The following is a 1,153,433-nucleotide window of genomic DNA, read 5'->3' on the forward strand; positions in this document are numbered from 1 at the left end:
GTTACCTTTGTGCCACGCCCTGGTCATCACACATCAATTGCCAGTCCTGAGCACAGTCCTGGGAGGCACATAATGTCCTATAATTTTTAAAATTCCATTTAAGACATTCAAGTTTACTATTCCTCTGTTGTTACTAGCAGCAAATATCATGATCTATTAATTACCTGGCTAGCTGTGTGTCATGGCCCCATCGGAGCCTGAGTCCGAGGAGGAGGAGGAAATGGAGCTAGGGCCAATGGAGGAACAACCGGAGGAGCAGGACAAGGCAGTCCCGGGTCCCTCAGGCCTGGGAAGGGTCACCAGAGAGGAAGTGGAGGACCAGGAGCGGGGGGAGGACAGGACAGGCAGCGGGGCAGTGGAGCAATTACCTTCCCCCGATCTCTGAGCACTCCGTTACTATGGCAGCCGAAAGATGCAAAGCAAAGGAAAGAAATCTTGAAGGCTGACAGAGTGAGTTATACTCTGGGTGGTGCTGCAGTACCAGTGAAATCTTTCTGTGACAAGGATTCCTTGGAACCAAATTCCCTGAACTGTGGCTGCTCTCAGAACTGAGCTGCTCCTCTGGACATTGGAGGGGCGTGTTTAGAGCCGGTAGATTTGCAGTGAATGGTGGGACTTGTGGGGGAAAGTTTGTTTATTATTAGGTCTTCTGTGTTTTCTTTTCTGTCCTCAAAATCAAACAAACATAAGCCTCCAACAATCTTATGTAATTTTGATGTTTCAGTTATTTGCTTTTGTTATTTACCTTTCTGACAATACTCTATCAGATGTATGATTATGTACACCATTTCATTGGACTATTTTGAGCAGCAAGAGTACACAATTTTATTTGATCTATATTCAGAAATTCTTGTTACAACTATCTTAGTACTAGAATGATGCAATGTTTACTTTCTACAGGAAACTACAAATGAATTACTATATAATTTAATCTCTGATGATATTTTGCTTGACAAGAATATAATTCTCACAGAGCTATGAATTCTCATAAATCTCCAATGAACTTTTTTGGCTTGAAATAATAGTTCCCAGGGAACTTTTGCAATGGATATAATTTTAATGCAAATCTCTTTAGAGAGATATGTAAAGAGCCACTTTCGTAGTAACTCAATTCACAGGCTGCAAAACAAATTATGGACTTTTACCTAATGTTTTTGAAGGAACGCTAGCATGTCACCCAATAGAAGTCAGTCAGCCTTAAAACACTTACAAGAGAACCATAAAGCTAGAGCCAAAGTTAAATAGCCTAATCTCAAAGGTATCTCTTACAATGATTTACCTAGATATAAAGCTTCCCATAATAAAAAAGTAGCCAAATAAACATCTTCCAGAATTGCTATAAATGGGAGCTCCCTATCTTAAAAAGTATTATTGCACATTTAAAAACTATAAGAGTGAAAAATCATCTTCTCAAACATATTACGTAGGGATATTAGCAAAGGCACAGGATCAAAAATTGCTAGGTGATTCGTAAAAGCTGTTATCTTGGGCTACAAGGACCGCAAATGATTCAGACCGCCACCAGATAGCAGTAAAGAACTTGGGTTTCATACCTCTGCTTCTACTCAGGGGGTGGTCTAAATATTCTCGTCAAAGCTAATAATGCTGATTAATTGCATTTGTTGGTGACGAAGGTTGTGCATGCTTATAGTTTGCGTTGGTGTTGCAGTTTTTCCAATGTCGATATATTGTGTCCCTTGCCAGCAACACCTGCTTTGAAGGACAGAAATGCCTTCCATAAATTAGCTGGGCTCGTAGAATAACCGACTGGCAACGCAGTCCGACTTAGAAACTGAAATGGGCGATTCCTTCTGACTCACTACCGTCTCCGCCGGCACCTTCTGTGGGCAGAAGAGCGGGAGGGGGGTAGGGGGGCTCTTCTTCCGCAATGCCCTTCAAGAAACCACAAGCTCCCTCCGCGGCTCCGCAGGAGGCCCTCCGGCCGACTCCAGCCGCCTGGGTGGAGCTTGCGGGCCGAGCCAGGGCTGTGGAGCCCGCGTGACCAGCTCTGGGGATTGCAGGAAGCGCCAAGCCAACCACCGCGCGCTGCGCAGGTTGTTCCAGCCGAGGCCCCGCCTCGCCCCTTCGGAACCTGGCGCGCCCGCCCTCCGCAGGCGAGGGAGAGCCGCAGCGGAGCGGAGAGTTCCTGGGTGCTGGCGGTCCGTGCCATCCCGCCCGGGCAGGGATGGGCGATCTAAGCGGTCGTGAGGTTAGCAACCCAGCGGAGGAGGATGCTCCCCTCAGCCGGCTTGGCCGGTGCTTGAACGAGGGTAGCCGGCCGTCTCCTTAAGCCGCCTTGACGGCGTCCTTTGTCGGACGGAGACGAGCTTTTCCCGGTTTATAGGTTGGTCGCGCGCCTCCGACTTCGAAAGGCGGTGGGGTTTTGACCAGTTCGCTGCGGGGGCGATCGGAGGACGCGATCGTCCGAACCCCCCGGGCTGTTTTTGCGTAACCCGTGCCGGGGACGCTGCGGGGTTTGGCAGCTGCGGAAGGCGCTGGCGCACGGAGAGGTGGAGGAGGAAGGGCGGCCGATGCGAGCCGAGCAGCTCTCTAGCCTCCGTCCGTATACCTGACCTTGCCTCCTCCACATAAACGGCGGGGAATAAGCGGTCTTAAGGCGGTTTTTCTTCCCGGAGTTTCTCGGCGCAGGAGGTAATTCCGAACCGTTTCCCCTTTCGGGGCTTTTGCTCGGATACGGTCCTGCCACCGCATCCTTCCCGGGGCTCTCTGGCCGTGAGCTGGCTGGGCGATGGCGTTACCTCCCGGCAGGAGTGAGGCTGGGCGGGCTCAGCCGCCGCGTCGCCCGTTCTGAGGTCACCGCTCGGCTCGTCCCCGCGTCCCCACCGACCTGACTCCCGAGTTGCTCCTACCTCGGGTCGAGGACGCGGGGAAGCGCTACGGGCATGCCGCGGCTCTTTCGTGCTTTCCTCCTTCCCAATGAGCCGTGCTTCCGTCGAGCTGTTGGCGGCGCCCCTCCGGGCTGGGCAGAGCGCTGAGGGAAAACGGAGGCTGCGTTCTTGAGAAGCGTCCGCCGAAAAGAAGCCCCCCCCCCCTCTTCCCCGGGGGGCTGCCTTGGTCTTAGCCGGGAGGATGTGGGTGAACCCGGAGGAGGTGTTGCTGGCCAATGCCTTGTGGATCACGGAGCGGGCCAACCCTTACTTCATCCTGCAGAAGAGGAAGGGGCACGGAGGAGATGGAGGCAGCGGAGGGATCACTGGTAAGAGCAGCCGGCTTCTCTCTGGGAAAAGGGGCGCTCAGCCCTTCTTCTTTTTTAAAATAATGCTTTATTGAATCTTTTTCCATTTATACATAATACCAATAGTTATTAAACAGCACTGTGGCATTATGTATACAGTTATGTGTCCTATCAAAACTTACAATGCATAATACTTTCATACCCTCTTATTTATTAAAAAAGTTATTTACATTTTCTATTTTTATATCTATTATCTATCCAAATAAACCATGTTCCCCATACTGCGTTGTATTCTGTCTCTGTTTTCCCTTTTAATTCCATAGTTAATATATCCATTTCCACACACACTAAAAATTTTTTGATTATTAAGCCTTAAGGTGGTATAGAGTTTTCCTTCCAGTACTGAGCATATGAGATTCTTGCTGCTGTTAATATATGTAATATAAGATATTTTATCTTTCTATTATAGTTTTTTTATTATTCCTCCTGAATTCAGGGGGACTACACATGAGTAGACCCTTGTGGACTAGTATCCTGTTGATCTAGCCCTTTTGGGGGGGGGGTTCTTATTGCTATTAATGGCGGAGGGGAGGTGGCTATGTATGAGGAATTCTTGGTTCTCCTCGAGCTCCTTTTTTTTTGCTTGCAACCTTACATTTCCCAACAAGGTAACAATAAGGTAACAAAGAGGTTGTTTGCTGGAGAGCAAACCCCACACTCACTCACAATGATATTACCCAGTCAAGGAATACAATACAATACACCTTTATTGTCACCTTGAATGTACACTTATCAGCATACATGAAAATGAATTTTCGTTGCCTACAGCACTCAAAGGGTGACCACCTCCAATATACACTAACCATGACAGAATAAATAAATAAATAATGGAATGTCTACAATCTAACAACCAAGCCTAGACAGTATCAAAGATTTCATAATTCAACCCTGAGCTACTGAGCTGTATATTTTCTCTAGGCTATATAAGATTTCGGCATTTCAGCTTGAAAAGGTACACATCTCTTAAACCAGAGGTGGGGAACTATGGCCTCTTTATGACTTGTGGACTTCAACTCTCAGAATTTAAGTCCACAGGTCATAAAAGGGCCATAGTTTCCACCCTGTCTTAAACTAAAAATGACTGCTATATTTTCTTCCATTATGTCTTTGGGATATATTTATACACTTTGCTTGAGCTTCTACAGTATAATGCCCTTGATATGTTGGCCATGAAACTCTCAGCATTCCAAGCCAAAAGCCAGTTGGTAGGGACTCTGGGAATTGTCATCCCAGTATTTTTGGAAGGCATTAGGCTATGGAAGTTTGTAATTATGTACAGTAATTACTTGCAGTATTATTTTGGGCTGACAATGTTATTGCTAATTATTATTTCCTTTGTCATTGCACAGAAAAACATTGGGAGGGAATTTTATGACAATTCCATAAAACTGCTAGGATTATTATTGACCTTGTGTAGGAAATCTTTAAAGCCCTAGGAGGTACTTCCAAGTACTTATACAAAGAGTTTGGTGTACTTATTCTACTTTGAAATTCTTTTGTAGTTACATCTTCCAATGTTCTCTGTGAAAATTCCTTAATCCTTTATCTTGCTATAAATGTGGTGCATTGGGTATAAAATTGCCTAAGGTCACAAAATTCAAACTGCCTTGTAGAATAGACAAAAATCAGTTCTGAACAGGGTTTAAAATGGTTTAGAATATTTTCTGTTTCTGTTTCTGTTGTCCACACAAATAAATAAGGGACAAGCTCCCTTTTTATTTCTATAGTTGCGGTGGTTCAGATTCACATCTACACTTGGTTGGTGTTATAAGCACTAATCCATAACTAGAGAACTCTTTGATTTAATAGTTTAGTTTAATAGTTTATGACAGTGGTCATCATGGCTACCATGTTTAGAATTACTATTGAATAATTTTACTTCCAGCATTGGGCAGTCAGAAAGATAAATACATTTCAGTCTCCTTGTATTTATGTTCAGTCTTACATAGATATCCATGATATTGCTAGCTGTACAATACAGGAAAAAGGAAATACAGTTGTTTAATTTTAGCTCAGATAAATTATGTAAGAGTAGTGGAAGCCTAAAGGAATGTTAATACTGTTATTCTACTGTTTCAGGTAAGGTAGAGAACATTTTTTACGTGTATGAGTGCTATTTCTTTTTAAGGAATTTTAATTTGGGTGGCTTGGAAACCTTTTATAAGAACATTCTTAATTTGTCCTTTACATTTTGAAATTACATTTTCTTCAAATGGCCATATGCACCATCCCTTTCACTTAGTGTATTATTGTTATTATGGGCAGGTCCCAGAATGGAAATCATCAGTAGGCTTTAAACTGTTTCTTATTTCTTGATCTGATCTAGTTTGTATAAAAACCTGAATGGTAGCAATAACATCACATAATACTGCTGTTTTTTCTTTAAAGCTCTTACGTCTTCCAATCATATCCTAAAAATGTGGGATCATCATAAATAATTCTAGGAGCGCTTCAAGGTGACTTCAGATTCTTACTAGAAAAAGAAATGTCCAGTTGTCCCTATCTTAGATACCTAGCCAAACTGAATAGGGATTCAAACAGTGCCATACCTGTAAATTAAAGACTAGCACCTCTGTTGACAGCAGTATCTGCAGGCATTGTGTTTAGTGTTTTATTAATGAATTGAAAATAATATAGTGTTCTATAGCAGTGGTGGGTTGCAAAGTAGGTTGCCACTGGTTTGGTGGGCGTGGCTTGGTGGGGGTGCTTTGCGCGCTTGCAGAGGCTTTCCTACTCACCTCCTGCAATCCTGCACTCTCCCTGTAACTTCAGCAGCTAACGCATGGCAATCTGCTGTCCCGCGCAAAGCAACTGTGCTTCAAAAGCAGGGAATAAAGGTCAGTATGGGAGCCCGGGCGGGTGGGCCCAACAGCAGCTCCTCAGAGACAACCGGTTCAGTTTCCACTAATCTTCAGCGCTACCAGTACGCCAGAACCAGGCCGAACCAGTGGAATAGCCCCGCTATTCCACAGGTGAATAATTCAGTCTGACCATTATTGCATAATATAAAAAGGCTTGGGAGACTCTGACTTGGCTTCCTTTTGAAAAAAAAAAAAGCCATCAGTGATATTCTAGTAGACCGCATGGTAATCGTTAAAATAAGGGCTTACTCCTAGATAAATGTGTTTCTATGTTATATGAAAATACTGAAGTATTTGAATGAACGAATGAATGAAAGAATCACTGAATCTGAGAGATTTAATGTTTTGATGGAATTTTTCAGAATTTCAAGTGAAATAGATCCTATAAGTATAAAGTGCTTAGCGGTAGCATTTTTCATATAATTTTCAGTTAAAATGCAAAAACCATTTGCTTTCCATATAAATGATTCCAGACTTAGCCTCTGATAGTTTCTAATTAAAGAAGATCTTGATAGTAAAAGAGGGGAAGGTGTTTACTTATTAGAGCTGCTATCAAGAGACACAGAATTCAAATATTTTGCATAATTTTTAATAGTACATTCAAAGTAAAAAATCAAACAAAAGTTTTAAATTATGTAAGTTTATGTTTCATAGAATAAGATTGAATTTTCAACATTTGGATTTTTAAAGGGTCTGTTTTTATCTTGTACATAGAGAATAATAAGTGCATGTTCTGGTTTTACTGTAGTGGATGAAATAAAGGAAGAATAATTGTACATATTAAATCTGAGGTAAATTGGAAATTAAAATAAGAGTTTGACATAGATATCTCATTGCTTCTATTTTAGGGATTCTTGCCTGCTTTCAAATATTGCGTACAGGCAGTCCTTGACTTATAACCACAATTGACCCCCAAATTTCTGTTGCTAAGTGAGATGGTTGTTAAGTGAGTTTTGCTTCATTTTATGACCTTTCTTGCCACAGTTGTTGAACAAATCACTGCAGTTATTAAATTAGTAACAGTTTGTTAAGTGAATCCAGCTTCCCCAGTGACTTTGCTTTTCAGAAGGTCACAAACAATGATCACATGGCCCAGGGATACTGCAAGCATCATAAATATGAGTCAGTTGACAAGCATTTGAATTTTGATGGTGTAACTGTGGAGAGTCTACAATGGTCATAAACAGGAAAAAGTCACAAGTCACTTTTTTCAGTGCCATTATAATTTTGAACATTTACTAAGTGACTTGTTGTAAGTCAAGGCCTACCTGTGGTTTATCTGCCCAAATCTATGTTCAGTTTAGACTTGGACAAAGGCCTCTATTTACAGGAGCCATTTCTTTGGAATGAATGATCATATATATGTCTATATATTTATGATAGCAGCTGTTTATCATTAACTGGTCAATGAAATGGTTTATTACAACCTGGGTATGTTCCAGCAGTTGACACCCTGTGAAATCATGCCAGAAATCTTTCAAATGCATTATGTAGGTATGAAGCAGTAATTAGGACCAAACTGCTTCCTTCTCTCTGTCTATAGCAGGCATTATATTTTCATATTTTCATTGCATGATGGTCCCATTCCAAATTATTTTGATTTTTCCAAATTCAGCAACATTTGAAGGCAAAAAGTAGATATATATGCAAATTGCTAATCAATCAAATTATGTACACAATATTTCTGTGATTTGTAAGGCAAATTATTTTATATAAACCTGCATATATACACCTGAAATCATCAGAGTGGAATAAATTACTGAAGACCAAATAGCTATATAGTCTAGCTGAAAGCCCTAAAGTTTTACACTTTAAAAGAACAGTAAAAAGCTCAGAAGAAATATTTTATGTGTTTATTTCTTGTTATAAAATGCTGCTTCTGCTAAATAGCACATTTTGCAAACAGTTGTTTCTGCTTCAGATAAAACCCAAACTAGCAGATTTATCAGTCCTAGACATCGTTCTATTTTCATTCTGGCTTCCCCATTGACTTCACTTGTCAGTTCCCTAGAACACTGCATCCATCTTACATACATGCCAGTTGCCAAGTAACCAAATTTTGGTCATGTGACCTTGGGGATGCTGCAACAGTCATGTAAAAAATGGTCATGTCACTTTTTCAGTATTGTTGTAACTTCAAATAGTTACTAAACAAATGGCTGTAAGTTGAGGAATACCTGTAATAACTTCCATATTATTTATTCATAAATAAATAATATTCACATGGAATACTATATTCCATGTTATTACTTATGAATGCTTAGTACATTAGGAAGTTTCATGTATGATCCCGTGATAAGATGTCTTAAAGTTGCCAAGATTGAAAAACATTGGATAAATTTTTCCCCATCTCTTATTTGTAGCTGGAGATTTCTCATGACATGACATCATAATGTTTTGTGTTCATCATTCCATACATTAGTAGTCAATAGGACTTTGGAATGCACTTGTGATTTAAGACAGTTTTAAGTTTACTGATTATTAACACTAGAGTAGATATTATGGGGAGAGATTAGATTATGTTTCCCCGAAAATAAAACCCAACTGGAGAATAAGCACTATCATGATTTTTCAGGATGCTCGTAATATAAGCCCTATCCCCAAAATAAGTCCCAGTTAAGATTGTCAGCTAGACGGATGCATTTAGTACTGTATTTCCCCCAAAATAAGACCTAACCCTAAAACAAGTAATGCGTCTTTGGAACAAAATATAAGACCCGGATTTATTTTCAGGGAAACATGGTACTGTGTACTTTAGACTTTCAGATTTCTTTGTAAAGAAATGTGTATGAAAACACTTTTACCTTTTTTTATATAGTCTTCGACAGACATCCTTTTATCTACAGAATTGTCTAATGATGCGTAAACTGATAGCTTGGCATGAAATTATATGTAATAATTAAGTGTATGAATGTACAGCTTAGTAATTTTTTCTTTGAATACTTGTGTCTATGTGTCATTTGTTAGTTTCTAAAAATAAAATGTTGCACACTAAAAAAAAAAAGATGCTTCTGAGCAAGAAAAACATGTTTATCAGTCACCACCTTGATTTTGTGTATACTAATTATGTGTGCAAAATAAACATTATGTACAGCCCTCTTTTTGTAAATAAGTTTGAGAAATTAAAAATAAGTCCAAATGCCTGCTAAATCTGTGCTTCTGCTGCAAAGTTCAGCCTTGGACACCCATTTTTTATCTAAATTGGGGGTAGTTACTAGGTCAGAAAGAATGCAACAAATGTTATATTTTCTTATTTCTCCCATATCTAGGAAAAGAACTTAAACTGTCCATTTGTTCAAACAATGAAGATAATGTTTCCCTCCAGTTAAGCTTAATTCTTACTGACTTCAAGTATTAAGTAGGTGCAAACCTGTTCAGTGACATTAGATAGCATTCCATATTTTCAGTGGAAATACGGAATAAGCCCTTGCTTATTAATGGAGACCAAGTGGAGCAAGTGGCCAGTTTTAAGTTTCTGGGTGTTACCTTAAAAGAGGACCTGATCTGGGGTGCTCACATTGCAGCACTGGTCAAAAGGGCCCAGCAAATATTATACTACCTGAGACTTCTCAGGAAACAACAACTGAATGAAAAACTGCTGGTGACCTACTGCTGCACCATAGAGAGCATCTTAACTTATTGCATCTCAGTATGGTTTGCCAACTGCGCAGTGGCAGATAGGAAAGCACTCCAGAGGATTAACATCATTGCCCAGAAGATCATTGGTTGCCCTCTCCGCTCTTTGGAAGAGCTTTATAGCTCCCGCTGCCTTAAGAAAATTTAAAACATTATCAAAGATCCATCTCATCCTGGGCACCCTTTGAACTATTACCATCTGGCAGACAGTACAGGACAATAAAAACAAGGACAAATAGGTTGAAAAACAGCTTCTGTCCCAGGGCAGCAACTCTATTGAATTCTACTGTATAGTGCAATATTAATGCAATATCAGGAGTTTTCAATTCAATTGTATAGAATGTGAAGGATGTGTGTTTGTGTTTTATTTTTATAGTCATAATGCATGCTCAAGACGGTATTTAATTTTGTTGTATGAGATGCAATGACAATAAAGTAAACTAAACTAAACTAAACTAAAATGTGCTCACTTTGTTTACCCTCTGAGCAGCCTAGCTTTTACTTTGTATTAAGTTGCTGTCATCTCCCCTCCAAAAACCTGCATAGAAATGGTAACAGAGAATAAGCCTGCAAAGAGGCAAGTTGAAAGAATTTGCTCATCTCTGTTACACCTACTCTAGACAGCAGTAAATACTTGGATGGCTCCATCCTTCTTAGCCTTTCAGAAAGACAGGTCTCATCTCTCAGGAATTTGGCCAGGATGTTAGATTACTGAAGATACGTGTTATGTAGATCAAGGGTCTCCAACCTTGGCAACTTTAAGCCCAGAGGACTTTAACTCCCAGAATTCCCCACTCAGCAAAGCTGGCTGGGGAATTCTGGGAGTTGAAGTCCTCTGGCCTTGAAGTTGCCAAGGTTGGAGACCCCTGATGTAGATAGCCTCAGTTATAGTGTATTTTGTTGCTGTTAGTTTTAATAGAGTGTGTGTTTCCAGTTTTAATTAAATGTGAACTGCCTAGAGCAGGAGTGTCAAACTTGCAGCCCGCAGGCCAGATGTGTCATGTTCTAGCCACCCCCACCCCCATTTTAGCAAAGGGAAAAAAGTTGCTATATGTCACATGACAACAACATAATGCTGCGAGTTTGACACCCCTGGCCTAGAGTCACATGAGAAGGATGAGGAGCCATCCTTGTTTAAATAGATTAAAAACAATAAATGAATTATTTAGCAATAAATAAATGGGTGGGAATGGCTACCATTTCCACTGTTATTTTTTTTAAAATAAAAAATAATGCATACCAATTTTGAACCACCATGCAATTAAATCTGGCAATAAGGTCTTGGCCAGGCTACAAAAGAGGGCCTCAAGGAACCTTCCTGATCTGGACTATATATTCTTTTCAGCCAAATAGTTTGTTGGAATCTAGCATTGTTGATGCTGAAAAGGTGTTGGCGGTTTTTATGCCAGTAAGTGCCCATTGAAGTATTTCAAAAGAGTTATGACCTTATGATACTTAACATTGTATTTGACCTTCAAAATGATTTTGCCATAGTGTAGGATTTTTTGTTATTATTTTGTAATGTGTAGAACAGTTTCCTAACATCTAAAATAATTTCTTCAATCATTTCCAAGAAGCACCTGAGCCAAACTAAATATTACGTTAGTTACATGTATACATTTAAACAGCATGCATAAATGGGAATACTGCGGAAAAAGCAGGCATGGGGTTTGCTCATAATATCCTCTAGGACAAGGATCCCTGCATCAGTTTTTCATTGTAAATAATTGCCTCTTGTTGCGATTTTTGCTGTGAAAATGCTGATCCTTGGGCACAAATAACTATCATATAAACAACTCCAAATCAAGAACTTGTAGGTTTTATGATATTCTTCATTTCTATACTAAAAGTTATCAGTGCTCGAAAATTGCTGCAAGATGAATGTACAGTGTTATCAATGATCAGCAAACATAGGAAAACAAGAGGATTGTCCTCTGCTCTTGATTCAGAAACTTGAGGAAAATCTCTCTGCACGAAGAATTGAGAATATTGGGCAGAAATCCGAGTTCTGTCTTGTCCTCCCGTGGAGCCTAATTTTCCTTTTAGCCACCGAGATCAGATTGCAGCCATAAAGTTTGAGAATCACTTTTTTGAGTGAAAGCTGATATTTTCATAATATTGCATAAGTGAATTAAATGCTTGGGTTCACTCACCAACATGTAATCTAGCTCAGGATTCTAAATAAATGGATTGTCTTGCTTCTATTTCTGGAACAGATAGACTTACTTTATTGATTTTCAGTGGGTCTACTGAAGCTTCTTCTACAGTTGTGATACATAGTAGGCTACACTGCAGTGTGTAATAAAGAGTGGAGGGTAATATAGATTTTTTTTCCACACTGTAGCTGTAAGCAGTGGGTTTAAATGCCACAAGGCCCTCCCCTTACTTCCTCAGACACCATCAAGCATCTTTTTCTGGTTGGTGAAGAAATGTTGGTGGGCAGCAGGATTAGCTGACTTGGAATATGGAGGTGATGGTGTAGAAGCAGCAGCAATGATTTCTCTTTTAGGCTCCAGCTACACTTGCTCATGATAGCCAAATATCAAAGAGAATGGCCCGTGGAGCCCCATTAACCTGTGCTGCCTGATAGCACCTGGTCTGTCCAGTAGCTTCAAACTAGAGTTCTCATCAGCTCAAATTAGCATGGTGAATATGGTTAGGGAATTATACTTTAAAATATGTGGATAAAATATCAGGCTGGGGGAAAGTGCAATAAAGAATCACAGACCTAAGGCTACCCATTTGAAAAACAACTTTCAATAGAGAAGAGATATGAAAAGCCCATTTCTACTCGTTGTATATAAGAAATGTTTGTGTGTGCGTAGGGGTATCTGTTGCAAAGGTCATCTTGCTGGTGAATCTTAATTTGCAATTTGATTTGAATTTGCAATTTGGTTTGACGCACAGTGTGATTCCTTTGTAATTAGATAAAAAGATAAAGACACTCTTGAATAGAGTTTGAATGTTAATGACTTCATGGAGCCGTTTACATTGTTTTCTAGCAACAATTATGAAAAAAGGTTGTCATTGCTTTCATCCAGTTTGTTAATTTCATAGCCTAGCCTACTCTGTAGCCCTGGAATTCCTGGTGGATTTTCATCCATATTTTTCCAAATCCAGCTGTGCTTAAGTATTTCAGGATAGTTTAGTTTGGTTGTATGTTACCATCTATCATGATCTTTTAAAAAATTATATTGGGGGGGGCATTCATTTTTCCAGATAAGCTTATGTAAAATTATTAAAAGATAAATATATTTACTTCTTTTCCTTGAAAGATTTTTAAATAGGAGCTTTGGCTCTCATCTGGTGGTCCCACTTCACTATCTGTTGGTTATGGTGTCCCTCCAAAATTGCCGACAGGAAAACGTGGTCTCAGAAAACCACTGAGGGAACAGTGGGTTGTTCTGCTTTGCCATAGATGTGACTAGTTCTCAATTGATATCATAACTTCTCAATGGTGGCACCAAGTGAGCAAAGAAATCTAGCCAGCCTTTTGCCTATGATATATCTTGTACATTTGCTGGCTCCTAAAAGTGCAGTAAATCTCTGATAAATCTTCCCTCTAGAAAATTGCTGCCAGGAAAAAAAATAATCAGTAACAAAAGCTACAGATATGCTGCTTAAAAACAGCAGGAGCAAAATACGAGAAATGTTGTCTTTGCCAACAAGCTTTTATTACTATAACTGACTCTGAACTTGACACCATAATAGATTGGAGGTATGTGGTAGTATTAAGTCCTTTGGTGGGATGTAAACTTGGGAGATTTTGTATCATATGAAACTATAATGTCCGCATTCAGCTATTGCATTGCCAGAATTCAGAAGTACAGTCTGAGGAACTTAACAGGCAGGCACAAAAACGCATTTTAAAAAGAATTCTGTTAATTGCAGATTCTCTGACAATGATAAAAAAATGCTACAAAATTAATTCTTTGGACATTTAGGTGGTAAACAATAGAGGTTTATGATGGTTACAGTGCCTTGCAGTTCTTTCTTTGATTGTGATTTGCAACCTTCACAGCTGGCTTCCAACGAACAAAGTCAATTGTGGAAACCGGATTTGCTTAATAACAGTGTTGCTCACTTAATAACCATGTGACTTACTTAAAAATCATGGTGACTCACTTAAGGACTGTAGTAAAAATGGTTGTAAAATTGGGTCCAGTCAAATGGTGACTGACTTAATGACTGCATCACTTAGCCAAAATTTGGATCCAGGGGTGGGATTCTACTGGTTCAGACTGTTTCGGGCAAACCCCTTGCGCGTGATCACTGAACCGGTTGTTATACCAGTGGAATCCCACCCCTGTTAGGATCCCAGTTATCAAGGACTGTCTGTAAAAATAACATGCTTGGTTTTGCAGTTCAAACAATTAATGTATATTAGATGTTCTAATCACATTTGATGTTTTTAAAATCCCTGTGAATTGAAGAATCTATCAGAACACATCATTTGTTAACCCAAATGATAAGCTTAAATAATGTCAGTTTAATATTTGGTCATGTAATTACTGTTCTTCATAAAACAAACAGATGGCAGATGTCCTAAATTAGATTTAAACAAAAAGATATGCCTGTAAAAGAAGAAGCAACAATGACAGAAAAAAACAGAAGAAAATTTCAGTAAGAACATGGATTAAGAACTGGAAAATTAGGAAGAAGTAGACCTATAAGCCCCTTATACTTATCAAATCACTACAACAGCTGACAGTGCATAGGATAATTTCTTTTCTTTATGCCTCAATATAAAATGGCTTCAAATCTTGTTGAAATAAGAATCTTACATGTTAGGTATTTTAAGACTACAAATATTTAGGGAAATGAAATTTGGAGAAGTAGCAAATTCTAAAACAGAAATCATGTGAGGCTGAATGATTCATTCATTTACATACATACTTCTCTATACATGTAATTCTTGGCTTGGGATTGGATTTTGGTTGTTAAACGATGTCTATGAGGATGGGTCATAAGTTACTATTTCCAAGGTTGTCGTAATGTAAATGAACCTTGCTTAAATGAATGGTTTTCAGTCAAGGACTACTCCAGTACTGCTTCATCTAGTGACGTAGGATAAGGCTCTTCCTGTATTGCTCATAGTCTGAATAGTCTAAAAAGAGAGAACAAATGATAGGAGTCAGTGATGAGTTGTTAATGAAGCCACTTTTGGACTAAACTAAAAGAAATATAATTTTGATTTTGGGATTTGATTATTAGAATTATATGGGATTATAGAAGTAATCTATATAATTTTAGAATAAGAATTGTTTGTATTTTTTTTATATCTTTAACAAACAAAGTCAAAGCCATTTGTTTTTTTTTTCTTTACCTTTTCCTGTTTTTTGTACTTTTATCTTGTTTTTTGTCTGATTCTCTTTTTTCTATTTTCTTTTTGTCTTGCTCATTGATTTTTTATTCATGTTTTTGAAAGTTAATAAAATCATATTAAGAAAAAAATTATGTCTTACCTTCTCATTTAAGTGTACTAAGTATAATAGTGGAGAAAATATACAGAGCTATTCCATAGGTTATTCCTATGGCCCAGTACTGTTCATTCTAACTCACTCATTCCAGTATTCAGTCTTTGAAAAGCAGTTCAAGATAATTGGTGATTCTCTTGGCTGTCAGTCTTGAAATGTTGATAAGAACTATTGCTAAGGCATCATGCTACTATTCCTCCTGAGCATTGAAATCATCCCCATCTTTTAACGACCCCATAATCCCTTGCGGGGTAGGGTCTGGCAACTGAATAGAGCTAGCTGAATAGAGCTAGCCGGAATAGAGTAATGGCCGGTTGCCCTTCCCGTTGCCAATGCAGAGTTCTGTTCAGTAGATGTACCCAGAGAGAGAAATATCTGCCTCTAACTAGGATTGAACTCACAGCCTCCTGATTGTCAGGTGAGAGCTCCATCTCAAGGCTACCACACTACTCCCTTCCTGTGCATTGAAATAATTGTGTAAATTGGGTTCCAAAAAAGAGGAGACTCCAAAAGAAAGGAGACAGGAGACTCTGCCAATGGCAAATTAACTAATGTTGAGAAATCAGACAGGTCTGGAACTGATTCTGAACTAGTGTGAAGGTCTCATATAGAATTGCTCTGTGTATCTGAAACCTTACAGGATCAATAGGTGAAGATTTTCACTTGCCATCCATTTGAAAACTTCAGAAATTTATGGTTGACGTACCCATTATCATACGGACTTCATTAAACTTATTTGTTAATTGATCCAGATTTTCCAATAAAATAAGGCCAGCCTAATTTATGTCCTTTATTCTTCAAGCAGCTCAAAGTATTGGCATAATTTTACAACATACAAGGCCAATAATCTAAGCAGTGGACTCCAATGCTCACATATTAAATATATCTTTATATCTGCTATATAACTCTTTCCATAGCTAAAGTATGCTTTAATGTGGCACACACTTTTTAGTATAGAGTCTTGATGGCACAGTGATTAGAGTGCAGTGCTGCAAACTACTTCTGTTGACAGCCAGCTGCCTGCAATTTGGCAGATTGAATCCCACCAGGCTCAAGGTTGACTCAGCCTTCCATCCTTCTGAAGTGGGTAAAATGAGGATCCAGATTGTTGAGGGCAATAGGCTGACTCTGTAAACTGTTTAGAGAGAGAGCTGTAAAGCACTATAGAGTGGTATATAAGTCTAAGTGCTATTGCTATTAGTATACAACAAGTAATATTTGCATAATTCTTTTTTCCCCAGGACTTCTTGTGGGAACTCTTGATGTTATGTTAGATTCAAGTGCAAGGGTAGCACCATATCGTATTCTGTATCAAGCACCAGATTCTATGATATACTGGACTATTGCTTGTGGTAAGTATGGGGACTGTTTTCAAGGTATTAGTTTTTTTTGACCAAAGACTCTTGGATACAGCTACAGTGTACCAGTTTTCCTTTATAATGGTTATTTTGCACTGAACACTGGGCCCTATCTAACAAAATGAAATTCAATGGTGAGGAAAGTAAAGTTTTACATTTAGCAAGAAAACCCAAATCCACAGTTATAGTATAGGTGGTACCTGGCTCAATAGTAGTAATTGGGAGAGGAATATTGGAGTCCCAGTGGACAATCACTTAAATATGAGCCAGCAGTGTGCTGCAGCTGCCAAAAAAGCCAACACAGCCCTAGGCTGCATTAATTGAAGTATGGAATCAAGATCATATTAAGGGTTAGTACCATTCTATAATGCCTTGCTAAGTCCACAGCTGGAACATTGCATCCAGTTTTGGTTGCCATTATATAAAAAAAACTCTAGAAATAGTACAGAGAAGAGCAGTAAAGATAATTGGGGGACTGGAGGCTAAAACATGTGAAGAACAGTTGCAGGAATTTGGTATGTAGGGTGACATGGTGGCAGTGTTACAATATTAAGGGACTGCTACAAGGAAGAGGGGACCGACCCATTCTCCAAAGCACCTGCAGGCAGGACAAGAAGCAATGGATGGAAATTAGTCAAGGAGAGAACCAACTTAGAACTAAGGAGAAATTTGTGGACAGTGAGAACAGTTAATCAGTGGAACGGCTTGCCTCCAGAACTTGTGGGTGCTCCAACAATGGAGATTTTAAGGAGAGATTGAACAAGTATTTGTCTGAAATGGCATAGGGCTTCCTGATTGAACTGGAAGTTGAACTAGAAGGCCTCCAAGTTCCTTTCCAACTTTGTCATGATGTTATGTGGTTCCTTGTAGATGTATTATGCCTTGGTTTCCATAAGAATTAGCCAACTTGTACATTAAATGTGGATCATTTTTAACTTTTCTGTTTACTTTGGTTTTTTAAAAATCCAGTTTTCTACCTAGTTCTTTAAGCAGATGAAAATATGAAGTGCTGACTTACAATTCTGTTTGTGGTGCTGCTGTAGTTGAAGGGTTTCTCTGTGTCCTCTGCAGCCCTAGTAATTCTAGATTCTTTATTTTCAATAGGGTTGAGATTTCTTAAATATATAATTTCATTTATATTATATAATATTTATGCTTTGTAAAATAGGGTCCACCAGATCAGCAGGATTTCTCATGCTTATTTTGCTGAATGAGAAACCCTGTATGATTGACTTGACTTGTCCTTGGATAGCAAATTGTGGACATAGTTATGAGGTATTGGACTAGGACCACAAAGACCAGAATTCAGCTGTATTCTCAGCTGTGGAAATTAAATAAGTCTTGTAGGGATAAACGCTTCTGTGAAAAGTGCCAAGCTAGAACTGAAATAAGTGGGTTGTGTGTACATTGAACATGATAAAGGAGAATATTAAGTATTGAATGGAGACAGGGAATGGGTTTGAGGAGCATTGTCTGTATATCATTAAAAATCTCAAGTTTCCTTCATAAATATGAGAGGTAAATCCTAGTTTTCTGTATTGGAAACTAAAGTTCTAAACTGTCAGATTCATCTTGATGGACTGGATATCAAATTTTTGAATGCTTTCACTGAGGCTTTTGAAAAGTTCTTTTTTAAATGTTTCTGATATGCTATAGGTTATAAGCAGAAGATTCCATACTTAAGGGCCCATTCATATACAATTTGGGATAAATTTATTGCATGCAGGTGGGGTATTCAGTGGTTCTGTCCTTTATCCAGATTTCAATTTTTATATATATTCTTCAAATAATTTATGTTGTGACAAGAAATTAATAACTTACTAAGCTATAAGACTTTTCCATTAAAATATTACAGGTGCGAGGGTAGAATTATTTTGAATCTTTGAGCATGCAAGCATGTAGAAATTAGAGAAAGACTAACTCAGATTTCAGAACAATACCCAGTGTTTAACAATATATTTTCATGCATTAATTTCAAGCATAGTTCAGTGCACTTATCAGATAAGAGGTTCTGCTGCCCTGGTTCAATTATGCAGGCTTTTCAGAGTGATGCATGTTCCAAGAAATCCGAGGCCTCCCTGGAAGGGAGACAGGATGATGTCATTCCTCATCAGCAGACCAAGATCAGATATAAGCTTATGCTTGCAGTTCTTCTGAAACAATATCATCCTCTGAGCTCTGTGGGTGGTTAGGAAAGAGTTTATTTCCACATTACATACACCAGTGACTTTCTGACAGAATTCTAATAGGCTTTCCAATGCTTTATAGAATACGTACTGCAGCATTCATATTCATTTCAAAAGACTGTTATTGATTGTGAGCACCATTAAGCAATGAACACACAGGCTCTCCACACTATTCTCTTTCTGGGTAAGTATCATTAGGAAGAATGGAGAAAAGGAGTAAGCCAAAAAATGGACGCCATGAAGTAAGAAAAATAGAATAGAATAACAGAGTTAGAAGGGACCTTGGAGGTCTTCTAATCCAACCCCCTGCTGAAGCAGGAGACCCTATAATGGGTGTCAAACTCACATTGTCACAGCGGTATCACATGACATATCGCGACTTTTCCCCTTCGCTGAACTGGGTGGGGACAAGGCCAGCATGTGACGCATCCAGCTGACGAGCCATGAGTTTGACAGCCCTGCCCTAGACCATGTCAAACAAATGGATGTCCAATCTCTTTTTAAAAACCTCCAGTGATGGAGCACCCATAACTTCTGAAGGCAAAAGCTTTTCCTCTGGTTAATTATTCTCACCGTTAGAAAATTACTCCCTAATTCTAGATTGGCTGTCTCCTTGATTAGTTTCTATCCATTGTTTCTTGTCCTGCCTACTCTTGCTTTGGAGAACAGGTTGGCCTCCTCTTCTTTGTGGCAGCGCCTCAAATATTGGAACACTTCTATTATGTCACCCCAGTCCTTCTTTTCACTAGACTAGACAAACCCAATTCCTGCAACCGTTCTTCATATGTTTTAGCCTCCAGTCCCCTAATCAACTTTGTTGTTTTGTATCTTTTCAGTGTCTCAACATCTTGTTTATAATATGGTGACCAGAATCTATTGTTTATGCCACCATCAGTCTCTATATCTGTATACGTCTTTCTGTCCTTACAAACAATGCTTTCTCCAATTAGCATATCACTGTCAACACCACAAGAAAGCATTTTATATTTATAAATAAATACCTGAAGTATAGGTGGGGATATCACACACCTTTGCTTACATCATGTTCAATGCTGAGCCACGCAATGAGTATTCCATTGATTCTTGTGTATGATTTCCTTTCATCATTATAGTTCTTGTCTATTTATCCAACCAACCTTCAGTTTCATATTTTTGTAAGATCTTCCTTTATACACACTTTATTGTATCCTTTCTTTAAGTCTATAAACATAAAATAAACTTTATCATATTTATGAATTCCTCAGTGATCTGGGAAGACCAAAACTCTGTGAATTAGTTAACTCAGGGGGACTCAAAAGTAACAAAGCAGGTTTGTTACTTTTGAGTCCCCCTGAGTTAACCTGCTTCTTTAGGGTGTAAGTGGAAACAGAGCCAGATGTTTCTGGAGAAAGATCAGCTCTGTCTTCTTGTGATTCATCTTCAGCTTCTTTGATCCCATTCAGGCCTCCACAGCCTTCCGACATGGGTTACAATTTCTATGGCATCTCCAGTCCTGCCTACGGTGGGCATTCTACAGCTAGATATCATCCTCAGGTTGTTGATACCTCATCCTGAATTAGTGTATGACTTCTCCAGATGTCATGTAGATGCTAAAATGTAGGAGTGACAAAAATGAATCCTTCAGTGCCCTACAACAACATCCACTGAACTGATTACCATCATTCATACCTATAACATCATTTCCCTTACTGTTAGTTTCACTTACACACAATGTACCTATTTTTCATTTATTAATCTCATTTGTAAATTCATGCTCTTTACCACTTGCATTCCAAGTCACAATTTTCATATGCCCTAGTCATCACTATGTGGTTGATAGAAGCTAATGATAAAAAAGCTAAAATTACTTTTATTGAGATTGCCAGTAATAATAGAATCTTGCAAGTCTGTTTTTGATGTTGTTCTTCCTCCTTGTTCAGTGAATTATGGAGGCACCTGCCTGAGCCATGTCATATATAGCATTCCTTGCAAACATTGAGCATAGTATCAGTCAGTTTTTATTCCTATTGCCTGTATGTCACAAATGCAGTTAAAAGCCAGTTTTACTGCTGATAGGCTCATGTTGTTCTGAACAAACTAAGATCTCTTATCTGCAGACTGCCTTGTAATCTATCGTACTGTTTCCCTGCCCTCCATCAGCCAGTACGTGTCTGCAATCTACACAGAGAATACCTCCAAGGAAACGAAAACTGATTTTTAAATCCTAATAATACATTTTTGATATTACATGAAGTTTGGTAAGAGTATTGCTTAATAATTTGTAAGGGATAGAACCATACTTTTCTACATATCCATGTTTAATTCCATTTCCTATCTCACTAGGTCAGAAAAAGAATAGGGGACACTCTCTCGTTCACCTCTTTCTGTTTATATTGTGAAAATATTGTGCTGTTTGCCAGGCAGTTATTTCTTGTGAGAAGTGAACCTTAGTGAGATGAGAAGAAAAAAAGAGGAAGATGACCTTTCCAGGCAGGAGCTACATCAGAAGGCATCCTTTAAAACTGTTCGATACTCACTAATACTACTTATATTAAATCTTTTTGTGCACGTGTTCATCATAATGGAATAATTTTACAAATACCTCCTGTTCCTGCCTTAGGTTGCTCAAGAAAAGAAATAACTGAGCATTGGGAATGGCTTGAACAGAATTTACTACAAACTCTTTCTATCTTTGAAAATGAAAATGATATAAACACTTTCGTCAGAGGAAAAATACAGGTATTGTTTTTTGGTCTGTTCAATATATATGTGACTAGGAGAAGCTAATATATAATGGTATTTTACATCTGATTTTCTTGTGTGTGTACATTTTTTAAAGGATGATTTTCCCAACAGTGTAATATTTTTTGCACAGTCAATCAGCAATGCTAGTATTAAATGATATTCATAGGAAGAGGTTCAGATTGGTATTTTAAACACATGCCAGTTCCAACACAATTTCTAATATGTTGATGGAGTAATACTGTCACTTTCTCTTACACACACATCCACACATACCTTATAGAGTTTGACTGTCATTTTTGAAAAGCAGATTTGCCTTGCAATTTGGCTGCTTTTACGTAGAAGAATGAACCCAGTCTGGTTTAGCAGAGACTAACAAGTTATGAGTAACACGTGGATTTTTACTTTCTCATCCAAAAGTTTATTATGTGAAGGATTAATAATGTGAGCCTCTTGAACTGGTTGGCACTCAAATGTCTTTGGATAGCATTAGCTTACCTCCAGAATCTTTTGAATAGTGACCCTAGCAAGTGTCTTGCAACGTTGTTAAATCTTATGAGATCGATATTCTATTTTCATAGGTGATCTGCAGCTGTGGCATTTGTTTGTTTATTTATTAAACATTTGTTTTCTGAAACATAGCATGAAATTGTGCGGTGGTTTTCCATATGAATAGGTTGCTTATGTTTGGAATATGTACTAAAAGGGAAAATTATAATTATTTAAGATTTGTCTTTAATTCTTTTATTTCTAAATTAATGGATCAGTATGTGTACATTTTGATAGGGATTGTAATTTAAATACTAGAAGTGAAATGCAATGGTTGCTTTGAGAATTCCAAGTGGTCCTATATGATCTACTTCAGGGTATCATCGCAGAGTACAACAAAATCAATGGTATTCGGGAAGATGATGACACGGCCAAATTTAAGGAAGCAACAGTGAAGTTCCATAAATTGTTTGGGATGCCAGAGGAGGAGAAACTTGTGAATTATTACTCCTGCAGTTATTGGAAAGGGAAAGTCCCACGTCAGGGCTGGATGTATCTCAGCATTAACCATCTGTGTTTCTATTCTTTTCTCATGGGTCGAGAAGGTAGGAATGAATGATTTCTTACTCAATTATTAACAGGTGCATTTATTACAAATACTCAGTATGTATGATTTAATGTTGTCCTTATTCTCCTGTGGTAGGAATTGGAGGTAAGAAAATAAGTATTGGAATAACAAGCATAAGAAAAGGTGGTTTAATCAACTGAACAAACTACACTGTGCTATTTCACTGAACATATTTTTTAATGATTAATATTACCATGTATAGTAAGTCATACAGAAGGAACAGCATACAGTATATATAAAATGCTGAAGCAAAAGTTAATTTATACTTAGTTAATTTAAAAGTTAATTTATACTTAGCTGACAACATTATTTAAAAAAAAAAGGTTTTGCACCAAATAACTGCAGATAATTCATGGACATATATGTATGAACCCTTATTTATTCATGTTAATATTTTAAGAGGTTTATAGATTTGAATTTTAATAAAGGTCACTGATATTCTGTCACCAGGATGATTACCTGTATTTTTAGCACATGAATTGATTTAGCTCTATTTAGAGTGGTGGATCCTTATTCAAAATTTATGCTGTGTGAACTAATAAGTGCTTAAGTAATTTAAGGTTTGTATCATGGTTGCTTTTTTTGTTAAGCTTTTTTTGGTTTAGTGTACAATTATAAAATGATTTGATCCTTTATCAGATGTGTGTAGGGGTAGGTTTTTATTAACTAACTACATTTGCCAGTCAGATAGTGTAGTAAATATATAGATTTATCAGATACTCATGCAGATGGTAGACAAATCCTTTCAACCGATTACTACATAGTACTAGTGACTCAATCAGTTGAAAGCACTGAAACTAACATTTGAGAAAACTTTCAAAGGACCGGACCATAAATCGGTATTTACAGCAGTTGTATATATGTGAGTGGTTTATCATTATTGTAACACTTTTTAGATTTTGTCATCTGTTTTTTGAATTTGAAACTATTAAATCTTATTGTTTCTGCTGAAGCAATATTTTTCTTTTAACAGCTAAACTTGTCATCCGATGGGTAGATATCACCCAGCTTGAGAAGAATGCAACTCTGCTGTTACCTGATGTGATTAAAGTTAGCACAAGATCCAGTCAGCATTTCTTTTCTGTGTTTCTCAACATCACTGAAACATTTAAACTAATGGAACAACTTGCTAACATAGCTATGAGGCAACTTTTGGACAATGAAGGCTTTGAGCAGGACAAGTCACTCCCCAGACTTAAGAAGAAGTCTCCTAAAAAAGTATCTGCCCTAAAACGGTAGGATTTGGAATCAGTTGCTATAGTGCAGCGCAAAGTAAGCAACAGCCCAGATATACATTTTTACATAGTTTTCTCTTACTTTAAAGCCCGTGAAGGGGTTGGAGGAAGTGTTTTCTGGGGAACATCTATGAAATTGAAGGATTTGATTAAAAGAACCAGTGGTACAACAGCATTCCATATTCTCCTTTTTATTCACACTGCCAATAAAACACAGCAAAAGCACTTTTCATTTCTTCAGCCTCCAGGTTCACAAAAATGGTTTACAGCCATCACATTGCCTGCTGTTCCATTGGAAGAGCAAGGTCTTCCACATATATACTGTTTCAAAAATATGAGATCGCTTTCCTCTGAACACTAACTTCCTGCTCTAACCAATTTTAACATGTATAAGGATACAGATTATAATACTTGTTTAACATAACCTAGCTCTTACTTAACGTTGATAATTGGAAGGGCCCACTCCTTAGTTGATGCAATCATAAAGTGTGACATCACATAATCTCTGTTGATTTACAGTCCGGGTGTCAAACTCGATCGCGTCACGTGACATATCGTGACTGCCTTTTCAGAGCTGGGGTGGGTGTCGCCTACATGTGAGGCATCCGGCCCATGGGCCACCAGTTTGACAGGCCTGACTTACAGCAACAATTGCAGCAGTTCCAGTTGTCATCATTAGGGGAATCCCTGGTCACTGTAGTGTTCGGCGGTCATATGATTGCCATTTGCAACCTCCTGCTGGTTTTCCCATTGACTTGTTGGAAGCTGGCAGGGTTGGTTGCAAATGTTGAATACGGGTAATCCTTGACTTATGACCATAATTGAGCCCAACATTTCTGTTGTTAAGTGAGACACTTGTTAAGTGAATTTTGCTCCAATTTATGACCTTGTCACAGTTGTTAAGTGAATCAGTGCAGTTGTTAAATTAGTGACACTGCTGTTAAGTGAATCTGGCTTCCCCGTTAACTTTGCTTTTCAGACGGTCACAGAAGGTGATCACATGACCCTGGGATACTGCAACCATCATAAATATGAGTCAGTTGCCAAGAGTCTGAATTTTGATCACAGACTGCTTTTTCTTAAGTCTTCCATGATCATCTAAAATAAGGGTCAGCAACATTCTGGCCAGAGGACATGGTGCTGCTGCCACCATTTCTGGGGGACAATTCTCTGTATGGAGCAAGGTGGCTGTTGAAGCAGAGGTGGTATTCAGTAGGTTCTGACCAGTTCTGGAGAACCGGTAGCAGAAATTGTGAGTAGTTCAGAGAACCAGCAAATACCACCTCTGACTGGCCCCGCCCCCATCTATTCTCTGCCTCCCGAGTCCCAGCTGATTGGCTGGGTCTTCTTTTGTTGCCCTGCACAGGAGAATGGAGCTGGACAGTTTTGTAGTAACCTTCCCCCTGAAGTGGGTGGGAATGGAGATTTTGCAGTATCCTTCCCCTGCCACACCCACCAAGCCACGCCCACAGAACTGGTAGTAAATTTTTTTGAATCCCACCACTGTGTTGAAGCCATCTCTAAAATGGCTCTGAGACAGTAGAATGTATTTTTGTTCTGTTTCCTGGGTTGAGTAAATATATTTTTGGGATCACAAGCCAGATGATTTTGAGTGGCAGGCCATATCTGGTCCACAAGCAAAAGATTGCTAAACCCAGATTTAAAGACTTCCTCCTTTGTCAAACCATATGTGATCCTTAATTTCTTCAGTAAGAAGCACAGGACTCTAAATCAACACCTCTTGGCTTTCAGGAAAGCGACTAAAATTGTTTCTTTTGGATGTCCAAGAAAAGGCTCCTCAACTCAGGCTCATCACTGCTCAGTACTCTGCTCAGTTAAAGATATTATATATTTTTCTGGTGTCTTATTTTTTCAGTAGTTGCCAGTAGAATAGTTCTTACTATTGCTAGGACAATTAAAGTCTTTCTTATAAATGCCAGGAGGTAGAGTCAAAGCGGAATGCTATGACTACTAGACCAGCTTATTACAATCTCTGCCCTCCATACATGTCAGGACAATAGCTTGTAGTTCTATGGCTTATAACTTAACTCATTTGTAGGGATGTAGGTAAAAAAAATGTTACAAATTTGCTTATGGGTACAGATAGTCCTCACTCATTGACAGTAATTGGGGTAGGCTTAGGGTATAGTACTACAACTACCACTACCACTAGTTAAACTACTAATAAACATGTTAAGGCAATTTATGTTTGTTTTAAGCCCTGTTAATATAAATGTCATAATAAATTTTTATATGAAAAATAGTTTTATAAAGAATATACTTTGTTATTTATTTTTAGTGCAGAAGCAAGAACTGTACGAGATGTGTGCATGTAATTGGAATATTGCCATTGAAATCTGAAATGCTATTTTTCAGGGATCTTGATGCCAGGGCAAAAAGTGAAAGGTACCGTGCTTTGTTCCGGCTTCCAAAGGATGAAAAACTAGATGGACATACAGATTGTACTCTGTGGACCCCATTTAATAAAATGCACATTTTGGGTCAAATGTTTGTCTCTACAAATTACATTTGTTTCACTAGCAAAGAAGAAAATCTCTGCAGTCTCATCATCCCACTTTGGGAGGTCAGTACAAAACATGTTGGTTTTATTATATTGGGATTACTATGAACATTCAAGATACCTGATCAAGGCAGGGGCCCAATCCACAAACATGGCTTCATCAGTGATACCTGAAGGCTTGTTTGGAATCTTCTCTGGCATTATAATATGGTACTAGGCCCTAATCCAGCTGGACTCCCCTGCTGGTCTGTTTTTGGCTTTGTAAAGCTTTTTGCTGCTTGTGTGCCTCTTTTATGGTGGACATAAGGGCCTACTGCATCCACGAGGTAGCCCATGCTCGATTAAAGACTCACATGTTTTTTTAACAGTGTCATCAGAGAGACAGAGCGTATGGGTCATTAAGCAACTCACTTAACAATTGTCACCACTTGCAAACATAATGAGCAGACTTTATTATGGTTGTAGGTAAAAGATTACTTGTACACATGGGTGCTCACTATTCAATCAATAATCCATGCGTTGTTACCCCACTTATTGTACCACCCATGGCATCACCCAATTGTCACAAATTTTAATTTTCTCTTTGATCGAGAAATTATAATTTACCATCGGCAAGGTCTAACTTGGACCAGCAAGTTGTCATGTTTCTTGCAATAATGTGAGTCTTTTTCAAGAAGAATTTGAACACTGAATTCATGTTTATGGATTCATTTACAGACATATTATGTAACAGAAGATCTCTATATTTTAGACATACTATTTTATCAATAAATAATTATCATGAATTAACTATTATTAATATTTACATCTAAAGTATATATAAAAACTACTAAATAATGCAAAGAGTAGAATATGATGACTATGGAGACAATGAAATATTACATATTTGGATTATTTAATCTTTCCTTATGCAATACTAAAACAAGCGTGCTGAAAGTTTATAATGCTGCCCAGGTTTCTAGAATTAGCTTCTATAATCACCCAAAGCAACTGTATAGCTTTTTTCTATATTTAAAAACTGCAATTATGCTGGTCTGACCAAATTAAAGATTGATGTAGAACTGCATCTTCCAGTGTATCAATTCATTTAGACTTTATTTTGGTCCTTCTATTTCCATGTGTACCATTAGGTGACGATTGTTGAAAAGGCAGATAGCTCAAGTGTTTTGCCTAGTCCATTGTCTATCAGCACTAAAAACCGAATGACATTCCTCTTTGCCAATTTGAAAGACAGAGACTTTCTAGTGCAGAGAATTTCTGATTTCCTCCAGAAAACTACTTCCAAAATTTATTCTGAAAGAGAGATTTCTGGAAGTTACAACAGTTCAGATGATGAGGTGAGTAGATAGTCACTTGAAGTTTAAATTGATTATATAATTATTAACCCAGGTAAGGTAATTACACTAAATCTTAATTTGTACTTTTCCATTGTTTTTGTTTTGTTCTAGGCCTTTGGGTTGGTCTTGTTTCTGGTGATTGCCTGTTTCCTATTTCTAGTGGTTACTTCTAGGACTAGTCCCTATTGTTTTCTTGGAAACATTTTTTGGAAGTGTTTTGTCATTGCCTTCTTCCTAGTGCTGAGAGAGAGAGAGAGAGAGAGGAGAGAGAGAGAGAGAGGTAGAGTCATTCAACTAGATGTTTTGTGACAAAGACAGGAATTGAATTCATGTTCTCCATGAGTTTTCTACCTTGGTGTTTTTAATAACTATATCAAATTAGCTCTGTGTACTACAAACCATGATTTATCGTTTTTTATAAGTTAGGTTGGGTTTTGTCTTAACGCGTGCTAGTTGAATGATAAGGTACATAACTATAAATACCAAATCATAGTATTTGGTTTTTCTTGAAGGATTTTCAACCAGTCTGTACACCCAACCCAACATAGTAGAGAACAGAGAATCTTTCATATTTAATCTCAGCCTTAGAACCATTATTCTATAATATGTATTGCCTCTATTTTTGAACAGTTTAAAAAGACTGTTTTAAGATTGAATCTGAAGAAAAATATTCAGATTCACAACCTATCATCTTGTCTGAGTCCATAAAATGCCAACCGTTGATTTTTGAATATTTTATCAGCTTGCAAATAAAATGCAAGGCAGTAAAATTCAACTAAGTATATTAGTTGAACATTTATGTAACATATTTCTAAAAGCTATTTTGTGTGCATTAAAAATAATTTGAAACACAGAATTAATCTTTAACCATTTAAAATGTTTGATTTTCTTAATTACCTGAATGATTTGTTTGCAGATGTGTCTCTTTCTGTCTGTAACTGATTTATCAGTAGCTGAAAGTTATAAATACTTTCTCAGTCAGGAAGCCATCAATAGCCCTCTGTTTCTGCTGTTGTCTCAATAGAACCATAACCATCTGCCTAGCTTGTGATGCAGTAATTTTAATACAGTTCACAAAGCATGGTAGCAGATTAGAAGCTTATGAAAGTCTATTTTGAAGTGGAAAATGATTGGAGCATAAAGGTACTTAAAGCAGAATTCTTACAATATGTAACAGGAGAACGGCAGTCTTAAGATGTTCAAGCTTGTCATGGAAATGGCATACTAATAGTGCTTTCAATTTGGTGGTCTAAGTTGAATCATGATCCCTGTTACTCCAGTTGTCACTGATAATGGAATGGAATGATATAAAATAGAATAGAACAGAACAGAATAGAATAGAATTATTTATTGGCCAAGTGTGATTGGACATAAGGAATTTGTCTTGGTGCATATGCTCTCAGTGAAAAGATACATTCGTCAGGAGTCAAGAATAATAAGGTACAACACTTAATAATAGTCATAGGGTACAATAAGCAATCAAATCATACTAGGAAATAGTAAATATGAATCGTAAAGATACAAGCAGTTACAATCATACAGTCACAAGTGGGAGAGGAGGGGTGATAAGGAGTGATGAGAAGATTATAGTAATAGTAATGCAGACTTTATAAATAGTTGGACAGTGTTGAAGGAATTATTTGTTTAGCAGAGTGATGGCATTTGGGAAAAAAACTGTCCTTGTGTCTAGTTGTTCTGGTGTGCAGTGCTCTATAGTGTCGTTTTGAGGGTAGGAGTTGAAACAGTTTATGTCTGAGATGTGAGGGGTCTGTAAATATTTTCACAGCCCTCTTTTTGACTCATGTAGTATACAGGCTCTCGATTGAAGGCAGGTTGGTAGTAATTTTTTTTCCAGTCCTAATTACTCTCCGGAGTCTGCGTCTGTCTTGTTGGGTTGCAGAACTAAACCAGACAGTTATAGAGGCACAGATGACAGATTCAGTAATTCCTCTGCAGAACTGTATCAGCAATTCTGTAGTTCACGTATTTTGTTAGAGAACTGTGAGCTAACTTGTTTGGTTAAAATCAGTTCAGCACTGAATTCAAAGAAACCTGTGCCAGATCTCACTTCTAATAGTTTTGTAAGTAATGAGTCATTCATAGCAATTAGTGGCACACAGCACCTGCAACATCACAAAATGGTATCCGTTGACTTCCAAAATAATTTAAAAATATTTTAATGCTATCTAATTGATATGAGATGGAAAACTTGCAACATTTCCAGCTTTCATTAAATTTTATCTACACTGCTCAAAAAAATAAAGGGAACACTTAAACAACACAATTTAACTCCAAGTCAATCACACTTCTGTGAAATCAAACTGTCCACTTAGGTAGCAACACTGATTGACAATCAATTTCACATGTTGTTGTGCAAATGGAATAGACAACAGGTGGAAAGCATAGGCAGTTAGCAAGACATTCCCAATAAAGGAGTGGTTCTGCAGGTGGTGACCACAGACCATTTCTCAGTTCCTATGCTTTCTACCTGATGGTTTGATCACTTTTGAATGCTGGCAGTGCTTTCACTCTAGTGGTAGCATGAGACGGAGTCTACAACCCACACAAGTGGCTCAGGTAGTGCAGATCACCCAGGATGGCACATCAATGCGAGCTGTGGCAAGAAGGTTTGCTGTGTCTGTCAGCATAGTGCCCAGAGCATGGAGGCTCTACCAGGAGACAGGCCAGTACATCAGGAGACATGGAGGAGGCCATAGAAGGGCAACAACCCAGCATCAGGATCGCTACCTCCACCTTTGTGCAAGGAGGGACAGGAGGAGCACTGCCAGAGCCCTGCAAAATGACCTCCAGCGGGCCACAAATGTGCATGTGGCTGCTCAAACGGTCAGAAACAGACTCCCTGAGGGTGGTATGAGGGCCCGACATCCACAGGTGGGGGTTGTGCTTACAGCCCAACACCGTGCAGGACGTTTGGTATTTGCCAGAGAACACCAAGATTGGCACATTCGCCACTGGCGCCCTGTGCTCTTCACACATGAAAGCAGGTTCACACTGAGCACATGTGACAGACGTAACAGGGTCTGGAGAAACCGTGGAGAATGTTCTGCTTCCTGCAACATCCTCAAGCATGACCAGTTTGGCAGTGGGTCAGTAATGGTGTGGGGTGGCATTTCTTTAGGGGGCTGCACAGCCCTCCATGTGCTCGCCAGAGGTAGCCTGACTGCCATTAGGTACCGAGATAGAATCCTCAGACCCATACGTGAGACCATATGCTGGTGCAGTTGGCCCTGGGTTTCTCTGAATGCAAGACAATGCTAGACCTCATGTGGCTGCAGTGTGTCAGCTGTTCCTGCAAGACGAAGGCATTGATGCTATCGACTGGCCCTCCCGTTCCCCAGACCTGAATCCAATTGAGCACATCTGGGACTTCATGTCTCGCTCCATCCACCAATGCCACATTGTACCACAGACTGTCCAGGAGTTGGGGGATGCTTTAGTCCAGGTATGGGAGGAGATCCCTCAGGAGACCATCCGCCACCTCATCAGGACCATGCCCAGGCATTGTAGGGAGGTCATACAGGCATGTGGAGGCCACACACACTACTGAGCCTCATTTTGACTTGTTTTAAGGACATTACATCAAAGTTGGATCAGCCTGTAGTATTTTTTTCTACTTTAATTTTGAGTGTAACTCCAAATCCAGACCTCCATGGGTTGCTAAATTTGATTTCCATTGATAATTTTTGTGTTATTTTGTTGTCAGCACATTCAACTATGTAATGAACAAAGTATTTAATAAGAATATTTCATTCATTCAGATCTAGGATGTCTTATTTTTGTGTTCCCTTTATTTTTTTGAGCAATGTATTTTGAAATTTTGTCCAATCATTTTGTTTGTAATGTTAATTTTATTTTTATGGCATCCACAATGCAATGCAGTGAGTGATACCTTTCACCTGAAAGGTGTCTGAACCTTTTGATTTACAAGTCTTTTTTTTCCTCCGGACCTATTGTTTTTGCATTTCATTTTTAAAAACATAAGTTGTTGGAAAACTGTAAGGTGAAATTTTTTTTTTCTTAAACATTCTTCTATCTTCTTTGTCTTCTTGATGATCTTGGTTGCTCCCACGATTTTTCTTCCCCAGTTGTTTTCAGGATCATAAGTGGATAAGTAATTTTAATACTACAGGGTTCCAAAGAAGAAACAAATAGAAGAAAGTATGGCATTATTTCCCTAGCAAGATAAGAAACCGTAAGGTTGTGAGAATTTGTTGGGCCAGTCCTCTGTATCAGGGTTCCCCAATCCCCGGTCCATGGACTGGCACCGGTCCGCACCATGCCAGAAACTGAGCCACGCAAACAAGCAAAGCCCATTTGCTGGATGCAGACAGTACATGAAACCATGCCCCCTCCGGTCCATGAAAAAACCTCTGTCCACAGAACCGGTCCCTGGTGCCGCTCTATATCAATTACAGTATGTTTCATAAATATGATGGCACTCAGAAAGGAAGGGGAAAAAAATGTTTGCTGCAAATTGTTTCACCGCAGAACAAAAGATTTGCAACACTACCATAACTTCATTGCTTTTATAAGCTGTTATTTTGAGAATGTTTCTGGATATGTAACTTTAAAGAACAGCTTAACATAGAGTTATTATGGTATAGCTATACTGTGTATTAGAAAATGTTCAAAAAATATTTCACGAGAGCATTAAATATTTTGCTTAAAGGGAGAATGTGTGTTTCTTCAAGCTTTGTTTTAAGGCCAGAATTTCAGTGCTAAAATCCTCTGCAGTTTATCTGATTCTCAGTGATTTTATATGGATCCATATTTTTAAGCAATTACTGTGCAGATCTCTTAATTTGGATTAAAGGCTGCAGGCAGCTGATACAAAGGTTGGGTGGGGATAGTCTTCCTGCTTTTGGACTACAAACACATTTGGCAAAAGTGTACTTTTTCTGCCGCAGTGCCTTTCATCCTCAGCTGCTTGAATTACTCAGGCTCAGCACTAAAAGTGGGAGGAAGGAGGGACGGGCAATATGACAAAAGTATTTATTTATTTATTTATTTGGTTTGTCAATTGCTTACAAGATAATAGGTATAAGTAAAAACATAGTTATGAATACATTGATACATATAAGAAAAAATGGATCCATATAAGAAAAAGTATGAGCTAAACTGTTTCCTACCTTAAAGCTTTTAAAACGTGGGCACTATTATCCTAACATAGGCCCAATATTGGTTCTCATTTTTTGGTTCTGTCCATTACTGAGCTCTCTATGAAGTATGTGGACTCCCCATAGCCAGCCCTCTTCCCCAGTTTCTAATTACATGAAGAGGCTGGGGAACTGGTAGTGTTTATCTTTGAGATGAGAAGAGCAATAAAGGATATGACCTCACTCTTAAAATATCTGACAGGCTTTCACAGAGGAAAGCTCAAGATCTGTTTTTTTTCATGCCAGAATGCAAGACATGGAATCATGGATGTAAGTTACAGGAATGCAAATTTAAATTGTGTTCCTGCATTCAGACAAATATTAGCTGTTTGTCAGAGATGCTTTAATATGGAATCCTGTGCCAAGCAGGGGTTAAAAGTGATGCTGTGTGATTCCCTTCAGGTTTATTCAAGGGCAAGTAGCGTCCTTTCATCAAGCCCTCAGAGAAGCCTGAACTCTGAGGTGGATGGAGACCAGCACTTCAACTTGAATGGAAACAGTGTCCCAACTGTAACACAGGCCCTAATGACGATGTATCGTCGGCGTTCTCCAGAGGAATTCAACCCTAAATTAGTAGGCTGATTATTATTTTTTGTTCTTAGTCATATAGCAAAAATGCTGTCCTTGTTCATTTTAAAATATGTGAATGTAAATTATATCCGCACGAGTTTCTTGATTAGGATGTTGGATGAAGTCAGTTTTGAAAAATATTTAAGATCTTAATTAATTTAAACTTCATAGTATAATATCTGCCTATTTAATAGCAATATATCATAGTGCTTTACAGCCCTCTCTAAGCAGTTTTACAGAGTCAGCCTCTTGCCCTCAACAATCTGGGTCCTCAATTTTACCCACTTTGGAAGGATGATTCAACCTTGAGCCTGGTGGGATTTGAACTGCCAAATTGCAGGCAGTTGATAGCCAGCAGAAATGGCATGCAGTACAGCACTCTAACCACTGCACCACCAAGGCTCTATACTAAAAAGTGTGTGCCACAAAGCATAATCTATCTGTTGAAAGAGTTAAGTAGCAGATAAGACTAGTCAGATATACCATTCCCAAATAAAATTAAGGAACATAATTAAATGTCCGGATGAGAAGAGTTATTTCATCATATTTGGACACAAGATTAATGGATTTTATTACATAGGATGGTTTCCCTGTGTATTATATGCTGTCATATCTATTACTTTTAAGGCAAAAGAATTTTTGAAAGAAGAAGCTTGGAAAATGCATTTTGCTGAGTATGGCCAAGGTATCTGTATGTATCGTACAGAGAAAACAAGAGACCTTGCATTAAAAGGTATTCCTGAAAACATGAGAGGGGAACTCTGGTTGCTCTTGTCAGGTAGGTGTCAGTAGGTAACATACCTCTAGAAGGCCTTATCAGCAGTTGGTTTACTTGTCCTTGGGGATCACATACAAAGTAGGAGATCCAAGTGTTGGCTGCAAGCAAATGGGAAGCAATAGTTGCATTGCTAAGCATTTTTATTCAGGAGAACATTTCTCTGATTTAATCAGAACTAATTTGGTGATACCAAAGGTGCATTTTTTCAAGAGGCAGCTGGACTTTCTTGTTTTTCTTTGAAGATGACTTCGCTTCACATCCAAGAAGCTTCTTTAGCTCTGACTGGATGGTGGGGAATGGAAGGATTTATACTCCTTGCAGACATTTGCATTCTTTTAGTGAGATGTTAAGTCTATCTGTGTCTTTAAGGTCACCTGAGTGATGCAAATGGGTGTGGAGCCTTCTTGGAACTGTTGAAAGGGCTGTGTTGTAGACTGAAGATACATGATGTCATATCCCTTCCCCTCTGTTGAGAGAGGGCTATTTAATTTTGATATAGATGCTTCTTTGACCCCTCTTTCACACCAGTGGTCCTTTCTGTACAAAATGTGGACTTCGCTGTCTTCAAAAGCTTATTGGATAAGAAGCAAAACATCTTCAAAGAAAAACAAAAAAGTCCAGTTGCCTCTTGAAAAAAGCACCTTTGGGACAAGGATGACCTGGGTGACTGAGCATCTCCATAGAAAGATAATTTGGTGATAGATTTGTTTAGAATTGCCATAAATAAATAGAGATAGAAATACAGAATCTAAATAATTACTTTAAAATGTTAAGATTCTCCCCTTCCCAAATTATGGAATGAGTACTGTAATTTAAGACTGGATAAACTTTGTAGATTATCAAGAGAAAAGCACACATCTTAGTATGTATTTACATTGGCTGTTGAAGAAGAGCTCCACTGTCATCTTTAAATGAATGTGTTCATAATATGCTCTTCCATATTAGTGTGTTTGTGTGATATTTTGGTTCATTTAGAATAAACATTGTCACCCAACAAACTATCTTAGGAAAAGAAACAGATTAGCAAACACTGGCAAACCAAATATCTGGCAATAGTTAATCAAAATGTAGGATTTTAATTAAAATATTATATTTTCATAAAGTTGGGCCCCAAAAAAACACTTTAGATGCACCCAGAATTTTGGACATATAACATTTTTAAAAACTTTATATGATTAGCATCCTCTCATAAGATACAGTGTGTTTCTGTTACAGCTTTAAAATGAGGGTGTGTGTCAAATAATGAATTATATATTCTTAAAAGTCAGCCGATCTCTTGAGCATGAGAATGATCTGAGCAGTTAATTATTTTTTTTACATTTTTTATTATAAAGTATTATAAAATGCAAAATACAAAAGTAAATAAAAGAGCAGTGAGAGGGAAGGGAAAAGGGAAAGAAGTGAAGAAAGGTAAGCAAAAAGAAAAGAAAAAGAAGCATTGACTTCAAACTTTCTCTGTTACAGTAGAATAGGGCATTAACATCAAATCACAGCTTTTCGTTTTTCCATAATAATATGAACAAGTCATTTCTATAAAGATCTATCAATCTAATTTATAAAACCCAAAGTCAAAGTTCCATTCTTTTCCACATCAAGCACAAAATTCAGAAGCGGTTTCCATGTGGAAACAAAAGTACTTGATCTGTGCAGTTAATTTGATTCTTGGCCTACATCTGTAATCTCTATATTTGTCAATATACTCATTTGCATTTCTAGGAGCAATTAATGAAATGGTTACCCACGCTGGCTATTATGAAGACTTGGTGGAGAAATCTATGGGGAAATACAATCTTGCAACAGAAGAGATTGAGCGGGATTTGCATCGCTCTCTTCCAGAGCACCCAGCCTTCCAGAATGAGATGGGTATTGCAGCTCTGCGGCGAGTCCTAACTGCATATGCATTTAGAAATCCAAACATAGGATACTGCCAGGTATCATAAAATAGATTATTTCACTCATTCTAATGCTTTTATTGTTTAGTTCAGTGCTGGCTGGGGAATTCTGGGAAGTCTACCCATCTCAAAGTTGCCAAGGTTGAGAAACACTGGTTTAGTTGAATTTTCAGCTGAGGACAGACCTTGAAAATTCAGATTGTCTGTATAACATTGATGCATGCTACCTAATTTAGGTACAAATTTATAATCCATACATCTGCAGCTTTGCCAAGAAGTGTACCACTGATAGTAGACTTTGATTCAGGAGGATGGGCTTCACAAAGGGAACACAGTATATATAGCATCCAAAATACTTTTTATTCCCAGCATACTGTGTTGTGAGACTTTGAGAAAACTGATAAAAGAAAAAAAAGTGCGTTCAGTTTTTGCATATTGCTTCATTGTTGTCTCTGCATAATGATCTTTTTTGTAGTATGTTACTTTGCAAGTTTTCAAGGACCCCAGTTGATAACAAAATACATGATAGTAAAGTGTTTAACAATAATTTAATTGTCCAATGAAAAGGACTGAATTGAGTTTTGCTGAAAGAGATTACAGAAAATTTAAACTTGGCCTGCCTTGGGACATTATCTAGAACCAGTGTCTCAAACTCAAAGTCTTGCATTAGCTTTATTAGTACTTTAGCTCAAGGGCCATAACACTAAAGCTTTTTAATAGAGTAATATAAAATTCTGTAGGAAATTTAAAAGATGCAGGTTTTTTTTGTTCAATTCCACAAACTGAAAAGTTGCTCAGTTGCAATTTCTGTCTTCTATTTTTCCCCCAATTAGTACTGTGATTTCTGCTAAAAATGACTGGCCCAAAGTAAGTTTTTTTGTCTGAGAGTGAATTAGAACCTGAGTTTCCACAAATCTCATCTAATACCTAAATCTTTCATTACACCATCTTGCTACCATGGTGGTCCATTAAACTTAGATGTAGTAAATTTATTAGTTTTACAAACAGATCTATCTGTGAAAGCTGCAAAGAGGCCATGTTACTTTGGCTATTGAAATTGTATTATTTTTCATTAACCAGAATAATATAATCTAGAAAATCATCCCTGCTGATAGCTGCCCAAAGGCTCTTTTCCTTTTCCTTTCTATTCTTGCTAAGTAGAGTGATCTTCCTTCTTTTTCTTCTTCTCTTCTCTCTTTGCCTAGCTGAATTTTTTCTCTTTCTTTCCTTTGCCTATTAAAGAGCTTCTGCTTGGTTGTGGTTGTCTATCCCTTTACTTGCCTAGCAAAGAGGATCACATGGAAAGGTGCTCATGCGCCTCATGCCAAACCCCGCCTCTTTCCCTTCCTCAGGGAACTCCAACTTCCTAGTCAGTCATCCCTGAGCAAGCCTCACTTTCTACTGCCTTTGCCTGAGAGTCCAGCCCCACTACAGAGGGAAAGAGTTGACAAGAGTTCCCAGGCAATGCCATGGTTCATTGTGAGAGGTCTTATACACCAAGGAGATGGTTCAGGCCCAGGGGTTGGCCAGAGGTAAACTGGTAAGCTACCACTGCCAGGCTACTTGACTTCTTGGATAATTTTCTGTGCCTTGATCTGTTGTCCCTGGTCATGTTGGGCAGGCCTCTAGCTCTCACAAACTATGATTTAAGGCTACAGAAAAAATGACTTAGAGGGCTCCATGTTTCAGTCCCCTGAGCTATAGGTTTGATTAGACAGTACATGTCAGTTATATAATGAAAATTCTGGGTACTCTTGTGACCCAGCTAATAGATGTTTTAAAATAGAAATTATATCTATTGGAAGAATGTGGGGAGCAACCAGTGGGTCACCTTATTCACAACAGCAGATCTGAAATATTTTTGTCATAGAACATTTTAAAATGTTAAGATTACCTTAACTCTAACATATATTTTCTTGGACATATAAGGGAATTGTTTGAGCCCCCCAAAATGTTCTTTAAAGGGCAGCTGGCAGATGGGAAGAGCTGTTCACGCTGAATTGAAAGTGCTTTTCCCTGTTTTGGATCTCAACATTGCATAACATTTGTATCTTCCTGTCTAGTGGAGGAAGCTCTTGTTCAGGATTCCAGTCAGCCATATATTCCGAGAAGGCTCTTGTGATCTTTATTATCTGCTGTCCTTTCTTGTTTTCTTTTCTGACCCCCAATACCTAACATTCTGTTACTACTGAAGATGCTTTGTCTCCACAAGGCAGTTTCCGGGAGTTACCACCTTTATTTATCTTTGATTCCCTTGAGTCAAACCTGCTGATACAATCATCCCATTTCTCCACTGCCTGTTTTGATGAATGGCCTTCAATATTTGAAAGTTGTCCTGTTAGAAAGATTAACATTGGAATAATTGAGTACTTTATAACTGACACTAAGAAAATAAAAACTGTGGAGTCCATGGTGCTCTCTGAGCTTGATTGTTTGCTTGCAGACACTAGGTAACATCAGCAAATCAATAAGATATTTTTCCTATTCATGTTTTATCATCCCCCTGTAGCTTTTTAAAACTATAGTTAATTCCTCCATGATTTTCCTGTGAGAATGAATGTTGGAGACTTTTGTTTTAAGTCTCATGAGAAATGTTTTTGCAATCTTAAATCATAACAAGTTGCTCATCATATGTCTATTGCTTGACAGAATCTGTTATGAAAAATGTATCAAATTAGATAACTGTGTCTTAATTATTTTCTAGGCCATGAATATTGTTACATCAGTCCTGCTTTTGTATGCAAAGGAAGAGGAAGCATTTTGGTTGTTGGTAGCTTTATGTGAGCGTATGCTGCCAGATTACTACAACACAAGAGTTGTTGGTATGTTAATAGAACTAATAATTGGGAAATTATTTAAAACTATCAAAAAGTTCAATTTGAGCTGCAGGTTTGGATGTTTGAAATCATTGATATGGAATAATAGTAGAGCTAGTTAAGTAAGTAGTGAACTATGTTACATTTTTATGCTTTCCTATTTCATATCACAGCCAAATATAAGGTATTTTGTTCTTAGTGTGTAAAATAAATCCATGTTATTTTTTTTAATAAACTGTAGATATTGCTAAAGTTGCGGTAATTGCCTGGTTACTTAAATTGGAAAATAATTATTGAAATAGGCTATTATTAATAACAGTATTTTTATTTACAGTTATGCAAATCAGACAAGTTAATGCATGTTTTAAAAGACCTCTTTTCTGAATGAGAACATAATGTAGTTTATAGGTAGACAACCTCTTGTCACAAGATGATTCGGGCTGTAGTTTCCACAGTTCTTCCCATTGGTCATGTTGACTGAGACAGATGGCAGACAAAATTCCAAACACCTGAGTGAACCAACTCAACCCAATTCAGTATGCATTAACTGGAAAATGCTTCTACTTCGTTTTCTTGGATGGGCGTGAATACATATTCTGTTGACTCCCGTTTTGCTTATCAAATACTTGATTATGCCTTACAGGTGCTCTGGTGGATCAAGGTGTGTTTGAAGAATTAGCTCGGGATTATATCCCACAACTCTATGACTGCATGCAGGATTTGGGAGTCATTTCAACCATCTCTCTTTCATGGTTCCTCACACTCTTCCTCAGTGTAATGCCCTTTGAAAGTGCTGTTGTGGTGGTAGATTGTTTCTTCTATGAGGGTATAAAGGTGATATTCCAGTTAGCACTAGCTGTGCTAGATGCAAATGTAGAGAAGTTGCTGAACTGTAAAGATGATGGTGAAGCTATGACTGTGTTGGGAAGGTAAGTACTCTAATAGCAGATTTTCATTCCATTCAATTACATTCAGAGTAAGTCACTCCTTGAAATTAGTAATTTTTGCATTGCCAGAAGTTTTTCATATAACACAGCTTAGCTCTTAAGTGGAGCCTTTTGGCTTTTGATGTCCTTTCTTACTAATTTGTCTCTGCTAGCCACTTTACTTGAGTGTTTATTTTCTTTTATTCTTTTGTAACTCATTTAATTATAAGGGGCAGTTTTCTACAGAGTTAAGTAATTCCTTTAGCGTGGCATTGTCATTCCTGGCTACAAGTAATGCCCAAAGAGAGATCTTGCCCAGCCTTTTTGCTAGAGGTTTTAGAATAAAAATTTCCTGGGATTTCATACATAAAAAACCCATAGTTTTCTCATTTGAAGGAGGTATATTTGAGTACCTCCTTCAAATGAGAAAACTATGGGGTTTTTAAAAATATTTTTGAACAATTGTGGCTTCTGTTACACTTAGTAGACAATTTAATAACACATAGGCACATATCCCTGTCTCAAGTTCTAACTACCCTGTTTCTTCAACAATACGGCCTCCCTCAATAGGAAGTCCCAGCATGTTTTATAGGCATGAAATGAAATTAAGCCCCTCCCCCCAAATTAAGGCCTATATTAAAACATGCAAAATGGGGGGAATGGTGGTGGGGCTTGCTGTTAGGAAGTACTTTTGTTGCACACCCAGATATGGTGCTAGCAGCCTGCATTGACCCCGATATGAAGTGCCCCACCAATGCCAAGGTCACCATTCAAGCCATCACCGCCTGCCCGAAGATGCAAGGCGGGGAATTAAGTCACCCCCGAAGAGACGGCCTAGCCATTTTTTCAGGGCTCAAAAAAAATAAGACCCGGCCTTATTATATGAGAAACACGGTATCTGTGCATCACTCTGGAATGGTTTAAACCAGAAAGCTATTTAAACGTGTGTTGTAAAGACTAAGCTTCAGCACTGTTATGACTTTTCATGTGACTGTCTAAAAATAAAACATTTGTTGATGTTTTGTTTCTTGAACCACAAGTACGTGTCAATACACTGCATATATTTCCAAAATGATAGAATGCTGGTAATAATATTTAGCTTGCAGGGAAATCCCTTAGTGTAGATTAGACATACTTAGAATAACGTTGGCCTGTTATTGCCAACCTGGCCCAAATCAGCTCAAACTAACTGCTACTGTTCTTATTGTTAGCAAGGAATGCTGTGGTTAGGTATGACAAAGGCACTTTCTCTGTCTCTTTACAAAGTGTTGGAGAAAGCTTTGGTTGAACAAATCCATGATAGGTGATGGAAGCCTGTATTTGTGGCCCATTTTGACCATAGCCCATGGAAGACTGTGATTTGAAATACAAGAGGATTAAATGAGCATGAAGTGACAAAGAAAATAAATATGCATTTTCTTTACAAACAAAGAGGAAGGAAAATATAATAGATCTGAACGAAATTGGTGAACGCTGCTTGATGACATAATATATGGGAAGAAGATAAGAGACTGCTTGTTCTATTTCTCCACTGTGTGTAATGTTTACCACGAAAGAAAACAGCATGATGGGCATACATGTACCTTCCTTACTTTGCCCATTCTCCTTGCTTTACATTCCCCTCCCCCACTTCACTACCTCTTTCCCTCATAGCATTCAAGTATCACTTAGGTGCAACCATAATGTGTATTATAAAGGTAATACTGTAGTAATAATGGTCATTTTATAGCACTGGTGCAAGAATAAATATAGTGATTTTTGTGAAACAATTAGAGCTACTTAGAAGAAACATTTAAAAATATTCTAATGTAATTTCAACCTTTTGCAGTATGCTTGTGTGAATAAATGTACGATAAATTGAAAGTGGAATATCATGTACTTTTACACTTGAATTAAAATGTGTTATATTATTATTTTTTCTTGACACCTGTAGGTATTTAGATAGTGTGACCAATAAAGACAGCACCTTGCCGCCAATTCCTCACCTTCATTCACTCTTGAGTGATGACATAGGCCCTTATCCTGAAGTAGATATATTTAGGCTCATCAGAACTTCCTATGAGGTAATTTCATAAACATACTGGTAATTAAACATGAGTAGGAAAAAATACACCTACCAAGCAAATGACTTGTCAGATTCTAGCTCTCTCCTCCCTTTGTCCTCCAAGATGTGTTAGAATGTCATGGCAGTTATCTAATCTAGCGAGAAATTCTGAGAAAAGGGACACGGTGGCTCAGTGGCTAAAACGCTGAGCTTGTCGATCAGAAAGATCAGCAGTTCAGCGGTTCAAATCCCTAGTGCCGCGTAACGGAGTGAGCTCCTGTTACTTGTCGCAGCTTCTGTCAACCTAGCAGTTCGAAAACATGTAAAAATGCAAGTAGAAAAATAGGGACCACTTTGGTGGGAAGATAACAGCATTTCATGTGCCTTGGGCGTTTAGTCATGCCGGCCACATCACCATGGAGTCATCTTTGGACAGTGTTGGCTTTGTAACAGAGATGAGCATCGCCACCTACAGACAGAAATGACTAGCACGTATGTGTGAGGGGAACCTTTAATTTTTAACACATGGAAATGAAATTGGGAAAGCTGTTCAGCACAGAAAGAACAGGAATTACTTTTGAATTATATGTAGACAATCCATAACCTTTAAGAGGTATTTTCTTACCTGAAGATATAAACAAAAATGACCATGGGGTGGGGAAGCAGAGGTAATGGAAATGGCTTCCAGGATCCTGTTGGCTTTCCCATTGCTTTTTTGTAGGCAGCTGGCCGAGAGTGTTGAAAATCACAATTACTTAGCTGTACAACATTGCAGTAGCCACAACTTTGAAAATACAACTGGTGTAAAGATCTTTAAGATTTCAATTATGTTGGAATAATGTACCCAGATTTTGAATGCATTCTTTAAGTTGGCAAATTTGAGGTACTTTAATTCAAAAATTTGTGTGCTATGATACGTTTCAAACAGACAAACAAAAAGGAGTTTTTAGTACTATATAGTTGCTAAATTCTCTTATCTGGATGAAAGCTGTTGAAATTAATAGCATGCATTCTTGAATATAGGATTGCGTTGCTAGTGATTGCAGGATTATTTATTTGCTTATTTATTTCTCCCACTGTTATTATTTTTACAAATAACTCAACGCGGTGAACATATCCAACACATTTTCCGTCTCCTATTTTGTCCACAACAATGACCCCATTAGTGGATTGGGCTGAGAGTGACTGTCCAAATTCACCCAGTTGGCTTTCATGATAAAACAGGACTTTCCTTGCTTTCTAGCCTGTACCTTAACCAATACACCAAATTGGCTCTCTGGCAACTGGCTTGTCTCATTTGATACATAAATAGAAGGGCAACACCAATGAGGATTATCCATGTATGATAATTTGAATGGAAGTCCAGTTTCCATGACATTAAAAAGGCATAATAGCACTGACAAGCATATATAAGACTCTAATTATTTTCAGATTACATTTAGTATGTAATCTATGCATTAGTGGATTTAAAGATGTTATAAATTTACATCAAAAAGAACTGTGAACCTCTTCTGCACATCTTCCTTCTTTCATATCTTATCCTTATGGAAGTCATAACCAGAACAATAATAGTAGTAGTAGTAGTAGTAATAATAATAATGCAGTGTATATTTTGTGGCTGTTTGTGGTCTTTTATTCACATCTAGAAGAAATAGTAGAGGGTCCAAGAGATCTACTGCATTTGCAACAGAATGACCTTGAAATACTGACCTCTTGTATCCTTGCTCCACTCCTTTTCTAGCTGAAGGAAAGGAGTAGTCCAAGATCTATCTATTTATCTATCTACCTATCTATCTATCTATCCTCCCCACTCTGTCCCTCCTACAAATATACGAAGTTGTGATTTCTGTGATATGTATCTAGAATCTAAATGCTTTTAATTGAAATGTTTAAAATATATTGAAATTCTTCCTAATTAATTTTGTCTTAGATATATGACCTTAGTATTGCAACTAAAATCTCCTATCCTTTTGGGCATGTCAGAATATATATTTTAATCTGCTATTTAAAAAAGGAAGATGTAACTCCTGATTTTACATTTAGTCATACCTTAAGTCACATCTTAAGTACTTTATTTAGGTAATGTCTAAGTGAAATTGTCTTTTAGTGTATTTTGTATCTTAATTTTTGCAGGAAGAATTAATGTTATTTTTTTTTCTATTAGAAATTTGGCACCATTAGAGCAGATTTGATTGAACAAATGAGATTCAAACAAAGGTTGAAGGTCATTCAAACCCTAGAAGATACTACCAAACGAAATGTAGTAAGTTCTTGGGAGTTTTGCTCTTTGAATTTTAATATTAAAGATAAATACATGTGTTTAAAGTTTCTCCTTTTTATATTTTGAAGGTACGAACCATAGTAACTGAAACTTCATTTACAATAGATGAGCTGGAAGAACTTTATGCCCTTTTCAAGGTAACCTTCAAATAGCTGTCTTGTATCTATCTTATTTATAGCAGATACCACATTTCCTTTTTCTTACGAAGTTCAACTTAATAGTTTCTAAAATAATTTAAAGAGACCAAAATGTGCTACTGAGAAAATGTTTAATTTATAAAGCAGAACATTTTCACTTCCCCTAATTGTACAAGGATATGGTATTTAAATTACACTTTAAAATACTTATCAGGATAATAAACGTGACTGTTTATCGTTATGTAGATAATATTTTTGTGATCGTAATTAACAAAACAAAGGGACACCGATTAATTGTTTTCACCCTGAAAAACTATCATAGCTGCACGCTTGCTGTAAAACCAGATTTGAAGTTACAGATTAAATTGTACTCAGAATACTCACTGGACTTGAAGATTCAGCTTTGTTTTAAATCAACTACTGTAGTAAATCTCAAACAATAATATAAATATTTCTGGGACATATGGCAATTTTCTCTGTCTATTTACAAGGCAGGTATAAATAGAATCTATAATCAGAAGCACACATTATAGTATTCCTCTAGGCCAGGGGTCCCCAAACTTAGCAACTTTAAGAGTTGTGGACTTCAACTCCCAGAATTCTGGGAGTTGAAGTCCACAAGTCTTAAAGTTGCCCCATATGGAGACCTCTGCTCTAGGTTTTCTAGGCAACATCTTTGTAAGCCACCCGGAGTCATTGAGAGAGAGTTGAGCGGCCATATAAATTTTCTTAAATAAAATAAAATAAACATATAATGGGCTTTCCTTCAGGGTATATTCATTGTGAGATCAACTAGGCTAAGTGATATTAACAGGTGCAAAGTGATCTTGTGAGTTCCATACTCAGATGGGGATTTGAACTTGGATCTTTCCATTCCAGACCAACATTTTAATGCTGGGTAACTTGGGTTTCTAGATTAGGTCTTGTCCCATATGTATGAAATGACACCAGTCAGTGAATAGGAGGACAACAGTTTTGGAACTTAATAACAGAAAGGCCTGTGATGGTAGAAATATGTAGGAGAAACCTTTCTAGATGGAATTTGTCTTGTTTCTATGTCTATATTTACTTCCAAGTGCAGTAGAACCTCCGGTCACAACCATAATTCATTCCGTAACTTTGGTCGAAACCCGATTTGGTTGTGACCCGAACCTAATTTTGGAAGTTTGGCGCTTACAAAAAAAAATGGAATGGAAGGGGAAATTGGCCACGGGGGGGAAAAAACTGTGGATTTTTTTTGTCATAACCCGATTTGGTTGTGGTCAGAATTTGCTTCTAACAATACCAGCACCAGGCAATATGAAAACATTTTTATATTAAGATGTTTTTAAGCTGCATAAACTGTGATGGGAGAAAGTATTGCTGAAATAACTGTAGAGATGATAATAATTTCACGTGCCTTATTTTTCTATCAGGCAGAACATCTCACTAGCTGCTACTGGGGAGGCACCAGCAATGCTACTGACCGTCATGATCCAAGCTTGCCTTATTTGGAACAGTACCGCATAGACTTTGAGCAGTTCAAAGGGATGTTTACTCTTCTCTTTCCTTGGGCATGTGGAACTCATTCTGATGTTCTAGCTGCACGCTTGTTCAGATTGCTGGATGAAAATGGCGATTCCTTAATTAACTTCCGAGAATTTGTCTCTGGACTTAGTAAGAACAAAGTTGCTTATCTAACGGCATTTGGCTCTCTTATTATTGTCTGGCATGCAATCATTCATGAAATAGATTTGCATTATAAAAGGTTATGTGTTTGTTATTTTTTTGTAATCTCTTAGTAGAAATACATCCAGAAGTGGTATTCAGCAGATTCTGACCAGTTCTAGAGAACTGGTAGCGGAAATTTTGAGTAGTTCAAAGAACCAGCAAATACCACCTCTGACTGGTCCCGCCCCCATCTATTCTTCTGTCTCCCAAGGAGAATGGAGTTGGAAAGCAGGTTAGTGGGGTAGGGAGGGAATGGGGATTTTGCAGTATCGTTCCCCTGCCACGCCCACCAAGCCACGCCCACAGAACCGGTAGTAAAAAAAAATAAATCCCACCACTGAACATATTCCCCTTTCTGAGATAGGTAATATAGAGTATGTGAGTCAATAACTTTAACTGTACAATTCATTTAAAGTCAGCACTTAATATATGTGTACAGACAGTCTCAAAATTTATTCTTTATGAAGACAGGATTCAATGAAAGAATGGAAAATATTGAAATGGATCTCAAATATCAGAATTAATATATGTTTTAATTGGTATAAATAGCAATGCTTCTTTAACTATTTTAAAGGGGCATGTAATCAGGGAACTTGCTTACAGTACAGTATATATTGCCCAGTTGGTCCAATATATCTTATTTTTCCATAAAATCAAAGGTTTACAGATAGGCCTTTGTTATTGTGAAATAAAATAATGTTATTAGTTATGCTAGATAAATAAGATACTACATCTTTCTTCAGAATGCAATTGTAGATTTTGGCACTGAGCAAAATCCATCTCTTTGCATATTGCCAGGCAAGGAGAGAAAAAACTAGGATTTTGCTGGTCACTCTATTCTACCCAGATATGTTGGCAAAATACCTCCATCCAAAACTTACAGAAGGGGAGATAACTGCTGGTTAGTGTACAAAAGGGTGAACAAAGTAAAATTGCCTAAAGCTGTACTTTTAAGTCTAGGTTTTGGTTGGGAATGGTGGTGTGTAAGGCCACGTCATTTGAATGAGTAAAGCTGTGATTTGCTGGGCTTTAAAGGTTTTTAAAACCTGTACTAGGAATTTTGCACAGGCTATTAAGTCTAACAGATTCAACTATCTAGAAGCAAGTATCAGTAATATTAACTGTTTCAGAAGAGCATATGTTAATGTTAAATTGATGACACTTAGTTGATGACTTTAATTAGGATTACTACAATGACTCTATTTCTTCTAGGTGCAGCATGTCATGGAGACCTTACTGAGAAACTGAAACTACTTTATAAAATGCATGTTTTGCCAGGTATGTAAACATGGAATAATTCTAGATAGCTTAACATGATACCTTCCATATGAAACCCTATACCATTTTAGGTGATGGTAAGAGGAACTGCAGGAATTGCCATTGCTAAGCAATGTAGTCAAATGATATCATGCTTCACAATCACATCATTTGGTGATGAAAATTCTGGTTCCAGTTGCCATCATAACATACTACCTGTGTAGTATTCCAGCTATAAATGATAGATATGGGGATGCATATGTAAAATATGAAATTTGTTGATGATTTCTCATACCTTTTTGTACAGATCCATCTTCTGATCCTGAAGAGCCAGATTCAGCATTTGAAGCAACTCACTACTTCTTTGAAGACATTACACCAGAGTGTACACAGGGTAGAAAGATGTGTTAGTTTTCTTGTTCCTGACTAAACATATTGATAATTTTGTAAAGTCTCCCTTATCTTCAAAAGAAAAAACAGCTAGCTTGTCTGGAGAGAGGAGAACAACAGTTTTAACAAGATGTCTTTTAAATGATTCTTACAATGACAGATTCAGTAAGCAAATTTGGGAATTCCACATACAAACAGATGGCTTCCCAACAAAATTTATAATATCTGTTTCTAAACCTGTAGCTCATGATAGATCTAAAGATTTGTATCACAAATTAGATCAATATAATTGTATTTAGTTATTTGAATCCTGCCTTATTTTTTTTTACAAATAACTCAAGGCAGCAAACATACCCAGCACATCTTCCTCCCCCTATTTTCTGCACAACAATCCTGTGAAGTGGGCTGGGCTGAGAAAGAATGGCCCAAGGTCACCCAGCTGGTTTTCATGGCTAAGGCAAAACTTGAACTTACACCCTCCTGCTTTCTAGCCAGTTGCTTTAACTATTTAGACAAAGCTGGTTTTTTCATTGAGAGTTTTTGTTGAGAAGATAATGGTAGATTAAAATAATGTTCATGTCAAGATCAATATTCCATGTAATCGCATTGATAGAAGTCTAAATATCAAGCATGTTTAATAAAAGTGTATATAAACATAGATAAATATGAATATAATTGTACAAAAATAAACACACTTCCTTACTAATGTAGAGTATTTCCCCAAATTTCTGAAAATACAGTTTATACAGAACTAGTTATTAATTGAGGTAGAGGAAGAGGAACTGGAAATATTAATTATAACTATTCAATAGTAGGAGATGCTAAGTGCAGCTCCATCTTCTGCGATTGATACAGTAAAATGCTTACTGTTTGTTATAGATTAACGATGGCTTTGGGGCAGAAATCAGTAGAGATAGGTTCTTTCCTTTTAGTATCTAATTCTGGTATAGTGTTGTATTTGATGCTTTTTCCCAGAGATTTTTCATTTCTCAGATTTTTTTATTAGAATTCTTCCATAAAACAGGGATTTAGTATTTAGTCTTGGAAAACCTGCCAGATACAAGCTTTCCTAGTTTGTAGCACTTGGCACAGATCAACCTTGGTTGATCTTGAGAAAGCAAACCAGGCTCAGACCTGATTAGTATTTGGACCACCAAAAATCCCCAGGCATTAGAATACTTTAGGAAATTGAAAAGCATTGAAAAGGATGCAGTGATCAATTACATTGCTGTAAACAACAATAGCAAACAAGGAACCCTAGAAGGTCAAGTTCATGTAGTCATCAGGAATTGACTTTTACTTAAGAGAATCTTGACTGTAAATTAGGCTATTGTACTGCTGTATTTTGAAAAAAGAGTGCTTATATATTCATTCTTTTATTAGTTGTTGCTGTAGAAGGAAGAAACAAACATGGAGCTGAGGAGGGATTTGTTAATGTGAGTTTGAAAACAGAAAAAGGTATGCTTTTCATTATCTTTACCAACATTAAGGCTATTAGGGGAATTGTATTTGGACCATAATCAGATAAACATTACTGTGTTTTGGATAATTGATTGTAATAGGAAAGAAGAATTCTCAAGAAAATAAAAATTGCCTTAAAATTTGGAGTCAAGAGAATAAACCCAAAGCCAAAAATGCAAAGGACTTACCTAAACTAAATCAGGTAAGTGTTCTTTTGAAAAATGCAAAATTAGCATACCCATGATGCTAAAAGTGCATGATGGGATTTCATATCAGTAAAGCATATATTAGCTTAACCTTGGGATGGGATTAAAGTTGGAAAGATTTAATTCCAATTACAGAATATCCAAATTAAAAGGGGGAAGTGGGATAGTAGATATTATTCTTATGCTCTATATTATAGGTGAGCAGCCTCTAATGGATGGAGCTTCACTTTTTCATTTTGCCCTGCCTGGAAATCTTATATAAGAATGGATGGGGCTAATAATTTAGGACATTTCGGGGCTACATATTTCATTTTTAATTATGATAGGTAAGCAAATTGGCACAACATTTGCTTTCAGGGGACTTTTAATGGGAGGGATGTGACAAAGCAAACTATCTGGAAAGGTAAAAGATTCTATCACTGGGAGAACTGGACTTATTATTCCTTTTTCTTCTACTTTTTTATATCTTTATAAAAGTCAAAAGGTTCTACTAGAACTTGGAAGTGTAGTATACCTATCATATGCTCAAGAATAGTGTGCTTGAATTGGATTGCATGCTAGATACTGTTAAAACCTTTTTAAGCAACTTTGCAAGATTGCACTGGTTATTGTTAATTAAGTATTATCTAGAAATTAGTTCTCATCAAAAGCATGTGTGTGTATGTGTAAAAAAATAATCTCATAGAGACAAAATACATTTTCACTATGGAGATATTTCTCTTGGGTCCTAGCAAATAATCTGAGGACACTTGATAATGTCATTATTGAAACTAGACAGATGTTGTCTAGTCCAGTGGTCGCCAACCAGTGGGCTGGGGACCACTAGTGATCCATGAGAAAATTTTGGTAGTCCGCAGAGAAATGTTACCCCCCACAAAGCAATTAATCCAGGCTGCGTGGGAACACAAGGCTACGCCACCCACATGGCCCACAGGAACACAAGGCTTGCTTTGCTTGCATAGCGAACAACACGAGGTAGTGAGGGGAGGGGGGAAAGGGCAGAGTGGGGGAACTTGCTTCACTCACCCCACATGCCTGGCCTGGCCACCGGCTGCTTCTTTCCACTTCTTTCTTCTGCTTTTGGCTACACCCAAGGAAAGCAGCAAAAGTCTTTCTTTCTCTCCCCCAAACACTGCCGGAAATGAGTCTTTGGGATCCCGCAGTTTCTGGTCTGCGGGATTTAAAATTATGAGTTTGGTAGTCCCTGAGGTCCAAAAGGTTGGCGACCCCTGATCCAGTCAGTCTGCTGGAAGAAAAACAGCTGCAAGCCCCATCTAACAGTTGGATTTGAATAGGATGAACAGCTGCTTACCAACAAAGCATTATATTTCTCTTTTATATCTAGGAGCAGTTTATTGAACTGTGTAAGACCATGTATAACATGTTCAGTGAGGACCCCAATGAGCAGGATCTTTATCATGCAACTGCAGCTGTGACAAGTTTGCTTCTAGAGATTGGTGAAGTTGGTAAGCTGTTTAGTGTCCAGTCTATTAAAGAGGCTGAGAATACCAGCAAAACCATTCAGAACGTGCTGATTCAGAAGAAAGGGAGCCAGCAGTACCATCTTGATCGACACGATCATTTTCAAAATGGTTTTCTTGATGAAGAGGAGAATATTTGTGGTGACAGTTCACAGATGGAGGATGTTAAACTGGAAGACTCTTCTCCTAGGGATAATGGAGCTGGTTCTTCCATGTTGATTTCTGATGATGATACTAAAGATGACAGCTCCATGTCTTCGTATTCTGTCCTGAGTGCAGGTTCTCACGAGGAGGAAAAGCTGCACTGCGAAGACATCAGCGAAGACACTGTTTTGGTACGAAGCAGCAACCCAACGTCTCTGCCAAGAAGTAGTAGTATTGACAGAGACTGGGCTATCACCTTTGAGCAATTTTTGGCTTCCCTGTTGACTGAACCAGCACTTGTGCGGTACTTTGATAAGCCAGTGTGTATGATGGCAAGGATTACTAATGCTAAGAACGTGCGGATGATGGGAAAACCCATAATATCAGCAAGTGATTATGAAATCTCTGCTTTGTCAGGCTAAATGGACTGGATAAGTAGAGCTTTTAAAATTCTTTTAGGTTTTTGAAATATTTATTATAGCCTTCACAGGTCCTGATGTTCACAAAATTTATTAGTTATTGTTTATGTAAACATGTTGGGATGTACAGTACATCTATTTTATTTTGAATTATAATTATTTTTTCTCTAATGGGAAATATTAAAATGCTTGTATGAATCAGTCGAAGAGAAATCATAGTCATTGGTATATGTATTGTTAGTCTTGCTATCCCTGGATAAATAGTGAAAATTTGTTCAGTTCTAATTTACGAACATTATGTGTGTATGTTTTTCAGACAGATCTGAAATCTCTGAATAAGAAAGGAACCCGAATAACTTAGAATAGTGTAAGCACAGGGTATGCTGCAGTGTGCCTGCAGAACTAGTTCCTTTATAATATTTTCCTTTAAACTTGGCAGACTAACACTGTGTTAGTATAGCTTTTGTGCATACAGAGTTGCTTCCCTTCAAACTAAATTAAGGGGAAAATAGACAGGAACTTCCATGTCTGCACTGCAGTTGTTGTGCTTGTACAAAAATAGATTAAGAAAGAAATAGAAAGGGATGCTGTCAACTTGTTTAGGATTGAAAAGTAAACTGTGCAGCTTACCTGGTAGGTTTCTCTTCATGTAATTTTTTTAAGAAGTCTTGTTATTTTTTAATACTTTTTAAAACATTCTTCAGGGATACTGCCAGGAACTTTTCTTGATACCTGTCAACATCCTGACCTAAACAATGGTACCCCTTTTTAAAAAAATTAGACTTTTTAAAAATTCTGTAGATAATTCTGTCTTATTGATACTTTAATCCTAAGCATCATAAACTTCGTATACTCTAGATGACAAATTCATAACTGAATTGCATAGTCCTTCATTAAAACAGTTATTAGCAAGAATGTAACCTGTAAAATATCTGCAAGAAAATGTAATCAAATGTTTGAAAATCTTAATGAATGAAATTGTCTATTTATAATTAACAGAATGTGCTGAATGACAAATGGAGCACCTGCACTTTGAATTCTTGTTTATTTTTCAGAACCATTAGTTGGGCACAACGAAGTAGTAGAGAACATGCGGTACAAGAAACACATACCCAAGTAATGACTGAATGCCAATAGAGATGTGTTCTGCTCTTTGCAATCTGTCTATTCAAAGAGGAGAAATGATGCTTTAAGTAACCCTACACAAATACTCTCAATATAGGCCTAATATCCATGTTAGGACAGGATTGTGTCTAGTCTTTTTACATATTCATAGGTGATTGAATATGAGTAGTTTTTATCTACTTTAACTTGGTTCACTGTCTTCAAAAAACCTCATTTTTTTCTTTTTATGTATTGTATATTATTGTAATTATCCTTTTTAAAATTAAAACATTGATTTGATTCTTAGAGTACTTAACTGTCTGCAATGTTTTTTCAGAAGGGAAAGCTGAATGTTAGATTGCAATTCTGCTAATCTATTTTCAATGTAATTTTAAGATATAAATTTAAATTTAGCACTGTAGAATGACAGCCTCCACAGCAGATAATTTGAGGAAAAATCGGGGGGAGCCCAAGATACATCACTGAATGACACTGCACATACACTAAGTTTGCATATCTCTTTGTAAGATCCACTAGAAAAGGGTGCAATTATCTTCCAATAATATTGTATTGAGAATGTTTAAAAAGCAGTTTCTATTACATACACAGCTATGTTTACATGCTTTTTAGTATGCGTATAGCTTAAGCAGAAAGGATAGAACAAGAAAAGACCAATAGACAAAAACCCAGAAATTTTAGTAGTTTATTGAATTACTGGTTATTTGTTAACTGATTTCAACTACTGATCTGAAAGAGTTTTAAGGAATGATAGGCAAATTTGTACATTTATAGATACTCACTATTGCATATTATTTATAGCCTGGGATTAGTAAACTTAGTGTTTGAATCAAAAATTGTGGAAAAGGAAGTGACTCAAGGATCATTTACTCCAACCCTCGATATGCGGGAAAACCAAGGAAATTATCATTAAAATAAAGCTAACCAGCTTTTAAACACCTCCGTAGGTAGACTGTTCCATTGTTATATATATCTTACTATCAAGAAATATTTCCTTATATATTTATAAATTACACATTTTATCCGTTATTACTGGTCCTAGTTTCTGTGGCATTGGCAAATAGTTCCTGACTGTTTTCCTCAGGGTACTCTTTAATATACCTGAACACAGATATTATACCTCTCATGAGTCATCTTTTCCCCAGAATGATAACTCAAGTTCCTCCAGCCTTCATAGGATTTATTTTTAAGTCTTTGTATCATTCCTTTGTAAGGGACACAGTGACTCAGTAGCTAAGATGCTGGGCTTGTCGATCAGAAAGATTGGCAGTTTGACGGTTCAAATCCCTAGCGCCACGTAACGGAGTGACCTCTCATTACTTGTCCCAGCTTCTTCCAATCTAGCAGTTCAAAAGCATGTAAAAATGCAAGTAGAAAAATAGAGATCACTTTGGTGGGAAGGTAACTGCGTTCCGTGCACCTTCAGCATTTAGTCATGCAGGCCACATGACCATGGAAATGTCTTCGGACAGCGCTCGCTCTTCGGCTTTGCAACAGAAATGAGTACCGCCCCCTAGACCCAGAAACAACTAGCATGTATGTGCGAGGGGAACCTTTACCTTATCATTCCTTTCTGCAACTCAGTTCTAACTTGTCAGATCAGATCATGAAAATGTGGTATATTCTCATACAGTACTGAAGCTGTTATTCTACAGTATATTGTACATCAGGATAAAATAGAGAAGAATAAGGACTTCATCAGTTTTAGTATTGTGCTTCTTCTACAGTAACCCGAACAACCTTGAAACTAGTAGCTATTTCATTCTGCTAGTTCAGTGATGTCAAACTAGAATTGAGGGCGCATCAGGTTGTGCTTGACTGCCGGGGTGGGTGTGGCCTGTTCAACGTCACTCATGTTGGGGGTGCCTGTGGTGGCCCAAATACTCTGCCAGAGAAAACGGGCTCTGGAGTCCTTTGCTGTTTCCAGGGCGGCCTCGCGGGCCAGAGTTAAGCACCTCATGGGCCAGATCTGGCACATGGGCCTTGAGTTGGACACCCCTGTGCCAACTCATGCTCAGTTTCTTATCAGTGAATACAAGTCTTTCTCCAATTTAGTACTTCTATGTCATTTTTCTTTGTATATGTACACCTTGCTTTTTTCCTCTAAATGCAATAACTTACATTTCTTCCCATTGAACAGCATCATGCTCCATTCAACCTAATCTTCCAATCTATACAGATTAGATTGCAATCTGGTTGTTATGCCGTGTGTTAACCAATTTTCTTTATTAGTTCTAATATTGAATTCAAATGCATAGGAAAATAATATAAATAGGTCTATTCCAAGCAAGAAAGTATACATATTATAATTATTTTGAAGATATTATTGTGATCCAGATTCATTTTTGATCTGATAAACAAATATTAAAGTAATGCTGTGTTGGTGTGCCACATTAACCATGTAAGCCAAACAATCATATTTTGCTTTACATGTTATGTGAACCCAGATGGTATGGTCGTTTGCTATTTCAGTGTGCTGCGTGAACTAGAAACTGAAATAATAAACTATAATTCAATTAAGCATAGTTAAATATATTATGCAATCATAACTGGTATCATGATTTAATTAATACTGTACTTATATATCAGGTTTTTAAAAAACTATTCAGCTTGGTTCTATTTGACTGCAATCCTTTTATTGACATATTGTATTTGTATAGGTAAGGAAACTAACTGTTACACCACAAATCAGTCACGACAAGGACATATTAAAAACCATACCAAAAAAAGAGGTAGCAATCGGAAATAATAGTAAACTTGCATTAAAAAATTTGAAATTGCTTTAATTCTACCAAATATGTATCAGTTACTATCTATTTCTTTCAAAAATGTTAATATGTATATAAAACATTAAATGGTTAGTAATTAGCTATAATTTTCTTAGATGTAGAAAACGCCTTGAATAACTTTGAGTAACCCTTCATATTTACAATTCTAAAAAATAATGGTATTTTTTTTTACATGAGTCCAAACAAACAACCCAGTTTTTATCAGTGACAATGAAAGGAATGATACAAAGTTGCTTTTCTCCTTTGTTTCTATTGACTTTAGAATCACTTTAAAGAAGATACAAAATAACAGAATTAGAGGCTATCAAATCAAGAACATAAAACCAAAATCATAAGCAGATGTGCTTATAGTTACTCACTCAAAGATTTTTTAGAATTGAAAACAGAATATATATAACAGTATGGTTTATTAAATGTAAACATTAAACAATTTCTATATTACATGTAGCTCCTTTTGCTGAGGGTTTTTGGTGTAAAATTTATACATATTTACATGTATATTTACATTATGCACACACACACACACACACACACACACATTCAATGAAAGGAAACCATTTTGTGGGTGCTGTATCAAATGCTGAATATAAGGGGGAGAAAGCCTGCTTGGCATGCCACTTCCTTGAATATTTTTCAGCAGGAAGCTTATTAAACATCCATGCTGTGATCGAGTTAAGTACCAGGTAAAGACATTCTTCTCCCTCTCATTTTAATTTTTTAAAGCATCAGCATAGCTGTTTTTATATTGTACAATGCACTAGCTGCAGTTTGAGCAAAATGGCTATTCCCTTGTCTCCGAGATCAATAATCCCATTGGAGATCTCTGACTTGCAGTCTCATGGGAAGTAATTGTCTGAAGTATTTATTTAAATTTATATACATCAGAGAATGTACATATCAAGTTAGAACACATGTAGTAAAAATTATAACTACAGCATACTGTATCAAAACGGTAGTTTTGAATTATTTAATCTTAACATTCTCACTCCAACATAGAGCCATAATTTTTATTGCTTTTATAACCATACACAGGAGTGGGAACAATTTGCCTTAAATTGGTCTCTGTTCACCCAGTTTTTCAGAGTAAAAGAAGACCTTTAGAACATAGAAAAAGCACATATATGTATATATCCCATTTTTCATTCAGGAGCTCAAAGGGCTACACTTAGAGCTCCCTGCGGTAAATTGGGCTGATGGAAACTAAGTAGCCCTATGAGGCTGGTTTAAAATGGATGAGAATTTGGGTTTCCCTATTCCCAATCCTATGCCTTAAATCAACACCACATTGGTTCCAATAATTCCAAAGAAGTGAGCTAGGACAAATGCAAACAGAACAATATAGGAGGAAAAATGAGCAGGGCATAGCATTGAATACTGACATGCATTTGTAATCATGAGAGGTCAAGCAGCAGCAGCAGCCCTCAAAGTTGCAATTAAATATTTATAGCCTTGTGAGCCAGCCATTGATTTTTATAATGTTCTTCCCTTACTTGAGGAATCAATTTCATGTTTTCTTCTAATTTTCTAGGGCAAATTTACTATATTCTTATGTTATTGGTCATCTTCAGAGATTCAAGCTATTCAGCAGTAACACAAATTTCACAATATAAATTAATTTTATATCAAATTCTCTTTTAGGAATACCCACTTCAAAACATAATTGAAAAGGAATTTACAAGAATTTTCCCATCATGTGATTATAAATCCATTGATAAATATAAACAAAAGAGATCCTGAAACACAGTAATAGATACCCATCCTTTTGGGGAATAGAGAACACTTGGGCATTGAAAGAGATTTAGTTTTATCAGTGCTTCAATGCATTGCCTCTTAGTCCTACCCTGAATGCAACAATGAAAAATGCATTAGTTGACCTTGCCTGGTTTATTTATAGCCAAAGGCAATAAATTAATCTCTTAAACCCATGCTGGCGAACCTATGGCACGCGTGCCACTGGTGGAACGCAGAGCCATTTGTGCCGGCATGCGAGCCACAGGCAAACTTACCTCACTGCACATGTGCATGCCTCCCAGCTGATTTTCAGCCCATTTGGGGCCTTTACGGCCTCCCAGAGGCTTGAGGAAAGCTTCTGCACCCTTCTGCAGGAAATACTGGAAGTGATGAAATGGGCCTATTTTTCAGCCTGCAAAGGCTGCAGAAGCTTTCGTTAAGCTTCTGGGAGGCCAAAAAAGGCCTCAAACAGGCCGAAAATCAGCTGGGAGGCACAGTGCAGGTAAGGGGATGTCGTGGGGGGATTGTGCGTGGATGCACAGGAGGTGTAGGGGGTGCGTATATTGCCTTTTGGGTGCTGACACGCAAGTGCGAGCGCAAGCACGCAAGCGTGCACACCATTTTTGGCACAGGAGCTGAAAAAGTTTAGCTACCACTGTCTTAAACTATAGTTCAACTCTGACAATCATTCCAAATGGATTTAGATAATAGTTTTTTAAGAAATATGTAATGAGAATGCTTTGTGCAAAATGAAGGAAAAATTGTCTGAAATTTAACAAGAACATACCCCATACTGCAATCATTACTATCCCAATTTCATCACATTCTCTTAAATCAAAATGACATGTTCCAATTTTTATAAAAGCTTAAAATCACCATATTGACCCCATATAAATCATTCTCCATATATACTTCAACCCCTCATATCTTTGCTTGTAATTTACTCATCTTGTTCAAACCAAAATGTTATAGCTGTTTAGCTTCTTCCCATGCTGAGACACTGAAAGAGACCAATGCTTCTTACTCTATATCAAGTAATAATTGATATCTTGCTACATCAAAAATCATCTCTGAAAGCCTCAATCAGATGGACTTGCATACCACTGATACAAATCCACTTACTGAAAGTTTGCACTTATATTAGCAGCTGTAAAAAAATCACGCTAAATGAAACCAGGTATAAGTTTGTACCTTTTTAAAAATTTTACTTAATATTACATTTTTTCCATTTAATATAAGCACTTTTTTGTATCATGAACCCAATGATAGATTAAACACTGGATTCTGCTTCAACTATTTTAATGTTCTCTTTATATTTTATTAAACATTATTCATTAATACGAGGATCTTAAGAAGCGAATATGAAAGTTTCCAAGCACTCACAAGGAAAGTCCCAATGTTGAGGTTTTTCCTTCAAACATTCATAAAGTATATTCACCTATTTTCTGAAAACGGCCACCACATGCTTTCAAAATTCTATATATAACCCATGCTTACAAAGGAAGAAAAATATGGTTCTAGTCTCCATTTTTAAGGATGGTGTTCCAACATATAGGTAGTCCTCAACTTATAATTATTTAAGGACTATTCAAAGTTACCACTGCACTATAAAAAGTGATTTGCAATCAATCCTTGCACTTATAACCCCACGGTCATGTGATGATAATTTGGGCACTTGGCAGTCAGCATGTAAATCGGCATGTATTTATGATAGTTGCAGTGTCCACAGATGCATAATTGCTGTGGCTTCCAACAAGCATGGTCAGTGAGAAGCTGGATTTGCTTAATGACCGTATGATTTGCTTAATGACTGCAGTAAAAAAAGTAATAAAATTAGGCCCATTTAACAATTGCATCATTAGCAATGAAAATTACAGTCCCAATTGTGGTTGTAAGACAAGCAATACCTGTAACAGGTTGCAGCCTTCACACAAAAATAGGAACTAATTCATATAGTTAAACTATAGCAATGCTTCTGCAGTTGTCCAAACATTGCAAAAGATCAAGGACAAACTTTTCTTTTTTCCCTGAATTGATAGTGACTATGAGACAGCCAAATTCTGAATGCCTGTATGTAAAAATAAACTATCTGGGAGACCACAGTGGCTATTTCAGCATTTGGTATTTTATAAAATCTAGCCTAAAAATGTGATACTTTCCCCTAAATATTAAAGATATAATATTGAATCCCCATCACTATTACTAGCCTAAGGAAGTTAATGGCTTTTAACCACTGGAGAAAGATAAGCCCATAAAACTGTTAAATAACCAGTAAATAAGCTTGTGAAGGCTCTTATAGAGACAGCATGTGTAACCCACAACTATACTATAATTCCAATCAAAAACAGGCTAATAAAATAATTAGGATAGCATTAGTGCTAATTTATTGCAAATTACCAGCAAGATATACTGTAATCTGAAATTTCAGGTAAATTGACTTAGAACTTTTGGATTCCAATGTTTTGATGCATTTTACAACAAACCTAATGTTTATATTGTGAAAAATTATCATTTAAAAAACATTTCAATCAATAATGCATTCCCTCCCATCATATGCTATGAACAATAAGTATCCTCATACAACCATGAGTTTTTAAATTCTGTTTCACAACAGGAACCCCTGATTTATAATAAAGCAGAACTAGGTATATAAAATGAGAGCTCAGTAAGACAGTGCAGAGTATTTTTTTTAATGTCCAGCATGCATATTACATAGTATCTAATGTTTTCTTTCAGCAATTTTTGAGATAAAATGAGTATTTGCAAGATAACTGTAAACACTAAAATAAATCCTCTATTTCTTTGTCAGAGCCCAATCTATAATAAAATTTTCCCAAGTTTTCATACACAATTGTATTTTCTTAAAATATTCTTCAAATACTTTTATTCATTTTTTTCTGGATTGGTGATATAATTTGCACATACTTTTTTATCCTAGTCAGCAAGATTAAATATGCCCAATTCCAGTATTAAATGTTACAATAGGCACATCCTAGAAGCTATCTAGAAATCAGAAAATCCCAGCTCCAGGGATGATACTCAAATGCTGTAACTAAAAGGCACTTTAACAATCTTGATCATTCTGTCCATCTCTCAAATGTCAACAAGGCTAAATACAAAGTTTAGGGGAAAATTTAAAAGGTCTTTATAGATTTTCAACAGGAGTACAATTCTATTATCTAGATTGTCTGATAATTATATCCAATATGTAGTCCTCAATAAGTGATACAGGAGTATTGAAAAAAGAATGTATTAATTATTATCTTCTATTAAATACTTTAATTTTTAATAATTTTTAATTTATATGCCTCCTAAGTGTTGTTAACCGAAAAAACTGAGGGAGGGAGGACAGAGATTGATATTTGATAGCAACTGTAGTACAATACAGGCAAAATTTCATTTTATTTTTTATGGCAGTGTATAAAATTTATTTTAAAATGAAAGGTTAACCTGCTAGTTTCTACCTATATACATCCAAAGGGAGATAAAACAGATAATACGACTAAGGACAATAAAGACAGCTTTCATTCATTCAAGTAACATACTACTCATTGATGTATATTCTTTTTTAAATCATAATAGAGCACTACAGCTTCCATATTTGAAAAGAACAAGATATACAGTATAAAAAAGCTAGAACAAATTTTCCATTAATGAACTATCATTACATCTTTTTCTGTAAATCAAACATCAAATTTGAATATGAAGCTATTACTGAGCAACATGATAAAGTTCAGCAATTATTTTACACCTTCTACTAAGTGTAGAAAAAATGTGAGGTCCTATGATCCAGTGAGGATCTTTATATTAAAAAAAATATCTTTAGAGTGTAATAGTCAGTCTTAAATAAGAATTGATTGTCCAAGCATATTTTCTATAAAAATAATAATGGATGTATAAACCTTTGAGCAATAAATGGAGTTTTTGGTTGAATACCAGAGTTTCGATCAAGTGCATAATATTTATGTACAGAACTCAACGAATCACACATTTCTAGTTTTCAGTTTTTAAGGCAAGGACCACATCATAATCCAGGAGTTGTCTTTTGATTTTGTCATGAAACTTTTCTCTATACTGGTTGAAGTACATAATAGTCTCCGGTTTCTCTTCAAACCAAAAATTGTCAAATTCGTAAGACAAATAACCTGCGAAAACAAAACAAAAAAAAAATAAAATACTTGTGAGAATATAATATTAGAAATAAGTAACATATTTTGTCCATTATTAAAACTAGTTACTTAAGTACATAAGAATAGTTCTGCTGAATCAAATTGAGGCCTGTCACAAACCTGGAAAGAATTGAGGCTCGGGATCAACTGTCCTTGATAGAACTGTCTTGTATTCATTTATCTAATTTTTTTTAAAGCTATCCATATTACCAACACAGCCTGTGATCATTAATTCCACAAATTACTTCTGTGTGGGGTGAAGAAATGCTGTACTTTGCCTGTTCAAAATCAGAAAATCATTGGATTATACCCATCCAATTATTGGAGATAAAGTTGTTCACTTTCACCATGTCATACACTCGTGATCGTTTTCTCCCTGGTTACTCCTCCTCCTCCAAGCTAAAGAGTCCTAAATATTCCTGCCTTTTTTAATGGAAGATATTTGATCTCCTAAATATTTTGATTAGTTGCTTCTGCACTCTTTCCAGTTTTATAATACCACTTTTCAGATGTAGTAAATAGTACTGTACACAATGCTATAGATGTGGCATACTATAGTTTTGCATAAATGAATTGTTTATAGTTCCATTGCCTTCTCCAAATGCAATGCTTAGAACTGAAAAATTATTTTTGATACAGTCAAAATTTAGTTACCATGAATTTTAAAGAACATTTTCTTCTTCTTGTGAAGCGCCTATAGGAAGTCCTCAACTTATACCCATTTGTTTAGTGACCATTTAAAGTTATAATGGTATTGAAAAGTGACTTACAACTGGTCCTCACACTTATGTCCATCGTAGCATCCACGTGGTCATGAGATCAAAATTTGGATGCTTGGCAACCAGCATGCATTTATGGTGGTTGCAGTATCCCAAGGTCATGTGATCACTATTTGTGACCTTCCCAGCCAGTTTTCAACAATCAAAGACAAGGGGGGAGTGGATTTACTTCATGACCTCATGATTCACTTAACAACTGCAGTAATTCGCTTAATAACTATGGCAAAAAAGGTTATAAACTTGGGAAGGATTTATTTAGCAACTGCCTTCCTTAGCAGTGGAGGTTCTGTCCCCAGCTGCAGTAGGAAGTTGAGGATTACCTATCTGTATTTTCACTTCAACCTTCAGTGCAAAGGGGGCTGACACTTATGCTACAGGGTACTGAGCTACATCAGTGGTTTGAAAGAGTTTCCCGACAAAGATCAATCTTGCTGGTTTTTAATAAAATGTTGAAGACTGAACTACTTTTGAAGGTATTCGCTTAGCTTGTATATGATACCAAGTTTTGTTCATTATTTTTTAATGTTGTTCCTTGTCTTTATTATTATTTCTTGTTTGGGGTTTTAAACCAGGTGGATAGATGAGAATCATCCTGTTGTATCAAGGTACAAATCTGACTTACTTTGCAATAAATGTTGCAACAAAAGTGTTACACTTTTTCCAAATATTTCTATAACAATTTAAACTGAATGGTACTTAATATGACAATAAAAACTACTAATTTCTAAGTAGATTGTAGAACAGCATCCCCCCAAAATATAAAAGCCAGTCATCTCTGAAAAGAATACTTGCAAATACTCACAGTAAAACTGATGGAAATCATTTAGCTGAGGAGCACCAGGAACCAAGTTGTAAAAGTGGCTTTTTAAAAGTCCTTTTGTTAACAAACTGTAAGCCATCTCTGTCAAATTGATTCCAACGATTGCGTAAGAGTATCTAAAATAAATACACAAACAAATAACTAAATAAATGTCTTCTTAATAGAATGAAACCATCTCAATCACCTTTGTAAATTATCTGGGGATGTTCCTAGAGTCATCCTTGTCATCAACAATCTAACGGATCTCCATGCTAGGGCTTCCTATTGCTAACTTTGCTCAATCTATCAATTAGAGATAGTCCTTGCTTAATGACTGGTTGCTTAGTGACCATTCGAAGTTAGGTCAGCCCTTCCCCCAGTAATTACAACTGGTTTTTGAAGTTCTGACATTTCCCCATAGTCACATGACTGCATTTTGAGTACTTGGCAACCAGCATTGACTTCTCGCTGTTTGCAGAGTCCCGTGGTCATGTGACCACAAATTTCATTGGATTTTTTTTTAAACAGTTTCAGTTGTTTACTTCCAGTTTTCAGCAAAAAATAACCATGGGAGAAAACAGGTTTGCTTAATGACCCCAGGGCTTTCCCTTAACAACTATGGCATTCACTTAACAATCACCCTGTCCACTGCAAAAATATCATAAAATTGGGAAATTTCCTACTCTATTATAAAAACTTGAGGATTACCTGTTTCTCCTTTCCTGGCAGAAACAGTCTCTCTATAGTGGTTGAAGCACTTTACATTTAGAATACTGCAATGCAGCCTAAGTGGGGCCCATCCTTTATCTAGTTTGAAAGTTCAAGATGGAGCAGAATGCAGTGGACAGGGTGCTGAGTGGGGCACATGGCCATGTACTACACACCTTTGTTAAAGCATATCAAAAGAAAACCATTTTTACTGTACAAATTACTGACTTGCTTTTACAAATACACACAAACACACACATCTTTTAATACAGATGATAACTGTGTCTTGAAATTAATGCTTGACAAATAAATAATTATTACATGCAGGGGTGGTTTTCCTTCATCTTTAAAAAAATAAGTAACTAAGATGCCACTGACCCAAGTTTTGGATGATTTGAACGAATAAGGATTCGACGAGCTTCATGAGGATAATGTTTACTAAAATATCTGAAAGAGACACAAAAATATTGTTCATAGTCATTGCACTGCAATTAATTGCTCTACCGTGTATTAAACTGAGTTAAAATGTTAACATTTGCATTACCTTGAAGACAAATTAGTATATCTGATTTGAACAACAAATAGTCAATAACATATCTTCCATTAGCAGCAGTAAATACATAGCCAATGTAATCTAGCAGATTTAACAGATAATCAGAGTTGGAAGGGATCTTGTAGGTCATCTAGTCCAACCCCACCCCGCCCAAGCTGGAGACCCTATACCATTTCTGACAAATGGCAGTCCAATTTCTTCTTGAAAGTCTCAAGTGATGACGCTCCCACAACTTCCGAGGGCAAGCTGTTCATAATCTATAAAACATTAACTTTAAATCATGGAAAAGTATATTTATATGCTTTATACTTACAGAAGATTAGTTAATCCTAGCATTCCCATTCCTCTGAAGTCTGTTTTAGGGTCATCACCTTGGAAACCAATATCACACCACTGCTTTGTTATTCTGGCCTTCAGTTTTTCATGGGGCATTAGCAAATTCCAGAGCTGCACAAATATGCTTCTATTAATTATACTTCTAAGATCATTTTAAGTAAACTCGTATGAAATAAATTGATGCAATATCTACTTTAAAAATCAAAATCATATCACTTAAGTACACACACACACACACACACACACACACACACACGTACACAAAACAATCACAGAAACATTATTACAAGATCTACTTATGGTACTGGTAGTAGCCTGCCATACCTACAAATCAAGAGTTCCTGATGTACCATTTACTCTTTCATCAGAAAACGTGGCTCACATATTTATTTATTTACTTAACTAATTTATACGTTATCTGTCTTGTGACAACACTGGCAACTGATGGACACACACCAGGGGCTTTGTGGTACCAACCAGGACTTTAAAATATTCTTGTACTTGCTAAGTAGCATCAGTTTTCTTGTATTTTAATTTGACTTATTTTTCTTTTTGAATTGTAAATTCATCAGAACTGGCTGGAATATAAAAAGCTTTTTACCTCAGTAATTGGATCCTGTTAGTGCTGCTTGTACTGTACAATTATTCATTGTAACATATTCCTCCCACTGGACAAGGCACACCCAGCCTGCCGTTCTTGCAAAACAGAAAGTTGTTTCACCCAATGGGAAAGAGCGGAGGATGAGGTGAGCTCATGGAGGTACATGAAGGGGAAGCTGAGAAAATTGCGGGGGGTTTCACACTGGGCAAAACCGCTTCTTACATCACCCAAGGTCTGGGACAAAGGATATTTGTAATGGTATGATCCCTTTGAGCACAAAACCAGCCCCTTATTTCCTAGGAATGTGATGCAAAGGGGCCATTTGGTGTCAGTCTGGTCTCTTTACACGGTTTGTGTGCACGTAAGTGTGCCTGCCCTTTTTCACTATGCAGTCAGGCCCATATAGCCAGCCAGCCAGGAGAGGCACACCTTGTCAGCAGTGGGAATAAGAAAACAGTCACAAGTGTCAGCTGCTGTGTGAAACATGGGGTGGCAGAGGTCTCAGAGTGTAGGTGGCGAGGGCAATTGCAACTGGCCTAGGCTGGGGCAGCTGCAGATTTCTGGGACGTGGTAAGCAGCCCAGGTCTGGGACTGCTTGCTGTCCCGCGACCAAGATGGGGAAGAGGGAATAGATGAGTTGAGACAGTCCCTTATCTTACTGAGGCTCAGGATTAGAAGGGACTAAGCCCAGAACTGCTTTAACTGGGGTGGGTCCTCGGTTAACAATTGGCAAAATGTATTTAATAATGCAATGGAGTTTGCTGGGATTATGGATACTAAGTGATGTGGTCACATGATATCTTCCTTTATGAGATATTGCTTAGTTCCAACTGTGGTAGATCAAGGACTATCTGTAGTAAAGATAATGTTTTATCAAACATATATTTTCTTCCTGCTATGAAAAACTTCCACTCATGTATTTTTTTGTTCACAAATGTTCACAAACATGTTATAATACCACCTGGGACTTGCAACTTCCTGCCAGCTTTCCGTTGTTATCCATACCAAGTAAGTCAGATAGGAAACAGGCAAGATGAACTAATTCTACATGACTGTAAAGTTACATTAACAGAATTTTGCAAATCTGAAGAAACAAGCTTCACTTTTATCTGTTTAATCCATTAGAGCGGATCCTTCTTAAGTTTCATTCTCTGCAGGCTTCTCCCTTTCCTGTTTAATCATTCCCTAGGCACCTTCTCATCAGTTTCCCCAAAGTCATTCATACATTCCGTTACACTCACTGACTTCATTGTGAGAAGTTGGCTTCTCTTGAATTAGTTGATATTTAAAAATGTCCTTACACTAGAATTAATATATATATATTTATTCTTAAGTTTTGTGGGTATAGTATTCAGCTTTTTTATATGCGTGGTATTTTCTTACGTCATTATAGTTGTGGTTTTAAAGTTGTAGCAACACTCCGGCAGAATCTCATCTGCCATCATCAGGCTTGTGTTACGTACTCCAATATCTAATTAAGTTTACTCTTGATTTGTTTTATACAAGTTGGTAAATCAATTTTATTAAATGATACTGTATGTTAATAACCCTAGAATATACTATACCCATATATCTTCCCCCTCTTTATTAATTCCTTCTATGCTGTCATTACTGACAAGAAATGTTCAGATTTACAGTAAACCTTATGTATAATTTATTCTATGATATGTATGTTACAAATTTAAATTGCTGAATTATATAATGCAGAAGTACTAAAATGTTCACCTCCATTAATTGCTCTTCATGTTCTTTATTGTCTGAATTATATACTTGTTTTTTGAGATCTTCCACTGCCAAACAGAGCTTTTTGTAGCCTGATATTTGGAGCAAAGATGACTGCAGCTTTGAAGCAAATCTACAATAAATTGAAAATTCAGAGAAGTCTAAGTAACACGTGATGCAATGTGAAACAACGTTCAACTGCAAAACAAATAGAACTAACAAAACCAAATATTCTATGTCAGAAGTGAAATATATAACTTCGATTTTATAAATACTGTGTTTCCCTGAAAATAAGACCTATAAGATTTTGGGTCTCCAAAATAAGCATTAGGGCTTATCTTCAGGGAAAAATGGTATCAGAGTGATCAGCCTAGCTAGGCGCCCCACCCCCCAGCGCACATACAACAGGGTGCAAGCGGATGGGAACTGAAAATATCCGGCAGCAGCTGCAGCCCACCAGTCCCTTAGTTCATGCACTCTAGGGCTATGCTGCACTGCTCACACACCGCAGCTGAGTTGATTTCCTGTCCAAGCAGCAGATGGAAGCACAGGTGTGGGGGGGAGGCAGGTGATCTTGATGCGCCACACAGGAAAGCTGAGAGTTGGTGGGCCAGAGACACGGCGGCCATGGGAGGCTTGTCTTCGTATGGTGGCACCAGCAGCAGATGGAGGCAGAGGGGCAGGGCAGAAGACAGGCAATCCCCCTGGTGTGGGCCACCAGCAAGTCAAGAAATGTGAAGACAATCCTCCCACAGCAGCTCAACCACTCCAGCCCAACTCTTGGTTTTCCCATGGTCCGCACAGCACATCCAGATCGCATGCATACCCCGCCTCCATCTCTGCCTGCTGCTTGGACTGGTGAACAATTCACCTGTGCTGCGTGGGCTGAGATTGCTGCAAGACACTGTTGGCCTGCACACATTTGCCACCTCCTATTCTGGCCACAACCATTAGGGCTCATCTTTGGGGTAGGTCTTATATTAGGAGTACCCTAAAATCAGGCTAGAGCTAATTTTTTGGGTAGGGCTTATTTTCAGGAAAACACGGTGCCCAATTTGCCAATATGAGAGCTATGCCAGGCATTAGCATAGCTAATGGGTATTCCAGTTCTGACCTACCATATTACTGAGTCAAAGTTTCACATAATTACAGTGTGGTATTAAAAAAATGTAACTTTCCCCCAATTGTTTTGTTCTCTCTTTATGCACATATGTCTAGTTTGATTTGGACCACAGCTCCTACATGTAGTGCACCTATCCACTGGGGGGGTAGTAAGAGAAAAAGTAACATACTAAAACACAACACCAACATGTTATATGTCAAATATAGTTTCACACTACATCTGCTAATTTGGTAAAAAGTAAAAGCACAGTTATCAAGCAACCACTGGATAGAAAAATATATTATACCACTAAACTATACCACGTCCATTACTTAATCTTGTATTCTCTGCTTTTCCAATATCTTGGATGATCAAAATTTGGAATAATTTGAAGTCTTTTTTAACAGTCACAAACAAGTGGCTGTACAGAAACATGATATAGCAAGATATCCTATCTAGTTTTGACATAGTATAAAAATAAATAATATATAATACATACTCACTTCTTCAGTTATACCACAATGTTTCATAATAATTACCATTAATAAGGATATTATATTCCACTTAGAATATCTAATCTATTAGTTTCAGTGAAATCACTTTCAGTTAATTCTCTATATTTATGCCAATATTAATATATTTCTAACAGCTTAATCATTTGTCTTATCCATTACAGTATTATGCATCATACAGTAAATTTAAATATGAACTTACTTCTTTGCTTTACCAAATATCTATCAAAACAGACAAGATTTTCTTGAGATGGTAGCAGAGGTTGTAATAGACATACCCTGTATCTTTCTGTACTTTAATCTTCTTTTCTTCTATTATGCACGCAACACATTTTTCCACTTCATCTTCAGTAGCATTCAAAGCATTTTGCAAGGACTAAAAAAAGTAGAAAATTAAACTTAAATTAAAATTAAACAACAATATATAATATTGATAAGTAATATTTAACGTCTCAGAAAATATCTGAATATCATCAGTTAGGGTTTCTGTAGATTATGATGATCATGAATTTTAAGTACTGGTTCAATTATAATATATAATTTATAAATGTGTGTTTGTGTATAAAACAAACACTCCAAATAAAAGCAGATTTCAAATAGTACTGCCATCTTTTAGTTTGAAGCAAGTGTTCAACTTTTATTAAAATCTACCTAAGGGCGGACTCCTTTTCAAGGTGGCTGCTCAACAGTAGGAACTTTTCTTTTTCCTGATGACAATCTGCCGATTTTACTGCCAAAGCTAATTCTTTGGCAGGGCTGCTTCCTGGATTTGAATGGGAGCACTTAAGAATGACCTAAGGTGGCTTTTGGATGGATGTGGACCCTCCTGATAAGGGGAGTCTTGAAGATTCCAGTTCTCCTTGGGAGCAGTTGGAAAACCACTGGGCATATATCTTCCTCTTGGCAGTTCATTTTCTTAAGCATGCTTGGGTTTTAACTTTACCTTTTGAATCCTCTGTTATTTTGCTTTTTATTTTTAAAACTTGACTGGTTAGCTAAATGCCTATTTATTTTAAACCCCTGCTGGACTGTTTTTCTTTTTCTTTTGACAAAACAAAATGCAGTGCACAATTCTACTAACAAGAAAAATATTCAAGAAAAAAATTACTGAGAATCTTGAAATAACCACACTGAAGAAGAAACTGAACTTGGCAAGCATGTTTTTTAATTTCAGCTGCAGAACTCCTTGAAAGTTTTATAACTAAGATATTCATAATCACTGCAGCTGAATTTGACAATGTTCTTTTTCTAAACTAATAGTCAAGGTTAGCCAACACTTTGGTGGAAAATCAAATCTGGTCACGTTGCCAACTTCAAAAGCCGATACAAAATTGTATGCCGCCAGATAAAAACTGAATGCACCAATTATCACATTAAACAAGAAAAAAACCTTCTACGCGCCAATTCCACCCGCATTTTCTACAATTTTGTAAACAACAAACTAAAAGACTCAAGGTCCATCCCACCCCTGTAAGGACCTAATGGTAAAGACTGCAATGACGACACTATTAAAGCCAACCTCTTTAACACATTCTTTGGTTCAGTATTTGTAAACAGCAATGGATCATGCCCAGTATTTCCTAGTCGAACCACAGACAACTACAATGATTTAATACATATCGATTTTACAGAAGACAATGTTGAAAAAGCACTACGCAATCTAAAACCATCTCTATCTATTGGACCGGACGGAATATGTGCCTACTTCTTAAAAACCTCTAAGCATAATCTTTGAAAAATCTCTCAGGACCAGCTCCTTGCCAAAACTATGGTCACAAACCGCAGTCATCCCCATCTTCAAAAAGGGAAACCCCAGCCTAGTTGAAAATTACAGACCAATCTCTTTATGCTGCGTCACCTGTAAAGTCATGGAATCAATTATTAACCAATCCATCATCCTCCACTTAGAAACAAACAACCTACTCTCTAATAAACAATTTGGATAGAGGAAAAAACTATCATGTAATTTGCAACTCTTACACTGCAAAAATATATGGACTACACAACTTGATCAGGGCAAAGCAATAGATGTAATCTACACAGACTTCTGTAAAGCCTTTGATTCAGTGGTACACGACAAACTACTCCTAAAACTAAAATCTTATGGTATCTCTGGACACCTGCATAACTGGATAGAAGCATTCCTGTCAAACAGTCAACAAATGGTCAAAATTGGGAGCGTCCTATCAAATTCTGTACCTGTCAACAGTGGTCTCCCCCAAGGCAGTGTTCTAGGACCAACTCTCTTCATACTCTATATAAATGACCTCTGTGATCATATCAAGAGCAACTGCGTTCTCTTCGCTGATGATGTAAAGCTATTCAACACCACAAACAATACTGCTACCCTTCAAAAAGACCTTGACTATGTATTAGAATGGTCAAACAAATGGCAACTTCAAATCTCAACAAATAAATGCTCTGTCCTACATATTGGCAAAAAAAAATCAAAAAATAAAATACAGGCTGAATAGTCAAGACCTTGTTGATGATCCAAACTCTGCCAAGGATCTTGGAGTACTCATCTCTAATGACCTAAGTGCTAGAGCCCACTGTAACTACATAGCCAAAAAGGCGTTAAGAGTTGTTAACCTAATCTTACGTAGCTTTTTCTCTAGTAATATCACAGTAATAACTAGAGCATACAAAACATTTGCTAGACCAATACTCAAGTACAGCTCATCAGTCTGGAACCCACATTACGTATCTGATATTAACACAGCTGAGAAAGTCCAGAAATATTTCACAAGAAGAATTCTCCACTCCTCTACTCGTTGCAGAATACCTTATGCCACCAGACTCGAAATTCTAGACCTAGAAAACCTAGAATTACGCCGCCTTTGGTCCAATCTAAGTATAGTATATAAAATCATACATTGCAATGTCCTACCTGTCAATGAATACTTCAGCTTCAACCATAACAACACAAGAGCAAACAATAGATACAAACTTAAGGTTAATCGCACCAAACTTGATTGCAGGAAATATGACTTCAGCAACAGAGTGGTCAGTGTCTGGAATACTCTACCTGACTCTGTGGTTTCTTCCCCAAACCCCAAAAACTTTAACCTTAGACTACTATTGACCTCACCCCTTTCCTAAGAAGTCTGTAGGGGGCACGCATAAGCGCACCAATGTGCCTACCGTACCTGTCCTATTGTTTCTTTTATTTTTTCTTATATGTATCCATGTATTCATAACTATGTTTTTACTTATACCTATTATCTTGTAAGCAATTGACAAAAATAAATAAATCTATTGAGTGTTTTGCTACTTACAAGTATAGAAAGTAGTGATTTGAGATTAGAAAGGGACACTTTATTATATTGCAGAAAAACCTTTGGTCAGGAGCCGTAGTTTGGGATCCTGTCAAGCATGTTTTTTTTTTTGCAACAACATGGCAAAACCTCTGACTCTATTTCTCAATTGAATAAATATTACAAAATGCAATGTTTTGAAGGAAGAGGATGTATTCCATTGCTAAAGCAGTATTTTAGACATTACATATGTTGGAATCTGATTTTGAATTGAAGTTAAAAACTAATTTTGATAGCTCTTTTCTCATAAGAAAAAGAGGGCAAAAAAGCACTTTGTAACACAGTATATATCCTACCTTATGCTTCGATGATTCCAATGAATACTCTGCAATGATAAGAGTTATATTTATTAAAACTATTCACAAAATCCCAAATATCATTTCTTATGTTTACAAACAATAAATTAGTGAACATTATTCTGGCACTAGTCTTGTAAATATTTTTATAACTCAGCAAAAATCATGTTATGAATACTCAGGAAGCATGATAAGCAAACTACAGGTTTGCTTATTGTTTATTATGTCTTTTGAACATAAAACGTGGTTTGTTCTGAAAGCAACTAGCAGTGATCAGTTTGCATAACATATCAAAATAAATTGTAACAACAATTTATTGTAGAGTGAGTCACCTTTACTCATTACATGAGTACTTTGTACATGCCCATGTTACCAGTCTAGACTGTTTTAGCATGATATGATAATAGGTTAGGTTATCATCAATAGAGCTGATATAAAAGATGAGAAGGAAGTGGAGGCCTTAGGAAAACAATGAAAGCACTAATATAGGCCTATGAAAAGCAGAAGAAGGTAGGACTTAAACAGAAGTAGCTCAAAATTAAACAAAATGAGAAATGGGGATAATAGTTCTAAATTTAGAAAACTAAGAAGAGATAAAAGCTAGGAGAAAAGAGTCTAAGGAAAAAAAGCATAGAGGATAAACCTTGCTCAAAATAGCCTTAGTTGAGTGTGTGTAGCCCCTCTGAGGGAAATGGGCAGTTTAGAAATGTAAATAAATATATATAAAAGACCCAATAGTTCTGTACCATGTATAACCAAATACTGCTTGCTATTACAAATATTACCAAAATGCTATTTAAATGCTACTGAAGGAATTTCAAAGTTATAAAAATTACATTGGTTTTCAGATCATCTTTTGGCCTGTCATTGGCTAATATAAAAGATTGTCATAATAATGTATATTATTATACTTATTACCGATTTGTAGCGTTCTTTTTGCATTTTTCCTTGTGCCATTGCAAATACGCTGCAGTTCACATTTTCCAGTTACCAGTCTTACAATCCACTTTAGCCAAAATCGAAAGATATTTGTATAGAAATATCTCCATAGGTCTATAATCATTTTCTATAAAAACATAGAAAAGAGGAAAAAGTATAACAAGTATTATGAAACTTGGTTACATTCTACAGCATTTGTGCAGCCTAATTGCTTCATTGTTAAAATAAAAACTGAACTGGTAGCTTTTGTTAATCGGCTGATTTTACAGTAAATCTATTTATCAAGCAATAGCATATGTATGAAAAATAAAGAATTTCAGATACTATCCCTTGCTGCCTGTAAGCTCAGATTTGATTTCATAATTTTGATTTGTGACCTAGTTTTTGCCACAAAGCATCCACCTACCTAAGCATTTATTTAGGATACTAATCCTCTCTACAAGCCATAAAGAAAACTTTAACAAAACAGCAGAATAGTACTTTAAAAAGACAAGGTTTTTTTGTTTTTTGTTTGCATTGCCAAGATTTCAATAATCTGTCTTCTGGTAGATTATTGGGTTGTTGTTTTTTTTAAGGAGCCAGATGCCGATTTTTTTTTCTAATCTGGTTTGAGCTACCACCTGAGTATACAAAGCCAAATACTGTAGAAATGGCCCGATCAACAATACCTGAGTACTGAAAAAAACATGCGTATGTATTCTCCCCCCGCCTTCCTAATGTGCCTGATCCCAGATGCTGATAATAGATCCCTTTCATTAGGGAGCTAGCGGAACAGAACCGAGTCCCCCTGAGGATTTTCTCCACCGTCCCGCTCCCCGGGGCGGATTCCCTTATTCCCCACCCCACCAGAGCTCGGGTATCCGCCCTCCTTTAACCGTTACCAGGCTGATTACATCATTCCAGCGAAACCCAGCAAAACTGGCCGCAGCCCCGCTTCACCTTCCCCAGCAGTTCCTTCTTATGCTAAAAGGAAGTTGCCTTGCCACAGACCCGGAAGTGAGACGGGGCCCGGTAGGAGGTAACGGCATTTATCCACTCCTGTCATTTGGAAGCAAGGCATCCAATTCCCCTCCCTTTTTGTTTTTTTCTTTTCTTTCATTCCCACCTCCCTTGAAAGGACTTGAACTGGCGCGTCGGCTTCCATGGGGACCACGGAAAGCCCGCCAAGCCCAAAGAGGCGGGTGCGAATCTCCCCTTTCGCGCTGGGCGGGGCTTTCAAGTTATGGGATCAGGACCAGCAGCGAGAAGAGGCTGGGAACCGCCGCCCCCGCCGCCGCCGCCATTACGAGGCAACCGTTGCCACAACAGCTGAGGGGCCGCGGTTTCTGGGCGTATTTAAGCTCCTGCGGGCAACTGGAAGAGATCGGCCCCGTCAGCTGAAAGGGCGGGAGGGGGAAAGTGTCGCCCAGCGGCGGGAGGCACCAAGAAGCGACAGCGGGGATCTCTCGGTCGTCATAAAGTGCCTTGTTTTTTGTAGCGCGGCATCTCCACTCCCGCCGATGAGGTGGTGTAGTTGCGGGATTTCGTGAGGAGGAGGAAGCAGCGCTCAGTCTTTAATGAAAAGAAAAACTCGGGGTGACGTGATAGCAGTGTTTCAATATTTGAGGGGCTGCCACAAAGAAGAGGGAGTCAAGCTATTCTCCAAAGCACCTGAGGGCGGGACAACAAGCAATGGGTGGAAACTAATCAAGGAGAGAAGCAACCTAGAACTAAAGAGAAATTTCCTGACAGTGAGAACAATGAATCAATGGAGCAACTTGCCACCAGAAGCTGTGAATGCTTCAACGCTGGAAGTTTTTAAGAAGAGATTGGATAACCATTTGTCTGAAATGGTGTAAGGTTTCCTGCCTGAGCAGGCGGTTGGACTAGAAGACCTCTGAGGTCCCTTCCAACTCTGTCATTCTGTTATTCAGTCCAGAACTGGAGGAGAAGTATTGCATGTATGTAAAAGTATCCGTCATGGTTCAGCTGTTCTCCTATCTCATGGTTCCCCAAGTGTAGACTAGAGTTGGTGGTCTGCAAAACCCTTTCAAGGATCCACAAATAAATATTTTAAAATTTCTAATACAATATACAGGGATAGATGTCACCCTCAAACCAGAGCTTTGTGGATCCTCTGTCATGTTTAGGATTGTAAAAAGGTCCAGACCAAAATGTTTGAGAACAGCTGTCATAGCTTATTGACATAAATGAAACAAATGAACAACAGACTAGTTAGGATTAATATAATAGTACTTTCTTTATCAAATTGAAGATTCCTATAGTCAAGTAAAACTTGAAACAGGAGAAGAGCCAACAGGGCAGAATGAATGGAAGTTGTTTCAGGAAACCAAGGCTGTCCCTTGAGATGAAACTACAGCTACCTAAAATCAAAGGCACTTACCTTCCCCAACTACCGTTTACACACCTCAGTGATGTAGATTGCAGTGCTGAAGCCCTCACTATAATGTCTGGTAGTTTTAGGGCAAGAATTAGTGATTTTTCAAGTGACAGCAAAGGTCATTGCATTTGTGCAGTTTATTCACCTCAACCCCCACCCTGAAAGCCAGCCCAAATTAGGAAACTCTGTTTGCTAAGAATGTCATTTCTGTTTGATGATGGAAATCATGGAGGCTTAAAAAAAAAGTTCAAAAAATCATTAATTTCCAGCATCAAGAAGAAGTGGTGATTAAATGTAGTACATTCCAGCTGTATATTCATCTTCCAGCTGTCTACATTAGTTTCTGAGTCTAGTTAGTGGTCAAAATCACAGAAATTAGCCAGGTTTATTTATGCTTACATGAACTTCCCAAAATACCTGCATTCAGTTTATGTAAGGTTGATTTTGCCATTTCCTGTCCCTGTCTGTCTCAGACATAGATATATACTTAAGCAAAGTATCCTGAGTCTTCTGCAGTCATGGAACAAATGACCATGGAGGCACAGAGCCAGCTGGGAGACCATGAATTACCATAGCCAATCTATCTGGTAGAAGGGGTACTTACCAAATTTGCAGATGATACTAAGCTGGCAGGAATAGCTAACACCCAAGAAGATAGGCTCAAGTCTCTGTCTTCAGTTGAATCCATCTAACAAAATTAATTCCAATTAGAAGATCCCTACGCAAAAAAACCCATACCATAGACGGTGAAAGGGATACCTTGGGGGAGTCTTAGTGGACAACCAGCTAAATATGAGCCAGCAGTGTGCAGCAGCCACCAAAAAAGCTAATGCAATCCTAAGTTGTATTAACAGAGAGATACAGTCAAGATCAAGGGAAGTACTAATACCATTCTATAAAGCCTCAGTAAGACCACACCTAGAGTACTGCATCCAGTTTTGGTCATCACACTATAAAAAAGATGTTGAGACTCTAGAAAAAATACGGAGAAGAGCAACCAGGATGATTAGGGGACTGGAGGCTAAAACATACAATGAACGATTGCAGGAACTGGGCTTGGCTAACCTAATGAAAAGAAGGACCAGGGGAGACATGATAGTGGTCTTCCAATATTTGAGGGCCTGCCACAGGGAGGAAGGGGTCAAGCTATTTTCTAAAGCATCTGTAGGCCAGACAAGGAATAATGGATGGAAACTGAACAAGGAGAGATTTAACCTGGAAATGAGGAGAAACTTTCTGACAGTGAGAACAATCAACCAATGGAACAGCTTGCCCTCGGAAGTTGTGGGAGAGCCATCACTTGAGACTTTCAAGAAGAGATTGGTCTGCCATTTGTCAGAAATGGTGTAGGGTCTCCCGCTTGGGCGGGGGAGGGGTTGGACTAGATGACCTACAAAGTCCCTTCCAACTCTGATTATCTGTTATCCTTATTGAGGAATAACCGTAGCTATTGAAACAGCCAAATCTGATAAGACATAATGCCAGATGAAATGCCAGGAGAGTTTTTTTTTAAAAAAACTTCTTTCATAGATTACTCCCCCCAATACATAGATAACTGATAATTCGATAAAAAATGCCTCACGGCAAAGTCTTACATTATTGACATCTCTTTCAGATAAAGAGGAAAAATAACTGGATATCATCAGTATTTTGATAATGCCATCTTTGACAGATAATTGACTTTACTCACTGGCTTCATATAAATGTTTAAATGGTTGAGGAATCCCACAGTACTGCGGGATTGAGTAGAACTACCACTACCCTTGCTATTCTATTCCCAATATGCAGAAATAATCCTATGTGAAAAGAGTGATTTTTATTTTCTCCAAATGTCAGTACAATAAGAGTACTTTCTTTTCCCTGTGCTCGTCTTTCTAGCTTTGTGAGAAAAATTGTGAAAGAAAAAAGTCTAATGGCTTTGGCAAAATTTAATTAAAGGCTTGCTGTGAGCTAGGACAATGTTTATGTCCAGGTTATTTGCTAAATTAGCAAAGCCTATTTTCTATATGTTACACATATATATTTTAAAATTGTTTAGATCAAAAGTTAGAAATGCTTTTTTTCTCATTTGACCTGTCTCCAGTTCTCAAAGCACATGTTCAGAGTTGTTTGATGCCTTCAGCTTCATCAAATTTCTACTTGATCATAGGATATTATTTAAAACATCACTTTTCTATTTTTAATATGATTGAAAATATTTTGTAGTAGAATTCTGATATTTTTATACCCATTGTTCAACTTTAAACAATTGTCATTCTCAGGCACTCTTTGTAACAATAAGTTTTGATACAAGTAATTCATTATATTATTAAGATTATTATGTTTGTTTTAATGAATTAGTAAAGATTAAAAAGGCACTATGTGAACTTTTAATGTATTTTTTATTTTATTTCCATGACATTGTTTTCATGCAATTAAAAAAAACACTTGTTACAGATTATAAAGTAACAAGCATGGTTACACTCATGTTATGTACTTGATAGTTCAATCATTTACAATCCAAGGTACATTTGGTTGAACTATATATATCTATTTCTATCTATCTACACACACATACACACACACACAAATACCATTCCACAATATAAGTGCCTTACAACTTAAATATTAGTTTGATTATTGCATACTAATAAGTTTGTGTTTAATTATGAAATATATGTCATGAACACCATAGTAGATAGATATCGAATAATATGATTCATTTAATATGATTCTTATTCTCTACTTACAGATTTCTTATTCTAGAAATTGCAGCACAAGTTCTATAGGAAAGACAATTTATGTTGCCACAAAAGTACACTCATTACATACTCTAGTACACTCATGGGTACCATAAACAAATAATCATGTATGATTCATAATGACTATTAAGAGAGGTAGTAAAACTGTCATTATAAATTCTTAATACAGGATGATAGTTCCAAAACAAGTTAAGGATATTAATGTATAGCATAAAATGCCAATGCTAAAATTCAAAATTTACATAAAATATTTTAGCTTGAATCCAAATTACCTAATGTTCACATAGTTTCTGTTGGAAACTATAATGCCAACATTACATGGGAAGAACATATATGTATCTTGGTATTGCTCTATACCTGTTTATAGTTGAACTTAAAGAAACATAAAATACGAAATTAATATTAGAAATTAATTAGAAATTGTAAATACAAATATCACAACATAACATTCTGTGAAAATCTAATGTACTTGAATTTAAGAACAAATCATGATGCTCTGTATTAGTATTCTTGAACAGTGGTCTGTCAGATACATCTGGCTTAACAGGAGGATAGTCATCACATTCCATTATAGTAATGATTAGAAGTTCAAAATGCATGTTGCAACAATAAGTCTTGGGAAACTATAAGCTTCAAGCAAGAAATATAGGTCTTTCATTCTTCTGATACGTTGCGTGGCAAGTTCCACTGGAAATTGATACATTTCACATGAAGTTTTTAAAATTTATGGATCATTTGTGTGCATAAACTGAACAGAATATTACTGCCTACAATTGTTATAAAATGTTATGCTAAAATGGTAAAAATCTCCAATTAGGTTCAGATTGTAGAGTTATTATGAAATTATTTAATTTGATTAAGTAAACATAGAATAACTTAAACCTTCCATGAACATTCATTCAATTGTAAGAGTTGCTTTTTATTCTCACCCAACAAAATGAGGGGAAAACATTAGGGCCTCGAAACCCTATTCATCTGTCCATTAATAGTATGTATGTATTTATATTTATTTGATTTCCATAGCTGCCCATCTCAGTCAATGACTCTGGGTGGCTTAAAATTCAAACACCTATCCAAAAACTGAACAAGAGGGCATTTCATGTTCAGGGAAGCAAAAATAAGTATCACATTTAAAAATGAGCCGGATCAAGCCTGCAGAGAAAAGCCTTCCAGCAAGAAATCCACCCTGCCCCCTGCATTCCTATGAAAGAGGTAGCTGGGCAGCGGTTTCAGATGCTGCAACTTCACCATTCCATGCCTCCCATTCCTTGGTCGCCTGATCCCTAACATAACGCATTCAATCTGCCCTGTTCTCTTTAGTGGCCACCTATGCACACAGATACAGCACAATGGATAACACACACTGAAATGCATTGCTTTGTTATACAGAAGAAAGTACAGGGGCCTCTTAGGTGGGATTGTCGGAAGACAACTTGGAAAGAATTCTAGAAGCCATGCTGTGCATCCTTTCCCTGCCTTGTTTCTACAGAGCATATACTCTTTTTTATTTTAATACAGATTTTATCTGTTATGTGTTACTCTATTCTAGAATTTTTATTTTATTTTTTATTTTTAATAAACTTTATTAAACTTTGAAAACTGAATTCAGAGCATACACTCTATATGTGTTGGCATGTAAGGAATTTGCAATCCTGATGACTGCATAGAAGTTATATCATGTATTTTTCTCAGTAATACAGCATTTCTGATCTTGCCACTGTCTTATTCTGGGATGTTCTTTTCTCTTTCTTAGTCTAGCCTGGACATTTGTCTCCTTACCAAGTAATAATCAGTTTGATCCTTACCAATGCTGAGTGGGCATATATTTGCCTATCCAGATTTAATAAACACAGCAGCTACAATGCCAGCAGGTTGGCTGACAGTTTAGTTTCCGTTGAATCAATTGCAAAATGTTACAGGTACATACATGTCCACAAATCATAGGATTTTTTTAAAATTTAGAATTAATATCCTCTGCAAATTTGCTCACTAAGATTACTAGTTAAATATTTTTTTTCTAAAGGAAGATAGCAAGAGGGGTAGCAACTTGGTACATTATGGGAACTCCTTTTCGATTCGACTTCCACAGGCTTTCTTTGGAATTACTCCAGAATCCTATCTAGATAACACTTGGCAGCAGTCGACCCAGGCGCCTGCGATCCAATTCCCAAAAGAACGGAAGAGCTGCAAGGGCGTAACTGATCGCTCGCGCAGCAACTTGGACTTCGGAGTCCCGCGGTTGCAAAACCCGGGACACGAGCTGTGCGCAGTGTGATCCCCGGCAGCACACACCTGCGCGACCTGCGAGGAGGAACATCCAATAAGAAGCCCGCCCGGGCGGTGGGGGAATCTCGTGGAGAAAAGGTGCCCCGGCTGCGCCGAGCATCTGGGAGCATCTGGGATCCGCCGGGAAGACGCGCGTTCGCTCGCCCCGCCGCTGCCCAGAGGCAACAAAGAAGGCGCGACGTGCCATTGTTGCGCGTGACGGCTGCGGAATTCCCACGGTGGCTGGGCGATGAGGCTCCGGCTGAGAGGCGCCCTGAAGTGTGCCTGCCTGGGCGCAGCCTTCTCCTTGGTGTGGTACATAAGCTTCCACAGGACTGAAGGTGAGAGCAACCAAAACTGGGGGGGGGGGGGGGCGGGATTATTGGAAGGTTCCCAACTGCGCTCGCGTGGAGACGGGCTTTGAGCCTCATTTTGTTCCCGCTGGAGGGGAGAACTCCAAGAGGAACCCAACTTTCAGCTCTCCAGCAGTAGTTGCTGCCGCACGAACAGAGCGGGCTCCCCAAGTTTGCACTCCCACCGACCATGCCATTCTCTCTCGGCAAGCAGCTCCTGAAGTTGCGCTCCACTGCCGACCGCGCGCTCTCTTGAGGGAGAAGAAACCGAAGTGCTGCCCGGTTAGCTTTCGGGATCTGGGCTCCTTCGAGGCGGTGGGAGCTCTGCCTTTATTGTTTGTTGGCTTTGGTCTCTGTGCGAAGAAGCTCTTTGCTTCTTGAAGTTATAGCAAAGCAGTTGTATCCCTGGGACACGCCGCGAACTTGAAGGTACCAATTCGGGTGTTACAAGGAAGGACGGAGCAATACTTTGGTTCAGATGCAAATACAATACTTTTACACCCAATCTACGGTAACTTTCCCATTAAAATCTAAATGACATCCAAGTAGAATGGCAATGGCCATGTTTCAATACATGTGCCCAGTTTGATCTACAGCAGCCATAAATATTACCACAAAGGTAAAAACCTTCAAGAGTATTGCAATGTATGTTCATGAAACATGGAAGTGTACAATCAAGATGATTAAATTGTTAAATACTTTTCAACAATGCTGCTTGAAAAGAATCCTTCGGGTATCATATCTTGGCCACATCACTGATTAAGAGGTACTACAAAGATCAGATTTAGAATGTAACTACAGTATATTAATGTATTATTAGTTCAGCTGCAGGATATCTGAAAGTGCAGCAAATCCATGTATTTTTATCTCAGTGCAGAATACTGTTTTCTCAGCTGCACCCTTTCTTTCTTCATCCTGCTTCCAAAACTCTTCAGCTGGAAATTTAGCTTTACAATGCATTATTGCTCCTTTCCCTCACCTTGGGGTTCATTTGTTTTTGAAGTTGATGGCAATGAAAATTATTATTGTTTGCCTTCAGACAATTTTTTTTGAAGAATTGGGTAGTGGAAATAGCAAAGTTTTTCTAATAAAATGTTTTAAAAACCTGAATTTCATAGTTGCAAGAGAAAAGATTCCAACATTTCTGTGCCATAGAAGCCGAACAGATTGCGGTCAGCTACATATTTTTACAGGAAAACTCAACTCTGCAATTCAGGCATTCTTTCCAATCAAGTACATTTCTGAAAGAGAATGGTCTATACCATTCTAAAATAGTCTAAAATAAGTATTCTTATTTTGAAGTAAGTTTCACTGTAATCAATAGACACTTTGCTACAACACAGTTACAGAAAGCAATACCATTTCTGTGTTGTGCCAGCTATTTGGTTCGAAGAGAATATATGAATAATACAGACACAAATTTTGGAGCTACAGCCTTTTGCAGCTCACATTATATCTTTATCATATATCGGCAGACATATGTGTCTCTTTCAAGCAGTAGAGTACACATGTGATCAATGTTCAGGATATGATCAAGTGTGAAACATTATCCTATCTCATTTTATGGGGATATAATTGGGCATGAAGCTCCATATTCCTTTTTTCTCCTGGGATGATGAGGATAAGGAAAATATGGGTTGATCCTTTCCTGCAATGCATGAGTAATATTTAAGGCTAATTAAGATTATAAGATTTTGCATATAGCTGGCTCCTCCCATCCCCTTCAGCAGGTAAGCTGTCTGACATTTTTCCCCCCAGAAGTAAAGGTCCAAGGGGATGTTTCCTTTGAAGTGTACTCAGATACTGTAACTCCATATAAACAAACAATTGTCTAATTCAGAGGTTCAAATAAGATTCATTTAAATCATTTCCCCAACAAAATAGATACGGTGGGTGTGATTGATCCTTTCTTGTTAGCACTGAAAGCACCAGAAGACATGCATGGATCTCGCTTTTCAGGGTTGATGCAAATCATGCCTATCAGCCAAAACCCTTGTGGTACTTCAGCTTCAAAGTTAAATCTGCTGACAACTAATAATTAAGACATATTGTTTGTTTGAACTGATTCTTCTTTGTACAAATGATATCATATTCAGGCACACTAGCAATTTAATGGCATGAATCATCTATTCCAATTATGTCTAACTGTTGGGGGAGGCTGTTGGGGGAGGGCATAAAACAACCCCTTTCATCATTTATTTGGCATTCTAATTTTTGTTTGGTTTTTTAATTTGTTTTAATGGATACCCTTTGCTCTTTTAATCTGTTAAATCAAGGCTTTAGGATGGTTTTGGTCCTATTTTGTACTGTTTAACTACACATTTTAAATCTTTTAATTGAATGTATTATTCAAAATACAATAAAAATTGGTGCTTACAGTCCGTTTGGGTCTGGATGGGACAAAAGAGGCTAAACTGAACCCAGGCAAGGCAGAATTGTAGAAAGGATCACTGTAAACTGACGATAGCCTCTGAAGGGACTTTCCTTGAAAGAGCAACTCTGTGATTTGTAGAGATGTAATATTGGTTTTATAGATGCTGCACTGGATACTAAAAGTATCTGGATGCAATGCAAAGTACTGGTTTGATCTGTAAAATCTATATGGCTTGATACTAAAGTACTCACAGAATTTCTTTTTCAGCACAGAGGTGGTGGCCTTCCCAGCTTTTCTAGAGCAAGCCTCTTGCCAATATCGGTAAGAGAGGTAAAAGAGTTAGAGTTTAGAGGGAGTGTTGTTCTGCTATAGCTCCTGTATTGAGGCACCCTCCTTTTGAAATTAGATTGGCACCATCAGTTGTGGCTATGTAGAAACAGAGTTGATCTGGAGCAGGGGTCTCCAACCTTGGCAACTTTAAGCCTGGTGGACTTCAACTCCCAGAATTCCCCGGCAGGCATTTGTGAGAAGAATGGCTACTAATATTTACAGATTTATAATTGTTTGTTTCATTGGCTTTATATTTTTATTCTGTAAAATACTAGGAAACATTTTGGTTGAAACTAGTGGTATGTGAAATAAATAAATGCTTTGTGAAAGGCTTTCGTTAATCAGTTTATTTCTATAATTAATATTTGCTTTGGATTGAATTGATGTGTGAATTGATGTGCGTTTTGGCATATAAAATGAAGTCTTGTTTTTCTTCCTTCTTTGTACTGTATAACAGTGGCCCCCAACCTTTTTTGTGCCACGGCCCGGTACCGGCATCACAAAATGATCCGTGGCCCGGTACCAGCATCAGCATGCATGACAAGGCAAGGCGAGGCGAGCCGAGCGACCGGCCAGCCAGCCATCCCCCGCTTCTCCCTGCCACCTTCAACTCCTCCTTTGTACCTTTGTCGATGGGCTTCGCTTCGGGACGGCTTCGGGACGGTCACTCGGCTCACCTTGCCTTGGGTGCTGAAAGAATCCTCGCGCCTTAGTTTCGTTTGAAGCCCCCCCCTTCGATGAAACTTAAGGTGCGAGGATTCCTTCAGGACCCAAACACCGCTTTCCAACCGGAAAAGCTCACCTGGAAGCACTTTCTCGTCAAACAAGATGGCGGTGCCCAGCAAACCGGCGGCCCAGTAGGAAATGTTCGATGGACCAGTACCGGTCCGTGGCCTGGTGGTTGGGGACCCCTGCTGTATAAGATCCTCAATCAACTAGTATCTTTAGTTCCAAATGGATACATGGTGCTAGCATGGGAAATATGCATAGCACACCTTCAGTTTTACACGTATTATTGCTAAGGGTCAGTTCCACCAAAGAAAGGGTTAAAAAGTACATTATGAGGTCAGTTTTAAAGATGTGCCATTTATGAATCAGGAGTCGTGGGTGGATAAGTTTTAAATTTATTAATGTACCGAGAAAAGCTTGCATAAAAATAGCGGCTTTATAATTTGACATCAGTTTGATGTTGTCTGTCACATTAGTACTATAAATTTGTAGAATTTAGCCATGCTGCCTATAAATTGTGGGATTTATAGTACTCAAATTTTTGGAAGATAGTAATCTGGAGATAACTCTTAAATTATCATATACACTTTACTGTTTATAGAATGCACCCTTGATATTCTGTCACATTATCATACTACAGGGTTTTATCAGCACTTTGAGAATGGCATCTTGATATTGTAGACCATTAATTGTTTGTGTTTGGATTATCAGTATCTCCTGTTTCTTTTTTTCTTTTAAAGATTGCCTGGGGTGGAAAGTCCTGAACTTTAACAGCAAATTCTCAATACATCCTGCAACTATTTGCTACTATCTGCCTCATCTCCGGAAAAATGAATATGCTATTTACCCGAAAGTCATAACTGGACAGAGCAGAACCGGGGGTGAGAATAAAATTCAATATAGAAGAGAAATTGTGTAATCATGCAAACATCAGCATTTCTGGGCAGTTTTCTTTAAGGAAAGGAGTATTGTTTTTACATTATTCATTTGAGTGTGTATATCTGATTAAAAACAAATCTGTGAACATAAGAGATGATACAATATGTCCACATTTGAAAGTATGTTGCACTTAGTTGCTTATATGAAGAAACCCTATTAGGGAATTGCTTAAAATCCTAAATTAAAGATGAAAACAAAATACAGAAGCTTGGACTGTTACCTTTACCTTTCGTTCAGTGCACTGCTTAGATAACTGATATTATTCTATTGTTTTTTTTCACTAACTTCAAGTGAAAGTTCAACCTGAAAAGTGGCAAATTGCCCAAATTTCTTGGTAATCTATTTGACTCAGCAGCATACTAGTCCTGCTTCTTCTAGGTCAGGTCACTGCATTTGACCATATTAATTTACTAGTGATTAATTTCCATAAAAGTGTACGTTATCAACAGCTTTGCACAAAGCTGCTGCAGTATTCTGTTGGGATGGTGGAAATATAGTACTATTAAGATGCACATATTTCCTGCTGACATCTATAAGAAATTACAAAACTTCCAGGACTAACAACAGGTAGTTCAAAATACAGATATTCCTCTACTTACAAAGAGGTTAGGCTCTAAGAGGCTATTTATAAGTATATTTTGTTGGTAAATCAAAACAAGCATAAAAAACTTGTACACTATATAGCTCTTACCTTAAGTACCAACGATCAGTATGAGTGCAGATCAGGAAGTGGAAATTGTGAGTGGAAGTTGGAAGAAGGTGGGAAGTTTATGGTGAATCATAGACATATGTGGTGTGCTGTAAACTAACACTTTCCTGCCTTCTTCTAACTTTGGGGACTTCTAAATTGAATTGTGCCCAGGTTTGTTTGTACTGGTGAAAGTTTACTTGAAAGTTTGTAAGTAGAGTAACGTCTGTAAAGCACCTAAATAATACAAGATAGATTTCTTGGGTATATGTAGCTTATAAATTGAAAAAAAAATCAAGGAACGATCTATGAAAAATGATATTATTTGTGAATTATTGAAATAATAATCAAGATGCTATACACACCTTTTACAGTCACTTCTTTTTACAGATAGTCCTCCACTTATGATCACAGCTGAGCTCAAAATTTCTGTTGCTAAGCGAGATAGTTGTTAAGTGAGTTTTGTACCATTTTAAAGACCTCTCTTGTCACAGTTGAGTGAATCACAGTTGTTATGTAATAACATGGTTGTTAAGTGAATCTGGCTTCCTCATTGACTTTGCTTGTCAGAAGGTCACAAAAGATGAGGTGATCATATGACACCAGGACACTGTAACCATCATAAATATGAGTTGGTTGACAAGAATCTGAATTTTGATCCTCTGTTCATGGAAATGCATCATCAGTCATAAATGTGAAAAATAGTCATAAGTCTTTTTTTTTCAGGGCCATGTGTAACTTTGAGCAGTCACTAAATGAACTTTGTAAGTTGAGGACTACCTGTATGCATTTTTCTAAAAAATATTGTACAGACTTCTATGGAAGTTCCCAAATAATAAGTTTTGTTATTTTTGATGGTTGCTTATTTTAGATATTGTTATTATATAAAATAAAATAATTTCTGTATGTTAGTATTCCTAGTAATTGGTATATCATCAGTGCGAAGAAAAAAAGCAAGTTATCTGATGAGTACATTGGATTCCCTTTTCAATGGAATGTCTAAATATCAGAAGAAAAATTGTGTGATAATTGTCCTTATAGCAGAGGTAAGATAAAATGAAATGATTCATTTTAGCTAACAAAAAAGGAAATATTGTAATTTATATCCATTATTATATTAGTACTCTGCAATTGAATATTAATCAGAATTTATGGAAGGATTTTTAAATTTCATTTTCTCCATCAACATGTTCAAGGTCTTTTTGTAAATGCTATGTTCTCTCCCTTTATGTTTTGTGTGCAGTTGTGTGTGTACCTTTTAGTCACCATTAATTCCTCATAACTACCTGGACAGATCCTTGCATCCATCTTTCTTGGAAAGATTTTACTTGTTTGGCATTGCCTCTTCCCTACTTCTTTCCCTGAAAGAAGTGACTGATCCCAAAGTCACCCAGATGGCTTTGAGCCTAAAGTGGAACTGGAATTCACAGCCTTCCAGTTTCTAGCCAGGTGCCTTAACCACTATAGCAAACTGGGTCTTTTTTATATTTTATTATAGATATTATGATATTCAAAATCATTACAAATAATTCTTGAATTTGAAAAATGCATAGCTGAGTTATCAGTTTTGAATTATTCCTCAGTTGTAGATGCAAGATTTCTATTAAAAATGTTGAATGGGTGGATTATAATGTGATGTTATATATTGGATTTATGTAGCAGATAATGAGTATTTCAGAAGATATGCCATTGCAACTGCGATAGTAACAAGACATTATTCATATATTATTATATATATATCTTTTAATGTTTAAAATGACATGAAAATTATACTAATACAATTCCATTACAGTCATCTGCCTTTAGTAATTATATCAAAGTAAACATTAAACACATTAAGTAATATTAAATTTACACCAGTTGTTTAATAAATCAAATCGTTATAAAAGTATCAACAGCAGTAATATTCTTTATGAATTGCAATTAATATAATAAGAAACCTTCCTTATTTAATAACTTTTCTCTGACTTAAATGTTCAGATCAAGTAATTTTATGGGGGTGTGGGAAGAAAGAGGGGAAAGAGAATGAAAAGTTTAAGATTTGAAAAAACAACCTAAAAAAAGTTTGAAAAATAAGTATAATATTAGAAAGCAACAGAAGAGGGGATTACAGAAGAGAGAATTAGAAGTAGAGAGACAAGGGGGGGAAAGGGGGAGGGAGAAGAAGAAAGGGAAGAGGGAAAGGAAAAGAAGTTATAAAGGACAGAAACAAGATATAGAGAAACAGGGCAAAGGTATAAGAATTGAAAGTATTAGCCTGTTTAGAGATAATGGGTGAAAACTTAATTATAAAAGGGATTCTGCAAAGGGACATAAGATAGTATTGTTATATTAGAAATAATCTTTGAAAATATGCTTAAAATGATGGATCAAATATTTATTGTAATCTAGTGGAATGCTTGTTAATAAACAAATGAAATAAAGTGAATGAGAGAATTAAATTAGGAAAGGATGGGAACATTTTAATTATTATTAATGATTTATAAAATATAAGTGAAGAGAAATATGGAAAAAAATTAATTACGGAAAGTCTGTAAGTGTTCCCAAGGAAGTATGATATTTAATTGAAAAGAAATGTTAAAGATGTTAATGAATATTAATGATAGAATTGAATTGGAATGGAATGTTTTATTTACATATATATATAATCTTTTTTTAAGAATATAGTGTGTATTTTAAGAATGTACCAAGCAGAATTAGATTGGAAGTTATGTATTATATTGAATGTTATAATCTTAAAGGTATACATTGAAGTTTAAATAAGAGTTGAATGGATAAAATTAAAAGATATAAAGGCGTCATACTCCAATTAGTAACTACAGGAGAAAATTTGTTTAATGAGAAAAAATAATATGAAATTAAAATAGGACAGATAAAAGTATAAATATAATGATTTGAATTGAGATGAGACAATCAAAATAAAGTTGAGAAAATTAAAAAAAGGAGGAAAACTATGTAGAAAATGTAAAACAGTAATAAGATACAGAATAGAACACAAGAATGAGCATGAAATTTAATTTGTGTCTGTATGAAGAAGTGTAACCCGGGACCATGCTATTTTTTTTAAAAAAAGATGTTTTATTTGTGTTATGTTTTTTGTGTGAAAACCCAAATAAAAATTTCACACACACACACACACCCAAAAAGGAAAACATGACATGACAGCATTGCTTAACGATGACAGTTCCGGCAGTCTCAGTTGCAGTTGTTTGGCAAAGACTGTGCAGTAGTTAGGTGAGGACTTGATGCTTCTCCTGCCTTGCTACCCTTGCCTCCACTTCAGCCCCCCTCCCACTGATCTCCCTCCATCTCTGTCCTTTCTACCACCTTGAACTCTACCACCTCCACCTGCTCCGGTCCCCAGTTGAGTTTTGCCATCTTCTTCTTTCTGCTGCTAACAAAATGTGCTGAGGCAGCTGCTGGCCCTTCACAAGGCCTTAATGGCAGCAGGAGTACATGATAGTGCTAGATTGCAGGGCGGCCGAAGGGGCAGAGATTGGAGGGGTTGGGGGGGTTGTGTGGAGAGGAAAGTGATTTGAAGTACACACTCTGATTGCACATGGGGACAGGCTGTAAAGCATGAAAAAATTTGATCATGTGGCTACAGGATCACTACAATGGCCACGACGTTGAGCAGGGCTGTCAAACATGTGGGCTGTGGCCTGGGTGTGTCACACGCTGGTCACACCCATGCCCAGTTTAACACAGGGGGGAAAATCATGATACGTCACGTGACGCCACCGTAATGATGCAAATTTGACACCCTGACATTGAGGATCCAGTTGTCACTACTATTATTTCAGCACCATTGTAACTTTGCATGGTCACTGAATTAATGGTTGTTAAACAAGTAAGATATATTTCTTCCTACTATGCCTCGATTTAGGCATCAAGCATCTTAAAATGCAGTTTATTGAACTTGGCTTTTTAGCAAGCTTTTAGCAAATTTACCAGTTTGTTTTCTGCACGTTTTGCAGTCTAACTATACTCTATGATCCTATGCATCTACTTCATTATTTTACTTTGGTTTTGAACCAAATACAACGCATTCAGAAAGTATTCAGACCTCCTTCACTTTTGTCAATTCCGTTATGCTGCAGCCTGATTCTGCAGTTGTTGAAAATCATTTTTTTCTCATTAATTACACTAAGTACCCCATAATGACAAAGTAAACACAGAAGTTTAGAAATGTCTGTAAATTTATTAAAAAGAAAAAAACTGAAATATCACATAGGCAGAAGTATTCAGAGTCTTTGCAACAACACTTGAAATTTAGCTCTAGTGCCTCTCACTTCTCTTCATCATTGTTGACATGTTTCTATCCCTTGATTGGAATCCACCTGTGGCAAATTAAATTAATTGGACATGATTTGGAAAGGCACACACTTCTCTATAGAAGGCCTCACAGCTGACTATGTATACTGTAGCAGAGCAAAAGCCATGAGGTCAAAGGAATTGCCGGGAGAGCTCAGACAGGACTATTGCAAGGCACAGATCTGGGGAAGGCTACAATAAAATTTCTATTGCACTGAAAGTTCCTAAGAGCACAGTGGCCTCCATAATTCTTAAATACAAGAAGTTTGGTATATCCAGGACTCTTCCAAGAGCAGGTCACCTGGCCAAACTGAGCAATTGGGGAAGAAGGGCCTTAGTAAGAGAGATGACCAAGATCACCCAATGGTCATTCTGACTGAATTCCAGATATTCTGTGTAGAGATGGGACAGAATTCCAGAAGGACAACCTTCACCGCAGCCTTCCACTTATCTGGGCTTTATGACAGAGTGACTAGACAGAAGCCTCCTCAGTGCAAAACACATGAAAACCCACTTGGAGTTTGCAAAAAAGCACCCGGAGGACTTTCAGACTGTGGGGAACAAGAGTCTCTGGTTTGATGAAACCAAGATTGAACTGTTTGGCCTCAATTTTAAACATTATGTCTAGAGAAAACCAGCACTGCTCATCACCCAACACTGAAGCACAGTGATGGCAGCGTTCTTCAGCATCAGGGACCAGGAGACTGGTCAGAGATGCAGGAAAAAAAACGGCATGGAGCAAAGTAGAAGGATATCCTCAATGAAAACCTGTTCCACTGACTGAGCTTGAGAAGATTTGCAAAGAAAAATGACACAGAAAATCTCCCAATCCAGGTTTGCAAAGCTTGTCGTATCATACTCAAAAAGACTCGAGGCTGTAATTGCTGGCAAAGATGCTTCAACAAAGTGCTAAGTGAAGGGTTTGAATGCTTATGCCAATATGTTATTTCATTTTTTTCTTTTTAATAAATTTACAGACATTTCTAATATTCTGATTTCACTTTGTCATTATGGGATACTGAGTGTAGATTAATGAGAAAAAAATGAATTTCAACAACTGTATATTGTCTCTCTTCGGTATGTGTCAATTTTGGTCAAATATTTCAATCTAAGAAGATAATTTAAAGGTATAATATTATCTACTTTACATTTTACAATAATCTTAATCATAATATAATGGAAAATTAGACGCATTGTCTAGAGAGACGTTCCCTGTGGATGAGTCCAAAAGTTTGGAAGACTAAACCTCTAGTCCCAGTGACAGACCCAGATTGGATCTTTTACATATATTCTTAATGAAAAAGAAGGAATTGTGAAGAATAAATAAATCTGGTTTCAGAAAATAACATTTCTGAAATTTTCTTTAATTTTTCTAGGTGAACTCAACATACATTAATAGCATTGCAGAAAGTATTGAAGGAAGGTAAATCTTCAAAAATCTGAAAATATGTAATAGGTATTGCTTAAAAATCAACTAATACTAAATTTGATGTAATATGAAATTAATTGCATGTTACCTTTACTTTTTAAAAAAAATTCTGTAAGTTGTACTGCTACCTTTACTTTAAAAATTACAGATGCTAGACACAGTATATATGTAGTGTGTGTTTTTGTATATAGACATGCTCACACACAAACTCATACATTTTACACAGTTCAATTAGTTTTAAGGTAACAGAGAAGACCTGATTCATTCACAGAATCATAGAGACCCAAGAGGTCATCAATCCGCTCCCATGCATACTGCAGGATTAACTACATCCCTGATAGATGACTATCTATCCTCTGATTGAAGGGGAATAAACACTCCTTGAGATAACTGATTCCACTATCATAATGTTCTTCCTAATGTTTAATCTGTATCTATATATTTGAAGTTTCACTCATTCTAAGAAGCAAATTGCTTTTATGTAACATGTCAGAGACTGCATGCCCTTAGTTCCATAATCTAAATTGAATTAAGGCAGCTATTAGGCTTCTAGAGGAGGTGTGGCAAATTGAGAACCACAGCAAAGACAAACGAACCAGTGAGGAGTCTGGTTCCTTGGAAGCTCTCTTGATAAGGAGTGGATGGCAGGGCCCCCACACCAATAGTCTCCAGACAGCTATTCCTCACATTGTGACTGCAGGACTGCATGGCATTTTGCCATTTACTTGAGTGTTGGGAAATGATATTTCAACCATCCATCCATCCATTACATTTATAGTCCACCTGTCTTACCTCATGGTGAGACTAGTGTCTCACCTCATGGTGAGACTATGAGGTTTAAAGGTTCACAAGTCTCACTTTCTAACCACTTTTCTCATTAATTTCTTAGCTATTGGAGACCTTTGTATGACAAATTTGAAAATGAGTTTGTTCTCAATCCTGAATGAAAAACATTTTAATCATAAGGTTAAGGAATTTAAAGAATCTGAAATGAATAGGAAAACGTTAAACAAGATTTTGATCTTATAAAATTATAAATGAACTAAGGGTCCAGACAAAATTGGAATATTGAAACTTTTACAATAAATTTTTGGAATTAATTATAAAGTACAAATAGTTTCTCATGAGAAATAGATCCTATTTTGGTTTTTGTAAAACATAACGTAGATGAACAATTTCTTGATTTCAAAAACTGGATACTAGAAGAGACTAAAAATTTTAGGTAGGGGAAATATAATACAGGCTTAAAAGCTGATAAAACATTTTGACAATAAAAATACTGAAAAAATACTTTTGAATAATTAAATCAGAAAACAGTACCCACATATCAACAATGTCAGTAATGAGGTCTGTTTCTATGAATACACTATGTGCAAAAGATACCATGGAAGTTATGACAGTTGTTGAAAAAAAATTACCTGACAACATTGAGAAGGTATTGAAAGTGGACTTATAAGTGACAGGCCAAGAGAATGACTTAGTAAAGATGCATTAGATTTTATTATTATAATCAAAATTCTTAATCAAAATTTTAGTTATTTGTATCCTGACTTTATTAGTTTTACAAATAACTCAAGTTGGCAAACATATTCAACACACCTTCCTTCCTCCTATTTTCCCAGCAACAATAACCCTGTGAGGTAGGTTTGGCTGAATGAGAGTAACTGATCCACAGTCACCCAACTGTCACTCCCTCTCTCCCTCCCCTCTCTTTTTCTGTCATATATACATACACTGTATAAGTCTCTCTCTCTGTGTATATGTATATATGTGTATATATGTGTACACCCACACACACAAAGTGAATTAAGGTAGATATGTAGCTTTAAGTCATTTTCTCTGTCATACATTATTTATCCATGCACATTCCTTTCATTTACTTGATCAGGTGCTCAATGGCATCCATTGACAAAACTGAGAAATGCATATCTCTTAATGACTATCGTGTCATATAAGGTTTGATAGTCATTAGGTATAAATATTGTAATATAATATAATATTGGCATTATCTTCTGTTGAAGTCTTGTTAGTTGAAATCCTTCTAATTATCCTGATTGAACATATTTTGGTATGTTATGATTTTTGCAAATGTGGCAAATCACATCATTCTATCACATCAAATTATCATTCTCTCTCCCCCCCTCCCCCTCCTTCCCTCCTTCCCTCCCCCACTTCCTTGTGGGACATTGACAGTTTATATAGACTCCCTGGAAGAAAATATTGTTCTTTTCTTTCTTCAGCTTTCCAAATGAAGTTCTTTCTGGTGTTCTGGAAGTTATTTCTCCCCATGGATCTTTTTACCCTGACTTCTCCAATCTTAAGGAAACATTTGGGGATTCAAAAGAAAGAGTGAGGTATGAAAATGGGATGATAAAATGCTTGGATTGCATTTTCCTAGGTATTTTAAAATTAGGATCAATTTATTGATCCACAGTGGCATGGTGCTTAGAGTGCAGGCTACTTCTGCTGACTTTTGGCTGCCTGCAATTTGGCAACTCAAATCTCAGTGGCTCAAGGTTGACTCAGCCTTCCATCCTTCCAAGGTGGGTAAAATGAGGACGCAAATTGTTGGGGGCAATATGCTAACTTTGTAAACCGCTTTAGAGAGGGCTGTAAAGCACTGTAAAGCAGTATATAAGTCTAAGTACTATTGCTATTTCTTAAAATAGCATGTCCATTTTTGCATATACTATACCATAACCTTTTAATAAAACATAACAGTGAAACATGTGTTTATTGTCTCTGATTAACAAATACAGCAGCTACGAATAGAAGGCAGATATAAATAGAAGGACATTAATGAAAAGAAACTCACTCCAGTCAGCTTTAGAATAACATCAGTTTTGAAAATTTATTTTTTTTTAAAAAATAATCCCAGTTCTTGTCCCGCTTTAATTGGTTCACAAGAGCTTTTGGCAGCAGAATGCTCTGGATAGGCACCTCAGGTTTGCATTACTTGAATGGAATCTGTTTTGGATAGCCTCTTAAACGTATATGAAAGTGCAATTGGTACAACATATAAACAGCTTTTATGCTAACAGGGGAAGCCACTGGAATAATACTTCATCTAGGAGGTGTTTCAACAGAATTACACCTGCTTTGCTGGTGTTGCATGACTTCTAGTAAGATTATAAGTGTGGCTAGTGATGCATATGATTCAAGTCCTTGTTATTTTTCGTACGTCTCAGTAGATTAGGAAGGCATTCTTTCAACCCCGCCTCCTTGGAAAATTAAGGAGATAAAAATATTTTTTCTCTGTGGTTGCCCTAGTCCTTTGTTGTTGTTTTTCTCTCCATCTCAGCTGCTGGTTAGGATGGGGCCCTTTCTGTAACCCTTTTGGAAAAAAGTTAAGTCAGTAGTCTTCTGGGTCTTTTGAAGGTAGAATGCTAGTTCCATGATTGCTGTGTTTTTATTTGACTTTCATTTTATATATATATATATATTATGATTTTAGTTGGCTATTTTATTTTATGATTTATGTTTGTCAGTTTCATGTGTGTGAACTGCCCAGAGTATAATTGGCACAGCATATACATTGGTGGAAATAAATAAAATATAATAGAAATCAGGCATTTTAAAATTAGCCTTGTTACTCAAATATAGCAAGCGCTACTACAGCATAATGTAATGCAGCAGTCCCCAACCTTTGCAGCTTGGCAGCCCGGCCTTGGGGGGTGGGGTAAGAGAACTGGGTTGTGTGAGAGACAGGCCAGTGCACATAAACATGCAGCTCAATTTGTGTGAGTTGAGCTGCATGCGCTTGTGCACATGCACCGGCCCACTTGCACAAGTTGAGCTGTGTAAGCATGCTAGTCTGCTGTTCATGCAGCCAGTTTCAAATAGGCTGCACCCCAATAATGGGCCACCCCTGATGTAATACATTCATATAACTGGTGGAATTCAAAATCATGCCCCTTCATATTGATAAGCTAATGGGTCGCTATTTTCAATGAAGGAATACAGATGTCAAAGCTATAAGAAGCATTATTAACCACAACTGACAAATGCAGTCTGGATCACGTTGAGGCAGTTTTTTAAGGGGAAGTTAGCCTTGTCCAGGAAAACTAACACATATACCAGACTATTGCCTGCATTTCCAAGCAGATACAATAAGCTATACATATGAAGATCTTTGTAGAACAACATAGTGAAATTCTGCCCATTATATATGTTAGTCCCTAGATTTAAATGTTGGGCATCCTCATAATTTTTTTAATGATAAAGCTGATTATTTCTAGGTTTGAAGATTTCTGCTATAGTTCCTTGTTTTCAATATGAGAAAATTTGTTTGGCACAAAAACCAGAGATTCCCACTTCACCACTTCAGTTCTTCTATCTATTTTCTAGACCATAAATAAGATACAAAGCTGGTTTATTTGTTATCATAAAATGAGGGTTCTCCTAGTATTTTTTATGTGGAGATTCCAACTGTATAAAAACCATTTATCACAGAAGATTAATGGAGAAATTAAATTTTAGAAAAATATGGTAAAAGGATCTTGAAAGATGATATTAGGTGAATAAAGGATCTGTTTTCTGAAATGTCCAAGTCAGGTAGGAACTGACCCAATCTATCAGACTTCTAAAATATCAGATGGAGGAAATATTCTTGATAGTACTCAAAGCTGCTGAAATCCAAAATAATCAATAGGATTATTTTCTACATCACTATCTTCCAATTAGAAATAATCAAAACAATTTCCATTCTGAATTCTACCTAACAAAATAATTTGAATGGGTTTCAGCAAAAATATATTTGTCTTTATCTACACAGAAGGAAAATATAAGTATAGATTTGTAATTAACATCTTTCATGATTTTTTTTGTTTAGGTGGAGAACAAAACAGAATTTGGATTACAGTTTCTTAATGATGTATGCCCAACAAAAAGGAACATATTATTTACAGGTATGTTTCCATGACTTTATATAAATTGTTTAAATTGTGCAAGATTATGTATGTGTCTGTCTTCTACAATCTTTAGGTGTCAGATTTAGTTTTATTATTAAATAACTTGGAAGTACCTATTATGAAGTTAGCAAATCATATTCATGTTCAATATTCACAAGAGTGTTTAATAAAAGAATTGAATATATTGATCTAGTTTGCTGAGAATGGTAGACAATAGATGTACTAATGAACTGTCAGGTTGCAAGTTTTGCCAATGTGAACAAACCTGTCCACACCCAAAGCTTGGAAGAGAATGAGAAATATGTATGCAGTGCACTGGAAACTTTCCTATCTTTCTCTGACATCCAGGACCTTTTAGGTTGTAGTTGTGAATTGTTGCAGTATAGTTCTTACCTTACACAGGCAACAGCATTGTGGTAAAACCTGATGATATTCACAATTCCAGCATGGCACACTGGAAACTGATTCTTTCTTGCCTTTCCAATTTCTAGGTTGGAGTTGTGAATGCTATCAGGTTTTACCCTGATGCTATTCCTTATGTATGGTAAGAACTGTACTGTGCTTGTTGGACTTAAGAATAAAATGGATTTACAAAAGGCCTTTTGAAATATAAGCCATTCATAAGTAGAACATGATCTACTGCTTGGCTTGATTCTTCCATAGGGGCAACATGCAGGATTTTATTTTTTACATTGAAATTTGTTTGTTAAAATCACACAAGTGGTACAACCTATGCTGCTGGCTTGTGAATTTTTTCACAACACATTATTTTGGTTTCACTATGGTTGCTGTGGGCACTATTGAATGTATTATGGGAACTCTTCATTTAACAATCACTAGGACTAGAATGGTCACAGATGACCATAGGATGCTGCAATATCATACCTGTGAATCATCAAAAGTTCAGATCATAATCACGTGATTGAAGGAATGCTGTGACTATTGTTAAGTATGAAGACCAGTCGTGAATATTACTAGTTCAGCACCACTGTAAATTCAAATGGTTGCTGAACCATTAAATAAGGACTGCTTGCATTAAAAAGATTGAGAAGCTTACATTAAACATGTGGCTTTCATGTGGGTCTTAATTAGTACACCTACCCTAACCATGATATCTGCCACTTCAGAAAGGACCTGGAAAATAGACCCCAAGAAAATAAAAAAAGTGATAGAAAAATCAAAACATTTTAGTAATAGAGAATACTGTGCTCTATAAAGCAAAAATAAGGAAGGTATAAATCATATTAAATGAAGTTAGTAGGTGAAACCGGTAAATTCATTTTACTATTACATATATTACAAATATAGTAGAAGTAAAAATATGACCAGAATGGACTGGGAAATGAAGAGCTGAGTTCTTGTTGAATAAATTTTATGCACTGTATATAGTTTGTCACTGTATTTCCTTTACATGGAAGAGAGATTAAAGGGTACTTATTCTCATGTTATGTTTTCTTTAAATCTGGAATGTATGTGTCAATGAGAATCCTTTACTAATAGACAGGGAAGAAGAGGAGCAGATCTGGTTGCTTCTTCCTTTCCTTCTAGTTGTGCTGGAAAGCAATTTAAGACAATTAACCTGCCTATTTGCTTCTTCCTTCCCCCCCACCAACCACCCCATACAAGCTATTTTTTCCTTTTCTAAAAAAAAAACTAGCAATTGCATTATGAATCAATAAAAGATTGAGAGTGGTTTAGAGAAATTTGTGTCAATATTTTCAGTCCATGCAGTCATTCATGTTTTCTTGAGTCGATAGGGGCCTTTGAAAGACTTTTAACTCTTCCAAGGAATAGATAATGAGGGTGTGGGAGCCATAAGTGCAAGCAACCAAATCCCTCATCACCTAGGGTGAAATGTAATTATTCTTGGTCTCCTTTCAAACCTCCCTCATTCTGAGATAATTGTGCATTTCAAAGCTGAAAGCATTTTTGAGCCGCTCTGAATCAGTAGGGCCTAGAAAGTGTTTTTTTTATCAATGCTCAAGGGACATAAAATGAAAACATTAAAAACTTCATTAGCTTTTAGTATCTTGAGCCAACAGTCAGAAACATTTGAGTCGTATTTCATTTCAAGAGCTGACTTGACATACTATTTCATGAGAAGTTTATATTTGTGCAGTTAATGCTCAATTTAAAATGTTAAGGTATTACAAAGGAAAACATATTATTTTGTTTTCATGTTACTGTTGAAGCACCAGCCTTAGGGTCGACATTATGGGATAAAAGGATATCAGAGGGCCTCCGGGGCCAGAAACAGGCCCATTTCCAGACTTTAGGAACTTCTGGGAGAGACATTTTTTTGCATTCTCCAGAGTCCAGAGGCTTTCCTCGGGCCTCTGGGAGGGTGAAAACAGCCTTCCCAGGCTCCAGAGGTCCTCCGGAAGCCGGAAACAAGCTTGGAACTTCCGTGAGGGCTGTTTTTCACTTTCCTAGAGCCTCTGCATGGACCCTGCATTTATCTGCATCCAAAATGAGCCACATGGAGGCTCCTGGGAGCGGGGAGGGGTGGGTGGGGCCATCCGGTCAGTTCAACTACTGGTTTGGCAAACCAGACGTAAATTTAACATCTGGTTTGCCTGAACCGTCTGAATCCCACCCCTGCATACGCATATATATATAAAAAGCATGCAAGGGAAGAAAGCCACACCTAGGAAACCTAGCCACACCCACTCTCCTCATACACCACATTTCGGAAGCTGCTGCTTTGCCCCATGCTTGTTGCTGCTACACAGAACTAAATGAAACCACTGATAGCCCTGTACTGTGTTTAGGGAAAAATACAGAAGTAAAGCAGTTTAACATGCTTACTTTTTAATCAATACAGTACAATTTAATAAGGGAATGGTCCATTTAATTTTATATATTTTTACAAGACCTACCATACTTTTACAAAAATGTACTTTGTGATTTCTTATGCCTGACTCAAAGCTTATCTTTGATGGCCAGTTGCCCCATTGCCAGAAAAGACAGCCAGTTGCTAAATTTACTTTTGAAGAACGCACAGGGAGAATTAATAAAATCAGAGACATAACAATAATTTAAATATAATGCTGTTGCTGGATTTTGAACCAGTAACCTTACATTTACAAGATAGATGCCTTAACTACAATGCTATTACAGCATTTATTACAAATTTTAAAAGAAAGTAACATAATCATAAGAAAGGAGGTTTTCAAAGTTTTTTCTGCATGTATATACATTAGCATATTCTAACTTTGTATATATGTAGTCAATTTTATATACTGATTTTGTACACCTATACTCATATCAAAGTATATATGTCCAAAAGGATCTCTCAACACAGCAGGCGATTGGTAATTGTTTTCCTAGTGCAGACAGGAGGGAAGGCACAGCAGTAAGAGAACTTTCCAGTGTAGGTATATGATAATCTGTAGTCTGGACTTAATACCTTGCCAACTGTTGTCAAAAGTATTCCAGTCTGGACAATCAGGGGTGGAATACCTGGTCAGACCGGTTCTATAGAACCGGTTGTTATGATTCTGCCCAGTTCGGAGAACCGGCAAATCACACCACTGGCTGGCCCTGCCTCTCCCCTCCCTGCCCACTCAATCCTTACCTGGCAAACTTGCCTGCTAAGTTGCTATTTTCCTTTTGTTCCCTCCGATCCTGCTTTCTAGCTAATCTAAATCTCCTGGTACAGCAGAACAGCTGCTGTGCCAGGAGATTTAGATTAGCTAGAAAGCAGGATCGTTGGATTTCTTGCTTTCTAGCTAATCTAAAAGCAGAGCTGAACCTCCTTTAGGACTGAAGCTTCTATTTTTCAGTGCAGACTCAGGCAGTAGATTGCAGAAAGTTAGATCTCTGGGTGACTCTGTGATTCTGTGAGCAACTCAATCTACCTGCCTGCTTTGCCCCATTTTGGGTCAAAGTTGCTCTTTTTTTTAAATAAAAAATTCAATATTTACATACATGGTGTGTTGTGAGTTAATTTTGTGAGTTTACTTGCAAGCAAATTTTATGTGACAGATTCAGGCAATAGATTGCAAAAAGGTAGATCTCTAAGTGAATCTGTGATTCAATCTGCCTGCCTGCTTTGCCTGATTTTGGTTTTTTTAATTAAAAATTTAACATTTACATATTTACAATATTTACATACAAGCCACACCCAGCCAGTCAAATGACCACCAAGCCATACCCACAAATTAGGCCATACCCATAGAACCAGTTGTTAAACAGTTGAATCCCACCCCTGTGGACAAGGTTTTCTTAAAGCAGCTTAGAGTCAAGACAGCCTGAGTTCCCAGTGAGAATAGCTTAAATAGCAAATATTGACATGTTTCAGAGTAAGAATATTCTATTTTAGTCTTAAGGGACCTGGTACATTGCCAATAGAAATGCGTTTGGGTAAGCTTTCATATACATGACTGTAGCCCTGCCAATCTGTGGTGGATCCTCTCTGTTAAAAGTAATTTTCCCACCTGCTGTTTGTCAGGGAAGGATTCAAGGATTGCACTCCCAGATTGCCTTCCTGACTATAATGTCATTTCCATACTTTTACCTTGTCATTGGCAATTAATTTCATCCACTAGAATTTATTTAGATTTTATATTCATACATACATTGATTGTTTATTCTTTTCAGTATTTTATCAGAGTATTAGTTGAGTCTTGACATAATAATCATTTTAGTGGTTCCTGGAAATCAGCTTTATTGATAATGTACATTCTGGATCTATTTCCCAATATACAATAATGTTCCTTCTATTTTTAGATTTCTAATGATAAGTTGATGGCACATGGAACTCTCATCTTTTCATAAATCTTTCTTACTCAAATCCTTTTCTTGCTGGAGTTTTAAGTTTCTTCTGGAAGAAAAATTCTATTAAGAGTCTTAGGATCTATGATTTTGCCAGTAACAATAATATATTTTTCAGCTAGAAGATGACATTGTGGCCAACCATGGCTATTTATATACAATACATGAATTTATTGAACAAAAGTTATCACAGGAATGGATAGTTCTTGAGTTTTCTCAGCTTGGATTTATTGGTAAGTACAGCAACAGTATATAAATTTAATAAATAAAAATAAATAAATATTGTCAAGAGTTCACAAAGATCAGCCTCAATAAGAATATAAGTGGATACGTTTTCTATCTTTCAGCAGCAAATTTGTATTATTAAATATTTGATGGTGGCCATTTTCCACAATATTCTTTTATTTATTAATAGAATTTGTATGGCCACCCATTTCACTAAAAGCACTAGGGACAACAAACAACAACCCAATAAAATATTATTCCAAATCAGGTGTGTCTGTACTTAAATTGCTTTTTCAGTCTATGTTATGTATGCATTACAGTAATAGATAAGTCTCATGGAATTTAATAAGGCTTATTTGGAATTTAAAAATATAGTCTTTTCAGATAAAAATCAACGTGCTTCAAAAAAAAAACAACACCCAAAACTTTTTACATGGATTATGGAATTTCCAGAGGATCATGAAAGAAAATAACTGGTGGAGTTGTGTAATGAGTTGCCTTGATCTCATCCAAGCACTATATGCATAGTATAATACATTATTTTTAAAAAGTCTCCATCATTTAGGATATATCCTTGTTGGTAATAGAGATAGAAATAGCCAATCTCATTGTACACATGTTGTACTCTGACAATAAAGGTAACAATGATACACTTAATTATTATAGTTGATAAAATGAATATAAAGTTAAGTTGAATGCTATATTTGTCTTTTTTAACCATTCTCATTCTAAAAAACCCAATGGTTTTAAATTTTATGTGTTAGGAGAGAATTTAAAGTTCATTTAAAATTTAAATGTTAATGAGCTGGTTTCAATATTCATGCATTTGTCTAAGTGCTAAACAGCTCACTTTTATTTGAGTAGCTTTTCTTTCCCTGCTGAATAATCTCTCCAGCTTTCTGTAACCTCTCATATTACAATCATATACCAAGTGAAAACATTAGGGTACTGCTTTTACTTTTTTCACTTAGGAATCAAAGATAGCCAGAAATGTTAAAAACAATGGAGATGTAATTAAAAATAGAATTATCATCATCCTATGCCATCTCACAATAAAATAAAATAAACAACCTAAAAGCATCTTGGTTGGATCTGGGAGGCAAGAGCTGCTATAGTAGCTGCTATTTTAGCAGATAATAATGTGGAACATTTTATCTTTTTTGTTTAATTTTTTTATTAAACATAACAATTAAAAAACATTGAATGTAGTGGAGTCGTTTTGACATAACGTTTGGTTATCATTCTAGTGAAATATAACAGAATGTAGATCTTATATACATTTATACATACCGTATATATACTCATGTACCTTATACCTTATGTACATCTTCTAACACTTTTAGTGTTAAGTCTCATGATCACAGATGTGCTCTTAACAATTATTTTCAATTTTGAACCCTTCCTTTCTGTCCGCACCAATAGTAAAATCTATTCCAATTACATAATATTCCAATTCATCTTTATTTTTCATCTCTAGTGTTAGACTATCCATTTCACCGCAAGTCAAAATTTTATTTATTGCTTCATCTTCACAAGGAATTTCTCTTTCCACTTCTGGACAAATAACACTCTTGCCGCAATGATGACGTGTATTATCAAATATAGCTCTTCCTTATCGATTTTTTTTGGGTATATAATTTCCAATAAAAAACATTCTGGTCTATGGTCTATTTTAAACCCCTTCATTTCTTCCAACCATTTCCCAATCCTGTGCCAAAATTCTTTTTTACAGCTCTACCATGTATGATAATATGTGCCTTGTTCTGTTAAACATTTCCAACATTTTGGGGATTGATTTTTATACATCTTAGTCAGCCTAGCCAGTGGGAGATGCCATCAGTAAAACATTTTAAATAAATTCTCCTAGTATGCTGTGGCAAGTGTAATCTTTTTGTTCCTTTCCCAGGATGTTTGCCATTGATTCAATTTTATGCTATATCCAAAATCTCTCGCCCCTGTCACCATCGTCTCTTTTACCAGTTCCAATTTATATGCCAGTAAAATTTTATAGATTTTGCTAATTAATTTGCATCTGGCCCCAAGAGAATTTTGTCCAATACCATTTCTTGCCCATTAATTCCCATTCTTTTTTATTCTTTCCATACCTTGATTGGATCTGTAAGTATTCCCACCATTCTAAAAACATCCCTTGTTAGTTTTAATCATGTCAAGATTTTAGTTCTCCAACTTCATTTATAATATCTTTATAGGTAACAATTTTCCCTTGTTTTAACAAATTTGGATGTATTATTGCCCCTAGAACTGATACCCAATTTGGCATTTCTATATAATTTTGATTTTTCATTTTATTCCAAATCTTAAATAATGCTTGCCTAATTCTATGTTGTTGGAAGTGATCGTGTGTGCCTGGCCTATCAGACCATAGGAAAGCGTGCCATCCTTGCTGCAGATCATGGCCTTCTAACTGTAATATTCTTCTATTTTTTAATATTATCCAAACTCTAATCCAGGTCAGTGATGCTGCTTGATAGTAGATCTCTCTTTCTGGCAAGCCGCATCCTCCCTTTCTTTGTCTTCCTGTAGTAGTTGTAATTGGATCCTCAACTTTTTCCCTGGCCACATGAAATTGGATGTTATTTGGTTCAGTTCTCTAAAAAAAATTGGTTTAGTTTTATGGGTATATTTTGGAACAAAAATAACAATTTTGGTAGGACATTCATTTTCATTGTAGATATTCTACCTGTTAATAAAAGTCTTAGGCTGCCCCATCTTTCTAAATCTTCTTTAATTTGTTGGCTTAATTTACCTTAGTTATCTTGTTTGAGTGTGGTACATCTTGATGAAATAGTAATTCCTAGGTATTTAATTTTGTTAGTTATCTGTACATCCATTCTTTTAACCAGATTTTATTTTTGTTTCTCTGTCATATGAGTCATATGAGGTCAGAATCAATACATATGAAGGGCCACAAACACATGAAATTATTAATTTTGTTAATATTTCAATGCTTGCCCAAATTAGTAATTTGGTTCATTATTATTTTCTATTCTTTAGACAAAATGTACTGGTATTTTCTATGGACAATAGATTGAGAACAGATTTTGCCATACTATTAAAATCAATATAACTTGAATTATGTATGATTGAAGTGTAATTAATAGGATAAATGTTACTAAATCTTGATCCAAATTGTTAGTAATGGATAGATTTAGACAATAAGTTAATATATTACTGTGTTGTAAATAAAATTATGATTCTCTTTTTTCTTTTCTAAAAAAATTGCATTTTCAGGAAAATTATTCCGATGCAAAGACTTACCACTGATAGTGGAATTTTTTTTAATGTTCTACAAAGATAAACCAATTGACTGGCTACTAGACCACTTGCTTTCGGTTAAAGTTTGTAATCCAGAGAAAAATGGAGTAAGTACTCTTTTTTTTAAACACTAGCTATATGTATGTATACAGACACATTGACACACCCAAAACAAAAACAAAAGAGACAAAATTTTAAGATTTTTTTTTGAATTATACCATTTTCTATTAAAACTGATTTATAAATTAACCAGTTTCCTACAATTTTAGTGTCAATAATTAAGTCTTTGTATAATGAAAAATGCCTGCCTCATTATACTGAATATATAAATCTATCCTGGGCTATTATCATTTCTCCTTCAAGTTGTTTAATAAATAAATTCAATTTTAATTTACAGTATCGGTTATTTGCTGTTATATAACTTCATGTTATTTATCATTCCATTTGTATAGATAGTCCTCGACTTACAACAGTTCATTTGGTGACTGTTGAAAGTTATAATGACACTGAAAAGCCACTTATGACTGGTTTCACACTTATGACTGTTGTAGCATCCCATGGTTATGTGACCAAAATTCAGATGCTTAGCAATTGACTCATATTTATGACTGTTGCAGTGTCCTAGGGTCACATGATCCCCTTTTGCGACCTACTGACAAGCAAAGTCAATCGGGAAGCCAGATTCATTAACAATTTGCTTATTTAACAGTTACAGTGATTCATTTAAGAACTGTGGCAAGAAAGGCCGTAAAATGGGGCAAACTCATTTAACAAATGTTTTACTTAGCAACATAAATTTTGGGCTCAGTTGTGGTCATAGGTTGACCACAATTGCTTTTAATTGTTGTTAACTTGTATTCTTTAGAAAAAGAATGGATATAAATATTTTTATTTTAAAAGCGTTTAAATCTGTTTTGCCTAAATATGTGCATTCAATACAGTATTCCATTTAGATTCAAATACTTTCCTGTTGCTTTTCAAAATTGGGTTTTGTATTAACATCTGGATTAGAATGTATATTTATAAAAAATAGAACAGTTTTCATCTGTCATGGGTTTTTCAATTTTTTACTTTTAATATTATAACTTAATGTATTGCTTGAGCAGCATTAACCAAGAAAATGTGTTTTGTTTTTCCAGAAAGATTAGTTAAAATCAGGCATAAACCTTTAATACATTTCTCACATCTTTATCCTCCCTCTATTTGGCTAATACTTTCTAAATGCTAAAACAACTGTAGATCTAGTATCCACTTCCTCCAAAGCTTAAGCCTTATGACATTTCTCTAGCACTTTTCTCATTACCTTCTCTTCATCTCAATTCCCCACTTCTTATCAATTTTTCCTTCTTCTCCAGCATACTGATTGGAGAATCCACATATGAGTTGACACATGCCTTTCTGCCCAGAGACTGAGTCCTCAATCTTTGCCACGCCTCTCCGTCAATGGTCGGTACCCCAGTTCTGATTCAGTCTTGGCCCTATAGAGACATGGTAAAGATTGGCTCAGGAAACTTGGACAGAAAGACATCTCAAGGATCCAAGACAGCTTTGAAAGAGACCTGGGCGATAGGCTTCCCAGCTAGGCGTTGTTAGCACGCTATCACCAAAATTGATTAATTGCTTAGCTGGATCCATGGCTTTTATTCCAAACTCCCCACTGCCATTACCATCGGTCTTATTGTGGATCAACAGTCGCAGGGCATAATTAGAGTTCGGGCTCTCTCTGCCCTCCGGGAGATCTCCCAAGTGCTTCACAGCTGCCACTATTAACAGTGCTCAGAATGTGTGAAACTGCTCACCTGGATAACTTTGGCAACGCCACCTGCAGCCACAGCACTTTACAGCTGATTGAGGAATTCAACTTAACCAGCCACCCTAAAACTCATTGGAGCGCAATTTAATGCCATCCTTTGCCACGACTGTGTGTGTGTGTGAGTGCACAGGCTCCCCCAGTTATCTGGTCTTGCCGCCACCAGGAGCAGCCCTAGATTGATCCGTGATTGTGACCTGAGCTGCAAACTGCCACCATAGTACCTCCGTTGGTCAGAGGAGTGTGGATTCAGCGCAGGGGTGGGATTCAACCAACGTTACTACCAGTTCGGTAATTACGTTTACAGCTCCAGAAAAGCTAGATGTGCTAGCAAGGATGCAGCAGACAAAATTAGAGCAAAGGCCATCTATTCGAGGAAGTCAACCAGAGTGGAGGAGAAAGACGCCAACGGGAGACTGAAAGCCTTGGACAAACAAATCTCTAGGGCAGAAAGAAAGGCTGAGCAGCAGAGACATTCTGCCTCACCTCAAACAGAGCCTGCCATTTTCCGCCCTCAGCAGCTGCAGCCGTTAATTCAAACAAACCCTGCAGTTCCAATAGCATGGTCACCAGGAGGCGATAGAGAACAATTACTGTTCCCCCTAGCAGCCGAGGAGTTTGAAAGGGAAAATTTTCCCTTTTCTTGTATGGCACCTGACATTGCTGAGCATCAGCTCAGGGATAGACCCCAGGTTCTAGAGGCCACTTTTACTCCTACTGCATTGGGGCTACACCCAGTAGATAGCCAGGGACCTGAGCTGTCTGAGGAAATGAAGATCCTCATCTCCCAAGCCATTTCGCATGGCGTGGCCACCAACCTACAGATGAGAGGCCATCCGCCTTCCTTAGCCTCTGAACCTCCACTGCAGGCCATCCATCATTACCAGTTCTCTACAGAGGCACTTAGGCCCCAGGGATTGGCATCACCTGCCCATTCCTCCAGGAGCAGGGCATCAGTGTTAGAGGATGAGGATCAGAGGGAGCAGAGATTCTCAGAGGACGAAGACCTTTCTCCTGACCTCTCCCCCATTCACTATTCAGTCCAGCACTCTTTAAGTCCCTACTTTACAAAGCCAGAACTATGTCCCAGATAGGTTCAGAGCCTTGCACTCCAGCAGAACCATTGGATAACCACGGTCCCAACAACATGGTGTTTTCAGAACCCACCATAACGCAGCAGGACGTTCATTGTCCTAGCCTGTTCCTCAATGTAGTTCAAAGACAATGAGTACCTTTCCCACCCAGGGGGAAATGACAAAAATTCTTTAATATGGCTCCCATCCTCTCAGAGCCATTTAAGTTGCCTACAATAGATGGGCCATTGGCCTCCTTGGTCTCTTCCACCACTGTGTCAGGGGACATAGCGGAGACCTTGAAAGCTGAAGATATGAAAGCAGAATTAAATTTCCATAGGACCATCAGGCCAATCCTGGGCAGTTAAGCCTGCTATGGCAACTTCCTTCTTTGCCAGAATCTCTTTACTCTGGCTTTGCCAGTTGCAGGCAAGAGTCCCTCCTGAGGAAATTCGAATGCACCAGGATATTAGCAAACTGGTGGCAGCCACTGAATTCGTGGCTGATTCATCCTTACACGCAGCCCATTTTTCCTCCAGGGCTCTTGCCTCCAATGTTTCCTCTCGCTGCTTGCTATGGCTTCACCAATGGCAGGCGGACGCTAGAACCAAGTGGAGGCTCGCCTCCATTCCCTATAAGGGAGCCTCACCTTTTGGGGAGGCTTTGAACCCCTTCCTTGTTGAGAACAAAGAGAAACACAAGGTCTTGTTATCCTTGGCCAGGCGTGCGGATAGTAATGTCCATTACTCATTGGAATGCCATGACATGATGATTTTACTGTTCTCCTCTGTTAACACTACAATTGCATGATGCTGATGGCAAATCACTGCTGATTTGGTGCAAAATTCTATAATTTCTTGCCACCCTGGCTCAGCTAGAATTTGAATATTGCTTCACTAGCAACCAGTTCTTCAGAAAATCAGAAAATCATTGATGGCCTCACTATCAGAGGACATGTTTGGCATATTATTCCCTGCTGAGTGATTAAAGCAACTTCAGTCACTCTTTGCTTTGAAAGCACATAGGGTGTATAGTGAAGTTATTTTCATGATTTGCTCCCTATGATGTTATTGTCAGTGTAAACCATGTAGTAATCAAAAGATAAAAACATTCTATCTTTCTACATAAGTTGTAAAAAAATAGTTCTAGAAGTTGATGGCATTTATTCTATTTACATATTCTACATTTATCCTTAGACAAACCCTGCTTCTAAGTTCGTTTCCATGTGGTTTTAATATTTCTGGTAAGGCTTTAATCCCTGCCAGATTTTTTTTTCCTCACAAAGGCTGAAAATCTTCAAATCCACTTGAACATTAGGAATACTTGTAATTATAGTCTGATATTACATCAGCTCTGCTTATTAATATCATGCTAATACATTTGGTAGTTTCTTCTTACAAGATTGCATGTAAGAGAATAATAAATGTTCAGATAAAAATTATGTTAAATATAATTGTCTGGTTTTTATGAAACAAAAATGATTTCCTTTCCAGAAAGACTGTCAAAGCCGGAAGTCTAATTTACGCATCCGTTATAAACCATCACTTTTTCAACATGTGGGATTTTATTCTTCTTTAACTGGGAAAACACAGCAGTTGAGAGTAAGATGTCTTTTTTGTTTATTTGCTTCCGATTTAAATTTGTTTTCTTTCTGAATATAATGAAATACTTCTTTTAGTTAAGCTTTCACAGAAAAATAAAATTAACTGTGGCTCCAGTCTTTAAGTATTTAAGTTGGCCTTTTAAAATTCCTATGGTTTGTAGGAAGGAACTATTAGGATTTTGTATTTTCAAATAAAGCAACCTTATTAATTTGGAGTTTACTAAACAAATGGCCATAAACATAACTACACTGGACACTAGATTCCCTTGTATCTAGTTTGCTTTTATTCTCATGTTTCATTTCCCTTTAACTAATTTATATAGAAAAGTTATACTGGATCAGACTAAAGGCATGAGGACTCCAATAATTTGTTCTCACACTGTCAACTAGATATCTCTAGGGAACTCAGAAATGTGACACAAATGCAAAAATAATCTTCCATTTAGTTTCCCTTTAGTTCCTTGTGGTGTAAATTCCCAGGACCCTGAATGCAGTTATAATTTATTTGTTCGCTTATTTGTTTGAACTGGTTTTATTTGCATAAACAATTTTTCCTCTGACAAGCAGAAACACAAAAAGGAAAGTAAAGCTGGACATGGGGTAAAAAAAAAAAAAAAGGTGTAGCACGTGGAAAGAAAATGACCCAAGAGCAAAATTAAGCATCCACATTCTTCAGCAGAAGTCTTTGCAGTCTATTGTACTCTGCCTATTTCTTTGTTTCCAACAGCAGCTTCTCCTTATCAGCAGGACAAGCTGTAATTTGATAAATTGACAACTAATTATTTGGGAGACTATCATTACTCAGTAAATATGGTACTATCACAGGCAACTATAATTGTGTGGTGATGGGGAGTGGTGACAAATTGGGATGTTGCAACAAGAATACCATGATTTACTTAGCCTGATGTAAGGATATGAGTTTAAACATGGTGATTCGGGTTGTGACATCACAATTTGGTGATGCAGGTTTGATTGTTTTTTCATTATTCTGTTTAGTAATGAACACATTTTTGTATCAGTTCTGAATCTTCCCCATATTGACTTTAGTAGGTGATTCCCAATTCTCATTATATTCCAAAATTATAATTTGTGCATTATTGTTTTTGACAAAACTTTGTACAATAGTGTTTTTACATGTGAATGTACATCTATATTTTACAGGATAAAGATTTTGTTGAAACATCATTATTTAAGAAACATGTTAACCCTCCTGCAAAAATGAAAACAAGCTTAAAAGTATACCAGCAGTTTACTCTAGAAAAGGCTTACAATGGAATAGAAATATTTTGGGCTTTTGCTCCTAAAGCTGGAGATTATATTTTGTTCAGTTTTGTGGAACCATTGAAAATAATAAGGTAATTTATCACCTGATGCAAAATTGTCTCTAATGTAATGATTTTTCCTCATCAAAATTGGTCAATTAACTTGTATTATTTTTTCTCAAAGTAAAAAAAAGTTCCAATAAGTCATTTGAATGGGGAGACAAGTGAGATAAAATTACGATTCCATTGTTCTTCTCGTGTGATCTGAAATGTTTTTATAAAATTGCGAATGTCGATAATTTTACCTGACATTGCTGGATAATGCCTAATAATAGTTCTAATCTTTGTTAATGCTTTATTCCTAACTATGCATGTGGAATAAATACCTCCAAGACTTCTCATAACTATCTATAAGTCACCTATTTTTTCGTTTGTAAATTGTTGTAGAAGCTTTTTCTCTAAGCAATAAGGTGAACGTGTTTCACAATAAAATTCCACAATTTCATATTAATGGTAACTTTTCCTCATGTTTTTATGCAATTTGCTCTGCAGGTATTTATTTAGAAGTGGAAATTCTGATCATCGTAGAGATATATTGTATAACACTACTGTAGACATTTTACCTAGTAATGTAAGTATCTCTTCCCATATCAATGTGAAGCTTTTCTATAAAAGTCATAAGATAAATTTATTTCTGCTTTATATTTCTATCCACTATCCCTAATCTATTAGGTTGCTATCCTCTAGGACAGTGGTGGCTAACCTTTTTGGGCTCCTGTGTCAAAAATTGTGCGCGCGCTTGCACAGCACTCGTGTGCCAGAATCCCCACGCCCCCTACGCATGCGTGCATAATCCCACCCCCCCCTATTCCCGCCGCCCCCTTACCTGCACTGCACCTCACAGCTGATTTTCAGCAGGTTCGAGGCCTTTTTCGGCCTCCCAAAGGCTTGAGGAAGGCTTCTGCAGGCTTTTCAGGCTGAAAACTAGCCCCGTTTCGTCACTTCCAGTATTTTCTGTGAGGCACGTGCATGCCCAGTGAGGTAAGTTTGCCTGCAGCTCGTGTGCCAGCACAAACGGCTCTGCATGCCATCTGTGGCACATGTGCCATAGGTTTGCCATCACGGCTCTAGGATACAGTTTCTTCAACATTCTGACAAATGATAACCTTTTAAGAAGAAATTGGACAACCATTTGTCTGAAATAGTACAGGGTTCCTGCCTGAGGAGTGGGTTGGACCAGAAGACCTCCAAGATCACTTCTAGCTATTCTATATTCTGTTCCATTCTGTTCTGTTCCATCCATTCCATTCCATTCTAATTCTATTCTAGTAATAACCATTCGCCTTTTAAAATTTCTTCAGAATTTTCCCTCCCCATTGTAGTAGTTGGATATCATAGCGAATATAATACAAGCAATCATACTTTCCCCTTCATTAATACTCCCTGCCCCTATTTTTGTTTCTGCTTAAACAGCAATTTGACAACATTTCTCATTTGGAATAACCTGTTGGAAATTACAGCATCTAGCAGAGCAAAATAAATTTTCTAGAGAGATTTGGTGGTGGTGTTTTTAAAAACACCAATAAACATCGACCCTCACTGACGAGCCTGGGGAATTTCCAGCTCTAGATGGATGTTGCATAACAGAAATGTGATCAAGATGTTGCTTTCCTTTCCAGAGACTGATTGGAATTTTACTCCTTTTATTTGTTTCAGGATATTAATTTGCAGACTGTAAGAAACAATGCAAACAACATTACCATCATAAAAACTTGGGATGGATTTTTTCAGATAGGTAACCAATATATCTAAAATGCTTCTAGTTTGATATTTTTCAATGTTGTTGTAGTGAACAAGGGCAGGGGGCTTGTGGCATCCAAAAGTTATTTTCCACTGGATAAAGTGTCATTTTTCTCCTCTTGGGATTTATTTAAGAAAAATGAAATGAAAACTAAAGATAGCATGAAGACATGCAAATCAAAGCAAGATTGTTGTAGAATTTATCTATTTAAAATAATTCATACATTCAAATTAAAGGATTTCTAGAACATTGTTAGCCTTCCTTCCTTTCAGTTTGGGTTTCTGGCTCCATCTGGAGGGACTGATCATTATAAAAGAAATGCTTTACGTGCAGAAGATTCAGGTTCTGTCCCAGGCAATATAATAAATGCTAACACATTTAGTCTGAATATTTTTGTTGGCAGTTTTGATGAAATTAGCCTTTTCTGTTGATGTGTACAATATCTACTCATATGGATGTTGCCTTGTTGCCTCATTTCTTTAAAATGATATTTTTAAAATTTAGCTAGCTTCAGCTCTCACTTTTGAACAGAAAGGGACATAAAGAACTATATATTGAAGAGGAATGTATGTCTTTCTATTTATTTATTTTTTTCATCCAACTTTGGTACTGTTTATAGTTTTTAACATTTTGGGGATGATACAATATGGTTTCCTTTTATTTTTATTTTATTTGTCTAGCACTTGTTATTGCAGCATGAACTATTTATGGAATACAAGCTGATTTGCTTCCAGCTTTCTTCTATTATTTATGTACTTATGCATTCATTTATTTAGCAAATGGCTATATTTTTTCTTACTGAATGTGATTCTGGGCACAACCAAAATCATTTAAAACTATATAACAATAATTAAAATAATTAAATATCAATTAAAAATCAAGATTTCAGAAGAAGAACAATCATTTAAACACAATAGAGCCACCCCTCAGACTTCCAATGGGATCCCCAAACATGTTAGAAACACCGCCCCCACCCGAAAAGTAGTCGAGATGGAACCAACTTCACCTGGGGCAGGATGATGTTTCAGAAGGTTAGGAGCACCAGCTAAAAAGGCAGCTTTCTGGGTCCCATCAGCTGCAGCTGTTGACTAGATGGATTCTACCAGTTTCCCTACCGGTTCAGTGATCGTGCACCTAATGCAGGCACAGCTTTCCAAACACCAGCTGAGGCTCTGCCGCGCCAATCACCCGAGAGGATAAAGAACAGAAAAGAGCAGGGGTGGGTGGGAGGGCCAATCCTGCGCTTTTTTCTTCTTTCTCCTTTCATTGGAGCCGAACTGGTAGCATTTCACGACTTGATGGGATAGGGAGATGTAATCAGGAAGAAGTGGACCCTCAGATAATCTGGTGTCATGCCATGTAGGAATTTAAACGTCAAAACTATTGCACTTGGAAGCAGATCAGCAGCCAATGCAGCTTACAGAACAAAGATATAATATGCAACATAATAGAGACACACATAATTGTCCACACAGCTACTCTCTGCACCAGTTAAAGGGGAACCTCATGTAGAGTGTATAGTTCCAGTTTAACATCATTCAAATACATATATTGCCTGTGTAGTGATATAAATTAACATTACAAATTAAATACAAAATATAAATTATTCACAGTTAAAGACAGATGTAGTATGTTTATGTCTTCCATTCTAATAGAAGCCATAAATACTCAGAAAGTAAAGTTGCATTTTGTATTTATTATTGGGTTCATTTGGATTTACTTTGGAGTAGAACTTCCGGAATTATATTATCTGTTGAACAAAAGATTAAATACATTTACAGCTGTATAAAGCAGCACTGGCGAGGCCTTATTGCAAGCTGCGGGTGGAGAAAGAAAATACAGCATTTTATATTGGTGTCCATTATGCACATTCACTACTGTGTTGTTAGAGATGTGCACCAAATTTTCATTTGGTGGCAATATGTCAGTTTAATTTCATCTGCAGTTTTACATATTTTTTCAAGGCATATACATTTATGGTGTTTCAAGGCATTGAATTTCTGTAACAGTTTCTGTGAATCCTTATTTTCTTTTTAATTTCTTTTTAATTTATTTATTTGTATCCCTTTATTATTATTACAAATAACTCAAGGTGATAAGCATATCCAACACATCTCCTATTTTTACCACAACAATCCTGTGAAGCGAGTTAGGCTGCAAGATATTGACTGGCTCAAGGTCATCCAGCCAGCTTTCATGGATAATGTGGGACTTGAACTCATGATCTCCTGCTTTCTAGCTTGGTACCTTAACCACTAAACACTGGCTGTCTTTAATCTTGGCTTGTAATTCTTTTTACTGAAAATGAATGTCAGTTATCTTCACAAATATTTGTACTCTGATTTAAAGCACATAATTGTTGGTTCTTTCTGGCAGGAAATTATGCTAAAAATAATTTTGACACATGCCAGAAGTAATATTTTCTTATTTATAAATAGGTAACTTTGAAGAAGGAGTAGCAGAAGGTGCCATTGCCCCATTTTTAGGAAACATAAAAGCTTTACGTTTGTTTATCCATTCTAGTTCTTCCAAATGGATACTACTGAGCGAGGTAGGTACAGATTGTTAGACTATTGAGATAATTAACCTGCCATCACCCTAAGTACTGTTGCAGTAATTTTAATACTTTTTGCTTTAATATATTTAAGAATAAGTTTCTGTATTTAATTTGGAAGAAATAGAGCCTTTTCAGGCTTTTTATGTTTCTCACATTCACAATTCTTTTGAACTTCTTTTTTAGAGAGAGGTTATAAGCTGTTCTCCATTTATTTAATTTTCAATAGAAATAAACATAATAATGTGAAGTAGCATTTTCAAAAATTTACCTATTAATAATTTTTGATTCTTTCCCTGTTATTGATGCATTCTCAGTCAGAATTTTTGATACAATTACTGCATGAAATTTTACATTTTTAAATGGGTATTATTATATTTCAAAGATTTCCAAAATATAATGCTGACATATTTGGAGGAAAATGTGTAAAGATATTGAGAGAATGTGAATTGTAAATGTACTTTGTACTTGCCATATTGAGAAATAGCCTCTCTTTTTTTCTAATGCAGATATTTATACAGACGGGAAATAAAGAATTATAGACTTCTTTGAGATTTTGAAAGTCTAAAAGCAGTATGGAAACAAGTCCATCTAGTGGTAGCAAGAAAATTATCAACAACAGAATGCTATTTTCTTCCTAATACTGTACTGTGTGATGGGACTAGGAGAGAGGTTAATTACGTTATGCACAGGGACTATTCACTTATATTACTTTTGCAAAAGATGAAATTAATGTAATAATTATAATTTATTGCCAATAAGCTCTTTATTAAAGTATTTAAATTGTCTGACAAAATAGGCTATACTTCTGTACTGTGGTGGGATTCAAAAATTTTCACTACCGGTTCTGTGAGTGTGGCTTGGTGGACATGGCTTGGTAGACTTGGCAGGGGAAGGATACTGCAAAATCCCCATTCCCTCCCCACCTCACTAACCTGCTTTCCAGCTCCATTCTCCTGTTCAGGGCAACAAAAGAAGACCCAGCTGGGAATCAGTAGGAAGAGAATAGATGGGGTCAGGGCCAGTCATAGGTGGTATTTGCCAGTTCTCCAAACTACTCAAAAGTTCCCCTATGGTTTCTCCAGAACTGGTCAGAACCTGACGAATACCACCTCTGCTGCTAGACAACATAATTTATGACTAAATACACATATACCAACTGTAAAAACTACAGGTGAACAAAAGCATAGTAGATTAGCAATACATAAAAATAAATAAAAATAGTAAAACATGATTTTGCCAAAAATGACATACTTTTATATATTTTTTCAGATCACAAATTTTATTAAGTTACTGTATTTTTCACACTATAAGATGCACTCCCGCCACCCCAAAAAGTGAGTGGAAATGTCTGTGCATCTTATAGAGTGAACGTTGCAAAACCACTGCCACCCACCAGTCCCCACCCTTCAGCCGCTGCCTCCCAGCAATTTGCCTTTTTGCAGCAAACAGCCTGATCAGCTTCAGCACAGCTTTGGCGGTTTCCGTGTGCCCCATTTTCAGTCTCTGTGGTCATATTTTTGGCCTCCGCATGACCCAAAAAGGATAAAAGACAAAAAGGATAAGTAGAAAAAAATAGAAAGAGGAACACATAACCAAGGCAGAATATCAGCCAATAGCCCAAATCTGCAAAGATGAAGTCAGGAAATCAAAGGCTTAGAATGAAGACTTGCAACAAAAGTTGCAAGAAAATATCAAAAAAAAAAGTCCACTAAACAGAGAAGATAGCAAGGAAGTAACAGGCAGTAGAGAGAAAGTAGAGTTGCTAACTCATTCTTCGCACCGGTCTTCACACAAAAAGAAACGGTACCCCAACCTATTAAAAACATAATTGTAAAAGACAGACTAGAAATAAAAATTAAAATAAGCAAAAAAATGGTAAGAGAAAACCTGTCTGATCTTGATGAATATACGTAAATCACCAGGACCTGATGGATTACATTCCAGAGTTCTGAAGGAGCTGGCAGATCTCAGAACCATTGTACCATATGTTTAAAAAATCATTGAATACCAAGAAACTGCCAGAGGATCAGAAAAGTTGTAGTTCCCATCCTCACAAAAAGGGGAAAAAAAAACAGACTCAGAAAACTACAGACCAATCAGCCTAACATAAATTACCTGGGAAGATACTGGAAAAATAATTTAAAAACCCAGATCTGTGATCATCTAGAAGCAAAGTTATAATTAGTAGCCAGCATGGGTTTGTTAAAAACAGATCATGGTTTCACTAAACCAATCTTATTTCATTCTTTGACAAAGTGACTAAATTAGTGGAGTAGCAAAATGCTGTGGCTATAGTATACTTAGATTTCATCAAGGCATTCAACAAAGTAGACCACAATCTACTTCTTGGTAAACTAGAAAAATGTGCAATAAGCAGCATCACCACTAGATGGATTTGTAACTGGCTGGCAAACTGTACTCAATGAGTAGTCCTTAATGGATCTATGTCTACATGGAGGGAAGTAAGCAGTGAGGTACCACAAGGTTCCGTCTTAGGCCCAGTACTCTTCAATATCTTCATAAATTACTTAGATGAGGGAATAGAAGAGTGAATTACCAAATTTGCAGATGATACTAAGCTGGCAGGAATAGTTAACACCCTTGAAGACAAGCTCAGAATCTAAAAAAATCTTGACAGACTTGAACAACGGACTCTATTAAATAACATGAAATTTAATGTGGAGAAAAGCAAGGTTTTACACCTAGGCAGGAAAAAACAAAGGTACAAGTACAGATTAAGTGAAACCTGGCTCAAGAACAGTAACTGTGAGAGGGACCTACAAGTCCTAGTGGACAGTCACTTAAACATGAATCAGCAGGATGCGGTAGCAGCCAAAAAAGCTAATACAATCGTTGGTTGTATAAACAGAGACATAGAATCAAAATCACGTGAAGTATTAGTACTGCTTTATAAATCCTTAGTAAGACCACACCTGGAATACCGTATCCAGTTTTGATCATCACATTACAAAAAATATGTTGAAACATTGGGAAAAGTGCAAAAAAAAAGCAACTAAGATGATTAAGAGCCTGGGGACAAAAACATATGAAGAATGGTTGCAGGAATTGGGTACGGCCAGTCTAGAAAAAAGAAGGGGTAGGGATGACATGGTAGCAGTATTCCAGTATTTGAGGGGCTGCCACAAAGAAGAGGGGATCAACTTATTTTCCAAAGCACCAGAAGGCAAGACAATAAACAATGGATGGAAACTACTCATAGAGAGAAGCAACTTGGAATTCCTTACTCCTAACAGTGAGGACGATTAACCAGTGGAACAGCTTCCCTTCAGAGCTTGTAAGTGCTTCATCACTGGAGGTTTTTAAGAAAATATTGGACAGTCACCTGTCTGAAATGGTATAGGCTCTCCTGCTTAAGCAGGGGATTGGACCAGAAGACCTCCAAGGTCCCTTCCAGCTCTATTTTGATTGATTGATTGATGTAATAGTGATATAAAACTCACATCACTTCTCAGTTCCTATGCTTTCTGGCTGATGGTGTGATCACTTTTGAATGCTGGCGGTGCTTTCACTCTAGTGGTAGCATGAGACGGAGTCTACAACCCACACAAGTGGCTCAGGTAGTGCAGCTCATCCAGGATGGCACATCAGTGTGAGCTGTGGCAAGAAGGTGTGCTGTGTCTGTCAGCGTATTGTCCAGAGCATGGAGGTGCTACCAGGAGACAGGCCAGTACATCAGGAGACGTGGAGGAGGCAATAGGAGGGCAACAACCCAGCATCAGGACCGCTACCTCCACCTTTGTGCAAGGAGGGACAGGAGGAGCACTGCCAGAGCCCTGCAAAATGATCTCCAGCGGGCCACAAATGTGCATGTGGCTGCTCAAACGGTCAGAAACAGACTCCATGAGGGTGGTATGAGGGCCCGACGTCCACAGGTGGAGGTTGTGCTTACAGCCCAACACCGTGCAGGACGTTTGGTATTTGCCAGAGAACACCAAGATTGGCAAATTCGCCACTGATGCCCTTTGCTCTTCACAGATGAAAGCAGGTTCACACTGAGCACATGTGACCCAGATGTGACAGGGTCTGGAGACACCGTGGAGAACGTTCTGCTGCCTGCAACATCCTCCAGCATGACCAGTTTGGCAGAGTAATGGTGTGGGGTGGCATTTCTTTAGGGGGCCGTACAGCCCTCCATGTCCTTATCAGAGGTAGCCTGACTGCCATTAACTACCGAGATGAGATCCTCAGACCCCTTGTGAGACCATATGCTGGTGCGGTTGGCCCTGGGTTCCTCCAATGCAAGACAATGCTAGACCTCATGTGGCTGCAGTATGTCAGCAGTTCCTGCCAGATGAAGGCATTGATGCTATGGACTGGCCTGCCTGTTCCCCAGACCTGAATCAAATTGAGCACATCTGGGACATCATGTCTCACTCCATCCACCAATGCCACATTGCACCACAGACTGTCCAGGAGTTGTGGGATGCTTTAGTCCAGGTGTGGGAGGAGATCCCTCAGGAGACCATCCGCCACCTCATCAGGACCATGCCCAGGCATTGTAGGGAGGTCATACAGGCACGTGGAGGCCACACACACTACTGAGCCTCATTTTGCCTTGTTTTAAGGACATTACACCAAAGTTGGATCAGCCTGTAGTGTTTTTTTCCACTTTAATTTTGAGTGTAACTTCAAATCCAGACCTCCATGGGTTGCTAAATTTGATTTCCATTGATAATTTTTGTGTGATTTTATTGTCAGCACATTCAACTATGTAATGGACAAAGTATTTAATGAGAATATTTCATTCATTCAGATCTAGGATGTCTTATTTTTGTGTTCCCTTTATTTTTTTGAGCAGTGTATTTGAAGGCCACCAGATTAAGGAAGAGCATTCATTCAGTTTCTGTTAGGTGATAGTGATAGAAATAAATAAAACAAATATTGGGTTATTTGAAAAGATTTTAAAAATTGAGAAGGGGTAAACTTTCCAGTTCTAAAGATTGGGAAGTGGGTGGGGAAGGGAAACCTGTATAAAATAAGTATTTTACTTTGAAAAAGGTGGAAAAAAATAACAAAAGAATATCTAACCAGCCATTTATTGTTCAATAAGTCATTTTCTTATAATAGATAATTGTATATAATTAAAAATACAATAAATACAACAATATAATCAAAACTTGATTCATTTAAAGCAGCTATTTTTAAAGTACGATCAAACATTTTATTTTTGGCTTGATTATTCATTAACACTAGTAAATTAAATTTATAATCCACCTATCTTCTGGAATTCCAGTTCCATAAATTAATAATAGACGTCTCACCAACGAGATCAGCTGGACTGAGCGAAATCAAACAGATTCCATGATAATGTGCGGATCTGAAAGTCCCAATCTCACATATTAATCGCTGCATTGCATTCACTTTTGCAGGAAGACGTGTATGCCTTTGATAAGAGAAATTTTTTAAAAAGCCCGCATTTAAAAACATTCTAAATCGAAATCGGACAATCGAGTTTTCAACGGTCTGTAGTGGACCTAAACCGGCAACCGTGGTGCAATCGGCTGCGAAAATAATTTAGGGTTTTCCATCAGCAGCAATAAAAATTGCAACCTGATTGGCCAGGCCGCCCATATTAAGTTCTGCAAGAACAGCGGACCGATTCGGGGTTGGGTTAGTTTGCTGATGGGAATGGAATCCCTTCGCCGTGATTGGCTTTAAAAATCTCTAAGCGTCCCGCTGTGATTGGCCGAGGCCGCCAGGCGAAGCACCTGCTCCTTGACGCCCGCCGGTTCGGACGCGTGGCGCATGCGCACTGAGAAGCTAAGGTGATGCTCTGTGGCCGGCGTCCGTGTTCCAGCTGGGGAGACGCCGACTGGATTCGCGGGAGGTAAAACGGCGGCAGTTTCTTAGGAACTCCGGGAGGGGCGTCCCGCGGACGGTTCGGGGTTTTGTCGGCGGGTGAGGTTGGCTGAGCCAGCAACTGGCAAGGCGGCGAGAGGGCGCTGCCCTCCCGTAAGCTCCTCTATGCGCGCGGAAGGGGTCGCCCCCGCCGCCTCTCCTACTCTTGCCGCGTTCGGGCGCAGCCGTTACTCTGCCGTTACTTGGCACGACCTGGATCCGTTCTCCTCGGCCTCCGCTTCCCCGGCGTGACGGAGAGAGGTTGAACGTAGCGCGGGCGTTAGCCCGAAGCCCGTCTCTCTCCTAGTCCGCCCCGTGGCTCCGAAAGGATGCGGCGCCAGGCGCTTTTCCCTGGAGACCGAGCGGCCTCCGCGGAGAGCCGTTCCCCCCTGGGGGCAGATGCGGAGATCAACACCAATTAGCTCTCGTATCCGAGGGGAAGGAGCCCGGGTAGCAGCGGTTTGTTGCTGGCCCTGCTGCGGCTTTGGAACCGCGACGATCAGAGGTCTCCATAATTACCTAGCTTAGGCGGGAGAAGTTGTGGCTAATTGTACTTAATCGGCTCATTTCTTCTTGTTTGTTTATCATCATCGAGCAAACATGGAATCGCTGCGATTCTAAACAAAGGAGAGAAGCAAGCTCTCCTTGCTTCTCTCCTTGCAAAATAAATACATCCGAAACCTGTTAAGAGTAAGGATCTATTGCTCTTTAATTGTGCAGTAAGTCTGGTTCAGAAAAACCTAACATCCATTCATAACTATTCTGTATTCCTGCCCCCCACTTTCAGTTTCTTGCCATAGAAATTAGTATTTTACAATGTTTACAAAATTCTTTTGGTGCGTGGAGGTGTATGTATTACTGAATTAGTAAAAATAAAATAGAAGTTGTATACCATCCATGTCAATGGGATCATGATTACTGGGGTTTTTTTTAGATAACATTTCTATCCAGTCTCCCTTTGTCTTTATTATTTGCTGAACCCAGAACAATGTGTACAGGTAGTTGGGAATTTGTTACTCTATGCTCAAATTATTTTAAACAATTTTGTTTAATACGAATTTCAAAGTATTCCAGATATGTGACTTTCTTGATATTGTCTGTGTTTCTTTGCAAAGAAGCAGTTGCAGTTGTGTTCAATTAAAACCTCAATAATAGAATAAGGCAAGTTAGTATATAAAGCAAGTATCCCTAAAAGATAAGCACATCATCTGCTAGCAGATTAACAGTTGCTTTATTACTTTACTCTTGTCAAATAAGGAAGTTGTTAGACATGCATAGAAAACGTGTATTTGCCAATTAATGTACTTTTTGATTTGAACAAAACAAAGACAAGGTGTACAGGTAGCCCTAGCTTAATGACCGCCGTTGGAATCAGAGTCTTGGTCTCTGAGCAAAGCAGTCATTAAGCACTCATTAAGCATGACTATTTCACTCAGTATACTTCCTGTTGCTATCATTAAATGATTCCACAGATAATTAAACAAACAGAGGCCCTTTAGAAGGATTTGGGGCTCCATGTTTGCTTGCATTTGGCTGCTGAAGTTTAGGCAAAGACAGAGCTGGGAGTCTTTTCCTGGAAGCAGAGAGAGGTTTTGGGCTTTGGGCATGCTTGAATTTCAGCTGCTGAGATCCAAGCAGGCATGGAAGTAGATGTCCTTTGCTCCTGCCTCTGTGTAGCTCCTGGCAGGGTGGAGAGAGGGATTTTGGGCTCCATGCATGCTTGAATTTGAACTGCTAAGGTTCAGGCAGGCACAAACAGCAGGAACCTCTTTCATCCAGTCCCCAGCAGTAGTTTGCAACATCCGACCAGTTTCCCCATTGACTTTCTGGGGAGGCCAGCAGGGAACATTATAAATGGCAATCACATGATCACAGGGTGCTTGGCAACCATTTGTAATGCTTTCAAGCATGCAGATAGTGATGACATGCTCATGGGGGGGGGGGTCACCTGACATTTTGTGACGGTAGTGATTTATAGATAGTAAACTCTTTTTGAGGCTTTCATAATTTGAACTAGTCGTTAAGTGATGGGTCATTAAGTGAGGACTACCTGTATGTGCTGTTTCCAGAATTGCAAAGTAGTATAAAGATTATGAATAGAACTACAGTATAAAAGATACAGAAGTTTGGAGATGTGTGATCTTCTAATCCAAGTATTTCTTTTTGGGCCAATTTGGTTTAGAAATTTGCAGTTAGCAGAGCAAAATTCAGTAAAAGAATGGAGTTGATAATCTTAAGAAAGCATTTCTTTGATTAATGAATTAATTAGATCACTAGTTATGATTATAGTAATTTTAAAATGATTTGGCTCCATGAAAAATTGAAGGCACTAGGAACATCAGGATATTCTAAAACAGGGCTTTTCAAACTTGACAGATTTAAGACTTGTGGACTTCAACTCCCAGAATTCCTCCTCCAGTCATGTTAGCTCAGGAATTCTGGAAGTTGAAGTCCACAAGTCTTAAACTTGCCAGGTTTGAAGACCCTTGGTCTAAAAGTTTGTACTATAGTCTAGACTATAATGATCTACTTTTGGACTATTTTTACAGTGGATGAGAAAATAATGTTTACCCCTTCTTGGATTACCTTGATTCTCAAAATATGAACCAGCAATAAGTAGGGAAGGTTTATCTCTATTTTTTATTTTAGTCTGAGTCACCTACTTTCATCAAATCATCAAAATTGAGCGTTATTAAAAATTGTTTGTTCTAGTTAATCATTTATTTACCACTGAACTAATGCTGAGGGTAGGCTAGAGATTGTCTTTTTCTACTGAGTTACATTTCTTGCTAGTTTCTTGTACTTTTGCTTGAATGTGCCTAATTAATTAATTAATTTGCATTTAATTATTTAAGGTACTATAAGTCTTGCTTCTTTCTGATTTGTTTTCCCATTTCCCATTCTAGAGTGCACATCTGATTGTTTTAAAAATTGGTGGAAAAAAATCTGAACATTTACAGTATATACTGGCAAAAAATATTTGATTTTCCAGATATCAGTTTTCTGATCAGCATTCAGATCCTAGGTATACAGATTGATTCAAGTGTCTACCAGTGCTGTGACTTGGTATTTTACATTATTAAAAAAAAAACCTGATTATCTCAGTAGTTCTACCAAAAAAAAAAAGTCTCATCCAAGTTTAAATTTGAGTTGGTCACCAGGACCAGAGATTTACTCTTCCGAGTTTTCGGACTCATGTGGAGCCCATCTTCAGGGAATTTCTCTCTACTGAAAGATGTGCTTTGAGCTGTTTTGTGAGTCGTGTTTACGTGGTGCCTTCCTACTGGCTGATTGGTGTGTTGATGGCTGGCAATTGGCTGTTGTTTTCCTGTGCTGCCAAGTCCTCAGCTCCTAAGTTTTGATAAGCTGGTGGTAATTCAGCACTCCTGTTAACTGACAAGGGGCCCGTAAGCCAGGCTTCAATCATTTCCCTGACTATCTTTGTACCTGCATGGCCAAATTTGATTGAAATTCAGTCTTGCATCATTATCCTGGGACACATATATTTGCCTTCATTCATGAAAAAAATCTTATTTCAAATACTAAGTATTGCTGTCAAATAAACAGTGTTTTCCTCCATTATATAGTATGTCTGCAATCACTGATTGAGACACGTACCTGTTGCTGGCCCACAAAGATCCACTGTTAAGTTCTCAGTGACCAGCTGTTGGCAAGGAAGAGCAAGTGCTCATCAATTGTAGGTCTCTAACAAATGCTGTAGATACTGTAGATTCACAAGCATGCTCCCTCCCATTAATTCTTGGTATATTTACCTATTTGGAAATCAGAGCAGTCTGGGCAATCCACCCTCATTTTAATTGTAGAAGGCAAGGGCAGTGGAAGGCCGACCATCTGAAATTGCCTTAAACTTGATTTAACTTGGTAAATGTTACAAAAAAAGGAGGGGGGGTGTTAGTTTTTGGTATGTGGCTAAGTCTGTTTTTATTTTTACGTACATTTTATTTCCATTCCATCCCTCCTATTATTAGTATCGTTTCCAGTTTTCTATCACATTTACCTGGAAATAATAGTACCGGTACCAGAGAATTTATTTCTGAATATATTGAACAATACAATTAGTTCTAATGCTATTTTTAAAAAATTATATTTTTCATCCTTTTTAGTTTTGTAGAGCTAGCTTGTATTCACTTGGGATATTTTTGCTTTCTACAATTAAAATGAGGATGGATTGACCAGACTGCTCTTAAAATCTGACATGACTCCCTTAAGAGCTGCCTTGCTTAACAACAGAAATTCAGATCCCAATTGTGCTATCCTACCTGTATAACCAAGGAAGCATGAACTGCTTCTTTTGGGTTTTCTAAATTATCCAGTTGCATGAGCAGTGAAGTATCATGTTCTCTGGACTCATCTAAAGTCATATTGAACATCTGGCATCTCCCATATACAGCTATAATCTGCATTGAATTATCCTAAATATTGTTTTCTTTCATGTGAAATTAAGGATATTGTTTAATGATTTACATATTTTTTAACATCTCTTTCTCCAATATTTCTTTGACTACTTCTAGTTTGTTGGCAATTCTTTAGATTTGTTGGCATAGTTTGATTAGAATCTTCTCAGATTCTTCTGTAATTGCTTGCCATATTACATCAATTCCTCTAGCCTTCTGATTTGATAATGACCACATTGTTGACCTAATTTCATATTTTACTAGTAGAGGGTATTTTAAGTAGGAAGAATCTTCCGAGGTATATTTGATCTTGATATCTTTATTGTACAAAATTTCAGTATATAGTACCCTTTCCATTATACCATTTCTGAATTTATCATAGTTCATAGAGCTTGGAAGAGTTTCCTTATTTTTCCAGTCTGTTTTCATCCTCCACATAATAAAATATATATACTCGTGTGTGTGTGTGTATGCATACATACATATATACATACATACATATGTAGACAAATCTAAATATCTCATTGCCAGGGTAATAGTGAATTAGATTCACATACAAATATTCTGTGATCAATGGCAGGGACTCTAGCATGTGATATATATGGATGACAGTTATACTTGGATACAATTAAAATTATTTGGAGAATAAGAATGTTGTGGGGGAGGTTGTATACAGTAAGAATGGGTATATTTTTAAGAACCGTGATGCAGTACTGCATGCTTATTCTGCTGATTGCCAGCTGTCTGCAGTTTGGCAGTTTGATCCTGACTAGCTCAAGGTTGACTCAGCCTTCCATCCTTCCAAGGTCAGTAAAATGAGGACCCAGATTGTTGGGGGCAATATGCTGACTCTGTAAACTGCTAGAGAGGGCTGTAAAGCCACTGTGAAGCGGTATGTATGTTATATCTTATTGCTATATAAGAAACTACAATTTTTCTAATAAGAAAATAAAGCAATTGGAGTTTGGATTATGAAATACTTCTTTCCTTATGTCTAGGTTCATATTGCAGCTTCAGCATCTAGATTAATCCAGTAAATTTAATTGTCCAGAAAGATAAAAGCCAAAACTTTGTAGCTTTGTTTGGTTTATCTTAATCATTAAACACCTGACTTTTAAATAATACATTTGTCATAATTCCATTTTACAGGTGGTCAGAATGCAACGTCAGTGGGATTTGTTATGTCTGAGTCTCTTACTATTAAGTTCAGTAAGTGCAGAATCTGAAGATCCAGAAGTTGAAGTAGAAAATTTTGACCAAAGTTCAGAAGACACTAATGCTGAGACAGGCAGATCTTCTATGGAGGTAACATTTTCATGTATAAATTAAAAATTAAAATTATAGCTACTTGACTGAAAATTTTAGTGTTCAGTTTATTATGACTTTTAGAAATAATAACAAGAATATTATAAATTCCTGGAAGTTTATTCAAACATAACACATTACTTCTTTTTAAATTTATTTTGGTGCTATAGAATGTCATAAACTTTGCCTTATAATAGGAGGTTTTCTTGATTCTTTTGTTTTTATATGCATTCTCTTGTGACAGGCCTATAATATCCTGTTTTTAACCCAGTGGACCTATTACTAATGATGCTTTAGCTTCACAGAGTCCTGAGATGAAAAATTATGCTGTATATAAATCAATGAATCAATTTATGAATCTAAATCATATGATGTATATTTTATTGTTTTATCTACAATAAGCTACACATCTGATTTAGATTCATAAATTGAATCTAAAGCCAGATCCATCTTGTGGGTTTTTTTAAATTAAGCATGATTGGTTAAGAAACAGTAGGTGGCTGCTTATATTTTCCACATTCCACATTTGGAAAGCATCCATCGATACATATTCCTAGATTTTGGTAAATTTAACTTACACTTAACAATACTTATTATGAAACGAGAAACAGTATCAATTAGTATTTGTATTTTTCAGAAGAATGTAAAATCTCACTGAACTGGTAAAAAGGGTGTGCAGTAAATGTATTTGGTACCTATTGAATATTTTTATCTCAAAATAATTCAAACTTGATATAGTGCTATTTCACATCTGCTGCTTTTGCCTTGTGTAGTTTTAATGATTAAAGTTCCTGTGAAAGCTCATACATAATAAATTAGCTTCTGAAATATCAAAGAACTAATTTGCTCCGTAAATTTAGGATACTTTAGTCATTAAACTTTTGATTTGCTCTGGAATATAAAGGTCAATTAGAAATAAATTAGAAATGTAGAACTTAGATTGTAATTGTTTGAGTCCATAGTGGTAAATGCAACCAACTCTGCGTATATAAAAAACCAAACTATTCTCTAAAAACAACCTATCACTGTTGAACATCTTACATGAATTTCTCCCCGATGGAAAAAAAGCCAGAGAGGAAATGCTTTGTTTTCAACTTGGAATGAAGTTCTTGATTGATAATGCACTGATATTTAATTTTCTTTTAGCACTTTTAATGTATTCATTTGTAGGTGCTAATTCTCATTCTTGTTATAATTTTTATAAATTTTTGGTAGGTTGTATACAAAACACCACAGCCTATAGGAGAAGTGTACTTTACTGAAACCTTTGATGATGCAGTATTGTCCAGGTAAGTGCTTCTCAACAAAAGCCCTAAAGTCATCAATATTTGCAGTTTAGATGGATAGTTTACAGTTTGCTGCTTATAACTAATTACATCTTGCTCATGTGTTTTGGAGTGAGTTTTTTAGTAAATAAAAATATGAAGATAAATGAAAGTAGGATGCTTCTTAAGCCTATTCCCTACAGCACAATTAAATCTTTCCCCTTGGCTTCTTTCCCCTTTCACCAGTTTTTTTCCCTTGGCATCGTTACATTGTCCTCATCTCTGACAAGTTGTCGTAAGCTATGTTAATATAAAAATATTAAAAAATTAAAATTAAATTAAAATTTAAAAATGTCATTTTTTTAACATTGCCCAAGGACAGCCTCCAGACCTGTAAAAAAAGCCATCTATTACTTTGGTAATGAGTTTTATCAAAGATACGTTTGGGGTGATTTGAGGGGCACAGACACATTCCCTTTCTGATGCTAGCCAGCCTCCATGGCAGTCATTTCCCTTCCAGTGTTTGCCCTTTTCCATTATTTCTTAGTTCCACAAGTTTCTCATATCCATCATCTTCATTTTTAATGCGAGTTGCTAAGGCAGAGAGGAAGGAGAGCTCTGTTCATTTGAGGAAGAAGAAAAGAGAAGAGTGGTAGTCATTCATTGTATTCTAAAATTTTTATCATAAAATTGAACAGCTCTTTTCATCATTGCATTATCCCAAAGATGATGATAATAATTTATACTTTTATCACTGTTTCCTTATATTAGTTAACACAATAACTAGTCAGTTTCATTTCTAATGCCCTAAAGTACTTAACTAGCAATCATGGTAGGCACTGCTTCCTTTTCTTTGTGACAGATCTCTCTAAGTGTTTCTTATATGTTTCTTTATTTTACAGTATTTAATTATTTCAAATTGGGATTACACTTAAGGGAAACAAAATTGTTAAAAAAGATGATCTTGGCAATATTCCCTATAATTAATTATGCAACACAAGGAGAGAATATATTTGATTTGATAATCTCTAAGCTGAAATTAATTACATCATTCATTACATCATTAGTTTTCTAGTAGAATAAACACAGAAGGATGAAAAGCAAAATAGAGAGGATACTTGTCCAAAGAAGTGCAAGAAGAAACAGGAGATAAATATAAATAATTGCAAAAAAAAATCAAGATAATAATAAAACGGGAAGGATAAAAGGTTTCTTTTTTAAAATTTTAAAAATTAAGAAAAACGTCCATTCAAAGATAAGCATAAGGAAGGGAAAGGAGAAAAGTATGTAAAGAAATGTTGAGAATATATGAAAAACCAATAGGCTCATAAAAAATTCCCAAATTAATGATACATATGAAGAATTGATCGTTGAATTAGTGCAGACATTCTAGAAAGTAAAGTTAAATAGGTACTAGAAAATATTGCTAATCCCAAAGCTGTAGGAATTGATGAAGTTACCACCAAACTGTTTAGAAACCTATAAGATAATGAAGTTCAAGCACTACATGTATTTCAGAAATATGTATGACAACAGCAGTGGTCAAGGATCCAGAAAATATCAGTTTATCAGATACCAAATTCAATCAAACCTAAATTCAGGAGATGCAAAGGCACCTGAAATCAGATTGTTAATATCTGGTGATAATGGAAATTACAAGTATATTTTTAAAACACATTTTTGCTTTATTGGTTATGCAAAGTTTTTGACTTCAGACTGCAGTATATTGTACTGGATTGACCCATCTGCCTATTGAAGAATTTATAAACTGATCAGAAGCAATATGTAAAACAGAATACAGAACAAATATATGATTCAGATTTGGAAAAATAAACACCAATGTCTGCTAGGATGGACAGAATAATGAACATAGCAAGCTCCTGAAAACGCCCATGGTATCAACTTTGTATAGTATTTAATGCTGTGTTAGAAGAAATTGGAATTAAAATTGCTAGGAGTAATCTCTACAACCTGCAGATACAGTAAGATTATGTTACAATTTCAATAAGTAAAAGTGAAGAAAGCTTAAGGAATGCCTTGTTAAAGGTGGAAGAAGAGAGTGAAAAAGCCAGTCTGCTGTTTGATATTAAAATATAAATATTTCATTCTCAGCCCAATACAAATAGGTGGAAAAATTAAAGTAGTGCCAGATTTTGTCTTTTTAGGAATAGCTATTGCAGCCATGAAGAAAAGGGGCTATGACAAGATAAAATATTAAAAGTGCAAAGACACTGACAAAGGTATGTATCATCAGGATTTTGGTTTTTCCAGCTGAATATATGGCTGGAAAAGCTGGACCACCAGAAAGGCAGAACAAGGAGAAATCCAGGGCTCTGAATTGTGGAGCTGGAGAAAATAGCAATTACATTGGAAACCCCCAAAAAAAAAAAAAAAAGGCAAATCAGCCAATGTTGGTTCACTGCTCATTGGAATCACTAATAAGCTTAACTCTAACCACTAATAAGCTGAAGCTTCACTATTTGGGGCAATTTAAAATAATCTCACTGGATTGGACTCTGATTCTAGAAAAAAAAATCACAGGCAATCAAAAAAGAAGCTAACTGAAGATATTGTAGCTAGATACTGCCACTAGTGATGCAGGCATAAGTTTACAAGAACTCAAGTAGTTACTGATAAACAATTCTGACAAAATTACAATTGGGTTATGAAAAATTGAAATTTATTTATTTATTTAATAATTTATTATTAACAATAATAGAACAAGTATCAGGAGCATAAGCTCCTAAGGATTATTGTATCACATTTGATTTAAACTGTTTTTGTTTGTTTATTATTATTTTTATTTATAACATTTATCAACTATGATAAAACTATGCGGACTGGTAATATACACTGAAATATTTGTATTAGGTTCATTTTTTTACTTTGTAGATATCTGATATATAAAAAGCATTTTAAAATGGATTGCATATAAACTACCTACTTTCAGTTATAATAAACATTTTTTCTTCCACTATTATTTAAGAATCAAATAATAATGGAATAATAATAACACCAATCATTCTCTAAATCTACACCTTTTTATAGAGTTATGACATGAAACTTGGAGCTATATAAACATAACTTTCTTCAAAGCTATTCTTGTTCAAATTTAAACATGTAGTTTTACCATTTATAATAACCGTCATGAAAAACCGCTATTTAGAAGAATACATTAGGAAAGTCCTTGTGTTTTAAAAAAGTCAGAAAGCTGTAGAAATATTTTTGTATTTCCTTCCTCTCAAGGAAAAACATTAGAATCCAAAAAGAAGAAAAGCTCCTATTTATGGGAGCTATACTATTCTCAGAATCCATAAGACAGTTTATATACACTGATAAATAATATAATATTGATTTAAGGAAAAACAGGCAAAGAAATCTAAAATTTAGCTTTTTGAGTGAGCCCAGAAGTTTCCATTTTAAAAATCATCTGTAAAACTAGAAGAATATAATTTAGAACAGGGCTGTCAACGACCATGCCAGGTTTGGTGAAGGGGAAGAAAGTCCTTATATGTCACGTGACGCTGCTGTGACTACATGAGTTTGACACGCGTGATTTAGAAGAATGTATATTTTATTCTAGTGCTATGCCAGGATCTACATCTCTGAATGATCCTATGATTTTATGTTGATTATTTATAATTCTATCTGAAAATTAGATTTGGGGACATTTAAAAATCAGTCACGTCATGTTTTACAGTATAAGATACCCAATGCTGAACAAATTGAAATTTGGAAAAATGAAAAGAAATAAGTCACTGACTAGCTCTTAAGATTTCTATTTTTTTTATAATTGCAGTTTGAATAGAAGTAGTTCAGGAACAGAAGGAATTAAAAAGCACTTGGTCTTTTGCCAATCTAGGAAAGTGAAACCTGTAACCTATATCTCCCTCTACTGTAGCTAGTTGGAATGGTTGCTTGTGGATAATTTCTATTTTTTATTATTTTATCCTTAATACATATTGCAGTTTTATTGTTTTATATGTTGAAATAATTTTAATCATCTCTGAAAACTAGTTATTGTGTGATCAGAGTACAATTTCAATTTAATTCTCATTAATAGTTTTTACTTTTTACAGGTTACCTTTTGTGTTAAGGAGAAACATTTACTCTCCCTGCCCTCAATGTTATAATCTAAATTGATATAAACTTTCCTAGCCCCTCAGAATTAGGTCATTTCAAATTTTCCCATATATAGTCAGACCAAACTTCAAATGAGTGGCAAGTGACAGTCTGAACCTCCAGGAATTTGTATGATATGGTTGTGTTGTTGTTATTTTAAACAGTTGGATTTTATCTCAGACCAAAAAGGAGGACACAGATGAAAACATTGCAAAGTATGATGGTAAGACATAAACTTAGTATTATTGATGAATTATTGCTTTGTGCAAGTTAAATTGGATATTTTGTTTCAACTTCTAGTACTTCTCATGTATATTCTTTCTTATATTGTTAATTAAAATTCCATACAAATTGCACTATGGCAGGTTGTACTTGTAGTACTTCTCCTAGGTTTTCTCAATCATTTTATCATAATAGTATACTTTTGGGCTCACAAGAAGATAGCTTAAGATTAAAAGCAAAAACAGTTCCTTCTGATAATGCATTATGTCTCCACTCAGAAATTCCTTCACTGTGGTTTAGCATGCCTCTTTTGTAATTCCAAAATAAGAAAGCTATCCAAGTTACTCTTCTAATTTATTATTATTATTCCTATGTACTGTATGTTCCCTTTAATTATTGTAAGATATTGCGCAATTTCTTTTGCAAATTGGGTGTGACATCTTTTTCTGTATCATTCTTGTAGTCTGGCATTTTAAAATCTCTTTTCAAATCCCTATTGAAATCAGCCCCGGTCTGCATTTTGTCCAATAAAATCTGCACCTCTTCTGTAGCCTCTTTTAAATCTATTTTTGTAGTAGCAAACGAGTAATTTCTTAGTGCATTTTCTCCAAATATCCTTGAATTCTTCCACAGTCAAATAATATTGCTGCATTGTATTAATAGGTTGCCTTTCTTTTAATTGTAATCTTTAGCCCTGTCTGATTTCCTCTAGTCCATCTTCAATGTTCCCTCTTATCATGGTGGTTTTTTTTTTTTGAATCAACACTTTCCCATGGGTGGATTTTTTATAGTTAGTTTCAAAATTTTCATATATTTTTGTAAAAAGTCGAACAACCCATAGGATTGTTGCAGTCTTTAATCTATCTGTCCCATTAATCTATTTATAACTTTCCAAAATCAACATTCTAATCCATTCTTTTTATGTTAATTCATTTTTTTCTTTTTAAACTCCTTAAATGAGCATGAAACTTTTTTCATCAAGGATAGAAGGAAATTCACCTGGTTGTAATGAAACCTGCCTTTTTTAAAGTTTCTTAACTTTGAAAAAGCCATTAATAAGCAATTTCCTAAGGTGGTTAAGAGAGGAAGTATGTGAACTCAGTGGGTTTTTTTTAAAGATGCTGATCTGTGACTTAGATTAGATTTCCCCCCCAACTCCTAGAGCAGTAAAACCCATTGAAGATTGCTGTCTTACAGTTTCCTCATGGACAGCCTCTGTACTTGTTGTGGATAATCCCAGCCCATTCTTGCCCTGAAGAAGAATTCTGAGGAACCAATCCTTTCTCTAACTCCTTTTTCTACTGCAGCTATTGGCTTTGCTCTGCAGTCACCTTAAGTCTAACATTGCTTCTCCAGAAGTAGAAAATGGTGCTTGGTTGTGATGAGCTAAGTTAAATATTTTAGAACAGAGTGAATGGGCTGCATTTAGGGTAAGTTGGTTTGACATCTTTGTATGTTTTCCTCCTTTCCAGTTCTCATTCTTCGTACTGGGGAACGGGGTTCTAGGTAATTTAGAATCCAAGAATTGCTATTTAATACTGGGTCTGTCTGTAGTAAAACCTTACTCATCCTTGATTTGATTATGGATGAGAGGGCTGATCTGGCCTATACTTTCAAACCTGGATGGAGGAAGAGGACAAAGGATCTTTGTCATAAATGTGCCCATCCAGATTTCAAATGAAGATCAGGAAATTCTGAGATATTCTTTTTGTCATACATGAGATTATGTTGGCATCAAGAGGCATTACTGAATGCACGTCCTTATTTGTAAATTGGGACTAGAAAGACTAGTTGGGTTGACTGTTTGTATACTGTTGCCCCTAGTGCATTGTGGCATTTCTGCCAAGGCCGCTCAGTCTGATTGCTAAGGTGGCAGTATTGGGAGTCTTAATCTTTCCTCCCCTTGGTTGGATGTCTGAAATAGCCCTAGGTTTATGGCTGCCATGACAATAGACTTGGCTCACAAGATCTGGCTTTTATCTTGGAACAAATGTAACTTAATTTGAATATAAGAGACATGGAATTTTGGCCCTAATCATGGGCAGATCTGTAATCAACTTATACTGTTTTGGATTCTGGAAGGCTTTGATGACTTATCTCTTCCATTTTTCAGAGAAGAAAGGTGCTCTTTGTCTAGTTGGTGGGTTGATGGCACATTTTTGTATTTGTATTCATTGCAGTTTATTTTTTATTTTTATGATAGATGACAGACAGATTTCTTCTCATAGTTGTATTTGTAAAATTTTACTATTTTGCTTTTCTCTTGTGTATTATCTCACTTAGGAAGATGGGAAATAGAACCATTAAAAGAAAACATGGTGCCTGGTGACAGAGGATTGGTACTAAAATCAGTAGCAAAACATCATGCAATATCAACGATGTTAACAAAGCCATTTATTTTTGATAGCACACCACTAATTGTTCAGTAAGTATATGTTTACATGTGAAATAATGATAATAATCACAACACTCGATAGGTGGATAAATATGCCAAATCCAGTCTAATTATCTGACTTGATTATGCAACCAACCATAATAATAATATATCCTGCAACAATACCTGCCTTCCAAACAACATCTGCCTATCTCAGATCCGTGAGAAGGATTCTATAGGTGGATAAAATTGCCAAATCCAGTTTAAACATCTAATGTGCAATGAAACATAATAATATTAATAATAAAAATAATAATAATGCCCTTCTACTTCTAGCATTTGATTTTCAAAATGTACTATAATTATTTTTGGTATAAAAAGAATACAAGATTAATATGTAACTTTAAATGTTCAAAAGAAATTAAAAATGTTTTAGGTCAATCACAGGGAGAAAAACAGGTACTAACTGATGCTAAAAACTGCATGACACAGTGCCTAAAGTAACTGGGAACTGGTAGCTAAAGAAACTTAATTAATATTTATCTGCAAAAGAGTATTAATGTGTTTCTGTTATGCAGATATGAAGTGAACTTTCAGGATGGCATTGATTGTGGTGGTGCATATGTTAAACTTCTATCCAAAAGTGACGATTTGGATCTGGTACGTAATAACTGCAAAAGATTATTTGATCAGTCATGTTGCAGTATTTGGAAGGAGACGTTCCAAACTTTCAGTACTTATAATCCATTTTTATTACTGAGGTTCACATACAAATACGCACCACTTCCTATGATAGATAATTTACATACTTCAGTTTTTTTTTTTTTTTAGTAAACCAGCATACACTAGCCTGATATATATATATATTTATTTATTTATTTATTTATTTATTTATTTCATTAATTGGAAAGTTTGTTGCTTATGGCTATTTTTTTTCTCATTCTTCAGTCAAAATCTTAGTAGTTTGTAAAGAAAAATAAAACTGGAATACAAATACAGAAAATTAAACTAAATTCAATCTGAAAAGATAAAATGATACCAATCAGCAGGTTTGAAATTGTATGTAAAAAGATTCAGAGCCTTTTCATCTGGTATATTAAAAAATCACAATAAAATGAAAAATAGTAATCTAACATATCCCGCCTGTGTCTCAAGAAGTTAAGTGTAGGTAGTTGTTCTTGCCTATCCCAATTTCATTATTGTAATAGTTCTACAAGGATAATTAAGGTGAAATATTTTCATTGGCTGAAGATTAGTGATCTTCAAAGATAGGTTCAAATAATCTGTTAACAAAAACTTATTTTTAGTTAATTTATTCCAGAATTTGAGTTAGGATTTGAAAATACAGGAACTCTAATTTTAATCCATTAATATATAAATATTTAAATTAATTGCCATATATTATTGATATGTTATATAATTATAACAAGAAAAGGAAAGCATGTTAAGCGTGGCTTCTGAAATTCTTTCCAGTATTTTATCAGAAGTGGACGTAAAGGAGAGGCATGTGTTTTTTTCTGGGTAATGTAACCCATGGCTTCTCTATGTTTAGGTACAGTACTTGTATTGCATCCTTGAATGTATATGTGCATTAGAACAGTGGTCCCCAAGCCCTGGTTGCGGCCCGTTCAGAATTGGACTATGAAAATGATGGGCGAGCACACGTGTGTAGCTCCACTTGCACGCAGTGGGCAAGCATGTGCGCTTGCCTGCCATTTGCGTGAAACCAACCCCTCTCCTCCCTCGTCGATTTATAAAGTCGGGAAGGTTGGGAACTGCTGCATTAGGAAGCACAAAATGAGTTCTATTTGTTCTCCTCTGGGTCATGGAACTGGGAAGAAGGGGACTTAGAATGAAGCATTCACCACCATTCCAAGATGTTGGTCAACTTCCCCTTTTGAATGGAGGCACTGGGGGAATCTAATTTTTGGTAGCCTATGTTCTCTGCCCCAATCCATTTTCAGACTCAGTTTTAGTTTTACCAGAGTCTTCTCCCACTAGAACCTTGATCTTGTTTTATTCATTTTTGAGTGAGTTGTTATGCTCACACAATGAGCCTTGGAAGCCTTCATTGGAAGGTTAGTTTTAAAGCTCTAGAACCAGATCAAATTATTATTTTCTGCTTGCTGCTATATACATTTGGCTGTTTTTCAGCCACATTTTTTCTTCTTCCAAGAATCCTGTTAATAGAAGAGGAAGGTTATCAGGAGAAAATTCCTGTGTAACTGCAAGCACAGAAGGTCAAATAATTATCTTTTTAGGTCTCATCCTGAACATGGATTATCAATTATAGTTTTTTCTATTTTGTTGTTATGAATCACAACTAAATAAATGCTACTAATTTCTAAAAATATTCTTTTAAATATCATTTAAAATAAGGAGCTATCAAGCTCTAATTAGTGCCAGTGTTTTTTGTTGCAGAATATTTTTCTTACAAACAAAATATTGTGTTCATTTTTATCCTACAGGAATATTTCTATGATAAAACATCATATACAATTATGTTTGGGCCAGATAAATGTGGAGAAGACTATAAACTACACTTTATCTTCAGACATAAACATCCTAAGACTGGAGATTATGAGGAAAAGCACGCCAAGCGACCTGATGTAGATCTGAAAAAAATTTATACTGACAGGAAGACCCATCTATATACCCTTGGTATTTTTTGCATTTTTAAATTTAGAAAAATAAGATATAATTTAAATACTTGTGTTATAATGTATATTTATAACTTACTATACTTACAAGACTATATTTAAAACACATGAATATGTTCTGCATTTAAAAAAAATATTAATTTTCTTTTGGTCATTCTGGGAAATCCAGTTTCTGTGGCAACAGTTTAATATTGCTATCCTATAAATGTTTGAAGAATAGGACAAAAACTTTAGAGAAAACCTGTTTTTTACACTTAATGCTATATAGAAGCAGGTATGTATAAAGGAAAGCAACTGAAAATTGGGAACTTTTAGATACTTCCTTACCTCAGTTTTATAATGAGAATTAGAGGAATTCTTATACTTGAAGATATGTTTTCTTATAGTTACTAATGAAAGCAGTGGGGCTCATGTTCCCTCAACAGAACTCACAGGTATTGGAATTTTGCAAATAAAAGGTTGTTCCAGTTCAGAGTGCCAGAAGCCTACAATTTCTACTTAAATTTGTTTTGTAGATTAGGGCTTTTATATGGATTAAAATCTAAACCATTGATTTATTCAATCTGATGCCCTACAGATTTCTCGGATTACAATTCCTTTAATTCTCAATTATGCTTCAAGTTGGTATTTTTCCCCTCAAATTAATTGATGTTTCTGCATAGAATAATTATTACTTTTTAAACTGAAGCTTATCCCAAGTGCATTTGGATATTAACCATAAATCATTTTATTTTCAGATAATTGACCATATATGGGTCTTTACATTTTATTATACAAGATGACAATTTAATAGGAAGTGAGAAGTTTTGAGGATTATATCTATTAAGTATATGAATTTGTTTGCTTTTTTTAAATAAAATGGATTCCTAAGAATTTTTCATATAGAATAAGGTGCATTGACATAATATGTTATAACTTCTGAAAAAATAGGGATAAAATGTACTGCATGGGGTTTGGTGTTGTGCTTTTAAAGTATAATAAAATTGGAAGCAATATGTTTGAAAACAACAAAGATGGCAGTTTTGAAATGAAAATTTATTATTTAATACAAATATGAAATATATTTTAATAATACTTTTGTATAATCACATATAATTAAAGCAGAAATTTCAGATTAAATTTGTTTTAAGCAAATTCATTTGGAAATATATTCTTATTACAATGAATCTGTCTAAATAAATATTCAGGCAATATGCTCAATTAAAAAAAAATCAATATTCAGAACTTGCATAATTTTCAGGTTGATTATATGGTACAAACATTGAAAACCATAAACTGAAACAATTTCTAGTAAATATTTACGAATTATGAAAAATATGTTTATAATTTCTCCTTTATTTAATATATTAACTTATTACATTTTAGTGCTGAAACCTGATAATACTTTTGAAGTATTAATTGACCAAGCAGTTGTCAGCAAGGGAAATCTCCTAGAAGACATGATTCCACCTGTAAATCCACCAAAAGAGATAGAAGATCCTAATGATAAGAAGCCTGAAGACTGGGATGAGAGAGCTAAAATACGTGATCCTGATGCTGTAAAGCCAGATGACTGGTAAAGAGAATATATAACTCCTTCTTCCCCCTTTTTGATCCTTTTCTACTGTCTCTCATTTACATATAAGTAGATTTTTAGCCCTCCTTCCTACCTACCTACCGCAATATTATAAACACCATAGTCATCAGCAGTTATACTCACAAATACTATTCTCTAGTTATCATAATTGTTGGTCAGCCAACCACTTAGTACTTTTTAGCAAAAGAAAGCAAGCCTAGATTAACATTCTTCAATAAGACTGATAATCTTTGAAGTGTTCGTCCACATGCAGATTTGCAGTTGTAATATTTGTGTAGCAGTATTATTTTGATTCACTTCTATAATAAAAGATCTTAAAACATATAAATATTATGCAAATATCAAAAATATGTTTCATATACATACCTTTTTTCTGGAAGAATAAATGTATTCATAATAGTAATATATCTTGCTGCTCTTCTATGTATTTTGGATAAAATTGGTTTGTAATTTTAAGGAATGAAGATGAGCCTCCAAAAATAGAAGATCCTGATGCAGTTAAACCTGAAGGATGGCTTGATAATGAACCTGAATACATTCCAGATCCAAATGCAGAAAAACCAGAAGATTGGTAAGTGTGTCTGTCATTCTGGAAATTATTACTACACTCTGATTCCTGTAATGAATTATATTGAAGACACTCTTTTATTTATGACTCTGTAAGCTTTTTAAATTGTGTTTATCTTTTGCTTTATTGGCTGGCTTTTGTTGCTTCATATTGTATTTATATAAAAAATGATTAGTAAGTTTAGTTCAGAAACTGAAAATTGAATCTTTTAAGCTGTGAAAATTAATACATCAAATAAACAGCATTAGTTCTCAGCATTGTGCATTAGATAATGTTAAGAGTTTGTTTATTTACTTGAAATGTTCTTTACCTAATTTTATGGGCGTAAAGCAGTATTATAGAAAGCTAGCATATTTCTCCAAAATTCAGTGTCAACCATAATTCCACTTAAAATATCAAGCAGGATTCTAAAATCAACTTAGAAAATTTTGGATTAAAAATGGGGATTTCAAGCTTTCTTAAAACTGATAATGTGAGTATATGGTAATTAGAAATTTGATTTGTTGATTCATTGATCACATGTAATTGAAACATTTAATAATTGCACTGTACATTTTTCTGAAGTAAAATTTTTAAAGAGATATGTGAAAAACATCTGCATTCTCTCTTTCAATATATTGCTGTAATGAGTAAGTGAAAGCATTAAAACCACTAGCAGGATGCAAGAGTCTGATTGCAAGATGTCAACCCAAAGGAAACTGACATATTTTATGTATCATTATATTTTGAATTGCCCATCTAGCAGTTCAAAAGCATGCAAATGCAAGTAGATAAATAGGCATCACTTTGGTGGGAAGGTAACAGTTTTCCATGCCCCTTGACATACAGTCATGCTGGCCACATGACCACAGAAATATATTTGGATAATGCTGGCTCCCTAGGCTAAGAAATGGAGATGAGCACCACCCAAATTAGAGTTGAACACAACTAGACAGGGGAAACCTTCATCTTTACCTTTTTTATCTTTTGAGTTTTGTCTTTAGCTATTTAAACAAATGGGAAGAAGGCATGTTTTATTTATAGTTCCATCCTTAAAATTTTTTTTGATGGATATATTTATCTTTTTTACAGGGATGAAGAAATGGATGGGGTGTGGGAAGCTCCACAGATTCCTAATCCAAAATGTGAAGCTGCACCTGGTTGTGGGGTATGGGTACGCCCCATGATGAACAATCCAAACTATAAAGGAAAATGGAGGCCACCAATGATAGAAAATCCTAACTATCAGGTAAAAGCAATAATTGTTATATATTGTGTTGATTACTATATAATTTGTTGGGGATTATGATGGACTGCTTTAATTGCTTCATTACTAATATGGGGACAGGTTGATATTATTTAAATTGATGTACTAAGCCCTCTTTTCCGATCCATAAAATACTAGAGACTGAATCCATGAATAGGAACCAGAGGCTGGATTATGTAAAAATACTTTGTTTTATCTGTATCTGTAGTATTTGCTCTAAAATAATGGGAAGCCTCATATTCTGAACAGTTGCCAACCTTCTGTCATATTAGGTTATTAAATGTTTATCTTCTTTCATATGCATTCTATTATTTTTCTCTTACAGGGTATATGGAGTCCTCAGAAAATTCCTAATCCTGATTATTTTGAAGACGCTCATCCTTTTCAGATGACTACTGTTGATGCTATGGGTTTAGAACTCTGGTCTATGACATCAAATATTTACTTTGATAACTTCATAATCTGTTCAGACAAGGAAGTTGCTGATCGATGGGCAGCAGATGGCTGGGGCTTTAAAAAATTGATTGCAAGTGCCAACGAAGTAAGAATTTATTATATTTTTGTCTCAATTAATACAATTCTGCCAAAAAAGCACCCTGAAATGCATAACATTTCAAAATTCCAATGATATTTAATTTGTAACATGATGTTTATTATGATCGAATAGGACAGAACAGAATAGAATAACAAGAGTTGGAAGGGACCGTGGAAGGGTTCTAGTCCAATCCTCTGCTCAGGCAGGAAACCCTGTAGCATTTCAGACAAATGGTTATAGAATCCCTTCTTTAAAAAATTCAGTGTTGGAGCATTTACAACTTCTGGAGTCAAGTTGCTCCACTGATTAATTGTTCTGTCAGGGAATTTCTCCTTAGTTCTAGGTTGCTTCTCTCCTTGATTAGTTTTCACTGCTTCTGGTTCTGCCCTCAGATGCTTTGGAGAATAGCTTGACTTACTCTTCTTTGTGGCAGCCCCAGGGATATTGAAACACTGCTATCATATCACCTCTAGTCCTTCTTTTCATCAAATTAGACATACCCAATTCCAGCAACCATTCTTTATATGTGTATGTTATTTATTATATTGATTATACTCAATGTTTTATATGCATTTACTAATAATGGTTTCCTAATTAATCACTCTGATTGCCCATGGATGAGAAATATTTAGAAATATTGAGTTTGAGTTTCATTATATTAGCCTTACAACCTTGCTTTTATGCTTTGTTTACTTTTATAAAATTAAGGCACTTAAAATGCCATTAGATTTCTTTAACCTAGTAAACAAATTTACTGAGACTTGGGCAACTTCTTGTTCCCATGGCCATATCTTTTGTCTAGTTTGATTTATACATATACTCACAATATCAATAATCATCACTTGAATATAATAAGACTCATTTGAACAATCCAGTTACACCATGCCATTTAATCAGTACAGACCTAGTTGATCAACTAACTTCAGAGATTGAGTGTTGTATACTTTTGAAGGAAAAAGAAACCCTGATATCGTAGTTAAATAATTTCAGGACAAACATTTCTTGAATAGGTTTCTAATACTAAAAGCTTAGATTTCAATGTGGTGAAAGGCTTTGTTTCCCTTGCCCTCCTATCTCTTATTTATGTACTCTATTTCTTTGATGCTATGCTTAAAGACCCATGAGTGAAGAGGTAGATCTTTGTAGGGATAGAGCTCCAAAGCATTTGAGCAGTGATTGAAAATTCCCATTTCCTAAGTCCCCTCAGATGGCATTCACAAATACTGTATATAGGACTTGGAGGGAACTATAACATGAATAATTGTGAGCATGACTTCTCAATCAAGGAATGGCTGCAATTGATGCATAAGCTATTACTGTGCAAAAGCTCTTTAGATATAGCTGCCACATGTGAGAGAGAGAGAGAGAGAGAGAGAGAGAGAGTGTGTGTGTGTGTGTGTGTTTTTAAATATATAACTGACTTCATGCCAATGGATGACTTTGGGAGAAATTTCATACGTTTGTATATTAAACAGTCCCATTCAAGTCAAAAATTGATTTCCTCCACAACTGAAAAACCAGTAGGCCAGGGATGGGGAACCTTTTATGGCTCACTCAGAAATTCTGGGAGTTGAAGTCCATAAGTGATAGAAGAGCCAAGTTTCCCTACCCAAGATATGTGATCTACCAATTTTTGTTATTGATTTGAGATATAGCATAATTAAGATAGTGGCTTCTTTATGTTCAGAGGTTTCTTTCATATTAACACTTATAATTGATATAGCGCAAGGCTTGATCAACATTTTTGAATAACATATTAAAGAAAATTCCGTGAAGCTTGATCTCTAAAATAAGTGCACACCCTTTGGTTTTTCAGCCTGGTATGTTTAGCCAGTTGGTAACTGCTGCAGAAGAACGCCCATGGCTTTGGATTATTTATATCTTAACACTGGCACTACCAATAGGAATGGGCATATTGTTCTGCTGGCCATCCAAGGTATGCTATCTTATTTTGTATTATAAAAATCAATAATTTGCTTCATCTGTTCTTGGCTCAAAATATGTTTAGAAATACATTATAGTGGGAGAAAGAAGGAAAGGAAATTGGCAAGCATGAGACATTCAATTGTTTTGTAATGTTTTGAAAACATTAAGTCTGAAAATCAGACATAATTTTAATCCTTCTATTTTAGAAAATGGATGACGATATAGACTACAAAAAAACTGATTTAGCTAAGCCAATTACAAAAGGAGAACTAGAACAAGAGATATCAGAAAAGGATGAAATTAAAAAAACAAATGAAAATATTGATGAGGGAGGTAAGAGATTTTGACAATATTTATTTGAAACTGTGATAAACCAGCAAAATCATAGTTTACATTAGTTGCTGACCACTTGAAATGTATTCCAAGCTGGCAAACCATTGTTAAATACTCTGTACTTATATATACTCTATATTACCCTTTTATTTGGAAAGTTCAGCCTTCCATCTTTCTGAGGTTGGTAAAATGAGAGATTGTTGGTGGCAATATGCTGGCTCTGTAAATTGCTTAGAGGGGGCTGTAAAGCACTGCAAAGTGGTATATAAGTCTAAGTGCTATTGTTATTTATACACATCCAGAGTTCCCCAATAAAATCCATAATCCCTTTATAGCTGGAAGGCACTACTTCATTTCAAATGTGGTGGTTTGAAGGTATTCAAATGTTCTGTATATGAACTACTCCATGCATTCCATCTGGAATAGTTGTTCTGCCCTGTATATGAAATAATGTGGAGCTACTCTAAATATGGATCAAACTATGCTTTTACTAGGTGAAAGTAAAAAAAACAGGAGAAAAAAGTAAAACAAATCTCTTAAGTGTTCCTTGGCAGGAGGAAGCATAACAAGAGAGAGAGGGAAGGACTGCTCCTATCCACAGCCATCATAATGTCATCAGCATTATAAAAGGAGGGGTGAAAATGCACTCAGTTTGCCCTATTCATCTTATAAATACCCATTTCAGTTTACTTCCAGGTTTCATTATAACCCAAATACAAAATGAAAAAAGGTTGATTAAGACTAGTTACAAAATTTGTTTAATGTGAGTGTCTGATCGAATAATGTGATTTGCTAGTTGACTGACAGACTTTATTATGATATACATTAAAAGACTCATCTTTTTTTTATGCGTGCCCTTGACTCAGAGTTGACTGTGGAAACTGCCCGTACAAGTCCTTGCAGTTTTCTTGGCAAGATTTTGGAAGTAGTTTGCCATTGCCTCTTTTCTGGGGCTTATAAAGAGTAACTGACCTAAGGCATTGGATGGTTTTGTGTCTAAGGAGGAACTAGAACTCACGTTTCTTGGTTTCTAGCCTAGTGGTTTAATCACTGTATCAAACTGGCCTGAGAACTCATTCTGGAATCATTCATGAGACAATCTATGTGTCCTTGCTATCTTTTTTTTCCTTACTGTACTACGTTTAATAATTATTCACTGTCTCTTGGAATATGAAGGTGGTGAAGATGATGAAGAAGAAAATGATACTGCTGAAAGAAGTCAAGAGGAGGAGGATAAATCTCACTCAGAAGAGGATGAGGTGAGGCTTTCTAGAATTACAGAAATGTAAAAAGTTTTAGTTCTGTAAATTCTCTTTAAGGTATAAATAGAATAAGATGAAAGCAGAAATATGCTAAATCTAGAAAAACACCCCAGACTTTCATGTTTCATTATAGTTGTCCATATGAAATTTAGGCCTGTAGGCAATCTGCTCATAAGTAGTAAGCACAGTCAGTTCTTCCATGCGTTGAGTGAATGGAACCATACATTTATTTTTCATATATTGCAACATCAGTTTTTCATCCATAGTAATTTACGGACACAGAGAATCCATTTATGTTGTCAAAATTTACAAAATTAGCTAAAATTTAGCTTTTGACATATAGTCATATAGTCCATTCATTCTCCAAAAACTTGCTAAGTATAGGACATTGTATAAAAACAGAGTAAAGAAGCATTATTTTATTATCTTACACTGTCTTAGACAGTCTTTTTTTAGTTCAAACATAATGGAGTCCAGTAAGTTCTAAATATTTTTGTTGTATAAGTCATAATTAGAGACACTGTTGTCATTGTTGCTGTAGAAGTTAAGACATTCTCCCAATATATAATTGCATAAATCTAATTTTTTATTCCACTCATTGCTTAGCATATACATAGCAATTTGATTTATTGATGTGTGTGTGAGAGAGAGAGGGGAGGGGATGCTGAAGGATTTAACCACTTGTTCTAATATCTCACATGGAAATGCTAGCAATGTTATTAACAAATATTATAACTGTAAGTAACTGTAAATATGTAAATATTGCCATTGGGTTACATCTGATATATATTACTTGTAATACAGTGTATGTTAAAAAATCATTATCATCTATCAATTGGTTCATTTACCTGTTTCCATCCATTTTTTCCATATCACCATCTTTTCCCAAATTTTTAAAGTTGGGTTTCTCATAAAGTCAATTTAGCATGGGAAAAAGGATCAAATCCTTTATTTGACATTCCATTCCATAACTTTCTAACTGACATAATTGTTTCCTGAGATACTAGAGTTCCAGTGAATTTAGATTGTATATTAGGAACTAAATACACTAGAAAGCAGATACTTTAAGTCAACATGGAAAGAGTTATTGACTTAATTATGTTAGATTCAGTAAGTGTTCTACACTCCAGTTTCCCCCTTCTTTCTATAAGTAGTACAAGTTACAATGCTAAAAAAGAATTATAAGCAAGCCACATTCGTAAATACAAAGTAATTATTGATTTTCTTAATGCTCTTAGGAAATAAAAACATTAATATTAAAAATAAATATTTTCAAAAGTAAACAATATTTAGTTGCAACCTAGATGGATAATAGTGAACAATAACTTATATTGACAACTCTCATGCATATTTTCCTCCCCTCCCCCAGATGAGAGAAGCAGATGAAAGCACTGGGTCTGTCGATGGACCTGCAAAATCAGTACGTAAACGGAGAGTTCGAAAAGACTAACACACTTCCATCTAGTATTATTTGTTTCTAGTTACAGAATCCAGTCATACTGTTTTAACACTGGCACAGGCATGGAGATTATTAACTCTTAAACAAAGACTGAACTCAGTTTTGATTTTAAATCCTATTTTCCAGACCCTCTTCATCTTGTCAGGTTTTTCATTTTTCTTTTTGAAGAAACATTCCTACTTGTTGAGTTATTGGGTTCTTTACTTCACAGAAGATTTTTTTTTAAATGGTGATAGGGCCTGATTTACTATAAATATTCTTTGAAGTTATTTAATATTGTTTGGAAACTCTTACATCAATTTTTGTTCCTAGCTCTAGAGAGGATACATTATTTTTAAGATTTAGAAGTTAAATATTTCAAAGATGATAAAATCACTTTGATATTTTGAGCTGAATGCAATAACTGTGTTTGGCTGTTAATTACATTTTTGAAAACTAATATTTACTTACATTTTGTTGTAATGTGTATTTAATGCTTGTTACAGTTGCTACTGCTTTCTGTTCTCCAAGGCACTTCATTGTTATTAATTTTAAACTATAACATGTTTTACATTTAAATGGAAAAACATTAACTGTATTTATGTAACTGGTGTATATGAAATTTTTCATGCTTTTATAGTTTTATGTTTCAAGCCAGATTGGCAAAATCCATGTACAATTTACTTCCTAAATTATATTGATTCCTAAATAAAAATCTTTAATATAACCTATTATTTAACTTGAAGCTTATTAATGTATATATTATTGGAATAATATTTTAAAAAGGAAACTATTTCTAATAATATTAACATTTAATTTTTTGCTATATATTCAGAATTGTCAACATTCAGTATGTACTGTACTGCAAAATGGAAAATCACTAGAATAGCATTAGAGCTTCTAGAAATTGATTGCGCATTTTCTGCAGGAGTTTCACTTCTGGGTTACCATGAGCAAATGAGTACAATAAGGATCTCTTATCTTTGGGTGCCCACTAACACATTTTTATTTTAAAAAGCTATTTTATCTGAAGGCTCCTTATTGTAGAACAGGATTATTTTATATCTGGACATTTAAATGAAGGTGTGAGCCATGGTCATGAGATCACAATTTCCAACGTTCACTGACAGCAAGGTCAACAAGGAAGCTAAAGATAGTCGGAAGTCATGTTCACCGGAGGTCCTTGACCAGTGACTCACGTGGTCCTTATTGTCATTGCTAGGTGTTGTCACATGTCATACTTTTAAGAAAGCATCACTTTGCCACAGAAATACCACCCCCAATTGTCATCATAACTTGAGAACTATCTGTAAAACTATTGTAGAATGAAATGGGAATTCATCTTGCAAAATTTCCTTCAAACTAGCATGAATCATTTTTCAGAATAGTTGAATTTTATAACATTGCCACCAAATATGACAAAAAATAATCCCATCGTCTTATTACCTTTCCAACAATTATTTAAAAATAAATTAACCATTTTAGCAACCAAAATGGAGATCGTATACCAACAATAAAACATACTTTTAATGTTTGGAATAAATGTAATGTTCTTCCATTGAAATTTCTATTGTTCCATCTCTTATCACTGCATTCGAATTCTGCATATTTTGCAGTACCATTAAATTCTGCATATTTAATCATACTGTCCAAAAATTTTTTAGATTTTAAATCTTATTTCAGTAGCAATCTATATATACAGCCTACTAAGGACTGTTGGGTTTGGATGTTAACACACATATATTATTGTATGCTGTGTGTTGCTTCAAAGTCCAAATATTTGAAGCAAATACAGTATGACACACAGTGTATAGTCCTCCATTTACAACCACAATTGAGTTCAATATCACGGTTGTTGAGCAAAGCACTTGTTAAATCTGGTGAAAATGCTAGCAAACACTGTTCTGGGAGGCTCAGAATGCTGGTGTTTGCCAGTGTTTTTCCTTTTCAAGAAGTGGAGATAGTGTTCACTTAAATACTATTGATGAATACTGACATTCATTCCAAAAAGGTTTGGAATGCCGGTGTTTGCTAGCATTTTTGCCAAATTTGAGGGCTATTCCTTGAGCCCGTGAAATTTTCTCTTCCTGCATGAGGGGGAGGGGAAATCTCTCGACATAACACTCTACATAAATAATACTCTACATAAATAATTCTCCACATAAATGACCTCTGTGATCATATTAAGAGCAACTGCGTTCTCTTCGCTGTTGATGTAAAGCTGTTCAATACCACAGACAATATTGCTACCCTTCAAAAAGATCTTGACAATGTATCAGAATGGTCAAACAAATGGCAACTTCAAATCTCAACAAATAAATGCTCTGTCTTACATATTGGCAAAAAAAAAATCAGAAAATAAAATACAAGCTGAATAGTCAAGACCTTGTTGATGATCCAAGCTCTGTAAAGGACCTTGGAATACTCATCTCTAATGATCTAAGTGCTAGAGCCCACTGGAACTACATAGCCAAAAAGGCATTAAGAGTTGTTAACCTAATCCTACATAGCTTTTTCTCTGGTAATATCACACTACTAACTAGAGCATACAAAACATTTGCTAGACCAATATTCGAATACAGCTCATCAATCTGGAACCCACATTACGTATCTGATATTAGCACAGTTGAGAAAGTCCAGAAATATTTCACAAGAAGAGTTCTCCACTCCTCTACTGGTTGTAGAATACCTTATGCCACCAGACTTGAAATTCTAGACCTAGAAAACCTTGAATTACACCGTCTTCAGTCTGATCTAAGTATGGTATATAAAATAATACATTGCAATGACTTATCTGTCAATGAATACTTCAGCTTCAACCATAACACCACAAGAGCACATAATAGATACAAACTCAAGGTTAACTGCACCAAACTTGATTGCAGGAAATACGACTTCAGCAACAGAGTGGTCAATACTCTACCTGACTCTGTGGTTTCTTCCCCAAACCCCAAAAACTTTAACCTTAGACTGTCTACTGTTGATTTCACCCCTTTCCTAAGAGGTCTGTAGGGGGCATGCATAAGCGCACCAACATGCCTACCGTCCCTGTCCAATTGTTTCTTTTATTTTTCTTATATGTACCCATTTCATGTATTCATAACTATGTATATTTATACCTGTTATCTTGTAAGCGATTGACAAATCAAAAATAAATAAATAAATAAAATAAAAATAAAACATGCTGGGGGAACTGACCTCAAATCCAACGTTCCCTCCCTTTATAATCTTCATTGCTGATTTCCCCTTTGACTGGGGAAGCCAGGAGAGAAAATTAGAAATGGCAATCACATGATCACAGGGGGCTTGGCAACAGGTCATAAATGTGAACAGGTTGCCAAGTGACCAAAATGCACCCATGTGACTGAGGAATCAACACATTTTATGACAGCCAGAAGTGCTTTACAGGCCATAAAGCATCAGTTCCAAGGCTGTCGTGACTGCATATGGTCAAGAGATGACTGGTTGCAAGCCAAGACTACCTATATTGAAGTTCTAAAGCAGTTGCGGTTAATAGGAAAACGGAGTTACTTATTGCAGCATAAAGCTTGAGCAAATAGGTTAATGTATATTCTGAGATAAAATATTTATAAAAGAAAGGAAAATGGTTGGAGAAATTTTAATGCATTCAAATTCAAATGCTAGGAGAAAGATCGTATTTGGCCTATTGCAAGACATAAATGTTAAAAAAATGGGAAATTAGCCATTTTCTCTGCTTTTGATTTAACTTCGTTACAGGGATCCAAGAGTTGTGTGAAGAGAATCAAAAATAAATTGTACGCAGTGGGGATAGGTTCCCCTATAAAGTGTGCAGGTGGGTAAAAAGAGAGGGGGTTAAATGTGAATTAGATGAATGAATACGCCTGCATGGTTGAGAGAAAAAGAGGCTAAGAAAGTTGTGCTTGGAGTGAGATTCTTAAAAAGAAAGAAGTTTAAAGAACAAAAGAAAGTAAATGAAGTGTATGATGCAGGGATGTGGCAGAACCATAGATAGAAAGGCACAGAGAGGTATGAATAGTGCTAGATCTAGCTCTATTCCTTTTCCATTCTTCATATTTCTTTCATAGTTTTGGCTTATTCTTAATCTGTATTTGCAATTTGCATAACACTGCTTAGATGACAGAATCACCATTATGCGTATATGCAGAATAATGGAAGTCTTATCTCTAATAAAGCTTCACTAACAGAATGCTTGTATATCAGTGTATGGCCTTTATCTGAGTAAGGGATATTCTTTGGGGATCTCGATCGCCACAAAAATTAGTTTGTAACTGTGTGAGGCACATTTAATTCACTCTTTAAATGTTTGAAATGAAAATGTTGCAGCTGAATTCTGCGCAAAGTTGCATTTATATGAAAGATTTTTCATAACTGCTATATAGTATTTTTGACAAGATGCTCAAAACACAGTTAACTCTACCACCTTTCATAGAAAATATTTGCAATATTTATTAAGGTTTATTTTCCAAGTAACATTTTCAAAGATGCAGCAGAATGAAACAAAATAAACTCAAAAAATATTTATTTAATATAAATTCTGAGATAGCACATTTTTAGAACATAAGCCCCAGTGGTGGATTTGTTCACTCTAACAACCACATCTATGACATTTAAACTCAGTATCACATTAACAATCCTCTTTAGACAGCACTTTCTCACATTGCTAGCTGTCAGAATTAGTCTGAAACTGGATACAAACAATTCCTATGAGCAAATGGGTACTTGTCAAATAGTCCTTTACTTTAGCTGCCACTGAAGTTGCAAAAACCAGTGAATCCGAATTCTAGACTTCTCGTGATCAATTCTAAGCAATCAGTGTCTGCTAATCTATTGAAGGTCTCTAAGTTCAGGTTTCTTGATCATGACCCTAAGACTAGATGATTCCTGGCATGTTCTACATTAACTCTCAACTATTCACAAGCAGTTCGCCTTCTCATTCCTACTTTTCTCAAATATATTAAAAGTGATGTAAAAGGAGAACATTTGAAGGAATCCCCATGCATTTTACCAAGGTAAGATGGCACTTAATCACTGATCAGTTCTGAACCTACACAATCTAAATGTTTGCTTTTGAATCTGAAATATTGTACTTGCATTCCACCCATGGAGGAAAGGGGAATATCACTAGTTAAGCAGGTTATTTGACTTACTACAAGGTTAATGGAAATGAGGAAAGTGAAATTAGTTTCAAACACGTGTTCCTCATAGAATAGCATGAAAAAAATTCTAGAATCTTTCCCTAAGAGCCATGATGGCGCAGTGGTTAGAATGCAGTACTGCAGGCTATTTCTGCTGACTGCCAGCTGCCAGCAGTTTGATTAATTCCGGATCAAGGTTGACTTAGCCTTTCATCCTTCCAAGATCAGTAAAATGAGAACCCAGATTGCTGACTCTGTAAAACCACTTAGAGACGGCTGTAAAGCACTGTGATATAAGACCCAGTGCTATTGCTAGTGGGCTTCATTGAGAGAAAAAAAGCATTAAACACAGATATAGTTCATTGAAAGATACTGCCTACCTATTTCAGGCCTCCTCCTAAATGAGCACTGATTATAACACTGTTCTGAACCATTTATGTCCTCCCAAAAACAGAAATACCCATCTATCTACAAAACAGTAGACTGTTGCTTAGGATAGAAATTACATCATTCTTAAACTACTATTAAAAAATGGCAAAAAAGACCCATTTAGAACCCAATCAAATCCAAAGCCATTCCATTCCACAACTTGTTCTAAAAATCTTGCTTCTTCCAAGTCCATTGAGACTGCAATTTTCATTCTTAATGATAACAAAGTGTCATCAGACTAACGAAAACATGTTCAGTCTGCAAAAATAAAATGATTCCCTATAGCTCACCTTTAGTGAAAATTAGATAATTTCTTATCAGCCTTATTGCATATATTCACAGAAATGTCATTGTGCATATACCTGCATCTAAGTAAATTGCTTGCTTATCCTGGAAAAGTAGTATAATATATGAGCCTTATTATTTTTAACTGCTTGAAGTGTATCAGAGAGACAGACATTTGGTGTACCTTTGTAGTAGCTAGTATTTACGTAGAGATGTGTATCATGCTCGAAAAACCCTAATTTCATTCTAGTATTGAAAGGCAAAACAGCTGTGGGGCTAAAATGTGATTATAAGTTAGTAGGAATTATGCAGTAAAAGTATATTTGTAACTAGTGAAAATCATACATGTATCTATTAACTGTTTACAAGATTACTTTTCCCAAGCTTGTATCATCACAATTGATATTACCATGCAACTAAGTGTTTTGTAAACAGGACACACTTAAATCAATTGCAACACTATACTGGCCCAATAAGTGAAAGGAACTTTAAGACATTTTTAAAATTATAATTTATTAATTTCAGAGTGGTATATCAAGCTATAGAGTGTTCTTTTTCCACTTTACAATTTTGCAAGCAATACATTATACACCATCATTTAAAAGAATTACCTTCCACCACTCAACAAGCTAAACTATATCTTCATCTGGAAGAATTAGAATAGATTTTCCTGGAGGATGCAGAAGAGATGGAGAATGTACAACTTTTTTGAAAACTAACAGAAGTCATGCAAATAATTCATTCCAAATAAGTATTTTCATACCACTCCGCACAACACTGTATTATGTTGCTAGCAAATAGTAATACTATAAAACCATGATAATTACAGTACTTGGCCATGTATGACATTAACCATAAAAGCAGAACTGATTTTCAAAAGCACTTATAGTCAGACTGTGGTAGTAATAAATATATCTTCTCTATGCTATGTTGCTGAAAACTGACATTACTGACTTGTACTGTCCAATTCGTTAAAAAAATTAAAATGTCTAGAACTAACATTAAAATTTCATAACCTCAATGATGTTACAAACTAGAGTATTATGTAGCCTTATGTAATTTAAAATTAAACAAAAGCAGCAGCAATACAATAGTATTGTTTGGTTACCAGTGCCTTACTTTCTTTTGCTTTTTGTGTCAGTAGTCTGAAAAACACTAGAGGCAGACATGAGGTTTTCTATATATTGTCCAAGAACCTGATTTTCTGATTTCAATTTCAAATTTTCTTCTTTAACAGCATCTACTCTTGCAGATAGATCTGTAAAGACATGTAGAGGTCTTTAATAGCCAACGTTTAGGCAAAACATTTTTTAAAAAAATTGAAGTTTTTGAAAGTCATTAAAAATACAAAGGCAATTGTATAATGAAATCCACGCAATAAATGTATGTGCGTAGTTACAAAAAATCTCAAAACTAATCTATTATCAGGTGGAGCACACCAAAGACAGGATGACAAAATAAAAAATATCCTATGACCTCTGTCACTTCTAAATGATTTCTCAACAGGGCAGGTCTGTCTAGAAAAAGGTAATCTTTACAATATTCTGGTTCACAACTAATTAATAAAGAAATCTTGGAAAGAAATCTTGAACTGAACCCATAAATGGAGCAGAAATTATTGCAATTATTTCATAGATTTATAAGGTTGGAGACCTTCTAGTCCAACATCCTTGTTCAGTACTGGAATCCCAAAACCATCAAGGACGACAATATCCCAACTCCTTAATCTGTCTGCCTTTGTAGTAATCTAAGTTACTTACCAGGAGTCAAAAGACACTGACAGACACATTTAAATATACCACAATGCTCTAGTTTCCTTAAAAAGCACAGCTTTTATACTGTAGTCATGATATAAGAATATTAGTCTTAATATTATGTTATTAATCTATCCCACTAAATTAAAAGAAATATTCAAATATATTTACACAGTTTACTTTCTCTATTAATAACATTCTATCTTTAAAATAATTTGATATGAAGTTATACATCTAAATTAAGAAACTAACCTTCAAGTGTATGCTGTAGTTCCAAAACCTGATTGATAAGTCGTGTTTTTTCTTCTAATTCTATTTGATTTTCAGTCTCAACAGCTGATAAAAAATACATAATCTTTAGAACAGTTAAATATTATAACACACATAAAAGTAAAATAATGGTAAAATGCATTCTACCATCCATATCCGCATTCATCATTGTTAAATAGATCCTTTCGGTCCTCAACTTCTTGTGAGAATGTTCTGTTTGAAGGGCAGAAAATAATATCAATAGTATGCACATACACAGAATCACCATTTTCTGGCTTAATATTTCAGATGAACTAACACTTGTTACCAAAACTTCAAAATGCAAGACTCAGCAGCCATTAAGAATGTCAAAACAAATAAATGATTCGCTAGCTATAAATGCTGGCTCTAAGAGACAAATAATAGGTATACTTTTTATTCTAGAAAAGTGATAGAATTCTGCACATATTAAAACTATCCACTTCCCAACTTTTTATAACATCTTTGGAATATACACATTCTTAAAACTTTAAACAATTCTTCAAGCAAATATTATTGCAGCCAAAAGGAGCACATCCTAAAATTAAAATGAGTAATTATCTAGGGGTTCAACTCATTTTAAATATATTTTAGGGGAATTTTAGTTAATACTCTGTACAGTATATATATTACGTACCGTATAATGTGAACAGAATATATTCACATTATACTGTACACAAACTGTTATGTCAGTGTAAATTTGTCAAATTTGTCATGAATGCAATTGTGTTCTAAAGACTGGATTGGATCTCCTGTTACCAGAGAGGAAGGGAAGGAGGTGGAGGGAGATGCTTTCTTCAACACATAAAGGGCTCTGAAACCAGATCCTACGAGAGGGTGCTTCCCATTTCTACCGCAAAGCTCTATTTGGAGGAAAATACGCCCTCTCCTTAAAGAAGGAAATACGGTTTTGCATCCTGGTACGAAGAAATCTTCGCCTACAACCCATCAACCCATCATCCACACACTCCGGCCAATTCCCTTCCCATCACCACGCCGCGTCCCAGCACCCGCAAGACTCCCCAGGGCAGAAGCGCGCGCTCGACCCGGCTTTCTTCCGATTTCGTCACCTGCCGAAGAGGCGCTCACCTACTTACCCACCTGCCACAGGATACCCTGGCACTCCGACCCCAGCCGAGTTCAAAAGCCGCCACTACGCCTGCGCGATCTTTTCCTCGGCCAGCCAGTAGCGCACGCGCCTTGCCCCATGAAAACAACGAGGAGGAGCGAAATCGGAGAAAAGGCGGGCGTTAAGAGAGAGGAGATTTTCGCCCTCACCAATCACGGCCGAAGAAAAAGCCCTGGCTTTTCTCGGTAGAACCAATAAGCGGCGGGAGACATCATCAGACGCTTCCTTGTCATTCCACTTGTCGGCTTGCTGTTGCGGAGGGAGACAGCTCCGCGAAGGGAATTAGAAAGGGAAGCGCCAAGTGGTTGTTCAAATCCGGACCCCCGTTTTTTTCAGGGGTGTGGTCCTAATTGTTGCTCTTTAAAAGCCGCGCCAGAAAACAGGTCTCAGTTGCTCCGTGTTTTGGGGAGGGGAGTGGGGGACAAGACCAAAAGGGCGGATTTAAAGCGTACAGTTTTTGCAGTGGGAAGATAGAGAGGTGAAAGAAGGCAAACCTCCGGGACCGTTACTTTTCTTTTAATTCTCCTTCCTAATTAGGCCGCACACCTGTAGTCAGAGTTCCCGAACAATTGAGTTACTCCGAACTGGCGGAAGCGGCTGCATTTTGAATTTCTGAGCGTGCTTTAGAAATAGTATTCCCAAATGTAAATAATGGCTAGTTCAGAGATGTCAGTTGGGAGGTGGAAGGAAGATTTGTGTAAGTTTGCAAGGACACCTGAAAGGTAATGGAGTTTGTAGAAGAAAGTGGTTATTTAGTGTATGGCACAGCATACATGGACCAGCAATATACATTAATGTTTCACCTAGATTAATAAAACACAATAAAATATAAATGTTAAAAAGATCTATGTTCAGATACCAATGTCTAGCCATCTAATCATTGAAGCTCAGCATCATTTATATGGGGGGAAAAGCAGATACTGGACCAGTATATGCCCTCAGTTTATAGCTGGTTGTGATGTGATCTTCAATTTGATGTGGGACCCATAGTCAGACTGTGGGGAGGATACTATGCCTCATTTATATAGAGAGTCATGAGGATTCAGGATTGTCTATTGCTAATGTTCGATGCTAAGGTGGTTGTGCAGATGCTGTGCCAGTGCCAGTGGGGGCTTCCTGGATGTCAGTCTTCCTGCTGATAAGTGAGGAAAATCGGTGTGCACAGGTAGGAGTGAGTTCATAATTTTTCTGTATTCTCTCACTAGTGCATCTTGCCTTCGTAAAGGTGGCAGTGCTATATGGCTCTGAAGAGGAAGCCAGCAAGTCAGAATGCTTTTAATACATCTGCTTATAATCCTTATGGTGTGGTTGAGTCTGGGTCTAACTTAGTATGGCAGCTGTTAAGCCATAGAGGGCACAGTATTCTGCTGTGGCGTAGACCAACCCTGGTGCTGATGACCTGAAGGTGGCAGCTGAAGTTGCCCATTTAGTTCCACATAATTTCTGGAGTATGTTGTTCCTAGTATTTATTTTTGCCACCGTATTCTCTCTAGATGTACTTATAGGAGAAAGTCTGCTCCAAGGTACCTTGGATGGGGATACAGTAGAGTAAATTGTTGTTTCAGTAGACCTTCTGGTCTATATGTTGATATTTATATTTTATAAAGGGAACAGCACTTTCTCCTGTGAGCCTCTGTCTGAACTGATATAGCTTGATGGGTTTGTGACCTCTCCCAAAATTAACTCACAACTTAACATAGCTCAATTAGGACAATACGACTTAGCATTATATATCTTATTTCTTTATTAAATGTATATGCTGCCCATTTTACTAACAAGCGACATTACCTACCAGTCTTTTCAGTTTGCAAATATTGTACATACAGGTAGTCCTCAACTTACTATAGTTCATTTAATAACTGTTCAAAGTCACAACTGCACTGAAAAAGTGACTTATGACTGTTTTTTCAACTTATGACCATTGCAGCATCCCCATGTTCACGTGATCAAAATTCAAACACTTAGCAACTGACTCATATTTATGACGGTTGCAGTGTCCCTGAGTCTTGTGATCCCCTTTTGCAACCTTTTGATAAGCAAAGTCAATGGAGAAACCAGATTTACTTAACTATGTTTATAATTTAACAACTGCAGTGATTCACTTAACGGTGGCAAGAAAGGTTGTAAAATGAGGCAAAACTCAGTTAACAAATGTCTCACTTAGCAACCAAAATTTTGGAATCAATTGTCCTAAGTCGAGGACTACTTATACTATAATTTGACAAGGCTGGCTATTCTGTTTTATAGAGCAAAATTGAGACTGAGGAAAGGTTGCCTTTCCAGAATGATTTTTCCTGTAATCTTTTTATATTTTTCAGAAGAAACCCCACAATGTTTACTAGCAGTAGTTCAATTGGTACCACAATTGGGAATAACAATTCAAGTCATTAAATATACCAGTCACTAAGTGAAACTGCAAGTATGATCCTACTTCAGCTTTCCTTTTTGTACAGAGTTGCAAAATTAATGGTTGTAAAGTTACTTTTTCATCTCTGTCATGACTGTGAACAGTTATTAAATCAGGCAGCTGCTCCAAACAAGTCACCCTGTAACACTCTGATGAGTTCATCAGTTCTGATTCTTTGCTTCTTTCCACTAAGACAAGTGCATTTATTTTCCCAATCTGCATGAGGTCCTTTGCAGCTTGTGAATGCCCATGCTCATGCTGCTATCTCTTGAACTGTCCTCTCCATATTGCCTTGCCAGGTGTTGGTGGGGAAGAGAACACCTTCTTCCACAGAACAATTAGTGCTTGGTTGCCAGGCAGCAACATATTGTCTTAGCTCTTCTCCCTCAGCTTCATGCCAAAATCCTGCTCCATACCCACTTGTACAAAAAAGGGGTGTACATTTTTGTTATTTGGGCCTCACCATGGCAGTGTAGAATCATGTGAGGAGATGTCATCTTGCTCCATTGAAGAGCACATGGTTTCTGTCACATAAATGATATAGACAGAACTGTTGCAAGCAGTTTGTTTCAGATTAAAAAAAATTATACACAGTTAAAATGTTTTTAATTCCTGAAAGTGAATTTTTAGAACATAAGCATTGATTTTGGAATTGCAAATGGTTTTTTATTAACTAATAAAATGTTGCTAGAATAAACAAAGATTACATATCTTCTCCTGAGCTGTATGTTCTGCTTTGAAAGCCAGACTAGCAGCCAAAATAGATATTTGGACATACAAGTTCAGTTCCTTCCAGTTGATTTAATTCAATTCTTTAGGAAACTAAGCAATTATTGTATTTTTCGCACTATAGGATGCATCTGTCCATAAGACACACCTAGGTTTAGAGGAGGAAAACAAAGGGAAACCCCCCCCCAGACGGAGCCTTAGAGGACCATAGATAGGTTTCTTCTCATGTGCCAGCTCTGCTTATTGACTCGTGCACTGTGGAAAAGAGACAGAAGAGGGGGGTAATAACAAAGACAAAAGAAGCGGGGTTCAGTGCTGTAAAAACGATCCCGCCATGGCAGCCCAGCTGCTATTCACCAAAGGACCAGCACTGACACACAGTCATTTCATCCACTTTTTTTGGGGGGAGTGCGTCTTATGGAGAGAGAAATACGGTATATATGCATTACTGCTTGTAGTTCTCCAAAATATAAGGAAAATGTTAGTTTCCTTATTTTCTTCATTGAAATGGATTCATATGAATTCTTCACTTTTCATATGTGTAATATCTGTTGTTTGTAAAAAGGATGCTTGAAGTTTGAAGTTCTTAACAGGTATATCTTAATAATTAGGCTTTATTTACCAAACAAGATGTAATAAGTTTACCCTCTGAAGAATTAGCAAACAGAAATAAGAGGAATACTGCTGTTTTAACTTCACAAATAAAGAAATATGAAATCAGCAGTCTCCACAGATAGAATGTATTATTTTTGATAACATTTCTGTGTATAGAAATGGAATTTCTAGAACCCATATCATTTAATTCCATAGATATCCTGCATTTCAAATGTAGAGCCATAGTAAAAGTGTTCCATATAACTTCAGGTTTCTATTTCTTTTCCTTTCCTTTTGATTCTTATTTTTCTAAAATCTAATTTAATGAAAGAATATCAAAATATTCCTCAATGAAATATCATACTTTCATTTATACTTATGTTTATTGTTAATTAACTTTGATAGTACTAAAAGTAACTATCTAAATTATATAAAAGCAGGGGTTTTGCGTTCAATTAAAGGTGTTAACAATATTCAGCCATGCATAATTAAAGTTTATTCACATACACGAAGATTGAAGCATTACTCTATGTATTTCGGGAAGTAAAAGCCCTACCTACAACTAACTGCTCTTTAATCCTCTGCACAAACAAATGCATGAATACAAGTCTAGTTTATTAAATAGGATGGGAGATAATTTGATAACATTTTTTTTATAAATGAGTTTACCTTTAATTTATGTATTCACAGTTGTGTATTGTTACATTTGTGGATATCTGCTTTCCTAGCAGTGGGAACCAAAACTTGTAGCTCACTTGTCACCTGATGCACAGTTGCTATAGTATGAGTTATGACCCTTATTGTCCCAGACAACAGCCAATCCAGTATGGAAATTTGTTTTCTAGCGTTGACTATTTGGAATGGATGTTTGGGATAGTCTTAGTTCAGTTCTTTGGTTAAAGCCTGCCCAGTTTGGGAAACATAATGACTCCTAAAAAAGGAAAGAAAACTGGTTGTGAATAGCTTCTGAATCTAAAAGACTCTGCCCATTATTGATAATTACAGGTAGTCCTTGACATCACAATTGGGACCAGAATTTCCATTGGTCAGCGATGTGGTTGTAAGGTACAATGTCACATTACTGGATCATTTAACAACGGCAATCTCCACATTCCCCATTCCTGTCATTAACCTAATTCCATTAGCTGGGTACCCACCCTAGTCCAAGCCATTCCAGGTTTGGTCCCTCCTAGCCCTGAGTCTCAATAAGGTAAGGGACTTCCTCTTCAGGTGCCCCCACCCACTTATCTCTCCTATCTCCGTCCCTTTGAGCACTCTGCATCCTACCTTTTAGGGTGACAAGCAGCCCCAAGAACTGCAGGACTCTGATAAGAGGGCATTAGATTTGTCATTAGTTGTGCTAATAGTATTAGTACTATTAAATCTTTATTCCACCTTAGAGAGAATATTCTTATAAAACATCTCAGAAATATATTCAAATTAAAACATAACTATATAAAACATAATTAACTATACTAAATTTACATTAAACAGTAACAGATGGTGGTAACAATAAAATAGCATTCAGCTCTTTACTGTAGATTGCAAAAGCAGCTACAGTTCAAGTGCATGATAAAATTATATTTTGAAAGTGCAGCAAACACGAGTTCCTAATGGGGTTGAGCCAATGGAATCCCACTTAAAAGAGAATGCCACCAGGGTGGGGGAAGGCCTGTCTTTTGTGCTTACGGCTATAACCAAGGGTTAAAAGTGGATCTCATGATGTAGGCAGACTGGTTTGCCTAAGAATAATCCTTCAAGTTCTCAAACTGTTCAGGGTTTTAGAAATTAGAACCAAGGAGTACAGTACTTACATTTAGATTGGATAATCCCCCTGGCAATATATAACTGATATAATGTAAACATTCCAAGTTCTGCCATTAATACAAACAAACGATATGAAACCTATTTGTCTTAGTTCTCCATTCTATTTATCCGATACCTATATTGTCAGCCTGGCGAAGTAGTCCAGAGAAGCAGCACACCCAGAAGTTCTAGCTCTAACTATTGGGAGTTTACTTTAACAGAATCTTGCACGTCTCCCATCTTGCCTTTACTAGGGAGGGTCCCTTCTGAGACATTTGCCATATTCCCATTCCTTTTGCAGACTCAGCCTTTCTTACCTGACTCTGATCTAGTCTGCGGCACTTCCACGGTCTCCCAAAATCATTCCCACTTTTGATTACAACCCACCCTGTGCTTTCTAAATTATTTAAAAATCCAGACCATTTCATGTTTACACGAGAGGGTCCACTTTTAAAAAAGAATATAAAAATAATCTTTTTTGCTTTAAATAGTCCCAGATAAAACATACAGTCCCATAGATAAAACATGCCCACAGAAGGAAAGTAATTGGAATTCACATTCCTGACATGGCCGGGAATGGGAAAGCAGGAGGAGAATCCACACGTTGGGCTCTGAGGTCCCTGAGGTCAGGACAGAATACCAGCCATTACTAGAACCAAAGTGGAGATGAAGGAGTTGAAATCCAAGAAGGGATTTCTTAATCCACCCTCATTCCCAGCTGGGAGACAAGCGGTTGAAGGCTGCAGTGTGGAAAAGTCCTAAAATGCATGGATGCCGACTGAGATATTCTGCCCGTCAATGAATATGGTTGGGGGAGGAGAGCTTTCCTGCACTACAGTGACCTTTATGCTGGTCAGAAAGTGCCTGTATGCCTACAGAATGGAACAATAAGGAACAACGATGACATTAATTGGCCTATACTAAAATATGGAATGAATGCTTAACCACTTTTTGCTCTTGCCTTTTTCTTGAGTCTTGTGTGTTTAAGTTGTTTGAACAGCCAAACTAGAATTTTTCTCCCCAGTACATTAACTATTTGGAGATAGAATGATTGCTGGTGACATCCATAGGCATTCATGTTCATAGCTGCTTTACAGTTTTTCAAAATGGCTGGAAAAGTTAACAGATACAGTTGCTATTGATAAAATGCAGAGCAGAGGAAAAATCATGACTGAGCAAGAGTTTTTAATTTTGGTTTTCAAAATTATTATCAAGGATAATAAAACAAGAGGAACATAAAATACAATAATTAGGATTATATTTATGGCACCAGCACAGCCATTGTATATCAGCACCTATTTCCTTCATTTAAATTTCTCCTGCTTCTTCATCCAGGTGTTCAGTTTTCTGTTCCTAATTACAAAATTGCATACAATATTATAAATTCAGCACTGATTAGGGTGACAGAGGCATTAAAAACTTCATAGTGGCACCTTTAACCTAATCCTTAAACGGTTTTTGGATTGTCCTGTTTGTTAAAAGCTTCACAAGAAAACCACTACCATCAAAGAAAACTGATAATGAATGAAAAGTAAAAGGACGATGACTTTGTAATTATTGACTCTCACTGTTAGTAATGGCAACAATAGAATTGTAGCCACTGTTGCCATTGTCAATGGTAGCTAGGCAAAGCTTGGCCTAGGTTGTTCCAGGCCAAATTAACTTTTGCTGGTAACAGATTCGAAAGATTGTTTTAAATGCCACTTTCTTTGCCTATAGATTGCAGTCACAAATTCTGAAGAATTACATTTTTGATTGAGTGTGCGGTGTGTTAAGTATTTGATGGACAGCTGAAATTCACTCATGACTAATGGAAAAAAAAAACAGTGGGAAGAATTATATTATGCACGTTGACATGCCCGGGAATTCCCATCACTTATCTTTTATGAGGCATTGGGTGTGGTCATTTTAATTGTCTTAAGCCTATTTTAGATATAGGACATCTTTTTTTGACAACCATGCTGCCCAATTAAAGGAAAGTACAGTAAAACATACACAGTCAAAAAAGCAGATTAGAGTTTATAGACTTCAGAAATATTTCATGCATTGAAACTGTGGGAAAGAATGAGTTATTATGATTTGAAAAAGTTTTCCTTATTACATGCTGTTAGAAAGGAAATCCAAAAAAATCTTCAAAGGATGAAAAAACATAAAGGCCCAAGTATGTTTTGGTAGATTCAGCTTCTGAACGGATGTTCTTATTTATAAAATAGAAGAGGTGTCCTTACTCCAATATAAGATTTCATATGTGAAACAGCTATTTCATGTGGAAGCTTTCTCCTAATTGCAACAGACCAGTTTGTGGAATGTTTCTTTATCTTTTTTGAGGAAGTATGCACAGACCAGACTTGTCTGTGTATTGATTGTCTTCCACTGTATGCACACATCATGTGTGATGTTTGATGGAAAGAGGAATGAAATAAATAGCAGCCTAGTAAATGAATTAACCTTTTTGAAGGTAGAGAAATGCACAAGCAGTTTGCGCATTCTATCATGTTGTTCCAGCTATCAATATTAGCACTGGTTTAACACACCCACCTACACAATCTATTCAATTCTTATTCTAACACTTTTATTAAAATAGTTTTATGTTGACGCTTGACAAATTTTATTGTTCTCTGTCACTTAAATTTATTGTTCTCCCTTACTTAAAAACATTTTGTCCATTCTTGCAATTAATAACTATTCTCTTCATGAAGGAGAAAGTCGTGGCAGAGTTTAACTTTCTTGCTGTTCGTTATTATGAGGAAGTTGGAAGGAAAAAAAGGACAAAGTATATCCTAAATGTTTGTGTTAAAATATTTAATAAGGCCTGGTTATCTAAGAGTCTACCTATCTCCTGTGATGTCTTCCTGGCTGATACAAACTGACAAAATGAACACATTCCAAGTTCCTTCAATTAATGCCTTCTATCAGGAACCAGACAGCACTTCTTTATCGCAGTGTCTGCCTTCTGCAATGATGTTCTTGCTGAAATCTGGGTGGGAAAGAATTCTGGGGGTCCTTGAAAACCTCTGAGGAGCCTTGCCTACGTGGCTGGAATATTTTACTCAATGTTGGTTATATAATGTTTTTGTGTTGTTGGGTGAGATTTGCCATCTTGTTCTTTCCTTAGTTCTTCCTGCCTGGTGTCAGGCAGGGCCAAATAAACAAACAAACATCTTAAATGTACCTGAAACTAATCTTACAAAGGCATGTGTAATATCACTTCAACTAGCAATACTGTTTTCTTTCTTTAATTTGGTTGTGCAAAAGACAGGGCCACATCAAGGCATTTTAATGACTTATGACAGTGAAAGTCAAAAAAACAAATTCTAGAGTTCCATTGTAAAGAGGAAATTAAACATTTTTATTTTGGAGAATAAAAAACGTTGAAGTTCATAGTAGAATGTAGCTGGAGGATTGAGAGGAACAACTAAAGTCTAAGCCCGAGTTGGGTCCTACAGCAATGCCTCTTCAGATCTGGTGGCAATGTATCATTTTAAACTATTTCAAACTACACTAGTTTTCAATGACCTAAGAAACTAAACCTTAGTATAGCTCCTTTCAAGAGCGTTCATGTGCATATTATTATATTTCAAGTGTACATTTTTTTTCTTTTAGAATGTTTTAGTTCTTATATATATACTTTGAATCTTACGCGGGAGAAAACCCGAACAACCAAAGATCCATATATATATATATATATATATACTTACCTTAGAATAAGTCCTATTTGACTAGTTCTGAGTGTACCAGTGTACACTGTCAATCACATCTGTATCCTATGCATTCTCTAATACAGTATGCTTTACAAAATATCTACTAACAATAGTCTACAAAATAGGTTAGGATGACTGGATTAACTAGAGTTACATTGTGAGTTTCATGAATGACTCAGTATTTGAAGCAAGAGATTTTTAGTTCAGATCTAGCATTCAAACTATTACATTAAAGTAGTTCTCCTCTGGTTTCCATTTTAACCTAAATGGTCATTTCAATTCTTTGCTACATTTTTGTCCTTTTTTTTAACATGAAAAATATTTTCTTTAGCCTATCTGCAGATGTCACTTTAAATATTATTTTCCAGTGTTTTATTTTCCAGAAAAACAGATGTCTGTAATTATCTCTACTTTGACCTCTGAGACTTATCAAAGTCAAATAGGCAATCATCCAATCATATGATCTATCATTACTAGAGGAAAAGTAATTATAATCTGAATATGTTTGAACATGATTATTATAAGTCTAAACTGTTGTACTTCTGATTGGAATTGAACTGAAAAAAAATCATTTATAATTCAAATCATTTGTTTTTGTAATTTTGAAAAGTAGATAGCAACATGGTTTAATAATATAATTCTTTAACTGGGAGCAAAGCAGAAAGTGATATCTCAAAAACCATAAAACTGTCTTAATTAAAGTAATGAAGGAAAAATCAGAGAAGCCTCAAAATGAGTGAATAAGGTCTCTGAAATAAAGGATATTACAAAATCTTTAATTCAATTTTTTCAGGGAAAACAGAAGTAGCAACATAGATCATGTTTTTGATAAACGTGAATACTATTTCATTGGTTTCCACAAATATAAAGATAATCCTTGAAGAATTAGCCTATTCAGTTAAGTTTTTATATTAAAATTGACTTACTGAATATATTGACATAAGGGGATAATCATATTCTATTCATGTACTATTTAGAATTATTTAAGAAAGTATGTGTTTACTAGCATAAGAATATTATCATCCTCAAGTGTGCCTTTAGTAGCAGCTTTTTCATTATTTCTCTAATCCTGTAACTTTAATATGTTTCTAGAATCTCATTCAATAAATTAATATGTATGTACTGTATGCTGCAGGCACTTGTACATATGGTCAGTTCTGCTACACTGTGTTCTACAGGCTCTTGTATATGAAATACAATGTCATCAAATTAAAATTACTTTGTCTCAGTGGTTTCAGTGGAAGAGTTAAAGTACAGAATCTTTCAGTTAAATTGGACCGCTGGTAGACAAATTTAGTATGTTTTTTTGGTAGACATATTCAGCTGAAGTTTGCTATACTTTTCTTCTGGGGAATCTGTTCTTAAATGGTTTTCCCTGCATTCAATATAGCTGAAATGTTTTTTTTTATGGCTTTGTTCTTAATAGTTTTTGCAAAGTTGTATGCTTCAATGATTCCATGTCAAACCCCCAGTATTGGATGGTTTGTTATTTTGCAACAGAATTGTAATAAATCGGCAGGCAAGCTCCTTTTGACACATCAAGTTTTAATCCATATTAAGATATGGAATCTGCATGTGCACTGGGGTGAGGATCATATCTCAACTCAGATTAGCCCATCCAATTCTTTCCAGTCTTCTGTTACAGGAAAAAATGCAGAGCATTTGACGGCAGAGTTGCGTTTATATTAGTAGCCAAATCAATAGCATATTTAATCCATTCAAAGCCTTATATAATCTATATCATATATGATATGATATGAGTTTCTTGGAGAAGAAGTTTAAGATCATCTGCTTTTCACCCTGTGGCCATTGCACTCCTTTAGGATCATGCTTTATGTTAACTTACATTTTCAAAGTTTACATCCAGGTGAATTCTCACTTGTTTAGCCTAAACTTTATGAAGCATTGAACTTGATTGTTTTTATATTTTTTATGCTGATTTTATTATTTTCATAAATAACTCAAGGTAGTGACCATATGAACACACCTATATTACTTTCTCCTCCTATTTTATCCACAACAACCCTGTGAGGTGAGTTGGGCTGAGAGACAGTGATTGGCTCAAAATCACCCACTTAGCTTTCATGCCTAAGGTGGGACTAGAACTCATAGTTTCTAGTCTGGTGCTTTAATTAGACTAAATTGGTTCTTTGGAGGAGTTTTGTTTTGGGAAGGCTTGTGGGATTCTAGACATTATTCTTAATTTAGATTTCCCAGAAACAAATAAATTGAAACTGATAAGTCTTTGCTATAAAATTTATTCATGGTTTATATATAGGATAACTTTATATAATAATATATAATATAATATATGGTGCCTAGTTGTTATAGCAGATTCCTATCTCTAATATCCTCCTACCCTGAGTTGAAATTAGTACAATGGGATGTAGAAACATAGTGCTTAGTATAGAAAGAAAGTAACTGCACTTGATCAAATGATTTCTGTGGAAATTGGATAGATTCCGTATTCAAACACTTCCATATTCAATCCATCACGACTAAATTTTTATAGAAGGGCTGAGAAATCTGTTGGAACCAAGCTAGAGATATTATTCATAAATCAAAGATCTCATGCTTAAAATGCAGAATCTACACAATCCCTATCTCCTTTCGATATACAGTGTTATACTAGGAGATTATTAATCCCTTCTATTTACTTTCCCCATCATGACATATTATTGGTTGTCACTGCCTTGTCCCCACCCCACTGAACAGCAGCAAATACAATTTATGTGTTATTAATCTAAAAAATCAGTTATAAGGGATATTAAGCCATTAGTGATTAAATCACATTTCTGCCTTCCCTCCACTTCCTGTGGAAACTTTGCTAGCATAAGAATCCCACCAGAAGCAGATTTCAGTAAGTGAGCTAATTGTCTCCACAACCCAAATTAAATGAAATAGTATGCTCTTAGTTACTTGTGTGATTTAGTACCATCTTTACTCACAATATACATACAGGCAACATACATATGGTAGTACAAAAGGAGTAGGATTTGCCACGTGGGTGTGCTCGTCTCTCAAAGGAAATTATTGAAGAAAATAGTGCTCTTAGCTCATTGTTGTAATTGTAGCTTTGCTGAGTTGTATGTATTGTTCTGAAAACAATACAATCACATTCCTTATGTTGACAACAAATGTCATAGTTATGAAAGAAATCTGCATAACAAATTTGGACACTGGCTAGAAACGATTTTCAGTTTATTGGGAAATGCCAATGCATCTAAGACAGAAAATATTTGGACATACTTCGCCCATTTAATTAATCTTTATTCAGAATTGTAAGGCTGACATTTCTAAGCCAATAAGATGCCTAGGGGAAAAAGGAGGCTAATTCTTTTGTCCTCTGGAGACCATGATCCATTTAAAATTCACTTAGTACCAACCTCACTCTCTTGTGGGCTTGTATGAATTGCATTTGGCCAGTAGATGGCAGAGCTGCTGTAGGTAGCAGCAACTCTGTAGGGACAAGGCAGAAGTATTCTAAACAACCAACCAGTCCAACTCCCTTGACTCCCCCTTTGCTTGTGAGCAGCTGGATGCCTGACAGACTAGGGAAAAGAGCAGCTTGGGCAGAAGGAAGGGGAATGGTGCTGAGCCAGCATTCCACACAAAGAACCAGCAGCAGGTTGAGGCTTTTCCAGCACGGTATGTTTCCTGCTGATGACAGCTTTGGCCCCCAAAAAGAGAGCGGTGACATAGGTTCAGAATCCCAAAACCTACACCAGTCAGAAGCCTTTCTACTTAAGAGAATGAAGAAAGGCAGAAATTTGAGAAGAGCTAAACGTGGATTTGATTTTAAGATCACAATTCCCCAAATAATGCAGTCTAAGAACGATGTTTTTAAGCATGTGCAGATTGCCATTATTTACCCCCATTTAGCAACCACAGAGCCTTTTCACACATTTTTTCTTGGGAGCTGTAACTCTAGGCAACATTTTTTTTCTATGTCCCCATAATGTTGCTTTAATTTCACCCCAATCCTCCGTAACATTTGCTTAAGTCATAACTGGCTGGTCTGGTGTGTATGTGTGTGTATTTTCTTACTTCAAAGGCAACCTCAACATAAGTAAAATTTGTTAGGCTTTGTCACCCTTTGCTTTGGAGAGAGATCAAATGATTGGGCAGTAGAAGCAGGATAGGGATTAGCAACATGGACATCATATTTCATGCTGCTATAGTTTTCTTTCGACTCGGTGATGGGTAATGAAGAATTAGGGGTTGCTTGAGCCAATACTGGTCCTCTTGGCAATTAAAAGGCCTAAATACAATTATTGAGTTGATTTGTATAATACTACTTCTCACAATATGATCTTATTTTTGACCACCTGCTTCCATCTGTATGTTTGTATATACACCTTTGATTAATACCATTCAGCATGTTTTACAGAGCTAATGAGTAAAATTATTTTCCTACTTTAGCATAACACTTCCTTTATTTCAGTAATTCTTCGAAATTACTGAAATTCTCTGAGGTTTGTTCACCCATCATAGCATGCTAAGCTGTAACCTATTTGGTTTGATTGTCACACAAACTAAATCCAGGGACTGCAATTTTTTTAATCACGGTTTAGTATTAATTCGTTCCAGACCAAAATAAAATAAGACAAAACAAGATAGGACTCTTAAAATCCCTAGTTTAGTACAGAATCGATAACTAAAGATTCATGAACCGCTGAATCTTTTCCTTGTAGTCCTGGAACTTCTTCCACATAGCTGTTACTGATTTGATACATGAGGCATTATTACTTCCTCCCTCCAAATCACAGCAGGAAAGATACCAATACCTGCCTAGGTGAATGAATTCAAATCTCCTATTAGTAATTTCTGGCTTGTGAAGAGTTGGCTTAAATGCCTGTTACACCTAGAACAATCACCAGCTAAGCAAAAGCAAATCTTTTTATAAACTGATGGTAATCCATGAGCAACAGTGCAAACCTTCTCTTCTTTCATTTGAGAGTACTCTGCATGACAACGACTTCTAAGACAATCCTTTTCTACAGGTGTATATGTGAACTGAACAAAAAAGGTCCACACATTCATCGAACTGGGTCCTAAAAAGATAGAATCAGAATCAAAAAGTCGCATAAAAAATAACTGTGACAAAAGAAAATATAAAACTGCCATGAAACATTTTGGCTTCCAAATACAAGGACCCTTTCCGAGGTTACTGTGTTAATATATGAGCTACTTTTCTCTTTTTATATGCTTGAAACAATAAGACGGTTGTGTCGGACTTTCTCATGACGTCTAGGAGAACCACAAATTGCCCACATGATCTTAACTTCATGTGGAAGTAAACTGAGCTGGGTTCACACATCATACTTTGCTATAATCTGATTTCTTTGATTTATTTGTTGCAACTTATACTGTATAATGCCAGCTCCTCAAAGACTCCCACTGGGAGAGAGGGAAGAAGGAAGGACCATTAAAAACTAAATTTGTTCCTATGTTATTCAGGTATAATTACCAGAATCTCCAAAGGTAAGGGGTGCTGGGAGTTGTAGCTCAACAAATTTGAAAGGTTACAAATTCCTCCTTCCTGGCATCAGGAAATTTTACATAGTCCCTGCTGGATATAAAATGAAGCTGTTACAGTTTTGCAGCTAGAAACCTTTCACCCCGGAAGAGAATGGTTTGGTGGAAAGATAGAAATAATGAAATATAGGATATTCCTGCTGCTTTTCCATGTAAAGTTCCTGATTTTAGAAAAAAAAAAAAAAGGACATTCTGGATTCATTACCTAGCTTCCATATAATGCCACAAGTGGTAAAGTTCCTTCTGGTTTAATTGGACTCCTTATAATTTTACCTGTGTTATCTGTCCTTATCAACATTGTTGCTGTGTTTCCATGACATAGTTCACACGATTTGTTCAGTTAATCCAATGTTTAGAATTAATGAGAAATCATGCTGTAGCCCCTGCCTTATAGAATATTCTCCCCTCGGAAATTCGAATGGCCTCAACCCTCTTGGCTTTTCACAAAGCTTTAAAAACCTGGCTGTGTTCCTGGGCCTATGGTTGGGAATGTGTTAAGGTCCTGTTACTCTTAGTTGATTAATCATCACGGCTGCTGCTTATATATATTTATTTTGTGGCTGTGCTTATTGTTTTAATGTTTTAATTTCCAGAGACACTTGGTTGAGTTGGGGGGGGTATAGAAATTGAATAGATAGAGATAGAGAGAGAGAGAGAGAGAGAGAGAGAGAGAGAGAGAGAGATGAATATAAAATAATCACACTGACTGTCTTCAGACAATGCATTGGCTAAAAGGTGGTTGACTAGTTTGTGGTGCAGTGTCTTGTCAGGACATAGTTTCTACCTGAATGCATTTTTTTTTAAAAATCGGCTGTCATAAGAACACCCAAAATGCTGACTCAGGCCTACCATCCATCTAGCTCAGCATTCTTCCTTCATATAATTGATGGGGCGGAGATAGCACAGGCAAGCTGACAAGTGGGAAGGACGTTATGTTGGGCTCCACCATCAGTGTCTGATCATCTGGAATGTAATGCTTCTACAAAGGAAACTTGCAGATACCATGAAAACAGCGTGCCAGGTTTATGGTGTAAAGCAGTGTCAATCTAACTTGGCAGCCAGTGCCATAGAGAAGGCATATGTGCACATGCCATTCGTGTAAATGATACTGGTCTAAAGCAAAGGTAGCTCCTGGCTAACACCTCTCTTGGTGCAGTACAGCAAACCCAGGGACTCCTGGCTTTTGTTTCCTGAAAGTTTTGGAGAGGTTTTTCCACTGCAGCCAAGCTCAGAGTAGAGGGGGGGAGAGATGGAGCTGCTCTCTGGGCACGAAGATGTTGCTTGGACTGCTCTCAGACAACTCTGAACAGCTGGTGATAATTATGGGCTGCAGTTTCAGAGGAAGTTGCTGGCTGTGGGGAGTGTGCAGAACTTGGCTGCAGCTCAGCTGCTCTTAAGGGTACAGCCAAGAGATGTGGGAGGCAGAGCAACAGGGAGAGTAAAAAGTCTAATTATCCCTCTACCACCAGAACCCGCTCCCTCCTCCAATCATTACGTCTTTGTGAGAGACCCTCAATATACATAGAAAGGGCCACGTTGAGCTGCCAGGAATTCATAGCACCAGGCAAGGAAAGTTAACAAGGAAAAGAAAACAAAAAACACACACACACACACACACAAGAATCCGTCTCCATTTGACAGTCTTTTGTTGTTGCTGCTGCTGCTGCTGCTTTCTTTCTGGGAAAAAAAATAGTTCAGCAATTATTAAGAGAAATAAATTTTATATTTAGGATGATATTGGAATGGGAGCTTTTGGCTGTAATATTTTTACTTCATGGTAAAAAAAAAAGCTGGTTTATTTATTTATTTGCTATTTTAATTCACAGCAGGGATCCTACAAACTTGTTTTTCTGAGCCTAGAATGTTCCTTAGGTTTACCTATCTTCCAAACCACTCTTTCCCCACAATTTCCCTGCTCATTCATTTGGAATTTTGCTAATCTGACGTCTCAAAATATAACTGCATATAGTGTGTTTTTTTTCAATTTGGTGTTGTTTAATGAAACTCAAATGAGGCCATGTTTTTGATTGGATTTGGATGGACCAAGCCTCCAAGTCTCTCAAATCAGTACTTCCAAAGGAAGGGCTTGTGAGCGTTGCTTATTTCGGATAATTCAAGTACTGTTTTGAGTTGTTTTTGAATTATTAAACTTGTCAATACTGTTAATAACTGAAATAAGGATTAATAATTGATTAAAAAATAAAAAATATGGAATGTAATTGGGAGTGCCACTATTACATTTATTTCTTTTTAATGTATGTGTTATGCATATGCTTTTTAATACTTGTATTTAAGAACAACGAAATAGACTTTTTACTATAAAATAGATTATTCTTCATTCACAAAAGTTTATCATTAGTAAATGTGGTGTTTTAAGTTTGATGTTTATTGAGATGCTTTTAGAATCATATAGCTGGAAGGGATTGTGGAGGTCATTTAGTCCAGCCTCCTGCCCAAGGTAGGAGTTCTTATACCATCCTGGACAAATGGTTGGACAAATCTTTTCTTGAAGACTTCCAGCGATGGATTATCCAGACTCTGGGAGGCAAGGTGTTCCACTGATTGTTCTTTCTGTTTTAGCTTTTCTTAATCTGACAATTTTTTCACCTTTAAAGTTTGGGATTATTTTCTGATTGAAGTACATTGTTCCTTTTAACACTCTGGTGTCATATAAACACTGTCATTGCTCATTAGTATAAATGTTTCATTTCACTGATTTTATTTTACATTGTATTTTTCTTTTATTTGTTTTCATCACGGTTTTTTGAAAAGAGAATTCTAAATTTACCAAAATAATATGGGCCCCAGAGTAGAGAAACCAACCAACAACCCTACCTTTTATAAAGATTTTGGCTTTTCTTTTTCTGTTTTATTGCATTGTTGCTCATTCATATAAATTCTATTGTAATGTTAGACATATTAAGTAATTTATTCAGTAATCTGGAAAATGCAGAGTGTTCAAACAGAAATTACCAGAGGATATAAGAATAACATATTTAGTTTAAAAAAAACCCACTCATTATTTCTCCTTAAAAGCTCATGCTCACCCATATTATAACATTTTGTCTGTTTTGGATGGTTAGACCCTGTGGGAAAAGATTGACACAGCTCAAACCTTAGCTAGGTGAATGACCAACAGAAAACATCACACATGCTGGCTGAGTATACAAGTTTGCAAGGAAAGCAGGCTTTTGTCTGCCATTCTTGTTGTCCTTCAACACATTTCTTTTCAGTGATTCCTAAAGCCTCACTGCTAGAATATGTGTAGCATTCAATAAATGCATTGTAGCCATCTCTAAAGGTTTGCCCAGCAAACAGTAACAGAACTCTTATATTGCACCAACAATTCACAAAGAGTTGCTTTGAAGGTTCTAGGTGAAACAGCTGGAAGTATCTTCTAATCTTTCACACAAAAGATTAAAGCAGCTACTAGATCATAAAAACAACTGGGTCAGGGCCTGTGTTATCATCCTGTTGAATGTGTGAAATAAATAAGAATAAAAAGCTAAAATCAAATGTGACTGAAGCTTATGAACTGGCCTGCACATTTTTCGCTTGTACAAGCATGCAAACACACACACACACATATACACACACACAACATTTTGTAGATTCATTCATAGTAAAAATTGATGGCAGGAAAAAAATGAGCCTTGTTTTTGCAGCTAAATAAAATTCTGAATTATAGGAGCTATATGGTAAACCATTGCCTGGCAAGCCAGAAACAAACCAGACTGTTTTAAGCAGAGTAACCATAACTAGTTTGGTCAATGTTTATTTTCCTTTGATTGTTAAATGTTAGTGAACTAGAGGTTCAGGCAGGGAATAGAAAAAAATAATAAGCCAAGAAACCACAAATAATTTATTCCCATTTCACACCTTGCTAATATATGGTTTCAAGCTATCTAAAGCATGGCTTTATTCATTAACTCTGCATACCCATGATTACATTATTGTGACATTGCACTTAACAAATGCAATTCTAACCCACCCCAATCCTGATGGAGTCTGAGCTAACATACATGAGTTACATAAAATACAATAACATTAATGTAATTATATTCCAATCAAATTCTCTGCTGGGGTTTACAAGCAGCTTGTGTCAAAGGCAAACAGATTAGCACTGCCTACATTTGTTTCCAAAATGTAAGGGTATATGTCTTAAGCGTACTCATTCCTCTGGGGGCATAAATTCTATAAATTGAGATTTAGTTCAGGGAAGAGCTATCTTCTTATCTACACCTTGCGTATTTTGCAAGAACCAGGGATTACTGACAGGCCCTCCCTTGATCAAACCAGTTAGGCAGATTCAATTCTGGCAAGGTGTTTCCCAGTCTATCCTTATGTTGCTTTCAAATTAATGGCCAACACTTTGAATTGGGCTGAGAAGTCCAGTGGTAACCAGTGCAACAGTACCAATGTATGATTTTATAGTATACAGGCAAGCTTGTCCTGCCAACAGTCTAGCAACTGCATTTTATATCATCTTTAGTTTCAGATCATCTCTAAAGACAGCATTGTGCGAAGTAGCCCAACTTTGTGTCAAGATATGAATTACTTCCACTAGGGCATTCTCTAGCGCAGGTAGGGCCACGAATGAGGTATTAAGTACTTCTATTTGTTTAAGCAAAAGGATCCACAAATCAGTGCTACCTTGTTCAGGGAGAGTATCACCCTGGCCATGGTAACCACTGTACTTATTGTAACCAGCTTTTCCATTTGTTTGATGAACAACAGTTCCATCTTGGATTATTTTTTATATTGATTGCATTAGCCCTAAATAATTTCTAATTGCTTTGGTTGCGGGGCATTAGATTGGTATGGGTAATTTTATGGTAGACTTGAGTTTCTAATTTGCCATCACTACCTCTGCTGATGAGGATATCTAGGAAGAGGAATTGTTTTCTTCTTTCTGTGTGAATTTTATTCCTTTGAAGATGTTGTTCATGGTTTAGTTGGTCCTGGTTTATTGAATAAGTCATACTTGGTTGTATTAATCTCATTTGCTAAACCCTAAACAAGCAAAACTTATTTTACATAGTATGTTGTAAAAGCCTAATCATGAAGAGTCAAATATTTGTTTTATTCCATGTGAATTCATTGGTACAGTGCAACCTCCAGATGATTTGAGTCAGAGGTCTTTCAAACCTGTTCTTCCCAATCATTATGAGATTTGGGGTACAACCTATCTCTCAGCAGAAAGCCTTCATGTTAGGTAGTGTAGGCCATGGTCCAATTATCATATCTTAAACCAGCCATTCAACTTCAGAATTCTTCATTTTTCTCCAGCAATGACCTTCAGTTGAAAGTATGGACAAAAGTATCGCCTGAACTCTGAACTCATTCCTTTTTTGTCAACTCCCTATAGTCTCTGGATACAGTCGCCTTCCAATCACATCTATCAGCCCATCAGGTTTGGCAGGAAGGGCATGTTATGGATCTTACCCATAAAGAAACATCACCTGATGGAACCCAAGAGGGTTTCTGCCCCTTCTGCCACAGTACCTGCCCTTTGGAAAATCATTTCCCCTGAAGTCAGATTGCCCTAATCTTGCTGATATTCTGGAAAACAGCTTTGCCCTCTGCTCTAGGGATCTAGTAACAGGTATGGAGCCCGAAATGGCTATGTTGTTAGGAAACCTGAGCATGTTGTTATACATATTGTGATTTTTAAAGATTTTTTTTAAAAAATGTTTAATTATTTTAATATTTTAATGATTTTTATTGTGTTGTTTTTATGTTTTTAATTCTTACGCTGCTCAGAATCACAAAGGGGAGATGCAGCTATATAAATTTATTAAACGAACAAACAGACTTTTAAGGCATTCCCTAGCATTGTCACTTGTTGCAACATGAAACAAAAGGTGTAACAGTCAGTAGGTTTGAACAGTTGTATAAACCTTTCCATCACATCCTGGATCTTTACACCTGGGAGACAGCAGACTTCCCTTTGCCGAACAGACAGTTCTTCAATGGATATTGGATGGAATGGAAGACCAGACTAACTAGATTACAGAAGAGAAGAGATGAGATTTGGAAGGGAACTTGGAAGTCTTCTACTCCAACTCCCTACTCAGTCAGGGAACCCTATACTATTTCAGACAAATGAAATATTATAGGGTCCTATTCCTCATTTCCAAGTTTTTGGAATATTGCGGGGTGGGTGGGATCTTAAGATACCTTCCAAGAAGACCTGAAATTGATTGTCTAACTCCAGTGACAGGAACCATCTCTTGGTCACCTCTGAGTTATATTCTGCCAGTTCTTCTCATACAGAGCTTCTGTTTCTTTTTACTAGTGTCCTGTTTTAGAAACATCTTTCTATGTCCAGAAATTCTTAATCTTCCCTGATGAGTTTCAGTGGGCCAGATATGTCTCCAGACTTCCCTTTGTTCAGCAACACAATTAATTTTCACTCAGTCCAGATGTTACTGGAGTTCTTCTCATGTAGCAGCAGAATACTTGGCACATACCTGGACGTTAACACAGTACTTGCTTCTTTAGCCGTGTCTATGTGCCTTTTGAAGATTATTCAGCTCCAAACAGATCCTTTCTTTGTACATTCACTTGTTTTTCCTAGAAGAGCAAACTAATCAATCAAACAAACAAAAACCTCAAACACACAAAACCGAAATAAACAAAAGTGACTTGTATGCTAAAGACAAAGAAGAAGGAGGAGAAAAGTTAATAAGTTTATTAAGTTTGGGACTGAAAGATTGAGCTGACGAGATAAAGTCCAACTTCTTGCTCTTCCAGGCTTATTTTCTGCTTATTTCCTGGAATACTTCAGGAATATGCAAATCATCTCAATAAGTCAGATCAAGACTGCTGGCTGTGGTTGATGAGACAATTCTGCTCACTTCCCAAAATAGAGAATGCAAATTGTCCAAGGTGTTAGATAAGTTACAGTATAATAGAATAGAGAAGGGGAATTCTCAGCTGGAGCGATGGAATGAATTTTGCTCTGATATTATCTATCCATTATTATAGGTACTAGATTGAAGATGTGAAAGATTCATGATGGAAGATGTGAATAATATAATTTAATGACTCCATGTCTATCAAAGATAGCTACTGAAACAGCAAATGCTGCTTTGTCATTATCGGTTACTTCTGACTCTTCGTGACTTGTGATTTCAACTAGTAAGAGATGATTTGTTCATCTTGTGTACAAGATATTCTTAGACATGTTCTTTAGTATTACAATTCAAAAGCATCCTTTTTTTCTTTTGTCTGCCTTTTCTGATAGACTAGCTTTTATGTTAATGGCAAGATTCTTGTACTTTAATACTGGCTTTTTGGTGGGGGGGGAGAAAATAATCATTTGAAATCTTCCTCCACTTTATTGTCTTATTAACTTTGCTGTTTTTCTATGCTCATATATTTAAAGAATATAAATTATCCTTTTTAAAAAATATGTAAAAATTCAGCAAAACAACAAACTTTTTTCAGCTGATGTCTGCTTCAAGACTTGGAGTCTCATGAAAAACATTTTAATCATTTTTTCACTTATCAACAAGTTTAGTTAATTCATGTTTGTTTATACACTTATGTATGTGTAGATAATGCTTATTATAAATTTTTCAGAGATGATGCCATTTCCCAAAATAGAGTCTTGGGTAATCTTAAAATTAATATATTTATTGTGGCATAATCCATTTTTTTTGCCTTTGGTTTTGCACATCAGGTTAAATTGATATTAGGACTCCACAAGCCTTAAATATTATTCAAAAGAAGCATGTTCAAATACTCAAAAGTTATAACAACTTTTTGAAGCAGCTGTGTCATTTTCAGACTTCTCTGGGAACCTGGAAAAATATTTTTAATGGGTCAGCTCATTAAAATAATTGCATTTTGTTAAAGTGGTGAAATATTTTTGCAAGCATGTGAAAGCATGTGAAACTCCAAAATTCTGTTGTACACACACACACACACACACACACACACACGTTACCAAGCATTCCTCCAAATCATTTTCAACTAGTTTTTTTTGTTTCTCTGTTAAATTTTTTATCATTTTGGCTTTATCTTTATTAATTGTTAAACCTGCCACTTCTCCATATCTTTCTATCTCTTTAATTAAATTTGGTCCTGGTTTAATTGGTTCTTCTACAAAGAATACAAGGTCATTGATGGATAACTTCTGGAAATTGCTTCCAGAGATTTCCCTTAGCAAAATTAACAAATTAATTGACTTCAGTTGTTCAGTCTGGCTTGGGTTAATTTACAAAACTTGATATCTTATCTATGTTGATATCATACTGAGATATGAGCCTGATAATTTATAAAGAACAGAATCCATATTTGCTATTTTGCCTAGATGCATATTAAATCTATGACTGAATTTACACAGCACACAAAATCGTTATATCATTTATTTGATTCTCATTTACTGTGTTCTTCATTATTGTTTATAAGCCATGGTTTATAGCTTAGTATTTTGTGTGTTAACCCAGGCAACTATGATTTATGCAATAAATCATTGTTTAAAAAACTACAGGGTAACACTACATTTGTATAGTCTCCACCAGGGCCCCTCAAATTTGGCAACTTTAAGACTTGTGGACTTCAACTCCCAGAATTCTGGGAATTGAAGTCTACAAGTCTTAAAGTTACCAAGTTTGGAGACGACTGATCTAGACCAATGTCAATCTTATATAAATTAGTTGGAAGGCCTCCCCAAAATTTAGTTATATGCTTGTTTTCTCCTAAGATATTAAAATTATTAATGCTAAAACTTACGTATTTACATTTTAAAATTTTATATTGTTTTTTATCTGACTATAAGTTACCCCAAGTTACTTGATAACAGTATGGATGGCATATGAATAATAAAATAAAATAAAATAATTGATGCTTCTGAGTTCCAAGCCTAACCCCCATATCATATTTTGGAATCATATATGAACTCAGTTACTTATCTTCTATCATCTACCTTTGGCAATATCATGTATTTTTAATAACAGGACCAAACTTCCAGGATTCTAAATAGGATTTCAGATTTGTATCGTACCTGGTATTTCTTTTAATAAAATAAAGGTTCATTTAATAAAAGAAAGGTGCAGAAGAAACCTCAAGGACAATAATTAATTCTGACACTTCAGTTTTTGTTGTTGCTGTTGTTGTTCAGAAATGACATACTATCTTTCTCAGCAATTGCCTGCCTTTGTCTTACACATCTAAGGCTTAAATATATTTATAAACCTATGCCAACACAAGACTAACCACTTGCATGTGAATATTTAATAAGATTATGCTTTTGCACACAAATGCTTCTGTGGCAAAACTATTTATGGAGGGTTGAGACTCAGCAAGTCCCTAGCAGAATCTGTGGCAGGAATAGTGACACGTGGAAATGGTAAAGGGGGATTATATTTCTGTATGCTTTATAACAGGGGTGTCCAACATTGGCTACTTTAAGACCTGTGGACTTCAACTCCCAGAATTCCTCTTTACATGCCATTGTTTGAGAGACGGAGAGCATGGATGCATTTCTTAAATCCAGCTTCAGGTGGCTTTCTGGCCACAGTGCAGATCTTTATTGGGAATTGAGACTTCAATTGTTTCTTGTCTCAATTAAGTGGAAATTAAGTGGAAACTTTTCAGGCCATTGAAGACAGGTGGGTGCTGTAGGACCGTTGCCACTTAATGGGGAGAGGGACTCATCCAAAATATTGTTTGGAATTATAAGACAGGCCAACATATTATTTATTAAAAGGATTAAAGCAGACAAAATTTGTGATCCCCCCCCGCCACATATTCTTGCTAGTTTAGTGAGCTAGTGATATTAATGACAAAAAACAATTACATTGGCAAGTGTATAGTGAGAAGAAAAAGCTTAAACAAATATCTTGACTTTCAGAGATTTTTAAAAAATCTCAGAGTGTAAATTTCGATGAATCTTCTCCAACCTGGAAAAGCCCAAAATATGTTGGACTTCTGTTGTTGTACAGTAGTACAAAATTTTGTTTTTTCCCCCTTGCAATTTTCAAATGGGAAAAATGGCTAGTACTACATTATAGCAAAGAATGAAAAATAGTTCTGTTAGGAATTTTTGGATTATCAACATACTTGATAACATGCAATTCATATCAATATGCATATACTTTACCCAATTTGTATTGTATTTATTATTTTTGCCTAATCATTCTGTAATTTTCACCTATTTATATAGTACCTCATCTTTCAGGATAATAATCTTTCTAAAGTGGCTTGTAATCCATGTAAATAGTTGTAAAGTAAAATAGTACCATATAAGTATAATTCCAGGAAAAGGCAATACAAAACCAAGAAAAAATAAAAATAAAAAGAGCTGTTTGATTACTATTTTTTCCTTTTGTTTAATATTCAAGTTTTTATTTTTATCTTTTATTTTTTTGTGCTTCTACCCTTTTGCAGTGTTTATAAGCATTTAGACCCTGTTAGAAGCCATACTGTATAAATAATAGTGTTTGCCATATTCCATACTCTATATATACATACTATCTATATACAGTACTATATTGTACAAACAAGTAACAGCACAATGTAAGCTAAGTATTAAACTTAAGAAAGAACCCTTTATTATATAACAAAGACCTTGATGTATTTTACTATTGTTTATGAATGCCATATTTAGTTTTGATATAAAATTTAAAACATTGACATTTTAAAAATCATTTTGCACAAAGCTGATGTTTCTACAAACTCTTGTTATTTCTAGGCACTTAACTATTCAGTCATGTGGCAAGGGATGCTTTTTGTAATCAGTCCAAGCTATATTCAAGTTGGTCTTCTTTCTCTTATAGTTTTCCAAAATCATCTTGCTAATTAGCTAATCTTTCATCCTTCTGCTGTTTGGGGTTGGTTTCCTTCCTGCTCAAATGGAAAAAGCTTGTTTTCAAATAGATGCTGTTGGATGGAATCAACTACTATACCAGTTAGCAATTTGAAAGTTGCTGGTAAGCAGGTAATTGGTCTCTAGTTGTCTACTACTGCCCCTTTTGTTGGATTTTTCATTATTGGATAGTTTTGCCAGATATTAACTAAACTTTATTTTCACCTCCTTGTAATATATTGTTAAAATGCTTAAGGATAAACTAGTGGAATCTAGTCTGATATTTAACTAAAAAGCAAAGCATTGCAATTATTATCTATAAAAGTTTATCTAAATATTAGAGCAATAATTTAGTCAATACTATATAAATACTATTTTATCCAAATAATATAATGCATTAGTTATGTTTGTAGTAGTACAGTAATACAATTTTAAACAGGAAAAATAATAATTAAAGTTGACAAGAATTTTTAAAGTTCTCTCCCACAGTGGCATGGTCAGCTCAAGTGTATATAATGCCTCAGGAAGCAACGATTGATGGTGTCACCATTTGCACTTGTGAAGATTTGCATTTTTAAAGTAATTTGGAAAGAGAGGCAGCATTAGTTGGCTAGCCTTTGCTTAAAGCTAGCCCTGTGCAGTGCATAATGTATAGGGTATATGTTGGTTAATGGTGATTGCTATTTGGATGGTCACTATTGAATTCAACTGTATAGTGCAATATTAATGCAATATCAGGGGTTTTCAATTCAATGTATAGAAGGTGAAGGATGTGTGTTTATTTTCATAGTCATAATATAAACTGAGGGTGATATTTAATTTCATTGTATGAGGTGCAATGACAAACAAAACAAAAGAGAACAACTAAACTAGGCTTTCCACTCTCTGTACTGCTTTGTTTCCATCTAGTGATTTTCCTGACTTGCAGCCCAGATGTAGTATGCTAATTGTTGGTAATAAATACTGTAGTTCTGTGTGTGAAAGGCAGGAGATAGGGCAGATTTCTCGAATGGGTGTTCCTTGCCTTCCTATCCTTCCCATAGTATAGTTGTTGGCAAAAGTTCTATGGGGATAAAGGATCACTAGGTCAGATATCTTGGGAGAAAATGGCAATGATTGATGAACTACCTTGCTTTTAAAATCTAAGGCTATGAATTAAGAGTTTACATTTTTGTTCAACCTCAGCATAATTTCCCACACATAATCCTTGCTGGTAGATAGGATATTTGAGCATTCAAACATATAACACCATTTCTTTTTCTATTGCTTATGATGGTAAGGGTAAATGTAAAGAAGTCCTTGCAGATTTTATTCTGCTAGCCATTGTCGACTATAAAGGGCAATGCTCAAGGGCCGTTGAGCAAGCTCTGTTTGAAAACATTTCAATGGTCATGTGGCCAAAATGACATCACAGGGCGCTGTTACCTTTACCACCAAAGTAGTACCTATTTATCTATTCACAATTTGCATGTTTTTGAACTGCTAGATAGGCAGGAGGTAGGGGAAGAACAGGAGCTAATCCCATCACACAATGCCCAGGTCTTGAACCTGATCCGTCAGCCTTCAAGCTGACAAGCCCAGCATCTTAACTGTTGAGCCACCATGCCACAGAGATTTCTTATGATGACTATCTAAATTAGATAAATATTATTATTGTTGGGGTTCTCATCTCTTATCTTTTAATTGCAACTCCATAGCACTAGAATTAGGAGCATTAGGCAGTACTTTGCTGATCATGGCTGTTGGGAAAAAAATCATGTCTGTTTTATTACATAGATGGCAGATTATCTGGAAGTCCAGGATTGTATGCTAAATTGGAGAACTAAAGAAAATTACAGGAAGAAAGTGTAACATTATTTATGTATGCCTGCAGATAAATATATATGGAATTGCTAAATAAATCATAAGGTCAACTAATGGAACACTTCCCCTTTTTCAACAAACTTTATTCATGACATTCTGCTGAAACTTTGATTTATTCAGTAGGCGATTGTCAGATAATGTATTGGACAATTATAAACTAAATTGCTTTATTCTGAGGAGGAAAGTTATTTTAGTGTCTTACTGGTCCCTGGAATAAAAAAAAATGCTAGACTATATCTTTCTCTCTTTTCTATTTAAGGGTTGTTTCAATTAGTGATATGATTTTGTACTTCTCTCTCAGAAAACAGTTTGAGGAGGTCTGTACACACAAAGTAAATCTAATATATTAATTAGTTTGACTGAAAGGTAGGTACTCAGCTTCTCTGGATAATAAAATCAGTCTGCAAAGCTGTGGGGAGCTCAAAATACTTTGAGAGCCCATATAAGTATTACTTCTGGTGATAGTGATAAATGCCATGTGTCAGGTTTTTAGCCCTATAGTTCCCGATTGAAAGGAATGCATAAAATAGATGTCAGTGCTCACAGAAATAATCTTTATCAGTTCAGTTATATTGGCCAAAAACTTCCACAAAGTATTTTCTCAGGAGACAACCTTCTCATTTTTTTCTCTATGTGAGTACTTTTTCTTTTTCCTTGTCTCCACCTGGTACTGCTAGACAGTGAATTTCAGGTGTTGTGTCCAGCAGATATGTCACCCAATTCTAGAGTCATAAACCTGTTAATGATAGCAGCTTTTCAGCAAAGCAAGTACTTAGGACTATTCTGTTTTGTACAATGTGGACTGAAACTGGCTAGTCCACAGCTATTGGCAGCACTGAATCCCAGAGCACGCAATTAATAATATAGCCTATTCACATAGTGACACACACTGGATATGCACCTAAATTGTCTGGTAGCCATGAGAGAAAGGTCTAGAAATAGAATAATATGAAATAGAGTAATACAAACTTGACAAAATATATATGGATATTACTTACTGACAAAGACCTCAATTCATTGCATGCACTAGGTCAATGTTGGCGAACCTTTTCAGCACCAAAATGCCAAAACAGGAGCGTGCATGCATGGGGGAGCGCCGGAAACTGGAAGATCTGAGCCTCCGGTTTCTGGCACGTGCATGTACGCCAGCTACCCGGTCTTCCGGTTTCTGGCACACAGGCACATGTGAAGACCAGCTGGCCAGCACACATGCATGCGCCAGAACCTGGAAGAGCAATGGGTGATGGCTGGCGTGCCCAGAGAGATGGCTCTGCATGCCACTTCCAGCATGGGTGTGCCATAGGTTTGCCATCAGAGCACTAGGTGCTTCCACATGTTTGACTACAGTTCCCTTCAATTCCTCTCTCCAGTTGATTTTCCTACTAAATATCTTGTATTAGCTGTACCAATTTCACAGTGGCACTTGGGCTAGACCACTCAGAATTATTTTTATACTATGTTACAAAAAGAAAGGTATAAAGCCTAACTATATATTATGTTAAATACCAGGATGACTCATAAACTGGGACAGGAAGGGAATCAATCAAGAAAGGAGGATATAACTCAGGTAAGAGTTGTGAATAATTTCCATAATTTTGTATTCTATTCGGTAACACTACCATAAAAGCATGAGGGGCAGACTTAGTAACATTTATCCTCCCCCAGTTCTTCCCTTTCTACCTCCCCCAGTGCTACCCTAGAACAAATCTCTGATTGCATCAGTTTCTTAGTTTCTCTAGAAGGAGAGAAGACTGCAAAAACTCCTTTTGTTATATTAAGGACTGAGTGCATCTTGCCATCATAAAGCTGGCAATGCTATATGGCTCAGAAGAGAAAGCCAGCAAGTTGGAATGCTTTTAATACATCTGCTTATAATCCTCATGGTGCGGTAGAGTCTGGGTTTAACTTATTAATATGGCAGCTGTTAAGCCATACAGGGCACAGTATTCTGCTGTGTAGTAGACCAGCCCTGGTGTTGATGACCTGAAAGTGGCAACTGAAGTTACCCATTTAGTTCTACATAATTTCTGGAGTATGTTGTTCATAATATTGATTTTTGCCACCATGTTCTCCAAATGCATCTTATAGGAGAAAGTCCAGTCCAATGTTACTCCAAAGTACTTTGGATGGGGATTATAGAGGAGTAAGTTGTTATTTAAGTAACAACTTATTCTGGTCTATGGTGTTCATATGTATATTTTATAAAGAGAACAGCACTTTCTCATATAAGCCTTCTCTGAATTGATATAGCTTGAGAGGTTTGTCATCTCTCACAAGATTAACTCATAGCTAAACATAGCTGGATTAGGACAATATGACTTAGCATGTACATATCTTATTTATTTATTAAATTTATATGCTGCCCATCTCACTAACAAGTGACATATTACTTACCAGTTTTTTCAGTTTGCAAATACTGTACATACTGTAATTTGGCTAGGGTGGCTGTTATGCTATTTTATAGATCAAGATTGAGACTGAGAGAATGTTGCCTTTCTCAGAACTATTTGCCCTGTAATCTTTTTATATTTTTCAGAAGAAACCCCACAATGTTCAATGGTAATAGTTCGATTGAGACTGCAATTGGGAATAACTCAAGTTATTAAATGAACCAGTCACTAAGTGAAACTGTAAGTAGGCTTATGATCTTACTTCAGTTTCCTTTGTTTACAGACCTGCAAAGGTATTGGTTGTAAAGTTACTTTTTTATCACTGTCATAACTGTGAACATTTATTAAATGAAGCAGCTGTTAACTCTCTGATAAGAGTTACGTTTGAGGTAAAAGTTCATCAGTACTGATTCTTTGCTTCCGGGTTACACCAGCTTTCCACTAAGACAAGTACATTTATTTTCCCAGTCTGCCTGAGATCCTTAGCAGCCTCCGGATGCCCTTGTTAATGCTGCTGTTTCTTGAATTCTCCTCCCCATATTGCCTTGCCAGGTATTTGGTGGGGAAGAGAACACCTTCTTCCACAGAAGAAGAATGCTGACCAAATCTTCCACAGAAGAAGAATGTTGACTAAATTTTAAAAAAACATTTGGAGGGACTGCTGAGAGCACCACTGCGGACACATCAATAGAATCGATCCTGGTAATCTCCTCCTTGTACAGGGGATTGCACAAGATTAACCACTCTACCACCTCCCTTGCAATCCCCCTGAAGTAATTGCCTCCCTCAACAATCTTTACTCCACTTCTGTTGCTCCCTAGGAAAAGGCAGCTTATAGCCTCTTTCCACTCAACAGCCTCTTTCGTAGCAATCTATGCCAGAGAAATTGTTTTCTCTGTATGAAACAGAACGTGTGAATTGATGGGTGTATCCTGCTTGACATATGAAACCAAATCAAATGCTGTATGTAGCACCTTATAGTTCAGCAGTGGCCACTATGAACCTCCTGAAAGAAAATTCTCCTTAATTAAGGGCTCATTGTTGTGCTTCCAGGTTTTGAATGCAGTATAATATTCTGAAAAGGATTTTGTATTGGTTAATGAATGGCAGCTAATGCTATTCAGCACTAGCTGTACATTGATTTATTTTAGATTTGGATCATTCTACCTTTTTTGACAGTGAAAAGCTAAAAAATTAACTTGCATAAAAGCGATTAAATGCTGATTAGGGTTTTTTACTCCACCCTTCAGAAACTGTCATTGAAAGACATTTAAGCTGCATGTGCTGTCAGCATATTGATGTTTTTTGGAGGTCTTATTCTGAATAACTTTTTTTCACTGGCTTTCCTGCATATTTCAGCATTAAATATCTTCTTAATCAGGCAGACTTCTGTCATGACAATCACACTGAGAATGTGTGTGGCTATTTTTACATCATATATATTTCTCCTATGTAGACATAGTGTTCTCTGATGAACAAAGTGATCACTAGAATTAAACCAAATGTTTTTTAACAAATTTGTTAAAACAAATCATGCCAGACAGACATTATTGTCTTTTTTGATAAAGTGACTAAACTAGTGGATCAGAGAAATGCTGTGGATATACACTGCTCAAAAAAATTAAGGGAACACACAAAATAAGACATCCTAGATCTGAATGAATGAAATATTCTCATTAAATACTTTGTTCATTACATAGTTGAATGGGCTGACAACAAAATCACACAAAATTATCAATGGAAATCAAATTTAGCAACCCATGGAGGTCTGGATTTGGAGTTACACTCAAAATTAAAGTGGAAAAAAACACTACAGGCTGATCCAACTTTGATGTAATGTCCTTAAAACAAGTCAAAATGAGGCTCAGTAGTGTGTGTGGCCTCCACGTGCCTGTATGACCTCCCTACAATGCCTGGGCATTCTCCTGATGAGGTGGCGGATGGTCTCCTGAGGGATCTGCTCCCACACCTGGACTAAAGCATCCCCCAACTCCTGGACAGTCTGTGGTGCAACGTGGCGTTGGTGGATGGAGTGAGACATGATGTCCCAGATGTGCTCAATTGGATTCAGGTCTGGGGAACAGGCAGGCCAGTCTATAGCATCAATGCCTTCATCTTGCAGGAACTGCTGACACACTGCAGCCACATGAGGTCTAGCATTGTCTTGCATTAGGAGGAACCCAGGGCCAACTGTACCAGCATATGGTCTCACAAGGGGTCTGAGGATCTCATCTCGGTACCTAATGGCAGTCAGGCGATCTCTGGTGAGCACATGGAGGGCTGTGCAGCTCCCTAAAGAAATGCCACCCCACACCATTACTGACCCACTGCCAAAATGGTCATGCTGGAGGATGTTGCAGGCAGCAGAACGTTCTCCACGGCATCTCCAGACTCTGTCATGTCTGTCACATGTGCTCAGTGTGAACCTGCTTTCATCTGTGAAGAGCACAGGGCGCTAGTGACAAATTTGCCAATCTTGGTGTTCTCTGGCAAATGCCAAACATCCTGCACGGTGTTGGGCTTTAAGCACAACCCCCACCTGTGGACTTCGGGCACTCATACCACCCTCATGGAGTCTGTTTCTGACCATTTGAGCAGCCACATGCACATTTGTGGCCCGCTGGAGGTCATTTTGCAGGGCTCTGGCAGTGCTCCTCCTGTCCCTCCTTGCACAAAGGATGAGGTAGCGGTCCTGATGCTGGATTGTTGCCCTCCTACGGCCTCCTCCACGTCTCCTGATGTACTGGCCTGTCTCCTGGTAGCGCCTCCATGCTCTGGACACTACGCTGACAGACACAGCATACCTTCTTGCAACAGCTCGCATTGATATGCCATCCTGGATGAGCTGCACTACCTGAGCCACTTGTGTGGGTTGTAGACTCCGTCTCATGCTACCACTAAAGTGAAAGCACCGCCAGTATTCAAAAGTGACCAAACCATCAGCTAGAAAGCATAGGAACTGAGAAGTGGTCTGTGGTCACCACCTGCAGAACCACTCCTTTATTGGGGATGTCTTGCTAACTGCCTAGGCTTTCCACCTGTGGTCTATTCCATTTGCACAACAGCATGTGAAATTGATTGTCAATCAGTATTGCTACCTAAGTGGACAGTTTGATTTCACAGAAGTGTGATTGACTTGGAGTTACATTGTGTTGTTTAAATGTTCCCTTTATTTTTTTGAGCAGTGTAGTTCTCTTGGACTTCAATAAGGCATCTGACAAAGAAGCTCATACCCTGCTTCTTGTAGAACAATGTGGGATAGACAGTACCATCACCTAATGCAACAGTCGCCAGTGGGCCGCGAGAAATTTTGGTGGGCCGCAGAGAAAACTCAACCCCAGAGCACCCCCACAAAGCAATTAATCCAGGCTGCACAGAAACAAAAGGCTGTGCCGCCCACATGGCCTGTAGAAACCCTCCCCACCCACTCACTCCTTTCCTGGCAAACTTGTCTGCTAAATTGATATTTTTCCTTTTTCCGACGATCATCTGTTCTGCTGTACCAGGAGATTTAGATTAGCTAGGAAGCAGGAAATGGTTGGACTTCTTGCTTTCTAGCTAGTCTTTAGATCTTCGGCTCAGCACAGCCAAACCTCTCTTAGGACTGAAGGTTTGCTTGCAAGCAAATTCAGTGCAGACTCAACGTCAAGCAAATTTGAGAGACTGAGTTAGCCGATGGGAGATAGATAGATCTCTGAATGAATCTGTGAGTAACTCAATCTGCCTGCTTTGCCTGATTTTGGGTAAAATTTGCTTTTTTTATAAAAAAAATCAATATTTACATGCATGGTGTGTTGTGAGTTAATTTTGTGAGTTTGCTTGCAAGCAAATTTTATGTGACAGACTGAGCTAGCCAATGGCAGATAGATAGATCTCTGAATGAATCTGTGATTCTGTGAGCAACTCAATCTGCCTGCCTGCTTTGCCTGATTTTCAGTAAAACTTGTTCTTTTTAATAAAAAATTCAATATTTATATAAATATTTATAATATTTCCATACAAGCCATGCCCAGCCAGTCACATGACCACCAAGCCACACCCACAAATTAGGCCATGCCCACAGAACCGGTTAGTGGTCCCTGGGATCTAAAATTATGAGTTTGGTGGTCCCTGAGGTCCAAAAGTTTGGCGACCCCTGACCTAATGGATTCGCAGTTGGCTGACCAACAGCACTTAGTTTGTAGTTCTCAATGGAACTACTTCTAAATGGAGGAAATCCTACAGTGGGATACCTCAAGATTCTGTTTTAGATCCAGTGTTCTTCAACATCTTCATAAATGATTTAGATCAGGAGATAGAAGGGGAACTCATCAGAGTTGCAGATGACACAAAGCTGTGGGGAGGGAGGGTGGAATAACCAACACTTTAAAAGATAGATTGATGATTCAGAAGCCTCTTTGCAGACTGGAGCATTGGGCCCTAGCTAGTAAGAAGCAGTTCAATGAAGAGAAAAGCAGGGAAACATAAGCAGAAAAACCCAAATGCACAGCTATGGAATAGTCAGTGCCAGGCTCAATAGTAGTAACTGTGAGAAGGATCTTGATGCCCCTGTGGACCATCACTTACATATGCAGTGTGCTGCAGCTGCAAAAAAAAATAATCCAATGCAGTTCTGGGCTGCATCAAGAGAGGGATAGCATCAAGATCACAAGAAGCATAGAGTACAGTTCTATACTGCACTAGTGAGGCCACATTTGGTACACTGCATCCAATTCTGGTCACCATGATACAAAGAAGATGCTGAGACCCTAGAAAAGAGTGCAGAGGAGAGCAACAAAGATGATAAGGCATCTCAAGGTTAAATCATATGAGGAATTGTTGAAGGAACTAGGCATGTCTAGCCTGACAAAGAGAAGCATTAGGGTGACATGATAATTGTCTTCCAGGACTAGAAGAGCAATCACAGGGAGGAGGGGGTCAAATTTTTCTCCAAAGCACTTGCATGCAGGACAAGAAGCAATGAGTAGACGCTTGTTAAAGAGAGATCCAATCTGGAATTTCTGGAAGAGAAATGTCCTGACAGTAAGAACAGCTTACCTCCTGGAGTTGTGGTTGCTCCATCACTGGAGGTCTTCAAGATTGGACAGTCATTTGTCTGGGATGCAATAAATACCACTCTATAAAGCCTTAGTAAGACCACACCTGGAGTACTGCATCCAGTTTTGATCACCACATTATAAAAAAGATGTTGAGACTCTAGAAAAAGTACAGAGAAGAGCAACCAGGTTAATTAGGGGACTGGAGACTAAGGCATATGAAGAACGGTTACAGGAACTGGGCTTGGCTAGTCTAGTGAAGAGAAGGACCAGGGGAAACATGATAGTGGTCTTCCAATATTTGAGGGGCTGTCACAGAGAGGAAGGGGTCAAACTATTTTCTAAAGCACCCGAAGGCCAGACAAGGAATAATGGATGGAAACAGAACAAGGAGAGATTTAACCTGGAGGACTTCCAGAATATCAAAAGAGATAGAGCTAATCTAGTTTCAAGGGAAGGAATGTTCCATAAAGCAGTCATCATGGCAGACAAAGGCCATCTCCTGGAATCCCTCAAATTTATATTCCTGGCTAATGTAACTGGAGAGAGGTGGTCCCTCAGATAACCTAGTCCCTCCCATACCATGAAGAATTTTAAGTTAGAATTAGTACCTTCAATTGAACTTGGAAGCAAACTGGCAATCAATATACCCCACCAAGCAGACATGTGAGATGTACTGTTCTACAAGCACACATAATTGGCCATGCTGTTGCATTTGGAAGATTCTGGATGTGTCAGGGGCAGCCCCATATGGAATTCATTATAGTAGTCCAATATGGAGGTGATAGGTTGTGATGTATCTAACAACCTGGCTGCAAGATGAAGCTGTGCTAAGGTCCTCCTAGCCATGACTGCCATTTGCTATTCAAGTAGGAATCATGCATCCAGGAGGAATCCCCAGATTGTGCACTGGGGCTACTGGAGCAGTGCAAGTCATGAACTCCCAAATTATGTCAGATCCCAGTTTCAAGACTAACTACAGTCCCCTAGAATCATATGTTGGGAAACTCCCCTGCTAATGCAGAAATAGCAATAGCACGTAGACTTATATACCACTTAACAATGCTTTACAGCACTCTCTAAGTGGTTTACAAAGTCAGCATATTGCCCTCAACAACCTGGGTTCTCATTTTCCCAACCTCAGAAAGATGGAAGGCTGAGTCAACCTTGAGCCAGTCAAGATCAAAGGAATCTAATTCCTGGCAATGTGAGCAGAGTTGGCCCGCAATGCTGCATTCTAACCACAGCACCACCACAGCTCTATGGAGTCAAGAAGCTAAGGCAGGTAGGTTGCTGTTCTGACCTTCGTCATGCAAATGGCATCTGGTGAGAGTACAGTATGTTTTATTGCACAACTATACCCCAGTAAAGCACTCCTCAAACCCGAGTCCAGTTCCCTACCATCGTAGAAGCATCTGTGCCTGTTCACACAGGAATTAGGAATTCAACAAGCAACAGTGAAACAACCAGTTTGACACTTAGGAGCAAGGCTTGGATGAATGGCCTAATTTGTGGGTGTGGCTTGGTGGTCATGTGACTGGCTGGGCATGGCTTGTATGGAAATATTATAAATATTTATATAAATATTGAATTTTTTATTAAAAAGAGCAAGTTTTACCGAAAATCAGGCAAGAGTTCCAAAACCACACAACTTGTAAGTAAATTTCACTAAGGAAATGCAAGTCCAGACATGAGTCCCAAAAAGCAGCAGTTAGGACAAGGAAATTCACAATGCATAGCACAAGACCATGAAAAAAAGTAAATCACAGAGCCGAAAGCTCTGGGAAAGCGAACGGTTGCTTCTGACAACCAACTGATCTCCAGTGCCTGGTTAAATAAATCTAAGCCTGGTGTTTCTCATTAGGAGGGGTAAAGCTGCTTCCTTATGAGTAACCTCGCCGATCCCCTCAGTGCTTCCCTTTGTTCCACTCTTTGCATCCACAGAGCAGGTGGGGACAGCAGCTGTTCCTCATTGGAGGCAACCTGCTCATCAAAGGTGATCTCCAGCAGCCGTGCATTCCCCTTTTCTGCCTGTACAGCCAGCGGCTCATCCAGTTGATCACTCCCCCTGATGCTCAATGGTCCTGGGACTTCATCCCCATCAGCTACAGTCTTTCTGAGTGCTCCTGGAAACCCATGGTATCCCATCTGATGGCCCTGGTTCTGGCTCATCCTCCTTGTTGGATCCAGTGACTGCTGGGGGATCACTTAGAACCCAACTTAAGGAATAAGGTCTCGTGTCCAGTGTCCTGTGGAGCAGCACCATTGAAAGCTGTAGAAGATTCCCTAGTGACAATTGCCTCACTCTGATCGGAATCCTGGTTGATGCCACTAAGTAAAAACCAAGCTGAGCAAATTTGGGAAAGGGCAAATCTGTCACATGCCCCTTCAAAACCCAGCTAGATGTTTGTAATACATGCCAGGTCCGTCCTCTCATTAGTGATCAAATTACCAATAAGAGAGGCCTTATTGGCATTTAGTAGCAGCAGCCAGAGATCAGGGCTACTGAGAGAGCATCAGGTCAGGACACAGATTTATTATAAGACACTGGTTCTGCAGTCCCCAAGGGTGGTATGCTCCCTGTCCCCTACCATATCTCCACATGCCAAAGATCACCATAATGCTATGATCTGCCTCCAGCCCCCAATAACAGCCTGATTTCCCAATCGAGCCTGATACTGAAGACCAATGGTCCCAATCAGGAAATGAGCTCAAACAGGGAATTAGTCTAGGTTTGTTACATAAACACAAGAGGGCAAGGTCTGATCCTCCCAGCCCCAATCACTGAATGCCTTTGAGCCTTATCTGGTTTTTCCCAAAAGAAAGCTGCCAGTCTTGGGAGATTCCTGTGGAATAGACATAGAACAATAAAGTGGCTAGCTTGAACTCTACACATGTGGGTCTCGTGAATTGTCCCTGACACCCCCGCAGGACTTGAACTTTACCTTCCCACATACCAACACACACACACACACACACACACACATTCAAAACTCCAAACACACACAGAATCCCTCCCCTGATGAGATTATCCTCATTCATCCCCCACCAATTCCTGCCCTGTTTCTCACCTAGAGAGAAGAATCAAGACCATTTGGCAGGGCATTCAATACAGGTGGAGTCACTTTGTTCTTTTCTTTCCTTCTTATTTTTTTCTTCTCTCGGGGCTATCTGGAGGACAGGCAAAAATTACATCTGTGGGTGAAATGACTCCACAGTAGCCTGCCACTTTACTGTTGCTCCCTCCTAAACCCTCATGCTTCCAACCCCAGTTAGAGATGTCTGGTTGCAGTAACAACTATCCAGCCAAAACTTTCCTTAAAGTCAGCTTCCACCCAGACAAAGAACCTAGTCACAGCATCTTAACAGGTCAGCCCAGAACATTCTGCAGTCACCTGCAATCCAAGGCATCTGGCAGACATCCATAGTCACTGGCCTGATTTTTTCACTTTGCGCGTCTCAATCTTCTTGAATAGCAGGATGGCCTGGATGTTGGGTAGGATTCCCCACTGGGCAATGGTCATTTTGCCTAGTAACTTGTTCAGCTCTTATCAGCCCTTTCAGTGCCCAGCTGCAGACCATTTAATAATCTTTCAGTTCAGCAACTTCATGAGAGCCAAACAAATTGGCACAAAATAAGCTTGTCTCATGAAACAATTCTGGAAAATACTACCGGTATGCACTTCCGATCAGTGCTAAAAAACACAATTATGCATTTTTGGGATTTTTTGTTCTCAAGAACCAACACAGCTATCTTTTTGGTTTTTTGTGGTTGTATCAAATTATGGTATTAAAATATTCTGAGGGCCCCATTTTGTTTGATTTGTTTTGTTTATGAGATCATTTTAATCTCTGCTGCCTGTGTGGTTTAATGTTTTATCATTTCTATGGATTTTTGGGGTTTTTTTTGTAATCTAGAGTCCATTGTATTTGGGTGGCTAATAAATTTGAATAAAATAAATATTTTCTTACACTTAAACCCCTCAGATTCTAGAATTCCCAAAGTAGTACCTTGATTCTCTGCCTATATGATCTTACTGCACTTGTTGAGAAATCATTGTATTTTTCTGATATTCCAGAACTGGGATGAATTTTCAGAGTTCATATTAAATGGAAATGGCATCAATCCTTCTTTCTTTCATTGCAGCAGTCTAAGAAAGAAGCCTCATTGTATCCTGAAATCATAAGAACATCATGCAGAACTTAAATTTATTTTCTAAAGGCTAAGCATCAGCCACTTTTGTGGATTATTTTGCCAAGTGCATAATTTTCACAATATGAGGACTTTAGTTGGTAGGAGCTAGTTGATTTGGGCTAATTTTGAAAAGCTAAATATGGTCATACCTGATCTGGACATGGACAGGTAATCAACAGAAATTAGCAGGGCAAAAATCTAGACTAACATTAAAATAATGTGGTATATATTGTAGGAAGCAACAGCAAGCCATTTCCATATAATCGTTGAAGAAAATCCACATCAACATGAAGGATTTATTACATTAAAACAAAAATATTGCCTAAGCATTGTTTTTTTTAAAATGCTAAACAAAATTTGATGTGGTAGATCTAATATTGGCTGACCTTTATAATTTATTTTGTGGATTAAGTTGTGAGGATTGGAAGGGAACATGTTGCCCTCTGAATACTTTCAACTACAGTTCTGTCCCTGCCACTTCCTACACATGAGATTGTTTGGGAGTAAAGAGACTCCTTGTAGTTAGCTGTGCCATGCAGATAAGGTGTTAATAGAGAATTAATCCTCTCTACCTCATGCTGGCCTCAAGACAAATTGGTCTGTTCAAAGGATCTTCATTTCTCTGTTAATTTTACTTTTTATCCACAAAGACACACAAGATGGGGAAAGGACCAAAATCATTTCATCTGCAGTTGTATTAATTTTGATCAGGCTTTCACACAAGTCATTTTTTAAAGGAAAGACAGTGAAAGCATCACCTGGCAGGTTCTAACAAAGACCATGTTCCATGAATGGAAGATCTGAAGTTTTGTGTTGCTCCTCCATGGGGGATGAGAGCTTTCCTCCTGAGTAGCAGCTGATTAGGTCAGCCACAAATAGTCCCAATACCATGGATGAAATTCCCTCTAAGGTTTGTCACTAAAATATAACTTTGACTATGGTAGAACAATACTCATTAACTATACACTCATTAACTGTGTTATATATAATTGAATATATTTTTGCTTTGCTTCAAATACCTGATTATCATTGTCTTAATGGGTTTGAGATGTGCTCTTCGATCTGAGAAAAGTTTGATGCTCTTTGCACAAAACTCTTCCATCCCTGAGTTCTGAAGCTCATGTTGTCACGGATAGTTCTGTTGATTGGTTCCAGTCTCCACTGACAGACCTAGCTGGATAGTCAAGGCCCAGTTTTGTTATTAGTGCCTGATGGATGAAACTGGTTGTTCAATGAATTAGCTCCATTCCCTATTAACCTCCTTCCTCCATTGCTACTGGGAATGTCATCTGTTTATCCAAATAAACTATAATTGCTGCTGATTTGGACTTTCCCCTAATTGCAAAGCAGCCCAGTGACATAAATTTGAAGACAGATGATACTGCTCGATGATGTTGGTATTCAGCCCAGAAACACAACAGATTTTTCTGTTTGTCTCCCCCCCCCCCCAAGATTTCAATTTGAGGGGTTTGGAAAGATGTTGAGTAATAGGGGGAATGCTTTTAGATATAAAAGGTCCAAAGTTTAGCTTTCCTCATATCCACCTAAAGCAGGGTGGCTCACCCGTGCTTGCCTGCAGCTCATTTATATTTGGGGCTCTGAAGCCTCCAAATGCAACCTGCACTGCAAGGATCATTGATGCCTACTCTGTGATGCTTTGGTAAAGTTTTTTGTTGTTGTCCTTGATATTGTAGTGAATCAACCTGCGGTGCTAGTGCAATACCAACTGTTGTTGTTTGTTGCTGTTTAGTTTTATTCTGTGTATTCCACTTTTTAATTGAGACAGTCAACATGAAATTTCAGAGTCAAATATTTCAGAATCATTTTGAATACAGTTGCTGAAAATCAGTACTCAATCCTTTCCCATTTGGAAGTGGATTTTCATGAAAAGTATAAAATTTGTCAGAGTAACTAGAGAATTAGAAAAATGAAGTCTTCTATGTATTTAACCTCAGCTCCTAGAAACAACTAGCTGAATCCATGACAGAGCCCTGCCCATTTTGCCTGATTGCTGTGTCCTTGTGACCTTTGGCCACTGAAAGCTTTTCCCCAAGTCTTAGATTTTAATTTATGTTCAGCTTTCACATTTGTGTGCATTGTGATTGTGATTTCTCTTTCTGTGAACTTTGGCAACTGGGCAATAGAGAATTTAATGCAGCAAGTGCGATCAAATAAACTGTCTCCTAATCTATAGTATAAGGCAGTTCTGTACATGTGTTTTAATGCTCATTAGGCTCTCTTGAATAATTTTTTAATGCAGGAATCCTCCACCCATGTCAGAAAAACAGCCGTTTGATTTTAAACAGTTTAGTGATACCTGTTTCTCTATTTCCCTTTAAACGGAATATGAAAATATAGAGCTAATGAATCATATTTTGATCAGACATTGTAAGTGAAATCAAACATTAAGTGCACACAATATTACTGAAAGGCTAAGTGAAACTCATTTGCACCAGCTCTCTGGCCTACTTACCGTAGCTGTAATTTTTTTCAAAAATATTAAAGTCATTCAATTAAAGGTGCAATAAAAATCTTCATGCTAGACTTTGATGTAATTTCTGAATATTTTTGAATTACAGAGGGGGATATAGAGGAGTAACTACATATAGTAGGTTTTCTCAGGGAAACAAAACAAAATGCTAGGAACTTGGATTACTTCTATGGCTGACTTTTAAAAGACTGTATGAGCAGGAAACCACAAAGGACTAAATTATTGAATGGAATATGATTCCAAACTTATCAATCATTGCATAGAGACCATATTCGAGTGTATCTGATTTTACAATTTGTACTGGTCAATTACTTTCGTTTTGTTGTTATACACCATCAATTCAGTGGAGAGATGCTGCTGGTTTGGACCAGTTCTAACGAACCGGTAGTTCCGACCATCAGCTAGCCCCGCCCTATCCTGTCCTTTATTTCCTTCTTTCTGGCTCAGTTGATTTGCGCAACATAGCTGATTTCTGCACCTCACCATATCTACTTACCGGGGCTGCCCTAGAAGGTAAGCATTTCAGCTTCAAATTGCTGTATTTTGAACGAGCATGCACTCACAGAACCAGTTGTTAAACCAGTTGCAGCCCACTACTGCATCAATTCTCCCTGCTAGCATATTCACATATTCACTACTAGTCTTGTAGAAGAAATCTAAAGCTATGATGTATTTTAAATATTCTTTTATGCCTTCTAATAGTCATTTAGGAAAATTGATTGTAAAAAAGAAAAATAAATGTAGCTAATTTATTTTATTTTTATTTATTTATTTTGTCAAGCGATTATAACAGGTATAAGTATAAACATAATTATGAATACATGAAATGGATACATATAAGAAAAATAAAAAGAAACAATAGGATAGGGATGGTAGGCACATTGGTGCGCTTATGCATGCCCCCTACAGACCTCTTAGGAAAGGGGTGAGGTCAATAGTAGACAGTCTAAGGTTGAAGTTTTTGGGGTTTGGGGAAGAAACCATAGAGTCAGATAGAGTATTCAAGACGTTGACCACTCTGTTGCTGAAGTCGTATTTCCTGCAATCAAGTTTGGTGCAGTTTACCTTGAGTTTGTATCTACTGTGTGCTCTTGCATTGTTATGGTTGAAACTGAAGTATTCATTGACAGGTAGGACATTGCAATATATAATTTTATGTACTATACTTAGATCGGACTGAAGACAGTGTAGTTCTAGGTTTTCTAGGTCTAGAATTTCAAGTCTGGTGGCATAAGGTATTCTGCAACAAGTAGAGGAGTGGAGAAATCGTCTTGTGAAATATTTCTGGACTTTCTCAACTGTATTAATATCAGATATGCAATGCGGGTTCCAGACTGGTGAGCTGTATTCAAGTATTGGTCTAGCAAATGTTTTGTATGCTCTAGTTAGTAGTGTGATATATTGCTGCATCCTTAATTTTAGAACCATATATACAGAATTTTCTCAAGTCTGCTGGGAATTCTGCATTTGCAGTTTTAAGTAATCTGGAATATGGCATATAGCGGAAGACTATTATAAACTAATAATAATTCATATTTGCCCAAAATCAATCTTTATAATGCCAACATAGAATTAACTATACACAAAATGCCCTTAACTGATCTTAAAAGACTAAAAGGGAGGGTATAAGACCTCATTAATACTTAATGTACATTTGTTTTATTTATCATATTTGTTGAGCTGCCCATCTCATATAGTAATTCCAAGTATTTGGGAGACTACTGAAACATGCTAGGACTGTACACTTGAATGAGAAGCTGAAAACACATTCTGGAAGTCAAATGACTTCTGCATTGCTGCCATGAAAATTACATGGATGTGTCCATGATATCACTAAGCTTCATGAAGGTTTTAACTTTTACATACAGGACAGAAATATCAGCAATTTCTCTACCGTTGAGTAAATGTGCCATCAATCCTTCCTTGTCTCAGCACAAAAATGATATAATAAAATTGCTAGTTGTATATTAAAATTGGTTACCTACAATGCCAATCCCAGATTTGATTGTATCCCTGTCAAATTGTATTGTTTTGATTTATGGGTGCTGGATGCTCTAGCCAACTTGACTTTTTTCGCTTTTGACACTGTTGCAGCCTTCCAAATGTCTCCAGCCCAGAGGAAAACATCCACCAAGTCAGGGCACATTAGCATTAAATGAGTAGGCTGATATTATTATATAATTTCAAGATTCCACTTGGGTTTCCACATCCCATGTCAATATCTCACAAGTTCAAACTAATGTTAAATAAAACATATTGTAAAAAGGCCTTCTCATCTCAAGCATTTTATGTACTGCTAAATGAACTGAGCCACTCCAACTAGATTTTAATTTGCCAATATAATCTGAAGCAAGGAAACATCAGGGGAGAAAGAGGAAGGAAATGTATGGCTGTTGGGCAACCAACTCTCCTAGAATAGCGGGGCAAAAGTTTGAGACTGACAACTAATAATGTGGTTAATTACAATAGTTATGCTGCTACGCATCTAAATTACTGCAACCTACTCTACATGGAACCCAGAAGTTTCTATTGTTCCAAAGCACAGCAGCCTAATTATTATCTGGCACTCACCTATGGTAACACATTACTCTTGTTCTACAGCAGGGGTGTCAAACTCAAGGCCCGTGGGCCAGATCCTGCCAGCCGGGTGCTTAAATCTGGCCCATGGGGTTAACCTGGAAATAGCAAAGGACCAACCCATGGTGCCTCTAGCAAAAACAGGACATGGGTGGCACCCTCATGACCCAATTTCAACCTGGATGGCCGCCTGCAGCATCCTGCCAGCCAAAATGGTGTGTGGGGGCGCACGTGACCCCATGCCCCATTTTGACCAGGTCATCCAGACCAAAAACGCCCCCCCCCATAGCCTGTTTTGGCTGGCAGGGTAGTGCAGGAAGCGTCCCCTCCCCACCCCCGGCTTAAGAGAGAACTACACTGCTGATCCGGTCCTCAAAGAAATCCAGTTTGACACCCCTTTTCTACAGGGTTTACATTGACTTCCCACTGGCTCTCAGCTACAATTTACAGTGCTGGTGTTAACCTGCAAAGCCCTTTACGGCCTGGAATCAAGTTACTTTCTTGCTGGGACAAACAGAAGAGGTGGTTGTCCATTTAGGAAGATGTGGGGAATTGAAAAACAGAAGCACTGCTTTTCTGTACCAGTGCTAGCCTCTGGAAGGCCTTCCACTAGAAGCGAATTTAGCCCAGACTTTGGCTGTCTTATGGAAATAAGATGGAGCTCTTCCACAATGCATTTGAGACTTTGTTTTGGGGATGTTATGATTTGCATGTTTGTATGATTTTAACTGGACCATGGATGTCTTAATATTCTTTATATTCCTGCAGAGCTGGCAAGACTCCTGTGGCATTGTAACAGCATATATAAATGTAATAAATATTAACGTTCAGAACACTAACCAAAGCACCTCTCAAAAGCAGTTACTATGAGTCTGCATGTGTTGTACTAAGTCGAACTGTGATCTTCCACAAGCAAGACATTCCCCAATATACAAATAAGAAATACATTAAAGAATATACAGTATAAAAGCATGATTTTGTTCCGCTGAAAATCCCAACTTGCTCCCAGTTGCCATTAGATTTCTGTCAAAGACATTCTTGATTAGCAAGTTATGAGACAGATACATTCAAGTGGCAAATATTTAATTCTGAATTAATTTTTATATTAAACTTAATTTTAAAGTCTTTCAGGGTGGAGATAATCCACAAATGATACCATAATCCTTACCTCATTCATAAAAGAATATGAATTCCCATGTTCTTTAGCATGAAAACAAGTGTACAGCATGTATTTGAGTGGTCCCAGCATTTTCTAAATATTCTCAACTGCAAAAAGTTTGAGAAACAATGACTTAAATGAACATATAACTGAAATGTAAGTCCCATAAAAATGGAAAAGAAATACTTTCAAGTACAGTATAGAATTACAGCCTGTTGAAATCTATTTAGGCTGAAACTTTTATTTAAAGGCAATGTTAGTATTAACTATGCCTATATACAAAATAAGATAAAGATTACACAATTCTCACTTGTTAGCAATCCTATATTGGAGAAATGCAATTTTCATCCAATAAACATTTACCTTTCTTTTTAAAAATAGAAAGTTCAGAAATACTTCTGGTTGTTACTCACAGGTTCTCATTTGAATTCTTATTTTGTAGTAATTTGAGTAAACAATAAATACGGCTACAAAGGGTAAATGTGACTTTTTAAATTGTAATACACTACTATACCTTAATTCATAGTAAATGTTTACTCTTGTTTTTAATTATATATATGGGGAAGGGCAAGTAGTATAATTTTATTTTTACCCTGATTTCTTTGTAAGTTCCTTTGATCATTAATCTGCCTTTTCTTGTTACATATATTACAAGGCAGTAAACAACACAGAAATTGTTATTTTAATTTTTTTCTGTTGAACCTCTTCAGAGTTCTATAGAAAAAAAAGTTTCTATTAGCGTGCCTTTGGCACGCTAATCTTTTTAAAAAAATTAAGTTGAGCCCATTGAATTGACAACATAAGAGAATGTCAACAGAAAATCCATACAATGCACATAATATTGGAGTTAAGCTACAGGGATTATCTTTAAACCAACTTGAAAATAAGTTTGTCTGAAAACATGTTTGTATTTACTCTCAAGTGAGGGAGTAAGACTACAAGCACAAATCACTTCACAACGAATATTTTCAAATGGGGTGGGGGAGAAGGGAGGCTTATCAGGGTTTATGTTAAAGCCAGCCTCTTTTTTTTTTCCTCCTCTCCGTCTTTACTTTTCCATGTGGAAAAGGTTATCAGACAAGGCAGGCGAAGAGGCTGCTCCCTTTTGGCGGAGCTATGCACAGATTCTGACAATGTAATACGCAAGAATTTTAGGCTAACGTGATACATAGCCTCGGCTTGCACTGAAGCTCAATAAGGAAACCGGACACAAACAAGCACGCATATTACACACACACACACACATAACACGCGACCAGGTCAAAAGTTGACTGCCTCGCCAGCTTCCCTCCGGATCCTTTTTTGTTGCGTCCTGGCAGAGCTGATTTTCCGCCCAAGGTAACAAACAGCGTGAGTAGGCGCCGGAGGGGGAATTAGGTGGGGATCGTCGTGTCCGTTCCTGCTGGCTAAAGGTCCGGGCCGGATTTTGCACCTTGTCCCCGGGACTGCCTCACGGCCTGGACGAGCTGGAGCTGCTGCGGCTGTGTTTATTGAGCGCTCTTGTCCTGGTATCACTCCGCTGGCATGGACGAGGAGGAGGCGGACGAGGTGGAAGAGTAACGCACTTGATCCCTGTGGTGGTGATGGCAGAGGAGAAGCAGCGGGCAGAGCGGAGCCCGAGCGGGTCCCTCTGCGTGTAGCAGCGCCGCGGACGCTCTGCCAGCCCTTCAGCCGGCTACCTTTACAGATCGCCCCGGATTGTTCACGTGTTGATTTCCCCCAGCCGGAGGATTTGCTTTTTTAGGTTCCTGTTGAAAAATACAACTGAGCAGCCAAAGTACTTTGAGAACACGGTGCGGCATAAACACCCAAACTTTTTTTCCCTCCCTTTTCTTCCCCCCTCCCCCCGGAAAGAAAACACAATTAAGCAAGCGGCGTTGCCTGTCTTCGGCTGATGTGAGGTGTGAATGCGTTGTGGGTCGTACATGTGTGTTCCTTGACCAGTGGGTGCCCGTCCTAGGCATTTTGTGAACGTGTGGAGTGCGAGTGCGGAAAGACTCTCTACACAAGGCTTTGGGGGACATCTTCCCCCCCCTCCCGCTTTTATGTTTTAATACATGGGGGAGACCTAGAAGGTTTTCGGTCCGGAATTTCTTTCGGAAGGATGGATTCTTCCAAAGGGAAGCAGCTCTGAGCTCTCCTCCTTGGAGTTTGTAAGCGAGCGGCGGCGGCTGCCTTGTTTGTTGATTGTGGCTGGCGATAACCTTACAGCACCACCTCCGGGTTTGGGCTTTCTGCTTTTGGCGTGTTTTTTTTTTTTACTCCTCCTTCCCTCCCATCCGAGGGGATCGGCAAGAAACAGCTTTTGCTTCGTTGTTTACAAGCCCCCAACATTTTTGCTCGGGTCTGTTAGCGTTTGCATGGCCCACTAAAGAGTATCCCAAAAGGAGGATTCCCCCTCCTTCGGCCTTTCTGCCTGCTGTGTGGCGGCCGCGTGTAAAAGGAGAGGAGGGAAAAGTTCTTCCAAAATAGTGTGCGCAGGGAAGGGGATGGGGGATTTTCCAACCCCCGCTGCCGCCACCAACGGCAGCAGCATTTGCCTCAACAATAACCTGAGCAGCAGCCTCGGCGGGGCCGGGATCGGCGTGAACAGCGCTCCCCACGGGCCTCCTCCCGGTCACAATGCTACTCATAGCGGCGGCGGCATTCCCAAACACAGCACCGTGGTGGAAAGGCTCAGGCAGCGCATCGAAGGCTGCCGGAGACATCATGTCAGCTGCGAGAACAGGTACCAGCAAGCCCAGGCCGAGCAGCTGGAGCTGGAGCGAAGGGACACGGTGAGCCTTTACCAGAGGACCCTGGAGCAAAGGGCCAAGAAATCGAGCGCCGGCGGTGGCAGCAAGCAAGCACATTCGAGCAAACAGCCACAAGATGCCGAGCCTGCTACAGCCGAGCAGAGGAATCACACACTGATCATGGTAAGGGGGCGGGCGAGGGGGGCTGGGGGCGGCTGCGGAGCCCTTGTGGGCAGGCGCTCGCTCACTTAGCGCTCGCTTCTCGCCTGAACGGATGTAGGAGTTTGGGAGGGGAGCAAGCGAGGGATGCTTGGCTGAAACCGGGGAATGGGCGGGGAGAGGAAACTTTGGTCCTATAACTAATAAGGGAATCCAGGAAGCAACACGGACCGTTTGAAGAAGAGTTGAAAGCTCCGCATGGCGGAGGCGGCCGGCTCAGCCAACCGCGCTCCCTTTCTGCCCACTCCTGACCGGTTTCTGAAACACTGCGTGGAAGGCATGGGCTCTCGCACACCCCGAGTCGCCTGCCCGCCCAACTCCTCGTTCCTTAAGGCTACCGGACAATATAGAGAGGGGCACTTGCTTGGTGATTCGCATTTGGGAAGAGCCGCCTCCAGGGTCCGAGCTTGGGAGGGTTCGGGGCGTCTTCGGACGGTCTAAAGCGGTTGAGGGAAGCCGGAGAAAGGCAAGGCAAGGGACACAGGCGCCCGTGGGGACGCGTTTAGAAGAATGAAGGCGGGGGCGGAGGAAGTGAGGAGGGGAAAGACTCGTTGCCTCTTTAAATCCCGCGGAGGGCGATCTTGTGGGCTGGCTCTGCCGAGAGGGAGTGTCAGCTCTCGGAAGAAAAGTTGGGCAGGCTCTTCCTCGACCGGCAGCGCGTGAGAGTGTGGGTGGGGAAGCAGCCAGCAGCCACCTCGGCTGGATTACAAAACAAAAACAAAAGGCGAAAGTTTTCTTGGTTTTTTAAAACAGCGCTCTCCAACCTTCGCAACTTTAAGCCTGAAGGACTTCAACCCCCAGAGTTCCCCAGCCAGTAAAACTTCTGGGGAATTCTGGGAGTTGAAGTCCGCCAGGCTTAAAGTTGCCAAGGTTGGAGAGCGCTGTTTTAAAAGCCTCGGAAGGGAAGAGCAAAGGGGCGGCAGTTCGTCTGTTGGTGGCGTAATGACTCCGACCCGCCAGTGGCGCTTCCCAAGACTCGCCGCTAAAACGCGCTCATTATAGAGGGCGGGCTGCGGGTAACGTCAGGAGCTAATGAGCTTGTGGGAAAACAGAAGTGCACCCTGGTTAAGCTTTTATTGAATTACCTTTCAAGAAGAATCGTTTCGTGCTAGCTGCTCTGGCTAAATCGGTTAGCCTCCTTTCCCCACCCGCCCTTCAAATCTAGGAGTTTGCTCGTGTACATGTTTCTTGGGAATAAATCTGTCAGAGTACTTGTGCAGGGTTAGCGGTATTAACCTACTACGAGGCCATATCGGGCAGGAAGGTTAATACCGTTACCCCTGCGCAAGTCCGCTGCACTCGGAGTTAAGCCCTACGATGTTCACTGAGATGTACTCCCAAGAAACATGTACAAGAGTAAAATCTTAGGTTGTAGAGGCCGGGCGGAGGGCGAATTTGAGGCTAGTTTGTGTTAATGGATCTGTTCTTGTTAATGCTATTTTCCAGTTGTAGAGTCGAATAAGGATAGCACAGTTGGGAAGAAAAGATTTTGAAATCTTGCGCTTGCAATGCACAGAGATTGTGTACGCTGGAGGCGTATTACCGGGCCGCAAGCACCAGTTTGGTGGAGGGAGGCGTTGTTTCTTTAGTTGGCAGCCGCACTTTCAGGCTTATTTACTCAAGTCCTTTAAATGTGCATAACTGGACGAGGAGGGATTGCGGCGTGAAAGACTTCTGCGTCTTACCAAAATTATTAAAACCTGTATCCGACCCTCATCTTCAAGCATGCAAGCAGAAACACAATCACTCGAGAGTAACTAACGGGACTTGCCTACTCCTCGGATCATGTCGCTATAGGGTTGCAAACGCTCGGCCGAATTGATCGGAGGTTCGGACCTCCTCTTGCGCAAGGCCACATAAAGCACGTGCTCATTTGTAAAAGAGAAGAGCAGCAGCAGGTTCACGGTTCATTGGCTTTCTTCTTCTTCTTCCTACGGCTGCTACGAGAATCGGGAGCTGCCGGGAGACAGTTGAAGCATCCCCCGCCCTTGTGCAGTCCTCCCCTCCGAAGGCCACCCCACCAGCTGGCGTCTGCCTGACAAAGCCGCCACGCCTCCCCTCCCCCTCCTTCCTTTTAAGGCGGGGGTGGAAGACCCCGAAGGCGCGGATTGGCGAGGGGCTTAGCCGCAGAGCGGCAGCCCGAAAACTTGATGGGTGTTGCGGCGACGAGAGAATGTGGGCGGGTGGCGAGAGAAAGGAACTGAGGTCCTCGCCTTGCTCGAGGCAGCGGCGGCAGCGGCTCCTCCCACGACGGGAAAGGAACAATTTGTTGACTTGAACGGTCTTGTTGGTTCGCGCTGCGCGCGCGCGCCTTTCTTGTGCTTGGGGCCCGCCTCTTTCCCTCCCGCCGCCGTGAGAAAGGTCGGCTCCAGGCGGGGGTCGCCGTCCTCTCTACGCCACCCGCCGCTTTGTCTTCCCGGCGCTGATCCTTAAGCCTTCTCTAAGCCTTCGCCGGGGGCTCCTTTAACTGGGTTGCAACCTTTATTCCCTTCGGCCATGTCTTAAATAAGGAGAGTCCTAACGAATTTGGGAAACCTCGGCTTGGAGAAAGAATTTAACGCTCCGGAAATAGCGCTCCTCCCACCCTCTCTCTCTCTCCAGGCCTGTGTCGAGACAATAAACTCCACTAAACTCTGTGGGCGGGCGCGTGAAATAGGAGAGAGGGGGAGGCCACCCTTGACGGAGGCAGCGCCGGGGAGTTTTCCAGCCCTGCAAAGAAAGGGCGAGACAGGCAGGGGATGCGCCCTTAGCCCCACGCGCGTGTTGCGCACGCTCCGCTGTTGCCCTCGATCAGGCGAGCGAATAGCCTTGCGAAGAAAGGCGGGAAGGGAAGGAAAAGGCGCGCAGATGGGGGGAAGGGGAAAAGACTACGCAGGAGCGAAGCGATGGGGGGGGGTCGGAGAAAGGCGAAGTCGAAAGGGAGGCCCTTGTTTCGCTGACAGGAAACTGGAGGCTTGGCATGCATGCCGTTGGCTTAGGCCGGTCAGAAGCAGAGGTGTTTGAGCAGCCTTTTGTTCGGTAATCAGGTTGGCGTTGAGTCCTCGAGCTGTTTTCCCCCACCTTGCTCCCCAATGGGGTTTGCATTTGCAGCACTTAAGTAGTGGTCCCATGCAAACGATCTTCACATTCCCCCATTTCCTTTCCCTTTTAAAATCGCTGCCCCACCAGTTTAACGGCTGGGTGTTTCCCATCAGGGGAAGTGGGACGGTACAGCTCTGCTGAATCTCATTACCATCATAAAGAGATCAGTTGCTTGAATGTGCCCTCTGGAGTAGCTTTCTCCAACAAATCTTAAAGCTGCTGGTGTAATATCCGTTTTGATTAAAATATGGATATTACTTTAGTTTCGATATTTTCCACTAGAAATTCATTCACTATTGATCGCATTTGCTTTTTTCCCAAATAGGAGCAACAAAATTTCGATAACTTTTTCCACACAAAACAATGATATTCTTGTTAAAGATGCAATTTTGCAGTTATGGTTGCTTCACCTGTGTTGAGTTAGAATTCAAGGCTTAGAAGAGGACTCTTTATGTCGAGGCCATTGTTTTTCAGTAGCCATATTTATTTCATGTATCTATTTGTATCCCACCTTTATTATTTTATAAAGAAGTCAAGGTCAGCATACCCAACATATCCTCCTATTTTCCCCATAACAAGGTGGGCTGGGCTGACATACTGACCCAAAGTCACACAGCTGGGCTTTTATATTAAGGCAGGACTTGAACTCAAGGTCTCCTGCTTTCTAGCCTTGTGCATTAATCACTAGATCAAACTGGGTCTCAAACCATGCTGGAATATGATTTCTAAAAAATAATGTTATTACATATTTAAGATTTCCCCTTTATGAAATTAAAATTATAATCTGATGGCAGCATTGAAGTGGTTCTGAGGACTCTTTCCAAGGCATTCATATAAGGGACCATTGACTTAGGTTAGTAATGTGAATCCAATCCAGTCTGCTTTGCTGCTTATGGTGCATACTTGGGCATATTTGTATTAAGATATTTCCCTTCATTATAATTCATTATTATGAATGCTGTTTTCAGTAGTGGTAAAAGAGAGCTTCCGGTAGTCAGGAGAGGAGTGCTATAGTTCTTATTGATAATCTAGTCAAGATTTATATTTCTTTTTGAGATTTTTTTTTTTTGCAGCAGATAGAAAATTTGTTTTTTTAAAAAATAATAGGAAGATGCCAGAGATTGTATGACGTCTTCTGCACTACTTTTAAATCCAGTTTGCATGGGATTTTCAGAAAAAAGAAATGTTGTTTGGCCTCCTTTTGCTTATCAGTGACAGATAAATAGTCCAGATACATCTTCCTACTTGATACATTGGTTTGGATTAACTTTTTGAATTAGCAGAATTAATAGAATACATACTTTGTGAAAATATAAAGAATAAAATAAACACACACACACACACACACACACATATCTTATTGCCATTCCTTAATAGCAGAAATTGCATATTTACTTTGAAAGACTTCAGAGAGACTTGCGCTCATAGTCATTATTAGATTTATATCCTGTCTTTTCTTGGGTGATTCAATGCAGCATCCATGACATGCCAGACTGTCAACGCAACAGAAAAGTAGGTGGACCTGAGACAGTGAGTTTCTGTGGCTGAGGGTGGACAAGTATACATCCACAGTCATAGTACAAGAAATAAACCAGTGTACCATCAGTGAGGACAGTGGCATGTTTTTTTTTCCTTTTTGTGTTACTGATAGAGAAACATTGGAAACTCACGGGGGAAAAAAGTAAATACGAAGAACTTCAGAAATACTTTGCAATTCTGAGTGGGGTAACAGGTTGCTATAAGGATAAGATTTCTCATATGTGGCAGTTTTGATCTAGAGTACAGCCTAGTTCACCCTTGGAAACAAATAGTTCCAATCCATTTAGGTGTTAATTTTATCTAATCAAAATGCTCGCTCTCATGGTAGAAGAATAGGATTTTCTGGAGCAGAAATAGTAAAGGAGGTAACAGAAGAGGAGATGTACTTCATTGCTAGTTCTGGTTCTCCCAATGTTTGATTTTAACTTTAGCGACTTAACTTTAATGTAGAGGCTCTTGAGAATCTAGCTGTCTACTTAAAAATTAAAACTCCTCATCCTTGTGTAAGATACTGCACATGTGAAGTGCATATTTTAATATTCATAAATTTGGATTGTTTTCTTGAAAATAACATTCTTGTATAGGTTGGAAACATGAGGAAAGAGGCCTTCATCCTACAGTGCGTAGACATTGTCTAAAATGATGATGAAGAAGATAATAGTGGGAAAAAAATATGAGAACAGTAAATTGTGCACAGGGTTATTAAGGAATTATTTGAGCTTTTTCTTTAGTGGCCTAGTCTTTAATATAATCCAGTTTCCTATTACTCTTACAGAGTTGGATATTTCTCAGTGCTAGTTACTTTTTAAAAATAGTGGGAAAACATTTGGAAACTATTAAAGTGCAGTGTTTCCCCCCAAATAAGCCTTAGCCTGATTTTTAAACATGCACCTAATATAAGCCCTACCCCAAAAATAAGCCCTAATGAAGAGCGTCATCAGACCAGGGCTGGTAGGCATGGCCGACACTGGAAGCAGTGAGGATGTGGGGTCTGATGGTGTCCGGCAGCAGCTGCAGCCTGCATAGCACAGTTGAGTTGATTACCTATCCAAGCAACAGGTGGATTCAGGCAATTGGGACGTGGCAAGCTCAGAGATGTGAAGACAAGCCTCTTGTGGCTGCCTGCCCACTGTGTCTCTCGGCCTGCATGGTGCATCCGTATTGTGTGCCTCTGCTGCTTGAACAGGTAATCAACTCATGCTGCGCAGGCTGTGCAGCCCCAGAGTGTGCCAACCAAGGGGTCAGAGGGCTGCAGCAGCTGCTGCTGGACAACATCGGCCCCTGCGTGCTTGCCACCTTGTGTGTTGCGCGCCAGGGGGCGCCTGGCCAGGCTGATCACCCTGAAATTGTGTTTCCTCCAAAATAAGCCCAGTGCTTATTTTGGAGCTCCCAAAAATGTAAGACCGGATCTTATTTTCAGGGAAAATATCACCATTATACCAGGTCAGAAACCAGACAACAACTGAGTTCTAGTTCTACTTTAACTATGAAAGCCAGCTGGTGATTTGGGGCAGGTTACTCTCTCTCAACCACCTCACTTCACAGGGTTTTTTTGGGGAAAATAGGAAGGGCTATTATGAATGTTTGCTGCCTGGAGTTATATAAATAATAAAAGTGGGATCAAAAGAATAATATTCCATTCTTAGCAAGCTAATATGCTTTCTTGTTTCCCACTTTGTAGAGATATAACTCTTCCTTAATGTACTCCATTTTTGCTCTTTTTTTATTGATTTTCTGTTTTAGGCAACCATGCTTCAGTAACACAAGCTATTGAGACTTCTTTTGTTAGTGTTATAATCTATCACGCTTTTGGTTTTCAATTTTGGAATTATAATTTGTTGGTGATAGAATTTTTTTAGCCATCTCTCATCTCTTGTACTGACAATCTTCTTGCACACATGCTTTCTTGGAAGTAACTTCCAGTAAGCAAGACCTAGTGTTGGATCATTTATTTAAACCCATACCTGGTGGAGTCACGTAGAAATATGAGATGTATTGAAATTCCAGGTTTAAGAGCAGAAAAGATGAATGAGAATCCTCTCCCCCTGGCCTGTGTGGCTTAACTCCTTCCCCCAAACCAATTTTCTTTTAGCCAAAAATTAGCTTCTGAACAAATCCAACTGGGAGAAAATAGTATCTGAAAAAAAGAGTCTGTTGTAGGCAGATATGTGATAGCTCTTATCATTTCCCTTTTTAATGTTAGCCCTAACTAACCTTTAGTTTTTATATGACCATAGTGATTATGAATTGAAATATGCAGAAGTATCTTAAGTCTTACATTTCATAGATTTAGAATAGCTTTCTAAGCAGAAAATATGAAAGCATTGCAATTTTGTACCCTGATTGCGATACGTTTATGAAGAGTCTCACTGTCTCCAATATGGTTTACAGTTATCCCCATTGAAAGGCATATTGATACTAAAATATGGTTTGTTTTTGCTAGACTAGTTATAGTATCTTCAATCCACTTTGTTATGACCGCTGTTTGTATCTTCTGAACTATCTTGGATCAAGCAGAAAGGTATAAATAAACATGACGGGCTAGTAGTGTTATTCCTATTCACATAGAAAATGTCTTATTCCATAATCTGAGAATAACCATAGGTTGCCTAAAAGTGCCCCGTACCTGCAAGCACCTTTTCATTTCCTGTGAAGAGTCCTGTTTGTGTTCCCCGTGACTTTTAAAGGTGACTTTCTTCTTAGGAAAAATATTTGGAGGGCTAGAGGCCAGTGCTTTGGCTTGAAACATGACTTCCCCAATTTGTAAGAGAAAGGAACAGACTTTATGATCACTGCCTGATGTGATAGAACTATATCAGAGCAGAGTATGAGAACTGACATGATTAAAATGAATTCAGGGCAGCCCAGTGCATTGAAAAGAATGGAAGCCTCATCCAAGTGAACTTCAGGAAGAGATGGTGAGAGCTGAGAATTGGGATGAGGAAGAGGAAATAGGGGCTACGCTGGACAAGCTGTGGAAAATTATGACAGGGATTGGGAGTGCTTATGGCTACATGATGGAGGAAGCAATCTCGTGATTCCGTGTGTGTGTAAAAAGTGAATGTGGAGTGATCTAAGAATAGAAATATGCAAGTAATCTGGGTGAATGGGTTTTGGTTGAGATACTGTCTTTGAACTCACTAGTGCTTTAGTATAGTACTTACGGTCATGGTCTGAGACCATTTTTTCTTCCTTGGGCTCATAGTAAATGAAACAGACTTAAGTCATCTTTAAGTGTGTTGCTTCCAAATAACATTTTCTTCTTAAATTGTCAATATTTCATCACAAAATCAAGTTGTATAAAGTCTGTAATATTTGGTCATTCTTTTGTAGTTTTGAGTTTGTGTTCAGATCCCACAAACTTCTGGAAAACTGGAAAATGGAGGAACATCCCTTTCCCTTTGATTATTAGTTAAGCCCTAATCATCCATTTATTTTTGTCAGTAGGACACTCATCTCTTCCCCTCCTCCTTCACCAGCTTCTTTCCTAGCTTAAAACAAATCAGAGGAGAGCGAAGCTCGGTTTCCTTATTTTTGTAACAAAAAAAGAGGATGATATCAATATCTTTCCACAGTCAAAATATCAGCATATGGCATCTGCATGTGCCATCTTTAGAGGTCGAGCAATCACTGATTTACAACACGAATAAACCACATTATATGAACAAACATAAATATGTTTAAATAAAGTGCCAGCAAATACTTGTATGTAAAGTGTGTGGACAATATAATAGATGAGATAAGATAATAAATTAGGGTAAAACATGATAAAATCGCCATAATATGGTGCCACAGAAACACAATAGAATAGATTATGTAGTTCAGTATCTAGGGAAGCTAACCGTCTAGTTGCTTCTGGTGGGGCTGCAATGAGATTATCCCAAATGCCTTGAAATTTCCTGAGGAGACATTCTTGAAGTACTGTAGGTGGGTTATTGTTTGTTCAGGTGGACCACAGTGGGCTTTTGGCCATTCCCCACTTAGAGCTTTGCCCTAGTTGTGGCATGGCCTGCCCTGATTATATTCATGTGACACCATCTTTTTCAGGACAGCTGCATTCCTGGAAGTGGTTTTGTATTTATGTGATTTATTTAGTTATGGTCATTAAGGGTCATTAATATTTTGAGTTGACTGCTCATTCCAGGTGGGGAAGGAAAAGATAGTGATATTTGCACTACTGTATTTGGCAGTTTTATGAAATTCTTATTTTCACTTAGATGCAGGAAGCCTCCCTTTTTTATGGCAGTGTCCAGAAAACTATAAAAGATGTGAATTTATCTTTGTTGTCTATTTCCCAGTTTTTCTGTTTGTCAATATGTTACTTCCTCCCTGCTTCCTCCTGAAGTAAGAGAGATGATTGCCCGTCAGCTTGTTAATGCCAGTTCTCTAAGACTTTAATAGTTGTGCTGTCAGGACAAGATAGCCTTTCATTTCTGCCTTGATGTTTTTCCACATATTTTTCCACATTATTTTAACTAAGGAGATGCTTGAATAGGGTGATAAGAGAGAAGCTCACGAAGAGTTTTGGAATCAAATCCTCCCCTTTTCTGCTGTAAAGTCATGACAGTGATGTGCTGAAAGGAGACAGCATTAAGAGTTGAGGAATAATAGTTTTACTTATATTCTTACAGTGTATATTCACAAATCAGAATAACGCTATTCTGTGAGTACAGATACAATAAGTGCAATATAGGAAGTCATACAAATTTAAGGATGAGTGAATAACGTTTTAACCCAGTAGTGGGAAAAGCCAAGTGTATAATTTTGTATCATATGTTCAATGGGCTACATTTGTATATTAAGTCTTTATTCCCTAGCTGTGCCAGATGTTTTTGTTCTCAAGAAAATTACTTACATTTTAATCTCAGTAATAGGAACCTGGTAGCACTAATCTCGGGTTTTTTTGTTGAAAATTTAAAGTTATGAAGAGCTATAATAACTCTTCTACATATCAAAAACTTTAAAGGTGAAAGAGACCAATTTTAGTTCTTAACATCTGTAGTTAGGACTTAGAAATAGAGCTTTTGCTGGTAGTGTTGCGGCAGTCAGTATATTTTCTTATGTGATTCTTTTTAAAAAAAATGCATAATTCTTAAGATTATGTCCTTGAAATGGCCTATTTTGAGTTTCACTAAAATGAGTGAAAAAATTAAAATTAACAAACTTTCTAACAATAATTAATTTAATGTAATTCTACCTATATTTTAGGATTTAGAAAGCAAGTTGCTCCTCTTCTTTGCTCCTCTTCTACCCCTTTATAACTTCTTATTCCAGGTTACTCATGATATTGCCTGCCCTGTTACTTTAGGATTTTGGCTAGGATACTGATCCTGAGATTGACACTGAAAAGAATAGCAGTGGGCATTAAAAAAAGTTGTATGCTCCTTTTATTGATAGGAACAATTGATAGTGAGACCAGCCACAGGAGGGACAATCTGAACTTTTTCCTAAGAAATATCAAGAATTCTGATAAATGTGAGTCTTATTGTACTGATTAGAAAACTGTTGAAGGAATATTAAACATTACCAAACTCTGATCATAGACATTCAACTAAAATGTATACTGCATATAAGTAGAGGTAATTGAAATTCTGTCCTTTGCATGTTAATGGATAATATCAAGGATGATATTAGAAAAAATCCTTCATAAAATTAAAGTTCTTGACATAATACAAAAATAACCTTGCATAAAATAAATGCAAATTAGGCAATTGCGTAAGAAAAAATTTGTGAGGACCAAATGATTGATATTAGCATTACTGAAATAAAATTTAACTATATCAGCGATAAATCATATGTGTTGAAAAATTGGAAAGCAAGCTGATTAAAAGGAGAGTGTAGAGAAGCTGAATGGGTTCTCTGCATCTCCTGAAAATGTGGAGAAAATACTTTAGGAAAAAACATGAGCTGAAGCAAAGAACCAAATTTGTAGATTTTGTTGGTCTGAATGATACATATTCAAAAGTTCCAATGGAATACAAATACGAGATTGCTCACTCGAGAAAAATGTGCAGCATTCTTAAAATTAGTTGCTGTATCGAGGGTAAGGCAAAATAAAATAAAACTTTACATATTCAAAAAATGTCGAGCCAGTTAAAGTAATATTAATAAGGGTTACATTATAAAGTAAACAGGATAAATTTTGCTGAAGAAAGGATAATAAACATGGTTTAAATACATTATGTAGATAAGTATTGTCTTATTTGCAACACCCACACCCACACAAGCATACACAAAGCTATTTATTTGGAATTTCTTTCTAGATTAAATATGACAATGTTTTATGAGTAATAACTGGTTAAAAATGTAGGGACTAGGAAGTAATAGTTACTTCATACAGTGAAACTGTATAAACAATGGAATCTGAAGTAATTAGGTTTGTCGATCAGTCTTTATTTACAGTGGTTCAAATACAAAAGAACAATAATAGCCTTTTCCTCTTGAAACTCATTTTTGGAGACTGAATGAGAGTTATTAGCAGCTTCCATGAGATTGTCAAAACAGGCAAGTGGGTGGAAGTCCCATTGTTATATAAGTCCTCCCCCTATTGTATATTTTACATTGGCATTTGCCATCTCCTCTGCAGGCATTGCTGGGTATTACTGTGCTCTGTTCTACTTGTGGATTTCCCATTGATGGTTGACCACTGTGGAAAAAGAATTTGGAACAGGGGGCCTAGTGTCTTATCTAACATGGTATTAATATATTCCAACTGTTGCTTCGCTAACAAAAACAATTCCACAAGTAGCTTCTAAGAATGGATTGTCTCTGTCTAAGAATTATATGGTGAACACAGTATTCAAGGTTTTTATACTGGATTACTCTTTATTTCATTATATGGCGGTGTTGCAAATATAGATAAAGCAACTAATTCAGAAGCTGAGATTAGAATCATTGGGACTCCTTTGAACTGAACATAACATACTATTCTGAGCACCAAATTGATCAGCTTTTGAGTGAAAATACCAGTGAAAGTGAACAATGGGAAAAAAACCAAACACAGCCTGTCCTGTAGTTGGTAACAATTTGGATTTCTGTTGAGATCTGTAGCAACACTACATGAGCTTATTTGTTTTGAATGAGGAATAATTATTTCCAGCAAAGTGCAAACTAGTGAATAGATTTCAAATCAAGGTGATAATGACAACTTTGAAGTACTAGGATGAGAAATAATCTGGTCATTTTAGATAATATATATAATAGAGTTGCTCTGTAAGATGGGCAGTCAATAAATTTTATGAATAAATAAAAGTTTGCTTTGTGCTGATGATTTAAATAAGGTATGTTAGTCTCAGGCATGACTAACATTTTTCTTCTGTTCTTTGTTTGAAATACTCCATAAAGTTTATTAGAATGGGAGGGTCTTTGCAGAGGGTCTTGTTAATATTCAACTACTCTAAATTTTAATGTTGGTTCAAGCATGTTTTCTTTGCATGAAAAAAATGATTCCTAAATGCGCAATAGACCATAAAATAATGTGGAGAAAAATAGGAAACAAAGGAGCACATTTATAACTGAAGCAACTTTGAGATTTTCTATCTGAAGTGAAATGTGTTGAGAAACACTTTGAGGAAAAAAACATTGAAAAGGTAAGGACATGTACAGGACATGAAAGATTTACAGGAAATGTATATACTATTTTATTCATATTTAAGGCAGGGGATCTGAGCACAGTACCTTCATCAAATTATTGAGTCAGTCTTGGAATCACTTGTGGGAGTCCAATGCAAAAGTGAAGACAAAGGCTCTTTATCAAACTTGAAGCCCAATGAACAATTGGCAAAGTGGGGGAATTACATAAACTGGGTTTCTTTCTTCATAGTACAGCCCCTCTAGGCTGTGAACTGCTGAAAAAGGGTTGACTGCTTTTTCAGAAGAACAGTATGCCTGTGTTCAAAAGCATCCAAACAACTGATAGGCACGAGTGTGTGCACGCAAATTGGCCTCCCTTTGCTTTACTGCATAACATGCTTTTCATTGCTGGTTAGCTGCTGTTTGGATTCATCCAGGCTTCTCATCTAAGGATTAGCTCCCATACTTGGCAGATATAGAAGGAAAGGCTGAATTCTTCTCCTATCCAAAGCAAGAGCTGTTCCCGAGAACAGTACCCAGATACTGGGGGAGGGAGTGTGTGCCTGTAAAGTCCAGTAGGTGCTGGTCTGAACCCATCTTTTATGAGTAAACTGATAATCCACACAATGGTTGATAGAGTGTCAGATTGCAAAGATAGTAAAACTGCTTTGATTCATTGGGAAAAAAAATAGACTAGTTAAGAACGACTTTGTTTTAGGGATGAGATGGAGAAAATATTAAATAGTTTATTTTATTTTATTTATATCCATAACCCAAGGCAGTAGACACACAGATAGTCCTCCCCACTCATATTTTCTCCACTCAGCAACCTGTGAGATGAGTTGGGCTGAAAAAATGTCTGGCCCAAGTTTACTTAGCGGGCTTAAGGCAGAATTAGAATTTAGTCTTTTGGCTTCTAGCCTGGTGCCCTAACCACTGGACCACACCGGCTCTCAAATGAAGACAATGTTATAGGGAGGTGGTGGGAAAACGAAGTTGCCAAGTCATGTCCGTACCATTATTAAAGTGCAGATAAGGTAAGGTCATAGGACTGCTTAAAGTGATAATTTAATAGCATTTGAATGGCAGTAAGATCCCTGTCTTTGGTGTAAATAATGTGAATCTCTTCATTTGATAACCTGAAGCTGGCCTTTTTCTGAAATTTGTTTGCTATGTCTTTGGGTAAATAATTTGTGACAGATTACTATGAAAATAAATGTTGGGCTTCTTGACAGGCCAGATAGGAATTAATTGACAGGTATACAAAAACCGAGGAACTTCTAAGGAGATAATTATAGGAAAGATCATAAATACATGAAATAATTCCAATGATATCTTCTATATATAAAACGTAAGTTTTATCATATCAGTATTTAAATTTATTGCGTTTTTCTTCCTGCTTATGGAAAGGATTATAAACAATTCTCTTTTGTGCAGGAGATCCAGTTTCCATCTGTTCCTTGTTTTCGTAACATGAATTTTATATCAAATTGTGTATTTTGTTCACTTTCACATAGGTCTATGAAACTTAAATGACTACATGAATTTTGCAAGCAATGTTTTCCAACATGAAATTAAAGCCTTGCATATTTGAGTCCCTTCTCATAACATTTATATAGATTTTGAACTATAATCTTTATGTCTAATGTATAGATGAAATATTTCTGTTAAAATAGTTTCATAAGATACTTTAGGTGGAATAAATTTGGATATAAAATGTGCAGTGTAAAAAAGCATTGCCTCCATGTAGCTTCTAGACAAATTACCCCAGCTGATTGAACATAGGTAAACTCACACATTGTTCTTTGAAGTAAGGGATGCTATGTAAAACTTACTATTAGACATCCCATTAGTATAGCATAGCATAGCATAGCATAGCATAGCATAGCATGTACTAAATGTGCTTTTAGATTGTGGCAGACTTATTCATTAATTAAACAGCCTGGTTGTATGTGTTCCAAATATATTGGTTTGGAGACTGAATGTTTGCAAAAATGAATGCATGTGATGAACTCTTAGCACATCTGAACTTCGGCTATTGTAACAGTACAACATTGAGAAATACAATTTTGTAAATGGAAGATGCAAATTATGATGACAAGAAAAGATTCTGTAATCATGAAATAACATCTATAGTGAGCCCTTTTCCAATTCCTCCAGCTCAACAACACTATATTGGAGAATATTTTGTTTTACCAATGGAGATAAACTGAACTGTAGGTTGAAATGGTAACAATGAATTCTTGTTCCCAAACCATTCCATAATAGTATCCCTATTACAGTTTTTTTTTAAAGCATCAACTTTAAAAGAGGCTATTATTTTTCATTTATGTCATGCTCCATCATACATTTTTGGATATCAAACAGTTGAATGATAAAAGTCTTGACCGGATTCACCCGGAATGGGCAGATGGGCTCTTAATTTCTAGAAACTGCAAAGGAAGAATTTTAATTGGGTGATGTCTTCTCAGCCCTGATTTTGATGAGTAAGACTGTACATGTTTTATTAATATTTGGGGAATTCATATCTACAAGTAGTATGAAAAGCCCCCATTGTGTATATTTTAGCTTGCCTACATAGGTCATGTGGCATGTGTGTGTATGTGTTTTTAAGGTAAGAGTTTTAAATAATTTTTTTATTCTAAAGAATGTGACTTACTGTACACTGAGAAAGAAATGCTTTAAATACGGGGCAATCAAGTAAGTAAAAATGTTCAAGGATCTAAAGAAAAGAGGCCTAATCGTAATGCTGGTGGCAGTATGAGTTCACTTAATATTTCTCTCCTTTTTTTTGAGCCATTTAGAAGCAAATTGATACCCGCTGATAGGAGATCCCCATGTAGCACTTAAGAAACAATGAATTGGTTTGCCTTTTTATGTATGTATGTATGTATGTATGTATGTATGTATGTATGTATGTATGTATATGTGGTATTCAGCTTTGTTCTGGTATTTTCCCACATCATTATAGTTGTGCTTTTAAAGTTGTAGCAACGTTTCAGCAGAATCTCATCTGCCATGATCAGGCTGGTGTATTGGGTTCGTCTGTGCGTCAGGCTTTCACAGCCATTTGCTGCTAGTTTCGGCACCTGATTTTAAATGAGGAATTCTGGTACCTTAGATAATAGCAGCTGAAGAACACAGACTGCTCTTTGTAATTATCCAAAACTTTACTTAATTGAAAAGAAAAAGAAAATCACAATGCCCATCGTTTGATCTCTTTTTCTGAAAGTTTCTGAAAAATAAATTTCCTGAAATCAGGTTCTCTACAATTATTTTTAAGCAACTGCTGCTAAATCATCATATTCCAGATTAACAGATTTAAAATATCATTTCAGTAAAGCAGTTAAGACAATTTTTTTCATGCTGTCATTTTCCCCCCCTCAAAGCTATTTAAAATTGGAAAGAAAGAAATAGCCAGTTTGGTGTAGTGGTTAAGGGATCAGGCTAGAAGCCAGGAGACAGTGAGTTCTAGTCTCCCCTTAAGCACGAAATCAGCTTGGTGATCTTGGGCTAGTCGCTGCTCTCAGCTCTAGGAAGGAGCCAATGGCAAACCATTTCAGAAAAATCTTCAGAAAACTGCAGGGATTTGGACATGATTGAACAGGAGAAAGAAAATACACAATTCAGATAAAATAAACTGGAAATAGTGTATTGCTTTACAATGTAACTAGAAATTAAAAAAACAATTTTGGAACTATTTTTATTTAAACTATTTTCAGTTTTCCCTGTGAACTTTCTCTAAGCATGCAGGAAATACAAATTGCTTGCTACATTTTCAAAAATTGTTGTTGAGTTAATTCAATATATGGTAAAACATGTTTGCTGTTTTCTTGATCAGTTTATTTCACAAAGCAATATAATACTAAGCAATATAACGAATGAAATAAATATGAGAGTTCTTGACTGTTTAAAGGAGAGGGAGGAAAAAGAAAGCATGTTTAATAATACTTTTCCCCCCTCCCCTATACAGTTATAAATCATACTTTTATGTAGTTGCGGACATTTAAAGCTATATTTCATCAATATTTGGAATAAGATATATTCAAATCTTAAGCCATTTGCATCTAAACTATGGCACAAGTTGGCCTGGTAACATCTTTTTTCTTCTGTTTCCCTGTAATATTCCCTTCATGTTTTTTCTAGCTAGAAAGTGATCCAGGCTTAAATTATCCTTAGACAGATGAACACTGTTTGTGTAGTGTTTCCTTACTCCAACATAGTCTGAGGGCAGCTTTAAGGTGTACAGAATCCGTTAGTTTTATTACAATTTTGGTGGAAAGTCAGATGAGTGCAGATTTAAAATGGAGAATAGAGATGGAATAGGGAGTAGCAGTCAGACAGAAAATTCTCATGTTCATGCTATTTTCTGCCGATTCAAGAATGAGTGGATAGCACTCCAACCCAGCAGTAGGTAAAAGCTCAAAGAGCTAGTATAGTATTTAGCTTATTTCAATATTTGGTATGGGTTGTAATAAAAGCTTAAAAGATACTTTTACAAAAAAATTGAAGGAATAGTCAGTGTCTTGTCACTTAAAAATTCCCATTCTCTTCTATTTTTTAACCAAGTTTTTGTGGTGTGTCCCCCCCACCCCCGAAATTCAACAATGTGACCTCTGAGAAACTGATCTGCCAACATATTTTCTTCATGCAAGCGGTACTCACTTGGCTAAACTAATCCAAAAGCCACAAAAAGCCTTTTCTTGGAACTGAGGACAAATTTGTAAAATAAGTTCCTTGGGGATGTGGTTTAAGAAGCACTTTGTTACAGTATGCTAAACTTTTTTTAAATCTTTGTAACATTTTAGATACCATTTTTCACCAAGTTTGCGCGGCTGTTTACAGTGTGTGGGTTTTTCATATAAAAATTAATAAAATGGGTTTAGCAACTGTTGCACCCTTTATATAGTAAGAAATGTAATGAAATGAACATTGTTTTTTTATTTACTCTTTTCATGTATCCCATGTCAAAACTCTTGAGTTCCTATGTCAGAAGTTGGCATTACTGCTGGCAATATTTCCTTCTCAGTTGCTCATTTCCATTTGACCTTCAGACAGTACACAGTAATACTGAATAATATAATACTGAATCTTAAATAGGAATCCGCTGATTGGTGGCTTGTTTGCCATAATTGTACAATACTTGCAGAGAAAAGTTTTATTAACTGTTTTAAATGAGTAGCTGTAGAACAAAAGAAAGGAAGAATTAAGTGTAAGACATTTCACTTTTTAATGCAGGAATGCTCACAATTTTCTTAGCCTGCAGAAGAATACTTATTAAATATTAGGAGAATAAAGTTTTAATTAATCACTTTATAGCGCCAAAATTATTTACATGTAAGGATGGTCTTGTGTGGATGTATTGTAGCATTGAATTTGCAACGTGTGGTGTCTTGATCTGTTTACTCATATATATATATATCATAATCAGTGCTCCTGCAAATTTGTAGAATTACACCAGACAGTATGCTGAAAAGATGGTGGAGAATTATTTTAATCGAACATATTTAGTGGGTGTCAGGTTGGGAAAAGTTGCCTTGAAAAAAACATGGATCTAGTTTCTGAATTGATCATATAGAGCAGGGGTGTCAAACTCAAGACCTGCAGGCCAAATCTGTACTATGGGGTGCTTAGATCTGGCCTGTGGGGCCGCCCTGGAAACAATGAAGGACAGCCCGCAGTGCCTCTGCCAGTGAAAATGGAGCTTGGGATCTCCGTTTTTGCTGGCAGAGAGCTGCAGGAGGCCATCGTGGCTGAAAACGGAGCCTGGATGGGCCATGTGCAGCTTTCCCAAGCTCAGTTTTTGCTGGCAGAGGCCATCGTGGCTGAAAACAAAACCTTAATGAGTGACGGCGAGCTGGCCATGCCCTTCCCAGCTACGCCCGCACCCCTGTGGTCAAACATACGGCTGATGTGGCCCTCAATTAAATTGAGTTTGACATCCCTGATATAGAGCATCCTTCTTGGTGATACGAAAGTAAAGTAATGCATTAAGGTATGCATCATGAACATAAGAATGATAAGGAATTGTTCTCATGCCTCACCATGGTGGGAAGATGTCTTCCTAACTTGTTAAGGGGCATGTTCTAATGAGGTCATGTAAGTCTCATTCTAGCCCCAGTTGTTAAAATTGTGTTTCTCCTTTTTAACACAAGTTTTGACATGAATGATCAACATGGCTAATGATGAGGCAGTTGAGGGGATCTGCTCAGCTCCTGTTGGCTTCATTAATATGCTATGGATTGTTAAAATTTATTCATTAAATTTATATATCTTCCCATCTCAGTTCTATAACTCTGGGTGGCTTACAGAATTAAAAAAAAGCAATACAAAGATAACCACAAAAACAGAAAATATTAAGAATATATAAAACAAAACTCTTAACCATAAAAACATAATGTTTGAGAGCTCAATTCATTTCCTAGAACTATAATCATTTAACAGGCTATTCACCAACTTTCCTCATTGAATTATTAGCCACTGCTCTATAGCTATTTTGACTTGGTGATGTGAGAAAGATTGGCACTTGATTTGTGTGGTCATTTGTTTTTTGTTTTTGACATGGAAATATTGATTCCCTGGAAGACAGTTGCTTTCCAAATAAATGCTGACTTTCCAGTAGACCAATACACTCTGTCAAAACAAACAAAATCTTGGCTGATACATAGACTCAGTTTAGGAGGGACAGGTGAAGTAGAAAGGAAATCTATCAACCTACCTGCAAGCTCCATCCAATTGCTTTGAAGATCTATAAGATGTCCCGGAAGAACCATCTTTTTATTGAGCCTTGCCTCCAATGACTTAAGATGCCAGAGAAGCTTGACATCTAGCTTGCACCAGGTGGGTATTTCAAATGTTTGTTTCTTTTTGACATAGGTTATTAATATTTTAGAGCATCAATAGTTCTATATAATCCTATGAAAATAAACTATGAAAAAATGCAGATGACTGTCCAAGGGCAATGAAGGAATATAACATGAAGTGTAATGTGCCTAAGTCTTCCAGCTATGCTCTTCTCCACATTATGAGGAACAATTGGTGGTGTTTTTCCTCCATGTTTGATCACTTGGTGGGAAAGGAGCCAGGGAGGTAACCCACCAGTTGTTATTCTAAAACTGCCTTGCATGATATTTCTAAGATCAGCATCTTTCCTCAGCCTCATTTTTGAAGCAGAGTGAAGCTTAGCTTTGTGAACAGTGTAAATTATATCAATATACTATTCTGTGGATTTGAGGACAGGAGGAATACAGCTCTGAAGAAATGCCCTAATGCAGCGTTGTCAAACTTGTGGCAACACGTCATCATATGACATATCAACTTTTTCTCCCTTCACTAAACCGGGGTGGGCATGGCCAATGTGTGATGCATCTGGCCCGCAGGCCACGAATTTGACATTCCTGCCCTAAAGCATGTTTTTCCATGTATGATTTGTATTACTTTATTAATATCGTACTGGAGAAATTCTTCTGAGGTAAAATTTAGTAAAATTTAAAAAGGAGGTCAGCAAAACCAAATTGTTTAACCAGTAGATTCACTTAAGATGCTCTACACACCCAAAATAGAAGTTATACTGGCAGGACAGGTATTAACAGTTTTCTGCGGGTTCCAATTAGATGAGCAACATATTTACTCCATTTTCATGGGGAAATGCCCCAAATCTCCTTTATTGATTTCCTTTTTAAATGGTTTGTTGCCATGATTTAGTCACCATATTTTTCTTTACACCTTTCTTCATACCTTTTTTCAGCTCATCAAACATCACAGAAAATGATTTTTTTTAAAAAAATTGTTGCAGTGGTTTAGTCATCAGTTTTGTTTTAAAGTTCATCAAACATAAGAGCAACTGATTTACTAGGCATTGGGTACACAAGAGTGGGTTGAACTGCATGCCTCTTAGAACTAATGTGATTATTCTCACATGGTCGGGCTTTTTTTTCTGTAAAAAAAAAACCTCTCAGGGATTTTGAATTAATATCTTAATCAAATGAGCCATATTGGATGACCAGAATCTGGTTGTCAATGGAAGACCAGATTCCTCCCCAGAATAACTCTGGATGGCAATATTTATTCACAACAATACATTAAAACTAGGAATATGATATTGCCCACTTGATAAAAAATGTGAGGTAGTTTTGAGGTGACTAAAAATATCTGGCAGGTTTGCAAGGAAATTTTATAAGAATAGGGTCAGGGAATAGACTGGGTTACCATTACCAGAATAATTCATGCACAAATCCCCCCCAATACATGGGCATTTTAAAAGACTGTGACTTAAAATAGATAATCATGAAATATACACGGGTAGGCTAACTTGAATTTCACTCTACAGTGACCATGAATGGGTATAAAATGTTAGTATTATGAAACCTAACTTACAGGGAAAAGTGCGCATAATATGCAGTGTGCGTTCTGTGGTTCTCCTCTTGAAAACCAACCAGAATCTGCAATTGGTTCAAATGTAGCAGCATGTGCAGTTCTGCCACCCTGTAGTTTCTCCAAGTTATACTATTGTATCAGCTGTTCTAGCTTCCAGTTGCTTTCTGGTAAAATTCCAGGTGCCAATTATCACGTTTAAACCCTTGCATGGCAGAGGGCTAGATTATATGTGGCACACAGCTAGGGTTGTATGCCTCTTTCCTGAGGTTATCTGCAGACGCTTCCCTCTTAAATCCAGATTAATACTAAGAAGACTGTGAGATAGCCATCATAACACCAATTTTTTAAAATGGAAAATACAGATTTATTTAGTCAGCTGCATATGAAGAGATAAAAATATTCATAAGTGATCTGGATTTGGAATAAGCAGTGTGCTAGAAAGTTTATGGAAAAACCACATTCAATGTAATGACTGAGAAGAATTCTAGAAGAATCATCTTTAATTGGCTGCATGGTTAATTAGATGGCAAATGTAGTTCACTTTGTGGGTGTAAGGTTGACATATGTATACACAAACTACTTCATATATATACTGTTCAGATCTGAACTGTTGGCAACTAATCAAGAAAAAGATATTGGGTCATAGGGGATAACTTAACTTAATTAAATGTCTATAGCATACAGCATATGTGAAAAAGACAAATCCTATAGTGCTGTGAGACTTTACTTAGTCTCTGTTTCTCTAATCCTACATTCTGGGTTATAGCAGAAAGAGAGAGATCTACTATATATATATATATATAGCCCCAGACTCTGAGGCTTTGATCTTCTGTTTTTGCAGCAAGTGAATTTTGGCTGCTCTACCTCCACCCTTGAAAGTTGGAGACATCTCTTCCATGATCACAAAACAGGTCTGTCTGCTCAGAGCAATAATGGTTCCTGCCTTGTCACTTTCAGTCCTTACAGCAAGAAATTACTAGAAAATGGATTGAAAATAGAACTGTCAACATTCTAGCATTCCCACTTAAACTGATGGGAGGTTTACATCTGGATTACTGAATACACTTCTATTTGTCACATTTGAAAAAGGTTGTAGTAGAACTATAAACAAATAGATGAAAGTCAATTAAAATGATTGGAGCTTGAATTTTTTTCTTTATAAAGAAATGTTTGGAATTATTTTATTTTGGAAAAAAGACAATGGGTAACATGATGTATAAAATCACAGGTGGCATGGAGAAAGTAGAGAGACATTTTCTCCTGTTTTCAAAATATTAGGACAAGGAATCATCCAATGAAACTGAAGCTGGCTAGAAGGCGATTTAGGAGAGAGAAAAAAAACCCACCTTCAAACAGTACACAAGATTTGGTGATAACCACTAACATGGATGCTTTAAATGAAGATTGGTTAAATTCAGGGGATGAGTCTATTGAGGTCTATTAATTTTAAAAATACAAATTCATTGTATGCCATATTACTCTTCTTCAAGGCTTATTTATAAGATTCCAAATTAAGTTCATTGTCACCCTCTCTTCTTCCACCTTTAATTAGCTGTATTGTCTCTTATTCTTTTGTGAATACTTAAGAGTTGCAATGATTCAATAGGACAAAACTCCAGTGAAGATTTCTGCTATTATGTCACAAATATTTCCCAGTGTCACACTTCTAGTACTATGATGATTATTTTGTAATCTTTAGCAGGAAGGTGACTTTAACAAGATGACAGTAAATAATAATTAATAGGTGTCCTGGGTGCAATCTATAGCACCACTTGAACACCATTGGCATTGACAAAATTGCCATCAGTCAGTTGCAAATGACAGCTTTACTTGGAAGAGCTTACAACCTGCAATGATACCTTTAATAGCATCAAACAATATCTGTCTATCCCAGGCTCTTGGGAAGGAATCTGTAAGTGGCTAACATGCCAAATCCTGTCTAAATATCTGGCTGGCTGTGCAATGAACCATAATAATAAAAGTTCAGTTATCTGTCCATTATAAATATCACACTACAGTAAAGAAATTCAACAATTCTGAATAATTGTGTGTATGCGTGCATATACACTAATCATGTTATAGTGCTTCCTGTGCCTTTATTGTTTTTAAAAGTTTCAAGAAACATTAGATCTGTTTTGTATTGGCGCGCACCTCTGATGGTAATTAAAAATAATTTTTAGGCTAAAAACTGACATCCTGAGATTTTCTTTTTCAGTGCATTTTTTCACTAAGTTTGTTTTATTTCTATATTGCTTCTGCGTTCTTTGCACAGGAGCAGATTTTGGATTCTAGTCACATATCTGACTATGGTTGAAGGAATTTGGGCTTGGGAATTTTGACAGATATTGATGTTGTGCTATTTGGATGAGGGAAGAGAAAGTAATCCTATTTAAAACGGAGCAATTGCTTCTCACTTATGCTTGCTGAAAACCCAGCTGGACTTTTGTTTCTTCAGCATTTTAGGACTTGGCCTGAGTTGGACATCTGTACCATATTTTCACTGGCCGATTAGTTAGATTAAGGAGAGACATTATTGTATTTGGATTCTGCTGAAATATATGCTTAAATACATAGTTAAGTTCATTAAGACATGGCTGATTACAGTATAATTATAAAAATGTCTTAATTATTATATCTGGAAACTGATTCAAGATATTTCTTACCTCATGAAATATCAGGAAACTGACCCCATGTCCCACTTGTCCTGTTCTCTTTTTTTTTAATATTGCATAGTATGAATTGAGCTTTGTAAAAAGCTGTCGGCCATGGCACATAAATGCACCAACCTCTAGTATCCATGGAGCTTTTGTTTGCCTTAACCTGGGTTCATAGATTGTCTCCAACTCATTTGTGACATTGTGGAGAAGACCAGCATTATAGTTAAGATTCTATTAGTCCTAAGGTTTGAGAGGTTCTTCTCCATTCTGATATCTGATACTGCAGAGTATTTACTATTTTTCAATTAATAGAAATTAAATTCAGACACAACTGTTCATCAATACTATAAATTCAACTATACTATACTAATACTATATTAATACTATAAATTCAATAATATTAGATAAAACCATTATTTACAGTTAAAAATATGCTATTATACTAGTACGGTTTCAATGCTAGGGCATATTTAGAAGGCAGGAGTCAAGATCTGGTCCTGTGTGTAGATCTGATTCTATCTACACTATAAATAGCTTCAAATGCTAGCCAAGTTATAATTATTCATCTTTTTCTAATCTTTTCTTTCTAGCAGACCTGTATGGTTCCTTACGCTGAGAGACAATAGCTGATGTGGAAACCATGCCAGAATATTGTTTGGTGACATGTTAACACCCATTATAGAATTTTTCATTTTCCTTGCTCACTTCTATTTTCCCTGTAAGCTTCATAATCATAACTCCACCCTGCCTTTCTCTTTCTGTGTCTTTTATCTTGATTTTTATGACAACCATAAATTATGCTTGTAGATTCAAAGTAGCCAATCTTCCTATCTTAAATTTTGAAAGAAAAGAAAAGGTAGAAAGTGTGATGAAGGAATTCCTTTCAGGACTGTTCACACAGTTACCTCCAGTGACTGTTTCAAAGTTGCTGAAAGGGGGTTGGCGGAACATTTTTCTAGAATAGTATGAATATAATCATGAGCAAAGTAAAAGAATTGATTCAGTCAAGACACTAAGCCAGAAGTGAATAAACAGTAGTGAAAACCAATCAATTGTAACATAGTGTATGGGGAAAAAACACTAGATTTTTGTGGTTAAGTTGTATAAATTTAAGTGTATAAACCAATCACCAAGTATTTATGGCTAACTGGAGAATTGAACCTGAAACTTTACATTCAAATAATATACAAAATTGAGTTATTAAATGAGGTATTATTGTTTGCAGCAGAATCAGAATTCAGATATTTAGATTCCTTGCTAATGAGGATACAGGATTTTGACCCCGTATTCTCATTGTGTCATGGAGAAGAAGTCCTTCTGAAGTTGAAAAAAACAGCCTGATATGATGTATGAATGTGGATGGGTGAGAAGGCAAAGGCATGATTTATCCTTTTTAGTGGCTGCTTGTATCCTTCCACTCCCGAAATTTCCTTCAGGCTTCCCCCCCTTTTTGGGGTGTGTGTAAAGCAGCCATGTGAGAGGAATAAAATAATTTTGAACAGAATTATACAGCAAGAATTTTGACAATGAATGGAAGATTGTAATTACTCTCTTCCATTAGACTCAGTGGCTTTGGACAGATAAGCTGTATTGAAACGTGTGACCAGGGCATGGGATCATGGATTGTCTTTCAGTGTTGTCATGGCAACAGTGATGCAGGTGGCCTATAACTGCCTCGCTGTCAGATCTTATACATCAAACTGGTGCTAAGTGAAAATATGTTAGAGGCATTGGGGGGAAAAATTGCCAACAGTATTTGTAGGATCAGGTGGGAAAAAAACTAGTCTCTTTTAAGCAGAATTGGTTTGAAAACAAAAGAACAATTTATAAATGGCTTTTTAGGCCATGTATTTTCATATATTTTCTTGAAACTGGAGAGGGAATCTGCTAAGAAGTACATTGTGAATTTGTGTTATTATTCAAGACTTCAGAGAAGTTCAAATGACATTGTTACATAGAGAATAGCAGAGGAAAAATATGTTCCAGATGCCAAACTCTATCAACTCACAGAACCTCAAAGGTTTATAACAGCTCTTTTCTATAATTGTGACCAACATTATCTGATTGATGGTAAAATTCACAAACATTCCATTAAAATGATGGAGGAAAAGGACTAAGAGAGATAAAGAGAAAAAAAATTCTGAAAGATCTATGTAGAACTTACCCTAGTTAAAATTTAAAAAGAAAACCTAGGTTAAAGCAACAATGGCTATTCTTTAGTGTTAATCCTTTTCAACCATAAAGTGCTTTGTAATAATTACACATTCTACCTTGCAACCTAAAGGTGATGATTCTCATTTTATTCTTCATGCTTAATCTGACTGAGACAAAAGCCTAACATAAACTGCCCTTTTATTTCCAATATATGAACTGTCTCCAACCTTTTCCAGCATTTTCTGCTTAAAGGTATGAGTTTCTTCTCGGTCGGGAAGGTCAAGGTTAGGAAGACTAAGCAAAGAAGACCAGAGGTGGTTATTCAGCAGGTTCTGACCAGTTCTGGAGAACTGGTAATGGAAATTTTGAGTAGTTTGGAAAACCGGCAAATACCACCTCTGACTGGCCCCGCCCCCATCTTTTCTCTGCCTCCCAAGTCCCAGCTGATTGGCTGGGCCTTCTTTTGTTGCCCTGCACAGGAGAACGGAGCTAGGGAGCAGGTTAGTGGGGTATGGAGGGAATGGGGATTTTGCAGTATCCTTCCCCTGCCATGCCCACCAAGCCATGCCACGCCCACAGAACTAGTAGTAAAAAAATTTGAATCCCACCAATGAAGAAGGCAAGTTTTGTTATTGCACAATTACTTCAAGATTCAGTTTTGTTGTAACTATTCCCTGCACCATGTTGATGGAGATCCTCAGCTGTTATGCCAGTTGTAAAGAATCAGCTGACTGGTACCAGTCAATGTTCATGGTTGATTTTTTTAAATCAAGAAATGCAATGATAATAAAAGTGAGAATCTTAAAATTTCAAATATTGAGTTGTTTTATGCATGTAGACAAATGGCAGAAATCTGATGTTTCCCTTGACTATCACATTATTGATTAATAATGACTATTACTTACTTTTCTATTAACACTTCCATCCCAAACTGTACTTTCCCTATGGGGACCTTTAAAAAAGCTGTTAGTGTAAGAGAAGGAGGAAATTATTAAATACATTATTTAAAAATAATAAGCCATGTTTAATTTTAAGTTATATTTAATGCAAATAACAAATTTTAGTGTTTGTTCTGAGCCCTATTACTTTTTGCTGTGTGGTCCCTGGCAGACCCATCCTGAGGAGAGTAAAAAAAAAAAGTCATGATTGCAGTTGTGACCATGCGATTCAAGCCCTGAACCCTTTTCACTTGTGCAATCAAAAGCTTATTGATGCAGAGATCCTGAAAAGGTTGGGCATATTTGTCTAGGGCTAGGCCAAGGATGTGAGCAATATTATTTAACTCTACCGTGCAATGCTTTTTCAATTTTATTATCCTGTTTTGAATAAATGCCTCTCCCAAATTCTCACAATGAAATATACTAATCAGAAGTTATTACCTGAGAAAAGGTTTGACAAGATAATCTATTATAACATGCAAAGTATGGTAAGGGACTTGCAAAAAATGTATCTTCTTGAGCCTACTGATTAAAAAAGAATGATAATCAAATAATTGCTTTAAGAAAGCCAATAAAAATGAATAAAGTGCATGTGCTATAATATTGAGCCCCATATCTTTTTCTCACTCTTTCTAGCTAATAGTGGTGAGTGTCCTTTCAAGCTTCTGCCAGTAATAATAGTATTGCTAATGTAGAAAGAGCATACCCAAATGTCTCTATTTCAGTTTTCTTCCTTGGTATGTCTGATCATTTCCCAGGGAGCAATAGGGGCTTAACCTATTCAGATTTTAGCCTTCCTTCCAGAATCTGCTTTTCTCAAGCATGCTTTTTATATTGTCACCCCTCTGATTTTTGTCTGTTTACCAGGTTTTTTTAATGTAATTATTTTCTTGTTTAGAAGCATATTTTTTGTTGTTTAAAGATCCCTTTGTAATATGAATTTAGTGGGAATTAGTCAACTGCCTAGAGTCTTTCTGGAAGCTAGCAATCTATAAATAGATGTATAAATAAATAAACAGTGACTTATTTCCTGGGCCTGTGTATCTAGGTATACGTACATTGATACATGAAAATTAGAAGAGTTCAATGATTTGACATACACCAACTTAGACACACTATCTTTATTGATTAAAAGTAGCACAATTGTCTACCTCTTAATGCAATTTGCTTTCCAATTCGATTCTCTAATTGATAGAGGCAAATTTTGTTTCTGATATCTGGCAGATCAATGGTCCCAGGAAACAGAAGGGCTGAGCCTGAGCAGAGTTATTACTTCATTATCCATGCCACAGGGTTAGTTTGACCATCTGTGCTCTTGCAGAGAAGGGGAAGAGGAGGATATGGACACTACTTAATAACATCTTTCCGAGTGACATAACTTCCCAGCTGAGTTTGTGGTTCACAGAATAACCACAGACCTACCTAATATTGTGGGAGGAGGGTTTTCTTAGAAGGAATGGCTCAAACTATTGAACTACCCTCTGCAGATCAAACGTGCAGAACAGAATTTCATAATTTTCTTGCTGCTTTGTCAAGTAGTAGCTATTTGCCATTGTATGTTGCTAAAAAGTTTAAGGTGATTAGTTCATAAACATTTTATTCACAAAAATAAAACATTGATGGAGAATGAAAGAGAAAAAAAGGTAAATTTGCACTATACTGATTTTTACAAAAGGAAAACATTAGCTTGGAAGTACTAATTAATTAGTAAGGATTCAGTTAAATACTGACATTGTTAAAAGGCTATTATAGTAACTACAAGCGTGGTCCAATTGTTACAAGCTTTTAAGAAGAAAATATTACAAAAAAGCCAGTATTAAAATAATCTTGTTTTAAAGCTGTTTTTTTTAGCACTTACAAATATTAACATGCTTTTGTTATGTCATGTAAGACACTGGATCTTTTCAAGTATTTAAATGAAAATATTTGTATGATTATTAGTGATGATATAGCCTTCCATTTTTTCATTTCATCATTAGAGATGATATAGCCTCCCATTTTTTCATTTCATCATGGGCATAGAATATCTTTTGGTAATTGACAGTCTCCTTGCAGGAGAACAAAAGTTATGGCAATATCTGGTTCTCAGAAGGTTTAGTACTATAGGCAGACATAGCATAGTGGGCATTCATACCTGCGTGTGTGTGGATCATTTCCTTTCTACCTGCTACATTATCTGCCTAACTTATTTTCCTGAGATTTAGATAAACAAACAAACACACACCAATCTGCAGTAACGCTCAGATTTCTGAGAATACCTGGGGCTCACCTGTCATTGTTCATTTGTTTTTTTGACAATAGGAACTGGTTCCTTATTGTCGTCCATTGTTTTGTTTGGCAATATGCCCTGCAGCCCAGAAAAGTACAAAAGTCTGTTGGGGCTAGTAGTGAGCATTTTGTTTGGTTAGAAGGGATTGAATGCATTCTTACCACTTGCCTTATTGGGGATCTGTAACTGATCATCCATCTTGATATTTATTTTGTGAAGAGATGGTCTTCCTAGTGACAGCTAGTTGAGAGTGTCTGGAACAAGATCCTAGAAATCCAGTTGTGTTCCAATCGTCTACTTTTCATAATGGAAAGGAAATATTTTCATGTTCTTACAATATAGCTAGCTTGCATCAATCTGTATTTTTGACATGAAATAGTTGTTTATTTTGCATGTAACTGTTTGTGCCCCACTGAAAAGGCAGGTTCAGATGCAAAATTTGGGTCTTCTTTTAATTTCTCCTTATTTCTCTCTTTTCAGCTTCTACAATGTGCATATAATTAATGGGTATAAAAACACACAGAGAGAGAGAGTCAGTGTGGTATAGTGGTTAAATTATTTTTAACTTCTAAGCTCTAGTCTACCCTGAACTATAGATGTTTTTTGGGTGATTTTGGATCGTATTGAATACAGGGTATTCTTCATTTTTTAAAAACTGTGATATACTGGTTGTAGAATTTATACCTCCAATATTCACGGGTTGCCCCATTAGTAGATTATATAGTATTAATAATGATCAACTCACCTTTAAATTATTAAGATTTACTCTAAGTGGCTCTTCTCTTAAATGTCACTTGAAAACCACTACAGGTAGCCCTTGACATATGACCGTTTGTTTAACAACTGCTTGAAGTTATGATAGTGCTGCAAAAAAAAAATGACTTGCAATTGGTCCTTGCATTCATGACCACTGTAGCATCCCCAGGCTCATGTGCTAAAATTTCAGATATTTGGCAACTGGCATGTATATATGACAATTGTAGAGTCCCAGAGGCATGCGATTGCCATTTGCAATTGGAGACTTCTGACAAACAAAGTCAATGGGAGCTGGATTCACCTGACAATATGTGATTCGCTGTATCATTTAGCCCCAGACTTTCCAATTCCAATTGTGGTCATAAGTTGCATACTACTTGTATTGCCATATTATGCCATTGTTATAGGAGCTGTACTGGCTGCTGTTGTTTCCAGGAGTGCTTATTATAAACTTTATATAGCTTTGGGATGGGAACCTTCACGACTGTCTCTACCAGGTAGAATCTGACCACCCAATAAGATTCAGCAGAGTTGGGATATTTTGACAGAACAAATGAAACTGGGAAACAATCATGCTCTGTTCTGTTTTTGGAAGGTTGTTAAAATGGTGCATTTCCACAACACCTTTGGAAATAAATATTTTGGTGTTGAGTTGTGCTGTTTTCCTGATAATTAAGATGAAGATGCTGGTGTTTTGAGAGTAAGTTAATTCTGAGATTTTGATTGATTTTGATTGATAATTTTTTTTGGTTCTGATTATATTGGACAACAATGCAAACTGCCAATATTTGAAAATTGAGGCAGCTGAAAGTTGCAATGAATAAATCTCAAAATGGCAACCACGCTTGTTAACAGTATTCAGGATCATAGTAAGAGGGAGATTTGAAGGCTGCAGAAAAATGGTAATGTGAGGCTGGATATTGCTCTGGAATCACTGGTTGTGTGTTCTTGTACAGTCAAAACAATGCATTCCTTGTTTTAAGGAAGTGAATCACCTATTTTAAGGAAGTGGATGTCACTGGGATCTAATTGCAATGTTATATTAACTGTTATGTTATCTGGGGGAAATGCTATCTTGTTTACTGGGGGTTGCCTGATAAAAGTAAACTTAAAAATGGCTGTTGGCTATATATAGCTTTTGAATGACAGAAGATGTGGTAGTGTGAATTCTGCTATGTTTATGATACCAAGCATATCTTTAAACTGAAAGTACCTTGGTACCTCTGTGCAGTCTCTAAATTACTTAATACCACCTGGGGGAAAATAGTAGCAGTGTGACCAACTCAGGCTGCTGCATACTTACAAAAAAAGCTTGAATACTTGGAATATTCTCAAGGCTGCCTGCTCTATTTTAGGCTATTGCCTTTTATGGTACTTTGTTACTGTCATAACCTCTGAAAGTCAGCAAATCCACCTAGTATGAATTCTGCATTTTTTTCCTCCTTACTTTTGATACTCTCATTCAACTGGCTTAAGGTTTTTGCATTTATTTATTTCAGAGTTTTTCATGTACTTAGAAATTTAAAAACTTCTACCTAAAGTAGCTCTGTATTTTAGTGTGGATAAGGGGTTCAATGTTTAGATTTTTAGGGTACATGTGTGTGTAGTTTAAGGAATTAGCAGATCTGATGCATAAATGTTGTGCTCTATCTGTATTATTAATTTGCAGTTTTGAAGATACAAAACAATGGCTATTCTTATGTTCCTTAGTCTTGAAATAAGATGAAACCTGAAAGTTGAATTATCAGAGTAACATAGGAAAGATTAGTTGAGGGAACTGAAGCTTTGAGAGCCATTTTAAAATGCTCTAATAATATTTGGCTTACAAACTATGAATTCTTGGTAGTTGTATATATTTAAACCAGATGATCTACTGATTTGTATCTCACTATAATAATATTTTCTAAATGGAAGGAAAAGCAGACTTTTCCATAGAGCTGTCTCGAGTGTCCAGGTTGGGAGGAGCTCCAGTCTCGGCTCTCACAGGCTGAGCTTGAGATTGAGGCACGCCTCTCACCATCACGTGGTCCTCCGGGCGCGCCCCAGTTTTTTGCTCAGCCTCGTGGCAGTCAGGCTGGTTTTCCTTTTGCTCCTGGTCGTTCTAGCACCTCGTGTTTTCTTTTTTTTTGATCAACTTGGACTCTCAGACAGCGCAGGAAACTGAGGTTTGAGCTCCCTAGGGAGCCTTTTTCTTCTAAGGGGAATTGTTTCACTATCCTTTTAAGGGAGAATCCAGCGCTTCGAGCGCTGCCCCCTCCGATTGCCGCCTTTTCGCTCCGTGCGAAGCTGCATCGCTTTCTTTCCTGCCTGGTTTTGTTCTTTCGCCGTTTCCCCCGCGAACGCCATCTAACCCAGGGAGATGCTTCCCTGCCTCTCCCAGGTACTTCTTTGTGGCCTCCGGGCCTTTTTAACTTCTCCTGGGTGATAGCCGCCGCTGGGGATTGCCTCGTCATTGCGCCCTCCATTTTGGGCTCCCTGTGGCATCAGCCATCTTGGGAGTGGCAGGAGTCGCCGCCATCTTGTGTGTGGCCGCATGGCCGGGCGCCATTTTTCAGAGGCCTATAACAGGGTTTTTCTTAATGTTTTATAGGCAGACTCCGGACTGCCTATATCCTTGCCTGTTTGCGCTTAGTTTCTATCAGGCTAACCAGGGTTAGTTGGCTCTGTAGCCCTTCCCCAGCAGGCGAGTTAGCAGCTCTGCCATCCCCCTTCCCCGGTCCGTCCGGCAGGGGTAGCTGCCTGGCGTTCAACTTTTGGCTAATTGGCTTCTGGGCTAGGCCCTGCTGTGCAACAGCCTCCTATTTTAAATACAAAAAAATTTTTTTGATCAAAAGGGGGGTGCGAAACGTGCGCTAGGATCCCCGGCCTCTACGTAGGCCGCATCCAAACGTGCAACTGTCCAAGGACCCATGATGGCACTTTACTTTAAAATTTTTGGTTGGTAGCCCCAGGGACGCCTGCCACTGCTCGAGGCCTACCTGCAGGCCGCATTGTGTTTGATTCCTGAGCAGATCCTTGGAATGTCCAAATCCCTGCTGGTACCTTGCAATCCTGCCTTGGTACTCCTCTAGATATAGGAGTCTACTGGCTACACAGTCTCTCCCCAGCAAGGGAGGTAGCAGCTCCGCCATCCCCCTTCCCCGGTCCGCCCGGCAGGGACGGTTTTTTGGCGTCCATCTTTGGCAATTGGCTTCTGGGCTAGGCCCCAATTCTCAACAACGTGCAAAGCACCTCTGTTGCCCTTGACCTAGGGGAGTGCGAAACGAGTACTGGGTTTCCCGGCCCCTGCTTAGGCTGTGTCCAGACTTGTTAATCACCTCACGTTAATCAAGAACTTTTCCTCCTTTCTCCTCTCCAGATGGCAGACGACAATGCATCTCGTGGCACTTCCCTGAAGGCCAAGGCTAAGTCTCACCACCTGCGCAAACAAGCACAGGAAACATCCAAAGCCTCTCAAAGGGATGCCCTTAGGCGACACAGGGCCCTTGAAAAGGAGATTGACAGACGCTCTAAGGAGTCAAGCTCTGTGCCTCTGGACCCTTCCAATCCCACTCACTCTACCTCCACCCATCCTCCCTCCTCCCCTGCTTCTGCCTCTTCATCGCAGCCTGGACAGGCCCCTGAGGCCACCTCCCCCCCACTGCTGCAGGTCTGCGCCCGGAGGAGCCTCACTCCCCCCACGGTGGAAATCCCCGAAAATCTCAAACAAGCGATGGAGCTGGCCATCCGGCACGGGATAGCACAACAGTTTCAGCAGCTGACCGGTCTGGCCCCTAGGCCTGAGGCCCCCGAGGCTCGAGGATCAGCAACTTGGCATGGTCAGGTAGCTCTCCACGGGACTTGACCCTGCCCTTGGAGATGGAGGAGATGGAGGCCCAGGAACTCGGGGACCCTACCCTCTTTGGCGGATGAGGAGGATCTCGAATTGGGGTCTGTCGTAGACAGTGAACTCCTCTCGGGAGCAGGCCCCCAGAAGGGGACATGTCGGAGGACGAGGGCCTCTCTCCAGGCCAGCCCACGTTTCTGGGGCTGTTTAAACCACATCTATTTAGGTCCCTCCTGTTCAAGGCCAGGAATACCTCGGGCCTGAACCCTCCCCCCACCCAACCCAGCGGCATCGGGGTTCCTCCCGACTCCATTTTCTCCCAGCCTGTGGTGGAAACCGAAGTGATTCCTGTCCCACCCATATTCTCTGACATGGTCTCAAGGCAGCTAGCCTCCTCGGGGCCTCCTCCCTCCCAACGCCCAGGACAAGCGGTTTTTCAATCTTGAACCGCAGTTCTCTACCTTGCTCGATCCCCCTGTGGACGAGCCCGTAGTAGGTCTGGCCTCCCGCTCAACTCCCAGCGAGTCCTCGAAGCTCTCCAGCCCGAGGACAAACGAGCTGAACTGGCCCTGCGCCGCGCTCATCTCTCTGATGCCTGGGCGGTCAGGGCCTCCACGTCCATGTCTTTTTTCACCAGAACCTCCATCAAGTGGCTCCAGCAGCTCAAGCAGCACGTCCCCGCAGCTAATCTCAGAGCGCACCAGGATATTGCCAAGATCCTGGCCGCGGCCGAGTTCTCTGCAGACGCCACCTTCCAGGCTGCAAAATTCTCCACCAGGGCCATCTCGTCCCAGGTCACTGCCCGTCGCCTTCTCTGGCTCCGCCACTGGCAGGCGGACGTAAAAACAAGGCTAAGCTAGCATCAACCCCCATCTCTGGGGGAAGCTATTTGGACCGGTTCTCGACCCATTCCTGGCCGAGACCCGCAACAAGCGCAAATATCTCCCTTCTCTTGCTAGGAGGTCTGATTTCAGAGGTTCCTCTCCCTCTTCTCGCCAAGGTTCTTCCCGCTCTTCCTCCTTCCCCAGGTACTACCAATCATCTCCCTACAGGCCTCCCGACCGATCGGAACCAGACAGGTCCGGAGGCACCTCGTCCAGGAAGCCCTCCCGGGGATCCAGGAGAGGTTCGTTCCGTCGTTCCCGATAATGCAGTTGCCCCCAGGTGGCTGCCCCCCAAAAAAAAAAAGAAAGAAAGAAAGAAAGAAAGAAAGAAAGAAACAAGTATAAAAACGAGGAGAAGGAGAGCGAGAAAGCCAATCCTCTTCAGGCTTCTCGCCTAGTCTGGCTCCACTCTGACACCTGCAAAATCTCTTTCTCTTCAGCCTTGCCCAAACCGTTGGGGAAGCCTAATCCTCATATCTGCCTTACCTCTCCATACCAAGACTCCCGGTAGACCATACGGCTCCCGGACGCAGGCTCATAGTCTGGAGCACCCTTGTCCTCCTCACCTTGCCCCAGGGCATCTGGCCGGCAACACATTTATCCCCACCCCATGTTAGCTGGGGTTCCTTCTCTGGGCCCCCGGCCCACAGCCTCATAATCCAGATACACGGACCCCTTGCCCTGGTCCTCACTACTACCCTTAGTTCCCTCTGGGGCGGTCCTCGGTCAGTTGGCTCTTGAGCAGGGCCGACCGCCTCGCTCTGGGCGGAACCAAACCAGCCACCTCCCCATAGACCTCTATCTTTTCCAACAGTTTCGAGGCTGTTTCTATAGGGTCTTCCAAGATAAAGACTAGGTCATCTGCAAAGGCTTGTAGTTTAAATTCTTCCTTTTTAATTTTCATTCCTTTTATAGTTTTATCTTCTCTGATATTTCTATTCAACACTTCCAAAGTCAATACAAATATCAAGGGAGAAAGAGGACAACCTTGTCTTGTGCCTTTTCTTATATTAATAGGATCTGTAAATTCTCCCTCCATCATTACCTTAGCTGTTTGTTCATTATAAATTGCTTCTATTGCCTGAATAAATCTTCTAGCAAAGCCCATCTGTTCCATTAAAAGTAACATAAATCTCCAATTCACATTATCAAATGCCTTTTGAGCATCTAAAAATATCAAAGCCATTTGCTTTTCAGGATGCGCCTCATAATATTCCAGGGTGTCCAGAATTACTCTCATATTGTCTCTGATTTGTCGCTTTGGCAAAAACCCATTTTGGTCTGGGTGGATAAAGTTATTCAAGTACTTTTTAAGTCTTTCTGCTAATATTGAAGCAAAAATTTTATAATCTGCATTTAGTAAAGAAATCGGTCTATAATTCTTGATTTGCAGTAGGTCCGCCTCCTCTTTTGGAATAAGTGAAATATAAGCCTCTGACCATGTTTTAGGTATCATCTTTTTTAACATAACTTCATTCATAACTTCTAACAGTGGAATACACAGTGATTCTTGAAAGATTTTATAAAATTCTACAGGAAACCCGTCTGGACCTGGTGCCTTTCCATTATTTTGTTTCTTAAGTGCTTGTCTTAACTCCATCATTGTTATGTTACTTTCTAGCATTTCTTCAATCTCTTTAGGTATCTTAGGTAGATTTGCATTCTGCAGGTATTGTTTAACTTTCTCCTCATCAATGTCTTCTTTCTTATACAAATGCTTATAAAAATCATAAATAATCTCTTTTTTTCTTTGCTGCCATAACAAATTTTACCTTGGTCGTCTATTAACTGCGGTATTTTCCTCGACTCTTTCTCCTTTCTCAATTTGTATGCTAGCCATCTACCTGGCTTATTTGCATCCTCAAAATAATTCTGTTTAGCATTCCTAATTTTCTGTGCCAGTTCTTCTTTCTCTATTAAGTCCATTTTATGTTTAGTTATATCCAGTTTCATTTTAACATCTTTTCTGTGTGGCATTTTCTGTAATTCTTTTTCAAGTCCCTTATATTCATCATCCAAGGCTTTAAGAGTTCGCCTTTTCCTGTTATTCTTTTTTCTTGTATAGTCTATTATCAAGCCTCTAACATAGGCCTTCATTGTGTCCCAAACATTCTGTATTGAGGTGTCTTCTTTTCTATTCTCTTTAAAGAAGAAGGCCAATTCTTTCTCCATCCATTGTATAAATTCCTTATCCTTTAAAATAGAATTATTTAATGACCATCTCGATCTTTTCCTTTGTCCCTTCCATTCAATTGTCAATGGGTTATGGTCAGCCCAAGTACTTGTTTCAATATTTACTTCTTGAATACTAGACATTAAATCTGTTGAGATCCAAATCATATCCAGTCTGGACCATGATAGATGCCTATTTGAATAGAACGTAAATTGCTTAGATTTATCATTTCTTTCTCTCCATATGTCTTTTAAAGTTAATTCATCTATCATTTTAAAAAAGGATTTAGGAAGAGTTTTCCTGTTATGCTTTACTGCTGTTGCAATATAGTCAAGTCTATTATCCACAATTCCATTAAAGTCTCCCATCATAATTACATTAGCATAGTCAAGTTCGGCAGTCTTAGTATGTAATTTTCTATAGAATTCTTCCTGTTTATCATTCGGTGCATAAATTGCAATCAAAAGTATCTTTCTATTATTGTCCATTATTTCTACCATTAATATTCTCCCATCATCATCTGTATAAATCATTTTTGCTGGAATGGCCTCTTTAATATATAAAACCACCCCTCTTTTCTTGGATTGTGTCAAAGAGGTAAACAATTTCCTAATTTTGGTTGTAATAACAATTGTTCATGTTGCTTTTTAATATGAACTTCTTGTAAACAAATTATGTCGAACCTTAATTTCATTAATTTATGGAAAGTCTTCCTTCTCTTAGCAGCTGAATTCAGTCCATTTATATTCATTGTAATCAATTTTTCTCTTCCATAATTATGTTTTATATTTAGATTTAACCACTCTCGTGGGTCTTGCCTCACGTTGATCTTTAATATCCACTTGTCCACCTACTGCACCTTCTTCTTTTCCAACCTCCATTTGTTCCTCTTGGGATTCAATTGATGGGACCTCCTTTCCTGCTCCTCCTTCTCTGCCTCCAAAACCTCTGCACAAAACAGTTCTGCTTTCTCGATTGAATCAATTCTATGTCTCTGTTCCTGCCACGTAAACATCAATCCTTCTGGAATCAACCACCTGTAAGACACCTCTTTTTCCAATAACCTTTTAGTCAGGAATCGGTATTCTCTTCTCATCTCTCTCACTCTTCTGGGTATTTGTTTTAAAACCAAAATTTCTTTACCTTTGTATTTCAGTGGCTTCTCTCTTGCTGCTTGCAATATTTGTGTCTTCAAAGATTTTTTAATAAATCTAATATGAACTTCTCTGGGTAGGTTATTTCTCATCGCATATCTTGTAAAAACTCGATATATCTCATCAATTCCATCCATCATCTTCTCTTCTGTTATCTCGAGCGCCTCCGCCAGAATTCCTACCATTATCGCAACCAAATCTTGTCCTTTTTCTTCTTCTATATTTTGGAATCTAAGATAAAATTCTGATCTATCCAACTCCCACTTCAACATCTCACTTTTTTCTTGTTCAATCGCTGTTAATCTATTGTCGATATTTCCAATTTTCTCCTCTCTTTGTTTGCCTCCCTCTTCAACATTTTGGAGTCTCTCTTCATATTTTTCCATCATCTGTTCCATCCTACCTGTTCTTTGTTCAATAGTATCCATTTTTACCTTAAGATCTTGAATTCCTTGCATAATCATCTGGAAGGATACTCTTTCTTGTTCTTTTTCTTTCTCTTTATCTTGCTTTAACAATGTCTGAATTGAGCGCTGTCCAGATGGTGTGGAGGCAGAAGCAGACATAGAGGCACCCGAAGATATAAATTTCTTACTCATTTTAAGTGGTTCCAACTCTTCAAGTTTTTTCAAATTTTAATCCACAAAAAAAAAGAAAAAAAATATGAAATTATAATCCAAGGTAAAAAGGCCAACAATAAAAAAGCCAAAAGTGAGAGAAAAAAAAAAAAAGAAAAAAAATTTCTCAAATTCTTCCTGACCTTAGTCCAATAAAAAGAGAAAAAAACCATAAAAAAAGTAACAGTAAAAATAAAAACCCAATAATAATAATAAACAAGACAAAGCCAAAAAAGAAGAAGGGAAGAAGAAAAAGAGAAAAACAAAAAACAAAACAAAAACCAAGAAAAATAAGTTTCTTCAGATTCCACACCTTAGTCCAGCCAGAAAAAAAAAAAAAGAAAAAAAAACCTCAATTGAAAAAAGGAAAAAGAAATAGTCCGCTGATGTACATTAAAAAAAAAAGGAAAAAAGAAAAACAGGATCCAAATAGGCAAAAAAAAAAAAAAATCAGTTAAATCAAAATAAAATATAAGTAGAAAAAAGAAATTCAGAGGCTTCCCTTTGCAAATAAATCAAGCTTAAAAGTAAGGACCTTGATGTTAGTGAAGGGGTTGGCAGAACTCAAGAAAAAAACAACAACAACAACACTGCACTCTATTTAATTATCCAAGGCTCTAATTATAACTCCCTTCTCTTTCCCACAAGCTTCAAAGCTGAGCCATGTATATCCAGAAAGACACCTGTAATAATATTCCACAAAGTGCTTTCCTCTATCTTATCAGGGGATGTCCTTGAGAAGAAGAATCTGTTTTTTATTTTTTTTTTAAATATTTCCGAGCCTCTAGGTGGCAGTGTTACAAAGTATCATAGTTCTCACTTTCCCCCCTCCTCTCTTAAGGGAAAGCCGGCTTGCAATACACAAAACAGAAACCGAAAAATCAAACAAAGTCAAGAGAAGCCTCTAGCCCAGAAAAAAAAAATAAAAAGTCCAGAAGAAGAATAAAACATATGAATATATAGAAAAAAGAAAACAGTCCAGTTATCCAATAAATAACAATAGAGTCCGGAAGCAAAGAAAAGAAAAAAAAATGGATTCTCTCTTTGACGTTTCCCTAAAAAAACGCCGCTAAGTCAATTTTGTCAAAAAACAAAACAAAAATCACACAGGTTTCTTCAGATAATTAGAGTAAACTTTCAAAGTTCAAAAAATTAAATAAAAAAAAAGAAGTTCTCACCCAACCGACAAACTCTTTCTCAAACTCTTTCCGTCTGGAGCCGCCCCGGCCTCAGCAGCATGGGGGCTGCCTCTCCGCCGCTGGCAAGAAGAGCTTCACCCGGGCTCTCCAGGGATTTTGCGGTATCCCCGGAATCCTCAGGGTATGCTCTTCACGATGGCTGTCCCTACGGGACAGCGTAGGTCCGTTGGACCGGCCGGTGGCGGAGATATCGGCTGCAATCGAGGAGCTCGATTGCAGACCGTATCGCCACGGCGCAAGCTCCTCCCATCTCCCATCTTTTTTCACCAGAACCTCCATCAAGTGGCTCCAGCAGCTCAAGCAGCACGTCCCCGCAGCTAATCTCAGAGCGCACCAGGATATTGCCAAGATCCTGGCCGCGGCCGAGTTCTCTGCAGACGCCACCTTCCAGGCTGCAAAATTCTCCACCAGGGCCATCTCGTCCCAGGTCACTGCCCGTCGCCTTCTCTGGCTCCGCCACTGGCAGGCGGACGTAAAAACAAGGCTAAGCTAGCATCAGCCCCCATCTCTGGGGGAAGCTATTTGGACCGGTTCTCGACCCATTCCTGGCGAGACCCGCAACAAGCGCAAATATCTCCCTTCTCTTGCTAGGAGGTCTGATTTCAGAGGTTCCTCTCCCTCTTCTCGCCAAGGTTCTTCCCGCTCTTACTCCTTCCCCAGGTACTACCAATCATCTCCCTACAGGCCTCCCGACCGATCGGAACCAGACAGGTCCGGAGGCACCTCGTCCAGGAAGCCCTCCCGGGATCCAGGAGAGGTTCGTTCCGTCGTTCCCGATAATGCAGTTGCCCCCAGGTGGCTGCCCCCAAAAAAAAAAAAAGAAAGAAAGAAAGAAAGAAAGAAAGAAACAAGTATAAAAACGAGGAGAAGGAGAGCGAGAAAGCCAATCCTCTTCAGGCTTCTCGCCTAGTCTGGCTCCACTCTGACACTTAACTCCTGCAAAATCTCTTTCTCTTCAGCCTTGCCCAAACCGTTGGGGAAACCTAATCCTCATATCTGCCTTACCTCTCCATACCAAGACTCCCGGTAGACCATACGGCTCCCGGACGCAGGCTCATAGTCTGGAGCACCCTTGTCCTCCTCACCTTGCCCCAGGGCATCTGGCCGGCAACACATTTATCCCCACCCCATGTTAGCTGGGGTTCCTTCTCTGGGCCCCGGCCCACAGCCTCATAATCCAGATACACGGACCCCTTGCCCTGGTCCTCACTACTACCCTTAGTTCCCTCTGGGGCGGTCCTCGGTCAGTTGGCTCTTGAGCAGGGCCGACCGCCTCGCTCTGGGCGGAACCAAACTTGGTCCCCACTAGCACAGGTCATAGTTTGGGAACTCCTCACGTCTCCCCTCCATCACTCTGACCTGGAGTTCTCTCAGGGAGGTTCCCAACAGGGTCTATCCCATAACACCCTAGGGCGTCCCATCGCCACCCTCGCAACGGTGACCCTCCGGTTATTGAGGGCGCCTCCCCTCACTCTGGCTAGGTCTTCTCAGGGGAACTTCCATCCTCGCTTCTGCCCGGACTCCTCGTACCGGGTCCCTAACAAGGTTTTGGCCGCTCTACCTAGTCTCCTTGCCCCACGGTCTCAGTAAGCATCCGTGGCATCCCCGGCAGGGCTACCTTTAGACAGCCCCGTCTCCTTCATCAGGCCCTCTCGTTGAGGCATTCCAACTTCCGAGGGGTTTTCCTATTGGGCGTGCCCTCCAGCGGGTCATCAGGGTTCCAGGAGAGGTCCCATTCCAGATGGGAGCCCGCCCGCAGGACTAGCCAAGCTTTGGTATGTCCCAACCTGGACACTCGAGACAGCTCTATGGAAAAGGGGCGTTGGTTCTTACCTGATACGCTTCTTTTCGTAGAGCTGTTGAGAGTGTCCAGCCCCACCCGTAGGCCGTCTGGTGGGAAACCCTGCTGTTCGACCAAGCAAACTAATATTTTTTTCCTGAGTAAGATGAGAACAGGACCTTCCTTCTCGTCTTCGCAAAACTGGGGCGCGCCCGGAGGACCACGTGATGGTGAGAGGCGTGCCTCAATCTCAAGCTCAGCCTGTGAGAGCCGAGACTGGAGCTCCTCCCAACCTGGACACTCTCAACAGCTCTACGAAAAGAAGCGTATCAGGTAAGAACCAACGCCCCATTTATAGTGTACTATAACCGAAGCACAAATCCTTTTCTTCCTTTCTGTTTTATGTATAGTTGTGATAATTTGCATTTGATGTTCAGGACCAATAATAACCAAGTATGTGGTGTTAAATTCCAGATATATGAAACAGCAGCTTCCTGAATCTGGACGTTGGTAAAGGTGGATCTGAAGCAGTAACAGGAACAAGTAGCTGGGAATGTTTTCAATCTAGAATTCTACGCCAATTACGGTTGTTGTAGAGAATTATGTTCGTTGGTATGATCTTAAGTTGCATCAAGACCAAGTAATTGCAGTATATTTAGCATTTGAAAAGTGGGCAGAAACTGTACTTAATTCTTACTTATTTGGATGTCCTTCAGATATATAGATTCCACATCCTAGAATTCTTACCTATGGTTCTATTAAGATTTTTAGATGATAGAGAAGGTTACTTTAAATGTTCTGAAATTTCTGACTAAGCCATTTTTAAAAGAATGTCACTTGTCTTTTGAACAAACTGTACAGATTGCTGACCTTTTTCTGAGTCCAGTTTGACAATATGATTATCTCTATCAAAGCCTTACAGAATTTAGGAACTGTGTAGGTAAGAACTTCTTCCCTCTGTGCAGTCTTATTTTCTGTATCAACTCCATTTTTGCCTGTATTTCTACATTGTGCTAATTGTAAATCATAGTTTACAACCCAGTGGTTTAAAACAAAACTATACTTGCCTTAGCATGATATGTGAAGATAGTCTGAATTAAAAAATACTTCCTGGAAGGTTGGCATTCAGACAAATGAGCCATGAATAGAAACATTGAGTTAAATCTTATTTATGTATCTTTTAAAAGATTCAATCAGAAATCTAGGAAGGAAGCAAACAACTTAGAATGTATGTTCCCCAGCAGCCAACACACAGGTAAGCAGGAAACAGCGCTACATAAAACAATCAAGGGAAAGAAATAACCTAATCAAGGAACCATCAAACAGGAAGTCACATCATCACCAATAGTAGTAGTACACGTAAACAGTCAGCAAATCCCTCACTGATGGTATTACCTAACCTGTATAATGAAACATCTGCCAGAAAACAAGGTAGCTTGGAAATAACTAAACATTTCAACCCTTAGCTGCATGTGTTCTCTTTTATTTGCAATCTCCCAAGTGTATTCTGTGTAATAGAGATGCTCCTGTTAGGATTTTTTAAATTGATTTGAGTGGGATTCTAGGGTACTGTCCAAGAGTCCCATGCATTTCTTTGCACAATAATAATGGTTTGTGCAAAAAATATGCCTGTGGTGGGATTGGAATGGTGGTGGCACACTCATTCTGGTTCTTGGCAGATTTTAATTGATATCCTTCTGGACCAGCTTAGGGGCTGGAAGTGGGAAGCATGGTGTTGAAATGATCTTTGGTGTTCAGTGTTGAGTAAACAACTACATGAGTCCTCTAGGTATGGTCATCCATCAGCATGAAGTATATTGATACTCAGTTACAAATGTTAATCCCCGTTTGTCTAAGTGATGTTATTAAAATTGTGACTCAGTGGGAAGAGGTTGAGTGGCCCCAGATGGAAGGAATAGACTCTGGTAACCCTAGTAAGACTGAATGGTTGTGAATTTGGATCTATAGATTTTTTATCTAATTTTGAATGGGATTCCACTCTCTAGACATGCCTAGTGCATGATGTGAGGATCTCCTAATATGAAGAGCCATTGGCAACCATGGCTCAGAGAGACTCTACAGATTTTTCTTGTGTGTCAGTGGTGCCCTTTCCTGGATCAGAAGGTCAGCTTACAGTTATTTATGCCTTGGTTACCTCATCTGGGTTTCTGCCATGCACTGTGGATGGGATTGGCCTTGAAGACAAATAAGAAGTTAACAACTGATCCAAAATGTAGAGTACTTATGGCCACAGCTTAATACACCTATGTAACACATTTACTTCGTTACACTGACTACTAGTATGTTTAGGGGTACAATTCAAGGTGTTAGATATTACTTTTAAAGCCTTTCATTTCTGAGGCTTCATTATTTGCAGGACCTTCTGTCTCCAGTCATCATTGTCTGTCCCATAAGATAGATTCAGCAGGTTCCAGGACCTGTCTTTAAGCAGTGTCATCTTACCACAATCAAAGAATGTATCTTCTCTGTTGGTGGGCCTGCCCTATAGAATACTATTTCCCAGAGATCTGCATGGATCTGACTTTCCTTTCTTTTTATAAGGAATCCTTAAAGACTCAGCTTTTCCCCCAGCCATTTAATCAGGAAGATCTGTGTTCTTTTCTGATGTGATTATATTTCTTCGTGAATTGCCTGGGTGAAATTTATAGAACTGTTCATGTTTTATTATATTTTCTAATGATTTACTTTTAGTGTTTTGTTTAATCTTATGCTGCCCTGAGTTGTTTTGTGCTGGTTGCATACATCTGAAAAGCACACACATATACACATATGCATATATATATATATATACGCATGAAAATTCACATTTTTCCTTTAGAAATCTTATTAAAAGTTGACAGTAGGCTACAAAAGGCCAATTCTTGGAAATTGTATCAGCTGCCATGGACAGACATTGTAGCCTGTGTGTCAGGTAAAATATCAGCAGCAAAGATACATTTCCTGGTGTAGTTTGAAGCTAGCTGCATTCAAAATATGTGGAACTGGGAGAGTCAAATCTGCCAAGTGAAGAACTGCACAATATGTGAAAAACAGAAATGGAGGTTTCAATACTCCAAAAGGATTTTTCCAAAATGAATCAAAGGGCAAAATAAATAGCACCTATAATTTGATATAAGTGAGTATAAAATGAAGTATATGGGAGCAAAATCTGTTTTTATATACATAGTGGCTTCAGTCTTCACATTAAATCATAAGGTGGTGCTATGTGAATGTAGCTATTTGTGGTTTATTCAATAAACAGCTGTTTAGTGCAATATATGAACCTAGAACAGGAATGGGTCCAAACTGTTTTCAAAATACATCTCTATATTACTAAACTCTCTTGTCTGTAACCTCTAATTGAACAAAATGGTGCATCATACAGTGAAACTTTCTCAAGCAAGATACTTCAAAAGGGATAACTTACAAAATGCACCCAAAATCTGGTACCAATACTCCTGTGGAATTGGAAAAATTTATTTTAAGACATTAAAATTATCTTAAAGCATTTTCTGTCATAATACAAAATGCCATAAGGCCTTTCTCTGGTCAATCATTCCCCAATGTCCAACTGTGCTATGCAGTTCAACATGGGCTACTTTCAAAGCAGATACTTTTCTGAAAATTTCCCCGAATTTTAAACACTTTTCAAGTATATTAAAATGTTGCCATTGTTGAAGGCAATGATTTATATAACTCCTGTTACAAACATTTCTATACAGAATTATTTTATCTTTCTAATCATTTTAGTTGCTATTCCCTTCATTTTTCTTAAACATCTTTAAGTGTAACAGTCAAAACTCATCTCATGTGGAGCTTTAGCTTTCTTTGTAGGATCACTTGCAGCACTACCTGTGTGCATTCTTTGTCTGTAATCTTTGCTTTTAGGTCTTTCCTCAAGCATTTTGTGTAGCCACAATGGCTGCTTCTGCTGTTCCCTCCTCCACCCGCACTCAAATACTCTGTAATTGTGCTTTTTATTGCAGCATCTAGCTGACCTTAGCTAATCTCAAGAAGCTAAGCAGTGTCAGACTTGGTTAGGCCTGCATGTGAGAGTACAGAGATTCCAAGGCTGCAGGCTATAAACATCCCAAAGAAATATGCCAGAGGAAGAGAATACCAAACCATGCAAAGAAAACTTCATGGACATATCCATTAGTTAGCCAGCAATTCAGCTTGACTTGAAATAGCTTTAATTAGTTTTTATTAAAAAAACAACACATATTTTTTAATGAATTCCTACTCATATATATTGGCTTTTCCTGAAACACCCAGGATTATGGATCTCATAAACCTCTGCCTGATGGACAGAGTTTGATTGGTAAGTTTCATGGACAAACTTACCAATAAATTCAAGTCATACCTATGGGATCAGAATTGTCATGACTTGTAGCAGAGATCATAATGCAACATCTAGAAGCCATAGCACTTCCACAAATACAATCCTGAAATATGGATCAGAACTTTATTCAGATGAGTGTAAACTCACTGCAGCAATCTTGAAGAGAAAAATGAAACACAGCATCTATACAACATATTTTAACAAAATGGATATCCATGTAACTTTATCAAAAAACGCCTGACCACTCAACCCAATACAGCACAAGTAACACAGTGCCATACATCAGGAACATTCACCAACAGACTGCTACAACCACATGGAATCAGCATAGTACACAAGCCAGCTAAAGCCCTTCAAAACATACCAAAGAAACCAAAAGACCTAGCAGCCCCAGAAGAAACAGCTTCTTCAACATACAGTATAATGATGGCAACAACTGCTACATAGGACACATCTTAGGACAGAGAAGCAAAACACTGGGAGGATGCATCCATGAACACCAGCTAGCAGTCAGAAAGTCAGAAGACATGATAAAAACATTTTAATTTCACAACATGTGGACAGACTTAACCATAGTTTCAATTCAATTGGGAAACTCTGGTAATCTTAGACCAAGCCAAGTCCAAAAATGCTAGGGAATTTCTAGAAACCTCCCTCTGACAATTTAGCCATCAATAGACACATAGACATAAACAATATTTACATACTGTGCAAAAGAGACAATCAACAAGCCAAAAGGGGAACAAAATTTGAATTTTGAAGAACTTTATCATTCTTTATCATTCATTGTACAAGTACAACGAAACTGTGGATGCAACCCAGCAACTGTTTGCAATACAATAAAACCAAAGCACTTAAAAATGAAGATAAGAAAAATAGAGTACCCACGTCTCCATTTGCAATTTGAGAGTACAATATCTACGAATATACACAAAATATACATCCAACTCTGACTGTAACCGTTAGCCGAGTATAATACACAAGAGATGGATTGTACTGTAATATGTTGTTATACATCTGAATGGGGTATTGAGATTTCACATCTTAAGGTAGTGACTTTGTGTTTATTTGCGGTTCGGATGGCCCAGGGAAAGAAACTATTTGTTAGTCTAGTGATGTGGGATTTTATTGACCTAAAATGCTGTCCAGGCGGCAGCAGGTCAAAAAGATAATTGCCGGGGTGTGAAGGGTCTTTTGTAATGGCCTTGATTCTGCTTTGGCAGCGGGACCTGCTAAGTCTTCCAGGGAGGGCAGAGGGCAACCAATGATCTTTTGAGCTGTGTTTTTCACCCTCTACAATTTTCCTGTCCTCAACTGTGGAGCCTGCATACCACACACCCAGACAACACGTCAGAGTGCTCTCCACAGAGGCTTTATAGAAAGCCAGCAACAGCTTCTTATCCAGATTGTTCTTCCTGAGAACCCGCAGGAAGTACAGCCGCTGCTGAGCCTTCTTCACTATGGCCTTGGTATTAGGGGACTAGGAGATATCAGCTGAAATATGGATGCCAAGGAATCTCATTGTAGGGACAGTTTCCACTCGTTCTCCCTTGATGATGAGTGGGGCGTGGTCCTGTCCATGTTTCCTGAAGCCAATCAGTTCTTTGGTTTTATGGACATTCAGTGACAGATTGCAAAACCCCTCTCCATCAGCAATCAGCACCCAAATGGCATAGATTAACTCCAGTCACCAAGTAAACAATACCCCAATCAAGGAACTTCAGGCAAGCCAACCGTAAACAACCCAGCCAAAGAACCTCTAAGACCACCTGCACCAACACATGACAGGGCAAGTCACTAGAATCTAAACCATGTCTGTCAAACTTGTGGCCATCTTGTGATATTTCGTGATATTTTTTACATTCATGGAGCTGGAGTGGATGTGGTCTACACATGACACATCTGGCCCACGGGCCGCAAGTTTGACACCCCCCTGATCTAAACTGAGAGCAAACTGTACTCCTTGCTAGCTTTCATGTTAGTTTGGGTAATGAAATGTCTGCAAGAAAACAACCAAGCTCAGGGAAACATAACTTCTTCAGATGTACTTTATAAATTGTAGAATAATGTTAAGAAAAAATATTGCTAAATATGTGTCTTGTGTAACACTTGTGACATTGGCATCAAATGAGAAGCATCCATCAAGGCCTCAAGAAGTACAATAGTTATATTAACAGAATTCAGGTTCCACTCTATCGCCGAATTGAGAAGTATTGAAAAGAATAATGAAAAAAACTATTTAACTTTGTCTATGGAGATTCTCAGTCATTCAAATCACGGTTGTTCCAAAGATGCTTTTTTCAAAAGGCAACTGGACTTCCATTGTTTTTCCTTGAAGACATTTCACTTCTCATCCAAGGAGCTTCTTCAGGTGAATCTACACTATCCTTCTCAAACAAATGAGTGGTTGAGCATAACATGTACCATTTCATGTTGCAGAAATTTGATCTATTTTTGTCTTCATGTGGTTTACTTGTATCTGTTCTCTATCTGCTGCTTTGGGCTACTTTGTGGTGGAATGTCATTCTGAGTTTGGTAATAGATAAAGGCTGAGATTAATATTCCTTCCATCAACTGTGGGAAAGAAAATCCAGGTTATTAAATACTAAATATTGTGAATCATTCAGGTTGCTTATAAAAGTGCCTGGATTTTGGCAATACATTTTAACTATACGTCTTTTTGAAGATATGTTTTCATGAGACTGGCATAAACCTCAGCCTGAGGACCTAAAAGAACAAAATATCATACTTAAATCGTTGATATAAACGGAAGACCACTCTATATATATTTTTAAAAAGCACATCTTATTGACACCATGCCTATATTGAGAAGTTGGAAGTTGAATATAGATTTTACAGTGATACTTTATTATAAATTATTTAGCCAAGTGTTTGGGTTAAATATAGCCTTCCTTGATAATTTACTTGGGACTGTAGTTTAACATACCTGGAGTATATTTGACTACAGCTGGAGTGGATTGCTTGTGAACTAATGTAAGAATAGAAAACCAGATTCCTTTTAGAGATGTTTTGGATTCCAATTCCCATCAACCCACAGTAACACATGGCACGAGACTTTGTGACAAGGTTTATGTTTTTAAGTAGGGTAGAAGAGATATCCAGGTTAGGTCCCCACTTAGCAATGAGGTTCACCAGGTAATCAGAGGCAAGTTACTTTCTCTCTATCCAGCCTCATTTGCAATAACTTAGGCATGAATACCAGCTGGATGACTTTGGATTGTTGGGTGCAAATCATAAATAGTCATCCAGCTGGCATTCATGCCTAAGTTATTGCAAATGAAGCTGGATAGAGAGAAAGTAACTTGCCTCTGATCACCTGGTGAACCTCATTGCTAAGTGGGGACCTAAGCTAGATATCTCTTCTACCCTACTTAAAACAACATTAAACAGTAAATAAATGAAAGGTAATTTAACATACTGCAACCTGATTAGAATAAGGGTGTGATTTATTGATGTATATTATATTTTAATTACACCCTTATTTTTTAAAATAAATTTATTCATCAATAAGGAGTTAAGTGAATTCATTTTATTTGAAAATAGTTCCTATTTTGTCTGTGTGCCAGTATTCCAACACACAATTTATCTGCATGTGATTCCCGAATAAATGCATGTAGAATTGGCAGCCTAAGATGACCTTCCACTGATTTGAATGTGGTTTCATTTAACAATCAGCAAGATTGGTTTAGTAAGTCACATATATCTCTGCTAAAAAAAAAAAGCTAGAAGCCAAGCTAATCTTAGTTCCTTTCCAATGAATAAGTTTCTGTCCTCCAACATAAAATCTTGTTTGATTCAAATCCAGATCATCAGTTGCCATGTTTTCATTTCCTGTTAGGTTGTTTCTCTGCTTTCCTGCCTGATGGTACACATTGAAATGCAAATGATGACAGTAATTGTTTGAGACCTTAGAGAGTGACTGGGAGATATGCAGCAGGGAATTAAGTGGCTAAGTGACAAATCATTGTGCTGTAGGATCATAAGCTGCAACTTTACTTACAACCACTATCATTTATCTAAAATTTAAATGAATTGTACCATATTAATTAGAACACTTTTGTGGTGTTTTATCTTAAAATTGGGAGGACAAGGGGGTTGGAAACTGTTTGGCTTTTTTAAAAAATTCCAAATTCTTATTGTCATTCCCCAGATTTATTTCTTATTTGTTCAAATGCTAATGTATCTGTAAGATTATGAGGGATGGAGATATGAAAACATAATGCTTATTTGCTTATTTGATAAGTAAATGTTTCTTCTAGTAAGTCCTTACTCCATGTACTTACCCATGTTGAAACAATAACAGGAGAATCGTTTGCTTTTGCCAAATTTGGCACAATATTCATGTGAAATGATGTTGTGTATGTGTTTGTTCGTTATTTTAGTTGTATATTCAATAAGGTTTGAAAAAAAAATCTTGCTTTGGAGGTTATAATCTGTACATATATACATGCTGATATTTTCAATTTGGAGAAAATGCTCTTAAAAGTAAAATCAAAAGACTGATATTTGAAGGCAAATTGGATCAATAGTGTTCTTAGCAATTGTATTCTGAAATTTTTAAATAACAAAGATCTATGAAACTTCTATTAGCGTATTTATTATGGGGCAATTATGGTGGAATTGAATTGAATCCATTAAATTGGACTGGATGAAGTGTTATCCTAGAATATGAATACTCATGGGAAAAAGAATTGCTCATATTGTGATCCAAACAAAATGAAATTTAGCAAATAAGTAATTGTCATAAATGTTGACTTAAAAAACACTGGCCTTTCTGTATTCAAAAAGTATTGATTACAAGTAGTGTGATTTAAAAAATGTTTTTATTTAAATCAAGATTTAAATCAGTCAACTATAAGGATTTTTCTTATGGTTGAGTTCATGTTCACTGATCCTTGGTAAGCAGAAAAGTATACTAGCATTTTTGAGAAACATCTTTAAACATATTTAATTTCAACCAGGAAAGCAGATATTTCCAGAATGATTTATGTATTTTTATATAGAAATTTTATCTGCAATAGACACCCTGTATCCAAAAGTGAAGCTATGACTGGCATTAAATTTATTAAATATATTTCAAAGCTACTAGGAAATGCCATTTGCTTGAGTATGACACTGAAACAATCCATCCATTTTTGTGATTGTTGTATAAATATTTGGTTCATCTTCTGCCTTGGTTTTCTCTAATTTATCATGTCCAATCTATGTTCAGAATTCCACTTAATAAAAAAATTACTTCTTCTGTTTACCAATAATGTGATATTTCATTTAAATATGTTCATAGGTTGCCTACGCGCTATATGTGCAGTTTAATCATGAGAACAAGAATGGGCAATAGTATTTTCCAGTTAGTTTTGATGATTATCATGATTAGACTAGGAGTATAAAGAAGTGTTGATATTGATGTATATATTAAGTAAATATGTATTTATTTATCATCCGAAATAGCTATGTAAGACAATTAGGTGTGTCAGGATGATTTCACCTCATTCACTGTTTTTAAATATTTTCTTTTTGTTCAATAAAACTGTAAAAAAGAAAAAAATGGGCAATAGTATTTTCCAGTTAGTTTTGATGATTATTATGATTCCTGAGCATCTCAGTCTCCCTAAGGTTATGGTAGTTAGAGCTTACAGAAATTGCAATCATTTACTTGTACACATTTTGAATACATTGGTTAGTGAATGCTAATGTCAACATGATGAACTCAATCAAAGCAAGCCGAGATGATCCAATCTTTTAATGCAAAACTTTATTGAGTACATCATTTCAGCAAAGATGAGGGCAAAACCAGATCTAACTATTGGATGGACGGATTATAAAACAGGAATACATGGCCAAAAAAAATGTTGCCCTCTTGATTCTTATTATATTCCTGCCCTTGCCCTGTTATCTATCTTTGATTTATAATATGATTTTCCCAACTGTCTTTTGCTTCTTCCTATATACAGAATTCTCTTTTAACTCTAAAGAGCCGTGGTGGCGCAGTGGTTAGAATACAGTATTGCAGGCTAACTCACTGCTCACTGCCAGGAGTTCAATTCTAATGAGCTCAGGGTTGACTCAGCTTTCCAGATTTCTGAGGTCAGTAAAATGTTGGGGACGATATGCTGACTCTGTAAACTTCCTAAGAGGGTTGTAAAGCACTATTAAGCGGTATATAAGTGTAAGTGCTAATTGTTACTCTGCAACAGTATTTGTGCTACTTTCTTCTTTCAAATCGTTCTTTTAAAAAAGTAAATACCTTTTTTGAAACATCTTTGATTGGGCTGGGAAATTTGGAAATTACAGCTCTGAATTGATTTAGAAAGCACCAAGTTGAAGAATACTGGTTTAGACCGAGTGATCTTGGACCAGTCGTTCTCTCCCAACCCTAGGAAAAAGGCAATAGCAAGCTGCGCGTGTGCATGCATGCGTATACAAACAAAAGCAAATGGGATTCATAAATGGTTATTTATGAACGTGAGAAGGACTTGCATTCAGAGGATTCAATGCATATAAGGTATATAAGGAAAGGGTGTTTGTGTTTATGTGCTTGTGTATGGTTTGGCTGAAGGGCATCTAATTGTTTGTGCTGCCTAAGGGTTTAACTTATTTGGAATGACGGTTATTATACTATGATTAAAAATATGAATTTGGTGTAAGGCAGAGATATGATTTAATTCCAGGATTGTAGAGGCTGAATAGCAGCAGCTGTCTGCGATTTTGGGCATAAACTTCTTAACTTGGAGATGTCCAAGATGGAAGTGATTTTAATATGCTGTAATGGAAACTTACTCAGTTTGTATTACATGTCAGATGCTCAGAGATTCTCAGATGGAGCTTTCAGACATTCAAAAGATAGCAATCTGGGTGGAAACACAGTGTTGTTTAAATTAATCTGTTAAAATTCCTTATATTCTTTGCATTCCTTTTGTTTTCCTTATTGAGTAAAAAGCCTCACTTGTATCTTTGTAAACACAGCCACAGTAGCTATCTTTGCATGCTTTCCACTGATCCCACTCTTAAATGTGCAACAGTATTCTTGATTTCAGCAGACATTCAGACAGCCTATTTGCTTTGCAAGTGGAGCTGTGGCTTGGAGTTGGCAATGGAAGTAACTCTTTTGGCTCTAATTACAAAAGAACATTCACCAAGGATGCAACCCAGCTGCTAAGTTGAAGGGCGACAGTTCTGAGATTTCTCCTCTGTGTCCTCATTAGATGTCATTCCTTCTGTACTGTAGTGTTCTGCCCTTATGAGGCAATGGCTTGACTTGCTGTTTGAAAAAAGAAGTCAGAAAGAACTGAGATAAGCCAGTTAGCTGTTTACTTTTCCTGTTACCAGACAAAATAATTATTGACTGATTCTGCATTCCTCATCTCTCTCTTCTTCCTGGGTGTTTATCAAGCTGCTTTTAAAAATGCATCAGAGAATTCTTCACAGATGGGGGTAGCAAGAAAACATTGTCTTGTGTCTTGTATTTTCAAGGCCTCCTGAAAATGAACTACTTCTCTGAATCACAATATTGTGAGGTCAATGTTTTGCTCCGTGAGTTTATTTTATTATGTATGCTCAGTTGTTTTTCCACCCTGAAGAATCTGAGTCTTGCTATTTCTTAGAATTCCTGTTTATAGTATACAGAGGCACACTTATTTTCATGTATTCGTGAAAACTATTAATATTTCAGACAGAGATTAATTACAACTGTATAGCTAAGGCTATTTCCAAAAGAGAGGAGGGAATCAATTGGACTAATATTTTTCCGCAACATATTCTTTATTTATTCATTGTATATGCTGCCCACCTCATGGTTGAACCAATGTTAAGACTTATAGCATTAGGCAAAATGGTAAATCAACACTGACGGACATCTGAGCTAAGAAAACAAAATCAAAACAGATTATTATTTTTTGAGTTGGAGATTGTTGGAAAAAAAAAATCCAGCTCTAAGCTGGGAATAAAATGGAGGCTGATAGGAACCACCAACAACATGTGATTCTGGGACAGTTGACAAAACGGAGTTTAGACAGGGTGGATTTTACAAGTTCTGGTTCTGGTCATGTAGGGGTCATGGCTGGCTCTGTAGACAAAAGGGAAAATGCAAAAATCCTAGGTGTTTGTGTGGACTAATTTTGTCAACCTTTGATTTGATTGTGTTGCTTATTGTGTTGCTTATCTGAAGTTTCTGCCTGACTTGATTACCAAATGAATGGATCACCAAATCTGCATTTCTATAAGCTCGCCTCCTCAGTTTTTGCTTGGGGCAGGAAAACTGGGGCTGGTTTCTGCCATCCTTAAGGTTTTTTTTCCCCATTTCTCCTTTAGGGGAAATATTCTATCCTACCTTTTTATTATTCCCCAACATATTTCATTCTCCCGGATGGGAGAGGGCTTCCCACAAGATACAACAAGGGGAATAACTGTATATTCAACAACTGAACGGCTCAGGGCTAGCAAATTAGCATCTTAGAAAAAGAAAGGGAGTCACCATATTAAAACTTAGCACAAGGTTTCTCTTATATTCTGAAATGCAGTCTTTAAAAAAAGAAGTGGATTTTCTGATAAGATTTTTTACCTGATATAAAGGTAAAGTTTTCTACAAATCAAATTCAACTTCTGGTGGCTTCAGATATATGTGTTGGTGGGATTCAAAATGTTTTTACTACCAGTTCTGTGGGCGTAGCTTGGTGGGTGTAGCAGGGGAAAGGATACTGTAAAATCTCCAGTCAGAGGTGGTATTTACTGGTTCTCCTAACTACTCAAAATTTCTGCTACTGGTTCTCCAGAACTGGTCAGAACCTGCTGAATACCACCTCTGATGCGCATGTAATGTTTTGGCAGTAATATGGAATAGGCTGGCCATTGCTTTTTTTAAGGATATTTTCTCAGTCTTAGTGTAGCCTGATGATGGCGAACCTATGGCACGCAGACCCATTTGTGCCAGCACGCAAGCTGCAGGCAAACTTACCTCACTGCACATGCACGTGCCTTCCAGCTGAATTTCAGCCTGTTTGAGGCCTTGTTTGGCCTCCCAGTGGCTTGAGGAAAGCTGCAGCCTTTGCAGTCTGAAAAATAGGCCCGTTTCATCATTTCCTGTATTTCCAGAAATACTGGAAGTGATGAAACGGGCCTATTTTTCGGCCTGCGAAGGCTGCAGAAGCTTTCGTTAAGCCTCTGGGAGGCTGAAAAAGGCCTGAAACGGGCTAAAAAATCAGCTGGGAGGTGCAGTGCAGGTAAGGGGGCAGCGTGGAGAGATTGCGTGTGCATGTGCAGGGGCTGTAGGGGCACGAGCACTGCTTTCTGGGTGCTGGCATGTGCGTACAATTTTTGGCACAGGAGCCCAAAAAGGTTACCCACCACTGGTCTAGCCCAATGTTTCTCAACCTTGCCAACCTGAAGGTGTGTGGACTTCAATTTCTACCATTCCTCTGCCAGCAAGAAGTTCATACATCCTCAAATTGTCAAGGTTGAGAAACATTGGATTAGCCTATAACCCTAGCATTTCCTCGTGGTCTCCAATTCAAAGACTAACCTTTTCCAGCCCTGCTCAGTTTCTATGCCCAGACAAGGTTGGTTAGATGCTGCCACCTGCTGATACCTTGTCTAAGATATCTATTTTTCATGTCTCTTTTTTGACAGTACAAATGTAAATTGATCTCTCTGCATTTCCAGGTGTTAGTTTAGAATTATGTCAACGTAATTGAAAACAATTACTTTTCAGGCTTCATTGGAGTTTACTTGCAATCGTGTTGCCTCCTGCTGCCTGAGTTGGAAGACATCAATAAATGAATGTCATGTTAGCAAAACCAGTAACGATCACCTTGGTTCAGATGGACATATGAAATGTGGATGTTTTTAACTGGAAACATCTAATGTGCTAAAAAGAGTGCTTAGATCTTATGTCTAACAGATAATTACAATTCATTTATAAAAATAGCAGATATTCAAAAATAAAACTTTTTTAAAAGGACATTGTCACGAGAAAAGTATGTACTACAAGACTGGTTCATTTAACCCTTAAAGATCATTAATAGGGTACAAACACTATATGGAGTTGTAGCTAAATAATATCTTTGATATATATATTATAATATATTTGAGTAGTAACTTTCTTAGACACTTGATTTTTTGGTATTCAGAGTACAGTATGTGAATAATGTTATAATATTCAATTGCCTTATGAATATATAAGATGTGTGTACAGTTCATATGTACAAGACTTCTGAAAACTAGGAATTCTTTTCTAGTCTGGAAGAAGAGATTTGCACTGGAGAAGTAGGGGTTTCTGGTGTGTTTTCTACAATTTATTGTACTTTTAACAACTGCATTCATAGCAGAGATTTTAATAGACATTTCGTTATTGATGCCCTGGAAAAAAAGGAAAGAAAAGGCTTCACCTGTTGGATTTCTGCATGTTGAGCTGCTGCCAAAGGCCCTGGCATATACAAGTGGGTGGAAGGAAAAAGAGCAACTTCATTTGGATTAAAAAAACTTATATGTATCACAGACTTTAACTGCCCAACAATGTTTTAAATAGTATTGAATTTCTTTTTTTAAAAAATTAGTGGAGCGTTCTGTATTGTTCACAGTCTGTTCTGGAATATCCCGAACTGTTCAATTCTATGTTGTGTCGCTGTGTTCCAGGGCTGCCAACCTACAATGCGCAGTAAAACTTTAGATTTCATCTCTCCAGGAGGCAGTGATAATGTTTAATTTTTAATGTAACAGAGGAACATTACTCTCTGTAGCTTTAATAATCATATTGTTTACTTTAATTTTTCTTAAAATAAAACTAATGTTCAGCCTGTTTCTAACAACTTTTGGAAATGGAATGGTTATTCCATTCAAAGATCAAAAGAGGTCCTGGACTTATTGTCAAAAAAGATAAGGTTGCATTTAAAGCTTCTACAGGTGTTCTTTTTCTCCTTCAAGGGAGGAGAATATCCATCTAGTCTCTAAAGGATGGACAGAAAAAGAAATAAGAGCTATTCCTAGTTTAAGACATATCTGCCTTGTTGTAAGTGGGGATATTATGTCTATCACACAGGAAGGGGCAATTTCACTCCTCTACGGGAGCAAATGGCCTATGTTTGCCTGCCTATGTTTTTTTGCTCTGCATTTAGTGCTCCTATTTGGTCACTCAGGTGTTGCTGTTTGTATGCCTATTTTGTTTGAGGCAAGCCCTTGCACTTTAATGAGTAAACTACTCCTTTAAAAACAACAATCCACCTCTGAAATGCTGGAGTGTTTAATTTCTGGTAGTCTTTTCCTGCCCCAGGTAAATGCTGTGACAGTCCTTTGCAATACTTATTCATTTGGGCTACATTAGGAGCTGGAGTAAAACCTCTTCTACCTGAAATGACAGCAAAAAAAAATAAAAGGTGCAGCACCAGGTTGTTAAAAACAATGCAAAGAGATTGAGAAATCCAGTTTAATACATCCACTGTTATGGGAGGGAGAGGAGAAAAAGAGGTGGTATATTTGTGCAAAATGACACTGGTGGGGATTTTTACTTTGAGAAACAGCCGCTCCCCTTTTCCTTTTGGAATGTGCACAAAAGAATGAAGGATGCTGAACTGGCTTTTTGTTGCTCGTTTGCCAATTTCCTCTTATTTGTCCATATCAGTCACTTCCTTTCTTGTTCCTCCTGATTTCCCAGCTGCTTATCATTTTCAGTTTTTCTGCTGTCCAGGATCTCACCTCTGCACAGTCTCAATAGGATCTGCCTCTCTTTTTTTCTGGAGTTGTTTCTTCCTTTATGTCTTTTCATATATGTTTTTTATTTTTACCTTATTTTATACTTGGGAGAGTCTAAACGGGGGTGGTGTGGGAAGTAGGATAGATAAATCAGTGGAAAGAAACCAGAAAACATGCTCCTTAGTGTTGAATAACATTTCCATTTCTGCTTCATCGGGTGAGAGAATGTGAGTTTGTCAGAGATCCAAAGGCAGAATGTTTCTTTGCAATGTCCACTTTTTTCACATTGCGTCTTACGTTAATAGATTCCCTCCCCATTGTTTTTGTTCATTTGGGACAGTGGCTGAGAAGACAGGATTATGTGGAGGAATTTAAAATATATTTATTTAAGTGATTGATTTGATTGCTTTGCATAAACTCTTGTAACAGTGGATTGGAACATGGTCTATGATCTTTCTCTCTCTCTCTCTCTCTCTCTCTCTGTGTGTGTGTGTGTGTGTGTGTGTGTGTGTATGTGTGTCTTTTGCTGCTTCTGTGCAGTTTGATTTTGGGTCTGTGCTAGGTGTGTATGGATTTCAATTATTTTCCAAAATCATTTTGGAATTTTTTTACACCTTTTGAATTACTTCCACAGGATGGAATAATTATGTCTTTGCTTACGGTTTTCATGAAAAAATTCTACCAGCTACAGTTGTAATATCTAACCCCGTTGAATGTTAGTTTTACCCTCTGCATTAGCTTCTTTGGGACATCCAAATGTTTGGCAAGTGATACTGCTCTGTGTAAACAGGAATGCAGAACCCTTTGATGCATCTGCTAAGAAACTATAAATATTGGTTGCTGTTGTGGTTTCCTCTGTTCCGTCTTCCCTCCTCCCCATAGTCAGCTACTCCACACTTCACAAGATAAAAACAAATGACTGTCTGCTTGAATTCATGCCTGCAACATTCACAAGCTGCAACACTGACCAAAACTTGTTCTAGCCAGTTTCCTAATTCAGCACTTACCTTATGAGAGACGTTTTCTTTCGGTTTTTCAGCTAAAAGTGGAAGAGAAATCAGATAGTTACAGATTTCAGCTTCGCTTACAGCTCTTAGCAGGAAAAGATTATATAATTTTCATTCAATGTCTGCTTTGCCCATGTCAAATGTTTTTGCCCTTGTGATTATCCCCAAGAAATCTGATTTAAGACCTACCATTTAATGTAGACAAAACTGTTCAATTTTACAACATTCTTTCAAGGTAACAAATTCCTGCACTAAACACAGAATTGCCTGGGGCAGACTTGTTCTTCTTGTGCTAACTGGATATGTGACCTCAATCTTAAAATACATGTGATTGTTTACAGGGTTGTGCATACTGGAATTTGACTCCATGGTTGAGAAAACCTGATCCTCTTTAACTAGGCTTGTTTTGTCTTTTTCTGCAATAACTTCAAAACAATAACTGTATCTAAAAGCTAGGTTAGGTTTGTTGGCATGTGGCAGCTGTAGCGACATCTTTGCAGATAATCCCCAAATCTAAACTACAATTAAGAGCATAATTTCTGTTGCTAAGCAGCATGACTGTTGAGTCACACCCAATTTGACAATCCCTTTGCCACAGTTGTCAAATGAATCACTGCAGTTGTTAAGTGAATCGCACAATTGTTAAGGGAATTCAGCCTCACCTGTTGACTTTGCTTGTCAGAAGTTGGCTAGGAAGGTCCCAAATGGTGATCATGTGACTCTAGCATGCTGCAATATAAATACAGGCTGGTTGCCAACTGCTCTAATTTTGATCACGTAACCCTGAGGATGCTGTGATGGTCATAAGTGCAAGGACTAGTTTTAAGTCAATGTTTTCAGTGCCTTTGTAACTTTGAATGGTTGCTAAATGAATAATTATAAATCAAAGACTATATGCATGAACACAACATGCAACAGTTTTGGTAGTGGCTACAACACATTGAGCATGAATCCAGAGGCATTTTGTACCTGCTTAAAGAGAAAGATGCAGTTTCAGGTTTGAGTTACAGATGCTGTGTTCATAATCCTGATTTCAGTTTTTCTGCTATAGCATATTGGGAAACACATAACAGTGTAGTCCAGAGTTCATTATACACATTAAGTTGCTTGCGATAAAATAAAGCCAAACTTCTTATCATTGCTTATGTTACTTCAGTCAGGATGGAGGGCAGATGTGTTTAATATTTTCCAACAAGGTACTCTTAAAATCTAATTGCACTAAAATGGCAAAGATAGGTTGCTCAATGGTGAACAGATTAATTCAAAGATAAGAATTTCATATTTCACTCAGAATGAGACTTCAATGGGGCTTTTTAGGAAAAAAAATGCCCAACTTTTTTTTCCCCAATGGTAGGGTGGAATATTTTATTTTAATTAGTTTTTAGCTTTCAGAAACCTCTGTAATGGACCAAATCATCATCAACAACAACAACAACAAAGAAAATTTGACCAGTACCTATGATATACTGTAGGCAGCTTTCTGTGGCCTGTTGCCCTCTGGATATATTGGAGTACAAACAAATACTATCTTGATTAAAGGTGAAGGGAAGTACAAGGTGTAATGCAACGTAGGTTAATGCTGGGGAGTCAGAAAAGAAATGCAGAATGCAGTCTTCTTTACCTTTATTATACAGGTATAGCTCCTCTTAAAAGCTCATTTGAATCAAAGACCAGACTAATATGCTGTATTATCACAGAGCCACACACAAGGGATGTAGAATGTGACCTAGCTTTTCATACCCTTATCATTTCATGCCCTTATCAGCTTATCATTTCAGTCCCCTTCCCACGTGCAGGTGTGGGTGGCCTGATCAGAACCTGCGTGTGCCCCTTGTTCTGGAACCCAGGCTACTCATTTGAGGAGAAGGAAATGAAGACTTCCACACTTTTTGCTTTTAACTTTCACCAAATTTAATTAAAAGACTGCATAAAATGGAGAGTAGCATACAGTTTGTGGCATCAATAAATGAAATCTTCAGTTGTCTGCATCTTATCACTTAGCTAAAGATAAAGTCTAAGAATCCCAAAAAGATTTCATGTAAGTATGACAACAGAAGCAAAGGTCATTCTTTGCTGAAAGGGGCTCTTTGGCTATTTCGGTTTGTATTTTATATTTCAACTATTTGTTCAACGAAGAGAGTTCTACCTGGACTCAGGTCTGATATGAAGTTCAGTGTTGAGAATCCCCAACATTTTATTGGAAAAGCAGCTTTGAATACCTGAGTTGTGCAGCTTCTCTCCTGAAATGAATGGAAAAGATGGGAAGCACCCTACTTTTACATGGTGTAAGAAAAAGCAATTGTTTGGATGTTGTAGGGGAACAGCAAGCTGAGCTGGAAAGCAGGGTTAAATGTGTCATTGGTTTGGAATCTTTGTGTTGCCATTCTATTGACCCTTATCTAGTGCCAATTTAGCTTGGACCACTAGCTGACAAGATTCTTGTATAGAGGTAACAATAATAAACTCTTCTGTGATTTGAACTGAATGAATGCTCCTGGTTATTTGAACCTCATGGATGTAGAGTTTTTTTGTGGTTTAGAATTATTTCACCAAACTGGTAATGATTTTTGTGTATTGTTCAGCAACTTTTGTTAAGGCCTAAGGGAGTTAGAATATGTCACTTCTGATGGGCATCAAATTGTGGAATGCTGACTTTGAAATTGGATGCTGCAAGGTAAGAGGATGATTGTATAATTAGATATGGAAATGTAGGAATGGATATTTCCTCATAACAAACAGTTCTAAGTACATAGCTTCTTAAAACTGTAGATAGCTTTAAATAATTAGAATGAAATGTTATCTATCTTGGGAAAGCTGCTGTTTGTTTATTATTAGTATATCTATGAAATATTTTCTGTCAGATTATACTGTAGCTATGCTACTATTAAATATTTGTAACGATTTGCCTTAAAGATTTACATGACACTTTTTGTGATAAGGTTCCAATAAACAGCAGCAATTCCAAAACAACTGTTTAAAAATGAGTTCATTTGTTAGATTTCCATCACGCTTCTATTTTTGTAATATTTTAATTCTCAGTTTTTATCATGGCATTTACATCCAGTAATAAAAAAATAATAAAAGTAGTTATAAAAAAGGAGTAGTTTGTAAGTTTCAAAAATACAGATCACAAATATACCTTTTCCATTTCCATCTACTCTCTGTATGTTATGGGCATGATAAATGCTGCCCTTGGCTGGGTGATGGCAATAAGGTTGAATACTTGATCGAACCCTGTGTGATCCAGCTGTCATTGGCTGTAATCTGATGGCAAGTTTGCATTGCGGTGGGTATTCAGCTGGTAAATAAAAGGAGCTTCCAGATGATCAGAATTTATTGCTACCACTTGAAAAGGCCTGCCTAATTTTCTATTCCTAGGAGATTAATTTTATAGGAGAAAATGTTGGAAGATGTAGTGAAATAAGCAAAGGTTATTTCTTGACACCTCACTTTCCCCATTACAGCCTATGTTTTATAGCAATGTGATTACAAAATAAAAAAAGCTTTGTCTGGAAGTATCTATTGCAATCTATTCCCAGATAGGAGCTCAAATGGGACTTGTGACATGATAAAACCTGCAGAATTTTTTTTTTTTTAGTTTCCACGAATCTCGTTATGTAATATAAATAAGTAACATAACTTCATTCTTCTCCAAATATTAATATAAATCTAATATATTCTGTCAGCTTCTGATAAATGAAAAATGAAAGTTTAAACTCCACGTCATAGATCAGCTTACAGTGTTGAATGTATGTATTTGTTGGTAAGAGAAGTGTCAAGAAGTTGTACGTAGACTCATGGGTGTGCTAGCATTCCTTCACTTAGCTCTATGTTCAGCATAGAAGCCAAGCAAGGAAATCCCCCTTGCACCATGTCTTGCATAAAAAAAGGCTAAGGGCTCCTGGAGGGCTGCCAGGCATCTCTGTGCCAACTCTTGACAGATTAGGAAAAGCTGCAGTGGCTGTGAGGCATTGTTGTTGTGTTGATTGTGGGATGAATGAAGTGAGGACATTATAAGCAATTAACACTCTAAAAAGTGCCATACAAGCAATGAGTTTTTAAAAAAAACCCAACTCTTTAAATCAGAAGAATTAAGAATGATTTTGTCAAGTTGATATACATAACAGTGCTCAAGTTCTTAGCAAAAGCCCTGATGAAAAGTCCTTCATCATGTGTTTACTTTTGCCCATCTTTCAGTTTGACTTGTTCTACACTGAGCAAAATCACTTTATCTTTCAAAATTGCAATCTTTCCGTTCTTGTTGCCACTCTATGATGTATACATACAGTAGTATACAGAGTACAACTTGTTCCACGCTAGGTTCATGCAGGACAGAAATGTTTTTTGATTGTAGAGAAGAAAGCTGCACGGTCATAGTTGCTTCATTCTTCACAAATTTATTTGGGGAGATTAACAAATTAAAATGGTTCATTTTTTAAAAAACTATCATTTTGAGCAACGAATTTGCTCAGTTCTGTAGTATTTTCCTATGTTAATAAGCACCTAGTTACAGCAAGCAGCAGCTTGAACATGTAGTCTCATCATAGTACGGTAAATGGTAGGTGTAGATGGACAAAGGCTAGTGCTAAGTGTTCTGATGACAGACCACTTGTGAATGTCAGAAGTTTACAAATACAAAGAACTGGCTCAAGAACTAGCTCTTTGCTTACTGTGCTGTAATTAAAGAACATTTGAAAAGTTGGTAATGGTACTCTGTTTTCTGAATTGCATAAAATTAGCATTTATTTAGCGTATGGCAAATACATGGACTAATAGTGGCTCAAATGTTAATGTCCAGTCCACCCAGCCATTGAAGGACAGGGGTTCTATGTTGAAAAAAAATCAGACATTGGGCTGGTGTAAGCTCTTGATGGACATTTGGACTCAATGTGATGGATATTTTGTCAAAGAGCAGCCCAGTTACACTGAGTGGTAGAGACAAGATTCCACTTAAACAATGAGTCCTGGCAGACACCATGTTGTTCAGAGTTGACCAATGCTGGAGAGGAAGGTCAAAATGTGGCACCTTTTGTGTAAGGTCATCTATGTAACTGCCTGTATCTGGGCAGTTCAGTAGCCCAATTGGCTTTCCACTGTGTTGATGTCAAAGTTGTTAGACAGCTGTTGAGCGAGTGCCAGAGAGGGCTTCCTGGACTTAAGCCTGCTAATTGATGGATGAGAAAGATCATAAAATTAATAAATAAAATAAGCAAATAACAATGTAATACAGTCCATACATATGCATGCATATACGCAAGTATTAATTCCCAAACAGAACCGTTGACTAGACCAAAATAGTTTTCTCACAGTGTGAATATTAAAAGATGCTTATGGTATATGAAACATTTATGAGAAGTTGACAGAGTATATTAAATTTATATTAATATTTGGAGAAGAATAAAGTAATTGTGTTGTAATGATGTAAGTATATAGCATGATTGCATATTTTATAACAGAATTGTGATGCTGGGGATATTACTACTGCTGCTCGGCCATCAATGGATGGATACACTTTTGGTGAAAGCTGCTCTTTCAGTTGTTTTTGAGTTATGTACTCTCCATCACTTGGAAGCTTCCATGATTGCCCATAGATTTCATTGGATTTTTATTTTCTTTAAAAAAAAATTGCACATTCCCCCCTATTTACCATTCAGAGTTCAGAACATTTTATTCTGACTGTTAAAAAAGGAAGGCAGTATCAAGTCCAAACCCAGATCATGTTTCCCAAAGTTTAAGCAAATTGGCATAGACATTATCCAACATTTGAATGTTCTGAGGCAAAGGTTCAAAAAAAGGAAGCTTGTGTCTTTAACCCAAATCCAGACCATACAGATCATGTTAGGTTCCAGAAAGGGTAAATGATAATCTGTTTTGAATAAATCATTATTCCTATGTAACTGTTGTGTGTGATTATCTAGCACTCTTCCCCTTCTCTGTTCTTTGGGTCTTTGTATGGAGACACATTTGTGTCTGGATGTCTGAAGTTCGGTATTGCGGTCAGTATCCTAGAGTACAGAATCAGAAGCTATGTGCTGGAAAGTGCTACTGGCTTACAGTGATATATATGGTTCCTAATTATTTCCTCTTTCTTGAATGAAGAATCACTCCCAAAAATCTGTTGGAGCCTCTCAAGCAACTCTGTTCCCACCTTAAATATTGGGGTACTGATCCTAATTAGGCCTCAGCATATTGTCTTTTTCTATTTACTGTGACAATCACTAGCAATTTTTTTCAGCAACAGACGGACTTAAAAATAGCTCTTACAAAACAAATCAGGTCAGCCACATTTCTGAATTTCCAGTGCACAAGGATAAGTTAACGGCTCCTGGAAGTAGTTGGTTAGTAAAATTGGCAAAACAGAACCCTATAATTAGAATTTAACTATTGTAAAATAAAATGTATCCCATTCTCCTCCATGCTGCATCGAGAGCGATCTTCAGTACCCTTTTTCCTCATTTCAGCAGCTTCCAGGATCTGGACAACTGCTCTTCCAGGAAAGCAGGGCTCTCTCTCTCTCTCCTGCAATGTTGGGAGCAGCATTGCCAGAGCGCTGTTCAGGCAAGTTGGGCAGTGTCTGTAGACCTCCCCTACGCCTGCGGTTTGAGCGGTCTAAAAAGCGATCAGCAAACCAATAACAGCCAGCTGATCGTGTGGCCAGAGGCTGCCCTTTCCTTTGCTCACTTTGCTCGGGACTCTTTATAGCCTAAGTAGTGATTCTTTGATCTCGGATCCTGTTTCCCATAGTCAGTGGCCATCTTGGATTGAAGCCTTCCACCACGAGGTGAGCGGCCATATTGTAAGCTTGGGGGCCATTTATACCCTAAGGGGCTTAATAGAAAAATTTACAAACAGTTTCTTTCTATCGCAAGAGCCTTTTATTCTACAATGGTGCCACGGATTTTTCCACTCCCGTCCACTCCAATGGTTCCTGCTTCCCTACCAACGAACAGGAACCAGCCTCTCATCCATCAAGGTCCCGCTCCCATCACAAATCTGGAGATCTCTCAATTGGTGGTGTTCCCCGTTAATCTAGAAGGGACTCCCTTTCAGGGTCCCAGACAGGCTAGTGATAACCACGATGCCAGCCTCCTGGGTTGGGGGTCCCATATGCAGGGCCAAATAGCTCAGGACCTTGGTCCAGGTCAGAGCTGGCCCTTCTCATAAATTGGCTAAAGCTCAGAGCCATTTTTCTAGCTCTCAAGCATTTCAGGCACTCAGTGACCGGCTCTCATGTTCTAGTCCTTATGGACAACATGGCCACCATAGCTCATGTCAACTGGTAAGGGGGGACGAGGTCCAGAGCTCTCATGGGAGAGGCGCTACGGTTGGTGTTATAGGCAGAGAAACACCTGTTGTCAATCTTGGTGGACCACATCTCTGGGTTTGACAACTCACAGGCTGACTGGCTCAGCAGGAGCTTAGTCGACCAGGCAGAATGGTCCATTCCTCTGTCTCTATTCAGGGACCTTTCCCTCAGATTCTGAACACCGGAGGTGGATCTCTTCTCCACTCCTCAAATTGCCCAGGTCACCAGATTCTTCACCAGGTTTCCTTGCCAGGGAGCTAAGGGGACCAATGCTCTTTGGTGCACATGGCCCAAAAGTTTCCTCTATGCCTTTCCCCCGCTTCCCATCATTCCGGCAGTAATTCGGAAGATGTTGGAGGAATGAGTGGAGCTCCTCCTCCTGACACCCTATTGGCCAAGGATGCCCTGGTTTGCGGGCCTGGTGGTTTCTCCTTGGAGGATCCCAGCCCATCTAACCTCCCTTCATCATGGGATTCTGATCCACCCAGAGCCCCTGTGGCTCAAGCTGACCATGTGGCACTTGGGCAGCAGCGGATAGGGGTGGCTAATCTTCCTGAAAGGGTCATCCTCACTATCCTGGCATCTCGCAAACCTTCTACAAGGCGCATCTATGATGCTGCCTAGAAGGCCCTTCCCGAGGGTTCCTTAGGGAGGGTCTCGCTCCTGCTTCAGCCCAGTTGGCAGAAGTTCTTAGATTCCTTCAGCATGATCTGTGGAAAAGTTTGGCCCCCAACTCCTTACGCTGGCAGGTTGGGGCCCTCTCCTCAGTTCTTTCATGGGGTTCGCTTCCTTCCTTATCCCATCACCCTTCAGTCAGGAAGTTTTTTTGAAAGGGGACTTCCAACCTGCACCCCTGGTGGTTTACAGATATCCTTCCTGGGATCTTCATGAGGTCCTTAATGCCCTTACGAAGCCCCCCTTTGAACCCCTTAGAACATTGTTTCTCGGTTTCCTGACTCTGAAGGTAGTGTTCCCCATTTCCATCACTTCAGCCAGGCGGGTATCCGAGCTTGCTGCTCTTTCCATCAGACAAGACCTTTGTTCCTTTCACGATGATAGGGTTGTCCTCAGTCTGGACCACTCATTTCTTCCAAAGGTTGACACCTGTTCCACAGGTCCCAGGACATTATGTTGCCTGGCTTCTGCCCTCTCCCGCACCATGACTTAGAGCAGCAGTGGCACACGCTAGACATAGGAAGGGCTCTTAGAATATACATGAAGCACACTTCCTCCTTCAGGAAGTTGGAAGTCATGTTTGTTTCCTTTTCCCTTCTCACTTGGGGCACAAGGCCTCTTCTACTATTTGCAGGTGGGTCAGATCTTGCATTGAGCAGGCCTACAAAGTTGCGGCCCTTCCGGTTCCTTGAGGTCTGATGGTGCCCTCTACCAGAAACGCGGCCACTTCGGCTGCCTGGATGACCCAAGCACCCTTGGATGAGATCTGTCTTATGGCCACCTGGACATCTCCATCTCCTTTCATCAGATACTACCATCTGGATGCTTTTGCCTCGGCAACTTCAGCCTCCGGCAGATGGGTGCTTCAACGAGTGGTTCAACAGTCAGTGTGATGAGCTGGACGAGGACCCACCCGTGGACATGCAAGCTTTGGTATGTCCCATCCTGGGCTCTCGATGCAGCATGGAGGAGAATGGGCGTTGGTAGAAGTTACCCTGAACGCCCTTTCTGTCTATGCTGCGAGAGAGCCCAGCCCCTCTCTTGATTCGTCTGGAGAGGGTAAGACATATTTCTGTATTTATTTTGGGCTTTCAGAGACACCTTTCAGTCTGTCAAGTATCTTCGCCAAAGCTGGGGTCTCTCCCGGGGGCTGGCTTTTATATCTTGGTGCAGACTCAGCTAAATGACGTCATAGGAAGGAGTCAACCCATCCTGGGCTCTCGATGCAGCATAGATAGAAAGGGCATTCACGGTAACTTCTACCAATGCCCATTTTTATCAGTCTTTTTCCTGCTACTCTATTTCTGATTAAAAGCTCCTGAAGATTGAGAAACCATGATGAGTTCTCCCACATTCTCAAAGTTACCCCGCAGGCCAGGAAGATCTTTATTCACATGGTTTTCTCGGCATACCTAAAAATTGGTTTTCTTCTTAGCATTTAAGGATGCTTGCTTTATTTTAACAGTATTCTATTTAAATATAATATCTATGAGTGAATTATATCTGTGCCTTGAAGAAGCAGCGCACTACTCTATTCTGCAAAATAAAATACTCTTGTAGAAAATCACCTTAGTGATTCTTGGATCATGAATTCTCCTGTTTAACTTCTCTAATTCTGGAATAATAAGATCACAGTTTGCTTCTTGAAATTAATTTCCTGCTTAGCCCTTTTCTATAACTTTCCAAGTTTTCTGTCACAGGATAGGAGCAACTTGTAAGTTTTAACTGTTTATTGAAATAAATGCTCCTGAAATTTCTTATCAGCTTCACTTCAAATGCCTATAGTTATCCTCTGATTCTGAAAAAAAAAACAAAAGAAAAATCCAAGCCCAGACATTATGGAATAACATGAGACAGTTTACATTACTTTAGTTCAAAGCAGGACTCGGTGTTGTTCCAAAATATATAAACATGTTGTGAATCGGAGAAAGAATAAGACAACAATGCAAACATAGGTTATTCTAAGTTTTGGGACAAAGCGTGCAATGAATGGTTAGAGTACTAAAAAGTTTGCTCTTATGTGTAGTTTTCCTTGCTTTAACTTTCACTTGCTAAAACTTTTCAGGTAGGAGATGCACTTGTTGCTATGATTAATTATAAAGGTTGTCTCAGTTAACAGTGATAAAGGAGATTTATGGGTCAGTAAGCAAGGACTTCCTTGCAACTTCTTGCCAGCTTCCAACAATCAACATCAGTGGGAAAGTCAGCAGGAAGTTGCAACTTTCAGGTTGTTAGCAAGCAGGCCATATTTGAGGGGCCAGGGCAGACTGAGTACAGCAAGGCTTGGGGTGGTTGCTGCTTGCATGCAAGAGACTTATCAAAGTAATTTAGAATCTCCCCTACTAGTTTCCCTATTGACTTTGTTTGTAGGAAGCAAGCAAGGAAGGTTGCAAATAGTGATCACATGACCGTGGAATGCTACAACCATGATAGGTGTGATCCATGTGCAGCCCGATCACAATCTTATGCCCCCAGGAATGCTGGGATGACTAAAGTACCATTTGGTTAGTGCTGACATGACTTCAAATGGCCTCTGACTGAGTGGTCATTAACTGAGAATTACCTGCAAGTTATATTAAATATCTTGGTACTGTAATTCTATACATGTCCCATAAGTTTCCATCAACATGTTCAGCATGGTAATTGTAGCCAAAAATTTCTAGAGTCCGCTAAACCAGTGTTTGTCCACCAGTGGACCATGGACCACTGGTGGTCCACAAGTAAATTTCAGTTGGTCCGCAGAGAAATGTCTCCCTCAAAGCACTCCCCTCAAAGCAATTAATCCAGGCTGCACAGGAACACAACGCTGTGCCACCCACATGGCCCATCCATGTACTGTCCCCTACCGTTTGGCCGAGCGCAAACCTTACCTTGAGTAGAGTCACGTAAGCTGGAACTGGATGGTAAGACCAACGGTGGGGGAGGGAAATCCGCCCCAGAGTAGCTTGCTGACGTTGGTGGGAAAGTCGATCCCATATTCCAGAGCTACAGTAATCATAGGACTGGTCATCCTAGAGCAGCTCCTCCAGTCCACGACAGGCCGGTGTACCCAGTGGAGGAGCAGCTGAGGTCCAAAAGGTTGGCAACCCCTGTACTAAACTGTTGCTTGGTTCTACACTTTAGTAGCACAATTTAGCTTTTAGGACATGTCTCTTGGGATAATGGCATACTGTATTATAGGTCATGATGGAAACAGACTTTCTTTTTTGCTTAACCATGTAATCATCATAGAGGAAATATGCTGTATATCACAGAAGTGAGTATACCCCCTCACATTTTGTAAATATTTAAGTATTTTTTTCATGTGACAACACTGAAGAATGACACTAGGCTACAATGTAAAGTAGTGGGTATACAGCTTGTGTAACAGTGTAACTGTGCTGTCCCCTCAAAATGAATGCAACACACCATTAATGTCTAAACCACTGGCAACAAAAGTGAGTACACACCTAAGTGATAATGTACAAATGTCCAAAAGATACACTTAATTATTTACAAAGTGTGAGGCGGTGTACTTCTGTGATATACTGTGTATCTCTACACTGCAAGAATTGTCTGTGATAAAGGAGTGAAAGCATTTTGAAGAAGTAGATTTGTGAACTTTAGGTGTGCAGTGTAGATGGGAATGAGCGTTAGTAATTTAACGTTTTTGCCCCATACACCTTCAGTCACGTAAACTATGGTTAGCAAAGCATTAGTCCATGCAACAGTTAGATACTGACAAAAAAAATTAATTGTACAAGCAAATTTTCTTTTTGTATTTTCTATTTATATTAACTAAAATTCATATTTAACTTAGGTTTAAAGATAAGCCCCGAGGATTATAACCATACTGACTGATTTCAATATGGGGAGTCCTTTCTGAAATTTCCATTGCTAAGGTGTGATGTTATTTAGCAATGGCCATTATGGCACTCCCTAGTTACTGTTGTTAAGGAAATCACTATGAGTCATAAAGCAAGGACATCACGTGACCATGACTCCCTGCTGATTTTTAATTGATTTTTCTTATGGGAAGCTGATACAGAAGTTCACAAATTGTGTTCATGTGACGGCAGGATGTTGAGCATCCAGAGTCACAAGACTACGGAGACACTTTGACAGCTAGGACTTTGAGGCTGAAAGTATCACTTGTTCAGCACTGCTGTAAGTTGACAGTTTCTGACCATGTGGTCATTAACTGAGGACCACCTGTATGATTTTGAGACACCACAGACATGACTCCTATAGAAACAAAGTAGCAGCAGTGCCTTTAGCAAGTTGGAGTGCACCTTTGATTAGTTAATTGTGAAGTATTCTTTGTAGGCTTGGGATTTTTGATTGTGTTGAAAGAGCTGTGGAAAAAAGTTCTTGGTTGGCCTCTCTGTTCGTAGATTTTTTTTGAAACTAAATTTAAAAATACGTTTTAAAATAGCACAATTATCACAGTTTAATATTTTTATTGTGCAATGCAGGTGCAGTTATTGGCTTTCTAGCTATTTGAGGAATTGAGATATATTGTATTCTCCTCTTTAAATGCCATTTCCTTATTTTAAAGGAAACAGAAACATGCTTGTAACTGAAATCCAAAGATGGCATTTTTCCAGCTAGGAAATACAAAAAAAAAGAAAACCCAGAAGAGCACATTTTCAAAATATAATTGCAATTAATGAATTGATTACTCTTGCATCTAAACATCCTAGATACAGCATTCTATGTTGTATCATTTGAACTTGGTGTTGAATAGTTCTATGGGGTTGGGGTTTTTTTGATAGCAGAAATTTTTGAGAACTAGAAGCTCTAGTTTCTGGGTACTTAGGAAAATGGCTAGAATGGAGAGTGACTCACAAGAAGGTGTGTTTGCTAACTGTCATGTCGTTTAAAATTTGATTTTTTGGTCTAGGCCTAGTCTGTTATTCACTGTAAGATATTCCCTCTAATGGGAAATTAGTAAACACGGTATTTTATGAGCATGTTTCTCTGAGCTATTGGAAATCCCATATTGCTGATGTCACAGGCACAAAAAGGAATCTAAGTTTGTTTACTTTGCAGGATCCAATTTGGGTTGGTCACCGGACCAGAAGTTTTGTCTTCTGAGCTTTCGGAATCGTGCTGGAGCCCATCTTCAGGGAATTCTCTCTAGCTGTTTACTTTACTGTATCAAGGTTCATATATTTAGTTGTAGAACAGTGCTTTCTTGTTGTGGAAGCAGAGGATAACTATCTTCCCCAGCCATTCAAATGCCCAGCCAAATAACACTTTGTTTCATAACCACCGCACAACCTTCAACAACAACAAAAATGGGTGATAATGGATGGGTTTACACTGAACTATTAGGGGCAGGATACTCCTTGGCTCCTGCCAAAAATGCTATGCAAATTATTTTCTAAAGTATGTTGGGTTACTAATGCAGCAGAAATGGAAACTATCTCAATGTATTGATGAACAATAACTCTCACCAGTTATTGGCTAGTTTGGCCAATAATGACAGATGTTGGAGATATTAGCTTGGTGATATTTGAAGGTCACAAGTTGTTAGTTCTCTATGAATATTTTACTACTTTTATTACTACTACTACTACTGATACAAACAGCATTTTTATAAATTTGGTTGTTAGTAGACTCCAGCTAACATTCCTCAAGATCATATTCCACATTATCCTAGTATTTAAGTAGCAGTATTTTTGCTGCAGGAACAATATGGCTCTATGCCAGCCTTTCAGGGCTGACACTGTTTTGACTTTATTTCACATTCCCAGCCTGTCTCAAAAGACACATTTTTTGCTCAAGTGGAAGAGAGGGAAAATAGAGATTGTAACTCTTTCCAATCTTTTCTCAAGTGCCCTGACTATTATGTAGGCTGTTTTAAGAATCACTGACCATTTTAATGAGTGAACCTACTTACTAGGAATTGTAAATATTATGTTGTTAAATATGCAGCTAGAACCATGTGAATGGCTAGAGCACTGGGTTAGAAACTGGGAGTGTGTGGGTTCTAATCCTGCCATGCAGATAAAGCCATCTGAGTGACTTTGGGCTAGTCACGTCCCTCAGCCATATGAAGCAGGAATTGGCACACAACTTCCAAAATCTTGCCAAGGAAACTACAGGGACCAGGAATCGACAATGACCAGAAGGCATGCTTTTGCATATGCGTATATGCACACCCACCCACCAGGCATAACTCTCAAATTCTTTATTAAAATCCTATTATTAACTGTTATATAAAAAAATATCTATTGCACATGACTTTTGCTGGTTATTTTAATCCATGACTTTTGTTTAAACACCTTATGTCATCAGTTCCTGAACATTGCTGTGTTTCCTTTCAGTGGTCAGGTAGAGGAAGGGTTTAATTTCCTGAGATTATAAAATATTTATGGTTGCCCATATTTTTCTCTTGTTACCGTTCACTTATTACTGTAGTATGTCACATATAAATATTTAGGCTATACTGTGCTTCTGAAGAAAGGCATGGATAAATAAATAAATATAATGAATGAGTGAATAAATAAATAAATATAATGAATGAATGAATGAATAAATGAATAAATAAATAAATTCTGTTGGACCTTTTGTTTATGCATCACCATTGCCATGGCAAGCAATGTTTATATTTCTTATCCACTCTTCCATGATCCATGGCCAGTGGCAAAAACTGTGGCAATTATATTTCAAAAGAATTTGAGAGCATAAAGTTACTTAACCATATACAGTATCACATAATATAGAAAATAAATTGAAGAAAAACCTGATTCCCTGAAATTTATATGGATCTGACAAAACACAAACTATAATTGAGATTGCAAAGTGGTATAGATAAGACCAGGCCATGCTGGTAATTGAAACAAAAAGCATCTGGCATGCCAGAAACTTGAAGTTCATAGACTTCCCAGCAAGAGGAATTCACAGTTTCTGTGTGTTCTTTATGTCTGGCTTGATGGAGACTTCTCTCATTGCATCCCCAGAGCAGTGGTCGTATAAACAGATAAATCTTCTTTATAAACGCATGCATACAGTATGGAGGCAGGTTTGTATATAATTGTCAGCTGGCAAGGCACTTATAAATGCTTAACTATAAATCTGTCTAGGGAGACACATATCCAAGGTTTGGCTCCTGGCTGGGTATTTCTTCCAGTTTTATGTTTCTAATGGCAACTTTGTGAAGTTACTTCAAACCAAATGTTAATGCAGTGTAAAAAATCATTATGTTTGTTTTGTATTTATGAATAGACATTTTTATGGACAAATTTTATCCATTTGTAATTTGAATGTAAGGTCTTTAGACTCAACTCATCTTTTAGATATTATTATAATCCTCTCTTTGTGCCATTTTTCCATGTATATTACCACAAAGGCTAGGTTTTGTTCTATTCTCAGCATTAATAATAATAATCCCTTTAATGAATCATCCCATTCTTCCTCTTTCTCGTGAGTGGAATGTCGTTTCTTACTTTATTTTTTTCTTTTAACTACTGTCCATTTTTTCTTGAAGTCCTTGATTTAACACCTAGTCCTGATCCACAAATTAAAGGAAAACTGATATGCACCACTGTATTTATTATACTTAGTGTTTTCTGTCCTTTTCCCCAATTCTGCATTTGTTTTTTCCTTCCACTGATGAGATTTTGATTAAATTGTCTTTGGATCCAGTGTTCTGACTTTCCCCCACTTCTTTTTTCTCTGGGAATATGGTGTTGCTGGCATGGAAATCCTTCAATTCATAGGCCTAACTTGGTCTGGAAAACCTTCTGATCTAGCCCTAGATTTCAAAAAGGGCCTATTCTGTCTATAAAGTCCCACAGTTATATGAAATATTTTGAACTAATGAGTGTGTAATGGTATCAGTTACTTTAATGAAACTAGTAACCGATTGTGTGCATGTAATTGTCTATAGTTCTCGCAGAGTTAGTGTGGAGAATCCATTTGACATGACATGTTTCTTATTGATAAATGAACATAGGATTCAAGAAAAATATAATTTAAAAAAATATCTGTGCTTATGGAAGTGATCAATGATGAGCATTGCCTTATAGCAAAGAGAACATTATTATAAAACATGTTTATTTATAAATGCAATTTACAATGGTTGTATCTCTTTTTCTTAATTGGATCAACTCTTCTGGAAAGGTAAATTGAATGGAAAGGGGATTAGTGTTATTCAGAAACTTTTAAACTAGGCTGATTTAGCAGCGGAAGCTTTTTAGATTCTCTCTCTCATTTTCTTTAGGATCTGCATACCATCAGCAATACCTTTGGGTAATTTTTAGTCTGCCCTGCTTCCAAGGTTCTGAGAGTAATAGCTCTTTTCAAACCATTACACAATATATCCAGCTGGACTTTCAGAAAGTTGAACACTAGCTCTGAAACAATACTAGAAAAAAAAACTGTAGAAATATCCAGACTAACCTCCCATAACTTAGTACCTCTAAACTACGTTGCAGTTTGGGGGCTGCAACTGGCTAAGTTTCCAGGAAAACAGATGTGAATTTTTATTGATCAAATCACTAATAATCAACATCCAGGTTAGCCTGGAATATAGCCTTGTATTATAAATATTAAAATGCAGACATTATGTGTATAAACATGCCAGTAAGTCATTATGCTTGTTAAATCCTTCATGTTTGTATTTTACTAGGTTTAATTTATTCATTTGGATTACCCTTGTTCTGTTTCAATACACATTATTACATGCTTGTGACTTCCTTGAAGGATATAGAGACATTTATGTTTTCTATGTAATGCAAGATATCACAGCTTGGTTATAAAGCAAAACTTCATCAGCGGACTCCACTGATGACTTCTTGTTCAGAGTGCAACCCTAAGCATGTCTGTGTTTACTGTGAAATTTATAATTCTTTGTTGGCATAGAGGCAATGATTTATAATAACCAGCACATGCTTTCCCTGATGTCAGGCTGCCCATAAATTTCAGCCTTCTTGGCATGACAATACACTTCACTTATTTCTCTATGTTCCTCAAATAGTTCCATTTGGCACACAGTTTGCCATAATTCTCCAGAACACATTACTATTTCTTGTGACATTTCTTGTCTTCTTTTAGTTTTGGTCATTTATTGCCCTGTTACTCTTTGTTCAAAATTTCTTTTGAATTCCTTTTTTTTTTCTCACTGTCTCTATTTTGTCTGATCATCCCAGGTTAGTAGTTGAGCTGTCTCGATTTCTGGGCCTTCTGTGATTGGTGCGATGAGATAGGTATCACTGCTAATTTGTGTGCTATCGAAAGGTCTCTTAGGGGGCTACTAATACATCACTGTTTAAACTTTAGCAGGCCTTGTTTTTGCTCATTATTTTGCAATTGTTTTCCAAACTCTGCTGCCTGCCTTTCTTACTGACTTTCTTCTGTGTGGGTAATTATAAAGACCAAGTCCTTATGTCAGCAAAGGTTTGGCAGCCAAACATTTTCTCAGGTGGATTCAGACTGCCTAAATCTTGCATTATCATTAACATGGCGTTTCCTATTTATCATCATTAGATAAATAGCATGCTGCAAAAATTAACTGGCAGTTATGGCTGAAAAGGATATTTTCCCCTTCCCTGAGAGTGGGAACTGTTTAATGGCTGCAACTTTAGCAGTTAGTTATTTAAGATCCATACTTTATTCAGCTGCCGGCTCCATAATGTTTCTGAGTGCCTAAGCGTTTCAGTTCTTTAGCCACTTATGATAGTCATCCAGTCCTTGGCCTTATCAATTGGAATACCAGTTCAGATGTTCTCTTCCTGTTAACAAATGCTACATGATGCTTGACTTTCATTGCAAAACATAACCACAACACTGAAGGGATTGAAGCAATCTCAGTAGGATAGCTGCAGGGTTATAAGTGTACTTAAAAGCATTATGCCTTTAACAAACACATGGCAGACAAAAATTCAACAGATGATGCCTTTCCCTATCACCGAATCTACATGCTGGGAAATCTGTACTATCGGTAGTTGAATATTTGCTGTTCTCTTCAGTTATCAAAAATCTTTTACCAAGGAAAAACATGCCTACATATCTAAGTATACAATGAAATCTGAAAAAAGTTAATTATGTTCTTACATATTCTCATGTAAGGAGAATATCAGATATCTAAAATACAATATTTAGTGGCTGTGTTCACACATTGCACTATTGACATATTTTGGAGGGCGGATTTGGACTTAATGTGGAGCCCAAGCCACTAATCTGTTGTTATTGTGGTTTTCAAACTATGGCTTATGAATTAGTATGTTTTATGAACCTGCCTAGTTTGTGATTTATTCTAATTAAGACTTAGCAGCTAGCAATCCAACTTTTTGTCCTAAACTCAGTATCTCGATTTCAGAAAGAAAAAAACAACACCATTTCAGATTATTTATTTGTTGATGAAATGTTGTCCAGTGAATTGGAGATTTTGGAGACTTCAAATGTTCCAGTGTATTCATCTTTTCCAGTTGCTCATTGCTCTGTCAGTGTTATTTTTTAATCACACCATGTTGCAGTCATAAACAACTAGCAAAAGAGACTGATGTTACAGAAATGATAATAAATTAAGCCAGGTCAGAATGAGAGTAATGTGACAATTTTAAGTGGAAGTGGAGAATAGTTTGGTAACTGAATGTATGCTGGACGGCATGAGAAAAAGCAATAGCTCTTGTAATTGTTCAGTGAATTTAGGCTATTCCTAAACTGAAGCTCTGCTTCCTGTGCCCTGTTTTTGGTAATATTGGCAGCATTTTTGCTTCTCTGTATCAATAGATTTATAAAGAGGGTTGTGAATTCTGGGCTGGTGAAAAATGTGTTTTGTCTCATTTATAACCCATTTTTGTGTGCTAAGTATACATATACACACACTTGGCTATTGTTTGTTATATTTTATTCCATATTTTTACAAAAAGTTCCATAGTTTTACATCTTCAGTAAATTAAACTGGAAATAATGATTTAGTTCAGGGTTCTTCCCCTTTTTGTTCACTGGACCTTTTAGAGTGTGACGAAATCTGTAAAGCTCTTCTCAGAAAGGAAACCAGCTATGCTCATGTGCAATTATCCATAAATTACAAAATAACAAATGTATAATATAGTAGCGTATGGCTTCTTTCTAATCATTAATCCAATGATTAAAGTTAAATTTCCATTGCAAGTTAGTGAACATAAAATTATTTTCTCATGTAAGTTTTGTGGTCTAAGTTATGAGTTCCTGACTTAGATGAGTAACTATAGTTATTCTCTCAGCAACCAAACCCAATGTTTGAGCCACCATATTACATTGACTGTGTGCATATGTATGTATGTATGTACAGTAGATAATTATACACATATTCATGAATACATATGCACGGATTATGAACTATGTACTAATTTTTCAGGTGTAGAGGAAGAAAATAACATGTGCTAATTAAAGTTGTTCACAATTTCTGTCATCATGATTTGTGTGAAAAAGCTGTTTTAAATTTCTAAGATGCATCTTAACAAAGGAAAACATATGGCCGTACTTCTAGTTTCAGGGCCATGCAGGTAAAAGTAAATTTGAGAAAGCTGAGCCATATGTGTCTTTATCTTCCACATCCTATAAAGGTAAGATATTCTGTAGAGGCAAGCAAAATCCTAGTTCTAAACCTGTGAAAAGATAGCTGTTTGATTGGCTTATGTCACTTTTTCTGTAATTAGTAAACAAAACAATTTAGTTCCCTCTGTTCAAACACTGGAGATTATCTTAATGCTTTGTTATTTTTATTTTTAGTACTCCAGCTATAGATAAATTAATTGAAAAGGAGCCTGAAAAAGATGAAGTACCAGGGTGTTCTTGTGTTCTCTCTCTCTTTCTCTTCTTCCCTCTGTTTCCCTCCCTCCCCCTATCTATAGAGAGATAGAGAGCCCTGACACTTCATCTCATACGCATGCGCACACACACACACACACACACACACAGGATGCATCATGCTTCAGCCAAATTTGGCTTCATCATGATTTGTCAAATATACCACAAATGGCTTCCCCACAAGGTCACCTATGAATCATGGTTTATAGCCACATGGCTGCATTCTGAAAAAAATGCTTAAAATGTTAATGCAAATGTTTTATGTTGACTTTGAAAGTTTTGTGTGATTGAGTTTACCTGATCTGATCCCTTCAGTAGTTTTTTGTTAGTTTTCACTCTTAATTTGGAGAAATTCCCATTCTTCTATTGTCTTGCAAAATGTAATTTCCAGATGATCATGCTGTTGAACTATTAAAAAAGAAACTGAGGCATTTGGATTCTCTATGATTTTTCCTCCTTGTTTGACATTAGCAGTCATGTTTTCTCAGCTTCTGTTCTGTTACCACTGGTGTGACATGAAACAGCTATTATACCAAATGCTTCCTAACAGCTTTTAATAGATTGCAATAGTGATGCTGATGGTACAAGCCTACACATGTTTACTTTGCAGTAAGCTTCATTACAACTAGAAGGGTTTACTTTCAGGTAAGTTATGCATAGTATGGTTGCTTTGCAATCTTCCAGCCATGACTCAGTTTGTAATACCATGTTTCTCATAAAATAAGGCCAGGTCTTATATTTTTTTGAGCCCCGAAAAAACGGCTAGGCCGTCTTTTCGGGGGTGACTTAATTCCCCCCCTTGCATCCTCATCTAGAGCGCCCCATGGGCAGCCTCACCACCAGCTGCTCCTAATGGGTGATCATGGCGAACCGTAGAGAGCTCCCTACTCCCACCAAACACCTTTGCTACTGACCCAAGACCTTTGGCACCCACCGCTGTTGCTTTCCCTTCTGCCCATCCCGCCGCCACATTTGGAGCTGCTGCTTCCGTGTTTGGAGTGCCGCTGCCATTTGGAGCACCGCTGTCATGTTTGGAGCTGCCACTTCCGCATTTGGAGCTGCTGCTGTGTTTGGAGTGGCAGTGGCACGCCAAATGGTGGTGGTGCTCCAAACAGCAGCAGTGCTCTAAACGCGGAAGCGGCAGCTCCAAACACGGCGGCAGCTCCAAATGCGGAAACTCCAAACAGCGGCAATGCTCCAAACAGCTGTGGGGTTCCAAACGCGGAAGCGGCAGCTCCAAATGCGGAAGCGGCAGCTCCAAATGCGGAAGCGGCAGCTCCAAATGACAGCGGTGCTCCAAACAGCAATAGTGCTCCAAACGTGGAAGTGGCAGCTCCAAACGCGGTGGTGGCATGGGCAGAAGGGAAATCAACAGTGGCAGGTGCTGAAGGTCTTGGGTCTGCTGCAAAGGTGCTTGGCAGGAGTGGGGAGCTCTCCGTGCTCTGCCATGATCGCCCATTAGGAGCAGCTGGTGGCGAGGAATTGCTGTCCGCGGGGCGCTCCTAACAGCAAGTCGCCATGCCCTTCCCCCCATTTTGCATGTTTTAAAATAGGCCTAAATTTGGGGGGAGGGGCACAACCCACAGCTTTATAGTTTTTAGTCTTGGAGAACTTAGTTTATTCTTCTTTCCAAATGAGGATAGCTTTTTCTTTTTTAATTTTAAGTTGATAAATCACATGGTCTGTTTTTGTTAAATTTTGTATCAGAAAATTCCATTCTCACAAAAATTCAAATAAAGCAAGCAAAACATTTGACTAAAGTCAATGAAATATATTTAGGAAGCTGTGGGGATTTGCTTAGGCAGGATCTATTTGACTCTTATTTGGATTATATGAGCAAGGGTGTCAAAGAAGATGTCTCCTGGGCCTGCTTAGCTTGTTGTGCTCCTGCTTTTGAGAGTGTCATATTACAAAGATTGCAGAGGCATGTACTGAGCTGTCATTTGTAAAGAAGGGTGCAAAATGGGAGACTTATTTTTAGTGTAGCATCCTGTTGCTAGACAAGTTGCCCAGTTGTTGTTGAGCAAACTAAAGATACATAGCTTGAGGGATGGGAGAGAACCCAAGTGAAATGGCAATGTCGTTTTCTTGCTTTCATTTTTTTTTAAAAAGCTGGCAGCATTTTACCTGCTCCTATGTAAAACCCAGTGCAGCTTAATCTGTATCCTCCCATGAAAATAACATTTTTTGAAGCAGAGGATCATTTCTGATGAATGCAAATTGTTTCTAATTATCATAAGATGAGAAATGATCACCATTTTTTGTGTCCAAGAAACTGCTATTGGTGGGAAGATCCAAAATAATATATTCCAAAATTGTTATGTCATCTCCTGATTTGATTGCCCCTATTTATTATGACTTGGGAGCAGGCATGCATATTGTGGCCTAAAAACCTTGGGAAACTATCCCTTTTCATTTTTTTTACCCCAACCAGTAAGAAGTAAAGCTAGCAAGATTGGAAAAAGAATTCACCTAATTGTTTCCTATCAATCCCACTTAAGAATATTTCTAAGTTAATTATTTGGATTTAGACATTACAATAGTAGTATGTATGCATTTATTACATTTATATACCGTCTAACATCTAGAAACTCTGAGTGAATTATAGATTATTTTAAAAAGTTTTAAAGAGGACAACACAAAACAAAAACAGTGATGGCAGAGATAATAAATCCAGATAGGAACAAAGGGAAAAAAAGCAGCGGGCTGTCAATCATGCTTGTTAAGGGCTTGGACAAAGGACATGAAATACCAGGAGGTTGGAAGTAATTTTAATTTTAGCGGGAATCTCACACCAGAGTGCAGGTGTTGCTGTTGAGAAGGTGTGTTTTGGGAGTCCTGTTGATGACAACGTTTAATTGAAGGAACCTGGAAAATGCCAACCCTGCCTGACTGGATCAGTTGGGCAGATATTTTGGGTGGCAGGCAGTCCTTCAGATAACAGACTGTATACCATATAGATCTTTATAGGTAGCACCAACACCTGAATCCTACTCAAAAGCTAATTGGCAACCCTAGAAGTTCACAAAGTAGAGATTTTATTTATTATTACATGAATTTACTTTCTTGATGCTATCTTCAAAAATATTGGGAGAGGATCACCAATCTTAATGGGCATTCCATATTATAATACTGCTTTACATCTATTACAGTGTTCAGTACATTCATTCTCAGCAATACCATGTACAAGGACTTAAATTAGCATAGCTCTGATTTCTGGTTGCCATCAATTCCCAGCCTGGCTTGAGCTTTCTTTATTCTCGGAACGTTTGAGAGAAACCCTTTACTGGGCATTTCTCTGCAGTTTGGAAGAGATTCCTATAGCTTTCTCCAACTACATGCAAACCCAGTGGATATGAGTCTTGTGGATTAGAACATACAGGTAGTTCTTGATTTACAGCAGTTCATTTAGTAACCGTTCAAACTTAAAATGGCACTGAAAAAATGACCTGACTGTTTTTCATACGACCAATGCATCACCCTCATGGTCACATGATCAAAATCCAGCTACTTGAAAACTGATTCATATTTATGACAGTTCCAATGTCCTAGGGTCCTGTGATCTCCTTTTGCAACCTTCTTATAAGCAGAGTCAGTCGGGAAGCCAGATGTTACTAACTTAACAACTGCAGTGATTCACTTAACAACTGTGGCAGGAAACACCATAAAGTGGGGTGAAATTCACTTAACTGTCTCACTTAGCAACAGAAATTTTGGGCTTGTTTGTGGTCGTAATTTGAGGTGTCAGGCATCTTGTTTGTCAGAAATCAGAACATCTACCCCTTGTGAACTGGCAAATAGATAAACAGCTACCTGCTGCTTTAATCAGGTGATTCTCTAAGAGCCCATTTGGTTTAGAAGAAAGAACGAGAAAACCTTTTTTTTTTTTTTTGGAAAAGGGCCATGGTCACCAGAAATAAATGTCATGTAATGAAGGCTTTTGATTTATACTGAAGTTGCAGATCAGGAATTTTCTGATTTTTCTGATTACATCACTTCATCAGCTTGCTCTCGGGACAGGAAGATCGGTTTAAGTGTGTTTTAAAATGAAGATTTGAATCCAAAAGACCCAGTGGTGACAAAAACTACACCTGTCTATGTACTTAACAGGTGACATTATGATCAAGGTACATTGCCCTCTGTTATTAGAGTTACAAAGCCAGTGTGTTCATTCATGCCCCTATCTTGTCATAGTTGTTGTTTCTGCAGGGAAGATGCCCTGGGAAAAGATTCTCAGTGTGCAAACTAAATGGAGGACCTTAACGTGAGGATCTTTTGCAAGCAATTTTTTTTATTTGCAGTATTGTCTTTCCCTTCCAGTTTTTTCAAACCTTGTTATTTAATGAGCTGCCCCAAAGCATCAACCGTACGACTGTGCCTCTGCTGCGATGCTGCCTCTTATAGGGCTAGCCTGTAAGGAGACAGCCATCATCCTTTTCATCTCATTGGAACGGCATTAGAAACGGAATCCAAAGAAAAGAGCTGCTGCAGCCAACATCTCATCTCCATGTCTTTAGACAATTACAGGGTCTGCTTTCCCCCCTGAATGTATTATTATATATGATTTGTCTCAGGAAGTAATGCTTCCGCTTTTTCATAGCATTGCTATTGTATTTTTGAATGTGAAGAAAATACTTTTTTGGAGAACGTTACAAGGATAAAATAGCAAGCTGCTGGCAAGACTTTTACAGGCTGGTGAAGGTGGAAAGATTTCCATGTTGCTCATAACAAAGTAGCAAAGCAAATTCCTTTCTCAGATTAACTAGTACCAATATAATGAAATATATTGATGATGTCATTTTGATTATGAGCAAATAAAACTGTATGAATGCACAGTCTGTATGTAAGCTGAACCAGATAAAATGATGCAATGATACCATGGTAGTTGTAAGCTTAAACTTTAAAGCACACCCCACCATGTTTGAAGGACAAGGGGTCCCTCTTTCCATAAGACATTCTTAGTATTTTCTATATGAAAATTGGAGCATCGCTTTATATTTATTCTACTTTAAATTTTGCAATAAGGATCACTGTCTTGAGCCTTCAAGTCTCCTCCTCTTAATACACAGCCTTCCTTTCTCTTTGCCACAACTTTTCTTGCTCAGCTTCTGAAAAAGAAACTGTTAGTGATTTATCATAGAGGAATGCTGTTATATAAGGAATTGATTAATGGCGATAGTCTTAGAGCTCTCTGAAAATCTAGAAACATTTCACTAGCTGTATGATTCTGCTCAGTTTTAAAGCTGCAGGGTGAGAAAAACAAAGAATAATGAAAAATACCTCCAGAACAGCCTGCTGGGGACCTAGTGACACAGGGATAGTTGGACACTTTGAGCCCAGGAAAAGGAGACAGTAGAAGAGAGATATTGAGGGAAAGGAGGGATGTAGAATATGGAGAAGACAGAAGGGAAAGGACAAGGAGAAAGGTAACAGGTGCCTAAATGCTTAAATATTTTACAGGTCATTTGGAGAAAAAAGTTTAGTAGACATGTTCTCCAACGGTAGTGATTGGATAGTTGGCAATGGGATAAGTAGTTGGTTCTTCCATCATTGCCGTTATTAAGAACAGGGTGGCTTCACTGAAAATGAAGAACTGGTTTTCTCCATTTAGGTGGGCTAGCAATTCCAGGCATTGTGCCATGTTCAGCAACTGCCACTGCTACAATTGCTCAAAACATTGTGGACCAATGGCCATGTTCTTTCCATGTTCTTAGCCCTGAAGTTGCTTTGAAGATGATGGCCAAGTTGTAAGACTGAGACTATTGGGGGAAGATCTTTCTCACCATCTAAAGTGAGAGTGGTAAATTAATAAAACAGAATGAAAGAAAATGGGTTGTACTATGATTATTTTATTTGCTTTATTTTACATTTTTTATGCATTGTTAGCCACTAGGTTGAAATAGGCAGCCTTATAAATTGTTTAAATAAAGTAAATGGAATAGAAGTGTTGTTACTTAATGCGGCCATAAAAAGTAGGGCCTTCAAGAGGGTATTAATCAGTACTGGAGGTTTTGTGGCTTTATGTTGGTGTAAGTACTAAATACATTTGGGAATTAGAAGACTTTTCATTGGCTGGCCAAATATACATGTGCTGGATGGATAAATAAACTTTTATCTGATGGTTAGTGGTGTGAAAAGTAGATAGCTCCCAAGAGGTGATGGGATAGTATTGGGGGATTATAAGCATCTAAGGCAGATGGTTGTGGTGGTAGTAGATGATGGTAGGCAATGGGCTGGCCACTGTAGGAAAAAAAAGATTGGCAATTGATATTGCTTTCCTCTTTTCACCAAATTGTCTCATTCTTTGGTTGTGGATGTCTTATGTCTGGGCACCTTGACCCTAGGCTGCTGTAATCAAATGTCAGGTCTGGTTGTAATGAGACTTTGGTTCTATACAATATTTTTTTTGGGGGGGGGGTAAGCACACCTGATGTGCGTTAATGAGATCTGGTTGGGAAAGGATGGAAGAGTAGTCTTAAAGAGAAATGGATTCAACTCTGATAAGTCCAATAATTGAAAGTCCAACATCACACGAGGAAACACATTGTAGAAGACAGAGGGAATGGCCTTGATGGAAAGGAGGAAGAGCTGCTATTAAGACAATAGGTCAGATAAAAGAGAGCTGAGTCCTGGACAATAATGTAATCTGACTAATTGTCTCAAACAAGATCCAAGCTAGTTCTCATGAAGATAAAGACTACTTATTATATTTATTTATGAAGATAAAGGGTATTCAGAAGTACATTCAGATTTGCAAGATTCTGTTCCTGTAGCCTTACAATAAAGCAGTACCAATCTACATAACATTGGATTCTTAGTCTGATCCACCTTGAAGGTCTGATATCAATGTTGTGAATCTCCTACTCTCTAGAGAGGCACAAGGTCTCTCTCTGGCTATTGAGTGTTCTCAGGACACACCACCACCTGCCAAATATCCCACTGCACGGCGTTGCAATACCAACAGTAAGTGGATGTACAAATAACCAATTATTGCAGCAGTATTTAAGATGCTCCCTTTCCTATCAACACGACAGCTGAACTGAAATTATACCTCTTGCAGAATTTGCCTACAATAATTCAGTACCTTCCTCCATTGGCATGTCTTCATTTCAAGCAACTTATAGCTTCTAGCCCTATGCATTGCTCTCTTTAACTCCCGAACTGTCAATTCACCATGCATCAAATTTAGTGTAACCTTCACTTTGTATTCTTTCCATTCTACCAATATGGGGGTGGGGGTGGGTGGGAGTTGTCCTTCTATGCAGGGTTCAGAGGTGTGCCTTTCTAATAAGCAGGGAATGAAAAATATCGATTCATAGTCTGATCTACCTTGAAGGGCTGACACAAAGTGATCTTAAGTGAAATTCCAGCTGTTATTAGATACTCTGCAGGTGGTGGGGTGTGTATACCTAGACTTGGAAGTTAGGCTCTCAAGCTCTTGGCAGATGGCTCAACATCAATCAATTCTTCCAAGCAAGATTATCATAGACATATTAGGCTGAAAGATATAGATTACAAGAATAAAAGAACTATTTCGGTTTGAAACCAAATTATTTGCCCATATCTGAAGGTGGAGCCTTTCTCAGTTTTTTCTAACAGCTTTTTTTTTGTGAATCACCCAGCAGGACATTTATTGATAATGGTGTTTTGTTTAGTAGTAGATCATATTTATTCTCCTCACCATCTCCAATCCAGAAAAAAGGACAAAAATAAATTGGAAGTTTGATAAGGAGCATCCTGAGGAAGCAGGAGGTTCCAGGGAACATACTCATCCCACAAGGCACTAATTTGTAAGCATGCCTCATGATATCAACATTTCAAATTTACTCACCACCCACAGAAATTGGAGAATGCTAAACTACAGAGACTCCTACATGAATATAAGTTGGTACTGATAAAGAAGAATATTTGTAGCTCAGGGTTGTTATGATGAAGGGATCCTTGGCACTCTCTGAGCTTGGTTGCTTTTTTGCAGATGTTTCATTACCTAAACTAGGTAACATTATCAGTGATAGCCAGCTTCTACAGCAACAGTTAAAATATATAGATACGAGGCTTATGCTCTGATAGTAACTGATGATGTTACCTAGTTTGGTTGATGAAATGTCTACAAGAAAACAACCCAGCTCAGAAAGCACCAAGGACCCCTCAATATAAGTTGGCAGTTGCCTTTTTAAATGTTCTACCTTTTAAAATACCTATCACACCTACCTTTTAAAATACATATCACACCTAACTGCATGCATGTTACAGTAGCAGATGAGCATGCATCTGCCCAAACTTACTGTATATAGTTCTACTCGGAAACTAGTCCTGCCAAATTCCTTGGGATAAGAGTTGTGCTGGTGCAGTGGTTAGAATGCAGTACTGCAGCTAATTCTACTAACTGCAGGCTGCCAGCAAAGTTTGAGTCTCACCAGGCTCAAGGTTGACTCAGACTTCCATTCTTCTGAGGTCGATGAAATGAGGAGCCAGATTCTTGGAGGCAATATGCTAATTCTGCAAAAATCCAGCAACCGCTAGAAGGCAACAAAGGGAAGCTTAGTTTCCTGTATTTGTTTATTGTCATTGAGTGACCATTCAAATTTGTTCAGCTCAAATCTGAGGACCCTAGAGGTAGTCTTCAACTTATGACCAAAATTGGAACCAAAATTTCTGTTGCTAAGTGATGCAGTCATTAAATGGATTGTGCCTGATTTTATGACCTTTTTTGCCACCATCATTACATGAATTACCGTTGTTAAGTGAATCATGTCATTGTGAATTCAGCTTCCCTCATGGACTGCTTGTCAGAAGCTGGCTGAGAATTTGGTAAAAAGCAATCACATAACCCTGAGATGCTGAAATCCTTATGCATACATACCAGTTGTCAAGCGCCTGAAATGTGATAACGGGACTGCGGGGAAGCAGCAATAGTCATAAGGGTGAGGATTGGTCATAAATAACTTTTTTCAGTACCATTGTATGCTTTGTAGGAACCTCCTTTGGAGTCCCTGCTCTCAAAATTTAGGCAAGTAGAAATGAAGAGGTTTTCAAGGAGGGGTATCTTTGTGTATGGATACCTTTTCTCCCCCACCCATCCAAAGAATAATATCAGTCTTTTAGATCAGGAGTCTCCAAACTTGGCATCTTTAAGATTTGTGGACTTTAACTCCCAGAATTCCTAGCCAGCTCTGGAATTTTGAGAGTTGAAATCCACAAGTCTTAAAGTTGCCAAGTTTGGGGACCCCTTTTTTAGATTAAAAAGTATTTATTATTCACCAAACTTTTTAATGGATGACCTGGTTATACTCCATACTTGGAATTTTTTATACTTCTTTGTTGATAGGTTGCTATATTTTATTGATACTATTGATATACTTTTACTATATTGATTTCTGTCAACACAAGACACCTATAGGAAAATAAGATAGAAAAAATATAGTTCTTTTGACAAGATAATTGGCCTAAATCAAATGGCTCAATTCCAGAAGACAACAATTGTAATCAATGAAATACAGAGTTTCGCAGAAGTAACTTGTTTTAAGTGCATTGGAATTTATCATTCTAGAATATATACAGAGGAATACGGTCTTACCTCACATTTCCATTTTGAAAATAATCCAGGATTTCTGAATAAAAGGGTGTTATATTTAGTTGCTATAACAATTGGAAGAGTTTACTTTGCAAAGCATATGCTATATCTAAAACTTCCATAATAACTAACAAGCATAATCCCAAATCACTAATACAGCTCTTTTGTATTTTACTACACATAATTATGTACACTTGGAGTGAGGTTTGGGGAATTGAGAAATGTATTTCTACTTGCTTTTCTATATTCACATGTGAATATAGCAAGTACAGTTGCTTACTTGAAAATATTGCCTAACTTGTAGGTAAACTATCCAGTAATACCTGCAGTAAGTAAGATATGTAGTAAGTGTTGCTGCATTATTACTTCATTTCAGAAAAATCGTGTATTAAAAATATATATGTGGTAAAGCTGCTGCAATGCTAGAATGCAACATGCTTCAATTAGTTTATTGTTATTAAGATTACTTTTTAAAAGTAACAAGTGAAATCAGTTTTTAAAATGCATTTATTTTAAATACCAGTTGATTATCCTCTACTATTTTTTATTTCATTTCTTTTCCCACAGCTTAATAATTTGGTTAATAAGAAACAACTAAATTTAAGTATGAAAAATATTCTCAAGAAACCCTATTCTTTCTGTGGGACAACCTAAAGCTTTACCCCTCTAACTAAAATGCCTTTCATATACATAGGACCAATGACAAGAGATTGTAGGAGGTGTAAGGACACTTACGATAACATTAGGAAGCTTGACCAATGGTAAGGGATGTTGGGAAGTGTAGTTCAGTATTTGAAGGACCATTGGTTACTTACTCATGCTGTAGCCATATCTGAAATGAAGAAGGAAATCATAACTCGGTCACCTATTGGGAATTAATATAAACATGGTGTGGACAAGTCTTTATTAGCATGTTCACTACACTTCTTTGTATTTAGTTGTGATTATTTCATTGTTCTTTGTGATTATTTCATTGCTCTTCATTTCCTGACCATATATATAAACCAACTTCCATAACCTAGCATTCCTCAAGATGCATTGATCACAAATCCCTGACATCATGTCTATTAATAGTTTCTTTTCTTGATAATTACTCTTTACAAATACATTTTCTTTAAAAATGATTTTAAATATGTGGTGTTCCTATAATAATCTGGAAAAAGTAGTATACTTTAACTAAAGTAGCTGGTAATAATCTTACTTTAATTTGCTCTGGTATTACAAGTACATAGAAAGAACTTATAAATTAAAGCCAGAGATTCCCTTTTTTAAAATCTCACAGTCAGGTAATTAGTTAGAAGCTTGTCTAGTTAGTGTAATGGCTGAGATAGGGATGACAGTGTTGTTTAGAAATTTGAAACCCATTCATTGAGTCTGTGCCTCTTGTATTTTGGACGTTACCTTTTTCTGATACAACCCAAGAGTTTAATCTGTACATATGTAATGACAGATGCTGCAAATTGCAAGAAGATGATGATAATCATAATTAAAAGGATTAAAATCTGTGGAATTCCCATATTTTTGCTTGGAGAAAAAGTGCTTTGGAAAAGGCACGTGGAAATAATCTGTGAAGGAACAGAAATCTTATCTTTCACCATAATCTATCTGATATGCCTTCCCTACCCCCTCTCTTTTTTTTATGGTAAAATCTGATGTTTTGCAACTTGTGTTAAAAATGTGCCGTGCCAATTTACTTTCTTTTGTCATTAGGGCTTGATTAAGTATTACTATTAATAATGTGGAATTGAAGTAACTTTCTCTGGCAGTGGTAATGGAAGCTGGTGATCACCACATTCTTCACGGATGCCCCAGGAGATGGGTTAAGCATTTCTTAGAGAGAGCTGTTTCTGTGCAGTAAGAGAGCAAATCTTTTAAGCACTCACTGAGCCAGGTGGTGTGGCTGTCTGCTTCTTCTGCTTGCTGTTGCTAAGTGAACAGCTCCGTACCGCACACAAAGCTGAACCAATCGCATCCTGACCTCCCAAAGCTGTTAAAAGCTGAAGAAAGAGGAGCTGTCTATTTCATTCGCTCTCCCCTCCCATCATTTCCAAAGGGAATTGGTTAGGCAGAAGGGAAAAATGTGAGCTGTAATTCCTAATAGCCATGGGTTCTTGGGGAATAAATGCCTTTTTTCTGTATGAAGAGGGTATTGGAGTACCTATTTACATACACAGAAAAGACAATATATTATTTCCCCCTCATTTTCGGTATTCCAAGTTCTAATTAGTGAAATGATGTAAGAATTTTATTTTTCTGGCTTTGCTTTTGCAGCAGTTGTTGTTTTTGTTGTTGTTGTTGTTGTTACGGACTTGGCTTAGGGACATGGTTTTCATGTATTCCAGACATTCTGAGGCAGAGTAATTGGCAGAGGCTATATACAGACTTCTTCCTCCACCTCCCAAGTCGTATCCGATAGATGTAGGTCAAGTAAATTCTATGGATTTACAGTGCCTTTGACTAGAGCTATCCTTTGTGTAGGACAGTGAGAGCACAAATTTACAGATGGAACAAGAATTAGTACAAAACATTCGTTATTCAATATGTAGGAAAGAGATAACTTACTGCCAGATGCTTTGAAGCAAGCTGGTCACAATTAGAAACAGGTTTTAGTGGTAACCTTTTCATTCCAATAACTAATGTGGAAAAAATATGATATTATTATGTGTGCTTGTGATATTCAGAAAAAAATCTGCTCCTGTGTGCTTTATCAGATCTATGGAGGGTGACACAAACTTTATATACAGTATGCCAAGAGATCTTCATATTTCTGTAAACTGTGAGTAGAAATATGGAGCAAACATAAGCCAGTGAAAGCCTTTAAGTCAAGTCTTTTTATCTTCCAATCTAACACCTTATTATTCTTTTCCTCCCTTGACTGTTTCCACGCTGGCAATATAAAGTGGACAGTTCCATTCATTTCTGACAGTCATTCCACCTTCTCTGTGATATATCAGCAGTGAATTGTGAAATCCCTTCTGTCTGTATGTTCACTGTATAAATTCATTTAACTATCTCATATCTTAATGTTTCAGTTTATGATTCTAGAACTATTCTTACCGTTAAATACATTGAACACATAATGGAGGCTGAAGAAAAGGAATGTAAAAACGTATACTTTCAAAACCAAAACCCAATTCTATACTCTTTGCTATCCAATTAGTGGAAATTCTTTGCGATTTTCTGTACAATAGGAAAAAAAAATAAAGTCTTGGTGTTTTTAAAAAAAAGAGATTAATTGCCTGATTGTTAAAGAAGAAACTATTAACTCTACAGCTTTGTTGATATTTTGGAGGACTAGAGGGCAAAGCTGAAAAGATTACATAAAGGTTTTTGCTTTTTTACCACAGTAACCTATTTAATTAATGACAGGTATATGTGTCAAATTTCATTGTACACATTTTCTACTTTTTGAAAACTTTCAATTTGTGCTTTTTCATTTTATATATTTCCCAAAAAAACCCACAATTAATGTTAATTACTTATGAAAAGTTTTTGTGACCCTACATTTTAGAAACAAAAACATTTGCTTTGTCTCTATAAAAACTTAAGGTATAAGTATATCATGTACAATCTATTTCAGCAGATAAATAGGATAGACTGGCAAGAAAAAATCTCTATTGTATTTTTTATACTGTGGTCTCCATCTCTTAAGAATCCATAAGATTGTGATCTGGAATAAGCAGAAATTAGAGGAGGGTCAGCATGTATTTTCTCAGAGGATGAAGAAGGTTGTTTTATTTCTGTGTAGAGTCATAGAGTTGGAGAGACCTACATAGATGATTAAGTCCAACTGTGCCTGCTCAGTCAGGAATACAATTTAAGCATCTCTGACAGATAATCATCTAGCTTCTGCTTGAAGAATAAATATTGCTTCTTTTTTATTTTTTTTTAAATTATTATTATTATTTTTTTATAATTTTTTATTGGTTTTTAAAACAAACATAAACAAACAAAACATAAAACATCAAATCATCTTCCATATATGTACATATAGTGTGCCGGTTGGTTTACAAATTGTTTTGTGCTTCCATTTCATAGTCTTCAATTATAATTACATTGTATATAATCTCGCATTTTCAATCCAATATTAAATACATTGGTATCATTATTAATCAATCATTTGACTATACTTTTATTCATTCATGTTTTCCAAAATGATCATATTTTACTTAATTTGTTTTATGAAAATTCAGATTATCATCCCAGATCCATCCTAGAATCATTTTGTAGATATAATAAGAAAAGAATACATCTTTATATATTTATTATTTTCTAAAAGTCTACATATTTCTTTACTATATTTTATTGTCTAACCATTGATAGAATAGATCCCAAATTTTATAAAATTGTTTATCATCTTGTTCTCTAATTTCAAATGTCAATCAGCACATTCCAATATTTTCTTAATGATTTCCTCCTGTGATGGTATTTTCTCATTTTTCCAGTTTTTAGCAAATACAATCCTAGCCGCTGTTAATACATTTACAATCAGGTATTTCAAGTCTTTACTATATATTTCAGGTAAAATTCCCAATAAAAATATTTATGGTTTCAAATCTATATGCTTTATTGTCATTTTTTCCAACCACGTGTGGATTTTAGTCCAGTATTTTTTAGCATCCGCACAAGTCCACCACATATGGTAATATGAGCCAGGTATCTGATGACATTTCCAACATTTTTTGGATTTATTCTTGAACATTCTGGCTATTCTTGTCGCGGGAAAGTACCACCTGTGAAACATCTTATACAAATTTTCTTTATATGCTGTTGACATTGTCATTTTATAATTTTGAGACCACAATTTTTGCCATTTCTCTAGATCAATCCCATATCCAAAATTCTTCCCCCAAGCAATCATAGTTTCTTTAACTTGTTCTTCTTCTAGTTTAATTTCTAATAAATATCCATACAATTTTTTAATCACCTTTTCATCAGTACCTTTCAAAATCTTATCTAAGTCAGTCAATTTATCATAGAAACCTTCTGTTTTAGAATCTTTATCATACCTTGAATGTATTTGCGCACATGAAAACCAATTCATCTTTATACCTTGTTCCTCTAGTTTTTGTATGGATTTAAGTTCACCCTTTTCATTCAATATTTCACCATATCTAACTGTTCCTTTTTGTATAATTATAGGATAAGAAAATGCTTCAATAGTCGATAACCTGACTGGAATTAAGAGTAAATATTGCTTCCTGATCTGCTAGTTATCATATTGCACAATTTTATCCGCTATAAAATTGTTCCATCAAAATGGCAGATAGGTTATTCTTTCCATGTTTTATTCACCTTCATTCCTGACATGTCCACCAGCAGTCCTTGCCCTTTCATTGTTGACTGAACTTGCTGAATAGATAGCTGCAGAGAATGTCTACTGTTAATGTCCCAGGCTACTATTATTGTTTTGTGCATTAGATTCTAATATTACACCTTATATTAATATTTGTGCATTGGATTCTAATATTACATCTTATATTAAATGACCAGCCGGTGTCCCCAAATAGCTGAGGAGCTACTAGTCCATTTTTCCCACCAATACCCTTCCACTACTGAAGATTTGCAGGTCAGGAAATGGATTCTCAAAATAACAAAATATTCTTTCAAGGCATGGCAAACAACATTTTTGCCAAATGGTGGTGTGCACTGCTTTGATTTGTTTTTAGCAATCAAGGACTGCAGGGGCATGACAATGACCTGATGATAATGAAAGACTTTCACTTTTTTGTCCATTTGATTCAGTTATTTTTTTAATGCTAGCAAGATATAGTTCCTTTGACCAAATAGTCCTCGTCTTACAACACTTCATTTAGTGACCGTTCAAAGTTACAATGGCATTGAAAAAAGTGGTTTATGACAATTTTTCATATGACCTTTGAAGCCTCCCCACGATCATGATCAAAACTCAGTTGCTTGAGAACTGGTTCATACTTATGACTGTTGCTGTGTCCCCTTTGCAACTTTCTCACAAGCAAAGTTACTGGGGAAGCCGGAGTCACTTAATAACTAGAGTGATTCACTTTACAACTGTGGCAAGAAAGGTCATAAAATGGAGGAAACTCACTTAAAACATCTTAACAACACTGGTCAATTGTGGTTGTAAGTTGAGGACCTTTTTATTTTTTTTCTTTGGTAGAGAGAAAAACAAGGTTGGGAAACATAATTTGGAGATTCAATCAATCCCTCTCTCCCCAAAAACAGATCTATCCATCCCAGATCTAAAGTCTATCAAGCCTCTTTCCATTAACTCATTAGCAGCCTGATATTCAGACTTATTTTATTTAAAAGACTTGCATAGCTCTTCCCATTAAAAAAAAAAAAAATAAATCCTAAAGACTGTCACAACCAAGTCCACAGCTGTACATGAGTCAGGAAATACCAGATATAATTTTTGTCTGGAGAGGTTGTCCAGCCTCCTGCAGTTATTAAATAACTTTTATTTTGCTTTAAAAGATGCCATTTAGTATTTTTAGGCTTTATTGCTGCACTCGCATATCTAAGAGTAAGATCCATTGGATTTAGTAGAATGAATAGCTACAGGATTTTGCTGCTAAAGAGTCAGGTGAAGGATTCAGGTTTTTTTAACATGTTAACATTTTAAAAGTTTATAAAATTAATTTATTCAGTGATTAATGTTTCAATGTTTCTGTAGGAATTATATTCTCGTTTTGATCATACTCGCTGCCATTTTGTGAATGGCTGGCCTCAATCATTTCCATTTCTTTCAGGCTAGGATTAAAACATTTGAGTCATTTAAATCAGTGGTTCCCAAACTTTTTCAGTCCACCACCCCCTTGGTGCTACAAACTCATCCTCAGTGCCCCCCACCCAGGGTTGGGATTCAAATTTCTTAACAACTGGTTCTGTGGACATGGCCTAATTTCTGGGTGGTCATGTGACTGGGCGTGGTTTAGTGGCCATGTGACTGGCAAACCAAATATAAGTGGTCCTCGCTTAATGGCCGATTGCTTAGTAAATGTTCTAATTTATGACTGACCTCCCCAGAGCTACTTGACCTGTTTTTGGAGTTTTTACAGCCATGAACACACGCGTGCGCACACACACACATACACTCCCTTCTAACCCTGCTGGAGCAGGTGGTTGGACTAGATATCTCATTCACTTTCCCCTCCCTCCCTCCCTTTTCTTTCTTTCTTTCTTTCTTTCTTTCTTTCTTTCTTTCTTTCTTTCTTTCTTTCTTTCTTTCTTTCTTTCTTTTTCTTCCTTCCATCTCCCCTCTTTCTTTTTCTATTCTTTTTCTTCCTTTCTCTCTCCCTTATTCTTTCCCTTTTCTCTTTCTTTCCTTCTCTCTTTCTCTTTCCCTCTCTTTCTCTCTCTCCTCCCTCTCTTTTCTCTCTCTCTCTTTCCCTCTCTCTATCCCTTCCTTAACATATCTACATATTTTCTGCCTAGGCAGGCATGGCCTAATCTGTCAAAGGCCTGGGCTAATCCTGCATCACCCTGTTTCCCCTTTCAGAGGCCCAAGCCCTTAATCTCATTTCCTTCTCCACGACCGCCTCTTTCATCATCCCACGGCCCTGACTACCTTACTCTTGCGGCTGGCTGGCTGCCAGGGATGGCAAGCCAGGGCTGAGCCATTATTGTCGCTGGGCTCCCCACCTGACCACGTTGCCCTTGTCATGAATGCCTGCAGCTGCCACATGTTTTTTTCAGTGTGGATGGACTGCAGCCATGCTGAAAAAACACATGGTGGCTGGAGGTTTTTTGCAATGAAAATTACCGACCTCCGACTTTGCTCTGCTTCTCCAACATGCTGCTGTGGCTGCATTCCAGGCGCCGGCCCTGCAGGTCCACCCCATTGAGCCTGCTGCACTGGAGGCACTTGTGCAAGCAAGTTCGAGCGGAGTGGTGCAGCAGTCAATGGGATGAGCCTGCATGGCCGGTGCCTAGAACGTGGTGGTGGTGGTGCATTGGAGAAGCAGAGCAAATCCAGAGGTCGGTAATTTTTGCTGCAAAAAGCTTCCAGATGCTGTGTGGTTTTTTTTTGGTGCGGTTGGAGTCCAGCCACACTGAAAAAAACACATGGTGTCGAGGCTTTTTGCAGCAAAAATTACTGACCTCTGGGTTTGCTTGCTCCACTTCTCCAATGCGTCACTGTGGCCATCAGTGATTGTTGCGCATGTGCACGATGTCACTCATGCGCAATAAGGACTGACTGGGCAGGGAATGGAGGAGTGGGCAGAGAGGAGCAGGGCCAGCCAGGGACCCATTTTACCGGTTCTCCGAACTACCGGAGTTGAATCTGTTGAATCCCACCCCTGAATTGCACCCTGCGAGGGGCCCACCTCCAGCACCCCCTGCCACCTCTTAGCAGCCCCCTGCTGGCCCCCTTGTCTCTTAGCGCCCCTCTAAGGCATCCCACCGCCTCCTAGGGTGCGATACCACCTAATTTGGGAACCACTGGTTAAATGTTGAAAACTTTTGGTGCTTTGCAAAATCTTTGATTTTTATTAAAGATATAAGTTTATCAAACAAAAGCAGTCCTAAAATGTGGTTCAAACTAACGGCCAAAATTACAGGATAAGCTGTTTCTGAATGTTTCTTCAGTCAAAAAATAATAATAATAGCAGATTCAAAAAATTTTCACAGAAAAATCTACATTTCCCCAAGTGGTATAGAGGAAAATGTGTTTTTAAAAAAGTTGTTCATATTACATAATTGGAAGTCACTTACTCTTCTAGACCTGACATTGAAAGCTACAAATGGATCCCAACTTCTTTTTTGATGGATTCATCCTTTCCTTGTATCCTACATTTTTCTACATTTAGATTGAAACTACATGGACCTTATGTTATGCATTAGTATTACAACAGTAGTAACAAGACTGCCCTCCTCCAATTAGTATCATCATTTAAGAGATTGAAAGGAGTAAACTTCCAGAAAGGCAAACCTAGCAATTTGCCTTGAATTCAATAACTTGAATAAGTTATGTGAATTTCCCCCAAAGTGAAAAATCTTTGCATTCGAATTTTTGGTCTATAATGCTTCTTTTTTGTAGGGCTACAAACGTTTCTCTGTAGAAATGTTGCACAGAGTGACTGATGAAGCCATCCCCGAGTTGTTAAAATGAGATTACTTGCGACTGGATGCATTGTTCTTCTGGAACTAAAGTTTGTTTTTGTTTTTGTTTTGCTTAAAGCTTTGCTATATTGCAAAGCACTCATATAATTGTTTTTAGCTTTATTTTAATATCTTTATATGGAATCCACTGTGTGCTAAACTCTATCTCATCTCCTTTTCTCTATTTCATGGAATTTATAATGCGCCTGTCACCATGGTATCTAAGCACTTTTGAAGACGTTCCATCTGAAATTCATTGCATGTTTCAAATATAATGGCTGAATGAGAGGGGAAATGGAGAAATGGAATAATATTTTTAAACAACAGTTAGAAAAATAGATTTTTATCATCTGATTAGTGCATTCTTTCATTCCTATTTTATTGAGTTCATACCTACGAATGGTTAGTATTCACATTAAGGTGCTTTTTATCAGATCACTTCACCCTTGGAACTGGACTTATGGATTCCCTGCCACTTTTCATTATCAGCCCACTTGTTAATCCCTTCTGCTTCATTCAATCTTTCTCAGCCTATTTTTTTTTAAGGACTTGATATAATTCAGTTAAGATTGCAAAATTATAATACAGTGAAATCACATGGTTCAAAAGAGGGCTTCCAAACAATCTCCTTTTGCTCTGTGATAGCCTTGTCATTTTTCCAGCATAGCTTGGATGTAGAATAATTCAAACAAAGCAAAACTCAAATTAATATTGGAGATGACACCCCCTGTTTGCTTGTTTATTGCCCTATTGCCCTTTAGCATAGTGGGAGCCTGGTCATACATTGAAGAGGAAGTATGGTAGAAGGAAGCTGAGCCCTTAGCTGTTCTTTGCGATGATTATTTCTGTCCCTGAATTAGTATCATTCCGTATACGATAGCTATATATCTGCTCTGTTCACTTAAGTTAGGTTCATTAGCCAATTATTTTTGTGTGATCACAATCTCACTCTGCAATCTTCACTGTAAATTTGCTAGGGCCAGGCATCCCACTGATCCAGAACTTGAAACTTCCCATTGAAATGTAAGAAACTGTTTCTTTTCTCACTATTTGGAAATGTTGGTCCATTTCTGCAGGGTAAATTGCTTTAAATATTAATGTAGGTAACAATTGGGTAGTTTTTGTAACAGTTTGTTTCAGATATTTACACACTCTTTCTGTGAGGTTTAGATCTAGATATATTTTTGGCCATGCTAAATCACTGAAGTATCGTCAACTATTCTGTTCTGCACTTGCAAGTAAGGATTATTGTATAAACTATTTGTGCTTCAGCTGCAACTGATGGATTGATTATATTAAATAATGAACATTCATGGAACTTAATATTTGTTTTCAGGATTTTGTATAATCAGAGCTGCCTGCTTACCATGATCATTTGTTGAGAATATGAGATGTGTGAATGCATATCCATCTTCCTGTAAGTGGAGTTCTTTCCAAACTGCCTGATTTATAAGATCTCCTGGGACCAACATATATAAGAATCATTTTTGCACTAGAGTCTGATTTGACCATTTACAAATATTTAAATTTTATTGGAAAACATTAGCTCTGCATGAAACCTCTCACTATAACATTAGAGCTGGATTTTGTTAGCCATGCTAGCAACCAAATAAATGTATACATCTATCATTGTAATTTTGGAAAAAGAAACAGCTCTGTCCAGTCACAAGTTGACAAAAGGTCTGACCTCATTCATAAATTAGTTGCTTTTCAGATATGAAAACACATATCCAGGACATTTACTATGTCTATCTCAGAGAAGAGACACTTTGATCTCAATGGGGGAAAAAATCATTCACAAGCCAGTCTGCTTAATCTTCAATCAAAACTTCATTAGGTTTAATTGCAGAATCTGTGCGTTTAGCCAGTGTTGGGGTTGAGCCTTAAAACATGCAGAGTGTCTGTGTGAAGAGAATCTTTAGCTGTAGGCCAGGGGTACACAGTCTGAGAACAAGATCTGCTTGTAGCCCCCAAACCATTGAATGAGGCACCAAGAAAGTTCCAAAATTATTAGCACATCAGTATGAGATATTATTGTATAAGTTGACATATACAATAATACATATACTTTATTAATAATTAAGAAAATAAATGATAGTAAATATAATTTATTTTTTATCCTTGTTGAGGTGGTAGATCATTCAAATATCCATAAATGGAAAAAAGGCCACCTGCTCATTGATTTTGTTGTAATCTAATAGCAACAAAAATTAACTTCAGGAAGGATATCTCTATATCTTATACATTCTCACCTGTGTTCTTGTTCCAGTTTGTTCATTCCTAAAATTGTTCAAATTGGTCTCTATTATTACAACTCATCTCCTATCTAAAGTTCAAGAATCTAGTTTTTCTGAAATAAACCAAAACTATAGGAAACTAATACTGTTATTTCCTATCAGATGATTAATTTAAATTTTATTTCAAATGATTGGTCCTGTAAGCTGGTGAAATCTAACAATAGATCGAAGAGGGTATTCAGTTTGTCACTTCGCCGATTTTCACGAGCGGAAAAGACATTTGTTTCCTTTTGAACTCCAACAGATAAATTGAGAAATAGAATTTAAATATAGCACCAGGCTGAAGTAGCAATTGGATTTTGTTTGAATTACTTTTTTCATGGTTTTGGTGATTTCTTTCATATTACCATTTCATTGCTTACACATCCATGTTTTATCCAACCTAAATGTATTTCTGGAAGGGGCTTAGCATAAGAAGGAATTTCCACTAATTGCATTTAACTAGTAACAGAATTAAAATTTCCACTTCCAGATGAAATTTATTGTGATTTTTTTTGTAGCGGGGAAAAAGGAAAAACGATAGTATTGACCTCAGAAGAAGAAATTATTTGATATTTTACAGCACTTTGCATCTGGGAAAATGTTGAAGTGCTTTGTGCAAGAATGGTGCAAGAGTGCTAATCTGTAGATAGAGAAATAAGCTGAGGCAAATATAAGATCATCCATAGCTTTTAAAATATGAAATGGATCATTTGGCTTAGATTTTTATATAACTGCATAGAATTCTTATGGTATCATATGATCACTATTACTCATAAAGATAGAACTGTCATCCTTGTGGGCTCTCCTAGAATTGCTAAGGTGCCCTCTGGAGAAGATATGTGGCTAATATTCTCATTACCAGTTAATTGGCTAAAGAGACTTAGCCTGATTGATAGTTTTCTATCATCTGTTGGGTGGAATGGACAGCCAGACCAATTATTGCGGCAAAGTGCACTCTATATCTGAAATCTGTGGCAGGCACAAAGCATCTATCAACATTGCCAGATGAGATTTTTGTTAAGCTGCTGAATAGTCTAAAAAACATCATTTGGCATTTCCCAAATTTCACTAAATGGTATAATCCTTAAATATACACGCCTCCCTAAAAATACTGCTGCTCCCTGGTGCTAATGTTTGTACTAGCTGTCATTTTGTTTTCTTGAACTATAGTCAGAGCTTTAATTTATACAGTCTGCAGGATTTATTTTGTATCAGCAAGTACATAAGAAGTACAGACTGGATTGAGAACAACAAATGAAATATTCTGCTGAAGCACAGCTATTTCAGGAATGTTAGGAAAAGCTGAATTTCAAATGGTCTATTTCTTCAGAATATACTTGTGTCCTAGTTGTTCTTTGTCAATGAATAAGCAGTAATAATATATATAGTAAAATTAACCTATTTTACTCTCTTTCTCCCATATCTAACTTTTTGTCTTCTTCCATTAAGATAGTTTCAATGTCTTATTGATGAGGGCAATAGGCCTGAAAATCTACAAGCCCAGAAATGCTTAAGGGTAGTTAAGTCAGGAAAAAGTCAAGACTGTTAGTTGTGAGCATGAATGCTAGGAGAAGCCTGAGAAGAAGCATAAAACTGGTTGGGTACACCACATTTGAATTCAGATTCCAAACATATTCTCCTCCACGCTGCACCGAGAGCCCGGGACAGGTTGATTCCTTCCTATGATGTCATAGCTGAGTCTGTACTAAGATATAAAAGCCAGCCCCCGGAAGAGACCCCAGCTTTTGACTTGGCTCCTTTCAGTCAGTAGCTGTGTCTCTGAAAGCGTTCTGTTAGATAGCAATCACCAGCGATCTTCAGTACTTTTTTCCTCACTTCAAGCAGCTCCCAGGGATCTGGGCAGCTGCTCTTCCAGAGAGCAGGGCTCTCTCTCTCTCCTGCAAGTTGGGAGCAGCTTTACAGAGCTCTGTGCAGGCAAGCTTGACCTCCCCCACGCCTGCAGTTTGGAGGGATCGTAAACACGATCGGCAAACTGATAAGAGCTCAAGCCAGCTGATCGTGTAGCTGGTTGCTGTGTTTTTCCCTTGCTGACTTTGCTCGGGGCTCTGTATAGCCTAAGGAGCAATTCTTCAATCTTGGAACCTCTTTTTCTGTAGTCAGTGGCCATCTTGGATTCAAGCCTTTCACCATGAGGTGAATGACCATTTTGTAAGCCCAGGGGCCATTTATACCCTAACGGGCTTAACAGAAAAATTTCTAAACAGCTTCTTTCCAACACAAGAGCCTCTATTTTACAAATGGAGCAAGATACGGCTCTGGCAGAGCTTCCCCCCCAGTGGAACAGTCTCTTAAGCCCAATAGGAGAAAAAGACGTAGGCAACGCACCCAATCAGTCCAGAGGGAGGTGGCTACTAAAATCAAAGCTAAGGCTCTAGCCCCTAAGAAGGCAACTCAGGCTGAATTGAGGGCAGAGAAGTGCAGACATGCAGCTCTAGAGAGGCAGTTCAACAGAACTATTCAACAGAAGGGAGTGCAACTACAGCATGTTTCAGGTGATACTTGTGGGCCCCAACCAAGCCCTCCCAGGGGAGGAGAAGTTATCCATGAGCCTTTCCATCCTCCATCCTGGTCTCCTGAGGCTCTTGCTGTACAGTCAGATCCTCAGGATTTAAGCAGATCTGAGCCTTATTTCCAACAGGCTTCTGTGCCCTATGCTCCTCCCCCTCCCTCCAGGCCTCGAACCTCTCCTCAATCTAGGCCTGAAGCCACCTTCACTCCCACAGCAGCGGGCCTTCTGCCCTCTGCCTCTACCTTTGAGCATAGACCAGGGGATATCCAAGATGTTGTCTCATTGGCTATTAGACAGGGATTGGCTGAAGGCTTCAAGCAAATTCTTCGACCTCTGGAAAGGGTTCAGGCCTTTCTCCCTTCTCAATCTATAAGTTCCTTGCCTCATCACTCTCATTTACACAGGCCCCAGGACCTCAGGGTCCATTCTTCTCTACCAGAATGGGAGGAGGTTGATGAGGAAGGAAGGGCTTCACCATCTGAACACAGTTACTCCTCTCGTTCAGAGTGTGAAGAGGGTGAGATTTTTGACCAAAATCTTTCAGAGGAAGAGGATTCTTGCCCAGAGCAGACATCCTCTGCATTGGTCTTCAAACCTTCTCTCTTCAGACCATTACTCAGCAAGGCCTTGGTCACTGCCAAGCTGTTGCCAGAGGAAGTGGCTCCCGAGCCACAAGGAAATCCCTCTAGCCAAGGGGATTCTCTCTTCTCCAAGCCTGTAGTGCATGCAGAGGTTTTGCCTTCTCCCATTTTGTTCCTGGACATGGTCAAGGAACAGTGCGCTTCTCCTTCAGCAGGTCCTCGCCCATCTTCTCTAGATAAGTGTTTCTACAATGTCAGCGCAGCTCTGGACAATGCCCTGGCCGTGCCTTCTGTTGACATTCCGGTTCTGGCCTCGTTCTCATCTTCTGGCACTCCCATGGAGCCAGAAAATATCCTGAAACCGGATGATAAACGTTCCGAACGAACCCTCAAGCTCAATCACCAGGCTGCTGCTTGGGCTGTTCGGGCTTCAAGAGCAGCATCCTTCTTCACCAGGGCATCCATACGGTGGCTGCGCCAACTCCAGAATAGATTGCCTGCTTCTGACCTTCGGTCTCACCAAGACCTTAATAAGATTACTGCAATGGCGGAATTCACTGTGGATGCCACTCTCAATTCCGCCAAATTTGCACCAAGGCCATGGCATCTTCTGTAGCAGCAAGAAGACTTTTATGGCACCGAAATTGGCAGGTGGAGTCATGCTGAAAATGGAAGCTGGCTTCAGTTCATTTCGCAGGCGATAAGCTTTTTGACGATGCTCTGGAACCTTATCTCATCGAAACCAGAGATAAACGTAAAATTCTCTGTTCCTCTGGGAAGAAAGCTGACAATCGCCCTGCTCCTTATCGCCCTCCTTCCTTCCGAGTGGAGACCTCATCTCGCTTCACCCGCTCTCACAGGCCATACTCCCAATGCCAAGATAGGTGGAAACATTTGGCAGGCAACAACCTTCTGCTGGTAAATGGCCCTTTTGTGGGGGAGGGGGTCATTCCTTCCGTCGCTCTAAGTAATCCCTCATTCTCCCCACCCATCGGAGGTCGCCTAGCCTTCTTTGCCTCCAAATGGGAGGAGTCAACGATGGACGCCTGGGTGCTCAGCATTATTAGGTCAGGGTTACAATTGGACTTCCTAACCCCACCCCACCCAAAATTTTTGATCTGTCCTGTGTCTCGGGACATTTCCAGGCAAGCCCTCATGAATCAGGCCATTCAGCACCTTCTTGAAATCAGGGCTATTCATCCTGTTCCCCTGTCTCAACAGGAACGTGGGCTTTACTCTCGCCTTTTCCTCATTCCCAAAGCCTCAGGGGGGTGGCGAGCCATCCTTGATCTAAAATTTCTCAACTAATTTGTAAAATACAGGCGATTTAAAATGCAGACTCTGCATTCTATTTTAGAGAGCATTCGGGAGGACGACTTCCTCTCTTCCATTGATCTCACTGAGGCTTTCCTCCACATCCCAATTTGGCCTCATCATTGCTAGTTTCTCCGTTTCTATTATCAGAATACCCATTACCAGTATCGAGCACTTCCCTTCGGCCTCTCATCGGCTCCAAGGGTCTTCACAAAGGTTCTGGCAGCATTGGTGGCATCTCTGCGTTCTATTCCAGTGAGGATCCTATGCTACTTGGACGACATTTTGATTCTTTCCTCTTCCATCCTTGCGGCCCATCAGGATCTGCAAATTACCCTGTCATGTCTCCAGAGCCACAGATTTTCCATCAACACCAAAAAGAGCCAGTCCTCTCCTGCAACCAAATTGCAACACTTGGGAGCAGTCATCGATGCCATGTCATGCCAGGTTTTCGTGTCCCCAGCTCGTGGAAAGAACCTTGCAGAGATCATCAGCCAGATCCAGCAACATCAAATTGTCCCCCTGTCGCTGCTGTCCAAACTTCTGGGGAAGATGGTTTCCTGTATTGGCATCATCCCATGGGCTCGGCTCCACTCCACTCCCGAGCCCTCCAATGGTTCCTGCTTCCCTACCAACGAGCAGGAACCAGCCACTCATCCATCAAGGTCCCACTCCCGCCACAAATCCGGAGATCTCTCAATTGGTGGCATTCCCCATCTATCTGGAGGGGACTCCTGTTCAGGGACCCAGACAGGCTAGTGATAACCACCGATGCCAGCCTCCTGGGTTGGGGTTCCCATATGCAGGGCCAGATAGCTCAGAGCGTTTGGTCCAGATGGGAACAGACCCTTCCCATAAATTGGCTAGAGCTCAGAGCCATTTTCCTGTCTCTCAAGCATTTCAGGCACTCAGTGACCAGCTCTCATGTTCTAGTCCTTATGGAAAATATGGCCGCAAAGGCTCATGTCAACTGGCAAGAGGGGACGAGGTCCAAAGCCATCATGAGAGAGGCTCTACGGTTGGGGTTATGGGCAGAGAAACACCTGTTATCAATCTTGGCGGACCACATCTCCGGGGTCAACAACTCCCAGGCCGACTGGCTCAGCAGGAGCCTAGTCAACCAGGCAGAATGGTCCATTCCTCAGTCTCTATTCAGGGATCTTTCCCTCAGATTCGGAACATCGGAGGTGGATCTTTTCTCCACTCCTCAAAACGCCCAAGTTTCCTTGCCAGGGAGCGGAGGGGACTAATACTCTTCGGTGCAGATGGCCCAAGGGTCTCCTCTACGCCTTTCCATCACTTGCCATCATTCCGGCAGTAATTCGGAAGATGTTGGAGGAACGTGCGGAGCTCCTCCTCCTGGCACCCTATTGGCCAAGGAAGCCCTGGTTTGTGGACCTGGTCAACCTATTGGTGGCTTCTCCTTGGAGGATCCCTGCCCATCTAATCTCCCTTCACCAGGGGGCCCTGCTCCACCCAGAGCCCCAGTGGTTCAAGCTGACCCTGTGGCACTTGAGTGGCAACGGCTAGAGGAAGCTGATCTTCCAGAACGGGTCATCCTCACTATCCTGGCTTCTTGCAAACCTTCTACAAGGCGCATCTATGATGCCACCTGGAAGGCTTTTTCCCAATGGTGCCTCAGGGGAGGGTCTTGCTTCAGCCCAGTTGGCAGAAGTTCTTAGCTTCCTTCAGCATGGGCTGGAGAAAAGTTTGGCCCCCAACACCTTACGCAGGCAGGTTGTGGCACTCTCCTCAGTCCTTTCATGAGGTTTGCTTCCTTCCTTATCCCATCACCCTTCAGTCAGGAGGTTTTTTAAAGGGGCTTCCAACCTTCACCCTCCGGTGGTTCACAGGTATCCTTCCTGGGACCTTCATTTGGTCCTTAATGCCGTTACAAAGCCCCCTTTGAACCCCTTAGAACAGTGTCTCTCCATTTCCTGACTCTGAAGGTAGTGTTCCTTGTTGCCATCACTTCTGCCAGGAGGGTTTCCGAGCTTGCTGCTCTTTCCATCAGCCAGGACCTTTGTTCTTTTCACGATGATAGGGTTGTTCTTCGTATGGACCCCTCATTTATTCCAAAGGTTAACACCTGGTTACACAGGTCCCAGGACATTGTTTTGCCTGACTTCTGTGGCAGTGGCACATGCTAGACGTAAGAAGGGCTCTTAGAATATACATTAAGCGTACTTCCTCCTTCAGGAAGTTGGAAGCCATGTTTGTTTCCTTTTTCCCTTCTCACTTGGGGCACAAGGCCTCTTCTCCTACTATTAACAGGTAGGTCAGGTCTTGCATGGAGCAAGCCTACAAAGCTGCGGCCCTTCTGGTTCCCCGAGATCTGACGGCGCACTCTACCAGAAGCGCGGCCACTTCTGCTGCCTGGGCGACCCAAGCATCCTTGGAGGAGATTTGTCGTGCGGCCACGTGGACATTCCCGTGTCCTTTCATGAGTCACTACCGTCTGGATGCTTTTGCCTCGGCGACTGCAGCCTTCGGCAGACGGGTGCTTCAACGAGTGGTTCCACAGTCGGTGTGATGAGCCAGACGAGGACCCGCCCATGGACATGCAAGCTTTGGTATGTCCCCTCCTGGGCTCTCGATGCAGCATGGAGGAGAATGGACGTTGGTAGAAGTTACCGTGAACGCCCTTTCTATCTATGCTGCGAGAGAGCCCAGCCCCTCCCTTGATTCGTCCAGAGAGGGTAAGACATATTTCTGTATTTATTTTGGGCTTTCAGAGATACTTTTCAGTCTGTCAAGTATCTTCGCCAAAGCTGGGGTCTCTCCCAGGAGCTGGCTTTTATATCTTAGTCCAGACTCAGCTAAATGACGTCATAGGAAGGAGTCAACCCATCCTGGGCTCTCTCACAGCATAGATAGAAAGGGCGTTCACGGTAACTTCTACCAACGCCCATTTCCCGTGTTGTATGCTGTTATATTTTTTAGTCTCTGCTTGAACACACCTGACAAACTTATATATGCCACCTCTCTAGCTAAGTAGCTGTAGCGTTAAACTGTTTGCTGTTTAAAATGTTTTTTTTTCTCTTAACATCCAAGCAGAATCTGACTTCTTGTAATAAATTCATCGTAACATTTCCTGTTGTCTGGGGTGATAGGGAACTGGATTGGTCTTTTGTGTGAAATCCTTTCGGGTATTAGAATGGTTCATCATAGAACCACTCAGTTTTCTCAAAGTTCTCCTGCTCTTCCAATTGACTTTTCTGAATCTTTTTTCATTTTCAGTTCCACCAGGGACAAGTGGCATGTCTTGCAAGAATCTACTGTTTTGATGATAGACATCAGAACTCCCTTTTCCCTGTTCAGTAATAATACCTGTAAGATTAATTTTTATGTTTCATTAACTCCAAGTAAAATCATTATGAAAGAAACATTGGTCAGATTTTTCTCCAGGTGCTTACGTAACAATCCATTCTTGATGTACTTTTTACTATCACAAAAACCATGTTAAATACGCTGAGCTAAAATAAAATAACTGAGTTTCTTCAATAAATGATGAACTTGACCCCCTCAGGCTCTCAGGAATACTGCATTTAATTCCAGCACATTTGGATGGCATCTAGTTGGGAAACATCCTAGGCCATACAGTGTAGCAGCACTCAGCGTGCAGAGTTCAGGTTCTAGGATTTTTTTTTTGTCAAGGTAGTAAATAAATATAGTCATATAAATAACATCAAATTATTGTAGTATTACACTGGCAATCACTCAGCGAAAACTGTCTCCTCCCTTAATTTCTTATGTCATTTCTCCCAATGCACAGTCAAGCTTTGTTTCATGTTTCAAAGTTCAGTTCAGCTTCAACTACGATTTCTTAGAAGTTGCTGTTAAATGAATCAGACTCAAGTTCTGCCCAGTGTGGGAAGAATAAAACTTTTCCATTCCATTATCATTTTAATGAAAACTCATTCATTATACTCTGTATCATGATGTGTCTTTTATAAAGGGCACTTTATTAAATGATAGTAACTGCTTTGCCACAGTTTTGCAGGGAAGGAAAAGTGTGCATGCAAAGAATTTTTTCATCCTATAAATGGTTTCCCAATATTTTTCTTCATAAGAATGACCCAAGATCCTCAACAGGTTAGGCTCAATAGGGAGCAAGGAACATGGATCTCTGTGTTCTATGATACAAGTATCAGAGTATTTTGATTTTATTTAATCAACCCATCTAAAGAGTGATAGAAAATGATGTAAATTAAGAAACGATTATAGAAATAACTTGGACTAAGCATAGTAATAACTGAACATCGTGTATTGGTTATGCTTAGAAAACAACAGATAAAATTTAGTTAATGAGTAATCTCATTTATGATGAGAACAAGTTTAGCTTCCTTAAGTTTTCCTTAAGTTTTCTGTCTTTGTGGGATATACCAAAGTTTCTTTTCCAGCGTTTGACATGCTTTGAAAGCTTGTTTCATAGGTCTTTGTGTTTTGATGTTTATTCTTTATCTCTTAAACATTGCTACTGTATGTGTGGGTTTTAAGCAGTATTAGTTTTCCTCATGTTTTGATTGGGAACTGTACTTTTTTTTAAAAAAGGATGAGCACGCTATGAAGATTTTTTTTAAATCTATGAGGAATGTTTAAAATCAATATGAATAACATTAATTGAAAAAGGCTATTAGTATATTCAGCGGCATCTGCAGGATCCAAGGCCTTTTGTTAAAAATCACAAAAGCAGTTTCATACTGTTGGAAGACAAGCTCTTTTCTTTGCCTATGTGCATGCAACATCCTGACGCACCTACAAAAGGAACGGAAATTGCTTTGTGGCAGCCTGATATGCTTTCATCATTTGCCCACTCTTGACCCCCCATGGGCACCTCTGATATATCAAAATAAACAAATCAAAGAGGCAGACTTCCCTTCTCCTGAGCTGTCTGGCTGAGAAAACGATAGTCAGTATGGATAGTTAATGTTATTAGACAGGATCTAATTTTTGTAGCGGTCTCTGCTACTGAAAGAAACAGCTTCTGTGGTGCAATCTGATAAGTGACAAAGGGAGTAGATAGATTGATTAAAATTTACTGGAAACTGTTAGTTTGCTTCTTATGTTTTCCAACTAGAAAGTGAATCAATAGCTAATGTTAAAAAGACACATTTTAGTTGTAATGGGTACCTCGTTTACAAACAGAATTGATAGTGTTTATGAATGGTTTTGGTCAACTAATCCACTAATGTTGTACTTCTCTTTGTACAGTTCCTTTTTATACATATTTTAATGTTAGAGATCTATAAATGTAATGCACAGCGTTAGCATCTTCCAGTGTATTTCTGTCGTTTTGACCTGAACATTGTAGCCTTGCTGCAAGTGCACTTGTAAACAAAAAGTGGAATATTATTTAGGTTTAAATGGCTTGCTACATTCTGAGAAAGGACTATAAAGCTGCAGCCATCTACTTTGCCTCTGAGAAACCATTATCCCAAATATTTGAATCCTTCTCTCTCAACCTGTTTCTGATTATTCTCAAAATGGTTCTTAGCTGAGTTTCTTCAGTGTTCAAAACTCACATTCAGAACACTAGTATGGCGGCATGCTGTTGGTTTTGCTTTTGATAGCCCTCAGATTACTGAACTCTAATTTCCATAGTATCTTCAAATCCATTCTATGTAATATGAAAACTAGAAATAGTTTTTTCTAAGATCCTAACACAGAAATAGGAAGGCAACCATTCTTCTTGCTAGTGATTCAGGGATGGGTGGACTTTCCTTTCAGAGCCTTTCCCAACAAATGCCTACCAAGACAGTAGGAGGTGATGAACTAAGCCATGGGTGTATATTAGGCAGGGGGACTAGTATGCCTATGGGAGCTTAACACTACATTCTGAAATTTTGAAGGTGATGTTGAGCAGGCTTTCAGGTGGGCTGGGACAATAGTTGTACATTTTATTAAATGTTGGTCATTTTTTCTAAGATAACAGAATGAGAGAGCTGGAAGGGACCTTGGAGGTCTTCTAGTCCAACCCCCTGCTCAAGCAGGAGATCCTATATCATTACAGACAAAAGGCTGTTCAGTCTCTTCTTAAAGCCTCCAGTGTTGGAGCACCCACGACTTCTAAGCCTTTCCATGGGTTAATTGTTTTAGCTGTTGGGAAATTTCTCCTTAGTTCCAGGTTGCTTCTATGCTTGATTAGTTTCCATCCACTATTTCTTATGTTGCAACTTGTTTCTTTCTTTTTCAGTCTTTCCCCCCCAAAATAGATTAATGCATGTCTGGTACAAACTTTTGACAGTTCCCCAAATTCACCTTTGATAAAAAACAGGACCTATTTCTGGAAGAATATGATGTAATAATTCTGCACTATATTAAGATGATGAAAATGTCAATACTGATAAAGATAGATAAAATATTAATCTCTTGTGTAGGCTAATGAGAAATATATTCCATCTGCTGCAAAAAAAGTTCCAATCTAATAAAAAATTAATAATTGTGGTAAATACTGAACTTCCTATCTATTCTGCTTTGCCTTGAATATGAAAATAGTATACTGTATTCCATAGTTTGTGACAATTTCCTAATGTATTTGTTGTTCTTATTCCTATTATTTGTAATGTAGGTCAATTCAGCCTTCAGTTTTAGTATTGTTAAGAAAACAGAAACATCTTTAAAATTTTAACTGTGATAGTTGAACATCATGACAACTTAGTTAAGAATTAGATTGGTATGCGTTGGTTTGAAGGATTAGAACATACTATTTCTTAAATGGTAAACATTGGATTTTGGCACTTTTACACAGAACCTTCTTATACTACTAAATGGAAGCCAGCTAAAAGTTGCCGGCTATCCAAATGAGACTACTGATTTGCCATATGGCGTAGTCTGTTGCCTAGCAACAGTAGTACTCTTAGCAAAGGGATATATTGGATTACTCAATAAGGCCTTTCCTAAATTGAGAAGGTGGCTCCTATTGGCTGAGTTAAATAGAACTTAGGAACAAGTTCACTTTCATTCAGTTAATAGCATCAATTAGTTGGGCATGCCTAGATGGGGTTCCAGCACTACTCAGGTTGCACCTAGAAGATTTTAGAGGAAAGTATAAGTATTCTGAGCCATGGCCACAAAAGCTCTGTAAACTGCTTATTTTATATCCCTCTGAAGCATCCATTGAGCCTGATTTTGCGCTGGCTATAATACCATTTAAAGTCTCTTTTATAATTTTATATTGTTAAACATGGATGTATTCAAGATCCTACAATTAAGAACATTAAAAAGACTGTATTTGTAGTTGCAGCAGACTTGGGGAAAATGTCATTATCTTTGGGACTTCTATATGTGAAATTTCAATAACAACAATGTAAGGCATTTTTTCCTTGCTTGCTTTTTATCTTATTTGCTCTAAAGTGAACTCTCACCAGAGCTGCAATTTGACTCATTATTTAAACTTTTAATTAAGAGGGGAAAAGATTCACAGCTCAATTAGCAATTCCATTGCTGTTTGTTGCATTGATTAGATTTGTTGAAAATTATTGAACAGAGCAGCAGACATCAGACCTTGAAAAATAAAGTTCTAGTTGCATTTCCATAGCATTTTGAGGGTACATGTAAGAACGTTAAATCTCAGCCTACTGAAGGAAAGGTCTGATGTTTATTATATATTACAATTATCACTCTGCTGTGTGTCTGCAGGAAATGGTGTCTCAGTCACTATTCAGTTACTATTTCAGATACTAAGAGCCATTGTGAATTTACGTAAACCAATAAGGATTTAGCACATGTTGTCTTTCATGCTGTCTATTCCTGAATAACTGAGAAGAATGGCAGTTTCCTATGCTTCTTTAGTTAATTAGATGGCTATCTATTTCTGAATGAAATTAGACATCCCTGACCATATTGGCATTCTAAGAAACTTTAAACATGTGGTTATTCTTTCATATCTTATGTCGGGATGTTAGGTGAACCTCGCTGTACGATTGTAGGTCAGATATTTTGAGGAGCTTGGTGGAAGTACGTTGTATTAAACTATTGTGTTTTGGGGGGAAACTTGATTGCTATAATCAATAACTCAGAGTCACCCAGATGGGCAGTTACATAAAACATTTAAATAAATGAACAAGATGTTGAGGATCCTTGTTCCAAAGAAAGTGAGAGAAAGTGAGCTTGATGACACTTTTTCAGTGGTTGCCTCCATCAGATTGGCTTTCAAGAAAGTTATGAGAACATTCCTGTTCTGTCAAGCTTTGGACTTCCTAGGTAATTAGTTTAAGATAGATAGTTCTTTTGTTTTACTGATGATGATGATGACTAAAATTTATCATCTTGTAAATTACATGTCTATAAATGATTGTAATAGGTAAATTGTAATAGGTAAATAAATAATAACATACCCAAAATTTGCTTTCTCAGATATTATAAGGTAAGAATTCTGCAGACATTGCGTGCTAATTCCAAATGAATGGTGTTTTAATTTTCACTGTCAGCAAAGTTCTACCTGATAAGTATCTCAAACAATCAATATTTAACTTTATTTTTTGGTTCATTGTATAGTTTGTGAGTAACCCAAGCTCGCCATAGATATGGTATGAAAGAATGCTATATTGTTGGCAGTTTAGTGAACTGACATTTTCTAAAAATTCATATTATCCACAAACTATTTGAATATATCTTTCTCTATCATTATTCCTGCTAAGTCTTCTTGCTCTTAATTTGTAGTTTTAATTTTTGTTGGATCTGTGATTTGTTCATTAATCATACTCAGTAAAAGAGCACCTGGGAACAATATATATTTTGGATAGATATCCAAGAAAATCATTACAAATAATAAAAAAAACCAGAAATGTACACGAAAGCTGGTTGCTTCCCATCAGCTTACATACTGCATAGCAGAAAAATAATTGAAGAGAACAAATTCTTTTGTCTGGTGGCCAGCTCTTACTTTGTTTATTCAACAGCTATGCTGTTGTGAATAGCACAAGGAGATTTTAGCTAGGAGTGTGCCAGAAGTTGGTTGGTTGGTTGAATATTTATGTCATGATGCCAGAAAAATGCACATTTTTGCCTGCTGTAAGTCTTGGGGTGGTGTGGGTGAGCAAAATAGCCTTGAAGTCATCTAGCAATGTAAGAAAAGTAACTGATGGATGTGCTCTTACTTTGTTTATATCTGGAAGCAGAAAGGTTTTACTTTGCTTTCATACTGAATTGGGGTAAGGAACATGATAACTATGGACTGGTAAGGACATGATTATATTAATGCGAAGGGCAGAGAAAGCTGCTTTGTATTATTTGTGATTATTTTACCTCCTAGATTAGTACTTCCTGGTTTGACTGGCAGAAGCTCCTAGAGTTTCAGGCAGAAGCCCATCTGCTTGGTCTTTTCAACTGAAAATGCTGGGAATTTAAACTGGAACCTTCTACATTTAAAACTTGCAAACCTAACGAGAGAAGCTATGTATGAATGTCTCCCCCCCACACACACTTTTCCTCACATGGCACAAGCACGCAGGATCTTGTCCGAGATTAATCTCATATCTAAACAAGAATAACTAGAATAAGTCCCAACAGTCCATAGCTACAGAACCCAGGACGGCCTTCACTGTCAAGCAAGGTTTTATAATTTCTTTTAGGTTTTTATGTGCTGTCTTGTAAAACAGGTTAAAAAAGCAGAGTTGAAATGCAAGAGACTAATTTAGGAGGCACTTAAAACCATTTCAGGGGGCAAATCTTTATGAAGCGTATTTCTCATGTAGGAACTACAGGAGAGGAATTTAAGAGGCACTTCAAGTTTGGGGGAATAAATATTTGTGGGAGGGGGGAATTATTTTATTTAGGAATTGCAAATTTGACAAGTCATTTTTCCCCTTTGCAGATCTGTGACAAGCCTCAGTTTTTGACCAGAATTGCTGATATGTTGCATATGACACTGTATGGAGCTGCTTTGAAATGTTCAGGGTTTTACATTGTATAATGTGAAATGTGAATGGTAGGCCCTTTTCCAAATAAGTGGCAAAACAGGTAGACATTCTAAATGTCATCTTGAACACTCATGCTTAACTTCCCAAGTCCAAATACATTTTTGGGAAAGGAAGTTGATTAGTCAGTGAGTAACCAAGCAATTAAAATAGCCTGTTTCAAGGCAGATGAAGCAAGTTGGGCATTTTACATGGGGGAAAAAAATCAAGACTTGTCCTGTTTTCTGGGTGATTCAATGGAATGGGAAAGAGAAAGAAAGTGACGAAAATAATGGTCATATTGCATTTAATTTCAGATTTTCATAACAATAGCTTAAAAAGATAAACCACAGTGCCTGTTTTAAATAAACCAGAAACAAAGAATGGAGCATCTTTTTAAAAAGTGTTATTTACTAGCAATGGTGAGTTACTTTGTAAATTAATGATATTTTTTGGAGCTTGTCTTCTGGGTACCTGGCAAACGTGGGGAAAAGTTCTCTTGGAAAACATCATGACATTCTGTGCAGATATGAAGCCACTTATTTTTGTAAGAAAGTAGCTTCCAGTGTCCCATGTAAACAAAGCAAAACATTTGTGTTGGTTTCTTTGTAATAAAGAAAACTCTGTAGGTATTTTGTTTTGTTTTATTTCTTTGAAATTAAGGAGCTTCAGTCTGTTACTTGAATATTTTGATCATTCTTTAATTCTCTTGTGATTACTATGTAAAGATCTTAAAACCTCTTGGTGTTTTCCGTAAGAAAACAAAAGAAAACAGGACTGAAGTTCAAGACTGCAATGCAAACATTTTCTGCAGCAGGATCATCTTAAGCAAGAATGTTTTAGTTGTGAGAATTCAAATGTAAGGATTGCTTATTTAATATGATGTCTTTCTAGTTGCTTTGGATCATTTGTATTTATTATTCCCATGTACAATATCATTGGGAGAAGTGAGGCTATATAACTGATACAACTTTACCTCTCAGTATGTTGTGACAAAAATTTCCAGAATGTCTAGTTCTCATGGTGGCTGGGAATTCTGGAACCTGTAATCTTAGCATATGTGGAAGTCACAAAGGTGCTAAAAGTTGAGTGTATTTGAATTATTGCACTGGGAATTAAACTAATGTATGCTTATTTATTTGAATTAATCTCTCAACAGTTGGGTAGGTATGTGAAATGACGTGGAAGACAGAAGGAAAATCAGTACCCTAGATTGTGCTTCTTCCTCCTGTTTCCCAAGGTCATTCCCCTATACTAGTAAGTCACTTCATTCAATAAAATTTGATTTTGATTGTCAATATATTGACAAAATACATTTTGTTCGATGTTTATGTAAAGACTCTAAAACCAAGGAGCCAGTCTTCGTCTCCCCCACCTCCAGATTTATGCTGCCTATCTCCATAAAACTATAAGTAGGCTACAAAATTTATCAGGTAACAAATCAGAAAAAAAACCTTCTGTTAAGATTAATACAAGATACAAAAGGATCTTGACAGCTTGAACACTGTACCCTATCTAACAAAATAAAATTCAGCGAAGAGAAAAGTAAGATTTTACTTTTACGGAAGAAAAACCAAATGCACAACTATAGCATAGGTCAATAGCGGCAAATCTATGGCACACATGCCAGAGGTGGCATTCAGAGCCCTCTCTGTGGCCATGCATGCCATTGCCCCAGCCCAGCTCCATTGCGTTTCTCTGTTGTGTTTCTTGCCTTAGTGCGGGAGTGAAGTGCCCCTGCGCTTGCCTTTGCATGAAACTGCATTCCACCTTCATCACGGCACATTTGCTGTTGCTGCCTCCACGGCCAGCCTGCTGTTCTTGCAGTGCCTTGCGCACCACAGTGAAATTTAGCATGCTTCACAATGGGGGAGACGGGGCCCATTACAACACAGAGCCAGAATGCAACCCTGCGTTGTCGTTGGCTCACGCTCACCTCCGAGATGTCAGTTGCTTTTCCTGCAGAGCTGCCGGTGTTGTGATTCCCCGCTGGCCAGCTAGTCTTCAGCTCTCCACCGACCACCTGATTGTCGGCGTACTGCACCTGGGCTCATTGGCTTCCAAACATCAGATTCCTACCACCCAGCACCAGTTTGGGGGTTTCTTCCCCCTCGGGGTGGGGAGAGGAAGGGAAAGAAAGAAATAGAGAAACAGAGAGAGGCAGAGAGATAGGGAGGGAAAGAGAGAGGGAGTAGGGAAAGAGGGAGGGAGGGAAAGAGAGAGAAGAGACATAGAGGGAGGAAGGGAAAGGAGAGAGACAGCGAGAGAGAGGGAGGAAAAGGGGAAAGAGAGAGGGAAAGAGAGAACTGGAAAGAGATAGAAACAGGCAGAAAGAGATAGAGAGAGGGGCAGAGCGGGAAAGGAGGGAAATAGATCATTTTGTAATATTTCTCTTTCATTTATTGTTGCTAAACATAATATTTCAAAAGCAGAAAAAAATGAAGGGGCATAAAAGTGCACTTATCACGTTTTTCTTAGAGCAATAGCTGAACTCTACCTTGTTTATCATTATTTCAGGTAGTAAAACCTCAATATTGTGTTGGCACTTTGTGATAAATAAGTGGGTTTTGGGTTGCAGTTTGGGCACTTGGTCTCTCAAAGGTTCACTATCACTGGAATAGGTGGTACTTGGCTTAATAGTAGTACCTGTGAGATGGATCTTGGAGTGCCAGTGAACAGTCACTTAAATATAATCCAGCAGTGTGCTGCAGTTGACAAAAATAGCCAACACAGTCCTAGGCTGCATTAACAGAGGGATATAGTCAAGATCAAATGAAGTGTTAATACCACTTTATAATGCTTATCTAGGCTGGGCTTAATTTGCGGAACACTCCTCCACCACCCCGGGACTCCTCCCCAACGTTCCCCAGTTTGGGCTCAGCCTTTTGAGAGATAGGCAGTGCTTCTTGTTAATCCTTGGCCGAAACAGGAGAATTCTCTTTAAGGTTTGCAAATAGTCAATTGTTCTTTTCTTACCAACGCTGCCCTTGCCATCTGGCTGTTGGGGATCGCATTACCAGGAAGTGCTCCTAAGCGCAGGGAGGCTTCGATTTCATTTCGTCCTCCCAACCGCTAGCCCTACCCTTGCCATTATGATCACCAAGCCGCTTTATCATTTAAACAGCGAGGCTTTTTTTCTCTCGCTCTCTTCTGAGTCATATCGCAGTTTCTCCTTTCCCCCAAGAACACCGTTTAGGGGTGAAGGTGTAATTGGCTCATTATTTCACCGCTCCCTGCTGGTTTAGCCCTAAGGGAAAGCTGTTGGAGCTTTTCTCTTTTTCTTGGCGGGAGATTGCTGCTGGCGCACGCGCCACAAATAACGTCTGGCTGCCTTTTTTTTTTTTTACTGTCAAGGACCGCATGGCCGCGTTGAGTGCTAATTTAGTAGACTCTGTGAGGTAATCCTTATTACAGATTGAAGGTTTTTTTCACACAAAATACCCTGAGGAATCATTACAACCTCGTTTTCAACATATTCAAGGCTTTTGTTAATTCGTGTTGTTGGCTCAACCCTCACAGTTCTCCCTATCCAGCGGCAGAACAGCGAGTACCTAGGCCAGCGTCCGCCTGTGCAGGGAAGCTGTTGAAGGCCTGTGAGTGATTATTTGGCCTGCTACGCGTTCTCAATTTGGCTGATTGGGACATCCAAATTTGATATATATTTGCACACCCATATTCTCTGATAATATTAATCACACCAATATTATAATACTGTCAATTTCATAACAATAATAAATTAATTGTTGAGATACGACTCAATTTTGAAGCAGATATCCATATTTTTTAAAAAATAAAATAAAATAAAAACATCAAAAAAAAGCCACGGGGGATTTGATTTCAGGGCACCCTGTCCATTCTTGGCCAGGTCCCTGGGCGCGCCAACCGCCTACACAATATAACATTAAATAACGAGCGTACTGGTCCTTCCATAATCACAATGGCAGGGGGTAGTGGTTCACACTCCTCAAGTTCAAGGGACAAGTCCAAATCTCAACACAATCCTAAGCAAAAAAAAAGGGACTTCTAAGGCATCAGAAAAGGATGCCAATAGGCGCCACATGGCTCTGGAAAAACAAATAGATAAGTACATATGGGAGGCACGTAGATCCTAGAGTTCTTACAAGAGGGGCTTGACAAGGGATTATCACCTAATAAGTTGAAAAGACAAGTGGCAGCCTTGGCATCAGTCATCACTTATGAAGGTCTCCTACCTCTTTCCCATCATCCACGCATACAGTGTTTCCTTCAAGAAGCCACAAACTTACGCCCGCCAACGTTTCACCGTTATCCCACTTGGGACCTTAACAAGGTCCTTCTTGTACTCACTAAGTGCCCTTTCGAGCCTTTGCAATCGTCAAGTCTCCAATTTCTCACGTATAAAGTAGTTTTTCTTGAAGCGATCACTTCCGCTCATCGTATTTCAGAACTGGCAGCCTTGTCGATCAGACAAGATCTTTGCGTCTTCCATTCTGACAGGCTCGTCTTTCATCCCGATCCTACGTTCATACCCAAAGTTAATTCAGCCTTTCACAGGGCACAAGAACTGATACTTCCTAATTTTTGTCCCAGGCCATCCCAAGGGCTGGAACGACAATGGCATCGGCTGGACGTGAGGCGAGCGTTACGAATATATATTCACCGCACAGCCTCTTTTAGAAAAACGGAAGCTTTATTTGTGTCTTTTCAGCCCAACAATCAGGGATGCAAGGTCTCATCCTCCACAATAGGCCGTTGGCTACGGGCCGCAATAGCGAAAACGTATCAGACTCAAGCACTTCAGGTGCCCGGGGCATAACAGCTCATTCAACAAGGAGCACCGCAACATCAGCAGCATGGGCCACGCAGGCAGAAATCACTGACATCTGCAACCTGGGCCTCTCCATCGCCTTTCATTAGGCATTATAAAATAGATGTGTTTGTATCAGCCGAGGCCTCCTTTGGCAGAAGGGTTCTGCAATGGGTCCACAGGGACCAGGAGGGGATCCCAAGACAGACGGAGTCCCTCCCGTAGGACAGGCCAAGCTTTGGTATGTCCCACTACTGGATGCTCTGAGCAGCTCGTGGGAGAAAGGTCGTTGGTACTTACCTGACACGCCCATTCTCTTTGAGCTGCGAAGAGCATCCAGCCCCACCCTCTTCCATCTGGTGGGATCCTGTTTTGGTCAACAAATTTTTAGTGTATTAAGGGCGAGGGTGTTTGCTTCTCTCATCTTCGCCAAAACTGGGGAACGCTGGGGAGGAGTCCCGTGGAGGAGGAGGAGCGTTCCGCAAATTAAGCCCAGCCTAGATAAGCAGAGGCTGAAGCACCTCCTCTGCAACTGGATGCTCTTCGCAGCTCAAGGAGAACGGGCGTGTCAGGTAAGCACCAATGCCCTTTCTCCAAAGCACCTGAAGCAGTGGTGGGATTCAAAAATTTTTTACTGCTGGTTCTTTGTGTGTGGTGTAGCTTGGTGGGCGTGGCTTGGTAGGCATGGCAGGGGAAGGTTCCTGCAAAATCCCATTCCTTCCCCACCCCACTAACCTGCTTTCCAGCTCTGTTCTCCTGTGCAGGGCAACAAAAAAAGACCCAGCTGATCAGCTGGGACTCGGGAAGCAGAGAATAGATGGGGTGGGGCCAGTCAGAGGTGGTATTTGCCAGTTCTCTGAACTACTCAAAATTTCTGCTACCAGTTCTCCAGAACTGGTCAGAACCTGCTGAATACCACCTCTGACCTGAAGGCAAGACAAGAAGTAATGGATGGAAACTAATCAAGGAGAGTACCAAACCAGAACTAAGGTGAAATTTTCTAACAGTGAGAACAATTAATCAGTGGAACGACTTGCCTACAGAAGTTGTAGGCAACACTGGAAGTTTGAAAGAAGAGATTAGACAACTTTTATTTAAAATGGCAGAGGGCTTCCTGCTTGAGGGGGGGGGTGTTACTTTCAAGGTCCCTTCCAACTCTGTTTTTCTGTAATGAAACAGTAAATCAGTAACAAAATGTTACATTTATATAGAAATAAATCAAGAAGAGTTGTAATTGAGCAACCCATAGAACAATAACATTCTGACTAGCATGGAAGCTTTAAAAATATCTGAGAGACGCTTTGCTGGCATTTTTCAGAAGCATTTTTTCCCCAAATCATTTTTGAAGAGTATATAGCCCTGCTGTATATACTTGTTATCTTTACCTGTAAGCTGATTGGTTTTGTGAAAAAAAAAAAAGGTTATAAAGACAAACTTTTAGTTTAGGAACAATAGTTCGATCATTATATGAACAATTACTTTCAAACGAAAGAGAAGGAATAGTTCATTGGGGACAATTTTAGGTCATTTTGAGAGTTCAGTCATTTATTTTTTCAAGGAGACTCGGGGGTGTATGGTTCTTGCCTTTAAAGTAATGTTTTGATCATGTTGATATTAATTACAGTATTCAAGGTGTGTTGATTAGAAAAGAGCACAAGTGTTTATAATTCAGAGTTTTTGCGGTGCAGCTAATGAATAACTCCCATAACTAATCAGCTTTCAAAAAAATAATGGTGATTAAAAGAAAGAAGAAAACAACTGTAAGATGAATGCTGTTCATTTTCTAAACATCTTGATAAATGATGTAAGTAAATATATGAGTTTACAAAATCATTCGTAAAGAAAGCATCACACTGACCAGATGTTACTTATTTTTCTTTCTTCTGTTGGTTGTTGTGTGCATGTGTGTGTATACACATTTGGTTTTGTTTTGTTTTTTTGCACTTTGGAAGATCCTTTTATTACTGCTGAGGCCTCAGGGATCACACATCCTGGAAACTGTTTGGCAGTAGGCATCTTTCCATGTCCGGACTTGTGAAAAGCCATTTTTCATTGAACAGAGTGAAATGCTTTAATAAACGAGCATTTCTCCTCTTTTCTTTTGAATCTTAAATATGATTCCTCTGCACCTCTTTTCTACTGTATATAGTAGTCTACACCCCATTAAGAGAAGCAGTTCTGTTTTGTCTTTGAATATTTTTGAATCCAGTTCAATAAAACAAGTAAACCATATATTTTAAAATGAAAAAAAAAAATGGTTACCTTCTTTCATAAGATTCCTCCCCACTTTGACACACTTATGCAAGGCTTAGTTTTGCCAACGAGCTGGGGATCCCAGAGTGGGATATCTGGTGGCTTATTTGATTGGTTCTTATGATTAGGATGGGGTGGAGTGTCCCAAAGTGCTTTTTCAAGAGGCAACTGGACCTCTTTGTTTTTCTTGGAAGATGTTTCGCTTCTCATCCAAGAAGCTACTTTAGCTCTGACTGGATGGTGGGGAATGGAAAGATTTATATTCCTTACGGACAGCTGGTCATTTGCATTCTTTTAGAGAGTTGTTGAGGCTCCTTGGAGGTTTATCTGTGTCCTCAGGGCAGTGGTGGGATTCTATTTTTTTTTACTACTGGTTCTGTGGGCGTGGCTTGGTGGGTGTGGCAAGGGAAGGATACTGCAAATTCTCCATTCCCTCCCCACTCCTGGGGGAAGGTTACCACTGGTTCTCCGAACTACCCAAAATTTCCGCTGCTGGTTCTCCAGAACTGGTCAGAACCTGCTGAATACCACCTCTGCCTCAGGGTCACCTGAATAATGCAAATGTGGAGCCTTTTCGGCTGCAGGATGTTTTCTGTCCTGTATCCATTTACTGTTGAAAACAGACATAGACTGTTGGGGATGAGTTTGTGTTTTGGAGGGAGAGGGTGATTTGTTCTTTTTTTTAATTGCTTTTTTATTGGGCTTTTATCTTTGCAAGCCTCCCACAGTCACTGAGAGTGAGTTGGGCAGCTATATAAATTTTCTTAAATAAAATAAAAAGGAAGGAAGGAAGGAAGGAATAAGCAAGACCTTGGAAAGTAGTTTTTATTTCATGAAATAAATAAATGGGCATGGAGTCTCATACCACCTTCTTGATCTGAAATATAATACTATATTTTAACCATGAAACTTAAAATGTTAATAGCTATAGTCTTTTCTCAATAGAATTAGAAGCTTTGTTTCCTTGTTAATTTTATACTTTGGGATTATTAAAATAGAATCTTGGACTTTTTAGTTCTCACTTTGTAGCTTTCCCACTTCAAGAAGGATGATACCACAAATATCATCATTGTGTGATATATTTCAGGACATCTGGTGTACTCTTTGTCACTGAATGCATCAATGGTCCACATAAATTTTGGATTTAAAACCATAGCATTGAAAAAAAAAACCTGGTGCAGATGTGTCATCTTATTGGATATATCTTTTTGTGGAGAACAATATAGAGTCTAAAAATAGTCACAAGGAAAGTGAAATATATGAATGCTAACTTATAAAGATCTAGATACAAGGCTGTTTAACTAGATTAAATGGAAAAATGGTCAAAAATGTAATAGAAAACTATGATCTTTCTAAAACAAAATTTAGTCAGAGGCATCTCTTATTTCCTGACAGTGAGCACAATTAATTAGTGGAACAACTTGCTTTTAGAAATTGCGGGTGCAGGTTTTTAAGAAGACAGCCATTTGTTTGACATGATACAGAGTCTTGAGCAAGGATTTGGACTAAAGAACCTCAAAAGGCCCTTCCAGCTCTATTTCTTCTGTCATTCCGCTGGATCTACTCTTTTCATTAAAATGACAAAAGAAGTATCACACCATTACAAATGCAAGTTCAATGTCCTTTTATATGTGTGTATGATGATGTCACACCATATATACAAAAAGGCCAGAACTTCCATTGCATTAATACAGGGGTCTCCAAACTTGACAACCTTAAGACTTGTGGACTTCAACTCCCAGAATTCTCCAGCCAGATATGTACTATTTTTTTCAAATTACTATGAAACTTAGAACTGAAGTTCCTCTTTTAATTATTAAACTATTGAGTAACCAGTTATCAGCCCCCAGTTTTGAAGGACAAATAGCATGAGCAACTCAAAAAGTAGAGAAAAATTTAAGTAATGTCTCAAAGAACAATAATTTTTATGATGGTTGGTCACAGAATAAGTCTCCTGTTTAAATTTGGGGTTTTTGTTCACCTATCAACTCCTTCCCAATGATCTGAGATAGGCAGGGGTTGTTTAATAATGTTAAAGGTATTGTTGCAGGATGTAAGCTATACCAAGTAAAGCTGCCTCCTGCAAATGCCTGATGGTGATTTTGTCATCGCCAATGATCCAGTTATTCTGGAATTACACCTGGGTTGTTTATTACAGTTGGCACTATCTTTGTTTTTTCTTTGCCACTGTCATTCTAGTTCCGTTTGCAGATCTTTATATTGTGTGATTTTTTTCCTCCAGTTCTTTCTCTTTAATTCTGCTGTTGCCAGGTAGTGCAATATTCACTATCCAAACTTTTTTGTTCTTCTTATCAACAATTGTTAAGTCTAAGGTACTGTGTGGCAGATGCCTATCTGTTTGGATTCTAAAGTCTTAGTGCACTTTAGCTTTTTCATTTTCTTTCTCTATTTTGTGGTCCTACTAAAGTTGTTCTTTGCAGGCAAGTGATATTTCTTGCGCATATTTCAATTCGCCATTGTTACAAAGTATTAATACTTTGCCTTTCCATGTCTCTTATCTGTTTTTCATTTGATCTTCTTACAGACCAGTGTAGTCTCTTTGGTTATTCAGTAAGCCTTCATGGTGTACTTGCTTCAGGACATCACTATTCCTCAGCTACTCTTACAATGCCCCTTTTTGTTCTTCAGTGATCTGGTGTTCTTGCAATGTTGTCCACCTATGCTCCTTAGTAAATAGTGTGTGTCAACATTGCTGCATAGATAAACAACATGATTCATTGTCATTATTTTTCTTATCCAAGGTTTCTATTTCAACTTGAGTCCAAGCCACTATTCCAACTGTATATCTAATGATTGGAATTGCCCAGGTCACCTTGATGGTATTTCTGCCACTGAGATTGGACTTTAAGATCTTCTTCACTTTTCTGAATATTCATTACTAACCTTCTTGATTTCAATGTACTTGTTGTTGTCAATTTGAAGGGTGCTTAAGTATTTGTTGTGATCTTCTTCACACAGAACTCTTAACATTATTTTCATATGACATTTTGAAATAGTTTTCACTATTTTGTTGCCTGTTGATGGTAAGGATGGCATATTTATCCAGTTCAAACTCCATGCTAATAGCTCCATTGCAGCCCAAACTCTATTATAGTCACTGTCTATTTGTACAGTGTTGAGCAGTGATTTCATTTCAGATGATATTTTTTCATACAGCTTCAGATTATTCATGCAAGGGAGGTGGGGATAGATTGGGAGATGTTTGAAAGCCATAGGCTTATTTGTTCAGAGGAATCAGTGCAATTGCAATTAGTAGTTGTGATAGTGAATCTCCTTGAAAGATTCCTCTCTTGATATTATCCTCTCCTCGTTAGTCATGATTGACTGGCAAATTTGTTTTCCATTGTGCCATTGTTCTTTGCACAAAGCTTCTGATGTTTCTACTGATTCCTGTTATTTTTAACCATTTTAATTATCCAGTCATGTGGCGGGAAGTCAAATTCCTCCTTGCAATTAATGCATTCAAGTTGGTATTCCTTCTCTCACAATTTTCCAAAATCATCTTGTCAATTAGGAGCTGATTTTTTGGACCTTTCCTGTTTTGGTGAGTGGAGGGGATTCTACTTGGATTGGAAAAAACTTTTCAACTAGATGGTGTTATATTACATCAGCTACTAAGCAATTTCAAAGTGATTGGTAAGCAGGTCATCAGATATCCTCTTCTCATTGCACTTGATTTGTAATAGCAAATCATAATTTGTTTATGTTCAGTCTTATTATATTTATATAATAATTATATTTGTGGCTGATAAGCACATTTTCTTCCAGTAGTCCTGCAGTAGCTGTCCCTGTTTGTTCAGCCAACAGTCCTGAGTCATGAAGTCCACTTGTAACCAGATTATCAAAAACTCCAACATCTAATACAGTCTTGTTGATCTGGGCAATATAGGTTTCTGTAAGTCTCACCTTCTTGTTTATAGGAGACAGACATTCTTTGACTGGCTTCTCTGATGAAACCTGTCCAATGATGCTGAACTTCCGTTATAAAGTTCTTTTTTAGAGCATGCAAGCCCTACAACCACATCAAGGTAGTGCCACATTGGGGGATTATTATTCCCAGAAATTGTATACCATCTTTTCCAAAGAATCATACATTCACATTGACTAAAAGTACTAATGCTAACTAGCTAAAACCCAGCTAAACACAACCCAAAAGGCAACCTGATATTTTTTATGAATAACTAAATGATGCATGCAGGATAATTTTCACTGGTTTACAGAAATCCATTATACATAGACAAAGGTATAATAACTTAACTCATCATAATACTGAAACATTCCATTGAATTCCTATTTGATTATGAAGCTAAATGTAATTATATGAAAAGTAAAATTATACATGGGAACTTTCTAAAAGTTGAAAAAATATTTTTGTACCCAGTATAAGTTCAATAAGTTCCTTAATTTGCAAAACTGTTTTACATGGGATCTTTTTTTAGTAAACTGTCTAAAAAGAATAAAATTTTAATACTTGGGAAAGTCTTAAATTATCTATTGGCTTTATTTTGGCAAATATGGAAAAGGTGTATGTGCACACGGAATTTTGAACCTTCCTCCTGCTTTTTCTCTAGAATTTTATTCAATTAAAATAGTGGGAGTAAAAATAGATTATATTTATAATTTACTACTTCATAGCTTAATCTTAGTTTGTCTCACAGTCTCCACAGGTTATTAGGCAAGGTGGGGCAATTCTAACCTTGGTGTACAGTTTTAGCTGTGGAACCTTTGACAATTTATTTACCTTAGAAATAATTATTATTTTATATTAATAGCACTGAGCATACTTATGCATAAATACCTAGGATGTATCTTGTGCACACCAATTCTTTGTTTGTTGTGTACTTTTAGAGTTGGTGAATGAGTCTCAAGGTTTAGAATCGATATCTAGTTATAAGGCCAATTAGTTCAAATTCCACATAATGAACATCAGTTTACTAGCCTGTATGTAACAGGTTTTGCAGTTCCTGTCCTAATATCTTGGGTAAATAAACATTACAGGTATTTGGGAAGATATATTGAATTGAATTTGCGTAACATCAGAAAACTTAATTACTGCTATTTTCTACTGAAAAAAAAAAAAGACACACAGAGTTGGCCTAAGAAGTGTTTTTTATGACTGACTGGACAGCTGTTACACAAGTAGCTCTATCTGCCGTGATGTCTTTTTCTGTTGTAATTCTCTATACAGGTAATCCTTGATTTATGACCACAGGTGAGCCCAACCTTTCTGTTGTAAGTGAAGCAGTTAAATCAGTTTTGCTCCATTTTACAACCTTTTGCTATAGTTAAGTGAATCATACAGTTGTTAAGGAATCATGCAGTCATTAAATGAATCTGGTTTCTCCTGTTGACCGATTGTTGGAAGCCAACTCGAAAGGTTACAAGCTGTGTTCACATGACCCTAGGGCAGTGCATTTGTCATATGTACGTGCCAGTTGCCAAGGGCCTGAATTTTGATAATATGACTGTGAGAATGCTGCAATGGTCATAAGTGTGAAAACTGGTCATAAGTCATTTTCTTCAGTGCTACTGTAACTTTGAACAGTCACTAAACAAATGGTTGTAAGTCAAGGACAATCCAAATGTTCTTAAACAGGAAGATATGCCAATATTTAGTCAAGAAAGCATTTGAAAATCAGGGGTACCAATATGGGTGCTTGACCATTCCTAATATGGATTACACTATATTTATAAGTAATAATTTTATTTTTGGTATTGTTTTCTAGTTCTTTCTATGTGAAAGAGATTAAACAGGAAACCCTTATTTTAATTTATATTTCCTATATAAAGTTGTCATGAACAGTTGGTAATAAGATAATTTGTTCTGAAAGACTTAGAACACATAAACATTTACTATACTATATATTGTCAGGCAGAAAAGACCAGATCGACATGTGATAGGGACCTATATTTATACTCTAAATAGGAATTCAGCATTAAAAGTTTCTTTTTTCTGATTTTTCAAAATCTGTTCTACCTTATGAAAAGTAACCTTCAGCATGTTAAAATGTATATAAGCTCAAACTGGACCTTGAAGATCTCAGCAGATGTAAAGTCTGCATGTTGCTTTTCTACCTGTGTCGAGATCTAATCGCACATATATCCCATAATAAATCAGTTTTATTACTCTCATGAAAACTGAGAAAAGAAATTATTAAATCAGATCAGAGTAATTCTGTGAAAGCACTGTGTTTGAGTATAACTAAATTTGCCAAATCATTTTCTTCTTCAACCACATTTCTGATTCATAAAGCACAAAAACTAACAGCTGCTCTTGGCACGTCCTTGTAAGGCATATTGAAGCCTAACTTAATTAGCCAAATTTGGTTGCCACTAAACAGTCGTGACCCATGGTGGGGCTGATGCATTGAGAAGGCATCACAACTCTTCCTTAGCACTGATCCAGTGCATGCAATTTTAGCATTTACCATGAGGCTAGATGCAGATACATTGTAGATACATTGCAATGTCCTACCTGTCAATGAATACTTCAGCTTCAACCATAGCAATACAAGAGCGCACAATAGATACAAACTCAAGGTAAACTGCACCAAACTTGATTGCAGGAAATACGACTTCAGCAACAGAGTGGTCAATGTCTGGAATACTCTACCTGACTCTGTGGTTTCTTCCCCCAAAACTTTAACCTTAGACTGTCTACTATTGACCTCACCCCTTTCCTAAGAGGTCTGTAGGGAGCGTGCATAAGCGCACCAAAGTGCCTACCGTCCCTGTCCTATTGTTTCTTTATTTTTCTTATATGTAACCATTTCATGTATTCATAACTATGTTTATACTTATACCTGTTATCTTATAATCGCTCGACAAAATAAACACTAAATAAATAAATAAATAAATGATACTGTAAAATTATATTTTTTTTAATTTATTTTTTTTTAAAGGAAAAACAGAGAAAAAGAATATCGCAAAGGTGAAAATCCACTATTTATACTTGATTGTGCCATTCAGTATAGGCTGGATGGGACAACCACTGTGTGTTCCTGTACCCAATGCCAGCTACTTGGTAGTGCCATGCAGTTTATTCTGTTCCTGACTGCGTCTTACACTCTGCCATTATCTGTTGGACTGTCTCTGAAGACTTTCTTCACGGTCTGCAGCTTGGGTTCTCTCTAGTGTAATAGATCCCTGCTTCTGTGGATTTGGTACTCAGTGCTTGTTCTTACGCTGCTATGATAAGTGCCTCAGTGCTATTTTGTAGCCCAGGTTTTTCCAGCCACTGATAGGATTTCCCAATATCAGCCACTTCTGTTATCTATTGATAGTACATGCAAAATTTTCAAAAGGAAACGAGGGGAAAAAAGCATAGTGCAAAGGTGAAAATCCACTATATATACTTCATTGTGCCATTTAATGTATGCTGTTCCTGCCTGCATCTTATATCCTGGCACTATTTGTTAGACAGTCTTTGAGGCTGTTCTTCATAGTCTATATCTTGGGTTAGGGGTGTGGGTGGGTAGGTGTGTGGGTCGGTGTGCATGTATGCGCACACACACATATTTACACACACACATACACACAACATTCACCTCACCACATCTGTTAGTGACAAATGCATACTAAGGTGGCAGTCAGATATGTTTCTGCTGAAAGCCTGCCTGAGGCAGCTGCAGACATGGGAGGAGGATTAAGCAGAGGAAGTGACATGGCAAGACATGCATGGGATGTGCCATCAACAGAAGGCTGAAGTGGCTGACATTAGGAACTCCTATCAGTGTCTGGAAAAAGCTGAACTAAACAGCATTGAGACACTAATCATAGCAGCATAAGAACAAACACTAAGCACCAAATCCATAGAAGCAGGAGTCTATCAAATACTGCCCAAGGTGCAGACTGTGCAGAGAAGCCTCTGAGACAGTCCAATATGTAGTGTGTGGAGGTTGTAGAATGTAGGCAGGAAAAGAAAACACTGAAGGGCACAATCGAGTAGCTTGGCATGGTGTTCAGGATCATCTGCACAGTGTACGGCATAGAGTCTGTCAAGTCCAGATGAGAGTTTCCACAGAAAGTAGTGCAGACTAACAGGGCTAAGATCCTGTGGGATTTTCAGATCCAGATGGGCAGCCAGGTACTGATCAATCAATAGACATTTCAATAATGACAAGGACCGGTGGCAATATATGCAGTAGTGCCAAGTGACAGCAATATCGAGAAGAAAGAGTAAGAGAAGCTGGAAAAGTACCAGAGCCTGAAGGAGGAACTAGAGAGAATGTGGAAAGTAACGGCCAAAGTGGTCCCACTGATGGTACAAACACTTGGGATTTAGAATCCTATACTGGGGGGAAACCAGAATGACATCAGAGCTGTCATGCAGAGTGCAGTGATGGAAGCAGCTAAGATATTGTGCAGAACCTTCAAATATCCAAAGGTCTGGTTGAGGACCTTAAATTGAGAAAAACACATACCATCATCCATAGGAGTGAGAAGGAACTTTTTAAATGTATTTCAAGTTTTTAAAAGAAAACGTGTCTTACATATATTATCATGTATTGTTCAATTAAATTATTCATCTTTAAGTCAGTTTCTTAAGAGCAGGAAACTTTGTAATCTGACTTCATAAACTTGTGTATGCCTTGCAGGGCAAATAGGTAGTCCCTAATAATCTCTCACTGCCTCCCTAGATATAGAAATAGAGGCTCATGCTTTAAAATACTGCTTAACTGATGAAAAATGAATATTGTTCCAACTTTGTAACATCAGTTTTTGCTTTGTTTCTTTTGCAGTAGTAAAAGTACACAACATCCACTTCCATTTTTTGTTAGTGTCCAAACCATTGGTACTATTGGTTCCAAAAAATGTGAGCATCAAAACCCAGTAAGTCTTCCAAAGGACAATGATATATGATATCTGTCTAACTTAACCAATGATAACAAATTCTTAATAAGCCCTACACTTTTGGTACCTGAGTCTGTCACTAATTTACAATTGGTAAGACATTTAGAGGATGTGAGCAGGGTTTCATATTTCATGAATGAATATATTGGATGCTTTAACACAGGAAAACGTTGTGATATAGACTGATACACAGAAGATTCACATGTGTAAAAAGAAATGCAGATACATGGGGCCTTTGGTTCGTTAAACTCCTACTATGAATATAATGGCTATTACTTGTCCTTAAAAGAGCCAGTCATAGACTGCCTGTGCTCTTCTTGGACCACGTGAAGGAAGGAAAGATGCTTTCCACCCAAGGAGGAAAGGATGCTTTTAAACACATGGCTCTTTCACTCATCCCAATGGCACGGATGTGTAAAACAGCCCTAAGCCAAGGGAGAGCAAAGCTTGCATTGTCTTGAGTCCAGCCAAGGTGGGGGAGGGCTTTGCAGGTCATTACTCATTTATTCGCACAGCAAGCTCCTTCCTCGACCCATTCAGGTAGCTATTACTAGCTAGTGAAAAGTCACAAAGCCCCATCATTAGTGGAATCAATCATGCCAGGGCCCAGGGAAAACCCTCCTGCAGCCTCTCATTTACTCAGCTAAAGAGCTCAGAGCTTGTTGTCTGCAGCTGACTCAGCTCCCAGATCTAGCTCGGCCTCTTTTCCCTCTTTATACTGTTTATTGGGAGATGCATTTTGTGGGTTTTGTGCCTCCTCCTCCCCCCTCCCCTCCCCCTACCCAGATTTTGCCTGCTGAGCATTCTTTAGGTCTTTAACATATTGCCATAGAGACATCACTATTTTGAATGATTGCTTCCCTTCCTCCATTTCTTTCAATTTTTCTCAACAAAGTTCTTGTGCTGACTTTTGCTTTAGTTGCTTTCTCTTTTTTTTCTGTCCCCTTTTCACCCAGTGGATATTTTATTATCCAGCTGTTGGTGAATTAATCCTAATTGTACCTAATTAAAAAAAGTTCTGGGAATGACAACGAGAATTAATGAAAAACATATCAAGACGCAAGCTTGACAAAGAAGAGCTGTTTTGCGGGGGGAGGGGAGTGAAACCTGAGAAATTATTTGGAATCACTCTTTTTCTAAGAATAACTATGAATTGATTAAAGACTTCTTTACCTTGTACCCTTTAAAGTAAAAGACCCACAATCACAAAATGTAGATGTTTGAATCCTTGAAAGATTGGGTTTCTGTAGTAAGAAATGTAGGATAATAAAATCAGATAAAAAGGCCTGATATCACAAACTATGTACTGTGTTTCCCCAAAAATAAGACCCTGTCTTATATTTTTTTTGCCACCAAAAAAGACACCAGGTCTTATTTTCGGGGGTGTCATCCACTGACTAACCTCACTTGCATGCATTGCCCCCAGCCTCCTTTTCACTGTCAGAGGCCTTCAGGAGCCTCTTCTGTGGCTGGCAAGGCTTTCCTGAAGGCCTCTGCAGCCAATAACAGAGCTCCGGATCGATCCAGAGCTTTGTTATCAGCTACAGAGGCCTTAAGGAAAGCCTTACCAGCTGCAGAAAAAAATGGGCCGGCAAAGCAGGTGTCGGGGTAAGCGAGGCCTGGCTACAACTGTCCAAATGTAAGTAGTAGGGAAGCTCCACCACCCCCATCTAGAGTGGGTGGGATCTTAATTAGGGCTTATTTTGGGAGGGAGGGCTTATATTGGGTGCATGTGTAAAAATCAAGCTAGGACTTACTTTCAGGGTAGGTCGTATTTTGGGGGAAACGGTATTTGTGGACTCAAAGGGCAGGCATCTAAATGCTTGTTTCAAAGGCAACTTGAAAAATCAATTAAACTAAGTATGAAATGCTTAGTTCTATAAGGGGGACATCCTTTCTTCTGCCACAGTCAGGAAATGGACCTGAATAGTCTCTGAAATGCTTGCCAGCAGCATTAACAGAAGTGGTAAAATCTGTATGGAGAAACAGCTACTGGAGGCAAATGTGTCAAAACAGTTTCATCTGAGTAGCACAAGTTTTTATCAACAAAGCTGGATACGTAATCAGAATTTCAGTGTTCCTATATGTTTATTGCTAGGTAATATAATATATGGAGCAAGCAGACTTTTGCTTAAAGAGGGACATTTTAAGTAATATATGTTCTAAAAAATAAGATTTTCAGGCCCTCTTTCATTTTTGTGGCTTTTTTACTCAAAAGTAGTCATAAGGTTACTTGTAGAACTGTATTACTTATGGAACAGGAACAAATGTTTCTGCCTGTCCCACTAAATTCAACAGATCCAACTAATTAGGCAGTGCCATCTGGCTGAACCCAGCAAGTATTTTCTGGAAAATCATTTTTTCTAAGATTATCAGGGCTTTGACCCTTCTAGTATTTTGTGAATCCCTGAAGATTCCTGAAGAATCCTTGAATGTTCCCTTGGGCGGGTGATTTGTAAGTTAGGTAAGTCTGTTCTGATTTTTGTGCTTGTTAAAGTTTGAGCTGGATTTGCCTTGGATACCATTATTCCATTCTGAACTTTAGAGTTTTAATTCTGTGAGCTCTACCCAGAGGCATGATTATGAGAAGCCATATGCATTGATTAAACGATGAAAATATTTTTGCATTCCTCCATATTCCACAAAGGGGCAGAATAAAATCTTTATTTTGCAGTGTTGGAAATTGATTTTTTTAAAAAATATTTGATACTTTACAATTGTATATGAAGTTTACTAGGAAGCATTACTGAGACACTTAATGATTAGCCCAGTGGTAAGCTTCCAGCAATATGTTACAGGTTAATAGTGGAATATTGCTTCCTTTAGTTCTATCATAGGTAATTTAATTAACTTTATTTCAGAAAAATAATAGAACAGTGGATTCTAAATAAAAAAAGAAGTAGAGGAATATTCACACACAAGACAGATAGACAAGACTGTTTCAAAAAACAAATCAAAGGGAGGAATCACCATTGTACTCTTTCTCTTTTTCCTTAAAATCTTCTCTTTTATTATCACTATCCTTACTAGGTTCTGTTTCCTAACAGACTCCTTATTTGCAGATACTAGAAGCTTGGCTTGGATGAGGAAATCAGATTGATGAAATTCAATATTTCAGTATTCACTTCTGCCAACAAAGAGCCATCTGTGAAACCTGTTCAAATTCCTGAGAAAAAAAACTTAGAGGCCTCTTAGCTATATTGGAATCAGCTGAGGACACAGAATTATTAAAATCTTAGAAGCCACTGAGTTGAGCTCTCTGCTCAATGTGAAAATCCAGTTTAAATATACCTAACAAATGGCTGTCTACTATCCTTGAACATATCCAGTATAGATGTTGGCAATCACCCAGCTTGGCGAGAAGGAAGAATCAAACACATAAATAGTCTGGAGTCACTGCAACTGCAAAAAGAGCCAGGAACAACCATTTTAAGTTCCTTGTAATAGGCCCGTGATGGCGCATCTATGCCACACGGACCAGAAGTGGCACACAGAGCCATCTCTGGGCACTCCAGCCATTACCTGTTGTTCTCCTGGGTTTCGTTGTGCACAGGCACACCAGCCAGCTGGTCTTCGCATGCCCAGGAGCACTGGAAACCGAAAGAGCAGCTCCCCGGAGTGCATGTGCACACTGGCCAGCTGGTCTTTGCACACGCCTGCATGTTAGAAACCAGAAGACCAAGTGGCCAGCGCACATGCGTGCACTGAGAAGCTAAGCTTCCAGTTTCCAGTGCTCCCATGCACATGCGTTGGGGAGTTGCTCTTTCAGTTTTCGGCGTGCATGTTCCCATTTCAGCACTCAGTATTCAATTCTCATATGCGGGTTACTTTAAAATTTCATTTGAGGTTCAATATTTAAATAGGAAATTCATATTAAAGTAGAATGCACTGGTCATACCAGGTATTTCAGGTTCCCAGGCTCAATATTTAACAAATGCAGGCAAGTAACAACTGCTTAAAAAAACTTCCAGAGAAGTTGAAAATTCAACTCTCAGAATAACACAACCATGGTCTTTTAACTGCAACATACTTTCAGAGTGCCTTGTTAGGGAACATTATTCTGATGTTCAGGCTTGATATAAGACAATTGACTAAGGATCTAATTCCTTTACCCATTAACAAGAACAGGAATATAACTGTTTAAGGGCATAGAGGTGTAGAATAATGCAGCTTTGCATATAGTTGGATGTTGAATAGCTAGTAGTTGAAAATACTAGTTGCGAGGATGCATACGATAGTATCAAACTCTATTAAAAGTATTTCAATCCTATACCTCTGTTGATTTTGATAATTACTATAATTTGTGGAAAGGGCATGGAGGAGACATTTTGTTTGTTCTTGGCTTTATTGTTTTAGCTGATGTTAATGGCAAAAATCTGCTGTCATGAAGCAGACTGGCTTTGTTTGAGTTTATCATTAGATTAGTTTGCTAGATATTTTTCACACATAGATCCACCTCTTACCCTTTAGCTATAACTTTTCTAGCAACAAATCACTTGCTCTACATTATAATAAACATTTGGCAGTTGCTAAAGATCTGCTAACTTACTTTCATGGCAGTGTCTAGCCTAAATTCAGTTTTTAAAAAGGATTCTAGGAACACAATTTTCCAGGATATTTTTTTCTTCTTTACCCTCCTTCCTATTTCCCAACCCTGAAAATTATAGTGGTTTTAATTTCAGTTATTGTTAAATAATAAATTAGGTGTCACAAATTGGAGTCAAGTGTCATGTTATTTAGTTAATGGAAATCCTGGTGTACAATTCAACGGAGGTTGTATTGTTTTTTCCTAGTGGAATCCATCTCAATTATCTTTAATACAATGTTTGAGTTGCTGTACACTTCCGTCTTGTTTTCAATAATACAGAGTTTTATGTAAATACATTGTGGAATTAGTTACCGTCAGATGTGGAAATATAGGTGGTTTTAAAATGAATTCATGGAAGATAAAGCTATCTATGGTTTCTAGTTTTGATAGTTCTTTACTACTTACTGAATCAAAGGTGACATATAACTTAAATACTAGTAGCTGGAGAGCAAGTAGTAAAAGAGGCTATTATCCTTTTTTTTTCCTTTTAGTTCAATCAAGGCTGATTCTCAGAGACTGCCTGAACCAAGCCTCTATGGTTTCTTGGCAAGTTTTTTGAGAAGTTGTTTGTTTATAAAATGTTTTGGCTGCCTATCTTACTATAGGGTGACTCTGGGTGGCCTACAGTTACATAAAAACTAAAACATAAAAAGTTAAAAACAAACATTAAAACCAAAGACACGTGGGGAGGGAGGAGGCAGGGGTGGGAGGGGGGATCTATTATTACTCAATCAACCACCTCCATTGCTCTGTTCCCCCACTGGGGCCCCAAGCCGGCTGGCAAAGCCACCATGTCTTTAGTCCCTTATGAAAAGATAGGAGGGTTGGGGCAAACCTCACATGGTTGTGGGGGGGGGGGAAGTAAGATGTTCCAGAGGGCAGGAGCAACAGCAGAAAAAGCCCTCCTCCAGGACCCCGCCAGCCAGAATAATCAGGTTTGCCATTACCTCCTTTCAAGGGCTGAGAAAAACTGGCCCAGCAGGCTTTTTTCTAAGGTGGGACTAGAACTCACAATCTCCTGGTTTCTAGCATGATGGCTTAATTATGACACCAAACTGGGTGTCACCACTCTTATCCTGATTGTAAACTACCTATGTATATCTAGTTCTATGTGATAAAGAGTTCTGGTTCAGGTGGGCTCTTCCTTTTCTAAGGTGGGACTAGAACTCACAATCTCCTGGTTTCTAGCATGATGGCTTAATTATGACACCAAACTGGGTGTCACCACTCTTATCCTGATTGTAAACTACCTATGTATATCTAGTTCTATGTGATAAAGAGTTCTGGTTCAGGTGGGCTCTTCCAATGTGAATGCATAATACTGATCAATACTAAACACAGCACAAAGTCTTGGAATGATCTTGGGAAACATTTGTGGAACGTTCTGTTTCAGCACAAAGGGAATATGGAAACATGAGCTTATATGAAAACATTAGTGCATAGTGCTTTTTCAGGAAATAAAGCCAGTTTAAACTGTGGCAGCCCTTCCATTCCATTTTGAGACCATAGATGTTCCAAACATTAAAGAAATAGCTGTTCTAATCTAAACTATCCTTCTGCCAAAATTGAAATGTTTAAGGATAAATTAGTATCCCTAATAGAAAATAAGGTAAAGGTTAAGGTTCTCCTCACACATACATGCTAGTCGTTTCCAACTCTAGGATGATAGAAAATAATAATTTTATTATTATAATAATATTATAATAATAGAATAATAGAAAATTGAATATGGCTAAAACTACTACTTCTTTGCAATTTTTTGTAGACTTTTTTTTCCAATTAACTGTACCCCTCCCTCATTTTAATATACAGTATTAGATCAGTTAAATTGCTATTAGTGTCTCTAGAGGTTTTTTGGCCTGCAGATTTGGTGTCTATGATTGTTTTGTTGTGATGGAACATTTATATAAAATACATTGGGCAAGTGCCAAGTTGAAAGTAACATAGCTTTCTTTCATTCTGTGTTTATTTCATTACCTTTTTAAAAAATAGATAAGTATGTTCTTCATAGTGTAGTCTCAAATTGCACTCAATATTTACTTAGCTTTCTATATTCTGATAACTATTCAAATAGTGCAAAAGAAGTAATGCTCGATATAGCAGGAGTGGAAAATACGTATGTTCTTGAGGGCTATATCAGGTACCTGGCGACTAAATCCATAAATGCTGCCATACATCGTCCTTCCTTCACCCAAATATGACCATTTGTGTATCCATGTGCACCAAAATAAAAATGTGGAAAATGTAACAGCTATCAATTCCTTATCAAAATACATTACTGTACTTTTTTTGCCAGTCAATAGCTATTAGAGACTCCTCATTATCACTGATTATTTACTTATTTTTTCACATTTTTGAACCGCCCATCTCCCTCAGAGAAGGACTCTGAGCAGATTGAATAGTATTTTATCATCTTCACCACCATATGTGTAAACACATTGTCTGAATTTACTGAATTGACCCCAGTTCAGGTATTTGCTGTAGTGAATAAAGTTTAGACTTCTCAAACATCATAAATGGTGACATGTTCCTTACTAGGTAGCTGCTTAGCTAATCAGCAGATTTGGATAGGTGAAATATTGAAACTGTTACTTTCCACATCTGAGATCTGAAAATTTTTAGAATCTGTTGCTTGCTTTTAGAATCATTGTCTTTTCTAGAGCTATACTAGGAAGCAATGGAACTGTTAAGAATATAAAGATTATACTTTATCAACATTTAAACCTGTGATAGCGAACCTCTGGCACGCAGAGCCCTCTCTCTGGGCATGCGAGCCGTCACCGCAGCTCAGCTATGCCGAACATGTGTGCATGCCACTGGCCAGCTGGTCTTCAGGTCTCTGCTGCGCATGTGCAGGGGGCAGGGCGCATGTGGAGGAGTGCATGTGCTGGGGTGGGACACATGCACGGGGGACGTGCATGCATATACAGGAGGGTGGGGCGCATGCACAGGGGATGGGATACATGTGTGGGGACCCATGCACATTGCATTTTGGCAATGTGCACGGGCTTTGGGCACTCTGCCAAAAAGGTAAGCCATCACTGATAGAAATAGAATACTTTATTGGCCAAGTGTGATTGGACACATAAAGAATTTGTCTTGGTGTAAATACTCTCAGTATACATAAAAGAAAAGATACATTTGTCAAGAGTCAGGAATCATCAGGTAAGACACTTAATGATAGTCATAGGGTACAGTAAGCGATCAAATCATACTAGGAAACAGGCAATATAGATTGTAAGGATACAAGCGACAAAGTTACAGTCATACAGTCACAAGTGGGAGGGGATGGGTGATAAGGAGTGACGAGAAGATTAACAGTAATAGTAGTGCAAACTTTGTAATAGTTGAACAGTGTTGAGGGAATTATTTGTTTAGCAGAGTAATGGCTTTCAGGAAAAAAATGCTCTTGTGTTTAGTTCTGGTGTGTAGTGCTCTATAGCTCTAAACTGTCCAGACAGTACATGCTTCGTAAGTTCTAAATTGATGACATCACTTATGGCTTCACATACTAAGAAGGAGTTGGATAAAGGAGTCTGTGATGATTTCAGCAGGGGTAATAGGAAAGGAAATACTTTAGTTCCCAAGAAAAAGTTGATGAAGTGGGCAGTTTCAGAGTTGACAGGTTAGGAGGCATTCCACAGATCACCATAAAGGTTAATTTTTCAATGTAGAATGAATTATCTAGATGATTACCAAAAAGGAAATTAAGACACAAGTTAATGAGTTATATTTCTAAAGAGAACAGAATATTGTCTATTTTTTTTAATGAAGGGACAGTTAGCTTGAGTACACTTTTGCATGAGCAATTTTTAGACAGATCCAGAAATTATCTATTCTATACTAATACATATGGTATCTTGAACTGAAGTAAATTGTAAATATTTTGGACAAATATCATAACTATCATCTAATAATTTCCATAAAAGTCATGCTTAGACATTCTTCTTCGGTGAATGTTAAAATAGGTTTTTATTGACACAAGTAAAAATGGCAAGAGCAATTGAATTTACACATTTTTAAATTAATTGATTGAAAAGGACTAGATTAAGGAGAAAATATTCTGTTTATTTGGTAGATTTATATGTCAGCCTAATCAATAATAGGGGGGAGATTTAAATTTTTCAGATGGTGATGATGATAATCATCATCATCATCATCATCCTGAACAAGTGGTCAAAAATGAGCATGCAAAACTACCGTGGGACTTTTGAAAACAGACAAAGTTTTGGAACACAATACCCCGGATATCACAATTGTGGAGAAGAAAAAAGTGTAGATCGTCGACATTGCCATACCTGGTGACAGCAGAATCGACAAGAAACAACTTGAAAAAGTCACCAGATATCAGGACTTGAGAATCGAACTGCAGAGACTCTGGCATAAACCAGTGCAGGTGGTTCCAGTGATACTCGGCACACTGGGTGCTCTGCCTAAAGTCAAACAATTGGTGCTGACAAGATCACCATTGGTCAGCTGTGCAGAAGGCCACCTTACTGGGATCGGCTCGCGTAATCCGCCAATACATCATGCAGTCCTAAACACTTGGGAAGTGTTCGACTAGTGATTTGTGATACGAAACTCAGCATGGTTATCTCGTTTGCTGTGTATACTGTCATGTTTGTATATAACAACAACAACAGTAATAATATAATTTATTTTTAATAATAATAATTAATAAGAATATAGTCAAAATTACTATTGTGGATCAAACATGTAACAGCAATACCCATTGTCATCGGGGCACTTGATACCATGTCTAAGAATCTTACAAAATACATCAAGAAATTGCAGCTTCCTGCAATAACACCAGCAGAACTACAAAAAACTGCGCTACTCAGAACATCGTGCATTTTAAGAATGCTTGGTTAAGAATATTTGGTTGATGCTGGCAACAACCAGTGTCAACATTGCACCTTGTACAATGAAATCAAATACCATCTTCAGTGCACACCATGACCATGAAAATAAACACAAACACACATCCTTCACACCACACATTGAACCGAAAACCCCCAACACTGCACTATACAGTAGAATTCAAAAGAGTTACTGCCCTGGGATAGAAGCTATTTTTCAGCCTATTTGTGCTTGCTTTTATTATTCTGTACCATCTGCCAGATGGTAATAGTTCAAAAAAAGGGTGCCCAGGATGAGATGGATCTTTGAGAATATTTTGAACTTTCTTAAGGCAGCAGGACCTATAAAGCTCTTCCAAAGAGGGGAGAGGGCAACCAATGATCTTCTGGGCAATGATGTTAACCCTCTGGAGTGCTTTCCTATCTGCCACTGTGCAATTGGCAAACCATACAGAGGTGTAGTAAGTTAAGATACGCTCTATGGTGCAGCAATAGAAGGTTGCCAGCAGTTTTTCATTCAGTTGTTGTTTTCTGAGAAATCTCAGGTAGTATAATCTCTGCTGGGCCCTTTTGACCAGGGCTGCAATGTGGGCATCCTAGGTCAGGTCCTCTTTATTTTGGTAATACCCAGAAACTTAAAACTGGCTACTTGCTCCACTCGGTCTCCATTGATAAGCAAGGGCTGGATGTCTGATCTGTTCCTTCTATAATCCACTATAAGCTCCTTGATCCTTTTGGTATTGAGGACCAAGTTATTCTCTCCACACCACAAAAGCAACCAGTTTACCTCATCTCAGTAGGCAGACTCATTTACCCTGGAGATGAGTCCCACCACTGTTGTATCTTCTGCAAATTTAGTAATAGTATTACTAATGTGAGTGGGAATGTAGTCATGCACATAAAGAGTATAGAGTAAGGAACTCAACAGTCAATGATATTTGTGATACATTTTTAAATGTTCAGTTGACTGAATTTCATGTTTAATGACTAAAAGAGATAATAATAATAAATGTATTGTACATGACTTTCCATAGTAGGAAATCTGCAACAAAAATGATGTAGTTAAAAGATGATAAAAACAAATGCGCCTAAACTAACAAGAGCAGGTAACATAGGAACATGTAATCAAAGTCTTGTCTGAACAAAGTGTTGTCTGCTGTCAGAAAATCATGCAGAATGGGGAAAGGCAGCTTTCCCTGGAAATAAAGTTCTTTGGCAGCTCTTCTGACAGTACTAAAATGCCAAAATTCAGGAGGAGTCTGATAGCACCTTTTTGGAATAAATGTTAACATTAAAAGGCATAAGCATTTGTGAGCTGCAGTCATTTCATAGAGACTGATATAGCACAAAAGGCGCTATCAAGCTCATTTTTTGACATTGTAGACTACAATGCTTAAGAATCCCAAGAAAAGCTTCACCTACAAATCATAATAACACATGTAATCTATCATATAACCTTGCTCAAAATTATTCAGCATTTTAAAGAAGACATTCTGCAAAAACAGGCAGAAAGCTTTTATTTTTTTCTCTTTGATTGCAAAAGTTTATGAACTACATTTTGTGAAATAAGTTTATTCTGCTGACATATCATTTTTCATTTAAGTTATTTGATTTCTGTTTCAAATACTAAATCCTGAAATCATTTAAACAGGGAATGAGTGGTTTTTGTTCAGGAAAAAAAAGAAAATACCGTCCGCTTCTTCCATGCAGTGTGGGTTCACAAAGCACAAAACCCAACCTAATCTTTTAAGACTTGATCCTCACACTCAGGCTGATCAAAACAAATGGGGAAAACCATCCCAATAGCAACAGTAATATTATTTTCCTTCAGTTGGCCTTCCAATTTGACCTGTAAAATGCATCTCACTCTAGATGCTAGAGCAATTCTTTAACTGGTTCTTGTCACATTGCAGATTTCAGTGCTCCCTGATAGTGAGACTTTTTAGATGTACATTTTAATACATCCCTATTAACCCACCATGCAGCATGGTTATGAGAACTAATTAGTTCATGTTTATACAGCACTCGAAAACTGTAATGCCCTATTCGGTTCCAGTCTGTGCCTGATGCATGAGGGCAGCTCACATTAATGTTAATGGAGGTTATAGATGCTTCTGAAGCAGTGAATATGTATGCTAAGAATAATTATGATTATTAGTACATTTCATAATGTTACTTGATCAGCCTTTTGTAATTTAACTTAATTGTTTTCATTTAACTCTAACTTACTAAATTAAACTTCTGGTTTATTCTGAATCCTCTAATGTACAAGATACAACCTGTCTGATAAACACACTGTGAAGAAATAATATCTTCCCCACTACCCATTTCTTGGTGGTTTCCTTGTGTAACTTTTCCACGATCTTCTTTGTCCATGTTCTGCAAGTGACAGGATACCTTTCTGGCTATGAATGCAGGCAGGCAACACCTAGTCCAAATCATATTTGATTACCGTTAATTACAGTGCTGTCATATAGAAGGAGAGAGCAAGACAGCTGGCTTTGTCAAATCACAATGAAATAGCCTACTGTCTGTCTGCTGACTTAATAGCTTTAATTGCCAGTGAATAATCTAGATTTGGTGGATGTGTTTGAACATATCAGCAGGCACCAAATATTTCAATTAAGAACAGGCTGTGTAACTCCTTTTTTTGTGGTAGGAATAACTGAGAAGTAATTTTGAAGCTCATAAAAGAAAGCCCATGAACCAGGCAGAGCCTTGTTACTTTACTTTGTTAAGCTATATAGAATGGGTGAAGAGTCTGTTCATATTAACCAAATATGCCTTCTTTCAGATCTCTTGGCATGTCCTATCTCTAGCATAATGATGTTGCAATAACAGTGTAAAGTAGACACTGGAGAACAAGAAAACAGCAAATGTAGAAAAATGAGTTTGGAAGGGATGCACTTCAGAATTCACTGAGATATAGTTCCCATTATATTTGTCCTAGAGCATAAACATTTGTCTAAAAGTATTCATAAAAGATGCCTATTAATATCCACAACTTCTTCAGGAAGCTTTTTCTATCCTGTAGAATTGCATAACTGGGGGGTGGGCGTGGGGAAGGGCAGGGCTGAGGGCTATGTTTTGTCTTTGAATGAAATGCTAGAGGCTGCATTCCAAAATGTAGGCAGGCAAGGAACATGAAATAGGTGGGGACTGAACCAAAACTTGATTGAACTTTGATTAAACTTTAATTAAGTAATTACATTTAATAGGATTATGCATGCTTCGAAAATGATTCAGAAGAATGGCTTCAGACTATTTGTGAACATAGCACTTCATTATTATTCATTAAAGCAACCCCTCCTTTTTCAGGCTACTCATTCCAGTTAATGTGTCCCTTAAAGCAGTCACACCTTTTCTGAGGCTCATGGAGATGCCTGAAAAAGGAAGGGCTGCTTTAATGAAAACAGGATGGTGCTTTTCTTGCATAAGTTCCAAAGCTTTTCATCTGAAAATTTTTTGAAGTGTGCAGTACTGTGATATTCTTATATGTTTAATACCTGTACTTTGTGTTACATTAACATTCCTAATTCAATTTGTATAAATTCATTAATCTGATATAAGATTAAGTCTAAATGTTATTCATGTGTAAACTCTAAGTATCAAAAAAATAAAAGCAGGAATTCCAATCTCTGGAAATTATTTGTTACTTATTTATATTTTCTTTATTATGCTTATCTATATGCATTGTGATTCTCAGTCGAGCTGCTTCGAGCATCCAGAGAGTGGGAGGTGCTCTAGTCTTCACCAATTGCAGGCTGAGCTATAATTGAGGAATGCTCCTCCTCCACCACGTGACTCCTCCATGCGTTCCCCAGTTTTTAGCTCAGCCTTGCAAGAGGCAGGCAGTTATAGATCATTCTCCTTGGCCGTTTCAGGAATTCTATACATTTTCAGGTTTGATCATTGCGTTTTGCTTCTTTCCTTGGTCCCTGCGCTTTTGGGTGTTAGTTGTGAGTAAAGAAGCGAAGTTTTCGCCCCTCAGAGGGGAGATAGAGGGGTTTTAGAGCCTTTGCTCCCCCCCTTCCCTCTTTCCTGCCGTTTCTAGCCGTTCCTGCTTTTAAGCAGCGACTTGCGATCGCGCTCTCCTTAGCGCGTGTTGTGTCTTCCCCCCACGAACGCCACTCCTAGCCCTCGTTTTCAGTTCAATCCTTTGGCTGATTGCTTTTTCTTAAGGGCTATTCCGTCTCTGAGCCTTGCGTCCAGCCCGGTGGCCATTTTTAGGCGCGCCTCGTGGCGGACGCCATTTTGCCCAAGGCATCAAGGTGAATTAAATTGCTGCGACGTTGGTAGAGCCCCATAGCAGGTCCTACAGGCCTGTGGGAGCTTTTATTTCAGAAAGGGTATTGTGGCTCTGTGCCCTGTTGCCCCATTTTAATTGTTGGCATTCCGCAGCCTGCTCAGAGGCAAACACAGGCACCTACTTCCCAGGTTGTTGGGAGGCAGCCTCAGAGGTCTTTACAGATTTTTTTCCTGGAATATTTTTTCGTGTTTAAAGTTTGGCCTCAGCGTTCATTTTGTTAAATTGGTTATTTAGAGATAGTTTTTTCATCTTAATTTTTCTCTATTTTTTTTTAAAAAAAGCATTTATATTTTATTAATAATTTAGTTCCTCTTTTTTGGGGTCATTTGGTGCAGTTTTATTGTATACCCTTAGGGGTGTTTTTTTTCCCTTTTCCAAAATAATAATAATAATAATAAAAATAAAATAAATAAATAAATAAATAAATCGGTATCTAAAATTTTTTCCAAAAGGGGGACGTGGCTCAGCTATAGGATACCCAGCTCCCATTGTGGACCGCATTCCTAGGCGTGCCAACCGCCTTCATATTTAATATACCTTGTTTCTACCTTTTGTTTGTAATGGCAGAGGAAAATTCCAGAGGGCCTTCCCTAAAGGCTAAGTCTAAAACTCACCATCTGCGCAAAAGGGCCAAGGAACCTTCTGCAGCCTCTGAAAGGGACACCCTAAGGCGCCACAGAGCTCTGGAAAAGGAGTTTGATAGGCGCTTCAGGGACTCTCATTCTGTAATTCCAGCTTCTATTCCCTCTACCTCTAACCAACCTCCCCCTTTGCCAGAACAGCCTTCTCTCTCCAGGCACAACACACCTGTCCAGAGCCCCCGAGCCACTCGAACTCCTGAGGCGACCTTCACCCCAACCGCTGCTGGCCTACACCCAGAAGACCCTTCAACTAGCGTCATTCCTGACAGCATTAAGGAATGGATGCAGCTTGCCATCCGCCAGGGGATCGCGGAAGGTATGCAACAGTTGTCCAAGACAGCCTCTCAAGCAATGGCACCCGAGATCGATTCTGCCTCCGGAGGACCTCTACCCAGACCAGTGACTCTCCACGGACAGGTACCTTCCCAAGGGGACCTTCCCTTCCCAGAAGGGGAGGAAGAGGAGGACGAAGAAGAGGAAATGGCCTTTGCACCCTGTGGGGTAGAGGAAGGATCAGAGAGGGGGTCCCTCCATTATTCTGAGCCCTTCTCCGAAGTAGAACAGTTGGAAGGGGACATGTCGGAGGATGAGGGCATCTCCCCTGACCAGCCCTCCCTTGTAGGCCTGTTCAAGCCTCATTTATTTAAGTCCTTGCTGTTCAAAGCAAAGAATATCTCAGGCCTAACTCCCCAGCCATCTTCTGATTCCTCACCAGCAGCCTCTGGGGCCCCAGAGGATGCCATTTTCAGACAGACAGTGGTGGAGGCCGAAGTTGTGCCAGTCCCTCCAATCTTCACTGATCTAGTGGAGAAATGGTTGGCCTCTTCCGGTCTCCCCTCCGCCCCCTCCGGGGAGGACAAGAGATTTTTTAATCGAGACACAGACTTCTCCACCATGCTAGACACCCCCGAGGTGGACGACCCCATTATCAGACTGGCATCCTCATCAAACCCCACAGAGCCTTAAGGCCGGAGGACAAGAAGGCGGAGATGGTGCTGCGGCGGACACACCAGTTTGATGCTTGGGCCATTCGGTCTGCCACCGCCTCATCCTTTTTTACTAGGTCGTCTATTAGGTGGCTTCGACAGTTGAAGCAGCATGTTTCGCCATCTAATACTAGGGCCCATCAAGATATTGCAAAACTAACAGCAGCAGCTGAGTTTGCGGCCGATGCAAATTTTCACTCGGTGAAGTTCTCCTCTCGGGCCATATCCTCTCATGTTACGGCCCAACGGCTGCTTTGGCTTAGGCATTGGCAGGCCGACATTAAAAACAAGTCGAAGCTGGCCTCAGCTCCCATCTCGGGAAATAAATTATTTTGTCCGGCCCTGGAACCATTGTTGATGGAAAGCCGGAACAAAAAGAAATTTCTTCCGGCTCTTTTTCGTAGGCAAGAGTCCAGATCCTCTCAGCCCTTTCGAAGGGGCTCCTTCCGTACCCCCTTTCAAACTCCCTTCTCCCCCCGTTATCAGAGGTCTCCAACCTTTCGCCCGGCCTTTCGAGACCGGGGCGATTCGGGAGACAGGTCCGGGGGGGGGGGTAGCTACAGGAGACCCTTCCGGGGTTCGGCAGGTAAGACATCCTGCCGTCCAAGATAGGTTTTCAGCCTCCTTGCCCATTGGCGGTCGCCTTAAGTTCTTTGCGAGCCAGTGGGAAGCATCTACATCTGATGCTTGGGTTAAAGACACGGTCCAATTTGGTTTCTCCCTTCAGTTCCGAGTCCTTCCACCTGAACACTTCATGGTTTCTCCCATTTCCAGGGATCATACCAAGCGCGCTCTCCTAGAGACCGCCATTAAACATCTGTTGGATATTAAGGCTATACAGCTCGTGCCACCTTCACAACGAGGAGAGGGATTCTATTCCCTCCTCTTTCTAGTCCCTAAGCACTCTGGAGGTTGGAGGCCCATTTTGGATTTTAAAAGGCTCAATCGTTATATTGTTCGTCATAAATTCAAAATGCATACCCTTCAGTCCATCCTACAGGGCACCAGGGAAGGAGACTGGCTCACTTCCATTGACCTCTCAGAGGCATATCTTCATATACCCATTCACCCTTCCTTTTCTAGATATCTGAGATTTTATTACAATGGTTGTCATTATCAATATGTAGCCCTTCCCTTTGGGTTAGCTTCAGCCCCCAGGACCTTCACCAAGGTTTTGGCAGCCTTAGCAGCTCACCTCAGACAACTCTCTGTCCGTATTTACTGCTATCTTGACGACATTCTCATTCTTTCTCCAACCCAAGGCCAAGCTGAGAGGGACACCAGAACCACTCTTTCAGTGCTTCAGGATCATGGTTTCCTTGTAAATTGGGAGAAGAGCCAGCTTACCCCTTCCACTCGAATAGTTCATTTAGGGGCGGTGATTGATTCAGTTGAGAGGAAGGTTTTCCTCTCCCCGGAAAGGTTTGCTAGCATTCAAAAATCGATTAAGGCCATCAGGCGGGCCAAGAAAACTTCATTGCTGGACCTATCTAAATTGCTTGGGAAAATGATCTCATGTATATCCATTGTTCCCTGGGCCCGATTTCATTCCAGGTTCCTTCAATGGTTCCTGCTACCTTATCAACGCTCAAGAAGGAGCAATTCAAGATTCGTGGTAAGGATCCCTCCAAAGGTTCTCACCTCGCTACTCTGGTGGACCAGACCCACTACCAACAAAGGACATCCGTTCAAGGAACCCCAGAGGGTCACCCTCACAACAGACGCCAGCCTAACAGGTTGGGGGGCCCACCTTCATTCACTGTCAGCTCAAGGAACCTGGTCAGTAACCGAGCACTCTTGCAGCATAAATTGGTTAGAGCTCCACGCAGTATACCTGGCATTACACACCTTTCTTCCTCAAGTTCGAGGGCGTCACGTCTTGGTCTTGACGGACAACACTACGACCAAGGCCCACATCAACCGGCAGGGGGGCACTCACTCCATCAGGCTCATGAAAGAGACCGAACGGATCTGTCGATGGGCAGAGGCCAATCTACTATCTATAAAGGCAGAGCACATCTCGGGGGCCTCCAATGTTCAGACAGACTGGTTGAGCAGAACCGTCGTCGACCAGTCCGAATGGCGCCCACATCCCTCCCTTTTCCGGGAAGCCTCAGGGAGGTTCGGGTTGCCGCTAGTGGACCTGTTTGCATCCCCATCCAATGCCCAGACACCGAGGTTTTTCTCCCGGTACCCCACCCAGGGGACCGAGAACCACGATGCCCTGCGTTGTCCTTGGCCTACGGGGCTCCTATACGCTTCCCCCCCCACCGCTGCTGCCCAAGGTGATCCAAAGGGTAATCCTCGAGAAAGCGGAACTTCTTCTGGTGGCCCCATATTGGCCCAGGAGGCCCTGGTTTGCGGATCTTCGTGACCTGTCAGTGGCCCCTTCTTGGACCACTGGACAAGATTTCGCTGTCCCAGGGACCTCTTCAGCATCTGAATCCACAATGGCTTCAGCTGACCGTTTGGAGGTTGAGCGGGACCGTTTAAGGAAGGAGGGCATGTCCAATCTGGTCATCAACACTATTCTGGCAGCCAGACGGCCTTTGACCACTCGCATATACAATGCCACCTGGAACATATTTTGTAAGTGGTGTCACAAGTTCCACATTAATCCGATCTCTCCATCAATCGCACAAATTCTGGCCTTTTTGCAAGAAGGATTGGGCAAAGGTCTTTCCCCCAATACCTTAAGGAGGCAGATGGTGGCCCTATCTACGGTTATCTCTGGCAACCTGTCTGGCCCGCTTTCACACCATCCTCGCATTAGAGCCTTTCTTAGAGGTGCCACTAATTTGCACCCTCCAGTAGTTCACAGATGCCCGACCTGGGACCTCAACAAGGTTCTCTCGGCGCTGACTAAGCCTCCCTTTGAGCCTCTAAGAGAGACGTCACTCCAACTCCTCACGTTCAAGGTGGTTTTTCTCGTGGCAATTACATCGGCTCGTCGGATATCTGAAATAGCAGCTCTATCCGTTAGAAAGGAGTTATGCGTTTTCCACGCTGATCGGGTGGTCCTGCGACCAGATCCCTCCTTCATGCCCAAGATAAACTCAGCCTTTCACAGATCACAGGAGCTTGTCCTTTCTAACTTTTGTCCAAGACCTTTTTAAGAAAGAGAAAGGCAGTAGCATACTCTCAATGTTAGACGGGCGCTCCGTATTTACATCAGTCGCACTCAGCCTAACAGGAGGTCGGAGTCATTGTTTTTATCTTTTCAACCAAAGACGCTGGGCTGCAAAGTTTCCCCGTCTACTGTTGGACGTTGGATTAGAGCTACAATATCCAAGGCCTATTTGTCACAGGCGCTTCCTGTTCCCAGTGGAGTAACCGCTCACTCTACAAGGAGTGCTGCTACTTCTGCAGCCTGGGCTACTCAGGCTCCTATTCATGATATTTGCAGAGCGGCTACCTGGTCGTCTCCATCTCCATTTATTCGCCATTATAAAATCAATGTTTTTGCCTCGGCAGAAGCCTCCTTTGGCAGATGAGTCCTTCAGCAAGTGGTGAGAGATCCAGAACATGCTCCGAGCCAGACGGAGTCCCCCCCCTGTAGGACAGGCCATGCTTTGGTATGTCCCACTCTCTGGATGCTCGAAGCAGCTCGATTGAGAATGGGCGTTGGTACTTATCTGACACGCCATTTCTAGTCGAGCTGCGTAGAGCATCCAGCCCCACCCTATTTGGTCCATCTGGTGGGGAATCCTGTTTCGGCCAACGATTCATATTGTTTTTGTAGTTAGGTGTTGTTTATAGTTAAGATGAGGGGATAGTTGTTTGTCTTCTCGTCTTGGTAAAAACTGGGGAACGCATGGAGGAGTCACGTGGTGGAGGAGGAGCGTTCCTCAATTATAGCTCAGCCTGCAATTGGTGAAGACTAGAGCATCTCCCACTCTCTGGATGCTCTACGCAGCTTGACTAGAAATGGCGTGTCAGGTAAGTACCAACGCCCATTCTATTTATGAGAAATTATACCTGCAAGATGATTTTATGTATAGTATAATCTTTTAGTGATACATGGCTGCATTTTTAAAAAAACCAAATCATTAATGGTCTAAATTATACCTTTCCAGATCAAAGATTAACTAAGGAATAAATGGGCAGCTTTCATATTGGAGACCTCTCTGGCCTTTACCCAGTGTTGAAAAATACTGTTTTTCTTTTAATTGTCTGTATTTGATTTCAAAATGCTAAAACATTAAATAAATATGAACTAGCCAATCTAAGCAGTGAATTAAAATGAAAACAGTGTGGTTTCCCTAGGGAATGGCTGTTTCCAAGCAAACGCACTTAATTCAGAAATGATGGGGCTTGATTCAAAGATGCCATGTGCAACTGAGATGCCTTTAAGAATTCCCCCTTCTGCATCCAGTTTTCAGAATAGTGTTGCTTAGACAACAAATCTTATCAATTATTATTTTTATAACATTAAATATGACTTATTTTGCTTCTTATTGACCAGGCATGGGTGCATAAATTTGTAGCCATACCAGAAAATATAAGAAAGAGAAAAGCAAAGGTTTAACAAAAAGTACTCGTGACAACCCCTGTGTTAGTATTTCAATTTTTAAATTTTTCTCTTACTTTTTCTGCTGCACTTTTTATTCTTTTATCTAGGAACTTTCTTTACAAAGTTAATATTCAGTTATGGAAAAAACTATTGTAGTTTCAGCGATGAATATATGCTAATTTATACATATATACATACAAACTGAATTGATGATTTTCTTTGCCACTCACAAACATAAAAAAATCTTTTTTTGATTCTATTGTTATTGCATTGGGCCTTCCTAAGCGTCAGAAAAATTTAAACTGTGATTTAATTTCTTTTTGACAATGCATCATTAACTCTGAAACCTATGAAAAATGATTTTATTCTTTTACTAATAAATTGGGAAATGAACGTCATGGAATCCTCTGCCTTCTTAAGTTACAGCACATATAGTTAGGATTTCTAAGGACGACAGGGTGAATTGAAAACATCTCGATAAATGTGGAGCCAACTATTGTGGCAAAGACCCAAGAACTGATGAAAAGACTTGTTCTTTGGAACCTTTCTTTTTAAGGAGAGGATGAGAGATTACCTACCTGTGCTCCAGGTAGTCGCTCCTGGAGACTGCAGGACAATTGTTAGAAGTGAAAGAACGGAATATAGAGTTGGTTTTTTGATCAAGGTTAAAATAAGACATTTATTTGCAGAGTTCTGGCCGCCTATCAGCTTTTTCATGTAGACCAGATAGGAAACTCAATGAGATGAGCTTATTCTGTATCATAATGTTCATTTAGAACATTTATATGTAAGAGTTTCTACACATCTTCCTTCCATTTTTTAATGTAAATTGTAATAAATTACTTAGGGTTCCTTGGTTCCATTTGTTTAGAACAGGAGCTTCCAACCTTGGCAACTTTAAGCCTGGCAGACTCAACTCCCAGAATTCCCCAGCCAGCTTTCTGGGAGTTGAAGTCTGTCAGGCTTAAAGTTGCCAAGGTTGGAGACCCCTGGTTTAGACTATTGAGCATCATTAAGAGCAAAGTATTTATTTCATGTTTTCCTTCTCAGAATTTTTGCAGAAAATGTCAGTATCCTTTTATTTATGAAATTTCTAACCATTTCAACATTGAAGGATTCATGAGTGATTGTAACTATTAGTTACATTTTTTTAAAAGGCTGGAAGAGAGAGTTTAAAAGACATCTGGCATTCAGTGTAATTTAAAAAAATGATTTTAATATTTCAGTGAACTAAACAAAATAACTAAATTTCATTTAACTAAAAAGAAATCCTGAACATTCTGGGCTTGCAACTGTATTTTATGTCATTTTAAGGTAGAGCATTATACTAATTGAATTAATCAAACAAGAAAATAATGTCAGGTGACAACTATAAAATATACAAAATACGGCAAGGTAGATAATAGGGAACCAGCACAAAATCTTCTGTGAGCCAACAGCACAGGGAGAAAGATAACATTTATAGTGGGAATGGCTCCTTCCCCCGCAGCTTTGCTTACGTCTGCCATTAAAATAGCAACATCAGGAACAAAGCTCTATTGGTTAACAAAAGAAAAGTTGAAGAGAGAGGGTATCTACTCCCAAGTTGCACAGATCAAATCGTCTTCCATGATAACCAGGCCACCTGGTTAATTTCTGTTGGAGAAGTGCAAAGTTTAAGCTGAAAAATCATAGTGCTTCCTCTTATGTTTCTCCTAGTTTGCTTGCATCGGCTCTGTGGTCACTTTTAGCCATGTCAGCATGTTGAAAATTGCTGATGGTAAACACTAGAGGTATGCATGTACAATACTGAGGAAACCACAAAGAATATAGCATTTGGGGGAAATAGTCGATTTGTTCATATGCTTGCTATCTTGATTTCTTTTTCTGTTTGTAAAGACTGCTGAAAAATATTTCAAGTTCAGATTTGGAGATGTGTAGTGTATTTTCTTTACTAGAAGAACAAACCAAAATATAAGAAAGTAATAGAACAGGAGAGCAATTCAGATTTCAGGAGTTTGAGCCGTTTGGACTACAGTAATAGATATATGCACATATAATACTTGGAGAGCCCTGTTGCAAAATGTGCTATAAACAAGAAGGTAATAGATAGCTAGTTATTAACAATACACAACTAATAATCACGTTCCAGTTAATGATCCTACAAATCAACAGTCATATCGTGTTAATTTTCTGTGACTAAATTGCCTGTTTATTTCCAGAACTAATATGAGATGTGTTGACTTTGGCCTCTAAAGCTCTAAACAATTCAGGATTATCTTACTTCAAGTAATAATCTGACCTTCCATTTGATCACTGAGACTGACATCCTTGTCCTTTAGTAACAAGCTTTTGCAAAAGTGGCCCCATCACCTTGGAATTTTCTTCTCATGCTGTGTTACCGTGTGATTCCTTCTGTTTACTATAGAAGAACTCCAAATTAGTGAGGGTTATTCATGTGCTGATTGGGCAGGATGGCTCAGTGGTTAAAGACACTGAGCTTGTTAGCTGGACAGCTAATAGCCCAGGTTCGAGACCCAGCACAATGTGACAGGGTGAGCTCTTGTTCCTTTCCCTAGCTCCTCCTTGCTGTTTTACACGTAATATGTATTATATTTTGCATTATAATCCCATAGTTTGAATATTTTATATACTCTGAGAGTGTTGCTTTTAAGGGCACAGTAAAATAGGTGAAGATTTCAGAAATACAATCTTAAAATATGAAGAACTGATTTGGGTTATGGATAGATTCAATAAAAATAACATTAATAGCAGCAGCAGCAGCAAGAACTTGAATCAGTATGTGAATTATTGAAATGTAACTTGTTAAAAAAAACTTTGTTAGCTGCTTTCAATATCTAATGGAAACTGGAATTCTTAGGAAATCTACCATATCCCCAAATCAGAAGGAATCAAGTAGCATTTTTTCAAATTAAAAGGTTTTAATAAACTTAGTGTGAAATGGTCCTATCAGACCCTGAATTTTTTACTCCCATAGATTAATATAGCTTTTCTCTTATGCCTCACCCAGATAAAAGCTACAGAAATAAAATGGATAGTTTAGAAATATACAGTATTTCAAAATTTGCTTATTGAATGGTATACTTCCTTTATTTTTCTTCCGTTCAGTTATCAGAAAGTAATCCCTGCACTTTTCTTGGCAGATTTTTCAGAAATAATTTGCCTTTCTAAGGCTGAGGGAAAATGGCCAGCCAAGGTCCTCCAGTGGCTTTGTGCTTAAAGCAGGATTAGAACTCGTGGACTTCTGGTTTCTAGCCTGATGCCTTAACCACTACGCCAGATTGGCTGTCATTTATTTTATAGAATAAAATAAAATCTAAAAAATTCTTATATCTTAACATTTCCAACATGTATGTTTTGAGGGCAGCAGTCAAATATGTGTGTTTAGCAAACTTTCTATCATCTATCTATCTATCTATCTATCTATCTATCTATCTATCTATCTATCTATCTATCTATCTACATACACTAGCTGGATACCCATGCTTTGATATGAAAATATGTGATCAGGGGAAGATTTTTTATTTTGGGGGAGGAAAAAGTGTGAGGGGGGGATTCTATTCTGTAAACAACAAACTAAAAGACTCAAGGTCCATCCCACCCCTGATAGGACCTAAAGGTAAAGACTGCAACAACAACACCATTAAAGCCAATCTCTTTAACACATTCTTTGGCTAAGTATTTGTAAACAGCAATGGATCACGCCCAGTATTTTCTAGCCGAACCCCAAAAAGTACAATGATCTAATACATATCGATTTTACAGAAGACAATGTTGAAAAAGCACTATGCAATCTAAAACCATCTCTGTCTATTGGACTGGACAGAATATGTGCCTACTTCTTAAAAAGGCTATCCACTGCCATACCCGAACCTCTAAGCATAATCTTTGAAAAATCTTTCAGGATCAGCTCCTTGCCTAACCTATGGTTACAAGCCATGGTCATCCCCATTTTCTAAAAGGGAGACCCCAGCCGAGTTGAAAATTACAGGCCTATCTCTTTATGCTGTGTCACCTGTAAAGTCATGGAATCAATTATTAACCAATCCATTATCCTCCACTTAGAGACAAACAACCTACTCTCTAATAAACAATTTGGTTTCAGAAAAGAACTATCCTGTAATCTGCAACTCTTACACTGCAAAAATATATGGACTACATAACTCGATCAGGGCAGAACAGTAGACGCAATCTACATAGACTTCTGTAAAGTCTTTGATTCAGTGGTACATGACAAACTACTCCTAAAACTTATGGTATCTCTGGACAACTGCATAACTGGATAGAAGCATTCCTATCAAACAGACAACAAATCGTCAAAATTGGGAATGTCCTTTCAAATTCTGTACCTGTCAATAGTAGTGTCCCCCAAGGCAGTATTCTAAGACAAAGTCTCTTCATACTCTACATAAATTACCTCTGTGATCACATTAAGAGCAACTATGTTCTCTTCGCAGATGATATAAAGCTGTTCAATACCACAGACAATAGTGCTACCCTTCAAAAAGATCCTGACTATGTATCAGAATGGTCAAACAAATGGCAACTTCAAATCTCAACAAATAAATGATCTGTCTTACATATTGGCAAAAAAAATCAGAAAATAAAATACAAGCTGAATAGTCCAGACCTTGTTGATGATCCAAGCTCTGTAAAGGACCTTGGAATACTCATCTCTAATGATCTAAGTGCTAGAGCCCACTGTAACTACATAGCCAAAAAGGCATTAAGAGTTGTTAATCTAATCCTATGTAGCTTTTTCTCTGGTAATATCACACTACTAACTAGAGCATGCAAAACATTTGCTAGACCAATACTCGAATACAGCTCATCAGTCTGGAACCCACATTACGTATCTGATATTAGCACAGTTGAGAAAGTCCAGAAATATTTCACAAGAAGAATTCTCCACTCCTCTACTTGTTGTAGAATACCTTATGCCACCAGATTTGAAATTCTAGACCTAGAAAACTTTGAATTACGCCATCTTCGGTCTCATCTAAGTATGGTATATAAAATAATACATTGCAATGACTTACCTGTCAATGAATACTTCAGCTTCAACCATAACAACAGAAGAGCACACAATAGATACAAACTTAAGGTTCACCGCACCAAACTTGATTGCAGGAAATATGACTTCAGCAACAGAGTGGTCAATGTCTGGAATACTCTACCTGACTCTGTGGTTTCTTCCCCCAAAACTTTAACCTTAGACTGTCTACTATTGATTTCACCCCTTTCCTAAGAGGTCTGTAGGGGGTGTGCATAAGCACACCAATGTGCCTACCGTCCCTGTCCTATTGCTTCTTTTATTTTTCTTATATGTACCCATTTCATGTATTCATAACTATGTATGTATTATCTTATAAGCGATTGACAAATCAAATCAAATAAATCAAATAAAAAATAAATATAGCAAATGCATATAGCAGAAGAAGAAAAAGCAGACTGCCCCCAGGCTTCAATTTCCTCAAATTTGCTACAAAAAAATCTAGTCCTCCTCTGCCTTCAGAAAACTCAACACAATAATAAACTTTTTTTAAAAAGAGAGGGTTCTTTTCATTTACTGCCTAAACCTTAATGGTAAAGAGGTCAACCAACAATATTGGTGATTCATTATTTTATTTTTCACTTTTAAAAGGGGAGGAGGGGAAAATTGCATAATAAAAAGGGCTTCTGCTATATTTAGAATAAAGCATGCATCCTCTTTCACAATGTGAGCTTAATTATAGCATGCTATAAACCTCACATTTGTAAAGATTTCTTCCCCCACCCCAAGCCTATTTTTATGATCTGCTTATAACAGCAATAGGGGGTTAATATGTTGGATTTTGTACAATTCCGAACAGGTTGACTCTACAACTGAAAATTTCAGTATTGAGATTTTAAAATCTCCATACTTTCTAGAAGTACAGGTTGTGTGTGATATCTTGGCACTCTGGGTTTTAATATTAGATTAATATTTAGTTTTGGAGCAATAACAACATGGTTCACTTTGTCAGACCTCTTCATAAGGAGCCTCTTTCAATTTAAGGAATATTAGTCAGAGAACTTGCTCTTTTTTTTTGCTAAACCATTTTTTCAAGTCAGATGTCCTGGGATACCTAATACATTCATATCAGTGGTGGGATTCAAAAAACTTTACTACCAGTTCTGTGGGCATGGCTTGTTGGGCATGGCAGGGGAAGGATACTGCAAAATCTTCATTCCCACCCCACTCCAGGGAAAGGATACTATAAAATCTCCATTTTCTTCCCACTTCTGGGGTAAGGTTATTGCAAAATTCCATTATCTCCCTACCCCACTAACGTGCTTCCCAGCTCTGTTCTCCTGTGCAGGGCAACAGGAAGACCCAGCCAACCAGCTGGAACTTGGGAGGCAGAAAATAGAAGTCAGAGATGGTATTTGCCTGTTCTCCGAACTACTCAAAATTTTTGATATTGGTTCTCCAGAACTGGTCAAAACCTGCTGAATACCACCTCTGATTCACATATTTTTATTAAATAATAAGAAACCAATATAATGGAATTCTTTGCTGTTAAAGAAGTAGGAATTGTCGTCAGAAAAACCAAACTAGGAATCTTAATGTTGTGTGCATGCACATATATTTGTTTATTAACAATGCTTAGGTGCTGTTACAAAGAGAATATTTTATAAAGCAACTTGCAGTAATTATAAGAAGCATGTGCATTTCATTGGGGGACATGTTTATGCACACACAAACAAACATATACACAATTTTAAGGCTTTGCCTTTTTAAATATCTGCACTGTTTGAAACTATGCATAATGGTGTAATTATCTCAAAAGCTGTCTTTTTCCAGCTATCTAGATTTAATCATTGTTTGAGGTAAAGAACACATACATGCATACATGCGTACATACATGGGTTTTACATAATTTAACAACCAGTTTGCCTAGTGCAGAACCCAAAATGTGAGCACATGTGTAGCTTCAAACATGCAAATTTCATGTACGCGGATTCCAGCACACCTTCTCAGGCAGCCATGGTGAATAGAGCAGGCGAGGCGCAGAAATCAGCTGGGGTGTGTGGGCAGGGCGAGCAAGCCAAAGACTGACATATATGGGATGGGATAGCACCGGCGTGGGTGGGCGGGCCCAGCCGGTGGTCAGAACTAGCAGTATGGGCGAACCGGTCAGAACAGGCAGCAGCCCACCTCTGCATACATACGTACATGAATAGTCTGGGAGAAACAACAGCAGCAATCCTAAAGGAAGCTAGACTAAAAGAAGAACCTAGATGAGTCACACAATGAACTTCCCTGCGTGAACATGCATTTCCCCAGGCAGATTCAACAACTGAGATGTTACCACATGCTAACTCTCAACAGTGATTTCTTGCTATAAACTGAGAGAAGTAACAGTTTTAGAACTGGTCAGGCTTGCCACTTCCAATGCTTAGAAGAAAGCTAGGTATCCCTTCTTCAGTTGACAAAATAACAAAATTAAAACATGCCACACCTCTTATTTCTGTATAGTCTTTCCAGATTGTTGTGAAAGGATGATTGCATTTAAGCTATTCAACTATCGTGATGTAGTGCAAATCTATGAATTTGGCATGCATATGTAATTCAAACTATAGCATTGCTATAGCTGAATAGTTGTTTTATATATTGTTCCTTTTATAGATTTAAGACACAAAATGCTGTTTTATGTATTTAGAACTCAGGTATTTTGGGTAGGTTTCTTCCTGAGTTCTTCACATTTTGACCTCAATGACTGATTTTATTTGAATTTAATAAGGTTTTCAAACTGCAGATGATGTTGTGTTTAATAGATTTATGAAATATTTTATCTGTTACTTTATTGCAATGCATTTTGCTCTGGTATTAGTTTTGTATAACGTTTCTATTAATGAAGGATTATTATAACGAGGATCAGAATTCTTTATGAAAAGCTTCTATAGAGCAAGTATTTATTCAGATATTAATTGTAACATAATTTATTTTGGAAGTGGTTCTTAGGTTTTTAGGTTTTGTTTTCAGGAATTCTAGCTAGTTGCACCTTGTTCTCCACTTGAGTTTTGCACTGCAGCGCTATTTGAATGATAAGATGTCCTGAAGCATCCACTGTTTCTCAAGGGAACTGTAGCTCTCTAAAGGTGAAGCTGAGAGCAAGAATATCGGCAAAAGATATACCCACTGTTTGCTGTGAGAAGGAGCTGTGAGACTCTGATGTTTATTTTCTTGCAAACTGGTGATAGAAATTGTAAGCCTTGTTGAAGAGAGAGAATGCAGCAATCCATGTATCTTTATGTCTGTGCTTGCTTCTACAATCTGTGTCAAAACTGTTTATTTGCAAACAAAATCTCATGCTGACCTTAGGAAGCAAAACAGTATACTGAATGTCAAGAGCAGCCTATTATAATATGATTATAACACCTGAAGTTTGAATGTCTGAATTGGATTATGTAAATATTTACAGAGATGGGCTCTTGAGGTGGAACCACTGAACAGTGAATGACAGCATAGCTACTCCAATTTTTTAAAAAACTCTGTCTAGAACATACTTGATCTATTTTGTACTTGTAGAGTCTGAGTCACATTTCAGACTTTGTGTGGGTGTTTGTGTGTTTGCATGTATGTGAGAGAAAATTTGTAATATGTGTGCTCATGTTCAAAGAAAAATGCCTACATAAAGAGAAGGAAGAGTATTGATTCTAAAATAGAATCAGATAGAAACTGCCAGAATCCAATACTTGTGCTAGAGATTTGGAAGTTCCATGAATCTGAACAGATACCAGATGGTAGATGCCAAAGGAAGCTGTGAAACTTACAACCTAAAAGATTTGGTTTAGGAAAAAAAGATAAAAATAATAGACAATAAGATTATAAAATATAGTTTCTTATAGGGCTGTGTTTTATCATTACTCTGATAATGCTTTTTTTTGTAATCAATATAAGGGAAATTTAAAAATTCCACAAAAAAGCCTAATATCCCTAAGATCTGTGGTGTTTATTCACAAGTTCTCTTCTGGAAAGTTCCTTTTTAATGTTAAATAAAAGTTTGCTGCTCAGTATTTAAGCTATTTTTTTTTCTTTTTGATGATTTCATCTGGGACAATTTCTTATGAATAGCTTTTTGGTTGACCATGAATAATATAGTTTAATTATTCCATTTCTTTAGTAACATCTTACTGCTTCTTCTAGAATTAGCCAACCATTGTTGTGCTAAAATAGAATTGCTGAGAGGCTTTATATCATTTCAGCAGTTGCTGATTAATGATGTAAAGATGTTATAAGTCACTAGTAGTAAAATGGCTCCCTCCCTTCTTTGTTTTGTTAGAGGAGGAGACTTAATTTTTACTCACTTATGTTTAAATTAAGAGGAGAGATAAGTAATCAAAGGCTTCCCTTGAAATTAAAAGTAACACAGAAACTGACAACAGGAATTAAAAAGCTATTGATAATTAAAGCCAGAAAATAAGCAGTCTTTATAAATTAATGGAACCATGGTAGGAATCTTGTAAAGCCACCTTAGAGTTCTCTTCTTCAAAATAACGATCACTTCCGTAGTACAAAAATATCTGAAGCTCTCACCAAGCTACTATTTCAGGAACTGCTGCACTAAAAAACTGATAGCCTCTACAGTATGTTGGATTTCATTTACAAATATTCAAAATATATATTTTGATTTGTCGCAAAACAGAAAGAAGAAAAATGTTGAGAAACCCCATTCATTTGCGTTGCACTTGTTGCATCATTGAAGACCAGGTGTTTGTTCTGAGGACTCATACTTGCTTGGAAGCCTGCACATGTGCAGTTTCACAGGGAATGGAGCAAAATTAAAATAAAGTTTAAAAAAAACAAACCCTTTATGTAAGCATCAGTCTTTCTGATTCTTTTGGAATGAATTTGCATACACAACCCTGACAGTTAAATATGCATGCTCATACCTGCAGTGAATGCAGATCAGAAAGCTACTACCTGTCAGAAAGATATAATATTTTCTTACATATACATTTTTTTTTTCATAGTGAGAAGATTTTTCTCCAAGGAAAGGAGCTAATTGAACTAAGTCAGTTTTGCACAAAAATTTCCTACATACAAAATTAGGTGAAAAAACATTCTGTGCCATATAAAATTTCAAATGACTGTGATTCTTCAAACCCATTCGACTTATACTTATCTAGTGCATATATCATAGCTCTACCTTATAAGATAGGAAATTGAATTTATCACATGGAGCCATATTCCTGTGTGGTACAGTCCCAGCCCAATTAAGCATCTGGGGTTTCTTCTATAGCCTTTATTTGGCTTTATTTAATTATTGCTGTTAGTTTAGGCTTACATGTGCAACCTATATGTTCCTGAAAGACTGAACTATCAAAAGCTATTTGCACCAGTGGTTAAATGTGACTGAATTCCAAGAGCTGGAAGCAAACAATGAGGCAACTAGTTGCCATGAATCCATTTTGTGAATTTTCCTCAGTTATTTGGATAGTAAGAGCAGGAAATTGTGATATACTTTCTTTAAATCCAGGAGAATTTTTCTTTTGGAACTCAGGCAACAAAACTTCCAAGTAAAGCCTGTGATTGCAGAACCTTAGAGAAAATTAGCAAGCATAAAACCAGGGATTTTTGGTTTCTATTCCAAAATAATAATGTTTTTTAGTATAGATCAGCTATAAAAATGCATCTAAAAATACAGTTCTAGCAGTTTCCCAAGCTTTTGATCTAATAGTTTAATAGTAACAAGACCTCGGAAATAACCCTGAAAAAAAAGGGGGGGGCTTTTCCCCTTCTGATTTTGTTGCACCTACAGCAAGGGGTGTCAAACTCGCGGCTTGTGGGCCGGATGCATCATGTGCTGGCCCCACCCCCACCTGGTTTAGCAAAGGGGGAACAAGTCCCAATACATCACATGACCACGCTGTGAAGCCTCAAGTTTGACACCCCTGACCCACAGTATCATCGTTTGGATTAAGAGTGCACTTCACTGACCTTTTAACCCAGTTGCTCACTGATGGATATGCATTCATTTGAATATAATCTACCATGCCATCATTCATAGAGATAACCAAGAAAAATATGTAGTAGATGACTCTGTAATGACTTGGTCATCTGCATTAGGCATCTGGGTGTTTTGTTCCATGTTGATCTTCTCATATTTCCCCTTCCTTGTTTTTCATGAAGTAAAAGTCTGAAGTGTACCCCAGATAGGCAAGTAACTATTGGCTTTCCCCTTTCATTATTGACAAGTTTTGCCAAAGGCTGAAAGCCAAGTTATTACTATTAGTTTGGTCTTGTGCAACAAAGCTTATTAGTTAATGTAGTTGTGGCATGTATTCAGAGAAATGGTCTGCTTAATTAGAAAAGCTGCATTTTCTACAAGATTTACCTTTTAAAATACTAGAAGCAGTATTTTTTGTCTTCTGTTATTTTTTATCTTCTGTTTTAAGCTAGGGGAAGTAGGGTTTCTTTTCAACAACATTTTAGTTTTTTTAAAAATAATATGAATTGATGTGGAATTTCTAATGCCTTCAGATTGACTGTCGATGGGGTGAAAGATGGGTTCCCAGCTCTTGCTTTGAAAGATGGTCCTCTGGTGGTGTTCTCGAAAATAAAATAAAAATCATAGCAACTTTGCTCTTCTGCTGCTCAGATGTTTACTGTATTCCCTTGATATGAAACTGCTTTTTTATGGGAGAAAAGGACATTTTGTCAGTGGAGAAGCATTTCAGAAATTGGTAAAAGATGGGGATTGAACGAGTAGCGGGCTCCTTTTTATAAAAAAAAATAAAAGCCTCCAGGACAGGGAGAAGGAGGAAAGGGGGAGCCTTTGTTGGTCTTTGCAACACACAGCTTTGCTAACAGGCAATGCTTAAAGCTCCTCTTAACAATGTACATTTGCCCTCACTAGCTCTTCCATTGATTTCTTCCTGCCCTCCACAGACCTGGCTGCAGTTAAGCCTTGTGTCTTCCACGTGATGCTGAGCTGAATCAGATTTTCCTTTTAGTTGTTCGATCAAATTTTCCTTCCTACAGCTTAGAAGGCTCACTTGGGACCTTATAGTAATTGCCTCCCCATGCTGTACTGTTGATACCTTTATTGTATTGGTGTAGGGTTTCAGAGGATTGTGTTTAACATGCAGTGAGCTGCAGCAATGCAAACAGCCTCATTGTTTAAACAAGCATCCATTAGGCCAGGAAACAAGACAGTGCCAGTCCATTTGGTGCTGTTTAGTGCTGGCTTCTTACCGGGAGGAGATAAAATTAGGGGAGGGTAAATGGAGAAAGAAGGAGGGTGCATGGCAATTCTGCAATGTCAGAAAAATAGGGAGGGTATCTTAGTAGTTTTGTGGGAATGCAACATGGGGGGAAGGGTCACAAACTGTTGTGGATAGAGATATGTGAACAATTCATTAATATCTCACTATTGCTAAAATATCAACCCTCCCACTCAAATGTCATTAACATGTCCTGTATGAAGAGCTCAAAAGAACAGCATGCATTTTTTAAAGTGAGCTTTTTTATACCTCCCTTTTCTACCAAGTGAAGAAAGAGGAGGTGTTTTCCCTTGCAGCTGAAAGAATTATTTGTTCAGGCAAGAAACCAAAAGGCCATGATGCTTTGTGTAACAGCCTGCACTACTTTAAAACAACAGTTATAATTGTAAAACCCTAAAGACTTAGCTTGCTTAGATTAACAGGGCAGCACCAGCTATCCTTTTCAGTATTTCTAATATAATGCCCCTTTGTTTAACTGATTATGAAATGGTTCTAATCCAATTTTTCTATTATTTTGCACAATAGGAACACCATTCAATACACAAAAACAGTTGAAAGTTTATATAAACTCAATATACTTTAAAACAAAGTTGTATATGTCTTGCTATCTTATTTTTTATCATGGATGCTCTTAGTTTTCAGTTTTTCCAGGGACTTCGAAATGTTTCTTAAAAGTTCAACTCCTTTCCTAAATAGGAGAGTTTACTTTTATTGTGTGACTGCCAGAGGCATCTGTTCAGTGCTGCATGGGACATTCCTGGTGATGAGTAATGCACTCCACACTGCTACACAACTTGTAAGTGCAGTTTGGGAGCTCCTCAATAACTGTACACAGTTTTATTGTAAATATAGTAGCCCTTAAACGCATAAGAACACACACAAGACTCAAAGCCGATAGTTTTCTTTTAAACTCTTCATTCCCCTATCTGCCATTAGAGCATAGGTCACAGTTCCCTGTTTGCCTACTTCTTGGCATGGGGAGGAATAAATAAGGTTCACAAAACAGGGATTCCTTTTGTTGGAAAATTACTGTGGGTAATAATATCCAGCTTAGTTTGCACCCGGCACAGTCCCAATCCCTAGGTCCACATCAGAGAAAGAACATACAGTAAGACTTTCAGTTCAGTTAGAAAAGTACAGCTTATTTATTAAAATCAGCAAACAAAAAAAACACAATGTGACCAAAACAGGCAAATGAGAAAGACATGAATAACATCTAAGAATTAATATTAACTATAAAATATAGCAAAAAGCACAAAATTTTCCAGAGCCACTGGAAACAATAATGGGATAAACAAGGTGGACAATCCCAAAGTACACAGCCGCAGAATAGAGATGGAAAATACATCACCATATGATCCCTCCTCTATTCTGCACTGTTAAAATAACAGTTTAGTGAGCAAAGAGGATGTATCCGACATTTTCTTCACCACTTAATCTGCGGAGTTCTTAAGGCACTAATCCAGGATGCTGAACTCAGAGTTACATAGTACAGAATGGGAAAGAGATGGTTTTGAAGACATTAATTTTTATAAGTTTGATCTTTAAGGCAGAGAAAACATTTGAAAAATCATGTCTTTCTACATACAGATAGTGTTCACTTCCCCATTGCAGCTTGGACTGGCAACTCTGTCATGAGTAACATGATCATTAAATGAAACATCACATTGATTTACATCCGTTCCAGTTGTTAAGCAAATCACCATGAGTGTGATTTGATGTGACCATGACTTGTAACTTCCTACCAGCTTCCCCATTTACTTCGCATGTGAGAAGCCAGCAGAGAAGGTTGTAAATGGTGATCACATGACCATGGGAAATTGCAACCATGGTTACACCAAGGTTACAACCCTGGCTACAAAGTGCCAAATCATGATCCTGTGCAATGGCCATAACCTTGAGCACTGATCGTAAATCTCCTTTTTCAGCAAGCATTCTAGCAACTTGAAATAGTCACCGAATAAGTAATTAGGAAGGAAGGATTACTTGTACCATATGTTTCTTAGAATAAAAGCAGTGTCTGGTGGGACAACTGACTGCTGTAACCTTAAACTAATTGGCCCAACAAGAAAAAGAAATGGAAGAGTAGCACCAGAATATCCTGGCAGCTAAGAGAGAAGAAAACATTGAGATGCTTACTTCTGGATAAAGGTACTAGACTGGGATTGAAAGTGCCCAAGCAATTATTTTAAATTCGATTATGCAAGGCTGAGTATGTTTTGTATGCCATGCAAAAAATTTAACGACGACTTAGATGTTTATTAGAATTGGAAGAAACATGGTATCACCATTCCTTATTGCTGAAAATTCAGTGTACGGTTTTTGACCTTTATAAAGTATATATACATCAGTGGAGCTTTGTAAATTGCATGTTTGATTGCTCTGTGCACATACATTGAAATAATTTTTGTTTCAACATTTTGATATTTTTTGGGCAGTTGAAACAATATTAGAGCCCTCCAGTGATCAAACTCATTTTTCTAGGTTATGGAAATTCTGCTTCGGTCGTGTTTTTATTAGCATTTCTTTTGCATTTCCCTTTGTCAGCAAAATGTGGTTTTGGCTTTTGTTCAAAAAGCAAGTAAGAAAATTGGACTTTTCAATTGTTGATAACAGGTGTACATTTTTGGTGGCAGTTGAAAAAGTTTAAATGGTTAAATAAGTAAAATTAAATTTTATAACAATGCTAACTTGTTTCAGTATTCATGGTCACTTTACTGACTGTCCAAAAATATCAGCCATGAATCTGACTTTCTTAAGATAGCTAAATGAAGATTTACACAAGGATGCCAGAATCTCTTATGAATATACGGGGAGATTTGTTGAGGGGCTTAATAAGACTAACTCCTGTGTTATGACCACTGTCTTAGGATACTCACATGTTTGTTTTGGCCCCGGTCTAGAGGAAACACCACCATTCTAGCAGGATCCACCATCTTATGAATTACAAAAATATCAAAATATCTTACTGTGTCCTACATGAACAAATAAATGCAGAGCAATCTGGGATAGCATAGAACATTTTAAATGGTTAATAACCCCCTTGCTTAATAAAGGTCATATTTTGTATTACAAGTGTTATATATTTATCTGATGGTGTTGTGACAAAAATGCAGTGACTTTGTCGCACCATTGATCTTGGAGTGCATGTCAGAGGTTACTCTCCAAACAACAACTGGAAGCCAAATATTTAATTTAAATACAAATGTAGTTAAAATTCATTTAATTAAGTATAAATACTCCCCATGTACTGCATATAACAATGTTCCCTTGTTACAATAAAATATATATAGTTTTATGGGTCTCTGAAAATGCATCTAAGGCTTGGTGTGGGCGTACATTCACTATTGTGGCCCAGATTATATTCTCCACATTATAAACTAAGTATTCTCTATTTTTCTCTCTAATTTTTGATATATACAATGGCAGTATTCTGGAGGTAATGAACCATATGCCCAGCTTCTCATTCCTGTGCTTTTTCTGTAGTATAATTTGACCTTCTGCTCTATGCTCTTAGTGCACACAGTTTCCCTTGTACCCTCAGGGACAAAATGTCAAACATAAACCCTTCCTCTTGGCATCCCCATTTCTTTCAAAGCCTGTCGAGTGTGAGCCTCTTTGTCAGCTTATTTGCTTCACTAGAGCTTGTTCCAAAACTGTGCGGGGAAGACCAAGCCATTTGCGCCCTTCATTGCACAAAATAAGTCGTTCGTGTTCCTTTTCATAGTAGCTTAGTCTATGACAACTGCAGATTACATGTTCATTGTCCCACTCTGGATAGCACTATGAATGAATTTAACACTCTTTCCATGAAAATGGTCTAATGCTAAAATAAATTAGCAGTCTGGAATGGCTTTCAGCACTTAAAATAGGATAGAAAATAATACACGCTTTAATATACAGTACATATGCCTGAAAATCTTTATGAAATTGAGTTTGGAACCAATCAAAGAGGTTTCCTTGGAAATTGTTTAAACAAAAGGTTATTGGCGGTTTGCTGCTACCTGAACTTAAAGTAATTTTGCCCAAGCACAAACTCAATGTCCTCTAGATTAAGAAATAGATTATTAATGAAAGAGTAGTGGTGCAATTGTAGCACATGAACTAATATTTAATAGAGATCCAAGATATCTAATGTACATTAGGATGGAGATGTTTTGAATTTTTTTCCTACAGCTTTATGGTGCACAAGAGGGAGACACTAAAGCAAAGTCATCTGAGGTTTTGTCAAAATGAGAAACAGCTCTTTTAAGAGTGATGTCTCTAGTAGCAGGGCCTTTCCATTTGGCAGTCATGAAAATAAACACATTCCAGCCATTTTCAACATGAATGAGTAACTTATGGACCATGGTGCACTTTTGCTTTTGAATAGCTGTTTTAGATTCCCAGGAATCCCTTTACCAGCATCACCAACATGTTTTGGTATTATTTTTTATTGTGAACCTTAGGCAAACAACCAAAAAAAATTATTGTTAATTTTTACACTATATGCTATTTGCAGACTGTTAAAATTTTGGGAAGATGCTTCCTCCATTTTGCATCCTATTGCCTCCCTTTTCTATTGCTTCCCTTGGCCAGTGAAAACATCTGATTATGGCTTTATGGGATATACCGATTCTTTGAATTGGGCACAGAAAGGAAATCACTCTCTTAACAATTATTTGAAAATAACATCATTAGTAAGTCTGTTAATTTTCCTTTTGGAAATGGCCTTTGAATCCATAGATTCAATCTGAATAAAATAACCATCAGGATAACACAACTATCAGGGCCTCGTCCCTCATGACTGGCTGTTTTAGAGCAGTAAGAGAGTAAGAAATGCTCTTAACAAGCATTTCTGCCTTAGTGCTATGTACAGATTGATCCTATAATCATCACTGATAAAGGAGAATATTTGTTGCTCAGTATTGAAATGAAGGGTCCTTGGTGCCCACCAGAGCCCTGATGATGTTACTTAATTTGGGAAATGAAACATCTGCAAGAAAACAACTAAGCTCAGAAAGCACCAAAGACCCCTCGTAATCATCACTAGACAAGATTATTTCTGTAAGTCTTGTCAAATCTCAGTAAGTAAGTAGAGAAGAGAATAATTCTACTAACTTATAAACAGTATCATTCTAACCTTTTTAAAACTTCCTACCTACTAATATTTAATTTGAAAACATATGTTCTCTATGTATAGAATGTATTCTACTGTATATCATATATAGAACGAATACCTACACAAAATCTTGTGCCAGCCTAAAACATGGGTTCTTTCTTCATAATATCAAACTTTGTGTAACTCATTAAATATAAATTGGGGAATATTGTATTGCAAGCCAAATACTATAACTGCAGAACTGCAAGGACAAGAACCACACAGTTAAAACAGGCCATAAGAGACTTTAAAGCAGTACATCCTATATCTGAAAATCATTATGGAGTCTGCATGCAGAATAGCATCCATAATTGAAACTGAAAACCTTACCTTATGCTACAAAATTGTCTTGGAATTGAAAATTGGGAACAACATGAGTAGTATGGAGTCTCAAAAGCCTGAAGGAATAAAATCTGGTGGTTGAAAGGAATAGGTTCAATAAAAATCTTTACCCTGCTACATGCCAGCAAAAAAAAATCATTACTACAGATTATATTCTGTTTTATTTATGCAGGTGGTAAAATTTTCTTTGGTTAAAACCAAAGGGTATTTCACTGGCTATGTCATAGAATTGTTTAATACAGTGTAAAATCCAGAATCAACATGGAATCTACCCTGTTATTTCCAATACTGCAGCAATACAATCTAACTGTCAGTTGCTGGGATAAGATTTTAGACTGGAGGCTCTCTGATCTCCCTTCACATCTCAGCCTGCCTGTTATATGATCCTAATTCTTAATTATTACTATAAGAATGTAAGTTCATTTGAGCACAAATGATTTAGCAGCTCATTTGAAATGACATAAAAGCCACCCATGTTTTAACAGAATTAAATCATAGGATGTATTCTTTGTTCTTTTTTAAACCTTTGCCTTAACCAGAGCTCTTAGGAATATTTATTTGTTAAGATTCCTCATGAAAGAAAAATATAATAAATTTGCACTCCTTTCCACTCTCATGCCAGTCTGAAAGCTTTCAAAATATTTCTATCCTTGAATGGATTATCAAACCAAAAATCTCAAAGCATCAGGACACTTAGGAGCTTAGGTTTAGCAGAATTCATTGACTTTTTGCCCCACAAATATCATGTAGACTCTTCTTTTATTACGGGCCTCTGGTCAGTCTTTGCTGAGCTATCTTCCTAACAGAAATGAATTTAGTTTTAAGGGCAGCAAAATCAGTGGAGCAGCCTTGTCCACACAGGCAGATTGAAAGCTTTGTATAGAGTACCCCTGTCAATGAACAGTCTGACCAACAGGTTTTAGAGCAAGCGGGGGCTCTATGCTAAAGTCTATTTGAATTTTATGGTCAGATAAAACACTGAAAAGAGATTCAGCCTCTGAGCTTGTTTTGAAGAAGCAATAAAATCACTAAACAGCCCGTTGTGGTCACTCCCTATACATAATTGAAATAGCTGCCCACTAAAGTCAAATAGGAGGTGGGAGGGGCAGTGTAAGTAGCTCTGACTGTTGCTATAACAACTGGCATCTTGGTCTAATTTCTTCTGAAAAATGACTTGCTGCTAGTGGGATAAAGTGCAGCAGCTTTTTTTCTAGCAGATGAAAATGTTGTAGACATGGTCCCTTGTTTAGGTAGCAGTTACTCTACGGTGTGCCCACTGCAGTCCTTTCAGGAATTTTAAGATGAGTTATTCCTGGATATGTAGGGTATGGTAGTCATAAGGTTGTCTGTATGTAGGGGGTGCGTGTGTGAAGGAAAGCATTACATACTGTAGATTATTTAGACTCTTTAAAATATCCCCATACATTTTAATTTTTATCTATTCCACATCAGTGTGGCACTGATAATAGGAGTTACAATCCAGAGGCAGGAGGGCTGCAGCATGCAGACAGGAAAAAAAAAGAGCCCTTGGGGACTTCCAAAAATAATAACTTAATTTTTCCACCAGTCAATGGCGGAAGGGGCAGAGCGTTAAATGCCTAATTCAGGAACCTGTACAGGTAGTCCTTGACTTACAACCATTCATTTAACAACTATTTGAGGTTACAACAGCATTGAAAGAAGTGATTTACTACCGTCGGAGCATTCCCATGTTCCCATGATCAAAATTCAGGCACTTGGTAACTAGTATATATAACGATTGCAGCACTCCGGGGTCATGTGATTGCCATTTGCAACCTTTCCAGACTGCTTATGACAAGCAAAGTCAATGGGAGAAGCTGGATTAATTTTAACAACCACAAGATTTACTTAACTACTGCAGGGATTTGTTTAACAACCATGGCATAAAACATAGTAAAATGTTGACTTACTTAGCAACCATTTTGCTTAGTATTGAAAATCTTGGTCCCAATTGTGTGCAAGTCGAGGACTCACCATATCACATTGAATCATATTTAAGTTTAAATATACATGAAATTAAATTTAGATGTTTGTGATGTTACATTTTGGAATAAAATTCCTAATAAACTAGTGGTCCTCCATAATCTAACTTTCTCGGCCAGGAAAAGGTGGTCTTACCATATTTCTAAGTGTCTATGCCATTTAGTTCAGGATATTGTGTAAGTTTAAGAAAGTACGTGTATTATATTATTCTAAACTTTTACCTATCTTTGGGGAGCAATAAATGTCCTCTAAATGTAACTTAAGAAGTCACTGAATCATGCTAATTGCTGTGCATTAATTTTAGACACTACGATTCCAATGAATTTCAGCATATTTTCATTCCAGTTAATTTCAATATATTGTTTGGAATGTAGTAGTTCTGGCAATATTGTTCATGATGACCAAAGCTTAGAATAGAGTAGAATGGAATAGAGTAGAGTACAGTATAGTACTTTATTCTTTACATCAGGGGTATCCAACCTTGGCAACTTTAAGACTTGTGGACTTCAACTCCCAGAATTCCTCAGCCAGCAAAGCTGGCTGAGGAATTCTGTGAGTTGAAGTCCACAAGTCTTAAAGTTGAAGTCCACAAGTCTTAAAGTTGCCAAGGTTGGACACCCCTGCTTTACATCATCAGATGAATTTTGTGTCTTTGTAATTGACATAAACTAACTTAATCATATCAAAAAATGAAATATTGGCTTCATACAACAATAATTTTTAAAATCCTGAACTTTTTTCCCTGTCTCTGAAATAGCATTACCAGATGTCCAGCAAAAGGAAGACATATCCCTGTTTTTGTCCCCGTGTCCTCAATCCAGCCTTAAAATCAAATATTGTGTGGATTTTTGAGTATCTTAACAAGTTATCTCTTCCTAAGCAGTTTTCTCCAGGGCCCATCGCTTCTCTACTAAGTGCTAACCGCAAATTAACAAGCTCAGCTCTGTGACCTTAATTAGTTGATTAGTGCCCCGGGCAGCTTACCTGTTGCCTGAAATTGGCAAGACCTTAATCAGTTACATGCTAAAGGTCTCCTAACAGCTTTAGCACATTCCTGTGATGAAAAAAAAAATCTTCCTAAATGCTGGAAAAGTAAATTTATATACTTGTAGGCAGGAGTGGACTTGAAAAAATTTAGCAACCAGTTCTCTGATCGGTTGCTGGGTGGGTGTGGCCATGGTGGGAGTGGCCTAGTTGACCTCCTGCACCATAGCGGGAGGGAGCATTTTCACCCTCCCTGGCTCTGGGAGGCTTTCCTCCAGGAGGTGAAAATGGCCTCCCCGGGCTCCAGAGGTCCTTTGGAGGCTGGAAATGAGCCCATTTTTGACCTTCCTGAACTTCTTTTCTCCCTCTCCAGGCTCTGGAGGCTTTCCTCGAGCCTCCTGGAAATGGAGTCCCTCTGGAGCCCGGAAACAGGTCCGTTTCTGGGCTTCTGGAGCCTCTGGGAGGCCCATTTTTCATCCTTCCCAAAACTCTGCGTGGGCCCTGTCCTTTACCTGGCATCCAAAATGGGCCACGTGGGACTCCTGGGAGGGGAGGGGCAGGGTGGGCGGGCCCAGCCAGGGACGGGATTTACCAGTTTGCCAAACCGACTATTAAAAATGATAAAATTAGCTACCAGTTCGCCCGAACTGGGGAGAACTGGTAGCAGCCCATCCCTGCATGTAGGCCTAAAGACTGTTTGTTTGCAATTTTTCACTCTATTTTTGTTGTGGATGCCAAGAAAGTTAAACAAAATATCTCCCTCCAACCCCATGTGTCCTCCTTTCCAGTTGTCTGTATCCTGAATGTGATGAGAGTGTAAACTGCTTGCCCACATATGAGTAAAACAATTTCTCAGCATTCACATTATGGAATAATGAAAACATTCATATACAAGAGACTTTCTTATCAAATTATATCTTAAGAAATGGAACGTGTGTGTGTGTGTGTGTGTGTGTGTGTGTGTATTATTATTAAGAGCTGTAAAATTCTTAATGTTGTTTTGTATGACTACTGAAGTTTATTTCTTATAATGTGTCTTTTTATAGTGTCTTTACCTACTCTAGCAAAAAGTGCATTCATTAAATCTAAGTTTATGGTCTATCACATTACTTATAACAGTGTTTTCCATTTTTGTAGATTAATTTCAGACATTATATACAACAAATGGTGATTTTTACCTGGTATTATGTAATATAAAACAGTTTTTGTAGTTTATTAAAGGACCTGGTGTTACCTAATATATTTTCTTCTATGTTATGTTGGAGAAGGATTATGGAAGTTTTTACGGTAATTTACTAATAACCTGAAGAGTCCCAGATTAAAGAAAGCTGAAGAAAAAATAAGATGTAGGTAATCTAAAACTAAGAATTCTGGGAATGTTTGAAATTAACAGGTGCAGTTTTCTTGTCTTGTTTCTTTGTTTAAAGCAGTTGTAGTTATTTACAGACCCTGTGCTTCTTGCAGGTCCCAGCAACCTAGGAGTCTTCCATTAAAATTAGCAGCAAAATACCATTTTTTAAAGCTGCCGGTTTGCGCTCAGTGGCTCCTACCCAGGTCATCTCTTATTTGGATTGTTATAATGTACTCTACATAGGGCTATAGTATTCAGAAACTACAATTGGTCCCGAGTGCAACAGTGCGAATACTTCTGAAAGCACTTAGGGTGGCATGGCACATGTAACACCATTATTATGCAAACTGCACTGGCTGCTGATCTGCTTCCAGGTCCAATTCAAGGTGTTAGCCATCACCTTTAAAGCAGGGGTGTGTTTCTACTGGTTCTGTCCACCTCTGTAGAACCAGTAGGTCTGAGGAGCAGTAGATATAGAACCGGTTCTATGTCAGCTGCTCTTTTGGACCACCCACCTGCCCAGGCTGTTACTTGACCTTTATTTCCTGCTTTTTCAACCACAGCAGCTTTGCGCGACACGGCTGTGGTTGAAAAAGCAGGAAAAAGGGGCTTTTCCAACCACTGCGCACCCATACGTAGCACTGCTCAGCTGTCCGGGCAGCTCAGCAGGTCGTAAATAGCACTCGCGCAACTCGTGCGTGCACACACAAAGCGCATGTGTGCGCACGACGCAGAGCAACAGAACTGTTAGTTCTATCAGTCGGATCCCATCCCTGCTTTAAAGCCTTTATGGCATGGGTCCAGAATATCAGAGGAACTGTCTTTCCCCAGTGGGGTTTGCCCATCCCACCGTTTCTGACAGAAAGGGCTTATTGTGGTCCCATCAACCCAGGAGTTTGGCTGGAGAAAAGTCATGCTGCACCATGAAACATCTTGCCACCAGAGGTGAGATCTGTCCCCATCCTCTTGGTCTTAGGAAGAGCCTTAAAATCTGGATCTGCTGGTTGGCATGGGGCCCTGATAGCTGTAAGCTCTAGGTGGTTGGTGCAGTGACAGAATGCACCACTGCCACTCTGCTCTAACATTGTGGTATTTATTTTGTATTTAATCTTTTAAAATTTTAATCTGTTTCTATATTTTTAACGGTTGTTAGATTTCTATTTTTTATTATATTGCAAACTTCCCAGAGTCACCTCAAACAGCCATGGGTGGTGTATAAATTCAATAAAAAATAATAAATAATATTTTTTTTTTCATCAAGCCTGTAGCACTAGCATTTTCTTGAGGTATGCCATCCAAATGCTGATGAGTCCTCATTTCAAAGGGGATCAAAAAGGGGCTCTGAGTTTTGTCACTGTTATTAAATTTTATATTTTTAAATAAAAAATTAATTGTGTGATCTCTTGGGCATTACCTGGTCACTTACCACATTGCTCAGAGTCACTACAGTATTGATTGACAATTTACTGAATGTTCAGATGATAGTATGGTAGGGTTACATAAAATAAAGGGATGGGAACTGCATGTTTCAGTGAACTTGTTACACAAAACTCGCACTCTTGAACTGAAGGTCCCATGAAGTACTTTTCTGTCTGACATGCATTTGAAAGGGGAAGAAACAATCAATATAAACCTGGAGGGCAGGTTGCGTTGGGGAGAAATGGCAACACGGCCTACCTTATCCTAGCTGTTTTTTCTCATCCAGATTAATTTGGCTGAGGTGGTCTGCACATTTTTACTAGTAAACGATTGGCTGTGCAGTTTATTCAATATAATAAGTACTTGCCTTGATTATTCAATGCATTATATTGGGAAATGTTCCATTGTGGTGTATATATTGTAACTGATGTAAACTGTGTATATAATGAAAAAGAAAGTCTGTTGGCAGAAACCACTAGATTTTCTTGCAAGCTGAAGTAGGAAAAGTGCTTCTCAAATAACAACTGTTGTGCTGAGGACTATTTGTTTAATTTTGTTTATTGGTTTCACCTAGCAACATGTGGCAAAACAGATAATTGTGGTGTTATAATAGTGTATTTTTAAAACCCTTGATATAAAAACTCCTGAAATTAAAGTGCAATGGGAAATTTTCAACAGTGCCTCTTTACATAGCATGTGGGAGAGTCACGTAAGGCTGCTTTCTGGAAGTTTCCTACTTAAATAGCAAATGGATATATTATGGAGATGGCTAGAATGTATGCTGGTACTAGATATAGTCATTTTTAGTGTTTGAAATAGACCACTCATTGAAATAGTAGCTTCATTCCAGTCTACCACTTCATTCTGGTTAATGTGTTAGAATAGCTTATAGCTAATTATAATAGTGCAATAATCCTCACACATCCATTTGTGAGAATAAGTTGTGTCTCTAAAGTTTTGTATTATTCCAATAAGTTTAACTAAAGTCCAGAAATTAAACTCAGAATGTTTTGAGACAACATAGTCTTTATGAATCATAATAAATTAGTATAACTTTCTGTATACAGTTATGATGATTTATGATACATAGAAATGGACAAATGTTGAAACAATTACTTTTTCTTTTCTGTTCAAGCTTCAAGAGACAGTGAAGAGAAAATTAGAAGGAGCACGCTCACCCCTCAATGGAGAACAGCAGAATGGTGTCTGTGACAGAAGCTTCTCCCCAACTAATAAGCGGATACGGAAAGATGTACCTGGGATTGAGAGACTCAATAGTTTGCCAAACAGTTTGCCTTTGTCTTCTATTTCTCCTCTTCACCAGCTTGACCTAAAGCCATCTTTGCCCCTGAAAAACAGTGGAATTAATGAGGGTACCCTGGAAGACTTAGGTAAAAATGGTGGACTTTCTGACCTAAAACTCTCAATCAATGGATGTACCGAGCTTGAAGATAGTTTTAACATTCTGCACAACAATAGTAGCAGCAACAAAGAACTGAAACAGGAGCCCTTGGATGATCCCAACTGCACTGACAATTCTGACACATCCCTTTCCAATCAGAATAAACTCTTTTCAGACATTAACCTGAACGATCAGGAGTGGCAGGAATTAATAGATGAGCTAGCTAACACTGTTCCAGAAGATGATATACAAGATTTATTCAATGAAGACTTTGAAGAGAAAAAGGAACCTGAATTTCCGAGACCAGCCACTGAGATTCAGGAGACTGCCAGTGTTAAAAGTGATCCATGTCATTCTCCATTTGCTCACTTACCAACAGGCTCTCCCCAAGTAAGACCATCATCATCAGGGCCTCCATTTTCAAATATCCCTACAGGTTCCAGCCTCCCTTCAGTCTCTAATGGTCCTCCGCCTCCAAGCCTGGATAGTTCACTAGCAAACTGTGTGGTTCAGTCCCCTCAGACTCCCAACCAAGCACATCCCTCAAACCAAACTCAGTCACGACCAGGCAGTAGTTTCCACATGAATCCAACAACAGTGACAACAGCAGGCCCAGGGCCTAGCCAAGTAACTGTGACTAGCACTGACTTGTCTCCAGCTGAGCAGTTGAAGCAGATGGCAGCCCAGCAGCAGCAGCGGGCTAAGCTGATGCAGCAGAAACAGCAGCAGCAGCAGCAGCAGCCACCCCCACCACAGCATCCAAACCAAGTATCTAGCTGGTCACCAGTGGGGCCTCCATCTAGTCCTTATGGAGGACCTTTCAGTACAGATAAACCAAATAGCCCGATGATGTACCCCCAAGCCTTTAACAACCAAAATCCTGCAGTGCCTCCCACGGCAAACAACTCACAAAAGACTATAATAAATAACTACCTCCCTCAAAACCATATCAATATGATTAGTCAGCAGCCCAATAATCTGGGTACAAACTCTTTGAGCAAACAAGGCAATATGCTTTCTTATGGCAACACCAAACCTCTGTCTCATTTCAATGCTGATCTTAGTCAAAGGATGACTCCACCAATGTCCAATTCCAACAAGAGTCCTATGATGCCATATATCCAGCAACAACAGCAACAGATTCCCCAACAGCCACCAATTCAGGCTCAAATGACACCTTTGAGTGAGGAGCAGAAGCGCATACTTATTTTGAAGCAGAAAGGAATGATGAACCAGCCAGTAGCTTATGGAACTCTTCCATCTCTAGGTCAGGTAAGTGTGGACAGAGAATGTTCTCTGTGAATGGGTCATATGAATTAACAGAATAATTCAATAGAAATGTGTACTGCTATCTGCAACTTCCTCTTTGTATTTGCCATACCTTTTTTAAAACAGCAGTTGTTTCTGTGCACATATAATTTGCTACAAGCCTCATACTCAACTTTCTCCTCAGTTAGTCTGACTTATATCAGTAGATAGCTACGGAACCTTTGGCAATAGCTTTGAATGCTCATCTCCAGATATTTAGTTCATTCTCAAAAATTACCAAGATTTCTAATATAGTTTTAATGTGACCCATTAACTACCATATACAATTTATATAATAAATGAAATAATTACCTAATTCATGACAAAGAATTAGCTATGGAGGTTAACATATGTATAAATGAACTTCAGCTTTTGGTTACAAATGACCATGAATTATCCTGCAATAATAACAGTACAAGAAAAATTGATAAAATGTAATGTGTTTTGATAATGTGTTTTTGATGTAATATTTGATGTGTTTATTGTTCAGAATATATGGTTGTTATAGTTTGGTAAAGCCATATATTACTGGTGCCATTTTGAATGTGAAATCAATGGGTTTGAACAGACGTCATCCAACCAACTCCAGATCAGCCAGAACATTTTCATTTAAAAAGAGACGAAGAGGATTCAATATGTTCCTCAATGGAGGAAGATAAGGGATGAATTTGATTGATTATAAGTTAGAGCAACTATTAAGAATTACCTCATAGCCTTAAGAGTGAAGAAATGTCAGTTTTTGTATGCTATTCCTGCATCTGCAAAGTGCCATCCAGTGGCCCTGTTTAGGGTAGTCTATTACCTTTTGAGTAAAGAGGATTCTGAGGTTCATCTTCAGAGTTGAGCTGAAGAATTTTCAGTGCACCTAGTGGATAGAATCACTCAAATCCATTCTCAATTACAGACCAAACATGAAGCAAGTCCATTGGAGATACCTTGGGAATTTCTTGCCCAATTACCTGGGAAAGTTTAATTCTGTTGTACCTGAGAAAAGTGGATATGGTTCTTAGGATTATACGTGTAGCCGCCTTGGATTTGGTTCCATCCTTCTGGCAGGTAGAGGTTGCTAAGGAGATGACATGCAGGTGGATCTAGTGATTGTTAATGTGGCCTTAGTGAGAGGATATTTCAGGACAGCTGGTGTGTCCTCTTCTCAAGAAGTCATCACTGGACCCTACCACTCTTCATTTTTGTTCGGTCTCCCTCTTCCCCTCTTAAGGAAAGTTGTTACCTGATAAACCATCTCATCCCAGTTACATTGTCCCATCCCATTTATTCAGGCGGAGTCGGTATATTGCAGATCCCATTGATTTAAAAATTTTGACTGGTGGGATTTAAGAAGAGAACCTTCTCTGCTGTTGCCCATCGGAACACCTTACCTCCAGAATTGAGGTGAATGCCTTCTCTTCTGGCCTTCAAAAAGATTGTTAAGACCTGGCTTTGCCAATTAGCATGGGAATCAAAGAGTGATATGCAACCTTGGAAATGGTATCACGAGAATGTTCTCTCCACCTTTAACTTTTAATATAGTAACCCTAACTTTTTAATTCTGTTTTTAATTCTGTTTTATTTATGCTTTGATCTTATGATTTTTTGTTATTGTAAACTGCCCTGAGTCACTTAGGTGAGATAGGTGGTGTAGAAATATGATAAAGGAATGAACAAATAACCATTTTAATATTTGCTTGTTTATTTAACAGCAACAATGGGATTATAGTTTCATTTTGCCACAGAATATAGTAAATTGTGCATTGAAATATCATTGTATAAATGTTTTTCACATAGTTTTTTAGGCTTTTTAATATTTGCTTTTTAATATTTTAGGCCATTTTAATATTTGCTTGTTTATTTAACAGCAACAATGGGATTATAGTTCCATTTTGCCACAGAATATAGCAAATTGTGCATTGAAATATCATTGTATAAATGTTTTTCACATAGTTTTTTAGGCTGTTATCAGACTGTTATTCAGCTTGATTCTGTCACCTTTAAAAATATTGAAATATTGAAAGTTTTAAAAACAGTTTAGATATTCACTAATGGAATAAAACTGTGGTCTTTCAAATAGGAGTTGATGCAAAGAACAATAGTCTTTGTTTATCTGTAGAAAAATCGAATACATGAAATGCTTACTTTAAATCTGGATTGAAATACATGGTGATATCATTATCTAGCTCTTTCTTTTTATTACATAAAGTATAAGCTTTATGTCCCTGATTAACCCAATTACCCAATCCCTTCTTCCTGAGTTTAATAATGGTCTCAGTTCATGTAGAACAGTGTTACTCTATCTCAGTCACTTTAATATGTATGGACTTCAACCCCAGCCAGGAGACTACAGAATTCTGGGAGTTGAAGTCCACGCATTACCAAGGTTGAGAAACAGAGTGCATGTACTATAAAACAGTACAGAGTTGCAGAGTATATGTAATATAGAACATCATAAACTATTACCTCTTTTAGACTCTCGCTAATTCCCCAACAATTAGTTCCTCTACTCATCTTCCAAACCAACTTTCTCCAATCACCATCCTTTTAGATTTATTGGGGTCTTAGAATTCTCAGCAAGTACAATAAAATATATTATCAGGTCACCATTGCAAATCTTGTCATGTTCTTTCTTAACATATTTGGAGAACAGGAAATTCGGAAACACTGTTCTTAGAGGTTCCATCATTGTAGACTATACAATAGCTTTATCATTGCACTGACAAATTGTGTGTGTGTGTGTGTGTGTGTGTGTGTGTGTGTAATGGCATACACACACCCACACCCCATGGTATCAAAATGCAAAAAATTGTCCCAGTTGCAGAAAAATACCCATATCTGTACCTAATAAAACCCTATATCTTTTAACCTTCAAATGACCTAACCTAATAGAAATCTAATCTTTCTACTCTGTATAGAAAGTTCTTTGCAGTCCCAGTAGGCCAATTTAGAGGCATACCGATTAAAAAATGAATTAGGTGGGAAAGGTAAAACAGTAGCCATCCATATGGAATGTATTTCCCCTTCTTTTTCTTGCTGCTTTCCTGAAAAATGTTTGTTAATTGACCTCCAGAGCAGTCAAGAATAATTGTTCTTCACAATGATGGGAAAAGATCGTCTGATAACATAGAATTACAGAGATTCTGACCTTCTCTGTCTGACTTTTTTTTTTCAGCCTCAAGAAAAGGGAATCAAGGATAGCCAGAGTATTTTTCCTTGGTTTTATTCTTTGGATGATGATGGTAGTGGTGGTGGTGGTGGTGGTAGTAGTAGTAGTAGTAGTAGTAGTAGTAGTAGTAGTAGTAGTAGTAGTAGTAAAGAATGGGCTTCTTTTTGGAATTGTTTCTAGCACAGCACATACTTGCCCATCTCTCCCACAGCCTGGTTTCGAACAGCCCATGGCCTGGTAGTGCATTATGGCCCACGGTTTGTGGACTGCTGCCTTAGCATTAACTTAATCTAGCTTCAATGGTATGACAGCTGTGCAGATGTATAGAAGGAAGGATAAGGAGCCTTATTTATGGAGGAAAGTATGTACAATACTTCATTTGTCAAATTTTATTAACTTGTATCTATTCCCACAAACATGATGGGCTTTGCCAATTCTGTAGCACTCCATGTAGTATTCTGAGAAAAACATTTCACCATCAATAACAGGAAAGCCTGGACAACATGATTGTTCTTAAATTTATATTTCTGCTTCTGTTTTTTTCTTTCTAAGGTTGAAGTGTTAGTGTGAAAAGAAAGGAGCAGAAAGAATCTTGTATGGATTTGGTTTTAGGGACAAAGTCATGAGATTCTGGAAAGAACATTAATGCAGAGAGAACAAAACAAACCATTGTTTATGTGGAAGTAAAAAAAGTAAATTCTGAAGATGGGATGTGTCTGCTTTCACGCTTTCCTCTTATGGGTAATGAAATATTTTTCTCTGAGTACCACATAGGAACTCTCATATAAAACTATTAATTCAGAGATTAATCAGACCATAGAAAATTGTATAAACACTTTTCCCTATTTATTTCTAATCTAACTGTTGCAATGTGGCACTTAAATCACTGTGTAAATATGTTGGCTACATGAACATCCTGCAAGGAGATTAGTAGCTCATAACCTTCATGTTATATCTCAGAATGTAGTTGATGTTCCAGCTTGTTTTCCAGACTTTGATGAGCTTCATTAATTATACTAAAAAAAGAAAGGTGTGTGTAGCTGGAGAGAAATCCATACATACAGCTCAACATGAATAGGAGTAATTAGACAACTGGCAGAGTGTTAAATTGGAGGTCTAGGGAGAAAAACTAAGAAATCTGCAGAATTTCTCCATGCCCAGCAACCAGTGGAATTTGTATAATCTTCGACTGAATACAATTTCTCTGGAGTGCAGTGGTCATGACTCATTTCCTAGCTTAAAAGCCTAAAGTAAGTACTATTTGCTTTGCCAAATATCTGCTACCAATTCTGTTAGAAATGTAACCCATATAAGATATACACTTGAATGTTTTGAGTGTTACTTACTCCCTCTTCTATTCTAATGATATCAGACAAATTTTATAATTGTAATTTGTTTTTTAAAATAAATACTAGAAAACAAGGAATCATGTTCCTTACAACTGCTTAACCAATGCTTTGATAGAAAGCATGCTGAAAAATATTGGTGTATAGAATATCTTGAACACTCTAAAGACCCATATATATTGGCACATGGATGTTGAAACAACGGGGCTGCTATTGAACTTGAGTTGTCTATTATTGTTGTTTCTTGCCAGAACAAATTATGGGTGGTAGGTCTGCTTGAAATGGTGAACATAAACATGAAGGTAGAAGGTTCAAAGATTTATTGAGCAGAGCAGAGCAAAACAGTAACACTTTATAACAAGGAATAATACAAACGAATACAGAAATATCCAGAGACGAGGAAACAAAAAAGGCAGCATTGAATAAAAGATTGTGAATGTCAAATAAACAATCATATTTTTCCAACTGTTGAGAACCCTGCCTCATGAGAGACAACGGCAATGTTTCTCAACCTCAGCAACTTTAAGATATGTGAACTTCAATTCCCAGAATTCCTGAGCCAACATACAGACTAGGATTCAACATATTTACCAGGCATCAGAGAACTACATTGAAGTTCATCCCTAAGATGGGTTTCAAAATGTTTGTAACATTCTGTTGCAATACTTCTAAATAAGGATACTTACTGTTTTCATTTTTGCTTATCTAGCAAAAGTTTACATGAGACAGCTACAGCAATATCCTCCCTGCCACAGGTGGCTGTCCTTGGAATTAGCAAGTACTTCTACAAGAAAGAGATAACACTCTTGAGCTAGTCTATATTTGAAGAAAACAAGTAAGTAAGAGCAGAAGTGGGGGAGGGAGGAAGTTCAGAGATTTGATTTAAAAATCTAAAGCTCTGCTAAGCTATGCTATGTACAAGAATACAAAACAGATGTTTTACATGGGAAAGTACAAGGGAAAATGGAGCACATTTTCTGTTTCTCTGCCCTGTTATAATAGTCTACACATTGTCACTAATAGAATAGTGCTGTACTGTAATCACCCTGTAGGTCAGAGCTACCATAAGTATATACCCGTGATTGCAAACCTATAGCATGCGTGCCCAAAGTGGCCCACAGAGCCATGTCGGCTAGCACATGCGGTGTCTCCCGTTCCTCTTCCGGGTTTCTGGCGCGCAAGCGTGTGTGACAATTGACTGTCCTTTGTGCATGCGGCAGTGCCGGAAACTAGAATAGCTGGTCTTCCAGTTTCTGTTGTGCCCATGCGCACGGGACAGCTGATCATTGTGCGTGTATGCATGCCAGTAACTGGAAGACCAGCTGGCTGGTGTGCATGTGGTTGCTGCAAACCAGAAGTTAATTTTCTAGTGTGTATATGCCCAATGAGCAGCTTCTCTTCCAGGTCATGTCCCCAACATATGTGTGCGTGCAAACCGTGCACTCACTTTTCAGCACTCAGTGCCGAAAAGGTTCGCCATCACTGGTGTATACCATTGATGTAATTAATATTTTTGATTGCAGACACGTTTCTTCTTCAGAGAATACAACTTCTAAACTGCATACCCTATGAATACAGCTATCAAATCTTCTTTTGCTTGTAACTTAGTTTATCTTCTGTGATATCTCACATTGAAGATATGTTTATACAAAACAGATTAAGAATTATCTTGGTTTATTATGGAAGTTTATAAATAAAATAGTCCAGATATAATGTATATCCTTCCTATCAGTTTCTGTCAAATCTATTACAACTAAAATGTGGAACAGCTACAAGCATGTTTCTTTTTCATTGTAAGAGCTAGGAATCTCCTGTCTGAAGGCACCTGGAACACAGTTTGTCTCCCACATTTTACCAATGAACATAGAATTATATTCTAACATTTCCTGTATGTAATATACAGATGTTCTCTAGAATAGTAAAAGCCCTGAATAGTACAATAGCAATTGTGTGATTTCCAAGTGTTATAAAAGGATTTGTATGGAAACACAATTAAAAAGGAACTAGAGTAGTCAAGTGAAATTATAAGCATATTTGAGAGATAATTTAGTAAAGTTTCTTTGGTTTAGGTTCACTGGAAAGAAGAAAACATAATGAGCTGCAAAATCCAGAGCAAGGAAAGGTTCAGTATTATAATAGGAGAGACAAATGAACGTCTAGTAGCAGAGGCAATGTAGCTGACAAAGTAACATTTGATTTTGTTAGTGAATTATGCCATTTTTTAAGCTTACAAAATATATTAATTCCTAAATCAACAAATACAGTAGATTCTCATAAATACTAAAGTTCACATATTCACACAATAAAAACTAACCCAGTTAGCATGTTATGTGAGTGCCACAATTACATTTTTAATTGACCTGATTCAACATGTGAAATAGAGTATGTAGTGCAATAGAATATGCAGTGCTGATATTTTTATTTCAAACTTGAAAATATCTGGTCCAAGTACAATTCTAGAATTTCAATTGTGAGTGAATTGTATTATTCCCTATCTGTGAAGGAAACTTTAAAAGTGATACTGCATCTAAAGTTAGATAGTGGCATGATCTAATTTTACCTTTGCAGGGATAAGTAATGGTAATATGTTTGATTTCTTCAGTATAAATATACTGTGATGACCCAGAGTGTAACACAAACATAACAAAATCCAAAACTTAAATAAATGTCCTTTAATGCCTCCAATTTGGCCCCATTGTTCAATAATAGTTGGAGATAAAACGTACTCAAAAATAGTCTTCAAAAGAAAGCAATACAGTCCAAATTTAATGAGCAGATATAGGTGAAATTAAAAAAACCAAACAAACTACAATGACAAAATGTCCACAATGGAACAAGAGAAGTATTTACCAAATTCAAGGAGATAACAAGGCACAGTCTGTTGGAAGGACACCAACCAATATAACTTCAGACCAAAATAAAACACGCTTTGTTTCCAGCGTTTGTCAGTAAGCAGGTCCAAACTCTTATTCAGTTCTCACACTTGCAACCCATGAAGAGGATCAAGGCCCTCTCCTCCCGAGGAGATTTTTCCTGTGTACCCTTGGATGGATAGGGGATCAGCCTGGGTCCTCCTCTAACTGCTCAGCCAGCCTCCGCCCTCCCCAGCCTCCTCCACAACCTCCGGAGCCACAATTCCATTCCCTGTCGGGTGTTCCTCTTCTCCCTCAGAGTCAGTCTCCACCAGGGGCATGACATGTACAAGAAAAATGGATGCAACAGAATAAAACTTGTGTGAAAAAACTGAAAGTGAGAATAGAAAATGTTGTCAAGGGTCCATGAGTGTAGAAAGAAGGGAAACAGAGAAGAGAAAGAGAGAGAAAAGCAAAATAAAATTCCCTGTAGTTGAAAAAAAATACACTGCTCAAAAAATAAAGGGAACACTTAAACAACACAATATAACTCCAAGTCAATCACACTTCTGTGAAATCAAACTGTCCACTTAGGTAGCAACACTGATTGACAATCAATTTCACATGCTGTTGTGCAAATGGAATAAACAGGTGGAAAGCACAGGCAGTTAGCGAGACATCCCCAATAAAGGAGTGGTTCTGCAGGTGGTGACCACAGACCACTTCTCAGTTCCTATGCTTTCTGGCTGATGGTTTGGTCACTTTTGAATGCTGGCGGTGCTTTCACTCTAGTGGTAGCATGAGACGGAGTCTACAACCCACACAAGTGGCTCAGGTAGTGCAGCTCATCCAGGATGGCACATCAATGCAAGCTGTGGCAAGAAGGTGTGCTGTGTCTGTCAGTGTAGTGTCCAGAGCATGGAGGCGCTACCAGGAGACAGGCCAGTACATCAGGAGACGTGGAGGAGGCCGTAGGAGGGCAACAACCCAGCATCAGGACCACTACCTCCGCCTTTGTGCAAGGAGGGACAGGAGGAGCACTGCCAGAGCCCTTCAAAATGACCTCCAGCGGGCCACAAATGTGCATTTGTGGCTGCTCAAACAGACAGAAACAGACTCCATGAGGGTGGTATGAGGGTCTGACGTCCACAGGTAGGGGTTGTGCTTACAGCCCAACACCATGCAGGACGTTTGGCATTTGCCAGAGAACACCAAGATTGGCAAATTCACCACTGGCACCCTGTGCTCCTCACAAATGAAAGCAGGTTCACACTGAGCACATGTGACAGACGTGACAGGGTCTGGAGACGCCATGGAGAACGTTCTGCTACCTGCAACATCCTCCAGCATGACCGGTTTGGCAGTGGGTCAGTAATGGTGTGGGGTGGCATTTCTTTAGGGGGCTGCACAGCCCTCCATGTGCTCGCCAGAGGTCGCCTGACTGCCATTAGGTACCGAGATGAGATCCTCAGACACCTTGTGAGACCACATGCTGGTGCAGTTGGCCCTGGGTTCCTCCTAATGCACAACAGTGCTAGACCTCATGTGGCTGGAGTGTGTCAGCAGTTCCTGTAAGACGAAGGCATTGATGCTATGGACTGGCCCGCCCGTTCCCCAAACCTGAATCCAATTGAGCACATCTGGGATATCATGTCTCGCTCCATCCAGCAACACCACGTTTCACCACAGACTGTCCAGGAGTTGGGGGATGCTTTAGTCCAGGTGTGGGAGGAGGTCCCTCAGGAGACCTCATCAGGAGCATGCCCAGGCATTGTAGGGAGGTCATACAGGCACGTGGAGGCCACACACACTACTGAGCCTCATTTTGAGTTGTTTTAAGGACATTACATCAAAGTTGGATCAGCCTGTAGTGTTTTTTCCACTTTAATTTTGAGTGTAACTCCAAATCCAGACCTCCATAGATTGCTAAATTTGATTTCCATTGATAATTTTTGTGTGATCTTGTTGTTAGCACATTCAACTATGTAATGAACAAAGTATTTAATAAGAATATTTCATTCATTCAGATCTAGGATGTCTTATTTTTGTGTTCCCTTTATTTTTTTGAGCAGTGTATAATAAAACAAAGACTTTAACCTCATGGTTATGAGTATGCTGCTATTCTAAAGGTTATAGAAAATATAGTTGCATTATTTGAAATTAGAAATATGTGGGAGAGAAGGATAAATAACAAGAATACAATGAGAAACTATTTTGTAGCATTTTTATTTTACATCACAAATATGTATAACTCATTTTCAGTGTATGTTCTGCATATTTTCATAAAAAGTGGATACATGTATATGTGTATGTAAGTATGTGTGTGTGTGTATGTATGTATGTATATGCATAGTTTCTAAAATGTGATTGAGGGCTTTTTTCACACCTGACAGAAATTCTCCCCAGATCTAAGACAGATCTTTTGCTGTGGTTACAAAAATATAGGTTTTTCTATCCACCATAGAATCAAACCATGAATTTACCATAACTCTGGTAAATAAATATTCTAACTTGCTTTAGATATTTAGATGGACATAGTTAAATCAAAGAAGTTTGGATTAAAAAATTCAGGATAAGATAAGTAGGGTAGGGTAGAATAGGATAGGTTTTGGAAGCCATCAGTGGTGGAGCACTGACAGCTTCTGAAGGCAAGCTGTTACATTGATTAATTGTTCTCACTGTTAGGAAAGTTCTCCTTGGTTCTAGGTTGTTCTCTCCTTAGTCAGTTTCCAAAAATTGTTTTATTTAATTCATTTAACTGTTCATGTTTTCATTCTGGCTGAACTACAGTCAAGGTATCAATCTTTTTCCTATTCTTTGTTTGCAAATCTCCTAATCATATGCATATTCCTCCAACAATGAAAGTTTTATTTTAATTATGATGGTTAATAGCTATTGATAATTATCTTCCATTAATTTATTTGAACCTGTTTCTAAGCCACTTAAATTGGCTGATCCATCATCACACTCTGTAATGAAACATGTAAGTTAATTATACGTTGTAAGAAAGTATTTCAGCCTGTTGCCAGGTATTCCATTGGGTGACTTTGGGATGTAGAACTTTAGTTTCAGACAGTTGTCTTGTTTTTCCTGCGCTGTGAACTGAAACCTCGTAAGGTTACTGTAGTGATTTTGGCTATGAATCAACTGAAGTCAGTGTTTTGAAAAGCCCCCCCCCTTTCAAAAAATGTGTGCTCTGATTAAATTGTTAAATCCAATTAAATATAATATTTACAGCCATGATGTTCAGTAATAAGAGTAAAATAAGGCCTAGGAAATTATACTTGTGTATGAATAAGGAAAGAATAACTCTGGCTTTTATATCTATGCATGAAAACCCAGATGTGTCTCAGATTTTTCATTTCAGTTTGTTGTCAATATTTTTACTAAAAAAAAAAAGATTGTTACACAATCATAGGAATCTAATCTAGATCCTTCAAAAAATTTTCAAATGATGATATGATTCAACTTCTGCAATTCAATAGATGATTCTCATAGATGGGCTAGAACTGGTTAAAGGGCTGTGTTAAAAACACAACTGGGGGGAAATGGCATATGAAGTTTTCTTCAGAACACATGCAGTAGGTTTTGTGTCCACATTTTTGTGCTTCTTGTGCTTCCACATTCTTGTAAGATGTGCATTCAAACACATAACAAAATTTACTGATTCTGTAGTAACAGTATAGTTTCAGTATGTAGTACATTTTTAGAACATTTGAACTCATCTAGGCCCTTTGAGCAAAAAGGAGCTCCATTTGATCTTTATCTCTGCCTCATCTAGGATAAATGATAGGACTGCTGAGCAATTCATAGCTTGTACAACTACTGACCCTTTCTTCTTAAGGGACAGTAGTTGTCAGTGATATTCAGGGGCAGGACTTACAGAATTTGCAAAGGTTGAATAGAAGAGTCTTTAGCTTTTCATTTAAAAAGGGGGTTATGATTGCTCTTTTAGTAAGACTCTACTTCAGTCCAACACAACAGGCCAGGAGGCACAAAGAAAAGAGAGAGGGCACTGATCCCCCAAATCTTCATCTGAATATAGATCTTATGTGATAAATATAATCCCAAACTGGAAATTGGGAAATACATGGATAGAGTAGATAGTACGGTTGAATATGAGGTATAACTGATTAGAAAACTACCAATTGGCTCTGAATTTGAGATAAAAATCAATGGACAAACAAGATGCCAAATCGAACGCAATTCTAGGTAAAGAACTATTAAAAATATAATTGTTATGTTATATCAGCTGGAGAAAATGGTTTTGTCCTATTTTTGGAAGTGTTTTGTATGGAATGGCGGTAATTTTTCTGCTGTTCCTTGCTGAAACATGACTCTCTCAGAAAAAAAGATAAGAAGAATGAAGAGGCAGTACACTAGTTTATAGCTTGAGTTTCTCCCCACACCCTATTGAAGGAATTTTCTTTTGATGGATCATTTGTAGGAATCTATTAATTCATTTATTTGCATGATAATGGGAACTGTGACTTGCCTACTGGAAATAAAGCACTAATAGATGTACTTGACAAATTCTGGTAGTTGATTACAAAGAGGAAACTTCTAAAGGTTTTCACTGTTTTTTAAAGGCTAAAAATGAGTATGCCACTTTTTTTTTTTTACAAACTCTAATAAAATAACAAAAGCAAGTTCTATCCTAGAACTGTTATGGAAACTATGGAGGAGAGTGCAGTGATACAGCATATTCTTTCCATGCAAAAATACCAGCTCCAAACTCTTGGACAAAAATATATATGGTGAAAAGAAGTAATTCCTATCACAACTAATGGATCAACACCCGGTTAGCTGAAAAAGCAAAACCTGCACTTGTGGGGAAAATGTCAGGAAAGGAAAAATAATTATGCTGACAAACATTGTCAATATTTGATTTTATGTACCAACAGTTTAACTCAGCTAGTTTTTTCTGTTTTTAGCATTTGTTGGAAAATTGTCAAACAAAGTAAGAATATGATCTGTGTGCAACCTGCAAGTTGGACTGCTTTTTTCCAGCCACATGATATATGGCAGGGCATGATGATTTTTCATAATAGACTGTGATAAAAGTAAACAAAAATCATATATTACCATATATACAAGGGATGTTAGGTGCTTAGTTAAGTTTATATTATATTTTTGAACAATAACAATAAACATAACATAATTACAACTGACAAAAGCCTAGTGACATCTCAAGATCAGCAATTGTAAAGTAGATATAGCAGTAACAATGCTCTCAAAGTTCTATTGAAAAAGTAGAAGTTATTTGAATGCATAAAACACCACAGGAAGGAATGAAGCCGTATTAGTTCTGCATGTGGTAGGAGAGATGTATGCAGACTTGTGTGTCTCACTGAGAAGAGCCCCCAACTGGGTTAGTTTGCAAACTAAGCCTGAAAAAGCCCAGGAAAACAAGCCAACTTTGAAAGAACTCAGCACTGCCTTCTGCTGGAAAAAAATAAAGTGTTAATTTTAAAATGAGGGGTGTGCTTGATTACGGCTCCAGACTAGATGTTATTTAAATTTCCCTTGCCACTCTTTCTTCCTATAGTAATTCTTTCACCCTTCCCCATGGTCCTCTGAAATTCTATAGCTTTACTAGTATGGATTTAACAGGTGGAATAAAAGTAGTGTGCGATTTTAGAGAGGAAGGTTAAGCATTGGGTTAATGATACACAACATTGCACAGATTTATATTGGGTAAATAACCATAGTTAAAAATGCCTTAGGTGCATAATGTATCAAAGTAAAAAAAAAGTACTTATAGAAGTATGTGTGCTATATACAATGTTTATTTTCTTTTATTCATGCATACTTGTTACCTACAAGCAGCTAAAGAGAACATTTAACTCTCTGAAATCCTAGTCTTTGAGACAGCCACTTAATCTTGACTCTGCAATATCTGATATGTCAAATGTCCTTTTGAAGAGACTGTGAAAACTTGATATCTTGCATTAATGAATATTCAACTATGTGCCATCCTATCGCTTTTGTTGTCTCTAACAATAATGTAAGGATGGTTCCTTTATAATTATAGGTGAATTATCCAGATTTTGGAATTGGATATACACTTTATGGCATAATTTAATGTATCTTACAGTTTTGCTGATTTCCTTTCACAGTGTAGTTGCTTGGTGTACTAACTAGTGTCTGAATCATAATGCATTATTTTTGAGAAGTGGTTTCTTTAAAGGACAGTGCTTTCATTTAATTGAAATTAACATTTGGCCTTGTTTCTTCTGACAGCTAACTGCACCCTTAGCCCTAGTGTAATGTTCACTAGAGATGTACTGTCCTTCAATATTAAGCAAACAGAACACCTTATCAGTGCATTAGTGAGCAATGCTGTCCAGCAAGAAACACTGTGATGACATGCATAAAATCCCACAGTGCTTGAGAATCTTGTGTGTCCAGGTCATATACTGAAAACAGTCCTACATCGTAGGAAATTCAGTAGTGGGCTGGAAATCATATTCTGTTATATTTAAGTATGTATATATTTCACTGTTAGCTAGTAAGCTATTCACTATTAGCCCCAGTGAACTGATAAATCTCATTGTTTGCTTGCTGCAATCTTTTTAGGCTTAGTTCATATAACTTTCTGACTGATGGATTTTTGATATACAGATAGAATCTATAGATAATGTGCAATGTCATCGTCTATTGGGTTATCAATAGAAGTCAGTCTTAGGCAGTTTAGTTAAGGTTTTGAGCTTTCCCATCTAGATGTAATCACTTTAATATGTTGATGGAGTATTATAGGATGCCAAATACTACTCTAGTAAGTGCATTTATTTTTATTGTAGCCTGAATGCTGCTCCTGAACATTGCAGCCCAAAACCTTAACCTAAAAGGATATTTTTGAAATATTTTCATCAATATCATATTACTCTAATATGTTGCATTTTGTGAGATGTGTAGTCCTGGGATTTCATTATAGACATTGGAACAGGACAGCTTACAGCAGCGTCCCTAATCCTTTTGGGGACCAGGGACCAGTTCTGTCCCTGGGAGAGGTTTTTCCACAGACCAGAGGGGTGTGTGGTTTTGCATGCTGCCTGCATACTGTGGATAGGGCTTTGCTTGTTTGTGCAGCCCAGTTTCTGGCATGCTACAGCCTGGTGCTGGTTCATGGAACGGGGATTGGGGATCCCTGCCTTAGAGCAGTAAAAAAATCAGGAATCTGGGAGCACCTGCACCTCACCAAAAATTGTGTATTTTAATAAAATATGTTTTTTGGAACAGGTGCTCCCAGATTTCTGATATTTATTAGTATGCCAGAAAAGTCATATAAAAAATTTCATTTGTAACAATTGGCAAAACTAAGTTGTTCAGAAATAATAGGCTTTGTTTTAAGGCACAGGGTTTACCATAATGACTAATAGTTAAGCATTTCTGTTGCCATAATTTTCTTATCTCTCTTAATCTGCATTTATACATTTAGGATCCTTGCAATGAAAATCTGAACTGTTTATCATTGTACTTAATCATGAACTTTGATTGGTCACTTTCATCCTGCAGCATTCATTCATTTGCTTGTTGACTTGGTAGGATTTGCATTCAACCTCAGTCCAGACTTGGAACAACTTATATTCCCTTGTTACAAATCAAAACAAACAACAAAACAGTTGTGTTAGTTCTGTTGGCAATTATCTTAATCCCTAATACCCTCTAGCTGTATTAGGAACTTTTCTAACCCCAAATAAATCTTTCTCCATATTTCTCTTTCACTTTCTGCTGAAATAAATGTGTATACATTCTTCAATGCAAAGCAGGAATGATGTTAATTCAGGCTCTCAGATGAACACTTTCTGAAATATTTGCATAAAGTATTTTTCTCTTCTGCGCATTGATATAAAAATAATATATAAACAAAAATCCTCACCCTGGTTTTCTGATACTCTAAGTAGGCTGTATGTTTGGGGAGCGGGAAGGAAGAGGCACTATCTCATGTGCCAGATCTTCCTGCATAAACTAGAATATGCTTAACATTCATTTACAGTTAGGAATATTTCCGGTTCTAAATATATTTCAGAAAAAGGAAATTCCATGCCCTTGCCCCATTAATATATGTTCAACATACTTTCTTGTTGATATCCATTCTAATTTATTCTTTTAACCAGTCTTACTGGGTTGGTACAAGTCTTCTGAATCTTCCAAAGAAGTATATAAAAGTTGTTACAGTTCCTAAGTAAGAGATTAGACCTCCTTGATCATGCTTATTGAATGACTTTTTCCATTGCTATTTGATAAAATACCTGAGAAGTTTGTCATACCAAAAGGAGGAGTTAGAGGAAGTGCTCAACTTACAGCCATTCATTTAGTGACCATTTGAAGTTACAATGGACCTGAAAAAGTGACTTATGACTGTTTTTCACACTTGCAACCAATGCAGCATCCCCCCGGTAACAGATAAGAAATAATCAGAGTTGGAAGGGACCTTATAGATCATCTAGGCCAACACCCCCACCCAAGCAGGAGACTCGACACCATTTCTGACAAATGGCAGTCCAATCTCTTATTGAAAGTCTCAAGTGATGGCGCTCCCACAACTTCCGAGGGCAAGCTGTTCCTTTGGTTGATTGTTCTCACTGTCAGAAAGTTTCTCCTTATTTCCAGATTAAATCTCTCCTTGTTCTGTTGCCATCCATTATTCCTTGTCTGACCTACAGGCACTTTAGAAAATAACTTGACCCCTTCTTCCCTGTGGCAGCCCCTCAAATATTGGAAGACTTTTATCATGTCTCCCCTGGCCCTTCTCTTTGCTAGACTAGCCAAGCCCAGTTCCTGCAACCATTTGTTGTATGTTTTAGCCTCCAGTCCCCTAATCATCCTGGTTGCTCTTCTCTATATTTTTTCTAGAGTCTCAACATCTTTTTTTATAATGTCGTGACCAAAACTGATTGTAGTACTCTAGGTGTGGTCTTACTAAGGCTTTATAGAGTGGGATTAGTACCTCCCTTAATTTTGATTGTATTCCTCTGTTAATACAATTTAGGATTGCATTATCTTTTTTGGCTGCTGCTGCACACTGCTGGCTCATATTTAGCTGGTTGTCCACTAAGATTCCAAGATTCCTCTCACAGTTACTGCTGTTGAGCCTGGTTTCACCCAGTCTATATGTGTACTTTTGGTTTTTCTTGCCTAAGTGTAGGACTTTACTTTTCTCTACATTGAATTTCATTTTGTTAGATATGGCTCAGTGTTCTAGTCTGTCAAGACACATGATGATCACATGATCAAAATTTGGATGATTGGCAGTTGGCATATATTTTCAGTGTCCTGGGGTCATGTGACCACCCTTTGCGATCTTCTGAAAGCAAAGTCAATGGGGAGGTCTGAGTCACTTAGCAACCATGTTACTAATTTAACAACTCCAATGATTTACTTAACATCTGTGCCAAGAAAAGTCATAAAATGGGGCAAAATTCAACACCTGTCTTGCTTAGCATTGGAAATTTTGAGTTCAGTTATGATCATAAGTTGAGGATTATCTGTAGTTATAAAAGTCTGAGAAAATGGAATTGATTCCTCTTAGACTTCTTAGTACAGAAGCAATCTTCAAGCTGTTCAAGTCAACAGAACATCTGTTTAGAATATGATACATGAAAATTTTGCTAGCCTTGACTCAGTGCATCCTTGTGTGAGTAAGCTATATTGCTTCCAGAACTACCTTCGGCCAGAAATTGCTGGACATCGGCAACTCTTGCATCTACTCACCAATAACAATATTGGCTGCAACAGCGCTTGGCAGTATGTGGCATGTTCTGTGTTTCCCATCCCAAACCTTACCATTGGCAAAAGTCTGTGGAACAAAATTGGGGGGAGGGAGTGGGAATCAAACTATTTTGTACCTTATCTAGCTTTACATGGAGTAACTACATTTTTGTCTCTTTTTTATGTCTTGTGATTCAGTATTAATTCATCAAATATTTCATGATATGGTAAGCCAGTTGTTATTGTTCCAAATATGCCAACATTTGGTAGAACATTTTTCCAGATTATTCTAGAAATTTCCATTTAAAATATATTTTTGTATTCTGGTTTTAGGAGAAGCTTCCCATTTTAAGACTGTTGAAAGTCCCCCCCCCACTTTTTTTTTCTTTTAAGATGTTCTTATTTCAATTCTGGCTGAGCTGGGCCTATTATGATGATATCTGCAGTCCTAGGTGAAGCAAATTCCACTGCAGACACTATAAAATTTCTGTTGCTGCAGTGATATAAATCTCATTGGCCTTCATCTTTGCCAGTATATTCTGATTGTTGCAAGCCTAGAAATGCTTGATAGAAGAATATGATCTAAATGAAACAAATAAGTGTATCAGTGAAATTATCAGTGAAATTACTAGAACATATGGTGTCACATACACAAACAAGAAAGATTCATATATCATTTGACAATTTTCTTATACTTTGCTTCAGTAAGACTCAGTGGTACCCCTACACTTTTGAAATTGCTCTGTGCTCTGTTTTTTCCTATGGCTATGACTGGAGTGGTTTTTTTAAAAAAATTCATTTCCATTGGTGTACAGGTGACAGGAACCTGTAAGGAGACTCATTAGAGGAGAGCTAACTGAGGAGCAACAGACTTTTTGGTGAAGGTTAAGTGTCTTCTCACCTCAAAGGATGTTTCGCAGAGTAGTTTCTTCCTGTCTCTTATAGAGGAATGGAAAAAAAAACCCTTCTCTTTTATTTCTTGTTCATCCTACATTTTCAATGTTTTCTTTTTTGTACATGTGTTTCACCTTTGTGTGCGTGGAGATGTTTGAATATGACACACAAACACATGCAGAGAGGCATAAGCAACGTTTTATACCCAGTAGTTTGGAAATTGGCCTTACCGTATTTACCAGATTATAGAGCACAACGGAATATAAGCTGCACCTACTAAATTTTAAAAGAAAAAAAATATTTTTACATATATTAGCCACACCAGACTATAAGCCGCAGATATATACGTTGTGAAATGAGATATTTACACAGAAAGAGAAGAATGCTCTTCGCATGTGGCCAGACGTCTCCAACGTCTCACCATTGATTCATTAACGCCAAGCTTACGTGCAGCAGCTCTATTTCCTTCCTGGATAGACAGATCGATTGCTTTCAACTTAAAAGCTTCATCATATGCTTTTCTTCGTGTACTTTCCATGATGCGGGTGTGAAAAATATTTTGTGTTCATGTGTGTCGTGCTGCTTGCGTCGAGTGCGCCAAAAACTACTGGTAGCATCTTCTTTGCATTGACCTCTTGTGTCTGTCCTGCTTTTCCGCCCCCTGATGGCAGTTAACGAAGAAACTGTAGATAAGCCGCATTGTTGTACAAGCCGCAGGGTTCAAAGTGTGGGAAAAAAGTAGCAGCTTATAGTCTGGTAAATACAGTATATCCCCCACAGTCTGCCAAAAGAAGCTCACACTGTACAGGGGTTCAGTCCAGTGGTGGGATTCAAATACTTTTACTACCGGTTCTTGGTGGGCATGGCAGTGGAAGGATACTGCAAAATCCCCATTTCCGCCCCACTCCAGAGGAAGGATACTGTAAAATCCTCATTCCCTCCCCACTCCTGGGGGAAAGTTATTGCAAAATACCATTCCCTCTCTACTCCACTACTCTGCTGTCCAGCTTCGTTCTCCTCTGCAGGGCAACAAAAGAAGACCCAGCCAATCAGCTGGGACTCAGGAGGCAGAGAATAGATGGGGCAGAGCCAGTCAGAGGTGGTATTTGCCGGTTCTCCAAACTACTCAAAATTTCCACTACTGGTTCTCCAGAACTGGTCAGAACCTGCTGAATACCACCTCTGGTTCAGTCCTTTCCCCACTCAATAGCCATATTCTCTTTATTATTTTCAGTGTGCTCCCTTATGCCTAAAGTTCTGGGCTGAAAGATTAAAAATCTAATAATTATCCCATTAGACTTTTACATTTTCTGTTACACTGATTTTCAGAAGAACTTCATAAGGAAGATCGCCTATTTTCACATTTGACATTTCTCTATTTTGGTTTTTATCCTGCCATTCCTCAAAGCTGCTTGAGGCAACGTACATGGACTCACGAACATCCTGTGAGGTAATGAAGGCATTCTGTGACCAGCTCTGAGTCACCATCCTTGAAAGAAATTTGAATTCAGGACTTCTGGTAACATTTTCTAATCAAAGTTCCTGATTTGTATTTGTTTTTTTTCTGAAGGATTCGCTTTGGGTAGAACCGGACAGACAATACTTCAATAGTATCCATTGTGTCTGTTTAGTTACTAACTAGATCTACAGAAAATACAGGGATTACATTTCCTGTAATTGGATAAATACTAAATCTTTCACCTTAAAAGGGGTTTTGTCATTACATAAAAGGGTTGGATTTATTCTCCCCAAGGTTGCCTTCAAAAGGAACACAGGTGTCACCTGCAGATGCAGTCACAGCTTGAGAGAGGCTGTTTTGCTTAGAAAGGATCTGCAAGGCAGATGTATTGTAAGAGTATGATTTTAATGCTAATGAAGCAGTGAAAAGGCTGAAGAGGAGAGAAAGGAAGAACTCAATCACCCAGGGCTAGCTTGTCAAGATCTGCAACTAAGAGAAATTGGCCTGTGGAAGAAGGAGGCCTCCTTTTGCTCTTTTCCTATAGAAACAAAAGCTTCCTTTAAAAAAAATTATCTACCCTTTCCATGATGTTTCAATGAGAATATTTCTTCATTTGCATGAGGAAAATCAGATAAAATTTCACTGGCTTAGAGACATTTCTCCGAGCAATCATACTAGCTTTTGTACTAAGGTTCCAACTATAGAGGTTTTCTCTCTCTTTCTCTCTCTCTCTCTCTCTCTCACTGTCTCTCACTCTCCCTGCCCATTTAATATTCATAGTCACATCCTGTGCACACTTATACATCCCCTGTTAATGCACCCCTGTTAGACATCTCTCCAAAAATTAAACATTGGCACAATTTCCTTACTATTCATAAATGCATAGCCAGCATATAGTTCAATTGCTGCTTTTTCCAACAGTTGTTCCTGGTGTTTAATATCACCAGTATTATCACTATTTGCATTACCTGTTTGCTTTCCCTTTTTTACCTCATTCAGTTGCAGCAGCGTTCACAGATCAGGCTGACAGGCTGTATCTTTTTTTTTTTTAATTAGAAACCAACGTCTGCCTCTGAGAACCAGAAAGTTTAGGAATAAGGTTCATGGACCACACCCTGATTCTGTTCTCAGAATACTCTTAACTGATTAAAGAAGAGGGAGTTATCTTATTAGTGAATGAAATCTCTTTGCAATGGATTTAATTTAGCTTTAAGCATTCCAGTTTTTATTGGGATCAAAATAATACAGCCAATTAGCCTGTCATCCAAATCAGTGACCATGAGGATAATTGTTCTCCAAAAGGGAGACAAAATTGACAGAATCCTGCAAAATGAGGCCTTTCTGTGTACCACCTATTTGTGACCATTTCAGTGTTATCCTTCCCAATGTTCACACAGATATTGGGAAAGAGCAGAAATGGATGAAGTGGGGTATGACCTTCCTAGCCTATCAAGATTTGCAATGATCCCAATCATGCTTTTGCAGGGGTTTTTTAAAAATCCACAATAAATGCTGGTCTTTATTTTACATTCTGTTGAGTAATAAACTTCTGTTTTTTGACGGCTTGGAAACTGGCTACTCATTTTTAACTTTAGTCAATTTACCTCTTTTTAATTGTGTTTTTTATTTGGTTTTTGTGTTTTTATTTTGTTTTTAATGTCTAACAACAACTCAAACAAAATGAGCATATTTTATGGCTAGTTTTTCTCATGAAATCAGGGATGGGATCCTACTGGTATAACTACTGGTTCTGTCGCTCTGCGTCACGCGAGTCGAATTTACGACCTGCTGAGCTGCCCGGACAGCTGAGCAGTGCTGCATGCAAGTGCGCAGCGGTTGGCAAAGCCCTTTTTTGCTGCTTTTTCAACCACAGCTGTGTCGTGCAAAGCAGCTGCAGTTGAAAAAGCAGGAAATAAAGGTCAGGTAAGAGCCCAGGCGGACGGGTGGGCCAAAACAGCAACAGACATAGAACCGGTTCTATGCCTGCTGCTCTTCAGAACTACTGGTTCTATAGAGGTAGACAGAACCGGTAGAATCCCACCCCTGCATGAAATGCAGGTACAGACATATTTTTGACATAAATTGAAACATAATAGTGCATACAAAACAAATTATAACAATCTCAAAATGAGTATATTGATCATGTAATCACACAAAAGCATGTAGTTGTATCACATTGGTTGGTGCTTGTATGGTGAGATAATCATGTACGTGTTTCCATTTGTCCCTCTCTGCCTTGCCTTCGGACATTATCTTCTCAGTAAGAAAATGTGGGTATAAACAATGTTAAAGAATGAGTTTTTTAAAGTGCAGTGATGTATATGAAGTTATATTGGAAATGTACAGTATGATGTTTTTCAATGAGTGTGTGCTATTTACTATAACTGTGTAGCAACATAGTGTTCCTTTAAGATTTAAGAAAATATCTTAAATCTTATAAATTTGTATATATTGCAAAATAGACTGTAAAGACAAGTGTCATCTATTTCTCATCCCGTACCTTTTTCCTATCCTTAAAAACTGCATCCTTACTATTAATAATTAAAAATTACTAAAATGGTTTATTCAAGGAAGAATTAAGGATCCAATAATTGGATGCCCTAGGAAGTATATGGCATTATTATTTATTATGATGTTATGAATTAATTGGGTTGATTGTTTATGACTTTATAGGTTGTATTATTTATATTGTCATATGTTGTATATTTTATTGTAATTGTAAGCTAATAGATTCATCCAATTGAAGCAGCATAAAAATACCCTTAATAAAGAAATAAGAAAGACTTTCAATCATTTATTTCCTCCTCTAAGAGACACTGGATAATAATTTTGCATAATTGCATTGAATTCAGGCTTTATAGTTATATCTCCAGCACATCACCTTATTGAACTATTGTGTATCCAGTGCATTTAGGAAATTACTCAGTTTGTACCATAACATTGTTGTGTTTGTTTGTTTGTTTCCAATGCCATATGTGTTGATAAGCTTTCTAAGTCGTTCTCAGTTGACATCTGATGGATATTTGATGATCTGGCAACTCAAAAACTTAATGGTGTTTTGAGCCCTATATGAGGACTTTTTCATTTACATTGTACTGATATTCTCTTTATATATTGCTTACTTTTTAATCATATCTTTAAGGCAATTTTACATCTAAGAATCAGTCATGCTAGTATCCAGGGGTGGGTTTCTACCAGTTCTGTCCACCTCTGTAGAACCGGTAGCTCTGAAGAGCAGCAGACCTAGAACCAGTTCTATGTCTGCTGATGTTTTTGCCCATCCGCCCACCTGGGCTCTTACCTGAACTTTATTTCCTGATTTTTCAACTTCAGCTGCCGAACGAGGCACAGCTGCAGTTAAAAAAGCAGGAAAAGAGGGCTGTTTCAAAGGCTTCTTCTCTGCACACAGCATGCTGGTGACGATTTACAGGCGCGCGGCTCACAGCGTGCAGGGAAGCTCGTAAATCCCAAACCGGTAGTTAATCCTGTCGTATTCCACCCCTGCCAATAGCCATTGAATATCAAACACAGAAAATCTAACACTCCCTTCCATAAAGAGGCTTTTTTATTGTTAAGAATAGAATAGAATAGAATAGAATAGAATAGAATAGAATAGAATAGAATAGAATAGAATAGAATAGAATTCTGTATTGGCTAGAATAGAATAGAATTCTTTATTGGCTAGAATAGAATAGAATAGAATCAAATGTGATTGGACACACAAGAAATTTGTCTTAGTGCATATGCTCTCAGGGTACTTAAAAGAAAAGATCCATTCGTCAAGAGTCAAGGAAGTGACAGTGTCATGTTAACTCTTAAATTGGCTAGATCTTTATATTCACTTCTAAATATTGCTATCAATAATTACCTTGGAACACACTGCAGCATAATTGTTAATAATTTTAAACTCTTTTTAGCATATATAATACTTTATAATCTTCTACCTGGACCTAATTACCTAGGTCATAGTTTTGCTTATCTGTTTGGAGTTAATTTTATTTCCAAAAAGAGCATATAGGAAAACAAATAATCTTTTACAAAACAACTACTTTTCACTGGTACAATATATGACAGAATTTAACTGAATGGTAGACAAAAAATCCTAATAAGAGCAGTTATCAAAATAATTACTCAGAGAAGTAATGTTCCCCCTCCTTGGTTGTATTCAAGCAGAGCCTAGACTGGGGGGTGTCAAACTGGATTTCTCCGAGGGCTAGATCCGCATTGTAATTCTCTGCAGGTCGGTCAGGTGGGGGCAGGGAGATGGGATGGATACCTCCTGCAGCACCCTGCCGGCCAAAACGAGGCACGGGAGGGGCCGCATGTGGTCCACACACTCCATTTTCTACTTGGACAGTTCCTGCAGCACCCTGCTGGCCAAAACGGGGTATGGGGGCACTCACTTAGTTCCCCATGCCCCTTTTTCTGCCTGTAAGGCCTCCTGCAGCACCCTACCAGCCAAAATGGGGCATGGGGGTGCACAAGGCTTTCCTATGCCCCGTTTTGGCTGCCAGAAGCACTGAGGGCTGGTCCTTCGCTATTTCCAGATCAACCCCATGGGCCTTGAATTTTACACCCCTGATCTACATAATCATCTGTTGGGGATGCTTTAACTTGGATCCATGTACTGAGTTGGAGTCAATGGCCTAAAACAGTGGTGGCTAACCTTTTAGGGCTCCTGTACCAAAAATTGTGCATGCGCTTGCACGGGCACTCTCACGTGCCAGCACCCGGAAAGCAATGCATGCATTGCCCCCTCATGCCTCCTGTGCATGTGCATGTGACCCCTTCACATGCCGCGCGTCAGCATGCACGTGTCCCGGCATGTGTTGCATGTTTATGCATACATGCACATCTCCTGCAGGCCCCCACGCATGCGCACCAGATACCCAACAATCAGGCAGGCAGCATGTGCACATGCGCAGTAGACTTCCACTTCTGGCACACGTGCCATAGGTTTGCCATCACGGGCCTAAAAGGAACCTTGTCTACATTATATGCATTACAGGGCAATATTGTTCTGTAATTGGAAATTGTTTCATACTTTTCTTGCAGCACAGGGGACACTTCAGATGACCTGTTGTGCCACCTCCTAATATTTCTGAACACAGTTTAGAACATCACTACGATCAAATTCAGACTATTTTCACTAAGATCAAATTCAGACTATTTTCAGCTATCGATGATCAAGGACTATCCTGCAATCTATGGTTGAGAGTAAAACTCAAAAAACCACTAGCCAATAACATTTACCATTTCTGCCTAATAACTGAGAACAGAGAACTGACCATCAGTTAGTACTTATTTGCTAGCCAAAATGAGTGCCTTGCCTTGCCCCCTCAGGTTCATCCTGAAAAGCACATCCGTTCCTGAGCTTCACAAAAATTAAAGGAAATAATTTGCCAACATTATGTCATTTTTCACAGTTCCTTCACTGGCAAGCTTCCAGTGCCTTCCAAGTCTTTACTGCTAGCCTATTGACAATTCTGAATTTGGGCTTCTTTGTTAGTATGGTACTATGCTTATAGCAGCTGGGAGGCAGATCAAGCCAAAAATCCTTTCTCTGAGCAGTAGAGACTGATTCTTCATGCAAAATGAAGAGAAGTGTTGCTTCTGAAACAGCATTTCCTACTTCAAAGTGGGCTTTTTCCATCCATGGATATAACTCTGGCATTGGCTGGGTTTGGCTGAAGAACAGATACCAAAATGTTTTAAAGAAATAATGGGGAGTCAATAAGAAATGGGGGGCAAATGCTAGAGGAGGTTAGGCATTCTGTATCTGAACATACGTGTGTGTGTGTGTGTGTGTGTATACACACACAGACACATACATACAACTTTAAAAGCACAACTACAATGACGTGGGAAAATACCCGAACAAAGCTGAATGCCATACATACATACATATATATATACATATATGCATATACCTGTCAATTTTTCCAGAATTTGGAATAGGGAGCACAGAGGGGAAACATGTTTTGCATGAAATCTATTTTAGGACTTTGATGAAGCAAAAACATGCCACAATTTTTGGCAATATTTGGTTACAGGGAGCTTAGAAAAGTACAAGAAAGGGTTTGAGGTATCATATTGGCCAGTCCTGCTTTTTAAAAAATAAAACAAACTTTTTAAAAATGTGTATGGTATAAAATAATTGCTTTGTGCTTTTGTGCAGATTCCAGCTGCACTCTCTTGCCTTTTTATGTATTCTTGGATGGTTTACAGTATTCTAGATTCATGTTGGGTAATAGCTGTTTAAAAGTTGATTAACATGCTTTAAACCAGTAAGTAGCTCTTGCACAATTCCTCTTGCATTTTTAGTAGGACTTTAGTGAGAAGCAGCGGTTGATATTGTCATCTCTATACACAAAGCTATCCATCCATCATTAATATTTAAAATTAAATCATTAAGCAGGACAGAAGTGGCATATCTGCTGAAAATCAGCAGCAACTAATGGCTTAAAAACTTAGCAACTGAGGGCTACTTTTGGATTATTCCATGCTGTTGTGCTCCCCATCAAAATGCAAGAAAATGAATTAACTAGGATGGGACTATGCCCCCTGAGGTTGCTCACAATATGTAATTTACTAAGCACACATGCTTGGAGAAAATAGATCAAACAACTAAGATCTGAATTGGCAGCAGCTTCTTTCAGAGTAAGCAAATGAGCAAAATATTTATAGAAGACTATTTCTACTGGAGCTTTTTTCTATTCTGAAATATATTCTAGTTAAGTATACAAGTGGATGTTCAACAGCACTAAATAGCAGCTTACAGTTGTATGTGGCTGAAAGCTTATCATTTTCCTTTTTTTAGTTGTAGTCTTTTATCAAGATTTGTTTTTGAGTCTACCCAGAAATTTGTCTCCACTATATCATAGGCAAAGGCTCTAGGTATTTCAGACCTGTACTGGTTCAAGCTAAGCCATTTATTGATGTACACATCTGTATACATTTTCTAGATTGTTTATGAAAGGAATGGACAAAGGACCCTGAATTTCCATTCTAGTTATATGGGAATAGAGCATCTAATGATTGATTGATGTGCCTATTTGTCTTGCTTTGTGTTTGTATTTTGTGACGTTCAGAAAAGCTAACAATATATTTGCATCATTCACAGAAGTGTTTTAATCATGAAAAATAATGATAAATATAATGCTATTGTGTTTTTAATTAGGAACCAAACATACAGTCATGTTCATTGCTACATAGACATTGTAGAATAATGGATGTTTTCTTGGTATATAATCCTGGTAAAATAATCTGGGTTGATATTACTGTACTAATTAATTTCCATTTGATGTTTTTTCAGAGTAATTTTCAGTCTCTGGCTAGACTGGAAAGATATACCATTGCAGTCATCATTATTATATTATAAAATATGTTATGCAGAAGGCTATACTCAGTAGCCTAAATAGCATTTTCTGACTGTATAATCCTAAATAATTTGTGGGTTGATTAATAAACAAGACAAAATTGTTCCATTTGTGGGATTGGGTAATAAATATATCATGAATATTTTTGTCTTGTTGGTATGAATATGAATGAATAGTTTTATTATGACCATTGACCAGAATAGAAAACAAAAGCACATTAAAAATAAAAATATAGTAAAAATGAAATGAGATAAAACAATACACTTGGTGATATAGTAAAAAAATGAATATAGTAAAATATAGTAAAAATGAAATGAGATAAAATAATACACTTGGTGATAAGTTCATCATTAGAAAACCAAAGTCTTTTACAGGAATTTTACAGGAAGTGTAACAAAATTTAGCTATGTTTAAGGAGATTGAATCCTACAAAACTAATAACAACTGTACACAAACCAATATTTATTTCCTGGGTAATTTACCAGTTAAGGAGTTATAAATTAGATCCTTGAGTCATAGAGGGTACAGTATAGAGGTGAGTATTGTAGGTAAATGAATCCAGTGTAAGGCATTCATCTGTTTCTAGTCTTAAATTAGTTTTATAAACATTTTCTGACTACATGTAGACCAGATATTAAGAGTTATCTTTTCAAATGCTATTAGCTACTAATGACAGGGTAAAGAAGAAAAATCTATCCCTTTAAAAATATAACCGCAAATAACCCTTTCTACTGAAAGTGTGTTTAGGTTTTATAAGGGCATCACATTCATGTATGGAATTGTGGCAAAAAAAAAATAAAAAAATTAGTCTTCCACAATTTTGTGCTTTCCAGATATGTTGAAGTATAGTTCCCATCCTGTAAGTAGACCCAAGTTATCTGAAAATAGTGGTGAAGGATGGGGTCTAAAAATAATCCAATATGTCAATGTCAGCAGGTTTACTTTGGAAAGACCGCTTGAAATTTTTGATCTTGCATATGGTTTGGACAAATAGAATCTATAATGCATTATACATTATTTTTTGATAAATCTCTATATATATTTATACATTTGCATACAAATTTTACAATGAAGGGAATTCAGTTATTCATAACTATTTATAACAAACTGCATCCAGCATCATTTTATATGTACCTGATGAATGTAAAGAAAGTCTCTCTTGCAGCTATAGCTAGAAAGTCCTTGTTTTCCTTCCATTTTAAAGATACAAGCAGAAAGAGGAAGATGTAGAGCAGAGTTTTAAAATAATAATAGATCCCTTATTGTAAATTTTCTAACTTAAAAGGACATTCTCCAATTGCTGAAGATAAGTCAAATGCTTGTTATGCTTTAAGTCATATAGAGAATTCCTGCTCAAAATTAGCACATTCAATACATCAGTGGTTCTCAACCTTTGGTCCATGGACCCCTGAGCACAACGTCATCACAGGGGATCCAGAAAGGCTTGAAGAAATGTTATTTAAATCTTGAATTAAGTCTTGGGGGACTGTGGCCATGGTCTATGGCCACAAAAGGTATTTAAAGGGAAGGCATGCTGAAGAAAAGTTTGAGAACAACTGCAGTACATTATATTAACTGGCTGTTACAGATCAATCCTTCTAGTTATTCATAGTTTCTCACTAATAATTCTCAAAACTTAGGCAGGCTTATTCCATGATTTCACGATTCTTAAATTGTACAGTAATTAAAATGCCAGAAAATTATAAACCAATATAAACAAAAGTTTCACAGATAAAAATATGCCCCAGTTTATCAAACCTAGAAATAGCTTTAACCAACTCCCTGAAACCTGTTTTATGATGAGAGACTGAACAGATCAATCCATACTTAATAAAACATGTCAAAAAGGTACTGTTTTTATGCAGTTCAGTTCTAAGAAACTGAAATGCAGTTGCAGCAGCTGGTTGAACACCTGCATAAATTAATATCTCTCAATTTTCCTTCTCTGTCAGCCCATTAATATACATCAGCAAGCTTTCAAAAAGTGAATTTTTAAATAACAAGTTAACTATTCAGAACTTGGCATCAACAGAGTTGGCTTTGCTCATTTTGAAGGCAAAATGTTTCCTCTGTGTAAAAATTAAGAGTCTGTCTTTAAACAAGAAAGTATGAGGGAATAAGGCACCTATGCTATGGCATTTTCTCAAACAGTGCTGCTTGAAACTTTTTAAGGGAAAATATTGAGGTCAAGGTTGCTAGTTTCCTCCCAATTAATGATAAACTACTGCTATTGTTATTACTACATTGTTGTAATAGCTAGTTGCTGCTGCTTTTTCTCCTCTGTTGTCAGTTTTCTCTCATGTTCTTTCATTTCTTTCTCTTGACAACAATATGGCAATGATGAAAAGATTCCCTTGATGACAAATTTGCCAAGCCACCCATTTCCTCAGATAGTACTGATGAAGTTAATCTTTGGGAAAAACATCAGGAGTTGTTCCTTTTGCTGCTCCATGGGGTCCAAAGATACAACTCAGATGACTAAGAAAGCAAGCATATATTGCATTCTTTCTTTCTGCAAGATTATATGGTGATGGGGAAAAAAGAGGTGAACATGTAACTATTGAGGGCAAGAGAGATTTGGAGAGCAAGTTACTGTATTGATGTGGCTTGCAAATGTTAGTTTGCATGTAATAGATTTCAACTGTTGCCCCCCAAAATGCTTGTTATAGGGCAAGGGTCTTCAAACTTAGCAAGGTTAAGACTTGTGGACTTCAACTCCCAGAATTCCTGAGCTAACATGACTGGAGGAGGAATTCTGGGAGTTGAAGTCCACAAATATTAAAGTCTGTCAAGTTTGAAGACCCCTGTTATAGAGCAATCAATCTTGTTGAGAACAAAGAGGGAGGGAGGGAGGGAGAGAAATAAAAGACAGAGAAGGAACAGAAGGGAAAAGTATATTCTAGTCTGGAAAAGTTATATGCATAGGAAATCCTTTCAAAAGAATTAATGCTGTATCTGCCTGTTACTTCTCATTAATATTCAATAAAAGCAGCTATCATTTGTTCTATGGAGCTGTAAACTCCAATGAAGCAATAAGCAACCACCCAACCAACATCGCTGGATGTCTTTTCTGGCTTTTTAAAAATATATTTTGATAACTTGAAGAGAGATACTTAGAACATGGAATGTATTAGAATGTAAGGGATATTCTGTCATTTTAAGTTCAAAGAGTATCTTGACACATTTGCAAAAGTTGTTTGTTAAAGGAAAAGATCTGCCAAGAATGAACAGTATACATTTTGTAACATGACCCTTAGATCTGAAATACACAGAGATGGAATATTCTTACTCTAAGGCAGGCTGTTTGCTTATCTTGATTATTTACTAACATTGCCCAATTTTGCTATTCAGTAGTCTTTGATAGTAGTCATTGGAGACTGGATCTTTCTGCATGCTAACTAATAATTGCAGATTGGACCCTTTTTACAGTACAATTGCAGAACACCCACTTTGAGTGGAAAAAACAAAGAAAAAGCAGACAAATTTGTCTTTCTGACCTTTTCAAGAATATGACAGCTTTTTGAAAGGAATGAGGATGAGGGATATGTCTGGCTGAAGAGAAAGTATCCCTTATCTTAATGGAAACTTAACACATCAACAGTCAAGAGTTCTGTGGCGTGGTTCTGTAAAGGAATTGAACCTAAAGTCATATCAATTGTTGCAGGAGTCCCATTCAGGTCTTATAAATCCAGAGCATTCACCATATGAATATCACAAGCACCCTTGCCAACATTGCTCTAGCAATATAAGCTGCCCTACAGACATTTATGTCTGGATTGTTATGTGCAAATAATTGCTAGAGCAAAGCTGGCTAAACCAGGACATTGATAATATGTGGGTCTGAGTGAAAGCCTAACTCATATTAGCTTTCCTATTTCTAGATAGATGTGTTGAACATGCAATTGTTTGTGAGAAGTTAATACTATTTGAGTGGTGTTGGTAAGAGATGGAGTTCCTGGGTGCTCAATTGATGTCTTCTATCAGTTCACTATACCTGAACAAAAATAAGAGGGAGGGGTACTAATCAAATATTGAACTCGGTTCAAGATTAGCAGAAATTGTTCTGCAGTAAACATCAGTACCTATTTTGTATAATTTTTGTCTCTGAATGAATTCAGTGTAGATTGCAAATAGAATGGATTCAGTCATCTCTACTGATAAACAATTATAAAATACAGAAAGCCTAAAGTTGTTCCCAGCAGAGAAAGCTTATCCTACTCTCATAGGAGGCAGTATAATCCCAAACTGTTTTATTAAGGCACCCATATTTCTTGCTCTTACAGAATCTTTCCTTTAACCCAATAAATGAGCACAAAACAGAGTGATGCCCACGTATTTGTCAGCCTGCAATATACTTTCACTTCAAATGCCTAGAAAAAAACATGGATATTTGAACAATGGGAGTTACCTAAATGTTCTGATAATTTATAATATTTTAAGACTTCTCTGCTATTTCATACATTGTTTTATATGGGGGTTTTGTGTGTGTTTTTTTTCACAATGGGTAATCAAATCAAATCTTTATTATGGTGATAGACCAGCATAAGAAATGGGTAATTTTATTTACATGTTTTAAGTGTTGTATTTTCTTATTAGTGGCTTCTTTTAAGAACTACTTGAACTGTATATTTTGTTAAGTGTGTAGTAAAAGATGAGACAAAACTTCATTATTTAATAAATTATAAGGAAGGAAGACCATTAGTCAAAATTACTTCTCCTGGAAAAAATAAAATGGAACTTTTTAGTTCTTTTTTTGTTTGTAACCTATCCTTTGTTCCATTAAGTTTAAGAGTGACTTATATTAAAATAATAAAAGCAGAATATTTCCCTCTCTTAGCTTGCAATCCAAATAAAGGCATGATACAAATGACAAAAAGAGATGAGAAAGGAAAAGAAAATATATCAGGCATCATTTCTTAATATTTTACTTTTCTTTAGCTGTACTGGGAATTATCTTCCTAAAGGTATTGAGAAGATGCCATCATCTGCAGAACTGATGCAGTCCTCTTTCTTTAGGGCAGTTGCTCCTGGCAGCTTCTGTGAGGAGATGGAATGATGTACAGTCAGATAAAATTCCTATGTTTCTATATCATCCTCCAATGATTGATGAGGTCCCCATATAGTAGAACTGATGTGTATTGGAAATCTTTTTTGTGGTCAAAATAATCTATTTTTACCACAAGTCTCACCACATCAGAACAAAGACATGGTGTTTTCTTTATATTGCTATAAACTCTTGAGTTAACTTATTTTTCCTTAAGAAAATGATGGCTTGACATGCCTTGCATCACAAAGGCCATCCCTCCCGAATGTCTGGGACAGGACATCTTTGGGAATCCTCATCCAAGCCTTATTCATGCCCTTCCTTTAAAATGTTTTGCAAGTTCCTTGTGCTAATGTGGAGATGTGTGTGTGTGTGTGTGTGTGTGTGTGTTCAGCTTTGTTCGGGTATTTTCCCACGTCATTGTAGTTGTGCTTTTAAAGTTGTAGCAACGTTTCGGCAGAATCTCATCTGCCATCATCAGGCTTCTGTATACCCGAACAAAGCAGAATGCCATACATGTAAGTACCCGCGAAAACTTAAGAAAACACATACACACATGCACTGCTCAAAAAAAATAAAGGGAACACAAAAATAAGACATCCTAGATCTGAATGAATGAAATATTCTTATTAAATACTTTGTTCATTACATAGTTGAATGTGCTGACAACAAAACCACACAAAAATTATCAATGGAGATCAAATTTAGCAACCCATGGAGGTCTGGATTTGGAGTTATACTCAAAATTAAAGTGGAAAAAACACTACAGGCTGATCCAACTTTGATGTAATGTCCTTAAAACAAGTCAAAATGAGGCTCAGTAGTGTGTGTGGCCTCCACGTGCCTGTATGACCTCCCTACAATGGCTGGGCATGCTCCTGATGAGATGGCGGATGGTCTCCTGAGGGATCTCCTCCCACACCTGGAGAGATCACTCAATGCATCCCCCAACTCCTGGACAGTCTGTGGTGCAACGTGGCGTTGCTGGATGGAGGAAGACATGATGTCCCAGTTATGCTCAATTGGATTCAGGTCTGGGGAACGGGCGAGTCAGTCCATAGCATCAATGCCTTCGTCTTGCAGGAACTGCTGACACACTCCAGCCACATGAGGTCTAGCACTGTCATGCATTAGGAGGAACCCAGGGCCAACTGCACCAGCATATGGTCTCACAAGGTGTCTGAGGATCTCATCTCGGTACCTAATGGCAGTCAGGTGACCTCTGGCGAGCACATGGAGGGCTGTGCAGCCCCCTAAAGAAATGCCACCCCACACCATTACCGACCCACTGCCAAACCGGTTGTGCTGGAGGATGTTGCAGGCAGCAGAACGTTCTCCACGGTGTCTCCAGACCCTGTCACGTCTGTCACAGGTGCTCAGTGTGAACCTGCTTTCATCTGTGAAGAGCACAGGGCGTCAGTGGCGAATTTGCCGATCTTGGTGTTCTCTGGCAAATGCCAAATGTCCTGCACGTTTTTGGGCTGTAAGCACAACCCCTACCTGTGGACGTCGGGCCCTCATACTACCCTCATGGAGTCTGTTTCTGACCGTTTGAGCAGCCACATGCACATTTGTGGTCCGCTGGAGGTCATTTTGCAGGGCTCTGGCAGTGCTCCTCCTGTCCCTCCTTGCACAAAGGTGGAGGTAGTGGTCCTGATGCTGGGTTGTTGCCCTCCTACGGCCTCCTCCACGTCTCCTGATGTACTGGCCTGTCTCCTGGTAGCGCCTCCATGCTCTGGACACTATGCTGACAGACACAGCAAACCTTCTTGCCACATCTCGCATTGATGTGCCATCCTGGATGAGCTGCACTACCTGAGCCACTTGTGTGGGTTGTAGACTCCGTCTCATGCTACCACTAGAGTGAAAGCACCGCCAGCATTCAAAAGTGACCAAACCATCAGCGAGAAAGCATAGGAACTGAGAAGTGGTCTATGGTCACCACCTGCAGAACCACTCCTTTATTGGGGATGTCTTGCTAACTGCCTATGCTTTCCACCTGTTGTCTATTCCATTTGCACAACAGCATGTCAATGAAATTGATTGTCAATCAGTGTTGCTACCTAAGTGGACAGTTTTATTTCACAGAAGTGTGATTGACTTGTAGTTACATTGTGTTGCTTAAGTGTTCCCTTTATTTTTTTGAGCAGTGTGTGTGTGTGTGTGTGTGTGTGTGTGTGTGTATTTCTTAAGTTTTCGCTGGTACTTACATGTATGGTATTCAGCTTTGTTTGGGTATTTTCCCACATCATTATAGTTGTGCTTTTAAAGTTGTAGCAACGTTTCGGCAGAATCTCATCTGCCATCATCAGGCTTCTGTATTGTGTTCCTCTGTGAGTCAGACTCTGTAAAAGTCAACTGTAAAAGTCTGACTCACAGAGGAACACAATACAGAAGCCTGGTGATGGCAAATGAGATTCTGCTGAAACGTTGCTACAACTTTAAAAGCACAACTATAATGACGTGGGAAAATACCCGAACAAAGCTGAATACTATATGTATGTATGTATGTATGTACGTACGTACGTATATATATAGAGGGAACAGCATTTAAAACATAATGACAGAATAGCTATTTAAGAATTTTTAAAAATTGACCTGGACTTTGGGAATTTAATATTTCCAGGCTTTTCTGCAAATAACAAAGAAAAAAAATGCCTGTAATCCAGAAGTCACTTCTAAATTTTACCTTCCAAAAGGGCTGTTTTAAATGTCATGATTAATGGGTGTACAGAAAATAAGACTAGAAGTCCTATTTTTAAAAAATATAATATTCATCTTCCTAGCTATATTTCACTAAAGGAAGGCTTGTGCTGAACTTTCAAATCTTTCCAATTGCAGTGAAATTGATCAAGTTTGTTTTTTAAAAGCAAAATCGAAATTATTTATAATAGGACAGATCTGGATGCATTGGTACATCACTGGTTGATTTTCAGTAAATCAGCAAAATGTCAGTTGATGTAATAAAAGACACTGACTAAATTATACTGCTGAAATTAAGTATCATGTGACAATGCATGGATTTTTGCATAAAAATTAATAGATTAGTCTATTCCACAAAATAAATTTGTTGGTATAGAATTCTCTAATTTTTACTATTTTTTTACACTGGATTGGTACCTTGTTTTGGTTTGTGGATCGCATGAGTTTTAATTTCAATCACATAATATTCGATTAGCCTGATGTGTGCCCACTTCTGATATAAAGAATTAAAATCTTAGATCCCAGTATGCCACTTAATTGCAGATATCTGTTTCTGTTGTATGTAATCATATTTTCAAAGGTAGTAACCACTAAATACCAATTGCAATTGCTTTCCTGTCCTCATTTTAAACTTCTAAAGAAATTGGCAAGAACCAGAATGCTTGACTAGATGAAATTTCAATATCATTCAATAGAGAGGTAAAAAAAGAAACCACTAATGGCTCTTCTTAGTAAATATTACAATGTAGATAGCAAGATTTGAAAGTAGCATGTTAAAGTTTATAACTCAAGGATCAATAGCTGATAGATAAGACCAACCAAACAGCCTAAATATCTTTCTTGATCAATGCATAGACAAGTGATGGAAAGAGTTGGTGTTTCAGTGGTATTTGCCAACACGTCAGTTTTATAAAGGCAGAATTTCATTCTATTCACTATAGAGGGGCTTGACTGGAAAATGAACATATGAGGCTTAAGATTAGTTTTTCTCAATTGCTGTGTTGATTGGGTGTGATGGGAATTATTGACTAAAATAATTGGAAGTCAACAGATCAGAAAACACTGCTAAATATCATGAGAGGAGCACGCAACATATAGTGTTATAAAAAACAAAGAAATGTTCCCATACAGAATCTGTAGCCCCTACATCACATTTACTCTTTTAAATGGTGAATTGTCAAATTAATAATGCATTTATAATCATGTAGGAATTTGTCTGGGTAGCTACTCTGATGGTAATGAAAGTAATAAAAGAGGAGTTGTCTTCTCTGTGTCTATATGGGTACACTTTTCTCACATAAATTTTAACTGAATAAGCTAATAATGACAGGATGTTGGCCATCTTGTTCTTTTACATCAGTAGAACTGTCATTCAAGGATGCTTCTCAAATACAGTAAGTCCCATTTGTATTAATAATAATTAATATATGCAAACACACACACACACCTTGTATGGCCTTGTGAACATATGCTGGGATATCTGTGCTAAGGAGACAGGTGGGATAATTTGATCTGCTAGTGCTGAGGTCCCCAATCTCTGGGTCATGGTCCACTACTGGGCTGTGACCTGTTCAACACTGGGCCATGTGAGCAATGGGCAAGCGTGAGTTGTGGACCCTTGTGCTTGCACACAAAGCTCCACTTGTGTAACCGGAGGATGTTCACATGTGAAGCTCCATTCTTGCACATGAGCTCAAGTGCTGTCCACTGAAGCACCCTCCTCTCGTACGTGAAGCCCCATTCACATGAGTGATGTGCCCACCACTTGCACCAATGGAGCTGTGTGCACGCACATGCATCTGCCACTCACATGCCTATCCTCCCTGACCAGACTGCCAAGCCTGGAAATGTTGGGGACTGCAGTACTAATGTGAACCTGCTTTACAAAAATATTTAAACTAGTGAGTCTTTAATAAGCCAAAAGACTGTTGTTTTAATTGGACATCTGTCTAATATTATGTACTGAAAATTTATAACTGTGAAACTGCATTTATAAATGCTTTTAATAAATATCTATGGGTAATAGACAGAAGGAGGAATAGGAAGCATGAATGAATTATCACTTAATGTTTGCACATTTTGTAGAACACCCAGAATTCAGGCTTATCTTGTCCATGAAAAAATGAATAAAATCCAGATGCTGTGAAAGAATATTCACCTCCCCACAAGGGAGATTTGCAAGTCCCCTACTTTGGGTATATAACACAGAAGCACTAAATCGGAAAGTATGAGATTATTAGCAGTACTTTTCCCATTGATTATTAGATATCCACTATTGCTCCAGACAACTGGGATCAAAGTATAAATTAATTGAAACCTAACAGGGTCCAGAAAATATTTCCTCCTATATACTTCCAATGTTTATTGCAATTTCGTACCATTTCAGACTATGAAATATATTCTGAGTTTAACTTTACAAGTTAAAAATTTATAGCCCTATACTTTCATAGCAACTTCTGTTTATGGGTCTCATTTTTGCTATGATGATTTATATCCAAGACATTAGGATGTTTAAATTTCAGGTTTTGTAATTTAAGGCAACACACTTGAGGCACAGATCTACTATCCACTGATCCACAATTTCATAATGGAAACAATGTGCTATTTCAAGTGTTGGGTGCCAAATACTTAATTTACATTTGTAATGTTTTGTGTATGCAACAGTGATATTATAAAATTGCTCTGGATCAATATTTTGCTGGTTTCCTATTTAGAGATAGGAGAAAATTACCACCATTCAAACTTATTACATGCCATAAAGTCATTGTAGACACTTGGTAACCATATAGATCAGGGGTCCCCAAACTTGGCAACTTTAAGACTGTGGACTTCAACTCCCAGAATTCTGGGAATTCCACACGTCTTAAGGTTACCAAGTTTGGAGACCTCTAATATAGATAGATTTCTCCATGATGAGTGGTTCTTCATTCACCAGCTAAAAGTGTAGTGAGCTGTGTGGAAGTAGTAGCTGCTTGAAAATTCTTCTGTTTGCCTACTATTACCTTTATTGCAAATTGGACTAAACTCTAATTTTATGATGAATTTTCTGAAGGACTATCTAAAGTCACTTATTTCCAAATCTGAACTCTTTTCCTCTTATGGATGCCTCAGTCTTTCCTGTTCATACTTTCCATTGCTTTCCAACTTTCTTTTCTGTATTTGTTTGGTATCTTTTTCTTTCTCTCTACTTCAGCTCATAAGACATCCAGAATAATGTCATCTAGATTGATGTTCCTATTAATTGGCTTCTCTAGTGAATCACTTAGGACTAAAAGAAAATGGTAGAAACCTGGATTTTATTTATTTGCTATGGCTAGAAGATGCTCCAGCTTTTTAATGTATTGTGTGGAGAGAAGAAACAATTTTTAATATTTTTTAAAATCCTCCCTTTATTGTTTTGATACATTGAAGGTGTCAGAATGAGAAAATCCAGCCTAGGAGTACAGTAGCATTCAGGAACTGTTCAGTATGAACAGAAATGGTTCTTGTCCAGTTCTGGAGTTTACTAAAAGTTCCATGTTAATTGCCGGAGCTTAAAACTTGCTTTTTCAAAAATATTTCCATGAAATAGCCCAAAGTAATAGTTTTTGCCATTTTATCTTCATAATAACGCCATAAAATAAATGTAGTGGTTCCATTGGTATGCTGTGTCCTTGATCTACTCCGTCTTGTTTCAGAAACATTCTCTGCCCTTTAAATTGCTATCCCTTAAGGCAAGCGTCTTCATACTTGCCAAGTTTAAGACTTGTGAACTTCAACTCCCAGAATTCCTGAGCCACCATGACTGGAGGAGGAATTCTGGGAGTTTGAAGTCCACAAGTCGTAATGCTGTCAAGTTTGAAGACCCCTGCCTTAAGGCAAATGCCAATTTACTCAGTATATATAAGTTAGCAGAAACTCCTAGGTAATAAACCAGCATGTTTCTGATTATCTAGAATCCACATTGACACCATTGGGTCTATGGTCCTCTCAATTCCTGGGTCAATGTTGCATCAACAAACATCTTGATTTTTAAAAATACAGTGCAATGTCCCTCTTTAATTGATTTCAAATAATATAATAATCATAATTATAAGATGCTATTTTAAGAAAAGTAAATAATATAGTGGGTTTTCAAACTCCTGAAATACAGTCTTCCTTAATATAGTATGATAAGAATCTGCAGTCTGCTTTGTTTTTTCCCCTGCTGTTTTGTTTATATTGCTATCCTGATGTCTGAGGGGGAAAAGATCAGCGTCTGTTTAGCATTTGACTTAGCACCCATCAAATAAACCAATTTCTCTCCCTCACTTCGCTTGCTTTCAGTTTTCAGCTCTGTGCAGAAGATGATTATTTTTTATGCTTTAAAAACACAGCAGAATCTTTTAGCTAGCAGTTACTAGAGAGTGGTTGTTAAACTGAAAGAAATATGACTTTCTACTTCTAGACGAAACTGCAGGGTTCACACAACACATTTATTTGTGCTGACAAATGGGCCCTTTGTGAAGAGCAGTGTTGGGTGGCTTGTTTTTATCTGCAAAGTAATTTTTACTAATGCTAGTAAAAATGGCAGGGGCCTTGTTACCAATTGACATGACAGTAGTTTAGCTGTCTGTATTGACCATATTTTTTTCAGCTGCAGCCTCAGATCACAATCCTTCAAATACTTCAGGAAGAAACAGTAATAGAATCATTTTCCCAACCTTTGATTATCCAGATATGTTGGACAATGACTGGTTGGGGTGATGCTACCTGTAACCCACCATCTCCAGTTTGGGAAAGATTAAAATGAAATATCTGGGTTTCATTTTCACTGCTTTAAGAAAAAGGGTTTAACTTGTGTCAGTTACCAATTTCAACCTTTTTTCTCTCCAACATTATTTTGTCCCTGGTTGGAATGAACAATTTAGATATAGTGTTGTTGATTTTAAAATTGCCCTATGATGATTGACAATAAGTTATTCCCTAAATATGGATGAGTTGCTAATGCCATTCATTTATCTTGGTAGTTTTGTCCAGGAAGGAAGTTATTTTGTTCGGTAACTGATTCTTAATCAAAAACTTGATGTTATTAGGTATGGTGAAGAAATTTGTTTAGTAGTTGTTTAATATAAAAAAACAATTAGCAATTCTCAGACATGTAGACAAAATAATACAGGATTTGTGCCAAAATAAATAATATCTTTGTAATATATTTTTGCAGTTCAAAAATGCATATAAAGTGAAAATATTAATGAAAATACCAAAAAAGAGAATATCTTAGATGAAGGTGATCACAAAAATGCAAAACATTTGTGCAATTTATTTTGCTTAATTTGCAGGCTCGTGAAGAAGTTAAGGCTGGAACCAATTTTTGCCAGGAAAATGAAAAACTGAGTGACCCTGAAAGATTGAGTGATAGTGGATATCATCCAAAACCATAATTCAGATTACAATAACCATTTTGTTTTGCAATTGAAATTGAACCTGTTAAAAAGAGAATTTGAGTCTTAGGGATTTTTCCTATATAATGTCCTGTTAGTATAAATCTGATAGCAAGAAGAATGACTTTGACAGCCAGGAACTGACCTCTTTGGAGTCCCTTGAGGTTGTTTGGAGGTCATGCCCTAGATGCAGCAGGGCAGAGAAAGGAATCATACATGAGTGGCTGCCACAAGACAATTACAGATACATATTTAATTATTCCCCCTAGATATAGTATCCAAGACCAATTTATGTGTGTCATAATATCACTAATATTTCCTCTACCCTCAGTGACCAAGAAAACAATTGACCCTAGCAGCACAATAAAATATCATGATGTAATAAATGTTTCTAAAAGGTACGGAGGGATTATATGAACAGTTGTCATTTTAGGCAGCAGTGCATTATTAATACCTGACCTTAATTATTTGTGGTATGGAACCTAGTCCAGTTTAAAATGACAAATCAGTTACTGTAAATCAGTTTACATTGATGTTAGACAACCTATTACACACTGAATATTTGACACAACTTACATGGGAAAAAATAAATATTTGTGAAAATGCTGCCTTTTTAGCCAGTCAAGTTGCTTTGTGTTACAACTGCTTGCTCTAAGTGTCTCACATGATAACCAAAATACTTGAATGGTCCTCTTAAAATATAGTTAAAACCCTTTTCTTCAGATTTGTTTTGGCTTCACTAGAAAACTTAATTGGGCAGCTTAGAATAAATTGTCCTGGGGGAATCATTGAATAGACGATCCTGTAGATTATTTCTATCCTTGTAGGGTCTTCTTCATAAAAGTGAAGCTTTTCTTATTTGAGTCCTGACCCTGTTTTCTGCCAGTTTGAGTACGTTTGCATTTTTAAAATTGAAATCCATACTACTGCTTGGAAACGGAATTAAATTTGTTTTTGGGAGAAAAATGTTTTCAATGTGAGCTTGGCGTGGTCTGCTTTCTTAGTTTTCAAAGCAGTACTTGAACTTAATCTTTTGGTTTTGCCCATAATCAGCAGGGAAACCACAACTGCCCTCCCACTGCTGTGGAATCAAGCAGGGTTTTTGCAGATCATAGCCAAGCAATTGGTTCTTCTCCCTGCTTTTCCTCCCCTTGTTATCCAGACAAGACATCCCTCCTGTCTCCACCCCACCTCCTCTTCTTTTTAGGTCATTTATAATCAGCAGTCATGGAGCACTGGCCTCATTAGTGATACTGCCATTCCTTCAGTGCTTCAGAAATAATCATGGAGGTGGGGTGGGGGGAGCAAGCATGGTTTTTCTCCCCTGAGAGCCTGTGAATGATGAATTTATTTCAGTCTGGCTGACTTGCTCTGCCTGATTTCCATATTTATTTCAACAGATAATGTATTGTGGGAACAGCTAAATGTGCTCCTGAGTAGAGCAAGGTTACTGTTTGGCTTGAGAAAGGTTAATAGGAGCAATGGCGAAGAGCAGTTTATTTCAAATCTGATATTTGGAAGCAAAAAGCTTTCACGCTTATGCATATGTGCCCACAAACATTAAGTAGTAACTTTGTCTTACTATCTATAAAACTAAGGGTTAATGATGGATTTATTCATAGGCAGCCCTCGGAGCATAGAGTTAGTCCCTAGAGTGAGATATGCCACCACTGACCCTTCCTCCTGAAGGCATCATTGCTTTTGTAAGGGTGGACCCACCATTAACTCTTTGTGGCAGCTAATGATTTCAGCTTCCTCAGAACAATATCTGCTAATTGTAGCCAGTTGAAAGGACTAATGTTAAGGGACTCCTCTGCTTACTGAAGGCCTCGGCAAATACTGGCTTGTGATTTCTGGAAAACAAACAACTTTACCTGCTAATGATTTGGGCATCGAAGGAATGACTACTTAGGAAACCTGTAGGCATTAACTTCCTTCATAGAAGAGAATCAATAAGACCCATTTTGAATATATTTTTAAAAAGGTAATATTTATAGTCAAACAAGCAGATCATACCAGATGTGATATCAACATCATTTCCATCATTAGTACACAAAAATATGTGTTGAAAAAATACCACGACAAATGCACTAATGTTGTGTTACCAACTTTATGTATGATCATAAATTACTACCGAACAAATTGGAAATAACTTCTTTTAGAACAGGATTGTAGCAAAAATCTGTCTATTCCAGAATCCTGTTTTCTACAGATGCTCACCAGATTTCTGTGGCAAACCCCTTTCACTGAATCTGCATGGGAGAAAGGATGGCAAGTGATGCTCATGATCTCCATCTTGATGGCATGACTTGAAAATTACAACTTTAGTTGCATCTGATAACAAGACACAAGTATGTAAGGATTGGATTTGTGTCCTGACATCTCTGTCATAATTTTAACACAAACTTTGTTTGCTGCAGTCATTACTATTGATGCATGCCATTTCTATAACCAGCATGACTAGAGCTCATTGATATCTTTATCATCTGTGAACTTTATCTAAACCACTTTTCAGAGCCATCTTGGTGGCCATCAAGTAAATTCATTATATGGTCTATAAAAAGCTCTTTCCATGTATCCATCATATATTTTTTGCCATTCAGCACTTATCAAGTATGGAAAGGATTGTGGTGGAAAATCTGTATTTAATTAATGTGTATTATGTATATCTTGTCATAAATGTCTCTTTTTCTCCTTTAATCAACCTTTTTTCTTAATTAACAGTCCAAATACAGTAGCTATCTTTCCTGTTCTAGCCTTCTATGCCCCTTTATAGGTAAATAGGGCAGGCAGGCGGGGAGCCAGTCATTCATTTTATATTATTATTTGAAGGTGCTATAATCAAAACTGTGCATGATAGTCCAAATGTGATCATACTTGCCAACATAGTAATATCTTTATAAAGATCAATAGTATTATTGATCTTTATAAAGATATTACTATGTTGGCAATTCTGTTAGAATCCTTTTCTAATTAACTCTAATTCAGAATTTACCCTTTTAACAGCTGCCACAATATTTTCATCAAGCTTTCTGTCTAGAAGTCAAATTCCTTAGTAATCAATATTGTTGATAATCAGAACCCATCAACACATGGGCTATTTTACTTCTTTTTGCTTCATTTTACACTTAGTTACCTTGAACCTTATTTACATTTGTTAACAATATTTTTAAGAATGGATATCTTTTGAAATTCTTTACAATTTCTGTTGTTTTTATCACCTTGAATAATGTAGGACATTTCTATACCATGACTATGAGCCAATTTAAGTCTTGACTCTTGAACATATCTGGTTGTAATGGTATTCTTACCTGAAGAATTAAGCTATCTTTCAAAATTTATTTATTTTTGCTAGTTTCTATTATTTAATGTAGCCCATTTTTGAATGATATCAGAACCTATCTTCTCCATATCTGTTAGACTAGCCGAGTAGTCTTACAGGAATATACTTAATATATGTTTCAAGTCTCAGGCTTTTCTTACATTTACTTAGTATCATTCACCAAATGTCATGAGAGTAGTGAGGAAAATGTTCAACTAATATTATGTTCCATTTATAATCCTGCTATGTTTCTCTCTTCTCCCATCTTGTCTTTTAAACAACAAATTGCCTTTTGATTGACAAGTTTAAGAGCAATCTCTTTTAAGAGTACCCTTTTTGAAAGGCCACTGGATCATCCAATGTGCATTCTTGCTGAGATTTTCAAATAACTGGTCAGACTTGACTTCAGTTGTAGCAATAATTCTTTACACTCAAGACATTGAACCCTGTATTCAGGATTTGCTCACAACAGAAGCTTCACAGGCATGGTAAGGCTAGTTACCGGCTTTATTGCAGATAAGAGTCATATATGTGCAGAAATTCTGTCTACTGCAGAATACAACAATAAAACAAAAATGCATATGTTTGTGTATGCATCCCTGTTTGCCTCAGGTTTTAATCCTAGACCTCTTACTCCTACTTTTTCAAGTCAGTGGGCTTGGACTGTTCTTTTCTTAGTTTGGATAAACAGAGACATCTGTTCACTGTTTACATAACAGGTGTTTCTGGCTTGAGTATCGCTAGGTTTTTTTCATGATAGTTTCAGCTCTTCCATTAATTATTTCTCCTTTCCTCCCCCCTTTGAATCTAGAGGTAATACGTGCATCTCTTCCTATTTACATTCAGTGTAGGAGACTGTAGATGTTGAACCCCTCTTGGATTTCCATTTTTTAATCTAGATTAACTGCCAGAATCTGCCAAGTCTTCCAGACCTTATTACCTTCTGTCTGAGGTTCTATATTCATATATTGGAGAATTTCATTTGACCTTTGATTGAAGTCAAGGGGATTTCTCCTTTTCAAACTTTCCTAACTGTCAATTCTCCGGACGCAAAATAGCAGGAATGAGTTTGTAGGATGGAACTCACTTTTATCTTCTCCATCAGAAACTCTCCATCCCTACAACATTCTCATTCTTTTTCTTTCTCCCTCCCTCCCTCCCTCTCTCTTGCTCTCTCTCGTTTCAGCAAGATACTATTTCTCTGTCCCATTAATCCTACAAATATCTCCTGTGCTCTCCTTTTCTTTTAATTACCCTCCCACATCAATCACAGGCAGGTTCCAAAAATGGAATCTATGGCCAGTCAGACATATGTAGGTATTGCAGATGGAACCACTAAAGGACACATATTCCGTATATATCTGTTGGTTTGTGAGGTAATTGCATATGAGACAAGTCTTTCCAAATATTCCAGGCTGCACTTCCTGCACAGAAGCCCAAACATATATTCCTCAAATTATTATTCCTATCTCCAGTCCAAATGACATAAGAGATTCACCAGAGAAGCACTTAGGACTAAAAGAAAATGGTGGAAACCTGGATTTTATTTATTTGCTATGGCTAGAAGATGCTCATAGAAGACTAGCAGGTTCATTTTTACAATTTTAGGGAGTTCACATTATCTCCAGCTTTTTAATGTATTGTGCGGAGAGAAGAAATCTGATAGAAAGATATGCATGATTTCCAGCACTGTTGGCAGGGATTTTCCAGCAATGACAGTTAGCAGAGTGAGAAGCCTTGGTGTAATCCAGTTGATCTTTGGAGTGGTGCTGAGCAATATGAATTTCTTGGAGAAAATGTGAGTCCTCTGCAACAGGGAAGGATTGCAAACACTTGGTAATAGGCACTGGTGGTAATCATAAATGCCTTGAGATTATGATATTTCAACTAGTAGTATACATAACAAAGCAGATATTGCTATTATGTGGCATTGAACACTTCAGTTTCTACAACTAGTTTTGGCAAAAGACAGGTGCAACTATACATGCAATGACTAAAATACGTTTTTTAAAAAAAATATTATAAAATGTGAACAGGTAATCCTCGACTTATGACCACAACTAGGCCACAAATTTCTGGTGCTAAGTGAAATGTTTGTTATGTGAATTTAGCCCCATTTGCCCCATTTTACAATCTTTCTTGTCACAGTTGTTAAGTGAATCACTGTAATGGTTAAGTTAGTAACACAGTTGTTAAATGAATCTGCCTTCCTCATTGACTTTGCTCATAAGAAGGTTGCGAAAGGTAATCACATGAGCCCAGGAGCAACCATTATAAATATGAATCAATTGCCAAGCATCCAAATTTTAATTACATGACCATGGGGTTGCTGCAAGGGTTGTAAGTGAAAAATAGTCATAAGTCACTTTTTTCAGTGTCATTATAACATTGAAAGGTGACTAAATGGACTACCTGCACATCTATGAGATGTTAAATGATTGGATAAACCATGCCTTCAAACTCTAAATTTCTAGATTTCTAGTTCAGACACTGAAGTACAAACATGTTGTAAAAGACAATGTACTTTGTCTAGTTGGTACTCAGAGTTCCACTTTGAGGCAGATGGGTGGTTTAGAAGTACAATCAATCAATCAATAAATCAACACTGTATACATTTTTATCATGACATTGTGTGGTTGGATTTCCATATCCGTTTGTCCAAAATTGAGTATGCCTGTTTTATAATTTAAAAGGTATGAAGCAGGGGTGGGATGCTACCAGTTCTGCCCGGTTCTCAAGAACTGGTAGCTCTGAAGAGCAGCAGACACCAAACCAGATCTGTGTTTGCTGCTGTTTGACCCACCTGCCCACCCAGGCTCTTACCTGACCTACTGCTTTTTCAACCTCAGCTGCTTTGCGCAGCACAGCTGATGTTGAAAAAGCAGGAAAAAAAGTGTCTTTTCAAACGTTGTGCACCTGCGCGACGCACTTTTCAGCTGTCCAGGTGGCACAGCTTAAGGGGTTTTTTACATGCATGTGCGTATGAGCGAAGCGCGCATTCACGCACAAAACACAGTCACCGAACCAGTAGTAACACTGATTGAATCCCACTCCTGGTATGAAGTCATTTCTGAGTTGACTTGGACTCCTAGGAATTCATAATGATAACCATATAGTTTTCTTAGGGACAACATGGCAGCATTTTCACCATTGCCTTCTAGGATTTATTTTCTATTTTTTGCTATAGCTTACAATTCTGGAGTTTCCTGGTGGTCCCCTATTTGAGCATTTATCAAATGTGAAGCTGATTGGCTTTTTGTTTTTTTAAAGATGATCCAAGTTTTTCCATATGGCCACTTAGCTTTTCTATCTTTCAGAATTTTGGCGGTTTAAAGGGGGAGCATCTTAGCTTGCTAAGGCCATTTGGATTCCACACCACTCCCTTTGGTTGGATGATCTTCCATTGTTCATTCTCTTTTAAAGGTTATCTTTAATTTCTGTGCACCACTTAGTACATTTCGGTGGTTCAGAAATAAATAATATTTAACAGTTATGTGGCTTCTGGTTTTACATCCTGTATTGAAAAAAGAGGAAGTGATAACAATTTTAAAAAATCTCTACCAGTTGCTGAATGTTTTGGAAAATAACCCTTTAAGTGGATTACTGTGGAATTATTAGCCTCACTCAGTGCACACACACTATATGGAGTGTTCCTTAGTGTTTCATATGGAGTGTTTATTATCAGATAAGAAATTAACAAATAACCTCAGTGTTTACCTGGATCTGATATGGCAAATCTTGCCAAAATCATCCTGTACAGACAGGTTTAGTCCATATGGATCTCTGAGAATTTCATCGTATAAAATCTGGAAATGTTTTTTTTTTTAAAGATCAACAGAAGTGGCTATTTTAAAAGTTTTCCTTATTTTCTGAGAGGTACATAAGAGAGGCTTTTAAAAAAACCAGTATGGCTTCCAAGTTATGGAATATAGTTTCTCAGAAATTATTCTTGTATTCTACTTTTTCCATTTTCAGGAAAAGAGTCAAGATTTTCCTTGTCACTCTTTTCAGTCTAAGTTTGTTTAGCTATGATATCATTTTATAGGATTTTAAATACATTAGTTCCTATTTCGTTAAAGAAATCTATACAACAAAGCTAGTTTAAAAATTGAAAAGGAGGTTTATGTCAAATTACAGTAGAAGACATATTCTTATCAGTGCACATTTAGGTTAATTAGTTACATAATTTAAACTAAGTTAAATTAGCTTAATTATATTTGTTATAATATTACTAATGTAACATATAACATGATGAATATATTAATTATATTGCTTATATTATAATATATAATATATTACTTATTACTAATATATAGTTACAATATAAGTAATATAACTAAGATACATTAGATATAATATAACTAAGATATACTAGATATATACTTGTGAATGCAAGGAACAAAAAGTCTCAAGCTATTACTGACACAAGGAATTTGTTTCTTGCTCCAGAATGGCAGTCCTTTGTTAGGACTTCTCTATATGGTTCTCTTTTTTTCACCAGCTGCTGGATCTTTGGCAAGCTGAACTGGTAAGAGAAGCATCAGATGTTTTCCTGAAGCCCTTTCCTTCTTTTCTTCCCTCTCCCCACTCTTCTTCCTACCCTAGGCTCTTCTATCTTCCCTCTCTCCAAACTGAACATGTACAGATTTTACGGTTCACTGGAGAATAAGTGGCTGTCATTTCACAGACGGGCCAGGATGTAATTAGCCACAATGCATTGAAGTAATGGAACAGATGTCTCTTTGTAAACTGAGTTTGCCGTTGCACATTCTATGTGTGTGACCTGCTGACTACTCAATGCTCTTCTTCTTAGCCCCCCTCCTCCCTTCATTTCACTTCTGCTCAGTGTTTCTCAGCTAAGGCCTTAAGCTTCCTCTGAAGTAGTTGCTTTTTCTCTTAACTCATACCCCCTTGTGTTGCAAGGCCACAAATATGAGAATGTTCACCAGCACAAACCAATCTGTAATTCAGTAGCACAAAAAGTTGACATCTATCCTTTGCAGTTTCAAGGAATACTTGGTGCTTGGTAATGTGAGAGTAAATCATAAACGGTTGTTGCACTATCCAAATTAATATTTTGAAACTAAAAATATAATTGCATTACTGTCTTCCTCTTCTTCTTTCCAACAAGCTGAACTAGATGAACTCTGACTGGAAAATAATAGTACACAAATATACAGACGCAATTAGAGATTTCTTTCTAGTATATGTGTTTAGTGCTGTATCCTTGAGCTTTCTTTGTTACCTTCTTGAGAGAACAGAAGTAGATTTAAGATACCACACTCTTTGTTTTTGTTCTTGAAAAATTAGCAAGAATTTCACAGATCTAGAAATGGACTTTAGTTGAGCAAGCACAATTCTCCCACGAGCTGCTCAGAGCATCCAGTAGCGGGAGGTGCTTCAGTCTCTGCTTGTTTAGGCTGGGCTTAATTGCAGAACGCTCCTCCTCCTCCACGGGACTCATCCCCAGTGTTCCCCAGTTATGGCTCAGCCTCATGCGATAGATAGATAGGCAGTGCTTTTCGTTAATCCTTGGCTGAAACAGGAGAATTCTCGTTAAGGTTTGCAGATAGTCAATTTCCTCTCCTTCTAACAATTGTTCTTTGACTTACCGATGCTGCCATCACCAACTGGCCATCGGGGATCGCATTATCAGGAAGCACTCCTAAGCGCAGGGAAGCTTCAATTTTGTTCCGCCACCCACAACCGCTAGCCCTACCCTTGCCATTGCAATCGCTGAGCCGTTTTAACATTTAAATGGCGTGGCTTTTTCCATCTCGCTCTCTCCCGAGTCGTATCGCAGTTTTTCCCCCCCAAGAACACCGTTTAGGGGTGGAGGTGTAATCGCCTGGTTATTTTCACCCTTTCCAGCCAGTTTAGCCCTAAGGGAAAGCTGTTGGAGCTTATCCCTTTTCTCGGTGGGAGATTGCTGCTGGCGCATGTGCCACAAATAATGGCCGGTCGCCATTTTTTTGCTGTAAAGGGACCGCGTGGCCTCATTGAGTGCTAATTCAATAGACTGTGTGTAGTAATCCTTATTCCAGATTGAAGGGGTTTTTTTTTACACAAAATACCCCGAGGAATCATTACAACCTAGTTTCCAACCTATTCAAGGCCTTTGTTAATTCGTGTTGTTGGCTCAACCCTCACAGTTCTCCCTATCCAACAGCACAATAGCGAGCACCTAGGCCAGCATCCGCCTGTGCAGGGAAGCTGTTGAAGGCCTGTGAGTGATAATTTGGCCTGCTAGGCATTCTCAATTTGGCTGATTGGGACATCCAAATTTGATATATATTTGCATACACCCTGATAATATTAATAATGCTAAGATAATCATATTAATCATACCAATATAATAATACTAGCAATATCATAACTATAATAAATTATTATTGTTGAGATACAACTCAATTTTGAAGCAGATATCCATATTTTTTAAAAGGGGGGGGATTTGATTTCAGGGCACTCTGTCCATTCTTGGCCAGATCCCTGGGTGCGCCAACCGCCTACACAATATAGCATTAAATAACGAGCATACTGTTCATTCCACAATCAAAATGGCAGGGGGTAGTGGTTCACACACCTCAGCTTCAAGGGGCAAGTCCAAATCTCAACACAATCCTAAGCAAAAAAAAGGGACTTCTAAGGCGTCAGAAAAGGATGCCAACAGGTGCCACAAGGCACTGGAAAAACAAATAGATAAGTGCACACAGGAGGCACACAGGACCTCTCAAGCTTCCTCACCCCACAGTCCAGAGCCGTCCTCCTCTTTCCTCCCTCCTACCCCCCTAGATCTCTCCCTCTCATCCAGGCGCAGCGTGGCTCCCCAGAGTCAACAGGCCCAGTCAGCTCAATCACCAACCATGTGAAGGATACCTGAAGCAACGTTCACACCAACAGCTGCCGGTCTTCAACAGGAACAATCTCTTACAGACGATGTGCCAGAGCGAATGAAGACCTGGATGGAGATGGCTATGCGTCAGGGAATCACAGAAGGCAGTTCTGACCAGGGATCATCCCGCATCTGCTGAGTATGATTCTCAATCAGTTTGGTCATTGGCCAGGTCGGAGCTACACTATACCCAGGTACAGTGTCAAGGGGGTATGCTCCTACAGAAGCTACAGGAGGAGGAGCAGGAGGAGGAGGCGGAAGAGGTGGAACACATTGAACACATGGACCAGAGTGAATCAGAATCAATGCATGATACTGACCTGGCCATGTTGGAAACAGACCCCTTAGAAAGGGGAATGTCTGAGGATGAGGGCCTCGTTCCCGACCAACCTGTATTTACAAGCTTGTTCCGGCCACAACTTTTCAAATCTCTATTGTTCAAGGCCAAAAACACTGCGCTCCTGGACAAGCCAGCCCCTTCTACCATTCCAACTCCGTCAGACGAGGGACCAGAGGATCTCATCTTCACCCAACCTGTAGTCGAAGCAGTCATGATTCCAGTCCCTCACATGTTTGTAGACCTGGTACAGAAACAGTGGGCTTCTGCAGCAGTGTACCCGGCCCCCACTGGTTACGACAGGAAATTCTTTAATTTGGCTCCAGATTTCTTAAAATTGTTGAATACTCTTGAGGTAGACGAACCTATTGTGGGATTAGCGTCCTTGTCCTCCATTCCCAGTGAGGCTCTGGAGCCATTAAAGCCAGAGGACAAATTAGATTGGCTAAGCAGGGCCACGATAGATCAATAGGAGTGGCGCCTCCATCTGATCCTCTTTCAAGAGGCAGTCAGGACCTTTGGGCAGCCAGTGGTAGACCTGTTCGCTTCCCCCCTCAACACTCAGCTCCTGAGATTTCTTTCCAGATACCCCTCGCAAGGAGTGGAAAATTTCAATGCACTCCATTGCCGTTGGCCTCTAGGGCTTCTGTAAGCATTCCCACCACTTCCACTGATCCCCAAGGTCATCCAGAAGCTGCTTGACGAGAGGACGGAGCTGCTTCTAGTAGCTCCCTAATGGTTCAGACGGTCGTGGTTTGCAGACCTCTGCAGTCTATCTGTATCACCACCATGGAGAATTCCGCCAGACAACATCCAGACCCTCAGTGGTTGCACCTGACCCTCTGGAGGTTGAGCAGAGTTGTCTGAAGAGCGAATTTTTTTCCAGCAGAGTTATCGCCACCATCCAAGCTGCCAGACACCCCTCAACAACTCGCATCTACAATGCCACGTGGTCCAGTTTCTGCAAATGGTGTACCAAGTCTCAAATTGATCCCATTTCTCTATCTGTGGCTCAAATCCTAGAGTTCTTACAAGAGAGGCTTGACGGGATTATCACCTAATAAGTTAAAAAGACAAGTGGCGGCCTTGGCATCAGTCGTCACTTATGAAGGTCTCCTATCTCTTTTCCATCATCCACGCATACAGTGTTTCCTTTGAGGAGCCACAAACTTACACCCGCCAACGGTTCTCCGTTATTCCACTTGGGACCTTAACAAGGTCCTTCTTGCACTCACTAAGTGCCCTTTCGAGCCTTTGCAATCGTCGAGTCTCCAATTTCTGATGTATAAAGTAGTTTTTCTTGTAGCGATCACTTCTGCTCATCTTATTTCGGAACTGGCAGCCTTGTTGATCAGACAAGATCTTTGCGTCTTCCATTCCGACAGGGTGATCCTTCGTCCTGATCCTACTTTCATACCCAAAGTTAATTCAGCCTTTCACAGGGCATAAGAACTGATACTTCCTAATTTTTGTCCCAGACCTTTTGTCCCAAGGGCTAGAGCGACAATGGCATCAGCTGGATGTGAGGCAAGCGTTGTGAATATATATTCACCGCACAGCCTCTTTCAGAAAAAAGGAAGCTTTATTTGTGTCTTTTCAGCCCAACAATCAGGGATGCAAAGTCTCATCCTCCACAATAGGCCGTTGGCTATGGGCCGCAATAGTGAAAACGTATCAGACTCAATCACTACAGGTGCCCAGGGGCATAACAGCTCATTCAACAAGGAGCACTGCAACATTGGCAGCTTGGGCCACGCAGGCACCAATCACTGATATCTGTCATGCCGCAACCTGGGCCTCTCCATCGCCTTTCATTAGGCATTATAAAATAGATATGTTTGCATCAGCCGAGGCCTCCTTTGGCAGAAGGGTTCTGCAACGGGTCAACAGGGACCAGGAGGGGATCCCAAGACAGACGGAGTCCCTCCCGTAGGACAGGCCAAGCTTTGGTATGTCCCACTACTGGATGCTCTACACAGCTCATGGGACAAAGGGCATTTGTACTTACCTGACACGCCCATTCTCTTTGAGCTGCGAAGAGCATCCAGCTCCACCCTCTTCCGTCTGGTGGGATCCTGTTTCGGCCAACAAATTTTTAGTGTATTAAGGGCAAGGGTGTTTGTTTCTCTTGTCTTTGCCAAACTGAGGAACGCTGGGGAGGAGTCCCGTGGGGAGACTGAAGCACCTCCCACTACTGGATGCTCTTCGCAGCTCAGAGAGAACGGGCATGTCAGGTAAGTACCAACGCCCTTTCTCACAGCTAAACCCAGCCTGGGCTAATTTCAGTATGTCAAACAACAGGTAAGTTCAGCCCTTCGCTGACACCTCATTCCTGTTAGCTCCTGCTGCTTGATCAATGTTTAAAACTATTGAGGACATAGTTGGGCAGCTACTCAGAATGTTGTAAGCTGCTTCAGTCTAAGCCCCTCCCTCTTAGTCACATGATCCTCTATAAGGTTGTGTTTATGTATTATGTTAATATTAAAAAAAATTGCTCTAAGCTAGATTCATATAACATGCTAAGTTAAAGCAGAACAAACCACAGTATGATTTAGTTTGTAAACTTAACTGTAGTGGCTGTCTAATGCACCTCTCATATTCCTACACTTTTTGTCTACTTCTTCAGGGTTAATATTTCTCTTTAAAAAAGTGGGGGGGGGATAAAAACTACAAGAAAAAAAGAACAAAAATGAGCATTGTATTGCATTCAATTCTTTTAAATTTGCTATCCTAATTTTTAAAATGTTTGCTATGGGCAAAGTTATTATGCAGTATATATTCTGTGAGGAGAAACCAATTCTATTCTATTTACTTGGTGACATATTTATAATATTATAATATACATATTATTTAGATTTGTTTTTGTTTTGATCTAGAAATATTCCCAGGGTCATCTTTAACTGCTTGGAAACCCTAACTCACACGTCAGACCATTATTACAACTTTATTATTTATTAATATCTAGACATACCTGGATTTCAAACATCTCTGCAAGTTCTGAGGAGTTCTTAGATCCGTTGAAACACAAACAGTTGTAGATCATTTCACATTGTATCAAGCATAAATGGTATGGAAGTATCCTAGGATTGTTATAGAAAAAAGAATTGAGCAATGCACTTCATCCACAGTTTATCCCAACTTTACCATTGTACACCAACTGTAGTTTTTTTTAGCAGTTTCCTTGAGCTCCCTTGTTTATCTGTGTCCAATAATTTGTGTTTCATAAATTTCATCAATTTCAGGTACCAAATCTTATTGGGAAAAAAAAATCCAGCACTTTGCTTCAGGAAGAATCCTTTAAAGATGGTTCTAAAACATACAGCTGTGGCTAGTGGCATCTGCCCATGAGTTCAGGGTCTGCATTCTCAGGCTGTTACCAATGTTTGACAACGAAGCTAATGTACAGTATATAAAGTTCATCATTGTATCTTGCATAGCAAAAGATATGATATCTTTTTTGCAGTGCTGAAGGATTTGTGGGAATGTCACTTTCCTGTTGCTGGGATCTCTTGCTTCACTCCCTTTGTCTTGTAAATCATTACTCTCTTTCCACCTTCCATAAAGTTTTAACATTTTACATCCTTCACCCATCTGAAACATTCTAATCTAAACCATATCTCCCCCTCTCCTAAACCATGTCCGTGGAAGACCACAAAGACAATGAAAAAGTCCTGCACGCTTTGTCAGGTTTAACGTTTTACCTAGAGAAGGAGCTCCTCAGAAATATTAAAAAATTGGAACAGAATAATTGGCATGTAAAAATAATTGTTCTAGAACATAAATTTATTTTTATACATTCAAATGACTACATTGCTCTTTGCCGTTATCCTTTTGTAGTTTCACTACTTTTAGATAGAACATTTTCCCCAGTCTGTCTTTGACTTGAAGTATTGTCTATATTTAGGTCAGTGATATGATGAGAGATATTCACAAGCTGAAGAGTGGAAATTGCTTCTCCAGATATCACTGAATGAAAAAAAAATCCTTAATGCAGCCCCCATCATCCTTTTTATATTTGTTCAAAGCAACTCTGTACAAGAGACAGCTGTCCTTTTTAGCACAAGTTGCAAAACACACTCACACAACCCACACATACAGAAATGATTATTGATGATGTTGTGACATGTTGGATTTCTTCATGCATATGTGTGCTTTATTTTTGTTTTTTTTTCATGCTCCATTGACCTCAAGAAAGTCAAAGTAAGAAGGCAAAAACTCTAGTTGATACTCTGGGCATAAGTAGCCAGTATTGGCATTGGCAAATCCTTGGCCAAAAATCAATCAAGTATTTTTCATATGTGACACTAAAGTAGACAGATATTTCCTTTTACCAGGAATTAATAGGCTTCTTTTTATTGCCCTTCCCCCTTTTCATTTAAAAGAGGAAGCTGTGCTTTCTTTATTATACAGTATTATAATAAAGAGGAGGAAGAGAGACAGAGAGGGGAAGATTGTGTCAAATAGTTGAGAAGCTGCTCTCTTCTACTATAAGACTTTTCATTCTCAATGTGCTTCATTAATTTGATGAGCAGACACAAAAATGTGGGGTGGGTTAAATTGCTTTGTATGAGGAAATCAGCCTTAGGGTCTGCCGGAAGGTTTAAGAAAGTGAACTGCTAATGATGTTGAAGAAATACCTGTTGGGGATAAGAGCTTCTCTGGGCAGCCTTTGGGGCACATTTTATTAATTGTGGTTTTCTTAATTAGATGAGCCAGCAGGCTGATTGAGATTGGTACTCCATACAAGCCTTAAACTATCTTTCTGTTTCCCTGCTTGGTTGTTGTTATGAAATGAGCAAGAGATTGTACATATGATATATAGGCAAGCCATTCAGTCCAGATAGATAGATAGATAGATAGATAGATAGATAGATAGATAGATAGACAGATAGATAGACAGACAGACAGATAGTGTATGTGTGTGTGTGAAATCAACAAATCGTTTGCATTGTTCCTCAGAAAGCATGCTCTCAGAAAGCATGCCCTCATGAATATACACAATTATATATGGTTAATTTATCATCTTTAAATGCTATAATTTTTAATGTCAGGTAGCTTCAAATCAAACTGGTGAGCCTCATAAACAGTAGCCTACAACTGATTTGTGATTTGCATTGAATTAATATTCAAGTCATTTTGACCTTATTCCCATGAATTCATTCAATTCTCCCTTTTTAAATTTAATCATTTTTAAATGGTAATGTCATAATTTCATTTCCTAAAAAAAATGAGTATTGAGTATAGTCTTCAAGAGGTCAGAACCTGTAACAGAGTTTGAGGAAATAGCCATTTAAGTGAAATTAAACATTGCTGATATATGTTGATAGCTATGTCTGATAGGCTTTAGTAGACTAGAATATATGTACCTCAGGGTTCAGCTGCAGTGCCTTTGGTGCTCATTGAGCCTGGTTGTTGGTTGAATCATGTTCAGAGTACACTAAGACTCCATTGATAGGTTGTAGTTTGTAGGGTTTATTTTTAATTTTACATTAAATTGCAACTCATCATTTTTGACTGGATTCTTTAACAAAATATGAAATTGAAATTGGTTTAGTTTTTTCCACTTAGCCTGGGAAATTATCCATATACCAGGTTGCTAACGTACATATTATCCTGTTTTCTAAAGAAAGACAAATTTTGGAACTCTTTTCTTCTTTAAAAGCTCAGTCTTTATGCTTGAAAAGTATTCAAGATGACCTTTATTGACTTTAGTAAATCAGTGATGCCAGTATATCTACCTTGGAATATATATAAGAAAGGAGAGTTGGCAATTTTCCTACCATACATGGATATAGTCATACTGTACATGCCTTTTAGTATGTTGCAAACAAGACCTTTATTACAGGACTTAGCCATTGTTTTGTAATATAGTTTCAGATTATTTGTTTAGATGTACAGCTCATGAAATGGAACAAAAATATGATGTCATCGTTCTATTTCATATTATATCAAAATTAACATAAGAACAGTCAGAACCATGATCTTGGATCTACATGAGTAGGACCTACTAATTATTTCTGAAGCACAATAGGAATATTGTTCTTCTTTCTGGTTGCTTCATGTTCTGGGCACATGAGCAATCAAATAAATAAGAAGGACCAGCTATAGCTTATTGATTTCATTCAATTTTGACCAGGTATAGTTTGCTGGAAATATGTTGCAGGACTCATGTCTTGGTCCTTTAATGCTTTCATAAACTGGACAAACTCGAACAAAGGAGAAGTTACTACCCTTTACTGGAGTCCTTGTATGTCTGCCTCTACATTAGATTTTCTTTTTCCATACTACAGCTGTCGTGCTGAGTGGAAGCACTTTATCCTGAGAGTTTGAAAATCTTAAAGCCATACCAACATAGCAGCTCACAGTTCATTGCTAAAATACATATAAATGCATTTTTGTTTTCTGAACTCATTCCTGGAGACTAGATCTGCATACCTGCATTAACATATCTTTCTTTCACTATTCAGTTATGAACAACTGCAAATCAAGGGCTTGTTGTATATGAAGATACTTTATACCAGATCATACAATCAGTCCACCCATCACAGAACTGGCCAATGAGAATTATTTTCTATCAATTGCTACATCATCCTTTTTCATGTTGAGATTCAGCCTAAGACTTTCTTGCATGCAAGACATATTTATCACTGAGTTACACTTCTCTCCCACATAATTTGTTTCACTATACTCAGTACATGTTCAATAGGTCCAGGACGTTATCCAGGAAATAGCTCTCAAAATTATTCCCATAACCCAGCAGTTAAGATTATCTTGCTACAACTGAAGAGGTTAGGACATTGCTTACTTATGCATAAATAAAAGATTTGTGATATATAGTTTACAGACTTAGTTCTTAGGCTGGCACAAATTGGACACTGCAACATTTTTGACTGAGTGAGCTGGCCTCTTACTTTGTCAGACAATTTTCTCCAGAGTTTTTTACCAGTCAAGTTTGTTGTTGTTTGTGAGTACTATATCCAATAACTTATATTATTGATTTTTTCTGCTGGTTTGAAACCTGAGCATCCTTTAGTTTGTGCAGTTTGTTTTGTGGGTTTGATAGAAGGCTGTGAGCCTTGAGAAGCAATTCTGTACAAAATATATTTTTATTTATGTTAAATCTTGCTATAAATCTGCTATCATATATCAGGAGAACTAATCTTCTGAGTTGCAGTGCAATTTCAATTTATTATTCTGGTTGAGTTTACTCTCCAATGACTCTGGAGGTCTGGACAATTTGCCATAAGTGAAACTTGCCTAAACCTCCTTTTTTCATTATATGGTTGAAAATATGTGCTTGGATAGAGTATCTTTGCTATAAAAATAAAATATATATTTTTAAAAAACACAATCTTGTCTTTTTATTGTCTTAAAACAATAAAGACCTCTTAGGTCTTTCTATTAGCTATTGTTGTTGGAGTTCATATCGTTTTAAACATTTTTTGAAACTACAACAAATAAAAGTTATATATCATAGTCCTGTGATGGTGAACCTATGGCACGAGTGCAACAGGTGGCACAGAGAGCCATTTGTGCGGGCACGTGAGCCACAGCCAAACTTACTTGCACTGTGCATGTTCATGCCTCCCAGCTGATTTTTGGCCCATTCGAGGCCATTTTCGCCCTCCCGGAGGCTTGAGGAAAGCCTCTACAGCCATGGGAGGCCAAAAGAACGGGTCTTCCGGAAATACCAGAAGTGCTGGAACAGGCCCGTTTTCAGCCTCCCAAGGCTCCAGAGGCTTCCCTCAAGCTTCCAGGAGGGTGAAAATGGCCTTAAACGGCCTGAAAATCAGCTGGGAGGCATGCGCATGTGCAGTGCAGGTAAGGGGGCGGGGCGTTGCACGCACGTGCGCAGGGGGCATTGCATTATGGGTGCAAAAAAGTTTGCCATTACTGTCATAGTCCTATTATTTAAAAATATTTACTGTGCGTTTTTGTTGTTGTTCAATTGCTCAGCATGAAAAGTGTGTATATGAATGTGTAAAGCAATATCATTAAGTAACACTACACAAACTCCTCCAATTATTTCACCTCTGTAACAGATTTTGATTTTAGTTATATTTATTTATTTAATATATTAAATGTGTTTTCTGCCTATCTCATTGCAAGGCAACTTTAGGTGGCTTACAATGCTATTTACTTGAATTTTGTTTAGAATGTCAAGGATTTGTTTGTATGTTATTATTAGTTATTGATGCATTTGTTGATTTTAAAAAGAAACAATATTTCAGTGACATTCTTGTATGCTTTTTCTTCTTGTTTCTTCTCCTATTTTAAACTTGGAAGTTTACAGTTAGTTTCCTATTCTGTCTCTAGGTGTTTGTTACTGATTGTATATTTAGTTCAGTTTCAGTATTCTCTTGTCATTGCTGTTGACTCATCCAGCTGGTCTTGGTAACAATACAATCAACATGTCTTTCTATTTTTATCTAGAACTCTTCCCCCAACTGACTTTCCTGATCTATGAGTCATTCCTTCTGATCTTACATCTCAGCTCTTTTTAAAGGATTAAGAAAAAGCAAGAAGAAACCAATCACATATATTACAGAAACTCTTTCTAAGGATAGGATTGTTTAGTACCAGGAATAATTCTACCATGTTGTAGATCTTACATCTGAACAAGTTGTGGTACAAGTCCTAAACAGGATTGTACAATTTATGGCACTAGGACAAAATTTGAATTTCAGTTTTAAATTCTATCAATAGTTTCTGTCTTTTGCATATTCAAAATTATGATTTGGCCAGATTGTTTTGAAGGGATTCTGTGGAGTCACATCTTTTGGAGCTGAATACACTCCTTTTTTTTTGCTTTCACCTCTTCCTAAAGCCTGTATTTCAGTTATTATATTCAATCTAATTCTTTCATCCAAATGGAAATGTTTATATTCTCAGAAATTGATTCAATAAAAATATCTCATTTTCAATGAGCCTAAATTTGACTGCTAAATAGGAGGGCTAGAACTTGAAATAAGCAGTACTTTTCAGGCTTTCAAAGTCTATTTGATTTTTTGGGGGATGGGCCTATGCTTGCTCTTTGGTAATCCTTTATCAGTCTTAACAATGAAATCAACTGACCCATGATTTTACTGTCTGTAGTTTTGACAGGGTCTTGACCTGTTTACCTTAATTCATTAGTATTATGATACAAACTGTAACTGGTTTTCTCTTTAATAGAAGTGTTCCAGATTGAGTGCTAGATATGAACTTTGTTAGTATGAAACAAAGATTAAATTGTAGGTATAATTCTCTAGCTCTAATATTAAGTGTATGAATAGTTTGTGGCATTTTCACAAAGTAATTTCAGTAATAAATTTTGAATTACATCATGTATTAAAATAAAAAAAATAAATAGAAAAACAAGATGATTGTTGCAATTCAGAATGAACAGATTAACTGATGACACTATAAACAAGAACTCTTCTTCCTCCTTGGCTACCTGACCGTCCCCCCCTTTTTTTTATTTACAATTAACCAATCAATTAGTTTCACAGAACTAGCTTACCAGAAAAGAGATGCTTCCCTTCTTTCTTGTTCCCTTGTTCTCAGTAGCGTTGTTACATAAATATTAAAGAAATAAATTGCATTTTTATTAGAAAAAGCAGCTGTTTAAAAGCACAAAGGGGGCTAGCTAGATAAATAACCAACATTTGCTGCAGTAGTTTGGTATATATTTCCAATGGAGAAAATTAGGAACAGTTTGTAAAAAACACCTCATCTGTTACCAGAAAGAATCAAAACCCCACCCTAGTGGTGTTATGTCTACAATACTTTGAGTTCCAGCCAGCACGGCTAAATTAATGAAGCCTGATGTTAACACAAAGGCTTAGCACAGAGAATAGGTATTAGGATGATATGTCACTGGCAGAGCTGTTGTACAAAAGGCCCTTTGATTTCTTATTCTTCTGGTGGTTGTAAGGATTGCTGAAGTATATATAAGAGACTTATGCAAAAAGCATTTCCAATTTTAATTCCCTTGGATGGGTTGTAGCCTGGTGTATCTGGATGGCACTACTGTAAGTGGAAGAAGATTGGCAACTGTATTCAGTAAGCTTACCAGATCTAGAGCTAGAGCGAGATGATTACAGGATGACAGCAAAGATAGTCATCAAGTGCTGCCATCAAGTGATTGTCTGGATTTCTGCCGCTCAATCCTGGTAGTGCTAATCTCATAGCTTTCAACTGAGCTCTTTTCTTTCTGAATAAATTTGTGAAAAAAGCCTCTTTCTGCCACCGAGGCCTTGAAAAGAGGGCTGTGTACACTTAGCCTATCGGTTTCTCTCACCTTTCCTTTCTGACTGCTTCCCTGAAGGAGACTGTCAGTGCTCTTTAAGTGAGGAGGTGGTCTCGATTTTCTTCTAGCTCAGTTCAGAGATTGTTCTCTTGTCCAGGCATAGCCTTCATCAGTTTTCTCTGTCAGTCTAAATATACCAGAGAGCAAACATGTAAATGTTTCAAATAGACAGAGAATCCAGAATCATTCTCTGAGGTTAAAACTACTCTGCTTAAAGTGCCAGGGAGAATTTTTCCCCCTTGCAGGAGGCCTGCAGAAGAGGGGGCCAGAGGGGGGAGAAGAACTCAGCTACGTATTCTTTCCAATTTTTGAATGTACTGCATGATTCTAGAAAGAAGTCTTCCAAGAACAAAACAAAAGGTACCTGTCAGTTTACTCTGAACTTCCTGATAAAATTCCAGCAGAGTACTTTTTTTTAATAGATGAAATAAGAACCCTGGCAGACCCTCTTGACTGGTCACATAAATCATTTGTGGTAATTGCTCTGAGAGGAAAAACTGCTTCATAGGCAGAGAAAAATAAAACATCCTTTTCTGACTGTGCACCACTTCAGGTAGCTCAGCTGCAGAAGTCGTTAGCCCCTTTCTACCTGTGAGGAAGAAAGGGAAAGACCAATAAAATACTATAAAACAAAAGCAGCATTGCACCAAGCATAAGCAATATTATTTTATGCTACCGCTGATTTTTTTGACTGATTTGGTTTGAATGGTCATCAAATTGTACTTTCCAAAAAGGAGAAAATGCATGATTTGGGAGGAGCCTGCAGAGAAAAGCTGAGATAGGTGAAAATTTTGGAAAGTTAATTAAAATGACTACCATTTTATTGCTCAGGTAACACCATCTCTATGTTTGTTTGTATCCCACCTTTATTAGTTTTGCAAATAACTCAAGGTGGTGAACATATCCAATATAGCTTCCTCTTCATATTTTCACTGTAATAATTCTTTAAGGTGGTTTGGGCTGATTGTACCTATTTAGCTCATAGCATTATTCAAAATCTTTCACAATAGATGCGGAATTACTCTTTAAGAGCCAAGCACTTAAGGTTTTTGATGTTTGCTTTGCTATGAGGATCCAGTAAGACTGTTGCATTTAAAAGCTACATGTGGACTTAACCCTCTCACAAAACAGAATGTGATAATAAAATGGGCGTTGGTCTTACCTGACACGCCATTTCTAGTCAAGCTGCGAGGATCATCCAGAGAGTGGGAAGTGCTCCAGTCTGCGTCTGTGTAGGCTGGACTTAATCATTAGGGAACGCTCCGCCCTCTGTCACATGGTCCCTTGTAGCCTCCCAGTTTATGCGAAGTCGAGAGAGGAGGAAAGTCGTCTAACTCTCATCTAACTAGACCTAAAGTATCATTGGCTGAAACAAGGTTCCCCCAGACGGAAAAAAGTTAAAAAGGGTGGGGCTGGATGATCCTCGCAGCTCGACTAGAAATGGCGTGTCAGGTAAGACCAACGCCCATTCTCCCTTGAGCTGCTCGGATCATCCAGAGAGTGGGACATACCAAAGCTTGGCTGTCCTACGGGAGGGAATCCGTCTGGGGTGGAAGCTCCCTGGGTCCTCGATGACCCGCTGGAGGACTCGTCTACCAAACGAGGCCTCAGCCGACGCAAAGATGTCAATCTTATAGTGCCTAATGAAAGGGGAGGGGGAAGCCCAAGTGGCGGCCCGACAGATGTCTGAGATTGGAGCCTGGGTGGCCCAGGCGCAGAGGTGGCCGCACTCCTGGTGGAATGCGCCGTAATCCCACTGGGAACTGGCAAGGCCTGAGACGAATAAGCCTTGGCGATGGTGGCTTTGATCCATCGCCCGATGGTGGAAGGGGACACCTTGTGGCCTAAGGACTTGGGCTGGAAGGAGAGAAATAAAGACTTTGACCTTCTAAAGGGTTGCGTGCGGTTAATGTATATGCGGAGGGCCCGCCTGACATCTAGGGTATGCCATCGTTTCTCCCTTTCCCGCGAAAAATGGGGACAAAAGTTCGGGAGTGTAAGCTCCTGAGCCCTGTGGAAGGCTGAATTGACCTTGGGCAAGAAGGTCAGGTCGGGGCGTAAAACCACCCGATTGGAATGGAAGATACAGAGGTCCTTTCTCACCGAAAGGGCAGCAATCTCAAAATTCGGCGAGCCGAGGTAATTGCCACCAGGAATACTACCTTAAAGGTCAAAATTTGGAGAGAGGATTCTCTAATGGGTTCGAAAGGCGGTTTGGTGAGGGGCCACCAGGACCTTGTTAAGGTCCCAAGTGGGGTACCGGTGCACAACAGGGGGACGGAGGTTAGTAGCCCCGTTAGGAAGGCCCTGATACGGGGATGGTGCGAGAGGGACCCAGATTGTCGCCGGAGACGACAGTTGAGAGGGCCGCTACCTGGCGTCTCAGGGTATTAGGTGAGAAACCTTTTTGAGCCCATCCTGGAGAAAATTCAGAACCTGGGCCACCGAAGGCAAGAGCGGGTTGACCATGGATGAATGGCACCACCTGCAGAAGCTGACCCAGGTGGCATCGTATATCCGATTGGTTGAAGGCCGTCTGGCGGCCAGGATCATGTTAATGACCTGGTCAGATAAATTCTCCTTCCTCAACTTTTCCCGCTCAACCTCCACACGGTTAGTTGGAGCCATTGGGGCTCCGGATGTCGAATGGGCCCTGAGACAGGGAGATCCTGTCCAGAGGGATTCTCCACGGGGAGACACCGAGAGGTTGCGGAGGTCTGCAAACCATGGTCGCCTGGGCCAATAGGGGGCCACCAAAATCAGATCTGCCTTCTCCTGGATCAGTTTCTGAATGACCCTGGGAAGCAAAGCTAACGGGGAAGGCGTACAGGAGTCCGGGGGCCATGGACAGCGAAGTGCGCCGTGATTCTCGGCCCGGGGGAAGGGAATCTGGAGAAGAACCGAGGGAGCTGGGAGTTGCAGGGGATGCAAAGAGGTCCACTAACGGGAGACCGAAGATCATGGTCGCCTCCCTGAAAAGGGATGGATGAATGCGCCACTGGACTGGTCCACGGTAGCCCTGCTTAACCAGTCCGCTCGGGTGTTTGAGGCCCCGAAATGTGTTCTGCTTTGATCGAGAGGAGGTGATGCTCTGCCCAACGGCAGAGTCTCTCGCCTCTCTCATCAACCGAATAGACTGGGTCCCGCCTTGCCTGTTGACATGGGCCTTGGCGGTAACGTTGTCCGTGAGAATAAGGACGTGCCGCCCGCGTACCTGAGGCAGGAAGTGGCGGAGGGCCAGGTGGATGGCGTGGAACTCCAGCCAGTTTATGCTGCAGGCCCGCTCTGCATGGGACCATTTGCCCTGTGTTGTAAGGGACTGGAAGTGAGCGCCCCAGCCGCTCAGGCTGGCGTCTGTGGTGATGACGAGACGCTGGGGATCTTTGAAGAGATGACCCTGTTGATGGCAGGGTTGGTCCACCAGAGGAGAGACGAGAGGACCTTGGAGGTACCTTGATGGAGGATTTTGAGTTGCTTCTGCCGGACCTTTGAAACGGAAGCAGGAGCCACTGCAGGGACCTGGTATGAAGACGGGCCCAAGGAATAATAGAGATGCATGAAACCATTTTTCCCAGTAATTTAGATAAATCTAACAGAGAAGCCCTCTTTGATCGGCGAATAACCTGAATTGAATTTCGAATACTCTGAAGCCTTTCTCCGGGAAAGGAACACTTTTTCCTGCAGCGTGTCAATGATGGCCCCCAAGTGGGCAATTCGGGTAGAAGGGACCAGTTGGCTCTTTTTTTGGTTGACCAGGAAACCATGGGCGTGGAGGGCGGAGAGAGTAGTCTTGGTGTCCCGCTCTGCTTGGGATTGTGAATGGGACAGGATGAGGATATCATCCAGATAGCAGTGGAGACGGACCGGGCAGTCCCTTGCTTAGCTGCTAGGGCCGCGAGGATCTTAGTGAAAACTCTGGGAGCGGAGGCTAACCCAAAGGGAAGGGCCACATACTGAAAATGGTGGTGATTGTAACAGAATCTAAGGAATTTAGAGTGTGAAGGCCGAATTGGGATGTGGAGGTATGCCTCAGAGAGGTCTATAGAAGATAGCCAATCTCCTTGCCTGGTACCCTGCAAAATGGATTGGAGGGTGTGCATTTTGAATTTGCGGGGTTTAGGAAGCGGTTGAGCCGTTTGAGGTCCAGGATAGCCCTCCATCCTCCCGAGGACTTGGGAACCACGAAGAGGTGGGAATAGAAACCCTGCCTCGCTGAGAGGGGGAACTGGCTGGATGGCCTGGATGGAGAGTAAGTGATGGATGGCCGCATCCATTAATTTGCGTTTGGAGGGTCGCTAGAGGAGGGAGATGACATGAAGAACTCGGGAGGTTGAGAGTTGAACTCCAGAGCGAGTCCAAACCTGATGGAGTCCCTGACCCATCTGTCGGAAGTGGTAGAGTCCCACAGGTCGGCGAAATGCCTCAGCCGACCACCAATGGGGGAAAAAGAGAGGATTCATTTGGAGCGCTGGAAGGGTCTCCCCCGGAACCCCTGAAGGGACGCTTAATCCTCCGCCCCTCCTATTTCGATCGCTCGGGTCGGAACGATCCTGGGAATATGATGCTCTATACGAGGAGGTCTCGGGTACCTGGGGGAAGGGGGACTGGTAGAAGGACCAGGAGGATCCTCTTCGAAAGGTCTGAGGGCTCGGGAGTCAGGCCTCCGAAAAGAGGAGGAAGGAATTTCTTCTTTCCCCTAGTTTCGGCCAAGAGAGGGTCCAGGGCCGCCCAAAGAGCTTCTCCCCTAATGGGGGCGGAGGCCAGCTTGACCTTGTTCTTCACGTCCGCCTGCCATGGTTTGAGCCAGAGCAGGCGGCGGGCAGTGACCTGGGACGCTAATGCCCGGGAGGCGAATTTAACCGAATGGTACGTGGCGTCCGCTGAGAACTCTGCCGCCGCTGTGATTTTGGCAATGTCCTGCAGCGCCCGTGTATTGGATGGAGGGATGTGGGCCTTCAGTTGACGGAGCCACCGGATAGAGGACCTGGTAAAGAAGGAGGCTGCAGTGGCCGATCTAATTGCCCAGGCGTCGGCTAGATGAGCCCGCCGCAAGGCCAATTCAGACCTCCTATCCTCGGGTTTGAGGGCCTCCAGTGGGTCACTCGGGGAGGAGAAAGAGGCGAGACCAACAATGGGCTCGTCCACCTCCGGGTATTGAGGAGGGGCAGAAACCCGGTTCGAGGTTAAAGAACCTCTTAACCTGTGTGGATGGGGCCGGAGGAGCCCCCGTAAACCCAGTTGGTTGGAAACCAGATCGTGGAAAATGGGAGGAGCGGGAATCACATCCTCGGCCACCACGGGCTGTTTGAACATTGCGTCCTCCGGTTCCTCCCAGAGGAGTGGGGGACAGGGGAAGTTGAGTGGCCAGGCCCGAGGTGTTCTTGGCCTTAAACAAGATGGACTTAAACATGTGGGGCTTGAATAACCCCACAAAGGAAGGCTGGACGGGTAAGGCCCTCGTCCTCCGACAACTCTGCTTCCATTGGGTCTAAATCTGAAAAGGGTTCCCCATGGAAGGTGGATCCCCATTCAAGGTGCTCCTCCTCCTCCCTGTATTGGTCTAAAATTTCCATTCCCTCCTCCGGTTCCCTTTCTGGAAGAGGGCTGGCCCCCGGAGGGTACCTGACCAGGAGCAGGGTCCAGGGCGGCATGGACCTAGTTGGCACCGGTTCTTGCGCGGGAACCGTCTGAGGAAGGCTTGATCCGCCATCTGCTGCATGCCTTGAGCTATCCCCTGTTGAATAGCCTGCTCCATCCAAGTTCTCATGTACTCAGGCATCTCGATCGTGGGTGGGTCCTCCTGTCTCAGGCCAGCGGCCGTGGGAGTGAAGGTTGCTTCAGGCATCCGGCTGGTAGCTGGTCCAGGTTGTGAGACTCCTGGGATGAGCTGTGCCTGGAGACAGGGGAACAAACTGGAGGGGGTTGCCTGGAAGTAGAAGGGGCGGCTGGGGGTGATGGTTGAGTCACCCTAGAGCGCCTATCGAACTCCCTCTCTAGTGCCTTATGACGCCTTAAAGGCGTCCCTTTGAGAGGCCTTAGAAGTCTCCTGGGAGGTTTCCTTAGCCTGTCTGCGCACATGATGAGACTTAGATTTCGCCTTCAAAGAATGGCGGAGTTAGGGTTATCATCTGCCATGGTAAAACAACAGAAGTATCAAAATGAATATATAGAAATATATATATGTGTGTGTGTGTGTGTGTGTGTGTGTGTGTGTGTGTGTGTGTGTGTGTACAGGCGGTTGGCACGCCTAGGATACGACCTGGGTAAGGCCGGGTATCCAGAAACTGGCCCGCACCCCTTTTGGAATTTGCAATGAATAATCTGAAAATATGACCAAAAAAAAAAATATTATTTTTTTTTTTTAAAAAAAAAACTGCCACAGATATAGACTTTTAATGTACAATTATATCCCACCAGGGTAAGGATCCAGGAAAACACACTGCAGCGACAGTGATGGAAGCTAGGTCTCTCTAAGCAAATCTGAGAGAGAAAAATGCCAATTGAATGAGATTGGATTACCAATGTAAGGAAATATGAAGATATTCTGTATTAGACTGAATAACAACCTGGCAGTTGGTAAAAGGAAGAGAAGCCAATCAGCCAAATCAACGCCAGCAATACAAGGCCTCAGGCAGCTTCCCCCTCAGGGAGGGAGTGGCTGCTTTCTCAATTCCCCACCCTGAGATCTGCTGCGGAAGCCAACACTTACACCAACCATTAACAGAGTAAAGAGTAAAGAACAGCTTTCTTTTTCCCTCTGGGAGAGGGAGATAGAGAGATCAGCCCTACTAGGCCTGGGAGCCTAAGCCTAGGGCCAGCAGAACGTCGCAGCAATAGGAGGCCTGCAAAATGTCGCCCGGCCACGAGGCGGCGCCCAAAATGGTGGCCGCCTGGAAATCGAAAGTGAAAGGCAAAGCGGGCGGCTCAGGGTGGGTGCATCCTGCAAGCCATGAGGGCGAGGACGCTGAAATTGGCGTTAGTGGGGGAAAACCAGTATAAAAAGGCTCCAGACCTTAGAAAGGCACCAGGACAGCAAGGCAGGAAAAAAGAGAAATAAACGGCAGAGAGGAGGGGGTGGGTGGGTGGGTGGGGGTGTTAGCACTAAGTGTTGCTAAGCTGCCCGCCCAGCCCCTGGGGGCGAAAAACGCACACCCCTAAGTCTCAAGACACCCCCAGATGCGCAGAGGCTAAGGAAATAATAAGCTTAAATCAAACCTGAACTGAAATATTATCCTGCTTGAATCAGCCAAAGAGTAGGAAGCACAATCAAAACACACAGCCTAACTCTGCAAAGGCTGGACATAAACTGGGAGGCTACAAGGGACCATGTGACAGAGGGCGGAGCGTTCCCTAATGATTAAGTCCAGCCTACACAGACGCAGACTGGAGCACTTCCCACTCTCTGGATGATCCGAGCAGCTCGAGGGAGAATAACAGTTTTCCAAGCAAGGCATAATTATGCTGCCAGCTACAAGCCACCAAGAGCAAAACCTTTCATTCTTTTCTTCTGCAATGGCCAATGAAGGATTATCTTTGAAATGTCAGTTCATGATATCTTTTCTTAAGACTGTGCAGTGCATTGGATTTCATTCCAAGATGTTTTATGTGACAGCCACAGAGAGCACCCATGCAATCTGAGAAAAAAATATGAAGTTGCATACAACTGTTAGGCAAAAATTGTGCTGGATTAAAATTGTAGAAGCTTAGAATGGGATTTCATCTTTTGTTAACTCACAATAAATCAAATACTTCAAATGGCTTATAGAATTATATTATTTTTTTTTTCTTTTTATGACCCTGTAGTCTCTTTTACTGGGGTCGAGCCGGGGTGTCTGAATGATGCTGAGCATTTACTGGTCAGGTGCCCTTCCTGACGCCTATGTGGAATTTGCAGCAAATACTTTCTCTTTGCTAGAGAAACATATATTGCTGCCTGGAATTGAACTCTCAATCTCCCAAGTGTGATGCAAGCATTTTTGCCTCTAGGCCACCATGCCAGTATTCTAGAATTCTATTCTTGAATGCTATAACAATTCTCAAACTATGCCAAATCTTCTGCCAAGTTTGAACAGGCTAAATGAACAAGTCTAGCAGTCTACAAGATTCAAGGCTAGTTAAAAGTTGTCATTTTCATATGGAACAAATGGAGAATAATTGCTTTTTACACCATGACTCAGGGATGTAGTAGAAGAGAACATTTTTTTAGGTCCAACTGACTGTCTATAGATTATACCCTTTTTTCAGTGTCAATGAAATAATGAATACAACATAGTTATTAAAATTGGGCACTTAGAAAGAAGCAAATAGAAGGAAAATTTCAACTGCATTTGTGTTTTCTTCAGTCAGTTGGTATTTTCCTAATATATAGACTGAGAATGACATGCATTCAGCAAATCGTTACAGTGTCTTTACATCAAGGTAAGAAATGTGATGAATCCAAAGAGTCGCAAATTGGGGGGGCTCACGTGGTAAGACAGTGGGCTTGTGCACCACTGAGGTCAGCTCGATTACCGTGAGCAAATAAACTGCGTAGGGACAAGGAAGAAGCCTCCCCTGAATGCCTACTGGCATTCAGGTGTCTCGTGGATAAAGATAATAAAGATTTTTTTCCCCGCCTGGGGGAAAAAATTCCTTTCACAGAGGCAGCCACCATCTTGGTGGTCCTTGGCTAACATGTGCCATACTCTAAATAAATAAGTAAATAAATTTTTTAAAAAGCAAATACAAAAACTATAGCAGGATTAATTTGTTGAATGTGCCTGGGATGATGTTTGATTCAATTCTGATTGAAAGAGTACAAGACATGACAATGAGTACAAGACACTTGAGAAGTGTTGTATGGTTTTATGCCAGGCAGATGGTGTCTAGTCTGAATTCTTGTTCTTCAGCAGATTTGAAGGAATAATATAAAGTAAATGTATTATACATTTGTTGATTGATAGTGAGTATACAATACAGTAAATGAATTTGAATTGTGCAGCTTTTTAGTTTAATATCAAGAATGAAATAAGGCTAGAATATGTGATGTAATCTTGGTTGTTTAATGTCTTTATTGATAAATTGAAAAGAATCCTTTATAGAGCTATGCTTCGGGATATGAACCACAAATTGAAGTAGTTGGGTCTTGACCATGCCATATTGCTAGTTGTGAACCTAAACGATTTTCAATAAATTTAAACACATTGTAGAATGCATTGATCCAGTATAGATCTGAAAATCAATGTATCAAGGAGTAAAAGTAACTGTGTTAGACATTGAAAATAAAATTGGAACAATTACAGGTTACACTGTAGAACTAGAGCAAATACTGTAGATATGTGTATATTGATAGAATGTTCATCAAGGATGGAACATGGATGGAGAAATTTTAAGATGTAAATGCTGGTAGAAAGGTAAATGATAGGATGTGGTCTGCAGCAAGAAATTAATATTTGCCCAGCCAAATATTATATACTGGCTGTATATAAGAAGTCTGTGTGGTAAAACAAGGATAAATATGATCATAAATGAGTGAGTTATTAATTAATGTAGATGGGATACGGGCATTTGTGAACAGTAGGAAATAAGTAGATGAGATGTTTTGGTCATATAGAGAAAATGAATGAAGATCAAATAATAAAACAAGTGCAGAAAAGAAGGATAAATTGGTTGGAAAAGAAAGACAGAATGATTAAATACATTTCATAAGTTCCTTGAAAAAAGAAGACATGAAATGTAAAGAACAAAAAGGAATCAATATAGGAATCAAAGAATGGTGCAGTTAAAAGAAGGGTGGTTTGTAGTGAAAAAATGTATGCAGTTGGCATAAAATACTTTTAGCTTTCCTTTTCTTTTTTTAATCTCATACCTGCTTTTTTCTTCTATGCATAGTGTTGTTTATAATGGTAATTAATTGCATAGTGGCTATGTGTAAGAAGACAGACAGACAGACAGATAGATTCATAATACTTTTTCAGAGCATACACAGTCCTAAACAGTATTGTATGAGCCCCGAAGATTGTTTTATGAGTTTTCCTAAATAAAGCAAACAAAAGATGCAACAAAATAAAAAAAATATGATAAGTATTAGATAATCCTGGAAGGAAGGATCTTTAATGGTTGTCTCATTTCAACAGGGTTTATTTCCACAGTGTTTCATGTTAGACACTTATTTCTAGAGCGCAAAAAGCTGAACATACTGTAGTCCACTATCATGGTACATTTATTCCAATATCATGATTGACTAAAATATTGTCCTAAGTGGTAACATTTGCAGATGTGAGCAAATAGTACTCAGATAAATTTATATTAATTCTAATAAAACAGATAAATGTTAAGAAAAAGAAACGTCTTGTTTTGATACAATTTAGGGAGAAATGCTTGATCAGTTTGTAGCAGCAGCACGATCATTCTTAGGGACTTCTTTGGAAACCTATAATAGCATTAATTCTACTTTTGAGCCTAGTGTAACCCTAACCTAATTTAAATCTCATTTACCCTTTACTTAGCTGTAAGCAGTTGCGATGTCCTTTGTAATGCTTCTGGTATTGACAGATATGTAAGTTGCTAATTGACACTTGGAGACTACAGTTGATTGAATCAGGCAGAAATCTACAGATTTATTTGAAGACTTATGAAGGTTCTTCAGAACATCTTCTCACTTAAAGCCATTATTTCTTCCTTGCTGAAAAGGTGGATGTAATTTATATATTTATAAAAGCTGTAGTGGTATAAGTATAGCAATTATAATTCATTTTCTGGTTCAGTGTTTAAAATTCTCTTGATGAAAATAATAAAGCTCAGAAATATTACAAGCAAGATTTGGCCCATTTCTGTAAACAGGTATCTTAAATCTGAGAATATTTAGTCAATTACAAGCAGCATAGAAGTTTCCTAATTTTGTGTGGGGGGGTCACTTAGTGTCTTATAATTCCATTTAGCATTTAATTTGCCCTTGTTCCCCAAACTTCTTCTATCTCACAGTGTCCTCTTCCTTTTCTGCTACATCTGTTACAGAATGAAAAATATAAGCAATATACAGTATGTGTAGTGAGTTATGAAAATAACTTTGATTGAGATATGTAGAAGTTGATCGCAGGCTGAAGCATTTTTTAAAGTCCAGAATGGCCAAAAAACATTCAACAATGGTTCACTAAGATGCCTGCCTAATTCACCAAAGGTGCAATCAAACTTGCAAGATTCTGTTATTATAACCAATCTTAATAAAAGTAATTTTAGCCTTCCTGTGAAGTTAATTTCCTGGTCTATCTAGAGCAGAGCTGTCAAACTCACAGCCATCAGGCTGGATGTGTCACGCGCTGCCCACTCCCATCCCGTTTAGTGAAGGGAGGGAGTCCCAATACATCATGTGATGACGTCGTGATAATGTGAGTTTGACACCCCTGATCAAGAATAAGGATAGATATTTTGAAGATCAGATCCCATCAGCCATAATGAACTGTAATTAGATATTCTGGGAGTTATTGTTCATAGTATTTGGAAGGCACTGCTTTTCTCTGAGATGTCAGATTTGATCATTTTATTGTCTATTTCCAAAATAAAACAATACAACAGGAATGCCATCTCCCCCAAATTTAAATTTGTTGTAAGCTACACAGAACTGTTTTGAATCAGCAATCATATAAACAGAATGAATCAATGAATTTTCTTCTTCTCGAGGTTGGGTATGATGGTTCATAAATTAGTATGGGGCATAAATTATTATGATTATATTAAAGGTGGTGTTCCCTATGATTAAGCAAAGGTGACACAGAAAATATAGTCCAGTTTGTGTGTTGAGGAAGGCATATTGCATCGCTTCTATCCACAAAGGGCAGATTTCACATTATTATACCTTAATTGTACTTGATAGGTGGGGGAAATAGATAGTTGAATCCCATAATATGTTCATTCCATTCAATCTTATAAATTACTGCAGAGGTAATGACATCATCAGTCAGGCAGTGAGATTGTTTGACTGACTAACTGTCATTACTTTTACTAATAGAATGGCTGGACTTCATTGTGTCGTTGTTATTTGTTTAACAGGTTGCAAACATTCTATATGTTTATCTCAAGAAGAAAATTATTAAGACCCCCAAATATCCTGCTATGTATCTTTCCATGAGATTGTAAGCAAGAAAAGAAAGTAGGAGGAAAATAAATGAAACTCTCCAAGATAATTTGGTCTGGTATCTATCAAAGATGGTTATGATTCAATCAATTATTTCTTAACTCAATGGAATACCCAGATGACCTTGTCAGGGCAATTTGTGGGGGAACTCTTCAAAACTATTATTTTGCTGCATTTAACCTGAACATTCAGTACTAAATATTGCCATTTTTGCTGAATTCTGTATATCTGATAACCTACAGAAATTTAGCAAAGTTAAATACTTGATTGAAGATGGAAGTTACTTTCATTGGGTTTTTGTTTATGTTGAGGAAGAATATTAGCCTGAAAATATGTTGCTATGTAATGCAAACTTACAAGTCAATGTAGTTGAAAATTTTGAAGCTGGATTTAATAGTTGAGTAATTTGTAGCTGGATTCTCTATTAATCTTCTAATAATAATGTCATATTATTCTGCATTTGCTGTTCATACTCATGCTCTGATTCAACTCAATGCAGAGCCATGTTGTTTTCTCTTGCAAGTGGAAATTGTTCAATAGAAAAGAACAACACTGGAGTGTTTTAATCTGTAAAAAGTGAGAAATTTAGGCACACATGGATGAAATGTTAGTAAAAATTATGTATACATGTGAAAGAATCAGTTTAAGAGGCTTTCTAGCTATAATTAGTTAACTAAAAAGACATAAACCTTGGGCATCCATCCATTCATGCGCTTGCCAAATTAATATCTTATCGTAATCTAAGACCTGTCCCCAGCTATTATGAAAAATTAAATCTATGTCATAACTTCATAAATCAATAAAAAAATTTCAACAATTATAAAAGCAAAATACAGATAAATAACAAAAAATAAAAATAATAAAAGATGGCATTAGACAGAAGCTTAGCTGGAATGCTCTATTAAATATTTCTGTATTTAATATCTTCTATGCTAAGTTTGGGACTTTTTCTAGTCGTCTTCATATGTTCTTTGGGATGCCTGGGAGGCTAAAATGATGAAGAAAATATGTCCACTCAAACTATTCTGTATTATTCTTTTGATATAGACAATTAGGAGATCAGAAGACCTTGACTTAAGTGAAGGCATTGATTATAAACACAATCAATTTCTAAAATTTACAATAAAAAGAATCTCATATTTTCATGGAAGAATTTTTGAAGCTAAGCTTGTAGCAGTATCTGAAAATTTGGGGAAATAATCCATTCACATTTTTGTGTACCAGGAAATATTCTTAAAAGCATTCCTAGATAGTGTCTAACAATTATATCCAAAGCGTATGTCTGATGAATCTGCAGATCCCATCTGTAGTTGGAACATCTATTGCCAATGATATTAGATTATGCTAACGCTTTTAAGTGTTAGAGCTTGGAGTTGCTCTGATTTATATATTTTCATTTTTAAATAATATCTGAGTATAAGTGAAGAGGAAGCAATATGCCATTTTAGGTCCGTGATTGAGTTTGCTCAACTAATGAATATAGAAAGATACAATTGCCAGTGTGGAACAATTATCTTCCTCCCTACTAATCAGAGAGAACAGGAACAACACGAGTCAATTATCACTCAGATTGAGCCAATCTATCAGAAAAACACTATGTAGCATCACCCTTCTATAAGCTATAGGTTTGGGTTTTTATTCTACTAACAAATCCTCTGTTTTGCTTCTTTCCTAGTTCTTTAGTTAATGTTCTGTATTCCTTTCACATTGCTGATGGTAGCCACCGGCACTCTTATTTTATGTAATAGCCCTGCTATCTATGTCTATACTGTCCTGCAGTTAGCCTGCAGTTTTCAGTTCTAGGAACAGTTCTCCAGAGCAGCGGCCACCAATTGGTGGTCCATGGGAAAATGTTGTGACTGGGAGGTTTGAGCCTGCTGTGCGCTTTGAGTCTGATGTGTCAGAAGACACAGGTTCAAGTGATGAGGAGGGTTTGGCATTGGGATTTGAGCCTGCTTCAATGGGAGATGCAGACGTGAGCCAGGAGGATGAGGAAGTGTCAGAATCACCATCCTCTCCAGAACCTTCCTCTTTAATTATGCCTCAGGTGTCAGCAGATGATCAACAGAACGTGCCGGAGTCTTTGGGTGATGATCAAGCCGATGAGTGTTGGGTTGATGTAAGGACTAGACGTAGGCTGAGACGTCAAGCACAAATTGAAAGGAAACATCAAATCAAGGACTGAGTAGAGAGACTGACATGCCCTTTTAAAGAATATAAGGAGGTGTGATAGCTTGGAATCCCTGTTCAGGTCAAACATTGTTAGTTACGTTCGCAGTTTGGAAAAAGTTTTCTGTTTGCCATTCGGCTCTGATTTATAGCGCTGCTCGTTATCTGGACTTGCAGACAGTTTCTGGGAAAGCTGCCAACGACAACTTCAGCCAGAGGAAAGTTAACTCTTTGGTTCCTAATATTGTCTGTTCGTGTTTTTTCCTTTGGACATTTGGACTCTCACCTTGTGGCCACAGGTGAGACAGAACAGGAAAATATTGGTGGTCCGCAGAAAAATTATTAGCATTTTTATTTTGCACTAAATCAGGGGTCTTCAAACTATGGCCCCTGGGCTGGATACGTGGAATGAACATTTGTGTTGCTGCAGAGAGTCTCCCTCTTCAGGGTTTTTTATGTGGGGCAGAGGGGGGCTTCCTTCAGCCTCCTGATGCAGGGCTTTGGGTGAAGGCTGGAGGGAAGTGCTGCTGGTGGTGAAGAGCCAGAGGGTCTTGTTCAGTGGGACTGCATCATGGCCTGGAAGTGGATGACCATCTCAGCCCGCTGAGTGTCCAGGTGCTGGTACCTGGCCTTCCACTCCTGCAGGTCTTCCCTCTGCTTGGAAAGCCTATGCTCCTAGTCTTCAGCGAGGTGCTTCTGCTGAGCCTCCTTCTCAGTCAGATCCAATTTGGACTGAGCCAACTGTTTTGCCCGCTCTTTCTCGTGATGGCTGCTTAGTTCCAACAAATGCTTCCTGTTGGAGTCCTAAGGAGCCCAGGCGGGCAGGAGAGGAGGGGCTGGGAGGGGAGGGGCAAGTAGAGGCTGGCGAGGCACCCCTTGACATGAGTGACATTGAGTTGGCCACACCCACCCAGTCACATTCCCACCTAGCCATGCCCACCCAGCCAGTCACTAGGCAGATCATATTAGTGGTCTGCAGGATTTAAAATTATGAATTTAGTGGTCCCAGAGGTCTGAAAGGTTGGGGCCCCCTTCTCCAGAGGCTTGAGCTGCTGATTTACCCTCCAAATCTATATTAGGTATGGCTGTAACAAGCTGCCGCCTAAAAGTAGCTCATTCCTATAAGATATTGGCACGTCTGCTTTCCTAAATAAGCATTACATCTGAGGGCACAGTTTCTGCTTCTCTGGTGCTTAAAAATGACATGGATCAACTGAGAAGTCTTTCTGTCCATGACGTTGGAGTTGTTTTCACTGAAAATTATGTTTATGTAAAAAATACATAGGCTGGAAATACAGAGAATAAAGCTAATTACTTGTTTCTTTAAAAAAAAAACTTCATTTGAAATGAGTTAACATTTTCCCTTTAGTCAGAGTCAGCTTGTAGCAGCCATTTAAAACATTTTACATCCTAGTGCTCTCCCTGCTATCTCTATCCAGCTATATTCACTCTGAGAATTTTAAAGCTTACTTAGATTTGAAACGTGCGTGCATATCCACTTGGACATTTTGATAAACTCTTGTAGAATTTTTGCTTGAGATTCAATCAAAACATGTAGTCCTAGTCATGATCAACACTGTTCTCAATTATTTCTGTTACAAATTTTTCACTCAAATCTGTCTTTTTGAAATTTATTTAAAAAGTCAGTTTTGGGAATGCTGTAAAGACTGAATTATTTTTCAATGACTCAGTAAACTCGAAGCCAAAGAAAGTTGTTTTCTCATGCCTTGTTTTTCTGTATATCATCTCTCTGTATTTTTTATTTCTTATATATCATTTGATTCCAAAGTACCCAACTTCTTTTATGAATGTATGTATGTATGTATGTATGTATATGTATATATTTTTTTTTTCTTAAGTTTTCACGGGTATTTATATATATGGTATTCAGCTTTGTTTGGGTATTTTCTCACGTCATTATAATTGTGCTTTTAAAGTTGTAGCAACGTTTCGGCAGAATCTCATCAGTCATCATCAGGCTTAGATAGAAAAGTTACAAAACAAAATTGACAGACCTTCTCCAAGACTCCACATACAAACCCATAAACATGGACCCAACCACATATCTGGAAAAAATAACCAAGAAGAAAATCATAACCAACAACATGAGCAAAGAGATCCAACAGAAGATCATCCCAAGAGAAAAATCTTCCAGATGCCCCAAACTATACGGCCTCCCAAAAATACACAAAGAAGGCATACCTCTCAGACCCATAGTCAGCTCCAGAGGAGCACCACTACAAAACCTAGCCAAATACCCAGCAAAGCAGGTACAGCCCCATGCTGAAGCAGCAGCTTCACATGTACAAAACTCATACCACCTCTTGGAAATGATCAAAGATCTACACATGGAACAAGAAGATCTGCTTGTAAGTTTCGACGTGGTTTCACTATTCACTCAAGTCCCGATAAAAGAAGCTCTCGAAATCATCAAAAATAAATGCCAACCACCCAAACACTTCATGGAACTAGCAGAACACTGCTTAACCAACACATATTTTCATATACGAAGGACAAAGATACAAGCAAATTGAAGGAGCCCCTATGGGATCACCACTGTCACCCGTCATTGCAAACCCGTTCATGGAAGAATTCAAATCCAGAGCCCTAGCCAATGCCACCCACAAATCCAAACTATTCTTAAGATACATTTGTTATTTGGCCCCATAGAAAAGAAAACCTAAACAATTTCCTAACACACCTAAACAGCACACACCCCAAAATCAAATTCACCATGGAAACGGAAACTAACAAATACCATTCCTAGATATACTAATCTACAAAAAAACAGATGGCACACTACATATGCCAGAAGAAAACACACACCAACCGCTCCTCAACGCCCAATCCCACCACCACCCAGCACAGATAAACTCCGTGGCCAAAACACTAATTGCCAGAACCAAACACCTGGCAGACAAGACACACATAAAGACTGAACTATGCACCCTGACTAAAGTACTGACAGCTAACGGCTTCCACAAAAGCAAAATCACTGTCCTGATCCACAAAAACACACTGAGACATAATGGAGACCTAGAAGATGGACAGACCTATGGAACAGCTGTCCTGCCCTACATAAGAGGTACTACAGACAAAATCAGTAAGATACTACACAGGCATCACATCAAGACTGCCTTCAAAACAGACAGAAAAATAGCAGCCATCTGAAGAAACCCCAAAGATAAAATTGACCTGGAAAACCAAGGCATATATGAAGTTTCCTGTGCATCATGCCCTGCCACATACATTGGACAGACCAATAGAAGAATAAGTACCTGCCTGGATGAACACAAAAATGCAGTAAAAAAGCTGGAGCACACTTCCTCACTAGTCCAACACATGAAAGCAACAGGTCATAGCATCAACTTCAATGGCACCAAAACCCTAGCCACTATAGAAAACCCCAGCTACAGAATTATCAGAGAAGCCATTGAAATTGAAAAAAGACCTGTAGGCATGAATAAAAGAGATGACTCCCCCAGACTGTCAATTATCTGGAAGCCTGCACTCACAAACAAAAAAATCTCCACACCACAAGCCAGGCAAACACCTGGGCACAAACAGACTCCCTCTGATAGATAGATAGAGAGAGAGAGAGAGAGAGAGAGGTATGTATGTATGTATGTATGTATGGTATGGTATTCAGCTTTGTTCGGGTATTTTCCCACGTCATTATAGCGGTGCTTTTAAAGTTGTAGCGATGTTTCGGCAGAATCTCATCTACCATCATCAGGCTTGTATATTGTGTTCGTCTGTGTGTCAGGCTTGATGAGTCAGGCCTGATGATGGCAGATGAGATTCTGCTGAAACGTTGCTACAACTTTAAAAGCACCACTATAATGATGTGGGAAAATACCCGAACAAAGCTGAATACCATACATATAAATACCCAAAACTTAAGAATATATATATATATATATATATATATATATATATATATATATATATATATATATATATATATATATATATATATGAATTAGTTTTAAGAACCTTTCTTTGATCTTTCTTATGTTCCATAATTTTAATTTAATATATGAATGGCTTTGTCAGAATTTGAAGGTAACCTTTCAAGCTTATTGAAAAGTACTTCAAGAAAATTCACTTGTCAGCAAATGATCTGTTCTGGAACAGAGATCTGATGCTTAGTAAAGTGGGGATGGAGGATTCCAGTTGAGACATAGAAGGCTTGCTATTTGATCAATTTTTTATGTAGGGAGAGAAATGTATAAAGAAGAAACACGATGCAGCTGATAAAGATCAGGGAATGGATCAGGAGAGGTCAGAAGATAGAATAAAAACAGAATGGCCACTCACTGCTTTTCCAATCCCAATGATAAGCATTTGAATGTTGCAACGTACACTATAGAGAGACATTAATAACAACTGATGTCCAAAGCAGATGGTAGAGCTTCATGCCCTGCTACCCTAAATAATCAGCTCCCACTATTGCGCTTGTAGTACCAGCTATACTAATGAGCAAGGGGAGAAAGGGTCAAAATTAATGCTAGATAATAAATGGAGGGGGAAAACACACTGGATTTTTTTTAAAAAATCTATATGGATTAATTTTAATCATAATCTCAATCATAAATCTCAATTCAGTTCAGATGATAAAATTATTGGTGGTTGCTTGCTACTAATTAATGCCATTAAAAGCAGAGGTGGTATTCAGCAAGTTCTGACTGGTTCTGAGTAGTTCAGAGAACTGGGAAATGCCGCCTCTGACTGGAGATTTTACAGTATCCTTCCCCTGCCATGCCCACAGAACCAGTAGTAAAAAAATAATAATCCCGCCCCTGCATTAAAGGAACCAATATTCCAATTCACTTTGAATCTGACTCTTAAAATAATATATCATATGCTCTTTCAAGGGAAAGGAGCCCATTGCAAAAGCAGACATGTAATTAAAACAGCTTAAATCTGCCTTTGTAAATAAATGCTGACAATCTGTATTTGGCTGCTGAACTTTGACTTGACAGCACTGTAGAATTTGCCATCTGACAATCACATTTATTTAAAGACCTTAGAACATTATAACCAGTGATTTAGGATAAGGACAAACATGTCTAATGAAATGAGTGGTCCTTTCATTTCATAATGTCCAGGGCAGAGATGGCTTTGTAAATAACACATTCATTTGTATCTTTTTGAAAAAAAATGACTGTCAAATGTTCAACTGTTTCAGAGTATTAGTCAAACTTAACTTTCCTATTTAAGAGGATGAGGATGATAGATTCTTTTTATCCAAGACTTAAAGTTCCTAGAATTAAGCATTATCATCATCATCATCATCATCATCATCATTATTAGAGGAAAAGTTAAACTAAATTATAGATCATGGATGGAGGCATATTACAAAAAATACCTGCTATTTGTAATACTGATCTTGTGAATCAGAAACATTGTCAGGCAAAACAAGCAAATTCCAAGTCCTGGAATAATGGCACCAGGAAGCTTTATAGTATCAAAATGCACATAACTATACCTTGGGGGTGTGGGTGTGCATAGTCACCGTGTTTTTGATCAGGACTGTGATATGTTTGTATATGAGAAAATGCTTCTTTTGTAAATTTCTACTGGGTTTTCCAAATTATGTATAGACTCTGTGTTCAGTACTAGAAACTTAAACTTTTTTGAAAAGATCAGGCTAAGTGATGAGCAATTGGAAATAACCATGTCCTATATTACAAGGAAACACTATGCAAAGATCTAGTTTTCTAGAATTTGTCTCTGTCAGCTGCAAATTTCATTGCCTATATATAGTATGAGAAGTATAAAACACAGTGACAATATCATGTATTGAATAATCTTCCACTGAAGAAAAATGGTGTTAGTCCTTTTCTGTTCCAAGATAGAAACAGTTAAAAAATTTATATTATTCAGTGGGAAGCTTTTTAAGTAAAGTTAAGTAGCACAAGCAAAAAGTTGGATACCTGAACCAGAACAGTAGCTTTACATTGTATCTAAGTGGCATGCATTTTGGAGACTGTGGTTTGGTTGTCAGAAACTGTGAATCAGATCATAACTTTGCAAATTGAATTATAAAGCACTAAATACAATTAGTTCCATATGAGACACTGAGTTTACTGAGCAGATCTGAGGAACTGGAACAAAACAAGGTATTCCTAACATGCAGATTTCACAATTTATTCAAATTATTGTTGCAGCATGTTCTATACTTTCTAAGTATTTGAGTATTTAATTATGCAGCCCAGACTTTCTTAAAACAGTTACAAAAGAAAACTTGAATGCTATCTCAAAGGACAGGATTTTCAGTGATTAATAGAGGGAGCACTGCATCAAGTAACAACAATAACAACAATAATAACAGTAACAGTAATAATAAGTCAATATCAGAAGAAGAATCTTTTCAACATCACATTAATTCCACTGACAATAATCCTACGAAACACAAAACTGGATACCAAATCTCAAGCCAGCATGGCAAAATAAGCCATCTACTGTACATGGATGATTTTAAAATGTATGCAAAAAGCCCCACTGAACTTGAATCAATACGCAACACAGTTCAATTGTTCAGCAGCGACCTCAGAATGAACTTCAGACTTGAAAAATGTGCAACGAAGAAAAATGGAAAAAAAACCCAGAAGGAATAGAACTGGGAAATAGAAGTATCATGAAAGCATTAGCAAAGGATGAAGGTTACAAATATCTAGGCATATTGGAAGCAGACAACATCTTGAATGGAAAAGTCAGAGTCAACATAAAAGGAATACATCAGGAGGGTTCGCAAAATATTAAAATCAAAAGTGAATGCTGGAAGCATAATTAAAGCCATTAATACATGGGTACTTCCAGTGATACACTACCCAGCTGGAATAATTCATTTACTTTACTTTATTGTCATTGCACCTTGTACAACAAAATCAAACACCAACTTCAGTGCAAATCATGACCATGAAAATAAACACAAACACACATCCTCTACACACCACACATTGAACCGAAAACCCACAACACCGCACCAATAGTGCACTATACAGTAGAATTCAAAAGAGCTACTGCCCTGGGATAGAAGCTGTTTTTCAGCCTATTTGTGCTTGTTTTTAATATTCTGTACTATCTGCCAGATGGTAATCATTCAAAAGAAGGGTGCCCAGGATGAGATGGGTCTTTGAGAATATTTTGAACTTTCTTAAGGCAGCAGGAGCTATAAAACTCTTCCAAAAGAGGGGAAGAAGGCAACCAATAACCTTCTGGGCAATGATGCTAACCCTCTGGAGTGCTTTCCTATCTGCCACTGTACAATTGGCAAACCTTACCGAGGTGCAATAAGTTAAGATGCTCTCTATGGTGTGGCAGTGGAAGGTCACCAGCAGTTTTTCATTCAGTTGTTATTTTCTGAGAAGTCTCAGGTAATATAATCTCTGCTGGGCCCTCTTGACCAGTGCTGTAATGTGAGCACCCCAAGTGAGGTCGTCTTTTATGGTAATACCCAGAAACTTTTGAATAAGAAAGTCCAAGGTCCATAAGTTTAGACACTAGTCTATGTGGAAGAATTGTGTTAAATGCAGAACTAAAATCTACAAAAAGCATCCTCACATAGCCCCCCCCCCCCCAGCTGTTCTCGATGAGTCAAAGGGGATTCTAGATAATCAAGTGGATTGTGGCTGAACTGGAAAACTTGGACCAGAAAACACATGAACTATTGAATATGTCCCATGCTTTACACCCACGAAGTGACATAGACAGGGTGTACCTGCCAAGAAGAATAGGGAGCAGAAGTCTGTTGCAAATCCATCAAACTAAAAGAAGAAAAATGAAATTTGAATGACTATGTGAAACAAAGTACAGAAAAACTTCTGCAGGCTGTAAAAACAGAGGCCATTATAAAAACAACAGAAACAATGGCACAATATAAGGAAAAACAACTAGATGACAGATTAAATAGATGGAAAACCAAAGCTTTGCTTGCACAGCACTTTAAAAACTTTGAAGGAAGATGCAATAAGAACTTGACATGGGCATGACTTAAGATGGGAACCATCAAGAAAGAAACGGAAGGTTTAATACTTGCTGCTTGCTGCTCAAGAACAAGTACTACAAACTAATGCCATGAAAACGAAGATACAAAAATTCACTGACAATCCAAACTGCCGATTTTGTAATGACAAAGTTGAAACTGTTTCACATTTGATATGTGAGTGCAGCAGAATCACACAAACTGATTACAAAGCTAGACATGACCAAGTTGCTAAATTAATCCACTTATGACTTACCTGTATCCGAAAAGTCATCCCATCTTTATTCTAAAACCAATGTCCAGGTGGAGAAGAATAAATTCATTGAGAAAATTCCTATTGTTTGTACTATTAAGCTATATCTTTTCATTAACAAGTGATAAGAGTGAATGTGTAATTAAGAAGAAAATTACCCTTCTATTTTTTTCCTCTACATATTACCAATGTGGCCTTCAAATAGTTTAGAAGGAAATGCTGTCCAAAATTTTAAGAAAGAATTTTATTGCAGTCACATTAGAAATCTGCAGCAGTATTCAGAGTTCATAATCATTTTGAAAACACATCTGTATTTGAATGTTGGCAATGGTGGGCCATGCTCCTTCAATCTTATAACAGTGAATGCCATATATAGCAAGAAGAACCTAGATATGTATCTCTTCAGTGAGTAACACTCAAATTACACCTGATAAAAAGAATGTCAGAGTGTCAGAGCACAAACATACACAGCAGTCAACTCCCACCAGCCATACCAAATTCGCAGCTAAGTAGCTTTTTTATGCATGATTGAGAAAAGTAAACAAAAGACACCCCATGAAAAAAAAGGCAAATTGGTCATTATAAAGCAAAACCATATATTTCCCAGTTTGCTAACAAAAGTGCTATTTTCAATTACAATGGTTTTTTTCTTGCTAACAAACAGGTTCAATTGAGTTCGGAGAACTTTATCTATTTTTCTCTGTTTCATAGTTTATTTTAATTTGAAAGAAATACGGCTTTGTCAGCTTCCAAAATAATCAGACACAAAACTATTTAAAATGAAAAAGAATGCATATTTGTCATTGCATACTGATGCAATATGTATTTTACAGGACTTCTACATACATTGCCTAATTTGCTACAACATAGAGAAAAGCCATGTGGGATTAAACTGAAAGCGTCTAGAATCTACGTTCTCACAGTAGCAAGCAGATGCCTTGGGGAAGTCTTAAGCAGAACACTGCTACCGTGTTTTCCTGAAAATAAGACTCAACCAGAAAATAAACTCTAGCATGATTTTTCAGGATGTTTGTAATATAAATCCTACCCCCAAAATAAATCCCAGTTAAGATAATCAGCCAGACGGATGCATTTAGCAATAGCACTTAGACTTATATATCTCTTTATAGTGCTTTACAGCCCTCTCTAAGCAGTTCACAGAGTCAGCATATTGCCCCCAACAATCTGGGTCCTCATTTTACCCACCTCAGAAGGGATGGAAGGCTGAGGTACCGTTTTACAGAAAATAAGATCTAACCAGAAAATAAGCTCAAATCCGTCTTTTGGAGCAAAATTAATATAAGACCGGTCTTATTTTCGGGGAAACAGTAATACCAGGTATTTTAAGGCATAGAGCTTCTGGTACTGGAGGTAATATATAGTTGTCATTACTTGTAACCATTACCACCAAGGCCTCAATTATTGTATTTAGTCCCTTTTGACATCATTGATGTAGTAGGTTGCCTTCAACTTACCCATGATAGCAAATTCATTAGTTCATATGAGCATCAGTTGTAAATATGACCTAAACAAGTTAGAAATGACTATATTTTGTTCTTCATTTTGTTGTTGCTGCTGTGGCTATTCCTTCCTTTCATTTGTTTTCTGCTGCATTCTTCTGATATTCCCAGTGCCAAAAAAAGAGGAAAGATAAGAATGTAAGGTTCAATTTTAAACATGCATTCCATCTATTTCAGTGTTCATGCATTTCATTAATTCAGCAACGGAAAAATTGAACTGCATTTCTGCAGACAGAATTGTATTTTAGGTTTCAGGTTCAGCCAGAAAATTCTCACAAGACTTATATTGCTGATAACTGAACATCCTGTATCTTTTTGAAAAGAGAATGAATTTTTGAATTTTATTTTATTAGGAAACAAAACAAAAAATAAATATCCCTAAATAGATCTGTTGCCCCTTCATAAATCACAAAATTAAGGATATTCTGTTAGGCCATCTATACAAATTCTCTGCTCCATGCAGCAATCCAAATTAAAGTCCCCACAATAAGTGGCTATTTATTAGTGAAGTTATCCATCAGCTAAGAGGAGCTCATCACCCCTCTGAGTAATTGATTTTCATCTTAAAATTGTTCTTAAGAGGATTTTCATTTCATTCTGTTGCAATCTGCCTTTTTGTAAGTTAAATCTATTACTTTATACCCTCCACTCAGGAACAATAAAGATTGCTCTGTAACTCCTCCTGTCCGACATCCTTTCAAGAATTTTAAGGAGTGTTATTATATCGCCCTCAATTTTCTCAAGGCTAAACATTCTTTACTCTTTCTTGATATGACTTTCCAGTCCGCTGATTATCTTCATTGCTGTTTTCTCAAACTGCTCAAGTTTTAATGAGTCCTTGCTGGGGCTGTTCCTTGTGGCTATTTTAACATGCATTTCTCCTTTCCTTCACTAGATAGAAAAGTATGCTGGCATAATTTGCACTGCCCTCAGGCTGAGCTCTAATCTTCATCACTGATAAAGCTTGTAATGGGTGCCATCCTTAAAAATTTTAGATGAAACAATTTAAAACATTAGTGGATTCCTATAGTTACGTTTTCCCTTCCAGGAAGCATCACCTGCTGACAGGAAAAGTAATTTCTGACCTTAACATATGGTGGAGTGGACTCAGACATTTCTGAGCATATATCTGACAGATAGGCTTATATTTCAAGTTGCACAAGTAACAAATCACTAACACAAAAGTTATTCATGGCAGTTATCTTCCACTTAGGCTATTTCTGATTTTAGACCTAGGGATCTTCTGAAAGACTACTAGATTTGATTGTTTAAGTCTAAAACTAGTAATTTTTTGAAGGAGCACTAACTACCCAAATGTCAATCACAGACACAACCAAAGCATGAAAGGATCCTTATGAGTCTTCTCTCCCAAGTCATCTTCCACTTGTATGAGATTGGTGTAAAATTGAGGAGTTTCATGGATCAGAATCCATTGAAGTGCATTGTGATCCACAGAAGCTTATATACGTTTTACATGCCCCAAAATGCCATAATCAGAGATCATCTTATCCAGAATGCAACTCCGTCCTGTGCAGTTATACAGATGCTGCCTTTTGAGGCAAAAGGGGCAGAAAACAAGGATTTCTCCCATTTTATGGAACACCCTGTCCCAGATCCTGAATTTGGATGCTCGTTTAAATTTTTTTCACATCAATATTTACCATACATTACCCAAAAATGCCATCTGTGTTTACTCCCTTTAAGTCAGGGGTGTCAAACTGGTGGGCCGGATGTGTCATACGCGGGCCATGCCCATCTCAGCTCCACGAAGGGAAAAAAATTGTGATACGTCACGTGAAGGCAACGTGATGATGCGAATTTGACACCAGTGCTTTAAGTCAGTGGAACTTAATTATACACATGTCTCCATTTAAGCCATATTAAAAGTAATTTAAGATGTCTTTTAATTACATCATTTAATTTGTCTTATTAAAACCAGTGTACGTGGGATTGAACTGTTTGTGCTTGCATTCTCTTTTTTGATCTCTCTCTTCTTTCCCTTTTGTATTTTTTAAAAATTAAATAGCTACCAAACTTCAGGCAAAACAACCACAGTAATAGTACTTAGATGGCAAAAGGAGAACATGGATAGAGACTTTGAAAACCATATTCTGCAGCCAGAAATACATTATCATTTGTATATACATTTTACTTTAGCTTATTGAGAAAGACTGAAATACATTTGACATATTCCGGTGCTCCATAAAATTCATTATTGATGGCATTTATTATTAATAAATAAATGCTATCAATCAATTTTATGTAATATATCTAATGTTATTGTATATTTTTGTTAATAAAGTTGGGAGAGGTTTTTTGGGTTATTGACATCTCCATTGTTTCTCTCATGTTATAGGAACTACTTCACATATTTCTCACTGCAACACCCTCAATCAGCTGCTAGAGTTGATACTGCCTTCTTGTTGATACATGATACATATTTCCTGTTCGCACATGTTACAGACTTGATATAAATGTTTTACATCTATCGGTCAGTTGTAAAACAGAGCTTACTAGGATTTAGACATAAATTTAGATTTTGAGGCAGAGAATTTAAAAAAAACTAAATAAAAACTAAAAATGAAAATGTGACTTTTCTTTTTCAGAATAGCAAGCCAGATTAAGTTTCAGCTTCATTGTATTAGCAGTACAGCATAACTCCACTTGTAACAGTAAAATACAATATTACTTGTCATAACAACAGACAAGTTGTGTGGGATAAACCAGTGTCAGTGTGCTACATGGCTTTGGGACTGAATGAATACAGAGCTTTTTATATATAGTAAGAAATTCCTCATCCTTTGTTGATCAAAATATTTTTAGCCTTGATAGTATAGTACTTCCATTCTTTCAAGAACAGGAAATGGAGTTCCAAGCACACTTGAACAGGAGGAAAACTTGAAACAAAACAAGTTCATACTTTCCTTCTCTGAGCAGCTGCAGCTGCTGATGGAAGAAATGAGAAAGGAATGAGTGAAAGATTGTCTTGGCCTGCTCACAGCAGAGTTTTCTCTCAGAAAATGCATTTTCTGTTTCCTCCCTTATAAGTAGAGACCATTCAATACTTCCACATTCTGCATAGCAATGAGCTCAAGTATTTTCCTTCTGCTTGCCAGTTAAGTCAGTTTTTGATTCACAAAATGATTGGAACCCATTGCATCCTCAAAAAGTCTTTGAAGAGCAGGAATATCAAGACTGTAGCAATCTTCTATTATTTGGTGTAATAGAGGGTACTGAAGAAAACTCCAGATTGCTAGAATTATGGGAAGAAGCAACTTTCCCATATTAAAAAGTAATAGTTGAGCTAGTTTGTTCAGATCCTATTCTTGTGTCTCTTGATAAATATGACACCATCCCCAGAGTAGCCAGAAGTTCTATAAAACAGAGACTTTATTTACTCTATTCCCCGATGTATCCTTTCCTTCTCAAACTTTGATGTTCATACTTTATGTTTTTAAGTTTGTTAGTGTCTGTGTATCACTTCAAACAACAGAAGAGCTTCTTCAATTGCTATTTTAAGCCTAGTCAAGTGTCCCTTGCCTGCCACAAATTCAAAATATTGGAGAGTTGAATTCAGTCTCCTCTCTCATTTGAAAAACCAGACTGCTCCAGTATTCTGACCACCACAGCAGCCCTTTTTACAGCTGGTCATAAATTTCCAAGCATGTCACACAGTATCTTTAGCTTGACTCCAGAGATTTCCTGTTGAGCTACAAGATGTAGGCCTGCAAAATACAGAGAAGCTAAATATACCCTTTTGTGCAGCACATGGCCAAATAAACAAGGGCAGCATCAACAGAAAGGCATTTTTTTAAAACAAAAAAAAACATGCAAGGGTGCCTTTTAAAAAAAAAATGATAATAAGATAATTAGTTTATCTTGGCAGAGAAACTAATCTGTCTGATTACAGCTGAACTTTCAATCCAGCACAATTTTGATTCTTAATGTCAATTCGCGTGTTACTATAACTAGTAGCAGTTTGTATGCTGGGGGTGGGGTGGTGGGGTGGGCAGTTAAAAAAAAAATTCCCATGTGCTGGGAGAGGATGAGGTGACTGCATGTTCCGAGCTTCACTTGGTTCCAGGCTTTTGTTTTCAATGTTGATGGTGTTCACAGTTTGAATACAGTTTTTAGATTGTTTTATTATGAATATTGTTTTAATTCTTGACTGGGAACTGCCCAGAGTTTGATATAAGATGGGTGGCTATAGAAATGTTTTCAATAAAGCAAGCAACCAAATATTTGGCAAATTGCATGTACGGTGAGTTTACAAGTGCCCCCCCTCCCCCATTTCAAACATGATTTGGTTTTTAGCATGAGAAGCTAATTGTTCTCTCCTTTTGGATACCAGTTTACATTACATCTAGTACAGCACTAATATGAATATAGCTTAATGTTTGATTAGCTATGGTTGCCAATCTTCCCAAATATATCTCATTTCAACTTAGCAGTATGCCATTAATAAGTTACTTATATAAGTTGATATTAGAATTTAGCTCAAAATTTAGCTCAAAATGTTCTTAATTTGAGACTGGCAAGATGTAAGGGTTTGGAGATTTCCTAGTCCCATGCCCTGCCTGCTGCAAAAATGTATTATATAATCTGTTGTCCTCTCTTGTGTGTTTATTTCCAATGAAGGAGAACCCACCAGCAATGTGTTTCATTACTTGCCACCAGCAGTGTTCACATTGCTCTCACCATCAGGAAAAATTTCTTGTCCAGTTAAAACCTGCTACTTCCATATATTCTGCCACAACTCTGAACAGTTCTGCCTCATCTCCTCCAGAGGCTGTCATGTCTCCCAGCAGTGTTTTCTTCTTTAGACTAAACATTTCCCAATTTCAACCATTCCTAATAAGTTTTTTCTAAATTTCAGATTATTTATCATCTTGTTTATTCTCCTTTGGCCACACATCAGTTGGTTAATATCCTTCCTAAAATGTGATGCCTGGCACTCGATGTAAGGTGCTGGATGTGGTCTGACCACACAATATAAAGACATGATCATTCTTCTTGATATTGTTATTAAAATTATGCTGATGCAGGCTAGTATTTTTTTTTTTGGAAAGGTATATTATACTACTGGCTCATATTCAGGATATGATCCATCAAATCATTGAGTTCCTTTATATACCGCTGCCCAGTAGCTCTGCCTTTATTTTTCCTACCAAAGGAAGGAATTTGTAATTGTTTTTGTTGAAATTAATCTTGGTGGTGGCTGCCCTTTCTACCAACTTGTTCAGAGTCTCCTAAATCTTGAGACTATCTTCTAATATTTGCATCCTCCCCATTTTTGTGTGGTCTATAGATTTCATAATCATATTTCAAAATCTCTCATCTGATTGTATAAATACAGTGAACAGCAGAACAACATATCTAGAATAAAGCCCTGTGTAAGGCATTCAATACTTCTTTGTGGCTTCATGGTGAGCCAATGAGATGCATTAAGTGACAATGACTGTTCAGCTGTTGTATCATTCAGGACGTGCTGCCATTGTCTCTGATAGAATTTCACAGGAAACTGTTGAATGTTTGTCCAACTCAAAGTAAACTGTGCTCATTGCGTGTCAACTAAATTAGTCATTATGTCAAAAAGGGGGTTGGCATAATTTATTCTTGGTAAACCCATTCTGGATTTTCGCAAGCAATCCATCCTTTTCTTTATGCTCATAAACAGACTACTTAAAATTTCTTACATAATTTTGCTTAGTATTTGCATCAATCTGATTGATCTGAATTGACTACTTTCTTTTTGTTTTGTTTTTTTTAAAGATAGGAATAATATTCGCTTTTCTCCATTTCTCTGCCACTACACTCATCCTTCGTGATTTATCAGAGATTACAGAAAGAGTCTTTGAGGTAATATCTGTAACCACTTTCAGGACTCTTAAATGTGATTGTTTTAGTCCTATAGAAATCATTATAGTGCTTAATATCAGAGTTCGAGTGTTTTCAAGCACACTTTTATTATTTTTCTCTTTGCCTTTCACAGAATTTTATGAGAGATTCAGACAGCAAAATTCTGGTACAAAATCTCTGGATTATGCTTATTCGATCATCTGTTATTCTAATTTTGTAATAAACTCCATTGAAATTAGTTATTGCACAATGTCTCTTGACTATAATAGCACCAGTTTTACAGTTTTCAACGCTCTTTTCTCATCTGAGCTGTAGAAAATCATGCCATCTCAAATATTGCTGGCCCCACAGTAAATGTGATGTGGAATAGGTTATGATGCCTTGCAGTCTATACACTCAAATAGACAACATTCCAAGAGCCCTGATTGAAAAGAGGAGCTATAGTGACCACTGGAGGGAATTTTTCATCATGCAGTCTTTTGGAGCTGGGTCCTTTCAACTGCACTTTAAATTGTTAGGCCAAGGATGAGCTCCTCAATTTCAGGCCTTGCATTCAGTGACAATTGATTGGCCAGTTGAGCAACCTACTTAATCTTTACCAATGTACAAATTGGATTTTGAGCCTCATAGACAAGCCATCACTGTAAACCACACAGTGCAGGGATCAGATGGAATGAAGGGTCCCACAGAAAATGTCAGAGAAATTAGGGCTGAACAGATTGCTACCTAGACCATGTCATCGTAAGCCTCCTTCTCCATATGGATTGTCCAAATGAAAGATCTTGAGCCAATGTAGAAGGGAAAATTGCTTCCAGAATGGAGCTTCTAACGCTGTTTGGAGATTACAAACTGACAATAAGACAGAGCTGCTGGCATGAGGTAGTGGAAATGATTACGACAGAGCAGGAAGATTGTATGGATGTGAATTATGAGTTTTCTATGCAGAAGCATGATAGATTTTATTTTCTACACAGCTCTTCTCATTGGCTCATTCTCATTCTTTGCAGCATGTTTGGTAAGAATATTCTCTAGGTAAGAATTGAGTTTGCCTTTCTAAATTTCTTGGTGGAAGAGTAAGTTAAAATGGAATAATGGATAGTAATAGCTAAGGGCAAAGTGGGATGATTTCTGGGGCATGAAGATAGAGTAAACAACATCCTATCAAATGTTTACATTCCTAGAGAATGGCCTGACTCGCATGATGAAAACCCATAACCTTTACAAAAAAGTATAGTCAAATAGTTCTGTGAAGAACAATGCAAACACTGTTGCCACCTGAATCTTTGAAGCAATATAATGTGGAAAATATGTAATTTTCTCTGTGGGCAAAGAATGATGGATAAGAAATATCTCCTATGTTAAGTTAAAGGGCTGCTAATGCATTACAGCAATGAGACAGCAAGAGTCGATCAAATCTGTCAGCAACTGAGAAACATGTAAAGGCCAACTTTATATTGGTGACTGGGGTTGTAAAAGAGCTATTGTCAGCCTGTCATTTATTGTTATTTTATCAAAGGGGGCCTGAGCATCCAGTGGCACTACAGAGCATGGTCAATGTAGCTGGCTGTCACAGTGCAGTCATCTATTTTTCTATATTTACAAAAGAATTGTTGGTTTCTATTCTAATTGCTTCAACCAAACTTTTGTGAAGTTCAATAGAAGAGAATACATGTAGCTCGGGTTTGAACTGTGGAGTTCTTGGTGCTCTCTGAGCTTGGTTATTTGCTTCCAGACATTTCATTATCAAACCACATTCCCAACAACACCTGGAGGGCCAGCTACTAGATATAAAACAGGCAGCAACCCGCATTCACTAGCACTGATGATGATTCCTAGTTGAGTAATGAAACTTCTGTGAGCAACCAACCTAAGAGCATTAAGAAATGCATTATGATGTTTTCCTTTGTTTCTGAAGGCCTTTTTAATGTGTAAAGATAGTGAAATTATAGAATTAGAAGAAAATTATCATCCTAATTCCTGTAAAATAACATCCATATGCTTAAAAAAAATGAGGTATTAATCACTGATGTTAGTCAGAATTCAGACCAGTTGTCACAATTTAGGGGCAACTGTGCCAATTGGCACTGCTGCTGGTTATTTTGTAAAATGCAGAATTTTATCCAGAAGAGCTTATGCAACAAAAGTCTGAACTCTTTTGTCAAGTTTGTTTCCCTTTCATTGATACAGTGAACCTCGGATCAATCTCTACTTGATAGAAACTTTGAAGTCTTCTTTGTATTATTAGCAGGTTGTCTAAAGAGCTGTGCAGGGAGAACTTGTTAGTTTTCCAGCAACCTAATACAGGTAGACTTACAACCACGATTGAGCCCAATATTAATGTTGCTAAATGAAACATTTGTTCAGTGAGTTTTGCCCCATTTTACAATATTTCTGGCCACAGTTGTTAAGTGAATCATTTTAGTTAAGTTAGTAACATGTTGTTAAGTGAATCTGCTTTCCCCCTTGACTTTGCTTGACAGAAGATTGCAAAAAGATGATCATATGACCCCAGGACAGTGCAACCCTCATAAATAAGAACTAGTTGCCAAGCATCTGTATTTTGATCATGTGGCCATGGGGATACTGCAGCAATTGTAAGTGTGAAAAACAGTCACGAATCACTTTTTTCAATGCTGTTGTAAACTTTGAATGGTCATTAAATGAACTGTTGCAAGTCGAGGATTACCCCTACATAATTGACTGTGATGCATGGAGATAATACCTATAAAGAACTCTAAAGATAGCAAGGATTTGTTCCTTTCCATGCAAAACCTGTATTCTCTTTTATTCCCTCGCTCTGTATTGTCTGTTATGCTGATGATGTTTTCAGCAAAGAGCTTAGATTCAGTTACATTTGGAGTCATAATGAGATGATTTTAATGTAAAAAGTATTTCAAGGAGTAAAAATACAAATCGTTTGCTGAAAACTCATCTATGAATAGATGAAACATATTAGATGCAGAGAGCATAAATATATCCTGTGTCCTCTCTAAAGTAGCCTCAAAAGTTTGGAGATTCCTACTCTAGGCCGTATTCTGTATGCTACAGGTTGCAAAATGTTTAATCCATCCCATCACAATTCACTTTGAGATGTCTTCTTTCACTCCTTACACACAGCTAAAAATGGGCAAGTGGCTAACTGATCCAATTTTTCTCCGGTGTTGTCCACATTCATATTTGCTCTTTGCCTTATCCACTACCACATGTATAACAATAAAATGAATACAACAGTACTCATTGAAAAGATAGTTAAAATAAATTCTATATTCCCTGTAACATCCTTTACTTTTACACCTGAATAATTTCCAATTAGCACACGCGTGCCCCAGAATTAATGACATAATCTGCACAAAATGGATAGTTTGCTTTTGGTTTAATATGAAATGGAAACACCCATCTGCCAAAAACAAAATCATTTTTCAAACCATAATCAATGATGTATCATAGATGTATCATGCTAAGCTAAAGAAACCTGTGTATATTCCTGGTCTTTTGAGGGGGAGAAATTCATTTTGGGAAACAGATTGAAGAAAGCAGTATGGGAGAAAGACTTATTTACAAATAAGGCTTTGCTTATCAACAGTAAACAACAAGGCAGCAAAAGAGAATTTGATTTTAAAAATAACCAGGATATTTTTTATAAAAATCAGGTGGATTGTAGCCAATTTGGAAATATTTCATCCTCACATTGATGCAAATATATAAAAGCTTATTGATGCAAAATGCTGAATGCCATCAAATAGCCATTAATTTTGTGTGATGGTAGATTATGACCAATTCCCAGGTCAGATCCCACAGATAGGAAAAATCTTGCAAGCTGAAACAGTAGCACTGACAACCAAAAACTCCATCCTGAGAACATTGACAAATCTTCCTTCAACCTTGCATTGTTTCAAGGGTTTATGCTATTTGAGAATGTTGCAAAAATTGTCTTGAATTCTTTCTATCACATCTCCTTATATTATTTGTTTACTGATTACTGATAGGTTGAAAGGCATCTGTTCCTTTTCCTGTTTTGTTTTGTTAGTTATTGTTAGTGAAGTCTTGAGGATTGGTTATTTTTTGTAACTAGAACAAACTCTTTCATCGGAAGCTTTCTTGGATTTAACTCTCCTTCTACAAGAATCGAGGGCATTTCAATGCTGTGTGGTAAAAGTTCTTGTGATACATATGGGCCCCACACTGCCCTGCAAGGTTGATTATGACCAAGTTATAATATTTTATAATTATGTATCATTAACAATCCCTATATTACTATGGATTAAATACTATTATTTTCTATAAAAGAGATCTGAGACCCTGGGAATGTCAACCACAAGATGATAAATTGATACTGTCACATCCACCATCTGGTTTGATATTTTTTCTTTTAGGCCATAGAGAAATAAAAATGGAAAAAGAGACTCTGATTGCGGGAGCATTTCTTTATAATGTTCATATATTGCATCCATGTATTCTTTTATAAGAAATCAGCTTTATCATTATGGCAATGTTTTTTCTGCTAGTGGCACAGTCTGTTAATTTTAATCAGAATTCATGTATGGCTGTACTCACACTGTTTATATTTAATACTAAACAACCATGATCCATCGAGTCATCATTTCATAGATACTTCCTTACCAGATCCCTCCAAATCTCCAATTAATTCCTGTCAGCTTCCCATAGGACTGAATAGAACCAGACACATATGAAAAACAAAGGCAGAGCTTCTAATGTTACTGCCTTCCCTGGAAAAGGTCTTTAAAGTTTCAAGGAAATATTCAGAGATGTATCTGCCTTGAAAGTAGGCCAAGTTAAAATGTATAGCACATACCAAGAAGGAAATATTTTAGGACATTTTATATTATGTCATAAAATATTTTATACAATTTGCCAAATTTCAATTCACAGGGGTCATGGGTTCTGGATTTTAAACACCTTGGTTCAAAAACTGTTGCCCCATAATGCATTCCTTCACCCAGTTAAAGCAAATGGAAGACTTTTAGAAATATGTAAATGATTTTTAGGTTCTGTATTATATGCTGTTTTTATTTCATAAGACACCGTGGGGAAAATGTTACATTTTTAAAGAAATGCTTTTAAAGTAGATTATTTGAATACATGTTTTCTTCAGTATTTTTCTGGCTCCACCTCATCACAAACTTGAGAATCCTTGACTGCAAATTTTAATTTTTCAAAGAGGTTCAAAATAGAGGCAGTTAGAGAGGAAGGAAGCAGGAAAAGGCCATTAAATGGATGCGATTTCTTTACATTTCTATGAAACAAATCTGTGGTGGGATTCAAATTTTTTTACTACCAGTTCTGTGGGCCTCGCTTGGTGGGCGTAACAGGGGAAGGATGCTGTAAAATCTCCAGTCAGAGGTGATATTTGCTGGTTCTCCGAACTACTCAAAATTCTACCAGTTCTCCAGAACTGGTCAGAACCTGCTTTAATACCACCTCTGAAACAAACCCTGTTTTCAATGAAGTGTTTTTAAATAGTAAAATAGGAACATTAATTTCCCAGTGATATTCTGAGGAGAAACACTTTCTGTAGATGAATTTAAAATACAAGTAGGCATGTTCCTCCATGATTTAGTTATACAAGCAGTGATATTTTATTAATTTTTGTACCATTGAAAATGAAATCGATAGTTTGACATAAGATCTAAAATGTTCTTGATAAGAGTTTAAATCAGTCCATCTTGAATAATAAGCAAGTTCCTTAAACATGTTAAAAGTATTCCTAAAGGTAGAGCCAGCAAAAGTTACTGGTCCCACTTTTTTTGAAACTAAGTTTGACTTTAATTGTCTTTGTCTTATTAATGTTGCTAATGATACATTACACAGGGGACTCCTACTGTTTGCATTCTCCAAACTATAAAAAGCAGCTTGGAGGCAAATTTTCTTGTTCTTAATGTTTGCTTTTGGAAATGCTGAGAACATGAATTTAAAAAATCATTACCATATTCCAACCTGCTACAAATCCTGAAACAGCAAAAGTCTCACCTCCACTACATTTGAAGAAAAGAAAGTTTTATATTTTTGCTATAGAACTAAAAGAGAAGAGAGAAACTGACAGAACTATTGTCAATTTCTTCCCTAGTCATGAAATAGACATAGAAGGATACAAAGCTGTCATGCTAGCATTTCTCCTGCAGGGGCTTGAAGCTCCAGAGCAAGAAGAGGATTGAAACAAGAGCTTCATCCAATGGAGAAAATGAGCCATATAATCTCTCGAAATATCAAGATCGGCAAGTGGGTAAAATTAAATAAAGCATTTTTCCTGGCAATAATAAGAGAGTAAAATGATGCTTGTCCAGAGGAGAGCTCTCCTGTGTGCTATTGACTATCATTTTCAACACTAATAAACGTACAGTACTTTCTTCTGCTATACACAAAGCCATTAAATAATGTTAATTATAAACAATGGTTTCCTGAGTATATTCAGATGAGTTTTCTGTATTTGTGGCTGCAACCAAATTTTAATTTGATGTGTAGAATTCTTCACTGCTTTATATATTTGTTGTAGTTCAATTTTTCAGTCACTTTGTAACTAAAGTTCATTTCCCCAGGATTTTTTACTAATAGCTGTAATGTTGCCTTCATGTAAGCTTCTGTTTGGATTACCAATATCTCTGTTTTCTTTCAGGCTCTTTTTCTACTGCCTTTGATTTTACAAGAGTCTTTTTCAGTGACTCTTACCCTAATTTATATGACAAAATATTTAAACTTGAGCTTCATTTCATGTTTCCAGTGACTAGTCTGGTTTTATTTCAACTAGTGTTGAATTATCTATTCTCCCTAAAGTATTTTCAGGATTTTTTTTCAGTATGACAGTTTAAAAGTACCAATTTTGCTAAACTGGAGCAACAGTGACCTTGATAGTATAAACCTGGAGCAACAATGGCCTTAACAATATAAACCTGTATTTTATTCTTTGGTCATAATCTTTATCTCAAGGAGCGGATATCTCTTTACACTATGGCCATTATAATAATATGAAAATGTAATAATGTACTTTATTAACAAAAACAAAATAATTGAATCCTATTTTATATTTAGTAATTTTATTATTTATTAATTAAATGTATTTGCCACCTATCTCTCTGTGGGGCTACTCTAGGTAGAATGTCTTCACTTTGCAATGTTATATCCATAATTCCAAATGTTTCTGTTGGGAAGTGATGCTAACAACATGCCACAATAATGTTGAATTAATTATGTGTGTCTTTATGTATATACATGGGAGGGGTGGGGAGAGTTGAGACCATGTGCATGTGTATTATGGGAAGGAAGATATTCAAGCAAAACAAATTGGCTGCATACTGAAAACTTCTGTCAAATATTCAAGACCATAGCAACTCCAGGAAAAGTAAGCATTATGTAGAAGAACAGAACAAATAGTTAACACTTGACACAAAAGAGTGTTTGTTATACTCCTGCAATTTGTTTTAATAGAAACACTAAGTGAGGTTAGGTTCACAGAGCAATATTCACAAAAACAGAGAAGACATTTATTTATTTGTTTATATTTTTATGCCACCCATCTCCCCTATAAGGTGACTCTAGGTGGCTTACAGATAAATATGCAGAAGAACAGAGGAAAATTAGAGGAGTTCTAGCTGAAAGATATGGATGCACTGAGAACAATAGTAAGAATGTTTTTATGAAAAAAATGAAAAAGTTGGATTTCCGTTAATGTGGAATATTAGGATGATAATATTTTGTTTAAATATGCATTGGGTATTTTAAGCAGAGAAGCTGGAATCTATAGCATGTTTTATTAGCTCAATGCTTAAGATGGTTTATATTTAAGGTTATTATAACTTGAAGGATTATGTATAACATACAGGGCTATATTTGGTTGTTTCTGGATTTGTTTGTTTAATGATCAAATGTTTAAGCAGTTAATATGTTGTACCACTGTTCCAAGTATGATTGCTGGTCCTTCTGCATCTTGCTTCCATCCTTTGATCTGTGATTTAGCAATGGTTAAATATGTTGTGTGAACATGAAACTTTGGGTAGAATATTTTAATTTTTAATGTTCTTGTAGATAAATTAATTAATTTAATTAAAAATCTGTTGCAAACCTTATTTCAGTGCTGTGGTTTGTAGCCACTAGAAATAGATACATCCTGTGTTTGGAAAACATAATTAACTTATGGAGAGTCATTTGGGAACTATACATCTTATACACTCATTTGCATGATGTGCAAATACAGTTCATATTTTGTGGCTTTTAAATAGGGCTGGATGTAGCATAAGATGGTGTTTAATAAAGCTATGAAGCACATACTCGAGTAAGCATGGATAAGGTAAAGGCAAATACTGCTATGCTTTTTGAGTAAGTCATAATTAATTAGGTATTTAATTAGCACTGGTAGACTGGACATTTTTTTTCTACAGATCCCTGTACCCTGCACATTGTCACTCATGCCTTGTGACCTCCAGATTGGTTTACTGCAGTGCACCCATGACTACATGGGTTTGGCATTGGAGACTATTTGGAAGTTTCAAGTTACAACATAGGGCAGTTACTGTGATACCACTTCTCCATGGCTTCTGGTGTGTTTCAGTGCAATTCAAGATGCTAGTTGTCACCTTTAAAGCCCTTCCTGGTTTAGAACCAGATTATTTATGGAATTGTCTCTCCCCAATTGTTTTTACCCATCTTACCAATTTGGCAGGAAAGGTACTGTCAGTTGGGGAGTATCAGCTGAAAGAAAGACAGAAAGAAAAACACTTATGGAAAAAGAAATCTATTGTTGTACCAATTGTGAATGGAGCCCTTGAAACAATACCTAAGGATTTCCTCAGAATCTAGAAATATTTAATTTATCAGACTTGAACACTTTAATTTTACATAAAACCACCCTTTTTGGAACTGCCTAAATTCTCTTTTTTTAAACAAATTTTATTCAGTTTTTCACATTAAAAACAAAAATCTCTTTTTAGTGGACAACATATTTCCGGGGTCATCACCTTTACATACAAATATGACAGCAATTATACATTCATATATGCATACTTAATTCTATTATTACCTTTTCCATTCCAAATTTTCAGTAAGGAGAGAAACAAACACATTAATTCTAGCCTCTTTCATTAATCTCAATTGAAACATCTTTTTGTTTCATTTCAATTATTTCAAATATAATCCTTTAATATTTATTTTAAAAATAAAGATAAACAATATGTATTTGCCTAATAATAATAGTAGTAGTAGTAATAATAATAATAATAATAATAAAGTTACCAATGTCTCTCCTTGCTTTTAATAGTCTATATTAACTTATTAATTTAGTTGGTTCTTTAGTCTGTCATATTCCCTTTCCATTACACATTTTTTTTATAAATTCTAGATTAATACAAATTTTAACACTTTAAAAAAAAACAAGTATAGGTTTCCCCTCTTTTACTTTTGAGTATGACACCTCAATGATTAAAATATACCTTTATTCCCTCATCTTGATTCCCAATAAACCATTATTTTTAAGAAGTTACAATAATAATCATTACATCTTTTCATTTGGATTCCGCAGCATATTTTCCCCACTTGATTTTTAATAAGAGTTATCAGTATCTGTTACCCTATTTTCTAAATATTTTTAATTGCAGAAATATTCTTATTACCCCTTGTCACCCTGCAGAATCCCCTTTTTAATTCATCAACCATTATCTCTCTGAAAAAACAATTTCTTTTCAACATTTTACTATTTCCGTATTTCTTTATTTCATGCACCTGTTTCTTACTGCTTCTCCTCCCCCTCTTTTCCCGATATCTTTTCTCATTCCAGTTTATATCCCTCTCTTTCTTAATATCTTCCGTTCCCCTTTTCTGCTGGGTCTTTCTGCCTTTCCTGACTTCACAGGTATTCCCCCTTTTGATTGCCTTCTTAAATTTAAACTTTTTAACCTTCCTTCTTTCCCCACTTCTTTGTAGTGTTCTTTGTGCTAATTGTCTATTTAAAATGTCTTCTCCTTGAATCAACTCCTCCTCCTCTGAAGCTCTTTCTTCTTGTTCTTCAATCGCCATTTCCATTTTTTCTAACACAGAGCAAAGTGATTCGCCTCTTTCCTGTAGTAATTTTCTCATATTTTTAAGTTCCATTTTTAATTCCTGAAGAGATATAATCATTACACACTCCTATATTTTATGATCGTTAAAGTCCACAAAAAAACCACTTTTACTTTCCTTCTGTCTTCTTTCAATTTTCTAAAGTTCTCAGTTATTCCAGCCGAGGGTCTATACCAAAAACATCAATCAATCCCACAGTCAGTCTTTCCTTGCTTTTTTCTTTATTCTGGTTCTGCTTTCACTTTCTAAGATTCTTACTTTGTTTCAATATTTCTTTAATGTTATATCCACACAAATTCATTCAGAAACAGGATGCTTTCCCTTTTGCTTGAGCTCAAGTTTTTGTCAAAAGGTAGCACTCTCCATTATACAAAGTCTTCACCTTATCCCCCTATTTTTTTATTTAGGGTTTTTCGAACCTCAATATTCCAGCACAGTCCAGTCTCCAATTTGTAAACTTTATTATTATTGTTATTTGACAATCTTAAGTCCAGCTTTATTTTATGCCTGTTTATTCCCAAAATATTTTAGTCCAATTTAGTTAAATCTTTAGTTCCAGCTTCTTCTTTTCCCGGTTCGAAGCCCCACTTAGCTGTCAAAAATATTTTCTTTTTTTTCCCCTGTCCCTTTGTAATTTCGCCACTCACTTCTTAAAAATTCCATGTTACCTTAATCCTGGGGTACTTTTGTTTAGTTGTATTGCCCAGTTGTCCCGGTTCAAATGTTATCCACCTCTTTCTTCCCTCCTGCACAAATCTTAATCCAGCTGAGTCCTCCTCTTCAGGGTGGCCATTTTAAACGACCGCTGTAGTCATCTTCGGGGGAAAAAAGACCAAGCCCAGGGAGGGAGATGCGGCTCCGCTCAACCTGGCTTGCGGTTTCCCCTTACTCTGCCACCCCTCCAAGGCAGCTTCAGCCCCTAATCGTAATAATCAGGGCTCTCCAACAAAAGAGCATGGACCATAGCCGCAGAAAGTCATGATCTACGGTCCGTCAGTGAGGAGGCTCCGCCTTCTTCTGGAAGTGCCCAAATTCTTAGATGTTACCTTAATAATTCTTGGGCCCTAGATTAGAATTTGAATTACTAAATTTCCTCAAGTCCTGGACTACGAATCTAACTGTAGATTACCCACACATAATAAAGTCCAAATAGAATATGCAAGTAGACCAAAGGAGCTCAGCATTCATTACCATCATACTATTTTAGGTAAAATCATTGCTACATACCACCACACACAGAAAAAGAATAATGTTATTATTTTGTTTACTATATTTCCTTAATATTTTTTTTAAAGTATGTAATTTATGGGTAGTGCATAGCTTATCCTTTAGCCTAATTATGGGTTACTTGAATTGATGCAAATTAAGTTTCTTAGCTGAATTTTACAGATGCCTGCCAAATACAGTCCTGCAGCTGGAAGGAACTGCAAAATGTAGAAGAGCTTAGTCTGTAATTGCCAATGACTGATGGAAGAATAAATTCTTCCCAATGAGTTAAACCCATTCTTCATAGCTTTCAGTTTTATTTCCACAAAATCCATGCTTTCGCATTCTTTTTTTTTAATATACAATAAGTTGTATATGTTATGAAGAAAAATAGCTTGATTAATATGCACTACTTGGCCTTAATATATAAGCTAGTCTACTGTTTCTAATAATGTAGACAACTGGAATTATGGAAATTGGAAAAGATAAAAGCTCCAAATAAAGAGTGGAAGGAAATTCTATGAAAATTGTAGGATGGTTTGTAATTGAAAATGTGTGCCAGATAATGAAAAAGAAAGTATACAGAACAAGTAGTTATTACCTTTCAAAATTGTAGGAGACAACAAAAGATGTATTTCTAGAATAAATATGGGTAATTAAACTGTGGTCTTAGTGCATTTCTTTTCCAGCATTTGGCTATGAATATGAAAGAAGCACCCATTCTCAAATATATAAAGACTTCGTAGCCAAGGAAGCTTCCTGGAAAATATACCTGGTTCAGGATTTTTATTTTTTTTTAAATATTATTATTAAGATTTTTTAAAGTAAAAAAACAAAACAAAAAACAAAAAACTAATAATAAAGAGACAATAGAAAAGAAGTCAGAATGTACACAGAAATCGCAGATAGAGGTACAAAATTTTTTTTTAAATGTAAAAAGAAACAAAAACATAAAAAAGAATGACCTCTTTTGCAGCAAATATAAAATAAAACATGAATTCAACTTTCGTTCTACAATTGCATTGTGGCCTCTATTTTTTAATCATCTACAAATACTAGTAATAATCTAAAGCATATGTTATGATTTCATTTTTTATTTCATACAAAAAATTTCAAAAGGGACCTCCAATTAGTATTAAATTTAGCCAATATCTTTCTTCTAATAAGAGCAGTCACTTTCTACATTATAGCCAATTCCATCAGCTTTGTCAATCACTCCTCTATTTGTCAAATTCTTCCAATATTGGGCATGTAAGTCCTGCTGCTGTTGTCATATATAAGAACAAAATACCATGCAATTTTTCCAGACTTTTGTTCATCAGCCCTAACAAAAATGTCTCTCGTCTGAATTGTATATGGACTGTTTGAATTAATGTACAGTGTATGGTATATATTTCAGTTCAATAATTTTTAGCTTTTTTACAACTCCCCAAATGTGGTAAAATGCCCCATGTTGGTGTTTATATTTCCAGCATATTATCAGTTCCATTATGCATTTTTGATAATCTCTTGTGGTGATAAATACCATCTATGTGTCATTTTATAGAAATTATCTTTCAGATAGTAGCACTATAAATTTCAACTCCCTTTGTCCACATATTTTTCCACTGCTGTATTTGTATATCATTTGTACATTTTTAGCCCACCTTATCATGCAATCTTTAACTTTTTTGTGAAAATATATTTGTGTACAGTTTTGAAACTATATGTGTGATTATGTGGAAGAAACTGAAGCTTTAACTGCCTGTACATGATAACTGTGTGTACAAAATAGAATTCAACAAGTTAAATTATTTAGTTTGGTTCAAAACACTTTTCTTAGCAGTTCCTGAAATGTTCTACATTTCTACTTTGGGGTCATACTTAATAGATGACTACAACATATCACATGTGCAAGTAGGGAATTTCTGCTCAGTCCACCCCCTTCCACTAAACATGGGATTCCCCCATTCCCATCCTAGGCAAAATACCTTTTGCTATCCTAGGTTGAAATGGAAAAGGCAGTAAAATAGCTACAATTTCATCAGTGATGACAGTAAACACTGAACAAAGTTAATGATCTTCTGTGACAAAAAAGGAAACTCTTAGCTGCTCTTCATTCCAAGCAAAACCAGGAAACAACTTAATTTTCACTAGCAATGGCAGGGGAAAAGAACTGTTTTATGCTTTTTCATGAGTCTAATAAAATCTTTTTCTTTGAAACAACTGTTTATGTGTGTGGGTTTGGAAAGAAAGCACCAGGGCAAAAAACTGGGAAACTACTAGAATCAAGAATGGTGTCTGGAATAAAAGATTAGATTGCAGATTTTATACTTTTCCTCCATTAATTAGACTAGGTGTAGGTAATTTTTGAACCCTAGAGCAGATCAGCCTTCGGGTCAGATAGGAACACCTTCCTGCAAACTCGTTTTCAAAGAGCAGTGTTTATATTATTTATTATTAAATTTGTCACCCATCTCCACCACAAGGTGACTGGGCAGCTTATAAGGTTAATTATGTTACGTATGTGTGTATCAGGAGGTGGGGAAAATTAGGTTTAAACTTTGTACACTCTCATGCATAAACAAACTAAATTTATAAAATCAAGGTATACCTTTTTGAAAACACAGCTGGGACATTACCAAAATTTGCAAATCCAGTTTCACTAGTAAATACTAAGAAATCAAAAGACTGTGCTGTATAGGTATCTCAGTATATATTGCCTCTGTCTTTCACAATATCCTAGAATACCTAGAGAGTTGCCATTGCTGCAAGAAGTATTGGTTTTGACTTTTAATACAGCCAGTAAGGCCAGGCAGGAATGCCAATAGTTGCTTAGACGAGAAGCAGGAACGAATGTCAACCTAAACTGAAGCAATAGTTATTTCTCCAGACGAGCTGTTCAGAGCATTCATTGTTTGGGATGATGCTTCTGTCGCTCGTCTGATAGGCTGTGCTTTAATTGAGAGGACGCTCCTCCTCCTCCATGAGACTCCTCCCTAGCGTCCCCAGTTTTTGCTCAGCCTTCGTGGACATAGGCAGCTTAATTTCCTTTCCCTTGGCTGGAATAGCAAAGGCTTCAAAAGGAGACAGCAAAAAAAGGTTTGCTTTTAAACTCTAAACAACTCCTTTAAGGCCTTTAGTTTCAATGAGTCAAGCAGCTCCTTACAGCATATAACTCGAGCCAAGGGAGCTCACCTCAAATAATGATCTCTCGCCCCCCAGGACGATTGGAGGTGATAACGCCTGAGCTGCATGGCTAACAAGTCACATTTCTTAGCCCGTACCCTTACGATCTTTTCAAGCCGAGGCACTACGATCGCCGCCGCCCATGCCCGACGGGAGGCTCCATTTTAAAAGGGTCCGAGGCTTCTTTCTCTCCCTTGGGAACACCGTCTGGGGTGGGGGCATCAGTGCCCATCTGCCCACTGCGCCTTTTTATTCAAGGGGAAACTCTGCAGTATCGACTCCAAACAAGGCGTGGAAGTGCTGCTGAGCCGATTTAACTCATTATGCGCCTAAAGAGATAACGGCTAGCGCCATTGCAGACTCACTAACTATGTGGTAGTGATCTGCATTTTATTTCTGGAACTGTGAGAGGCTTTTCTTTCCCCAAGCAGGGGTCTCCTTCCTGGAACCCAGGGGAAATCACCCTAATACGTGTGTGTGTGTGTGTGTGTGTGTGTGTGTGTGTACATACATACATACATACACATACATACACACACACACACACACACATATATATGTATATATAGATATAGATATAGATATAGACATATATAGATATTCAGATATAATTATTCTATTTTGGACCCTTATTCATTAAGGAGGAAACTGCTTATGCCCTCACAGAATTAAACAGCAGCACCACAGTGAGCACCAAGGCCCATGTGTGCCTGTGCAGGAAGCTGTCGCAGGCCTACATCTTATTTCAACAATTCCTCCTTTCTAAGCCTATGAGGTATTCCAAATTTGGCTAATTCAGAAATAATAATATTAATAACAAAATAATAATAACTATAATAATAATAGGAACAAGAACAAGAATTCAGTATTCTTACATAAGATTATACAAAACTGGGGAGCATTGTTTTAGGGTTCCCTGGCCATTGCTGGTTCAGGCCCCTGGGCATGCCAACCGCCCAACATTTCAGCCTCATTAACAGTAAAATTTAATAAGCGGTCACAATGGCAAGCGGCAGTAGTTCAAGAGCCATGTCAAATTCTCAAAACAATTTGAAGCATTCTAAGGGTACCTCCTAAGCAGCAGATAAAGATGCTAACAAGTGCCATAAAGTACTAGAAAAGCACATGAAGAAGTTCATGTGGGAGGATGAAGAAAATTATCAAACCTCATCTCCTCCAGGCCTACCTCGGCTCCAATCCCCCTCTGCAACCACCCCTGGATCTGTGTGTGTAATCCAGATGCAGCGCAGCTGCACAAGATCAGGTAGCCTATCTAGATCAGTACAAGTGACCAGAAGTGCCTCTGTGGCCACATTGCTCCAAAAGCGGCCAGATTCTGTCAAGATGATGATCTACCGGAAAAGATCCCCGCAAAGGTGAGACTGTGGATGGAATTTGCAATACGCCAATGTATCTCTATGGGGGTGCAGCATACTGCTCTGGCCAACAACAGAGCACTCCTTCTGATTGGAATTTCCTATCACTCAGGTCACTAAGCAGGACAGAGCATCCTTACCCTCAGGTATCTCTCCACAGGAGATTCTGTGGTTTCAGATATACTCCCGCAAGGTATATAGAAGAAGCAAGGGCTATTGATTGGGTGGAGCCAGAGCACTCAGAGTTCTCCTGCTCAAATTCTCAAATTCTAGTTAGATTCGCATCGGCTCCTGACAAATTGAAGGCCTGGAGGGACATGGCGACTTGAAGAGGCATCGCAGCCGGGATACAGTAGAAGTTGATGGCTAGCCAGCCTCCACAATTTGACCTCGATTCTCACTCGATTTAGTTACTATGCAGAACAGACCTTCATTATCAGCAGGTACCTCCTTCAGGGGAGTATTATATAATCCAGTTACACATTCACATGATGCACAGGATGAGGAAGAACTAGGGACCAGATGTAACTGGTTGAGGAAGGGTCTACTCACGATAGTGACCAAAATCTGTCAGAGGCGGATCCCCTAAAAAGGGGGGGGGCATATCAGACATTGAAGGCATTAAGCCAGACCACCAGGTCTGTTTTGCCCTTTTTTCAAGTCTCTGTTGTTTCAAAAAAAAAAAAAAAAAACCTAGTGCCTGCCTTGATATTCCATTACCCTCAGCCCAACGATCGTTACTGTAAGGGGGGAGTCAGACAATTTAATCTTCTCCCAACTAATAATGTAAGAGGAATTCATAACTGTCCCACAGAGGTTCTTGGACCTTGTCCAGAAACAAGGGGTCTCTTCAGTAGTGTATACCCCTCTTACAGGATATGATAGAAAATGTTTAATTTGGTTTTATGATTCTGCTAAATTTCTCATCACCACGATAGTAGATAACACAATAATGGCAATTATCATCTTCCTCTGCAATTCCAATGGAAGCAGAAGAAGCTCTCAAAGGATATACAGGGTAGAGTTGTCTCCATGTAGAGCATGTCAATCTGATGTGGGGGCCATAAGACCAGAGTCAGCCGCATCCCTTTTTTTTTTTTACTAGATCGTCTCTCAGGTAGCTCTGCCATCTGAGGGAGATTATCTCAAATTCCAATATCAGGGCGCACAAGGATGCTGCAAAACTCTATTAAATTATCTGCTCGAGCCAGGGCATCTCAGGTTACTCCTCGTCTACTGCTATGGCTCGGACATTGGCAAGCAGATATCACACAACTAATGGAAGCTTGCTTCCTCCCCAGTATATGGAGATAATTTGGTTGGTAGTGCCCCTGACCTATCTCTGATAGAGACTAGAAGCAGAAAATAAGTTCCTCTCTTTTCATAGACCCCAAAATAGTCCTTCCTAGCTTTTGGGAGGGTTCCTTCGTTCCCTCTACCAGGGACTTTTTCTCTCCAGACTCCAAGGACTGTCTGGACGCATGAATCACCACAGTCGGATAGTTTCCTATCTGGAGATAGATACTGAAGGGGAGGGCAGACCAAAAGAATCTCTTGAGGAACATGAAATAGAGGTCTCCGAGGCACAACATAGGCCTCACGACTGTGCCCCTATTGGTGGAAAGCTCAAGCCTTTCACGGACAGACGGGATGCCTTTACCTCTGTTTCCTGAGTTAGAGATATCAGAAGATTAGGCCTGGCTAATCTTCCTCCTCGGAACCTTTGCATTACTTGCCCTCTCCCCGGGAATCCTGTTAAAGGGAGCATGATGGAGATAGCTATTGTTCATTTATTGGAGATCCAGGCAATCAACCTCTGGCACCGGATCAGCAGGGGCAATTTTAGTTTTAAAAAGGCTTAATCGGTCCATAGTTCATAGGAGGCTTAAGATGAGTATACTGAACTCCATACTTCTGAGCTTCAGAAGGGGCGATTTTCTACCCTCCATTGACTTAATGGAGGCCCATCCCCACATTCCAATTAGATCCTCACATAGCAAACCTCTTAGTTTTTGTTATAATACTCAACGTTTTGAATACATTGCACTGTCCTTTGGGTTGTCATCTGCCCAAGGTTCTTACAAAGGTTCTGATGGCTCTGGCTATCCATCTCAGGGGAACACCTGCTAGACGGCACTCTTATTTATATGACATTTCATTATTATCTTGTTCATATAAACAGGCAAAAGGGAGGCCTTAGCATCGGTCATCACTAGGAGAGACTGGCAGTCCATCTCTCATCACCCATGCATATGCAAGTTTCTTCCGCGGGGCTACAATCTTACAGCCTCCTGTAGTGCATTGATATCAAACCTGGGACTTCAACAAGGTCCTTACCGCACTCAAGAAAACTCCCTTTGAGCCCATGTAGACCATGAGTCTCCATTCCTAATGTACAAGGTGGATCTCTTGGTTGCCATTACATTGGGCAGTTACATCTTGGATATAGTAGCCTTGTCAGTTAGACAGGAGCTCTGTATTTTTCACAGAGTGATCCTTAGTCCAGATCCATCTTTCACCCATAGATAAATTTGGGCTTCCACAGACCATAGGAACTGATACTCCCGTACGTTTGTCTGAAACCAACATAAACTCTGGCACAACAATGCCACAGTCTAGATGTAAGGCGAGCTTTCGGCATATATTTCAACTGCACGATGTGTGTTAGGAAATGAAGGTTCTCTTCGTTTCTTTTCAACCACCCACCATTGGGTGCAAGACCCCTTCCTCAATGACCAATATGTGGCTGAGAGCACAATTCCCAAGTCCTATGAGACACAGTCTCTTCCTGTACCCAGGGGCATCACTGCTCATTCGACCTGGAGCGCTGCAATGTTAACAACATGGGGCACAAGTTGCAATAGAGAAAATTTACAAGTCGACAACATGGGCCTCACCATCGCCTTTTATTTAGAAACTATTAGAATGATGCCTTTGCCTCTACGGAGGGTGCCTATGACAGGAGAGTGTTACAAAGGGTCCATAGGGACCAAGAAAAAGGGGAATCCGAACCAGACAGAAGCCCTCGCATAGGACACGCCAAGCTTTGGTATGTCTCAAACAATCCATGCTCTGAACAGCTCATCTGGAGAAAGGGTGTTGGTACTTACCTGACACGCCCTTTCTCTGTGAGCTGTGAAGAGCATCCATCCCCACCCTTATTCGTCTTGGCTATTCTGGCCAAGTATTAGAAAGGGTGAAGGAGAAGAAATATTTCATTACTTCAACTTCGCCAAAACTGGGGATGCTAAGGAGGAGTCCTGTGGAAGAGGAGGAGTGTCCTCTCAATTAAAGCCCAGCCTATCAGACGAGTGACAGAAGCATCATCCCAAACAATGGATGCTCTTCACAGCTCACAGAGAAAGGGCGTGTCCAGTAAGTACCAACGCCCCTTCTGCTAGCTGGATAGTTACGATGTAGTTGTGTTGAGCTCTCTGAAGGTGTATAGTGGACATTCCCCCCCCCCAAAAAGGATTTCAGTTTGTTTTTCAATTGAATTGTATTGTATAGGTTATATTAAAGGTGGAAGAAATTCTGAAGTGGTTTATCATGGTCTGATTTTTTTACATCTCAAAAACCTGGCATTTAAACAGGGGTATATAAATTTTCTGTATCCACTATAACTATTTAGTTGTGTTCTTTTGAATTTTTTCATGAATTCCAGCAACTACACATAGCCCTAATCACTAAGGTCATAAGAAAATCCTGCCTTTCCACAAGATAAGGTAAAGGTTTGCCCTGTCACACACGTGCTTGTTGTTGCTGGATCTAGGGGGCAGTGCTCATCTCCATTACAAAGCTGAAGAGCCAGCGCTGTCTGAAGACATCTTCGTGGTCATGTGGCCAGGATGACTAAACGCCAAAGGCACACGGAACGCTGTTACCTTCCCACCAAAGTGGTCCCTATTTTTCTACTTGCATTTTTACATGCTTTTGAATTGCTAGGTTGGCAGAAGCTAGGACAAGTAATGGGAGCTCATTCTGTTACACAGTGCTAGAGGTTCAAACCACCGAACTGCTGACCTTTCTGATCAACAAGCTCAGAGTCTTAGCCACTGAGCCACTGCATCCCCTATTCCACAAGATAGGCTTCCACAAAACAAAGGTCCTTGACCTAATTGCTCAAAAACATTCTAAATATGACATGCATACGATTCAGGAGCTACATTGCTGAATGTGAATGTTGTCATCACTTTGGACGCAATCATTTTAAGTGGAGGGAAGACTGTACATGAACTATTGACTGTTGTGAAACAGTATATATTTACTTATATGGATCAGCCAGACGTGGAGCCTATATTAAACTAAACACCTCTGCAATGTGCTGACATTTAAGTTTACTGGTTTTCTTAAGGCATTACTTTGCAGGATTCAATCTGGTTTGATTTATTTTAAATCTTTAGAATTCTAAAAGCAGACTATGGAAAGCCTTGGAGAGACTATATTCCTATTGATCTGATTAGCATTAACTTGATTGATTATATGATAGATTGTACAGCAGCATACAGCTGTTCAAGGCAAAAGAGAGAGAGAAAAATAAAAAGTGAGGGTGGGCAGAATAGCTGCTTTATATGAGTGCCTATGTGAGCTATATTTAGTTTGTCTTCAGGCTTCTGCCACAGAAGGTATTTGCTACATGGGATTGGACAGAAATGGGAAAGCTTTTGGTGATGTCACAATGCAGCATATCTTCGGATCCTCTCTCTTTTGCCTCCCATTGCTTTTGTTCCTTATAATGGCTGCCAAAAAAAATTATCTGGCTGACTGATGGCACTTTGGTCTACAAATGGAGGCATTATAAAAGACAGTAGAGGGAATCAATTCATAAAGCAATTAAAAGATCATTAGAAGGTAGCATCTGACCAGAACAAGATGTCTGGAATTTGAAGCAGCTATTTGGGGCTACTGTGCAGTTGACATATCCTTTCTGTCCTTGCTGATTACAAGGAAAAACAGAGCCTTTCCCCCATTTGCACCTAACTATGATTTAAATATGCCCTGGCCCTAGATTCTGTCTGCTATGTTCCCCCTAGTATTGCTGTCATATCATCCTCAGACCATGAATGATGCAGGCATAAGTATCCTTAGCTGTGCTTGTGTTAAAATAGTGTTTTATTCATATTCCAACACCACCCAAGGACAACCTCATAGGTGTATTAAACCTGTTACGTTTTCTCACTCCTCCTTTGGAAGCAAGTCAAAAATAATGTAGAGGCAACAGAGACAGAACAAGAATTAGCAATAGTGACTGTTTAAAAGCGAATCAAGCATCTAAGACATGTATTCAAATCCAGAAGCTCCAAGGTGCATGCAGACCATTCCCACAAGATATGTTTTCAGGTATGTCTACCTAAAGAGACCCAATTTGGTGTAGCAATTAAGACACCAGGCTAGAATAAGGAGACTCTGAATTCAAGCCCCACCAAAGGCACAAAACCAGGTGGATAACCTTGGGCCAGATACTCTCTGGCAGTAGTAACTTCTCAAACCTTGCCAAGGAAACCGCAGGCATTAGTCCAGGCAGTCAACAGGAGTCAGCCTTGACTCAAAGGCACATCCTCCAAATAGTATACCAAAATGCAATATAAGGAGACAACTGTAACATTAGAATAATAAAAAGTGTTTATTTGTGTCAATTTAATAATTTTAATCAATTAATCAATTCAATCAATTTAACATTCATGATTCAATCTCAGCATGACTGCATTTTAAAATGATACTTGATACTGCAATCAAAATACATAGTTCTTGTATTTTCATTAATAATGTAAAAAAAAAAGGTTTAGGACCCGTTTAAACTTAGGAAGATCAAACTCCAAATGTAATTTTAGGGGAAATCTATTCCAAAGAGAAGGGGCTTAATAGAAAAAAGACTCAAAAACATGTAATAGCCATTCAACAGTGTCAGGAAGGCCTGCTAAGAAACTGCTGCAATAATCCATAAAATATACCACAATGGTACAAATTACTTTAATAGTAAGAAATGGTCAGATTCTTTGCATGTTTAGAAGATAAAAGCTGGAGGTTCTTGTTGTTTTATCAATGAGAGGTTTTAAAGAATGTTTCTCCTTGATAAGAACCATTAATTCTTGTAATTAATTCTTGGTGAAATCAGCAGCTGAAAAGGAAAAGAAATGGGGGAGGAAAGAAAGGACAAATGGGATAAAGATCAATAAATTTAATCTTGTCTGAATTTAATTTAAATTTGTGGAAATATATTCAACTTTGAAACAGGAGATCACAACACATATATCCATGACCACCGCAGAGGAAAACAATGTGAATTGAAATATGATGGTTAAACTTAAAAGAGGAAATCAAATTCAAAGACTAATTATACAAGGCAAACAAAAGTGGACATAAAATCAAATGTTGTAGCACATCTATAGTTTACCTATAGAAGTGCAAAGACCCTTCCATGTAAGGAGGGGTGGGCAATTATAAGACTGAAAATTTATAAAATATGTCAACATATAGTGAGCATTAAAAATATACTAAATGTTGTAGTGAAGAATACCAAAACAGCACAGAGAAACCCAGCAGCATTAACACTTATGATTGATGGCTTTCTTTAGTCACCAGGACATTAATGACAACCTGAGCCATACAAAATCCTGATAAAAATGGGTTGTTGAGAAAATTTTCCAAATAAGAAATTGAGAGAGAACTATTCACTCAATAATCTTAAGCAAAAAGAGAAAATACTAGATGAAATTTAGAATAAAGAAAACATGGCTTATAAAAATTGTTTTCTTTTTATAAAAGATAATTAAGAATGAGACAAAAAAGTATCTGTGTGTAAAAGAAAAGAATTCAAAGAGCACAGCAGATAAAGAACTTCTGAAGCTATTTTAGTTACTGCTACTTTATGTCTGAAGAAAACAAAACATTACAACAGGAGCAACATGGAACAATAGAAACAGTGCATGAGTCTTCACAGAAACAGAAGGATAAAGTTACTACAGCACATCATTTTTTACGTGACCAAGAGGAAAATGATAAAAAAATAATTAATTTTGTGCTGTTTTTAACATTGCTGACTCCCAAAACAGACAATGTGATGGGAATGCATGTATGTATGCATGTCACCCTGTTTAATTATATTTGTTATATTTAAAACAAATTTAGTGATTGCCCTAGCCCATTACTCACTTATTGTGCTAGTCTCGTTCACTTTTTAGGAAGTACAGAATCACCTAATGTTCCATTTCAAGACCAAGTATAATCCTCAGCTGACAAAAGGCCACATAGATCTAAGATTTATGTGGCAATAATCAAGGCTGCAAGGGTTATCTGTATAAACTGCAGTGTTATATATGATAGCACATTGATCAAATATGTTGGAAAGGTCAGAGAACAACACATACATTATTTCATTATTAATTGGTGCATAGGACACTGTTGTACTGAAGAAGACTTTTGATTCATTTAGTTCAGTAATGTTTAGTAGCTGTTTTCCAATATTTTTTATATGGGAATCTCTCAGTTCTGTGGAGGAGGATTATTATGCATAGGAATTATCTACTAAATTCAGTAAAGAATTTTCAATACATATCTAGTTTTAATGTTTATACGCAAGCTAACAGAAAAATGAGATTTGAATCAGGACTTGCCTGATTTAAGCTTTTATCTCATTGGTTGTTGTTGTTGTTTTGGCTGAGAATGTTGTTTTTATTCCCAAGGGAAATAAGTTTTGAGTTTTCCTTTTTGCCACTCTTAATTGAAGGACATATTTGCATGCTTGTTTTCCCCATGTAGATAGTCCCTTGCTCTATTAATACCGCTTTACTCCTGGCAAGCAAACAAAGGCCCGGAATAAAAGGAAATTGGATTTCAAACTGGTTTCTAGCTTGGACTAATAGTTGGTGCTAATATTTAAGGCGCACAGATAACCCAATGACCTTCTTTTTTGTTGTTGCTGATTATTTTTCTAAAAGCTAGGTTTTTCGAGGGGGGGGAGGGGTTCAACTTTATTGTATCTTTACTTTCTTGAAAAACAATATACCTATATCGTTCTTATATAGCATTTTATGTAGCATGACATTTATTATAGGGGTAAGGCTTGCTTTCCTCTCCATCCACATTAAAAAAAGGAAACTTAATTTTAACTTTAGTTTAAAGCTAGCAAAATGTATTTTTAAAATTGTGATTAATCATTTTTAAAAAAAATACATTTATTGTTGTTTCCTTGTTTTATTTGTAATGTGTTTGCTTTCTTATTTTTATACTCACCTAGAATTTTAAACAATACAACTGAACTGAAAGAAAGTCAATATGTGAGATTCCGTGTATATGTTTGCTAGTTGATCGCCCATCCACTGCATAGAAAGAATATCATTATCTTGTGTCTGGAATAGTTATGCTTAACTAAGTCTAAAGCTGAGTTGAAGCATGCTTTATCTCAGCAACTCCCAACCTTTTGAGGACCAGGGACTGGTTCCATTGTGAGAGATTGTTCCACGGTCCAGAAGAGGTGTGGTTTCACATGCTGCCTGCATTGTGCAAATGTGGCTTTGCTCGTTTGCATGGCCCAGGTTCTGGCATACCATGGCCCTGTGCCAGTCCATGGGGACCCCTGTTTTATCTGACAGTGTAGAAAAACCATGAGTCCTCTGTTTAAGTTTCTTCTCAGCTTTACTGCCATGTTCTCTTTTACTTTCCTATCTTGTTCTATAGTATGGACAAGTCTGTCTCTCAAGTGTTGAGATGTGCAAGGACTAAGATGTATTCTAGAGTGCAGAGTTCATCAGACTTTATATTGAAAAGGATTAAATTCTTTCGCCCTTGGAATTAAAAAAAAGCGCTATGTTGGAAATGCCACAGCTAAGAGCAGAAATTAATTTTCAAGACAAGGCAGAACAACTTGTCATGAGACACCTCCATCCCTGACACCTGAGCTAACTTCAAAGGGAGACTCAGTGTCTTTCCTCTAATGTTTAAATGGTCTCATTTTATAACCTTCTGCAAAGATGCCAGTGTCAGTGATGCAAGCTGTTTTTGACAGCAAAGTGCTTACAAAGCAGCTTTTTTCAAGACTTTACTTTGATCTGTGGTGGGTTTTCTGTCTTAATATTATTTGCATGTTCTGACAATTCAAGTGTTTTCATCAGTTGTATCCTTCTAGGAATTCATGTTATTATTATTATTTCTGGACAGCCTTTTGAATTATCTTATCTACAATCTGCAAACATTTAATATGCAGTTTATTTTTGTGGCATTTTCCCTACATTTCTTCATGCAATGATAAAAAGCGTACTTTCCTATGAAATTCCTTTCTTCAAGGTGTTGTCACTGATTGCTTTATTGCTCAGGTAAAGTTATAGTCCCAGGGCAGAAAAGATATTAAATACTGAAATTTTGAAAAAGCCCAACTTCCCACGAAAATAATAAATACTGCGAAGTCACAGAATAAAATAGCAACAATCCTTTCAAGCAGATAGCACAACCAAAATTTATTTGCTAAAAAGAAGTTAGCAAAAGTCCAGGAAAACAAAGACACTTTATTGCAAACTAGTCATTGAAAGGGATGCAGTGGCTAAGATTGTCAATCAGAAAAGTCGGCAGTTTGGCTGTTCAAATCCCTAGCACCACATAACAGAGTGAGCTCCAGTTACTTGTCCCAGCTTCTGCCAACCTAGCAATTCGAAAGCATGTAAGTAAAAATGCAAGTAGAAAAATGGGGACCACTTTGGGGAGAAGGTAACAGCGTTCCATGTGCCTTCAGTGTTTAGTCATGCTGGCCACATGACCACGGAGACGTCTTCGGACAGTGCTGGCTCTTTGGCTTTGAAACAGAGATGAGCACCGCACCTTAGAGCCAGAAACAACTAGCACGTATGTGCGAGGAGAACCTTGACCTTTACCTTAGTCATTGAAAGGCAAAGGGTCATTTTTGAAAAGGTTCTGTCCCTGATCACCACTCATTTCAAAAGACAGACCCGCCATGAGAAAGTTCTCAGATTGCTATTTCTCTAGATAGGCATACTGCAGATAAAATTAACAGGTGCTTTGATGGTTACCTCAGATAATCCATGTAATTGTGCTGCTAGGACCTGAAACAGGTCAACCTACCATACTTAATGAATGATAAAAACAAGTATGCAGTATCTCTGTTTTGGGGTCTGTTATATTTATTTATTTTTTAGATAGTTGATCTATCTAATTTAGTTTTAAAGTTTAAATGCAGCCTAACTTCACCATGATTTTGGTATGAGGTACCTTCTATTTTAAAGTTCCAAAGGCAGCATGTGCTGTCCTTGTACTAGTTTCTGTAAAAAAAATATGTGAAAAGGGTGTTCATAAAGGGATTTTTTTTATAATTAATGCTGAATTGAATTTGATTTAACTCATGATGCACCTCAAAAACACTGCACTAAAAATATTTTTCTAAGTATCATTTGAGACTGCATTTGTACAGTTCAGTCTGTACTGTTCTGAAGAAGAATAAATGTTCCCTCTAAAGTGGGTTAGAATAAAAATTATGGTGTGAACGTGGACATGTGTTTTTATGGCTGCTGCTTTTTGAAGACCATACTGATCTATCCTAATGACCTCCTTCTCTCCTTTCTCCACCTCTCTGTCATTCAGCCAGGCATAAAAGGTACCTGCAAAAGCATGAAAATCATTTTCTACCAGGTTGTTGTATGATGAATGACAGTTCTTTTTGCAGTTACACACATCCAGAACGTGAGCATTTGTTCAGGTACAGCTTGGACATTTACCAAGTGAACCTGTGACTAAAAAGAGATCTGAACTCAAACTTATAAAACCCAGTGCTACGTATTGGATCACAGAGACAATAGAGAGATACATCAGAAGGGTTTCTAATGATTCCGGATTTAAAAGTTATAGGATAGGGATGCTGTTCCTGAACTATCACAGACACATGCAGAATATTGGATACAGATGGAAGCTTTTTTAAAAAAAGATGAGCAATGACTGACTGTGTTGCTATGTGTCTTTTTTTTTCTTCTGTTCTCCCCCCCACCCCCCCCGAACTTTTGCCTGGGGTTTTTCTTGCATAAGGGCAAGGTAATGTCTGACAGCCTTCTCTTTACCTTAGCATTGAAAACCCCATTTCCTCACCCATAAATCATCGCTCAAGGGGGAAGAGGTGGGTCCGGTAGCCCTGGGGAATAAAACTGGAGGAAAGGGAAGGTGTGAGTGGGCAGAAAGGTTAAATAATTCAACTGTTTATTCTTCTCGTCATTCTGGAGTAGAGATTTGCATGTCTGAGAACATGAACGCTTTTGCTTTTGTAAGAAACCTCTTCCATTAGCCTTTGTAAGCCCCTTCTTTTTCCTTACCTCCACCTCTTTCCTCCAGAAAAATATCCCTTCTTGCGCTTCTCTGCTCCTCCTTCCCAGTCCCACCACAGTCACAGATTATGCATTGTTCAGGGTTAGAAATGTGACAGCCTGGATAGTCTTAGCTTCCAGAGCTCATTAGTAAAGAGCAGCATGCTCTCTGGAAGAAGTGTCAGGAGTCTCCTTAGCAAGCACTGTGTTGAATTGGGAAGCTGAGCCAATGTAACGTTGCTTCAGTGGCGTGCCTGCAGCTCTCAACAGTAGCAGAAGAGTTGATTCTTTGTTTGGGCGGAAAAAAAGCGGGGGGAGAGAGATGTGGAAGCATTCAGAGTTAGCCCTTCCGTCACCAAAACATTCCGTGATTTTATGCTGTGAGCACTTCTGCTATAATCATGAGGGAATGAATGACCAGAGTGCTGTTCAGGAAGGAGTCGATGCATTGTACAATTTTTCCCCCCGCTGCCACCAGAAGAACATCCTCACACAAACGTTCCCAAGTATGTTGTTCTGAACAACCTTTCTCTGCCTATGCCTAACATAAGGTTTTATTAATTCACAATACCCTGAGTTTCGCCCTCCATCTGTCATGTCACCTGCCACCAGACTGCTGTCCCTTCCATGCAGTTAGCAAAACAGAAATAATAAGAAATCATTTCAGTGGTTCAGTGTCAGATTGGAGGGAGAGGGTGGAAATTATCCCCAAAGCTGCTGGCAAGCACGTTTTTTGTGTAAAGAGGCCTCAAACCACCGGAGAATTCCTGGATTGTCTCAGGCGGCTGTGTGTGATGTCCATCATGCTGTATGAACACCATCTGTTCAGTATTATACTCTCAGTTGCCAGGCTACCTGCTCTGTGCTGTAACACTTGACTGGCTGGCTGAATGTTAGCAGTATTATCCCAGAAGTACTAAGGGGGAGGAGGAGGGGGAGGGAACAGTAGTCATGATTAAGCCATCTGCAAGCACAGGGGAGGGTGGAAACGGGGTTGGGGGGGAGGCAGAGCGCCCAGGGCAGCAATCAGTCACCAATAGGCTAACACAAGCCATCAAGAATTGGGCGCATGATGCCACCTGCTGGTGCATTAGAGAAACATTAGCCAAGTAGATGTTCTCGTACTCCTCCTCTTAATCCAGAGCTACCTGCAGTTTTGATAGATTTAGAAGGAAAAGTCAAATACACTGGCATCCTTTGTAGCACATATCCACTACTAGGTGCTTAAGAAGCTTTTAAAAATACTCAGAGCCTTATGAGCTGCAATAGATGCCTCTCAAGTTCCACTTGAACCTTTCAGGACAAAAGAGAAGATGCCGTGTTGAATATGTTTTCTAAAAGGCACATCTCTTCCTCTGACTTTCTCTTTCTAGGCTAATTAAATTCTAGCTTCCTATTATGCATCTTTGCTGTATGATCATTGCTATTGGTCAAAGTGCTTTGCTACAAAGGTTTATTTCAGCCCCCTCTTAGGAGTTTTCTGGCCAAAGTCTGCAGATATATATATATATATGTTGGTTTGAGATTGGCAAGACAAGAGCACTCACAAGAATATTTTTTAAACTCAAAAGGATTACTTTCTTGAATCCTGCATTCAGTCATAATGAGCTTGCACTATTTAAATATCATTGTAAGTTTAAAAACAGTCCATTTTTAGTTAGTTTCCTCTAATCATCATGAAACACAGTGGAAAAAAATGTTCTGAAAGGTAACGACCTAGTAGGACAAGGTTTTTACAGCTATACCCTTAACTGGAAAAGTATCATAATAATAACCTTTCCCTCAGTGAGTTTCCATGCTGAAGCCCTTTTCATAACCTCATCTTATCTAGAGATTATGATGATGAAACTACGGAGACTGATTATATAGATAGGGGAAAAAAAACATCTGATATCGTTTTGCTACATGATCAGCTCACTCTTTCACAATGATTGTACAAATTAATATGAAACCTACTGGATTGACATCCTAGAAGTTAAAAGAAGACTGAGCTGTGCTTGAAAGAGATTATCATTGTTTTTAATCCAACCTCTGTGCCACTTCTCATACATATCAATCCTGCATTTATTCTATTTTGATTTATTTAAAAAAAAGGTATATGGCCACACAGCTCAATCAAATATATGTGAGAGAGGGAGAATAATGATTAGAGTCATGATTAATCTATTTACATATCATAAATCCAACAAATCAAAATTTAGGTAGACTTCGAAATTCCTGTATCTGAATCTCAAAGTTGTTGATATCTAATTTCAGATTTACCTCTTAATCCTTTTCTCCTGCCCTTTTCTAATTCAGGCCATGTTTCTATATTTTTGGCCTTTACTCTTTGCCTGGGCTAAACACTTCATCTGTTATTGTGCTCATCACCATTGACAATTTAAGATTGATTTTCCAATGTTATGTGTAAGAGATTTTCTTTCCTGTTGGTAGACACTTATTGGTGTAGTTAAAAAGAGAGAAATTCTGGATATAATGTGCTTTGCTTTGTAATGAATTATTCTGTATTCTACCAACACAGAAAGTAAGTTTGACATACATTCTGTATTTTGCAAAACTGTTATCAGAGTGGTTAATACAAGTGTTCACAAATGTTTAAAATCCAAAACATCGCAGCAACTGGTTTTGTTATAGTTGTTTTTCCATAGCATGCAACTTTCTTAATTACAGAAGTTTTACCAGCTCCTAACACTTCTAAGTTTAATTCAAACAAAACGTTGCAGTAAACGTTATACTGTCTCTAATCTGGTCGAATCATTTGGAAAGACCCTATTTTGTGGGTTTACATCATTAGAGATTCTACTGGCATTTGTGCCAGGAAACATTTTCTATAACAATGTCCAGATTTTATAATTCTTTGGAAACTCTCTCAGGTCTTTTTTCATATCAAACATGGAACTTAATGCAATGGGATACTGAGTGGGATTTAGGTAAATAATTATTCCAAGTCACAGGAAGAGCATTAAGTTGATGACTGACTTCTGGCATTGCTCTTTCCGTTTTCTGTTCCCTTCCTCATTATTCTAATTTTTGCAAAAGAGAATAATTAATATATTTATTTTTAATGTACAGTATACCTGTATACTATCTAACTTATACCTTTATATATTTCATTGTTTAGGACCAGCACACTGTGGCATTGTCTCGATCCACAGGTCCCATGCAGTCCGCTGTACCCTCAGGACCCAGTAATGTGGGCACAAATCCTGGCAATGCCAATTTCTTGAGCAACCAACCTCAAGCAGCCATTATGAAGCAGATGCTGATTGAGCAAAGGGCCCAACTTCATATGATGGAGCAGCAGAAGCAACAATTTCTTCTAAGGGAGCAACGGCAGCAGCAGCACATCTTGGCGGAACAAGTACTGTGTATCATTTTGCTACATATCTTAAATATAAAGAAAAGAAGAATTAGGGGTGACATGATAGCAGTATTCCAGTATTTGAGGGGCTCCCACAAAGAAGAAGGGGTGAAATTATTCTCCAAAGCACCAGAGGGCAGTACAAGAAATGGCTGGGAACTAATCAAAGAGAGAATCAACCTAGAATTAAGGAGAAATCTCCTCCCAGTGAGGACAATTAACCAGTGGAACAGAAATCGTGGGCGCTCCATCTCTGGAGGCTTTTAAGAAGAGACTGGACAGTCAATTGACTGAGATTGTATAGATTCTCCTGCTTGAGCAGGAGGGGACTGACTAGAAGACCTTCCACCTCTGTTCTGTTCTGTGCTGTGCTGTGCTGTTCCCAACATTGATAGCCGTGGGGTTCTGCAGCACTTTGAATTGTATCTCAAAAGTTCCTTTGAGGCAGGCAGAATTAAAGTACAGGTAATCCTTGACTTGCAACAGTTCGTTTAGTGACTGTTCAAAGTTACAACAGCAGTGAAAAAAATTTTCAACTTAGAATCGTTGCAGCATCTCTATGGCCACATGATCAAAATTCGGACATTTGACAACTGGCTCATCTTTAGGACAGTTGCAGTGTCCCGGGATCATGTGATCATCTTTTGTGACCTTCTGAGGAAAAAAAACCTCCTAACGCTTAACAATCGGGTTACTAACTTAAACAACTGCAGTGATTCACTTAACCACTGTGGCAAGAAAGTTTGTAAAATGGGGCAAAATTCATTTGACAACTCTTGCACTTAGCAACATAAATTTTGGGCTCAGCTGTGGTCATAAGTAGAGGACTTCCATGACTGCAGTAAATTAGGAATAAGAAAGAAAAGTAATAAGGGGGAAAAGAGCCACAATAAAAAAAAGTTTACATCCTTCCAACTTCTCTTTAAAGCTGAAAGACCAGTACTACTGGATGTAGGATATTTGTCTTGGGTCAATATTATTTTGGTGTCTTAAAAAGCGACAGCTTTTATAATTATTATATTTTTACCTTTAGGAAACAATTCCTTTGCAATTTTCTCACTTAGATGCCAAAATAGCCATGTTTAATATAATACATTTTGGCAAAATTTCCTTACTTTTCTCACATAGTTTATCTTTTCTTTGTCCTTTGAAATGTTATGGCTAGCATTTACATTTTGTTTAAAGCAGGAGTAGGAAGCTATGGCCCTTTTATGACTTGTGGACTTCAGGTTGCCAGGTTTCAGTCAGTGATCCCATGTCCAGGCATTTGGTTCTTTTGGATCCAATGATAATAAGCACACCAGTAAATCAAGGAATTTTAAACTTAATTATTAGTTAAAATAAACAGATTGAAAAGTATGTGTCAGGCACAAAGGATCAGGACCATGTATTAAATTGCAGCACATAAAATGTATTCAAGACTGTGCACAAGAATCTAGCCAACTAATGGTCAGCACTTAATTGGCACTAGATAGAGGTTTAAAGGAGGTGTGGACTTGTATCACTTGTAGCAACTTAAGGATTCTAAGTTGATGACATGTTTAACTCTGCCCCCAGCCGTGCCTGTTCTTCTCCTATAGCATAACATAAAATGGATACATACCAAGCAAGATAACAGCCAAATCTCTTATAAGCTGCCAGGGGCTGCTAAATAATGAAAGCAGAGATACCACCATGGGTGGCCGGTTTGCAGCCAGCATACAAAATAGAATATTGGAATCGAGTCAGATCCCTTGATCTATGCAAGGCAATCTTCTGTTCACTTCACTAGCCACTTCCACATATCAGTGCTCTGCTATTGGCTGTCATAGCAACCCAATGGGCAACTTTCCCTTCTTAACCCCTTTTCTTTTGCTTTTCTAGCATTTACAGCAGCAGTCACATTTGCCTCGGCAGCACTTTCAGCAACAGCAGCGAAATGCTTATCCAGTCCAACCAGTCACTCAGTTTCCAGGTGAGAGATAAATACTAGGTTCAGAAGCTAACTCTTCGATGTTTACATGCTATTTCTGTATATAAAGATTATCTATGTAAAACAGCCACGACTTTGTTATTTTAGAAAGGCATCTTCAGAAGGAACAATCTTGTCTAACACAAGTAGGCAGCAGCACTCAGACTTTGCAGCAATCTGGATATAATGAAGAAAAAGGTGATATGCACACATAGGCTCACCTATTTGTGATTTCACATCTATTTGTGATTTCTTTACTTCTTTCTAGGCTCACATGGCTATTATTATCCAGGAAAAGATATCTTTGACTTAAGGAGTTGCTGACAGGTATAACAAGCATATCTGGATGTGTTCTGACACCACCACCCCCATTACCCTTTGAATCCAGGTCACCATACAGCCCTAGATGCTGCTTCTTTTCACTGTCAACAGGCACAAAAAATACTTTAAAAAAAAACCTAAATTACAAGATTGGTTACAAAAATTCTTTGCTGAAAAAATACAAACAATTCTGATTAGTGGAGTGATCCTCTTAGATATTCTGCATATTGCATTAGAAATTTAACCATCTTGTAATGCCAGATGGCAGGAAGAGACAGAAACAAGCAAGCATATTCATTACATACAGTCTGCCCTACCGCAATCTGCAAGCCATTAATGAGAGTGGAGGTAGCCTCAGTTCATTGTAGCAGTTAAGGCACCGAGCTAGAAAATGGAAAGTTCTAGTCTTGCCTTAGGCCAGGGGTCTTCAAACTTGACAGCTTTAAGACTCGTGGACTTCAACTCCCAGAATTCCTCTTCCAGTCATGTTAGCTGACAAGTCCACAAGTCTTAAACTTGCCAAGTTTGAAGGCCCTTGCCTTAGGCAATGAAATCAACTGGATGACCTTGGGCCAGTCACTCTCTCTGCTCCAGGAAGAAGGCAATGGCAAACTGCTTTGGAAAATCTTGCCAAAAAACCTGTAAGGACTAGTCCAGACATTTTCTAAGTCAAAAGGATGGCCGATTTCAAATGTAAATCCATCCCATTCCCATTCCAAGCAGAAGGTAGAGATATAATTGAGAGAGTTTCTGGGTTTATGGTAATGTATTTGTTTGTTTACAGTATCATAAACTCCCCCTTCCCAAAGATTGGATGGTGTGCATCAGAGGTGGTATTCAGCAGGTTCTGACCAGTTCTGGAGAACCGGTAGCAGAAATTCGGAGTAGTTCGGAGAACCGGCAAATACCACCTCTGACTGTCTCTGCCCCCATCTATTCTCTGCCTCCCGAGTCCCAGCTGATCGGCTGGGTCTTCTTTTGTTGCCCTGCACAGGAGAAAGGAAAGCAGATTAGTGGGGTGGGGAGGAAATGGAGATTTTACAGTATCCTTTCCCTGCCATGCCCACCAAGCCACTGCCCACAAACTGGTAGTACATTTTTTTGAATCCCACTACTGGTGTGCATCAACATAAGGAATAAAATGTGATGTCAAACAGAAAATATAGAACAAACCTGAATAAAAATAATTAAAGTAACAAGATGGCTAAAAAGACTAAGATAGATGTCCATAGATCAGATCAGATCGACTGAGGCTAAAGATTCCTTGGAATAATGATTTCAATTGTTTATGAAATGCTAGGAATATAAAGGAGAATATACAGTACTTCTGGTTGAAGGGTATCACAGACAGTGGGGGAAATTGATACTTTGGATGCTGGATAAAGCCTGATTAAAAAATATTTCCAAGGGAAATTTAACAGCAGAAAAGTTCTCCCCACACCTCTTTTAAAATATTTAAATATAGCGAATGTGCTTTAATCAAGCAGACTATTGACTCAGGATGGTTAGTTCTGAAGCCATAAACACCCTGAAAGATGACTAGCGTTTAAGAGCTTTGTAAGTCAGTTGTACAAACTCCAGCCTCACCCTACATAACCCTGATTAGCAGAACACTGTCAGTGGAATATCAGTGCAGTCAGAAAAATGGGGAAAATGCTGACAATGCCCAATATCTTCACACAAGTGCTGCAGTTTACTTACTTGCATCAGATGACCAGACTCAAGTACAAAATGGCAATAGCCACCTGATGATGCCATTTTGAAAGTATCACAATTGTGGAAACCACTCTTCCTATATGCAAGCCACATGTTCTTGTCCAGCTTTTTCTTTAAATAATTCTTTGGAAGGAAGCCTATGTGGAAATAATATTTAGGAGTTATAGAATGCTATTAAAACAGTCGATTTTATGTACATTTAATATAATACTTATTATTTTTTGCTTAATCACTGGCCCCCTGTAACTCAAAACAAGTATTTTTATTGCATGGAATATTTTTACAACCTCCAGTTTATTTACAAGATAAAAATGTTGTAATCCTCTATTAATTTCACAAGAAACATTGAATCTAATGGCATAACAACATGCATAATTTGTTGTAATCTTCTAACCCTGTTTTACATCAGGGATTGCAGTTGATATCATTTTGATCAGTATGTATAATGATGCATATGGATTGGGTAATAATATGCTAAGGAGGATGTTTTTTGAAGATTATTAAATCAGACCTTGCCTAGTCTCTCTCTCCCTCTCTTCCTCCCTCTCCTTCTCCCCCCACCCTTCTTACAGTATTGATTTGTTAATACACCATCTCTGTGTAAAATATCTAGGGAGGGAAAGCATTTCTTCTCTTTTCTGTAGACATAACTTGAAACAACGCTATAGAATATCCATTCACATGTGGATTAAGCAATAACAAATTGATTAACATCTCAGCAATTGACACAGTTTTCATTTAAAAAGATAACGGGAATAGTTAAAGAGTTTCTTGGGTAGTTAATGGTCAGATCATTGTTTACGTATCCAATTCTTCATTTTCAAATAGATCTCTAATGAATGCTTGCATAATTATAGTCCCTTGTAATCATGACCTTCAGCATTTGGCTGGCCGCTAAATAATGTAAAATCTGAATCAGGCTCTCAGCCTCTGCTTCTTTGAAAACAGGAAAACATTTATCCTCAAACTTTAAACAAGATTGTAACATGATAATATAGAACAACAGCTGTGCAGTTCTTCAGATTTGAAGGTCAAATGGTGCTTCAGAGTATGCAGGGGTACAAGTATTGAATAACCTGCTATTGGTACATACTGTATTTGTGCCCTGAAGCCTTTTTTGCTTTCTAATCCACAGCCCTAAATATTTAGATACTGTAAAATTACCACATATTATTCTGTTCTCAATCTGTGGCAACCATATTTTTATTTTAGTTCTACTTAGAAGAAAACCAGAGGAGATCATTGTTATCACAGGGATGATATGCAGAAGATGAAGCCAGGATAGAATTGTAGCATTTTAGGGGATTTAGAGGTTCCTAATTGTTAGCCACTCAGAATTGCTTAAAATGGGTGGGCCAGATACATATTTTGAATACATCAATAAATATATTTGGAGACAATTTATTCATGTTTAATTTTTAGATTTCCAAGTAGGACTGGAAAAGACCCCACCAGGAGATACTTTAAAAAAAAAATCCACCTCTTTAGCTTGGTTTTATTTGTACTAGATAAAGAAATTATTTGCTATGTAAAAGTCATATTACTACCTTCTAACATGGCTGTAAAGTTATTTTCTTGGTAGCATTTTCTAGAGATATGTAACCTTGCTTGTAAGTTGAGCAAAATACTGTTCTAACATCATGTTCTGTTCAATCAGAATGTTGCAAGTCAGAGCTTACAATACAGTTTAGGAGGTATTCACATAGGTCTGAATATTAATATTACAAATGTCTAGATTATTTCTTGCATATATTTTGCAAAAATATTTTGCCAATTTCTTCCAGCTGCCTGAATAATTTCTGCAGCTTCTTTCAGTACACTAAAATTCACTATAACTCTTTACCTTCTGCTGCTGTAGGTTCTCCACAAGATATAGCTGCCGTAAGAAATCAGACTGCTCTTCAGAGCATGAGGACTTCCCGAATGATACCTCAGAATGCTAGTATGATGTCTTTGGGGGCTTCTCAGAACACTGCAGCAATCTCTGCAACAGGTAGCCAGACTGAGATGGGGATGACTCCTTACAGCAGCCCAGTGACTGGCCAGCCAGGAATGTACAGTATGAACTCAGGAATGAGCCAAATGTTGCAGCACCCAAACCAAAATAGTATAAATATAACACACAATCCAAGTCAGGGGCCAAGGCAGCCCAGCTCAACCCAAGGAGTTGGCATAGTCAGCAGCTTTGGTCCAAATGTTTTAGTAAACTCTGCGGTAGCTCAACAACATCAGCAAATGAAAGGACCTGTGGGACAAGTTATGACCAGAACACAAGCCCCCAGGCTTCAAAATATGATGGGCCCCGTCCCACAAGGAACAGCAAACTGGCAGGCAAGAGGACTGCAAGGTATCCCGGGAAGGACTAGCAATGAAATCGGATCTTTCAACAATGGATCTGCTTACTCAATGCAATCAAGTCAGCCAAGGCTGCCTAAGCAACATTTTCCTCAAAGTATTGGTCAATCTATAATGGACACAAATGGAACCGTACGGACACTGAACTCAGGTGTAGGGAGACAGATGTTGCAACAACTCCCTGGACAACAAGGAACCAATAATCAATCCAGATCAATGGTTATGCCTACAATAAGTCAGGCAGTTTCTTCTCTAACTGTTTTTAATCAGTCATCTGCACAACAAATACCAGGAAGTAGCTTCACTCAGAGCAGCCAAGGTCAGATCTATGAGAGGAATCCCACTCAAGACATATCTTATAGCTATAGCAGTGAAGGAACTGGAGGATCTTTTCCAAATATAACTGAAAACTCTGATCTTGTAGACTCCATCATTAAAAGTGGTCCAGGAGATGAATGGATACAAGAACTTGATGAACTGTTTGGAAATCCATAGCACATGGAGATGTTCAGTTCCAAAATTTGTGAGGTCAAAAAAGGAAAGCAGGATGATGTCCATCCTTGTTTCTTTGTTTTGTTTTTAAAGCTGTGCAATGCTAGCTGATCTGTGAAGGCATAAATGGAATTTGAAGCAATGACAAAAAGTCCTTGCCAACTTCCCACGGCAGTCTCCATGCCATAGCGTATCTGCTGCAGGTCAGAATGAGAGAGAGAGAGAGAGAGACTGAAAGAGAGAGAGAGAGAGAGAAAAGCTCAAAAAGTGCTGCTTTCCGCCTATGGGCCACAGAAAGTGTCAGGCAGTTTCCATGTGCCACAGCACTGGCAGTCCTATAACAATGCACTTTCTATGCAGTTCTCTAAGAGCTGTTGTAGTTTTCAGGATACAGAACAGGCGGCTTCTGAGATAATGCAGGAGAGTCAAAGGTAGGCAACTGTACAAGTGACAAATACAAAGATCTTAACTCTGAATTTAATAAATACCAAGCTTTTCCATGCAATGTGTGTAATCTGATAGAGAATTACATAAAGGTTGTTTGAATGTGGTGATGACAATGATACCAGAGCTGCAGGAGTTCAGTCAGTGCCCTATCAATGCTTCTTAAGGTGCATGATGGATTCTAGTAAAAGAGTTTATCTTTTCTCTATTGTCCATTTCCTGCATAATCAAATGATTCCTGACTCATTATCTTTACGTGTGAGGAAAAACACAGTGTAGGACAAGCAGTATTGTATAATAATTGTATTACTCACTGGCTGCCTCCAAAGATAGTGATGCTATACAAAAGTAATTGGGAAAAGGGAGATAGGTCTAAGGAGATGACATAATTGATATGGAGTGTGTTCTTTTTCTGAACATACAGGATAAAGTGAGGTTGCGCTATACAAACTGTTGGCTTGATCTTCCAAAGACATCAGGAGAATCAAGGAGCAACTGCTCTTAAGATCACACAGATAGGGGCCAATAACTGTGTTGGCTGTCATATACAGTACACTGAGCACCCCTATCAAAACACCCTTGACAGATTGAGAGTGAGTTTATGGTCTATGTTCTTCAAACACATGCCCTCTTTTTTACACTTCCTACTTTCTACAAGCCCTAAGCTCTTTAAAATGATGACTAAGCTGATCAACGAAAAACAATTTTTTTAAAAAAATTAAAATCCATTGATGTAATTTTAGTAGCAGTTGTATATAAGCATTTGACATTGCAAATATTTTTCATAGACTTGTGCAATTTGAAGTACTAGAATTTAACTGCAATTCTTTTAGGTCCTTTTAAGAGTTTAGATTGGCATTATTTGTAACATTGGAAATTGAATGTGTGACCACCTATCTGTAAGTTGAACGTGGGGTTCATGTTAAATACATCCACATCCAGAGCATTCTCAGGGTCTGATTTATATGTTTCTCTTACATACAATTTTCCATCTAAGCTGTTTTGTTTTTAGAGATAACATTTTTTGGTAGAGCAGTAGCAGATAGTGAGGGGACTTTACTATTTTTGCAGCCATTCATTCTCTGGTTCCTGACATTCTCTGATTGTATCTCTTACACATTTGCAGGATAAGATTACCGTGCATTTGGGAAGAAATGTTTCAAAAGGCTCAAAAAGCATGTAGAGAAACACTGAACACCTCATTTATCCATAATTTCCCTCCTCTAGAAACAGCTTTTCCTGAAAAATGAAGGAGGGAGGCAGGGTTTTAGTTATGTGTTATACTTAAAGTGTATTTAGCCCATTTGTGTTGGGATATAAGATTTAAATGGAATGGGTCTAAAATTCCTGTACGCAGTTAGGCATATATCCTACTTAAATTATTGGCAGATTTTTTTGGCTGATTCTTATCAGTACTAAAATATAGATTGACCAATGCATTTTCACATTGGTAGATTTGACATTTGGCCAAAAAAATTGTGTGCTTATAACAAATAAATTTTATCATGCACTCAGTGCACAGTGTGCCAAATTGAGTTCTGATCATAGCACACACATCGGAGTGCATGCAAAGATCCAAAGAAGTTTTAATTCATACATTTACTAAATTTATTTAATACAGCTATACCACATTCAGATGAAAGGGAGAAAAGAATGAACATTTTGTGCACTGCAGCAGTCAGGTGAAGCTGAAAAATGTGACCAGTTACATATACAAAAATTAGAAAAGAAGTCAAGTGAAAGTTTTATCATCTCCCTCAAATATATATATATATATTCTTAAGTTCTCGCGGGTATTTTTATGTATGGTATTCAGCTTTGTTCAGCGATTTTCCCACATCATTATAGTTGTGCTTTTAAAGTTGTAGCAACGTTTCGGCAGAATCTCATCTGCCATCATCATAGTGTTCGTCTATAACACTATACAGAAGCCTGATGATGGCAGATGAGATTCTGCCGAAACGTTGCTACAACTTTAAAAGCACAACTATAATGATGTGGGAAAATACCTGAACAAAGCTGAATACCATATATATGTATATGTGTATGTGTATATGTGCGTGTATATGTATACATACATACATACACACACACACGCGCGTGCGCACATGTATATTCTTTCCTGGAAAGATTGATAAGAGAGGACTTATGGTGCAATCCTATGTATGTTTATTCAGAAATAGGTTCCATTTTCTTTGAGCTAAACCCAGGTAAGGGGCTATAGAATTTCAACATTAAAACATGAGTTTCATTAACACAAATTCCAGTAAGTTCCATTTTATTAGAATAATAGAGAAATTAACTTTGTGTTTGATAATGCACTCATAAAAAGTTTATTATATTTGTAAATTTTCCTCCAAATCCTTTAAAACTGGGACCAAGTAATAAAAAATACTGTTTAATATTGGGGGATTGCTCTTTTTAACTATGGTGCTGGTATACATGAAATGGTTTTTTTAAAAAAATATTTGTAAATATGTTTTTACAATCTGCAGCTATCACTGGGTCTAGTCTGTAAAATAGAAACATATAAATAAATATTGTATTATATTATGCTATATATATGTATATAAATATATATATACATGCACACACAACATGCAAACACAGACATATATATGTAATATGTTTGTTTAAAATAAGAATTTTATTTCATTTTCATCTATCTATACTGCAGTGATAACTGCCCTTCAGATGTCCTGTTATCAGTTTGTACTAGCCAGCAAATTGTTCAATTTTATTCAAACTTTTCCTAATTTACTTTTTTTCACTTTTCACATTAAACATTGTTTATTTCATTTTGATAATTGTACAGAACTCTTAAAATGTAGAAATGAATTAATAACATACCAATTTTAAGGAAAAAAAATAAAAGATTGTTATCTGGATTAGCTCAGTTCTGTAACACAGCTCTTTATTCTTGCAGTACAATATATGGCAGAAACGAGCTGGAGTTCACTAACCCACAGAAAAACTAAACGCAGAATGAACGTGGATAGAAGGCAGGTAGGCAGTCACCCCAAAAAATTCAAGGCTCTGTCTAGCCTGGAGAATTAGAAAATCGGGGAAAAAAGCAATCATCACAAACTATTTTTTCGTATTACCAGGAAAACTTCACAAAAGGGTAGAAATAGTGGAGTCATGCTCAAAATGAGGAAGTTGTTAACTATTAAGTTTTATAATATGTACAGTATATCTGCTACCATCTGGATCTGTTGATACAGTTAGCCCTTGACTTACATTTCATTTAGTGACGTTCGAAGTTACAAAGGCATAGATATAGTGATTTATGACTATTTTTCACACTTAAGACTGTTGGAGCATCCCCATGGTCACATGATCAAAATTTAGATGCTTGGCAACTGACTCATATTTATGACGTTTGCTGTGTCCCTGGGCCATATGATCACTGTTATGTTGTGGGCTTCTGACAAACAAAGTTAGAGGGGAAGCCAGATTCACTTAAGAACTGTGTTACTTAACATCTGCAGTGATTCACTTAACAACTATGGCAAGACAGTTTGTAAAATAGGGCAAAACTCAACAAATGTTTCACTGAGCAGCAGAAATGTTAATAATAATAGCCATAATAATAGCCTTTATTGTCATTGTACATCATGTATACAACAAAATTGGTTTAGCATCTACTGGTGCAATCCATAACAAATACAAAACAGCATGAATAGTATAGAGAATTTTGGGCTCAATTGTGGTTGTAAGTCAAGGAGTACCTGTATTGGTACGAAGACTGAATTCCTTTGATCCTATAGAATATTAAACTTAATGGGAAATAGCTTTATAAAGAGATACTGGCTGTACCCCAGCGTTTCAGGCAAATCTTTATCCATGATTGGTTGCATGTAAAGAATGTCATGCATAAAAATTCAGACAACCTTGGTCAAGTATGTTTCAAGGAATCTCTAAATGATTCATTCATTCTATGTTTCAAGGAATCTCTTAAGTGCCACTCCAGGATGGGAGCAGGCGGCTAGACAGACCATTGAATCAGCTTGATAGGTGCTAAGTGGTATCAAAAGCATCACTGGCCAGAGTAGGAGTTGTTCACCTATTGTTTATGTTGGGCAGGATGGGTCCTTTTATCTTACCGATAGGAGATGTGGAATTTGGTGGTATAAGGAAGAAAAGAACAGAGAAAGGCTTTGCATTGGTGTCAGGCATGTGGCAGTATGGTTGGTTCTGTGGGCGTGGCTTGGTGGGTGTGGCTTGGTGGTCATGTGACTGGGTGGATATGGCTTGGTGGTCATGTTATTGGCTGAGCATGGCCAACTTAATATCACTCACATCGAGCATGCATCTCCTCGCCTAGCCTCTCATGACTGTGGGGATGTTGCAATAGTCTTAAGTGTGAAAAATGATCATGTCATTTTTTTTCAGTGCCATTGTAACTTTGAATGGTCACTCCACACAAGTACCAGCAAAGGAGGAGAAAAATACTCCAGAGAAGTTCCTGAGACAGGAAGTCTAGTCCTGCCAAGAATGTAATAAGGGTTAACAGAGAGGCAGTTTCTGTAAACAACACCAGAATGTTTCCTTCCTGCCTTCCTTACAGGATTAGGCCAGTAATTTCTTCTAACAACTGGTTCTCCGAACTGCTTAGAATGTTAACAACCAGTTCTAGCGAATAGGTGTGAACTGGTAGAATCCCACCCCTGCTTATATCCCCCAAATCTAGTTGAACATAGGGGTTCTCTCTCTGAATGTGCTCAGCTGGGTTTCAAGTGCAGCTCCAGCTGTGGCTCAGGAACAGGGTTGGGGGCATGGATTGAAAATCAAGAATCTGAAACCCAATTGAATATTGCTCTCCATTGTTGGTTGTTTCAAATCAACCAAATAAGCATCCATGCGATTCGAGCCATCATATGAATGGCCTTCTTACGGTGTGTCATATGGTCACTGGCTCTTTGCTTTCAATTCTTCTGAACTTTTCCACACTATGTACAGCATATCCTTTCTTCAGCTGAGCTCAGCTGTGGAAACCGCTTCAAACCTTTATGAATCAATTTTTTCCTCCATCTGAATTTTCTACTTGACATTATCTCTTCTTAAAATGCTTCTTGCATTTGGTGTTTCTTTTACCACCATGAGGTAGGCATTAATAGCAGCTCTACGACATAACCAATCAGATTCACCCCTCCCAAATTTCCTCCCAACAGCGCTCTAGGCATCCCTTAGCCCTTTTAAAAACCTGTAGATTGTTAACCACAGGGAATGTTGGGAACAATGGATCAAGAGAGGCTGCACAGGCATGATCTTGGCCTCAGGACAGTCTCAACTGTCCCTTGGTTCCAGGACATAACCAGAGCTTTGGCAGCATCATGCACCAAAGCCCCTGGAATAGCCCCCATTCTCTCTCGAACCCATTTGAGTTGATCAGTCATTGAGGATGGATCACTTGAATAGGTCTGGCCTCCCTGTGAAGGGGGGGGGGGCAAAAGAGAATCTCAGGGATACCTAACATGAGCTGACAGATCCCTGTCCCAGATCATGTTGCCGTTGCTCCAAGAAGTTCCTATCTGGCAAGTGATCACTGTCCCAAGTTAAATCTGAGATGATCTGGGATAGACCATAGCCACCATGGTGGCCATAAACTCCTGGGCTACTTCCAAGATCAAACCCAGGTATGGCTGGTTGAAGTCTCCCTGGACCATGAGCCTTGGGCACTCCACTGCCAACTGTGAGATGGCTTCCAGTAGTTCAGGCAGGGAGTTGACACATAACAGAGAGGCTGATACAGCAGCACCAATTGATCCAGTGAGTGCAGCTTCAGAAACAGGATCTCACAAGCAGAAACGTGGGGAGTTAGGTCCATGAAGGCCAGAAGGGGTTCTTGGATTACCACTGCCACCCCCGGCCCTAGGGTCTCCGTGCCAAACCCTAATTTGGCTGTGCACATCTCCAAGAGAGGAACAATCCTTTCCAGAAGCAGCCAGGTCTCAGAACATGCCATCGGTACTACACATTCAGAGTATCTTTCCCTGTAATGGCTTGCCCTCTGGTTCCTGTAGCAACCCATGACTATCACCAGTTTAATGTGTTGTCCTGCCCTAGATCCTCAAGGGGATCTTTCCCCTCCCAAACTGATCTCCCTCCTCTTGGGACAGAGGGCTCCACCATCCCACTTCAATGTTTCTCATTCACTCCTTTAAATATCCTGGAGAGATGTCTCCCGCTTCTCTGTTCCCCCTCCCCACACAGAACTTACTCCCTCCTAAGCTGGTCCCTCTCACCAGCCAGCCAGACTCACCCCCTCATATCCGACTCTCATTCTGGATGAAGAACACCAAACATCCAACACCACACACTAGCTACTCCCAGGTCTTTACATTTAGAACAGACTTCAAATGATTCTGGATCCTTAGTCCTCCTCTAGCATAAGCACCACTGTCCCCTCCATTTCACTTCAGGTGGTCACACTGCTTTCAATTTCTTTCCGAGTCTCTCATGAAAGCCACTGGGCATTTGCCATGGCTTCAAGCCAACCACTACGGCTTTGGTTTTAGGTCTTACCAAATCTTTCCCAAGGACCACTGAGCTCTGGCCATAGTCTTGCGCTGTCTGCTGACTTATAGTCCCCTTGCAAGGGTCACTGGCCCTATTGCAGAGGCTTCGATCACCAGCCACCAATTCCAACATTCTCCACTTGCCAGCCATGGTCTCCAGACCCTGTTGTCAGAGTTGCAGCATGGCCACTTGGCCTCCGCAGCCCTTGCAGGTCTCTTCTCTTAGCCTTTCATTGCGACCATATTACCCTCAGCCTCACTTGCAGGCTGTACTCTGAATCCCAGAAGCAAATACCACTGCCATTGCCCTCGGTATTCATTACCCTCAGTCTCAATTGTGGGACTTCATTCTACACTTCCACCCTATGGAAAGCTCTAGCCTTCATTCAAAAATATCAAAAAGTTATTAGATGAAATAGTTTCCCTCATCAAAACATAGAGAAGAACAATTGCCCCTTTCCATCAATGTATTTTGAGGGTGACAAAAGGGAGAAAGAGTACAAGCAGATTTTATTAGCAATGCAACCTGGAAGAATAACTTATAGTGACATTTCAGTTTATGGAAATGGAGGCAAATTGGCTAGATGTACTTGTTACAACAAGGTACAAATCTCTTGTATTAAAAACTAATGTTTTGCAAAGACTATTACACTATGTTGATTAATACCTTTGCAGGATAATACGGCATATTTTTAAAGCAATGTGAGTTCTTTCTTTTCACTGATTGTGCTACAAGTCATGCAAATTGTCTAATTCAGATAAATGATTCTTGTACTGCTCCCCAGTACTCATTAATCAATAATTTTGCATCTCAATAATTTGTATTCCACTTTGTTATATTTAGAATCAATTGGCATTACCAGGCATGCTTTCAAATCTGCTTTCCCCCTCCTTATTGTCATTCCTACATGATTCTCAAAAGCATTTAGCCTATTGCTCAAGCCCAGAACTTGAGAATGTCTTCAACAAATCACAGCTCAGCCTATATCAGATAGAACTTAAGCAAATGGAACATCATCAGATCAACATCAAAAGAAAACCAGTCAAAAATACCACTCACAGCGGATAACAGCCTTCCAGCACTCCCAAGAATCCATAAACAGAAAAAAATGAAAAGAAATATTAACAGGCAGGACACAAACACACATTCATAGTTCATGAATTTCCCCGTATGTATTTATATGCATTTGTCTGCAGTTTTTGAAATCTTCACTGAGATTAATATACTTAATGTAGATGGAATGGGAGGATTACTTTGGGGATCTATAGTAAATGATAAAAAGCCAAGAACTTTATGTCAGCAGACTTCATTGTTGGTGAAATGCTTTCTCTACAAATGTTGTGAGAGATCCATCACTCCGTTTAAGTATAGCACCATCTAAGAGCCCATCTCCAGCCTTAGATGAATGAAATAAAAGGTAAAAGGTGCGGGGGGGGGACAGGATAAATTGACCAAAGAGAAAATTGGGGCTCATAGACAGAAAGAATGCACATTAACAAAAATAAGAGTTCAAAAGATTTAATTTTTAAGTATATTACTATATAATAAAGCATAGTATAATAAAACCTGATTTTAGAGGATTCCCCTTTTAGCAGACCATAAATAGAGTAAAATTCCCCAGTAAAATCACATCTTAACATTAATACTAGGAGAGACAAGATTTGACTTCAACATGAAATACTTCAGTCAACACTGAATATTGAACAATACCTTAACTTGGCTGAGCAGTTGAAAAACATTGTTCAATCATTTATTTATTCATGAGGCTCAATGTGGGTTTTTAGCTAAAAGAGTTAAAGGATAATAAAAGAAATGTGCTGAACATTTTGGAATACATAGTAACAAAAGTCATGTTTATTTTTATAGCTGTACTGTATGTACATCTTGAATGGATGAGCTATAGAATAATTGGAAACTTCAACTACCCTGATATCTGCTGAATAACTAACCAGCTAAGAATGGAAAGCTGAACAGTTTTTTTAAAAAAATGGCTGACAATTTGATTTTTCAGATTGAAGAAAAAACAAGGACATCAGTTACACTGGATCTAATTGCTCAATTGATTGTTTCAATTGAGGCATCTCAGGAGAAAACACCCACTTTATTATGAAATTCAGTGTAACTGGAGGTCAAAAACCTAAGAGAAATCAGAAATTTTGGACTTCAGGGAGGTAGATTTTAATGAATTCGAGTGAAAGGTGGACAGTACAACATGTTTGAAGTTCCTATAGGATAAACTTGTCAAAGACAGAAGGGAGACCTTGAAAAATGAGATAATGAAAATATAGGAGTATGCAATCCCTACAAGAAGAAAAATATGAGTAAAGCTTCAAGAGGCCTGTATGAGTTAATAACAAGCTTACTGACAGGCAGAGAAACACAAAGAAGCTATACAGGAAATGGAAGCAGAGGATGATGACTAAAGAGCAACACATAAACTGGTAGCTTGAGTCTATAGGGATGGTGATAGGAACCCTAATACACAGCATGAGATCAGTCTGGTGATGAATACAAAGTTAAACCTCAATTTATTGGAGCTTGATGCAACAAACTCTACAATGATTTATATAATTTGTGTAATGATGTCAGTGTTGAAATGATGTTAATCCTCATAATCCTGCTTTTCAATTTGGTAAGCAATCCTGAAAGTCAGATCTCCCTCTACCACAGGGGTGTCAAACTCGATTTCATTGAGGGCTGCATCAGGGTTGTGTTTGACGTCAGGGGATTGGCCACGGGGTGTGGTCAGGGGCATGGTCAACTCAGCGTCATTTGTTGAGGCTCCATTTTCAGCCATGGCAGCCTCCTGCAGCCCTCTGCCAGCAATAACAGCTCCCTGAGCTTTGTTTTCGCTGGCAGAGGCACCACAAGCCAGTTCTGTTCCCAGGGAAGCCACGCGGACCAGATCTCATCACCCTGCAGGCCAGATCCAGCCCATAGTCCTTGAGTTTGACACCCCTGCTCTACCAATTAATGTTTTAAAAAGATGTTTTAGTATAATAAGAAGGGTTTGGGTGGATGTTATCCGAAATAAAAGAAGAATCAAGGTGGCTGTTCAGCTGTTGAACAGGAATTTAGGAAAACAAGAAAAGTGAACGTACTTCTCACCTTTTTTGCATCTGTCTTCTCTTAGAGGAAAACACTTATTCCCCTGTTTGAGGGTCTGTTAATATAGTATGTTTCTCCATAAAGCAACTTGCTCCCATTGAATCACTCATTACACAGTTCAGTGAAGCAGCCACCTAGGATGGGATCCTTTTGTGCATCACTTCCATTAGTTCTGCCTCAGATGACATCTATAATTATCTAAATGGTAATTTCAGCTGTTTAAATTTAAAGCATCTTAAGAATCTTTTTTATCTTTTTTTTTTAAAGATTTCTTCTAACCACACATTCTAATTGCACAGCAAAACAACAGAATAGCATTGTCTCCAGCAAGGACAGGCCATTTTTTTATGATTAGTGGGAACACACATACTGTATTTATGTTGTTTTATAAAAACTTCATCAGACAAGTGACGTAATGACACTAACAAGGGAAAGACAAGGCAGGACTTTCAGCCTGATTATTTTGTGAGTGGATTTTAATGTCTGTGGTACTTATTTCTAAGAAAAGACTCATAGCACTGATTTGTGAAATGATTATTGGTTTTCATAGCCTTTTTTATTTCATCTATATTTTCTTTTCTCTAGCTTTGTGTCTCATCTCTTCTTTCTCATTTTTGTCAGTTATCTAGACACTCTACACTCTCTACAAAATTTTATCTTGTACGGTATCATTGCCTACCAACGTTTCCTTCACTGTGAATAATACTCACTCTCCAGTCTCTGCTGCCTTATAAAATTATTGCATGTTTAAAATCTAGAGACCTGTCAAGCATGTCAGCTTTATGACATGGAGCAAGCCTCTCATCCAGGCTGCTGAGTTGCCTGGCAACCATTTCTCACTTCTCTGATGAGTCATTTGCCTGTTGCCAAGCCTTGCTGAGGTAAGCAGAACCCATCAGGAAACAACTGCAGAGCAGTGACTCTGGCTCAGCTTGGTTTATTAATTATTAACAAGAAGTTGGGAAGTAAAGGATACCTGGGAGGGCAGGACTCTGAAAAGGTAGAGGAATACAAAAAAAAAAATAATCCATCAAAGTGAGTGTTTCAAGGAATTTTGCTTTTTTGTACAACAATAGTCTTTCTGCTAGACTGAGAAAAATCTCTGAAATGGCCTAGAGAATAAGTTTCCACTGAAATAATTTGTAGCTCAGGGTTGAAATGAGGGGTCCTTAGTGCTCTCTGAGTCTGGTTATTTTCTTGCAGATGTTTTATAACCCATCACCAATGGATTTGGATCCCATCGTTATGATTAGAAGAGTGCATACCTTTTGTAATACATGGGAAAAACCCATTTGAGAAAAATCCACTTAGGGTTAGGGTTAGCTCTACATGAATTCACAGAGTAAAATGGACGCCATTGGACTACCCCACCCTTGCCGTGGGTGACATTGAGTTTGCCATGCTCACCCAGTCACATGGCCACTTAGCCACGCCCACATAACCAATAGTGGTAAATTTTGAATCCCACCACTGGTACAGTGTGTTGAATGAGAGGAGCCCTGTGGGTCAGGGAAGGTGCATGGGTACAGGAAGTGGATGGTGCAGTGTGACCACAGAAGAGCTGAAGGAGGAAACTTACCCGATCAACTGCCTTTCCCTGCCAGCTTTTGACTTTCTGGGGAAGACAACCAGTAACCACCAAAATCGTGATCATGTAATGGCAGGACTATCGGGACAGCCAGAACTCTCAGGACTGCTCAAAACCACCATTAATTCAGTAATGTCATGATTTGGAATGGTCTCTGACTGAATGATCTTAAGTTAAAGGCTGCCTATTTATCCCCTGGACTTATTGGAATATACAGAAATATTTCACTCTGTGCAGTGAAAAGTCTGATCTTATGCACATTTATTTTTAACATTTTAGAACATTGTATTTTAAAATTAAATTCTACTGATCTCAGCAAAATTTATCTCCTTGTATGATGGTCTGAATTTCAGCTTTAGCTTGCACTAAAGAGTTGGAGTATTTTCCCAATGAGTTACTCAACATTGGCAATACTTTATTCACTCTTTTTTCATGATGTATCTACATGACATCCTTAACATATTATCTTCCTTTATTCTATGCTTTGACAATTTTTTTAGATTACACAAAACATACTCCTTGGAAGGGAAAAAAACACAAATGAGTATTTTTAAAAAGTCTAGGGTATATTTGTGAAGTTAGATATCAATAAGTGATACTGACTTATTGTCAATTTTTTTTCTCTAAATTTCAACTATCTTTTTTGTCAACATCTTGTTTCTTTTGCAGTTTATGTTAAAACATTATTATGACAAATGTTATTTTGTATAAATTAAAAACATTTTACACCTAGAATTTTTCAGTAAATCTCATATTTATTTCTGTATTTTGCTCAGAACATTTAAAACATTTTAACATTATTGAAGCAAAACTAGCTGACAAACTGCACTCAATGTGTGGCCCCTAATGGAACTACATCTACATGGAGGAAAGTAACAGCAAGATACCCCAAGGGTACAAGTGGGGTACTAGTAAATATCTTCATAAATGATTCAGATGATGGGATGGAAGGAGGACTCATCAAATTTGCTGATGACACTAAACTGGCAGCAATAGCCAACACCCCAGAAGGTAAGTTTAAGATCCAGATCAATTTTGACAGACTCGAACACTGAATTAACCCTACAAAATAAAATTAACTGTAGAGAAAAATAAAGTCGTACACTAGGAAAGAAAAACCAAAAGTACAGGTACAGATTAGGTGAAACCTGGCTCAATAGTAATTGTGAGAGTGATCTTTAAATTTGGATTTAAATATGAGCTAGCAGTGTGCAGCAGCAGCCACGACAATGCAATCCTATGATGCATCAACAGAGGGATAGAATCAAGATCATGTGAAGCACTAATACCACTTTACAATGTCTTAGTAAGATCACACCTGGAATAATGCATCCAGTTTTGGTCACCACATCATAAAAAGAATGTTGAGACTTCCAAAAAAAAGTGCAAAGAAAAGCAGCAAAGATGATTAGGGATCTGGAAACTAAAACATGAATGGTTGCAGGAATTGGAATGGGTAGTTTAGTAAAAAGAAGGACCCATAGAGATGATTGCAGTTCCAAAGCACTGGAAACAAGACAAGAAACAACAGATAGAAACTAATCAAAGAGAGATCCAAACCTAGAACTAAGGAGAAATTTCCTGACAGTGAGAACCATCAACCAGTGGAACAGCTTGCCTTCAGTTGGTGGTGCTCCTTCACTGGAGGCTTTTAAAAAGAGACCCTAACCTGATTGTAATGATATATATGGCCTTCTGCTTGAGCAGAAGTTGGACTAGAAGTGATCCAAGGTCCCGTCTAATTCTGATATTTTATGTTTTATGTTCTAATTATATAATGATGTCCAAAGAACTGGAATCCATCAAGCTTGGCACTAGCCTAGCAATATTCCTCTTTTCATTTTATCTAGCATATTATCTTTGGGCAGTTGAAGTGGTGACCTACACGCTCTTCTGTCTAGATTCTCAACACACAAAACATGTTTTAAAAAACAAAATACTTCAAGGCTAGGATAACTCGCTCTTGAGGGAGTTTGCCTTCCAGTCTTCCCTTTTCCCCCACAGTAGCACAGACTCCATAGCACCCAACCCTCACTTCCTTGAATTTTTTAAGTGTAGAACTGTTTCCCTATACATCTGCCCGTTATAAAAATGTATGGCTAGCTTTTTAATAAATAATTTAATAGCAGCAGAGATAAAATTATTTTCCAATCTCTGATAAAACATTTGAATTGCTGTTGTACTCTTAGGGATACAGAAGAGGCCTAATTAACTTGAACTGTTTTCCTTCTGGCAAACGGAAGAAACAGCATTTATGCATTTCAACTAATTATCTTGTTCGGTGGTCTGATTGTCTATTCGCTGCTTATAAGACTTGGTGACGTTGGAAAATATATAAGACTTTGCTTCCTTGATGGCTGATAACAAACTGCTGTTTGTTAAATCTTTAAGGCCCTCATAAAACTAAGCTGTGTTAGTATCCAAAAGCATCATAATCTGCATAAAATAGAACAAGTTAGTTCCCCATTAATTGTGTAGATCTAGATTTTATAAATGCTTAATTTATAATGCTTAATTTTATAAATGCTTAATTTTTGTACAAATAATAAGCAAGAGAGGGAGGGACTAAGATGAACTCTTGTTTCAGCCCCTTGGCACTTATGATTGAAGAATTGTCCAGCAGATTTGTAAGTAAGTTACAGTTTTGTATTAGTATAGAGTTTATATATGTAACAACAAGCATTTATCAGTGATACAGTTCTTAAGTTTCTCCCATAAATAACATCTTACATGAAGTAAGTTATATTCGATGTACTTCTTAGGTAAGATCTTTTTAAGGAATCATGATAAAAGCTCAGTACAATTGTTTTTAAATTGGAGATGCCAGCAGGTGGAGATGTTGCACACAATTTTCCAGGTTTTAGCAGGCAAGTCTTCTGTCTCTGAAAGTATGACAGTTGGTAGATGTGTCTGGCAAATAAAGTAACATTAGCAACTTCGGAGAATTCCTCTTTTCTATAGTAAATTATTACAGAAAATTATACCTAACGCTTTGTGGATTTGATATGCAGAGTAAGTTTGATGTTACCTATAACTGAGCCAACATAAAATATTGAATCATGGTCTCCTGAACAAACTGTAAATTCACATACAATACAAGAATTGAACTTAGTGTAAAATCTACCAGATCCAGACCGCAAATAAGAATCAGAATCAGAACAGAAGGGACCTTTGAAGTCTTCTAACCCCAAGTGGATATTAATTAATTATTTCCTTCATTCCTTTTATATGATCATTCATCTTACAACAGTGTCTCTGGGCAGCTAACAATATTAAAAATTCAATAAGAATCAAGAACAGTAAAATTACATATACAAATAGTGGTAGCCAAGTGTCATGCCCCTGGTGGAGACTGACTCTAAGGGATAGGAGAAACAGCCAACAGGGAGTGGAAGTGTGGCTCTGGAGATTGTGGAGGAGGCTGGGGAAGGGCAGAGGCTGGCTGAGCAGTCAGAGGAGGACCCAGGCCCATCCCCTATCCATTCTAGGGCATGCAGAGAGGAGAGGATAAGGGAGAAACGTAGTCTCCTCAGGAGGAGAGGGCCTTGATCCTCTTCATGGGATGCAGGTGTGAGAACTGCATAAGTCTGGACCTGCGTACTGGCAAATGCTGGAAACAAAGTGTGTTTTATTTTGGTCTGAAGTTATCTTGGTTGGCGTCCTTCCAACAGCATGTGCCTTGATATCTCCTTGAATTTGGTAAATGCTTCTCTTGTTCCGTTGTGGAAATTTCATCACTGAAGTTGGTTTGGTTTTTTATTTCACCTCTATCTGCTCATTAAATTTGGACTGTATTGCTTTCTTTTGAAGACTATTTTTGAGTACGTTTTATCTCCAACTGAGTATTATTGAACAGGGGGACCAAACTGGAGGCATTAAAGGACATTTATTTACGTTTTGGATTTTGTTACATTTGTGTTGCACTCTGGGTCATCACACCAACACCACTCCCATCTCAGGCTCATTGACTGCCTGACTTTTACATCCAGAACAAGTCCTTTTTTAAAGGAACACACTAGGGCCAGCCAGGCTTTATGGGATATGGTGCTCTAGAAGGCAGGTATGCCATTAATGAAAGCATGGAATGTTCTGTTTCTCTTTTCTGTTATCTATGGGTTGTCTTGATCTGTGCAGCTGAAATTTGATAGCTCTATTTGGTGTACCATTAAAATACAAATCACAGATAAGGTTAGGTTAAGACAAAGAGCTGTAGCTACATCTAAACCCATTGTTTATACTGTCTTATTTGATTTGGCCATAGTTCCCCTTCTATTCCTCTAAGTCGTTAATTAAGATATTGAAGAGTACTGCGCCTAAGGCAGAACATTATGGCACCCCACTGCTTCCTTCCTTCCACGTAGACTTAGACCCATTAAGGACTACTCGTTGAGTATGGTTTGTCAGCCAGTTGCGAGTCTATCTCGGGGTGGTGCTATCTATTCCACTTTTTTCTAGCTTATTAAGAAGAAGGTTGTGGTCTACATTGTTGAATGCCTTACTGAAATCTAAATATATTACGTCCACGGTATTTTGCTGGTCTACTAATTTAGTCACTGGGTTGAAGAATGAAATAAGATTGGTTTGGCATGATCTGTTCTTAACAAACCCATGCTGACTGCTAGTTATTACTTTACTTGTTTCTAGATGTTGGCAGATCTGTTTTTTTATTATCTTTTCCAGTATCTTCCCGGGTATTGATATTAGGCTGATTGGTCTGTAGTTTCCTGGGTCTGTTTATTTTCCTTTTTTGAAGATGGGAACCACATCAGCTCTTTTCCAGTCCTCTGGTAGTTCACTGGTACTTCAGGATTTTTGAAAGATATGGGTACAGTGGTTCTGAGATGACCTCTGCTAGCTCCTTTAAAACTCTGGGGTGTAATCTATCAAGCCCTGGTGATTTGTGTTCATCAAGATCAGACAGATGTTCTCTTACTATTTTTTGTGCTTATTTTAATTTTTATTTCTGGCCTGTTATGTTTTTGGTGGGTTGAGCTATAGTTTCTTTTTGCATGAAGACAGATGCAAAGAATGAGTTAAGCAGTTCTGCTTTCTCTCTGTTGCCTGTTACTTCCTTGCCATCTTCTCTCTTTAGTGGACCGACTGTTTCCTTGATTTTTTTCTTGTTATTTATATGTTGGAAGGAACTTTTTTTATTATCTTTGACTTTTGTTGCAAGTCTTTGTTCGTTCTGAGCCTTTGATATCCTGACTTTGTCTTTCCAGATTCTGGCTATCTGCTGATATTCTGCCTTAGTTGTATGTCCTTCTTTCCATTTTTTGGACTTGTCCTTTTTTTCTTTCAATTTGCCAGAGATCTTTGTGCAGCCATGCTGGTTTCTTCTTGTGCTAGTGAATATAGGTAGTCCTTGACTTACGATCACAATTGGGCCCAGAAGTTATGTTGCTAAGCGAGACATTTTAAAGTGAGTTTTGCCCCATTTTATGACATTTCTTGCCACAGTTGTTAAATAAATCACTGTAGTTGTTAAGTTAATAACACAGTTGTTAACTGAATTTGGCTTCCTTATTGACTTCACTTGTCAGAAGGTCACAAAAGGTGATTACAAGATCTTGGGACACTGCAACCATCATAAATATGAGCGTTACCAAGCGTTTGAATTTTGCTCATGTGGCCCTAGGGAATGCTGCAATGCAGAGGTGGTATTCAGCATGTTCTGACTGTTTCTGGAGAACCAGTAGTGGAAATTTTGAGTAGTTCAGAGAACCGGCAAATACCACCTCTGACTGACCTGCCCCCATCTATTCTCTGCCTCCTAAGTCCCAGCTGATCGGCTGTGTCTTCTTTTGTTGGCCTGCACAGGAGAACAGAGCTGGAAAGCTGGTTAGTGGGGTGGAGAGGGAATGCGGATTTTACAGTATCCTTCCCCTGGAGTGGGGTGGAAATGGGGATTTTACAGTATCCTTCCCATGCTACAGCCAACAAGCCATGCCATGCCTAACAAGCCATGCCCACAGAACCGGTAGTAAAAACATTTGAATCCAAGTACTGCTGCAATGGTCATAAGGGTAAAAACGTTTGTAAGTCACCTTTTCAGTGCCATTGCTAACTTTGAATGGTCACTAAATGAACTATTGTATGTCAAAGACTACTTGTATGTGGCATTTGAAAGGAACTTTATAGTGTATGATTATATAACTATTATTATAACTAAACAATGAGGTAGTATGTCAGCAGATCAACCACTACTTCACCATATCTCCTTTTCTTTGAAAAGGATTTTTAGTGTTTCCAGAACATGGTCAACTCTCTGCTTTAGAAATAAATATTTTGGTTTACAAATTGCAGAATGGCAACTTTAATATTCACTGAAGTTCCAGTGGTAGTGGGGCATGTCTACAAAGAGAAGAAAGCAATTAGATGTGAGGAAATGGAGTTTCACACAAATATGACTTTATATCCGGCAATAAGAAAGGCCTGGAAAACTGCTGATTGACTAGGTTACGGAACAAAAGTAAGGTTTTTTTAATGAATTAGCATGTCTTTTAATCATATTTATAGTAACCTGTTTCACATTTTTATGTGGGTTTTGTTCACAAGAATAAGCTCTGGATAATCTTGGCTTCAATAGTCTATCCTTAAAGAAAAAGCAGATCAAAACATGTGCCAGGGTAATATTGTAAGTTTATTTGTTCTTCAACCAAAGGTTAATCTTCTAGAAATGACATAATTTTCATAAACACCCATTAATCTTTCCAGGAACATTTGATAAATGAGTCAGTAAGTGGATGAGTCATACTTATCAACTACCAGATGCCCTTGTTAGTGTTAAGTAAAATATGAATTTCGCAACCTCCTCAATAAGTTTGAAAACCCCTGGAAATGGAGGGCCTTTGAATCCACCACTCTTGCCCATCTGAGCCTTAACAAGTTTCAATCACCAGAAAAGGATCATTTGATCAGTCAGGCTGGGGATATACTGTATAACTGGCATGTTGATGATGCCATGATGACTGTGAAGAAATGTTCCCTTGGCCTTGGGAATGGTGAAGGATTGACTGAACCATTGTGTGTGTGTGTGCGTGTGCGTGTGTGTGCGCATTTGTGTGTGCGCACACGTGTGTGTACTTTTAGAAAAAATTACTAGGTTTCAGAAAGAGGAAAGTGTGAGAAAAAAGCTCAAATAACATCACCTTGATTGTTTGACAGACAACAGAGCATACAGAAATGACAGGTTTTCAAGATTCTGTTATTCCACCCTGCAACCATAAATAGCATCTCTGCTGTTCCTTACCTACTTTAAAGGGCTGGTGCTGGCAGAAGACTCCCCTAATGTATTTAGCAACCTTATGTAGATAATAAACTGAAACTAGAAAAGCATCAAGCTTTGCAAAAATCTTTAGAACAAAACTGACTGATCTGTCTCCTCAAAAACCAGATCCAATCTTGACTTCTGTCATCTATCTGCTATTTCTAGGGATCTTTTCCTCTTATTTTTGCCTTTACATTATGTATTAAAAATTAGTGCTTCCAATGAGCAGTCTGGTTTGTCTAGAATTAAATTGTTTGCTGTTCATGTATTTCTATGTGTCTTTAAATACCGTATATATTTTCCAGCATAATTATTCAAAAGCATCATTTTAATTTATTTAGTCTTTCTGATAGTGCACTTATCATATGTTTCAACTGAGAAAACCATAGTCTTAACAAGACGTACCTTTGTTGTCAAGTTGATGTTTCTGTATTTTAATATCAATTGTTGCATAAAAGCATTTAGAGCTGTCTGTAGAACTCAAGAGAAAGAGAATAAACATTATCAAATTACTAGGTTTTATCAAATATCTCTTTTGAGTAAGTTCAAATTTAAGGCTTCCAGAAAGGTTTCCATAACACTAAAATGATGTCACTATACACTATATAAATTAACATAACTATCTTAACTTTTACATGTAACTTCTTTTGGAGTACTTCTTTCCAGAGGAAATGTGGACAGTCACTGCTAAATCAGAGTCACAGGGCTGACTCACAGAGTCACATTGAGGTTTTATTGTACTTGCAGTTCTTATTTGGTCAATTAATTGATTTAACTGGTTATAGAGATCAATTGGGATCTTTCTCCATTTTGTTCCTGTGGAGCAGATTCAATATATGATTTCTAGCACTTTTTTTCAGTTAGTGTGTTAGTGGATATCAAACTTTATGGTAACAAGTCATGGCTTGCTTGATCACAGCATATTAAACCATAGTACACTGGATTTACACATCTTAGAAAAAAAATCAATGAAGCCATATTGGCTTCCCCAAAATTCTGTACTGTATATTAGCCAAAAGAAATTAGGCTACTATTGTATGTAAATCTGCCCAGTGTACTTCATAGTACGCTTGTTATGTGAGTCAAGACCAAGGGACAATTAAATGAATTATGGGCAAACAGTTTGAATGAATGGACCTTCTATTCTACAAAATAAATGTGGCAGGACTGTTCAGATTTCATTCTGTTTGTAGGCATACAATGATTTTACAAATTAGTAAAGACATGAAATACATTTGTTGGCACTCTTGCAGTTCTATTTCCTGACACATTTTATAGTACAAAGACTATACAACAGTTTATTTTTCTATCTCTCTGCTAAAATTGACTATTAAAGGCTTACCATAAGAGTTCTTAGAATGCATATTTATATATAAATAAATAGCCAGGATATCTGATACGGTATTTTAAAAAAGTATTTAAAAAAACCCTACCTACTAACTTGCATTTAAACTTCACCAGCATTGCTACATGTCTTTACAAAAGGGGAGGCAACACCGATGTGTGGCCCAGATTTATCGGTATTTATTTCTCGCATTGGGAGCGAGCTATCCGTCGTTATCCGCGCGGCTCATGGAAGGCCACAAGGCGCACAAGGGTTTGATCGGGGAACAGAGTCGTCCTCGCGCCGAAACAGATCCCGAAAAGCGCGGCGGCGTTGGGAAAGCAACACTGCCCGGCGGCGCTGGGACTCAGGAGCAGCCACGACTTCTGTTAGGGAAGCGTCCGCTTTCGGCGCTGCGCGAGGAGCTGTCACTCAAGGAAGAGCCCCATCCCAGGGTGATGTCAGCGGATCAGCTGCTCTATAACAAAGCCGGGAGAAGCCAAACGCGCGAGTGGCTCTCGGGCAAAGCGAGCTCCGAGGGGAGAGCGCGTGGAGCGGACGGCTGCTCTCGGGTTGGACGAAGCGGGAGCGTCACCAGGCACACCTACCTAAGGCAAGGCGCTGCGACCGAGCAAGAGGAGTGCTTGGCGCTCGGCGGGCTGAGCTATGGACAGTGACGAGGAGACGCTGGAAGAGACCGTCGAGGGTAATTGCGTGGCTTTGGGCCTAAGCCAGGGAGGGAGGAGTTCAGGCGAGTCGCTCGCGGGTGCCGGGCTTGGGGGAAGTTCGCAGCCCGAGGCGGGGACAAGCCTGAGGTGTTTTTCTGCCCCCGAGCTCTGCGCATCTCCACATGGCGAAAATGGAAGAAGAAGCTCCTCCTCCGCTGGGAGTAAATGTGGAGTGTTTCTTTACGCCTGGCAGCTTTCCGGGAGGGAGTAGGGTGTCTCCCTCTATTGGGGTGCGCTTTAACGGGCAAAAAAACCCCAAACCCCACTGAAAGTTTCCTTTCCCCTGTGGAGTCGGTGCTTGAAAGTTGATTTGGGGCGCGTGGCACAGCCTGGACTACACTTTGGGGAAAATTCACTTGGGGTGAAGAATGACTTTCTCTTCTTCAAGTAAACCCAAAAGGGAGCGCCGCTTCCGTCCGCAGGGACGACCGCCCTCCAGAGTTACTGCCAGCCATTTGTCGGAAATGGTGTAGGTGGGCTCTCCTTGCTTGGGCGGGGGTGGTGGTGGTTGGGTTGGGTTGGACTAGAAGACCTACAAGGTCCCTTCAAAGGGTTAAGCTGTTAAACTAAACCCTTTTGTCTTTCTTTTCCCGGGCAGAAGCGTGGCGTGGAGGGGAGGGTAGAAATGTTTCTATGCGCTGAAAAGCGTGCTATGCAGTTAGCCTAAATCTACTCGCTGAAGTTTCGCTACCATCTGGTCCTTTCGGCTCCAGATTAATACGGTCGTCGGTTGAGAGACCAACGGGGTCTTAGACTCTCCGACCGGTTTTAAAAACACTGTTTGCACGTTTGTGCCTTAATTTCACTCTGCACTGACCTTTAGGGGGCTCAGAATAATCGTACTGGCAAAAATGTTTTCAGGGACCATGAGATCTGGGAGAAGTTTAACATAGTTTGAGACTTATTATTATTATTATTATTATTATTATTATTATTATTATTATTATTATTATTATTATTAGTAGTAGTAGTAGTGTAGTAGTAGTAGTAGTAATAGTAGTAGTAGTAGTAGTAGTAGTAGTAGTAGTAGTAGTAGTAGTATATGGTTGAATAATTTGAAAAATTCATGTGGCTAAAATGGCAAATCTGTTGAGCTGCTTAAATTTCCTGCACTGTAATGGATGCAACACAGAAGTCCACACCCCACAAACTTTTGTATATTTCTGATGAAAAATATTAAAATGTGTCCTATTTGGAGATATTAAAGTGAAGATTTGGTTTTAAAAAGTTCCTGAACAGAGACATAAGGGTGTTTAACCCGAATCTAAATATTCATTTTTTATTTTTATTTTTACTATTCCTCCTGAAAGTTTCTAGCAAGATTTTTAGAATAGGCACATGTTAAATTGGTTCATTCTGATCTGCAGAATAATAACTACATTGCAATCCTGGCACCATATAATTTGGAAACAACTGTATTGTCAATGGAAGATTCTGCCTTTTGAACTAATATAAATTATGTTTAATTGCTGACAAAGTTTATAGTGATTGCATTTAAAATCTGAAATGTATTTTAAGTAAATTCATTAAATGTGGAATTCTGTTCCTACTTGTATACAAAGTTAGGGTCTGTGAGCATTTTGTTGACTTGAATTTTTTATGTGTTAACTTAGATCCATAGCAGTACTAAACATTTCAAGACAAGGGAATGTCAAAACTAATTAAGTACAGTATTCTAATGTAGGGCTATACTTTAAAATCAGTTGGGCTCATCTGGGTGTACTGTAATCTGTAACAGAATGACACATAAATTGAAGAGAAAGAGAGACAAGATAGAGGAAATATTTTACTAATACTGGGAAATTGAAAACTTGATCTGAGTGTTGATTCTCACTATTATTAGGATACATCACTGCTTACTGTATTCATTTATGGACACACCTTGGCTTATATAGGGCAAGTGATTATAAGTGCTATAAGTATAACTATAATTAGTAAAGTTAATAGCAGTTTTAAAGAATAATGTCACCAGTCAAATCCATATAGTACAAATGTCACTAAGTCATAAAACTATTAGTATTGATGCATCATTTAATCCCATCAGGAATGGCTACTTGCCAACCTTAAAGTTAATGACTTAACATAAACATGGCCCAAACGTTTTTTTAAAGTTTGTAGAATTGTTTAAATCAACACCTTAAATGGAAGAAATAATAACTGTTAAGGCCATAGCATGTTTTTTGAAAATTCGTACACATATTTTTGCAATCCTACAGCAAGAAATGAAGGAATAAACATAGTGAGCAAACCCTATTTCCAGCCTTTTTGGATAAAATAAGAGGTAATAAAAAATGAACACACCTGTGTGCAGAATATTTATCTACACTCTGCAAGTGAGCAGAGCTACACCATTCTAATGACTGCAGACATGCACTTCCTGCAAGACAAGGTATGTCATGTGTCTGGGCATGTTCAGCACAACTACTTGATGTGCAAATGTATGTTTACAGGAGAAGGTTGTCTGTCCTGAGGCTCTTTGGATAATCATAAATATTTTCAGAAAACCAGATATATTTCATGTAGGATATTTTTGTTGATATGGCAACTTTCATTGATCTTCTTTCAGACTGATCTTTTTTTAATAATACCAGGTACTGGGAGCTGAATTGACTGTCTGAAAAGGACAGTATGTCAGATTTGCTCCTGATAACAAGATATTGGCATTCCTCCATTGAATTTTATGATAAAATAGATTTACATACAAAGCAAAACCTGTTTTATTTCTTTTGCTAATCTCCTTAATCATGTCACACTGTTAAACAGAGACATACAATTTAATCAATGTAAAGTATCCAAATCAGACCTCTTAGTCAAGAGTAGTTTTGCAAAGGTTTTAAGAATTTAGGTCTGATGCAATTTGTTTATCATGTTAACATGAGGTGTATAAAGGCAGTGGTATATGTGACTATGAGGGTTTCTTTCATTTTTGTACCATTTCATAGCTAAGAAGACATTTTTTGAGAATGGATGCAACTAAGCACATATTATGATTTCTTTGAGAAGTCTTCTTAGAGGCAAAAATTTGGTAACTTTCTGTTTTTTCCTTTAAAATGAAATATCAGACTCATAATGTCAGATTATATGAATAATTCCATTTTCACATACATTGATAGAATTTCAGGTTCTTTCAATAATTCCTGTAGCAATTGTGACTTGTTTTTTCTTTAGGTTGGTTGGATGATCAAATCTTCGTAGTAGAATATGATCTTAGTCATCAGTGTGACTTGGCTTCTTTGAGTGGCCAGGAGTGTACACTTGGTTACCTGCATTTGTTAGGCATGTTCCTGACTTTGAAAGAGGTGGTAATGACCCTTCTTGAAGAGGCCATCTCTTGGTCCAGCAATTCTGGACAGGTTTCACCCATCCCTTTTAGAGAAGGTTGTTGGTAAGAATCACACCTGAATGTCCAGTCAGTGCTAATAGGGGAAGAATGTTAACCCATAGTAGTTCCAGTGCTGATTACCAAAATGCTAGTCTTCTCCCAAATTTTTTTAACATCTATATAAAACTCTTAAGGTTTTAGTATCATTACTAAAATGTTAAGAGGTTAAGTATCATTGGTATGCTAATGATATTGAGCTATACATCGCCACTTTGGACAAGCTAAAAATGCTTTAAAGGTATTAAGATATTAGGAACTGGTTGTGAAGAAAGAGTTCTGATTAAACACTAGTGCAGTGTTGGTGAAGTGCCGAAACGGGAATTGCGCATGTGCGTGCAGGAACACCAAAAACCAGAAGAGCAGCTTCCCGGTGCATATGTGCATGTCAGAAACCTGAGCTTTCTGTTTCTGGCATGTGCTGGCCACCTGGTCTTCTGGTTTCTGGTATTCATGCATGCACGAAGACCAGCTGGCCTGCATGCACTGGAAACCAGAAGCTCAGCTTCCTGCCATGCACATGTGCGCCAGGGAGCTGCTGTTCTGGTTTCCTCCGCTCTCACATGTGTGAAGACCAGCTGCGCACTGGAAGCCAGAAGAGCAATGGCCGATGGAGAGATGGCTCACTTCCGGCACACGGGCCATAAGTTTGCCGTCACGGCCCTAGTAAGTCAGAGCTATTCTTCATCCATAAAAATCTTCCGCCTTCCTGAAACGTTAGTTCCAGCTGTGGCTCTGATTCCAGCTGGACTAGAATGGTCTTTTCCCATCAGCTAATACACCAACTATAAGGCACGATAATGATTCATGATGTTATTACAGTGAGATTATTACAGTGCATTATATTCTACTTTAAGGATAATGTAGAAGTACTGCTGATACAGAGAACAGGAACCCAGGCTGCTGTGAATAGATCCCAACATTGCAAAAGAAAAGTTATTTTATGGTTGATATCCTGATAGGCAGAAGTCATTTGGGCCCAGTTCAAAATGCTGACTATTTACCTATGAAACCCTGTAGGACAAAGTGCTGGGCTATTTTAGCAACTACATTGTCCAACATTATTTTGCCCATGCTGGCTGATAATTAAGAGTAGCCTGTTTAAGATCCTACACCCAGGTGAGGTGAGGCAGGCAGGCAGGCATGGGCCTGAAAATAGGCTTAAGTAGTGGCTCTAATTTTGTGGGATATGGTGAGCCTGAAAGCACACTTAGCCATCTTATTCCTGGCATTTGGGAGGCTTCTTAAAATCTTCCCTTTTAAATAGGCCTTTGGAGATGCTGATAAGTGGAAGAAGGGTAGTCATCTTATTTTTTATTAGTTGGTGTTTACATGGAATTCTTGTACTTAAAACAATAAAAGCAAATTATAGAAACACATCTGTGGATTTTAACACATTTCCCAGAAATTGGAGATCTTGGATGATGGGGATTTCTTGCTCGTCTCAGGGTCACTTTGTCCCAGATAAAACTGTTACACAATTTGAAAACCCCATTCAACAATTTTCATAGTGCTACAAACATAGTAATCTGTTACTCAAGTATAAAATATGCTGTAATGGGACTGCCTTCATTTTGACTTTTAGTATTGTTATTAGAAGAGGTGGAATAATAAAGATCCCTGATTATTTTGTTCACCTTTGTGCTATTTATTTCATTTGTACAATCTCTATATTTGCACTTTCCAATGTCTGTAGCCTCTAATCAATCTAAATATTGCCAGTTTCTACATCTCTCTCATATCCAATAATATTATGAACTTTGAAAGTATAGCCAAATGTGATCATCCTTGGAAAATGTTTCTCAGTTAACATGTGTTGATTCTAAAGGAAGTAAAACTATAAGATCAATAGTTCATTTTCAACCTCTATGGAGATGCTGTGGAACAAATGTCAACTATAGTTAGCAATGCCGTCTGATACAATTACAAGTCAGCTTTGTCTGAAAACTGACAGTAATAAAATTTGTTTTCTTGGGCAGCTGATGCAGTTTTCATTCTTGCAGATAACCAGGTAAGTGACAGTATCTGCAATACACATTTTTTAAAAACCAGTTTGTTTGATCTGAGTCAGAACTGTGAGAACAGATATTTCCATAGGCTAAATATTATAATATCAAGAAATAAAATGTTAGAAACAATATAACCTAAAAATTGTTGCAAGTGCATAACAAGATACAGTAAAAGATACATTTTAATCAAAACACATTTCTTGTGTATCTAAAAATGTCCTGCTGTTTGAACTGAGTCCATATTTCTGTCTTTGTATGTCTAGATCTGTAGAGAATGGAGTAAAATAAAACCTATGACTCCATGCAAATTTGGTACAATATGCATTAAATTTGCTGCAACATTCCTGCTGTCAAAATGATGTCCTATATAAATTTGGGATATAATGGAACAAACTATGAGTGGTGTTGACTCATCTGATTTGATCATATTTATCTCAATGAGTCATGCTTCAAAATGTTTTCACTTGTCTACTTCATATATCAGAAATGTGCAGGTTTGTCCATGGAATACAGACTTTTTGGGAACATGCAGATTATAAAATAATAAAGTTTGAAAATATATCACCCATGACGTATTGGGGATGTGTCTGAGTTATTTTATTTGCTTGGCATAAAGGTCATTTTACATCAATGAACTGGGTCAGTAGCACTTGTCTGACAGCTACAGTGTGTTTCCACAGTTGATTCATTCTTACATCTCTACATGCATAGATTTCCTTAATAGAATGTAACATCTCCCATAATACCAGTTTTGCAGAATGCTGGTCATTTGGCCCTTATGCTGTTATTTCATTCTCCACTCAGAACATATATTAGGCTCTGAAAGAAGAAGAAAAATGTATTTATCAGTGTCTTAATAATTGAAGTGGATAAATACTACATTTGTACTAAATTTATAAATACTCAAGCAGTATAAGGGCAACATGCTAGAGGAATTTGAGTTAGTTTGTATGGCTGGATAAAATCAGCATCCAATGTTGTTTCTTGTAAGAACAGATTGCTTGTATGAGTCCCACTGGTTTTCAAAATAGTTTTTTATTGTTATTTTTTAGGAACACTTGATGATGATGGTATGCCCCATGGGTTTTGTATAGTTACATATTCTTCCACAGACAGATTTGAAGGAAACTTTGTGCATGGAGAAAAGAATGGTCATGGAAAATTCTTCTTCTTTGATGGAAGGTAGACATCACTCCGAATTCATATTTAGCCATGCTGTTTTAGACACGAATATATTATATGTTGTACCAGAATTAGTGTGAAGGCATAACATACTAAACTAGTAGCCATGATTTATAAATCACAATGTTTGGAAACATAATGCATGAAATAAATAAGAGTATGACTTATTATGTTATTAGTATGTAATTGAGATAAAATAACAGTGGTTTCTACACTATTCTTTTTTGTTTGCTAGCACACTAGAAGGCTTTTATGTTGACGATGGTTTGCAAGGCCAAGGAATATACACCTATGAGGATGGAGGCACACTTCATGGCACTTACATTGATGGTGAACTGAATGGTCCAGCTTATGAAAATGATGCTGATGGACGATTGGTCTTCAAAGGGCAATACAAAGATAATATTCGGCATGGATTTTGTTGGATTTACTATTCAGTAAGTTGGATTGTCTTCTCACATGTTTCACCATGTAACACTAACAATTATTCCAAGGAATCTGCAGGGGTCAGGGGAGAGTTTCACATCAATACAGTGCAGGCTTCATCTCGTGTGTGTGTATGATGTAAAAAGCATTACAAAAGTAGCAGATATTGTTACCCAGAGATACAATGCTTTTTTCGTTATTTTGTTCACTTCAAAGCTAAATGGAGATAGGTTGTTACAGTTTGGATGCAAATTAGTATCTTATTTTATCACAGTTGTGTATTGCCAAATCTGCAGTGACTAATGGAAGTTTACAGCAAGAATACTATGTATAATATAAATTATACAAATATACATGTATACTACAAGTACATAAAACAAAAAAATAAAAGAATAAGAAAAATAAATGAACATAGTTGAATATAATTGTTCATAACCATACCAAATTTAAAAGCAGAAAAGTTCCACCTTAGCAGATTTATAGAGTGACTCCAGGGTTATGTTGCAAGTAACACAACATAAACAGTGTTTGGTGTTGTGTGAATTTTATGCATGTGAGCAAATGCATGAACTATCTTGTATGGCATGGATAAAGGTTGTAATAAATAGAAAAAGTCCAGAAAGTCCTCTTAGAAAAAAAAGCACTTTTGGGACAACCATGACCTGGATAACTGAAAATCTACATACAGTTGTAATAAATACTTCTGAGATAATCTTAACCAATTTTGATATAGAATAACTACAGCAGAATTGCAGTTGTTTTCATAAATGAATGAATGGCTCTATTCAGGATGCTCAAGCTAGTGATATTTTGCCTTGCCTGAACTAGTTCTTTGGAGACTCTGTCCTTCCTATATACATCCTTCCATTGGTAACAAAATGTTCTCAATTATGTAACTTGAAGAGCAAACCATGCTATTGAATTCCTATACATTTTCCCTGTCTTCCCCAAAACAAGTTTGAAGGAAGTGTTAAGCTGTGGAAGAAGACTAAATAATAGCCCTTTGCACTCAGTTCTGAATTGTCCCTAGGAAAGTAAGACAGAAAATATCTTGCTTTGCAGTCATAACTAGCAAAGAACCATATTACTAAAGTATTTTATATGCAGTATTCTTCACAATGACACCCTTTACAGCTACTGGGACTTTCTAGATTTACTTGTCAACATACGAAGATTGCCATCTTGGAAAAAGCTGAATGAAAGATTGGCAAAATTAGTGAAATCAAACACAGTATAGTCCTTTCTCCAAGTTATGCTAGCTGAGAAGCACAGGATGAAGCACATAACATTTCTGCCTGTGAAAAGAACTCTCTGTCATCTGAAAGTTGACAGAACTATTTTTTAATGTTTTATTTAAATATTTTAACATTATATGCTATCAAAACTCTTTTTTGAAAACCATATAAACCCACCAGCAGAATTGCTCTATTCGTTAAGATACACTAAGCTGAAAATAGAGAAACTTAGAGAAAAACAAAGAAGAGCTGAATTAGATTGCATTCAAATGAGAAACAAAGGACAGTAAAGGCTAATCATGGAGTTAGATCTATTCTAATTGACAACGTATGAAATCCACGAGAGCAAAAATATAGTCCTTTGTATCCTAACCCACACTTTCAGCCATAATCACCCCGAAGTTCGGATGCAGCATATTTTCCAAACTCAGTGGTGACTTAGTTTAGGAAACTGTTTAGGGATTGGAAGCAGAATACAGTAAAATTGATCCTTTTTATCTTATATGCATGTACTTTATTTTATAAACGGAACCTGTACACGCTACCTTCATCTTTAGAGACCCAGCATTTTACATTAATAGGACTGAAATGGTGAGTAGAGAGGTACAAAAGACAGAGTAAATGAAAGAATAGAAAATGAAAGAATAAAGTTCTAACTGGCACTTTTATTATCCTGATCAGAGTTTTTCACATTTTGTTCCCTGAAACTATAAAGCTCTGAGAGATTAAGGACACTTTTTTAAATAAAAAAATCACTCAAACAAAGCCAGTTGTCTAACCCCAGAGTTTTGCCTTTTGATCAGAGTACTGAAAATTTAATTTAACTTTTTAATTTTGGGTTCAAAAAGCTTGAGAACCTCACATCTGAATATTGAGAATATTGAGATTTTGGTTAACAGTAATCTTCATCAAATTAAAAAACAGCACACAATATTTCCTCTTTTATTGCTTTTTTTCAGGATGGTGGGTATCTGGTTGGACAAGTTAATGAAGAAGGAGAGATGACTGGAGAAAAGTTAGCCTATGTATACCCTGATGGGAAGATGGCATATTATGGACACTTCATAGATGGTGAAATGATAGAAGCAAGATTGGCAAATGTTATACTGACAGAGGAAGAAAAAATACAATTTGATGTTATACCAGGCAGTAAGTTGTCACTCATTTATTATATCTCATAATATGTAAATGTCTAGATCCTCTTAAAGATTTGATCACTTTATTAAAGTATTATACTTGCAGTATATATTGCCTTTAAGGCCAAATTTTAGCTAATTCTATGTCTTTTACCAAGTAATGTAGCGATGTGAACCTCTATCTGACATTAATAATTAGGTTGGCTTTTTATATTTTGAATGTAGATCCCCATTTACAACAACTGAATATACAAAGAAAAGAAGAGATTCTCAGAACCATATATAATTACTGTTCCTCGGTGTTTCTTTTTCAGTCAAGCTGAGGAATTTTACATGGACAGCAGACAATATAAATATAAATATTGTAATCTATACTGTCATTTCAGATCAAGACATACAGCAGTATTTGTCAGCAAATACTTTTTGACTGCCGATTACTCTTCTAAACATTGTCTATTTTCTGGGATCTCCCAAGCACTGTGTCAGCTTCCTATCTAGTGGCCATTTCTTGAGTCCTTTCTGAGAGTACTGCTGTTGAATTCCAGATTATAAACTCCTTTGCTCCAGTTCTGTGTATCTAGGGCATAGTAGCTGGAAGGAAGAGAAAATGATGAAAAAAAAAAAAACAACTTGTGCTTATCGGGGCAGGTGAATATTGCTACTATCATGGGGATACTTTGTCAGTTTATGCCTTATCTAAAGCTATTTGATGTTCTTTCAAGGAACAGTTATATAAGGCTAAAGTAGTGATATGGTAGCATATACATTTAATAAAAACATGAAGAAATGTAATTTAAAAAAGACTTAAATGTGATATGGTGGCTGCTGTTAACTCCTTTGGAATAAAATTTAAATTATAATTTATACTTTGACATAGGATATATTGCAACTCTATAGATTGATGGCATTCAGGAACAAATCCATTTTTAGAATTTGGCTACCAAGGAAAATATTTCCCAATAGATTTCAGATACCTAATATTTGTAGCCATTTGATATGTAATTCTTAAGTTTTTAAGAGGCATGCAAAAATACTGTTTAAGACTAAACCACACTTAAGAAGTTGTCTATTTGCATAATTAGTCAAGAAACATTATTTTGGGGTAAAGCCAAACTCCTATACAATTGCTTACAGTTGGAAAGAACATCAAAAATGTATGTGCAAAATTCTTATAAATTGATCCTAAAATAGTGGTCTTTTAAAAAAAATATTAAATTGTGTAACATAAATGGTACATTTTTATCCTATATATTATTTTCTGTACTGATTTATTATAGGCCCAGTTTACAGTTTTGATAAATCTACTTCATCCTGCATTTCTACGAGTCCACTTCTTCCTGACCCTTATGAATCAGAGAGGTAGAATGCTTTATTTTAGTGTTGTCTTTCTGTGCAAATACTTGCAAATAATATTTCACTGGATTACACACATGAGTATACTATCCATTTACTTCCTTTCCACTTCCAAATATTAATCATTTATGAGAACATAGAGATTGTCACATTTGACACTAGTCTAGTTATGTTTTTTTCAACTGTTCATTGACTGAGCCACACAAGGCTACCCAAATGAATTCACAATGGTGCTGTGGGATCATAAACTCATAGCTTGAAGTAGTTCAGGGTTTTGCATAGGTCAGGAGCACCATGAAAAAATTACCAAGATACTCAGGATGTTGTGAACTGAGAACCTCTGGGAATCTCTGGTCTAGTCTGTTTTTCCATGAGCTGGTTTCGTCTCCAGTCTGTCTATTGCTTTGAATATATTTTCTCTTTGTGTGTAGGCAACATGTGTGCACATGTGTGCAGTGTCAGGTGAGATAAAGTCATGAACACACAATCAAAGCCCTGTCACTTTATATGTATGCAACACATATTAAAATTGGTGTAACTTTGATCATGCACTCATAACTGTCATCGGTTATTTTGATTAGCCCCACAGAATTCCCTTACACCATAATTTCATAGGATACTCAGAAATATGTGTTGTGTATTAAAGAGGACTAATTCCAAGGCTGATTTTAAGGGATTGCAAAAGCCTTTTTTTAATAAATTGTATATTGGGATTCATTTTTAGTTATCCACAGATACCCAGAACTAAGGATAATATGGAATGTGTAATTCTAATATTTTTAAACATGTAAATGATATGAATGACTAGCTTATTCTGTTTAAAGTTCTTTAAACTATTTGTTTCTTTTGACATATTTCAAAATTAACATATAGCAATATGAGCTTCACTTCTAGATTCTCATGTGCACTCTAATAAGATCTGTCCTTGAAGCCTTAATGCACATGCATGAAGTTGTAGATCAGATACTATTTTTATTCATTGCTTTAATTTAGGGTCTATGTAGACGCATCTCTTATTTCCAATGCTGGAGAAGGTTTATTTACTAAAATAGCTGCTGAAGCTGGCACAGTTTTATCTTTTTACAATGGCATACGAATTACACATCAAGAGGTAAAGTACAAAGAAACCTTTTCATTGCTTCTGTAACAACTTCCACGTTGCTTATTAATATTTCAATAGTTTTTGCATGGTAACAACATTTCATTAAATAGAAAGAATATCTTTATGCCATTTGTACTAATAACCTTTGTGCTAATTCACATCTGTTACTTCAAATGATAAAGCAGCAGCCCCCAACCTTTTGGGCACCAGGGACTGGTTCCATGGACCAGAAGGGGCATGGTTTGGCATGCTGCCTGCATCCCACAGATGTGGCTTCACTTATTTGTGTGGCCTAGTTTCTGACATGACCGGGAGCTGAGGAGCCCTGATTTAAAGATCTCCTAGGAGCTATATAGGTAGTCCTCGACTTCTGACCACAATTGACCCCAAAATTTAAGTTGCTAAGTAAGAAATTTGTAAAGTGAGTTTTCCCCCATTTTACAAGTTTTACAAGTTTTCTTGTCACATTTGTTAAGTGAATTATTGCAGTTGTTAAATTAGTAGCATAGTTAAGGGACATTGATTTTGCTTGTCAGAAGGTTGCAAAAGATGATGTGATGACATTACTCCACGACACTGCAACCGTCATAAGTGCGAGTCAGTTGTCAAGCAGCCGAATGTAAATCATGTGACCATGGGGATGATGCAATGTTCATATGTGTGAAAAATGCTCATAGGACACTTTTTTCAGTGCTGCTGTAACTTTGAATGAGCGCTAAATGAACTGTTGTAAGTCGAGGACTACCTGTACAGCATTTAGGCTTGGCAATAATAAATACCATCTTCTTTTCATGATATAATTTTGTTAAATACTAAAAATAATTCTGAATGATCTCTAGTGACAAAAAATTTATACTAGTCTGCTTTTTGAGAGAGAAAGATTGAATCAGCACTGAGTTGAGGGGACACACACAAACACACACACACGCGCAAAAGGTCTGATTTTGTGACTTGTAATGAAAAGGAGAAATGTGTACCCAAGATTGCAGGTATAAAAATTTTAATGAATAGTTATATTGGAGTGGAATACCCTTTCTCACCCCCCCTTCCTCCGAGCTGTGATGTTATGTGGCACATTTGCCAAACAATGTATATATCTGGTTCTTTCAAACTCAAAAATGTGTGTGAGTTTTGATTTGATAAAAGTAAATATTTGTCATAGCAGTATTGTTTTCAATGCCAGGTGGACAGCAGGGACTGGTCTTTGAATGGAAATACAATATCCCTTGATGATGAAACTGTCATAGATGTACCAGAACCTTACAGCCATGTAACCAAATACTGTGCCTCTTTGGGGCATAAGGCAAACCACTCATTCACCCCAAATGCTGTTTATGACTCGTAAGTATTTAATGTCTCCTCGTGTCTTGAACTGTCATGATTATACACAGTGATACACTGATTTAGTGATTTAGTGTATGTGTGTTTGTAAGGACAAACACTAAATCATATACATGACAAATTGCCTTAGTTAAAAATGGAACCAAGGAAAACATTTCTAGAAAAAAGTGCCAGCTTGATAGAACAGACACCTTTAAATGAAGCACAAGCATTAATCCTGGCCTACTATGTGTAACTTCATTAATTTTACATATTAGTTTTTGTGTGATTGAGATTTGAAACATTATTATGGGTAGACATTGCAAATGTATTCTATAGCACAACATACCAAGAAATTTATGGTAGACTCAAATAAGTTAATTGTACTTGTCCAAATATGAACATATAAGAACAGAGTTACTTATATCTACGGGAGTTTGCTACTTTTACAGCTCTTGAATAAAAGTTTCCATTGGAATGGGGTAGACTTTTAAAACCAAGTTGTAATTAGCCATGGAAATCTTCTTTTAAATAAAACTCAAAAATCTATGCTAAAGTAAGTCCTTATTTTTACTGTATTTGTTTATTTGTATCACACCTTTATTATTTTTTTCAAATAACTCAAAGTGGCGAACATATCCAACACGCCTTCCTCCTATTTTCCCCACAATAAAATTTAGTACTATTTCTTGTGGATAAGAATAAAAAATCTTAAAGTAAATGTAATATTACAATGATTATTGTTTCACGTGAAGTAATTAATAGCTTGCATTTTTCATCTTGTTTTCCTGAATCCATATGCCTATTTATTTTCTAGGTTTGTTCACCCTCGCTTTGGACTGATTAAATGTATTCGGACAATTCAAGCAGTGGAGAAGGATGAAGAACTAACAGTGGCTTATGGCTATGATCACAGTTCCACTGGACAAAATGGCCCAGAAGCACCAGAGTGGTATCTGGCAGAACTAAGAGCCTTCCAAGCTTCCTTGAAAAAATGAAGTGCAGTTTCCCTATTCAGCACATTGAATCTATGCACTATCTTTGATGCTGGAATTGGAGCAGCCAGTGGTTGATCATGCTGTGATTCTTCAATACTTTTTCCTACATTAGAAAGAGTGGGAGCCTTTTTGTTTTGTTCCTTGCAGCCTAATATGCTTCAGCCACTCCCTTAAAATAATATTTACATTTGTAGTTAATAGTGCAGAATAAATTATTGAATATGCTACACAAGGAAGAGTGGCCTTTTATTTATTTTTTGGCAATTAGTCTGCATCAGCAGCTGTCAAAATATAGAAAGAGAGCGTTTTTAAAACCAAGGTTTTATCCATACTGTGGTTTCTCTGATTCTGCGCAACTACATTTTGTATTTGCCATATTGTGGTGCTAATAGAATTGTGCTAAGTTTGGTATCTAGAAAAGCAGCATAATTTCAGAATATTGCTTTAGGGCGTTTTCTGTTTTGGTGCACAAGAGACCTCTCTTTACATTATCGTCTTCTTAAAGTCAGCACAAATGTTTAAACTACAGTGTCAAGGTTGGTAAAAAGAGGAGCCAGATTGTTGGGGACAATATGCTGACTCCATAAACCATCTAGAGAGAGCTGTATAGCACTGTGAAGTGGTATATAAGTCTAAGTGCTACATGTCGGTTTTTTTAAGGCTCTGAGGATATGTGCCTGGAAGACCAGAGCTGCTATAACTTTAATCATGATAATCACATTTGAGTGACTTCTGTTTGCACATATGAGCATTTTCTACTACTTGTTTTTGGTTTCTTACACTGGAGAGCATAATGTCAATTTGTATAGAACAAATGAAAAGGATATATACCAAGAAATTCCTTGTTTGCTAAATTTGTCTTTTTCCTGCCTTTAATTGATAACTTACAGAATCCTGGAAGCTGCCACTACTTGTCAAAGGCAGATTTCTGTAGAGCTAGGAAAGTAGTTGAGGAATCCTACGTTGCAAACCTTTTAAAAAAACTGCAGAGTAATTCAGAGGGTTACGTGGAAAACTCAACCTTTTTACTATGAAGCAAATTATACTTGAGATTGTCAGTTTTATGGGAATCATGAAAGCACTATTAATCCTAGCTAACATTTAATAATATCATGAGAAAAAAAGTAAACTTTCAGGGATCTGATAGCCAGTTACTGGCATTTCTTAAACAGATTTTCAAATATGTGCAATATATGTTTGCAGAATATTTGCTCTGTATTATACAAGTAGAAATGTCTATTTGCAGTGTGTTTATTTATATAAAAATAAATACCACTGAACTCAGTGGGACCTTCTTTGAATGTAGAGGATCACATTGCTTGTTTTTTAATGCAGAAAAAGGACTCTGAATATTATTCTTATCTATAGGCTGGAGATTCTGTTGATGAAACTTTGATTTGATTATTTCACTATTTTAAATATGTAATATTGGAGTCCCTAATTACAGCCTTTATACTATGTATATTTTAATTTTCAGGTTAAAAAGAACCATTTTACTGCCAAAATAGTTTATGTAATTTATGTAACAATTTTGAACTATTCTTCAGATTATAAATTAGCATTACAGAAATAAACTACTATTTTATTGTAAGTAACAAAGCTAGAAACTACATATTGTAGTCTCATAAGGAATTAAATCTAGGATACTGCATAGAGTAGAAGCCATATAGAAACTGGTCATGTAAAATGTCAAGGAAAAGTCTACTAAACGTTACCAATGGGAAACCTGCAATGCACAGAGAAAAATATGGGCCATAAGACCTGGGATGGTGGTGGAAATAGATTTGTTATTAGATTTAGGCAACATCTCTTCTTTTGTCCCACATGACAGTATATGGATGAGGTGGCATCTCCCCAAAGAGACGCAGTGTATACTCTAGGGCAGTGGCCCCCAACCTTTTTTGTGCCACGGCCCGGTACCGGCATCACAAAATGATCCGCGGCCCGGTACCGGCATCAGCACGCATGACAAGTCAAGGCGAGCCGAGCGACCAGCCAGCCATCCATCCCCCGCTTCTTCCCGCCACCTTCAACTCCTCCTTTGTACCTTTGTCGATGGGCTTGGCTTCGGGACGGTCGCTCAGCTCGCCTTGCCTTGGGTGCTGAAAGAATCCTCGTGCCTTAGTTTCGTTCGAAGCCCCCCCCTTCTATGAAACTAAGGTGCGAGGATTCCTTCAGGACCCAAATGCCGCTTTCCAACTGGAAAAGCTCACCCGGAAGCACTTTCTCGTCAAACAAGATGGCGCCCAGCAAACCGGCGGCCCGGTAGGAAATGTTCCACGGACCGGTACCGGTCCGCGGCCCGGTGGTTGGGGACCCCTGCTCTAGGGGGTCTTTTTGGACCCTTGGCTCCTACTTACAGCAGCTGTGCCTAGTAGGGCCTTTGCACACTTTGGGTGCTGACAGTCACTAATGCCCTTGTGACCTCTTATCCGGATTGTTGCAAGGGACCCTACATGGGACTGTCCTTGAGGAAGCTTTAACTAGTGGAGAATGCAGGTGCAGGAGTAGTAAATGGTATCGGAAATTCGACACCTACGACACCATTGCTTCATGAACTAGGCTAGTTGCCAGTGGGTTTCCAGATTCAATTCAAGAGAGCTAAATTTTTATCATTATTATTATTAAGAATTTATATTATTAAGAGTTTATTATTAAGAATGCAGTCCTTTATATGTTTATCTAAGGGAAATTTTACTAACATTTCTTTTTACAAAGCTGCATTTGATTTCTACGTCAAGAGAATAATGGACATTTTAAATGGATATTGATAACATCACCTTGAGAACCAGAGTTTGGCCTGCAGCAAAGTCGTCTTTATTGTTCCATAACTGTTTCATATCCTAAAAACGATCTTATAGTACTGGTCAAGCCAAGCAATTAGCCCAGACAGTGCATGCCCATCACTTGCCACCAGTAGACTATTTAAAATCAGGACAAGGCCGCTGTTAGTGGGGATTGTTGAAAAGATACAGTTACTGTCCATGAATTGAGAAATATTTGGAAACTTATTCATGGGAACTAATATGATCACTATCTTCATGATATGTAGATATCCATTTGTCATGCTTATGCTGTGTGCTTGCAGGATTTTGCAGGTGCAAAATTATATCAAATCCTGACAAGCGATCATAATTACTGTATGCTGTGAACCTCTGAAACTACAAAGGATGGTAGTGAAATGGATTTGTTTTTTTTAAAACACTTGTGGTCAACACTTTTTAAATACATTAAAATGGTTTCATCTTCTTAATGTAGATATTTGCCATTGTATGTTATATTCTAATTTAGATTTCAACATGTTCATTACATTCTAATTCACATAGCCTTTGCAGTGATTTATAGTGCTCAAAATCATTTAGTGAATAATCCTCTTTCTACAGTCCCCACTGAGTTCAACAGAAGTTATTTGCAGTTGAATTTTCCCAAACTTGTAGCCATTTTCATTTGTTTAAAATGCTCGGTGAGTGATGATAACTAGAAATCTTATGTACTAAGTATCAAAAATATGGAAGCCATCGGATAATGAATCTGATGCATTGTGTGCTTATTTGTGTAAAATTTGCATCCATTGAAATACAGGTACTGTATCTTCATTCAGTTTTAATAGGCATGCTGTGCCATTTTTTGGTAGTTTCAAACTACACAATTATATCTAAATACTTGCATATTCAATATTGAAATATTTAGCTGTTTAGAAACAAACTGCTGTTTTACATAATTGTCCTAGGGAAATCTATGCAGTTCAGAGGGACTCCGTATTTTAACTGAATATTTAATAAAATGGGCATATGATATTTCAATTTAAAACCTGATTGATTGTAGCTTGGGTTTGGAATGCGGGGTCCTTGGGGCTCTCTGAGCTTGGTTGGTTTTTTGCAGATGTTTCATTACCCAAAGTAGGTAACATCCTCAGTAGTCATCTACTCATCAATGATAATGTCACCTAATTTGGGTAATGAAATGTCTGCAACAAAACAAGCAAGTTCAGAGAGCACCAAGGACCCCTCATTTTTTTTTAAAAAAATTGCATTCTCACTACTGTTTTTCTCTCTTTTTGAACTTTCTGTGAAACTTCCATATGTAACTTTACGTAAGCTTCTTGCAGGAAGCTATTTCCTTGAGTTAGAAAAAAATCCCCTTAGCCGAGTGGAATGATTCTTTTGCTCCTCAGATGAGATTTATTTTGTGTTGGGTTAGGTCTGTGTATTTACAAAACATTCAATAATATATTAAATATTACTCTGTGACCTAAAACAACTACTAAGATGATGAGCCTTATCGACATCCATAGGTATTACTTATGATTTCTAAAACTTTGGGTAAAAGAAAAAAAATAATTGTACTTTATTTATAGACATTGTTTACTAAAAACTGAACACATTGTGAAATAAATAGAAAAATGTCTCTGAGGGGAAATTGCTTTATCCTGCATTGTGAAAATAAAGCTTTACATGAATTGTCTTCACACAATTTTTGTCCAATTTCCTATATTGTCTATGATAGTAAGTATTAAATTTATAACTTGGTTTACGTCTGGCCAAACCTGGACATTGATAAAAAGCAAAAAAGGGCAGATTTTTCATGCTGTTCCAATCTCCATTTCAATATGCATCTTATTGTATTGTTTTGTGCTAGCTTTATAGCTTTTTGCCCTTTATCAGTATTTTAAAATTTAGTTCTGTGTTATTAAACATCATTGATTCTGAGAAAAATAATTCTTGAAGACATATACAGAACCTTCAATTTCTGAATCAACTGAAGAAAAATTATTTAGTGCAGTTACAATGTAAAATAATTATTTCTATGAAAATATTTACCTTGACCTACATAGTGGGGAAATAGGTGATAAGTTAACTACAATGCTGAAAAAGTAGACTAAAAAAATTCATGCTATGGTGAATGTGTAGTGCAATATAATTCTAAGGTCATTTATCATGACCCTTCTTTGTCTAATCCTTTAGGTTCCTTTCAACATTAAAGCATGTCTTTAGTTATTTAGTTTAGTTTATTGTCATTGCACCTCATACAACAAAATCGAACACCATCTTCAGTGCACATCATGACCATGAACATGAAAATAAACACAAACACATCCTCCACCCTTCACACATTGAACCAGAAACCCCTGACACCACACCAACACTGCACTATACAGCAGAATGCAAAGGAGCTACTGCCCTGGGATAGAAGCTGTTTTTCAGCCTATTTGTCCTTGTTTTATTATTCTGTATCATCTGCCAGATGGTAATAGTTCAAAAAGAAGGGTTTCCAGGATGAGATGGATCTTTGAGAATGTTTTGAACTTTCTTAAGGCAGGGGGAGCTATATACCTCTTCCCAAGAGGGGAGAGGGCAACCAGTGATCTTCTGGGCAATGACATTAACCCTCTGGAGTGCTTTCCTATCTGCCACTGTGCAATTGGCAAACCATACAGAGGTGCAGTATGTTAAAATGCTCTCTGGTGTAGCAGTAGAAGGTCACCAGCAGTTTTTCATTCAGTTGATGTTTTCTGAGAAGTCTCAGGTAGACTTCTCAGAAAAAGACTCCAGCCAACTAATCAGCACAGTCTCTAAGCATTCGGCCAGAGATACCGTCAGGACCAGCAGCCTTTCTAGGGTCCACAGCCCTCAGAATGTTCCTCAGCTCCTGTTCCTCCACAATGAGGTGGGGAGTTGACTGGTAGTTGTGTTTTATCTGTATCTTATGGTATTTAATTTATGATATTTATTATGATAGACAACCAGATTCTTCTCTTTCTACCTTCAGACAAACTCTTTAAGCCTTGCTATGCAAGGTTAGGGTCAAATTTTGGTTACTTCTACAGTGATAATTGGATAGATACTAAATATTGCAGAGTTTATAAATTAAAATATATTTGTCACCCAAATCTGGCTGATATAAAAAACATGTCAATTTGTCTTTTGTGCTGCCAGTTATGATCAACTGACCATTTAAGTTCTGTTTTCTCCAAACAATGGGAACTTCAATCTTCTACCAGCACTATATTTTTGCCGCTTCAGTTTCATTTCTTTAGGAGGAAAATCATGGAGTGTTTATTGGTGATGGATAATATTATCATTTGTCTGCAAACATACAGTCTAAGCAACAGAAGTAGGGATACATCATAAACAACTGATGGCTTAAATGTCATTGCTCTCATAATTTAGTGAGATGAATAGGGTTTATATAATCCAAATCCAACCCTTTTTGCTCTGTTTCTCAGATATTGATTTGCTATTTTTACTTAATTATCTAATCTTTGTCTGCATAGAGTTCTATTCCTGGAATCTTAAAACATTCAACAAAACTTTTCTTAAAAATGAATCTTAATAATAAACTCTCAAATTATATTAGAGACTGAACAAGCTCAGCAAAATCCTTCCAATGCCTACATATAGTGAATCTTAGCATAGCTGACACTTACACAGAATTAGAAATGTATCATGAATTCTTCAAATCATATGGTTGGAAAAGTTATCACCCTGTCCAGAGCAGGAATCATCAGAGTATTCCAAATAATGTTGTAGATTCCCAGATGGTGTGTGACGTGTGTGACTCAGGGAGCAGTTTTCTGCTCTTTATCTTTTGTGATGGAAAGGATCTTCAGGTGCAGGTGAACCTAATATGATTGGAACCACTATATGAAGCAAGTGGTAGGGAGGCCAATACCTCTCCCAACTCCCCAATGTTTGAAAGGAATATCTTGCATACATTCAGGAGGTAATAGAAAGCAAACTGCAGAAGCAAAAGTGATACTTCCCCCTGGTCCCCCCAAAATAGTACCTACATCCGTTTCTTACTTCTGTTTGCAGTTTATATGCTATGGGAAACTAACGCTATTAAGCCAACAACAGGTTGTGGCCACAGACCATAGTTAAGACATTACTTTCAACTTCATCATAGTTCTGTACCCATATTTGGACATTCTCAAAGAATAACCTCATTGCATCCTGCATGTTGACGATAGACTTTCTTCCATTTATAGCCATTTCCAGAAAAATGACTCCTGCTGCTACCAGTCTCCAAGTTTCTTTTTCAGAATCCAGATATACACATAGTCCTTGACTTAACAACAGCTAGTTTAGTGACTGTTCAAAGTTACAACGGCACTGAAAGAAGTGGCTTGTGACCATTTTTTATACTTACAACCATTGCAGGAGCCTCATGGTCACTTGATCAAAATTCAGACCTCTGGCAACTGGTTCATATCTATGATGGTTGCAGCATCCCAGGGTCATGTGATTCCCTTTTGCAACCTCCTCACCAGCAAACTCAATGAGGAAGTTGGATTCATTTAACAACTGAGTTACTAACTGAACAACTGCAGTAATTCATTCAACAACTTGGGCAAGAAAGGTCATAAAATGGGGCAAAAATGGGATCAATTGTGGCTATAACTTGAGAACTACCTATATTTTCTCTACTCTTGATTCAAAGGAGAGTTCACATTGCCAGTTTCTACCTTCATGAATACCCTCTAAGGGCTTCAGAACTTGCAAAATAACTTTCTAAATAATTATTCCCACCGTATTGTGGGAGAACATATACATGTATTCATCTTTACAAAATAGAGGATGATGTGCAAATTACCTCTCATTTGTATTTCCACACCTTTTTCTCCCTGCTTGTTATGTTTACATGGAACAGTACATTTCCAAAGGCCAACCTCCTGCACAGATGTTGCATCGGGGCAAGATTCTACATTTGAACTCTGATGGGAAACATTGCAATACAAGCAGTTTGCACCAAATGAGAAAAAAAGCATTTCTTGCTGAGTCATTTAAAATTTCAAGCTGAAATATTAAGATGTGATAAACACGGTTGTCCTGCATGTTACTTTACATCAGAATTTGGAAGTCCTGTGTCATAAAATAAGTTTCAGAGCACAGATTCTGTTAACCTTTATTGCTAAAATAGTTAAACTGCCTAGGATATTGGGCGTTGTACATCAACTTAACCAGAGGCATAAGAATCAGGAAGACAGATCTCTCTCCACATGCAAAATGTGAGAATTCTTTATGGGAAGCCCTGGTAGCTGTTTACTCAGCAATGTCTTTGTCCAGTTAAATAGCTGTATGCTGGGAGGATGGAGAATTACTAAATACTTCTTAATAGATTAAACTCCAAACTTCTACAGAAAATTCATTTTTTTATTGTATGCAATGGGTTAAATTCAGAGATAGAAGGAAAGGCAACAAGAAAAAGTACTACCTGCAAAAGGGAAGGGCAGGTGGGTGGAGCAAGATTTTATTCTGATTGCAGGAAGAAAAGAGTGGGGCTTGGGAGCCAGACCAGTCCCTCGATGACCAAGTCATTCCCACTGGACTGTAACTGCTGGCCCAGGCTGGTGGACTTCTCAAGCCTTTTTTGAGTAAGAATCTTAAACCTGTCTGAGGTAAGGCAATGCTGAGCACACACACCTTGTCCCCACCCCATGAGGTTTAGCTGAGTTTCTCTTTTGCTTTGGCAGGAGGTGTAAAGGCTTTGTGGTGTCTATTTTTCCCCAACTTCCTGTAATTGTGCCTTTTCTTTGTTGGCACAGTGGAAGAAAGGAGAACATTCAGAGGTAAGTTCAATTTTGAATATTGCCTATGACAAATCAAATATGTGCTTGAGAGATGGGAAGTGTCCTTCTCTGCTTTTCCAGCATTAAAATCTTTTGCCGTTTTGTCTCACACACTTTTGTTTGATCTTCTATACGGAGCTTCTGATTACTGGTTATTTTAACCTTCCCAAATTCTTTCAGAAAATACTTCATGGCTGGCAGGAGAAGAATTACTTGACTACTTTGAGATATTTCATTCTTGTTGACATACAGCATTAGCAGCACAACCTAAATATTTGAATTTAAGTCCTTGTTTCCATGATACTGGCTTTGTCCAACGCATTGCTTTTATACAGCCCTATGCCCTCAGTTTATAATGCAGGTATTCATTAATTTACAACCATTTGTTTAGCAACTGGTTTAGCTAGCATAATCATACTCCACTCAGTATCAAGGATGCAGCTGTAGAAGCGATCAACAGTATTAAGTATCTGGGGGTGCAGATAACTAACAATCTGAATTGATCTCTCCACATGTCAACCTTAGTGAAGCATGCAAACCAGATCTGCATTTCCTGCATCAGATGTGGAGAACGTATCTTTCTCCTTCTGCCCCAACCACTTTTTACAGAGGCACAATTGAGAGTGTTTTAACAAACAGCACTGTTTGGCTTGGTGATAGCAGTGTCTCAGATAGAAAGTACATACAGAGAGTGGCAAGGACAGCTGAGAAGATTATAGGAAGCTCACTTCCCATTATTCAGGACACTGTGCTTAGAGCTCAAAGCATTGTTAGAGACCCCACATACTCACTTTACGGTGAGTTTCTTTTGAGGTTTTGAAGTATTTCTAGCAGGACTACCAGATTCTGTAACAGTTTTGTTCCCTATGCCATCCATCTGGCAAACTCTCGAGTCATTTTTCTCACCATGTATTGTTTCTCTGAGTCATATAATATATGTTGGTATATGCATATTTGTTTGTTTATATTTATGCCATGTTTATGTAGTATATATTGGAAGACAGGACCCTCTGAGAGTTGTATGCAACAAAATTTTATTTTAATGTATGCCGATTAGTGTACATTTAAAGTGACAAAAATGTTATTCTAAGTCTAAGGATAAGTCTAACTGTTTGAAGTTACAATAGCACTGAAAGAAATGACTTATAACTAGTCTTTGCACTTACAACCGATGCAGCAACCCCACAGTCATATGACCAAAATTTGGGTGCTTGGCAACCAGTATGTATTTACAACAGATTTAGCACCCTGGAGTTACATGATAGCCATTTGTGACCTTCCTTAATAAAGTCAGTGGGGAAAGCTGGATTCACTTAAGAACCATGATAAAAAGGTCATAAAATTGGGCACAACACACTTAATAATTGCCTTACTTGGCAATGGAAATTCTGGTTCCAGTTATGGGTTTAAGTCGAGGACTGCCTGCAGTCCAAGACATCTATCAGTGTCATAACATTAATAAAAGAGTGACATGAACTGAAATAGCATGCAATAGCTCTTTCAATTCTTTTAGCAGGGCTGGATTTCACAGAGGTTCTCTGTTATGGAAGGAAGCTGAACATGACACATAAAAGAATTCAAGTTACATTTGACTCTTAGACCAGAAAAGCTGTTTTCATTACTGTATTTGGATCTATAATCTCCCATTACTAATGCCTTTACAGAACCTGTAGTTCCTTGTATTTTGGGCCACAGCCACTTTTCTTTCCTGTATATGGAAAAAAAAATTGGTTTCAATCATGGTTTTAGGTCACCACTTGCACAAATAATGAGAAATTGTCGAATGCTCTAGGAGCAGAAATTTATGATAATTATAATATTCCAATGATGATACAACACAATTTAGTGCAATCCTATACATAATTAATTAATTAAATTTATATGCTGCCCATCTCATTGATGAAGAATCTCTGGGCTATATGGAATTGAACCTTGGTTTCCCATAAGTGGGAGAGTCTAGAACAAGGCTCTCAAAGTGCTGATGAGATGTGGACAGTGAGAATGTAGATCCAGGATCCTCAGTCTGGAAAAGTGCTGTACCTCTTCATTGCTCAACTGCATTCAAGCTGTACCACATTGCAACATCTGCTCCCTGTCTGCCTGTCTTCTGTAGATTCACCCACCTGCTTGCAAGCCGCCTATGGAAAGGTTTGTGGTAACCAGAGCTTGCAACTTCCTGCTGGCTTCCCCACTGATTTTGCTCTTTGGAAACTGGATGAAAGTCACAAATTATGGTCACATGAGATCCTTGTTTAATGACCCATGATTCTCATTTAACAATGACAATGGGAACTGCCAGAATTGCCATTACTAAGGAATGCCATCACACAACATTGCACTTTGTGAAAAATATATGAAGAATAGAATCATGCACAATAAAATTCAAAGAAATTTGACAAAATTGCTTAATTTTTTCTTGTTTTGCTTTAGTATAAAGCAATCCAGTTTGTTCATTTTAGAAATAGTATGTCACCTAAAGTTTGCAGAAATGCTAATGGACATTTTGCAAGCATCTTCTGTTCAGGACATGCTATAGGGCTGTCTTATTTTCAATAATCTCTGTACTTCTTTCTGACTTGAATACATGTGTTTATTTGTATACAGTAGAATGGATCGCTACAGATATTTCATCTTCAACCAGAGAAGCATGTTGATATTAGGGCTACTTCAGATAGCTTGTGCTACAGTTTGTGTCATCAGTGGATTAATAGATGGTGTTTTCAGAAAGGAATCAGAATTGAGTAAATCTAAGATACCCATTTGGGCTGGAGTGGTAAGCTACGTTTTCTATCCTTCTTTCCAGAATGTATTAAGAATGTATTGTAAGTTCCAGGGAACCTGCTGTTTCTTACTTCACATTCAGGCAAATAAGGCATATATTTCATAGTAAGAAGTATAACTAGGTTCATAGCGTTTCATGGTGACAACTATAAAGAAGATAGATTCAGTCAAAAAATGTCCATGTGCTTTAGAGTGGCAGGTTGTTACTTTCTGGGCTCCAAAATTGGATTTGTAGAGTTTCTTATGTAATACAGATCTTGCCAAGTGGGATTCTGGGATTTCTGATGTTTCTCAATACTGGATTCTTATACCAACATCTGTCTCCAATAATCTTGTTGCCTACATTACTGAATTCATTCATCTAAAGATGCCTTTTTAAGTAATTGATTAAAAAAGAGAGAGAGATCATATGTGTAAAAAGCTCTATTGAATCCAGTTCTAGGGCCATCTGGTCTTGAATGTTGTGCCACAGAATGGCCCTTTGAATACATTTGGGGATCTTAGACAGGACTGTGAAGGATCCCTCCCACTACTGCTTTCCAACAATTACGGCATTTTGCTTATGGTACAGAGGGAGTAAACAGCAATAAAAATGACAGTCTGATCCTCCACGAACCTATTCAAAATCCTTTTCAAACTATCCCATTGTTTCCTATTAGCAACACCCTGGCAGCTAATGTGGAGTGTGGTGTCTGCCACATTTCAGCTGTTGGAATTGCCCATTAAAATAACTTCCTATTTTTGATTTCCACACCCTATATGAAAAGTGAGCTCTGAATGGGCATCAGAAAATAGTATTATTTCTCAGTGTCAGCAAAGATGATTTGATTCATCAGCACATATCTTTAAGGTCGGTATTTGTGTCTTAGTTCCCTGCCTACCTCTAGTCCTAGTCTGCAATCTTAAGGTATTTTCCTGACTCCATTTAGCTTATCATTTTCCCCAGCTCCTTAAATGTAAAACAGCTGCTTAAAATTAGGACAGGAGACTAATAAGGTTTGCTGCAATTCATCACAGTATCTGATTTTTAACAATAGTATGTTACATAAAAAGGTAAAGCTTCTTTTGAATCAGGCTTTGACTCCTAGAGAATTCATTTACATGGCTATGAAATTTTCTTGGCAACAATATGGAAATCTCTCTTTTTTTTGGTTAGCTTCTTCCATATTTTCTTTTCCAATTTCCAATCTATCTTGAAGCAGTCCCATCCAACCAGGCATGACCCTTCTTAACTTCTGGCCCAGAGAAGGGCCTCAAGGGACCTCTATCCACGGAGTTTCCTATTCCAACCAGCCAAGAGGGATAGACATAATTCTAAATATGGAAATTGTCTGTAGTTGCCTTTGCGGATAAAATAGGCTCTATGGGTGAAAGAGAACTTTGAAGGGCTAAGTAAAAAAAAAAATTAGAACTTTTCATCATTGTATATAATAGCTTATAAAAAATGTCTCTGGCTCATTATATTTTTGGGGAACTAAAGATTGACTTTTTTGATATTAAATGTAACCATAATACTACTTTACATTTATGTTTTTTGTTTTTGCTAAGCCCCTTACCCCCTTATCCTTGGGCTTTCTGTGTTTTAGTTTATGAGCATTCCTGGAATTTTGGCTTTAAATTCATCTCAGAGGAAGAATCCAATTCTGGTGAGTTCCGAGAGGTTTTTTAAAAATATTGTTTAAGAGCAGATTTCAAAACACAATGAATGTGTTATAATTTTAATAACTTTAATAACAATAACAACAACAATAATAATAACAATGACAACAATAACAATAACAGTAATTTATTAAACTTCTATGCCAGCCAATTCTTAATGATTCTGGGTAACTCACAACAATCAAAGAAATTACAATCAAATCACTAAGATTTAAAAGATAAAGATAAAAAATGGCATATACAATGAAGCAGGAAGTCTCCCTTCCCCGCCCCCTGGGACTGGGTGAAAAGCTATTTAGCATTTATTTTTGGTATGTGGTTTATCTTTTATTTTTTTTATTTTATTATATAAAATATAAAAAACAAAATAAAATAATTTTCTTTTCATTTTTTAAATATGCGGTTTAGTGGTTAACATTTCTTAAACAACTTTAGATTTAATTCCTTTGTATATTTTCACATAGAATCAAATGCATTGATTCATATGGAGATATTCAGTTATAGTGTGAAGATACATTTTGTCTTCCTTGAAGAAAATAAATAAATCAAATCAAATATTAAGTTTTCTGTATTCCTTATACAGGTGAATGCCACGATAATTGCTTCAGTATTTTCCTGTTTCACCACTTTAACTGTAATAATTTATGCCTCTATGACATTAGAGTATGGTGAAAAACATGCGGAGTCTAATTATGTATCCTCTAACCACCCATCTATTGTAAGTAGTATATTTTGTGTCCAGTATTGTCCATTAAATTCCCGTTCTTTCGTATTTTAATTCATGCTCCTAGCGCCAATCTGAATGCAAAGATTAATATCTAGTCTTACTCTAGTTCCTTTAAATCAGGGGTATCAAATCCAATTGCGTCACGGGCTGTATCGTGAGGTATCAGGCCATATTGCAAAATATCGGGATGTTTTTTGCCTTTGTAAAGCCAAGGTGGGTGTGGCCTGACATGCCGGCTTTAGATTATCTGAACTAGTGATCCTGTAATGCACAGCTAGTGCATGATAAACAATGAAATCTATTTGGAAGGCATTAGTTTGGAAGGTCTCCTTTAAAATCTGCAGTTTACAATGCAAATCCATACATTAGCATTATGTTATGCTACCAAATGGTAGAAAGGACAGGTACTCTTCAACTTATGACCATCACTTAGTAACTGTTCAAAATTACAGTGGACTTCCCCAGGGTTACTTATAACCCAGATATTAAGTTCTGACAAATGCTGCCTCAGTCATGTGATTGCATTTATGATTGTTTGCAGCAGCTTGTGGTCCAATGACTACGTTTTAGAACATTTTCCAATGACTACGTTTTAGAACATTTTTGGCTGGAAAATGATGTATATTTTTAGTTTCTAGCAAAAAAGCGACCATTACAAACAATGGATTTGCTTAATGATCACCACAAAAAGGTCATAAAATCAGATGTGATCACATGATGACCTGCTTAACGACCAGCATAACTTATGACTGTAATTCTGGGCTTAATTAAAGTCATAGGTTGAGGACTACCTGTAGTTATAACGTGTCTTTCTCCACTCTCCTCTATTAATTGCATAATAAATAAGAAGCTGTATCTAATTGTCTCTATCCATCAAGAGTGGTCTAGACAGAATTAAATATAAAGCTTGCAGGATAGGTGTGAATTCTGAGAATTCAGGCACATAGAGCACAACTAAAAGCAATGCTAAAAACCCATAATGACCTTGAGTTATGCCCTGTCATTAAGCAACAATTCATTAAGCAACAAAGTTATGATGGACTTTCTCAGGACTACTTATGATCTGAATTTGAAGTTCTGATGGCCAGTCATTTCTCCCACCACACACACACTCATGTGATCATATTTTGAGCACTCGACAGCTGGCCCACATTTGCAACAGTTTGAAGCATACTGAGGTTACATAATGCAATGTGTATTTTTTGCTGAAACCAGCATTTAGTTCCAGTTTCCAGCAAAAAAAAATACCCATTGTGGACAATTGGTTCACTTAATGATTTCAGTGTTCACTACTGCAAAACAGATTATAAAATTGGGCATGGTCATTTGATGTTCCGCTTAGCAACTGGCATGACTTATGACCAGAATGAAATTCAAATAGTCCATCTGCAATAGATGGGGATTCAGCCTGCTTGAAAACTTTTAATTCCTTGACTAAAGGCATTTTTTTTAAGTTTAACAAAAAGAAAAACCTGTAATACCTTTACTAAAGGTATTTTTTTATTTAAAGAAAAAGCATCAAAGAATTTCAGATATATCCATTTCATGCATTCTGTAGTTTTCCCAGCATTAGTAGAAAAGATTCCCACTCTGCCACACATTCCCAAATCTTAGTGAGAGTGGTGAGAAACCTTGAAAAGTCTGAGGAAGGAATGTGAGAAAGATGTCCCAGACCGAGAGCTTAAAAAAATATCTAGAATACTTTTATTTTGATAAAACATGCATGTGAATTTTCTTTATTTTGAACTGTAGGTATTGGTGCTTGGTAAACTGGTTCAAGGAGCTAACATCACAATGATGATTTCATCATTTTTTAGTATATTTATTGTGCTGGTGATTGTGTATGTCAGCTGCCGAAGTCTTCCATGCTGTTCTTGCTATGACAGTATCACTGGACTTGTAAGTAGCAACATCATTAAGGAGGGTGTGTTCAGTCATGAATGCATCACATTGTAGCACCATTCAAATTAAACAACCATAGATTTCAATCTGTCCTTAGCTGGAGAAAGCTTCTATCCCCTATAAATTATTGTGACCTTTCCAAACAATGGATAATACATATATAAAAAGAAGTTTATTTTTCCTCTGTGTGTGCAAGATACATTTTTTTTCATTAGCTATTTATGTTTAGAAAAAAATAACTACAATTTTGATTTTAAGGTTTGTTGTTTAAAAAGGCCTAATTCAATTCCAAGGATGCCATTTTATGGGATATCTTGCAGTTTCCTGTAAATAGAAGCTTGTGTACATGATTCAAACAATATTCCTTATTGTTTCATTGTGCATTTCTTTTCTGGAATGAATTCTTTTGCATAGCTTGTTATCAGATTTTTCGTAAGAATGGTTTACAAAAATACTCTTTTGATTAATTGTATCGATAGGCTATCTGTAAAGTAATTAAATATGATGTGAAATGTGATATATATTTATTTGCTCACATATCACAGTCACAGAGCAACCATGTGTGGTGTCCAATTAAACATAAAACCCACCCAAGAGGCAGTTAAAACTGGAATAAATAAGTTCAAAAGTTGGGGGAGATCCTTCAAGATGCTAACCGACCTCAAGGTTGCATGTTTTTCTGCAATCCCCAAGTGAGTTGGTAAAGCTGTCTATTCCAATAGATAAATAGTGTTTTTTTTTAAATATGTGCAATATCGTCTAATTTTACGATTGTGTGCAATTGCACAATGGCATAGCCAAATACATATATTTAAAATACCTGAGCAAATAACATTTTGCCCTGAAAACCTTCTAAATAGATTCTATCTTACATTCCAAAACTGATAGGCTAACCCAAACATTTCTTCTTTGTATAATGTTATTAGGCTTCATGTTTAAGATCTTTAAAGGTTAGCAATAGCTTGTATATGATTCCTGTTTTATTTTGAATCTGTTTTATTACAGCATATTGTTCAGCTACTTTTTTATTGAGTGAAGTGTATAATATAATAATTTATGGCTAAATTCTGATATCAGTTTGATCCATATGCAAGCCTATTTTAATGTTTTCACATTCTCATTCTTAGGAGCATCTAAAAAATGATGAAGACCAGTTACAAACTACAGAATTAGTCTGCCTTTCACGTGGTATGTAGGGTCTTCTTCTTTTTAGAACTTCAGTGTTAAATTATATAAAAAAATGTAAGAAATGTTTGATTTTGCTATATGTGATTCTTTCACTACAGATCAAGAGGACAGAATTTTTAATTGTCCAGTAAAAGTTCCTCAACCATATATAGAAACAGATTATGAAATAAATGACCCTCCTCCATACATCAGGCTGACTTAGAAACAAATTCTACAAGGATTTAATGAACAGATCCTTTATAATTAAAAAAAAGTATTAAATGTGTACAATTATTAAAGCAATTGAAAAATACTCTCTTCACAGATCCTAAAAATAGGGGTGTTAACATTATTGTTTATTTATCCATCCAGTTGTCTACATGTATACCTTCAAATACATGAATTTACTTATGTGTAAACATGTTTTATTAAATGTTTTATTAAATGTGAATAAAAATTGTATTTAACTTTCTTGAGTTAGAAACACTGATCCTTTGAAGATGCCTTCCCAGATAATTTCTTTTCTGTACTGAAAATTGGCTGCAAAATCAGACAGCAGATTCTACGGCAAGCTTCTTTTCTTTTTCAGCAGAGAGCTTACAAAAAGCTCTCCAACTTGGCAACTCTGGTATGGAAAACCTAGATTGATGTTTCCTAATTTTATTATTGCTAACATTTTGGGTGCTAAAATCTGCAAATTTCAGATGCCTAGATTGGGAAACACTGAGCTAGATGAAGCTGAAAAGTGTCCCCTTCCCATTGGAGGCCCTAAGTGTCAGTAAGCAAAGAATCTCTGTTCTGGAGGTCGTTGTCTGGCAATGTTCCTAGGAATGGGGCTTTTGTGGGAATTTCAGATGGAAGAGGGCTTGTTGGAGGCAAATTCTGCAAGAGGCAGCCATTTGGTTTACTGATGGTCCTTGGGTTATGATGGTAATCGGGAACAAATTATATTAAATGAAACAACACATGACCACATTGCTTAGCGATAGCAATACAGTCCCCATTGCCATTGTTAATCCAATTTCATGCAAGGACCAACCCCGAACCAAGCCATTCTTGGCTTCATTGTTTCCAATCCCGAGTCTTGATAAGGGACTGCCCTCCTTTTGAACCTCCTACCATACACCTATCTCCCCCGCCCCTCAATTTTTGCCCTTTTGCCTATCCTGAGCACATTGGCACTCCTTGGTGGCAGTGGTAGCACTGACTAGTTTGTATAAAAACAGGGGGTCTAGAACAAGCTGTGCAATCTCCTGAGTGTCGCAGCGTCTTGCAAGAAACAAATGAATCTTCTTGGTAAATAGATCCATGATACCCAAACAGACCTGACAGATGAAAAGTACTTGACATTTGTCTTGGCCACCAAAACTCTTTGAGCACATGTGTATTGAATAGTCTCCCATGCCCAGCAGTTTTCAAAGCAAAGTAGCAGCATTTCTTCTCTGAGAAGAACATGTAAACAGCTGTTGTGAGAGAAGTGTTCTTGAGAGAGGAAGTATAAGACTCAGTCTTTGGGTCTCCTTGGAGGTACTCCATCCAAGACCTGACATATGGCAAGCTAGTCTTAAATACTGACTGCCTCTCCTAGCTTTTCTGGAACATCCCTTCACAGGAGACTGGAGATATTTAAGATTGTTGTGTTTTAAGACCATTGTAGGGGAAGAGGGCTAAGCTCTAAAGACATTACATATGACAGAGGAACTGGATATTAGGCCCTTACTTGTCACTCTGGAAGCACAAGAGCAGGTGAAATCAATGCTGACAGCTACCAGCCAGCCAGTGTGTATAAAAACAAACCATCCAAATATTTTAAAAACAGTTTGGAGTCTTTTTAAAAAAAAAAAAAACCTCATGGGATATAACTTTCTTTCTCTGGTTCGCAGCAGTAAGATGTTTTTAATTGCTTGAGGCACTTAGCTGAGACACAGAAATCAGTGACTACTCCAATTCTTTTTGTTAGCGCCTCCTTAGAAGTTCAAAGAGGCCCTGACCTCCATCCCAGAAGCAGGAAATCAAGTCCTCAGAAAAAACAAAACCCACTCAGCTAATACAAATTATGCTCTTCACTATGAAGATCTTTCTGTTGTTAATTTATAAAGCATTATTAACCTTATTGCACAGAGTAAAAAATTAGGGGAAAAATAAAATATCTTGCTTGACAATCAGTCTAGCAAATGTACTCTAAAAAGCTTACAGCAGGCAAAGAGATGTTATGTAAACATATGTATGCATACTTGTACACACACAGCAAAACTGTCTCAGCTGCAAGAGGATGGGCAGCTCACTAATATACAAAGCATGTTTTCAATTGTTATTTTAACCTGTATGTTTGCAAATTCAACAAAACTTAAATGAGGAGCTACCAAGTACCTACAAACCTTAACCATGCCAACTTCAGTGCTGCCACTCCACATGTGCTGTGCAAGTTGCCACATAGTTGATTGGACAGTTATTTGGTGTGCCAGGTATTTCTTTGTAGCCTATGGGGTTTTTGCAATTTATCATGTGGCCATTCTCAATCTACAAGTTGCACAGGCCTGGTCCAAATATGAGTAGCAGAGATGTAATTGCTGCTTTATAACGATTAGGCTGGAAAATCTGATTTAAAAAAGAAAAAGCAACCCAGTTGCAAGCTTTTTGAAACAGCTAAATTTTGTTCCAAGCTCAAAACAAAGTCCTAAAAAACCCCCAAACCATTTATCATTCATAGAAAGATCTAAGACAGTCATTTCAAGGATGGAAAGTTCAAGATAATCTCTAACACAGGTGGTCCTCGATTTACAACATTTAATAACCATCTGAAGTTACATCACTGAAAAAAGTGACTTATGACGCAAAACGTAAAATCACTGAACCGGTAGTTACACCGGTCGGATCCCACCCCTGGGTGGCAGTGTCTCAGGGTCATGTGATTCCCTTTTGTGACCTGTTGACAAGCAAAGTCAATGGGAAAGCCAGATTCACTTAACAACTGTGTTACTTATTTAACAGCTGCAGGGATTCACTTAACAAATGTGTCAAGGAGACTCATAAAATGGGACAAAATTCACTTGACAAATTTCCCACTTAGCAACATAACTCTTGGGCTCAATTGTGATCGTAAGTCAAGGACTATCTGTGTTCACTAGTAATGAAACAAACTCTGTTTATTTGCAATCAAACACTGTAAAAACAGACTACAGAAAAGGAACTTTATTTGGTAGCATTTATTCATTTAAAATGCTGTACTAGTTTGACAGATGATGATCCTTCATTTGAAAAGGTAAAACAAATTATATTAGAGAAAAACTAAAAAGCACTTTGCATTAAAAATAGTTATCTGTACGGTAATCCTATAAAAATAAATTGTGCTGAAACAATGCTATAAAGCAGAACTGTATCAATATTATGATACTGTTATTTATATTAATTCAAAGTAACAATTTCAGAGTCTTTTTTACTAATAAGAGGTAATGAAGCTCTTACATCATTAGTGAATCTTCTAAAGTTTTTAAAAAACATGGATTATTCATATGAAGTAAGCAAGTAAATTCTCAAAAGTGTAATCTTACTCGACAAATATTTTAAGAACATTTCATTAAATAAAGCTCTTAAGATTATTCATGGACAGTATGTAAATCAAAACTATAATTAAGACTTAAAGTGATTACAAAAATCCCTTATTCAAGCATAAAAAGCCTTCCATATTTGCTATGCAAATAAACAACACACAAATGACGGGGGGAAAATGTAAAAATTCTGAACACAATCCATTTATACATTTGGCCAACCATGCAAGTGTACTGCATTCTCTGTATTTTATTCTGTTTTAAGGTGCAATCAACATATTTTTAATCGAAAATGTTATAATCTTATACAACAGTATATTAACTTGCAATAGAATACATACAATTTGACATTTACATAATAGTATAATAACTATATTTAACTTTTGCAGTTACCGTAATGAATACAAAAGATAAATACTTTTAAGAATTTTCATTTTTGAGGAAAACACATTACAAGTTAGTGATAATTAGGCTGTTCTTCTGAGCATTAATAAATAACACTGATACCATTTTTTTAATTAAAATCCCTTAGTCTCATGGCTTTTGCTCCCAAAACATTAATCTAACCCAAAATTGAACACACAGGACAAACGAAACATCAGTTCTATTAAGTTTAAATATAATACCCATTAAACATATTGAATGGACAGGAATAAATCCCTACACAATTCACTTACAGGTAGACCAATTAATAAAACATTATTAGCTGTTTTGGTTTTCCTTCTGAATTAAAAGTACAAATGAAAATCACGTATAAGTGGTTTTTTGTTTTCCTAAGAGGCAAGCACAGTGTGTGCTTAATGAGGTATCATAAACAACAATGAAATCCAATTGTCTATTCCTACAAAGAGCTGTAGTCTCTAGTACAGTGGTTGAGATGAGTTGGACCTTTCATTTGCGCAACATGTCCTGTACAAGCCTACTGAATTTTAGGAACAGCTATAGCCAGGCAAGAATTGTCTGGCCATTGTTGGATTTCATCCAAAAGAGAATGTCTTTTTCCTAGAACCATTTTATGACTGTACCAAAATATACATCAATAAATCTAGCTAACCAATAAACACTTATACAAATGACTACTTTAACAGAAAGTAGTCATATTTACTTATGACCTATATAAAAAAATCTAAAGCTTTGCTTAAGCAATGAGCTGAAAGTATGCACCATGATCTCTGCCTGCCAAAATAAAGACTTTAAAGTTGTGCAACTTATGCAATGATCATCAGATGGCCTGCTCATGTCTTCAATATTTGCTAGGCTAGAAGGAGCGTTTATGTGCAAAATCATTGAAACCCCTTAAAACAATAACATAAAGATTTTAAAGAGCCCTTTCAGCAATTTCTGAGCACCCATTTTACCTAACTTTATTTTTTCCCCATTTTATGTTGTTCCGTCCATATTTTAATTGTTAAATGATATAAGCAGGAGTATCTTTGTATTATGTTGATATTTCAACTATTTTAAAATAAATGGAAGGAAACCAGACAATATTGGCTAGCACTTGTTTATGATTCATTAAACGTGCTATGAATTTTGCAGTGTTAAATCCTTTAATTTCAAAGTCTAGTTTTTCATCTTCAAATCAAGGCTCATATTTTGGCTTGTTGCGAGGATGTACATAATATGTCTATCACTAGGCTAATACTGCAAAAACCTTGTAATACCCAGTATATTAAATAGAGAAAAGATAGTGATTTAAGGCTTTTTCAAAGTTTGGATTGTGTTGATTGCTTACTTTTTCCTTCATTCTTCTAGCTTCCAGTTTTGTGAGAAGGTATGGAAAAAGAAAAGGCAAACGGCCAGTCAAGCAAAGTTGAATGATCTAATTAAAACCTTTGTTGTATCTAATGGAATCCCTACTACTAGCTGTGTCTCTAGATTAATGTAACCATTTTATAAGAAAAATAAGCTGCAATTTTCAGTATTATTTCCAATAATATGCAGGAGATTCATATTCTTTTCCTCTTACCTTGAAAAATGTAACTATTATATAGAACACTATGAGAATAAACATCATTTATTCACACACACAGAGAGAGTTTTCAGAATATTCAATAAAAGCAATACAATCAGAAATTAAAATAGAAAAAAGTCACTGTGTACATAATTTATTTCTAAAATTAATGAACTTAAAAATGTAAATGGAAAGAAATTAAGGGCAAAGATTTCTAATATTTTATTCATATTGTGCCTTTCTTCCATTGTATTTTCATAAAACTGTACTAAATAACTAGGATTATAGTTTTAAACTGATTTTTGGGCCTCCATAGAAAAATAGTATTCTTACACTGAACAATAAAGGAAGAGATCTGACTTAATACATTTTTAAAATATCCACACTGTGTTGGAGAAAAGCTCTCAAAACTAAGAGGCCAATTTTTCTGTAAAACAATCTATTTGTACAGATTAAAAAATTCCCTAAAAACAAAAATAATTCCCTAAACATTATCATTACTTAGATGCTACAGTTTACCAAGTGCACATACTAAACGTCTACATATAAAATGACTGAATAAAGTGCACAGCAGAAGGTAATTCTTATTAAATCAAAACATTGCACATTCTTAAAGCACTGGCAAAGAGAATAATACAATGTTGAATGCAAATATACTGTAAGTTAACACCAACATGTCATAATAGGTTTTGATGCTGGTTTCAAGTGAACTGTATTATCTGGTAACTGACTAAGCATGAGTGGTTTGTGGCTTTTTAGCTTATGAGCCAATGTCATAAATATGGCTTCCACATGATCATTGTCATTTGGATTTTTAGCAGAAGTTTCAAACAGTGGCATACCATGAGTGTCAGCAAATTTCTGAGCCACGTCTGTAGGCACCTGAATTGCATTCCTTAGATCGCATTTGTTTCCAACCAAAATCCGGGGTATTTCATTGGTGAGCAAGTGTTGCTTGCACTCTTCAATCCACAGTGGCAAACTGTGAAAGCTAGCAATATTTGTCATATCATATACAAACACAACTGCATGTACGTTCCTGTAATAATGCTGCACCATGCTCTTCCTAAAACGTTCCTGTCCTGCTGTATCCCAGAGCTGGATCTAGAGGTGGGAAATGAAGAAAGGTGAATAAGAGTAAGACCATACGTACATATATACTAATCAATCAATGCAAACTTCAGATGGACAAGTGATGATAGCATATTTATAGTACCTGTCTAAATAAAAACATATTTTCAATATAATTTCTATTAATATTTTACATTTTTAATATTTTTCTAAAAATCTCAAATGATGGAATTGTCTGGAATTCTGGTAAGAGGCTATCCAGAACATCTGTGGCAGAGGAAACTTCAGCATCCCAACTTAATGGGTAGGATTTAATTAAAGTAGGTGTTCCTGCACCTACCAGGATACAAAGACAGATTAAATTAGCATTCTGAATGGTACCCAAAAGTTTAACTGTAGCCAATGCAGAGCCTGCAGTGTTGGGTTTACATTAGAATCTCAAGTTCTTCCTGCCAACAAATAACCTGCTGTATTTTGAACCAGCAGGAGATTTGAATAGTTTCAAGGCAACACCATTAGAGCACAATGCAGTGATCTTATCAGGAATTGACAAGGCCACTGTGGTTAGAATATGTAAATTTTATGAGCCACTTAGAGTCATGTATGTGAGATGGGCAACTATATAAATTAAATAAAAACACATAGTACATAATAGTACATTTTAAACATTGTAAATTGCTGATCTATTAATACCTTTGACTGAATTTGTAATTGTAAAATGTTGTCTTTTGACAAGAAACAATTTTCTTAGGTTGTTGAGTCCTTATAAATCCCCTTTTTATCCAGTCATTCAACCCACTGCTGCTGTGCATTCTTGGGGAAAATACATTGACAGGTAATGGAACGGCCCCCCCACGTTTAAGGCACTATCGGTGGGAAAAAGGCCGAGAACCACTGCATGAGGTAATTTTGCCTATTATGTCATCGTGTCAGTCTTCATTTGCCCAAGTCATACTGAATTTCTCGTTTTGTCTCCGTTGGAAACAAAATCACACAAGGAAGGTGAAGGAAAAAGATGAGACACAATTGCCTTTCCTCTTCTGACAACCCTAACGTGCCATCCTCGCACAGCAGAATAAGGCTTAGCAGCGGAATCGTTGCCTCCCTTTTCAAGCTTCTCGGTCTTCCTCCCGCGAGCCAAACCGGGGGACGGTCTCCCGGCCCAACGTCAACTCTTCCCGCCCCGAGTTTCATCCGCCCGAGCGAACCCAGATGACGGCGAGGCAGAGAAGGGAGCGGAGACCATCTGGAGAGCACCAGAAAGCGGCCCCGCAGCTTTTCCTCTCCTCCTACCTTGATTCTCTCGTCGTCGATGTCGACGGCTCGCTCGCGGAAGTCTACCCCGATAGTCGCTTCGGTGCGCTCGGGAAAGCGCCCCGCGCAGAAGCGGTAGGTGAGGCACGTTTTCCCCACGTTGGAGTCCCCGATCACGATGATCTTGAAAATGCGGGAGCGCGCGGGCGGCAAAGACCCGGGCCCCGCGTAGCTGTTCGACAGACTCAGCTCCAGAGACGACTCCACGTCGGCCGCCATCGGATGCTGCCTCCTCCTCCTCCCTCTGCGACGCCCTCAGGCCCGCCCAACAGAGTGGGGGGGGAAGCGGGCGGCGAGAGAAACTCGGCCCGTGCCTCAAAGCTTTCCTCAGTGCGAACCGCCTGACGCGATTGCCGCCGCCGCCGGCATCCACGGAGCCACTCAAGGGCGGGACAAGGCAGTGACGGTCCAGGCACGACAGGCCGCACTTTCCTCCTCCTGATAGGAAAAGCGGCCGCGACTTGGCTTCAGATACCGCGAGAGGGGAAGGACGAGGCGAGGGGGGAGAGGGAGGGGAAACATCCTTCGCCAGGAAGGTGGGGCTGCTTCGGAGGCGAAATCCTTCGGGGTGAGATACGGGCTGTAGGGAGATTTGGCTCCCGTTTCCCATCTGGTGCTGCAGAACAGAGGTCCCCAACCTTTCCGCGTTTTGGAAGGGCGGGGGGGACGAAAGAAAAAATAGTTCTGTGAGCGGGCCTGGCGCTTAGTATGGGGTGGCCCCCACCCCGCCCGCCGTAGAGCAACACCAGTAAGCACCTGCCGTTGAATTCGCTGCCTAAATTTGGGAAAGCAATAAACGAGTGCAAGGAAATAAATCTGTTGGGAGACTAGTATTATTTGGGGGCTGAGGTTTAGGTGATCTTGGGAGAAGGACTGTCTTTTTAGTAGGGAGTGCTCCATAGTAGTTACGCCTAGCCTCGAATATCAGTTGTCGGCCAGCAGCAGCGGCTTGTACTGCTTTAATAGGGTTTTTTTGGACAAATATCACAATCACAATATTAATCCCTAGTTAACTGCGAAAAGTATTGTACAGATTTAGCATGTGATATAAAGCCTACTGCACACCGACACTAAAACCGTGATGGACCATAGAGCAGTTCTAGCAATTCGTCACCAAGGACCTCAGTCAGCCCCTATAATGATAAATTAGTCCTTACATTTCTTCCTCATTCCATGTTTCATTGCAGAAAGAGCAAAAACAAGATGCTTCCTTTCAATTATAATATGTAACTTTAATATAAAATAATAAATCTAAGTAAAAATTGATTTACTTTAAGCTTAATTCCTGGTGACTTAATGTTTCTTGGCAATAACAGTCCTTTTGGGTACTCTGAACACCGATTTTACGGAGATTTCCTGATGGTCTTTATTGGTGTAGTGACCAACTGTGACCCAGCTTAACTGAGACCTGCCAAGATTGGATAGGTACTACCACCTGGATGGACAGGAAGCTTTTTCATTATTCAGATTTTTTCATTATTATTTAAAGTGTAATAATCCAAAGACTTAATCTTTTCATTATGATTTTCACATGACAATACAGGGATTTGTATTTAACAGAGCTGTAGTGCAAGAATCTAAAACTTAGAAAAGGATTTATATTTCAGCACCAGAAACTTCCACTATACACTTACCAGTTGCATGTGAATTTTTTTTTTTACTTTAAACTAGGCTTTATTTTCCCTATGGAGGTGACTAAATATACAAGCATTAAGAACAGAATTTCCCTGTATATACCATATTTATCTGATGAGATAACCTTGAATTTTATTCTATCCCTGCTTCCCAGGAATATTAAATAGTTATATGAGACAATAATCTCATTTTAAATTACTTTGGGAAATCTAATCATTTCAAAAATGATATTGCAAATATTCAGTATTTGTTTCTGCAAAATGGGAGGATACACAGCACAATATTTTTCTGTCTCTTTTTGTAGTTTTATAAAAATGTTATGAAGCTATAAGGACCTTTAAAATTTTAAGATATTATAGAGGACACTTCTTACTGGCAAATTTGTCTGTCTTAATGAAATAGTAGGCTATAAAAAGCCTAGGCTATAATATATACCCTTTATTGTAAGTATAAAGAAAATGACAGCTTGGAAGAGTTGCTACAGAATTTTTGATATCTGATCATTTTAAATTATCAACTATCATCACTGGAGGAAGAAAAAGGGTTCAAATTAACTCTCAAGTAAAACTTCATCCTTTTGTCAGTATGGTTTTTAGCTAAAAATGCAGAATGATTGCAGTGTAGTTTCATGGCTACCAGCAGTATTTGTTATTGTGCATTAACAGTAAAAAATTCAAATTTGTATCACCAACCAATCATAAGTTACCAAGATTTTTGAATTGAGAGGCTTTACCCTTGGATTCTCATTTTGTATTAATATAATTAATACAATGTCTTTTGATTAATCACAGAAAAGTTTTTCTCAGATATACTGGACCCATGCAAATGAGTGGGGCGATTAACCACAGGGGTCCGCACAAATTTTGTTAGATGCATATTTCAAAAGATGAAGGTTCTAGACGAATGATCAGTCAATACTTAGCTTTTAAATTGTTCTTATCACAGAAAGAGTAATGATATCTCTAAAGAGATGTACAACAATGAAAATCACAAAGTGTTAGCTGTTTGATTTTTTTCATACTGACATTTGTTTTTAGCATTTCCTACACTGTACTTTAGATTTCTGATTGCAAATTTGCTAATTCATATAAATTCGCATTATCTTTGTGGGGATAAAATTCACAGAGGTATTTACTACTAATCTGAGCACCCATGATTGCCAAGTTGCAAATCATTGTTCACAATGGCAGTCATTATGGTTAGCTTTATTGAAATAAGGCGGGGGGGGGCAGGGGAGTAGTGTCTCCAAACACTGTCGCATTATGCATTGTGGGATTTCACCAACACTAATATAAATCTTTTATGATAATATGTTACACTGAACTTGCATTACATCTCCTGACAGCAGTTTTCAAATTCTATAATCACACAACTCTTTTTCAAAACATTTTATTGCATTATATTTGGTACCTTATGTTTGACAAAGGAAATTACATCTGTAACTGCAGGGATAAGAAGCTGGTCTGTTATTGAAAAAAAATCTTGGGCCCCTTAAAAGTTACAAAGTCATGGGCTTGCCTGAAATAACTGAGCAAGAAATATATTCTTAGAAATGTAGGGCTTCAAGTATTACAAACCTGTGACACTGTGGAAAAGTTTCAGAGGTATCTAAACTGCAGCACTTTTTTTCCTGCATAACGTGAACAAGGCCTGCTGAGGTTTTAAACAATTAGTCTCTCAATCAGTCAAATTCATAGTCAGGAGTTTGTCTCTTAAAAATTTCAATCCATAGTTGAATGAATATCATTTATATTTTCACTGTACGTGAAAACTACATGCTGTCTTTCTAATGAGTTGGTGCCACATCACAGTGCATAATTCATTTGTTCTTGCATTACAGTTTTTTTAAAAAAATTAGCCAACAATGTTGTCATTCTCATCTCCTAAACATCGATTATTTTTTTTCAAAACTGAATTAAAAAAAATATATTCTAACCAGTTCCTTCATTTAAAAACTGTGGTGCAAGAACACCCAACTGATCACGTGCAGTGAATTTCGGAGACACAACAAGCTTACTGAACACCTTATGTTTCGTTATTTTGCTTCATATTTAAGTCCCAGTCTCTACAACAGCATTAAATATGCGTTGCAGGTTTGTTTGCAAGTAGTGATTCACATTGCATACTTCCAAAGGATAGAATCATCTCTGTATGAAAATCAGTCAGATGCTAAAGCCCCAACAACTTTTTGTGCTCAGTGAAAAGGATCCAGTGCTAAAACAGCATTTTTGCTGTCTGAGATACTTATCTCAACAAGACAAATTTAAAGTAATATTTCTGCCACACACCTGCTCCAATGGGGTGTTAAGCCTTCAGATTCCATATAAATTAGTTTAAAAAACGGGTATGTAGATAAGGGATACTTTTCAATTTTAGCAGTGCTTAGCTTTTCTTTAATTTTCTTTAATTGAGCCATCTATTTCCAGCAATACGTTACTTTATATTATATACTTCGTCAGCAGGATAAAAAAAAGTAAAACTTTGAAGGCAACTTTTTTTCTCCTTCCATTCTCTGTAAGTTAGAACAATTCAGCAGGTGCGTGACAAAAATATTATACACCAGATACAGTCCAAAATCATTCCACTCCTTTTAAAGTTCATATTTCATTGGCCAATTCTTCAGTTTCTGCAGATAGGTCTCCATTAACTGTGATCTTCATATCTTCTTCATATCCAGGGGGCATAAAAGCCAAAGCATATGGAAAAAGCTTATGACAATTTGCTCTGTACATTTCAGCTGCCTCTTTACAGTCTCCAAGGCTACCATCATTCAATGCTTCCAATACTTCTATGCATGTCTAAAAGAAAAAAAAAAGTGTTTTAAAAGTTGTGTATTTCAACAATTGATACAATTGCTAATTCTGTTAAGATATTTGTGCATATTGCCATATGTAAGGCTTAAACATTCCGCTCCTTAGAAAATTACTAAATGTTTGTATAGTTTGCTGGGCTATTTCATTTGAAATTTGAAGACAATATATAAATTTTTATATCAAATTTACCTGAAGATTTCTGTTTGCTAGAGATTCATCAAGTGAAGTTGCCAGTTCCACAGCTCTTTTCTGACTTGTAGAATCCAAATAGTATACCATTTTGGCAGCTAAAAGTAGAAACAAAAATACTCGTCCACAGACACATTTAGATATTAAAACATTTACTTTTATATTTGGGCCTCCTCTATCCCTTCTTATCAACTATAGGCTCCAAGCACATAGATCAATCCACAGAATCAATCTGTTTAAATTAACAGAGGAATTACAAAACTTGATAATGCACAAGAAAAGTGACTAATTTTCCTCTTCACCTATATTTATAAAGGCCTAGATGTAGATAACATCCTTTTCTTGGAATAGAAAAGCTTTAATTCATTGCAGCTCCCATTGTTAGAGCTGAGGCAGACAGTGTTTGTTCAATTACCGCCTCCGTGTTTTTCCAGGAGATCCTGCAACCTTCTAGAGCAGATTTGGAGTGCAGGTGTTATGACATCGAGGAAAAATGGATGAGGAATGACACTCCCTTTTGCCAGCAGAAATATCCAATGTGTTCAGAGTAATGGGGTAAAACCCAATACTCACCTTTTCATAAAATGCATGTATTGTTGTGATAGACTACAAATTGGAATATACCTATTATATTCTTGGGTACCAAAATTCTGTCAAGAGTTTGCAATAAATAAATTAAATACTATTTTTTCTTGGCTGTCATACATATTTTGCACTGTACTGTTACTATTTTTAATTGTTTTATGAGTGTTTGCTGCCTAGATTTGCTTGTTTGAGTTGAACGTCTATACAAATTGAATGAATCAATAAAAAAAATAAAACAAAATTATAATATTTAATTACACGCCTAATCAAAAATGCATTTATGGCCTCTTATAGCCAAAGAAGAGGGCAATACAGGTAGTCTTTCTTTTATGACCACAATAGTGACCAGAGCCTTGGTCGTTCAGTGGTCATAATAGAAAACACTAGCTGACCACTTCATTTAACAATTGCAATCCCAGCACTCCCTGTTGTGGCTGCTGAAATCCAAGTGGATATAAAGTTGGAAGTCCTCCTCCCCCTGCTTCTGTGAGGCTCTCTGGATTCATGCATGTTTGGATTTCAGTTACTGAGGGCCAGGCATGCACACAGTCCCAAATCCTTCTTTCCCCGCCTCTGTAGAGAACTTCGCACAGATGGAGAAAGAAAATTTTTTAAAAGCTCCATGCTGCAGGCAGTCTTTACAACAGTTTGTTTAGTGACTTTTCAAAGTTGCACCACTGAAAAAAGTGACTTATGACTGTTTTCCATACTGGCAACCATTATAGCATCCCCATGCTCAAAATTCAGATGCTTAAGATGGTTGCAGTGACTCGGGGTCATGTAATCCCCTTTTGTAAACTGACAAGCAAAGTCAGTGGGGAAGCCAGATTCACTTAATTTAACAAGTACAGTGGTTCACTTAACAACTGTGGCAAGAAAGGTTGTAAAATGGGGCAAAACTTGTAACTAAGTCGAGGACTACCTGTATTTGGATTTGAGCAGCTAGGATCCAGGTATGCACAGAATCCTTCTAATCTAATAAAGGGAGTTAGAGCTTGAATTTTGGCAGCCAAGATCCAGACATATATGCAGCTTAAGCTCTGTTTTTCCCTCCCCATTTCCCCTACCACCACCAATGGAGAGCTCTGGAGAGGCAGGGAGTGAAGGATTTTAAGCTCTGTTTCTGCTTAGATTTTCGCTACAGAGACCCAAGCAGTTGTAGATTAGCAGGGAGTTCTTTTCAGAAGTAAGAGGAAATCCTCTTGCAACAGCAGCTTATAACCCCTGCTATTTTCCCTGGCATTTTGGGCAGGTTGGCAGAGAAGATTGCAAATGGTGATTGTGTAATCATGGGGCAACTTGCCATGAATTTGAATAGGTTGCCAAGCACTCATATTGCAACCACAAGACTGTGACGGTGGGGTTGTGTAGTTGCATATGCAACACATTGGACAGTTGGAAGTGCTTTACAGGATGGCAGGTATAGCAGCATATCAATGTCCCATTCCTTTGTATATGCGTGACTTTCTACATTGACTATTACTAATATCTTATCTCAAAATCTGGAAAAGGGTTTAATGCACATAAAAAATCTATTTTTTGCAAGGATACAAAAATATTTCTTTGCTTTGATGGGAATAATAGTCATCCTTGCAGTAAGAATATCTCTCTTTTGGTAAAGTTAAATCACCTTAGAAGCCAATGTAAGCCTCTACTTAAAAGATAGTCACTTTGTACTTTATCAGAAAGGTAAATAGATACAGAAATCAGTATGTTTATAACGTGACTGTGAAACAATTCCCAAATTATAATCAGCACTATATAGCTGGGAAAATATCCCATAGCTGCTGACTATTTTTGGGGGAATGGTTATTTAATTACAAGCACGTCACAAAGTTTGCTACTCTAAACTTCATTTTGAAGTTTATTACAGCCTCTTTAGAAAGTTGTACTTTCTCTTACAGCCTCTTTGGAAAGTTAGCTATATGGAAAGTTGATTGCAAGTGATTTAACAGAAATATTGTTTTAATACTTCCACTGAAATTTTACATTTCTAGCTTCAAAATACTCTCTGCTAAACTTATGATGCTATAGTATTTGACAAGCTATTTCTAAAAACAGTTCTTTAATTTTGCTGTTTTGTTTATGAAGCTATGTCTTTTAGGATTTCAAAGAATCAATACATTTCAATTCTAATATTAAGAATTTGAGACAACACTCTAACATTTGATTCTTCATTTGCACCCAAAAGAATATTTATCAAAGTATGCAAAATTAATAATCATATATGTTTTGTTATAATAATAAAATATTATTAGAATATGGTCATGATACTGTTTAAAAGCACCCAAAGCTGTTGGACCCACTCTTTTCAGTTCTCCTTTAGGTATGGAAGCCAGCTGACCCTGGGCCAAACTCTTTTTCAGGCCCAAATTAGTGTCAGGCTCTGCAGCAAACCTTCTGATAAGCAAAATCCCTCATCAGTTATGCAGTGATAGCATTGCTATCAGAACTAGATGAGCATCGTACAAAAATAAGCAAACCCTGCCACCAATAATAGGAAGAACAATCCTTAAAGGTACCAACCCAACAGATGAGAGCAAATCATTCTAAAAATCCTAAGTCAATTTAAACAGAGTAAGCTACATACCAGACAATCTATGTGGTAGAGAATTATAGTGCTGTTTAAGGAAAGTTTCGTTGAAGTTCTTTGGATTAGTTGCACCAAAAAGTCGATTCATTTCTTGATTCAACACTGTCCTGACCGTTTCTTGAAGATCTTTACTTTCAGAAACTATAGTATTAAGAACATAGAATTAATTTCAGAAGAATCTATTAGGCTTTAAAATATTTAATATTTTAATATTTATTATGTTATACCATTTTTCCTGTAATCCAGATTGTTCTGTTGTGCCAAATAATTCTACATGTTTGCAACGGAATACAAGACTGCTTTAAGTAGGCTGGCTTTATGTTGGTAATTATGATGATAGCATAAAACTAGACTACAATGAGTCATGTCATTCATTTAGCTAGCCCAATATTGTTTATTCTGAAAAGAACTGGATCGCCTGAATGTTATATTTGCTTGCAACTCAGGACATAGTATATTAAATAGGAGACAACATTTGTTACTGAAAATAAATTTCAAACGGATTGTGATAGATTTTCAGATATGGAGAGTGCTGGGGAGAACTGCATCTTTAGTGAGGATAAAATATTGATAAATAATTGAGCAAGGAAATGCAATGTATAAGTAGGAATTTTGACAAACATTTGGGAGTAGTTAAAACCTTTTAAATTGAGAACTCAAAAAGCATAGTTAAAAAGTGCTTCCCAGAAATTTACCTTTACAACTACCTAAGATCAGTCCAATTGTTCTTTCCGTTAATATTCCTGTATTTAATCAAATATTTTAGTTTAGTAAACTGTTAATTACTGCTTACCTGAATTTATAAACAAATGGATTTGCGGATATAATTTTTTTTAAAAAAATTACCACATAATTCTTCATTTCAAAGGATAAATTGAGAAGCAGAGGCAGTGGAAATATACATAGCAATAGCAAATTTTTAAATGAGCTTGTTACATTAAGTTATATATACATTTTTAATAACCTAAATATATTTTATCATACTCTTCCTACTGTCATTTTAAATAATTCAATAATTAGTAAAAAGAAATCATATGTATCTGAATAAATCATTAATTTCATTAATTAGCAAGCTAATTACGTCTCTTCTGGAAGTTTGACTATTAGATCACACAAGATAGCTTCATACCACTGCTGAAGAGATGTATCATACACTCATGAAGCCATGGATGATTAGGATCAATAGCAAATGCTCTCTTCACAGATTGTAGCATAAGAAGAAATTTTTCTGTATAAGACAAAATTATAAAATAATTTCCATAATCAGGAATGTAAACAGAATATCCAATTATGTTTTACAAGTATAAATACAATTTGAAATTATAATTAGAATAAACATATACATCCTGACTGTTGTCAGTACAGTACAGATGATATATTCATAGCTGGTGAGATGTGGGCAACTTACAAGATTGTCTCTGCAGAGCTCTTGGCTTGCATATGGTAAAACTGGACTTTATAGTTATGGTATATTGGCCAAAATGTACTTAACTGACAGGTAGGCTCTTTATTGTGTTTTTCCTAAAATAAGCAGCATGTACTTCCCAACTAGAAAGTAAGCCCTAGCATGCTTTGTAATATAAGTCCTCCCCCCAAAATAAGCCCCAGTTAAGATCATCAGCCAGAAAGATGCATTTAGTGCTGTATTTTCACAAAAATAAGACCTAACTGGAAAATAAGCCATACTGCGTCTTTTGGAGCAAAAACTAATATAACATCCGGTCTTATGTTTGGGGAAACATGGTACTATTAAGATTGAATTGCATGTGGCATAGCTTTAACTGAAGCAAAGTTAAGCGAATCTTTAGTAAAACAGCTCAGCAGGCACCAATATCTCTGGCTGAATCAATAAAATACATCTTTAAATTAAAAATATTAACATTAAATGTTTTTAATATTACCCAAATCTTAAAGAGTCCATAAAATATTATGGGATTTTAGATGTTTTTATTTGGCTAGTCAGACTTTGATTAATTTTCCTATTTGATTTTCCTATTTTGATTTTTTTTAACTTATGAAAATTGCTGACTGTTGCTTAAACTGTGGTGACTAATGTACATAAAGTAATGCTTAAACAATAATATAAAATACATATTTTAATTACCATATTTTCAAATTGAATGTAATTATTAAATATTTCAGAAATATTTCAGACTACTGTACAAGTATACATTTATATATCACTCATTCAAGGCAAAAGGTACAGAATAAAGAAAATGGACAGATTCATGTACTTTGCAGATTCTGTATATATCTCTTTAGAAATATGACCTTACACCTGAAAAGATACCACTGCTCATTCCCATGCTATAGTATTTTTCATTTACCTTTCCTGAAGTAAATTTCAAAGGCAAAAAGATGGGTTTCTATTTTGTTCTTCACCAAATTCTTCAATGGAGTTAAAAACTTAATAGCTTCTTCCAAAGGTGCTTCAACCTAAAGTTGAGGTAGGGGGGAAATCTTGCAAAATTAAAAAATATTCAAAGATATCAAACTACTTACTGGAGATGAATGATTATTCTATTAAATATACGTCAAAGAAAAGAAAAAGTCTAGAGCCTCAATGCCTAATATCACCAAGGTGAAGACATAGACTTTGTCACAGCTCAAATCTACCCCTTTTTCCTTTTAAGTGATAACTGTCTTTCATTATTATTGGGGAAAAGTAGCATGATTAGGGTGAATTTGTAAATCCTTTAGCACTATCTTTGGTCCTACAATGTGACTAGAATTTAATATCCTACTGCTAAATACATCAGGTAAAACAATGCATAAAACACAATGTACTGTATCATGGTTTTACTGAGCATCTTGCACCAATATCCCTTATCTACTGGAAAAAAAATGATAAAGCCCCAAGATAACTGACTCTTTTAGGAGCGACAAGTTATGTCAAATACACAAACCATTGAGCTGACATCAGGTGTGAATTTAAGAGGTCCTCCCTTTTTTTTTAAAAAAAAAAAGTTGGTTATCATCATCAGTCTGCTTTTCAGAACACATGACAATGGAAATAAACGATGTCCTAATCAAAATCTATCTGTAGACCTCAATAAAGAATTTTGCTTCTTATAAGGATTACAAAACCAGCATCAAAGACATAAACCTGCCATCAGGCAGATAATTGAGAAAATGTAAATCCATTATTCAAATAATTTGGCCACCTAACGAGAAGGAAGGATTCACTGGAGAAGAGCCTAATGCTGGGAATGATTGAGGGCAAAAAAAACCACTGAAGCAGTCAGTGTGAACTTAAATGGACTCTGGGGAATGGTAGAGGACAGGAAGGCCTAGAGGAAGGTTGTCCATTGGGTCGCGATGGGTCGGACATGACTTCGTGACTAACAACAACAACAAAATCCATTATTTGCTAAAAATCAACTTAATCTAGCGGAATAGAGGAATAATTTTCTGTGGACAGATGAGAGTTGACCTTTAGACTTACTGTATTTTTTGGTGTATAAGATGCATTCCCCCCCAAAAGTGGTGGAAATGTCTGTGTGTCTTATACAGTGAATGTTGCTGAAGCCCTGCCTACCTGCTGTCCCCTACCCTTCAGCCTCTGCCTCCCAGCAATTTGCCTCTTTGCAGCAAACAGCCTAGTCAGCTTCAGCACAGCCTGATTAGCACAAGCAGCTGATTGTTGGTTGGACCTGCCCCTTGACGATCAGCTGTTTCAGGCTGCAGGGATTGCCATTGCCTACTGCACCCCATTTTCTGCCTCCACATCTTGTTTTTTGGCCTCTGTGTGCCCCATTTTTGCCCCATTCCAATCCCCCGCCTCCTGGAACTGGCCAAAAATGGGGCATGCAGAGGCCGAAAACAGGATGCAGAGGCGGCAACAGGCAATCCCTGCAGCCTAAAACAGCTGATCATCGGGAGGCAGATCCAACTGATAATCAGCTGCTTGTGCTAATCAGGCTGTGCTGAAGCTGACCAGGCTGTTTGCTGCAAGGAGGCAAATTGCTGGGAGGAAGAGGCATATTTTTCCCCCTTGTTTTCCTCCTCAAAAGCTAGGTACATTTAATACTTCAGAGTGTCTTATAGTCTGAAAAATACGGTAAATTAGAAACATTATGTTTACAGAAAATGAAAAAAGGCATTTTAACAAAGGAATGTCATCCCAAGAGTGAAGCACAGAAGTGGGAATCTCACAAGCTGGGTAGTTCAAATTCTGTACTGTATCTACGAGCCAAAATTTAACAAAGGTGATGTGTTTCTGACAACCATACATGCATCTCCAGCATAATGGTTGGAGACAGAAAATTGACATTTCAGAATAGCCAAATAACAGCCTTGACCTTCATCCAGCTAAAATTGGGCAATAGTTCCTGCAAAGTCTGAAAGGAGCAGGCTTGAAGCAGTTCATTATTCAAGGAAGCTCAGTAGCTTTTATTAAATATAGCAAGCTATTAGAAGGTAAGTATCTTTTTGTTTTGAGGTCCCATAGTCCCTATTTCAACCTCAATATAAAAATACAAAAATTCGTGAAAGACGAAGTTTGGCCTATCCTTGTATTAGCCAAACATTTTTATATAAATATTCAGAACTGCTACTTTTCATTTAATGACTTAATTTGTTAAGTATCTTAGTAATACTAGAAAACTATATAAAATTTTACAAGATCTGTGATATGCCTTGTTGCAAAACCCTGTGTCAAGATATACACTGAAATTATTAATTCTAGCTGTATGGCCATTCAGGTTTATTGAATAGACACTCTTAAAATGATATATATTACGAACTAATGTTTTTAATATAGTGAAACTTTAATTTAGCAGATACGGGTACATCAAAAATTTCTATTGTGATGTACAGCATTTGCCTCATGTCATTTGCAGTGTCAAGCCCCTGTCAGAATCTGAATTGGAGGGGGAGGTTGACAGGGAGTGGGAGTGTGGCTCTGTTGGCTGTGGAAGAAACCGGGGAAGGGCAAAGTCTGGTTGGGCAGAGCAGGAGAGAGAAAGAAAGGGAGAGGGAATTCAGAGGAAGACCCAGGCTCACTCCCTCTTCATCCTAGGGCATGGAGAGAGGAACAGAGAAGGGAACAGTGTAAGTTGCGTGGCTTACGAGGGAGGAAAGGGCCATGATTCCCTTCATTAGCTGAAGCTGGGAACAGTGTTTAAAAAGTGAAGCTGTGCACAGCAAATTGTTGGGAATAAATCGTGAATTTATCTGGTCTTGTGGCTTATCTGTGTTCCTAGCATCTTCCCAACTTTGTGAGTTTTGCTGTGCTTTCAAGTTTGAAAATCCTTCTCCTTCTCCTGCCCTGTCAAGTTAATTACTGCAATTTGGTTTGTTTGGATTTTTAATTAGTGTATGTATATTGTTTTGGACTGAACTTTCTCGAGTTAAAGGCTGTTCCTGTGAGACTTTTTCTCCAACCAAAGATAAACTGGACAATGGGGGCAAAGTTGGAGATAATAAAGGGACTCTTCTTGCTTGTTTGATTGTGTTGCCTTGTGCCACACCCTGGGTCATCAATGAAGCATGTGATATGCTGGAGATTATGCTGGAGATGCATGTATGGTTCTCAGAAACACATCACCTTTGTTAAATATATGATGTAAATCAGCGATTCCCAATCTTTCCGACTCAGCAAACTGGCGGCCGGCAGTTCCCAACTGGCTGAAGACGGTACTGGTCTGTGGTTGGGGACTACTACTGCAATGACTCACTTTCTTTTTTAACTGACATCTGTAAATAACCCATAATTAGTTTTTAACATGAGATTTAAATAGAGCTGTATACAAACACATGTGAAGCCATTTTATATACTATAATTTGGTACCTTTGCCAATTTCTCAGGAATAAGCTCTTCCTTTGGCCCTCCAATTTCTTCATCATCATCATCTTTTTTCTTTTTCTGGTTTCGTTGCTGCTTCTCTTTTTCAGCATTCTTTTTTTCTTCTTCCAGTTGAGCTTTTTTCTGAGCTCTCCTCTGTTTATTGCGTAGCTTCTTTAACTCTTTATCAGACATATTTGCTGTATAGAAAAACATACATGCTTGTATATCAAGAAAATCCACTTTTTATTTCATTTTCAAATTAAGCATTTATTTAAGTTTTCTAGTTCAAATCTTTCAAGTACAAAATTAAGTGACTTTTAAATCCATATCACAAACTCCCTAATTTGATCTTCTCCAAAGCACATGTATTGTTGCCCTCTAGTGTCGGCTTCTTGCAAAGAGTGGTTCTGCCTATGATGAAGGAAGCAAAAATACACCCCTTTTTCTAGAAGTTATTATAGAACTCAACACTGTATTATAGTGGTTCTCCTCTTATCTCTTGATTAATTCAAGTCAGTTTTTATTGAGGGAGGGAGGGTTGGCAGATTGAGCCCAGGGCCTGTGCTGTGTGTAATTCTGTGGAACGCTTGTTTTGTTTAATATTTACATGACATCCGTGCGCAAGGTTACTAGTCAAGTAAAGTATCATGAGCAGGTAGATGATATTCAGTTGTATAACTTGACCCCACTCCAGCCAGCTGATAACTTTTTGTCGCAGTGTGTAGAAGTTGTGGAATAAGAGGGAAGACTCAGCTTAACTATTCTTAAAATAAAGTGGTTGTGAATATTTGGAGCAATTCCAGAAATTTTCCATCATTAGTCCTGAATGGGACTTACTTCCTTATTAGAGACTGGTGCACAATTTGGGTTTTCTTTTGGACTTGCAGGTCCTACTCAAGGAGCAAATGGCAGCTGTAGCTAGCTGGGATAGCACTTTCACAGATTCATCTTGTACACCATCTAGGCCTGTTCCTAGCTTATGAGGCTTTTTAGACCATCATCCCTTGATCACTTCACATGTGAACTACTGCAATATATTCTACATGGGGCTGCTCTTGAAAACCACAGGAAGGTGCAACTGGCTTTCAAGAGTAGTTATGCAAAAGCATAAGCAGTTGAGGGGATGCTATAATATGCTTACATAACACATCTATTTCATAAGCTGTATTGATTATCCTTTGGCTTCCAAGTGTAATTCAAAGTGTAGTTATTACCTATAAAGCCTTTTGTTGCATAGGTCTGTCCATTCTATACAATTGGGTGAACTTGCCATGCTTTGGGTGTATTGAATGCTTTGCTCTACTCAATCAATAATAATCTGATAGGAAATAGGAAGACACTCTGTTGCAGAGAATAAACAGAGCTCCTTCCCACCCACCCCACCCCAAATGATTTCTATAGCTGCCTACCCTTTAAAAGGTCCCTAATAACCTGTCCCTTGCTCCAGGATTTAGGATAGGATAGTAGCATGCTTCTTATAGGAATGTTTTATGTCCAGTTTGTTTTATTGCTGTTTTTGACATCTTAAAACATTTTGTTATGTTGTTCTGAATCTGTTTTATTACTGTATATCACCCAGGGTCATTATGAAGTTAGAAATGTTAGACCTTAGAAATTTTATAAATTTACAAATCCCCACTTTTAAGCTTTGTGCTGTCACATCAACTAAAGTGCTATTTTATGAATGTTTGCTCTGAGCTAGTACAGTACTGTAATTCTTGAAAATGTTATATGTATGCTGCTTTTGATAGTTTGTAGCCGATTTGAAAAACAATTATATGGTTTTTAAGAGTACAGGTTATCCTCAATTTACAACAATTGATTTAGTGACAGTTCAAAGTTATAATGGCACTGAAAAAAGTGACTTAGGACCGTTTTTCATACTTGTGACTGTTGAAGCATCACCATGGTCACATGATCAAAATTAAAATGCTTGGCAACTGATTCATATTTATGACGATTGCAGTGTCCCGGGGCCACATGATTCCCTTTTGCTGCCTTTGTGACAAACAGCATGCAGTGATTCACTTAACAACTGTGGGAAGAAAGGTCATAAAATGGGACAACACTCACTTAACAAATGTCTCGTTTAGCAATATAAATTTTGGGCTCAATTGTGGTTGTAAGTAGAGGACTACCTGTATTGTATTCAACAATTTCAATTAAAACAGCAGGAATAGCAATCTGAAAAAGTTATATAGCATACATGCAGAAGACGCTTAATGTTTTATACCTGGATCAGTTTCACGTTCTTTATTTTCATCTGTCAGAGGGTTATCATGGAGCTTCAAGTATATTTCTATGGCAATTCTTGCAGCTTTAAAATAAAATGGGTGCTGTCGAAGTACATCTTCTAGTTTTAACAAGTCTACATATGACCGAAGTGTAATTTTCCTCATACAGTATGTGTGGAAGTCAAACTGGTCATCTGTGATTTCTACAAAATGCTAACATAATATGTAATTATCTAGCAAGCATCCAATATTACAATAGTACACACTTAAGTTAGAAATGATTACTGAGGTTTTAAAACTGCATTTAGCACCATAAAGATGGATGCTGCTAATACAAGCACACATAAGCAACAGTATCCATTCTTTAGCATTCAACACAGAAACAATTAAGCATCAGATCCAGTCTTTGAAATTTGTAGTTTAGAAGGATATCAGATAACATAGCAGGGCAGAAGTCTGTGCCTAAAAGTCAAACCTAACAGTCAAGTCATGAGGGCTGAGACCAGGTTTTTAAAATTGGCATGGCATTATGAGGGGGTACATATACAGTAGTTACTGATCATTCAAAGTTACAATGGTGCTGAAAAAATAACTTTATGGCCCATTTATGACAATTTATAATCTTTTCAATGCCCCTCACTGATATGATAGTCGTTACAGTGAATATATGTTGTATGTGCCTGACCTGTGCACACACCCCTCCCTCCCCGAGCAGATTGATTGGAGAGAAAAGTTTTGCAAGAAAATGTTTGTTTTTCTAAACATTGAAAACGAAACCGCACTAGAAGCCTAGGTCTGGGAGCCATAAATACACTACCCAGTTCACAGTACTGTCCTGAAATTCCTTTCACTTCAATCTGTTTGCTCTGAGAAGAAGGAGAAAAGCAAATCTGTCTGTCCTTAGTCTGACCCTTTCCCTCTCCTGAAGAATCACTGCTCTCAATCCATATAAAAGCAAACAGTTTATACTCTCCTGAAATCTTTCTCTCCAATCTCTCTGCTTTACAGGGGTGTTGTGGAAGAAAAACAGTAAGCAAATTTGGTAGACAATTGCTCTTTTGTCTGAATCTTCCTATTCCTGCAGAGCAGAAAAACTGGGGAGGGATTTCAAGAGAGTAAGCTGTTTGTTTTTCTAAATCCATGTGATTTGTGTTAGCAGTCTAGGGCTGGAAGGTGTGGCATGCTGCCAAACAACTCACAGTAACCACTTGAAATCTCTGTCTCTCCAACCTCTACTCTGTAGGCAGAGGAGGAGGAATGGGTGAGACAAAAGAGAGATTGCCTACAGAATTTTTCTCTCCACACCTCTTCAGGGGTTGATAGAATTTAGATAGAAAACACAGAAATATGTGATCTTACAAAGAAGTAAAAAGGACTTCACATTATTAAATAATACGACTGAAAACAAAAATATACCATGCAACACAAATAAGCCCTTATACCTAAAATATTGTCTCAAACTTTATCCCTGAAAAATATAAGACAAAAAGTATTAATGTGAAGTCATTAAATACATACTCTCTCAATTTCATGACATTTTTTAAGTGCTTCTCCAAATTTATTCATTGTTTTATAAGCTTGGGCATATTCTGTCTGGAACCACATACACTGCATTTCATTCAGGTTTTCCACAGCTGATGTTCCTTCCTAGAAAGAAAAAAATAGAAATGTCAGACATGACCCATTGTTATAATAATTTGCTTATACTAAAACAGGAAACTCTGGAGATCATTTATTTTTTATTTTGAAGTTTGTTTTTTATAATGAGCAGCTCTTAGCACAAGAAAAATATGCTGTTATGAAATTGAGCCATATACAGTACATCCATAAAACCAAATGCAAAAGATTCAGAATGCTATATGTCCCATTCCAATTAGCAGCTGGGAGTAAAGGTATTTCATCAAAAAAGCATCAGACATACATTGATCAGGCAAGAAGTGGCTGCAACTAACTAAGAATGTTGCTTTATGAAAATGCAATGTTAACAGCTTTTTTAAAAAAAACTTTAATTCCATACTGGAATAGAAAATAGAATGCCAAATAATGTCACAAGCAATTGAAACTTGGCAATGACTGCAGCAACCTTTTAAGTGAAAAGAGTACATCTGGAGTTATTTAGCTTAGAAAAATATAAAGGAATATCATAGACATAATATGATCCAAGAACCCCCACAATTGATCTCTCCCAGATACTGTACTATATGGAAAAGTCACAAGAGATATTAAAATTACTTTTTTAAAATAAAGCATGGAACATATGATACGCACTACTGCAAGATGTACTGATATGTAACTAGTTGAATGACTTTAAAAGTGGATTAAAAACTCATGGAGATAAAATGCTACATATGGAGCATTTTAATCGCCCATCTCCCTCATAGAGGGGTTGATACATTTCTCAAAACTTATTGCTGGACAATAAGAGCAGAAGGGTTTAATGGATTCATGTTTTGCATGGGTACTTCCGTGGGCGTTTGTTTGACTGCTATAGAAATAGACATTGAAACTAAATAGCTCTAATTTAAAAATAAAATAACACACTAGAACAGTCCTTTTCATGTTTATATCAGGTTTTAGCATCCAAAAAATATTTTAAAAGACAACAATGCACAGTATTGCACATTGTAATGGTTGACACTCTAATTGCCACGTATAAAAGTAAAAAAAAAAATGAGCTGAACAAACCCTTGTAAATTTAGAACACATTTCTTCAGCTTCTTTTATCAAGCTAGCTTTTAACATGTACTTTGCACATTTGGAGTTGATAAATCTATCTGCGGTGTCCAGTGCCTGAGCCTCATCCATCCACCTTGCAGCTTCTTTTATATTTCCAGCATGCTTAAATGACAGGAGAAAAACAAGTTAGATATATAACATTAACTGCAGTTTGGCATATCATTTTTTGATATGTTATAAAAATGTCAGGATAAAAAAGATAGTGGCAATATTATGTTGCCCCATAAATTATTCTTTCAAAAATTAACCATGGAAGCATAAAATATATTCACTAAGAAGCAAGGCCTATAGTTTAACATGGTTTACTCCCTAGCAAATATACTTAAATTATAACCTATATAATTTTAGAAATATTTTCTTTATAATTTTGTAATTCTTCACAAATATTGTTTGAGTTCTCTAAAATGTAAAGTTTAAAACAAAAGAAAAATATAGTATACATCTGGTTAATATGTCCACAAAGGTAGCTGATTTCCAACACAATGAACATTTACCTTATAGATTTTAGCTTTCACAAGGAACAGTTCTATCAAGGTAGGTGTGCTTTCTATTGCAGCATTTATATAGTCTAGAGCTATGGATGGCTGCCCAATTTTGTCATAATGCTGTGCCAAGTAGTATTGGACCCAGAGTAAAGTAGTTGGAGGTTCTTCTTTACCATCATCTATTTGGACAAAATATTGCAGTTTTTTTTTAAACTTAGCTGTATAACTAATATTGCTTGTGATCACTAATAAAATCATGAGGTGATTACATAAAGTTAACTAAACAAGACATATTCTATTTTCTCTTTTAAGAATGTTTCATGGAAAATGTGCTGTATATTTCTATTGATTTTATATTTCATGAAAAGTATATATTAAAACTTATTTTAATATAATTTGGGAAAGCGTTTCAAGGCTGCAGCTATTACACTAAAATGAAAACGGAGACCAGATAGGACCATCTGAGTGATTAGTTCATCTACTGCTAAAATAATATTGATAATCCCAACTTGTCCCAACCATCTTATACAAGGATACCAGATGGAACATACCCTACATTTAATCCTGACCCTGAATATATCTGCAGCTTATAGGAATAAGTAATGGAAATAGGGAAATTAAACATTACACATTATAACTGCAAAAACTGCTTGATGATCCAAATCAGCATGAGTGTTTTCTTCATGAATACTGTCAATAAGAATATTGAAATGCCATAGTACTTACCATTTGGGTTAAACAGCCTGTAACTTTTCAGAGAAGTTTCATAACCTACCACCAGTTCCTCTATGATTGCCACCTTATGTGTAAAAAAACATATACATTTTAGTTCAATGGACTGTAGAACAAATGCATTCTTTCTTCATTACAAATCTAAAAACAATTATGATTGTTAATGATGTATCTGTGACAGAATGTGATGGGGTTCATTTTTGGACCAGCAGTTTATTAAGTAAAGCTGGCAATCGACACATTAGCACACACGACTGAGAACTTTTCATTCTTTCTTTACTATATACAGAAGATATTTACAACAGGATGAATAATGTTACTTCCTATGCTCCCTACCAGCAAATTTCCCCACTCTACTTCTCCTGCTTCCTTTTCTTTATGTTCCCTCCTCCCTTTTTAGGTTTGATAAGAGATAGAAAGGAAACAAAAGGGCTGGGATTGCTGGAATGTGCTCATCATTGCTTGATTCTCTTTCAAGCTCAACTGAATCACCATCTGCTTCTGCGTTACAGGAAGAACAGTCTTCTACCCAGTGTTCGCCCAATATCAGGGTAACTATTCTGACCGCCAATTTCCCTTTCTCTCCTCTCCAGCCTTTCATGATCTGAAATCTTGGGTGGAGTTTGTCCCTCTTAGTCTTCTTGCATCAAACTGGAACTGACATTTGTCCTGTTCACCTCACTCCATCCTCCATTTCTTCTCCAGCATCTCTTTCCACTCCAGCAACAAACTTTTACTCTTCATTCCTCACCTTCTCTCTGTTCAGTTTTGGGTTATTCTGGAGCACATTCACCAGCAACTGAGAAGATAGGTGTTCTCCCAAGCTCTAGTTCCCCATACCTATATACCCCAGTCTGCCAACATCACTTGTCATTCAGAATTCACCCACAAAATCCTGGCTAGTAGCCAGGTCAATCCCACAGGCATCCTGGCAGCTGCCTTTCAAGACCACAACTGAGCTGGGGGGTTTTCTCCTTTTTCCTCACTACCTTGTTTGGCTCACACCAGTGAAACTGCAGCCACGCAGGTCTCAAAATCTATATTCTACAATCTGTTTATATCTTGTCTCTCTGTCTATCCAGTCATTCATCTATTTATCTCAGGTCTGTCAAACACTGCAGGCTAATTCTTGTTTAGTGACTTGCAAAGTGTTCCAACATTTCAGTCATTAAGCAAAAGTGTGACTGACAGATACAGAGATAGTGTGAAGATGACTAAATTGCTGTAGTCTCATTCAGATAGCAATAGCAATAGCACTTAGACTTATGTACCACTTTACAGTGCTTTAAAGCCCTAAGTGGTTTACAGAGACAGCATATTGCCCCCCAACAATGTTGGGTCTTCATTTTATCCACCTTGGAAGAATGGAAGGCTGAGTCAACCTTGAGCCTGGTGAGTTGTTTCTTGCAATGTCCTGTGCCTGAGTATTTTCTGCCTCTTTTTCTGCCCTCTAGCAAGGCAGAAATAAACTACCTCTTTTGAGCATCCTTAATGTGCTAACCCCAAGTTAAGAAGTTCAGCTCTGGTCCTTAATTAGTTTATTAAAACCAACAGGCAGCTGCTGAAACTGACCAGACCTTAATCATACTGAAAAGCTTTTGTTGTCCTATATGCATGCATCTGTTAGAAAATAGATTGCCATTTCTTATACTGGATTTGAAAAAAGTCACGATCTGGCCCATTTGCTAAATGAAGACTATGGTATTATTTACTGGAGGGTCACATTTTATCATACTTAAGTTAGCAGATTTGAATTAGCCTTGTTTTCATCTTCTCTTGTCTAAACTCACGTTTTTAAAAAAACTGCTTTTATGATAATATTGACATATGCAACTTTGAGTGTTGATCATTTTTTTCTACAAATACGTAACAGAAAATTATTTTGTACTTTATTAATTATCTTTTAAGGTAACTTAGTTCTATCAGAAAAGTTTTGACATGGTATCGGTCATGTTTATAGCTCTGGAAAAGCACCCTCCTGCCTCTCAATTTTGAAAAATATTTTTTTTTCATAGAGAATCAACTGTTTGTTCCACAAAAATATACAGGTCTCATTTCGTACTTCCCCATAAATGCTAAGTTAGGGTTAAATTAGAACACAGTTATCTCTCAGGCTTTTCATAATGCAAATACATAAAATATGTTTCTTAATTCAAACTTGGAATCTGTAGACAGCTACTTTAACATCCTCTGGTGAAGCTCAAATAACAAAGAGATTCCTGCTTAGGACAAATTCCAGAACTCCAAAGATCTATTCATGCCTATGCATAGCCATCTTCATCTGAATGAAATGTATTCCCATATTTGGATCTCTGAAAACATTTATAAAGGGCAAAACTATAAACTGATATGCAGAAATACTCACTGGCCCATTACATGATTTTTTTATAACAAAAATAATTACAGTGGTCATACTGTTGGGTTGAAAATTGTATTAGGAAACAGTCCAAATCATTAAAATACACGCACAAACCTTTTCTTTATCCTTGTATAGTGACCGTAATGTATTGAAAACTGGCGGGCAGCCTTTGCTGAAATTCATCCTCAGAAATTTGTCCAAACACTCCCTGAACTTGTCACCTAAAGAAAAATACATGTGAATTCTGCTACAAGCATGTTGTTTCAAGCCAAACAAATGCTATGCTCTTCTCCAATGATAAACAGTAATAATTAGATGTATTGAATTAGAATTCTATTCTATACCTGGTCTGATACCTTATAATGTCTATGTCAGGCTAAATAGAACATTTCTGACATTTTACAAATGAAGATAATGATAAAATATAATAATACCAAAATAATCCTCTCAGTCTCTTTTACAGATAGATTGAAGTATCCAAACGAAACTTACCCAATAAAAAGTTTAATGGCAGTCGTCTTGGAACTAGTCCCCTTGGGTATTTAGTCCAGGCTTCTTCATAGATTTTGAACCTCTCTAACATATTAGCTAGGATAACAAAATCATGTTGTTATACTCACATCCAACCTAAGCTGCCAATCAAATCTTACATTAACTGCCACAGATTTTAAAATATAACAGAAGCTATAGAATCAAAACATAATTAATTTTGCTAAATATCAAACTGACAATTCTAGAGTACCCTTCAGTATGACTAGGACTTTGGCAAAAGGATCATTATGTTTTCTTAAACAGCAGCTTCTCGGGCCAAATTATCAGTAAAATTTTAAAAGCTGGAGCCTATGAATTTGAATTGTCACAGCAAAATCATAATAAGCAAAACATTGTATTGATCACAGACATGCCACCTGTCTACCTTTCACTGGCTTGTCACTCTAGTTTTCCTATATCCCCTACTCTTTTACACAAGTCAAGCTAGCTTTCTTTCTTTTTCAAAATCATGTTTATACAGATATACATCTAACAACCAAAAGATATGATAAAGTTCAACCAAAAGTATATTGACATTTGCAGAGATGAATGACATTTGTAAAAACTAAAAATATCTCCATAAAATGTTAATAGAGAACTATCTCAATCTTTTATCCGAGAGACATGAAAGGAGCCCCCTTGAAGACTACATTACTTTTGCCCAGGCTTGTCAAACTGGTGGCCCGTGGGCTGGATGCATCATGCCTAGGCAACGCCCATCCCAGCTGAGCAAAGGCAAAAAAGACTGCAATACATCACGAGACGCGATCAAGTTTGACACCCATGCTTTTGGCAAACAGGCGTCCCAGGCAAAGGTGTTGTCATCAGCAAATCCTTTCAATCCAGAAGCACCTTTTGGATAGCTTTGTAAGTGCTTCTGAATGCATACAGATTATTAAATCTAACCATATAAACCATATATTATTCCATCTTCTCATTTTTAATACAATATGTTATTCTGATTCAATATTTTTACAATATGCTTAGGTTCTTAATATTCTATTCTGTGCCTTGGAGTAATAAATGTAGATAAAAGAAACAAAAAAGTGGATATTCTATTAGTATTCATTACAGTTTCAAATTTTTAATGTTAAAGGCATTATAATTATTTGCCTTTTCTTAAGAATTAAATGCAATGTATATAAAGTAAAACATATAACATAAAGGAAGAGCATACATCAAGGAATTTGCTTTACAATAATAGATTTGGTCTAAAGGTAAATTACTTATTAGTTTTTTTATCCACAATCAAAACAAGTCATGATTGGTCTGTTTTATTTTGGATTCTGCTGTTATTATAGCAGAAAAAGAACAGTTTCATTGATGGAGCTAACCACTGTCCAAGGCCTGAGAGATGGCATAGCTGCTGGAAGGGGAAATATTCCTAAATATTTTTTATCTCATTTGTTTTGACCAAATGTATTTCCCGGTATCACTGTCACAGTTGATTGTTTCCAAAAATGAACGATGTAACATGTCATTTAAAAACTTTTAAAAAGATATGTTTACATGGAATGTTTCAGTCCAGCATCAAAGCAGAGAAAACTGTCAGGAATTCTTGGTATCTTACTACTTGCAAGGAATGAAGCTGGGTGAGGTAAGAACCCAGGGTTTCTGAGCTAGAGAGAACTGTTCCGAAAACAAAGATCATCTGCATCCCAAGGCATTCTGCTTTGGAAAGGCACAGAAAATCCCTCTAATTTAATTTTGAGGACACAAAACAAATCGGGAGCAAATCTTCTATAGCTATATAGTTTCATCTTTGTCTAAATAAACAGTAATCCAGCAGAATTATCCTTGAGATATGGTTTACCTTATGTCAGTAAACTAAATCTTGAACAAGTTAAACATCTGTAGAACTAACATACTCAGCTGAGACCAGTATGAAACTTAATACCATCCTTGAATCATTCTGGGTATATTTGCTAGGATGGAAACCAACATTCACTTTGGCTATGATTTCCCATCACTCCACCTTTAATTAGCAGATGAGATGACATGAGGCTTAAAAACCTCTGCCTCTTCAACATCTTACCCTGACTCTTATGCAGGACTAACTATAAACTGCTTTATAGAAACACCTCCATGTACAATACTTCTAGAGGATGTGGTCCTCATGGCACCCTGAAGTGGCTCTAAGGTGCAGCCTTTAACAGTATTCTCAGGTTTTCTGCCATATCCCTAATAGTGATATTTTTAATGAAGTATTTTCCAACTAGAATAACCTTTGATTCAAACTCAACTCTTGATAAGTAAAAAAGTAACACGTAAGTTTGAAGCTTGTTTTCATTGCTGTTTATCAGGATTAGCCAATCCATCCTTAAAATAAATAGCTGACATTAATTTTATGTCAAGCTTTGCACTTTGGAATGCAGAAGAGCACATACAACTGCACTTCTTTTTAAAATTTATTTGCCATCTATCTTCCTATGGAACTACTTTAGACATCTTACAACAATAAAAAGGAAGAAATGAAAAATGTGTAAACAAAAGTAAAATAACAGAATAAAATAAACAATAAAAACAACAAGAATACATCAATATGATAACAAACTTTTCATCATAAAAAGAGCAATATCTTTTTCCAGATCACACTCTGTAAGAATCTGCACTATCATACTCCCAGGAAACAGGTAAATACGTATTCCAATTCATATGAACCTCATCCATTATAGTCAATATTTTTTTAAACTATATAATTTTTCAAATTGTGAAAAGATAACACATTTCCCTTATTTTTATTTATTCTTAATTTTTTAGATATAAAAATGTGGATCTACTCACACCTATATAAACTAAAGCTTATCATTACCTGGTTTAAGTGCTTTTTCTAAACCTTTATAATAAGCCCAATTTTCAGGATTTCTTTCTTGCAATCCTCTATAAATCTCAGCTGCCTCTTCCAGCCTGCAGAGTTGTAACAGAAGTTCTCCTGTTAAAAATGCAGAGTTATCAATCAACCACGATAGGGTATTGTTTACATTTACCAATGAAATCAATGTTCTAATTTCCATTTCTACCAAGTAATTATTTATGAAAGAAAAAGGCTAACTTTACATACAAAGCTTACTTGCTTTAGACACAAGTAGGAATCCAAGAAGACATTTAGACAAAACAGTAAAAAGAGTAGGTTAATGCACTTGCTGAAACACTGTTTTATATATTAATAGAATATATAAGATACATTAATTCATTAATGGATAATATTTTTTCTTATAATTCTTACAATTCACAGCATTTAAGCCAGTATGAAAGCCTGTGCAGTCTAATGATTTAAATGAGCCAAGATCAAGTCTACCCTCAGCCATGAATCTCATTCTGTCACTGGGCTGGTCATTCTCTTTCCATATAACCTATATCACAGGATTGTTGCTGTATGATAAAATAGGGAAAGAAAGCATTATGTATGCTACCTTGAGCTCTTGAATGAAACAGAAAAAAAAAAATCTAACGAATAAGCATCAGTGTTTTTCTTTTTAAAAATTCAAAACCAGTTTAATGGTTAATGTTTCACTGAACTTTCCCAAAGTTATCATATAGTAGCTGGGATGTTTTCCAGTTTTACATTCACCATGGTATCTAGTTTAATAAAGGTAAGTTTAATTTGTATAATTTGGCTGATCAGACCTCTGCTCGGAGGATATTCGCCATATAAAATAGGAACAAGAGAATTTTCATCGATTTCTTTTTCTTATGTAACTGTATACAATAGACTAAACGTGCCCCAAATTTAACTCTTTTGATAAAATAATGTGCTAAAGAATTCCAGAATGTTTCATTTTTCCTCCAGGCCATTCTGAACTCTGTTCTGGAGGTTGTTTCAATATGCTGCCAAAAACCTAGACCACCCTTCTTAAATCAAAACAGCCAGAAATGTGTGGTCCAGAGACAAAACAGAATGTTCTGAAATTCTCTGGAACACTTCATTCACTGAAAGTTTGGCACTTCTACCTGGTATCTTCATGAAATACTATCAGAAGAGCAAAAACTACCAATGGTCTAGTAAACCTTGATCTAGTCAATAATAAAAAAGCACAATTTATTGGTCTGAGAAGCACACTTAAGTTTAGTTTGTCATCCAAATCAAATGACTTGCTGTGGCGTGACCAGAGCTAAGACAAAACTGAACTTAATTATTGATTATAATTTCCTATTTCTGTCACTTTACAAATTACAACTTGGTAGCAATTTTTGAGGAACTCTGAGTGTACCCTGATAAAAAGGAAACACTATACATTTTGAAGAACACTAGTTCTATATAAATTTATATTAAATAAATATAAGAGTTTTATTCAATTCTTCCACAGCTATAGCAACTATTAAGGGGGGAAAATCAATTTTGGACAAATTAGCGAAAGTCATGTTAAAAGCATGTAACCAAACATGCTTGTTCCTTTTAATATGTACCAGGAATACAAGGAGAATACTGGCGGTATGGAGGTTAGGAAATAAGAAAATTAATTGATTGGTAAATCAAATTGAAGGATAATGTCCTGTTCAATTTTCAGAATACATACAGATGAAATATTACTTAGGAAAATATTACTCAGATATGAACTACTTTATATTATATTTAAATTTGAGAAAGGTGCTTGCCAGCCTCATTCTTTCTAGTTATCAAACTATTAATAATTTGCCAGAACAATTATTTCAAATATGGACCAACATATAATCATATCAGTAGCACTGATTATACGGAGAATTGGCAGTGATTTTATTCCTCAGACATTTAAATCAATCATACCACAAAAACATTTTTATTTGTAAAGAGATTTAGATGCAAGAGAATTTGAATAGCAGTTACCTTTAGTTTCTTCAACAGCTAACTTGTCACAGATTTGCTTTTCATAGGTTCCAAGATGATCCAAAGCTTCTTTATAAAGTCCTGCTTCTCGGAGAACTTGATTTTGATACAATAGCAACTCGCTATACTCATAGTCTACTTTATCAGGAGAGGTCTACAAAGGGAAGAAAAAATCGTACTACTCATATTCCAAAGGTGCTTTTTTTCAAAAAGCAACTGGACTTTGTTTTTCCTTGAACATGTTTTGCTTCTCATCCAAGAAGCATCTTCAGTTCTTCAGTACTGCTCACATTTTTAATTTCAGTAACACAAATAACAAATTAATTCACAAATTAAGTTCAATCCAATGGGGGATATCTATATTATGTTTAACATGTATGTGAGCTGTGCCAGATCTGATCCCCATCCACACAACAGTCCTGCTTCTTTCTAAATGGGAACTGATAAAGTAAAAGCATCTGACACCATCCTTCACTTTCTGCAGATATGCAGATGTGTTAATAAAGCCCAAGTTACATTCAACATTCCTAGATAAGAACTGTTTATTTGATTTCAGGTGCCTACAGTACTTGGAAATATACAAATTTCTGTAAAAGTAAAACAACAAATTTACAGTTTTGGTCAAAACTCATTGACTTACATATAAATCTATGTAATACCTGCTGGGTCTTCCTAAATTCCTCCAAAATCTTTGCTGCCATTTCATAGTCTTCCAGCAGATGATAAGCTATAGCATAGCCAATCCACGATGCTCTTTGTGCAGGTCTAAGCTGAAGTAACTGATACCTAGTTTCCTGTATAACAATAATAAGAATCAAATTCATGTTCTAGCCTTCTGTACTGAATTCCACTGTATCTAGCAGAAATCCCATCCTGCTGTTGTTTAACAAGTTGTATTTATTAAAAAACAACCTTCTAATTTCACTACAGGTAGTCTCCAACTTACGTTCGTTTAGTGACCATTCAAAGTTATAATGGTCCTAAAGCATGTGACTTATGATCGTTTTTCACAATTACAACCTTTGCAGCATCCCCATGACCAAGTTTCAGATGCTTGGTAACTGGTTCATATTTATGATAGTTGCAGTGTCCCAAGGTCCCATGATCCTCTTTAGTGACCTTCTGACGAGCAAAGTCAATGGGGAAGCCAGATTCATTTAACAATTGGGTTACTAATTTAATAACTGCAGTGATTCACTTAACCACTGTGGCAAGAAAAGTTGTAGAATGGGTCTCATTTAACAACGGAAATCTCAAGCTCAATTGTGGTAATAAGTTGAGGACCACCTGTAATTATGTTTCAATATTTTAATGTCAGAAAATGGATAAAATGTTTTGATTTACTTTTTTGACAAGGCAGAGAGCCATTTTGCATCCAGATTTTGTGATGTGGAAAACAGCAGATTATGACAGATAAACCAAAAGTTAAGTCAACTGAATTCAGGACCTGAGTCACAAACAAGAATCAGCATTCAAAAATTTGGAATTACAAAAAGACAAGAGAATAAGGGAATAAAGCTTTCTTTTAAAATGGTATATATTGTATGTTAACTTTTGTGAAGTAACATACTAGATATTTAGAAGTACTAGATATTTGAAAGTGAAGTTACATTTCTATTGCTGTAGTATCTATCCTCCAATGAACACGTATTTATGATTTTGTATATGGAAATCTTTGTAGATTTGGGAAGAGGATCTTGTTAGAGCTACTTATTTTTTGATAAAATAAGATCCCCATTTGCATATAAAAGATAACTAATGCATACAGTCTCTACAATGATTAAAGGTGGTCTTTGACTTACAAGAGCAATTGGGACTGGGATTTCCTATGCTAAACAATGAGGCCCTGAAGGTGACTGCATCACTTAGTGATGACAATCCCTTCAGTCTCGGTTATCATCATTAATCAAATCCCATGGTTGTAAAGTGAAGTAACTTCCTGTTGGCCTCCCACAATGTCAGTGGGAAAGCTGGCAGGAAATGCAATTTCCAGGTGGATAACAAGCATATAGGTAGGTAGGTGGCTACTACTACAAGGGGGGGGAGTGTCGGTGCAAGGATAGGTTGAAGAGAGTTAATAGTGTGCGAAAATGCAAGGGAGAGTTGGGGGGAGAGTGCAAGGGGATATGTAAGAAGCATGGGTCAGGAAGAGATGTGAGAGAGGCATGGGGTGCAGGAGTGGCTGGCCTGAGTTCAGAGGAGCTTGGGCAAGGTATGTGGTGGAAGAGATTTACTCCAATGCATTGCAACTTTTCCTGCTGGCTTCCCACTGATTTTCTGGAGAAGCCAACAGGGAAGGTTGCAAGTGCCAATCAACTGATTACAGGGTGCTGCAACTGTTGTTAGTGTAAACCAGTTGTCAAATATCCAGATCACAATCATGTAATTGCTGGGTGCTAGCATAGCCAAAACTCCAAAAATCAATAATAGCCACAATTCTTTCAGCACCATCATAATTTTGAACAACTTTTGAAATAATGGTTCAGGCTGAGGACTACCTGTGCAAGGATTGCTTGATTTACGATCATAATTGAGCCCAGGACTTTGGTCTTAAGTCATTGCATTTGTTAAGTGGGTGGTATTTTAAAAAACACCCTTTTCTGCCGGAAAATGTCACAAATTGCAGGATGCTGAAACCATTCAAGAATGTGAGCCGGTTGCCAACACAAAAATTGATTACATGACATGTGTGTGCAGCAACTGTAACTTTGAGTATGAACTGTAAATAGCTTTTTTGAAGTCCATTGTAATTTTGAAGGTCATTAAGCAACCAGTTGTTATGTTACATGTATAACAATCAGAGCCCTTGTCAAATTATTCTCTGGAATCAGAACATATCCTCCTTTAGTGGAGCAGCAGAAAATAAAGAAGCATTTTTGTCAAAGTTGTTTTGTTTTGTTTTTACAGGTTCTAAATTATGCATACATTTATATAATCAAATCTTATTCTGGATGCCGTAACAGGGTCCCCCTTTGTCCTACTGAATCAATAATTCTTTTAAAATTTCCTTGCATCTTATTTAAATAACAGTCACAATCCTGTGAGATAAATATGATTGCTGGATGAGTGGATGAGTAAGTAAACAAATTAGAAAAGCCATTTATTATGAAACCTATAAAACGTTCTCGAAGCTTACTCTTCACTCACCCTGTAACCTTCTAGATCCCTCATTTGAATTTGTAGCAGTGAAAGGTCCCTCAAGATTTGGAGGTTGTCCTTATCCCATTTCAGTGCATTTCTGTAACATTTGATGGCTTCATCATATTTCTTGTCTGATCTTTGAAGAAGACCATAGACATGCCAGCCTGGAAGCTCAGTTAAGGACTTACATTCTGAAGAAATTACAAGATGTGATTGAACTCATTTCCAGCAAAAACAAAAAACAATATAACAAATCATCTCTCCATGGAAAAGCCATCTGCTTAGCAAAATAGCAAGACACGGTACTATCTTCTTCCCCTCCCATTTGATACTCCACTCTAGCATCAGTAGAGCAATACTGCCAATAAAGCTGTAAACTTGATTAAAATACGGGGAGAGGGAGAACAGGAACACAATGGAGGAGGTGAGTATTTTGGAGCTCTGCACCTACCAGCAAACAGAAGTAATCGAACTGAATCGGAGCTGGAAGCGGCCTTGGAGGTCTTTTAGTTCACCTCCCTGCTCAAGCAGGAGACCCTATACCATTTCAGACAAGGGGCTGTCGAGTCTCTTCTTAAAAACCTCCAGTGATGAAATGCCCACAATTTCTGAAGGCAGGCTGTTCCATTGGTTAATTGTTCTCACCGTTAGGAAGTTTCTTCCTAATTCCAGGTTGCTTCTCTCTTTGATTAGTTTCCAACCATATTTCTTGCTCTGCCCTCTGGTGCTTTGGAAAATAGTTTGAGCCCCACTTCTTTGTGGCAGCCCCTCAAATATTGGAATGCTGCTATCATGTCACCTCTAGTTCTTCTTTTCTCTAGACTAGCCAAACCCAAATCCTGCAACTGTTCTTCATGTTTTAGTTTCCAGGCCTTTGGTCACCTTAGTTGCTCTTCTCCGAACTTTTTCCAAAGCAAAATACAGCAGATTTATTTATTTTGATTTGTCAATCGCTTACAAGATAATAGGTATAAGTAAAAACATAGTTATGAATACATGAAATGGGTACATATAAGAAAAATAAAGAAACAATAGGACAGGGATGGTAGGCACGTTTGTGCGCCTATGCACGCCCCCTACAGACCTCTTAAGAAAGGGGTGAGGTCAATAGTAGACAGTCTAAGGTTCAAGTTTTTGGGGTTTGGAGAAGAAACTACAGAGTCAGGTAGAGTATTCCAGACATTGATCACTCTGTTGCTGAAGTCGTATTTCCTGCAATCAAGTTTGGTGCAGTTAACCTTGAGTTTGTATCTATTGTGTGCTCTTGTGTTGTTATGGCTGAAGCTGAAGTATTCATTGACGGGTAAGTCATTGCAATATATGATTTTATATACCATACTTAGATCAGACCGAAGACGGCGTAATTTAAGGCTTTCTAGGTCTAGAATTTCAAGTCTAGTGGCATAAGGTATTCTACGAGTAGAGGAGTGGAAAACTCTTCTTGTGAAATATTTCTGGACTTTCTCAACTGTGCTAATATCAGATACGTAATGTGGGTTCCAGACTGATGAGCTGTATTCGAGTATTGGTCTAGCAAATGTTTTGTATGCTCTAGTTAGTAGTGTCATATTACCAGAGAAAAAGCTACGTAGGATTAGGTTAACAACTCTTAATGCCTTTTTGGCTATGTAGTTACAGTGGGCTCCAGCACTTAGATCATTATGTTATTATATGTTGATGCATAACAAGAGGAGCATAGAGCATAGCATATAGGGTAATTGTAATAGAGTAATAGGTTATAGTAATAATGAAATAGCAATAGCATGCAAACATTTTGATAATAGCAATTAAAAAGTAATTGTGTATTGTAATAATTATCATAGTAATAGTATAGAAATAGCAATAGAACATAGGAAACACTGACATATTTTTACATATATATATATATATATATATATATATATATATATATATATATATATATATATATATATTCCTTTTTATAAAATAAAATCTTTCCCAATCCTTAGAGAGATAATTATTAATATAGAGATATAAAGAAACCACCTATCCAGGTTGCAGAACTTTTGTGTTTGTCTTGAGTCTAGGCCAGGGGTGTCAACTCAAGGCCCATGGGCCAGATCTGGCCTGTGGGGTACTTAAATCTGGTCTGTGGGGCCAGCCTGGAAATATCAAAGAACTGGCCCGTGGTGTATCTCGCAGCCAAAACGGGCCATTGGGGGGAAGGGCATGTGCACCCCCCCCAGCCCATTTTCAGCTTCCAGCAGCAGTCTGCCAGACAAAAATGAACCCCACTGAGGCCCCGCACAGTCTGTTTCTGGCTTCCCCATACTCCAGCAGCACTGCCAGCCAAGAACATTTTCAGCCGGCAGAATCCTACAGGACTGGATTACAATTATGTGGTCTCAAGTAAGTGCCTGATTTGCACAGAAAACAACAACATCCTATGTTAATACTACAGTTTAATGCCAGATTTTACATACTGTTGGTCCATTTAATCTACAACCAACTATCTAAAATTGACAGCCATTTCTATTTACTATCCTGGAAATTTACCTCTGCTGTTAGCTCTTGTATTATCATGTTATCTATGCTAACTGTATTTTTATATTATTGCATTTTATTAGTTGTATAATAAAAATACAATAGTATAGCTTTTCTGCCTATAAAAGCAGTTTACTATTAAACAATGGGGTATAAATTTAGGAATAAAAAGTTGTGGAGTATGAAGAATAAGTAATAAATGTTTGCCAGTAATATTTGGTAGGAGAGATAGGAAAATGGTTGTAGTAGAGAACTGTGGAAAGAAAGGGGGAAAAATTCATCTTGAGCCTGTGTCAAATGCCCACCATGACCACGCCCAACCACCCCCCCATGGTCCCCTGGGGTCAAATACAACTCTGATGCGGCCCTCAATGAAATTGAGTTTGACACCCTGGTCTAGGCAGTCTACACCATCAGGTGGCAAATGAGAAACAGTAAGATTTGGAATAGGTAAAATCCTACTCCATGGAACTGTCTTAGGATCCTGAAGAGACAGGAATTGTAAAGCAAGAAGGAAATGTTTGTCATCAACAATAATTTGGGATGCAAAGAAAATTATTCAAAAGGATTCAAGATTTTATGCATGAGTAAAAGAGGGTACTAGAAAAGATCAGAAGAAAAAACATTACATGAAAAATTCAAGAAAAATGACTTCTATTTTAAACAAAAATTACCAGATATTTCTTCAACACCATTTAGAACATATCTATTTGTAGAACATTTATAGCCACCAAGAATCATGTCTGATAATCAAATTTACCAGCACATGAATTTGCTTTTTAACAGAACTTTTCTGTATCTTTTAAACTATGTCTGCATGTACTAACTGAGGTTTTTTTTTTCCTTTGAAGGAAAAAGTACAGGTAGTCCTTAAATTACAACCACTTAAAGATTGTTCAAAATTATGGCAATGCTGAAAAAAGTGATTTACAACTGGAACTTGTACATATAACCATTGCAGCATCCCAGTAGTCCTGCAATCAACATTTGGGAACTTGGCAACTGGTATGTATTTACAATGGTAGCAGTGTTCCCAGGGTCACATAATTGCCATTTACAACCTTTCTAATGTGTGTGTGTGTGCGCGCGCGCGCGCACGCAACAAACAAGTCATTGGGGGAAGCCACATTCATTTAATAAGTGCGGCCAAAAGGTTGAAAAATGGGACATAACTCATTTAATAACTGTGTTACTTAGCAATGATAGTTCTGGTCCCAATATGGTTGAAAATTGAGAACTACCTGTAATGGCAAATTAAAGGAAGTAATTGTCCAGAACTAGGATTATGAGCACTAGGATTATGATCTCTCCATTTGCTTGTTTTCCCATTTACAATAATGTTATGGTCGCCGTCAGTGTGATCTAGCAGCACCCAACAATCACTTTTGCTATTCTAGAAGAATACAAGTATTTTAATTCTTCAATGTAAGAAGAATAGTTAAGTAGCAGTTGTATTTGCATATTTTCTTTTGCAAATTTAATCTGTAATTTGAAAAGGATACAGACATGACTCTTCAAATCATTTCTTAGACCCCTTCGAACCAGTTCATATGCCTCCTCTTTTTTACCTAAGCAGTTTAACGTCAGTCCTTTCATAGCCAAGGTTTCTAAAACAAAAGCATAAAGATAAATGATAAATATACTTTCTATTTAGAAATCACTATCAGCAGATTCTAACGTTTAAGCTGTCTGTTAAATATCTATTTGATGTGTAAGTAGGAAATAAAAGACTTCATTTCCTTTGCTCAAAACAAAATCTTCTTTAGAAAATGTTTTCAACTTGTATAAATTATTTTTAAACAGACCTACTTAAACCTTATGCATCACCAATTAAATTGATGATATCACAGTAAGAATACATATCAAATCACTAAACACAAATACCATATTTTATTAAAGTATATTACAAATCTAAATTACATTTCTTCTTTTACACCTGACCTGCAATTATGAATTGAACTTAACATATTTGTATGTGCAGGACCTGCAGGTCAAATCTCTTCTTATAGAAGCTATTTTTGATTTGTTCTTCAAGTTATTTTCTTTTTTCTAAAAGGAAAGCTGAACTAGGGAAGAAAAACATTATTATTAAATGATTTATCCTTTGTAAATAATGATATGTTGAACTCAATTGGCTTTAGGAAATCAATGCATGAATAAGCAAATCGATTCTCCACCTGCCCTACAGGATTATTTAAAATCAATAATCAAATACTTTTATTTGTAACACTATCTTCTATAGCACAGTTGCGTGTTTGGAATTTATACACTTAAAAGTAACCAACTGCTTTTTGTCCTTCCTCAAAATCAGATAAGCTTTTAAAATTAATCTAACATTTATATTTATGATTATGCCACACATCAACCCCTACATTTATATTTAGGTGGGTGTTGATGGGTGATATACAATGGTGGTTGTGCATATGGCTACACTCTATTTATTTAATTTTATTTCTTTTTATTCAGTGACAGTATAGATATATTAAAATATTGTTTATGATTGCTGAACTTTCAGGATAAAATGTAATAGTAGTGTTATATCAGTTTCAGAATCTAATTTAGCAACAGTTCTAAGCATTATGCAGAAATATGAAAACTTACCTCCATGTTCTGCAAACTTTGGATTAGAAAGTATTTGTTTGCAAAATTTCAGACCATTCCTGTACTGTTTGTGTTCATAGCACCTCTGTAAGGAGACAGAAAACCAAACACTATAAATTCATCAAATTATAAACATAAAAAACTTGTAAAGTCAATTAATGCATCTTCATAATCATATTTACCTATTATTTCTAATACAAATTGCCTCATGTGCAGAAGTATAAGAAATGTCAGAAAAGATGAAAGTTAATTTTAGTATACTAGTGATCAAGAACACAGTAATGATAAGAGCAAACGTGTCATTTCCTAGAAATCATAAAATTCTTTGAGTTAATTCTTTATGTTAACAAAATTAATCAGAATGATAGTTTATTAAAAAAAATTACCTTTAATTTCCTTGAAAATCTAGAATAACCTATTTGCTAAATTAAATGTATACAACTGCCTGTATACATTTTAGTTTACAACTTTGGAGAGAGATGGGAAGAGGAGGTTAATCATTGCCAAGATCATAAATCATTTCTTTCTACCCTATGAGATTTTTGTGATTACTTTATATAAAAAAGGTACAACTGAGTGAAATTATTAGATAAGAATGCACTTTATTAAAATTAAATCAGATCTTTCTAATAATTATTTAAATAATTAACACACTTCTGTGGACATGTAAATGAAGACTCAATCATCCAGGCCAAAAGTATCTCAAAGGGTTAAATAAATAATGGTAACTGGACCAATGTTTATTAATAAACTTTATTCCAGTTGCCATGATTTAACCTTTTGAGAAAGTTTTCTGGGAAATAATCAGATTCACAATATAAATCAATTTGGGTACTATAAGTATGCCAAATGAGGGAAAAATAATGTATTCTGATTTTTCCTTATCTTTCTTCCATGTTTATATCTATAGACTATGTATAGTTTATATCTACAGCCTATGACTGAAATGCCAGAACAGCAATAACCTGAATGAGGTTAAGAAATTTCAAAATTCTTTTGACTCTACCACTATGTCATGATTCTATCAATGACTCTTGAAGGGTGCGTTCTAAAGTATCCTGCTAAGCTGGAATAGCAATAGCATGTTTTAAAATATACAGGACACTCAAGGTGGAAAAAAACAAAACACAGACGTAAACAACTGACAAGCCATATAAGAAGTAAAGTACCACAAAGAGATTAACTTTATGAAGTTTATAAACTTGCTGTACTATATATAAGTAATCAAAAGGTACAAGAATACAGATAAATTTGCCTCAAATATCAAATATAATTTCAATTTCAATAATTTCAATTTCATTTTATTCATGTATTAAATTTTATTCTGCTCACAACAGGTCCTCTTAGTTTCAAAAGTCATTTAAGGGCCAACTTAAAAAAACAGGTAGCTGTTCATAAAATATTTGCTAAGCATCTGGAGGTGTGTGTGTGTGGGAGAAGTCTATGCTCTAAGTGCTTATTAACTAACTCTTCTCTCAACATGTTATACCATCAATTTTATAAGTTTTTAAAAGTGTAACAAAAATATCCTGCACATGCACAGAGCTAGCAGAAGACAAGAACAATTGAGATAGCAGTGTCGACTCAAGAGTAAGGCCATACCTCGGAGATGATTGGCCCTTCCAATAGGACATAAAAGAGGAGGGACGTAAGCTTTTGCAGGAAGCAATTAGTACATTTGGTTGGTTCAAGCTTTGAAAAGTACTGTTTGACTCATGTCAAGTTTGGCCTTGCCCTATGTCTGGCAATTAGTTCTCTGGCCGCATTCCAAGTGTGATAAGGTGGGTGTTTATAAACATACCCCTGACAGACTGTGTGTGAAGCCTGGCCAGCTGTGAATGAATGTAATTCACAGCTGTGGAAATAAGGTTTTTGTCAGGATTAAGATTGTTTTTTATGCCTTTTAAGGAAGCCTTGGTCAGAACAATATCTTCCAGCAGCATCTTCTGAATTTTCCAAATGTAAAGCTTATACAATCTTATTTATGATCCTCTACTACTGCACTAAAGTAAGGATACAGTGGTTCTTGGGTTACAGTGGCAATTGGGACTAGAATTTCTATCACTAAGCAATGCGGTTGTAAAGTGGTATCCAACCCATATGGAATACATATACTGTACAGTATATGTATAATTTATCATGTTATAAATTATATAATGTACCCTGGTGCCAATATGTACATTATAAAACATATTCCCAAAATACTTGTTCTGTATATTAAATATTGTATACCATTTAATTTTTAATGATAAATATAAATGGACATAAAAATAAATATAAATGGACATTCTAATATTGTCTTCTCAGAACCGAATCCATCACGTTGCATAGCTTTGTCATGTGTTCATTCCACTTTGGAGAAAATTGCTCTAGAGCACTTACATGTTGAACATTCCAGGTATATGCCTTTATTTTTTAATTCTCAGTATCAAGACCAAAATAAATAAAAACCATAAAGTTTCAGTCTGAAAGAAAAGGAAATTGAACTCTTCATACAAACTGTAGCATCACACTTCTCTTTGTATCAAAAGCAATTTATGTTCAAAACAAGGAAAAAAATCCCAACATTCATTGCAGCAATTCTGATAAACAAAGAATACTTATTTACATGTAGAATATTAACATACATATTAATTTTTTGAGTTTATGGAAAATGTAACTTGGGACTACAAAATAATAGAAAATGAAGAAATTAAAGTATGGAACTTCAGAACTCAAAATGATGAGTACCTGCCACCTTCCCTAGACTTAACAGTGGTTATTAGAAAGACAAAACGTCTGGATAGTGGATAGGGCAGTATTTGGAGACAGAAGAATAGAAGGGAGTGGAGAAAAATCACAAAGACCTGCAAACAGAAAAGGAATAAGCATGGCAAAAGAAAACCAAGATAGTACCAATGATAGGCACTTGGGGTACATTCCAAAACATCTAGAGTACCACTTGAACACCATCTGCCACACTTTTGGGATGATGCACTATGCCCTATTCCGGGTCCTTGGGAAGGACTGCACTACTTACTATGCATTACATCCATGTAATGATATTGCTAGATTATTCCTGCCTTATAGAAATGGAGATAGTCAAACAGTCAAAGAAACACGTACATTGGCTGATTTTGTAAAAAAAACAAACAGTCAAGAACAAGCATTGATGCAAGTTAAAAATTGGAATATACTGAATGTGCAGGAAACAAACATTAATATCCAAATAATGTAATAAAAATATGAACAGAATGTCAGCAAAGGAAAACATTATATGGTCAATTTTTACAAAATATTGAAAGGAAAATGGATAAAGATAAAACATGGCAAAGGCTAACAAATGGAACATTAAAAAAAAAGAAACTGGATACTTGATTTGGGCAGCTCAGGAGCAAGCCATCTGAACGAACGCAATAAAGGCCAGAGTTGAAAAAAAATCATCAAATAATTAAAAATGCAGACTGTGCAAAGAGGCAGAAGAAAATGTAGATCATACACTCAACTTGTATAAGAAAATTGCGTAAACTTACAATAAATGACATAATAAAACTGTTGACAACATGATTCACATCTGTGCCAGTAATGAAATATTGGTGAGAATATAGTGTTGAAAAAAAAATCGAAAATGAACAGGTTAAAGTATTGTGGTACATCTGAATACATACTAATAAAGTCTTGTCTCATAACACACTACATATAACTGTGGTTGAAAAGAAGGGTGGATAATTGATGTGGCAATACCAGGGGATAGACAGAAAATCAGAGAAGATGACGAAGTATCAAGATGCCACTGACAGGGCAAGCCACTATATATAAACAAAGAATAAACCCCACTAACTAGCACTGAAGATGTTACCTAGCTGGATGATGAATGTCTGAAAACAACTAAGCCCAGAGAGCACACCAAGGACTCCTCAAGGGATTTCATTCATACAGGTAGTCCTTGTTTAGGGTTAGGGTTCATCCTACTGATGAACTTTACTTAATGGCAGAATTTCTACTGTTTACAAAACTTTTGTTTTTATCCTAGTTGGAGAAAATCGTGCATCAGAAATCAAACCAGATTCTATTCTATGCTATAAAGCATTTATTATCTATTATACCAAAAAGATATGCCGGTAGTCCTCAACTTATGACTCCAACTTATGACCCCAAAATTTATGCTGTTAAATGAGAAATTTGTTGTGAATTTTGCCCCATTTTATGGCTTTTTTGACACATTTGTTAAGTGAATCACAGCAGCTGTTAAATCAGTAACACGGTTGTTAAGTGAATCTAGTTTCCCCATCGACTTTGCTTGTCAGAAGATTGAAAAAGGGGATTGCATGACTCCAGGATACTGCAACCATCATAAATGCAAGTCAGTTGGTCAAGCATCTAACCTTCTCCACCCTGCAGTTAAAACTCGTCTGTGACTGAAAATTCTGACCGGAATTCATCAGTGTTTTCAGCCAGCTCCCTCTTAGGGGAAGGGCTCCCTCTTATCTCTGGGGGTCAGCTAAAAAGGCTCCACAATGAAATCTAAGCGGAAAGTCATGAAACAATCTAAGCTGCCACTCCTTCCTCTCTTCTTTGGGGATGTTCAGTGTCAAAGGAGAGTCTTATCAACTTTGAGGAGCTGAAAATACTCTATATCAAAGCTTGAATTTCAGCATGGAGCTTTTCCAGCCAATTCCCAAAGGGAGTCTTCTAGGCAGTTAGCAATGGCTTCCCCATTGACCTTCTGGGAAAGCTGGCAGGGAAGCTTTGCAAATGTTGCCTATATTATCATGGGTGCTTGGCAACCAGTTGTCAATCATTCAGAAAGTTGCCAAGTGTTGCCAAGATCATAACCACCTGACTACATTAATGGTTGTAATTTTGAGGGAGGCTCATAAAGTCCCTTAGTTCAGCATTACTGTAACTTTGAAGAGTCACTGACTGAATGGCTGTAAGTCAGGTATTACTTGTACACACGCAAATAGGTGGAGAAAAAACATGAATCTTATTCCTACATATCTACAATATGCTATTTCACATGTCTAACACTTAAAGCATTTTGTACTGTAAAGATACACTCCTTTCATTCATTTTGTATTGATACAGATTTCAGAGAAAGCACTGTTTAGTTGTCAGGACGTGCAAAACTTAGTTCTGTATTTTAAAAAGTAGTTTTAAAAGTTCTAGAAAGTTCAGATAAGTCATTAGACATGTTTAGCATTTTCCACAGGAAAATGAGAATCTATTACATGTGCTTAATAAACAGATTAAATACCTGTTTATTTGCATAACAGCATTAAAACATAGAAAATCAAGTTGGGACAAGTAAGGAACACTAAAACAAGTTCCTTATCTTAATTCTAACTGCCTGCTGCAAAACTGTTTTCTGAACTTCTATATTATGATAATTACTCTGTATGGTATTTTTACTATGAATCTATGTATTTCTTAGGATAATATATTCAAATATGTCAGGAATTCCAATAGCTCAGAATATCAAACTTTTACTCCAATGTGAATACAATCCACTTGGCCCCACTTAATTTCTCTAGATATTCTCTGGTCAACAATAAGACTTAAAGTTATTTTAGTGTTATATTCAAACAAACTGGCATTCATAATTGAACAATGATTCATGATCTAAAGCTGATGATCCTGGCTTATTTGGGCAACTATATCTACTGGAATATAATACTAAGTGATTGCTGACTTCCGAGTGGTTGTGCAGTGGTTAGAATGCAGTGCTGCAGGCTCCTTCTACTGACTGGTAGCAGTTTGATTCTCACTGGCTCAAAGTTGCCTCAGGTTTCCATCCTTCCGAGATTGGTAAAATGAGGACTCAGACTGTTGGGGCAATATGCTGATGCTGTAAACGGTTTAGAGAGGGCTGTAAAGCACTATGAAGTGGTACATAAGTCTAAGTGCTATTGCTATTCTGTCTATTCATTTATACAGATTATACATTATGCATGACAGAATTCTGTTTACCAAAACTAAGTAAATAAGCCCAATGTAAAAAGCCTGAATAGCACTACAAACATTCCAAAGTAATCTACTCTAAACAAACTTGGCAAAACAGAATACAAGGATACATAAAAATCCTACATTACTTCATGTACACATATTGAATTCTATATTCTACTATTTCACTTTTGTAAAATATGAAGATGAAGCTAAAATATTTTAGCCATAATGTATCACATAAAGATCATCTCGGAGACTACTATGCAGCACTCATGCAAATAAACTGTTGATCCCACAAATATAAAACTTAAACTTTAAGGAAATATAGCCACTATGCATATTTAGGTATCTTCTAGTGAAGACAATTCGACTTAAATATCTGCTCCATAGCTGAATTATTTTGTTGGTAATTATATCCACTTTTAACCTATTTGAGAATGATACAGCTTCTTGTTCTGAATATTCCTTTATACAGATTGTTCCAGACAAGTATTAGGACATTAGCTGCCTTCACCATTTCTGTGCAATCCCAATTACTCATTCTGTAATTTACAGTTGTCATATGCTAAAGGACTGCAATATTCTGGGTATAATATCCTCCTAAGAACAAATTTATGTTCTTAAAAATAAGACTTAGATATCTAACATTGAGTAACATGGTATAATGTGATATCTCTGTTTTGTTTCAACCTGATACAATCACTGTCCATAAGCCACAACTTGAAAATTCTAGAAAAATACATTATACAAATGTTCAGGACTGAAACCCATCTAAGTTTAAGTAGATAAAATAGCAAACATTAACAATTTATCCATTTCAGCAATTGCTAGATTTAAAAAAGTGTTGGTTTCAAATAATTTAACTTTATCTATTTTTAAAAAATAAAATTGGACTGATGAGATTTATAGACCGCTTTAAGTCACGAATATTAGGCAAACTTATTTTAGATCAGCACAATATAACAGTGCTACAAGATAACACATACAAAACAATTGCTTTATGTTTGAAATAACCTTTGATAACTGAAAGGATGTTTTCAAAGCTATCAGGCTCAGGCCACGGAAAAGACAAGATAACAGTGGCCTGACTTTTAATTCTGCCTTTTAAATAAAAGAATCACAAATAAAAGAATCTTACTCTTGGATATTTTTGTTGCAATTTGCCTCTCATTGAACGAACGTTTTTTGCTTGGTTTTTTGCTCTGTTCTCCCTATTGTTTCGCCCACCAAAGGCTTGCCTAGGACTTGTTTCTAAAGCCAGAGAATAGCCCTTCTCAGCAACCAAATCCCTTCTAAGCTGGCCCCGGGGCGTGATAAAGTAAAGCATGGCCAACACATTCTACGGGCAGTTCTGGAACAAGAAACGCTGACATGGCCGAGAAATCCTTTAAAAGTCCAAGTTGCATTTGTCAGCAGAACTCAAACCAAACGAAAGCGGGGGACATTGTTTCTGACCCGGGAGTTGTTGATAAGCATCCCCTGGGACCCCAGTTTCATGGAAAAACTCCGTCTGGAGGGTAAGGTAGGCTTAGGCGAGGGCTTCTTTTACTCACCAGGATGCGCTTGAAGAGCGCGTTTTCCTTCGGCGGGAGGCTCACTGACGGCATTGTCTCCGCTATTGCTGTCACCGCCGCCGCCTCCGCCCTTCTTGCTACGACCGGGCCGGTGAACCCGCTCCCTCGATCACCACCCCTACCGCCGCCTCTCAGGAGGGACTCCACGCCAGGGCGTCGCTACCACCAGCACCGCCGTCGTTTGCTACTGCAACTCCCCCTTTCCTAACTCTGTGCGGCTTCCCTTGCCGCCGGGATGCCTGTGCTCGGTTACCCCCGCTCCACAGCAAGCCCCAGGCGGAGGCCGGTTCACGTGGTAACTGAGCAGGCCACAGAGAGGAGGCGCCGCCAAAATGGCCGCCAGTGTGGGCTTCCCCAGCCGGGTCATTAAGACTTGCGCGCATGCGTCATGACCCCCTTTCCCACCCTTCTTCCTGTTTTTTTTTCTCCATAAGACTTAAATGGCAGCAACAGGGGAAGTCGGGAAATGAGATTAATCTTAATCTCTCGCAGCGTTTTGGGGAAATGTTGCGCCTGCGCGTTTACTGAGTTCAGAGGCTGCGAAAACGTTTGGGCGTGCGAGTAACCCTGTTGAATTTCTTCAAGATTTCAGAGCTGGGCACGTGTATGAGGCTTGATTCATTCTTCAAAAGAAAACCGAAGGACTAAAATCATAGGAGCTATGGAGATTGCTGGAATTGTCCTGGAGAAACAGTGTTACAGCTTAAAACTATAATATTCAAACCGTATTATAAGTGCATGATCAGAGCAAACAGGCATTCGTCGCTATTGCCCACGTGATGCCTGTATGAAGCCCAAAAAGCATTAGGAAAACAGCCTCCTGTCATGTCTTTAATATCTGGCATGTAATGTCGTTCTTCTCTTAAAGTTACAGTTCTCTACTACCACAGTAGCTATGAATCTGGATGTTAGTTATTTAAAAAGACCATACTTGTCACTTTGGAACCTGTAGCACTAAATTCCAATTAAAAATTGGGTAGGAAAGCAAGTTTGACATTCTAAGATTTTCTGTTTCTTTCCATCTCCAGTATAAATCATACATATCAACTTCATACCTATAGTCTTTTTACCACTTCCTACAACAGTCTTGTATTAACCAAACAAAAAACAAAACACCTGGAAAAACCAGCTGTAAGGCAGCATTCCTGAAACCTGAGGTTTGCAATTGGAGTCCGGCATTACTACAGTTGTGAAATAGTGTATGGGTCCCAAAATTATCAGCACTTTTCAAACTGAGGAATCACTTGATGTTGACAAGGATTATAATCTTGTAACTGACCATTTCTATTTCATTAGAAATCATGTAAGCCCAATTTTATATCTGTTCTGTACTGAATAATACTTTTAGAAATTTATGATTTGAAAACATTTAGAAGTCAATTTTTTAAAAAGATTACCTGAAATGCGTGCACACACTATAGGATACAGGTAACACTGATTGACTATAGTCCTTTATGCTATGGTCCATGGGGTAGCAACTGACTGAACACAATACTTCAAGTGTTATAATATTCTGAATAGATTGTTATTTGCTATCCAAATTTCATTTTCAGCTATCTCAACTTTCATGCTTTTAATTATTTTTTAAAAATGTAGTGCAACCTTTTAATTTTGGAAAACAATGTGATTAGAATAATATTTATTATATTTTCTGATTATGACAATCTACTTGTAATAATTCCGATTACAACAGCCACTTTAACATATGAATTTAGGAGCACTTAGGAGATTGCAATCACAACAGTGATTTCAAGAAAAGCTTGAACAACATATTTTAGATCCCGAAACAAAAAACACAGCAGAACATAGCATCAAACAAACCAAACACCCAAGCCCTACATTAATTAAAAACGCATGTCAATGTCCGGATGAGTGAGTCGTTTGCCGAGTTGCCGATAGATGACGCCCCAAACCCTTTCCTTAGATCTTTTTTAGCAGCCGCCCCTCTTACTCTTGGATTGGTGCGTTTGTCTCATCGCTTCTCTCGAGAGGAAAAGTAACATGGCGGCGACCTTGCGGGCTGCGAAGCGGTTTTTGCAGGTTCCGAGCAAGGTGACTCCATGTGAGTTGTATTGTTCTCGGGTGGGACTTTTTTCTTTCCGGATTTGGCTATTCAGAGGCAAACATTCAATCTGCATGAGTGTTCTGTTGCCCTACCAACATTGACTGAATGTGTGAGTGTTGCGCCCTAGACTGATTGTATATTATAAACCTTCAGCTGCAGTTGCCTTTCTTCTTTGACCATTTTGCTGAGCCCTGTGCACGTACAACGATTTGCGGTGCCCCGTGTGGTCAATTTAGGGTAGCCAGTTGGGTGTGTTTATCCATCAGTGGCATCTCTCTATATCAGAGTGTTGAACATATGAGCTTTATCCCTTTACTGTTCGGTGGTTACGTTCCCCTTTTTCTTCTATCGAAAGATACCTGTTTTTAGTGCTCTGCAGTGATTGGTTTGGAAGGGAAAAAGGTCTTATCATTGGAACCTCCTTAAGCATTTCCCCCCCTGGCTGGGATCATACGGGGGGGGGGGGTCATTTTCTTTAAGGAATAAAAAAGATGGGGTATAGATTTGTGTAAAAACATTTCAAATTTAAAAAGCCATTTCTTTCTGTTTAAATATTGTATTTTACAATAAACTGTATTATTCTTGTGATGTAACTAAGTGTATATGAAAAGAATCTCTACGAAATTCTAATTTAATCCAGTAACTATGACACTTCAGCTAAAATTGTTTCCTATTTCTGTCTTGTCTGTCTTATGAAAATATAACCTGGGACACAAATAATATAATTTGTGGCTCAAATAATAAATCATAATGTGACAATTGTTTTTGGTTTAATTGGAAAACATGTACCTAATCTATAACTTAAGAATTATTCTCCAATAATATTTTACATTCATTACGAAACTAATGTATTTTGAACCTTTTGATTTTAGCATTGTCTCGTTCAGTATTCCAAGTAGGAAGGGAAGATTTAAAAAATCCTAACTGGATGAAAGTTGGCCTGAGTCTTTCTTCAACTGTCCTCTTATGGGTTATGGTAAGAATAATATGTGTGAAATTAATATTTGTAAATTAACTTTTAGTTATTTTTACATCTTCCTGAGTTTTAATCAATTGACCACTTATATGGATCATTTTCCATAGTTGCCCTTATATATTAACATGAATGCACCTCAAGGGGCTATGAGATTTATTTCCTAATTGGTGGAATGTCACCAACAGGAAACAGTATATTGGCTCTAAATTAGACATCTAGCTTGCATAGTATTATGAAGAAACTTATTTAAAATTGGACTTTAATTGTGCTTGTGGCACACTAGCCATTATGTACCAAACTGAGTGATGTCAGGGAACATGCATACATCTTAGATAAGACTGAAGCTGATAAGCTTCTCTACATTTTCTCTCTGTTAAATACCTTATACATATAGGTTGGAAACATGTTATCTAGTTCTCTTTTAAAATATAGAAATGAATGAATTATCTTGATGCAGCTTTCCAAACAGGACGCTACTGTTAGAATTGTTTCCAAAGATTATTTTGATCACAACTTTGGTGAATTAGCTGGGGACACTATTGGTTTATGCGTAATATTTTTTGTTTTGACTTAGTGCAAACTTGTTACGGGTTAACATGGTATATAAATGTAGCCCCAGACTGGAAATTGGCAAGACTGAATAATTTGCAACTAATGTAGGCTTTGAAAGGATATTGAAATTATCATTTGAATTCTATCATTTTCTCAATAGTACTTATAGAAACTCTAATATTCTAAGTAAAATAAATGTATTTTAAATGTATAAGTTGTTGTCATGCCATTATAATGGAGCAAGTAGCCCATAAGAACATGCTAGCCTTGTATGTTCCATGTATTTATAATTATCTTTTAGCTTATCAAGCACCATAATTATGAAATGGCAGAATATGAAAGGAGGAAAAAAGAGCAAGATTCTTAATGCCAATCTGATCGTTATAGTAAGTATTTAATAAACCTCTATAATATTCTTACTCATTTTATGGTTTGGTTTTTTTCCATTTTGTAAATTTTTAAAATACTTTTGAACACTTGTGTTGCTTTATGTAGCTTTTTCCATCACCATAATATAGGCCCCTAAGAAATTCAGTGTTCTATAATCCATATTGGAGTGATAGACTTCACTCCATTCTTCTTTACTCCACTTGGTTTTCAAATTCTGAGTCTTGCAAACTGAAAATACAATTGTTTTACTCTGTCATTGCTCAAGGAGAAACATAAGAGGGTGAATATGGCAATGCATGCATTAAACTACTATGGAAGCTTAGTACATTATTGAAATACAGCCATGGTATTTTCACTTCCATTTTAGCATTACCATGATTAGCACTATGTTCGAATTTAAACTCCCCTATTTCCTTCTTTCCTTCCCCTCCTTCTTTTAAACATAGACACTGTTTCATTTTTTTATTTTTTTGTTATATAATTATATAAAATTATGTTATATAATGCTTTTAATTCCAACAAACCCTAGAAGGCTTCAGCAACTATTAGACTTAAGATATGTTAGCATAGACTTACATTCCTGTAGTGTTTTATACATTCTAGTATTCATCTCCTTTGTCTTAGTTTATAGCATTTATTTGTATCTTGCCTTTGTTTTTACAAATAACTCAAGGTGGCAAAAATATCCAACACACCTTTCTCCTCTTATTTTGACCACAATAACCCTGTGAAAGGGGTTGGAATGAGAGTGATTGGTCCAAGGTCACCCAGCTGATTTTCATGGCTAAGTCAGGACTAGAACTCACATTCTTCCATTTTCTAATCTTGTGCTAGATTATTCTTCAAAAATTTAATAGTGATTTTATAGGATTCATTTGTGTTTTAATATCTGTACTTTGTAATTTTACGTTAATTCTATCTTCACTTTTTATTCTGTCAATATGAATCTATATTTTAGCATATTTATGTTATTAGTAACATGCTAGTCTAAGATTAAAATCAATTTGATTGATTGAATAGTAATACTAAGCTCTCTGAGCTTGGAATGCCCTGACTTCAAGCTCAGTGAATAGTAATAGTGTAAGACAAAGTAGTTATCTTAGTAAGTCATAATGGTCATAGTAATAGCATAGAGATAGCAATAGAACACAATATAGGAAGCATTCACATATCAATTCTGTGTTGTTGTTTTTTACAAAATCAAACGCATCAATCATTAGAGGGAGATGTAAAGAAACTATCTGTTCAGAATCCAGTGCTTTTGTCTCTCTTGAGTCTGAGTCAATCTAAATTGGCATAATTAAAAAAACAACCCATGACTACCTCTCATTACTGTGCTAAAGGCCTTCTTATTCCAAGGCTCTGTGCTTCTGAAGTATTGCTGTTGTGTGAGATAAAAGATGTAGAGATGTATAGAGAAGGATTCTTTAGCAACCAAAGCAGGGTTCTAAAAGAATGGAATACATAAATGAACACATTATGAGACCCTATAATTTCCTTCTGGTCACACTAGAGACATTCCAGAAATTTTGTAGATTTTTTTATGTTTATGGAAACACACTATACTTCAGGGCTTGAAACTGCAGTTTTGGAACTGAAACAATGCCTGATGAGTTTAGTGGGACTTCTCAGTATGTAGCTGAATATAGCAGTGTAGCATCCATTCAACTTGCTGGTTTGTCATGTCATGTTGTCTTCTTTATTCCTACATTAGAGAAGTGGTTTGAAATTTTTCTCTCTACTTTTGCATTTTCAGAATTAAAGAAAAAGTAAAAGTCCTTCCAAACTCCAGCCATTAGTGAGATTTCTTCAACCAGATTATTCCAATGCTAAGAAATAATCTTTTTAAATGCATCCTGTAAAGGCAAACATAACACCTTAAAGGCACTTGTTTGTTATTGTACTTTGTAACCACCCATCTAATTAATAATACTGATTGTTAATTTTGCTTGCCAATCTGTCCTTTATCTGAACAAAATTATTTTGCTGAACATTAGTTTTGAGATACACTACTTAAGTTCAGTGGTGTACGATTATAAATATGGTGATATACAATAAAACTGAAGTTATTTACTTTTGCCTGTATATTGGAGAGGGATTTAAAACTAGTAAAATACCTATTTCTCAATGCAGACTTGAATCTGCTGGAAACCTCATCTGTACTGCTATATGAAATAAAATAAAAATAAGTAATAAAGGATTAAGAATGGAGTCATACTTCAGCCTGATAGTTGTAAGCAGCTTTCAGTTTCTTGTCTGAAACCATCTGAAACTGGTTGAAAAGGAAACTTGCTTGTAAAGTTCCTGTTCAAATGTCAATCTTTTCTTCCATTCTGGTAATGTTGCTAGTTGTGTTGTGTGCATAGATTATCACAGACCCTCACTGGTGGATTATCCTTAGAGATTACATGCAGTCACAAAAGAAAACACTATTTTATCATTCTATGCATCACTTGGGCTAGAAGAGAAAACTAAAGAATTCGTATCAGTTTCACCTGGCTTTCTTTTCTAAGGGCCCATCATCAGAATCCATTGGTGGGTTTGTTTAAAAGCATCCATTGTTACATAAGCCACTAAGACAGGTCTTCAAACTTGACAGCTTTAAGACTTGTGGACTTCAACTCCCAGAATTCCTCCTCTGGTCATGTTAGCTCAGGAATTATGGGAGTTGAAGTCCACAAGTCTTAAACTTTCCAAGTTTGAAGACCCTTGCACTAGGAGGGAGGGTCCTTTATTCAGGTGGCTGGAAGGTTGACAGAAGGTAGCACAGCATTCTGTGGCTGCAAGATAGGTACTTTCTTACCACAGTGCACAGTAGTCAGCTGGAGTGAAGAATTTATCTACAGTACAACAAAATTAAGCATTGTTTGTAGCAGCTGAAGTTGGAAAACGTTTAGCTTGACAAAAAAAGGGGGGGGGAATATAGGCTGGAGGCCTAGAAAAGCCCAGTGCGCTTGTTCATTTACTGTAGCAATGTATAATAGCAACCAGCACCTTGAATAATTAATCCTGGAAGCAAACTGTTAACCAGCGTAGCTTGCAAAGCAGAGGTGTTTTGTGAAATGGCTTATCGCTGTCTTTTGGAAAGCATTTTATGTTAGAATGTAATTCTAATTAACAGCTTTAGAATTCTCAAGTGAATCTCCTTCAAGTATTAATCAAGGTGGGTTATTCATAGCTTTTAAAACCATCCAGGGTCAGTTTCATTTTGCCATTTGCTGAGGCCTCTTGGCATTGTTAGTGAATTACTATAAATTTTGGAGGAGGTTTTTTCAAACTGGTTCAGGATATATATATATTTTACTAACATGAAAAGGTTTTAAAATGCCTGTTTTAGATTGTTACACTTCTGCTTTCGTCAAATTCATAGTGCATGGCAAAACATAGCTGGGTACTGAAAATTGGGAGATCTTAAAAGTCTTAAGTACAGTAATGTGTAAATTATACTGAAATACAGATTTGATATTTCGTTAGAATTAACAAATTTTAAACAGGATTATATTATGTTATACGTTATATTACATTAATCATTTGTGGGAGGATTAAGGCTATTCAAGATTTACTATAGGTCCATAGATCCACATTTCTAGTACTGCTAAAGTACTTCAGTTCCTCTCAATCTGGGACAGGAAAAAAGACAAACTACATGGTTTGGGGGTCACCCTGACTACCAATTTATTGATAGCTAATCACAGATATTCTTTCTGATCCCTGTGCTGAAATTATATTTTATGGCACTTTTGGTTTCTGCTGATCCAAATGGTAAAGTGCCTAAATTCTGCATTCTGTTTGTTTGCAATTGACACTGTATTTTCCCTATTTTTATTTCATGATTCATCCCTTTGCTTTTGTAAACCTATATGGGCAATCTCTTATCAATCAGCATAAACAAGAGTGGGCTGGTGATCAGGGATGGATGGGATTTATAGTCCGAGAATATTTGGAGAATCAGTTTTCTCATCGGTGGCTTAAGAATCTTATTTAGTTTATGAATATTTATGAATCTGAAAATTTGGATATTGCCTCTACATCAACCACTTTTCAGCCTTGAACAGCCTAAGTGAAGTCACTTTCAATTTTACTTAATTCAGTTCTCTTAAAAATACAGACAATTCAACAGTCATATCTAGAGATAAATGTTTTATTATGTTTTAGTAAAACATACATGTGTAGAAGCTTTATAGTGAACAGAAAACAGTTGAAAACTATTTCAATTTCAGTATCAAATTGAACTGTCAGTCAACACACACAGATATGAAATAAATTGTACTTGTTCATCTCGGTCGAAGATCTCCAGGAAAATTCCAGCTGTATTATGCTGGCTATATGCTATTATTTTAGCTTTACTGTTTTTATACATATTTTCAGAAATAATGGAGTAGAATATTCTATATTAGAAATAATGTCTTGATGGTTGGTGTTGCTTAGTTAGGCAATGTAAACTTTGTTCCCACATGCATTGTTTTGGGAGATTTGTTGTGAGCTTATGAGATGACAGCTTTGACTTGGAAAAGTGGAAAACTTGCAACTATCACTACTAGGAAGAATAGCTACCATTAAAATGAACACTCTACTGAGATTATTATACCTGTTCCAAGCAATTCCAATAAAGCTGGAAAAGAAATTAAACAGATTAGTAAAAATTTATTTGGCAAGGTAAAAAAGCAAGAATAAGTCTGAAACTGTTACAAGACTCTAAGAATAGAGGAGGCTTTGGGTTGCCAGATTGGGAGTTATGTTACCAGGCATCTGCACAATGTGGCTAAAAGAATGGATGACCTTGAGACAGACAATTATTAACTTTGGAGGGTCAAGATTTGCAACTGGGGTGGCACACCTTTCTATAGTATGGGAAAAATAAAATACAGTTATTTCCAACATTATATTAGAAATGCTCTGTTTTCAGTATGGGAAAAAAATTAAGGAAACACACTATTTGAATTCCAGTCTGCATGGAGGCATTGATACATTCGAATGTGGTTCATACGGAAAAAATCATAAGGTATAAAGATATTTTGAATGAGAAGGGAATTGAAAAGTAAACAGGAATTGAATAGTCAAGGGATAAATTTTGCATGGTGGCCGCAGGTAAAATTACAATCAAGATATGAAAAAGATGTTAAATTATATAGTTTTTATAAAGAACCAACAGAATTGGACCAGATTCCAATAGGAACTGATGAGAAATGAATTAAAAATTTTTACACTTACCTATTGAGTATTAGAATGAAGAGCAAGTAAAAGAAACAATGATAGTGTGGGCTAAAAACTCTGGTTATTCTATAGAATTGGATAAATGGCAAAAGTTGTGGGATTGAAATTATAAATTAGCTGTCTAATGCATATAAAGAAAATTTATATAAAATGTTCTACAGGTGGCACTTTCCACCAGCAAGATTAGCCAAGATGTATAAAGATATGTCAGTTAAATGTTGGAAGTGTAATCAGACTCCGGGCCTGTACTACCATGTGGTGGATGTGCCCAAAAGCAAAAACTTATTGGACAAAAATACATACTTAGATAGAAAAAATGATAAAGGAACATGTAGATTTAAAACCAGAAATATTTCTGTTGAGTATCATATCAGAAAAATATAATAAAGGGACTATGTATTACATGTATTAACAGCAGCCAGAATTGTATTTGCACAACATTGGAAAGGTGTGGAGATCCCCACAGATGAGAAGATAGTAACAAATGGATAGATTAATACTTGAAATTAAAGAAAAGGAAGGTATGGAATATTTTGAAACACTCATTTTATCTATGAGTTAATAACGGAAGTAGAAGTTAGAATATTTATAAATAAAGGATTAATTTTACCATGAGGGTTTATTATGTTTATTATCAATATGATTAAATATTAACAATTATTAATATGTTGAAAAAATACTGTGTTATGATCACTACTAATGAAATTATGATTATTGCTGAAACTAACTGTAACCAGACAACATACTGTTTATATAGACATTGAATAAATTCACATGACTCTGGGACATTGCAACTGTCATAAATATGAATACTTTGCAAGCATCCAAATTTTTATCACATGACCAAAAGGATGCTGCAATGGTGGTGTTAAAAATCAGTCATGTCACTTTTTAAGTGCCATTGTTACTTTGAATGGTCACTGAATGAACTGTTATAAATTGAGGACTAGTTGTATATTAAAAGCAGGATGAAAATCCAATATTTATAACATTGCCAGGAAAATTGTTGATGTGTGTATGTAGTCATCAGAAATTAAACCTCTTTACATTTTATTGTTGAATAAATCAGTTAGTCTGCGGTTGAATTAAGGTCAACTGATGCTCTAAATCAGAGCCCAACTATGGTGCTTTTTGATGGAAGTCAAAACTCTCACCCCATGAGATGCAAGCAAATATGATACCTTGCCAACATTTCCAAATGGAACTTAAATGTTAATCATTCACCAGGCCAAAGAAAATATTTTTTAAAACAATGCAGATTGTTTAACATGGAAAATAAAGATTAAAGTTAAGTATGACAGTGAAAGTTAAGGGCATGATAGCCAGGGGGAAAACTCTCTTCCCTTTATTTTGCTACTGGTTAATCCAAGATTGAGTTGGTATATATTTACATAACATGCTAAGGCACATCAAGCAAACTGCTCTTTCCCTTGACATGGTGCATAAAATGTGGGAGATCTGATGTGGCTATATTTTAATATGGTAATTATTGTGATTTTTCCGCAGCATTTCCCAAACATTTATTAGGAGTATTCATCCCTACTAAATAGCATATTAATTGTTCACATCAGATTCCAAAGAGGAAAAAAAAGAAAACTAGATGAAAAGTGTCTTTGAAATTTATGAGAGATTGGTTGCATTTTTCTCATTCACTTTCATTCTGACCTTAGCAGTTCCAGTTTTAAAATAGTGTAAGACACAAATATAATCTATAATGCCTCAGTCATATCATCTTGGTGATGATGCAGCCATGGACAAACACACATGAATTCCTATTGACTGGCTGAAACTGCTGTATATAGGTTGTCTCCCCTCATCATTACCTTCTATAATTATTTTGGCTTATGTTGCAGGAGAAACTGGACATTTGGTTTCTGTTAAGATCCTTTTATGTAAGGAGAATGTAATTCCTATGCAAGTGCCATTCAAATGTTATGGGATTTCTTATGTACTGGAATATCACTCATCTGGAAGATAATGCTAATAGTATTGACACATGCTGAGCATTCTTTCAAAAAACCTGCAGATCTGTATTTTAAAGTGTTTCTAGTTCAGTTTAACTGACAATGTGGTATGTTGATGATCCTATCACACAGATAAATTCATTAAAGATTTCCTGCTGCTCCTGCCAAGAGACTTTTCCATGATATGGTTTCTACTGTTATTACTTGTATGGGAGACATTGCCACTTTGCTTACTATATAACAGTATTGCACATATTCCATAGGATGCTTCCAAGTATTGCTGATGGTGACCACTTACTACCTGCCCCGTCTTGACTTGCAGTTCTTAGCAATTTTAAATATTTAAAAGTTGGAGGAGAAATTGAGGGTGTTGTCAATTTCCTATTCTAGCATAAGTGACAGAAAGCTGAATAAACTGTCAGTTTACTGGGTGGAAGATAGGCTAGGATGAAGTAGGAGAATATTCCCTCAATTCATTGCACAAGATAAAGCTCCGTCTGCTGTATCTTGATCCATTCCCTTAACATTGGGAGTGGGGAAAGCAACACATTGCCAAATCTGTCCTTAATTTGTCCAAGAACAAAATCCCTTGCAAGACTCCTATTAAGGCAGATTAAAGACATGTGTCAGGGCAGTGCAAATTATGCCACTACATTATTTGACAATTGAAAAGGTTAAGGAACATTACTCTCTGTGGGGAGCAGCCCACAGTGAGTCCGTAATATGCACATAGCCAGTTAACCCAATACAGGTAGTCCTTAATTTATAACAGTTCATTTAGTGACTGGTCAAAGTTACAATGGAACTGAAAAAAGTGGCTAGATCATTTTTCAGTTACAATCTTTGCAGCATCCCCATGATCATGTGATCACCTTTTGCAACCTTGACAAGCAAAGTCAATGGGGAAGCCAGATTCAATTAACAACTGGGTTACTAATTTAATAACTGCCAGGGATTCACTTAACAACTGTAGCTAGAAACATTGTAAAATGGAGCAAAAAACAACAGAAATCCTGGGCTCAATTGAGGTCATAAGCCGAGAACTATCCATATACCTCACTGAAATGAGAGAATGCAGTACATGAAAGATGAACTTAGGCACATCTCTAGGCTGCTAAAATCCCGATGTAGCAAAGATGCAGGGGGAAAAAATCCTCTGCAGTCCTCCAGTGGTGGTCCAGATTTTGGCACAACCTTAGAGAAAGAGAGCATAGAAACCTAAGAAAAGCCCTGCCAAAAGAGACGAAAAAGAAAAGTACCGATTCTCTACCATTAGTAAACTGAACCGACCTCCTCTTCCTCCTCACGTCTTTCTTCTATAGCAATCGGCGAAGAGAAATTGACGGTTCTTTCACGTTCAATCCCTCAACCCGCAGCACAATAATATTAATATTAGGGGCCCTACTCCAGCAACCCCGGCGGCGCTTCTTTATGCAACGGAGAGCATCCGTGCCCGCTCAGCGAAAGCGCTTCAGGTGCGTGAGCATGTGCAGAACCAGGGACCGAGGCCCGGAGTCGCCTAATTCTCTCGGCAGCGCGGCGGGTGAATGAGGCAAGCAAAAAGGCCAGCCCGCCCGCCTGCTGTGTCGCACGGGCCCAGCTCCCTCCCCAAGTGTCTCCACCCCCGCGTTGGGCGGCTGCTACTCTCGCCGCTGCTGTTCGCGAGGAGCCCTCCCTCGTCTTTCTCATCCCCGCCCGAAGCTGCTTCTCTCCCGGCGGTTGCTACCGGCTGTTTGCCTCCCGCCGCCGCTCGGCCTGCTGCGAGAGGACGACGTTTCCCTTTGACACATAAACAAGGTAAGGGGGAGGGCAGGCGGAGCAGGGGAGGGGCTCCCTCGCAGCGCCCCGGTCCGCGCCGTCGGAGGCGACACCCGGAGCCTTTCGGCCCAGAGAGAAATGGCAGCGGCTCTCGGGGGCTGAAGCCGGCCTTGGCAGCGGCGGCAAAGAAAGGCGAGCCCCCCTCGCTTAGTTTGGTCCCCCTTTCCTCCGGCCCGTGAATGAGAATCGGGGGGAAGATTCCGTTAAGGGGAATCGCCGCGGGGAAGAAGAGCCGATCTCTGTCTGAACCCCCACCCCGATTCCCTCTCTGTCCGTTGGCGAGCCTGTGATCTGGACAACCGGAGCGGCCGGGAGAGGTTGGTCTCAGACTAGGCGGTCCCACAGGGCTTGGGGGGGGGGTTTTAATCTTAGACAGCGGGGTGGGGGTGGGGGGGTCCAGCTTTCCTTGTGTTAATCGGTTTACACGAGTGCTGGTGTGTATGTTCGTTATGGGAGCGATTAAGGGAGAGTGACATCAACCGCCCTGGAAAAAAGTCCTCCCCCCCCTCCCGGTCCGCCGAACTGTAATTTTCCTTCTCAGTTAAACGATTGTGCAACTTGTACACAACAATGTGGTGTGTGTCGTGAAGGAAGGACGGGGACGGGCAGGGAAATCGGATTGAGCTGGCTGTGGGTTTTTCCCCCAGCGAAGCTTTTGCCTGTCAGGTTTTTTGTTTGGGGGTGGAAGGGAAGCCTCTGCGCTCTCCGGCCCCCGGCCTCTTCATCGGAATATTGACCACATTTGCAAAGAATGAAGAGGGAACAGAAGAGCTTGAAGGGATTGTCCTCCAGTCGCAAAGGGGAATCTTTGAAAATATCATCGGTTCCCCTTCCCCCCCGCCCCTGCACCCCACCCCGGTGCAGCCTTGGCTTTGTTGATCATCTTGGAAGGGGAAGTGTACGTGGGTAAGCGAGGCCCTCGTTGCCGGGAAATGAAGCCGCCTCGGCCGGTCTCCTTGTCAATAGGGAAGACATTACTTGCCTCCTAGCTCTCCTCCCCCCCCCTCCAAACCTTTACTTTCGGTTTCTCGTATTATTTCCCGGATGAGCATTGCATACGCACTTACTTGGGAAAGCCTTGCTTAGACGGTCTTGGTGGTTGTGACAGGGCTCCCCCTTCCCCCCCGTTAAATTGCAAAATAACAACATCGGAACCATTGAATATGCTTGGCCTAGTAACATCTGCGACATCTGACAAGACTGGTTATACAAGAAAGTTGTAGATGCATCCCGACCAATTTTCTCTTTACTGCTGGCTCCGTGCTATTGTGTTGTTTTTAAGCATGTTGCGGATTGTTTGGAATATGGGAAAACTGAATGGGGTGTCCCTTCTAAAAGCACTGGTTAAAAAAAACCGAATCAGTTGTTGATCGTTTCTGAAAAGGGGGTTTGCCTTTTACATTTATTTTTGCATTGTTAGTTTGATAGCCTACCTTCTTTATAGAAGCTGTTGCATGAAAATCTTCCTTCAACAACAACCTTATTAAGGTAGTTTGGGCTGAGAGAGGAGGAAGTCAGCCTGTAAGTTTCCATATCTTAGGCTGAAAGGATTTCAACCAGGGTCTCTCCAATTCTAGTTGAAAATTTAAAACATTTGACTATACTGGCCATTCTTTCGTGCATAATCGGTGCATTTGGAATATATTGTACCAATGAAGCCAATTGTGAATGAATGGGTACATAAGCAAAAAGCCATATATGCTTTGTTCTCAAAATATTAGTTATAATGTATAATATAAAGGTTAATTACTTGTATCAGAATATATATTTTGAGAGAAAGTACACTTAATTTTAAGATTGCTACAAAATCAGTATGTTATAATGATTACGGTAATGGACTATGATGAGGGAAACTCAAGAAGTATAGAAAGGTTCTGTGGTTTTAAGGTTAATTTTTATCTCTATTCAACCTACTTGACAGAGTTATTTCCATGGAAAAACATTTGAAAAGTGAGTGTCATGTTTCAAGTAAAACTGCCTTCTGCAGTTGGCTGATGGTACTTTTGTCGATGCTGATGGTGTTCAAATTGGGCTTCATATATTTTGGGATTGTATCTAAGGCACCTATTAGTATTTGGTACCATCTTTGCTTTATTTTGCCACAGTCATTCTATTTCTTTTTGCAGGTCTTTGTAATTTGTTATCTTCTCCAGTTTTCTATTTTTTATTCTGTTGTCTCTGGGTACTACCATGTCTGCTTTCCAGACTTTTCTGTCTTTCAGAATATCGACAGTTGTTAAATCTGGGGTGTTAGGCAGCAGGTGCTTGTCTGTTTGAATTATAAAGTTCCAGAGCACTTTAGCTTGTTCAGTGTCTATTATTATTATGTTTTGTCCAATAGTCAGCAGTTTTTAAACTGGATTTGGCATTTTTATCTACCTATCAAATCCTTCCCAAAGACCTTGGATAGGCAGGTGTTGTTTGTTGGTATTAAAGTTATCATCACAAAATAAAATGCATTTGAGTGATGCTCCACATGTTGGGAATTACAACTAAGGTGCCTATTTTTAGTACTATCTTATCTTTCTTTTTCCAAAGTACTTCCACTTCTACTTCTACTGTCTCCAGGTTCTACCACGTTTCTCTAGTTCTCCATACGTAGGCCAAATTTTCTTTTCTTCTCATTTTTAGTGTCAGTGTTTTATTTTTTAACATTACTTCATTAATTTGACTTTAAAGTAAAAGGAGTCAATATAATTTCATATTGAACCATCCCGTCACTTCTCTTGCTTATCATATAACTTTTCCTGTATGTGCAGGATAGCTATTTTTAGGGAAGGATATCTGATTGATTGGAAATAACTTATTTGGGAATTTTGAATCAGAGAAGAACCCAATTCTTATGAGAAGGATTAAGTAACACTAAATTTATGCACAATCTTAAGGACATCATTCAACATAATTTAATAGTTTTCACATTAAAAATACTGTAATATGTCTTGCTTGATATATAAATCAAACAAAGCATAAATCTTCGTTTTACTTGCTTCACTATTCTGAAATATTCTATTTCTCCAAACTCATTTTTTTCTGTAATTTGTTGACAATATAACTTCCTCAAGAATAATCAGGCATTATGGCATAATCATTACTATTAACACTGAAGGTTCTTCAGTGCATTCTGGTGTAATCTACACAAAGACCTTCTTGTAATCAATGAAGCAAAGGTGAAGCTTCTTCTGTTTTCTTGCTTTTTATTATCTATTTTATGATAGCCATCTGATTTTATGTCCCTCTGCTTTTTATAAAACCTATTTCTTTAGTTGGCTGGTAGGGTCTTGCAGGAGACCATCCAGGCCAAAAAAGGGCCACGCTGTCCCATTCCCTCCCCCTCCTCCAGGCAGCCCGCAGAGAAGTACAATGCTGATCTAGCCCTCGAAGAAATCCAGTTTGACACCCGTGGTCTATACTCACCGCTAGGATGTGGCTATTCATCCACATTTCTGAAATTGAATTAAACACAAGAGGGAATAGTAGACATCCCCATTTAGACCTTCTTCCATTTAGAATATCTGAAGAATTGTAATTTTTCTGATTTATGCTTTTATCGTTTTATATATAAAATATTTTATGAAAATTATTGCCACATGCAGAGACTTTTCTCCGCAGAAATAGTCCCTTCACATGTAGATTTTTGGTATATCCAGAGAACTTACAAACAGAAAAACTGAAAACCGTTTTCTGATTATTTTTTTTCTGATTGCTGAAGTAATTGTTTTATAAAAACTATATCTTAAAATACTTTGATTTTTTGTGATGCAGAGGATTGGACTCAGTGGCCAAAATGATCCCTTCCTAATCTGTGATTTTATATTGTGATTATTTTATTGCCTATTATTATTATTATTATTATTATTATTATTATGGCTTGTTGCACAAACAAATGTTCAGACTGGATTTGGCATTTTTATCCACTGTGGATTCCTTCCCAAGTTTATTTTTATCAAAATGATTCTGCTAATATTACTATATGTTCTTAGTTTTTCCATGATCATCCAGAAACTTGAAAGATAGAAGTATAGTTTTCACATATCATAGGAAATATTCTGAATGGTTGTAGCCAGTGGTGGGATCCAAATTTCTTAACAACTGGTTCTGTGGGCATGGCCTAATTTTTGGGTGTGGCTTGGTGGTCATGTGACTGGGTGGGCATGCCTTGGTGATCACATGACTGGCTGGACATGGCCAGGTGGCCATGTGATTAGCAAGTCAAATACAAGTGGTCCTCGCTTAATGGCGGGTTGCTTAGCAAATGTTTATGAATGACCTCCCCAGAGCTACTTGACCTGTTTTTGGAGTTTTGACAGTCATGCGCACGTACACACACACACACACACACACACACACACACACACACACACCTTCTAATCCTGCTATTCTATGATTCTGTAAGGATCTCCTTACAGAATTGGATGAGAAGATGACCTCCGAGATCCCTTCCAGCCCTAGATTGCTGTACTGTTTCAGAGTCTTCTGAAGCCAGGGTTTGTGTCCTTCCTTCCTCTCCTTTTATTCTCTCTCTCCCTCCCTCCCTCCCTCCATGTATCTATCCATCCATATATCTCATTCACTTCCCCCTCCCACCCTCTCTTTTTCTTTCTTTGTCCCTTCCTTCCATCTCTCCCTTTCTTTGTCTATCCCTTTTCTTCCTTTCGCTTCTTCTCTTTTTTCTCTTTTCTCTTCCTTTTCTTTCTTGTCTCTCTCTCTCTCATTCTCTTTCCCTCTCTCATTCCCTCTTTTTCTCTCTTTCCCTCTCTTTTTCTCTCTTTCCTTCTCTCTCACCCCCATCTCTCTGTCTATGGCTTCCCCCCCTCTCTGTATCTCTCTCTTTCTGTTTCTCTCTCTGCCCCTCTCCCTATCTTCCCCTCTCTCTCCCCCTCTCTCTGTGTGTGTGTCTCTCTCTCTCTGTCTCTCTCTCTTTCATTTCTTCTTTTTGGAATCCAGACTAGCTGAATAACAATCGCCAGCCGTGGTGGAAGAGTCCCGTCAGGCAACCTTTCTCCTCCTCCCCCCCTCCCCCTCTCATGACCAATGGCTGTGGTGGGGCCGGGAGGGTACACATGCGCGGGGAGACCCTCAAGCGAGCAGCTGCCCGCCCCGCGCCCGGTTTTGCTGTGCTTTGGCACTCGCTTGAGGAGCATCTCCCTGTGCATGTGGACCTTCCTGGCCCCACTAGAGCCACCGGTCGCAAGAGGAGGAGGAGGAGAAGAAGAAGGGGTTGCCCAAAGGGACACTTCCACCATGGCTGGCAATCGTTGTTCAGCCAGTTTGGATTCCAAAAGGAAGAAATGAAAGAAGAAGTGAAGAGTGCCAAGGAGCTTGCTGGCTTGGCCCAGCCGCAGCATTGAGAGAGAGAGAGACAGAGACAGAGACAGAGACAGAGACAGAGACAGAGAGAGAGACAGACAGACAGACAGACATAGAAAGTGGGAGACAGAAAGGGAAAGATAGGGACTTGGCTACTTCGCTATCCCCCGCCATCACCTTTACCTTCTCAGGCCAGGCAAGGGAGGGGAGGGTGAGGGGCTGGACCAGCCATTTCAGGCAAGGTGAAGAGGCGGTGACCAAGCACAGATGAGTAGAAACCTGGAAACGGTGGCTCCCAGCTCAGCTGGCCAAAGGGGCTTTGAGATCGGACAGCCTGGAGCAGCCGAGATCCAAGTGAGCATTGCACCGTGGGTTCACCTGAATGCCCACTTCTTTGGTGTTGGCTTTATGGAGCCATGGGATGAGGCCTGGGCTGACGTGCGAGAGCAGCGCCTTTAGCTGCACTCGCTTGTAACTGTCCAGATAATCTGGTGAAGACACCAGAGGAGTCGGTCAGGTAGACCTCTCCCCTCCACAGTCGTCCTCCTGCAGAAGACAGCCGTTCACTGAGCTAAGAAGGCAAGGAGCTGTGGCTCGACTCACCCTAGGACTATCCCATATGGTCCCAATTCAGCACGGAGAGGGTGTCTCCCTCTGGCAATCCCCCTTTCCGTTGGTGCTCTGACTTCCCATGGCCCACTGGCCTGAATGCTGGGTTGGACCACTAGAAGGCCACTTCCCCACTTCTCAGCAGTGCTCTTGTGCCAGCCACTGCAGGACCCTCCACCTCCTTCCCAACTTCTCCCTCAACTTCAAAATGATGCCTGTTGCTGATATAGGTGAGACCGGGCAGGCGTGGTGTGGCCAACCAAGGGCGATTGTTCTGGGTCCAATAAATGAGCTGCAGGCGGGAGAGGGAAGGGGTAGGAGGCAAAGGGGCCATCCAGGCGGCAAAGTGGTCGCCCAGGTTAGGGCGGTAGGCAGCGGCAAAAGGCAAGGGAGGGAGGGGAAGGTGACTGGCAGTGGCAGGTAGGCGACTGGGCCCCAGAGCTTGCAGCGCCTCACTCACCTAGGGAGATCAGGCAGGGCCACAGCGGAAGGCAGGTTGTAATAGCTGGCCTGGTGGGTGGGCAAAAGCAGGCTGCAGGTGGTGCCGTGTATGTGCGACAAGGACTGACTGGGTGGGGAGGGGCTGGCAGAGAGGGGCAGGGCCAGCCAGTGGTGCGATTTGTCGGTTCTCCGAACTGCACAGAATCATAACAACTGGTTCTATAGAACCAGACAGAACCGGTGGAATCCCACCCCTGGTTGTAGCATTCTGTCAGAATGCTGCTAACATCCTTATGATCCTGTTGACCAATAGCATTTTACCAGTCATGAACACGGCAAAAGGAAAGTGGTGTTTTTACTGGCATTAACAACAGAAAACAACCATCCTTATTACAGTTTGAACAGAGCATAATTTTAATATTACTATATGTGTGCATGTATATGTTGTTTGTATTTGTGATTTTCTGTGTGTGCTTTGAAGTCTTGACTCCTAATGACTGGGCAAATCCATTTATTTTCTTGGCAATATTTTTAGAAATAGTTTCCCATTGTCTTCTTCCTAAGGCAGAGGCAGTGTAACTGGCCTCTGGCATTGTGATGGATTGGACAAGAATTCACCATCTCTTTGTTTCTAGTTCTGGGCCTTTTAACCACTATAGCAAAGTGGATTTTTACTCTATTTCCCAGGAAAAGTTGAAATGTTTTCGTTATATGCATATGTATATGAATTGTATGTTTGACCACCGTTCCCCAAAATTATAGTTTCTATTGATGCGGTCAGAATATGATGGGGTTAATGATTGAGTGTTTTATTATTTCCTTTATTTCTTGTACTTCATTAATAAAATTAATTATTTAATATTACAGTTGGCATTAGAGAATTATTGTGCAGAAATTATGAATCCAGCCTTTAGCATTTTATATATATATCTGCAGCAAATGCTTGAGTTCACAAGCAATGAATAGTAATATTTATACATTTATTTAAATATCTCTAGGTTATTTTGAATTAATCTTAGTTTATATAGTTAATTACTTTTGAATAGTAATATAATTTCTGCAAGTAATATTAAAAAGATTTTAAAGTGGCTGAAAAATTAAATATGGTATGTACACTTTGTGGATGATGTGCAAACTTTAACAAACAGATGAGATGGCAAATCAATAATTTTTCAAATTCAGATAGTCTTTATGTAACTATTGCCTTGGTGACTCAGTGGTTAGAATGCAGTATTGCAGGCTAATTCTGCTGACTGTCGGCAGTTTGATCCTCTCCGTAAATGATTGTTGGGGCAATATGTTGACACTATAAACAGATTAGAGAGGACTGTAAAGCACTATGAAGCGATATATAAGTGTATTGTAAGAGCTATTGCCTTGTTTAGTGACCCTTCACAGAATGGTGATGAAAATGTAACTTTGTGACCAACCCTCACGATAACTTTCACAGATGTGTAAAGTGAAGGAAAGTTGAAGTAAAATTATATAAGCACAGTTGTGGCTTTACTTAGGCATCACTTTTCTTAACCAAGTTGCTAATTTCAGTTAGATTCACTTAACAAGGACTACTTGTAATGCAAATTACATCATTTAGTATTGCTCAATTTTAATGTAACATTGTATACCTTTTAGAAGCATTAGCATATAAAACACTAAATAACTAATGGTTATGTTCTCTCTCAGGATCTCTTATTCCAGTACTGAGAAATTGAATTTTGGAAATATTCCCCTTGTTTGTGGACCTCTTGTACTTCACACTCTCAGCACTGCGGTTCTTGAAAACATCGACTTATCATTTGCTGTTAGCCTTTCAATACATCCAAGGAATGTACAATGACATCAGCAGTAGTTCACAATGGAAGTTCAAGCCTGGAATTTGACAGCAATGGAGTACAGATTCAAGGCAAGGTCAGAAAATAGGAGAAGCTGTATGTTCTTCATGTGAATTCAAACTATATTTTGGAAAGAAGATAAAAAAATCAAATGTATGGATAGAAGTAGTTAAAATATTGGGCTAGAACTGTTGGGCAGTTTACCCTCAGTCATGGGACAATTACTACCACTTAGTCCAGCTAATCTTACAGGCTTCCTTCTCTGGAAAAAAAAAAGAAGACAGAGCACTCTTTATGTTGCCTTGAATTTCCCAGGGAGAGGTAGGATATAAATCTAAAAAATAATTTAATGAAAAACCAAAAATCTTGAAAACTTTTAATTATTTCACTGAAATTAAAGAACTCTCTCTTGGCCCAACCCACTTTACAAGGTTGTTGTGGGGAAAACAAGAGACAGGAGTATGTTCACCAACAGGAGTTGATCAAAATGTGTTTTAAAATAATATAAAAATAATAGTATAAATTTGAACCATGTTATTTTTTCTATTCTAATTATTCTTTTACTAATGCACCTAGTCACTTCCAAGTTATGAAAATAAAATGCTAATACATTTCAAATTATGTTTTTCCAAAACTTGGTACATATCTGGTGAGAAGAATGTTTGCATGTTTTTTACACAGATGTATTTTCTCAAATTCATGTCTTATATCCAGATTGATTTGTAAAACAATATTGAAGACATAGGCTTTACAAACAGAAAATGTTGCTTGGATTAAGATGGTGATATTATACACATCTTTCTCACTGTGTTCCACAGGAGAATGAACCAGTTTCTGAATATCCAGCGGTGATTGTGGAGCCGGTACCATGTGCCAGAGTAGAACAAGGATATGCTGCACAGATTTTTGTTTATGATGATGAAACTTACCTGCTACAAGATGTTGCAGAAGAACAAGAAATCGAGACTGAAACTGTGAAAACAGGTAGACTTTTAAATACTTTGCCACAAATGAAAGACTTATTTGGTCTGTTTAACATTTTAATTCAAGATTAAAATTTGCCCTGTTCTATTTAATAGGAGCAATAAGGAAAAGCAAATCTAGAACTTAATAAGTGCAGTTAGATATGATGCACCACATACCAGTTCAGTTATTTCCTGTGTAATTTTTCAGTTTGTATTCCAAAATATGGATAGCTTCTGCTGAGATGCTTACTGTTTTTTGTTTCACTAATAGCATTTTGCAAAAACTAAATATATAGTCAATCCTAATTTATTTGGATGTAAAATTATTTTGGTGTTTTAATATGCTAATTACTTTGTATTCCTAGGTAGTATAGGAAATATTAAATATTACCTTTTAAAATAATACACGTCCTCGATTTACAACAGTTCATTTAGTGAATGTTTGAAATTACAACAGCATTGAAAATAGTGACTTATGACCATTTTTCACAATTGACTCATATTTGTGATGGTTGCAATGTTCAGGAGTCATTTTGTGACATTCTGACAAGCAGTCAATGGAGAAGCCAGATTTATTTAATGTTTTACTAATTTAACAGCTGCAGTGATTCGTTTAACAAATGTGGCAAGAAAAGTTGTAAATTGGGACAAATTCACTTAACAAATTTCTTACTTAACAACATACATTTTGCACTCAATTGTGGTTGTAGGTTGACCACATTTGGGACCAGAATTTTTCACCCAGTTTCACGAACTTTTTTGTCATTGCAGTTGTTAAGTAAATTAAGTGGTTGTTAACAAATCCAGATTCCCCATTGACTTCGCTTGTCAGAAACCAGCCAAGAAGGTTGCAGATGGTAATCATATGACCTGGGGATGCTGCAGCCATCATAATGCCGGCTGCCTAAATTTTGATCATATGACTGGGGATGCTGTGATAGTCATAAGTGCAAGGACCATAAGTTACTTTTTTCAGTGCTGTTATAACTTTGAATAGTTGCTAAACGAATAGTTCTGGACTACTTTCAAGTTGTAGACTGCATTTTCATAAAGAAAAGCTGAAATTTGTTAGACCCCTTTATTTAGTTTTTGCTCTGTGTAAGCAAGCCTTAAAGGAAAGTATTAGTCAATTAATGTATTGCTTTAAAAATATTACTACTACATGGTTCAAAAAAGTTATGATTAACTGAGGGTACATCTTGCAGGAAGTAATAAATTATAGTTTATAGATGAGTAGAGTAGATGAGTAGTAATTAGGTTCACATTGCACACTAAATTGTATAACATACTACAGTAGTCAAAATCAATCATATATGACAACAAAACCTCAATTTAACATGGCAGAAGGTATCTTTTCTATCTGAAAATATGCCAATTTACATCATTTACCCAATTATATCATTAGCATTTCTGGCATCCATTTATAATCCTGATATAATGGACGAACCCTCAATTTAATGGACAATAGTCTTGTAAAGGAGAAGTTTGAGCAAAAAGTTTTATTTTTCTGAGGTCATTAAACTGAGGTCTAATAAATTGAGGCTTTACAGTACACTCACTGAGATGTGTACATGCATTTGTTAACTTTAACATTAATAGCTGGTGAGAGCATAAAACAATCCATTAAATGAACTGTAAACAGTTAAATAACCATTAAATATACTTTACAGGCAGTCCTTGACTTACGAGCACAAGTGAGCCAAAAGTTTGTTGTTAAGTGAAATATTTATTAAGTGAGTTTTGCCCCATTTTATGACCTTTCTTGTCAGTTGTTGAGTGAATCACTGCAGTTGTTATGTTAGTAATCAGGTTGTTAAGTGAACATGGCTTCCCCATTGACTTTGCTTGTTAGAAGGTCACAGAAGGAGATCATATAACTTTGGGACATAACAATGGTCATAAATACGAACAAGTTGCCAAGCATCCGAATTTTCATCACATGATCCTAGGGATGCTGCAAAAGTGGTAACTTTGAAAAACAGTCCTAAGTCACATTTTTCAGCGCCATTGTAACTTTGAATGATCACTAAACAAACTGTTATAAGTCAAGGATTACAGAATAATGTCAAGTTTTATTGCAAACAATGCAATTTACAATAATTTTACATTAGTTAGATCAATTTTATAGCTATGCAAATGTCCTACCAATTTATGTAAATTCAGATTTAACAGAAGTTTAGATTTAGAGTATAGGTAGCCCTCTATAGGTAGACCACAATTGAGCTCCAAATTTTCACTGCTAAGCAAAACGATTTGTTAAGTGAGTTTTGCCACATTTTATGCTCTTATTGCTACAGTTATTAATCACTGCAGTTGTAAAGTTTCTAACATGATTGTTAATCTGGTTTTCCATTGACTTTGCTCATCAGAAGATGGCAAAAAGTGATCACAAGATCCTGCATCACTGCAATTGTATCATAAATACATGCCAGTTGCCAAACATCCAAATTTTGCTCACATATTCATGGGGATGGTGCAATGGTTAAGTGTGAAAAACTGTCATAAGTCACTTTTTTCAATGCAAGTGTAAGTTCAAGCGGTCACTAAACAAATGGCTTTAAATCAAGGATTACCTGTAACTACACCCATGCCCCCCAATTGCATGTTAAATCGAGGCTGTACTGAATTTTATTCAGAACAAAGCTATAATGCAATTTATGGAAATTTATGTTTTGTGATTTTAGTTAAGATATATCAAGAGATTTGTCTGGCTTGTAAAGCAAATATTGTGATTTAATACAGTGAGATTATATAGGAATATTCATAGGATTTGGATCTGTGTTAATGCAATATATATTTTAAAAAGCTTCCTTTAAGGCTTGGCAACTAGGAACAGACTATTTCAATTAAGTGGGTAATATACAAGATTCTTTGTGAACGATCACACAAGTTCAATATTGCTTTTGATACGTATAGTATATTTATATTCCAAAGCTCCAAAAGTGTACTTCTTCTATTTTAAGGAGACTCATAATTATGTAATTAGAGCTTAAAGTTCACAAAAATCTTTGATTTTAAGATACTGAGGTAAAATAAGTGATGGCTTAGCAATTAAAGACATTGACTTTGTCAACTGGAAAGCTGAGAGCCTGGGTTTAAGATTCAAGCATTGCTTGATAGGGTGAACTTGCATTGCTTGTTGCAGCTCCTGCCCCACAGAAAGCATGCAAATACAAGTAGATAAATAGGTATTAGTTTGGTGGCAAGATAACAACATTCTGTGTGCCTTGTTGTATAGTCAGGCTGGCCTCATGACTATAGAAGCGTCTTCAGATAATGTTGCTCCTTTGGTTAAAAAATGGAGATGAGCACTGTCCCTACAGTTGTGGACAGAGGAAACGTTTAACCTTTTAAGAAAATCCTTAGTGTAAGATTTTGTATGAGTAATCTTATAAATTAGATATTCAAGTTATCTTTAAGGCTTCTCAAATAACACTGCTCTGTGTCACATTGTAAACTGCTTAGGACATATAGTAATCAGTATTTATATACAAAAATTACTTGAAGAGAAGTATCAACAATCCTATGGGACATGGGGGTAGTGATGGGGCAGTTGGCCTATATATTAATATTTTTTTTTAAAAAAAGCTATCTCACTAAATCTCTGATCTACGTCCATGTAAATTTAGTGCTGGGGTAAGTATGGAAGTTTATTTTTCTAAAATAGGCTTAAAAAAAAAACACTTCAGTGTGAAACTGAAGTTTAGTAACTGTAGTTTACTGTTATGAGTTATGGGTAGAACTCATTTAGCGACACATTTGATACTGGCAACTTAGTTTCTAGATGATGTAATCATTAAGTGGAAAATCATGTGACCACAACTGTGCTTATGATTTTATTTCACCTTTCCTTTTCTCTCACTCCTCTGGCTTTACTCAACTGAGCATTGGGATAATTAACAAGAAGGGAATTAATGTTTGAATTTACATTCACTGTAGAGGAAGGGATTTCAAGAGTAAGCAGGCACCAGAAGGAATGCTCCCAGCAACAAGCTATTTAGGAGGCAAACCAAAGCTCAAAGTGTGAAAGTGATTAAAGTCTTGTCTGTTGTAGGAAGCAGTTACCAGCCAGCTAATTAAAGGCACATATCTGAGCTCATTAACTTGGTATTAGCACCTTTGGGGGCTGAGTTTTTGTTCACCGAAAAAGCAACTCAGTGATTGTTTAAGCAATTTTGGCATTCTGTGTGTGAATAAAACAAGAAAAATGTATCAGACACAGGACAATGCATACTAACTGTTTGTAATGGTGAACATGTAACTGTGAGAGATGCTGCAAAGGTTGTGAACACACCTCTTGGTTGCAAAATTATTTTTTCAGCACCTTTGTACCTTCAAACGGTCATTGCATGAAGCAATCAGTAAGCAATGTTTATTTAGCAGCACATCCCCAAAGATTTGTTGCTATTAGAACTAATGTTGATTTTTAAGATTAAGTTTAGGTTTTACATAGAAACAATAATTTATCTTAATTACAATATCATTTAGTTAGCTAAAAATTACCGTAGGTAGATGTATAAAAAAATAAGATAAGAACTTAGAATTTCATCTTGAGATTCTTTGAACAAAATTTTTGTAAATATAAGTATAGAGATTAATGCTATTGATTTATAAAGCTTTATAAATATGCTTTAGTTTAGGAATTGTCAAAGTTTATTTTACATGATCCCTCAGATTTTATATAATCTCAAATGAATAACACTAAATAAGTAAATTATATAAAAGTACTGTAATTAGAAGTACTTCCCATTTTAGTACTTTGGCTAAATAAAGTACTTTAGTATTTTAATTTATTGTATGAAAATAACATAGAAGTCTTTTTAGTGAGTTGGATCCAGAATTCCTTCATAAGATAATTCTTTTTATTGATTTCTCCTTCTTATTCTGTAGAAGAGAGAGATCTCCTAAAACTATAAAGGCAATGAGGTGGTACAGACCCCTGGATAAGGTTGAATGACCAAAAATTGTGTCCTACTTTGCTCCAATGGGCTATTTCCATTTTTCCTTCATCCAAGCAAGATGCCATCTCTTCAAAATAGGGACAAGATAGAGCCAACCTACTATACTGTACCATGAACAGTGTGTTCTAAGAAATATACATTTGAAATATTTATTTTAATTTCTATGTAAATTCAGGACACGTTATTTTTAAGCACAGTTTAAATAAGAAAAATATGGTTTGATGTTTGAAGAACTTCATATAAAATGCAGTTGTTAAAGTTTTCACTAATTCTTACAGAATTTGTTATTTTCAGGACACCAGAGACAAGTGTTTTTTAATCTGATGATAGTATTAAACATTTGTCTCCTTTTCTGTGTTCTTTACATTGCATCAGAAATCCTCCCTGTGGCACAAATAAAATTTTCTTTTAACTTTAAAATATTGTTGCCACAGGGAGGTAGAAGACCTTGATGAAAACATGGATAGTTAAAAAGATCCTCCTTGATTTACCTTATGGGAGGGGAAAAACTGCTCTGGAAAAGTGTTGGTATGTATATTTTTTCCTAGTTGTCTATAACCCTACATATTTAGTACAACTATTCCCATTAATAAGAAATTCTCAGGTATATTCTAAAACAAGTTTCTTTTTTCCCCAAACTGCTTAAAACGATTATGGAAAACAAATCCTGTAATGACTCCAAATTTGCATTTTCTTATGAATGACCTAAATATAAATTTAGCATTCTTCCTCTGGATTTTTCAATTTGTTAAAATTAATTATATTTGTACTTTATGTAAATTATTTTTCTGAATATTAAATTTGATTCCAAATCGCAAAAGATGTTTTGTAAAATAGCAATATGGTAAGATTACAATGTTTCATCAGTGATGTTTAATGACAATATTCAAATTTTTTTCCTAATATATATAAAACTGAGTATACTTTAAAATTTCTTAACAGGAAAATGATGAATCTCTCTAAAAGTATAATTTAATCTGAGTTTTAATTTTTGAGTTAGACCTGACAGGTAGCTTTTACAAGGGATTCTTATTCAGTGACCAATGAAAAAGTGTTTTAGCAATGCTGCTTTCCCTGTCTGAACTCAGAAGCCAAGCAGCCTTGGATGGAGAACCTTTGGTGAATATTAGGGTTGTAACAGACTGGGGAGTGAAAAAACTATTTCATTAGAAACCAGTGACAACCCACTTTTTTATTTTTGCTACAAAAACCCATATGGACATGCCCATGTAGTCACTATGTATGCTTGATTTGAAAGAGACCCATTCAAAAGGTTTTTGCAAAGCATTGTGCTTGAGTATGCCTCTCCTTTTTTCCCTATGCATTCAGCAAGAGAAAAAAACGTCAAGGCTGACTGCACTTTCTGATTCTTGCTTTGTTGTTATAACTTAATAGGAAGTTTGTTTAAAATAAAACTAGTAAATAAGATGAGTCAACATGAATTCTGGAATTGTTTGGTTGTTATTTAATACACGAGAATGTAAAACCATTTATATTACTGAAAAAGAAATGGCCAACCTTCCTTCCCAAATCCTAGTTTACTCCTTTCAGCAATATCTGCAATAAATGAGGCCATCACACCGATGCTACAAATAAGGTGTGTCAAACATCTAACAAAGTAGGCAGATTGGGGCATCACACAAATGTGGTCTTTTGCTACTTTTGCCTCTTTGCAGACATCTATCCTTCCTTTTGCACAAGAGTGCAATGGAGAAAATACTCAAGTTCATTGCTTTATATGGGCCTAAGTACTATGTTTTAAAAGTTACATGCAGTTATGGTGTAGCTGTGGCAAGTCCAGGAAACCAATCTTGATTTAAGCATTTAGTAGGTATTTGTACTTTGCCCGGAAGGGAAATTGTTGGAATAAAATTGCTTTGAAAAGCAGCTAAATTATCTTTATAAATTAAAGCTGCAATTCAGTACTTGTGTAATTGAGAGTGTAAGTCCCATTGGAGTAGATTTTCATGGAACATTTTGTGAACATCCAAATTTTTTTCTAGGTCAGTTGAGTGGAATAACATATATGTTCACAAATGTTTTTAAGTCTCACGGTAGTCAGTGGGCTATGTACAAAAATACAGAAGTGTGGACACGTTTTAGTGACTCACTGGCTCCAAAGGATTCAAATTGAGTAAAAGCAGTTATATTTGTCCTTCTCTGCCTATGCTTCTTTTTCAGACAGTAGCCTTTTAAAGTATATAATTGAATAGTAAAAAAAGGTAGTAAAATTCTATAAAGGAAAATTTTGATGTAAGAGTTTTGTTAAATCTTGTAAGACTTATGGCATTAGTAATTTTAAGGGAAAATGTATTAAAGCAAATATAACTTGGGGGGAATTCATGTTAAACCAGAAATTGAGTCAAGAGTAGGAAAACATGTGACTGATACCTTTGCAACCTGTGTACACTATACTATTTACAGTGTCATATTATGGGCTGTACTAATGGCTGAATAACAGGTGCACAGTCATTCTTGAATGTAATTCCATTAATATTTCACTTCATCTATCAGTTTTGTGTCATAGATAAAAGCTACATGTAAGAAAATATGCAAATAATTTTCATGACATGTAAATTGTCTGCTGATGTAGACAAAAACTCGGCAGCAATGACTTACAAACCGTTATCAACAGTGGAGGGAATAAACCCGAAGTGGGTGAAGTGTGCTTAAAAACTAAGTGGAATAACGTAATCGCCTTTGGAAATTGCTCGTTGTACTTGACAGTTTGTAATGCTATATTGTAACTATTGCTCCTCCTCACGGGTACACTACCATTCCTCATATCATGGGTCTAAGAAATATCAGATCTTGCAGAAAAAAAAGATTTCTGCTTCGTGGTAAGCTTGCAGAACCGTGGGACTCACTAAGACAAACTAGCGCATGGCACTTTCATGGGAATGTAACTCTTCAATTCACAGCCTGCAGCGCTTTAACAGAATTGGGACTGTTTCAGGATTCCAGAACTCCGGACACCGCGGGGAGCAAGCTTGAACAACCGCCGACGATGCGAGCCGAGTGCCGCCTCGCAAAGGGACGGGAAGAAGCAGGAGGCAACCGTGCCAAAGAAGCTGCCTCCACGCCGAAGACAGAATGAAAAGTTGGCTCTCCGTCTGTGGCCACGTCTCCTGTCTTTCTCCATCCGTGGAGATGCGAAAAGCGAGGGAGAAGCGAGCAGCTCCAAGCGCTGCGCTCCGCCGGACCTCCTGAAATGGAAAGCTCAGCCGGGCAGCCTCGGGAGCAGGTGGATCCCTGTGAGCGGAGGAGACCGAAAGGCTGGCGGGTCCTGTCCTCTCTTCTCTCCAGCCAGCCTGACCCGCTGCGCTCGTTCCCCGCTTCTGGCTCCGGAGGGGAGGGCGCGAGCTGAGCGCCCGCCCGACACTTCCTGTCTGCGAGGCTGGCGGCGGAAGGATCGCGTGCGCCCTGCCTGAGAGGAAGCGCTTTTCCGCGGGCCCTTGCTTGCCGCTCCACGCGGGAGGGCGAGAAGCGAGCCGAGCACTGGCTTCGGCGTGGCTGGGCGGGAGCGAGCGTGCAGAGGCGGCTCCGGCCGAGCGAAGCCCCCGGTGACTCTGGTGTGGCGGCGGAAGCGCGTGCCCGTCGTTTAAGCGGGGCTGCGCGCCGGAGCGCGCGCGCCCGTCCGAGCGCCAGGAAGCCCCTGCGGGTCAATGCGAAGCCGCCGCCGCCGCTCGCTCCAGCGGCATAAACATGGCGACTTCCCTGCATGAGGGGCCCGCGAATCAGCTCGACCTGCTCATCCGCGCCGGTAAGCGGCGACGTGATCCGGCGGGGCTCCGGCGGGGAGGGCGGCCTAAAAGAAAGAAGCGGCGAAGGGTGGGCCAGGCGAGAAGGAGGTTGCGCACGCTGCTCGCGGGCTCTTCTCGGGGGCGGCACTAGCGCCGGAGTAATGGAGGGAGGACGAATCCAGGAAGTGATCACCTTGGCGCGCTGTCCGCGTTAGCAACCTGGCCGCGCTGCGCCCGCAATGTGGGGCTTTGCGTCCGTGCGCGTTTGGGGCGGGAGCCGCCGCTGTCGGGGCCAAGGAAGAGAGCGTGTATCGGTTGCAGCTGCTTCTGCTGATGGCTTTCGAGGTTAAACCAGGAAGAGCGGCGCTTGCAATTCCGCGCCCTCCATCAGTGCCAGGCTGCTCAGGAATGGAAAGGCGCCTTCCTTGCAGCGTCTCTTGGGCGGAAGCCTGCTCCCCCCGCCCCCGGTGTATAATGAAGAGCCGCTGCGAGCGGGCTTCGGAGACTTCCAAGTCTTCCTTTCGCTGGTCCTGACCGCCTGCTAAACTTTTGTTTCTCACGGGGAGGATGTGGGAACCGCCTGAGGCCCCGGGGTGTCAGGGGCACAGGTGGCGGAGCCGGGAATCCAGTCTCGGCGGTGCGAACGGTGTGCGATTATCTTTTATTGAAGATACCGAATCCATTTCCCCCCCTTCTCCCCCCACCCCAATAGCGGAAGCGCGGAGCTCCCTCAGGAGCCCGTGTACGCTGGGTGAGGGGCGGGAGAGACGGCATCGTCGGCCAATCGTCTGTCAAGGATGTTCGAAATCTGAATGCTAAAGTCTTTGTTGGGCGGTGCTGTTCTCCTTCAGGCCAATAGGCATGGAGGAAGAATTGAGTGGCGGCTCTCTGTGCGCTGACAATGCAAGCACGGAATTGGAGGGAAGAGGAAGGATTGTAAATACGGAAGTGAGGGCGGGGCTCGTGTGAGTGAAGCGGGGTAGAGGCGGAGAATTGAAGTGGCTTTCTAACGTAATTATTCTGTATGCAGATGAAAACGATGTAGCTCCGTAACGTGTGTGGATCATTTAAAAAAAAAAACATTTTGTTTTCGTTCAATAGAGAATAAACTTTAATGGTTGTTATTCCCTTCTTTTCTGACTCCTTGTAAATTTTTGACGTTAGGTTTTCCGATTGTATCGCCGTGCATACGAATTAACAGTTGATATTAATTAAGCATTCTTTTCTTGCTTGTTTTTGTGTTTGTGTGGGTGGGTTGTTTGTGAGCTTCTACAGTGCAAAATACTTCTGATGAGTCCTCTCCAGCTCCAAAATATTTGTATTGCTTTTAAAAGATCAGCGGAAAAGGAATATTGTAAGTAGGTTTGTACAAGACTGCCTCCTGCCTGATAGCTAGCTTAGAACAAAACAGAGTTGCATGACTTTTAGAAATAGTGTATAATGCCAATCCACACAGCATAAAAAAATTGCACAGCAAAACCACCTACTGCAATAGAGATTGGTATTGAATACCTGTTATTTCACATTGACTGAGTTCCTAAGGATGATTTAATTCATTGGCTGATTTATGGTGATATTAAAACTTTATAAATACTTGAATTGCTAGAGGGAAAGTATATATTGAAACATACAGTTAAGAGCCGGAGGGCAAAGAGAGTCAGTGTAGTACAGTAGTTAAGGTATTAAACTAAGCTCGTCCATCTTAAGCCATGGAAATTTGTTGGTTGACTTGGACTTACTCTTTTCTCTCAGTTTGGAGTTATTTTTAGTGGATAAAATGAAGGGAGATTCCCGCCTTGGCTATCTCAAGTTCTGGATAAAAGGCAATATATAAATCTTAGAAGAGAAGCTTTGCAGAAATGGTTGCCCATAATATAAGTGTTGTCCGTATGCCGTTAAAAGGAAAATGATAGAAACTTATCCAAAACCAAGTTGGTAGTAAAAAGACTGGTTTTTCATAGAAAGGATATAAGAAGTAGGTGGAAAAAGGAACAAAAAATAGTAATAACAACAGGAGAAGGAAGAGAGCCCAGGTGAAATAAAGCATAAAAAAGCCAGGAAAACTGAATGGTTTGGGAGAGGCATAGACTGGCTACAAAATGATGTTGTCCAAAACAGGTAAAACTGTTTTATAAAACTGAATTTTAACACTGATTTCAAATGCTATTCATTTGAATGTTTATAATTATTTCAGTGTATATAATGCTCCATTTTTAACATCTTTAATTTATTAATCATGAGCAAGAAAACACAGATTAAAATGCTAGTTTAATTGACTTCATATTTTCTTGTTCATTATTCTTAGGATTTTAAAGCTGTGGTTATAATTATTTTAAAAGAGTTATTTCCCATTTAAAATAGACATGTGCACTGAAATGAATTTCTGTGCTTCCAAGCAAGTAATGCTATATTGATCTCTGTTTTTATTTTTACTTAATTTTCATAATTGCTTTTCCTATATGGTGCAAATGGAGCAGTGTATGTAAACATCCAGTTCCAACTATGTAGAACAGCTAGTGACTTAGACATAACTCTATGCTACTGGTCTTTAAAAAACTTGTGGTGGGGAAGATACAGTCAGTATACTTAGGAGAGGGTCTTGTACTACTCTGACATTTAATATATTTTAGGACTGGAGTTTGAACTTCTATTGCCTTTTTCAGTACAAATCCTAGTAATTAATAGGATTAGTACCTACTAATCCTAGTACCTACTCCTGATCCTAGTACTTCAGTTTTTTGTATTGATACATTTATTTAATTTTTTTAACCTTACCCAATTCACAGACCTGGAGTGATGTACAAAAGAATAAAAATTAAGAATAAAAACAGAATATATTAAAAATAGATATCTTTGAAATTCTTAAAACACAGTAGAATTGTGTTATTTTAACAATTTTATACAATTCCTGAAATAAGGCAATGATTAAATCTCCAGAGGAAAGAATTGGCAAAATAAAGGTGTTTGTGTCAGAGAGCCTGCCCCCCTTAGTCCATTACCTTAAGTATGGGTTTCTGCCCCCTCCCCCGTTTATGTTTTCAGGAACTTTTGTCTTCTTTTCTCTGTAAAATCCCTCTTTTCTGAGCCTTGTAAAAATACCATTTAGGACACACATAAGTTACAAATGTTGCCTTAATTAAAAGTTTATAATCCCCCCCCACCCCCCACCCCCAGCTATTGGCCCATTAGAAACAAATCCATTCAAGCTGCAGGCGAGAGCCCAAAGCTTTACTTGCACTTGTGTGGGATCAGGTTGCACGTACAAAAGCATCTCCTCCTCCCTGCCGCTACTGCTGCTGTCCCTGGAGCCAAAAAGGTTGGGATCGCTGCTGTAAGGTAGTTCGTATCCATTTACTAGCAAAACACGTCACATTTTAAAGATAGCTGGATAACATAATCAAGACATTAAAAGAAGGAAAAAGTGAGAGACTGTGAGTGAAAAACAATACATTAAGAAAATATAGGTATGCCTCATTTAGCAATTGTTTGCAGTCATGGCAGCATTAACGTTACAATCAGTCTTCAGATTTACAACCTTCCTAGATCTGTAAAGCAAAGAAAAATCAAAGTAAAATCATGTTTCACTATTTTGCTTAATGACCAAGTTGCCAGTCACAATTTGGTCACTAAACAAGGATTGTGTTTAATGTGAATTGTACATAGATTATATGTCAAAACATAAACTCTAAACCCTAATTTTGGATGTAGTACAATTCCATGTATTCTAGTCTAGACAGGTTTTCCAGATAGATTTGAATTTTACATCAGAGTTACTTTAGCGATTGAAGCAAATTCCTGCCAGTTCAACATATTTTGAATGTACTTATTGGTGAAATTTAATATACAGTGGAACCTTGGGTCACAAACACTTCTGTTCATGACCAAATCTGGTGACGACCAAATTTTTTTGAAAATTGTTGCATCTGGTCGTGAATAGATCCTTCGGTGGGGATCAAATACAGCCACGGCGATTTTCCCTGCCGTGGTGATTTCACCTTCTGTGCCATTTTTTTTTTTTTTTTGTCAACACATGCACAGTCAGTCTTGTTTCCGGTCATGACCAAATCGGGTTGCAACTGAAGTCCTGGAATGGATTATGGTCGTGACCTTAGGTTACACTGTACTGGTAAATTATTCAGGATTAAAATGTCTAAAATTAGTTCCATTCTGTGGTGTATTATTTACAATATTGTTAAACTTTATAATATTGCTGTCATATATGGAGAAAGGTTCAAATCTATATTTCTGCCATTTTTTTGGAAAAAGAACTTATTTTATCAATCAAGACCGAAGTGGTATGTCATTGATAAAACATACCAGTTTCTTCTGAATATAATATTCGAGGTAAATTTAATATTCAATTGTGCTAACAAATGTTCAGTATTATATGGTATAAGATTTTCAATTTTGGTCAAACTTTTTGCTTTGTTATTAAATGTTTCTTTCAACAAGCTTTCTTAATGACAGCATTTCAACTTGCTTAGATTCCATGATTCTATTGTTAAGAGGACAAAGTTTAGATTTTTTAATCCACAATACTTGTTTACTCTTAATTAGTTCCTCTGGTTTCAAATAAACACTTCAGCAACAAAAGAATTATGGAAATAGGAATATTGGGAAAAACATTAAATTGGTTATTTCTGGATTCATGTTTAATTACATGAGTGTTGTATTATATCAGTAGTAACATGTTAAAAACATTTTTAGTGGCTTGCGTGTAATTAATCAAACAGATTATATTTGTGCTTTCTTGTTCCCCTTATTCAAATATACAGGTAGGCCTCACGGTAGTATGCAGCGTTTTAAACATACAATACGGTATAATTCATAGGATGCATATGGACACTAATTTAAATATATCATTAAAAGTTTTATAAAACTTGTCTGTATCTTTGAATTTAATTATTGTGGTAATAGAATAATATCTCCTGAAAAATTCATACATTATACAAATTATATTGATATCAATGTTTAAATATTTATATTGGAAAATGCATTCTTTAAACTTTTTCTTGTTTGTAAACTGTAGCTACAATACTCTTGTTACTAATTATATTGCAATTAATAGATTATTATAATTAACATTGTTGGTGAAGTATCAATATTAATCTGAGATTAACATCTAAAATAGTAGCTAAAAGCTGACCTACACTTTAGTTCAGGGGTAGTCAACCTGGTCCCTGCCACCCACTAGTGGGCATTCCAGCTTTCATGGTGGGCAGTAGGGGTTTTGTCCCCTACTTTATAAATCACCATTACTGTGGAACTGGTGGGTGGTTAGAGAGAATTTTACTACTAACAGGGATACAAAAGTGGGCGGTAGGTATAAAAAGGTTGACTACCCCTGCTTTAGTTGTTTATTTTTCAGATACCATCTGTCTTAAATTGGTAAATTGAGGGATAACAGTGGTAGACTCTACAAGTCTTGATTAAATTATTGAAATTTATATATAATGCTAAGCTGCATTATTGCATATTTAATGTATATCATTATTACAGTTATTTGATATTTAATATTATTAGTATGCCTTGTTATTGGTAAGAATACAGTATCAATTGACAAAAATTGAGGTTGAAAATACCTGCTGTTTAGAGGCAATTAGTCTGTTCATTTTGTTCAAGCGTACATTAGAAGAGAGCACACACACGCTGGTTCTAAATCAAATAATTTACTTCAAATTGAATGTAATGATTCTTCCATAACTCAAGTGTTCACCTTAATCTTTTGTGTGATCACAGTATGGTTAATTAATTTATATATCTTATTTAGAAACTGCTAATCTTCCTTGTAAGACTGGAGGTGAGACGACACAATTTAATATGGATTAATCAGTTCCAGAGAGTGGATGCACTGACGGTAGAGACTCTCTTCTTGAGTAAATGTCAGTTTTTAGCAAACATGTTATAAAATGCAATCACGTGACTTTGAGATGCTGCCAATAGGTGTAAATGTAGGCTGGTTGCCGAAAGCCCTTATATGTAATCATGGGGGATCCTGGCCATTGGAATTTCAGAACAGATTGTAAGTACCTCTGAGATGGTCCCTTGTAACTTTGAGTTAGTCTCAGTTAGTGACCATTGTAAGTTTAGGACTATCTGTAAAAGTAGGAAGATTCAGTTAATTATAGTTGCTTGTTGCATTGAAATCAAGAGCTTCCAAATAAGTCAAATATGGATTGTGATAAATGCTAATTAGTATATTTTATTGTGGCTTAGAATGCATTGTAAATACAGTCACTATAGTTTAATTTAATAAACATGGTTAAAATGATCCTAACAGATCAATGATCAACCCATTCTCCATCTTTCCCAGTTCTGGTTCTCTGTGGTGAGTGAATAAGGAAGATTTGAACATGTGTGATTAATTCATGCCAATCATTTAGGTCTCATTTTGAGGAATAAAATACTCTTCATTGTTCTGCTTGTTAGGCATCAAAGTAAATATTTCTATTGTAAAATGATAATATATTTGTGCTTTGGGTTTTTTTTTGATTGACTTCCTAATTCTTTCCAGGTTTTTTTCCCATAAATTTTGCCGTTCACTATACGAGATTTGGTCAACAAGTTTGTACAGATTTCTTTATGTAAAATTTAGTTGCATTGGCACATTATTAGAATTTGGAATAAGCAGAGTAGTCTTAGCTTAAGGCTGTAACATTTTCAAAAAGTTATTTATAAATATTGGTAAAACTGTCTAGAATAATAAAGATCTTTCCAAATGCAAAATGGTAGGCTTTGGAAGAGTATATTGAGAACTTTTTCTTGAAAGTATTACTCTTTTTTCTGGTAACTAATTATAGAATTTATTGATTCTCCTTTTGGATAAGGATGATGGCTATTCATTTCCCTATAGACTCTTTTATATTGATGAGTAGTATTTATAGTTAAGTAACAGAAAACTCCACTGAAAATCACAAAGCTTAATTTTAACAGGAGCATGTGTATTGTATGATTATTGAATTATTTCTAGCTGCTACTTAGCAAGAAACCTCTTGAAATAGTATCTGAGGTAATAATCATAGTAATAATAATAATGCATGCTGAAAACCATCTTATTCTAAATATTTGAAAAGAATGGCAGCTTTGCATGTATATAGGTCTGTCCTTTTCCATTTTTCATAATGGTTATTTGCCTTCATCTTTGCTGTTATGGATGGGAAGCTGGTTTTGAAATCTTGCTCTTTGGTAATGATAATGACTGATAACATAAGCTGTTTTAGAAAAACTGGGATTGTTTATTGAAATATTCTTCCGTGATTCTTTCTGAGGCAGCTTTCTTACATGATTTGGATCTGAAAAGACGATGAGTAAAATATTTTTTTCTTGTTTAATATTCCATTTCGAATTTTGAAGTTAACAGAATAGTTAACAGTTCTAACAACGAAGTTCGAAGTTAACAAAATAGTTAACAGTTCTAACACCGAAGCACCAGTTGACTCTTCATTAGTTTCCCTAGCACTGCTGATAAGTGATCCAGCTTATTCTAAAGATATCTTTAGATGCTGACAGCTCAGCTGGAAGGATTTAGCTTTGAATAGATTTCCATAAATGGAAAGAGCAAGTGGAGAGAGAAAGAGAATGTGAATGTGCTTGTGTACACCTTCGTGTGTATAGATAATATGCAGCAGGTGGTACTATTTGCTGCTGATTTTAACAGTTTCCACTGATAGAAGACCAAAATTTTCTATGTGTGCTTTTTATGTATTGGTTGGTCAATATCACAATATCTGTAAGGTGTTTTTAGTGATACAGGACCTTAAACATTATCCATTAACTATTTTCCCTTTTTAAGTAAGCAAACAAAATATTATACTGCAAACAATATACTGAGTCAAATGTTAATTTAGTGGAAAAAAGGTCTTGCTTTAGTGAAAAATTGGTTTTAAAGTAATAATTGAAAGGTACAAGTTACACATTTTTCTTGAAATAATTTTAAGTATATATAGATACAAGACTAACACAAACTAAGTGAATATATAAAGTAAAAAAAAAAATACAAAAAGATTGAAAAAGAAAATAAAGTGTAAGAAACAAAGATTTTTAAAAGATAACTTTCCCTTCTCTCCAGATAAGAATATACAATTTCAGTAACTTAACACCTGTAATATTTCAATAAATATCTTATCCTATCTTATCTTTTATTAATAATATGTAGGTAGTCCTTGACTTACAACAATGCATTTAGTGACTGTTCAAAGTTACAAGAGCACTAAAAAAATGTGACATGACCGTTTTTCACACTTACAACCATTGCAGCATCCCCATGGTCACACGATCAAAATTCAGGTGCTTGGAAACTGGTTCATATTTATGACAGTTCCTATGTCCTGGGGTCATGTGATCACCTTTTGCAAACTTCTGACAAGCAAAATCTAGATTCATTTAAGAACCGTGGTACTAACAATTGCAATGATTTGCTTAACTGTGGGAAGAAAAACTGGACAAAATTAACATAACAAATGTTTCACTTAGCAACATAAATTTTGGGCTCAATTGTAGTCATAGGTCAAGAACTATCTGTAATAAAAACTCATCATTCAATTATAAATGGCAAAAGTCTACTAAGATCTACCAGAAATTGTAACATGCTACATTTTAACCTTAATCTTTTAAGTCCATTTTGTATTCCAATTTATCACTTTTCTCTAAGAAACAAAAAACATATCTTCTATTTATAAAATTTTTAAAATCTTGTCATATAGTGCTTATTAAAAATGAATTCCATTAATACCTATCAGAAATCACAATATATTACCTCTGATCAAACAAGTCCACTTTAAATTCTTTTTGTTTAATTTTTCTTAATCTTTAAACCCATCAAATAAGTTTCACAAGCTGATTTCTTACTTTGTCTCCTTTCAGGAACAACTTCATTAGTTTAATATGTCTCTTTTTGTAAATCCAACAGAAGGTTTTCAGATCACTTTTCTGATTTATTGTTTGTAGGTCCCCTTTAATTATTAAGACATAAGGTGCTTTTATTTGTAAATACATTGTGACATCTTTTTCTGTGTCACTCTTATATTCTGATATTTTCCATATCACTTTTGTAATTGGCATTTAAAAAAATAATAATATCCACGTTCAAATGGGCACCAGTTTATCCAGTAAGATGTGTTGTTCTTCTATATCCTCTGTTATAGTACCACACAATCTTGTAATTTCTGACTTCAAACAACCATGAATTCTTCTAGTCAAACAGTATTGATCTATTGCAGGCGTGTCAAACTCACGTCATCATGGCCGTGTCACATGATGTATTAGGACTCACCCCCCCCCCCTTGCTAAACCAGGCATGGGCATGGCCAGTGCATGATGTATCGGGTCAGGAGTTTGACAGCCTTGATTTATTGTATTAATGGCCTGCTGTTTCTTTGATTGTAATTGTTAGTTCTTTCTGGTTCCTTGTACTCAACTTTCAAGTCATCTCTTACCAATTGTTCATTTTCCAGTCAACAAAACTTTTCCAGGCAACTATTTCTGATAATTAATTTCAAAATCTTCATATATTCTTTTATAAAAATGTGAACACCTCACAAGAAATACTCTTTCAAACCAATCTATCCCTTTAACTTTTCAAAATCAACATTCTGGCTCCCTTTTGCTGTTTCCAAAAGTTAATTCCCCCCTCCCTTTTAATCCCTAAACTTACATAGAACTTCTTTCTTCCAAGGTAGGAGAGGCTCCTTTTCTAATGAAACGTGTCTTTCACTTGCCCTTCAGAAGGTTCTTCACAAGGAAATAATAAGCACCTTCCTAAAGTAGTTAAGAGGTACTGAACTATGCCTTAGGCAAGATGGTCAACTCCCAGAGCTATCAAACCTGCTGGAAATATTTATTTTATCTTCTTTTTGCAGGGACATTTTGTATGGAGCAAGCTGGTAGTTGATCCCTATTCTCTCCTTGATCTAGAGAGTAATTCCAATGAGCCAATCCATTCACTGATTCCTCCTTTCACTGCAGTTGTAGGCTCTGCATTGATTTCTCCAGAAGTTGCCATGTTACAAGTTTCCAAATGAAAGTTAGGGGACAACTTTACATTTAAATGAAGAAAATTCCAGTTTGGATTTGGAATTTAAGAAATGGTGTAGAATAAAAAGACTCGGTTGAATAAATCTAGTGTGTATGTGGGGAAATAGAAGATGAAAGAGGATGGTAGACTCCTCCCCCCAATAAAAGAAAAAATGCATTGATTATAGCCATTTCTACATTTGTGCAGATAAGTTTAAGTCAACATCTGTGCTTTTTATGCCCTTGAAATTAGATTAGACCTCATATTTTTATAAAGAGATATTAAACTGGTTAGTGAATTAATATAGAAAAAGCTTTAATACGGAATGGGTTACTTCTCATAATCTAAATTTTAATCAGATTATTACAATTGATGTACTTGATATTAGGCGCTTAGTTTAATCTTTGTTTGATTCATTTGCTTAGGAGTGTGAACAGTAAAGAAGATAAGGATCAGGGATGTTCTTAATTTGGTTCTTTTGAAATAATGATTAAACATAATAATGTAAATAGGCAATTAGAATTCAAAAAATATTTATAGATTACCTTTTAAATGCAAATATGTGTGCCTCTTAGGGGATTGATTGAATCATCGTTTTTTTTTTAAAAAATGACATCACTAATCTTATGATTTAGTACTCCACAAACACTACTGTCACATCTTTGTGGACTACTTCTATAAATATGTATTCTTGTGGTTTGAATGTTGGACATAATAGTTGACTGCAAAAGCCTAGACACCCCAGTTAAGGTATATGTTTGTAACATGCATAAGTTATGTCAGCCTTTCCTTTTTTGGGATTCTTTAAAGCATACAATTTGACCAGGAATGGTCCAGTCTTTTCATATGCTATTCTAATATGTTAACTACCCATATTTTTGCACTATAAGATGCTCCAGACCATAAGATGCATCTAGCTTTGGGGGAGGAAAACAAGAAAACAAAAAAAATCTGCCTCTTTCTCCTCGCTCCAGCACGTGGCTCATCAGGATTCTGCTCTGTTACGCCCACCACCGGTCAGCTGAGTGACAACTGGATCTCAGCCTCCCGTAGCCCTGCCAATCAGCGGGCTGGCCAGCCAAAAACGGTGTTGGTGCCTCCTTTGTGCTACCGCCGAACGGTAGTGGCAGCAATGGGCGATGACGGCAATCCCTGCTGCCTGGAACAGCTGATTGGCGGTATTCCGGGAGGCCAATCTAACTGCCGATAGGTGGCGGCTATAGGCAATATTCACTCCATAAGACGCACAGGCATTTCCACCCAATTTTTTTTTGGGGGGGGGGAGTGCATCTTATAGTGCAAAAAATATGGTAATTTGCTAGTGTATTCTGGAGGAGACCGAATGAAGTAGGCTGTTCTTGAATGATGAACTTTATGCAGAATGTACATTTTTGTCCTAATTTTCTTGAACTAAGTAAAGTAGTACTAAAGTACTAAAGTAAAGTAAGTAAAGTAGGTTTCTATTTCTCTAAGCTATCATGTGCTTGGTTTGGTTTTGGCTTAGTATGATAACTTAACCACTGGATTTTAGATTTTGAGGTTTGTAAAAGAAAGGAATACACTCTCATCTCAAAAAATGAGAATATATGTCTAATATATATTTGTTTAAAATCATGTGTATAAATAACATATGGCGTATGAACTTCTGGCTCACAATATCTGTCAAATAAATATTTTGTTTATTTTTTACAGTGGAAGCATCTGTTCATGGCAGCAATGTGCACTGTTCAGATAAGACAATTGAAGCAGCAGAAGCCTTGCTTCATATGGAATCTCCAACCTGCTTAAGAGATGCTAGAAGTCCAGGTATATGAATCACATCAGTTAAATATCTTATATTTTTTACCAGATAAGTATCCCCTGAGTAATATTCAGTCTAAATGTTTTAAGACCTTCAAGTTATCTTAATTTAGGTGAGAGGGAGGAATATTAATCAGTTAGTATTTAATTATATCTTTCTGCTCATAGGGCATAAATAATTTTGTTCCTAAAACTGGTCTACAAGTTATGTACTGCATGCAATATGTAGTGTTACCTGGTGCAATATTGCATTACTGCATGAAAATAATGTTGGTGTAATTCATAATTACTGTATGAATTATAAAGCTGTTTGTAACATTGCTGCACATTTTCTGTTTCCAGAAAATTCCATGTCATAAGTATCTCTTTAGATTGATCTGTACATCAGTTAATAAACCCATGTCAGGTTTTCTTAACTGAAGCCAACAGAAAACATAGTCTTCTTGTGTCTTGGTTTTAATTTTCTTTCTGTTTGTGTCATCAGGTTAAATTTAGCAACATTCATTGCAAATTTAATTATTACCTTTACATGCAATTTGTGGTTTGTATCTAGTGATAGTGACACAGTTTATAAAATGGGAGTAAGTGATATGCTAATGAGGAACAAACTAGACTATTAACATCGAAGGATTAGCTAAAATGAATATTTAGTGAACAGTTTGATTCATTTCAATAAATCCTGGTTTTCTCAATTTATGAATGAATTAATGTCACACAGAACACAGTTATTTCCAGACTGTAATTTAGTGCACAAACTTTCCAGTACTGAAAACAATTACTATTTAATTTAATTTTTAAAAATGCAGATTAGCCCAGAGTGTGTCATATAATACAGGCAGCACCACAGTATTTGTGGGTATTCTAGTAACTGAATGCAAATGAATGATGAGAAAACTTTATTTTTTATTTTGCACCTTTTGGAAATGGTTCTAAAATTTGAAATAGATTTATTTGTAAGTTGAAAAATCTGAATTTAAAAAATATTTACCTTATTGATTTATTTGCTTTCTTTAGTGGAAGTTTTTGTTCCGCCTTGTGTGTCAACTCCAGAGTTCATCCATGCTGCAATGAGACCAGACGTAATTACAGAAACTGTTGTGGAAGTATCGACTGAAGAATCTGAACCAATGGATGCATCTCCTTCACAAACTTCTCCAGAAATCCATGAGCCCATTAAAAAAAAGAAAGGTACTTTGTGTATGTTTGTATGATGACTAAAAGTACAGAACATTTCTGTGAGACCGGCATATTATCTATATGATCATTTTCTTAGAAAGGCTATTCAGACTGATATTTTTATTTTAGTAGTTGTTCCACTGGTTAATATTTGGTTGGAACATGTTAAAGATTGAGTTGTCAGTAAACAATTGTAAATGCTTAATTAAAATAAATACTTTCAAGATAAGGCTGATGATAATTATGGTTGTACTTGCACTTTATTGTTTTCCTACTCTGATGGAGTAGTGTTCTAGATTGTAAGTAGGAAATATTAATCTTCTGCACCAGTATTTCTAAAACCACATCAGATCAACCTTGACGATTTATTTTTGTTAAACTCTGAGAGAACTAAAGGTGAGAAATACTATTTCTATGATTGTTTCACGCTAATAAATTGTTCTCTACAGCTGGCCGTAAGCCAAAATCTCAAGTGCCATCAACCATTTCCAATTCATCTCCAGACTTGGGTATAAAAAAGAAGCCAAGAGAGGGCAAAGGTAATATGCTAATTATGTTTTATTTTAAATATTGTGAGATATGTAGTAAATATAATATTCCCCATAGCATTAGTGCCTAACAATAAGGGTCAATTGGAGCTAGTCTTTCAGAGTTTTCAAGCCCCCCCCCAAACAACAACAACAACAACAACTAAGGTACTGCTAGAGTTTGATTTCCGGTATATTTCTGTCTACATGGCTTGGGTAATGTGATTTTTTTCCCAGTTGAAAATAGATACTTCTGCTGAAGATTTACAGTAGCACTTAGCATATTAAAAGAGTATTTATTACTGTTGATTAGTGTCTGACTTTTAGGTTACGCTGAGAGAAAATGACTTGCTCAAAGTCACTTAGGGGCCTTTGATGGTTGAAGGTGGATTTGAACTAGAGTCCAAAATTGTAACTACCACATCTCACTAGTTCTCCACAAAGTTTCCTCTAGGACCCTTTTCATTCCAGCAGAATTAGGTTGTTTCAAGATCTCCGAAATGGAAAGGCTAAGTTGAGAATGAGATTGCAAATTACAGGTGTTAAAGCTCTTTTCCCCTTGTTTTCTGATTTTCATATAGTTGATAAAATTATTTCCTTATTGCTATTAGTTCTGCCAAATCTTTGTTACAGTCAAAGACCAGTATATGAAGGTGGGGTATAATCAATTAAAAAGCATAGAAAATATATCAGAGTCTACATAATAATTATTATTAAAAAGTAAAAAATATAAAATGGTACATTTAAAAATCAAATTCTGAAAGAAATCTAAATGAAGATAGGAGCAATAGATTGGTGTAAATATGTGGCAGACTAATCTATCACAGTGTAGAGCACTCTGGTATGATGAACTAGGTATTCATTAAGATTGTTTTATGACACAGGTCTGATAGATTTTCAGCGCTGCTGCGCAGAACTTGACAGCATTGTATGCTGCAGCAGGATTAGTATCTGAAAGCAGCAGGGAGGTTTAAAATTGTCATGTGCACCTGGGTATGTATTTATGCAGTAATGGTGAGACAAAGCTAGTATGTCTCTGTAATACAGGCATTGTAATATAGAGAAGCACATGCTCTGTTGTTTCTGTGTTTCCAGAGTCACAAGGGCATTATCTCTCCAGGTAGGGAATGTTCCTGTATTGGCCTTCAAGGACAGTTGAGTGGAGGGTACTGCTGTTACTTGTATCTCCCGGAGAGTCACAGCATCCAGGCAATCTTGTTTAAAGCTAAGTAGGACTGGATCTATTTAGTGTTTCAGTGGGAGGCCTCCAAGAAATATGAGAACTATAAAACCAGAATGAGAAGTTAAAAACAACAACAGAAAGCAGACTTGTTTTGCATTTTGACACAAAAATGATAGGCATCTATTCATGGATTCACCAGTCTGTCTGTAATAAGTCCTCACTTTTGCTTAATAGTTGCAGAGAGATTACTGGTGAGATCATTTTGAGCACCTATGGGAATCTACGGATTGGCTTTTTGTTGTTGCGTACTGTTTACAGGTTGCATGCCTGTGTATTAACCTTATTCAGTTGCTCATTGGTATTTACTTCATATCATCATGTATCTGTCTCTAATAAAGTTATTTAAGATTGTAATATTTGTTTTTTGATGGTTGAGGTGATACATTCAATTAAATAGATGGGAAAACAAACAAAAGTTTATTCTAATTTCCCCTGGTTAGAATTTGCAAATTCTGATATTTTTCTAAGGCGTCTTTATATAGATATGTGGTGTTATATTACATTTTGTATATCATATATTACATTTTACATTACATGTATCGCATTATATTCTTAGACCTTTATGTTGTCTAATATACATTAGTTCTTTAGAGAAAAACCTATATCATTGCTGCCCCTACCCTGAAATTCAAAGTAGTATTAAGATATACATATTTGGCTATTTCTTAATATAGCCATATATATTCAGAATGGAAGCCTGTTAAAAAAAATACCTGTGAATGACCTTCATTTTTGGTTTGCTGCTTAAAATCTTGCTAAAAATGAATAGGAGCGCTTGTTTTCTTTTCCTTTTTTTGGCTGATATAAGAATACTAGATTATATGTTGCTTTGAAGAAAATTTAACTACTTAATCTGGAAGTTATTAATATTAGATGCTCTTGGGAAATACATTTTTAAACAATGTATTCTTTTGATTCATATTCCTGATAAAGCTTTTAATAAAATTGATGCTAACTAGTTTGCTATTTTGGCAAGGAGATAAGATCTTTTAAATAACATCAAATTTCAACATTTTTTGTTATCAGCATGTTTATTTGATTATTTATGTATAAAAGTATTTTTAAATGACGTTAATAATTCTTTCATTCCAAAAGTAAAAAATACAGGATGTTCATTTAGGAAAGTACAAATGCATTTGCAAGATGATTCGACAAATACTAACAATTACACCGTGAATTCCTACTCTAGAAAGCTTTCAGTGGATATTTTTGCCATATCATTTTAAATAAGTAAATAACTACTATATGGCAAAAATATCCACTGTAGTTTTAACTATCTCCTTCAAAAAAATTGATTTCTGCCCATTTTGAAAATATATTTAATATATGCTTAGCTTTCATAAAAATACTATGTAACATAGCAGTTAAATGTTATTCTAATATGCTAGCTTAATTAATTGCATAATTTTGTTTGTTTGGAGGTAATTAGCTCTTTGATTTCCTGAAATATATATTTTTTGCAAATAGGAAATACTACCTATTTGTGGGAATTCCTTCTGGATTTACTTCAAGATAAAAATACCTGCCCTCGATATATCAAATGGACTCAGCGAGAAAAAGGCATTTTTAAACTTGTGGACTCAAAAGCAGTTTCCAAGTTGTGGGGAAAACACAAGAACAAGCCTGATATGAACTATGAGACAATGGGAAGAGCCTTGAGGTAAAGAACAAAAAAAAATGAAGAAAAAAAGAGATAAAAATATTGAAATTGTTTTTTTTTAAAGCAATGCAGGTATCATGCTTTCTCTATAACCTTTTTAATGCTCTTAAACTAACATGCCAACTTTTACAGTCCTAAGGAAAATATTATTTACTTCATTTGCCTTCTAAAATTAAGTACTTTAGGTACAAAAAATTGAGATACCACTTTCATGAACAAAGTAACTTAAAGGTTAGAAACTGAATGGAAATAGTTTATTTAAATTAATGTTCTACACATCTGTATTTCTTTCAGATACTATTATCAAAGAGGAATTCTAGCAAAAGTTGAAGGACAAAGGCTAGTGTATCAATTCAAGGAAATGCCCAAAAATATTGTTGTTATTGATGACAAAAGTGAGTGCGGCAATGAAGATTTATCCATGTCTACTGATGAGAAATCATTGGAACGTGTATCACTATCTGCAGAAAACCTCATAAAAACAGCGAGTTCTGCTCGCACAGGAAAAAGCACTTCTCAGTTGACCTGCACAAGATCAGAGAAACCTGTTGCCAGAGTGAGTATCTCCTCACCTGGGCATGAAATGTCATCTTGTTCACCCACCACAACTACCGTTTCAGCAACAACTGCTCCCAGGTGAGTGCTATATGATTTACATACGGAGTAGTCTAGGTCTGTGTTCCCCAACCTCAGCAACTTTAAAATAAGTGGACTTCAACTCTCGGAATTCCCCAGTCAGTTGAAGTCCATGCATTGAAAGTTATGGTTGAGAAACACTGCTCTAGGTCAAGGGCCATAGGTTATGCTAAATTGGGGCAAAAATTAAATTAGTCATTTGTGTAATTAAAAAAAACCCAAATATGCTACATACTTTTTTCCAGGGATATTTTTATTGTTTTGCTTTTGTGGTATTGATACTATACAGGTAGTCATCAGCTTAGCAACCACAATTGGGACCAGAACCTTGATTGTGAGACATCACATGACCCCTTCACCCAACAAGTGCAATTCCAGCATTCCTGGCTAAGGTTGTTAAGCAATCTCATAGGCTGTTAAGTGGAGTCTCAGGCAAGATGTGCTGGGTGCTTTGGATTGGCAGAGCTCATGGGAGGCCTGATGCAGGCCATGTTTGAGTCTCTATCTGCTCAAGGGCTGAAAATCTTCCCTGCCAACTCACAGCATGCTTCCTGTGCTGAGCCTCCTTACCTTACCGCTGTCTCTTTGCTCTGGTGCTGAAAAGCCTCCCTTCTGAAATGCAAGCATGTTAAACCTCCACACATGAAAGCTGTTGAGGAGTGACAGGAATTTGCTAGAATGAGTTTGGAAGGAATCCCCATTTCCCAGCAGAGAAACAGTTGACACTGTTGCTACAGTTGAATTCAGTTGCTGCTGTTGTGAAGTACCAACAACCCCCCGCCCCAAAACAAAAAAGGCATGTATGCCTTTGCCCTGGATGGCAGGAAAGGGAAGGCAGAGCTGAAGAAAGCCCGAGAGTGACAAAGAGTGATACTCCCTTCCCCTTCCCTTTCCTGTCCTTTTTCTCTTTGCCCTCCAGTTAGCCTTCCTCCTCCCCACCCTCTTCTTCCCCTTTCTTTGGTTATTGTTGCTTATTCCCAAACTCATCCGTTCCCTCTCTCACCCCCCATGCATGCACTCTTCTCCCACTTTCTGCCTTTTCTCTCCCCTACATGTGTGTATACTTTTACACCCATTCACCTTCCTGAAGTGACCCTTTGTCTCTGTTCTGCAGTGAGGATTTTCAGTGTTATAGTGGAGAAGTAGCAATAGGGTAAAGAGCGCATGGTGCATCAGAGCTCTGGAAGGCCTAATGCAGGCTACATTCTTTATTCATGCGCCAAAATTTTTTCTCCCTGCTAAAGTCAAGACGGAAAGTGTTGACTTTCTGGGAAAGCCAGCAGGGAAGATTGTAAAAAGTGATCAGATTATTGTTGGGTATTTGGTAACTGGCCATTAAGTGCAAACAGGTTGCCAAGTGCCCAGTTCACAATCCTGTGATTGCATGGCAAAGGAGTCGTAAAAAAATAGCAACAGTTGGAAGTGCTTTACAAGCCATGAAGCATTTTTTCCAAGGCTATTGTAATTTTGAACAATCGTTACATGGATTGGTATACGTCGAGGATTATTTGAAGCAATTTTTGGAGGAGTCTGGGCCCATAACCTATAGCTTTGAAGAGCTATGTGCAGTCCTGGGTCTCAGGCAAAGTTGTTTTGAAAAGAAAGTCTGTTTGTAAATCTCTTGTTTGTAAATCTTTTTTCCTTCTAAATATTTAACTTTCTTTCTTTCTTTCTTTCTTTCTTTCTTTCTTTCTTTCTTTCTTTCTTTCTTTCTTTCTTTCTTTCTTTCTTTCTTTCTTTCTTTCTTTCTTTCTTTCTTTTACAAATTTATAATACTAAGGATTTGTCAACTTAAGATAAACAACTGCTGGGCTAATCTAAAATGAAAGTGTTTTGCTTTCCTTTGTTCTGTTACTTAGAATTATCAACTTATTTTAGTAGCAATAAGGAGTGATAAATTAAGTTCTGAAACTTCAAAGAATTCAGTTTGGAATTGGGGTAGCGGAAGAAACCATTACCTTTACTTCAAATTTGTAAAATATAATAAATTGTTTCTTTTTGATTAAAAAGGTCTAGTTTAGTTAAAGCATGTATCTGTGTCACAAATGTTGGTCTTAATGTAGTATTTATCTTCATCTATTTAACAGAACTGTTCGAGTGGCTATGCAAGTGCCTGTTGTAATGACATCTCTGGGACAGAAAATATCAACTGTTGCAGTGCAGTCAGTAAATGCAGGGTCACCATTGATTACCAGCACAAGTCCAACAACAGCAACAACCCCAAAGGTAGTTATCCAAACAATCCCTACAATGATGCCATCATCTGCTGAAAATGGAGAGAAAATCACAATGCAGCCTACAAAAATAATCACCATCCCTGCTACACAACTTGCACAATGCCAGTTGCAAACAAAAACTGGTTTGCCAGGGACAGGGAGTATTAACATAGTTGGAACACCTCTGGCTGTGAGAGCACTTACTCCAGTATCTTTAGCCCACGGGACACCAGTGATGAGATTATCAATGCCCTCCCAGCAGGCAAGCAGCCATACTCCACCCAGGGTAATTAGTGCAGTTATAAAAAGTCCAGAGGTCAAATCTGAAGCAGTGGCTTTAAAGCAGGAACGGGAGATCAAGACCCTGCAACTAGTACAAGAAGAGAAACCAGCAGATGGAACCAAAACAGTCACTCACGTCGTCGTCGTTAGTACACCCTCCACTATTGCCCTACCTGTACAAGTGAAAACAGAAGGAATAGTAACATGCGAAAAATGAAAAAAAAAAAAAAAGCAACTGTGAACATTAATTACAGAGACCATTGTGGAATTAAGCAAACTGACATACATAGGAAGCCAGGGAATTGGACACAAGAAGTTGAAAGAACTGGTTTTTTAAAAAAATTGTTAATAGTTATGCATATATTAGAAATTTACTGGAAGCAAAATAATGTCCCATGTTTCAGTGGGAACTGAACTAGATCTACACACTGACACAATTGCCTCTTGTATATCAGGGTTAAGCTGATGAAGAAAGAAAATTCCTGGAGCTGAAGGGAATAGCGGGTGAGCACTTAGGAGGCTCACTGCATTACCAGTTACACTAAGTCATGGAACACTAAACTGGTTCTGTGAGGATCTTGGCTTATGTAGATGGAGGGGCTATCTAGAAGAGGCTCATTGTTACACAGAACACATTTGATGCATTTGAATATGCATACCAGCAATTACTACTGTGTACTCACAGTGTTCAACTGGTGCTATGTGAAAAACTCTGCTACTAGGTATTCTTGAATGTGAACAAGGAAAGAATTAAAGAACTTCTTTCAAGAAGTTGAAGAACTTAGAAAAAATTTTTTGTCCCATGCAGCTTAAGCAGATTTTAAAACAAAAGCCTTAGACTGATTTTCAGTTACCTTTGTTGAAATAAGCTAAAGGCTTCTTTGTGTAAAGCATTTTTTATTAAAACAATTTTTTTAAAAAAATCTTATACCTAGCACAGTATTGTTATAGAATTACATGTAACATATTTTGTATGGTAGTCAAGTCTGTTGGTTTCTTAATTGGGGTCAAAGTGGCCAGAGGTTCAGCCTCTTGCGGCTTGGATCACCCACTTCGCCTGGACATCTGCACACATTTCAATTTCAGCTTTTACTCGGTCACTTGAAAGGTCACGCTTGGCATGAACTTTTGTCAGGTAGATTAAAAGCCTGTATATTTTTAGTTGGTTAGAGGAAAGTACCAGTGTTCAGAATGAACTATAATAGTTTGTATATTCAACATTTAAAGTATATTCTATTTTGTTGTACTCTTGTTTCAAAGTGTATTCAAGTAGGTTTTACTGAAATACAGATAATGAAATTTAAATTGGTGGTCTCTTTTTTTCCAAGCCTTAATGCCCCCCTGGTGTTTATCCAGATCAACACTGCTACACAGTTTCTACTTCAGTTCTCAAAACTTAGTGTCATAAATAGCACAGAATTGGAAACACACCAAAGAATTAAGTTAATTATCTCAGTTCTACTGAAAATAGGAGCAATATCTAGTGATAACACAGTGAAAAGAACTTGTATGATAATATAATTTAAACCATCAACAGTGCTAATTGGGTGACTGGAGTTGTCTTTACACTTGTGTTATACTGTCTTACAGTTTCAAAATGAATTAAGAGTTGTAATAGCCAGCTTCATAGGAGGTGAATGGGATTCCTTGAAAAGGAGGGGGAAGAGGCATCCAAGTGTCAAGCATAAGAAATCAGGACTCCAGGTGTACATTTAACACAATGCCAATGAGTAAAGACATAAGCAATGAGCTTAGAGAAGCAATTGCTGCAGCCCATCAATCTGGGAAGGGTTATAAGACCATTTCCAAACAACTTAAAGTCCACCATTCTACAGTGAGGAAGTTTATTTAGAAGTAAAAAACATTCAAGAATGTTGCCAATCTTCCCAGGAGTGGATTCTCGGCAAATTCACCCCAAGGTCAGGCCCTGCAATGCTCAGAGTAATTGCAAAAAACCCTCAGACTTTACAAGCCTCAATTGGCATGTTAAATGTTAAGTTCATGACAGTGCAATTAGAAAAAGACCAAACAAGCATGGTTTGTTTGGAAGGGTTGCCTGATGAAAGCCCTTTCTCTAAAAAGAATATGGCAGCTCGACTTAAGTTTGAAAAATTACATCTGAGCAAATCACAAGATTTCTGGAACACTAACCTTTGACAGATGAGACCAAAGTGGAGATTTTTGGCCATAATGTACAGTGCCATGATTGGCAAAAACCAAACAGCATATCAGCACAAATATATCAATCATCAAGCATGGTGGAGGGGATTTGATTTGGGCTTGTTTTGCAGTCACTGGACCCGGATGTCAAGGTTCCAGCGATTGCCCTAATTAAATGAGCCTCGAGCCAAGCTTCAAAAGAATCCAAATTTCCTCCCCCTCCTGCTTATGGCCACTCAAAAATGGGCATAGGAATGCTTTACGAGTTGACATTGGACACTTTGCAGTCATTGAGTTGACCATGAACTCCTCTGCCTACCAAGTATTCTAGAGTTAAATGTGAGGCCAGGTGTCTGACAGTTAAAGTTAGGCGACACCAAGAGCTGTGGTGGCACAGTGGTTAGAATGCAGTACTGCAGTCTTAACTCACTGCTCACTCGAGTTCAATTCTGAGCAACTCAAGGTTGACTCAGCCTTGCATCCTTCCGAGGTTGGTAAAATGAGGACCCAGATTGTTGGTAGAGGTATGCTATCTCTATAAACTGTTTAGTGTGGGCTGTAAAACACTGTGAAGCAGTATATAAATCTAAGTGCTATTGCTTTCATGTCTCCGCTGACCTTTTCATTAGACTAGATATATCCAATTCCTGCAACCATGTTTTAGCCTCCAGTTCCCTAATATCTTTGTTGCTCTTCTCTGCACTCTTTCTAGAGTCTCAACATCTTTTATACACTGGCAACCAAAACTGAATGCAGTATTCCAAGTGTGGCCTTACCAAGGCATTATAAAGTGATATTAACACTTCATGTGATCTTGATTCTATCCCTCTGTTTATGCAGCCTAGAACTGTGTTGGCTTTTTTGGCAGTTAATGCACATTTCTGGCTCATATTTAAATGGTTGTACACTAGGACTCCGAGATCCATAATGATCAGGTACCCAAGAGAACAAAATAAAACATAATGATGGGAGACTGATAGTCATACAGAAAACAATTATTTAAAAGTTATTTCTGCTAAAAGTGGTTTTAGGAGCTATTCAATCATAAGGCTGCTTAGTTTTCCACATATGATTTCTCCATTTTGGCTTTCTTTTGTGAGAACTTTTGTGGAAATTTGCTTTCCCAAACTTCTGTATTTTAAAGGGCAGGTCATCAACAGTTCTCTTTCCTTGAAGTATGGGGGGGAAATATCTCCAGATTTTACAGAGTTAGAGATGGTTGAAATTGAGGTAATGCTTAATTGGGGAAAGTTAACAAAGCTAGAACTTACAGCTTAATCCCCAACCATACTGTATATGATCATGATGCTGGAATTATTTGCAGTATGAGTACTTTAACTTATATTAAATATTTTGAAGAACATTGGACAATATTTTATCTCAGTTGTTGCATTCTATTATTGCAAGCTACTTCTGCAGCCAGCTGCCTACAATTTGGCAGTTCAAATTCCACGAGGCTCAAGGTTGACTCAGCCTCCCATCCTTCCGAGGTGGGTAAAATGAGGACCCAAATTGTTGGGGGCAATATGCTGACTCAGTAAACCATTTAGAGAGGGTTGTAAAGCACTAAAGTGGTATATAAGTCTAAGTGCTATTGCTATTCTGGCCATTTGCAGTTCTTTACATATGACAATTTTGTAAAAATGTCTTCACTTCTAGTGGTTTCCATTTTATCTTCTTTTAATAGCAAATATCTGTCATACTGCAAGGCATTTTTCTGGAATTGTTATATATTCCTTGGAAGAACTTGCTGTTGTAATTGGAATTATGTCTTATAAAAATACTCCTTGAAGGGAAAATATGGCCTATATTCAAATAAGGATGACATCACTTAAATTGTGCTAGTGTCGTGGATAAGAGTTCTACAAATTATGTAAGCACTCTTAGTTACTGTGGACAGAGTCGGTTCCATCTTTTCAGGCAGCAAGACAATGATTACATATTCTCTTATCCCATGGAGGATTTGCTCCAGTGTTGATGCTCTGTCTTGTAGACAAAACATCCACTTTCTATGAGCTCCATTTTGGGAACTAAAGGTCAGTGCTATCCTGGCAATGTGAAAAATCATTCCAGCACAGCAAACCAATAGGAAGCTGTAAGCAACAGGCTTATTTGGCCTGCAAAAACAGCTTAGGAGATGGGTCGATCAGGACTCCAGAGTTGATGGAACATGGAAATAAGGAGTGGTACCAGCTTTGAGCCCAATATAGAAGGCTTGAATGCCAGTTAGAACCTTTTTGTCTCTATCTTGATAGGCTAGACCAGGGCTCTCCAAACTTGGCAGGTTTATTCTTGTGGACTTCAACTCTCATAATTCTCCAGCCAACTATGCGGTGGGCTAGAGTTGAAGTATTGAGTATAGAGTTGAAGACAAAAAGTGGATGAAAGCTTCAAATTATCACCCTATTTAGTGTTTGGTCATGATTTAGCAGCTAGTATCTTTACAGAGCCCTGAGATGCAGAGTCCCATTTCCAGGAGCTCTTGGCTGAAATAGTTAAAAGGGAAATGGGTGGGATTAAACCTAAAGAAATTGAAGAAGTGATGCAGGATGGGACAGGATACTAAAGAGATTCCATGACATCTACACTGGGAATTGGGGCTCCTTATCCTTACCAAAACTTGGCTGTGTGGACAAATCTCTGTAGAAGTCAGGTACCTAAGAGAACAAATTCATAAACTAACTGTAGCAGGAAACCTTGGTCAGACATCGTAGGGACAACCTGTTGTCTGCATATACATGGCCTGTGATTCACACATTTGAAGATGGTCCATCTGTCACAATATCACAACAGCTTTTCCGGGAAGTAGCTGTTTGGAGAGGCAGTAGAGAAGGCTTTGCCTACAGCCCCAATGAAGGAAGAATGCAGATACAAGAAGATGTCTTAAAACATCCTGTGAGACTAGGAAGTAAAATCTCAGCTTTAGATAGCAAGACCACCAAAGTACTCATTCTATAGCTAGGTAGAAGTAAGAACAAAGAAATGCTTCTTGGCATAACACTACAGGTAGTCCTTGAGTTACAACATTTGTTTAGTGAAAGTTACAACAGCCCTGAAAAATAAGACGTAGGACTATTTTTCATGATCAATTTAGCACCCTCATGGTCATGTGATCAAAATTCGGATGCTTGGCAATTGACTCATATTTATGATGGCTGCAGTGGGGGACCTTCCTTGCGGGGGAGTCATGTGATCACCTTTTGTGACCTGATAAAATCAATGGGGAAGCTGAATTCTCTTAACAATCCTGTTACTAACTTAACATCTGCAGTGATTCACTTAACAACTGTAGCAAGTAAGGTTATAACATGGCAGAAATCTCAAATGTCTCACTTAGCAACAGAAATTAAGGGCTCAATTGTGGTCGTAAGTCGAGGTCTACCTGTATTACTTTCCATGTGGGTGAATGACTGTAGAAATTCTAATACTCTTTGAAATATCATCAAAAGCAATATGCAGGTTCGAGATTAACACTAAATTTATTCAAGTAGAAGGCACCATTCAAGACAACCTCAGAAAAAAAATTAACTGAGGCTCATATTAAACTTTATGCTGAACAAAATTTGGTCATATCGTCCAATGCTGGAGGGACGAATCCTGGGCATTCATCTGACCGATTCTTGACAGACAGGACAATGCTGTTACATGCAGTGCAATTGTTTCATTTACAACACAAGATCTTAAATATGGGAGGAAAAGAACCTTGTTACAATTAGAACTGAATAACAGCAGTACTTTTCTTCAGAAAAGAAAAACAGCATAAGCAGTTAGTCAGGCATATTTTTGTGTTTTTTATCATAGCACAGTTAATAAGAAAAACAAGTCAAGGCTCTAGTAGTAGATTATTAATTCTCCATTCATAAATATTTTTCCCATCCCATCCCCAGAAGTCTTTAGAAGTCCGTGGTAAAAGTCTGTGCCTGCACAAACACAGTACATGAAAAGATAACCCACCTCCACCACTTTATATTTCACTTAATCTTAAAAAACTTCTCTGGATTTTCATTAAAGGTGAAATCACATACTAGAGATAGATGGTCTGAAGGGTAATTGAAAGATGGTAGCCTATTGGGTCCAATTTGCTCCTCAGTTAGAAGGCTGAGGGCACCATCTACTTTTAAAGTCTGTTGTGAATACCAGATGTAATCAAGGGTATGCCTGCATTCTCCAGAAGGACGGATCTTCCATGTGGTGTATGGAGGCTCTGTTAGCCCATTTGTACTCAGAAGTTTATAAGCACTGTTTAGGTTCAGACTAGATTCAGCGAATTGCTTGTATACTTCTTCTGTAGGCTCAGCATTGAAATCACCACAGACTATAAGAGGGATCTCTGCATCCTGGGTGATCTGTTTTAGATTTTCAAGAAGATCAGCACCTTGAGCAGATCGAAACGTCTCCCAGCCATTGCGAGCTTTCAAGTGGGTGACAGCAACACAGAATAATTTCCCAGTCTCGTTACATTTCAGGGTCTGAACTATAGCCACTTGATTGGTCTTGAACTTCATTGCTGTCAACCTGATGTTGGTGTTATTAATTAGCGTAAACCTGTCCTTAAGGAAGAACAAGGCACAGCCATCTGGGCCATTGTTACATTCCACACCTAAACATGGAGAGCATGGCTTAGGAAGAAAAGCACATTGGTAGCCTAGCCGACTGAGTAATGGCTGAAAAGTATCAAAATAGTGATCCACTTCCTGTAGACAGAGGATATCTGGCTGGTAAGCAAGGATCTCTTCTAGAATGAGGCACTTCCTTTCTTCCCATCTCAAGGCTTCCATGGGGCATTGGATAAAGTTGTCCTTGCCTTCCCCAAGAGCTGGAATCAAGAAAATATATCAATTAAGAAAACTTCCTCTAGGAAATATTTTCCTTCCCATAAAATATGTAAACACAAATAGTCCAATCCATACTCTTAAGTGGAACTTTGTAGGAAACTGAAACAATTGGTATATTTTCAGTCATCTAGTACAAGAGAGCTACATGACAAAATGAATCTTCCTTGCTTAAATCTATTCATGAGTGACATACTTCGACTAATAGTTTTATTCAGAATCTAGCTAGACAGTATTCTTGCAATTCCAATCTGAATAGTAAATTCAAAATAGAACCTAATGATAATTCTTCCCTATTTATGCACCCTTTTTATTTTAATATCTTAAACTATGTTTGTATATTTCTAAACCTTGAGATTGAAATTTGTATGCTGACCCAGAGTAAAACTACTACATTGCAATGTTCATTTTGGGAATAAATGTTATTTGATTTATACTTTCAAACATAATTAAAAAGATATGCTTTTTGATGGTACATTTCACATTATCCAAGAAAAAAATTCAAGGTGACAACTCCACTGGATTTCATATCAACAAAAAGTTTAACAAACAGCAATTTAGTTTATACATAAGGAATAATCTAAGGTGAAAATATACATCAGTCAGAATATGTGGTGGAATCTACAACAAGAGTGGGTGGGGGTGGAGTTAAGAGACCGGCTAGCTTGGAATCCCTGCAGAGGAAGGAGTGAAGGAGACTTGATCTCTCACTTAAAATCCCTGGAGCCTTTATCTGGTTGTTTTCAAGAGAGTGAAGTCTGGTGAGATTCTTGTAAATAGGCAAATAACAACTACTATGAACAGCTCATGGTGTCTTTCTGGTTCCTAGCACCTCATATACTATATATTATTGGCTATTTTAAAATCAGGGTGTCTGTCCACTTTTTACATTCTGCTTTTTAGAATAATATTTTTAAGATACTTTCTTAAGTTGGCAATATATTTCATATTTGGATAATCTTTATATATTCCAGGTTTATTATTTTTGTGAGTTGTCAATATTTTAAATCTTTGCTCTGAGTGATGACCCTACCATTTTGTTGGTGATATGATAAAATAAATAATAATAAAATTATTACTTTCTCTGATTTAAAAAAATAAATATTGAAAAGTTGACATTCAAGACACATTTGTACTCTGAGAATAAGGAAAGGGGCTCTTAGGTAGCAAACTTAATTATATCTCATCCATTGCTATATGTTTTTGATTGGTCATACTAATTGAAAATTCTGACAATTATAGCCTAACTAAACTATCTGTGACTCATTGGGCCATCCTAAGAGAAATGCAGTGCTGATGCCACCCCACACCTCTTGACATAGGGCATAATTAGGCTGACAATATATATTTTTTCATCTCCAATGACAAATAAGGTATCATTATCACCTCAGAAAAATATCAACAGTGTATTACATGATCATGGGTTTGCTGTATTACATGAACATGGGTTTGCTGCAATGACCAGAACTTTGAAAATAAAATTGGTCTGAATTTCATAGAAATTCCAGTTGCACATGTATAATGGGTTCTGAATTTTTTATGTTAGTAGATTTGAGGTATCTTGATTAAAAAATTGTTTCACCAAATCTGCTAGCTTAAGGAATGGATAAAAAGATCTGTCAACTGAATGAAAGCATACACAAAGCCTACTAGACTTTTCATTTTACAAGGCTCAGACACAGTTTCTCAGTTAAGATTGTACCTTGTGCAAGTATATTCCATTGCATAACTCTAATGGGCTGATGATTTCTGACAAAGCTGGTCCTCAAGTCCACAAAATCCCTTTGGAGCCGGGCTGGACGGTTCTGAAGAACAATCTGGCATTCTTCAAGTAGATCTTTGGGATCTATAGGATCCAGAAATTCAGGATCAGTTTGTTCCAAGTAGTCCTGGTGCTTAGTAATGACACTGCTGCTCAAAGTCTTAGCCAGTGCACTATACAGCCTACTTGTACTGTTGCCCATGGAATACCCTGAAAAAGAAAGAGAAAAGAACTTCAGTACATCAATTCCAATTTCTAATCTGTTAACTTATCTCAGATGAAAACAAATGCATTCATCATTATAGTTCACATACTATGTGATAGTCTTACAGTGCTGGTAGCCTCCAGCTATAACGAACCTCAGTTTTCAAAATTTGCAGCCAATGTGAAGAGTTCTGCTATATAATATAAGCAAGCACTTCTGACAGCATATTTTTCAATATGAAGTTAATGCAATATGCATTCCCCTCTTAAATTTTGCAATCTAAGTTCCTCTTTTTATACTGTCCTCTTAAGATATTTCACTTAGTCATTGTTATGATCTCTATAAATAAAGTTTCAAGCCCTTAGAATCAACCTGTATTATGGTAGCTAACAACTGCAACTTTTTCCAGTTGCAGCTCTTTCATTTATGGGACTGATATTTGAAGGTGACTTATCACATTCCAAATATTTTGTACCAAGTTGTATAGCAAGCACAGCTAGTTATGCCAACGGTAGCCGCTATTATACCTGAGACAGTAATTAGTAAGACTGCTTCTTGCTAAACAAACCAACCTACAAGATTTCTGATATGCCACTTTGTGGAACACGGAACATTATTTCTTCCCAATCTCACAAGAAAGCCAAATCATAAATATTCTGTTTTATTAATCAGCAAATACATGTTATAATCACAAATCAATCTAAAGTTCATTCACTTTTATTTCTTACTTTCATAAATTGATTAAAAAGATGTTCCTATAATGTTCTGTAAATAAATTCTTGGGTTTACAAAGCCCCCCCCCCCACGACATTGGCAATATTCTGCAAAAACAAACAAACACCCTCTCCCCAAACAAAACAAAAATACAGGAGATCTGAGTTTCATAAATTTTAAGTTAGGGAGCAAGCTAAAAGAAACTTCTCACATTTAAAACAGAAAAAAATGCAATATAAAATTGTGCACAGTTCTCTGGCTTTTCAATAGCTACTAGTAAGATAGTAATTTAAATTTTCTTTATAATATATAATCGCCTTCCTATCCCTGCTAATCTGAATACCATCATCTTAGGCACTGCGGGTGAGCAAAAAGCTACTTTGCACTTTAAAAAGAAACTATCTGTATTATTTCCAGTGTCAAAAGGTAACCCCCCCATATGCTTATACCTAGTAATAGCAAAGCCTATATTAATCTTTTCAATGCTGCAAAATAACCATTACCACTACCTTTAAAATAGGGAATTAAGATTTTAACAGTTAATTATCTTCCTGTTTCCTCGGACTGCTCTTTGTAATTCTATTTTAGTCTAACAACAGTTTATAATTCACAAAGCAGGAAAAGTTAAGACCTATAGTTATCCAAGTTGCATTTTGTTGAAAAGTGGGCTTTCTAATAACAAAAAGGCAATATTTTAGAAAGTTGCTAGTTACATTAAACAATAATTACCTGATAAATTGGATGGAAACATCAACACAAGTGGTAAACAACTCTAATGGAGAATTGCACACGGAATTGCCAGCCTCCAAAATCATGTGAGCTTTTCCTATGCCACTGTTACATAGAGACACCTAGTGGTTTTTTGTATAACTTCTTCTATTGAAACAGGGTTGGGTTTTTTTTTTTTTTGTTTATAAAACCCACTGTCACTATTAGCTCAAATAAAAACTAAATTTATGCCTGCTTTTTGTGATGCCTCATCATTTGTTGCTCTTTTATTGCAACCTGACTGAACTGCTTGGAACCGGCTGTTTCTCTTAAGCTGAGAATAGGGTTCCTGTTCACCTAAGCAGTGGTTTTTTTTAGCTTGGCAACTTTTAAAATAAGTGGGCTTCAATTTCCAGAATTCTCCAGCCAGCATTTGCACTAAAGTGATTCTCAGTGTTCTCCTTCACCTTGATATTTCAGCTTCATAAATGGACTAGGTGAAGTAAATTGCTCACTCCTTTTTTAATCCTGTGTCACTCTTTTTCTTTTTTAATGGAAGATATAAATCTCATCACACATCACACCAAGGCATGATTTTCATTATCATGCTTACTGGATAAAACACAGTTGATTTACAAAGTTCATGTTTTCAAAATCACAAGGACTGGACAAAAATAAATCGTAATAGCACAATGTGTGAACTGAATCATAACTGGCTAGACTCTGCATTAACCTTTCTTCAGAAAAATCCATCAGTTAGCTTGTTTTTTGTCCAAAAGCAGCAAAATATTCTTGATTTGTGTAATTTTCAGGCAAATTCCTTAATGAGTCCATTTATATAATCAGTATCCATCATGCTGTTTAACATTTGATTCTTTTTTTTTTTTAACCAGTGTTCTCTCAATTCTCAGATATTCTTCATGACTTGGCTGAGATGATATATAACATTGAAAGTGAGTCATGAACAACAACACACACAGAAGAGGAATGTGTGCTTTGAAGCATGTCCTGAGGTAACTACATCCATTTAAAAAATATGAAATGGTTTTAATTGGACTAGGAACAAAGGGAATGCTTAAAAATGTTATTTCTTTCCACCTCTTTCAAGAGCTTAAAATCCTATCATGACAAGTTAAATTAAAAATAATGATACCTCTTGAGCAACCCAGTTTTAGATTATAAATCTCACATTGAAGGGCAGGTGACCTACAAAATTGATTGGTTTTATTCTGAAAAAAATTGAAATGTTCTGATAAGTTTCCTAGATTTAAGATTCCTCCAAGTCATGATTATAGCTGTATGCAGCTTTGATTTTGTTGAAAGGCATTAAAATTAAAACCACCCTTCAAATTGTATCTTCATTCTAATTGTGAAATAAACATACAGTGCTGAATCAATTTGCTGGATTCAATGGACTTGTGGTGATTTTATTTTAGCAGTGATGAATCACCAATTCAACTCAAATTACCTTTTAAATCAAGTCATACATTTGAATCAAATTGATTCTGAATTAAATCACAAATCTGAATTGGATTTCAGTTTATTTGTGCACTTTGGTTCATCACAATTATACTTTCTAAGTTAAATTAAATACACTTTTTTGGATTAACACACATCTATAAATGTAAGCGCTGCTCAGAGCCATTTTTAGTAGGGCAGTAGAGAAATGCCAGTGAACATGCAACTCAAGGAGTATACATTGTACATTTATACTTTACTTATTAAATTTTTTACTGTTTTCCCAGGGAAAGGTCAATCTATTGTAAATTATTTCAAAAGCTACAACAGTTTTGTTGATCAAAATTCATAGTGGTGCGAAATCTTTGTGAAGTTTTCTGGTCCTGAAACAATTTTACCATTGTACTTTATTGCACAGAACCTTCAAAGAATGGTTAAGTCATTTAACATGTATTTTTCATAAATATGAGCAAGAACTTTCTCCTTCCCCATGTAATTGATAGTTGCATATGATATATATAACAGAAAACTTTCCAAGTTTACCTGCATATTTAATATTATTTAGTGTTGGGTACACCTTAAAAGCCTTATTCAACACATGCCTGCAGTTATTTCAAAGACAAATCTTAGCTAGAAAAGATGGTTCATGCTTCATAGCTATTTTAACCTATTGTTAAGCTGTTCTTCTCCCATTCCTTTGTGAACAATCTGAACCAATTTAGTCCAAAGCAGAATGATATCAATTCTTAAACTCCTACAGCTGCATTGCAACAGTATGCAGCAGCAAAATCTTAACATGGAACTCAGCTCTTACTCTAAAAATATGCACATTCTCTGATGGACCAGACAGCAGCAAACATCTAACAAAGGTATATTCTTGAAATTCTAGATATCTTAGTTAAAAAACATTTCTCTTAAATATGATGCTTCGTTCCCTTATTAAATATTTTTACTGTTGTAACTTAACAGCCTATACTTTCAGATGTAATTTGACAGTAGTTTGCACTTCATTTTTTATATTGAGCTGTAAATCTTCAACAAAAGTTTAAAATATGCAGAGCTTAGGAAATAATGGTATGAAAGTCCAACCAGCTGCTTCTGTCTAACCTTGATGCAGTGGAATATTGCTGCTTCCAGCAGAATAAGAAGGTTGCTTAATTGTGCCTATCTAAGTTACAGCAAGTTACTCAACAGTGCTTATGCAATGGTACTGGATTGTTAAACGCATAAAAATTAATATCCAGCCAGACCCTGCCAGCAATCACTGGGCCCCTCTACACAGGGCAATTCTAGCAATTTGTATTCAGAACATAAGCTCAATGAACCTTGCTTTGGATTAGAATGTCACCAATCAATAATTGGGCGATTGTGGTGATTGTAACATGCTGATGTAACAGATGTAAGCTCTTTAATATCTCTGGTTTCAAGTAAACAAAGATATACCTAAAGATACAGAAAATTTACCATTTTATATGTAAACTTCATGTGCTAGGTATCTAACAGGATACCTTGTTCTGCATAATGTTCATGTGTTGGCTTGTCTGCCCTACAGTATTGAACAATGGAAAACTCATCTCAAAATATTAAATTAGAAATTTTCTAGATGAGTCACCATATTTAAAAAGCTGCTAAAAGCTGAGGATATTTATCTACCTAGTCCAATATTGTTTGAAGTTAATTTCCAGGATTCAGACAGAGAATCAAATACTCTGTATTTGATCTTTGCTAAACTAGAGAGGTCAAAGATTGGGATATTTTCTGTTAAGCATGGATTTTGTTATTCTGGACAAGACTTTTGACAACATAAGGATACATTGTGATGAACTCAGTCAAATCAAATTAGGAGATAAAAAATGTTTTGAAGCATTCTGTAATCACATATTTGAGAAGGATTCCAAGAAATGGAATGGTCCTGTGGATAAAAGTATCAGGGCTGCAGCAAGGTTTCTTCCCTTTTATATCATTTTATGGATAAGACAAATTCTTGAAAATAATTTATTATCTTGCCATTTGAGCATGGATGGCAAGACAGTGACCAAAGATTATGCACATTATGTTAAACCAGGGTCCTGTGGCCTCAAGGATTTCTTTTTGGCAGAGAAAGATCTTAGACAGTTTGTTTCCTCATCTTGCTTACTGTCACTTTCTTTTAATTTTCATATATATATATATATATGTGGTGTGTGTGTGTGTGTGTGTGTGTGTGTTCACATAGCAACAATCCTGAAAGAGCTGAAATAGTGACATTACTTCTGAGTAGACACCCTGTAAGTGTTAAAAATAAGTTCAGTTTCCCCCCCCCACACACACATGATTTGTGAGGTTGTTTGTAATATTTTTAGGTATACAATGTTTCAAAATAGATTCAAATGTGGTTTGAACATCCAAATACTTTTAAAGTATCAATGTGAAACAACTGTTCCAAACCTGAAACAACTACTTTAATGGTTAGATGGATAGCTAAATATTAAATAAGTGATTGGAGAGTTATAATATTAATTATAATTGTAATATGAAATCAAAACTAGTTTTTATCCTTGTCCCAACTACTATTTGGAGGGTGACTCACAGCACCCAAAAGTTGGGTTTGGCCCTCAACCAGGAATAAGGCATACGCCCTCTGCTTTAAGTCAAGGAAGTACAGAAATTAGTAAATAGCCTTGCTTCTCATAACCTATACCCTTGAGTTATCCTAGAATGCAGCAATTCCTGGGCAGAAAATAGCCCAATAAATCTGGAAGATGCTAGGCTGGGCAAGACTGAGCTGGACAAACAAGTCAGAAGCTGATAACAGCTGGCAGTGAATTCTGTATGTGCCATTTCAACTGTGTTATCATGTTTACATTAAGTTCTTGAAGCAGAAAAAACTAGTGAGCTAGATAAACTAATGCTGCCTAATCTTTTATACAGATGGCAATTGAACTACAAGAATGAGCAAGAAATGCAGATAAGGTCTAAAAGGATTTCCACTGGACTTAATGAGTAACCACAGAACATAGTTATATCATTTTTAAAGAAAAGGTCATATAATTGCTATTTTATGTATTGTACTAAAGTAAGTGCAAGCCCTAATCATTGTTTACTAAGCATATTATAATTGGTTTGATAAACATATTATACTGAGCCATAAATCATGGTTTATAATAGTTAGATTAATATGGTATCTTACATAAAAGCTAAATAAACCACATTATGTCTATGCACAATCCGTGAACCCATCTTTTGTGATTTGGTGACTTTCAAGGTAAGTCAAATTGCTAGACTCAAAAACAGGAATCATCATTTTTATAAGAAGGCTATAATTTCTCAGCTGACAAACTACAATAAACAGGGAAACATAATTTATCAGTGTATTATATATAGACAAAACAGTTTTATCTAAAAAAACACATAGAACAGTAATACATGCTATGCTATGGCCTTGCCCATTTATCCCTCATATAATACCTATTAGGCAGTTAAAAGAAACTTTAGCATAATTAGAAGACAAGGCTCTTACATATATAATTTTAAATCCCAGGAACTGTTCATAGAAATAATTAAGAAAGTCAAATCTTTTCTTTGAAAGAAAACAGTGACGCTTGAAAGAACAAATGATACTGGATACCTAATGCACGTCATTCATTGACTTTTTTTATTTGTCTTTCCTAGCTGGGCAAAGCAGCTTTTAATTACACTAGCAACCAAACTATATATCTCATGGCTCTCCATTTTTATTGGGTCCAGATGGCTCATTTATACAGCTGGTCCTTGACTTATGACCACTATTGAGCTCAAAATTTCTGTTGCTAGGTGAAGTATTTATTAAGTGAATTTTGCTCCATTTTATGACCTTTCTTGCCCAGTTGTTAAATGATCCACTGCAATTGTTAAGTTACTAAAACAGTTGTTAAGTGAATCTGATTTCCCCTCTGGCTTTGCTTGTCAGATTACAAAATGCAATCATGTGGCCTGCACTTTTATGCACACTGCAACTGTCATAAATATGAGTCAGTTGCCAAGAACCTGAATTTTGATGAATGGAGATGCTGCAATGGTTGTAAGTGCAAAACTGGTCATAAGTGACTTTTTTCAATGATGTAATTTCAAATGGTCACTAAATGAACTGTTGTAAGTTGAGGACTACTTATACATCCATTTTCAACTAGCCACTTTGGATCCAGCACAGTGTCATCTGGTAGCTAGAAGCAAAGAAGGCATTTTCCAGATCAACCAAAAGCAATCATCCCAAATGTTGGTGTAATGGCAAGATCTTGGAAACCCGGCTTCCCATCACAATTTAGGATTACAGGTAATTCTCAATTTACAACCACAATTGTGCCCAAAATGTATGTTGCTAAGTGAGACATTTGTTGAGTTTTGCCCCATTTTACGACTTTTCTTGCCACAGTTGCTAAGTGAATCTGGCAGTTATTAAGTGAGTCTGGTTTTCCCATTGGCTTTGCTTGTCAGAAGGTTGCAAAAGGTGATCACATGACCCAGAGATGACCCTGCAAACCGTCATAAACATGAGTCAGTGGCCAAGTGCCTCAATTTTGATCACGTGGCCATTAGGATGCTGCAATGGTTGTAATTGTCAAAAACGGTCATGAGTCCCCTTTTTGCAGGGCCCCTGTACCTTTGAATGGCCACTAAACGAACTGTCGTACATCGAGGACTGTGTGCAAACCCTTTCTATCTCAGCCTCCAATGCCACCCATCAAACGGGACATCATCATCTTTCTTGCCCAACCCTTGCGACTTCCTCCTTGGCTTCTCAGGGTGGAGGGGGGGGCAGCGTGGGGGCACAGAATTAAAACCCTCGAACCCCAACGTTCCATCCATGGAACCTTCAGCCCCGAAGGTTCTAAAACCACTCACCAGCCTGGGGATTTGCAGCTCCCGAAGTGCCCGGGGCAGGACAACTGCAGCAGCGCGGAACGCCGGCGGTAGCCGAGGAAGAGGCGAGGAGGGCAGGCGGCGAGAGGGCTCTCCTCACTGGAGCCGGCGAGCGGAGCAGCATCGTCGAGGTAGAGGCGGAAGAAGGAGTGCAGCAGAGGTTAGACAGGGCTGAACAGAAGGACCTCAGAGAGCCTGGATACATAGTAACGCTACGGCACGCGAGGAACAGAATCAAATCAAATGACAAAAGCTCCGCACCGGGAGCGGTTCTAAAGCTAACCTGGGCCAAATGCCGGCTTCCTCTCGCCTCTCAGAGGCCGCGGATTGGGAAAAGAGCTTCGGCTGCCTGCTGAGCTGGCAGAGAGAGGCCAGCCTAGGAGAAGCCCACCGAAAGCGCCGCGAATAGCCGAGAACGGGAACACGAGCGGCAGAAGTACAGTCAAACTCCCTCGCACCCCACCCTCTTGCCGGTATTGACGCAAGCGCGGTTTCCAAGACTATAAGACGAGGGCGGGGGGGAGAGAAGGAACCAAATCATTTCTTTCCCCTGGCTTCCTCATCTCGACGGGTTGGAAGGCATTTGGCGCTCCTGGGAAGGGAAAAGGCAGCGCCAGGTTAAAATGGCAATTTCTACGCGTGGGGACAGATAGAGAAGAAAACACCGGGTTAAATGGCTATCCTGCGTGTTTCGCCCTCCCCTCTGGTCGAAAAATGGTATGTTCTAACCACCGAAGTCCCCCGTAAGCGCTGTTGGTGACGTCACACGGAACGTTGACTCGCCGGGTGGGGGCGGGAGCCGGGGGCGTTGGCTGGCGCCTCCCCCTATTTTCGCGCTCGTGGGAAGGGAAGGGAAGGGGGGGGCGTTGTCGTCTCCAGGCTGATCGAGGTCACGCGGCGTTTGGCTTTGCCCTTTCATCCCATTCATTTATTCTACCCTCATTTTGTGGAGGAAGCGGGTCTGGGTGGAACAAGCCGACGAAAGCTTTCGTTTTCCTCCGATTCGCAGGGTTGAGAAGAGCGCTTGGAATGAGACCTGAAGTCCTGCACATCTTACTAACATGTCCAACTTTTAGTAAAAAAATAATAATAATCGTGCCGCTACTGTAGAAAGAAACAATGGATTTCTTTGTACTTTTTTATTTTTAAAATCCGGAGGGTCTCAAGATAAATCGGGGACGTGCATAAGCGCACCAACGGCACTGCCTACCGTCCCTGTCCTATTGTTTCTTTTATATATTGTTTCCATGTATTCATAACTATGTTTTTACTTATACCTATTATCTTGTAAGCAATTGACAACTAAAAATAAACAAATAAAATAAATAAGGGGAAAAAAAAAAGAATCTCCAACCCTTTGGTATTTAAGGATGCAGTCCAGACACATTAGGAGGTCAGCAATTGGGGATGACTATTTTATTAAAAAAACAAAATAGCCAGCTCTAAAAACATGTCTCATACAACAAAACAAACGTCATGCCTGAAATCTCAGGTACAGAAGCAACTTCATGCATATATCAGGAAATATATTGGGAGGGACAGATTGAGTAAGGTTGGATTAAGGTCTTTACTCTTTACTAATCAGGAAACACACTGAAAAATGGGGTGTGATGTTTTGGAAGAACATTGTTTTCTAAGTTACTAATGCTATTAATGTTACTAATGAAATACTTTTTGAATGGAATGTAACTGGTAACTCTGTTTTTTAAAACCATAATTTATTTCATACTACAATATGACTTTTCCAATTCATCAAGCGATTGTGGTTTGTACCATAGTTTAGAGTTTAATATGTAAACCCAGTCTCCTTCATGAACTGCTTAAAGATCTGCTCCCGGGGGAAGGGGAAACTGGTTGAAGGAGGATGAAATTGAATTGCTGCCAAGTGGAGAACTAGGGAAAATCCGCCTTCCTGGAATGAGAGTTCAAAGAGCTGGATGTTGCTAACCCTGGGTGAGAACCAGTGTTTGGTTCATTTGGTTGGATTGTTTAAATGAATAAGACGAATGGGGTGTCCATATTACACTTCCCCTGTTATTGTACATTTTGTGTTTGGGATGGGGCAAAGATTTATGAAGCCAATTAATTATTGAGCTGACTATGTTAACATTACTTTTCTGAGAGGGTAAGGAGATTTGATTGCAGAGAGGGGTAAAAATGGGGAGGAGAATATTGGCAGGGAAAATTATAGCAGGATGTTGAGGGCAAACTATTCCAGGGAGAGGTTAGGTTGTTATGATTGACTTCTGGAGAACTTTTCCATCCGGCCGGTTTTAGGTAGATGAAAGTGACAAGTGGATTAAATGGAGTTACTACTCTCTGGGGAAGAGATTTTGATTTACGTTGCCTAGAATCAATCTGAGTTAGAGTAACAGATAAATTTCATAAAAAACTAAATGAATTTTAGAATTCGAGCATTCTAATGAACCTGATTAGTGAAAAATCTCTGCTAAAGTGCTGCTTCACATACTACTTGATCAATATACTGCTCTATACAGAATCTGCTGATACCAAAATGGTAACACCAATTTTAACATCTTTAAAGGGGGATTAGTGTAATCATGGTATAGATGTCTACAAATCGTGCAGGTCGTTCTGGCTATATAACTATATCCTGGATTAGAGTTATTACATCTCTGAATATCAGTTGCTTAAGGTACTATAACCATGATGGCGAACCACGCGTGCCACAGGTAGCACATAGAGCCATTTATGTGGGCATGCAAGCCCCAGCCAAACTTATCTGCACTGCGCATGTGCATGCCTCCCAGCTGATTTTCGGCCTGTTTGAGGCCATTTCCGCCCTCCCAGAGACTTGAGGGAAGGCTCTGCAGCTTCGGGAGGCCAAAAAACGGGCCTTCCAGAAATACCGGAAGTGCCAAAACAGACCCATTTTCAGCCTCTCAAAGCTCCCAAGGCTTCCGTCAAGCCTCCGGGAAGTGAAAATGGGCTCCCCCAGGTTCCAGAGGCCCCCTGGAGGCTGAAAACGGGTACTTCTGATATTTTCAGAAGGCCCGTTTTTCGGCCTCCCAAGGCTGCGGAGGCTTCCCTCAAGTCTCCGGGAGGGTGAAAATGGCCTCAAACGGGCCAAAAATCAGCTGGGAAGTGCACACATGCGCAGTGCAGGTAACATGGGAGGGGTGTTTTGCATGCATGCGCAGGGGGAGAGTCGCATTGCATTGTGGGTGCTGGCACATGCGCACTTTCGGCACACCACAACAAAAAAGTTCGCCATCACTGAACTATAATAATAGCTATTTGCTATTGCTAAGTCACAATGTTGGACTAAAAGGGTCTGTTGCAATTGGGATCTTCTAGAATTCTTAAACAGAGATAAAGATATCTTAATACTGGTCCCAACTCTAATAGTGCACAATTGTTAAATGCAGTGCAATGAAGATAGATTTTGTACATTGAAATCTTTAGCTTAAGACATGAAGACAAGCTATAATATTTTGGATTTAAACTGTAAGGTAAAGATAAAAGTTCCCCTCACACATATGTCCTATTCATTTCTGGCTCTAGGGGGACAGTGGTCATCTCCAATTCAAAGCTGAAGAGCCAGCGCTGTCCGAAGATGTCTCCGTGGTCATGTGGCCAGCATAACTAAATGCCAAAAGTGCATGGAATGCTATTACCTTCCCACCAAAGTGGTCTCTATTTTTCTACTTGCACTTTTACATGCTTTTGAACTGCTAGGTTGGCAGAAACTGGGACAAATAACAGGAGCTCAGTCCATTACGCGGTTCTAGGGATTCAAACTGCCAAACTGCTGACCTTTCTGATCGACAAGCTCAGTGTCTTAGCCACTGAGCCACTATGTCCCTTTTATTTAAACTGTATTCACTCGAATTTGAATGCTGGTTGCTTGAATTGCTCAATTAATCTGCTTTTACTTTTTATTTTTTGGATACTGCTCTATGTGATCAGAATTATTATTTGGTTAGTCTTCTTCTAACCTAAATGTAAATTAGAAAGTATTTTGGATGTATTTAATCACAAGAAAATACTCACCCAAATGTTTATATTGTCTACACAGATAGCACCCAGTTGAACCATCTCAATGATAGGTTACCTCTGTTAAAAAGAGCTTTTCAAATTTTTGTTACTATTTTGGTGGCTAAAGGTTATACTGGGACCACAGTTGAAAAACTGGGATGGGCCCATGGCCAAAGAACCTAAATTTAATTTTAAATAAGATACAGTAGAATAATACCACATTCTAATAATATCAATGTATTAATCTTCTCTTTTGATTATATTAAAAATATCCTATTTACTCTGAAAGGGTTTCTGAGGCATGTCCAAGATTTTCAGGTAGTGCCAGTCCGAACAATCGATTTAAACAACTGGTTTTCTTGAATGATATTTTAATTTGTAGTGCAACCCAAGGAATACAAGGACTTCTTAGGTCACAAATCCCATAGAGAAGCTCATTGTAAATTGAGCTGTATTATTAAACAGTTGTTATTAGAGACTCCTTTGTCTCCAAATGATTCATTTCTTGAGCAATAGTTTAGTTCCCGTAAAGGAAAAATGCAGATATGTCCGTTTCCAAGCCTTGCTATTCAGGATTATGTTACTCCCGAGTTGAGAAAATGAATCACACACAGGAACCAAAACTGGGAGGATGAGATCACAGTTCTTATTTTTAGTGATTTCAGAAATTTCCAGTGTAATTCTAATTATATTGTGGTATAATCTCAGAAAATATTTTCAATTGTTAGGAACATTATGCTAGTCAGAGAGAGTCTCTCTACATATTAACAGTAGATTTAGGCTACTGCATATGAGACCCTCCCTCAGAAGGCTGGACTGGGAAAAAAATATCTTTTTCAGGGATTCATTTGTGTTATGGAGGTTAAATGACTCTTGATAAGTAATGGTCAGGTTTTTCATTTTTATCCGTCAGGGTGATTAATTGACTTGATTAAACCTTTGTTTCAAATGCTGTCCCTGTTCTTGCTGCATTGGTTGATCTGATTTCAATTTATTACTTTTTAATATTGTGATTTCTACATTGCTAATTTATTTTTAATTGTAAAGTAAATTGATCAATAGACCTTACATATTATATGTATTAAAATATGGAATCCAAATATGTAAACAATAATGTAAAAAACAGTGGCACATATCTGTAGCTCGGGGGTAGGATGAGGGTGAAAGTTCATTTTCCGATCTTGGGGGTTGGTTGTCAAACATTTCATTACCAGACTAGGTAGTACCTTCACTGGAGTTTAGGAGATGTCAGTGTTCTTCTGTTTATTAGGGCTTCAGGTGTGGGTGTGTCAAGTGAGAGTCTTGTGATGGATCAGCTGTGAGTCATCAGTGAGTCTTGTGATGGGTATTGTGATAAGATTACATTAGGAAAAGATCATTGGGAGGTGAACTGCTGGTGTGTATGGGGGGGTTGCATGGGTTCATTGAGGGTTGGTGCTATATCTGGTTGGCTGTGAAGTTGATTTGGATTCTGAGGGGTTCATAGGCTGGTTGTCTGTTGATGGAATTGCTTGTGGAGTGCCAAGCTTCGATGAACTCCTGAGTGTGGCGGTTGGTAGCATAGCCGATGATTTTTGTGTTGCTCCTGTCAATGTGGGTATAGATTAAGGGTAACCAACTGTCCTCCCCACACCAGCAGTTCACCTCCCAATGACCCTGTCCTGATGTAATCTCTTTATCACAATACCCATCACAAGACTCACTGCTGACTCACAAGACCCTCACTTGACATACCCACACCTGAAGCCCTTATAAACAGAAGAATACCGACACTGACTTCCCCTAAATTGCACTGAAGATGTTACCTAGCCTGGTAATGAAACATTCGGAGAATGAACCTTCACTCTCAAACATTGGTTTATTTCACAGTATGGTTTTATTTGTTATAGTTGGTTGCTACAATGGAGTGTCTCTGCGTATCTATTTACATGGGTATACACACAGCTATTAATTCTATCATGCCATTTCTCAGTAAGGTAAGCAACCTTACACAAAGTATAGAAAAGAAGAAATAATAGGTCCCAAAGTAGGCCATTTATTTCTGTACGCAGTCCGCATTCATTCTTGACTTAATTCTTCTTCAAACACATATTTCTTAAGTACCCATTTCCCAGAACATATAACTTACTTGACATACCCAATTCTGCAAACCATTCAAGTTCCCAGCCAATAATACAATGTTTGTGTAAAAAAGTACTTGTGTATACAGTATATCCCCAGGCATCACACCTGTAACATCACTACAAAATTACTTGTACATTGTCACAGAAGCTTTATTTCCATTATCTTATCCCTTCCAACAACCAACCACCAATTCCATATTCATGCAACATATTTCATGACTTTTTTTTGTAAATCAAGAAATTTATGCGAACTTTTCTTTCTCAGTCTCACATTTCTCATTATCCTGTGAAACGTGAAGATATAGTTGGCACATGCTAATCTAAGGTAAGTAGAGAATCTTCAAAATCTTGAATAAATTCCCAATATCAGTTACAGTAGAGAGAATTAATAAAAGTGGAATTTTTTCTCACTTGCATGTTCTCAGGTAAACTAAACATTTTGTTCCCTGCTTTTCCATAATCTCTGATATGTATTTAGTTCAGTATCCTCTTTTATCATCACTGTTTACATGAGGTGTAGGAACAGCGATTTGCCCAAAATCATCAAGTAACATTTATTCATATTTTATTCGATTCATATCTCTTTTTCCCATTCAGCTGAAAACTTACATTCAGAATTGAGAATTGATGTTGAGTGGAATTTTGAACTAGGATTTTATCTGCTCTAATGTGGTGGCACCCTAACCTCTATATCATTTGCTCTCTGGTAATATGTGCAAACCACTGGGAAGCAATATACACATTATTAATTATAGCGTGTAAAATTATTTACACATCATTACAGTTAGTTTTAATTAGATAAGGTGAGCTATTAGAGAAACCAGCCTTCAGTACCATCTTCATTTCTTGTGCAAGAGGTCCTTAGGCATTCTTAGGAAACAAATTTGAAATACCAGTAGGTATTCTTATATAATATATAAATATATAATATAAATATTTTGTCAGATTCTTTGCTTGAAAGTGTGCCAACACAATCCCAAAGACAAAGGTTGCACAAGCAAAATTCATTCTGGAAATTAATCTCTCAGAATATGTAATAGAGAAGATGGAAAAATTCCCAGAGGTTCAGTTTCAAAACAGTTAATCCATCCAACCCAAACTGGTCAATTTAGATACAGCAGTGGCTGAGACCAGCAAAGCATAGAAAACTCAAATTTGGACCAACCAGTCAGAAGTGGGAAAGGTCTCTCTCTCCCCCTCACCCCAGTTTTAAAAAGGAAATGACTAATTCCACTTTATCTTTCGCTTTCCATTACAGGATTTGTTTGGCTTCCCAATCTGATTCTACAGAAAAGAAACCTTGTTTATTTAAACGAGGGTCTGCTGCAAGACCAGTTCTGTTTGGATCCTTGCACTATTTATTGAACAGCCTCATAGATTCAAGGACTCAGAATGAAACTATTATTAATCACCTATCAATTTATAATAAATGGGAGACTAGTCATACAAAGGAAATAAAATAATAAACAGTTGACAATTTATGAGAAATAGACAAGAGCTAATATTTAAAACTGCCATACAAAGTATATATGTAAGTAGTGCAATAAGAAACAGTAAAATAAACCATAAGAATTTATGGCACTGTTCAGTTCAGTGTGAGACAGGCAGTTTCAGAGAGTGCCGTCTCATATTTGTTTCAGAGACAAAGGTTGGAAGTTCAGAAAAATATTTAAGTTTGCTGGAGGAAAATCATTGTCATGGAATATAGAAACATCTGGAAAAAAGGCTTGGAGTCCAGAGAGTTGTATATTGAATTCAAAAAGTTTAGAGAGTAGCAGAGAAATGAAATGGGAAGAAATTTAAAGAAGTGATTGGAAATAAACAGAAGGTTTCCAGATTGAAATGGAGGTGGGTTGAAGGAACAGAATCACTTTTATTTGCAGCTTATGCACAGATCCTGGTCTGTGAAATTCTGTGTTAGCTGAATTCACCAATAGTTAGAAAAGTATGAAAATTAGAAACCATGTTAGTAACTGCTTGGCAAAGTGTTTGCCCAACATGCTCCTTGATTACCTGCACCATTGTTCTCCCAAAATTGAGTTGGTTAAAACCTGGATATACTGCTCCTTCATTTAATTCCGGATCCAGCTGTACAGTAGGTGAAACCAAAATGATTTTTCTAGGCTGTTAAACCCAACTCATTATGGTTGATTCAGGGACCCAGAAGGCTGTGCTTCTAAAGTATAAGAAGACAATGCATTGGAAGGGTTTGGTTGAACTTCTGTAAGACCTAACAAGAGGGATATCACAAAATATATGAAGAATCAGAAAAAAAAACAAACCCGAGGAAATGTGGAGAAAAATGTGAATTAAAATGTTAACAATTCAAATGGATTGGCTTAGGCTCTTTTTATGTGTGGTCCTGTTTGTTCTTTATGTGATTTCACTTGAATTTCTTTCAAATGCTTTTCATTAGGACTACATCCTTAAAGGAAAAGTTAATATTTTTTTTTTTTGCCATGGAGCTATATTGGAAAGCGTAATTGAAATTTAGAACAAACTAGTGATCTATATAATGTATCATGTACACCTGATAAGCAGCAAAACCTTGCAACCTTTCTGCCTGCATTAATAATGCTGTTCTTTTAGAAAAAAAATAAATCAATTAAGTTTAATTAAATAAGCTTTATTACAAGTAATTATGTAGTCATGTTCAAAATTATATATGGTAGCCCTTGTATATGGCTCCAGCCTCCATGATGGTGCCTGAAATTGTGGTTATAAGTTGTTGCAGTCATTAAGTTGAGGCATAATTTGACCAGACTTAATTTTATGATGATCATAAAACATTTCACCATGGTTATTAAGCAATTCACAGAGTCCTTAAATGAACTTTATGGTCTTTAAGTGAGACCAGTATATGCAGTGGTCATTTTTTGTCATTTTTGTCTGGAAAATATCAAAGAAATGATGTAAAAGGTGGTTATACGAAAGGTGGGACATTGCAACTGGTTATAAATGTGCAGCGATTGCCAAGGGCCTAAAATGTGATCACTTGACCCTGGAGATTGTGTAGCACTTACAGCATTTAGGTTGGGTTGTAGCTACATATAATCCTCAGCTTACAGCCCTTCATTGGTTAAGATGGCACTGAAATAGTGACTTACATCTGATCCTCACGCTTATGTTGCAGCATCCCTACAGTCAAATGATCAATATTTGTGTGCTTGATAACTGGAATGTATTTAGGACCATTGAAGTGTTTGGGATCACATGATTTAAAGATTTCCTTGCTGGCTTCTGACAAGCAAAGTCAATGGGGGAAGCCAGATTCACTTAACTGTGTGATTCACTTAGCAGCCATTGTGATTCACCTCGTGACAGCAGCAAAAAAAAAAAAAGATTCTAAAATTGCAAACAACTTACTTAATAACTGCCCTGCTGAGTGATGGAAGTACCAGTCCCAATTGTGGTTGTAAGTCAAGGACTATCTATAGTTTTTTGAGGTCTGTTATAACTTTGGTTCTTAAGTGACTGGTCATAAATCAAGGTTTAATTGTAAAGTAATATGTCAATACAATTTATCTTTTGAATATTAAGATTGCAGCCTTATACAACATTTATTTGGCAATTGACATGTTAAGAGAGTTCTGTCAGAAACATCTTAAATTGTTCCATATGTTACAGTAGTTGAGCTTAGGTAACGGAAGCAATTATGTGAATGCTTTGAAGAGATTATATATTTGATGTGAAGAAATATTCAAATGAGGTTTGCTTCAACCTCCATAGTACTTTAAAAAAAAACGTTGAGTAACTTATAACTACCTTGATGTTGTAACTGCTAGATAATCTACATGTACTTACTGGTAATTTTTTATCATGTAAAAACATCATTGCTCTTGTTCCCAAGCTTTGTAACAATGGAGTACATTCTTCAGTAAAGTACATTGCCTCATTACCAAGTGGCAGTTATGCATTTATTTTGTGATGTTTTGTTTGTTCCTTCCTGTTTTGTAATCTACTGGTTCTAGCTCTCTCAGTGTACTTTCTAATAGACCAGTGTATGTTTTGGATTTGAAGGCAAAAACAGGCTTTCAAGTGCCCTGGGCGTACACATAGCTCTTGTCTGGAGCTCTTTAAACCAAAGGTATCTTCATTCCAGAACTGTGTTGCATCTCCAGAAGATCTTATAAACCAGAGGTCTCGAAACTTGGCAACTTTAAGACTTGTGGACTTCAACTCCCAGCAAAGCTGGCTGAGGAATTCTGGGTGTTGAAGTCCACAAATCTTAAACTTGCCAAGTTTGGGGACCTCTGTTATAAACTCGGGAAATGATGTAGCAGAATTTAGTAAGTTGCATATAAATGTATGTGAGCATTTTGCACCACATGAACCCAGTGGTGGGCTGCTGGGAGTTCGCAGGGGTTCAGGAGAACCCCTAGCTAAGATTCTGTGCAGTTTGTAGAACCCGCAAATCCCACTCCTAGCTGGTCCCACCCACCCCCTCCCTCCCCTCCCAGGAGTCCCCATGCATCCTGTTTTGGATGCAAGTAAGTACCGGATGCACAGAGGCTCGGGGAGGGCAAAAAACAGGCCTACTCGAAGTTTGGGAAGGCCAGAAACAGGCCCATTTCCGGCCTCCAGAGGGCCTCTGGAGCCCGGAGAAGCCATTTTCGCCCTCTCAGAGGCTCAAGGAAAGTCTCTGGAGCCGTGGAGGGCAAAAATGCCCCCCCCCCCATGGTGCAGGAGGCTGATTAGGCCACCATGGCCACGCCCACCCAGCAACTGGGCAGAGAAATCTTTGCTAAGATCTTTGAAGCGCATCCCTGCATGACTTTTGACTTTTGACTTTTAATAACTATCCATGAGGATAAGCAAATGCCATGAGAATAAGCAAATATTCACCCAGGTGGACTTTGAAAAAATATTTGGCATTAAGATAATTGTTTGTTCAAATGTATAGATTTTTGTTTCTTCATGAGATGGCAGTCTGCCTTAAATGGAGACGTTCATGTAGAAATAACTTCCTTGATCCTGTGTGTTAATTATGCAGATAACTTTGCAGACTTCATAGTAACTCTCTGAGTGATAAAACCATTTTGTCTATTACTGTAGTTTGAGTAATCCTAAAAATATTTTCTTTGTAATAATTTTATTAAAAGATTTAGTATAACGATAAAATATAATACAGTTTAAAAAACAAAAAAAGTACAAGAAAGCAAAAAAAAAGGTAAAGTACCCTTCCAAGAAAGCAACTTCCCATCCTCCTCACAAGAATAACAATTTCATAATCTCTTTACCTCTTTACCTCTTCTTAGCTAACAAACTCTTCATCCCATAAGACATATCTTAATTGTGGCATTCAAAGAATCAGATGAATGGCTCTAACTGAATTATAGAACAGTAATTAATGAGATTCCAAAAGGATCTGTCTTGGGGCTAGTATTGTTCAATATTTTTCTTATGACCTGATACTAGAATTTATAAATTGTTGGAGGACACAAAATTGAGAGTTTTTTTCCAACACCAAAAACAAGATCGCAATGTAAACTGGGTGGGTTAAATATCGAGTGAGACAAGCAAAATGTCCTTCAATGGGGGTGGGGATGGGGTGGGAAATGTAAAGTGTTACAATTATGGAGGAAAAGTGTAAAGTATATATACCGGATAGGGTTTTCATAACTTGGAAGTGGTACATCAGAAGATTTGCGCGTGGTCATTGACAACAAGCTGAAATGAGCCAGCAGTATGACACTAGAGAAGGTAAAAACAAGTCTGGACTGCATTAGAAACAGCCTTATTTCAAAATTGCCTGAAGGTCCTATTCTCCTCTATTCTGCACTGGTGAGGTCACACTTGGACATTATGTGTATAATTTTGGCTACCAAATTTTAAAGCAGACTAGCAAGTTAAAAAAAGCTTCAGAGAGTGATGAAGGAAAAACAGCAAGCTCCTTCTTTTAGGCAGGAAATAAACATTTTCTGACTCAGTGCCTGGTGAGCTTAAAGGTTGCAATGATGAGGGAGAAAGGGTGGAAGAGGTGATGGTGGATTTAAGCTGATGGTAAAGCTAAAAGGAAAAAAAACCAACAGGACTTTTCTAATCAAATCAGTAACAACTTCCCCAATGTCCAATGCAGCTTGGCTTTGAACCATCACCTACTGAGACTGAGCCAGTTCCTCAAGATGAAATGCCAAAAAGAAAGGAAAGGAACTAGATACTATAAAGGAAAAAGGCTGTCTAAACACTCTCAACTGAAGCTGGCAAACTTATGTACCCGGTAGATGGGGAACAAGAATAAACACAATAAATGGTTATTGGTAAAACAGCTTATCTCTGCAGTTGGGCATTATAATCTCAATGTTCTGAGTGAATTAATCTTTACATGAGTCTGTTTTGTTTTAATGCAGCTTTTTTTCTGACAGTTTAATGGACATTAAATAATCCCCTCACATCTCTTGATGTGTCTAGAATTGCTTTTTGGGTTCCAGCAACTACTAAATCAGCTGTGTACTAAAGGAATTGCCACCACCAAGTGAGGGAGCAAATATGATTCTAAGAATTGAGGACATGCTCTTTAAGGAACAGATGAAGGAATTTGTGATGCCCAGTGTAGTGGGGGAAAAAAAGCCGAGGAGAGACATATCATAGTTCACATATATAAAAGGGTGTCCTAGGGAAGATGTCATGAAGTATCTTCCATTTCCACATAGAGAAAGGCTAGAAATAATGGGTGTAACCTAGATTTTATTTAGACATAAGGAAAAACTTGCTCCTGGTAAGATCTGTGCAACAGTATCTGTCTACATACGTTGTGGGTTCTTCATCTCTGGAAGTTATTAAAAAGAGGATGGCTCAGTTGGTTTTCCTGTACACTGTGGGGACTGGTGCCAAATGATCTTTTGGTCCCTTGGAATTTAATAATTCTATGAACATAAAAAGCATCTTGATAGAGGCTGCAATAAGGCTCAATTTTTAAAAACTCAACTTATTACTAACCTTTGGATTTTTAAAGTAATTTCTGAAATTCGTTTGCTTTTCCTTTATAGTAAGATTTTTTAAAATATTCACTGAAATATTACCCTAAGGCTGTCTATATCAGAATTGAACACAATTCAGAATTTTACAGTTAGTCTAATAAATCAAATTAAAACATTCAGAGTAGGCCTAATAAATGTAAACTTCTGGGCACACATGTATGTGATACGTTTGATGTTGATCACCTTCCTACCAAACAATGGAGTAAAATTAGTTTATTTTCTATGGGCAATATTTGAAACTGATGATCAATACTATCAGTTTGAAGAAAACGGGGGAAACAGAAAAATAGATTAAGAACTATGCCTTTCTTCCCTGGTGTATTCTGATTGGAAACAATACTTAAAAGTTGATTTGCATGATACAGCTACTAAAAAGATCTAGGATGGGGCCACTTATGAAATGGAGGCAGAAGCTACTGTTGCAAATCACTGGATAAATGTAAGTCCACATATTTCTGTTTAGTCTTCATACTGGAGGCACACATAATTGGGTACAGCTTCTTGACTGATTTAGCTTTCAGGAAGAGAGAACCCTTAGGCTACATGGTAGTATTTAATACTAACAGTTCTTAGTAAATTAAAGTATCTTGGATGGGTCCAGGTAAAAGCATCATGTAGCAGAAACAAGACAATCCCCTTTCCTTTTTCAGCTTCAAGATCTGATCATTAAACATTAAAATTTCCAAATAAAGGGAGTGATGGAGCTCAAATTGGAACTTGCTGTACATTAGAGTTGGACACTCAATACATTTAAATCAATAAATAATAAAATTGTACCAAATTCTTTGTTTGTTTAGTACTAATCAATAGGCACTTGAAAAGTCACCTTGTTAGTGTATGTGAGTCCAAATGTAGGATTTCCTTTTATAACCCTTTGACATCTCCCATGGACATACAATATTTCAAGCATTTTGATTTTTCCCCCCCTATTGTTGAAAGTTTGTTTAGGAGGAAAATACAGACTAGGTGCATGATGTTCTTTCTTTAGTTCAGAGCTAGCCACTTGGAACTATTGAATGATTACAGAACAACATTCTGCAGAGTCAAAATGATGTTTATCAGGGTGTGGGAAGCTGCAGCCAATTGAGTTCCACCATAAGGCAGGAGGAGCATAAGGCAGGGGAAAGATAAAAGTCAATGTTGCATCCATTGGACTTTGATGTATATGACTTCTGTATAGACATGAACTCTTGCATATGTTCTTGGAGAAATTCAAGAGTAATGATTAAATACAATTATTATGCTCCCATAACTGTAGTAGAGTAGAAACCTGATGCTCAGTTACTCAATTTTCTTTCGTGTTTGTGCTATGTCTTGACAGAAATTATACCCACTGAGTTAAGGTTTTGTAGAGATTCAGATTTGATCTCCAAAAAAATAGTAATAATGTTTTAGAGTGCAAACATAGCAATTATTTGCAAGATCTTAAAACATCTGTGTCTTTTCCTGGGATTGTATGGCTTTGTGAAATTCACAGTTGTTTTAAGGTATTATAGAAAGGTGCTTACACTCAATCATGAAACATATTTTGAAGACTGAATTCGTGCTGCCTAGCCCTTTAATGAAAAAAATAATTCCATTTATTCTCAAGTGTTACATACAGATGTAGCATCTCCCAAAATGTTAGAAGAGCAGCAACCTTCCTTCTTATCATAGGAACTGAATTCTGTCCATTGGTTGCATTATAGCAGGGGTGTCAAAGCGGCCCACAGGCTGGATGAATCATGTGCTGGCCACGCCCTCCCCCATTCTAGTGAAGGAGAAAAAAGTCATGTTACGTCATGTGACAACGTGACACCGCGGGTTTAACACCCCTGTGTTATAGCATACCTGAAGTGATCAAATGCTAGTGAACTTAAAATGATTATGCTGCAAGAACTAAGAAATGTGTTCCTGGAAATAAGTTCCAAGGTTCTTAAAAAAGCCTTGAGTACTGCTGTTTCATTGTCTTAATGTTTTACTTGTTTGCTGAAAAGAAGTTCAGCATTGCTTTCAGTAAAGGTAATAATTACAGTAAAACAAATACCAATGTTTTCTAGTTGGTTTACTTTGACAATTAATAGTACATTTTCTTCAGGCTGTAATGCTGGCTTGTTGATCATTAATAACCAGGATCACTTTTTTTAAATAGTAATTTTATTAAAAGTTACAATTAACAAGCTTAATACAAACTAAAAAAGGAATAAAAAGAAAAAATAGAAAGTTCAGAAAAGAAAAAAATAGACAAAAAGAAAAGAAAAAACAAGACTATATTAGAGAAAAAGAAAAGGAATATATAAAGAAGCAATTTCCTCCTTCATTACAACAAGTATAAAGAATTTTAGTAATTTCTCTTACTAAATACAACAAATGGCCTGTCTTCCAATGTCTCATATCTTATCTATAAACAAATCCTTAAAGCCTAGTTGCTAAGTCCTGATCCACAAAATCCATTAAGGGTTATCTATTTTCATCTTGATCAAATAAAGCAACTTTATATTCCTGACATATAACTATCTTGATCTTAGTTAATAACGATGGTCATTTCTAATCAAGTCTTTACTGGCTGAACCAGTAATGGCTGCTGTTACCTATCAAAATCTAGTGTATTGTAAGGACTTTATTTCTTATCTGCATGCCCTCCAATTCATTAACGTCAGCCAAAACAGCTCCCTTTTCCCTGGAACATTTCCTTCTTTCTTGAATGGCCAGATTTAATTGCTTCCTATACAAAGAGCCAGTAATGCTTGCCCTTGATTTCAATGGGTTTTTATTGTGCAAGATCCAATCTGAGTTTGTCATCAGGACCAGAGATTTTGTTTTCTGAGCTTTTGCACTCATATTCAGGAAACTGTGTGCTGTTTTTATTGTATTATCTAAACCTATTGGTTTGTTCATTTCTTTAAGATGACCTTATCTAGAATAGTAAATTGAATGAATGCAAATATCATTTACTGCAGAACAACAGAAAGTAACATATTTTAAAAATTAAGCTGCAGTTTTGATTAATCAAGAATAAAGCTTCCCTCAGAATAATTCTGTTAAGGATTATGTTAAACAGATACAAAAACCCTGTACAGAAATACATTGAAAAGTTTAAAGAAGTTTAAAGAAGTGCAGAGCTCCTAAAAGAAAGAAGAAATAACTTCCCCTTCATCCCCAGCAAGTATATTCAAAATTGACAACTTACTACTGTCTCTTAAGAAATAACCAAGTACATCTTCATTCCATATCTTGCACCATTTTTGATAAATCATCAATAAATCCTCCAGTCTCTTTTTAGTCACCAAAATCCAATAAAAGTTAACAAAATACCTAGCAACATAAATACATAGTTCCCTTTCTATTTAAAACTTAATCACACTAATGCCTCTCTTTAATAATTAAAATCTAATCTCAATTAACAATTAAACATTACAAAATTAAAAACTGTTAAACATTACCAGAAAAAAATGATCTCTTATTTATACATTGAAAGTACTATTGTAGATAATATAAACCAACTTATTATACCCAATTAAATGTTTCCAAAATGAAATCTATCCAGTCCAAATAACTGTTAAACGTAACAAAAATTTTCAGCCCATTATTTTATATTATAGATATCCAAAGTAATGACACAGACTTGGCAGACTAAACATTAACCCCACCCAATCAAATGAACTATTCAACAATACTAAAAGCAGCACCCCATTATCTAACTATAATCAAATCAATTTTGTATTTTTCTTTTTTCTTCTAGCAATTGTTCAATTCCATACATGTTCATCTGCTTTCTTTTGATATATTTGTATCTTCTCTCAAAGTCTCTATCATCTTTATCAAAATTCATTTATAATTTCAATGTAGCCTATTCAGTAAATCTTTTATATTTCAGTTCAAATAAATAAACATCTTGCTTTTTGTGTATCTCTGAGTTTTTAAAATAGTCCTCCAGCTCCATTTGTAAATCTAATATTTCCATCCCTCTCTTGTAGGTTATAGTTTTATGGTCCTCTATATTGTTCTTTCAATGTTATTAAAAGGAATTTTATTTTCTTCAATGCTTGTTGTTGCAATATACTACACACAGTTCTTAATCCATAAATCATGCATTTTCTTTTAGGTAGCTATATGGTGCTTTCTAGTGGTTAACCTTCAAAGCATTCTTATCCGTAAAGATAAGTATATATAAAAATATAAATTCAGAAATTCTTTCCCACAGAAGATATTTTTAGTTATCTTACAGTTTTGAAGCCTTTTTAATCTTGAAGAAGTAATAAGAAAACTAAATTCCAAAGTGGTTAAGAAGATGAGGCTAAGTCAAACTTTGACTCTTTAAAAAATCTATATTAACAGCTCAGAGGATGATAAACCCATGATTCCCATCTGATCACAAATGGCTGCAAAAACATCTGTTTCTGCTGTCTGTTCCAGCTGTCTGGAATACATGAGGGTTATCTCAAGAGCTCTTTTTAATCTGGAGGCTTCATCTGGGATCCAGTTGCTTTTTGGCTGCCCTGTCCCCTGCAAAGGGTAAGTATGCCTTCACCTATTCTATCAGAAACATTCTCCTCTTTAACCTGGAAATAAGGAGAAACTTTCTGACAGTGAGAACAATCAACCAATCGAACAGCTTGCCCTCGGAAGTTGTGGGAGCACCATCACTTGAGACTTTCAAGAAGAGATTGGACTGCCATTTGTCAGAAATGGTGTAGGGTCTCCCGCTTGGGTGGGGGGTTGGACTAAATGACCTACAAGGTCCCTTCCAACTCTGATTATCTGTTATCTTCAGTATGATTTCTGAGGCAGATATGATGTCATGGGATTTGGTAAAATGACACATTTTAATTTTTTTTATTTTGAGAGTTCCACTAATTTGAGTCCTTTTTGTGGGAGAGAAAAGCTTCATGATAAGTATTTTCATAATATTTAATGATGTGAGGGAAAACAGGGAAATTGCAGGTAGAGATAACTGTATAGCAAATGCTACCTCATAGTTAAGTAAAAGATAAAGGGAAAAAACCTTGAACAGTACCAATAAAACCTGATCTTTAAAAATTGATTGTTTTAAAAGCAAAAAAATGAACCTCAGTAGCTTAATGCAAATTTATAGATGATACTGAATGAGGACTTACTGCTTAAGGAATACAAAGTAAAACAATTCCATTGAATTTACCAATGTTATTGGTGTGTTTCGTGGGATTCCCCGCATTCCCTGAATATAGAATATTGATAAAAACTAATCGCATCCTATTTCACTAATTTAGATCAATCTACTCTGTTTTATTTTCTGAATTCCTTTTTGTATCTGAACATTTTGGTTTTCATCACTAGATGTCACTGCCTGAGCATGGAAAACATGCTGATGAACGCCTGGAAATGGTTGCATGTTCCTCCCCCCTCCAGCTCCTTTTTCTTCATTTTCCATAGAAGAAGCCTCTCTCTCCTCTCCCACCCCCTCATTTGGGAGGGATGCTAGTTTTTGCTTTGGTAAATTGAAATATTTTGAAGACCATTGGGGAGAGGGATAACAAAGACTGCAAGCTTCCTTTTGTCCCAGCCTCTTGGCAATTTTGAATTAAACAGGTGTATTCTGCTGGATTTCAAAACATCATTGCTGGTTATTCTTTTTTTCTGTCTGCAGTGTGCAGGTGGTGGGACTGATTGTATTTTAATCTTTTTTTCTCTAAGAGGAGAGACCAAAACAAAGCTGCGTACTTGTATGAAAAAGGAGCGATACAATGTTTATTTTCTGATTTTGATCTTCTCACACTCTCATCGAAATGATTTTGTAGGGATTATTTAATTTAGAATATAGCTATACAATGCAAATACAAAAGCTGCCTAGCCTTCTTAGTAGTGAAGCATGAATCCTATAAATAGAATATTTTTAATGGAAACTCAGCTGGGTTTTTTCCTCTTCTTCTTCTTGCTGCAGGGTAAGCAATAAACATTTGTTCCATAGCTTCAGAGCATTTTAAATTCCTTTCTACGAATAACAATAGTGGGACCTATAATACAAATACCTGAATACTTTTGTTTTGCTTTCTTTACCTGGCCACTGGCATATCATCATTGAAGCTCCTTTATATATACCATGTTTCCCCAAAAATATGACCTACTCTGAAAGTAAGTCTAGCTTGATTTTTACACATGCACCCAATATAAGCCCTACCCCCCAAATAAACCCTAATTAAGACCCAGTGTTCTGGTTTGCCGGCAGCAGGTGCGGACGGCAGCGATCTCTGAGAGCGAGGACTCGGATGAGGGGCCTGCATATGATGCAGGGATGGGGCCAGGACTATCAGAGAGTGGGGTGCTGCCTTCTGAGGTTGTGGAGTCTGGCAGCAGTGACAAAGAAGACCCTGGAAAGCCTGTGCTCAGTGTGTGTGCGTGTAGGGCTGCTCAAAGGAAAGAGAAGCTGAAATAGCACCGGCGACTCAGGAGTAAGGCTGGAAGGTGAAGGCCCCTTCCATAAGGGATAAAAGCCAGCCTTCAGGGTTGGCTTCTTTGCAGGAAGCAAAGAAGTTCTTTCTACTCAGAGTCCTCGATGAAGCCCTGCTTACTCTGGTTTGTTTTTGGAAACTTCTGGCTTTGGATATTTATCTGCAATTAGTCTTTTGTTCTTGGCAGCCTTTTGCAACCTTGAAATGGCTTGTTCTTATCTGGTACAATTAGTTTTAAATGACTCTTGGCTGTGAATACACAGAATTCACAGCGCCGCATTAAAAAGGTTTTACCCCGCCACTACATGGTGCATGGGTAAAAATTAAGCTAGGCTGGGGATGGTGGGGTGGAGCTGCCCTACTACTTACCTTCAAACCGTTGCAGCCAGGCCTCGCACACTCTGACACCTGCCTTGCCAGCCCATTTCTTTTGCAGCCAGCAAGGCTTTCCTGAAGGCCTCTGTAGCTGATAACAGAGGTCCAGATCTGGAGCTCTGTTATTGGCTACAGGGGCCTTCAGGAAAGCCTTGCTGGCCACAAAAGAAGTTCCTGAAGGCCTCTGACAGTGAAAGGAAGACCAGGGGCAACACACGCAAGTGAGGTGAGTCAGTTTACCACACACCCCTCTGAAAATAAGACCTGGTGACTTTTTTGGAGGCAAAAAAAATAAGACGATCTTATTTTGGGGGAAACATGAGGTAGTACACATCCTTGACTTATGACAACCATTGGGACCAGAATGTCAGGTGCTAAGTGATGAAATCTTTAAATGAGTCACACGATCAGATCTGATTTTACAATCAATTTTACTGCAGTCAGTAAGTGAATCCCTGTGGTCATTAAAGCATGTAGTTATAAAATGTATCATGTGACTTTTTAAGTAAATCTGACTTCAACCATTGATCTTTATTATTGGAAGCTGGATTTGCAGGATGCAGCACAAGATGCAACAGCCATAGTAAATATGAACTTACTGGCAAGTGCCCAAATCATGATCATGAGACTGACTGCACAGGTGGTGCAATGGTCATAACTTCAAGGATGGGTTGTAAGTCACTTTTCCCAGTATCATCGTAACTTCGGACTGTTGTTAAACCAACTGTTATGTCCCTGGACCTTGAAGAAGCTCCCACCAAGGTCCGTTCGCGCTGCGGGGGCGGCTGCCCCTCCTCATTGGCTGGGTTTCCCCAGCAGCCTGCTATAAAAGCAGGCTGCTGGGTCCAGCCCTTGAGCTGTTCGCTGCGAGCCAGTCCCAGGCTGAGCAAGCACGTTCAGCCCTTGTAAATAAACCTTGTTGCACTAAGCCCTGGTTCAGCCTCTTATTTCCCATACTTAATACTGGCGACGAAGGTGGGATGGCTACCAGAGGCAAGCTGCAACGCTGAATCACTAATATGCTGATCTGCAGCCCAGAGAGAGAGAACGATCAGCCAAAATAGGGCAAGCGCTGACCGCAACCCAGAGAGAGCGATCAGCCCGAAATGAGAACGAACGCTGAATCACTATAACGCTGATCCGCAGCCCAGAGAGAGGGCGGTCAGCTAAAATAGGGCAAACGCTGATCGCAGCCCAGAGAGAAAGCGATCAGTGAACAAGCCAGCGAGTGAGAAGCGCTGCGAGCCGCAGCCGCTCGTGCCGTTTAGGCGCGAAATTGAATAGCTGTCAGCTGAAGCACATTCAAATACAACACAGCGTTGTATTACAAGTCACTAACGCCCACACAGGCGCGAATTTCAAAAGACGCTACCAACGACCGTTGCAGTCTAAACACCTTCTGATCCCCAGAGAGAGAGAGGAATTGCGAAATTTCACCAGAGCTGAAGTCACTTGCCTAGCACAGGCACTAAACCTCTACTGCTACCCCAGAGAGAGAGCACTTGCCTAGCACAGGCACCAAACCTCTACTGCTACCCAGAGAGAGCATTTTTCCCCAACAGGTTAACCAGCAGACCTACAACATGAACGCCAATCCAGCCTTCCCAGCATTCAAGCCAGATGAGGAGAAGTGGGAATCATACAAGAATCGATTTAATTATTACATCGACGCCATCGGATTGGCTGAGGCAGGGGAACACCGAAAGAAAGCACATTTCCTGACCTACTGTGGAGCCATCGTTTTCGATGACATCTTAGTCTCGGCCAGGAACAGACCCCAACTCTTCCAGAGAGTTAGAGCAGTCCTGGAGAGGTTCAGGCAGCATGGCCTCAAGTTAAAAAAGAAAAATGTGCCATTGCCACTAGACAGGTGGACTTTCTGGGTTATAAAATTGACGCCTCAGGCATTCACCCCTGGAGTCCAAGGTTAAGGCAATACACGAGGCACCCACTCCAACCTCAAAGCAGAACTGCAGGCCTTTTTGGGGCTCTTGAACTTTACGCGTCATTCCTGCCCCATAAAGCCTCTGTGGCAGAACCCCTCCACAGACTTCTGGATAAAAAACGGTTTGGCACTGGGGACACAAAGAAGACTCCGCTTTCCGCGCAGTCAAGTCGCTACTCACATCAGAGGCAGTGCTTATCCAGTTTGACCCCAACCTCCCATTAGTACTGGCCGCAGACGCATCTCCTTTCGGCATTGGGGCAGTTTTAAGTCACAGACTGCCCAACGGCTCCGAGGCCCCTATCGCTTTTTTTTCCAGGACGCTCTCTGCAACAGAGCGCAATTACAGTCAAATTGATAAAGAAGCCTTGGCAGCTGTTACAGCGGTGAAGAAATTTCACGAATTTCTCTTTGGCCACTTTTTCGAGCTAGTCACCGACCACAAACCGCTTTTAGGGTTACTAGCAGGTGACAAGCAGACCCCTCAAATTCTGTCCCCCAGAATGACCAGATGGACCCTTTTCCTAGCAGCATACTCGTATAGACTTGTGCACCGCCCGGGTAAAACATTGTCCCACGCAGACGCTCTTAGCCGCTGCCCCTGCCTGACCCAGCTGAAGACCCTGCCCGGTCAACGCCATTTTTGAAGTCACCCAACTGGACCTACCAATCACTGCCCTTGATATTGCCAATAAATCCAAAACGGACAAAACGATCGCCCAGGTACTGGACTGGGTGAGGAGGGGTGGCCGGGCAGTGACATTGAAGCTAAATTCACGCCATTTAAGACCCGCTTACAGGAACTGTCGAGCTTACAGGGCTGCCTGCTATGGGGCACTCGAGTGGTCATCCCGACATCTCTGCGTACCCGAGTGCTGGAGGCGTTGCATGAAGGCCACCCTGGCATCGTCAGAATGAAGGCGTTGGCGCGAAGCTACATTTGGTGGCCCGGCCTTGATGAGGACATCAACAAATGGGTAAGCTCCTGCCATCCCTGCCAGGTTTCCCGTCCATCCCTCCAATTGCCACCCCCACCAAGTGGGAAAGTGCCAACGCACCCTGGTCCAGGATTCACATCGACCTCGCGGGCCCATTGCATGGCAAAATGTTCCTCGTGGTCGTAGACTCTTACTCAAAGTGGATTGATGTGGCACAACTATCCACGACCACTTCTACAAGCAGTCATCAAGGCATTGACTCGCCTGTTCGTAACGCACGGTCTACCAGACTCCATTGTTTCCGACAATGGTCCCCATCCGCGTCAACCGAATTCAGTGGCTTTCACGGCCAACCTGGGCATTCGTCACATCTTCACGGCCCCCTTTCATCCTGCCAGTAATGGGCTAGCAGAGAGAGCTGTTAGGACCACTAAAGAAGCCCTGGCCAGGTTCAACAAGGATGACTGGCACCACAAACTATCCTGTTTCCTGTTAAGCCAGCATTCAACCCTTGCACAGTAACCAACAAGTCCCGGCCGAGCTTCTGATGGGCAGACGCCTGCGAACTGTATTGGACAGGCTCCACCCACATTACTGCCCTGACTCTCCTCTCGCTTCCACATCGGGAGTAGGCATTTTGTCTTGCAGGAACCCGTGTTCGCGAAACTTCGCTGGCGACCCATTGTGGATCCCAGGAGAAATCGTAGCCATCACAGGACCCAGATCATACCGGGTTAAGCTGGAAGATGGCCGGGTCTGGAGACGACATCTGGACCAGCTTCGGACGCCAGGGCACCCTTGTCAGCCGCGACTCGGGGCACAGACCGGTGAGAGTCCGCTGCAACTTCCACACAGCGACATCGACTCCGATGACCTGCTAACGCTCCAGCCGGACCAGAGAATCCAAATGATGACTGCGGCGACCTGGCGTCCAACCCATCCGAGCCAGACGGCGTGAGGACACTCCCAGCGCCCAGCCCTACTGACCCCGGACCTACTCCGACCGAGGGTGGTACTCGGGACTCATCATCGAGCCAACAGTCGCCAACGGACTCTGATCCACTGAACAGCACACCAGAGTTGCGCCGCTCTGGGCGTCAGCACAAGCCTCCCGTATACCTCAAGGACTATGCGTGTTCGCATCTGGGGGAAGGGGTGTTATGTCCCTGGACCTTGAAGAAGTTCCCACCAAGGTCCGTTCGGCTGCGGGCGGCTGCCCCTCCTCATTGGCTGGGTTTCCCCAGCAGCCTGCTATAAAAGCAGGCTGCTGGGTCCAGCCCTTGAGCTGTTCGCTGCGAGCCAGTCCCAGGCTGAGCAAGCACGTTCAGCCCTTGTAAATAAACCTTGTTGCACTAAGCCCTGGTTCAGCCTCTTATTTCCCATACTTAATACCAACGGTCATAACTTGAGGACAACCTGTATTTGCTTACACATTGTATTGAAAATGAGGAAGGAAGCTACAAAACAGGCTTTCTGGGAGGATTAAATTTCAGCTAAAAGATGTATGTCTCTTACAAATTCTCTAGCGGCAAAAGGATGTAATTCTTGTGCCATCTAAATACACAGGGAAAATAACTCCTAGACCAGCTTATCTGGTATGTCAAATAAGAACTGTAGAAACTATAATCCCCACACATTTGGAAAAGACCAGGTTTGGAAAAGGATGATTTAACTATAATGCTTGGATAGGTAAGGTATTGGCATCATGGTCATATTGCTTATTAACAAAGTAACTGTTGTGTGGTATATGACCACTCCAAAAATAAATAAATAAATCCTGTTTACCAATAGACAAACTGAAGTGTTGAACTTCTTGGTCCACTTAGTGTTATTTATTTTATAAACTTAACTTTGCCCTTTTGGTTTTTTTTTTTTTTACAGATGGGCACAATTCCAAATTGTGCTGCAGTCACCTACTGTTTTTATTTGCCAAGATTGCCTAAGGGGCATTTGTAGTGCCTACAGTCATTCTTGTACATAAAGATGATGCTGGCAAGATGGTGCTTTGTTTTGCAACCTGACAGTTTCTCCATTAATTGTTCTTTTTCTTTTAATAAAATAATCTGAAATAAAAAATAATGTGAACTGTGGGATAAACTAGCAGAGAAATTGTTTACTTCCTCTTGAAGATTCTTCTCTTATTCCTGTGCCCACTCTCCACTCCCTATTCTGCCAAGATTTAAAATGAGAGACTTGTTTGTTCCAACTGCTCTAAGACAACTGATGTAAGAGTAATGGTATAGTAAACTATGGTCCATCATTTTAGTTATTTAGGAACTGTTACTGTAAAATATATTCCCACCTACCCAACTAAATGTATCCAATTGTGTTATAAGTTGACAGCTATAAACAACAAATGCTCAAGTTTTATTTTTTTACTTTCTGCGAAGTATTCATTTCTCTGCACTTAATATTAAATGTGGACTACTTGGCATTCCTATTTCTTCTAAATAATTTTATTTGTAGAGAAACTATGATATGGATAGATAATTTTCTGTGCTTCACCCCAGAGATATAATGAAACAACAACAAATACACTATTAATATAATTCTGTGAATGGATTTTCCGAGTTTGTAAGATAACTCAATAATAAAATGTATTATGGAGGTGTTTCTGGGGCTAATGAAAAAAACAGGGCATCAGTGTTTCTTAAAATCAATTGTACATACTATGGGGGAAAATATTACACATATATACATAGAGATAGATGCTGGTTACACGAATCACTGAAACAAATGAAAATGGGATTATTTGATTTTTTTAATATTGAAGGGCTAAATTATATATTAAATATGTAACATGCAGTTGGTTTTTTTTCCTTTTTCAAATTCCTGCCTTAATTATTTTTATAAATAATTCAAAGAAGGGAACATGCTTCTACCTCATCCTATTTTCATACCAACAACCCTGTGAGGTGAACTGAGCTGAGAGAGAATGACTGGCTCAAAGTTGCCCAGCTGACTTAGATGCCTAAAGCAGAACTAGAATTTATAGTCTCCTGGTTTTTAATCTGATGATTTCATATTGGATTTCCCACCCATCTCTTTTTCAAAAACCCATAAAGGGAAAAAGACACTTTGTGAAACAGTTGGCAGAGACAGTTCAAATTAATGCCATTCTACCGTTTGTGATAGTTTTGATTAAGACCCCACTCCATATGCTAAAACTATTATATTTAATGCATTTCTTTGTGTATCATTAATGAAGTTTCAGGATAATAAATATATTGACAAATCATATCTACGGCCTGTTAAAATGGAATATTTATATTGGAGCTAAATTTCTCTAAGCTACGAATTGGATGACCTACTGATTTAATTGGAATATTCTTGCAAATCAGATTACCTTGCAATATATGGATGGGGAATAGTCAGGCAGGATGGAGAAAGAATAAAAATCAATATCAAACAAAATTGCAAGGGCCTGGGGCCCTTGTTCTCAGTAGCAAAGCAAACTGCCCATCATGAACATCACTTTCTGTTCTTCCTAAAGGCACTTTTCAAATTGTCAGTGTGGAATGAGTGCATGGCAGGGAATGTAATTCATCTGATCATTTTCCAAAACACATGAAACTTTTCAATCTAATGACCTGTTTTATATAGCCTCTTCTGATGTAAGCTGTTAAACCTTCACTTCCAACTATAGTATATTAAGCCACATGAAATACAGCTTGGATATAAAAAACCTCAGTATTCTGTGTAAAATTCTTGCTTCTCAGTTGCTGGCTTGGAGACACCTGATCAGTTTTTTTTAAAGAAAGAGTTATCAGTTTCAAGATAAAAAACATGATTGTAGCAATAAATCTAACCAAGTGAAATAAAACTGGAATAACTTAAAGTAGCTATGCTTGCATGCAAACATTTTACATTCAATTTCTAGCATTTCCTGAAAGGGCTGGAAAAGAAATCCACTTAAAATCCAGGAGGGCTATTCTAGGTCAACAATGGTAATTGGTGCCTTCATACAATGCATTAAGCCATATCTTGTTTTACACATAGTTTGTTGAACAAGCATTGCAGCTTGCTGCACACATAATGTCTATGTCAAGATTCTGACTAATGAACTCAAGCAAATCAGAACTCTGAGACTAGAATCCTCCTCAAAGATCTTCTTTATTGAGTACATCATATTGGCACAGGTCTAAAGGAAAACCAACTCTAAATCTTTCCTGCGGTTTCAATATAATTAAAATAGGAAATAACCCCATCCCCAAGTGTCACAGGTCATATTGGCCAATTGGGTTAATTGGTGGGCTCTCCAGGCCCTCCTTCTCTGACCTTATCCATTGTCAGTAGAGATGATCTTGGTTCTCACGAGAAAACTCTCTGTTGGGTCTAGTAAGGCATTCCAACCTCCTTCCTCCCTTCCCACTCTAAAATGTGGCAACTGAGGAACAGAAAAATGGCTGCTTCCAGGTTTGGTTTGAAGTTGACAGTCAAGCTGTAAACCATGGTTGAGTTAATATAACATATCAAACAAAAACAAAAAAACAAAAAGCATATTATCTGGGAATTTCAGATGGCAAGATTCATGCAGCTGATCCACCTGCAAGGATTCATTTTGTAAAGTCTTATACATTTACAGGCAAAGCAGGACCTACACTGGAACCTGTTTTATTATTGAGGGACTTCAGTGTCAATATTTCTTTCCTAAAACTGTTACTCAAAGTGCATATGGTATTTAATATAGCTGAGTAGCCTGTTACGTTTGTAACACTATGAAATGTCATGTTTAGAAGACTTGAGATGAAATGTTTGGCAAAGTAGCTAACTTTGAAAGGTTATGTTTGCTGTGTCATCTGTTTATAATGTGAGCATAAGCCACAAATAGTGCTTTATTTGCATCACTCTTTTCTAACTTTGCTGTACAGATGCACAATGTGGAGATTCACAGGAGAGCATTTCATCAGTGCTCACTCGGCTGTCTCCAAAGGTTTTTGGATTGACAATATGAAAGAACAACCTGTTCTACCCATATATCCACAAAGGGAAAGCCAAAATATACCCTATTGAACATTCAGTTTTATAACTAAAATGAAAGCTTGCTTAATTCTGTGTTATATATTCAAACATTATGTTAGATTATACAGGCATATGTACCGTGTACCTAAGGGGAAAAAGGTGCACAACGTTATCCAAATCTTTTTCACCAGCCGTGTAGTAAAACCACCAACACAACACAACACCTCTCTGCAATGCCTTAAAACATTTGGACTGTTTCTCAGGGAAAAACACAGCTGCTTGGAGGGTTTGTAGAAAGATGCTATGTTTTATTCCCATTCCCTCCAAAGCACTTTCTGGAAATGAAATCCAAGGCATTGCATAAATCTCTTTCATATCACTGCTATGCACAAGATGCTGTTTTACCTACATTTTTAGGGCCATAATATACAGTTAATCCTCGACTTATAATCATTTGCTTAGTACCATTCAAAGTTACAGTGATATAGAGAAAAGCAACTTACTGTCTTACTGTATGACCATATATGTATGACCTTACTGTATGACCTTACTGACTTACTGTATGACCATATTTCACATGACCATTGCATGATCATGATAATCACATGATCAACATTTTGATGCTTGGCAACTAGCATATATTTAACACAGTTGCAATGTCTTGGGGTCAAATGATCACCTTTTGTGACAAGCAAAGTCAATAAGGAAGTCAGATTCACTTAACAGCCTTGGTGAGAAAGGTAGTAAAATGAGCCAAAACTCAGTTAACAACTGTCTTGCTTAGCAACAGAAATTTGAGTCTCAGTTGTGGTCGTAAATGGAAGACTATCTGTATATTATCTTTGCATTTTTGAAAGGCACAATTCTGGGACCAAACAAAGGTTACAACTCATCTTGGTACACGAGAAAATAAATCTTAGTGAGCATATAATTTCTCTTGCTTTTATTCTAGTGCAAATTTTGAAATCGTTGTTTAGGAGAAAGCTATGTTTGGCAATGGTTTTATTATTCTTACCTCTTTTAGATAAACATACACTGGTAGAGTTTTCGTAATAGATCTTATTCTTCATTTAAAATGGCTTCCGTAAATGGTAATTCTACCTCAGTCACCACATCTGAAGCACTAGCACCAGAAGTGGTATTCAGCAGGTTCTGACCAGTTCTGGAGAACCCGTAGCCGAAATTTTGAGTAGTTTGGAGAACCAGCAAATACCACCTCTGACTGGAGATTTTACAGTATCCTTTCCCTGCCATGCCCACCAAGCCACGCCCACAGAACCGGTAGTAAAAAAAATTGAATCCCACTACTGCCTAGCACGTATGCATAAGCCAAAGTTGAGAATAATGCAATACATTATGCAAACAGAATAGAATGGTGGTTTCCATATTTATTTCATCATTTGTGAATTTAACTATTAAACATGGTCAACTGTGGTTTATTTAACATTATGTGTGAACCTTATTGCCCTTGGTGATTTAATTGCTGAATTTTTAACTGTTAGTTTTTAATGATTTTTTAAATTGTACATCATGCAGAGTCATGATCTTTCAGAAGGGGAGCCATATAAATATGATAAACAGTTGCTTATTCTATCAACCATAGTTAAAAAAAATAATTTCTTACAAAAGATATAGAAATATAATCATTGCAAAGTCTGCAGACATCATAACAAACGTTTAAAAGTTTGTATATATAGTTCAATCTGGGGAATGTTTCACATTCATGTGAATAAGCCAGATGCTTTAAAACTAAGATAAAACATTAACAGGTTTAGCCTAAGTTTTATCTGTGAGATTGTTCCATGTAGATTAATTAGCTATGATTCTTGCAAATTGGGATGTATAATCTCTCTTAAAAAATTGTATCTGACCTTCAGGAAAGACTCAAATGAACAATTATTAAATATAAATTATAAGACAGATAATAGCAAACAAATAGCTTATAGTTACAACATCCACTTCCATTGCTGCATATCAAAATGAGCAAGAGATGTATTCTAAAAATGCTTCTCCATAGGAAGATGTTTAAAATTTGAGGCAGAAACTTTCCCTTTGCTATGGATCTTTGCAGCTAGAAAAGATATAATTCATTAGCTTTAATATCATTCCAAATAAGAATTATAAGAGGAAATATCGGCCCTAACCTTTCTTGAAATTTGTTCAGAAATTTTAGACATGGTCTTTCTTTTCTTCCCAGTGTATCCACTCTTCTCTGAGAAGAATAGAAAAGGGAATAAGATGAAACAAGCCACCAAGAAATGATGAGAGAATGACAAGGTCAGTGATAGTTAGAATGTTCTCATTTGGAGGTTGGTTCTATGTTCCTTTAACTCTCCAAATATCATTTCCAGCATTGCTTACCATTGGCTGTTTAATGGGAGCTGCACTCAATCAAAATTCACAGTGAGAAATTTCTTATTCCAGAATGTAGGGTAGGCACAGATATGACATGTGAATATAATCTTCAAGGTACCTACCAAAACAAGGGGCTAGTACTTTCTAAGGAGCTCGATTTTTAATAGATTGGAAGTTTGAAACTTGATTGTTCTAAGTTCAACAAAATCTAGGACTAAATCTAGTTTCAAAAGCATAAATTTTTCTGAATGCAAAAGCAATAATGGAAAACGATGCTTTCAAAATGATTGTGATGCAGAAATACATTTATGTAGTCAAAAGAGAAACTTTGTTGATTTGTAGACTATAACCTCTGTAGAATTTAAAGCAACAGTATTACAAGAAACTATTAAAGCTTGGGATTTCAATTCCCAAGGAATTATGAAACAAATCCTATAGAAATCAGGCCGGAACTGCATAATTATTGAACTGTTTTAAATTCTGGATGTTGTGAATGATATAATTAAGTAAATTAACTATAATAATATAAGCTCAACCTAGTAGAAAAGCAAAGTAAGTTTTATGGATGCTATTTAATTAGGAACTGCATGAAAACTATAACCTGAAGCTAATTCTAGGACGAGTTCTCTGAAGACTTAAGAATGTTTGCCAAGTCCTGGAACAAAATGGATTTTTGAAAACGCACACAAATGTTGACTGGGAAGGGATACATCTATTCTGTATTTTGAAAGTGATAAAAACCCAGCACACAAACATGTATTCATACTGCAGTAGTGGAGTTTATTTTTGAAATGACCACTAGTCATGGCCACTAGCTGAATGGTTAACTAACCCTTTTTGGGAGAGGGGAGCTTCAAGTCAGTCTTGACTTCTACTGACTACCTGGACAGGTTCCTATAGTTTCCTTGGCAAGATTTCCAAAGTGATTTTCCATTGGGTGCTTCCTGGGGCGATAGTGAATGACTTGCCCAAGGTCATCCAGTTGATTTCATTTTTAAGGTGGGCTAGAGCTTTCTAATTTCTAATCTAATGCTATATCAAACCTTCTGTAAGTAAAAACAACTTGGTACAAATATCTAATTATTTGTATAAAAATGGCTTTCTATGAAAATTAAAAGAAAAATAGCTAAGTTCTTCTTTGTGACACTTTGCTTTGCCAAGAGAGGATTTGTTAATGGCCAAGCTGTATTTTGAGCAGAGATTTATTATCACCTTCCCAGTCAATTAAAATTCCTGATATTACTAAGGCAGAATTCAATCAAGGTTAATTGGGGCTTCTGAAAACAGCTTTTCCAAAGGGAAATAACTCTGGGATGTACATCCTTGGAGTAGGAGTGATTTGTCAGCTTTAAATAACTTTCAGAACAGCATATTGCTGGTATAAATAGAATCCTCCAGACTTTAAATGCCTGTTGTTTTTGTGCTGAATATATTTCTATTATAATTTATCATAATTACTTTGTTGTTCTTTTTCTATTTTGTCTATTCTCCTAAAAGGAAGAAGAAACAATAACAATGACAAAACACAGAAAAGAAGGCACTGAGTCATCATAGCTTTTCAGTTATACCATGAGTGGTTTGATATGAAATCAACATATAAGGTTTGTTATTCCACCACTATTTAGCTTTGTAAGTAGGGCTTTTCCTTTTCTCATTCTGTATTCAAAAGGACAGGTTACATTTTGGAAAACTAATTTAGAAATGGGAAATGTTTGGGTCACCAGATGGGTCCCATACAAGGTGCTAGGAGTCCAGGAACATCTGGAGGCCATAAATTCCTTCACCCAGCTTAGTCAGACTATCTCACCTGGAGCATGTTGTCAGGCTTCATGGAAATTATAAATACATAGTTTTATTTGATCAGCCTTTATGATAAAAAAGACAAATAAGTTGATACAACTCATTATTGGGAAGGTGAAAAATTAGGAAAATAAACAACATTTCTAATTAAAAGTTTTGCACAGTTGTATGACTCGGTGAAGATATTTGGCTACCTGAAAAAAGTAATAAATTAAAAGTTATCAGTATGACCTTCATATTTGTAGATGATCAGGGAACATCATGAAACGGACACTATATAATAACAATAGCAAGGGTTTCTACCTCTCTAGATTGACAAAGGCAAAACCTGGAAATGTATGGAGGAGACATGATTAAAGAAGACAGACTGCTAACAAGGAAAAAGAAAGAAGGAAAAATGCAAATAGTATGCTATTAAAATGTCACTCAGGTTTGCCACTATTTCCACCCCTCCACCCCCCCCAGTGTCAAGGTCCATTGTGAAGTACTTGAAGAAAACATCATGGACCATATCACAAATTGCAAATTGCAGGCCATGGAAGCAGTCTTAAAGAGGGATAAATAATCATTTCAGCAGCTTGATTTGTCAGGATCTGCAAGCCGCTGTTTACTGTGTAGTAATAGCCCATTGCCAACAAAGAATTTAAAAAAATGAAGAAAAACAATAAGGGGAAGACCTGAATTGCATGAGGGTTCAATTTACTTCTCACAATATCCTGTATACACATTGCCAGCTGACAGGATTTTGTTTTTTCTAAATGCTGCTTTCTGCACTTTTCAAGAGCAAAATTTCTCTTTGCTTTATGTTTGAGCTGTATGCACATATTTTAAAATTAAAAAAGAACCAAATCCAATATAATAGTAGTCTTTGGATGCAAATGCTACATTGGAGGAGAGAAAGGGACTGTGTGAGAGAGACAGTCAGGGTGAGAATGAGTGGGAGAGACAGAAAGAAAGATGTTGTTTTCCAAAAAGATAGAACCTAATGTTTAGAATTGACTATGTAATTAAATAATGAAAGTAGAAAGAGTCTTCAGTAGATAATTTCTAATTAATTCTCTGTATCCCTCATGGAAAAGAATCACAATTCCAAGAAAAAAGAAGCTGGCACATCTTGAAGGAAAGACTAACTAAGCAGCAATGTTCTATATGAAAGGTGGTGTATGTTGAAAGACAAGCAATTCAATCTGTAGTTTCATTGGGAATACACACATGAATGAGGGCAGGAGAAAGACTGTGCAGCATTTGAAATCCATTGTGGAAATATGGTTTTAAGAAGCAAGTAATGTTTAGCATGAAGAAAAATGCAAACTAGGAGAACAGAAAAAGCAAATGCAAACACCAACGTTTATTCTTATGTTGAACTGGATTCAAAAGGCTTAAGAACTGTGATCCTGTACAACCTGCTGACCGTGTGGAGATACCCAGATAGTTTTCTTGACAATTATAAATTACCTCCTGTGATTTTAAAAAAATCCTGGGATTTCCAAACAGCCTCATCTGCAAATTAACTATTTTTTATTTTATTTTATTAGATATTTTATTGAGTTTTATAACATAAAGTTAAAATAGATGCTGGCACTTAGCTAAGCTATGGACCCTTGTCAAGGATAGAGTAGTTCTGATTGAACATAGTGGAATTTATATATAGATAAAGATAGTACTGGGGAAAAAACCCAGATGGGTCTTACCTTATTTATACAACTACGAGAAAGTAAGTAGAATAAGGGTTGTTCTAGCTCAGGGGTGTGAAACTCAAGGCCTGGGGGCCTGATCTGGCCCACAGAATGCTTAGATTTGGGCCGCAGGACCATCCTGGAAACAGTGAAGGATCGGTCCATGGCGCCCTTGCCAGCAAAAACAGAGCTCAGGGAAAGGGCATGCATGCCCTCCCCAAGCGCCATTTTTGCTAGCAGAGGGTTGCAGGAGGCCATTGCAGCCGAAAATGGAGCTCAGGAGCCCATTTTCTCTGGCAGAGTGCTTGGGCTGCCATAGGCACCCCACAACATGAGTGACATCATGCTGGCCATGCTCAATTTGGCCATGCCTCCCCAAGGTCAAACACAACCCTGATACAGCCCTCAATGAAATTGAGTTTGATACTCCTGTTCTAGCTGATCAGGAAAGGACTCATGTTCTTACGTGCGCTGCAAAATTAAAGAAAATGGTTTCAGATTTCATGTTACAGCTTGAAGATGCTTTTCTATTTATTTCTTTTTCTTTGCACAGTACCACTTTGAAAGCTTCCGTGTGAAAACAAGTCTATGGGAAAAGGACAGCTACATTTGACTTGGTGAATTTATCTAACTATAAAACTTGAAATAGGGTTTGTGAATGCTGTACAGCACAGGCACAGCTAGAAAAGAGTAGATAAGTTGATGCTGGAACCCAAAGTGTGATTCAGAAAACCCTGCCTTTCTCTTCTCATAGGCACAGCAAGTGCAATAGTAAGTGCTGTCACTGCCATCATGTGTGTTGAAACCCATATGGGGAATATATGGGGAAAAGCAATCTGGAACAAGCTGGGCCTGAAGCAAAAAAAATAAAAATAAAAAACAATCTGTCTTATTCTGGAGTTCTATGTTCAGAATTTGCAGTCTGATTTGTTTAGTCCTCAGTAATAGCAGGTATAGTATTACCTACCTTCTCTCCCCATCCTTCAAGTTTCTGATTATTGAAAAACCCAAGGCAGAATTCTGGGGAAATGGCAAATGGCAAGTTTGGAAAAACAAACAATGGACATATGTTTATGACAAACTATCAATCTACCCTATGTATACACAGCACAAGGCATACTGGAAAGATTTAGATGACCTCTAAAGAGAAACTGGATATAGATATGGAAATACCATAGATTCATATGTGGGAGGCTTCATGTACTACACGGGTGTCAATCACATGATGTATTGCGATGTTTCCCCGCTTCATGGAGCTGGGATGGGCGTGGCCAATGCATGATGCATCTGGCCCATGGGCCGCCAGTTTGACACCCCTGATATACTAGAAGGACTATGAGGATGTGTCATTATCCCTTCCAGACAGAGGTGGTATTCAGCAGGTTCTGACAGGTTCAGGAGAACCAGTAGCAGAAATTTTGAGTAGTTCGGAGAACCAGCAAATGCCACCTTTGACTGGCCCTCCTCCCATCAATTCTCTGCCTCCCGAATCCCAGCTGATCGGCTGGGTCTTTTGTTGCCCTGCACAGGAGAACGGAGCTGGAAAGCAGGTTAGTGGGGTGGGGAGGAAATGGGGATTTTTCAGTATGCTTCCCTTATCATGCCCACCAAGCCACGCACACAGAACTGGTAGTAAAATTTTTTGAATCCCACCACTGCTCCCAGTGCTGACCTTAGCTCTGACCTTGGGGTTAATATAGCTAATTTCTCATTTGAAATGAGAAAAAACTGTTATAGGCTATTACAGGCTTCTATTTACATATGTTACCTTATACTTTGGTACCATGTTTAATCTACAAGCATATTGGTACCCTATGACTATTGTTAAGTGTTGTACCTTATGATTCTTGACTCTTGACGAATGTATCTTTTCTTTTATGTACACTGAGAGCATTTGCACCTGGTGTTTCCAATCACACTTGGCCAATAAAAAATTCTATATATTCTATCTATCATCTATCTATCTATCTATCTATCTATCTATCTATCTATCTATCTATCTATCTATCTATCTATCTATCATCTACTTTCCCATCACCTAGGGTCTGGATATTGGGTCAGGCTCAAAAATTATTCATGGTTTGGGCCTGAGATTAACAATGTGGCTACACTGTTGCTTTAATGTATGGAACATGATAATACATGAAGGAATTATGGAAGGCTATTATCCATTTTAGAAGAAGAGAAATTTATTCTACAATCAGGCAAACCACTCAGTGATAATTTAAGAACAAGCATAGAGAGATTTCATCCCTTCCTCTGTTGTTTGGATGACCAATGTCACCACATACAATAAAAACTATATTTTAAAAAGAGAGATAAATCCCAATTAACTTTAACACACATTGAGTGCTCAAGAAAAGGAGATACAGAATTGCCCTGATCAAGAGCCATAGATCATGGAAAAAATGCTTCCAGCAGACCACAAGATAATGTTGGTTTGCCAACATTAAAACATTTTCTATAAAGAAATAGGAACAGGAGTCAGTGTTTATAAGTGTGATTCAAGGTTGATATAAAACCTAATTTTCTACATCAAAATAAGATCATAAAACTGGATTTAGCCCAAGTACAATTAAAACATAAATTAAGGACCTATATAACTTATGGCTAGAATGACTGCCACTTATTTCCCCCTAAAATATCAAGCGTTCTGAAACAAATTAATTTTCTGTTTCATTTTCTGGATTCTTCTAAACTTTAATTTTAGACTACTGGGATATGCAGTTCCTGTGCCTTTCATCCTTAATTCTCAGATTCTTCCTTGGATCCCTCTGAGAGTTTTGCTTTTATCTTTTCAAGGACTCAAACTGGAATATCCCTTAATGTCTCGTGATAAAGAGCTACACTGCTTGTGGAAATGTTTACTATGTGTCTTAGCCTGTGAAAATGTGTGCTACATATCTGAGCTGGCAGTTTGGAGGATATAGTCACAACAATTTTCTGTAATTTCAATTAACATTTATTAAGCACAGATAATACAAACATCTTGTGTATTTAAGACCTATGGCATGAAAACATATAATTTAGCAACAACTTTGAAAAAAAAATAGAATTCAAAGCTTTGTCTGTGAGACTCAGGCTGTGCATTATGCTATACTGGAATCAAATCTATGTGGGAATATGCATTGAAATGTGGAGACGCATATTAAAAAGTAGTAAACAGCCACACGACTCTACCTGCTGGCAGTGTAATTATGATTTTGCACACTTGAAGGCTAAAAAGAGAGGAACCTGCTGGGATTTTTCTTCCTTAAAACAGTAAACAGGAACTCCCCTGAACCTCCATAGAAAAGCAAACTGCCCAATTCCCAAACCATCATTACCATGCAGACACTAGTAAAATTTCCCCTCTGGTATATTTGCAGTGAGTGTGACTAGCAACGATCCTGTCATATCAAAGACAATACCTGTAATTCTTTATAAACTTATTTTTGAAGTGTTGCGAAGAATTGTCACTAGATGGCACAAGAGGTTTTTGCAAAAATCCTTCCAAACTGATCTTAAATCTGGAGATGTTACTTTCTCGAAGACCTTCGAGGAAGAGAAAGACCTTGATTATCAATCCCACATGCCCAAATGATTTCATAATGCATCCTGTAGACAAGGATGTTGCAGTTCTCCCATTCACCTCCTTCAAGAAGAAAAGCTGACATTTGATAATTAACTTGTATTGAATATACTGCCTATATAAAAAAATCTATATAAAGTTAAACAGTTGAATTGCAAGGGATTATAAATATACAAACAGAAGTCTTGGAGTTATGTTTACAGGGCACTGCTTTCTTCCCAACAGAGAAATGTGGAACTATTGTGATTTCACATTAAGGTCAGATAAAATGTTTGTCAAAGACTGGTCTCCTTTTGTGAATTCTTTAATGAGGACATAAACACCATTTTCCTTCTAATAACTGCAGTGTATAAAACAATCTTACAGCTAAACTATTAGAGTGGGGATACTTTCATCTTTCAAGGCATTTCAAGTCTACATCATAACAGGAAGGGCTCATAAAAGAATGATTCTTCTACAGCACAACAACTATGAATCTGCTTCTTTCTGTTCCTTTGTCTTTGACCTGTCTCTTGATCTTAGTGATGACAGTATAGACTGTCTCCCGCACACCCAGTCATCTATACAAGAGCATCACTGAAATTCAAGATTAGTGTGATGTTCTCCAAAATGTTCCATGTTATGTGGGGAATAGTTCAAAAGGGGTAATTCCAGTAGTGGGATTCAATTTTTTTTTTACTACTGGTTCTGTGGGGGGTGGCTTGGTGGGCATGGCAGGAGAAGGACACCGTAAAATCCCCATTCCCTCCCACTCCTGGAGGAAGGTTACTGCAAAATCCCATTCCCTCCCCACCCTACTAACCTGCTTTCCAGCTCTGTTCTCTTGTGCAGGGCAACAAAAGAAGACCCAGCTGATCAGCTAGGACTTGGGAGGCAGAAAATACATGAGGGCAGGGCCAGTCAGAGGTGGTTTTTGCTGGTTCACCAAACTACTCAAAATTTCCGCTACTGGTTCTCCAGAACTAATCAGAACCTGTTGAATACCACCTTTGGGTAATTCTGCAGCTGAGTATTTGCTACAGCAAAAACGTTACCCCACCCAACCACATTTTCTGGAATGAGACTCCTTTACAGATAGGACATTTTAAAATGAAATACAGCCCCAGTACTTGCAGTCTTTTTCATAAGGTCTGTATTTCATTGATAGTAATGCAATTTTCAATGTCTCCTAGATATGGACATGTTTGATATGTCAATTTATTTTAATTATATTTTCATAATCCCTCCTCTGGTGTTAAACAAATGACAGGTATTACTGAGTATTTAAGCTGATCACTTCTAACTCCATTCTAGATTTGATTTTGCTTCCAGAACTCTCAGCCCAGTAATGTAATCCAGACAGGAAGCACACCCAGATTGACTAATTCCACTTTATTGTAAGATTACATTAACAGATTCTTGAAAGTCTAAAAGTACACTTATCCCTTCCCTTTGTTTTACAGCTCAAGAAACTTAGGGAAGGTCCTTTCTGAGATAATAGATAACAGATAATCAGAGTTGGAAGGGACCTTGTAGGTCATCTAGTCCAACCCCCCATTCAAGCGGGAGACCCTACACCATTTCTCACAGATGGCAGTCCAATGTCTTCTTGAAAGTCTCAAGTGATGGCGCTCCCACAATTTCCAAGGGCAAAGTGTTCCATTGGTTGATTGTTCTCACTGTCAGAAATATATTTGCTATGCCCGCATTCCTTCTTATGGACTAACCTGCCTGTTGTACAAACTTTGCCCTGGCTGTGGCTCTGGAATGGGAGAATTCCTCACAGCCAATTTGCCACAATCAATTCACTACAGCCAATTCGCCATGGCCAACCCACAATCTCTTCTAATTAGAAGCATATCAATACATCAGTCTAAATTTTTTTATGTCTTTTCCACACTGTGATAAATCCATAATGGGTGATACTCTATAATGCACAACTATTGAAAGTTTTCTATTGTCAGCCCCATATGGAAATATGCTCATCAAATACATCAAAAATGTCATCAAGTATATCATCAAGAGGAGTAATCAGGCAATTTTTGCATTGAACAGAGAACCATATAGTACTTGACAGGCAGATATATCAGACTTTCTGAAGCTGTTGTATCAATACTTGGGGTTTAAATTCAACAGTGTAGAATCTTCTATAATAAAATCAGGCATTCTTTTGATATAATGCTGCTTTGCAACTGAACATGAATTTGGCAAGAGCCACTTTAACAGAGTTAATAGAACTTTACAAACATTTGCAAAAAACAGTTTTGTGTGGATATTCCAAGATTGGAAAACAGCAGAGTTCTATGGAATTTTGGAAGCCAATGTTCTGAGTTGTAAATCTCCACAAATAGTAACCTGACCTGAGACTGATTCTTCATCACATATAAAGGAGATGGTATCTTTTGAATTGTGGAAGACACACAATGGACATATCATTCCATAATTCCAAGTTACCTGCAAAGAGAGTAGGGGGTTGCAAGCTAATGATCAATTGGCAACAAACTATAAAAAATCTGGAAAGAACAAAAAGACCCAGAAAAATGAGCAATTTGTTTGTCAGCTTGCTGACAAACATGAAAATCAACAATCCATGACAATTGTGGAACCCCACTTTTAGCATGGTAATTCATGCTGTAAATAACTGCTTGTTCAAAATGTTTCTTTATGTACTTTGTGGCAGAATTTACAGAAAATTACCATTAGCAGAAATGCTAACACGAATATTTAATTGACTTGTACTAACTTTAGTCGGTATGAGCCTTTAAGTCAGTTTTTCACTCCTGGCCACTGCCTGGACTAGTCCTTGTCTTGACAAGGCTTTCCAGAAGTACTTTGCCCTGGTCTTCTTCCTAAGGCTGAGAGCAAGTGAGTGGCATAAGGCTGACTTTATGCCCCAGGTAAGAAAGAAAACCTCAGGGTTTCCTGATTTCTAGCCTGGTGCTACGTCAAATTGGCTCACTGAGTCTAAGGTCACCAAGAAAAAAGATGTTAAAACTCAGGATCCAAGTTCTTTTGTCTTTACATTTATACTTCATTTTATATTATTAATCTTGATATGATATAACAAAAAGTATTATGCATTTGGAATCATGGTAAGCTTTCATTTTCTTTATAGTGGTAATTAGCTTCTTGTGAAAAGAGGAGGATGTATTGATAAGCCAGGTTTCTTCCAAAAGAATAACAGACCAACATATAATATATAATTTGTATAAGTCCTCATAATGTTTTTGTAGTCAATGATTCAATGTTTGCCTGACTTGTCTTGACATACATCCCCCTGAACTCATTAGAACTGAATTTTTAACATAAGCAGATTTTTTAAAATTAAAATGTACACTTTTATTAATCAAGGTATTGTGATGACCCAGGGCATGCCACAAAGGCAACCCAGCCAGTTAATAAGTAGAGGTCCCTTTATTAGCTCCCACTTTGTCCCCAGTGTTCCAGTTATTTTCTGGTCTGGAGAAAAACTCTCCCAGGAACTTGCAACAGCCTTTGGCTGCAGATATTCCAATCCAAAACAGTGTAAACAGAAAACTTTAAACTATAAATCCAACAAAGCAAGATAAGGTAATAAGTTTGGCAGGGTAGGACAAGGAGTTCCAGAAGTGAACTAATATGGAAGTAAATCAAACCAGTTGGGAGGATGCCAGGAACTCAGATAACAGCAGCCAACATTAGATTAACTCGACATTTCTTCTTGACAAACGCCCTTCCCAGCTGGTTCTCCTTTAAACTCCCTCCCTAGATGTGCCTTGTGAAGGGAATCAGGGCCCTTTCCTCCCTCATAAGCCACACAACTCACGTTGCTCTCTTCTCCATTCTTAACAGATAACAGATAATCAGAGTTGGAAGGGACCTTGTAGGTCATCTAGTCCAACCCCCCACCCAAGCGGGAGACTGTACACCATTTCTGACAGATGACAGTCCAATCTCTTCTTGAAGGTCTCAAGTGATAGTGCTCCCACAACTTCTGGGGGCAAGGTGTTCCATTGGTTGATTGTTCTCACTGTCAGACAGTTTCTCCTTATTTCCAGATTAAATATCACTGCTGGCTCATATTTAGCTGGTTGTCCACTAAGACTCCAAGATCCCTCTCACAGTTACTGCTATTGAGCCTGGTTTCACCCAGTCTATATGTGTACTTTTGGTTTTTCTTGCCTGAGTGCAGGACTTTACTTTTCTCTACATTGTATTTTATTTTGTTAGATATGGCCAAGTGTTCTAGTCTGTCAAGATCCATCTTGAACCTATCTGGATCTTGAACCTATCTTCTTGGGTGTTAGCGATTCCTGCCAGCTTAGTATCATCTGCAAATTTGGTAAATTCCCCTTCTATTCCCTCCTCTAAGTCGTTAATGAAGATATTGAAGAGTACTGGGCCTAAGACGGAACCTTGTGGCACCCCACTGCTTACTTCCCTCCATGTAGACCTAGATCCCTGAGTGCCCTAAGATGAAGAGGGGGTGGGCCTTGGTCTTCCTCCGAACCCCGTCTCCCTTGTTCTACCTCTTCCATGCTCTGCCCAGCCTGACTTTGCCCTCCCCCAGTTTCTTCCATGGACAGTGGAGCCACCCTCCTGCTCCCTGGTGGCTGTTCACCTTCCTCCTCTGATTCAGACTCCGACAAGGGCATGATAGGTATTTTGTTTTGAAGTGCAAGAACCTAAATTTCTGCTGACTTTTATGGCAGATTCTGATCTTATTTTACTCTAGCATTAGGAACTAAAGAAAGGAAATACCAGCTAATAAATAAATACATTTTTGTTATGATTTTATACAGATGGTAACTATGCAACTTAATGGGATTTATTTCATTCTGCTTACACTATCATTCTCAAAGTCAGGAGTTGCATAAGTCTCAATCTATTTTGTACTACTGTGTTACAGTTTATTTCCTATTTTTAATAAAACCAAGGGTAATCAGGAAGTACGTCACGAGATGGGGAATTTTATGCATAGAATAATAATGCAATTACGTGAACAAACTGAGTAACTCAGTTTCCTGCATGACTAGTTGCTCAACCACTAAATAATTCAGTTTTCTGCATGACTGGTTACTCAACTTTCCCACTGTATAATAATTTGCTTGTAAGCATCCACAGAAGAAAGTATAGATATCACAGAGTCTTAACAATGTGATGCATATCTTTTTGAGTGCTCTGAAGGCAATTGCATGTTTTTCAAAGTTTGGATTAACAAATGTCACAGAACTGAATTAAGTTCTGCCAATGATTTCAGAATCACAGCAATATTATTTTTTAACTTTTAAAAAATAAACAATACTGAGGTTAGTTTCTTTTAACCTCTTTAAATTAATCTATTGTTATACAGTTATTCATTATGTGATAATTAGCACTATAGAACTTGCCTGAAAGTACTGATAAGAGCTCGATTGATATAGCTGAACTTCCAAATATGTTACACAACTTGAGTAATAGAGCAAATATCCTTTGGATTACAGTACAGCAGACTATCATCCTAATATACTGATTATTCTCCTCTTGTTTCACAGGTAGCCATGATGTAGAAAGTACTTGCTGCACAGCCAGAGTTTCAAGCGAGTCCGTGGGTAAGACAATATAGATAGAACCTTGAACCTTGTACCTTGAACGGGATAACTCCCTCCTTTCGCCCATGCATTGGCTAACGAATGTGAGGCTCGTTAAGTGCACATGATGTATTTCAGGGTAGGGAAGGCCATGTGGGGGGCCCTAGTGATGGAAACCACAACCTGCCTAAGACCACCCAAGACCTCCCTGACCCACTGAAACACCTCATAATGCCCACAATTGCTTTCGCCTCCACCCAACCTGCTGTGCCAGGTCACTTACCTTGAGAAGATCTATCAAGCAGCCTCCTCTCCAGTCTCTCAGATGCATTCAGATGCTCCATTTGGGGTTCTGCAAGTCTCACCCAGATGAAGTAGAGCTTCTGAGGGACAGTCACAAATTCTCCTTTCAGAAGTTCTGTTTGGGCATCCAGAGGCCTCGCCAGGAACGTTGCAGGTGGATCCACCATTCTGAAGCTCCATTTCAGCCGGCAATGTGCCAGGTGAGGCCTCTGGATGCCCAAACAGAGCTTCTGAGGGGCAGATCTGCTCCTCAGGAGCTCCATTTCAGCTGGCAGATGTTGCAGAACCTCTGTAGTTGTTCGTAAGGGCGAACAACTCCCGTGGTGCTGCAAGATTAGTAGTTTTGGGACTTGTTTATAAATGCTAGGGGCATTTATCGCATAACTTCAAACATTCGCTAAGAGAATGCTCGTAACCTGGGGAGTACCTTTAGCAAATACATTCTGCTATTGATGAAGAGAATATTTGTAGCTCAGGGTTGAACTCTGAGGTCTTTTCTAATCCTAATAATGTTATGTAGTTTGGCAATGAAATCTCTGCCCTCCCCTCACCAAAAACCAAGCTCCGAGAGCACCAAGGACCCGACAGAATCTGCTATCTTGAATTCACAAAACCTAAAAACAAAACATTGCTTTGCCCTTCCTTTGTTTTTGTTCAGGAATGCTGCATGACGTGCTGCATTTTACTGCAACTAAACTGCCTCCACTAATGAATAGTACACATCATTTACCAATATTTACAGCCTGAAACTTTGCATTTACATGAAATAGAATGGATTTCGCTGGACTGTCTTTCCATCTCTCAAGTTTCCTACATTCAAAGACTGATCCAAGCTGTTTTTTTTTTCTCTCAGCTCTATTTAGACATGAACATGCTAATAATTATTTGGGGCAGAAATTAAGTGGGCTTCCTGAAAACTATAGCTAGTCAACATTTGTCTTTTTGGCCAACACAGAGAATCACCAGTCCATCAGTGCTTGTTTGTTTCACCCTCTCAAATCTGTGACAAAATAATATCCTTTCCCATTCAAGAAAGAAGGGTGGTGCTGGGAGAAAAAAATGGTAGCATTTCCCTGGATTTCTGTGTTTAACTTGGTACAGGTATGTACCGTGTTTGTGCTTTCCTAAATCCCTAATGCAAGATTGCAGAGTTCTGTATTTTGATTCTTACCTTATTGCAGCATGTTGCTATAATAGGACCTGAAAGGTAGGGGTGAGCCCGAAATCCTTTTCAGTGACAACACAGACTGTCCCTCCAAGCACAAACAATGAGATTGCTGATTTCGAAGCAGAATTTATTGCTCTGAAACAACACCTTCCCATCCGCAGATATTACACTGCTGGCATAGGGATATATCAGAATTGCTCACAATTGCAAGCTTCTGGTTATGTCTTCATCTGATTGATGGGGATTTATTTTACCTGATACTGAGAGTGTCCCTTTATAAAGAAGAGTTATTCGGGGCTATTCTTTATTGCATTTTATTTTCCTTTAAATACCAAAGAAATAAATTTGAAGCCCAAAGTTCATTACTTTCAAGTGATATACTTTTTAAGAAGAAGAAATCAAGAAGAATTGTTACAGTACAGAGAAAAAGAAATTTGTTACAGTTCACCATATCACCATATATTGCTCAGGAATTCATTTTGCAAAGTCTTCACAAATAAAACAAATAAAAGGCTGCTTCACAGAGGGTGGAATCAAATCTCACAAGAAGGCATGGATTTTGCAATCACTAAGGAGGGATAATTACTTTTCAGTCACACTCCTACCTACAAGAATAATTCAATCTGTTAATTTTCATTTGTGTGATATATAATGGATAAGGAGAAAAAAAAAAGTTGCACTGCAACCCAAACTTGAATAATTGCAGATGATTATGCTATAACAGAACTTGAAAAAACATGCCAGAAAGATTCTTTAAACTTGTAGCACAAAGAACTCTCAAATGCAATGCCTGAGCCAAAGAAACCATTTCACTATGCAATAATTGTATGTGGTCAATGAATGCTGATTGGCCAAGAAGTGCCTCTTCAAGCACAATAAGATGATAATCAATCATTGGACTTGCTTTTGTCTTGCCAAAGTTATTTAGATTTCAGCCAGCTGGTTAATAGCCTTAGGGCCACCTGCTTGACTAAAACACAGAGAATTTCCTTCTGGCCGCAAATGAAATTGGAGTATATTGATTTGTGTGATAATTTGGGCTTGGTGGTGATGATTAAATTTGGCTTCTTAGTCTCCAGCTGAAATTCAATTCAGATGAATGGCTGCCCTTTTGAGTCCTACAAAACAACATTGCACGCTGTCATCACTAATGTTCACAGTGTTGATTGTTTTTCTTCTTCTTCACATTAACAACGCAAAGAACGTCTGCTTTTTTCTTGATTTTGTCCTAGCTCTAGGCAATTGAAATCACAATGATAAAAGTGTGCTCACTATATAATCAGAAAGTACAGAACTTAACTAAGAGCATTCAAATATTTCCATGCTCCCCTGCCCCTCTACGAGGCAGAACTTATGCTGAGCAGAGAAAAAAATATTTTCATAACACTGAAGTGCACAATATATTCTTTATGGTGAAGTGCTTTCTCTGGCCTAAATCCAGGAATTATGCCTAAATTATTATGGAATATTACTGGATAGATACTGCACAGTCCTGTGGTATGAATTATAAACACATTTCAAATATTCAATTTCCTTCACATCTTGCTTTGAACATATAAGAACGTTATTAAATGGGATAATGTTTGTTTTGTTTGCCACTACAATTTCGTACAGATTTGTGTAGCTAAATTTTGGAAATCTAATTTTTGGAACCTTGTGTGGGGATAGCCTGGGGCATCTCAGTGTCAGGGTTCCAAGTAATACGCCCATAGCAAACAGAACTCCTAGGCAAGTAAGTTCCTCAAAGAATAGTTTTATTGGACAATAGTTTTATCGGCATAGGCTGGTTAAAACCGACTCTGAATATTCCCGCGTTTTTTACCTAATGAAAAGTAAATGTTTCTCCCCCTTCCCAAACAATCAGTCACATGGTCCAATCAAGGTCCCGCCCGGTTGCCTGGTAACATCGATCCCCCTCTCTCCAGCCCCCTGTGGGAAAGTCCTTGGTTCCCAGGAAAAAGTATTTTGTTCTGGTTACAAATCCCAATTATCTCTATTCCCCCCCTCTCTATCCCCTAGTTCCAGTGTGGCAACACTGAAGTCTCAAAATGGCCTCTGTCAGGTCAGCTTTAGAGTTGGCACTCAGCCCATTACAACAAACATTATGGGCAATAATTGACAGATATTTGACCAAATAACCATGTCACATACATTATGATCAATTAATGTTACACAACCATTCAACGCCCTGGTTCAAAGGACACACAACTTTCTAAATTAACCTATATGAGTCTCTACTTCCCTCACTTGGAGGAGATTAAAAATAGTGATAATTATAGAATAAATCAGTAAGAAAATGATTTCTCACTACTAGCACTGGATCTTTCTTAATCTTGCATAGTTTTTAAAATTAATATCTGGAAGGGTTTTCTTAGAGAAAGTGAGCAATATTTTGAGCTTTTCAATCAATATTCTCTCTTTCTTTTTATGCTTCCTTTGCAGTCCAACTCACATTTTGGCTTTGTCTGTTGCCTGAGAGGCACTGCTAGACTAAGAATGACGGATGTCGCTATTTCCACATCTAAGGGAAAAAAACCCCTCCAAGATTCAATCTCAAGATTGTCATGATGAGAGAAGATGAATTTCCTGCCTCCACCTCATCACAATTTGCAGTACCAAAATGAATCAATTTCATACCATGTGGTATTTTTGTTGCAGGCCTTTGCCACAGATCACATCTCAAGTAAAATAATAATATATTGTATAGATGTCTTGCTAAGGCTACAAAGAATAACATAGTACAGTACAGCATATTTACATTAATATGGCAAAAGTTCTCTCTTCTCTCCCTCTCTCTTCCTCCCTCCCTTCCTCCCTCCCCCCACTCTCTGTGTGTATGTGTGAGAGAAGAGACAGAAAGAAGAGTTCCAATCATCTTAATTTTTTTGCAAAATACAAAATTTTGTTTTTACATATACTGGATCAAAATATCTTTGTTTAATCAATACAAATCAAAACCATTACAAATGAAAATGTTTATTTTTTTCTAGTCTTATTCTAGAATAGACAGCATGACTTTTTAATTACAATTTGCTCTACTGCTTGATACTGAAAAAATCTGTTTTAGTCTCAGGTTTTTGTGAAGATCCATATTGCTGCTAGAGTATGAAAAATGTGATAGACTACACAGGGATTCAATTACATGTACTCCTCAACTTACAACAGTTCAGTTAGTGACTGTTCAAAGTTACAACTGAAAAATTGACTTATGAATGTTTTTCACACTTATAACTGTTGTAGCACCCCCATGGTCACATGATCAAAATTTGAATGCTTGGCAATTGGTTTATATTTCTGACAGTGGCAGTGTCCTGGAGTCATATGATCAGCTTTTGCAAATTTATGACAAGCAAAGTCAATGGGGAAGCCAGATTCACTTAAGTGTTGCTAACTTAACAACTGTGCTACTAATTCAACAACTGCAATGATTCATTTAACACTGTGGTAGAAAGTGTAAAATGGGGCAAAACTCATTTTACAAATGTTTCGCCTAGCAACATAAATTTTGAATACAATTGTGGTTGTAAGTTGAGTGAACCTGTATGTGCTGAAAACAGTTTTCATCTTTCACCTAAATGATATGAGAAGCAGGAAATAAGGCTCCTGTCTGTTTTAGTAACTTTGTTTTTTTGTTTGAATCTGCCTCATGGCAAATGACAGATTTGTACCTTTAAGAGAAAAATCCTTTGGTTAACATATTGTGCCTATGGTTTTTGCCATATGTATTTTTAGATATATGAAGTTCAGGTAAGAAGAGTTTACAGAAGATACTAGTGACTTTAGAGCAGCCATCTATGAGGTGTATCATGGACTCCTAGCTTTGGCCCGGGGCAAAATATAAAATGGTTTGATCATTTTTGGCCCCTTCTTACCAGCAAGCCAATTAATTCTTGGATCATTCCTACTTCTTGTGTAGTGGGAATTCACATTTAGTTTGTTCACACATTTCAAGAAGCAGTTCTTCTTACCACATTAATCTCGGTGTTGTGAAAAGGAAAAATGTGGAACTGAGTTACATATTTAGGTACATAGGGAATTACAGTAGAACCTCTGGTCATGAACGCTTCTGACCACAACCAAATTGGGTTCCGACCAAAAAATTTACAAATTTTTTGAATCTGGCCACAAACACATACTTGGATGGCAATCAAACATGACCCTTGACCCAGAAATTCCTGAAGATGAAACATTAGAAGATGAAGAAATAGCCAAAGTTATCGAATGAATTATAATCATGACCAGAGGTTCTAATATATATGAAGAATCAAATGAGGTTGCAGCTTGGAACAGTGTGAGAACAGGGTGGAAGGTTTAACATTTCCCAAGCTACTGCGTTCCTTGGGGCTTAGAAGAAGAAAAAGTGTTTGTTAGTAATAGTGGAAGTTTGGATTGCTGTCTCTCTGTGTGTGATCCCCAAGGGTTTTGGAATTTTGGAACAAATGGCAAGTCTTGAGTTTAACTTTTCCCGTGAATGCTTTTCTACTAGTAAAGATCACCCCAAGAAAATCCACTGTGTGCAGTGTAAATAAAGTAATTACATTACTGTTTAAGTGAAATGCCATACATGTATTTGTTAAAAGATCAGCAAACACCATTTCTTATTTACTAGCAGTTCTTCATTGTAAAATTAATCAAAATAAACATTTAACTTTGAGAGACCTACAGTGTCTGGGATGTACAGTATATTGGAACATCTTAATGAGTTTTTGAGGATTTAAAAATTTCTGGCAAATAAATTTAATTCATAAAAACAGAAAATTATTATGGGAAAATCCAGTTTCATTATTTAATTAGCTTACTGTACTCATAATGCTACTTTTCTTTTGGGATATGCAATATCCCAAAAGTATATAAAAAGTAAAAAAATAATAAATTAATAAAACCAATTACATGAAATATAGCCAACTCTTCACCATTCTGCACAACCTTCATCTGGCACATTCACAAAGTTTTAGGAGCAATTCCTCTTAGTTCTTGTTGAATCCTTAGAACTGTATGGATCCTAGTTTGGCAGTTTTAGACCTCTCTGCCCTGTTTTAATCACAGGTTTCAGGTAATTTACTCTGACCACTTAGAATCTGGAATTTAGTTCTCTGTGCCTACATGTTGTTGCACTGCTTTGACAATCTGGCAATCCATGTTGCAGAAAAGGTACTGTTATGCCCCTGGTGGAGACTGACTCTGAGGGAGAGAGGAACAGCTGACAGAGAGTGGGAGTGTGGAGGTTGTGGAGGAGGCTGGGGAAGGCCAGAGGCCAGTTGGGCAGTCAGAGGAGGACCCAGGCCCATCCCCTAACCATCCTAGAGCAGGGAGGAGAGGATAAGGGAGAGACGTGGTCTACTTGGGAGGACAAACAAAGCATGGAAATATCTCTAGTTTATTGTTCCTCTTTGAGTTTGGCAGTGTGTGTTCTGATATATGTGGACATCTTCAAGCCCTTATCTTGCCTGGTTTGTGTTGTTTTTTACTCTTATAATTTAAATGGCATTTCCTCCTTCTTGTAACTGCTTGTGTGGGAATTTTTTTGTCTCCATTCAAGAATATTTGGAGCTTGGAAGCAAAGTGAAGGAATAAAAGGGGCTTCACCTGTTTTTTGTGACTGTGTTTATTTTGCATCCCACCCTGTGTCATCACAGGTACAGGTAGTTCCTCCACTTACAACAGTTCACTTAATGACTATTTTAAATAACATCAGCACTGAAAAAAGTGACTTATGACAATTGTTCACACTTATGGCCATTGCAGCATCCCCTTGGTAATGTGATTTACATTCGGATGCTTCACAACTGGTTCATATTTATGACGGTTGAAGTGTCCTGGGGAGATATGATCACCTTTTGCTGTCTGACAAGCAAAGTCAATGGAGAAGCCAGGTTCACTTAACAACTGCAATGATTCACTTAACAAATGTGGCAAGAAAAGTCATAAAATGCAGCAAAACTCACTTAACAAATTTCTCACTTGGCAACATAAATTTTGGGGTCAATTGTGGTTGTAAGTTGAGGACTACCATATCAGTCTCATTTAATGAACACATTATTGTTGTTGTTGTTGTTGTTGTTGTTGTTAACTTTTATTCATTAAACATGAAACTCAGTCAACTGAACGTTTAAAAATGTATCACAAATATGTGACTGGCTCTGATAAATGATACTGATTGCTGCCAGCATTCTAGTATCAACCAAGTATCTTCTTAAAATGCATGTTGTTCCGAGTAACACATTTTTTTGCAGTTCCACTGGTATTATTGCAGGAAGCTGCAATTTCTTGATGTACTGTAAAATTCTTGGACATGGTACCAGGGCCCCCCAATGATAAAGGGTATCACGGTTACATGTTTCACCCATAATCGTGTAATTTCGATAGCCAGGTCACGATAATTTCATGATTTTTTCTAGTTCTTTTTCTTTGACTCTGGTACAGCGATATCAATAAATTGTACACTTCGGTTTTTGATGACTGTGATATCTGGTGTGTTGTGTTCCAGGGATGGGATGCAAATATTTTTACTACCAGTTCTGTGGACCTAGCTAGGTGGATGTGCTAGGTGGGCATGGCCATGTGACTGAGTGGGCATGACTTCTTCTTTTTTTCTGCAGCACCCTCCCCCCCGCACTCTGGTGGGTTTTTTTTTTTGCCTCCTGGGCCTCAGGGAAGCCTCCTGGGTGAAGCAGTAAGACAGTGAGGAAGATCCTGGCACAGCTGATCATTGGAACAGCTGATCGTCAGGAGAGAAAAAAAAGAAATACCAGTTCCGCTGAATGGTAACATTTTTTACTACCGGTTTGCCAGAACCAGGCTGAACTGGTAGAATACCACCATTGTTGTGTTCTAAATGATAATCTCTCTGTATTCGAAAGTCCCACAAGATCTTCACCTTATCACTTTCAATACCTTTTTCCACTTTGTGTTCCCATGATTTTTCGGATACAGGTAAGTCATATTTTTTACATAATGCTCAGTGGATTAATTTAGCAACTCGATCGTGTCTAGCGATTTTGCTGCACTCACATATTAAATGTGAAACAGTTTCATTGCAAAGTCGGCAGTTTGGATTGTCGGTGTTTTTTTTTGTATCTTTGCTTTCATGGCATGTAGTGCTTGTTCTTAAGCTTGCTCTTTATTTATGTATTTATTATTATTATTATTATTATTATTATTATTATTCAATCATAGCACTCAATGGCTCACAAAGTAAGAATATACAGTAAAGTATGAAACATAAATATGGAACAAATAAAACTCTCAAAGCAGGCTTTGTTTCAGCATTTTCCTGGAAGACAGGCAGAGACAGATGAATTCTCAAGGTCAGATCATTCCAGATCCTATCTTTGAAAAACAATGTTTCCAAGAGTCACCCTCCTCTTATTTCCCAGATTGGGGGACAACCTTATGCTTCTACTGGAATGAACTGAGTTGTGGACTGACTACAGTAAGAAGATGTAGTTCTGCAGATAACCTAGTCCCAACCGCTAAATTGTACTATAGGTTAAATTTGGCTCTTAGAGGAGAATATTTGTAACTCAGGGTTGAAATGAGGGGTCCTTGGTTCTCTCTGACCTTGGTTGTTTTCTTGCAATGTTTCATTGCCTAATTTAGATACCATCCTGAGTGTTGATAGGGAGTGAGATTTTACCTAGTTCAGGTAATAAAATGTTTGCAAGGAAACAACCAATGTCAGAGAGCACCAAGGACCCCTCAAACTTAGCCCTTTACATTGTACCTGGAAATGAACAAGATGACAATGCAGGTCTTGTAAATCAGGCGGAATTCATGCTCAATGGTCCACCCCCATGAGAGTGTGGGCTATGGCAGTTGATTTTAGCTAAAGCTTTCAAATGGTCTTCACTGGCAGTCCCATGTAGAGAGTGTTTCAGTAGGCTATTTTGGTGGTAATGCGGACATGAACCATTGTAGCCACATCCTTCTATCCCAAGTAATGCTGCAACTTTGCAAAGGGGCAAAGACTCCCTGCCCACAATTTTCACTTGCCTCCATTTATTTATTTCTTAGGTTGTATTATTTGCATTGAACCATTTATAAGCCACAAGAATCTTTATGGATATCAGAATTTAGAGCAACATGGTTGCTGTTTATATGAAGAAATCATATTTTTATTATTATTGGCTTTGATATATGAACCTAGTCATTTGTGGCTTAATGAACCAGGGATAAACCATGTGTGACTTTAGTTTATTAGGATGCAATTATCATATGCATGTTATGATGCAATTGTTCAATCAAAACGTGTCTATAAAATGAAGATATTACTGAAAGCTGTATTCACAAATTGTGCATTGAAGAGATTTGCTTGAAAATATAGGTGTATTAGATGAAATAGCTTTTGAGTATTAAATAAATATAATACAATCTTTTGTGGACTAAAAATAACTGTACTGACAAGGCAGAATAAACATGTAGCTAAAAAAGAAGGCTATCATTACTGAAAATGGAATAGATTTATTCATGCATAGTCACTAGAAGGAAAGATAATTATAGACTGATGACACCCCAACAAATTTCTAAATACTTCTGATCATGATTAGTTTTGCTTGTTGCTGTGTTTGTTGTTTACTCTGGTTCATTGCTTTTTTTCATTTCATCTTTGCTACATCACCAGAAATGAAACCCAGCTCAGGGCTATAAGATTATCTCAGCCAGAACCCCATTGTTCTAATATAACTGCCAACCTCAGTCTCCTGGTCATTTGGGTCAAAGCCTCTTAGCCAGATTTCTGACAAAAGCAATTTTATATATTGGGTTCTATCATATTCTCCCTTAAGCATCTCCTTTCTAGTTTTCTCATTTTGTATATATCTCCAAATGCTTGTAATTTTCTTGCTCGGAATACATGGTGTCCAATGATCTTTTTGCCTGTCTTCATTTCCTTCCAATTTTAGCAAATCTTTTAAAGACAGTTGATCTAAATCCTTATATTTGTGTGGAATAAAGATTACTTTCCCCAGTGAACACACATGCAGACTCACATCATATTATTATCTGACAGTTATAAACTCCTCTGTTTTCCTAAAAAAAGCTGCTTTAATTATGGTATTGTTCCAAAATTGCTGGCCAATAGCTTTAGTCCTTTGTAATCCAAGTTTTATTTTATAGGTAGATGAATAGTATTTCACCGTTTCTAATTCTTTGTCAGAGATATTGTTGGCTTCTACACAAGGTTTTTATTTTACTGAAAATAGTGCAACGTAGTTTTTTATTTCAAATATTAAAAATGGTTTTGAATTTTAGGAAACAGTTGTATGGCAACAGGGAATAATTTTTTGAAAGGCATATGGAATATCTGTAATAATGGTGGGATGGGGGCAAGGAAGGTGAGAATTGATAAACTTGGCAATGTTTATATAAATCTTGATTGAATTATTGTATGAATGAACAGCCTTCATCTTAGTGCTAATCAGAATGGCTGAGTTATAATTTTTTGTAGAACTCTGAAAGCTTCACATGAAATGTAGATGCTGCAAACTGAAGATACTTGTGTTGCAGTGGTTTCTATTCTCAGTGGGCAGTTTCTACTATGATTGTAGAATAGGAGAGATCAGCCAAACTGAAATTCCACTGGCACGGCACAGGTTTCAGTGCTGTCTTCTGTCCTTTTCAACATCTACATGAAGTTATTGGGAAAGTTCTAAAAAAATGCATGGAAACTATAATCAGAATGCATTGGTCCAGATTTTGGAAAGTGGTCACCAATGTACATCTGTGCTTCAGATTCTGCACTGACTTTCTATTAGTTTCCATGTCTAGTTCAAAGTTCTGATTTTGATCTTTACAACTTTACAAGTCTTGGCTTTGAGATAACTCTTGAATTATCTTCTCCATCAGTTTTGATCTACCCAGGGCATAATTACCTTGAGAATCTGCTCACAGTTCCACACCTCTGTGAGTTTAGAAATATGAAAACCCACAATATGTTGTTGTTTTTAAATCACAACACAAGTGGTTTTTTAAAATTTAAGTTTCAAATATTTTATATAATGCTAATATATATAGTCTGACCAGCACAGCAGTGAAGATGCTCGCCTCCCACGTGGAATGTCAATCTTAGGCAGCAACAATTGTTTCTCTATCAGGATGGAAAGACAAAATATCTACTGTGAACTCTGCATAGACATCAGGAATGGCATCTGGTGAGTAAACGCTCAGCTCCATTCAGTCACCCCAACTCCACTCTAAAGCAAGGGATTTTATGGTCCTGAAAAGGAAAAAATAATATGTACAGTCCCTTATAGATGCAAATGCAAAGCATTACAAAACAAAACAAAAAACAAAACAAACACTTCAAGTGGATTGGTCTAATTTTTTTTCTGGACAGCTAAGATACATAACCAAACAGCATTTGTTTTTAATCCTTTGTCAAATGCACTGTCAAAATGCAATGGGAAATGTGTTGTTTGTGTATGAAAGGTTATTCATCTGCAGTGTTTTGAAATGGTCACATATGCAAAAGAAAGCTCTCATTTTAAACTGAACAAATGGTTCTTTTATGTTCTGTTAGAATACATTGAATGACTTGAATGCAGAAAGAACAAAAAGGAATTTGGGTTTCAGGCTTTTCCCAGAAAGATGTTCTGTGATGGATTAATGGGATATCATAAAATATCAGATGAATAAGTATGATAATTGTTTTTATTTATCACTACGCTGACTCAATGGATTCTTCTGTCAAGCTTTCATTCAAGCCACCCCACAAGGGTTCAACATGTAACAAATGCATCAAAAGTTCATTTCAACCCTTTTTAGTCATAATACATAATAATTATCTTTTAATTGAAAAAAATGTAAACTAGACACACATGAGTTAATGGAAATGACCCTTCAGTTTGGAATACAATGTATAAGCAGATCATGGCCTTTTCTTAGCAGAGAACAACACAAGAACAACAAAACAGACAAAACTCCTTTGTAAAGCACACATATATACAGTAACACACACACACAAATACACTTCATATTTTATTTTAAATAAAAACTAGGCAGTTCTTTAAAACAGAGAGAAAGAGAAAATGAAGCAGAAACATGGCTTAGTTTTCTGGATTTCTAAGCCCAACAATGTTGATCTGAAGCAGAAAAGGCAAACTTGCATTCCAAGAAACTCAAGTTTATACCATCAAGATACATTGGCAACATGACTTTTTTCAGCCTATTTTTAAATAAAAGAAAAGATGTAGTAGAAACATTACCTTTCTGCAGTGATTCACGTAAGCATGGTGTTCTAAGGATACAATCTGGGCCAGTCCCTGGGATCAAATATTTTGTCTTTTGAGCTCATGCTGGAGCCATCTTCACTGAGAGAGAAGTTCCCTGTGGATGGGCTCCAGAACGAGTCCAAAAGCTCAGAAGACAAAACCTCTGATCCTGGTGACCGACCCAGATTAGCTCCTGCAACATTATCCTGGGACACATATATTTGCCTTCATTCATTATGTTTTAACTCTTACCACAATCCCCCATAAAACTTAACGGAGGCTGGTATTTCTGCTTCTGCCTTGATGATGTTACTGTTTGAAGTTTGGAAAACCTGCATATGATGGAGACTTGAAACAGCAGGATCCAATTCTAGTTCATTCCAAATCTCTCCTTGCCAGATCCTGCAATATATCTGATCTGGAACAATGCTTAAATTAAGTTACAGCAGTGACACATGGTGGGAAATATTTGTATTACTTTCCCTAAATATTCCTTTTCATATACAACAAGCATTTTTATATTATCATACATGGCTATTTTGTCATGTCTAACTTGAGAGCTAGAATTCTAGATGAAGCTGCCATTCTGAATCCTTTGCAAGATGACCTTCCTGGTGATTGGTTGATAAGATCTCTGGAAATCTGGATTCAGCTTGCTATTCTATAAATTCTAATAAATAGTTTTTAATGAAGGGCGAAAAGTTATTTCAAGTTACTGTATACCAGCGATAAATGGGAAACTAATACTACACTTTCAACAATCCTTGTGTGCTATCATAGAAGCACAACTATTCAGAATCAATAGTTTGGAAGTAATAGTTTGCTTAAGCATTAATTAGCTGGGTTTCTGTGTTCAGCTATTAGTCACAAAAGGCAAATGCTTATTGGTTTACTGTTCTCTGCATGTTTCTACATTTACTAACTACCCTATATGGTACTATAAATGTGCCCAACCTTGTAGTGTTTTAGTGAAAACATTCTGCAAATAATCAGAATAACTTGGTTGAATTTTAGTTAAACTTTAATATGGTTTTGGAAATATCAGGTATGGAAAGGCTGAATAACTAGAGGTGTCATTTGGGACAAACCTACATTCAAATTCTTGCTCAGCTTTACCTAGAGTGTCAGAGAACTATGAATTCCATTTTCAAGTCCTTAGAGGAAGAGTGAAAGTTTAATTTAACAAATGAATATAATAAGGTTCTTAATCTATGTAAACTCATGTATCCATCATGTACCCAGAGGAGCCCGTATGATCTTTCACTTTTTATTAAAAATAATCTTGATGGACTGAAAATTTCCTTGTCTGCCTCTCTGTGGGCAAAGTTGGTAGATGTGGACTTATTGAAAATGACATTTCTTGTCAAATGAATATTTAAAAGCCATAGATATAGACGGCATGTACAAAAATGTAAAACAATAAATAAAAAGGAAAGGGAAAAAGAAAAAAGAAAATGACTTTGTGTGTTCTTGTTCCAAAAGAGTCCTATTTTTTTTTCTTTTTTCATTTCAGGAAAGGCTGCCTCCACCATAACAAATCACTCTCAAAGTTTAATCAAAAAGATGTCCAGAACACTCCCAATAGATTTGTACAGTTTTTGTTGTTTCCTCTTGCTTTTAATAAACTGTTGATATGCTTCTTATTTCAGTCTTTTATGATCACATTTCTTCTATATGCACTGCATCTGCCTATCTAAACCTGGTGTTGTTCAATTATATTGGATTACAATAGAGTTACTTATGCATGCTTGAAGATGATGGGACTTATACTCCTATATATGTATATATTCTTAGATTGGGGAATGCTGGATTTCAGATATTCTACAAAATCTTGGTTGTTTTCGACTTGCAGCACAGGTTGGGTGGTACTATCCTGTTCCTTTTTCATTTTCTAAAATGTTTTTGCCAGCTTATTTCATATTTACACCTATTTGATAATGTGTGCTTTTTTCAGCTGTCTCATGCTTTTTTTATCGATCAAATTGGAATCTGGGTTATCATTCAATAGTTTGTTTACTTGCTTTATATAGTTACCTATATTACATATGAGACTCTGAGAAACTTACAATAAAATAGATAAAAACAATAAAACACACAATGTGAAATAAAAACACCTAGCAACCAAGCATTATAAATAACCATTAAGAGATTAACTTTATCACAGTTCCATAATCTCAAGTCCAGGCCCCAAATCAAGATTTTAAGATCTTATGAAAGGCCAGCAAGATCAGGACTAATTTAATCCTGGGTGGAATGATGTCAAAAAATTGAGGAAGGGAGAGTAATAAATTAATGCTTTTTAACTGGTTACAACATTTTTTTTAACATTAGCAACGTGCGGCTCTGGAGCTGCATGTAGCTCTTTGGGCCCTCTGCTGTGGCTCCCTGTCGGGTGATCGTACCACTGGCTGGCCCCGCCCCTTGCCCTCCCCTCCCAGTCATGGCCTGAGAGCATAAAACACAAAAAACAGAAATGAGAGGGAGGGAGAGAGGGAGGAAGAGTGGGAGAGAGGGAGAGAGAGGGAAACCCATTTCCACAGAAAACACCAGGAGCCACAAAACCTGGGTAGGCTTGGCAGGGTGTGTGTCATGTGACTGTGTGGGAGTGATGTTGAGTTGGCCATGCCCACCCAGGTTTTGTAGCTCCCGGTATTTTGTTTTCTGTGGGAAACTGGTCCAAATGGCTCTTTGAGTGTTTAAGGTTGCCGACCCTTGCCATAGATGAATTGTTCTCTCTCATTGACTTTCCTAGAAACAATATATTCTTATTAATAAATTCCCTGTTTTGAGACACACACTAGTGGGGCAATCTGGAAAATTTTATTTTGTTTTTCACAGAAAACAAGCTAGAGGGTTTAATCATGGAGAATAGATGAATGAATACCCTCCAAGAGGAGGAGGAGGAAGAAGAGGAAACTTAGGATATTCTGTTCCACATAAAACTAGTCATCCCAAAGGTACTTTTTCAAGAAGCAACTGGACTTTCTTGTTTTTCTTTCTCTCAGACCTGTAGAAGCTTCTTGGATAAGAAGAAAAATGTCTTCAAAGAAAATCAAGAGAGTCCAGTTGCCTCTTGAAAAAACACCTTTGGGGCAACCATGATCTGGATGACTGACAATCTCCATAGACATAAAAACAGTCATTTTTATATTTGTTTCTTCTGATTCTCATAATTGAGAAATTTGCATAATGTTAGTTTTTTTCCTTTGAAATTGTCTAAGGAATTTCTTCTGTTTCTTCCACAAATATATACAACCAGGCATTTCCTCCAGCAAACCTTGAAAATTCTATAGATCTGGATGAAGGCTAGCAGGCTTAATCCTTTCTCTGTACTTTTTGAGTAATGGATAGGAATGTCGTCAGCTGCCTGCCTTGTGTTCATCATTGTCGCAGTTGGCAGTGTAACAGATAATGGGATGGATTCAAGGCCACTGAGGGACAGAAGCCTGACAGGAACTCATCCATCACTTCCCTTTTAAAGGGCCTCTGTGGAAGAACCAAAATCAAAGAAGTAATTGAGGTTCACAGGGACATATGGGATTTGGGGGGATAGTTCTGCATGGCAAACAAACTTGAGCTGTCAAATATGTTTTGTAAATGAAATATTTTTGCCAAAGCAGGAAGTTAATAACTGTCATTTATTTTTCCATAACATATAGCTGTGATGATGATAAGGTTATTTTTCTTTTATGTTGTATGTAAATGAAAATGAAACATTTAAAGTAATTAAAATATGTATTGAACAATTTTGAAATCGATTTTTTACATGTTCTATAAATAAAACATAATTTTAAAAAAATGTATTAAAGAATTGAGAAGACTCTTGTTTCTAATCAGTATTTTTCCATCTGTTCTACTGATATCTCCAATAAAGTAATTTGGATGGTTTAAATTCAGTTGGCTGCTGAAATGCCTGAATAAGGTTCTTAAGGGTTTTGATAGAGTTCTTGCCACCAATGAAAATATATTGTGCAGAAATCTCTTTTTTTTCCTGTTTAATCTGTCTTTGCCTTCTGTTATGATGGTTCATGTTCCAGTTTTGTATGGTCCTTGATTTAAGGTAATGCTATCTCATTGTCTTTTAGATTCACGATGAGAATGGATAAATGATAGGAGGTAAGGGGCAGAAGTTAGACTGATGCAGCACCTCTGAATAGTGTGAAGATGCTGCTAAATGGTGATAAAAAGAAAAAAAGAAGCAAAGAATCTCAGTGAGATCAGACTAGGAAATAGTTATTTGCATCAGTAAGAATTGTTAACATTCTAGGGTGGAAAGGATTAATGGCATGGAATTGCTGGATTTTTAAAATCGCCTTTCAAATATAAAGGAATGGAACATATACAAAAGAATTCAATAATTATTTTTCAATAATGGAAATCAGTACCTATCATCGACACATAATATACTTCATAATTGAAGAACTGTACAGCTGAAAAGAATGTAAGAGGATATCTTGTGTAATTTTCAACATTGTGCAAGAAAACCAAGTAAACCATCCATTCTGTTTCCACACTGAACATCCCAAGGTGCTTCAGTCTAAGTTCATAGGGAAAATCCTCAATAAATCCTCAATAATGTTTCTTGTCTCCCTTTGAATTCTCTTTAATATGACAACATCTTTCAGGAAGTGTGATACCCTGAATTGTATGCAGTACTTCAGATGTAGTCCTATCACGTGAGAGGAATAATGACTTCATATGTCTTTGACACAATGCTTCTTCTGAAGCTGCCCAGAAGTGCACTAGTCTTTCTTGCATCTGTCTGATACCACTGAAACATGTTGAGCTTGATATCAAGGACTATACCCAAGGCCTTCTAAGAAGTAATGTTTCCAAGCTGAATCCCCATCTGGTGTGTATGCCCTACATTTTCCTCAATTATTTTATTTATGTAATTAATTCAGCCCTCCATCCCAAAATCGTACATCATAGCTCTGGACAGCTAACAGGATTAAAACACACACATACAAATAGGCAAACATAAAAACCATACAACACAACATAAAACAACAAAAACTAAGGAAAAAGCAGAAAACATTTTATATCCAAACTGATTTAGCAAAGAGGTTCAATCTATATCTTGGCCTAATGCCTGGCGTGAAAGCCAGCAGTGGTGGGACCATCTGAATCTGAGGTGGAATGCTATGCCAAAGTATAAGCATCACAACACAGAAAACACATGGTTCTTGGATGACTTTTTTTTTTCATAGACAGAACTTGAAGCATGCACACTATTAGATCTCATGGGACAAACCGGCACAATTGAAAATAGGCATTTCACAAATAGTTAAGGCCTATTGCCATGAAGTGATATATAGGTGATAATAAACACCTTGATCCTTCTAGTACTTTCCATTTTTCTCACAAGGATACTTCTGTTCAGTCTTTATCTGATAACATTACAGCACTATATTCTTTTATCATATGTTAACTGTTTCTGCCCTTCAGGAGAAAATATTATTTCCATGATACCTCAAACATGAAGGGACTTACTGAGGATGCTGCATAGACTAATTATTTGAAATGATTGCTAGCTATTGTACCACTGAACTGAAAAAGATGTTGGGCTGTGTTGGCATAAGCTGTTTAAAAATGCAATCCCAGACTTGATAATCCATTTGTACATTGTAGAAACAGTGAAGCACTTTTGTTAAGATGCTGAGCAAGGAAGAAATCCTTAAAATATTTAAAATAGTCTCTGGAGGGAACTTACTTTAAATTGTGGAGCAGTTATATATGTATTTTCTCTGTAAAAAATTAATCTGTTAGTGCTGGGAGTGATGGAAACTGCAAATTAGCATCCCTAGAGGTCTGGCACATTTTTAGTGCTATAATAATAGTCAATCTATCACACATTCCATTAACTATTTTTCTACAGATGGTCTTTGCTACTGAGTGAATAGTAATATCAAAGTCACTACTGTTCATCTCTCGATTAAAATATCCTTTAAAAAAGTATCTGAACTGAAAGTATACCACTGAATGTTAATCTACATATTAAAAATCATACTTCAGGAAATATATTAGAAGGAATAAAAGTTATGTGATTTACAATTAACATAAATTGTCCATTTTTTGAAAAGCGTTACACAAATCGAAGAGATGTGAAACTGCTGTATGTTTCGAGGCACAATATGAATTTAACTGGTGAACTTTCCAAGATATTGTTTAAAAGTCTGTGGGGAAAATTTCCAATAGCCTGTCATGCTGCTCTATTAAAGGGAAAATAGACACAATAGCTATTCACACATCCATCCTTGGTAATACTTCTAGCATTTCATGCAAGCCAACCTACAGTTTGTTACTTTAAGCCTGCTACATAGCTTGAAAATTCTATTTTTTTTTTTGACAAACACTGTTTCTTCTTAGGTTCTGGCTAGAAATGACCAAAGTATTTGGTGTTACTGCTGATTTCCTGAGAACTCTTTATTTTACTTCTCTGGAGCATATTCTTCCTATTCATTCTTATCAACAGAAAGTGATAGGAGGCCTTCTACCACAGAAGAACCTTTGGTTCGCTGTGCCCCTGCCAGCAAAAATGGAGGTGGGGAGGGCCGCATACAGCCTCCTGCAGCTGTTTGCCAGCAAAAATGCAGCTCTGTTGTTGCTGGCAGAGGGCTGTAGGAGGCCATTGCAGCTGAAAATGAGGCCTGGGTGGGCACGTGTAGCCCATCCAAGCTCTGTTTTCATGGGCAGAGCGCTGTAGGAGGCTGTCACAGCCAAAAATGGAGCCCAGGAGCCCATTTTCAGAGCACTCAGGCCACCACAGGTACTCCTGACATGAATGATGTCAAGCTGGCCACATACACCCTGGCCATGCCCCCCCCAGGTCAAAGACAACCCTGATGTGGCCCTCAATGAAATTGAGTTTGATACCTCTGGTATAAATGATATTGCTTGAAATTTAGATGAAGAAATGAATCAATTATTATATATCCAAACAAAGCACAGCTGCTGGTTTAGGCTTGAAGAGATCTTAAGTTTAGAAATCTGTGGACCCAAAGTTTTGTTTATAGTTTTATTTTCTTTTTGTCCATGTGACTGCAGTACTAAGTAGCATAAAATTACTTTCTAGACTTTCATACGGTGCAATGGAACTCTGTCAAGTGAGAGTTGTTTGTGAAAAATTATGAGCTAAAGTGAGAAAAATGAGCACCAAAGCAAGTTAGAGACAAATGAAACCACTAAAAGAATAAATGATAGGGAGATCTAGAGAGAACATTGAAAAGAAATGCCAACATTGATACTGAAGGACATAGAACCTTCTTTAGAGGCTCTTGCAATCATATTGGTAAATGAAGAATTCTCTTTGGACCAGCTGCTGGCGGGTGCAGTTATAAACAAGGACACTGAAGCAATCAAGACAAATGATACAGTCAGGATTTGCCACTATAAGGTCCCTATTCAATTAGCTGATCAAATATAGTTAAAAATAGTAATATGCAGTTAAAACAATCTTACCATTCATGAGATTGACACTTGAGACAACCTTAATTAAAGTTACATTTTTTACTTTATTTTTTTTTTACTTTTAAAAAAGTAAAAAAATAGCTAAAATCATGTGAAAACCAAACTTATCCTATAAAAATTGTTGTCTAGAAACAGAAGAATATGCAAGATATAATCATATTTTTTCACATTCTTAAATGACAATGTTTTTTACTTGGCATAAGTCATGGACTGGTCATATTTTTATGCTAAAAAAAATCAGGCCTGCTACTGGCTTGGATTAGAAATAGAATTTATATCATCCAGGAGTACCTATGCAAACTTCACCTTGTTAAAACAGGGTTTATTTATGAAATGATCTTAGTCGTTTTGAAATGATCTTAGTCATTTTGAGATACTTTCTTAAGGGTTGACTATAGAACTAAGAACACTTTTCTAACAAAAAGACTTTTATTTTCTTTTGGTGAAACAAACGAATAAACAATGATAAAGTTAATCACTGTCAGGCATTGGCGTCTGGTCAGACAACTGTGCTTGGGCTATATTTGGTTGCACTCAGCTGGGTATTAAGAAGTAAGTGCTTTGGCAGTGGAAGAGCTCTGTTTAGTTTCATGTAACTAACTGTGCATGGAAGAATTATTGCACACTCAAGGTCGCTTATGACTTCCCATCATATAATGTGAATAGTGTCATTTGAAATCTTACATGGCAGTTTAGCTTGCAAGAGTCAGGAAGGTAAAGTTTCCATAATAGCATTTAACTTTATTTCTCAATTGTAATAGCATTCTATAGCTATAAAATATTCAGAGGATTGCTTCTCATGGTTGACTCTCCAGTGAACCCCAAAACTAGTAATCCAATCTAATAATGAATTGAGAGTTCTGAGAAACTCCACTTGATTGTAATGCAACTTTCCAATAATGAATAATGACAGGACTGTACATTTTGAAAACCAAGAGTCATCTCACTGAAGATTCTGTTGGATTTTTTCCCCATTTGAACACAATTCTGCTTGTGCATTAACACAAAAATAAGAAGATGGACTCTCATATAGGTTTATTGGTACCAAGGAGTTTGACAACCAAAGAAAATTAAGGTCAAAAAATAAATTGTATGGATAGGCAATAAATGGAGAAGAGGTATTGTTTCATGTCTTTGTTTTTTTGATAGACCTGAATAGTTTTCCAGACATGTAACTATCAAATCTGGGCTAAAAGATTTCTGAATCTTTTAACATTTAACTCTTGGTTATCTGAATTTTGAAGCCCAGATTTGGCCTCCTACAGTAATCACATTGAATTTGGCTTGAAAATGATGATATTGTTGGAGCTATGTCAAAATAAATTATTTTAGGAGAAAAAGGTCAGAGTGGTTGTCATATTGTTTTCCTTTAAAGAGCTATTTGATATATGGTGCTTTTTGAATGCTAGAAATTAAATCTGATTAAATTAAAATTAATTTTAAAAAATCTGTGACAGAATGATTTCTTTATTCACTTACCTTTATAGTGAAAGTTTTCCATTATAGTGGATAACTGATTCGTATTTATAGATACTTGAACAGAACATATAGACTATTTGTCCAGCTGTTGATGTTATTAGGACTACTAGAACTTGGTGGCAAAATTCTAAGTAACTATTAAAAGGCAAAAGTTTCTCTGTCAGTCATGTCCAATTCTAGGGCACAATACTAATTTCCATGGAGGGAGCCAGTGTTATCTAAAGACAATGTCTGTGGTCATGTGGCCAACATGGCTATATGCTAAAGGCATATGGAATGCTGATCCCTTCCCACAGAATTGATATCTATTAATCTACTTGCATTTGCATGCTTTTGAACTGCTAGGTGGGCAGGAATTGGGGCAAACACATGGGAGCTCATCCCATTGTGCAGAGCTCAGGTCTCAAACCCAGGCTGTCAGCTCTCCAGCTCTCCAGCTGTCAGCATTGCAGCAGACAAGCTCAGCAACTTTAACTGCAAAGCCATTGCCTCCCAAAGTAACTACTAGACAGTAGCAAAGAGCTAGGTATTTTTACATCTTTTTGTGCCTATTTACAGGTCATTTTGAATTCTGCAGCCAGTCCAATGTTCAAGTACTTTCTCAAATAACTGGAGCAGTTGTGTTAAAAAGAAATGGCATTCCATTCAGTGTAATCATATTTTCAAAACACAGCTATGGAGAAAACATTTTAATGCTTGAATATTTTTTCTTTTCTATCTTCTAATAACAACATATCCCTTGCATGTAAAAAGCATCCCAAAGTTCAGAGGGACATTTGACAAATATGGTTTTGGTGAGCTCCCAAAAAATGTAAAAAAAATGTCAGAGAAACAAAGTTGTGGTATGCAGGGAAAGGGCATAATTTAATGTCACCATTTCATTACATCATTTGTACTGCTTAAAACAAAACACAAGCACTAGGTTAAATTGGCTTTGATCAGGGGTGGGATTCTACCAGTTTGGACCTATTCGCTAGAACCGGTTGTTAACATTCTAAGCAGTTCAGAGAACTGATTGTTAGAACAAATTACTGGCCTAATCCTGTAAGGAAGGCAGGAAGGAAACATTCTGGTGTTGCTTACAGAAACAGCCTTTCCATTAACCCTTATTACATTCTTGGCAGGACTAGACTTCCTGTCTCAGGAACGTCTCTGGAGTTTTTTTCTCCTCCTTTGCTGCTACTTTGCTTGTGTGGAGTGACCATGCAAAGTTACAATGGCACTGAAAAAAGAGACTTATGACCATTTTTCATACTTACAACTGTTGCAGCATCCCCACAGTCATGAGAGGCCAGGGGAGGAGATGCATGCCTCGATGTGAGTGATGTTGAGTTGGCCACACCCAGCCAATAACATGATAACCAAGCCATGTCCATCCAGTCACATGACCACCAAGCCACGCCCACCACCTAAGCCACAGAACCAGTTGTTGAAACTTTGAATCCCACCCCTGGCTTTGATCTATAAGCCAGTATCATTTTATCTGAATCTGGGGAAGAAGATAGGTTTGACATATAATATGAAATCCAAATAGATGAATATAGGAGACAGGGATCTAACTGAGATGTGCCTGAGATTCTAATATTGTATCAGCTTGACTTCAGGATAGTAAAGTCAATTTTCTATCAGGGGATCTCCTCACAACTTTGTCCTGAAAATAGCCAAGTATGCCATAAGGACAAGCTTGGGTTGTTTCAATTGTTCTACCTTGCCAACTCTCTAGTTGTATCCTTGCTGCAGCTGCTTAATTTCATTTTTCATTTGACAGTTCATATAAATGATAATAGGTGATTTCAATTTGTTAACCTGGGATGTGTATGAGAAGAGGTGGTGGTGAAGGAATTCAAAAATTCATGGCTGCCATGATGACCATGGGCTTGCCTCAGATCATTGCGGGTCCAATGCACAGAGGAATTATACTTTAAATCTGGTCTATACTTTGTAACTATTGGAGATGGTTTTATTGGGATCCTAGTTAATCCTTGGAATGTTGAGGTTATGAAGCTCTTGAGTGGATTGTTCCCAAATGGCTTCTCCCAAAACTTCAATTGTGTGGCTTCATGATTGTCTCTGAGGATTGTTGGGAGATGAAGTATCAGCGGACATGCCTGGAAGACAAGGGGATAATTCCAACTGGACATAAATAACACCCAAAGTTAGATGTTACAGAGTAGGTTATCCTACCTACTCTGTAGGATAAGTAAAATAGAATTTCTTATCTGCCCTTATGGCATCTGCAGAATGCCATCAAGTTGCTCATTTCATAGCAATTGGGACACTTTCAGGGAGCAATGGTCCAGAAGAATTGCTACTAGGCTTCTGGAAGCTGTTAGTAAAACACTTCATAAATAAAATCACTCACATTTATTCAGAGTTAGAAACCAGCTGTATATAAACTAAAGAGACACTGATGGAGGCATTTCATAATGTTATTTGGCAAAAGTTTGAATCAGTTGATTGTGAGGAAGTGACAGAACTCTTGCTGCAATAAATTCTACCATCTGTGTACTTGATCTGTCATGCTCCTGGTGGAAACTGGCCCTGAGAGAGAGGAAGAACAGCCAACAGGGAGTGGAAGTGTGCCTCCAGAGGTTGTGGAGGAGGCTGGGGAAGGGCAGAGGCCGACTGGGCAGCCAGAGGAGGACCTAGGCCCATCCCCTCTACATTCTAGGGCAGGGAGGAGAGGATAAGGGAGAGACGTGGTCTACTCGGGAGGACGGGGCCTTGATCCTCTTCATGGGCTGCAGCTGTGACAACTGAATAAGAGGACGGACATGTGTACGGGCAAGTGCTGGAAACAAAGAGTGGAAATATCTCTAGTTTATGGTTCTGTCCTTCCCAGTGTGTGTTCTGTTATCTGTGAATGTCCTCCAGCCTTTATCTTGCCTGGTTTGTGTTGTTTTTTCCCTCTTTCTTGTAACTGTTTGTGTGGGAATTTTTTGTCTTCAGTCAAGGATATTTGGAGTGTGGAAGCAAAGTGAAGGAATAAAAGGGGCTTCACCTGTTTTTTATGACTGTGTTTATTTTGTATCCCACCCTGGGTCATCACATGATCCTTGCTTCACTTGGCTTATATATGCTGCAAGAAAGACTGCAGAGAGATGAATCTAGCTATCAGGAATGCTCTAGTTCTTAGAAGAGAGGATGCCAACTCCGAGCTAAAATGGACAATTATACAGAGTTACTAACTTTCCCTTTTTAGGGTATGTTGATACAACATCAATTCTAGGGTGCTCTGGAAGAAAGGGAATATATCCCACTGAAGGTATAAGAATTTGGAGGGGAGAAACAGACGGACTCAATCTGAGCAAGAGAAAATTGCTGTAGGTTGGGAAGCTGACTGATTCTGGAGTAATACCAAGTTAATAGGTGGTGATATCCTAACTGGCACATAACTTGGAGATGCTCTTGGACTTCAGTTCTGGATAGAACTGTAGTTAGAAGGAACTTTGGCCAGCTCTGCGTATTGTACCAGTTATGGATATTTCAGGAGCAGTCATTCATGCTCTCATAGCTTCATGAATGGATCACTATAATGTTGTGTTTATGGAATTATCCTTGGTCCATTGGAAAGTACGTATTAACAAGAACAACTTGGCATTGTGATACAACTCTTCAATATTATGGGAAATATATTGTTTGTTGGTTTGTTTCTAAGTTCACTTGGTTGTTGATTTGTTTCTGAGTACAGGTGTCAGTTATAACCTGAGGGTTGATTACCTGCAACAGCACTCATATTAAGTAGACTCGTCTATCTATTCAAGGTGTGTCTGAAGAAAAGTCTTGCGAGAATGGCCAAGCCTCACAAAATTTGTGAGACAAGAATTTTCTTCAGGGTTCCCTTTCTGTGGCAAGTCCTTTGACAACATATAACATCAACATTCTCATCTTTGCCATTTAGAAAGCTCTTGAACACTTGTCTCTTTAACAGAGCATTTGTTTTGGCATTCTATTTTTATGATGAATAGTAATGATTTGAATCAACCTGATGTGGTGATTGCATGATTATGATATATTTTTTATATTACTGATTGTACTATGATGGTTATTGTGAGACACTTAGCCTCAAAATTGATTGAAAAGGCATAAAATAAGAAATACTGTAACAAATACTTGACAAGAAATAAATAAAATTAAGTAAATATGATTGAAACGCCATAAAATATACTGTAGTTGTAGCATATAACTAGGTCAAAATACACCTAAGAATCTCCAAATTCTATCAGAACTTTTCACCCAAGAAAACTTTCAAGACAGCATTGATATAGAAGACACAAGAGAGTTTAGATAATAAAAATACTACAACCTTTGAAGGTGCTTCTTTGCAGAGTTCATTTCATTTCTGCGTACAATTTAAAATGCTGATCAAGACTTAGCAATACTTAGCAATACAAAACTTAATGAATTGTGTTTTGATTCTTTGAAAGGCCGTATATTTCCATATGAACGTGGTTTTATGATTGTTAAGATCTATTGGAGGTATATTGGACAGAAACATAACAGCGAATTTGCTTGCCTTCCTGTTCTCCCAGCGCTGACTTTTAAAATTGATACTTCCCAATCTATGCAACTCTGCAATATAAAGTCTGGCTGATTCCATTTCTGTTATCTTTCTGCTGTCAGAAAAAGTTATTTTGTTCAGATAGATTTTTAGCACTGAGCTGAGTTGCCATTGCATAGGTTTTAATTTGGTTGATTATTTATTTATTTATTTTTATTGTTGAATTTCTATTAACTTCTAATTTGTTCAGTCTTTTATTGTTAACTGATTTACTGTATTTTAACTGCAAGTGAAAAATATAGGTTGAATACCTATTTCTTCTTCTTACTGTTATCTCATATTTGGTCTTTTTCTGAATGTCTGATGCAGAAAAATACTGGAGTTTGGAAGGCCTGCTTAAGTTTTGGGACCAGGAAAAGGTACATTTCAGTAAAACTAACAAGTAGGACTGTTGGTCTAAATGAAGCTATTCCTGTTTTCCTTGCCACTTGAATTGAACTGCTTACTAAAACAACATTTTTCACAGTATTGTGGTCTCTTAAGTTGATCTTATTTGCCTGAAATTGCACAAAAACTGGGGGCGGGGGGGGGGGCGGGGGGCTGGTGGTTAATGCTTTTTGCTTTTGGCACAGGGTTTGCAAAATTCTGTGATCAGCAGCTGTCTACGGTCACAGATATGATAGTTGTATTTCTGATTTTTATGAAGCAAAAATGCTTCCACCTGCACCTGCAGCCTAATGAAGCGAGGGTGTGTGTAGAATACAGTCAGCACCAGCTCTCATCAAAATGTAGTAGCAGTTGAAAGTCAAGCCTGTAACACAGCATTAAAGAAATAATCTTTCTCTGCCTTCTTTCTCGAATGACGTGTGAGCCATTGTTCTATGTGCTAAGGGTCAGCTGTGCTGCAGCACAATGAGGTAATAAATGCAAAGCAGAAGATGGACTGCCCTGCACTGTACACTCCCCTCAATCTTTTCGACACGGACTGACTAGAGGACATGCAAAGACTGTTAAGTAGTTAACTTGATGAAAAAAAGTGCAACTGCAATGAATAACTTGTCCTTCAGTTAACAACTCTTTGGACTGCTTAATTACAGGCCTGCAGTAATATCCATGTTAAAAAGAAAATGTTGCAAGCTGAGCTGGTCTAACTGATTTGAATAGCAATTCAGTTCAGTTATTTAAACATTCAAAAGCTTTCTTTTCAGTTCAGATATAAATCTAAAGCAGCCACTCTCAATCTTTTGGGGGAGAGAGTTTTTTGGACTGGAGGGGCTGTGGTTTTGCATGCTGCCTACATTCTGCGGATGGGGCTTCGCTTGTTTGCACAGACCGATTTCTGGAATGCCGTGGACCAGTGCCAATCCATGGACCTGGGGTCGCCAACCCCTGATCCAAGGTATAGGACGATACATAGACATGTGCATATGTAGGCATCAATCATGGCAGAAAAGCAAATTAGCAGAGATATCCTTAAAACTTGAGAAACTGATATTAATGCAATAAAATCATTAAAATACAAAGTCATTTGCCATCAAGGCTAACATCACCTAGCTGCATTAGTGGTGTTGCTTAAAACTTTCCTTTAAAATTAAGGAAAAAGGAGAACTCCTCAAGGGTTTGAGGTTTATTTTTTGCTAATGGTGGGACAATGGTGAATCTGTTTGTTGATGGACTTTTCTGGTTGTTATCATGGAGGATTTCTGGACTATAGCAATATCACTTAAGACTTATATGCCACTGTACAGTGCTTTACAGCCCTCTCTAAGCACCCAACAATCTGGGTCCTCGGAAGGATGGAAGGCTGAGTCAACCTTGAGCCTGGTGAGATTCAATCTGCCAAATTGCAGGTAGCTAGCTGCAGCAGAAGTAGCTTGCAGTACTGCACTCTAACCACTGCACCACCAAGGTTCTTATAGCTCTATAGACCAGGGGTTGCCAGCCTTTTGCACCTGACTCATAATTTTAAATCTCACAGACCACTAATATGAATTTTGACTGATGGTGGCTTACTGACATTGGTGGTAAAGTCAGCCCCATATTCCAGAGCTGCAATAGTTACAGGACTGGCCTGTGCACTGGCCTGCCATGGATGAGCTACTCCAGATGACCAAAGGGTCAATCTTGTGACTATTGTAGCTCTGGAATATGGGACTAGCCCATGGTGGGTTTGGAAATCTCCACTGAAGCAGCGCGGAAAACTTCGCCTGGGCTCTTGAGAGACTAAAGTGACTCTGGCTGCTTCTCGCCACGAGTGCTCCTCGAGAGAAAAATGATTTTGCAGTAGCTTGGCCAAACTCCTGTCCCTGGGAGTCAAAGCGCTGAAGTGCTTGTGGCGTGGGAAACTTCGGCTGGCTCCTCGAGCGAAGGCAGAATGCTGATGCTGTACAAATGCAAGTAGCGTGGTGCTCCCACACCTTCCAGCCATCTCCATCTCTGCTTTGGCTCACCTGTGCTGCCCGCCCTCTTGACACAACAGCACCATTACCTCATCCTGGCCAGCGAGAGCTGCACTGCTTTTTACACATTGCACCACCCACAATTTTGAACATTACATGTGCCACCCCGTACAGCAGAGATTTCCAACCCCACCATGGACTGGTCCCATATTCCAGAGCTGCAATAGTCACAGGACTGGCCCTTTGGTCATCCCGGAGCAGCTCATCCAGGGCAGGCTGGTGCACAGGCCAGTCCTGTGATTACTGCAGCTTTGGAATATGGGAGCAACTTTCCCACCAACATCAGCAAGCCACCCCGGGGCAGATTTTTCTCCCTCACTGTTATCTTACTTTTCAGTTCCAGCTCTACACAAGGTAAGGTTGTGGCTCTACACAAGGTAAGGTTTGAGCTTGGCCAAAGGGTGGGGGGCAGTGGGGGGGCAGTGGGGGGGGAGCAGGCCATGTGGGCAGCACAGCCTTGTGTTCTTACAGGCCATATGGGTGGCACAGCCTTGTGTTCCCATGCAGCCTGGATTAATTGTTTTTTGAGGGTGTGTGTGCTTTGGGAGGGACATTTCTCTACGGACCACCAAAATTTTTTTGCAGCCCACTGGTTGGTGACCACTGCTATAGATTATAGTTTTCTATGCTAGTTAGCTAATGAAAGGGAGAAAAGAAAAGGGAGACAGCAAAGCAAAATGAGTCACAGTCCTTCAACAGGCTGTTTAGAACAGTTGACATTAAAATGAATGTCCCATCAATAGTATAATCAAGGCATATTAGATTGTGACCTTAACTCTTTCTCTCAATACCTAAACAAATCTGCTTTCCTATTTTCCCAGTGCTGACTTTCAAAATGTTGTTCCCCACCCCCCCTGTAGTATTTAGGAATGGGGTCCTTTTGTATGCTAAGAATACAATACAGTAAATACAGATTTCTAATCTGACTGCAATGAATGAGCAAATGCACAAAATGTTAATTTGTGTTCTCATGCAGACAGACAAGAAGTTACAGTTTAAGCAAACCATTTCCCCACCTTTCTGGTGCTGAATGCAATTTAAATATGAAAGGCTGCTCTGTTTTCTGTTTTGATGGCATTTTCTACCCTATAGGAGCATCCAGAGGTTTGTTCCTAAAATGAATTAAAAACAAAACAAAAACAACAAATAAACAAGCAGAACGCCAATCTTGGGTTTGTTTAGACCACCTATTGTTGCAACATTTTCCTCCCCTCCCCACTGAAGGCATATTTTAATTGTTTTATGAAATTTTTGTCTTGATTAGATAGGAGGTTTCAATGCCTGTCTAGGGGATCTCAATGAGAAGTTCTAACTTTTTTCTTTATTCTCCCTTTTGGTTCTTTTTTTTTTCTTCCTGCACATCTGTGCAACTGAAGCAGAGGAACTAAAAGGGAATAGGAGAAGGGATGGTTACATTCGAAAACTTGACAAATAAGTCTGTGTACTGTGCCTCTCCTGAATTGCCAGTTCCCTGGTGTCTGATGCCAGATGGCATGCCACACGGCAAAATTCTTAACAACCTGCATGTCAGGTAGGCGTATTGATGTGAGCAGATTGCTTCTGCTTTTATGCACAGGCTTGGAAAATAATCTCAAGTGCAGAATTGATCTGGATGCACACTTTCATTGGCATGCTATGGTGATCTTCCTCTGTAGAAACCCACCACCTACTTCCATTCTGTTTACAGGATAATACTTAGAGAAGCCATGACGTAGCAAAGGTTATAATGACCAGTTCAGTCACTATTAAAAATAGTCAGTTGTGACTATGAGTTATGCAGAGAATATATTTAAATCTGTATTGTTTGAGAAGATCTGAGGGATACTTCTCTATATTTTTGGCCACTGTGGAAAACAAAGTTTATGAACATGGAGATTTTTTTTCTGTAACAATTTTATTAGAAAATACTATCATGTCATTCATGAGGTGGTGAAATAATAGTTGCAATGATGTTTTACTCAAACATTTTGTTTGTACACCAGAAATCAATAGTAAGATATTTATGGGTAACAAGATAATCAGGGTTAATTCTCATGAGATCAAATATTTCTGTGAAAAGTTGGTATTCTCGTATATATTCCCATGGTATCATGATAAATTACAGAGTGAGATCATAGAATAATGCACAGTTTGGCAACCTTGCAAGGTTTGGATCTATTTTGTAGGACAAATGTCTGATGACTGAAACTGAGAAGCTTGCCAGCCTCTGTTATATATACATTAAATCATTTAGAAAGAAGTAATGATGTCTGTGAAAGGAAGTGGGAAAAAGACAACAGATAGGAGAACATCCCAATCCATACCATTGTTGGAAGTTAAAATCCACCCCTCTCCTAGAAGAATGAAATATTCTAGGAAATATTAAAAAGGCAGAATATTATATTTCCCTGGATGAGAAAAGGAGAAACATGTTTTTAAAGACAAAGCAGCTCCTTGCAGCTCCCTTCCCACCACCCAGTTCCAGAGTGATGGGATTAAGACATGGCCTTCAGGACATGATAGGATTAGCCCTCTATCCATCTCACCACATGGCACCTGCGAAGATTATATCACCTAGCAAGATTCAACCAAGCTAATCCTGCATGGCCCCAAGGGAGTCTGACAACCAATCACGATACTCTTCCTCTACCCCAGGAAGTTCAAAGCCCAGAGAGGGCATAAAACCCAGGGACTGTCAGCATCTCCTCCCTTTCTGCCCAGAATCTCCAAGGCGTGTGGTCCTGTTCATCAATAAACCATTTTTCCAAGCGCTTCCATGTTTCCAATGTCTTTTTCCCCACTTGGAACTGAACCCAGAAGGATATTTCTTCCAACACCATAAAAAATGATATGGTCTGTGACCTTGATCCTTTCTAGCGGACACTGTCCTAAACAGCATTCATAGTAGAAGTTTCTATAGAAGGAGGCCCTCACAGACTGTGAATCTTCCACTGTTATTTCCAGATAGGAAGCTTTGCCTCAGTTCTCAGAACTGGATGCCAATGTTGAAAGAACAAAATAAGCTTTCACTTGCAATCTGCTAAGGGCAGGGGTGGGCTTCCAATTTTTTAGCAAGGGGCTAAAAAGGGTCATGTGGCTGGCTGGGTGTGGCTAGGTGGTCATGTGACTGGGTGGGTGTGGCCATTCGACATTGCTTCTTTGCCCTAATTACCTAAAAAAGATATATACCCAAAAGTTGTTTATTATTTCTTGCATTTAATACTTAAATAAAAGACTGGGTGAAACCAGGCTTAATAGCAGTGACTGTGAGAGGGATCTTGGAGTCTTAGTGGAGTTTCTGGTGAGTTACGTGATTCTTATTATTTGGCAATGAATGCCCTCGGAGGCTAGTGGCTATGTTATCTGATTTTCTCAATGGCTCTCCCTCCCATGCCCACAAGGCTAATGCTGGAGCAACATGCTTTCACAGTTACTATTGAGTCTACAGTTAACAATAATGGACTAAAATATCCCCATAGTCCAGAAGAGGAAACAAAAACACAGAAACGTTCAAATGATTTTTCTTTCATTTTTGAATTGAATGCTTATTTGTTCAGATAAGCCTTATTATGGGAACTACCTTCCCAATATTTATTGAAAAAGAAAACACAAGCTAGATGTTTGCTATATGTGTTTTACAACGACACTAGTAAAGACTGATGGAGAAAACTGTGTCTCCACTGCTTTAATCCTTTCTTATTAAAAAATTGGAAATCTTATACTAGAAACTTGAGAATCAAAATTCCTGTACTCCATACGGAAAAGAACCATCAGTTTAGACTGAAGATAACTGAGTGGGAAAGTTCAAAAGGTCCCAGAATGATTGACAGTGATAGATATTGTTCACCACTATGATGGCACCTGAGCAATTTCTTAGCTCAGAGCAAATACAGGTCATGAAGGAGACTGCTTTTGTCTTATTACCCACTGATATGGTAATCGACAACTCTCTTGAGAACAAGATGCTATATTTAGATAAGCTATTCCATTCATAAACATGTTTTGTTATAGCAGCTTATTTTTAGTGGTGAGAAAAGAACATTGACAAGGGGTTATTGAAAAAGTTAAGCTGGGAAGAATGAAATCTCATGTTCAATTGTTTCAGTAAATGTTTATTTATCCATTCTTTAAAGAGAACTCAGTCTTATGTCCACATAATTAACTCAGTCTGATCAAAATGACCTGATTATCTGTTATACTAGACCAGAACTAGGGAAACCAGTTATTCTCAGTCATGTAAACTGCCTTCGATCCAGTTATTCTAGCTGAGCCCAGTCCAACATATATCATAGGATATTGTGGGAAAATAATGGGAAGAGGGAAGATTATGTAATGTAACCTTTAGCTTCAAGAGCAAAAGTTATACGTAACTGTTATCAAATAATAAATAATATTTCCTAAATGTTGACCATTCCAAGATGGCTAATAAACACCAAATATAACACAATACACAGAAGATAATTTTGTACAACTTATCTGCCTTGAATGTGAAGCCGCACAGCAACAGAAATTAAAAATACTTCAAAAGGAGCACCTGTACTGACTGAGACAGTTTTGGATATTTCTTAAGACCAACGAGATATAAAATGTTACCTTACTTTGCCCATGGTACAATTTTTACATCCAATGAAATGGTTGCCAAAGTGAGATAGAATAAAAATTGTGTCATAGCATTTATAACAAATTAAACTTAGTTCACACTAATCTTATAGAATTGGACCATTATAATGATGTTAATTCTGCATTTATCATGGAAACAGTCAAATGCTTTTCATGTTATCTGCAGGATTCCACTCTTGATACCCACTGGGATGCATTGGATTAAAACTCCCAGAATCCCCAGAAAAATCTGACAGTTACAGTCAAACACAATGCAAATGGCTGATGTAATATAGCTTTCTTTTTTCATCAAGTTTTGCCTGCCTTTCTCTTACATGCACCAACATTTTGTGAAATGCTCTGTAAACATTCGATGAACTATATGGAAGAAAAATGGAAATAGGAGCCAGGGTTAAATAAATGTTAAACTTATCATGGAAATTCTAGAGAAGATTACAATTTATGTAAGAAAAATGATTGTAGCAGTATAATTTCTCTTTCAGTTATGTGCAAAAGGGCAGCTCCATATCAGATTTCTTGCTACCATTTTCCAGAATTTATTCTCAAAGTACAAACTGTAATCCTATCATATTTGATTTACTTGTAAATTAACAAGGCAAGGAGAATTAATAGGTCTGATTCTACCCAGACAGATATAGCAGCGAAGTAGATAATGTCATAGGATGTTATGTATGAAGGTGATAGAAAACTCTTTTCTACATTTTCAGGCAGTTGTTGAAAATGTAAATAGCTAAAGCAAATGAAGAAAATGAGTAATTGAACATTATTACGTTAGTCAAAGTGGTGCCTATCTTTTATCTAAAGTAACATTTCTTAAAAATAATAACAGAGTAACATGACAAAATGTCCTCTAGTAGCATAGAATGGCATCAGACATAACTTCTTCTGTTTTTGCACTATGTACAGATAATCCAAATGTTACATAAAATGGAAGCCCAGGGCTAATCTCCAACATCTTTGTATTTATTCAATTTTCTTTTGATTCAAGTGGATTGAGACATATAGTCTTTGCTTTTTCAGTGTAGAACAAAAGTTGATAAGCAACAAGAAATTCAGGCACCCAGGGACATCTAGATTGAAATCTGAACCTGATAAATGATCAGGATTCTGCCCACTCCAATTCAGGGAAAAGCAGTAACAAGTCAGTGAATGCTACAATCATCCCAAAGAATTTGGTTTCATTTACAGGTTCTCGGGTGGTATCTTCGGTCTCTAGAGGAGAGTCCCAGCTCAGACATTCTCCAATACACAGTACAGTAATTAGCTTAAAGGAGATATAATAGTGGGCCAAAGATTCCAAATGTAGTGATTCTATATGTCAATTTCAGTAATATGGACATATTATATAAACACAAGGAAATGGGATCAGTTTGTTTATTTTCATGTTATTTATTTGAATAATGAGAAGTATTTGAACATGAATCTGGATGACATAATCATGAATCCAGTAACTGATTAACAGTCAGTCATTGACTAACTGCATTTCTTTAAGCTCAGTTATTGGTGTTATTTAGATGTTATTATTATTTCAAGTTTATTATACCTGTTTTTCATAGATTATCATTGGCAGTTATCAGCGTCACGTATCTCAACAGCCTTGCAATATCACATAGGGCACAAATAGCACTCTATCATTTTTATAAGTTCTGAAATGTATATTAGGCAGAACAGATGAAGTTAAAATAAACAGATGACTCTGAAAGGAAAATCATCTTTTTGGTGAAGAGGAAAAGAGATAGCTAACAAAAATCATATTACTGCCTTTTTCATAGTGTGAAAGGAGACATTTAATGGGTACAACAAAGGAGTCTGTTTATTTTAGAAATAGAAGATGGTGAGTTTAGAGCCATTGTAGGAATGTGGAATTTAGAGACATTGGGTCAGACTACATATAATGTCATCCCATAGAATATAGGTTACTGACTGCCCCATTAGGCAACTAAATTTGAAATCATGACAATGTTATCTCTTAATCATGGTGATTGTCATTAAAGTCAGTATGCCCTGTCCTGACTCATTTATTTTCTTTGGGTTTTTTTTTCCTGCTCATGGAGCAGAGAGATTGGAAAAAATACATCAGGCTGTTTGCATAGCCTGCAAGTAGCTGCCAATGCCAGTGCATTGCTTTTGATGTGTATTTCCCATTCTGTACCTTCTTGCTCTCTTGTAATCTCTTTCTGCCCAATGCATGTAAATAGAAACATTAATTCACTTCTTGTTAATTATACTTCTTAATAATTTCCTAGTAGTGAGGCGAGCATTTTAAAGGGTGGAGGAATGGTTAGATGGCAAACAAAAGAGAAAGTATGAAAACTGTTGTCGGTTTCAGGCTATTAAGCATAGTCATGATTGTGTGATTTCTTATGTAGTAACTGTTTTGTTTAGCAATGTAGTTGCTGGTCTAAATTGTGGTGGCTGAACGAGGATATTATCAGATGTTATGTTCTGTCTTTAATAGTCATAATATGATTTACATTGCTTTCTATATAATTCCTTGGAGTGCATAATCCAGAACTTTCTTTAATTCAGGGCTATTTTGCATTCCTATAACTAATAACCCAGTGATCATTAGTTTATGCCACTAAAAGTTACTTTGTCAAAACCACCTCAATTGCTGGTGGCATTTTTCACCATAAATACTGCCAGATGACTTGTCTCATCTCCAGCCTTCTGATACAATTCAGAACTCATTTGATATTATTCAAGTTTGCACAATTATTTTATAGCTTTTTAGAAATTGGACAGTTGGGAGAAAAGTGCCCATTAAATGATTCAGAGTAAGATTGATTATTACTGTATATATCTTCCATAATAATAATAAAAAGGATGCTAGTTGCTAGAATTTATATGTACAACATAACATTTCTGCTACAGCCAATAATTATTCCATTTATTACTAGTATCAGTTTATTTATCCCGGGTATCAATAGTTTGCAGAATGAAAATCTCACATAAATCATTATATCAGCATTAAAGATGAGATCACTGCTCATGGTTTGATAAAAATATTCACAAGCTCATCCTGCCCAGTTTTGATGGATTGATACAATTCCAAGTGACAACTCTACTCTTAACTATTAATCCAGTTTTTGTGGATTACTACAATTAGAAACTGCAGTCCCAGTATATATGAAAGCACCCATGTGGATAAATCTAATTAATTTTGATTTAAATTGATTTGTATTTAAATTACTTCAGGTTGTAATATAATCTGAAGTGAACTATTATATTTCCTTTCTATCACATTAAAGAAGTATAATTTAGTAGCAATTTTGGAGGTCTGTAAGTCATCCCAGACCCTTTTGTGTTTCAAGAAATTGTAGGTCCAATACTTTACATGCTGGGAGAAAACAATCTTAGCTTCATTACCCAAGTGGGCAATTGACAGTGGCAGCAGAGATTCAGTGGAAAGAGAAGGTATCAAAAGGAATGGCCAGGCTGGGAAACATGTGACTCCCCAGATGTAGTTAAATAGTTGTGCATAGTAATCCTGATGATGAAAGAATAATAGAATTTGTACCAAGAATAATGCTCTTGTACTTAAATGACTTTAAGAATCCAAGAAACCTATTGTTTCAGATCATTGCATGCATATAGAGAATGGATTTGCATTAAGAAATGTTATCATTTCCTTTCACAGTTCTCAATTGTATACTGATTATATTTAAATATTGTATTAAATGTTCTGGATTTTAAGAAAAAGATGAAATGCCTTAAACAAAAACAAATGAGAAGTTTTTTTTTGCAAAAAGAGAGAGAGAAAAAGGCATGATACTTATATGGGCATAACATAGCACAACAAATAGCTGTGAGACGAGTATTTTTAGTATTTATTTGATCTGTCAATCGCTTACAAGATACAGGTATAAGAATAAACATAGTTTTGAATACATGAGATAGATACTTATAAGAAAAATAAAAATAAATAATAGGACACGCTTATGCATGTCCCCTACAGGCCTCTTAGGAAGGGAGTGAGGTCAATAGTAGACAGTCTAAGGTTAAAGTTTTTGGGGTTTGGAGAAGAAACCACAGAGTCAGGTAGAGCATTCCAGACATTGACCACTCTGTTGCTAAAATCATATTTCCTGCAATTAAGTTTGGTGCAACTTACCTTGAGTTTGTATCTATTGTTTGCTCTTATATTGTTATGATTGAAGCTGAAGTATTCATTTGTAGGTAGGACATTGCAATGTATGATTTTATATACTATATTTAGATTGGACTGGAGGCAGCGTAGTTCTAGGTCTAGAGTTTCAAGTCTGGTGGCATAAGATATTCTGCAATGAGTAGAGGAGTGGAGAACTCTACCTGTGAAATATTTCTGGACTTTCTCACCTGTGCTAATATCAGATACGTAATGTGAGTTCCAGACTGATGAGCTGTATTCGAGTATTGGTCTAGCAAATGTTTTGTATGCTCTAGTTAGTAGTGTGATATTACCAGAGAAGAAGCTACATAGGGTTAGATTAACAACTCTTAATGACTTTTGGCTATGTAGTTACAGTGAAATATATATATATATATATATATATATATATATATATATATATATATATATATATATATATATAATTTCTATTTAAAGTATACTTTGTTATATTATTTAACGTATTTTGGTGCTGCTTTGCATACATGTTTTGCTAGCGAAACATACAAATTTAAAGATAAATAATAAGAACTGGCAGAATTGTAGCACTAAAAGTCCCCTCTCACCAATTTTTTAAAAAAGATTTCAGCCAAGTTATTGCAATTAATGTGATAAGGGCTGCAGCTGTAGCCTTTTTAATTCTTCAGTTTTAGCAAAGAGATAGAAAATGGATTAATTAGAGATAAATATAAGGGAACAGCATTTTCTCATGAGAACAGAGCCTTCAGAAGTACTGTACTTTTATAGAATGGCTACATTTTTGGTATGAGAGCAAGTTGTCCCTGCCTTCAGGGACCTAGGGAGTAATATACTAAAGACAAATAAATAATGTTGGTTATATTAATAGAACAGGAAGAATTCCCTTTGATTCAGGGATTTGCTGAAGACTTTTCCCCACTAAATTGTAAACTTTGTATCAATCTCACATTCAAGTGCAAGGGGCCTATAGTTGTCTTTCAATTAAACAGAGAAATTGAAAGGAAAATGAGCCAGATAAATTTTCTCCTTAGTCTTGTCCAAGAACAACGTGGATTTCTAAAAAAACAAAAACAAAACAAAACTGAACCTTGATGTATTAAGTTAAAAGGGAAAGCAAATAGGAAAAAGCAGTAAAGGGAGAGAGAAAGAGAGACCAGGGGCGGGGGGAGGATGAAGGTCTCTGGCAGGTTCTTTTACTATTGTCAGCTATTTATCATGTTTTAAAATAAACTTTATTAAAAAAAATGCAAAAAAGGTAAATAACAGACTTTACTATTTCTACCAAGAACAAAATTGGAAGAAAGTAAGGTAAGAATAGAATAGAATAGAATAGAATAGAATTCTTTATTGGCTAAGTGTGATTGGACACACAAGGAATTTGTTTTGGTGCAAGTGCTTTCAGTGCACGTAAAAGAAAAGATACATTCGTCAAGAGTCAAGAATCATTAGGTACCACACTTAATAGTAGTCATAGGGTACAATAATCAGTCAAATCATACTAGGAAACAGTCAATATAATTTTTTATAAGGCTAATAAATAGAGATTAGATTTGAATCTTTAATTCTATAATAGTCAAAGTTATTTTAGTGTTAAAAAAGGATTTCAAATTTAGTTAGTTTACTTTATTGTCATTGCACCACGCAGAACGAAATTCAATGCCATCTTCAGTGAACATTATAACTATGAAAATAAAACACAAACACACATCTTTCGCATTCTAAATTCCACTAATCTAATGAAAGATGCATGTTAGTTCTCCAATGTTTTGTGATAACAAGCCAACCTTAACAGCAGTAAACACTTCTATTTTCCTTTTTTCAGCAGAGCTTCTAAAAAATCTGGAAATTAATATATTAAAAAACTATAAGAGCACTACATATACTTACGGGATGATAGAGCTTGAGATGAACCAAAAAGAAACAAAAAGTAATTACTGATGACATAGAAGCCATCCGAGAAATTTTGATAGAACTAAGCACTTTAGAGTGTCCAAAATATGTTTGGATCTTTCAATATAAACACATTATCTCCAATCTTATGAATAATATATGGTTTAATGCAAATGTAAATGAAAGCAAGTGTTACCTGGTTAATTTTAGTAATTTTTTTTGGAAGGAACATGTACAGTTGCCAAATTGATATGACGGTGAACCTGTTCAGTGTTTTCCTCATTTATAATTTTGTAGATATTCTCTTATTAGTTTCTTGCTCTCATTTCATGAAGAGAAAAAAAGAACATTGGGATTCAACATTAAGTGCTAAGTAACAATTTATGCCATTTGTTTATTTCCATTTTGCCACCAGCGTTAACACTGCAAGTCTGCTAGGGGTCAGGGAATGAGAATTTCAGTGTTTTCTGATGAAGCCCTAGACACCAATTTCTGATCAAAGAAAACAAAAGGGAAATGACCCTGTAAATGACCTAAAAATCTTAGGATGAGTGGTTTGGCCAAGTGACACACCCAAGCCTTAAGAGAAATAATTCATGCAGTAGGAAACTTTTTCAACTAGCTAGAATCCAAGACTTATAGATTCCTCTAGCTAAGTTGTAAGTATATTCAGCAACCATGATTTTATTAACCTAAGATGAGATTTTTTAGACCTCCAAACTATGTTTTCCTAGATGTTCTAAGAATTCATTTGTAAGTAGTGTATTATACATGGAACACTTTTGTGAAGGAGGGTGGTAAATGGATGCAATGATAACTTACTGTCTAGATCTTTTTAATATATAAAAGGATTCTTCTTATAGGCTTAAAGTGCTCAATTACATTTAATCAACTGCCACTTTATTGTATATGCGTTGCCTTGAATACTGTCCTTGCACAATAATGGTCCCAAAGAATGGCTTCTGCAGTATTTCATTACTACAATTCAAGACTGGCTGCAGTTTTGAATCAACTTGAAAAGTTGATTGGCTCCACTGATACTATTAAAGCCTCCTCAGACAGTTCAGTATTCATTTTTATACAGCTTGTGTCGGGATAAAAATGAGATCCTAGATTTGACAGGCAATCTAAACCCCAGAGTCATAGATGTCTCCAAACCTTCATCATGTAAGCTTCAGACTCCATTATGCATAGATCTAGAGGGAATCCCACATAGAAAATTCTGTTTCACTATTCAGATCCCAAACAACAAACAGTATTTATTGAAAAGCAAAGGAAGGTAAAATGGAGACTTAATTTTTTGCTAGTAATGCTTCCCAGCATTAAACCTTTCTAATGAAGAGGCCAACTGTGAATACTTCAGTTGTTCATCAGTGCTTATATATTTTTGAAAGCTTTTTGAATTTTCAATATTTCTGCATTAATATGACTTAAAATGTGACCAACACAATGATGAACCACGAAAGTTGGACCAAACCTGCAAAATACATTTTGCAATCCAATCCAATGGATACTTGGTCCAATGACTATTTGGTAATCAGGTATCAGTTCAGATATGAATGGTATTTTACACTGTAGTTAATTTCATTAATCTATTTCATAACAATTCATCCGTATCAGTGGATCGTGTCAATTTTTTTTCCTATTTTTCTGGGAATGATGTTAACGAAACTCCAGAATTGGATTTTAAAAACCAGACAGGGAAAAAAAACAAGAAAAGGAAATTTTTGTAGAAAGTATGACTGGTTAAGCCAGGGACAAAAGTACAAGGACAACTTCAGAGCTTTATAAATAGCATACAATAATGTTAAAAAGTCGATAATGAATTTAATTCAGGACCACTTAATCCGGGCAAATACAGATATAAACATTGTTGCTACCAAAATTGCAGATATACTCTGGATGACTGCCATCATGGGACTAGGGTTGAAAAGAGGAAATAAGACACAAGTGAAGAGCAAAAGTTGATGAGATGCAGAGACTTGAAGAACTTGAAACAGAATTTTAGTAAAGGAAAAGGAAATTTTAAGAATGTTATTAAACTGTTATTCTTCCAGCTAAAATTCAAGTCCAAGTTAAGGTAGTAATCGGCATATTTTCAGTCACTAGATCTAGAATTTTATTTCCAGTCAGTCATTAACCTATCTCATAGTTAACTATGAAAATAATAGGGGAGAGAAAGACTTTTATACATGCAACACTAAGCTCACCTTAAGGATCTCCTTATGTTATCCATGCAACATTTTAGATAACGGTCAGATGAATTTCTGCTGGAAAATATTAACAAATTTATCTATAATTTGTGCACTTTATCTACCATCTCAGTTTTCCTTAATGTATACAATGCAAGTTTGTCATGAATATCTGAAACTGGCCTAAACTGGGCTGAGGCAATCATTTCAAACAGTTCAAACTTTATAAAAGCTGAGCCTTTATCCAGTCTTCTGGATTGTTCTCTCATTAGCTTTTGTGCTGATGACTGTATAATAATTTACCCACAAAATTACTCTTTTTAAGGTTATTGAATAAAAAATGGATATCAAAATTTACAAGTGTAAGTTACTAAAAGAAAAAAATAAATAAAAATGTCTCAGGGGAGATTTTTATCTTGGGCACATCTTTATAGGATTTTTGCTATGCCTGTAGAAATTGAGGCAATGTCTTAGTCTCCCAGATGAAGTTGACCCACTGCTTCTAGGTGGTTGCATTTACTTTGCTTCATGCAACATTAGAGTGGAAGAAATGCAATATCCTTCAGGACCATTTAAAAAAGATAGCAAAACTGTTACTGTTTAGTGAACTGTAGTGTAATTTATATATCCTAATGAAGTGATTTCCCCTTAGGTTTCAAACTTTTAATATCCCATGCAGCACAGAAAATATAGCTGGATATTGCAAAAACAATGGCATGGAATACATCTCTCTTTCTCTTTCTTGGCACAATTATTTTATTCAATAAAATCGTATTGATATTTTCTGATTCCTGTTGTTCACAAGGTAGGCTATGTCAAGGTATTATACAAGCTCATACAATTTCCATTGTCTTTATATAAACCTCCATATGGCATTTCTATGAAAAATCAATATGCTTTATTTTTGGTTATTTCACACTGAAGATACAATTTGTTTTGGCTGTCAACTGGACGAAATCTATCATATATTTCTTACATTTCCCCTAAACTTAGCCTAAGATACCTTGAAAAACTCTAATAAAATCTGAACCTAAATTCCCACTTTCAGTATTGGGGTAAATCTAAGATTATGTGGGTTTTGGAACCCACCTAAGATTATGTGGGTTTCTATTTTATGATTGAATGGCCAGTTTTGTGATTTGTCCAATTTATTGTCTTATGTAAAATAAGGCTGAAAACCATCTTAACAAGTGGTTTAATAAACCACCTTAATAAAAAGACCAGCTTCTTCTGACTATTTTGTAGTTGTTTTAATGGCTTCCACAATATGTATTTATAGCTTGCCGGGTAAATCCATAAACACAGTGCAACAATACTTCCAGGGGGAACAAAAGAGGGATATTAGCATTAATACCAATAAATGTTTTCTATTTTGATTGGAGAAAAAGGCTATTCTTTTATATTGATAAATCTTACCTTAGAAATATTTTTATTTAACAATTAAGCTTGCAGTTGTTAGGCTTAGAAAGGGTCTAAAACAGCCTTCCCAGGCTGCTAATTTCCAGATGTTTTTAGTTATAGCTCCCATGAGCTAAATTAACTCTATCCATGGCCAAAGATAACTGAAGTACAAATGAAAATCCCTGGGGATACCCAGATTAAGGAAAATATCACTAGGTTAAACTGGAATTCAGATTTAAATAACTTGTCAGCTTTGAAATTCAACTGCCACATTTTTTTGGGGGGGAAGTTAGAGGAGTTGAAAAGTTCAAGGTTATTCTGTGTGTCGTATTAAGAATTTCCAGTTGCAGTTAATTGGTTCTCGTGATTTATGAAGTGTAGAAGTGGGAGGAGAGAAGGGAGGAGAGAAGGTGGACTCTGTGTAACGCCCGAAAAAGCTTTCACTTGGGAAATTGCTTTAGAACATGCCAGATCTGTTCCTAATAAATCAATTGGAGAGATAACATCTCGGAATGATTGATATCATGGATACTTTCTGGATGCTTGACATAACGCTGCAGTAATATAAAAGTGTATAAGCCCTAGCCTCACCAACTTATTTTGTTAACATGAACTCTTTTGAAAACAAGCAGTGTATAAATAAATACATTATTAGTAAGGAGTTGTAATGCAAGAATCAGTACAGAATTTTTGAAACTGAAATAGGAATCTTCTGCTCTAAAACATGTTCAAAATTATACCCTTTACATGTACTCTTTCTACCTTTCTACCTCAGTATGATTTAGTTCCTGATGGCACTTTATTTTATGAAGAATAAAATTTCCAGTTTAGGAGTTTAACAGCAATAGAGAATAACAATTCCCAGGACATTTACTGTACGCTTAACATTTATTATGCAGTTTGAACTCATAAAGCATATGAGTTAAAAGGTTTTTTTCCCCCCTGAAGTTGTTTTTCTTCATTGCACATGAGCACCCTTGTATTAGGTGAGAAAAGTGGCTGGTTCTTTAACACAGATGGGTGTAGCTCTCCATCTCTTCTATATAGGACTCTTTTCTTTCAGGGTTTTGAGGACTGTAGAAGATCATATCCTATTTCTCTTCATTTTTATTGTTGTGATCTACCATTCCTGCACTTGTAGGTTTTATAGAATATTTTCCTGACATACTGATCCTAAATTCTGCCTTGGTGTTTCTATGGCTATTTTCCTACCGCTATATTTAAGTTAGCAATTGTTAATTCATTCAAGCGTCTTAATTTTCTATCACAACATTAAGAGCATTTAGAAGCAACCAGGGGTGGGATTCAAAAACCCCAACAACCATTTCTCTGCCTGGTTGCTGGGTGGGCATGGCTATGGTAGGCATGGCCTACTGGAACTTCTGGGACGGCCATTTTTTTGCTTTCCCCAGATGCCGGAGGCTTCCCTTGGGCCTCTGGGAGGGCAAAAACAACCTCCCAGGGCTCTGAAAGGCCTCCAGTAGCTGGAAACAGGCCCATTTCTAGACTTCCAGAACTTCCAGGAGGTCTGTTTTTCACCCTCCCAGAGGCTCTGTGTGGACCCTGCACTTACCTGCATCCAAAACGGGCCACATGGAGACTCCTGGGAGGGGTGGTGTGGTGTGGGTGGGACCAGCCGGCCAGGTCAACTACTGGATTGGTGAACCAGATGTAAATTTATCATCTGGTTCAGCCAAACCAGTTGAAACCGGCTGAATCCCACCCCTGGAAGCAACACATAATTCTACATGCTAGATAGTTAGTATATGGTTGAAAGTTAAAACTGGTCTGGCTCTTATTCCAAGCTGGAAGAAAGATGCAGGAGAAATGAATTAGAGTCGGACTGCAGTTGGAAAGGAGCTCTCCATGTATTTGGTAGCCAGAACAGTGACAACAGCATGTTTGGAATGGCTGACAAATTGGGGTTTAGTGGCTTTTATACAATTTGGGGGGCTTTGTAATTGAGATGCCTGTTTTTGTTCAAGAATATGTCCTTTAATATTTTAGATTCCTATGGGGTCATGTAGCGGTCATGTTGCCAGATTCCTTTGGAGTCATGTAGGGGTCATGATTGGCTCTGTCAGCAAAAGGGGAAATCTGAGGTGTTTTGTTTATCTGAGCTAATCTTGTCAGTTTTGGTCCCTTGTCAATTGTGCGACTTATTTGGAGCTGCTGGCTACCCTTTGTTTATGAATAGCGTGTCCTGGCTTTGTGAATGGATTAAAAATTGATACAGTTGAAAAAGCTGAGTTATTCTATCTGGAATATTTCAGAGGAAGGGAGGAAGATACAAGAAAAGAAGAGTCGTTAATTGAATTTCAAGAGGCATGTATAGCAGTAATTGAAAAAGAAGAAGGAGATGTAGGTGGTGTATCCAGAGAGCAACGAGAACCAAGATCCACTAGAGCAACAAATCCCTCTTATAAAGTCTAAAATGGATGAGAGAAAACTGATTACAATTAATATAAATGGACTTAATTCAGCTACTAAAAGAAGAAAAATATTTCATGTTAGAGAAATTAAAAATTGATATAATCTGTCTACAAGAAGTACATATTAAAAAAACAACATGATTATATATTGAAACAACAAAAATTAGGGAAATTATTTACAGAGTTGACACAGTGTAAAAACAGAGGAGTGATGTTATACATTAGAGATACAATCCCTGAGGAACAAATATATACAGATGATGATGGAAGGATTTTGATGGTGGAGATAATGGACAATAATCTAAAGATACTTTTAATAGCAATTTATGCTCCAAATGATAACCAAGAAGACTTTTACAGGAAATTACATAAGAAAATAATTGAACTTGACTATGCTAATATCTGTCTGATGGGAGATTTTAATGGAATAATAAATGACAAATTGGACTATAAAACAAAAAACAGCAAAGAAAGCTAGAAAGACATTGTCAAAATCCTTCTTTCGAATGGTAGATGAGATAAACTTAAAAGATGCATGGAGAGAGAGAAATCGGAAAATAAGCAATATGCCTTTTATTCAAATAGACATGCATCATGGTCTAGAATAGATATTATATGGATGTCAACAGAATTGCTTTCTAACATACAAGACATTGAAATAAGAAGCAAGTACCTGGGCAGATCACAATCCAATGACACTTGTATGGAAAGGACAACAAAGGAGATCTAGATGGACTTTAAATAATACGATATTAAAGGAAAAAGACTTTAAACAGAAAAGTTGAGAGATAATTTGTTAGTGTTTGGGGATAAACCCCCGAGCTGAGTGCACAGCAGCAGTCAAGCCAGGCAGCCAAATGAGAGTGAGGCTGGGCCCAAGAGTATGCACACACTTGAGACAAAAACACTGTTTGTGGTTTTAAATAGGTATTTAATTCATACAGAGATTAAGAAGAGTCATTCAGTCCATATGTCAGTATCCAGTATATCAATCCAGTTACCTAGTCTTTTAAACAGTAAATACAATGTCTTTATCTGCTTGTAAATCTTCTTCTTGTGATACCTTTCTCTCAAAGACAATGCTGAATCCACAGCTCACCAAGCAAACAGTCCTTGTGTTCAGTAGAGAAAAATATCATGCACAGTAGACATCTCATACAGGAGGAAAAAGTAGGCAGACAGACCAGAGACCAGTAACACCAGGAACTAGGAATCAGAACAGGAACTCGAAACCAGGATCAGAAACCAGGTGCATCCAGAAGCCGGGTCTATTACGTTTCCCTTCCTACCTATATTACTGTCTGCAACCGCACCCACAATGACATTGCAGTTTCTTGTGCTTAAAGCTACAAGACACTTAATCCTAGGTTTACATATTTATTCAACCCAAACCTGGTTGGTGTATCCATATACCCAACATAATTGACTTTTTTCTTTAAAGAAAACACAAAAGAGGATACATCATTATAGAACCTCTGGGACACGATGAAGGCTTATACAAGAGGCTTGATAATGGATTATAGAAGGAAAAGAAATATTAAACAGAAAAAACTTTTAAAATAGTGGAAGATGACTACAAGAAGTTGGAAAAAGAACTGCAGAAATTTCCACAAAAAAAGACATTAAAATTAAAATGGACATAACTAAACATAAAATGGGGCTAATGGAAAAAGAAGAAATAGCACAAAAAATTAAAAATGCTAAGCAGAACTATTTTGAAGATGCAAACAAACCAGGCAGATGGTTAGCATATAAATTGAGAAAGGAAAGAGACTCGATAAGGATAAATCAATTGATAAATGAACGAGGACATGTATGCTATGGAAATGCGGGGAAGAAAAAAAGTATTCAAGATTATTACGGAAAACTGTACCATCAAGAGAATGTTCAGGAAGAAAGAATTCAACAGGACTTACAGGAAGCAAATTTACCTCAGATACCCAAAGATATTGAAATAACGTTAGAAAGTAACATAACAATGATGGAATTAACAGAAGCTTTAAAAAAGCAAAACATTGGGAAAGCACCAGGTCTGGACGGTTTGCCAGTGGAATTTTAGACATTCCAGGAAAAAACTGAATCTTCACTTATTATAAGTTATGAATGAAGTTATGACAAAGAAGAGAATACCCAAAACATGGTCAGAAGCATATATCACACTTGTACCGAAGGAGGACACAGACCTACAGCAAGTTAAAAACTACAGACCAATATCACTATTAAATTCAGACTATAAAATTTTTGCTTCAATTCTGGCAGAAAGACTGAAAAGATACTTAAACAATTTTATTCACCCCGATCAAAATGGATTTCTGCCGAAGAGACAGATTAAAAATAATATGAGAATAATTTTAGATACACTGGAATACTATGAGGCACATCCTGAAAAACAAATGGCTCTGATGTTTTTAAATGCACAAAAAGCCTTTGATAATGTGAATTGGCGTTTTATGCTGTTACAATTGGACCAAATGGGCTTTGGTAAAAAATTTACTCAAGCCATAGAAACAATATATCATAAACAAACTGCAAAGGTTATGATAAATGGAGAGTTAACAGACTTCATAGATATAAGAAGAGGGACTAGACAAGGCTGTCCACTGTTGCCTCTGTTGTTTGTGTTAACACTGGAAGTGCTGAATAGGAACATCAGGGAAGAAAAAGAAATAAAAGGAATGAAAATTAAAAAAGAAGAGTATAAATTACAAGCTTTTGCAGATGACCTGGTATTTATATTAGAGGATCCATTGGAGTCAGCACCTAAACTGATAGAAAAGATAGAAGAGTATGGGAAAGTAGCAGGTTTGAAAATACATAAAGATAAAACAAAGATTTTAGCAAAGAACATGTTAATAAGACAAAAGAAAGAATTGGAGGAAGTTTTGGGGATCCAGGTCACAAATAAGGTTAAGCATTTAGGGATAAACATAACACCAAGATGTAGCACACTTAAGGAGGATAATTATCTTAAACTTAAACAACAGATTGCGACAGACTTGATAAAGTGGGAAAATTTACAATTATCACTGATCGGGAGAATATCTACAATTAAGATGAATGTATTGCCTAGAATCTTATTCCAGACAATTCCAATCAGATTAGGGAAAGAATTTTTTGAAGATTTAAACAAAATAGTGCCAAAATACATTTGGCAGGGGAAGAAAGCGAAAATAAAACTTAAATTGCTACAAGATGCAAGAATAAGAGGAGGATTTGCTTTGCCCAATTGGGAATTATACTAGGAAGCAACAAGTCTGATGTGGGTAAAGGAGTGTATAACACTAAGGAATACTAAACTTTTGAATTTAGAAGGACATGACTTGCTGTTAGGGTGGCATGCCTTCCTCTGGTATAAGGGAACTAAAACGCAGGGGTATTTTAAAAGAAATTATATTCGAGAAGCATTGTTTCCAAACTGGGAGAAGATAAAAAAGCAATATTATTTAAAAATTCCTCTATGGTTATCTACTATTGAAGCTTTTTCCTATCGAATAATATATAAAAAGGAACAAGCAATTAGATATGGTGAGATATTGAATGAAAAGGGTGAACTTAAATCTATGCAAGTGTTGGAAGAACAAGGTGTAAAAATGAATTGGCTTTCATATTTGCAAATACAATCTAGATTTGATAAAGATATTAAAACAGAAAGTATCTATGATAAATTGACTGATTTAGATAAAATTTTGACAGGTACTGATGAAAAAATAATCAAAAAACTTTATGGACATTTGCTAGAGTTTTAATTAGAGGAAGAACAAGTAAAAGAAACAATAATTGCGTGGGGGAAAATTTTTGGATAGGGGATTGACTTAGATAAATGGCAAAAATTGTGGTCTCAAAATTATAAAATGACAATGTCAACTGCATATAAAAAAAATTTGTATAAGATGTTTTACAGATGGCACTTACCCCCCACGAGAATTGTGAGGATGTTCAAGAATAAATCAGATAAATGTTGGAAATGTCATCAGATACCTCGTTCATATTACCATACGTGGTGGACATGCTCGGATGCAAAAAGGTATTGGACTATAATCCACACATGGTTGGAAAAAATGACAAAATAACACATAGACTTTAAACCTGAGATATTTTTATTGGGAATTGTACCAGAAATATATGTAAAGAATTGAAATATTTGATTGTAAATGTTTTAACAGCGGCTATAATTGTATTTGCTAAGAATTGGAAAAATGAAAAAATACCTATGCAGGAGGAAATTATTAGGAAAATCATGGACTGTGCCGAAATGAGTAAATTGACATTTGAAATTAAAGAACAAGAAGATAAACAATTTTATATGATATGGGATTTATTTTATCAATGATTAGATAAAAAGACATGGTAAAGAAATAGATTAGTAAGCCTTACAATAAAAGTTAATAGATTGATATAGAATACAATACAAAATATATAACCATTGGATGAATGTATAAGATTAAATCATAATGAAAATTAGAATATCTCATATGAAATGATGGAAAAATAGTTTGGTCAAATGAATGTTTAATAATTGATATTACATAAGCACAAGCTAGATTGATAAAGTGAGAATTTATATAACTTGTGAGTAATGGTAAAAAAAAAAAGGACAGCACAAACGATTGTAACCAACTGACACACTGTATGTATATAATTGAAAGAGGGTTTTATGTTTTTATGTTTTGTTTGTATGTTTGTTGTAAAAAATAAAAACTTTGTTTTAAAAAAAATAAAAAATGGCCATTTATAAAGCCTAGCTTCTTCAAGCTTCTTCTTGAGGCTGTTTCCTATAGCATAAAGACTGGGACTTATTTTGCCTTTGTTAAGGAGATTTAGGGAAATTTTTCTATTCTGCCTCTTTTAATATTTTGTAAAATATTTTATTATGGCGAGGAGAGACATGACTTTCCCACAATACCTAATAAATCAGTGTCTTCTTCTGTAGACTATTTGCATTAGCTTTATTTTATACAAATTAACATCAACAGTTGCTCTTCAGTAATTTTTCTCCATTTGAAGAATAATTTATAGCAAGGGTGATTCCAGATAGACTTCTACCAATTGAATCAAAAGCAATTGTGCACCTAGTCCCTCTATTTCATCTGAATATTTTTTTTTCTTGTAAGCAAAAAGATGGAATAAGTCTGTTAAGATGATCAATGGAAGATGGAAAAAATATTGTAGTTTCCTGCCCTTGCCTTCCCTGAGAATGAGGCCTCATGATTATACAATAAAAGAAACACTGCAAACATTCTGATGTAGAGTTAAATGTAAGAGATTGGACAATAAGGAAAATGCAGAGGATCTTGTATAATAAACAAATTAAAGAAACTATTAAGGTTTTATAGACTTCCTAGTAAATAAAATCAAATGAGCTCAACAAACCTGTAACTGTTCCTTTGCCTTAGCTTTAAAAAATCAGAACATTTTTTTTAAATGAAGAAAGAAGAAATGAACAATTCTAAATAAAGAGTTGTTGCTTCATTTGTTTTGTGCTGGATATTTTTTAAAAGATTGCTAGCCAGGATATCATCTCAAGATGCAGACATCCATTCCATGCATCATTACCCATTTTAAAAACAGAAAGTCTATTATATCTGCAAGGGTTATATACTGTTTGTGAATTAATGGACAGTGTAACAGATTGTGGCCTATTGCATATTTCTTTAAATAAGCAAAAATACATTTTGGGGCAGGCCTTATGCTAATAGCATAGGGAGTGATCTATAGCATATTCCTGGAAATGTGAAGAAATTATTGCTATGCACTGACTTTTTTAATGGGAGGAGCAAATAAAATAAGTTTTACATAACCTTAAGAAATATGTATATAACAGCAGCATTGCAAAGTATTGTAATGAGTCTGGCTTTAAAGATTTTTTTCAAAAACTCAATTGGTTCAAAACAGATTCACAATATAACTGAGACTGAAAATTTTGAACAACTTCCTCCTTTTCTTCCCATCCTACCTCTCCCTCTTCCTCCTCCTATATTGCCTTTGCTGCTACATTCTTTTTCCCAATTTAGTTTCATGCCCTATTTGAATTGCTGATTTAAATCTTCAAAGGACTAATTCTAAAGTTTAGTAGTAGATGGCCTGAAAATCCTTCCCAGATGAACTTATAATGGCAGGTGACCACTGGAGAAGCCCCCTCCCCCTTTTTTTTGATAATGATAGGCTTTGAAACTGCCTTCCCCAACATTTCATGAGTTGCCATTTTCATGGTCTCTTTAATATTGGATGTACACCAAAACTTTTCAATTAAGTTATGCTTGAAAAATTTTAATTTATGATTTCTATATATTGGAACAGGCCTTCATCCTGCAGTCGATAGCATGGCTAAAATGATGAATATATATATTGATCATATATATATAAATATATATAATATATTTAATACAAAATACTATTAATTAATATATATATTAATACAAAATATTATTTTACAACTCTAAAAATACCAGTAGAATAATGTATTAATTTTTTTCAGAAAGGATTTTCAAGTTTACCATATTCTGAGAGGGAAAAGTGCTTGCAAAGGCTGACAGAAAATAGAAGCAAAAGAGCTTGAAAGGACTAACAACTTGTCTTTGGATTCTCTGAAACAAAGGCATATTTTATAGAAAGAATGGAAAGTTCCATAAATTCCAGTTTACAAAGAACCCTAACCTAAAAACCATTTAATTATGTATGTAGGGGCTGTGTTTCTTCTCTTTTTTTACTGAGGAGGATTTCTTATTTTTGTTGGAATCTCAAGTGGAGACTAAACATTTAATAGTTCTCTTGCAGTGATGCTTTTATTCATACCGTACACCAGACACCATTTTTTCTGTAATTCTTATAGCTATCCTATAAAGCAATTTCTAACATATGACAGTGAATGCATAAAGGCTTTGTGTATATCATCTTTAGGTACTTCAATTTAAAAAAGAAATGTGACATTTTAATCACAAAATGTTTATGAGAAAGCTATGATTGAACTTCTGCAGATAGATATTTCTTTTTCAAGACTGAGTGAAGAGTGTAAACAAACATTTAAGGCTGATTTCTTAAAAATGTAAAATATATTACTCTGCATTAAGGTGGAACTCAAATGGCTAAGCATACATCAACCATTTATTTTCCATTAGTAATTTTTTTATTTCCACTGTTTCCATTGATTCATCATGATAATTATTATTTAAATTACATGAAAACTTTGGTTGGAAAACTTATCAGATTTAGAATCCCCTCAAAATTTGTGACTCTCATGGACTCTTAAAGGTAAAAGCAGAAATAAGTCAAAGAATAACAAATAAAAGACATTATAATAAGAGGCTGCCTGCTTATATCTACAATCTATCTGCAACATATTTTTCTAGCTTATGGTAATAGTCACATCAAAACCCTCTGGATAATTTTGGATAATTTTGGATAATTTTAATGTTTTCCTCTTTGCCTTATTATCAGTGTAATAGGTGGACATTCCATTCTCAAGATTATTTGCCTCTGCAGGTTAGGTTTAGTTTAGATAGTAGAATAGGTACTTGTTTATTTTTTAGAGCTTTCTGTAAAGTTTTTATTGGTTGTCTTTTAGTTAGGATTCCAAGCAAGTCAGATTAATGTTATATATATCTTATTAGTTAATCATTATCTAATAAGAAAAATCAATATAATGTAGTTTTGTGTAGGTTGCTATGTTGTTCTCTACATGGCGAATGATACTTTCCTTTGAGTTAAAGATCCAAATCTATTTTATCTGGATTATATGAATTCCTTTTCTTGTGAAGTAGTTGCGAAATGGCTTTTATTTTAGAATTAATTTTCCTTTATCATATTTTATATTGAAAGTCTCATATGTTTACTACTTGTAATATATATAGGGTAGTTATGGGATATATGCATACATAGCCTGTGAAGGATGGCCATGCATATGTAGGAGACTGTTATGCATTTGAATCTAACCTTAATGGGAACAAAAGAATAAAATATACATTCTGGTATCACAATGCAAGCTCTGCCATTTTGTGCTTGCCTTATGATGTCTCACAAAATGTGCAACTTTGCATTATGACATGGTTTTATGTTTTATCACTTGTTGCATTGCTCCTTCTGTAGGATATTCCTTTCTCTACTGTTAAAGGGTAAAGATTTTGGGAAAATGCAACTAGTTGTCTGGGCAACAAGACAGAACTTGCCACTTTTTTCTTCTGAATTTTTTTTCCTGATTTCACATCTAGCCTATAGCCTTGGGCTGTCTGACAGGCAAGGACTAGCCAGAATTAATTTTATTTAGTGTCTCAGGATCAGCCACATTCAGTTAAATGGTGCTGAGCTTAGCCCACTTGAAAAAAATAACAAAAACAAAATTTAATTTTCACAAATAGAGCCAACTTTCTAAGTCTTACTTATTCCTAAGAGTTATATAGCTATACTTAAAAGATACTTCAGTAGAAGAAATAAGATGCCCATTATGTCACTTTAATGCTGATGTATGCCTGTAATATCTGCTTGCCTTTGTTGCTTTCTATTAAAGACAGACTTTTCTCTCTACCTTTAAGAGATCTGTACCTATTAATTTGATTGGGAACTATCTTTAATGGTGGCCCAGAGTAATCAAAAATGATTAGTCCTTGATATATTTCTGCAGCTTGATTTATGCTGTTGTGCTGGAGACAGTTTTGGTAGGTGTCAAATGGTATTTAGGGTATAATGAAAATAAAGGGGAAAAAACTTCCCAAAGGCACCCCACCTTCTGTATGTAATATTTACTTTGCAAATAACCTTGAGGTTTTATCTCTTTCAGAATGGAAAAGACAGGTGAAACATTCACTTTAATTTATTTATTAATTGATACCACAATCTGGTAGTTTTGTCACTTCAGTAATATTTGATTTCAAGATAGAGTCCTTGATTGTGTGGCCTATAAATTGTCTAACATGTACACAATTGTTTCCTTGCTCTAATTCAGTTGTACTTATTACATTTTCTATGTCTTAAGGAGACAATTTGCCAACAGCATACATGAAGTCTGTTCTGCTGGTATCTAAGATTATGGGTTGAGATTTACTTAAACGTTAGAGGATGTAAGTTAGAACCCACAAGAACTTTTCTTGTCACCAAAAAAGTTTTTTTTCCATATTGTTAATTTATTATTCTATAAACTAAATACTTAGATTCAAATTCACTTATAATTAATTTTATAGTTATTATACTCTAGTTTATTATTTTACTATAATATCCAGTTTTAGTTTGTAATAAGAATATTAATAGAATACTGCATATTTCACTTATACCTATATATTGCACTTTATGGCCAGTGACCAAAATCTTTGTTTCTCTGTCTATATTTCTCTGCCTGTATTGTTCTGTCCCCAGAATGTTGGGTTTCAGGTTATTCTGGGTTTAGAAGTAATGACCCAACTAGTATAAGGTTTTTTTTTCTGTGACAGAAAAAGTGCTTCTGTGGCAAAAGGATGACATCATGTCCCCGGGAAGTTGCCCACCAGAGTGGTACTCATTAATCTATTCACAGATACCCGCTTTTGAACTGCTAGGCTGGCAGGAGCTGGAGTGTGTGATGAGAGGTCACTCCACCCCAACAGCAGCAACAGGTGTTGAGTGTGGGCCTGCAATTGTCAGCCCAGTGTTCTAATTTTGTGAATCACCATGCTCTAACTCCCAGCATGAGCACTTAAGGTCTTATTGCAAAGTGGTACTGGAAAATAACATAACAATAGTATAGCTACTAAAGAATATGCAGAAATACAGAAAACAAAACAAAATAGTGAAGAAGGTAAAGAAAAACCCCTTCTGCCAGTTAGGAAATCTTAGAAAGTTGGTGATGGACAGATCCCCTTAAAGCCATCAAACAGTGCAGCATCTTCCTAGTAAGGCTTTCATTGAAGTTACATTCCATGGGGGCTTCTAGCTAATTTATAGGTTATAATCTTTGAACAGTAATTAAAAACATTTGTTTTTCAATTTTATCATTGAACTTTATCAAAGTCAAAGAGGGACCCTATCTGGGAATGTCTTTACCCCTGTTAAGAGTGAAACTATCAAGTTTCAAGGTTGAGATAAGGAGTCTTTCTTTATACCAGATGTTTATGAGACCATATCAACATTAAGGAATATCTGTTTCTCAGGGTTAATTATATTGAAGATGAGTAAGAACACCTACTCTACACAGGTGTCTCACCAAAGATAGGACTAAACAAAAATGATCCAAGTATGACCCTTTAATAACTAAAACAAATATTTACTTAATTCTGCACTACATATTAAACCATTAGCAAGATGATCTTGACGGGGGACGCTGACATGCGATAATGTTTCTAGTATTAATAAAAAACTTTTTTTAAAAAAACTTGGTTGTTCTTATGTCTGTGACAATTTCAAGAAACATTGCTAGGAATGATGTACTGGTGAAGGCTTTCATGCTGGCATCAATGAAATAGTGATGAGCTCTCAGGCTGAATGCCTGTGGCCTTTGCCACAATAGCTATGGTTTGCAATGGTCAGGGGTAGAATGGTATAGTTCTCAGCAGCTCACAGGAAACTGAACTGGGTTGATTAGACTTTTGCATTTGAGCCTGGCAAACTTCCCTTTGATTGATGAATGCTATACAGAGGCAGTTTTGTATTTATGGATTCTGATTGGTTAGTTTTAGGGACCTCCAGAAGAAAATTTTCTTCACTGGACTTTTTGAGCCAGTATTCTACTTGCCATAGACCAAACAGAAACTGTGTGATTGAACTCTAAATCTCATCACTACATCACTGACAGGAATATATCTATTTTTCTAAATAGCTTTATGAAAATAAAGGAAAGGTTTATGAGGTTTGGTTGAAATAAAAGCTTTTGCTGTTGAAGTCAATGTTCCTGCATCATTTGAAATAGTTTCTTTGAGTGGGGAATCTCTAAAGAATTTGGCTGCTCCCTCTTCATACTGGGAATACTTGTATAAACAACATTTAAATATGCTAGAATTACAGCTTTCAAGACAAATCCCATTCCAATTAATTCATAGCGTAAAATTTTCTCTTAGAAGAAAATTTTAGAAGAAACATATGGCTTTTGGTGAAAACAGCAGCATCCTTCATTTTTTCTAAAATATGGAATACAGCACACCACCTGTCTTTCTGCTCTTCTGCTGTGTATTTCTCCACCTCTGCCTCTTGTTGCTGAATGCCACAGGCAAACTAACAGGAGTTAACAGTGTAATTATGGAAGCATGTGAGATATTTCTTGAGGTGAAATTTTCCTCTCTATAATATTCTCCTAGAGACAAGTATATGAAAAAACAGATCTGACCTTAAAAGTTTTACACCTTAAATTTAGATTTTAAGTGATGTATCAGATCCAGACAACAACTTTAGATATACTCAAGTCCTTGAACATTGCCAATGATCTTTGATTTTAATAGTAGGCTTTCATGCCATGCATCAGCGGTTTCTTTCAAAAGCTTTTATCAGTTGACTTCAGGCTTATTCCATATTTCCTATGGGAATAAATAGAACTGTTGCACACTACAAAAGTAGAAATAAATTTATCTGAGGGCCGGTTGGAAAGCTCAGGTTGCCAAGAGTTAGCATTTTTTAAATATTTGATTTTTCTCCATTGTATTCTCACTTCAGGCATGTTGTAGGCTTAAAACAAAAAAATGGTATTTCCTGAGGAAAAGCACTATAAAATCTTCTACTCAACCAAATAAGCAAGGAAAATCAAGAAATCAGCACCAGGATAAAAGATCTGTGTGTTTTCTGGTTGAAATACCTGGTTGATCTAAACCTACACATTAGACCAATCAATTTAACAATATATTGGAAGGAGGTGAATTTGAAGATTGATTAATATCTGCAAAAACCTATCTGATAATTAAAGATCCAACAAAAGGAGTAGCACGAGGTAATCACAGGTACCTGCTTACCAACAACTTTCAAATTGCTAATTGCTGTGGTAGCTGAAAACAACTAGTTGAAAACAAGCTTTCCCCTTCAAACAGTAGAGGACAAAAAAGTAACTCTTAATGATCAGATGATTTTGGAAAATTGTAAGACAAGAGTCTTCAAACTTGGCAAGTTTAAGGCTTGTGAACTTCAACTCCCAGAATCCTGAGTTAACATGACTGGAGGAGGAATTCTGGGAGTTGAAATCCACAAGTCTTAAAGTATCAAGTTTGAAGACCCCTGCTGTAAGAGAAAGAAGATCAATTTGAATGTAGCTTCATTTGATTACAGGAAGGTATTACATTCACAAGATTGGGTTATCAAGTGCCTAGAACAGGAGTCAGTTGAAACATCAAAAGCTCTGTGCAAAGATCAGTGGCACAATGGAAGACATAGTTGCTGGTCAATGGTGATAGACTCGAGAGGTTAACATCAAGAGAGGAATCTTTATAGGAAATTCACAATCACCACTACTGTTTGTTATTGCACTGATTTCTCTGTCATCAATATTGAACAAATCTGAACTGTTATGTGTTAACATACTCACCTGCAATTGGTTGGTCTGTGGTGGTGGGAAATTTGAAGAGCTGTCACTGGCCACAGCCATGAGCAGCCTGACTGTAAAAGGGCTGCAGCGGTTTCTTCGGCACTCAATACTAGAATAAAGTAAAGACAACTGGTTACTCTGCTGGTGTCCTGAGTCTCATTCCTGTAATCTAACACTGGCGGTGAGGGTGGGATACTGAGACAAAGGGAACCAGTGAGCACGTGGCGACCGACAAACACTGACAACTCATCGAGACAAAATGGCAGGAAACAACATGCCACCCGCACCATTCGATCCAGCAACCAAAGACTGGGAATTGTATATCAACTGATTCCTTATGTTCCTCGAAGGGAGCGACCTCAATAACATATCTGAACACAAGAAGAGAGCCGTCTTCCTCACACATTGTGGTCCCGCCATATTCAAGATGGCCAAAGCGTTAGTGGCACCCACCAACGTGAAAATGATGGCCTGGCTGGACCTGGGAAGAGTACTGAGGGCTCACTACACACCAACCGTTTCCTGCCTCATAGAATGACACGAATTTTATTGGCGTGACCAAATAGAGGGCAAGAGCATTGGCAATTTCATTGCAACTCTGAGGGACATCGCCGGAGCGTGCCAATTACTAAACATGGAAGAAGCCATGAGAGACCGAGTGGTCCTGGGACTGAGAGATCTTACACTACAAGGTCGGCTATTAACAAAACCCAAAATAACACTCAAGGAAGCAATAGAAGAGGCTACTGCAGCAGAAGCAATGCAGAAATCGGTGGCCACCATGCGGAAAATGAATAAAGCGCCACCGGAAACCCCCCAAAACACCACCACAACCCACCATGGGGACATTGAGTCCACATCAGAAGATGATGAGGAAGGTGAAGAGGTAAATCAATTCCATTCGGAACAGGGCAGAAGGGACCGGAATGTAAAAAGGAAGGAATTTCATTGCACCAGCTGCGAGGGGAACCATCCAGGTTCCGAGTGCCATTTCCTAGATGCAATCTGCAAGCATTGTGAGTGGTGGGGACATATTGCTAGGGCATGCTGAGCAAGAAAAAACTACAGCCCTAGACAAAGATGGAACCCCCACCCCCCCAGAGAGAGGGAGAAACAAACAGGGAGCCATTGGAACCAAGACAACTGAAACAGACGAGGAAAAGAGGCAAGCAACGGAAGAGATGAAACACACCAGATGGTGACCATCGGACACTCCAACATGACACATGCCAGGAAAGTCTATGTCCAGGTAACCATAGAGGGCCAACCCCATCGGATGTAAGTGGATTCCGGCACCTATTTGTCAATGGTATCATGGGACACTATAAAAAGACTGATACCAAACATAAACCAGGAAGAACTCGAAAGACAAACACTGATGCTGAAAGACTACCAGGGAAACAAAATACCCATAGTGGGCACCGGAAAATTCAAGGTAATATTAAAAAACTACACCAGAGTCCTCCCACTAACCACAGTTGACTGGAATTGGCCAAGCCTACTGGGACTTAAATTGTTTGCACCTTTGGGAATCGAGGTCACAGGAATAAACAGTATCACCAAGACAGATTGGGAAGAGGACCTGATGGAAGAATTCCGAGACATGTTCACCGGAGAGCTGGGCAAGTACTGGGGGCCCCCAATTTCCTTTAATCTAAACCTAACCATAGCCCCTATAAGGTTAAAGGCAAGGCGGGTTCCTTTCGCACTCAAACCAAAGATTGATGAGCAATTGGATAAATTCATCACACAAGGGGTTCTAGAGCCAATTGACCATGCAAAGTGGGAAACCCCAACTGTTACACCAATTAAACCAGATGGGTCCATGCACATCTGCGGAGACTACAAAGCAACCCTTAACCATGTGCTCCAACAAAGTGCATACCCTGTCCCAGTCGTACAGCATCTATTACATTCTCTTGGAGGGGAGGAAATCTTCACGAAACTAGACCTTGCACAGGCCCACCAACAATTACCCATTGACCCCAAAACAGCAGAAGCCCAGACAATCGTAATCCACAGGGGTGCATTCAAATGCAACAGATTACAGTTTGGTGTCAGCATTGCCCCAGGGGTGTTCCAGAGCTTAATGGAACGCCTATTGCAGGAGATAAAAGGAGTGGTGCCATACTTTGACAATGTCCTCATATTAGCCAAGGACTAAGAACAATTGCAGGATCACCTAAAGGAAGTCCGAAGTAAATTCAAGGCGGTGGGACTAAAAGTAAAAAAGGAGAAGTGCCAATCAGCCACCGGCAAAGTTGAATTCCTGAGATACCTTACAGACAGTGAAGGAATCCACAGAAAATAAAGTCAGAGCAATCAAGGAAGCCCCCAGACCCGTGAATAAAACTGATCTACAAGCTTTCTTAGGACTCATTAACTTTTATAAAATATTCCTACCACAGAAATCAACAATTGCAGAACCACTACACAGGTTGCTTGACAAGAAAGCAACCTGGGCCTGGGGGGGATGGGAAGAAACGGCATTCCAGGAAATAAAAACTTGATCACATCAGACCGTGTACTAATACAATACAGTGAAACACTCCCAATAACCTGCAACACATTACCTTTCAGCGTCGGCACTATCCTCAGCCACGTATTACCAGATGGGAAAGGAGCACCCATAGCATTCTATTCAAAAACCCTGTCAAAGTCAGAGCAGAACTACAGCCAACTAGACAAAGAGGCATTGGACACTGTCACCGGAATAAAGCATTTCCATGAATATATCTATGAGAGAACTTTCACACTAGTCACAGATGACAAGCCACTCCTGGGCATCATTGCAGGAAACAAAGCTACACCTAACATACTGTCACCCCGAATGACGCGGTGGTTGGAATTCTTGGCTGCCTACAACTACAATTTAATATACTGGCCCCGGAAAGGACATAAATCATGCTGACGCACTTAGCCATTGCCCTCTACCTGACATAGAAGATGACCCAGCACCCACCACATTGACCCTTCAAATAGAGACATTAGAAAACCTACCCATAACAGCAACAGACATTGCTAGAGAAATGACTAGAGATAAAACCCTGGCACGAATTTTAAATTGGGTAGGAAAAGGATGGCCAGAGACTGAGATCGACGAGACCGCCAAACTGTTCTGGAATAGACAAACAGAACTCTCAATGTTGAAGGGGTGCGTACTATGGTGGGATTGGGTGGTCATACTGGACATTTTAAGGAAAAGCATACTAGAAATGCTACATGAGAGACACCCGGGTATTATAAAAATGAAATCCCTGGAAAGGAGTTATGTATGGTGGCCAGGAATGGATAAGGAGATACGGGACTGGGTGGCAATGTGCAAACGCTGCCAGGAACCTAAGCCAACATCCCCCAAAGCACCAAAACACGAATGGGAAACACCAAGGGGACCATGGTCAAGATTACACATTGATTTTGTGGGCCCAACCAAAGGATACACATTTGTAATAGTTGTAGACACTTACTCCAAATGGCTAGAGGTAAACATAATGCACTCCACCATGACAGAAGCTGTCATTAGACGGCTCAGGAAACTTTTTGCAACACGTGGATTGCCAGATGTAATTGTATCCAACAACGGGCCACAATTCACGGCAACAACATTTGAAGGATTTCTAGCACAACATGGGATAAGGCATGCACTGACAGTGCCGGGACACCTATTGATGAATGGGCAGGCGGAACGCATAGTACATTACACTAAGGAAACATTACAAAAGCTAGGGCCCAGGGACACACAAGAAAAGATAGATAAACTACTAAGCATACAGCACATTACTCCCAGTGCCACAACAAATAAAAGTCCAGCAGAGTTACTAATGGGGAGGAAACTAAGATCACACCTAGACAGACTGCACTCCACATATAGCCCAGAAAAACCAGCAGACTCCTCCAGTAATTGCTGCACATTTCAAACAGGGGACCCAGTATATGCAAAAACCTTAAGGTGAAACCATTGTGGATACTGGCGAAGGTGACCCAGATAACAGGACCCCGTTTATACAGGGTAGACACCATGGACAGGAGGAGCTGGAAGAGACACATAGACCAGCTCAGATCTAGAGTTATGAAGGGCGGCTCAAACTGAACCACGGAAGAGGGGGAAAACCTTCAAACATAACCATAGGGAGGGGGGAGACCCCTCAAACAAACAAAACAAACCCAGGGAAGAGGGGGGAGGCCCCTCAAACATAACCACAGGGGAGGGGGGAGACCCCTCAAACAGACAAAACACAAGGAGAGAGGGAGGGGGAGACGCTCCATGAGCAAGAAGAACAACAGAACAAATCCTGACAACTACAGACACACAACAACCACTACTAACATTAGTCCCGGTCAGAAAATGCAAGCACATATCTGGGACCAGGGAAGAAGGCAGATTGGGGAGACAGGAACAGGTCCAGAAGGATAGCGGGGAAGCAGCCCCTGGCGGGAGCAGCATGGCCAACTCAACCTTCCAGGAGGTTCCAAGAAGAAGGATGGAAGGAACAACAGATCCATTTGAATGATCCAGAGGCCAAACCGCAACTGAGTTGCGCAGGTCCAGTCAGACCCATAAAAGCCCCGCCTACATACGTGTTTACGTACAGTAGGCTAGGCTCAGATTGGTTGGACTGGACCAGGTGGGGAAGAGTGTTATGTATTAACATACTCACCTGCAATTGGTCGGTCTGTGGTGGCGGGAAATTTGAAGAGCTGTCACTGGCCACAGCCGTGAGCAGCTTGACTGTAAAAGGGCTGCGGCAGTTTCTTTGGCGCTCAGTCCTATAATGAAGTAAAGACAACTGGTTACTACGCTGGTGTCCTGAGTCTCATTCCCACGATCTAACATGAACCTTACCAATAACAGGGGAAAAATAGTGAAAACTGAAGGAATCAAAATGACTTAGGGAAATAACACCTAGATCAAAAAGTTCATTGCAAAGCCTGGGAAACAAGCATGCTGAAGTCAAGAAGCTTAATAATGAATACATTAGAAGAGGGAAGAACTTAAAATCCAAACTCAGTAGCAGAAATACCATCAAGGCAATTAAGATCTGTTTAATTCCAGTCATTACACATACAGCTGGAACAGTGGACTGGACTCAAACCAAAGTATAAGATCTGGATAGGAAGAAAAATAATGACAATGAATCATGCCCTTTATCTATGCATCAATATTGACAAACTCTATTTACCAAGCAGCATAAGTGGATGTGGAAAAGTGCAACCATATCAAAATACTGAAGATGAAAAAAGAGTGTTGGAAGAATATCTGTAGGAAAGGGAAGAAGATGCTAGTATACCATGAAGGCTTAATGAATATTAAAGAGTCAAAACTGGTCTGTAACAAAGAACAACTATGGACTAGACATGGCAAGAAAAGTATTACTAGAATTGCCAAAACTAGCAGGAAAATTAGATAACAAGACTGGCAATAACATAGCAAGATAGTTGAAGAAAGACACAGAGGGGCTACTTCTGGCTGCATTAGACCAAGCCTTAAAAACAAATGCATAGTAAGCTAGAATTGAGAAGACCACAGTAGGCATCCATGCCACTCTGCAAATAAGCTGAAAAAAGGGGACCACTCAGTTAGCTGCTGCAATATCACATAGACTGATTATGTTTAGAAGAGAAAGAAGTAGAGAAAATTACAAAATATAGAGACATAGCACCTAGCTGTAGCAATAGCAATAGCACTTACATACTGTTTCCTAATGCTTTAAGCACTCTAATGTTTTACAGAATCTGCATATTTCCCAACAATCTGGATCCTCATTTTACCAATCTCTGAAGGATGAGACATCCTTGAAGTGGTCAGGATTGAACTCCTGGCAATGGACAGAATTAGCCTGCAAATACTTCATTCTAGCCACTGTGCCACTACGGGTCAGACATGACATGCAAACAACATGACTGTGGCAAAAGAAAGCAAAGGTAATAATAAGAGCCTTGGATACAATCGCAAAATATCTGGAGTACCACTTGGATAGCATCAACATTAAAAAAAAATCACTACTAGTCAATTGCAAAAAGCAGTTATACTTGGAAGAGCTTACATTCTGCAAAGACTCCTTTAACACTGTCTAACAACATCTATCTTATCTCAGCTTCTTGGGGAAGGTCTCAATAAGTGGACAAAAATGCCAAATCCAGCTGACTGTGTGATCAACCATAATAATAATGCCACCAATACTACTACTATCTCTACTGCCTTTCGGGAAATTTTCTCTTTCATCTGTAAATGTCAATAAGCTTCAGGATGAAAAATGGGAGAGATGACTACTTCCTATATGTTAAGTATGATTTACTAAGTACATTTGTGTTGGATGATTTGTGGATCTGCTAAAGGCAAATTTTAACTATTCCATATTTTTGTTAAAGGTCATATAACTAATAGAAAAGGCATGGAAGGTTTATGAAGAGAACGTGAAAAAATTGTTATATAGTTTAACAGCTGCATTACTCAAGCAAAAAAATTGACATTCTACTGGAATGAATCATTAATGTTCCTATTTTTGTATGAATTGGCTTTATAAAAAGAATTCAATTTTTCAGAGCTCTCAAATTCATGTATCATGTTGAAGAGAGTTGTGCACCAAGAACCTGTCACTCAGATATGCATGGATAACACTGATTTATGCCCAGGTCACATTTTTGGTTTTTTTTTTTAAAAAAATCAGCCTTTGTGGCAAGATATAAATCCATGACACAAAGGCCTGAGTGGTTCTACAGTTCACATATTTAACCAGATATGTGTATTATGTCTTTGGTAACTTAGAAGGTTGCAGAAATGTTGCCTGGTCCAGTATACATAAATAGACAATGACTATAGAATGTCAGAAAACCACTTTCCTAGAAATAAGTGGAAATGCTAGATTTGGAGCAGCTTTTTTCTAAGGCCTATGAAATAGGACTCATTCCTGGAGGCAGAAGATGAAGGAGTTCTAGAAAGGAAAAGGATGGGATAAGGTAGCATGAAAAATTTATGTAAGGGAATGGGCTTTCTAAATGACTTGTGAGTCTCTAAGGGTTCTATTTGGCCTTTAAGTCACTATGCTTAAATTGGATGAAATGATGCAATTCAGAAAGACTATAGTTCCTCTGTGCTTGAAAAAAAAGAAATAAAAAAAACTGATCAATTTAGATCTATATAGTGATATCCTCCACAAATCTGGATTTCAGGCCATCAGGAATATCATTGGGTACCCTTTGCCAACAGACTGCTTAACTCTGTACTGACCTTTGGCAGTAACCTAAACTTATAAATCAGTGAGAAAATCATGGGCTCATGCAAGTCTCTTCAATTTCATTGAGGGCTGCATTAGGGTAGCATTTGACCTTGGGGGCCTGGGTGGGAGTGGCCATCTTGACATCACTAGTGTCAGGGGCACCTGTGGTGGAGCTTGGGTGGGCCGCATGTGCCCACCGGGCCCTGTTTTTGGCCGCAACAGCCTTCGGGAGCTCCATTTTTGCTGGCAGAGGCATTGCAGGCCGGTCCCTCACTGTTTCCAGGACAGCCCGCAGGCCAGATCTAAGCACCCCCTGGGCCTGATCTGGCCCCCAGACCTTGAGTTTGACACTCCTATTCTACAGTATATAAAAGTCTTCATGGCTGAACTAGAACATTGCTTTTTGAACTCTTATTCCCTGAAGCCATTCCTTGATATGAGATTTACTGCTGAGATTTTCATTGACACATAGAAACAAATCTTTCATCAGATTTCATCATTACTTCAACAATTTGCTTTTGACCATCAACTTTATCTTCAACCTATTTACATAATAAGTTTGTTTGATTTCAAGGTAAAGCTACGTAATAGATACATAATAATAATAGCACTTAAACTTATATAAAGTTTCACAGTGCTTTACAGCATTCTCTAAGCAGTTTATAGAGTCAGCATATTGCCCCCAATAATCTGAGTCCTCATTTTACCGACCTTGGAAGGATGGAAGGCTGAGTCAACGTTGGGCTGGTCAGGATCAAACTTCAGACAGTGGGCAGAATCAGCCTGCAATACTGAATTCTAACCACTGCACCACCACAGTTTCTAATCTTGATAAACTTGATCTTATTCGGGAGACCTATAAATTGCCATATTTGTTTACATACTTCCAAAACATAGCACTAAATCTGTCATTTATAGATACTGTACACTCTTTGCTATAACTGCATGGTTCTGACCCATTTGACAAAGATATTAATTCAATAGAGTTAAACCAGGTTTTCAAGAGACTGAACTTACTACCAAACAAGATCAGTAGATAAATCAATAGAATCAAATTTATTTCAGAGAAGATTTAAGATAGGCAATAAAAACAGATCATTAAAATACCATTAGTTGTCATTCAAGCACATTATTAAGAATACAGTTTATACAGAACAACAACACTGCACTTTTCAGTCCCTTAGTGGCAGGCCCATACTTTCATGCAGAAAACTCCAACCTAAAGCAGACAACAGGACATTGAAAGCTAATGGGAACTAGACATAAAAACAAACATATTTTTCTATTTTATCCCTATATTTACACACACAGCATTCTTATACCACCTCAAAAATATTAGTTGTACCTTCACATGTTTTTCTTCCAACATGACATCTGCCAACATATGGATTCTATTTTTGAAGTCTAAGCTTTGGCAATTTTTGGCAAAAGAATTAATGGGCATAAGTTTGTCATCAGAACTCAAATGAACAACAAAGTATTATCAGAATATTTCAACTTTGCAGGATACTCCATTACAGATCTCTACAAGTGGCCATTGCATGGATAGCACGGAACCCTTTAAAAGCATAATTGATAGACTGCTGAATTGATGAAAAGGTTTCAGGCTACCTCCGAAATTTTCAACAAGCACAATGAATTTTTATCGATTATATTTGTTGATTGTTAAACCATTTCTTATCTATTTCATATGTAATCCACATCTATATATCACCTGTCTTCTCCCTTTTCCCACCTCACTTTATCCTAATTTAAATCTAATATCATTTGATAATGTTACAGCTGATGAAGGTAGTTATGGGTATGAAAGCTTATGCTTTTTAATATAATTTATTAGACTAAAACACTATTACCAGATTCTTTATGATTTTGGGGTATCATTTGCTTCTTTTATTAACCAGCCAAGAACTTCCATTTTCAGTTGTACCTTAGATTGGTTTATTCATGCTTAAAAAAAAGACCTGATATTGTATATCATTAATTTCTGGGGTAATATGTCAAAGCCCTGCTTGCTGGGTCAAGATTAAAGACAACCTACAGTCAAATTAATTAATGCTACTATGTATTTCAAGAATGCCTTTCAAGTGGAAGTGGATTTTTTTTTAAATGTCAAGCAGGAATGTGTTATTTTTTTTCAGGTGCAATAGTAATAGCATCTGGAGCAGGAGTTTGGTTCAAAGCACTTCAAGTTTATTACATGCTACCAATACACAAGAATCTGTCAAGACAAATTGGCTCTAAATAAGAGTCAACAGAATTCATGGGGGGCTGGACTTAGGTCTCTTAGGAATTTAGCAACTCCAAACTGATGATGCATTTGACCCCACCTTCTGGCTCCGCCTAGTCATCTCATACAATTTTCAGTTTAAAATAGAATTCTTTCAAATTTTCTAAGTCCTGATCTTTGAAAAAAAATATTGTAGACTACAAACTGAAGCCACCAAATACTCATTATTCCCTGGAAAACAGAAAACGAGTTTGTTTACAAAACTAAAAATCCTGTTCTGAAATGGCCGTTACTAGCAATGATGGAGAACAAAAAAGGTTTCACATGCTTTTAACACCAGAGGGCAGCATTGCACCATGATTCAATTTGTTCATTTATTCATCTGTTGCTGAAATGTGGGAAAATGACTCCAGTTTTTCTCTCTTCTTCTCTTCCTTCAAAGGGAAATCATTGACCAGGATAAAGAGAATGAAAGAAAAGCTTTGCTACACGAAGCAAGCTTAATATATGATACATTGGTTTTATCATTAAATAATAGAATAGTCCAGGACATGTTATAGAGGTGCATAAAGTAACCTCCCTTATAGGGAAGTGCTGTTACAGATTCAGGTTTTTAATCAAGATTTCCTGCTGTTTGTTTTTAATTCCTTTCTGTCTTTTTGTAGAAATCAAACAGCTGGGCTGATCTCCATAATATGTTTAAACCACTAAAATAAACATGACTTGTGCTCCTAATTTATTTTTAACAGTTGCAGCAAGTGCAGTCTTACTGACTGTCAAGACGTGCTAGAGAAATAGGGCAAGGCTGTGAAAAAGTACACAACTTGGTCTCATTTTATGCCAAACTTCGTGGTAGTCCTCCAAGTCTTATTTCATGACAAACTCAGTGGTAGTCTTCAAGGAGAATCCAGACATGTAAATGCTTTCATTTTTAATATTTTTGTTCTGTACCTTTGAAACATCTTACATTGAATGTTTTTCAGGCTTATAAGTATTGTTAGTCAATTTGTACTATGCTTCTTTTCAAGGAGTTCACCTTTTTTGTACAACACTAGTATCAAACTTTATTATGTTAAAAATAATGCATTTGCCTTTAGAGCAATTCCTTAAAGTGTATTACAACTGATTCTCTTTTATAGAAAAAACTGAAGATTAGCTACAATAATTAGGTATTCAAAACCACCATATAGATGTCTCATGAAGGCACACACTGATTTAAGTCCTGATTCTGGATTTCTATATGCAATTGTCTTTGCATATATGCATAATCTGGCAAGCAAAGACCTAAAGATGTTTGGAAATTTAGTTTAAACTGAGAATGATGGTAAAAATGATACTAGACCCAAAACAGATACAGATACTATTCCAGGGAGCATGGTTATTTGTGCATAATGGGGGTGTAATTTGTGCATAATTGTGGCAGACAAGATAGGAAAGTAAAAGCTCTGGGCTTTTAGATGCAGTTAAACTGCAATCCAATCTAACACTGGCCAAGACTGCTGGGAATTGTAGTTCAGGCACACTCCTGTCTCCATCTATGATGTGAATGTGTTTTACTGCAGGTTTGAAAGGAAACTACAGCCACCTATCTCCACAACCCCCATCTCAGACACATCAACAACAGCCAAGTCTCCTACAACTGGCCCAATGGTGGTATGCTACTAATTCGGACTGGTTAGGCTGAACTGGTACTAAAAAAAAGCCAATGATCAGCTGAGAGGAGGAAAAAATATCCTCCAGCAATCAGCTGAGAAAACAATTTGAATCCCACTACTGAACTGACCCCATCTCAGACACACCAACAACAGCCAAACCTCCCACAACTGACCCCAACCTATTGGGTTCACAATCTCTGGTGATCACAGAAAAAGAAACGCAAGATCATTTCACAGACAAAAGCCAGGAAAAGCACCAGGGCCAGACTCCTTCTTACTTAAAAGACTGTGCTGACCAATTGCCCCCCATCTTCACCCGAATCTTCAATAAATCACTAGAGATGTGCTATGTTCCTTCTTGCTTCAAATGTTCTACTATCACCCCATTGCCGAAGAAGCTTCCATCAAAGAACTGAGTGGCTACAAACCAGTTGCTCTAACATCTGTAGTTATGAATACCCTTGAAAGGCTAGTGCTGTCCCACCTGAAAACCATCACGGAGTCACTGTTAGACCCCCTGCAATTTGTATACTGAGCAAATAGACTGACATATGATGCTGTTAATATGGTTCTGCACTACATCTTACCACCGTTTGAATCTCCGTTTGAAGACCTACACATGGGTCCACTTTGTAGACTTTAGTTCAGCAGTCAATACCATCATTCTGTTCTGACCAAGGCTTCCGAGACTGTAATTACACACATACTTATTTTAAAAACAAGTCTTGTTTTATTGCAAAGCTGGGAATTATTTTCATTCCCAGCTGGTAATGAATCTTAAACAGTCCCTCGAGATAAGCACCCACCTTTCTTTCCTGTGAAGTGCTGCCAATACCAGAAGTGTCAAATAAGCTAGAACAAAAACCAACCGAAATACAAAGAGCTTCAAGAATGAATCTGAACCAAATGAACAACTTTGCTTCCTGCAAAGGTTTCATCATCTCTGCCTGTTATTTATACCTTATGAGAGGGGCAATTACCTCCCAGCCTTACTCCCGAGTCGCCCCTTTTGTTTCAGCTGCTCTTGCCTTCTAGCAGCTCTGTGCACACGTGCACTGGGAACAGGCTTCCCTGGGTCCTCTGCCTCGCTGCTGCCAGACTCTGAAGGCTCTGGAGGCAGCACCCCACTCCCAGATGGTCCTAGCCCCACCTCTGCATTGGATGCAGGACCCTCATCTGAGTCCTGTCCAGACTCCCAGACTGATCCTCTTTCTTCCCTACGGTCCGATTCTGCTGCCATCTGCACAGGCTTCCGGCAAACCACAACACATTCCAGATGTTCTTCTAACTAAATTAAATCAGATAGTGGTACCTGAACATACTTAAGTGGATCATAAGCTTCCTAACAGACAGAACACAGTAGGTCAAGCTAGGCAGAATCACATTTGATACAATTAGCACAGGGCCCCCTCAAGGCTGTGTCCTCTCTCCACTTTTCTTCTCCCTATATACCAATGACTGCATCTCAAATGATTCATCTATTAAAATACTGAAGTTTGCAGATGATACAACAATTGATTGGTCTCATTCAAAACAACGATGAATCTGCATACAGATGGGAGGTTGAGCAACTTGCTGCGTGGTGCGACTGGAACAATCTGGAACTGAATACACTCAAAACTGTAGAAATGGTGGTAGACTTTAGGAGAAACCCTCCCATATTACCACCTCTTACAATACTAGACAACACAGTATCAACAATAGAGACCTTCAAATTTCTAGGTTCTATCATATCACAAGACCTAAAATGGATACCTAACATAAAAAACATCATCAAAAAAGGACATCAAGGAATTTTCTTTCTGTGCCAACTCAGAAAGCTCAAACTGCCCAAGGAGTTGCTGATACAGTTCTACAGAGGAATTATTGAGTCTGTCATCACCACCCCTATAACTGTCTGGTTTGGTTCTGCAATCCAACAAGACAGACACAGACTTCAGAGGATAATTAGGACTGCTGAAAAAGCAATTACTACCAACCTGCCTTCAGTCGAGGACCTGTATACTGCATGAGTCAAAAAGAGGGCTGTGAAAATATATACAAACCTCTCACATCCTGGACATAAATTGTTTCAATTTCTGCCCTCAGAACGATGCTATAGGGCACCGCACACCTGAACAACTAGACACAAGAACAGTTTTTTCCTGAACACCATTACTCTTCTAAACAAATAATTCCTCAATACTGTCCAACTATTTACTAAGTCTTCATTACTATTACTATTAATCCTTCCTTTCACCCATCTCCTCCCACTTATGACTGCATGACTGTAACTTTGTTGCTTGTGTCCTTACGATTTTTACTGACTATTTCCTAGTATGATTTGATTGCTTATTGTACCCTATGACTATATTCTATTTGCCATATACCCCTAGGACTCTTATAAAGTATTGTACCTTATGATTCTTGATGAATGTATCTTTTCCTTTTATGTACACTGAGAGCATATGCACCAAGACAAATTCCTTGTGTGTCTAACCACATTTGGCCAATAAAGAATTCATTCATCTATATCAGCAAATCAAATATTCAGATTCAAATTTTACAAGCAAACAATTTTACTTCAAATAAAAGAGTTATGACATTCAACTTGGATACTTTAAAAATAACTTTATACGATAGAAATAAATCTTAATGACACTTCAGGTTGCTTACATACAGTGATGAGATTGAGACAAGCTGTAGTGTTGCCTCTGTCCATTCCTAATTAGAAATAGTGTTAGAAATGTCTATTGTAGGAACTATTTTATTATAAATCATTAAAACTGGGAAAGAGACTGAATTTTCGTCTGCTTTCTATATATGCAGTGTTGGTATCACCAGGTGTTCAGACAAGCAGATGCAAATTCTATTCATAAGGTTTGTATCAGAAGTGCATCATTTGTTTCTTGACTGGCAGAATATACTGTAGTTAATTTTTAAGTACAAAGTTAAGTAGGAAACTTTGGGGCTCACTTAAAACATTTTTCACTGTCTCTCCTTTTCTGTTCTGTCAAAGGCAGAAACTCTTTTTTTGCAGAAAAAAATGGTCAAGGTCAACACCTAGCAACTTGTACTCAGATCAGAAATCAGATTTCCGAAATAGAGCCAATCAAAAACAGGAACTAAAAAGTACTAAAAACTGTGGCCTCCCAGAGTCTCAATTCTGCTGAGACCATAACCCTCTAAATTATTAAACAAGTTTATATGTTCTTGAAGTCCAAAAATGAAACTATAATTAATAATGTATTAAATATTTGAGACCATCAATGAAAATCAAATAATATATCAAAAATTTATGGGAATTTAGCACCAAAAATATTTTGAACTAAGGCCATATATTTATATATTAAAGAGGAAGAGATATTGACAAAAATAACTCACAACAAAGGGCCTCACTAAAGTGATCAGCAGCAGCAGACATGACAATTTGAATATTAGAATGATTGATTATTGAATACCTCAAGAAAGAGTATCTTTTCCACACTTTAACATCAGAAAATTTTATGTTCTCTTTCTCTTGCTGTGTAGCTAATGCATCTGTGTGTCTGTGTGTTTGTGTGTCTGTGTCTGTCTGTCTGTCTGTCTGTCTATCTATCTATCTATCTATCTATCTATCTATCTATCTATCTATCTATCTATCTATCTATCATCTATCTCCTACCTATCTACCTATCTCCCTGTCATCTATCTTCTATCTATCTACCTATCATCTCTCTCTCTACCTACCTATCATCTCTCTCTCTACCTACCTACCATCTATCCATCTACCTATCATCCGTCTATCTATCTATCTATCTATCTATCTATCTATCTATCTACCCACCCACCCGTGCACTATTCCATTTCTATGGCTCTTGCCTGTAAAACAGTGCCTGGTTTTTTTGCCATACTTAGAGAATGGGATACATTAGGACAGCTCATGGAGGATGCTTGCCAAATCTCACATACATTTTGGAAGAGCCTTGTTTGACCTCTCTAGTGCTTTTTGCTAAGCTGGAATGGAGCCTCTCTGTACAGCTGGAGGACATCTTTATATAAGTGCTTCTGGCAATTCCTTTTGTCATTTATCCAATAAACTAAAGCTCTCCCACTTCCTCCAATAATCACTTTTAGTGCCAAATATTATCACAACAGAGTAAATGAGGTAAATGAGGCTTCAGCCAAGAAGTATATTTTGCCAAGAAGGATCAGAATCTAGCTTAAATATGATTGATTCTAATATTGCTTCTAATGAATGGGCAAACTAGAAAACTGGACCCTTAGAGCTTGTCTGCCAGTTCTGCATGCCAGAGTCAAGGTGCCAACTCAGATATTCAAATCAACATCTTCTTGAAGAAGAGATGATTATCTTAGCACATAGCAAAAAGAGATTTGCCAAACCTGTCCTTTTACAGCTGGAAGTGATTTTGTTTCTCAAAATTCTGGAAGAAAAGAAGCAGAAAGGTTTATGCCACGGTTGGCAGACAGAATGAGAAAGCTTTGTTAAAGTACCTTTGTTTAAAGTAAAATTTCCAAGCAAAAGGAATTTCTGGGATAACAGTGAAGTTTAAGAGAGAATTTGATCCTTGATTGCTTTCTAGATGAAGACAAAATTAACTACCACTTCGGTTTTGACTATTCGTATTTCTCTTTAAAGTTTATTGTCTCTGCTATTTGTTTTTTGAACATGCTCAGTAAATTTGGTGTGCAGCTGGAATCTATTCATCTTAGTGTTGTCTCTATCTAGAAGATGAGTATTATTATGTGGTCTGCTAGAACTTTGTATTTCCCTTTATAGTTTGTTCTTATTGGATATTTTTTAAATGATGAAGTCTGTAATTTAGCAGCTCTGTATTTTTATATTGTCCTGTTTACATGTGACTGGAAATATAGTCTCCCTTTTTTCTTTTTAAAAATAAAATTTAATTATATTCATGTCCCATGAAATTGCTTGATCTCTCAATGGGGGAGTGAGGTTGATCTTGATTTTCATGTGCCTAGTGCACCTAGCACACTGGCTCAGAGATGGTGCTACATGATCTTTCCTTCCATTTTTTCCCCCCTTGTTTACTTGGTAGTATACATAGTTTGTGTGATCCTTCCTTCCTGCCCATGACCAGAGAGAATAGCCTGCTTCCCTACCACTTGGAAACCCTGTCATGGTAGTATCCCTGAAATAGTCTGGGAAATATTTTTCTAGAAATTAGACACAGTGGCAGAGATTCAGGATGATATTATCTCTCTGGAAAACAGATAGTAGTAGCAGTAATTCATGAGTTGCTAGGCCAAGATAGGAGCCAAAAAATCTTCTCTGGAAGAAGAATTTTAAGACCCCTGGTCTACCATACCATGATGTTATACCAAGTCATACCAAGTCAGTTCCTAATTCTTGAAATTTAAGTAGCCTTTGCTGTCAAGAAAGATGAAGAAGAACAATTTTTATAGATAGCTGTATTTATATGTTGCAATTTGTTCAGGAACTCAATGCAATATATACAGACTTCATCTTCCTGTTTTTCTTCATCTTAACAACCCTGTGAGCCAGCACTGGTTGACAGAGTATCTACCGAAAGGTTATTCATTGAGTTTACAGACTGTGTTGGGGATAAACCTGGGTCAAATAGAGAAAGACTGTATTTAGCTGCACCTCACATCAACAGATACAGGAGTGGTTGAACTGTTGTATTTTAAACTGAGTTGAAACAGGAAAGGTTATGCAGATACAACTTACATGTAAAACAGATTGTCTTATCAATTAACAATTGCAATATATTTAAACCCATAGGTATGTACTGAGGTAACCTGAAACCTTTGATGTATGTAAGTTCACAGCTGTTCATTGATGATAGCTTTAAAATTCTATTTTTTGTATCAGTCACTTTGAAGTCTGCCATAGAATTTTGAAATGCTTTGATAATACTTTGACCATGTTTTGTGCCCTGAATGTCAAATTTATGTCCATTAATTTATTTTATGTAAAGTTTGTCCCATTTGTCCTGCATAAAATCTGAAGGGGGATTGATAGTGGATGATGGCATACTTTAGAGCAGGGCTGTCAAACTTGCGACCTGTGGGCCATGCCCAAGCCCAGTTTAACAAAGGGGAAAAAGTCACAATATGTCACATGACAATGCTGTGACAACATGAGTTTGACACCCCTGTCGTAGAGGAAGAATATAAATTCTTAAGAAAACTGAATTCCCTAGTCAAACTATGTCACAACACTGTTTGAGGCACTATATACCAGTATCTTCCTTCAGCATGGAACTCAAGCCATCCTGGAAGAGACACTGAAGTCAACTAATCTGATCTTTATTTATTTATTTATTTTATTTGTCAGTCGCTTGCAAGATAATAGGTATAAGTATAAATATAGTTATGATTTCTTCACCCAGGGTAAACCCAGTGCAGAGTTAAAATCACTATCAGAAAAGCAGCCTGACATTCTACAGCCAAACATAATACAGGAAATAATACATCAGATTTATAGTAATATCTTCTAGTAATGAATGTCTTTTGGATACAAACCTTTCTAAACAGGGCTTCTTCTTCAGCCAGTCTTCTGATCCAGCTCATTCCGGATATATAATATTGCAATATGCTATAATATGTCTATGCCTATTATAAATGATAGGTCACAGTGTGAGTGGGTTCTTATAGAAATGGAGGTGTATATTGGCTTGCAAGAAGGTAGCTGACACAGAGAAACAAAGATGACAGATACTTTTATGGATTTTAAACAATTATATATAATGGAACTATTGACAATAGGATTCTAACTTTTACCTGGTGTTAGTTTTCCTCCTGAGTCTAGAATAGAATAGAATTCTTTATTGGCCAAGTGTGGTTGGACACACAAGGAATTTGTCTTGGTGCAAATACTTTCAGTATACATAAAAGAAAAGATACATTCGTCAAGAGTCAAGAATCATAAGGTACAACACTTAATGATAGTCACAGGGTACAATAAGCAATCAAATCATACTAGGAAACAGTCAATATAAATCATAAGGATACAAGCAACAAAGTTACAGAACTATCAGAAATTATTCTCATCCAACTCTTCCCCTATTTTATTTTCTAACCTTTTACACCATTTCCTCTCCTAGTTCATGAAAAGAGAGTAAAAAGAAAGGAATATGCTGGATTTATGACTACTACATTCAGCACTGCTCATTTTCTTTTTTGAATCTGCTCAGCCAAACCATCTTTTCTTCCACTGGGGAAAAGAACTTCTCTTGTGGTCTTCCAGTATATTTTAAAAACTGTCAAAGGACAACTATTAATTTAGAGCATTCAGCCAAATGTTTCAATAGGTATAACACATGATCGATGAATATGTAATCTTTTTCCCCTGAGTAATCAAGGACAGAGGATAAGTGAGATCTATATAAAATGTAGAAAGTCAGGCTGTGATAAAGTTGGTATCAGAGAAAAAGAGTTAAGATTTGTTTCTGAAAGAAATCACATACTGTATAAGCTATGAGTTCTGGAAAACCGATTAACTGGAATCGGTCTGAATGTTAATGATGAGAACTTAAAATCTATACATATTTCCATAAACAAACCTTACATCATTTAAAACCTGTCAAACTGAATCTTTAACATTGAATCTTCTTAAACAAGCGGCAGAACCCATCAGTCAGAATTCCCAGAACATTCCCCACCCTCCAGTCAGAGCTGAAAAAACTTCTTAGATAAGAAGCGAAACGTCTTCAAAGAAAAACCAGAAAGTCCAGTTGCTTCCTGAAAAAGCACCTTTGGGACAACCATGACCTGGATGACTGGGATCTCCATAGACCATTGATCAGAAGTGAACATTTCTTTCCTAAGAAATACTTTGTTCATCTCTTTAAATTTGTATATAAAGAAGCAATGTTTATAGATGTTCACAGCTGTTATTATTCAGAGCTGCTGCTGCTTCATCCCATTCCATAATTTCTTCCTTGAGTGAATCTACCAGGTCAGGGATCATGCAGAAACATAGCAACAATAAGTGTGAGTTCAAGAGAAGATATTTTTTCTGCATAGCTTGCATAGATAATCTCAGCTAATCAGAAGAATACTGTTTGCCCTTTCACTCTTGAAATACTGTTAATTGGAGCATGCTGAGAGATTGCACCGAAAGAATATTTTCATTGATCTCTTTTTGTTGAAGGTGGAAGTGTTTGTGCATGTGTTCGAGCATACTTCAGAGCAGAAATCTGACCTCAACAGTGACTTGTGAATTATGTTCTCTAACTGTTGTAGATTGAAGATTTGTTAAAAACAATATATTACAGAGATAGGCAAAACATTGCAAAATGTTTCTATGGGTCTCATGCTTTTCTTAGAATGTCAAAACCAATGTTGTTGTTTTTGCTGCAAGGTACAAAAGAAGTGGGCTTACAACACAATGCCATAATGTTTCCCTTGTCAGCCTGCCCTCCTGCAGACCCGAAAACAAGTGCTGGGTTGTGTGCCAGGGACAACACAGTAGGAAGAGGCCTGAGATTAGCAACCTGAAGAAAAAAGCAGGGAAAGTGATAGACAAAGAAGGAACACAAATCATTAATTCTCTATCTATACTACATTTTGCGATGCTAGACTGTGAATTGCTGGTATCAGTGCCATTGAGGTCACATTTCCAACACTTTCTACTTTATGGATCTTTTTACTTAGTGTACTTCCTAATATGGATTGTTCAAGAGTAATATAGATAAAAAAAGCATTTCAGGAACTTTTCCCTTCACTCATATACTCTTCCTGTTCCTTAATGCTTTAATTATTTTTAAGATTATAATTCAATGTACATTTCAAGTCTTTCTCCTGTGTATTCACCCATTGGTCTGTGTATTATATCTATTCTTTTTGCTTATTTTATCATAAGTTTTTAACTTGTTCACCCCTTGGTTCCATTTAGCAATAATATGACCGTCATTTGTATACAGCTCAACATCAAATTCAGACTTACCATTTTCAAATTCATACCTTTTCTCATTAAGCTTCAATCTTTCCATTAACTGAACATAAGGAAATAAATGACATATAAAGCTTTCCAACTCCAGGTTGAAACACACACTGGTATTTCCATGTTATGTCACCTGCCTATTTGGACAAGATACTAGTTTGTTAGTTTGTTGAGCCTAATCCCAACAGTCCACTGGCTACTTTCCTGAGAGACAATCTTTCTTCAAATCATAAATGCTTAGCAGACTTTTTAATATATTTTAGATGTACTGTTATCATAATTGGTGAAGTTTTGTAATGCTTATTCTCTTGCATTGTAAAAAGAATGCTGCTGTTTTAAAATCCAGCAAAACACGTACTTGTTATGTTACCACTTTTCTTTAGCTTCTGCAGAAATCCAGTGGTGTATTGTTTCATAGTTTTCAGTCATCTGAGTAAAAGTGTTCTATTTCCTTCCCCAATTTTGAAGGCCCATAGATTATTTTGGGCTATTTAGGAGCTTGGAGTGAAATGTTTCTACCTTGGGTGACTCGAAAGATTACGAAGTGATATACTACCGTAAAAGAAATTTGAAAAAGAAATTTGAAATTTGGCAGTAAGAAATGGTTTTTTAAAAGTAGCTTATTGTTCCTGCATGCATATGAATTTTGATGCTTTAAAGTGTGTGTATATACTTTATATGGGTATATGTTTTTATATTCATATAAAAATGTTCATATAAGAAGATTCACCCCTATCAAAGACTGATAATTGCTTTTTGGAACAGACAGATGGGCAGGTGCAGCAGGGAAGATGTGGAAGGGAAAAAAATAGGAAATCCACCATTGCAATTGTCTTATATGGTTCAAAGGAAATGTATTTTAAATTATTAGTAAGATTATAGCTGGGAAATATTTTTCTCTGCTATTCTTTTGTATTGAAATATTGCCCTCAAACTTCTACGATTTATTTACCTGCAACATTCTACCTAGAGATTTTTAGCATTTCAGTGAATCTGATCAAACTTCATTCAATATGGGCCGCTGAGTCTTTTGTGAATTTTGAGGATGGGAAAGATAAACTGAAATCCTATTATTCAATTCACTGTACTGTGATGGCAGTTTTCTTTGAGCCTCTTGGCAATATAGCATTTCTTTTAAACTGTGCATTCCTCAAAATCCATTGAGAAACATTAGTTGTCTTGCAGGATATTTATAAAGGCAGCTTTAACTCCATTCTTGAGTCAATATGTTTACTTCTTATTGATGTTCAACCAAGCCAGTCAAAGTGAAATATTTTTATATAATATCACTCTTTAGTATCTCATTAGTATTTCTACCACTGAGATAGATAGATACTGCACATGGCTATCTTTTCTATAGGAACAGGAGTAGAAATAGTAAGCAAATAAGTAAAAGCATGAAATAATAAAAAGAAAATAAAATTGTCATAAAATTCAACACTCATGTATTTTTAACCCGTATATTTTTGTTTTTTTATACATGAATCTTAATAACCAGTTTCTACTGCATTCAATTTACTTTTATGTTTTCCTGATTTATACAATTTTCATTTCCATATAACAAACTGAGCAGAAGCCTGCTTATTATACACACATATTTAAACTTTTTAAAGAAACATTAATTTATGGAGTCCTTGGTGCTCTCTGAACTACATACATTCTCTTCTGTTGGAAATATTACAGGGTATTACCCATCCTATTGGCTTTCCCAAATTTTAAATATTTCTTCATCCATTTACCCTTATTTAGTGAATATTCTAGCAAAGTAGACAAATTCATTGACTTAGACTACATTACTGCTATTTATATCCCCCCATTTTAAAGCATATAATCACCAGTCATCATTACTAAGTATGAGAATTTGATGGACGGCAATGTAGTTGGCAGAACAGACTTATATAGAGGGTACTGAGATAATGTGACATGGTTATAAGAAAAGGCCACACAATGTTGGCACTACTTCCAAATTACAGGAAATTATATTCTACTCTATTCTACTCACAGCATTCAGTTTGGAGCAACAAATTTGAAGGATCCATGCAAAATGCAATTTTTACAAAGAAGGTTAACAAGGGTGAGTGGGGGATTAGAAAATAAGTACTATTAGTAGAATAGAAGAAACTTGGTATGTTTAGTTATAAATATAGAGTGATATGACAGCATTCTTAAACAGCTGCAAGGATGGATACCCTCGATTACATCAAATTCAGCTATTATCCCCCAAAAAGTTCTATGTTTCATTGGGCATATTCTGGTTGACAGTGAAATCTGTCACCAAGGAAGATAGTGAATTCCTCTTTGGATATGTTGGAACAAAGGCTGGATAACCTTTTTCATGAATGACCTAAGTTGAGAGCAACTATGCAGAGCAGAGTTTGAATTCAGCTATATGACTGTAAGAGGACTAGTAAAAAGTAGAAGAACATGTTTAAAGTCTACAGAAGTGTTCAATTTTCATTTACTGCTAATTTGATTTATTCCCTGGAATATTACTGAAACTAAAAATGGGGTATTGAAGCTTCATAGCAATTTTTAGCCATCAGGAAGGACACAAAAATGAATTAGTAAATCAGAACATGAAATGTTCAACTTGGGGCCCAGTTTAGACATTCTGTATTTTCTTCTTTTGCTCTTTTTTTTTTTAAAAAAAACCCAAGAATAATCTTATCAAGCTAAAGGTGTGACTAGAGAAAGAGTTGGAGATTATAGGCTAACCCTCTTCATCCTCTGCAGCTTTTAAGGTAAAATTCTTCTGTTCCCAATGGTGATATTTTTTTCACTCACGAGGAAAAGATATCCAATGATCCAATCAGAATGCAACTGATTGAGGACAACTAGAAGTAGAGAAACAGCTGCATTTTATGAAATAAATGAATGCTCTCTATTTGGTTTATTAGCTACAATAAAAAAGAAGCTTTATATCTGGCAATGAATCACGCTGGAATGTGTGTTCACTGGCCTCCAAGGTAACAAACAGGAATAAAATGGAGACGAAATGATATCTCAATAGTGCAGCTCTGAGTCAATATCCAGGCAGGATTTGACATGTTTTAAGAATAGTGCATAAAACTGAACAGCTAATTATTCCCAACTGTGTCATAAACCTGTAAAATGGCTTTTGGGCATGTAACTTTCTCTTATCATCGATGTTATTAAAATTGAAATGGCCGATCTATTATTTATCCTTCTGTAAAATGGAAATAGTGCATTAATTCACTGACTGCTGTAAATTGGATTACAACAAAGATTTTAGCCAGTTGGAAATTTAAAATTCTATATTAGTCACGATACCTAGCATGTAGGAACAAAATATATTTGTCTTCTCCTAATTAATTCATTTCAAAACCCTCTTCAATCTATTTCTATTTCCACTAAGTTTTAATCAATAAAACAAATTCTTCACTGTTTTACTGTTATCATCATCGTCATATAGATTTGTTTAATATCATTGTCTTTGTTGTAATTAAACAGGATTTATTTAAATATTAACTTTAAAGAAATAATTCACGCAAGAATATAACCTGAAGCCAAGCAAATAATTTTTCATCAGAGAAAGTCATTGTTTTTTAATAATAATTTTATTAAGCATTATAGCACAGGTGGGTAATTAGTTTTCCCAATGGCCCAGATGAGAAACTAAGATTGCTATGGAGGGCTGCTACCATCCTGGTACCCATGCCATCTGTCCTGCCACTGATACTACCCTGCACACTGACAACATTGATGTTGCCCTCTGCAGATCTATGACAACACAACCAGCTCGCCACAACTTGCTGTAGCCAACTCACCATGGGACCTACTCCTCATGGAACAAGAGTTACACTAATATCAAAGAAATAGTAGAATGGAATAATTAAAGAAAGGATGCCAAAGGAGTGACAAAATGAAATGTGAATGATAAATATTAAAATAAATTTTAAATTATTTTTAATAATTAAATAGAGTTGTCCCACAATGAGTAATCTGATGGAGTAGTTGTTCATGTTGAACTGGTCCTCAGTGTGTGGGCCATGGTGAGTTGGCCATGGCAAATTGGCTATGGTAAGTTGACTATGGTGAGTTGCCACGGTGAATTGGCGGAGGAAAGTTGGCCCATTTCACCCCCTGATGCCAGCTACACAGAAAAAACTAATACATAGTACACAAGATTAAAGAGAAACAATAGAAAGTTCAGAAATATATATACAGAAAAATTAAAAGAAAATTAAAAATAAAGCAAAGAAAAAGAAATATTTATAAAGAAATGTCTTCCACCCTTTGTCACAATGAGTATAAATAATTCTCTTAAAACAGAACAAATTTCTCTTCATCCTATACCTATAAAACAGATCTTTCTAAACTTTTCATTCATTCCTAATCAGCAAAAGTCCATTTAGAATTCCCAGAAATAACCACATATTTATTTACATCTTGATCAAATAAATCCACTTTATATTCTTTTACTTCCAGATGTTTTGCTCTATAAGCTTTTCAAATAACTTTGTTCAACTTAATTTTTCATTTTATATTCTTTTACTTCTAACAACTTTGAACTCTAAACTTTTCAAATAACTTTTTTTCTTTGTCCCTTTTCACAATATTCTTAAAATTCTTAACAAGCATCTTTTGTAAATCCAATATTGGAAAATTATCTCTTGGTTTGTTAGTTGTATATTCCTTTTAATTATGAGATATCAGTTGGGTCAGCCCTCTTAAGTAAACCAGACAGAGAACATCAGCTTGAGCTAATTGTACTTTATTGCAAAGTATTTACAATATATTGTATAATGTATACATTAACAGAATCTTGCAAGGCAGAAAGTACAAATCTCCTGCCATAACTTAACTGACTGATCTGATAGGTGAGGTATTTCCTGAGTTTCTTTCTTTAACTCAATTGTGGGATCCTTTCTTCCTTGTCTGATCATTTCCTAGGCAGCATCTCTTCCCCTCATCCCTCAAGATCATTTTAACATACAATTACAGCGAATTTCTTTTATATATCCAGCGTAACATGTTATTGTTATTGGTTGTCAGTCCAAGCTGGCAAAGTTCCGTCGCAGAAGTTAAGCGCCTCACAGAGCGACTGATGATAATCGTCGTAGCGACCGAGAGGCAGCGCCTACACATCTTGTCCGCCTACGCCCCTCAGACCGGATGTCACGAGGAGGAGAAGGATACCTTCTGGGAACTGCTCGACATCCAACTCAGGCAGATCCCACACGAAGACGACATCATCATCTCGGGCGACCTGAATGGTCATGTAGGGCGGGACAAAAACGGACACCAGTGCCACGGTGGGCACGGCACAGGCGATACGAATGAGAATGGCCAGAGGATCCTGGACTTTGCCGACTCCCATGATATGACCATCACGAATACCTGCTTCATTAGGCGAGAATCTCAACTCCTCACCTACCATAGCAGAAACGGGAGCCACCACACACAGATCGACTACATCATCGTACGACGAAGAGCCGCTAAAAAACGTGCTCAACGCCAAGGTGTACCCGTGCGAATCGAGCAGTCAGCACAGGCCGCTGATGGCGAAGATCAGGATCAGCAAGCCCAAGACCAAGATTGACAAAAGGAACGCAGACCAGCCACGAATCAAGTGGTGGAACCAGAAGAAGATGGCGGGACCTCTCATCAAACCGGAGCAGTTCCTGCAGATGGTCGACGGGCCACAGGAAGCGTGGTCCATGTTGAAGAGCACTGTTCACACTGCCGGCTGCCAACAGCTTGGTTGCACCAAGCCAGGACGGAGACGCATCGAACGAGATACATGGCTCTGGACACCGGAAGTACAAGATGCCGTACACCTGAAGAAACGGCTCTACAAGGTCTTTCTTCAGGACAAGACCAGCGAGAAGCTCTGCGAATACAAGGTGGCCAAAAAGGCAGCCAAGAAAGCAGTAGCGACAGCCAGAAGCTCCCACTACGATGACATCTATGAGAAGCTGAACACGCGAGAAGGCGAATGAGATCTACCGCCTAGCCAAAAGCAGACACAGGAAGACCCTGGACATTGACCAGTTTCATGGGATCAACGACGAAAGGGGAAATTTAATCGTGAACCCCAGAGACGCTGCCGAGAGGTGGCGGCAATACTTCGAGAAGATCTCCACCGAGGAGTTCCCACACCCACGAACCCCGCGAGGTGACCCAGTTGAAGGCCCAGTCTCAGGCATTTATGCCAGCGAGGTCACCGACGCCATCAAGGCCATGAAAAACGGTAAGGCAACGGGACCAGACGACATCCCTGCCGACTTCTGGAAAAAGGCACTACCGGGCTCGGCATTGTGGCTGTGCGAGCTGTTCAACAACATCGTCTCCACGGGAAAAGTGCCACACGACTGGTACCGCAGCACCACTGTTCCGATCTGGAAGGGAAAGGGCAGCCCAGCGGACTGCTCCAACTACAGACCGGTCAGGTTACTGTCACACACTATGAAGATCTTTGAACGCGTCCTTGATAAGTGCATTCGGGACATCGTCGACATCAGCGTCAACCAGGCCGGATTTATCAAGAACTGCGGCACCACCGACGCCATCTTCGGTGTGCGGATGCTGATGGAGGCTCACAGAGAGAAGAAAATCCCGCTCCACACCGCCTTCCTGGACTTGGAAAAGGCCTTCGACCGAGTCCCACACGATCTCATCTGGTACGCACTGCGAGATCACGGCATGCCTGAGCTGCTCGTACAATGGGTCCAACTCCTATACAGATGTCACAAAAGCCGTGTAAAAGCGGCAGCTGGGATATCAGAGGAGTTTAATATCACCGTCGGCGTACACCAGGGCTCTGCTCTCTCACCACTGCTGTTCATTCTGGTGATGGACACAATTACACCACGACCTGTACACGCCCGCCCCATGGACGCTGCTCTACGCCGATGATGTGTTCCTGGCTAACCTGTGCAAGGCTGAACTCGAGCACCTAGTCCAACAGTGGCACGACCGCCTCGAGCAGTTCGGGCTCTGGCTGAACCTAAAGAAGTCCGAATACCTGACCACTGACAATGAAATGACAGGCTCCATCCACGTGAACGGGCAGGAGCTACCGCGCGCCTCCACCTTCAAGTACCTGGGAACTATTCTTGGGGAAGAAGGCCTACTACAAACTGAGGTGGCAGCCAGGATCAACGCAGCGTGGGGCAAATGGAAGTCCGTCACGGGCGTCCTCTGTGACAAGAAGATGCCGATGCGCCTGAAGGCGAAAATCTATAACTCTGTGGTGCGCCCCGTGGCCATATACGGCGCAGAGTGCTGGCCGGCGACCAAAGAAGTTGAAAGCAGACTCCAGATAATGGAGATGCAAATGCTCCGATGGTCGGTAGGCCTCACCCTACTCGATCGCATCAGGAACGAAGAAGTGCATAGACGGTTCAACGTCGTGCCCATCCCCACGGTCATGAGGCAGTCCCGGCTACGATGGTTCGGCCACGTGAGCCGCGCCAAGGAAGAATCTATCATCAAATCTGCAATGAAGGTGACTGTCGGAGGAGCGAGACCGCGTGGTAGACCTAAGCAACGCTGGATGGACACGATCAAGGCCGATCTAGAGATCGCGAAGGCAGACCCGACATACGTGGTAGACAGAGAGGTGTGGAAGCAGTACTTAAGGACATTAGCGGACCTCACCCGAGCGCGAGACAAACGCTGAAGAAAAAGAAGAAGAAGAACATGTTATTGCATGACCTTCTTCTAGCCCAGTGGTTCCCAAAGTGGGTGGTACTGCCCCCTGAGGGGTGGTGGAATGCCTTAGGGGGTGCTAAGAGGCAAGGGAGCTGGCAGGGGGCAGTAAGAGGTGGCAGGGGGACGTTTGAGGTGCTGGCCCTGCAGGCTCACCCATTAACTGTGGCACCACTCCAGAGCTGGCACCTTGAATGCCCCCCTGCTGCCTCTTAGCGCCCCTCTGCCGGCCCCCTTGGGAATGCTAAGAGGTGGTGTGGGGGCAGCGCATTGAATGCGACTGCGGTGGCATGTAACGTGCCACAGCTGCCACATTTGAGGTGCTGGCTCTGGAGCAGTGCAACAGCTGGCACCTTGAATGCCCCCTGCCACCTCTTAGCATCCCCAAGGGGGCCAGCAGAGGGCACTAAAAGGTGGCAGGGGGGCGTTTGAGGTGGTGGCCCTGCAGGACCATTGACTGTTGTACTGCACTGGAGCTGGTGCCTCGAATGTGACAGCACTTTGGGAAAAGCTGCCACCACCGCTTTCCCAAAGTGCCACTGCTGTCACATTCTGTCTGTCCGTCCATCCATCCATCCATCCATCCATCCATCCATCCATCCATCTATCCATCCATCCCAAAGGTCTGTCTGTCTGTCTGTCTGCCTGCCTACCTACCTGCCAGCCTGCCTGTCTTTCTGTCTACCTACCTACCTACCAATATAGATCTATCTACCTACCTACCTACCAACTATCCATACACCTGTCCAAAAGGTCTGTCTGTCTGTCTTCCTGCTTGCTTGCCTGCCTGCCTACCTACCTACCTGTAAATATATCTACCAATATATCTACCTACCTACCTACCTACCTACCTGTATCTCTATCTATTCATCCATCCTTCCATCCATCCATCCATCCATCCATCCATCCATCCATCCATCCATCCATGTTTGAAGCACTGGCTCCACAGGCACATCGGGAAAGTAGAGTAAAGCCAGTCTGGGAGGAGGAGGGTGGAGAGAGAGATAGATATATGATGCATCAGATTAAAATGAGGCCTAGTTTAGACTGAGGCCCTTTTCCACATTGAAACACCTTTGGCTTCTATTAAAGGTCTTGCGGATGAAACATGGTCAAGACCAACAGGAAGCTCTCACATTTTGTTGAGGCTTTAAACAGGATCCATTGGATCAGATCTCCACCCTAAAAAATTACTTTTCCCCAATGTATTATAGTGCCAATTCTGAAGAAGGCAAAACCAAAATGTACTGGTAAATTACAGGGAAAACACACACACACACACACACACACACACACACACACACTCCCTTCTAACCCTGCTGGAGCAGGTGATTGGACTAGAATAGATATCTCATTATCTTACTCCTCCCTCCCTCCCTCCTTCTTTATTTCTTTTTCTTTCTGTCCCTTCCATCTCCCCCTTTCTTTGCCTGTCCCCTTTTTTTCTTTCCCTTTGCTCTTTCTTTTCTTCCTTCTCTCTTTCTCTCTCTTTTTCTTTTCTTTCTCTCTCTTTCCCTCTCTTAGGCTCACCCCATTGACTTGGTACACTGCTACACTCGAACTTGCTTGGGCTCAATGGGGTGCTCGGTGCTCAGTGCTCAATGCTCGGTGCTGAGGGCTCAATAGGGTGGACCTGCGGGGCTGGCACCTAGAACGCGGCAGTGGCAGCACATTTGAAAAGTAGAGCAAAACCAGAGGTCGGTAATTTTTTCTGCAAAGAATCACAAAAGCTTCTGGGTTGTGCACAAGAAGGGACACATGTCAATGCAATTCAGCAATATAAAATAAAGAAATACAAATAATTATGAACAAGAATCAGCAAGGCATCTCTGATTAGATTCTATTCACTGCTAGAAACTAATCAGAGATGCCTTGCTGATTCTAGTTCAATGACCTGCTCCAGCAGGGTTGGAAGGGAGAGTGTGTGTATGTGTGTGCATGGCTGTCAAAACTCCAAAAACAGGTCAAGTAGCTCTGGGGAGGCCAGTCATAAATTAGAACACTTGCTAAACAACTGGCCATTAAGTGAGGACCACTTGTATTTGGTTTGCCAATCACCTGGCCATGCCCACCCAGTCACATGACCAGCAAACCACACCCTAAAATTAGGCCACACCCACAGAAATTTGAATTCCAATCTTGAGTGGAGGGCACCAAGGATGAGTTTGTAGCACCAAGGGGGCAGTGGACTGAAAAAGTTTGGGACCCACTGTTCTAGCCTGTCATTTTTAAACCCACTTTCAAATCAGACTCAATTTTGTCAGGTAAAATTCATTCGTCTTTCATAATGTCTTTTAAACACAGTATCAATAGAGGTAGATACTATTAAAATAAACTTCCAGGTCTATTGTTAAAAAAAATCCGTTCAATATTTTGCTTCATTCTGCATTAGTAAGTGAAACTTAAATGTACTTTTCTTTTAATTATAATATATAGTTTTCTCTAGTTCTCTCCAATGAATTTTTAAACTCTTGTGTTACTATTTTTTTTAATTTTCAAGGCAACAGCATTTTCCCATAGGAAGGATTCTTTAATACAAATAATTAATCCTAATTAATTCCAAAACCTTACTTTAAATTTATCTGGACGCTTAGTCCATTTGTAACTTTCTAAACTCAAAGTTTTATTCACCCTTTTGCTATTTATTCTAAAAATATTTTCAAATTCATAAATTTGTAGTTAACAGTATTTTCACTAAGGATTGAAGAAAACTCATCCGCTTCTATAGCACTTGTCAATGGTACAGCTCCTAATAGCTGAAAAACAGCTAAAGTAATTTCCAAAAGTGATTAGATAAGACATTTTGTAAATTTAGTGATCTTTCAAAACCATCAACTGCATTTGAGTAAGAAGGCTATTCCCTCATCTTTCAGGACTCTAACTTGTTGGAGACTGCTGTCTTGCAGTCTCCTTGTGAGGAGTAACTGTCTGGAGCATGTATGGACAGTTTCAAATTCTTTTCTTGTCTACTCATTAGTTTTTCATTTTGTTGTAATCATCGGGTCACTTTCCATGGAGTCATCTTTAATCTGCTCTTTCTTCTCCCAAAACTTGAGCTGAACTTTTCAATGCCACACAGATTATTGCAAGGGATGTTTTCCAAGTAAACCTAAGAAAATAAATTAAGAAAAATATTATAAAATTAAGATAGGATGTTTATAATTAGCCTGTAGAACAAGTAAGAAATTTTATTTATTTATAGATAAATAAAAAAATAGAATTGAATAGATTTATTCTATTTTCATGATTATGGTCCCTTTGTTAAGTCTCTTCTCTTGCAAATCTTGTATTGCAAAATGCTGAAGCCACCCTGTGTGGTTTCTTTACACACACACACACACACACACACACACACACACACACACTCTTAGTAGTTAAACAAAGTTTTCCACTGGGAACTTTTGTATAGGGTCAAAATCTGGATTAAGTCAATTTTCAAATATGCAAACTTTACAGGCAAAATTTTAAGTGTCCTTTTTTTTAAAAAATGGAAGCTTAATTTTTTTGCTATTGCTCTGTTTAAGTTTGGACAATGTCTCTTGAAATCAAAATATGGTAAGCCAACAGTAAAGCTCTCCTGTAAAATCTAGGGCTTTAAAATACCAATAGTTATTGTTCAGATATTTAAGCAGTAGTTTCTCTAGATTATTAAAAAAAAATGTCTGAACTGGATTATTTATTCCAAGGTGGCCATATACCTGCATTGCTTCTAAGTAGATAGAGATTATGCAATTCTCTGGGCAAGTTCCTATAGATAAGGCTAAGTTGTCTTGCTCACTATGGAATTAAGACATCAATTATAATTGTTCCTTTCAGTTGGCTCCTTGTTTGCTTCAACCAATACTAGGTTAAATACTTGATTGCTTTTATCAAAGCTAAATCAAAAATTCTTCTTTCACACATGATTAAAAGCATATTTGAAGAGATTCCATTTGCACCAAGACCATGTCTTTGTAATAATAAGAACTAAGTCACTGAAACATGTTCTTCTGTTTATAATTTCCATGTGAAAGCATGTTGAGACTGAAATGGATGCTAGGCAGATCCAACAGCTCTTGATAGAAATTGCAACGTGTTTCTTGCAGAAGCTAAATTTCTGTCAGTAGTTATCAAACTAAGAAAATAATTAGTAAATTAAAATGGAATGGCTGAAATAACCTGGCTGTACTTCTTTTTCCTGATTATGACTTAAGGATCTGTACTTCTAAGTGTAACTGTTATTATCTATATTCATTTAATTCTGTGGATTGGACCTCTTGCTTATAATGCATATTACTAGTTTAATTATGAATTACATTAGAACATATTTGATCTGATCATTTCTGAATTTTCATATAAGCAGGTGATGAAACATGAGGTTGTCTTTTACAGAATAAACTCTATACTTCTCTGTGGCTGTGAGTTCAATTCTCCACTACTACTTTATTCACTTACATAAATTGCTTGCATTAGCATTTAATCTTGCCTAAATTGGATCAGTGGGATGTTCCCAAGGCTAGGAAGTTTACTAACTGGCATATTTTTTTATTAGACTGTTCTGCTGTCTAAATAGGACACCACTTTTGATTGAAATTACAAATCAATGAGCTGAGCAGGATTTGGGTGCTGATGCAGAATTTGGGTAAATACAAAGAATCAAAATGATGGAAGAGAAATTGGAGAATGAAAATTATAATCTGGTTTGAATAAAATAATAGTGAAATTAAGTGGCAATTTATTGGAGATTTGTTGAATCAAGAAAGTCATTTGTATATATTTGGCTTTAAATTTAAATCAATTTTGATTTAAATTATCTCCAGAATACCATTTTATCATTTGACCAAATAATATCTGATATTAGATTTAGCCTCTATATTCCTAAAAAATGATCAAAAACTTTCCCTTTGTCTTTATCCATGTAAATTTCAGGATTTTGTGGCAACTAATAACTTCCTCTTAATCGTTATTTCCCTTATTAAAGGTCAGATGCTTGACTAGCAAAATACTCATGCAACATTGCTTTATAAGAAAAACGAGACAAGAACAGATAGCAAAGAATTACATATCTATAATAAACTGATTTCTTGTATTATTTTTGGAAAATAATGTGCCTCTGAAAAAGATGACAATCAAATTATTCATTCTGAAAGTAGGCATAACATATTTAATAGACTGCAATATCCAACATAACACATAATTGTTAAAGCTCTTTGTCAAATCAATAGCAAATAATTTTTATTCATTTTGTAGTATTTGTGCTTCCTGGGCCAATGACATTTCTGTCCCCTCGATATATAATTCTTTTTGTTTTGTTTAGGTTTAAAAATTGCTTCAGAGTCTTACATTTTGTAAGTGGAAATTATGACAGATACATCCATTTCTTTTTAACTGATGTTCCTTGAAGTAATAGAAATATCAATTTCTTTAAAAATTAAATCTAAAAATTATAAATCAGAATCTTTAAAATAATCCTGTTAAAGCTTTTATAAAAGTAAAAATAATAAAAGACAGATGGTTTAGGAACAGCTTCTTTTTAAATCTGTAAACAGTGAATTTAGAACAAAGTATGCTCTTATGTGCAATACGTGTGTGTGTGTGTGTGTGTGTGTGTGTGTGTGTGTGACAAAATCTGGCTATGACAAAAGGCATAGATTTTCTGAAGTTGAGTACATGAATAAAAATGAATATACATTCTTAGAGAAGCGAAGCTGAGACATATTGAAAGCATAAAACTGACAATTTAAATAAAGGATCAACATCAAAACACAGGGGAAGAGAAAGAGATCAAGAATTGAAGAAAGGACCAAGACCTCTATTTCTCTCCAAAATATATCGTACAGCTGATGAGTACCTTGATTTGCTTTGGGAATAAAATTAGCTTAGTAAAGTTGCATACTTCTCTTAAACCATAACATTCTGGTGGAGAATAAAGATGAGAAAATATGCTAGGTACGTTTAAAGAAAGACTTTTTGAATTTTAAGATAAACGCAACTTAATTGTTACTTCAGCTGTTAAGGTAGAATGCCTTCCTATGTATTAGGGGCCATTGTAGCGGAGTGGTTAGCATAGTATTGCATGCCAACTCTGGCCACTGCCAGAAGTTTGATCCTGATTGGTTCAAAGTTGACTCAGCCTTTTATCCTTCAACGGTCAGTAAAATAAGGATCCAGATTATTGGGGCCAATATGCTGACCCTGTAAGCTGCTTAGAGAGTGCTATAAAGCACTGTGAAGAGGTATATAAGTCTAAGTGATATTACTATTGCTATTAAGATGAAAAGCTTGTTAACAGATAACAGATAATCAGAGTTGGAAGGGACCTTGTAGGTCATCTAGTCCAACCCCCTACCCAAGTGGGAGACCCTACACCATTTGTGACAAATTGCAGTCCAATCTCTTCTTGAAAGTCTCAAGTGATGGCGCTCCCACAACTTCCGAGGGCTAGCTGTTTCATTGGTTGATTGTTCTCACTGTCAGAAAGTTTCTCCTTGTTTCCAGGTTGAATCTCTCCTTGTTCAGTTTCCAACCATTATTCCTTGTCTGGCCTACAGGTGCTTTAGAAAATAGCTTGACCCCTTCCTCCCTGTGGCAGCCCTTCAAATATTGGAAGACCACTATCATGTCTCTGTTAGGATGGAACAACATTGTTGTGTAATGGTTACTGTTAGTTGACATTTAAAAGAACAAGTTTTATATGCTTAAAGAAATGTTTTTAATATCATGAAAAGTCTTGATACGGTCAAAGCCAATTCAGCCCTTGGGTACATGCTGGCAGAAATACTCTCCTCCCTTCCAATGCATTCTGGAAGAATTGGCAGCAATTTCCTTTCTTTAGCTGGATTGCAAAGTCCACTGGATGGCATTATATAGTAGACTTTTGGGTATTCAGTGGTTTTCTGTAGTTTTGCATGATATGTAGGCCTGTTGTAGATATGTAGGCCTACTTTGTGTCTGATATAGTGGCAGCATAAATTTGCCCTTGGGCATTTGATTCCAGAGCAAGGGACTAGTTGATAACGTGATCCTAATGGATCCCCTGATCTTTCTATGTTCCAGTTCTGGTATTCCCTGTTTTCATAAAGTCAGAAAGAAACAATTGTAGATGTTTTGCTGTAGCTGAGAGGGTATATTTAATGGCAAATCTAGACAGCTAATTTAATGTGGTTTGTTGCAGCCTATAGTCCATTCAAGTATGCCTGCCTAAATTTCCTCTGTGTACCTTGCCAATTTTTACTCTGCTTCAATGAGGCCAGCAAGGATACTTTCCTTAACAGTTTATTGCAGGACAAGGTGAGATGCAGTGACTGGTAGATTTGTCAGTAAGCAAAGAAAATATTTGCCAACTGTTCTCCCTAATGTGAACTAAGGCTTGAGGAAGAGGCCTGTTCTAACAGCTACAGAGGTAGTTTTTGTCATCTGTGAGAACTTAACAATTCACTTTAGAGAGCCTTTCCCCCCCCTAGGAATCTTGGTGTGATGTTCCTGGCACTGATTGACCAAGACATTTGTAAGCATTGAGAATTGTATGGATCTGGAAATTGCTAGAGAAAGCATTGGTTCCCTCTGCCAATTTTGGTATCACTAGATAGGAAGACAAACAAGACCCCTGGAAGTGCTTAGAGAAGTCCTGATAGACTCTTTTTTTGGCAGTGTATCAATAATAATAATAATAATAATAATAATAATAATAATAATAATAATAATAATAATAATAATGATGCCAGCACTGATAGAGAAAGCACCTACAGAAGTCTGTTCTACCACTTTCTGTAAGTGAAGTTGGTGTTAATGTTCCTCTTCTACTGTTGTGAAAATCCAGCAGGATAAACTAAAAGACCTATGGAAGAGAGTCAACAATGATCACAAAGGAGAGAGAACATTGGGTGTGGCTGAAAGCAACTGTTAAGAGATGGGCAAATTCAAAAGCAGCACAAATTGTGCATTCAGGAAGGCATTTTTTGAGAGAGAAAGGAAAATATTATTTCTACTTGAAGTCAGGTGGCTTTAGCTATGGGAAGTGGGGAGAGAAAAAGTGTGTGCCATGTGGAGGTGCCCTTCAAATGGTCATTGTTAATACAGGATTTAGATGTGATCTTTTTTAGATTTCTTTTCCCAAGTTAGAATCTCCTTTTCAACCTAGAAGGGCACCTGAAAAATGCTATAATTTCTGGTATACTCTTTCAAGGGATATAGCTTAATTCATTCCAAACAAAACCAAAAAACTACTATACTTCTCTGGAAACCTCCCCCCCACCAAACACAATTATTTTCCCAAATATTACTGACAGCCTTTCCTTCCTTCCTTCCTTCACCTGATTCCAACCAACAGCTTATTTACATGATAAGAAAAATCACAACAATAGGGTAAAAATAATACACATACAGAAAATTGTTCAAATTACACATTCGCATAAACATTCTGTAAGCTTATGTATATAGTATTTATTTCATTCCATATTCCATATTTCAACTATAGTTCTGGTTATCTTAATAATGTTTTTCCTTTAGGTTTAATATTTTATTCGAATAATACAGCTATGAAGTTTCCTTCATGTGATTTTGAATGGATGTATATAAAATTCATTTTATTTTACTTTTAGAAATTTGAGAGATTTTTTTTTAAATTTTTGTTATGACTAAGAATTATTGAAGCAAATGTTGAATGTACCCAGTAAAGCAAGGTCAAAGAAACTCAGTAATTTTTATCATCATTTTTAATTAACAGTACGAATAATTATAAATAGAAAAAGAAATTTTATCTTCAGAAACAAGTTACATCTTCTATTGGTAAGTTTGTTTCCTAGAAGAGAAGGAACTAATGCATTTTTTGGCATGCAGTTTGTTTTTAAAGGCTATAGCACATTATTATGAAGAAATTACACTGAAATAATTAGCTGTGATTTGCACTTCATTGCTAATTTTGGCTTTATCCAATGATTTCAAATTTCCATTTTTATCTTTTAGAATTTACTTAGGATTTAGAGCTGTTGTCCAGTGTTGGCAGCTGAGGGGCACACATATTTTGGGGAGCAATGTAAGAGGTGGTGAGATGTATTTTTGGTTTCCCTTTTCTGGATTTTGCAGGGAGGATTTAGACTTGGGGCTATGTGCAGTTTGGTAGCAATAGGTTGCCTATCACTACACATCCATTATTTTGGTAAACACTTCAGTTCCTAAGTTGAATATGGTGAGGTTTTTCAAGATTTTGCTTTTGGCATTTCCAGTTTACATTACAGTGGAGTATTGAAATATGTATAAGTCCAGTTATAGTTTAAGGAATAATGTTTTATTGATTGGGCAATACATTCCAATGTATATTTTTGTTGTTGTTGCTTTCATTAACAAAGTGAAAAATACGTACAGCCCCATATGCTATATACTACATATACCAATTTAAGAGTATAGTGTTAACATAAACAACAGCCTATCTATGTTACCAATGATAACAAAGGTATTTGTCATAAATTGTGACCAATTTTCAGTATATTTTTCTTTGCAAAGGATTCACTTCTTCTAAAAGACTGCTGTTATAAAGGTCATAAATTCCAATTTTCTTCTTTGGGACTGTAATCCAACTTCTGCAAAAAGAAGAGAAACATAAATAATTGTTCTTTATATACCCAGTGATTAGATCAAGTTCAATTAAGTTCATGTTAGAAATATTTATGGTTTGTTTCCTTGTGTTAATTTGGCCTGCTCAGAATAAATTTAACACTTTTTCTCTTTTTGTGTGTGAATCTTTCTGCAATTACATCTTTGAAAGAGGTAGTGTAGCACCTGCCACTGGGGAATGGTTTTGAGTTTCTGTCAGCTGAATTTAAGAAATGTTCCAGGGGGCTTGAGATGCTAAGTTTGTTTATATCTGTGGAAGCTGAGAATATTTTCTTCCTAACTCTCTTTTCTAAATTGTTGTATCTTGAAGAAAACTGAAGCAGAAGAAAAAAACATTTATTCTCAGAGCTTGAAGAGCTATGCATTATTTATACTTCAGAATCTTTCACTACTTTAGAAAAAAATAAAATCTGATTATAGATGTTCCTTTAGTGCATGTTTACAAGAGACAATTTGAAACTGTCAAGTCAGATGTTTGCTGTTCTGTAGATTTCGATCTGTGAAAATGGACAGTATGATAAACGTGTGAAATATCAAAGAACAGCCAGATACAACAAGGATAGTAGTCTTGTTTTAGCCATTCTGCAAGAATGGCTAAAAAGGCCATTAATGAACTTTTCAAAGCAACATTTTATGACATTTCATGTAGCATGTCACAAATTGGAAAGGGGTTTAAGGTGGGTTGTTGTTGTTCAGATATCTTTTAAAATCATGACCTATTCATTTTTCACATTTTACTGTTATCTTACTTGATGGTAGTCCATCTTTGGATATATTACATTTCTTCATAGACCAGTATGATGAGAGGAATCTGAATAATCACCAAATCATCAAAATAATGAAAACAGCATCACAACAGCTTGACAAAAGTTCTACCCCTCTTTCATGTACATCTGATATCACAGCACACAAACAAAAGGAACAGAATTTGAATTAAAATGATGTAATGTTGCCTTCATTATTTGCCCTTCCTTTAGGAAATAGCTCAGACTCTTGGTGTTAATCCCTGATTATCTGGATTTGGCTGCTAGAGAAGATGTTATCTGGTCTTTTTTTCCTTCTTACCTTTTTATTATATCTTTTGAATGGTGTATAAATATGGGTTATTATTATGTGTCTATTGATGGCTGATTTGTCTGAATGTCAAGCTTCTAGGAATTCCCTACCATGTTTCAATTTAGCTTGGTTTTAGGGCAGGGGTCTCCAACTTTGGCAATTTTATGACTTGTGGACTTCAAATCACAGAATTCTGAGAGTTGAAGTCTACAGGTCATAAAGTTGCCGAGGATGGAGACCCCTGGTCTAGGGAGAGCAGCTTTCCAGTTTATTTACTAGGCAAATAATAAAGTAGAAAATAATATCCTAATCAAGGAACTACCAAGAAGAAAATTACGTTACCACCAAAATTGAAAGGGCAAATTATTGCATATAAAAAGGGAACAAACCCACACTTACATAGATGATGTTACCTAGTTGAATAATGAAATGTCTGCAACAAACAACCAAGCTCAGAGAGCAGCAAGGACTCCACAGGTTAAACTTTAGCTGCATATATTCTCTTCTGTTGGAGATTATACTTAAATACTTTGAATAGATTTAAAATCTAATTTGTTTGTTCACATTCTGCTACACATTTTAAGTGATATTTTTTTGAAAAGACTTCCTTTTAAAACTCTTAAAATTACACTTTCAAGGTTGTCTTCCTCTTGCTTGGCTCATATCTTACAAGAAGTGCAAGGTTTGGACCTAACAAAAGCTAAATCAAATAAGACTATCCAAATTGACTACAAAATGGTTTATGTTAGCATTTTCTCAACTGTTTTTCTTTTTGCTGACAAGGCTTAGCACTGCTGAAAAGAAATCTAACAAAATCTGATTATAGAGTGTCTTCCTTGATACAGCAGTTTAATCTTGGGTAGTAAAACTATGAATTGATCATTTTAGGTATATTTTCTCTACCTGTGAATTTTATATCTTGATGAAAAAAACTATAAAGCAAACTTAACATCAGTGATTTTAAAATATATGGGTAATTTTTCCCGCTCAACCCTTTTGTTCTCCCCCTGTATAGATGACTCAAGTGAAGAACATGGAGTGCTTGAAAATACTGGAAAATCAGGATTCTGCAGAGAATTTTCATTTGCTGCTATCTACAATCTACACCTGGCTTCTACATGTTGATGGAAGGAAAAAAATAGCACTGTCAACCTATTTTCCCTTTCTGTACATTGCTTAAGAATGTAATAAAATACTTTATTTTCTGAATATGCCCTTTTCCTATGTTTTTGTCATATGGGTGTTCTAGGAGGTGAAGACAAAGGTTTCAGAAAGCCAAACATGCTGCTGATAGATTTGTTTAGGACCTAATAAAATTCCTGCCCTAAGGGAGAACAGTGGAAGTTTGAATCCCTTCTTTAATTTGTAACTGCTGGTGCCATGTATTACAATGGCAGTTAGATCAGAGATTGAACTGCTCCACCAAATACCCATGCAGCTGGCGTAGCTAGGTTTTAAGGTTTTTCCTGAAAATCAGAAGGCGGGGCAGATCTCATCTCTATGGCAAGATGTCCCAAAGTGCAATGACAGAGGCTCTTCTCCAGACTTCAGCCAAAATTCCTTGGCATGTTGGATCCTCAGTAGGTCTCTTCTGCTAGAACAAATGGGGTGGACTGATCCCATTAAGTGAAGACTAATACCCTGTATTAATGCCATAGAAGGTGTTAAGATGATAACCAACACCTTGAATTGGATCCAGAAGCAGATTATCAGCAAGTGATGCTCTCCCATAACCCTAATGTTACAATGTGGACAGTTTTGGAGGCCCTAGGGGCTAGGGTAACCCTAACGTTACATCAGGGTTACTGTAGGGGTATCCAAACCTGCCCGTGTTGCCACATTCTTGCAATTTTAGCTTCTGAATACTCTTCAAGGGTAGCCCATGTAGAACACGTTGCAATAATTCAAACAACAAATGAGAGATTATGAAGAAAGAATCAACTAGACGAGAGATTTTACAGTAGAAAAGATAGATAGAAAACCATGGACTGTATGCAGTCCTTAGCTATAAAAAGTGGCCCCTAAAATTCATTTTTCATTTTTCTTGCTAGTTAATTGATCACCACATAAGCCGTGTTCTGATGCCCTGAATCTCTGCCCAATCTAGTCCAACAGTTTGTTCTCACAGTGGCACAAGAAAGCCTACTAGTCTTCCAGAAGAAGGTCTTCAGAAGCAGCCACACTGATATCAAGGCTCACGCCCAAGGATTTCCATGCATTGATCCAACTGTTTGAGAAATCAAACAAGCTAGTAGCCAACACTACATTTTGTGATAATTAGACTTTGTAGGAGGGGTGGGTTGTGTTGTGTTTTTTTTTTTTGCTTTAATTGACAAGCAATAATGTGATCCCTGCTTCATGAACAAATTGAGCAATTAGTTGATGAGGAAAAGATATTTTAGGTAAAACCATTTAAAAGATACTGCTAAGGTGGTGAAAAATAAAGTGAAAAAGCAATTTGAGGCATGGAACTGTTTGAGAAAGGGAACAGAAAATAAGGAATGAGAGGGCAAAGAAAGTAGGAAGAAGATGAAATCTTTGTACAACTTGGGATAGGTCAAGATAGAGAAGAAGTAGAGGCTTATCTTTATATTGTCATCTTCTGCAGGTGGTTACAACTGTGAATAGCATTTAATTCTTCTCAAATTGTCACTAACATCTGGTGAAATTTATTTTAATATTATGCTAAAATTCTCAAATGAGACCACTCCAAACTATCTTTAGTCCATAACCCACCGTAAAATATAGAAAGTTCAATTTGCCTTGAAGCCACATCTCATGACCCATAGTGTGAATCAAGGCAAAGAAAATTGTTTAACATTTTTAAAACAGATGTTTTAAATTCAAAAGTGTCTTTGAAGTTTATAAAAACAGGCCCAATAGGCAGAAAACAGCTGGTAATGAGTGCAATCAGTGACTAATGATCAGTGCCAAAAGTTTCACAATATGAATAAAGCCAAGGATAGTTCTATGTGGTAAGTTTAAAAAAAGCTTTAACAAGCGAGAAAGCATCTGTGTGAGTGATTAGAGGGTTGAGGTACATAAAATTGCCAGAGCAGTAAGGTTTTGGAAGCAGTATATGCAAAAACCTAATGGAAAATGTACTTTTAATTCTTAATCCAAAATTTACACTAATAGTACAATTCTAACTCAAAAGTGCCTTGGCTGGTGGGAGATAGAATAAGAAAAAACTCTCTTTTGGCAGAAATTCCTGTTTTTGCAGATAAATACTTGCATAGAGCCATGCCAGCAGAACTGCCCTGCTAATCAAGCTATGCCAGCAGAAGAGCTAAAAGAGTGGATAGAAAAAAAGTGAGGCTGGGGGAAATTACTGTAGTTACACTACATCCAAATCCCTCCAAACCAGAAGTAAGCTAAACATAAAGTGGCCATAAATAATTAAGCTGACTGGACTCTAGCCATTTTCGTCATTCATCTTTGGGCTGCTTGGCTTCAGTTTAGGAACTGTACATATTTTAGGAGTAAAACTTTCTGTATATGGGTGGATTTTTGTGGGATAAACTTGTATGCCTCTAGGTAGAAATTTTTGGAAACCAATGTGAATGGCCAAGAATATTATTGCTGCCCAGATATTGTGTTAGGGGAATAACCAGATGCATCATATTTGAACTGGAAAAAATAGGAAATGTGTTTCCTTTTACACACTGTATCTACAATTTCCAATATAACTACAGAAATAAAGAGAAATAAGCTTCTATTTCATATCTGATAGGAAAGAAAGGAAAGGAGGAAGTAAGTGAGGGAGGGAGGAAGGAAGAATTAGAATTAGAAGTTTTCTCTTGAGAGCAGTCCACTGTCTTGTGTGGAATATAGAGGAAGTCACTTTCTCCCTTTTGTCCAAATGTTTGTTGGTGTAGTAATGCTTTCCTTTAGAACAGGGCTGTCAAACTCACGGCCCATGGGCCAGATGTATCATGTGCTGGCCATGCCCATGCCTGGTTTAGCAAAGGGGAAAAAAGTCATGATATATCACGTGATGCTGCCATGATGATGTGAGTTTGACATCCTTGCTTTAGAACATTTAGTTTCACAAGGATACTGGCAATGTTAAGATTCTCCATAATGCATTAGAGCAGGTACCACATGGCCTTCCAGAAATGTTGTATTACAGCTGCCAAGTCATCAGTAATACCCAAAGAACATCAGCTTATTCAGTTTGAGTATGCACCTTCACTTAGTCATGTTTCTCCCACTTGTAAGCAGTACAGATACAGAACTACAGATGCCTGGCATGGAAGAGTAATACTACAGGGCCCTATGACCAAGGAGGAAGGGAGGATCAAACTGGATGTGATGTTAATTGCATGAACATAGCTTTTTTAAAGCACATAAATTTTACCCAGGGATCTTGATGGAAGTGTCCCCCATACAAATAGCATTTTGCAAATGTACATTCAAAATCTTTAAGGACACTTCCATAATAAAAGGTAATTGCTACTAGAAAATCAAATTAGAAACCTTCCCAATTATTTATGAGCAATAACCTCCAGACATTTGCATTTAATTCCTAGATTTTATATAGAGCAGGACCATTGGAGTGCCTATCATTGGTGACAGAATTGCCAGCTATAAGGAATATGTTCCTGTTTTCACTTTATTGCACAGAGATCTTTTAATGCATGGAGAGACAGCATTATGTTAATTCCCAACATGGAAATTTTCCTGCAATTGTTAGTCAATTTGATGGAAGAAAATTTGCTTCAGATTTTCTTTTGGAGAAACATTCCAAGCACATTGTTATAGGAACATTGAAAAGTTTGTACAAATAGTTACAAGGTGTCCAAGACTTGTGTGTGAATGGCCTGTTTTTCATTGATCTCCCAAGTGGTCTTCAGCCTTCCTGCCTTCTCAGAGTTCAATTAAATATGAAGGAAGGGATTATGAAAGAACTTATCCTACTGGGCATTTTCAATATTAACACTATTGTCATTACCAAAAACTGTTAGAAAATAGTGTCTGGAGAAATTTCATAAATATCCCTTAGTTGATAAGTATGCAAAATGACCAGGGCAATTTCTGGGACTAAAGCCATTCAGAATTCAAAAATTCTATTGTTTTAGTATCTGAGCCCTTACTTTATCAGTTCAGTTTGTAAACAGCTTTCAGTAAGTACTTATAGAAGCTCTACAAAGAAGGATGTTAGTGTTTGGGGACAAACCCCCAAGCAGAGTGCACAGCAGCAGTCAGGCCAGGCAGCCAAATGAGAGAGAGGCTGGGCCCAAGAGTATACACACACTGGAGACAAAAACACTGTTTATAGTTTTAAATAGTTATTTAATTCATACAGAGTTTAAGCATTGTCAATCAGTCCATATGTCATTATCCAATATATATCCATCCAGTAACTTAGTTCATTAAACTAGTCAGTACAATGTCCTTATCTGCTTGTACATCTTCTCCTCATGATACCTTTCTCTCGAAGACAACGCTGAGTATTCACAGGATATTCAGCTCACCAAGTAAACAGTCCTTGTGTTCAGTAGAAACGGTATCCAGCACAGTAGCCAACAAGCATTAACAAGCAGACGTCTCAAACAGGAGTAAACAGCAGGCAGCAGACAGCAGAGAGACCAGGATACCAGGAACCAGGACCAGGGACCAGGCAGACCAGTAACCAGGAAGTGTTACGTTACTCTCTACTGCCTTTTATTGCAGCTTGCAACCGCACCCTTAATTATCTAATTACATTGCAGTGTGGTGCTTAAAGCTACAAACACTTAAACCTAGGTTCATATATTTATTCACCCAAACCTAGTTGGTGTATCCATATACCCAACATTCTCCCCTTTTGGGTGATATAAATATATAATACCTTTACAATTTTAACCCATACTTTTCACAACTCTCTAGGTGCTTAATGGCACCTTGGGCTTTAGTAAAATTATCAGCTATATTGTCCTCCGACATGCAGTACTCCAGCTGTATCATTTTACTCTGTACAGATTGTCTAACGTTTAGGTACCTTAAATCTGTATGCTTGCTCCTAGTTTTTACTGCAATATTCGTGGCCATTTGAATTGCTGCCTGATTATCTTCATGTACAATTATAGGATAATTTACAGTTATACCCATATCATTCAACATTTGTTTATACATAATTAATTCAGTACATAATAGCGATAAACAGGAGAATTCTGCCTCCATAGTAGACAAACTTATATGCTGTTGTCTAATTGACTTCCAACCTATTAATGTCTTACCCAGCATTATGGCTGTTCCTGAAGTCGACTTTCTTGTGTCTCTTTCTGATGCAAAACTAGCATCTGCATAAGCACTCAGTATGAGATCACCTTTTGGTTCTAGATACAGTGCATGGTGTAATGTTCCTTTAAGATATCTTAAGACTCTCTTCAATGCTATCCAATGACATTGAAGCGGATCATTATTATGTCGTACCAGTTGATTAATACTATAGGCAATATCTGGCCTTGACCAATTGCTAATGTATGATAAGCTACCAATCAAAGATTGATATAATACCTTATCAAACTTGGGACTTTGAGCATCCATTTTGCAAACATCCTGACTCATTGGAGTCTTTGCAGGCTTACAAAGTTCCATCTTATAATCTATTAGCAATTTAGATATCTTATCTTCATGAGATATCTTAAAACCTTTCTGTGTTTTCAGTATATTCAAACCCAGATATTTCTTTATCTCCCCTAATTGCTTGATTTTTATTTTCTTAGCTAATGATGCTATAATTTTATTTGCTTCATCATTAGTCTCAGTAATCAAGGCAATATCATCCGTGAACAATAATAATAATGATATTTTCCCATTTGTCTCCCTCTTAAACAGACATGGATCGGCTAAACCAGCTTTAAACCCTATATTGTTCAGTTCCTTTACAATATACTGGTTCCATTCATAGCCTGATTGTTTAAGACCATAGAGGCTCTTTTTTAACAACCAATAATCATTATTATTTTCACCTTTAAATCCAATAGGCCTTTTCATATATACAGTATGTCTTAGTGGAGCATGCAAGTAAGTGGTTTCCACATCTAAATGGTTAACTATATACTTCTTGCTTGCTGCCCACACTAAAGCTGCCCTTAATGTTGCTGCTTTAAGACTAGGTGCAAATACCTCATCATAGTCATTGGCACTTTGTCTAAAACCTTGGGCTACTAATCTTGCCTTATGGATTATGTTTCCATCCTTATCAGTTTTTATCTTAAAAATCCATTTGCAGCCAATGGGTTTTATATCTACAGGTAATCTCGCATTTTCATATACTTTCATATCCTTCAAGGATTTCAATTCCTTATTCATTGCTGCATACCAACTTTCCTTATCTTTAGAAGGATACTTTTTTATCTCATCCACAGTATATGGAACTTTATTAACCTGGCACACTGTGTTAGCCTGGTATCTATTAGGCGGTCTAGATATTCGTGTAGTTCTTCTGGGAATTACAGGGCTTGTATGAGGACTTTTATGAGTTACTACCTGTTCATGTTCCTCAGTTTGCTCAGCTATTGGTTCTATTTCTTCCTCTATGGGCACAATTTCTTCCTGTATTTCTCTCTTTCCTTTATTTTTAAAGTTACAGGGATACTTAATGGGATTTCTATAGGATTCAATAATTACTTCTTTATTGTTATCCTGTTCTAACTTATCCCATCCTACGTGCTCTAGAAATTGGGCATTAGCACTACATAACACCTTAGATGTGCCTTTCTCCCAAAATCTATATGCCCTATGGTTTGCTTGGTAACCAACGAAGAAAAATTGTTTAGCTCTATGTTGCCCTTTACGCCTGAGTTGTGTAGGGATATGCACCCATGCTGGTGCACCAAATGTGTGCAGGTAACTCAGATCAGGCTTCCTGCCATGCCACATGGTGAATGGTATTTCACCAGTAGTTGAGTTAACAACGTTGTTCAATATGTTATTGGCACACATTGCAGCCTCCCCCCACAAAGAATCAGGTAATCCAGAATCAGTTAACATTGTTCTAACCATTGCCTGTAGTGTTTGGCCTCTTCTCTCAATAAATGCGTTGTGTTGTGGTCTGTATGGTGCAGATTTCTTGTGCTCTATTCCAGCTACCTTTAATCTATTCTGGAATTTGCTGTTAACAAATTCCGTACCATTATCTGTCACCAGGGTTATCAGTTGCCGTTAGTCTTTCTTTCTGCAAACTTTAACCAGTTGAAGAAATGTTGATATGTTTCAGTTTTGCTTTTCATTAGGTAGCAAAACCCATATCTAGAGTAATGGTCCATAATGCTCAGTATATACCGAGCACCCCCCATACTGGGTTTCTTTGGACCTATAATGTCTGCAAATACTACTTCTAAAGGTTCTTTAGTTTTGAAACCATTTAGCCTATTTGCAGGCAATATTTTACTCTTATCTTCACAGCAGACATTACAACGCAAATATTTATCACAGGGTTTTAACCTTATTCCTTCAGATAACTCTACTGTGCGTTTTAGCATTTTAAAATTTACATGCCCCAAACGCCTATGCAATAAATGGATACATTCATTATGAGGCTTGATATTGTTAAATACAGTCTGTGCCTCCCCTTTCTTACTATCATGTAAGACATATAATGCTCCATTTAAAGCTGCAGTTACCCTTTTGTTATCTTTATCAAGTATGCACTTATTATCCTTAAATGTAACTACATAACCTAGTTTATCTAATACTCTTACAGAAAGTAAGTTCATCTTTAACTGTGGTACATACAACATTTTTATATTCTGTTTTAAACATGGACAGTATGCAATACCTTCACCCTTGGCCTTGAGGTGCCAGCCGTTAGCGAGTGATATATGTTGAGAGCTTGTAGACATTTTTATAAACTTTGTCTTATCTCTCGTGATGCAGTGGGATGCACCACTGTCCACCACCCATAAATCATTCTTCACATCACAGTTGCTAAACATGGCTAGTTCAAAGGATTTCTTTGGCTTTTTTACATTCTGGCTTTTTCCTTTTCTGCAGAATCTTGCCAAATGTCCTCTGCCTCCACAATTAAAACACTTTTTAATTGTGTATGCCGTTGAAGATAAATTCTCTTCTTCCGGGTGCTTTACTTTACATAGCTGGTTTCTTTCAAGCCTTGAAGATAATTTCTCTTCTTTATTAGGCTTATCTTCTCTCAGCTGGTCACGTTCAAACCTTCTTCTGGCTTCTTCTAATAGCCTGCCGGTAATCTCAGTTACTGATAAACTGTCTTTTGGCAATACCTCTAAAGCAGTCACAAAATCATCATAGGTTCGATCCAATGAAGACAGTATGATGTATACTTGTTGCAACCCATTAAAGATAAGCTCTTTTTCTTGTAATTCTTGAAAAATGCTTTTCATACAGTTTAAATGAGTTAACATGTCTCCATTCTTCTCAAGATGTGTTCTAAACAGCTTCCGTGTAAGATTGATATGAGCTCCTACACTGTCTCGAACATAAATCTTCTTGAGATTGTCCCAGCAGTTTGCAGCATTTTCCTCTCCACGGATATGAATCAGTTGCTGGTCTGAGAGAGTCAGTCCTATGATGCATAAAGCCTGCTCATTCTTTCGTTCATAGTCTTGTATCTTTTTGGCATCCTCTTCATCATTAGGATCTAAGTTAGATACATCTGGTGGGTTTGTTATTATGTCCCACAAACCTTCTCTTCGTAGAAGTAAACTACATTTCATTGACCATGAAACATAGTTTGTTCCATCTAGTCTGGATATCATGGACAGACTTGGTAAATGTACTTGTGCCATTGCTCTTCAGATAAATAACTATTCAACAAACAGTTTGTTTTTACAGTAATGTGCAACTCACACCAAAACTCTCACAGCTATAACCTGGTTAGTTAGACTGTGCTCACTGGGCCCATAACCAATGTTAGTGTTTGGGGACAAACCCCCAAGCAGAGTGCACAGCAGCAGTCAGGCCAGGCAGCCAAATGAGAGAGAGGCTGGGCCCAAGAGTATGCACACACTGGAGACAAAAACACTGTTTATAGTTTTAAATAGTTATTTAATTCATACAGAGTTTAAGCATTGTCAATCAGTCCATATGTCATTATCCAATATATATCCATCCAGTAACTTAGTTCATTAAACTAGTCAGTACAATGTCCTTATCTGCTTGTACATCTTCTCCTCACGATACCTTTCTCTCGAAGACAACGCTGAGTATTCACAGGATATTCAGCTTACCAAGTAAACAGTCCTTGTGTTCAGTAGAAACGGTATCCAGCACAGTAGCCAACAAGCATTAACAAGCAGACGTCTCAAACAGGAGTAAACAGCAGGCAGCAGAGATCAGAGAGATCAGGATACCAGGAACCAGGACCAGGGACCAGGCAGACCAGTAACCAGGAAGTGTTACGTTACTCTCTACTGCCTTTTATTGCAGCTTGCAACCGCACCCTTAATTATCTAATTACATTGCAGTGTGGTGCTTAAAGCTACAAACACTTAAACCTAGGTTCATATATTTATTCACCCAAACCTAGTTGGTGTATCCATATACCCAACATAGGAGCTACAGTATTATTATTTTAAAAGCATAGATGGAAATTGAAAATTCTTTCTTCATGCTATTCACACAACACAGCCTAGTTTAGATAGCAAATTTTACAATTTTTCAATTTCTTTATATCCAGTTGTAATTTTCAAATGGAGTATTACACCTTACTCATTTTGGTAGAACCTTCAGATACATCAATACGGTACTATAACTAGGTTGCTTTCTAGAGATTTAAAATAATTTACAATGGTTTTTTTTTTTACTTTTTTTACTACCATCTCTCAGAGCAGTCCAAGATAAAGTAACATAAGTAATTGCTTTAGAGTTTATGCTCCCAAATAGGATAAATAGAATAAAATTTAAGACTTGAAAGCTCACATAAACTCTGGCTAGCTCATCCTCCACATCCTGTGGGAGTCCATTTCAAAATAAGAGCAGCTATGTAGATCTGAAGATTCCTAATAAGGAAGAAATTTGCTACAATAAGTACAGGAACCTAATTGGCATAACTGAAAAACCCAAAGAGGACCTACTCTGTAAAAATAAATATCTTACCCCTGATCAAAACAGAAGTTGGAATTTATGTTCCTCATCTTTGTCATACTTGGGGAAGAACATAATGTAATCTCTGTATCTTTATTTCTCTAAGAACTTAAAGAAAGGATTCTGTCAGATTTTATAACTTTTATTAATTCTTAATTTTCTGTCTCAGCTTATTATTGTCATTAAGCGTGTGTGTGTGTGTGTGTGTTTGGTCAACGTGGGCTGCCTCATTGTTGCAGAGTCTCTCTCATATAATGCAGACTTTGGTTAACGATCAATGAACTCTAATAGTCGATCTTGCTACAAGTCTAAGAGGCAGAGGACTCTTCATAGCAAAACAATAAGGAGGATGGAGAAAATAATGATAATGTGATGTGATTGTACAGTATATGAGATCAGCATGTTCTATAAAACTTCATAGCAGCCACATACCTAATACAATAAAATGTTGTCCTCTTTTGAAAATAGAAAACACAATAAGATAATCAGTTCTGATTGATTTTAGGTGTACTTATTACTTGCTCTGTAGGTGTTCTGTCACTTGTAATATGAACTGGACTTCTACTGAGAAATATCCTGGAGAGAACAAATTGCTCAGCCTCAAAAACATGTTAAACCTTTTGTAACCTATCCTATGCAGACTTGCTGACTTCTCCATATTTGATCTTTTTTTTTTGGCTGACTCTCCTTTTTCTGGATTTTTTTTTAAATTGTAAAGTACTCTCTCATATTGGAAAGGTTATTTCATAGCACCGAACATTAGAAATAACCTTTTCATATCCTAGAATTAAATGCCAGTGTTAGTTATTATACACAGTCCTTGGAAAATGGTTTTGCTGATAATTTGGAACAGTCCTTCTCAATCTGGTGCCTTTCAGAAATACTGGACTTCAGCTTTCAAAGCATTCAACTGCTGTTGCCAAAGACCATTCTGGCTGGAATCCTTAGCTGCCTACAAGTTGTTGGACCAAAACGCCTTTTCTCCACAGCCAGAGACTATTTAGTGATTCTCTCCCTTATGCAATGTTTTAAGGAGAAGGACTGTGGGGTTTTGTGAAAGACAATATCTATTTTCCCTCGCTCCTTTGATATTGGACCTTTATTATCAGGAAAAATCTATTTTGCTGCCACTTGAAAATCCTCCCAGGGAGCACAGATCAATTTTTTTCAATTTAGTAGAATTCTTTTTTTTAGTTTCAATAATGTAACCATGCATTTAATAGCTTAATATTAAAATCTGTGTTTAGTATACTTTATTTGAATGGCAACAGATGCAAGCATTACAAGTGGGGATGGCACAGTCCAGGTCCTGACAATGAAACTTGTTTGGTATTTTTTTTTGGCTCCCTGGATGCCATTGCCTAATTCATCTTGACTGCTGTGAGCCCCGTATTTCAGCTTTTCTCTTTCTGCTGTGCTGTTAATGCTATGGCTTATGGCATGCTGGAGGAAGAATCGTTCCTTTGTCAAGCATCGTTCAGGCTTACTATCTGCTGTCTGCCTGCTTCTCTACCATTTTGCCTTGTCACTGGTTGTCCTAAAGGTATTAGCAAATGGTGTCTTTGTTTTGCTGTGTCCAGAAGGTTAATGTGTCTGTGTTTTTGCTTATTCCATCTGGATGGCAGTACCTTCACTGTGGCTTGACTTGTTGGTGTGCTTTTTTTCAGCCAAAATCTTTTCCAGCCAAAGAACCTGCTTTCTTCTTTCCCCAGAGGCATTCCCTATATATCAAATGGCCTCTATATCAAATAGCCAGGCCTTCATTTCTGGACATAAGAAGTCCTAATAACACAAAGTTGAGAGGAAAGATGCACCTTTTTCTCTGCATATGTCCCTGTACAACACTATACTTTGATCCTGGATTATGATCAAATATGTGCCAAGATCTAAAGTGCAGCACTGTTAGAACTGACTGCTCAAGCCAACCTTTGTCTTATGTTTCTCAACAGTAAATGACAAAACAATATTACAAAGTACAGTTGAATCTGAGTAAGAGAATGAATTCTACCTAAAACTCTATATTCTGAGTCTTCAAAAAATCTGAGAGTGGAGAATAATGCATCAACAACCATTAACACCATCAACAACCAATTGGCTCCCACAGGGAAATACTTTACAGGCCACATCTACTTATGTTGATTTCAGATGACTTTAGAGTATCGGTGAGACAATTTGTTTTACTGTTCTAAACAGAATATTTTAGCAAGTACTAGGTTTCTGGAGCTCTCCAAGGTCTTGTTTATTTGAGGTTTTTGTTGTTATTGGCTTCTTATGTTGATGCCTTCTGAAGATTCTTTGACACACCTAATTTATTTATTTGCAGTATTCAGACTTCACTTAGCATTCAGTGACACCTTTGATTTGCCCCAAAGAATTCTGCTCTCCATAGACTAAAATAAGCAATCTGAATGAAAATTGTCTAATCAGAATTAAATTTTGGAATGCTAGTAATGTGTGCTTAAGTCGATACCTCCAGTCTTAAAACAGATGCCCATCTTCATGAATGTTTCTCTTATAATTGTTTCTATTGTATGTTTCTCTTATAAAATGTTTCTTGATCAGGTTAGAATTTTAACCTGATCAAGAATTTTGTTTATTTCTTTATGTAGATTTGTGCTCATCTCATCAGGTAGATGGTGGAAATCATGGTAAAAATGAACATAAACAAAATAGGAAAACAAAACCCTTCCAAATAAAAAAATAAGTCAATAAACCAAGGCATACTAAAAAACAATATTGACAAGCTCACTGAAGAAATAAATCCTCTATCTGATGGAATCTCCAGGATTTCAAGAATTAATGAGATGCCAGTAGGGTCAGGGCTAAATGAATCTCATGGAATATGATGTTCCAAGGGACAGGATCAAACTTAATAAATAGGACCTCAAATTGCAGACCATTATGTCTGGGGCAGTGCAACTCCATCAAGAAGGATGGAAACCGAAGGTTAAAGCTAAAACTCAAAACTTCTCAGTCTGTCTAGATTGTTCTGAAACATATTCTTCTTCATACAGACTCCCACAGTTTCTGAGAAAGAACTTCAATAGTTCACTTGATTGACCCATTGCAGAGATTATGGATAAGTACTATTATTGGCATATCCCATGCCAACAGACGAACTTGCTAGAAGCTTCATGTAAGATATTAAGCAGGAATTGGGATAGAACTAAGCCTTGAAGATCCCACAAAGAAAGGGTCTTGGATTAGATCTCTCACATCTTATCAACACCAGCCTAGTAGTCCTGAGGAAATAGAGTTTTTTGCCTATATGGTGATTGGAACTGACCATAGAAGAAGGATATGAACCTCTGCAGTACTTTGTTCCTCATTCCTAACCTCTAAATTAGTCCAGATTGATGATATCAAAACCTATTGAAAGAGGAAGGGAAGCAAGGAGATATGTGTCAGCTTTGAAATTGGAGAGAAAATTTCTTGGAGTGATTGATATCATGGATACTTTCTGGATGCCTTACAATATGCATAACTCCCATCCTGTTCCTGCCAGAGATCATCCATAAGTGTGATCAATACTATGCTAGCTCCATATCTTGGTCTAAAACCCTCTTCAGAAGGGATCCAGCTAAATCACTTTCCCTAGGTATCTTTGAAGCTTTAGTAAATCCACCTTCTAAACCACCTTCCTCTAACAACTCCATAAGAATTGGAATAAATCTGAGTGATTATACCTGGCAGATACGTAACTTAATCCTCACAATGGCCCTGCAGGGATATATTCAGGGGTGGGATTCTACCAGTTCGCACCTATTCACTAGAACCAGTTGTTAACATTCTAAGCAGTTCGGAGAACCAGTTGTTAGAAGAAATTACTGGCCTAATCCTGTAAGGAAGGCAGGAAGGAAACATTCTGGTGTTGCTTACAGAAACCGCCTCTCCGTTAACCCTTATTACATTCTTGGCAGGACTAGACTTCCTGTCTCAGGAACTTCTCTGGAGTTTTTTCCCCTTCTTTGCTGGTTCGTTGCTTGTGTGGAGTGACCATTCAAAGTTACAATGGCACTGAAAAAAGTGACATGACCATTTTTCACACTTATGACTGTTGCAGCATCCCCACAGTCTTGAGAGGCCAGGCGAGGAGATGCGTGCCTCAATGTGAGTGATATTGAGTTGGTCACACCCAGCCAATAACATGACCACCAAGCCATGCCCACCACCTAAGCCATGCCCACAGAACCGGTTATTAAACAATTTGAATCCCACCCCTGGATATATCCATCTCATCATGCCAAAGAGTATCTGAGTCTACTTGAATAGGGTTGATCAGCAGTTTAGAGATAAAGTAAGGGTGGAAAAATGCATATATTCAATTGCATTTTTTAAAAAAAACATATATTCAAATTGCATTTTAAATGGCCCATCTCTGTTTATCTCTCTTTGAGAAATAATGGCTGTATAAGATGCAAGAGACAAAAATATATTCATACTTCCAGGTTGCCTGAATGGAGTATGGACCACCAATGGTCTTGGAGGTCAGGAATAGATGTCATCTTGTACTCACCTCCAGCCATTTGCAAATGTGAATTCTGTCCCTGTTTTCTTGCTTCAAGTTTAAAATAGTATTTTCTGACTTGTATCAGTTCAGGTTTTATTGTCTAGTTTGTCTGCTGCCTACTTTGTTCTAGGCAAAATCCAGTGACAACAGTATCTCATTTTCCCAGGTTTTTCTCAAGAAGGTCTGCTGCAACTTCTAGTACTGGTCTTTCTCACTGATGTAGCAATTCTACCACCTACCTGACATGCAGAGCGTGCCAATTTAAAACTCAGCAGAAACTTTTGAAAGTTGCTTTCTTTGAGCTACATTGCTGTTTTTAAACAAGTCCACTGGTGCAGTTTTATGCTTTCATGATTTTTCATAAGTCCCTTGTGGTAGAAAAAATTTACCTCCAGCTCCCAAACAGTGCACTTAGTTCACCTTTGCTGTTTCAATATTCTAAGCAAGTTCATACATCAGATACTACCCATAAATCTGGGTCATATTGTAACAAGAGGTCATGTTCAGTTTGAGATAATGTCTTGTTAGTGTGCTTCATTTTTTTAAACTACAATGATTCATGATATTAAAGAAGATCTGTGAGAAACATTTTAAGCCATGCCAATGTCTTTATTTTCTTCCTTATTCATGGGTCAGTTTGCTAAAACTGTTTTCAGTTATTCATGTCAGCTGTTATAATTAATTGCACCTTGTTGTATATTCATACTGGCCACATGACCAAGGAAATATCTTTGGACAAAGCTGGCTCCCCTGGGTAAGAAATGGAAATGAGCATCACTGCCTAGAATTGCAGAAAAACTGGACAGAAGAAACTTTACTTGTACCTTTAGTGAAAACTGCTAGATTTTTCCTGAATAAAATAAAAATGTAATTGCATTTTCTCATTTTCCACATACAAAAGTTGATGTGAATGAAATTTGGAAAGTATTGGTATCCATTACTTCATCTGATAGCAACCTGCTTGTTTAGGGAGTCCTAGACAGGTCATATGGCACAAGGCTTTTTCTCCAACAACTTTTTAATGCTCCATTACCTAAGCAGCTCTGATAGTAAGCAGCTCTCTAGTCAATGTATGAATAGTGAATATGGTTCTTAGTCAATGCAAATAGAGATAGATTAACCCTTATTAGAAGCAAATTCATTTGTCCACAGGCATATTCTCCAGAAATAATGGAAAATCAAAGTTGTTGTTGAATCTGACTTACACATATTACCTTAAATCTATTTGCCATTTACACCAACATTTCTTATGTATTGTAACTAGAAACAGCTTTCAGATTGTCCCAAATATAGAAAAAAATATGTTCTGTATTTGTACTCTCTTGGCCTATTGGTGATGGAACATACAGTACAGTCTCTGAAGTAGATCTTACAGTAAAGGCAGCTTTGTAGAGTAGGAAGTGGTCTATCCTAATCATAATTCAACTAGAATTATATAGGTAAGAAGCAACATCTTGAACTATACTCTGCCTATCCAACTGATGCACAGATATTGTAATATGGTCAACAAAACACATATCATAAAGCAAAACACATATCAGAAAGCAACCTGAAAGTTACATTTTTCACTAGCTGTAATTGTTATATTAATATACACTGCAGTTAATCAAAATCGGATATGAGGAAGTACTTTTTTAAAGAAAGAAATAGAACTAGTTGAGGCCATCTTAGACCCTGACCTTCCAATAGCAACGAAAAACTCAGAAGTATATCACAAATATAAAGCTATTTTTAAAGACTAATGAATCTTAATTCAGAAGAGACTATTGTATATCCCCAGTTCTGGTTTGATTCTTTTATTGAAGAGTATATCCAGCTTCTCTCAATCAATTCTCCATTTGTTAGCTTATATTCAGTTCCTCAGTTTCTTGTCAATGGCATCCTTTGCACCAATTAATCAAAAGAGAAGCAGGCTCAAATTCCAAATGAACTTTTATTGGAACATCACATGGGTGTTGAAAAAGATAAATAGTTCGTTGACAAAAGTTGAGAAAATTGGTAAGATTGACTATGGTCCTAGCAAAAAATCCTTCCAGAAACCATTCTGCTCACATAAGTGTAGTCAAAATCATGCAAATCAATATTGCCAAGTATTCCCACATTGGATAAATTTATGCTGTGGCAATTCTACATTTAGATATTTTTTCCAATAAATATCTGCTTAAAGCTGACCATGGATTTAAAGCATCTGTTACAATCAGTTAGAATGTATCTTCATGTCTATTAAAAAGGTAAAAATCCACTTTGACTTAGAAAAAAATGTTAAGTTTACTTTCACCAATAGCTCTAATGGCAAGCAGTGCTGGGTCTGTAACATTTAAAATTATTGTGTCCCATCTGTATGAAAGCTATTATTCTATGTTAAGCATGCTGAGTTCACATACATTACAGTTAGCATCTTTATGACATTTATATTGACCTCAACAATGTAGCTGTTTGACCTTTTCACCTACAGCTGCCTCCTTCAAAACTGGGGTCTTTTCCATTTGGCAAGCTTTCCTGTCCTATCTTGTTATCCCTCCTTGCTAGAAATGCTGAATTGCACAGCAGTATTCTTTCTCTCTTAAACAAAAAGTAGTACCCACAGTTTTATATCACATAGATGAGAAAGAAAATTAATCTGATGAATGGTTAGGTTTTAGGCCTATTTAAGACAGTAAACTAGTCAACAACAATGCTCATAGTATGGAAGAATAGGACTATGCCTGTGACCACAACCATGTATATAATGAGCTAAAATGCTTACATGATACAATTCATATAAATATTCCCACTGCAACTGTATAATTTGTGTACATGATCCATCTCATGAATGGGCAGGCAGGACTGCTCATGCTAGGAATGTAAAAATAATAAATTGATCAAAAAGCAAACAATCTAATGTGGACCTCAATATGAATGAATATATAAGAGCCACCAAGATTGACTCTGTTACTACATAAAAACTACAATTATTAATAAAAGATGTCATTATGCAATAATCTTAGTGCAGAATGAGATGCCATCCAGTGCATGAAGAATAAAAATGATACCCTAAACAAACAATCTGAAAAGGGAGGGAATTACTATGAATAAAGTTGATCATGTTAAGAAAATAGAAAGGGACTTTGTACTACAAAAATAGAACAGGATAAGCAACTCAAGCACATTTATTAATAAGCTACAACTCTTACTAGACAATGACAATGCATATTTTCAGATACTAGGTATCAGATCCGTATTGTAACAACCTGTCCACTTAATCCCATATTTGCATCAGCAGCACTATCATGGACCTCAACAACTGCACACACAACCTAGTAGGGCTTTCATATTCTTTTTCTTTAATGTAATATATGCCATCATTTATGCCCATATATACAGTATGCCCATATATGCCCATCATCTAGATTCTATGCAAGACAAACAATTAACAGATACAAATTTGACATCAAAAATCATAACAAGAAGAAAGTAATAGCAGAACATTTTAATCTCCCAGGACACTTCATTACATACCCCACTATGCCAGCCCAGTTGAACTTGAAATAGCTGAGCTTACTTGTATCTTGGGTTCCAGCTATTTCAAAATGTCTGAACAATCACAATGGGTTTTTAATTCATTGCACATATTAATTTATAAATTATTGATAACCTGTCCCACATGAATTTTCACCTGCATAAACTCCTGTCTTGCTCTGTCTTTCCTTCTCCCACTGCCTCATCCTAATGTATTTAAAATTTACTTCTTTCTCTGATGTTTCACCTGCTATTACATGCACTAATGAACATGCTGCCATCATATAAAATAGTCCTGAGTGCTTGGTCTCTACTTAAGAGAGCTACTGTTAATCAGAGGGCAATGTGGAATGAAGCCCTGCAGGTTGTGGGAATCAGATGAGCTCATTTAAACTTCAAATACATGTAGATTAATATATCTACCTACCTATAAATGTATCAAGTAAAGAATAATCCCGTCCTCCCCAGTGTATGTGCAAATCTTGCAAACTTGTTTGTTTGGGTCCTATTGCAAGTCAGAAGTCCCATTACAATTTGGTATTGTGCTAACACTTTTATGTTGTCAAATATTTATCTGAGGCACTCTGGTGCCAGGAGGGAAATGAATTTGATTTTTCCAAAGAAAAACACTGGGATGCATGTAACTCAGCTTGAGACTCTATAAAGCACTTCCAAAAGTTACAATAGATAGGGAAGAAATGGATCAGCTTGCTGTGATGAATGGGAAGTGAGCAACACCATTGGAACAGGATGAAAATGCTGTGTAGTTTGTGCAGCTGTGAGGATGAAAAATACACACTTGGCATTGAAGCAATTTGTTTTGTAAGAAACACATACATAGTAAATTAGCTTAGTTGCAGCTTATGGGATGGTTGCCTGCTGAGGATTCCTATCTGTCTGGATAATTCTTTCCACAATTACTGATTCTTGTTTTTAATATTATGAAAGGAAAAATTCCTTTAGTGATGAAATAGAATCAAAAAGATCCATGTTTAGTTTCCCACACAACCCTGAAGCAAACCAGATGTCCTGTTTTGAGCTTTTGAAGGCAAGGGGAAAGGGATACATCTAGAGGCAGCCAATAACAAGCCAGGATGATGCTAAAATGATATGCTATAATATGGGTCTTTATATTTTGTGATTTCCCCCCAGTTCTTTCTATTCTTGCTCTTGCTTATCTTGTTTTAAACCAGTTGTGTTAAGACAATGAAAACCTACTGAGAAATGATTGACATAGGACAAATAGAACACAGGACACTTATGGCGCAGTGATTAGAATTTAGGCTGCAGGCTAACTCTGCCCCCAGCCAGGAGTTTGATCCTCACTGACTCAAGATTGATTAAGATTTCATTTTTCTGAAGTCTGTAAAATGAGAACCCAGATGTTGGGCGCAATATGCTGACTCTGTATACCACTTAGAGAGTGCTGTAAAGCACTATGAAACAGTATATAAGTCTAAGTGCTATTGCTATCCCTTATTTATGGAATAGATATTTGGGAAAGGCAGAAATGGGTTAAGGTGTAGTTTACTCCTTATTTTTACTTTTATTAAACTTTACAATAATTTTTAAATAAAATTTATTGTAAATAAATCCTTTTGCTTCAAGGACAAATTTGTCCCTGAGGTACAAAAATATTGTTAGAATATAATAGAGTCCCATTCCATTTTAAGGAATGGATAACCCAACAGCACAAGTAAAGTCAAAATGGTATTTTCTAAAAAGATACTATAATATTATCATAATTCTGATGAAATAAATGTATAGTATGGCCAATTTATCTCAGCCAAGTGGCCTTCAGATAAATTAAACTGCGGGCTAGATTTAAGTTCCCCACAGATTGGATCCAGCCCGCAGGCCTTGAGCGTGATACTCCTGGCCTAGACTCTAGTTCAATGTGCCCCAAAAGCTGGGGAAATTGGTATGGATAAAGTGATTTGCACTGCAATTGTGATTACAACGTTGCTGAGCAAAATTCTAGAATGAAGAATTCAGTATCATTTTTGCAACAAATCCCTAAATAATACCTTATCCATTAAACAAAATGGTAAGTAACTGAACCATCATGTTTCAGCATCTGAGAAAAATACTTCTGTCTCATACTATCAGATGGATTACAACACAAAGAAAAGTAAAAAAACATTAACTGAAAAATAAGGCATTGTTTCATTGTCATTAAATTAGTCCAGGATGATTTGGATTTTTGCATATTGTTCTAGTTTGATAATTTATGTTGAGCTTATATACAAAATGAGTGAGAAGTTATATTTACTGCAGTAATTTTTATTTAATTTTTATTTCATTCACTGTATGAGATGATTTGATATATAAAAAGTAAAATATAAAATTCTATAAAAAGTCCTTATATCTAAAACACATCCAAGTTACCAAGAGCTTGCTCTTCCTGAGACCATCATCTGTGAACTGTCCTTAAATATCACATTTCAATTCCTACTATGTTACAGAGCCCCACTGCCATAGCCAAACCTCTAAACATAATCTTTGAAAAATCTTTCAGGACCAGCTCCTCGCCAGAACTATGGTCTCAAGCTACAGTCATCCCCATCTTCAAAAAGGGAGACCCCAGCCTAGTTGAAAATTGTAGACCAATCTCTTTATGCTGCATCACCTGTAAAGTCATGGAATGAATTATTAACCAATCCATTATCCTCCACTTAGAGACAAACAACCTACTCTCTATTAAACAATTTGGTTTCAGAAAAAAACTATCCTGCAATCTACAACTCTTATACTGCAAAAATATATGGACTACATAACTCGATCAGGGCAGAACAGTAGACGCAATCTACATAGACTTCTGTAAAGTCTTTGATTCAGTGGTACATGACAAACTACTTCTAAAACTAAAATCTTATGGTATCTCTGGACAACTGCATAGAAATGTCAAAATTGGGAGCGTCCTATCAAATTCTGTACCTGTCAACAGTGGTGTCCCCCAAGGCAGTGTTCTAGGACCGTCTCTTTTCATACTCTACATAAATGACCTCTGTGATCATATCAAGAGCAACTGTGTTCTCTTCGCTGATGATGTAAAGCTATTCAACACCACAGACAATACTGCTACCCTTCAAGAAAGACCTCGACTATGTATCAGAATGGTCAAACAAATGGCAACTTCAAATCTCAACAAATAAATGCTCTGTCCTACATATTGGCAAAAAAAATCAGAAAATAAAATACAGGCTGAATAGTCAAGACCTTGTTGACGATCCAAACTCTGTCAAGGATCTTGGAGTACTCATCTCTAATGACCTAAGTGCTAAGCCCACTGTAACTACATAGTCAAAAAGGCATTAAGAGTTTTAACCTAATCTTACGTAGCTTTTTCTCTGGTAATATCACACTACTAACAAGAGCATACAAAACATTTGCTAGACCAATACTCGAATACAGCTCATCAGTCTGGAACCCACATTACATATCTGATATTTTATTTTTCTTTTATTTTTCTTATATGTACTCATTTCATGTATTCATAATTATGTATACACTTTTACTTATCTCGTAAACAATTGACAAATAAATAAATAAATAAATAAATAAAAATATTAACACAATTGAGAAAGTCCAGAAATATTTCATAAGAAGAGTTCTCCACTCCTCTACTCGTTGCAGAATATCTTAAGCCACCAGACTTGAAATTCTAGACCTAGAAAACCTAGAATTACACCGCCTTCAGACCGATCTAAGTATAGTATATAAAATCATACATTGCAATGTCCTACCTGTCAATGAATACTTCAGCTTCAACCATAACACGACAAGAGCAAACAATAGATACAAACTCAAGGTTAATCTCACTAAACTTGATTGCAGGAAATATAACTTCAGCAACAGAGTGGTCAATGTCTCGAATACTCTACCTGGCTCTGTGGCTTCTTTCCCAAACCCCCCAAATTTTAACCTTACACTTTCTACTATTGACCTCACTTCTTTTCTAAGAGGTCTGTAGGGGTGTACATAAATGCCCCAATGTGCCTACCATCCCTGTCCTATTGTTTCTTTTATTTTTCTTATATGTATCAATGTATTCATAACTATGTTTTTACTTATACCTATTATCTTGTAAGCAATTGACAAACCAAAATAGATAAATACATAAATAAATAAAAAAATGATATAATGTGATCCCACCAGCTGCCCCAGACTGACACCCTGCCATGCATTGATCTTATACACCTAGAGGTGTATAGGAAGTTTAATTTTAAAAATTCAAGAAAATGACAACAACCAGATTGTTAATGACTTATATTTTCTGGTGATGAAAAAATATGAGGAAATAAAACAGACTTCGAGATTGGAAGAAAATAATGAATATAAGTCATTTACCTCCTTTAAAATTTTAAAATATGCTTTTCTCTTTCCAAGGCTTTTTTTTTGCTGAACACTTGATTAAGAAAATTTGAGTGTATTCATTGGTCTCGATGCCAATTACACATCCCTGGAAAAACCTAGAAAAACCTCTCTCTCTGTATATATTGCTATGTTTTGCCAGATATGTGTAATTGGCTCTGTGACCAATGAATGGATTTCTGAAATAGAAATAATGGCTGTACTTGTGATTGTTTTTTTTTTTTTACTTTGGTGAGAAGCGGTGGAGATCTGGCAGTTTATTTCTGGGTCTTGTCAATCATAACTTTCACTGCCAGTACTAACATTTCCTTGCAACACTTATTTGAATTCTCCTTTGTTTTTTACTCTTTGCCTCTCTTTCATGCTTGCTTATTAGACTGGGTGAATTGCAGACACATAGGCAGGTCTTGAATGAAATGGACATAAGATCTCTCTAAGTGTTGTTCACAATGGAGACCCAGGTTTTAACCCATCTACAATCACAGAAATTCACTTTGGCTCAGTTACTATCCCTCAGCAAAACATACTTTGTTTGTTATGGAGAAAAAAAAGGAGAAGAAGGGAGGGTATCTAAATTATGATGAGCTACTGTGTAAAAGGCAATATATACAGGTTATTATCAAACAAATGAATGAATACCTTATTTTTTGTGACTGGAACCTGTTAGGCTACTTGTGAGCATAGGTCTAACACTCTTTCAAAATAGCATTAGCTTACATTCAAAAATACCCCTTTGTGCCTTTGAGCTGTCATTTGAAAGGGAATTAAATCCTCTGTCCTAAGCACCTACTTACATTTGTGCAATCCAACACCCCCTCTCCTCCCCCATACCTTAAGCAGAGTCATTGGTAGATGCTTTTTATGCCAGCAGATGTCACTCAATGGAGGACAAAACAATCTATCAATTATTTTCTTAACTGGTCTTGCAGTACACCCATAAGGACAGCGCTATTTTGCTGTCAGAAAAAAAGTTTGGGCTATTGGAGCAAACAATTTACACTGATTTTCTTTCTGCTAACTCAAGGGCTGAGGGTTATCATCTTAACACAACTATCAAGGAAATCCTCTTTCTTGTGCTAGCTTTGTTATTCCTGCTGAAGCTCTGATGTAATGTTATCTTTACATAAGGATTAAAATAAATCTACACTGAATCCTTCCTGAAACCAATAAAGAAGCTTTGTAGAAAAAACTTGGCATCCTCTGTGTGTACCTTTCTATAAATCTGATTTTTAACTACTGATAAACATTTCATAACCTTTCATTGGAGAAGCATTAATAATGACATTTGTTTTATTTCAGTATTGATAAAATGATTTTTAACACCTTAAGTTTCATATATTTATATGTTTTTGGTGGAATTGCTGTTAAACAAATAAAATCAGAATATTTTCAAGTTAAAATTATTTCTACCTATAAGAATATCAACAATCAAGATGAATATTTTACCCAGAATTTTATATTTATTCCAAACCATACCAATCAGGCTTGGTAAAGATTACTTTGAAGAATTAAATAAAATTGTGTTGAAGTTCATATGGCAAGGTAAGAAAGCCAGAATAAAATTAAAACTTCTGCAAGATGCTAGAATTAGAGGAGGTTTTGGCCTCCCGAATTGGGAGTTGTATTACCAAGCTGCAAATTTAATGTGGGTTAAGGATTGGATAACATTAAGAAAGACTAGATTGTTGACTCTAGAGGGGCATGATTTATTACTGGGATGGCATGCTTTTCTGTGGTATAAGGGAACCAAATCACAGGGCTATTTTAGAAGGCATTATATAAGGAGTCTTTATGGTTGAATTGGGAGAAAATTAAGAGAAAATGTTATTTGAAAATCCCAGTCTGGTTATCAACTATTGAAGCTTTTTCTTATCCTATAATATATGAGAAGGAACAAACAGTTAGATATGGGGAAATATTGGATGAAAAGAGTGAACTTAAAACAATGCAAAAACTAGAAGAACAAGGCATAAAGATGAATTGGTTTTCATATGCGCAAATACATTCAAGGTATCTTATAGATTCTAAAGTGGAGGGATTTTATGATAAATTGACTGATCTAGACAGGATCTTGACAGGTACTGATGAAAAAATGATTAAAAATTATACACTTATTTGTTGGAAATTTTATTAGAGGAGGAACAAGTTAAAGAAACGATGATTGTTTGGGGAAGAATTTTGGATATGGGATTGATTTGGAGAATTGGGAAAATTGTGGTCTCAAAATTATAAAATGACAATGTCAACAGCTTATAAAGAAAACTTGTATAAGATGTTTTACAGGTGGCATTTTCCCCGACAAGAATTGCAAGAATGTTTAAGAACAAATCTGAAAAATGTTGGAAATGTCATCAGATACCTGGCTCATACTACCATATGTGGTGGACTTGTGAGGACGCTAGAAAATATTGGACTAAAATTCGCATATGGTTGGAAAAAATGACAAAGACACATATAGACTTGAAACCAGAGATTTTTTTATTGGGAATCTTACCGGATATATATAATAAAAATTTGAAGTATCTGATTGTAAATATATTAACAGCGGCTAGGATTGTATTTGCTAAGAACTGGAAGAGTGAGAAAATTCCATCAGAAGAAGAAATTATTAAGAAAATATTGGATTGTGCTGAAATGAGCAAATTGACATTTGAAATCAGAGAACAAGAAGATAAACAATTTTATGAAGTTTGGGATCTTTTTATCAATGGTTAGATAATAAAACATAATGATAGAATATTCAGATTTAGCATAAAAAAATTTTTTTTCTTAATATTATCTTTATAAAACATTATTAAGGTAGATTTGGTATGATCTTATGATTTATTGCAAAATAAATTAAGCAAACTATAGTTATCTCGTTAAAATATGAATTAACAAAATTATAAATGATTTTATTTTTTTTAGTGATGATATTAGGTTATACAATTGTTGATTGATAATATGAGCTATTATGTAATATAATTATACTGGTGACTAGGAAATGGATGCACAAAAAAAAGTGGTAAACCAATCGATGCACTGTATGTAAATTTATGAAGAAGGATCTTTTTATGTTTTTTGTGGTATGTTTATGTTTATTTTGTTATGTATGTTTATATTTATTTTGTTATGTATGTTTATGTTTATTTTGTTATTAAAAAATAAAAAAAAATTATTAAAAAAAAAAATTATTTCTACCTATGGAACATACAATAGCAAGCCTTAGCCTTGCTGGCAATACTCACAGGAAATAGAGGGAAAGAGATTAAAGAAAGTCAAGTTATCAATCATAGCACTGTGATGGAAGACCTGCTTTTTGTGTATATATGTAGTGTTGATGAATGTACAAAATGGGAAAAGGCTTGCAATGAGCACTACAATTCACTGGAAGCAAATTGACATTTCTACATATTGGGACTACTTTAGTATCTGCATGTGAGATCCAGATCACCAACATCTCTGTATAAAATGGAGACATTTCAAGATTACTTTTTGCAGCTGAATTGCAATTAATTGGGAATCACAAGATGCCATTGACCTTATAACTGTTAATGGAGCCTTTGTAGACTTGAACTTTTAAACAGTTTGGATACAATACTTTTTAAAACAGCTTCTTAAAGACTGGAAACCATCAGAATGGTAAGCTTTATTTAATTCACTGGTTAAATTTTCTTCAGCCCTTTTAAAAAAGAAATTTTAACTATGAGATTTGTACAAAATTAATTGAGGTTTTTGAATAATATAGCAGTTAATTTAATAGTAACAAAATTAATAAACAATATTTTTATCTACATAATATAATTTTCAATAAAATTATTGCAAAGAAAAGGAAAGCATGTATAAAATGGGGAAGAGTTGGATTTCACTGCTGCAACCACCATCATTATTTAACTGACAAGCAATGGATACTTCTACTCTATGCTTAGGCATGACCTTATCTTCTTGGTTTAGGTGATCATTAAAGATGACACTTAGAGCAAAACGTTAAGGTGATCTCTTTAATAGCATCAAGGAAGATTTTGAAAATTATCAAAACAATTGTTTTGTTTTTAATTATCAGAAATATACTTAAATGTTTTCCCAGCTGAGTTTGGAAGTACATCTAATGGCATCCTGTAATGCCTGACATTTGAACTATCAGAGGGGGTTATCTTTTTACTGGATCCAGTCCTAGTTCATGTCTGTGTGTATGTCAATCATGGTTATGTGAGAGGGATAACACTTCATGAATTCTTATTCTAATGGATTTTTATCTACAGAAGTTTGAATCACAGTAACTAATCTTTGAAATGGCGCCGCCACTTGTCTTCCTGTAGCATGTGTTGTTTTACTATATATTTGTTTTTGCCTAAATTCAATCAGTTTTGAAAATCTGATTCTTGGGAGGAAAGACTCTATTGGGCTTCTTTTGTTTGTTTTTTATTCCCTTCTCTGAACAGGAATGTGGGTGGAAGTAATGTTTGTAAAGAAGTACAGGACTGATTGAATCTGTTCAATGCCTGGATATTCTTGATAAGGCCGTTATTTGTTTCTCTTGCAGAGACAATCTGTCAGTTGCTTGATACAAAACTTGCTCGAGGCCTGTTTCTTGCCACCAATGGAGAATACACACAATTACTACGTAAATGCTAAGCAATCTTTTGATGCTTCCAGGGCTGAGAAAGGCATCAGCAAACTCTGTTCTCTTTTGCATCCTTCTTGTCTGGCACTTTTCTGTCTTACAGATTTAATTATATCACGTAACAAAGAGTGAATAATCTCTACTTCTAATGAACAGTTCGATTGAACTATCCCCATAAGTTATATCCCATTTGAAGAAGATTTGATTAATAGCACAATCATTTCTTAGCCAGTCTTTTCTTTTTCCTACAGGCCAGATGAGAGGAAGTTAATTTTCACTTGAATGATTCCAGTTTCCGACTGATAGAGCATGTAGCAGTGTTCTCTAACTCCAAAGCTATCACTTATCTTGTCAGATTGCCTTCAGTCACTCCTGTACACTGTTACAAATTTAGCAAAGGCTGGTGCAGATTTCATTTCAGTGTAGTCCAGATGGAAGACTGATGCTAATAGTCAGCAGCATTTGAATGAGAACCAAAGCTATTTATGACCTGGCCTTCCCTTCCTGTGGAGCTGTATGAAATCTTTCCAGGAGAACCAGTTTTCTCTCTTATTATTCTCCCTCCTCCCCACTCCTTGCATTTCCTTCCCTGGAACAATGACTCAAATTAGTTTACACAGATGTCTGTTTGAAAGCAAACAAGAGGTGGCTCCTTGGTGTCCTGTCACGTTCCCAAAACAGTGTTTTGGGTGGAGAGATGGGTATCTACTAGAATGAAAGGAAACATGGACGGCAGAAAGGATACAGGGCATTTATTAGCACTTTTCTACTTAGATGCATGTTTGCAGTTGAAGTTGGCAAAAATATTTGATTTGCAGACTTGCAGAATTTTAAAATATTCATCCTATTGCCTAACAATGGTGAATACCCTTAACAAAATAACCAAGCTGTGAAGAATAAAGTTTGGCATCTGCAATATTTCAATGTTTTTGGTGAACAGTTGCTAAACTTAGTTCAACAGTGAAAATGATAACTCTTTTTTATTCTGATTCTGATTTGTGTGTCATGCAGTGGAAGCATTTTGTTGCATTAATGCGATCTATAAATGTGAAAGAATATCTTACATCTTGTCAAGTGTCTGTAAACTTGAATTCAATGATATAAATAGAATAAAATTCTAAGATTGCTATTTATGCCCAATGATAATTTATGAAATACATTTAGATAATACTGCTGTCTTGGATATTTGATAGATTCACAAAATGTTGTTTCTGTATATATTTTTTACAGTTGGAACACAGATTCAGTTTTATGAAATTAATTTCCTACAAATTTTGTTGTGTAACCTCTACATTAATTGTTCACTCATGATGTATTAACTGAGATTGGGTATTTGTATTATTCTATGAATTTATATATACACATACCTACATGCACACATACAATAATAAACAGACCCAATTTTAAATAAAAGATATACTATCCTTCTATCAAATAGCAGAAACAGTTTTTGTGACCAAAATAAAGCATAATGCTGTAAACCAACATATAATTATTTGTGGTTCTAATTGTTTTATATGGAGTGGACATCCTCTTAGAGGACTTCTGAATTCTAATACAAAAAGAAACTGGCATAGATGATATGCATAAATAGCCATAATTCACCATCTCATAAACCAAAATATTTTGAGAGTTGATGGGATAACAAGTTAAACAAACTTATTTGCATATGATATAAACATTATACGAACATACAGGACAGTACAAAAAAAATGATTTAGAGTTGATTTAGTTAAATCTTTAAATCTCCTTAATTCTACATACATGCACTTGCATTTTTTTCTGTTCAAAATTTGGGTTTTGTATTTCTCTCTGATAAAATGAATTCTGACTATTGTTTCATCTTGTTGAAGATGTCCTAAATCTTGATGCTGTCATTAAAGTGTTTTTATCCCTTTAATCTATTAAAAATACAATAGCCATATTTTCTAACTTCCAAGGTATTGAATAGCACACAACCTCAAGTTCCATGATTTCTTAACAATCACAGAAAGAGGTTATGAAATTCTATCCATCCATATCAGTCTGCTCTTTAACCATTCTAACTTTTATTCTTTTGTATAGGCAGCATATTTCCTTGTGCTGCAAGTAAATCTAACTGAATCTTTCCACTTTGGACTAGAACTTGCCTCTTCTTGCTGTGTCTGCACTTCATCAAGTTTCCATGAATCTCTTCCTGTCAAATTTGTTATAACTTTTTCAAATTATTTTTCTAGTGTCATCTTCCCACTAGCTTTCTTTGAGTGTAATATAAATTAGTGATCTTATATTTTGTTTAGAATAGTCAACTTGCTGGATCATTCTTTGAGACAGAAAGGTAGTGCAGTCTGATTTGATGAACATAAATTTTAGACTCTCCACATTTATTTTGCCCTAATTTTGGATGGTCCAGTGATAACCTAAGAAGAATATATATCATAAATAGAAAAATAATAGTAATGACAAACTTTAATAACAAAGTTAATATTTATTCAAACAGATAAACAGAAAAACCATAGGAGGCAATAAAACAGAGGACGGAGCAACTTTCAACTTCTAGATGGATTTCCCATGATTTTACTTATGGAAAGCTGGCAGGGAATGATGAAAGTGATGACCACATCACCAGAGGGATATTGCAGCAGGCCCAAGTTTGCGAATAAAACTGGCCTGAACATCATAGAAATTTCAATTCTAGAGGAGTAATGGTTTCTGGATTTTTAAAAATTCATTCTTTAAGTTACTGGATTTTAGGTACCTCAGTTAAAAAAATATAGTGATATAACGCATTGAGAGTACAAACAGAAAAGCAAATAAGCACAATACGAATTTTAGTAGTATACAGATAATAAGGTAAGCACAAAGCCCTTCTTTACTTAGGGGATTACAATCTAAAAAAATAAGTGAACCTCCATAAATACTAGAAGGAGACCATGGCTACAACTTTGATCCCTGCTCACAGATCTGGCTTCATGAGAGTCTAGCATGACTCTATATAAAGAAAATAACTATGCTTCTAGCAATGGGTTTGGAATCCTTCCAATTAATGCAGCAAGATCCAATCTGGGTCGGTCACCGGGACCAAAGCTTTTGTCTTTTGAGATTTCGAATTTGTGCTGGATTCCATTTAATCTTTGGCATCCATGATTTAAAAAAATATTTCCATTAAATATTTACATATAAAACCGTGAAACACTACATTGATATTTTAATCAATTTTCTATGTCTTTTATAACATGAAAATATATGTCTGTAGTTACTCTGTAAATAACCCTTGTTCAACTTCATTTTTCCTGGTCTAGTTTCTATTCATATATTGTACCTAACTATATTTTTTTCCTGTTGCATTATTAACAGCTGATGTTAGCATTGACATGATGTTACCCTTTATTCCCTGAGCTTTGCCTTGTTAGTCAGTCATGATTTTGACCTCTTGCTCTGGTTCTCCAGAAGGAAAATGTCAATGGATAAACTTATAATCTGTTTCAGTGAACCTTAAAAATGTTGTTGATTATTCCCCCCTCCTGATAATTTATAGCTACTGTCACTTGGCAAAGTATGGAATGCATAAAGTTGATATAATGATGCCTAGAGGCAGGTTCCTGAGTTACTGAGCAGAGTTGGAACTTTGTCTTAAACTAGAATTTCAAATAAGGAAAATCCAGTAGTACAGGGAGCATTTATAAAATGTGTGTAGGCATGTGTGCTTAAGAGATACTTATAAATAAAAGAGAACCATATTAATTTTTATTTTCTTCAAGAAACAGTTCTGATTTGATAAGTGCTATGTATGTGCTTCATAGATAGCATTTTGTCATTAATGTTTTTTTAAAAAGCCCGATTACTGTTCAGGATTTTTGTTTTTGAGATTTGCTTGGAAACAGCATCAGAATAATAACCTGAGAATTCTGATTGACTTGTTTTTCTCAATGCTTCCCCTGAGTCTACTTTGAAATCTTTCATGAGTTTTTCTTAGCTGGAAAAAATGAGATAGATACTTATGTCTTAGTTCAAGTAATCCTTCAACCAAATGTGACACTATATTCACACATTTCCACATGTCAGGATCTGAAAATATCCCATCCTCAAGAAGTTGTGCTATCAGTTCCCCTTTCCCCAAAGTCATAAATGTTGAATATTATGTTTCATTATGGATGAAAGGAAGTACAAATGAATCAGTGTTACAAATGGAGCTAGAATCCTAAAGCCCTTATTTCCAGAATAATTTTGAGCATATTTTAAATTTGGATCATAGCTGTTTCCATGTATTAACCAGGTCACAATATTATAAAAGTCATTTTTTACTGGATGTGTGATTACCTTCTTAGGCATAACACTTATAAGCTACCTAGGCTTCCTCATTTACAGGGATGCACATGTATCCTTATAGAACTTGGGTAAAAATATAGCCCCTCAATTCCATTGTAGTTGTGTGATTAATAAATCTAAAATAATAATAATATTTATTTTTTAGTGTAAAATGACTATGAAATAGCTGATATCTTAGATTTCTCTATTGTTAAGAAGTCTGACAAATTACAGAGTGGCATATGGTTTTGGAAATAAGCAGCTTTAAACTTTGACTGTAAAAAGAAACAATTGGGAAATGCTGGTAACATTGAGAGCAGAATAGGTACATTATATTAATTATAGGCAGTAAACCAGAGGTGGTTTTCAACAGTTTCTGACCAATTCTGCATAACCAGTAATGGAAATTTTGAATAGTTCAGAGAATACCACCTCTGACTGACTCCATCCCCATCTATTCTCTGCCTCCCAAGTCCCAGCTGATCGTCTGGGTCTTCTTTTGTTGCCCTGCACAGAAGAACGGAACTGGAGAGCAGGCTAGTGGGGTGGGGAGGGAATGGGATTTTTTGCAGTAAGCTTCCCCCAGGACTGGGGAGGCAATGGAGATTTTACAGTATCCTTCCCCTGCTATGCTCACCAAGCCACGCTTACCAAGCCATACCACACCATGCCCACCAAGGCACGCCCACAGAAGTGGTAGTAAAAATTTTTGAATTCCACCACTGCAGTACACTGTGATTTGGGAATAACTAATGAACCTTTAAGACCTGTCAAATTGCTCATTCTCCATCCAAATTTTTCATGGAGAAAGAAATCTAAATATAGATCTACATTTAGTGCTTATCCGCACTGCTCAACTGCCATGTTGCTAGGAGAAGCAAGCATCATTTCTAGAAGGCAGAAATAAGTGACTGTTGTTGCCCTCTATTAATCTTCTGTTGCTTACTATGAAAGTGACTTCCAAGTGAGTTTTTCTCCTCCACATTTGAAGTACAATTAAGTATTTCTCTGGTGAGATGGACTGCAGATTAACACCAACAGCTCACTGAATATTTTGTAGAAAAAAAGAACACCCTTGAAAGGAGTCATTGCTTACTACGCATTTTAATCACTTCTGTATCTTTCTTTACTAACAATGCTGAAGAAACACAGTGGCTATGATCTCTTTATAGCATATTGAAAGAGCACATAGCATATTATTCAATACTGTCAGAAATACTATTTTTAATAGCTATTTTCTTTTCCTGGAGTACCTCTTTTTCCCTTTTATGAAAATATATAGTTTATTATCATTTTTCACTAAGAAAGGTAAGGAAGAGTGTAAGAGTGGAATTTTATTTTAAGGCGGTGGTTGTCCCTGCATGTATTTGTATTGTGATGCTTTAATTTTGTAGGAGCTGTGGTGGCAAAGTGTTTAAAATGCAGTATTGCAGACAAACTCTGCCCACAGCCAGGAGTTCGATTCTGATTGGCTCAAGGTTGACTCAGTCTTTCATTTGAGATTGGTAAAATGAGGACCCAGATTGTTGGAGGCAATATGCTGACACTGTAAACTGCTCAGAAAGTAATGTAAAGTGCCATGGAGTGGTATATAACTCTAAATGCTATTGCTATTGTATATTTTTATTTATTTTTTATTGCCTTTACTGCTTTATAAGTAATTCATGACAGAGAACATTTGTAATGCTCTTTTTTCCTTCTATTTTGTTCACAACTGTGATCCTGTGAGGTGATTTGGATTGAGAGAGAGAGTAACATGTCCAAAATCAAAATCAAAAATCAAAAGACTAAAATCAAGCAACTCCTGGTTTCTAGAGCAGCATCTTAATCATTACTCCAAAATGGATCTCTACGATCATATACATTTTATATTATAGAATGAAGAAAATTGTTGATAATATCTTGGATCACAAAATAATAAACAATTCAATATTAGATGAAGTAAAACCAGACTGTTCACTGAAAACAGTAATAATGAAGCTAAACTTTAAATATTTGGGTCACATAATATGAATGCAAACATCACTGCATGAGATTTATATTTTCTGCAGAAACTGAAGGTAATTGAAAAAGAGACCAACTGAAATCAAGGTGCCTAGGTATTGTCACTAAAGATAGAAGCAGGGGCTTGCAAGAAACCAAGGAAGCAGATATTGATATTCCTAATAAAAATTTCAGAGGTGGTATTCCACAGGTTCTGACCAGTTCTGTAAAACTGGTAGAGGAAATTCTGAAGAATTTGGGGAACCGGTGGTAACCTTCCTCCAGGAGTGGGATGGGAATGGAGATTTTGCAGTATCCTTCCCCTGCCATGCCCACCAAGCCACACCCACCAAGCCATGCCATGGTCACCAAGCCATGCCCACAGAACCAGTCGTAAATTTTTTTGAAAAATGCCCTTTAAGTCACAAAAAAGAAAAAAGTGTTGGAGTACATGAAAAACAGCAATTAAAATAGATCAGCTGGCATGAGTTCAATTTGAACAAGAGAATGTTATAACTGTCTAGCTTGAAGGAATATTTTTATACTGGAACTATAAGTTTCATATAATGGGGAACAATTAAAAATAACTGGTTGTTCTAGATTATTTTTGCATGTTACATAGAAAATAGAAATGGCTTATTATGTTGTCATGAATTTTTCTATACCCAATACATAACATTTGCTTCGGCCCAATAGTCAGTTCTCTGCTAATTCTGGAAAATTCTGATTAAGCTCTTTGGTAAATCTACATTTCTAGGATGTGCATTATTTAGCCCTTTCTAAATTATGGGTTAATTACAATTATGGCTAATAGGATGCTTGCATATGGGATTTGGCAAGTAGATATTTATTTATTTGCTACTCATATTTCAAGGTTCCAGTTGGTTTGTAAATATAAACATGGATTTCTAGATGACAATATTAAAAATGTAAAAGTGAACACACCAATTTCTATTGCCAAAGCAGTTTGTTTACCAGGTTTTTAGAAACACTTATATATAAAACCAACATTTTCCAAACTTTACAGAGTAGACAAATAAAAAACATCTTTCCTTTCAAGTTTGTTTTTATTACTGTAGTGAAGCTTTCAGTTTTCCTACCCTAAAACAAATATGTAGTTTTAAAAATATGTCCATGGTGTGACTTTCATACTTTCTTTGTTATTCTGGGCTTGCCAAGCTGAATTAATGTTAAAACATACAAAAGAGATCACCAATCTCCCAAGGCTTGTTTAAGGAAAGCTGTAAAGTAGGTCAATAAAGCATGTGGGGACAATTATATTGTAATCCAAATCCTTACATTTCTGGAAGCAAAGCACCAACAGGCATTTATAGCACATTCTTTTAAGGTTTGTTGGTTAAAATTATGCCCTGACTCTGTGTTTGGTCATTCATTCTCCAGTCACATGGTTACGTGCATTTTCATGTTGCCTGGAGTAGTAAGGTTATGTGAAAAGCCTTCCCAGACATTGCTTGCTTTCTAAAATTAGTTTGAAAACCTTAACATGATCTCCTCCTTGATTTACTTAGATTTCTAAGAAGTCTCATACAGCAAAGTTGAAAGCAAAATTAATTAACATTGATAACAAATAATAAAACCCTTCAACATTAAGATTAGAGTCTTACTGATATTTAAATTTACTTAATAATTAATACTTGATAATAAAAGTATCAAAATAGTTCTGCCATGGATCTTGCTGAGGTTAAATCCGAAGGGTCCAGTCCCAAATGAACAAGATGAATACTATCAGGAACTAAGAGCTGTGATATGAAAATTGCCAGTGTTTTTTTTAATTATGTTTTCTTTATTTTATCCAAAGAAAATAATTGTGGCAGCCTAAAATATTTGTCATCAGTTCCAGTTTTGACACAATGTTTTCCATTTTCTTACAAACATTTTTGCCATAGTTAAACTCCAGCATGCCCCATCAAAGATATGGTTGCTGACAGGGGTGGGATTCAAATTTTTAACAACCGATTCTGTGGGCGTGGCTTAGTTGGTGGATGTGACTTGGTGGTCATGTGTCCAGGTGGATGTGGCTTGGTGGTCATGTTATTGGCTGGGCATAGCCAACTCAATATCACTCACATTGAGGCACGCATCTCCTCGCCTGGCCTCTCATGACTGTGGGGATGTTGCAATAGTCGTAAGTGTGAAAAATGATCATGTCATTTTTTTCAGTGCCATTGTAACTTTGCATGGTCACTCCACACAAACAAAGTACCAGCAAAGGAGGGGAAAAATACTCCAGAGAAGTTCCTGAGACAGGAAGTCTAGTCCTGCCAAGAATGTAATAAGGGTTAACAGAGAGGCAGTTTCTATAAGCAACACCAGAATGTTTCCTTACAGGATTAGGCCAGTAATTTATTCTAACAACTGGTTCTCCGAACTGCTTCGAATGTTAACAACCGGTTCTAGCGAATAGGTGCGAACTGGTAGAATCCCACCCCTGACTTAAATATATTGTACAGATAGCTGGTCTTGTTCTTTATTTTAATAATTTGACATAATAGATGTATGTATGTTGTTTGTTGAATCTCACCCCTAAAACACATTACTGAAGAATTTCAATTACTGATAAATCAGAACTATAGTTGAAAATGTTATAACACAAAGAAATCAAATTACTCTGATATTAACACCAGGGAATTTGCCAGATTAAATAATAAACTTTAGTCCTCACTACTTTTTCAAGCTTCAATACAATCTGAATTCAGAAATTGTGCCAGAATAACATATAACTTGCATATAATTGTTCTTAGCTAAGATATTTGCTTTAATTCAAGCAATTGTCCTTCAAGGAAAAATTCAAAGCTATAAAGAATTTTTAAAATAAATTAAAATGGAAAAAGATGTGTTTTACTTTACTTTTTTTATAATTTATTATGGTTTTATTAGAGGTTAGGTTTTATCTGGACTTCTATTATTTTTTACTAAAATTGATATGATTTCTTAAACCGAAAGGTTTGTTTGGAAAGGTTAAAAACATTTTTTCTTTGCTGTTTACTGTTTTGATATGTTGGAACTTTTTGTTTTTAGGTTATTTTGTTAATTTTGTGACCATAAAACAAACATGAAATTAGATACTTTTAAACTATTGATATAATTAGCTGAAAAGTGTCTAAAAGTGTCTAGTGATATAATTAGCTGAAAACTGTTGATATAATTAGCTGAAAAGTGTACAGTAGTTATAGATTTTGAATACATTTTTGTATACTAGGACTTAGTTCATGGCTTTGCAAAACATGCATTGAATTTAGATAGCTAGGTATAATTATTTAGCTTTGATGAAATTGCTGAGGGCATCAGTTGTCTGTGTTACATCTGCATTCCATATTCAAGCACAATGGAATGTTTTAGTGCTATGAAATAGACTTCAATAGGGATCTGAGATCAGATGTCAGTAGGAAAAGGATGCCTGAAGAAAGCAAAGTGTTTCTTAGTCAAAAAGATGGCGTGCCAGCATTTGCTTTAGGAACTGTCTGTTCAAGGGAAAAAAAAGTGATTGATTGCAGGGTCACACTGGATTTCTCTGAATTTCTCTGAGAGATAACGGTCACTGGTTCATTTTTCAATAAATGCCAATAGAATTGCAGGTGGAATATGGAATAATTATGTACCTTTTCTTGTTTGTATTGTGACATGATGTATCCTGATGGAACTGATGTAGAGAACAGTGGTATTCTCTTTGCACTGATACACTTGCAATTCTTAAATTATACATAGATAATGAAAAATGGAACAATTCATATGATTGTGTACATTTGGAGTTAAAAGATTCTTAGAAAAAGGAGAGGTGAATTCAGATTTCCAATAGTACTTACCCTGAGATAATGGGTCATTAGTATATATATTTTTAAAAGCCACAACCAAAACCAGTATAGCACAAGAATTCAACTAAAAGAGATCTACTAAAAAATATCTACCCATAACCAAAAAACTACAATTTTTATTTTTGGGAAACTGAAGTATGAGACAATTTGGTAGCTCTCCTATTAAAGGTTCTTAAAAAATGTCTCAGGAAAGGAAAAGCCGCAGCATATTATTCACCAATTCCAGGATGGTTCAAATAAGTGGGAATGGAAGGAGCCGCTTTTGATAGAAGCAATAAAAGCAGTTGCCCCATTTTCATGCTGTCTGCCACTGATCTCCACCTGGCACCTCTGGTCAGAGTCCCACTCCTTCCATATCTGAATATTGTGTGTGTAATTTAATTGTGTGAGGTTCTCCTGAGTGTTTTATTATCAGTTCTTGATAATACTGTCCAGATTCCAGACAGTTGTATTTTTAATCTCTGCATTTCCATTTTGCTTCTACTCAGGTAGGGATTTTCTTCTCAAATAGAAAATTAGTCCTAAATTATAGATCTTTCTTACCTATGCACCAATATTTTAAGTCATTCTTTTATCATTCTGTTTTATCATTCTGAATTATCTAAATATTTGATTGTCAACTGAAAGCTTATTTTTACTAATTAAATTTGTATGCCACCCATCTCCCTGATAAGACAGCTCTTCATTGAGTAAATCTGCTCCTTTTCACTGTCAGTGTATGCCACACCTAGTAAATTAAACACTGGAATTAAATATTCTTCAGCACCCCTTTTAAAACTTTTTTTAAAAATTTGCACAAACACACATTCATCCTGTGTCACGCATATCCATGAACCTTGGTTTTCCATCATATGGTAATGAGAGTTATAAGAGTTATTACTTAGCCACGGACTTGTCTTCTTAGAGAGGCCACTTCTCATTGCTATAATGGGATCTGCCAGAATTCCAATTTGGGCTGCATCTAGTGAGAATTAGAAGAAAGACCCTGGCTGTCCTGGTGCAAAAATTCAATTTATACATGTGATATATTTGTGCCCCCAATCACAATGTATAGTATATACCAAGGAAGGATCATGACAAATTACTTGTGTAGTTTATAACTGCTGCTTGTTCCCACTTAATTTTGCTTATATAGACTTTTATTGCCCATATTTTTTCTCCTTTTTTATGGGTTCATAGATCCATGGGGATTTTCTTATAAACCACACTAGTTTTTGGAAACAAGCAAATTATGCTAGTGGAATTTGAATAAGAGAGCCCTTTTAAAAATCATTATTAAAGTGTGTGAACAATGCTGCTTATGTTATATCTCCCCTGGGAAAAATTACTGCTTAGTATTGTCTTTGCTTCAAATTGGCCTCTTCTTTTAAATCTACAATAGGACTTCATCTCTTTCCATCAGATTCCCAGGGCTCTTTAAATGGCTGACATGCAGTGGTTTATATAAAGGCATGAAAATTGAAATTAACCTTATACAGTGGTGTTCATTCCCCCTGGGAAGCGTTAATTTAATACTAAGAAATGCTAGGGAGAAGTTTAACATAGCATCCATTTCCTAATACTAAGGGCTTTAAATTGGTAGAAGTATTTTGAAGATCATATACTTACATTTGGTATTAATTGAAAAAACTTTGAAAAATCTTCCATTCATTCTTTTTGGCTGGGTGCATTTCTCTGTTTCACTGATGAGCAAGATCAGTCCCTGTCCTATTTGACCTTTCCAGCATACTTTTATTTCAAATTGGAAATAGGAAATTATTTAGGCATTAAACTTGCCTTCCTAATAATCCTCAGTGCCATAACTATATGCATAGTCTGATTTTCACTGATTCTCTCTTTTATATAATTATTAGGGAAAAGGTCTCCTGGAAAACAAAATCTGGATTCTCCCTTTGTGGCAAAGCAATATTGAATCAAATTATCAGATCCTTTAGATGGTGCTGTGGTGCCAGGCCAAAATTAGGGACTTACCATATGTCCTTTTAAAGAACAGATATGATTTTCTGTGTAAAGTGTTACTAGTGCTGGGCAAAGGCTGAAGCTACTGAAAATAGAGCTAATCTATTGATATGATCCTCAGATTGCAGGTGCTTGAATTTAAATAGCATTAAAATAAAGGTGGGAAGACATAATGGGAAAGTGGTTAAAAAGGTTTATCTTTCAATTAGTGTTTACTTATTAAACTATGTAGATGATTGCTTGATTATCTCCTTTTTAGACCCATTTGGAAAGTAAACCTATAATACCTCTGAAATTTGGGCAAATTTTATGGCCCAGCTATACTATATTACTGTATACTATACTATACTATACTATACTATACTATACTATACTATACTATACTATACTATACTATACTATACTATATACTAATACTAATATTATACTATACTACCGTGTTTCTCCAACAATATGCCCCCCCCAATAAGAAGGCCCAGCACTTATTTGTATGCATGCAGTTAAATTAAGCCCTGCCCCCCAAATTTGGGACTGCATGTGTTCCCTGCCATTTCTCACATTGCTTGAACAACATGAGGTGAAGAGACATAGGAGGGTGGAAGGTAGAGGAGGGGAAAACGTGCAGAACTCATCCCATGCGCAGCCACACCTTGCCACCAGGCCGCTTCTATCGGCTGTTAGGAGTGCCCCATGGGCAGTCTCAGCGAAATTGCCCCACAGGCAACCCTGGCTAGAAAGCCCCGTGGGCAGCCATATCTAGCTACTGGGCCACTTCTATTGGCCATTAGGAGAGCCCCGTGTGCAGCTAGATCGCCCCATGCGCAGCCTCGGCTAAGCACCCTGTGGGCAGCCTCACCTTGCCAGCAGGCCACTTCTATCCACTGTTAGGAGTGCCCACGGGCAGCCACGCCTCTCCAGAGGGCTATTTCTATTGGCTGTTAGGAGTACCCTGTGGCAGCCTCAGCTAGATTGACCCATGCACAGCCTCGGCTAGAGCACCACACACGCAGCCTCACCTCGCCAGTGGACCACTCCTAATGGCTGATAGAAGCACCCCATTGGCAAGGTGAGGCTGCTCATGGAGCAATCTAGCTGAGGCTGTCCACGGGGTGCTCCTAATGGCTGATAGAGGTGGCCTGGTGTGAGGTAAGTCTGCGCATGGGGTGATCTAGCTGAGGGTGTGCGTGGGGGAAAAATTAAGTCACCCCTTGAAAAGATGACCTAGCCATTTTTTGGAGGGTCAAAAAAAAAAAAAAAAGGCCCAGCCTTATTTTCTGAGAAACATGGTACTGTATACTACTAATACTAATAATATACTATACTATACACTAATATTATACCATACTACTGTATACTAGTCCTATACTAAAGAAAATTTTACATAATGCTTTTATAGAAAATATGATTTTGTATTTTATGGACTTCTCATAAAAAGGGATGCATATCAGATTTTTTAGATTGAGAGTATAAGAATGTGAAGTTCTTTAATTCTAATGATCTGATTTTGTTTGGCTATAGCCTTAATTTGATTCAAAATAAATATATATGTTAATATGATTTTGGAGATACAAGAATTTGATGTTGAACAATAGGAAGAAATCCAAAGCAAACCACTTCTGAAATCCAGGCAGTCACCAGGAGCAAAAACTGAGACAAAGACAAAACAAAACAAAAAAAGCTGCCCAAAAGCCAACACAATCCTAGGCTGCTTTAACAGAGGGATAGAATCAAGGGTTAGTATTACTTCATAACTCCTTAGCAAGACCTTACTTGGAATATTGCATCTAGTCTTAGTCACCACAATATAAAAAAGATGTTGAGATCATAGAAAGAATGCAGGACTGGAGGCTAAAACATATGAAGAAGAGTTGCAGGAATTGAATATGTTTAGTGTAATGAAAAGAAGGACAAGGGGTGACATGATAGCAGTGTTTCAATATCTAAGTGGCTGCCACAAAGAAGAGGGGATAAACCTATTCTCCAAAGCACTAGAAGGCAGGGCAAGGAGAATGGATGGAAACTAATCAAGGAGAGAACCAACCTAAAACTAAGGATATTTCCTGAGAGTTAGAACAATTAATCAGTGGAACAACTTGCCTCCAGAAGTTGTGGGTGATCCAACACTGCAAGTTTTTAAGAAGAGATTGGACAACCTTTGTCTGAAGTGTTTCAGGATTTCCTGCCTGAGCAAAGGGTGGGAAGTAGAAGACCTCCAAAGGTCTCTTTCAAATCTGTTATTCTGTAAAACAAAACAAAACAAAACAAAGCAAAACAAAACAAAACAAAACAAAACACATATTTAAACAAATTGATTTGCCTCCTTTCTTTGACAATAAATTTCATTGTCACAACTGCCTCTGCTAAAAACTCATGTAGGCAGTTTTCTGGCTGTATGATTCTTTCTTCTGGATTAATTCTCCATTAGGTTTCTTTCTTCTCAGTTCTCTAAGCCTAATGTTCCTCAATGATCTACTGGAGGATTTTCTACCTGTTAAAATTGGCCAACATCTTTTTCTCCACATGTTGGCCCAGCACATCAGTCAACCTTCTAAACCTTTCATTTCCCCAGCAGGGCCTCTGCCTTTGTTAGCTACAGAGAGTGAAATCTCAGCTCAGCAAAGTGATGCAAGGCGAAAAGCCAAGCTTTCCCCTTGTTAAATGAATGAAGGAATGGATGTCTTTTCCCTTTATCTTCTACTTTGCCTCTTTTATTTCCCAAGGCTTCATTTATGGTCAAAGCTTTTCCCTGTTCCTGTTTTTCATTACAATTGTTCTGAAGGCTAAACTTGTTTTGGTCTGTTCCTTCTCTTCCTCCCATGTGTCTGCATACATGTGGTCCTGTTTCTGTGTGAATGTGTAGTCAAAGCTCCATACTTTTTTTTTATATCTTATCTAACTTCAACTCATATTTCTTGCTTTACTGCAGTGTCCCAGACTCCAATTCTGATTTCCTTATTGGCTCAGGAAGCTTAAAAAATAAGCTTCTTATGACTATCTTACATTTCCACCTCCACTTCCTTTTGTATCTCTGACCATCCAATTTTCTCTATTTCTAACTTTGTTCAATTATGGACTTCTTTTGGCAACTTCTGGCAATTTGTGCCATCATTTCTTTTTGTGCAGCTCTACTGCAACAGTTTTTCATCTATCTATCTGTCTGTCTGTCTGTCTGTCTGTCTATCTATCTATCTATCTATCTATCTATCTATCTATCTATCTATCTATCTATCTATCTAATCTTTCTATCTTTATTCCATTTCTATAGCTGCTCATCTCATTCAATGACGTTGGGCACCTTACAATCCAAAAAATGTATTATAATTAAAAATACTAAAACATTTGGTTGCATATATGTTAACTTTAAATACATTCCAGTACTTTATGTATGCAATATACTGTATGCAACAATTATTTTGGCTTGAAAGTGTAGATACTGTTCAGATATGGTAGAAGATGCAAGATTCAAATCAAAATTCTGATTATTTCTCACTTTGAAGATAATGCTCTTTAAGAGAGGTTTTAAATATTAGTTTTTAACTAGAAAAATACATTTTTCTAAGACCTGGCCAACTGGTCTTTTTTTGCTTTTAAAATAGTAATTATAAGCAATTACTTATAATATCTTATAAAGAAAGAAGTTGCAACATCAATTAATTAGACCTGGCAGAATCTATCCTGGCATTTGAATTGTGCTAGAAAGATTTTGCTAAAAAATAATCGATAATTTACAATGGCCTTTTGACTCTCCATCTGGCTGTGAAGAAGTATGCTTGTGTGCATCTTGCTAAGCAAAGGAACTCCTTACTTCTTTCTTGTTAAACAGTTTTGGAGCCCAGAAGGAATATGGGGAGATGCCTTTAAAAATTGTGAACAAACAGGTCAGAAGGCCAAACAAGACAAGAAATAGAGAATTGATGATAGATTGTCTTTATTATTATGTCAATATGTCTTAAATACATTTCTATTATCAGATCTCCAAGGCAAACTTTTGAATTTTTTTCACTCACTAGCCTTGAATGTGAGTATGAGAAAAGTATTGAGACACAAGTACACAAGTAGTTTTTTAAGTGTCATTAACTGTCCATTTTTAAATCTGTTTACTTTTTTTTTACAGTTTGCTTTGATGTGATTCTGATGTTGTTAGTCAACCAATAGTTTCCTAATCCTGATACTCATATGCCTTAAAAAAATCATTCAATTCTTTTTAATTCAATTCTTTTATTCAGAGGCATATATTGTGTATCAATTAATATTAATACTGCCATTTTAAATGTAAAGATTTGTGTTTTTATTTATTTGTTTATTTACTAGCCAAGACCTAATCATAAAATTTAAAACATGCAGCACAACATTATTACGTGCATAGGTAACTTACACATAATATATATATATTAAAGGAAGGAACCCAGTAACATTAACATTCATAAAAGGGACTAAATGGTTTCTATAAATAAAGGCTCCTGAATTAAGAAAAATTAATAGGGGAAATAGGTATCTTACAGGAATACCTATGTGGACAGCAGCAAAAATATTTTCTGTATCTGGAATATTGAAGCTTGGATTTAAGTAGCTCTAGAAGAGGGATGATGAGAATAGATATAATTGCTTAGGAAGCAGAAAAATCTTACTTTTCTTAAATAAAGCAACAATGTTGAAAAAGTTGATGTAGCCATCGTAACAGATGTTTCTAAGTCACAAGAAACATGGGATCAGGAAAAATGTTTTCATGTATTTTCAACACTAAAGTACAAAACATGTTAAAAATAAATATATAGAAATCATTCTGTCAAAAGACTGTATATTTCACTTAAATCAGTAGGATTTATATCAGAGTACTTCTCTACAATATTAAATTTAATTTTTTTAAGTAAGAAAAGAGTAAATCTAAATGTATAGATATGTATCCATATTCAAAAAGGTTGTGTCCATCTAACATTCACATATTTCCCCAAATTATGAATGTTGACTTCTTATGATGCATTGCTAAGCTTGAATGGAACTTACAGTATATAAATAATGTAGCTATGAAGTTAGGCTTGTTTCAATTAAATGTTGGTTCTTTGTCAAAATAAAATTACAAGGGTGCAAATACATAACATTTTCAATATTTTTTGTATGTATTGATTGATTAATATTTTCTGTTGGTATTTATTGATAATATATTTTATCCATTCAGGGTAAAGATTCAGGGGCTTTTTGCAAATTTCCACACTATTCCTTGGTGACAAGGACCTTATGGTCTTTTGCATTTAAGTAAATTGAAAGGAAAAAGAAGGTAACAATACAATATTTTATTTCCACCGAGTAACAATTTCTTGTTTTTGTCCTTCTCTTTATTTTTATTCTATTATTTTTAATTCATCTACCTATCTATCAAATTTCATTTAACTGAAAGTAATTCTGGGCAACATACCATAACTTCCTTAATCCTAAAATAACAGTCAGACATGTATTTGAATTTATTTCTATTTCCCTTTCTTTATCCAATTCTTAGTTCCTAGAAAACAGACAGAAGAAACTGAGAATGGCATATAATTCTTCTTGAATTCTTTTACATGAACATGTTTTAATAAGCCCATAAAATTACCATAGATATTTCAATGACTACTTCATTACTATTACACCAGAATTTCTTACTTAAATTCCAAAATCTAATACTGTTTGATTTTTTGCTATATAACAGACATTACTGTCATGAATTGGCTTGATAGGCTCTAACAACATGTAGAAATGTCATAGCTGCTTGACTTTCTACTTTATTATTTTCAATTAGTTATATGTAATTTAACCATTACATTTCCACAGGAAAAACCTACTTTATTTATCAGTACAGACTTAAACAGCCAAAGACATCTGTAGTAAATGTTGGAGATTATCACAAATTAATGTTTTACACACAAGTTGGACTGAATGTTCAGAATTCCCAGCCATGTTATCTGGAAAGCCAAAGTCATAATAGAAGTAGTACATTAGGAAAAGATAACTTATGCAATACCTATTGCCTAGATACTATCCAAATATTTTCTGGGTGTAATTGGTCAGTCCTATTCTTACATTCACCACTTAATGATTAATGCTGTAATATTTTGAAGGCTTTGGTCCTTATTGGAATTGCTATTTATCTTTGTGTAATTAATTGTGCCTATATTAGATTACATTATATCTCATTTTAAGGAACTGACATTTCCAAAATCACATAATACTAAGTCATTGGTTTATTTTTCTGTTCATTAACTGTAAATATTTAAAAAATTGAATGCTAGCATGTAGCCTGTTTTGAATTGTCCTGACATATAAATGTGTCTGTCAATGTTGTTATTTATTTGTCACTGACTTGTTTGAAAAGTTCAGTATTATTGATTTGCTGATCTTGCATTTCTGTCATAAGCTGACAAATGCATTTTCTCGCAAAGGCTTAATTTCTTTGGAAATTGGAATTCCATCTGGATTACTCATTAATTTTAGAAACATATGACTCAGTGAATGGGAATTTGTCAAGGGAATTTGTTAAGCTTTTGTCCTATAATTAAATTTGAATAGCTAGGCTAACAATATTGTGTAGAGTTGAAAGCAAACAGTAGAGTAAAATTACATGATCCTTTATGCTAGAGAGACTCATGACTAAATATTATTAGTTTAAGTAAATATTACATTACTATTTAGTTGTGAAAATATCTTTTTAGGAAAATTAGGTTTATTATTAATAATTTTACTATTCCTTACGTTGTAGACAAAAAACCTTGCTTAATATTGCAAGGTGAATAAAAATATAGCTAAATAGATCAAGGAAAGAAACAATTAAGCAGGCAATGAGATAAATAATATCAAAATCCATAGTTAGACAAAATTATTAATATCAAAAAGTATGCCTGTTTTGCCATCTCTAAATACTTCACAAAGCAAAATGCTACAAAGAGCAGAACATGTGTAAGAAGCAGATAATGTTTGAAAATTAGGTTACAACTGTTGCAACTGTAAGGTCATCAAATTAGTGACAGTCTCAAGCTTATTGTAGATTGAATGTTTTAAGCACTAATAATTTTTGCAAGTATCAGATAATCTGTAGCTTTATGAAAGAGAGCAAAGGTTAGTGACTGGCCTGCTACCTTTCAACTGTGAAAAATAAAAATTGACCAAATTTCATATCTGCTTTCTTCTGTAGTTATCAGAAAAGTGTGCTTTTATGGTCAGAAAGATATACTTCTTGATAAAGGAGTAACTTTGTGCTATATTGGGAAAACTTTGAATTCTTCAGTTAAGAATTTTTTTTTCCAATTCCATCCCACTGAAGTGAAAGGAGCTTAATCAATACACCCTGATGCTTCCAGAATATAGCAATTTATTTGAGGAGCCCATTTTGCTGGCTTTGCAGTTGAATTTTGCTGTTTTGTTGGTGATTACACTAAACCCTGTGATTGCTATCAAACTTCAAAATAAGTGGCTGCTTTCCTTTATAGAAGCCTTCTTAAATCCAAGAAAATCAGATGATAAGTAGAAAGAGAAGAAATGAATTTCATTTTGAACCCACAACCTTAAAAGCATATTGATTTGGGTTCATTTCAAATATCATTCCAGATATTTGGACGACACTTTCCATTAGAATTCCTATATTTGTTCTTCCATAGTTTTGTCTCAATCATCCAGGTCAGGGTTATCCAATTGCCTTTTGAAAGAAGCACCTTTGGGACTTCCATAGTTTTGGTTTTCATATGTTAGGTTAAAGATAACTTCTTCACCCCCTTAAAGAAAATGAAGTAGTTTATCCTATCACATAGTACTACTGTGTTTCTCATATAATAAGGCTGGGTCTTATTTTTTCTTTAGCCCCGAAAAAATGGCTAGGCCATCTTTTTGGGGGTGACTTAATTCCCCTCCCTTGCATCTTCAGGCAGGCGGGCAGCGATGGCTTGGATGTTGACCTCGGTGTTGGTGGGGCACCTCATATTGGGGTCAACGCAGGCAGCACCATATCCGGGTGTGCAACAAAAGTACTTCCTAATGGCAACCCCCCATCCCCCCCATTTTGCATGTTTTAATATAGGCCTTAATTTGGGGGGAGGGGATTAATTTCATTTCATGCCTAAAAAACATGCTGGGACTTCCTATTGGGGGAGGCCATATTGTTGGAGAAACAGGGTATAAAGGTAGTAATAAATGGAATGATAATTTTTCTATAGTTAATAAAATAACAGAAGCCATATTATATAAAATAGAGTGGTGTGGTGGCCTAGAGGTGTAACTCTCACCTCACAATCAGGAGGAATTACAAACAGGGAATTACCTCAACACTGGGCCCAGGCCATACCAGGCTCAGATAACTGAGAGTTGGTGTGAATGCACAGTACTATATACAGACAGCTGTTTACTGTTTAATTGTGGGTTACTGTCCTGGTAAAGATGGCACAAGACACTTCAAAAAGTCTATCACTGATAACCCGGTTGGATGGAACAAACTATGTTTCCTGGTCTATGAAGTGCAGTTTACTTCTGCGTAGAGAAGGGTTATGGAATGCAGTTCAAGATCCACCGGGTGTAAATGCTTGGGATCCAGAAAATGAGGATGATGCCAAGAAGCTTGCTGACTATAAACAGAACAATGAACAAGCTCTTTGTATAATTGGATTAACACTGAGTACAGTGTGGCTTTGTGCTGTGTGTGTGTTATTCTTCACTACTCTCACTACGTCTCCCTGTGTGCACTCATTCTCCTAACAGGGAATGACCTCAACAGGTAGAGGTAGACATTTTTCTCTCTAGACACACTGAAAATATACCTGCTGCAAAAAACTTTTGCATTGGCAACATGAAGGGCATCCAGCCAGTAAATACTCAACTCCATTCAGTAGCCAGACTCCTTTCCACAAGGGATTATGGGGTTATTAAAAGAGGAGGATATTGTATAAAATGGAAAATTCTGTTTTGTCCTCAGAAATGAATTGAATGTAGAGAAGGATAAAGTTACCTGAAAAACAAATTCAAGAACAGTTAAGTAAATGACAGTTTAGACCAGGAAGGAAGAGGGGGTGAGAATGAAAATGAAGATGACCCTGACTTTAATCCATTTAGTACAAGTGGGAGTATATGGAAACTTTGTCAGCATTTCAATATTCTGTTACACTTTACTACAATATTTTTATTGATTGATCAAATTGATACACTTCCCATTTCACTATCTAAATAACCTTGAGTGGTTTAGAAGTAGAAAGATAATAAAATCTTTACAGGTATGCTTCCAGTAGTCCTTATCTGCAGTATTTGTCAATCTTTCTGCTTTCTGAAACCCCATGGGCTGACTTCAGGATATGAAAAAGAATGGGCAAATGAGGAGATCAATGACCTAATGAGAAGAAGGTTAAGGAAAATAATAATGTGAATGTAGTGAGTTTGATAATTTATCTCAGCAACTTATTGGAAGAAGTAGTAATAACTGTGTGATTGAAGTGAGAGATTTTAATGAAGTACTTCAGCCACATTTCATCATTGTCTCTCCATTTCTCGTTAGTATCTTTTTAAGTTTCATTTACTTGTTTGTATTCCAGTCTTTATTGCAAAAAGGTCATAAACATGATAGAACTTTCTGTTTAGGTCAGAGGTGTCAAACTCACATTGTCACGACGGCATCACATGACGTATTGGGTCTTTTTCCTCCTTCGCTAAACCGGGCATGGGCATGGTCAGCACATGATGCATCTGGCCCTCAGGCTGGAGTTTGACAGCCATGGTTTAGATGTTTAGGCCTTGGGACACATTTAACTGAGTTATATAGTTAGTTTAACAAGAGTATCATATAGTAATGTTAATAACCATTAAAATGATGTCCTGTCCTATTTAAATAGACTAGTTATCATCATCATCATCACCACCACCACCACCACCACCACCACCACCATCATCATCAATTGCACAATCAGCCAGATGTTCAGACTGGCTTTGGCATTTTTATCTACTATCAAGTCCTTACTTTATTATTATTGTTATCATTATTACTAATTATTATTGTTGTTATCTTGACTGGGATAATTAATTGAATTAAAATTATGGTTTAAAAACATTTAGTGATAAAATTGAATTTCCAAAATTATGTTACATTTATATAGGAGAAAGGGAAACACAAACTAGCACATTTTATAATTTACATTATGCATGTTTTCCTTAGTAAAAAGTTTAGTATTCTCTGAATAAAGCTACAGTAAGAAATAGAAAACCAGCAGTACAGTGGAGGAAAGAAGTAGATGGAATATTTAAACATAAGTTTACTTAATGCATTCATTATCTGAAATTTTAACCTGGCAGAAATGAAGTTATGAAATGAAATGAACAATTGATACTGTTCCTGATAAGCTCTAGGCATTAATATGGCTTTCTTGATGACATTAGATAAAACAAGATGAATAATGTTAGAAAAGAATGAGAAAAGAAACAAGCAAAAAAGGAACAATATTGCATAGCTAAAAATAAAGAAATAAAAAAAAGATTATAAAGAAGCAGCTTCTAGCTTTTGATAACTGTTAGAACTATGTTAGTTAAAAAGAAAAAAAATGTTCATGTTTTGAATATTTTACAATTTGGCTACTGCTGTTCACAAAATAGAGATACTGCCGAATTTATATATATTTTCATACATCAATTCAGTGTTAAAAGGAAAACCAGATCTTTCAGATAAAGATTAAATGATGAGTAGTTGCAGAAAGAAGCAGTGATGGAAAATTGTGAAAAAAAGTTAAAAGAAGTTTTTGATAACAGTCTTAATAAGGGTACAGATATACTGTTAACAATGGCTTGGGATGCTATGTATTAAAAATAGATGGCAATATGCCCAGTCTTTCTATTTTAAATTAACCATAATACAAATAAAAAAGAATTCAGAAAAAAAATGCAAGCACAGAAGCTTTTAAAATAATGCTTTTGCAGAGGAGCTGTAAGCCGGCTCAAACTTTCCTGCAGCAGATTCCAAATGTAATCAGGCTTGTCCATCAACAGATTTTAAAGGTAAGATAAAGATCTTCATTCAAAAGTCAATTGAACTTGTGAAACTGGTCTTGATGATTAACACCAGAAGTAGTCCGGAAACACATGAAATGTTGAAGCTGTATTGATCTGGTAAGACTTCATGCTTTTGTAAACAGCTTTTACTTTAGTTTCCTGGCACGATATGTACAGTATATGTACAGTATATATATATATATAATCTTACTTCTTGTGATAACATGAAGAACTGCACAATAATATTAGAACTAGTCCAGTCTTCCTTTGTATTAAAGGAATTTTAATCACATGTCCAATTTTGACAGGAAAACCTGTTCTAAAAGGAAGGAGTTTTTTCTTGAAAAAGTCCTCCATAAATTGAGCCAGTTTTGATTGACCTGGAAGGTTTTCAATGCCCATCATATGAAGATTTTCCTATACAATTGTTATTCTAAGTAAGCAGTTTGTTTATTTAAAATATTACTATTAGTTTGAAATGACCCAGGACCATTTAGCTGATTCTCAAAATGAACCATTTTTTTCTTGAATCTGTTTTAAATTACATTTAAGTTCGGCCAGATCTTGTTGGATTACTTTAATATTTGTACTCTAGGATCTTTTTTTAACAAATTAGTAGTAGAAACTTCCTCTGCCTTTATGCAGCTAAAATTAAAGCAGCTCCTGAATGTTTGGATATAGTCCAATGCTACAGAAGTTTAATCAGTTTAATCACTTTAATCAGGAGAGAAAGGGATGAAAAATGTTTATTCCCAGAGCCCATTCTAAACAGGAAAATATATATTTTTATTTTTAAAAAATTAATAAGGTTTAATAAATTTGATTGGTTTCTTTTGTACTTTCATTAAGCTTCTTGTTGATTTTTTTTGTAGTTTTCTTGTCTTCCTCTTCCTCTTTTCTTTTTATACTCCTTTATGTAAAACTTAAAATAAATAAATAAATAAATTTTTTCATGTATACCATACATCATGTGAAAGAAATCATATTGAATAAAACGTCATACATTTAAATTTCATTTTGGATTCCGTGTTTGAAATGCAGATCTAAATAAAATAATATTTGTTACCTGAAAGTTTTCTTTCCATGCTGATTCATCTAGCATATGTAATATGCCATTAGAAAAATAGTGATTATCTGAATAGACTTATATCCCTTGTTCTAAATAGAAGTATCACTAAAATGGCAGAGAGGTATTGTGCTACCAAGTTCCAAATAATATTTATGCATATTTTCATAAATACAACAAAAGAAGAATTTGATGGTGAAAAGAAAATTAGAAACAGATTTTCTGTTAGAAACAAATTTGTAAAATGCAGAACAAGTTCAAAGACCAACTTGACTATAATGCTAATTCACTGGTTGACCAAGTACTCAGTTACTATTTCTCAATGAAACTTGTCTCATGAGTTTATTGTCAGAGTAAAGTAGGAGATTCTCAAAATGACAAGATGATTTAAAAACAACAACAGCTATTTTCCCTTCCAATTGTTTGGAACAAAAGCAACATTTAAAGATTTGGAGACCAGCAGTGCCCTATTTGTTTGCCATGAATTGTTCAGCAACTCCTCTGGCTAAAATTTACAACTTACTATGTTGGGAAAACTTGGCTACTGTTTAAGCAACATGGCCATGAAAAATATTATAAAACAACTTTCCTTTATTTTAATTCTCTCCTGAAAATAAAAAAAAATATTCTCCCTAAAACCTACAGTTCAGCTGCTTTGAATTTTAATTTGTTTTAATTTGAGCTTCTTTGCATAATATAATATAAAAGCTGTAGAAATTCTTATAAATCACAAGAATCACAATTATATTCTTGTATTGGCATGCCAATTAATTATGAGCTTTGGACCAAGCCTACTCATTTACTGTCTCTTATTCATACTATTCTGCCCACTTGTTAATCTAGGAAACATAAACTTTTAATGAGATAGTTTCTCAGATAGTTGGTTTTTTTTTTTAATTAAGGCCAATATTAAATCTATTGATCCAAGCATGTTAAAATTGGACAGCCACATATGTGCCAATTAGATATCTGATGCTATATTTCAGGACAAATTATTTTGCAAGAAATCCTGTCTGTTTTCACTATCAGTTATCAGATGGTTTTTGTCCAGTTTTGGATAATGATGAATATTCTCATAAATTTGCATTGAAATATTAATATTCTCCTGCATATTTTAGTAAAAATCTTTTTAAGCTAAAATATAAGGAAAATATATAATTTTTAAAAAATATGAATCTGAAAAAATGTTTAATATTTTGCATTCATCAAGAATTGAGCCTTACTAGAAGGATTTTTATAAGTAACGTTATTGAATTTAAAGGGTTTTTATGTTTAATTTTTAAGTAGGTGTATTAAACTCTATTTCCCTTTTATGTTTTTAAGACAACTGTTTGAATTTTCATTGACTTTATTTAAATTGTGGTGGTTTTCCTGAGCTGCTTTAACTTGACATTTTTTAATGTAAAACAAAATAATTTCAAACTTAAAGAAAAAAATAATTGACAAAGAGAAAAAGGCAAAAAGTAAATATAATTGAGTCCTTTTAAGAAATCCACTGGTTCTATAGATAGTGAGGATTATTTGGAAAATTCCTGATATATAGTTGATTTATACTTTTTCTGTCATAGTTTAATGCTTTCTGTGCAAAGCTACATCATAACTGGTATAACAACTTGCATATTACTCTTCCCACAACACTGCTTCTGGATAAAGCTTTACTTTCCATTGCTTTTTCTCATGTATGAAATAAAGGTTTTTGACTTTCTTTCATACCTTTTGATATTTCCTTGTTGGGACAAAAAAAGTCTCTTACAAATTTTCTTAAACCAAGCCACTCTATAAGTTGGATTTCCTTTGGGATTGGTCACTTTTCTCTTAAGCCAATTCTTATTTGACCTTGCCCAAATGAATGGAATCTAGCCAAATTTCATAGTTGGAGTCATTTTATTTCTCATGGAAGCATATATGTAAGACAGCATGGCAATAGTCATGATAGTTTTTCAGACAGTGATTTTGACATAAGCTATCTGAATTAAGATTCATGCAAAGAAATCCTAGAACTACTTATGCTAGCAACAGTTATGGAAGACAGGTGATGAAATCTGACTTCAGTTATATAAGTAGTATTTTGCCAATAACAATAATCATATAATCCCAGAATAAACATCAAACCCAGGCACATCAGGTTGACAAATTAAAGAAAAGTGAATTTAACCTTTAATGCAAAAACACTTATCCACTAACTCTATCCATCACAGTTCCCGATATATAAAATGTTCATTCTTTCCATTCAGTTTTTCCTTCTCTCCGTAGTATAGTCTATCAAAGGAAAAACATTTCCTTACAGCTGATTACTAACACTAATTCAACGATTTGCTTAATTAATAGTCTTATAATAATCACATCAAGCCTGTCATTTTTTCCCTAGTATTAAGATAGTTTCATAAAAGGAGAAATACTGAAAAAGAACTTTTATCAACACCGAGTAGGAAGTGTATTTACCTTTTCTTTAATTATTAATACATAATGCCCCAGGTTGATCCTGACTGGCAAGTTAATTACTTATAAAGAAGAGGCAGGGAATGCTCTTAAACAGGCTTAGCATGGGCAGCACCAGCCCAAAGTACTCCATATCTGCAAAATCTCTAATTTCATTCCACAGATGTCTGATTTAGTGTTACTGTGCAAAATAAATTTTAATTCCTTTGTCCCTCAGAGAACCCCAATGTATTCTTTAATGCTCTAGATGAATATTTTATGGGAATGATTGTTTTCAATACAATGTCTGTTGAAGGGTTCATTTACATAACTTTTCCCTGCTTTCTTTATTCTAGGCTAGACATAGGTAATTGGCAATTTGTGGGATGGGAAAGAAAACTTGAGTCACTAGGACTCACTCTAAACTTGGAAGAAAAGAACTTACTTAATAATGCCAATGAAAACTTCAGTACTAATGTGAAGCATTCATGTCATTGCATCATATTGAACTGTCTTTCTCAGTTTCTTACTTTCTGATGTGTTGAAACAATTTGCAGATTCTTTCAACAGAGCTTATTGTCAGCCCTGAAGCCATTTTGAGCTGAAACCATTTTGGGAGCATCTTCAGGTCTGCCACAGCAATGCCAGTTGGAGTTGTGAGAACATAAGAGGGAAGATAGAGATAGCTGGGAATGTGTAGACAAAACAACATTCTTTTCTATGGGAGCCAAGGATAGTCTACTAGGTGTTGGAGACGGGTGGACCAAAGCCAGCCAGGATGGTTGCTGTGACCTGGTTGGACTATGTGATGGGTGTATGACCTGGGGGAAATAACTTTGGGGTTTGATTTGGGTGGGAAAACCTTGGGTCCTTCAGAGTCAGGTTTTCCCCAGATGTGCCAATATGACATGTCTAATAAATCTATACTTTGAGGAATATGCCTGCCTTGGAGTATTGATTCTGCTGGGTATGTTAACTGGAACCCTGACACTTTTCTTACATTACCTGGGAATTTAGTGATACAGTCCAAACATGGCAGAATGGCATTTTGATGTAGAAGACTGCACTGCATCATTCAAAATTAAGTGGTATGAAATCTATGGCATTTTTTTATGTCAGTGAGTTGCAACTCTTAGCATGGTTGGTGGTGAGAATTTATATAGTTTGATGATAACTATTGTAGAGGCTATAGAATTCTATCTCTGAAATATTGAATTATTTATATAGTTTTTTTTTTCATTTGATCAGACACTCAAACAAATTATACAGAGTTCCTGATCATAGAAAAAACTTGTAGCACTTCTTTTATAATGTCCACTACTGTCACAGATTTCAGAGTCAGCATGATTTTGCCATCTTTTAATGTACTTGGAATGTATGAGGTGCATGAAAAACATAAAAGGCAGGAAACAAAAGCAGATTTAATTCATTTTTAAAAAAGATGGCAATGACATGACAATGACCTGTGTTGAGGTCTATAATATATATCTTTGGAAATTGGGGCTTTAGCTTTTAATAAATTTATTAGAATGTTTTCACTGAATAATTACAAGTAAATAGCAACAATCAAACCATCTGGATTGTCGGAGTTGACAGGCAACCCAAATAAGAAAAGAGGTGGGCATGGATTTTTTTTTTCTATAAATGTATAAAAATCTTAAGGAAAAAAATCAGGATCTATACAAACCATATAAAAACTTAGAATATTTTTTATCATGTAGGAAAAGTTAGTTACACTAGTAATAAGATGTCACGCGTTATATTTGATTTGCTTTTTCCCACTTGTTAGCTTCGGGATTTTGTTCTTTGAAACAGATCTTCGTTCACATTAGGAGTTCATTTAAATATTTGGAAATATGCCTGTAATACAATCTTTTAACTAAGATTTGGTTAGCCCTGTGGAGTGTGTGTTTGTATGTGTAGATATTTTCTGCAAGAGTTGGAATTAGTTGTGCAACATCCTGCTACTCTTAAAAACAAAAGGAGAAAAAATGCTGACTAATGCTGGAACTAGCTCATATGGCTGATGCAAACCTGTGGAATTTGCATCATCATTCAGTAAAGCTAACTTGGTATGACAAAGCTTAAACACAATATCATACTGAAGTGGAGCTGGCTTCCAATGACAGAACAGTACCAAAGTAGCTGAGGGAAAAAGCAGGTGTTTTTCAGCAGCAGTTTGCTACCGCTGAAAAGTTAAAACACACCTGACGAGCTTTAAACCTGTTGGCACAAGCAGGCTAGAGGCAGTAAGGGAGTGTGTGCAATAACTATTAGCTAGAAAAAGACTAAGAGAAGGAAAAAAGAACAGAGAAGGTTTTTGTTTTAATCTTTGTAAATTGTGTGAGCTGCTCTAAAGCATGTTTAGGAAGTCTCACATCTCCTCATGTTCCAATGGAAGCTACCCTCAGGGACAATCTAAGTTGCCTTCCACATATGACATCAAGGTAGAACCAGAAGGCAAAGTGGTGTTGAAGAAGAAAATAACTTTGCTGAGAGGAATATCCATTATAACTGGCACTATAATTGGAGCAGGAATCTTCATCTCTCCAAAAGGAATTCTCCAGAACACTGGCACGGTGGGAATGTCCTTGATTGTCTGGACTGTCTGCGGTATTCTTTCACTCTTTGGTAAGTTTTCAAAGTTTTTAATTGATCCCTGGGGTGGCTCTCCTTCCATCTATTTTTCCACACAAAGCCTGAAGATCAAAAGTTTGGTTAATGTGCCTTCTGTACTGAATGGATTTAAGTTTTTGCTTTTAAAATAGATGGGGCTGCCTAAAATAGACAAATAAAGGAATTTCCTAAATCATAATCTTATTATATTTGTGTTGTTTATGTACACACTCTAAAAACAATTTTCAGCAGGCTTGCAGAATGTTGCAGCTGGAGAGGATCTTCTCAGTCTTGAGAACCTGCAGGAAATAAAATTTGCCTAGCTCAGTGTTGAATAAATATAATTATTAAGTAAATTTTTGCTGAATTATTTGCTGCTCTCCAACATATAGCCTTAAATTAGTTTTAAAACATTAGACTAACATTTTTCTGGAATTGTAGATGCTGAATTGGAGTTTCTTATTTCTAATCCTAACTAATGGGGAAGATTATTTGGTAAAAGTAAAATCCCTAGTACATGCTCAGAAGCAGTATTGTAATGTGTGCAAACACTCTTGTAAGGTTGGTAACTGCTGTGACTTAAAGTTCTAGAGTTTTTAAATTTAAACTTTAGTAGCATGCATTTTCACTGTTGAACAGTGCAAATTTCTTCTCAGCAGTTCTACATATGAATGCAATTCTGAGAAGCAGCATTAATAATCTGCTTGACAATTTTGCAATGTACAAAATGGCATTGCTTAAAGATTTGGGATTTTTCTAAACGTTAATAATTATATTGGGAGCAAATATATCACTGATATTAGAATTATGTCTCCTTCTTAAACTATCCAAACAATGATTTCATTGATTGCCTTAATCAGCTAAGAAGGGGGATAATCCACATGACTAGAGTAATTATTATAGTCCATACTACTTTTTTCTAGCATTAGGAATAGTAGATAAACTAGATTTAGTATCAAATATCCAGCCAAGAAGTAGAATGAATGTTACTCTCTGTCAATAAATTCTGTATATTAAAGAGTAGAGGTGAGGCTTAATCCACCCTTGACAAACAAGTTGCTTTGCATATTCAAACTGAGTCAGAAGTAGGATATAGAATTGACACACCAAGAATAATTTATGGTTGCTCTAGTTCTTCCTGGATATTTGGATTTTAGATTTCCATAATTCTTAGATATGATTATCTCCCTTCCTACCCCTCAGCTCCAATGTGGCAACATTGAAGTGGTCAAAATGGCTTTGGTGAGGCCAGCTTCAGGGTTGGCACTGAGAATGAGTTCAGCAGTAAATCCTTCCTGCTACTATTCAGTATGATTAACACTGCCTCCAAACTATTCCATTTTCCATTTTTGTTCCTTATGGGGTTTAAGACTTATTAACTTAAACAAAATTAATGTATTAATCCAATCAGGTCTACTGAAAAGTAATATGAAGATAGTTCTATAGATGCTTATTTAAGATAATTGAACATGTTCTTAGGAAGCAGGCTAATGTTATTTTGAATTATTGATAAATTTCTCTAGGTTTGTCTTGTAATTTCTATTGAGAATGATTTAGAGATGAGGCCAAGTGATGTACTGATTTGATTAAATTAAAGCAAATATAGAATTCATTTACTAGTAGAAAAATGTGGGTTAGACAGCATCACCATTAGATGGATTTGTAACTGGCTGACCAACTGCACTCAACATGTAATCCTCAATAGAACTGCATCTACATGCAGGGAAATATGCAGTGGACTACCTCAAGGCTCTGTTTTAGGCTTAGTAGTCTTCAACATCTTCATCAGTGACTTGGAAAAGGGGATAGGTGGGAACTCATCAAATTTGCAGATGACACCAATCTGTCAGGAATAGCCAACACTCCAGAAAATAGGCTTAAGATACAGAAGGATCTTAACAGACTTGAACATTGGGTGCTATCTAACAAAATGAAATTCAGTGGTGAAAAAAGTAAGATTCTACATCTAGGCAAGAAAAATCAATTGCACAGGTACAGTATATGTGGTACCTTGCTCAATAGTAGTAATTGTGAGAGGGACCTCAGAGTCCTAGTGTACAACCATTTAAATATGAGCCAGTAGTGTGCAGCAGCTGCCAAAAAAGCCAACATAGTTCTAGGCTGTATAAACAGAGGAGTAGAATCAAGATCACATGAAGTGTTAATACCACTTTATAATGCCTTGGAAAGACCACACTTGGAATACTGCATTCAGTTTTGGTCACCACGATGCAAAAAAGATGTTGAGACTCTAGAAAGAGTGCAGAGCAGAGCAACAAAGATAACTAGGGGACTGAAGGCTAAAACATAGGAAGAACGGTTGCAGGAATTGGGTAAGTCTAGTCTAATGAAAAGAAGGACTGGGGAGACATGACAGCAGTGTTCCAATATCTCAGGGGCTGCCACAAAGAAGAGGGAGTCAAGCTATTCTCCAAAGCACCTGAGGGCGGGACAACAAGCAATGGGTGGAAACTAATCAAGGAGAGAAGCAATTTAGAACTAAGGAGAAATTTCCTGACAGTTAGAGCAATTAATCAACTTCCAACACTGGAAGTTTTTAAAAAGATGTTGGATAACCATTTGTCTGAAGTGATGTAGGGTTTCTTGCCTAGGCAGGGGGTTGGATTAGAAGACCTCCAAGGTCCCTTCCAACTCTGTTTATTCTCTTCTCTTCTCTTCTCTTCTCTTCTCTTCTCTTCTCTTCTCTTCTCTTCTCTTCTCTTCTCTTCTCTTCTCTTCTCTTCTCTTCTCTTCTCTTCTCTTCTCTTCCCTTCCCTTCCCTTCCCTTCCCTTCCCTTCCCTTCCCTTCCCTTCTTTATTACCTTTGTGGATGAACTCTAGATGGTGCACATGCAAGATCCTCCCCTTTTTTTCTACAACAAAACTTCTGAGATAAGTTACTGTCCCAAAGTGAGCTATGATAGAATGATGTTTGAATAGAAAAATACAAGAGGGAGAAGGCTACAACACTAAAATATGTCCACCTGAATAACCATCAAAATTCTGCAATGATTTTAGAATGGTTGTTGGTTATTGATGCCCATTACAATGTAAAATGATAAACATTTGTCAAAAAATGTTTTTACACTGTTCCTTCTTGGAAATATTTTGTACCCTTTGTTGCAAAGAAATGGACAATTAAATTATTAAGAATTTTTAAGTAGAGTTTGAAATGTGCAGAGTTTAATAGTTTACAACATACATAATTGGTTGTATGAACAATGTAACTTTTTGTCTTGGGTAACGATGGCGTTTTTACACTGAGGATCAACGGTCAGAGCTAATGCATACCTTTTGTTACCACCATACAATATTGTGAGTTTTCCAGTAGAATTGTAGTTAAACATTTATATTGATAAGTGGTCAATGATGTGAAATCCAGTCTAAATATTTGGGTGACTGTGAAACAACCACAATAAATTTAAAAATCAGGGTGCCTACAGCAAGCTATTCTGGGTTCTTTGAAAGATAAGAGGATTCTATCTTAAGGCTTCCCAATTCTGAAATTCTTGGAGAGGAAGTTCAATTGAAACCCCGTGTGGTATATCTCATGTCTTTCCTTATATTTTAGAAAATAAAAACAGTGGCTCAACTTCATTCCGACTTGCATTTTTATCACTATGGTATAATCTGCTACAATCGTAATTCTAAATTGACTCCCAATATGATCCATGATAAGATCCTATTTTAATCCTTATTTTCCAGATTTTTATTTATATCACTATGGTTTTTCTCATTGGCAGAAAATTAGTTTAATTTAAAAAAAAAATTACCCATATGCTCACCTGAACTGACTGTGTTAATGAACTGTGTTAATGATTGATAGTTTTCTGGAGGAAAAAGAAATGTAAATAATTGTCATTTGATAACATGAGTATTTCGGATACCAGTGAAATACAAATCTGCTTATTGATAACAAATGAACATCTGTCCTCTGATTATGAATTTTTTTTGATAAATCGTGCCAAAACAGTAGTTTAAAATTAACTCTATTTTTATAGGTGCTCTCTGCTATGCAGAATTAGGCACAAGTATTAAGAAATCTGGTGGGCATTACACATATATCCTGGAAGCTTTTGGCCCACTTCCTGCCTTTGTAAGAGTTTGGGTAGAACTACTTATCATACGGTAAGTAAACTTTTGGTTTGTTGTCATTTTACTCCTTATGTACTTTGAAAATTAAAGAACAATTATAAATATGATGACAGTTGTCACAATCTATTGGTTTTTCTTTCTTAAGTTTTCCTTTGCATGCTTGCTTTCCAAGATTTTATATGAGTATCTGATGTACTTTTATAAACAGATATAAGCAATAGAAAATTTAGTTTATTATGATTAGATTACACGACTGTAGATTGTACACACACATATGTGATAGATATTCACATATATAATAAACTCCCAGCCTAAATTCACAAACATAGTATACAAAAGAAATTAGAAAAGCTGCTTTGTATCAAGAGACAGCAACATATTTGTCCTCTGTGGTCTTATAAGCTATTATACAAAATTTGGTGAGATGTAGACATAGATATAAATGATGTAGCTTTTCTTGTACCATGCAGAAAGAAAAAGGATTATATATTGATGACATTGTGAGTGGGGCAATAAAAGATTTGCAATTATAAAATGTACAATGATAGGATGAGTGTAAAGATTCAGTCTGCCATTCCAAAACAGTGCAATGCAATATGGACTTTCATGTGCATTATATTCCAAAAAGAACGATTGAAGACAAAGCAGAGCTAAAGTAAAAGTCCATCTATATTCTGGCACTGCTATAATTATTATAATTTTATATATATATATATATATATATATATATATATATATATATATATATATATATATATATGTGTGTGTGTGTGTGTGTGTGTGTGTGTGTGTGTGTGTGTGCCGTGTGCACACGCACATACTGCATGCATGTATGTGTGTATGTGTGTGTGTGTATATATATATATATATATATATATATATATATATATATATATACACATACATACACATACATACATGTATATGTATATCTATATATATATGGCATTCAGCTTTGCTCAGGTATTTTCCCACGTCATAGTAGTTGTGCTTTTAAAGTTGTAGCGACGTTTCAGCAGAATCTCATCTGCCATCATCAGTCTTCTGTATAGTGTTCATCTGTGAGTCAGGCTTTTATAGTGGTTTCAGATTTAAATTTGGGGCAGCCTATTGCTGTGCCAGAATGTTTTTTTCTTCACCCTGATTGGTTGGGAGTCTTGGTCTGTGTTTATTGGTCTTGGAGTTTGCTGTGTTCTGCTTGATTGGTGTTTCTAATATCTTCTGTCTGTTTTTTTGGCTCTTTTTGTATCTTGATTGGCTGCAACATTGTGTTACTTTATTGGAGGCCTTTAGTGCAGCTTGGCTCTGGGTAAATGGACGGCTATCATCAAAAAGCTGGAACACATGGAAGCCACAGGTCATAGCGTCAACTTCAATGGTACCAAAACCCTAGCCACTATAGAAAACCCCAGCCACAGAATCATCAGAGAAGCCATAGAGATTGAAAAAAAGACCAGAAAGCATAAGTAGAAGAGATGATTCCACCAGACTGTCAATCATTTGGAAGCCTGCACTCACAAACAAAAAAATCTCCACACCACAAGCCAGGCAAACACCTGGGCACAGACAGATCCCCACTGATACCTCCAGCTCAAACACACCCCAACCAGCACCCAGATGAAACCTAGCTTCCTAACTAATGATAGCCGTCCATTTACCCAGAGCCAAGCTGCACTAAAGGCCTCCAATAAAGTAACACAATGTTGCCAGCCGAAACATTGCTACAACTTTAAAAGCACAACTACAATGACGTGGGAAAATACCCGAAGAAAGCTGAATGCCATATATATATATATATATATATATATATATAATATTATATACTTATAAATAAGTAACATGCTAGCTTCCAAGAACAGTCAGTTCTATTCAGAAACTAATGATTTGGAACCAGTAACATATCCAATAAATGATCAGTTCCTGTTCTTAATCTGCTGTCTAATTATTGGCTGTGCTCCTCTCTAAACCAAAAGCTAACAAAGTTCCAATACCAGTTCCATACACCTGGAGTTTAGTTTTCAAAAGGAAACTCCAAGAAAACTGATATGAAGCTGGCAATACAAAAGGCCCTGAGCCCAAAAGGTTTAAATTCAAGTTTAGCCAATATTCAATGGTAGCAATCCAGAAAGTTACCTTTACCCTCAGAAGACTTACTTAGTAACACAAAATAACATTTCTAATATTAGAAATATGAAAGATTGTCTTAAACATTTTAGATTTGATTAATTTCAAATACTGTCCATCTGGGTATGGTCCAAATTAAGCTACATAGGTAATTTGTGATTATTTATTTATTTAGCATATGCCTCTACAGAGATTTTTATATTTATATAGTTTATGCTAATGTTTTGATTTTTCTGATAAAAATAAATTGGAAAACTATAGACTTCTGGAGATTGAATACAGCTAGTCGTCAACCGAGAACCAGTCATTTGACAAGCATTCAAAATTACAATAGGACTGAAACAAGGGACTTATGACTGGTTCTCACACTTATGATTGTCGCAGCATCTCCATGTCACATGATCAAAATTTGGGTGCCTGGAAATTTTAGCATTCTGGTGTGAGGTAATACCATTTTCAACCTTCCTAGTCAGCTTCTGACAAGCAAAGAAAATGGGGAAGTTGAATTCACTTACCGATCATGTGATTCACTGAGAATGGCAATGAGAATGGTTCACTTAATAACCATGGCAAATAATCAGACATGACTCACTCAACAGAAATGCCAGCCCTAATTATGATAGTTGAGAACTATCATACCCCAGTTGATGTGATCTTCTAGCTGGACAAATCAAGCATCAGCATTGGTTTTATTATTGGAAAGAATTATACTGGCAGAAATGAAAATATCATTTTGAGTTGCAGATAATTTAAAATGACTTCTGTTTCTTTGGAAATTACTTATAGGGGTTTCTTTTGTGTATTGGCATTCAATCTGTCATTCCTGGTGCTTTAGGTGTAGTGGAGACACTAATTTACTACCATTGTGAAGTAATAAAGTTTCATCTGACATTGCAGATGGTTTTGTTTATGGAATGGGAAAAGGTATTATGTTATATTTTTGAGGTATGAGCAGAAGATGATTTGAAGAAGAGTTGTTTGTCTGGATCTTTCTTAACTTATTGAAAAAATTACCTGCAAAGACTTTTTAATTGTAAAATATTCATTGTTTACTATGTTCTATTTTTTTTAAAAAAAATACAGTATACAAATGGAACTAAATTGCTTATCTGTTCAATCAGTTCAGCAAAGTTCAACGATTCATTTACTTAGTGTACATGTGACAGATTTACGTTCTGAAAGGATTTCATTTCTGTGAAACTAAAATGTTTTCTTACTTCCTCTTTCAGGCCTCACTCTAGATACCGCTTTTCTATTCTTATTGCTACATATACCAAGTGTTATTCAGCAAGCAACAAAGTATTTGCTTTTTAACTTGACCACAGTCATTTAAAAATGCTAAGTCACTATGAATGTTTTGATTTCTTGATTCTCCTGGAAATTTCTGGGAGTATTGAATGAACTAGCACTGACCCAAATCTGGGACTTAAAACAAATAAAAAACAAATTAAAAATCATTTTTAAATAATTACGGATAGTATGTTTGAAGAAAACTGCTTGTTCAAACCAATAACTATCACAGGATAATTTTCTCCTCTGCCAAAAGAACAATATACATAAAATATATTTCTAACTTCTGTTGTAAAGCAATTAGTACTATTCATATACAGTAAGGCTAAAATTTAATAGAATGTCTCAGCTTAATTTTCTAAAGATCCAAACAGAATGTCCACTAATTAAGATTCGGAGATTGTCAAATCAAAAACATTAACTTTATTTACTAACTACTAACATCTACTAACTTTATCTACTAACTACTACTACTAGTAATAATTCTCAGTGACAGATCAGATCGGTGTGAGTTAACTTTTAATTGTTCTAACTTGACTTCCTATTTTGATATTTCACTTTTTTTTTAAAAGAAATGCTGTACAAGGTTTAATTTTTTTGTTTTTAAAGCTGCCATTTTACTGGTGGTAATGGTTGAGCTATCAAGTTATTATTTAGGTTCAAGTGTGGATATAAATGCATTCTGGAGATATGATATCCATATTGTTTGGTATGATATGCATATTTATATTTAATATAGGTACAAGATTTGTAGTTTTGGCATTCCTTAGAAAAATAATTTCTTTTTCTTCCAGCCCTGCTGCCACAGCAGTAATCTCTCTGGCATTTGGACACTACATATTGGAACCGTTTTTTATACAGTGTGAAATCCCTGAGCTAGCTGTTAAACTCATTACAGCTGTAGGAATCAGTAAGTACTGAATTTTGATAGAACAGGGATTAGGCAGATGATAAGTAACATACCAATCCTTTATTTAATGGTGGGATATGGAAATCAAGTGCATTTCAGATAATCTACCAACTTGACAATTTGAATAAGGTTGAAAAATAGGTTTGATTTAGGGTATCAAAATTAATTAAATACAATTCAATTCAATACAATTCAGATGACCTTGGAATCAAATATCTGAAGCAAAATGTTATTCAGTGCTAGTCAACTTAGTATTTCATTTCGTGGAAATTACTATGACTATATTTTATTATAAGCAAATTAAAATGTGAACTCTAATAGAATAGAATGTGTGGTAACTTCTATTAGATTTTTATAGATTGTATTGAATGTTGATGTATTGGGGGCATTGTTGTTTTAAAACTAGAAAATTAGAGACCTAATCAGCAAAACTAGAGACTTTTGCTGATTAGGATGGAAAATGAGGTTTTAAAAATTTGCTTGTAAAGAATGAAATGAGATATGCAATGAAGAGATTGTTGTATTTAAAGATATGGTGATACATTGTTAAAATTTATATTTTATAAAATGTATATTTTATATTTTCTAGGACAACGATGAAAGTTTTCTTTTCTTATCACATTTACCTTTTCTTTTTACCTTTCCTCATTATAGTTTGCATTAGTTTTATATCTACATATAGTTTTTAATAAAATTATAAAAATAATGATAATATCAGAAAAAGTCATTGGAAATTATTTGGAACATTTTTAAAATTAAGCAATATATGAGTAAAGGTGGTATTCAGCAGGTTCTGACCAATTCTGGAAAACCGGTAGTGGAAATTTTGAGTAGTTCAGAGAACCAGCAAATACCACCTCTGACTGGAGATTTTATAGTATCCTTCCCCTGCCATGCCCACCAAGCCACACCTGCACAACCAGGAGTAAAAAAAATTGAATCCTACCACTGGAGTAATTCTGTGTGGGTGTATGTTCAAAGAGGGAGAAGGCTGTTATAAACTACAGCCAAGTACACTCTGAGTTAAGTAGAAATGGGAAAGTAATTTTCCTTTTGAAGTTCGGTTTTTCAGAAGTAAAATACCAGTACCCATTCAATTAAACATTTCAGTGAGATATCTAATCAGATAACACATTACAGATTAAAAAATGCAAAACATAACAAACTGAATTACAAGGAAACAGTTGTAACCAGTAATAAAATTCTCAACATTTTAAAATATTGAAAGTTACAAAGTTGAAAATATGTAAGTTAAATTTTAGGTGTTAAGCATTGGAATTTAATTTTTAATCTTGCAATTATTTAGGACTTGGTTATCAGATAGACCATCTCTGCCATTCTGAATACTATGGTATCTCTGTTTTCAGAGGCTCATATATTGGGCATTGGGACACAGACTTTTCTTGCTTTCCTCCAGGCTATGGAATGTATTCCTTCCGAAGTTGTATTTCCACTTCTTCTAAGACAGATAAGATGCATCATTTTGGCAGGTCATTAAATGTTAATGATTGAATATTTTACTCTGTCTTGAGTGTTCCACAAGAAAACAGTAATTACATGTAAACATCATGCAACCATTGAACTGGATAGTTGTCCATAACTGAAATTACAGAAAAAAGAAATATTAATGTGTCCAGGTCCTGTGCCAATGATGAGACCATAGATGTTGGCAATAGATATTTTGCTATTAAAATGCAAAAATATTTGTGGCTAGGTATTATAAAAATTAATGGATCAAAATTATGACATCTTGCAAGATGATTCTAATCAGCCATGGAAATTACTTTAGCTTGCATTTTATTATCCTTGAATTATAGCTTCCCCAAAATAGTGAACATTCATTTGAAAAATATATATACTGTCTTTTTTCCATTAAACAAAAACTTGTTCAAAAAAATAGTAACTATATTTTATTTATATATTTATTTTAATTTAATTCTGTTAAAAACTAAATGAAATTAAATTATATAAAGATAGCAAAACAATGAAGACGTTCCTCTAACAGGTTTGATGCTATGGTAATAGAAGAACATTTTATTATAAATATTTGATTCTATAACAAAATCTTCATTATTTAGACAGAGTTTTCATTCTGATTTATTTAATAGAAAAATATTTAAGATAAACTGGAACGTAGGTAACAATGATAACAATCATTACAGGATAAACATAAAAATATATGTCAGGAGGGTAAAGTTCTTCTGAAATTATAACATAAGCAATATCAGATAGAAGTTGCAAGAAATTGTTACCAGGGGATTATATAAGATACTTTGGGATCAAATTAGAATGCAGGTAAATTGCTGTTTCAGTTGAAGTCTTTTTAGCAAGTCTTTTGAATGCTGATGATACTGTTATGAAAAGAAGCACAGAAAGATAAATGACACAATAGTTTTAAAAAACTGAACAGGGCAGGTATAGAGATCAGACAGAGGAAGCATATTATAGACTAAACCAAACTGGGAAAACAAAAACATTTCTGGCTAGGATGTTAGCCCCTGTTTTACCGAAATGTAACCCTGAAAAAGAAAACACAAATGAAACACTCATTAGGTCTCATTAACTGATCTTCTTTTTCCTTAAGGCCAGTGTTCTAATTCCAGTCATTCATTCTATTTTGTTTTGAAACTACTAAATTTAATTTAATCTTAGCTTCTATCCCCCCAAAATGGCAGTTGAGAAGATAGCTTTGAGTTCTATAAAAGTTCTTGAGGAGCAGGATACAGCCAACATACATTGTAGCCATAGTGTATCTATTCTGCATTTGATAATCTTTCCTTTATCACATTTCCTTCATATTTTCCTATAAATTATGAAGGAGTGTTAAAATGAACAGTGATATATATGTATGTATGTATGTATGTGTGTGTGTGTGTGTGTGTATATGTATGTATGTATGTATGTATATATATATATATATATATATATATATATATATATATATATGGATCTTTGGTTGTTCGGGTTTTCTCCCGCGTAAGATTCAAGTATCTAGGCAACGTTTTGATGAAGTCTCATTCATCATCTTCAGGCTTCTGTCTCCGGCTCTGTGCTTCTCAGAGTGATGTGAGATTGCAGCTGCTTCTTCCTTTTAACTGCTAGTGGGGGTGGGACTTGATTGGGTGGGGGCTTGGCTGTGTTCTGATTGGGTGGGGGTGTGTTCTCATTGGTAGGGGGTTTGGCTGTGTTCTGATTGGTTGGGGGGTTGGGCCGTGTTCTGATTGGTTGGAGGCGTGTTCTGTTCAGGTGGGGGCTTGGTTGTGCTCAGGTTAGTCTTAGTTGCTGGGGGATTTGAGTTGGTGGCTTCATTTATGGGTTGGAGGGGTTTGAAGCAGGTAGTGATGCAGCTGTGGTACGGCTTCTGGTCCGTGGTCATGTCTTATCATCTGTGTGGGTGTGAGTCTGGAAGATTGCCCACCTAATCCAAAAAGAAACCCCAACCAAAATCCAAGACAGAGAACAAGAGAATGGCAAAGCCCTCCTCCCATATATAAAAGGCACTACAGACAAAATCAGCAAGATCCTCCAAAAACACAACATTAAGACAGCATTCTGCACAAACAGAAAAATATCCACCATCCTAAGAAACCCTAAAGACAGAATCGAGTTAGAAAACCAAGGAGTATACGAAATCCCATGCACCGCTTGCCCCACCACATACATCAGACAAACCAACAGAAGAATAAGTGCACACATTGAAGAACACAAGAACTCAAAAAGAAGAACCAACGTCTTCCCTGGTACAACATCTCAAAGCCACAGGACATAAGATTGACTTTAAAAATACCAGAACTATTGCCAAAACCAAACACTTCAACAACAGAATAATCAGAGAAGCCATAGAGATAGAAAAATGCCCACACAGCATGAATAAACAAGATGATACTTCCAGCCTACCAGCCATTTGGAAACCGCCCTCATTAACAAATGAGTACCTAACATGAAGAATGACACTAGACCCACACGCACGAGGGCCACACAAGAAGCTACCACCACACCTCCACGTAGAAAGCAGACTCACACCCACACAGATGATGAGACATGACCACAGACCAGAAGCCGTACCACAGCTGCATCACTACCCGCTTCAAACCCCTCCGACCCATACTTGAAGTGAACAGATGCCTACCATGAAGATGTGGCACGACCATGAATGTGAAGCCAAACAACAGGATCACAGCTCACCAGCTCAAATCCCCCGACAACTAAGACTAACCTGAGTACAACCAAGCCTCCACCTGAACAGAACATGCCCCCAGCCAAAGATCCACATACAAATACCCACGCAAACCTCAGAAAACACACACACACACATATATACATACATACATACATACATACATACATACATACATCATACATCACACACTCACTCACGTACAACACACACATACACATGGTAAAGATTCCCCTTGCACATACATGCTAGTTGTTTCTGGCTCTAGGGGGCGGTGCTCATTTCTAGTTCAAAGCCGAAGAACTAGCGCTGTCCAAACACGTGTCCGTGGTCATATGGCCAGCATGACTAAATGCCAAAGGTGCACAGAATGCTGTAACCTTCCCACCAAAGTAGTCCCTATTGTTCTACTTGCTTTCAAACTGCTAGGTTGGCAGAATCTGGAACAAGTAACAGAAGCTCACTCCATTGTGCTAGGGATTCGAACCACCAAACTGTGTGTGTGTGTGTGTGTGTGTGTGTGTGTGCGCGCGCGCGTGCATGTGTGTATGTGTATTACCTATGTGTATGGGTAGAAATATACTGTGAGAGTAGACAACAATTTCATTTTTAATGTGAGCCAATGTGCTCATAGTAAAAAATAATGATAAAGATTGTCTTGTCTTGTTCTGTCCTACCTTAGTAAACTTTCATCTTAATTCATTTGGGATATGGACATAAAAGCTACTGGTCTCTACTCCATCACAAATTCTACTTCTTTGTTCTAAGAAGATTGCCATGTGAGTTATTTGGAGACTTGCTCTGATTGAGATAAGAAGAAATAGAGATTTGATTGCCATTAAATGATCTCCATGGACAGCAGAAATGCAGTTAGAGCCTTTAATATTGTGAAACGTTTAGGTTGTTTTGGGGAAAGCTTTACTGTCTCTATTAATTAATAAGGCATTTAGCACTCTCTTTTATAAGGATCCTGCAAATGACCATTTTACTAGGGGAAAGGTGGCATTTTCACTTGCAGAAAGAGATGTAGTCATGAAGCTTTAATAACTGTAGGCATATATCAGTGTGGTTTGTGAGCACAGCTGAGTTTAATGAAGCACTTTAGAACTGCTGCACGGCAAAAATGGAAAGGGAGATGCTATGAAATATTAACCTGTATGTGTTTTATAAATTTTGCAACATATTGAATCACAATAACAACAACAAAATGGCCATGTATAGCATCTTATATTTCTGATTATAACAATTTAAGGAAAATATGCAAGATATGTTGTGTCTCTCAGATCAGTTTATTTGGGATATAGTTTATATAGGATCCATATGTGTGTCCATTGGTCTCTGCCTGATTTTTTATTCTTTGAGTGCCTAGCTAATAAGAGAATTAGGAATTTGATGCAGCAAGAAAACAATAAATGTGATTTATTTATTTAATTTAGTACTTAATTCTCTTTATATGCTGGCCAGTGAACACTAGTAGGATTAAGAAAAGTTCCATGCCTTTTCTGGTTCCTACTGGAGCTTGAATATAGAGACTGAAGGTTAAAAACTGCAGAAACTATGAATGCTAATATTTGTCCATTTGTATTTTGTGCAAATAAAAATGTATAAGCTGCTAAAAATGATATACCTGAACTTAGTTTATTTATTAGATGTGTATTCCACTTTTGTACAGGAATGTATATATTATCCATATTGTATATTAAAATTAATATCAATGCATTAAAAGGTACACACATTTTCTGCAACTGCTTAACACCTTCTCTTCTTCAGGCAGTGCGAATCATGTGAATCATGGAAATTTCCAAATAGTTAACCACTCTAGAGTAGGGAAGTACCATGTTCACAGAGTGAAAGATAGAAATTCCCTGGAATCATTCCAACCACAAATCTAAAGCCATTCTTCCTTGGAGGGATTCATTTGAAAATGTATTCTTTATCATTACCTATTTGGCCAAAAGACAAGATGCATAATTGGGTATCATCAGCCTACTAATGATAAGAAATAACTCCTGCCAGCAATGACCTCCTTCAGCAGCTTCATGGCAATATGAAACAGGAACAGATGGAGAAAAGATCATAGAGGGACTCGACAGATGAGAGGTGTCCAGATATAGTAGAGTTCTCCTTTCTCTGCACCACTGATTAGAATCCATCTTTCAGGAATAAGAACTGAAAAGGGAAATATTCTGGACTCAAGCTCGAGTCAATTTATTGCTTGGATCTATTTTCTTTCACCTGTGAGACACCTTAATCAAACATAAGGAGCACTGGCCCAATTCAGAAGACAGGTCCAACAATGGCAGAGAGTTTTTCCACTTCTTCAAGACTCATAAATGATACTAGATTATTTAATAAAAAGAAACAAGTGGTTTGAGACAGAAGAATAGAGGAGAGGACAGAAAGAATCCATAGCTCAGAAAAGCATTTTGCTTGTCACCAATAACCGATACGGAGACAAAGTAATCAAGTGGCAAATGTGAGCCTTACTTACTACTTGTTAAGCCTCTGCTGGTGTATATTGAAATCTTTGCAATGATAATAAAAGACAAACTGCAATCATTTTTTCATTTGGTGATTTAGGAATTATTTTGAGCCACTTTTTCCTCATTGATTTCAGCAAATTTGATAAGATCGTAACACCTTGAAGTTATTTAAGAAAATAACATTGTATAAATATAGTCAATAAAGTTGTATTCTTTTCATTGTATTTTAAGCACTCCTTGAACTCCATAACATGATATGGAAATTAAAAAGTGAACACATACTCAAACAAAAAGTTACTTCATGAAATGAGTGCATATTTGAATAAACAATATTTGATTATATGTTCAAGGACTAGGATGCTGTCTATTTATATTTATTACTGGTTTAATTTGTTTTTTACTGAGTACCGATCCATGACGAATCTTAATAAGGAATTCTTGGTATACTCAATATTTTTGTTGTTTGTTTTTTGAGAAATTGATGAAATTGGTATAAAACTTCGTAAATTGGTATAAAATTGGTATAAAACTCAGACATGCTACTGTCCTATTATAATAGTATAATTCAAGTAACTGGTTCTCCTTGAAAGAGTTAGAGTTTTTACATTATCCATTTTTCACTTCTTCATAAAAATACTGCAGACAATTGTTTAGGAGTGTGCAGAGATGTAGCATGAATTTATAATTTTGTAAAGTCCACAACTGAAGAACTATTGTATATAGTAAACCTGAACATTTATATATATACCTGAACATTTATATCCCGCGTAAGATTCGAAGTATCTAGGCAACGTTTCGATGAAGTCTCATTCATCATCTTCAGGCTTCTGTCTTCGGCTCTTGCTTCTCATCACTCTGAGAAGCAAGAGCCGAGACAGAAGCCTGAAGATGATGAATGAGACTTCATCGAAACGTTGCCTAGATACTTGAATCTACGCTGGAGAAAACCCGAACAACCAAAGATCCACACACACACACACACACACACACACACACACACACACACACACAATATATATATATATATATATATATATATATATATATATATATATATACATACACATACACATACACACACACACACACACACACACACACACAAACCAAAATTTAATTAAACCAGATAGGAACTGAATCTGAATAGGAAAGTAAAATTAAGGGGTGTCCTTGGTGTTCTCTGAGCTTGCTTGTTTTCTTGCAAACATTTCAATACCCAAAATAGGCAACATCTTCAGTGTTAGTCATTACCTAGTTTGGGTAATGAAATGTCTGTGAGAAAATAAGCAAGCTCTGAGAGCACCAAGGATTCTTCTTCATTTGAGCTACAAATATTTTTCTTTATAAGTAAAATTAAGTCTGGTTTAAAATTTGAGTTACAGCAATTCATCTATTCAATGGTTTGTTTTAAATATTTTTACCACCTGTTCAATGGCCATGGCTTGGTGGGTGCATTTGTGTGCGCATACATACTTTGTGCAGGATCAGAGGCATTTTGAGTCACATCCTGCAATCCTGCACTCTCCCTGATGCTTTAGCAACTCCCACATGGCAACTGCTGTGCCGCGCAAAGCAGCTGCACTTCAAAAGCAGGACATAAAGGTTAGGATGACAGCCTGGGTGGGCGGGTGGGTCTAACACAGAGCATCAGAGAAAACTGGTTTGGTCTCCCCTGTTCATTGCTGCCGGTAGAATGCCACCACTGCATCTATTGTCAAAATTAGGTCTACAATGAGGACCAAGCTTAATTATGTTCACTGGAAGGCCAATAGAACACTATGATTGGTACTTTGGAAGATTTAGGAGATTTTTAGTTGATACTTTGTAAAGATTTTTTTTTAATAAGCTATAAGAAGGCTGCTCATTAAAGGTTTAATGTGAGTTGTTCTGCTAATGCCCAGGATACATAGTGGGAGAAGTTCTGCCTAACAGAGTTTTTATGATGCTTTTGGATGGATGAGATATACTTCCTTTTAACTTTTCTTTCTTTTTTTTCTCCAGCAGTTGTAATGGTCCTGAATAGTATGAGTGTCAGTTGGAGTGCCCGCCTTCAGATTTTCCTAACCTTTTGCAAACTTGTAGCAATTTTGATAATTATAGTCCCTGGAGTTATGCAGCTAATTAGAGGTATGAACTGAAAAGTAAATGCTATTTTATGTGCTTTCATCTCCCTCCTTCCCATTCTTGCCCCTACCAAAGAGTGCTTATGCTAGCAAAAATATTTTAATTAGTCTCTGCTTGTTCAATTTAAGTTCCATACTGTCAGGTAAATAACTGGAAGTAAAACTTACATTGCAGCATCTGGCTATGAGATCATATTGAGTCTCCATCTATCATTTTTAAATGTTGGACCAAAAGATTGTTTCTTGCAGCAAAATCAAAAACAAGCAACTAGGGTCTCAGAGGTTTTTGTAATGGTGGAAGATTCAAGCTTCTATACTATGTGTTTTATATAGAACAGTGTAGTGTATTTATAATACAACTTTATAGCCTTTCTCTTTATTGGAAACATTCTTGTATAAAGCACCACTCCCACTAATTGGTATTCATTCTTAAAATGTTTCTTAAGTAGAATGTTTAAAGTTCTTTAAGTAGATAAATGAGTTCTATTCCTTTAGACTGCTGTTGGTGACAGTAATGCTTGTAGCAGATGCAAGTCATAATGTAAAAACTCTAATGGTGTGGATTTAGTACAAAATAATATGTTATTGCCATTATTCCAACACTGTATCTTCATTATGAAAATTTTTTTGTCATGATTTAATTCAGCTATATGATAAGGTAGTAACCAAGATTTTGGTTCCTGACTTCCCTTTTCTCTTTCTGTATGTGTGAAGGGGAATAAAGCACAGTATGTATTATGTCACAATTTCTGTTAGATAAGTTTTGTAATTTGTCCAAGCTATGGTGATTAATGAAGCAGGATCTGAAATCATGTGATGACTAACAGTTCAAACCATATTTTCTCATTTACTTGCTCCAGATTAAAAAAACCCACAGAAAAGCAAAGAAATAAGTGCCAAAACATTATAGCATGATGTGTACATTATGTCTATATGTGCATACACATCTACACATCTAAACAGGCAGTGATGGGTTCATGCACTGTCTGTGTTCTTGAGTTTTAAAAAATGGTATTTTCAAGGATGGCTTCACTGTAAAATTGGGAAACCTTAAAGGGATACAATTAAGAGTAACTTCCTAACTGGTTAAGTTTATCAGAAGTAAAAAAGTTAATGTTTATTCTCAGCAGCACTGTTGCATCGTTAAAGAATCTTTCAAGATGTTGATACAAACATTGGGCTGCAATTCTTGGACCACACATTGCAATAAGTTCTCCAAAATGTTCCCAAAATAGCATGGGGAAATAAAAAAATATTAAAAAATGTAAGCTATTGTTTCAGGTTTCTGCCCCCTGAAATTTAAATTAATCTAAAAATGCAGATTGTGTTCTGAATGCATTCATACTGGAAGATGTAGTCAGTTATGTTACACCTGGCATGCAGGAACAAAAAACTATTTTGGGTTTATCTAAAGGATTGGTCGATAAAACCTAACTGGAAAAAATTACTGTACATGGATTTATCTCTGGGTTGTTGATATTGGTAATATTTTAACCTTAATAAAATTGAAATCAACCTTGGTATGTTTTTTTTTCTTCCTTCAGGGGAAACTGAACACTTTAAAGATGCATTTTTGGGGAATGGAGCCAGTGTCAAAGGATTGCCTCTAGCTTTTTATTCTGGAATGTATGCTTACTCTGGTTGGTAAGTTATACCGCTGATTTACTGAATGGCTTTTGATTAAGAACCTTCTTGCGAAATAAATTCTAACCCATAGAGACATTGCCTGCAGTTTTCCTTTAGTGCCTCTTTGAAGCTAAACATGGGGTGGGAAGAGATCCTGTTCTAGTGAAACTTTTTATATGTGAACTCCGAAACAGGAAGTTTCAGAGACAGATTCAGAGTTATCTGAAATTTCAGGGTGCCCTAGAAAAGTTCCAAATATATGACAAGGTTTAATTTCTTTGATTCCATAGGAGGAACCAAGAAAAAAAGTGCTATCAGGGTTTCAGTACAGTAGATAAGATTATACTGATTTCATTTGAATTAGTTTTCCTATGTTAGAGTCTCAATTATACTAGACCATAAAGTGGCTTCTTTAGTTTGAGTTTATAGAATGCTATGAGAATCCTGCCACTAGTAAATGCCTTTGTTTGTTTATAAATTAAGTTCTTTTGATTTAGGCAAGAAATCGTATATACCTTACTTTGAAATATAATCTATACAAACTTCAAAGTGGCATGCAATAGATCTCTTGTGATATAGCAGATTAGAGGGGTCCTTGGTGCACTCTGAGCTTGCTTGTTCTCTTGCAGACATTTCATTACCCTAACTAGGTAACATCATCAGTGATAGTAAGGAGTGTTTACTTATTTCCAATTTTGTAGTTGGTCCTATATCATAAATCTGGTTAGGCTTCTCCTCTTACACCACACTTATTTCATGCACATATTAAGACAAGCTATTCAAGTAATGTATAGAAATGGTCATAAAAATGATGGCGTTAACAGCAACTTTGTTTTTATAGGTTTTACCTCAATTTTGTAACTGAAGAAGTGGAAAATCCTGAAAGGCATGTATCCACCCCTTCTTAATTTTTTGCAAAATTCTTAAACTTTTAAATTTATATTGCTGGTTAAAAAGTGGGAAAAGGTTAATATACAAACCCTATGTTTTGTTTAAGAATATCTTTTATGATGGTCAGATTGTTTTTGTTTTGCAGAGTCTAAACATGTTGTTGCTTCAAACTTTGCTATTTTTGATTTGACTTGTCCTGAGTAATAAGCAAGTAGATCTGTAATCTTCCTTTCAGTAATATGAGATCATTTCAGTGGCTGGGCCCCAAGGGAGAGTTAACATTCTAAATGAAGATTTTGTAACATGTTATAGCTTGGATATAAGTCAGCCAAATTGTTTTGTGATTTCATCCTACTAAGACCCAATTTAAATAAGGAAAGACCCTGTGGATAACATTCATGCAATTAAACCATTTATGTGCAGACTTAGTATATTAACAATCTGAGTCCTATGAAAATGTTTTACTGGACTTTTAGCATTGTTTGTAAATTATCCATTGGATACATAAGATTTTTTCAATAAGGACTCCCTGAGTTGGGGTTATAGTGAATATTTATATGCTTCCATCCACCATGGTTGTCTGATGTTTAAATCTAATTGGGAAACTATTTAAGGATTTTGGAATTGTGATAGAACCTTATTACCAGTCTAATGTAGTAATGTTGTTATGTTTTCTGGAACAGATATAAGTTCAAATTTGGCAACTTGCAATCCCAGAGCTATAGACTGGCTTTCCTCCTTTTTGCAACTCCTAAAGTTCTATCCAAAACTCATTGGTATTATGGTTGAAAATTAGCAAAATGATTTCATACAGCTTTGAAGTAGGCCAACTTGAATATTTAAGATCCCTAAGTGTATTTTGCCTGGTTCAAAACTAGCAAAATCCTTTTCCATTAGCTCAAAATTGGAAAAGAAATAGAAAAAATAATAATAATCCCACCCACATACCAATTTTAATTATTGGCTCATCCTTCAGAAATATTAACTGTGTGCCTGAAGTTGAAGTCTTGTGATGTAGGCTAAAGTATTATATAGTTGCATGGAGATCCAAGAGCAGCAGGGGCTGTGGTGGGATTCAATTTTTTTTACTACCAGTTCTGTGGGTATGGCTTGGTGGGTGGGGCAGGGGAAGGATACTGTAAAATCTCCAGTCAGAAGTGGTATTTGCTGGTTGTCCGAACTACTCAAAATTTCTGCTACCAGTTCTCCAGAACTGGTCAGAACCTGCTGAATGCCACTTCTGAGCAAGGGATACTTTTGTCAGGAAAACTTAAGATTTACAAAAGACTACTAAAATAATACACAGCATAGCTTTCAAAACTAAATGATAGAAAGTTCTAAAACTCTTCATTTTGCAAGATATTGAAATTCAGAGAATTGAAATAAAAAATTGTCACATTTTACAAATTTTTACAATTATTAATTACTGTAAAATAGATACCAACAAAAAGAAAACACCCTCCCCCCATAGGTGGAGAGTTCAAATTAATTTACACGTTTTACTTTGTCCTATACTAAAAAAACAAAAAAGTTTTTGAAAAATAAAAAGAAAAGAGGCATCTAAATAATAAACTTTAAACATTAGCTTTTTTGCATTATGTAAACAACATAGTTTAAAACCAAGATAAACCTCACCCTCCCCAAAAAATTTAAGTTCAAACTCACCTAAAGAAAAAGTTTTTTAAAATCTTAAAAAATTAAGAATTATTTTAATATATTGTATCTCTCCCGAACTCATCGTAAAAAAAAAAAACATTAACCAACTACAACAAAAAAAATATAGACTAAAGGAAAGAAATAAAAGATTTATTTTTTTTGGCCTAATTTTAAAGTAGCCCTCTATTTAAAAATCCTTCAAAAAATTACAACCTTCAAAAATCCACAAAAAATTTTACAAAAAGATTTTCCCATTTAGAATCAATACTATAGCCATAAATAACATCAGTTCTGTAATTGTTCTAGATGTAAAATTGGTAATATTTTGTAACAAACTATATATGAAAAATGCTGCCTGGAACATAGAAGTGCATAAAATTTTGTTTGGGTTTTTTTTATTAAAAATAAATAAAAATTAAAAAAAATAAAAATTAAAGGGCACTTATGATGCAGAAATAAGATTCATATTTCTGTCACTGGGTCATGCCCAAACAATAATATAATTAAAAAATAAAAAAAATTCTACCTAAAAAAAATAATGTGATAAAAAAAATTTACACCGAAAAAAAAAACATAAAAAAAAAAATATTGAATAGAGTGACACACTTAAAAAAAAAAAAAAAAAAAAAAAAAAACCAAAACCACCCCCCCCCTTTTCTCCCCTTTGCAAAAAAAAATTCATTTTATACCCCTACTACAACATTCAAAAAGTAAAAAAAATAAATAACCACTCAAAAAAAAAAAAAAAAAAGGAAAAAAACAAAATGATAAAAAAAAAAATTAAATAAAAAATTAAAAAAAAACAATTAACCATTAATAAAATAAAAAAAATTAAAAAGACCAAAAAGAAAAGAGAAAAACCAGAAATTTAGTAATTAGTTTCTTTTTTTACTAAAAAAAAAAAGGAAAAACACCAAAAAAAAAAAAAAAAAAAAACCACCCACAAATCAAAAAAAAGAAAAAAAACAAAAAACAAAAAAAAAACAAAAAAAAAAAAAACATCCATTTAAGTTAAAAACAAAAAAAAAAAAAGAAAAAAAAAATAAAAAAAAATAAAAATTTAAAACACACCCCCCACCCCAAAAATGAGACGACTAATTCAAAAACATTCCCCAAAGCCCAAATTAAAAAAACCCTCTAGCAAGTAATTCTTTATTTACATATGAAATGGAGCTTTCAGAAGTTTACAAATGATCTGTTTCTGTTGTTAAATAACTTTGAGGCCGTTCTATCAATTTATCATTGTTTAAAAAGTTACACTGTGAAAGTAATGTATTATTGAGATGTATAGTATTTGTAAGCCTGCTCTTGGGTTGATAAATCATGTCTAGTGCCTGTAGAAATCCAAAGAATGAATTGCTTTGTTATAACCTTGAGGGGTCTTAGATTAGTCAGTTTGTCTATTAGACTTACTGCAGTCTACTTCTCACTTCATTTATTCATTCTGTTCTTGAAAGCTGGGATGCTGCAGATTTGTTGCCAGGGTTTTTATGTCATTAGTCATTTTGGAAAAGCAAAATATCAGACTAGCTCCCATAATCTTTTTCATTTAAAAAAACAGGTTTAAATAATATGACTGTCATATTTAATTAATATACTGTCTGCTTCCTATTTATATTAATTGATGCCTGGAAGTCTTAACATCTGAAGTCAATGAGAAATGGGCAGACAAAGCAAAATCATGAATATATTTCCAGTTTTAATAATATTGACAATATATTAATTTATATAACTTAACACATAGTAAATTCCAACTCTTTCAAAAACTTTGAATGCCATATTCTAATGCATCTAATTAAATCACTAGCTCTCATGATGCTTTAAAGATCAATCCAGACATACCTAATTGATAATCTAATAATCAATTAGTTATCAAATCTATATGGCTGCACATCTCACACAAGGTGACTCGGTGACATATAATAAATCAATTAAAACAATATAAAAATCAGTTCAATCAGTAAAAACAAGATTACAAAAGGGTTAAATTGGGAAATTAGGCTTGTCTCCTGGGTCCCATCAGATGAAATACCTTAGCAGATGACGCCTGCAGCATGTTTCTCCTGCTGGACCTGATAGGATGGGTAGATTTATTTTGGGAGAGGTAATCCCTCAAAAATTTCATATCATGTAAGGCAGGGGTGTCAAACTCAATTTCATTGAGGGCCACATCATGGTTGTGTTTGACCTCAGCAGGGAGGGAGGCATGGCTAGAGTGGGCATGGTCAGCTGGATGTCACTCATTGAGGCTCTGTTTTGGGCCACGACAGCCTCCTGGAGCCCTCTACCAGCAAAAATGGAGTCCAGGGAGGTTGCACAGGGCTCTCCCAAGCTGCCTTTTTCACTGGGAGAGGCACCGTTGGCCGGTCATCCATGGGCCAGATCTAAGCATCCCATGGGCTGGATCCAGCCAATGGCCCTTGAGTTTAATAACCCTGATGTAAGGTTTTAAAAACCAAAACCAGCCTTTTAAATTCTGCATGGAAACAAACTGATAACCAATGCAACTCAGGACCAGAGGTGGAGTGTGTGTCATTGTAGAAGTTCATATAACTTCCAGTGCTGTTGCATTTTGCAGCATCTGAAGCTGATCCAGAAAGGTATGGCTGGTGGTATTGAAAACTGTCAAGATGTCATGGCAAGCCAGGATGAATGCACTTCCCCTATCCTACTTCTGCCAGTGAGCATCCAAAAGTGTGGCTAATGCTTCTCTGTACCAAGTCCAGTCTTGAATCTTGATAGAAAGGGGTATAGATCAGGGATCCCCCAATCTCTGGGCCACAGCCCATACTGGGCCTTGAGCCCTTTGGACTGTGGAAGTGTCAGGTGAGTGTGCATGCATCACCACTTGCATGAGCAGCGGGAAGTGCACACATTCCATTTGTCCAAGTGTCAGGTGTGCCTGCCCACTGCTTGCGCAAAGGGAATTGCAGACGTGTGCTTTCCGCTGCAAGGATGGAGTATGGTGGGATCCAGTGATGGCTTCCTGAGGAATGGGTGAACCAATACCTTCCAAAGATATAATGGGATAACCCCCTTTATCAAGGATTTAACATTGCTAGAACTTACCCATAAGTCACCCCTTAGGCAGCTTTAGCCCAAGCCTTAACCAACTAGAAGGTGCGTGGGTCTAAAGAGCAAGTGGTCAAGCTCACAATAATGTCCACTTCCCCAGGACCAAAAAGTTCAAACCATTCCCCCAGATAATAGGACAAGAATGTCCCAGGCAATTCAATAGGATCTAGACCAAGGAAGCATGAAATTTGGAATGAATTTTAGCACCTTTGTTTAATAGATGCTCTGAAAATTATTTTGTGCAGCCTTATATATGAATCTACAAGTCTTCCATGCCCAAAAAGGCATGGATCACTTGGAACAAGGTCATGGGATGGCAGCCCATGGATACAATAAAGACAAAAAAATATTGATGCTTTTGTTCTAACTTTCTTCACTTGTATTGAATAGTTTTAATATATATGTTTACTTACAAAATAGAAAGTGTTGGGGTGTTCAGTGTTTTATGTATAACATTTACTTTGCAGTATAAATTATAACAATTGGCCTTGAGAAAGTTGGTTCATTTTTATGATTATTTTATGATTATTTTTTAATTTGTTTGTTTTGGAATATGAATTGTGTGACTGTAGCTTTTTTGGAAGGTAATGCTAGTGTCAACCTTGCTTATGACAAGATAAAATGTCTTGCTTTTGGCAACATCATGACGAGAAATAAATGATGTTTTTAATAGTCCAATAATGTTTTTGAAAAATTGAGATTATGGGTTAATGGTAGTGAGGATGAAAATATTTCAGATGGCAAAATATACAGTACTAACTGTATTGTAAATAAATCCTGCTTAGAAAGGTATAACTTTAATACATGATTAGTCAAGACAATGCTTAACACACACATTTGTGCACCCCCCCCACAACAGAATAATAATTCTGAGATATGAACTGGTCTATAATTTGTTTTTGCTAATGAGTTTTTTTCAGGTTTGTGTTAAGTAAATGTAAAAGAAAAGTTTTGCTTCTTTGTCATAGTCCAAGACCATAGCTAATTGCTTGAAGCAATAAACACTTCTTCAACCTAAAAGATAATTAACCTATTTTTTAAAATTATAAAAGCCAGAAAAACAACAACAAAACTAACATACAAACATACAAAATGAGCAGGAAAAAGAAACCAACAAAGGAAAACTCATTCCGCCCATATTTTAAACACGCCTTTCAACTTTGATCATGCAAAATTACTACTTAAGAAGCAGGATTACGTATTATTTTCAAACACATAATTGTTTTACTAAAAGGACAAGTTTAATAAAAGGCAATTTCCTTGCTTGGTGTCATATGCTATCCATGAATTATTGGTATAGGCTTTCAAAGGCGGTATCTGATGAGCCAATGTTAAGCTTCAGGGTGTAATGACTCTGTCTAGAAAAGAGATTTCCTGGAATTTTGCCACTAACTCTGGCTGGCATTTTTAGAGGTAGTTTGAAAATGCAAACCACAATTTCTGGTGAAACATCAGGAAATGCACTATCCAAATCATAATAACAAACCCTGAAGCTCAGCACTGTCCAGCTATCCACTAAATCCCCCCCCCCCCCCCCCCCCCCCCCCCCCCCCCCCCCCCCCCCCCCCCCCCCCCCCCCCCCCCCCCCCCCCCCCCCCCCCCCCCCCCCCCCCCCCCCCCCCCCCCCCCCCCCCCCCCCCCCCCCCCCCCCCATGTAGTCGAGAAACTATATTTTTGTCATTTTATTCCTTAGCAAGATAGAAGCATCCCATTAAGAAACACTTTGACTAACTTGGATTTTCTTTTTGTATTATTCAGCTTCATACTTTAAAAAAAAATGCATTAAGCCACTGTAGAAAATAAGTGGTGCAGCTATAAAAGGCTTTTATTGTGATTTTTTTATCTTGATGTAATCAATAGTGGCATATCTTAATCCTAGAAATGCTCTCTAAAGCTGTCATGTTCATATAAATGCAAACGGTGCCTATTTACCTTATCATCGTTTTGAAAGGCATGACTTTCACTTTTTCTTTTCACTTCTATTCTGTATAAAGTATAATTTTGAAATTATGGTTCAAGTTCCATATGACTCTGAGAGACAGAGAGAGCACAACCAGCAACCCTATTTTTTGCATTCATTTCTTAGTTTGACATTCATCATAATACATTTTGCCAATATTAAACATCTTAGTTTATGTATTATAATCGAATATAAGTCACTGTACCCTTATAGGCAGAAGATGGCATAGTATCATTTTCATGTTAGAATGGAAATTTAATTGAAAAGTTAGTATACATGACACTAAACACAATGATACTGGTGACATGAAATTCAAAGGTTTGGTATTTCATCTCACCAGATTAAGCTGTCTTTTATTTCCAGTAAAATAATTATATTGTAATTTCAGTTCAGTATAAGTGTGACTAAACATCAGGGAAATTTTTGTGAAATTTCATCATTAGTTTCTTCATCTACCCATATTTATACTACAGAAAATTTCCTTGTCCCATTTAATAATCAAAGCAGATTATAATAATCTACATTAATTATTTGCTTGAGTGTTAGTTAGAAAGCTTTATCTTTAGAATAGTATCATTTATGATATTATTCCATCTGCAGGCTAGCATCTGAGTTTTAATCTCTTAGAATTTGAGATAATTATTTTAAAATTGACTACAGTATTATTTTCAGAACTATATTTTTCAACATCATTTAACATAATGTTTAGAATAGGCAGCCTTATCTCAAACATAGATCAGGTTAGGATTAATTGCATTTTTTTAGTAAAAGAAAAGCATAGTATATTTTTTAACTCATCATTCCTTCATATAATTAATAATCAGCCATATAAAATTTGTGGGATAGGCATAAGTATGATCCAGACAGATTTATTTGAATCAAGGAATTGTTCTATAAAAGGTGTAAACTAGTGGTTCTAAGGATGACTCTGTCAATTGAAAAAATGTTGGAAATACAAAAACTAGAGTTAGATGGTCAAGAAAGCTATCTAGGATATGGAGAAGATGGGGGCAATAAACAAAAAAGAAATTCCATAGATATTATCTTTATTTTCTTTGGAGAAACAAAAGATAAGAGGAAGCAGGAACTGTCAGGAAAAATGTCAAGAATTGTATAGCTTTGGGGCAACAGGAGGTAATCATTAGTGCTAGCCTTACTATTTAAACAAATTGAGGTGCTTGTTTCAGAAAACAAATCTGAGACTGGCTGCTAAGTGCTAGAGGGCAAATTGAGAACCATGAAACCTATACGTGCTCCTTATGTCAGTATACAGTTTCCTTAGCTGACACAACATTACAGTTGTACAGTACATCACTGTTGTAGTTGATATCATATTGCTGTCAAAGAAGAATTCAGATGCAATACCAGAAGGAAACATAGCCTTGTTCTTCCCTGCAGGTATCAAAATATCTTGAGGCACCCTTGTTAACCACAAGTTTCACAGAGTCTACCGCTAAGAGTATTGTTCTGTATAAACTGTGTAAGACAGCACAGCAATTCAGAGTTGCAATGCTTTTATGCAACTGCTCTGGAGACAATCATTGCACCTGTTTAGGATTTTGGTATGTTGTAATGTTCATTATATATTGGACATGGCTAGTTATGGCTGTGCATGCTGCAGATTTTCAGGATTACTGATTTTTGAGACAGAAACATAGACTACAAATGAGATTCTAAAGTTAATTTAACCATTATGACTAAGTTATAAAAGGATAAACCTCATGTGATTTGGGAATTTTCACAACTTGACAATGGTACCTGTTATTCAGGACTGTGATATAGTAATCTGATAAAATAATCAAGCAATGTCATGATTGTAACCTGTTACAGGTGTTCTAGTTAGGGCTTTTTTAGAATTGGACTAAATTCTAAATTTTTAGAATTGGACTAAATTCTACTTGCAATATCTCTTCCAAATGTAATAGTCTGATTCCATCTGTGCCTTAGCACAGTACAAGGTGTGCAGTTATACTTGTGCATGATGAAAGTTTGTACTAGAGTGCAAATAGATGTGGCAAAAATTGGTGTTAGTGGCAGATAGTGTAAACCAGAGCTGTCAAACTCCTGGCCCGTGGGTTGGATGCATTACAGGTAGGCCACGCCCACATCTAGTTTATCAAAGGGAAAAAAAGTCCTGATATGTCATGTGACGCCGCCATGATGATGTGAGTTTGACACCCCTGGTGTAAACCAAGGCAGACAGACATACTATTAATTGTATAAGGGATTGACATTGACGTGAAAAAGCAGTGGACACTTGTGTGATTTTATTTTGTTTATGTAACTAGAAAATGTATGTTGACGTGTCCCCATTGGGGAAATATCCTGTTTGGGAAATAACTATCTATCTAAGTCACATGAGATTCCTACATCTTATGTCCTAGTATTTTAACTAGGACATAAGGATCTTTAATGAATACTTTGTTTGATATAGTTAGCAATGAAAAAAGTGGAAAAGAGGTTATCTAAGGTTGCAATTATCATTCTGCAGGGCTCAGGAAGTCCAACTCAGTATGAACTGAGCCTTATATTGAATTACACTTTGGATGTATTTATTTTAGCTGTTACGTTAGTAATAGATCAAATATTTTTTGTGCATAATAATATAGAATATGTATTTAGAAAAAATAATTATTCATAACTATACAATATTAATATATGCAAAGAATAGTAAATATAAAAATAAAGTATATTTTGACTTCCTTAGATCAAAATAAGTGCAAAGCAGAATTTTCTCAGACACCTGTATTTTATTTGAAAAAAACCCTCATTTTAAAAATATGAAATGTTCAAGAAGGTTCACTATCAAAAGGTATTATTTGTGACAACCTAGGTTTATTTTATTTAATTATTTAGAAAATTTATATAGCTAACCACTTACTTTCAGTGATTATGGGTGGCTTACAAAAATATGTATTTATTACTGATTGTCATTTTTAGAATTGCTTTAAAAATAATTTAAAATAACTGAAATGGTACTACTAGACCAAGGCTATCAAACTTGCAGCCCATGGGCCAGATGTGTGATGTGCTGGCCATGCCCATGCTTGGTTTCGTGAAGGGAGGAAAGGTCGTGATACGTCACATGATGATGCCATGATGATGCAAGTTTGACACCCCTGTACTAGTACTAATGAAGTACAAAGAGGATCCTCCTATTTCTTTCTAATATATAGATATTTTGCCAAGCATAACTTATCAGACAGGAAGAAGACTGTACCTGCTAAAAAGAAATTCCTTTTCTGTGAAACTGTTTACGGCAGAGTAGATCCTGAGTGAGAAAAGTTTATATATCTTCAGCACATGGTCTGACATCAGGCAATTCAAGACAAGTAGCTTTATTCAAGTAACCTCCTATTTTTTTTCCCCAGGATTTTGTTCCTGCTGAGCACTTCTAGAAAAGGTGCAGTCTCAGTAATGGACTGTACAAATCATCTGATGAACACAGTGTGTCATAACCAGATGAACAGCTATAGAGTATCTTTGTGTGCCAATGCTATTGCATCTGTGATTGCGGAAATCCAATTAAAGCCCAGAGAATGTTGCTTCACAAATGGCAACATATTGCTGGCTTGAAGGGGTTATCTGTACTCCTGTCATCACACAGCAAGAATTAACCCAATTATGCTGGCTTGGAATTATTGCAGAATTGCTGGCACGCCAGGGTTACAAGTGCAGGGATGGAGAAAGTAAGGAAGCTTTTGCTGCCAAGATGCCTGAGTTTCAGTGCATGTATTAATTATTTTAAGAATCGCCCTCTTCTTAACATCACTTCAAACTGTGAACAACAATGTTTGAAAAACTTTGACTATTTAAAATATATTTAAAATGTAGGGCCCTGTGAGTTGGGAAGGGAAAGGAATGGAAGGGAAGGGAAAAGAAGGAATTTTAAAAATTCATGGTGTAACTTAAGTAGACATGCAAGATCCTAATGAAATTTGACCAGCTTGAGGGCACAGCAAGGGAAACATTGATTGGCTGTCATTTTCCTATGCTTAGTTGTAAGTCAAAAAGAACAACAGAGGATGGCTGGTAATTCTGCGAGCTGTAAACCTATAAATGTGTAGATAATATCTTGATGGCATAACAGATCTGCAGCTAGTCAACACAGTGAAAATTAATCCTAGGTCAAAGTAAAGAGCCTGGTCATCTGGAACAGGTCTCTGCTATGCTAAAATTATTCTGTTCAGACTGATATATTCATAGGCATTTAAGCGCCATAGTTTTGAAATGAAGGATCACATTTCTTTCCCACAATCCACGATCTCACCATTACAATGATTATACAACAAACTGTGTTGAAATAAGAACTTTTACTATAATTTGAACTCAAGGTAATACATGATGGTAAAAATGCAGTAACAATCAATTAAATAGAGAAAAATATTTCAGAAACCTATTATACTTGTTCTATCGCCAGAACAAAGCAGACTCGAGACTGGAGTTGAATTCAGCTCTTTATTTAACTGTCAGTAACTTCAACTAAACTTGAGCCGCGGCAGCCTCTTTTATAGCAGCTGCTCGCAGCTCGCAACCAATGGCATTTTAAATCTCCCGCCATTTAGGCGGCCAATCATAATCCGTTGTTAACCACCAATCGCTAGGCAGTAGTGATTGTCCAATCAGAACATTGTATTACGAGTATGCAAATGTCTATATACAACAATACTGCTGTCTACCTACCTGGACTCTCTTCATCAAGGATTCTATGGAAAGAGCATGGAGCCTTCCTGAACATTAATTAGGGTGAGGGCCACTTTGACTTGAGAACATAAGCTGTTCCAGACTTAGAAGCTTGCTACAAAAGAGGCCATCTCCTAAGCCAGAAGTCTCCAAATTTGGCCTCTTTAAGAATTCTGGGAGTTGAAGTCCACAAGTCTTAAAATTGCCAAGTTTGGGGACCCCTGACCTAAGCCTTCAGGCCTATTTTTCAGGGAATGTGGATCAGCATAGTTACATGCTGTTTAACATATAATGGATGGGTAGATTCTGCCTGGAATGGATTGTCTCAAATGTAGCAAAGAGTCAAGATATAATACACTTTAAAGGTAAAAACCAGCCTCTTGCACTGATTCCAGAATTCAATTGGCAGCAAGTTCTTACAACTTACAGCAGTGGTTATTTGCTACATTTACAGTACAATCAGTAGGTGGACAATTGCATTCCATGACACCTGTGGCTTCCAGCTCATCTTCAAGAGTAGCCCCATACACAGTATAGTGCAACTAGGAGATGACAAGAGCATGAGCCACTGTTTACATCAACATTTTATCTACAAGGGGTAGAACTTAAGGGGTTTCAAAAATTACTGTCAAGCTAGTTTATTTCATGAGATTATCCTAACATATCAATTAACATTTATTAATTACCAACATTTATATAATACCAAAATTTCTTATGCTGTGAAATTTATATTTTCCCCTATTTTCCCTGTATATCCCCACAAGACTAACTGTAAATTCACTATTTACTTCTAATTATAAGAGGCTCGCAATCTGATATTAAACTTCATGCTTTGATTTATTCAAAACATCACTAATAACATCAGAACATTGTTAATCCTTGCTCATAAATCAGATCATTATGATTTAATCATCTAAATTCATATGACAATTTAAATCATGTTAATATTCCATCCATTTTTTTTACTCTACCAGTTCAGGTTTATTGATTTTTAGGTCTTGGAATATGGTTGCTTGAAAACATATATTGGAGTATTTATTATATAAAAACTAGAAGTGATAATTATTATTTTTCATGCCTCTTTAACAAATCTTAGAAAGTTTCCATATTTTCCCCTCAATATGAATTTATTTTAATTTTCTACCATAATGCAGATACCAAAGTAAAAATCTTGATTTTGTAAGTGTAAGTTCATAACTAGGAAAAAATACCACATAAATGCTATTGTTATTTTGAAATAACAACATTTTATTCAAATGTCATCTATTTTAATGTTCCCTTACTTTGCTATCATGATGCAAAGTACTATAATTTGCTTTCAATTATGATATGATATAATTAATAATGCAGCCATAGCATTATAATTGGTTTTGTTGAGCAGATATTACTTTAGAAACGGATACCAAAATATTTGCTTTGATGACACTTATTTTATATTGTAAAACTGAAGCCAGAAGATTTGCTTTTAGGGGTTTTGATATTAGACAAATGATAATATACACCCTTAGGACATGCTGCCTAAATCTGTATGTGCAGAGGTTTGTTTTTTTTAACTAATACAGAATTCCAGGAACCTTGGCAATAGAATCAGTAATTGGTAGAAATGTTTTGGAAAAAACTATAATTTTATAATCCTGACTCAGCCATTATTTTTATTTTTTTCTCTTCTTGTTTTTGGGGGGTTGTTAGACTTCAGAATGGAACCAAGAGAAAAAATGATTGAATTCTAGAAGGCAGAATTAATGATTAAAAATGGATAACATTGGATTTCAGTCATTATGAATCTTAAGTCTTGTTTAATAAATGGAAGAGGTGGAGTTAAATTTTTACTTTTGGCTCCATCTTTAGTGAAGAAAAACCAATATTGCTTTTTTTGACTGTCATTCTCAAAAGCTAAAACAATCTTGTTAATCATTTTTTAAATGAGGAACTCAAATAATCTTGCAAAATTTAATCAAGAATCATGCAGGCTTCTTCCAAAAGAAGGAAAAGGAATTAATTTATATTTTCCTTCTTTATACTATTTTAAAGCATTCATGAGGTTTGGTGAAAAGAAAGTGCCTCTTGAAATGAATGGAATGATAGTATGAGAAGATCATAAGCATTTATCACAGATGCTAAAGAAGTTGGGAAATATTATTCTTTTTCATAAGTTGTTATACAAAGCATAATAACTTTCTACTTAACATTTCTAAAATGAAAACTGCAGGATTTTCTATTTTATTCATTAGTATTTCAAATATACACAAAAAGGTCAGGACCATCAGAAAATAATTTAAAAAGTGCACAATAAGTGGAAGATGGCAGCATGCATAGTTTCTGAATAAAAGGTGGAATATAAATCTAATAAATAAATACATACTCATATTCCATTTAATTTGGTTTGGAAAAGGTGAAAGGAAGACACTTTTTAATGCTAAATATAATATATAATTATCTGAATGGTTCCAGACTAAAAGATTTTCTGTAAGCAAACTAGTGGACATTGACAAAGTTTTCCTTATACGTATATTCATTTCATAAATATATTCTTAACTACAGTGGTACAATAGCAGTTTAAGAAGGAAATGTTCTTTACATCCCTCAAAAAGTACATTAGTCATTTAATCATTTAATTGAATAATCAAGTGATAGCTATAATCTAAAAATTGCAGATTGCAATTTTTGCAATATAAGTGCAAAAATTCAATGCCTCTTTTAAGATTATGCTTATAACAATCTATGTGCATATTAAAACTAGTTTAATTGAATCAGAGATATTTTAATCAAATGCAAATTTAACTGATTGAACAATCAATCAAGTAAATTACAATGGGCATCTGATTTGGCAAACCTAGTAAAAGTATAATTTGGAAATTCCTTTTCACATTTTGTTCAATAAAGATAGATATTTTTTAATAATTTGGATATCCTATTTAAATTATAACAACAACAAAAGACACAAAATGGCTTTTTCTTAGTTGTGCTTATGAAAATGATTCCTGGAATCTTTGAAAGGATTATAAAAAATTCATGTAATTTCTTGGAGAACAATATAGAAATGCAAGTTGAAATTCTGCTGGTAGTAGTTTTTTGTTGTGTTAAAGTAAAGAATAATGAAAACATTTTATTTATTTTATTTACTTATTTATTTATTTTGTCAAACAATTATTAGATAACAGGTATAAGTATAAACATGGTTATAAATACATAAAATGGATATGAATAAGAACAAAAAGAAAGAATAGGACAGGGACAGTAGGCACGTTGGTGCGCTTATGCACGCCCCCTACAGACCTCTTAGGAAAGGGGTAAGATCAATAGTAGACAGTCTAAGGTTAAAGTTTTTGGGGTTTGGGGAAGAAACCACAGAGTCAGGTAGAGTATTCCAGACATTGACCACTCTGTTGCTGAAGTCGTATTTCCTGCAATCAAGTTTGGTGTGGTTTATCTTTAGTTTGTATCTATTGTGTGCTCTTGTATTGTTTTGGTTGAAGCTGAAGTATTCATTGACAGCTAGGACATTGCATAATTTTATGTAATATACTTAGATCGAACTGAAGGCGGCATAGTTCTAGGTTTTCTAGGTCTAAAATTTCAAGTCTGGTGGCATAAGGTATTCTGCTACGAGTAGAGGCGTGGAGGACTCTTCTCGTAAAATATTTTTGGACTTTCTCAATTGTATTAATATCATAATGTAATGCGGGTTCCAGACTGATGAGCTGTATTCAAGTATTGGTCTAGCAAATGTTTTATATGCTCTAGTTAGTAGTGTGATATTACCGGACAAAAAGCTACCCAGGTTTAGGTTAACAACTCTTAATGCCTTTTTGGCTATGTAGTTACAGTGGGCTCTAGCACTTAGATCAGGACTCCAAGGTCCTTGACAAAGTTTGGATCATCAACAAGATCTTGACTATTCAGCTTGTATTTTATTTTCTGTTTTTTTTTGACAGAGCATTTATTTGTTGAGATTTGAAGTTGCCATTTTTTTGACCATTCTGACACATAGCCGTGGTCTTTTTGAAGGGTAGCAGTATTGTCAGTGGTGTTGAATAGCTTTACATCACCAGCAAAAAGAATGCAGTTGCTCTTAATATGATCACAGATGTCATTTATGTGTAGTATGAAGAGTATATAGCATGATTTGTCTTTTTGTCATTGTACTGTAATTGTATGACAAGAGCACTAGAAATTTATCAGCTGATAAAATTTGATCAGTGATGTTAATTTCTGGCCATTGCTGGAAAAATTAAATGATATTGTTTATTCTGGATTTGTTTTATTTAGATTTGAGAGATTGTTTTAATTATTTTAATGGGTAATCAGATAAAACTTTAAATTAGGGAATCAAAACATTGTATGGTTAAAAAGCTACTACTTTTTTATTAGCATTTGAAGGCAAGAACATGCAATAAGAACATACTGTGATAATTAGCAATATGTGTGGTTCTCAGTGGTTTAGCTGTGGGTTGGTTTTTCCAAATTCTCATCCTATTTGTGGATAGAGAGTTTGGAGGAGGGAAAGACTGAATTTTGTCATTTCTTTCTTTGGAAGACGTTCTTTCTTTGGAAGACATTCCCAAATGTTGAATGTTAGCTTTTGCTATAGAAGCCAATAAAGGCAGTTACATTGGCAACTCCCCATCTATTTGTATCCTGTGTAATGTTTGAGGTTGCATATCATTCAGGGACTTTATACTTTATTCAGCAGCTGCTACAAAATAATACAAACAAATAACTGGAAGTAATGAGATCTAACTTAATGAACAGCCACATTGAGGAATTGTTTGATCCTTTTGATTACAAAGTGTTCCAGAACATATTTAAAATATGTTAATCTCTTCTTAAAATAACATTAACATTTATTACAATATTCACTTTTCCTAAACAAACCAAAAAGGCCTTCAACAGCAATTGAAAGTTGTACAATGATTATACATGATGAAGCAAAAAGTAGCCATATAATTGTGATTAATATAAAGTAAAAATTAGGGGGGGGACCCCTAATTAACAGAAAAAGATCCATATAATAAATATAGATAACAACATGTTACTATTTGAAGCTTAACATTAAATTTAGGCTGTATATTGCATATTGCAGCATCTTTTAATTTTTAGGCATAGAGACTTTTCAAAAAGAAACAAACTCATAGCCTAGATCCATTACTTAAAATAAATTCATTTCTAGTTACATACATTTATACTGTTTGTCATATTCTAGGTATGCAGCAAAGTTCTTAATGAAATGAAAAATTCCATGTTTAGCAATATGATGCATTAAGATTCTTTACTATCATATTTCCTTCCAGAATTCTATTGATTTATGTAGTATTTTGAAACTCAAATAAGGCTATTATTGAACAACACCACATTATTAGAATTTATATGCCTTCAAAAAGAAGAATTTAATTTTTATCAATGTTTAAATACTATCTGAGAGGGTTGATAAACTCAGAATAATATTATTGGATGAATTACTTCCTTGTCTGTTTCATATTCCACAATACCTGGATGCACTGATTTCCAAAACTAGATATATCAATTCTTCATTCCATAATTCAATATACAGTTAATGCTGTGATTTTACGTTTTATTAATAAAATTAAACGGTGAGTTTTTATTTAAGAATTACATTTGATAAAAAAATTTTAAATTGAAGGCACACTGGAGGTTTTTTATCTATTTATTAAATTTATATGCCTCTCATCTCACCCATCTAGGAGATTCTAGGCAGCTTACAATTGATTAAGACAGTGATGTGAAACATGAAAATAAATAAACTAAAAGTGGTTCAAAATTGACAAAGATGGGAAGGAAGGCAGTGAGATGCACACATGGAGGAGGGCATCTTATTTTAGTCTGTTAACCACCTCAAGAATAACATTTCCAAAATGATTGGTTCCTATGTCTGGGCCATATTTCATGTTTCAGTTATATATATTCAAAGCTGATAATGCAAGTAAGTCAGATTCAAAATACCATCCCCCCAATAATTAATTAAAAATTAATTGATTTAGAAAGTTGATGCCTTGTGTAATCCAAATATTTCAATGAAACATCTTCATTATTTTTACATTTGTGTTATCCTTCAGCATCTGTTTATCAGATGATATAGCATTAAAAGATAACTGCTTATCTATTAATAACCAAACGTGCCTTGTAACTTTCAAAGCTGGAAATGAATATTCTTATTAGTACACTTGGACTCTCACATTTGTCAAGATTTAGATATATAACATATTTCTTCTCCAAATAGGCCCAAAAGGAGGAATAATAATAAGGAATCTAATAAAAATGTTAAAATAGAAATATAGTGATACAGCTGAAAATTTGTAGACTGCAGTTATCATCATTGCAAAGTAACCTCAATTTGGCCAAAGTTATTCTAGAGGCTTTAGCCAGCTATAAAAATTTTCTCATTAACTTACCTATCTGTGTAAAGCATCTAATTGGAATTTACATTGGATTTCCTCTTATAATATGGCATTAATCTTGAAGAAATGTTCATTTTGATAATTTTAATTGTGCCCCAAATACTTAATGGAAGGTATAGACATTGACTTATCTACTGAAATTTCACCTATTTGTTTAAACATATTTAATTCAACATACTTGGTATATTCTAGAAAAAAAGATAAACTTTGGTACTTTATAAAGTTTGTATCAATTTTGAGTCAAACCTAACAGAAGTCATTTTTCTATTTCTCACAGTTGCCACACAGAGAGGGAAGGGGGAAAGATGATGAAATGTGTTGCTAGATAAAACACAGAACTTTCTTGTGGGAACCAAGCAGTAATAGGATTCCAATTTTTTTACTACTGGTTCTGTGGGCATGGCTTGGTGGGCTTGGCTTGGTGGGCATGTCAGGGGAAGGATACTGTAAAATCTCAGTCAGAGGTGGTATTTGCTGGTTCTCTGAACTACTCAAAATTTCTTCTACCATTCTCCAGAACTGGTTGCAGACTAACACAGTACCTTCATCAGTAACTATACTTTATTTATTTATTTTTATTTATTTTTATTTGTCAATTGCTTACAAGATAATAGGTATAAGTAAAAACATAGTTATGAATACATGGATACATATAAGAAAAAAATATATATACAAGAAACAATAGGACAGGGACGGTAGGCATGTTGGTGCGCTAATGCACACCCCCTACAGACCTCTTAGGAAAGGGGTGAGGTCAATAGTAGACAGTCTAAGGTTAAAGTTTTTCGGGTTTGGGGAAGAAACCACAGAGTCAGGTAGAGTATTCCAGACATTGACCACTCTGTTGCTGAAGTCATATTTCCTGCAATCAAGTTTGGTGCGATTAACCTTGAGTTTGTATCTATTATTTGCTCTAGTGTTGTTATGGTTGAATCTGAAGTATTCATTGACAGGTAGGACACTGCAATGTATGATTTTATATACTATACTTAGATCGGACCGAAGGCGGTGTAGTTCTAGATTTTCTAGGTCTAGAATTTCGAGTCTGGTGGCATAAGGTATTCTGCAACGAGTAGAGGAGTGGAGAACTCTTCTTGTGAAATATTTCTGGACTTTCTCAACTGTGTTAATATCAGATACGTAATGTGGGTTCCAGACTGATGAGCTGTATTCAAGTATTGGTTTAGCAAATGTTTTGTATACTCTAGTTATTAGTGTAATATTACCAGAGAAAAAGCTACGTAAGATTAGGTTAACAACTCTTAACGCCTTTTTGGCTATGTAGTTACAGTGGGCTCTAGCACTTAGGTCATTTGAGATGAGTATTCCAAGATCCTTGACAGAGTTTGGATCATCAACAAGGTCTTGACTATACATCCTGTATTTTATTTTCTGATTTTTTTTTTTTGCCAATATGTAGGACAGAGCATTTATTTGTTGAGATTTGAAGTTGCCATTTGTTTGACTATTCTGATACATAGTCAAGCTCTTTTTGAAGGGTAGCAGTATTGTCTGTGGTGTTGAATAGCTTTACATCATCAGCGAAGAGAACACAGTTGCTCTTGATATATGATCACAGAGGTCATTTATGTAGAGTATGAAAAGAGTTGGTCCTAGAACACTGCCTTGGGGGACACCACTGTTGACAGGAACAGAATTTGATAGGAAGCTCCCAATTTTGACCATTTGTTGTCTGTTTGATAGGAATGCTTCTATCCAGTTATGCAGGTGTCCAGAGATACCATAAGATTTTAGTTTTAGGAGTAGTTTGTCATGTACCACTGAATCAAAGGCTTTACAAAAATCTAAGTATATTGTGTCTATTGCTTTACCCTGATCAAGTTGTGTAGTCCATATGTTTTTGCAGTGTAAGAGTTGCCGATTATAGGATAGTTTTTTCCTAAAACCAAATTGTTTATTAGAGAGTAGGTTGGTTGTTTCTAAGTGGAGGATGATGTTAATAATTGATTCCATGACTTTACAGGTGATGCAGCATAAGGAGATTGGTCTGTAATTTTCAACTAGGCTGGGGTCTCCCTTTTTGAAAATGGGGGTGACTGTAGCTTGTGACCATAGTTTTGGTGAGGAGCTGGTCCTGAAAGTTTTTTCAAAGATTATGTTTAGAGGTTCGGCTATGGCAGTGGGTAGCTTTTTTAAGAAGTAGGCATATATTCCCTCCGGTCCAATAGATAGAGATGGTTTTAGATTGCGCAGTGCTTTTTCAGCAATGTCTTCTGTAAAATTGATATGTATTAGATAATTGTAGTTGTCTGTGGTTCTACTAGGAAATACTGGGCATGATCCATTGCTGTTTACAAATACTGAACCAAAGAATGTGTTAAAGAGGTTGGCTTTAATAGTGTCATCATTGCAGTCTTTACCACTAAGTCCTATCAGGGGTGGGATGGACCTTGATTCTTTTAATTTGTTGTTTATAAAATTGTAGAAAGCGCAGGTAGAATTGGTGCATAGAAGGTTTTCTTCTTGTTTAATGTGATAATTGTTGCATTTATCTGGTGGCATAAATTTTTGTATCAGCTTTTGAAGTTGGCAACGTGACCAGATTTGTTTTCAATCCAAAAAGAGATCACTTTGGTGGAAAAACAAATCTGGTCACATTGCCAACTTCAAAAGCTTCCTTATTATTTTGGGTAATTTGTTTTTTCTGGTTTTGGGAGTTGTTATTGGTACATATAGTTTGATGACTCTTTTTACTTCAAGTAAAAATATGTTGGAATGGTCTTCTACAGTATTGCATCCAGAGAATAGAAATTTCCAATCAAGAGATGAGAGATCATTGTTTATAAGATCATAGTTGTCTTTTTTGAAGTTATAATTGGGGATTCCATCATTGTGATGATTTTTGTGTAGATGTATGTTGAGACAAAAGTCAATCATGTTGTGGTCACTGTTGGAAAAGGGTTCTTTAATTTGTATTGTGTAAATTGAATTCAAACTATTGCAGGAGATGAGATCAAGGCAGTTGTTAAGTCTAGTATTGTTGGTTACTAGTTGTTCTAGTTCCAGATTTCTTACTGCATTGTAGAAGGTTGCATGTGTGGGTTCAGTTGTACATTCGTTAAGGGTCCAGTTAATATGAGGTAGATTGAAGTCACCAAGAAAGATAAAAGTGTGCGGGCAGGATGCTGCCCATGTTAGTAGTATATTTAGCTTGTTTGCATGTTTGATGTCATAATCAGGGGCTCTGTAACATAGTAAGAACTGAAATGTCATATTTAAGGACAGTTCACAGACAATGGTCTCAGGAATAGCAAGCTCTTGGGTAACTTGGATGTTTTTTAGATGTAGGGACTTTTTATAGAAGATAGCAACACCATTTTCTCTACAGATTTCATGATCTGATTGGTAAACATGATAGTCTCTTACTATGGTAATGGAGTCAGGAGGAGATACATTGAGCCATGTTTCACAGACAAATATAATGTTGAATTTAGCCATATTTAGTAAGAGGAGAAATTCAAGTATTTAATTTCAAGGCTTCTTGCATTGAGTAGCTTGCATTTAAGGCTAGTTGTGGTTGGAATAGAGGTAGTTAGGGGCGTGCATGCCTAGTTTTGAGTGATGTTAGATTGGATGGGGTGGGGTTGGATGCGGAGTTGTGGATTGTTTAATTTTCTTTTGATGCAATCAGCTCTGTAGTCAATGTATAGGTCCTTTTCTCCATTGTCTAGATGGTTTTGAGTTCTGTGTGGAGTTCATGGGAGTGGATTCTTTGCAGTATGGATAAGTCTGGTCTTGAGCGAAGTTTTTTGTGGTTGGGATTAGTTTTTGCAATGGCATTATTGTATGAATGAATATGCGTTTGTTGGAGTCATTTTTGCATACAACTCTACAAAATCTTGGGGCCAGAGAGCCCTCATTGTATTTGTACCCATGGCCATCTCTGGTTATTTCAATGATATCTTAAGGAGAGATGTTTGTTGTATTAGAGTTGCTTATGATATCATGAACTTTGGTGATGTCATCTGATTTGTTGGTGTCTTCGAAACCAAATAAGATGGCATTTGGACATATTTGTGGAATTATTTGAAGGGATAGTAATTGTTTGTGGCTGTGGTTTGGTGGTTATTTTTGGTTGTAGTTGCGATTGTAGTTGAGGTAGTGGTTGTGGTTGTTGTGGGATTTGATTTCAGCTGGTAGGTAGTCACTTATCTGTGCTGTATTTTGTTTTCAAGAGAAATTAGGTTTGCTTGTATATTTGTTTCAAAACGTGTTGCTAAGCATTCTTCTACTGAGTGAATGAGTGATTCTATGCTTTCAACTCTGTCAGGTACTCAGTTTGTTTAGCTTAGGAGAACATGACGGACATAGAAAAAAGAATGTATTTGAATTTTTAACCATATCAGCTAGGTTTTTGTTTGCGTTTAAGCAGGCAGGGTAGGCTAGATTATTGCATAGGTGGCATTTGATGTAAATTTTGCTTTCATTGATGGTTTCAAGACATTTGAAACATGTGCAGGAGTCTGGGAGGTCATTGCTAGAGATATTTTCCTTTTGGTTTGGTTTGGAATTTTTGGCTGGCATGGTCAATGGCAATAGTACAGTAATAAATTACAATAGGTAGTTAATGTGATAGGTAGACAGTTACTTAATGAATGTTGGTAATTAATAAATGTTAATTGATATGTTAAAGAACAAATCAAAAGTAAGGTTGCTTATTACTAAAAATCAATCAATCAATTGATTATTCAAATCACTCTAATCAAATTTTGCTAAGCAACAAACAGCCTAATTTATTACAGTAATTACTAAACACACTTTAGTAATTAAATTCACTAAATCACTGATTTTATTAATCAGATATTCAGTAATTACACTATATGCACTAAACATTCAATCATACTAACAAAAAAACAATAATTCAATTGATCATTTGATAAAAATTAATTATTTTAAAGAAACTGATTTTTTTGAGATAATGAAAGTAAGTAGTATGAAGTAGTATTGAGAGTTGGTAAGTAAAGGGTTATTGCTTTGCTTTGTTTTGCTTAGCTGTTGCTAATATCTGAGAATAGGTTTATAACCCTTTATAAACTGGCAGGAAGTCTCTTTTCCTGGGCTGTTTGAAAACAATCAATGCGCAAGGGTTTACACTCTCTTTCTTGTTTTGTAGATTGAGTTTTTGAGATAGTAGATGTTGAAGTGGGGATCTCTGGTCCTTTCTTCAGCAAAGATAAACAGAGCAATTCACTGGGAGGCAACAGGAAACTTTTTGTTTTGTTTTCCCTTGGTGAATGGGATTTCTGGCCCCTTCCTAGTTAATTTAAATACACTTTCAAAGTTTGTTGCTTTTAAGAGAAAGAGAAAGAAAGATAGTCTTGCACTGCCAATTTGAACAATTTATATTTTTAGTATGTAGACTCAGATTTGTATTCATTCACTTATTTGTATTGCATTCACTCCTGGCTTCAATATACTTCTGCTTATATCACAGGAAATAAAATTGCTTCCAATCTTCACAGGAGTTCAGTTATAACAATACTTCCCTACTTATTGAAAGTCCAAAGTTACTGTCCTTTTAAAGAGAAAGTCCGGATTTGTAATTTGGTGAAGAGGAAAGAGGGAAGGAGCGGCAGCAGGGGGGAAGCAGTCTGTTTCACATCCTGGCTGCAAATATCTGAAGACGGACTCACAGCTCCTGGTGCTCACCGCCCTGCAAGGATGGGATGAATCTCACCATCCCACCGCCTTGCAAGGATGAACATTGAGCCTCCCGGTACTGGTGAGCCCACCGCCTTACCTTCTAGCAAGGATGGGTTGAGTCGCAGATCATTGAGCACTTTTGAATAGAGTTCTTTTCTGCCGTGCTGGTCAAGGATGGGAGGAATCGGAGATCTCTGAGTCCTTTTGAATTGAGCGTTTGCTGAGGAATGGAGCTCTTTTCTAGCTTGCTGGCAAGTCTCGGGCATTAGGCTTTCCACTTCACTGGCTAGACCCACAGGGATTAGAGGACTTGTCTCTGGCACTGCCCATGCCTGCTGGAGCTCCTCATGCTGCTTCTACTGCTGCCGCCATCTTCTACTTAAAAGACATGAATTTGTCTCTCAATTCATCACAATATAATCTGGCAGTGGGTAAATGAAATGGACTGGAAAAATCATGTTGAAGAGGAAGAGCTGCAACTGAGATAATGGTCAGAAGAAAAACATTTGAGTCCAAGTCAGAAATATAATGTTAGAAAACATCTCAGACTTGACCTTCCTAGTTTTCTTCGGTAAGAGGGAGAGGGAGGAACATTCAAACTGGCAAAATTACTTGTTACTGTAATCTTATAATAAAAAGTATAATAGCACTTATAATCTTGATTTCCCAGTGTGGATCTAACTCAAAAGCCTGATAATAAGGATTCCCTTTGTTTTTTTTTATTTTGTTTGTCTGTCATTGGCTTCTTTCTTAGAATGTGTCAAGATATCAAAAGCACTTAACAATGAAACAGAGCTTAACAAAGTATAGATGGACCTTATATTTTTAATAATTTGGAACTAAGATGCAAGAAGAATCAATTGTGCATTCAAATTTTAAGTGCTCATCTTAGTGATATTTTCCATGTCAGTAGTTACGACTACTGACTATTGATTACTGTCAAGTAAATAATATGATTTTATAAAAGGAAATAATGCTTTTCATTTTATGATATATACCCTGTCATTTCTTCAATTAAAATTCTTATAATAATATTAGTATTTCTTAAGTTCATTAGCCTCTGTTTCAAATTGCTGTAATATCAGTATTGGGTTATTATCTGCAACAACTTGTGATTATCCTTGCAGGCAAAAGAACAGCTATTGTTTTCCTCCAACTCTTAACTGTCTTGTTGAGTTTAAGTTTCTGCAGTTAGTTGTTGTTTACAGTATTGATGACAGTACAAAATAGTACATATTGTTTGTATATTTTCCCATGTTTCAATTATCTTAACATTCAGGATATTATTAATGTATTGGTTGTCTTCCTGATTTTATCATGCAATGCTTTGAAACAATACCACTGGCTTGTGTTTGTTTCATATTTGGCTTTCTAAGTCACAGTTGAGTCATCAAATATGAATCACAAATTTAGGAGAAGGATTCAACTTGCAACCAATCTCAAGAAACCCAGGCTAATTCTGTCTTTAATACTTTATAGGAACTCCTACACATAAGCAACAGCTCTTGTGTATCTCTAAAAGAACCCCACCACCCAAATAAGTTTCTAAATTGTGCAGTCCTTAACTGCTAACATTTGTGAGCTATAGGGAATCCCTGGCAGATATTTAGCATGGGTATCAGGGAACCGTGCTATATGGGGTAGTCCTCCACTTACAACAGTTCATTTAGTGACTTTTCAAAGTTACAACAGCACTGAAAAAAGTGACTTATGACCTTATGACTTGATTTTCTCCACTTACGATCATTGCAGTGGTCACATGATCAAAATTCAGACACTTGGCAACTGATTCATATTTATGACGGTTGCAATGTCCCGGACTCATGTGATCCTCTTTTGCAACCTTCTGATCAGCAAAGTCAATGGGAAAACCAGATTCACTTAGCAACCTTATTAGTCATTTAACAATTGCAGTGATTCATTTAACAACTGTGGCAAGCAAGGTTGTAAAATGGAGCTAAACTCAACAAATATTTCACTTAACAACAGATATTTTGGGCTCAATTGAGGTTGTAACTTGAGGACCCCCTTATATTATTATTATATATATTAGATATATTATTATTAAAGGTTGTTGATAGGAATACTACTCAAGAAAAATTATTGTATGAGGCCATGATGATTTATCAATACATTTCTCATATGAAAAACATATATGTAATGCTTATACGAACATAATTGTGGCATATACTGTACATGTAAATAATAAGGGGAAAATGAGAAAATGGGGAAATCATTACAGAAAAGAGGCTTTTGGAAACCTCAGTGTATTTAAATAGAAAATAATTGCAAATCACATTGAAATCATTGGACTAAATAACAATTATCTTTTCTTGACTTGGACTTTCTGTTTGAGCATCCTAACTTTTCAGTCTTTCTGCCTTTTATAAGGAGAATGTCATATATCCTTCTTCAAATCTACATATTTTTCTTCTTGTCACCTTTCTCATCAGCTTTCTTTTTTTACAGCTTAGAAAAGATGTCCAATGTTTAATATTAAGAAAATACAGGTCTCTTTCTTACTATGTATTTTGGAGTTTTCCCATTTTCAAACAAGACTTTATGAATAATTAATTTAAAAGTAATTCAGTAGAAAAGGATTTCTCAATTTCAATAGCCATATCAATACATGAAATTTATACTTGCCCAATTAATTTATAGCAAAATGCTTAATTTACTGCTTCAGAGAAAGAAAATGTGTTTTTGCGTTTCTAAGTATTAGATGGCAATGTAGCAAAAGGAATGAACTGTGGGCTTATGTGTTGCACAGTGATAGCAAAAAATCTAACTTTTCGGTTAAAAATGGATATGGATTGGCTATCTTATTGCTGGGATCATTAAACCAGATATTTCGTTTTTTTTTTTCTCTATGTGAACTCTGGTTACTGCAAGCCATCAACTAACAAGTAACACTTACTGGTGTTACATGCTAATGGATTGCAGTTCCCTAAGGGGCTAATTGTACTGGGGGGATGACAAAAAACCTTCTTATTCTGCTGTAGGCTTCTAGGATCATGAAGGGTACCAAGCTTTCAGCAAGGTAATGAATAGTATCTCTAGTTTTTATTATTATTATTATAGTATGTCACATAGTCAGCCAGATGTTCAGACTGGAGTTGGCATTTTTATCCAAAGGACCTGGAATTGGCAGATATGGATGTTCGATCATATTAAAAGTATTGTCTCAGGTTGTTAGCTGTTTAGAGTAAAGCCACCTTTTGCAATTGACTGGTGTTGTTTTTGTCAATGCCAGTGATGTTGAAGTGGTGCTCCAGTTGTTTTAGGATTGCACCCAAGATGCTTATTGCTGTTGTTTGCAAGAGAAAACCTTTGCTTTCCATTGCCACAGATTTTCTATTTCTATTTGCAGGCCCCAAAGGTGCTTTTAGAAGAGGCAACTGGAGTTTCTTGTTTTTCTTAGAAGACATTTTCCTTTTCATCCAAGAAGCTTCTTCAGATCTGATTGGTTGGTGGGAAAGGGAAGGATTCATACTCCTTGCAGACAACTGGTCATTTGTATTCTTTTAGAGAGTTGTTGAGGCCACTTGGAGATTTATCTGTGTCTTGGGGTCACTTGAAGTAGTGCAAGTGGCTGTGGAGCCTTCTCGGAACTGTTGAAAGGACTGGAGATAGATGATGTCCTCAACAACCCTCTAAAAGAATACAGAAGACCAGTGTCTGCAAGGAGTATAAATCTGCAGGTCTTTGTATTTTGTCTTCCAGCACTTTCTTTTCTATTCTGTCATCTCCAAGTATTGTCACATCCACTATCCAGATTTTTTTTTGTCTTTCTTATTGACAATTGTTAAATCTGAGTGGCAGATACCTGTCAGTTTGAATTCTAAAGTCCCAGATCATTTTAGCTTATTTATTTTCTATATTTTATGGTCTCACCAATTCTTGTTTGCAGGCAAATGGGATTTCTTGCATTGTTGCCATTTAATTGTGCTGTTGTTTGTAGCCAGTCTGTGCAATCCTTTTGCAGCAGCTAACCAGATGTTGCACTGTTTCTTTAGCATCTTTGCAGAGGCAGCACTTGCTGTTTGTCACTGTCTTCTCAATTTTTATTTATTCTTGGGCAGCCAGAATTGGCACATCTGTCTCTTTCTACAATGCTGTTAGCCATTGCTGGACCTTGGTATTTTCTGCTTTGCCTGTTTTTTTAAATTTACTGGCCAAATAATACTTTGTCTTCCCTTTCTGTTCTCCCTTTGTCTATTTTCTGTTCTCTTTATGGTCTTTCATGTAGGCCAGTTTGGTTTTTTCAGGACTCAGTAAACCTTCCTGGTATGCTAGCTTCAGTGCATCGCCTTCACTATCCATTTTTCCAATTCCCCTTTTACTTTTTGAAGTATCTGATATACTTGCAACATTTGCTCACCTATTTTCCTTGGTAAGTAGAGTCGGTCAACATCACTACGTAGATGAAGGGTATGATTTATTGTCATTATTTTTCTGGTTTTCCTATCCAGTGCTTTTAGTTCTGCTTTCTACTCTAAGAGTGTATCTTATGATGAGAATTGCCCAAGTGTTAATTGCCTTGATCATATTTCCTCCACTGAGTTTGAGCTTTTAGATCCTCTTTACTCTCTTGATGATACATTCACTTCTAACCTATTCTTGACTTTTGTATGGTTGATGTTGTCAGCTTAAAGGATGCATAGGCATTTGTAGTGAACTTCTTCATCCAGACTCTCAATGTTATTTCCAAAGGGTATTTTGATTCCTACAGTTTTCACTGTTTTTCTTGTTTGATAGTGACACATTTGTCCAGCCCAAACTTTATGTATGATATGTTGGCTGTATATATGACAGAGTAGAGAAGCTATTTATTTTTTTAATCATTTTTATTTTATTGTCCTCAAAGGGATATACAGCTTAGCATAATATGACAGCATTTCATATTTAAGCAGATACATACAGGCTTAAGAATGCTTTCTCATTGGTTGGCTTATATATTCACATTTGATTTTATAAAAGAGTACATTAATTTATATACAAGAGATGCCTTTTGGATTCTTTTAAATACTATCAAGTCATAGCACAGGGCCTGTGATGATGAAGCTAAAATGATCAGTAGACATGTGTCTTGAAGATGTACAAATTTAGTGATAGCATATGGACAGAAAATGTATTTCACTATGAAAGCTAAAGCCCCATTTCCCCTCAAATGTCTTTGGGCTCTATTCAGTGTGGCATTTATCTGCATTGTTACTTTGGAATCAGGATATATGTGACCAGCTTGATGCCTGTTAATATCTGGGGTAGTGTTAAGCCTTTTAAAGTGGAAATGGTGCTACTCATTTCCAAAACCTTAGTAAAATTACTGGATGAGAGTGATGATAAATAGCAATCCCCAAAAAGCTGTTCCAAGAGGTAGCTGGACTTTCAGGTTTGTCTTTGAAAATGTTTCACTTCTCATCCAAGAAGCTTTTTTCAACTGAATAAGAGAGCTGAAGAAGCTTCTTGGATGAGAAGCAAAACATTTTCAAAGAAAAACCAGAAAGTTCAATTGCCTCTTCAAAAAAGCATCTTTAGGACAATCATGACCTGGATGACTGAGAATCTCCATAGATAAATAGCAATGTTATTAAATACTAAACTGGATAGTGGCATCATATCTCTTTCTCTTTATTCTTGCTACTGCTTACCCAATATCCAGGAAAAAGGTGTTTTGTGAATTTGGACTCTTTTGAAGAGGGGGCTAATTTTTAAGTAATGGAGTAAAAAGATGCTTTATAGCCATTTTTCTCTTGTCTTTCTTCAAGCAGAATATTTCAAGACATTGTATTGGATTTGTTGTGAGATCTCCAAAGAGTATTTTCCAGGCAAGTGACTATTTACTACTCACTCAAAAAGCCTACACCTGAAAATGATTGAATAATCTTGTTATGATTGTTCTAATCTCTCAGGAAACTGGGTTATGGTTAAGCGATCCTATCTATCAGCCTTTCCACTCTCACTACCTCACCCCATCTACTAATTCTATGTAGGGTACAAAAGCTATCCTATGTAAAGTATCAATCTCTTCAGTTGTTTATCCTTATTCGTCTGCTGCTCGATTTAGCTAGAATTTTATTATAGCAAGTTGTATGAAGAAGGGAAAAATTACCACAGTTAGGACAATAAGGAGGTACAAAATTTCCTTTTTCTATTCTTCAATCAAATTGTAATTTAACAATTCTAATGTATCATTTAGCCTTCTTTCAGAAATTTCATATATGAAATTAATTTATTCATTTTGAAAATAAGAGGCTAGGATTTCATTTGTTTGGAAATATTTCCAGTTACATTCTCTTTTGTCTCTCAAGGTAATAGTGTCTTGTGATATTTAGCTGTGAAATACAAAAGAACTTGTCAAATTGTAATTCCTTGTTTGAATAGTTTATATTCAGATACTGGTGACAATCTATCTTGGATTATCTAGATTTCCATCCATCACTGTTTTTTCTAAGAAAACCCAGTGGTCCATTTCATCTCAATATATATGTTAAGTTACAATTTGATGATAATTTCCCAGAATGGCTCAGAATATAGTGTATCCCACTGGCTCAAACTAATTTTATGCAACTGTAAATTAGAAAGTGATAAAAATAAACTTTCAGTATTGCTGTTTGAATAGTAAATGCTTGGCCAATAAAGCCTGCTTACAATGTTTGCCCAAGATAGTTCTTTTTTAGTTACGCAATAGAGGCATAGTTCAACTTTGCAAACAGGGATGGAACAGAACTTGCTTATGTTTGCAGTTTACCCAGTTAGCAATTATTTATAACATGGAGATAAGTTACTCTGACCTAAGCAGGGGTGGGATTCTACTGGTTCTGTCCACTTCTGTAGAACCGGTTGCTCTGAAAGCAGCAAACAAAGAGCATACATAGTGTTAAATCTGGGAGGACGGTTCAAGAACGGAGGCAAGACTCAGATAGCAACAACAGCTCTTTATTTGTGACTTCAGATCTGAGCAACTAACCCCAGCCGCAGCAGCCCCTTATATAGGGCTGGCTGCGGCTAGGCAGCCAATGAAGGCGATTTGAGTTTGCCGCTCTTGGCAGGGCCAATCGCGGCAGCCCGTTTACTGGCCAATCGCATCAGTCTATGGCGACCAATCACGATCGGCTTTCAGCAGGCCAATCAGATTTGCAGGCTACGAGCCTGCTAGTCCAGAACACCCCTCCCCTCTCGGTTCTGTTTAAGGGGTGGAGTAATATAGTCTCACAGGTAGGCAGGTCTTCGCACCTGTCTGCCTGACTTACGCAGTTCCGCTTGACCATGTTCAAACCCGGGTTCAGATGGACTGCTTGCTGGATCAAACAGGAACGGTGAACCGGTGTCATGGTTAGGGCTCTCCTCTGGTGCCCCCGGGGTGATGGAGTCCTCAGCCTCGCTGTTACTGCCATGGCTCCCGGGGCTCGCTGAACCTGCCTGGTTGCTGCTTCTTGGTGAAGCGTTCGACTGTCCAGTCTCAGCTGCAGCTGGTGAGTGTTGCCAACCATGGTGCGGTGATCTCGGTGTTAGCTCGGAATAAACAGGTGTTGGTTCTAATTCTGAGTTCACTGCTTCCCCTCCCCCCCTAGTGTCAAAGTTAGGGTCAGGGTTGGAAGATGTGGTTAATCTGGAGCGCAGTTGGTCAATATGGCGTTTCCATGGTCTGCCAGCAGTGGTGAGTAGACGGTAGGAGCGGGGGCCCGTAACTTGAGTTACCTGGGCAGGAATCCAAAGGGGATCCCCAGAAATTTTTTTTGCGAAAACCAGGTCTCCTACCTTGAAAACACGGTGCTTGCTGCTGGAACCCAGGGGCTTTTCCGGGGTGTAGGCAGGGTGCAAACGATCTAGAGGTGATCTGAGTTTCCTGGCCATCAGGAGTTCAGCTGGGCTCTTATTGGTCGTGCTGTTTGGTGTGATGTGTTGCAGGAGCAGCATTCTAGTGACTTTGTCGTGGATGTTGCCTTGATCCATTTTCTGCAGGGTTTTCTTTGTAAACTGAATCATTCGTTCAGCCCGGCCATTCGCCACAGGATGAGCCGGCGATGTGAGTGTGTGTCGGATGCCCCGTTCCGCTAAATACTGTTCAAAGGCTAAGGCAGTAAATTGGGGCCCATTGTCAGAGACCAGGACATCTGGTAACCCGTGTGTGGCAAAGAGTCTGTTCAGTTTTTTAATGACCGCCGCAGTAGTGGTTGCTTTCATTTTATTGACCTCAAGCCAGTTTGAGTAGGCATCTACAGTTATTAAGAAGGTGTGGCCTCTCCTAGGTCCCGCAAAGTCAATATGAATGCGAGACCAAGGACCCCTGGGTGTTTCCCATTCTGCTGGTGGGGCTTTAGGTGGAGCTGAGTGGTTTTCCTGGCATTTGTTACAAGAGGCGACCCAGGTTTCGATTTGCTTGTCCATACCTGGCCACCAGGTGTAACTTCTTGCCAGCGCTTTCATACGCATGATGCCCGGGTGTCCATCGTGTAGCATTTGCAAGACCCTTTTTTGTAACTTAGTTGGTACAACAACTCAGTCTCCCCACAAAACGCACCCCTTTTGTGAAAAAAGTTCCATTTGTCTGTTTTTAAACGGCTTAAACATTTCCTTAGTGTCGTAATCTGGCCATCCCCTCTCCACCCAGCCAAGAACTCGTGCCAAACAAGAGTCTCTTTTGGTTTCAAAGGCAATGTCTTGAGCCGTTAGTGGAGGCGATGGCATTGTCTCTATTTGCAGTACCGGGAGTGTGGGAGCTGGGTCTTCCTGTGGCTCGGGTAGCGGTGAGTGGCTCAAGGCATCTGCGTGGGGAATAGATTTCCCTGGGTGATACTTTAATTGATAGTCGTAGGCAGTGAGAAATTCTGACCATCGCGTCATTGTGGGGGAGAGAATGTGTGGAGTAGGTTTGTCGCCCGCCAGGATCCCAAGTAGTGGCTTATGATCCGTTATAATAGAAAATGGTCTCCCATAAACATATTCATGAAATCGTTTTATTGCAGAGACAATAGCAAGGGCTTCCTTATCTAATTGGCTATAGTTTCTTTCTGTTTTTGATAGAGTTCGTGAAAAAAATGCAATTGGTGCTTCTGAGCCGTTTGGTAGGACATGGCTCAGGATGGCCCCTACCCCAAATGGTGAGGCATCACACGTGACAGTCAAAGGTAGTGTCTCATTATACTGAATTAGTACTGCTTTGAGGTAAGGAGGTCTTTTACTTGCTGGAAGGCGTGTTCCTCCCGACGTCCCCAAATCCAGGATGCCCTTTTATCGAGTAGTCTATGAAGGGGCTCAGCAACAGTCGCCTTCTGGGGTAGGAAGATGTTATAAAAGTTAATAAGTCCCAGGAAGGCTTGGAGGTCAGTTTGGTTTTTGGGTCTTGGGGCGTTTTTGATAGCTGCCAATTTTTTTTCTGTGGGGTGGAATCCTTGCTTGTCAAGGAGGTAGCCAAGAAACTCCACCCTTTCTGTGCAAAGCTGGCACTTTTCCTTCTTAACCTTGAGGCCAGCGTTTTTGAACCTCTGTAGGACCGTTCTGAGGCGTTTTTCTAATTGGTTTTTTGTGGGTGCTGCTATTAATACATCATCAAAATAGGGCACGACCCCTTTTATCCCTTGTAATAGTCTCTCCATCAGGCTTTGAAAGATGCCTGGGGCTACGCTTACACCAAACTGGAGCCTGTTGCATTTGAATGCACCACGATGTGTGACTATAGTTTGGGCTTCTGCAGTCTCGGGATCAACTGGCAGCTGTTGATACACTTGGGCCAGATCTAATTTTGCGAATATTTTGCCACCCCCAAGTGAATGCAGGAGTTGTTGAACAACTGGTACTGGGTAGGTGCTCTGCTGTAGCACGTGATTGAGTGTGGCCTCGTAGTCACCGCAGATTCTTATGGACCCGTCAGGCTTTATGGGGGTGACAATTGGTGTCTCCCATCGGGCGTGGTCAATAGGTTCTAACACGCCATGCGCAATTAATTTGTCCAGTTGCTCGTCAATTTTGGATTTAAGAGCAAAGGGAACTTGGTGTGGCTTTAGGCGAATGAGTGCTATGTCGGGGCGAAGATTAAATGAAATAGGGGACCCCTTGTACTTGCCTAGGCTTTCGTTGAACACTTCTCAGAAGTCGTGGATGAGAGCCGCCTCCCAGTCATTTTCTTCAGTATGATGGATGCCAGCCATTCCGATTCCTAATGGCGCGAACCACTGAAGACCCAATAGACTTGGCCGGTCTCGGTCTACGATGGTGAGTGGTAGAATTGCCTTATGTCCCTTGAACGAGACCTGCACATGGCAGGTACCTGTGACTGGAATCCGGTTGCCTTGATAGTCTTTCAGTATGAGTCTCTGACTGCTGAGGTCTTGGCGTCGGATGTTGGGGATTAGCTGCTTGAGTGTTCTCCAGGATACCATGGATAGTGATGACCCAGAGTCGACTTTCATGTTGCACGGTTTGTTTTCAATCGTGACCTCTACTCGGATCTTTTTAGCATCAAGTGATGAAGCATGGCCGATGGTGATGGTTTGATGAGCCTCCTCTCATCTTGGGGTGTCGTTAAACCTTTGGGGTCTGCTGTACCGGTTCCACTGGTTGCTAGGGCGGTCCCTCTGTGTGGTGGCGTTGCCACCATTTCTCTTTGGGCTGCTCCCTCTCTGTCTGGGGCTGGAATTTCTCTTGTTTCTGCATACCTTCGTGATGTGTCCCCGTTTCTCACAAAAATGGCATATGGCATCTAAGAATCTGCATTCGGATCGGGGATGGTTTCCCCCGCATCCAGCGCATTGGTAGTTGGATTTGCGACCCCGCTGGTCCCGTTGCTCACGTTCTGACCGGAGCCTGTGGACTTCTTCTTCCTTGCTGTCTGAGGATGACTCGACGTCTTCGTGATGGGTGGTTGATGTGTACTTGTCTGAAGGTTTCCCAGCGTCGTTGGTGGGTTGGCGGTTGGTCCCGCTGGTTCGATGCATTCGTGCTGCTGATTTACGAGTGGCTTCGGCTGCTGTGGCGTCTGCTATGGCATCTGCAAGTGAGATGTCTCCCTTGGCCATAATCTTGCTCTGGATGGTTGGGTCTCTGAGGCCAAGGACGATGCGATCTCTCATGGCTTCTTCGAGGTTGGCGAAGCCACACAAACCACCCAGGTTCCTCAGGTCTGCCACAAAATCCCCAACGCTCTCACCTTCACGTTGGTCCCTCTGGTAGAACTCATGCCTGAGAATGAGAGTTGGCACGGCTGGGGTGTAATGGTTGCGCAGGATGGGAGCAAGGGTGTCTCAATCCATGGTTTTAACTTCAGCTGGCTTGGCTAAGGCTTTAGCCATCTTAAAAATGGCTGGTCCACAATGGGTTAGAAAAACGGCTCGTTTCTTGCTGGGTGTGGCATCTTTGAGGTTGTTGGACTCCAGGAACATTTGAAATCTGTCCATGTATGAGTCCCAATCTTCACTAGCTGGATCGAATGGTGCGGGTGGTATAGCGCTGCTGGCCATGTCGCCGTCGTTGCACTCTGTCAGCCACGTGCTCCTTTGGCTAGCTCAATTCAATAGCTTCTGTTGGCTCCACATCCCATCCTCGTCGCCAGTGTTAAATCTGGGAGGACGGTTCAAGAACGGAGGCAAGACTCAGATAGCAACAACAGCTCTTTATTTGTGACTTCAGATCTGAGCAACTAACCCCAGCCGCAGCAGCCCCTTATATAGGGCTGGCTAGGGCTAGGCAGCCAATGAAGGCGATTTGAGTTTGCCGCTCTTGGCAGGGCCAATTGCGGCAGCCCGTTTACTGGCCAATCGCATCAGTCTATGGCGACCAATCACGATCGGCTTTCAGTGGGCCAATCAGATTTGCAGGCCACGAGCCTGCTAGTCCGGAACACATAGAGCCAATTCTATGTCTGCTGCTTTTTTGGACCACCCGCCCACCCGGGCTCTTACCTGACCTTTATTTCCTGCTTTTTCAACCGCAGCTGCTTTGCGCGACACTGCTGTGGTTGAAAAAGCAGGAAAAAAGGGCTTTTCCAACTGCTGCACACCTGCACGCAGTGCTACTCAGCTGTCTGGGCAGCTCAGCAGGTCGTAAATTGCACTTGCGTGATTCGTGTGACTCACTGCATGTGCGCACGATGCAGAGCAACAGAACCGGTAGTTATACTGGTCAGATCTCATCCCTGGACCGAAGGTATAACATTGTAAGCAATCAGGTTTTGTGTAACAAGATTTACCTTATGTATAAAACCAGTACTCACAACGAAAATTTCCTAACCAAATTGATTTAATGTTATGTGCAGATGGATAATGCTCAATTTCTTTCTGTTTTTCAGAAATGTGCCACTTGCCATTTGCTCATCAATGGTTATTGTCACATTTGGCTATGTTTTAACTAATGTGGCCTATTTTACAACTCTCAGCCCTGAGGATATGCTAATCTCCAAGGCAGTGGCAGTGGTAAGTTGTGGTAAAAATGGATATAGGAAATTAGAGAAGATTAATATTATATTGAAAATAAATCATTTGAAGACCTTAATTTATAGGATAATGTATGTATGTATGTATGTATGTATGTATGTATTTATGTTTTATGTAATGTTTTCTGTTTTTTTTTGTTAGACTTTTTCTGAACGTCTACTGGGAAATTTTTCCTTAGCTGTTCCTATTTTTGTTGCACTTTCTTGCTTTGGATCTATGAATGGTGGTATATTTGCAGTTTCAAGGTAAGTAATTCTTTTGCTTATGAAAGGTAAAATAAAAGTGAATGAAACATAGAGATATACTATGTATCTGTGCACACACATTCATACTTATTATATTTATTACTTCATATGTAAGTATCATTGACAATCTAATAATTGCATAAATAAAGAGAGAATATTATACTTTTCCTTTAGGTTTAGCTGACACTGAACACATTTGATAGTAAAATGAGTGAAAGCAATAGAACTGTAAAATATTGCACAATTCCCATTTTAAATAGATTTTGTTTTATTACTGCTCCCAATGCTTAGTACACTTTCACAGATACTTGTATAAATTATCTGTAAAAGTAAAATAAAGCAGTGCTCAACTATTCCCGTTATTGAACACTAACAAAGGTTCAAAATAGGTTTTAGAAGTTTTTTTTTCATAAGCTTCTAAGTTTGCTTTCTCAATTCTTTAATTCAGCTTCTGATGCTTGCATTGCATAGAAACAAATAGGACTATTGAGGATAACTTTGAATGTATTCTGCATCTCTGTTGAACTGCTTCAATTAATCTTGGTAATGAGGATCTTTAAAAGCTGTCCAAATTTATTTTCCCATCAGGATGTTCTACGTTGCATCCCGTGAGGGTCACCTTCCAGAAATTCTCTCCATGATTCATGTTCGCAAGCACACTCCTCTTCCAGCTGTCATTGTTTTGGTAAATCATATAAACAAATGGCTCTTTATCAACACTGTATAACATGGTCCTGCTCGGAAGCATTCAAATGTAACTTAAACACTACTTGAAATTTGGTTATTTATTTCTGTTCCACTATGTTTGGAGGGGTGGAAAATAAACAATGAGATGACATATTCAAGAACTTTCCACTAGTTACCCTTAACTCTCACAGGCTAGCACTTAAATCAGACTGCTGTATTTTATTTGAAGGTTGAATGAGAGTGATTAGTTAAACTCTCAATGGAATGATTCTTCCTAGATATGAAGCAGACTAGTGAAATTCTAAAGACAGGCTATATGCTAATGTGGTGTTTTGAAGATCTGAAGTTGCATTCTCAATATTTTGAAGAAAAATGTAAACAGCAGTGATAGATAAGCAGCATTATCCCTCCTTTCATGGTGCTATTCTAGATAATTTATATACATATGTATATACTTGCCTTTCATGTCACCAATCTGCAATGCAGAAATGAGGTGGCACATTGGATAAAGGACCACAATTTTGTTGATGACAATGAAAATGTATTACAGAAGTTGCAATGGATAAAGTGGAGGAATACATACTGCTTTCACACTGTTGCAACTATCAAATCCAATGAACAATACAAAAGTCCTGTCAAGCTGGATAGCCCTAACCTTTCACTAATACAATAGTTTTGATCAATTTAATAAGCATTTATATGTCTAAGTTAATCAGGTTGCAGCACAAACATCTTCTTTCATGATTGTATAAAGAGAGAGTGAATTGACTGAAAAGAATAGAGTCAAATGCTCTTATATTTACTGTATGGCATCTCATTGTAAAAACAGTATAATATTAGAAAACAAATTATTCATTGCCAGTCGGTATAGAGACATCAGAAATGAACAAGGGTACATGCTCACATCCAAGTGGGATGATTAGGCCAGTAAACATTTCTGTCTTTTACATCAGTAGCCTATGCTTTATCAATCCTTTTAGTGTGATTTACCCCCTATTAGAAGGTGACAAACAAGAGCTATCTACAGGCCACTGAATAATTTGGCAACTTTTCATTAATACCACTGGTCAAATTTACTGAAGTTTGGACTCCATATAGGCAAGATATGAAACATGACAAAGATAGTATCTTGCAATCTTATCTGGCATCAATTTTATTTCATGAATTCTGATGATTTGGATTGGGTGCTAGACAGTATGAGCTTCACCATGTATGAGTTGCATTCACACTTAGCCAGCCTCCTTTGGGATGATTGGATCAAGTTCAGTGAGATTGCTAATGATCTTCTCTTGGGAAAGGCATCTCTAGATCCAGTCATTTTGGATACCAATTGTCTAGTGTACAATATTCTTCTGTGGCAAATATTTAGGAGAAAATGTTAGAACTCATAGAACAACTACAAGTGTGGATTAATTGATTTTTTTTTCAATAAGGGGAAGGGAGAAAATTCAATGTGATTTATGGAGTATCCAATAAAATGTAATAAGCAACAACTTGTGCACCAATGAATATTTTTTATTTTTTAATTATTTTTCAGCATCCTCTCACTATGATCATGCTCTTTGCCAGTGATCTCTATGGCCTCTTAAATTTCCTCAGTTTTGCAAGATGGCTTTTTATAGGATTGGCAGTTGCCGGGATGATCTATCTCAGATATAAACGTCCTGATATGCCTCGTCCTTTCAAGGTAACCATGGTTACACGACTGTTTTCTATAAACACATTTTGTTCAAACCAAGCTGTTTTTAAAAAGAGATCATCTAATGAAAATATCCTCTTTTCTGGTTGCTCATACATTCATATGAATGTATCTGTTCTTTGAAAATATTTTCTGAAGACTTTTCTTAGGAAGAATCCCAAACAAGATGATATTATATCACCAGTCCAACAGCAGGCTACTTTCTTATATTCAACAGTGTACAACACACCTATGGTAGTAGTTTTGGGAGCCAAATGGGTTTGGTGGCAGATGTAACCACATCCTTCAACATCAAACTGAGGATCTCATGAGGAATTGTTAAAAACTATTAACAGTTCTTCAGTGATTGTGTCATATGGAAATTGCCTGAATTGGTTCTCAGCTTCTTTTAGGGATTAGGTATCACAGCTAGACCTTAAATGATTTCAGTGTTGGTTAAAGAACACAGCTTCTAGTCCTTCCAGTCAAAGAACATATTTTGCTGAATATTAGTTGATACAGTAATATCTTGATGATAGTTTTATATTGTTTACATTATATTACATGAAATATTTTCTCCTTAGTTTTATTTTCAATAGTTCATTGAGATTTTATTGTTAATGGTCTAGTGGTTACAACACCTGACCAGAAGCCAAGAGAGTATGATTCTGCTATAGGCATGAAAGCCTGCTGGGTGACTTTGGGCCAATCGCTCTCTGTCAGTCCAACTCACTTTTCAGGATGGTTCTTGTGAGAAAAATAAGGTTTATTTAGAGGAAGAAGTATTAGAGATATTTGCCGCCTTGAGTTATTTATAAAAATAATAAAGACAGGCTAAAAGAGATCTAAAATATTAAAAAAAAAATCTTTTGTTTTGCCAGTAAGAAACACTATATCACTTTTGAAAGCTGAAGTGTTTAATTACATATTGTAGGTTTTCCTTTATTTTAAAATATATTCCAGGTTTTTTAAAATTTTAAAATATTTTGTATTTCTGTGAAGTATGAAGTATAAACAAGTATGGCTATTGTAAATATATCTTGCTATCAGAATTTGTTATTTATTTCTAAAATGCCATTTAACTTGGCAGTCTTTTGCCTGATTGTTTATTGATTTGGGGAAGCTGGGAAGTTAATCAATATATAGTGAAGAGTTTTAAATCATAGACCATACCCTGAAAATCTTGTTTCATTGTAAGACTGATTCAAGTAGACAATTCTAAAATATTACATTCTGATTGTCTGTTGCTTGTCTATTATCATTTAAAATGATGGTGGACTAGCAAAGCAAAAGAGTTATAGGAAAAAAATAATATAAGCCTTTCAAGGTACCATCTGTACAGATTTGTAAGACCATCTGATTGGCCTTACTGTTGAGACTAAGCATTTTGTTTTTCACAGTGCAGATGCCTTTGTGATGTTTGTGAGCAAGACACAGATGCAACCTCTCTTCCATGTGGTTTCTACCATACCTTTGACCTTGTGGCTTCAGATATAGAGATAGCACAGAGTCTCAAAACTAATAGCCATCAACAGAATCGGTCTTCATGAATTAATGCAATTCCCTTTTGCTTTTTATTTATTTAATCGATTTCTAAGGCTCCATAAATGACTATGAGTGACTTACACTCATTCAAAACAACATCAAAAGAGAACTGCATCACGAAGAAAAAACCAAAATATACCACACCTAATCTGTTACTAATACACAGCAATTAGTGGTGCCACACATCACCTAACCCAGTCCCTGTGTGAAGACCTTGGTCTGAAAAGCCCTCCTGAAAGACAGCAGGGTCAAAGGCATGTAATTTCAAACCAGATGCTGTTTCAAAAGACAGATGTAACTACAAAGAATACTTTGTCACATGACATGACATTGATTTAATCAATGAAATCCAGTACATGCCAACTCAGATAGGTCTTAAATAGACAATTGAAAAGAGAAGGTCTTGCAAATATCCATATCCTATATCATGGATCATGAAGGCTTTGTAGATGCTTATCAGTACCTTGAATTATATTCAGTGGTTGATAGCCAGCACAGCTTGGAAAGTATTTGTTTACATAGGCATATCATTTACCAGTTTAAAGATATTTTTAACCACATCAACTACTTTATTCCACTCAGAAAACTGACAATGGTGAAGAACTTATTAATGAAGCCACCACTGGGATGCATGTTGAATAAAAATACATTTAGTTTCCTTTTCTTTTAATAGCTACTTCATTTGCATTGGTCTTCCTGAATATCAACGTTTTTTTCAAAGTTGTAGAGTTTCACTATTTTAATTGCCATGAAATATTAAACACTACTGACATTTAATAACCAAGCTACTATTAGATTATAATAGTAATTATTTGGAATGTTTTCCAGGTACCACTGTTTATTCCTGCTCTGTTTTCCTTCACCTGTCTCTTCATGGTTGCGCTGTCACTTTATGCTGATCCAGTTAATACTGGCATTGGTTTTGCAATTACATTGACAGGAGTCCCTGCCTACTACCTCTTTATTATATGGGACAAGAAGCCAGCATGGTTTAGGCGATTTTTAGGTGAGTGAATTTTGAGCAAAAGTGATTTTTTTTGGTATTTTTATTTATGTATTTATTTATAAAATGTACAAGCTGCCTATCTTACCCCAAGGTAACTCTTATTTTTATGTTAATTTTTATATATAAAAAATAACTTTACAGCAGATAATTTAATTTTTTCCTATTTTCCTATTCTCATTTTACATTAGTCATCTTTTTAAATCTGATATACTGGATAAATTATGGTACTAGTTTTATTACAGAGTAGGTTTTAGTAATAGAAGTCATCACACAATTTATAATTTGGGACACAATTGAATTCCCCTTTGTAATCATCCTTCCATTAAAAAAAAAAAGGGTTTCTAGACTTCCGGTTGCAGCGCTGTGGTGGAGTGGGGAGAGAAGAGCAAGCTCTGCTCTCTTGTACCCAATCTGCACATTTGGAGGCCCTGGTGAGGGGCATGTAGACCCTGGAAGGGAAGACGAAGGTTTAAGGAAACCTGAGGAGAAGTTTGCCGGCGGTGGTGATTGAGCTTTGAGGGAGACCTCATTTGCTCCGACGTGTGAGTGATCGGCCATCTCAATGGCAGACTGAAGCTGTGGCACTTAGCCCAGTGAGGAAGACACCAGAGCATGAACAGCATTTTTGGCATCAATTGAAGGATTGAATTTGGAGTGAAGGAGACGGAAATTGAAGTCGAGGAGACAAATGGCAGAGAGAGATGGCAGAACTATGAGTCTTAAATAAAGGACAGAAGTCCGAATGGAAATGGTGATCCAGTGGTGAAAGCAAGGAACTTTTAAGACAGAGATCGAAGCCGATTTAGTTGATTCAAGTTTGACTGGTGTTTTGCACTTGTTCTTCTAAAGTTGGAGTTGATTTAGACTGATTATTTAGGAATTTGGAGTTTAATCTGACAGATCTGTGAGTTGCAAAAGAAGAAGAACAGTGGAAAAAAGTAAGAGACAGGACTGAACCCAAGAATGGAAGTGACATTTTGAGATTATACAAAGAGAAGAGAAGCTGATGTGACAGACTGTGACTAAACAAAACATGAACAGACAGGGAAAGGAAAGTGATTGAACATTATTGGACTTCTTTTTACAGAATATAATTAATGAAATAACATTTTGATTAAGGTTTGATTGAATTTATTAAGAATTTAAAAGTTTAAATGACATGAAACTGTGAAGACTGGTGAATTACTATTTTGATGATTATTGATTGATTGATTATTAACAACTAATGAAATAAGTAAGGTTACATATATAAGAAGTGGAATATAGAACTGTTTAAAAGAAATTGAACTTTACAGTTAAAGATAAAGAATATAGTTGATATACCATAATATAGTAATATAAAATAGCTGTATAAGAACAATTTATAGTAAGCATATCTTATGCTATTATGTCACACCCTTTCTCTTTTTTCTTTCTCACTTTGATACTATCTTTTCTGTCATCTCTTTTGCTCTGTCCCCTTTTTATCTTTTTGAATTTTGGTGATTAAGTTAATTTCAGACCTTATAAAAGATTGAATCAAATTTGAATAATTTAGAATATCATAAGTTGGAAAGGTGAAAAGATATTTATATTCTAAGGGAAACTACTAAATAGAATTAATAATAAAAGGAAAATTAAACAGTGAATGGTAAAGTAGGAAGACATCTACAACAAGTTAGGAATATGACCAGTACTATAACAACGGCCTTGAAAGGGAAAAAACTGATGTCTGGTTCATCAGTGTCTATTGCATCTCCAGCAGGCCAAAAAACAATAGAAGGAATGCTGAACACAGAAAAAACAAACAACATGGCCAACATGCAGACGATGCAAGCAACATTAACAGCTATCCAAGAAATGATGCTTAAAATGCAAGAGACAATGGTAAATAACCATACAGATATGAAGATGGAAATGGGAGAAATGAAGGCTAAGATTCAAAATCTAGAGGAGAAGATGGGAATGATCCAACAGATGTTGGAGAAGAATGAACAAAGAATAAAGAATATAGAAACTAAAGTTGAACAAACAGATAAGAGACTGGAAGGGATGGATAGGTAAGTAATAGAGATGAACAGAGATTTAGAAGATTTGATTATCTATCTCGAAATGGAACATGCAACATTCTATGTGAGGTTCCAAAATGTATTGGAATCCAAAGATGAAGATCTGGTAGCTATAATGTCCCACTTAATAGCAGAGGTATTGCAAAGGGACCAACAGGAAATAGTGAAAGAATTGGATGAGGTTTACCGAATCCACACAAACTACGCCAGATGAAACAAGCTGCCTATAAAGGTCCACATCAGGTTCACCAGAAAAAATGTAAGAGATATTGTATATAGAATCACAAAGGACGAGCCAATGGTGTATAAAGAAAAAGAGATCATGACCTTGAAACAAATCCCAAGGCGGGTACGAGAGTTGAGGAAGGACTATATCTCTGGCGATGCTCCTGAATAAATGAAACATCTGGGACCGATGGCTGGTCTCTGAAGGAATGCTGGTGACGTGGCAAGAAAGAAAAGTAAAAATTGACAGTATTGAAAAGGCGCAAGAACTTTACAATTAGTTGATAGAAACAGAGGAAGAAGGGAGTAGCAAAGAAGAGTCAGAAAGCAAGAGTCAGGAGGACCAACAAGAAGATCAACAACAAGGAATACAGGAAACAGACCAAGAAGGGAGAGGCAAAGAAAAGAGAGAATACCCAAGGAGAGAAGGACTAAGAGTAAGACCCCAAAGAGAAGCAAGAACCAACAGAAGATTTAGGTAGACTCAGAATTAACAATGAAAGAAGGGATTAAATTACTCTCAATAAATATCAATGGATTAAACTCCCAGATCAAGAGGAAACAAATATTAACTAAACTAACTAAACAAAATGTCAACATTATATGCCTGCAGAAGGTACATATCCAAAAACAACATAAAAAATATCTAGAATATCCTAAGTTGCGTGTATTATTTACAGCATTGGCAAATCAAAAGAAAAGGGGGTAGCAATCTATATCAAAAAAGGGATAAATGAAAAATGAACGTTTATGCAGATGAACAAGGCACAATTTTAATGATACAAATTAATTTACATCAAAAACAATTTTGGAGATATATGCCCCTAACAATAACCAGAAGTTTTATAAGGGACTATATGATAAAATAATTAGTGTACGTGAAGAAAATATTTGCTTGATAGGGCACTTTAATGCCATTCTTGTTAAAAAAGTTTATATTAGTACGGAAGGGATTAGGAAGAGAAAAAAAAGAGAATTCTACTCCCAAAATTTTTGATTTAGCACAAGAGACTAATTTGGAAGACATATGGAGGAAGAGGAATCCAAATGAGAAGAAATTTACGTTTTACTCTAGTCCACAAAAGTCATGGTCCAGAATCGATATGGTATGGGCCAATAGGGCAATCAAGAAAGATATTAGTGAAGTAGAAATAATGCCCAATATATGGGCCAATCATAGCCCGGTTAAAATTAAATGGAAAGGACATAATAAAAGAAAAAGGAGAAAAGGAATATATTTCAAGAATTAAGAATGAGTTAGAAATATTTTTTAAGGTTAATTTAAAACAACATGCTAGTTTACAAAATTTATGGGACACTACGAAGGCCTTCATGAGAGGCATATCAATAGGCTATATAGCTAAGAAAAATAAAGAAAACTGGAAGAAACAGAAAGAATTACAAGAAAGGATTAAAAAAATTGAATATGAGCTCTAAAAAGACCCCAAAAATATGGAAGCTAAGAAAGAAATAGGGATGATTAGACATGAACTAAATTTGATAGATATTGAGGAAAATGCAGGTAACTTAAAAACTCTTAAACATAATTTCTTTGAATCAGCATATAAACAGGGAAGGTGGTTGTCCCATAAATTAAAAATAGAGAAAGAGAAAAGATTAATTCAGCAACTTAAGGATGAGGAAGGGACAATGTATTATCGGATGGAGGAGAAAAATAGAATTGCGCAAAGGTATTTTGGCGAGCTTTATAAACAAGAAGAAGTTATGGAAGAAAACATCAGATATTACTTGGAGGGAAATGGTCTGAGCCCAATCTCAGAAGAAAACAGAGAAATACTTAATAAAGAAATTACACTAACAGAGTTACAAAAGGTGATACAAAAACAAAAAAATAATAAAACACCAGGTCTGGATAGTCTACCAGACAAACTATATAAAAATTTATCTGAAATATTTGAACCAATACTACTGGAACTATATAATGAGGCATTAACGCAAACTAGACTACCAAGGTCTGGTCCGAGGCATACATCTCATTTGCAAAAGATGGCACCAATCAACTAATTACGAATCATAGGCCAATCTTGTTGCTAAATACAAATTATAAGATATTTATGACAATATTGGCAGAAAGAATGAAACCAATTTTGAGTGAACTTATACATACAGACCAGAATGGTTTCCTGCCAAATAGACAAATCAAAACCAATATTAGGACATATTAAATTTGATTGAATACTACAAAGCTCACCCAGAAAAACAGGCAGCCTTAATTTTTTAGATGCGCAAAAAGCATTCGATAATCGTAATAGGAAATTCATGTTATATCAAATTAAAAAGTTGAATTTTGGTACTAATATAGAAAAAACATTACAAGAAATATAGTCAAATCAAAAAGCAAGTATTAAATGGAGATCGCACTGAAGATTTTGAAATTGCAAAAGGAGTGAGACAAGGGTGCCCATTATTGCCTCTGTTATTTATCTTGTCTTTAGCAGTGTTGCTAGCTGCAACCAGACAAAATTCAGAGATTCATGGAATTAAAATTAGAAACGAGGAATATAAAGTTCAGGCATTTGCTGATGATTTGGTATTTATAGTGGAAGAACCAATGAATTCGGGACCAATATTGTTGCAACAAATAGAAAAATTTGGAGAAGTGGCAGGACTTAAAATAAATAAAACTAAAACTAAAATGATAGTCAAAAACTGTACAACAAAACAGAAAGTAGAATTAGAAAATATAATGGGACTGCAAATAGTCAAAAAGGTGAAATACCTGGGAATTTGGATATCACCCAAATGCTCATCACTACAAGAGGACAATTATGTTAATCTGATTAAGCAAATCAGAAAAGAATTGGAATTATGGGCCAAATTGAAACTATCTATATTAGGAGGAATATCAACACAGAAGATGAATACTCTACCAAAACTAATATATCTATTCCAAATGATCCCAATTAAATTAGGGAAATATTTCGTTATAGAACTAAATAAAATGACATCCAAGTTTGTCTGGTTGGACAAGCGGCCACGTATCAAAATGAAATTATTACAAGATGATAGGAACAGAGGTGGTCTTAGACTACCAGAATGGGAGCTTTATTACCAGGCAGTGGTGTTGAGTTGGATTAAGGATTGGGTTAAATTAAGACACAAGAGAATCTTAACATTAGAAGGATATGACCTCCTGATAGGTTGGCATGCATTTTTGTGGGTTAACAAAACTAATGTACATACTTATTTCAATCAACACTTAATAAGAGATTCATTGATTACAACTTGGAAAAAAATCAAAAGCAAACACTATATGGAAATCCCACGATGGCTGTCAGCCATGGAAGCCATAATCCATCCAAATAGATTAGACCTACAGAAAATGGTAAACTATGATGAATTATTAGATAGTCAAGGGAAATTAAAATCAAACCAAGAACTGAAGGAAAATGGAATCATAATAAACTGGTGGCTATATTTGCAAATTCAAAATAAATATAAAAAATATTTAAAAGATTTTGGATTTGACAAAGGGCAGAGCTGATTAGATAAAATATTAATGGGACAAATGGAACAAAAACTTATAACGAAACTATACAAATATTTATTAGATTTCAAAATGGAAGAGGAAATAGTCAAAAGCACAATGATTGCATGGGCACAGAATTTTGGATACACTATAGAATTAGAGGAATGGGAGAAAATGTGGAACATAAATTATAAGTTAATGGTATCTGCAGCATACAACGAAAATATGTATAAAATGTTTTATAGATGGTATTTAGCTCCAACGAGATTGGCAAAAATATATCCAAACATTAGTCCCAAATGTTGGAAATGTAAAAAAGTTGATGGTACATTTTATCGTATATGGTGGATGTGCCCCAAGACCAGGACTTACTAGATTCAAATTAAAAATTGATTACAAGAGATCACTGGGTACCAGATTGAGCTCAGACGGGAAACCTTCCTTTTGGGAATAATCAAAGAAAGATTACCGAAAGAAGTAAAATACTTACTGTTACATATTACAACAGCCATCAGAATAGCCCTTGTGCAGGTATGGAAAACACCAAATACCCCTAATAAGGAACTAATAATACACAAAGTAACAGAAAGTGCTGAGGTGAATATGCTAACAATGAAATTGAAAGAAAAAGATGACTCTGAATTCTTTTCAATTTGGAATAATTGGTATAAATGGCTAACAAACAGAACTAAGAAGTGAGACCAAAATTTTAATTGAAATAACCCTTAAGAAAGTAAAACAAAATGTTGTCAATGATATAAAGATATAATAATAGTAATTGTAGTTAAAGCTATTAGTAGTAGACAAATGTAATATAATGTATTATACAGTATTTAAACCAAAAACCTGTATAGATGTCAAGAACGTTGTTGATAACATGTTTTACGATGTAACATAAGAAACTTAATAAAAATATATATTTAGAAAAAGGGTCTCTAGTTGTCTGTCCTAGGACCATAAAACCATTTTCATGTGTGTCTATCAAATGAAGTATGAATGCTGGCTGGTAATTCTTAAAATTTGTTGAGAAAAGAGATTCATTGATAATTGATCATTGATTACACACACATTTGGAAGGTATATGTTTCTGTAAGCATGCAATGGGATATTTTCTCCTGTACTTTCTCAAATATGTCTTCTTCCAAGTATATTAGAGATTATAATAATTTTATTTGAATTGTAGAGAAGAAACCAGTAGACATTTACTCACATTTATGACTTTATTTCATCTATGTCACAATTCTTTTTCTGCCTGTTAATCATATAATTGATTTTTGAATTAATATCAGTTTTTTTATGTATTATTGGCCACCAGAACCAATCTACAAATGACTTCAGCCTTAATGGGATCCATCAGGTGCAGATAGCCATTATAGTTAGTATCAGATCTCATGGAGTTCAAAGCCCACTATTGGGAGGGGTGGGATTCAAATTTTTAAACAACCAGTTCTGTGGGTGTGGCTTAGTTGGTGGGCATAGCTTGGTGGTCATGTTATTGGCTGGGCGTGGCCAACTTAATATCACTCACACTGAGGCACACATCTGCTTGTCTGGCCTCTACAACTGTGGGGATGCTGAAACAGTTGTAAGTGTGAAAAATGGTCATAAGTCACTTTTTTCAGTGCCATTGTAACTTTGAATGGTCACTTCATACAAGCAAAGTACCAGCAAAGTAGGGGAAAAAAACTCCAGAGAAGTCTAGTCCTGCCAAGAATGTAATAAGGGTTAATGGAGAGGCAGTTTCTGTAAGCAACACCAGAATGTTTCCTTCCTGCCTTCCTTACAGGATTAGGCCAGTAATTTCTTCTAACAACCAGTTCTCCGAACTGCTTAGAATGTTAACAACCGGTTCTAACGAATAGGTGCAACGTGGTAGAATACCACCCCTGGTCCAATGTGATTTTATGCAGTGCACCAGTTTTATAAACAATAATGACCTTGGTTGCCAAAATCTGACAGGAAAGATATAGATAATCTATAAGTACACACTCATTTTTCTGGACTCTTAGTTTCATGATAATACCACCTGGGTGGGAGACTCTTTTAGTATATATCTCTGTGGTTTATATATCTTACTGACCCCAGAAATCAGCACAGGACACTTTTGTCATAATTGAGACTTAGCAGGTACATTTTGGTTAGTTCGAAACTTACTCTCTACTCTTACTTCAAAACCTCTTTGGTGCAGGATATGGCATTATGTTAAAGTTGATGAGCACAGATCCTAGTTGAACTGTTATATCTTGTATATACTAGTATACATAGTTTCAGTTGAAGTTCTCAGTCTGGTCCTCTTTTGGAGAGGGAAAATACTTTCTCCTGATTGATTGCTTGGCTGATCAGTTTCCTATAAAAGGAGCTCTGTCAGCCAGGGAGTTACAGTTGCCTCACAGACAGTATTGAATAAAGAGCTGTTAGAAATCACTGTGGCCTAGCTTCCATTCTTTGCCCAGAACTTAACATGAACATTAGAAAGATTTTTTTAGGAACAGCGTGTCAGTACTATGCAGCCAGTTTCCAAGAAAGGTACATTCCTTTTACCTGTGCTCAGGCAGAAACCAGGTAGTTTTCTGTCAGGGATCCTTTAATTTGCACTTCTGCACAGAAGAGGATGCTGAAAAGATCTATCTTTTGAATAGAAATTCATTTGAAAAATCTCAGCCTCCAGCATTTCAATTCATTTTAGGAAACATTTTCAGCTGAGACTAGTAGGAATCTTTTATACCACAAGGCTAATTTTGGTCTGGGGGACAATGTCTGAGTTATAATGGGTAGGAATGTATAATCAATATCATTCCTTCCTATGTATTGCAGTCTAACAAAACCCCCAGTGTTGTGGAGCGGCAGAATAACCTGAGGCGAACACGGAGAGAACTTCACCTTTTACTTTATTGTAACAATAAAGGGTTGCGGCAGCTGCCGCGCTAACAAGGCAGCCAGCTGGCGGACAACAGCTGATGCCATTTGACAGTTCCCTTTTGTAGCCAGCTGTCAAACGGCATCAGCCAATAGGAACGGTCCGTGTTCCCGCTGGAAACACGGACCGGAGTGAAGACTTCAGCTCAGTCTTTTTCGAACGCAACACCCAGTACCTGTGATTCTTCTAAAAAGAAATCCCTTATTGTAACTGCAGTTAATTTTAATTAGCTATGCTTTAACACTCACAGTTGTTGCTGCTTCTGCAGAAAGAGAAATCTACAATTGGTGTAATGATGTTTTTGCATATATGTATGTGTGTGGGGGTGGGTGGGGTGAGGTATACAGGCTAACAGGCTACTTTTCAAGAATGTGAAATAGAATATTTACTATATATCCAAAAATAGTAATTAAAAGATGCTTACTAAAGTATATCAATGCATAAAGTTATTATATATAAATATATAATGTCTAAAGTTGCATCTTTTTAATATTTTCAATACCTGCAATAAATAAATCACTGTATGATAGTCAAAATATCTCATAGCTTTATTTATCTATTTACTGTATATGCCTTTGCAAGTATTGTTTTCTTCAAAGAATTGATATAAACATAAGAAATATAAAACAAAACTTGTGTATTGGAAATCATCGTTACTTATCTAATCTTATGTCTATAGGATTCTGTAGTTATTTCTTTCTGCGTCAAAAGAGACTTTGTATTTTATTCTTTCATCAGATAGTTACAATTTCGCAAGCTGTTGAGTTGTAGTTTCATAAATCAGTATGGCCACAGGATGCCAGTGTTGATCCATTACATTTAAATAAAAAGCATAATATTTTTGAGATTTCTGCTCTTGCAGAATGCAGTGATTTTTTTTGAACTCTGCGACTATTATTGTTTCCTGGCAGGAGAAAATATAAATACCATAAATGAAACAGACTCTGAAAATCCAGTTTAAATTCGGTATATTAAATAGTTTGTATTAGAATGCTATGCTTCCATCTCATGGACATCGTCTTTGGCACTCTAATAGTAATCATTTTGTTAAGGAGACCACAATATATGTATATTTTTCATATATATCAATAATCCTATATAAAGGTGTACCATAGACCTTTGTTCCTTCTTAAGGCATCAGTGGTTTTAATCTTAAGATATGTTACTTAAATATGGATAGTCATCAATTCCTTCTGGATGCTAACTTAATTTGATCAAAAAGGTTTCCGCATTTTTCTAAATATAGTTTTCAGGAATAATTAAATGTTTTTAAGTAAGGAAGAGAGCATATGAACTAGTTTAGTGGGACATTCACAGATGAAAAATTGCAATATAAATCAATTTATTTCAATTTTAAAACCAATACTTTTCAAGGGTGCCAAATGAACACGATGGAAACAAAATATATTGAAACATCATGGATGTTTAATGGTTTTTTGCATTTTAGGGATTTAATGATTTTTCACATTTTAGGAAACAGAAGGCAGCTTCTGTTAGAGTAGGTAGAGTAGGAAGTTCTGCCCTAAAGTTCCAATAATAGCTTTTTTTTATTTGTTTACATTTACACCTTACTTTTCCTGTAAGGAATGCCAAAGAGTATGTAGGGACAATACATTTTTTCCCCTAAAACAATCCTATGTGCTAATTTAGAATGAGAGAAAGCAACTGTCCCAAAGACACTATACATGAAATAAATGTAATGGGAATATGTAATTATAATTGCAATACTTCTAATGTACTGTTGAGAATTTGTGAGATTATTTTTTAATTTTTTTTTGTATTACTTTGTAAAGGCTATCTTCTTAAAAAGTTTAATAAGATTCAAATTCTAAAAAGAAAAGAATCCCCAGACTGATTTTATATACATTTTGTGCAACACTCACTTTGGATTTGAATCAAACAGTCAGTTGCTTCATTTGAATTCTATGTCTCTAGTATCTCTTTCTCTGTATATAATCCTATTACAAATGTTCTGGAGAAAAAAAAGTATTTGAACTTACATCTGAGTAAACATGAACAGACTCTCATATATTGTTCTTTCACAGACAAGATGACATCAACATTGCAAATAATCTTAGAAGTTGTTCCAACAGAAGAGAATCCAAATTTGTGATCTTCAGCTAGAAGAATCTGCACTGTTAGACAAACATCCAAGTTCTTCATAGATTGAATGAACATTTTTTTTTCTTGCCAAAATGGTTTAAAAAAAAGTTTTACTGGAAAACTTGCAAAAGTTAAATTGGGGCATCAGTTTTAACCTGATACTTGATGAAAACTTTAAATGGAATTGTTATGGATGTATGTGTACACATACATAACAAAAGTTATCTGATACTATAACAACAGTTTTGTAGGCAACTGTTTTAAAACTGTTGTGAAATAGTGTTTATCTTCTGCTTTTGCAAATGGAGTTGATATGGTATTTTCTATATTTTAAATGTATAATATATCACATTTTTCATACTGATATTTACTAAGAACATTTGTTTTAAAAATGTTCACCATAGCTAGAAATATTAGAATGGATTAAAATGTGAATTTTCCGTGCTGGACCTGATGTAAGACAACAATAAAAGAATTATATTAATACAAAATTATTCCAGTATTTGTTTTTTTAAAGCAACACTTTATGGTTCATTGGGGACAGTACTGCATTAAAAACAGCTCTATTTTCCCCTATTCAGTTATTATTATGACTGCTGAATTGTTCCGACACTCAAAGAACTTACCATTTTATGGACAGAGGAACATTCTTTGTCAATACTTACACATAATAAAATACTTACACATAACAAAAGACATTATCTTCTACTTAGGTACTATAGAAAATTTATGGCTTTTGTGTTTTCCCTTTTGTGTTTTCTGTTTTTCTATTATTTTTCCACAAAAATATTTGAAATAAAAGAATTCTACAATATCTTAACTGAATTATGGTGGCACAGTGGTTAGAATGGACTACCGCAGGCTAATTCTGCTGACTGCCGGCTGCTTGCAATTTGGAAGTTTGAATCTCACCAGGCTCAAGGCTGACTCAGCCTTCCATCCTTCTGAGGTCAGTAAAAGGAGGACCCAGATTGTTGGAACAATATGCTGACTCTAAACCACCTAGAGAGGGCTATAAAACAGTGTGAAGTGGTATTTAAGTCTAAGTGCTATTGCTAGTCCTAAGTACTGTGTATCTAGAAACATTTTGAATTGTTGATGGTAGTTTTAAATCAACCACAGCAAATATCGGCAATCTCCCTTTTTTCTGTAGGAGAATGGAAGGGTTTATTTCCTCCAGAATACATTCATTGCTGATATCTAATGCTGTTTAGCCTAACTGTATATTTCCTATCAATGTGTCAGTTCTTATTATTTAGCACATGGCGAACAATCTCAAGGAAATCTGAAAATGCAAGATACAATGCAGTTTTGACAGCCTAATCTGCTAGGTCATCCTGTTCAGCACTTGCATGCCTATTTTTGGTGCACTGCCAGGGGAAAACTAGCTTACACCAGATGACTAGCGGTGGTCAGCTTGCTGGCTCTTTCAGGATCCTCTGCCAGTTTTGCCTCACTTCATGTGTTGCTTCATGTTCATCCAGGTCTAGCACCAGCTTCCACTCTCTTCACACATGAATGAAGCTAGGATAGCACCAAAGTGCTATCCATCAATCTACTTTCAATATTGCATGCTTTTGAACTTCAGGGTGGGGAGGAATATGAGAGTGAGTAGTGTGAGTTCACCTTGTCTCACAGAGCTGGGCTCAAACTTCTGGAATGCAGACTATTTCTGGCCAGCAGATCCAGTATCATTAAGCCACTGGGTCACCATAGCTGGAAGTAAGCGTCAGTTCTTTAGCATTCAAACAAAACAAAACAAAACAAAACCTTGGAATTGTGTCCAGAACCCAAAATCTTAATTATGGACTTCTGAAGCAATCTTAACCTACTGTGTTCCACAGTCAAACTCTTTAATGGAGAAAAAGTTAAAAATAAGTTTGCAGTGGCACAGGGTAATATCTTTCATGTGACATAGAGACAACAATGCTGTTCTTTCAATACACTAAGCCATCCTGGTTTGGTGTGGTTTAAAATAGAATGCAAATCTACTATTGTTGGTACATTAGCAATTGTATTTAGGCTTATATACTGCCCCCTAGTGCTTTACAGTACTTTGGTTTACAACATTAGCATTTTGCTTTCAATAATCTGAGTCCTTATTTTATTGACATTGGAAGGATGGAAGTCTGAGTCAATTTCAGGATTGAACTCCAGACTGTGGGCAGAGTTTGCCTGCAATATTGCACTTTAACCATTGTGCCACTAGGGCTCCTATAGCCTATAAGTGTTTATATTAGCTTATAGCTTTGTGTTTTTGTGAGACCATCAATTTTTGTCTATTGAACAAATCATGATTAAGCAAGCAATATGCTTGACGTCATGTGTAAATCTGATCACTTTTCACTCCATTTTATGGCAAAAAAAATTATTTATTCAAAATTTTCTAAAGCTGCACATCTCAGTGATTTTGGCTGGCTCTTTTGTCTTTTCCTTTCTTTGCTTTAATAACAGGAAGTTATTCAAGGAAACTTTACTGACGTCAACAGCATTCTGTTCAATATCTTCCTGTTTTTTTGTTTTTGTTTTGCATTTAGCAACACTGCATTAAGAAAAATGGCTTCAGGCATTATTATTTTTTTTTTGTAAGATTAGTGGCCACAAAACAGGCTCTATGTCCTAAGAGAGATTGCCTTCTTCATTAATTATGCACTTTTATATTCGGTGCACATTGAATTATTTGTAAAGTAATAGTGTGACTTTTAGAAAGGCACACAGGAGGCTTATTATTCTAATTAATAATTCCACCACATGAAAATTTACAATCATTATAATAATACAAAACTATATTAATGAGGTACCGAAGGACAGTAGTTTGCAAAGATATGTATAGCTGAATGAAACCCAGGAGATAAATAATGTTGTATGGTAAATAAATGGATAGCAACGACCACTGACTAAAGAGAAAAGGTTCAGATCTCTAACTATTGTAACACAATACAGCATGGATTACTCTGCTCTGACATGAAGAGTGATGATGCAAAAGATGTGATTTAAGAAGGAAGGATGGTAAGGTGAGGTGCAGTATATCCAATGCCTACAATGCCCTTCTTGGTTCTTTCCACCTGATCAGTCTTGGTTAGGAGAAATACATTCAATGACATTGCTTCCTTTTCTAATGTGTTGAGGCGGGTGGGGAATAACCAATTAGTTGTATTCTCTCATCTGTTGTTCCTCATTTTATGTCACAGGCCACATGTACTTAATTTAGGACTAAGTAAATAGAGATATAATCCTCCTATGGCAAGAAGAAGCTACAATAGACTTGGCCTTAGAGTCCAATCTGCTAGAAATTGTTTTCTGAATAAGGGTGGTAAGAACTGATGAGGTTATCTACTAATGATTTTCTTCTATGTACTTTGTGCTACACAGTGTGCACATGTGCATGCACACACGCACATGCGTGGGCATGCATACACTCACTCACTCTCTCTCTCTCTCACACACACAAAACAACCCACAGATAGACAGACAGACTCATTATTGAGTCAAATCACTGGAATTATCTGTCCCTACCAAGATCAAGTCTCAACAACTTCTTTGACTAATTCTCACTTCTTTTCGAAAAGTCTATATAAAGCATTGGTGCAAAACTAACATTTCTTGGGGTTACATAACTATAAGCGTTAGACTGTGAATATTAGCTACAAGTGTTAATGGATAAATGGCTATCATTAATGGGTTTAAGAGGAACCTATGACAGATCTAAATCCTGCCGACTTTTCTGCCAAAGAAAATATGTATTGGATTTTAATTATAGGATAATTATAAAATTCTTACAGTATACAGACTCTATACAGAATGGATAAACTATTAATCAGTTTACATATTGATTTAAAATAAGTTTGCTGAAAAATTAACCCCCTTAATATAAAGACTGTGTCCACATATATATGCATGTACAGTATATTCAGCATGAATAAATTCACTGTAGGAGGAAGACACAACTGAAGGTTGTGGACCAATGTGATTTGGTAGATATAAGGTTGTTTGTTTGTTTTTACTTCCTGCCTAGGGTTAAGAGTGACTGGTGCAAAAATACCTAGTCAGTCTCCATGAATAAATGAACATTAAAACTATTTCTTCTTATTCCTTACTTCTAGTCTAGCAATTTAAATATTAAACCACACTAGCTGTCATATACTGTACTTTGAAAATTATTTAGAAAATGCATGTAACCAGTCGCTACTACTCTTTTTTTTAAGATTCTGAGATAGCATGGATAGGTTATAGATACTTTCAGGTCTCAATTAATCAAATTAATTAATATGACACTTAAAAATATACCAGAATGATAAAGAAGCATGAAAAAGAAGAAATTACTCTAATGAAGAGTAGAGAAATAATATGCTTTTCTCTGATCAAAAGCAATTCTTCCTTAATTTTAAAGCGTGTACAACTTGGTACATTACAAATTAAGCTAAAATTAATGTTAATTATCTCTTTTGTATACATTCTGTGTGTAGTTATTTATGTTATATATAAATTATAAAATATTCATTATTACAATTTTATGTTTGTGTAGGTCTGTGTAGCTCAATGGTATCAACTATATACAGGTGAAACTTGAAAAATTATCATGCAAAAGTTCATTTATTTCAGGTGAAACTAATTTATGGTGAAACTAATATATGAGATAGACTCATTTCATGCAAAGCAAGATAGTTCAAGCTGTGATTTGTCATAGTTGAGATGATTATGGCTTACAGCTCATGAAAACCCCAAATCCACAATCTCAGAAAATTAGAATATTGTGAAAAGGTGCAATATTCTAGGCTCAAAATATCTCACTCTAGTCAGCTAATTAAGCCATAACACCTGCAAAGGGTTCCTGAGCCTTAAAATTGTATCTGGTTCAGTAGGAAGCACAATCATGGGAAAGATTGCTGACCTAACAGTTGTGCAGAAAACCATCATTGACACTCTGCATAAGAAGGGAAAGCCTCAAAAGGTAATTGCAAAAGAAGTTGGGTGTTCCCAAAGTGCTGTATTAAAGCACATTAATAGAAAGTTATGTGGAAGGGAAAAGTGTGGAAGAAAAAGGTGCATAAGCATCAGGGATGACCACAGCCTGGAGAAGATGGTCAGGAAAAGGCCATTCAAAAGTGTTGGGGACTTTCACAAGGAGTGGACTGAGGCTGGAGTCAGTGCATCAAGAGCCACCACACAGAGACGGATCCTGGACATGGGCTTCAAATGTCGTATTCCTCTTGTCAAGCCATTCCTGAACAACAAACAACGTCAGAAGCCTCTTACCTGGGCTAAAGAAAAACAGAACTGGTGTGTTGCTCAATGGTCCAAAGTCCTCTTTTCTGATGAGAGCAACTTTTGCATCTCATTTGGAAACCAAGGACCCAGAGTCTGGAGGAAGAATGGAGAGGCACACTCTGCAAGATGCTTGAAGTCCAGTGTGAAGTTTCCACAGTCTGTGTTGATTTGGGGAGCCATGTCATCTGCTGGTGTTGGTCCACTGTGCTTCATTAAGTCCAGGGTCAACATAGCCGACTATCAGGAGATTTTGGAGCACTTCATGCTTCCTTCCGCAGACGAGCTTTATAGCGATGCTGACTTCATTTCCAGCAGGACTTGGCACCTGCCCACACTGCCAAAAGCATTAAAATCTGGTTCAATCACTGTGGGATTACTGTGCTTGATTGGCCAGCAAACTCATCTGACCTGAACCCCTAGAGAATCTTTGGGGAATTGCCAAGAGAAAGATGAGAGACACGAGACCAAACAATGCAGAAGAGCTGAAGGCCACTATTGAAGCATCCTGGTCTTCCATAACGCCTCAGCAGTGCCACGGGCTGATAGCTTCCATGCCACGCCGCACTGAGGCAGTAATTACTGCAAAAGGGGCCCAAACCAAGTACTGAGTACATATGCATGCTTATGCTTTTCAGAGGTCCGATATTGTTCTATGTACAATCCTTGTTTTATTATTGCATGTGATATTCTAATTTTCCGAGATTGTGGATTTGGGGTTTTCATGAGCTGTAAGCCATAATCATCACAATTATGACAAATCACGGCACAACTATCTTTCTTTGCATGTAATGAGTCTATCTCATATATTAGTTTTACCTTTTAAGTTGCATTACTAAAATAAATGAACTTTTATATGATATTCTAATTTTTTGAGTTTCACTTGTAATTTTAAAATTAAATGGAATGATTGAAAGAACTGTGTATTTTATACATATGATTTAATTACATACTGCATCACTATAATTTTATATTTGGGTAGGTCTGCACAATTCAATAAGATCAACTATATAATTTTAAAATCAAATGACATTATTGAAAGAACTGTGTATTTCTCAAGTAACTTGCATTTCAGCATGCAGTTTTTGATTCAGTCGAAACTTTTCAGTTGAAACTGTTCTGAAGTAATACATTGCCTTAGGGCAGAAACAAAAATCATGAAATTTACATAGCCCTTAAAATGGAATGAAGGAAGATCATATACTTTAGCAGATTATGTGCTACATTATCCCTGTCACGTGGCTGCTTAGGAAGAATTAACTTGGGTCAAAGAAAAGAATATAAAAGAGAATTATTGGGCTGTTAATAAATGTTGATATTACACATACACATTGTACACATTATATATATAGGAGATAAAAATAATATTATTTATTTATCTATCTTACAAATAAAATTGAACTTTGTGCAGATGAAAGATATTGACAACTGTATTTATATGATCCTATAAACCAAGTTCCCTATCCAATCATCTTCACTACTAAGGTTGTAGCAGAATTTTCTCTATTAGTCTTTCTGACACACAACCTGGTGCCTTGATGATATACTAGGATATCTGCTTTCCTTTTTCTTTCATCTAAAGCCCTGATGGCGAACCTATGGCACGCATGCTGGAAGTGGCACACAGAGCCATTTCTCCGGGCAGGCCAGCAATCGCCCATTGCTCTTCCAGGTTCCAGCACATGCATGGGCACCAGCCAGCTAGTTTTTCCATGTGTGGGAGCATAGGAAAGCAGAATAGCAGCTCCCCAGCGCACATGTGCGTGCTGAGAGGCTGAGCTTCTGGTTTCTGGTGCGCACATGCATGCCAGCCAGCTGATCTTCATGCGTGCATGTGAGCCGGAAACTGGAAGCTCAGCTTCCTGGAGTGCGCCTGTGCACCAGGAAGCTGCTCTTCCAGTTTCTGGTGCTCCCATGTGTGCACACTAGGGAGCTGCTCTTCCAGTTTCTGGGACTCTCCCCCCACATACGCACATTGGTGCCACTTGGTGCCAAAAAGATTAGCCAACACTCAGGGATTCTTCCAGTGTAACAACAAGTTTGTTAATCATGCGCTTCATGCATGCATGCGTCTAATGCATGCTGTGCTATCGCAATTACTCACCTTCATCGTTACTTCAGGAAAGTAACACAGCTGAAGCATGGCAATCCGCCATGTGAATCAGCTGAGCAGATATAGTACAGTCAGGGGCAGGCGGGCGGGCCCACATAATCATCGGATTGAACTGGTTTGTATCCAGCTGATAATTGCAGCTAGGGGTTCACCCGAAACAGTCCAAACTGGGAGAATCCCACCCCTGCCAATACTGATCTAAAGATTTGTGATTGCTTGCTTGATTTTCCACACTTTTTAAAGAAAATGGTTAAGGGAAAAAAAAAGCTAGAAAATACTGCAAAGCAGGGAAAAAAGGTGGAGATACCACTTTGCTGTGTTATCGTTTGTAGGGGGTCATCCCTATATTTAGCAGAGTGTAATCCATTTTGAAACCATCACTCTTAGTTATTTATTACCCACTTTTAATCTTTTTTGACGTTTTTTTTCTTGTCCGAAAAATACATTAGGGAGAAAATGATGGAATATCTGAAAGCTGCTATTTGAATGGTAGTTTTGGCATCAGGCACTGGAAATACCTTCAGGGCTTTGTGGAATTTTAAGGCTAACACATTTATTATAACATACACTTTCACAGGTTATATCCATTTAATTAGATACATGAAATGTGATATTAAATAGGAATATATTCATACCTCTTTTCAGAAAGCATAGTAAACAATGGCATCAAAACAAATACATGCAAATAGAAGAGATAATTATTTTATTAAAAGTAGCTTCTATACCATCTTAAGATTCTGACCATATAATAAAGATCAAACTATTTTGAAAACCATGCTTACTTTACAATAGTGTGAAATTTATTTTTATTAGAATATATTATTTTTAAGGATTTAACACTATCTTAGAACAAGTTATTGAATCTGATTTTAAAATCTACAATCTAGCAATATATTAATTGGGACTAATCAGTATACACTATGCCAAATATCTAAGACCTTTAGTTTTCCTTATAACGTAACATACTACAAAAAGCAAAGAGAGGGAAAAATTAAGAAGAAATCAGGCTGCAACCATCAAGTGCCACAGTCAAGAGATAATGACTTTTCTAAATAACACATCTAGTATAACACACGATAGGGAACTATGGCACAAAGGTTAAAATCCATTAGATTTTCACATCAGTATTGTAACACTATGCCCATTTTTATAATTATAAACTTGATAGTGAATCCTGAAGCTTCTTAAAGAAATATAAACTTTTATTGATGGAATGATTCCATACTCGTTAACACAATTGATTACAATTGTTTGTTTTCTACTAATAAAAATTGTTCATTTGAGCAATATGTAAGTATCCTGCATCACTTTTAGAAACTTATCATGATAATTACATTACTCAAGTAATCATTCACCCCATTTTTTAAAAAAAAAACCCTGTTAAATAAGAATTTGGTCAAGTTCTCATACTCAAGCATGAGAATTAGAGTAAAGTAAATATATAAAATGTAATGAAATATCAAGTAATTGTTTCTGGAATTTCTAATTTAACAAAAATACAGCCTAATTCAATGATTCAACAGATGGATGAAACATTCTTCCTAATTCTGATGGGATCAATTTTTCTGCCCGTAACTGTGCAATAAATATGCAATTAGGTTTTATTATATTACTGTTTGATTGCTCGCAATCTTCAGAAGATTCTTCAGAATTAAGCACTTAAAAGATTGAGCAGCATTTTGCTCTCTACTGGAATGACTAGAAGAGGAATTATAGCTTCAAATATTCAAAGTAAATACTTCAAAGCAATACTGAAAGAAATAAATGAATGCTTAAGCACAAAAGAAAAAGCTGTCCAATATACAGTAAACAAACATAGGTTCATTAAAAAAAAACCCAGACATACACCACACAGTCCTTTTGCAGGGATTATCCATTAAATTGGATGTGCAGTTGAAAGAAGGGATTATCATGGTTGCAAAAATGTGTTGATTAAAATGTAGTAGAAAAGATAAAAAAAGCTTTTGTGAGAATGACTTACTAAAATAATAGAAAATTTCTTCAAAAGGGCTATTTGTGTGTGTGTGTGTGTGTTATTTTTAATTATTCACACTTAACATTATTAGTATACTGTCTATACCTCCTAACTGTTGGATGCAGGCAACAGTATATTGACTTGCAAGGCAGTTCGTAGAGCAGTGGCTCCCAACATTTTGGGCACGAGGGGTGGTTCCATGAGAGACATTTTTCCACGGACCAGAGGTGGAGTGGTTTTGCATCCCGTGGATGGGGTTTTGCTTGTTTGCATGGTTTCTGGCATGCCGTGGCCTGGCACCGGTACACAGACTGGGGATTAGTGACCTCTGAAGTTACCAATAAAGTTACTTAGCTAGTTCAAGATTGGCAAGCCAAAATCACCAGAAAGGATGTCAACTGAATCACATGACATGGAAGTTATAGTGGTTGTTTTCAGTGAACAGTCCAGCTGACAGTAGTAGTTCTACTAAAGACTTGAAACAGGAGTAGTTTAATTAAAGCAACCCACATCTTTGGTCTCAGGGAACTGAAAAGATAATTTCTGCTCAGCTCTTTGGAGTTCTTGAAGTATGTCAGGTTGGGTGATATTCAGAATCAGGGTCTTTGTCATGTGATTTCTTTTTGCATCTGCTCCAGTTGTCAGTCTCAGGTGATTGCCCAAATCCTTGACTTCTCTGAGTAGAAAGAGCTATAAGAATTAAGGAAGTTTATCAAGAGAAACTTGTTATGTATATGCAAGTTTATGTATAAACTTAATAGAGCTTGCAGTGCAGATTGTCAGATCTTCAACTGCCAAGAATCATTACATGAGATATAAGTCATATGAGAAATAAATACATAAATAAATAAATTATGGCTAAGGGAAGTCACTGATGTTATATGCATTAAGAATATTTGAAGTAGCTGTTTGTAGCTTGAATTCAGTAAGTGATGGGTTAATGGTAATCAGGAATATGCCATCACTTTCTAACAAATGAAAATTGAATTAAATGAGGATTATTTGTTTCATTCACTTCATGAATGAGTTCTGAAAATCTTATATCTATCTATGGCTCATTCATTACTCAGTCAGAGATATTTTCCATTAGCAACCAGAAGAGGTCAGATGGAGGTTAAAAGAATAAAATGATAAAAGTATGGGAAGAAAGATGGTCAGTTTAGACTCAAATACTTTTAACCTAAGTCCCTATGCATAGTTTTGGAAGTGTTTACTGGAAGGCCATATAGAATTATAAACATGCAAAGTAGCTTGTATTTTTTACATAAGATTTTTTTCTTTTGGAAATTCTGTGTGTGTAGGTTGTATTGTTAATATGTTCTTCATACTAACAGTATATAAGCAGTTAACGATTTAATTTTCTTCAAGGATTTTTAACTTAATCTACACTATTTTTCTATGCTTTTCCTTTATTTAGTTAATATGAAAGATAATTTGATTTCTATGTGACTATGAGTGGTTCTACACAACATCCTAGGATGAAAATTCAACTGGCTACCTTGTTTTGTGAACCCAATTGACTAATTTAAGGTCAAAAATGATGTGTGAATTCAGGCAATTGAATTAATTCAGTGAACCATGGTTTACTTAAATGTATGATGAAATAATCCTACATTTAATTCCTATTACATAGAGTTTTATGAATGTGAAAGCTTTGTCCCACTGGGAGAAAACTTCACATCTATCATTCAAGTTTTGTGTGGTTATTTTGAAGATTAGGTTTTTGTATATCCATATATCTGTATGCATTGGGAACACATTTCTGCCATAGCTGTCTAGAGTGAAAGCGACTTCTGCTTATCACACAAGTCTCAGGAGTGCCTCGGAGCAAGCACCCAAAATCTCAATGCAGCTGCTTTGAAGTTTTATGATGTGGATCCAGAAGGGTGCTTCATTTTGCTGAAGAAACTGCACAAGCTTACTATTAAATACTGTTTCTTAATCTGTGAAATGTTGACAGTTCAGATATGTATTTTTAGATTTATATCCAGCCTTCCTTCCAGGAGCTCTGCTTCATCCCCTACCTCATTTTATCATTGGAACTCATAAACAAGGTATGCTAGGCTGAAAAATAATGATTGGCATTCATCATTATTTTCACCTATATCTGAGCATTAATTATTATATTTTTTTTATTTCCATTCTGTACACAAACCAAATTTAATATTAAATCTGTTTTGGTCCAGGATCATGAAGCATTAAAAAAGCCATAAAAATTGACAATAAAAGCATTTACTGACTTGTGTATCATAAAAATTGATATGAAAGTTTTTATGAAAGAGACTAAGTTATAATTTGCAGTTCCCAGATGATGATTTCCTGTCTATCACTCCTGGCCATTCTGCTTAAGAACTAAGTTAGAGGAGATGCAGCCTTAAAAATATTGATACGTTTCGCCCCTAAAGAAATAATTTTGTTGGGGAAATGTTTCTCACTGGAAAGATGATGTGGGCAGTTGAGTATTTCAGTACTGCCATCAACCCAGTCAGAACAATCAAAATGGCCTTTCTCCTGCTATACAAATCTATATATCCAAAGAATGAGTGAGACCAGGATACAAGAGAAAGTGAGGGCATTAAAGAAGAGTGGCTATAGTGCAAGGATTTTTTTCTATTTGTAGCATTGTTTTTGATTTTATACTGTTTTGTATTGTTTTATGCTGTTTTAGTAATTATTGGTTGCTTTAAGGTGGGCAGCTGTATACATTTTATAAGTAGATGAATAATTAAATTAAATTAAAAGATTTCTTTACAGATTTATATTTGCACCACACATTTAATTCTGCAATTGAAAGTGGAACAGATAACATTTCCGTCATCTGTTATGTCTCACAAGTACTCTGTGAGCTACTTTGGGTCAAGAAAGAGTCATCTCAGTGGCAGTCAAGACTGTAAACACTAAGCTACGTGAAAGTGCTGTTGATTTGTTATCTACATCTTATCTAGTTTGATTATAAATTTTGTGGTATAGGAAAGTTCTTTTCTGGGACAATTACTACAGTACAAATCTTGGCTATGGCTTCATTGAAGAATTTAGGGCACATCCAACAAATGGAAGAATATTTCATACACATAACAAGCCACGTTGTATTGACTTTATTTATTCATTTTATTCATTAAACAATTTATATGCCCACCCAACTCACATAAGGTGATTCTGGATGGCCCATAAAACTAAATATTCATATTACAGTAACCCATCTAGATAGATCTACTTCTGTAAGAGATGGGAACTGCAGAAGTTTGCTTTTCATAAAAGATTAATTAAAGTCCTTTAGGGACAATGTGAGTCTAACCCTGAATGCATAAAAGGATTGTCTGAATGAGAATTCTGTGTATACTGCAGCACACATAATTGTTCAGGTGTTTTTATTTTCATAAGAAACAAACATTCATAACCCTGGCTATCTTCCTTTTATTTTTTCCAGGGATGATTGAAGTTATTGAAGAAGACCATATTCATTGTCAAAACAGTGTTTGGAGAATTTTGTCTTTTACCAGACTATAAAAGAAAAGATAGAAGAGGCGTATTTGGAGAATGGACAGTATTGGGAATTATTACTTTGTGCTGCCTGCCCTAAATATGTTATGTACTTAAGTACAGGTCTTTAGTCATCTCAAGTAGCTGTTTGGCCTCTTTTTATGAATACTAAGCTCCCTGAGATTCAGAATCAATAAAAACAATTTCTGCAGGGAAAGGAGAAATGTTATTTGGGAAGCTGAAATATGCTTTTGCATTAAAATGTCTCTTTTTCTAGATTATATGGATATTTTAGAAGCAGGACTGCCAACATTCAAAAATAAAATAGAACTCTCCAATGAGTTATAAAACATCTTTCTCTAGCAGAATAGAATATATAGACAGGAGAAAATAGTTCCCTGGTGAGGTAAACGTACAATGAATAACATTGCATACACTAATTCTAGGCTGAAAGCTATTCTCCAAAGGAAATGAATAATGGCATTCCATTAGAGAATTGCACCATCTAACTTTCATCTGAAAGCTCTATTATCAATGAATTTGTTTCTGAGATTCTTCTGTTGCTTCTGAGATGGCACTGCTGAAGTCAGTTATTCTTTTTGGAGCAAAAATTAAAACATGACCTCTTAAACTCTTGGCTGAAACTAGATCTGCACACTAAGAAAAGATTTAAAGAAGTTTGCAAGCTTCAGAGTTCATCAATATACCTCGTCAGGATTGAAAGTAAGCAAAATGAAAAAAACAAAGAATAAATGAAACTTTTGATAAGATGAAGAAGTGAGAATATTATGTTTATTTTGAATTAAATTGTTTTATTTAATGCATTTATTAAATAAACCCCTGTATTTTTAATTTATGTTTGCCTAATGGACAAATACTACTATCTCAAAACTTCTATATATATTCAGTCTGTATATATTAGATAGGAACTGCTAACAGTTTTTGATCCAAAAAAAGGAAGGTTATATCATTTTCCATATGCAAAATTCAGTAACAACAGACATGATGGATCAGTCTTTTCCCAGTGTGTCGGTTTTGCATATGTTGATAAGTTTGTTTTATCTCTTTCATAATGTGCAATAAAAATGTATAATTTTTCTATACATTTTTATGGATACCTACTTAAGTGTAATTCACATTGGGTTCACTGGGATTTACCACCAGGTATCTTTGTGTATAATACAGTATTAATATCCTTTTTTTCTCACAGGACATGCATATGTAAGCATAGTTTATTTAACTGCACATATTTATGTTTGTGCAATCTTTTTAAGCTGAGAACTGTTTCACAAGATGTAGGTAAGTACATAGTTAAAACAAATATATCTATATTGGCCCAAGTTATTCGTTTTAGAATGTATGTGTATACATATATATGTACATAGACACATATCATACTTCTATGGAAGGATCCTATTTTTGAAACATCTTCTGAAAATATTCTCAGTATTCTGAAAATAGGTGTCCTTAATTATTTCTTCATCAGTGATTTATACTTTTAGCATTATCCAATCATCATTATGCTGATATGACAGTAATGAGAACTGGTTTTATGTTGCTTTAATAATTAGGAGTTGATGTTATAAAGGTGCTGCAAGTCCCTAGTGAGAGGTTTTTGATTCAATTTTCATAATAAATGGCTATTTTTGATTATTTTATACTTTTGATTACATGATTTCTTTATGTGTCCATATCTAACATATGTGAAAGCTCTTTGGCATGTAATATTTTCTTGCATATCATTCTAATTTCATATGTCTACTAAAGAAGGAATATAAGGAAAAACACACAGAAAGAACATTTTTTTGTTTTTATTTTTTAAAATGCTAGTATTTTAACTTTTAATCAAAAAGTTCCACATAGAAAAATAACTGTAATTTTGAAAGACAAAGAAAAAATAATTATTCTGAAATAAAATGCACAAATTTCAGCAAGCATATAACAGCTTTCTTATAGACAAAAATGATACCCTATTTATATTTATTTTTTATAAATTCGATAATAATATTCTAAATTAATGTTTGAGCCAAATGAAATCTTGCAGAGTTCCTTTCATTCCTTTCATGATAATTTCTTATACTTCAACTTAGCTGGTTGGATGGAATCAAGTAAGAGAATTTGGTATTATGTTTGTAAGTCTGGCAAAGTGGCCAAGAATCCCACCCCTTTCTATAGGATTTGGTGATCCATATCAGTGGGTGAATGGCAGACAAGATAATCTTCCTGATTAGAATCTTATACCCTGTCAGATTTTATTGCTATGCTTCGGCTACTGAAGATTATGGCAAATATGTTCTAATTTTTTTCTCTAAATATACATAATACTAATTGTGATAATGAAGAACAAAATACTGAACAAAAACTACAATCAGCTAGCAGTGTTTTCAGTAACAAATTTTAGTGTAAAGATAAGTTGCCTTTCCCACTTTTCTTGTATATTAAATATATCCACAGATTCTATTCCTGTAATAGTGACTTGTGAAGTAAGTTTGTTATGGATTTTACATTAACATTCTATATTGTAGAAATGTCATTCTCTTCATTAACAACACATAGCCATGATTTGCTGCCGTTTTGATTTATGAGACTGTTATTGTAGATATTGATTACAGCAATTCTACTGCAGCTGATTTTGCTGTAAATAATCAAGTGTCACATTAGTAGGTTTTCAAAAGGAATTCATATTCATCTGATAGGGTCAGAAAACCTGGTAATATCTATTCCTGTCCTCCTTTTGTTTTCAATATATCCATATTTACTGGCATAAATTCTTGAGAATAATTTCCAGGATTTCTTTTCCTGCTAAATAATCTCAATACTACTTCAATTCAACTGCTAAAGAGTCCTTGCAGTTTTCTTCACAAGATTTCAGACGAGATTTGCCATTGCCTTCTTCCCAAGAATGAGAAAGAATGACTGCTCAAGATCACCCAGCTGGTTTTGTGCCTTAAGTGAGCCTAGAAAACATGGCCTCCTGGTCTCTAACCTGGTGCCTTAAGGACTATATTGAACTTGGTCTTAACTATTTCACATTTACTTCATGGAGGCAGACACAGTTGTTAGGAATTTTGGGATTTTTAGGTCCTTTGTATCTAAGCAATCCTTTCAGTAAACAAAATTTAACAGAATGTACTCTATATAATATATAAGTTGCATATATATAAAAAGAAAATGGTGTGACAGTAGAGTTCTTCAGGTACTAAGGCAAAGCAAGTCAAAAATGGGCAAGAGAAAGAAAAAGGAGGGCTAAACACAGGCCTGCATCTTGCAAAACTCCCTGAAGTTCCTCAGTCACCTAAAGTATGTTGCCCTTCATCACTTCACTGTATCAAAACATGCACACGCTTGCATATGCAAGCATCACTCATGCTGCTCTTCTTTAAAGATCCCAGTTCAGGCACTTGAAAGCTGGATAATCAGTAGATGGTAATGTAGAATTCTGTATCTCATTGCTGCTCTCTCTAATCATTGTCTAGTTTTTCCCAATCAGATAAGATAGTGATGGATTAGATAAGGACCAAAGAGATTCAGCAGATTTTAAAGCTATGCTTTAAAAGCTTTGCAATTCTGCAGTTCTTAGAACTGATCGTTTTTTTCCCATTGGTGAGAATTCCTGCCTCTAGGCTTATACTAGTTATTACTCATGTGCCCTCAGAATCTTGTTCTTTACCGCCTTGCAAATCCATATTTCATTGCAACACATAACAGAGATGCTGTTGGGAAATATGCATGGGTGCAAAATTGATTATATGCTATCATTTTAATTTTAAGAACTCCTAGAGCTTTAAGTGCAACAGAAAATTGGAGATTTCAGTGCTTTTCTTTACATTTTTAAAAGCAGTAAGACAAGTATTTTTTCAAGAGTATATATGCATATAAATATGTATACATATAAACAACATGGAAGAGTTGTGATCAGCTTATTGAATTGTATTTTGTGTAGAACGTAGAAGAATTTTTTTTTGATAGCTTGAATGAGATGGTATTTGAATGAAAATGAACTCTTTCATTGGTCAACAGGTCAGAGAAAAAGTGTTCTCTGCATTCTGAAATCAACATCTAGAAACAAGTAAAGTAATAACTAGCAGTCAGCACAGATTTGTTAAGAACAGATCATGCCAAACCAATCTTATTTCATTCTTCAACATAGTGACTAAATTAGTAGACCAGCAAAATACTGTGGACATAATATATTTAGATTTCAGCAAGGCATTCGACAAAGTAGACCATAACCTACTTCTTAGTAAGCTAGAAAAATGTGGAATAGATAGCACCACCACTAGATGGACTCGCAACTGGATGGCAAACCATACTAAAAGAATAGTCCTTAATGGGTCTAAGTCTACATGGAGGGAAGTAAGCAGTAGGGTGCCAGTACCATATGTGGTGAACTTGTGCGGATGCTAAAAAATACTGGACTAAAATCCATACGTGGTTGGAAAAAATGACAAAAAAGCATATAGATTTGAAACCAGAAATATTTTTATTGGGAATTTTACCTGAAATATATAGTAAAGACTTGAAATACCTGATTGTAAATGTATTAACAGCGGCTAGGATTGTATTTGCTAAAAACTGGAAAAATGAGAAAATACCATCACAGGAGGAAATCATTAAGAAAATATTGGAATGTGCTGAAATGAGTAGATTGACATTTGAAATTAGAGAACAAGATGATAAATAATTTTATAAAATTTGGGATCTATTCTATCAATGGTTAGACAATAAAATATAGTAATGAAATATGTAGACTTTTAGAAAATAATAAATATATAAAGATGTATTCTTTTCTAATTATATCTACAAAATGATTCTAGGATAGATCAGGGACGATGATACGAATTGTTATAAAGCAAATTAAGTAAAATATGATCATTTTGGGAAACATGAATGAATAAAAGTACAGTCAAATGATTGATTAATAATGATATGAATGTATTTAATATATTGATTGAAAATACAAGATTATATACAACGTAATTATAATTGAAGACTATGAAATGGAAGCACAAAACAATTTGTAAACCCACCGGCACACTGTATGTACATATGTGGAAGATGATTTGATGTTTTTATGTTTTGTTTGTTTATGTTTGTTTTAAAAACCAATAAAAATTTAAAATATTAAAAAAACCAGCAGTGTGGTGCCACAATGTTCTCTCTTAGACCCAGTACTCTTCAATATCTTCATTAATGACTTAGCTGAGGGAATAGAAGGGGAACTTACCAAATTTGCAGATGATACCAAGCTGGCAGGAATAGCTAACACCCAAAAAGAATGACCTATCTTCTTAAGTTATCCAGATGGATCTTGATAGACTAGAACACTGGGCCATATCTAACAAAATGAAATTCAATGTAGAGAAAAGTAAAGTCCTACACTTAGGCAACAAAAAACAAAAGTACACATATAGACTGGGTGAAACCAGGCTCAATAGCAATAACTGTGAGGGGGATCTTGGAATCTTAGTGGACAACCAGCTAAATATGAGCCAGCAGCCAAAAAAGCTAATGCAATCCTAAATTGTATGAAGAGAGGGATACAATCAAGATCAAGGGAAGTACTAATACCACTCTATAAATCCGTAGTAAGACCACACCTAGAGTACTCCATCCAGTTTTGTTTACCACATTATAAAAAAGATGTTGAGACTCTAGAAAAAGTACAGAGAAGAGCAACCAGGATGATTAGGGGACTGGAGGCTAAAACATACAACGACTGGTGCAGGAACTGGGCTTGGCTAGTCTAGTAAAGAGAAGGTACCAGGGGAGACATGATAGCAGTCTTCCAATATTTGAGGGGCTGCCACAGGGGTCAAGCTATTTTCTAAAGCACCTGTAGGCCAGACAAGGAATAATGGATGGAAACTGAACAAGGAGAGATTTAACCTGGAAACAAGGAGAAACTTTCTGATAGTGAGAACAATCAACCAATGGAACAGCTTGCCCTCAGAAGTTGTGGGAGCACCATCACTTGAGACTTTCAAGAAGAGATTGGATTGCCATTTGTCAGAAATGGTGTAGGTCTCCTGCTTGGGTGGAGGGTGACCTACAAGGTCCCTTCCAGCTCTGATTATCTGTTATCTGCTATTATCTGTTATTGGTTAAGTTATCTACAAATAAAGATGGTATTGTTGATGTGTTGGCTTTAATTAGTTCTGTAAGCCTGGGAGATGAAAATGCTACTTGAGTAGAAGTTATGATGTACGCAAATGATATATTTGTCAAATTAAATGCTAATTAAATTCATGCTTTTTAAAAGGGGCTACAGTACTCCAAAATGATCTGAAGTATAGACTGGGTTATTTTGGATCTGGTACTATTACTGAACCTAAAGTAATCTTAATGACTTAGAAGCTTATATCAACTTAGGACAGGATACTGTTCTCAATGTAGTTTGTTATATGAATTTTATTCTTTTTAATTCTTACATTCCAGAAGAAGACTTTCATTCTGTTATGAAGAAAACTGCATGGATCTATTCAAAATGAATCTATATGGATAAATTAGTCTTTATTTTACAGTGTATATGACACTTAGAAATATTGCTCCTTTACAGTTATATTATTTTATATATTTAACTAATTATTGCACAGAATTTATTTGATATTAAATGATACAAACATACAGTGATCATCCTCATTACAGTCTTCTAACTTGTGCTAGCATTATAAACAGAAATAATAAATAATAAGCTATAGAAATGACTAATGGGGCAATTTGATTGCATTAATGAAGGTGACATGCTCTTCTTTCAAGAATAACCAGAGCAGTCTTCTGCCCACAATAGAAGCACAGTTTGCTGATTTAGCATAGGGACCATTTTTCATTTCACTGCCACAAATTGTAAGTGGGCAAAGACAAACATAAGGTCAAAGTTAATATTGATTTTAAAACTGAACCTTTTGTTGTCATATTGAGTTTCTCTTTCAATGACTATTGCAGAGAAGATGGTTATTGGTCATGCGTCATGCTATTGCAGTTCAAGATATTATCCAATAAATAGTTAAAATTGCTAAATTTCTTGTGAAACTTGTCTTTGTGCAAACTGCATGCCGAGCTGTCAGAGTTAAAAGCGGTGATGGAGGTATATTGCCTTGATCCACAAAATACATTTGTTTGAGGAATAATAAGAGGAGTGAAGCATGAAGGCTGCCTTGGCTGAAAATTGTATTTTTCCCACAGTGAATGGGCTGATGGAGATAGAAGCCTTAAATCTATAATTTCTTCCTGTAATGGGGATATGTGGCTGGTACACCTGTTTCAATCGATCCCTTTTTATCAGCCATTGCTGTAAGAGATCATAGTTTCAGATGCACAGCTTACCTCTTTGTTTACTTTTACAATGGCATGCTTACTACAATGTGTCCTTCAGATCTGTATGTTTCAGATAGATTTAAATCCTGTGACAGATACTTCAGTTTGAGTTGTTCTATTGTAATGTATTTATTTAGTATATTGTGCAGTAAAAAACAGAGTTCAGATGTTTATGTGTTATTAGTATATGCTTAATGTAGAGTTGATGTGGTACGTCGGCAGCCTGCAGAGACGACAGTAGAGTCGGACAGTGGGGAGGAACATGGGCCAGTCCGGGAGTCTGGGGAGGACTTGGACAAGGGTCCTGTGTCTGATACAGAGATGGGGCCAGGGCCATCTGGGAATTATGTGCTGAATGTGGAGTCTCCAGAATCTGACAGCAGCGAGGCAGAGGAACAAGGAGACCCTGTTCCCAGTGTGCATGTGCGCAGAGCTGCCAGAAGGCAAGAACAGTTAAGACAGTGGTGACTTGGGAGTAAGACTTGGAGGTGATTGCCCCTCCCATAAGACATAAAGGGGGAGCAAAGGGACAGGAATCTTTGCAGGAAACAACTTTGCTTGTACTGGTTGGTTTGAAACCTGAAGCCTAGTGTTGAATTTGTGTTGCATTTTGTCCTTGTATAACTAATTGGACATTTAATTGTTGGCAGCATTTCAAGGAAGATAAAGGTGTGTGTTTATCAGATTTATCCTGAAGGACTTTGGCAGACTTCCAAGGGACTATTTAAAAACTGTTTCAGACTCATTATGGGCTGTGAATGACTAAAATTGAAATAAAGAAAAAAGAATTTTGAGACTAATGTGTGTTTGTTAGTGTCTCCATAAACCTTGATCAGAACAAATATAAAAGCGAAATACCACTCACGCATCATCACAAAACCTCCAGAATTGGAAAGCCTACAAACTTGAAATTTGGCACGTATGTTTCTCTTGTCTTCTAGGTGCTCCATAAGAAAGGATTTTTCGAAATGACCATCACACCATTTGTATATTGTATATTAATATTAACACACTTTGATGCTAAGGAGTTCTATACTCCCTCCCCTGAAAAGAAATCTGTTCCAAATGCAAAACACAAGGAAAGGACTTTCAGTTTTTGTTTTAATTTTACAGCACCAAGCAGCTTCAATACAGAACAGTGGAGTTAAGCCATGCCCAGGATCCTTGCTGTCTTCTTCTTGCTCATACAGCAAATACTGTTTCAGTTTCCAAACAGTCCTCAATACTCTCACACACTGGCAGGATGCTGGTCAAATGAATACCGATGGATGATGGTAGGCAGAAGCAGAATTTTTTTCCTTATTTTCCTCCCCAAAAACTAAGCCCGACCACATAGTTTCGTAGCGAAGCATGGGTATTGAACTAGTGGTTAATATGTTGGACTAGGTTTTAGAAATCTAACACTTATTCCATAGAAACTAATTGAAGCTTTTTGGCCTGAAGACATTTTCTTAGTCCAATCTACTTCTCAGGTCTGTTCTTACAATAAAATGAAAGTAGGTACCACCTGACTTGCCTGGACCAAAGGCAAAATATAAATCTAAGCAATCTTCATAATTATAATAATCACCATCATCATCTAAGTAGTGATGAAGAATGGGTACTTTAATGGATTCCATTCATATCAAGTAAGCGTGTTGCAGCATTCAGAGTGGTAATCTGATTTTTCTAAAGTATCACTTCCGTAATGAGGAAACCTTCCTCATAGCATAGCAATGACGAAGGCTATGAATCTACATTGTTATAGTCCTTTATTTTTTTCATTCATCACATTCAAATTATTTTAGTCTCGACCTTTTTTCAACCACTTGTTGAGAACTATTTTAAGTTTAGAGTTTTATTTAAGTTGCTGGTGGTAATTGTTTGTGTTTGTAGCCTAAATATTGAAGTTTTGAAACTTGCCTTTATAGCTACTTTGGGTGAATGAAACTGAATGCTCTAGCATGAGTTTGAGGAAAAGATTCTTAAAGTCTTAAAAGGAAGTAGAAAATATGTTTATAACTGAAAATGTTTCCTAAGGTGAAGGACCTGCAAATAATTGTATAATTATAATTATAATTCTATCTTCAAACCACCTGTTGTGTCTTTCATTCTTTTAAAAAATCTGAATTTATGCCAGGATTAATATTAAAAATATGTTACTAAGTCTGTGTAATTGTTGCTTCCTTAATCTGTCTAGCATTATAGAGCATTGGAAACTGCAAGAAGAATTTCAAACTTTCATTTATAATGAGCTCATTAAGAAGGAATCTCTTTGAATGATATAAAATATATCATACCAGATTTCTTGCCATCTGGGTTGAGTGTTTATACATAAGATAATGGACTGTTCTTCTATCTCTTCATTGCTTATGTCTAGTGACCTATTCACATCCTTCCTACAGTACCAGAATACTGATCATTTTCGACCTGACTGAAATATTTTATATACTTGATTGCCATATATTGCTAGTAGATTATAATTTTTGAGCATTCTTGGTGTGCAGGTAATAGGTTCAAGGGTGTTTTTGTTCCCATTATTTTGAATGAGGTCATACATCAAAAAGATTACAAAAGGTAAATAAAATAGATCCCAGAACTAATTTTGATTACTATAGTAGGAAATTCCCACCATATCCACCATATCATCCTACAAAATAATGGGAACACAAAAAACCTTGAACCCATAACCTGCACACAAAGAATGCTAAAAAATTATAATCTACTAGCAACATATGGCAATCAAGTATATTAAATATTTTTGTCAGGTCGATAATGATCAGTATTCTGGTACTGTATGTATGTCCCAAATCATTGGGCTTGGTTGTATTTTAATTGTAAATTTTGGTTTTATTGGTTTCATGACTTAGAGACCAGTGACATAGAGACTGATGGTTATTTGAGAGAAAGCTTATAGAACTATAAAGATTTATGCCTGACTGGAATGTTCTGGCAAAGTGGGTGCTCTGTAGGTCCCCTCAATTAAAACTTGACATCTCATGGGACTAAGTGAATTTGCCTTTTCTTTTGGTGCCTGTAGCCTCTGGAACAATATTCCTCCAAATATACAGATAGTACTAACTCTCCTGCAGTTCTGGAAAGCCCTTAAGACCTGGCTCTGTTCCTGGGCTTGGAGTGAGGATGTCTGTGGAGTTCCTGTCAGTTTTTTACCATTATGGTTGCTTTTAGTCAGAGCTACCATATTTTGTTTCGTGTATTTACCCATTTTAATGGTATATTAAAAAATTGTAAGCCATCCAGAGTCTATTGGAGTGATTGGCCATAATACATTTAATAAAATAGCAAATGCTTTTATTGAATAAAATGCTTTGGAAATGGTGTGTTGTAAACATATATAGACAAGAACAATGACTAAACAAAAAGCAACATTAAGGTTCTGATAAAACCCACAACTATAAATCAACCATATGATTCAGCTCCATCAGCATTCTGGTCCATATCCAGGGAAAAGCCAGGTCTTCACTGTTTCATGAAGGCCACCAGAATTGGGGCTATTCATATTACTGGGAAAAGTAGTTCTTTAATGAAGGTATCAGTGGTGGGATTCAAATTTTATTACTACTGGTTCTGTGGGCATGGCTTGGTGGGCATGGCAATGGAAGGATATTTTCCAGAACTGGTCAGAACCTGCTGAATACCACCTTTGGAGGGTATCATGCAGAGAAGGCATAGTTCCCATCAGATAGTACTATTTCACCGAGGGAACCCAGAACATTATCCTTCCAGAGTTGGGATAGATTGTCCCACCCCATGCCACACCAAGTGTTAAATGTGACCAGTAGCACCTAGAATTGCACTCAGAAGACTACTGGGAGCCAGTGCAACTCATGAAGCAATGGTGTTTCATGAGTATAACATGATAAACCCACTATTGGCCTTGTTACTCCATTCTGGAGCAGCTGTAACTTCCAAATGCTATTAAGGGGCAGTCCCATGTAGAGCACACTGCAACAGTCCCATTGAAAATTGACTAAGGCATGGAGTTACCATGAACAATACCTGATGTAGAAAGAGACATATTTTCTTTTGGTCTACATGTCATGGTTTTGAGTAATGGACCCAATCAATTTCTTTTTTCTCTGTTAAGTTATCTGTATGTATCTTATCATTCTCCATTAAGTTCTATTCTTCCCTTTCTTTTTCTTTCCCAACTATTCCTTTCTTTCAGCTTATCTGCCTTCCTTCTGATCATTGAAGCTTTCTGCATTTCTTTCTGGTTTTTGCATGGTTATCAGTGTGAAAAATAGAATTGTTGATGAAGTGCATAATCAATTGATTTGATAAATCAGCTTTTATTTTACCAATAATTAATTTGAATCAGTAATGATGAATTTAGTGTTTGTTCTCATAGTCATCTGCTCTTTCTTGAGTGTAACTTCTGATAGGTGTATGTGTATTTGTACATAAAAATTTATATACACACAAGATGGACCTAGAAGCACATATCTATTGTGAAAAGTGAAATATTCAAGACTGGTAGGACCTTTAAAGGTAGGGAAGCCAAATATTGCTGTTTACATGTTTACAATTCTTATTTAATCTCTTGCTCTTTTCAGGAAGATGGGGAGAAGAATATTTCTATTAATTTCAGAGCCATCGTTCTCCAGCTAAGTGTGTTATTTGTGTTATTGAGAGCATGAATAGAACCATTGAACTTTCAATGGGCAATAGCCATGATTTTTGAATAAGGCACATTATGATACCCTTTGCAAACACTACCCACTGGCTAGTGGGCTTCAAAAATACTGACAATTACTAGATGACAACAAAATTAGAGCTCTCTATATTTCTTTGCTATCATCTATTGATAGTGATTCTGTGGGCACATCCTGGATATAGTAAACCTAGTTCTGTGTTCTGCAAGCCAGTGTCCTCTGGTGTCAATAGTTGCACCAATCTGGTAGAACAGCTTCCCTTCTAAGATGAGGAGAGTATCTATCTTCCCGACCTTCCTGTTAATATGTGCTTTTCGCTCAGAAAATGAGTATTTTTGATTTTATGCTGAGACTGTTCTAGCACTTGGTGACCTAAGTGGACTTTTAAATTTTTGTCTTTTGCTATCTGTTTGTTGTAGCTTCTCAGAGTTATTTTATATAATGTAGACAGCCATAGAAAACTTCAAAATAAATGAACAAGGCTACTTAATCCTCAAGCTTCCAGCCATTTAGAGAACATCTAGCCAAGGGAGATTAGATTAGCATTACATGGCTACATAATGCTGACTGCATATTTCAAATATGCTAGAGATAACACATTGTACAGATAGAGATAGTAGTTTCATCTTCCTAAATTTGGCATGTTTTAAAAAAAATCACAAATTTCTTAGTCATCTTTTAATATCAGAAGTTAAAACTAACATAATGGAAAATAATACAAAACATAACAAGCAACAGAATGGTATCCATATGGGACACATAGCATTTGGTTACCTGTCGGTTGCTATAACATCAGGAACACCTCTGCATTATGGCATTACCTAGTTCAGATTTCATCCCTACCAATCATTCCCTAGATTACATTTCTCATATCAATGTAGGAAGAAATTCTGAGAGTAGATTCATTTGCAGAATGATGCTATGGTGGATTATGATAAACTGGCATGATACTTTCATTTCATTATCTTCAGTATCAAAAATAACTGAAACAAGAATTACAGTAAAATTGGAATTTAGGTTTGATACAAATTGATATAATAATCCAAATTGATCATGGTAATTTCCAAGTGAATAGATGAAATGTTTAAAGACTGATGTATGATATACACAAACATGTATTTTTTTTTTATTGTGCTAAGGTTTAAAAATATAAAGTGCATAATTTATACTGCTTATATCTATAGGGCAGCAAAGTATTCAGCTAATTTGTTTTAAGGACTAAGAATGAGCAGGTAGAACTCATCTCTTCTCCCACCTTCTCAAATAATCTTTTAAAATTATCTATAAGAATTATGTTTAATCTTGAAGTCTCAGTAGGAAAAAAGAGAAAGGGAAAAATATTTATGTGGATTATTTTTAACATAATTATTAAATTAGTTATGTTTATACTTTTATTTTTGACTGTATATTGTGGTAGAATGTGAATGAAAATATAAATTATTTATTACTGTACTTGGAATAATTAGAGCTGCATTTGAAATAGTGGTACTAAAGTCTTACTTTTTTAATTATATACTCATTATAAGCATGCTTTGATATTTCATATCCCCTGTAGACCAATATTTTCAGAAGCTAGGCATGAGGAAAAAAGCTTCAATAATCCTTTATTTTGCATTCTTAGATAATAGCTAAAATTTTGCTCCGAATGTTTTATCTTCATATATTATTTCTTTATAAAACAAACATTTTCCTGTGCTAAATACTTTATGATAATGTCAACCACAAGGTGGCGTCATTGGTACAGCTGTAACTTCTAAGTCTTAGAAAAACACATTTAAAGATTAATACTACTTTTCCCAGAATAATTGAAAAGAGACTTTGCGTATTCTCTTCTGGTCAGAAAGTTGTTGTAGATAGGTAACAATTATTGAAAATTTATGCTTCATGGAGTATCCAATGTTCAATTGATATTCTGAACTCTTTTTGGTTTCTTCCTTCTTTTGAAAGCTAAACTGGAATGTTATATGAACATTGACACTATGGATAAAGATTTAAAATCTATGGATAAAGATTTTCTAGTTGTCTCAAAAATACAGAGATTATAACTTTTAAATAGAAGTAATATTTAGAACACTTCCATTATATATAATAAGCATAATATCTCCCTTATAACATTCTTAACCAGTTTATTTTAAGAATATTGGGCAATACTTTATTGTTTCTAGCATCTATATATATGCTTGTGATCTGGCATGTGAATCTTTATCAAAGAAAGAATGGGAAGTTGAGGTACCAAGTATTCTGTTCTTAGCACCAGTAGCAAGATATAATATAACCTGTGTCATATAACCTATGTCATGCCACAACATACACTGTAACTTTATATACTGTTATTGTTCTCTAGCCCCATTTAGTGGCTGGAGAAACAAATATGCCTGAACTCTATTGTTTGAAGCTGACTCCATCCATTTACCTATCAGCCCACACTTTCAAACCAACTGCACACTGGAAAGCCAGACTCCATTTCCTTTAGTATTTGGAGAAGGCAGAAGCGCTAAGAAGCAGTAATTTTAATCTGTGGCACATGGTCATCCAAAGACAAAGCCACATCCCACATACAGAGCTGAGGTTCAAACGGCTTGTATTTTTTAATTGTTATTTTCAGCAGTAACAGTATTATCTCAGGGGTCAGCAACCTTAAACATTAAAAGAGCCACAAAGGTCCCAACCAGAAGCCTCCCATTCAATTCTGGAGCTGACTGGAAGTCTGGTTCTTCCACCACCACAGAGTTTCCTCCTAATGCTGCGTCCTTTTTCCTCTACCTCTAACCAAAAGCCATATGTGAAGCCAACCAGCAACAGGGAGCCATAGCAGAGAGATGAAAGAGCCACATGCAGCTCCAGAGCTGCAGGTTGCTGACTTCTGGTCTATTTTATATTTAATTCTCACCATACGTATCTCAATTTTTCTCAGTTTCACCATATCCTCTTCCCCCAATAAAGCATTCAGATCTACGCACATGGTCTGTTGTATTGGAGGGCAGGTGGGTTTAACTGCATGTTGAACTGCACACAAACTAACATGCAGTAAGCAGAGAACAACCTGAATCCAAATCCTAATCTGTGTATTTTTTTTAGATTGATTGTCTCCACTTTTAAGGGAGTGAGTAATCCACAAATAAAAAAAAAGTTCTTTTCTAAAAAATGTCATATCCTCACTATAACCTCCACCTTAACCCTCTACTGATTTTATTATTTTGGACTGTAAACTTGATCTAGTTTAACAGTTCTGAAGTACAGCTATTCCTTGCTTAGTAACTACCAGCGACCATTAGCAAATAAGATAGTAAACAGAAAATACACACACACACACACACACACACACACACACTCCAATTAGTGTGCATATGTATAATCAAATTTCATGAGATTGACAACAAAAGTATGAAACTGTTTTAAGGTCTTGACAGTTTCAAGCAGCAACCCAAGCTGGCTGGAGACTTGTAATCAACAAGTTAAGGTCACAGAGCCAAGCTTGTTAACTAGCGGTTAGACCTTAACTTAAAGCTTTGCACTGCAAACAAAAGCAGCTCAGTAAGAGACAGCTTGTTTAAGCAATTTCTCTAGCCTGTGAGCAGGAAAACAAGGGTGTGTGTGTATCAGGCAAGGACGTGGTAGGAGAGAACTTTATTTGAATGAGATAGCAGCAACCAATGAAAACAGCATCTCTTTCATTTCTCAGTCACATGCTCATTTAATGACTACTATATTCTCACTGTAGTCAACACAATTACTACGGTGCATACTTTTGCATGTTCTCCAGCAATTAGTAATGTGATACTCTTATTATTTTTACAGTATCAACATGTTTATCAACATATTTTCTAAATACTTTTGGTGCACAAAATCAAACATTATGAGTCTTGTGCTTAAGATCATAGATATCAATCTTAAGCACATCAAGGCTTCTAATACTATGTCCTATTCATATTAATATTGCCATTACTACTATTTATTTATATCAAATGTATGCTATTATTTCTTCCAGAATTCATATTTTTAATTATTTTTTCATTTTTCAAATTTGGCTTCTTGCATTTTATGAAACTTGGATTTAGAAACCAAACCGTAAAATAAATGTTACTTTATTTTTCTGGTGGATGTCATTTCTAATTTAAGCATTATTTACAACAGAGATATACTTTTATATCTCTTCTGTGAATACTGTTTAATCGGGATGTCTTATTGATAATCTGTTATATTATGATGAAGACTATGCAGACGTAACCCAAGTTAACAGCTGGATTGATGTTCGAAAAGAAGTCTGGCATTGATATTTTATTTTATTTATTTTTTGTCAAACATGTACAGGATAACAAGTATAAGAATAAACATAAACAAGAACTAGGCAGTAAATACAGATAAATGGTAACATTAAGACAGGGACGGTAGGCACACCCCCTTTATGTACCTCTTAGGAATGGGTGAGGTCCATGATAGAAAGTTTGAGGTTGAAGCTGTGAGAGGTTGAGACTGTAACAGAGTTGGATAGGGTGTTCCAGGCATTGACCAGTCTGTTACTAAAGTTGTATTTTCTGCAATCGACTTTGGAGCAGTTTACCTTAAGTTTGTATCAGTTGTTTATAGACAATTTTGTGAACTATGCTTAGATCGGACAACAGGCATCACAGTTCTAGATTGTCCAGGCCCAAAATTTCGAGCCTGGAGGCATAGGGAATTCTATTGTGAGTGGAGGAGTAGAGAAATATATTGGAACCCACTCAATCATGTTAATGTCCAATATACAGTGTGGGTTCCAGGGGATGAGCTGTATTCAAGAATTGGTCTGGCAAAGGTTTTGTATGCCCTAGTTAACAATTCAATGTTGCTGGAGAAGCTTCGCAAAATAAGGTTAACAACTCTTAAAGCCTTTTTGGCAATGCTGTTACAGTGAGCTCTGGGGCATACATTGTTTGAGAAGAGTACTCCTAGGTCCTTGACAGAGTGAAGTTCGTCCACGAGACTGTTTCCACCTAACTTGAATTTGGTGTTCTGATTTTTATTTTTTGCCAATGTGTAGGACAGAGCATTTGTTAGTTGAAATTTGGAGTTGCCAATTGCACGGCCATTCTGACACATAGTCAAGGTCTCTTTGTAGGGCACCAGCATTGACAGTGGTGTTAAATAATTTTGTGTCATCAGCAAAAAGGATGCAGCTGCTTTTAATATTGTCACATAGGTCATTGATGTAGGTTCCTAAGACACTGCCTTGGGGGACATCACTATTAACTGATGCTGGATTTGATAGGGCCTTCCCTATTTTCACCATTGGCTGCCTGTTTGACAGGAATGTGGCTATCCACTTGTGCAGGGGTCTGGAGATGCTGTAAGAACTAAGTTTCAGCAGTAGTTTGTTGTACATCACTGAATCAAAGGCTTTGCAGAAGTCTACGTAAATTGTGTCTATTGCTTTACCCTGGTCTAGTAATCCAGTTTGACTCATTCCCCATTCTTGAGTATAATATAGGATAATAAAATTTTGATTTTCCTTTGTATAATTGTCATATTTTGTGCCATATTGTGGAACTCAATCCCATACCTCACTAACTCTCCTATGAAGACTCCTTGAAAACTGTCCTTTTTCAAAGGACATGCCATAACAACACAGTGTACACCTTATGCCAGGTATCTATCCTCAGCTTCTATCTTATCCCCAGTTCATTGTGAAGCTGACTCAGACCTGTCTTTAGCCATTCTAGTTTTAAAAATTGTTCTTTCCTCCCTTTTCACCAAGTATGCTATATAAATATTCCATAACTTACTAAAGAAAATTATGATGATATATGAGTGCTGGATTACCTACTTCCTTTGGCCATAATGAACAAAGTACTTTTCAAATACTATATCAAATCCTTACAAAGATTGCTTAAGTGTTGTTCAGGAATACCGTAATGCTTTTTTAAACTTTTCCTTTTTAAGCTTCCAAAAAAGGTGTAATCCTATTTAAGCTGAGTAGTCTTCATAGTAGATTATTTAACACAGGAAAAAGAGATGAGCTTTATTAGCTCATATTGCTAATTTTGTTCCAAGATAAAACAGTTTTCCACTGCTTCTGTTAACTATGTCTTTTATTTTGTGTGATTATGCTTTCTATTGTTGTTGTTGTTATTATTATTATTATTATTATTATTATTATTATTATTATTATTAATATGGCGGTGAGTGCACCATTTATTATACTTAGGGTATTTCTGGGCATTGCCTGTTATGACTTTTTGACTTTTGATCATACCACGTCCATAATTTCTCAAAATCATGAGTCCAATTTGTCAGGCCTACCCTGCTTATCTATGGTCTCTCTTGGGTGGATCCCTGAAATTCCAGTCCCTAGTCCTTTTAGATGACTGATATAATCAATAGTACTGAATATCTCCAAAAGATCTAATAAGAATGTAAGAACTCACTCTTTCTAACCAGATCCAATGAAAAGAATCTTTTAGAAGTGATTAATATTGTTTCTATCCAGGACCAGGTATGAACACTAACTTACACCCTAACTATTATTCATATATACCTCTGATGTACCACTTTATTGAATTATTGATCCACCACTTTACCTATCATTCAAAATTTTGAGTAGTTTGGAGAACTGGCAAATTCTACCTCTGGCTTGCTCCCCCCCCCGCCCCGTTTCCTCTCCTATATTCCCTTGTCTTTTTGCTCAGCTGATTCCCATAGCAAAGCAGATTGCCACACCTCAGCTGAGCTAAAAAACAGCTCCGCTCACCAGCGCTGACACAGAGGGTGATTTTTGAGCGCTGCGTGAAGCACACTCTCACAGAACCGATAGGAAAAAATATGGAAACCTACCACTGCCTAAAGTGCCATAGATTTGGCCCTGGCTCAGATAAAAGCATTCATTAATCAGTTCTGATACTATTAGTTATAGTTTCACAATATCATTCATCCATATATATATAATTAATATGATATATTGTCTTGGTCAAATAGAACAGTTCCCAAATAAGGATATGCATGAATGTAATTCAGGCAGCACAACAGCACTAAAGAAATCTTCAGAGGATCAGCTTAATCTAATTAGAAGTAGTCTGAAAAAACTTATTTACTTATTTACACTCCAAAACAGACCTCCCTGACTATCTATTAAGTGCCAAGCAGGTAACAAATCAGAAGACTGATAAAAATCTCTTTTAACTCAGCCCATATATAGCTGGTTGACAGCAACTGCTTTGGGGATTGTCTAGCCCTACCTTTTCCTTTTCCAGCCTTGATAAATAAAAGCTAAAATATGCCTGGCAACAGACCCGGCAGTTCTAGAATTCATTTATGAATATGAATCTATTTTATGGTTTCATCAGGGTTTATGGGTATTTTAATGTAATTAATTCATTTAATATATTGATCAGTTGTCTTTAGGCAATTTATAATCTGATAGTGGGCATGAGACAGTGGTTGCCAGATATGGCACTTACTAGTTCCATCAAGGAAATTGGGATTTGTAAAGGATGATGGAGTTAGTGGCTCATGTGATAGGCTTTGAGATTTCACTTCTCTGGGAAGAAACAGCAATAGCAATAGCACTTAGACTTATATAATCTGACAACAACATAGTATGATTGACTTGCAGGGCTGGCACGATGTGCAATATGCTTGCATTGGTGAAATAGGACTATGTGTTTGTTAGTAGGATTCACTGGGTTAGGGATTTTTTTTATCTTTCACTGTGAGTTGCATTGGGTTGGGGAGGTGTACTAAGGGAGGCTCAGCCAATCTCATTGTACACATGTTGTACACTGGCAATAAAGGTTTGAATTGAATTGAATTGAATTATTTGCTGCTTCATAGTGCTTTTCAGCCCTCTCTAAGTGGTTTACAGAGTCAGCATATTGTCCCCAACAATTTTGGGTCCTCATTTTACCCACCTCAGAAGGATAGAAGGTCGAGTCAATCTGGAGCCTGCAGTACTGCACTCTAACCATTGCGCCACCGAGGCTCATAATAATATCCATCTGGTTCAGTTCCAAGCTGGGAGAAAGACACTGGAAACATAGAGGCTGATTGGAAAGAAGGTTTAATGATGAACAGAACCACCAAGCACATGGTTCTGGTGCAGCTGACAAAATGGAGTTGAGAGTGGATGGCTTTTATACCTTCTTTGAGCTTTGTACTTGAGCTTCCTGTTCCTGTGCAAGAACATGTATCCTACTGATTCCCATAAAGCCATATAGGAGTTATGTAGGGGTCATAGCTGGTTGTATAGGCATAGTACAAATCCTAGGTGCTTCTCTGAGCTAAGTTTGGTTGAAGTTTGGACTGCTCTGAGAGTGATGCAATAATTCCTATTGTGGCTTATTAGCCTTGTCTTGTGTTGCATCTTGCCATTCTGCCTTTGTTTCAAACTATCCTGTCTGTCTCTTCAGTTTCATTTCAGAATAGGCTGGCCCAACTTTTCTTAATGGGCACCTAAATGTCTGCTAGGGCTATTAAGAAAGTTTTGGGAACTACTTTCTGTCTCCAAGAGCATGTTTCTCCATTTCTCCCTTTGCGGAAATATAATGCTTTGCCTTTTTAAATATTTCCCAAAAGATTTCATTCTTCTAGGATAGAGATGGGTGCTAACTTTCTACACTTCCATCAGCTTTATTCATCTACCCAGCTTCCAATGTTTGTCAGTGTATGCTTCCAACACTATTTCTGCTACTATCTCCCAAATTATTGATGAAACAACATTCAGACACCTCCTGCTTTCCCCAATAACCAAATATTCTTTTTTTATCTGCACATAAAGTCAGGGTGAAGAGCCTGTTGCTGACTTTTCTTCATCATCTTAGTTTCAGAGGTTCTCTATGTATTATATACCTCCAAATGGATGAATAAATAAATGAAACAATGGACAAAATACTGGGTAGCTTTGTCTGGATGCGTAGCAACAATATTGTTGAAGAACCCATGAATACACATGTAAGCTAAGGACTTGTTATCCAATGGTTGTGATCCATGAAGGTATCTCCAAGCAAATGTGGTTTTTTCACTTGAGATAGACATTTGCCTAATCAGGATTCCAATTTGTTTCGAAAGTGTCATGAAGTTAGCACATCTTGGCTTTCTTGTGCACAAAAATATACTTTTTACTGGGTTTGGCGAAGTGGACCTTTAACCTTTTTTATCAATGTATTTAATATGGGAAAACCTATGATTGGGGGTAGAAATATAATCTAGCTGCATATTATTCTCACAAAAAAGCACCCTTTATTTCTGTCTCAGTATCAGGTGAGAAATGACTTATTTAATAAGAGACATTCTTATAATCTAATAGGTATGTGATTAGTTACAATATAAAAACCGATTGGTTACTACATTATCGAAAACTTTGTACTGCAAAACTTTCATTGCAGGTGTCTTGACTACATTGCTCCACTCGGGGGTAGCATGATACAAAAATATACATTCCATGGTTTCAGTGAGATTTTCCATTAGCAAAACCTTGAATTTGCAGGAAGGCTTGCCATTTGCCTCCTATATCTAAGTAAAACCATGTTTTGTGTCTCTTTTGTTGGACTTCAACTTTTGTTTCTTCAGATTGCTGCAATATAATTAAAAAACACATCAACATGATGGAAACTGGCACAGTGCTTTATCTTATCTGGCACATTGGCATACATGGATAATTGTAACTATTTTGATTTGGCAGACAGCTACCACGATGTAGTGTCATGATGCTTATTTATTTATTTATGTTGGAAATGCAGATGATTCAATTAAACAGGTTAATATAGCCACAGCCGTTTGCCCCCTGCTATCTCCCACAATTATAGTAAATCTGCCACCTGTTTATTTCCATAAAAATTCAATTACTGCACTACTAGTTTATTCTTCTTATGTGAGCAATTAACAGCAGGATGTTCTTAGATCAAAAATATTTCCCAGTCTAGGTTATTTTGTTGTTTATATTTTGCAGATGTTGTAGATCAACCATTCCAAAATAGAAGGGTATGTTATAGAGAATTTTAGGTCTCAGACAGAATTTTGGGATCAAAGGATAGGCACACTTCATTCAATCTTATTTTAAAGTAACTCTTGAAATCCTATTGTTCATTACTAGAATTTGAATTTAGCAGAGCATACACATGTGGATACAATAAAACTCACTAAGGATATCTAAAGTCAGATGTTTAAGGTTTAACGGGATAAGTAAAAGTTTATTACACAAGTTACATGTTCTAGTAGAAAGTATGCATCTCTGAATTTTTTGTCATTAGTGCAGGGAAGGAAAAGAATTGTGGAAGAATTTCCTGTAGGAAGCTAGTTAAAGTTAAACTTCCTGTAGGAAGCTAGTTAAAGTTAAAGAAAACAATCTAAAAATATAGTCTGACAAGGACAAAGAAAAAAACAAAGTTATCTCAGCTCCTTATGTACCACATAATTAATAGGATAATAAATGTACAGTATCAATATTTCTGGAGCAATATTTCCAAAAAGGATTCAGTATTCTGATTGTAACTGGTCTTCTTGAAACAACCTGTCTAAGCCACAGTGAGATGTTCAGAACAGCAGCCTTGTCCTAGGAGGGTACTTTCCTGTTGGGAAAGTCTGGTCAATTCTAAGACTGATGAGCAAAGAGTGTAGAAAGCTGGAGAGGGATTCAGCCTGTTCGGGCTGGTTCGGCCAAACCGGATGTTAAATTTACATCTGGTTCACCAAACTGGTAGTCGAACTGCCCACCCCACCCCTCCCCTCCCAGGAGTCTCCATGTTTTGGATGCAGGTAAGTGCAAGGTCCGTGCAGAGGCTCTGGGAGGGTGAAAAATGGCCCACCCAGAAGTCCAGAAATGTGCCTGATTCCAACTTCTGGAGGGCCTCTGGAGCCCAGGGATGCCATTTTTACCCTCCCAGAGGCCCAAGGTAGGCCTCTGCAGTTTGGGGAAGGTGAAAAATGGTCCTCCAGGAAGTTCCGGTAGGCCACACCCATCATGGCCATGCCCACTCAGCAACCGAGCAAAAATTTGGTTATTGAGATTTTTGAATCCCATCACTGATGGAAAGGTTAGGATCCACACAAGATGTAAGTCTGGGGAAGCCTAACATAGGTTTATGAAGTATTCCCAAAGTATTTTGTCTTTCTTCAAGTGATTTCACAATGGCATTAAGGTAAGTTTGGATATTATTATTACTGCAATTTTTTTAACTTTAAGCCTGCAACAGACAATAAGATTTTATACAAAGTGGCAAACATGTTTTGTTAATAGCTCTGTTATGCTATAAAGCCATGTCCTTTAGTATATTTATGTATAAAAAAAAAGATAGTTGGGCATGCTGATTTTGATTGAGTCTTGTGTCTTGATGCTTAAATATTTACACAAGAGTTGGAATGACAGTGATTTGTTGACCTCTTAACTTTTAAATGCCAAGTGCATAACTATCTGTGTAGGTTTTTTTTTTTCACTTTCACCCATGTAGAGAGAATAAGGAAGATTACCCTGATGGTAATATACAGGAAGTAAACAAAAATCATTGAAACATTATTTAAGTCCATTAAGAATATTTGGAATTTACACAGGCAACACTTCCCTAATTCATTGAAAGTTTGAATAGTAGTAGGAGGTACAGTAACATAAGACTTGAAACTGTGGCGGTCGGAAAAGACTGAGCGGAAGTCTTCACTCCTGTCCATGTTTCCAGTGGGAACATGCACTGTTCCTATTGGCTGATGCCGTTTGACAGCCGGCTATAAAAGGGAGCTGTCAAACGGCATCAGCTGTTGTTCGCCAGCTGGCTGCCTTGTTAGCACGGCAGCTGTGGCAACCCTTTATTGTTACAATAAAATAAAAGAAGAAGTTCACTCTGTGTTCGCTTCAGGTTATTCTGCCGCTCCACAACACTGGTGATGAGGGCGGGATACATATAAGAGGCAACCGGGCAAAGAATTGCTAAGCGAAGTCACTACAGAAAAGAGCCGAAGTCACTACTGAGCTGTATGTCACTTTAAGAGCTTACTGTCACTATTCGCGAGCGCGAATTTCAACTTTCCTTGGAAGATCCGGCACCGCTGAGTCGATATGACTTCGAACTCTGCATTCCCGCCTTTCAGACCAATAGCAGAAACATGGGAATCCTACAGAAACTGATTTGACTGTTTCCTAGATGCCATAGACCTCGCTGACATTTCCAACCATAGAAAAAAGTCCTACTTTCTAAGTTTTTGCGGAGCCACAGTGTTTGACACTGCTACAACATTATTGGCTCCGTGTTCAATTAAGACTGTTCCATGGAATTGACTGTTCCATGAAATTCTTTCCAACCACTATTCCCCTAGGCCATCCTAAATTGCCAGGCATCATGCTTTTAGGAGATGAATTCAGGCTGAAGGAGATACTATTAGTGGGTACATGGCTGCCCTACGAACAGCTGCCTTGCATTGTGGGTTTAGAGACTATCTGGAAGACATGTTATTAGACCAACTAGTTTGTGGAGTCAGGGATTTAAGGCTACAAAGGCATCTATTGGCTAGTCTATTAGCTGGGCTGTTATTCAGGAATCTTTCAACTTGGACCCTCAGGCAGTACCAATCCATTTAAAGCCTCGAAGGGTACCTTTTGCAGTCTGCCCCAAATTAGACATGGAGCTTGACAAATTAATTAAACAGGGTGTATTAGAGTCTGTGGACTTCACAAAATAGGAAACCCCAATAGTGACACCCCTGAAGAAAGATGGTAGCATAAGAATCTGTGCAGATTACAAGACGTCATTGAATAAATATTTACAAATCAGCACTTATCCAGTCCCTGTTATCCAGCACCTATTACATTCTTTTGAGCCAGGAACCATTTTTGCGAAATTAGACATGTCACAGGCCTATCAACAGTTTCCTGTTGATGACACAGCTGCTGAACTACAAACTATTGTAATGCACAGGGGTGCTTTTAAATGTAGGCGCCTCCAGTTTGGCGTAAGTGTGGCCCCAGGGATTTTCCAATCTTTAATGGAAAGACTTCTTCAAGGGTTACCAGGTGTAATTCAAAATATGGAATTACATATTTTGACAACATTTTAATATCTGCCCCTGATAAGTCTCAATTACTGCAAAGAGTCAGAGGAGTCCTCGATCATTTCAGGAAGCATGGTTTTAAGCTAAAAAAAGAAAAGTGCAGTATTGCCACCCCACAGGTAGAATTTTGGGGATACAGAATTGATGCCTCTGGTATTCACCCAATAGGCACCCACACCAAGTAACAAGATTGAGCTCCAAGCCTTTTTAGGACTTCTTAACTTTTATGCTTCATTTTTGCCACATAAAGCTTCCGTTGCAGAGCTTCTGCACAGACTCTTGGATAAGCAATCCCCCTGGCACTGGGGACCTAAGGAAGCCCATGCTTTCTGTGCAGTCAAATCATTGCTTACATCCGATGCTGTTCTGATCCAATTTAATGAGCATTTACCTTTACCTTTAGTAGCAGATGCTTCTCCTTTTGGCATAAGTCATAGACTGCCTAATGGTTCTGAGGCACCCAATGCCTTTTTCTCCAGAACTTTTTCCTCAGCTGAGCATAACTACAGCCAAATTGACAAGGAGGCTTTGGCTGCAGTTGCTTCTGTCAAAAAATTCCATGAGTTTCTATATGGACACTATTTTGAGTTGGTTACGGATCAAGCCTCTGTTAGGCCTCTGTCAGGTGATAGACAAACTCCTCAGATTTTGTCTCCAAGGATGACCAGGTGGACTTTATTTCTGGCTGCCTGTTCCTATACACTGGTTCATCGAGCTGGCAAGAGTCTCTGCCACGCTGATGCTCTTAGTTGCTGTCCCCTGCCTGTTCCTGTGGAGCATCCTGCACCAACTAATGCTGTGTTCCTGATCAACGATCTCAACCCTCCCATCACTGCCCTTGATATCACTGGCCACTCTGCCAGGGACAAGGTAATCACCCAAGTCCTTGACTGGGTGGGAAGGGAGTGGCCTGCAATTCCTTATGCCCCTGAATTCGTGCCTTTCAAAACTCACCAGCAAGAACTGTCTTCTTTGCAAGGCTGTTTACTTTGGGGAACTAGGGTAGTTATCCCTTCCAAGTTGCAAGCCTCAGTTTTAAAGGTCTTGCATGAAGAGCATCCCGCCATTGTCAGAATGAAAGCCCTACCTCGCAGTTATGTATGGTGGCCAGGCATGGATACTCAGATTACAAGGTGGGTGAATGCTTGTCAGCCATGCCAAGTTACCAAACCTGCTCCACCCACATCCACTCCAGGCAGGTGGGAAGATTCTGGGACCCCTTGGTCCCGGGTGCATATTGATCTGGCTGGCCCCTTTCATGGGCGTACATTCCTGGTGATGGTTGATTCTTTTTCTAAATGGGTAGAGCTCACCTTGATGACCACCACAACTTCAGAAGCCATCACTAAGGCTCTATCAAGGATATTTGCTACCCATGGCCTCCCTGACACTATCGTGTCTGATAAAGGCCCCCAGTTTACTTCCTGTGAGTTTGAGGTCTTCCTACTTAACCTGGGAATCAGGCATGCACTTACAGCTCCTTTTCATCCTGCCAGTAATGGCCTGGCTGAAAGAGCAATAAGATCTGCTAAGGAGGTCCTGGAAAGGCTTGGGCCCATAGATTGGCACTCTAGGCTTTCTAACCCAGCACACGACTCCCTGTGCCACCACTAATAGGTCCCCGGCTGAGCTTCTCATGGGTAGACATCTGAGAACTACTTTAGACAGACTCCATCCATATTATGCCCCAGTCATGCCCCTAGGATCAAATAGTCAGGCAAGGGAGTTTGCTGAAAATGACCAGGTCTATGCCTGGAATTATGTGGGACACCCTTTGTGGATGCCTGGGAAGATTGTGGTGGTAACTGGTCCTAAGTCTTACAGAGTCCAACTGCAAGATGGGCGTATTTGGCGTCGCCATATCGATCAACTTAGAAGGCGTTGGAGTTCATCTGCAGATGGCCCTCAAGATGTTCCTGCGACAGAGAAACTGCCAGCGCCCGAAGAAACTTCCCGCGAATCTGACAGGAACACAAACCCACCTGAGCAGCCATCTGTCCCTCACCCAGAGAAGCCGAGACGCTGGCTTCATTGGCATCAGAAGTTGCCCAACAAGCAGAAAAGTTCCTTCCAGCAGCAGCTTCATCAGAACCTAGAAGATCTGGCCACCTGTGCAAGCGCCTGAGTTATCTGAAGGACTACTCATGCTCCGTTCTGGAGGAAAGGAGTGTGGTGTTCAGAAAAGACTGAGCTGAAGTCTTCACTCCAGTCCGTGTTTCCAGTGGGAACACAGACTGTTCCTATTGGCTGATGCCGTTTGACAGCTGGCTAAAAAAGGGAGCTGTCAAACAGCTGTTGTCTGCCAGCTGGCTGCCTTGTTAGTGCGGCAGCCGTGGCAACCTTTCATTGTTACAATAAAGTAAAAGCTGAAGTTTGCTCCGTGTTCGCCTCAGGTTATTCCGCCGCTCCACAACAGAAGCATTATGACATTGTATAACCAATGATTTTATAATCCTGTGGAATTGATTTTCTGGTATGGTCTGCCTAATGGAGTTGATGTTTTGTGACCTGAATGTCCTCCTGAATGATAAAAGCTTCATTTCTCTGAACTTGATCCAATTTCTCTGAATCCTTTTTGAATGCCCTATAGTATGTAATACCTCAAGTGGGTATAATCAAAATAGAATAATGTGAAATTATTTATTCCCATTTTGGAAATTATAGCTCTATACATATATCTTAAAATACACCTGATTTTTTTTTCTTGCAACCACATCAAACTACTTGCTTGTATTTAGTTTACTAAATTCTACTCTTTAGTTGTATTTAATTTTACTAAATTACTATTCACAGATCTTTTTCATAAATACTATTATCAAATTGGTATTCATACCCTGCATTTTAATTTTCTTTCCTAATTGAAGAATGAACGTTTCAATCTGTTACTTTCAGTGAACCTGTCTAACAGTGCTACATGATTTAAGATATTAACCATCATATTGAAAGTCTTGTTTTGGAAATATGATAAAATTTTTATCTCTAATCTTCACGTAATTAATGAAAATGGGTGTGAGAGTTGGATACTAAGAATGGCTGATCGAAGAAGAATTGATGCCTTTGAACTCTGATGCTTGTGTTTGTATATACTATTGTGTATACTATGGACAGCCAGAGTAACTAATAGTAAAGTGTTAAATTGTATAAAGCAGACAAATCACTAGAAACTAAAATCATAAGACTGCATCTGGTTTGTTGCGCCAAGCGATCGGTCCGTTGTTCCGTCAGCGTCCTTCCGTTGCCTATGGAATTCCCCGCAGGGAAGAAGTTTAGCGGGACCCTCGCAAGGGTGAATACCAATAACAGACACCAGACATCCGATTGTTTCAAGGGAGGAAGCACATCGCGCCCGGGGCAGATGGAATGGTCCAGGCAGCAGCCCCGAGTGCTTTGCACAAACCTCTTTTATTATTCTCTTTCAAGCGGGTGGGGGAGCACACAGGGGGTAGCAGAGTTTTACCTTATATGGAAGAAATCATAAACAAAGAACAAAGAACAAAGTATGTGATAGTTTGCAAGCTTGCAAGTATGCTTATCTTACTAGCTGACGCGTCCTGGGACGGAGAATACCATCAATCATTGTTTCGCGATCGTACTGCAACATTTTGCAGTAGGCTAAAACAGGGTCATCAGATATGTGCAAATATCCTTGTGTCCGTGTTTGGCAATGTCTGCTTAATGGTGGAATAGCTACAATTCCTCCTTTTTTATTATTTTTGTGATGCCGTCTCCAGGTAAAGTCCTTTTTCCTCTGAAATGGATTCAAAGGGTGGCAACAAACCCTTCGGTTTGCTGAGACCCTGTGGCACCAGTTCGTACGAGGAGGAACACTCACCTTCTGATTCTTCATCACTCATGTCCAATAAGGCTCCTTTGGGAGCATAGGAGGCATTTGTATCTATTTCATTCTCTGACTCTTGGTCAGAAGACCACTCCAGCAGAGGCTGTTTAACGGAATCTTTGGATACAATAACAGATGTGAGAAAACTGACCGTTTTTTGAGTATTATTGATTTCACTATCAAGTGCTTGTAAACGACCTTTTTAGAATTTTAGCAATCGTCCCATAACATATGGACCTATTAAACAGGCAGGTGGGTACTCTTTTTATAGGCTACATGCATACGTCATAGCAGGACAAAGAAGCTTTCTACATAATTATGCTAATGCAAACCTATGCCATAGCTGATATCTTATGCTCCTACTTCTCAGCTCCTCCCAGTTACTCTTATCTCCATAACTTTCGTTTCTCCTATATTACTCTCATTTCTCCGCTTCTCCAGCTAGTACTTTTTTTCACACAGCACCTTATCACATGGCTACATTCCATTGTCCATCCATCACTTATCGTACCAGTCAGTAACAGTACATTGCAACATTTCCTCTGTTTTAATTTTTTTGAAAAGTGATATCAACACTACCTAATGGTAATTCTTGCTCGCCCCCTCCTCCTCCGAGTCTGGGGCTTGCAAGTGAATTAGGATGCATGTCTTACCAACACTTTTGATGATTTCATCGTTGTCTGAGTCCGAGGAGAATGATAACAAAGGTTGCTTTTATTTACCTGTTTCTGAGTTCGTGACAGGTTGGAATCCAACTGGCTTAATCTGCGTTTTAAGAAGGCCAAAACTTTGCCCAAAATACAAGGGCCAATAGTACAGAGCACAAGTAGGAGAATAAGAGGACCAGCAATGGCAGATACTAAGGTGGTTAACCATGGGGAGAAGTTGAACAGACCCTGATACCATGTGTTTTGAGCCTCTCGTTCTCTTTGCCTTTCCTTTAGTCTCTTATCCAATTCTTTCATAGAATCTAAAACCACTCCTGAACTATCTGCATAAAAACAACATTCTTCTTTCAGTGCTGCACATAACCCATCCTGCTTGAGGAACAACAAATCTAAACCTCTTCTATTCTGTAAGACAACTTCAGATAGGGAAGTGAGGGAGTTCTGCAAAGCAACTATAGATTGTTCAATGCGGCGTAAATCTGCATCTATGGTGGCGCTTAAATGGTGAAAATGCTGATCAGAAGTAACAAGGCCAGCTATACCTGTGGCCGTCCCAGAAGCCCCCAATCCCAGCAGTACAGCTAGCATCAAAGCAGTTACTACTTCTCTTTTTGCCCTAAGGTTATATTGTCTAGGTTCTAGTAAAGAAACAAAATCTTCTGAGTTATATACATCAATTTTGAGAAGCAATTGTACCTGAATACAAAATGATTTTTTTGTCAATAATACATAATCATTTCAGCAAAGTCAAAATGTAATTTGGGGAAATAGGAAGAAATCATGGTGTAATTAGTTGTAGAGTTGAGTATTTGTCCATAAGCGTCCTTGATGACCCATGTGATGTTGTGTGGTTTGTGGGCGTTAAGGCTGGTGGATGTCCCATCAGTCCAGCGAAACGAACAGCCAAGCAGGAATAAGAGAAGTGCTGTCATCTTTTTCGGATGATGGCTCCGCTGGTTGTGGGCGGTGATATGGGCAGACACACCTTGCAGGAACCCAGAGAGTTCTGTCAGGAAGCTGGACTGCTGCGTAGCCTCGACCCCAGGTGATCAATTCGACAGGTCCCTTCCACGCAGGATCAGGTAGCTGTCTATAATAGACAAGTGGTCTCGAAGGGGGAACAGGTGGTTTAGTAAAGTGTCGAGACGCAGCAGACAGGGGAGGGGTGCCAGTGAGATTGAGGAAGTTAAGCGTATACAGACAAACATTTAACACATTTTGTAATACTGGGAGGCTAGGGGGGCCCTTAAGGCCATTTGACCCCATGTATCGTTGTAATGCCAATTTTAAGGTTTGATGAGCCCTTTCAACAATAGCTTGTCCCTGGCTATTGTAGGCAATCCCAAACTTGTGGATAATGGACCAGTGATGGCAGAACTCAGAGAATTGAGAGCTGACATAGGCTGGTGCATTATCTGTTTTTAGATTTTTTGGCGGTCCCAGTACTATGAAGGTCCGAATACAATGATTGATAACGTGCTTTGACGTTTCTCCCCTTTGAGGGGTGGCTATGATGAACCCTGAATAGGTGTCAATAGACACGTGAAGGTATTTCCAAGGGGCAAAAGGTGAGAATTGAGTGACATCCATTTGCCATGTCTCACAAGCCTCTATGCCCCTGGGATTAATCCCTTGAGGAAAAGTTTTTGCTTGCAAACTGCAAGTGGGGCATTCTTAGATGATTGCAGTTGCTTCTTCCAGAGAAATGTCAAATTGTTTAACCAAAGCCTTTTTGTTTTGATGAAAATAACTATGACTTTCCCCTGCTAGTAGAGGGGAAGGTTGAGGCATCTTAATACTGATGGGGAGTACTTTACAAGCAGTATCAGCTACCTGGTTCCCTTCTGAAAGGAAACCTGGGAGATGTTGATGACTACGTATGTGGGCTACAAATAGAGAATGGGTCCTAGATTGAATGAGCATTTGCAGCTGAAGCAACAGTGTCATTAATGATGGTTGTATAGAAGGAGATAGATATGCCTCAAAAATATGTAAGACCAATTGGGAGACATATAGGCTATCCGTTATGATGTTAATTGGTTGTCCAGGAAATGTCTTCAAAGCTAAGTTAAAGGCAGCTAATTCAGCTTGCTGTGCTGATGATTGGGGCTTTGTCAGTTGCTTGTGCCAGTTACCTTGATCATACCAGACACAAGCACCATGAGTTTTAGAGCCATCAGTGAAAACTGTGATGGCTTGAATTAATGGAAAAGCAACTACTGGAGAGGAAGAGGTAATAGGTATCGTTTTAATTAGCTGCAAACGGGGGTCAGAAGGGAGATGGCAGGAGATGGGACCAATCCAATTTTCCAGAGCGTCCTGTAATACATCTGACGACTGAAAAAGGGGTTCCCATTGAGAGAGTTTGAAAGGAATGTGTATAGCTTGAAGATCGTGAGCGAGCAAAGCCTTTGCTCGGTGACGTCCCTTGATACAAAGCAGAGCGAGCTGAAGGGCTCTGGAGGTGACAGTTGCTCTAGGAGTGTGAGGGAGGTGAAGCCATTCGATGATATATAGCTTTTTTGTTTTGGGATCAATTTGGAAAAGAATGGCTGTGAAAAGGGCTGTTGTGGGCAAGACAGCCAAGGAGAGCAAACAGTTAGGGATGATGCGATCAAGCCCGTGAGGGCATGGAATAGAGGGGAAAGGGTTGCAATAACAAGAGTGGCTACTATAGTGTTAACAGGCAATGAAAAAGATCTTTCACCTCCAAGAGAGAGGCAATTAAGAGCGGATGAGTCATAAAGAAAGGGGGCAGCGACCACCCCTTCCATGATCAAAGAGGAGTTTGGAATGAGTAAGATGGGCGTGTGAGGTGAGAGCGGGCGGGGGAGCGTAACTGCCAGAGGGAGAGATCCAGGATCCTCATAGATAAGAGCAGTTGAAAGCAGAACAGAGGAAGCTGTTTGTGTGGAGGGGGCTGCAGCCTTGGGGTTGGGGCTAGCTGCAGGCCCCGCTCTGCTACCATGAGACAAAGGGGAAAGATTGGAACGAGGTCCTTGAAGAATTTTGTTAAAAGACAAAGAAGGTTGAGAAGGATCAGGGACCCTGCGAAAGGCAATTAAAGCAGCATTTCTCATGATGGGATAACCCTCTGCTCCCATCTGAATCTCATCATTGTGCCAAGCGGCAAGTTGGGAAGATGTTAAAAGCAGAGATTGAGGAGCAGGATTTGCATTTCCACCACTTGCCGGGGCTTGGAGGACCATGGGAAAACAAGAGAGGTCCTCCGTATCTATTTTTCCTTCCTGAATCAAGGCTTCCTGGAAGGTATTACGAACAGGCAAGGAAGCAGGAAGATCATCGGAGTGGATAGGGTTAACAGCAGAGACAAGAGAAGGATTATAGGGAGGAGGACAGGAAGGAGGAGGAGGGAGTGGGGGATGCACAGCAAAAGTTTTTTCCGGAGAAGACAGGAGATTTTCTCCGGATGGAGGCATGGGATTTTTAAGAGGTGGAGGAGGCTGATCCGAATCTTGAGGAGGCTGATCCGAATTTTGATCAAAAGTTGGGTCAGGAGTTAAGTCAGAGGGAGGATAAAGAATATTAATAGCATTCATAAGAGCTCTCCAGGCATAAAGGATTTCAGGGGGGGCTCGCGGAGGCTCGTGGATGTATTTTTCTATTTCTTCCCAAATAGATTGTCTTAGAGTGCCACCTTCTGGATAAGCGGGGCAATTTTTTTTCAAGAAACACAAGGAATTTAATGATGGCTTTTTTGGTTTTGCTTTAGAATCAGGAGGGGGAGGACCCCTAGCTTGGCCGCGGGGTGCCCCTCCTCCTCCCGGCATCCGACACTGATTTTTAAAATGTCCAGGCTTGCCACAGTTGAAACAGTTGCCATTACGAGTTATAGCGAAAGCGTGGGGAGAAGAAACAGAAGTAGGGAAAGAAGAAGAAATAGCCGCTGCGAGCGCGTCCATTTTATGGGTGAGTGCAGACCATAATTAGTTGCCGCATCTTTTATGTTTTTCAAGACCTTAAATTCAATGTTAGTATGTACAGGGTTGCCGCCACCTCCCGGGGGAAGGGTAAGAGGGAAGGCGGAAAGAGTTTCAGAATCATCTAACGGTAGAGGGGAGGAAAGGAGATTGCTAATAAGGCCTCCTCGAAGAATTAGTGGAGAGGAGGAAGGGGTAGGGGCAGAAGGAGAAGGATTAGAAGATTCCGCAGGATTGATGTAAGGTGGTGGAGGAGAGGGAGTTTCCACCTGTGCCACAAGAGGATCTCCAGATTTAGCAGGGTTGGTAGAAGAAGAAGAAGAAGAGAGAGGGGGAATATCAGAGGTAAGAGGTGCAGCATTCTCTTTTGGAGGATAGAATGTGTTTAATGCTGCCATGACAGCCCGCCAAGATGTTAATATTTCGGGCGGGGCTCGGGGAATATCGTGTAGGTACTTCCCCAATTTCTGCCATGAAGAGTGTCGGAGCGTTCCCTTCTCAGGATAAGATGGACAATGTGCCTCTATATATGCCAATAGGTTAGTCAATGATTTTTTTGAAAGAGGATATATAGTGGTGCCATGAATTTTTTGAAATGAATTAGCCTTCTTCACTATAGTATAAAGTTCGTCCCTATGACCTGACGAAACTTTGGAAAGTGAGGAGCCCATTACTTACGATTGTACGATGCCTTTGCCAGGTGCGTAAGAACGGGAGTGAAGGAGATGCACCTCTAGACAGAGATCACACCTTGAGACAGCGAAAGGCAGACGGATCCCGGACGAGCCCCCAGTTGTCGCGCCAAGCGACCGGTCCGTTGTTCCGTCAGCGTCCTTCCGCTGCCTATGGAATTCCCCTCAGGGAAGAAGTTTAGCGGGACCCTCGCAAGGGTGAATACCAATAACAGACACCAGACATCCGATTGTTTCAAGGGAGGAAGCACATCGCGCCCGGGGCAGATGGAATGGTCCAGGCAGCAGCCCCGAGTGCTTTGCACAAACCTCTTTTATTATTCTCTTTCAAGCGGGTGGGGGAGCACACAGGGGGTAGCAGAGTTTTACCTTATATGGAAGAAATCATAAACAAAGAACAAAGAACAAAGTATGTGATAGTTTGCAAGCTTGCAAGTATGCTTATCTTACTAGCTGACGCGTCCTGGGACGGAGAATACCATCAATCATTGTTTCGCGATCGTACTGCAACATTTTGCGGTAGGCTAAAACAGGGTCATCAGATATGTGCAAATATCCTTGTGTCCGTGTTTGGCAATGTCTGCTTAATGGTGGAATAGCTACACTGGTTTGTGAAAATTCATTGGAGAAGGCAATGATGCTAGGAATGGTTAGTGGAACAATAAGTATACAATGGCTTGATAACATCAAATCTGATACAAAGTTGAACATCCAACAATTGAAAGAAACTGAGCTTGACAAATTAACATGAAGAGCACTATAAGGTTGCCAAGAATCAGACATGGCTAAATGGTTAAAACAATAACAATTAATGAAAATATTGTACAGTAGAGGATACAAGCATGATCCTTGTGCATCCCACCTGAAAATTTTCTGTTTGATTGGAACTGCTAAAAAGTGACTATTTGACTATTAATTGGAGGGATTGGAAAAGGGCAGTATATGTAATAATACCAAAGAAAGGAGTTTTTATGAATGTGCAAACTATTGTGCAACATTATCAGTTTCAGATATTGACAAAATAATGCTTAAGACCATCCAGCATAGATCAAATCCTTACATGGAAAGTGGGATGTTCAAGCTGACTTTAGAAAAGGCTGAGGAACAAGAGACATTATTATTGATGTACGTTAGCTAACAGAGAAATGAGGAAAAAGAAACAAAAAAGGTAAATGTATCTTTTAATTAATTATAGGAAATGGTTTAATTTTATTGATCCTGTCAACCTGGTGAATATATTCTGATAAATTGATATCTCAGAACATTTTATTATCCTTATAGACCTATCACCTATACTTAAATCTGAAAGCCATACAGGTCAGAACAGAACATGCCGAAATAACAATTTCTTAGTTGGCAAAGAAGTGAAACCAAGCTACATACACTTTATTTATTTATTCAGCTTTTATTATGTACGTATGTATGTGTGCATGCATGTATATGTATATAGATAGATAGATAAAGACAGGAGAGGGGAGATGGATTAGAAAAAATATGAATGGGGTTTTAAAATTAAAGAAAGACCCCTCAGTAATCTGTGTATGTTGATGACACTACTCTCATAGATGAAAATGAAAACAATGCATAAGCTCTGCTAACAGAAGAAGGGAACACAGTGAAAAAGGGGACTAAAATTAAATGTAAAGGCAACCAAGCTACTGATAGCAACTATAAAATTGTCACTCTATGGAAATGATGGTTGGACTTTGAGAAGAAGAGTAGAAAAAGTATATGCCAGTTCATAATATGAAGACCAAGCAAGCTATGATCCAGTATATATCTTATAAATTGCTAGCTGTGACCAACAACTTCAAGAAACTTGTTATTCTTTTTTACGTTTAATATATTTTTCTGGCATGAAATGGAAAGATTATTCAAACAAATGATTTTTTTCAGTAAAGTACTATACTGTGTAAAATAAAACACATGGCAATCTCTACGCAGTAAGTAGAGGGAGGTATTTAAAACTACTATTAATTTTTGGACAAGGTAGTGCATATTAATCATCACTTAGAAAAACACGGGGACATTAACCAATAGTTCTGATGCCTGGAAATAATATAAATCCAAACAGTTTTACTCAGTACCCTTTTGAATGGTACATCAAACTGCCAGGAACACAATTGGGGGCATACCTAGCACTACATAATAAATGTCTTCACATTCACAACTCATCTTGTTGGAAACAATGTGGTAATTATGATAAGTAAGCAAATATTTCTTAAAAATAAACATTGCCAAATTAGCTTCATTTCATTTTATTTAATTAGACAACCTCATTACATCACAAGAACAATTTCTTCTTCTTCTTTTTCTTCAGCGTTTGTCTCGCGCTCGGGCGAGGTCCGCTAATGTCCTTGAGTACTGCTTCCACACCTCTCTTCTGCCACGTGTGTCGGGTCTGCCTTCGATCTCTAGATCGGCCTTGATCGTGTCCATCCAGCGTTGTTTAGGTCTACCACGCGGTCTCGCTCCTCCGACAGTCACCTTCATTACAGATTTGATGATGGATTCTTCCTTGGCGCGGCTCACGTGGCCGAACCATCGTGAGCCGGGACTGCCCTCATGACCGTGGGGATGGGCACGACGTTGAACCGTCTCACGCACTTCTTCGTTCCTGACGCGATCGAGTAGGGTGAGGCCTACCGACCATCGAGCATTCGCATCTCCATTATCTGAGTCTGCTTTCGACTTCTTTGGTCGCCGGCCAGCACTCTGCGCCGTATATGGCCACGGGCGCACCACAGAGTTATAGATTTTCGCCTTCAGGCGCATCGGCATCTTCTTGTCACAGAGGACGCCCGTGACGGACTTCCATTTGCCCCACGCTGCATTGATCCTGGCTGCCACCTCAGTTTGTAGTAGGCCTTCTTCCCCAAGAGTAGTTCCCAGGTACTTGAAGGTGGAGGCGCGCGGTAGTTCCTGCCCGCTCACGTGGATGGAGCCTGTCATTTCATTGTCAGTGGTCAGGTATTCGGACTTCTTTAGGTTCAGCCGGAGCCCGAACTGCTCGAGGCGGTCGTGCCACTGTTGGACTCGGTGCTCTAGTTCAGCCTTGCACAGGTTGGCCAGGAACACATCATCGGCGTAGAGCAGCGTCCATGGGGCAGGCGTGTACAGGTCGTGGTGTAATTGTGTCCATCACCAGAATGAACAGCAGTGGTGAGAGAGCAGAGCCCTGGTGTACGCCGACGGTAATATTAAACTCCTCTGATATCCCAGCTGCCGCTTACACGGCTTTTGTGACATCTGTATAGGAGTTGGACCCATTGTACGAGCAGCTCAGGCACGCCGTGGTCTCGCAGTGCGTACCAGATGAGATCGTGCGGGACTCGGTCGAAGGCCTTTTCCAAGTCTAGGAAGGCGGTGTGGAGCGGGATTTTCTTCTCTCTGTGAGCTCCATCAGCATCCGCACACCGAAGATGGCGTCGGTGGTGCCGCAGTTCTTGATGAATCCAGCCTGGTTGACGCTGATGTCGACGGTGTCCCGAATGCGCTTATCATCACAAGAACAATTTATGCCTAATATATCATAACTTTAGTTTGAGTTTAAAAATATTTGATGTAATATTCCATGATAAACTGATTAATTGATTGATTATGTGTTATCAAGTCAGTCCTAAGCAGAGGTGGCATTCAGCAGGTTCTGACCAGTTCTGGAAAACCAGTAGCGGAAATTTTGAGTAGTTCAGAGAACTGGCAAATACCACCTCTGACTGGAGATTTTACAGTATCCTTCCCCTGCCACGCCCATCAAGCCACACCCACAGAACCGGTAGTGAAAAAATTTGAATCCCAACACTGGTACTGAAGCATGGTGATCATTATCGTTATGATAAGACTGCTGCAGTTTACTTCCCAAAGCCACATCTATGTTTAAAGTTATGTTTCCACATGCTAGATGTCTTTTTTTTTTTTTTTTTTTTCCCCGTTATTTGTTTCCTTGGAAAATGGCCATTCTTCTCCCATAGTTTTTCACAAAACAAGGTATAGCAATGGGTTTTCTTGTATATTTTATAACTGCCTCATTCAGCAGGTTCTTCTTCAACCATTGAACCAGTGAGATCCTGAAATTAAAAATTAACTCTGCCTTTGGCAAGGCTCCATTGTCTTTCCTTTGATCTTCCTTGGAATTCTCAGATCTCAATCTCTGCTTGATCACTCTGCTCAGCTGGGGAGGACTACACAATTTTCATAAAAGTTATAGTTGCATGTTTATATGAAAGATAATTGCATGAAAGGACACAAGGTAAGGCATAGAGCATTTGGGTATCTACAGCAACAGCTTCAAGTGTCACTAAAGAGATGGATGTACTTGCACAAAATACCAGATTTCCTCAGTCTCTTCTTCTTTGGCTGTGTGAATGGCAAGTTATTTCAGCTCAGGATCATGGGGAGAAGTGGAAGAGAGAACCTGAAATAGGTCCTTTTCCAAAAGCCATGTCCTACCTGTTTTATCACAAGACCAAATTGCATTATTATATTTGTTAAAAGACTGAACAGCTTCCTGATTTATTTTCTTCTTCTTTTAAAATTTGATTTTAGTATGGCTTCCGATGCAATAATTTACCAATTTTTAATGTGGACGCTGTTTCACTACAACAGCTCCCAAGATAGAAGTGAAGAGGTAAAGACATTTTATAGTTGTAAAAATGAAGCAAAGGGACTCATAGGTCCTATAAATTTGTTGATGTGTTAGGCATGGGTGGTGGGGTTGATTAAATTAGAGAGTTAATAGTATATCCAACAGAAAAACATGGCTAGAAAATGCAACAAAACTCCCTAGTTGCTCAAATACTGTGATTTACTGAGTTGGAAAATGTAAGGTATTTGTCCCATATGGTGTTTCAGATGAAGAGTCAGATCTACTTGTAGAATGAACTGCTCTGCACTTTAGGGTAGTAACACCAAATTGTGGCAAGGGTTTTTGTAAACAGGAAAATCTAACAGGCAAGCAGTAAGTATCACTGCAAATTAAATGTGTTTTGTTTCCATCACAGTTACTACACTATCAAAGCTCTGATTGACTGACACATCTCTGTTCATCTATTGTTCAAATACAAAGCATGCTGAATGGCTGTTTGTACTTTTCAAATACAATATATTAATAGCATAGAAGTCATTATAGCATCCTGGTAATTGTAACGGTTAAAACAGGCCACTCAAATGAGAAATTATAAGACAGACAATATAGAGTATCTATGAATCTCCTTATTTTTAAAAAAGTTTCTATAGAAAATGCTGTTTTTCTATGATGTCATGAGATTCTTATTTATGCATACATAATATACTTAATAATGTACATGTGGGCATATGCATAATTTTGTATTTATTTATTTAGTCATGTTTATGTAGTGTATACTGGAGGTGGTAACTTTTTGATAACTATATGCAACAAAATTTAATTTTAATGTATACCGATTAGTATACATTCAAAGTGATAAAGTTATTCTATTCTATTCTATTCTATTCTATTCTATTCTATTCTATTCTATTCTATTCTATTCTATTCTATTCTATTCTATTCAACTAGAGTAGGGTACCTGTAGCTTTCTAAATATTGTATTCCTCATGATTGACCATGCTGACTAGGAATGACAGGATAGCAATGTTCAATATCTAAGGGGCTGCTATAAAGAAGAGGGCAATCAACCTATTGTCCTGAAGGCAGGACAAGAAGCAATGAATGGAAAATAACGGAGGAGAGAAGCAATCCCAAACTAAGGAGAAATTTCCTGACAGTTAGAACAATTGGTCAGTGAAATGACTTGCCTTCTGAAGTTTTTAAGAAGAGATTGGGCAACCATTTGCCTGAAATGGTACAGGCTTTCCTGGGGTTGGAGTAGAAGACTTCTAAGGTAACTTCCAACTCTGTTATTCTGTTATTCTGACTGGGACTTCTGTAACTTGTGGTGAAAAAATAGCTGGAGGGCTACTGCTTTCCTATCTTTGCAACAGAAAAAAATAAATTAGCGTAAGTATCTTATTTATATCCTTTTCAACAATATGAAAAAAATCTTATCCTTCTATATTTTGTATATTTTTATAATATGGCAAGTTTTTCAGAATTTGAAGGTGTTGTTAAAAATAGGAAAACTGGAAAGATTATTTTCAGAATCTGTCACTTTAGAAGATATGCACTATTCTGTACTGCATATTTAATAATAGAGAACATTCGAGTAACATTGTATGACAACTTTCCCCCCGGGATCTTCACAAAACCTCCTGTAGTTGTTTACGTCTTGTGATGTTATCCCATTGGAAAAACTCTTTAAAATAAACTCAGTGTGGTTTATGTAGTTATATGTGAGATTCTGCCGGTGGCAATGTTGATGTAAACTCCTCTGTGTCTAAACAATGATGGCTTAAGAATTTTGAATTTTACATCTCCATAAGAAAATGTCAGACACAATCATGCTTACTTTTTTAGTTAATGCCATATATGTTTAAAATCTTATTGCACAGATTTTGATTTGCAGCTTAATAAAGATATGGAAAACACTGGCACCTCCATTAAATATGTTTGCTATTAAAGGTGGATTACAAATAACAACTCAGAAATTTTCTTTGTAGGTGTGGTTTGTGTTTATGTGGGAGAGAAAAAGAAAAAGAAAGAGAGAAAGAAGGGGGGGAGAAAGAGAGAGAGAGAAAGAAGACATTGAACTGATTTAAAGGAACATTTCCAATCATTCAAAGAGATGAATGAACATTATCTATTCTAGATTGGAATCATTTATATAGGATCATTTTCCAATAAAAAATACCTTTCAGACCAGATCAGGAACAGACTTCAGAGAAAGACTACTATTACAGTTTTGCAGATAAGCTGTAACATCAGAATCAGAACTGACTGTGCTTTACTTTATCTTTTTCTTATATCTCAGTGGGCCTACCCGAGTTTCTTCCAAATATTATCTTAACAGAACAGAATAACAGAATATAGAGTTGGAAGGGATCTTAGACAGTGGTGGGCTGCTGGGTGGTTGGTGAGATTCAGGCGAACCCCTAGCTGTGATCTCTTACCCGCCCTTGTGCTATGCTTTCCCTAAATAACTAACTTTCCCCCCTCCAGGCTACCCATGTGAGTTCTGCGCCACCCTGCTTTCCTCACCGGAGCTGCCTGAGTCAATTAGCTGCCTGTATGAAGCTGCCCAAAGCGGTGCATGTACGCTCACAACCAGCGAACCCCTTGCCAATGAAAGTGCAGCCCACTTTCATTTCATCTTTCTTAGAGATATTTTAGCCCAGGGCTGTCAAACTCCCGGCCCATGGGCTGGATGTGTCATATGCTGGCCATGTCCATGCCCGATTTAGTGAAGGGGAAAAATACATCAACTGACACTGCCATGACAATGTGAATTTGATACCCCTGTTCTATTCTATATCCCTGGCTCAAGCAGAAACCCTAAACCATTTCAGACAAATGTCTATGGGAGATTTTCCGTCATCCGGAAAAGTGCTTTTTCAAGAGACAACTGGATTTTTTTGTTTTTCTTTGAAGACATTTTGATTCTTTTGCTTCATTTTGCTGAAGAAGAGAGCTGAAGAAGCTTCTTGGATGAGAAGAAAAACAAGAAAGTCTAGTTGCCTCTTAAAAAAAGCACCTTTGGGATTTTTCTTTTTTTAAAGATCACATCAGCTCTTTTCCAGTCATCTGGTGGTTTCACGGTGTTCTATGATTTTGAAAGATATGGTACAATGATTTTGAGATGACATCATACATACTGTAGATACTAGTTGGCCTTTTTCTGGCTTCAAACATTCTCCCTTATCTTCCCAAGTTGCTGCTACTTTTCTGTCCAATGAATTGAAAAAAGGAGTATATTTTTATGTCTGCAGAACCTATTTTCTAATTTTAATAAATTAGAAAATACAAAAAGCATATTGAGACTTTGGAAAAATTGCAGAAAAGAGAACTAGGATGATTATAGGCCTGGAAACTAAAACATATAAAGAACAGTTGCAGGAACTGGGTATGGTTAGTCTCGAGAAAAGAAGGACTAAGGATCACATGATAGCAGTATTCCAGTATTTGAGGGACTACCACAAAAAGGGTTCAACTTATTTTCCAAAGCACCAGAAGACAAAACAAGAAACAATGAATGGCAACTAATCAAGGACAGAAGCAACCTGGAATTAAGGAAAACTACCCAACAGTGAGAACAATAACCAATGGAACAGCTTGCCTTCAGAAGTTGTGGGTGTTTCATCACTGGAGTTTTTTCGGAAGAGACTGGATAGACACTTGTCAGAAATGTTACAGGGTCTCTTGCTTTAAGCAGGGAGTTGGACTAGAAGACTCCTAAGGTCCCTTCCAGCTCTATTCTGATCAATCAATTGATTTCCTTATCTTTATTTAATTATTTAGATTAAACAATTAAGTCTACCATGATTTCACATCATGCTTCCATTACATTAACATTTCATTTCAAATATGTTCAGTATGTTAATGGTGGGCTTATTTGAACACACACACATATATTTAATTATATTAACTACTAATTTGCAGGTTATTGTAAATGTTATAAAATCCATATAAATTTTGTACATGTAGGGTAAAATGAGGACCCAAATTGTTGGGGGCAATATGTTGACTTTGTAAACTGCTTTGAGAGGGCTGTAAAGCATTATAAAGCAGTATATAAGTCTAAGTGCTATTGCTATATTATTGCTTATGCCTTTGCATTAATGTAATAGAAATTTCAGATAGAAACATGGAATTTTGGTTAATTAATATTTTCTGTCATATGCAAATAAATATATTTATGCCAGGAAAGTTAAAGATGAGTAAATCTTATGATCACTAAATTGAATTTACTTTAAGGAGTTTGAAATTAAAATATTGGGAATCTGGTGAAAAACTGGTAATCATTTAAAATAAGTGAAATGAGATATTACCTCTGAAACTTTAAAAAAAGTAAGCTGAGATTCACTGATAGTATATCTAATTTTTATAATTCTTGTATCTATACTATTTATAAATCAGCAGCAAATTGCTAATATTTTATTTGAAATTCAACTACTATTTCAGCACTGTGTGGGGACCCATCTTGGGCACCATCTCTGAAGCTTCAAGAGATACTAGAAACAATTCAATTGATAAAAACTGGGAAAGCTCCTAGCCTAGACAACTTTCTGATGTAAAAGTACATATATTTATAAATTTATTGAAATTTAACCAATATGTATGGATTTCCATCTCAAATACATACTTTATATTACCATATAAATTTGTAGATTTGTAGATTTGTTGGTCCCTATATTATTAGGAGTCTATAATATATAGTTTAAACCTGGTAAACTGTTTTTATCTTTTTATGAGGCTTCTATAAAATTGATTTCAAAAATGGATAAAGATTTAACATTCTGTGTAAGTTATAAATCTGTTTCATTAATTAATATAGACACTAAGTTATTAACTGCTTTGTTGAATAGACAGTTGGAGAGTGATGTTATACATAATTCATCTATCTCAGTCTGGATTTATTAAAAATAGATAAGCTTAGGATAATTTAAGTTTATTAATAGATATTTTGTATGTACTTCAAGATAGATGGGATTCTGCTGTATTAATATCTTTACATGCTAAATATTTTTAATGTGGTTCAGATCAAGTTTATAAAGTGAATTATAGTTAGAAATGAAATATTTCATTCTTTTATATAATTAATTTAATTATTAACTTCATTGGCCGTCATCTTACCACAGGACAACTCTGGGAGACTTTTATTGGGTGGGCTGCAATTTATTATTTACAACCAATAAGAGAAATAACAAATTGGTAAATTTTTGTTATTGTGTGGCACCTGTCAGTGTTATCCACTTTCTCAGTTGCTTTTTTATTTAATTCTTGAAGCATTAACAATTTGTATTAAGTAATTCTGGATATCATTGCACTGGTGGATTTTGAGTGGCTGTATCAGATAATTGTAATTTCTAGTTCAACATTCCAGAGAACACCCTTGCAAATAATGATAAAGCTAACATCATGGTGTTTGCTAGAAGGCCCAAAACTATTCCTGGAATATCAAAATGGTTTTCACTGATGTGTTATGTTTTAAATACCTATTTTATGCCTCAGGTAGGGCATGTGTCAGTTATATTATCTTAATTGGTCAAAAGAACTTAATGGTTTCTTGCTATTTTGGAAGACAAGGTAGGGGGGACTACCTCCCAGCTTTCCTTAAACTATTTCAAGCTAAATATCTAGCTCAGCTCATGTCATAGGGTACAATAAGCAATCAAATCATACTAGGAAACAGTCAATATAGATCATAAGTGTTATGTCCTGAGGACTCAAGGAGTTCTCACTCAGGTCCACTCACTTTGTGTGGGCGTTATTCCCCCATTCCCATTGGTCAGTTCTCCCCAGCAGCCAGCTATAAAAGCAGGCTGCGGGGTCCAACTGGCTGCTGATTGCTGCGAGCCAGTTCCAGGCTTGGCAAGCACGGTCAGCCCTTTATTTGTAAAATAAAGTACTGTTGCACTCATGCTCTGGTTCAGCCTCTCATTGCTCAAACTTAACACTGGCGACGAGGATGGGATGGCTACCAGAAGCACCTTGCAACCACTGAGTCACTAGCCACCGATCTACAGCCCAGAGAGAGCAATCGGCTGGCGACAAGGGAAACGCTGATCCGCAGCCAGAGAGAGCGGTCAGCTAGCGAAACGAGCGATCAAAAAGAGCAAACGCAGATCCGCAGCCAGAGAAAGCGGTCCTGAGTCAAATAGTTAGAAGCGCTGTAGCCGCTTGTTAGCCTCGCTACGGGAAAGTGAAGCGCTGCGAGCCGCAGCCGCTCTGCATTTGGCGCGAAATTCAAACGGGTGTCATTTGAATTTCGAGCCAGTAGGAATCACAGCACAGCGCTGTAGAGAGTCACTAACGCCCACTTTTTTGGCGCGAATCAAGACACCTCCAACGGCTAGCAGCCAACGTGGTAACCCAGAGAGAGAAAGAGAGGTAGCAAAAACCTCTCCAGAGCTGATATCACTAGTAACTCACGAGCGTTCGTAGTCCCAGAGAGATTTCTCCGCAGGTAGCCCAGCCGTTCCAGCACCATGAGTTCCAATCCAGTATTCCCGGCGTTTAAACCAGACGAAGAGAAGTGGGAATCGTATAAGAACCGTTTCAATCATTACATCGATGCGGTCGGCCTGTCGGATGCGGAGAGCATCGGAAAAATCCTATTTCCTAATCTACTGCGGAGCCACCGTTTCTGATACCGCTGCAGCACTCGTGGCGCCGAGAGAATTAAAAACGCCCGTGGTCCGAGTTGCTTGAGATCCTCACAAACCACTACGCTCCCAGGCCTTCACAAATCGCCAGGAGGTTCACGTTCCGAATGAGGAAACAATCAAGTAAGGAGACCATCAACCAATATATGGCCGCCCTCAGAACAGCAGCCCTGCACTGCGGGTTTGGAACATACCTGGAGGACATGCTCCTCGATCAATTGGTTTGTGGGGTCAAGGATCTCAACCTACAGAGGCGACTGCTAGCTAAAAAGACCTCAACCTCGCGCAAGCGGTAGAGGAGGCCCTAGCAGCCGAGCTAGCAATGAACTCAGCCACCGAAATTCAGGGCCCAAGCGCCAAGCTAGCAGCGTTCCCAGTCCATTCCGAAGAGGTGGAAGCGGAGGAAGGCCACAACGATGAGAACAATGTCCATCGCCTCACCAATGACAGACGGTCGCAGGTAGGGGCCAAACAAGAATACACCGGTCCACCCAAGCACATCACCCTGTGCCTAGCCTGTGGGGATCACATCATAGGGCCACCTGCAAGTTTAAAGGAGCCGTTTGCAACAACTGCCATAAGAGGGGGCACATTGCGAGAGTCTGCCAAGCCCCCAAAGCGCTGCACAAAGACCCCGTCCTCACACTCGGGACCACAGAGGCAAGTATTAAACTGTCATGACGCACCGCCTTGCCAGGCGTTTGCCACTCTGTTAGTAAAATTTCTCTCTCCGTTTCCCTAGAAGGTAAACCGTGCCACATGGAGGTTGGCACAGGGTCAGCGCTCTCAATAATCTCGTGGAACACCCTCAAGAGACTCCACCCCAGCCTATCTACTACCCGGCTTCAGAGATGCCAGTTCGGTCTGAAGGACTACCAGGGAAGGCCATTCCCGTGATCGGCAGAGGCAAGTTCTTTGTCAGTTTTAGAGCTTTTAAAGGCCACCTACCTCTAGTGGTAGTTAACGGCAATCTACCCACCTTATTGGGGCTCGATTGGTTTCCCCACCTCGGCCTAGGGTTAACAGGAGTCCATGCTGTCTCAACCTCAGACACTGACTCCTTATTCGCTGACTACGCAGATGTGTTCAGCGAGGAGCTGGGGTGTTATAATGGAACCCCATCTCGTTCACCGTTGACCCCAGGCAGTCCCAATCAGATTAAAACCACGTGAGAGTTCCATTTGCTATTCGACCAAAACTAGACGCTGAATTGGATAAACTACTAAAACAAGGGGTCATTGAGCCAACAGATTTCGCCAAGTGGGAGACGCCCATTGTCACACCCTCAAAAAGATGGTAGCCTGAGAATTTGCTCGGACTACAAGACAACAATCAATAAATATTTACAAGTTAGCGCCTACCCGTGCCCGTCATTCAGCACTTATTGCACACATTCGAACCGGGCAGTATTTTTGCTAAATTGGACATGTCTCAAGCGTATCAACAGTTCCCTGTTGATAACCAAACAGCAGAACTTCAGACCATCGTCACTCACAGGGGTGCCTTCCGATGCAAGCGTCTCCAATTTGGCGTAAGTGTTGCCCCGGGTATTTTTCAATCCCTCATGGAGCGGATTTTACAGGGCCTCCCTGGTGTAGTACCCTACTTCGACGACATCTTGGTCTCGGCCAGGGACAGACCCCAACTCTTCCAGAGAGTGCGAGCAGTGTTAGAGAGGTTCAGACAGCATGGCCTCAAGTTAAAAAAAGAAAAATGCGCCATTGCCACTAGACAGGTGGACTTTCTGGGTTATAAAATTGACGCCTCTGGCATTCACCCCTGGAGTCCAAGGTCAGGGCGATCCACGAAGCTCCCACACCGACCTCCAAAACGGAGCTACAAGCTTTCTTGGGACTCCTAAACTTTTATGCATCCTTTTTGCCCCATAAAGCCTCAGTAGCCGAACCCCTACACAGATTACTAGACAAAAAGTCACCGTGGCACTGGGGGCACAAAGAAGACCAGGCGTTTAACGCCGTCAAATCACTACTTACGTCAGAAGCAGTGCTCATCCAATTCGACCCCAACCTTCCTTTAGTACTGGCAGCAGACGCATCCCCTTTTGGAATTGGGGCGGTCCTTAGTCACCGACTCGCCAATGGCGCCGAGGCCCCCATCGCCTTTTTCTCCAGGACGCTCTCGGCCACGGAGCGAAATTACAGCCAAATAGACAAGGAAGCCCTAGCAGCTGTTGCAGCCGTGAAAAAGTTTCACGAATTCCTTTTTGGCCACTTCTTGAACTGGTCACCGACCATAAGCCCCTCCTGGGCCTACTGGCGGCGACAAACAGACACCTCAAGTCCTCTCCCCTCGGATGACAAGGTGGACGCTTTTCCTAGCGGCCTACTCATACAAACTTATCCACCGCCCGGGCAAAACTCTTCCCACGCTGACGCACTCAGTCGCTGCCCCTTACCACGCTCCGGCTGAAGACCCAGCTCCTGTCAATGCCATTTTTGAAATCACCCAGTTGGACCTGCCCATCACCGCCCTTGACATCGCCGCCAAAACCAAGGCAGACCAAACGCTCGCCCAAGTGCTCGACTGGGTGAGGAGGGGGTGGCCGGGAGGCAATGTTGATAACAAATTCGCACCCTTTAAGACTCGCATGCAGGAGCTGTCCAGTTTGCAGGGTTGTCTACTGTGGGGCACTCGGTGGTCATCCCGACCTCGCTGCGTACCCGAGTCCTGGAAGCGTTGCACGAGGGACACCCGGCATTGTGAGAATGAAGGCGTTGGCACGCAGCTACGTGTGGTGGCCGGGTCTAGACGAGGACATTGCCAATTGGGTAAGTTCCTGCAGCATTTGCCAGGAATCCCGTCCTGCTCCCCCATCGCCACCCCTACCAGATGGGAGCGCCAGCGCCCTTGGTCTAGAATCCATATCGATCTGGCCGGCCCGTGCATGGAAAGATGTTCCTAGTGGTCGTGGACGCTTATTCCAAGTGGATAGACGTGGCGCAGCTATCCACGACCACCACACTAGCAATCACCAACGTGTTAACGCGCCTGTTCGTTACCCATGGACTACCCGACTCCTTGGTCTCCGATAATGGCCCACAGTTCGCATCAGTAGAATTCAGCCGTTTTGCAGCCAACCTAGGCATTCGCCACATTTTCACAGCCCCATTTCACCCTGCGAGTAATGGGTTGGCTGAAAGGGCCGTCAGGACCACCAAAGAGGCCCTCGCTAGGTTTGGCAGAGATGACTGGCACCACAAACTCTCACGGTTCCTGATGAGCCAGCACTCAACCCCCTGTGCAGTCACCAATAAGTCCCCAGCGGAACTTCTGATGGGCCGGCGCCTGAGGACTGTATTAGATAGACTGCACCCACAATACTGCCTGACTCTCCCCTCGCTTCCACTTCGGGGTTAGACATTTTATGTTACAGGAGCCGATATTCGCAAGGAATTTCGCTGGGGACCCACTTTGGATTCCGGGCGAGGTCATCGCCGTCACCGGGCCGAGATCATATAGAGTCAGGCTGGAGGATGGTCGCGTCTGGAGGAGACACATAGACCAACTCAGAAGGCGCCTCAGCAACCTCGCAAACAAGAATCCAGAGTCTCCAGTCGAAGGGGAACCGTCCCATCCGCCACCCAGCCACACCGCACCCAGTGACCAGTCTGCGCCAGCGGTCGTTCCGGTCAGCCCAAACTCGGACAACAGCGCCCAGAGAGTTGATCAACCGGATCCAACCCACGAGAGTTTGACTCCAGAAACCAACCCGGTGGTTTCCGAGGATGCCAGTCCAGAGAGAGTGTTGGCGACACTATGCCAGCTCAACCGTCACAGACTGATACCGAACAGTCAGACAATGTTCCCGAGTTGCGCCGCTCCGGGCGCCAACACAAACCCCCATCTACCTCAAGGACTATGCGTGTTCGCATCTGGGGGAAGGGGTGTTATGTCCTGAGGACTCAAGGAGTTCTCACTCAGGTCCACTCACTTTGTGTGGGCGTTATTCCCCCATTCCCATTGGTCAGTTCTCCCCAGCAGCCAGCTATAAAAGCAGGCTGCGGGGTCCAACTGGCTGCTGATTGCTGCGAGCCAGTTCCAGGCTTGGCAAGCACGGTCAGCCCTTTATTTGTAAAATAAAGTACTGTTGCACTCATGCTCTGGTTCAGCCTCTCATTGCTCAAACTTAACAATAAGGATACAAGCGACAAAGTTACAGTTATACAGTCACCAGTGGGAGGGGATAGGTGATAAGGAATAATGAGAAGATAAACAGTAATAGTTGTGCAGACTTTGTAATAGTTGAACAGTGTTGAGGGACTTATTTGTTTAGCAGAGTGATGGCTTTCAGGAAAAAAACTGTTCTTGTGTCTAGTTGTTCTGATCTGCAGTGCTCTCTAGCATCATTTTGAGGGAAGGAGTTGAAACAGTTTATGTTCGGGATGTGAGGGGTCTGTAAATATTTTCACAGCCCTCTTTTTGACTCGTGCAGTATACAGGTCTTTGATGGAAGGCAGGTTGGTACAACTGTTTTTTCTGCAGTACTAATTATCCTCTGAAGTCTGTGTCTGTCCGGTTGGGTTGCAGAACCAAACCAGACAGTTATAGAGGTGCAGATGATAGATTTAATAATTCCTTTGTTCAATCCAAATTACCTAGAGAGATATTTCAGGCCCCGTTGCACTTCTAACCTTCTTTGAGTTAGGTTTGATGAAGATAAAGGCCAGATAGTTACCTATGGGCCGGAACGTATCTTCCTGCCTGAGGACTTTGCTCCCAGTTATACTTTCATGTCCTCTCTTGAAAACAAATTATAGAGATAAGGTTTTTCCATTCAGGAACTGCTAAGAATGGTTATAATTAGCCAAGAGTGAACTATCAAATAAGGTGTTATGGATGAGGAACATCAAACTAATTTAGGCAGAACTTTCAACCTCCCTGTGGAAGAGCAGATGAGGTCTTGTCTTAAACTTTAAACTGGTTTATGTGGGCCATAGAAAAGCCATTCCTCTAGTAAGATCTGGTGTTTTTGCTTCAGTGTTCTTAGTGGTGCTATATATACAGTACTTGCATTTAACTTTTTTATTTTGTAGTTCGTTTTCCCAAATGATTTTGAATTTTTTTTTATATTCTGGGCTGTTAATTATCTATTTTATGTCGCTTGGTATTATTTATGTCTTTCCTTTTCTGCCATGTCAATTTCCTCCCCAACAGCCATGGAATTTCTGGAATCACTTGAGAATCTCTAACAGTGTTTTATAATCCTTTTAAAAAATCCTATAAACAGTCAACTCAGTTATGCTTTGATACTAGCATTCATTATAATATATATTGTGTTTGTACATGTTTATAATATATATTTTCTATATACTATACACACTTTATATATAGTGATAATCAACAAGTAAACCCTTACGTTTTTTTTATATGTAATGTAGGTGAACAAGTAAAATTACCATGCTTGGTAAAGGCAGTAGAAGGAAAAAGCAACAAGTAAGATGCATGGCTAGAACCAAGAAAGTCTTTAAAATGCCCTTGGAAAAATTAATATTCATCACTGACATCAAATCAAGATGATTGGCATTTGTCCATAAAATGGCTAAGCCCGACACAAAGGCACTTAAGGACTTAATTCACTAAGGTTGATCTGAGTCCGATGTATGACTCCTCAGTACTTCAAATCAAATAACTTTTTTATTCATTTCTGTGAAATTGTATTTCTCACTAGATTGTTTAATGTTAATATGTCAAAATATTACTATTACTTCATTGCTGTAATCTGCAATCTATACCTCAATGAAAATAATGCCAAACAATTGCCTCATTAGCATTAATTAAATCATTCTCAAAGGCTCTGGGAAATCAGTTTTAATCTTACGGCAAATGGATAGCATAGTGTATTATTTCTACTTCCACTATAGTTTATAGAAGTTATAAAGAAGTCTTTTAATGTTGTTATTATTTGTGCCACCAAAAGCTATTTACTATATTATTTGGTTATAATTAAAATAATGCCTTTGTTTAGCCAGTCCAGTTAACACAGAACATTATTCAATGGTATTTCTGATTAAATACAGTCTAATTATAGTTTTTGGCAGAGTTTTGTATTAAGACTTCAATAGTACTTCAAATGATTGAATAAGGCAACAATATGTGGTCAGAAGACATGAATGTACAGAAAAAGACTACTATATACCTTGTCATAACATCAAGATAATGGCCTGATTCAATACAGAACCAGGATGGGTGTATAAAAACCCTATTGATCTAAGTGAAACAAACATGTTGCATTTATGCATATGTTCATTTATAGGAACCACTTAGCAAATAATTGAGATTTATTCTCTCATGAAGTTGTGCATAAATGTAAGTTTAGAGTACAATTGCATTCTGTACTTGAGGCATTTTATCTATAGTTGCTACCATTTTCATGTAATGAATATTAATGCTGCCATAGTGATTTTGCTTTTCCCTTTTATGAGATGACATGATAAAATATTAGTATTCAGTGGTATGAAAATTAATGCCATATTGTAACTTAAGGTGTTGTCAAACTACTTATTACATGTTTCTCTACAATATAAATATAATTAGGCTAACTATTCCAGATATAGGTACTATTATGCAAAAAATATTATCAGTCTTTTAGAGAATATATAAATGTATATGAACAGAAAACTACTGTATTGTATGAGTGAACAAACCAATGTGAGAACATGATGGATAAAGAAACAGAAATAATTTGTGTGTAATCAAAAAACATTCAAATCTGACTGTATCTTTTTTCTTTTAATCTCAAACTTCAAAATGCATTTTAATTAAATCTGGTTGACAACTGTTATACTACGGATTTCTTCTGCAGAAGACATGGTGAACAGAAGATAGTGCCATGAGGTGACAAAGAAAAAAGGATAGGAAATTAATTTTTAAAAGGAATCAAGTTAAAACTTTCAGTATATTTTTTTCTGATAACAGAATTTAATCAGAATTTTTCTTGATTAAGTTTAAATGAATAGGGTTTAAAGATCTGTATATATTTATGATATGGGAAGAAGAGATTTGTTTTATTTTGAAAGAAAATTATAAGTTATAAGTTAAATAAGTATTTCTGGTAGCTTTTAATAGATTTTTAATGATTAATTTAATCAATACTGAATGATGAGATTTTATTATTTAAAAGATAACAGATAACATATAAAAGATAACATATATGATGAAGAGATTTTTGGTTGAAAGTTTAGAGGTGTGTGTATGCGTATGTATGTGTGTATTTTCCTTTCTCTTTTTATCTCTCTGTACGTTTTAGTTTTTAATCTTTTTCTTTATATGTTTTTTTTATTCCAGCTCATACAAGAGAATTGTCTTTCAATATGTCACCACCTCCTCACTTCAACGGTCATTTCAACTCAGTCAATTCAGAGAGCGTTAGTATGTAGTAGCTTCTCTGTGGTCAAAAAAAGAAATGCATTTGGGGAGCCTCATTTGAGAAGTTGGTGTACAGAAGTCCACATTAAAACCACTGCAGCACCTATCCCTAATTGGCAATTGTTGTGGATAATTTGCACAGAGATTTTGTGGACTGATCGAGCATGAAGATTCTGTCAAGGTCACATTGAAGAGAACTTGTTGAGAGGGGGAAAGGTATTCATGAGGTAAAATAAATCACAACTTGATTAGTTGGACTAACAAGAAAGAATTCTTTTCAGCAAGGCATGAATACTTATAAAAAGCAAAGAGAATCCTTTTAGACCATAAAGGAAAAATCCCTATTTCAATAATTCCTCTCCTTTCTTTTCCTTCCCTTTTCTTTCCCATCATAATTCAAAATATGCTACTAAAACATATGTCACATAACTATTACTCTGGATGGATATTGTCCTAGATAACTATGCTATGACTTTTTGTTACCTGGAATGTTATAAGACTTGTCTCAACATAAAAAATAAGTTTTATTAAACATAATTAGGAAATAGTATATTCTATATTATATCTGCAGTTATTCCAGGCCAAATTGAGAACAATGTAACATTATAAAGCAAGTAAAAAAACAGGTGTTCTGTCTGGTATATAGTGGAAATATAAAATATTTCATTTCACCGTACATAATAATCCTGACAGTATGTCTGCAAAAACAGCTGTGGTTATTTAATTTCTTCTGAAATTCTCATCAGTGCTTCAATCCTTTAACCTAGACTTTAGAATTCCCTTGACTCTAAACTTTTCCTTACATATTCTATTTCAGAAACAGTTAACCTTCCAAATAAATTTAATGTTCCATTCCCACATAGGACTTGGAATACTTTTACACACCCACATAAGTACTTCAGCAGCCATTTTAAGTGGCTTAAGAAGCAGAGCGATTATTAAAGTCGGCACATCTTCTCTGAAAAGAATCATGTTGCAAACTTCACTAATGATAGCTTCTCTTAAGATTTCATGGAATAATAGAAAGCAAGTAGGATGCAAACTGCTGGTCTTGATGTTTATATAATACAGGCAGAACATTCATACTTACCCTTGGCTAGCTTTTAATTAAATGCAGCAAATCCACAAAAGTTCCTTGCCCTCTTTTTTTTTAAAAAAAATCTGTTTCAACAAACTGAAGAAGAACTAGCAGGAAGAAATTCAGAATCCCCCCCCACCCCCACAAAACTGGATCCAACGTATCCAGCAAATAGTGAAATTTGCACTGGATTTGAGTATGTCGGTAGATAACAGATAATCAGAGTTGGAAGGGACCTTTAGGTCATCTTATCCAACCCCCTGCCCAAGCAGGAGAACCTATACCATTCTGGTTCTTATGGTAAACAGACTACTATAAGAATTTAAAACTTAGCCCTGCTAGGGCAATCTAATATAAATTCCAGATGAGTAGGAGATTCTTTAAGACCAGGCCAGAAGCAGAATGTCAGCCTCAGTTGGCCACTGTTGTTTGTCAACTACTATCTTCTGTTTCTGATTTTTGAAATATACAGCCAGCCACGTTAGTTATAAAGCCATACGTTCAAAGAATTTGTCCAGTTCCCCTTTAAAGCCATCTAATGTGATCATCGACAATTTTACTAAACTTTACTTTGTTACTATTCCCTTATTTTCACAAATAAGATGGTGACTATACCCAAAAGTTCTTCCTCCTCCTTCCTTCCCCAAAACAACCCTGTCAGGTGAATTGGGCTGAGAGAAAGTGATTGCTTGAAGGTCATCCAGCTGGGTTTCATGGCCAAGACACAACTTGAATTCATGATTGTTTTCTTTCTAAGCTGGTGCTCAGTCATCTTGATCTTTCCAGGTTCTGGTTTCTGTCCCTTACAAATCAAATAAAGATTACGGTTAAACATGAACTCCTTATTGTTAGCATATTCCTAGATGTAATTTGTAAAGTTGTTGAAAATATGGATATCAAAAGGAATTTTGGGGGTATTGAGAGTTTTCTTTTGCTTGTTGTCCATTCATTTCCAACAATACTATTCTGTCAAAACAAAGTTACAGCGATTAACTTCTGAACCATATATTAAAATAATAAGAGATCATATTCTGAAAATGAGAAGCAAAATTGTGATTGCTGCAGGATTGTGCCAAATGCTATTTCTGACTGTAGCAATATGTAAAATATTCCAGCATAATTTCAGTTTGAAAGAGAAGGAAATTAGACGATGTCTTTAAAGTATTTAAAAGTTTTCCTTCAAATTCAAGAAATCCTGCCCTTGTTACCTTAAAATTAGACTACTGAAATACAGTTTTCATGAGGCTACTTTAGGAAGGTAACTCAATTACTTAATAAAAATGCAGCATCCCACCTACTGGCAATTATGAACACTGCCTCATAATGCAAGTCCTGCGGGCATTGCTTTTATAGGCTTCGGGATACAATTAAACATTCTTAATACCTGGGTATATTGGTTTTCATGTATCTCAGGGGGTTACCTTTTCAAATGGAATTCTCCCATCCCATTTGCTTATGGTGTTACTATCCTTGCCATTATCAGATCTATGTAGAATGGTTAGTTCAAGTCAGTCAATCAACATTCAATTAATTCAGAGTTAAAACTATTGCGTGACCTTTCAGAAAACAAATTAGCTAAAAATCAGTTTTGCTTTTCTCATAGTTCTTTTAATCCTATCTAATCTACCTCGTTATGATTAAGGCAATTTTTTTTTACATAAAATAAAAGTCCCCACCCAGGTCCGTTCATGCTGCGGGGGCGTTTGCTGCCCCTCATTGGCTGGCCTCCCTCGACAGCCGGCTATAAAAGCCAGCTGCAGGGTCCGGCCAGCCGCTGATCGCTGTGAGCCTGCTCCAGGCAGGGCTAACACGTTCAGTCCTTTATTGTTTCAATAAAGTCTTGTTGCATCCATGCCCTGGTCTAGCCTCTCATTGCTCAACTACAACAGTGTGTGTGTGGAGGGCAGAGTATGCTGCAGCCGTGCCTTTCTTCCTTTCACCCCCAGGAAAAGGAGGATACAGGCAACAGAGGCCGGATCATGTTGCGGCCTTGCCTTTCTTCCTTCCCCCCAGGAGAAGGAGGATGTGGGTGGCAGTGGTCCCAGGAGACAAAAGGAAGAAAGTGAACGTCTGCAGTGATGGTATTCTGGGAGGGTGGGGTGGGTGTCAGCTCCCGGAGCTGCTGCACATGGGCACCTCCAGTGAAGTAGAGATGCCCTCCAATGGCCATGTCCCCTGGGAGAAGAAAGAAAACAAACAGCACTGCTGCTCTGGCCTCTGTCATCTATGTTCTCCTTCTCCTGGGGGTGAAAGGAAGAAAGGCGCGACTGCAGCAAATTGCACACAACATATGCAGCCCAGAACATCTGCCCTCTCGTTCCCACCAGGTGAACCTGGGGATGGGGGGAACAACTAGCTAGGCCGCATCCAGCGCTCCCGCCTGGGATGGGCCATGCCAGCAACAAAGCTAGCCAAGCAAGCCTGGAAACAATGGGGGAGTCCTTGGCAAGCTTGGGAGATGGTGGGGGAGGGGAAGTCAAGCTCTGGGGATATGTGGGGGGGCTAGTGCAACTTGTAGGCTTACCTGTGAGCAGGAAGATCAGAGCTGCTCAGTTGGCACACAGGGCCAGGCACCATGTAGCAAGGCACATTAAGCCACAAGGACCCAATGTGTAGTGAGGAGTGACTGTGAGTGATGAGCGATAATCAGGTAGGTGGGGCAAGTGAGCGAGCTGAGACCAGCCAGAAGTTGCTACTGTTATGAATGGAAGTCACCTAACAGTTAATTGGGTTGGAAAATATATAAACCAGGATAGACATTTTAATACTGTCTCTTTAAAGGAATGCTAAAAGTGTAATTGGGTGTGGTTCCTCAAATGGCCATAAAATGGAGCCAGAAACCTAGGTTGTTTAGTTCCTGTTCTGGTGATTCTGGAGAATGTTGCTGTTCCTCCATTTTTCTCTATTGATTGTTATTCTTGGATTTGATGTAAGTCTGTTACTGAACTGGTTTGATATACTGGACTTTGTTATTGGATTAACCCTGGACTGGAAAACTGACTGCTTTAACTGTGAATGACTTGGACTGCTTGTTTGGACTTTGCTTAAATGTTTATTGGAAGTAAAAACCTGCATTTTACTATACAGTGTATCCGTGTGCTAGTTGTGTGTTATTCTTCACTACTCTCACTATGTCTCCCTGTGTGCGCTCATTTTCCTAATGGGGAATTACCTCAACAGCTACCAGTTTGGCGACCCATGCCAAATTATGGCTATCAGTTCTCCTGATCCAGTGCGAACTGGCTGAATAACACCACTGTACCACAAGGCAAATAATTGCGTTTTGTACCATGCAGTCTTCCATTGTAGAAAGGTAAAGGTTTCCTGACCAGTCATGTCTGACTCAAAGGCAAGAATCTTTAAACTTGGCAAGTTTAAGACTTGTGGACTTCAACTCCCAGAATTCCTGAGCTAACATGACTGGAGGAGGATTTCTGGGAGTTGAAGTCCACAAGTCTTTAAGCTATCACATTTGAAGACCCTTGCTCTAGGACATGGTGCTCATTTTAATTTCTTGGCCAAAGGAGCCCGCATTGTCTGAAGACATTTTCCGTGGTCACGTGGCCAACATGGCTTTACATGGAATGCTGTTACCTTCCCATCAAAGTGTTACCTATAATCTATTCATATTTGTATGCTTTCATTCTGCTAGGGGTGGACAGGAGCTGAGGCAAGGAATGTGGGCTCATCCTGTTGCATGGCACTCAGGTCTCAAACCGGCTGTAAACTATCCTATCCGTCTTTAACTAATGAGTCATCATATCTGTAATTAATTATTCACCAAAATAATACATCCATACAAAAGTATAAATAGTGGAAGATGATTAGTGAAAAGTGGCCATAGCTCATAGCACCAAGTCACTGGTGCACAGAATGGTGAGCTACATTTTTATGTTCTTTTTTTTCTTTTTTTGCTCTACAAGCTTATATACACTTAACTTTTGATATAGCTTTGGAACAATCTCGTTCTACAACAGTGGTTTTGCTATTGCATGATTTGACCTTTAACTTCAGCCTTCCAAATTCTGTTTGGTTCTCTAAAATTTAGCTGAGAATTTAAAAGACAGAACAGTAGCTGAGTACCTGAAGGGCAAGTATCATCTTAATTATGTATCATAGTGCCCTTTGTTTTGTTAAAGTTGAACTAAAAGTCCTGCAGGATCTTAGAAATTCAAGCAAGTGTTATTAATTGTCAACTGCTAGATGTGGATGTGTTAATTTTAGCCAGAAGAAAGTTAAAACCATGCACTCAGCATAGATTGGAAGAACCTCTTGACTTTTGCCTAAAACTTTTTCATTTAGCCAAAAGATGTTTGAGATGAAATATACCAATATAAACAGATTTCAGCATCTCTGAAAGAAGGAAATAATACATGTGCACACCTGAACATGCTGGAGGCAGATGTGACTATCAGATGTTGCTGATCTAATTCTCTTTGAAAGCTCTGAATTTGAATAGGAGCAAATCACTTTAGCTAAGGGCTGTTTTTGATGTGATTCACTCTCATAGTTTGCAAAACTAGTCATCCAAATGTAATTCTTTGATTTCCAAGGGCAAAAATTCATCACCTGAATTTTATTTACCTTCATAAGTTTAGTTACTGAACATATAAGAATTATACCGTGTTTCTTACAAAATAAGGCCGGGCCTTATTTTTTTTTTTGACCCCTGAAAAAACAGCTAGGCCCTCTTTTCAGAGTTGACTTAATTCCCCCCTCTTGCAACCTCGGGTGGGTGGGCAGCGACAGCTTGGATGTTGACCTCGGCATTGGTGGGGCACTTTGTATCGGGAGACCTTCCACCACCATTGCTTTCCCTTCTCCCTTGCTGCCGCGGTGTTTAGAGCAATGCTGCGGCATTTGATGTAGCCATTTGTGGCCAGCCAGGGCTCCTCCCTACAACTGGAGTCCAGCGGAGACATTCGGCTTCATGCACTCCTGTCGCTGCCTTCCCTTTGCCTTCGAAGGTAAAGCCAATTATTTTAAAAATGATGCCCTACTACAACAAAACCTCCCCTGCCCGAGAGGGCAGCCCAACCCCACGTGGGGAGGCGAATCTCCCGGGGCCACAGCACAGGATCGGCCCACCTTGGGAGAAGTGCCCAGCCGCCATCCCTTCTTCATCCTGATTGGTTGGGAGTCTTGGTCTGTGTTTATTGGTCTTGGAGTTTGCTGTGTTCTGCTTGATTGGTGTTTCTATTATCTTCTGTCTGTTTTGTAGCTTTTTTTTTGTCTTGATTGACTGGCAACATTGTGTTCCTGTATTGGAAGCTTTTAGTGCAGCTTGGCTCCAAGTAAATGGATGGCTATCATTTATTAGGAAGCTAGGTTTCATCTGGGTGCCTGCTTGGGGTGTGTTTGAGTTGGAGGTATCAGGGGGGATCTGTTTGTGCCCAGGTGTTTGCCTGGCTTGTGGTGTGGAGATTTTTTTTGTTCATGAGTGCAGGCTTCCAAATAATTGACAATCTGGTGGAATCATCTCTTCTATTCATGCTTTCAGGTCTTTTTTCAATCGCTATGGCTTCTCTGATAATTCTGTAGCTGGGGTTTTCTATAGTGGCTAAGGTTTTGGTGCCATTGAAGTCGATGCTATGACCTGTTGCTTTCATGTGTTGGACTAGTGAGGAAGTGTGTTCCAGCTTTTTTATTGCATTTTTGTGTTCATCCAGGTGGGTACTTATTCTTCTATTGGTCTGTCCAATGTATGTGGCCAGGCATGATGCACAGGGGACTTCGTATATGCCTTGGTTTTCCAGGTCAATTTTATCTTTGGGGTTATTTTGGTGGGGGGGATGTCTTACCTGCTTACCTTAGGACCACTGCAGCCAGGCTTCCCATCCCCTGACATCTGTGGTGCTGTCATTATGTATCATGTGGCCTCCTGCCACAAACGGTGGCACTGGTTCAATGCACCATATGCTGTCCGGCCACAGAAGAACTCAGGCGGCGGCATGACAGGTAGTCGGGGTGCGGAAAGCCTGGCTGGAGCAGTCCTAAGCTAAGCAGGTGCTGGCCATGTGGGGCAGCTCCTCTCCCCCACTCCCGTCCTAGCTTGATTTTTACACATGCGCCTTAAGCCCACCTTGTACAACCAGATAGTGGGACAGAGTGGGTGGGGTCTTAATTAGGGTTTATTTTGGGGGATAGGGCTTATACAAAGTGCACAAGTAAAAATCAAGCTAGGGCTTATTTTTGGGATAGGTCTTATTTTCAGGGAGATACAGTACCTCTATCTCTATCTCTGTCTCTGTCTCTCTCTCTCTCTCTCTCTCTCTCTATCTCTCTATCTCTATCTGTATCTCTATCTCTATCTCTCTGCACACTGAGTTGCTTTTGGGGAGATGGGCAGCTATATATAAATTTGATAAATAAATAAATGAAAATAATGATACTAAGGATTCTTTCATAAAAGAAGTTAAAGATTCAAATGCAAAATTTATATAGATATGTAAATCATTTTAAAATCCATATTTTCTGATCTTGAAACCCCCATTGTGGCTTTGAAATAAGTCAAAACAACCATTTTATCATTCAAATATTTTTTTAAAAAGGTACTAAATTTTGAGATAGGTGATTGTTTAAGATAGTAAACTAAGAGTGGAAGAAACAAGATTGTAATCCTTCCATGAACATAGAAACTAGACTGGTATCTTTGGGTCAGTTATTCCCTCTAAGCTGTTCACTGGAAAGTAGGGTTTTCCTCAGAGGTAGTATTCAGCAGGTTCTGACCAGTTCTGGAGAACCAGTAGCAGAAATTTTGAGTAGTTCGGAGAACCACCTCTGACTGGAAATTTTACAGTATCCTTCCCCTGCCATGCCCACCAAGCCATGACCACAGAACTGGTAGTAAAATAATTTGAATCCCATTACTGGTTTTACTGTGTCATAGAAGAAGGTAATGAAAAACCACTTCTGGAATATTGCCAAAGATCCTGAGTCCATGAAGTCAGTAGGAATCAAAGACACTAATAAATAAATATTATCTTTTTTTAAAAAAAGAAGCATGTTACAGTTACATTTGTTATATATTTCAATAGTCAGAGGAATGGAGCAGCTAAATAGTAAAAAAAGAGAGCTGCAAGTAACTGACAAACTCAGAATATAGGGAAATAATTGGAGAATTCAAAATGTATCTTGAACAAGGTGTGCATAAGCACACAATTGTGCCTACCATCCCTGTCCTATGGTCCCCAGTTATTAGTTCCTATTTCTTGTATTTAAATTTATGTTTATTCTTATTTCTGTTGTATTGTAAGCTTTTGACAAATAAATAAACAAATAAAGAGTTTTGCAAGCTATGAAGGGCAGGCTTTGCCTATAGTTATCCTTTCCATCTTCTGTGTCATTAGCATTCATTAATTCACAATATTAATAAAATATATTGGGCTATTTAAAACCTATTTTGGCTCTACCTGCTCTAAAAATCTTTATTAAATCCAAACTACTGCTAAACCTGTTTTGTAAATAGTAGGATGCTTTCTTGAATGACTAGCAATTTTGGCATCTTCTTATATGGGCCAATTTAGTTACCCATTTTTTCTGGGTATTCCAATCAACATGTTTCAATCTTTAATACAAAGTCTGTGTCATCTGTGAACAAGAGGGTATGGAAAATCTTTTCATTCTAAATATAGGCAGTAATGATTCTATCTTTATAATTCATTTTAAGCTTTAAACTATGAAGTGGTAATTTTCAGTGGCTTTCATGGTTTTTTATTGCATTTTTAGTTACTTTAGATTTTCTTTCAGATTTAAGATTTTCAGTGAACTTCTTTCTTCCATTTTTCTATAACCATATTCATTAATGACTGAATTATTATGTATCATAAAGTTAGTGTTGACTTTTATTGATCAATAGGTAGATTTTCTCTGTGACCATCTGTCCGCAACCTGGTTTCCTTCAGCTCCTCCAACAGGGCACCTATGACTGTCCATTCATCTTGACACTGTTCATCCTCTTTTTATTTCTTTCCAACTTTGTCAGCATTACATATTTCTCAGAAAAGCAGATCACTGCATAGGGTAAACAAAATATAATTTGAGCATGCTCATATGTACCTCAAGTGAGAACTGTGAATTGATTTGGTCTGTGATCAATTTTTTTGTTTTCTTGGCTATTCATGATGTAGTCATTAGACTTTCCCACAAGAAAGTTAAAAAGAATCAATCCTGTTTTTATTCTGCAATCCTGTACACAATGGCGGGAATAGTTAGCCTTGTGTCTGTAAGGAATTTTGGGTACCTGAAATTCAATTCTGTTACACATCATTGCCAATTTACATGAAACAAAAACAATATGGGTTAATGTCTGGTTGTTATGTTATCAATGTTCCTTTCTACAAATGTTTAACTTACTTTATCTAAGAGTTTGACTTTAATACGGATGGCTCTATGAATATTTTTAAATGGATGGATGGCTATATAAATATCTTTTTTCAATTATTTCTATTTCTATTTATAGTATATTTGTATTTGAGTTCATTTTATTCCTTTTAATATTTTTCTACTGGTTGGTCAAAAAATATTTATTATAAAATAAATATTATTGTTATACTTATAATAGTTCTTATAATCCTTATAATAGCTCTTATAGTGTGACTTCATTTTTAAAATGAATTCAGATAGTGGAATGTGGATAATTTCTCCTGCATAAATTTTTTAATCAAAGAACATTTTGGAAATATTGTTGCAGAAAGTCATTCCTGCCAAATAACATTTGTTTGAAGGATGTATGTAAACAGTTCTTTTTCTTCCAAAGGAAAACACTTTTAGGAAATTGACAAAGAAATTTTAGATTGGGGTCACCTTCTGCTCTCTGTTGAACAAACACTCTAAAGTGCACTTGGGCACATTTATCCTCAAGCAAGTGAATGGTTGATATTAATTCATACAGAACATTAATTTGCAACCAGTATACTTAAGTTACAGAAGTAGGTATATAGAATTACATTTTTATTATTCTAGCCAGTTCAGAACAACTAAACAAAGTAACTATAGCAGAAAACAGAATCTCAACTAACAACTAGTACAGTGGTGACTAGCCTTTTTGGGCTCCTGTGCCAAAAATTGTGTGCATTCTTGTGTGTGCGAGTAAAGGCAATGCATGTCCCCCATGCCCCCTAGGCATGCACACACAATCCCCCCTGTTGCTCCCCCACCACTGCCTCCTTACCTGCACTGCACCTCACAGCTGATTTTCAGCTGGTTTGAGGCTTTTTTTGGCTTCCCAAAGGCTTGAAAAAAGCCTCTGCAGGCTTTGCAGGATGAATAATAGGCCTGTTTCTGGTATTACAGGAAGTGATGAAACGGGCCTATTATTCATCCTGCAAAGCTGGCCGAGGATTCTTTTCAAGCCTCTGGGAGGCCAAAAAAGGCCTCAAACCATCCAAAAATCAGCTGTGAGGCACGTGCATGTGCAGTGAGGTAAGTTTGCCTGCAGCTCGTGTGCCAGCACAAATGGATCTGGGTGCCACCTGTGGCACACGTGCCGTAGGTTCGCCATCACGGAACTAGTATATATCAACCAACTTGTATTCTGTGCATATTGGCAATGTAATCCTGGCCATCAAGGTAAATATGCCAAACAATTTAGTTGCTCTTATATCAGTGCTTTTCTGGTGATTATAGTTATATCATAGGCCTCAAGTTCAAGTTTTAACCACCAGAAAAATACATAAATCCATATAATTCTGGGTTTAATATACTGATATATTTTATCTGGACACTTATTCAATAGATAACTTGAAAAATGTAATAGGAACAAGGTATGAAAAAAATAGAAAACTTGTCCTTTTAATTTCGTGTAGTGATTTAAGTGCTGGCCTAGAAGACAAGAGACTATTAGTATGAAAGCTAGCTGGGTGACTTTAGGCCAGTCACTCTGTTTCAGCCCACTCCATCTCATAGAAGTGTTGTTGTGAGGAAGGGAAGCATATTGGATATGTTAATTGCATTGAGTTATTTGTAAAAACAATAAAGCCAGGATATAAATAAATAATAAATAAATGAGAGGAATTCATGATCCTTTTGCACATTAGTTAATGCATATCATATGTTAGCTGTAGGAGCAGATTATGTGAACAACTCTTGGCAGTATGATCAACTACATAAATTGGTTGTTAGATATGGTGGTTTTCATAGCTTTTCAATGGTTATTAAAATAATATAGGATTGCAGCACAATGTTACTAGTGTAGAACATGAAATTAGAGCATGCTTTGGCTTTGCTCCCAGGCTGGGCTTCTTAGAAAAATGTATCTAGCAGAAAAGAAGCATTCAATAGAGCTTTGTTTGCTGAATTTCATCTGATCTACTGAAATATTATGCCTGAAACCATTTTTATCAACTCATTTATTCTGGGACAATCATGGAATTTAGGAGATAACTGCATCAGAATAAGGATTTCAAGTTTTAATTAAATGCAGGCGAATAAATATTTATAATAAAACATTCCTTTTACTTTGCAAACATAGTTGTTATTTTTTACATGTATTTCCATCTTCAGATTTAATTTATACTCAGTTTTAGTGAATAGAACGATATAGTCATAGTTCTATGCCTAGGTATCTGCTTGAAGTTTTGAAATATTTGAGTTCCAGGGAATCATGGCAGAATGAAGACAGGGCTGCTTTTACTTCAGCTGATGATCATGGCTGAAAAGGGAGCCTGTGAAAGGATCAGCTAGTTTTTATTTTACTCTGAATAAAAACTCTCTGATCACCCACAAGTGTTCCCTATGAATGATTCCCATAAGGCAAGAGTGTCAAAATCGCAGGCTGGATACGTCATGCAATGGCCACACCCACCTCCGGATTAGCAAAGGTAAAAAAAGTCAAGATACATCATGAGTTTGACACCCCTGCCACAAGGCGACTAAAATAATGGTCTCTGGCAGGTTTTAGAATTCTGGAAAGTTAGCCCAAGGAAAGTTAGCTTTGCCCAAACAAAGCCTTCAGACAGACATTGGGGTTCACCGCCCTTTTTTTTCCTGAATTACTTCTGGAGATTGCTTGTAATTGTTTTTTGGAAATTTTAGAACCCTTAGAATGACAAGTTTTATCACATTCTCCTTCAACCTTCAGCAAAAGAAGCTTAAGGTAAGTTTAAGGTCTTTAAAAATAGTTTGAAATAAACAGCGAAAGGGTTCTTAGAATGCTGGTTTTGGAAAATTACAAATGGACTACAAGGCAAAATGCAGTCTTTAAGTGCAAGAAATATTCTTACAATATTTCTTGTGGGTTTAAAATCCTGTAGAAAATATAGAAAATTTTTAATCTAGTGTAAGAAATCTTTGGAAAATTAGAGAAAAACATAATAAGAAGAAATTGCATACCAAAGGGAACCAGAAAGAACTAAAGATTATAATTAAAAGAGAAAAGACGAACAAATGCAGAGTCAAGAAGAATATTTTAACTTTGGAAGAATTCAAGGATATTTGGGAATGATACATTCAGAAATTCTTCAGAAATTTTAGTACCACAATCATCTATTTAAAAAAAGAGTTAGAAGATATCACTGAGAATAAAGCTGTTTTAAATGTGAATTTAAAAAATGATGAGTTACAAGAATGATATGGAAGAAGACGTTACACTGAATTTACAAGTGAAATCAGCTGATATCTTAATAATGAAAAAGGACACATACATAATAAACCAGAAGTGACTTAGACAACTTTTTAATCTTAGATTTACAAAGGAGATGTTAACTTATGAAGTAGTTCCTGAGAAGAGACATAGTGAAAATGAAGTCATTAATGTTTAGTGCCACCATTTAAAGAGAATATTCTAAATCTTGAATATTCAATATTGTTAAGCAAATGGAAAAAATATAACATTTAATCAATATTAAAAATATATGATGTTCTTTCTAGTAGTTCTTAATGGGTCTTTCTCAACCAAGAATGAAAGTTAAGCTTTAAAAAGTTGTTTATAGATAAGAAAAGATTTCTTTTGTATTTTCAGAGAAAGGTAAGCTATGATGTTAAAAGTAAAGTGAAGGAATACAAAGTTAGATTATTTGATTAAAGTTAAAATATAGATGTTATTACTGATGACTCTTAATTGACTTTTACTAATTATGACTGAATAATGAGATTATGGATAAGGAATGAGATCTAGGATGAAAACAACTTTTATTATAATATTAGAGAAGATAATAAGTTCTGAAATTGTTTATGCTTGTTTGATGAAAGGAAAAATTTCTCCATCTTCACATTTCCCTTGTGAGTCTCTGTGTGGAAATATATATATGGTTTTGCTCCTCTGAAAGCAGAAAACCATTATATGTGATGTTTCTTATATAAAATATATTAGTTTTAATATTAATATTTAACATTCCAAAAAACTTTTTAGTTTAGTTATGATTACCAGTCTGAAAGATATTTTCTTTCTGTATTTTAATATATTTTAACAGGTTTATTATGACAGCTTGTAATTCATAAACTTGCTCTTTTAAAGTGAATGTAGACTTCTCCCATCACTACTCAACTGAAGAACTACACCACATATAGCAATAGCAATAGCACTTAGATTTACAAACCTCATAACACAGCTCTCATATAACACACTGAAAACAATATAGCATAATAACAACTGCATGTGTGCAAATATGCATGTAATATTATTTGCTACCTGTGGCCAATAAGTTTTTTATGATCAATTATAATTCAATATCAATATATCATTTAATAATAAAGCTCTTAATGTATATAGTCAAAAACTGAAATTTTCTATTCATATTAAAAATTTTAGTCTTCCCATAGACGAGAAATAATATTGAATTGTTTACAATCTTTGTGGAAAATGGCAGGCTGTTTTCTAGCAATAATGTGATATTGCAGTACCTATTCTATATTTGCAGTTTACACATGTGTAAATAATCTTATGAAAATGCGTGCAAATTCATCCTTTCCTTACTGGCCAAATCTTTAGTCATAAGGTATAATTGATACTTTCCCCTTAAAATAATGAAGGTAATTCAACACATAGGTCCACATGGTATAGAGTACAGCATTTACTTGAGATGTGCTTGCTCAGGAAAGTAGCATAAGCAGAATTGCCTCATGGGAAACTGATTTAAGACAAATGATACTTAGTGACAATGCCTGGTGATTTATAGAGATAGTAATACGGCTTAACTGTAGTTCTTCCTTGTGATTTAGTGATGCTTCACATTTTGTGTGTTCTAATCTCATTCCTGATGATTGCTTTCATTCCAACAAGTGCTGTTAGTGCCACTTTATTTGTGGACCTACTCTGAATAAAAAGTGTTTCTCTTCCATGCCTGGTAGTAAACTTAGCAGTAAGCAGCAAGATGAAGAGCATGGAAGACTAGAGAGCTTTTCGTTCTAATTAAACTAAAGATCCAAATATTTGCTTGCACAAGATAGCATAGCAATGTACTTTCCCTTTTAGTCAGCCTATCACAATCATATTCAGCCATTACACCTTTATATCCCATATTTTGTCATGTGATACAATTAAACTAATTAATAATACAATTAAATCAACACATTTAATACAATTTTCAGGAGCTGGCTAAGACAATACCCCCATATATTCAGAGACCTAATTAGTTGTCCATATATTTATAAATAAAGAGCGTATAGATTTAGTTTTTATTTTAAACCTTGTGTAGGATCCATTTTTATTGGTGCATAAATTAAAATTCAATTTAAGAGTTTAGTTTGGACTTAAATTTGAACAATCAAAAGCATTCATATGCAAGAAGCTACAGATGGAAATCTTTTACCTAGCACAATTTTCAACTCAAGGATTTTAATTATGCTTGAAAGGTTACCATATTTAACTCTTATTCATTTTGGTGTACTTTAATCAGGTGTATCACTTGATCAGACTTTTCTGATCCATCCCAAAAAGTACATAGAAGCCAGTCTGAAGATATAGAATAAATATGCATGTTACATAATCTTTAATAGGACAAAGTTCCTCCACTACCTGACTGATGATATAATCAGTCAGGTAGTGCTCCAAGTATCAAATACATGACTATTTGCTTTCTGCAAAACATATATGGGCATATATCCTTATGTTTTTTATATTGATAAAAATATTCTTTTAAAAATCCAGTTATTTAAAAAAGAGAACAGCAATTTGTGTTTACAAATTTACAAAATATATTATCAGAGCTGCCTCTTATGATAGTTTATAAATTTCTGAAACTAATCCTGACAACAAAATAGTTATGGTTTCCAAGTAGGTTTGTTATCTGTCTGTTATCTTGTAATTTAAACAAAGTCAACTTATCATTCAATTTATGTTGTTTAAAAGTAAAAGAGGAAAAAGTCTGATGGTAATTATGGTTGTATATTTTGACTCGGAGCCAGCAGCAAAATTTTTATAAGTAAGTGCTCCAGAGAGATGAGGTTTCTAATGGAAATAATGCTATCTATGGCAGTATGTGTAGGCGCCATTATTATAAATGAGAAACATGGTTCAACCCCATAAGGTGATTAATGGCAAGGCCTAATATAAATGCAACCTCCCACTGAGAGCATGACTCAATGGAACAAAATTGTAATAAAACACAAAGAATGTCTATTTAAGGAAGACCTATGTGAAATAGCTGGTAAAATAAATCATACTACAGCTTTTTGAGATTGTTGCTTATTTTCTGAAAATCAGACTGTTTCAATATATAGACCATTTTTGGCAAAAGCACTTAATATAATGGAACATGCTATGCTGTAATGTTGAATATACTGTATACTAAGGGAAGCTGTATTGGAAGAAGATGAGCTTGAATTTCAAATCGAAGGAAGAAACATCAATATTATGTGCTATGTTGATAACACTACCTGGTTATCTAAAAAAAGAAGGATCTGCATGTCCTAGTAATAAAAGTCAAGAGCACAGTGAAAAAATGGCATTAAATTAAATACAAAGAAGACAATAAGAAGAGTCATTAGCCTTAGAATTTGCAATGAATATATTAAACTGGTGGATTTTTTTTGCCTTTTAAGCTCAACCATCCACAGTAAAGGAAAAAAAACAGTGAAAAATATAGCAAAGTCTAGCACTTGAGAGAACAGCAATGAAAGCCTTGAAGAAGATATTCAAATTCCATGTGTATATACCGAAAAAGATCTGATTTGTGCAATTCATGATATTCCTGTGATACTCTAAGACAGGGGTGTCAAGCTCTACTTTTCCATGGGCCAGATCAGCATTCTATTTGTCCTCGGTGGGCCAGTTGCCTTTCACCTGGGTGACCAGCTGGAAGTTCCATTCTTTAGCCACTGCCCAGCAATTCTCATGCTTCCCAGCCTGTTCCATGCCCAACAGTGGTAGCAGACTCCTGCTTAAGAAGAGGCAAGGTGGGATGTACTACGATCGCCAGGCAGCTATGAGGCTGCAGCTGAAGCAGCCTCTGCTGCTGGGTGTAGAACAGGCTATAGAGCAGGGGTCGCCAAACTTTTGAACCTCAGGGACCACCAAACTCATAATTTTAAATCCCAAGGACCACTAATATGAATTTTGACTGACGGTGGCTTGCTGACATTGGTGGGAGACAGAAAGAGATCTGATCTAACTCCCTCTCTCCCTCCCTCCACCCCCCCTCTTTCTCTCTCTCTCTCTCTCTCTCTCTCACACACACACACACACACACACACACACACACACACACACACACACACACACAGAGGCGGGGTGGTATTCAATTTTCTTAACAACTGCTTCTGTGGGCGTGGCCTAATTTGTGGGTATGGCTTGGTGGTCATGTGATTGGCTGGGCATGGCTTGAATGTAAATATTATAAATATTTATGTAAATATTGATTTTTTTATTAAAAAAGAAAAAAAAGGAAAAAAAAGGAAAAATAGCAACTTAGCAAACAAGTTTGCCAGGTAAGGAGTGGGTGGGTGGGGAGTGTTCCTGTAGGCCATTTGGGTGGCACAGATTGTGTTCCTGCACAGCCTGGATTAATTGCTTTGGAGAGTGCTCCGGGGGTGACATTTCTCTGCAGACCACCAAAATTTTCTCATGGACCACCAGTGGGCCATGGCCCACCAGTTGGTGGCCACTGCTATAGAGCATGAAAATTGCGGGGCAGTGGCTGGAGAATGAAACTTTGGGCCAGCTACCCAGAAGGAGGGCTGCCGTGGTAAGGGGGCAGCTTCTGTGTAACCAACTGTCAGGTGCAGAACAGGCTGGAGAGGGCAAGAATTTCAAGGCAGAGGTTGAAGAGGGGGAATGAGCTGCTGATGACAGTGGTGGCCATGGTTGTGTCTCTTGATCCATGAGGAGGTGTTGGTGGCGGCTGATGGGCAAGATACGGATGAGGCAGTACTGGCCTGCCACCTCCTGTGCATGTATGCCATGATGGGTCTGTTGGCTTGTGTGTAATGCCCCTGCTGCCTCCTGCACACATGCACACATCCTGGGATAATGTGGGCCAGGCTGAAGTGATGTGGGCTCACTCCTTACAATTTCCAGGATTGCTCCATGGGCCAATCTGACCACATTGAGCCAACCTGCGGGCCTCGAGTTTGACAACCCTGCTCTAAGAAATGAAAGTTGGACGTTGAAGAAGCAGGTTAGGAAGACTATTAACATTTTTAAATTTTCATGTTGGATAAAACTCCTGAGAATACTATGGATAGCCAAGAATATCCATGGATATTGAACAAATGAACTCAGAGTACAAATGACCAAGGTAAAACTGTTTTTTTTTATTATGCAAAGTTTTATCTGTCTGGAGAAGATTCTTATGTTGGGAGAGGTGGAAAGAAAGAGAAGAAGAGGACAAACAGCAGCAAGGTGGATAGATTCCATTTCAGTAATGATGAATGCACCATTGGAGGACTGAAGGACCAGGTTAGAGGCTGATCATCAAGGAGAAAATCTATGTTTACAGTTGCTAAGAATTGACAATGACATTATGACCTATAATAATAATTATGTACTCAATGTCTTTGTAGTATTGTTTTGATATTTCTTTTGATGTCTTCCATCAGCTCTCTAAAACTTGTCAGTTCCTTTCTGAAAATTTTGTCTTGGCTTTGGCTTCTCTTCTTGGCAATTTCCGTGGTTTGTTCTGACATCCAGTTTTCTTTCTTCTCTTCTTCATTTTTGTCAGTCTCTTTTTACATTCATCCTTAATAATGTCTTTAAACTTTACTCCACAATTCACTTTGTTTTCTATCAATGAGCTCAGGACTTCTGATGTTCTCCTTGAAAATGCTGGATATATGTTAAACATATCATGGAAGCTGACTGGCTTTGTTTTTCTTTAGCTTAAATTGAAGCTTGCACATGTGCAGTTTATGATCATAAGTCAGCACATAAGCATGTCTTTGACTCTATAAATAAAGTTTTTTAACCCTCCTTTCTGCAATAATATAGGAAGTTTTCTATATAGTCCGTTTGATTATGTCCATGGATAGACCATTATACAACAATTGTTTTGGTTGTTTGCATATAGTACTAGTAGCTATGAAAAAATAATTGGAGTGGCAGAAATGATTAAGTCAGTCTCCTGATTCATTTCAGTTTCCTAAGCCATACAGACCAGCTACATTTTCCTCTTTCATGATTCCAGCTATAGCATTCCAGATTCCAATTACAAGTAGCTTGCATTTTCTGCTGATTTCGTATTGAACTTGATCATAAAAGTCATCAGTCTCTTCTTATGTATTGAAGCTTGGGGCACATTAAATGATTTCCATTCTTTGGTCATTGCTTGCATTGTAGTCAAGTACTATTCTTGCTATATTCTTCCTAATTAAAAAAAGCAACATGGTCTCTTCTTTGTTTTGCATGGCCTGTAATAATAGAGAATGTGATTTACTGTCTCAAACTGTCCAATCCCAGTCCATTTCAATCTGTCAATGCCTAAAATGTCAATTTAGATGTTTCATTTCATCTTTCACTATATTGAGCTTTGCAGTCTTTGTTCCATGTTTCATTTTCCTACTCTAATTATCTCTTTGTGGCTTTGGATTTTCTTTTTCCTATATGGTTTGCAACTAGATGTCCCAAAGGCGTTATCTAGCCACATTATAAACACCTTCGTTCTCAGAATGCTAAGCTTTTCCTCAATATCATGTGGAGCGCCATCCAAACTGAGGGTCTCATCATCTGGAACTATATTGTCCATTATTTTATATTTGTTTTCCACATGGTTTTTAAAGAAAAAAACAATACAGGAATGATTTACTATTGCCTTTTCCATTGTCACTAAAGTGGCCATGCACTTTGAAAAATTTCCAGTATTGTTGCTACCCAATAAAGGCTCCTCCTTGCTATAGAGGGGCAACTGGATGGCCCTTCTGGAGGTATATATTCAGAGGTGGTATCAGCAGGTTCTGACCAGTTCTGGAGAATGGGTAGTAAAATAAATTGAATCCCACCACTGTTTGTATTGTGAGCATACTGTCCCAATGTTTTTTTTTTCTTATCCCTTCCAAGAATACCCACTATAATGATATGAACATCCACAGTATGACTTGGAGTTGCTGGTAATACAGGATGCTCTAATTCTCCACCCCAAATTTCTTACACATTTTCACATTTTTCTTTTTACAGTTTTAAATGTGACTAATAATGTTGAATTGTTTGTTTACTCTCAATAGAAGTCTTCAGTGCTTTCAAAGTTACTGGATTCTTAGTTGCTGCTAAATTGTTTAAGGTAAATCAAGAATATAACAAACGCTTTATCTGTAAATATTGCCATTCAGATTTTTTTTTTTTTTTTGGGGGAGAATAATTTTTCTTCTCATTTTTTGGTCTTTCATAATCATAAACATATTATTAATAATGATCTGATTAAGAATAGCTCTAATTTTCCACAGTTCTGCCATTTTTAGAAAGGATTATTCCAAACAATAAATTTGCCTTCTGACCTTGAATAACTTATATATCTAATATTTAACTTCATTAGAAAACAACAGAATTAAAAAAGATTCTTGTATTAATTATGAAGTGTCTTTTCATATATTAATGGCAAAATAATGTCAGTACATCCCATAGTCCAAGCATAACTAATTGCTAGAGAATTATACTTAATGTATATTATATTATATACTTGAAAGCTTAAATGCTCTAGAAAATGTATTTCATATTTATAGGTAAAGGTTAGGACTCGCCTTTTCTATAGGAACAGTACTAAGGGTAGTTCTTTTCTCCATTTTTTCCTAACAACAATTGTATTAGGCTGCTTTGTTTTCTTTATATCCAATCCAAACCATGGCACCACTGTCGGTCTGGATTTGCATAGCCATAGCATAATGTTGTGTTCAAAGATTTATCTGTTTACATTTCTGAAAATGTCTTCCAAAAATAATAAACATTCAGGAACATTTAAGAATCAATAATTGCAATGAGTAAATATGGAAAAGGAAAATGGAATCCTACCTCCTGTCTCTTACCTCTAAAAGAGTTCTATGTGAGCATGGATACTTCATATGATTGTTGAATTAAGTGTCTATGGAGATGCTCAGTCATCCAGGTCATGTGTCAGCTTTGGAAGCCATATTGAGGTTCAATTGTCACATGCTGCCACAATTGAGCTTGAGAAAGTGGGAGGGAGGAATTCATTTAAATGTCAACTCATAAAACATTTTGTACACACATTTTATAGTTGTCAACAAAAAGAGGGAGGAGTTTCAAAGAGCAGGCAGCAATGTGGAATCGAAAGTACATTCATTCATATTTTCTTCAGATATTGATTAGATGACTGAAGCTTCTGCTGTGCAAAAATCTAATGGGAGATCATGAGTGATGACTCTTGGCTATGGAAGTGTTTCATTGGATGATACACCCAGAGGGGTGGGGAAAAAAGCAGGGTCAAGGGTGACAGTGAATTACATATCTCAGAGTCAGCTATGCCCATGCAAAGGCGGGCATGTTAACTTCTAATAGATCCTTTGAAGTTTTGGGAGTGTGACTTGAGGCTCATGATTTAATTGCAGTAACTGCCAGAATCTTGATAGATACCCAACTCTAATAATTAATCATTGGGGTACCTGCATCCTGGCTTCTTCCATCACTCCCCAATGTCTGGGGTGCAAGGAGAGAAACTCAGGCAGTCATGGCAGAGGCTATCAGGAGAAAGCTGGGCCTCCAGCAAGAAGTAAACAGAAACTGATAGCATAATTACAGAAGGGGGACAACTCCTCTTCAACTCCAAAGAGAAGAAACCTGCTCTGTTGGAAGGGAGAAAACCAGATAAGTACCTGATGGAATCCCTGGGGCGATCAATAGAGCAGCTGAGGGAGGGATCTGAAAAGGCCACCATTCAAGATGACAGTCTGTCCTGCCACCCAAAAGAGAGGGGAACTTTTATAGGGCCTTTTGGAGTGGGGACAATCAGGCAAGACCACAGCCCTCCCTCTCTACATACCAGAAGAAAAAAGCCCACAGCGGAAGCCAGTGCCTTCCCAATGCAGCAGGCTGTCCCTTCCTCCTGTGCAAACTAGAGCTGGGGAGGAAGGTCAGCCACCTCAAGTGTATGCTTACAGAGGGCTACAGGGAGAGGAAGGAGCAGAGCCTAACAAACCATCCTGGTTCAGGAGGAAATTTGATGGAGACTCTTGACACAACTGAGATCTACCTGGAATGCTATGGACACCTCTACTCCTCCCTAGAGCCATGGTGAATGGCATTTCTGAGGGGCTAGAGGGAGAAGCAAGAGGATGGCTAGCAACCCTCACAAGAGAAGGGAAACCCAATACATGACGTAGATAACTTCCTACAATTGCTAGAGGTCAGATTTGAGAAGGCAGAGGAGGACCTGTATATGGAAGATGAGCTCAGTAACCTAAAGCAGGGAGGGTGACCCATCAAGGAACACATCTGTGAATTCAGGAAAATCAATGGGAAGATACCCCTTTTGCCTGAGCAGATACTGGTTCATTTTTTTAAAACCAGCCTGGACAAGCAAATTAGCAAAGTAACTGCCTATTGGAACCTCCCGAACCGACTCTCTGAGTGATTCCAAGTGGCCATAAAAGTTGATGGGGCATTACATGCTAATGATATGAGAAAGCTGTTGGGAGCCAAAGAGAGAGGGCAATCAGATCAGAGACCACCCGGCTGATAGGAGAGTGTAGCACTGTTGCTAGACTGGCAACCTCCCCAAAACACGTAAACAACTTCAGAGCTTCTTAGGTTTGCAAATTTCTATAGACAATTTATTCCTTCATTTGCTGAGGTCTCCCTCCCTTTAACAGAGTTACTGAAAACTGTCCCTTCTCCAACCAAACCAAAACCCAATCAACCCTTTGCTTGGACAATGAACTGTCAGAAATCTTTTGAGACATTAAAACGCCTGTTGGCTGCTGAGCCTATCCTCCAGCATCCGGACACAACCAAACCTTTTATAGTCCAAGCTGATACTAGTGATGTGGCTGTCATGGTGATTCTTCTCCAGAAGAACTCTCAAGACCAGCTAATGCCTTGCACTTATGTGTCCAAAAAGATGACAGACACAGAGCGTAGGTGGGTGGTTTGGGAAAAAGAGGCGTTTGCCATGCGATGGGCTTTACTATCTTGGAGGTATTTCCTGGAACAAGTGAAGGAGGTGTGAATTGACCATAAGAACCTCAAGGCTCTAAAAACACCTCAGAAGCTATCACCTAAATAAGTCCACTCGGCTCAATACTTCAAGATATTTAACTTTAACATGAAATATATTCCAGGACGGAAAACATATTGGCAGATGCATTGTTGAGAAACCCCCAATTTGACAGTTGCTGGGAGGAGGTAGTGCAAACTATGATATCAGAAGCCAAACCCGTAGGCCAAGTAACCATCTGAGGCCAAGCCAGACACAGCCCTAGATGCCTAGAAGACAAACTGACAGCTGGGTTGAAAGCAGCACTTTTAACCGATCCATGGTTTGTTGAACATCAACCTGATTTGACAATGAACAAAGGATTGGCTTGGAAAAGTACCAAGATTTATGTACCCAATACTCTAAGATAATGGTACTGAAACATAGCCATGACTTGCAGTTGGAGGGATACTTTGGGTTCTTAAAAACCATACAGTTCTGGTGGCCAAAAATGAAAACTGATTTCAAGGAGTATGTGAACAGCTGCTCAATTTGTGCCACCATGAAACAAAGAAATGGAAAAACTCCTGGCCTCCTTCACCAAGTAGCTGAACCAATGAAGCCATGGGAAGAAATTGCAATGGACTTTATTGTACAGTTACTTGAGAGTGGAGGAAGTACTGTGATTTGAACTGTTATCGACTTATTGTCTAAGCAAGCCCACTTTACAGCATGTAATGGACTACGTTCAGCTAAGAAACTTGCAAAACTTTTTGTGAAGCATATTTATAGGCTTCACAGAGTGCTTGTAGAGTAATCTCAGATCGAGGTGTACAAATTACTGCTAAATTCTGGAGGGAGTTTTTGAAGTCAATTGTGTTGTCCCAAGGGCTTTTGTCGGTATTCCATCCTGTGTGCAATGGGGCCATGGAGAGAGTGAATGCCATGGTGGAACAATACATTAGATGTTGTGTAAATTATCAACAGGACAACTGGGCAGAACTGTTACCATCTGCAGAAGTTGCTTACAATAATGCAGTACACAGCAGCACAGACTTGACTCAGTTCCAAATCAACACCAGCATGTATTTTGTCCCGATGCCGGAGTTGTCTTAGGAAACCCCCAACATCCATGTCTTTAACAGAGTGGATGGAATCATTAAAGAAAGATTGGGAGGATATGGAAAGAGCTTTAACTGAAGCTGTTGAGGAGTATAAAAAACAAGCAGACAAACATAGATTCCTCCAAAATAGGGGACAAAGTGGTTTTTCTTGAAACTTTTTTATTGATTTTTAAAAACAAACATAAACAACATGTAAAACATAAAAACATAAAACATCTTTTTTGAAAGCAGCTTGATCTCGGGTTACATCTCTTCATACAGACACAAATTCAAATTCATGTTCATTTTATATACCATTCCATATTTTGTTACCATTCTACATTTTCTATATAGCTTCTCCCCTCTTTTAAATTTCTTAATTTTATTTTATTTATTTCATCTCAGTTCAGATCATTACACTCTATTATCTTTTCTCATTAAACAAAATTTCTCCTGTAATCACTGATTGGAGTATGACGCCTTTATATCTTTCCCCTAAATTTATAGCACTTAATATAATACATAACAAAAGTTTCACTGAGTTGCACTGAGTATTTTATCCCACTTTTTAATCTTATGTTATTTCCAATTTTCTAACATAATTTCTAATACAAATATAACAATACAATCTTATGTACCTTTGCAGAATCACCTTTTCAGTTAGATTTTTACCCATTATCTCTAAATAAGTCCTGTTTCTTTACATCTTGTTTCACACCTTTGTAGCTTCTCTTCCCTTCCTTCCTCCCTTGCTTTTTCTCTCTGCCCTTGTCTACCCCCTTGTCTCTCCACCTCCATTTCCCTCTTCTGTATTCCTTTTTTCTGTTGCTTTCTAACCTTATACCCACTTTGCACCTTATTTTTTCCTTTTTTGGTTGTTTTTTTTTGTCTTAAAGTCTCCATTCTCTTTCCCCCCTTTCCCTCTTCTTCCCTAATTAAAGTTACTTGTTCATCAAAGATGGCTTCTTCTTTGTCCCAATCTTCTTGTTGCGCAATCAGTTTCTCATAGGTACAAATCACCATTTCTAAGAAGTGAAAAACAGAGCCAAGAGAGCCCTTCCCTTCTTGTTCCTCTTCTTTATATTTTTTAAATTCCATTTTCAGTTCATCCACAAGCAATGCCATTGTAAAAAATTTTTTTTCAAACAACCACCCAAGTGCTTTTAATCATTTAGATATAATTTCCAAGAGTCCCCAAATCACCAAGCAATCCAAATACATACAAGCTGTTTCTTTTAGTACTTTCTTCTTTTTCCACTTTCTCTTCCTAGGGTTGCTATTTAGTTACAAAGTTCCAGTTAAGATGTATCTTTTATAAGGCTTGTTAGGATTTAATCAGATTCTTGTAAATTCCAGGCAGTCTCCTCCTTCCAAATTTTACTTTTATTCTTTTCCTCTCCCTTCCCACTTACAGCAAGAAAAAAATTGTTTTTTTTTAATGTTCAGAAATCCTTATTGTCCCCTTGACATTTAATTATCCAGTTTAAATACCTCTTAATGCCAAAGCGGGTTTTTCTGATTTCTCATAAGTTCGCTGTCAGCGTAAGGAAGGAGAATGAAAAAAAAAAACTTTCCCTTTTAACTTTCATTCACCGCTTCCGAGTCTTCTTTGGGACCAATGTATCTTTTACAAAATTTAAATTCCAGGGTACCTTAGTTGTTGCTTTTTGTCCCAGTCAGCCAAAAACTTTCACTTCTTAACTTCCTCCTGCACTTTCTTTTCTGGCTGAATGCTTCTTTGAGGTGGCCATTTCTGACTGCCGCTCTTACCACTTTCAGAAAAGGGAGTTTAACCGGCTGGGGAGGAGAGGTGCGATTCCTCTCAACCCTGCCAGATCTCCCCTATCTTCACCACCTCTACGGGGTGGCTTAGCGCCAAAGCCGGATGGCTCCAGGCACTCTAGCGGCAAGCGCAGGCAGAAACCGGGCATGATCGCAGATTCCTGCCTGGCCTGAAGCGCTGCAAACCGGAACTCCCAGGACAAACTGTTTTTGTCAACTAAATATCTCAAGTTGAAACTTCCTAGTAGAAAGCTGGGCTCTAAATTCTTTGGTCCATTCCCTATATCTAAGATAATCAATCCAATGACAGTCCAATTAAGTCTCCCTCGGCACTGGGGAAAATACACTCAGTGTTCTGCATTAGTTTGTTGAAGCCTGCTGTAAGGTCAACTTTAAGGCCAATACCAGCAGCTCTCCCTAAACCTCTGATTGTACAGGGTGAGACACATTATGAAATAAAGAAAATTTTCAATTCTAGATTACACCGAGGACGATTACAATATTTGGTGCTATGGAAAGGCTACCCTTTATCAAAAGCTACTTGGGTGAAAAGTTGAGATATACATACAGATAGACTGGTTAACCAATTCCATGAAAAATTCCCTGACAAGCCAAAGAGTCCCCTGGGAGGGAGGAGAGGGGGTAAAGGGCATCACATTAACCCCTGGTTATGTTTTGTTTATTGTATCTTCCAGGACATGATTTTTTTCAAGGGGGCATGCCTGTCAGCCTTGGAAGCCATATTGAGCCATATTGAGATCTGATGCTGTCACAATTGAGCTTGAGAAAGTGGGAATTCATTTGAGTATATCTAGTTAGACAAAATAAAATTCTTTCAAGGTCACGAAGTGTTGCGCATAATGAAATGGGAATCTTACTTTAGGATGGATGGTTATTTATCCATGTGATGTGATGATGGCTAAGGGGGGATGGATTTGTAGTTTTGACTTTTGCAAGAAAGCCAGAGACTTTCAGTTTCAGGATTCCACAGATGTGCCAGTTACTATCCAAATAAAGGAACCTTTCAGAGATGTCTGTCTTAGAGTTATTGGGTTGGAATGGAGGGTTGCTGGAACATTGACATAAATGGTTGTCCCAAAAGTGCTTTTTCAAGAGAAAACTGGACTTTCTGGTTTTTCTTTGAAGATGTTTCACTTCTCATCCAAGAAGCTTCCTCACAGCTCTGACTGGATGATGAGGAATGGAATTGTTGAATTAAGGCAATCCCACCTCCCCCCATGCATCCTGTTCCCTCCCTCCCCATCTTTTAGCTTTCAATTTTATATTGATTGGGATTTCTATTTTTATGGTTTTAGAAATATTTGTCAGAATGTAAGTGTTTTAATGTTAGAAATTGCCTAGAGTCATTTCGTTCAAGAACTAAACCAATGTATAAATATGCATTTATTTTGAAGTTTGCACTGAAAGCATACTGTAACACATTTTTGGTGCTTCTTTAATTCTCCCTTTCATCTTTCTTTCACATTCTTGGTTATAAATAAAATTTCCAAGAAAAGTTAAAAGCAGCTTGTCATTCAAGGTTTCAACTACTATGCCTGTGGGCCTCCATTTCATTTTCCTTCTCCTTGGCTCAATTTAAAAAAAAACATATTTGCTTATACAATCTATAGTATCTGCCTTGTATGACGTTTTCAGAAGGATTATTTTATTCAAAACTTACTTCTAAGCTTTCAAATTTAGAACACTGGGACTTCAACACCAAGTGTTATAGTCATTATAATATTGCTGTATTGTTGACTAAGTCAGCATCTCTTTGCTAAATGTGTATATTGTTACGCTATTACACTGTGTTCTCAATCCTTCCAAGGAATTTTTCTCTTAAATAAACAGCTCTAAATAGATATCTATCATCATCATGACTGTAGTAGCAAATGCAGATAAAAATAAATAATTGAAATACATTGTCTTGTAGAGATAATGCTATGCCAAATATTTGTTACAGGTAGATAGTATTTCTTTGCAATTTGGAGTGTTTTATGATTCTTATTAAGTCTATATAAATGCCAAAACACTAACTGTGTGCAGCTATACAACCTGCAGAATTTTAAAAGCATAATTACAATTCAGGAATTTATGGCCACTATATCTCACTATACTATCAAAATGTTAAAGTGAAACACAACCAGTAAACAAGTTTATGGCAATTTAATACGTAGTATCCTGCCATATAAATTAGTAACATGGATCTTAAAATAGACAGCTTTCTGGATTTACTAACATTCTTTTATAAAGTCTAGTAACCAAACCACTGAGTGATAGGAAATTACATAAAACAAGAACATGACTTTTACCTATCCTGACCTAATTTTTTTTTACTAAAATGATTCATGATACTAGTAAACCAGCACAGTTTTAAAAATGTCTTCAAACTTTATAGTTGTTTGAAATGAAAATGCACAGGATGACCTCATAGATTAGAAACAACAATGTGCTTTCATTGTAATTGGCTGCCATTAAAGTATCTGTAATTTTAAGATGGTAGACAAATTCTAGCAGCAATAGCACTTAGACTTCACAGTACTTTATATACCACTATACCACTTTATATACCACTATACCACTTCACAGTACCTTATAGTCCTCTCTGTGTGGTTTACAGAGTGGTATACAGCACCCAACAATCTGGGCCCTCATTTTACTGATTTTGGAAGGATGGCAGGCTGAGTCAACCTTGAGACAGTGAGAATTGAACTGCCAAACTGCTGGCAGCTGGCAATCAGCAGAAGTAGCCTGCAGTACTACATTTTAAGCATTGCACCATCATGGCTGTAGTAGGAATGATAGTGGTAACAGGAAATGGTCTTGTTGAAAATAAAGTTGTTCAAAACAGATCCAGAGAAAATCATCTCATTAATATGACAATGAAGACCCAAATTCTACAACATGCCAATAGACAATTAGTAGATGGTTCAAGATATTTTTCTTCGCATATTCATTCTGCTTCTGTTTAGAATGGAGTTGAACTGTATGTCATAGTTTGTTTGCTGCATATTAATCTTTGCATACTATTAGGTGCTCCCACTTCATAAATAGTGAAAAATTCATTAGGTAGAGCTTAATTTGAATAAAAGGAAATAAATAAAGGAAACTTATATTATGCTGGGAAAATCTATAAACTTCATGATGCACTCAGTTTTTATTCTTTCAATTTCTGTTTACATTTATTAGATATAGTTTTTAAAAGTTTGTAAACATTTTGCAAATGCACAAGATAATTTAAAAAATATTTTCCACAACTATACCGAACAATTGCACATATTTCATTTCTTTCTCTATACATTTATCTTTAAAATATTAATTTTTGTGCAATTTGTTCAAATGCCAAACTACAATACAAAGTTTTTGTCTACTGGTGTTTTAGGTGCCTACCCAGAAATTAAAGATGGGGTAATTTCACAGGACTATGGGCAATTTCTGAACCACAATTTCTGTTCATAGTATACTTTTATTTATTGTTTATTTACAAATGTAAAATCATAGCAGAGTGAAGGCAAAGTGTTTCTCAAAGGAATCACTGAGTGCTTCATAATGTAGTAAATTCTTAATTTAATGGACTTTGGACACAAGAGATAAACTGTTTGCTTAGGTTACATCCACACTGATTTTGTCCATTAAATCAACATTTTTACTGCACATGATACCATTCAGGTCAAATGTATGGTAAATATATACATAGATCAAAGTAATGCAAATGAATACAAATGATATAGATTAGATTTAGTGGACATTTGATTGAAGGGATACCCTGTCTTTCCAAATACTCATTAAATTTAAGTTCTATGATTGTCAACATGCTGCAGTGTTACAGAATCTTCAGTTCAATTAAATTCAACTGTTTTTCTTGATTTTCTCTGTCTCCAATTTCTTATTGTAGCTGCTTTCTGTTCTAGAAAAACATAGATTTAAGACTCTTCAAGTACATTAAGAAGCATTCAAAAGTGTAATTGTTGCAATTTCAAGCTACTTTTAGTACTGATGGGAATGATACATCAAAGTCTTGAGAAAGGTTCTACACCTTTAAAAGATTACTCAATTATTTTGCTCATGTTCTTAACCCCAGATTAATCTGTAGGGGTTGTGGTTAGATTTTAATCTGATGCTTTGAACTAGCCATTCCTCATTATTTAGAAAAGCAACTATAGTCTTTTCCTGTTCTTGTCTGTCCTATCATATAACCCTAACCCTAACCCTATCATATAATCAAGAGACTGAAGAGGAGCTAAAGGGTTAAATTGCTCTTCCATTCTGTATTTCAACTGACTCTTCCCTGCCTTTTCATATGGTACTTATATAATTAATAAATACAGGTGAAATAGTGAATTTTAATAATCAAGTCCAGAAAGAAGTTAAAGTCCTTCCTATTTCCATTAGTCACTTCTTTCTTGATTTTTTTGTTTCTAAAGCAATATCAAGTATAGGACTGAAGTCATCTTTATTTGATACTAAGTAGGAAAACTGGCAGTAATACAATGTTAAATTATTATGAAAGTAGAATTGGTTATTCCACTCTTTTTCTTGAAAAACTTTAGTGATAGAACCCTGACAACTTTAGGAGACAAACCTGTTTCATTGGTCAATAGCTCTCATTATCAGGGAATTTCTCTTTAGTTCAAACTTGGATCTTTTATTAGTATGTAACTAGCTACTTCTATACCAACATATCTATCTAATTGACAAAACCAAAGACAATGTTTCATTGCACAAAATTCAGAAGTGATATCCAAATAAAAAACATAAATATATTCTCCACTTTGAATAGAACAATCAATTTATGTCATTACTGCTTTATCATCCTTGCTGTTGAAATAATATGTATTTCTATTTGCACAATAACATTTACAAACTATCACCATTTATATTAACAAAATTCACTGTATTCTTTCAGATTCTTTAACCTTAAAGGGCATTTTCTCATCCATTTTAAAGCACTAAGCACTTCTTTAAAAGCATTTCTAAAATTAAAACTTTCTAATACATCTTTTTAAACTTCTTCTTAGCATATATATTTTGAAGTTCATTTTTAGACCAATAAATATAATAAAGAGATAATATACCTAATAATCCATGTTACCACTGCTGCGAGACTAGCTCTTGCCCAAAGATGGAAAGGAAATGATATGCCAGAAGAGATGGAAATAATTAGAAAAATTTGGTCATGTGTTGAAATGGATAGAATAACTCAAGAATTAAAAGATAAGACTGAATCTGATTATTACAGAATTTGGGAGAAGTTTTACCAGTGGTTTAAAAAAAGAAACGAGTAATTGTAGCAAAGATGGTCAATATTTATGTACATATGTAAATTTGCATTTTTTGTTATGTATGCACCATGTTCATTGTTTTTAATTTTTTTCTTGTTTGTTGTTCATTAATAAAAATTATTTAAAAAAAAATCCAACTAACTCCAATTATTCTATTAAAGTTAGAAAACTCTTTCCAAGTTACCCTCATAGAAGAATTATTATTTTTTTTGTATACATCCTTTCTAAAGCTCTTAACATAGATATTTTTCAAACACAGTTTCAATAATATTTTACAAACTTTAGGAATTACTTAAGCATTATATATAAAGAAAAAATACATTTTCAAATGATTTTAGGATAAAACTGTCTTTCAGTTACAAATATCAAACTGACTCATTAAATTTAAGTCACATAGTGCAGTGTTGGTGTGGTGTTGCGGGTTTTCAATTCAATGTGTGGAATGTGAAGGATATGTGTTTGTGTTTATTTTCATTAAATTAGTTACAGCAAGGTGAATTGCAGTGCTGGGTTGTAAAATATATTGGTTCAGGACAAAATCAATATTTTTTTATAATGGCCTGTTAACTTGTTATTACTTTTGCAATGGCTTTAATTATGGAGATTCATCCCATTTCCAATACTGATAGATGAAAACAGTATATATATATATATATATATATATATATATATATATATATATATATATATATATATATATATATATATGGATCTTTGGTTGTTCGGGTTTTCTCCGCGTAAGATTCAAGTATCTAGGCAACGTTTCGATGAAGTCTCATTCATCATCTTCAGGCTTCTGTCTCCGGCTCTGTGCTTCTCAGAGTAATGGAGATTGCAGCTGCTTCCTCCTTTTAACTGCCAGTGGGGGTGGGACTTGATTGGGTGGGGGCTTGGATGTGTTCTGATTGGGTGGGGGTGTGTTCTCATTGGTAGGGGTTTGGCTGTGTTCTGATTGGTTGGGGGTTAGCCGTGTTCTGATTGGTTGGAGGCGTGTTCTGTTCAGGTGGGGGCTTGGTTGTGCTCAGGTTAGTCTTAGTTGCTGGGGATTTGAGCTGGTGAGTTGTGATCTTGCTGTTTGGCTTCTAGTTCGTGGTCCTGCTGCATCTTCATAGTGGGTGTCGGTTTGCTTCATGTATGGCTCAGAGGGGTTTGAAGTGGGTAGTGATGCAGCTGCAGTGCAGCTTCTGGTCCATGGTCGTGTCTCATTTTCTGAATGGGTGGGAGTCTGTTTTCTATATGGAAGTGTGGTGGTGGCATCTTGTGTGGCTCTCATGGGTGTGGGTCTGGTGTCCTTCTTCATGTTAGGTACTCGTCTGTTCATGAGGGCGGGTTTCCAAATGGCTGGAAGGCGGGAGGTGTCATCTCGTTTGTTCATGCTGTGTGGGCGTTTTTCTATCTCTATGGCTTCTCTGATTATTCTGCTGTTGAAGTGTTCGGTTTTGGCGATAGTTCTGTTATTTTTAAAATCAATTTCATGTCCTGTGGCTTTGAGGTGTTGGACCAGGGAAGAGTTCGTTTCTTCTTTTTTGATTGAGTTCTTATGTTCTTCAATGCGTGCACTTATTCTTCTGTTAGTTTGTCCAATGTATGTGGTAAACCAAGCTAACCAACCTACTCCAAGACCCCACATACAAACCCCTAAAGACAGACCCCACCACCTACCTAGAAAAAACTACCAAATCCAAAATAAAAGCCTCCCCCATCAGTGAAGAAATCCAGCAAGGAATCATACCCAGAGAAAAATCATCCAGATGCCCCAAGCTTTATGGTCTCCCCAAAATACACAAAGAAGGAACCCCACTCAGACCAATAGTCAGCTCCATAGGCTCACCTCTACAAAACCTGGCCAAATTCCTTGCCAAACAACTACAACCCTATGCAGAATCCATCAACTCACACGTAAGAAACTCATTCCAGTTCATCGAGATCATAAAGAAACAAAACTTACAACCCAGCGACCTACTAGTAAGCTTCGATGTCATATCCCTCTTCACCCAAGTGCCAATAAAAGAAGCCTTGACAGCCATCCAAAACAAATACAACCCCCCCAAGCACATCCTAGATCTAACCAACCACTGCCTATCCAATACATACTTCACCCACAATGGACAAAAATACAAACAAATAGAAGGAGCACCCATGGGATCACCCCTCTCACCTGTCATCGCAAACCTCTACATGGAACACTTTGAAACACAAGCTCTAGAAAAATACGACCACAAACCCAAACTCTGACTCAGATACGTAGATGACACCTTCATAATCTGGCCACACGGGAAAGAAAAACTGAACAACTTCCTCACATACCTCAACAGCCTACACCCCAAAATACAATTCACCATGGAAACAGACACCAGACCCACACCCATGAGAGCCACACAAGATGCCACCACCACACTTCCATATAGAAAACAGACTCCCACCCATTCAGAAAATGAGACACGACCATGGACCAGAAGCTGCACTGCAGCTGCATCACTACCCACTTCAAACCCCTCTGAGCCATACATGAAGCAAACCGACACCCACTATGAAGATGCAGCAGGACCACGAACTAGAAGCCAAACAGCAAGATCACAACTCACCAGCTCAAATCCCCAGCAACTAAGACTAACCTGAGCACAACCAAGCCCCCACCTGAACAGAACACGCCTCCAACCAATCAGAACACGGCTAACCCCCAACCAATCAGAACACAGCCAAACCCCTACCAATGAGAACACACCCCCACCCAATCAGAACACAGCCAAGCCCCCACCCAATCAAGTCCCACCCCACTGGCAGTTAAAAGGAGGAAGCAGCTGCAATCTCACATTACTCTGAGAAGCACAGAGCCGGAGACAGAAGCCTGAAGATGATGAATGAGACTTCATCGAAACGTTGCCTAGATACTTCGAATCTTACGCGGGAGAAAACCCGAACAACCAAAGATCCACATATATATATATATATATACACATATACATACATACATACATACATACATACACACACAAAACTCATACCACTTCTTGGAAATGATCAAAGATCTACATGTGGAGCAAGAAGATCTGCTTGTAAGTTTTGACGTGGTTTCACTATTCACTCAAGTCCCAATAAAAGAGACCCTTGAAATCATCAAAAATAAATACCAACCAGCTAAACACCTCATGGAACTAACAGAACACTGCTTAACCAACACATATTTCATATACAAAGGACAAAGATACAAACAAATCGAGCCCCTATGGGATCACCACTGTCACCCGTCATTGCTAACCTGTTCATGGAAGAATTCGAATCCAGAGCCCTGGCCAATGCCATCCACAAACCCAAACTATGGTTAAGATACATCGATGACACATTTGTGATTTGGCCCCATGGAAAAGAAAACCTAAACAATTTCCTAACACACCTAAACAGCACACACCCCAAAATCAAGTTCACCATGGAAACAGAAACAAACAAACAACTACCATTCCTAGATGTACTAATCTACAAAAAAACAGATGGCACACTAGGACACAACGTATACCAGAAGAAAACACACACTAACCGCTACCTCAATGCCCAATCCCACCACCACCCAGCACAGATAAACTCCGTGGCTAAAACACTAATTACTAGAACCAAATGCCTGGCAGACAAGACACACATTAAGACTGAACTATGCACCCTGACCAAGGTACTGACAGCCAACGGCTTCCACAAAAGCAAAATCACTGGCTTGATCCACAAAAACACACTGAGACATAATAGAGACCCAGAAGATGAACAGACCTATGGAACAGCTGTCCTGCCCTACATAAGAGGTACTACAGACAAAATTAGTAAGATACTGCACAGACATCACATCAAGACTGCCTTCAAAACAGACAGAAAAATAGCAGCCATCCTCAGAAACCCCAAAGATAAAATCAACCTGGAAAACCAAGGCATATACGAAGTCCCCTGTGCATCATGCCCGGCCACATACATTGGACAGACCAATAGAAGAATAAGTACCCGCCTGGATGAACACAAAACTGCAGTCAAAAAGCTGGAACACACTTCCTCACTAGTCCAACACATGGAAGCCACAGGTCATAGCATCAACTTCAATGGCACCAAAACCCTAGCCACTATAGAAAACCCCAGCCACAGAATCATCAGAGAAGCCATAGAGATTGAAAAAAGACCAGAAAGCATGAATAGAAGAGATGATTCCACCAGACTGTCAATCATTTGGAAGCCTGCACTCACAAACAAAAAAATATCCACGCCACAAGCCAGGTAAACACCTGGGCACAGACAGATTCCCCCCTGATACCTCCAGCTCAAACAAACCCCAACCAGGCACCCAGATGAAACCTAGCTTCCTAACTAATGATAGCCATCCATTTACCCAAAGCCAAGCTGCACTAAAGGCCTCCAATAAAGTAACACAATGTTGCCAGCCAATCAAGAGACAAAAAGAGCCAAAAAACAGACAGGAGATATTAGAAACACCAATCAAGCAGAACACAGCGACCTTCAAGACCAATAAACACAGACCAAGACTCCCAACCAATCAGGGTGAAGAAAAACCATTGTGGCACAGCATCAGGCTGCCCCAAATTTAAATCTGAAACCAGTATAAAAGCCTAACTCACAGATGAACACTATACAGAAGCCTGATGATGGCAGATGAGATTCTGCTGAAACGTCGCTACAACTTTAAAAGCACAGCTACTATGACGTGGGAAAATACCCGAGCAAAGCCGAATGCCATACATGTAAGTACCCGCGAAAACTTAAGAAATATATATATATATCTCCTACAATTATGAAGCACTACAGTGGTCAGTGGTCCACAACACCTCTACTTCCTTTATTTTTATTTTTAGGGAAGAAATATAGTCCAGAAAAAAATACTATTGATTTTTGTACTGATTAGAAACGTTCACTAACTCAGGAATAAAAAGGAATTATGGTAAATACTCAAATATATAACATAGCTTTGGGGTATTGTATATTTCCTTTGATAATATAGTTATTCTAAGAAATAGGGGAAAATAAACTATGTTCTTTAAAAGTCCAGCACCACTCTTAGCCTGGTGAGATTGTTAAAAGATAGAGGATTAGTGTTAAGGTTAGGATTCTTTGTCCACTTTATGCATTTTAAAATGTAAATGTATTTTTGTTAAAGCTCATTGCATTTTTCTTCTTGGAAAATATAAATGCTAGCTGAATTTTGTTCACTCTGCCATAGTTTCACTGGAAGTGGAACATTGAAATATGTTCCAAGCAATATTGTTGGCAGAACTACAATTAATCCCTTACTCTCACTTGAACTGAAATCCCATTTGTATAGGGCTACAAATTGGAAGAATTTGTACAGCTCTATAGTCTAAAGGCTTATGCTTTAGTGGCAGACTCAGGGACTGGTCAACCATGCAGCAACTGTGGTGAAGCTAAGAGGATTTATAGTTGGTTTTTCATGCACAGATGAGTTATATTATTAGTAGTGTACATCAAGTTTGTTGAGATTATCCTTTGAGTGTATTTGAATTTTGATTAATGAAAACATAATCTCCTAAATACTGATTCTTTAACCCATTTTCTGCATGTTCTACATTTCACAGACTAAATAATATTGGTGGATAAAGGAAAATTAGGGAACGTGATAATTTTAAAGTTTACGTTTTCAGAAGGAAGTTATTATGAAGGTAACTTTAAACTATGTTGTAATTGCTCATTGCTAATTTTAGTACCCCTCTTGATTTCCCTCACTTATTCTATTAATCATTCATTTTGAAATAGTACTGAGATGATTAGGGGACTGGAGGCTAAAATATACAACGAACAGTTGCAGGAATTGGACTTGGCTAGTCTATTAAAGAGAAGGACCAGGCGAGACATGATAGTGGTCTTCCAATATTTGAGGGGCTGTCACAGGGAGGAAGGGGTCAAGCTATTTTCTAAAGCACTTGTAGGCCAGACGAGGAATAATGGATGGAAACTGAACAAGGAGAGATTTAACCTGGAAATAAAGAGAAACTTTCTGACAGTGAGAACAATCAACCAATGGAACAGCTTGCCCTTGGAAGTTGTGGGAGTGCCATCACTTGAGACTTTCAAGAAGAGATTGGACTGCAATTTGTCAGAAATGGTGTAGGGTCTCTGGCTTGGGCAGTGGGTTGGACTAGATTACCTACAAGGTCCCTTCCAACTCTGATTATCTGTTATCTGTTATAGAATACTGGTTCAAATGGCTATTTTAAAGTCTGAGTTTTTAAATTCTTTGTAATATTCTTTTGACAGAGATCCAAAATTTTTCCAGTTTCATTTTCAAAGGATTTGTGATCTGCTAGTAAGAATTGAAAAAGAATATGTTTCCAAGTATGCATTTCCGCACATTTCACTTATGTGAAGGTCATGTTGAACAGTAGTGGGAGATCAGGAAGTTCACAAAAAATATGAATAGAAGATATATGCAAAACAAGACAGCCCAGATTCATTAGCTACTTAAAGCAAGGAGAATATACTATGAACAAAAACAATCCTTAAAATCATACTTATTTCAGTTACAACTAAATAAAATAAATTAAATTAAAGACAAAGTCTTTACCATCATTGAAATAATTGAATATAATAATTAAATTTATAGAATAATAATCTAGTCTATGTATCTGACTAGGGAAGGTTTCCCTATCTGACTAGGGAAGGTAATTCTCTTAAAGAATGAGGATTTGTGAATTGTTATAATTCTAAAATATTATCTTGCCTATTGTGCAGGATTTTTTTCTTGCAAAAGAGAATTAGCTTCTTAGGAAGACCCAGTTTTCTGTAAATGAATGTTGAAATATTTGCTGTGAAATGAAAAAAAAAAGACTCATAATTGAATGAAATTTTTTTTCGGGGAAAAACTGTATCAAGTTTCTGTCATCAGGTAGCATATCAATTTAATAAAATATTATGGTTTGTCACACAGTCAGCCAGATGTTTAGATTGGGTTTGGCCTTTTTATGCAAAGAATGTGGGATGAGCAGATGTTGTTGTCTGATGGTATTAAAGGTTTTGTCGCAGGTATAAGCAGCTCCAAGTAGAGCTTCTTTTTGCAATTGACTGGTATGATTTTGTCAATGCCAATGGTGTTCAAGTGGTGTTCCAGATGTTTTGGGATTGTACCCACACCACCTTTCATTATTGGTAGTATATTTGCTTTTTTCAAAATCACAGTCATTCTACATCTTTTTATTATGTGATTTTCACTATTTTTTTAACTTCTCCAGGTGATACCAAATCCACTATCCAGGCATTCTTTTCTTTCTTATCAACAACAATTAAATGTTATGTAGCACGTTTGTCTGTTTTAATGCTAAAGTCCTAGAACACATTAGCTTCTTCATTACTTTGTCTATTTTGTTGCCTACCAAATATTGTTTGGTTTTTGGTAAGGAAATCTTATCTCTGAATATAATAATAATAATAATAATAATAATAATAATAATAATAATAATAATAATAATTTTTGTCTTCATATGCATCATATTCTTCCTCAAAACTTAGAATATAGTTAGTAATATATCAGTGAAGTACATATTTGGACCTATGCAGTATGGCCTTTTGCAATTGATATATGGAAATTTTGTCAATATGCATATCTTCTAAGAGTGCTATCCAATATTTTTTCATATAGCAACCAGTGTACAGTCCACCACTGGGATACCCATGGCTCATTTATGCCATTACCTTTCAATTTTGATTTTCAGATCTTAATTTCTTAAAATCTTCTCTTATTCTTTGTCTTCTATTCTATTGGTATTGCCAGTATAGTAAGAGACAACTTAACCCCTATTTCTATATCTAATCTCTGGAGATTTCCTTCATTCTAAAGGAACAAACTGATCTATCTTTCCACTGCCCAATTAAAATATCATAGAGAAGTGAAACAGGATAGAGCAGTCTAAAAGCTCTAAAAAATAAATAAATAAGAAGAAGGGCTTTTGAATACAAAACAGATGGGGCCAGGGCCAAAACAATAAAACGAAACTGATTTAATTAAATGTAATTAATATTATATTGCATTGATTAAAATCTGTTAATATGATGATTCAATTTTTATTTTATTTTATATTAACATTTCCTTCTGTCATATAAAAAATTACAGTTCTGCAACAATTGCTGGATAAGCTAGAAGATATTTACTATGCCTTATGTGTCATCTTTTTGGTTAAGTAGGATCTAGTTCTAGCAATCTCTAGCAATTCAATTTTCCAAATTGTTAAATAAAATTAAACAGTAGTGTTTGTATTTTATTTTTACCATGAATTAAAAATGAAATGTGATGGTTGAAAGTTATAATGCTTAAGCAAATGAAATAGCTGAGCATAGAAATGTGGAATAAAAGTTGACAATCTGCAATATAAATTGATTAACTCATCAGATTTTGTTTCAATGAATAACATGAAATGATAGCTGACCTTTCTTGGAGAAGCCAGATGTTGATATCACATTTTCTCCCTGATTGTTTATGAGCTCTGTCCTCATTCTTTCATAAAATGTTCCACTTGTAAATCTTCCTGTTTAAGTCTATACATAAATTTATAATTGATGTTAAAGTCTTGCAAAATTTCATTCTCAGTCAGACTGTTTTATATGGTGTGCAGTAGCACTTTATGTTATACAAGTGTGCTTTGTCTAACAAGCTGTCAGGAATTCAAAATACATATTAATAGAAATATTTGGTTTAATAGTTTGGTGTTTACACATTATTTCCAGCTATAGTCATAGAATAAGCTGCTGAACTATGCTGATAATATGGGTCTAGTTTATTATGTTTCTCTTTGTCACATTTCTGGATGCAAGATTATTAAAAAGTATTCTTGACAGAAAACATAATTTATTCTACTCCCGGCAAAGCATTTGGGAAGATATTTCAAAATATTGCTAATTTATAAGAGACTTTGATAAGAGAACAGTAAGTTTCAATGATGAATACATTCAGTATATGCAGTACTGTATACACCCAAGCATACAGACAATTGAGAGACTGCCCTATTCCACAAGACTTGTTAACAACTTTAAAAGCAACTACTCCAATTAAAGAAGAACACAGGACATGTATGTACTGAAGGAAATACACACCCTGAACAAAAGACAATGCATAGGATTCATTACCTGAGATATACAAATGTCTTGCAGAATGCTCTTACGGACAGCTGTTTTAATATTATCTGATCCTGATAATAGTGTTTGATGGAAGGCACTTAGAGGGCATCTATTTATCCTGATCTTACAGGATGAGAGAAACTATCAGATGGGTAGTCCCCACATATCTAGCCCCTTTGTGCAGGCTTTATGTGCAGAAACCAGTATCTTGAACTGTACCCAGAACCCAACTGGCAAGAAGTGCTACTTAAATAACAATAGTGGGCACATTCCTATTTGGGCATGTCAAAGTAATGGCCGTTCCAGTTAGTCTACAGAAGCAGGCCAGTTTAGAGGACATTGCAATATTCCAGACATGAGATGTCTAGAGCATGAGGGACAATCTGGAGAGTCTCAGAGTCATTCTGAATATAATTGACGTCAACATTTTGCCTTCTTGTCTTCAGCAGGAGCTTTTACATACTGTTCTGTGCTTCCTTTGGTTTTGATTTAACAAATTGCATAAATTATCAATAGTAGTCACTGTGACAGGGATCTTGGAGTCCTAGTTGACAATCACTTAAATATGAGTCAGCGGTCTGCTGCAGCTGCCAACACCCCCCCCCCAACATAATTCTAGGCTGCATTAACAGAGGGATAGATTCAAGATAATGTGAAGTGTTAACAGCAATTTAAAGTGCTTCGGTAAGACCACACTTGGACTATTACATCCATTTTTTCATGCCATGAAGTTAAAAAAAGATGTTGAAACTCTAGAAAGAGTGCAGAGAACAGCAACAAAGATGATTAGGGGACGGGAGGCTAAAACATGTAATGAAATGGTTGCTGGAATTGAGTATGGTTAGTTTAATGAAAAGAAAGACTAGGGGTGAACTAGAAGACTTCCAAAACCTTTCAACTCTGCTATTCTGTTACTAAATTTAAAGAATTTTATTTCATTATCAAATAGGCGGAGACATAATTACTAATAGTTTTTAAATATTAAATTAATTTAATTATATTCAGAGGTGGATTTAAATTTAGATTGTATTTAGATACACCCTAGCACTGCTTAATGGTTTTGTGCACACAATTTGCAGCATAGTATGTCTCAAGGTGAAATCACATAGGATGCTATGAAGCGGTAGATGCTGTAGCACACTGATGGCCCTAAGTCACTTATATCAGTTCTATTCATACTTCTTGGAATTAACGACATCAATATTCCATATACATATAGAAAAAGAATGAATATATCAGAAAATAGCAACTAAACATAAGTGAATGAATGAATAATGAACTTGCCATATAGCCAACAAAATGCCTTTTGTATTGCTTTACATTTTGCAACAAATTATTGCTTAATAGAACCAGTTACTAAATGAAATCTGAAATGACATTAAAACTGAAATTGTTAGAATGAATAAGTTCACCATGTGATTGAATGTCCCTTACTGAAATATGTTTACTGCCTTTATGGAAATTACCTTTCATTTTAATATGAAATGTGTATGCAGGATTCTAATGCTTTCATCCAAATAACAAAAGAAGTGTCACGCCATTGCAAGAAAACTTATTTCCCTTTTGTATGTGTTTGAGAATATGTACAAAAAGGTGGAACTCATGCTGCAATTGCATCACGCTGTTTATATAATTTGGTTTCTTTGACCTTTCCTACCAGCACCATAGATTCCTTCATGAGCTTTGTAATGTTTTGTGCATTATTCTTGAGTTTGCTCTTTTTCAATGCCAATAAAAGTAAATCTTTGGCTTAAACTTAGGATATCTATAAACATAGCCTATATGATGTTTTCTTGAAAACAATATGCAAACAATTTACTTCTGTTTTTAATTCCTTGGCTTAAACTATAGTTTTGGATTCCCTCTGGTTTCCTTTACAAGACTAACTAGACCACTCTTCATAGTTTTAGAACCTAGGTATCATTTTGATGTTGGTACTAAGGCAGATTTTATCAAGAGGTAATATAATGTCTTACATGAATAAAACCAAATAAATAGAACATTACCTAAATTCTAATGTCTTTAGTTTTTGCATAGAAAGGAAATTAAACTGAGGTCTTCAGCAGCAGATTGTAAAGGGGAGTTCTGAGATAATGGTGGCAAAATAAGGATGTTTTTTTAACCTTTAAAGTATAACACTTACTATTCTTACAACTAGATCTTCTTTTTAATACCATCTGAAGAATAGTTGCATTGATTATTAAAGTCAGGCAATGCTCTGTCTATACAATATGCTATGAGAGTTGACATTTGGTAAGTGTGATGACATCCATACCACCTATCACTCTCTTCCCATAGTATAAATGTAATATGATCAGAGTGCCATAACCTGGTCAAAAAGACTGATCAGCTTTTCAACAGGCCTAAATATGACATATACAATTATGCAAGTCTGAAGCTACTAAGACCATTTGGAGATGGGTATGAGAGTAGCTTAACACAGGGGTGCCCAACTCCCAAGCCATAACCCGCTACTGGGCCTTGAGCCCTGGGCCTTGAGCCCTTCTGCCCAGGCTGCAGAAGTGGCAGCGTATGTGTGGTATTAGTGCAAGCAGTGGGCATGTGTGCCCATCGCTTGTGTGAAACCGTTCCCTCTTCCCCCCTTTCCCGGCTGATCTGCAAAACCAGAAAAACTGGGGACATCTGGTGTAACATTTTATTATAAAAGGTTATATTGCACAACCTGTCTTTAAAATTTATAACAATGTTGCCTAAATCAACGTTTCTTCTATTATTCATAGGTATGCATTTCTTATGAAGATATTAAAGCTTTGAACACTCTCACCCCAAAAGTATTTCCAAGTAAATATGAAAACGAACTGTAATTATTTTCAGTGAACCTGTCTTTCATAAATATCTATGGATATTTGATAGGTATGTCCTATCTTAATTCATGCAAATGAAATTGGGATGAAATTTTCTAGAAAAGAGGGTGTTGGGTTTAGCATGTATAATTTCTCTTGAGAGATTAGAAACCATTAGTCATAAAAATAGGTATATTTTATTGTCAGTGGTTTGTAAATTAATACAGTTTGTCCTTGCAAAGCGTTATCTTCTTTTTCAGTTGATGCAATACTTTTTTTTTCTATACAGTGAAATAAATACAATAATATAAATCAGGCTTCTCAAGGGAAAAATGAGCTGCTCTTTCATTTATAATGTTGCTTCTTAACAAAACCTTCAAAGGGTTTTTTTTTGAGATGATAGAAGAAACCTTTGCTTTTTCCTTTAATGAAACTGTTTCAAACACAAACACAGTGAACAACTGAATTGTAACTCAGTAAGTTGTTTATTAAGATACATTGGCACACTCACATTTCAGAAATGAATGGAGAATCTATGAATGAAGGCAATTCAAAATGCATGCTTAAAACGTGCAGTCATATTTACACTATAATTTTATAGTGATATGTAGAAGTTCTTCAAATGTATGTTTAAATGATAGGAAAAAGTAACACTTGAGAAACATTTCACAGGCGTTTCCGTTTTGCACCTAACATGGTTCTGTACTGCAATACAGAGTTGTGAAAATACTGTAAGTTGCTTAAGAAATTATTTCATAGGTTTGGATGTTTTTTATATCTTACTGTATATTTACCCATAGATTATTGCCATCCAACTTGAAAATGAGCATGTTGCTCAGCTATGTGTTTCTTTTTTTTCTGTCTCTGCTCTACTATTAGGGTAGCTCCCATCTATATTCTGTGTAAATACTAAATTCATTTAAATCTTTGCTAAAAGGAATTATTTAGTAGTTGCTATAAATTGTAGGAGACATACACATTTCTGCACCATGAAAAGAATAATTTTGTAGGACTGATCTTCACTGAGTAAAAATATTCCTTATTTGCTGAAAGTCTTGGAATTTTTCTTCTGGAGATCTTTAGGATAATTCAATGCAGCTTCAATTAAAAATAAACAGCTGATTAAAAGCATAAAACTGTAATATTACGATTGAGGAAAAATGAATAACAACATGGGGATTAAAATACAAGTAAATTAATTTAAATTAAATTTATCATCTATCTGTCTGTCTGTCTATCATCTCTCTTCTTGCTCACTTGTCTTTTTTTGTCCTTGATCTATGCAGGGTATATCTACATCATTACAATGATATTTAAAAAGAAACCATCATTCCACATTGTGCCCCATTGAACTTTGTGATCTTATTCTTGAATGAAGAATTCTACTGATCCAGCCAGACACAGATTTGAATAAAACCCAAGTAATGGAAAGATTTTACCTAAGCCACATCTACATGTTTTTCACTCTTCCTGTCATAGGCTGTGACAGGAACAGAGAAAATTCTCTAAGTGAACAACTTACACACAGATAGCATCAAGGAAACAACCCAGATACTTCAGTCACAAAGTATTTTTCTATGTAGAGAAACTCCTTGGAAAAGGTGGGGTATGTCTCATCAAAACTGAATATATTTAGAATGGGCCTTTTAAATCTAATTTTGGAGCTCAAATTTAACCATATGGAAAAGGAAAAAGGAGTCCCAAAAAAGTATTAAAATATTGAAAAAAGTATTGGGAAGAGGACTGGAAAGGATATAAAGGGAGAAAAAACAAATAATAATGAGTACATAGAGGAAATAATGTATTAAGTTAAGGCCTAAGCAATGATTCATGCTTTGATTGGGGAACAAACTTGAACAACTACAAGTATTAAAGCAGGAAAGCAAATGTATTTCTCATTTAGCAACCACATGAAACCAATGACTTAGTGGCTAAGTGGAAAATCAAGCAAATACAATTATGTTTACAATTTTACTTCAAATTTTCTTTTCCCCATTCCCCACCCTTTGGAATGCACATTTTGACACTGGGATAATCAGCCAGAAAGAATTAAGGTTTCAATTTACATTCATTGAAAAGGAAAGGATTATAAGAGAACAGGGAGGTGTAAAATGAGAAATGTGATCAAAGAAATGCTCACTCTTTGCCTACTGCTTTGAGTCTGAGCCACTTAGGAGACAAACAAAAGGCAGAGGTCTGAAAGTAATTAAAGTCTTATAAGTTACAGGCAGCCACTGCAAGGTGGATAATTAAAGCACCTTATCAATTTATGGTTAGCACCTTTTCAGGAAGCACTGCTATGTTGACTAAACCAGTTTAGGAAGTGATTGCTTGTTTACTCTCTGCCTGGGAAAAAATAGGGTGGGCACAGGGCAAATGTACTAGCTGGCTGTAATGGTGAATGTGTGACTGAGGGATAAACATTACAAAGGATGAAAATGTGGGCATTGCTCACAAAGTTATTTTTACATCATTGTTGTAACTTTGGCAACTATCTTCAGCAGTCTTTACTGAGATATAGCAGTGGTCATCTAGCTAGAAGGAAGTGATAAGGTCTTGATTCAACTTACTGTGTTATTTTAGTGTATTTATGATTTGGATGAATATTAGAAAATATCAAGTTTTCAGGCTACACATAGGCAGCTAACCAGGGTTGGGATACAGCAGGGTTAATGACCAGTTTGGGATTTACGAGCTTTCCTGCAGGCTGCGGGTCATGTGCCTGTAAATCATCATCATCAGCTGCCTGCAGAGAAGCAGCCTTTGAAACAGTCCTCTTTTCTTGCTTTTCTAACTGCAGCTGTGCCTCGTTCGGCAGCTGAAGTTGAAAAATCAGGAAATAAAGATCATGTAAGAGCCCGGGTGGGTGGGTGAGCAAAAACATCAGCAGACATAGAATTGGTTCTATGTCTGCTGCTCTTCAGAGCTACCAGTTCTACAGAGGTGGACAGAACTGGTAGAAACCCACCCCTGCAGCTAACACTCTAAAAGTCAGTATTAGATTCAAGGGGAACTTCGAAAGCTGAAACAACATGCAGATTAAATACATCAGGCACAAAATTTCAGCAGGAAACATCAAAGGTATGAAAATTGCATCAAAGACAACTTATGAGGAAGCAATATATAAGAAAAAGATCTGTTATCAAAGTGATTTGGCTTGTTCTGGCCACTGAATTTTAGGATATTGATAAACTCAAATGTATTCAAAGGACAGCAACCAAAATTATAATGGCATTAAAGGAACAGCTTATGAGGACAATTTGGAGATATTGATATGTTTCTCCTTAGAGAAGAATAGGACAAGTTCACAAACATCATAAAAAAATAGTAATCTTCATGTGGAAAATGGGTTCAGCATTGTTCCAGATCCAGAAGACAAGAAATAATAGTTTAAATAATACTTTAAAATAATAGTTTAAATAATAGTTGAAAACAATCAGGGAAGCATTTTCTAATATGGCAATAAGAACTAATGAAACAGACTACTACGAAGTGATGGATTCTTATTTTGGGAAGTGTTTAAAGAAAATCTGGCTAACCATCTGTTGGAGATACTGTAGTAATAAATTCTTGTGGTAGACAAAGTACCAGCCTATGATTTGATGACTGTATTAGCATAATTAGGTGACTGAAGAAGGGATAACTTTATGTACCATATATCTGAATCCTATCTACAGATTGGAGGATGTCATTTTATGTTTCTGGCTTACAAACAAGTTATTTCATAAAATATAGATAAGAAGAAGTGAACCTAGGATCAGTTTATAATAAAACACTGAAATGGGCTCTACAAATAGAAATAGATATAACAAAAGTAATCATGGAAGCAAACAGGCCTGAATTGCAAATATAGATATTTAAAATAATTAAAAGACAATTGAGAGCGTAATAGAAGAATTTAAAATATAAACTTTATAAAACTTAATCAATTGCATTTGCCCTCTAGTTTATTTCAGAACAATAAGGTATAGATGGCTTGCAGACATATTTGTATGGCCAGTAAAATCTGTATGTTCAATGAAGATATATAAATATAGCTATTCTTTAATGGACAAATACCAGAAGTCAAAGCTGAGTAATGCAATGATAGCAGGACAAGTTAATCGCACCTAGAAAATAAGGTACAATAAAAGAGAAAAATATATAAAATTAAAACTGGAAAAGAAATGTGCATGATGAAATGCTTAAAATCAAAGGCTAAAGCAGGGGTGTCAAACCTGTGGTGTCATGTTGTCACATGATGTATTGCGACTTTTCTCCCCTTTGCTAAAATGGGAGTGGGCGTGGCCATCATGTGATGCATCAGGCCTATGGACCATGAGTTTGACACCCCTTGGGCTAAACGATATGGTACTTCAGCTGTTTCTGAAATGATCTCAGTACTACTAATTTACAGTCTTCTGTCAGACATGATTCAGTCATGAGGAACATTTTAATACAAGAGACAACAGGATTGAAGCTGATCTTGCTGCTGCTGATGCAGTAACAATATTTTATTTTCACATTTACTTATTAAGAATAACGAAATTAAAGTAGTGAACCTCAGTGCTTAGTCTTGCAGTGAAACCTCCACTGAGTTTTACTCAAATAAGTAAGCATGGAACTTATTGTAGTGTTTAACAGCTATTGTTATGAGAAGCAAAGCTATTGAAATAGAAAGTATAAATATTTATATTGTATTTAGTTTCACGAACAAGTGAATATTCTAAGTTGTTTCATAGGACAAAAGTTTTGCAGCTCTAGGGATTTATTTCTTTGGTATTTGCCATTAGCTTTAATTAGAGGATTTCATTTAAAAATATGAGAGTAGAGCTCATAGCCAAACTTCTGATTACCATTTTTAAACAATTATATAATAAACAATATAAATACTCAGTGTGATTTATTGCTATTATTCTGTTTTGGGACTGTTAGCTGAATTTCATTTTTATTTTATGCAGTTAATGGACTTCCAGGAATAGTTTGGTATCTTTTTCTTTCTCTTCATTAAAGATGCTGACTTAACCAAGGAATCCTTTTAGTCACATTTGGATTTCCTTCAGTCTAAGTTGGTATAAAATGTATCATGCATTGTATCAATATCAGAAAAAAAGGCAATAGATCAGTAGTAGAGTCTCAAGAGTAGATGCATATTTAATCTTACAGTTTTCTTAAGTTATTACTATGCATTGGCCAATTGGCCTTAGGGAAGTTTTGCCTGACTTGGTCCTGATTGTTAAGTAGGAAAAAAAAACCGACTGTATTATTTATATAGCATTTGATTTAACTTGTAATAGGTTTAGTAAATTTAGTGATAATGATAACATTTATATTTATAGATATATTACAATGGTCTTTTCACTGAAGCCTTAGTAATTGAATAGTTTCAATTGCCATAGTAGACATGATACGTCTTATTCTACTTTGTTTGATTTAGCTTAATTTTCTCTTTTATTTTATTTCCGTGTTTTATATTAGATTAGTCTGCTGCACTCTGCCTTGATCAGGGTTTATTTGGAGTATTATGTTCAAACCAGTTTTTTAAAAAATGATAATAGTAACTAGAGAAGTGCTAAAAGATGGTAAAAGGTCTTTCAACAAATGGTTGACTTAAGTACTGTTCTGGTCAAACCTAGGTACTGTATGTTTAGCTTGCAGAAGATAAAACTGAGAGAACTTCAGATATCTGAAGGACTGTCACACTGCACATAGTTCAGACTTATTTTCACTTGATATATAGAGTAAGACTAGAACTAATGGGCTGAATCCTCAAGGATGTAGGTGTAGATTATATATTAGGAAGAACCTCTTGACGGTAAGAGCTGTAATCAATGGAATAGGTTATCATATGAAATGGTTTCTTCATCTTCACTGGATATTTTCAAACACAGGCTTGGATAATCGTCCTGTCAGCTTGGAAGCCATATTGAGACTAGATGCTCTCACGCTGCCACATTTTGAGTCTGGGAAAATAGGAAGGGGGAATTTCTTGGAGTGAATGCAGTTAGACATAATAGCATACTTTTTCTAGTTCAAGGTCATGTTATTTTGTGCATAAGTGAGGGGAAGTGTCAAGTTGGGATAGATGGTGATTGAAGCATGTGATGTGATGATGGGTGCAGGGGATGGATTTGTAGTTTTTACTTATTGCAAGGAAGCCCAGAACTTTCACTAGGGAACCCCCAACATCCATGTACATAACGGATTGGATGGAATCATTAAAAAAACATTGGGAGGACACCAAAAGAGCTCTAGCGGAAGCAACCGAGGAATATAAAAAACAGGTAGACAAACACAGATATCTCCAACCACCTTTCAAAGTGGGGGACAAAGTGTTTTTGTCAACTAAATATCTTAAGTTAAAACTTCCTAGTAGGAAGTTTGGACCAAAATCCCTGGGTAACTGTCCAACTTAGCCTCCCTCAGCTGTTAGGGAAAATACACCCAGTATTCCATAGTACCTTGCTAAAGCCTGCTATTGGTTCCAATCTTCAGCCTGTATCAGCAGCTCCCCTCTAATCTCTGATAGTACAGGGTGAAACACTTTATGAGATAAAGAAAATCAATTCTAGATTACATTGAGAACAATTATAATATTTAGTGCTATGGAAAGGCTACCCTTTGTCTGAAGCTACTTGGGTGAAAAATTGGGCTATAAATACAGATAGATTGGTTAAACAATTTCATGAACAATTCCCTGACAAGCCAAAGGGTCCCCTTGGAGGGGGGAGAGGGGTTATGGGCAGTGCATTAACCCCTTATTGTGTTTTGTTTACTGTATTTTTCAGGACGTGCTTTTTCAAGGGAGGATGCCTGTAAGCTTTAGTACACATATTGAGACTAGATACTCCCATGATGCCCATTTTGAGCCTGGGAAAATGGGAGGGGGGGATTTCTTGGAGTATATGTAATTAGACATAATAACATTTTTTTTTTAGTTCAAGGTCATATTATTTTGCACATAAATGAGGGGAAGTCTCAAGTTGGGATGGATGGTGATTGGGGCATGTGATGTGATGATGGGTGTAGGGGATAGATTTGTAGTTTTTACTTATTGCAAGGAAGCCTGGAACTTTCAGATTCAGGATTCCCCAGTTTACTATCCAAATACAAAGAACTTTTGAGAATATGTCTGTCTTGGAATTATTGGTTGGAGTGGAGGTTTTCTGGAACACTGACACATCTATTATTCAGTATGGTTTGGTATGTAGGGATTGGAGGTCCTTTTCAACATATAATTCTATGATATAATACTTTGAATTTATGTGAACTGAAACCCTCCATGACTTGGAGTATGAATGGGGGTGGGATTGATTTCTCAAGAAAACATTCTTGGCTAGAAGAAACAGGTCTTGTTGGACTTACTTGTCTTTAATATGTTGTTTAAATACAGTGAGTGTTCTCATAGCCCATTAGTAGGAATTCCTCCTTGGAGAGGCTAAAATGTTGGAGTTCTATGAAATCATTCTAATCCATGTTGATTTATAATAATCCTTACTAAGCAAATAGCTTCAATATCTGGGAAAGAACAGTAATTTCAGCCAGTGATGCAAGTCTATGTACTTGTTTCAAATGAAGTCAGACCTGTCTCCCTCCAGACAGCCTTGTATGGAACACAGGGGCTATATGAAGTATAGCTCTTCCTTCATCTCATGATTTTTGACTTTTTTCCTTCACAAAGTGTATTTGATATGAGGTTTACATTTTTCTTATATACAAAATCCATTACTTTACCCAATAAACAGGATCTTGTACTCTGTCGGTATTATCACATGTAGCTTGACTTTTAAAAATCCTATTCAAATAAAATAAAATATTTGGGCCAAACTGTTTTGTGGTATTTTTAGCCACACAATTTTTAAGTGATGTGGTACTTTTAAGGAACAAGCCATATTTAACATCTGTAGTAAATTCAAGTGTGAGATAGAGTTCAGAGCATGCAATAAATTGATATAGTATATTCACAAGCCTTTTTCATATTGTTGCTGTTTTCAACTTTATGTTTTATATGGATTGCTATTATACAATGTTCTTATATGTTCTTATGTTTTTGTGAAACATTATAACTGCCCAACACTTAATAGATATGTAGAAAGTCATTGAGATTTAACTGTATAGTTAGTAAAATATGAAAGCATGTGAGAATACGCAATTGAAATGTCAGATAGAGAAAAATAGAGGGAAAAAAAAACAGATTCTCTACCCAGAATTATAACCTTGACTTGTACAAGCTTTTTACATCTCCTTTGTATCCCCAGAGACAAAAACAAGAGTTGCTCATCAACATTCATCAAGGAAATAAAGTTATTAATTCAGTGTGACTATCTAGAACTAAAACTAATGGTGAAGAAAAAAATTGAATACAGCAGAGCCAATGTGACATAGATCTGAAAACTTATGAATGTAACAGAACTAAACACTTTTTGGGATGTGATAGAATCATCTGATGAAACTGAATGTGATGAAATAGAGACTATTAAAAAAACTTCAGCTGTACAATTATGGTATTCACTATTAGAAGTTCTAAAGATGGTTGCATACCTGGTGATCACAAAAGGAGATTACAGGAAATAATTAAATTAAGATGAATAAGTGATTATTTTGACTTCTTTATTAGAAAAGTTAATAATCTCCAATATGGAGAACATAACATATTGGTTGCTAAAAACACCTTTAGCAAAAGGATTTTTGACCTTTTTTGTTTGTAAGAAAAATAATGTTAACTTCTTTGATCCAATTTATCCATTGAAACAGACTGAGATAATATTATAATACAAGCCCTATTTTAGAAGAGATGAGTTATGGAAATCTCAAGGATATGAAAAAAAAGATAGTTAAGTGATAGAAAATATGAAGACTGAATTAATTTGCTAATAATTTGACCAGATAAATCAAATTAGTCATATCAGAAATTAGTATTAAAATGGTTGATAAGCCATTATTTGGGAACAAAGCAGCCTTTGGTAAGTATTGCAAACATTTATACATTTATATAATATTAATTATGCAGGAAGAAACAAATAACTCCTTTGAAGTTTTTATATGAGAAATATCTTGGAAACCAAGACATATTTAACAGGTTATATAACTCATATGCATTATGATCAGTGGTGAAATACAATTTTTTTTACTACTAGTTCTTTGGGCATGGCTTGGTGGGTGTGGCTTGGTGGGCGTGGCAGGAAAAAGATACTGTAAAATCTCCATTCCCACCCCACTAACCTGTTTCCCAGCTCCATTGTCCTGTGTAGGGCAACGAAAGAAGACCCAACTGATCAGCTGGGAGTCAGGAAACAGAAATAGATGGGGCGGGGCCAGTCAGAGGTGGTATTTGCTGGTTCTCTGAACTACTCAAAATTTCCACTACCTGTTCTCCAGAACTGGTCAGAATACTACCTGCTGAATACTACCTCTGATTATGATAGAAGTTTGTTTATTTAAGGATATATGCATGGAAATTTTTGAACAGGAATACTGTGATACTCTACTTTCAGGATCAAACCCCACATAGATTTGTTTATTTGAGTATATTAGGTTTCATTTTCATTTTCATTGAAGCTCTGTGGATATTCTCTTTCCCTCAACTGACATTCTGGAATTTGTTCACTGTTGTAGCTAGGATAACATAAGCATTTAATATCATATAATAGCAGGAACATTAAGAAATGTAAACAAAAAATTCCACATTTCTGACAGCTTTAAACCCTGATCCATCAAGCAGACCTTAGCACAAGCTAATGACTCCTGCGACATTAATCTTCTCTATGATGACTCATTCCTATACTTTAGGAAAACTTTCAGACTACTGTAATCTAGTAGCTACGTGTTTTACCTGACACGTAAAACAATTCTACACATTAAATCCTACCAATTATATTTCTATGTCATAATGTTCTGCTAAATATCTTCCTGACTGGCAATATTCCATTCCATTGCATTCCTGAATACTGTTGTGACCAACATTATTTCTCAAAGAAAGCCATTTTTTTTTGTTTAGGTAGCAGTCTGTAATATTTGCAAGCTGTCAATGAGCATTAAAATCATGAGCAGACATGTTTTCTATATTCCTCCATCTCAGCAAAGGACTGCAACAATGTGGAAACCCTACAACTTCCAATGTTCCTTGTAAATAGTTTTGAATCAACAGTTTTCTACCTGGAGGCTTTTCTCAGAAGAAATAACACAATTGTTTCTATGAGACAGTGTCTTTATATATACCAAACTACTGCAATGTACTAAAGTAATTTTATGTTACAGCTTATGCTAGGCTAAAAAATGCTTTGGTTTGTACCTGGAAAGTGGTTTGATCTTGAATTTATGGTGACATTTTAAGTGAAACCTTTATGTAATTAACATTTCAAATATTATTTTTGGGAGCTGTGTATATGTGGTGCCTCTATTAATCCAAGAGATAACTTGCACAGATATATAAACATTATGGTCTTGCTTTGTAGACTTATTTAATTACAGTGAATGCCATTGGAAAGTTAGCCTTTTCCCCTTCCTGTGTGGGTGAGCAAGGGGAACAGAGGTTGCAATGGTTTTTAGTTACTTTCTAACTGGAAACCATTTACTTCCTTTATTTTGTTCCTTAGGTCTGCTTAGAGAAGTTTTGAAGAACTTCTTTGGCACTTCCTGTAATGACTATGTAACCATAAGCCCCTGAATAAATGTATCTGAGCTGTAAAATGATATACTGATTTAAAAATATGAGAAACAAACAAACAACTTTAAAAAAAAGTAACTTAACTGTTATGGTTGAAAATCGGTCCCCTAAACCAGGTAGATGACTAAACATATCCATGTCTATCCTTTTATTTTGTTTTAATGATGTTGTAATCCCTTGCCTTGGGGTGGAGTCAGAGCAACTGAATAGAGCTGAGCATTTATTGGCTGCCTGCCCTTTGCCTACACCGAGCTCTCAGGAGATTCACTGTGCCCAGAGAGAGAAATATCTGCCTCTTTCTAGGATCAACTCACAGTCTCCTGATTGTGTTGTGAGAGCTCCACTTCTAGCCCATTACGTTACTCATCCATGTCTACCCTTAATCTAGTTATAAATTTTATAACTAAAATTTAAATAAGCAAATGTTGTATGCCACCCAGAGTACATTGGAGCTAAGTGATTAATAAAGTGAAATAAATAAATAAATAGATGCCAAGCCACTTAAAAATAAAAAAAAGTTTGCTACAGTAACCAATGTTCTCCTAGTGGCCTATTATAGATTTTATTATTCTGGATAGTGATTTCAAGCAAATGTGTGGCCTTTCTATTCTCTTATAATTTGGGAATTCTCAAAGCTGGACAGTCTGGACCTCAATTCTGAATTCATAGCTTCACAACTTGTCAGTTGACTAAGGAAAAGCAAAATGAAATACCACGAATAGTAATTTGCTTTTTGAATGTTTGCAGAAAATCTAGGAACAAAGATGTCTCTCTCCTCTTTTTGTATGTGTGCAATAAATATGTATGTTTACACTGAGAAGACTTCCAGCTACAAAGCAGGTATTTACACATACAATTAAAATGATTTGTCTGTGACAGACTTATCAAGATAATAAGATTTACAGCAGACAAATCAATATATCTTGTTTTGTTTTCTAACCTAAGCTGAATACATTTAATATAGCCACAAAAAAATTATAGTGCCTCCTATAAACGATTTGGAGTGTTGGGAATGCCATTTGAAACATCTGTTTACAACACCTTAAAGCAACTACATGTTGTCTCTGGATCACACAATTTCCTTTCAGTGCCACTTAATTCTGGAAAAAGTTTTGATTGTTTCTAGTTTTGCAGGTAAATGCTCCAGTGGTGGGATTCAATTTTTTTAACTACCGGTTCTGTGGATGTGGCTTGGAAGGCATGGTATAGCTTGGTGGGCATGGCAGGGGAAGGATACTGCAAAATCTCCATTCCCACTCCACTCCAGGGGAAGGTTACTGCAAAATCCCATTCTCTCTGTACTTCACTAACCTGCTTTCCAGCTCTGTTCTCCCATGCAGGGCAACAAAAGAAGATCCAGCCAATCAGCTGGCACTTGGGAGGCAGAGAATAGATGGGGATGGGCAGACAGAAGTAGTATTTGCCGGTTCTCCGAACTACTAAAAATTTCCACTACTGATTTTCCAGAACTGGTCAGAACCTGCTGAATACCAGCTCTGAAATGCTCTTGTAGTTTTCAGAGTAATTTTTGTAGATTGGATTTGAAATACTACATTCCAGTAACCATCACCACTGAAGATCTGAGTTTTCATTTTGTATCTTTAATTCACTCTATTCATAACTAGGATAGCTGTGAAATAGTAGCAAGGTCAAGATGTGCTCTAATCCTATCCTTATAGTTTTATTGATTATGATTTCAGTATGGTGACAGTAAAAGTGCCTTTTGCTGGAGGCTAGCAGTATCAAGGACATTGATCACTGATTTCATTCCAAGAAAATCTTTTTATTTACACTAATGGGATCAGCTATGCTAGGAGAGGAATATGTTCATTAAATTTACCTAATCAGCAATTCATGAGACAGTACATAAAATCAATCAATGTAACTCTTTATTAGTTACATTTTTCCAATTTTTGGAGTGTAGATCTACAATCTAAGGAAAATGAGTCCCCAGACACATGTAATACTGAAATAATATATAAAACATACCACCTTAGGGAAAATTGCTGGCAAAGGGGATATATTAGGAAAGTGAAAATAAACAAATAAATAAACAAAGAAATATATACAAAGGTGCAAATGATAAATTGAAGCTGAATCAGAACAAATTGTTTGGAAAATAAAACACTGACTATAGCCCATCATGGGAGGTGTAATTGATCTTCTCACATTCGTAATAATTGTACAAGGTCTCATAAGCTGCACTTTTCAATGATCTCTTTATCCAGGCATACAACCAAATACTTAGAGATGAACTAAATTCCAACTCTTTACCTTGCTACCAATGTTGAGTTACAGGAACTTTGTTAATACCAGAATCTTTATTTCAAGAACTGCCACTCATAGCAAGATTATTTATTCTTGAGCAACTCCTCCCCTGTTATTTCTGGGTTTGGAGCATGCACTATTAATGAGCAATAACAAAATATACAGTAAGAATGAAGAATAGTTTGGCTGTCCTATTTTGAAAAATGCTGGTAGTTGCCAATTTGCAGTATATAAAAATGTTGGATTGCACTATATAACATAATTTGCTTTGATTTTCAGGTTTGTCATAAATTCCGTAAACAATAAAAGACCAAAAATAAAATAGAAACACTCCATGATGAATAAAAACATTTGTTGCTCAATAGATGATATACTATTTTGCTAAAGGAAAAAAAATAACATGCATGAAATGTCTGCCACAAAGAATTTATGCATTTTAAAACAAACTAAAAACCATTATACCCAATGGGAAACACTGAAATTTTTTGATTATTATTCTTATGTTAGTACACCTTGGGGTATGAAAGGTTTCAAATAGGATGTCAAAACTCATTTGTAACATGAAAAAAATCTCATTTTTATTCTTTGCACAAAAAAGATAAACACAATTATGTATGCCACTGTTTTCATTTCAGAAAAGAGAACAATGGCATGTTTTGCTTTAGTTAAAAAAACATATAGTTTATCTGGATAGAATAAGTATATCTTTAAACTCTAAATGCAAATGAATGCTTAGAAAAACACCAATGAATGCAAATTGGAATGTCATTGATTGTTAAATCAATTCATTGCACATTTTTAGTTGGGTGAGATTAATTTGTATATAACTAGTTATTTAGTCATTAAAATATTTTAATTCATTTTAATGTCACAGTCTCTGGATGCTTAAGTAAAAACAGAAAACACCAATAAGTATAAAATTCAAACTTATTTTTAAAAGAAAGGACAAGTTGTTCAATATTCAGGTCACCAGGCAAAGACACAAACATTATTTTCTGATTCAGAAAATCATTTCCTTGCATAAATTTCATTTTCTAATATCACAGAAATCTGAATGCAATAACAAGAAATAACAAGAATGCAATAACAATTTAGATAGCTGCTTTCTAGGTGAGGCTTTATGGGATACCAGAAATCTGCAAAATAGTTGGCTTAGCATAGTGAACCTTAACCAGCTGTGATTAATGGTTGGAAGAAATATTTCTGAATATAGGAGAGAACAAGCGATCACTCAGTGAGCCTTGGACAGTTGATCCTAGGAGGAAACTAGGATAAAAGTCTAGTAATCTTCTTGTGTGTAGAACAGCTGGGGATCACGGGAGAAATAGTGAATCACACCAATTATGTTAGTCATGATTATTAAGTGAATATGATTTCCCAATTGACTTTGCTAGTCAGAAGGTTGCAAAAGGTGATCACATGACCCCAGTTCATTGCAACCGTCATAAATATGGTCGTAAATGTGAAAAAAGGTCATAACTCACTTTTTTCAGTGCCATTGTAACTTCAGATGATCACTATATGAACTATTATAACTCAAGGATTACCTGTATTGAGAAATAAGAACTAGAATTAGAAGCCCATGATCTGAGCTTCTAATAGCATGTTTCTTTAAGATACAATACAGTTAAGATTAATGTAGATTTTTTTAAAAAAATTATATCAGGATGGTCATATTGAAAATATAAGACCAGAGTATATTTTAAAATGCCCTTATGGATCTTGGCAACAGAAGCATTTTTCATGTAAGAAACAGTAAGTAAAGAAAAATGGCTAACTTACCAAGAACAGGAACTTGGTAAAGATAAGATAAAATCAGGACAGCAATTCACTGTAGAGGGATTTAGTTTGTCATGGTTTTTTTTATGCACACTTAAAAGAAAATGTAGGATATATAATAGACATTTGGAATTGAGCAGCAGAATACAGAATTTAAAAGTGAACTGTGTCCAAATGTTGAGGATTAATTTTTATTGAAATCTGAAATGGAAAAAAGTAAGTGAAATCCTATAAGATAAAATGAGCTAAAACTTTTGATAATATATATATTGCTGAACAATGGAAATATGTGGTTAAAAGGGTTGACATTGACATTATGTATATATTGTTTAAAATATATAAAGTTGCTTCAAATTTATGTTGGGACAAAATGAAGGGTTATCTTTTTCACGCTTGGTGAAATGCAGAAATGCAGATATAGAAATGCAGATGTTTCTGGATTTAAATGCATGTAATGATATAATGAACATTAAGGATCAAATAAATGCATATAATGATACAATGAACTTTAAGGATAAAGATTTAACTGAAATCATTTATTTTTCTGGGATTAATGAATAGTCAGTTACATGTAGGTAAGATTGTTTTATATATGATTACTGCTGCAAAGTTTATGCACAAGAATGGAAAATTTCTGAAATAATCTGTTTCCCAAAAATAAGACCCAAATGGAAAATAGGCCAATTTTCAGGATACTAAAATAAGCATGATTTTTCAGGATACTCGTAATATAAGCCCAACCCTAAAAATAAGTCCCAGTTAAGATTGTCAGCCAGATGCATTTAACACCATATTTTCACGAAAATAAGATGTAACTGGAAAATAAGCCATAATGCATCTTTTGGAGCAAAAATTAATATAAGACCCGGTCTTACTTTTGGGGAAACTTGGATAGCAGCAACAAAGGAATGCCTGGTGAACATGAGAGAATGGTAAAATTAAGATGGTAAAATTAATTTGCTGATTAGAAAAATATCAACAAGTACATTTAATAATGACTGGAAAACACCTTATGGACTTTTTGCTGAAGAAGAGAGAAAAATGAACTGATGATTTATAGATTTGATGATTAGAAAGAGTAGCTTATGCAAGAATGAAATGATGATGTAACAGGATGAAATATAAATGCATTTATAAGCACTGTCAAAAAGTTTGGAAGATATTCTTTATAATCTTCACTTTTGCTATTTTATTGTCTATTTCTTAAATTTGTTTCTTTTCTATTTTTTTTGTTTTTATTGTTAAAAATTTCTTCAATTAAATTTTAATAAAAAGAGAATTCAGATAATTTTAGAGTTCTGCCAGTTATGGTGAGGTGTGTTTTTCTCCTTTATGGTTCCTTGATTATAGTTTTATTTTCTGGTTTATTGTTTGTCTGGTGTTTATCCCCACTTGTTTGAATGTTGATTGCTGTATGTCTTTTTGCTTCCTTCTCTAGCTTTTAAATGTCTTTTTTGAATGTATCCATATATTGTTTATCTCAAAATATCTATTGATGACTGATTTGTAAAAATGACAAGCTCCCATGAATTCCCTAGCATGTTTGGATTTGGTTTGATCTAAAATGGTAATAGATACCCAGTGGAAATTGTATCTCTGTCTGCTGATATGCTGTGAGGTTAAGGAGTTAATTATCTTTAATATATATATATATATATGTTCATATAGATATTATTTCATCGTTTGTCATCAATTTAGAAAACCCAGTTCTTAATAAGGCTCTACTCAATGTTAAAGCTTACTTCTACAAGGAATAAAATATTAATCAAGAAAATGTCTGATTGGTATTGCCCTGAATGATAATCCAAGTACATTACTATGTTAAACAGTAATGCCTTTGTTTAATGTGAATTGTTTGACTTTTTTTTTAGTGTAATAACTTTATTGGACTGTTTTTGTTTAAAGAAGCTAACTGTGGCATAACAATTGTCAGGTCAGTCATAATTTACAAAGAGAGGCCGATGTTCCGTATACCTTGGGTAATTACTCTGCTTTGTTTTGCAATAGTAGACTGAGTTTGCATACTAGCCTTAGGCACAAAGTTGTTTCAGTTTGTGCGTATAACTCATGAAAATACAAGGCCATGGATGGATGGCAGAGTTTTACATTGACACTCAACAAATATTTAGAGAAAAAGTCCAAGTTCAAGTCCTATGGTATTTTTAAAAAACAATCAAAATAATTTAACAAATATAAAGTAACCAGAATTCATCTTTATTTGGGTTATAATGGCATAATAGAATCAGAAACAAGAGGGAAGCATGTATCTCTTTTCTAGGTTATTTGTATGGAACAGAACATGTATCAACTGATAGTTAACACATAAGCATTTATTTAAGTAAAGTTAAAAATTTAAACCATGCTGTTATTAATTTAATGGTAAAAGGCATGAAAGAGGTAATGCTTTCAATAGGAAGATGAAAAAATAAAAAGTTAAAAGTTAATACTCAAAATATAACCTGGGGTGTTCTAGTAGACAGTGACCATTTTCACATTAAAGCAATAATTAAAAATCAAATTGAAAATATTAAGCATATTGTGGGATAATATAGATATTCTTTTTACTGACAAATTTATTACAACTTCTAAGCCTCTCAGTTCTAAAAGACTCAGAGTGGCTTACATCAATCAATAACAAAGGATTAAAAACATGATAACCATCAAGGTACACATCAGAACAAACACTACATAAGCTGCCAGAAAGGTGCAGGCTAATCCTTAATGTTCCCAAATGGTTTAATAAAGAATTAAGTCTTTATGATTCTTCATAAGCCTAGTCGAGTGGGTGGTCTGGATGGTCTGGTGGCAAACTGTTATGAACAAGGGATTCATAATCAAGAATGCTTAATACTAGGGTCACTAGAGAGGACATTCACTTGGGGAAGGAATGTTTGACAAGATTTCTTTCCCAGATGTTACTAAATGGGGGAAACCTGAATCAAAAGAAGATGGCCTCAAATATATCCAAGTCCTGTGTTATTTAAAGCTTTGAAGGTGGTAGCCAATCTCTTGGCCAATTGCAGCCAGTGCAGGTCACATAGAGAACTTGGGTGTTAACTAACTCTTTGCCTTCATTTGTGTTAACTCTTTAAAGAGATAAATGTGTGTATGCATGTTTAAATTTATAAACACAGACATGCTTATGTAGCACCGAATTCAAACTATATCTAGATGTTTGTTCCATAGTTGTAAATGAACAGTGTGGAGTGAAAAATGAAAAGTTGTGAGAGATTTGGACAACATGGGTAGACCTTCTGATGCAACTGCAGTTTCCCTCACTTCTTCTGGAAAGAATATATTTTGGTTTGATCAAGCATTTCTGTCCAAAATGTTCATATAATTTTTCATGGTCATTGTAGAGAACTAAATAAGAACTTTACTATAGATTCCACAGGAAAAAAATCTGTATAAAAACTTGACCAATCTATAACCAACAGACTACTGGAGGTGACTGAGCAGAGGCACAGCAAAGCTTTTCAGAGAGCTTTTTCCAAAAACATCTCATTTCAGCTGCAACAATATATGCTACCTCTCATTCTCAATCAATGTGATTACATTGAAGCCCAACCAAACCAGTTTAGTATTTTACTTTTTCTGGAATAAAATCTTGATCAGACACAAATAATGCAAAACAAATAATTTTCTATTCTTTCATGTGTATATTGTTGAATATAATCAAATTTCTGCCTCCCCCTCTTAGGGCTTTATGCGGTCTAAAGGTCTACAGGCATTGGAAAAGATCAATGTTCTTACTATATATCCAAAACAGCAATGATATCCAGTGGATATTGCCTATACAGTATAGATATACAAGATTGGCTCTCTGTGAATGACAATTTGTTTTTTTTTTCCTCCCTGGGGAAAGCTGACAGATTTCCAAGTACAAAATTTATAACTATCTACCTTACAAGCAGAAAAAGAGTGAATCTCCAGAGTGAAGAATCTGAAGAAGAGTGAGGAGTTGTACTAAGGGTATTTGATTGTCTTCTATTGCTGGCCAGGAATTCGCTTAAATGTATGAAGATTATGTACATACCAGAACTGTGCACCTAGTTCTGCTCTCCATTTTTTCTAAACCATTGTGTGGTTTAAAGGGGAAATGTATTAACATTTGCTCAAGTGGGTCTATAGCTGACCATTTCTTCTGGATCCTAATGAAACAAAATCCCAGATTATCTCAACAGTTGCATTTATGATGCAAGCAAATCTGAGTACAATTCTTTTCAAACGTCCCAGCTACAATTTTAGAAGTGAAGAGTATTGTGTTCATCCACAGTCTGAAGGCTTCATATTTTCTAGTAAATAACTAAAAATCTTTCTTCTATTTTCTCCCTTTGTTTCCCCTTCTCTATCCGTCTGGGAATAAATGCAATACAAAAATATCTAATTTTGCAAAAGTCTTTATCCAAAGTTGGGCATGTGAATATGTCATGCAGGTATGGCTAATAAGATATGGTTTAGGACCCAGGCAGTAATTTTATTGGTCTTTTGGGAACTTTTGATAGGATCTCTTGAGTTATACAGCAGGCCAGATCACCTGTTCAAGACAATGAGGGACTTTAATTAAAATTTTATTGCATTAAAGTAGTAAAGAAAGACTATCCACGCCCTCCATAAGGGAGTCTTTTCTAGTATGCTTATTTATCAGACAGATGTTTGCATACAGCTCACTAAACAAAACCAAAACCAAAAACCTTGCAACAAATTTTACCCTGGAGCTTTTAGAACCCAGTTTGCACTAATAGAGCTGTTAAGAATTTAATACCAAAGTGTTTTTATTTATTAATACTGTTTAAAAATAGTTATTAAAATGAAGCAGATGAAAATTTAAGAGTAAAAACAGTCAGGCACCACTTGACAATACATATTTGTAACAATTAAATGTAAATATAACACATTTACAAATGAATATTCAATATCTTACTGTTTACTTCAATTATTTATTTGGTCACAGCTGCTAAATAAAAACTCCATACTGCTTTGTTTAGAAACTCAAATGCACCAAAACAGACACAATACACAGCTCCTTCCCATTAAAAAAGTGAAATCCAAGTCAATGCACACTTACATACTTATGTACACTAGAAACATCTAGATTTTTCTTTTTATAAATATGATTTAGAAACATTAGTGTTCCAAACCATTGAAGACGGAATTGGAAATCAACCCTATGGTATTCTACTGCTTTCTTTATTATACACGAATCTTTATGTAAATCATTCTTTTCAAGATTCCAGGCTTATTCACTTATATTGCAAGAAGACTGGGAGATATATACAATGGCTTTGATATAAAACATACCTATTTAATATTTTGAAGTGTAATTTTATGGTTTTACCTAAATTAGAAAAATGATGTACATGAGTCCATTAAGGCTGATTTCAAGATCAAATGTTCTTATTACCCAAGGATAAAAATGATGTGAACAAAGGTTTCAGTTTTGTTATTCAAAAGATGAGGGTTGGTTGGGAGCATTGGTTACATTACATTACATGTAATCACCTACAAATATCAGGTACACATACCCCTATAGGATTTCCAAATCATTTTAAGTTATTTAATGCTGACCAATACCTATTTGGGAGTGTCCTTCCTTCCTTCCTTCCTTCCTTCCTTCCTTCCTTCCTTCCTTCCTTCCTTCCTTCCTTCCTTCCTTCCTTCCTTCCTTCCTTCCTTCCCAATGCAAGCAGTAATGGACGTTCCTTGTTATTTATAATCCTTACATGTCATAGGGTCTGATCAATGGAGAGCTCACCACTTTCCCATGACATGGTTGCCCAACCAATTTGATCCTTCAGTGTTGGCATGTTCCAAGGCCTTCAATTAAACTATCTCATTTATCAGCATCACACAAGCACACCTTCTGTGAACTGGCATCTGCCAGAACAAGGTTTTCCCTGAAACCTAAATGTCCCACTCTGCTGTTGTTTAGAAGAGTCCTGGAGACTTCACAAAGGTTCTTTGCTTCATTGCATTGAAATGTTTAATCTTTATCTAATATTATTTATTGATTTTATTGTAATTAGTTTTCTTGATTGTATTGAGCCACCCAGAACTGAAAAGAGTCAGGCAGCATAGAAGTCCCCACCCTCTTTAACCTGAAGCTTAACTACAACTAATTCTGTATCAGATTATAGACTTTATTCTTCATACTCTACAGTTTTCCACTTTTTAAAACTAAATATTAATAATGTTTGATCAAAGCTTTCAAATAAATTCTGATCATGATTAATTATAAAAAGGTCTTTTGAAAACATGTGCCTTTAATCATATTTTATGTGAATAATTAAAGTTAGTAATTAAAATGAATTTTTCAGTAAAATTACACAGTATTAACAAGCAAATATTAGACTGGTGGATTTTCGCATAATGCAATGGCATTCAACTTAAGAGCAGCATGGAATAAATCTAATGAAAGTGAAATTATTATATCATTGTAATAAAACCTAATTCCTTCTTTAATTACAAATAAATGAGGCTATGGTTGAAGTTTCAAAATGTGGAGCTAAAATAAAATAGCTGTAAATGGCAATTTAGTTTCTGGCAGGCCCAATATGCTATTTCTTCACCGAAGATGGACTATTTCATGGTGGTCTGTCACATTTCACAGATTTAATGCACTTCAAATAGCTTTCCATCATTATGTCAAGGTAGAACTTCACAATATGTTTCATATTTTCTGCCTCATACATCAAATTATAAAATGTTATCTGTGAAACACAGCTTTATTGTGCAAAATTTTCACTAAAGTTCTCATTTTTATCTGACATCTAGAATTACCTAAAGTAATAAAAAAAATCTTTCTTTATTGCATATTTGCCTTTGTACTCATTCTGTCTCTGTCAGTCCACATACAGCATAGCAAAGAGATATTTGGAAAACACATTGGATTTTCTGCAAGATAGGCAAGAAAATCCACTTTAATGCATTGTCATTGTTTTAGAATAGAAATCAGATACCTACACATTCAGAAAATGACAGCCAGTGAGACTTTATGGTCAGAGAACTGTTGGGACTTGTATGCCATTGCACAGCTATAGTATTTCTGGGACTGATCTTTAATTTGGAAATATTAAAAAATGCTGTTGCAAACACCAAAACATATGCAAATGATCTGAAGACAAATATCCAAGTTCACTTCCTGGCTTATACAGTATATCCCTTCTCAGTCCCATAGCTGGCATGTATCATCTTCTTGGATCCTCTAGCATAAGCCTGGGAGTCTGAGGCTTCTGTACAATACCTTGACTGTTCTTAGCACATCAGTCTTTTCGACAAAGAGTTGTGATGTTGTTCCCTGAATCTGTTGGAACTTCTCTCCCAGTTTAGGAGTCACAGCCCCAAGCACTCCTACTGGGATCACTTTGCCCTTTATTTTCCACATCTCAAGTTCCTCCTTCAGGTCCCAATACTTTTCCAGCTTATTATCCTTTTCCTGATATTGCTACCTCTATCGCCACCACTCTCCGGTGCTTCTTATTCTATAATCTGATTGATACCTGTCCATCTGAATAGGAAGCCCTAAAGGATGTTAATTCTGTTATTCTTCACAAAGTTCTGTGCAATCTCACCTGGAGTTGGAAAGACCTTACCCATGCATATATTCCTGTATACAGTGCCAGCTACTTGGTGTATAATACAGTGACAATGTATGTTGTTTCTGCCTGCATCTTACACCCTGCCAACATATATTGGGTGATTTCTGAATTCTCTATACAGGAGGAGTTCTCTTGACTCCTGTATGGTAGACTCTTGCTTCTGTAGATCTGATGCTTAGTGCCTGTCCTTATGATATAATAAGTACTACAATTTTGCTTCTCACTACAAGTCTTTCCAACCACTGTTAGTATTTCCCAATGTCTGCCACCTTAGCAGTCTGTTGATGGTACATCCCATACAGGATCTTTCCTTGCCATGACACTTCTTCTGTTATCTGCTGCTAACTACCTCAATTCCAACTACTGCTGGCCTTAAATGGAAGCTACTCAATGCAAGAAGCCTTATGAATAAAATACCTGAATTTCTCCTCTTACTAAATATGGCTAAATTCAACATCATATTTGTCTGTGAAACATGGCTCAACGCATCTCTCCCTGACTCCATTACCACAGTAAGAGACTATCATGTTTATCGATCAGATCGTGAAATTTGTAGAGGAGGTGGTGTTGCTATCTTCTATGGAAAGTCCTTACATCTAAAAAACATCCAAGTTACCCAGGAGCTTGCTCATCCTGAGACCATCATTCGATTCTTACTATGTTACAGAGCACCTGATTATGACATCGAACATGTAAACAAGCTAAATTCACTACTAACATGGGCAACATCCTGCCCACACACTTTTATCTTTCTTGGTGAATGCAATCTTCCTCATATTAACTGGACCCTAAATGAATGTACAACTGAACCCATACATGCAACCTTCTAGAATGCTGTTACAAATCTGGGACTGGAACAACTAGTAACCAACAATACTAGATTTAACAACTGCCTCGATCTAATCTTCTGCAATAGTTTGAATTTAATTTATGGAATACAAACTAAAGAACCCTTTTCCAACAGTGACCACAATATGATTGACTTTTGTCTCAACATACGCCCACACAAAAATCATCACAATGATGTAATCCCCAATTATAACTTCAAAAAAGGCAACTATGATTTTATAGACAACGATCTCTCATCCCTTGATTGGCAATCTCTATTCACTCTGTTCACTCAATTCAATACAATTTTCAGCCTGAAAGATAAGAACATTAATATCTCATCTAGCTTTTATGTGTTTTATATATGTGTTATTTCAAGCCCATTCAACATCTAAAAAAAAAACCATCAGGAGCTCTCAGCTGCGATCACTGAAATATCATAAAATTTAGTGATTTATAAAATTTTGAACATTTAGGACAGTCTCTGGGCAATTGTATGACCCTGGAAAGAGAAACATTGAATATGAAAAACTTACTGAATTCTGATGTAGAGAAAGAGTGACTAAAGTTAAAATATAAGCAAGGTTAGTAGCATCAGTGTTACACAACTTTGAAACTCAGTGTCTGTTATGAATCAATGTGCCTAATATTAGCAATGCAAACATGTATTGCTTTTTTTTCTGAAGGAACAAAATCTGCCATTGATTCAAAGTTAATTAGACTAAAGAGACAATAAATTATGTCTTATTAAAATGTAAAAGATCTGTGACAAATTGTACTAATTGCATTTTCTTACATCTGAAGAGATCAGGTTTCTTAATAAGTGTGTTGTTAATGGAAGACAAATGTAGTTTTATGCACTTGATAGGAATATTATAAATCACATTATTTATAACTCCTGTGGAACACTTAATAATTTTAAGCTTTAAATTAAACTGCTCATTAGCAACACGAGTCATGAAGGTTGGCTGTAAAAACCTGTTCCAATGTAACATTAATTTGAGGGCTTGGTTCAAGCTGGCAATAACATGATATTATTATCCAAATAACTGAATGGCAAGAAAATCTGGAGTTTGAATTTATTACCTCAGTGTTTGTAATATTTTTTAAAAATAAGTTTTGAAAAGATAAAATGGTACAATTAAAGAATATCAAATTATATTAGGAAATATATTGTGCTAAATTTATTTTCCTGGAGGAATACTAACAAAAAATATTCCTTGGTTATTTGCAATTCTCACTTTATCAAAAAAGAACAATATATTATAATATGCTTATAGGTTTAAGAAAACTATATTTTTGAAAAAGATAAATCTGTGTCAAGTCCATTTTATTTAAAACATCTTTGCATGCAGAAAGGGAACAGTGATGAGTGAGCTAATTTACAACAATCTGTAATTCGACAGCTGACTTACCACTTAGCAAAACTCTTCAATGGCCTGAAATTTCATATCAATATTTCCAAATGTTGGTATATACATGCTATAAAAATGAGTCAATTTTATATAAAACTTCTTTTCCTGCCTACATATCATCTATAAACTATTCTTTTTCAATTAGTTATCCTCATTTGTACATTGTTTTCAGAAGGAGCTAGATAATTAAGCTAAGAGAAATGCATTGTAAATGCAATCTGAAAAGTGTGTGTGATAGCTTGTAGAATAGATAGAATAGAATAGAATAGAATACTTTATTGGCCAAGTGTGATTGGACACACAGGAATTTGTCTTGTTGTAAATACTATCAGTATATATAAAAGAAAAGATACATTCGTTAAGAGTCAAGAATCATAACGTACAACACTTAATGATAGTCATAGGGTACAATCAGCAATCAAATCATACTCAAACAGTCAATATAAATCGTAAGTATACAAGCGACAAAGGTACAGTCCTACAATCACAAGTAGGAGGGGATGGGTGAAAAGGAGTGATGAGAAGGTTAATAGTAATAGTAATGCAGACTTTGTAATAGTTGAACAGTGTTGAGGGACTTATTTGTTTAGCAGAGTGATGGCTTTGGGGAAAAAACTGTTCTTGTGTCTAGCTGTTCTGGTGTGCAATGCTCTATAGCATTGTTTTGAGGGAAGGAGTCGAAACAGTTTATGTCTGGGATGTGAGGGGTCTGTAAATATTTTCACAGCCCTCTTTTTGTCTCATGCAGTATACAGGTCCTCAATTGAAGGCAGGTGGGTAGTAATTGTTTTTTCTGCAGTACTAATTATCCTCTGAAGTCTGTGTCTGTCCTGTTGTGTTGCAGAACCAAACCAGACAGTTATAGAGGTGCAGATGATAGACTCAATAATTCCTCTGTAGAACTGTATCAGCAGCTCCTTGGGCAGTTTGAGCTTTCTGAGTTGGTGCAGAAAGAACATTCTTTGTTGTGCTTTTTTGATGATGTTTTTGATGTTAGGTGTCCATTTTAGATCATGTGATATAATAGAACCTAGAAATTTGAAAGTCTCTACTGTTGATACTGTGCTGTCTAATATTGTAAGAGGTGGTAGTATGGGAGGGGTTCTTCTAAAGTCTACCACCATTTCTACAGTTTTGAGTGTGTTCAGTTCCAGATTGTTCTGGTTACACCACGAGGCAAGCTGTATGCAGACAGGAATGAGACCAATCACTGTTGCGTCATCAGCAAACTTCAGTATTTTAATAGATGGATCATTTGAGATGCAGTCATTGATATAGTGGGAGAAGAGAAGTGGAGAAAGCACACAGCCTTGCGGGGGGGGGGGGGGGGACTGTACTGATTGTACAGGTATCGGATGTGATTCTGCCTAGCTTCACCTGCTGCTTCCTGTCTGTTAGGAATTTTATATTGTTTGGTAGAAGTAACATGTTTTCTTGGTGAAAGTTATTTTACAGACTTCTAAGTGGATCATGTCTTTCAGCTAAAAGTAGCTAATAAGATATGCAAACATACTTTTTATTTTCTTTGAACATTTAAAGTTTAAAATTCAAATTTTAAGGAAATGATACATTGCCTTAAAAACAAGTGAGGATGAACAAAGAAGGCAGAAAATCTACACAAAAGAAATATGAATGAATTCATAGGTTACATCACTATAAAAGCACAATGTATAAGGTATCTGCTGGGTTTATTTAATATTCAATCAATCAATCAATCAATCAATCAAATCAGATTAGAGTGGGGGGATCTTAGGGGTCTTCTAGTCTAGAGGTCACCAACCTTTTGGACCTCAGGGATGACTAAATTCATAATTTTAAATCCTGTGGACCACTAATATGAATCCAGTGCATGGTTCACTGAAGCGCCTGAACTCGCAGTGATGGGATGGGGTCCTTCAGGCACTTAGCTCGGCTGTCTGCTTCTGCAATCTTAAACACTCAAAGAACCATTTGGACCCGTTTCCCACAGAAAAAAAAAATACCAGGAACTCTCTCCTCTCTCTCTCTCCTTCTCATCTCTCATCTCTCTCATCTCTGTATATCTCTCTCTCATCTCTCTTTCTCTATCTGTCTCTCTCTGTCTGTCTGTCTCTCATATGTCTCTCATTTCTTTGTAATTCTCTCTCTCTTTCTCTCATCTCTTTCTGTATTGCACTCTCTCTCTCTCTCTCTCTCTCATCTCTTTCTGTCTTTATCTGTCTGTCTGTCTTTCTCTCTCTCCTCTCTGTATCTCTCTCTCATCTCTCTCTGTTTCTCGTCCCTCTCTCCCCTTGTCTCTTTGTCTCTCTCTCTCTCTCTTTCTCTCTCTTTCATCTCTCTCTCTCTCTCTCTGTCTCATCTCTCTTTCTCTGTACCACTCTCCCCCTCTCACATCTCTTTCATCTCTCTTGGTCTGTCTGTCTGTCTGTCTGTCTGTCTGTCTGTCTGTCTGTCTGTCTGTCTGTCTGTCTCTCTCTCTCTCTCTCTCTGTGTGTCTGTCTCTCTGACTGTCTCTCTCTTTCTTTCATCTCTCTCTCTTTCTCTCTCTCTATCATACTGATTCTCTGGTGCTCTCTGGGTCTTTCAGGTGCTTCTTCGGCATTTGTTGGTGCTGGATGCACCTTGGTTGCTTGGGGAGATGCACAACCTGCTCTCCACCCCAAGACACTCACATGACCGGCTGCGGCTTGTAATGGGCTCCAGGAGGAGGAGGGGACGCTGTATTCCCCAATGTGAAGCATGCTAAATTTAACTGTGCTGCACAAGGTGCTGTAAGAGCAGTGTGCAGGTCATGGAGGTGCCAACAGCAGTGGTGGAGAGAAACAGGTGCACACAGCACCAACAAGGGCCAGAAGAAATGCTCATGAGAACCAGTAAGAGATGAAACTTTGCTCCTGTTCTGGAATATGGAGCAAATCTCCATCCCTTATCCTCACCTTCTCAGGCCAGGCGAGGAGTGCCTGGGAGGGGATGGCAAGGGTTGGGGCCAGCCAGTGGTGGGTTCAGCTGACAGGAAGCCACAGCAGGGGATGTGCTTCCATTCCAAAGTTGACTTCCATTGCTTTGGACCACCTGCACTGCCACTCCCCCTTGCTGTATAATAGCTCCATTACCTCATTTTGGCTGGAGAGGGCTGTGCTACTCCTTGTATATTCACCATCTGCAAAATTGCAAATTGCATGTATCTCCCACTCCAGCAGAGATTTCCAGCCCCACCACGAGCTGCCTGGCCAGTCCCATATTCCAGAGCTCTAGTCACAGGATTGGCCCATTGGCCATCCCAGAGCACCTGCTCTACCCAGTTGTGCTGTGTACCACCAAAATTTTCTCGTGGAGCACCAGTTGGTGACCTTTGTTCTAGTCCAATCCCCTTTACCATTTCAGATAAGTAACTGTCCAGACTCTTCTTAAAAATCTCCAGGGACAAAGCACCCGCAACTTCTGTTCCACTGATTAATTGTTCCCACTGTTAGGAAGTTCCTCCTTAATTCCAGGTTGCTTCTCTCCTTGATCAGTTTATATCCAATGTTTCTTGTCCTGTCTTCTGGTGCTCTGGAAAATAAGTTGACCCCCTCTTCTTTGTGCCAGCCCCCCAAATACTGGAACACTGCTATCATTTCACCCCTAATTCTTCTTTTCTTTAATATGGCTAAACCCAAATCCTGCAATTGTTCTTCATATGTTTTAGTGTCCAGGCTTAGTTGCAATTCTCTGCATTTTTTCCAAAGTCCCAACATATTTTTTGTAACATGGAGACCAAAACTGGATGCAGTATTCCAAATGTGGCCTTACTAAATTATAAAGTGGTACTTTATGACATAAATAGTTATAAACACAAATAGTTCTTAACTTACGACTGAAATAGAACCCAAAATTTATGTTGTTAAATAAAACATTTGTTAAGTGAATTTTGCCCCATTTTATGACCTTTCCCTCTCAGTTGTTAAGTAAATAATTGCAGTCGATAAGTTAGTAACCCTGTTGTTAAGTGAATCTGGTTTTCCCATTGACTTTGCTTGTCAGAAGGTCAAAAAAGGTGAACACATGATCTTGGGACACAGCAACCATTATAAATATGAACCAGTTGCCAAGCATCTGAATTTTGATCACACGATCATGGGGATGTTGGAAAAGTCGTAACTGTGAAAATAGTCATAAGTCACTTTTTCCAGTGCTGTTGTAACTTTGAATGTTCACTAAATGAACTGTTGTAAGTCAAGAACTACCAGTACTTCACCTGAAATATTAGTTCAAGCTCACATTCAGGAATATGGCTTTTGGGAAAGACTCCAATATTGTATATCCACAATGAAAAAATTGTTGGTGAAGATGAGGAAGTAGCCGAGATGGGATAATTATATTGTTTGCTTAGAGAAAAATAAACTATTACAATTATTAGTGATGAAAATGAATTTGTGATTTATGGGTTTGATGATTAGAAAGGGTAGCTCATAAGATAAGGAATAAGGAAATTAGGATGTAACCTTAGAAAGGGAGGGTAAAATATAAATGCATTTATAACTCCTGTCAAAAAGATCAGAAGCAGCTTCTTAATTTTTTTCTTTTTCTTCTTTTCTTTCTTACGTATTAATGAGTCTTCTTCGTTTCTTTTCTAATATTTGTATTGCTTTGATCTTGTTGATTTTTAAAGCTAAAATTATATTAAAAATGCAGTTTTTGACAGAAAAAAGGTTATCTATCAAGGAAAGGGAGGTGAAAAAGAGCATCTCCTAAGAGCCACCACAACTGAGCATTAATTACAGACACAGTAAAAGCTTTTGACATGTAACTGAATGAATATGCCCTGAAATATATATTACAGTAGATACTTGATATTAAATGCATAATAAAATATATCCATCAGAAAACAGCAAAGCAATCTTAATGTAAAAGTTACTATGAATTTAAATATACATAGAAATAAACTTGCACTTTTCCTCAGGATAGAAAATAATGTCTGCTTCATTGAAATGCACTGTGTTCGATTGGTTTGAGCCAAGTCATTTTTCTTAGTTGACAAAGAGGTTCATTTGGTCACTTACATCATTCAAGCTTATTTATTACTTGCTAAGTTACTACACATTCCAGCAAGAGGAGAATAAATAAGCAAGTGAATTAACAAATAGCTAGGTTCTAGGGGTAGAGTGTATAGTAGATGACCTTACAAGAAGTCTAAGCTTCATGCTTTTTGAAAAAAATATGTCAAAAGGCAATAAAAATAATTGGAATGTGCTCAAACGCTCTTCCAGGGCAAAAGAAATCAGCCAATGCTGGTCCAAAAATGAATCTTTTTAGAAATTAACAAACTCAGTTGGCAGAGACTGAAGTTGTTTGTTCTGAACTCCATGTATCTTTTAGCTGCTAAATGGAGGACCAGAAGAACCAAGTGGAGAGTGTTATGAACAAATTGTTAAGTGCATGAAACCAATTTAGAAATACTTGAAGCTCATGCTCCTAGGCATAGCAACATTTCTTCTGTTTCATTACATGGATGCTATGGATTTCATTAGTGACAAAATATGATTGTCACTAAGACAATTTGCATAAATCTCTTGCCAATACTGGATTCTTTCATACCAGGTGAAACATTTCTATTGGCTATAAGACTACTCTACCAAAATATGTCATTTGTTTAGTAGCAGTTTCTGAGCTACTATATTCTTCTACAGTCACAACCCAGGATTTGTATAAGAGAATTAAAATTCAGTCAACTATTTTAATAATTTTCACTGCACGTCAGTGGCTGATACATATGTTGTAAAATGCAAGAGATTATTTTCTCTATAAAACAGATTTATTTCAAATGTATGTTTCTTCCGCTTTTTCAGTACAGTTAAACTTTATATCTCATGTTACCTTTCATATCTCCTGAAAAAAATCAGAAAATAAAATACAAGCTAAATAGTCAAGACCTTGTTGAGGATCCAAACTTTGTCAAGGACCTTGGAGTACTCATCTCAAATGATCTAAGTGCTAGAGCCCACTGTAACTACACAGCCAAAAGGGCATTAAGAGTTGTTAATCTAATGCTACATAGCTTCTTCTCTGGTAATATCACACTTCTAACTAGAGCGTACAAAACATTTACTAGACCTATACTTGAATACAGCTCATCAGTCTGGAACCCATATCATGTATCTGATATTAACACAGTAGAGAAAGTCCAGAAATATTTCACAAGAAGAGTTCTCTGCTCCTCTACTCATTGCAGGATACCTTATGCCACCAGACTTGAAACTCTAGACCTAGAAAATCTAGAACTATGCCACCTTCGGTCTGATCTAAATATAGTATATAAAATCATACATTGCAATGTCTTACCTGCAAATGAATACTTCAGCTTCAATCATAACGATACAATAGATACAAACTTGACGTTAACCACACCAAACTTGACTGCAGAAAATACGACTTCAGCAACAGAGTGGTCAATGTTTGGAATACTCTACCTGACTCTGTGGTTTCTTCCCCAAACCCCCAAAACTTTAACCTTAGACTGTCTACTATTGACCTCACCCCCTTCCTAAGAGGCCTGTAGGAGGTGTGCATAAGTGCACCAATCATGCCTACAATCCCTGTCATATTGTTTTTTTATTTTTCTTATAAGTATCTATCTCATATATTCAAAACTATATTTGTTCTTATACCTGTATCTTGTAAGCGATTGACAAATCAAATAAATACTAAACACTAAATACTTGACATTATCTATAAAACAATAACATGAAAACAACTTTTATAGGACATAGGCCAGAGTTCATTCAGTGTTCAAGAATTTGATTTTTTTCTAACTCAACAAAGCTTGTCCATTAAGGAAATAGAGATAAATACAAGCATGTCACTTAAGATCTATCACAACTCAGCTTCAGCTGTGGATACATTTTTTTTTCAGTTTAGCACCTAAATAAAATAATATAAAGCTTTCACAATGCAAGTCTCTATTGGAAGCATAATAAAACATAGAGACCAGAAAACAGGAAATAACATCTTCATTTCAAAAAAAGATGCCATCTATCTTTTGATAGCTTCCAGTTAATAAAATACTGATTGCATTTTTGTTTCATTTTTATTTTGGAATCTGGTTGATCTCAACTTCCCACCTCTGTCTATATTCCTTCTATTTCTCTCTTCCTTTCCCGAAAATTTTTGAAAGCCCACTAGCTGGGCACTTGTTGATTCTTAATGCACATTGAGATAATGTATTTCAGATATTTAGAAATATTGAATACAGCTGTTGCTATGCATAATTTGTGCAGCTACTCACTTTGATGATTTATCTTGGCAGTCTGACTTCAGAAATGCAATTAGTATATCTACTGGCATGAAATATAGTCTTATGCAGGACAGACCAGCCTTATGCAGAACGAGAACAGCTCCTGGAGGAAAGGAATATATAATCTAATGAATAAATAAATATAATAAATAAATAACATTTACTATATGAATACTACTTTCCTTTCACTCATATTTGTAAACGTTTTATTTCTTTTTCTTTCCCTTCATTATATCCTTCTGCAGTAGAATAATATGCTGATTGTTGCCATATTGAGTAAATAGCCTGTTCCATATATCAACCATGTTAATTTTCTGAGAAATTGCCCTCCTTTATGTGATATCGGATTTAGAAGCAGAAACAAATTTCATGACATTAAATCTAGCTTTCCTTATGGACATAGTACATGATCTAGGTATAGTTTACAAAAATTCAATTCTTCGGCCTTATAATAAAACAAAAATTGGCAGCTTCAAAAATTATGGTTCTCTCCATGTGATTCTTTGTTTTTATGTGAGGTGCTTCCCAGTTTGGTGTTGGTTTTTAATTTTTTTAAATGTTCTTTGGACTTCTTCAGAAAATAGCACCCTCAGCCATGAGCTGATTTTTTTTTCTCCTGTTGACAAGCAGCTGACTATGCTGCCAAAGCCATTTCTTAGATAGCATGCTTCCAAGTTTTGAACAGGAGCAACTAGGAACAACCCATGATGACCCTTGGACAACTGTGGATTTCTTGGGAAGCAGAGCCAGAGAATCATGGTTTCTTATGAGAGCATAGGATTGGGTTTCCATCTTTTCCTGTCAATGTTTGTTTTCTTTCTAGACACATCTCTCTTTTAACATCACACTTTGAAGTTTCCTTTCATTTTGACTTTCATTTTTAATTGTTATATATAAATAGGTTTTTATTGTGTTTTTCCACAAATACAAATCTCATTTATATTTTTAACAGTGCATTGGCATCGACATATATATATATATATATATATATATATATATATATATATATATATATATATATGGATCTTTGGTTGTTCGGGTTTTCTCCCGCGTAAGATTCAAGTATCTAGGCAACCTTCGATGAAGTCTCATTCATCATCTTCAGGCTTCTGTCTCCGGCTCTGTGCTTCTCAGAGTAATGTGAGATTGCAGCTGCTTCCTCCTTTTAACTGCCAGTGGGGGTGGGACTTGATTCAGTGGGGGCTTGGCTGTGCTCTGATTGGGTGGGGGTGTGTTCTCATTGGTAGGGGGTTTGGCTGTATTCTGATTGGTTGGGGGTTAGCCGTGTTCTGATTGGTTGGAGGCGTGTTCTGTTCAGGTGGGGGCTTGGTTGTGCTCAGGTTAGTCTTAGTTGCTGGGGGATTTGAGCTGGTGAGTTGTGATCTTGCTGTTTGGCTTCTAGTTCGTGGTCCTGCTGCATCTTCATAGTGGGTGCAGCAGGACCACGAACTAGAAGCCAAACAGCAAGATCACAACTCACCAGCTCAAATCCCCAGCAACTAAGACTAACCTGAGCACAACCAAGCCCCACCTGAACAGAACACGCCTCCAACCAATCAGAACACGGCTAACCCCCAACCAATCAGAACACAGCCAAACCCCTACCAATGAGAACACACCCCACCCAATCAGAGCACAGCCAAGCCCCCACTGAATCAAGTCCCACCCCACTGGCAGTTAGGAGGAGGAAGCAGCTGCAATCTCACATTACTCTGAGAAGCACAGAGCCGAGACAGAAGCCTGAAGATGATGAATGAGACTTCATCGAACGTTGCCTAGATACTCATCCACGCTGGAGAAAACCCAAACAAACCAAAGATCCACATAAAATACCTGAGAACCTCAGAAACACATATATATATATATATATATATATATTTCTGAGGTTCTCGCGTATTTGTATGTGGATCTTTGGTTGTTCGGGTTTTCTCCGCGTAAGATTCAAAGTATCTAAGGCAACGTTTCGATGAAGTCTCATTCATCATCTTCAGGCTTCTGTCTTCAGCTCTTGCTTCTCAGAGTGATGTGAGATTGCAGCTGCTTCTTCCTTTTAACCCTTCTCCCATATATAAAAGGCACTATAGACAAAATCAGCAAGATCCTCCAAAAACACAACATTAAAACAGCATTCTGCACAAACAGAAAAATATCCACCATCCTAAGAAACCCCAAAGACAAAATCGAATTAGAAAACCAAGGAGTATACGAAATCCCCTGCACTGCCTGCCCTACCACATACATTGGACAAACTAACAGAAGAATAAGTGCACGCATTGAAGAACATAAGAACTCAATCAAAAAAGAAGAAACGACCACTTCCCTGGTCCAACACCTCAAAGCCACAGGACATGAAATTGACTTTAAAAATACCAGAACTATCGCCAAAACCGAACACTTCAACAGCAGAATAATCAGAGAAGCCATAGAGATAGAAAAACGCCCACACAGCATGAACAAACGAGATGACACCTCCCGCCTTCCAGCCATTTGGAAACCCGCCCTCATGAACAGACGAGTACCTAACATGAAGAATGACACCAGACCCACACCCATGAGAGCCACACAAGATGCCACCACCACACTTCCATGTAGAAAACAGACTCACACCCACTCAGAAGATGAGACACGACCATGGACCAGAAGCTGCACTGCAGCTGCATCACTACCCACTTCAAACCCCTCCGAGCCATACATGAAGCAAACCGACACCCACTATGAAGATGCAGCACTGACCACGAACTCGAAGCCAAACAGCAAGATCACAGCTCACCAACTCAAATCCCCAGCAACTAAGACCAACCTGAGCACAACCAAGCCCCCACCTGAACAGAACACGCCTCCAACCAATCAGAACACGGCCAACCCCCTACCAATCAGAACACAGCCAAACCCCTACCAATGAGAACACACCCCCACCCAATCAGAACACAGCCAAGCCCCCACCCAATCAAATCCCACCCCACTAGCAGTTAAAAGGAAGAAGCAGCTGCAATCTCACATCACTCTGAGAAGCAAGAGCTGAAGACAGAAGCCTGAAGATGATGAATGAGACTTCATCGAAACGTTGCCTAAATACTTCGAATCTTACGCGGGAGAAAACCCGAACAACCAAAGATCCACATACAAATACCATGAGAACCTCAGAAAACAAATATTGCACCTCTACGGGAGGAAACCCACCATCTGACCAGGACTTATGAAAAACCTGAAGTCCAAAGAGCTTCCATTTTATGTGACCTTGCATTCCTAGGCAACTGCCGAGATCAAAATTTAATTCCCACAAGCTTCCAATTGAAATTCCACACCAACACAGCAGCCACCAAACGCATCCTAAAAAGAACAGAATTGGCCCTAATTAGAAATGAACTTCACACAAAAAGGTTTCTCCTAGACCAAATCAACAAAGATCTCCTCACACTCCACCTCAGACTCAGCAACAAGATTCACCCCCTACTTTGGGACAAATCCAAACAACTCGCTGTCTGGAGAGCCGAAACACAGACCACCCTCAAGACAGACACACACACCAACAAACTCAGGAAACTACAACAACGCCAGAAACCAACTCCTCCCCCCCGACAGCCACACATGAAACAAACAGTGCACAACATCTCAGACAAGATCCTCACCGAAGCTGAAACCAAGGTCCTTTCAAAAGGATTCAACTTTGCTGTCGCTCCCAAACACATCCCCACAGAAACCATCATATGTGGAATTGAAACCAGCCTGACCAAAACCAACCCTGACGATGCTAACAAAATCAGACTCGAAATCACCAACATCCTCTGCACTAGCAAACCACCCAAAAGCAACTTATCCAAAGAAGAACAAACTGCACTACTTAACCTGAAAGAAGACACCAGCATAATAATCCTACCAGCAGACAAGGGCAATGCGACAGTGGTTATGAACACATCTGACTACCAAACCAAGTTAACCAACCTACTCCAAGACCCCACATACAAACCCCTAAAGACAGACCCCACCACCTACCTAGAAAAACTACCAAATCCAAAATAAAAGCCTCCCCATCAGTGAAGAAATCCAGCAAAGAATCATACCCAGAGAGAAATCATCCAGATGCCCTAAGCTTTATGGTCTCCCCAAGATACACAAAGAAGGAACCCCACTCAGACCAATAGTCAGCTCCATAGGCTCACCTCTACAAAACCTGGCCAAATTTCTCGCCAAACAACTACAACCCTATGCAGAATCCATCAACTCACACGTAAGAAACTCATTCCAGTTCATTGAGATCATAAAGAAACAAAACTTACAACCCAGCGACCTACTAGTAAGCTTCGATGTCATATCCCTCTTCACCCAAGTGCCAATAAAAGAAGCCTTGACAGCCATCCAAAACAAATACAACCCCCCCCAAGCACATCCTAGATCTGACCCAACCACTGCCTATCCAATACATACTTCACCTACAATGGACAAAAATACAAACAAATAGAAGGAGCACCCATGGGATCACCCTCTCACCTGTCATTGCAAACCTCTACATGGAACACTTTGAAACACAAGCTCTAGAAAATACGACCACAAACCCAAACTCTGGCTCAGATACGTAGATGACACCTTCATAATCTGGCCACATGGGAAAGAAAAACTGAACAACTTCCTCACACACCTCAACAGCCTACACCCCAAAATACAATTCACCATGGAAACAGAAGCCAACAATCAACTTCCTTCCTAGATGTCTTGGTATACAAAAGATCCAATGGCTCCCTAGGACACACCATCTACCAGAAGAAAACACATATAAACCGCTATCTACATGCACTCTCACACCACCACCCAGCACAGATCAATTCCGTAGCCAAGACACTCATCTCCAGAACAAAATGCTTAGCCGATGAACAACACCAAAAACCGAACTACACACTCTCACCAACGTACTTGCAGCCAATGGATTCCAAAGAAAGAAGATTACCCACCTAATCCAAAAAGAAACCCCAACCAAAATCCAAGACAGAGAACAAGAAAATGGCAAAGCCCTCCTCCCATATATAAAAGGCACTACAGACAAAATCAGCAAGATCCTCCAAAAACACAACATTAAAACAGCATTCTGCACAAACAGAAAAATATCCACCATCCTAAGAAACCCCAAAGACAAAATCGAATTAGAAAACCAAGGAGTATACGAAATCCCCTGCACTGCCTGCCCTACCACATACATTGGACAAACTAACAGAAGAATAAGTGCACGCATTGAAGAACATAAGAACTCAATCAAAAAAGAAGAAACGACCTCTTCCCTGGTCCAACACCTCAAAGCCACAGGACATGAAATTGACTTTAAAAATACCAGAACTATCGCCAAAACCGAACACTTCAACAGCAGAATAATCAGAGAAGCCATAGAGATAGAAAACGCCCACACAGCATGAACAAACGAGATGACACCTCCCGCCTTCCAGCCATTTGGAAACCCGCCTCATGAACAGACGAGTACCTAACATGAAGAATGACACCAGACCCACACCCATGAGAGCCACACAAGATGCCACCACCACACTTCCATGTAGAAACAGACTCACACCCACTCAGAAGATGAGACATGACCATGGACCAGAAGCTGCACTGCAGCTGCATCACTACCCACTTCAAACCCCTCCGAGCCATACATGAAGCAAACCGACACCCACTATGAAGATGCAGCATGACCACGAACTCGAAGCCAAACAGCAAGATCACAGCTCACCAACTCAAATCCCCAGCAACTAAGACCAACCTGAGCACAACCAAGCTCCCACCTGAACAGAACACGCCTCCAACCAATCAGAACACAGCCAACCCCCTACCAATCAGAACACAGCCAAACCCCTACCAATGAGAACACCCCCCACCCAATCAGAACACAGCCAAGCCCCCACCCAATCAAGTCCCACCCCACTAGCAGTTAAAAGGAAGAAGCAGCTGCAATCTCACATCACTCTGAGAAGCAAGAGCTGAAGACAGAAGCCTGAAGATGATGAATGAGACTTCATCAAACGCTGCCTAGATACTTGAATCTTACGCGGGAGAAAACCCGAACAACCACAGATCCATCCATATATATATATATATATATATATATATATATATATATATATATATATATATATATATGTTTTCTGAGGTTCTCATGGTATTTATATGTAGATCTTTGGTTGTTCGGGTTTTCTCCCGCGTAAGATTCAAGTATCTAGGCAACGTTTCGATGAAGTCTCATTCATCATCTTCAGGCTTCTGTCTCCAGCTCTGTGCTTCTCAGAGTAATGGAGATTGCAGCTGCTTCCTCCTTTTAACTGCCAGTGGGGGTGGAACTTGATTGGGTGGGGACAAATCCAAACAACTCGCTGTCTGGAGAGCCGAAACACAGACCATCCTCAAGACAGACACACAGACCAACAAACTCAGGAAACTACAACAATGCCAGAAACCAACTCCTCCCCCCACAGCCACACATGAAACAAACAGTGCACAACATCTCAGACAAGATCCTCACTGAAGCTGAAACCAAGATCCTCTCAAAAGGATTCAACTTTGCTGTCGCTCCCAAACACATCCCCACAGAAACCATCATATGTGGAGTTGAAACCAGCCTGACCAAAACCAACCCTGATGATGCTAACAAAATCAGACTCGAAATCACCAACATCCTCTGCACTAGCAAACCACCCAAAAGCAACTTATCCAAAGAAGAACAAACTGCACTACTTAACCTGAAAGAAGACACCAGCATAATAATCCTACCAGCAGACAAGGGCAATGCGACAGTGGTAATGAACACATCTGACTACCAAACCAAGCTAACCAACCTACTCCAAGACCCCACATACAAACCCCTAAAGACAGACCCCACCACCTACCTAGAAAAAACTACCAAATCCAAAATAAAAGCCTCCCCATCAGTGAAGAAATCCAGCAAGGAATCATACCCAGAGAAAATCATCCAGATGCCCCAAGCTTTATGGTCTCCCCAAAATACACAAAGAAGGAACCCCACTCAGACCAATAGTCAGCTCCATAGGCTCACCTCTACAAAACCTGGCCAAATTTCTTGCCAAACAACTACAACCCTATGCAGAATCCATCAACTCACACGTAAGAAACTCATTCCAGTTCATCGAGATCATAAAGAAACAAAACTTACAACCTAGCGACCTACTAGTAAGCTTCGATGTCATATCCCTCTTCACCCAAGTGCCAATAAAAGAAGCCTTGACAGTCATCCAAAACAAATACAACCCCCAAGCACATCCTAGATCTAACCAACCACTGCCTATCCAATACTTACTTCACCTACAATGGACAAAAATACAAACAAATAGAAGGAGCACCTATGGGATCACCCTCTCACCTGTCATCGCAAACCTCTACATGGAACACTTTGAAACACAAGCTCTAGAAAAATACGACCACAAACCCAAACTCTGGCTCAGATACGTAGATGACACCTTCATAATCTGGCCACACGGGAAAGAAAAACTGAACAACTTCCTCACATACCTCAACAGTCTACACCCCAAAATACAATTCACCATGGAAACAGAAGCCAACAATCAACTTCCTTCCTGGATGTCTTGGTATACAAAAGATCCGATGGCTCCCTAGGACACACCATCTACCAGAAGAAAACACATACTAACCGCTATCTACATGCACTCTCACACCACCACCCAGCACAGATCAATTCCGTAGCCAAGACACTCATCTCCAGAACAAAATGCTTAGCCGATGAACAACACCAAAAAACCGAACTACACACTCTCACCAACGTACTTACAGCCAATGGATTCCAAAGAAAGAAGATTACCCACCTAATCCAAAAAGAAGCCCCTACCAAAATCCAAGACAGAGAACAAGAAAACGGAAAAGCCCTCCTCCCATATATAAAAGGCACTACAGACAAAATTAGCAAGATCCTCCAAAAACACAACATCAAAACAGCATTCTGCACAAACAAAAAAATATCCACCATCCTAAGAAACCCCAAAGACAAAATCGAATTAGAAAACCAAGGAGTATACGAAATCCCCTGCACTGCCTGCCCTAACACATACATTGGACAAACTAACAGAAGAATAAGTGCACGCATTGAAGAACATAAGAACTCAATCAAAAAGAAGAAACGACCTCTTCCCTGGTCCAACACCTCAAAGCCACAGGACATGAAATTGATTTTAAAAATACCAGAACTATCGCCAAAACCGAACACTTCAACAGCAGAATAATCAGAGAAGCCATAGAGATAGAAAAATGCCCACACAGCATGAACAAACGAGATGACACCTCCCGCCTTCCAGCCATTTGGAAACCCGCCCTCATGAACAGACGAGTACCTAACATGAAGAAGGACACTGGACCCACACCCATGAGAGCCACACAAGATGCCACCACCACACTTCCATGTAGAAAACAGACTCCCACCCATTCAGAAAATGAGAAACGACCATGGACCAGAAGCTGCACTGCAGCTGCATCACTACCCACTTCAAACCCCTCTGAGCCATACATGAAGCAAACTGACACCCACTATGAAGATGCAGCAGGACCACGAACTAGAAGCCAAACAGCAAGATCACAACTCTCCAGCTCAAATCCCCAGCAACTAAAACTAACCTGAGCACAACCAAGCCCCTCCTGAACAGAACACGCCTCCAACCAATCAGAACACGGCTAACCCCCAACCAATCAGAACACAGCCAAACCCCTACCAATGAGAACACCCCCACCCAATCAGAACACAGCCAAGCCCCCACCCAATCAAGTTCCACCCCACTGGCAGTTAAAAGGAGGAAGCAGCTGCAATCTCCATTACTCTGAGAAGCACAGAGCTGGAGACAGAAGCCTGAAGATGATGAATGAGACTTCATCGAAACGTTGCCTAGATACTTCAATCTTACGCTGGAGAAAACCGAACAACAAAGATCTACATATATATATATATATATATATATATATATATATATATGGATCTTTGGTTGTTCGAATTTCAATCTTACGCGAGGAAAACCCGAACAACCAAAGATCCACATATAAATACCTGAGAACCTCAGAAACAAATATATATATATATATATATATATATATATATATATATATATATATATATATATATATATATATATATATATGGCATTCAGCTTTGTTCGGGTTATATATATTTGTTTTCTGAGGTTTTTTATATATATAGTTGTGCTTTTAAAGTTGTAGCAACGTTTTGGCAGAATCTCATCTGCCATCATCAGGCTTCTGTATTGTGTTCGTCTGTGAGTCAGACTTTTACAGTGGTTTCAGTTTTAAATTTGGGGCTAGCCTATTGCTGTGCCAGAATGGTTTTTTCTTCATCCTGATTGGTTGGGAGCCTTGGTCTGTGCTTATTGGTCTTGGAGTTTGCTGTCTTCTGCTTGATTGGTGTTTCTAATATCTTCTGTCTGTTTTGTGGCTCTTTTTGTGTCTTGATTGGTTGGCAACTTTGTGTTCCTTTATTGGAGGCCTTTAGTGTAGCTTGGCTCCGAGTAAATGGATGGCTATCATTTGTTAGGAAGCTAGGTTTCATCTGGGTGCCTGGTTGGGATGTGTTTGAGCTGGAGGTATCAGGGGGGATCTGTTTGTGCCCAGGTGTTTGCCTGGCTAGTGGTGTGGAGATTTTTTTGTTTGTGAGTGCAGGCTTCCAAATGATTGACAGTCTGGTGGAATCATCTCCTCTATTTATATATATATATATATATATATGTGTGTGTGTGTGTGTGTGTCTGTGTCTGTGTCTCTCTGTGTGTGCATGTGTGTGTGTACATCTAGGTGTGTTCGGGTCTTTTCCCATGTAAGATTAAGAGTATCTTGGTGATGTTTCAGCGAGGTCCCACTAGCCATCCTCAGGCTGGTGCTTTCAGCTTCACGCCAGTATAAGCAGTGTGTGATCGGAGTTGCCGTCTCCCTATAAATACTGTTGGAGGGGGACTGGTCTGCTGGGCTGGTTGGCTGCTCTGCTGCCTCTTGATTGGTTGTTGGAGTTGATGTTGATATAATGGGCTGTGTGATGGCCCTGTGAGTTTTGTTGTGGAGATATCCTGGGTCTTCTGCTGGATCGTTTGTTTTGTAATGATCTTTTTTTCCATTAGCTGCCTGTGTATGTGTATGTATATATATATATAAATCTTATTATATACATTTTTCTTTATACATCAACACATATCTATTGCATCTTATCTATATTTGTGTCTATCTTAAACATGTTATATTAGGTATGTCTATCATGTTACTCTCTAAGGCCTCTTAAATTAGTTACATTACTCTAATCTTCTTACTTATTATATCTATTCTCTAACCATTCATACCACTTATGCCATATTGCATAATATTCGGAATTCTCCTTCTCTTTCATTTCTAATATGAGCATATCCATTTCCGCACATTCCAGTATTTTATATATAATTAACTCATACGAGGGGACGTTGGGTACTTTCCACATTTGTGCAAAAGCTATTCTGGCTGCCATCAGAATATGCAGAATAATGTATTTTATCTTTTTTGGATATTGATCTGTAATTATTCTAATAGGAAAAGTTCTGGTTTAAATTCAATATGATATTTGGTAATATCATGTAGCTAATCTTTTATTTTCATCCAGTATTTCCTGGTCTCATGGCATAGCCAGTTGAATACTGATTTACACTCCTGGATTATAAATGTGAATGTTTGGTTTCTTTTTACTGTTTTACTTTCGACTTATAAAATACTTTCAGTTTTGCCACATGAAAGTTGATGGCATGAGAACTTTCTCTTTGACAGTCAAAATGACCTGATTTAATTTACATTTACATTGGATTTTTACTGCAAGAACTTTGTATTTTATTACATTTAAAAATACTTTGATGTTCTATTTTATTTTTGTATATATCTCTGTTATTTTGAAGAGGAAATTTCCCTTTTTTATTGTGGGAAATATCTCAATTTTCTTCATGGTTACTCAGTTATGAAATATCTATTTCTTTTGAACTTGAGCGGAATTGCCTTCATTTTATTGTGAAAGCCTGGAGAGAAGAAAGATTTTTACTATAATAAAATTAAAGCAACAATAAATTAAGGACTTTGAACATTACATATTATATTATATATTCTTCACAGTGTCCAGAAAGATACAGAAAGATACAGAAAGATACAGAAAGATAAGAAAGGTAGGAGCCAGATCAGCTTAATGTCAAAGCTTTTTTGGAATCTTTAAAAAAATACTTTTTAATTTACAAGATACAAATGTAAATTTAGATGAAAGGTTTGATGAATTAACAATACTTTTAAATTAGGCTAAGGACGACACCCAGTTACAAGTAATAGCAGCTAAATCAGACTTGCCACTGAATTCATTGGAATCTAATTTGTTGCTGGCAGATTTGAAAGAGAAAGAACTCTGCTTGAGAGTTGGATGTTCCTTGGAGAAGGCTGAAAGAGGCATGAATTCAAAAGATTTAGAGATGGCAGAATGGATGTTTGTTGAACTGGATTTTCTTAAGAGAACTGAAGAGATCATGGAACAGATTTACTGTATGTAATCAGGAAACAATTGTCAAGAGATGTTGTGTTTATATTGGTAGAAAAAACTGAGCAACAAGTGCTGTGGATATTTTTATGACAGAGATCTATAACTGTGCGGAATGAGATGCAATTGTTTGGAAATACCCTAGTTATAATTTTAAGGAAAAGTTTTATTATTAAGAATCAATCAAAGTATCAATCAGAGATCCTGGATGGATCAGAGATAATGAGTAAAATGGTTTATGTTAGATTAGAAGCTATCGTGGACTTGCTGCGAATTAATTACAATCATAGATTATTAACAGAAGGTTACCTTTGATGTTATATTTACCTGTTAACTGTTTTCCAGCAGGTAGATAGATAGATAGTACAGCAGGTAGATAGAAGGTCAAATTGATAGTAGAAGTTCATAAATACTGCACTTGTATCACAAGGAGAATACTATTGGGATCCGAATCCAATGGCGATGTCCATTTTGAACCCTAAGTAGATTTTCTGTGAATGGGATTTCCCCATGTATTTTGCCAGCAAATGTAAATAAAGCAGGCTCATAAAGTATGCACACACCTAACCAATGTGCTCTGAATCCATTGGCGATGTCCATTTTGCTGTTCAAATTCATGGAGACCTAACCCTAACCCTAAGTGGATTTTCCTTAACTGAGATTTTCCCATGTATTTTGCCAGGAAATGTAGATAAAGCAGGCTCAAAAAGTATTCGTTTTTCTAACTGTATCAATGGGATCCAAATCCACTGGCTATATCTCAATTTTGTTCTGAATTCATGGAGACCTAATCCAAATTCATGGAGACATAAATAGGAAAGTATTATGTTGAAATATACTTATCACCATTGAACCAAGTGGAACAATATTTCTCTATGGTATTTTTTTGGCATTTCCCCCCTTTCTTGTCTTATTTAATTGTCTTCATTTTTTCCTCCCTTCTGGATTTTGTATTTTAACTTTGGAAATAAAAAAACATATGATAAAATGCTTGAGATATAGTTAAATATAAATTTTATAACTATGTAAATAAATACTGACCCATAAACAAATTAGGAAAGTAACATGCTTACTGCAGTATCTATGACATTTACTACATACATTCCATCATGTGTTTAGAAAATTCTTGTTCAGAAAGTATGTACATTATGGTAGAGAACTATAACACATGTGCAATAATATCTGAGTCCCACATTATGCTAAGAATGGTGAGGTTGAGTTCACAAATAATGCCCAGATTTGACCAATGGTTTCAAAATCATAACCGTTATATTCATACCAGATGCCAAGAAATAAAAATAAATCAAATAAAAGAACAATTGATTAAACTCTAGTGATGTATGTAAGCTACTAAACTAATTTTATATTGGAATTATAGCTATATAAGGAAGAGTGATGAAGGATATGTCTATATGACAAACTAGCAGGCATATTTTCTCACTCATGTGACTTTATTTTTAACATCATAAAATGATCTTTAACATAGTTCCCAACACATTCATAGTGACACAATACTTTCGGAGGTGGGGTGGAATTATATTAATATATATCTTCAAATATAACATTCAACCAGTTTCTGTTAGAACCACATTAAAATGCCATTTCAATTCCAAATATTTGAATGAATAAAGTACAGCTTTATACAACTTTTAAAGATGGCTAAATCTTTATTTATTGGTTTGAATGGAAAACTAAATGAACTATAGATCCAAGTGCTTCTAAAGGTTTTAGTCTGTTAACCTTTCAATGAGGCAGACAGTTTTTTTTATTCCTGCAACACAAATGCAATCTGCAGGGACTCCTATTTTGAAAATGTGCTTTTTAAAAATGCATCTGGACTGAATCGTTCTAACATTCACAGACTATAGGTGTTGCCAGAATGAAATTAATCCAAGGCTTTTTCAAACCTAGTCTCATTTATCTGCTTTTCTTCGGTCTTGCTTCCCTGGTCACACCGTTTGAATGTACTCTTTTTGATTAAAGAGAGAGGCTAAAATAATCTTTTTGATTAGTTCAAATAGTCAAGAGTAATATCAAACTCAAATTTTAAAAATAAATTTACTGATATGTTTTGTAATGGTCTGATGGTGTCGAAAGATGAATTATGTTTATTAACTGCAAATGTATCTATGTAGAATGTATAACATTAAAAAGTAGGAGAAGAAAGAATGAAATACTGAATCTCTGAGATTTGTAGAGATACCATATAAATAATTGAATAGTCTAATCATACTTTTAGATTATTTAAGTTAACTGAAAAAGAAGAAAAGAAGTACGTAACTCAGAATATATTGTGACTATTCAATATAAGTCATAAGCATATAAGCATCATGTTTTCAATTAGATTTATACAACTATAACTATGTATTGCCACTGTGTACAATCTACAAGGTATTTTTGGGGAAGAGTGGGCAATGTTATGAATACAAATAATGTACTTAGCCATCAAATCATTCTAATGACAGAAATACACACATTAATTGTGTTCACTGACAGTATAAATTGCAAAATGTATCCTGCAAAGCTATAGAGATGTACAATATATAGTAATAGAATTTAATGAAATTTCAGCATTGATGTAGGGACTTACCAAGATGTCAAAGACAGACTAAAATAACTTACCTGTTATTTTCTTATTGATTGATTGCATTATAATTATTTATCAATGATGAGAAGATGGATGAGAGAGTAAAAGGATGCTTATGAATTCTGAACATGATATAAAATTGTTGAAGCGTGGCTAATATGCTACAGAGTTCAGAGAATATTGAAAAAAGTTATATTGTACTACCTCTACATGGAAAGAAGTACTTCAAGGCTCCGCCTTAGGCCCAGTATTCTTCAATAAATTCATAAATGACTTAGATGAGGGAACAGAAGGAAAACTCATCAAATTTCCAGATGATACCAAACTGGCAGGAATACCCCAAACCCCAGAATACAGGGTCAGGATCCAAAAAGATTTCGATGAACTTTAACAATGGGCCCTATCCAACAAAATGAATTTCAATGTGGAAAAAAGCAAATATTTACATTTAGGCAGGAAAAACCAAAGGTATAGGTGAGATTAGGTGAGATCTGGATCAAAAACAGTAACTGTGAGAAGGACCTTGGAGTCCTAGTAGATGACCACTTAAATATGAGGCAGCAGTGTGCAGCAGCCATCAAAAAAACGAACACAATCCTAGGTTGTATAAACAGAGGCATAGAATCTAGCTCAGGTGAAGTATTAGTGCCACTTTATAAAAACCCAGTAAGACCACACCTGGAATACTGCAATCAATTTTGGTCATCATATTACAAAAAAGATGTTGATACTTTGGAAAAAGTTCAGAGAAGAGCAACTAAAATGACCAGAAGCCTGGAGCTTAACCATATGAAGAACAGCCACAGGTTTTGGGTTTGGCTAGTCTAAAGAAAAGAAGAATTAGGGGTGACATGATAACAGTATTCCAGTATTTGAGGAGCTGCCAAATTGGGCTCAGATTATTCTACAAAACATCACAGGGCAGGACAAGAAACAATGGTTGGAAACTAATCAAAGAGATAAGCAACCTGGAATTAAGAAGAAACTTCCTGACGGTAAGGACAATTAACCAGTGGAACAGGTTGCCTCCAGAAATTGTGAACGCTCCAACACTGGATGTTTTTAAAAAGAGGTTAGACAGTCACTTATCTGAAATGGTATAGGTTCTCCTGCTTGAGCAGAGGGCTGGACTAGAAGACCTCCAAGGTCCCTTCCAGCTCTATTCTATTCTATTCTATTCTATTCTATTCTATTCTATTCTATTCTATTCTATTCTATTCTATTCACAAGATTAAAGCTAGATGTCAGTAGAAACTTCCTGTCAGCCAGCACAACAGGTTCTCACATGACATGGAAAAAATTCCCTTTGAATTTTTCAGTTTATGTGTTATTTATGACATAGATAATAATCTTATAGATTCCTTTTCAACTACCTTGAATATGTAAGCTCCAATTTATGTGAAAATATATTAATAATATTTACCAACACACAGAGGAACATATCCTAGTTTTGAAGAGTTTCAGTGTCTTCAAGATTCTTTTTTGTTGATGTTTCCAGTATCCTTATGTTACTGTGTTAAGAAAACTGAATGAAAAATAATATCTTGAAATGGAGAAGAATTTGTAGTGCTGTATAATGCTTTGTAATTGATTCCAAAAACATTGCCTTAATACTGGCTGCAATCATAGTACCCATCCACAAACTCTTTGAAGCAGTCACATCCTTTCTGAGAATTATAATCCCAAGAAAAACCTCTGCTGTATTAGTTGCAGTCTTTTATATCTCCACACATTCCAAAGCCAGTTCTTGGAATGATATCTGAAATGCTGCATAGTCCTCATAATTTATCTCTCTCCAAATATGAATTTGTATTTCTCAAAAACTACATTTGAAATGTGTTATTTACTTACAGCTGGTGAAAATGAGCATGTTTTGCTACTTTATTAAAATAATTATTTGTTATTTAAGTTTTGTGTTTTGGTTTCTTTGTTTTTTCTTGTATACCACCAAGAGTCACATTCATCAGATAAATAGACATATAAACTTCCTAATTAAACATTAATTATTTAAAAAAAACCCGAGGCTATTTAAATAAATTAAATTATACTATAATAAATTAAATTAATAAATTAAATTCATTTTAAATTAATTAGTTAATTAAAATTATTTCCAAAATTATAATAATTTTGTCAATATTATCACAAATTATTTAGATCTTATGGGAATATGCTTTCAGTCATCCAATAAGCATCATGACTAAGTGAATATTTAAACAAAATATTCCTGATAATTGCTGTCCTATAAGACTGTTGTGAATTTGTGCAACGTATACACCTGCTCAGTATTATTAGAATGATATCAAATAACAGCACGCCAAAATATCAATTTATCTTTCTGTGGTACATATGTAAATCAATCGACAAATGTCACAAATATAACCTTAGAAACACACAAAGATAGAGATTATACCTTAAAATCAAATCCAAACCACAAAAATTAACACAAATTTCAAAGTATCTAGATTTAAATAAATTACATTTATGTAAGTAAACATAGTTTAACTGTAAATTGCATTAATAGACACAGAAATAAAATTACACCAATTTCCAAAGTCCAAAACTCATTAACAATTCTTTGAAATTCATGCTATAATTTATGAATGCTTCTAAAACTTTATTTCTAGTTTTATATGAGTCATTATTTGTTAACTCTTCATATGATAGATCTGGTAGCAAAGCTACGTGCATTTGTTTAGGTAAAAGTGCCTAGAATTTAGAAAAAAGGTATTGATATAGTAGTTGCAACCTGAAAGGGTGAAGAAGAGCCCTTTCATCTTACTTTGTATAACTACTAATGAAGATATTATAAAAATGGATCAAGTAATTTCACTAGCCTGGAGGGTGGAAGTGAGAAGATGTTGTTCAATAACCATTGGATAATGTGTTGTATTTCTTAACCACATCATTTAGAAACCTTTTAAAAAGCAGTTGTCTTATGCAACAAAACTAATGTGGTGGGACAATGGCCAATATTGGAGAGGTGAGTCTACTATTAGTCTTCTTAAAATATTTAATTATTTATAAAAGCATCAGGAAGCACATTTTTAAAAGCCTACAAAATGCCACCCCCCATTATATGTTATATTATTTTTAGGGCTTTTTAGTCTGATTTGGAAACAATTGATGTAATAGTAGGAACTGGTGCTGTTCTAAACATTGGCATGTTAGCATTATTTATGCCTATGCTTGAAATGTTTCACTTTTCTAAAAGCTAATAGATAGATTAAATGTAATCTGTAAAGGGAAAGGTAGTTTTTAAATCTAAGCTGGTATCTAATTCAGTCAAATGAAGAGTTATGTTGGACTTCTTTGGAATAATTCTGTGTCTGATTTATAATACTGAGCATGCTGTTCACAGTAAGTAGAACCGAACCTACACCTCCCTAGGTCTTGTTAGTATTTCAAGTAAACAAATAATTTGTATGCAACAATTTAGCACTTGCTTTCATTCTGTTTACTATATGCTATAGGTTATATATGGTGCTAATATGATAGTGATCATAGAAGGAACCCATCTTGTTATTACAGCAGTTTTTATTAAACCTTTGTGAGAATAATTCCTATGAATTAGAGTTTGCAGCAAATCATTATATCAACTATCCTCAATTTTTGTTTTTACATCTTATCAATGAGTTGGGTTGTTGAATTCTGTCACCTGTGCATTAGATTCATGACCCTTCTGGTTTGTCATGGTTTCCTGGGAGTTGACATGTAGCTAGGTAGGAAAAGGAAGAAGTCATGACTGGATCTGGAAATAGTGGTAAATTTTGTTGCAATATCCAACTTTTGGGAAAAGTTGTTGAGAAGGTGGTAGCCATGCAGCTTCAAAAGACTTTGGAAGAAGCCAATTAATTGACCATTACATTCAGGTTTCTGGCTGAGATATAAGACTGACATAACACTTATTGTGCTTGTGGGTAAAGCCTGATAAGGCTCAGGATGAGAATGTTGTGTCCGTTCTGGCACCCATGGGTCTGTGAATAGTTTTTAATATTATTTTATTTATTTATTTATTTGATTTGTCAATCACTTACAAGATAACAGGTATAAGTATTAATATAGTTATGAATACATGAGATGGATACATATAAGAAATTAAAAAAGAAACAACAGGACAGGGACGGTAGGCACATTGGTGTGCTTATGTATGCTCCCTATAGGCCTCTTAGGAAAGGGGTGAGGTCAATAGTAGACAGTCTAAGGTTAAGGTTTTTGGGATTTGGGGAAGAAACCACAGAGTCAGGTAGAGTATTCCAGACATTGACCACTCTGTTGCTGAAGTCGTATTTTCTGCAATCAAATTTAGTGCAGTTAACTTGAGTTTGTATCTATTGTGTGCTCTTGTATTGTTATGATTGAAGCTGAAGTATTCATTTACAGGTAGGACATTGCAATGTATAATTTTATATACTATATTTAGATTGGACCGAAGGTAGCATAGTTTCAGGTTTTCTAGGTCTATCAATCATGTATCCTTCTGGCCAGGCTAGGGAGATTGGCAATGAGATTTATGGATTCCTCAGTGGTTCTCTTCATCTGATTCCAATTGCTTCTGATTAGGGGGAGAGCTTTAGCCCAAGATACATGCTTGTGGATTTACATGTCCATATCTTTTAATGCCTTTCCTAATGTTTATTACCATTTTTTCTCTGTCTGCTTCTTTGCCTTTATTATTAGCTGATTAGCAATCATCAGAAACAGTAAAACTTTTCAATATATTTAAACATTTTATATATAACATTGAAAGTCTCATCCTTTGGAATGCATATGCTACATTAATGCATATATGAAATGGTAGTGCATGACACTTTCTTTGCCCTTTGCTGATTTTATTTATTCCATGGATGAAAATCCTAAAGTGGAAAACAACTCAAGAATCTTGGGAAACTCTAAAAGGTATGATCACAGAAGCCCAGACAAGCACAATACCACTGAGAAAGAAAAACAAGAAATCCAAGAAGAAACCAGCGTGGCTGTGCAATGATCTCTCTGGCAAATTGAAAGAAAAAAAAGGAGAAGTACAAAAAATGGAAAGAAGGACATACAACTAAGGCAGAATATCAGCAGATAGCCAGAATCTGCAAAGACGGAGTCAAGATAGCAAAGGCTCAGAATGAACAAAGACTTGCAACAAAAGTCAAAGATAATAAAAAAAGTTTCTTCCAACATATAAATAACAAGGAAAAAATCAAGGAAACAGTCGGTCCACTAAAGAGAGAAGAGGGCAAGGAAGTAACAGGCAACAGAGAGAAAGCAGTATTGCTTAACTCATTCTTTGCATCTGTCCTCACGCAAAAAAAAAACTATAGCTCAACCCACCAAAAACATAACTGTAAAAGACAGGCCAGAAATAAAAGTTAAAATAAGCAAAAAAAAAAAAAAAATAGTAAGAGAACACCTGTCTGATCTTGATGAAAACAGATCACCAGGGCCTGATGGATTATATACCAGAGTTTTAAAGGAGCTGGCAGAGGTCATCTCAGAACCACTGCACCATATCTTTTAAAAATCCTGGAGCACCAGGGAACTAAGAGGGGAACTAACTTTTCCAGAGATGGAAAAAGAGATGATGTGGATTCCATCTTCAAAAAAGGAAAAAAAAAAAAACAGAACCAGGAAACTATAGACCAATCAGCCTAACATCAATACCCGGGAAGATACTGGAAAAGATAATAAAAAAAACAGATCTGCCAACATCTAGAAACAAGTAAAGTAATAACTAGCAGTCAGCATGGGTTTGTTAAAAGCAGATCATGCCAAACCAATCTTATTTCATTCTTCAACACAGTGACTAAATTAGTAGACCAGCAAAATACTGTGGACATAATATATTTAGATTTCAGCAAAGCATTCAACAAAGTAGACCACAACCTACTTCTTAGTAAGCTAGAAAAAAGTGGAATAGATAGCACCACCACTAGATGGACTTGCAACTGGCTGGCAAACTGTACTCAATGATTAGTCCTTAATGGGTATAAGTCTACACGGAAGGAAGGAAGCAGTGGGGTGCCACAAGGTCCCGTCTTCGGCCCAGTACTCTTCAATATCTTCATTAACGACTTAGATGAGGAAATAGGAAGGAAACTTACCAAATTTGCAGATGATACTAAGCTGGCAGGAACAGCTAACACCCAAGAAGATAGGCTCAAGATTCAGATGGATCTTGACAGACTAGAACACTGGACCATATCTAACAAAATGAAATTCAATGTAGAGAAAAGTAAGGTCCTACACTTAGGCAAGAAAAACCAAAAGTACACATATGGACTGGTTGAAACAAGGTTCAATAGCAGTAACTATGAGAGGGATCTTGGAGTCCTAGTGGACAACCAGCTAAATATGAGCCAGCAGCGTGCAGCAGCAACCAAAAAAGCTAATGCAATCCTAAATTGTATTAACAGATGGATACAATCAAGATCAAGGGAAGTACTAATACCATTATATAAAGCCTTAGTAAGACCACACCTAGAGTACTGCATCCAGTTTTGTTCACCACGTTATAAAAAAGATGTTGAGACTCTAGAAATAGTACAGAGAAGAGCAACCAGGATGATTAGGGGACTGGAGGCTAAAACATACAATGAACCGTTGCAGGAACTGGGCTTGGCTAGTCTAGTAAAGAGAAAGACCAGGGGAGACATGATAGAGGTCTTCAAATATTTGAGGGACTGCCACAGGGAGAAAGGGGTCAAGCTATTTTCTAAAGTGCCTGTAGGCCAGACAAGGAATAATGGATGGAAACTGAACAAGGAGAGATTTAACCTGGAAATGAGAAACTTTCTGACAGTGAGAACAATCAACCAATGAAACAGCTTGTCCTTGGAAGTTGTGGGAGCACCATCACTTGAGACTTTCAAGAAGAGATTGGGCTGCCATTTGGCAGAAATGGTGTAGGGTCTCCTGCTTGGGCGGGGGGTTGGACTAGATGACCTACAGGGTCCCTTCCAACTCTGATTATCTGTTATCTGTTATTTATTCGTTTATTAGACTAATCTTGTTATCCATCTTATGTATCATATTGTAACCTTTGATGTCTCACAAAAAATGATACAAACATAAAACCATAAGAAACAATTATGGCATGCAAAAACAATATTTCCTTTGTATCAGTATTCCAGTTTATAGAGCTATATACTTCTCACACCAGCGCAATATTTGTGAGAAAGCTTGCCAGCATTTGGGGGAGGCTTCCACAAGGCATGAACTGGTACTAAAAAGCATGCTTCTAGATTCCCATAGGTAACAACATTTAATGGAAATGACCTGGAGCAGGTCCCCTCACCTTCCATTTTAACATTGGAATATGCAGGTGCCTTCAGGGAGAAATAGTCCTGCAGATATGCTCAGAGAAACCTCATCCATTGTTTTTTTTCTTCCATTCTGCCCCCTCCCCCCCACTTTTCCACTATCTGATCTTAGGGGCTGATGAAATCATAAATCTGGATTTCAAAATAGCAGTAAAAAAAAATTGAACTCCTTCCCTCTGCCCACCCATCTTGCAATGTAATGTAACACCTTTCTTTTTTGTCTTGTATCAGTTCTTCTCACATGCCTAAACAGGAACTTCATACAGTGTGTAAGTACCACACATTCCAGTCTTATTTCAAATTGGCCATCAGCATTAGACAGCCACTGATTTTTACACATTTCATGAATGAATAAAGAGAAATTGTACAATGTACACTGTACATTTGTACATTGTACAGAGTACATTTTTAGCCAAAGGACTGCTTAAAATTTACATCGGCCTTCCTTAGTATAGTACATATCTGCTATATTGCACAATAATTCCTAGAATTTCCAATGGAAATCAATGTTGCTTATAAATTCGATCTCCGGAACTTAAAATTACATTTAATGTACATATTAAGCTTTTATCAGCCTCTGCTGACATTGTCAGAGTATTAAACTACCATTACAGAAATCTCTGCCTTTATATATTTCGCCCTTGTACACGTGGTAGGTCCTTTCAACCACCCACCCACCCACCCACACCAACACATGTGTGTATGTGTTTATATGTGAATATATATATATATATATATATATATGTATGTATGTATGTATGTATGTATTTGTATGTATGTATTTGTATGTATGTTATATATTAGTTTTGTAGAATCATTCTACTTTAGGTTAATCAAAACTCAATACTATTTCTTATATATACAATGACCAAGTACTTGATATTCAAGACAATGGGTATTTAAGATATTTAGGACAATGGGTAAGATTTACTACATAGTTGTAGGAAAAGATGATAGGGGCTTCTATTTTCTGTAGCACCTTTGTGTTGCCACTAACAGTGCTTTTGGTGTTTTGTTTTTTCATATACACAGGCACATAAAGTGCCTAAAAAGAGAAAAAATTGTAAACAAAAAATTACTCTTGTTTGTGATTTGAAGTCAGAAATAATAGTCTACCTTCTCAAAATACAAATCAATAAAGAAAACCAATTCTTGCAAATTGCAACCTTTTACTCCCTTCCAGAACTATCAGCAAGGACATTTCTGCTAAAAAATGGCTTACTAGCATTTTTTTTCTTTATTTTAAAATGATTATGGAAGACCATTGATGAAATAAAAGCTTCATATTTACTTTTTAAATTGTTTATAGCCCGAAATATTGTGTCTGTAAATCATAAATCATCCTTTGCAGAATTCAAGTTTTGATCCATTACATGAGCAAACTGCAAAATAAAAGTGCAATTTCATTTAAAATGCTTGGCAATAGCTAATATCATACCAGCCAAAACAGCCCTGAACTTTGATTTAATAGGATGCATTCAGGTAATTATTCTGCAACTTTAAACATTATTTTTACTTTTAAATGTTTTAATGCCTTGAAAATGCATCCCCTTCCCCCCAGTTGATTTTATCCTCTTCCATTTGGCAATATTGATTTGTTTCCCTGTCACATAAATGGAACAAAACCTAGTCTGGCTTATTTTTAGGGAACAACTTCCATTTATGCAACCTTCTAATACATTTTCTTTTCTTTTTCTTTTTAACTACAGCAGCATCTTTGGATGCTGAATGCAATGCTTGATAGCTTGCTGATGAATTCATAAAGGCATACTGTATATTATTTTTATGTTGCTAAAAAGAGCGAAGGTAGCTTTTCTTGTTCTTATTGTTCTATTCTCAGCACCTCTGTTAGGAATATTCCAGTTTTGAAAGAAAAGTATGTTCTGGGATCCACAAAAGACACAAACAAATGTAGAGTAGTTCCTACTTTTGTATTCATTAAAGAGTATTCCAAACTTTGAATATTAATTTTTACTGCTATAGTGATAATATATGTAACAATTGAATAATCCAATTCTTGCAGAATTTGCTGTTTAGAGCAAATCAACATCAATTCTACAAAAGCTTTAAAAATGGAAAAGAATTAAGCACAAATAATGAAAAACCTGACAAAAAAGGTCCTAAAATCTTAGACAAATTTGTGAGAAAACAACAGGACTCACAATATGAATACAACAACGGATCATGTAAATTAAAATGCAATGAAAGTACCCAGCATGAAAGACATTAAGGTAACTGAGGAACTGGTATGAAAGCAATCAAAGAAGGTAATAACCTGGAATGTTCCTAGATCAGATGAGCTCCATGGATTCTGGATAAAATTACTGGCAAATCTGCATTCAAGATTGGCAGGCCGGATGAACAGAGTTTTGGAAGCATCGGAAAATGAAGAATGGTTAACCAGAAGGATATTCCTAATTCAGAAGTGAAAGAAGAAGGGAAATAATCCTGGAAACTACAGACCCATAACTGCTTTCTAACAACATATAAACTATTTATCAGTATAACTGCAAATCAAATCTATAACTATCTGGAAAAAATATTTATTCTTTGTGGAAAAAAACATGTTACAAAAAGCTGAGAGAAACAAAGAACCAGTTATTGATTGACAAGTTGATTTTGAAAAATAATCAGAATAATAATAATAATACTTCCAGGCAGTCGAATGCCTTCTTGTAATCAATTCATTCTACATTTAAGTTGATCTTCCCTCTTTTGTAGGTTTCCAAATCATTTTGTCAATTAGGAATTAATATTCTGTTCCTTTACTGTTTGAGTATTTGCCTTTCTGCTTAGGTGTTCTTTTTTAAAAAAATCTTTTATATCAGCAAATTTTTGCCAGCTCTTAGCCACTCTTCAGTTTCACCATCTTGCAGTATGTTGTTAACTGCTTGAGTGGGCATCGACTAATCAGATGTTTCAAACAAAATCCATGCCAGGGGAGTCAAACTCAAGGCCCAGGGTCAGATCCAACCCACAAGGTGCTTAGATCTGGACCCCTGGACCGTCCTGGAAACAGCAAAGGATTGGCCCATGGTGCCCCATTCAGTAAAAACAGGCTCCCAATCTCCGTTTTAGGCTGGGATGGCCTCCTGCAACTCTCAGCCAGCAAAAACAGTGGCCCTCCTGAGGTCCCTTTTCACTGGCAGAGAGTCGCAAGAGGCTGTTACAGCCTAAAACAAATATTGGCAGTCTGTTTTCGCTGGCAGAGCACCCGGGCCACCATAGGCATCCCCAACACGAGTGAAGTCAATCTGGCCACAGCCACGCTGGCCTCCCAAGGTCAAACACAACCCTGATGCAGCCCTCAATGAAATTGAGTTTGACACTCCTGATCTATGCAATTCATCAAGCCTCTACATGCTGATCTGCTAGCTGTTATTTGCTGCTTTATTATTTCCAATGGTCCATTTACTTTTCTTGTTTCCGGGTGATATTTCTTGATGAGGTATTATTTACTTTCATTTGTTCTAGTGTGCTTGCATCTGATCTCAGTTTGCTAATCTTATTTTCCAACCTGATCTTCCATTTTGGTGATGCACTGTTTGGCTTTTTTCCTTCTTTGTTGACTTTGCGTTATAGGTATTCATTATAACTGAAACTGTGCTATTCAGTGAACTGGTGCTTACATTTGATATTTTTGGCATCTTTTAATGGCATCTTTTACTGCTTATTCTACTGTAGATGTTTCTTTGGAAGGATCTTCAATGCAGGAAACCTTATTCTGTTGTTTTTGTGTTGTTCTAGATTCTCTATTCTTTTACTTTAGTTATAAGCTTTGTTCTTTCTGAGGCAGAGGAAAGGATGCTTGGTTTGGGAATGAAAACAACTCAATAGCTGTGCTTCCTTCCTCTAGTGTCAATTCCTCCTGATTTGTCTCTATAGTCTGAGTTATTTGTGTCAATGCTTTCTTTTCTTTGCCATGTTCTTTGTTTTTCTTCCAGTACTTCTGCAACTCCTAGCTCTGGTTGCTCAGCCTTCAGTTCTGAGACCTGTAATTCATTTTTTATCAGATGTCCAGGGACTCCAACATATAGCAGGGTCCTTGTTGAGGCAGGCAACAACTGAGCCACTCTGCGCTTTTGTAATTTATATCTCACCATATTTTTATAAGATCATACACCAAGAGAATGAAGAAAAACTTAAATCCCAAACTCAGTGAAGAAAATACCATCAAGAGAATTAATACTAGGCAATTCTAAACACATACATACATACATACATACATACATACACCCACCCACCCACCCACCCACCCACCCACACAGAATCTCATCTGCCATCATCAGGCTTCTTTATTCAATACAGAAGCCTGATTCTGCCAAAATGTTGCTACAACTTTAAAACCACAACTATAAGGATGTGGGAAAATACCTGAACAAAGCTGAATAACATACATGTAAGCACCTGCGAAAACTTAAGAATACACAGACACAGACACAGACACAGACACAGACACACACACACACACACACACACACATTTGGAGTGGCCTTGTGATTTATGGACAATTCTGAATAGCCTGACAGGTTCCGGGAAGTCTGCCAAGGACTGGAAAACAGTGCTATTAACGCTTTTGAATCTGGTTTTGTTCTTGTTTGAATATTTTGAATTCTGAAACCTTGTCTTCTCATCTATGAATATAGGTGAGAACATAACATAACATATATATATATATATATATATATATATATATATATATATATATATATATATATATATATATATATATGTGTGTGTGTGTGTGTGTGTGTGTGTGTGATCTTTGGTTGTTTTTCTCCGCGTAAGATTCAAGTATCTAGGCAACGTTTCGACGAAGTCTCATTCATCATCTTCAGGCTTCTGTCTCCGGCTCTGTGCTTCTCAGAGTAATGGAGATTGCAGCTGCTTCCTCCTTTTAACTGCCAGTGGGGTGGGACTTGATTGGGTGGGGGCTTGGCTGTGTTCTGATTGGGTGGGGGTGTGTTCTCATTGGTAGGGGTTTGGCTGTGTTCTGATTGGTTGGGGGTTAGCCGTGTTCTGATTGGTTGGAGGCGTGTTCTGTTCAGGTGGGGGCTTGGTTGTGCTCAGGTTAGTCTTAGTTGCTGGGAGATTTGAGCTGGAGAGTTGTGATCTTGCTGTTTGGCTTCTAGTTTGTGGTCCTGCTGCATCTTCATAGTGGGTGTCGGTTTGCTTCATGTATGGCTCAGAGGGGTTTGAAGTGGGTAGTGATGCAGCTGCAGTGCAGCTTCTGGTCCATGGTCGTTTCTCATTTTCTGAATGGGTGGGAGTCTGTTTTCTACATGGAAGTGTGGTGGTGGCATCTTGTGTGGCTCTCATGGGTGTGGGTCCGGTGTCCTTCTTCATGTTAGGTACTCGTCTGTTCATGAGGGCGGGTTTCCAAATGGCTGGAAGGAGGGAGGTGTCATCTCGTTTGTTCATGCTGTGTGGGCGTTTTTCTATCTCTATGGCTTCTCTGATTATTCTGCTGTTGAAGTGTTCGGTTTTGGCGATAGTTCTGGTATTTTTAAAATCAATTTCATGTCCTGTGGCTTTGAGGTGTTGGACCAGGGAAGAGGTCGTTTCTTCTTTTTTGATTGAGTTCTTATGTTCTTCAATGCGTGCACTTATTCTTCTGTTGGTTTGTCCAATGTATGTGGTAGGGCAGGCAGTGCAGGGGATTTCGTATACTCCTTGGTTTTCTAATTCGATTTTGTCTTTGGGGTTTCTTAGGATGGTGGATATTTTTCTGTTTGTGCAGAATGCTGTTTTGATGTTGTGTTTTTGGAGGATCTTGCTAATTTTGTCTGTAGTGCCTTTTATATATGGGAGGAGGGCTTTGCCGTTTTCTTGTTCTCTGTCTTGGATTTTGGTTGGGGTTTCTTTTTGGATTAGGTGGGTAATCTTCTTTCTTTGGAATCCATTGGCTGTACGTACGTTGGTGAGAGTGTGTAGTTCGGTTTTTTGGTGTTGTTCATTGGCTAAGCATTTTGTTCTGGAGATGAGTGTCTTGGCTACGGAATTGATCTGTGCTGGGTGGTGGTGTGAGAGTGCATGTAGATAGCGGTTAGTATGTGTTTTCTTCTGGTAGATGGTGTGTCCTAGGGAGCCATTGGATCTTTTGTATCCCAAGACATCTAGGAAGGGAAGTTGATTGTTGGCTTCTGTTTCCATGGTGAATTGTATTTTGGGGTGTTTTCTGCACAAATAGAAAAATATCCACCATCCTAAGAAACCCCAAAGACAAAATCGAATTAGAAAACCAAGGAGTATACGAAATCCCCTGCACTGCCTGCCCTACCACATACATTGGACAAACCAACAGAAGAATAAGTGCACGCATCTTCGAATCTTACGCGGGAGAAAACCCGAACAACCAAAGATCCATATATATATATATATAGTATTTTCCCACGTCTTTATAGCTGTGCTTTTTTTCAGCAGAATCTTATTTGCCATCATCAGGCTCATGTATTGGGTTCATCTTCATCGTGTGTGTCAGGCTTTTGCAGCCATTTCTCTTTTAAATTTGGTGCTAGATTCATGCTTTGTTTGAATAGTTTTTTCTTCATCCTGATTGGTTGGGAGTCTTGGTCTGTGTTTATTGGTCTTCGAATTGGCTGTGTTCTGCTTGATTGGTGTTACTAATATCTTCTGTCTGTTTTGTAGCATTTTTTTTGTCTTGATGAGCTGGCAACATTGTGTTTCGTGTATTGGGGGCTTTACAAGCTGAATAGTCAAGACCTTGTTGATGATCCAAACTCTGTCAAAGACCTTGGAGCACTCATCTCTAATGATCTAAGTGCTAGAGCCCACTGTATCTATATCGCCAAAAAGGCATTAAGAGTTGTTAACTTAATCCTACGTAGCTTTTTCTCTGGTAATATCACACTACTAATTACAGCATACAAAACATTTGCTAGACCAATACTTGAATACAACTCATCAGTCTGGAACCCACATTACGTATCTGATATAAATACAGTTGAGAAAGTCCCGAAATATTTCACAAGAAGAGTTCTCCACTCCTCTACTCATTGCAGAATATCTTATGCCACCAGACTTGAAATTCTAGACCTAGAAAACCTAGAACTATGCCAGAGCACACAATAGATACAAACTCAAGGTTAACTGCACTAAACTTGATTGCAGGAAATACGTCTTCAGCAACAGAGTGGTCAATGTCTGGAATACTCTACCTGATTCTGTGGTTTTTTTCCCCAAACCCCCAAAACTTTAACCTTAGACTGTCTACTATTGACCTCACCCTTTTCCTAAGAGGTCTGTAGGGAGCATGCAGAAGCGCACCAATGTTCCTACCATCCCTGTCCTATTGTTTCTTTTATTTTTTTTATATGTATCCATGTATTCTTAACCATGTTTATACTTATACCTATTATCTTGTAAGCAACTGACAAATAAAATGAAATAAAATAAAAATAATAGAAAAGCATTCAATTTTCTTTGATATAGCTATATTGAAAAAATTTTCAGAATATTTGGAAGCACTTCTTCCAAATACAGCAAACAAGTTCAGAAAAAACTGAAATCCATAGTAAAGGGTGGATATATAATTAAAGCAGTTAATAACATTTTATTCCATGTACAGCAGGAATAATTCTGAACACAGATGGAACCTGGATCAGAAAACAAGAAAGCTAATGACAATGCACCATACTTTACACTCAAATTTATATTGATTAGCTGTATCTGCCAAGAACAAGAACAACAAAGAATTCCTACAGATGAAACAAACTGTAAGAAAGAAATCATGGCTTGAATTACTGTATTAAGAAATCCCAACAATCATTGCTGAAGGAAGTCAATCAAGAATAACTCTTAAAAATAACAAGTAAAGAAAAGAAACAATTGAAAACTTTTCTAAATTGGAAAAACAAGCCAATTGATGATCAATACTTGAAAGGGAAGTATTATTGTCAATATAGAAAGGAAAGCCAATAAAACCCCCACATGGAGCTGATTAAAATCAGGAGTCTTAAAGAAAAAAATCAGAAGGCTTTATTTTAAGAATTGCCAATCAATTGCATGATGTCTCAAGAATTGCCAACTAATTGCATGATGATGAAAATTCACCACGTAACAAACAACAGTAAATGTCACCTTTATAATCAAATAAAAAAACTGGACAATTTATCATTTGATTAGTGGCTGAAGTAAAATTGGGCAAAATGTTTGATACAGGTGCCAAAATTATTCCTTGGAAACTTTGCAGAGGTTTTGATTTAAATGTATCTAAAGCTACTGGGAACACCAAGTTAAAGTGGTTTTGGAAAATGAATAGGTTATGGGACTTTAAAATTCAAACATATAGGCATCTTGTTGATAACATGCATGATATAACAGTCATTGAAAGGAAGAAAGTCTGGTTCACTGATGTTGCTTTACTGAGTAGTAATGTAGCATTATTGGGTAATTCTACAATTGAGAAAAAGCAAGCTAAAAAAGTATAAAGTAATGTGAGTTGCTTATGGAAAAAGAAATCTGTTGTTATACAAATTGTGATTGAAGCCCTTAGAACAGAGGTGTCAAACTCACAGGCCAGATACATAATGTGCTGGCCACCCCCACCCCCAGTTTAGTAAGGGGGAAAAAAGTTGTGATACATCATGTGATGACAACATGTCATTGGGAGTTTGACACCCCTGCGTTCCAGCAAAACTAAAGATCTCCTTCAATATTTAGAAATATTGAATTCATCAGATCTGAACACCCTAATTTTACACCCATCTTGTTTGAAGCTACCTATAACCTTAGGCAGTACCTTAATAAATCTTAATGCACAATATTAAGGCACGTGATTCATATTATCATCTCTGATACTGCTTTAGAATTAAATGCAAATATAGTCATTTTTTTGAATTCATCTAATCATCACACTAGCATGCTAATTTTACACTGCTGTAAATGTATGAAAAAGAATTTAAAATTATAAGGTAATAGTAAGTTTGAATGTTTTCAGAGAGAAAATATATACTTTTTTGTGTATATGCCTATGCAAACATTAACAGAAAAGAAGCTGCTATTAGAAAAGGCTTTATATTGTAATACTTTTTAAATTGACATTGCTGAAACAAAATCCATTATAGTTTGGTAAATTGGTATATGTCATCTGGGTGATGCAAGTAATGAAAATTACTTCATTTGTGTGATGATATTATGCAAGTATCATGAATTACAATGGCTTTAATCTGTTGCACTTAGATTGTGTGGTAATACCTTTCAAAGAAACCTTTTAGTATAGACAATATGTTTTGTGCTCATAGTATTTTCATATGACAAGCCTACTGGAAAGATTTACCATTAAATTCAAAGATCTACATTTTAGTTTAGTTTAGTTTAGTTTAGTTTAGTTTAGTTTAGTTTAGTTTAGTGTCATTGCACCTCATACAATGAAATCAAACACCATCTTCAGTGCACATCTTGACCATGACCATGAAAATAAACACAAACACACATCCTTCACCCTTCACACATTGAACCGGAAACCCCCGACACTGCACTATACAGCAGAATTCAAAAGAACAACTGTCCTGGGATAGAAGCTGTTTTTCAGCCTATTTGTCCTTGTTTTTATTATCTGCCATCTGCCAGATGGTAATAGTTCAAAAAAAGGGTTCCCAGGATGAGATGGATCTTTAAGAAAGTTTTGAACTTTCTTAAGGCAGTGGAAGCTATAAAGCTCTTCCAAAGAGGGGAGAGGGCAATCAGTGAGCTTCTGGGAAATGACATTAACCCTCTGGAGTGCTTTCCTATCTGACATTGTACAATTGGCAAACCATACAGAGGTGCAGTTTGTTAAAATGCTCTCTATGGTGCAGTGGTAGAAGATCACCAGCAGTTTTTCATTCAGTTGTTGTTTTCTGAGAAGTCTCAGGTAGTATTATCTCTGTTGGGCCCTTTTGACTAGGGCTGCAATGTGGGCACCCCAGGTCAGGTCCTCTTTTAGGGTAACACCCAGAAACTTAAAACTGGCCACTTGCTCCACTCAGTCTCCATTGATAAGCAAGGGCTGGATGTCTGATCTGTTCCTTCTATAATCTACTATAAGCTCCTTGGACTTATTGGTGTTTAGGACCAAGTTATTGTCTCCACACCATGAAAGCAACTGGTCCACCTCATCTCGGTAGGCAGACTCATTCCCCAATGGAGATAAGTCTCACCACTGTTGTATCATCTGCAAATTTAGCAATAGTATTACTAGCGTGAATGGGAATGCAGTCATGCACATACAGAGTATAGAGTAAGAGACTCAACATGCAACCCTGTAGTGTACCAGTGGTAAGAATAATGGCTGAAGAGGTATGATTACCCAATCTGATCATCTGTGAGCGGCCAGACAGGAAATCCATAATCCAAAGGCAGATTGAATTAGAAAGCCCAAGGTCCAGAAGTTTAGACATTTAAAGAAATGAGTAAGAAAGGATTAATGCCACCCTGCAGCAGTGCATTACATCTTAAAGCTCCCTTTATTTTTGCTTATTTTGTATTTAAAAGATAAAGGAAACAGATGAAAAGCATCCATAACATCTCCAAGTTCCAATGTTCATAGAACAAAATTATATCTCAATAGAATGAAAGATTTGTCAATACATTGATAATTGTTTCTTACTTATTTGAAATTAGTTGTGGATTGAATTAAAATATATCATAGATCTCTGCATCTTGGCAAGAAATCTTTATGAAAACAAGGCTACCTGTTTCATCTGGGTGTTTTGCAGATGTGGCTGAATTAGAGAAATGAGACTTTGACTGCAAAAAGACAATACTTATTGATCTGTGAGCAGCAGTGCAATTCTGCAGGTTTCTGTTTTATAAACAAAAGCTTCTTATCACTTGCACAGGAAAGCTTTTATTGACAGTGCCCACTGAATCAATGGCGCAATCCATGTTGATGAGAAATTTTTGCCAACAAGGTAGTTCTTAGGGTCAATCTTGAGGGGAAAACAAACAAAAATACAATTACATCAACAAGTTCCTGTTATAAACAACTTCAAAGATGGAACAAATTATACTTACTTATGTTTCAACTGTTTTAATATCTAGTGCTTTTCAGAATGATATGCTTCTATTATTGTGTTAATGAGCATTATTAATGATTAGAAAGTTTGCACAATCACTTTACACATTGAAACAATGAATTAGGATTCTGTAGGCCATGTGAACATGCTCAACCCTTTGTTGATTTGCAGCCTATTACTATGTTGTAATAATTTCACCCTGGGCATATAAGTAAGCTTTCCAACAACAAGCTGAATATTCTGACAGTCAAATCTGATTTAACCATTGGTATAACCACTTTGCAGTCGTCAGCTCACAATCAAAAGGGAAGATTAATTGTTCCAGCACAGAAGATTAGGATATAGATGGAAATATAGAATAGCTATTACTTGTGTTTATTTCTTGGCTGGAGTTCCTAGAGCTCCATCTTAATTGGTGGGAGAGGAAGAGTACCTTCCTAGATTACAATTATATTACTGTCCTGATGAATTTGTACGAAAAGAATGCTGGCTTATCTGAAATTTTAACTTAAAATGTTTTTTGTATTGTACAGATTGGATCAGTAAGAGATGAAGTTAATTTTTATTTTAGAATTAAGCAGGAAAATGTTTTTATTGGCCCTTTGTTTACAATTAATCATAGGATTTATATTTCAATTATAAAATTCATGTTTCAAGTTTAATTTGGTTCTCACAACCTTACCTCTTTTTGGTCTTGATTTTTTTTAGTTGTTATGAGTTTTATTTGTCCCAGACCACAAATTATCAAGCAATGTGAATTTTCTGCTTTAAAATGATGATCCTGGATACCTAAAATGCCATCTTCTAATGTGCAAAGAAAAATAAAATATAATTAATTTCCTGGGCTGTCCTTCATTAATGTGTCATTTTTCTGCTAAATTCACCCCTTATGAAAATGTGTGAAAATTTTATGTGAAAATGACTGGAAGTTTTTATGAATAGACAGAGCATTTTTGTAGTCAAAAGTACTCTATGACCAGAGAAAGCATTATTTTGATGTAAAGATGGAAACAGCTAAGATTTATGATTTTAATGGAAAGATGGAAACAGCTAAGATTTATGATTACTTAATACATGCTGAGTTCTCAAAAGAAGTAGCAAATTTATGTCTTAATATTTTATTGAAATAGCTTTGAAATATAAATAGATATCTATTTATGTTACTTCAAAAGATTTCCAAAAGAATTCTTATTCAGAAGTTATCCTAAATAAATACAATCAGTGGTGCGATTAAAAAAGTCTTATCACTGGTTCGGTGGGCGTGGCTTGGTGGGTATGCTTTGTGTGTATGCACACTTTGTGTGCGTGTGCACTTGCACCAAATGCACACTTTGCATAGGCGCAGTGGCATTCCAACTTACCTCCTGCAAGCCTGCACTCTCCCGGTCACTTCAGCTGTTGCTGTGCAGCACTCTGCTGTGTCATGCAAAGCAGCTGCACTTCAAAAGCAGAGGATAAAGGTGAGTATGGGAACCCAGGTGGGCAGGTGGGCCCAACAGAGAATGGCGGAGAGAACCGGTTTGGTCTCCACTGCTCATCACTGCTACCGACTCGGCAGAATCGGGCCGAACTGGTAGAATACCACCACTGAATGCAATGGTATTTACTCACAGGTAACTATTTAGAAGTGCAACCTAAACATGTTTTTTGAGATGTTTAGATTTTCTTCTTGTCTGTCTATATTCAAAGACATAAGTTACAGAATATATCTCAGACTCCAAAAACGATAATGAAAACTCTTGTCACCTTAAACCTGAAAAATACTAGACACTATTGTTCTTCTCTCCTCTTGATAACATAAGCTAACGTTTATTTTTTCTCAAACTTCCAAAGATGTCAGATATTTTCTGTTTGCAGATAATTATATACTGCTCTGGGCAACAATTTAATATTTGTGTATTCATTTGTCCTATTCTGAATACAACTATTCAAATTCCTAGAGATTCAATCCCATCTCATCAAGTTATTTCTCATTCTTTCTTATGGATGTTATATTGCATTATTCCAGCTCTTTTCTTCTTTTTTCTTTCTTCACTTTGAATTACTTCTTTTGCATGATCTACCTGCTGTGCCTCAGGAGTCTCTTGTAAAAGCTACTTCAAGCTATCTTTTCCAATGTGCAAAAAATCTGTTTTTTGCAAAAAGCAAATAAGCAACTTTCTAATACACTAGTGGAAGTTTATACATTAGGTATGCATGTTCAGATTTCTGACAACTTTAGAGCATTAGGCTGCTGGAGCTCCTATTAGTAGGATCATTTCCGATAAATTAAAACTCATTCACAGTCGCCTATGTGCATTTTTATGCATATTTAGAAAGAAATGCTGTACGTTTTCCTGTGATAACTAGAGTTTGTTTCTTAAAACCATTTAGCAATGCAGCCATTTGTCAATATAGTAGTTAAATATGCATACATTTGATTAAGAATACAGTAGCACTGCTGAAGCAGGAGACATCTAAAATGGAACTAACATTTTTCTTGTCCATAATCACCATTTACCATTGATGTAGATGGAAGGAGTGAGTGATATAGCTTCTATGTTTCTGTTCCCAATCCCTATCCATTACTCACCCTTCCAAATATAGTTTATTTGCATCCAAATTGTATATGTATACACATGATTTATGAATGGGAAATATACAGTTTTTCCAACTCAATGAATGCCAAAATATGGAAAAGAAAATCATGGCAACAAATACACAGTAACTTTTGAAGAATCTGTACTACATGCTTATAGTTTTGAAGAAACTACATGCTTATAGTTTTGCATTTGAACCCTACAGAAAGATCAAGAAATACTGTATGTGCACACATTTTGTATATTCTTTAAATATGTCTAATATTAGCTCTTGTTTCTAAATTTTTTATTTCTAAGCATTTATTGTATGAATAAATACATTCAATCAGACAATGCTTGTTAACTGTATAGAAGACAGGTGAAAGACCAGAAGTATGGTGCTGATACTTCTCTCTTGCTAAGTCAGCTAACATCATAAATAAATTGTTATGTAAACTGTGGTAAGAATAGCCTTCGCACAGGGATAGAAGAAGGAAAAGGTACCATCTGAAGAAGACTTGACACAAAAAATAATGGATTGTGTGGAACTGGATAAATTTACAATGGAATTAAGAGGCAAAGATGATTCGGACTATTACGCGGTTTGGGATAGGTGTTACAAATGGGTGGAGGATAGAAATAAGATTTGATGTTTATGTATAAAAGGAGATGTATGTATCAACAATGACATGAACACTGGTAATATGAATAGAGATTTGTATTTTTTTTTTTTAAAATGAAATATTAAAAAACAAATTGTTATGTAATCACTCTGATCTTATTAGCTATTTTTTAAAATAAATATTATGAATCATTTGATCACTTATATATGGTTATACTCCAGGAGCTCAGGATAGCATACAGTGGAATTCATTTTTCCAATCATCTTTCTGAGATACAATCTTATATGTTACGTTGAGTGGTGAGCAATTAACTTTTTTTTTACGGTTGATGATGGACTCAATTTTCCAGTATAGTCTAATACAGGGGTGTCAAACTGTATTTCTTTGAGGGACAGATCAGCATTGTAGTTCTCCTCCTCAGGCCAACTGGGAGGGAGATGGGATGGACTCCTCTTGCAGCACCCTGGAAGACAAAATGAGATGTGGGGGGACACATGAGGCCCCCGGCACCCCGTTTTCAGCCTGGATTGCCTCCTGTAGCATCCTGCCAGCCAAAAGGGGGCATAGCAGGGCCATGTGAGTGCCCCCCAAGCCTCATATTTAGCCTGGTCAGCCTTCTGCAGCACCCTGCTGGTCAAAATAGGGTATGGCCTTCCGCACCCCATTTTGACTGTCAAAGGCATCACAGGCAGTTCCTTTGCTATTTCCAAGCTGACCTCGCGAGCCAGTTTTAAGCACCCCTGGACTAACATCTTGTCAATTACATCAATGCATTTTCACTTATTTGCTTTTTTCTTAATTGATAAAAATATTTTCAATTATTTAATAAAGTTAGACTGGGTTTAAACATTCTCATTTTGTGTTGCTCAATACCTGACATTTCTGCCTTGAAAAATGGAAAGGAAGGTATAAATTTTTCTCACCAGTAATTATAAACAATTTAATTTATAACTTTATATATAATTTACACAGTTTAAATAATTAAATTTCAGTTGTGGAAGTCTCCTTAGTAAAATGAGATTCTTCATTCCTATTGCAATAAGCCAGTTGTTTGGCAGCTTGCCTGCTTTCCATCTGCTGCTGGATTCAATTCTCTGTGCAGCCAAACTGCTATGATCCTGTGATAAGAAAGCAAATTGTGCCAAACTTCATCTGAACTTTGAAAGACCTATCCAGCAGGGACTGTTTTTGCCTGGAAGATTGATATCCATGTCACATTCTTTCTCTAGTAATGGCAGAATCCCAGTTTGATTCCACTTATTTATCCTCTCACTGAGCAGAACTCAACTAAAATTTCTTTCCCATTCTTGCATCCTTACTAAAGCCATGCAGTGAAAACATCCATGTTTGTATAATTGATTTTTAAACAATTGGTGTGTTGGAAAAATAACTTACTTTCCCCATAAAACTTATTTTATTCTTGGTAAAATTAAACGATTCCAGACTGGAATGTAAGAAACAACTGTTGTGTAGAATCCTTTACCATTCCCATTATTACCACACATCTAAATAAAACATTTTTTCTTCAACTATCAATGAATTAATATGACAAACACATGGAGGAAAGTAGGCAGCACTCTCACACGTTCAGGTGCAGGGCAATCTATTCTATCTAATAATTATCTTAACTCTTGGAATAGTCCTATTTTTAGATAGTTAAAATAAATTGAAGACTAAGGGAAGTCTCAAATAAAGAAGTAAAACTGATTCCTTTCTCTTTTTCTGAGAATTAGACTGCAATCTGGGACATATAGTCTCTAAGTATTAACACAAGTTCCCATATTGGACAAATGAAGTCTCAGTGTTCTGTTTTGAATGCTATAAATTTCTTATCTGTCAAAGGCAATAAGCAGAAGCTTTATATTTTCATTTTTTTTGCCATTGAGGAATGATATATAGTAGCAACAATGCAGATGACTATAATTTCTGTTCTGTTAGCAATACTTCAGGGTGTACCCTTTCTTTAATATAAAATCAAAACTACACACTACAGTCAGAAGAGATAGCATTTTCCATTACTATATTTCAAACAAATTAATACTAATCATTTATTGATTAGGTGGAGGAAATGTTCTCTTTCTTGTCCCAAGTGGTCCAGGTGTTGAATGAGTGACTTTTCATGCCTTTAGGATAGTTGTCTTAAAAAGAAAATGAAAATTTATACCAAAGTAATTTTATATATAATTGCATCTATACCTCACTATAAATGTGTCACTCCAAACAGAGGTTTTGTTACCTATCTGTAGTAAAAATTCTATCATGCATCCTGAAATATGTGCAGGGTGCATAATGGAAGGAGACAATTTATTTAATATTTGTAGGAAACAAAATTCTTCCTTCTGACTGTGTTTCCGTGATGAAAATACTATTTAGTTTTTAATGATACAGTTTATCAAGTTTCAGGGCTGAAAATATTTTCTACTGGTGGAAAGTGGAGTGGCTTTTGTTCATTCATTTTCCATCTGGTATCACAGAAGGCACAGCTGACAGTACATGTGTGCAATTAACCCAAAGTGATCTACAATTGAAGTCAAAGCAGAAAGAGGAATGTTTAAAAAGAAAACAAAGCCACTTTTGCTACTCATGTGTATGTAATTTAGAGTTGTGACTGACTCTAGATTTATTTATTTATTATTTATTATTTATTTATTATTTAATTTGTCAATCGCTTACAAGATAGAGGTATAAGAATAAACATAGTTTTGAATACATGAGATGGATACATAAGAAAAATAAAAAGAAACATAAAAAGAAACAGTAGGACAGGGACAGTAGGCACGATTGGTGCGCTTATGCACGCCCCCTACAGGCCTCTTAGAAAGAGGGTGAGGTCAATAGTAGTCAGTCTCAGATTAAAGTTTGGGGTTTGGGGAAGAAACTACAGAGTCAGGTAGAGTATTCCAAACATTGACCATTCTGTTGCTGAAGTCGTATTTTCTGCAATCAAGTTTGGTGTGGTTAACCTTGAGTTTCTATCTATTGTGTGCTCTTGTATTGTTATGATTGAAGCTGAAGTATTCATCTGCAGATAGGACATTGCAATGTATGATTTTATATGCTATATTTAGATTGACCAAAGGTGGTGTAGTTCTTGGTTTTCTAGGTCTAGAGTTTCAAGTCTGGTGGCATAAGGTATTCTGCTATGAGTAGAGGAGTGTAGATATAATGGATACTGGTACTTTCATTGCATAATGATAGGAAATGATTAACACTGACTCTATTTTTACTTATTAATTAGATTTATATCCCACATTTTGTACAGCACCTTATGGTGATTTATATAGCACTCCCATGTCCTGTTTATCTCTGCAACAATAAAGTGGGTTTGGGAGAGAGGGCAGAGGGAGGAAGGGAGAGAGAGAGAGAGAGGGGGAGGAGGAGGGAGAGAGAGAGAGTAATTGACCCAAAGTTACCCAGATAAATAAATGATTTATCTATGAATGATTGAGTAGGACTGGGTCTCCTGACTCTTAATCCAAAACTTTAAATGCAACACACACTGGCTCTTAGAAAGAGAACTTTGCCATCATTTTCATTATTTCCTTTCATGACTTCCCAACATGAACTTAGTGAATGAATTTATTGATGTATTTAGTATGAAGTGTTGCTCCTGAAGATCCCATCAAGAAAAGGGCAAGACCATCTGGATTATAAAGTAGAGACTATTATTACTGCTTGTTACTGTTCTCTGGCCTCTGGGGCACAGAAATTGCTTTCTGGACAGAAATAACATCATGAAATATTATAACCAACAGTGGATTTGCCAGAGAGATGACTTCCAATTCATTTAGTTGAGAACAATATATTTTTTCTGTGTGTAGTTACTAGCCCAGATTGTGTTAGTTCTCAGCAGTATAAATATTAGTGATATATTTATATATTCAAGGAAGGCAAAGATTACAACATTTTTATTCACTCTTTTTAAATCTCCCCTCTTAACTGTGATAAGAATCAGTTATTACTCTTAAAAATTGAGTGTTATAATAGTGAAAATTATGATTATGTATCTTTCCTTATATTTATTTTTAACATATGATTTTATTATGCTTTTATAAAGCATATTAGTGAGCTCGGTGGCGTAGTGATTAGAGTGCAGTACTGCAAATTACTCCTACTGCAATTTGGCAGATCAAATCCCACCAGGCTCAAGGTTGACTCAGCCTCCATGCTTCCAAGGTGGTTAAAATGAGGACCCAAATTGTTGGGGGCAATATGCTGACTCTGTAAACCACTTAGAGTAGGCTGTAAAGCACTATAAAGTGGTATATAAGTCTATGTGCTATTGCTAAGTGCTATGTTTCAATATGTACAGTATTTAATTGAAAGTACATATACTAATCTTAATCTGAAAGGAACATGTTACTTTAAACTTTGCATGTTACTTTAAAAGCATTGCATTCCTTCTCCAAAGCCAGTGACTAGTACAAATCTTTAGTATGTATGTATGTATGTATGTATGTATGTATGTATGTATGTATGTATCGATCCATCCATCCATTCATCCATTCATCCTTCTCTGGCTGCCATGGTTAAGGCAGGACTTAATAAAGCCCCCTACAGATTTACACTGTAGATTTACACCTGTAGATTGTCAAAAAGTTACTTGTTTTGTACTGACTAATTTGCATGCACATTCCAGAATAGTGGAAATATTGGAAACACCTAAGCAGACAAACACGGTCATATGTACTTATATAGATAAAGGAGTCTTTGCAGGGGTCTTTCACAACTGTGCATGGAACTAAATATTGTTGAACAACTGTGGAATCAGACTGTTTAAATACCTTTTGAAGGTGCACTGTGGCCACAGATAGAAACAGAATATAATCACTATTATTTCTAATTATATATTATAAATAGTTGGTAAATATTTTTAAAGAATAGTAACCCTATTTTTAGAGAAAATGTGAGCACATCTCTTCCTCTCATTACTTTTATCTTCCTAATAATATTTTTAGCAGTCAAAAACTTTAATTTTTCTTCTTCTCATTAATTTTACTTTCTTATCCTCAGATAAATCTCTATAGGATTACCAAACCTGTTGCATTTGCCATAGCTGGACTTTTTATTATCTATTCATCTAGGATCAGAATTCTTTTATAGTCATCTTATCCTCCTAGTATTATTTATTTTTTAATGTTTAACTGGTCTGTCAGTCATTTTTGTGAGTTAGAATTACAATTGTTTTATAAGAAAAATATGCCCAGCCACTGATCCTTTCATACTCTTTGATAGTGAAGTATTAGAGTTGTTCCTAAGCTGGCATGGGAATTTATGTGCATTCACATCATCATTTAATATCTTGCCAGAAGGGGAATATATGAATAAATGAATCATTATTTGCAAGGACAGAGAGTAGACATTACGTATGTCCTTGTGGTCTTGTTCCAAAGCACCTCACAGCTGTTGAAAAATACCTCTTGGAAGTCAACTATTTGATAATAATGAATCAGCTAAATGTGGGAAGATAAAACACAATGACTATATAGTAATTTTAAATGTAATGCTTTAAAGACAATTCATACATTAAAAGTGTGATGTGTAAGATACACACAGAAACGTATTCCTGAGAGTTTCTTGAAACTTTAATCATATTTTTCTATTTACAGTGGATAAAATTATGATTAAAAAATAGGATAAGAGATGAGTGTCTAAGATTATAATTTTTCATCATATAGTTTCATCTCCCTGATTTGAAAGTATTGTCATGAGTTGATATGTTGAAAACAGCTGAGCTTGATTATCTGAATTATCTGAATTAAGGCTGTAAGAAATAGACAGTTTTGGAACAATCACAAACTTTGGAGGGAGCAACCTTTCCTCCAAAGTCAAAGGCTATCTTGGGCTTCCCTTCCTAGGTTCCTATCAACTCATCTACTGGAATAGGTATTGTTCAAGATGTTTTCCAATATTTCTTTTATTAATGTGACAAATTATTGATTCATTGAAAGATATTGTCTAAATTTATTTCTAATTAAATTACTAAATCAAATAAATATATTATGTTGAAGATTATGTGATTGGTAGATAATTTGAGAAGTAGAAAATGTAAATATTCTTTTCCACTTGGAAGTATTCATTTCCAGTTGGTGCCTTCTTTATGTTATTAGTCTGAAATAAGAAATTACAAAATATTTTGATTCAGGGACAAAGGTTTTTTAAAATTATGTTTTGGGATTTCATGTTTATTGCACTTCTCAAAGAATATTCAAATAGAATTGTGTATCAGCACATCAAAGTTGGAAGTGTGTGTAATAGGGTTTAGGGAGCATGAATTTGTCTGTTATGAGATTAATCAATATATGATTGAAACAATTTCAACATTTGGTTTTGGAATTTACAACTCCGTTAATATGATGATACAGAGATGATTGTTTAACATGGCTATGTTCTTGAACTACAAACTCCATTTGGAATTTGGAATTATAGGAATGATTTATCATGAATGGGGTCCGAAATAAGATTATTTATTTATTTAAATGTTAGAAATACAGAATTAAGCTGGGTTTAAACTTTAGATATATATCCACTTTCCATTAATGAATTTACACTTTATTTTACGTGGTCCATGTTTAATGAGTTATTTAAAAATTAGAGTGAATGATTTTTTTTGTAATAGCTGATATGATGCTTAATTTTATTTTTTCTTCTTTTTGTGTAAACAGGAGTAAAAAGACATTTGACAAAATGCAGTAGCTCTATCTAACATTAGCAATCAGAACAATTTTGCATCAGCATTAAAAATGACAAGTCATCTTTATATTTTAATTCTTTTCCATCTTTCTGCTGTTCAACAATTGCTGCTCAGCCTTCATATTTATTCTGCCAGACAGAAGGAAGAATACAATACCTTGTCTACTGACAACTGCAAGCAAGATGATTCAATTGATTGGCAGGGCAATGAAATGAAGTATTAACCACTTGGAGAATACTGGCATTCAGACAGTCATGTTCAGCAGATAAAAACAGCTTGGGTGGATATTATTCAGGACAAAAACCACTTTTATCTCTGCAATATCCAGGAGACCAGGAAATCAAGAATCACCGGAAGGTTTTATCACACTCTCTAGCTTTCAGGCTGGTAGTTGTTGAAAGTGAAAGGACTAATGGAGCACATTCTATTAGCAAAAATGAAAAAAGTACAGAAGGAAGGAAGGAAGGAAGGAAGGAAGGAAGGAAGGAAGGAAGGAAGGAAGGAAGGAAGGAAGGGGTAAGAAGGAAGGAGTAATCAGTTTATCTCTTTCATGACAAATAAAATGACCAATTCCAACTCCCAGTTATGCTGACATTACAAAGGTGTTTAACCCAAACCTCCAGCTTGTCTTTGATTGCTAAAAGTCTTGGAATGATACTCCTAAAGACATCCCAAAATTGTAAATGCTGTACAAAGTGACAGATATTCAAGATGCATATTACACATATTTAATTACATTTAAACAAATACAAAGGAGGTTATTTTATTTATTTAGCTGCACTTAATTGTTTCAAGTGTGATCTTCAGCCTGTTAATAATAGCCCTAAACTTGGTTTAAGGAAGGGCACTCTATGCTTTGCCTTTTATCAGATTACTTGCACATAAGGTTTAAGGTGTATGTTGGAGGCGGCAATTAACTTCATTCTTTCCATTGGTTAATGAGCAACCTAAAAGTAGGAATTTCTTTTACTTTAAGGAATACTTGGCTACATGAAATTCATTTGAGACAAATAACAACAGCAATGTAATAGTCTTTATCTTGCTGCACGTCTTCTTTCACTATCATTCCTCTCTGAAATATTTGTGTTGGCATATCTGCCAATGTAATATCCTTGAACTGCTCACATAGCATCATGGTTTGTGAAGCTGTACTTGGTCATCAATCAGTATTTCAGTGAATACTAAGGCATTATTCATTAGAGCATGAAGTTGTAGTAGAGCAATGGGCGGTGTAATTTGATTTTCAATGAATTTTAAGCATCCAAGGTATTGGTATGGGCAGGAACAATTTTGCATAGTTGCCCTCAGTCCAGCATGCTGAAGGACTTAAAAAATAATTTGGTTAATAAGTTGTGTGTTATGACAGTCAAAGGAGATTTGGGTTTTAAAAGACCATATTAAGAAATATATGTTACATGGGTATAAAATTACTTTTATTATAATAGTTACAGTTATATTTTATAGCTATGAATATGCTTCCCTCCTCCCACAGTTTATTTTTGTGAATGGGCTTGACCCGCCCTTGCTAATGGATCTTCTTACTGACCTCCAAGGCCATTTTCTATGTCCTCTGTATAATCCCATAATTCCAAACTGCTGAGACTACCTATTAGAGTAGTTTTGAAATTACAGATTATATAATATAACAGATTAGTAGTTTATAATATTGTATATTTTACTTGCTGACCCCACCTCCTTCTGAGCTTCCTGCTTCCCTTCTGTTCATCTTTTTAATTTCATATTGCTCTACTTCCACTGTTTATTTTTATTGTTTCATTCTTCTACTATTGATATTTTAATGTTTTTATTATTAATTTCCATTTTATTGTTGTGAGCTGCTCACAGTAGCCCCATGATATGATAGATAACTAACTAACTAAGCAAGCATCAATACCCATGCCGATTGCATAAACTGGTGAAAACAATATTGAGTACCATGGAGGTATTATGTGTATGGAGATTCTCAGTTATCCAGGCAAAGGTGCTTTTTCAAAAGGCAACTGGACTTTCAGAACCGAAAAAGCTCCTTGGATAAGAAGCAAAATCTCTTCAAAGAAAAACAAAGAACGTCTAGTTGCCTTTTGAAAAAGCTCCTTTGAGTAGGTTTGTGATAATCTGTTTGGTATCTGCTGAACTCATAAAACATATAACAGGAAAAAAGATTCTCCTAAAAAAAAAAACCCGCTGGTCTTTTTCATGATAAGCAACAGATACTGTTACTATAAAATTTGAAGTATTATAGTAGATAAGACAATAACATATATTACATTATTAATTATATGTTCACTGACTGTGGAACATTAGCTTGAAGATAAAAATAACTAAAAAGCAAGTTAAAAAATGAACTTGAAGATAAAAACACAGCTATAATTGTCTTGAAACTGCTCAAATCAGCAAAACAGAATGGATATTTGCTTCTTTTCCATATGTATTGAAAGATATAATTTTCAGAATATGCCTCAGATCTCTAGAGCTGTTATTTTTGCCAAAGGAAGTGTTACCAAGCACTGACAAAGCCTGTCTACACTTTTGCATCTGCCATTTTAACCTTTTTCTTAATTAGTTAAGCGTGCATTTGAATCTGCAGGAATGTAACACGTATAACTTTGTGCCCACATGTAACATGTAGAGACTATGTCAGTTTCTGTACACTTAGGGGTTGCCTGAACTTTTTATACATCCTAGCTAGAAACTCTTGGAAGGTTTGGTTTATTTTTTACATAATATAATTTTTTAAAAATTGCTTATAAAAGATATTGAATTCCTGTTGACAACCTGGAACTGAATATGCTGTAGCATTCTAATTTTGTTTTAAGGCTCTGTCTTCAGGTGGTTAGTGAAATTAGGGGGGAGGTCTATGGAGGTCCATCCAGGTCATGGTTGTCCCAAAGGTGCTTTTTCTTTGAAGATGTTTTGCTTCTCATCCAGGAAGCTTCTTCAGCTCTGACTGGATGATGGGGAATGGAAGGATTTCACTGTCTTGCAGCAGTGGAGGATTAAGGCTCACTGGTACACTAAGCACTGACAAATCTTGGTGTCCCCTTCCTTTGTACATACAGTACAAACGAAGCCATATTCTCAACTTTGTGGTGCCCCTTTGGGGCTGGTGTCCTAGGCACGTCCTTAGTCTGCTTATTGGTTAATACACCACTGCCTTGCAGCCAGCGGTCATTTGCGTTCTAGGAGTTCATAGGAGAACATACCCATCAGGACTAGATTCAGCAGTCTATCTGCATTTAAAAGACAAAGGCCACTCTTTTGAAGACAGCAAAGTTCATATTTTGGATAGAGAGGACTAATGGCTTGAAAGAAGGGTCAAAGAGGCCATATATGTAAAATTGAATGGCCCTTTCTTAACATGGGGGAGGGGATATGACATCATCTATCTCCAGTCTACAACACATTCCTTTCAACAGTTCCAAACAGGCTTCACATCCATTTGGACTCAGATGACCCTGAAAACAAAGATAAATCTCGAGGTGGCCTTAGTGACTTGCTAAAGAGTGCAAATGACCAGCTGTCTATAAGGAGTATAAATCCTTCCATTCCCCACCATAAAGAAGCTTTTTGAATGAAAGTGAAATGTCTTCAAAACCTCCCCAAAAAAGTCAAGTTGCCTCTTGAAAAGGCACCTTTGGGACAACCATGACCTGGATGACTGAGAAACTCCAAAGACATTTTTCTATGTGGCCTTAATGACTTGCTAAAAGAATGCAAATGGCTAGCTATCTGCAAGGATTATAAATCCTTTTCATCCAGTCAGAGCTGAACAAGCTTCTTGGATAAAAAGTGAAACCTTTATTTATTTATTTGATTTGATTTGTCAATCACTTACAAAATAATAGGTATATGTACAAACATGAGTAAGAATACAGAAAATAGATACGATTAAATGGAGACAATAGGACAGGGACAGGAGGCATGATGGTGCACTTATGCATGCCCCTTACAGACCTCTTAGGAATGGGGTGAGATCAATAGTGGAAAGTTTGAGGTTAAAGGAGTGGGGGTTAAAGGATGTAACAACAGCGGAGACATGGGAGTCCAACAAAAAAATGATTTGACTGCTTCCTAGATGCCATTGACTGCGCTGATATTTCTGGCCACAGGAAAAAATCTTATTTTTTAAGTTTTTGCGGAACTACAATGTTTGACACTGCTACGGCATTGCTGGCACCATGTTCAATTAAGACTGTTCCATGGGAGGAATTGCAGAAAATTCTTTCAACCATCCAGGTGTCATGCTTTTAGGAGATGGACCCAGGCTGAAGGAGAGACTATTAGTGGATATATGGCAGCTTTACGAATGACTGCCTTGCACTGTGGGTTCAGAGATTATCTGGAGGACATGTTATTAGATCAACTAGTTTGTGGAGTCAGGGATTTAAGGTTACAAAGGCATCTACTGGCTAAAGGAGATTTGACCCTTAAATTAGCAATAGAGGAATCCCAAGCTGCAGAGCTGTCAGCACTCTCAGCAGCAGAAATTCAGGGGAATCCAGTCAGCCAGAACAGCTCAGCCATTCATTATGATGAAGCCTCCACAGAGGAAGGCTCTGAAGAGACTAGTGATGTAAATCGCCTCAGGCAGCCCAAAACCAGTCAGAGGGGAAACAGGTCTCTTCCCAATCAACCTCTACAATCTCAGCCCATCTGCCTAAGCTGTGGAGGAAATCACCTCAGGGCATCCTGCAAGTTCAGGAATGCCATTTGTCTAAAATGCCAGAGAAAGGGTCATTTAGCCAGGATCTGTCAGGCAGGAAAGACTTTTGCCCAGCCACAACAACCTCAGACAACTCAACATGTTCAAAAACAAATTGAAGATTGTTTCACCTGCTACCAAGCCAAGCTGACAGACAAAGGTTCCAACAAAATCATTGTTATTGTTTATTTAGAAGGAAAACCTTGCAGGATGGAGGTAGACACCAGCTCAGCACTTTCCATAACCTTGTGAAGCTCCTTGAAATGACTACTTCCCAGGATGACAAAGAAGAAGCTTCAAGGCTGCAACTTAACCCTGCGTGACTACCAAGGCAGAACCATCACAGTCATCAGAAAAGGCAAGTTTTTTATTCAATTTCAAAATGTTAAAGGTCACTTGCCCTTAGTGGTAGTGGATGGTGCCCTCCCAAGCCTGTTAGGGTTAGACTAGTTCCCTGCCCTTGGCCTTCATATAGGCAGAATCCACTCTATTGCAAATTCAGAGGTGGACACCTTATTCAAAGACTATGCTGATGTGTACAGTGAAGGCCTAGGCTGTTACTTAGGAACTCCAATATCTTTCAATTTGGATCCTCTAGCAGTTCCAATCTGTTTAAAGCCTTGAAGAGTGGCTTTTGTAATCTGCCCTAAGCTGGACAAGGAACTAGACAAATTAATTAACCAGGGCATCTTAGAGTCTGTGGACTTCGCAAAATGGGAGACCCCAATAGTGACACCCCTGAAGAAAGATGGCAGTTTAAGAATTTGCGCTGATTACAAGTGCTCTTTAAACAAATATTTACATATCAGTGCTTATCCAGTCCCAGTTATCCAGCACCTGTTACATTCTTTTGAGCCAGGAACCATTTTCGTAAAACTAGACATGTCCCAAGCTTATCAACAGCTCCCTGTTGATGATACAGCTGCTGAACTACAAACTATTGTTACTCACAGGGGAGCTTTTAAGTGTGGGCACCTCCAATTTGCAGTCAGTGTGGCCCCAGGAATTTTTCAATCATTAATAGAGAGGCTGCTTCAAGGATTACCTGGCATAATCCCTTATTTTGATGACATTTTAATATCTGCCTCTGACAAGCCTCAGTTAGTACAAAGATTCAGAGGTGTCCTCGAGTGTTTCAGGAAGTCTGGGCTCAAATTGAAGAAAGAGAATTGCTCTATTGCCACTCCACAGGTTGAATTTCTGGAATACAAAGTTGACACCTCTGGCATTCACCCAATTGAATCTAAAGTGAGGGCTATTCACGATGCGCCCACACCAAGTAATAAAACAGAACTCCAGTCTTTCTTGGGACTCCTTAACTTCTACACCTCATTTTTGCTCCATAAGGCTTCCATTGCAGAACCTCTGCATAGACTCTTGGACAAACAATCCTCTTGGCATTGGGGACCTAGGGAAGCCTATGCTTTTAAAGCAGTCAAATCATTGCTTACATCTGTTGCTGTTCTGATTCAATTCAACAAAAATTTGCCTTTAGTGTTAGTTACAGACACCTCACCTTTTGGCATAGGAGCTGTTTTAAGTCACAGACTGCACTCATTGCCTTTTTCTCCAGAATGTTATCTCTAACAGAACACAACTACAGTCAAATTGACAAAGGGGCTTTGGCTGCAGTTGCTTCAGTCAAAAAGTTTCATGAGTTTCTCTATGGACACCATTTTGAGTTAGTTACAGATCATAAGCCTTTTTTGGGTCTTCTGTCCAGCAACAGACAAACGCCTCAGATTTTGTCTCCAAGAATTACCAGGTGGACATTATTTCTGGCTTCATATTTCTGTACGCTGATCAGGCAAAAGCCTCAGCCATGCTGATGCTCTTAGGCGCTGTCGCCTACCTACTCCAGTGGAAGATCCTGCACCAACCAATGCTGTGTTTCTGATCAATGAACTGAAGCTTCCTATCACTCCTTCTGATATTGCTGCCCACTCTGCCAAGGACGAGGTAAATTCCCAAGTCCTTGACTGGTGGGAAGGGGGGTGGCCTAAAGCCCCTTATTCGCCTGAAGTCTTGCCTTTTAAAATTCGCCAGCAAGAATTGTCTTCTTTGCAAGGCTGCCTGCTTTGGGGAGCCAGGGTAGTTATCCCTTCCCAGTTACAGAATTCAGTCTTGGAAGTCCTGCACGAGGGTCATCCCGGCATTGTCAGGATGAAGGCTTTAGCTTGCAGTTACGTGTGGTGGCCGGGCATGGATGCTCAGATTATTAGGTGGGTGAATACATGCCAGCCATGCCAGACCAACAGACCTTCTCCACCCACAGCCACTCCAGAAAAATGGGAAGATTCAGGGGCCCCATGGTCCAGGCTGCATATCGTTTTGGCTTGCCCCTTCCACGGGTGAACATTCTTTGTGGTGGTTGACTACTTTTGGGTGGAGCTAGCCTTAATGACCACCACAACTTCAGAAGTGGTGACTAAGGCCCTGATGAGAATGTTTGCCACCCACGGCCTTCCTGACACCATTGTGTCAGATAATGGCCCCCAGTTCACTTCCTGCGAATTCGGGGTTTTTCTAGCTAACCATGAAATCAGGTCCCTTTTCACTATGCCAGTAATGGTCTGGCTAAGAGAGCAATCAGATCTGCCAAAGAGGCCCTGGAGAGGCTTGGGCCCATGGAGTGGCACTCTAGATTTGCTAAGTACCTGCTAATTCAGCATACAACCCCCAGTGCCACCGAAAACAGGTCTCCAGCTGAACTTCTGATGAGTCTCTGTTTGAGGACCACCTTAGACAGACTCCATCTTAACTATGCCCCAGCCATGCCTTTAGGCTCCAATAGCCAGGCTAGGAGTTTTGTTGAATGCCAGGAACTATGCGGGACATCCCTTATGGCTACCTGGTTGAATTGTGGCAATAACTGGCCCTTGGTCATATAGGCAAGACAGCCAAATTTGGCACTGCCATGTTGACCAATTAAGGGAGCACTGGAGTACTTCTGCAGGTGGCCCTCCGGATGCCCTCACTGTTTCCAGACCGCCAGCACCCTTTGAAACCCACCACAAATCCAACAGCGATGTGAGCCTACCTGATCAGTCGACAAGTCCGCACCCTGAGTCTTCCAAAGCTGAGAAGACTTCTCCATCATCACCAGAAGCTTCCTGTCAATCAGAGGAGTCCCATTCTGCAGCAGCAGCTTCAGAGCCGAGAAGATCTGTCCGACTGCGTAAGTGCCCGAATTATTTGAAGGATTATGCATGCTCTGTTCGGGGAGAAAGGAGTATTGTGTTCTGAAGAGGACTGAGCAGTTTTCACTCAGGTCCGTGACTCCGGCAAGAGCGCGGACTGCTCCTATTGGCTGATGCCATTTGACAGCTGACTATAAAAGGGAGCTGTCAAGTGGTGTCAGCTGTTGCCCGCCAGCTGGCTGCCCTTTTAGTGCGGCAGTCATGGCAACCCTTTATTGTTACAATAAAGTTAAAAGCTGAAGTTGCTTCCCGTGTTGCCTCTGTTTTTCTGCCACTCTATAACAGCAACTTATAGGGAAAGGATGCCATCAACAGATAATTTCTTGCACTTGGGAGAAATAAAATAAAATAAAAGCCATTTATATTTGATAACATTCTTAAGTTATGTTCATGCTATTTAAATAATCAGGCAGTCACAGAGATGACAAAGAGTCAGATTCTATGGTTTGTCTTAATTGTTTTTCTAATGACTCCTGCTAAAAGCAGGAAGATTTAAAGTGTAAAGGTTATTTGCAGAAATAAGAAGAGGAACAATGTTTGTAATGAATGAGAATTTTCTCTGTTCAGCCAGTTTTTTCTTTGGGAATGGCAATACAAAGTTTGTTAATATTTGAAGGAATATTTTACTGAAATAATGATGCTAATGATATATGGGTTAGGTGTCAAACTCAAGACCTGTGGCCTGTGGGGCCATCCTAGAAACATTAAAGGACTGGTCTGTGCGGCCTCTGCCAGTTCCTCCATTTATGGCCACAACAGCTTCCTGCAGCCCTTTACCAGTGAAAACAGAGCTTGTGGGGGGTGCATGGGACCCCACAAGCGCCGTTTTTACTGGCAGATGGCTTCAGGATGTTCTGGCTGAAAACAGGGCCCGGGGCAGCCACCCACAGTCTCTGAACTCCGTTTTTGCTGGTGGGGGCTGCAGGAGGCCATTGCAGCTGAAAACAGGGCCCGGCGTGGCCATTTGTGTCTGTTTTCGCTGGCAAAGGGATAGCAAAACAAACTAAAAGCAAAAAAGAAAAAGAAAAGGACAAATGTGTCCCCTTTTGCATTTGAGCATCCAAGAAGGGGCAGGAAAGGACAAAAGGAAAGAGGAAAGACAAAGAAAAAGATGGGAAGATGGAAAGAGAGCAAGGAAGGAGGACAAAAGGAAAGAGGGGAGGAAAAAGAACGGAAAATGAAGAGGGAAGGAAAAAGAAGAGAAGGAAGGAAGGAAGGAAGGAAGGAAGGAAGGAAGGAAGGAAGGAAGGAAGGAAGGAAGGAAGAAAGGAAGGAAGGGAATGGATCTCCCAGCCCCACTTGGGCCACACAGGTGACCCAGACACAAGTGACATCGAGCTGGCCATGCCTACCCTGGCCTTGCCCACCCAGCCTACAAGGTCAAACACAATCCAGATACGGCCCTCAATGAAATCGAGTTTCACACCCCTGGGTTAGAGTTAGGAGATATGTATGTATATTAAGTGTATGTGCCTGGAGGAATTAGCAGAAATTCTAACCACCTATGCTATAAATATAGTGAAGAGCATAATGACCAGCATATTTGAAGAGATGTAGATTCTAATTCAAAAATTTAAACTCTGTGTACAAATTATCATACATTATCCTAAATTTCACACAAGATTCATGCTTGGAATCTTCCAATATAGAGTAGAACTCTATATGGATATTTTTGCTGCTATATGACAAAATCAAATAATTAAAATATTTAAAAAATATCACTATATACTTCATTGATTATATGGAAGCCTGGGATTGTGTTAATCTGCTCATGCTTTGGAACTTGCTTAGAAAAATGTAAATTCAGAATCAATGTGACAATACAGGTCACTTTGTCTCATTTTTTAAATTCATTTTTTTTGATTGCATGAAAACTTTGTATTTCCATAAATACAACTTATAAATGCATTTTCATTGATATAATGCTGTTGTTTATATATATATATTTTATGGTTATGTGTATAATAACATTGAGACAAATGCAGATCCTAAAGAGTGACTTTTCATATATTGGTTGAAGCACAAAATTAAATATATTCATATTAAAATATGCATCAAACAATTTTTATCCCTTTCTTAGCTTACCATATCTTATTCTAAAAGCCTTTTTGCCACTCTTTTCCATCTCAGCAAATTTAATAAAATGCAAGGGATGAAAGAAAACCCCTTTTATGCAGAGGCTTGAAATTGATCCATTTTGAATCAAGCTCAGTACATCTATCAAAATGGATCTGGGGAAATGAACTCAAAAAGTCTGAAGTCTGCTGTTGCTTTTTACTTTCTATTTTGGGATTTCTTTGGCCTTACTCTCAGGAAGCTTAAAGAGGCTGCTTTTGGCAGCTAATTTTGGGAGTAATGAAAAAAACAGCAAATTGTTACTTATTTGAAAGGGAGATAATGTCCAAGGATTTTCTGCCTCAAATGTCAAGATGATTTGTTTGGCAGTTGGTTGTGTTTGAGAAGCATTTGTTCTGCTCCCCCAGACAGCAGAATCCATTAAAGTGTTGCTATGTTTTTTTTTCCCAAAAGAAACGTGCAAGTAGACTTTTCTATGAACTTCACCCCATTCTGCAGGGACATGAGTTTTGTTGTTTTTTTCACCCCACTGCAATTTCTGATGCCACTGGCCATTATTAGCATAGTAATTGAAATTATATTGTAATGACATTGAGCAACAGATAAGAAGGAAGAAGAAATGGGTAGGTTTTCTGCTCAAACCTTGAGCGCTAAAAGGAGATAGCACTAAATCACTAAAAAGAGAGATTCCACTACACTTTTTATTAGTTTCTTTTCTTTCATGGATATGATGAACCAAAGACTGCTTGATTCCATATACAAACAAAACAGTTGAGAAGCAAAGTGGTGAAGAAAGGTTGAGTGGCAGATAAAAGGAATAAGAAGTGGGAAGCTTTGCTGCGGCTGCTATAGAAGGTTTCATGGTCTGCTTTGAAAATTTCTTGATAGTAATAAAACTGTTTGAACCGTTTATAGGAGCAGTGGTGGTGCAGTGATTAGAATGCAGTATTGCAGGCTAATTCAGCTCACTGCCAGGAGTTTGATTTTGACTGGCTCAAGATTAACTCAGCCTTCCATCCACGGCACCCTGGATTGTAGGAGGTAATATGCTGACTCTGTAAACCACTCAGAGAGGGCTGTAAAACCCTGTGAATCAGTATATAAGTCTAAGTGCTATTTCTATAGAAAATATATAGTAAAATAATTATCCATATTTTTCTCTTTTCTGCTTCAGTTTGGCTTATACTTGAATTTATTCTTTGAATTGATTGCCAAAATACTGTGATAATTCAGAGATAGTTATTATAGGTTCTTTTCCATGTCAGATGAAACAGACCATTAATCAGTAATATGACGTGCTTTTATCATATAACAAGTCACTACATCATAAAACTGCACCAAGAAAATGAGCAGACTATGAACCTGACTTGAATTCTTCTGCAGAAAGAAAATCACTGTAGGAAGAACTATGGTTTATATCTTTAATCATCACCTTGTAATCTTACCCTCATGATGGAAAATATGCTTTATTGTCTTGATTTGGAGTTGATTGATACATGTACATCATTCAATTGTTAGCTTGGGCATTCATATTAAAATTAACCCATAACGGTTTATCAATCACCTAATTTTCAAGATAAAACAAAAGTAGGATAATAAAAATACAAGAATAAAACAATTTTCATTAAAAAAAGCCTATAAAGCAGTCTGGTTCTAAATTGTGAACATCTTCTATTAGCAGACTGTTCAGAGTAACTGGAAAGGGGACTGTGCATAAATGAATGGACATAATTTTAAGTTTCAGTGTACCCTGGTTTCCCAGGTCTTATTTGCACACCATACTATTCAACAGAGAGGTAGGTAGGATAAGGATTGAAAAAATTATTTCACCATTTTCTGCAGGAAAAAAGCTATAATTTTGGATAGTTCAATGAAGGTCTTTACAAAGCCATATAAACAGTTTATCTAAAACATCCATGTTTAAAAGAAATAAGGCCAATAATCAACCCTGTACTGTTCTGTACAATACATTCTTTCCTTCTTGCACTTGATATAGAGTTAGTTCTTTTCATATTTCTGTTATAGATTCTGTCCTTTTCTCTCCTTCTGGCATTGGATTGAAGAGTGATTCCAGAAAACTGTTTCTGAAAGCTTTCACAAATCCTCAAATGAATACAAACCACTATTCTGAAAATAAGCAGCATAGTGTTTGCTTAATGATCACTTTTTGGTTCTGGAAGTTATTACCTTACCCGCACTCAAATGTCACATTTCCCTCCTCCTCAGTTCTCCTAATCTTGAGGAAGGGTTAAGAAAAACCCCTGATATCACCAAAGGTGTCTCAGACGGACAGCAGTGAACAATTTTCTGATATAGTTTCCCACACTACTCTATCATTGCGATGGCTTATTTCCCCATGCCAATTTCCCTATATTCCATCAGTGGATCAGTGTATTCTAGATTAAAAGTGCTATATCTCAGCATTAGTTGTTTGAAGATTTAAAAAAAATAGTATTCACTTCTGATGTGACATGCAGATGTAAAAAAACAACAAGATTATTTATGCAGGATATGACAGACCTCGAGTCTGGGATGCCAGCCTCATACTCACAAGGATATTGATACTGCCAATATAAGTGTTTCCATTTCTAGCCCATTTTCTGGTTAAATCCTCTAAAGCAAGGCACGGGTTCCAGATCTGGCCTGCAGGGTGCTTAGAGCTGCCTGTGGCCCTCCTGAACTCTGTTTTCACTGGCAGAGGGTTGTGGGAAGCCGTCGGAGCAGAAAACAGAACTCAGGAGCCCATTTTTGCTGGCAGAACGCTCGGGCCACTACAGGTGCCCCCAGCATGAGTGATGTTGAACTGGCTACACACACCCTGGCCACACCCACCATAACCCCCCAAGGTCAAACACAACCCTGATGCGGCCATCAATGAAATCGAGTTTGACACCCCTGCTCTAAAGCTAATTAGTCCCATTTGCCCATAGTAAATTTGAACCAATGCAACAACATGAAAGACAAGGACTTTGATATAAGATAGACAGGTATATCCAGGTTTTAAATAAATAAACCTTACTACATTTGCAATATCAGTGATGGACATATGCTCCCTGTTCAAAGTCAATCCCTCTCAAAGCTGCATTTTATCTTATCCTATCTATTTCATTGTTAGGAGGCAAACCTAAGGGGATTGTCCATCAGCAACATTGTCCAACCTGGCAAGGCTGGAACTATTGGCAGTTAGCTCATCTGCACCTTTTTATTTTTCTCTGGGTTGCTTCTAAACAGACTTTATTATCTTTCCATGTGTTGAAGGCTGATGACTCCAGACTTTCTTAAACTTCCAAGGATTGTCTGATCAAATAAGAAAAGAAACCAAAATAACAACAACAACAACAAAAAAACCCCAACAACACCCAGGCACTTGAAAAAAAAAGCTGTTTCTTAGCCAAATGTAAACAAATTAAAACAGCGTGCAGAAGAATTACATCTATGAAGTCAGGCAGGGTGAAAAATGTTTTGTAATTGCTGGAATGAAAGAAGGAATCTGACTGTCTTAAAACAGTTAATGGGGAAAAAAGGTCAAAACAATGCAGATGTTTATTATTGAGCTCTTGTATCATCTTAATGAGATTTGTATTAAATAATGGCATCAAAATCAAAATCAGAATCAACTTTCTGTGAACAAGAAAAAATTTTTTGTCACAAAAGGATGAACATTAACTATCAGTAGCAGTGCACATTTTAAACATCAGTTGAAAGAATCTGTCTCTCCCAATGTATATACTTTCTTTTTCTGCCACATATTAAAATTCCTTTCCCTTTTAAACATCTTTTAAATATATCTTTTGAATATATTCTTACTTTTAAATTAAATTAATTAGGTTAATTTTCATTCCGATGGGCAAACATATAAATTTACAGTTCTGTGAAGGTGCATTTGCCCCCTTTCTGTTTTCTGCCACTGAATAGTAATAGAACTCCATGTAGATCTAAGGGGATTTGTGAGCTAATTTCTTTTATTTCATGACCAAAGTATTTCAACATACAATGTGTCATTGTGCAAAAAGAGTCACCTCTTTAGATTTAGGAGTTGCTGAATTTTACCATCTTTAGTTGCAGTATCTGCAAACAAACATACCCTGCAGTTGGTGATGAATGTCTAATGTCACTATGCAGAAATTCAGTGAACTGCTTCAACTGAATTCAGTTGAATATTTTCTAACAGGAATGATTTGTTTCAGATCGTGCACAGTATTTCTGTAGGATTTAAGTCAAGGGCCACTCGAAAGCACTGAATTTATTCCTCTTCGTTCACTTTCTTATAGATTTGCTTATGTTTTGGATGGTGATTTTTTTTGCATGACCTATTTGTGCTGCAGCTTCAGCTAACAGATGGCCTGATATTCTGCAGAATACTCTGATACATAAAACAGAAACATATTTCCTTCAACAATGGCAAGTTATCCTTAGCCAGCAAAGCATCCCCAAAGCATAACATGATCACCTCCATACTTGACAGTTAGTTTGAACATATTTTTGAAGAATGCAGTGTTTGAGCTTTTCAGCTTATAAAATCCATACACCCTGAAAAAATTCACTTTTGATCCATCTAATTACTTAACATTGTTTCCAGAAATCTCAAAGATAATCCAGGTGGGTTTTTGGGGGGGACGAAAGAGATATTGGAACAAGTACTAATGTAATGATAAGTAGATTCTAATCCAATTTTACTAAGGATTTTCCCCTTGATTATATAAATGGGCAGGCTTGATAATGTTCTGATGTTTTTTGTGATTTCTTGATAATTTCATGCTTACACCTTGATATTCCCTGTGTTCATAAGTAGTAGTCAGAATGGACATGTATCTAACATCCAAAAGGCAGGACTAATTCTAACTTATAAGAGACTTGAGAGATTCCCATGCCATTCAAATGTTACCTCGTCTTTGTGATACCCTGCAAATTTACCACAGCTCCAAGACTTTATTAGTGTGAAATGAAATATTTTATTCTTCCACTCCATAACCAGTATGGATAGTTTTGACCACAAAATGCCTATAATACCCATCACAACAGTTAGTAGGATAGTCTTTTAGCCTAGTAAATTCCTAAAAGAACAACTAACATTAAAAAGGACCAATGGAAACTTTTCTGCTTGTTTAGCAACTATGAAAAAGTATGCTCTTATCATCACAAAATAGTCTCAGATAGAAGTTGGAGTGTATGGTCAATCATATTTGTTCTTTATGTTTTAGCATACTAACTGTTTTAGTCAAATGACTCATTTGATTGATTTCTATGGAGCTCTTTGCCAAGTTAGAATAAAATAGAATAGAATTCTTTATTGGCCAAGTGTGATTGGACACACAAGGAATTTGTCTTGGTGCAAATTCTCTCAATATACATAAAAAATACATTTGTCAAAAATCAAGAATCATAAGGTACAACACTTAATGATAGTCATAGGGTAAAATAAGCAATCAAATCATACTAGGAAACAGTCAATATAGATCATAAGGATACAAGCGACAAAGTTACAGTCATACAGTCACAAGTGGGAGGGGATGGGTGATAAGAAGTTATGAGAAGGTTAATAGTAATAGTAGTGCAGACTTTGTAAATAGTTGGACAGTGTTGAGGGAATTATTTGTTTAGTAGAGTGATGGCTTTTGAAAAAAACTGTTCTTGTGTCTAGTTCTGATGTGCAGTGTTCTATAGCGTTATTTTGAGGGAAGGAGTTGAAACAATTTATGTCTGGGATGTGAGGGGACTATAAATATTTTCACAGCCCTCTTTTTGACTTGTACAGTGTACAGGTCCTCAATGGAGGGGAGGTTGGTACTAATTGTTTTTTCTGCAGTCTTAATTATCCTCTGAAGTCTGTGTCTGTCCTGCTGGGTTGTAGAACCAAACCAGATAGTTATAGAAGTGCAGATGATAGATTCAGTTAAGAACACTTCTCTATCAAAGCACAGGAGAAGTGGCTTAGGGGAAATCCTATCAGCACCCATCATTGCCTCTCAATTTCAGAGCTTGACTAAGTGCCTCATAGAGCTGATCACAAGGTTATTGAGAGTTAGACCCTCTCTCAAATAAGCACATGCAAGTAGAAGCAACAAATATACTCCAATGCAAATTAGAATCTCTCTCTCCTTCTCTTTGTTTTTCTCTATCACACACTAAACCATATCACACAACACTATTAGAAATTCAATCTGGTCTAGTGGTTAAGGCACTAGTCTAGAAACTGGAAGACTGTTAGTTATGAAAGTTGCATGGGTGACTTTGACCAGTCACTCTCTTTCAGCCCAACTCATTTCATAGGGTTGTTGTAGTGGGAAAAACAGATGGTAGGAGTTACTAGATATGCTTGCTGTCATGAGCTGTTTATAAAAGTAATAAAAGTGGAATATAAATAAAATAAATATGCACATACAGAGTAGCAATAAATATGCACATCGCCTTATGTTGTAGTTAGCCGGTAGCAGGTGTGGATGGCTGAGGAGAGGTGCCAGTACCATCAGGGAGTGGACTTCAGAGATTGTGGGGACTGGCAGCAGTGATGAGGAGGTTTCTGAGGAGCCTGTGCCAAGTGCGGGTGTACGCAGGATTGCTTGTAGGAAAGAGCAGATACAACAGCACGGGCAACTTGGGAGTAAGGCTGCAAGGTAATGGTCCATCCTTCAAGAAAATAAAAGCCAGCTGTGAAATGAAAGTTCTGTGCAGAAAGCAAAGACATTTTGAAATTCCAGCCTCGTGGACATTCCAGTATCTTGAGTTTGTATTTGAAGATTCTTGTATTGCAAATTATTTCTTTTCTGTTATCTTTTGGCAAGTCTCGCACAGTTTGGCAAAGCTTGTACTTATCACAACTAATTATTTTGCAGAAGCATTACAAGGTTTCTGTTCACTTTGGATTGTGTTTGATTTGTTGGAAAAGAGTATGGGTCAAAACAGCTTATTAGAACTTTATCTCTCTCACACACTGAGGCAACATATACATATGCAATTGCATACAGAGACAACAAGCAGGTATCTACCTTGATTAAAGCCTAAAATACATCCATCCATCCATAAACACAGACAGAAACAGGAGATGGATACTGGAGATGCTTGCACACACTTGTTATACCAGAGCAAATATAGAAATTGCTTAATTTTTTAAACAACTCTTTTTCCACATATTAGCCAAATGCTAATCAGTCCATTTATCTTTGAATTAATTTTCAATCTCTACATCATTTTTTCTTACACCTCTTCTAAAATATTTTCTCCCTCTCTTTCTCTGAAAAATGTATTGTTGATAATAATCTGTCAGAATGACTGTGATATGGCAAATAGAAATATAGTAAAGATACCATTCACAGCTCTTCTGGACTTTCTTTTTTTTTTTCACAATCCTTGTGAAGAAAAATTGTTGGATCCATGTATAATTATTGGCTGAATTCGTTATTAGTATTTTTGGGGCAGCTGTTTTGTTTAACCATCCCTGTGAGCAAAGTCAGCACATCAGCTTGGCCAAAACAAATACAAACTTTTAATGCACAACCTCTAAGGGAAATAAGGAACAACAAATGAATCTATGGAAATGGTTTGCACAAGGCATACATTTTTCTCTTCTAAGATTAATTAAATGCTGGGTATGCTTTGTTTCTTTTGCTTGTGTTTTGTAATTGATTCAAGATGGTTTCACTTAAATATATATTTAACTGTGACCACCTCAGTGAGAAGAAAAACAGTCTACAATGAGTTATGAAGTCTGCAGAAATTGCACGATGGAAATTAAAATCTGAACATGAATAAAATTTTATTGCTCTCATCTTTCAAATTGGCATGCCTAGACAAAAATCAGATATTTTCCAAAAGAAGCACATTATAAATTCCTGAGGCTTTTTCATACAGAACTTCAACGTTTTTCTTCGTGTTCTTTCTCCTCATTTTATTTTCCACATGCAGATGCTATACTTGCCTTCCATGATGGCTGAGAAACAACAGCTGGTTACAATTATCTCAACTTAAGTCTACCTAAAAAAAAAAAAAAAAAGCCTGACTTTATATTTAACATTAGGGCTTAATAAGTGATAGTTCCACTAAACCTATATTCTATAGTCATTTTTATGAAAATTTCACTAATAGGAATTATTTTTGTATTCACCTTGAAGATTTCAACTGTAAGAATTCATTCCCAAAATGTACTTCAGCATATAGAAGGCATGAATGTAAACTTTAACCTTAGACTGTCTACTATTGACCTCACTCCTTTCCTAAGAGGTCTCTAGGGAGTGTGCATAAGCGCATCGACGTGTCTACCGTCCCTGTCCTATTGTTTCTTTTTTTTTTAATTTCTTTTATTGTTCTTATATGTATCCATTTCCTGTATCCATAACTACGTTTATACTTATACCTGTTATCTTATAATTGACAAAATATATAAATAAATAAAATAAATAAATATTTTTATAATTTTATGAAAATTGGATCTGCTTAGACACTGACTTATTTTTAGCCTCACTGGTCACTTCCAACTGATTAGTAATTAAATGCTTTTGCCTGAGATTCTTCACATGTAGCAGGATGAGGCAACAGAGGTGGCTATAGCCTGAAGCAATGTCAGATAACAATATTTATGAGGGTGGAATGGCGAATCTCAGTTCCTTCTGTGCTTGGATAGGAGATTACCTGACTATCTTTTTTTTTTTAAAGAAAAAAGTATTGCATTCATTTGAACACCCAGTGACCCCTGGCAACAAATGTAAATGCTTCCTAGAATTGTTGGTGCCCATTCATGCATAGTACTCATGGACGCAGATACAGGTAGTCCTCGACTTACAACAGTTAATTTAGTGACTGTTCAAAGTTACAACAGCACTGAAAAAAGTGACTTACGGCTGTTTTTCAGCTATCACCTTTGCAGCATCCCCATGATCATGTGATCAAAATCCAGACACTTGGCAACTGGTTCATATTTATGACCATTGCAATGTCCTAGGGTCATGTGATCACCTTTTGCAACCTTCTGACAAGCAAAGTTAATGTGGGAAGCCAGATTCATTCAACAACCGGGTTAGTAACTTAATATCTGCAATGATTCACTTAACAACTGTGGCAAGAAACTGGGCAAAACTCACTTCACAACATAAATTTTGGGCTCAGTTGTGGTTGTAAGTCAAGGATTACCTGTACACTCAAAATATCTGTTACTTATTTTGTCTTTAAACAGAAACTGAGCAATTAAAAGTATCCACTATATAACAGTATGCATCGAAATTCTAATTCTGAAATACATTCTGAGTTGCCCTTTTGTTAGAATTTACAGATAATCTCTCTTCAGTCTGAAGTGTGGGCTATCTCAGTTCTTTAGCATACCTTGTTGGTAGTAATATGCAATATATTTTATTTTGGTAGGCAGCATCAAAACATCCAGCACTGGCGACTAAGATGACCTTTATCCAAATCACTAGCACATAGATCTTGCATTTGATTAAGATGAAAAGAGCTCTGTACCGTCCTTAGTAAAGGTCACATGGGAATAAATGTCAGACCTTTTCAATCCGTTCATCTGCAATTTTAGCTTCTTGTATTTACTGCAACTGTCCAAACCCATTTAGTGTTTCAAGAAATCTGGATGCTGCATACCTGGGAGTTTTGAACTCATTTATATCTATCTAGTGGTTGAGGTATTGCAGAAAAAAATATCACCATGACACACCTGCCTTCCAAACTCACGTTATTCTTAAATCTACACTTTAAGCACCATCTTGTTTCACTAACAATATCAGTGAAAAAGGAAAAAAACTAATTCTGAAACTATTGAAATAATGAGAAATACAATAGTAGAATACTTGTTAGAGGTGATCATCTTTGTATGATTGACCAGGATTATATCCTGACACTGATAAATGTACATTATACAAGGTTCTCTAGAAGCTGTGGTCTTCAGGCTCCACTTAAAGCTCTGAAATGTTTTGAAGTTCCTTTTTTTCTTCTTGAACCTTATGTTAATACATTTTTAAAAAATATTCCCCAGTGTATTCCGTTGATAAAAACTCATACCAATTGCTCCCCAAGGAGTGTCTTCAAGAAGGCAAGATGTAATTAAAGATACATTTTAAAATGTTTTTAAGTGCATTTTTATTAATTACTTACTGTAATAATTCAAGTTTTTAAAGCCTGCCTTTATAAAATTTAATGTAATATAATGTGATTCAAGGAAAATTATTTAGAAAATCAAGTGAACATTACAGTATATTACTGTGTTCCAAAGGTGGTATTCAACCAGTTCTGACAGGTTCTGGACAACCGGTGGCGGAAATTTTGAGTAGTTTGGAGAACCGGTAAATACCACCTCTGACTGGCCCCACCCCACCTATTCACTGCCTCCCGAGTTCCAGCTGATTGGCTGGGTCTTCTTTTGTTGTCCTGCACAGGAGAATGGAACTGGAAAGCAGGTTAATGAGGTGGGGAGGGAATGGGGATTTTACAATATCCTTCCCCTGGAGTGGGGTGGAAATGGAGATTTTACTCTATCCTTCCCCTGGAGTGGGGTGGAAATTGGGATTTTACAGTATCCTTCCCCTGCTATGCCCACCAAGCCACGTCCACCAAGCCATGCCCACCAAGCCACCGACACCCACCAAGCCATCCCACACCCACCAAGACACCCATACTCACCAAGCCACGCCCACAGAACTGATAGTGAAAATTTTTGAATATCGCCACTGCTGTGTTCACAATACTGCAGAGAAATAGATAGCTAGATAGACAGACATCCAAACATATTGAGGTACATTTTCTGCAGTATTGTCTTATAAGTTTGGTTAGGATGTGTCCTGTGGAAACCTATAATTTTAAATGAGATGCCTTATCACAACCAGTCAATTGATTAGGGATGCATATTGGATCATTCAGTTTCCTAGCTGGCATTATGCTTTTCACTAGGAAGCAGTTATTGCAGCATTTTTGTTCCTGTGATGGGATGAGACCTTCCATCTTCTACCTTCCTTCAGACAGCATGTCCAAAGCAAATAATCTGGCTAGTAACTTATTGTTTGTGGAGCCATATTTTTGCCCTTGAATATTTGCCCATGTCATGACAGACAGACAATAAACTGCTAAATGTTATATTTCATAGACAGGTTTTGTGGTACAGAACAGGTTCATTCAGAGTATGTGGCATTTCACAAAAATAAGGACATACAAGAGCTATTTGATTTTTAAAACTGAAAGAAAAATTCCTTTAGTTTGATACTTTTGAATGAAAAAAGATCTTTCCTTTACCATTTTTCTTTAATAAAGAACGAAGAATGAACTCTCATTATTGCCTTTTCTTTTACAGTTCATGCCAGACATTTTTTCCAGTCAATTAAAAGATGCCTAACATTTTGCACTGGATGTTAACAGATGCCCAAAGAACACTATAGTGTGTCTAGCTATGGTATGAATTTTGTTCTGAGACCTTTATGTTGTACTTCATCCTCAGATACTACAAAATAGAATTGGGCTTGTGTCCTTGATAAGGAACCCTCTGTTATCTCCTATAAATCAGTCCTTTTAACTCGCTTCAGTCTCTGACCTTTAAAATGTTAACAGTATGCGGCAAATTACAGATTTAAGACTATAGTCACATATGTTGCATATATTGCATCCAAAGCTGGCTAATATTTTTACTCTTTGATTTAAACAACAAAATAACACTTCTTTCCAATTGCTGTACAGAAAGTAGCTGAATTGGCATTTGATTTTTACGATTGTGGCAATAGATAACATACAGGAATTGAGTTATATTGGGAATACCTGCAACTTCCAACTTCCTCCTGCTGTTTCCTGATAAAGTAATTGTCTCACTTGGTAGGGCTGATTCCAAATTTATCAATATCAGATATTTATAGGAGAAATTTTAAAGGGATGTCCATCTTAGTCTGATGCACACTTCACTTGGAGTAAATGCCATTGAACATGTGTAGCATAAGTTTACTTGGATGATACAGTGAACCAAACTGAATTGGACTTTCAGTGTGAATAAGAGTATATTCACTTTCGAAGTCAAGGCATTGTCCTGAACTAAATTTCTTTGAAACAAACTCCTTTAAATCAGATTGAAGAGGTAGCTGATAAAAAGTACCACATGTATACATTTTCAATTGGCTGAACGGTAGAAGTGATATCTGAAGCCATTATATATGTCTAAGTGCTATTGCTATAGCTATCAAAAAGATTTGGGCCTGCCTTGGACATAAGCTTATATTTGGACTTTCTTTCTGTAGCAATTTTAAGATGTGAAATCTTAGCAAATCTGTTGAATGCAACTATGTATGCACAAAATATTGCTCAGTGGTGTGAGAGATCAAGATTCTTATAGAATATTCAATTGTACTTTCGTCATTTTCTATTTTGAACAATCATAAAGGCTCTTTGTAAATGGATATGACATACTTTGTGACAATAATGGGTTTATCAAAAATATTCCAACATCATCTGTAAGTTGGCAATGCTTTGCTGGGAGTTAATGTCATTGTTTAATTATTTGCAAACTATTTGCAATAAAATTATGCTATATCTTCAAAATGATTTGGTTGCTTTAGATGAGCCAGGTTCTGGACACAAAACCTTATCCATTGAGTAACTGTAAAAATGATGAAGCGGTAAATTCTTAGATTTATGGACACACATAAACTGGGAAAAATAGCACGTTCAGAGAAAGAAAATTACTAAATTAAAAAGAACTACTTAATAGTACATAAGTTTTATTTTGTTTTTGAACCAGGAACCTTCTATTTACAAATATTCAGAAGGCAACTACTATAATAGCATTACTAATAATAGTTGTAAAAGATGTTATAGATCTATATATAATCTTATTCCCTCTCTGTGTGTGTATGTGTATGTATGTGTTAAGACACATATATGTACACACATATAAAAGTATCATACAGCAATAAGAACTGCTTATGGGAAGGAAAGTGATTAGAAATTGTTCCTGGAGAGGAAAAAAATCCAGCAGGAGGCTTGTCTAATGGAGGTATGTGGTATCTTGCTGGCCAGACTAAACATCTTGCAAGCTGTTGCCAATATGTCTCAATGCAGACAGGATGTATTTAAACTGGCTTAGTGTCAAGCTGGCATGAACACAGAACAGAAACAGCTTAAATGGTAAGTGCAATATGACATGAGAAAGAATTACATAACAGCTAAAGCAGGATTTCTCTTACAGGACCTAAAGCTCGAGAGCCAAGTAGAAGGATAACACAAGAATTCCTTCCAATAAAAAAAATAAAAACAGCAACGGAATCTTCAAGTAATGTAGTTTTGTAAGAATTTCATTTTCAGCTGAGCCAGAAATAAATCAGGTCATTTTTCCAAAACTACTGAAAAACAAGAATATAGCCTGTCTATATAAATGAGACAACCAGTTTGGTCTAGTGAAGGGCTGTCCAACTCGTGGTGTCAGGCTAGCCACGCCCATGCCCGGTTCAGTGAAGGGAAAAAAAGTGGTTGCTCCGGACTAGCAGGCTTGAAAGCCTGCAACTCTGATTGGCCCGCTGATAGCGGATCGTGATTGGTCACCTCAGACTGATCCGATTGGCTAGTAAACGGGCTGCCGTGATTGGCCCAGCCAAGTGTGGCAAACTCAAATCACCATCATTGGCTGCCTAGCCGCAGCCAGCCCTATATAAGGGGCTGCTGCGGCTGGGATATTTCGCTCAGACCTGAAGTCACTAATAAAGAGCTGTTGTTGCTATCTGAATCTTGTCTCTGTCATTGAACCTAACCTCCCAGATCTAACAGTGGTGATACATCATGTGACAATGTGAGTTTGACATCCCTGGTCTAGTGGTAAGCAATCAGGCTAAAAAGAGGGAAGATGGAGTTCTAGTCCCAGCTTAGGCAGGAAAGCCATCTGTGTAATCTTTGGGCCAGTCACTTTTTCTCAGCATAACCCATTGCACAGGGTTCTTGTTGGGGGGGAGGAAAAAGGGGGAGATAGGAGTATTAGGTATGTTTACAACCTAAAGTTATTTATACAAATAATAAGGGTGGGATAAAAAGAAATGAACATTCTACTTTCAAGCTCTCAAAAATTCTCAGATAATTTAGATGTTTAATTCTTCAATTAGCTATTTCTTCGGTATACCATAAACTTAATCACAAATGACAGAGGAAAAAATGTCAATTTTGTTTTTGGGACCTTAAATTATATTTGCCATATAACCATGCTACTGGAAATTATGTAGATGGCAAATCAATGTATAAGATCCTCAGTTCTGTGGTGAGCTGATTGAAGATGCCATGATTTCTTAAATATGGTGGCTGGAAATCACAGAAATACAGAATTGTTATAGACATCCAATTTATATTCCCATATAAGATACACAATAATTAGTTTTCATTAACAACAAATCTGAATCATTTATAATTCAGCTACAGCCATCGCTACCTTTCTTATCTGCTTTGGCTTCTAATGGATAATACCACAGAAAGCTTCTCTCTTGCAAGGTATAAATTGTTAGTGCAATCATACAGCTTTATAGGTAAAATTCCTTTTCCAGCAGTTAATTGTTTGCCAGGCTGTTCTGCCAATGCTGAACATGAACTTGTTATAGAAATGCTGATGCAGTATGAGCATGATGCACTGAGGCTGTAAAAGAACAGAAATGTTGGACTTTTTAATTTTATGAAGGCCTTTTTTGTTTAATCAAGGTCATTGAACTTTGCAAAGATAGTGAATGGTGTGGCTGTATGTTGACAACTCACCCATATTTTCCAGGAACAGAGCAATAATTACAGAACTACTAATTTAGCAATATATGTGAGGCCACGGGGCTCTCAGATAACATGCCTTATTTTAACTTCCCTCCTGTCTCTTATCACTGCCCAGCCTTTCCTTTGATGAGTAATTCTGTCAAATCAACTCCTAGTGACTAGGAGTAAAAACTGAGTTTTGAAGTGAATTATGCTTCACTGTTGAAAAGTTTGTCATTAAAATGGAAAAGGGGCTTTTGTTATCAATGCAATTTTTCACACTTGGGATTTGTTGATAAACTAGCAATATACACCTACTGTACAGTGCTGATTCATAGATAGAATTCCAGCATTAATGTTGAGCTAGACCAGATGTTGCTGCAGAACTATGGGATTTACTCCAAAATACCTGAAGATTACCTTTTCACACTTCGCTTTGGTGAAATTTATGATTGTTGAACAGTGGGTGAAATTACTATCTGGCTTTCAAAATGAATTGGAAGTCAAATTTGTGATAAAATACCTTTTAAAATGGAAACCATCATTGGGAAATGTGTGATATTGATTGGACATCTATTATATTAATTAATGGATCTGTGGCTCAATTACAATTGCATGCCACTCAGTATTCAAACTTTCAAACCTAAGCATATGGCTAGGGTCTCTTTCCATTCTTAAACAATGAAAACTCTAAAAGCAAAAGTAGTTGAATTCTTTAGCCCCCTCTCTACCATGCCTATATAAGCTATGACAAGAGAATGGCAATTCTGGTACAGAAGGTGAAGAGATGATGATGTTTCAAAAGAGCCCCTTTAGTCCCACTACATACTACTGTCACCTTCTCTGATCCAGTCATAAACCTTCATTTCTGAGTTTAGTCTTTCTAACTAAAGTTTTGGTATTTGAAAACCAAAATGTATACCCACAAAGTCTTTCTCACTCTGCTTCCATATTAAGATATTGTGACTAGGATCTGAACCTTTCAGAAATAATTGTAGGCATGCAAAACAAACACCAAAGCTCTGTGTCATTCCACATTCACATAATCATCTCCCTCTTGACCCTCATGCTCCTTGCACATAGCATTAGAAGTATATTAGCATTGTGGATAGTTATGCTGTGTGCACAAAGAGAAGCAGCATAAAACTGAAAATCTGGAGCTCAGCATTTTTTCTTTTAAATTACAGGCTATTCACTGCAAAAATAACCAACAGAAGAATAATTATGTATTTTTGTCATGGACTGACCTTTCTTGTCTTACCAAGATGAGAAAAATGCCCTTGAGGTAGAGAATTGATTTATGCTATATGTTCTGGGAATGTCAGAAAAGTTATTTGTTTACAATGTTTTTATAATAACAGTTGAAATTCAGGGGCGGTTGCATGAAGGACCTTCACAATTTTCCATACATTCAGACCTGGAATGTGGTTTTGTTTATTACAGGAAATGGGACTGTAGAAGCAGAACAAAAAGGAGACTGTGCTGGTAGATGAGATTTTTGTTTAGGTTCTTTGCCACAATCTGATCATTTACAGATGGTTCACATGAAACTGCTTTGAGCTGCAGGGGCCTAAACCAAATGTAGATTTCAAGCTGCTCCATGCTCAGGCCTCACTATAGCTCAGTTAATCTAAACAATGAGAAGGAAGTCAGTTATTTAATAGCATATTGCTAATTCTTTGCAGGGAAAAAAAACCTTCCACCCTCTGAGACCAGAATTGGAGAGGGAGGCTTTGCAAGGAATTCAATAAAGCCTGGCAGTTTTATAGCATGAGATCACTATGTTGAAGATTAAGAGTTAAAAGTAAGGGTCATTTGTTTCTACAGTCAAATAAGAATCCAGGGTCAAATAATTGGATGTCTGTTAAGTTTTAAATATCAGGGTAATGCTTAGAGGAGAAATGGTCAATTTTGGAAGTATTTATGTCAGTGAAGAAGAAAACTGTTCTTCAAAAATTGCTGATGGAAGAAAATAGGCAAAATAAGCAAGTACACAAGGTATTTGTGTTAGTATATTTCAAATGCATTTTGCAAGTGGATAGTGGTATGAAAAAAAGGTTTTGAAAGATAAAGGCAGTTTTAGATCAATAACTTACAGCTGAAAATATTAACAAAATCAAGTCTAATGTACTTTTATATAATGTTATTCTTTTTACTTAAATCTGGTGCTGTGTACACTGTAATAAATGTATGTATGCTCTAATTTCCTCTTAGCTCTCTAGAAGGCTGCAATATTTTAATTTTTGATTTTGCCATAATTCTTAATTTATGATAGTCTAAGTATATGCCAGTCAATGTATATATCTCCTATTTAATGGGATAGTGGCAATACTACGTTGACTTATAAGGTAATCTCCAGAACAGAGAGCATAGGTCACATAAAATAGAATAATCCTGGTAAAAGTTAGTTTGGTTGTACTTTTGGCAGAGTAGCCAAAGTGTGTCCTTTCCATTAGCAGGCAATTCTATATATAGCACAGGGACTATTAAGGTTGGTAACTGTTGTGGAGCGGCGGAGGACGAGGCTGAGCCAGAGTGAAACGTAAAAGGCTTTATTGCAATGAATAAAGGGTTGCCGCGTCTGCCTCCTAACTAGGCAGGTTAGCTGGTGGCAACGGGGCTGGCACTGCTCGACAGCCGCCTTTTATAGCCGGCTGTCAAACGGTGCCAGCCAATGGGAGCGGCTGGTGCTCCCGCTCAAACAGCGGACC

General features: G+C 37.3%; 14 protein-coding genes and 6 long non-coding RNA genes across 48 annotated transcripts; 13 read left to right on the forward strand and 7 right to left on the reverse strand.

Annotated features, from left to right (window-relative positions):
* The first annotated feature begins 2,081 nt into the window (after positions 1–2,081).
* TBC1D9 (TBC1 domain family member 9) lies at positions 2,082–52,804 on the forward strand. 6 transcript variants are annotated; one of them, XM_026698085.2, is made up of 21 exons: positions 2,082–3,217; positions 16,472–16,582; positions 21,374–21,492; positions 22,361–22,589; positions 23,586–23,847; positions 26,224–26,431; positions 27,499–27,705; positions 33,285–33,455; positions 34,080–34,230; positions 35,947–36,161; positions 38,827–38,944; positions 39,582–39,867; positions 41,798–41,927; positions 44,073–44,171; positions 44,258–44,326; positions 45,742–45,982; positions 47,249–47,314; positions 47,601–47,687; positions 49,067–49,141; positions 49,246–49,346; positions 50,696–52,804. In XM_026698085.2, the coding sequence occupies exons 1-21, from the start codon at positions 3,091–3,093 to the stop codon at positions 51,395–51,397; spliced, it is 3,774 nt and encodes a 1,257-aa protein (XP_026553870.1). In that variant the 5' UTR covers positions 2,082–3,090; the 3' UTR covers positions 51,398–52,804. The 6 variants fall into 6 exon arrangements, with proteins under 6 accessions (XP_026553870.1, XP_026553869.1, XP_087792244.1 ...); XM_026698084.2 differs by having other exon boundaries at positions 2,113–3,217; positions 47,601–47,699; XM_087936118.1 differs by having other exon boundaries at positions 2,155–2,209; positions 47,601–47,699.
* A 6,593-nt stretch (positions 52,805–59,397) lies between these two features.
* On the reverse strand, positions 59,398–73,840 carry ELMOD2 (ELMO domain containing 2). Of its 3 annotated transcripts, none has more exons than XM_026698082.2 (9): positions 73,809–73,840; positions 72,849–72,996; positions 71,931–71,959; positions 68,596–68,693; positions 66,707–66,836; positions 64,358–64,491; positions 63,870–63,938; positions 62,787–62,920; positions 59,398–61,181 (listed from the first exon to the last, which is right to left on the reverse strand). In XM_026698082.2, exons 2-9 carry the CDS (start codon positions 72,991–72,993, stop codon positions 61,030–61,032), a joined length of 891 nt encoding a protein of 296 aa, XP_026553867.1. In that variant the 5' UTR covers positions 72,994–72,996; positions 73,809–73,840; the 3' UTR covers positions 59,398–61,029. The 3 variants fall into 3 exon arrangements, with proteins under 3 accessions (XP_026553867.1, XP_026553865.1, XP_026553866.1); XM_026698080.2 differs by having other exon boundaries at positions 73,763–73,840; XM_026698081.2 differs by having other exon boundaries at positions 73,751–73,840.
* Positions 73,841–80,505: 6,665 nt separating this feature from the next.
* On the forward strand, positions 80,506–115,243 carry MGAT4D (MGAT4 family member D). Its single transcript, XM_026697841.2, has 15 exons — positions 80,506–80,596; positions 82,493–82,606; positions 84,782–84,922; positions 86,581–86,714; positions 91,359–91,405; positions 93,652–93,765; positions 96,243–96,318; positions 101,216–101,330; positions 104,575–104,705; positions 108,975–109,082; positions 110,246–110,439; positions 110,899–110,977; positions 112,063–112,141; positions 114,586–114,698; positions 115,211–115,243. Exons 1-15 carry the CDS (start codon positions 80,506–80,508, stop codon positions 115,241–115,243), a joined length of 1,569 nt encoding a protein of 522 aa, XP_026553626.2.
* Positions 115,244–120,453: 5,210 nt separating this feature from the next.
* Positions 120,454–146,052, forward strand: CLGN (calmegin). Its single transcript, XM_026698073.2, has 15 exons — positions 120,454–120,552; positions 126,128–126,283; positions 127,499–127,572; positions 131,835–131,893; positions 134,176–134,317; positions 134,845–134,926; positions 136,735–136,927; positions 138,292–138,481; positions 138,960–139,073; positions 140,142–140,298; positions 140,642–140,857; positions 142,668–142,787; positions 142,984–143,110; positions 144,287–144,369; positions 145,742–146,052. The coding sequence occupies exons 2-15, from the start codon at positions 126,137–126,139 to the stop codon at positions 145,820–145,822; spliced, it is 1,785 nt and encodes a 594-aa protein (XP_026553858.1). The 5' UTR covers positions 120,454–120,552; positions 126,128–126,136; the 3' UTR covers positions 145,823–146,052.
* Positions 146,053–152,154: 6,102 nt separating this feature from the next.
* On the reverse strand, positions 152,155–154,914 carry SCOC (short coiled-coil protein). 3 transcript variants are annotated; one of them, XM_026698079.2, is made up of 4 exons: positions 154,806–154,914; positions 153,834–153,899; positions 153,669–153,752; positions 152,155–152,920 (listed from the first exon to the last, which is right to left on the reverse strand). In XM_026698079.2, exons 2-4 carry the CDS (start codon positions 153,853–153,855, stop codon positions 152,778–152,780), a joined length of 249 nt encoding a protein of 82 aa, XP_026553864.1. In that variant the 5' UTR covers positions 153,856–153,899; positions 154,806–154,914; the 3' UTR covers positions 152,155–152,777. The 3 variants fall into 3 exon arrangements, with proteins under 3 accessions (XP_026553864.1, XP_026553861.2, XP_087792259.1); XM_026698076.2 differs by having other exon boundaries at positions 154,802–154,892; XM_087936133.1 differs by having other exon boundaries at positions 154,794–154,862.
* A 135-nt stretch (positions 154,915–155,049) lies between these two features.
* LOC148125422 (uncharacterized) lies at positions 155,050–186,630 on the forward strand. 2 transcript variants are annotated; one of them, XR_015744108.1, is made up of 4 exons: positions 155,050–155,216; positions 183,797–183,854; positions 184,824–184,917; positions 185,146–186,200. It is a non-coding gene; the product is annotated as an uncharacterized LOC148125422 (long non-coding RNA). The 2 variants fall into 2 exon arrangements; XR_015744107.1 differs by having other exon boundaries at positions 155,054–155,216; positions 185,230–186,630.
* Positions 186,631–200,358: 13,728 nt separating this feature from the next.
* On the forward strand, positions 200,359–506,649 carry MAML3 (mastermind like transcriptional coactivator 3). The gene is made up of 5 exons (XM_026698065.2): positions 200,359–203,053; positions 376,573–378,111; positions 499,073–499,312; positions 501,176–501,266; positions 505,159–506,649. The coding sequence occupies exons 1-5, from the start codon at positions 202,625–202,627 to the stop codon at positions 506,148–506,150; spliced, it is 3,291 nt and encodes a 1,096-aa protein (XP_026553850.1). The 5' UTR covers positions 200,359–202,624; the 3' UTR covers positions 506,151–506,649.
* On the reverse strand, positions 409,873–419,923 carry LOC148125423 (uncharacterized). The gene is made up of 3 exons (XR_015744109.1): positions 419,817–419,923; positions 418,243–418,280; positions 409,873–409,985 (listed from the first exon to the last, which is right to left on the reverse strand). It is a non-coding gene; the product is annotated as an uncharacterized LOC148125423 (long non-coding RNA).
* On the reverse strand, positions 490,613–526,817 carry LOC148125424 (uncharacterized). Of its 2 annotated transcripts, none has more exons than XR_015744105.1 (4): positions 526,517–526,817; positions 525,485–525,550; positions 503,286–503,437; positions 490,613–490,772 (listed from the first exon to the last, which is right to left on the reverse strand). It is a non-coding gene; the product is annotated as an uncharacterized LOC148125424 (long non-coding RNA). The 2 variants fall into 2 exon arrangements; XR_015744106.1 differs by having other exon boundaries at positions 525,485–525,558; positions 526,517–526,782.
* A 16-nt stretch (positions 526,818–526,833) lies between these two features.
* On the forward strand, positions 526,834–541,509 carry SETD7 (SET domain containing 7, histone lysine methyltransferase). 7 transcript variants are annotated; one of them, XM_087936124.1, is made up of 10 exons: positions 527,070–527,109; positions 529,348–529,520; positions 532,490–532,521; positions 533,572–533,701; positions 533,937–534,138; positions 536,322–536,511; positions 537,776–537,857; positions 538,845–538,962; positions 540,137–540,294; positions 541,091–541,509. In XM_087936124.1, the coding sequence occupies exons 4-10, from the start codon at positions 533,592–533,594 to the stop codon at positions 541,269–541,271; spliced, it is 1,041 nt and encodes a 346-aa protein (XP_087792250.1). In that variant the 5' UTR covers positions 527,070–527,109; positions 529,348–529,520; positions 532,490–532,521; positions 533,572–533,591; the 3' UTR covers positions 541,272–541,509. The 7 variants fall into 7 exon arrangements, with proteins under 7 accessions (XP_026553851.1, XP_087792247.1, XP_087792251.1 ...); XM_087936121.1 differs by lacking the exon at positions 529,348–529,520 and having other exon boundaries at positions 526,861–527,109; XM_087936126.1 differs by lacking the exon at positions 532,490–532,521 and having other exon boundaries at positions 527,014–527,109.
* Positions 541,510–549,506: 7,997 nt separating this feature from the next.
* On the forward strand, positions 549,507–558,548 carry LOC113434728 (uncharacterized). Of its 5 annotated transcripts, none has more exons than XM_087936128.1 (8): positions 549,507–549,669; positions 549,745–549,840; positions 552,445–552,613; positions 554,208–554,267; positions 554,864–554,998; positions 556,760–556,906; positions 558,037–558,097; positions 558,196–558,548. In XM_087936128.1, the coding sequence occupies exons 3-8, from the start codon at positions 552,449–552,451 to the stop codon at positions 558,297–558,299; spliced, it is 672 nt and encodes a 223-aa protein (XP_087792254.1). In that variant the 5' UTR covers positions 549,507–549,669; positions 549,745–549,840; positions 552,445–552,448; the 3' UTR covers positions 558,300–558,548. The 5 variants fall into 5 exon arrangements, with proteins under 5 accessions (XP_087792254.1, XP_087792256.1, XP_087792257.1 ...); XM_087936130.1 differs by having other exon boundaries at positions 549,514–549,645; XM_087936131.1 differs by having other exon boundaries at positions 549,536–549,669; positions 552,448–552,613.
* A 3,288-nt stretch (positions 558,549–561,836) lies between these two features.
* RAB33B (RAB33B, member RAS oncogene family) lies at positions 561,837–566,443 on the reverse strand. The gene is made up of 2 exons (XM_087936132.1): positions 565,943–566,443; positions 561,837–564,682 (listed from the first exon to the last, which is right to left on the reverse strand). Exons 1-2 carry the CDS (start codon positions 566,180–566,182, stop codon positions 564,242–564,244), a joined length of 681 nt encoding a protein of 226 aa, XP_087792258.1. The 5' UTR covers positions 566,183–566,443; the 3' UTR covers positions 561,837–564,241.
* On the forward strand, positions 566,437–571,306 carry LOC148125426 (uncharacterized). Its single transcript, XR_015744110.1, has 2 exons — positions 566,437–566,711; positions 571,035–571,306. It is a non-coding gene; the product is annotated as an uncharacterized LOC148125426 (long non-coding RNA).
* Positions 568,972–609,581, reverse strand: NAA15 (N-alpha-acetyltransferase 15, NatA auxiliary subunit). Its single transcript, XM_026698054.2, has 20 exons — positions 609,173–609,581; positions 601,695–601,779; positions 600,596–600,700; positions 596,595–596,752; positions 594,107–594,241; positions 593,448–593,601; positions 591,456–591,575; positions 588,605–588,700; positions 588,227–588,333; positions 585,748–585,820; positions 585,031–585,200; positions 584,486–584,638; positions 583,319–583,447; positions 581,800–582,013; positions 579,570–579,763; positions 576,106–576,214; positions 574,908–575,006; positions 573,776–573,919; positions 570,601–570,698; positions 568,972–570,396 (listed from the first exon to the last, which is right to left on the reverse strand). The coding sequence occupies exons 1-20, from the start codon at positions 609,224–609,226 to the stop codon at positions 570,196–570,198; spliced, it is 2,598 nt and encodes an 865-aa protein (XP_026553839.1). The 5' UTR covers positions 609,227–609,581; the 3' UTR covers positions 568,972–570,195.
* A 1,534-nt stretch (positions 609,582–611,115) lies between these two features.
* NDUFC1 (NADH:ubiquinone oxidoreductase subunit C1) lies at positions 611,116–615,380 on the forward strand. Its single transcript, XM_026698064.2, has 4 exons — positions 611,116–611,255; positions 612,131–612,234; positions 613,088–613,172; positions 614,933–615,380. The coding sequence occupies exons 1-3, from the start codon at positions 611,195–611,197 to the stop codon at positions 613,151–613,153; spliced, it is 231 nt and encodes a 76-aa protein (XP_026553849.1). The 5' UTR covers positions 611,116–611,194; the 3' UTR covers positions 613,154–613,172; positions 614,933–615,380.
* Positions 615,381–621,785: 6,405 nt separating this feature from the next.
* On the forward strand, positions 621,786–660,887 carry ELF2 (E74 like ETS transcription factor 2). 4 transcript variants are annotated; one of them, XM_026698057.2, is made up of 9 exons: positions 621,786–622,151; positions 630,213–630,437; positions 631,180–631,345; positions 651,735–651,848; positions 652,857–653,030; positions 653,468–653,557; positions 656,256–656,448; positions 656,743–657,084; positions 659,172–660,887. In XM_026698057.2, exons 2-9 carry the CDS (start codon positions 630,363–630,365, stop codon positions 659,797–659,799), a joined length of 1,782 nt encoding a protein of 593 aa, XP_026553842.1. In that variant the 5' UTR covers positions 621,786–622,151; positions 630,213–630,362; the 3' UTR covers positions 659,800–660,887. The 4 variants fall into 4 exon arrangements, with proteins under 4 accessions (XP_026553842.1, XP_087792246.1, XP_026553843.1 ...); XM_087936120.1 differs by having other exon boundaries at positions 621,896–622,151; positions 630,213–630,432; XM_026698058.2 differs by having other exon boundaries at positions 622,151–622,489.
* A 4,315-nt stretch (positions 660,888–665,202) lies between these two features.
* NOCT (nocturnin) lies at positions 665,203–677,003 on the reverse strand. 2 transcript variants are annotated; one of them, XM_026698051.2, is made up of 3 exons: positions 676,282–677,003; positions 668,277–668,546; positions 665,203–666,558 (listed from the first exon to the last, which is right to left on the reverse strand). In XM_026698051.2, the coding sequence occupies exons 1-3, from the start codon at positions 676,502–676,504 to the stop codon at positions 665,714–665,716; spliced, it is 1,338 nt and encodes a 445-aa protein (XP_026553836.2). In that variant the 5' UTR covers positions 676,505–677,003; the 3' UTR covers positions 665,203–665,713. The 2 variants fall into 2 exon arrangements, with proteins under 2 accessions (XP_026553836.2, XP_026553837.2); XM_026698052.2 differs by lacking the exon at positions 676,282–677,003 and adding an exon at positions 669,985–670,093.
* LOC148125427 (uncharacterized) lies at positions 667,080–841,101 on the forward strand. The gene is made up of 3 exons (XR_015744111.1): positions 667,080–667,335; positions 670,875–670,976; positions 840,717–841,101. It is a non-coding gene; the product is annotated as an uncharacterized LOC148125427 (long non-coding RNA).
* LOC148125428 (uncharacterized) lies at positions 676,974–707,921 on the forward strand. Its single transcript, XR_015744112.1, has 3 exons — positions 676,974–677,016; positions 706,226–706,305; positions 707,881–707,921. It is a non-coding gene; the product is annotated as an uncharacterized LOC148125428 (long non-coding RNA).
* A 635-nt stretch (positions 841,102–841,736) lies between the features above and the next one.
* SLC7A11 (solute carrier family 7 member 11) lies at positions 841,737–958,194 on the forward strand. Of its 4 annotated transcripts, none has more exons than XM_087936136.1 (13): positions 841,737–842,034; positions 872,102–872,176; positions 876,163–876,289; positions 880,465–880,580; positions 889,242–889,367; positions 890,908–891,007; positions 891,831–891,875; positions 927,621–927,744; positions 927,907–928,010; positions 928,599–928,695; positions 930,235–930,384; positions 932,749–932,926; positions 956,490–957,867. In XM_087936136.1, exons 2-13 carry the CDS (start codon positions 872,131–872,133, stop codon positions 956,567–956,569), a joined length of 1,293 nt encoding a protein of 430 aa, XP_087792262.1. In that variant the 5' UTR covers positions 841,737–842,034; positions 872,102–872,130; the 3' UTR covers positions 956,570–957,867. The 4 variants fall into 4 exon arrangements, with proteins under 4 accessions (XP_087792262.1, XP_087792263.1, XP_087792261.1 ...); XM_087936137.1 differs by lacking the exons at positions 841,737–842,034; positions 956,490–957,867 and adding exons at positions 865,960–866,067; positions 943,652–944,200; XM_087936135.1 differs by lacking the exons at positions 841,737–842,034; positions 956,490–957,867 and adding an exon at positions 943,652–944,200 and having other exon boundaries at positions 871,596–872,176.
* Positions 958,195–1,153,433: the final 195,239 nt, after the last annotated feature.

Source organism: Pseudonaja textilis, chromosome 6, assembly GCF_049901715.1.
Source record: "Pseudonaja textilis isolate UNSWEBS1 chromosome 6, rPseTex1.2, whole genome shotgun sequence".
In the NCBI taxonomy this organism is placed as follows: Eukaryota; Metazoa; Chordata; class Lepidosauria; order Squamata; family Elapidae; genus Pseudonaja; species Pseudonaja textilis.

Bases quoted from the DNA above. Each gene is read 5' to 3' on its own strand.
- CLGN (XM_026698073.2), top strand. From the start codon at position 126,137: ATGCAACGTCAGTGGGATTTGTTATGTCTGAGTCTCTTACTATTAAGT. The intron at 127,573-131,834 runs GTAAGTGCTTCT...TATTTTAAACAG, and splicing joins GATGATGCAGTATTGTCCAG to TTGGATTTTATCTCAGACCA. The intron at 140,858-142,667 runs GTAAGAATTTAT...TTGGTTTTTCAG, and splicing joins TGATTGCAAGTGCCAACGAA to CCTGGTATGTTTAGCCAGTT.
- MAML3 (XM_026698065.2), top strand. From the start codon at position 202,625: ATGGGGGATTTTCCAACCCCCGCTGCCGCCACCAACGGCAGCAGCATT. The intron at 203,054-376,572 runs GTAAGGGGGCGG...TTTCTGTTCAAG, and splicing joins GGAATCACACACTGATCATG to CTTCAAGAGACAGTGAAGAG. The intron at 499,313-501,175 runs GTACTGTGTATC...TTGCTTTTCTAG, and splicing joins AGCACATCTTGGCGGAACAA to CATTTACAGCAGCAGTCACA.
- ELMOD2 (XM_026698082.2), bottom strand. From the start codon at position 72,993: ATGATTATAGACCTATGGAGATATTTCTATACAAATATCTTTCGATTT. The intron at 68,694-71,930 runs GTAGGATATATA...TACTTTTTTTAG, and splicing joins TGGAATCATCGAAGCATAAG to TCCTTGCAAAATGCTTTGAA. The intron at 66,837-68,595 runs GTATGTCTATTA...AATTTATTGTAG, and splicing joins AAAGTACAGAAAGATACAGG to ATTTGCTTCAAAGCTGCAGT.
- SLC7A11 (XM_087936134.1), top strand. From the start codon at position 871,906: ATGTTTAGGAAGTCTCACATCTCCTCATGTTCCAATGGAAGCTACCCT. The intron at 872,177-876,162 runs GTAAGTTTTCAA...CTATTTTTATAG, and splicing joins CGGTATTCTTTCACTCTTTG to GTGCTCTCTGCTATGCAGAA. The intron at 932,927-956,489 runs GTGAGTGAATTT...TATTTTTTCCAG, and splicing joins ATGGTTTAGGCGATTTTTAG to GGATGATTGAAGTTATTGAA.
- NOCT (XM_026698051.2), bottom strand. From the start codon at position 676,504: ATGTATCCAGGCTCTCTGAGGTCCTTCTGTTCAGCCCTGTCTAACCTC. The intron at 668,547-676,281 runs GTGAGTGGTTTT...TTTCTTTTTCAG, and splicing joins AGCTGCAAATCCCCAGGCTG to GGTATTCCATGGGCAACAGT. The intron at 666,559-668,276 runs GTACAATCTTAA...TCTTGATTCCAG, and splicing joins ATGGAATATACTTGCACAAG to CTCTTGGGGAAGGCAAGGAC.
- MGAT4D (XM_026697841.2), top strand. From the start codon at position 80,506: ATGAGGCTCCGGCTGAGAGGCGCCCTGAAGTGTGCCTGCCTGGGCGCA. The intron at 110,440-110,898 runs GTAATTTATCAC...TTTGCTCTGCAG, and splicing joins GAACCATTGAAAATAATAAG to GTATTTATTTAGAAGTGGAA. The intron at 112,142-114,585 runs GTAACCAATATA...ATTTATAAATAG, and splicing joins GGATGGATTTTTTCAGATAG to GTAACTTTGAAGAAGGAGTA.
- NDUFC1 (XM_026698064.2), top strand. From the start codon at position 611,195: ATGGCGGCGACCTTGCGGGCTGCGAAGCGGTTTTTGCAGGTTCCGAGC. The intron at 611,256-612,130 runs GTGAGTTGTATT...TTTTGATTTTAG, and splicing joins TCCGAGCAAGGTGACTCCAT to CATTGTCTCGTTCAGTATTC. The intron at 612,235-613,087 runs GTAAGAATAATA...ATTATCTTTTAG, and splicing joins CTGTCCTCTTATGGGTTATG to CTTATCAAGCACCATAATTA.
- SETD7 (XM_026698066.2), top strand. From the start codon at position 527,070: ATGGACAGTGACGAGGAGACGCTGGAAGAGACCGTCGAGG. The intron at 534,139-536,321 runs GTAAGTTGGATT...GCTTTTTTTCAG, and splicing joins TTTGTTGGATTTACTATTCA to GATGGTGGGTATCTGGTTGG. The intron at 540,295-541,090 runs GTAAGTATTTAA...TTTATTTTCTAG, and splicing joins CCAAATGCTGTTTATGACTC to GTTTGTTCACCCTCGCTTTG.
- LOC113434728 (XM_087936127.1), top strand. From the start codon at position 552,425: ATGTGTTTATTTGTATACAGTAGAATGGATCGCTACAGATATTTCATC. The intron at 552,614-554,207 runs GTAAGCTACGTT...TCTGTGTTTTAG, and splicing joins TACCCATTTGGGCTGGAGTG to TTTATGAGCATTCCTGGAAT. The intron at 554,999-556,759 runs GTAAGTAGTATA...TTTGAACTGTAG, and splicing joins CCTCTAACCACCCATCTATT to GTATTGGTGCTTGGTAAACT.
- SCOC (XM_026698079.2), bottom strand. From the start codon at position 153,855: ATGATGAATGCGGATATGGATG. The intron at 153,753-153,833 runs GTAGAATGCATT...ATTTTTTATCAG, and splicing joins GATGAATGCGGATATGGATG to CTGTTGAGACTGAAAATCAA. The intron at 152,921-153,668 runs GTTAGTTTCTTA...ATGTCTTTACAG, and splicing joins ACTACAGCATACACTTGAAG to ATCTATCTGCAAGAGTAGAT.
- RAB33B (XM_087936132.1), bottom strand. From the start codon at position 566,182: ATGGCGGCCGACGTGGAGTCGTCTCTGGAGCTGAGTCTGTCGAACAGC. The intron at 564,683-565,942 runs GTAGGAGGAGAG...TCCCACCTCTAG, and splicing joins TCGACGACGAGAGAATCAAG to ATCCAGCTCTGGGATACAGC.
- NAA15 (XM_026698054.2), bottom strand. From the start codon at position 609,226: ATGCCGTCAGTGAGCCTCCCGCCGAAGGAAAACGCGCTCTTCAAGCGC. The intron at 583,448-584,485 runs GTTTGTTCAGCT...TTTTCTTTCTAG, and splicing joins TGTGTTCTAAATTTACAAGG to GAAGGAACATCAGCTGTGGA. The intron at 570,699-573,775 runs GTATGTAGCTTA...TTCTACTTTTAG, and splicing joins TCTACCACATAGATTGTCTG to CTGCCAAAATGGTATACTAT.
- TBC1D9 (XM_026698084.2), top strand. From the start codon at position 3,091: ATGTGGGTGAACCCGGAGGAGGTGTTGCTGGCCAATGCCTTGTGGATC. The intron at 27,706-33,284 runs GTGAGTAGATAG...GATTCCCTTCAG, and splicing joins ACAACAGTTCAGATGATGAG to GTTTATTCAAGGGCAAGTAG. The intron at 41,928-44,072 runs GTAATTTCATAA...TTTTTCTATTAG, and splicing joins TCATCAGAACTTCCTATGAG to AAATTTGGCACCATTAGAGC.
- ELF2 (XM_026698057.2), top strand. From the start codon at position 630,363: ATGACATCAGCAGTAGTTCACAATGGAAGTTCAAGCCTGGAATTTGAC. The intron at 630,438-631,179 runs GTCAGAAAATAG...TGTGTTCCACAG, and splicing joins GAGTACAGATTCAAGGCAAG to GAGAATGAACCAGTTTCTGA. The intron at 656,449-656,742 runs GTAAAGAACAAA...TATTTCTTTCAG, and splicing joins ACAATGGGAAGAGCCTTGAG to ATACTATTATCAAAGAGGAA.